Source organism: Mustela erminea, chromosome 5 (assembly GCF_009829155.1).
Source record: "Mustela erminea isolate mMusErm1 chromosome 5, mMusErm1.Pri, whole genome shotgun sequence".
NCBI lineage: Eukaryota > Metazoa > Chordata > Mammalia > Carnivora > Mustelidae > Mustela > Mustela erminea.
In genome coordinates, this window is record NC_045618.1 from 133989910 (window position 1) to 135050336 (window position 1060427).

The 1060427-nt window shown below is 44.1% G+C and overlaps 3 protein-coding genes and 2 long non-coding RNA genes across 16 annotated transcripts; 2 read left to right on the top strand and 3 right to left on the bottom strand.

Moving 5' to 3' along the window:
• Nucleotides 1-25252: 25252 nt before the first annotated feature.
• DPF3 (double PHD fingers 3) lies at nucleotides 25253-284099 on the top strand. 4 transcript variants are annotated; one of them, XM_032345049.1, is made up of 11 exons: nucleotides 25253-25301; nucleotides 126536-126696; nucleotides 150310-150417; nucleotides 168918-169045; nucleotides 176853-176948; nucleotides 184670-184748; nucleotides 204363-204500; nucleotides 221877-222005; nucleotides 268513-268625; nucleotides 279305-279386; nucleotides 279928-284099. In XM_032345049.1, the coding sequence occupies exons 1-11, from the start codon at nucleotides 25270-25272 to the stop codon at nucleotides 279996-279998; spliced, it is 1137 nt and encodes a 378-aa protein (XP_032200940.1). In that variant the 5' UTR covers nucleotides 25253-25269; the 3' UTR covers nucleotides 279999-284099. The 4 variants fall into 4 exon arrangements, 3 of the variants coding, with proteins under 3 accessions (XP_032200940.1, XP_032200939.1, XP_032200941.1); XR_004286165.1 differs by lacking the exons at nucleotides 268513-268625; nucleotides 279305-279386; nucleotides 279928-284099 and adding exons at nucleotides 224963-226394; nucleotides 233955-234046; XM_032345048.1 differs by lacking the exons at nucleotides 279305-279386; nucleotides 279928-284099 and adding an exon at nucleotides 257052-257290 and having other exon boundaries at nucleotides 268513-268620.
• A 52274-nt stretch (nucleotides 284100-336373) lies between these two features.
• On the bottom strand, nucleotides 336374-887110 carry RGS6 (regulator of G protein signaling 6). 8 transcript variants are annotated; one of them, XM_032345053.1, is made up of 20 exons: nucleotides 886649-887109; nucleotides 860778-860881; nucleotides 504505-504604; nucleotides 427070-427120; nucleotides 424097-424203; nucleotides 422860-422911; nucleotides 417282-417346; nucleotides 413709-413785; nucleotides 411350-411431; nucleotides 409348-409422; nucleotides 407559-407657; nucleotides 406429-406490; nucleotides 389511-389621; nucleotides 383144-383269; nucleotides 375475-375661; nucleotides 361532-361621; nucleotides 357745-357798; nucleotides 345150-345216; nucleotides 340549-340678; nucleotides 336540-336646 (listed from the first exon to the last, which is right to left on the bottom strand). In XM_032345053.1, the coding sequence occupies exons 2-19, from the start codon at nucleotides 860862-860864 to the stop codon at nucleotides 340563-340565; spliced, it is 1608 nt and encodes a 535-aa protein (XP_032200944.1). In that variant the 5' UTR covers nucleotides 860865-860881; nucleotides 886649-887109; the 3' UTR covers nucleotides 336540-336646; nucleotides 340549-340562. The 8 variants fall into 8 exon arrangements, with proteins under 8 accessions (XP_032200943.1, XP_032200945.1, XP_032200946.1 ...); XM_032345052.1 differs by lacking the exon at nucleotides 340549-340678 and having other exon boundaries at nucleotides 336374-336646; nucleotides 886649-887108; XM_032345054.1 differs by lacking the exons at nucleotides 340549-340678; nucleotides 357745-357798 and having other exon boundaries at nucleotides 336374-336646; nucleotides 886649-887108.
• On the top strand, nucleotides 352737-356929 carry LOC116591798. 2 transcript variants are annotated; one of them, XM_032345062.1, is made up of 2 exons: nucleotides 352737-353328; nucleotides 355682-356929. In XM_032345062.1, the coding sequence occupies exon 2, from the start codon at nucleotides 355971-355973 to the stop codon at nucleotides 356910-356912; it is 942 nt and encodes a 313-aa protein (XP_032200953.1). In that variant the 5' UTR covers nucleotides 352737-353328; nucleotides 355682-355970; the 3' UTR covers nucleotides 356913-356929. The 2 variants fall into 2 exon arrangements, with proteins under 2 accessions (XP_032200953.1, XP_032200951.1); XM_032345060.1 differs by lacking the exon at nucleotides 352737-353328 and adding an exon at nucleotides 353370-353598.
• LOC116591800 lies at nucleotides 603889-605640 on the bottom strand. Its single transcript, XR_004286167.1, has 2 exons — nucleotides 604625-605640; nucleotides 603889-604546 (listed from the first exon to the last, which is right to left on the bottom strand). It is a non-coding gene; the product is annotated as an uncharacterized LOC116591800 (long non-coding RNA).
• Nucleotides 725454-733684, bottom strand: LOC116591799. Its single transcript, XR_004286166.1, has 3 exons — nucleotides 731399-733684; nucleotides 726820-727741; nucleotides 725454-726124 (listed from the first exon to the last, which is right to left on the bottom strand). It is a non-coding gene; the product is annotated as an uncharacterized LOC116591799 (long non-coding RNA).
• Nucleotides 887111-1060427: the final 173317 nt, after the last annotated feature.

Consider the following 1060427-nt stretch of genomic DNA (forward strand, 5'->3'; position numbering starts at 1 on the left):
GAGCCTAGTGGGGTAAGGAGGGTACCCACTCAGCTAAGGGGTGGGCTGGGAGGTTGTGAGGAGCCATGATGGGAGACTGGTTCCATACTGGGTGATGGACGGAGGGAGGGAGGAAGGGAGATTGATTTGTATTAGTTTACTACCACTGCTGAAACAAAATGCTATAGACAGGGTGGCTTTATCTTTTTCTTTTTCCTTATTTTTATAAAGATTTTGTTTATCTATTTGACAGAGAGAGATCACGAGTAGGCAGAGAGGCAGGCAGAGAGAAGGAGGAAGCAGGCTCCCAGCTGAGCAGAGAGCCCGATGTAGGGCTTGATCCCAGGATGCTGAGATCATGACCCGAGCTGAAGGCAGAGGCTTAACCCACTGAGCCACCCAGGCACCCCATATATTGTGGCTTTAAACAACAGAAATTTATTTCCCACAGTTCCAGAGTCTGGAAGTCCAAGGTCAAGTGTTGGCTAGGTTAATTTCTCCTGAGGCCTCTCTCCTTAGCTTGCAGATTGCTGCCAGCTCACTGGTGTGCTCCCAGGTCTTTCCTCTGTGTGAGTGTTCCTGGAGTTTCTCCATGTGTCCAAATCTCCTCTTCTTATGGGAACCCCAGTCAGACTGGATTGGGGCCCAATCTAATGGCCTCATTTTAAATTAATCACCTCTTTAAAGACTCTCTGTCTCCAAATACAGCCACATTCTGAGCTATGGTGGTAGTGGTGGGGACGGAGGTGCTTCGGGCTTTAACATATGGATTCTGGGGAGACAGTTCAGTCCATAACATGATCCAGTAAATAAATATATTGAGACTGTCAAAGAAGGGAGCTAGCAATACAAGAAGAGAGAAAGCTAGATTGGAGGGGCATCTGGGTGGCTCAGTGGGTTAAGCCTCTGCCTTCGGCTCAGGTCATGGTCTCAGGGTCCTGGGATTGAGACCTACATTGGGATCTCTGTTCTGTGTGGAGCCTGCTTCCTCCTCTCTCTCTGCCTGCCTCTTTGCCCACTTGTGATCTCTCTCTCTCTCTGTGTCAAATAAATAAATAAATAAATAAATCTTAAAAAAAAAAAAAAAAGCCAGATTGGAATTGAGGTACTAAAATGAACCATGATTTTCAATAGAAAGAAAACAAATACAGAAATAAATGTGTATATGTCCACCTAATTCTCTCCCTTGGGCCCCTGAGAGGGCCCGGGAGCAGCAACACTGTAATGACAATAAACTTACCTAATGTTCACATCTTGGATGCTAAATACTATTTTCTAGTAAAAGGAACCAAAATTTTTTTTAATTTAAATTTTTTATTTTATTTTATTTTATTTTTAATTTTTTTTTTGAGAAATGGCTGACTCTAGGGTAGGACAGAGAAAGTTGGCCCAATCTGGGACTATCTAAGCACCTAAATGAATGACAATATTAATGGATTCTAGCCCGCCGAATAAGTAGGAGTTGTTGTGTCCATACTGATGCAACAAACTAAATGAATGAGCAAATGAAGAGAGAAGAAAAGTTTTTCTTCCAGAAGAATGCCAATGAATAGAGATGATGGAGTTAGAAAGTCATGATTTGGCAACCATCACCATCATAGTCAACTCAGTAAAGAAACGCCAATGGATGATGAAACAGGGGACAAGTGTTTGATGAGGTATGGACATAGATGCGATTTCAAAAAACTCCTAAAAATGCTTCTTAATGACAAGGAGGGAAAGAGTAGTTACACAGTGGAGAGGTCTGGAAGACACCAGATTGATCAAGGGACCAAAATTAATATCACCAGTAATGATACGGATCTTGATTGGACACCATCTGATAGATGCAACAAGAAGAACCCACCATCACTTTTGTCGTAGTCTTGCCAAAAACACAGGACGTGACTCTAACCATGAGGGAAATCAGGCAAACCCGTATCTCCGAAATAACTGTCCTGTAATCTTCAAAAATTTCAGGGTCATGAAAGACAAGGAAGGTCTGAGGAGCTCTTCCAGATTGAAGTTTAAAGAGACATGACAATTTAATGCAACATGTTATCCGATTGGGATCTTCTAGTTTTCCAGAGGGTATTATAGGAACAATTGGCAAAACTTGAGTGAGTTTCTAGATTTGATAGTGGTAGTGTATAATGTTAATTTTCTGATTTTGATGTTTGTATATTGGTTATGTAGGAGAATGTCCTTGTTGGTAGGGATTACACATTAAAGTGTTTAAATGTGATGGGGCATCACATTAGCTACTTATTTCCAAATGATTCAGGCAAAAAAGAGGTTATGTTTATAAATCTTTCTTTCTTTCTTTTTTTAAAAGATTTTTTTTATTTATTTGAGAGAGAGCCAGAGAGAGACAGAATATGAGCAGGGGGAGAGGCAGTGGGACAAGCAGACTCCTTGCTGAGTATAGAGCCAGCTGTGGGACTTGACCCCAGGACCCTGAGATCATGACCTGAGCCAAAGTCAGAGCTCAGCTAACTGAGCCACCCACCCAGGGGCCCCTAAAATTATTTCTAAGTTACAGAATTATCTAGACAAAAAATGGGGATAAAATTAAAACATCTATCTATCTATCTATCTATCTATCTATAATATTTGACTGTCAAAAATGGAGAGAGTTTCCTATCAGTAGACTCACTAAAGGAAATTTTAAAGCGCATTTTTTTTCCAGGCAAAATGAAAATGATCTCATATGAAAGGTTAGATATAAAGGAAGGAATAAAGAAAGGGGCAAATAAATTGGTAATCTAGAAGAATAGAAACTCTAGAGTTTTACAATAAAATACATGTCTATAATGACATGTAAGTTGGGAGGGGGATATATATAATTTTCTGGGAAGACTGTAGATGTACTGATTGAATTAGATGTACTGATTAAAAAGATGCATGTTGTAATTTTTAATGTGCAACATGCTAAAAGAATAAGATAATATCACTCTAAAGAATGTAAGAAAATAAAATGATAAAAAATGCTCAGTCAATCCCGAAGAAGGCAAAAAGGAGAGAAAAAGGAGCATAAAACACATGGAACAAGAGTAAAGCATGTAACCATTGGGGAAAGTGCAAACTGGTACAGTCATTGTGGAAAACAATATAGAGGTTCCTCAACAAATTAAAAATAAAATTACCCTACAATCCAGGAATTGTACTACAGGGGATTTACTAAAAATATACAAAAACACTAATTGAAAGGGATACATGCACCGCTATGTTTATTTACTTATTATTTTTTAAAAGATTTTGTTTGTTTATTGGAGAGCAAGAGTGAGCGAGAGTGAGAGAGTGCACGAGTGGGGGAGGGGCAAAAGGAGAGGGAGTCTCCATCCCGGGACTCCAGACGATGACCTGAACTGAAGGCAGACGCTTAACCAACTGAGCCCCCCAGGTGCCCCCACCCCTATGTTTACTGCAGTTTTATTTACAATAGCCAAATTATAGAAGGACCCCAGTGTCCATGGATAGATGAATGGATACAGAAGATGTGGTGTACAGAAATAATGGAATATTATTCAGCCATGATAAAGAATGACCTCTTGTCATTTGCAACAACATAGATGGATCCAGGGACTATAATGCTAAGTGAAATAAGTTAGAGAAGGATACCATATGATTTCACTCATACGTGGAATTTAAGAAACAAAACAAGCAAAGAAAAAAAAGAAACCCCCCAAAACAGACTTTTAATTATAGAGAACCGTGGTTAACAGAGGGGAGGTGGGTAGGGAAATGGGTGAAACAGGTGTGGGAGTTAGGAGTACACATATTATGATGAGCACTGACTAAAGTATAGAATTGTTAAATCACTATATTTGACACCTAAAATTAATATAACCCTGTATGTTAATTAGACTTGAGTTAAAATAAAAAAGAACAAAGCCCATAATATTAATACAATTGATTTTAATCCAAATATATCAGAATTTACATTAACTGTATCTGGATTAAATGCTTCAGTTAAAGACAATGATTATTAGACTGGATAAAACAAAACAAAACAAAACCCAACTATCAGTTACTTATAGGAGACACATCTAAAAACATAAGGATATAAAAATTTTGAGGGTCAAAGGAGAGTAAAACCTCATGTGAGCTAGGAGAGACAGTTGTGTGGCTGTGTTTGTATTAAACAGCATGGATTTTAAGGCAAAACCATAACTAGAAATAAAATAGTCACTTCCTAATGATTACGTGTTCGGTTTCCTGGAGTCATGCGAAGAATCTACCTTTGCTCTTTTTGTTTAAAAGGTTTTATTTATTTATTTGAGACAGAGAGTGTGGATGTGAGCAAGGAGAAGGGCAGAGGGAGAGGGAAAGCATCTCAAGCAGATTCCTTGCTGAGCATGGAGCCCGACACAGGACTTGATCCCACAACCCTGAGATCATGACCTGAGCCAGAATCAGGAGCCGGGCACTTAACCAACTGAGCCACCCAGGCACCTCAGGGATCTACCTTTGAATCATCTGATAATGAAGGCTTACAATGTATAGAACAAAAATTGATGGAACTACAAAGAGAAATGGACAAAATCTTAATAACAAGCTAGTTTAGCCTATGGCTCTCGATAAGTGATAGGATAAGAGGACATACACTGGTAAGCACATGGAAGCTTTGAACAATGTGATGAGCAAACTTGATTTAATGGACATATTAGTAGATAAAAATATATCCAATGACTGCAGAATACGTATTCCTTTTAGGGCCAGATAATATTTGTTAAAACCTGGATATATATTTGGCTATAAAGGAATTCTTGACAAACTTCAAATGATTTGGAATAATAGGGTGTGTGCTTTGTGACCACCATGCAATTATACCAGAAATCAATAACAAAGGGATAATAGAAAACAAATCCCTTTGCATCTCCAAATTGTGTTAGTCAGCGTTAGTTAGGTTATCGTGCAAACAACCTCCATCCCCCCTCGACTCAAAGCACATTTATTTCTCTTTCATGTTCCTCTTGTCTCTTTTGCTGCTCTGCTCCAAGCCGTAGGCTAGTTTCAGGTCTCTTTTCTGTATCTTTTTATTCTGGGGTTCAGGAAGGAGGGAGCAGCCTCCATGTGGGACATGGCTTTCTCATGCCGTAGTCACTGGAGTGCAAACAGCCTAGCCAAACGACACAAGTGAATTTAAAACTGTGCTGTAATATAGCATACAGATCTCCCTACGCTTATGGTGGGGTTATGTCCCGACAAACCCACCGTAAGTTGAAAACATTGTTAAGTTGAAAACACATTTAAGGGATACCTGGGTGGCTCTCGTGGGTTAGGCGTCTGCCTTAGGCTGAGGTCATGGTCCCAGGGTCCTGGGTTCAAGTTCTGCATTGGACTTCCTGCTCCTTGGAGAGCCTGCTTCTCACTCTCCCTCTGCCTGCCACTCCCCCTGCTTCTGGGCTCTCTTTCTTTCTCTCTCTTTCTCTCTCTCTCTCTCCCCCTGTATCAAATAAATAAATAAAATCTTTGGGGAAAAAAAAGAAGACACATTTAACACACTTAACTTACAGAACATCAGAGCTCAGCCTAGCTTGCCTTAAATGGGCTCAGAACACTTCCGTTAGCTTACTGTTGGGCAAAATCATTCAACACAAAACCAACTTTACAATTAAGTGTTGGATATCTCATGTAGCTTATTGGATGCTGTTCTGAAAGTGACAAACAGGATGGTCATATGGGTGCAGAGTGGTTGTCAGCATGTGGGTTGTTTACCCTCCTGATCTTGTTCGGAAGCTGTGGCTGGCCACCACTGCGCCACACCATGAGAGAGGATTCTACATATATCACTATCCTGGGAAAAGATAAAAATTCAAAATTCAAAGTACAGTTTCTACTGAATGTGTATGACTTTTGCACCATTCTAAAGTAAAAAAATCATAAAACTAACCATCCTCAGTCAGGGACCATCTGATCTGCTCTATAGTCCATTGGCCTAAGAAAGCCATATGGTCAAATCTGAACTCAGTGGGCATGTAGTATCCTACTGTGGGCGAAGAGGGAGTAAATAATTGAGAAAAAGAATATAGCTATAACTTAAATGAAGAAATATGTTTCTAGATAACCCATGGGTTGAGGGAGAAATGTTTTTTTAAAGATTTTTATATATTTGTCAGAACAAGAGAGAGAGCACAAGCAGGGGAAGTGTCAGGCAAAGGAAGAAGCAGGCTCCCTGCTGTGCAAGGATCCCAATGCGGGGCTCAATTCCAGGACTCTGGGATCATGACTAGAGCCAAATGGGCAGATGCTTAACTGACTGAGCCACCCAGGCGTCCCAAGGAAGAAATTACAGTGAGCACTAGATTAATAATGAAAAAAAAACCCAACACATTACAATCCTAGGATGCAGTTAAAGCAGTTTTTAGAGGAAAATTTATACTTAAATGCATATGTTAAAAATGAAGAAAGACGGACAATTAGTGGGATAAGCATTCATCTCCAGAAGGGAGAGAAGAGCCTCCCTGCACTGGTTGTGTCTCAGGAGGGTGCTGAGTGGCTGGGGGACATGAGCAGAAAGTTACTTTCCACTGTTTTTTTTTTTTTCTTTTCTTTTAAGTTTCATATCATATGGACTCACTTATCTTTAGGGAAATGCAGTATTGAACATATAATGCATCCTTTTTTTTGGTATACATTTGGTTTGAGGAGTTTGAAAGAAAAAAGAAAAAGAGCAAAAATAGACTGGTTTAGGAATGAGAGGGGAGACATAATCATAGCACAAAACAGAAAAAGATTAGAGGGATTTTGATAGACTGTGACATACGACTCCATGGCAGTGAATTTGAAGTGGGATCTTACCAAAATGGGTGGTATCTTACCAAAATACAAACTATCAAATTTGACCCAAGATGAAATGAAAAAGCAGAATAGGTTACTTACCAGAGGAGATATCAGAAAGATGATTCAAAATCTGCCATTAAAAAAATCTACCATTAAAAATGAGCCTGGATGTCTCAGTGGGTTAAAGCCTCTGCCTTCCGCTCAGGTCACGATCCCAGGGTTCTGGGATTGAGCCCCACATCGGGCTTTTTGCTCAGCAGGGAGCCTGCTTCCTCCCTCCCCCACCACCTGCCTCTCTGCCTCCTTGTGATCTCTGTCAAATAAATAAATAAATAAATAAAATCTTTAAAAAGAAATGGGGAACAGATAGATTCAAAGCAGAGTTTTATCTAATCTTTAAAGAATGGATGATTCTGAGGTTATTTAATATATTCCAAGCTACAGGAAAAAATTAACTCCCCCAACTTATTTTACAAAGCCAGCATAATTTTATAACCCAAACTGGGTAAAGGTAGTACCAAAGAGAATTCTAGAACAATCTCACTAATGAATATATATTTGCAGAAACTGAAAATATCAGTAAATCGAATCTAGCAGAAACAGCCTAGAAGTGTATCAAACACACACACAAAACAGAACAAAACAAAACAGTAGAAGTAACCCCCACTCCTGATATACCAGGACCAGAAAGGCTTTCTTGAGATGATTCAGTATCAGAAAACTTTGAATAAAATTCACAATAAGAAAAACTATATGATCATATAATAGAAGCTAAAAGATATTTGATAAAATTCATCTCATTCCTAATAAAAACTCTAAGGAAATAGTAACAGAAAGAAACAAACATATCAAAAGCTATTTACCAAAAACTAAAAGCAAATAATGTCCTACGTGGTGAAACATGAAAATAATTTCCATTAAAATCATTATTATAATTTGAATGGCAAATTGGAAAACAACAGAAAAACTTTTTTTCCCCTGATGATATGATTATATACCTAGAAAAACTGACAGACTCTGGTTAAAAAAAAAAAAAAAAGAATATAAGAATTAATAAGATAATCTGGGGGTGCCCGGGTGGCTCAGTGGGTTAAGCCTCTGTCTTTGGCTCAAGTCAGATCCTAGCGTCCTGGGATGGAGCTCCGCAACAGGCTTTCTGCTCAGCGGGGAGCCTGCTTCCTCTTCTCTCTCTGCCTACTTGTGATCGCTTTCTCTATCAAATAAATAAATAAAATCTTTAAAAAATTAAGATAATCTGGTAATGGGGTTGGAATTTATTTATTTATGAATTTTTATTTATTTATTTGACAGAGATCACAAGTAGGCAGAGAGGCAGGCAGAGAGAGAGGGAAAGCAGGCTCGCTGAGCAGAGAGCCTGACGTGGGGTTCGATTCCAGGACTCTGGGATCATAACCTGAGCCGAAGGCAGACAGTTAACCCACTGAGCCACTCAGGTGCCCCAGGGTCGGAATTTAAATACTTGTAAAGAGCAGGGCACCTGGCTGGCCCAGTAGATAGAATGTGTGACTCTGGATCTCAGGGTCGTGAGTTCAAGCCCCACCTTGGGTGTAGAGTTACTTAAAAAGAAAATCTTAAAAAAAATAAAAGTGAAAATGGAAAAAAGCATTACATTTACAACAACAAAAACAATGACATACTTAGATACAAATCTAACAAGACACCAGACTTATAAAGAAAGCTACAGAATACGGTGATAAAAACACAAACGAAGATCTGAATGAATGCAAAGGCCTATCATGTTCTTGGATATGAAGACAATATTTAAAATGTAATTTCTCCACAAGATAATATAGACACTTAATGCAATTCCATTTAGGACACTCATAGGTTTGTTTCTGAACCAGATAAAATAGTCTCTAACTTTATAAAATAATCTCCAAGCGATACAAAGAATCACTGATCTGTCATGGGAAAAAAGCATATCAGCTATCAGAACTGACTGGTGTAGGCATTGGTGTTGGTCTAGGAATCATGAGAGCAGTGGGACGGTGAGAATCCAGCCCTGGCACATTAGAGATTAGTATCCGCAAAGGAGGTATTTGAATTCAGCAGCTAGGGGATGAATCAGTTTTTTAAAAAAGATTTATTTATTTATTTTAGAGATAGATAGAAAAAGAGAGAGCCCGCCATGAGTGTGAGCCTGGGAGAGGAGGCTGGAGAGAGGGAGAAGAAGAGGGAGAGAATCCACAAGCCAACTTATCAATGAGCGTGGAGGTGATGCGGGCCTTGATCTCACGACCCTGAGATCATAACTGGAGCCTGAGATTATGACCTGAACCAAAATCAAGAGCTTAACCAACTGAGCCACTCAGGTAGCCCAGGGATTAAACCCTTTTTAAAACAATGTGGGTTCAGGGTTCCTGGCTGACTCAGTTGGTGGAACACGTGACTCTTGGTTCTGAGTTCAAACCCCACCCACACTTGGTGTAGAGCTTACTTTAAAAACCACTTAAGTAAATAAATAAATAGATAAAATCATGTGAGTTCAGCTGGTACCCTGCTGGAAGAAGAAAGTAAACTTGGACCTCCATCTTACTTCATATGCACAAATAAATTCCAGATGGAAAAAATGATAAATGTAAAAAATGGAATAAATATTTTACAAGATAATTGAAGACATTACATGTGTTTTCTAAGGATCAAAAATGTCTTTTTAACTAAGCCAAGAAGTTATAAAAGAAAAAATAAACATATTTGATTAGAAGATTAGGGGTTAAAAAAAGGGGGAAGAGGTTTAAAAAATAGATTTAAAAAATTCATATCATAAATGGTACCATAAGCAAAGGGGCAAATGATAGCTAACATCTATATATTAGAGATGGTAGTCAAAGAATTACTTTCTATAAACGTAATCTTACAAATTGCAGTTCTTATAAATGGGCAAGAAAAATACTAAATAATTCTATAGGAAAATGGGCAACTGACTATAAAGAGAAAATTCACAGAAGAGCAAGTTCAGATATCCTGCCATATACGAAGATGGTCCAGTTTCTTGAGGTCAGGACAGGGCCATTGGCAGCACAAGGAAAAGGTCCTTCCTCTGCACTGAACACAGCCAGGATGCTTGGTTTTTCAAGCCTTTTGTGGGCTGGATTTCAGCCCCTACAAACTATGCACATTGCACAATGCATGCAGTAGTCCGGATTCAGAGAAATGTAAGTTCATAACGAAACACCACTTTATACCCGTCAAACCGGCAAAAACTAAAAAAAAAAAACAAAACCCAAAACTGTAAAACTGTAATACCTGTTGCCAACAGGGATGTGGGGAGAAAGTGTGTTCTCGTATGTTGGAAGTCGTAAAACGTTCCAGCCTTTTTGGAAGGCAATCTGGCACTATCTATTAAAATTAAAAATACATCTTCCCCTTGACCCTAGAATCCTACTCCTAGGAATCTATTCCATAAAAATAAAAGTGCTAATTTGTAAGGACATGTGTGCAAGAATGTTTATTGCAGGATTGTTTGTGGCTGCCAAGAACTGGAAACATGGTGAATGGCTGTTAATCAGAGAATGGCTGAAAAATTAAAATATATTACTCCATAGAATATTACATGGCCATTAAATGAAATGAATTATAACCTTACCAGATGTCTGAGAGAGATTTCCATGAGATATCGGTGATTCAGAAAAGCAAGATGCAAAATGAGTGTAATATGATTCCATTATGGCAAAAAGCAAAACAAAAAAACCCTCCCTCTATTTGTGGGCGTGTATGAATGGGAATGTGTGTGTGTGTGTGTGTGTGTGTGTGTGTGTGATAACAAAGGGAAATCTGCATGGACACAGTCTAGTTAATGTTAGAGGGAGGGAGGAAGAGTTGCCCACAATAAAAGCAGCAGGTGTGATATAATCCCATTTGTGTAATATTGTGCGAACATCTGCGCACAGGTGTGTGTGTGTGTGTGACTATGTGGGTCTCTCCTTGACTCACAACACATTTATTTGCACCCCTCCGTGTTACTGGCTGGGAGGGTGACATTTCAGGGGACTTTCATTTTCACGACTGTTTCTAGTGTATTGTTCTGATTCTTTATAGGGCACATGTATTACTTTTATATCCAGGAAGAAGACGAACTTATTTTCATTTTGAAAACGAAACAACCACAAAAACCAAATAAACCCCGAATTCCAACTACTAATATGACTCCGTGACACACATATTCTTATTTATAGTTGGCTCGAGGGGACTCAAGTTGGAAAAGCGATGCAAAAGAATGAACAAAGCAAATGTGTGTTGCTCTGAACTATTACCTTCATCACAAATTATGGGGCAGTTGGGAAAATGTTTTAAAGGTGCACGTATATTTTGTTACGGAACATCTTCTGGATGGTTTCGCTGTGTCAGCAGAATTATTCGCTGCCTTTTGTAAACTTTTAAAAACTTTTAGTAGATGTCTGATAGTTCGGTGTTTGGTTTTTCTTTATGGGAGGGCTCGGAGGGGGTAAGGGGGAATGCGCAGTGTAAGGAAAAGGTGGGCCGGCCTGTCCAGCTGTGGGGGGCACCAGCGCGGTGTTAAAACCATCAAGGTGTATGGTTTTAACCATTAGGAAGGAGGTTTCCGACTTACTTTTCAGAAAGGGCTAATGAAAATGGCACTATGTGGTATTACAAACCCAGCATTGCAACTTTTTAGATTTGGGAGAGAAATTCATTTTTTGGCGTTTTGGACCTGAGAGGGTTATTTGCACTGGGGTTTAGAGAGTGGGAAACGTGTTGACCTAGTTTTAAGGCAAGGCCGCTAGTTAGTATGTATTCGCTTTTACCCACTTACCCCTTTACAAACCGAGAAAACAAGGGAAATCTTTCCCGCCTGGTGAACGAGGAACCTGAGAGTACATACATTTAAACAGGCTAAAATGAAGACGGCGCTTTAGAACGGTGCCTGCACTTAGGAAGCGCTATGTGAGTGTTGCTCTGATTATTATTACTGTTCCTAATCGTGTCTCATTGGTTGGGTTCGACTGCTTGCATAGGAAGCACTTATTTTGTTTTGGGAGTAACTTACAATATAAAGCGCTGATGTAGTTTAAGATTCTGCCGTGCTGCCCGAATTACTCTGTGTGTGGTATTTTACCCAACGCTGTGAACTTGGGGGCTCTCTCTTCTATTTGACGGCAGAATCAAATCAATAGTTACTTATAGTCATCTCCTAATGACATTTAGCGATATAATGGGACATTAAAAATACTTTTGATTTTTTAAAAAAGATTTTATTATATTTATTTAACAGAGAGAGAGAGATCACAGATAGGCAGAGAGGCAGGCAGAGAGAGAGGAAGGGAAGCAGGCTGCCTGCCCAGCGGAGAGCCCGATGCGGGGCTCGATCCCAGAACCCCGGGACCATGGCCCGAGCCAAAGGCAGAGGCTTTAACCCACTGAGCCATCCAGGCGCCCCATACTTTTGATTTTTTTAAAAAAAATATTTATTTATTTGAGAGAGAGAGAGAGAGCACACGAACAGGCGCAGAGGGAGAGGAAGGAGAAGCAGACTTTCCTGCTGAGCGGGGGGCCCGATGCAGAGAGCCCGATGTAGGGTTCGACCCTGGGACTCTGGGATCACGACCTGAGCCAAAGGCAGGCGCTTAACCGACTGAGCCACCCAGGTGCCCCAATACTTTTGGTTTTTAGAGATAAATGTGTTTTTCAATGAAATCAGCTGTTGTCCATGCTCGGTTTGGGGTGGGACACAGAAAGTATAGCCTTATTGGGATATCCAGCAGTGTTCACCAAGGATATCTTTTTCCGATAATTAAAAGAAGAACCTTTGAAAACATCCTGCGATGAGGACGAGTTAAGTTTCGCTTTTGGGTTTGGGGTTTTGTTTCATTCCGTTACAATGTCCCACCACCTCCGTGACCTCTATAGTTCTGAGTGCGGCGTCTTCGGATGCTGTACTCTTTCTACCTCCTTTACCCTCCCCGAGTTCTAGATAAGCTGTTTTGACCCACCCACTGGGAGAGCAGTCCTGGTGTGGGAAGGTCAGGAGCCCAGACAAGAAGCCTGGAGACTCATTTCTCTGTTAGCTGTGAGCCAGAAAAAGCAACCCCCTGCAGTTTGAAAAGTACCCCGGTGCCTAATGACGATCGTGGGAGTGTAGAAGAAATGCAGGAGGACTCTGCCCCTCTCCGACCTCATTCCTTGTAGTCCTTACTTAAAATAGTAACCAGTTACATGTGGTGACCAGTGGTAGCCTGAATTTTTACTCCCAATGCTCACCTACCTGCCTTACTTTTGGGAAATGGTGAGTATGAGTGCCAGCCTGTTGGGTATCCTCTCCTAAGGGATTTTACCTGGGGAACAGAGTTATACCCCTTTCCCAGTGACACCCTGTGCTCTTGATGCATTTAAGGCATCTGCTTTCCCTTTGTCCTCTTGGTCCTGAAAAGAAGATTGGGAATGATCATTGGAGTTTTCATAGTCTGCTCTCTGGGCACCTCTCACCAGAGTGTCTGAGGCACGGATCTGTCTGTGACTTCTAGGCCATGTAGTTACCGGAAGCATCACCAGTCAGTAAGTATGGCTTTTGGGGATTTTTCCAAAAGGCAGGGCAGACCTGGTCCGTAAGATAACATCTCAGGCGGTTCTGCTTGGATGTTCAATTTCAAGTAATCGACCGTTTTGGGGGACATAGATACAGGCTAGAGATACAATACAATATACAATAGGTATACTAGGCTGCCATTCACATAGGAAGGAATGGGAGGTGTTCCAGATTTTATAAGCTAAGAAAGTAGCATGGTGCTTATCATCATTCGCACTGCAATTTGATGGGGCATGTCTTTCGAAGTTCTCTCCAAGCAGGGATAATGCAGGTCCCAATATACTGCTGGCTTTTCCAGAAATCCAGGCACTCTGATCAAAGTAGATCATTGCATGTCAGGGCTTCTGTCCCCTCCCCCAACGCCCCCCCCCCCCAAGACTTGCGGTCCTTCTTGACAAAATTGGAATAGCCAGGAAACAGTTGTTTCATATTATGTCAAATCTACTGAATCTAAATTTCGGACAACAAAAGAAACTGGAATGGCGAGCAATTTGAGGTGATGCTGTGTGGTTGATTTTTTATTCCCCCTCTCCGTGTAGTAACAGATCTGATGCCAAACAGCTTTGGCTATAGAACTGAGCATGTTTTTTCCACCAGACTCAGCATGGGTGATAAATAAATCAAGTATGTTTTACAGCTCTTAACACTATGTAGGATCATGGGTAAACTTTTCTCAGAGGCAAACCATGTTCTCCACTCCCCCCAACTTTGCAGATGGACTCGCCAGAGCTCAGAGAGGAAGAGACGGCTTGCTTTTTATGACACGCACATTTTGGTTGACCTAGTGGGGCCGTTTCCTTAATTTCAACCAGGTGACCCAGCCATAGTTCTTACTCAAGTGTATCACTCAGAAAGTATCCTAAGGTCCAAACAGTCGAGTGTTCCATTGCTGCATCAGTTTGACAGGTGGTGTATTCCCTGTACGTCAGTGCCTTGATGTGGCATTAATTTAGGACTGTTTGCCACGGACCTAATGCCCTTCACTCATTCGCAAGTATCTTGTGAATCCTATGTTCCAGAACATGAAGAAAAAAAGGACCCAGTTGTGTCATACTGATGCCTTTTCAGGTTTTTTTTTTTTTTTTTTTTTTTTTTTTTTTTTTTTTTTGCCTTTGAGGTCTCCCTGTGAACATTGCTGTGTTTGGCAGTTTCTTCCAGAGTTGGAAGCCTGCGGGGTTTCCCAATTTTAGGACTTTCGAAGGGTGCCTTCCCCACTATCTGACACTAGAGGGCGGTCAATCGCCAGTAACAAATTTGGACACTTGGATTTTGCTGACTATTTCAAGACTTTGGTTTTACTCTTTTCAGCAAAGAACAGTTGCACAACGCCGGTCTAAAGAGGGGACTACTCGTTCGTTTCCATGAAGGCTTTCCCCCTTAAAATCCAGGCTTTGTAATATCCCTGTTAACAGTGGGTAACTTGCTAGGAATTGCGCGTCCTGCGCATAACATTCAATGGCATCCTACTGCCATCCACCACATCCACGTGGGGTTCCATGATATGCCAAAAGGAAATTCTTGACAGGACAGACTCCTTTACGAACTCAAAGAATTTACTGAGAGGCCAATTCGGCTCTCATTTTGCTATTTCCTCCAACGCCCTTTTCCCTTGAGCACAGGGAGTCTGGCCTCCCATTCTGGCCTGGGATTTTTCTGGCTTCAGCCGATTTAAGGGATCACATTCTGTTAACCCTGGACTCCACCTAACTCCCCCATCCCGTAGCTTCTTTTCTTTCCTTCTTTGTACCTTTCAAGCACCAGCCAGTCCTCAGTCCTCTAAGGAGAACATATTTATCGAACGCTCACTATGGGTCAGTCGCTTTTCCTTTATGTCCCTTACACTGTCACGTGTGTGCCTCCCAACAGCCCTCAGAAGCTGGTTCAAAGCTCCCCATTTTACAGATGAATAAACTGAGGGCCAGGATTAAGTCACCTGCCAGAATCTGTGTACTTTGTAAGTAAGGAGTCAAGCCAGGTTCCAGTTCTATGATTTTCCGATTCGCTTTGTTCTGCACTGCCCCCCTTCCTCAGACTTTCATGCTGCTTGGCATTGTCATCAGTGGCTTCCCCTTATATCGTTCCTTGTCAGGTGCCTTGGTTTTTTACCAGGTGAAAGTTGAACCAAAATTCACAACGCATGATGAAAACTAGCGAAAGACAATGTAAAAATGAAAACAGACCTCAATTTGGATGAAATTGCTGCTCCCACCCTCATGATAGTTCAGAATTAAAAAGAAGCCAGACTTGACATTGGAGTTGCTTTGGTCCTTAGGTAAAACGGGTTCTTGGTTCGGCCCTTCTGTGATGAAGATTTCACCTTAGGAGTCACGTTAGAGTGACTAATATGCAAGTTTAAAACATTTGTATTTGATTGTCTAGGAAGACTTCCTAGAAACCCGAAAGCTGTCAATGAGCTCATACGTTGATCATAGTGATAGCTTTAATATGTTGAGTTTTTCAGGGCAAGAAGTTTCTGTGTTACTTAGTATGAAATGAGAGGCTAACATGAATATAGAATCACCAGGTTGAAAACTGAATTCCCTCCAATAGCGTATGTTTTCTACACATCTAATGCGGTTCTAAAGGAAAAATGACTGTGGAAATATCTGGGTTAGTGAGTGTTTGGCATTTATTACGAGTAGAGATTTTTAAAAGATGGTTTTATTGGGATATCATTTACATACCAAACAGTTCACCCATTTAAAGTGTATGATTGAATGGGCCTTAGGATACTCACAGCTACGTACAGCTATTGCCACATTTGGTTTTGGAATATTTTCATCACCTGCAGGCGAAATCCTATATTCTGTATTGTCACCCCCCTTTTCCCTATACCAACCCCACGTGTAGCCCTAAGTAACCGCTAATTTACTTTCTGTCTATGGATTTCCCTACTCTGGACTTTTACAGGCATAGAATCTTATAGCATGTAGCCTTTCGTATCTGGCTTCTTTCACTTAGTATACTGTTTTCAAGGTTCACTCATGCTGTGGCATGGGTCAGGGCTTCATCCCTTTTTTGTGGCTGACTAATATTCTGTTGGATGACATGTCATCATTCATGTATCCATTCATCTGTTGACGGGCATTGAGGTGTTTCCACCTTTTGGTGATTAGGAACTTTTGTGTGCACATTTTGGAGTAGACATATGTTTTCCCTTCTTTCGGATATCCACGTGGGAGTGGAATGGCTGGATCATAGGGCAACTTAGGCTTAATTGTTTGCAGACCTACCGGATTATTTTCCAAAGCAGCTGGACAATTTTACAATCCCGCTGGTAGTGGGTGAGGGTTCTGACTTCTCTCTGTCCTTTTCAACACTTGCTGTCATTTGACTTTTTGATTCTAGCCATCCTAGTGGGTGTGAAGTAGAGTTTTTAAAAAAATAATTTTAAAATAAATAAAATAAGTATTTTATTTTTTAAAAATAATTTTAAAATAATCCCTTTAAAAATAATTTTTAAAATAACCCCTTTAAAAATTATATTTATAAAATTGTATTATATTTTATATGTAGTATATATGTATATATGCTATATATTATATTTATAAAATTATATTTATAAAAAATTAATAATTAATTTTTAAAATAATCCCTTTAAATAGGGATTTATGTCCCTACATAGTTATCTGTGTTTTTATTTATTCTTTCCACTACCCTTTATGAAGTATTTGCTAGCCTTGGACCAGGCTCAGGAAATTTAATGGTGCTACAACTGCTCTCCACATCTCCTGGGACAGGGAGACAGAAAATGGGACACACGGCAATATAAGTGTTTCTCCTTCTTTTATCTGTTTTACTCATCTCCCCAGCCCCCTCCCCTCTGGCAGCCACCAGTGTGTTCTCTGGAGTTATCAGTCTATTTCTGATTGTTCATTTGTTTTGTTTTTTAGATTCTACATATGCGTGAAATCCTATGGTATTTGTCTTTCTCTGTCTGACTTATTTCATTTAGCATAATACCCTCCAGGTCCATCTATGTGTCACAGACAGCAAGATCTCATTCTTTTTTATGGCTTAGTAATATTCCATTGCGCATGTGTACATACCATGTCTTCCTTATCTGCTCATCTCTTGATGGACACTTGGGTTACTTCCATATCTTGGCTATTGTAAATGATGCTGCAATAAACAGGGATGCATATATCTTTTCAAACTAGTGTTTTCATTTTCTTCGGGTAAATACCCAGTAATGGAATTACTAGATCATATGGCATTACTATTTTTAATTTTTTGAAGAACCAAGTATTTTAAATAGCTATGGATAAAACTCTGTGAAAGCCAAAAGTAGCAAGTGACTAATTTGAGATCCATTTAATCTGCATAGGTTTATAGTCAAGCTATGAAATAGAGAAAAGCATTTAATACCAGCTTTATGAAAAGCCATTCTAGAAACATGTTGGCTTTCAGAGTCATTGTCATTGAACCCACTCATGTCTAGAAAATAGCCCTGGTTTTCAGAATTGTCACTGAGTGCCAACTATTACAATATGGCAACGATACCAATTTTTGCCTGTTGAACAGGGATAAAATAAGTTGATTGGTGAGAACAGGGGACAAGGACATAGGGTGATTTTGGGAATCCAGGTACCAAAATAAAATTCATTTCTTGCCTAGACCTTGATAATCCCATTCCATTGGATTTGTGCTTTTCTTCTTCACCAGAACCGGTTGCTTCCTTTCTGTCTTCTCTTCCAGAAGTCCCCCTCACTCATTTCCCTGCCCGGTTCCTCCGCCATTAGTTTCTTGGGGGGTTTCAGGCCGCCAAGCCTCTGTCTGGAAGTCCAAAGCCTCATCACAGAAGCAGTCATCAGGGTGTCTGGCGGTTGGCTTAGAGGCATTTAAAACACACTGGGCCTGCAATGGGCTTCAGGGATGTTTTCTGACCACCTCCCTCTCCCCTCTTGAATCGAATAAACATGGAGTTGTCCCTTTGTGGCCCTGTAGACAAGAGTCCACCGCCTAGAGCTGTCAGAGAACAGAAAGCACCTGCCGCAATTCAGGAGGGCAGGTCCCCTCTTGGCCGGAAAGTGGGACGTTTTAGGTCCCTTGGCTTATCCCTGCTTGCAGACACCTGTTTTAATAGGGTGGCAGAACAAATAGACTTCACATGTTCTCCTGTGCTTGGCTTTCAGACCTCTCCTGGATGAGCCCTCGCGGCAGAGGAGAAGCCCGAGGTCCCAGCAATGGTGTGAGTGCGGGAAACGGGTGCCTCAGAAGTGTCTCCATACTTAACGCAATACCCCTCAGAAAGACCATTTTGCAGATGAAAGGAAGTTTCTTTCCCTAGGAAATGGCTGAGGGAGTAAGTTTATTCCTTTATATGTGGACTCAGGCTTAAGAGAAATTGGTTCACACGTGTCTTGGTCCAAACAGGGTTCTAGTCTCTCATGGTGGTAATGGTGGAGTTCTTTTTTCTTTTTCTTTTTTTCCTTTGCTCCATCCTGCCTCTCTCTGGCAGGAGGACCTTGCCAGGTGCTTTGATTTTGGATGCGGGGGCTGCCAGGCGACGAGGCAGCTACAAAGGGAGTCCTGACCTTCCTGTCTGGTCGGTGCCAGCACTTCAGATGTGCTGTCCATGGAGACAGGCCAAGAGGGGACTTGGAAAACGTGGATGGGCAGGTGGTCGGGGGGGATAAGAGAGAGGAATTAGCTCTCTTAGATAAATAGACACAGCAGAAGGTCTATAACCAGTGGCTCTACTGGGAGGAAGAAGTAAGGCCCGCTGTGGTTGTCTAGCATGAGTGCGGGACAGCAGGGCCTGGGCCAGTCCTCAGAGCAGACTGGGATTACTCTGTGTGCTGTGAGTGGAGAAAGCTCCGGTATAAAAATAACCCATTCGCTGGCTTTCCTGGTGCCCGAGATTCTAACCAAGGCGTTGCTTCTACGTGCGTGCGTGCGTGCCGTGTGTCTCATGAAGTCTTGAGCCCCTCCTTGTGAAGGAAGGTTTTGGGGCGTCCTAGAATCCCCTGATAAGATGCAACTATCCAGGAGGGAGAGTCTATTAAGCCGATTCAGAGCCCGCCCTGAAAGCAAGGGTGGGGATTAGCAGGAAGGATTTGGAAGAGGCCCTTGACTCAAGGTGGAATCCATACAGCAAGGAAGAGCCGGAGGACAGGGGCGGAAGAGGATCCCAGCCCGGGTCACTGGCCTGCCAGGAGAAGAGACTGACACTGCTTTCAGGGAGTGATGGGGGGTGGGGGCTCAGGCGTTCCTGTGAGGCAAGCCCCTCTGCCACCGCAGAGGGTCGCAGTGCTTCTATTGGCCTCCAGCCTTTAGGCCTTGGCTCTGACGTCTTGCTTCTCCAGGCAAGTGGAGCTGACTGATGTCCATTCCCAGAAGCGAGAAACCTGGCAGCATCCGGGACCTTCCCGCGTCCCGCAGGCCCACGGCCTGCCTGCCGCCATGGCCTGCAGGTTCCTTAGAAATCCCCGATTCTGCCCCTCCTCTTCTCCCTGATACCACAGCCTTCCGGCAGGTTCCCAGGCCTTCAGCTTACCCTCTCTCCAATTCATGGTCACACTGCTGATGGGAAGGGCTTTCTGAAAAGGCAACCTCTTCATCGTCACCCCCAGCTTAAAAATCTTTCCGTGTCGACCAGTTGCCTTCCAGGTAAAACTCTTCCTCTCAGTGTTGGCACCCACTCCTAGTCTCTCCAGCTTCTTGGGTCTTGCTCAGACCTCTGCCACTCCCTGCCTACCAGAGGGATCCCAGAAATCACAGCATTCTCTCTCTCTCTCACTTCCTGGGGGTGTTTTTTACACGCTGCCGACTTCCGTGGGGGACATTTTTCCTTCTACCATATTCTGGGTCTATGAATACTGACCCTATGAACCCTGACCTTCCCGTCTGGCTGTAGTGCCTCGTCCAGCCCCACAGTGCCCCCTTTCTTCTGCTGCATGGCTCTGTGTTTGTCACTGCCTGCTTTTCCCTCCCTCCGCTTTAAAGGTGAGAACTGTCTTAGGTCTCTCCACATCCCAAGACCCAGCATGAATGAGGCATGGTGGCACAGAGTAGGGAACCTACAAATATTTGTTGGATGAATGAGTTGTTCTTAGATTATAGTTTGGGTCTGGAAGGCCTGTCCTTCTTTGGCTCATTTCTGAAGTCTACCCAACCAAGGCCCAAATTAAATGTGACCATCTCCATGGGGCCTTTCCCTTCTGCCAACGTTGGAGGTACTTGCTCCCTTCACAAAGGTTCCTGGACATATATCCCTTCTCCCCTGTTGTAGACCGACTTGTGAAAATCTCAATACCATGAAACCTTGAAAACCCAAAGGAGAGAAGGCACTCCATAAACACCCAAGCGTGCATCCATTGGGATTATGGGCACCGTGCCAGGAAAAGGAGAGCCTGGCTGGGCAGGCTGCTTTTCCCTTTTAAGTCGCATCAAGTAATTACTCTGCTTGCTTGTAGGGTTGGGCCTACTATCTTTATTCTCTCTCCAGATGGACGGGAATTGCTTTTTGCGGGTTTTTTTTCCCTGTCTGGTTTATTTTTGTATCGCCACCTGTGCCTAGCACAATGCCTCCCTCAAAGAGAGCCTCCAGTGGATGAGTGAATGAATGAACTGAGTTAGTGGGAAGCAGCAGGCATTGGTTTCTGTTCGGCTTTCCCTTGAAATAAGAGGTTTCAGAGATCTGGCCCTAGGAGCGTCTTGCGTGCCCAAAACTTGACTTTTTTTTTTTTTTTTCTCCTTCTGTGCTCTGAGATATTATGAAAGGAGTAAGACCCTCTCCATCCACATCCCCAAGAGGAGAGAAAATCAGATTATAGTTTTGGTGCCCCCTTTTTGGCTTAGTGTCTAGAACATACCTGAGCTGGTTCTGGATCTCAGGGAACCAGCCTGGCCAATCAGCTGCCAAAGCCATGACTTACTGTTTTGCGGATGAATAGAGGGGTTGAGGGTGAGGTTTTTCTTATTTTTTAAACACCTATAGGACTTAAGATTCCTTCAGCTCCCAGAGACTGTTGCATTTATTTTGGATGGCTTTTGTGGCACACTTCCTCTTTCAAATGAACTCTTTGGCTGTTGGTGATTTCTGCATCTCCTTCCGCCCTTTCTCTTATTTTGATGTGCCTCAAAAAAAGTCAGCCACAGAGGCCAACATTTGCTACAGAAATGCCATTCTTCCCTGCTTCTGCAGGGGCATCTCCTTACGGCTTTGACTCATGGTCTGCTGAAACGGCCCTCAAGCTTTTTAAAGGAAAACAGATTTGGAAGTCCCTAGTGGTTTGGGTACTTGGGTCTGTCTGTGGTCACACCCCAAATGTTCCTTTGGTTGGTGGCATTGGTCACATACTTGAGCTGGGCTGGGGAGTTTTGCTAACTGATGTTAAGGCTGAATTTGTGAAGGGTCCACAAGATGGGTTAACATGACTGAGAAAGGCCTCACCCTCCACACACCGTCTGGAGCAATCCTGTATAATACAAATACAATACCAGCTGCATGAGTAATTCAAAATTTCCTAGTAGTCACCTTTCAAAAGAAACAGGTGAAATGAGCTTTAATAACATTTTTTACTTAACTTAGTAAGTCCAAAATATTGTCATGTTAACATGTAATCAATATAAAAATCATTAATGAGCTACTTTACATTCTTTTTTTTGGTACTAAGTCTATAAAATCTGGTGTGTACTTAACAGTTACAACCCACCTCCATTTGGACTAGTCACATTTCAAGTGCTTAGCGGCTACATATGACTCCTGGCTCCCATGTTGGAGAGCATAGCTCTAGACTTTCCGGGTGGGATGGAGAGTGGTTATTCTGGGCCCCTTCTGACCTCCAAATTAAGCTACCCAACCAGCTAAATCATGATGAGAGAGATGGGCAACTAAACTCAACAACAACAACAACAACAACAACAAAGGAAATTGAAAGAGATGGGGAAGAGATGGAGTATATTTAAATCTCTATCTATATATAGCTATGGAGTATCCAGAGCTTCAGAGATGGGTTTTAAAAGTCTTGATATCACAATCAGCAAGAAGACATTTTTTGGGCTTAAGTAGTTATATGGTTCCTAACTAAAGTAGTCTGATTTATTATTTTGCCCACATGAAAGTTGTTCTTCATTCTTCTTGATTTCATGAGTTTAAAAAACTAAACTTGATAGACAATTTTAATTTTTGTTGTGTCTTTTTGTTCAGATCCCCTACATTCCTTATGCCATCAGGAAAGAATTAAATATCTCAACAGAAATGATAACTAACATGTATTGAGAGGTTGCTATGTGCCAGACACTTGATGCAAGTCCTGAAAAAGAGTCCTATGAAATAGGCTCCATCATTACTGCCATTTTTCAGATGAGGAAACTGAAACATTCAAGTTGCTAAGTAAGTTGCCCAAGATACCCCAGCTGGTAATGGTGAACTCGGGCAAGTAGATTTTGAGGTCTACACTTCTAACCATATATACCACTTCTTTGCAAAATTAATGTGAAACTTTGCATTCTCCGAAACTGTTCAAGATTCAGTCTCCTTTAAACATGTCCACTCTAAACACCCTTGCTTTTGAGTGTCCTGGCAAAAAACCATATGTCTTTCTGTGGGCCAGGGTTAGTACATCTTAAGCCCTATTTGGAAAATCTGGCCTCACTGTTGAGGGGTCAGACCATTTGCAAACTGACAGAATCTGCCTCACCATTGGAAAAAAACAAAACAAAACACAAAACTTTGATCAATGGTATAAAAACCAAAGTTAAAGTAATACCTCTTATATGTCTTAGAATTGTGAAAGGTGGATTCACAACAATTCCTGTTTACTCAAAAGTCATACCACTGATAGACTTAAAATGACATTCACTAGATTATAAAATGCAAGAGTAGCCTACTTTAAAGATTATCTTTAATTCATTATTTTTTCCAGTTCAGTCATTATAAAATGCAACTTAAGTGTTTAAGTTCTGGATAAAATTTCTCAAAGTGAAGACAGATCTGATCTGCCATTTTCAAGTGTGCCAGGTAGTGAGGAATTATGCTGGTTTCTGCATCTGGGCCTTAACACATAAATTATTATACATGTTCAGAGTCTATATATCTTTTCAGTTTGTAATATAAATTTGTCTTCCTTTTCCTATTAAACTGTAAGCCTCTTTCAGGGCAGGCTCCACATTTCTTGCTTCCTTTATCAAGCTGTGTATATTAAAATATGCTGTTGTCTTCCAGTCTGAACTGCTGTGGTTTTGATATCTCAAAGAGGTTGGTGGGAGTTCTGGCTGATATTTAAAACTCATCATAGTTCTTGGGTCTGAATACAGTGCTTGCTTTTTAATGTTCTCAAACCCCATCCCAGGCTAAGAACTAGCTTCTGAACCATTCCTTTGACAAATTAATAAGAAAGGGATTTTTTTCAAACTTTCATTTTAGAAAAATGGATAATTTTTTCAAATGGCAAGATGCTGTGCAAGGGGGTGACAAAAAGTACTGGCCTATGCTATTAATTAGGCAGAAAGAAGGAGTTTAGATTTCAAGCCTTACAAACATACCCATTCAGCCCTGTTCTGTTTTTCTGTAACTCTAACAGTGTATGAACTCGAACCCTGAAAGTTCTGGAACTTTGTTGTTGTTGTTGTTATTATTATTATTTTAATTCATTGACATGAGAGGAGCCCTGAGAAAGGAAGTGAGAGGGCACAGCTCCGAAGAACTGGCAATTTGGCATCTCCAATCTTCTTAAAGCCCTCCCCTGCTATTTTAGCTATTGACCTGATTAAACAAGTTTGGGATGTGTAGCCAGATTTCTGTACGCTAACGGGCCCCTATTCATGATTTAGTGCGATTTCATCTACTGGGGAGCTTCCCCGGCTGCCGAGTGGAAGCCTGGCTTCACAGAAGTCTCCCAGTTTTGTCAGGGGTTCGCCAGTGAGGAGTTCAAGCTGACTTGGAGCCAACACAGACAACGAAAGCCTCGGGTCATAGCGGATTATTCAGTAGCAAATTTTCCACCTTGTATCTCAATAGTGAAAAGTGACGCCAGAATCCCGTGTGCTACTCCCCGAAAGAGACTCTGGCAATACCTTCGGTCTAGTTACTCTCTTTCCTAGTAGCAGAAAGCGTTTCCAAAAGTTTTCTTAAACCTTCTCTGTCCCTAAGCCTAAAGGTCAGAGCGCCAGGTCCCACTTGGCTCCCCAGTCGGCCAGAATCTGATCGTTTCAGAAGTTTCGGCGGCGGGGGGGCGGGTGTAGATGAGAATAGGTAGTAGTGGGGAACCGCGCAGAGTGACCACCCGCGCATTAACGTAACGAAAGCCCTGGCTGCAGGAGGGAGCGAGCCTGACATTGAGACATTCCAGGGGGAGGGGAGTTGCTGTCCTGGAGTCGCCAGGAACGGCGGCTGCAGTTCCAAGAAACAGAGAGAGAGAGAGAGAGAGAGAGAGAGAGAGATGGCCGAGATAAAGAAAACACTACGGGAATGAGAATGTTAAAAAGCCTTAGGACCCAGAGCATTAGCAAACGGCTGGGCACGTGTAGTAATTTGTTAGACGAAACGGCAGCCTTCCAACTTCTACAAGGGAACAAGGGGATTTGCCCTTTGGGGGATTAGAAACGTTAACAGCAAAGCCAAAAGCTAATGAATGGGGTTCAGTGGTTTGTTGGCAATACTTAAATATTTCTATCCAGGAGCGCGAACTCTCTGCAATTACTCAGAAAGTAGGGTCTCAAATCAAACTAGAATACTCTCCCGTGCGTCTCCACTTTCCCCAATCCGAAAAGGAGCGGCTCGCGCGGTACTGCCCCTTTAAGACCTGCTTGCTCTCGGGCTCTACAAAAGGGAGTGACCTCTGGGCTTTGACAGCTCCCCTAATAACTACCACCGTGCAGGCCCCGCCCATCTGGCGACCAGCAGCGCCAATTGGCCAGCAGGCCGGTATCCCGTGCTCTGATTGGCTCGCCGCTTCCCCTGAGCGAACCTTTAGAACTCTGAGACAGACAATATTCTGTTACATTGTAGCAAAATGGCGACTGTCATTCACAACCCCCTGAAAGCGTAAGTAAGACTAAAAAATGTACATATTCCGCCTGGTTTCAATATGAAAAAAAAAGGCGCCTTCCGCGTGCCGAGCGCTGCCAAAGCACTGCGCTTGCAGGCGCCTGCAGCCGCGGCGGGGCTTCTCTTTTCTTTCAGCTCTTACTTCTTCATCTTCTTTTTTTCCCCCCAACGCGCAGAAATGTCAAGAGATGCAATTAACAAGAAGAAAATTGTTACATTTGTGTTCTGCTTAATTGGAGGACGCACCGAGAGGGGTTTTCGGCAGGGGAGCCAGGCGCTCGAGCGCTCTACAGGGGGGTCGTGGGCAGCTCGGGGACAGCACGGTCCCCCGAGTGCCCGGCCTCGCGGGGCGGCGAGCGCGGCGCGGGGGGCGGCCGTGCTGGGGGCGAGCGCCGGGCAGGGACCGCCTGGGTGCACTTGGCTGAGCCCCGCGCCTCCTGAGTCCGCAGCCCCTGCCGGGCTGCTGGGTCCGCCGGGGCGAGCGGATCGTGGCACCTCCGGAGTTTGCCGGGCGCTTTACGCCTTCCGATCGCTTGCGGGGAGTTTGTGCAAACCTTCCGGAGTTGGGAGGACCGCAGGGGGAGCAGTGGGTCCCGGGAGCCCTGCGGCCCAGGTGGTTGCCCCGGGCTTTCCTGCCGGGGCAGCCCCCCGAGCCTGACGGCGCTCCGGGCGGTCACCGGTGTGTGTGTGTGTGTGTGTGTGTGTTTGTGTGTGTGTGTGTGTGTGTGTGTGTTTATGCGTGTGTGTTTGTGGGTGAGCTGGCTGTAGTATATTAACGACTCGGGTTAACTTGGGGTTGATTTGGAGGCAGGGAACCTGCAGGTCTTATGAATGGTGTTCTCGCCTCCTCTGGGTGAAAAGCCGAAGCGGGCGGAGAGGCAGCTTGGGGCTCCCCGCCTGAGCCGGCAGCTTCTGCTCCCGGCCAGAGCGAGGGGCAGGTGCCTCTGGCCGCCGCCGGGAGACTTTGAGCGGACGCCCAGATCCCGGACGCAGGGGGGCGGGCTGGGCGAGGACATGCGGGGACCAGTCCCCGAGTCCGACAGCCAATTCCTGCCTGCCTTCCTTCCTCCTCCTTTTCATCCTGGCCTCCTTCCTTCCTTCCAGTCGGTGGAACTGTTAAGCCGCCAAGTCCGAACGCGATCGCGGAGCTTCGGAAAACTAGCGTCGCTCTACAATGGGTGCTATTGGCAATGATGCTGGCTGAGGAGAGCTCCCCTCCGGATCGCCGCGCGATGTGGCTCCGGGGTCCGCGCCTCTGGGACCAGGACTTCCCAGCTGGGCTGGAAGCCGAGGGCGAAGGGAGGGGGAGGTGCCGGTGGGGGGCGTTTCATGCAGAATTCTCCCGGGTGTGTGACCGATGCCCGTGCAGGTTCTTTCAACTCAGCGCACCGCGTTGGCACCCCAGGCTCCTCCTGGAGTTGAAAACCAGGTTCGCACCGGGGAAGGGGGGGCGCGGTGGTGGGGGGGCTGTTCCCAGCGCGAAGGAACGCGCGACAGTAATAGCACGTGTTTGCACCAGCTTATCTCCCATCAGTAATAGGGAAAAAGGTAGTAATGCCCCCCGTATCGGAGTTTTAAATACACATATATATTAAAGCTGCCGTTAAGAGGATACTGGAAGATGATGTTGATCATAGAGCGGCTCCCGGCTTTAGTTCTCGCTCGCAGGTTCCGATACACTGCACTTGAACGCCACAGCGTTTCACCCAAGAAAGAAAATGTTTTATGGCAGAATAAATGGGCGAACTTCGCCGCATCCTCGCTCCGGGTCGCTCGCCCAGCCACACCGCTGATGCTGTGAGTTTCTACCGAACCTACAGCTGGTTTGCAGTTTCCCCATTTCCAGCCGAAATCACATAGGCGGGCCGATGCCACCTGGTAAACTCAAGTTAGAGAAATCAATTTCACATGTGCGCCAGGTTTGTTTCCTACTGGGAAAGCGGTACCATCGTTACCCTGGAGCCTGCTCACGCGCGGGCAGGCGCAGTATCTCTACGCTCCAGGGTTTCCCAGCTCGCTCCAGTTTTTTGTTTGTTTGTTTTTTGAACTGCAGAAGGGTGCGTGTTTGGCGAGGGAGTCTGAGTAGGGTGGCATTAGAGGTGGAGGAAGGGACGGAGAAGCGGGCTGGTTTAGTGGAATTAGTTTTGAATTATTATACTCGTACTTTGTATAATTAGAGACAGTTGCAATGAGATGTTTTGTAATTCTGTGTCGCCACACACACGCACACGCACACGCACACGCACACGCACGCGCTAGCATATACACAACACCCCTGCCTGCTTTTTCTAGATGGGAGTTGAGTGGTCATTTTTAGTTAGCCTCTCCTTTTTGCATCCCAAACCCTTTCCCTGGAGGTAAGGGGGTGTAAACAATACTCACCTCCCTCTCCCCGCGAGCCAAGCCTCCTGCGCTCCGGACGGTTTTTAACTCCTAATGCAGGAGCACACACGTTGTTATTGGGAAACCTACACCATAAGCCTTAATTTTAGAAAACAACTTGTTTAATAAAACATCTTATACATTTCATTTGTTTTTAAAAGTTGCTGATCGGGAAACAATACACACGTAAATAAATTATGCATAGGATAAATTAGAACAAAGCGCAGAGACACATCCAGCTAAAGGGATGGATGGTGGTGTTGGCAGGAGGGGAGCAGGGAGAATGGTTTGGAGAGCTAGGTTTTTATCCTCTTGTGTCCCTCCTGACAATGAAACGGAGCTGAACGACATTAGCATTTGCCCTGTGTGCGTCGGAGTCTCTCTCTTCCTTTCCTAAAAAAAAGCTAACAACACGGACGCCCCCTACAGAAACCATCACACAAAGGTTTCCTCTAGGATTGGGGAATAAAGTGGTGGTAGGTTAATATGCTGGGGAAAAAGTAAGCTCCGGTTTCATGCAACACCTCTGTAGGGCTCTGCCTACCCAGAGTATGGACCATTTTTCATTATAGCTTTTCCATGTGGGACATTTAATAATTTAATAGCGCGGGTGACTGGATGGTACAATTTGAATCTCATTGCTTTGGGGTCTTCCTTAGGGTCCCAAGCTCCTTGGAACCGCATCTCCTCTCTTAAAAGTGTGGCTTTCTTCCTGCCTGTCTTTGATCCCCCCTCAAACTCCCTTTCTTATTCCTCCTCCTCGTACCCTTCACCCCCTTCCTCTCTGAAGCTGACAGTCTGGTTTCTCTCTGTTGGCGCCTTTAACATCTTATTACTGCCCAACAGGGTGTTAGAGGCAGAAACAGGAGCCGCCTGGACTGATCAGATCACAAAGAGGACGCGGCGGGTGGCCCCACAACCAAGCAGTCACATCTGGACAAATAGAATTTAACAGCATTGATAGACTTGTATGATGTGTAAATGGGTATTACACATTATTTAATTTAGCAGCTACATGGTCTGAGCTTAGACTGTGAGTAACCCTCACTTCTTACGTGGACAAGCAAGCGAAGGGCCATGTAATGAGGTAAAACCCATGCAGGTAACATAGATATGGGTTTGGTAAAGGTCTATGTAGAAGTAGGTCACATAACGTATTCTGGTTGATTTCTGTATACCTAGGAAACATGATGCTTTTAATATAGATTCTAATCTTACTCGATATTCTAGTTCAAGTAAACAACCCTCCCCCAAATCTGCTATCAACACTTTAAACAACTTACTCTTTTATTAAGTTATCAAAACCCTGGTTTGTATGCACTTAACTGGGAATGTCTGCCACCTTCTGCCAGACTTGATTATGCACATACATATCTATTATTATAACTGCCTGCTTAGAAAAGAATAACTGTTATTATTATTTAATTATTCTATATAAACCAACAGGGCTTTTCCTCAAGTAACTATTTGTTTAAAAAGAATGAGACCAGCGAACTATTTCGTCATGCTTCTAACTGTGAACCTACAGATACATAATTGTACTGAAACTCTTTTGTAAGTAGTTTCCCTTGCTTGGAGGTATGTGTCTCTATCTGTTTTGTTATTAAGGACACAATTCTGGGAGAAGTAAATACACACTTACTTAGCCAAGTTCAAACAACATGTGAGTAGATGGACTTCAAATCTTCATCTCTTTATACATCCTAGGATATGGATATACTGTATGGTAATCTAAAGTGGTTTCAGTGCCTGTGAATGTTGTGCAATTGTGGCCATTTGGGAGCCAGACCTCACTCTTGCTGTGGCACTCAGTTTAGATATCAGGGAAGAGAGGGTGGGGGGAGCTGCATTCCTGGTTCTAATCTCCTCTTAGCTCTTTCTGTCTGAGTAGGGGGGACCGTGGGTAGGTACTAAGTGGGGGATATGGCGGTTGGGACTTTGTGAACTTGTTGCCTTTTATGGGCATCATTTTAGCCCCTTATGAAAAAGGACCCTCAGGTATTTTAAGCCAACAGATGCCTAAGAGACACATTCTCCATCTACTTCTGGTTGCCACTCAAAAAAAAAAAAAAAAAATCCCTGAATTCCCCAAACTTCATTAGCACACATTATTTTTCAGCAGGAAGAGTGTCTGGTTTTGATGAGATACCCATAAAGGATATTAATTTCTGCCAGAACCCAAGTAGAGGCATTGTCCCAGGGTAAATCTCTGAAAATAGCCTGCCTTGCAGACCACCTGGGAGACCTCTAGAGATGGCTAAGAGAATGGACAATGCCGAGATCCCCAAGGTGGGCTGGCATTCAGAGGACACTTAATTGGACATCTCATCTTTCTCTGTCTTTATGCAATCATGCAGGGAGCTGGAATTTGGATACATCTGAGAAAGACCATAATGTCTAAAGCTGCTTCAGAGCCCTCTGCTCAGATCAAGGCAAAAAATAAAATGCCACGGTCAGCAGGCTTTGTTTTGCACCAGAAACAGAAAGGAAACTGAGGCTGACTTCTCTGTTTTCAAAGCAGAGCCTCCACTGATGGTAGTGGTGGTGGTGGTGGGGGGGGGCGTGGGTCATAAAAGACACCAGAATCCAGGTCTGTTTATTATCCCAACCTCGACAAAATAAATTTTGTGGTTTTTGAATGTTCTGAAAGTCAGTAGAAGACAGAAGCGTAGCCAAATGTGGCAAGCCCAGTGTCAAAGAAAGACCACAACCTGCTGAAGAGTTTTTGGGCAGCCTCGGTTTATCCAGCAGGAGCCACTGTAAGTGTGATTCCCAGCTCGAGATAGTCTTTGACTATGTAGCTCTTTAACAAGGAAAGATAAAGTGTGGCCTGGGGCTGGGATGGGTGGCAAGTAGGTGAGTGAGTAAAACCTCTGTGTGGTCCAGAACTCTGAAAAGATGACCGTTTCATGGGCAGAGAGCCTGATATTATGATCTATAGCAAGTTCCAAAGTTTTCTTTAGTTGTGTCAGTGACTGGGGCGAGATGAGGTGTTGTGGTGTTTTTCTCATTTGTTTTTCTTATTGGTCCGGTTACTAGTGTTTCACAGTCTGTGAGGCCATATGGATGAATGGGGCTTAGCATCGTAAAACTGTCACCCAAGGAAGGTTTTTGAAGCCTGTGATTTGCATCAGAGTTTTAAAAGCAGTGGTTAGAAGGTGTTGGGTGGGGGTGGGTGGGAAAAGGGGACAGGGCTGTGTCGGGAATTTCTAGGCTGTGTTTGTGAAGGGTAGTGGTGTGGGGGGTGGGAAAGGGGAGAGAGAAGCCTTGAGAAGGCTAAGAGTTAGGGGCTATGTTTGGAAGCAGGGAGGGGCGAGGGGATTAGACTCAGAGTGCCTAATAATGGGGTTCAAATAGCCCACAGTGAGTCCTTCTCCACCCGGGTCTTGGATAGGAGTCTGGGAAACAATGATGACACATGCCTAATCCCCCCTTTCCCCCCTCCCCTCCCCCCACTGAATCCAGAGGCTGTGGTCATCTCAGGTTGCTGTGACTTGAGTGCATTTGTGTCGTTATTCACTTTGAAAACCTGCTGTGTGTATTAATTGCCATTGGAAGCTCCAGCAGAAAAGGTTTTGCATCTCCAGCTTCCCACCTGGCATCAGTGTGGCCCCTATCTCGAACTGTGTCACTCTCCCATGTTCATTTCTCACCACTTGCCTGTCTCTGTAGCTGTGATGACTTCAGAGTCACGGAGGAGAAAAAGCTCTGAGAGAGAAATCCAGAGCCTTGAGCACCTGCTCCCAGTGGTGCCACGAACCCGCCATTGAATCTTGGACACAGAGCTTCTCTGAGCTGCAGACCCCTTGTCTTTAAGGTGAGGGGGATGCACCCAAATTCCCAATTGGATGCCCAGATTTGTTTCAGGTCAAAAGCTTGGTGGTAGCTCTTACTATGGTTGATTAGGAGAGGGGGGATGGTTAGGGGCCAAAGTTCAAATTCTTTCTCATTTTTAAAGCGTGTTTCTGAGGGGGATTTGTTAAGACTGGGGAGTTTTTTGTTAGTTTCGTCTTCTTGGGTCCAGTCCTGCCACATCATGCTTCCGGTTGGGGTTCTAACCCGGACGGCACCCCTTTCCCTTCTCAGCACCTAAGGCTGAGGACCAGGTGGTGGGCCCTTTAGAACATGGGTTTTTCTTCTGATTCTCCTCCGCGAACACTTTTCTTCTCATTAGCACCCCAACCAGAGGAGGGAGAGAGGAGAGAGAAGTGGGAAGACTTATCTGGCCTCTTTTGCTGTTTATTGGCACTCAGATAAAGTTTTTGGTGATAGAAAAGACTGGAATTATTGACAACACCTGTCTCCCCTCCCCCCACCTTCTTTTCTTTAAATGTGTGGAGGGAGGGGGGGAAGCAAGCAGAAGATTGTTCTCTTTTGGATTTCATTTATCCACAGTCTCCCTGGACATGGTCTCTCCTCCCCTATGGCACCCATTCTATTGACATGGAAATAAAAGTGCTTACTTCACTTCCATATGGGCAGCTGCAGAGCCCTGTCTGTTTAGTGAGCTGAAGTAAGTGGACCTGTACTGATGTCTCACTGTGCTTCCTTTAGTGAACCCCGTGTTGCCACTGAGGGAATGGAGGTGGCTAGCAGACTTGCAGGGGCTAGCTGTATCCTGGTGGGTATTAGCAATTATCTAAATTGGAATCCACTGCCTCTCCTCTTCCTCCTCTTGTGATGTGCCTCCAGAATATTCCAGATTCCTCTGGGGGGGGGGCGGTTATTATCAGGCTTTCCTTTGGTTGAAAACTCCTTTGGTAATTTTCTACAAGCCTAAAGAGGAAGAGAGGGTTGCAAAACCCATCAGAGAATTCACAGAAGCCCAAATTGTGATTCTCAGGCAAAATAAGAGAGAAACCAAAATGGTTACCCTGACCTCCAGCAGACAGACGCAGCCCCTTAATTTTTTTCTCATTGTGGTAAAATATACATAACATGTATATTTAACATTGGTGACATATAAATGGGCCACTGGAGCCATTCTAAAGTGTACAATTCATTGGCATTAAGTACATTCATAATGTTGTGCAACCATTGATAGAATCCATCTCCAGAATATTTCTATCATCCCAAGCAGAAACTCTGTACCTATTAAACAGTAAACTCCCCCTCTCTGGTAACAGCCATTCTGCTTTCTGTCTTTATGAATTTGCCTTTTCTAAGCACCTAATCACACAATATTTGTCCTTTTGTGATGGTTTATTTTACTTAACATCATGTCCTCAAGGTTCACCTATGTTGTAAAATGTGCCACAATTTCCTTTCTTTTAAAAAAAAGATGTATTTATTTATTTTAGAGAGAGAGAGTGAGAGAGAGAGAGCAAGGCTGTGAGAGTGTGACAGGAAGGGGGGCAGAGGGAGCGGGAGAGAGAAACTTAAGCAGATTCTCCACTTACTAGGGAGCCTGACTTGGGGTTCCATCTCACAACCCTGAGATCAGGACTGGAGCTGAAACCAGGAGTCAGATGCTTAACCGATTGTATCACGAGGGACTCCAAGAATTTCCTTCCTTTTAATGACTGAATAGTGCTCCATGGTAGGTACATACCACATTTTGTTGATCTACTCCCCTGAAGAGGGACACTTGGCTTCCTTCTGTCTCTTAGCTATTGTGAGTATCGTGGTTATGAAGATGGGTGTGTGCATAGCTGAGTTCCTGCTTTCAATTCTCTTGGGTATATGCCCTTCATTTTTAGACTCTTTAAAATTTATGGACTACATTTCTAAATAGTAGAGGCAATGCCCACTTTGTAAACTTAGGGAAGAATACTAATACTGTTGTAAAATGCAACCTCCTTATCCCCTCTCCCCTGTAGGAATACCATTATTTTTTTGGCCAGGTGACTCCTTTGAGAACCCAAAGACTCCCTACTTTTATCCCCAGCCATGCAGATCGCATTCTGCTTGTCTCCACTGCCTCTGGAGGGCACGGGGTGTGTCAGGGTTGGGCGTGGGGAGGCTCCAGGACCTGGTGAACCTTGGAGTGAAGGTATGGTTTGTTTCCTGGGCAGGGTGGAAGTTTCGTTTGGCAACAGGGGGCAAGGGAGCACCAGGGAGCATGGGACAGCTTAAAAGGCCAGAGTTAGTAAATCAGACCTATCGGCTTCCTCAGCAAGAAGGGTTTGGGAGGTCTCCTTTCTCCTCCCTTCCCCCTGCACCCGGCCCTGCTTGGCCCCCAAGGTGTCCAAAATAATGGGTGCGAAGACATTTCCACAGGTGTAAAGTGCACATGGGATGTGTAACTAGAACGGCGGTTTCAGGGAGCTGACTGAGGCCTTCTCAGAGTCAACCATTCCTCATATATTAAACATTATTTTTATATATTAAAACTCAAATAAATGAAATGAGTACGGCCTTACACAGCAAGCCTAATCATTGTTTCTCAGGAAATGCAAAGCCTTACTCATCCAGCTGCGTGTAAATAGCCCCAGATCTCACTGGGACTTTCCCCATTGTCTGGGTTTGAAATAGGTGAGAATATGAGCTTAGGGGAAGCCCTCATTTCTTTTCCCATTGTCAGCTCTGAACTGAGTGGGCCCCACAACATCAGAGGAAACACAAGCTCGGAGAACAGAGGGGAGAGCTTTCCGGGAGCTTGGGCTTCCGTCATCTGGCAATATCTGACTCCTTCTATCAAGTCAACTTTAAGGAAGAGAGGAGGAGAGAAGTGGCGGCGGTGGGGCTCGAGCTTCGTCCTGCTGGTCAACGAGGAAGGTGCGCTTTTAACACAGGAGATCAGGTGTCCGAGTTGATTCTTTATGTCAAAGTAGACCATGGGGCGCATGGTGGCGGAGGTCAAAATTCTAGAGAGTTCCATTTTCATCACCAGCCTTCAGAGTCAAGCTTGCTGCAACACTCCAACATTCCTTTACCTTATAAAAGCAAATTAAGTAAAAAATGTCATCTGGGCTCCCATTATCCTCAACTAACAATTCTTTACATATCTTTGTTTGCTGCCCGGTGAACTCAGGAGAACTGTCTCACCCTCTTCGGGGCTTTCTTCATCCTGTCCTGGCCAACACCGATGGCCAGCTTGCCCCTCAGAACTCAGTCAGCAGGGTAGCCTCCCTCCCTGCATCCAGAAGCTTCCCCTCCAAGGAAGGCCTCCAGTCTGTCCGTGTCTCCTTCCAGACTCTGGTTCTTTGGCAGGGCAAAGTAAGTCCTTGTAAGCCAGAAGGCGGGACTCCCCCCCCAGGCTTTTCCTAGGGAAACCACTTGGATTGGGGGGTGGGGAGGGGAGGCAATGTGGTGCTGGGGATGGGGGAGGGCAGGGTGGATGGGGTAGTGGGAGTGGAGAGAATATATTCTCTCCTGCTAATTATTTTCCCTGAGGACTTAGCCAATGCAGAACCATCTATTATCGTGGGAGCGCTCTATGGTGGTTCTGCCTGTGATGAATGCTAAGTGGAAACAAGCAAGAAAAATTAACAGGCGGCTGCTTCTGTCCACCTAATTAAAATGCATATCCAAATGCATAATTCCTTATGTTTCCCTATGCACACACTCCCCTTCCAATCCCAGTTCTATGGAGGAGAAAAAAACACTTTCCCCCAATCATTTCTCTTGATTATATTTCCATCAAGGAAGAGCTGGAGGGTTCCCTTAGAATAGAGAAGGGCTGTTCTTGTGACACTTTGAAAATCGCTGTTTTGTAACTTAGATTGATTCTGAAAATTCTGAGCTGTTTTTCGTTTAAAACGAAAAACAAAAACTTTATCGGACTGCAGAAAAAAGGGGGAAGGAAAGATGTAGAGAAAGAAAGGGGGGAAAAAGGAGAGAAAGCAAGCAAGAAAAAAAGTTCCCATCATTTGTGCTGACGTTTTTGTTTTGTGCTAAAAGTCTGTGTTTTCCGTGTTTTTTTTTTTTTTTTGAGTTTTTTTTTTTTTTTGGTTTTTGTGTTTTAGTGCTAAAAGTCAGCAATGAGAATTTTTAAGGTCTTTCTTATCTGCCCTCCCTCTGTTCCCTTCCCTGACTTGGCCCTACCTCCCTCAACCACCCCCCCCCCCCCCGCCCCTGGACAAACATCACCCAGGGTTTTGTAGAGAGATCGGAGAAGGTGCAGCTATCTGTGATCAGATAGAGAGAGAGAGAAGAAAAAAAAAAAAGGCGAAAGCTTCTGCATTTGGGGCAAGATCAGAGATACTGACATCACAGTTCCAAGTATGTTTTGAATCCAACAAACAATACCTCTTCATCCATATCTTCTCCCCTCTTTGTTTGCTGATCATTTTCTCCCCATCGAAGAACAACTTTATTCAGTGGCCATAAAATATTTAACAGACGCGAAACTTAAGTCACGGGGTTCAATTTGACGTCACGGCTGTTTCTGCAGCAACCCCCCTCCCTGGACGGTAACCCCCCCCAAGCCCCTTGACTGCCCTCCACAGCAGCCCCAGCTGTTGATTTATCAGGGCTGGCTGGCTCAGCAGTGCATGGAGATTGCTTTTAATTAACTCTCTTCATTTTTCCCAATCTTCAGGGAGCAGCAGCCCTTTAATGATTTTAATATTTTATCTGGATTTATATCCGCCTTATTTGTTGTTGTTTGACTTCCGCATTTGTTCTTCCTGAATCTCTTTCAGATTGATGTATTTATTGGCCCTTTCCCCCAGCCCCCAAGACCTTTCTGGAGAAGGGATGACGTGTTCTAAGAAGGCCCCGTCTACCCAACTTTTCTAGCACCTGCCCAGGGAGAGGGGCCGGTGTTGGCCTGTGTGATGGTTTGGGTGAGAGCCTTTGTGTTGGGATTCCCAGGCTCACCTGACTCAGCTGCAGGAATTTCTGAGCTTTCCATTAAAAAAAAAAAAAATCGGAATTTTAGAAAGTAAGATCTCTTTGCCTCTTTCGGGCTTGCTGCTTCTGAAAGGGAGGAAGCTACCTGCAGAGTTGGATAGAGGCTGCTTCCTGGGTCCCCAGTTAGCTGTAGGTTGAGGTCTGGATGGAGGTGCAAGTCAGATCTTTGCCACTTGATGTGGCTTCCGAAATGGCTGGGAAGAGCCTGTGCGGAGGCGCCAGATGCCTTCTCTACTCTGGCTGCCTTCTCCCTCAACCCTCAGTTCTGTGTTCCTGTGCCTGCTTCCCAATGTGGGGGCAGGTGGGTGGGGGGAAACACACCATCACTTGCACACCTTCCCAGCTCTGCCTTCCAGCTGCAAAGTCAACCCCTTCCCCCCACCCCACCCCCGCATCCCAGAGAGACCTGGCAGGCAGACTTGCGTGGGGGGCTCTTTTTCGGCACCAGCTTGTCCACAAAATGCCTTTTTGGCATCTCGGTTTGGTGATGTGTCTTCGGGGTGACCTGTTGCTAGGCAACTGCCAGCTAAAGTTTGAGCCTGATCTGGGGATTGCAGAGAATTGCCCTGGGTGACTCGTATTCACATTTCGGGACCTGGCTTTGCAATTCTAGCTCTGGGAGTAGGAGGCCGAAAAGACATATTTCCCCGGGTTTATGGAAAGAGGTATTGGTTTTTAAAACCGTGCCCAGCACCTGGCACACAGTCAGTATACCTAGATGTTGGTTTTGGTAATGAGAACGGTGATTTCTTCCCCTCATCCTTTTCGCTCTGCTACTTCTGAAAACCTAGGACAGTTCAGAGACCAAACTCTATGTGGGAGGCAGAGACAGAAAACCATGGTTTCCACCCCACGCTGTGGGGTTCAGGCTACTTAATGTCCTGTGGAATGTCTCTTTCTCATCTCTCCTTGGCAACTGTAGACCCTTTAGAGAATCCTATAATTGTGGTGGGTTGTCTTCTCAGAAAAAAAAAATGCATATACATGTGAACATCTACATGTGGGGTTCCTGGACCTTGAGGAGCCCATTTGTGGATGCCCTGGGGGTCCAGAGGCTCCAGGTTAAGAACCCCAGAATGCAGGGCGTGGGTGAGCTTGTGATCTTAAAACGATGCTTCCGTATCCCTGCTCAGAGGGACCGTGACCCCATCCTCTCCTATAGTCTTACCAAAGCGCTATGGCTCCTCCAGCCCCTCCCTGCCCCAGGCACATTCCGCGGGCACCTACCTGCTCAACTTCCAGGCAGTTCGGAGGCCCCCTTTCTTCCAGTGAAGTCCGTGCAGACCCCCAGGTAGAATCGGCCACGCCTGCCTCGGCGCCATTGTCCCAAGATCTTGGCCGCTGAACTACTCAACTCTGGTTAGTCGGAACAAGGCCCTGGAAGGCTGGGATGGTGGTTGCCTGTGCCTGTCCACTCCAGGCTCTAGCACAGCAGGCCTGGAAGAACTACGTGTGGAATAGCTGAGCAAATGAAATCTCAAGCAGACATACTGCCCTTCCTACTTACTTCGCTTCCAGCCCTGTAGGGCAGACACGTTTCTCACTGTCTCCCTTGACTGTAGGAGTCTGGAAAATGCAGCAGAATTCCTCTCTCTCAATTCTTCAGTTTCAGGAGTTGGGAAACAAGCATCAGCCTGATCTTGCTTGCACGTGGCATGTTTGGCTCTGATGAACGTCGGTGTCAGTTATACCAGCCCTTAGTTTCTTCACCGCTTCATTTTTGTGGAGTTAAGACCCACTTTGGTCTTGGGAAGCCAAGACAAGTCTTCTCACTTTGCTCCTTTCAGGGACGAAGTAAGTAACCTGAGGCTTGTGAACAGCCACTGATAAACTGACCATGTTTTTCTTGAGCATCTACTATGTGCTCAGCTATGTATGTATAGGATTTCCTGTAGCGTTATTTATTTATTTATTTTAAAAAAGATTTTATTTATTTATTTGACAGACAGAGATCATAAGTAGGCAGAGAGAGAAGTGGGGGTGGGGGAAGCAGGCTCCCTGCTGACCAGAGAGCCCCATGCGGGGCTCAGTTCCAGGACCCTGGGATCATGACCTGAGCTGAAGGCAGCGGCTTTAACCCACTGAGCCACCCAGGTACTCCCTGTAGCATTCTTTATATCTGAGGATTTTTATGAGTTTTTAAGATGGAGGAGGCCAGAAGGTGAGAGTACCATAATGGTTTAGCCCAGTGTTGGGACCTGTCCCATTGAGTTTTGGAGGTGAAGATGGCCCAGTCACTGTTTTCAGATGTATATTCTTGGAGACGATGCATTTTGCGTACTTTCATGGAACCAACGCCTCCATGGATAAAGCTTTCCGAATGACTCGTTGTCCCGACTATGGTCAATGCAGATAAATTCGCTTGACAGTGAAGCAAAAAATGATGTCTTGGAGATCATGTGAGGGTCTCCGTTTTTCATATCAAGAGAGAGAAGAATATCACTGTCACTTTTGTATGTACCCTTAGTGCTTTTCCATGCTCCACATCATTCCGCGGTGGGGCTCTTTGGGAGAAGGGACCACCCAGCAGAGAGGCCTGGTTCTGGGTCAGGAGTAAGGTGAAGACCAAAGGAGGTGATGGGCTCCTCGAGTCAAGTTTTATTTCAGATTCTGGTCCACCAGACATCCTGGTGCAGGAAGCCAGAGAAAATGCTGATGGCGCACCAAACTTAGGTTGTAGAAGCAGAATTGTACAAAAGTGTTTGTCAACTCAGAAAGGTCACACCGCACCAGCACTTTCTCTCCAAGTGACTGTGCCTTAGTCCCAGCGTGTAGCCCTCGGTGCAGAGGGCTCGCACAGGGCCGGCCGGTTCCTGGTGCTCATTTCCTTTCTGGGCAGTCATCCCAGTATAACACATACTTATACATATTCTGTCCTCATTTTATCTAATTACACACATCTCTGGGGGATGGGAAACAGGTTTGGATCATTCGGTTTTAGGTCAGTGATGCACAAGGTGGCTGAGATGAACGCTCCTCCATAGAGTTCTGTGAAATTCGGAAAGTTCCCGTGGTTCCCCGGTCCAGAGCACACCAGGGGGCATTGTTTGCCATCCCAGGGGCTGGAGTTTAGGGTCAGCATGAGAGCAGGGATGGAGCCTGATTGGTTTGTGAGGCTGAGCCTTCTGAGACCAAGCTAGCCCTTGCTGTTCTTTGAGAGGCAGGATTCTTGTGTTAATATTTGATGAGCTGCCAAAGTGAGAGGACCCCATCGTATAGGTCCCTCTTCTGGCAATCATTCGTTCCCACCCACGACCTGCCCGGAATGAGACTGGTTTCCTGAGAAGTACAGAACAAAAGATGCCCTGATTGATGGAACGATCTTGGTTATTGCCCCGTGGAGTTCCTGTCTCCTTTTCGACCCAAATGAACTACTTTGGACAATATGAAAGATCTGAAACGTGCCCACCCTTCTCCAAGACCCACGTTGGGCAGCCTTGGGCCACTTCCTGGCCTCTCTCCTTCAGGCTGTATTGTAGCTTTTTGAAATCCCCAGGAAAGAAAAGTCCGCTGGTTACCCTTTTATTTTTCTTTTGCTTTCTGCTTCTTATTTCATTCCTTGACCCAGGCCTAAGCCTCCCCAGCGTTCTCTGAGCCCTAGATAGAGGAATAATCCACTTAATGCCTAATATCAAGGTTTGTGTCTCCAGCCTTGGTTTCTTTCTGACCCCTTGGCCCCTTTGTCCTTGCCCTGTTGACACCTTTCTCCTTTTCCTCGTGCATCAAAAAGCCCTGAAGGGGCACAAAAAGAAGGGAAGAGTACTTGCTTTGTCCCCAGGAGGGCACACTCAATCTCGTGCCTGTGGGCGTGGGGAGACAGGAAGAGGAAAAGCTCAGAGCTTGCACACAGCAAACCAGGTGAGAAGAAACACAGTGTGTGAGGTTACTCTGCACTAAATGAGCGGACCAGCCCCGTAGGGGTCTGTGAAATCAGAAAAGAAAAAGCGTGTCCTGTGGTTGGGGTGTCAGAGAAGGTTTCAGGGGGGAGGTGGCTTTGAGCTGAGTCTGGAAGGACAATGGGGTCTGGTCAGGCTTAGAGGAGCAGTGGAGGGCTGAGGGTGGGGAAGGGCAGGCCTGACAGGGAAGTGAACAGAGATCTGGGAATCATCTGAGTAATTCCTTCTAGAATCCCCTTCCTTTCTGGGGGAGAAAAGGCCGGGTGGGAAGGAATGTGTGGAGGGGAGCGAATGGATCTGTTTGGCTGGATGGGAGTGGAAAGGTGGTCCATGAACAGAAGGTAAAAATGGGAAATAGCCTGGCACCTGGTTGCTCTGAGCGGAGTCGCAGTGTGGCAGCCAGTTCCTGGGAAGTACTTGAACACCTCGGAGGCCAAGAGAGGCTTCAGGGGGAGGCTGGGCGGCCAGCCTCTGTCCTCCAGCCGGGAGGAGGATTGCCTGCCTCCGAAGACTTCCTCACTAAGGTTGAATGGAATCCTCAGTCTTGGTTTCCTTCAGAATACGTTCTGGGTCCTTTACAGGGTTCCTCCCAGAGGTGTAGGGTGCAGGGGGCACACGGGGGGCCTATGCTGGTGTGAGCCCCTGTCCCATCCACTATAGGACAGTCCTGGCCCACACATGGGTAGATTTGCTTAATAGGGCAGGACTGTGGGGTGCCTGGGTGGCTCAGTGGGTTAAAGCCTCTGCCTTCAACTCAGGTCATGATCCTAAGGTCCTGGGATCGAGCTCTTTGCTCAGCAGGGGTCCTGCTTCCTCCTCTTTCTCTGCCTGCCTCTCTGCCTACTTGTGGTCTCTGTCTGTCAAATAAATAAATAAAATCTTAATAAATAAATAAATAAACAAATAATCGGGAAGGACTGTAGCATAAAGCCTGTTGAAGCAGTCAAACTAAAAATCTTTCCCCCTCTCTATCATTCAGTCACCACATCTTTTCTTTCAAAATAACAGCAATAACCCATAAAGGGTATAAATAAAATATACAAATGTGGTCAAGGGAGGAAAACATAAACGCTGATCCTCGTGGCTCAATCAAAGCCTGGTTCAAATCGGGGGAGCGGGGCTGCCAGTCTCTAGGACTCTACGATGGTGTTTCCTTCTGGGACAACTCAGCTGGTTTATCCTGCAGGTCTTACTCCCTCAACGCCACCCAGGCACATGGGCCCCCATGGCCCATTCAGCCTGCGCACCTGTGTGTTGCTCTCTCCCTCCTGTAGGAAGGTCTGGGGCGCAGGGAGCTTTCGGGGGGAGGTGGGGCATCACACCGGTGCTCAGCATTCCTTAGAGCCCTGCGCTCTGGACGCCCCAGCACTGTCCCAGGGAACAGCAGTGTGGCGGGCAGGGTCTCTCTGGCTGGGGCCTGGAGCTCAGATGCAGGCTCTGGGGCTAGAGAGTTTGAGTTCAAATGCAAGGTCCCTGACAGTGGGCAGGATTCCTAACCCCTCTGTGCCTCTGTTGCTTCATCTGTAAAATAGGAACGATAGTTTCTGCCTTCTGAGGGTTGTTGGGAGAATTAAATAAGTTAATACATGTTAAGTGCTTGAAGAGTTGGCCCTTATGACCTTCTTACTAGATGTTCACAGGGACCCTGCTTTTCTGTCTGTAAGATGGAGAGATGAACTAGCTGATTTCCCCCCAAATGGTCGTCTTAAGGAAAATGGGATCTTAAGTAAGAGAGCCTCTGATTTCGTCAGAAGAAAGAAGCTCTAGAACTCTGGCATTATTATTATTAATTTATTTTTTACTCTTTGAAGAATGTGTGAGGGAACTTTGGGAAAGATTTCGCTGTGGGATGTTTTGTCCGGGAGTTTCGATTATTGCATGCTACTTAATCGGTGCCCACGGTGGGTCCTTCTGGGAAAGATCGAGAACGTCACCGAAGCAGAAACACAGCACTCGGAGGGGAACAGACTCGGCTGTGATTGAACTTCAGGCTCATGCTTCCATCTACTGCAGCCTCCTCCAAGGGGGAGACAAGCCCTTCCTTCACTGGAGGAGCCCTGCCCCATCCACAGCTAGAAGAGGGCTTGGAAGTCCTTCCGAGCGAAGTGGGGGCCCGTGGAGAGTTGGTCTGCGCTCTCGTGCCGGGGCGGGCACCGTGCTGGTCTGTGGCCCTCCCTTCCCGGCGGGCGTGTGTAAGCATGTTCCTAGCACACGCTTGTGGTCGGCAGTGCTCTGGATTTGACAAGCTGGCATTCCTCACTCCAGATCTTCCAAACACCAGACCCCTATGTTATTTTTAACCGTCCAAAGTTTTTTCCACGTGGTGTAACTGATGGGACTCGGTAGCCTAGTCAGAGGACCTAAACTTCAGCTCGCCTGGCCTCCCTTGAATGGGCATGTGTCTGATGGCCCAGCAGAAAAACCACCCTGTTTTCTGAATTGACTGGTCTAAATTTCCCCACCCGCCCTACCCCCCAGTTCATCGCCGGGGGAGAAGAGCGTGCAGATAACCCGAGCTTGCCTGTTTCTGTGGCTCCAGATAGGAGGGAGGAAGATCGGTGCTGTCTGTGACTTTCTCCTCCTTGTTGTCTCTGAGTCCCATTACTGAGGGACAAAGTTCCGGTCCAGAGAGGTGACAGGAAGGGCACTGAGGAGGTTGGTCCTCAGACTGCTACCTCCTCAGTCTGCTCTGGCCTCTTTTCCAGCCCCTACTTTCCCTGAGGGCTAAGTCACATTCTCATCGCCCTCTGGGGACAGTCCTGGACAGATTTAAAAAAAAAAAAAAAATTTTTTTTTTAAAGAACCTGAGATCTCGTGGTGTCTGGTGACCACTGTTCTTGTGATAATGGAGAAGGTTCTCAGTTACCCACGTTCAGGAGAAAGTGCACTGTTTCACTGGCCTGTCATGTACATCATGAATTTCTCCAGCTTGTGTCTTGTTTCTCTTTTTCATTCACAATCTCTCCAGACAAGGGTGCACTTGGCATTTATTTTATAGTAGTAGAGCAAATATAATGTACCAGTTATTATGGCAATGGAAGCAAAACCGATTTGGACCTTATCTTTATAGAGCTTACAGTCTAGTTGGGGAGACAGACACTAATCATATAAATATATAAATAAAAGTTGGATCTGTGTTATACTGGAAAAGCCAGGAGGATGTAAGAGAGTATAGCAGGGAACACTGTTCTGGTCTTGTGTGTTGAGGGAAAGTCTCCTTAAAGAGGCAACATTTTATCCCAGGCAGAGGAATGGCACAGGCAAAGGTCCTGTGGCATATTGGAGGAACCAGGGAAGGCTGTTGGGGCTGGAGTGCCATAAAAGAAGGGAAAATGGGGCTCACGGTATGGTGAGAGGTGAGGAGGGAAGAACACACGGGCCTTGATGGGAATTTTAGAGATGTGTACTTTTCCCAAAGAGCTGGGACCAGTTGTAGAGTTTTCAAGTTAGGAATTGGCTTGATCCAATCCACATTCTAAAAATATCCCCCTGGATATATAGGGAGATTTAGCAGTAGGCCATGGGAAGGGAAGGACAAGTGAGTTCTGATGAGACTTTTCTGGGTAAAATGTAGAAAACAGAAATACGATAGGAGCATGTAAATGATGGACAAGGTATTAACTGGAAAAGGCCATGACAGTAGAGTTCTCCCTGTACCTGCTTTCCTCCTTCCTGTCGTTCTAGGCCCATCTGGTAGTGGAAAGAAACTGACGCCCTGTCCCCAGCCTGGGAAGCTTTTGACCCTGTGGCTAGATGGATTTTCTTCCCAAGTAGAGTTTGGAGCAGCTTGCCTCCCTCTGCTGTGCCTGCGTCTTGTTCCAAACCGTTCCTTTGGGCTTCTCAAGGTTGGACTAGCTACAGGAGGCGCACCTGTGTGACTGATGGACCGGTAGGCAGCTGGGCCTTCCCTTAGACCTATCGAACCAGAATCTTGGGGGTGAGGCTATGCAGTCTAATTCTTCTGTCTTCTAAATCTTGAGAACCACCGTCCCCCAGCCCTGTACCTGCAGCAACAAATGTAATGAAGCTTTAACTGTGGAGTTGGGTACATGTGGACCAAGGGCTTTGGAGGCACAGATGGTCTTCTTTGGGCCGGGCAACAGTACACCGGAGCAGACAAGGATCTGGGCACCGTAGTATCCTAGCTGACACCATTACAAAGTGACGGAGCCCATGGGAGGAGGGGGCTCAATGCTTTATGGCTATCCTCAGACACCCCACTGTGCCTTTCTTCACCCCTCTATTCTCTAGTGTGCAAGGTGAAAAAATAGTGAATCCTTACAATTTCCAGATGTAGTTCTTTAAAAAAAAAAAAAATTCAGTACCTTTTTTTTGGGGGGGGGGGCGGGTTTCAGGAGATCCATCCAGAAAGTAAGTATCTAGCACAGAAAAGGGTGGAATGAGGTGGGTTTTTCATTATTTTAACTTTTTTTAGTATGGATGATAGCAAACCTGTATGAAAGTAGACAGACTAGCATAAAGAACCTCCATAAAGCCATCACCCAGGTTCAACAGTGATAACGGGGCCAGGGGCGGGCGTCTTTTCAATGGTTCAGACTTTGCCCTGGGATGCCCTCATTTTTATGTCTGTTGAATGAAACACCTGATAGAATGAGCAGAAGGATCAGACGAGCTTTTAAAGGACCCCATACGAGCTAATGACCAGAGAGGGAGAGAGCTCTTTTGACTCAGTTTGTCCCTTAACAGGACAGCTCATAGGCATAACCAGTGACTGGAACTGCAGATCTAGGGAATATCTTCGAGACCACCGGTGGTCTCTCTTACTGTCTGGACACGGCTGCAGAGGCCTGGTGAGGTCTAGGCCGGTGCCCAGGCCTCACGCGCCTCATAAAGGCACAACACACCACGGAGGGTCTCGGCACTTTTTTTTTCTCATTTGCTTTTTTACTTTTTACTTTTTGAAGTTTAGATTTCTGTAGCATCGGACATTATATAAATTTCAGGTGCACAACATAACGATTCGGTATGTATATATATTACAAAGTGATCACCACCATAAGTCTAATTAACATCACCAGACATATAATTTTTTTCTTGTGATGAGAACTATTTTAATTTAAAAAAATTTTTTTAGAAGATTATTTATTTGAGAGAGAGTGAGTGAGAAAGAGAGAGAAGGAGTTGGGGACAGAAAGGGATAAACAGACTCACCGCTGAGCAGGAAGTGGGACGCAGTGCTTGATCCCAGGACCCTGGGATCATGACCTGAGCCAAAGGCAGACGCTTAACCACCTGAGACACCCTGGCGCCCTGACAACTTTTTTAAAAATATATTTTTAGAAGTTTTTTGTTTATGTAGGTAATCTTTACACCCCATGTGGGCCTCGAGCTCATGACCCCGAGATCACTAGTCCCATGCTCTTCCGACTGAGCCAGCCAGGGGTCCCTAAAATCTACTCTCTAAGTAATTTTCAAGTATACCATTATTTTAAAAAAAGATTTTATTTATTTATTTGACAGACAGAGATCACAAGTAGGCAGAGAGGCAGGCAGAGAGAGAGGAGGAAGCAGGCTCTTCGCTGAGCAGAGAGCCCGATGCGGGGCTTGATCCCAGGACCCTGGGATCATGACCTGAGCTGAAGGCAGAGGCTTTAACCCACTGAGCCACCCAGGCACCCCTCAAATATACCATTATTAACTATAGTCACTATGTTGTACCTTATCTCCCCAGGACTTACTTATTTTGTAACTGGAAGTTTGTGTCTTTTAAACACCTTCCGCCATTTCACTCCCCCAACCGTCCCTCTGTTCTCTCATTCCACATATAAGTGAGATCATATAGTGTTTGTCTCTCTCTGTCTGACTTACTTCGCATAATGCCCTTGAGGTCTATCCATGTTGCAAATGGCAGGATTTCCTTCTTTTTTATGGACAAATAATACTCCATTGTATATATACATATGCCACATTTCTGTTATTCATTCATCCACTGATAAACACTTAGGTGGTTCCCATGTCTTGGCTATTGTAAATAACGCTGCAATGAACATGGGAGTGCAGATATCTTTCTGAGTTAGTGTTTTCATTTGCTTTGGATAAATACCCAGAAGTGGGATTGCTGGACCATAGGGTGGTTCTATTTTTAATTTTCTGAGGCTTCCTCCATGCTGCTTTCCACAGTGGCTGCACCAGTTTACATTCCGACCAGAGGTATCCAGGGGTTCCCTTTTCGCCACACCCTGGCCAACACTTGTTCACTCTTGTCTTTTTGGTAATAGCCATTCTAATAGGTGTGAGGTGGTAGCCCATTGTGCTCTAGTGTTTGTTTTCGTTCTGGGCTCTGATGGTTGGACTTTGTTGGCACGAAGCCACGGGAGACAGAAGCCCTATGAAAAAGCTGTCCAGGGTCCCAGTGGTTGACTCAACCTTTGCTTCCTCCTCATGAAAAAGACCTGTGGTACAGCCTGGCGGTCCCCCGATCTGGTTAGAAAAGCATATAAAACGAGTACTGGTGAAAGCAAGGTGGACTGCATGTGTATTCCCCCTTAGTTCTGCCTGTCCTAAAAGTCTAGAAGTTCTAACGCAATACATGACAAGATATTGGGAGCCATAGACTTTCAGGGAAGGAAGCAATCAATTTCACCGGCCAGCTTCATGGAGGAGGTAGGGCTGAAGGGGGCCCTGATGGATGGGCAGAAGTTAGGGAGCAGAGGAGAGAGAAGCCTTCCCTTTAAGAGGGGGGAGCCATCTCTTAGCCAGGCACATGAATCAGGAATTATTTAGCACTTCCTGAAGTGGAGGGCTCTGTGCTTCACACTGGCGGGGGGAGAGGGATACCGAGGAGCAGAGGATACAATTTCTGTTCTCCACGAAATTTCTGTCTAGCTGAGGGACAAGACGTATGTTGAATATTAATGTAAGTTGAAGACGTTAAGACTCTAAGCTGCAAGTTGACTTTTAAGATCAGCCCAAAGAAGAAGAGTGCACTGGAAACCAAGAGGCGCATCCCAGAGCAGAACAGAGTAGCAATGTTAATGGCCGTGGACCCAGTGTCTTCTGTGTGTGTGTGTGTGTGTGTGTGTGTGTGTGGCCCACGTGCCGGTCGTTCCACAGCAGCCTCTTAAAGTAACGCTTGTTCTCGTTCCAGTGACCATCTCTTAAACACCTACACTCTGCTCAGCGGTCCCGTGCCGCGTGCTTCACACATATTAACTCATGCCGTCCTCCTGGGAAGCAGATTACAGTAACTATTTTGTAGAGGAGAGAACTCTCCAGAGTTGAAGCAACTTGCCCAAGGTGCTGAGGCACAGACCAGGGTCTGTTCACGCAAACAGGGTTGGGTTCAAAAAGGAATGGCAGGGCGCCTGGGTGGCTCAGTGGGTTAAGCCGCTGCCTTCGGCTCAGGTCATGATCTCAGGGTCCTGGGATCGAGTCCCGCATCGGGCTCTCTGCTCAGCGGGGAGCCTGCTTCCTCCTCTCTCTCTCTCTCTGCCTACTTGTGATCTCTCTCTGTCAAATAAATGAATAAAATCTTTAAAAAAAAAAAAAAAAAAAAAAAAAGGAATGGCAGCCAGACTGGGTAGTTGGGAGAGGGGAGGCTGAAGCCCCCGGTTATAAGCATCGGTGTGAAAACCTTGGTGCTGATCCTGTAGGTGCTGGGGAGATCTTTAAGATGTGGCGGGGTGGACATTGAGGGCAATTAATTTGTGGGATGGCTTGAGTGGGGAGGCTGTAGCAGAAACACAGACAGAAGGGACTGGACTCTGTGGGGGAGGGGTGGCGGTGGTGGGAATGTGCCTGGTCAAACCAAGTAATGAAAACCCTCACAGTCCATCAAACTTGATTAAAATCAAATAAACACTCCAGCACACCCATCTCGCACCAAGTTGGGATAGAGATTCCAGATCACTCTTAGGGCATTAATGCTGGTTTCAATAAAGCTGCAGGGACATAAAGCTTCACTGATACATAATTTTTGTAAAATCTGTGTATGGTCCTCATCGATAGGCTCCCTTACATATTATGGTTTCAGCCCTCAGCTAGGTCCTCAGTGCCCAACCATAACCTCTTTCCTGAGCCTTTTTCATTTCTCCCCTGCAGCACTTGTTCCAGGATTTTCCATTGACCTGAAAACCCACTCCATCCTCTCGCTCTGAGCAGATGATTTCACCAGACTTGTACAGGAAAATCAAAGGCACGAAGCGAGGAACTTCCTTGTCATTCCTGCCTTCCACCTCACTAGGGCAAAAGCCACTTCTTCAGAGGGGCCTCCCCTGACCTTCACATTTGAGGCAACAGTTGCCCTGGTATATTACGTTGGTATATTTTTTTTCATAGTGCAGACAACCATTCGAAATGATGTATCTGCTCTTCACCGGTTTTTAGTCTGCCGTTCCCCTTGGAATGTAAGTTCTGTGAGAGCACAGGCCTTGCCTGTCTTGGGCACCGCAATATCCATAGCTCCTAGTACATACTAAGTGCTCGGGACATGGAAAGTGCTGAAAATAGAAATGAATAGGTAAATTCCTATGGCTTTGGCCAGTGCTCACAATTCGATCTTCTCTCCTCCTGACTATCCTATTGCCCACTCCATTTCTCCTTGGCGTTCCCCTCCAAACTTATATCCTAAATGAATTTTTCTTCTTTCCTTAAAGCTGCTAATTCCCCTTGGGGCTCACTATTATTTAAGCAAAAATCTCAGGGTCATCTTTGGCTCCTGTCTCTCTTCACCCCCGCATACACCTGGTCCCTGGGTTCTGTTGACTTAACCTTGGCAATGTCCCTGGACTCTGTCTCCTCCTCCGTTTACACAGGCAACACTAGTGCTCATAGGGACACTGGCAGGAGCTTCCAAACTGACTTCTCAGCTGCAGTTTCTCCCATGTCAGGCTATCCCTAGTCATAGGGAGTTTTGCATCGTTCAGTTTCTTTATACTGTCAGTGGCTCCTAATGATTATAGAATCTATCCATCTACCTATCCACCCATCTGTGCATCCATCCATCCACCCATTCACCTAGCTACCCCCCATCCACGCATCTATCCACCAACCCACCCAGCCACACCCATCCATCTATCCATCCACCCATCCACCCATCCATCCATCCACCCATCCATCATCCATCCATCCACCCATCCATCCACCCATCCATCCACCCATCCACCCATCCATCCATCCACCCATCCATCCATCATCCATCCATCCACCCATCCATCCACCCATCCACCCATCCATCCATCCACCCATCCATCCATCATCCATCCATCCACCCATCCATCCACCCATCCACCCATCCATCCATCCATCCATCCATCCATCCATCATCCATCATCCATCCATCCACCCATCCATCCACCCATCCATCCACCCATCCATCCACCCATCCACCCATCCACCCATCCACCCATCCATCCATCCATCCATCATCCATCCATCCACCCATCCATCCACCCATCCACCCATCCATCCATCCACCCATTAGCCACATCCATCCATCCATCCATCCGCTATTTACTGAGTACCAACCTGTGCAGCTCTGTGTGGGTGCTGGGATGGAGAACCGAGAGCACAATCTTTGCTTTCATATCAACTTCCAGTCTTGTAGGTGGGGACAGATATAAATAGCCAAAATCATTCAAGTGTTACAGGGGCTTCAATTCATTCATCAGATATTTATTGAGCTCCCACTATGTGCCACACACTGTGGGTGTTGGGGACACAGCAGTCAATAAAACAAAGTCCTTACCTTTATGGAACTCACATTCTACCAGACAAATGCTGTGGAGAGAATGGCGAAGCAAGGGGTATACGTGTGTGGATTTGCCCCCTTGCAGGCTTGTTCAGAGATGGCTTCCCGGAGAAGGTGACAGTTGAGCAGAGACCTGCAGAACTGGAGGGACTGGCACTCGCAGATGTCTGGGCTTAAGGAAAGGCATTCTAAGCAGAGGGAGCAGTCCACGCCCTGTGCTGATGCCCTGGGCTGGAAGTGGGCTTTGAGGAGGAGAGCATAGGGGTCGAGGTGGGATACAGAGGAGGGGAGGAATCTGTTCTATGTAGAGGGAGTGGGGACACCCCTCACAGGAGGCTGCCACCATCCTAGCCTCACATTCACAATTCAGCCCCTTCCCATGAGTCCGTGGACTCAGCTCAGATCATGCCGGACTATGGACTTCCCGCCTCCTGGCCTTCACTTCTCTGGCATTCTCTGCTAGGACCTCCCCTCTGACGCCCATGCCCCCGCCTGGTGATCCTCTCCAGGTTCCACTCACCCTTCAGGGTCAGAGCCTCCTTCGGCAGAGCCACTGTGCTTTGTTCCTGCCAGCAGAGCCTGCAGTGTGGGCCTCTGGTGGGTTTGTCTGCGCCAGTCCCCTCCGCCTTCCCGAGCTCCTCACAAGGAGGAACCACCTCCAGGGGCACCTGGCTCAGTGGGTTAAGCCTCTGCCTTCAGCTCAGGTCACGATCCCAGGGTCCTGGGATCGAGCCCTATATCGGGCTCTCTGCTCAGCAGGGAGTCTGCTTCCCCCTCTTTCTTTCTGCCTGCTTCTCTGCCTACTTGTGATCTCCGTCTGTCAAATTAAAAAAAAAAAAAAAAAAAAAAAAAAGAAGGAACCACCTCCAGCCCTTTGCCCTGTGTGAGGCACACAGTAGGTGGTTTAATGTATATCCCTTGCAAACTTCGTTGGAAAACAACCCATTTTATTACTAGACCATTCTGTATAGACATGTAGGCAGACATACATGCCCTTCTTCTACATATTATTTGCCTTTTTTTTTTTTTTTTTGAGTCCTGTAGTTCCTAATGAGAGCAACAGGGTCATGAAATTAATTTGGCATTCTGGTGCCAGCTTCACTCAGCTGACTCATGGCCTGGGCTGGGATTTCTAAACATGTGTTTCTCATCTATGTGTTAATTTCTCTTTTCCTTCTTGGTCGTTTCTCTTCCCCTCAGATTTGTGGGTGGTAACTGCCTTTGGGTCTCGTGGCACCTACACCTTCTCCTGCATCTTCCAAACAGATGCTTTCCAGCTTTGGGCTGAGAAGGGGGAGGGGGACCCTGACTTGGGAAGGGTCGGGAGGAGTAAAGACGAAATGAGATTCCCTCCCCTCTTGAAATGCATTAGATCATATTTGTTGGAGAAATGCCTGATTTTTATTTTATTTATTTATTTATTTATTTTTTTGCTATGAACTGAATCATATGTCTTTCAGAGGATTCTGTGATCTTCCCTCCATGATGGAGAAATGAGAATATTTCCAGGTGTCCTGACATTAATTTGTTAATTTAAGTATTTATGGAGCACTCGCCACTATTTTGGGTGTTGGACATAAAGCAGTGAAAAAAATGGTGAAATCCTTGCCTTCCTGGAGCTTATGTTCTAGTGGGGCAGACAGAGGATGACCCAAGTAAATAAATAAATGAGATGGTAATAACATATGAGGGTAATGAAAGCAGGGAGTTGAGACAGGGAGTGTTGGGGGAGGACAGTTTAAAATAAGGTGGCCATGGATGACCTCCCTGAAAAGTGTATTTGAGAGTCACCTGGGAGAAGCAGATTCAAGGCAGAGACAACAGCAAGTGCCAAGGTCCTGAGGTAGAATCATGGCTGCTGTTTTGAAGAGTAGCAAGAACGCCCATGTGGCTGGAGCAGGGTGGAAGAGAGGGAGAATAGGAGAACTTTAGCTTATCTTTGTCACTGGGAACCCACTAGAAGATTTTTTACAGGGTCTCCCCGGCTGCTGGGTTGAGAGTTTATGGAGGAAAGCTGGGGCCAAATAGGGAGACCAGGAAGGAGGCAGTGGTGGAACAAGGTGGAAATGGTAAAGGTTGTGAGAAGTGGCTGGATTTTGAATACATTTCATACATAGGGATGGCAGCATCTGCAAAGGAATCGAAAGTGGGCTCTAACAAGAGAGGTTTCATGGGTCTCCCCAAGGTTTTTGGCTCAAACAAGCAGACGAATTGGATTGTTCAGATGATAGGACCATGGAGGCAGTGGTTGGTTGTGTGTGGGCTCAGCTTCTAGTAGGCTTGAGATGGTGATTTGACATCTAGGTGGAAATGTCCAGTAGGCTGGGGCATTACTGGGCCTGCCTTTGTTGGAGCTCCACCCAGGGAAGAGATTAGGAAACATTCCAGTGGGTCTTACTGGGACTTGGATGGCAAACTGGTTGATCCAAAGGCACAGGGAATTATCGCTAGGCATGTGTCACTGAACTTAAAATTAAAAAAAAAAAAAAAGAATCAGTTAAAAAAGCATAGTGGGATTCAATTCAAGAAGTATTTACTAGCATCAACTACAGGCCAGACATTGTGGAAGGTGCTGAGGATGTAACACAGGAGTTCATAACACAAGGACTGAAATGAGTTTTGCCTCTTAGAGCCTATAGGCAATGGAGAAAGTTGTGCAAAGCCTGCATTTTTATTAGGACAGTGGCAAATCCACAACTAATATGAGAACAGACCCTATATCTTGATGAGTAAATTAAAACCTTTACTCATGACACTCTTATTTCCATTATTGTGATAAAGCCAGAAAATTTGAAAATGTTTGTGGTTTTCCAAATGGAACTTTTTTTGCTGAGAAATTTGATTTGGAAGTCCTTGTGACTGTGTGCAGGTAGAAGTGAGCGCTGAACAAGCCTAAACGCTTTTCCATGACCAAGCATTTACATAGGAGGCCCGTGGTGATAGAGATTAGAGAAGTCATCCCCGGGTGGGAAGTTTTGTTTTTAAAAACTGCTATAATCATGCATGCCATTAAAGTTTTATTTAGTTGAGCCTCAAAAATGGATGAGAAATTTTTGTCAAAGTGACAACAAAGGTGATAAAAATTCTGTTAGGAATATGACACCCGTGGGTCTGGAACATTCTGGCCCAGTTGCCCTATTGTCTGCCACCGTTTACTTACCCAGGGGTGGTGGTCTTCATCATTTTGGTCTTTGTGTCCCATGAACTGGGAATTGGACTAGGGTAAGGAGTTGGGTGGTATTCTCTCTCTTGGCATCAGTTCATGTCTTTCTTTATTTTGGACCCGATCCCAGGTTGGGGATGTCTTGGGGAAGAGATCCCTGACCCTAAACTAAGTCTTGGAGGGTTGGGGAGATGACATCGGGAGTAGCTCCTTGTCTAGCAGGAACTATGCGAAGGTGACAATTTTGTCTTGTTCACTACGGATCCCCAGCAGGTGACTCAGTGCCTGGTGCAGAATAGGTGATTGACAAGTATTTGTTGAATGAATAAATGAGACGTGCCTCCCACCCCCCACCGGTCAAGCTGTTCTGTCTCTAGAGCAAACAGAGTCTGAGACCAGCTGACTTTGAACAGAAGTGCGTGGGAGTATTCCTCAGGCCCATACCCTCTGGCCCCTGGGCAAGGGTAAGGTCAGATAGAGTGGCCTGGGCACCAGAATATACCAACAGACATGATGGATGATTCCAGAAGGTTTGGGGGAATGGTGTGGGGTGGAAGGAAGCCACGGAGGACAAATGAAGTTAAACTGTATAGTCGAAGACAGAGTTAGCCAAAGATGGTAAAACGCTCAGGCGAAAGAGGTTGCCAGCTGGGGGACTTAGTTTACCTTTTGGGATATACCCTCACCCTCCCACACCAGGGATTATTTTGAAATAAATCCCAGATAGCATTTATTTTATCTGTAAACACTTTAGTATGTATCTGTAAAAATCAGGATTCTTTCTTTTTTTTTAATATTTTTTAAAAAGATTATTTATTTATTTGACAGACAGAGATCACAAGTAGGCAGAGAGGCAGGCAGAGAGAAAGGAGGAAGCAGGCTCCTACTGAGCAGAGAGCCTGACGTGGGACTCGATCCCAGGACCCTGGGATCATAACCTGAGCTGAAGGCAGAGGCTTTAACCCACTGAGCCACCCAGGTGCTCCCAGGATTCTTTTCTTTTTTAAAAGATTTTATTTATTTGTCAGAGAGAGAGTGAGCACAAGCAGGGGGAATGGCAGGCTGAGGGAAAAGCAAGCTCCCCAGTGAGTAAGGAGTCCCATGTAGGATTCGATTCCAGAATCCCGGGATCATGACCTGAGCTGAAGGCAGATGCTTAACCGACTGAGCCACCCAGGTGTCCCAAAAGAAGGATTCTTTTAACAAACATTGTCATCCAAGTTAATAATAATTTCTTAATATTATAAAATACCCAGTTAGTGATGAAATACTAGTCTGTGTACACACCCACTTACATATACACAAACACACAGATATATTATAGTTCTAGGAGTATTTGAAAAATGACTTCATTGCTTTTATGGAAATGTGTACTTGTTACTAAAAATTGAAGTAACACTAAAAAGTAAAAAGTTGAGAGCAATAGTGGGAGCGAACCCGTTAGACGGACTTCATTTCAGCTATCCGTCCATGGGTATGTTCACTTAGGAGAATAAACAGAAGATGGCTATGGACACTGTCAGAAATACTTTAATATTTATTTTTAAAAAGCTAAGTATTATTTTAAAGATTTTATTTATTTGGGGGAGAAAGAGAACATGTGAGCGGGGGAGGAGCATAGCCAGAGGGAGAAGAGGGTGGAGAATCTCAAGCAAACTCCACATTAAGCACAGAGCCCAATGCGGGGCTCGATCTCAGGACCCTGTGTTCACGACCTGAGCTGAAACCAAGAGCCTGTTGCTCAACCCCGCTGAGCCCCTCAGGTGACCTGCTAAGAGTTATTTTAGAGCTGAAAGGACTCCTAAGGCTTTTGCATAAGGCAGGGCTGGACTGCAGAGCCCTGGAGGGCCGGGCTGTGCCTCACCTGTATTTAGACACCCGCCTCCCCCATCATCGAGCTTGGCACCCAGTGGTCCATTCCAGTGGTTTGAATGGAAGAGGCGCTTGAGAAATCACTAGCCGTCTTGTGGAACTGGAGGGCCCACGAGGTGAAATCACCTGCTGAGATCCAACAGCTGGGGAGGCCACAGGTGGGGCGGGGAGCCCTGGGTCCTCACTCTTCCTTTGGTGTGGGATGGAGCCTTGTGGCCCTGTGGTGGTTACACACCCCTGGGCTTGATTCTCCTCTGAATCTTGCCCCATGACTTAGCAGCAGTCTCTCTCTCTCTCTCTCTCTTTTTTTCCCCCTAAAGATTTAATTTATTTGAGAGAGAGAGAGAGAATGAGAGGGGAGAAGGTCAGAAGGAGAAGCAGACTCCCCGCAGAGATGGGAGCCGGATGCGGGACTCGATCCTGGGACTCCAGGATCATGACCTGAGCCTAAGGCAACCGCTTAACCAACTGAGCCACCCAGGTGCCCCTGGTGTGACGTCTCTTACCGGCACCTCACACCTACCTCAGAGGGCTGGTGCGAAGAGTCAATGAGATAATGCTTGGGAAGCTTCGGGCACGGTTCCTCGCCTGTAGCAGGGGCCCCGTCAACGTGGGCCATGATCGTTACCGTTCTGTGTAGGAACAGCAGCAGCGGTAGTAATAGTCCCATTCTTTTTTAAAAAGATTTTATTTATTTATCTGAGAGAGGGAACACAAGCAGGGGGAGTGGGACAGGGAGAAGCAGGCTTCCTGTGTAGCAAGGCTGAGATCACGATGTGAGCCCAAGGCAGATGCTTAACAGCTGAGCCCCCCAGGCACCCCTCATCATCCTGCTCTTATCCCACTGGAAATGTCAGCTGGAACTCAAAGGAAGTGCAACCCTCCCCCCTTCCCCTCCACCTCCACTCAGGTTCAGAGGGAACCCAGTTTATAACTTTGACTTTTGCTTTATTCCTGCCATTGGGAAGAAAAGATTGCTGCGTGTGGGAATCCTTTTCCTGGATTGCGTCAGCTTCTGGCTGGCCGTTTCCGTTTAGGGGTCAAGGTTCACGTGTCTTCTGTCTATACGTAGTTCAGCCGTGCTGCCTTAACGAGAGCTTTGCAAATAATTATTCTAAGCTCTCCAAATAGAAATCCTGGGCAAAGGGCTGGGTGCAAGACGTCTGGCCTCCGGTCTGCTGAGTTAGCAGCTCTTCCAGGGCCCTCCTCCAGGCCCTGGGTCTGTCAGGTCACTAATGGAATCTGCTGGAAGCAAATGAACTCCTGAAAAAAAAGGGCCAACAAATCACTCTGATGGCTGGTGTCTGCCCCAGGATGGCTGGCACTTCCCCGTCCACTCATAAGTCTTCACCCCACATTTCGTACCTCTCTTGGGGAGCCCGCACTTTCTCTTGCGTGGTTCCTGGGAGGCATGGAGGCTGCTCTGAAATTTCAGCCCCTGACAGCAGGGCTGTGGCCTGTGCATGTGCGAGGGCCATCTGTGTAGCCCGGCGTGCCCCCCCATGTGGGAGGCCTGCAAGTGGGTTGCATATGTTATTCACACTTCTGGGTTGGGGTTGGCTTAACCATGTGCTCTAAGTCACGGCTGGAAAAAGCGGGGCAGGCAGGTAGGGGAGAAAAGAGCTATGCTTTTAAGCCTAGGCCTGGTCTCTTCTTTCCTGGCCAAATGTGTGCTCTTTTAAGAATATGATCCCCCGGGGCGTAGGATCCAGGCTTCACGTGGGTCTGTCCCAGCCCCCTGCATTTCTCAAATGCAGCTTTCCTCCCTAGCCACCTACAGAGCTTGGGGGGCCTTCAGAAAGCAGGCTGGAAGTGCCAGGCCACCACTGTGACCTCCTTCCTCCTCTTTCTTCAACCCTCTTGGCTCTCCTGAGGTTGCCTCATGGGTTCCTGGGTAAATTGCGGGTGTTCTGGGATGTGCGTGTGCGTGCGTGTGTGTGTGTGCGTGTGTTCTGATGGCTATAACAGGAGTGATAAGAGAAGAGGGAAAGATGCTGTCCTTCGGCCTCAGAGAGGGGGAGTCCAGTGGGGAAGGGTTTTGTGGGGCCAGAGAGCTTGGAAGAGAATCTGAGTAGTGGAATGGGGGTGTGGTGGTCACTGGTGATGTGTCGGGGTTGGAGGAAGCGTAGACATCCTCTCCCCACGCCGTAGGTGGAGAATGTTAGGAGAAGTCTTGCCATGCCTGAAGCTATCACGTCGAGACGAGCTATGTGGAGACCCAAACAGGCCAGGCCATAGAAGACACTCATGACACACTTGTTTCTGTCTTTCATTTCAACTCACCCAGCTCTTGGAGAGCAGTGGGTGATCTAGATTCTAGAACATTCCCTGCTAAGAACAGAAATTACACCTGAGTACAGGTATCATGGTTTTCCTGCTGATCACTCATGTCTTAACAACCATTATAGCCTCCTGAGGTATGAAGTCCCTGCCAACAGCACCCAGGGGCTCAGTCCTTGGTGCTCAGTCCTTGGTGCTGTCTTCTCTCTTCGGCCAGGGACTTGGGGTGGCGCATGTGTGCTCTGGACCACGTGGACATTTGGGACACTTGCCTTCCCCACCTATGCCTTGGCCAGCGGGACTCTGAGAGTATCTTAGATCCAAGGCTCCCTGTGAGCTAAGCTGTGTAGAAGCAGGATGAGCCCGAGGAGAAGGTTCTAGGCTGATCTGGAGGAGGCCTGAGTTTTGTGTCTCCCAGCTGGCCAAGCCCTGCAGGCACCACCTAGAATTGTCCTCCTACAGGTCAGTATCCCTGAAATGCATTTCAACATGTTGGACTGACCTATGCTTTTTCTACAGACCACGCTGCCTTGGTCAACTCCCCAGACTGTGCCTCAGTTGCTTTTTCTGTAAAACAGGGCTAATAATAAGGATCTGTTGTTTCACCAGGGGTGATGAGAAGATGATGTGTGGGAAATCTCTTTAGAAAGAAGGCAAGGGATGGGCTCATTTCCTACTTCCGGCATTCGTGCTGTTATTATTATTTTTGCTCATGGCAGATAAACCATTGGAAGTTCACTTCATTCATCTCACAGATAAAAAGGTGGAGAAGTAAGTATACATCGTCTTTGTTTCGTAAGTCAGAGCGACCGTCACTGGCGAGTCGGCACTGGAGCTGGCAGAAGCTGGGCCCGGGGTCTCCCCGTTTGGTGTCCCCGCCCCTCCTGCCTGTTACTTTTTCATATTCCATATCAAAGTCCCAGTCGTCCTTTCAAGTCCTGTGTAGCTTGGGCTCTGATCATCTGGAGACTGCACCACTCTTATTAATATTAAAGGGGAGGGTTTTCTTAGCCTGCTTCCCTCTTTTCTAAGCGAGTCTCGGAAAGGAGAAGGAAAAGTGGAATTGCAAGGACATCCATACCCCAGAAGGAACGCATCCTGGTTTGTTGCAAATTCGGGTTCCCGCTGGTGACTTTAAGGTTTGTGAGGAGTGGAGTGTGAATGGTATCTGATTAGCGGCAGGACTTCTGTGACCATCAGCGAGCTTTGATTTCAGGGTTGGGCTGGAATTGCCAGTTGGATCGTGCAGTCCGAGAGACCCAGAACGTGCATTTTCCTTCATTTCAAATCCCCAGTCACTGATTGGCTGATAACAGCTCTATCTAGCTTTATTCAGGCAAAAAGCAGCTGTAAGCGAACATCCTGTAAATGAACTGGATTTTCCTATTGACGTCATCACACCAACACTGTTTTTGTTTTTTTTTTTTTTTTTTTGACTTCTTTTTAAATTACTTTGCAACTGGTAAGGGTCCTTTGAGAATAGCTCTCCATTTCTCAAGCTTCCAAAGGAAATATTCTCTCAATAAACATGAAATCATGGAAGAGGTTGGTGTCACTTGAAAAGTCTGTTCTTTAAGAGAAGAAGATGGTCTTCAGATTTGGAGGGATTCTAGCCTATTGGCTGATTTTGTGAGTGTGTGTGTTCTGACCATTGGTGGTGATAGGGGAGCTGGAGCAGGAGGTGTGTCCCATGAACGCAGAAGGACAGAGCTTTTCAGCCCGGTTTCTCAGGTTATCCTTAAGCCAGTCAGGTCAAGAAGCCTGAGTCATGGGGCACCTGGATGGCTCAGTGGGTTAAAGTCTCTGCCTTCGGCTCAGGTCATGATTCCAGGGTCCTGGGATTGAGCCCTGCATCGGGCTCTCTGCTCAGTGGGGAGCCTGCTTCCCTTCCTCTCTCTGCCTCCCTCTCTGCCTACTTGTGGTCTCTGTCTCTGTCAAATAAATAAATAAAATCTTAAAAACAAACAAACAAACAAAACAAAACAAAAAAGGAAGCCTGAGTCATTCCCCTGGTCTTGGAACTGTGTTTCTGACTTAATGTCCGCTTGAGGCAGCTTCAGACTCCTCTGTGAGGTGGGTTTCAAGTTCTTGTCCTTAGTTTGGTGCATTCTGAATGAAATGAAAGTTTATAACTTTTTTGGGTAAAAGATAGTGAGATATTTCCAAAACCTACTGACTTATTTTGTACAGGCATCAGATCAAAATGCCTCTCGGGGGAGAACTAAAGGATCTTAGAGTGACTTTTTCATTTTATAATTTTAAACATTTAGAAAGTAACATGCTGACTGTAAAAAATGCATAGAAGAAAAGGATGTAAAACAAGACAAAAGAGAACAGGAAAAAAAAAAAAAGAAAGAGAAGGGAAGAAAAAGAAAAAGAAAAAGAAAACCAAAAAGAAAGACTTCTTCCCTGACTCCCCATTTTGTTCCCCACTGTTAAGGACAACTTTTTGGTGTATCTTTCCAGATATTTTCCTATGATTCTGAAAACACACACACACACACGCACACACACACACACGGCTATGTTAGGATAGTTGTTGGGTATTTGAATTAAAAAAAGAAAAAGTCAGTTGTAGGGTAATTTCCTTTATTTCTTTGACTTATGGTAAATTGAGAGAAAACTCATTCAGACCCTTGAAGAAAATCCTTTCGACAAATACTTAAAATCTCTAATCAGCCTATAATTTACACATTGCCTGGGCTCTCTTTAGGCAAACAGCGTGTCGTGTGTGGCCATGAAAGTTAATCTAAGTTTTTTAACGAAGCGCAGGCTGACCGTAGAGATCAGTATATGAGGTAGTAACACCGCCTGTGTGTGGAGAAGAGATCTTGGGGTGTTTTTTATAACATTTGATCAGTGGCATACAATTTCTCCAGGAATCTCAGAGGAAGATATTAAAGGTCGAATAAATGCGTAATGTGAGAATGTGTGACATTTGTTGCCAACCACAGTGACAGGGGTGCCCCATAGAGTGTGAGCTGTAGGAAGCCGTGGATGGGTTCGCTTAAGATGGAAAGACCCGCCAGGCAGGGCGTTCCCTTGGTTTACACATACAAGCCCCTTCTCCCCTTCTCAAGAATGAGGGGCTGGTGGGATTACCAAAACAGGCTCTGTAGGACAAATTAGATCCAGATTTCAGCTTTTCCTTTTCCCATGGACTTAATGGTCATTAGGCTGGAAGAGTTCCCATCATGTGAACTGTGGTTCGGTTCCCGGGCTGGTGCACACATAGGTCTCCCGCTGTGTTTTCACCTGGAGCCTGTTCTCGGATGGAGCAGTGGGAGCCTCGAGTAGAACCTTCCCTCCAAAGCAGCAGCATCTCTGTTGCCTCCTTTGCCCCAGTTCTGTGGGTCCATTCTTCTGCTGCAACTTGACTCTCTCCGGAGAACCGGATCTGGGGCTCGGAGCCCGGAGCTGTTTTTTCCCCTGCCCTCCCTTCAACTACCTGGCGCACCTCTTAGCTTCCCCATGCTCAAAAGGGATAATGTTCTCCTTGAAAGCGTCTTTTGAGGATTAATTGATGTTTGCTCTGTGCTTTGAAGAGAGAATCCTATCAAGTCTCTCTACTGTCCTCAAAGCTGGCGGCGGTTCCAGCTGGTGCCAGGCCTGGCCAATCGGGACGCAGCGCGAGCCTGCCTCTCATTGGCCGCCTTTCTGGGGCATATCTGTCGCCTGCTCGTGGCCCACAGTAGAAGGGCGACTCTCCGAATAGGAGGCACAGACCCTCCCGTGGACGTTGTACATCGCATGGTTTTCACTTGGAGTATTTGCCTCACTCTGATCGTCCCTGGGGAAGTTAGTTTGTGGCTTTCTGTGACACTTCGCCATTTAGAAATTGTTCTTTCTTTCTCTTTGTAAAAGCTGTGTAAGTGTAGTTGGACTCTGCCATGTCTCAAAGAAGTGCCTTCGCCAGGCCATTTATATGGTAATTGCGTGTGGTTTGGGGAGGAAAAGGATGTTACCTGTTTGATGATAAGCACTTTCATATCAGTGACTTCTTTGTTAGAGTTGTTTAATCAAAGAAATGGAAGCTTGCAACCTACTTATTGGGAAGATCTAGATAATAGAGTGTGAGTTAAGGACCTGAGGGTCCCAGGGAGAAGATGGTTGAGAAAAAGAAAAAAATAAAAATAAGGTTTGTTTTAAGGACAGACCAAGCAGGGAATTAAAACAATGGAAGTCAAAGACATCTTTGTAGTTTTGTCATCAAGGAGGACAAGGCTGGAGGGCAAAGCCAGCCAAGCACACTAGGGTCCCTTTCTGTGTCCTCAGATGGGCGTCAGGACATGGCAGGGGATGGAGGACCTGCTGCTGATTGCTCCAGTGGGGAATTTCAAGGGGAGCCTTCAGATCCTGCCATTCCTATCAGCCCCCCAGCGTCGGAGCCTCAGGAAGTGTCTCAAGCACCTGGGGGCTTGTTTTTAGCACTGGGCTTATAAATAGACATCAGTGTTTCACTTTTCTAAATGATATTCCTGGTTTCTTGCAAAATTCAGGATCTGGCAACCCCGAGGCTTCATCTCATCAAGGTGAAGGTCAGCAGTGGCAGCCCTTTTTGATAGGGGCAGTGAGAAAGACACTGTCTGGTTCACTGACCAGGGCACATGCTGACTTCTCACCTGTCCGCGAGGTTAGTGAAGGGATAGGAAGCACAGACATGTGAGCACAGACATGTACGCACACATGCACACACCTGTTGCCAGGAGTCAGGCCCAGAAGGGATTACCTTATAGAAAGCTCAGCTCTTTGCAGGTTTAGGGTGTGTAATCTGGACAACAGATTTGAGAAAATTGAGTCTTAGGGTGAGAGGAGGATAATCAGATGATCAAGGCACACAGGGAAAGAGATGCTGGTGTCGTGTGCCTTGCAAAAAGCTAGTGTCTTTCTCTGGTACACCCAGGTGTTTGGAGCAGCGGTGTGCTTCAGTGTAGGGACTGGGCAGAAGCAGGGGCAGTGGGCTGTATTTGATCCTCTGTGATGCTCTGGGTAGGGCATGGGGCACCCAGGGGGTTGATCAGTATTGGCTAATGAGAACCAGCCGTGGGTTTGTGGATGAATGCAATTTGGAGAACTGGAGGAATAATTCCTCTTCTCCTGTTCGCAGTGTGCTCACCACCATAGCAGGCACTGTGAACTCCGGTGCGTGCGGTGGCCAGGCTTGGCGTGTGAGTGAGTGAAGGGATGTCTGGATGGGAAGAGCAGAATAAGGAGTGGAGAAGATGGTGGTCGGCTGGAAGTTCATGCCCATCCAGTGAGATGTCCAAGTTCAACTCCAGCTTATCACACGGGAGGGCGAGCCCAGCATTGCTCACGCCTGACTTTTCAAGAGAGGCTTGAAATCTGAATTTGTCTGCAAACTCTAACAACTTCTGATGTGATGAATTTACTTTTTGAAAAACATAGTGCAGCCAAACAAAACATACTCGGGGGCCATGTTTGATCTGTAAGTCCTAGGTTTGCAAGCTCTGGGGTAAAGCCTGCTTGGTGTCTCCTTACCAGCTCTACTGGGGACCAACTCTACTTTGCTGTGCTTATGGGATGAGGAGGAAGGAACTGTTGGAGATGGAGAATGGTTATGAGGACAAAGTTGGGGTGGAGGTGGGAAGGGAAACTTGGACCACACCATTACCAGGCTAGACAGGCAGATCTGGATCCAGGTGTATTGGCCTCAGCACAGTTGCAAGGCCAGGCAAGAACTGTGCAGGGAGGCAGGTGGGAGGGCAAATCCAGGGGAGGCGGGCTGAGGGAAAGGGCAGAGGCCGTGAGTGACAGTAGTATGGGCAGCAGTGGGGCCCAGGAGAGAGCAAGAGCAAGAAGGAGCTGGGTGGACTGTGAGGCTGAGGTAGTTTGCCCTCTCCCCTGCTCTAGCCTGGTGGGTGTGTGCAGCCTCCCGCCAACCATGCCCATCAGAAAAGTGTCCTGGCTACACGGGAAGCTCTGTTCATTGTGCATCTCTTCAGAAGACACAAAACTCGGTCCAGCCTCCCAAACTCGTAACCATAGTTGGGAATATAAGTCTGTCTTACATGAAGAGGCAGTAGCCTTTTTCATTTAGTAGCCACACAGCTGGGGCAAGTTAGCTTCTTTTTGAGCCCACTTCACTCATGTGGGGATAATAGCAGTTCCTACCTTGTAGGGTTGTTATGAGGATTGAGTGAACACAAATGCCTTAATATTTGTGAAGTGCTTAGTACAGGACCTGGCACAAAGTAAGTGCTCCAATTGCGCTCATTGTCATTGTGAGACAAGCAATAACCTCAGCTACCTTGTGGTTAAGCACAAAATCCTTCGTCTCAGCAGAGAGTCGACAATAGATGCAGTAAAATTTGACTCCTCCCCTACTGCAAATGCTTCCCTAGACATAAACTCTTTGGCCTGAGCTCCTGTTTGCCAGAAAAGCAGGAGACATTGTACTCACCTGGATAAGGGTCACCTCCAGAGCTTAGGTAAGTCTGTTTGACCCCAGTACCACCTGGTTTATATAATAGTGTTTTCATTCATCTAACAAATATTTGCTGAGTAACAACTATGTTCCAAGAAAGGGTTTTGGTGATGCTGACTAGAGGAAGAGAGCGTTGGGCCTGAAGGTACTGAGTCTAACATGTAGGATAAGCTGGTATAACACAGATATCCAAATAGAACAGCTAAATAAGACAGAAGTTTATTTCTGTCTTGTGTAAGCCCTAGGGAAGGCACACCAAGGTGGCAAAGTAGGTCCATGAACTCATTCATGGACCCGGGTTTCTTACTATTTTGCATCTCTAAGTCTGTGTTTCAGGGCGTGGGAAGTAGGTGATGAAATCCAAGACAAGGAGCTAATAATTAAGAAGCATCCACTCCCATCCCAATGGTTGGAACTTGGTCATATGGCCACAGCTAGCTGCAAGGGATGTTGGGAAATGTAGTCTAGAGCAGATGGCCAGGTGCCTATGCAAAGCTTGGGAGTGGAGGTTATTATAAGAAGAAAGAAGGGAGAATGAATACTGGAGGGAAGCTGGCAGTTTATGATTCAGGAAGATAGGGAAGTAAAGGAATACTCTAACAGACAAATGCTCAATAGCCCCAGCTGTAATCCTTGAGTCCAGAAATATGTTGTGGCCCTCATGGGAGCTTGGGATTTAGAGTCAGACTTTTGGGTTCAAATCCCAGTTCTATCACTTACCACAGGGTTGGTATAAGAATTAAGTAAGTCAATCCATATGGTGCTTTTAGGATATGTATGGTCTTGTCCAGAGCCAATGCTCAGCAAGTGTAAGCTATTACTGTTAGAGGGTGGGATGTGTCAAGAAAGTCAATGACTCAGGATCTGGGGAATTGCTTATGGATTGGCCACCTCCTTTGGTTTTATAGCTTCCCATACTCCTTGTCTCTCTGGATGCAAGCACTGGGCCTTGAACCCTCGGCCCATCTCATTGCAGAGAAATGTTAATGAAAACAAGCAAGGCCATCTGATGGGGTCAGTGTTTTGAAAAAATAGAGTCAATTTATGTTTGCCTGGACTGGACCTAGGGGATGAATTTAGAGAGGATATTTCAAGGTCAGCTTTCTATTGCTTGAGTAGGAGCCAGTGAATCTAATACATGGTCTGTAAGCCTCTGTGGGAAAAGTAAGAGCCCTTCTTTATTGGGTGTGTCTCTAGGTAAAGAGCTTGAGAAATTACTTTAAAATTTTTCTATGTAGCTAAGTAAAAGGGATAGTGAGGCCTCACAGGAGCTGGGGAAATCTTTGCCCTTGGGGAAGCCCCTGGTGGCCTGTCTAGGGCCCCCCCAGCAAGAGGGGAAAAGTGGAAAAGCCGCCCCTGCTGGATGCTGTACTGCCGAGAGTTGGGGTGTCCTCTTACTGGGAGCTGGTGTTCTATGATATGCAGAAGGTGTCATGTTTTCCATCTCCTGCAGATGTCATATGGAAAGAAAATCTTCCTAGCTTCAGAACAAGAGACTTAACTTTCCTTGGCAACTCACACAGTGGGTAGATCTTAGCAGAAAAATAAACAGACACTGAAAGATGATTTTCTACCAGTTTTCTGCACTGTCTTATTTTCAGAGGCTTGAGGAGGTTTTATACCCTTTTTAACCCCAGATCTGGGAATCAGGCCACACACTACCCTGGAAAAAAGTAGCATTGGATGCTGACTCACAATGGGTACCATTTTTGACACCCTTAAAACATCTAATGGCCTCCCAGGCAATGGGGTGGACATACAGGAGGGAGCACATGTTGGAAGACTCACATGTGTTTAGGACCGCACCTGTGCCTGTTGGAGAGCCAGCAGAGGTGGGCCAGGGCTGAGAGTGGGGCATCTGAAGGATTGGGTAGGAGCTAGCTCACAGGCAAGTAGGCAGGTGGTTGTATCGCTCCTGCCTGCCTCTCGTAACCTTGGCTGACCTCCTGGTCTTGACTTCTTGGTGTCATGAAGATCCTATACCTGGCTAGCCTGGTTCTGTAGGTGGTCATGGGCTTGGGTTTTCACCCACATTTTCTCCAGCTCTGTGAACCTCATATCTTCTCTCTCATCAGTTCCCAACTGGGCCTTCACTCTTCCTTACCACTGGGGTCAATTTTTTATTCTCTTTCCCTTAAGGAAATCTTATCAAGGGAGTGGGGACAATAGTGAGACCTGATTCAACTAGGGTCTCCAGTTGAAACTGGGATGCTGTCTCTGTGTGAGATGACACTTGTAGTTTCAGGAATGTCCCTCCCAGGGCATCAGATGTATACTCTGACCACACCATCCAGAGGTGCTATGATTTAATATTAAGTAGAGTAGATCCTGTAATTCTCTTGAGAACAAAATAATTTTTTAAAGAGATTTATTTATTAATTTTAGAGAGAGAGTGTGAGAGAGTGGGGTGAGGGTCAGAGGCAGACGGGGAGAGATAGAAAGAGAGAGAGAATCTCAAGCAGACTCCCCACTGAATGTGGAGCCCGAAGTGGGGCTTGACCTCACGACCCTGAGATCATGACCTGAACCGAAAGCAACAGTCACAGGCTTAACCGACTGAGCCACCCCGGTTCCTCTTGAGAGTGTAAGAATTTTACATTGTTATTTGGGTTTGTGTGCGTGCATGTGAAAAGTGTGCATTTATTAAGTGTGAGCCTTCCAAACAGGCCATACATGCTATAATCCTGCTTTGAATTTCTTCATTTTTTAATCACCTGGGCACCTGGTTGGGGGGTGCCTCTGCTGCTCTGAGGGACTCTGTATGCAGGCCTGCTCGAGCAGGGGTAAACAACCCTTGTTACACAAGAGGACAATCCAGGAAAAATCAACAAACATATTTACAGGTCATCTTTGCCCCTTCATCAACCCAAAGAGAGCCTTATGGAGTCTCATGGTGGGTGGGGCGTCAAGGAATGTTGATTCTTACAATTTACTCTACTGATAATAGTATCAGTGAGAAAAGGGGCACTGCTTTTTGAGTCATTGAAAACGTAATATCCTGATGTTTGGAGACAGTTTTCCAGTTTTTCATTCTGAAATTAGACGTGGGGATGCCCACGTGATCCTTGTCACTGCAAGGCTGCACCCCGGCACCCTCGGACTCGTGCTCTCAGTCCATTTCTCGCCCAGCATAGAGCCCAGTGCAGAGTAGGTGTTTAATAAATGACTACTGGGCAGCAATATGGTAGAATGGCTAAGAACACAGACTTCACCAGACTGCCTCCTTCTGTCACTTAGTAGCTGTGTGACTTCGGCAAGCTTCTTAACCTCTCTGGGCCTCTGCAGTAGTCTGTAAAGTGGGGAGGATATCAATCCCTACCTCATAGGTGGGGACTGAATGAGTTAATACATGTGAGTACTTACAACAGTGCCTCGCGTATACAAACCTGTGTAAGGGTTACCTGTTGTCATAGATAATGCTGTTGAGCTGAGTGGAAACCCCATGTCTAGATAGTGCTAGAGCCTTACAGAGAATTCTTTCCAGCCCTGGCTTCTGCTTAGTTACCGTTGATCAGATTTTCTCTCTAGTCTCTTGTCTGTGAAAATACATTTGATTTGCACATGAAATAACTATATTCCTCACTCCAAACTTCAAAAAAAATTGTGTTTATGTATTAACACAGAGAGAGAGAGAGAGCAAGAACACAAGCAGGGAGAGGGGTAGAAGGAGCGGGAGAAACAGGCTCCCCACTGAGGAGGGAGCCTGATATGGGGCTCCATCCCAGGACCCTGAGATTGTGACTTGAACTGAAGGCAGCCACGTAACTGACTAAGCCACCCAGGCACCTCTCCAAACTTTTTATTTAAGGCTAAAAAACCCAAAAAACAACCCCAAGTATTTTTGAAGCAGATATGGGTCCATGTGTAATAGATAGCGCCTTGGATTAATAACCTGGGTGAAGGCTGCCCAACCAAATTTGGGGAAGCTGCTCTTTTCCAAAGAAAGTGCTGGGCTCTCCCCTTCCATCTCTCCTCACAGAATGCCCTGCCTGTTCCCTCAGCCACTGGATCTGGTCTTTGCATTAACAGGAGAGCTCCTGGGCATGAAGCGTGCCAGATACAGTCTGGCTCCCGGAGCCTTGTCTATCTAATGATTTTATTCGTAACCACTTTATTTTCATTCACTGACTTTTTCTTTAAAGTTTTAAATATTGAAATACAGCATACACACAGAAAGGAGCTCACGTGTCCGGCTCAGTACATTTTGACAAGCTGAACTTATCTGTGTCCTCAACACCCAGATTAAGAAACAACAGGACGGAAACCCAGCTGTGGCTCTTCCAGTTACTACCTCACTCCTTACCCAACTCTGCCAAGGGAGATCATCCTGGCTCTAACCCCATCGGATGGAATCTTCTAGAATTTTCCCTCAGTGTCTGGATTTCCTCCTTCAACACTATGAGAGTCATTTATAGGGTCGACTGTACTCGTAGGTTGTTCATACTTAGTGCTGTATAGTATGCCGTTGTGTGAGTAGAACATAATTTCTTTGCCATTCTACTCTTGATGGGCTTGTGGCAATTTCTGGCTGGAGAGTTCTAGGAATCTCACGACCGGGAACATGGTGGCACGTCTTCTGGGGGTGACATGCACCTACCCAGTGATGGGCTAGCTGGGTCTCAGGGTGGGTGTCAATTCTGTAAGTGCTTGCCAAACGCTCTTCCAGAGTAGGGGTGCCAGTCATCTGCCTGATTTTGATGAAGAAAATTATTCCATATTCAGATTTGATTTGAGTTTTAAAGCAGAATATCACTGAACTGATTCTGTTGATTTCGTCTTTCCCATTTCTCCCCTCTCATGCGCGTGAACCGTATGGTAACCAGGCAAAGTCACTCAAGTTGCTGTAACTGCCTTTTTTGGGGGGGAGGCTCTTGACTTTTAGACCTGCTACCTAAAATGGAAGGTTTAAGATTCGTCTCCCCCACTAAAATGTCTGCTTTATTTTCAAGAACAGAAAATATTGATCACATCCCCTGCGGGGCGGGGAAAATTCTCTCCCACCCTCCCCACCCTCCTTACACCTTTTACTGAATGAAATTTAGAGCTTGGGGAAGTTTTGAGGGAAAATCAAACACCAGTGAGATTATGGATTTTCCGGATCTGCTTGCTGGATCAGTCCACTCATAACTTCAGTTACAGGTGCCCTTCTCTGGTATTTGACAAAGCTGGGCAAATGGAGAGTCAAAAGTCCCCTGGTCTAATCCTGACTTTCAGTTATAGACAACCGTGGTGCAAGGTGCTTTGTGGTGCAGAGAGACAGAAAGGCTTCCTGTCCAGCCCCGGACACCTTATAAATAAGGACCTCTGAGTCCTAGAGTCCTAGAGGGACTTTAATTGAATCTGTTCATTTTGGCTTGCCCTCCCTTCCTTGACCCCCAGACGACAAGCTAGAAACCACATCCCAGAGAATAACAGCAAAAATATTATTTCACACACTGCTTCCTCATAAAAATCACTCACAAAGCACTCAAATCCTGCAGCACCGGAAAGTTATTCTTTTATTTTATAGATGAGAAAATTAAGACCCCCAGAGTTGACTTGACACTACAGGATCCTGGAAGAATGGGTGGTTGGAAACCAGGCGCATGCCTGGGATTTGCCCTTCTAGGAACAGGGGAGTCTTTTCTTAAGAGGAGTTTTAAGGATGCGTGGCTATGTCAGGAGCTCATCCTGAGGTCCTTTTGATGGGTGACCTTCACCTCCCAGAGCTTGGCATTTTATCTGGTTAGAAGTGGTCTTTGGTGAGGATGTATACAAGGAACTGATCGCTGGTTTGTTTGTAGTGGCTAAAGTGGAAACTCAGCGAGTACCTACGTCAGTAGGGAAATGGCCCCATAGCTACGCTACCTTCATACCTTGGATCGTTACAGAGCTGTTAGAAGGATTTTGGCAATGTGTGGCAGAATAAATAAGAGGGAGAAGAGCGTATATGTGATTCTATTTTTTTAAATGAACAATAACCACCCTCCTCAAAACCACAATTAATGTGTGTGTGTGTGTGTGTGTGTGTGTATGTGTGTCTGAAATTACATGAGTCTGGGGAAAAGTGTGGATGGACACAAACTAACATGTTAACATGGGTTTACCTGGGGAAAGAAGGGATGAGGTTGGGAACGCTGCTGTGGGAGAACAAGGTATAGCAAAATAGCATGCGATAAAATGTCATCTGAATAAATTATATATATGCATATATATGTATCCATATGCATAAGGAAATGCATAAAAAGTACATGCATACATTTGAAAGGCAAACGAGTTGTTCCAGAAAGAACAAGGCTGTGAACCCTATATGGGTCAGTTCGCTTGGCAAGGGCGCGAGCTCAGTTCTGTGGCTGATGGCTTTACCCCCAGGTCGTTATGTTGTAAGCGAAGGACATTGGCCGGAAGTGGAATGTGTGGGTGTCTGAGCACGGGCACGCAGCTGCATTCGGCACACCAGTAATTGTAACTACCACCCTGCTGTGTCTACCGTGTGCTGGCATTTTCGTACTTTCTAGAAGTTAGACATTTTTGTCTCTGTTTCACGATGAGGAAAGCTGATGAGTGAGCACCTCAAGGCCACGTAGTGAGTGAGTGGTGCTGAGGTTCAAGCCCAGGTCCGGAACTTATGCATTTTAGATCTCTTCACAGTTTGGGGTTTAGTGGGGGTGCTCGGGGCTGGCATGCTTTGCTCTACACAGAGATTTCTGTGAGGTCCTCTCTCACAGGATCCTAACGTGTAGGTTTTGCTGTTAAACTGACCACGCCACCATCTAGGGAATGTTTTCTGCGTGTTCTCGTTGGCCTGGTTTTGGATGGCAGAGCTTCTTACCCGGGTGAGGGAGAGCAGCCTGTTCGGGCCTCTGTCCTCGAGGGAGCAGGGCTTCATAGAAAAGTAGGGCACGTGGACACCCACCTCAGGACAGGTGACAGACAGACTGGCTTGTTAAAAAAGGAGGACAGTTTGATCACATCTGACTTTTTTGGTCCCTGCCCATCTCAACAGCCACTTTGGGAGTAAGTGCTTGGGTTTTATGGGGCTCTCTCTCTCACCTCTCCTTGCCACCTCCCCCCTCCCCCCTTCCCAGCCCTGCTAAACACAAAAGAGCAAACAGTCGTGGCTTCTTTGGTGGCCTGGGAGTGTGACTCCAATCCAAAGTGCTGAGTACTTGCGCTGTCACCAGGGTTGCCCCAAAACGAGTATTTAAGGTACAAATCTCAGATCTGCAAGTCCATGTCACCTGTGACCCCCTTCTCTCTCCTTGGCTTTGCTTTCCTCATTCACCAAATGGGGGTCGGATTTTTCTCTTGCTAATGATTAAAAGAATAGGCCATCTAGAATCCATTTTGTCAAACGATAAGAAGCGAGCCATCTGTTTAGAAAGGCAAGGCTGGTTCTGCGAGTTAGGTTGTGGCTACAGACAGTGCTGCCGACACCAATGGTCGGCGCCATTTTTACCGAACAAGTCTGGGTGTTTCCAGTGCAGCAGGACCACTGTTTTCTACAGGGAGCTGGGTCTCGTCCACAGTGGCACTGGTGACTTCCAGGAGCCGGGCTGTGGTGAACGTGGCTGCAGAGGGTGAGGTGGCCACCAGGGCGCCCTTCCCTGGGCCCTCCTGACCTCTCTCTGAGGCTGCTGATCCCCTGGTGTGGCTGCTGGAGCCCCTGCCTACTGCCTTCCTTCACTGTTAGAGGATGCACCGTGGGTCCTGGTGGCAGGGGTGGGGGGGGGTGCATGCAAGACAGAATGAGGAGAGAGCATGTGGCAGGCTGTGGTCCACACTTTCACTCCTGCCCACAGACTGTAGACTGAGCTCATTCAAAGGATTTTGCGCCTCTGAAAAGAAAGAGGCCTTGAACGACCAGACAATTTGTCCTCAGCCGTGAGGCTCGGTCTGCATTCCTCTATGCATGATAAAGTGTGGGACTTGGACACCTTTTCCTCTATCCTTAATCCTCTTTGCATTTATTTTACTTAAAAAGTGATTTCCGGGATGCTGGGTGGCTCAGTGGGTTGAGTGTCCGACTCTTGATTTTGGCTCAGGTCACGATCTCAGGGTCGTGGGGTTGTGCATTGGTCTCTGTGGTGGGGAGTCTGTTTGGAATTGGGATTCTCTCTCTCCCTCTTCCCCTCCCCCACCTTGTAGTTGCTTGCTCTCTCTCTCTCAAATAAATAAATAAATCTTAAAAAAAGAAAGATCTCTTTCTGACCAATTAAATAAAACGGATAGGACCTAATTATACATCCCTCTTCTGTTTGCAATTTTGAATGGAGAAGGTTACATCTGTGCCCTGCTTGATTCTGCTTAAACATAGGGATAGACAGAGCAGTTCGGGAGAGCTTTCCTGTATCCTACAAACTGCTCCTAATTCTTCCCTTTTCCCATTGGGACTACAGAGTCTCCTGAGGTCCCCAGACAGAGTGGTTTACCTGGGTCTAGATAGGACGAGGGCTGGAGTTCCCAGTGGGCTTCCAGACACTGGATCGTAGGGTATCCTTTAGAGAAAAGGGAAAAAAAAAATCCACCCAAAAGGGATGATAAAGGAATGACATCACAGTAGGCATAGCAACTGCAGGGTAATCATGGTCTCTGCACGAGGTGGTCAGAGCCCCAAGGGAAGGCCTAGTTTCATTGTGTTCCTTTTCCCATCGGAGTAGGCACGAGCAAGGAGGCCTGGAGGAGGGGCTGCTTACCCCATTGCCAGACGAGGCCGGAGGTTTCTTCGCTTTCTCAACCCGCCTCCCTGCTCGGACAGTCTCTCTGGGGGTGGTGGTGTACCTCCTTGAAGTGTTTGATTCCGTTACTTTTTTATTATAAATTCCGAGAGTTGCCTCCAGAATTTGGCTAGAGAGGGGGAACAAAAACAGAGGGAAGCCCATCAACGGAGAGGAAGGGCGAGGAGTGAAATTGTCATCAGGAAGTTTCGTGGAAGCCTGGAGCCCAGTCCTCAAGTTCTCCTGCCCAGAGGCAAGGAGCTCCCCTGACACACGCACACACGGTCTGCCTCCCGTCCCTTACTTGCTTCTTTGGGCTTTGGCTTCTGTAGCAGACGGTGCCGAGCTAGGTGTAAACCACTGAAGCTGTGCTAATTTCAAAATCACTTGGGCCTAGAGCCCAGAGTGATTCGGACTACCTTCCTGGGGCACCTTGTAGATAAGGCAGCTGTCTGTATATGGTGAGGGCTGACACTCTGGGACAGCTTCGAATGTGGTCTCAGGAGGTCATCTCAAACACACTGCAAGGCTTGTAGGTATCGAAGAGTTGATTAAAGGACATGAACTGGGGGACTGCTATGCTGGGGCTTTGGTGATATTCCACACCCAGAAATCATTTCTCCTTTCCTGTCATTGTGGGATGACTACAACGGGTCCTGCCTGGTTGCTGGTTCTTGGAGGTCAAATCATGGTTGACTCTTTGTCTCCCTGGCACCCTTAGATTTTGAAATCTTAGAAGTGGGTGCAGAGCCTGACCAACGCAGGTGTAGCTATCATGAGGCTGAACGCACCATCTCTACTCTCCAGCAGGGCTGCTCACCCCCAGCCTATGGACTGGTAGTTAAAGCCTTTTGGGAAGTATGCTCTTTGACTTCTTTGGTTAGAGTATCTGGAATTTTGTCTTCTTTACGCAGAACATCTGGACAAGCTGGAGAAATCCCTTACCCAGCAGCTCTCAGCTTTGTAGAGTGAGCTAATGATTTGAATTTTTTTATTGAGATAAGATACACACAACAAAACATTCACCATCTTAACTGTGCATGATTCCTTGGTTTTTAGGTTAAAAATGTACAATTCAATGGTTTTAGTAAATCTAAATATTGAACAACCATCACTACTACGTAATTCTGGACCTTTTTGTCACCCCAAAAGGAAATCTTGTACCCATTAAGTAGTCACTCCTTATTTCCCCCTGTTCCCAGCCCCTGGAACCCACCAGTCTGCTTTCAGTCTCTCTGGACTGCTCTACTTTGAATTTGTCATATAAATGGAATCAGACAATATTTGTGGCCTTCTGTGTCTGGATTCTTCATTAGTATGTTTTCAGTGTCTAACATTATTGTAGCATATATATCGATACTGTCTCTTCAAAAATGGCAGAATAATATTCCATGATGTGGCATACCACATTTTATTTATCCATTTATCAGCTGATGGACATTTGAGTTCTTTTCCACTTTTTGGCTATTACGAGGAAGCTTTGAAATACAAGTCTTTGGGTGGACATACGCTTTTAGTTTTTTTGACTGTATACTTAGGATTGAAACTGCTGGGTCAGATGATAACTGTACGTTCAATTTTTGGAGACACCGCCATCGGTTTCCACAGTGGCTGTGCTGATTTACATTCTCACCAGCAAAGTGTGAGGGTCCCATCTCCCCACTTCCTTGCTGACACTTGTGACGATCTGCCTTTCTGATTCTAGCCATCCTAGTGGGTGTGAAGTGGTGTCTCGCGGCTTTGATTTGCATTTCTCTAATGGTTAATGATGCTGAGCATCTTTTCATGTGATTTTCGACCATTTTCATACTTTCTTTGGAGAAATGTCTATTCAGATCCTTTGCCTGTGTTTTCACTGGGTCATTTGTTTTTTTGCTGTTAAGAAGTGAGTTTGTTTTAATGCATCATTGTTCCTTCCTCTACTCTGACGTGGTCTGACCAGTCTGTGGAGATGGAGGGGTATAGTGGGTCACTTAAAAGCAGCCGGAGGTCTCTGCCTCTTAGGCCACTCCCTGGTGTTCTTGGGGGGAATCTCTTTGTTGCCCACACTTAACAGTTTGCTCCCCCAGAGCTTCAGTTCTTGAGCCCATTCTTATTTTGCTCTCGGTTCCTGCCCCGTTGAGCTCCTCTGCACCCATGGTGTCTACTATCATATAAATGTTGATTACTTCCAAATGCATATATCCAGCTTGGAGTTCTCTCTGGAGCTCCATATTTACTCATCCACATGGAATGTCAACATGTCCCAAACCTACTACATTCCTCTGCCAAACCTTCTGGGTTCCCCGTCTGGATGACTGGCAGCATCATCTACCAGGTCAGAAAAGCTGGAAGTCATCTTTGACTCCTTTCTCTCTCTCTAGGGCACATCTACCCTCTTCCTGTCATGTAATACGCATTGGCTCTCTTTAGTAGCTCTCTTTCACTTGTCTTCAGTTCTTCACTCCATGCCGACTGCCTTAGTTCAGGTCTTTGTCATTCCAACTAGATCTCCTAGTTTTGAGTTACTTCCATCTATCCATCCTCTGCCAGAATGATCCGGTTATATTCCTCCCATCTTAAAGTGGTGCTTTATTACCTACGATAAACTTCTTACTCCTTTGTGGAGTGTACAGGCCCTCTTGGATCTGACCTCTACCTATCTCTCCAACTCTCTATTCCCCTGCTCACTCTTTCCTCAGCCCTAATTTTAGCCATAAGGAGTGCTTTCAGGTTTCTTGGATGGCTTGTGTTCCCTCAAATCTCCAGTGAGTTTTTCCTCTGTGGTCAAGGATAGATTTTTCAGGGCTGGATTACAGATCCAATATGGCCCCAGTTAAATATGACTGTGGAGAGCCAACATGGTGACTGTAGCTTGGATGTAGATTTTGATTTAGTAATTTATTTATGTGAAAGGATTTCCAAACTGAATAGAAATTAAACTTTATTTATGAGCCACCTGTATTCAAAGAGGATGGACTTTTTGGGAAAAATTCTGACATCTGCCCCATCTATCCGTAGCCTGTTGTTACTTTAGTTAACTTTCTGAATCAAGAACACCAAGATACATGATGTGACAAGTATATGCGTATTTTGGGAGCTAAGGGCACAAAATATTTGAAATCAGATTTGGATTCCAAGGTTGCCATAGCTACTGACTAGTATGAACATGAGCGTCACGTGTTTGTTTGCAGCGCTATACCTCTAACCTCTGTGGCATCTTCTTGTTTTGAAGATGTTAGTCCTTAGATAAAGAAACTCAGTGAAACTGAAAGAATGATTCCTGGTCCTTTCCAAATATTTTTATTTAAAAAAATTATTTATTAGATTTATTTATTTTAATTTTTTTATTTTTGTTTTTAAATTTTGTTTTTAGATTTATTTATTTTTAGAGAAAGAGAGTGAGCAGGGGGAGAGGCAGAGGGAGAGGGAGAGAGAGAGAATCCCAAACAGATTCCCCCCCTGAGCACGAGCCTAACTCGAAGCCCAGGCCCAGGACCCTGAGATCATGACCTGAGCTGAAACCAAGAGTCAGATGTCCAACTGACTGAGCCAGTGTGGCAACCCTCTCCAAATATTTTTAAAAACAACTAAATTTAGTTTGGATTACTCTTTAATGCTTTCTTACTCTCCCTCAAATTTTTTACTTAGAAAAATTTCAAGTTTCTGGAAAGCTGCAGGAAGACTACAGTGAGCATCACTGTCCTCTTTGCTCAGATTTGCCATTTCCTAGTAGTTTTCCACCTCACTGTCCCCTTTTTCCTCCCCTGTGTGCACCCCCCTGCCCCACTTCGCCTAAACGGTCTTATCGCCCTTTTTGTATTTTGGTCACAGTATCACATAGTCTGAAGTGGACGGACAATGCTTGATGGGGCAGAGAAGTTAGTTGCCGGATTCCCCTGCGGATAGAACTTGATTCTCTCACAGTTTCCAAACTGAAAGAGAAGCTGTGGGACTAGATCAATGACTCCTTCTGAGAATTTATTAATCCTCCCTTCATCTGAAGCTGCAGATGTGATCATCTATTTTTTCAGGAAGAGTGAGATCTAGTTCACAAAACACCATCTCTTCTGGGGATGGGTCTAAGCTCCTGGCAAAGCTGAGTGCTAGAGCTGAAGCTCTGAGCTCTTGGCTCAGCTCTGCCACCGACCGGAACACCCTTGGCCTGTTCCAAGCACGTTCCTTTCTCGTGGTGAGCCTCAGTTTCCCCATCTGTAGAATGAGAGTTTGGATTCCCTGCTCTTTAAGTCCCCTTCCTGTGCTCAAGCCCTATGACACTGTGACAGCCAGAAAAATTCTGTCCTTCGGGGGAAATTGCCACAGATACTCATCGCGCTTGTGAGACCAACTCCAGAATTGATCGCTGGCTGGGCTTCGGCCGGGACCATTTCTACTTTTTGACAATCTCCCCTTGTAAGAACCACCAGGGCCCTTTCTGCCTGCGGAGGCAGGAGGTGGGCTTGGCGGGGACGGAGGAAGCTGTGGGAACGCTGACCCCTTGGTTGGAGCCTCCCCAGCTCCTTTCCTTTGAGGTTGTCTGCTTATTTAGTTTGTCCTTTGCCTTGCTTCCCACGCCCTTTTATAGCTACTTTTGTTCAAGGCTATTGCCATCTCCTTTTCCTGTCCCTGGCCTACCTCCAGGTTAAATATCTAGGGAGGACAGCAGCCACCTGAAGATGCGGGGAAGTGGGTGACGGTGGTCGTGGGTGGTGGTGGGTGGTGCTGCACACTCATTGGTGGGGTCGGTGTCATTTGAACTCCAGAGAGTGGGTGGCGCATTGATACTGTGGGCGTGACTGGCCTGCAAGGTTCCCACCCACAGGGCCCCCCTGCAGAGGTCCTGGACTGGCCAGTCTTCTTTTATCATTTAATCCCCATGGATTGGGTTTGAGAAAGTTCTCATAAAAGAGAAAAGGACTTAGATGTGGCAGAGTTGAAGAAAGGACCTGGTGGGAGCTGGGTGATAGGGTTCCTGTGTTCATTCGATAAATGTTTATTGCAGACCTACTATGTTATGTGCAAGGTCCGTTCCTCAAAGTCTTCAATCTGGGTAGCCGCTGTTCATGTGCTATGTGTTTAGAAGCATTGGAAATAGTACCAATAATGGTCACACTTCCTCTCCCAAGAATCATGTGCCAGGCATGTGGTTAAGTGGGTTACATCTATTCCATCGAATTCTGTCAACCCCTCTGACAAGGTAGACACTGTTCTCTTTCTCTAGGGGAGGAGAGAGAGGTTTCGAGAAGTCACTTGCTCAGGGTCAGGCAACGGGAAGGAGGAAGAAGTAGGGTTTGAGTTCAAGTCTGATTTTCTTTCCTCCTTTTTTTTTTTTGTTTAAAGATTTTATTTACTTATTTGACAGAGAAAGAGAGATCACAAATAGGCAGAGAGGCAGGCAGAAGGAGAGGGGGAAGCAGGCTCCCTGCTGAGCAGAGAGCCCGATGCGGGGCTCGATCCCAGGACCCTGAGATCATGACCTGAGCTGAAGGCAGAGGCTTAACCCACTGAGCCGCCCAGCCGCCCCAAGTCTGATTTTCAATCCTACCTTCTTAGCCTCTGTGCCTTTGGTTTATGGATGGATACTAAAGTTTTCACTGGTCTACAAGCTAAGGACAACAGAGCTAGGTTTTTAATAAGGCTTTATTTAATTCAGTGGCTCTCAACTGAGATGATTTTGCCCCATGTTTGGCTATGCCGGGAGACATTTTTTGGTGGTCACAACTTAGGAGGCGCTACTGATGTGTAACGAGTAGTGGCCAGAGCTGCTGCTAGGTCCCCCTCTGTGCACAGGACAGCACCCTTGTCCCTCTTTGTTCCCATAGCAAAGACTTAGCGGCCTCAATTGTCAATAGTGCTAAGGTTGAGGAACTCTGGTTTAATTTGAAGGATTGTTCTTAATCTTATATTATTCTGACTTTCAGGATATGTACTAAATTTTTTTTTTCTTTTAAGAAAGAAAGTAGTAGCTAGATTATCCTTATTTGGCAAAATAAAAAAATTGGCAAGATTTTATTGATCCATCTAATTTTTATTGTTGTTACAAATTTCCTGGATGATGAAATCCAGACCTCTAGGAATTGATGTTTTACAAACATCAGTTTGCAATGTACAATTGTAAATTGTAAATTTATAAACAATTCCTTGATATAGGAATCATGTTTTACAAATACTGTTTGTTGAGGATTGACAAAAGAAAGTGGCTTGAGTTGCCCATAAGGACAATGCCTAGGGTGCCCTTGGGCTCTTGGGGTTTAATAACAAACGTTTGTTGACCACTTAGCGCCTCCTCCGTGCCAGGCCCAATGAGAGGTCCAAAGAAATTCTGCCTTGATGAGTTTATAATCTTCTAGGACAAAAAGCGTATGTGCATTAAACAAGTAGGGAATGAGGAAAGAGTGTGGCAATCGAGGGCTCAGTTTAGTCACAAGTTGATGGCAAAACCAAGGGGTTTCTACTGAAAAGAATTTTAGGTTTCTGACTTCAGCCTGCCGTCCATTAATTTATGGGACCTTAGACAAGACACTTAATTTCTGCACCTCTTGCTTTCTTACTGGTTTCCTGGCTTGGATGAGGGCCCCTCAAGCCTGAGCACCGACACCTCCTTTCCTTCCTATCTCTAGTGGGGCACCCAGTCCTGTGGATTCTATTTTGGAAATGTCTCTGGAGTCTGCCCATTCTCTTCCGATTCTAGTGCATTCTCCACCCAGCAGCCGGAAGAATCTTGCTAAAACATAAATCTGATCATGTCACCTGTCTCTGCTTAAAACCCTTAGTGGTTTCCTCATTGCCCATGGGATAAAGTCCAAACTCCTTGGCAAGGCATTCTTGGCTCTGTGGTCTGGGCCCAGCCAACCTCTTCTGTCTCCTTTCTCTCCTTTGCCCTTCACCGCCACTCACCCCACAGTCTGGACGCGCCAGACAGCTCATTCTTCTCTGAGCACAAATCGCTGACCCATCTCCCTGGAATCTCTCTCCCCTCTTTCCACCTGGCAAAATCACAGTTACCTTTAAAGGTTCATCTCCATCATTTCCTCTGGAAGATGCTCCAGGTCCTGGAGGCAGACCACGTTTCCTCGGCTCTCTCTCACACTGGACTGTGGCCCCCGTTGAAGACAGGGCTTGCCTTTGTCTTGTGTCTAGAATACTTCATACCCAGCATGGTCATGGCAAATGGCTGCTGTCCAACCATGCTTGAGTAGAAAAAAAAGGACAAAGGAGGAAAATTGGAAGTGGAGATGAAAATGTTTTTCCTTTGTTTACCACCCAAGGTGGCTGGTGGCATGAACATAAAGTAGTGATTATTGAGGAACTGAAAAATGAGAGGCTACACGCTTGCAGCACGTGGTCTTGTCATCGTTTCCAAAGGGAGACGATGCTAACTTTTGAACCACAGATGGAAAAAACCTTCGAATTTCCTCCATTATATCACTGTTAACATGCACGCTTATGCATATGGATGCGGTATTGCTAAGAGTAAAGCCACGTGGTTGTCAGGTACTGGGAATTGGTATATCAGATAGAAAACTCCAGATGGCCAGAATTTTTGTGCAATTCAGCAAAAATGTGCCTTGTTGGTACAGGACCATACATGCCTCAAATTATGACTCAGTGGCCTAGACCTGCCTGGAGATCGCTAGTGACAGCCTGTCCTTTGCTCTCCTGGAACTAGGGCTAAACTCAGAGCAGGGGCAGGAAGGAGGAGCTTGGTTTCCTTTTTCTTTTTGGTCCCATTTTTCTTTCTCCTTTTTCTGATTCCCTGTTTTTTGTTTTGTTTTGTTTTGTTTTGTTTTAAATATTATCTGCCCCAGTCACCCAGATTGGCCACGGTACATCAAAGAAAGAAGAAGCAAAGAAATGAAAAGAAAGGTCTGAACTTGCGTAGTTGTTTGCAAATGACACTGTATTAACTTTTATTATCTCTATCTGTGGATATGCCTTATTTCCAACACCACCTCTCAGACTATATACAATTCCGATGAAGGGAGGTATTTTCATCGTATACTTTTACACCCTGTTCAGGTGTCTTGCCCTGTGGTAAGAGTACATGAATGTTTGCCAAATGAATGAGTGAATGGGCTCACCAAGTAGGAAGAAATTTCCCTCTTGTGCCAGTTCCTTAGGGCAGCATGTCTGTTGTTTTTCCTATTTTCTGGAAGGCGTCTTCTTCCTTTTATCCAGATCAGGTTAGAGGCAGTTTTTTTGGACACTCCTTCTGGGAGCTGTCTGTGTCTCCCACAGGTTTGACTCTCCTCCTCTCCTCGGCAAACCACCTGAGCTCTCAGAGACATCGAGTCTCTGGGTTGGATCCCTCCACTTCCGGACCCCTGGAGGTGGCCCCATCTCAGAGCAGGGGCAGAGGGGAGTCAGCAGGCTGCGGGGAGGAAGCTCAAAGGATTAATTGGTTCAACTTTATTACAAAGGCTGGTTCTATTGTTTACAGGCCAGTAAAAACCGTGATCATCTTCCCAGGCTGGGCAGACAGCAGCTAGCTGCTTTGATGCATGTCTTAGAGAGATAAGGAAAATTTATCCCTTGTTTTGACTTCAGGATTTCTCTTTGGTTTGTTATTTAACTCACTGTTCAACTTTGTCTCCAAATGTCCCTGGTCTCAGACAACTTTTTCAAGTTGTTGGCAGGGGAGGTTCAGATTAGAATTCTATAATTTAGGACTCGAAAGAGACCTGGGTTCAGTGACTGTCCCTAACCTACCCCCGTCTCTTCCCACACTCCTGGTCTCCCCCTAGAGCAGAGCAGTTCCAGGGCACACCAGCTTCTCGAGTAATCTGCACTTACTTATCGATCCTGGCTAAAGGACAGGCTTTTCTCACGGCCTTCAGCAGATGCTCCCCCATCCAGGACTACATCTGCTCTGCTGAGACGACTTTCTAGAGCTCTCCCCCGACCCCAAGTTCCCAGCTCCTCTTCCTAGCATTCCCCAGAGTCCATAAAGGACAGTGGCTTAACTCTGAACGGGGGTGGGGTGGGGGTGGGGGTGTGGGTTCAGGGGAACTCTGGGGAGGGAGAAGGTTTTGAAGGATTCCGATGGACAGGGAAGAGAGAAGGATGAAAGGCAGATCACGTCGGTGAACACCTGGGGCAAAAGTGGTGAGACGTGCCACAGACCAGTCCTGGCAGCCCCAATCCAAAGCCACATCTCTCATCAGCCAGGGTGGCTCCAAATCCATCTTAGACAACACCGAATAATCCCAGGAATTTTTTCCAGGCGTCTGACCCTGGGGCAAGGCTTGGGGCAGACATTCCTTTCCTCCAGACTTCAGGAGGGCCCTGTGTTGCTGGATTTTGCTCTTCAGAAGGTACAGAGGACACACTCAGAGAGGGCCTGGAGTTGGCGAGGGGCAGATCCTTGAGTTTCCTTGAGACTTTTCTTTGCCCCTCCCCCCACGTCATCCTCACTGCCAAGACAAGAGCTACACCCCTCCCGAGGCTTTACTCATGCTCTTCCCTGTCCTCCCATATCTGTTGTCCAAGTGTGTCCATCCTTCTCCAGAGATCCAGCCTCCTCCTGGAAGGAAGCCCACCTTTTCTGAGCCCCCAGAGCCTAGCCCCAACCCTTGGCTGAGGGCGGGGCTGGAGATGGGCCCCTCCCAGAGAGCAGAAAGGAGCTTCCTACTCTCCTTATTTTATTGCAAATCAGTATCCAGGGTCAATGTGATTTTAACACATTAAAAACTCATACCCAAGCCCCCGATTTTTCATGTTCTCAAGCTGTTTAGTTCCATTCCAGGGAGAGAGAGGCAGCCAAGAAGGAGAATTCTTAATCTTGGGGAGAGGACTGAGTGCAGAAATGTCTTGGAAATGGAAGAGTCCCTTGGCTCCTTGCTACGGCAGCACTACAGCCCATCTATAACCGTGGCTGAGCTCCCCCTCTCCGCGTCGCTTATCTCTGCCTCACATTCACAGACTCACTAGCCTGGAGTCTCTCTGGATGTTGGCCAAGCCAGTTGGGAATGCATAATAGCTGAGATATGGGATGGGGTGAGCCCGCCATGTCCTTGCGCGCCGCCGTGAAGGTCTTCCTTCTCCCCTTCTTTCCCCTCTTCTGGCCTCTTCTCTGGCACTGGGAGCTAATCTTTGTGGTCCTACTTCCCTTGTATTTGAAAGAAGGGAGAGCCATATTCCATGTCTGCAGGTGGCTCTGCTAGTAATTATGGACACTCCTTAGCGAGCAGGGTGGGGGGTTTGGGTGAGCAGATTTAGACCAAATGGAGTTTAGCTAGCTGCCATTTTGAAACCTCAGCTAAAGGGGCTTAGGAGCTTAAAACCTTCCCTCTAACTCCTCTCCCTCCACCTCTACCCCCTGAGCTGACTTGGATTTTATGACCAAGATTTTGTCCTTCTGTTTTGCTTTTTGGCAGAAATAGGGATGAGGACAAGAAAGGCCTCTGGAGAGGAGTGTAGCCTGATGGGAGCAAGGGCTGCTGGGAACTTCGGTGAGGCCTTGGTGGGAATCCAGAGCCTGCCTTGGAGGTGCGGGGCTCTGCACCCAGGTAGCACAGAGTCCTGCTGTAAGTGCTTCTGCTCTGGGAAAGCCTCACAACAGTCGAGTGCCCCTTGAATCCCTGAGGGCCGATAGAAGGACGGTACAGTTGGGAAAACTAGAGCTTCCTTTTTGAAGAGGTCTTGGGCGCTGACAGAATGGATCATTTCCATTCCATAGACAAACTAGAGTTACCAGGGGGTCTTCTGGTATATTCTTTTCTTCCAGGGTCTTTAATTTAACACTATTCTCTGGGCCATGGTCTCTTTCCCCTAAGTGGGTGGTGCACTATTGATACACAGGACTATAATAAGGTCAGATACCTCTGTTGTTTTACTTTTTAAAATTTTGTGTGTGTGTGTGTGTGAGAAAGAGAGAGAGACACAGAGAGTATGCACAAGAGAGGGAGAAAAACATTTACTCCAGAGCTGTGGGGGTAGAAGTGGGGTTACTTGATGGATTAGTTACGGGAGAAGATGCTAGTGATCTTTGTTTCTAGGATGGTTGGTTTGATCTTTGTGAACCTTATCATTTTTTTTGTTTGTTTGTTTGATTTCATGTTGTTTTGTTTGATTTCATATTCATCCCTCTATTAATCTGCTTGGGTGGCTGTGGTACAGTACCACACGCTGAGTGTCTTAAGCAACAAAAATTTATTGCCTCACAGTTCTGAAGGCCAGAAGTCCAAGATCAAGGTGTTGACCGCTTCTGGCCGTTTGCTGGCAGGCTTTGGGGCCCCTTGGCTATTAGAGACATCACCTCCATTTCTGCCTTCATCTTCACATGGTGTTCTCTCTGTGTGCGTGCCTGTGTCCGAATTTCCTCTTTTTATAAGAACACCAGACATATTGGACTAGAGCCCATCCTAATTGCCTCATCCTAACTAATTACATCTGCAGTGACCCTATTTCCAACTAAGATCACATTGTAAGACATGAGATGCTGGGGGTTGGGAAGTCATCAACGTATGCATTTTGGGGGAAACAATTCAATCCATAACACTCCCCTTCCTTTTAAAAACACTGTGAGTGTATTTTTTCTTTTTTGAATAAGATCTCTATATAATAAAAAATTCAAAAATTATAGCAGAGTAAACCAGAAGAGAAAAATAAATCTAAGCCTCCCTCCCATCAGAGCCAACTATTGTTATTGTTTTGTTTTTTCCCATCTTTTTAGAAATGTCTGTGAACATAAATTTTTTATCTATCCTTCTTCCCCTGCCTCCCAATAGGTGTGTTCCGAACACCCTGTTCTGCCACTTGCTTTTTAAATTTAATGATACATCTTGAGATTATTCCCTATCAACAGCCCTTTGTCTCTCTTATTTTTAACAGATGCATAGTATTTCATTGGGTGGATTTACCTTGATTTATTTTATTTTAAGATCTGTTTATTTGAGAGAAAGAGAGAGTGAGCGTGTACAAGGGGGGAGAGGGGCAGAAGGAAATTATCTTCAAGCAGACTCCCCCACTGAGTGCGGAGCCCTACTGGGGGGCTACGCATGCTGCTTGATCCCATGACCTTTGAGATCATGACCTGAGCCGAAACCAGGAGTAGGACATTCAACCTGACTGAGCCACCCAGGTGCCCCACCATGATTTATTGAACTTCACCTCTTTTGACGGACAGTTAGGTGACTTCCAATCTTTGCCAAATGAAAAAAAATTTATGTGTATTTCTCTGCCCATCAGTGTAGGTCATCTGTACATCCAACTCTTTAAAGTTCTCATATAGTATATTAATTGAGTACATTTGAGAAATGTTTGTTAAGGGGCACCTGGGTGGCTCAGTGGGTTGGGCCTCTGCCTTTGGCTCAGGCCATGATCCCAGGGTCATGGGATCGGGCCTCCATATAGGGCTGTCTGCTCAGCGGGGAACCTGCTTCCCCCTTTCTCTCTCTGCCTGGCTCTCTGCCTACTTGTGATCTCTGTCAAATAAATAAATAAAATCTTAAAAAAAAAAAAGAAATATCTGTTAAGTTCCCATCACCAACAAATATTTGGTATTTCATTATTTTGCTGTATGCATATTTACTTAGCCCAATGGCTTGTTCTAAGTCAGCAATGAAAATTTTTACATGTAGATCTCTAATTTTGATAACTCGTCTTTGTTTATTCTTTAGCGTTGGTTTCTAAAAGTGAGTCAAATAATCTGGAAATTGCTAAGGCTCTGAATCCGTATTGCCAAATTGTGTTCCAGAAATGTATCAATTTATATTTTTGCCAGCAGAGTGCCCATCTTGCCCTACTAGCTTTATTACTAAAACAAAAAATTTTGCTAATTTGGTATGTGGAGTATGGTGTTTCATTGATTTAATTTTTTATTTGCTTGTAAGCTCTTTTGTGGCTTATTTGTGTCCTTTGGCCTCTAATCTATTAGCGTCTTAATGCCTTTTATATTTGTTTGTGTGTTCACTTTATATATTAAGGATATTGATTTGTTATATCTTATATTGTGGCAGAAGTTTTCACCAGATTGTGGTCTTATTTTTAAAAAGCTCTTTTTTAAACCAACTTTATTGTGGCATAATTTACATATATTCATGTGCACTCATTTTTAAGTATATAGTTCTATGAGTTTTAACAGATGTATACACTCATGTAACCACAACCACAGTAGAAGATTTCTCTTGTCCTCTTAAATTTCCCAGTGTCACTCTGTAGCTCATTCTTCTTCTGGTCCCAGGCAACCATTGATCTGCCTTTTGTCACTAGAGATTGGTTTTGCTGCTTCTAAAATTTCATGTAAATAGAATCATATCATATGTACTTAAAAAACCCCCATTTATCCATGTTACCGTATACAGTAGTATTTTTTTCCTTTTTATTGCTGAGCATATGCCATTGTATGAATATACCACAATTTTTATCCATTCACCAGCTGATGGACATTTGGGTTGCTTCCAGTTTTTGGCTATTATGAATGAAGCTGCCATGAGCATTTGTGTATACGTTCTTTTGTGGACATATTTTTCCCCTCATTTCTTTTGGGTAGTTGCTTAGAAATGAAACTGCTCAGTCATATGGCAAGCACATTTTGTTTTGTTTTGTTTTTTATAAGCAACTGCCATACTCTTTCCCGAAGTGGTTGGCCACTTTACATTTCCATTGACAATGTATGAACATTTTGGTTGCTACATATTTTTACTGGCATTTGATATTATTAATCTTTTCAATTTTAGCTATTTTAGTGGGTGTGAGTGGTATATCATTGTAGGTTTTTGTGTTTTTGTTTGTTTGTTTGTTTTTCAAGATTTTATTTATTTATTTGACAGAGAGGGATCACAAGTAGGCAGGTAGAGAGAGAGGGGGAAGCAGGCTCCCTGCTGAGCGGAGAGCCTGATGCGGGGCTCGATCCCAGGACCCTGGGATCATGACCCGAGTCGAAGGCAGAGGCTTTAACCCACTGAGCCACCCAGGCGCCCCTCATTGTAGTTTTAATGTGCATTGTCCTGATGACTAGTGATATTGAGCATATTTTCATGTGCTTCTTGACTACTTCTATGTTTGTGAAAAGTCTGTTCAAATCTTTGCCCAGTTGAAAAGGGGATTGTCTTCTTATTACTGAGTTGCTAGGGTTTTTTTTTTTTAATAGATTCTGGATATAGGTCTTTTGTTATATATATGTACTACTAATATTTTTGGTTGTGGCTTGCCTATTTCTGTTCTTAACAGTGTTTTTTTTTTTTTTTTTTAAAGATTTTATTTCTTTATTTGACAGACAGAGATCACAAGTAGGCAGAGAAGCAGAGGGGTGGGGGGAAGCAAGCAAGCACCCTGCTGAACAGAGAGCCTGATGCTGGGCTCGATCCCAGAACCTCGGGTCCATGACCTGAGCTGAAGGCAGAGGCTTTAACCCATTGAGCCACCCAGGCGCCCCTGTTTTGTTTTTAAATGAGGATAAAATAGGGGCGCCTGGGTCACTCAGTTGGTTAGGCCTCTGCCTTCGGCTCAGGTCATGATCCTAGGGTCTTGGGATTGAGCCCTGAGAGGGCTCCCTGTTCAGTGGGGAGCTTGCTTCTCCTTCTCCTGCCTGCTGCTCCCCCTTGCTTGTGCTCTCTCTGTCTGTCAAATAAATAAAAAAATAAATTGTGATAAAATATATATAAAAGTTGTCATTTTAATCACGTTAAGCATACAAGTCAGTGGCATTAATTACATTCACACTGTTGCACAACTGTTAATCCTGTCTTTAGCAGTGTCTTTTGAAGAGTAGAAATTTTTAATTTTGATAAAGTCTAAATTATTTTTTTCTTTTTGTGATTCTTGCCCTTTGTATCTTCAGAGTCTTTGCCTACCCCAAGCTCATGAAGACTTTCCCTTATGTTTTCTTTTGGGAGTTTTATAGTTTTAGCTTTTGCTTTAATTCTGTGATCCATTTGGAGTTTTTGCACTTGTGTGTGTGTAATAGATGAGGTCAAGTCTGAGGTTTATTGATTTATTCCTAATACTGCTGTTCAGTTAAAATAGATACAAGTAAACATAAGTAGATATTAACTATTACGGTTGACCTTTGAACAACATTGGGTTTGAACTACGTGGGTCCACTTATAAGTGGATTTTTTATAAATTTATTTTTTATAAATATACGTATAGTATTACACATGTATTTTGTCTTTTTCTGTGAATTTTTAAAAAAGATTTATTTATTTGACAGACAGAGATCCCAGGTAGGCAGAGAGGTAGGCAGAGAGAGAGGAAGGGAAGTAGGCTCCGCACTGAGCTGATGCGGGGCTTGATCCCAGGATCCTGGGATCATGACCTGAGCCGAAGGCAGAGGCTTTAACCCACTGAGCCACCCAGGCACCCCTTTTTTTGTGAATTTCTTAATAACATTTTCTCTAGCTTACTTTTTGTGAGAATATAGTATGTAATGCATATGACATACCAAATATGTGTTAATTAACTTTTTATGTTATTAGTAAGGCTTCCTTCAGGTCAACAGCAGGCTGATAGTCAGCAGAGCCCTGCATTGCTCAAGGATCAACTGTATTCCTTTTTGTTACCCTCTGATTTATCCCACTGTTATTTAGCTTAGAAATTTCATTCTCCTAATTCAGCTATCCTGTGGATATTCATCTGTGTAATCTGCTGGATTCTTTTTTTTTTTTTTCTCTATTTTTCTCCTCAGTGTTTTGATTCACTTAGAATAAGTTTGGGTTTAAGAGTTGAAGGCCTAATTTAATTTTCTTCTCTCTCCCTTCTCCCAGCTAAGTGAATAGTGGGAAAGGGAGTTCTTAGTGGGGATGTAAGGGGAAGAGACGGTAGAGCTTTTGGGAAAAGGGGGCCACTTGAACTTGGAGGGAGCCTTGGAGGAGCATTTGTGGGTGACCAGCCAGAGAGGCTAGCTGGGCCAGCCCATGGGGGACTCGGGAGTCCTGAGTCATGTTAGCATTGTACAGTTTGGTTCTGATAGGGAAGAATCGGGGCATGAGGACTGACTGTAGGTGCTGGCAATTTCTCGTTTGGGGAGGGACTAATGGTGCCAGAGAGGATGGGATAGGCTGGGGGCGTAGGGGAATGGCCAGTTCTTGACTTTAGAAAGAGTGAAGCCAGAAGGAGGAATTAAAGATTAAGCTTGAGGTTGATGTTGAGAGGCTGGCTAGAACTTCTGTACTTTGCCAGGACATAAAGAAAGCGGGAGAAGAATCTGGCTTTCAGAAGGATTAAAAGAAACTTTTAGAGAAAAATTGTGACTTTCCTTGAGAGGATAATTAGAATAGTTCTTTATATTTTGTACATGTCAAAGTTTCCAAGGTGCTTTTACATACTATTTCTCCCCCCCGCCTTATTCCTGGTGTACTAGGTAGGGCAGCTGTTACCCCATTTTCCATCTTATAGATGAGGAAGGTGAGGGTCAGCTCACTTAGGAGTCTTGTCTCAGTTCTATTCTCTGCATTAACAGGCCCTTGTGGTGTGAGGAGGGGGAAGCCAGGAGAGGATTTTGATCTTGGTTTTGCCTCACTTGCTGTGTGAATATGCTGCGCCCACCTTCAGCACCTCAGCTTTCTTATCTGCTAAATGGGCTTGGTAATATCTGTGCCCTTAGCCTCACACAATGGGGAAGGCCAAAGAAAATAATCCAAGCGAAAGAGTGCTGACAAATAGAAAGCAGGATGTAATATCGATCTTCTTAAGGTTGGAATTTCATCAAACTGGGGTGGAATTGGCTGGTTGAAGGGTGGGCAGATGGGGAGACCCGGGGTCATGCCACCTGCAGAGGCTGAGCTGCTGAGGAGGAGTATAAAGTATAGGAGTATAGAGTATATAGACTGTCTCCGGCTGGGTGGGGGAGGGGGCGCAGGGCCTCTGAGTCGTGGGAAAGATGCCCATCCAGCCTCTAGGGCTGGAGGTCTTTAAGGTCAAGTTGGCAAAGTCTGAGGGCTCATATATAGTGTGAAGAAGTCTGTATTTAGATTCAGAATGTAGCTTTTACCATGTGCAAAACCTGGGGTGAAACCATCTCTTCGAATCTGAGTTTCCTTATCTTCGCAATGTCACATGATACACCCTGGAAATATGGAACTGCTTAGAAGTTCAAACTCACCATGCCTCTGTGCCTTTGGTCAAACGACTCCTTCAAGCAGACTTGGCTTTGAGGAAGGGACAGGAGCCAAGGAAGGCACGTGGTCTCTAGAAACTGAAAAAGATATGGAAACAGGTTTTCTCCTTGAAGCCTCCAAAAGGAACCCGTCCCACTGACACCTTGACATGAGCCTGGTGAAACTGATCTTTAACTTCTGGGTCTCCAGAACGATAAGCTAAATTTTGTGGCGCCTTAAGCCATTAGGTTTGTGGTAATTTGTTAGAGCAGCGATAGGACACGAAAACAACACACTGAAGATTCACTCCTGTTGTTGCTGTATGGGCGCGTTCCGCTGAATGGATAGATCTCAGCTTGCTTATTCTTTTACCATTTGATGGGCACTTGGGTTGTTTCCAGGTTTTGGCTGTTAAGAATAAAGCTACTCTGAACATTCATGTATACAGATCTTTGTGCGGACCTATGTTTTCATTTCTCTTGGGCAAGTGCCTAGGAGTAGGACTGCTAGGTCGTAAGTGTATGTTTAACTTTGTAAGAAACTGCCAAACGGTTTTCCAAAGTGGGTGTACCATTTTGCATTTCCAACAGCAGTGCGTGAGAGTTTCAGTTGTTCTATAATCTTGCCAGTGCTTGGCATTGTCAGTCTTTTTAATTTTGCCATCATAATAGATGTTTAGTGGTATCTCATTGTGATTTTAATTGCATTTTCCTGATGACTAATGATGTTGAACCTTTTTTCACAGGCATGTTGGCCCATCCGTATTACTTCTTTTGTGAAATGTCTGTTCAGTGCTTTTAGCCATTAAAAAAATTGGGTCATTTGTCTTATTATTGAATTTTAAGAGTTCTTTATATATTTTGACTACATGTCCTTTATCAGATGTATGTTTTGCAAATATTTTCTTCCAGTCTGTGGCTTGTGTTTTTATTTTCATATTAGTGCCTTTCCAAGAGCAGACAGTTTAAATTTTGATCAAGTCCAGTATATCCATTTTTGGTTTTATGGTTTGAGCTCTCTGTGTCCTATCTAGAAAAACTTGGCCTGACCTAAGTTCATAACGATTTTCTTTCAATTGCTCTTATAGAAGTTTTGTAGTTTCAGCTCTTACATTTAGCTATATGATCTATTGGGAGTAAATTTTTTATAGGGTGTGAGGTAAGGGTTAAGGTTTTTAAAATTAAAAAAAAATTTCTTTTGGTGGGGGTGATGTCTTTGACTGGTTTTGGTATCAGGGTAACGCTGGCCTCACAGAATGAGCTAGCATTGTGTTAGATGCTCTGGGAATAGAAAAGGGAAGATCCAGCCACTGTTGGAATCACACACATACACAACACCCCCCTCCCAGGAGGATAAAGGCAGAGTTTGATGAGCTCCAGAACAGAAGTACAGATGAACTGCCATTGGCATTCAAAGAAAGAAGAGGCAAGGGAAGCCTGGGAAAAGGCTTCCTGAAAGTGAGGACACCAAAGAAGGGCTTTAGTAGGGCTGCGGTCTCGCCCGACTCTGGAGGCACCCTTCACATGCTGGTCTGTTGAAGAGGGCTCCCTTCAGGGCACAGGGAATAGAACACAGATGGTGCCCACTTGAGTTGTACAACATAGAGACCCTGTTAAAAGAAGTCTAGCAGCTAAGAGACTATCAGCTGGTGGGGGTGGGGGACGGTGGTGGCGGAGGTGGGGGGCAGGGACCCATGTTCTGGAGTGGAGGGGCTTCTATTAAACGCATGACTCGTTTTATATAAACATGCCTTTGTCCCCCCATCTTTTAATTTGAGCTCCCACTGATCTACCTCCTCCTTGCAGTGAAGGTGGGGCTGGAGGGCCCAGAGAGGAAGGCGGGAAGGAAGGGGACCAGCCCTCAGGGAGCTGCCCTTCTCCCCTCCCTGTGCTTGGCACCCTGGATGCAGGATCTCCTTAATCTTCCCACCAGCTCTCCACCCAAAGCTTCCTTCTTGCCACTTCTGCAGATGGAAAAAGGAGACTCATAAAGGTGAAATGCCTTGCCCAGGGTCAGCCCTGGGTGGGCTGTGGGGCTGAGGGTGCCGGTGGGCCTTCTGGGGCCCCGGCCCCATTCTCCCCTCTGCTCTGGGAAAACCATAATTTCTGAGGAAAGCAGCACCTAGAAAGGAACGGGAACCAGGCAGAGGTCAGGACTAGATATTTCGGAGTGGGTCTGTTCTGATTTAGCAAAAACACTCTCAGCACCGCGGGCTGGACTGTGGCTGGCGGGCTGCGTGGTCAGGGTTTGCAAAGCTTCCAAAGATCCTTTTGCTAGAAGGGCTTTAAAAGCTGCACGCTCTCAGCAGTTTCCATCAGCTGGGATTCTTTCCCCTCCAGAGTGAATCCTGTCAGGGTTTTGCTGGCTTATATGTTCCCACAATGACCACACCTCTCCCTCACCTGAGCAACATCCGCTTTGTCATTCACACCATTTTCTGTCACCAGATGGCTCTAGAAAGAATTCTTCCCCAGCGCTAAGTTTTGGCTCCTAACCTCCCCCTCTTCACTCTCTAAACACCCCTGGTTTCTCCATCGCGGATGAAGCACACCAGGACCTCATTTTGATTCCAGATTTGGGGGTTTGTTCCCCTTCCTGGTTTCCCATTTTGAACCATTTTCAAAAGAGCCTCTGCAGAACAGGGGTACCATGGAGAAGCTCCTGCTGTGAGTGTGTCCGGGAAATCAGGGGTACGCTGTAGGAACGTTCTCATTGTCTCTGCCTCCAATCCCAGCCTATTGATTCCAGTCCTCTGGAACATTCCGAATGCCCTTGTCCTCAGACCCCTCTCAGGCACCCTTTCCTGCTTGCCTTTAGGTATTCGGCTTCTTGTCCTTTGTTTGGTCACCATGGGCCTGCCCCTGCCAACTCAGAGGCAAACAGAGATAGGGCCAGGCCCTGGCTGCCCAGCCTTGTGAACAGCATTATACACTGCTCTCGTCAGCAGAAAAAGTAGTCACCATAACTTGCATTCTAGAGGGCCGTGTCCCCCACTGCCCGGGAGTTCCCTTCCTCGGCCTTCAAGGCCTCTGCACCCGGCCAGCCCTGCCCCCCTGGCCAGCAGCGCTCCAGGAATCCCAAAGTGCAGCTCGGGCTGGCTCTGGGTGACTTGGTGGGAAGGATTCTGGGTTGGTTCTCCTTGCCTCCACCTCCTTCGGGGACTGACTTGCCCAGGAGGATGACGCCCACAAGCCCCTCCCTGCTACCACACCACCAGCCCTGCTTCCTGGCCCTGCCAGAAAATGCTTAGCACATTAGCAAGTTGAGCTGCCACAGTTGTAGTCATTTAGAAGGCTGCGGAGAGGCACAGACATTTCATTCTGGAAGTCTTTCCAGCTGCTTGCTATTTTGACAACAGAGGGTGGCACCGTTACCAGGAACCTGGCCTGCCTGTGAGATAGCAGTGCTGAGGGGCCTGGGGGTGGGTTGGGGAGGAGGAGACCAGGAGGCTGGTGGGGACAGCAGCAGCAGCCGTGAGAAAGCAGGGTGGAGGGCGCCAGTCTCTGTTCGCCCTGGCCGGCCTCCCTTCTTGCCTTCCCGAGCTTGGCTGGAGCAGATCTTGGATACTCGCAACTTCTTTCCAGTTGCCTCAGTGCAGGGGCTTCTGCTTACGAGAGAGGCGAGAGGCAAGAGGCTCCAAGACGGCCAGAGAGGCAGCAAGACAGAGAAAAGAAAGCAAGCCCGCCAAACATGTTCCCAGACTCGGAAGACCTCGCCGCACATGCTTCCCTGCCGCTTAGTGGCCGAGCGCTCCAAGGCAAGTCGCCGCCTTTCCAGAACTCACCATCCTCATCCGCAGAAGGGGGATCCCAGGACTGACCCCCTCTCTCACCGCGAGGTTAGGGGCAGACGAGAGATGAGACACGTGGACGTGTTTTGTAAACTGTTAAGGGACAAGCATCAGCATACCTGTGCGCTAGACTAGACTATGTCTAATAGATCTTTGAGTTCCTCCCGTGAGGTCTGCTTTGTTGGATAGAAAAGTAAATATAGTGACTTTCTCAAAGTTTCTGATTCTCCTCATTGATGATCTGTGTGGTGAAGACAAGTAGGGCTGTGAGCATTTTGGGTTGTTAGGGTTGCCGTAACAAAGTACAGACTGTGGGGTGTTTTTTTTTTTTTTTTTTTTTAAAGATTTTATTTATTCATTTGACAGACAGAGATCACAAGTAGGCAGAGAGGCAGGCAGAGAGAGGAAGGGAAGCAGGCTCCCTGCTGAGCAGAGGGCCTGATGTGGGGATCCATCCCAGGACCCTGGGATCATGACCGGAGCTGAAGGCAGAGGCTTTAACCCACTGAGCCACCCAGGTGCCCCTGTGGGGTGTTTCAATAGAGGAAATGTATTGTCTCCGTTCTGGAGGCTGGAGGTCAGGGTCAACTTTGTTTTTTCCCTTCTGAGTCCCTCCTGTTAAATAGAGTCACTCTGTGTGTGTTTTAGACCCCAATGCAGTGCCCATTCTCACTCTTCAAACCCCCTTCCTTCTTATGGCCCTCTCTCTCCCTTCAAGCACTCACCCCCCACACGTGTGGCCCCCCTCCTTTATAACTCTGAAGCCTGGGGACACAGCTGCCAATACAGGACACCCCTGGGACAAGATGGCTCACCCTCTTCGTCTTCCTCCTCTGTTGCCATCCTTTTGGTCCTCTGCCACTGTCTCCTCCCAGAGCAGATCCCTGACGGGAGGACCCCCTGCTCCTCCTGCCACATGCGTCCCCCTTCGCCCTGGTTGCTCGCACATCAGCAAGCGTGTTCTGAGTTGGCGGGATCCACACCGAGCGTGTTCTTGAGCCACAGCTTTGGCGCTGGTTGTGCACGGCACAGGTCGACCTTGGGGGCCCTGCCTTCTGTAGTGGCACCGCTCATATCCTCCCTGGGATGCGCTGCAGTTCAGGAAGGGGCTGATGTGGAAGGAGGCATTTACAAAGCCATCCCCGGAATAACAAGAAGGAACCTACTGAATTCTTACTGCTCGGCAGGCTTGAGGCTGGGTGCCTCCGCTCCCCTGGCTGTTCCTCCCGCCAGTCCGAAGAAGCAGCTACTCATTTGCATCATCCTCATTTTCTAGATGGCCAGGGGAGGTTTTGAAAGGAATAAAAGGAAAGGGCAGTGCTCGAAGTCGCTCAGCTGGTGAGGGACTTCGCACCCCTCTCTGGAACCTCAAATTCTTTGCTCTCCTCGCAGCGTGGCTCTGAGTGTGGGTGGGAGCCGCTTGCTTCAGCCTCCCTGGATGGCAGAGTGTGAAGTCAGGCTCCTGCTCTCCACCCTGATGTACGGAACCCGAAGAGGGCGGGATGGGGCTGAAAATCTACACTCCAAAGGAGCCCCTCACCCCAGGACTCTTGCACACGCCGCACTGCCCCGGTGCCTTCTCCCTGGTTCCCAAGCAGGCTCAGAACCTGCCCCACACGGGGTTCTGAAATGTGGGGCAGCCCAACTTCCTCTTTCCTCCCTGGCATAGTGTGGCCCCAAAGCTCTGGGAGAAGTAATGAGACTGGGCTGCACGTGGGTTGGGAGAGAGGGCTTGGGAGGACCACGTTGAGCCGTGGCCTCTTACCTTTTCTGTGGCTCCCGTGTCATTCCCCTGCTGCGCTCTGCCCAAGGTCCTGGTGGGAGGAACCAGGACTGTGTCCTTAGGCAGCAGCCAGGCCAGTGCTGGGCGGGCCCGAGTGCCGTCTGGTGATGGTGTTCAGTTTCCCTGTGATTGAAAGGGAGTCAGTATTTCCGAGTGAAATCTTAGCGTGAGCCCAGTGGGATATGGGGCCTCCGTGTAGAACCATACTTCCTTTCCCTGCTTTGCCTTCCTCTGCGCTCATTCTGCCTACCTCACGTTCTTCAGTTTCCTGCACATTCCAGCAACTGAACATAAAAAGTCTGAAGGAAGAAGTTCTGTTGTCCTGTTTACTGATGGGCAGCAATGACTTGCTCACCCACAAGCTTTAATTCAGATCCTGTGGACCACCTGCTGGATCTCCGAGGTGTGGAGAGTCATACAGTATTGGGGCTAGAATATCAGCCGCACGAAGGCAGGAACCTGCCAAAAGCCCACCGTCTAGAAGGGTGTCCAGCATGTAGTAGGTGTTCAGTGAACATTGCTCGACTGAGTAATGTTAGAGCTGAAAGGCTGTGCTAAGTTAAGCTTGTCCAGAAGGACCGGGGGAGCGAACAGAAGCTCAGAGAGGTGAAATCACTTGCTTGAGTTGTCGCAGCGTGTAGGTGGTATGGCTGGGGGCTAGAACCCAGATCAACAGGATTATTCCTGAATTGCCGAGAGTATTAAAATCTGTCATGGCGTTTGAAATGTACGTCCTATAAGCCCAGAGATCTCTGGCTTTTTTTTTTTTTTTTGGTGGGAGAAGCTGTTCAGACCCCACTCTTTTTCTGGGTCCCAGACCTCAGGGATCTGGACAGAATCAACAAGCTGTTTTTTTTGCCCCCTCTCAGAATAGACAGCATCCCTGAAAATGCTAGTTTGGATTTTCAGGCTGACATTCTAAACACTACCTCATCCTAAAAGTAAATGGTGAACTATTTTCATACACTCTTAAAATTTTAATTTGGAAAACGCCTGTCCTTGGAATGCAAAATTCACCAGACATTTTATATGCTGCAGGCTGAACTAGTTACTAGAACCTTCTTGCCAGTCCTGCTTGTGAGTCCCACTTGTGGAAAAGGACCAGAGGATTTGATCAGAATAGTGACTTACCCTCTGAGTCAAAATGTCTTGTTGGCTTAAAAATGTTCACTCAGCTCAGATTTCTTCTTTCGTTCCCTCCGTCTCTCCCCCTTTCACAAAGTGGGGCATTTTGATGCTGTGGTGGGGAGTGGGGGTGAAAAATTAAAATGATGAATGTGGGCATCAATCAGACAGTCCTAAATTTCGCCTCACTTGAGCGCCCTCCAACACTGACTCCATTTCCGACCTCCTCGCTCCGAGACCCTTCAACCAACTTTGGTGTTCCCCCTTCCTGGTCTTCTCTGAGCTTATCTTTGCTCACCCCGTCCAAGGTTAGGGTGGGGTGGCCTCAGGGAGGGAGGGAGAAAGATCTGTTTCTCACCCTACCTCAGATTATTTATTTATTTATATATATTTATATTTATTATATATATTTTTAAAAGGATTTAAAAAAATCTTTTAAAAAAAGATTTTATTTATTTATTTGACACAGAAAGAGAGATCACGAGTAGGCAGAGAGGCAGGCGGGGTGGGGGGGGGGGAAGCAGGCTCCCTGCTGAGCAGAGAGCCCGATGTGGGGCTCGATCCCAGGATCCTGAGACCATGACCTGAGCCGAAGGCAAAGGCTTTAACCCACTGAGCCACCCAGGCACCCCTCGGATTTTTTAAAAGCTGAAAGTCTAGTGGTTTGTTTTGTTTTAAAGATTTTATTTATTTATTTGAGAGAGAGAGCATGAGAGGGGGAAGGTCAGAGGGAGAAGCAGACTCCCCGCCCAGCAGGGAGCCTGATGCGGGACTCGATCCCAGGACTCCAGGCTCAGGACCCGAGTGAAGACAGTTGCCCAGCCAGCTGAGCCACCCAGGGGCCCTTGGTGGTTTGTTTCTGAGGCATTGTCTAAAGGCCGTTGTGTCAGAACTAGCCAGTTCAGAAGGGCAGCATCCAAGTTATGTAGGAGTCCATGTCGTGCACCCTTTCTAACCTGTCAAGAACAATAATAATGATAAAGTTAATGACCTGTTTATCAAGACTCTGCTACATAGTAAGCACAGCCTAGGCACTTCCCCTAGTGTGTGTTTGTCAAATCCTCCTAACAATCCCAGGAGATCTGTACTTCGATCTTTATTCTATTGATGGGAAAGCAGGGACAAATGTCTGAAGGAGCTTGCCCGAGGGCACGCAGTGACTGAGGAAGGCAATCACAGAATTACTAAGTGACACAAACTCATTAAGTTTGCACCCTGAGTAGGTGAAAGGCTGGCTTCAGGGTCCTGCTTGGACGTCTTAGTGTGGTGTGATGGCGGCCTTTGGAATGTCCACGGTCAGAGAAAACTCACCCCCTCAACCGTGTTGGTAGGCAAGACTTCCCACAGGCCAAGCCAGAAATGAACCCAAGGATAGCTTCCCAAAGGTGCAGACCAGCCTGGGGGAATGGTGTAGAGGTGAGATTTGATGCTGAGTTTCTTCCTGCTCCTGCTGCATCTCAACAAATATTTAAGCACTGAGCAGTTATGCGGACGAAAGAGAGACCAGTCTATCCCATGCCCTCCCTCCCGGCCCTCACAGCTTAGAGACGGGCGCCGTTCCCTCTGTGGTGAGGGACACACAGCAAAGCACTCAGGGAGAGGGGCCAGGTTGCTGAGCCCTCGGGGAAGGACTGACACACAAAATCATGTCACGTTTCCAGAGTCACTTAAAGGTACTTCCATCACAGGTTCCCCACACTGCCAGAGTCGGGTCAGTTGCAAGAACAGGCTCCTTTTTTTTTTTTCCCCCCAGGAGAAAAATTATTACAGTGTGAAATGTTTTTCCAAAGTGTGCAGGACTAGACTCTGTCATCACAACAGGTGGTGAGTTGGGCGTGCTCTGAGTCCCTTAAAGCCCTTTGGCTGATGTCAGTAGTAGATGCGGAGAGATGAGCAGAAGGTGAGACCTGGCTCTTGTCGTTGCCTTATCCCACCACCGAGCACAGGATGGAGGGAACATTTGCTGAGGGAACTAAATGAGTGAGTAGAATCAAGGTTCTGAGAGTTCCCAAGAACCCAAGGCTAATACCGTTGATGTTGGTCAAGCAACACGATGACCGAGAAGTGGCCTTTGGGTTTGGCAAGAAAAGGAGGAAATTAGTTAGTATGAAATAGTGGCTTCTGAGGAAGGATGGTTAATGGGTTTCCTTTTTTGTTTGTTTGTTTTTTTAAAGATTTATTTATTTTAGAGAGAGAGAGTGTGAGAGAGCACATGAGTGGGAGAAGGGGCAGAGGGAGAGGGAGAGAGAGAGAATCCTAAGCAGCCTCCATGCTCAGCGTGGAGCCCAATGCAGTCCAGGGCGGGGCTTGATCTCACAACCCAGAGATCACGCCCCAAGCTGAGATCAAGAGTCAGACGCTTAACCGGTGAGCCACGCAGGTGCCCCTGGTTAATGGCTTCTACAGGGAATGGACAGTTGAGAATATTATGCATTTGAGGACAGCTTGTCCATACATGGAAGGAGTGAGGTGGGATCCTTGCTAGGAGGGCCCTCGGACAGTTAATGGCATCTCCTGCCGTCCCTAGTTAGCGTGTGAGGTGGAAGAAAGGGAGGCCTTTGAGGGAAGGAGCGCTGGCCACGTCCAGAAGAGGCAGAGCGCACGGGGCTGTGGCTCAGGAGGAGGGCTCGCCTTGAGAGAGAAGACAGACCTTTGCTTAGAAACTAGGGTTGTGTTTGAAAAAGAAAACATCGATTTTCCACACCCTAGCTTTTTACCGGGACACGCAAAGATGACCCCGTGGGCCCCTGGCAGGAGGCTTCTGCTCCTCTGCTCTGAGAGTTCTGGCTTCACCTCTGTTTTAGAAGCGGCAGGCTCTCTCCTTCCTCGGTGACAGCCTGTGGAGATGGCCTTGGTCAGTGTGGCCCACGCCGGGCAGCGTGGGGCCGCCCCTCGAGTTTGGAAGTGTGCGTGTGAGCGTGCGTGAGTGTGTGTGAGTATGTGCATGAGTGCGCCTCCGTGCGTGTGTGTCTCCAGGGCCGGTAGGTCTCTTGGTCTGCATCTGAGGAAACTGAGGCTCAGCGGGGAATGTCACTGTCTTTGTTACTTTCCTCAGTGGCTGGCTCCGTGCCTCGCGTGTGGCATGGATGGAACACACAGTTTCTGACTGAACAAGGCGGAAGTGGCAGGGGATGGGAACTCACAGAAACGGATTGTTATTTGGTCACCGTCTTTCCTGTGTATTCTACACCAACGTCCCTGGACACCGGTTCCACTGGCGTGGCGGGAAGGAATCTCGATGAATGGGATGGACTCACCGAGTGGACTCAGACCTTTGAGGGCGGCCTGCAGGTCACAGCCTGGCCTTGGCACTGTCTCGTGTCTTCCACTTCCTTTACTCTCTGCCCCCTTATTGAAAAAAAAAAAAAAAGATACAACTGCTCAACCCCTGCCCCCAGTACTCTCCCATTTCCAGTGAAAGAAGGCCTTGTGCTTAAATAATCATGTGAAAGGAAAAAAAAAAAATCCCACCCTCATAGAAATGTGAAAGGGTACTGGCTCCGGGCAGCTTTCAGTCTTCATTTAAATTAGGGATTTTGTGGATTGTTGTTGTTTTGTTGTTGTTGTTGTTGTGGGATGGTATCCAGTATCCCAATGTTCATGTAATGCCTTGACTTCACTATCGCTTCTCCTAGGATAATTATAGGTTGGCATAATGTGCCCATTGTTGTCCTCCACAAAGAGGCACTGTTGCTGAACGGTGGGGCGTTGGGAGGGGTGCAGTGTGATCTGGAAGGAGGACCTTTGTGTTTGTGTGAGTGTGTGTGTCCTGGATGGCCACGCTGCATCTTAAATTATTTCTCGGGTTCCCTCTTGGGGTCCCTACCCACCTAGGCGCCATTCCCTTCGCTGTGTGTCTCTCTTGTTCCTCCTCACGTTCCTGGTTTGGGTTTCTCTGCACACTTGCCTCCGACGGCGTCACCCGGGGCTGGGCACAGTCTGAGGACCTCAGTGATGGCTGCTGAGCTGAGGTGTTGAAGAAAGCATTTTACATTCTTTCAGTGAAATCCTTTTCTTGCCCGAAGAGGACAGGCCCAAGGGCTCGTGGTATGGCAGATGACCTCGGAGGTCATTCGGGCCGGCCCTTATCAACTGGACATGTTTGAGTTGTTCAGGGCCCTTTGGTCTACAAAGCTCATGATACTTTTTGGGGCATAGTGGATAACGTAGACATTCATTCACGCATTTGACAGAAGCTCATGGAGGGCCCACTGGGAGGCCGGGCCGTGGACAAGATGGTGGCTGTTTGGTGATGACAGCCGTGTCAGCAGCTCTGGCCTCATGACGCTTCCGCTCCAGCTGCCCATTTCTGCGGCTCTTGTCAGACCCGCTTGACCGTTACAGAATCCAGAGCTGGGGGACGTGCTGGGCTTATCTCTTATAGCCAGAAACTAGAAGTTCATGGCCCATGTGGCAGCCATTGCCAAGTGACACTTTTTTTTTTTTAATTAAAAGATTTTGCTTATTTGTTCATGAGAGACAGAGAGACACAGAGGCACAAGAGAAGCAGGCTCCCCGCTAGCAAAGAACCCGATGTGGGACTCGATCCCAGGACCCTGAGATCATGACCTGAGCTGAAGGCAGATGCTTAACCAACTGAGCCACCCATGCACCCCTCTTTTGTTTTTAAAGATTTTATTTATTTGAGAGAGAGAGTGAGCTCGAGCAGGGGAGGGGCAGAGAGAGAGGGAGAAGCAGCCTTCGCTGAATAGGGCACCAGCTGTGGGACTCCATCCCAGGACCTCGAGATCATGACCTGAGCCACAGGCAGAAAGAAGCTCAACCAACTGAGCCATGCAGGGTGCCCAGTTTTTTTAAAAATGTGCGATCTCTCCAGACTGAGATGTCCCCCACAGACCTTTATGGCAAGGACAGATCTCACATTTCCTTCCCCACTTCCCCTCTCGCCAGCCCCTTTGTACTGGGCCTGGAAGCTCTGGGTAGAAATGTTTTATACTTTGGCCATTAGCAGTTTTTTGACCAAGCACCACTGACATGGAAACTACCTGTGTTACCGTGAGCCTTGGAAGCCGAGGCCTTCACTCACCCAGAAAGAGGCAAAGGCAGACTTCAGCGAGGCCAGGGGACACAAAGGCCCCTGGGCTGAGGTTCTGTAACCACAGGCCTAGAGGGAGAGAATTTTTCTATCCTTGGAAGGAAACTGCCTCAGTTTTGCTGCCTGGAAAGGCAAATATTACACAAAAATATATGTCTGTAAACTAACGCTCAAAATGAACTGGGATTCCTCAATTTTATCTGGTGATCTTACTGTGTGGGGTGGATGGGAAGGTGGGCAGTGGGCAGGACCCTGCACCTCCATGGGGGTGATGACGGCAGGATGTGGTCATTGGAGCCCCGAGGTCCTGAAAGATTATGTGACAGTAGCCTCTGACCAGGTATCAAACTGAGACAGGTCAGGAAATGAGAGATCTAAGATCCTGGGCATTTGTGGTATTTGGAGAAACGACCATGGAGGCATAGTCCTCACACGAGCCAAGAGAAAGGTCTGTAGCCTTGCTCCTCACCAGTTGTACCTGAAAATACATCCCGCAAAATGAACAGGTGCATTCCCTTTGTATATATTTTACAGGAATCCAAATTCTTTCCTCCTGGAAAGTTAAAACAAACACCCAGGGCTAAAATACATGTATTCAGGGACACTCAAAAGGGTGTCTCAGCCTTGGGGGGGCTTGGGGCCACGTCCCTCGAGGTGCGTGCTGTCCTGAGAGGCTGAGGGCTCAGCATCTTTGCTCTCATTCCCAGGAGCGGATTCTGAACGTTCAGACTCTCCCAAGGCATTGCATCTGAACCCTGGGTGGCCCCTGGAAGATCAGCTACTCTGACAACCAGGAACTCACCCAACTTTTGAGCCATGAGGGGTCTCACTTTAACAGACGGGGAATCTGGAAGCCAGAAAACTCCATGGTGGGCTTCAAGTCCAAGGTCATGGAGCAGGATGAGAACCGGGTCTCTTGACTCCAGGTTATCCACAGTTTTCCTCTGCTCTACGCTCCTGGGTCTTGTTGCCTCTGTCAGATAGAAGCATGTTGAGGGTAGAGACAATGTGTCAGTCTTCTGTAGTGTTCAGGAGGCTGGTGACTGTCCCACATACCCAGCTGTTCCTGTTAGCAACAGGCAAGGGAACACTTGCTTGCTGGTGGTACTCACATTTGTTGGTCCTTTGGTCCTTGGCGGGAGTCTCTATCCCATGACTCATCCCACACTTCTGTTTCCTCTGCTCTGGGACTGGGTCATCTGGCTAGTGGGTGCCTGGCAGGGATGCTGTCCACCATGAAGGCTGGTTTCCTGAGGAAGCTGGTACTTCTTACCTCTCAGCATCTACCTTTTTTCTATGCCCGTGGGAGTCCGTGTGTGCAGCTCTGTTTTCTCCCACTGTTCTGTGTACTCATTTCCTGGCTGTAAAGACAGACGAGGGGCAGAGCCCTCACATTTTGTGTTTCGTTCCTCACGTTTGGGGTGACATGGCCAGCACGAACAGGCCTCGTCCTGGAGCCGCTGAGTCTGAGTGTTGCTAAGAGGGATTCTTTGACGCTGAGCTGTGTGAGGACTTCACAGACAGTGGTGGGGGAACACGATCCACAGTGGAGTGGACGCTATGTAGCGTCTGAGGCGAGCAGTGGCCTGAGCTGTGGGCGTACACAACCACAACGAACAGCTCACAGTGCAGCTCCTTGTGAATCACCAGCTACTTCCCTGACGTCATGCGGATGCCTCCAACCAGGTGTCCAAGGGATGGGCCTTGTCTTGGCTCTGAGCTCCATTGTCACTTTTGGTTTTTTCCTCAGTTCTCTGAGCCCCCTGGTGCCCCTCCTTGGTCACCCTGGACCCCTTAGACCCATCCTTGTCTCAAGGCAAGAGCCTCATGGATCCATTCGCGGACACGGCCAACGATTACCCCAAGTCCAGGCACCAAAACAGTGCCTGCATTCTCTGTAGTTCCTTCTGTTTCTGTGGCTGGTGTCCGGGTCCGCGTGGGTGCTGGGACGGGTGGGGGGCTGCCTCCCCAGGCCAGGGTTTCTTCTGAGGGAGCTGCCTGTGAGTGCAGGAGTGGTTTCCCCTCGTGTCAGCCACCTGGGGTTGGGAGAGAGGCGAACACCCGTGGTGCGTGTGCGCTGCCCAGAGAGCCATCCCCCCGCTGCCCAGAGAGCCATCCCCCCGCTGCCCAGAGAGCCGAGCTGCGCAGAAGTCAGTCTGTGGCTACTTCCCCCCGTATTATCAAATGGTCGACTGATGGCAGCAGCCCGAGGTTTAATTGTTTCTGTTGTGCCTGTTTGTAGGCAGGATCAATGTACCAATCCATACCCCCCTGCCCGTCTGCCCATCTACTCCTCCGTCCACGGCTTACCCACTGATAGATCAACGGATCCATCTACCTACCCGCCCTTTCCTCCATCCATGTGTAAGGGACGATACATTGACATATACTTCAAGGGACCAGATGAATAAAGTAAATGAGGAGAATGCAGCAGATGAAGACAAGAAGGAGTGGTAGGGACTCGGGACAGTTTACTGAGCTGCCGTCTACAACATTCCCCAACTGACCGCCTCTTGATAGGTGACCCCTGATGACCACAGTGACCCATCTTTATATGAAAGGCATTTGGGTAGCATTTGAGTAGCCCAGAGGTGTTGGGGTGGGGCCGGGCCTGGCTTCTTCAGCCTTGTGTGGGAATTTGTTGGTAAAATTAGACTCTGAATGTGCATCAATTGGGCTTCTTAAGGTTGCGAATGGCAGGAAACCCAACTCAGACTGCTGGGGCACAAATGTGTGTATGGGCTCAGATAACTGAAAGTTCAGGAGTGCGTCCCCTTCCCTTGGGCCTGGGTCTGGGTGTTCAACAAGGTCATCCGAGCTCTCTCCACCTCCCCTTCCTGTTGGTTTCTGCTTTCCTTGACACCAGCCTCTTTGCAGACGGGGCTGCTTCTTGGATGTCTCCCAACAGCTTCAGGTAAACACTTTTAATCAGCTTTTCCACAGGAAGAGAAAGAAAGCCCCTCTTTCCCACAGAAGCTCGAGGGTTGACCTGAGTTTGCCTGTCTTCTACCATGTGTTCACCCTTGAACCCAATCAGTCAGGCCAGGAGAGGTGGTTTTCTCCTGGGTCATAAGCCTGTCTCTAAAGCTGCAGGTTTCAGTCACCTGGTGGTGGGGAGAGAGGTTCCCTGGAGGAAATGGGGGTATTGTGATGGCAGCTCCGTAGGCAGACATACCTGTGACGCCCACAGGGGGACGGGTTGGCGGAAGGACTGGACTCTTGCATTTGCCCTGTAAAGCAAGACCCAGGACGCTGAGCATGACTGGGGCTGCCCCGCTCCCCTTCCTGTGCTAGCTCCCCGCTGGACGTCTGTCCAGCTCCCGTGGTGCACAGGAGGAGGAAAGCACGGGACTAGGTGGGCCAGGCGTAGGCTTGCACTGCCTCTTACACACGTCCCCGAGATGCTTGCCTCTGTGGAAACCAATGTTTACTCCAGAGCGGAGACTTTCAAAGTGTCTGTTATTTGGGGAAAGGACAGTAACCCGAGGGGGTGCCGAAGGGCTCAGAATGCTCCGTGAACTCCCACCCAGCTTCTGCCATTGCGGGAGGAGTTGCCAGGACCCAGGGCCCCCTCTGAGTGGGGTTGACTCGGGCCGGGATTTGGCGGCACAGATTCCAGGACTTGCCCAAGGCAAGAACTGAGGCCGTGGAAGAGCCATGCTTGCAATTTGGAGCCTCTGACTTCCACCCTGGGCAGAAGCCGCCTGGAGGAGAGGGGGGCCCAGCTTCATTCTCTGTAGCTGGCAGCCCCCGGTGCGGCCCGAGTGGGGACCCAGAGTCCTCCTTTGGAACTTTGGTCCCAGAGAGTAAATCAGGCAGATCAGGTCTGACCACAGTCACGTGTAGTGGTCTTAGTGCCAGAAATACCAGCTCTCTCAGGGTTGAGCAATAGTTTTCTCCTCACCATGAAGGATGATCTTAACTGTTTCCTACCTTGGATATTTGTTACTGTTGAAAATAGTTCCCAGAGAGCAGAAAGTTAATAGGAAGATGGAGAAATGGTACATGGAGATCATAAAAGGATGTGTTTCTAAAAACACTAGAAGCTATCAATACATAAAACTCTGCTTCTAGGGGGAGTAGAATCACTCGCCGTGGAAAGCGTCCAAGAACCTTCATACCCTATCTCACTTGCTGCGACAGCCCAGTGAGGTTGGTAGGGAAGGGCCATTTTCTTTTGGTATGTCTGTATCTCGCAGATGTGGACATGGTAATTAAGAGCATTTTTAAAAAAGTTTTTTTAAAAAAATTTATTTATTTATTTGAGTGTGAGAGAGAGTAGAGTGAGAGAGATCATGAGTGCGGGAGGCAGAGGGAGAGGCAGAAGCGGACTCCCCGCCGAACAGAGAGCCCAACGCAGGGCTCTGTCCCAGGATGACCTGAGCTGAAGGCAAATGCTCAACAGACGGAGCCACCCAGGCGACCCCACGAAGGGGGTTATTCTTAAGAGGCTTAAATTTTGCTGTCTCCTATCTATGCACCATGTGTAGACCTATCTCCTATGTGCCTTACTTCTCTTGTCACTTTAATACCTCACTTTACCCCTTGGGGAAGATCTGCCCTCTCTCTGTTGTCCTTTTCTCCAATTCTCCTTACCTTCCAGATTCCACCTTTATAGAACCTTCTGGAATGATTCCAGACTCAACGAATCTCTCCATTCTTTTTCTCAGCAACAGTGCTTGTGGATTGCATTTGTTACTCTCAGTCTATTTGAGTTAGCCGCTGAAGACGCAAGAAAAAATCCCTGCCCTTCAGAGGCCTACATTCTAGGAAAATGGTAATAATAAGACCTAAAGGAATTAATATACATAGAGTGCTTAGCATAGTGCCTGAGACCTAGTCAGTGCTCCATAGATCAACATGCCAAGGTTTTATGTGATATTTAATTCATGCAACTGATTTTCCTGTCTCCTTTCACAGATAAAGAAAGGGATGCTCAGATAAGTTATGCGATTTTCCAGTAGTCACACAGCTAATTAGCAGGAGAGCTGGGCTTCAAGTTCTAAAACTCTCCCTTTCAGTGATGAAGGCAAATGATGCAGTGTTGTTATAAGATAAAATCCTTGTTCCTTTGGTGCCTGCCTCAGTTTGCCCCTCTGCGAAATGGGAGGGTGGAAAGATTCCTGTTGGGAACTGTTGACTGCGGCACGTAGCCCCAAGTGATCACAATACAATTTAAAATAGCACCATTGTTTGCAGGAGAAAGACACATAGGGGAATGGAGCATGGGCTTGTGGAAGATTGCTGGGGTCTCCCACTTGTCTTCTTTCTGCAGAAAGTAAACTCAGATCCAGACCATGTCTGATCTAGGAAATTCTGATCACAAATCCAGAACTTTGGGTGCCTCTGGGGGTAGGGGGCTCTGCATTGGGCTGAATAGCCCCTCTGATTCCCAGAACCTGACAGGGCTTTGGTGGTATTTGCTGACTGACAACTAGCTCATGTCAAGCTGGTTTATTTAATCACTGGGCCTGATAGAATCAAAACAATGGGCTAATAGAACTAGTGGGCAGCTCGTTAGTTGCTTTTCCTGAGCACTAACTGTGTCCCTGGCATGGAGTGAAGGTTTCCGGGTGCATTTTTTCCCTTTTATTCCTCATGATACAAGGACCCTTCAAAATCAGTACTTCAGTTGGGGGAAACAGACACTCACACAGACATGTCTCTTAGGTACCACACACTTTATACTTAGGTGGATTTTTTGCTGCAAAGTAGGATGTTTTCAGTATTCTTGAGCTCAGGGCACAACCTTATTTCCTACTACAGTCCCTCACTGTCGCTGTAACAGTTCTCAAGTGCATTTTGTAGCAGAACATACCTTTCTAGACAGAATAGAGGCCCCACAAGGAGGTCTGTGTCCTAATCCCTGGAATCTGTAAAAAGGTTCCCTTATAAGGTACAGGGGACTTTGCAGATGTGATTAAATTAAAGCTTTTGAGAGGGGGAGATTCTCCTGGATTACGTGGGTGGGTCCAATGTCATCACAGGGGTCCCTATATGAGGGAGGCAGGTGGGGTCTGGGCCAGCGATGTGACAGTGGGAGGTAAGGAGCCACAAAGTGATGACCGCAGGCATCCTCCTGAACCTGGAAAAGGCAAGGAGACACACTCTCCTCAAGAGCTTCCAGAAGCAAAGCAGCCTGCCTTGACCTTGATTTCAGCCCTTTGCAACTCATTTCTGACTTCTGACCCATAGAACTGTAAGATAATGATTTTGGGTTGTTTAAAGCCATTATGTTTGTGGGAATTTGTTACAGCAGCAATAGGACACCAACATGCCGCCTTTCCACCGGTCCTGCTGGATATTCTAAAGTTGCAGCCAACTAAGCTCCTCTTCCTTTGGGTCCCAGTGCCCTTTAATCAAAGGGGATAGGTGCTCTCCACCCACCACCGGGAGGGTATATACTAGAGTTGGGTTTTTGCGGGTGGGGGTGTTTTTGTACTGAACCATCCATGCACTGTGGTTGTGCTTCTGACCACTGAACCATCCATGCACTGTGGTTGTGCTTCTGACCACTGAACCTCCTGTCTAGACAGCTGACTGGTGGTGGGGGGCAAGACGAGCCAATGGCATGGAGCTGTTTTATTTTTTAATACATTCTGCTAATGCTCATCTGTGTGGACAGAGAAGCCAGTGGAAAAGATGATACTGCCTGGGAGTTAACTCACGAGCTTTTCCTACTACTGATGATGGCGGCGAGTTGCAGGTGGGACCCCACGTCAGAGTAACAGCAGCTAATATTTACCGATCACTCCTGGTGAGTTTCTATCATTGGTTCTCAGTGATCCGAGGAGGAGGATGCTACAGTCTTCCCCCTTTACAGATGAGGAAAGGGGAGATCAGGAGGTCAGGGGGTTAGACAGCCAGTAAACGAGGAGCCAGGACTCAAACCCGGCACCCTTGCCGCTCACTTGAATGGTGGGCCTCCTCTCACACGTGTGCTAGAGCATGGCCTAGGTGCTGCTTAAGCGCTTACTGGTTGAATGAATGAATGATGGCCACTCAGGCCAGGAGCATTTTATGAACCCCATCCAGAGGCAGCAGGTAGACTGAGGGGCTGCTGGAAAACCCAGCTCGACAGCAAGGAATTTATTCCTGCAGGTGCAAAGATAGCGCGGGCCAGGCTATCTTACTTAGCATCTCCCATCAAGACTCATGGGGAGGCCCAGCTAAATTCTTGTTGAATTTGTCGGCGTCTTCTATCCAGCGGAGCCCCAGGCACCGAGCAGGAGGCAGGGATTGTGATCTCTGGAGATCTCCCTTCCCCCTGGGGCTTCCCACACCCCCCATCTTGGGATGCTCCAAATGGCCCAGCTGGTGATCAAGGGGGATGTCGGGTGTAGGCTTGTTAACTTCCTTTCTTCCTCACTGAATATGGATGAGAGAGATGGGGAGGGGGCAGTGGTGATGGACATAAACTTGGTATGAAGCTGCAGGGGACCCCTACGGCCTTTGCCCATCTAGAAATGACCAATGTCCCTAATATATGACAGCCTGTGTGGCTGCTTCTTCCCTTTTGCTTTCTTTTGTGTCTTGCTTTTGTGAGCGAGATGAGAATTTACCACTGATGAGCCTTGTGTTATATAATGAATAGAAGACAAGTGACCCCAGCTGTCTCCCACTCCTGTCATCCCCAGGAATGTCTTGTCAGCCTTAGTGGTCTTCGCCGGGCTAGTTCAGACGGGCTGCTGCTGCTTCGTTAAATGGCCTTGTGGCTGCCGTCTGAGGCTTTTGGTTTCCTTCTTCAAATCTCTCTCAAGTTATTAGTTCATCTGCAGCAGTGGTCAGAGCAAGGAAATCCTATCGATTTTCCTTCTTTGCTCTCAGTTTCTCCATATATTAATTGGGTCTAACTGCGTTCACCGTCCTCCTACTTTAGGGAGATTCAGATTTTGGTGTCTAATGGGAGGGACGGAGAGCAGTTTTGACTGGACCCAGGCTACTCCAAATCCGCGAGGGCACAGATTTTCAGACGGAGCTCAGTTTTGCATTTCAGTATTGTTTTGTTTTTGTCTTTGTTTTATTTCGAAGAACACTCTCTGTTTTGGATGTTTTCCAGTCTCTCCAGTGCTGTGGGAGCCATTCACCTAGAGACGTCACATCCGTGATGGGAGATTTGGGGGGGCTGGGGGAGAGGACGTTCAGGACAGCTCTGGAGATTTGGGGCCCCTCTCATGCTGGGTCACTGGAAACGGCCTCGGCTAATTGGACCTTGTCCTGTCAGGACGCATCAGACAGGGCCACGGCCCTCCACCTACTGCCCCCTCCCCCCACCCCGCTGAGCTTGTTAGGGGTGGGACCGTCTGCAGAAGCAGGTGGCACTGCTGCTGGGTCCTGGCAGGCTTTGTTCCTCTGGGGCGCGGGAGCCGGCCAGCAGTCCAGCAGTCCCGTGGCCCGAGGTTGGGAGGTTCTGCAGAGCTGGCTTCTCTGGGAGCCTGGGAGAGCCAGTGCTGAGGTCAGGGCTATGGGCGGGTCTGTGGGGCCAGAACTGGTATGTGTGTGTCCTCACGAGTGAGGATGTTTGCCTTCGAGAACAATCCTAACACTAGAAATGTGGGCAGGTTTTTTTTTTTTTTTTTTTCCCTTTGGCCATTGCCTTCTAAAAAAGACAAAACAAAACCCTTTAGTCCTTGAATTATGTTAAGGTGAACATAAATTTTGGCTGCAGGGAGGACTGGAGGAAGCACAGTTGCGCCCCAGGTCCCGGAGCAGGAAGCCTTCCTCCCTTTTTGTTGCCGCCTGGTCCCTCTGGCCTGCCCTTCAGAGTTTCCTTGTGACTGTCCCCAGTGAGGGCGGGAGGGCCCTGGGCTGCGGGCTTGTCTTGTTGACATGCTGGTGTGTGCCCAAGGACAAGCACACGGCTCCCTGCTGGCTCTGGGGGAAGGAGCTGTGGGGGCAGGTCCCAGGGCCCCTGGCTGGGCCGTGCCTGCCGTGGCCGAGTGGTGCCACGGCCCGTGGACAGAGGGACTCCACGCGGCATGGAGCATGCCACACTCTTCCCCCGAGCCCATTCCCCCCGCCACCTGCCCCTCTCGCTGTCACAGGTGGCCAGTGTCTCTGAACTGCCTGCGTGGGTGGGAGCGTGTGGCCCTCCTGCAGAAGGACGGGGCTGGCTGTCAGGCAGCGTGGCTGTGGGAAAATACGTCTGCGGGTTTGGGCTGAGCTGTACTCTAATCCCAGCTGCTCTGTGGCTTCGGTTGAATTCCACGTCTTCTGTGAGCTTCATGTTCTTTATCTATTAATATAATGATGAAGGAACGCCCATGGCGCTTGAGTAGAGGCCTGCCACTGAGCTGTGGCTTGACAGACTGTGCTAAGATGGTCGAAGCTGCGACGTTGGCTTTGCTTGAGCTGATGGTCCATCACCTATAAAGTCCTCCAATACCCTGCAGAGGACAAGCCTGATCCGAGCAAAGCAGACCCCACATTGGGTCTGATTACCTCTGGGTTCATGCTGGTCACAGGCAGACAGCTTGTTGGGTCCTCACAGGGCTGCCTGGCGCACCCCTCTCTCCCCGATGTTTAGTGGTTAGCAAAGAGGCTGGTGGGCCTTGGCAAAGAGCGGAGGCTGCCAGGGCAAACCTTCAAGCCAGCAAGTCAACATTTATTTATAGGTCTTGGAGGGATTCAACACCCCAGGCAGTGGAGGAGAGCCTGGCAGAGGCAGCTGCAGGGGCCAGGGGGCAGGGCAAGGGGCCAGGGGCCGTGATGGTGGGGACATGGCTGGAGGAGACAGAGAGGCCAGGTGGCATTTGGAGAGCCAGGGTTCCAGCAGAAAGCAGCACATTCCAACACAATAAGCTGAGGTGTGTTTAATAAGATGGCTATTTATAAAAGTGTGGGCAGGGAAACGTCTGACTGAGATAGTGCAGTACCCGGGGGGCTAGGTCAAGGGGAGAGGGTAGTTATATGGAGAGGGCTGGCTGGCAGGAGCCGTGACCTTCAGCTGACCCAGCAAGGAGGCGGCGGGGGGAGGGGCGGTAAATGCGCCATCTTGCTCTCTCCCCTCCATCTCACCCGCTGCCGGCATCCGCCCTTGGCCCCGCTGCCAGAGGCAGAGGGAAGACGGCAGATGGCTGACCACGTAGGACATGCTCCTGGAGGTCCGGAGCAGGGAGAGGAATGGGGGAGAGAGAACCTGGAAGGGCCAGTGGAAGAGAGTTGGCACAGAGAAGCAAGGGCGTGGGGAAAAGGAAGGCCGGGGACATTTAGGGATACAAGGGTGAAGAGAGTTGAGCTCCCCAGGGGACCCGGCCAGAGGCCCTGGTGCCCAACGATTAGTATCACTGACTCAGAGACGCAGACAGAATGGGGACTGGTTTCACCCTACTTCTGTGTGGAACCGCTCAAAGCCCGTCTCCTCATCCATGAAGTGAGAATAATAAAGATGGTATTTCCTCCTTCCTAGCGGGGTGTAGTGCAATACTAGAGTACCCTGCAGGAAGCCGGAGACGCTGGAACCCGGTGAAGACAGGGTTCCATGAAACTGCTTTCCACGACACAGAGCGCCCCTCCGAGCAGGCCGCAAGGATTGTGTGAGGCCCAGTGGGGATATCATTTATCCAACTCCTGCACACCACGTACCTAGTTTGAATGCTGAGGTGAACAAACTAGGCCAGGCTTTCTCCCGGGGAGCTTACGTGTCTAGTGTGGAAAGACAGATAGTAAGTAAATATGAATAAAATAATTTTTGATAATTTTTGATAGCTGGCAAAGTGCTCAAAAGACCAGAAACCAGCGTTTACCCAACCAGGTTGGGTAGAGAAAGAGTGAGTGCTGTAGAGAAGGGGTTTGGGGAAGGAGGGGAGCATGAGCACAGGGCCCAGGGCCCAGCGGCCGCTGCCCTGTGACGATGAGGGGAGTGAGTGTCCCCTTGACCTGGAGGGGACCTAGCAGGTGCCAAGGCCTGGAAGAGGGGAAGGCTGGTGTTTCCGGGACAGAGAGGTGGCTGGGGGGATGCAGGTCCCCGCTGGTCATAGCAGCGGCCCCTGGGGGGGACGTCAGGACTAAGTGGAGAGCACCCATACGTGCTCGAGGACCTTAGTTGTTCGCCGATATTGAGATTACTTTAACGGCAATTACTGTTTTAGAGCAGGAGGGCAAAAGAAGTGCGTAGATACGGTATAAAATGCCCCAGTGGCTCAACAGACATTGACTGCCAGGCAGTGCCGAGTGTCAGAGAGTCCAGACTTGGAGATGGGAACGCCTGGTTCAACTCCTGGCTTGGCTGCTCCTTAGGTGGCCCTTGGGCCCACGACCGCAGCTGTCATAGTGTTCTCACCTGTGTCATGGGGAAGAGGAATAGAGGCTCTCGCATGGGGTTGCTGCAAAGATGAAAGCCCTTATTCTTTGTCATGCACTTAGAACATTCTGGAACCTGGCCTGCAGTAAGGGTGACCTGGTGGTATCGTCCCTGCTGAGGCTCAGGAGTGGAGCTGGTGCCAGAGCGGTGGGCCAAGGGTGCCATCGGCAAGGAGCTCATAGCGGGTTCTGAGACATGTGTTCGTGGGGATATTGGCCATGCAAGGCAGTGTACGCTGATCATTGAATGAGCAGCCCCACTGGTGGGGGGAGGGGGGGCATCATCAAAAGGCTGGAGGAGGAAAGGGAAGGCTTTCAGGGGGTTGTGGAGACAAGAAGATGAAATTACGGACCAGATATGACGGCATCAGGCAAAGCAAATATAATCAAATCAGGGCTTCTGCCCTTCTCAAAGAGCCTTTTGTAGCCAAGTGCCCTTCCCCAGGCTGGGCCTCAACTTACCTCTCCTATGGGTCAGCAAGGCAGATTCCCCACCCCCTGCCTCACCCCCAGGGGCCCCTAAATCTGATGGAAGGTGCTGAGACTCTTCTACCCTCAACTTCCCCCAGGCCAGAGAGAGCAGAGATGAGAGGTTAGAGCATGGGAGCTGGGGAGCTGGTGGGACAAGGTGGAGGTGGGCGGCGGTGTGGATGGAATTAACCAGAACCCTGTGTGTCTGGCAACCGGCAGATTCTTGTGGTAAGATAAGTGGAACCCTCTGCAAGGTAATTATTAGAGAGCATAAATTCCCCAGATAAGCTGTCCTCAGAAGAGATATTGATGGCTGTGGGCATGTGCGGGAGGCTGCCTCCCTCCGCAAATATTGACTCCCGCCTCCCACCTCCTCTGTCCCCCTCCTCTGCCTTCTTGGTTGCCTTTCCTCTAATCAGCGGCCTGTCCAGCCCTTCTCCCCTACAGACCTCAGCCTACAGCTCAAGGAGGCTCTTCTGGGCCCTCCTTTCTGCTTGCGTCTTGGCTTTCTTCATGATGGAGGTCCCAGAACACAGCATGCCCACCCGCACCCCTGCAGTTCAGCAGGATTGGTGGACAAGGAGCAGCCCCCTGCGGAGAAGAGTTTCAAAGAGCAGAAGGAAGCCCTGAGCTTCCCCTGGGTCCAGGTCCTCCGAAATGTACTTACCGGGGGCTGTTGGGTCAAAGTCAGGATCTGATTAGGGCCAGGGCCCTACCTGGTCTCGGGGCTGAAGAGAAGGCCGAGCAGGTGCTTAGCACAGCAGCAGGCAGTGGGCTCCTGTTGGTACCTGTCCTGCTCCTAGCACTTTCGGAAGCCCCTCTTCTCTCCAAGCCGTAGGCCTCTCGGGGAACTCACACTTTGGCTCACATTCTCTAGGTATTTGTTTCACAACTATAAAAACAAGCAGAAGGCCTGATGAGGGTCAGCTGGAGGAATAGGACCGCTGGAGGCAGTCTTTCCTGTCTCATCCTGAGTTCTGTTCTGGCCCGAGACCTGTACCCCAAGTCTTGACCAAACCGGACGTGACCTCCTTAGAAGCCCATTTATAGCCACCACCGACCACGTTCAGGGCAGAGGGGCCCTTACCTCTCTCTGACCCCGAACAGCTTATCAATGGAATGACCTTATCATGAGAACTGGGACCGTACTCTGCAAGATGGGTCCTATCTGTCAAAGCTCTCTGCTTGAGATAATGCTGTTAAGTAGAAGCCTTTCCAACTTCCATGGTTCTCTGATGTTCTAATCCCGGTCAGACTGGACTCACCGCCTGGCTCGCTTCCCCTCGCCCCTGTGTTCTGACTCTGTGCGTGTTCCATTGTTTGGAGTAGGCGAGGATGATTCTCTCCACTTGACACTTGGGAGCCTGGGGCTCAGCGGCGTTGAGAGACTTGCCGAAGATCCACAAAAATCCACCAAATTCCAACTTCGACCTGGACCCAAAGTCCAACCTTGATTCCCACATGGGCCTCTCAGGGGCCAAGCCCCATCCCTCCACTCCGCGGCATGACAGAATGTCCTCACCGCAACAGTCAAGGGCTGGGATGCCTCTGGGAGCCGAGTGCAGCCTCTGATCACATTCTGGAGAGCAGAAAGGGGATGGGGGAGGCAGGGAGGCCCCACAGGCAGGAGAAGCCTGAACATGAGCCTCTCCTGTGCCTGGTGGTTCCTAACAATGATACTGGGAAAGGGGGGCCAAGGAGGGTTTCGGCACCTTCCTGTTGGGCAGGGAGCACCCCAGGGAGGGGACAATGATCTCAATGCCCCCATTTTCACTCCACAGGAGGAGATGAGGCCTCTGCAAGTCATAGGGGGCATGCTTTGCCCATCGGCCAACAGCGCTTTCTAATGAAAAAGAGCTTTGGAGAGAGGCTAGAGAAAAAGGAATTTCCAGCGATGAGTTTTGCATCCTGTAGTTAACTATAATTAATAAATAGGTAGGGTGAGCTAGTGCTTGTTTTCCTTATTATTAGCGGTATTTATGGGTTTTTATTAAGTTGTGCCAAGCTGGGATAATTGTAAAACACTCTGCTTGAACTGTGTGACTCTCGGGCCTCCTGTGCTATTTTCTTTCATTCCAAGGGCAGAGTCTTTTCATCATTCAAGACTTAGGTTATAAACCAGGAGCTGGCAAACTTTTTCTCTAAAGGTCCAGAAGGTTTTGCAGGCCACGCAGTCCCTGTTGGAACCCCTCAGCTGCCGTCGTGGTGGACGACAGTGACTGGACCATATGTCAATGAATGTTCATGGCTGTTTTCCAATAAAACTTTATTTATAGGAATTTGTGGGGGCTCCCTTTGGCCCAGACCCCTGCTGTAAACAGTGGAGAAATCCCGGGAGGAGGAGCGTGGGCACGGAGTATCTGATCTCAGGCCTGCCCTGGTGTGACCGGAGGAAATTACTTCCCCTCTCTAGTGATCGGTTTTCCTTGCAGGACAACAAGTGCTTTGCATTAGACAATCTCTAACACCTGGGATTCTTATGGTAATCTGGCATTTTTCCTTTTTGTCCCCTCAGTCAACGTTCAGGGAGCCCCAGGGCCTCTGAAAGCCCATTACCTCTTGCTCACCTTTGGGATGGATTTAGTTTCTAAACCACATAAAATGTTTTGTATTTCTCTGATGGTATCTTTTCAGGCAGCTCCATAACCAACCTACTTCTCGAGTTGCTAAGAGGTGGCTCTGTGATATGCTCCGTGACTCACAGTATCTCTGGAACTGTTTGGCAGTTTGGGAAACTGAGGCACAAAAAGAGAAATGGCTTAGATTGCCCAGCCAATTGGTGATGCCCTTAGAGAAACCTGGCGCCTGCACACCCCCAAAAAAGAAGCGCTGTTCAGCTTATGCCAGTTCCAGAGGCTCAGCTCTCGGTGAGGGGCAATCGTGCGTCTGTGAGGGGCTGGAACTGTGAGGGGCTGGTACTGGCCAAGAACAAGGTTCTGGACTGACACTGCCTGGGCTGCTCGCTTCACAGCACCACTTGACAATCGAGGCAAATCACTGAGCACTCTGTGTGCCTCAGTTTCCTAATCTGTGGAATCAGGGGAAATAATGAGATGGGGCGATGTGAGGAGGAAATGAGATAATCCAGTCGAGCACTTAGCACAGTGCCTGGTACACACAGTAAGTGCTCAGAAAATGGCGGCCAGGCCACAGTTTTTGTGAGCGCCATCTTGTCACCTTTCTGTAAGTAGGCTGAGGATGTCTCTTCCTCATTTTTATATCTGACTCACCTTCAACTTTGGGATTGGAGATGTGGGCTGACCTGTCTGTCAAGTGATTCTTGATGAGGTGAAAAGACCAGAGGGAGGAAACTTGGGAAATAGGTCTACGAGGAAAGGAGGGTCAGATTTTAAATACAGTCAAGCCCCCTTATGTTATTGGGCTGTCAAGAAAAATAGACCTCCTTTCAGTGGTTTGGAGGTTCTGGTATCTTTTATTTTTAGACCACGATGTAGAGGTTCTGAAGGAAGACTTAGGTATTTCTAGGGTGCACTTAACTTTTGGTTTTGGTCTTCTTAGTTTCCCGGAGTATTTCTATCTTTTCTACCAGAGAGCTTAAGTTTGGTGATATGACCAGCCTCTTGGTCAACCTGGCTTTGTTCTGTCCTTATTAAAAGGTTTACAAGCATGTGCCTCCAAAAAACAGCAGGCCTGAGGCAGTTTTCTCAGAGGGCTGCCAAGAGAAATTGGGGTGACTCTCAACCTTGTGGCAGGTTAAATGAGACTCAGTGCTTCTTTGTTTGGCTTGATGTCCCTTGGAAGGGCAGCCTGGAGATCATTTGGTCTGCAGGGCGTTTGCTTCTCCTGGCTGATTTTAACCAACTCTGACAGGAGGGCAGAGGCCCCCAAGCGAGGTCAGGACCACAAATCCCATCCCAGCAGGTGCATGATGGGGAGACAGCGCCCTCCGGATGACCTTCAAGTTCCCATTGATTTCCCGTCAAGCCGTGCTTCCCCACCCCCTTCCTGCTCCTGCCCCTGCCTCTACCCATAGTCTCAGTGCTCCGGAAGAGGACATGGATCAGCTCTCTGGGAAAGAACATGCAGAGGAGGTTAATTCAGAGACAGGTCCTTTTAGGAACCCGGAGTAGGCCCACTGGGGACCATCTTTCGACACTGCTAGTTTACAGTGCCAGTAGCAGGCCTGGAATGTTCTTTTTGGGCATAGAAAAGAAGAGCTGATGTCATGAAGGGCATCATTTATCCTCTTGGCCCCACTTCTTTACAGGTTTTGCAGTATGTGGGTGGCATTGTTGGGCCATGGGCCAGATTCATGTATGGACAGTGGAATGGGCTCCTAACCCACTGATGACTGTGTGGGCAAGGATGATCAGAAGGGAGAAGGCGGTGGTGTCATTCTCATTTCCTGTGCCGAGGGCCTCCCCCTAGCGATGACTTCCTTGCCCTCTGGAAAGCCAGGCTCCCATACCTTTCAAGCTGTCTCTTGCAGGTAGCCTGGGTCTTTCTCTTCTTTGTTCAGTGTTATCTGTTGAGAAATTTCTTCTGTGCCAAATCGTGTGATGGGTTCAGAGAGTGGTAGACAAGAGAAATAAAGACCTGGCTCTCATGGAGTTCATAATTTTATTATATAGAAACAATCAGCAGGCAAAGAAAAAAACAGAAAAAGTTTGGTAGTGGTAAGTATACTGAAAAAGCTAGAGTAGAATGGAACACAGCAAGGACTAGGGCAGGAGTGGAGTAGGGTGGGCTGCCTTAGGGTGGGTCAAAGAAGAATCTTCCAAGAAGAGCCCAGCCATGAGAAGACCTGGGGGATCTGTGTACCAAGAAGAGGGAATATAGCACATGCAAGGGTCCTGAGGTGGGATGATTTTGGTATATTCGCAGGGCAGAGAGAAGCACAGTAAGGATGGAGTTGAGCAGGCAAGGGCGGGAGCAGGGACAAGGAGAAGTAGAAAAGGTGGGCACGGCTGGACAGTGTGGGAGCCCATAGCGATGGGAAGGAGTTTAGATTTTACTTTGATTGCAGTGAAAGCTTTTGGAGGGATTTAAGGAGGAGAATGTCATGATCTGATTTCCATTTTAAAAAGATCACTTGGACTGCTGCGTTGAGAATTGACTACAGAGGGTGTGTTCTTTGTGGCTGTGCTTTAAATGCCAGGCCAATATTCTCTGTATCGGGGAGGGTAGCCTTGAGGCCCTTGTATTCTAGCCGCAAAGATGGGGGTCTGAGGATATGTTTGTCCAAGAATTGTCTCTAATCAATCGTCCGCTTCTCCTGGAGAAGCACACCCAGGGGACAACATACTGGTGCCTGGCTCTTCTCTGGGGGTATGAGAGAGGACTCAATCTAGGAATGGGGGAAAGTAAAAATCCTCCCTCAATCAATGAAGTTTCTGTGATGGGTATGTGTTTTCTTTCTTTCTAGGTATGTGTTACCCTAAGATAAAGCAGTCTTTTTTTTTTTTTCCCCACTTTTGAAAGTTGGTTGCATTCTACACATTCTTCAGGCTCCAGAAGAGAGATTTATTTTGTCACGTCTGGATGCCGTTTAAAAGGCAAACCTTGGCTACCAGAAAAGCTACAGTCTTCTTCCTCCCCAGAGCATCCCCCTTTCCTGACCGCCCCCCCCCCCATTATTTACTGGAAGGAATCATCCTTTTTCCCTCCTGCCTCCAGTCTCTTGTCCTTGGCAGCCCCTTGACTTCAACCCTGAGTTGCGTATGTCATCAGAACGCCCAGTGGCAGCTCAGAAATCACGGCCAGGTTCAACATAAATTCCGTCTTGCTTAGGCAGCTTTGCATAATAAGTCCCTGAAAAGTCTTCACCAGGGTAGATGCTGGAAAAGGGATTTATTGGGTCTAGCAGGCCTGAACATCAGACTGCATGGCATTTAAGTCATGATGGGAGTTTTAGGTTCAGATTCTTCATCGGACTTGGCTTTTGCAAGGCGATACCCTTCTCCCCAAGGTGCCTTTCCTGTGACGTTATGAAGGTCAGAGTTATTGCCAGAGTGACTCAAAGAAAGTCACCATCTCCTCCATAAATTTGCATTCAGCCGGCCTCTTGGATGTTTTGTGAGGGGTGAGGATTTCTGTGGGACTAGTCTGCTATAGGTTAGTGTTGCTTTGTCCATGCCAGCTGCCAGGAAAAAAAAAATTTCAGGAACAAACCCAGCTGAGCTAAAGTCAGTTAACTGGGCTGTCCTGCTCTGCCATGAGAACGTGGCCAAAAGAGCATCACAAGGCCCTCTTGTTCTTCTCCTTGCCTTGGAGGTTGGGGAGCCATCCTTAGGTCAGTGAGTCTCCTATGTCTCAGAATCACTGGGGGGTCTGTCAGAAACCCAGATGTCTGGATTACACGCCAGACCAGCGGAAGCAGAATGTCATAGCCTCCCCTGCCCTCACCGATCCTGACACAAACCAAAGTTGGAGAGCTACTCCCTAGACCATTCTCCTGGAGAGTGGGGGTTGCCGTTCTGGATAAGCACCGAAGGCGCATTTCCTGTATCAGCAGAGGAAGAGCTAGTCCCCCCTTCCCCAAAGTGGTCTGATGACAGCACGGTATTCAGTGAGCTTCTCAAAAAGTTCAGAGAAGGGGGAATATGCATTCTGTGTCTTGCAGAGTGCCATGAATTTTGTAGATGGAGAAATGAAAATCTTGAGAGCTGAAGGGATTTCTTTAAGATGCTAGGGAGCATTCAGGGAGATGGGAGCTGGCAGGACATCCGTTTTCAATCAGCCAAGCTTGCACTCTGGAAAAGCTGGATGACTTCAGGGTTACCTCATCTGCATGTGGGGAGACATCATCCCAAGCATCTCGGCTGGGAAGCTTCCATTAGGATGGCCTGACGTTGCAATCACGTAATCAGTATTTATCACGTGCTTCTATATCCCAGCACTGGGGTTGGTAGGGTAACATGGAAATATAGAGCTCTTAGTTCCTGTCTTCAGGATTCCTCAGTTCTAGTTGGGTGGGGAGAGAGAAGGAGGATGGTAGAGACTGGCCAAACACAACTGAGACAATCAGGGAGCTCTGAGAGGGCAGAGAGAAAACACTTATGGGCAGGGGTAGCTGCAGGGGTGTCCCGGAAGAGGCAGGCTTTCAGCCAGCCCTTGAACAGGTTAAGATTAGCCAGGCCAGGGGCAAGAGGCAAGAGTTTCAGGTGGGAAGAAGAACCTGGATAACATATATGGTTGGGGTCCAGGGGTAGGACTGTCTGATTCATCTATGCAGGAAGGTCACATGAAGATTCATTCATTCATTCATTGTTCAACCCAACATGGCAAGCTCTGTGTTGGGCGTGGGGATAGAGCCGCAGACAAGCCAGGGGCTGGCTCTGTACTCCGGCAGGCTTTGAACTCCTGATCATGCAACAGCTCTTCAGCTCTCCTTGATGCCTTACGCTTGACCTCAGCCACCCTGCCGCCTCAGGTCTTGGGACAGATGTTTGGGTTGACGTCCCCCGGCCTCAAAGACACTGCGTCAGTGAGGGTGGGGTGTGGGGTGTGGGGTGTGTGTCGTGCGGAGGGGGTCAACTAGCTGAAGCAGATGGCGTGCCCAGACGGGCAGAAATGCTCCTCTCTGAGGGGAGGAGAAAGGAGCCACTGTTGATGAAAGGGATTTCCCTCTGTGTGCCAGAGGTTCCTTGTCATTTAATTCTCTCACAGACCTGAAGTAGGGGTTGTGGGAAGCAGAGCTGAAGCTTGGGGAGGGTAAGTAACTGGCCCCGGGGGGGTTGTGTAACTAGTCAGCCTTTTGCTGGGCTCAGATCTGCCTGATCCCACGTCTCTGTTCTTTCTGTTCCACCCCAATCCCTTGGCTCTCCAAGGGCGCTGTCAGCCTCCAGAGGAAATTGGGCACCAGTGGGAGCCATCTTGGCTTCCATCCTGAGGCGTGAAAGACTAAAAACTGGGCTCCAGGGAGATTTCTTTTTGTCAGGATGGGTAGAAGAGCTGTCGTGATTACCGTCAGGGGACTGCTGCAGTAACCCAGGAGCCGGGTGTTGAGGACTGAACGGGATGGTTGCAGGCATTTTCTCGATTTTTTTTTTTTTTTTACAAGTTGTGACTAGGCCTCCATGCAGTCTAAATCACCAATCTATAACCTATACGTGCAACAAACTGAAGACTGTCCAAGTGGAAGCACCTACTGTATGTGTAGGAGTTGTTGTTGAATGCAGTTCATCGGTGTGCTGGGCTCTGTGCTGACGGCAGGGGATAAGTCAGGAAAAAGGCCAGGCTTACAGGGTCACTGGAGCACCTGTATGGTTTTAGTGCAAATTCTGGTGGCTGTGTGCGGTGGCCCTGCAGATGTGGTCTCTGCCCTCAGGGTTTATAATCTTGGAAAGAAGACCGACATTAAGCATGACATGGAATTGAAATTGACCTCATGAAGACTGTTGCCATCTTTGTTGGAAGAAGACAGAATGAGGGAAGAAGGGGACTAGCATCGTGTTCCACCATCCTCTAGAGGCCTTTCCTCTTTTAAATATCAGAAACACCGCTTTAGCTTGGGCTGCTGTGACAGAATACCAGAGATCAAATGGCTTAAACACCAGAGATTCCTTTACTTCTCCAGATATTTATGTCTGGAGGCTGGGAAGCCCATGATTAGGGTGCCAGCATGGTCTTGTTCTGGTGAGAAACTTCTTGGCTTGTAGATGGCTGCCTTCTTGCTGTGTGCTCACATGGGAGAGAGAGGGAGAGAGAGAGAGAGAGAGAGAATGAGAGAGGCTGGTCATTTTCTCATCTTTTTTTTTTTTTTTTTTTAAGATTTTATGTATTTATTCAACAGAGAGACAGCACAAGTAAGCAGAGCAGCAGGCAGAGGGAGAAGGAGAAGCAGGCTCTCCGATGAGCAGGGAGCCTGATGCGGGACTCCATCCCAGGACCCCCGAATCATGACCCGAGCTGAAGGCAGATGCTTAACCAACTGAGCCACCCAGGCGTCCCTTTCTTGTCTCTTCTTATAGGGGCACCAATCCCATCATAAGGGCTCTATCCTCATGAACTAATTACCTCCCAAAGGCCCATCTCCAAATACAAGAACTTTGATGGGGGGGCGTTAGGGCTTCAATGCATGAATTTCAGACGAAACAATTCAGTCCACAGCAAATTCCCCACCTGGCTTTCTTTGAAGGGCAGCTCTAGGAACAATGTCACTGTGAAGAAAATGGAAAGCTTCTTCTGCCTGGCCAAATATTGCCCCCCACTAGCTAGGTTATCATAAAGTGCGGCATCAATGGGAGACGGCTTTCCACACTGCAGTTAGAGTTAAATGTATTTAAATGTATACAGGAGGAAGTTAGCATATTGGGTTCGATGAGACTTAATGTGCGTTTGTGGGCGGTGGTGGAAGGGTGGGCAGCTGGGTGAGACAGCAGGAAATCCAGGTGCCCACAGTGAAGAGGAGGGGCCCATGGTGGGGAAGGAGGGGCCAGAGAGCCTGCCACAGGCTAGGGCTTCTTGTTATCTCTGCTTATCTCTGTTTATGTGCACAAATAGCAATGATGGGCCAAGGTCCTGTTTTTACAGTCAAAGGGGGACTGACTGGTGGCTATGCAGTAGGGATGGAGAGAAATCAAAGACTAAGAAATCAAAGACTCCAATGCCAGATGGGATGAAGGAAAGGGAAGGGTCAAGGACACCTTGCTGGGGAGATACAGGAGCAGTGTTCTCGTGGGTCTCCCTGCCCCCACCCCAGCAGAAGAATGGAGACTTTGGGGAGGGAGCAGGCTTCTGGCAGGATGTGAGGAATTTGCTTCTGGACACATGTTTGGGCTATGGCAGGACACCTGTTTTGGGGTCAGAACACAGGACCAGAGGGAAGGGGAAGAGGGAGGAGCCCCAGATGTCTGGGCGGGAGGGTGGGACCAGAGAACCAGCTCAGGGCAGTGGATATGGAATTGAAGAGAACAGATGAGGTGTTAAGAGAGAGAGGTAGAAGCATGAGGAAGAGAAAGGAGCAGAGGGTCTTGCAGAGCCTGGGATGGGCTCTGAAAAGCACATCGGGAGCCCAGTTGGCAGTCATTTCAGAGAAGTCTTATTTATACCCGTTCAAATCCTCTTTGGTTCCCTTTTTCCACAGATATGCTCAAGGAGGGTCCGTGGAAAACTCTAAGAACTATGGCTTTCTTACTCCAGATTTGATCGCTGAGGGATCTCACCCCTCACGGTGCCCCCGGCACAGGACAGCCAGCGCTGCGCCAGGCCACAGGACGTGGGGTGGGGTGGGCTCCTGCTCTGGCAGAGAGCCCCGCAATTTGTTCCCCTGTGCCTTTTCTGCTTCTGATCGCGGCCGTGGGTAGCCTGAGCTAGGCTGTTGATGAGAACATCATTGTACTCTGCCTTGTGCCAGCTTCTTCCAGCCCAAGACATCTATCATCCCGTGGTAACCCAGCCCCGTTGGTTTGATGCAGACAGGTGATGGCTGAGGCTGGGGCATGCTGGTGATGCCTGACCCAGCTTGGGGCATGCTGGTCTCTGCTCCACAAAATGAGTCATTCACTGCCAGCCTTTCCCCGCTCTCTCTGCCCCTTGCAACTTGAATGCAGATGTCACCTGTGGGACCCTATCACTGTGGGATTTTTTTTTTTTTTTTAAAGATATCCCATACTGAAAAGGACATTTGTCCTCTCTCCTGTTTAAATTGCTTTCCACAGGTTAGGAAGACCTGGCCATCGATTTTCTTCTACAGAACAGAACAAGCCCTGTGAAGATTTTGGCTAATTAACTTTTGGAGAGGTGCTGCTTGAATTTATCAAAAAGGCTGAAGTCTCTTTTCTCCTCTTGTATCTTGAAAAAGGCTTTAAACTTTTGTTTCCGAGTCGCTGCCAATGCCTGGTCTGTTTAAAAGTGACTTCCCTGGAGACAGGGGCAGGGAGGGTGTTGGATGTCACATTTTTGCAGGTTCAATCTTTAATACAGTTGTTCCAGTCTGGAGAAGGGTTTCTCTGTTTATGTAAGAGAGGTATCGTTCACACAAAGATTACGTTTAAAAATACACATTTGCCCCCCAGCACGCCTGTTACTCATAACATTGCATGTTATGGAAAGTGGAAAGTATTTAAGATGAAATTAATTTTCGCCCAGTGTACCACTTTGTTTGACTTTCTCATTCCATTTGGTGTGGGGCACCAACTTGGTCAAACTCACTTTTCATTTTCAGCAGCTTCCCTTTCTTGTTCCTCTCTTTGGGACCATTGGAAGCCAATGGTCCCAAAGACCCATAGGAGGGTCTCAGGAAAAGTCCAATTTGAGATCCCGCTGTTGTTTTCCTTGATCCCGGCTTCCAGAGTTTGTTTTGAAGATGGAAACCTTCTTTCCAGTCCCTGAGTTCTAGGATGCCATTTGCTTGGCTTATAGATTCTCCTTCAGCATAATTTCTGGGATTAGAAGAGTTAAATCTATTTTGGCCATCTGCCAAAAACATCGTGGGAAACCCGATGACTGTTTCTCACATTGGACACCTCTCTGTTATGTGTTCTTGTCAGTTCTCATCAACGTGGCACGGCTGGTCGCTGTTTCGTGAAGGAGCTGGAGCACGCAGGACACCCCGGATGGGGCTGTGTGTCATCTTGGCTGGGCTGAAACTGTCTGGGAAAGTTCTGTCGCGCTGAGCTATGTCGCGTTATCGGTGGAGGCACTGAAGCTGGTGGGACCCAGATGTGAATGCTTTGTAGGAAATGGTTCTTTATTTTTGATCAATCTCATGATCCTTGTTACCATCTTTGATTACATCAGCTCATGTTCCGTTTTATAGCATTTTAATGGGCTTCCATCCCCCCAATTCATTTCCAGCTGTGTGGCTATTATAATTTGATTACGGTTTGGTTTTGCAACTGCTAGGATACTTTCTGAGCACGTTATGCCTTCCTCGTGAGGCTGAAGATGTTCAGAGAGGGAAAAGGAGCAAGGGGCACTTTTTTTCTTTTTTTAAAGAGGTATGTCAATAAGTAATTTCCAAAAGATGCCTCAGTAGCTTTCATGGTTGTATCCTCCCAGAATAAGAAATTTGTTTAAACTCTTAGGTAGACTCTGACCTGATTTTTTTTTTTTAAGAGTATAGAAAAATTCCTCTCAAATTTTGCTTTCTTTAGTTCTCTAACTATTTTGTTTAAGAAATAAATTTTTTATAAAGATTTTATTTATTTATTTGACAGAGAGAGAGATCACTAGTAGGCAGAGAGGCAGGCAGAGAGAGGGAGGGAAGCAGGCTCCCCGCTGAGCAGAGAGCCCGATGCGGGACTCGATCCCAGCACCCTAAGATCATGACCGGAACCAAAGGCAGAGGCTTAACCCATTGAACCACCCAGGTGCCCCTAGGAATACATTATTTTTAACGTAGTGACTCTCTCACCCTGGTTTTGGCTTCTTCAAATCTACATAGAACCAAAACAAAAGGACACTCATAATCACTTCAAAATGAGCTACTTGATTCTCCTCTCTGGCCCAGCAATCCCTGTGGCTCCTCCCCTTCCTACCCCCCCCCCCCCAGCTCCCCACAAAGAAGTGCAAGTCTACTGGCAGAGGTTATGGTATTACATTTGTATTTCTTGGAGACATTTATTAACCTCCAGCATGTGCCTGTCTTTTATTTGTTAGGTATTTGATCTCTCTCATTTTTTTCCTTTACATTCAATCAGTTTTATCAATGTTATATTTTTGGTCTTTGAAAAGGAGCCTATCTTAAAATTAGTGGCATCACCACATGTCCAAGGATACCCAAGATTCGAGAACCTAAGATTTACTGTGCTTAATCTCATCACCACTCCAACAAACCAGAAAGGTCTTTCTCTTCGTGTTTTAGACCCCAGGAATTAAATTATCTTGAATTCAAAATTCAACTATTATTACAAATGCTCCCTTTGTTTTCAGTTAGAAAGTTTTTTTTTTTTTTTTTTTTTTAAGCGTGTGGTTTAGTCACCTCCTTTCACCATAACAGCTCTGCTTTTATGGGATGTTTCCTCAGTCTTTCTTGTCTGTGTTTATATGGTTGTTTCTCTTCTATTGTATTGGAAAGCCATGCGTCTATGCTGGTGTTTTGGGTTCATTTTAGAGTGCCTTTGCTGGCAATTACTGAGAACAAAGTGTGGCTAAGGGAGGATGTGAATGAGGGGACTCTAGAAGCCTGAGCTCCCGGTAAACCCAGGTGGAAGACTGTTCCAGAACCTTCTATTCTGGAGCGGCACTTCATACTTCCTGGAACAGGGACTTGTCCCTTGTCCGGGTGGTTTATCTAGGGGCCCTAGGCTCTTTGTTAAAGGGGATTCGAAATTCCCTGGTGGATCTGGTATGGGAAATAGAACCTGGTTGAGACCTGACACCAGCCTGGATTCTGCCCCTTGGCAAGGCTCTCGGTCTGAGTCGCGTGGGTCTTCATAACTCTCTAATGTCCCCAGGGAGGTAGGTGGGTAACATCGGTTTCCCTCTGGGTGTGTTTCCATTTTCCCCTGGCCTCAGTCCTCCTCTCTCCCTCTCCTGGGCAGGCTCGGGGACCAGTTCTACAAGGAAGCCATCGAGCACTGCCGCAGCTACAACTCGCGGCTCTGCGCAGAGCGCAGCGTGCGCCTCCCCTTCCTGGACTCGCAGACCGGGGTGGCCCAGAACAACTGCTACATCTGGATGGAGAAGAGGCACCGCGGCCCAGGTGAGCCACGCCAGCCTGGCACGGGAGCATGTTCTGGCTTCCAGTCTGGATGGAGGAAGACCCGACGTCCCCCGGGAATCGCCGCGGTGTGGCTGGGGATGGGCAGGCTGTTCCGCGCGCCTGGGGTACTCTCTGGAAACTCAGGCACTTTTCTAGCTCTTGGCACGAGGTTCAGGGATGGTGTGAGGCAGCGAAGCCACTTGGTGGAGGAGGCAGCGGCAGAGTGAAAGAACTCAGGATTTAGCCCCCAAAAGGGAAGACCGAGGACGCGACAGCTGTCTTTGTCTTTCGCCCTTGCTTCGCTGAATGGTTATAAACCGGAAATCCGCGGTCAGATCTGGGTTTGACGATTGGCTCCATCATCCAACCTCTCTCCTTCAGGTTCCTCACCTGGAAAATGGGAATAATAATAGTATTTATTTCAGGACTTTATCAGAATTTTTTTTTTTCTTTATCAGGATTAAATGGAGATATTCCTAAAAGACATAGGAGTTTGTGCACAGTATGTGTTCCAAAAATGCTGGCTGGAATTGTAGATATTACTATTATTATTATGACACTAGTCTTCTAGGTGCCAGAGAACAGAATAAAGACCAGTGGGTGGAGATTAGGGAGGCAGCTAAAGGGATGCAGTTTTCTGGCTGTTTATGGGTGTATTTAAAATTTTTTTTCTATTATGAAAAATTCCAAACCCATACAAAAGTGGAGAGAATAGTAAAATGAGTGTCCATGTACTAATCTGGTGTCAACAATGATCCACTCATGGCCAGTCTTCTTATACTCACCTTCCATGTCCCTCCTTGACCCTTGGTTATTTTGAGGTAATCCAAAGCAACAAATTATTTCATCTGTAAGTTTTTCAGTATGCATCCACAATAACTACCAAAGCTCCAAGTTAATAATAAGACATTAATTGAATCAAATATTTGTTCAACATTTATTTCCCCCAGTAGCTGAAATCAGAATCCAAGTAGGATCCCTACATTGTTAAATGGCTGATGTATTTCTGAAGCCATTTTAAGTCTGTAGGTCTTGGTGTGTGTGTGTGTGTGTGTATCTGTCTCTCACCCCCTTGCCTGTTATTTGTGGAAGAAACTGGGTTGTTTGCACTGTAGGGTTTCCCAGAGTCTGGGTTTTCTGATTGCATCCCTATGGTGTTATTCCTGTGAGCTGGTATTTAGGACTAGAGACCCAAGCAGATTCAAGTGCAATTTTTTTGGGGGGGGGGCGCAGGAACAACTCCTAAGTGGTGGTGTTTACTTGCATCATGAGGCTCATGTTGCCTGGTTATCTCTCTGTTACTGATGTTAGCAGCCTTCGTTGATAGTTGCCTAGATCCTTTATTCAATTAAGGGCTGCAAAAAGGTAACATTCAATTCAAGGGCTGTCACTATTTTTTCATTTATTAGCTCTGTAACCTATAAAGAGAAGCATCTCCTCATTAAAATTTTGGTTATTGTGAGGTATAGTTCCCCTATGAAAGGTGGGATAAATAATTTTGCCTCTTTATTTATCAGTCTATTTTATTTTAGTGTTCATCCTGATAAGTGTACTCTTTAACCCCTATTCCCTATTTCACACCCCACCCTACCTCCCCTCTGTTAACCATCAGTTTGTTCTCTGTAGTTAAGAGTCTGTTTTTTGGTTTGTTTCTCTCTCTTTTTTTCTTTGCTTATTTGTTTCGATTATTAAATTCCACATGTTAATGAGGTCATTATTTGTCTTTCTCTGACTGCCTTATTTTAACTTAGTATTGTACTCTCTAGCTCCATCCATGTTGTTACAAATGCTAAGATATCATTCTTTTTATGGCTGAATAATATTCCATTGTATATATATACTACTTCCTCTGTACCCATTCATCTATCCATGGACATTTGGGCTGCTTCCATAATTTGACTTTGTAAATACTGTATTTACCAGTTTTCAAAATAATGAGTTGGTTCCCTAGTATTCACCAAAGGTGATCAATAAAGTTATTATTTTGTTGAGTACCTGCATGGATTTACAGATTAAAACACACCGGATACATTTTAATCCATTGTAGCTATTACTCATATTGATGCTTCTATTGTCCCATCTTTGGCCAGTAGGGTTTGGGCCAGGTTTGGTGTTTTGAAAGAATACCAGTCGTTTCAGATAACTACCTTGCTATCCTAATATTAAGATGGAGGTTTTAGGCTCATCTCATACACTTCCTGCCCAGACCTGGAACCCGCTATTTCTCTAAAAAATCCTCTGGCCTTTTTGTAGGAAATGTTATTTAAAGACCATAATCTGGTGGTGCTTACTGTTCCTGGGTTGGTTGCTATTTCTAGGACTTTTTAGGGAGCAGATCTAAAAAATATGATTTCTTTTCTGAAAAGAGAAAATACACCTCTATTTCCCATTCATTTCAGTTTTACACAGTTTTTACTTAAGTCTCTTAATTGTCTGTCTCCTTTCTCCCACACTGAAAAAATCCTGGCTCTTAATGATGCTAACATAATTACTTATTTGTTTTATCCCACAACATACACACCAGAGTATCAGAAGAAAATGAGACTTCCAATGATAAAATTACTGAAAATGGTTTCTTCTCCTCCTCCTCCTTTTTGTAATTCCTTTTGTCCTTAATATATTGCCCATTAAGGATGTAGAGTCCAATTACGGTGTTTTAAGGTCACTCGAAAGAGTTCTTCTGAGTGGTTGTGCCACTAACTGAATGCACAGTTGGATTTGTTTCATTTTGCTTTTACTTATTAGGTATTCCTTTTTAAAAAATTTTTTTTGTCTTTTTAAAATTAGTTTTTATTTTGAATAATTGTAGATCCACAGGATGTTGCAAACATAGTACATATGTTCTGTGTACTATGGATACATGGCAGATGGATTCCCCCATATCCTCCACCCAGTTTCCCTCAATGGATACATCTTATGTAATCATAACACAATCTGGAAACCAGAAAATTTGATATTGGTAAACGTGTGTGCATTGTTCAATGCCATTTCGTTACACGCAGAGATTTGTGGAGCCACCTTTATAATCAAGATAAAAACTATTCCATCACCGCAAAGATCTCCCTCATACTACCCCTTTATAATCATACTCACCTGCCCCTCTCATCATTTCAATAATTTTACAGTGTCTTAAACATTTCCTCTACACACACTGAAAACCTTGGCAGACAGAATTTTTGCTTTAATTATCAAACTGTTAACTTAGAATACTTAAGAAAATGTCAATTGTATTTACTCACATTTTTACTCTTTAATCATTCGTTCTTCCTTCCTGGTGTTCCAAGGTGCCTTCTCTCATAATTCCTTTCTGATTAAGTACTTTCTTTAGCCATTTTTTTAAAGTAGATCTATTGGTAACAAGTTATCTTAAATTTTCCCTCTTCTGAGAATGACTTGATTATTTCCCTTTGTTCCAGAAGGATATTTTTGCTGGATATAAAATTCTGGGTTACTAGTCCTTTTATTTTTAGCATTTGAAAAATGTTTTGCATTTCCTTTTGGCATGCGATGAGGTTTGTGTTGAGACATTTGCTGTTATTCAAATTCTTTTGCTTTATAAGTGGGTTGTCATTTCTTTATCACTGCTTTCAAGACTTTGTCTTTAGTTCTCAAAAATTTAATTTTGATGTGTTTTGGTGTGGATTTGTTTGAGTTTACCCTTTTGGGGATTTACTAAGCCTCTGAAATCTGTAGGTTTATATCTTTTGCCAAATTTAGGAACACTTCAGCTATTATTTTTTTGAATATGTGTTTAACCCCACTCTCTTTCCCTTATTCTTCTGGGACTCTACTAGCAAATTTTTTTAAATTAATATATAATGTATTATTTCCTTCAGGGGTGCAGGTCTGTGAATCATCAGTCTTACACAATTCACAGCACCCACCATACATAGCACATACCCTCCCCAATATGCATACCCCAGCCACCCTCTCCCTCTCCTCCCACCCCTCCGCAACCCTCAGTTTGTTTCCAGAGATTAAGAGTCTCTTATGGTTTGTCTCCCTCCCAATCCCAAATTGTTTCATTCCCTCCCCACCCCCCATGACCCCCTGCTCTGCCTCTCAAATTCCTCTTAACAGAGATTATATGATAATTGTTTTCTCTGACTGACTTATTTTGTTTAGCATAATACCCTCTAGTCCCATCCATGTCATTGCAAATGACAAGATTTTGTTTCTTTTGATGGCTGCATAATATTCCATTGTATATATATACCACATCTTCTTTATCCATTCATCTATTGATGGACAACTAGGTTCTTTCCATAGTTTGGCTATTGTGGACATTGGTACTATAAACATTGGAGTGCATGTGCTCCTTTGGATAACTACATTTGTATCTTTATGGTAAATACCCAGTAGTGCGATCGCTGGGTCATAGAATAGCTCTATTGTCAACTCTTGGAGGAACCTCCATACTGTTTTCCATAGTGGCTGTACCAGCTTGCATTCCCACCAACAGTGTAGGAGGGTTCCTCTTTTTCTGCATCCTCGCCAACATCTATCATTTCCTGACTTGTTAGTTTTAGCCATTCTGACTGGTGTGAGGTGGTATCTCACTGTGGTGTTGATTTGTATTTCCCCGATGCCGAGTGACGTTGAACAGGTTTTCATGTGTCTGTTGGCTATTTGGATGTCTTCTTTGCAGAAATGTCTGTTCATGTCTTCTACCCATTTCTTGATTAGATTATTTGTTCTTTGGGTGTTGAGTTTGAGAAGTTCTTTATAGATTTTGGATACTAGCCCTTTATCTTATATGTCATTTACAAATATATTCTCCCATTCTGTCAGTTGCTTTTGGTTTTGTTGACTGTGTCCTTTGCTGTGCAAAAGGTTTTGATCTTGATGAAGTCCTAATAGTTCATTTTTGCCCTTATTCCCTTGCCTTTGGTGATGTTTCTAGGAAGAAGTTGCTGCAGCTGAGGTCAAAGAGGTTGCTGTTTGTTCTCCTTAAGGTTTTTGATAAATTCCTGTCTCACAATGAGGTCTTTAATCCATTTTGAGTCTATTTTTGTGTGTGGTGTAAGGAAATGGTCCAGTTTCATTCTTCTGCATGTGGCTGTCCAATTTTCCCAACACCACTTGCTGAAGAGACTTTTTTCCATTGGACATTTTTTCCTGCTTTGTCGAAGATTAGTTGAACATACAGTTGAGGGTCCATTTTTGGGCTCTCTATTCTGTTCCATTGATCTATGTGTCTGTTTTTGTGTCAGTACCATACTGTCTTGATGATGACAGTTTTGTAATAGAGCTTGAAGTCTGGAATTGTGATGCTACCAACTTTGTCTTCCTTTTTCAACATTCCTCTGGCTATTTGGGGTCTTTTCTGGTTCCATATAAATTTTAGGATTATTTGTTCCATTTCTTTGAAAAAAAAAAAAAAGATGGTATTTTGATAGGGGTTGCATTAAATGTGTAGATTGCTTTAGGTAGCATATACATTTTCACAATATTTGTTCTTCCAATCCATGAGCATTGAATGTTTTCCATTTCTTTGTGTCTTCCTCAATTTCTTCCATGAGTACTTTATAGTTTTCTGAGTACAGATTCTTTGTCTCTGGTTAGGTTTATTCCTAGGTATCTTATGGTTTTGGGTGCAGTTGTAAATGGGATCGACTCCTTCATTTCTCTTTCTTCTGTCTTTCTGTTGGTGTATAGAAATGCAACTGATTTCTGTGCATTTATTTTATTTTATTTTTTTTAAAAGGTTATTTTTTTTTAAAGATTTTATTTATTTATTTGAGAGAGAGACAGTGAGAGAGAACATGAGCGAGGAGAAGGTCAGAGGGAGAAGCAGACTCCCCACGGAGCTGGGAGCCCGAGGTGGGACTCGATCCCGGGACTCCAGGATCATGACCTGAGCCGAAGGCAGTCGTCCAACCAACTGAGCCACCCAGGCGCCCTGTGCATTGATTTTATATCCTGACACTTTACTGAATTCCTGTATGAGTTCTAGCAGTTTAGGAGTGGAGTCTTTTGGGTTTTCCACATAAAGTGTCATATCATTTGCAAAGCATGAACGTTTGACTTCTTTGCTGATTGGGATGCCTTTTATTTGTGTTTGTTGTCTGATTGCTGAGGCTAGGACATCTAATACTATGTTGAATAACAGTGGTGATAGTGGACAGCCCTGCTGCGGTCCTGACCTTAGCAGAAAAGCTTTCAGTTTTTCCCTATGGAGAATGATACACGCTGTGGGTTTTTCATAGATGGCTTTGATGATATTGACATATGTACCCTCTATTCCTACACTGTGAAGAGTTTTGATCAAGAAAAATGCTGTACTTTGTCAAATGCTTTTTCAGCATCTATTGAGAGTATCATATGGTTTTTGTTCTTTCTTTTATTAATGTGTTGTATCACATTGATTGATTTGCGGATATTGAACCAACTGTGTAGTCCAGGAATAAATCCTACTTTGTCATGGTGAATAATCCTTTTAATGTACTGTTAGATCCTATTGGCTAGTATTTTGGTAAGAATTTTTGCATCTGTGTTCATCAGGAATATTGGTCTGTAATTATCCTTTCTGATGGGGTCTTTGTCTGATTTTGGGATCAAGGTCATGCTGGCCTCATAAAATGAATTTGGAAGTTTTCCTTCCATTTCTATTTTTTGGAACAGCTTCAGGATAATATGTATTAATTCTTCTTTAAATGTTTGTTATTTAAAGCCATCTGACCCTAGACTCTTTTTGGGAGTTTTTAAAAAAAATTTTAAGACTTTATTTATTTATTTGATAGACAGAACACAAGTAGGCAGAGAGGCAGGCAGAGAGAGAGGAGGAAGCAGGCTCCCCACTGAGCAGAGAGCCTGATGCAGGGCTCAATCCCAAGACCCTGGGATCATGACCTGAGCTGAAGGCAGAGGCTTTAACCTACTGAGCCACCCAGGCGCCGCTTGTTGGGAGATTTTTGATGACTGCTTCAATCTCCTTACTGGTTATGGGTCTGTTCAGGTTTTCTGTTTCTTCCTGTTTCAGTTTTGGTAGTTCATATGTCTCTAGGAATGCATCCATTTCCTCCAGATTGTCAAATTTGCTAGTATATAGTTGCTCATAATATGTTCTTATAATTGTTTGTATTTCTTTGGTGTTGGTTGTGAGCTCTCCTCTTTCATTCATGATTTTATTAATTTGGGTCCTTTCTCTTCTTTTTGATAAATCTGGCCAGGGGTTTATCAATCTTATTAATTCTTTCAAAGAACCAGCTCCTAGTTTCATTGATTTGTTCTACTATTCTTTCGGTTTCTATTTCATTGATTTCTGCTCTGATCTTGATTATTTCTCTTCTCCTGCTGGGTTTAGGCTTTCTTTGCTGTTCTTTCTCCAGCTCCTTTAGGTGTAAGGTTAGGTTGTGTACTTGAGACTTTTCTTGTTTCTTGAGAAAGGCTTGTATTGCTATATACTTTCCTCTCGGGACTGCCTTTTTTGTGTCCCAAAGATTTTTGAACAGTTGTGTTTTCATTTTCATTTGTTTCCATGAATTTTTAAAAATTCTTCTTTAATTTCTTGGTTGACCCATTCATTCTTTAGCCTCCATGTATTTGAGTTCTTTCCAACTTTCCTCTTGTGGTTGAGTTCTTGTTTCAAAGCATTGTGGTCTGTAAATATGTAAAGGATGATCTTAATCTTTTGGTACCAGTTGAGACCTGATTTGTGACCCAGGATGTGATCTGTTCTGGAGAATGTTCCATGTGCACTAGAGAAGAATGTGTATTTTCTGTTGCTTTGGGATGGAATGTTCTGAATATATCTCTGATGTCCTTCTGGTCCAGTGTGTCATTTAAAGCCTTTATTTTCTTGTTGATCTTTTGCTTAGATGATCTATTTCAGTGATGGGGGTGTTAAAGTCCCCTACTATTACTGTATTATTGTTGATGTGTTTCTTTGATTTGTTATTAATTGGTTTGTATAATTGGCTGCTCCCATGTTAGGGCATAGATACTTAAAACTGTTAGATCTTCTTGTTGGACAGACCCTTTTAAGTATGATATAGTGTCCTTCTTCATCTCTTATTATAGTCTTTGGCTTCAAATCTAATTTATCTGATATGAGGATTGCCACACCAGCTTTCTTTTGATGTCCATTAGCATGGCACATTGTTTTCCACCCCCTCACTTTAAATCTGGAGGTGACTTTGGGTCTAAAATGAGTTTCTTGCAGACAGCATATTGATGGGTCTTTTTTTTTTTTTTTTAAATCCATTCTGATAACCTGTGTCTTTTGATTGGGGGCACTTAGCCCATTTACTTTCAGGGTAATTATTGAAAGATATGAATTTCAGGGGCACCTGGGTGGCTCAGTGGGTTAAAGCCTCTGTCTTCAGCTCAGGTCATGATCCCAGGGTCCTGGGATCGAGCCCCACATTGGGCTCTCTGCTCAGCAGGAAGCCTGCTTCCTCCTCTCTCTCTGCCTGCTTCTCTGCCTACTTGTGATCTCCATCTGTCAAATAAATAAATAAAATCTTAAAAAAAAAAAGAAAGATATGAATTTCATGCCGTTGTATTGCCTATAAAGTGACTGTTACTATATAATGTCTCTATTCATTTCTGGTCTGTTATTTTTAAGCTCTCTCTTTGGTTAGAGGACCCCTTTCAATATTTCCTGTAGGGCGGGTTTGGTGTTTGCAAATTCTTTTAGTTTTTGTTTGTCCTGGAAGCTTTTTATCTCTCCTTCTGTTTTCAATGACAGTCTAGCTGGACATAGTATTTTTGGCTGCATATTTTTCTCGTTTAGTGTGCTAAATATTATCATACCCAGTCCTTTCTGGCCTACCAGGTCTCTGTGAATAGGTCTGCTGCCAATCTAATATTTCTACCATTGTATGTTATAGACCTCTTGTCCCGAGCTGTTTTTAGGATTTTCTCTTTGTCACTGAGACTTGTAAGTTTTGCTATTAGATGACAGGGTGTGGACCTATTTTTATTGATTTTTGAAGGGGTTTCTCTGTGCCTCCTGGATTTTGATTCTTGTTCCCTTTGCCAAATTAGGGAAATTCTCTGCTATAATTTGCTCCAGTATACCTTCTGTCCCCCTCTCTCTTTCTTCTTCTTCTGGAATCCCAGTTATTCTAAAATTATTGTCTCTTAGTATCACTTATCTCTTGAATTCTCCCCTTGTGGTCCAGTAGTTGTCTCTCTTTTTCTCAGCTTCTTTATTTTCCCTCATTTGGTCTTCTATATCACTAATTTTCTCTTCTGCCTCATTTATCCTAGCAGTAAGAGCCTCCATTTTTGATGGCACCTCATTAATAGCTTTTTTGATTTCAGCTTGGTTAGATTTTAGTTCTTTTATTTATCCAGAAAGGGATTATCTAGCATCTTCCATGAATGAGAGAACAAAATACTAAAAGGGTAGCAACAATCCCAGAAAGATATACCCTAATCTGAAGACACCCAAAAATGGAGGGAGAAGAAAGGAGAAAAAAGGAGAAGAAAGGAGAAAAAAAAAAAAAAATATATATATATATATATATATATATATATATATATATATATATAATGTATTTTATATATATATCTATGTTAGACTGATGAATAGAACAGAGCCACACACTAGATTTTGGGTTTATTTTGGTTTGTTAGAAGAAACTACTTCCCTCCCCAGATTTTAAAGAAGAAAAAAAAATATATATATATATATAAAAGGTAAACACAATGAATGGATGGACTGTGGCTGTGAAGATGAAAATTAAGATTCTAAGAAAGGAATTGATAAGAAGTTGGTTGAAAAAAGAAAAAAAGAGGAAAGAATGTGTTCAGGCTGGAGACCAGAACAAAGCCATGCCCTAGATTTAGGGTGTATTTTGATACTTAATCCAAGGTCAAGCAATATTTGTTTGTTTTCCCTAGAAGTTTTATGATTGTGGGTTTTATACTTAGGTCTATGATCCATTTTGAATTAATTTAAAAATATAATTTGAGGTACAGATTAAAGTTTATCTTTTTGCAGATAGCTACCTAATTGTTCCATCATAATTCGTTGAAAAGACTAACTTTTCTCAACTGAATTGCCTTTGTACCTTTGTCAAAAATTAAATGTTCATAGGTATGTGGGTCTGTTTCTGTACATATAGTTTCATTTCATTGATCTATTTGTCTATCCTCACACTAATATCTTACTGATTTTGTCATGCTTTTTGAAATCAGGTAATGTTAGCCCTCTAAATTTGTTTTTCTTTTACTAAGTTATTTTGACTATTCTAGTCCTTTGCATTGCTGCATGAATTTTAGTAAGTTTGTCCATTTTTACAAAAACTCTGCTGGGATTTTTATTGGGATTATGTGGAATCCCTAGATTAGTTTTGGGGAAAATGAACAATTCTCAATCCTGAGTCTTCTAATCCCTGAATATAATATATCTCTCCATTTGTTGTCTTCTTTAATTTTTCCCATTGATGAGTTCTAGTTTTTCATGTACAGATATTCCACATTTTTGTCAGTTTTATCTCTAAGTACTTAATATTTTTGACACTATTGTAAATGGATTTAAAAAAATGTCAATTTCTGATTATTCCTTGTTAGTTTACAGAAATATAGTAAATTTTGTATGTTCATTCTGTATCCTACAGCCTTCCTGTACTAATTTATTTTTCACATCTTTCTATGGATTCCATAGTATTTTCTACATAATTGATTATTAGTGAAAAAGAAAACTTTTCAATATGGATGACTTTTATTTATTTTACTTGTCTGTTGCACTGGCTAGAATGTCTAGTATAATATTAAGAAAAAGTATTTATAGAGGACATTTTTATGTTGTTCTTGATCTTAAGGGAAAAATGTTCATTTTTCCATTATTAAATATGATGCTAGCTGTGGGCATTTTATGGTTGCCTTTTATTAGACTGAGGATGTCCTTATTTCTAGTTTGAGAATTTTAAATCAGGAACTGATGTTGGATTTTATGAACTGATTTTTCTGAGTCTGTTGAGATGATCATGTGATTTTTCTTTTGTGGTTTGTTAACATGATGGGTTACATTGATTAATATTTGAATGTTTAATGTTGTACTCCTAGGATAAAGCCCACTTTGTCATGATGTATTATCTTTTTTATATATCATCAGATTCACTTTGTTAAATTTTTATTAGAGGTTTTGCATCTATGTTTATGAGAGGTATTTATCTATAGTTTACTTGTTGTAACACAACACTTGTTGTGTCTGGTTTGAGTGTCAAGATGATGTTGGCCTTATATAATGAGTTGGGAATTTTTGTATTTTCAGTTTTCTGGAAGAGTTTATGTAGAGCTGGTATTTTTTCCTTAAAGTGTTTTGTAGCATTTACCAGTGAATTCATCTGGGCCTGGCAATTTCTTTGTAGGAATGTCTTTAAAACTACAAATTTAATTTCTTTAACAGGTATTTAGGTTATTCATTTTATACTGAGTGAGTTTTGGCAGTTTGTGACTTCAAGGAATTTGGCCATTTCATCCAAGTTGCCAAAATTAGTTGTACAATGCTGTTCATACCTTTGGTGTATTATTCTTTTAATATCTGTAGAACCTTGTGATATATTCTCTCTTATTCCTTATGTTGATAATTTGAATTCTCTTTTTGACCCAATCAGTCTAACTGGAGGTTTATCAATTTTATTGATCTTCTCAAAGAAATAGCTTTTGGTATAATAGATTTTTCCCATTTTTTTCTGTGTTCTCCTTTATGATTTCTGCTCTGATATTTATTTTTCTTTTATTCTACTTACTTTGGATTTAATTTACTCTTCGATTTCTTCCATTTTTTTCTTTAGATGGAAATTGAGGTTATTGATTTGAGACTGTTCTTCTTTTCTACTATAGGTGTTTTCTAGCATAGTTTATCCCCAAATATAAATATTGCTTTAGTCTCATTTTACAAATGTCAGTATCATATTTTCATTGTCATTTAATTAAAAATGTTTTCTAATTTGTCTTTCTAGTTCTTTTTACCTATGTATTATTTATAAGTGTGTTACTTAGTTTCCAAACATTTGAGGGATTTTCCAAATATATGCCTGTTACTTATTCCTCATTCCTATATGGTCAGAGAATACTTTGTATGAATTGAATCCTTTAAAATTTAATCAGACTTGTTTTATGGTTCAGAATATGGCACATATTGGATAAATTTTCTCTTTGGTCTGGAAAAAATGTGTATTTTCTTGTTGGTGGTTGGAATGTTCTATAAATATCAATTAAATCAAGTTGGTTGATAGTATGGCTCAACTCTACATCTTTATTGATTTTTCTGTTGATTTGTTCTATGAATTATCAAGAGAGAGTATTGAAATTTCTACATATATTTGTGACTTGGTCTATTTATCCTTACAATTTTATTAGTTTTTGCTTCAGATGTTTTGAAGCTCTGTTATTAAGGGAATACACATTTAGGGTTGTTACATCCTCTTGATAAATTTGTCCATTATCATTATGTAAGAACCTTCTTTATCTCTACTAATATTCTTCATTATTCAGTCTGCTTCCTGTGATACTAATATAGCCACTCCAGCTTTCTTTTGATTAACGTTAGCATGGCATATCATTTTCCATTCATTTACTGTTAATATATTTGGTTCTTTATGTTAAAGGTAGATTTTATTTTATTTTATTTTTATTTTTTATTTTTTTGGTAGGCACATTTAGTTGTGTCTTGCTTTTTAAATGCAGTCTGACAGGGGCACCTTGGTGGCCTAGTCAGTTAAGTGTCTGACTCTTGATTTTGGCTCAGGTCATGATCTCAGGGTTATGGGATTGAGCCCCATTTTGGGCTCTATGATGGGCATGGAGCCTGCTGAAGATTCTCTTCCTCTCCCTTTCCCCTCCTCCCCCACTCATGTGCGCACTCACATGCACTCTCTGTCTGGGAAAAAAAAAACGCAAGCTGATAATCTGTGTTTTTTAAATAGGGGTATTTAGATTCTTTACATTTAATGTGATTATGACTATAGTTAGGTTTAGAGCCATCATTTTTCTATTTGTTTCCTATTTATCAGTCTACTTGTTCCTTTTCCCCTCATTTTTTTCCTTTTTGGGAATTAATTAAGTTTTTGTGATTCCATTTTATTTCCTTTCTTGGTTTGATAACTCTTTGTTTTGTTATTTTAATGATTGCTTAATGTTTGTAATCTCCATCTTTAAAATCAGTTTGCCTTCAAGTGATACTTTACTATTTCATGAATAGCATAAAAACTCTACATTACTATTTCAGTAAACAGAATAATGCTATCCACAAAGATATCCACACCTGGAACTCATGGAAGTGTTACCTGACATGGCAAAAGAAACTTTGCTGATATAATTAAGTTAAGGACCTTATATGGGGAGATAATCATTATTAACCAGATGTTGTCAATATAATCATAAAGGTCTTTTATGAGAGAGGCAGCAGGTCAGAGTCAGAGCAAAAAATGTGACAACAGATGCAGAGGTTGAAGGATGCCATTAAGGAAGAGGCCACAAGCCAAAGATATGGGTGACCTGTTGAGGCCAAGGAATGAAACCCTGCTGAAATCTTGGTTTTAGCTCAGTGATACTGATTTTAGACTTTTAACCTCCAGAATTGTGAGACAACAAATTCATGTGTTAAGGCTCTGAGTTTGTGGCACTTCATTATGGCAGAAATAGGAAATGAATACAAATGTACTTTTCTTTCTTTAAAGATTTTATTTATTTATTTATGAGAGAGAGCACGCACGTGTGCGAGAGAGCATGAAAGGGGGAGGATCAGAGGGAGAAGCCAACTTCCTGCTGAGCAGGGAACCTGATGTGGGACTCAATCCTGGGACTCCAGGATCATGACCTGAGCTGAAGGCAGTCACTTAACCAACTGAGCCACTTAGGCACCCTACAAGTGTACTTTTATCTTTCCCTTACTGACCTTTGTGCAGTTGCTGCCATATATTTTAGTTTTACATATGGTATAAACCTTTTTACTACACTATCATTACCTCTGTTTAGTTAGTCATCTTTTAAAGAGTTTTAAAAAAATAAGAAAAGAAACCTTACATAATTACTCTTGTATTAAACCATTAAACCATTCCTGATGCTTTTCATTTCATTGTGTACATCTATATTTAGATCTGGTATCACTTTCCTTCTGCCTAAAGGACTTCCTTTAGTATTTCTTGTAGTGTGGGTCTGCTGATGGTTAATTTTTTCAACTTCTGTTTGTCTTGAAATATCTTTAGTTTGCTTTATTTTTTTGAGAGATATTTTTATGGAGTATAGAATTTAGGTTGACAAGTTTTTTTTCCCCCCTTTCAATACTATGATGACATTGAACCACTGTTATCTTGCTTGCATTGTTTCTGATGAAAAATCACCCTTGTCTTTGAGCCTGTCCAGATAATATGGCTCCTTTCTCTGGCTGCTTTTAATATTTTTTCCTTATCCCTTTTTTTTTTGGTTTGGTTGCCTTTTTTTTTTTTTTTTTTGGCTGAGTGGCTGCAAAGACATTATCAAATTATTTATAATGTTAACATTTAAGTATTCATGTCTATACATTAAATAGCTACATAGACTATCACTATTTTGAACAATTTTGTTTATGATGTGCTTTGTAATTGTTTTCTTCTTCTTTTTTTAAAAGGTTTTATTCACTTATTTGACAGACAGAGATCACAGGTAGGCAGAGAGACCGGGAGAGAGAGAGGAAGGGAAGCAGGCTCCCTGCTGAGCAGCAGAGAGCCCAATGTGGGGCTTGATCCCAGGACCTTGGGATCACAACCTGAGCCAAAGGCAGAGGCCTCAACCCACTGAGCCACCCAGGTGCCCCTGTTTTCTTCATGTTTCTTGCACTTAATTTTATTGAATTTCTTGGATCTGCATGCTTGTAGTTTGCATAAAATTTTGAAAATTTCTAGCCATTATTTCTACAAATTTTTTTTCTTCCCTTTCTCCTCCTTGGGGACTCCAATTACACAAATATTAGGCTGTTTGAAGTTGTCCCACAGCTCACTATGCTGTTCTTCTAAAACAATTCTTTTTTTCCCACAGTTTTCATTTTGGATGGTTTCTATTGCTGTGTTTTCAAGTGCACCAATGTTTTTTCTTCTGCAGTGTCTAATCTGACATTAATCCCATTCAGTATTTTTTATCTCACACATTGTGATTTTCATTTCTAGAAGCTAAATTTGAATCCTTTGCTCCAGCTCTTTGAAAAATGTGGACTTTTGATTGGAATAGCATTGAAAGTATAGATTGCTCTAGGCAATATAGACATTTTAATAATGTTTATTCTTCTGATCCATGACCATGGAATGTTCTTCCAAATTTTTGTGTCTTCTTCAATTTCTTTCATGAGTGTTCTCTAGTTCCTTGAGTACAGATCCTTTACCTCTTTAAAAAAAATAAAACAATGAGGCAACTATAAAAAATTTTGAATCCTTAAAAAAATCAATTTTTTACCTAACTTTTGGGCATATGGAATATAAATGATAACTTTTTTAATGTTCTTGCTGCTAATTTTACTGTCACTATCAGTTCTTGGTTGGTTTTAATAAATTCTTTCCACCCTTATTATAGGTCATATTTTTCTGTTTCTTTATATATGCCCTGTAATTTTTGATTGGATGCCAAACATCATGAATTTTACCTTGTAGGTGCTGTCTATATCATTTATTCTTGTAAATATCCTGGAGCTTTGTTTTGGGACAATTTACTTGGAAACAGTTTGATATGTAGGTGATACTAGAGCAGTGCTTATTCTAGGGCTAAATATTCCCTTTCAGAGAGATAAGCCCCTTCTCTGCCTATATCTAGTACCTTACGAATTATGAGGCCTAACAGCTGGTGGGAACAGGATGTTTCCTGTCCCTTTGCATACCAGGCACTCTTATTTCTATTCTTATTGGGTGGTTCTTTTTTCAACATTGAGTAGATTCCTCATAAGCACGCACTAACTAGTACTGAATTGAATACTCAAAGGGGACTCTCTGTGACCTCCAAAGTTCCTTCTCTGTGCACCTCGCCTCTGTTTAGTATTCTGTTTCTTGAATTATAGTCACCTTGGTTTCCCCAGACTCTCAGCTCTTTCTTTTCACTCAGTCACAGAGAGTCTCTTGGTTTCTGCCTAAGTTCCTCTTCCATGTGCTGCAATCTGGAAGTTCACTTGAGGTAGTGAGGTGGGGCCATCATAGGGCTTGTCTTGTTGATTTCCAGTGTTTCAGGCATCACTGTCCTTCATTTCCTCATGTCCAGGGTCTTGAGAACTTTTCTTTTGTATTTTTGCTCTCTTTGGTTTCATATAGGAGGGTAAATATGATCCTGATACTCCCATCTAGCCAGAAGCAGATGTTTACCTTTTAAATTTAACTGTATAAAATATTCACCTGGTTCTAAAGTCATATCAATAAAGCATGGTGTAGTCAGAGAAAGTCTTGTTCTATTTCTGTCATTTTACTCTCTTTCCTGTTTCTATGGACAACTTCCTCTTCAGCTTGTTACTATTAATTTGCTTTTGTTCTTTCTTTAAGTAACTTTTCCCTAAGCTTTTGGTTTGAAAAAACTATGAGAACACATGACATATATATTTATGTACATATATATATATATATGTATGTATATCCCCATTTGTTAGACAAATGATAGTATGTTATACACACTATTCTCCACCTTGCTTTTTTCCCTCCATTGCAGTATATACTCCCCTCCCTCTATGTCTCAACAGCTTCATAATAGTTCATTATGTGTATATCCTATTGTTTATTCAAGCAGTTCCCTATAGATAGGTTATTTCTAGTCTCTTTCTAGTATTAAACATGATATAATGGATACATATTTTTGTATTTTTGCATCTGAATCTGTGATATAGATTCCTGGAAATGGAATTGCAGGGTCAAAGGGGAAATACATATGAAGTTTTGCTAGATATGATAAATTTTCCTCCATAGGGTTGTACCACTTTGCATCTTTACCATTCTTACCATCTGATCTTTGGATCAGATTGGTAGGTATATTTCTAACAATATTTCAATAGCACAGTAGACTGCTTCATGAATGGGTGAAATGAAATGAATGAAAGGGTGAGGACTAGAATTATTGAAACAAAGGCCAGGGTGGAGACCCTTGTCAGGGATGTTCGAGAGGTTATTCTTGTATCAGGTAAGAGTCAGACCCAATAACATTTAGGCTCCCTCCTCAGGTTATAATGTTATTATTCTTAAAGTTTCTTTTTCTGATGAATTTAGAAGGTATGTAGTAGTTGTTTTTCTGATTCCCCATACATTTTCTCTGCCTCTCAGCAATGCTTTTATATTATCAGGATGCATTTCTCCATGAGTTACTTTAGTTGGTGATGTGGAGGGAAAGGAAAAATAAATTCCATAAGAAGTGGCTTGATGGAGGTGGGTTGGAGGGCTGGGGGATATTTTCCTGATAGTTTTGGTGTGAGGAGCTGCTTTCCCAAGGAAAGGACTCTGGGGTTCAAGCATGCTGTGTGTGGAGCAGTAATGGGATGGCTTGGCGGGGAGTTAGGTTAGTGGAGAAGTTTTGAGCGTTGGCTGTGACCTCTGTTACCCTTTGAGTTGTATGGCCCTGTACCAGTTACTTAATCACAGTTAGCCTTACTGTCCTTGTCCTTTAAATGTCTCACAGGACATAGGAAGGATGGTTGAGATACAGGTGAGTATTAACAGTGAGTGTGAGGTACTAGCCTAGGACTGTGTATGAGCTCAGAAAATGTTAGCTATTGTTACTGTGTCAGTTTTTGAGTGTGATGGGACCAGTGAGGGGCTTAGGAAGCTCTGGGCCAGAAGGAGCAGGCAGCAGACTGGATTTGAGGCCTAGCTTGCCAGTGTAGTCTTGGTACATGGGATATTAGAATTGAATGTTAGAAAGAGAAGCTTATGGAGAAGAATGGGAAGGGTGGTTGGAGGGGTTGGTTGGTGAGCCAGATAGAGAGCTGTGCTGAGGACTGAGGTGGGGTGTCTAGTGCCCAGACTTCATGCTTTTAGAGAAAAGAAAAGGCACTGTGGCCAGGGATGGTTGAGGGGGACTTCACTGAACAGGTGGTCCACATAGTCAGGACAGCTTTTAAATAAGCCAAGAGAAGAGAGGAGGGCAGAGAACCAGGAAATATTATGGGTGTAAGTGCTTGTGGAATACATCTTGCCCACACCTAAGACCTGCCTCTGGAGTTATGGCTCATCCCTCCAGCTCTGTAGAGTTGGTCCAAGTTGGTGTTTCAGCCACAAGCATTAATGCAGCACCTGTTAAGTCCTGGGCCTTGAGAATATAAATATGAGTAAGAGTTGATCTAGTTGCATCCTCATGTAGGAGTTTTCCAAACAACAATGGCCTTGGTTATCTCTGATGTTCTGATTTAGTAGGATTGAGCTGGAGTCCAGGCATCTGTCCTTTCCAATAACTACTTGTGCCATTCTGATGCCCAGCCTTGGTGAAGAACCCCTGGCTTGTGTCATTATCTGTTTATAAATATGGAGGCTGTTGGTGACCCAGTGTAGAGACGTTCAGTAGGAGCAACATGCAGAGGAGCTTTTTAATGACAGTGATGTCTGAAGAGAAGCCTGCTGTTCCATCCCTTTTCTGTCCAATGTGGGGTGGGCAAAGGGAAGATGATGAAAGGGAAGCAGTGTTTGGATTCTTAATTTGGAACCTTGAATCCTGTTACCCCAGCTCTGAGCAGGTATGGTCACTGCGTCTCTCCTGTAACTCCCATGCCCTCTAGTTCCTCAGCCTCTCAGTAGGCTGTCCTTCAAACCCAAGTGAGTGGACGGGAAGGATGGTTGAGATACAGGTGATCCCTGTCCACTCTGGGGACAGAGAGTAGACAAATTGGCGTAAGCTACAGGAAGGTAGATTTTGATTCAAAACGAGGGTGAAGCGAAACTGTTTCTCACAATGAGAGTTGACCAGCTACAGGAAGTCTGTCCGGTGAATCGGTGAGGTTTCCATTACCGGGAGTGTTCGGCGGCGGCCTGCTGGTCCACCTCTCTGAGATGTGGCAGGGCAGGCTTGAACTGCCACTGTGCAACCCTGGCTGGGGGAAGAGGAATTACTCCAGTTCTTCTCTTCTTTTTCAAACCCTGTTCCTAGCTCCTGTCATCCTGCCTTCTCTTTTCTATCCCACTTTTTCTTCTGATTTTTTAATAGCTTATGCTGTGTCTGTCAGAGATAGCCATGACACTGAGGAATCCCCCTTGGTGATTTGGTCAATGCTGGTAGCAAGCGACTTGTCTGGAGTCTGCTGACCATGCAGGCATCAAAGCCCACCCTGCTGTTTTTTTCTTTGGAGACAGTTCTCCCTCCAGCAAGTGTGTGAGTTCCTGTGTGGGTATGTGTGTGTGTGTCTGCGTGTGAGAGATGTCTGTGCTGGCACATGAGGATGGGTGGTGTAGCTGGACTTGCAGCTCAAAGTGACAGAAAAGCAGTTTGCTTAGGGAAGGTGGCTGTGGCCTTGGTTACCAGGAAAGACTGGTCCCCCTCTTGTGTCCGGCTGCCTTTCCTCCCTCCTCCACCCTCCCCCTAGCCCCAGGCTCACTCCTTCAGGTTAATTTCCCTGGCTGCAGCTGTGACTCCCTCCTCCTCCTCCCCCTTCCCTCCCTCCTCCATCTACCACACACACACACAGGCTGTGAGTTATGTGCCTCCTGTTCTAATGAGATAAACAACATAACTCTCACGGGGCTCTGCTCGTCCCTCTGTAAGTGGAACTCCAGGGCTGAATGTATTGGCCCTATAAAGGCACCCTGGTGCTTGTCAGCCTAGGGAGGAGGGCAAAGAAGGGGGGCTGGAGCCCCAAGAGAGTTCTTGGGGCCATTTGCTTGTTGAGATGAGGTGGAGTCAAGACAGACATCAAAGAGAAGCACGCGGGGCGGAGGCCTTGTCATGCCACACGGCCATGGCGTCCATACTCATCTAAGTCAGCTAACTCATGATAATTAGTAACTGACATTTGCACGAGGCTTCATGGTTTCAAAGAGCTTCTTCTTGAATTTAAGCTAATCCCCACAACAGCCCCTGTGAGGTAGGTATTATTAACGTTCTTATCTTACCGGTAAGGAGACAGGCTCAGAAATGCGTGGTGATATTTCCAAGGTTACAGGAGTGGTGGTATGAGGACTCATGTGCTCTTCCTGTGCCTCGTGGGCCTTCTGTAATCCATCAGAGAAAGTTAAAGAGTGGTATAAAAATAGTCCCTCTTCTGGCCATTTAGACTACCTACTACTAAGAGAGTGAGTGAGTCTACAGCTAGAAAGTGAGTGGCCCGAGGCTACCTTGAGGCCGCTGGCCAACAAGTGCAGTAACCAGGGTTTCAGGGAGGGCAGAGGCCATTGGGCAAGTGTTGACAATTCTGACCTCTTGTCATTTAGATCTTTTGAAAGTGCTGTCTGAACTAGTCCCTTCTTCCTCACCTGCCCTTGGTCAGGTTGGAAATGCTATGAAGCAGAGTGTGGGGCAAGAAGGAACTTAAGGCACAGAGACTGCCATCTTGGGTTGAGTTCTGTACTCACTCCTGAGGCTACCTCTGTGGTTCCTCTTAGATGGTTTAGATGTGGGTGCATGAGTTTCCTGGAACCAGGAATAACAGGTCATTCACTTCCTGCATTTCTGAATCTGATTCAGTTCTGGTTGAATTCATTTCATAAGTACTTCTTGATATGTCTACCAGGGATTGTGCCAAGTGTTAGGGATACTAGAGATGGATATAGTTCCTGTCATCCTGGGTCTTATAAAACTGGTAGGGGAAATAGTCCAGTAAGCTGGAAATTAATGACAGCATGTTGGGGGGAAACACTGGAACCTTGAGATGATTTTGGGAAGGCCATGAAACCAGTCTTGGTACCTCAGAGAGAATATCCAGGCAAGTGACGAGATGATGCTTAGACCTCCAGGGGTTCTTGGCCAGACATTGGAAAAATCTATAAGGTTCTTTAAAAAATAGTTGGCCTACTTACTCCATCCACTTACACTCAGAGTGGGTAGTTCTGGCATGATTTTTTGGCCTTACTATTCTTAAGAAGTTCTCCAGGTTCAGTCTAGATTTTTAGGTTCAGTCTGGATGAAGAATCACTAACCCAAAATGAGTGGGGGTATGTGAGGCTGGTTCTGGGTTGTAGAGTACTGGATCAGCCCTTGTACTTGACCTCTGTTGGGATCCTGGGGCATATCAGCCCCAGAGGTGGCTCAAGGGACCAGAATCAATGCAGCCATTCAGGAATTCTAGGGTCAGAGATGACATGGCCCTGGAGTGAATCACATCAGAAACATCAAACTGAGTGATCCAAAGGGGCACATGCACCTAAATGTTTATAGCAGCAATGTCTACAATAGCCAAACTATGGAAAGAATGTAGATGTCCATCAGCAGATGAATGGATAAAGAAGATGTGGTATATATACACAATGGAATACTATGCATCCATCAAAAGAAATGAAATCTTGCCATTTGCGAAGACCTGGATGGAACTAGAGGGTATCATGCTTAGCGAAATAAGTCAATTGGAGAATGACAACTATCATATGATCTCCCTGATATGAGGAAGTGGAGATGCAACATGGGGGGTTAAGTGGGTAGGAGAAGAATAAATGAAACAAGATGGGATCGGGAGGGAGACAAACCATAAGTGACTCTTAATCTCACAAAACAAACTGAGGGTTGCTGGGGGGAGGGGGATTGGGAGAAGGGGAGTGGGGTTATGGACATTGGGGAGGGTATGTGCTATGGTAAGTGCTGTGAAGTGTGTAAACCTAGCGATTCACAGACCTGTACCCCTGGGGATAAAAATATATGTTTATAAACAAAACAAAACAAAACATCAAACTGTTCCTGGTGATGCCTTCCTTCAAAAATAGGTCAAAACTGGGCCTTCCGTGGAAGGGAGAGCAATCTTACTTTGATTCATTTATTCTTCTCCAATCAACCACAAGCCTGCTCCTCAGAGCACAGGGAGCTCAGAACTTTGAGATCTTCCTACTATGCAGAAGCTATGAAGCTAGCAACAAAGTTAAGTATTAGGATGACTCTTGGACATGAAAAGCCATTAGCGCATGACATCAGAGATTTTTCTGGAGCCTCTAGGCTCCATGACCCTAATGGTTTCTGAGAGCCCAAACGGGGAGGGGGTAGGGGACCTCCAGCTTTTTCATTGCCTTGCAACCTGTGGGAACAGCTATGTGGTTAAAAATGAAACTTAGCACAGAAAGAGTATTTGAAAATTTTGCTTCCTATAGTACTGGAATAGTTGTTTCTGCTTTGGATCCAAACCAATAAGTGGGTAGAGAAGACTAGTAAGAATGAAAAATGAATAAAAGGGTATATAGCAGCGAAGCTTTTGTAGATCGTCTCGGCAGAAGGTCCCCAAATGGCAGACAGCAGATGGAAACAGAGTCATGATATTTTCTATCTCTGTGGCCCTAGGTCTAGGAAGTGGCCTTCCCACGTGGGTCTGATGGTGGTCGTCACATGCCCCATTTACCTACAGAAGACTGAGTTGTGACTGATCACAGTGAAGCGGGAATGTATTCGTTTACTCATTCATTCAGCAAATGTTTAGTTTGATTCTTCTAAGTGTCACACAGAGGGTTCTGGGGATTCTGATGAGGATGAGACTAAGTCTCGGTCTTTACTAGGATTTTTACTCTAACAGGAGTGGATTGCTTAGCTTCTGCTTGTTTCTTTTGGGGTGCACCAGGCAAGTCTTTTCAGTCTGCACACCACCTACCCAGTCTTAAGCCCCTCTCTTTCTCCCCTTAGCCTCTGCCCTCTGCCCCTTTTTTCTGGAATAACCCGTGGTCTGGAGTGAAAAGTCCACCCACATTCCTCCAAGTCCTCTCGCTTCCACACTCAGTGCCCCAGGAGCCGTAAGAATGTTGTCTGGTAGGCAAGAAGGCTCCTCCCAGGGTGGTAGTTATGAAGATGACGCTGCTGTGGAACTTTGTTGCCGAAGGCCGAATCGAAATGGGGACTCTGGAGAGACATTTTGGTTGGTGCATCAGCCCAGCCACTGGACTCTTGCCCATTTCTTTCTGTAAGGCCCAGGCAAGGGGACAGGGATGTAGAAGGATGCTGACTCTGCAGGCCAAGGATCCTGGTCCCCAGAGTAGGCTTCTATTCCTCTGGAGGTTCTTGGGGCTCCCACTGACTTCAGTGAGCTGCCAGCAGCTAACAGCAGGTGGAGGAAGTCAGTAGGTAGGAGATTTGGTTCCTTGATCTGGTTTCCTTAAGATGCTTCCCAATCCCCGCCATCTGTAGGTAGGCAGACTGACTTCTGCTGCTTTGCCTTGAAGAGAACCTGCTTAACCTACACCTGTAGAGAGGGGCAGTTGGTGGGTAGAAGCTGGAGGTCCACTGCCTTGGAAACACCGTAGTGAGGTTGAATCTGGAAAGGTCCCTCTGATCTCCCCAAACCAGGAGGGGAGAGCTGTTTTGGTCATGGTGATGATGGTCACAGGCTTACAGAGACAGCATGGTGGAGCAGACAGGGCAAGGGTCCTAGGGTCAGATGAACTCGATACTGCCTTGCTCTACTGTTGACCAGCTGCATGACCTTGACAAGTCACATTACCTTTCTGGACTTCAGTTTCCTCTCACTGTGAGTGAGAAGCTTGGACAGAAAGGTTTCCAAGGCCCCTGCTAGCCTGAAGCCTTTAACCTTTATGCTGTCTCTGTCCACAGGCCTCGCCCCGGGCCAGCTATACACATACCCTGCCCGCTGCTGGCGTAAGAAGAGACGATTGCACCCGCCTGAGGATCCAAAGCTTCGACTGCTGGAAATAAAACCTGGTCAGTGCCCTCTGGAGCTGGTGGGAGAGGTGGGGAGGTCTGGGCTGGCCCAGGCAAGGTTGATTTTCTCCTTTGTCTATAGAGCTAAGTTCCGTGGGAGAGTGAACCTGGCCCATGGTGCCCAAAGGTGTGCCTCTGTGCCTGTTCTCTTGTGTAAACATGTCCACGTATTTTCCCAAGCATCTCTTCCCTCTGGTGTCTTGTGCCTCCCCTTTCCTCTCATCTCCCTCTTGCCACCCTGTGGAGTAAAGCAAGCAGGCAAGGGTGGGAACAGGCCCAGGAGGAATGGCTTTCCGGACAGGGCCCCAGGAGCTATAAAAAACAGAACCCATCTGGGCATGGAAATGGAAGAGTCTGAGCTCAAAATTTTCCTCTAGGTGATGCTGAGTGCTTTGTGGCCATGCGGAAGGAACTGGTTACTTTTCCAGACCACTGACCTGTTAGAACACTTCTGACTCGATGGCTACCTTCAGACCTGTGTCTGGGTTGTAGTAAGGCCAAGTGATCACCCTGGGTCTTCATCTTTCAGGGAGCCTCTGGTTTTGGGGGTGCTACTAGGGCTGAGAGGTGACTCAGGGTGGCGGGAACAGTGTTTTTAAGTGGAACAAAGGTAGAGCTCACATGTCCGCTCCCACTGTCACCAAAAAACACAGACCTGACTAAGGAAGGCTGCCTGGCAAGGTTCCCTCACACCTACCTTTCCGTATTGACTTCTTAGGCTGTGTCTTCTCTGCAAAATCTCTGTTCACAATTGTTTGGGATGCTTTCACTCATGGTTCTATGGTTAACCTGTTTCAATTGTTTATTTTAACCCAGATTTCACTCGTCATAGAAGTTTTATTTGGGGCGCCTGGGTGGCTCAGTTGGTTGGGCAACTGCCTTCGGCTCAGGTCATGATCCTGGAGTCCTGGGATCGAGTCCCACATCGGGCTCCCTCCTTGACAAGGAGTCTGCTTCTCCCACTAACATTTCTGCACTTATGCTCTCTCTCTCAAATAAATAAATAAAATTCTTAAAAAAAAAAATTTTATTTGTTGGAGATGGGTGGGGACTAGGTTTTTCAATGAGCTCCATCCAAGTTCTCAATGGCCCTGTAGAATTTTCAGACCCTTGCAAACACTTCTGGGTGGTGACTGAGATTGTTCCAAACTTTCTTCTTAAGATGGGGTTTGGGGGCGCCTGGGTGGCTCAGTGGGTTAAAGTCTCTGCCTTTGACTTGGGTCATGGTCTCAGGGTCCTGGGATTGAGCCCCGCATCGGGCTCTCTGCTCAGTGGGGAGCCTACTTCTTCCTCTCTCTCTGCCTGCCTCTCTGCCTACTTATGATCTCTGTCAAATAAATAAATAAAATCTTAAAAAAAAAAAAAGATGGAGTTTGATGGAGGGCCAAGTCTCCCTGAGCAGCATAATCCAGTAGAGATATAATGCCAGCCACAAGTATCATTTTATACTTTCTGGTAGTCTCATTAAACAAGGGGAAAAAATCCAGGTGAAATTAATTTTAATTATAGATTCCATTTAACCCAACACAGCAGTAATATTATCATTTTAGCATGTAATCAATATAGAAATGATGAGTGAGATAGTATACATTCTTTTTTTGTATTGTTTATTAAATTTCAGTGTGAATTTACACTTTTAGCCCATCTCCTTACAGACTGGCCACATCGCAAACCCAAACGTGGCTAGGGGTGCCCATATTGGTGGGTGTGGTCTTGACCGCACAGGCAGCCCCAGGGAGCTTGGTGGAGATGCAGAATCTTGAACCTCACCCCAGACCTGCTAAGTCAGAGTCTGCATTTTACCATATCCCCGAGGACTGCATTCCCCACGATGCACACTGAAGTTTGGGGAAACACTAGTTTTAAAGACTCCCACGTTGCCCGATCAGAAGTCTGCGTGGCGTGTCACCCCTGTTTCTTTATTAAACATGAGCAATTATCAATAAGAACAGTTTATCTTAGAGGTGGGGACTTCCTCCTTCTTTGTTCCAGAATCATTGATCCTGTTTTTTTGGAAGAGCCATGGATGAGTGCGGAGGTAACCCCTGGCTCGATCCTTACTGGGACCAGTTTCATTCTACCCTTTCTGGGGCTCTGCAGGAGGGGCTGTAGTGGGAGGCTGACTCCATGCTGGGTCTTCTGTGCGGATTTTGAAGGGAGGGTATTGCTGACGTGTCTACCACTAGCTTGGTATGTCTTCGTGGCGTAGTGTGCGAACCCTCTGGGTATATTTTCCCATCTATACACAGGCGAAGTGGTACTTGGGGTTTCCTAGTTGGGTTTCCACTTAACCATGAGGATCACCTAAATCATATGTAATAGTATTTGCCCCCCACTTTTTTTTTACTGCCTTTCCCCCCTTCTTACTCTTTTAATTAAAAATTTGAAAAATTTGAATAACCAACACAGTCACATGTTTTGACATTCCAAGGATAAAAAGCATATATTGTATGCAGAGTGAAAAATGAGATCTAGTCCTCAGAGAGGCAATCAGGCCCATCAGTGGCGCAGTTTTTTCAGATCCTTCAAGAGATTGTCTATGTGCACACCAAGAATTACATTCATCCATATGACCTTTTCCTTGTCTTTTGATATAGCAGGCCACCTTGTGTTTTGCCCGTTCCATTGAAAAATGTGCCTCAGGCATCGGCCCTATCAATATATAAAGAATTTCCTCATTCTTTTTTATAGTTACACAATATTCCATTGTATGAATGTACCACAACTATTTTAACCAGGTTGTTCCCAATTTTTGTCTCCAGTCTTTCCAATTTGCAGTGAATATTTTCATATTCATATATGAATTCATATTAACTTTCATATGGGAGGACATCTCAATTGCAGCTTGTCAGTTTAAAAGATTGTAAGTACTTGATGCTGATTTAAATTGTTAATCTTTGTTCTTAACATTTATACAGAAAGTCTTTTTTAAAAAAGATTTATTTATTTATTTTAGAGAGAGAGAACAGGAGCAGAGGGACAGAGAGAGAGGAAGAGAGAATCACAAGCAAAATCCACACTGATCTCAGATGGAGCTTGCTTTCATGATCACAGGACCCTGAGATTATAATCTGAGCAGAAAGCAAGCATCAGACACTTAACTGACCATGCCATCTGGGTGCCCCTAGAAAGTCTATTTCTTCTTCTTCTTCTTCTTTTTTTTTTAAAGATTGTATTTGTTTATTTGACACAGAGAGAGGAATCACAAGTAGGCAGAGAGGCAGGCAGAGAGAGAGGGAAACAGGCTCCTTGCTGAGCAGAGAGCCCGATGTGGGGCTCGATCCCAGGACCCTGAGATTATGACTCGAGCCGAAGGCAGAGGCTTAACCCACTGAGCCACCCAGGCACCCCTAGAAAGTCTTTCTTAAGAACACTTTGTATTAGACTAATTGGATTGTCTTTTATGGAATTGAAGACATTTCATGCTGTTAAATACCTTAAACATCATTAACTCCAATTCCTTATTTTATGAGGTTCAGGCAGGTTAGGACACTTACTCAAAGTCACACAGTAATTCCTGTGGGAACAAGCAGAGAATACATGTTTTTTTATTTCTCTGTTCAGTGCTTTTTCTGCTTCTTTGCATTGTTCATAGTTATACTAACTTAAAAAAAAACTTTAACAAAGCTTTTCCCTTAAAAACTTTATTTTTATGATTAGAAAACTAATATTTAAATGATTCAAATGCACCCAAGAGATACTTGGAATTCCTTTAGTTATAAATGTCAAACACACAATCTAACCAGCCTAAGGTAGAAAGAAGGAAAGTTGGTTCATGTAATGGTAGATCTCAGAGTTGCCCTGGTTTCAGGCATAGCTGCATCCAGGGGTTCAAACATTGTGGTGAGGGCTCTGAGCCTCTTTCCACCTCTAATTCTCTCCTCTTTGTGGGGCAGACAAGGTGGCCATCCGGAGCCCCAGACTCAGCACTCCTTGGACTCAGCAGAAAGCAGCAGTCCTCTTCGATAGCTGTGGCAGAAAATTCCTGGGAAGGACTGATTAGCTGGCTTGGGTTTGCATCTGCCCTACCAATCACTGCCACCCAGGGGATGGGGAACTCTGATTGAATCATCATCGTCATCATCATAACCAGTGTCTGAACAGCACACTGTAATTTACAAAGCCCTTTACAAAGCATTTTCATTTATAGCATTTCCTTTGGTCCTTACCATAGCCCTGGGAGGTAGAGCAGAAAGGAGGGATCAAAGTGGAATAAGCCCACTTTATATGTTAGGGAAATCAGACTGCGGACAGTGCCAAGCCAAGCAAGGTTTACTGTGCTGCTCACATTTCTGGGAACTGACAGTCTCATTGTTAGTGAGACTGAGGAAGAAGTTACTTTATGAGCGTCTCGCCCTCTTGTCTACAGACACGTACTTTGAGCACACTGGCCTCCCCGTGGCTGAACGTGGAGCAGCTGTCATCACAGCTGGCTTTGGGTTTGCCCCATCCTTGGACCTGTCATGGCCTGTGGGTGGTGGGAATGGGAAGAGCCCCAGGGTTGGGAGTTTGCTGGAGCCAAGTGCCCACCAGCCCATCGTGCCTCTATCTGTGATCCTTTGAAAGGTGTCCTTGGTCTCTGCCCTTGAATGTGGGGCAGAGGCTGAGGTCTAATGGTCCAAGTCTCAGGCTAATAAAGACCTCGCCCCTGAGATGTCTAGAATTCTGGGGGCGGACCTTTCTGGGAAAAGTGAGTGCCAGCTTGTTAAGGATGGGCTCTCAGAGGCATATCTGTGTCCCAACGTGGCAAAAGATCTTAAGTTTGAGGGTGTGTGGTTGGCTCAGTCAGCTAAGCAGCTGTCTTCGTCTCAGGTCATGAGCCCCGTGGCGGGTTCCCTGCTCAGTGGGGAGCCTGCTTCTCCCTCTCCCTCTGCCTGTCTCTCTGTCTACTTGTGCTCTCTCTCTGTCAAATAAATAAAAAACTTAAAAAACAAAACAAAACAAAAGATCCTAAGTTTGTTGGGCCCACCCAAGGCAGGCTTGTTCCTTCATGCCACCATCCAGGCACTGAGAAACAGGAAAAAGCCAGGCCTGAAATAAATAGCTCTTTCTCAGGTGAACTTATTTCTCCTCTTTGGGGAATCAGATCTACGGCTAAGCCTTCGGAAAACAAAAACCCCAAGCCATGAGGCAAATGCGAGTCATTTCCATGTGCCGTTCTGAGTCTGTACTGGGGACCGTGTGCTCAGGCTGCCCCTCACCCCGGCGGCCTCCGCAGAGCATCAGGGCACATCTAGAGAACACGAAGCAGCACCGTCACTCTCTTCCTGGAGGTGCCTCACGTTTGACGTTGACTTTTTCACACAAGACAAAATGTCAGAAAAGGGCCTTCCTCCAGGGCCTCAGGCCCGAGGGGCGCCTTTGTGCGAGAGTGGGAGGCGCCCCCTCTGGATGCATGTTTGCAGAATGTTATCCCTACTGCTGGCTGAGCAGAGCCCAAGCCCTGCTCTCAGCCACTCTCTGTCCCCTTGGGCACGTCCCCACCTTTCAGCGGCACTTTTGAGTGTGGCTCAGGGTAGAGTCATGGCAAGGGTCCCTGGAGCATTTGCTATAAACTCCTAGGAGGTGGCGACAGGCAGTTGATTGAAGGAAAGCCCACCTTCCCAGGGATAGAGGAGCAGCTGAAGGAAACGGACAGGGGGAGACACACTGCCGTGGGATTGGGTCTAACCTTTTGGAAGGTCGGCGCTTAGTACCTATCAGTATTTAAAAGACACATCACCTTTGGCCTAGAAATTCTGCTGCTAGGAATTGATCCTACGGATAAATATATACTCCAGATGTGTGCGGTCATCCATTGTGACATTGTTTGTAACAACAACAACAAGAAGAAAGAATGGGAACACCAGAAGGTCCGTTGATGGGGGACTACTTAAATATATAGTACATTCATCGAATAGAATACTATTTTGGCTTTTAAAGAAATGAGTAGGAAAAAAATGGAAAGATATCGAAGATATATTGTTAGGTAGAAAAAGAAAAGCAAATTGCACAACATTATGTATAATCCTTTTTGGGCAAACCTTGCTGAAAATCGATAATCAATTTGTCTAACCTGAGCTGAATCTCGTTAAATTTATGGAAACTAGAAGACTAAGTTTATGTTGAAAGAAAACCAATGAATGAACCAATCAATCCTTGGCACGCCTCCACTACCCAGCGCCGAGGATGCCAGGCTGTCTTCTCTCTTCCCTCCCAGGCTCCCGCCGTGAGTCTCCTGAGGTCCCTTTGACAAGCTCCAGGAATGTAGTTATGTCTGTGATGCTCGGAGCCTCCCCTGGGCCTCACCCTCAGCACCCTCATTTCCTCGGGGGAGAGGGAGAGGAGTTCCCCTGATCCGTGAGAGACGGGGGCACTGGCCCAGAGCAGAATTGTCTCAAGGCATGGGTTTCCTTCCATGTCAGGCCCCTCAACGGATAATACGGAGACGCCGCAAGCAATTTATCACGCCAACACCCAGTTTGTACCTTCTGTCTTCCTTTGTGTCCCTGCCTGGGTCCTGCCAGTGGTAGGCAGCTTTTGGCAACAGCAGCCATCAAGTAAGAGTTGTCCTTGACCTCAGGTCTGCAGAGCTGAGGGCTCTGTCAGGAAACCAGGTTAAGGCAAGAGGAAGGGGTGTAGATTAAGGAATCTCGAGGGACCTTAGGGAAGGTCTGAGGACAGGGCTGTAGAACCGTCTACCTCTGGTTCAGCCCCCGAAAGGCACAGAGTTGGTCTGGGTTAAGGACGCATCTCGGGGCGGGGAGAGGGGAGGCAGGATCACGGCTGCTGCTCAGGCATTGTTCAGGGCTAGATCACACACCGATGGGTTACCCCCCCCCCCCCCCCCCCGCTTTCCTCGCCCCATCTCCCTCATTGTGACTAGGACATCCTGCCTGTCTTTCTGTACTACTTGCTGAACATAAAAATATGTCTGTGTGCGGGTGGGATGGGGCTGAGAGCTGGGGAGAGCTCTCTGGGTCCTGAAAACATTCCGTGTCCCCGGACCTATGTGTTTCTCACGCCTAACATCACCCCTCCAATCTGTCTTGAATAAATATCTTGCAACCTCCTACTTGCCTGGGCGTCTGAAGGACAACACATACAACATTATTTCTCTCCGCTGACTGACAATGGACTTCAGTGTTCCCTGTAGCTTGCACTTGGCTGCAGAGGGGAACGCAAGGTGTTTCAAGACGCAGCCATCACAATTCAGGCAACATGAAGACTGAGGCAGAGGCCTGGTGCCAGAGAGGGGGGCCTCCCCTGGACCATTTCCCCAAGAATGGAGCTCTGTCCTCGCGAAGGGGGAGCCGAGCTGGCAGGAGAGAAAGGTGGATAGTAAATATCCACCAGAAGGCCCTGGAGCAGGGCAGATGTTGGGCAAAAGCCAGCTGATTAAAAAAGAGGCCTTTAACTTCACGTTGTGTGTGTTTGTGTGTGTGTGTGTGTGTGTGTGTCCGTGTGCACGCGCGCTCTCGTGTGTTTGAATGAAGAAAAGAAAAAGGCTGGGAACAAACTTTTCCTTGTGTCTCTTTGGATTAAATGCTTGGATGGTCTGCTTAGATCAGTTTAGCATCTTCCAACCCCAGACCTTTTGGTACCCCTGGTCTAGGGGAGACTTTATCTTTGTTTTAGATAAGGTTGGAGAACTGTGGCACTGAATTAGGAGGTTAATTTCCCCGGGGAGATCAGTGGTGAGGCCAAGGAGAGAACCCTCAGGGAGAGCCTGTTGGAACGGGCGCCATGTTGCTCCAGGACCCAACACACACATTCACGGTGGTGTTCCCACACCAACAGGACCTTTATAACAGATGTTCTTTCTGCTCCTGGAATGTACCTGAGGCCTTGTAAATCCCTTCTGCTCCAGGATACATGGGGAACAACCCGGCTCTTTGCCACCCTTGCCGAATTCCAAGGGTGGTGGGAGGGAAGGCAGCCAGGAATAATAGGGTTCTGGTTCTTTCTCTAGGTTTTTTTTTTTTTTTTTCTCCTTTTTCTCCCCTTTGGCAGTCACTCAATGACTGGGGATGAATGACCCGGATGGTCACCACCCACCTCACGTCGTTGGGGGAACATAAGCAGAAGGGCTGGACCCCTGAGGAGACGGTAGGCCAGGGTGCCTCAAAGCAGAGGGTGCCCCAGCAGACCAGCAAGCGAGTCATGGGGACCCTCCGAAGGGTGCCCATCCCCCAAGGGGCGGTCCAGGCAGAGAGGCTTGAGTTCTCCCTGCTTGGGCAGGGGTGGAGAGGCCCGTTTCGCTGGCCTAGGGTGCTGTCCCCGCTGCACTGAACTGCCAGCACTCCACAGATGGGAGCAGGCTGTGGCCAACTTCCCCAGCTTTTGCAAATCCTGCATCTTAATTAGTTCCCTACTGCTTTTGTACATGGCCCACATTTTAATAGTCTCCAGGCTTCTTCCACCATTTGCTCTCTGATGTTCGGCGTGATTTCTCTTCTCCTCCAGACAGTCCCCTTGACTCCTCCAGCACCCTCCCAGTCCAGGAACAACTTAAGGGACGCCGATGTGCCAAGCGTGTAGCCTGAGATTGATGAGCCTGTCAGCCGGCTCCCTCTGCCCCTCGCCCTCCGCTTCCCCCCCGGGGTGCTCCTCCCAGGTTGAGCCTGCAGGGTGTGGGGGGGTGTGTGAGAGTGGGCGAGGTGGGAGGCCAAGGAAGGGACCCATGGAGCCCCCAGCCAGGTGCGAGCCAGTGGACACCGTGACCTTCTCCCGGCCTGCGGAGGAGTCTGGCTGTGTCCTTCTGAGGGGGAAGGACACTCCAGCTCCCACCCGCATCTGTCAGGGCTTATCTGGCTCGGCGCGGGGGGCTGCCTGAGCTTGGTACAGCTGGGAGAATGGATGCCGTCAAGTGCATCAGGGGGAAATGACCAGTCATTTATCTCCTGCCCGCAGTGTCACAGCCCGCAGCCATCCATCCTGGAAGCTTGCAACAGCGGCTTCTTCAGCTCTCGTTGGCCTCAGGAGCAGGAGAGCTGGGGAGAGGTGGGCAGCCCCCTGCTTCACGCTGTGACTGTTCGTGCTCCCTTTGCTTTCCTGGCAGTCTGGGGGACCGAGCTGGGGCTGTCTCAGGCCTGCTTGCAGCCTGCGGGGCTCCGGGAGCTGGGGCTGGCAGAGGACACGGGTGGCAGCCGGGAGTGAGCAGGGCAGCGTGCCCAGCTGCTGCCGAATCTCCATGGTCACGTGGGCCGTCCCCCTACCCCCCGGTGACACCACGTTTAGGACACGGGTCATCAGCCCGTGGAGCCGCCCTGTAACTCCCTGCCTGTTCGCTGGTATCTTTCCCCCCACTGGGAGGTACAGTCCACACTTTAAGGGCAGGGACCCACCTGTTTCTTCATGTGTCTCCCCAGCACCCGGCAACAGGCTTGGCACATAGCAAGGGGACAGTAAAGATTTATGAAAGGGATGGAGGAAAGGTGCCCGTGTTTGGTCTCAGCCTCGGAGAACGCGGTGTATCAGACTGCATGCCCGTTTCACAGGTGAGGGAGACTGAGCAGAGAGAAGCCCATGGCAACTGACCCCTTGGGCTTCCTGTCCGGTTCCGAGCCTGGGCTGTGGGGCCTGTCCCAGCTTTGCCATCTTGCCTCTCTTCGACTTTAGGTCATAGGGGCCTTTCCTGTGCCTGACTGCTGTGCTCTGCAGGAGAAAGGGCACCAGAGGATCCCAAGGCCTGGGTTCAAGTCCAGACCCCTCCACCCAGTGGCTGTGTGATTTGGGGCAGTTACATAACAACTCTGGCCTTGGTTCTTTGTCGGTGAAAGGCGGACCCTGGCAGCTGCTTTACTCACATTGTAGGGCTGTTCTGAGAGTCCCCAGGGAGGGTGGATCTGGAGGGTATCCACAGTGACGGTGTCCCCATGCTGTGCTGCTGGGTGGGCCGCGGGGGTCTTTGCTAACGCCATGTCTGTCCCCTGCACAGGGACGTGCCTGTTGCTTGAAGAGTGTGTGCTGGCTGGCCTGGAATGGCACTGCATTCTGCCTTTGAGTCTTTTAAAAACCCCAAGTCTGGAACCTTCTGCACTGAGGGAAAAAGACCTGGCACCTGTCTATGGGATCCGTCTCTACCAGGCCCACAGCTTAAAAAAGTCACCCCTTATGTCCCAGAACTCTGGCATCCATTGCCCAGGGCACAGAGGTCAACTTGGAAGGCTTCCTTCTCACTCTTACTGACACCTGTCACCCCATGGTGTGGTAGGCCAGGCCTGTCTGATTGGCATGGCAAGGCCATGTTTGCCCATGGCCTTGGCTGGTCTCCCTTCTTCTGGAAAGCCCTTCCTCTGGGGACTTGCTCTACTGTCCTTACCTCTACCCCTCGGTGCTGGGCACCCGACCTCCACACCTGCCCTCTGTCCTGGTTCACTGTGTGGGGATGCCCCGTGCTCAGGGGCCAGGGGCCTGCTCCAGACCCCTACTGCCCTCTGGATGTATCTGGAAGCCAGGGTGTGCGTGCCATGAAGACAGGGCTCCGGTGGGTCGTGCCCAGCCTAGTCCTAAGCACCGGGCCCATCGGGGGTTCCCACCCACATTGCAGTAACTCCTGATCACTCTCCCTACTCTGCCTTTCCTCCTTCAGCTGTTTTCATAGTGACCCTCTTAAAATACACTCTTTGCTTGAAACTTCCGGTGGCTTCTGATCACACTCACAGTGGCAGTCAACCTCCTCTCAGTGGCCTGCATGGCCTTTCCAAGGCCCCTGTAATAACTCTGGATTGGTCTCCAGGCAGATGGGCCCTGGCTTCAGGCCATTGCATCAATGTCTCCTTGGCCCAGCATGTCCTTCCTAAGATATCAGCGTGCCCCCTTCCCCTCTCCTCAGGTTTGTGTTTTCCTGGCCGCATTTCAAAGGTAACCCCCCTCCCACTTCCCCCAATACTCCAGCATCCCCTTCTCTGCTCTGTTTTCCCCCAAAGCACTGATTATCATCTGTTGTGCTCTAGGTCTCACTCATTTGATTTTAGGTATTGTTCCCCCACCCCCAATAACTTCCCTACTAGAATACAGTTTCTATGAGGGCAGGACTTTTCCTCTCTTGTTCAAAGCTGTGTCTTCAACATCTAGAATAGAACCTGGTGCATAGTAGGTGCTCAGTAATGGTTTGTCCAACGAAGGAATAGGGCAAGGAAGGCATTTTCCATGCAGTTCTGCTGTGATTTCCAAATCTGTAGGATTTGGACCTGGACCTGAAGCAGGACTGGCCTCTGGCCTTCGAGCTGGGTCTCGTCCATGGCCCCCTCTGTCCCCAGTACAGCTCTGAACTCAGCCTCTTCACGGCCGCTCTCCCTGGGCCCATGCCCCAGCTGGGGGAAGCTGGGCCCCACTGGTTCCGATGGTTGAGAAGATCCGAGGGTTAAGACCTTGCTGGGAAGTGCCACAACTTTGTGGAGGCAGAAGGGAGGGCGCTCATGTTGCTTGAACATCATACCCCTTGTGCAGACACTCTGTGTCCCTTGGCTCCGTTGGCCCCACAGCAAAGCTGGGAAGTGGGGTGTGATCCCTTAGTTTTACATACAGAGAGGTTAAGGCCCAGTGTGTGGTGTTGGGAACTAGAGCCGAGCTTCCACTCCAGAACTCTTGCACTTTCTGGTTATCTCTACCCCTTGGACACAAGGGAGATATCACTCCTGCATGAGTGGCCACCATTCCTTCCTTCCCCCACCGTCCTGCTAAGCTGCTTTGACCTGGTCTGCCAGCCAGCCCAGGGGTGAGCTTCCTTTGGCCATGTGGGTGTTTTTCTGGGTCTCCAGAGGGGGGAGATGCTTATCTGAGGTGTTCACCCCTAGGTGAGGGGGTGCACGAGGGCCCATCCTTGCATGCGGGCTGCGCTGTGAGTGGATAGGCGCACCAGGAAGTGGGGGGCAGAGGCCATACGGGGAGACAGGCAGCCCTCCTGCTGTGTGGCTATGCTGGGATTCTAAAACAGGTGGTAACACGGGCCTGCAGGGTGCAGCCTGGGTGATGGGTCCTCAACGGGAGCCTCATCTATTTTGAGTCTTATGAATCACAAAATAGGGAATCAAGAAACAGGGTGCCAGGAAAACAGGGTGCCAAGAAAATGGCACCCCCTGAGGAAGGAGCAGATGGATTCCCGGGCCTACCACCATCTCAGGGAACCAGGGCTTCGGTCTGTCCCCCACCCGATCTCTTCCCCCTATTCTTTCTCCCCATGAGTCTGAGAGTCTGAAGGAGATAAATGAATTAATGACTCTTAAGCTCCTGGCTTCTTGGTGTAAGTTGATGTATAAATCCAAGGAAATAGGATGAGCTTAACTCCTTACACTAATAAGCGCTCGGAAGCAAAAACTGCACATTTGTATTTTTAAAGAAAAACTAGAGCCAGGTAAAACAACAACAACAACGACAAAACCCAAAAAAAACAAAACAAAAAACAACCAAAAATCTGAGCACTCCTGATGTAGCAGGAGGATTGTCTGCCATTGTCTGTGGGGTCTCTCCCTCCCTTTGGCTCTGCTGCTCTGTCTCCAGGCCCCTGCGTCACGGAGAACCCGTGATGGATGGACGGATGGATGGGTCTTGTCGGGGTGTTTCACCACTATTTCCCTCGGGGCAGACTGTCTGTTGGCGGAGCACAGCCTCCCGAAAGATGGTATCTCTTGCAAACTCGACAGCTAACAGACAGCTCCTCTCTTTGTATATTTCCCCAAAGAAGAACTGTCTTAATCTGTTTTTTATATGGCATATTTTATTATAATCCATATATGACTTGCAGGTTCCCAGTCCTCCACCCTGAGCCAAAAAACGCATGAGGAGTCAGAGGCTCTGGGAGCCTGTGACATCTAGGCGTTTGCATTTTTAAATGGCCTGGGATTTAATTACTCACTATGCTCCCATGGTGCACTTTCGGGCTCATCTCGCCTGCATCCTGTTAATGAGCTCCAACAACCCAGCAGAAGCTCTGCTTTCAGTGTGTTGGGTGGCAGGCTTGGGGCACCTGTGTCAAAAGCCTGTGGCTTTGATTTCCACCCGAGAGGATGGCTGCCCTGTCCACGGCCCGAGATAGAAGCCACGGCTCTCCTCTGACATTTTTTCTTCTTTTTGCTTCGATTTGTGCATTTCTTTCTTTCCTTCTTTCTCTTCTTCTTTCTTTTTTAAAAGGCCTTCTGTGCTTCAATCCTTGTTTGTCTAAGAGGTTTTTTCTTATTTGGAAACCGATTTGCTTCGGTTTGCACAGAAGCTGTCTCTGGTGTGATGGATCGTGCTGGAAGTCACCCAAGGAGTATCTCTGTTCCCAATTAGAAGTGGAGGTAGAGCTGCTTACAGGGGCCCAGGGAGGCGGCTGGCTTGGGTGACAGCTGCTGCCGCTCTGGAGAGAGTAACGATCCGTGGGTTTATATCCCTGTGTATAAAATCAGGCTAATTTAAAGATGAATTATGTGTGGGTTTTGGACCATTTTCTTTTAATGTTAAATGTCTGATGGCTCTTGTCAGGTGATGTGGTCCCCAAATTGGTGCGAGGGTCAAAATGAGTACACGTATAAAGAATGACTAAATCCTATGTCTAGATGGAATGTATTAGAATAAAACAATCAATGAAATCCCTAAGGGCTCGCTAGGGAGCGTGCCTAGGATGCACGTTGTGCAAGAGCTTGGACCTGTTACCTTGTTTTTCCCTTCACTCTGGGACCTCCTGTGGTCAGGGGCCAGGGAATGCACCCACTGCTGGTTTGCTGGGAGGGCACTGGTTAGCCTGTCATTCTGACCTTGCAAGCCTTACCCAGAATGCTTTGAAACTAGGGTTTGCCAGTGGTCAGCTAGAACGCTGTCCTGGAAGAGTGCTCCTCCGGGGATGAAGAAGGCAAAGTTAGAACCATATCCTTCCATTTTGGGGGAAACAAAATCATAGTACCTCTTACTTTTAAGGGTAGAAACCTGCACCGATATGGTAGCCACTGGCCACATGTGGCTGTGGAACCCTGGAAGTCTGGCTAAATCTGAATTGAGAGGCGCTGTCATTATAAAAATAAACACCAGATTTTGAAGACTCAATGCAAATCAAAGAACGCAAAATATTGAATTAATTTTTTTTATACTCACTACATGTTGAAATGATGATGTTTTGGATAGGCTGGGTTAGAAAAAATATATTAAAATTAATTGCACCTGTTGCTCTTTTCAAAATGTGGCTGCTGGAAAGCTTAAAATTATGTAAGTGGCTTGCATGATGTTTCTATTGGACAATGCTGCTGTACCATTAAAATTAGAATTATTCTAACTTCACACTAATAAGTGGTAGCATTTATAGGGCACTCGGACCATGCCAGGCTCTTTACGTATTCAATCTAATTTCGAATTATGAGTTTTGAAGAGAAGAACCAAAACCCAAACAGAAATTGATATACTTCATTTTCCGCTGTGTTTCCATGCTTCTGTGCTGGTTTTTTTGTGGGTCATCCAGTTTCTTTATGCAGTGTATTCATTACCTTGTTTCATTTTCCCATCAATATTATGAAATATTGTGTCCATCCTCAGTTAATATGTAAGGAAACAGAGACTCAGGGGTCTGAAGAACTAGCCTTTTGGCTAATGGCCAGACTAGAGCTTGATTCCAGGGCCATCTGGAAACAGCACTTCTATGAGCCCATCAGATATTTTGGTAATGAGGCAAGGCTAATGCCACGGAGTTCCTCTGTGACCCTGGGAAGGGCTCCTTATCATTCTGTGCTACACTCTCCTCCCAGAGGGGTTGGGCTCTAGATGCTCCTGGAAGTCCCTGGAAGTCCCTTCTGGCCCTTTACCTGTATTAGAATGTATTAGAATAAAACAATCTGTAGAGAGCCCATCTCGCTGTTCCTAATTTGGTTCTTTTGTCTCTCTTGGTGCTTCTACTGTGCCCATCTGGTAAATGACCAGAGGACCCAGGGAGTGGAATGCATTGTGGGAAAACAGGATGGAGGAATATGGAGCAGAGGAGGAAGACGGAGTTGGAGGAGGAGGAGGAAGTTCGCAGTGGATGGAGAGTTCCATGGGGGGGTCAGTATTGTTGCAGAAGGGGTGAACCCCACATGGGATGTTCGTACATGACAGAGCCCAGAACCACGACACAGACCTGCCTCAGCCTCAGTAAAGGACTGTCTTTTACCTTGAAATATGAAGTCTATGGAGAGAGTTTGGGGTGTCGTGGAAAATGCACAAACATTTGGGAAAGGGCTTTTTGAGGAAGAACCAAAGAGAGACAAAGCAATGTCTGTACAAGCTAGAGAGGATGTGAACGGGTTGGTGGGGCAGATTGGGGTCAAGGCTGGGCTTTGCCCCCAAACAGCTGTGTGATATTAAACAAATTTTATACCTCCCTAAGCTGCGGCGTCCTCATCTGTGAAACGGGATAGTAACTGTGCTCGCCTCTTGGGTCACGGAGAGGATTAACCAACACACAGCCAGGGACAGCTACCGCATATTGAACGGTTCGAGTGTGCAGAGCCGTCCTCGTGGACACAAGCATATCAGTGCCCTCTGGGGCTCAGCCTGGGCCTGCAAACTGCTGATAAGGATGCATCAAGTGGGGCTCCCATCCTGATCTTAACGGCATCTAGGAAAGACCACTGGGCTGCGTTCTTGTTCTGCTGTGTGGCTTTCTGTGAATTACGCAACTTCTCTGAGCCTCGGATCCCTCTTTTATAAAATGAGGTGATTAAAGCAGATGATCTGTGAGGCTTTTTTTCAGCTCTCAAATGCTGGGCGATTCTGGAAATGGGATTTATTTAGTGTTGAGAAGCTACAGGGAATACTAAGATATGAACTTCAAATATATGTATATGTGATTACCATAAGTTAAGAGGACGGTGACCAGCTGTTCTCTTCTGACTGAGGGCAGGACATGAGGCAACATGCTTTAATTGTTTTATGAGAGATGTTTGGAAGCCTTTTTTTTTTTTGACTTGGGAGAAAGAGTGATGTCATCAGAGCAGGCTCTGGGGTCGCACGCTCTGAACTCATTAAGGCAGACAGTGCACTATTTTCCCAACACTCAACTTCAGTGTAACTGACTTCAGTTACTGACTTCAGACCCATCACCTGGGTCTTCCCTGACCCCCTGATCTAGAGCAAGCCCCCCACTGCATTCTCCCTTCACATCGCGCTCTGTTGTTTTCCTCCGCTGCCCGTAGGACAATTTGTCATTCCGTATTAATTTTGTACGCAGTGTTTAGTATCTGTCTCTTTGGACTGTAAACCCCCTAAAGGCCAGGACTGTCTTTATCTGGTACACCTCCTGGGTGCCCAGGGGAAGCACCGCGGTTCTTTGTGGAATGAATATGTGTGTGGATGAGTTCCAGGGCCGGTTGATTTGGTGGTAGTTTTTCTTTTCTTTTCTTTTTTAAAAAAATTTTATTTATTTATCTGACAAACAGAGATCACAAGTAGGCAGACAGGCCGGCAGAGAGAGAGGAAGGGAAGCAGGCTCCCCGCTGAGCAGAGAGCCTGATGCGGGGCTCGATCCCAGGATCCTGAGACCATGACCTGAGCCAAAGGCAGAGGCTTAACCCACTGAGCCACCCAGACGCCCCTGGTGGTAGTATTTCTTGATGGAGATGGATGGAGGGGGATCCTGGGTTTGCCGAAGACCTTGTCTCTCGAGGGACTTTAGATACTGTTTCTCCTTCCCACTGGCTTTTTCTGGGGGCTGGTCACCTGTAGGTATGGATTTCTTCAGTTTTAATGAGATGTCCTAGTGTCCCTTTCGTGTGGACTGGCCAGCCTGCCTCTGGTTCTGGAGAGATGGAAGGGGTAGGCAGAGTTGCATTTGAGTCGCAATGAAGCCCAGCAGAGCAGGGTTTGATTTTGCTGGTTATTTCCATTTCTGCCCGGTCCCCCTGCCCCCACCCCACCCACTCTTCATCCTGGGGCCCTAAGCTGGGCCCCAGGAAGCTGACCTTGGTGTGCTGTGTCAATGAGGCTGCCTTGCCCCCTGGTGTCTAGTTGAGGTTGGCCAATCAGAAGGCAGAGCAGGAAGACAAGGGTGGAAAGAGCGAGCTTGGGCCATGCGCCTCTTTACCTTGATTCTCTCTTTCATGAGCTCACGGAGGCTGCAAGCCACAGATCCCTCCGGGTTCTTGCAAATGCTCTCCCTCTGTCCCCTCTGTCTCCCTCTGTCTAGGAAGAGCGGTGGTAATGGCTCCCCATTGCCAACTCCCGGGGGTGCTTCAGCTTTCCGTGTAGTTCCCTCAAGCTTGTGCACAACACTGTGAATAGTCCTACACCCCACTCTCAACTCCGCCATGCACATGGACCATTCCCTTCCCTGGGCTGCTTTCTAGGGCATCCATCCCTCATATTCTTGTCTTTATCTTACCTGATAACAGGGCAGGGGCCGCACATCTATTTGCCAAGGGGGTATGAGGTACAGGATCAGAGAAGAGATCAGAGGAATGTTTCTTAGCAAATCAAAACAGGATCCCCTGTACCTGAGGCTTCTGCTTTTAGTTTAACAAAAGCAAAAATAATATCCCTGGGGCGACTGGGTGGCTCAGTCCTTAAGCATCTGCCTTCGGTTCAGGTCATGATCCCTGGGTCTTGGGATCGAGCCCCACATCTGGCTCTCTGCTCTGTGGGAAGCCTGCTTCTCCCTCTCTCACTCCTCCTGCTTGTGCTCCCTCTCTTGCTGTGTCTCTCTCTGTCAAATAAATAAATGAAAGCTAAAAAAAAAAAAAAAAAATCTCCTTTTGGGTTAAGAGCTTGGGGGGTATCTTGAGAAAGGAGTTCAGCTTCTTCCTCTGGTTTCTTTCAGACAGGGCTGACTCTGGCTACCAGAACTTAGCTGGCCCCATGACCTCAAGCCCCAGGTAGCCGACCAGACTCTGACCTTTCCAGAAAAGGTGCCCTGCTGTGCAGGCGCTGCAGCTCCCAGCCACGGAGCTGGGGTCTGCTAGACATCTGTGCTCCCTATTCTCTTCCCTTGGCTTTGGTGGTCTTTGTATCCCTCGAGGGAAACAGCCTCTCTGAGGTCGAAATAGTTTTTCATGGAGCCACCTGGAGCCGGGCACCCAGCATGGCTGAGGGGAGGTCATGGAGTTGCCAGACGAGACCCGGGGTAGAGGGAGAGAACACTAAGATTTGAGGCTAATGTTGGTGTATTGCTGTAGAATTTTTAAAATACTTTCACGTAAGGGGCATGTTTATGCCCCACAGAATGGCCCTGTGGGGATACTGGCCATCGTTGTCCTCACTTTGTGGATGCAGAAACGGGCTCCGGGGTCGTTGAGTGGCCTGCTCACCGTCACTGTCCGTCCGGTGCCCTTCACTCTCCTCTGCTCTGAGGCTACGGACGGGGTTGCCGTTTGTCTCCGGGGCTGGAAGCAGGAGACGGGGAAGCCAGCCCCAGCTCCGGGGCTCCTGTTCCACCCAGAGGTGCGGGCACAGGCTGCCTCTAGCCCTACCCAGAGCGCCAGTTCCTGCATGCTCTCCGGGGCCACCCCCTGTCCCTCCTGGTCCTCCTGACCCCCTTGCTTCTAACCGCCTGACCCTGCTTCTCTGTGCTTACTTTGCAGAAGTGGAGCTGCCCCTGAAGAAGGATGGCTTCACTTCGGAAAGCACCACCCTGGAAGCCTTGCTGCGGGGTGAGGGTGTGGAGAAGAAGGTGGATGCCAAGGAGGAGGAAAGCATGCAGGAAATACAGGTATTTCTGCGCCCGCCGTGGGGGGGGGGTGTCTAGAGCGCGGGCGCCGGGCTTCCCGGAGGCCCGGGCCGGTGGCGGCTTCTGCTCCCAGACCGCCCCGTGCACGGCTGCGGGCAGACTCACCCTGCCTTCCTCCCTTAACCCGGCCTCCTGAACAAGCCCTCACCCTTCTCTTGGTGTCCCCATGTGGCCGTTCAGAATATATCTTTCCAGCCTGCTGTATGCCAGGGGCTGGGCTAGGTCCTGGGGACACGATGGTGAGCAAAACAGACAGGAGTCCTCACCCCGTGGAGCGGGCAGTCCAGAATTCAGGCTTGAAACCTCAGGGTCGTCCACACCAGCTTGTCCCCAGGAGTCCCCGCCTTCCTGAGACCCCGTCCTCACACCCTGTCCTCAGCTCTAGTTCTCAGCACGGCCCTCTCCTCCTTCAAGGCCAGTGTAGGCGTCGCGCTCCAGGCGGGGCTGGTGGATCCTGTCCCTGCTGGTTTCCCGCCCACTCCTCCCAGTCCTGTGGAGGCTCTCACTCCCCAAGATCGCTGTGGTGCACTCTGACCAGTTCTCATTCCTTCGTCTTCAGTCTCTGTTGTCGAATTCGATGGTTGGCATGGAGTATTATAGTAATATTAATTAATATAAATATTAAACAACAGTATTAATATAAATACAATTCAATTATTAAAATAAAATTACATTGATATTAAATGTATATTTTATGATACTTTATATTTTGTGTGATACTTACCGCATATTACGTATTTATTAATTGCATATCCAACGTAATGTTTAGTATTTGCATATTCATTTACTGACGTTACAATTAAAGTAATAGCAGTTACACGTCTGGTTTGCCTCTTGAGTGCCACCGGTCAGTGAGTTCCAAGGACTCGGGGACCATGTGGTCCCGCTCACCGTCGTCCCCCTGGGGCCTTGCCCGCTCTCACAGAGCCGAGTCTCAACAAAGATGCAAGGTGCAGCCGAGAACTGGCCTCCTCCCCTGCCATCCCTGGGTGCAGATGGGCCGTCCGGTCCTGTCCCTGTCACAACACGGTCTCTGTGGGTTGCCTCTGCTCCTCAGAGCTACGGCCCTCCTGAAGGTCCTTAATTGCTATGACCTCCACGTGCCTAATGCACCTCGGAGTCATCTGCCGCCCCCGTCGTTCCGTCGCACCCAGTGTCTGGTGCATCGGAATCCAGCCCGCTGTGCCCGCAACCAGAGCACAGGCTCCTCTCACCATGTGCCCCCATGACTGCCCCGGTCCCTGGTCGCTGTCATCGCCTGTCTGAACGGCTGCAACAACTTTCTTTTTTTTTTTTTTTTTTTTTTTTTTTTTAAAGATTTTATTTATTTGACAGAGAGAGATCACAGTAGACAGAGAGGCAGGCAGAGAGAGAGGAGGAAGCAGGCTCCCCGCTGAGCAGAAAGCCCGATACGGGACTCGATCCCAGGACCCTGAGATCACGACCTGAGCCGAAGGCAGCGGCTTAACCCACTGAGCCACCCAGGCGCCCCTGCAACAACTTTCTTAAGCGGTGCCCCTGCTGATGGCTGAGAGGGAGCCCTTTAAACCGAAGTGGGATCCTGAGTTTCCTGTGCTCCAAATCAGACACAGGCTCCTGTTCTCCCCGAATAGAAGTCAAGGCCCTCTTACCTCCCTGACTCGGTTTCTGGACTTTCCCTTGCTCATTTCTGTTGCTGGCACACTGACCTCATGTTGTTCCTTCTAGAACACACCAGGCACTCGGTTGCCTCAGGGTTCTGCTTGGCCTATCTCCTCTGCCTGCAGGTTCCTCAGCCCAGGCATCAGCTGGGGCCTCACCCTCACCTTCTTCAATCTGTGTCTCTTCCTCTCTGTGACGCTGACCCTGACCCTGTGGGTACTACCGCATCCTGTGCCCTCCCCGCCCTCCAGATCTCCCGATCCCCTAACTCAGCTTTCCTTTGCTTTTTCTTTTTCCCCATAGCTTTGATCACTATCTACCATACTTTGTAATTTGCTGATTTATAATGTTATTGGGTATTTTCTGTTTTCTTCCAATGGCACGTAAACTCAATGGTGGGATGATTGTCTTGTTCACTAATATACCTGAAGTAGACAAACAGTGCCTAGTGCTTAGTAGGTGCACAGTAAGTATCTGTTGGGGGGGATGTGCAAGTGAACAGATTCCTGAGAGTCGCCCCAGGGGGCAATCTGTCCCTTTGCCGACATGTCCTACTTTGCTAGCTGATCTTTCATCCTGAAAGAAAGCTCTGCTTGTGCCCATCCCTTGTATAAAAAACTTAGCTGAAACGCCTGTATCTTACTGGGTAAATCCAAAATGTGAGTGTGATCTTCTTGGGCATCCTCTCTCTGCTCCTAAGCTAGTTTTCAGGCTTATGTTCTTCCACTTCTGTGCGCCCCTGTTCTGCATTCTTCCTTCTCTCCTCTGTTCCTGTGGTCATGTCGTGTCCTTTACTTGGGGAATCTTTTCTTCTACTCTACATGTATAAATACACCCAACGGTCAGGCTCAGCCCCAATGCCACCTTTCTTGATGGTCCCACAGCCAGAGGGATTCTTCTTGTCACTGGCATTTAGGATGACTCATTTTCTTCTTTGTTTTCCCTATTCACATTTCTCCCACCTTTCCCCAGTTTTTGGACTTTTCAGGTCTTTGAAGTTAAGGCATATCACATCTGTGTTGTGTAGTTAGTATAATTTCACTGAATCAGTGGATGGGACAGAACCATTGCCCAGAAACCCTGACACTCTAGTGACAGACGGCCTCTTATGCTTTCAAGCTGGTGGGTTCAAGGTCCTCCCAGGCAGTGTTGGGCTAATCTATGGGACATAGCTATGGAATCATCACCATTGCCATCCTCCCTGATGTGATAAGATGAGGAGAGCATGGGCAGAGCATGGGTCTACCATCTACCATGCTAGAAGTGGAAATCAGGACCATAAGCCAAATGAGTTTATGTGTTCTTATCAACTTTGGTTATAAAAATAAAGTACGTATGTAGTAAATGGATTATATTTGTTCATTTGTTCATATTTTTCATTCATTCATTCAACCAAAGTTTATTGAGTGTCTCCTCTGAGAAGGTACTGTGCTAGGTTCTGTGGGGACAGAGAAACCAAGAGAGAGCAGTCCCTACTGTTCATATTTCTATTCTAGTGATGACAGACAGACAGAAGAGAAGTACACAAATGAAATAATTGCATTTCACGATAAATGACCATGAAAAGAACAGACTGTGAAGATTCAGTATAAGAGGAGGAACAGATTCTAGGTAGTATCCTAAGTGAGATAAGGGATTTAACCTCATCCTAAGGGATGAGGAGGAGCGGGCAAAGCAAGAATATGGGGAGGAGATTTCTGGGCAGAGGAACAGTATGCTTGAAGGCCTTGAGATAGGTCTGAGTTTATAGTTTTGAAAGAACAGACAGAAGATGCAGAACGCATACAACTCAATAACAAAAACCCAAACAATTCAATCACAAAATGGGCAGAGGACCTGAACAGACATTTTTTTCCAAAGAAGACATGCAGATGGCCAACAGGCACATGAAAAGATGCTCAACATCACTCATCATCAAGGAGAAGCAAATCAAACCATAGTGAAATCAGCCCACACCTGTCAGGGTGGCTATTATCAAAAGACAAAAGACAACAAGTGTTGGTGAGCATGTGGAGGAAAGGAAACCCTGATGCACTGGTTGTAGGAATGCAAGTTGGTGTAGCAACTATGGAAAAATATGGAAAAGTACGATGGTATAGAACCACCATATGACCCACAATTCCACTTCCAGGTATGTATCTGAAGAAAATGGAAACACTAGTTCAAAAAGATGCATGCACCCTTATGTTTGCTGTAGCATTATTTACAGTAGCTAAGACATGGAAACGATCTAAACGTCCGCTGATGGATGGATAAAGAAGATACTGTATGTAGACACAATAGAATACTACTTAGCCATCAAAAAGAATGAAATCTTACCATTTGTGACAATATGGGTGGCCCTAAGGACATGATATTAAGTGAAATAGATCAGAGAAAGACTACCACATGACTTCACTTATTTATAGAATCTAAGAAACAAAACCAAACCCAGACTTACAGATCTAGAGAACAGATTGGTCATTGTCAGAGAGGAGGGGGATTGGGAGGGTGTGAAGTGGGTGAAGGGGATTATGCAGAATGTAGTCAGTAACATTATACTAATTTTGTAGGGTGACAGATGGCAACTAGCCTCACTGTAGTGACCATTTCGCAGTGCCTACAAATGTCAAATCACTGTATTGTTCACCTGAAACTGATGCAATATTGCATGTCTATTACACCTTGATAGATAAAAAGAAAAAGAAAAAAAGGAAAAAAAGAAAGAAGGTTCATGTGGCCAGAGCAGAGTGCTGGGGTGCCAGGGAGAGAAGGGCCTAGGGTGGAGTGGGAGGGTTGGGCTGTGTCCGATGACTCTGGCCTCTCAGGACTTGGAGGAGGCTCTTGATTTCATGGAAATGAAGAAGGAAGACATTTTATTTATTTATTTATTATTAAAAAAAAGATTTTATTTTATTATTTATTTGACAGAGAGAGAGATCACAAATAGGCAGAGAGGCAGGCAGAGAGAGAGGGGGAAGCAGGGTCCCTGCTGAGTAGAGAGCCCGATGTGGGGCTTGATCCCAGGACCCTGAGATCATGATCTGAGTCAAAGGCAGAGGCGTTAACCCACTGAGCCACCCAGACACCCCTGAAGGAAGCCATTTTAATGCGGGCAGCGAAGAGAGACTGGATGCAGGGCTGTGGAAGAAGGAGGGAAATCAGTTAGGAGGCTTTTGCAGCATTCCAGGCGAGAGATAATGGAGTCTTTTAACGGCATTCCTTCATCTTTTTTAACACAACCACAAACAATTGTTATCATCACTGTAAAGACTGTTTAGAGTAACAGGGAGAAAAGTTATTTTAAAATGTGTTTATTTTCCAGATAATGTCCTTGGACAGGGAATGCAAATGTGTTAATGGGGGTTCAGCGGCATCTTAGTTGGACCTCTGCCCTTGACTCCTCTGCACAGGATGCCCCCTCTGCTTCCTGAGCCCTGAAGGCATGCTTTGTTTGTTAGGAACTCCTGGCTCCTCCCTGGTTATGTAGAGAGGCTTTTGGGTGTCAGGGCCACAGCATCGCAGGAAATGCAAACACACTGGAATGGCCTCTGTCACATCAGAGGTCTGGGGCACAGACTAGGGGTTCTCAAGATGCAGGGAGACCAACAGGAAGGCGAGGGAGAAGTCCATTTACTTCTGGACATTGAGGCCTTGTGGTGGGCAGTGCTGGAGACTAGCTAAGTCACCTTCACCAAGTTTCACTTCCAACCTGGGGTTCAGGTTGCAGGTCAAAAATATCTGCATGACAAAAAATGAGGGTGGAGTCAGATTGTACGGCATGCCAGAGGCCATGACCTTTAAATTCGAGGTCCTTGGAACTCACCATGATTAAATGACTTAAAGACCCAGAAGCTGGCAAGACAGCTGTTTGAACAGCCACAACAGTCCTAACAAGAACACCTCATATTTATACCACATCTTTTCACCGAAGTCTGCCGAGTGTTCGACTTGTCATCCTCTTGCCTTCCACTTGTGTTCCCACCTATGGTTCAGAAAGCCAAGATGCAGACAGCCTAGGAGGCCTGATGGGAACTTGGACCAACCTTTCCTCGCTGTGGGCCAGAGGCCGTGTCTCATAGACAGCACTACTTCTGTTAGATGGCTGCGGTGGGCCCAGAGACCCCGAGTGCTGTCAGCTGATGGCTTCCCAAGTAAGCCTACTAGAGAAGCCAGAGGAATATTTACAAGACCTGTTTTGAGCTCTGTGTGAGTATTTGTAATCAGCAGTGCCCTGACACCTGTGACTGGGAGAGAACTCTGATGAGAAGGCAGTGGAAGAAGGTCTCTGGAAACTCACCCTTGGGCTTCCTACTTGGAGGACAGCCTGGAGGCATTGTCTGGGAGGAACAGTGCTGGAACAGTGATGATGATTCCATGTGTCAGTAAAGTGTGTGCTGCCTCTAAGCCTTTTCATAGTTTGTGTCATTGTCATGCCATCACAGTGGTGGATGCTGATGCTGTTATCCTGTATAGTATGGTGCCTGCTCTCCTTTCTAGATTCTTCTTATGCCAATCTCTCCTGAATCACTGAGCTCTGGTCACCCTCGCCTCTTTCTGCAACATGGACAAGCCATGTTCCTTTTCCTGCCTCAAGGAGCTTGCTCATGCTGTTCCTTCTGCCTGGAACACTTTTCTTTTCTCCCTGCTCTTGGTCTCCATTCCCAAGGCTAGTCTCTGCTTATCCTATATATCTTAACTCACTTAGGTCACTTCCTCAGGTAAGCCTTTCCTGACCCTCAGATTAGGTAAAATTCCCTCTAATAGCCTCGCGTAGCAGCTTGTACTTGCCTGTCATTGTGTTTATGGCAGTTGTAACTATATGTTGTGGATGTTGTTTAAATCTGTCCTCACTTCACTATACTGTAGAATCCTTTTAGGCCACCGACTATAGTTATTCTGTGGCTTGTCTAGCACAGTGCCCGCCATATAGTCAGCACTAAACAAGGGTTTGTTGATCAAATGAATAAATGAATTCCTATTTTATAATTGGGGAAACTGAGGCATGAAGAGGCGATGACTCACCCAAGGTTGCACAGTGAGTCCATAAAGAGGTTTCTACGGCTCATGACATGGAGTCCAGTGAGCTCCATGCCCCTTCTCCTTATCCCACTTTCAGTCTGGGGAGCTGGGTCCTCTGCCATTATTTTTCATTCTGCCCTTAAACCTAAAGACACACAGCTTACCTGCTCTCCCCTCCCTACAAAGGGAGTGAAGTGTTCAGGTTCCTACAGGAAGGGTTTACATAATATACCTTCAATCTTTAGGTACATGGCTGAGAAACGACCAGGAGACTCTGAGCTGATGAACCTGACTTTGCTTTGGCCATGGCTTCGCTGTATGACCTTGGGCAATTAAAACTGTTTTTAGCCTCAGTTTATTCACCTGTAAAATGGAAATTGGATTCTCTGCTGCTGTGTGAATCACAGATCTGTTGGAGAGAGATAATTAAATTCATGAACTTTAAGCTTCATTACAAGTAATGTACTGTAATGAAAATCCATTTTTCTTAAAAAAAAAAAAAACGATGCATGAATAAGAACAACACATTCATGTCAAATTCTGGTCAGATGAACAGGAAGTTGCTTGTTTTCATCAAACAGGGCAGGGTCCCAGAATGGCAGAGAACGGAGGAATGTATTTTCATATTTAGGAACAAAAGGAATGTTACATTAAAAAAGTAAGTTTTGGGGGTGCCTGGGTGGCTCAGTGGGTTAAAGCCTCTGCCTTCGGCTCAGGTCGTGATCCCAGGGTTCTGGGATCAAGCCCCGCATCGGGCTCTCTGCTCAAAATAGAGATTTTTTTAAATCTTAAAAAAAAAAAAAAAGTAAGTTTTGAAAAACATCTTGGGTTCACGTAGAAAAGTGCCCCTACCAGAGTATACTCTTTTTAGAAAATGCTTTTTGGGTAAAAAGAGTTGAAAAAAGTCAGTGTTCTGGGAGGACCAGGCTGGAAGGGGCCCAGGGGTTTGAGACACCTGTTATGGCCAAGAGCTCGGACTCTGGGCAGCCTTTTGGAGGCCCTGCTTCCCCAGCAATGGGAGCATCTTCACCTTGCTGGAGCACAGCAACAAAACAGACCTCCTGCCCCTGCCTCAAATTACCCTCTGATGGCTTCCTCCTTCGCATTTTATTTCTCAACCCCTCTGTTCATTTTCTTGTCATTTCAGAGGGTGGTGGAAAATGACGAAAATGTAGAAGAAGGAAATGAAGAAGAAGATTTAGAAGAGGATATCCCCAAGCGCAAGAACAGGACCAGAGGACGGGTAAGCTGGGGACACCATGAGGGAGGGAAGAGTTAAGGGAGGCGGAGGCCCGGAGAACAATTTGTCCCCAGACCCAAAGTCCCAGTGCATATCCTCTCATATCCATGGTCTCCCTTGAAGAAGACACAGAGAGGAGGAACTCCAGAAGAGCTCTGACCCCAGGTGATAGCCTGTAAGAGTTTAGAGTTGGCCAGAGGGAGAAGAGGAGAGAGAGGGTGTCCTGAGGGGACAGTGAGGGTCCTGGGAGGGTTGGGGTGGGGGTCCGGGGAGGGTGGAGGAAGGGGAGAATGTGACTGCTGTACCCATGACTTGGTCATAAAAGAAGGCTGCATTTTCCTGTCCCTGGGGCTGCCCCAGAATCACCTGCTTTGGGGTGTTCTTCACTAGGTGGAGAGTAGGATCACTCTGGGAGAGCGTGGCGGCCACAGCTCATGGTTTCCAAGTGGGAGGGGGATGGGCTTTTGGTGTGGGGCCCCGGATGTGGCAAGAGGAGGCCAGAAGCCTGGGGTGTGGCCCAGGGTTAATCGGTGGTGGAAGGTATACAACTTATGGGAGCGGTGCTTGAGGGGAGGGACCCAAGGCTGAGCGGTAGAACTCTCAGGCTTGCGAGTTGCTCCTCCAGGGTCCTCGTGTTCAAGCCCAAGGGGCTTTTGGTGGTCACCCTCAGGGGTCTGCAAGGGCATTTGACAATGAATAATAATGAGGTGGAGACAGACCTCCAGGGGTAAACTTGCTTGCTGTCTAGAGAATTAGGATTAGGCCTTCTGGCCCCTTTAGGCTGTAGGCAGGACCTCTTATCCATGGGTGCCCTGTGGGTTGGGGTCCAAGGCTAATCACGGTCTGCCTCCCAATTCTTCTGCTTCTTGGGCTTCAGTCACCAGGAGAGCCTATCAAAATGCAGATTCCCAGGACCCACTCCCAGAAGTACTGATTTAGGAGGTTGAGGTTAGGGTTCAGAAAGCTGTATTATAAGCAGATTCTCAGGTGGCTGGTATAAGCAGCGGTCCAGGGCTGCCCACATTGAGCTTGGCTGCTCTGGCTTATTGGCAGGGGCTGGCATTTCTCAGGCCCGGCAGGGCAGCCCTCTGATGTTGGATGCCTTCTCTAGTGGCCAAGCAGCTTCAGCCATGATCTTGTTTTATTTGTTCTTTACTCCCACTTTTTATTGGTATGTATATTCGATTTTGGGGAGAATATCTGAAAGGAAGTCCTAGACATTTTATCATTTAACCTGCACATACCTTAATGTATTTCTCTAACAAATAGTGCTATTATATCCAATAAAAACAACAACACTTCTAATATCTATGCTCTAGTCCCTGATGATTTCCCTGGATTTTCTCAAAAATGCCTTTTTACAGTTGGCTTATTTGAAACTTAAGCCTTTTTTATTTGAGACATACCTCTTCCTTGCTCTACCCGCCCCCCCCCATGCACACACACATTTTTTTCTCCATGCTATTTATTTGTTGAAGAAGTTGGGTGGTTTTTCTTGCAGAATTCCCCACATTCTAGATTTGGTGGATGGGTGGAATTTAATGTATCCTCTTCACTTTCTGGAAACTTGATTAGGCTCAGACTGTTTGAATATGGGTGTAAATTCTTTTGGGGGGGGCAGGGACCCTTCCTGTGCTCTCAGGGCTGGGGTGGGGGTGGGGAATGGATCAGTAGATTCAGGTGTTGTCAGCCAGATCTTGCCCTAGAAGGTTCCCCATCAAGTTCTCATCTAGCTGTTTCAGCAACCAATGATAATGCCTAGACTCATGACTTCATTGCGTTGCATTGCAAAGTAGTGAATATCTAATTCCATCATTAGAGGAGGTTTTAGAATCTCTGGACCTTGTGTGAACTCCAAGAGCTGTGTGCCACCAGGCCTGCTTCCATCCCGTCCCTCACCCCAAACCACAGTTACTAGGGTAGATTGTGAACAGTGGTCCTCTTCACATCTTCTCCACTCCCATCCTAGATCTAGATGATTGATCTCGGCAGAGCATGGATGTGAACTGGGTGTCTCACCTGTAAGAACACAGCAGTAGTACTCGCGCAGTGTGCTTCCTGGCCACCAGGCCATGTGCTGGGGCTCTTTACAACAAGAGCTACACATCGAGAGTGACGACTATGTACTTTGTCCCGCACTCTCGATTTCTCCCCTGTTCCTCATAGGGACATGTGGCAACTGAGCACTTAAAATATTGCCAGTTCAAGTTACAATGTGCTGTAAAGGTAAAATACACACCAGATTTCAAACACTTAGTATGAGAAGAATGCAAAGCAGCTCATTAATATTTCTTATATTGATTATATAACAGCTACCCTAGTAACTGTGGTTTGGGGTGAGGGACGGGATGGAAGCAGGCCTGGTGGCACACAGCTCTTGGAGTTCACACAAGGTCCAGAGATTCTAAAACCTCCTCTAATGATGGAATTAGATATTCACTACTTTGCAATGCAACGCAATGAAGTCATGAGTCTAGGCATTATCATTGGAATACAGGTATGAGGCTGCTTCACCCATAGCCTCAGTTAAGCTACGCTTTTAAGTGGTATATTCAGGCAGCGGCAGGTTCCCAGAGAGCGTTTCTGTTGTCAGGACTGATAGGTGGAACCTCAATGTGTGGTCCCTGGACTTCGACCTCAGGACCACTTGGGGGTTATCAGACACACAGGACCCTGGACTCCACCCAAGATGGACCAAATTAGAGCCTGCACTTTGACAAGACCCCTAGGTGCTTTGTGCCCTCATTGAGGAAGTCAGGGGTGAGGTAGTGATTCCAAGAACAGCCTCCGCCCTGTTTGAACCATGAGTTCAAATCCGGACTCCACTATTTGCTAGACTTTGGGTGAATTATGTAACCTCATCATCTTGATTAAATTATAGCAATACTCTGGGCCTCAGTTTTTCATTAGGAAAATGGGAGTACTAATACCCAGACAATTCTGAGTGCTTAATAAAGTCTAGACATTGCTCAGAGGGTGCAAAGGGAACAACACTTGGAGTTTTGACGATCAGATCCAACAATTAATAATTGCACCTTTGCTAACTTTAGCCCAAGGAATCCAAGCTCTTTAAAATTCATGAAATCCCTGGAAGCCATCCATGTGAGCATTATCAATCAATCAATCAGTCCATCAGGATCTGTTCATTGATGTGCTGTGGTGCAGTCCCATGCTTCTCAAACTAATGTGCATGAGAAGCTCGTGGTGATGTTGTTAAAGTGCAAATTCAGACGCAGTGGGTCTGGGGGTGTGGGGGGCACTGAGAGTTTGTCTGGTTAACAAGCTCCCAGGTGATGCCCGCACTGCTGGTCTGAGGGCTACATTTTAAATAGCAAGGATTGGGGGGGGGGGCACCTGGGTGGCTCAGTCTGTTGAGTGTCTGCCTTCGGCTCAGGTCATGATCCCAGGGTCCTGGGATGGAGCCCTCCATCCAGCTCCCTGCTCGGCAGGGAATCTGTTCTCTCTCTTCTCCTCATTCATGCTTTCTCTCTCAAATAAATAAATAAAATATTTTAAAAACCCCACAAATAAATAAATAGCAAGAATAGGGAGCTATGGTTCTCTCTCTTTCTCTTTTTTTTTTTGTCTCAGGAATTCTTTACTTAAAAATTACTGAGAGCCCCCCTGAAAGCTATTGTTCTGGTGGGTTATAACTAGTGATACTTACTGTATTAGAAATTCAAGCAGAAAAAATGTTAATCTTCAGAATACACCAGCACCCAGAGCGAGGACATCATCATGTCAGGGAGCCTCTGGAAAATGCCACGCGGCGCACTTGTGAGAGAACGAGAGTGTAAAGTTTCAAGGAACATTCTCGGAATATTCAGTGCTGTGATGCAGACCCCCATGTGAGCCATTACTTGAGAACAGCTCCCGTAGAGGAACTAGCTCCCTGAGCCCGAGTCAAGGGTCTTTTAATTGCAAGAAACTCCACACTTCAGCAAAAACGGGGAGTATTTGAAAAGCGGCTGGGTTATTGCCCCAAATATGTACAATTTTTGAAGCTTCAACTCTCAGGAAGGGCAAGAAAATGGCAGGGACTTAGGACAGGGAAAGAACCTAGGCCGTTTGTGGCCCCTGCTGCTTCTTTATTTTTTGGTCAGAAGACTGTGTTTCCTGTTTCTCTGTGTCCTTAACTCCATATCTCCCGCATTGACGGGCTCCCAGTTCATGTGCCTGGGTTCACTGCAGTCATTGCCCCAACGCCAGGTGCTTTGGAGGTGGAATCTGATTGGCCCAGCTTAGGTCATGTGATCACTTTTGAGCCAGCCAATCAACTGAGGCCAGTGGGGCCGGGCCACGTGGTACAATCAAGGCTGTCCTAATCAAGGCTTACCAGTGTCTGAATGGGAGGTGGGGTGGGGAGGAGTGGAGTGGGATGGACAATTCTCAGAGAGGGAGGACTGGTTTCTTGGGGACAGTCAGCTTCCCAAAGTTTTACAGAATAGAGTCTAGAACCTAGGCTGTGCTCCTTCTACTGATTCTGTGACTGTGGATGAGTCACAAACCTTAGAGCTGGTCTCATCATGTGCCGATGGGAATAGTATTACTTACTGTAACTCGTGGTGTATGGTAGGAATGAACTGACCTGATACATGTAAGAGAGCTTGGGATGCTCTGTGCCCAACATCGATCTAAGCGTTGGGTGTTCGTACCAAAGTGTGAAATGCCGTCTTTGCTCCTAAGGACCTTGGGATTAAATTGAGGAGAAAATGCGAATGGCCATGATACAATTAGAAAACAGCAGGCTTCTGCCTGTGCGCTAACCAAATGCAATAAAAGTTCAGAGGAGAGAGAAGAAATCAGCTTGGACAAGAAGGGGACGTAATTTATCAAGCACTTCCTGTGGATGTGGCTCTGTCCCCTGCGGTTTCACACACTCTTAGCGCAAACCCTCTCAGCAGCTCTGCACTAAAGGTGTTGCTGTGCCCATTTTACAGCTGAGAAAATGAAAACCTAGAGAAGTAACTTGTTTACAGACACATGCCTGGTGATTAAACCCATGCCTGTCTGACTTTAAAGCTGATGTTCTTTTTACTCCTTGGTCTGGCGGGAGGCAAGTTCTTGGAGGAGTGGGATGTTAGTGGGGCAAAACCGCGGAGCACTGTGGGTGGCAGAGGAGAGGCTGGTCAGTGGCAGGGATCATATATGAGCACGAGAGGAACCTGAGAAGATTGGCACTAGGTTGCTGTTGGGTGTGTCAGTGGGTGTTAGATGGCAATGAATGAATGAATGAGTGACCCGAACTGATCTGGGAGTCCAAGGGTGGACTGGGAAGGGCAGTGCAGAGGTAGAACCCCAGTTGGTGGGTTCTTTGAGCCGCTCAGGGTCAGTGGATGGGCTCCTGGATTAAAATGTGGAACAGAAGGGAAATGCAAAGTCTAAGATGGCCTTTGAAGGAAGAAACAACAGCATTTTGATATAAAGAATGAAGGAGAACCAAAGATGGCCGACTCAGGGACTGACTGACGGACCAACTGATTCAGCCCAGGCTTATTAAATGCGTCTTAAGTGGCAGGCCCGGTATCAGGTTCTGAATATAGTGTGGCCCAAGTAGACGTTTTCCAGTTCTTATTCGGGAGAGAGATCAACAGGTACAGCAAAAACATGTATAATATAATGTCAGACCACGCTAAGTGTCGGGACCAAACATATAGCTGGGCAGGGGAAAGAGAATGATGGAGAGGCTATGAATGTATCCCAAAGTTTTACAGAATAGGTTGGTCAGGGAGGGCTTCTCGGGGGAGGTGACATCTGAGCAAACTAGCGGGATTCTGAGTTTCCAAGTTTGAGCGATTCCCTTGCGTGTACCCATTTTGCAGTTGAGGAAACCAAGGCTCAGGGAGAGTGTGGAAGCCAGGGTGCTGGTCTGTCCTGCGGGGTGAGATCCAGCCCTGGCTTTCAGCGGGGGCCCTCCCCCTTCCGCTGGCGGCTCCCGGACGAGTGCGCGCTTCCCCTCCTCTTGGCCCAGGCGGTATTTTTAGTCTCAGAGCCCCTTCCCCGCGTCTGCTGTTGGCTCGTCATTCTGCTTGACTTGCTTTCACCTGCTGCAGGCGGCTGTGACAGGGCTGCGGGCTGCGCACGTCAAGCTGTCCCTGACTTCACCATGGGGGCGTGGGGGGGGGGGCAGCTGAGTGTGACCTCCCTCCCTGTCGTCGTGGTTGTTGTCGCCGAGGCCTGTCTGTGCCCCCGGGTGACAGCAGCACCTCACAGCTCCCCCTGCCGGTCAACTCTGAGTAATGAGGGCCGGGGTTGGGGGTGCGGGCGGCTCCTGGGGGCCGCCGGCTTGGGTGGGGGCTGGGGAGGCAGCGAGGCAAAGCGGTGGGAGGGAGGGAAGCAGGGAGGAGGAATTTCGTAATTTGTTTTGGAGAGAGATGCGCTGAGGAGGCGGCGGAGGTGGTAGCTTGGCAGGTGGTGTTGACTGTGAAGAGTGCGTGTTTTGTGAGAGCGTGTGAACATCGCAGGCCTGGGGTACAGGCCTTTCCGCTGTGAAATCCCCCGCAAGTGAGTGAGAGAGAGAGAGAGAGAGAGAGAGTGTGTGTGTGTGTGTGTGCATCACAGTCCTTTTGGCCCTGAAGTCCCCAGGGCCGCTTGTCCAGGCCCAGCCCCTGCGACTGCCCCGTTTCCCCTGCACCCCAGGTGGCTGCCATGTTTTATTTCTCATCTGCTGCGGCCCCTTCTCTGTCCCCAAAGCCCTCAGCAGGCCCTTTCCCTGGCTGGGAGTTTACTGCTACTCATTACCAGAGAATGACCTGGAGGCGGCCGGGGTGCTACCCACGTGACTGTGTGGGACTTACAAAGGTTTAAAAATAAACCTTGCCACGTTCTTGCAGCCGCTGTCCCGGGGCTGCAGCGCTGCCAGCACCCTCTCTGGCTGCTCTTCTCTACCCCTGGAGGTGGAACGCTTCCCACCTCCGCCCCAGGCTGGGCCGGCTCTTTCTGGAGATGCCCGCAGGGTGGTGGGATCAGGAGTCTGACCCCAGGAGACTGAGGTGTCAAGGCCTTTGTTACTGGCCAGAGGCCTGAGGCAGGTCACACCGGGAGGCCTCAGCGGATGTTCACCCCCAGGAGGAGCAGGGGAGAGGGCTGAGGAGAGCTCACTGCCATGCCCGGGCTGGATTCCAGGCCTGGCTGGCCCCTGAGAGACTTGAAGAGGACTGTGTGAGCCTGGGGCGAGAGCCGGGGGTGATGACTGCAGTCACACTCCCTGCTCCAGGCCGCCATCATCCGGTCGGCTGAGGGGAGCAGGGTGGGCATCTCCATGTGGGGCCAATGACGCTAGAAGGATCGGCAGCAGGAGGAGGAGGTCCCTGTGGCAACCATAGAGAACAAGGATGGGGAAGATGAAGGCTTTTGCAGTCAGACTGTTGTGAGTTTCCGTCCTGGCTCCGCACTTCATAGCGGAGGGACCCTGGGCGAGCTACTTAACCTGGGGTTGCCTCAGTCTCCCGATCTGTAAAATGGGGAGAAAAGTAGTACCTCTCTTGGAGTTGTGAGCATTTCATGAGATGATGTGGGTGAGTAGCTGAGTGCTCCGGAGCAAGTTCCTTGACCTCTCTGGGCCTCCGTTTCCAGGCTGTAAAATGGGGTTGGTATTGGTTCAAAGGCTGTGAGGAAGACCAGAGGAAGAGATGTAGGTGAAGCGCTTGGGGCCTCACAGAGGACGTGCACAGGAGCCGTAGCGAGCATCTCCATAACGGGCATCCGGTTCCTTGTCTCCCCAGGCCCGTGGCTCGGCAGGCGGCCGGAGGAGGCACGATGCCGCCTCTCAGGAAGACCACGACAAACCTTACGTCTGTGACAGTAAGTATGGCCAGGGCCGCCTTCCTGACCCTGCCCCCCGCCCCCGCACCCCTTTCCCTGTGCTTCCCTGGCTGTCGCACCCCCAGCCTCAGCCTCGCTGGCTCCCCCTCTTGGGCCTGCCCCGCAGCTCGCATGCCTGCCGCCAAGGCACCATTTCTTGTTGCCTCTGGTCAAGGCTTCGCCCACCCAGGTGTTTGTGCGTGAGGGAGAAGCCAGCCAGGGGTGCCGGCCTCCTGTCTCTGGCAGCTCTTCCACCGTGGCTTTCTTCTGGCGAGCTCTCTCTGTCTCTCTCTCTCTCTCTCTCTCAGATTCATCCTCTGTTTCTTTCTCTGTTTCAGAGAGTTACAAACAAAAGCATAACTCAAACTCCTCCGACAAAGGTACTTGGCTCCTTTGGCTTTTCATGTTTCGCTTTCATTTCCTTCTCTCTCTCCTGTCCCAGGTAGGGCAAGTTACGAATCTTCCTCGGACGACGACTTAGCTTAATAAATGGCCCACTGGAGGTCCATCTCCGGCCTTTCTTGCTTGCTTCAGAGGCACCTCTTGGGCAAGGACTGGCTGGTCCTGGTTTAGGGGGTGCAGACGGGGCTGGGGCAGGGAGCAGGGATTGACCCTTCAGCTCCGAGGGATTGCTCTCGGCTGGAACACTGTTGTCTCTCTCACCTACCGGAGCTTTGGGTGGTGGGTTTAAAATCCTTGCCCTAGATATCTCTCACTGCTTGGGGCGCCATCTGCTCGTTTCACAGCAGGGACTGCCCTAGAAACCACACTCCCTGACCATCTTCCCTTCATGTCTTTTCTGCTCCAAGGACGCAGAGCTGGGCCACGGGGGAAGGGCAGCGAGGTGGCTCGGGCAGGGCTGTGGCTCGGTGGTTCCTTCCGCCGGCATCTGGCGGTGTCCGCATTCGCTGTGGAAGCAGAGGGTGAATGGGGGAGACGGGGCTCAGGGAGCACATCGGGGCTGGTGCTCCTTTCCTCCCTCTTCACTGGCCTCTTTTGATTTCAAAAAGTTGTTCTGTGCCTGGTGGGGTGACAGCTGGTTGGAGAACATTTTGCTAGAAGAACTCAAACTCCATGACCCCCATTTGGCTGCTTAATACACCGTACCGATGGCACTCACGAGACAACTCTTGCAGGTAACATCTCCGTCCCACAGCGGTTTTGTTCCAGAGCCAGGAGGAGGCAGGGCACGGGGGCTGGTGACTCTGGGCGAAGTCAAGAGGTCCCTGCTTTGGCCTGGGTCTTGCCTCCCGGAAGGGCCTCTGTTTTGTTCCGCTGCACCGAAGCCCTAGCACGTGAGCCCTCTGGGGACTGGTTGTGGGCTGAGAAGGGTCCTTCTGACCCCCGCAGAGCAGACTTTCCAGCTGTGTCTGGCTGGAGCCGCCCAGCCCCCAAGAATGCCAACAGCTGCTTTGGGACTGGGGCACTGCCATTCAATTTCTCTCTTAAATAGCTTCATTTTTGTGATCTGATTTTCTGCTCCCATAGCTAGTGGGATTACTTTTTTGCTCCATCTCTTCAGTTTTCATGAGACTTGCAGCCCATAATCCCATAAATTCCCAGACACCCCTGGCACGCCCTTCCTCACCCACCTCTCCCTTCCTCTCTTCACTCTTTCTGCCGTCCTCCTCCTCGCCTGTTACCTCCATGGAGCTCCCTCTGTGGGTGTCCCTCTCTTGCCTGGCCCCCCTCCTTCTGCACCGAGTGCTTATGTCCTGTCCTTCCCCCAACCCTTGTCACGTAATTAGGAGCTCCCAGGGCCATTCGCTCTTTTTCTGTCCCCTTCCCCGCAGTCTCTTCCTCCTTCTGTTTAGCCCGTGACGCTCCGGACTACTATACAAAGGCCTGATGTTGGCTTTCTGGAAGTCTCAGTGGCTGATTCCTTGGCTCTGCCCATGCAGCCCCGGCCTCCCTTCTCCTGCCTCGGGGGCCACGGTCTCCCGTAGATTGCCCTTCTCTCTCCTGGCTCTCGTAGGGAATTGTGTGGCAGCTTGGTGATTAATAGACTTTATTTTTATCTGGTGCCCTTCAGACACATGATCCTTTGGGATAGGGATGACCTTTGGAGAGGTCATGAGGCCCACCCTCCACCCCCGAACGGAGCAAGGAATGCTTTTAATAATCTCTAATGGATCCTAAGTAGAGAGGTGTCCGGTCACCTCCTTGAGTGTCCCCAGGGATGGTGTTACCATAAACTACCCTTTCTTTCATGATTCCAACTGTGCTCTGAATGATTGTTTTCCCTTAATAGGAGCTAAATTTTCCATTTTAGCAGATTTTGTCTTTTGCCCCCTTATCTTTTACGCATCTTTGTCCCCGAAATAGGCCCATTGAGTATTTTGTCTATTTTGGGGGTGCTTTTCACGTCCCCTTGCATTCTTGGTTTATTATCTAGGGCCACATCCCATAACCTCTGTGATGGCCTACTCTAAATTCCCTTCCTGGTTTACATTTAAGTTCGGCACTCCCACTGGAAGTAACACCAAGGCCAAGTAGCCCGAGAGTAGCAGACACACTTCCCTGTTTTTTTTACACATCGGCTCTTAATAACAGCCGGTATGTGTAGAGAACTGAAGTACTTGCCCCCCCCCCCCATTGCCCTGTGCGCTATGCCCACGACCTCCCATGCCGGGCCTGTCCTGACCCCATGCCTCGCCAGGTGCGTGCCCCTTTCTACTTCATGCATTTGATTATTCTTTCTTCCATAAATCACTTTGCATTTAGCCCTATTGAGTCTCAATAAAGAGATACAATAATATGTGACTTCAATATACAAGATTCAATAAAGGCAAATTTAAAGACATTGCCCCGTAGTTGAATTTCATCCTCTGCAGATTTGCAATCCCTGCCATTGTTGTGTTGTCTATGGTTTGATTTGCATAATCCCCACTCTATCTCCAGAGTTATTTATGAAAATATTAGGCTACCTTATACCCCGCCACCTCCTCCTGGGTTTATATGTGGAGTAGTAATAGCTATCTTTCAGGTGTGATTATGTTTAACCCTTCTTGGTTGTATTCCTAAATGTAGTTGTCCTATTATGTTCTTGGTCCAAGCATCCCTCTCAGGATGGGTGGTTGAAATATTATCTTAGCTGCTAACTTCAGGTGATAGATAGTTTGCCTGTTGCCTTTCACTCAGCCATCGAATTTATTCCATCTCAGAGAAGTACTAAATCATCTGAACATAATTTATTTTTTTACCCCGTCTGTGTGGTGTGTGTGTACGTGAATGCTTCATCTTCCAGCAAGTAACCAATCCCTGTAATTATCCTTAATGTTTACCAAGCTTTAGGAGTAAAATTCTGGTTCTTCTGTTTCAATCTCTTGTCAAAGAAAAGTGTTTCTTATCCACAGAGCAACTGATTATGACTTTGTGGGGAAGGCTGTCGGTGTTTGTCGAAATGTGGACCTGGGCCATCTGCACAGAGGGAACCAAGATGCTTATTAAAATGTGATTCCTGGGCCTCATACCGGACCTTCTGCATCAGAACCAGGGGGAGCAGGCTCAGGAACCTATATTTTTTGCGAGCTCCTCAGGGGAATTCCTTCTGAATTTTCAGAGTGACTGGTCTACTTCATTCAAATTCGAAGGCTTCTAGCCTTTTTATTTTTCCCTGCTTTTGGCATCCGGAAGTTCTAGAGTCTTCAGGAATTCTCCAAGCCAATGGCCATAGGCTTGCCGCACTGTTTTAGTTGGTCTCTTTAGAAATTTTCCTTTCCCGTTTTTTTCCCAGCATTGATCTAAAACTCAGCAGTCCTATATAAAGCTCAGCAATCCAGCACTTGGCCTTAATTTACTTAATAGCTTTAAATCCTAACAGTATCATTAGCCCCCTTTTAGAGGTGGGATGATAACTGGAGACAGACATACGAAAGCAATCCTTGGGTTGGGCTACTGGGATGTTTTAAAAATCATTCTAAATGTTTATCTCTTCTCTCTCCAACGGCTCCCAGCCCTGAATTTTCTATTAGCATCACTGGGACTGACTCTGGATGAGACCTACTTTGCCATTGTCTTTGTTCAAGTAGCATCATAGGAGAGAGGATGGTGGTGGGGTGGGGGGATGATTTTCAGAGGGGAGAAAGGGAGAACACTGTGTCTCTAAGCAGCAGCCATGTAGAGTGGAGCAAAGCTCCCATTTACCCCTTTCCGTGGGCACAATGAACGTGAGTCATGGAGGTTTTTTTTTTTTTTCTTCTTTCCCAGTTTTTTTCTTCTCTCTTCCTTTTTTTCTTTTTTTAAAAAGATTTTAAAAATTTGATTGAGAGAGTGAGAGAGTGCAAGCAGCGGGGAGGGGCAGAGGGAGAGGGTGAAGCAAGCTCTCCGCGGAGCAGGGCTCCATCCCGGGTCCCCAGGATCATGACCTGAGCCAAAGGCAGATACTTAACTGGCGGAGCCATCCAGCTGCCCATTCCCAGTTTTTTCCTTAAAAATTAAAAAAAAAAATTAAGTTTATTTTACTGTAGAAAGAATACTTAACACCTACCTTCTTAATACATTTTTAGTGTATGATAGATATTGCTGAATACAGGCACGGTGCTGGGCAGAAGATGTGTACGGCTTATTCATCTTCCTCGACTGAAACCTTCCGCCCATTGCTTAGTGATTTCCTAACCCCCTTCTCCACCAGCCTCCAGCAACCACCACTGCCCCCTCGGATGCTATGAGGTTGGCTACTCGTGTAAGTGGAGTCACGCAGTATTGGCTTTGCTGGGACTGGCTTCTTTCACCCAGCACAACGTCCTCGAGATCCATTCATGCTGTTGCATATTGAAGGATTCCTTCTTTTTTAAAAGATGGGGAATATTCTGTTGTATGGATCTACCAAATTTTCATCATCAGTGCATCTGTTAATGGACAGTTAGGTTGTTTCCACATCTTGGCTACTGCGAATAGTGCTGCCATGAACCTGGGAGTGCTAATTCTTTGAGATCCTGATTTCCGTTCTTTTGGACAAATACCCAGAAGTGGGATTGCTGGAGCCTGTGGCAATTCTATTTTTAGTTTTTTGAGGCACCTTCGTACTATTTTCCAGAGCAGCTGCACCATTTTGCATTCTCACCAGCAGCGTCCAAGTGTTCCAGTTTCTCCACAGCCTTGCCAGCGCTTGTCTTTTGTTCCCAGTTTTTTCGGATCGCGGTGATAACGCTTGCTCACAGCGCTTAGAGCGTGCGGAGCGCGGTGCAGAGCCCGTTCCGTGCGTGGTCTCTGTAAGTCCTCACCGTAACCTTGAGAGGCAGGGACAGTTGACCTCGCTTTAGTATGAAGAAACCAGGGTGCAGAGAGGTGAAGGGACGTGTCCACACATACTGCTGGGAAAATATGCCCTCCTACCCTGGAGTTTGGCTCTCCTGAGAGTTGAGGAAAAAACATGTTTTAAAAGTGAATTAGGGGTGTCTGGGTAGCACAGCCAGTTAAGCGTCTGACTCTTGGTTTTGGCTCCGGTTGTGATCTCAGGATTATGAGATCAAGCCCCGCATTGGGCTCTGCATTCAGCCCGAGGTCTGCTTAAGATTCTCTCTCTATTTCGCCCCCTCTGCCCTTCCCCTGCCTCAAATAAATAAATAAATAAATAAACCTTTGAAAGTGAATTAATGGAGCGCCTCAGTGGCTCAGTTGGTTGAGTGTCTGACTCTTGATTTTGGCGCAGGTCATGATCTCAGGGTCATGAGACTGGGCCCCGAGTCGGCTCCTCACTGGCCGTGGAGACTGCTTAGGATTCTCTCTCCCCTCTCCCTCCGCCCCTCCGCCCACCCTGTCTCCCCATCTCTAAAGAACAACCAGAAGTGAATTAATGATCACATACATCTCACTGATGAGATGAAGCCATGTCCACTGGTAACAGATGGCTTCTAGGCGTCAGGCTGGCAGGAACGGAATAGATTATACACTTTTAAGCCTTTTACATTTAAATCTATTAAAATCACCCTCTCCCCCAAACTGGGGCATTAGAGTGGATTAGTGACAAAAGGCAAATAGGCATGGTCAGAGCCCTCCCAGGAGCATGACTCAGCTCTGAGTGCTGTCTGGTACTCACACTCCAGGAGTGGGGGCACCCAACTCAGTCTCCAGATCAGTAAAAACCTTGGTCTCCACCACCTCTCCCCCTACAGGCATGTGTTTTTGATTGTGCGGCCCGTGACTGAAAACATGGCCACTTTGCGGTGTTGCCTCCCTTCTAGAAATTCAGTGGGGGTTAACTATGTCCAAATGGGGCAGTTTCAGAATAGGGTTTGGGGTTCCTTCCTGCCATTCTTGGTGGTGGAATCCTGGAGGGAGAAGGGTATGGGAGGAAAAGCAAAAAGTCTGGGGGGATGGTCCTGGTTCTACCCTTCAGGGACGAGGACGTCACTTTCCTGATTCGTCAATGAGGGGTCTCCTTTCTTGAGTATCTCGACCTCCCCCATCAGCACCCCTTCCCCACGCCATGGGCTCCTTTCTCCCCAGGCAGTGGCTTAACGATGAGTCTCTTCTCCCTGGAGACAAGATGTCGGACCATCACATTCGCAGGCTGAGAGGGGCTGTGGGCTGGGTGGACTGGCACATGGGGCAGACGCAGCTTACACCCAACGTAGTCTCAGAAAATCTGCTTGACCTCAACTTCCTAAAATTACTCTGGATTCGCCCTTACCTGAGTGTACCGGGAGAATCAGATGACTATTGCAGTCTTATTAAAAAAAAAATTTTTTTTTTTTTTTCCTTTTGAGGGCATTAAGGCCCCACATTCTCTAAGGCTCATGTGCTTTTAGCTTCGAGCTGCAGTGGAAAAGCCAATAACGCGGCCTTCAGGCTGGCTGCCCCTGTCACTGAAGGGAAGCCAGGCTCATCACTCAGTTGTCCGCGCTATTATCTTGCGGGTCCTTGCATGGGGTGCGGCAGGGGAGGGTGAGGAAGGCTCCGTGCCCCAGAAACTTGATTTGTGGAGCAGGGCCAGTGGCATGGGATTGATCCCTGGAGATTGAGTGCATTTGTTACGGCAAAGCTGGGTCTTTTTAAATATTTAAATGCCATCCTGTCACGGACACAGGTTGCACGGTGTCCCAGCAGGGCGGTCCCGCAGGCAGGGCTGAAGAGAAGCTGCCCGCTTTTCTCTCTGCTCCCCTCACACCTGCCTGGCTCTCCTTCCTTTGCTCCTGCGGCCTGCCCTGCCCTCCCCGCCCCCTGGCCCGCACCTCCGGGCTCTCAAGGACTTGGTTTGCCTTTTCTGAGCTGTAGCCCACGCCTTCTTGAATTATTTTGTCCTCCAGCCAGAGCCGATTCTCAGCTAGCCGTTCCTGAATGCAAACTTGGTGGCAAATAATTCCTACCAAGATGCAGAGGACCAGTAACAGGATAGATATGAAAATGGGCAGCAGTTTTTTTTTTTTTAATGATCTTTTTTATGGAAATAATACCTACTCATTGCAGAAAAATCAGAAATCACAGATATGCATAAAGGAGAAATAAAAATCACCCATAAGCTTTCTCCTGAGAGATAGCTTCCGTTTTGGTTTTGTATAGCATTTGAGGATTCTATCTCCGTCTCTCTGTACACACACACACACACACACAAGCACACAGACATACACATGCACACACGTGCGCGCGCATGCGTGCACACCATGGTACAGACTGTTTTCACCCATCCCCCCACTCCACAGTACATGGGAAGCATCGCTTTAGGTCAGTAAAGGCATGTTAATGACATTGGAGGGCTATATGGCGTCCCATCACGTGGGCACGCCCCAGTTTGCTCCAGCCGTGTTCCGCTTGTTGGACATTTAGGCAGTTTAAAGTTTGTTCACTATTGCCAACAGTATTGAGGCTGTATCTTTGCATAATGCTTTCATGATTTCCTAGGAGTGGAATTGTGAGGTCAAAGGGCCTGGGGCACAGCCTTTGATGTGTCTCACTTCCAGTCGCAGTGGGGGGTAAGGGAAGTGGGCAGCAAGGTCAGGGCCGCCCAGGTGAGAGAGAGAGAGAGAGCTCTGTGAAGAGGGACGTGACCTGACTTTGGAGTGAGAAAAAGCCGAGGTCAAATGGCGGTTCTGCTGGTTGTTCGCTTGTTACCTGGGGCCTTTTGAAATAATCGTTTTGCTGCTGGGAGGCTCCAGGTCCAGGTGTGGAGTGGGGATGGTGCATGGTTGGGAAAGGCACCTGCGATGATGGATATAAAAATGTTTGCACCTGGGATATGCTTAATGAATGTTTCTTCCTCCTTCGCTGGTTCCTTCTGTCCTCCATCTCCAGTAGAGTTGGAAAGATAAGGCCGCTATCACAGAGATAACACCCGGCCAGGTATAGTTCACTGAGTAGATAGAGAGCGCTGTCGGGATTCAGGGGAGGGAGTGGTGGGCGGGGGGCAGGAGCTGCTGTGTCAGAGGCTGCTTCCCTAGGAGGCCAAGCAGGGCTTGCGTGAATGTGTGTTGAATTGAATTTATTCTCCCCGGAGGGAGGAGTATGTGTGGGAGTTGGTGGTGGCAGACCAGCGGGGTAATAGCAATAATAGCAGAAGTTCGTGGACTTATATTATGGGCCTGGAACGTTCTGTGGATTTTATCTATATTAATTCTTGAACCCTCACAGAAGTGCCATGAGACAGATGGTCTGGTCACCTCCATCCTACATATAAGGGGACTGGGGAGAAGAGGGGTTAATTAGCTTTCCTGAGGTCACCCAGCAAAAAAAATGGTGGAGCCAGGATTGGATCCCAGTCAGCAATGCCTCCCTCCCCCACTCTACAGTGTCTCCCCCCTCTCCTGTCACTCACCTTTTCCTGGGATCTGCCTTACCTTGTGTAGGCCACCACCTGTCACACTGGATGATGGCAGTCTGTCAATTCTTTGGGTTGGACTGTGAGCCTCTGGAGGGCAGGAGGTATGCTACATTCACCCTGCATCCCAGCCCTAGCACAGTGGTTGCTCCCGAAATGTGCAGGAGTGTGGGATGCACAGAGCAGGATGGGGAGAGACCAGCTTGGCCAGAACAGAGCACTGGGGTAGGAAGACTTGGGGGGTTCAGCATGGGACAAGGGTACTGGGAATGGCAGGCTGATTTGCTTAGAGGTGGGCCTGCATCATCACTTTTGAACATGATGATCCCAGAAAGGTGTGTTCTGGAAAGGTGTATTCAGGGCAGAGAGCCTACAGCCTGAGGGCTGAGAAGGAGATAGGAGAAGATGTGAAGTCTGGATGGTGATGACAGCAAGGGCAAAGTAGATGGGGCCAACAGGAGAGACTTGATGAGTGAAAATCCTGCAGAATGGGATGTGGGGTCCAAGCGAGAGGGAGGAGCTATCGGAGTCTTGAGCTTGGGTCATGAAGACATGAGGAGGCTTAACTGGAATATTCTAGAGAAGAAGTTAATTTTGGGGAATGAGGAAACGGACACAGGAGTATGTGGAACTAGTAGGACATCCAGGCAGCAATATTCACCACATGCTAATGGGCATTTGGTTCCCCAAAGGAAGCAAGGCACTTATGTGGATGCTGTAGGTGGATGGGGGGTCTACCTCAGGGAAAGGCCAGTGGGACACACCGGGTAGGTCGGGACTCCCAAATAAAGCCCCATCTGCATCTGAGGCAGAGTTGATGGCAGATGTTCCTGTGGAGAGCCTGAGGGAGAGCACCCTAGCCACATTTCCAGGTCTGGGAGCTGCCATACTTTATGGTAGCAAGTCTAATTTTTATTTTTTTTAACATTTCTTTGTTTATTTTCCCCGAAAATGTTGACATTTACATTTATTATTTAGGTAATTTTAAATGCATGATTAAAAACAGAATTATATTTTGTCCTTTAAGTAGATTAAGGACGTGCCAGGGTAGGACACACCAGAATAAGGGCTGAAGATACGGTCTCTGCAAGGGGACCCCAGGAGGCGGTTCTTGAGTCAGAACTCCAGGATTTGAATCTTTGCTACATCCCTTCCTGGCTGTGACCTTGGGCAAATCCCCAAACCTCTCTGAGCTTTGCTTTCTTTTTGTGTCAAGTGAGCACAATAAGATTAACCTTAGAGGGTTTCCCAGAGGGTTAAATGAGACTGTGTGCAAAAACAGCTCACTGTCTGGTTCATAGTTGTGCTCAATAAATATTTATTTATTTATTTATTTATTTATTTAAAGATTTTTTTAATTTATTTATATGACAGAGAGAAATCACAAGTAGATGGAGAGGCAGGCAGAGAGAGAGAGAGGGAAGCAGGCTCTCCGCGGAGCAGAGAGCCCGATGCGGGACCCGATCCCAGGACGCTGAGATCATGACCTGAGCCGAAGGCAGCGGCTTAAACCACTGAGCCACCCAGGCTCCCAATTTATTTATTTTTTTAAATGCCAAGTTAGGAAAGTAGAGCTTGGGTCCCCAGTTCTGTTCTGTGCCCTGCCTGCTGGAGGCGTCAGGGACCAGAGAAGCTAGCAGGCACGCCTTACGTTGAGTGGGCATAAGGCCGTCACTGTGTTGAGTACTTCCCAAGGATGAGCTCTTTCACTTCTCCTAACACCCAGGTGAGATGTGAACTGTGATCAGCCCCATTTTCCAGACTAGGAAACCAAGGTTTGGAGAGATTAAGTAACTTGCCCAAGGTCGCCCAGCCAGTTACCTGCCGCAAGCAGGCAGATCCCAGAGTTCATAGAGTTCTGCTACCCTGCTTCTCAGCGAGGCAGGGAAGAGTCCCACTAACACACTTAATGCTTTGGTTTTGGGAGTTTCTGCATTCTCTGCTGGGGATCTGAAATCGGGTTATATAGTATTTAGAAATGGAAGGCTTGTTGCTTGTCTCCATTCTTCCTGTTTTTTAAAAACCAGAGTCACATTCAGTATACAGCAAATTCCTGAAATAAGCAGAATGGCCTCCCTCATTGAAGACACAGGACTTGCGGATCACTGGCATTTGATAGATCCTGTCTCTGGGCTCATTCCTAATACATGGGTCCGTGCCAGGGCCCAAGGAATGTGGCTTTGAAAAATCAGGATGTTACATCCCACCCTTATTCCATTCCCGCTGTGCTTCTATCCGGAAGAACTCCGTTTCAAAGAAGCACCAAGGTGGCCTGGAAGAAGAAACGAAGCCACAGGAAGGCAGCTGCCGACCTGGGTTAGTTGGGGGATGGGGATAGGGATGTAGGCTGCCCTGGGTGGGTCCTAAGGCCGAGAGCTGACACTGGTTTTCTCTCGGGGTCCAGGGACTAGTTGCTGAGGCATACAGGCCTCAGAGAGCCCAGAGAAAACAGAGAATCACCAAGTGCTAGAATCAAAGGACTTTGAGATCATTTGATTCAGCTGTCCTGTTTTACAGTTGGGGAAACCAAGGCCCAGAGAAGTATGGGGTTTGTCCACAGGTGCATAGCTAGTGAGTAGGAGAGCCAGGACCAGATCCCCGGCCTCCCAAAGGCCACCCAACGTGTCTGGGCCTTGGACATCTGGACCAGGAGGAAGAGCCCACTGGGACTTGTCCAAGGGGGGGCCTCTTGATGCTCAGACACTGCAGGACCTGGGCTCCCCTCCTCATTTGGGTCCGTGGAGCCATCGTTGGCTCTTTAAGGCCTAGGCATTAGAAATAGTCGTAGGGATTAATACCCCACCATGAGCAAGTCTGCCCTGGTGGCTTTTTGAAGTAGCCTCCGAGTTTTATCCCACGCTGAGTCCCGCAGGGCTTTCCTCACTGGGGCTTTTCCCTACCCGGGGGACTGGTTGCGGGCGTTCCTCCCTCCCCCACATGGTTCTGCGGAGAGAAGTCAGGAAGGCATGGGGAGCCCCAAATGTCTATGACCCAGTCTGGCAGGGTATGATTCCCTTGTCAGATGGGCCTCCTTGTGTATCCGTCCTGGGCCCAGTGGGACATAGGATTCTACTCAGAAGGGCTGAAGGGATGAGCAGCGGCTGACAGGACGATGAAGGAGATGCGGGCCCGATAGCAAGTGCCGGCAGGGAGAGGGGGAAGGTGCCAACGGGCAGGGGGAGGACACACGGTGCCCAGGACGAGGGAGGGTGGATGGTGCCCGTGCCAGCACGCTGCCCAAGCAGGGAGGGCAGGGCACAAAGGAATGTGGAAGATCTCCCATCTTCCTCTTCTCACCTGCCATTCTTCTGTCCGTGCCTCCCGCCAGCCAAACCAGAGACAGAGGGCGAGGGGCCATGGAGGTCAGCTCCAGGCAGTGGCAGGGGCGTCCCGGTGGAGGATAGCACATTGTTCAGTCGTGTGCTTCAAAGCCAGGCAGACCTGAGTTCAAATCCTGCCCTGCCCTTGAGGGAGTTGCTTCAACGCCCTCAGACTCAGTTTCCCCATCTGTAAAGTGGGGCCGACAATCCTTATCTTGTGGGCCGCTATGAACTCCTGCGCGGGACCGTGTGCCTGCCTCGCAGTCTGTAAGTGTGACGGTCTGGAGGCCTCGGCCGCCGACAGGCACTGCTGGGTCGATTTTACAGACTGAGGAAGTGGAGCTGCAGAGAGAGGGAAGTAGCATCCTCGGGTCGTGTGAAAAGTGCCACGGGGCAGAACTGGGAATGAGATGCAGCCCGGTGACTCCCAAGGCCCAGGCTTTGTCGTTGGACGCTCATCCTGTAATTGCTTTCAGTCTCTCGGAAACCACTGGCTCAGATACCCACTGCGTGCTCCAAGTTGGGCTGATGAAAATGTGCCAGAGTCATTAAGTTATCAGTGGGGAAGGCGGCTGCTTCTCCCCTGCAGGAAGGATTCTGCTGTCTGCGGCAGCCGGCTTTGTTCGCACAAACTGCCCCTGATTCCCCGCCCTCCTCCTCCGCCACCGCCGCCTCCCTGCACCCTGCTCCCCCAGACAGGGCGCCAGCGGGGTGGGCTTGGAGCGGGGAGGAGGGCGCTGTAGGTATTCTGGGGCAACACTGAAGGTATTCATAACTCCAGGCGGGAGGTGCTACCTGGAGAATCCGGCCCCTGGATGGGGAAGTGGGCAAACACTATTTCTGCAACTTGACAGATGGATGCGCCCCAGGGGAAGGAGAGAGAGGAAGGCAAGCTGGACCTTCCTTACTGTCACAGCCGGTCCCCTCCGAGCGCCGTGCCAGGAACACAAATCCAGGTGCACGCTTGCCAAGGTGAAAAGAAGGGCCTCGGGCTGTGCCTGGACCGGGCTTGACCGGTCCCTGGGGTGATGGCTTCAGAGGGCCAGGACACAAAGGAGAGGGCTCCGGGGAGGGGACAGAGACTGCGGTAGGAAGATGGGGCGCAGCCGTCTCTGAACGCTTCAGCAGTCCTGGGGCTCGGTGGGATTCTGCACGGCGGAGAATTCCAGAGTGAGGCTGCTGACGTGATAAAGGGAGAGCAGATGGTTCTAAGACTTTATTTTCAGTGTACTTTCCCCACCCTCTTTTTCTGGCGACTCCCTCGCCCCCATCTGCAGAGGAGAGATGACTAGCTACCCCCTCCCCTTTTGGGTTTATTCCCTTTGCTTTGATGGCCGTGAAGCTGATAATAGCGGACAATGGCTGCCCCTCCCGACCAGCCAGGCACTGTTTCATTTTTTTAAAATTTATTTTAAAAAAAGATTTATATATTTATTTGACAGAGAGATAGAGAGAGAGCACAAGTAAGCAGAGCAGTGGAGGGAGAGAAGTGGGCACCCTGCTGAGCAGAGAGCCCGATGCGGGGCTCCATCCCAGAATCCTGGGATCATGACCTGAGCCGAAGGCAGCCACTTAACCAACTGAACCACCCAGACGCCCCTAGGCACTGTTTTAAATGTGTTTCTTTCACAGAGAGGCGCCTCAGATGAAGTGAGGCAGATGTGCTGTGGTGATCATTCCTGTTGTCTCCAGAGGATGCGGAGGCACAGAGAGGTTTAGCAACTCAGCCCAGATCACACAGGTGGTTGGTAGCAGACGTGACAGGGCTTTGAGTCCCAGCAGCTCAGACCCAGCCTACCCCGTTACTCACCAGCCAGAAGCTGCCTCTCTGAAGGGTGGCCCAGGCATGCCTGGGCCAGATTTTCAAGGTTACTGCAGAGAGCGTTTTACTCCCAGCTCAGGGCTGCTTGGGGTCTGTGTTCCATGAGGCAGCACCTGCCTGTCGGCGCTGTCAGGTTCTTTGTTTTGAGTAACTTATTCCCTGATCTCTGACCCCAGCCCCAGCAGGTTTCCAAGACCAGATACACAATTTATGGGGCCCAGTGCAAAATGACGATGAGGGACCCTTTATTCAATATGTGTTCAGAATTTCAAGATGGTGACAGCAAAGCCTTAGGCCAAGCGTGGGGTCCTTCTGAGCATGGACCCGGTCTGAAGGCACAGGTCTCATGCCTGTGAAGCTGGCCGGTCTGTGTTCGGTGTGGCAGGGAGGTATCATTAAATAGCACTGGGTTTTCCTTTGCTTCCAATCCAGTCAAAGTAGGATTTCTAAGGCATTTCTTTCCATCAAAACGTAGCAGTCTGATCCAGGTACAATTCCACCAAGATAAATCTTAGAAATCTTTTGTCCCTGGGAGGAAGTCATTCAAAGGCCTGGTACTTGGGTTAGAAGCTTTATTTTGGGGTCAGACATCTTGCTGTATTATCTCCAATTCCTCCTAACCCTGCCTTTTAAACTCCCTCCCGCCTCCTTCCTGTTAGCCTGTGAGCCTGCTCCAGGGTGTGCCCTGTTAAAAAACGAGGCCCACTCAGCCTGCCCGACCCCCATTCCCATCCACCACCCAGCCTCACTGGTGGCAGGAGTGGTCTGTCAGCCCTGTCACCACTTCCTCGTTTCCGGGAGCACCCTAGGCCTCTGAAGTCTTATCTTGTCCTCCTGGAGGTCGTGGATTCCCTTCTCATGAAGATGGCCTCCTGTCACCTCCATGGATCTCTTTCTAGTCTCTGTTTATCTTGTCCCTTCTCAGGCATCTGGCATTCTCCTGACTCTGCCGGCTTCTCTTCTGTAAAATGGGGACTTGGGTTGCCGTGAGCAAATTGACTGGAAACAAGAGAACCCGTCTCACACTTGGTACACAGTCAATAGCTGTTCACCGTGGCCGTGACGGTTTGTGTCCTTGGTCCTGTCATCTGGAAATCCTACCTCTTTTAAAAAAAATTTTTTTTTGAAAAATTCCAGTATAATTTATATCCCAGTATAATTTACTACCTTTAATACTAGTTTCAGGTGTACAATGTGGTGATTCAACGATTCTATATATTTTATGCAGTGCTTATCGTGTTAAGTATACTCTTGATCTCCATTCTTAAGATACTGGTGTTTTCTGAGTTCTGTCCTCTGTCCACATTTTTCCTCTCTCTCCACCATCTCCTAACTCCCCCTGCCGCCCTTTCAACCTCCCACATCCGCGTCTCTTTCCTAAGCTCAGGGTGTGCAGGGCAACCCCAGACTGAACTCATCCTCTTTCTTCTTTAAATCTGGTTTTCCTCCTCATCCTTAGGCCTATTGCTCTGTAGTGTTTTTGTTGTTTCCCGTAACTGACCTCGCGTGCTGGCTGTGCGCTTCCCCATGCTGGTCACTGGGGATGCAGCAGTGTGCAAAGACACAGGGGCTGCCATGCTTGCTGCTGGTGGGGGGCACACATAGTGATCCATGATTTGTCCTAGGAAGGTAACAAACTGGGGTCCTAATTTTGATTGGAGAGACTTCCCTGGAGAAGGACATTTGAATTGATATCTGAAGAATGATGAAGTGTTAATTAGGCATACTAGGGCTGGGGACCATTGTGGGCCATGGGAAGAGCTTGTGCAAAGGCTCTGTGGTAGAAAAAAAGATGTTTATAGAGTAGAAAGACAATGGGGCAGAAGGGCAGAGAAGGTTGTAGAATGTGGTGTCAGGCGAGGCTAGAGAGCTAAGCTGGGGCTGGATGGGGCATGGCCAGGAAGACAAAGTTACTGTCATTCTCGGTTCTTTCTCCCTGCTCGTACCCACCCCTTGCCACCAGACTCCTTCTCTTTAACCCCTCTCCCATCCTGAAATCCTCATTGTTCACACATAGAAAACTAAAATAGCCTCTTGCCACCTTCAAATCCGTCTTCTGCGCTATAGTCTTAAATAGGATTTCTAAAATGTAAATCTGAATAAGTCAGTCCTCAGGCTACAATCCTTCCCTGGCTCCTCATTTTACGGACAAAGTCTTGCCCGGCTTCCTTGCTCCTTTGCTCTGTCACGTCATGGGGCTGGGCACATATGAGGTGTTAAATACATGTTTTCTTGAAGACCTGATGATGAAGGAATAAGATGGGACAAACAGGTGGTAAAAAAAGGCAGCTCCATCAGGAGAGCTCTGTAGTTCTGTGTAGGGGGGTGATGGGTAAGAGGTCTGGTTTCCATGACCTCCCTGTACTGTCTGCTTCTGTTTCCTCTAATGACCGAGCATGAGTCTCACTGTCCCCACCGGCCACTTCCACCATCCCAAAGGGCAGGTGCACCAGGGTGAGCAGAGTCAAGCCCAAATCTATTCATTCTTCTAGCAGAGCGGTTCTTAGACTGTAGTGTGCAGGAGAATCACCTGGAGGGCTTGTTAAAACAGAGATTTCTGACCCCATCCCCGGAGCTTCCGATTCGATAGATGTGAGCAGGAGCCCAAGAACATGCATCTCTAAGCTCTTCGCAGGTGACGCTGATGGTGCTGGTCTGGGGACCACTCTTCAGGAATCTCTTTTCTAGCACAAGGATTTGCTTTAAAAATAATTACTCTCTATGGTGTTGGGGAAGGAGATGTGGGAAGCTTTTTGCTTGGGTTTGGTTTTGTAGGTTTAAAGACCTATTACTATGAGATTAATGTGGATAGATGGATCAGATTCTACATGCTTCCCTCCCCCCACCCCCGCCATCTCCCGGCTTTCCCACAAAGTATTTCTGTGTTCATTCATCAGTTGGTCAATGGATGTGTTCTGAGGCCATGATATGTGCATGGCAACACAAGATGTGGAGTTGTTATTAAGCCGAAACTGGCAAGAAACTGTCCTTAAGAGAAGTCCTCTGGTACAGATGTAACTAGGATTTAAGGACATCAAAGAAGAAACGCCTGTTTGGGTGGATTGGGATTCCCTGATCCGTGGAATTGTCCCAGGCATCGAGCATTAGTGGGAATAAAACAATGTGATGAGTGAGACCACATGACTTTTAAGACCCTGGAATTCTGTGATTAAGGAAGATGGTGGCAATTGACATGACAAAATGGCGCAAACGGAATGCTGTGGAGTTGGTAGTAGGGAGGTCTGCAGACTGGTTTCCGGAGTCAGCGGAGGCGTCCTTATGGAAATACTGAGATGACTGTCCTGATTCTTTTTTTAAAAGCAATTCTCAGCCATTTCTTTTTTTCTTTTCTTTTTTTTTTTTAAGATTTTATTTATTTATTTGACAGAGAGATCACAAGTAGTCAGAGAGGCAGGCAGACAGAGAGGGGGAGAACCAGGCTCCCCATGGAGCAGAGAGCCGGATGCGGGACTCGATCCCAGGACCCTGAGATCATGACCTGAGCTGAAGGCAGAGGCTCAATCCACTGAGTCACCCAGGCACCCTGATGATGGTCCTGATTCTTTTTTTTTTTTTTTTTAAGATTTTATTTATTTAACAGACAGAGATCACAAATAGGCAGAGAAGCAGGCAGAGAGAGAGGAGAAAGCAGCAGAGAGCCTGATGTGGGGCTTGATCCCAGGACCCTGAGATCATGACCTGAGCCAAAGGCAGAGGCTTTAACCTACTGAGCCACCCAGGCGCCCCGACGGTCCTGATTCTTAATAAACATTTACGCTTTGTTACTAAGTGGATTTATAGCCGATGACCCCACGATTTGCTGTTTACTGACCTCAGATCGTTGCAGAGGTTAAATAGAAGAAGCCACAAACAGGCCCAGAGTGTGCCTTGGGGGCCTCTTTAGGTCCCATTTCCCCAGTCAAATGGAATTGAGATGTGGAGTGCCGTTTTATTTTTTTGATATATTTACTAGAGAGAGAGAGAGAGAGAGAGAGAGGGAAAGAGGAAGAGAATGTAAGTAACCAATTGTAGGACTTGAACTTAGAGCCACTGGGTCACCAACTTGAATTTCAGACTCTGACCTTATTAAGAAAGTCCAACCAATTGTTAAATTCCACTGTTTGAGGTCAGGGTCAAAGTCCCTCTTTCAGGAGGGCCCAACACTTAGCACTTGGCACTTCAGGCTAAGCTGAAGCCCCTCACCCTGGCCCCTCGCCCCTCTTCAACATTAATCAGCATCTGTTATGTGCAGGGTACTGAGTGAGATACAAATATCTACAACCCTTCAAGGTAAGTAGTACTATCATCATTTCCAGATACGAAAAAAGGCACAGAGAGGCTACATAGCTTGTCCAGTTTCACACAGCAATTTGCCTCAATTCATTTTTGGAAGTCGATATAACCATAAAATCGAAATGTAGTAGAAGATAGGTCAAAAATTCTAGCTCCATCTCAGATCTGAGTATAGATCCAGAACACAAGATTGGAAAACAGAATGCAGCAGTTTATGAAGTGGATAATGTACTTTCGCCCAACAGAGAGCATTCGAGGAATATAGGAATGGCCCAAGAAGAAGAAACATTAGGAAATCAACATAATTCACCATACCAACAAACGGAAGGAGAGTCATACACTAGTAGATACTGAAAGGCTGATCAGATTTTCCTGTAATAAAACTCAACACAGGGATAAGAGGAAATACTTAAATTTGGTAAAGAATAATAATTAGCCACACGTATCATTCTAAATTGTGAAGCACTAAATCCAACTTCATTGACAGTGGGGGTCGTCTGGTCTTCAGCCATGTAGCTGGGCTTCTTCTGCTTCTGAGGTACTGGGCAGCCAACCAATGGAACTGCCCCTTTCTTCTTCTGTGCCCCAACAAAGCCGTATTTATGCGGTCGGGTGTCCTTGTCTCATACTGTCCACGTGAGAGGTCATGTTCGTGAGGACACATTCCTAGATTTTTGGGTACCAGAGGCTTCCTGGGGCACCAAGGGCACAAGCTTTTGGTTGCCACATCTACCAGTGATGGCTTGGCTTCATGGTTTTCATGGCAGAAGAGGGATGTGTTTTTCTAGCATGGATCACCATGTGATACATCAAAAATATTATCTGTATCAGCTTTTGTACTTTATACAGAATTAACCACCATGTGGTGGGGAAGGAGCACTGCATGGGGATCCGGGAGACCTGAGTTCTAGTGACTCTGCCTCAATTAGCTGTGTGTTCCCAGGCAAATCACTTAGGCTTGCTGGGCCTCACTTGGCTCACCTCTGCCATGGGATGTTGGACTGGATGGACTGCCAGTGCCCTTTGCCCTCAAAGTTGTAATCATCATCACCCTTACCACGTGCCACACACTGTTACAAGTGTTCTGCACAGAGATGAACTCAACCCAGCAATACTATGAGTTAAATACTATCATTATTCCCATTTTCCCTCTACAAAAACTGAGGCCCAGAGAGGGTAAGTGACTTGCCCAGGGACAGGAAAGGAGCTCTTGCAGAGTTCAACTTCCATCCTTTACTTTTCTGGTTTTTCTGATCCAGGGCCCGTGCTGGGGTGTTGGCTCTGTCCAAGAGTGGGAGACACTTCCCCGCAAGGGAAGCGCAGCTCTGGGGCAGACGGATGAGAGTCACTTCCTGGGAGAATGCGGGCAGTGACTGCAGAGGTTGCTCATCTTTGCTTTTTCCCTCTTCTCTCTCCCTGTCTAGTCTGTGGCAAGCGCTACAAGAACCGGCCAGGACTTAGCTACCACTACGCGCACACTCACCTGGCCAGCGAGGAGGGGGATGAAGCTCAGGACCAGGAGACCCGGTCCCCGCCCAACCACAGAAATGAGAACCACAGACGTGAGTTTCCAGTCGTTGGGTTGGGGCAGTGATGAAGTGGGTGGGCAGGGCGAGAGAGTGTTCTTTTCACCTCTGGCATCTTTGGTGGCCCGTGGGTTGGTTTCAATGTCCTGTGGTGACTTGGCTCTTTTAATGTAACCCCAGCTTCCCCGTGGGTCCTCTGAGCCCCAGGCTTAGAGTGAGCTGGGCCAGGTGGTGACCCCAGTTCTGTTCCCAGAGGAAGGGAGGTGAGTGTTAAGCAGAGGGGAAGCCAGTTATCTGGCTGTTGTTCAATGCCAGACCTGTTTCTCTCCTTCCCTCAGCTCTAGAAGCTCCATTCACAGGGGCTGACCTGACTTGGGCATAGCCTTTTGGCATGTCAATTCAGATGGATATTTCAAATGTTGCCTTGGCCACCTTGAGCTGTAGAATATTCTGGATCTGTCGCCTTGGCTGTTATAGGGGGTCACAGTTTTGGTTCAGGGCTCTCCTGCCTTAGATATACGGCCCTTGAGCCTCCATGCTTTTCACTCGAACATTCCCTCAGCAAGCGTGATGAGTGCACTTGTCAAAAACTCAAAATGGGGTGGCATGATGGAGTCTAAAGAGCTTGTTTCGAGGTGTGGGTCATTTTAAGATCATTAGGTGAAGAATAACTGTGGACATGCCCTCTATTTTTTTATTTTGTTCACAAGATTTTGTGGTAGGTATTCTTCAGGCGAACGATGCGGTGTAATGAAAGCGATCAGACTCTAGGGTCTGGGGGGAGCTTCTGCGCATTTTAGTCCATCAGCTGAGTCAACGGATGTCCATCGGCTACTCATTGGATCTTTGAAATAATTACCATACTCTGGCCAAGACCTTTCTTGGGATTAGGGTCGGTGTTGCCTAACCCCACCCTCCTTTCTCCTTGTGACGTCGCCTTCTGAATTAGGGTGCTCAGGCTGCCATAACAAAATACCACAGACTGGGTGGCTTAAAGACCAGAGATTTCTTTTCTTGTTCTTCTGGAGGCTGCAAGACCCAGACCAATGTGTCATTGGGGGCGGTCCCCTCAGAGGCCTCTGTCGCGGAGTGGTAGGCGTCCGCCCTCTCTCTGCGTCTTCGCACGGTGGTCCGTCTGTGATCACGCACCCCTGCTGTCTCTCTGTGTGCCCAGGTCTCCTCTTGGAAGGATACCAGTGACTTAGAAGGATACCCACCATAACCCAATCACCTCTTTAAAGGCCTTATCCCAGAAGAGTCACGTCCTGAGGCCTGGGGTTGGGGCTTCAACATACACATTTTTGGGGGGACCCAGTTCAGCCCACATACCTTCTTTAATTCCTACTCACTCACAGGGTTCAAGCCTTTCATGTGACAGACCCTGATTTCCTTGCCTGCTCTTATCATCTGGACAGAACCTGGGAAGCAGGACAGGGGCGTCTGGCCCACCTCCCCGTGCCAGTGTCTGAGTCGTGCTGAGCTCTCTCTCTCTCTCGATCTCTCTCTCCTCCCTGGGGAGAGGTCCCCGTGGTTGAGCCTTTCAGAAAGGAAGATGTACGGGGCAGCTGGCATTTGCGTTCCTGTTTCTCCTCTTATCCCTTCTCTGATCTAAGGGGCCTAGGCGTACCTATTGTCTCTTCTGGCAAAGGAGGCCGAGAATGATCTCTTTTGCTTTGGGTTGCTATCTGGAAAGTATTTATTAGCCACGGTTGCTCTCTCTGAAGTATCTGTTAACCCGGTATTATTTCCCAGTCCCCCCAGTGCTGGCTTATCTTCTTTACATCTCTTCTCAAATGTCAAGCCATTTGGTCCCTGTGTTGTGCTTTACTCATGCAGTAGGGTCTGGAATGCTTCTCTTTTGTCTGTGTCTCTTTTGTGTGTGTGCACCACGATGGCCACAGCAGAGGAAGGTTCCTCGTGGTCCCGCAGGTACGCTGCGAGCCTGAAGCGGATCAAGGAAATCTCTTCCTCAGACATCCCCGCTGGCTCCCCCACACCTGCACCCACACCCCCTGGCTCTTGACTTCTGGGGTGTGCGCTGGCCCATTTCCCTCTGTCTACCAGGATCTCCTTGGGGACGCTCGTGACTCAGCGTCTTCTGTCTCCTCATGTCTTCACCGTGAGGCCAGATGGCCTTGCTTAGTCAGGAAATGGTGTGTGTCTTCCTCCTGGGTGGAGATGCGCCCTGAGTCAGGCAGCGAGTCCTCTCCCTTTCCCCTCTCACCTGCTGGTGACAAACTGAATTCTTCAAAAAGCCTCAACGGACTACCCCAGGGTTTTGAGCTGCATAAAAAGCAATAGCTGTCCCTGGGTTCATCTGGGGCCTCCTTACACGAGGAAAGTTCCAGAACCTTCACAAACATCTTTTTAACAACATCTGCTCACAAGGCCTCTGAGAACTCTGTGATTAACTCCAATTTTGCTAGCAAGGAGGGTGTGGCAGGAAGGCCCCCGGGGCCACAGAAGCCATTCCTTCCCTCTTGCCCAATTTCTCTGAACAAATCTAAGAGACAGAAGCTCTTCCCAGGTTCTCTCCACCGTGCACGCCACCCATCTGTCTGCTGCTCCGAATGTCTGCTCCATTCCCTCCCACATTCCCCTGGTGAGCGGCCCCCCAACCATTTTCTCGTGAGCGCTAATTGCCGGCATCATTAATACCCAGTCATTAGCTGCTCCCACTGTTTGGGGTGGGGGTGGGCTCCCATCCATCCTGCCCCTAAATGCCACTGGGGCCGTGTGGTGAATTGAACGTGACAGCTCTGCAGCCTCGAAGGTCCCAGCTTTGTGATCCTTCCTTGGCAAGGCTTCTGGGCTGGGGGAGGGAGGCAGGAGAGCTTCATCCAAGAGGCTGATCTGCAGTTTCCCCCAGGAAAAGTTCTGGACGCCGACAATGTGGGAATGCTGACTTCTCCCTCTTTAGCAGAGCCGCAGGGTGGCCCAGCTGCTGGTGAGCCCACGCAGGCCCCCGGGAGAAGCAGCCCTACCGACTCAGGAGTTTTCCGCGGCTCGGGCATCTGTGCTCGCACCACCTGCAGCAGGAGAGACCTTCTGACTTTGGTCTGCCTGCCGTCCCTGGCCGCACCCCCCGACTGTGCCTCCAGCCAAGCCGAAGCTCATGCCTGTGCCTGCTGCTGCTTTCAGGCAGAGCGGACTGCGGGAGCCAGCTCTGACCTCCCTCCCCGCCCAGCCCCAGGCCGCCCCAGGCCGCCCCAGGCCACGGGCTCAGCAAGCCATGGCCCCTCCCACCCATGTTCTCTCGTCGCTGCTCATTGTCTCCTGAGGACACCCTTCTTGTCCCTTCTGTAGGTTTGTCCCCTTACCTTCATGCCCTTGACTCTCTGTCTCCACTCTAGGCAGCGCTGGGATGCTTGGAGCTCCGACCTTCACCTTGGGGGGGGACAGTACTTTTCTGATGGGGTCTTCTTTACCTAAGCCGTCACCCTTCCCCTCTCTCCCTGTGTGAGGTCAGATTCTTCTTCCTTCTTGCAGTTCTCTGAGCACCTGTGTTTGCGTTGTACAAATGAAATCACTCTGCGTGTGTGTGTGTATGTGTGTGTGTGTACCGGTACACACACGTAGACTACGTAGTCTATGTGTGTATGGAGGGGGGGGACTGGGGCAAGTTAGGACTCCATGTGGTGCCACTCAGAAGCATTCTCTCTCTCTCTCTCTCTCTCGCTAATGATTTATTTATTTGTCAAAGATTTTATTTATTTGAGAGAGAGAGAGCAAGTAAGCACGAATGGGGGAGGGAAGGAGAAGCAGACTCGCGGCTGATCAGGGAGCCCATGGGGCTTGATCCCGGGACCCTGGGATCATGACTTGAGCCTAAGGCAGACACTTAACCAACTGAGCCATGCAGATGCCCCTATTTATTTATTTTAGAGAGAGAGAGAAAGAGAGCGTCCGTGAGTGAGCAGGGGGAGGGACAGCAGGTGAGGGACAAGAAGAGGGAGAGAATCTCCAGCAGACTTCCCCCTGAGCACAGAGCCCAGCGTGGGGCTCAATTGCATGATCTTGAGATTAGGACCTGAGCCGAAATCAAGAGTCAGACGCTGATTAACCGACTGAGCTACCCAGGCGGCCCACTCAGAACCATCCTCTTGTGAATTCTGAAATGCCACTTTGGTATACAGTCCTGGGGGACCAGCGTAGCAGAGAGAACTGGATCAGAATTCCGAACTCTTTGACCCACGCTCACCATGCCGCAACTCTTCTTGAACTTCCTTTTTTCTTCCACGCACAATGGGAATCTACTAAAGTGATGATTTCAAGGTAGTTTTCTGGGGGGTGGGGTGGGTGTGAGCACTGATGAGGTCCTGTACCAATGGAAAAGCTGTGTAAATAAATTCAGTCTAATACATGCATCCGTCTGTCCATCCATCTATCCATCCATCCACTGGCTTCATATCCTTGTTCTAGATACTGTCTTAATCTCTGTCCTGAGAAGGAGAATGTAATGGAGTGTGTCTAGAATAGTGAAGGGCCAAGGGCTCAAGGGCACGGTACACTTTGTACCCCTTAGGGCAGCCATGCTCCCAGTGTGACGTCAGAATCCCTGGGGAACTTGTTGGAAATGCAGATTCTTGATTCCACCAGACCTGAAACAGAGACTCTGAGGGTGGGGGTGCCCAGTATTTTACTGGGCACTCTGGGGCACGCAGAAGCTGGAGAACCACTGCACTGGGGATTTGCGAAGACTTCACTCAGGAGGGGACATTCATGTTAGCTCTGGAAGATTCAAGAGGAACTTCCCAGGAGGGAGAGGGCTTCCCAGGTAGGGGCAAAGGCAGGGAGGTATGAAATAGCACAATGCCCCAGACACGGGATTGTAGTTGGGTCTGACGGTAGCATTGGAAGAATGGTGGGAAAGTGAGCAGGAGCCGCCATTGGAAGCATCTTCTATGCCAGGCTGTGTAGCTGGCATCCTGTGTGCAAAGGAGAGCCACAGTAGCAATTACTAGAAGGCAAGGACAAATGATTTATAAAGAAAGTTGTTTGATATAGTATTAATTGTCCCATGGTATATCTCTTTTACCTGATAGTGTAAACGAGTAGAAAATGTCCTGAATAACATACTTGGAGCTCCTAAGAGGGAAGTGATTTTAAAAACATGGATCTATAAAATTTATGTCAAGCCTGTGTCTCAGGTCCCTGGAATGGAAGTTGGGTTGTCCTGGGTCCCAAGAGGTGTCTTGTCTTCTGCCCAGTGATGGTGTGCCTGGCACATAGGTAGACTTTCGGTATCTAAAGAAGAGAAGGCCCCACACTCGCATGCCTTTGGAGGGCATATTGTACTCTGCAGGACTGGAAGAGGAGAGCTGAGTTGATTAAGGGTAATGTCGGCTGATTAGATAATCTGAAAATTAGTCTGATAATGTGCAAATTACCTAAAAGCAGCATATGATGTCATTGCTACACTGATGGGAAAGATCTAACAGACGTTAGTCTCCTGACATCTCTGTCCTCTAGCATATGGCCCGGGGGCAACCAAGAGAGCTTTAGGAGAGAGAGTGAAAATTGCCTTTGACACAAGCTTAAGGATTTTGGATCACTCTGAAGGTGCCTGAGAAACCATAAAGCACACACAATCCACCACTTACCAACCTTGACTCAGGAAATTCAGGCTTTGTTCCAGGGGAGAGAGAAGAAAATTCAGACACAGGGCTCTGTCTGGAGAAGCGAGCTGCTTCTCACTTCCTGAAGAATGAATTTGGAATCTAACCACAGGTGTTCTTCAGGTGAATTATTATTTAACTATAGAGTTATAGATTATGAAGCAAGCAAAGAGCAACCTGAAGGCTCCCTCTGGCCTTGAGGATAGAGTTGGAGTTAATTTTTCAGGGCTTTTGGCTGGGAGAATGGCCATGGAATTGGCCAGGCCAGAGTCTGAATTCCATCCTTGCCACGCTGCCATCTTGTGCCTGTGTGATGGCGGGTCGGTCAGTCACTCACACTTCTTTGCTCCTTTGTTGCGTCATCTATAAGATGGAGAGAGTAACCATACTGACCTCCTGAGGTTGTGCTGGTCTTCAGTGAGACGATGTGGGCGTTTGGCACCTTGCCTGCCCACTGCGAATGCTGATATCCTGTCTCTGTGCCGTTCGGATCAACAGAGCATGTCTATGACCACAGATGGCTAATCTGAATCAGGGCTGGGCTGTGGCTGTGTGATGCCTATGGGGGGTCTCACTGGCATCAGGCGTAACTACCAGAGCCCGGCCCAGCTGTGGCGCATCTTTTGTGAAACCATAGATGGAGGACAGCAGTCCCACACAGGCGAAACATGGGTATTTACTGAGCACTTACTGTACATGTGGCCATGTGTGGGAGGGACTAGGTATAAATGGGCCTTTAAAAAAACATAGCAGGGCACCTGGGTGGCTCAGTGGGTTAAGCCGCTGCCTTCGGCTCAGGTCATGATCTCGGGGTCCCGGGATCGAGTCCCGCATCGGGCTCTCTGCTCGGCAGGGAGCCTGCTTCCTCCTCTCTCTCTCTCTGCCTGCCTCTCTGCCTACTTGTGATTTCTCTCTGTCAAATAAATAAATAAAATCTTTAAAAAAACGAAAAAAAACATAGCACATGGTCTTAACCCTAGGACAATTTCTGGTTTAATTGGGGAAGTAAGATGGATGTAGGAAACCCAGCAGGAGAAAGTGTGGGGCTGAGGCGAACCATTGAAGCATCCCCATATTTATTATCCCATTTCCCCATTCCCCTTACCTTCCCGGGATCCTCTTTGATTTCTCTCACATTTTGGCCCAATTACCTAGAAGATTCTGGACCGAAGAGTTTCACGTTCTGAGTAACGACCACGACAGTAATACTTCCTGACATTCCTTGAATGTGTCAGACAGACACTGCGCTAGGCGGGCCACATTCCTCTCATTCCCTCTTCGCAGCAGCCCCATAAGGAAGGTGGGTGCTGTGTCCCCTAGAGGACACCAAGGCACACGGGCTCCAGCCGATGTGCGTATAGACGTGAAGCATGAATGTGAATTCTCCCATCATGTGTCACTTCTTGGGAAGTGTCTTTAGGCCTTTGATTCCCCCCACCCCCTGCCTTTATCAGAAATAAAATTATTTCACATAAGAGAAGAAAGAGGAGAAGAAAGGACAGAAGCTTTACTAGGTGCCGGGCACTCTGCACATATTGTCTCGTATAAAGTTCACAGCCCATGAAGCATGTGCTGGGACTGAGGCTTGGAAAGGTGGCATTGCTTGCCCCAAGTTACATGGTTAGCAGGATGGGAAGCTGAGATGTGAATGTACTTGAGTTGGACACCATTCAATTAAGTCAGGACATTGGAGCCTTAAGTGATGGCTCCTAATCTTAAAGATGGGATCTTTGTCCTAGTGGTATCTCTTAATTTTCACCTGTAGGCCAACTGTGGAGTGCATCATAGCGCACAGTGGCTTTTCAAAAGAAACAAATGTATTAATGGACACTTCTCTTGGATTGCCTAGCAGAATACCAGAGACTAAATGCCTTAAACAATAGGAATTTATTTCTTACAATCTTGAAGACTGGAAGTCCAATATGAAAGTGCTGCTGTGTCTGTGTTCAGTGAGGGCTCTCCTCTTGGGTTGAAGATGACCACCTTCTTGCCGTGTCTTCGCATGGCTTTTCCTTGATACGGGATGATAGAGAGAAGTGAGCTCTCTGGTGTCTTTTCATATAAGGGCACTATTCTTTCCGTCCTCATGACCTCATCTAAACCTAATCACCTCCTAATACCATCACCCGGAGGGGTAGGGTTTCAACATATGCATTTTGGGGGAGATGCAATCTAGTCCATGGTAAGCATGTTTAATCTTCAAAACTAACTTTAGCTGTTTGTGGTTTATGTGAAACGCCCCCCATTACCAATTCTGCCCAAGATTTTAATTTGTAAATGAATCTCACTCTAGGAAAAAAAAAAACCGTACATCGCGTAGTTCAGTAATTTTTCTGCGTCTTCCATTTGTGTCTCTCACAGTCTTTCCTGTCTTCGCTCTCGTATATTTCTCTTTCTGACCTTGTTCTTTACAAACAATAATGCTGTGCCCAAAGTGAAGCCTAGGATTCATCCTTGGCTTTATTTTCCTTCACTACCTGTATCAGCTTCCCCTCCAAAATAGACTCCAAGGCCGTCTTCCTATCTTCATCTCCTGGCCTCCACCAGATCCTGCTTGGAATCCCTGCAACTTCTTTCTTGGTCTTTTAGCCTGTTTTTACTCCATGGATTGGCCAAAGCGGTCTTTTTATTTATTTTTATTTAAAGGTATATTTATTTAAAGGTATATTTTTTAAGTAGGCTCCACACCCAGCCCAGAGCCCAATGCAGGGCTTGAACTCACAACCGTGAGATCGTGAGCAAGAGTCAGAAGCTCAACTGACCAAGCCCCCGCGCCCCAGGTGCCACAGGTCTTTTTTAAAACATAAAATAGATTATGCTATACTCCACTTTCAGAACTTATAATGCATTTAAATACGATCCAAACTTTTCACCTTGCGGGTCTGTGTTATTTCTTCTCAAAGTGAGATCAGCAGCTTCAACATCCGCTGGGACCCAGATGGCCAACTCCTCCAGGTTTGCCCAGGACATTCCCAGTTACAGACTGAAAGTCCTGTGCCCTGGGAACCCCCCAGTGCCAGGCAAACCTTCACGGTTGGCTACCCAGTGGGGGAGCTTATACGAAATGTGGAGTCTTCGGCTCTAAGCCAGACCAATGAATCCTAGTCTGAATTTTAGTGAGAAGCCTACCTGTTTTGTTTGCACAGCACTCACATTTGAGAAGCCCTGAGGCCTGCCATCCACCCTAACTTGACTTCCCTCAGGTGTGTGGCTTCTGAGGCCAGGGCAGGGTAGTAGCTGGTGGGCCTGGGAGCCAACGTAGCCACTTGCTGACACGTGACCCAAGACTGCCTTGCTTCTTTGTGCCATGAGAGTCATCTATGTAAAATCAGAACATTGATGCGTCTATCTCACGGGGCTACGTGAAGATTCAATAAGTCAATTCATATAAAGCACAGCATGAACAGAACACGTATGGGACATGCGTGTGGTCATAGAGCAGTGATTCTTAAGCTTGAGCCCATCAGAATCACCTGTTCCTTAGCACAGAGACTGCTCGGTCCTCCTACAGGAGTTTGGACTTGGTAGGTCTGCGGAGGGACCTAGAATTTGCATTTTTAACAAGTTCCCAGGTGAACCACTGCCTTAGAGAAATCCAGTTTTTGGAGACTGATGTTTAGTTTTTTTTCTTTTTTCTTGTGGATTCACCGAATTAAGAAGACTGACCAGGAACAAGGTTGCACTGTGAGAACCAGGGGATAGACTTGGTTTTCACTCTTTTCCTAAAGTTCTGTCCTAGGATGGCAAATGACGTGTCTGTGGCTCTCAGCAGCGGCTTCCTGGCTTGCTTTCCGGGTGTGTCCCCCATCTGGGCCCTCATTCCTGGGCTGGGCTGCCCTTCTGCTCTGTGGTCTCTTGACTCTTGACTCTGTCCTAATCCTCAGACCTGACACTAGTCATATCCTTTTCATTTTCTCGAGGACTGCTTTTCAGTCCGAAGGACCTAGAAAATGCTCACCATTGTGGGCTGCTGGGGTTGACGTGGCCGAGTCTGGAGGTGGTGGTGAGGAGGCGTGGAGAGAGGCGAGGCTGAACAAGAGACCGAGGGGCTTGCTGAATTCTAATATCACAGTAATAATATCCTGACAACTTATACGGATGAGGCTTATGGTGCTCTAAAACGCGGAGATGTCCTGCAATTCTCTAAGGGGAATGACTCCACTTCATTCAGAGCCCCATTGACATAGTTACTCTCAGATTAAACGTTGCTCCTTTCCCCCTAACTCATTTGGTGGCAATAACAAGTTGCTACGCCAGGGCATGAACTGGCCCACATGACCTTCCACTGGAAAATTGAAATATCTTCTCGTGCTTTCCCTAATCAGCCCTGCAAAAAGTCATCAGCTCTGCTTGTTTTTTTTCCTCACTTCTCTGAAGCCTCGGTGACAATCCCAAAGTTGCCAGCGGGTGGGGGGGGGGGGTGGCTGGAGCACAAAGGACATGGCCAATGGGTCACGTGACCACCTCGGCCCAGAATCGGGGATGTGCTGTCCAAACTCCCGGCAACTCGCAGCTCTAACCGAGTAGAGACATCGATGTGAGCAGACGTGTCTTCTGTTGTCACGGCACAGCGTTTAGGAGTCAGTGTTCTCAAGTGTGTGTCTAATGGTGTGAGGTTTGGACTCCACAAAAATGGAAGAAAAGAAGTAGATACAAGGATGAGTGGGGTGGCTGGCACCACCTTTAAACTTGTCTGAAGATTCTGCAGCCCCTCAGACACATAGTAAGACAGGCTGTTCTCTCTCCAGCTCTGTGGGGTTCCTGGTGAGAGGCCCTCGAGCATGGGGCTCAAGGGGCTCCGAAGCCAACCCAGTCTGGGAATTCTTAACTCCCTCCATCCTGGTTTTCCAAGAAATGTCTCAGAGAGAGGATTCCTGAGGGAGGGAAGGCGCACTGGCTTTCTCCACCACAGCTTTCTTCTCTCTGATGGCGACTTCTGCTGCTCCCTCTTTCTGTCCCTGTGATGAACAGGACTGATGCTGTCAGTGCCTTAGAATGGTCACTTGGTCCTCGGGGGACACTGGACACCCACTCGACTCCTAGTCTTTGACTTCCCTTTGCCTCAATGTTTGCTTTGTCCAAAGCGCCTCTGTGAAGATTGTCCAGCCTTTCCTGAAGTGTTTGCTGGCCAGCACGGCGTCGGCCACGGTGCCGGGTGCTGGGGATTCCGCCATTAAGGACACTGCTCCTGCCCTCAGCGAGCTGGCGGCAGACAGGGAGAGAGACACAGCCACGCATGTGACACAGTGAAGTGAGGCTGAGCTCCCTCTGGGTTTAGAAGACGTCACTTTTCTGATTCTTCCTTCGCCCCATTAGAATCATCGAATCATAGGCCAGAAAGGGACCTTACAGTGTCCCCTAGCATATTCTTCTGCCTCTAGCCAGGCAGGCACTCCACCCTGGGGCCCGAGGCCTCTTCAGAGAAGCCCGCTCCTCCTCCTGTGTCTTTGTCCGACAGGCTCGGCTCCCAGCTTTTCTGCAGGACTCTCTGCCACTTCAGCCCATTGTTTCTCATGTCGTCCTGAACACCACGGACTGTGGCGAATTTAGGCCCATCCGTAAACTTGAAGCCACTGAATCAGCCCTTGGCCTTCCTTTCCGCCGGGGCGACGGACCTCAGGGCCTGGCATCACTCTGCCTTGGCAGCCCCTCTCAACCTCGCCTACGTTCGCTTTGTCCCCAGCGCTAGGTGGCACAGCGGCCGGTGAGGGAGAGCGAGTTCTCTGCCGGGGAGGACTCTGGCAGCCCAGCGGGCGGGTGGGGAGTGGCCTCTGGTGTCCGTTTCCCTGCCGGGCTCCGCGGTCCCCTTGCCTTCCCGCATGGGGGGAGGTCGGCCTCATTTGTCTTCCTTCTGGAGCCCTGGGGTGGGGCCTGAATTAGTGGCCGGGAAGAACGGGCCTGAACGGAATCCCAACGTTTTTATTCCTTGGATCTGTAGGATTTATTTTTTCATCAGTTCTGGGGAAGCAGTGAAGAAAGGTGTCAGGCCTTGGGGATAATTTATATGAGTAAACACGTAAGGAGTAGGGTGAGCAAGAGCATGAGAATTAAGGCCATTTATCCAGGCTTTGAGGCTCTGTTTGCCCTCTGGTCCAGCCTTCCCCACAGTCTTTATCTTGCTCCTTTAACCCTCTCCTTGCCCTGCTCGGCGTGGGCCCACGCAGAGCTGTGTGCAGCTGCCCCGGCGCCCGCCCGCCCCTCCCACAGCCCTCATTAAAGGCTGGGTACAAGGTAGCGGGATGTGGTGGTGGCCTCCAGCTGAGGCCTGCTCGCTGATTCTGCAGGGAAGGCACGTTGGCGTCCACCCTCCCTCCTCGCCTCCCCTTCCTCTTCTGGCCGGGCCCGGCCCGTGTGCGTGTCCTGGGTGGCCAGCCTGGGGCTGCCTCTCTGCGTTCCCTCTTTCCTCGGCCCTTTTCTTTCCTCCGTCCTCTGAAGACGCGCTCTGCACAGCCAAGTGGCCCTGGCTAGGATGCTTTACACTTGAGAGATGAAGTAATAACAGGTGGCAAGACCAGAGGCTGCCGGAGCCCAGGATTCCGGTTGCCATGGAAACAGGTCAGCCCTGTGGAGGGATGGGAACTGTCAGCCAGGGAGGGTGGTGGGGGAGCCAGTGAGGAGGGCGCGGAGAAGCAAGGCTCCTCCTGGAGGGCTCTTCTCACTGCCCCCCTGGTCCCCCAAGGGCTACACACCCCAACTCGCAGGCCCGGAAGGGAGAGCTGATGGGCGGCAGGGCTGGGTGGCAGGGCTGGGCGGTAGGCATGGAGCACGGCGGCGTGCTTGTGCGCACCAGGCCCTGGCAGGCGGTCTGAGCGTCTGCTCAGAATGTGAAGTCATGCTTTTGTGGATGGGCTGTGGGCTTGGGAGGGCGGCGCGAAACTTCTGGCTTGCTTCCGATTTCCCTAGGACACTTGGGATGCAGCTTCTGTCTTGGCAGGACTGGATGGGGGGCTGCTGCTGGTGGCCAGGCTGTCCCGGCCACGCCTCCCATTTCTGGAGTGGCAGGCAGGCCGCCGCAGAGATGGGACCCAGAGATGGGAAAGACAACCTTGTCTGGGTGGTAGTTTTAAGGAAGATTTGGGGCCTCGTTAGCCAGAGACATGTGGGCCTATCAAAGTGGACTATAAATACCTTTCCAGAAGGACTGCTCACCCTTAACTGAGTGTGGTGGTGGGACTCTTTGGGGCTTGGCTTTTCCTTTCTCTTGGTTTGATTGCAAGGCTCCCTCCCACCTCCTACTGATTTATATATGTGTGCATGCGTGTGAGTGTTTCTTCATGAACTTTGTTCTTGATTTCCATCCCTCCCCTCTTGAGCTTTGTAGAGTTAGTTCCCCCAGGTAAATTCCTAAAGCCTCAAGGCTCACTTTATTTTCTTGGCAGCTTCCTTGTATCTCTTACATGATCTCAGCCCATGAACATTAATCAACAGAACGCCAAATCCATCATTATGGACGCTGCCATCGAGAAACCACTCGGGTCTTTGCCCTCCCGTTGTCTTATTCCATGAAGTGGGACTCAATTTCCCATAAGCAGAAGCAGAATCTCTATTTAAATCCCTCTTGCAAGGTCTGTGTGAGCTTCCTATTTATAGTAAAATCCTTTTTATAATGATCTCATACCCAGTACCAGGAAATTGCTCATGGCTGGGTCAGGCTATAGGCCAGTAGAGCTGTGGTGTAAGCCTTACCTAAAAAAAATTCCTTCCAGAGCCTCTGGAATTCTCTGGAGAAGTGTTTTCACAGAGAATGGGACAATAAACAGGATCGCCCCGTATGGATTACTGTGGTAGGGACATGGAATTTAAGTTCAAAAGGAATTTCTGCTTTTATGAGGCCAATCTCAATCATTTTTATCCCTTTGGGCTTCCAAAATGACGTATTGGGTGAATCAAGTTGAATCTAAAGAGATTTATGAAATGTTTTATATGCAAGGTGTGGCCAGGGAGTGTTTGCCTCTGGACTTTCCAGGAGACAGAGTCTCTGGGGACATAGACGACCCAGGGGTGAAGTCAAGACCATAATCTCTTTGGGTTTTGGTTACGTCATCTTCAAATAATACCCGCTTTACCATGTTTTTGTGAGAATCAGTGAAACAACGTACGTAAAACCTCCAGTGGAAGATCCGTCATGGTTTTATAGTGTAATAAATGTCTGCTTCTTTTTCTTTCCAAGAAACTGTTTAACAGGAGGGAGGCTACATGGGTAGGAGCAAGCTGGTGTCCCCTTCTCAAGGACAGTGAATTGTAGTCTTATGCTTTCTTACATGTTTGCGTACAAGATGGTGTTTCCCCTCCCATAGTAGAGGTGTGTGGGGTTATTATTTCAGCAACCCAGGGCCCTCCGCCACCCACTCTTGTTTGCTGTGGGAGCTAGACCTGACACTAGGCCAGAGGACTGACCAATCCATCGGACGTGGACCAGCACTTCTCTCTGAGGACTTGGGAAATAAGCCGTGTCGTGAATGATATTCAGAGTGACAGATAACTCTACCACAGGGAAAACAAACACAGTGCTCTGTCCCCACTAGGAGGAAGTCCCAGGGGTGTCACTGGGCTGTCTGCTCACATCTCTGCCATCCTTTTCTAAGCCATTTGTCGTCTGCATTGTGGTTAACCATTTCCTGGGTGCAGGGCCTATAGGTGTTTCAGTGATGAGTTAGATATGGTATCTGACCTGAAAGTGGAGATCATTCAGTACAGGGAGTAGAGGCAGGTGTACCCATGTAGAAAGAAGAGAAGGGTCAGAAAGTGATGTCAAGAGAATGGCCTCCCCAAGGCCTGACTGGTCCTTCTGGCTGGGGACCTGGGAGAGCTCTATGGGAAAACCCTCACCCTGAAACCAATCCTAAATACCCAAAAGTATGAGAACCAGAACCAGAAGATTTTGCTTTGTCAATCCTATGCCATTTGACCAAGATGAAACAAGGCTCTGAGCTCACTGTTACAAGAAGAGTGTAGGATTTTGCCAAAAATGAAGAATAGGTATTCACTGTCACTGCTAGACTAAAATGGTACCCCTGACATGTCACAGCTCCACACAGCAGAGCCTTCAACTGGGGTCTTAGCACCTTCTGTACGCCCTTGGCCAGGGACTTTGTATGGCCAGCAACCAACACAGATATATGTGGGGATCCTGCTCTGATTCAGCCCTCTTAGAAATTTCTCTTCATTAGATGAATTAAATTCTGTTCCTTTGTTCTTTTTTACATAGGACCAATTTCTCTATCACCATCTGCTTTGCCCTATTAGATCATTTCTGAATTTTTTATTTCTTGCAGTATTGGAGCCCCTGATTCAATGAGGGTATTCTGCCCATGGTCTGTTGGTGGGAAAGACTGTGAAGAATCACCCAGGTGTTCCTATACTCTATTCTACTTCATCCTCATAAATCACAAGGCATACACTGTGTTGGAGAAAACCAGATTCTTTGGTTGCTTAAAGATTTTGTGAAAGGAGAGAAAATCTGACATAATAGGAAGTCCCTAAAAGAACAGGAGAGGTAGATGGTGAGGCTGGGGCTCCTGAGATTTTTAGTGGGATGATACACGTGGATGTCTGTGATCTTTGATCGCTTTTCATAGAGGAAGCTACCTGAGTTGTGACTGGCATCTCCATATTTTCTTTCTTTTTTTTTTTTTTTTTCAAAAGATTTTATTTATTTATTTGACAGAGATCACAAGTAGACAGAGAGGCAGGCAGAGAGAGAGAGGGAAGCAGGCTCCCCGCTAAGCAGAGAGCCCGATGCGGGGCTCCATCCCAGGACCCTGAGATCATGACCCGAGCCGAAGGCAGCGGCGCAACCCACTGAGCCACCCAGGCGCCCCTCCATATTTTCTTTCTAGATCCTATCACTCATGAAAGTTAGCTCTGGCTTATACTCAGCCCTGGAATTTCATACACCCCACTTCTTCCTGTTCCCCTTTTGATTGATTTCTAGGATAGACTCCTAATGAGAAAATCCCATTTATTTGCTTCATAGACATGCTTGGATTTTCTTGAGAGTTCTAGAAATGTTGAAGATGGCAAGTGAGAGAGAGGGATGAAAGGAGCTTTCTTTTGGATTCGGGCAATGAAAATTTTAGAGGACAATTTTTGCAGGGGTACTGATTTGGGAGATTATTTGCAAAACCGGTTTTTAATGACCTATAGTGTCTTTGAGATGCAGTGAGTGATAAAGAAAAAATCCACACCCAAGAGGCCGTAGGGTGTGGCCAGCTCCTCTGTCTGCCCCCAACAAGCAACACCTTTTTTTGCAGAGAATTGTCTGCCTCCCTGAAGATGAAAATCAATGACTTAGAAACTGATTAAACAATCCAAATAGCAACTGATAAATGGATTAACTCTCTATAATGTAATTCTGCGAGCTTTTGTCTTCTGCCTTCCCCAGGTAAGTTTTTCTATTCCTGGAGGCAAAGCAGAGGCATGGAGGAAGCGAAGGCCAGAGGGAATCATATTAAAGTGGGTGAATCCGTTTATCACTTACTGTCTGGATGGTATTTCTGCTCACATATCTGCTTCCTTTTACAGATTTGTACCCTACGGGACCCTGATTAATGTTAGCCAGTAAATAATGAAAGATAGCAGCAGACATTGGGTATAGCGAGGAGGAAGATACCCCCGTGGTTTAGGCTGATCCCATAAACAGGCAGACTTTTCTTCTTAGTTGCAAACAGGGAGTGTTCATGTGACAAATGAATCTCCACAATAGGGATCAAAAAACAGGAGAATGGAGGCATTTCTCCCCATGCAAAGAAACCTGTCCAAGCTATTTCAGCCAGCCCCTAGAACTGAGAATGATCTCAGTGCTTTGAGAATGTGCCGTTCTCACAAGCTTTGTTTTTTAAGATCATGTCCCAACATTCTTCTTTGCCTTTGGGTAAGGACCTTGGGCAGGGTGGCTTAGGAAGGTCTTGAGCCTCAAGGCGCGCTCACCAACTCACCATTCAACTTATCTTTGGCAAGAGGCTGAGCTGAGTGCCCAGGTCTGGTTCTAAGCTCTTGAGGTTTGCTGGTTAACTAGTTCTGGGTTCTCTCCACACACGTGAGTCTGGACTTCAGGGAGATGAGGCTGAACAAGAGTGGACCTTTGTGTACCTGGCAAGATGTTCATCAGAGTCCCCAGAAGCATCTTCAGTGTCCTTCCTGGAAATGACTACCATCAGTGCTTCTTTGTTTTCATTTTCAGGGACGGAAGGAATACCTCCCAAACAAGAGCATCTTTCCCAAGGGCAAAACCTAGACATTGCCCATTCTCTCTACCACTCATCCCACCACTGTTTATGGTTGCTACCTGCTGTTTGAGGCCTGAGCCCTGAGGGCTGGTTGTTCAAAGATGAGAGAAGTTGACTTGACTAGTAGGCCTTCTGGATGCTTTGTTCATCCAGGAAATGCGATCAGAGGAGCAAGGTAGTTTCTATAAGAAAATATTGCAAATATTGCAGAAGTTAAACTAAACTCTGGATAGCTTGCAAGGGATTAAAACTATTGAGTTGAATGTGTGCCCGGGTGGCTCAGTTGGTTGAGCGACTGCCTTCAATGCAAGTCATGATCCTGGAGTCCCAGGATCAAGTCCCACATCAGGAATCCCTGCTCAGTGGGGGTTCTGCTTCTCCTTCTGACCTTCCCCCTCTCATTCTCACTCTCTCTCATTACCTCTTTCTCGCAAATAAATAAATAAAATCTTTAAAGAAAAGGAACTATCGAGCTGAAGAGGATCAAAAAGAAAACATAGCGCAAGGGCCAGTAGAAACACACGTCAGCCTAAAATCAGATTTTTTTCCTTTTAATGTTTCTATAGCCCAGAAAGGACCGGATGGGACAGTCATTCCCAACAACTACTGTGACTTCTGCTTGGGGGGCTCTAACATGAACAAGAAGAGTGGACGGCCTGAAGAGCTGGTGTCCTGTGCAGACTGTGGACGCTCTGGTGAGTGTGGCCCCTTCTTGCATCTGTGCCTGTAGAGCGGGAGCTGTTTCACTTGTATCCCTCCGCCATCTTGTGTTGGGGCTGGAGGGTGGAGTGGAGTAGAGGTGGTGGTGATTCTGAGTGCAGAGGAGTTTTCAGGTCATTTTGATATTTTTCTTCTTTGAGTCTTAAGAACCAAAAGTTGTGCCCTGGGATGTAGGAAGAGGGGAAAGGAGATTTTGACTCGTCTGGCCTCTCCATGAGGTGGATATTTCTTTGTGTGTATTGTCGTGGACGACAGTGAGGGAATGTCTGAGAAACACCTAGAGACACAGGCAATATGCTTCCTTGAATCAGATGGTGTGTACCTAACACAGAGATGTGTGTGTCCTATGGACGTGCCTGGGGCAGACTGGAAGAGTGCGGAAACAGGAATGTAGGGAAAGCAGCTATGTCTTGAACTGTGGGAGTCTGAAACCCTGGGGTTCAAGGGCAGCTGGGTGAAGACCACCTCCATTGGCCGCACATCCCATTTTCTCATATAAAACAGACAAAAGAGACCCTGATAGATCAAGGGGCCAAAGGTCAGGTGTTCTCAGGGCTGATTTGGAGTCGACTTGTTATGTTTTGAAATTTTCATCTTTGAGTTCTCCAAAGACTAAAGTGACAAAAACAGATTTGGGTCTTATTCTCTCATTCTTAAACTGAGTTCAGGCCTTCAAGTTTTGTTTAAGATGTTTCATTTTGCAATTCTAACCAAACCATTATCTTTGGCTGGTTGTGGTTGATTGGTGTGACCTACTTTTCTTCTTGTTTGATGTACTAGTGAAGCCAAAAGCACAAGGTAGGGAGGAGAAATGATCTCAGGTTCATCTTTAGTCTGACCCAGTGCTGACCAGTGGGTGAGATGCTGTTCGGCTGGGTGGCTGGTGTAAGCAGTGAGAAGCCACTTCTCCTTCCCTTATTTCTCCCTAAGGTCTTTTCTGCTCCAAGGCCCGGGAGATGGACCGAGGTGACCACACCTGGGTTTACTGTAACAACTCAGTTCTTCCCTTGCAAACCTGAACTTCCGTCCTTTCATATTTGATGTTGAAGTTGTTTAGGGTTCCAGATTGACTTGAGTAGCAAATCTGTAATTGGAAAAGGACTGTGATCTCTATTGCACATACCCTCAACACTGAGCTCTTAAGGACCTGACCGGGTGCCCATCCATGTTCATTTGTTTTCCAAACATGATACCTCACGTTGAACTCTTTACTCTGCCGGGGCTAGCTTAGAGGAGAGGGCTCACGTGACAGTGCACTCTGGGTTTTAAATACTTAAAGTGAATAGTTTTAGAAATAATTAAAGAAAACGAAACAAGTGAAATTCAATTCAGTGTTTTTTAAAAGCAAACGATCAGACAAAGTCTCTATTGCCAGAAGCAAAGTCACCTGGCAGAGCGATATTCTAGGCAGAACGTGATGGACTGTTCTGGTTTGGGGTGCATTAGAAAGGGCAGCTTCAGAATGCTCACTGCAAGCTGCTTGAATCTTCTTTTTTTCTTCCCCACGAACAATGGGGTACTTGGATCTGATCCATGGGGGACCGGAAGTGGGCAGTTGGTATTGTCTATCCAAAGCCCCTCTCCTCGCAGACTTTATTCAGCGTTCCTCCACCCAACCCTCCACCCCCCGCCACCCCTCTCAACCCAAGATCGTCTGCTATGTGACTCAGGGGCTATTTGATACCAGCCTAGGTATTCTCATTGCATTTGCCGATTTTGGTGGATGATTTAGTCAAGGTCTAACTCCGATGCTCCTGAAATAGTCAGCACCTTGGGAATAAACAGGTGGCATTAGCCCATGAGACATGCTTGTGAAGGCAGGTGGGCGAATACTTCTCTAGGGCCTCCTTGGAGTCCTTCCAAGGAAGAGTGTGAAGTTCAGAAAAACTGTCTTTCCCTTCCCATCTTCCCCGCTACCGCTGTTTCCTGGGGAGAAAACGAGATTCTTGAAATTGACACCATAAGTGAAAGAAACACTGTGACCTCATTCTGGGCCAGTCCTGGGTCCCATTTACAGTGTGAATAAGTTTAAACCTGAGTTCTCTAGATTTCAGGACACTATATTTTATTAGGCTTTTGAAACCCCTAATTCCTGCTTTTTTGGTGCTCTGAGTTAGACTGGACAACTCTGGACTTTGTGGAGTCACGAAGACCTGGGTGTGTTTAGTGGCTGGAGGGTGTGCGTGTGTTTGTGTGTGAGTGTGCACGTGTGCATGCGTGTGCACACAGGTGTGTATGTGCACCCGGGTGCACATACGTGGGTGCAGATCCCTGAAGTTTCCTCCAGTCGTTAAAGAAAACGAGAGACTCTTCTATTGCCTACCGCTTGTCAGACTTTGCAACTTCTCGCTTTCAGTGCAAACGAACTACATGCTCTAAGTGCAGAACTGAAAGGGTGCCATAAGAATGGGATTAGAAACGGGTACAAATAAAAATAAAACGGATGGAGGCTTGACCATCTCGAATGGGTTTTCCGACAGTAATACCTTTGTAAAGCTACTGTCAAAGCGAAGGACAAACAGTGTTCCAGGAAACACCAACTGAAAACACCAAAGAAATACCAACCAGGCTTAAAAAACCACTAAGGCAACTCCTTATCTGGGGCGGGGCTGAGCGGGCATGCATGCGTATGTGTGCGGACAGAAGAGGAGGACAGACTGCGGTTGAATCTGTCACCGGCAGAGCTGTGGACACATGCATTATCGTAGAGATGGTGCCTTTCTGGGGCGGGAGGAATCCTTTCCCCCCGAAATGTTGGCTTTGTCCCGTGACCCTTGAATCCCAGTCGCCGGGTGATGCCCCCAGCTAATCCCTTTTGGTGTGAAAGGGCTTTTGGTCTTGCTATTAAGAGTAACGTAAGAATGTAATAAGAATATTAATAATGCTGTCTGTTGCTTAACCCATGTGCTGATATATTCATCATACATGTCAGCTCATTTGGGAGGAGAAGGCAGGAAGGAGGAGGCAACGGCCGCAGCACGCACCACGGAGGACTTATTCGGTTCCACGTCAGAAAGTGACACGTCAACTTTCCACGGCTTTGATGAGGACGATTTGGAAGAGCCTCGCTCCTGCCGAGGACGCCGCAGTGGTCGGGGTTCGCCCACAGCAGATAAAAAGGGCAGTTGCTAAACCCACGGGACAGACTCTCTGGGCAACTAGCCGTCGCCCTCTGACTTTGGTCACTATTTTGGGTCTGATATACATTTTTTTTTTTTAAATGAAAGTCAACTTTAGGTTTTCCCTTCATCCTTGCTTTTTCCCTCTCTCCTTCCACACGCATCCTTCCCGCCCCCTTGCCCCCGTGTCTTGGGTAGGTACAACAGAAGCACAAACTACTGAAACAAAACAGAACAAAAGAGCAGGATAACAGTCCTTCAGAGAGATGCCATCATGACGTGCTGTTCATTTTCCGTAGAAATGGGAAGTTAGGTGGATTGTCTCTCTTTGGGGGAGGTGGGGGTGGGGTGGGGAATCTTTTTGACATGAGCAGAGTCAATTTCCTCACTTTTCCTATTTATTGGCAAAGCGAAGAGAGGAGGAGCATTGGGTTTGGAAACAAAGAATGAATAACATTAAAATGATTATTTATGTGTTCTAGCTATTATTAGAAATGGACCTTTTTTTTCTTGAGAGAGAGAGAGAGAGAGAGAGAAGGGAAATCAAAGCAATGGAAGCGATATCCTGCTTGGGAGAGAGCCGCTGGGGGAGGGATTGATTCAAGGACACCTAGTCGGGAGGATTTCCTCGCTGGGAGATGGTGGCACTTTTGCACCCCACGGAGTGTGTGGCTCCCTACAGCAGACCCCCTCCCCATTTCTGCTCCCTGACCTTTCCGTCTTCCTCCCTGCTTGCGAGAAAATGTCAGCAGCTCCTGGGAAGTCTGGGCCTCCGTGGCCTCCCTCCAGTGCCTGGGCCCCGCCTGCCAGCGCCTCCTGGGCTCCTCCCGGCACCGCCATAGCCGCGGTGGTGTCGTCCCTGGGCTTCTCCTCACTTTCCTTCTGGTGAAGAGCAATTTCCAAACACAAGAACGGAATACAAACAGAAAGTCATGGACTTGGCAGTGACAAAGCAACCCGAGGCCGCGCTCACGGATGGAAGAATGATACCTCACAGTATACGTCCCTCTCCCCTGGCCCCTGTTGACAAACATAAATTCCCGTTGGACGATCAAGTCTCCCGTGTTTCTTCTTCTATTTTTTTTTTTTTTATAGTGCCCTCCAGGCACTTTGTTTTATGTTTCCAATAGCACCTCCTGAAATAAACCAAAGCAACACTTGTTCAAGGTCCCTGGGGTGATGGAGAAGACCGGTCACCTTGTTGGCAGTCCCAAGAAGGAACAGCTGTGCAGTCCTAGTTCAAAGGTACGTGTCAGCTGGCCTGTCTTACAGGGAGGGTAAAACCATCATAGTTGTTTTCTGTTGTTGTTGTTTTTTGTTAGCTAGTTTGTTTTTTTTCTTTCCGTCTTTCCTTTTCCTCCCCTGGCTTGTCTTTTGTTTTCCTGGGCTCACACCCCCAGTATGGGGTGTGGCTACGGGTGTAGAGTGTCTTCCCTCCGGCCCTCTGCTTCCTGTGTGTGCATGCTTCCCCACGGGAGCCTGGGCCTAGTGTGGCAACGGAGGCTTGCTTGGACTGTGGGAGGGGCCCCGTGCGGAGAATGGTGGGCTTCTGGCTTCTGGCTTCAACCATAAGAGAAAAGTGGCTGGGGAAGTGCTTGGCTCCCTCTGCCTTCCTTGGCTGCAGCTGGTGGGTGGAGCCCAGGGATCTGAGGCTGGGGCTGGCTGCTATACTTGGGCGGAATGAAAGAGTGCGGCCGCGGGGTCTGCATGTCTAGGGCGGTGTTCCTTGCTCCATGGACCGACTTAGCTGCCAAAGGGATGAGTCCACATTAAAGAGGACCTCTGACTAGGAAAACACTCAACTGCGCTGATCTGAAGATCCTAAACTTCCACTAAGTGTGGTCAGGGTCTCCGGCTTCCATGAGAGCACAGGTCCAGAGACATGGGTACTGCCATGGGGCGTGGGTTGGGAGAGCCAAGTAGCCGCCACCCAGGCAACAGGCTGCTTCTAAGTGTTGGGGAAGATCTACTTTGACAATCCAGGCTTTGGGAATCTTCATGAATGAGACCTCTCATTAAAATAAACAAACCCACTGAACAAAAGCCAAGACTAAGCAAAGAAACCCACGAATGGACACTTTGTGCTTCCCTGGTAGCCTGAGACAGAAAGAACTTCTACTTTTCTCCTGCTTGAAGTGTGTGGGTGCTGGCCTGGGCATTTGCTCTCATTTGTGAGAGAATGAAAGGAACACCCTCATCCATTTGCGGGATGTCCTGCCTGGTCTCTGTGTGGCCTTGCTCCTAGAGAATAGGGGATAAACCCTCCATGGTGTAATATTCCTGTCCTGCATGCTCACCTGTGTGAAAAAGCCCACATAGCTGGTTCCCGTTGACTTCTGCTAAGGGGGTACAACCCGTTCTTGCTGTCCTTCTCCTTCTTGTCATCTGTTCTGTCGCTTTGACTTAGATGTCGGATTCATAGCGTTGCGACTTGCTCTCATTGGTGAAGTGTGAGCTTCTATGTTAATAAAAATATGTCCAACCAATCTATACGATCATTTGAAATCTGTGTAGTTGTTTGTAGTCGTAACATTTTCAATGACAGCTTGCCTTTGAACTTGAAACTAAACAAAAACCCCAAAACTTAATTTAAATTCTAAAAAGCCACCTAATTTCAGAGTCTAGCTTGGAGTTCTAAAGGAGAACCAAAAGGAAGACCTGTCTAACAAGGCAACGTCCCATTGGAAAGATTTATCCGAGGGTGGCTCTTGCTTCTCTATTTTAATTTTACGAGCAGAGCCTGATCTTCAGTTTATCCTTTTGGGGGTAGTAGACGTTCTCATCTTTCTCAGTTGGTGCGACCAACCAAGCATGGTAAACATATCCTAGCATGGCCTGAGCCCCTTGGTCTCACCTTGCTTATGGTATCTTCCAACAGACTCAGAATTTACATCCTTTCAAAAAAAAAAAAAAAAAAAAAGAAGAAGAAGAAACCAGAGGGGACTTTGAAGATGATCAAGTTCAAATTTTCCACTTTTCAGCTGAGAAAGATCAATCCAGAGAGGTTGAGTGAGGTTTGAGGGAGTGGAGTGAACGTGGCTTTGAAAACAAATGTCTTAAGGTGAAGGAAGGAAACTCAGAGGAGGCATAGGAGGAGGAAGCTGGCTGTTGTGGGTTTCCGAACGCCTGCACGGTTGATGTTATGCCTTTGCCCCCCTTTCTCTCTATAACAACCACCGATGTTCATGTACCTACCAGGCATTGTTCTGAGTGCTTTCCCTAGGACAGTTCCTTGAGCCTCATGATTACCCCAGGAGGTAGGTGCTTATATTAGCCCCAGTTTACAGATATGGAATCTGAGGCTTAACGCTAAGGTTCAGGGATGTCCTAAGGCCTCCCAGTTAACAAGGCACCTGATTTTGGTCCCTGGCAGCGTGACTCCAGGACCTGTATTCCTTTATTATTGTTCTGTGGTACCACTTTCATGGTCCTATATATGGAATATAGGAATATATAAAATACACCCATATCTATTTTTTAATTTTTTATTTATAATTTTTAAAAGTTTGGATATCATTAGTTTATTATAAAAGAGAGACGGAAATTCTTTACATGGTGAGAGAGTTCAGAATTCAGTGGAATGGCAGCTTCCTGTGATGCCTTTTCAATAGTGATTTTTTTTTTTTCCAATCTATGTATTTCCCAACAGTGTCACGCATCGCCTCTAAATAAAAACTAATCCTTATCATCTAGAACTATTTTCGTGCCTCTGTATCTTGGGGGAAGAACTTTATTTCCAACTTTCATGCTGACTGGTTGAATCTTTCCACCTCTTCCTTTAAGCCAATAAGCTAGTACAGTTGTTGACAATACTTTTCCTTGATTTTTTCTGGAATCAGAATGCCTCCTTTGGTTATGGTTTTGGCTGCACTTCTTTCAACTAATGCTCCTTTTCCAACTACTATCTGGTCAAAAAGGGGAAGATATAGAAAGGTAGGTAGGTAGTTAGATAGGCCTTGCTTTTTCTCAGGTCCAATCAAAGAAAGGGGTGTTGTAATGAATATAGCTTTGAAAGATAACCTTATTAAAGACAATTTTAAAATGGAAGAGTAAACAATTAGATCCCCCAAAAGACAATTCCAGTTGAAATTCTGTGTGGAATATTGCAGAGAACTCATCTTCTTTCTAAACTATCAATTCTAGACATTCCCTCCTGACTGATGTCTATTAGGAACAAAGCCTTTTTTTTTTTTTTTTTTTTTTTTGGTGACCTCAGGAGTTGTAAGAGATGTGCCAGCAGTCAACACATCTATCATTTTGTTGTTGCTCTTGTTAAATAAGTGTCACTACTCAAATTCAATATAAAAGAAATTACGATCATCAAGATGAAAAAGATCTGACTAGTATCCTTTGTCCTCAGCTCAGGAAAACACCACTGAAAGTGCTTCAGACGTGTCACCAAAGTTTCCAAGTCTTAGCCCAAAGATAGGAAAACCAAAGATACAGAACTTTCTAAATTTGTTACAACCTTCCAGTCCCCTGGGGAGAACTGTTGATGTAAAAGCGATGACTGTTGTTGTCTGTCTGATGTTTTTTTCCCACCTAGAACAATCTAATCCTTTATTTCTGTTACTGAGACTGTGTTGAGAACAGGTCCTGTAACCCTGGGAGTGAGAAATACACTTTTAATTTTTTAAAGGTACTTTAAAGTCAGTAAAGCAATTTGCTACTGGTATTTTAGAGAGAAGGATTTAATAAAAATATGATGTTCACATCCATTGTACCCCTTTAAACCTTCCTGCTTACTTTGCATCTCTCTGCCCACCTAATGGGCTGCGGCCCGATATTGCCTTTAGATAGCACTTGAGGGAACACAAGATCATTACTCGGGGAGAGAACTAAAAGCTGTTTGGAGGTAGTCACTTCATGGTGGAATAAAACTAATTAATATTATCCCAATATGCCTCCTGTTACATCTGATGAATATGATCTTAAACTTGTACTTAAAGTTTGAGCAGCTTCATGTAGTAGGAATTTTTCTGCAGGAGATTTTGTTTAGCGTTTGGAAATGAAGTTAATTGTGTTGTAAATTCTTGGAGTGAGGCATTTTTGATCCCAACGGGTAGAAAACTAGAGTAGAAATAAAAAGTTCTGGGTTCTGGACCCAGTCCCTGTGTGAATTTGTTGCCATGAACCTCTGCCTCAGTTTCTTTATCCTTAGTATGTGGATGTTTCTTACCCTATCATAATATATAACCAAGATTTTCTCATGATGATTCTTAAAACCACCATGTGGGATAGGATAGATGTCATTCGTTGTCGTGTTACTGATGAGGAGACAGACTGACCACATTAGGTAACTGAAGTTCCAGCCTCGGTAAGCGGTGTTCGGATCTTCTGATAATCTTTTCTCATTCTGGACTGACTTCTCCTGTAGATTGCAGTTTTGAGATTTATTGAGTAAAATCAGTGAAGCTTTTGCAGTCTTTCATTCAAGACCTTCTCGGATTGAGAGGGGTATTTGATGCTGTAAAAATAAAACAAGACAGAGCAGAATCACATTAGAAGTCCTGCTGAGACAGAGCAACGTTGAAGTTCTTGTGAACTTCCCCAAGGAACTGAGGTTGAGCTTCTTAAACGGGCAGTGTTTTGGTGGTGACATCAGGGCAGGGGTGAGGGTGGGTGGGGTGAATGGCAGGGAGTGAACACTTCACAAGCCCAAGTGCTTCTAACACTGAAGAATTGAATTATATGATACTGTTTTGGACAATAAAAGTGATTTCTGGCCATTTTCTCAAAATAACAGTACAGGAAAAACCATTCTGCTTGATTGATTTACAGAATACCGAGAATGATGGAAGAACACTGTCAGAACTGAATTATTAGCTAAAAAGCATTGTCAGTTAGGTTTTCAAAGTATCTTCATACTGGCCTTCAACCAATGACGAAGGCCTAAAAACTGTTAATTTTGAAATAATTTCAGATTTACAAGAAACTCATGCAAAAAACACAGAGTTCTTATGTACTCTTGGATTCTTCAAATAATCTCAATAAACGGATCACGATCAGGAAATTAATATTGATGCAATACTTCCCCATCTATAGACCTTATTCAAATTGTGTCAAGAATCTCACTAATAATGTCCTTTTTCTGGTCCAGGATTCATGTAGGATCACATGTTGTATTTAGTTGTCATGCCGTCTTAAAGTCCTTTAATCTGGAGTAGTTAGTTCCAGAGTCTGTCTTTGTCTTTCATACTGTGAAGCTAGTCAATTCCTAGGAAGCCCTTCTCTTTGGGATTGTGTACTATTTCCTAAGGGCTACAGTCGGGTTATGAATTTGGGTAAGAGTACCATAGAAATGGTGTTGCATCCTTCTCAGGCCTCGTATGAGGGGGCACGTGATTGATTTATCCCATGATTGGTGACTACGACATATGTCCTTTCAGCTCAGGTTCAGGCTGGTATATTTATATACTTTGCACAATAATATTTTCATTTATATATGCCTTTGTTTATTTGGCGACTAGCGTCTGAGTAACAGTGGACCGTGTATGACTGTTCAGCTCTGTGAAGTTAAACATGGGACCAATGGATTTGGTGTCCTCCGGAGTTTTGGCAATCCGGGTGGGCAGAGCAGATAGTCACAAGTAGTTGAAAAATGTGTGAGAGCATCATGGCCTGATACGTGATTTTTTTTTTTTTTTTTGCTGGGGATCACAGTAGCCACGGAGATTTTCTTAGAGTGCTTATTACAACATGACTGTAGTCTTTCCCATCAAACAGATGGTGTGTTCCTTGAGGGCAAAGATGATGTCACTCATGTCCCTTGGACAGTGCCTGACGCCAGTGTGCCATAATTATTTGTTGAAATAAACTGAGAACTGAGCAATGTTTCTGAGCTAATTAGTAGAAGGGTTTAGTGTCTCATTCCATACATGGTGGATGTTCAATAAATACCAAGGACAGACAGGTTAGAGAGGACATATCTGGACACAGTATCTATTGGTCAAGTCAGAGGAGGACTGGTTCTCCAGGAGCCAGTGAGGTAGTGATGGGGGTGGGAGGGCAGGAGGGAGAATGAGGGTGTGAGGAGAGGGGTAAGGGGAATGTTGAAGATGTGTGTAGAGATGGAAAGGTAGCTTCCTTGAAGGGGATTGAAAGCACAAGACTGAGAGGCAGTGAGACATTTTCGATGGCCTGCGTTTTGCCCAGCCAGAGGAAATGAAGGAGGAAATGAATGTTAGGAGGACAAGGTTGAGAACCAACCAGCTGTTTTCTAGGTTGCTTCAGTGGGGGCAAATAAGAATGTGTGTGTGTGTGTGTGTGTGTGTGTGTGTTGAGGGGTCAAGGATGGAAATTTGAGGAAATTGAAAGGGCATGAGGGTATGGTATGCGATAGACTCACTAAAAGAGTGGTAGATGGTTTCTGACTGGAGGGGTTGCAGGCACTGAGAGAGGCACAGAAAGACTCCTGCAAGGGAGTGAAAATTTGGGTGCCCAGTAAGGGACCACTTGGCAGGCACCTGTGGGAGGTTTGAACGCCAACTAGTTTTATCAGTGGAGTGAAGGGGCTAGAGGCAGGAGGGACAGCGAAAGGATGAGCACTAGGGCAGGGGACTACAGTCTGGGAGAGGGCACTGGGCAAACAGACTTGAGAGGCGAGACCGTGGGAGGGCATGGGGTGGGATTCAGGGGAAGGAAAGAGGAGCAGATGGAGGGGGAGGGCTTGGTGGTGGGTAGAGGTGAGGCTCTTCTCAGCCTCCATCTGAAACCATTAAGTAGACAGAGTCTCCGTCTTGGAGGCATCTGTAACTGTCCTGTACCCCTGAGCCCTGAGCAATGACTTGGGTATTAGAAAGAAAGATGGATGGCGGCAGAGGGTGGGTGGTGTTCAACTGAGCAGCTCATTTGGTTTTGAACTTTGGTCCTTGTTGCCTTGGCCATTTTCAAGTTGGGCCCCTTTTTCCTCCTCCTCCCCCAGCCTAACATGTAACATGACCTGTTTAGGGGTGCCCACCTCTGCTCTCTGCTTCTGGGGTGAAATGTGATAGTACTTGGTTGTATTCCTTTGTGTGGAATACTCCATTCCAAAGACTGAAATAACTTAGCAGATTTCATTTCAGCTAGAAGTAAAATCCACTCCTGGTGGGTACTCATCCAGGCTAATAGACCCGTCAAGACTGAACTGCCACCAGGTTCCAAGGCCGACATTTGGGATCACTGGGCTAGTTGAGAACGCGAATGAATCTTTGGGCTTGGATCCCTTCCTGAGTGATTCTGAAGGCCTGGAATCATTTGGGGTTGGGGTTGAGGGTATGTGCATGAAGGCTGAGGGCCCAATGGGGGTATCTGTTGGGGCTTTTGTCACCGCCACTGGTCCTACACCCTAGAACTACACATTTCCGCTTAGGTGACAGGCAGACCGATTGCACTGGAATGGTCCTTCTGGGGTCTTTTAATAGCAGAAAGATTCAGCAAACCAAGCGGAGGAGAAAGAACAATAGATTTTGCCAGCTCCCAGTTTTACCTACTCCACCACCTAGGGACTGAAAATCCCGCCGTGTTCCTCGCTGTTTCTCGTGTCCTCTGGTTGCCCCGGGCGCAGATGGCCTGCCGTGTCGCTGGCTGATCTCGTGCTGCTGGTGCTCGCGGCACAGGAGACGCCAGCCTGGCTCTCCTTGCACAGAGCTGTGGGCTCATGCGCATGGCCATAGGTAGGAACGTTCTCAACCTTTCCTTCTTTTGTTTTTTCTTTTCAACTCATTTCATTGCCATCACCCCCTTAATTTGAATCTTTCCTTTTTTAGATAGTTGTCCTGTACTGTTGTTTTGTTTTATCTTTCATTGCCTTTCCCTCTGCAGTCAACTCTCTGACCTGGGGACTCCCGCATCCTCCAAGCAAGCCATTTCCGAAGAAGGTGACAAGAAGCCACGTTGATTTACGCCTCCTCCTCCTCCTCTTCCTCTTCCCTTGCCTGGCCCCCTCCTGAGCGTGTGTTTCAGCCAACACAGGAGCCTGGATTGTGGAAAAGCCTCTACTGCGACTCAGCTCAGCTCAGAGAAGTCTTGGGAATGGCCTAAGTTTGTGCAATAAGAAGATTTTTTTCCCTTTTTTTAAATTCTTCATTACATTTTCTTTGAGTGTCTGTGAGAAAGTACCCAGGTCAGACTGGAATTGCTCTACAATAGAAATAACTGAACACGAACAAACTGATGAAAAAAAAAAAAGAGTTAACTATTTTATTTATTTCAATATTTAAAAGAAAAAGTGCTGACGTGGCACCGTATTTTTGTTTAAAGTACCTTCTACTTCGAAAGTTAAAAGCAATTTTGTGAAGACACGAAATCAAAAGAGTACTTAATGTAAAATAAAGACTGCCTATTAACTCTAAGGAAAAATACCCCACATTTTTAATAAGAAAATAAAGATCAACTCTGCTCTCTCAGGCTTTTAAAAAAGCCATTCATGTATGTGCTTTAGGTATTTTTATTTCTGCGAGTTGGTAAGTGAGGAGTGATTGTTTTTTTTTTTTTCCCCTTCTTCAAAATTCTGTTGAAAGTGTTGGTGATGTTATATGGTTATGTGTTAAGATGTGACAGAAATAAATTAGCCACAAAGGCTATCAGGAGTCTCTCCACTCCTGCCCCTCCCCCAAAAAACCCCCTCTCCCCACCCCCTCCCCGTTAGCGATCCCCATTTATCTGGATGTCAAGAAGCAGCTCTCCTTCTGGTCGTCCTGTCTGATGAGGCCTAGTTCAGAAAGGAATTCCATTTAGTGATTAACCGTATCTCTGCAAATGCCACGTTTTCAAACACAGAGAGCTTTGTTTTAAAATAATGCAGTGAAGAGAGAGAGAGAGAGAAAAAAAAAGGACGACAAAATATACATCAGCTGAGGTGATACTCACTTGGTCGCCCAACAGCTTCCAGAGGAGACTGGCAGAGGGAGCCTTCTGCTGATCTGGCTTTGGGGGGCCTAATGTTCTAGAGTGTCCCCAGGGGCAAGGAAGGCCAACCTGAGTGACAGAAGCCTCAAGCTCAGTTGCTCTTGGGGGTGAAGGAGAAAGGTGCGTGTTCTAACGTGTTCCCTTGTGGCCATGTGGGTGACAGTGAACGTGATGGCTATGAAATGTCATTCATCTCTGTGTCTGTGGCCTAGCAGAGGAGCTGGGCTGACTGGCGGGGCCGCTCCGTTCTACTCCAGGTCTTCTGTGTGCCCACGTTCTTGACCTTGTCTCACTTGCAAACAGAGTCATCATCATGAACGCACAGTCTAATGCCGGATACACCCTCATCAGCAAGTCCTTGAGTTTCAGTGTTACTGAAATGGGTCTGAGCTTGCGAATCTCTCTTGCCTTTGAGAGGGGAGATTGGATGGCACAGACGTCCTGCTAGCCCCTTCAGCTTTCTCATTGAAGGCCAGTCCCGAGGGGAGCTCACGGAGAGCGTCTTTGTATACTTCTGAAGCCCTTTTCGGTGACATTTTCTGATAGAAAAGGTCCCTTTTCAAAATGCTAATAATTATAATAATAACCCACTCTCCAACCAACTCCCGCAAGTTATAATGTGTAGAATTGTGATAAAGCTTTGCATAATGTAGGGTTTGTATCAAATTTGTGTAAGTTTCTGTTAAATAAAAGCCTGTTTCCAATGCTCCTATAGCATCTCTGTAAATTTTGCTTTACTGACCTCATCCTACTTGAGTTTGACTTTCATACCGTCTTGAAAGGCTTCTGCCCACTTTCACGCCCAAGGTGTGTTGAACCTTATTGTTTTATTCAGAAGTGGAGTGCAGAACGGTGGTTGCCGCTGGCTCGGCTGACAGGTGGTTGGTTTGGGAAGTGAATGGTGCCCAGAGCTGGTGCCAGTACCTGGTGTCTGAGTCCAGAGTTACTGTCATCGACCCATTGTCACCACGGCCATTGTCACTCTCTCCATGGAGAACCTCTTTACGTGTCCAGACTTGATATACCTGTCGAATGTTGCTGATATATCTGGGCCAAGAATAGTGTGGCATAAGAACGCAAGATTTAGTGTGTGCTTTGAAAAATCTGGGAGGTTAATGTTTCCATTGCCTGAGAAGTGCTCTCGGTATAGTGTCCCCATGCTGCCAATCGGTACCGCTGTCAACCAGACCCTATGACAGGTCTCTTCTTGTGTGTGGAAGTGAATACTTTTCTTGGTTGGGTGCTCTAGGTCAGGTGGAACCAGACCAGCCTTTCAGGCCATGTCTTGTCCTCTGAGCATTGTCACATTGTGACATTTATTATGGGCATATAAGTTTCCCTAGCAATTAAAAGCTGCCCCCACCCATGTACTCTCCTTAGAGTTTTGTTTTCTTTTTATTGTCATATAATACGCATTATATAATATGTACCATTTTAATGTCCAGTGGCATTAAGTGCATTCACACTGTTGGACAACCATCACCTCTGTCCATCTCCAGAACTTTTTCATCTTCTCCAGTGGGAACTGTGTGCCTGTTAAATAGAACTAACTCCTCATTCTCTCCTCTCTTGAGCCCCTGGCTACCCCTATTCTACTTTCTGTCTCTGTGAACTAGGCTGCTCTAGGTATCTCATATAAGTGAAAACATATGGTATTTGTCCTTTAGTGACGGCCTTATTTCTCTTAGCATGATGTCTTCAGGGTTATCTCTGTTGTGGCAGGTGGCAGGATGTCCTTCCTTAAGGCTGAGTGACATTCCATGGTATGCATACACCACATTTTATTTATCCACTCATCTGTTGATAGATACTCAGTGTAAGTCGGTTTTTCACATTTATTATGTTATCACCCGCTTCCTATAGTGACTTAAATTTGAGACACTAGATACAATTCAGAGGTCACCAATGGGATTAAATAACTTCTTAGGATGGAAATTGTACCTGACGCCTTCCTTCTAATTTGTGACCTAGAAAAGGGGACCTTGATTCTGGTGAGCAAACATTTCCTCTGTGTAAAGTAGATCTTACCCCATGACATAGGCTCTCTTTGTAGGTATTGTCTTTGGGCTGCTTTTAGGGATAAGATGTCTAGCACGCAGCTGTAGTACCAGTGCAAATAACAAGGATTAGAGGGGACCCAGTAGAGTCATTTGTCTTTAATGGTGGACCATGAGGTTAGGGAGTGCCTTTTTCAAATGATAGTGAGTTGTTGGCAAAGTGTGCATGCGGTTTATTTCTGTAGAGGGTCACTGATCAAGAGAGAGGTGGAAAGTATACACGTGAGCCAAAGAATGAGAAAGAGAAAAATCACTTTCCTCATCCATTTGGAAATATATTAGCTCCTGTCAAAGGTTAGTTCTGGGGTCAAATTCAGATGCCTACAGAGCAGGTATCTTCAGTGAGTGAAGCAGGCCAGGCATGAGAAAATTAGCAGAGCCAGGGAAAGGGGGCAGCCCTTGACACTCAACCTTAGGACATGTGGAGACCCTAGGCAGAGGGAGGGAGTATATGGAGCCAGAGAGCACCTACACTTTGAATGGGACAGCTTCTACCAGCTCAAGGGATACTACCTGCAGGCATGGGGCTTAGAGTTCTCGGGCCCCAGGTTTTTCGAGAGGGACCAAAAATTCAGAAATTTTGGTGAGATCTCCCCAAAATGTTGGTAGTAAATTGAAAACACTGAAAATCAGTTTTGTGTGGACAAAACTATGAGTGTGTATCAGATACCCTTTGATGACTTTGGGACAGCCTTCCCCAAGGGCTCCAGTCTATGTAAGGTTGAAGTTGAGGATGGAATGTCTTGACCAAACTCCTTCGCTTCACCAATGGATGTGTCTAATGGTAACTGACTTAGAATTTTTATGTGCTGGGCATGGGCCTCTGGGTTGGTCTCTGGATGGAGCCAGGTCATTATTGAGCACATTAGGAATTCAGAATGAAATTCTAGTAGAAGATATTACCCTATCCAGTCCCCCTCCCTCTGCATGTAAATGAAAGGGTTTCTCTTTAAAACCCTGGGTGGGACTATACAGTTTAAAGAGAGAGAGAGAGATATATATCTCTCTCTCTTTAAACTGTATAGTTTATATAAATATATATCATATGATATATATCATATAATATATATTATATATACATATATAAATATATACTTTTCATATCCATTTAAAGATTATATGTATATTTTTAAAGATTTTATTTATTTCAGAGAGAGAGAAATCTTGCACATGAAAGAACATGCAAACTTGGGGTGGGGGAAGGGGCAGAGGAAGAAGCAGAATCCTGCTGAGCAAGGAGCTCAATGCAGGGTTTGATCCCAGTACCCTGGGATCATGACCTGAGCCGAAGGTAGATGCTTAACTGACTGAGCCACCTAGGCACTCCAAAGATATGGTTTTTATTCCTTATCTTTATTTTACTTTATTCTTATAGCTGACCAGTCATCTGTTAGATCTAACAGTCATCTGTTAGTTCACATTCCTTATACCCTTCTCTTCTTTTCTGAGATTTCCAAATTACTCCATGTGACTAGAACTCAGTTCAAGTTTTACTGTATCCCCGAAAGAGCAAATTTAGAACTAACTTTGATTAAAAGAAATATATATTTTAAAAGTATATTAGAAAAGTATATATGTATAAAAGTATATAAAGTATATATATTTATATACATATCAAAAAGTATATATATATAAATATAAATGTGTGTGTGTGTGTATATATATACATATATATATATTTTTTTTTATAAATTAGAGAGAGAGAGGGAGCTGGGGAGAGGCAAAGGGAGAGGGAAAGAGAGAATCCTAAGCAGGCTCAGTGGCCAGTGCCCAGCCTGACATGGGACTTGATCTTATGACCCTGAGATCATGACCTTAAGCCAAAATCAAGAGTCAGATATTTACCTGAATGAGCCCCTCAGGGTCCCCTAAGTAAATATATATTTTACAAAGCGTTCTCTGAAATGAGATGCATAGATGATGTAAAATACTGAAAAGAAATAAAAATTCTGGAGAAATATACGTATTTATATTATATATATTATTTATACATAAATATATACATTAAATATTTTGTTTATTTGAGAGAGAGAGAGAAAGAGCATGGGGCAAGCAGCAGGGGAGGGAGAGGGACAAGCAGACCCCACACCGAGCGCAGAGCCCAACGCGGGCGCTTGACCACAGGACCCTGAGATCATGAGCTGAGCAGAAACTAAGAATTGGATGCCCAGCCAACGGAGCCACCCAGGTGCCCTGGGGTTAATGTATATTTTGTATAAAAATGTATATATCACCCCAGAGTTTTTGTTACTTAAATTTTTCTTAAGTATTTCACATCTTATATGCATCTTATTTCAGAAGACACTACAACGGAGAAGATATTTCATGTGAAGTAGCATATACAAAAACCAGTCACTTGGGTCAGGGTTGTTTTCTTGCTTTATTTCCTTTGGTCCAGATGAGGAGAAGGCTATTCCGAATAAGCAGTTTGTTTTCCCTTCGCTTTATAACAGGGACTCTGTAAACTTTTCCTGTAAAGGACCAGATAGTAAATATTTCGGCTTTGCCGTCCCGATGTCTGTTGCCCCGATTCAGGTCTGGGGTTGTAGCATGAAAGCAGCCACGGACAATATATAAAAGAATGGGCACGGCCGTCTTCCTATAAAACTTGATTTATAGAAATAAGCAGCTCGCTGGTCCGATTTGGCCCGTGGGCCATAGTTTGCTGATCCTGACTCAGAGAGTATTATACTGTTAAATTGGGGGGTAGCAGTGGTGACATTTAAGGCTTTTTCTAAACATCAGGGCTCAGAGAAGAATTTCACATCATCAGGGGAAGGGCAAAAGGTGCATTTCATGATCAGTAATGCAAGCTGAATTGAGGCCCATATCCAAAAATGTTTTTTAGCCAAAAAATTCGATCACAAGATGTTAGAAAGCCATTAAGTTTTCTAGTTTTGGTGCCGAGTCCAGACAACAATAGTACGGTGCTTACCAAAACTACCTGTGAATAATCCAGCCAGTTGACGTCCTCGCCATACATAATGGTGACTCTTGGAGGCATAATGACTAACATCATTCATTTCTACCGATTTAAGTATGAAAAAGGGCCAAATTTAAAATAGCTGAATTCAGGCAAATGGCTCCTAGGAGCTAAGGTCATGGTTTGGGTACAAGGTAAATGATAAAGGACATATTTAATAGAGCCCAGCTTGGGCGGCGTGGGGTTGCTGCAGTTAAATAAATGGCCTCTTTCCGCTCCCCCAATGGCTGTGTCTCCCTGAAGTTGTTAGTGATGAGGGGTGTTGAGGTTGTCGCTGAGGTGCATGTCTACCTAAGAGCTCCGACGCTTGTGGTCACATTCAGAATGAGAACACTCCTTCCACTCAGTACCTCCCAGCCCAAAAAACTGATGAGTAATCATCTTTCCTAAATGGTAATGAAGATTCCTGATGCCACACCTACTACAGAATCCAAACCTTCTTGCAAGTGAGTGTGGGATGGTCCTGACGGGCTGGTCATGCTAGGAAGCAGCGATCTTCCAAAATTTAACTAAGAGATGCTCTTCAGCCAGTGTGAGAGGACACTCCCTTGTTCTGAGAGAATGAGTCGCTTTTCAGAAGTCAGGGTGTGTGTTAGGGGTGCTTATTGCTAAGTTCCCTGAATTACTTCCAAGTTTTCTTAATAGGGTTCAGGTTTGCAATCAGTGTGTTGTATGTCTGCTCCATTTCCTCCAAGTTCCACCCTGTGATCATACCCAAGGTCACCCAGATGTTCGCTTTTAGGCATTGACTAGAAGGAGAAAGATTCTAGTGAGAAAGCAGTATGTTTTATATTTTGAATAAATATGGCTCAAGGAGCACAACCCCTTGGTTACCTGATCTTTCCTTCCACCAGAATAGGAACTATTTTGGTGAGAGGTGGTAACAGTGGCCACCAATGGTTTAGTACACGCTTGACTGATGTGATTACGGTGACTGTGCTGTTAGGGATCACCTGGCAAGACACCGTCGTCACAGATGGACCTGGAAGTTCTAGCGGAACTGGCTGAAGGAGCAGCATGCTGTTTAGTTTTAAATTAGCGAGATGCCAGGCTGTGTTATACTGGGTACAATGTGCAAGGGCTGGCAAGTGCTTCTCCACGTCTCCTTAATATTTGACACCACTGTGTTTGAATGCACTGAAAATAACTGGGAAAACCAAAAAGTACAGAAAAGAATCTTAGCAATAATTAAAGGGATGAACAATAGAGCCCTTTAAGAAAAGGCGAAAGGATTTGGGGTTAACTTGGGGAAGAGGATTGGGGCCACTTAATAACTATCATTATGTGCATCACTGAGACAAAAGACGATGATCTTTTTGGTCTCTAGAGAGGACAAGAGAAGTTGGGACTGACAAACAGTTCCTTTGACATCAAGAATTTGTGACTATTGAGGCTGATCTGACCTCACTGATAGCCAAACACTTGTGCGTAGGAGTTAGGGGTGTGGGCTAGATGGTCTCTCAGGTCTCGCCAAGTTTGGCAGTGCTCTGAATTGTAGTTGGGGAACCTGCAAGGTTGGTTTCTGACTCACCACCCAGGACTGGGGAGGCATGGGGAGAACTGGTCTTATGAATGCGTATTGTGATCATGAACCAAAATTACATTTCCAGGCTTGTTCCTATTCATACGGAAGCAATGTCACAGGGCTGTGTGGGGACTTCCATTGTTTGGGTAATGTGAGACACCAGCTGGAAAGTGAATGCAGTGGCAAGAGACATTTTCCTCCAGAGAAATGTTAAATATGTAAAAACCGAACAGCGAGAAGCAACTGGAAAAGACAGTAAGGCCGAAAGGCCCCAGGAGAAAATAGTTTTGCTGACAACTCCATCTGAGTTCTGAGTTCCAAGCCAGTTCTCATCTCACTGGGCTCCCCCATGCCCAGCATCATCATCGGGGCACAGAGTTCGTCCTTGCTCGTAGGACCCAGATATGATTCTCAACTTGATTTTGGTTGAACAACTTCACCAATATTCATGGTTGTCTGCTCCCCTCTCCCCAACTTTGTAGGTAAGGGAAGAAAGGTCTTATTAAAAGATAATTTTATATTTATATGTATGAAACAAAAACTCTGTTGGGAAAGGCTGTGGTCAAGCTTCTTTCTATATTAACTTAGAAAAGAACTTTTATTGTTTTGCTCTATGTTTGATTTGAAGATGTAGGAGGGATTGTACTGTAATTGTTGGTGTATGAAGTCAACTTTCTGAGGACCTGAAATATAAAACAGGCTGGGAATGGGGAGAGCTTGGGTAAGAATGGGTGAAGGAAGGATGGGACGAGTTTTTGGCTTTAACGCTTAGGCTGAAATTTCTCCTTGGCTGAGTGATGGGTTCAAAGAGACTGGCAGTTTCCAATCCTGAGATGTTCTTTAGTTAAAATAGATTGTTTTCCCTCCGTAGACATCAACCTTTTTGTCCGTAATTGAGAAACAGATCAATACATTTTGGCCACATACTGTTACTTTGTATAATGACCCTCCAGTTATTGGTTTGCTTTATTCTCCTGATCAATTAATCAAACACTTATTGAATGTCTTCTATGTCGCAATCCCATGCTTAGTTTTGCAGGGTATGAAAGAGAAGCAAAGGGGAGTTGAAACAAACTTCTCGGGGGTACTTTCTGTGTACTATCCCCAATAGGCTTCTTATAGATGTTAGCTTGTTAAAGCCATCTATCAGTCTTTTCAAGTTCAGATTCCTATTCCTATTTCACAGATATGGAAGTTGAGGCTCAGGGAGCTTGAGTTGACAATGGCAGTTGTCACAGCAGGTAATGTCTGATCTTTCCAATCGAGGATTTTCTGCCTCTGGCCCTCTCCACTGTTTAAGTCATCTTTTCTGTTCATGGAGAGAGGAGACAGGTGGCTATCATATTATTCAAGATGAGACCATTTATAATTAAGTGCCAAGTTGGTACAAAATGTGAGTGCCATATGGGTTGAGCGAAGGGAGTTTCTGGTGAAGGTGGAAGTAGCGGGACCATGAGTACAGTTGGGGTGAGCAAAGAGAAGACAGGCCATTGAACGTGGGATGTACCTGAGCTAAAGCTCCGAGGTGTAAACTGCACGGTGGCGTTGCAGGCAGAGTGAAGTGAGCCTGAGTGGAGTTGGGGAAGGTCCTGGGCTGTGGAGAGAAGTCAGAGGAATGCACAGAGCAGCCATGTCTTGGTGAGGCTGGATCCACAATGCTGGAAACAGGAACGATGAATGGGATGTTTGGGATGGCTGTGTGAGGACAGCCAAGCTCCACGTCTAGAAGTTTGGGTTCATATACTCTTCCCTACCAGACTGTCTTTGACCCTGTTGTGACTGTGGGATCGTACCCCTTGGTGGGGGTGTGGGGGAAAGAAGAGGTCAGGATTCCTTCTAAATGACCTGTGATGGAATCCCAGTGTAGCCTTTCTTCTGTGTGATGCTTGGCCAATGGAAGAAACGTTCATCTTGCTGAGTATCAAATGATTCCGTGGGCTCTTTCTACCAAGTATTATTCTGAAACCATCTTCTAGTATCTCCGGGTTTGTAACACATTTGAGGAGGAGTGTGGGCTATCCTGAGAGGTTAGTTGGCCCTAGACAGCTTTGTATCTAAGAGACTAAAATTTGGGATCAAATCGATGCGTGTCCTTTTTATCACTTTGGAGTGAGTTGACTTGAAAAAGTGTCCTTTATACCTACCAGTCATTGAATGGAGTTGAGGAAAATCAAGGAGAGGGGTCTCAGATTCTGACCATTGCCCTGGTTTGGGGGAGGGGGGTGCAAGCTCGTTCTGGCCCCACTGCCTGCTTATGCTTAGCCATTTTCCATATGGAGGAATCAAGAAGTCCCGAGATTACAGTTCCTGAGTCCTCACACCAATTTCGACCTCCTGTGCTCATGTCTCCCTGCTTCTTCTCATTGGTGGGTTCTTCACTGCCTCCCAGGGCTGAAAGAGGTGTAGCCCTGCGTGGAGAAGATGCACTGTGAGTCCAAAGAGTAGGGCCATCTTCTCTGAGTGGCCAAGAACGGTTGGCATTTCCACCAGGCTCTCCAGGTTAGTTTCCTAGCAGCCTGGATGAGTTACTGTCCCAGTTAGCAGGTGCATGGGCCCAAACTCAGCAGGGTTAGGTGACGCAGTCAGCATCGCAGGGGTGGGGCCCGTGCTAGACACTAGATCTCTCGTGCATTTGCCTTTGCTTATCATTTGCCTGAAATGTTCAGTGGCACTTGTGTTGTTGCGGGTATGTCCCAAAGTGGCAGAGCCCTGGATGGAGAGGGTCACCTGCTGGCACCGAATTGAAACCCCCGATAGAGGAATATCCATCTTCTGAGAAAAGCAATATGATGCCAGCTTCTGGATCCACCCCTGCCTCTCCCCCTCACCTCCCCACGCTCCGCCCATGCAGACATTTACACAGCACCCGGGCCTCATGTGGCACCGTCTCACCAAACCCTGTCGAATTCTCTGTTTCCTTCCTCTGCCTTTCAACTGTACCATTGTCGCAGATCCGGTAGGGCCGGTGCTGTGCGGCGCAGTGCTAACTGCGGCGGGTGCAATGTTCTGTGTCTGTTTCATGCTGCCACCTACCTCACCTACGTACTGGCTTGCAATTTCACCGTGTGCCCTGCAGAAAACACCCCAGGCCTGCCTCTAATGGCACATTAGGTCCATCACAGGCAGCTCTCAGAGTTGATTTTGCCCTACAGAGGTTGAGAAGGTTGGCTTTAAAAAAGAAGTCCCTGCCTGGTGATTGGCGCAGAGAGAGATCTTCTGAGACAGCAAGTTGCCCTTCCTGCTCCCTCTCCATTAATTCCAGGAAACTCTGCAGCTCGCTCTCCCCTGCCCCCATCCTCTGGGCTCTGAGCTGTGCTAATCACAGCTCATTTCTGCTGCATGCCTCATTTGGGGGAAGAGCACTCCAGGGCTCCCAAAGTATGAACGGGGAAATTAAGGACGGTTGGCCAAATGAGTCACCCTACCGTCACAGGGACAGCCCTCCTCCTCTCCCAGAAGGTCCCCGTGCCTTGTTCCAGGATTTACTGGGAGAGGGTTTCTCCTGGGGCTTTTCCTCTGGACCAGATGGGGTTTTGTATTGTAAAGGAGAGAAGGGACACCAGGCTCCCTGACCAGTCACACGCCATCATGTGTTCTCCAGTCTTGTCACCTCCTCTAACAACCCTGGCATGTTGGGCCCATTTTACAGCTGAGGGAAAGAGGAGGAGGAATGACAAGCAGTGACGTGCCTGAAACCTGGTAAATGCACATGTCTCTTTGATTTCAAAAGCCGGTGCTCTTTTGTTCCTTTCTAACCATTGGCCGGGGAGGGGGCCCTTCTGCATCACCCCCCGTCCACTTCTTAAACCAAGAGCTCTGGGCTTCTGTACACTCTTGTTTCCTCTCCCCCAACCTCCAATGTGAAAGTATACTTTTTTTTTTTTTTTTTTTTTGGTAGGAACGAGAGTCTTGCTGGCTCCTGGGAGAATCCATCCTGGCCGGGAGTCCTGTTACCCCCTGGCCGGTGGGCACTGTGGGTTTAGCCAATATGCTAATGAGCCTACATTTCCCAGCAAGGGCTGACTGGGGCATTGCAAAGCGCCAGCTGCCCTGGCCAGGCTCCCCTCTGCCAGGCAGCTCTGTGGGACCGCACTAGGTGTCTGTGCATCTGTCCGGAGGGGAGAAAGAGCTTCCTCTCAATCCCAGACAGGATACTTGTCTTCTCCTGGGGCTTCTTTGCTTCTTATTACCTCATTTTAAGGCTCCAGGCATCATCTGGTTGATCTGCTTCCAAAGAAACTCATTCTCTGTCTTGGCAAATAACAAAATCCAACCTAGTTTATTAGTCCGATGAACTCCAAGTTCCACGATACCATTTAGGTGAGAATGTGCCATTAACCAAATGAACAAACCTACCTTTTTCTTCCATCCCCCTGTTTGCTTGCCTTTTGTCCAGAGGAATGTTTCTTAGGAGGGTCCTTTTTCTGGGAAAGCCTTTAGAGTTATCCCCGTTGGGACACTTCTCTTACCCAGGAGGCTGTGGAAAGGGAGCTGGGTGCAGAATGGACAGCACCCAGGAATATTTGGGCCCCAGGGTTTTGATGTGCCTTCATCCTTCTGGAAGGCAGGGTCAGGGAGGAGTCAGCTGGCGAGGCCCCAGGGCCTCTTTTTTGCTGTAGTGGCTGAACAGGAGCAGGGGCGGCCCCAGGAGCAGGACGCCACGATTCCAGACCACCTGACTTACACTCCCAGGAGATAGTCCACGCCATAGAAAGACCTAGGAGACCCGGGTCAACCTTCCAAGGGGCCTTGCTGCTTCCTTGCCCCATGGCCCTGGGCTGGTCACCTTTGGGGGCTCTGTGTCTTCAGGTATTTGGAGAAGGGTTTGGCCCTGGGTGGTCCCAGGCTCACTGTGGTGCTGACGGTCAGAGGCTCTGAGGAGACAGAGTCAGGAACCCATGAGGGAGTTAGCTGGTCTGACAGACTAGCTTTGCATTTTAACTGTGGCCTTTTGGAAGTCAAGTTTTTAAGCCACGGGGTGGTGGTTCAGTGGTGGAAGTTCCAGGCCCTGTTCCAAGGGCTTGGGAAAGAGAGATGGCAGTTTGTACCTTACCCTGCCCGCCCCCCCATTACTGGTTATGCTGTGAGAGCCGAGGCCTCCCCTGTCCTCTCTGTCCCCACACCCCTGTGAAACCCCGCCTGCCCAGATCCATCCGTCTCTCCCTGCGTGGAGAGGCAGATGGAGAACTGACTGGGCTTGGTTAGACCAGGCATCTGCCATGTGGCGCCCAGGACCACTGTAGGGGGCGCACCTGCGGAGAAGCCTTGATATGTCACCCAGCTCTGGACCTGCAGAGATCAGGCTCTGTCATCTCACAGGCTGGGCCCATTCACAGGAGGCTGCATTGGCCCCGACTGCCACTCTGTCCGAGGCTGCTGGGTGCAGAGACAGGCCTCAGAGGAGGAAACAGACAGTCGCTGCCAAGATTTCGGAGCTTGAGGAGCATGGAGGCCTGAGGCTCTGGACTCCAACTTGAGTGCTCTCCTCTTTGGACCTCCTCCTCGAGCTATCCCCTCTATGCAGGCTCTGTACCTCCCCTTTTGGTTTTAAGGAGCTAATTAGCTTCTTTGCCTTAAAGCTCTTCCAGTTCCTCACCTTTAACTCTGTGAGGGTCGGGTTTGGAGGTGGCTTTGACCTGATTTTGCCCTGGGGTAATTCAGGAGTGCCTTTAATCCAGGACCCTGGATTAGCTGTGGGTGCTGGGATGACACGGTCTCCCAGATCCTCACCCCACTGCTGACTGCTCCGATTCCCCTCGCACTCCCCAGCCTGGAGTGTGAACAGGGGATGGGGTCGTGGAGAGGAAAGCAGGACCTTAGCACAGGAGGGCAGCCCTCTGACTGGAGAAGCCCCCGGATGCTCAGAAGGTCCAGTGCTCCCTCGAGGGTCGCCCATTGGCCCTTCAGCCTCCTCGTATGAGGAGAAGGGTCTCTCCATGGTCTGTCTCCTGTGACTCAGTGGTGTGGTAGCCGTTGGCACGGATGTTGGGATATGAGGCAGCCGTGCATTGTGCTTCCACCCACTGTTCGCTAGGACATCTTGAGTATATTCTCCCCTACTCTGAGCTTCAGCTTCTGTAAAATGGGGACAGTGACACCTGGGTCACAAGTTATTTCAAGCATTAGAGGAGGACGTGTGTTCAAAGCGTCCAGCGAGCGCTCAGGAAGCAGATTGATAAATGGGAACTGTTCGCAGTCATAGTGCTGAATACTCTTCTGGGGAAGACTCAGAGAGAGTTGAGTTTCTACATCTTTTTAAGAATTCAGCCAGAATTCTTGTTGTGTCTCCGGAATATGTAAGAACCCAGATCTCTTTTCTGGGTTCTTATTTTCGTTCTCTTACCCATTCCTTCCTGCTCTCTTCTTTGTCTCCCGTCTCCCTCCCCACCCCATGTCCTTCACCCTGGATCTACTCGTTTTTCCTCTTACTTCATCTCTCCTCTCTGTTCTCACGATTTCTAGAACCTGTGATCACCTCTTTATTTATTCATGGTCCCACATGCATCCTGGGAGTTCTGAAAGCTGGTGTCATCAGCTTCCCTGCTTGCTATGAGTTCTACCTCCCAGCTCCATGAAGATACTCTAGCTCCCCCCCCAACTGCAGGCTCCACTCCTGGCTTTAGGGTCCCCACCCCTCTTGAGATGGAGATTTTCCCACAGTGATCCTCCGCCATCTTGGATCTTTCTTACTTTTAGTCTTGGAGTTCCCAGCCACCATGGCAGGTGGATACGTGCGTGTGGAACTCAGGGCACAGGTCTGTGCTGGAGAGATCAATTTGAGAATGACACGTGTGTAGATGATATTTGGGGGCCGGTGAGTTTAACTCGATAAAAATAAGGGTCTAGAGTTAGAAAGAAGAGGGGATTCCAACAAAGGAGATTGATCAGGGATAGCTGGGATGGTGGAAGGAGGACAGGAGAGTGCGGAAAGGGGGTGGAGGGTGCTGGCCCTTTCGAGGAGTCAGGCTGAAAAGAGGAGCAGAAACTGGGTCCTTGGTCGAGGGGATGCTCAGTCAGGAAAGATCTCTTTGAAAGACGGGAGCTCTTCCCACGTGTTTGCATGCCAGCAGAACTGTTGACTAGAGAGAGAAATGGATGCCAGAGGAAAGAACAGCAGGAACAGAGTTCTCAAGGAGGCATGAGAGTTTGGGATCCAGGCACCACTGGAGGATCAGCCTTGGGTAAAAACTGGGAGAGTTGGTTTCTGATAATAGGAGGGGCGCAAGTGCAAGGGGCTGCTGGGGGGAGGCGCGTGGAGAAGACGAGACCGTTCTATTTTGATGACAAGTGTATTTTTTCAATGAAATAAGGAGAGTGTGAGGAAGTGATACAAGCTCTGGGAGACTGGAGAAAATGGAAAGGTGTGGGAGAGTGGTTTGCCCAGAGAGATATGGGGGTACTGCCAAGATCTGTGGTGGCCATTTCAAAGGAGGCTGGTCAGCACCATGACTGGGATATAGGCACAGAGCGGGCAAGGCTTGGGCTTAAAGAGAAGGGGGTCTGAAGATATGTGCACAGTTGTGACTTCAAGGACAGACATGGAGTCTCTGGATACAGGTGTGCAAGAAGCAGCACAGGGAGGGTGGTGCGTGGTAAGGAGTTGCAGTCGGAGCTTCCAAGGAGGGAAGGAAGTTGCTGGGGCACTCAGTAATGGTGACCCAGCCTCTGATGAGCTGTGCCCTTCTGGTGTGGGCTCCCCTGTTCTCCTCTTAAGATGGTTAAATAGACGGTAAAATAGAAAATGGTGGAAAGCAATGCTTGTTCTGGGGCTAATTCATTCATCGTTGCAAGAGTGCGGTTTAGTTAGCCTGCAAGGACACTCAATGGTTCGTAACAACACAATGGAAATGCCACCTTAACTCTCCTCCTAACACTGGGGTGGGCACTTGGGTTTGCTCTTATTGACACAAAAGAAATTTTCTGAGCGCTTCGTTGTCTAAGGGGCCTTATCTTGGGGAGACAGTGTATGTTGCCTGTCTGCAGCCCCTGAGAGGAAGCGAGGGCCTCCTGTTTATGCACGGGACCCATGGGTCTCTGGCACACAGAACTGCTATCTGGAAGATGTAGCTTATGCCTGGACACCGGCCAGTATGAATTGATGTCTTTTGCATCCAACAATCACAGGACTGTCTGAAACACTTAAGAGTATGTCAACAGTAGGCTATGAGGTTGAGAGAAATGCAGAATTTCTGGGAATGAGAATAGAGGCTGTTGGTTGGTGCCAAAACAAAGCAGAAGAGTGGTAAAACCTTGCTTTTTCTTTTTTGTTTTTTTAAAAGTGTTTTCCGGTTTAGCAAAGCAGTAGCACATACCCTGTTGCCGTGATCCTCACAATTGAAGGATGAGGGCAGGAAAGGTTCTGGAGCCTCATTCGACCAAGGCGGACTCAGGATCAGAGTAGCTGGTGGACTTGCCTGTGGTCCCATATTCCAGCATCAAGGCATGGTTTGCTGATGTGCGGGAGCCTTGAGGAGAGTCTAGGAGGCAGGGGGTCCCCAAGTGTGGCCCCAGGACTCCCACCCCTGTCAGGATCTGCATCTTCCCTGGTGGTTCTTACGGGCTCTGAGGTGGGAAAGCTGCAGGATCACCACAGTGGCTTTGCTTTGGCGTGAGGACAGGGGGAGACCAGTGACTCTTGCCTCTCTGAAGTCCTTGTGCCCCAAAGGAAAAGAAGAACTTCCACCTCAAGGCAAGGAGCGTGAGAGAGGTGGAGCTGCTTGGGAAGGGGTTGGGAGATTAGGCAGTGTACACGGCAGTAGATAGGAACCAGAACAAGGGTACCAGATATGATCAGCCAGCATGCGGCCTTGGCCACAAAGCAACATTAGACTCACCATTCCTCTTCCAGCCTTGGAACTCTGCCTCTGACCGTGGCTGCAAGGGCCTTCTATGGGAGATCATGGGCATCGTTCCTAACGTCACTCAAAGTGGCCTAGTGTGGGTGCCGAGAGTATGCGCTGGCAGTGGTCCGGCAGTGCCCCCAGCCTCTTGGCACTTGGGTTTCCTTGTCTGCTTTGGTGTTTACAGAAGTGGGGCTGGGCTTGAAGGATGAATACAAATTCCAAAGGCAGGCAAAAGGTGAAGGTGGTTTTTCGTTGATTCTTTTTTTTCTTGAACGAATTACCAGTTTCCCTCATTCAGTGAGAGTTGTTTTGGTGGAGGGCCGGGGAGAGAAGTCAGATTAGAAAGAATGAAGACTGAGTGGGGATCCCAGAAAGAGAAGGGGTGGATTTAGGGCAGGGCATCTCAAAATTCACCGTGCACACGACTCACCTGGGGATCTTGTTAAAATGCAGATTTAGGTTCGTAGGTCAGGAGTGGGTGTTTCTAACAAGCTCCCAGGTGATGCTCAGGCTGCTGGTTCATGGACCCCACTTTATGTAGCTGGAGTGTAGACCATCTGCTTGACAGGTCTGGCTGTGAGTGGGAGCTGAGGGATAGGACAGAGAGACCTTTGTGTGCAGAAGTGTGAAGTGTAAGAAGAGCAGGTTTTGGGGGTGGGGTGGGGAGAGGGAGGAACTCAGCAAGTGTTTTTCTGTGTGGCTGTTGCATGCACTGCAGTGGTAGTTGGGTCAGTGGTCATGAAAGAAGATGAATCTAAAAAAGGCAGTTGTGACCAGACAGCAAAGAGGCTTGTAATGCTAAGGAGCTTAGTTCTCGCCACAGGCAATGAGACACAGAGGAATTACTTAAGGAGGGGTGGGTTGATACCGCAGGGGTGCTGGAGGAGTTTTAAAAACTATTAACCACTATTTTTTAAAAATCTCTTTAAAAAGGATCTTTCAGATCATTTTCTGTGAAAACAGAAGTATGTGGCTGTGGGAATACAGCCTCTTCATCCAACCACCAAACATGGCCACGGTCGGGTTAGTGGTCCTAGTTGTTTGGATGGGGCTCTGACTCTGAGAAAGGGAAACAGGAGTTAAATATTTGACTGGTGAACTGCTTAAGGCTTGAATCCTTAATTCTCACAGGAGGCTTTTAACCTATTAAGCTTATCAGCTTCTGGCTCAGGGGAAGCCACTCTTTTCCTTTTATATGAAAACTCAGCTTGGTAAAGGTTGCTTGGAGGGCGGGGGTAAGAAGGATCCAAAGGTCTCAGCTGTGAGGCTTGGAAGAGAATGTTGAATTGATTAGTGATGTCTGCTGTGAGTATGGGATGGAAAAGTGGCACCTGTGCCACATATTTATCTCTCTCGGAAGGGAAGTTAGGTTTATGGTGACTCTCATTCCTATACTTCAGGAGAACCAGAGCCATATCAGAGATGCTCATTTCATTTTCCTGGTTATGGAATGGGAGTTGACCGCCCCTTATTCAGAAGGGACTTGTGAGTCTTCCAACAGTTATGAGGCTCTGGTCCACATTTACAAACTACCAGCAAACGCTCTCCTGCTGCGGTACTCTAACATCGATGGGTGTTATTATCCTGAATAAACTACTTGTCTTAAAGCATCATTTCTATTAAATCTGAAGACAGATGCTGATACCTGGAAATAGCCATTGATTTGCTTTCTCTTGTACTATCTCAACTCCCTAATTTATCCGGAGGAAAAAATAAAGCCCATGTAAAATCAACTCTTCTAGCTTTCTAAGTAAACAGCGAGATCAATCTTATTCATGAATTTGTTGGATAAATGTTTGCTTGATTATAAGGAAAGGCAGATTAATCTTGAATGAGAATTGGGCTGGTGGAAAATGATCTATGAGCTGGACCGAGTGACCAAAGACGCAGGAGGAGTGCAGAGCTGGTAGTGCCTTTGCGCTGGAGGTCGGAAGCAAATGAAGAGACCCAGACTGTGCTGGGTTTTAATGGAATCCCATGGAGCCCAGGGATGTTTCTCCTTTGAGCAGTGTTGGTTCCATGTGATTCTTGTTTCCTTCTTGCTGAGGGTGTTGAAGGGCATTGGGGACCTTGGGGGCTCAAGGGGCTTTGGTAGGAGGCATCAGGGGAGGCTAGCTGTCACCACCACCATCTTCACTTTCCATTCTCCTGACATCTCAATTTGGAGAGGGAGCTAGTGACTCAGGACAATTGGGAGGTGAAGAGGGAAGAGGGTTGGGAGCAGTTGGTGAGTCTCTTTTGGGACTTTAGGGTGGAGGATAGGGGTGATGGGTGTCGTGACCGCAACACAGTCTGGTGAATGTGAGGAGGAGGACTCTGTCTGTCTGCGCTTTTGTTCTTCTCCTAAATAAAGTGAAAAAGGAACACTCCTGTCCTTTCTTGACTTGACAGTGTAACGGAGGTGTCTGGGCCTGTTATGAAATTGGCTCTGGTGGCCAGACATCTTTTTGTGCTTCTCTCAGAGGCTTTGCCAGGAGACCCGATGAGGGGCAGTCCACTCAGGGTAGCTCTAGGGAGGACTTGGACAGCCGGCTCCATGCAGGAATAACTGGCCAGTAGGACTAAGTGGGATGGTGAGGAGGGAAGAGGGAATGATTCCTTTCCTCTGTAGCCCCTGGCAGAGGAGCTGTAGCTAGTGAGGTCGAGGACCTCTGTTGAGATTCTTAGGAGCCAAAGCCCAGTAATCCCACCAGAGGCTGCTGGCTCACATCTGGCAACCTCCAGGGTCCCTTTGTATGGGATGGACTGGCTTACTCCTGGGCCATTCTTCCCCAGGGATTTCCAGGATTCGTCCCTGAGAGATGGTGAGGACTTGACACCTTGTGTCATGTGAGGAAGCCTGGCTTTCTGAGAGATTTTGCTTGAGGTATGGAACACCGAAGCCTAAAAGGCCTTAGGGGAGAGCTAGTTCAACTTTGGGTGGTACAAATTGAGCAGGCAGAGGTACAGAGAAATTCAGTGACCAACATCATTGTGCCTTAGCCAACATCTTGTGAATAAAAGGGGGAAATGCTGTTATATTTAACATCTCAAAGTAAGAAGCTGAAATGATGCTGGGCAGCAGCATTTGGGTCACCTTGGATGTCATCTTGGAACATCTTGGAACATCTTGGAACACCACTATGTAGTGAGAGACCGCAGGGTGAAATAAAGGGTCCAGAGGACTAGCAGGTGCAGACATGGATGCTAACCTAGCCTGTCTCCACTGCTTGCTGGCTGCCTTAGCCACTCTGAGCGGCAGTTTCCTCGCCTATGAATCAGAAATATTTATACCTGTCCTGTCTACCTTACAGGGTTGCTGTCCTTGCAACAATGAAATCAATAGTTTCATCAAATGAAACCATGACTAGAAAGCTGCTTACTTGAAAACGCTAGGAGTAACGATCATTTAGCTATGTGAGCACTGCTCCCTTTTGGCCAAAATACTGGCTATAGGTGGTTGCTCTGCTCATATAGTCTAGTGAACTTCCGGGAAGTCCCTGACTTTCTAAAATGGGGGACTCGTTCCAGGGAACCTGATCAGAAAGGTTGTTGGAGGTGAGAAGTGGGCTCAGGAAGGTGGAAGGAGGGTGGAACAGGGTGAGGGTGAGGCAAAGGAGTAGAGGACAAGATGAGAGGCCAAAGGCAGCAGCTTGTACGGTGGAGAAGGGCTCTTTGGTCCACACGTCCAGCAGGAAGCTGTGGATGCGCTCCCATTGTGTTGTGAGTTTTCACACCTACTCATTTCTTTTTGTAGTCACCCCTACATCATCCCTTAAGTTATCTTTGTTCCCGCTCTTAGCTCTTTTAAAGAAGATTTATTTAAAAAACAAGACTCTCTTTGGAGAAGAGGAAATGAGATAAAATCCCAAACCCTACTTCTGCCTTTATTATTCAGCCCTGGGCCTCACTGTGGCTGGGATCCTGCCTAGGCAGTAGTCCTATCAAATGTCTGGCTTTTCTAGAGCCTTCCCCCCTGACCCCTTACTTTTCCTCCTTTGCCAGTTTATTAGTTATCTCTTGCTGTGTAACAAATTGCTCCCAAACTTAGCAGCTTAGAGCAATAAACATTAGCTCATAGTTTCTGAGGGTCAGGAATCTGGGAATGGCTTAGCTGCATGGTTTTGGCACATGCTCTTCCTTTTTTTTTAAAATTATTATTTATTTTTTATTTACATATAATGTATTATTAGCCCCAGGGGTACAGGTCTGTGAATCGCCAGGTTTATACACTTCACAGCACTCACCATAGCACATACCTTCCCCAGTGTCCATAACCGCACCACCCTGTCTCTCTACCCCTCTCCCCCCAGCAACCCTCAGTTTGTTTTGTGAGATTAAGAGTCTTTTATGGTTCGTCTCCCTGCTGATACCATCTTGTTTCATTTATTCTTTTCCTACCCCCAAGCCTTCCATATTGCCTCTCAACTTTCTCATATCAGGGAGATCATATGATAATTGTCTTTCTCTGATTGACTTATTTCACTAGCATAATACCCTCTAGTTCCATCCACATTGCAAATGGCAAGATTTCATTTCTTTTGATGGCTGCATAGTATTCCATTGTATATATATACCACTTCTTCTTTGTCCATTCATCTGTTGATGGACATCTAGGTTTTTTCCATAGTTTGGTTATTGTGGATATTATTGCTATAAACATTTGGGTGCACATGCCCCTTCAGATCACTACATTTGTATCTTTAGGGTAAATACCCAGTAGTGCAATTGCTGGGTCATAGGGTAGCTCTATTTTCAACTTTTTGAGGATCCTCCAAGCTGTTTTCCAGAGTGGTTGCACCAGCTTGCATTCCCACCAACAGTGTAGGAGGGGTCCCCTTTCCCCACATCCTCGCCAGCATCTGTCATTCCCTGACTTGTTAATTTTAGCCATTCTGGCTGGTGTGAGGTGATATCTCATTGTGGTTTTGATTTGTATTTCCCTGATGCCGAGTGATATGGAGCACTTTTTCATGTGTCTGTTGGCCATCTGGATGTCTTCTTTGCAGAAATGTCTGTTCATGTCCTCTGCCCATTTCTTGATTGGATTATTTGTTCTTTGGGTGTTGAGTTTGAAAAGTTCTTTATAGATTTTGGATACTAGCTCTTTATCTGATATGTCATTTGCAAATATCTTCTCCCATTCTGTCAGTTGTCTTTTGGTTTTGTTAACTGTTTCCTTTGCTGTGAAAAAGCTTTTGATCTTGATGAAGTCCCCAAAGTTCATTTTTGCCTTGTTTCCCTTGCCTTTGGTGATGTTCCTAGGAAGAAGATGTTGTGGCTGAGGTCAAAGAGGTTTTTGCATGTGTTCTCCTCAAGGATTTTGATGGATTCCTGTATCACATTGAGGTCCTTCATCCATTTCAAGTCTATTTTTGTGTGTGGTATAAGGAAATGGTCCCGTTTCATTTTTCTGCATGTGACTGTCCAATTTTTCAAACACCATTTGTTGAAGAGACTGTCTTTTTTCCATTGGACATTCTTTCCTGCTTTGTTGAAGGTTAGTTGACCACAGCGTTGAGGGTCTATTTCTGGGCTCTCTATTCTGTTCCATTCATCTATGAGTCTTTTTTTGGTGTCAGTACCATACTGTCTTGATGATGACAGCTTTGTAATAGAGCTTGAAGTCTGGAATTGTGATGGCACCACAATTTCAATATTTCTTTTTCAATGTTCCTCTGGCTATTCGAGGTCTTTCCTGGTTCCATGTAAATTTTGGGATTATTTTTTCTATTTATTTGAAAAAAATTGATGGGATTTTGATAGACCATAGAGTTGAGGGTCTATTTCTGGGCTCTCTATTCTGTTCCATTGATCTATGTGTCTTTTTTTGTGCCAGTACCATACTGTCTTGATGATGACAGCTTTGTAATAGAGCTTGAAGTCTGGAATTGTGATGCCACCACAATTTCAAAATTTCTTTTTCAATATTCCTCTGGCTATTCAAGGTCTTTCCTGGTTCCATGCAAATTTTGGGATTATTTTTTCTATTTATTTGAAAAAAATTGATGGGATTTTGATAGGGGTTGTATTAAATGTGTAGATTGCTTTGGGTAGCATAGACATTTTCATTGGCACATGCTCTTTCCTGAGATGGTGGCTGGACGTTGGATGTTTGAGGCTTGGCTGAGGCTGAAGGAGTCACTTCTAGGCTTGCTCACATGTTGTGGATAGGCCTTCATTCATCTGCATTCATCTCAGGCTGTTAGACTGAGGGCCTCACTTCTCTGCTGGTTGTTGGCCAGAGGCTGCTCTCAGTTCTTTGCCATGTGGACCTTTCCATTGGGCACCTTGTAATGCAGCTTCTGACTTTATCTAGAGTAAGGTGGGGGGAGGGAAGCAGGGAGAGTTGGGCAGAGGGAGGGAGAGACCAAACAGAAACTTGAGTTGTCTTTTTATAACTCCAAAGTTGCATATTGTTACTTCGTCTTTTATGGTTATTTGTTAAAATAAATGAAGTCCAGCCCACATTCAGTGATTGGGGAATGGCCTCTACCTCTTGAAAAGAGGAGGATCAAAGAATTTGCAGGCATTAAAAAAAAAAAAAATACCACAGCCACCAACATTGCTGCCTGGTGGTCATTTCCATCCTCCCCTCTCCTCACCATTCTGTCTGACTCACAGGGCTGTTCTCCTGCCTGTGCCACCAACTTCCCTCCTGGATCTGGGCATTTCTAGAAAATATGAAGGTGCACTTGACCAGACTCTGGGCTGTGAGAGAAGCCTCCACCAAGACCTGCCCCAGCCTTGCAGGCAGGGCTCTGAGACCAGGGACTGAAGAGCTTCAATCCAACACCAGAGAGAAAGGATTGGTTTCCAGAGACTTGATGCATCTCCTGGGACAAAGACGGAAACTGATCCTGGTAGGGCCTAGCTTTGGCCCTGGAACCTCCATCAAAAAGTGATCCATGCTATCAGTGAATGGAATCAGATATTCCTAAGACTATTTCATATGGTACTTCCAAGCTTGAGAGTGAGGGACAAAGCCTGTGGAAGAAGCATGTTGTGAGAGAATCTCCTTGTGAATTCTTCCCTCTATAATGCTGAAACCATCCAGTCATCCAGAGAGGTGCCTGGGTCCACCATTCCCAGAGACCACTTTATCTCGTTTCAAAGACCGGTAGCTTGCTCGGGGTAACATACTCACTTTGGTTCTTATGTTACTTTATCTCTCACTTGATGCCGTGGCCCACCCTTCCATTTTTTCTCTCTCTCTCTTTCTATCTTTCTTTCTTTCTTATTCCCCTTCCTTCCTTCCTTCCTTTTGACATTTCCTTTCTTTTAAGATTTTATTTATTTGTCAGAGAGAGGGAGAAAGAGAGAGAGAGAGAAAGAAAGAGTGAGTGCACAAGCAGGGGGAGAAGCAGGAAGAGGGAGAGGCAGGCTTCTGCTGAGCAAGAAGCCTGATGCAGGGAGCCTGAGGCAGGCCTCGATCTCAGGATCCTGGGATCACGACTTGAGCTGAAGGCAGATGCTTAAGAGCCTGAGCCACCAGGCATCTTTTTTTTTTTTTTTTTTTTTTTTTTTTAATGTGTTCTTCTCCCTTCCCTTTTCTTGGATGCCATTAAGGGCTCTCTCCAGGCTCTCCTGGCCCTTTTGTGACCACATTATCTATGTCTTTTTCACTGAGTTTTCTTCTTGCTGCCCTGTGATGCCTTCAGTTCCATTGGTTACCCTCCCCCTCCTCCCAAGGAGATCCTTTTGACCTTTCTCTCTGTGATCTTTCCCCAAGTATTTCACCAAGTACCAAGGCTCCACCTACCACCCACACTTGATGATTTCTAAATTGACATCTCCAGCCTGTCCTCTCTCCTGAACACAGACTCGTATTTTCTCCCTGACACCTGAACATGTTCCCCAAATGTCTCATCTGCACAACAGAGGTCATGTGCTGAAAGTAACTCTGTACCACTCTCTGCAGGCCCGCCATCCTTATCTCAGCTAAGGTGTGGCCCACCCACTCTGCGGCCCAACTTGGGAAACTTGGTGTCATCCTTGACTCCTCCCTTGTGCTCACACCCTTTGTCTAGCAGGCATCATGTCTTGTTGACCAGTTCTACCTCTCAAATATTTCCCACACTTATCCCCACAGTTATAAGACTGGTTCTCTACTAGTGCCCCAACTCTGAAGCCTAAGCTCCACATTAGTAGGAGCTTGTGTCTGTGTAATTCATTGTTTAGCACTTCCCACAATGCCTGGCACATCATAAGTGCTCAATAAAAATTTGTAGAATAATTTTTACTGGATATTATAACTTGTCTTCCTTCCTGGGGTTGATCCTTGCATCGGTCTCCCTGCTTGGTGGGAAGCCTGCTTCTCCCTCTCTCACTCCCCTGCTTGTGTTCTCTCTCTTGCTGTCTCTCTCTCTGTCAAATAAATAAATAAAATCTTAAAAAAAGAATCTCTGAGGATTCCTCAGTGCCTACAGAAGCAAATTCAGATCTTCATGCCTGCATAAGGGAAAGACTTTGACCGTCTTTCTCCTTACACTTTTAGCATCATCTTTTGCCACTTGCCTTTTCTTCTGCTTTCCTTGAGCCACACTGTTTTGCTTAAGTGGATCATGTACTTTAAATTTCCTGATAGTTCTTCTCCTTGTAGTGCTCTTTTTTCCTCTCTCTCTCTCTCTTTTTTTTTCTCCCCACTTAGAAAACTCCTCTTGGGGCACCTGGGTGGCTCAGTGGGTTAAAGCCTCTGCCTTCGGCTCAGGTCATGATCCCAGGGTCCTGGGATCGAGCCCCGAATCGGGCTCTCTGCTCAGTGGGGAGCCTGCTTCCTCCTCTCTCTCTCTGCCTGCTTCTCTGCCTACTTGTGATCTCTGTCTGTCAAATAAATAAATAAAATCTTAAAAAAAAAAAAGAAAAGAATACTCCTCTTCATCCTCCAAGGCCCAGATCAAATATTATCTGCTCTCTGTGTCTTTCCCCAAGTCCCCCATTATTTATTCCTTTTCCATCTGTAAGCATTTTATTTGTTCTCCTGTTACAGTGCTTAGTATATTGTATTATAGTCATTTAAAAAAATATGATAGTTATTTGTTGCTGTATAACAAATTACCCCAAAACCTAACAGCTTAAAACAATAAACATTTATTATCTCATAGTTTCTGTGGGCAGGAATCTATATGGTTTAGCTGAGTACCTCTGGATCAAGGCCTCCCATGAAGTGGTGGTCAGCTTGTCATTTAGGGCCATGGTCTCATCTGAAGGCTTGATGGGAGAGGATCCAATTCCAAGCTCACTCACATGGTTGTGACAGGATTTATTTCCCCCCAGGCTATTGGACTGAGGCCTCCCCTTATTTGTCGCCATATGGACTTCTCCATAGAGCATCTCACAACATAGTAGCCGACTTCCCTCAGAGTAGTTTTTGAGAAAACATAAGAGAGGGTTCCAATGATGCAAACCACAGTCTTTTTCATTACTCAGTGTTAGGGGGAAATCCCATCACTTCTCATATTCTGCTTGACAGAGGTGAGTCAGTAAGTCTAGCCCACACTTAAGAGGAGAGAATTACACAAGCTTATAAATACCAGGAGAGGGGAAATTTTGGTGGCCATCTTACAGGCCACCTATCATACTTCCTAAACTTGAGCTCCTCAAGCCAGAATCCGTGTCTCATTTTTCTTTGAAACTTCATCATTTAGCACAGTTCCTAGCAGTTAATAGGTGCTCAATGAATTTAGTCAAATTAAATAGAATTATCTTTCAGTAAGAACCTGATCACATCAAGTAAACTGCAGCCAGAAGAACCCTCAAAAATAGAATAAAAATGATTTAAAAAATAAAATGTAAAACAAAGTGTCACAAAGGGTCACAGGCATACTCTCAGTCCTCTGCTTCTAGATACTTCTATGATTGCCTCCCTGTTTCACATAGAAAAAGACAAAAAAGCAAGAAAGTGTCTTTTTCCTTTTGGCTTAGTACAACTTTGAAATATTTTTGAAAGAAATAAATAATACCATCTCAAGGTCCTCAGAGAATTCAAGAACTTAGACTACTCATGAATCCATCTTCCGATTTATGGAAGATTGGCAGCTGGAGGATACAGGTAATCACGTGTTGATGAATCACTGTTCTTTTCCACCAACTATCTATCAGTTACACCACAAAACCCTCAAGAAGGAAGCACAGGGGTTACACAGGGATTAAACACAATCTGAGCAACAGTTTCTTCAACAGGCTCACCTTTCCAAGGAAAACCCAGAGTCTTTAGCCAAGGCCCATGGCTAGATGCTCCTAATGTCCAGAGGGGCCTGAGATGCACAACCAATGTCAGGGATTCTTATCTGATATTGATGTTGGGCCCTGGAAAGTGATTCAGTCTGGCCTCCACACACTTGTGGAACAAACCTCACCCTCAGATGGTTGTCTACAATCTCAATTCCAGCTAAAGGTTTGAAAGAGTCAACCTGAGTTGCTTCATTCCAATGGTTACATTTCCCCCTCTGCCCAAAGAGGTCCTTTCTATTTTTTACTCTGGGTCTTTCCTGAGTATCTCATCAAATGCCACAGCTTCATCTACCACCCACACCTGATGAGTTCTGAATCTACATCTCCAGTCTGTCCTGTCTCCTGAATATATGTTGGTGACCCTCTTCTTCCACTGCTTGCCAGGCAGTACCTGTGCCCTGTCCCATGACCTGCTCAACCCAGATCTAATATTCTTCATGGATGAAAACTCTCCCAAGGCCCCTGCCTGCAGATTCATTGACAGCACATCTGATTAGTGCAACTTCTTGCATGGATGTAGGCGGTGAGGTTGATGAGAAGTGCTTTAGGTTTCTAGACTTCTTTTGCTTTCTTTCATAGTATTGAACAAGTACTGGGCTCATCCAGTGAAAAAAGAGAGGTGAATTCTAGCAGTACTAACTTCTTATTTTAATTTCCTTCCTAGTTTTTTTTTTTCTCACTTTTGAGTTTTAGCTGGTGAACTTTAGAAGACTTGTTTATCCCACCAACCAGATGGGCAATTTGGGATTAATGGTATCTCTGAAAATACTGTTCATGAGTGGCATAGGAAGGGCCACAGCTTTGTGGATAGCAGATTTTTATCCTTTCATTTAGTATATTGGAAAACTAACACTCACAGAGGCAAAATGACTTGTCCAACAGACTCAGAGGCTGCAGTAGATCTCAAATTGTGGTATTTATCCCATGAGGTAGGATTTGGTTTTTCTCATTGCTGTATTCCCAATGCCCAGAAAAGTGCCTACCACATTTATCTATTCAACAGATACTATTAAGGGAATGAGCAAATGGATAAATCATCACTGGTCCTCAGGTGTGGTGATGAATTAGGGATGCTGGTATCATTACTATGGCTCTTGACATCCTAATAGCCCCATCCTAATGGCCCCAACCTGGGCCAGCCAAGTAACTTCTATAAATCCAGGTCAAGTCTGCCTCATTCCATTATTTCACTTTGAGGGGATCAACCACATGCCCTCAGGTTTATAGCTGAGACTCTGTCTTGGACCATTCTTGACCATGAAACTTGCGGGGGGGGACTTCTAGGGCCCTTTGAGAATGGTGCCATGAGCCCTTAGCTGTATAGCCCCATTAAATGTGTCCTTAATGCTTTTGTACAAATATGCTTTCTATAGTTATTGATAATAATGACCACTGCACCAATCTCTGTGGCTTGCCTCCCACCTGGTACTTGGGTACCCTAGAGTTTGGCAGCTTTGTGGGAGGATAAGCAGACCTCTAAGATGAGTTGAATTTGCTGCTGCACAGTGAAGTGTTTGTTCGAACAAAAGGCAGCTAGGGCTCACACCATCATTTATTTTTAATGCATTTTTGTTTGTTTGGTCTTTACCCTTTCTACTCTCTTTCTCCTCTTTTCCCTTTGAAGTACACTAAAAATGGTAAGGAAGAAAGGGAGCCACGCAGGTGCCTCTGGAATGCTATTGTGATCATCGATTTGCAGATGTCTTAGCATTAGAAGTAACGTTGGGGAAGGTGAGAGTTGAATCTGCAGACCATTGCAGAAGGTTTACAAAGCAGGGCTTGGGAAAGCATCCATGTGAAGAAGCAGTGCCTGGTTAACATACTTGTCATAGCATATGTGTGCAGAGGTTGAATTCTTGATTGTTCAGAATTGATTCGCCCCTTTACAGATGAAGTATAATGACTCAGAGCCTCATTCCCTCCACCTGACAAGCTGGGTCTCAAAGTGAAGGGTGAGGGGGAGAAATAGAGGGAGGGAGAGGCTGAGACAGAGACAGAGAGGAGTGAGGGAGAGAGAATAAATGAGAACGAATGGCTCTGATTGAATGAGAGGCTTCTCAAAGTGAGCTACTAATACTTTTTTCTCCTCAAATTACTCTTTAGCATGAATGATTCCAATTTGATGGCATTTTGCATAATTCTTCAGCTAAAGCTTCTTATATAGTTTTGCAGTATGTAAATATTAGAAATTTTATGTGTGTATGAATATAGAGAAGTGTTAGAAATTTGAACCAAATTATTTTTTAATGAATGCCCGTGGAGACTTGTTTTTGGTGTCATTTCAGCCTGGAATCGATCCTATGTATTTTATATAATGTAATTTCTGTAAACTAAGCATCAGACCAAGGAGCACAGTTTGAGGTTTGTACCTACTTGCCCAGGAATCATGGATACTTAGGTTTTTCTTTCCCGAGAAATTAATTTTTAAGAGATCAACATTGATAAATAAGGTAATAAAACATAATTAGATGTTTATAATTTCACAATGAATAAATAATAGACTATGCTAGTTCCACAGAATATTATTATTTGTATCTGTTTTATTTATATTTTCAGCACATACCTAGCAAGATAATGTTGTGTTTTTTTTTTTTTCCTGGAGCTATAATTTGATCAGCAATGTGGCCTAGCCTAGTCCAAATTAAATATTGGTGATGATGAAATAAAAGACTCTTTTAATAAGGACCATAATATAAGAGATGCATGTCACAGCCCCATGTCCAGTTTTGCCCAGGGTTTGTTGACAATTAACTGTGTTTTTCTTGCGGTGCTGAGTATCTGTAGAGAGACATTGACTGGTTAATGACTTCTTTTAGCTTCTAAGTCACAATTGTAATGTGAGCTTAATCAACAAGGCCTGTTTAGATATTTTTGTCCCTGAAAGGTTGGAAATATCCATACTACTGTGTGGGCAGTAGTACGTGAGCAAATGTAGGCACAGGCAAGCTCTGAGAGTGAAACTGGTTCTTGACTGGTTATCTCTCCATGCGCCTTCTCAAATACCACGAAATCCCATTTGCTGTTCCTGGCAATTCTCCATCCAGGGGTTCTGAAAAGACAAGAAATGGGTTCTTTGGGTGGTGAGGGAGCAGTCCCTGCTTTCAGATGCTGGCCCTTCTCTCTTTCACTGAGCTCAGCAGACTCTAGTCCGCCACTGTAGCCTTGGGGATGGGTTTCTTTCTGAGAAGCTTCTTATACCCGGCTGGTTCCCTCTTTCTTCCCGTCTTCTGAAATAGCACCCTGAAGACAAATTGCTATTGTCTGAAAACCTTGTTCAGAAGTTCCATTTCCTGCCATGGTGGCCATGTGTTAAATTTCCCCCCCACCCCAACGTTTATGGAGGTCAGTTTTGGAAGGGGTTAGCGTTGCATTAGGAAGGCCTCTTTGCACCAAGTCACTATCGGACCAATTAAGCAAGCAGGCAGATTTACTGAACCCTCCTGATAGAACGAATCTGGCGGAACGCTCAGGAAGGACTTGGTTTCTAATGATCTGGCTGGGCTGAATCATGCACACTGCACCACTTTCTAAATTCATTTTGGTAATTGGAATCTTATAAATGTCCTGTTGAATCATCTGGACCAGGGGGACCTGGGATGGGTTGTTTCCCCTTCACTCCACTGGGCTAGTTGAATAGCAGTACAGGTATTCCTTGTTTTAAGAAAACTGGAGATGAGAGAAAAAAAAAATCTACATTTCCAAGCAAATGCATTAGAGACTGATAGTTAACTTTACAAAAGAGTTAAGAATCTTTAAGTAGTGAGTGACTGTACATAAATTGTTCTACAGCAGCGTGTCTCTTTTTTTCTACCCTTGAATTGGGAAGACTGTATCTACTGTCTTACTTTGAAGAGTTTTATGAAGTAGTTCTGGGCAAAAATAGGGAGTTCTAGCAGTCAAACTTAGAAGTGGGCTACTAGCACTTTCCTTAGAAACTTTTCCCTTTGTCCAACAGCGTGCATTATTTCAGTCATTTCCACGGTAGATAAGAATTTGTATTCTTACAGTTTTATCTGGTGAATGACTTTTCCAGTTAGTGGAGTTAGGCAGGAGGCAGCCCTCCTGTTACGGCAACACTGAGGACTTAGCTCTGGACATAGTTTTTGCACCTGCTAATGGCTGCTGGGGGGACTTTAGTTCTCGTGCCTTGTCCTCCCCAGCTAAGAAGTTGCATCCCCCACTTTCTTCTTGAACCTCAGTGACACCTGGGTTCTGAGCTGAAGGACCTCTCCAGCTAGCGGTGAGGCTGATCTGACTTCTGCATTTTTCTGGGGGAACTGGGGGAGCTGGGAGAAGGCAGTGTGAACTTTGTCCCCTTCCTTTGGGTTTGAAGGTCCTTACGGGAGGCTGATGACTTTCTCAAGACAGGAACACAGAAAAACCCCCAGGGATTTTTTTCAGAGACTTCCAACAGGAGTTTCCAAAACCCATTTGCTACTGTTCACTGTCTAAAGCTATCCCAAAAAATGTCTTCAGAGCTCGGCACCGTGGTCTAGGAGAACGTGAACATAGCATTAGCTCTTAATAAATATTTATGGAATGTTGTTGGCGCAAAACACACATAGCACCCTCCACCCCTACCCACAGAGGCACTCCACATGCACATTTGACTACTGAATTCCATGTCGTGCTCTGGAATGTGCTGACCTTCCTTCCGAGGGAAGATGACACTGCGCAAGTGTTATTATTAGTAGGGCAGCTTTTGCTCTGATCTGTCAACACTCCCTCACTCCGGCTCTTTATGAAGCAATGACAAACTCAAGAACCTGGGGCAGTCGACACAACTACCCCCCCCCCCCCCCCCCCCGCCCCCTTCTTGAAATCTCTTCTTTTGGCTGCTCTGACCCCATTCTTGCACAGTTTGTGTCTACCTCTCTGGCCATCCTTCCCAGTTTCCTCGCTCGTTTCTTTCTTTTCATTGTTCAGTAGTTGAATCTAGGGCTCCTCTACAAGCAGTCCTAAACCTTTTTCTCTCTTTTCTTCTCTCCTCATCCTTCCTCTTCTCTTGTCCCTTTTCTTGGATAACTTCATTTGTTCTCATGGTTTTGATGACTGCCAATTTAGCAACGGCTCCTAAATTGATATGTCCAGTCTACATTTCTCTTTTGAGTTAGAAATCCATATCTTTGAGTATCCCCGTGACATTTCCACCAGCGGTCTCCCAAACTTTGCAAGTTCAATATGCCCCACACAGAGCCCCCGCCCCCCCAACATCCCCCACCACATCTGCTTCCTCGCTGCTTTCTATACTCTTTCTTATCTGGGTAAGTTTCTCTGTAACCCACCCAGTTTCTTAGGTCAGAAACTTGAGACTCTGTCTCATTATCCCCACATGCTCAACCTTCAAAGAATGGTCGGGTCCTATCCATTATTTCTTTACCATTCTGAAATTTCCACCTTGGCTTAACGATCCTTGTCTCTCTCCCAGTAGCTGCGTCAGCCTTCTAACTGGCTTCCTGGCAGCAATTCCTACACCTCTCCTTTCCCCTGCCCCCCCACAAATTCTTTTCTTAGACAGAAGCTTCTTCCTTCCTTCCTACCTTCCTTTTTGATGATTTAAATCTTTATTTGTGCTTTCCTTATTTAAAAATACCCTTTCAACTTTCTATCCTGAAAGGATGATAGCTTCGTAGAAAGTTACAAAAATATATTAGAGGGAGGTCCCATGTGTCAGTTTTCCCCAATGGTAACAGCTCTCGTCACTACGGTACACTCTCAGAACCAGGCAATTGACGTCGATGAATTAGTCCTATCTTACCAGTTTTACATGCAACACAGACGTATGGTGTTTATGTGTCTGTGTGTGTATGGCTCTGTGCATTCTGACCACATATGTAACCACCACCACCATCAAGGTACAGACTGCTTCGTTACCCCCCACCGGTATCTCATGCTAAAGAATGCTCCTTTAAAGCCCAACGGGATCCAGTCACCGCCTTGCTTAAAACCCTTTAATGAGGGGCGCCTGGGCGGCTCAGTCAGTTAAGCGTCTGCCTTTGGCTCATGTCACGATCTCAGGGTCCTGGGATCGAGCCCCGTGTTGGACTCCCTGCTCAGTGGGAAGCCTGCTTCTCCCTCTTCGTCTCCTGCTCCTCCTGCTTGTGCTCTCGCTCTCTCTCTTTCTCAAATAAATAAAATATTCTTTAAAAAATGCATTAATGGTTTTCAAGCCCCAAATCCTTAAGAAAGTGCTATGGGTGCCTGTGTCTTCTGGCTCCAGCTGCCTCTCCTGCTGCCCCTCCCCTGCCCCCAACCCTCACCAGCCCTGCCAAAGTCCTCTTCATCTGCCAGGTATCAGCTTTAAAGATCTTTCTTGGAAGGTTTCCTTGACACCTCTGACTAGGTGAGGATCTCATGTGGTTTGTTTTCATTATGATTTGCCTTCATGGAACCCCTCACATGTGTGTACGTAAATAGATAACGCATGTGGCTTATGAATTTGAGTTCTCTCTGGTTGCACTGGAAGGGCCCCGGTGTCTTGCTCACCACCTTGCCTTTTCTGCCCACTGCGATGGCTGGCCTGCGGGTGCTCAGTGAGTGCCCGTTAAGGTCATGAACAATTATTGCAAGTCCGCTGGCTGTGGCTAAGATGTGGCCTGAGGCCATAGAACTGGACAAAATCGACTTGTGTGTATGGGTATCTGTTCCATGGACTCACCTTCAACCTTCCCAGGGGTGCCCTATCTGAGAAACCAGACATCATGGCCCAAACCACTCGAAACCTCAAGCTGGTGTTTTCTCTCTTGCTCCCACCCCAGTATTGTCTCTGGGAGATTGGAATAGAGGGCAACCCTGGCCAGTGTTCTTCTGAGACAGATCTTTGAGGTGTTTCCAAGAAGATTAGCTGGGTGGTGGTGTTGGGGGGGCACCTGGATAGCTCAGTCTGTTAAATATTTGCCTTCGGCTCAGGTTATGATCCCAGGGTCCTGGGATCGAGCCCTGCATTGGGCTCCCTGCTCATCAGAGAGCTTGCTTCTCCTTCTCCCTCTGCCTCCTTCTCTGCCCACTTGTACTGTCTCTCTCTGTCAAATAAATGAATAAAATCTTTTAAAAAAAGAATATGAGCTGGATTTTTATCTAGGCTTCTTTCTTTCTGGGTCAGTGTCACAGTGTCACTTTGAGGGGGTTATTCGTCTAGAGCTGTGGGAGCTCCTAAGTTGGATGGCACCTGGTGAGTCCTTGAAAGGCTTTTAGATCTTTCCTCTCCCGGTGCTTCCATGGGTTCCTTGCAAAGCGTCCCCCATGCTCCCCACTGATGAGTCATTTCCATCCCCAGTCTTACTCCCTCAGAGACAAGTCTGTGGGGTTTGCATCTGTGGAGCCTCATAGTTGAAGGGTCCTTATGTTCACTGCATGGATAGTGTGTTCCCAAGTGACCGCAATGTAACCAGCAGCCTCAATACTCGGAAGGGAGGAAATGGGGACCTCTTGCTGGGATGTGGCTTTGCCGAGTGATGGTGGTGTCATGTGGGGTCCTGACCATCTTTGGAGGGTACTAGGTTGGTGGGACTAACGCTAGCTGATGTCCCCTCTCTGTGCTATCCTTCTTCGGAAGCACATTTCCTTATGTGCGAGGAGCAGCACAATGCGCTACGTGGCTGGTTTGGCAGAGCTGGGAGCTCCGGAGCAGGGCGAGCCCCCAGCAGTAGGCAAAGCCCTCAGTTCTTCTGTGACAGAGTCAGTTATGGGCTTCGCCCTGGGTGCTCTGAGCAGATTCCTGCAAAATCTGGGAACATCACCCAAGTTTCTCTTCCCTGCCAAATAGAAGGTCAAGTGTCTTCACGTTCTGTGGCTCCTAGCTGTCCTCTCAGTGCTGGCACTGACCCTAATGCTGCATTTCTGCTTCTTGCAGGTCACCCAACATGCCTGCAGTTCACCCTGAACATGACCGAGGCTGTCAAGACCTACAAGTGGCAGTGCATAGAGTGCAAATCTTGCATCCTCTGCGGAACCTCGGAGAATGACGTGAGTTTGGGACTTCCCTTGCAGGAGGGAGCACTCCAAGGGGTGGAGAGGAGGGCTCTTGTCACTGGGCTCCTGGGTAAAATGTCAGTTGGAGCCTCCCCACCCCTCCTTGCCTCTAGGACCTTTGGGATCCTTGCACAACAGGGACCCTGGGTTCTCTTTGTGCCTGTGGGGAGAGGTGTGGGAGGTGATGGCCCGAGGGTGCCTCACTGACCACTTGCTCTCCAGGGCTCAATGAGAGACAGCGTTGCCTGCTGCTTCTCCTTGGGATGTACTCAACCGTTTGTTTACACCACATTCCAGAGTATGTGATTTCACTGGGTCTAAATGTTAGCTATAATAAATGCAGAATTAGAAAAAAAAAACCCACTTTCGTTATAGACGATTTCAGACTTATGCAAAGGAGCAGAAATAATGAAACTGATGTAGCCTTTTACCAGCTTCTGCTCTGATCAAAACATGTCCAACCTTGTTGAGGAGGTTGGACTCCCACCTCCTCCCACATAATTCCAGTCATAATATCACTTTACTTGTCAATATTCCATAGGTTTACAAAAAAGAGAAGGACTTACTTTTTAACAAAAATGATAAATATGTTAATGCAGCTAAAAAAATCAATAATTTCTTGATATAATCAAACATGCAGTTAACATCCTAATTGCTGCAATTGTTTTAAATGCTGTCTGGTCTTAAATATTTTTTTATTATAGCTTTTTTATTTGAATTGGGATCCACATAAGGCCCATACATTGTGACTAGTTGATATTTTCTTTTGGGAGGGGGGAAGGAGGGGCAGAGAGAGAATCTTAAGCAGGCTCCATGCCCAGCACGGAGCCTGAAGCAGAGCTCCATCTCACAACTCTGAGCTCATGACCTGAGCCCAAATCGAGAGTCAGATGCCTAACTGACTGAGCTACCCAGGCGCCCCTATTTTTATTTTCATTTTTTTTAGGTTTTATTTATTTATTTGAGAGAGAGAGAGAGAGAGAGAGAGCATGAGGTAGGGGGAGGGTCAGAGGGAGAAGCTGAGTGGGGAGCTCCAAGTAAGGCTTGATCTTGGGACTCCAGGATCATGACCTGAGCTGAAGGCAGATGCTTAACCAACTGAGCCATACAGGTGCCCCTGGGCACCCCTATTTTTAAAGTTTCTTTTAATATGTAGGTTTTCCCTCCATTTTGCTCTTTTATCCCCTTCAAAAAATTTTTTTAAAAGATTTTATTTATTTATTTGACAGGCAGAGATTACAAGTAGACAGAGAGGCAGGTAGAGAGAGAGAGAGGAAGAAGCAGGCTCCCCACTGAGCAGAGAGCCCGATGCGGGGCTCGATCCCAGGACTCTGGGATCATGACCTGAGCCGAAGGCAGAGGCTTTAACCCACTGAGCCACCCAGGCGCCCCTCCCCTTCAAATTTTTGTTGAAGAAATCAGTGAGGGGTGCTTGGGTGGCTCATATAAATATATAAAATATATATATAATATATATAATATTTATATATATTATATAGGATATATAATATAAAATGATATCCTATATAACATATATTATATATCCTATACATTATATAGAATATATATTATATAATTATATATAATATATATTATATATGGACCTTGATTTGATTATATACACATATAAAAATTAATACATATAAACCTGTATATATTTATATATATCAAGACTACTTCATAAATAGTGGTGTATTTTTCTTTATCAGAAAGTATGTAATGCCTGGTACATCTCTCTTTTGTGAAGGTAGCAGTATCGATGATCTTCAACGAGACTGACTACTACATTAGAGGCTGCAAAATAGTGATATTCTATATTGCTAAGAAATTTTATAATTCCTTCTTTTTTTATTAGCTGGAGTAATAAAGGCAAAAACTTTTGGTTTCTGAGAGTAATTTGGTTACTCTCAGGTTTAGATTATACAGAAAGATAGGAATACACACACACACACACACACATATATACACATATACATGTGTATATATATGAAGATAGATTATATAGAAAAGATAGGAAAAGTGCTTGATTCTTTCCCTTTATTTATCAGTTTTCACAATTATAAGGTAGTTTCAATACCTATCCATGAAAAAAAAAAACACTCAAGAAAATAGGAATTGTGCAATACTTTCTTAATATTATAAACTTTTTATACCTTAGAACTAAAGCCATTATTTTATTTAATGAGGAAACACTAGAGGCATTTCTACTAAGATCAAGAATCAAATAAGGAGGGACGCCTGGGTGGCTCAGTTGGTTAAGCAGCTGCCTTCGGCTCAGGTCATGATCCCAGCGTCCTGGGATCGAGTCCCACATCGGGCTCCTTGCTCCGCAGGGAGCCTGCTTCTCCCTCTGACTCTGCCTTCCACTCTGTCTGCCTGTGCTCGCTTTCGCTCACGCTCTCTCTCTGACAAATAAATAAATAAAATCTTTAAAAAAAAAAAAAGAATCAAATAAGGATGCCTGCTATTTTCATTATTATTTGTCATTAGTATAGAGATATTAGCTAATGTGATTAGAAAAGAGAAATCAACTAGAGGTATAAGAATACTAACAAAGTAGCAAAACTCTATTTCACAAACAATAATAGTATATCTGGGAAGCCCTAGAGAATCAGTGATAAAGTTAACTCAAACATTAAAAGTAGCAGGATATAGAATTATCAGACAAAAATTGATAGCCTTCATGTGCACAAATAACAACCAGTTCAAGTTTACAGTAGTAGAGAAATCCCATTCATGACAGCAACAAAAAACAAATACTCAGAAATAAGCCTAACAATAATTTGTAAAACCTATATGAAGAAAAAAAAATTTTAAAGAAAATTTTAAAGCACTGGAAAAAAACACAGAGGTAGACCTGAGCAAATGGAAAGACATTGTGTGATCTTGGATAGAGCGATTCAACATGATAAAGATGTCAGTTCTTCCTGAGTTAATTTACAAATTTAATTCGAACTCAATAAAAACAGCAAACATTTAGACAAACTGATAGTAAAGCTCATCTGGAAAAATAAACATGCAAGAATAGTTAAGAAAACACTGAAAACAACAAATTATGAGGGGAGACTAGATATTAAAACATACTATAAAGCCTCTAATTAAAACAAGATAGACAAACAGACCAATGGAATAGAAAAGAACCCATAAATTGACCCATCTACATATGGATCTTTAGTATTAGGATAAAGGTTGCCTCTAAAATTACATTTTCATGAATGGTGCTGAGATAATAGGGTACCCATTTGGGAAAAGATAAAATTAAGCCCATATCTCACAAAATACATAAGAAGAGTCTCCAAATGAACTGGGGATCTGAACGTAAACAATAAAACCATATTAGTGTTAGAAGGAAACATGGGTGATTTCTTCTTTAAATATAAGGAAAGAACGGGGCGCTTGGGTGGCACCGTCAGTTAAATGTCCAACTCTTAGTTTCAGCTCAGGTCGTGATTTCAGGGTCATGGGATCGAGCCCTGTGTCAGGCTCTGAACTCAGCGTAGAGTCTGCTTGAGATTCTCTCTCCCTCTCTCTCTGCCCCTCCTGTTCATGCATGGGCTTGCTCACTCTCTCAAAATAAGTGAATAACTCTTTTAAAGTATATATAAGGAAGGATTTTCTGTGATTCAGAATTCAGAAGAAATAAAAGAAAATATTGACAAATTTGGCCACATAAAAATTTGCATAGTAAAAAACAGGTAAAATAAAAAGACAACTAGCAAACTGGGAAAAAATATTTACAGCATATACCACAGATAAAGAGCTAATATCCCTAATATATAAAGAACTCTTAAAATTTGAGGGACAAGGGATGAGAAACCTGACAGAAAATGGGAAAAAGACATGAAAGACAATTCACAAAAGATAAAAATAGCCCTAAACATTTGGGAAAAAAAGAGTTTGGGGGCACCTGGGTGGCTCAGTGGGTTAAAGTCTCTGCTTTTGGCTCAGTCATGATCCCAGGGTCCTGGGATAGAGCCCACATGGGGCTCTCTGCTCAGAAGGGAGCCTGCTTCCTCCTCTCTCTCTGCCTGCCTCTCTGCCTACTTATGATCTCTGTCTGTCAAATAAATAAATAAAATCTTTAAAAAATAGTTTGAATACACTCATAATCAAAGATTTCAAACTAAGGCAAAACTGGGATACTATTTCTTATCCATAAAACTGGGAAAAAAGTATGAGAATACATTCTATTGATGGCTATGGGAAAATTGACATCCTCATACACTGTCAGTGGGAATACAAAGTGGTAGGGACATTTAGCAATACTTAACACAACTACTATGCCTTTACCTCTTGACTTAGCAATCTCATCTATTAGGAATCCACTATAAAGATATAACACAACAAAAATACATGTGCATAAAGTTATTCATGGGTGCAGCTGTTTATCATTATAAAATATTAGAAATGACCTAAATGTTATACAGAAGAATGGTTGAATAATGATGGCATAGTCACACATTGGAATACTTACAGCTATAAAAAAAATGAGGCAGATTCCATACATTGAGATGGAATAATTTCCAGTTTATTTCCAAATTTGCTGTTGTTAAATGAAGAAAGCTAAGTAAAGACAACATCTATATAGTATGCTGTCATTCTTGTAAGAAAAGTGTAAGAAAATATACACGTATCTGTTACTTGTGTTAAAGAAATACAGGAAGGATAACGTAAAGGAACTAAAGAGACTGATTACCTACCAGTGGGTGGGAATGGGGTAGAAAGAATGGGGAAACAGGTGTGGGATAGTAGGGAAAAGGGGAGATGGCACTTCTCAGGGGATGCCTTTTGGTACAGCTCTGACGCTTAGGACCAACGTATTGTTGCACATATCCTGTTACAGGTAAATACCAAAACCAGCTAGGATGTAGGGGGGTGGGGACTAAACTGGGATATGAATAGTAGCAAATGAACCTAACTATAATGTAAATAGAGCAACCATATTGAGGGGTGGGGAAGGAAAGAACTAACTTTTGTAAATTTGGAAAGCTGTATATGACTGTATTTTAAGACTAAAGGCAGAAATGACTATGTAAATATTATACTTTAGTTGGTAAATGTGGTTCTTTTTTTTTTAAAATATTTTATTTTTTAAAATTTATTTGACAGACAGAGGGAGATCACAAGTAGGCAGAGAGGCAGGCAGAGAGAGAGGGGGAAGCTGGCTCCCTGCTGAGCAGAGAGCCCAATGCAGGACTTGATTCCAGGATCCTGAGATCATGACCTGAGCTGAGGCAGAGGATTAACCCACTGAGCCACTCAGGCTCCCCTAGTAAACGTATTTCTTACAGGCATGTAACTTAGTCACTCTGCAACTACTTTATGTGTGTCCAGGTGTGAACTAATAATGATACATTTTACTAATGAGAGCCAGGTTTCTCAATGTCAGAGAAAGAATAATCAAACAGAGGGAAGGCTACACTGAATCCTATGGTGTTGGGTGGAATAGGGGGTATCAGGGAATGTTTTGATACAACATGTTGTGTGTATATATGTGTGTGTGTATATATACACACACATACACATATATATCTATATACATGTATGCATACATATAGATAGATACAGAAATAAATATAGATATGGGCATGTGTCCTACGTATACATTTACTTTCTAATTCTATTGGCTGGGAGGTCCTAGAAGCAATGACAACCCAGAGGCAGTGAGAATCCATGGTACCCAGATATTGGTTTCTAAATACCATTCTCCAATAAAAGGAACTAGGAACCCTTGGATAAATGGCTGATGCTAGGGTTGGAAAATATAAGGGGAGCTTGGAATATCCTGTGGTACTGGAAAGTAGGGGAAATGCTCAAAAATTGATAAGGCACATCTAAAGGACACAGGAACTAATTTTTGAAGGAACTCCTAATGGTAAGTCTAGGACAAGTTGAACAACAAAATAAATAATGATAGTGTTGAATTGTGATTCAAAGAACAAAATTCATGCTGATATTACAAAACTTGAATAAATAAATAGGGAAGAGTTAAACTCTTCCTCAGAACAGAATTATAATTAATAAATGTAGAGGGAAGAAAGAAATCACTGGTAGGCAAGCATCGCCGTTCTGGTTGTTGTAAGCAAGATCTGGCTCACTAATGCCAAAATTAGTGAGAAAAGTATGGTCAGAAACAGAATATTTGCATAATCTCAAAGTATCTCTCTCACCAGATTACTTTTAATACATTACAAAGGGAAAAATTACAACATTATAGTGGAAAAACTGACAGACACTACTTTACACAAATCAGAGTAACATTATTAGTAACAAGACATATTGGTATCAATGTGCCCCCATATGATACACTGAGAAGGGCACATCATCTCTTTTGTAGTATTCTTGCCAAAAGTGTATAACCTCAATCTCCTCATGAAAAAAGATCAGACAAACTCAAAATGAGTGACATTCTACAAAATCACTGGCCTACTTTCTTCAAAAGCATCAAGGTTGTGGAAGATAAAGCAACTGAGAAACTGTCATAGATTCAAGGACACTAAGAAAACATGACAACTAAATACAATGTAAGATCCTGGATTGGATACTGGAAAAGAGGGCAGAAGTGCGAAAACTGGTGAATTTCAAATGAGGTCTGCAGCATAGTCAATAGTATAATGTTGATATAATATCCGGCTTTTCATAATTGTACTATCATAACATAAGATGGTAGCATTAAGGGAAGCTGAGTAAAGTGTGTACAGAAACTCTCTGTACCATTTTGCAACGTTCTCTGAGACTAAAATTATATCAAGATAATAAATTTAAAAAAATAGGATGTTTCCCTAGCATCTTCCAAAGGTGACAACCTTTTTTTTTTCAGTAGTATCTTTATGAACTCAAGGATTTAAACATATTTGATTGATTTCAATCCATTACAGTAAAAATTGTCTTGTATTTGGGCAGTGAGAATGCAATCAGTTTTGATCTTTAGTCCTTTTGACATGACCCGAATAGTATTTGCTTTCTAATATGTGAAAATATTTGCACATTTCATGCCCTGGACCTGGAACCAGCCATTTCTTCAAGACTCCTGGTTCCTTTTAGTGGCCAGTGATCTTTAGAGAACATAATAGGAGTGCTAGGGGTGCTGATTTTTACTGCTTTTGTCATTGTTTTGGGGCATTTTAAATGGACAAAACTAGACAATACGTTTTATTTGTTTTAAAGATAAAATGCTGAATTTGTATGGATATTTGAATTTATACTGATACTTCCAATTCATACGCAGAACTAACGGTAGGGTTTTTACTTAACTCAATCAATCTTACATCTGTATTTTCTTTCAAGTATGTCAAAATTCTTCTCAGTTACAACAAAATCACTCATTTCATACATACAGGTCTCAGAATATTAATTCCGCTATTACCACTAACAATGTGGTTTCTGGAAATACACACACACACACACACACACACACACATTTTTGTTCTTAAGGTATATTTGACTCAGGATGTATAGTCAAGCTACGTAGTTTTAAAGTCACTTGGAATAGTTACTTTCTATGTGGTTATGCCATCAACTAATACATAATTAGATATACTTGTTTCATTTTTCTTTTTTTTAAGGGACAATAACAGTGTGAATTTTGTTTTATGACAATGAAAAATATTTACTCGTTCCAGAATCAAGTGTCTTAAATAAACAGGATATTCAAAGAAATCTAGCTTCTGTTCCTACTCTTTCATACTATTCCCTCACTCTGCTCATAGGTGACCATTAAAAAAATTATGGCTTATCTTTTCCTTCTATTTAAATATAACATATTACATGTATATGTGTATGAATCCATAAGAATTCATGTGTATGAATGAAAAAAAAAAGAACACATTTTCTTACACAATAGTAGCAGACACCCCTGTTTTCTACACCTCGCTTTTTCAGTGGATGTCCTAGATTACTCACTCCACCACAATGTATGGACATAATCTTTTTTCCTACAGCTGCATAGTTCTTCATTAGTTTATTCAACTAGTCTCTTACTGATAGACCTTTGGGTTGGTTCTGGTCTTTAGCTTTACAAATAGTATCAATATGGAGAGTTTTCATTGACTTGGCAGAGCTGTAGGGGAGGATTCCAGGGGTGAGGCTGCCAGGGAAGTAGGGTTCTTCGCACATAGTCAGAGATTTACCCTGCACAGACCAGAATGGGGTTCCTATTCTACTGGAACTGTAGCCATTCTACTGGAACTAGTTCTTGGGGACTTGAGAGTTAGGAGGCATTTAAATTATGTTTTTCATTGGGGTTAGCATGAACTGGCTGATATGGGTGGTTTTGATAGGCAGTTATCTTAAAAAGCACATGAGAAAGAAGAGAATGTGGTGCTAGACAACAATCAGCCCATGAAAAATGTATTTAAATCCACAGGCGCCTGGTTTCCCTTTGGGAAAATCTGATCCAGGGTATTCTACCTTCTCATATTTCTTGTATCAGCACTATATCAGGAATTATGTGTCTTTAAGACTTTGGTAGTACTCTCTCTGACAAATCTCTCCCTATTTTCTGTTCCCAACCTAACTTATTCATCCTTGAATTATTCCTAAATTATACTGTAATATAGCTCACTTCAGCACCAAGACAATGGTGTAAATTTTTTTGGAGTAAACCACACTGTCCTGGTTTTCATCCTACCTCTTGGAGCCTGTGTCTTAGTCTCTTTTTTCTCTGCCTATCCCTCAAGATTGGTGTTCTCAGGGTCTGATTTTGGCCTTTATCTCAATAATGTTTTTTGAGTCCTTGATTTTTCAGAAGTTTCAATGAAAGCTATGGACTTACTCTTTTCTCAGAAAAATGTACTTTTGTACCTATACATTAAGTTGTGCATATGATTTCAAGAAGGTCATGGACATCCCTCCATGACCTCAAGTTCAAGGACATCTGTGACATACTCTGGGCTTCCTCTCTCAGGACCTCCATTATCATCTAATCACCAATGATTCCCAAATCCGTATCTCATGGTCAAGCATCTTTCCTGATGTCCAGCTGCCTCCAGGGCATCTCCATTGCGTGATCTGTGAATGTGCAGAACATGTCTCTAACTTAGGCTGCATTCTGGCTCCCATGGATCTACTCTTCTGCTCACGTCTCAATGGGTAGCTGTATCATCTGGCTTGCTGACCAAGCACAACCTAGGAGACATTCTTGATTTCTTTGCCATCATCTAATCAATAACTTTCAAATGGGAACAAGACCCTTGCTTTTCCCCCATGCCACAATCCTAATTCAGGCCACCATCACCTCTTACCTGGATGGTGGTAGCAGCATTCTAAGTGGTTTTCCAGGCTCTAGAACCAACCTTCCTCCACCCAGGTATCTATTCTTACACAGCAGCTGGGGAGATCTTTCTAAATTCCATGTGTGACCAGTCACTCCTCTGTTGCTAACTCTTCAAAGGCTTCCCATTGCCCTGTTGAAAAGTGTTAGTGTGATTAAAAAAAAAAAAAAAGTCTTCATGACATCTGCTGCCTTATTGCTTGCTTGCCAGGGTTTCCAACTTCAATACCTACTTTTTCCAGGATCATTGTGCTGAGGGGAGCCAAGGTGAGATTTGATGCAAAACTTAGTTTTGCAAACGTCTTATAAGCCATTCAAGCAGGTCCAAAGAATAGAGCGGAACTGAACCTGGATAATGGGGAGCAGATCACAAACATGTAGCTACTGTAAACCAGTTCTGAAGGAGATGTGGAGATGAGTTAAGACAAGGTTCTGCCCCAAAGGCCTTACAATCCTTAAAGGAGTAGGCGAAGGAGGCATATTCCAAAAGAACTATTCAAGAAAACCTTCGTGCGTAGATGTCTACCACATGCCAGGCTTTGTGCCATGAAGGAAAACGCAATTAAATGTCATAAGAAAGAGGGAGGACTATGGGGATGCAAGAGGGGTGAGAGAACTTTCATTTGAGCTAGATTAGGGACATCTCTGTAGGATGGAGGAGCTGGAAGACTTGAAGGGTGGGTAGGGAATGGTCTAGAAGAGCAGGGGTCAGGGCCCGAGAGAGCGTCTAGGCCCAGGGAACTTGGGGAGTGAAGGTGCAGACTGCATCCTTTGAAGTTAAACACCATGCTAGGGGGTCCTGTTCTCACCTGGGCTCCAGCCTCCAGCCCCTGAGGAGGCTCTGGGGATCTGAAGGGTGGCATCGCATTGTGTGCATTCCTCTATATTCTCGTAATGAAACCCTGAATAGGTTCTGAGGTGTTATGGATGTTACCATCAAGGATGGCCGTTGCCCTTTTCACAGACGGAAAGGGTGAGCTTAAGAAGAATTCAGCTAAAATTTGCAAACATTTGAAGTATTTTCTGTGTACTAGACAATCCTTATGGGGAAGGTAGAAGCAAAGAGATGTGGTTTTCCTCCTTTATGGAAACAGAGTTATTGGCTACAGGAGTTCTGAAGAATAAGGAATCTCTTTAAACTCGAATATAAGGTGGTAGTCAAGGCAGGCTTCTTGGAGGAGGCCTGATTTGAGCAGAACCCTAAAGTGGGAGTATGGTTGGCATAGTTGGGGAGGCAGGGGGATCTCCAGGCCTGGGCAAAGCACCGAGCACATTCAGGGGGCAGTGAAGACCTCAGCTGGGGCCTGGAAAGGGGCACTCAGGGAGATGGGTTTGCACGGACCAGTCTGGAGGAATATTCACTCTCTCTCTCCTCCCCTCTACCTACTCTGTCTTCCACCAGGACCAGCTCCTCTTCTGCGATGACTGTGACCGTGGCTATCACATGTACTGTTTAAATCCCCCTGTGGCTGAGCCCCCAGAAGGTAACGATGATGAGGTGGACAGTAGCAGCAACAGCTACTCCTACCACTTGGGGAGCCCTCACTATGGTGCGGGCCTTGTGCTAAAGGCCTTTCCGTGTCTTGTCTCATTCAATCATCACAGTTCTGTGAGGCATGTAGGACCGCTACCAGTTGACAGATGAGGAAACGGAGGCACGGTTCCACCCCCTGGAACTCCAGCATGGGGCTGAGGAAATGATCCTGGACGTATGGCTGAAGTGGTGGTGGTGGGAGGGTGGCTGTGAGCTTCTAGGGGAACAGGCTCAGGTCTGGTGCTGTTGCTGGAGACCACGTCCAGGAAGGAGGTTCAGGTTCAGCTGATGGCCTCTGAGCACCCAAGTGTTCTCTGAGCAGCCCTTACCCTCTGCCGAGTTACAACCTCCAGCCCATGTTGAGGACCGGGCCTCGGTCTCTGAACTGGGAAAGTGGAAAGAGCAATGGGGCTTGCAGGAGTCAGGGCCAAGGGCGGGGCCTCAGGGCAGGAGAGGGGCCGCTGGTGACCAGGGCCTCTCGTCTCTTGTAGGAAGCTGGAGCTGCCACCTGTGTTGGGAACTGCTCAAAGAGAAAGCCTCAGCCTTCGGCTGCCAAGCCTAGGGCCCCAGGTCGCAGACCGTGACCTGCTGCTGGAGAGGCGTACGCGGAGCCCACTTCAAACCGGATCAAGCCCCCACTCCCAAATATCCAGAGAGACCAACTGTAAGGAAGACCCGTGGTCACAGAGGGCTTGGACGTGCGGCACCGAGAGGGTGAGGTGTCTGCTTACCTCCTACACACAGGTTCCAGCATTTCGGCGAGCCCCTCCTCGTTTCTACCGGAAGGATGTCGCACTTTTGAAGAACACCCGTAGCCCCGGCCCTGTGGGACCCCCTCACGTTGCCCCCGGCCCTGCAGCCCTCTCACTGGTTCCCATTTTAAGGGAAGCTGTTTTGTGACCACCGATCGGTCACTCATGTGTAGTCTGGTGTTTTCTATCTATTGTGTTCCAAGAAATCTTCACACAGCCTCCCGCCTCCTGCTTCGGCTCTTTATCCTGAACTCAGCAAAGGAACAAAAGGCTGTGGAGAAGTTGTTATTTATTACAAGCCTCCCTGGAAACTTCCAGACTCGGAGTCGGGAGGCCATCTTGATGATGAAACTCCCTCTTTGTTCCTTGGTCTCTGTGAAGAAGAAAAGAGGTTTTCTGCTCCCCCCACCCCCCAAACCCCCACCCAGATACCGTGTGATGTCTACACCCAGGGTGGTCTCTTGATGGGGCTGGAGAGGGAAGAAGTGCTGAGGGGTGGGTGGAAATGTTGGGAAGAAAATTCAGAGGTCCTGCCACAGCCAGTCAGTCTTTGTTATCCATCCGGGGGGGCTTTGTGGTTCCTCGACCTTCGGAGCTGGGGTGTCCTTGAGGTGAGATAAGGCACAGCCTGTGGCCGGGGAAGATGCTAGGGCTCTGCCTCCCCACCAGCCTGGGTCTGGAACTTTCCCTGGCGGGACTCAAGAACCAGGAAAGTGGGTGAAGCCTGCCCAGTCCAGAATCTGAATGTTGGCACAAAGGACGCAGCTTTGCGAAACCCGTCAGTATTGATGTGGCACCACAAAGTCCTTTCCCCAAGTAATTTCTTCCTTCTACACGGTGTGTGTTGGCCACTGTCTGCTGACTGTCACCCGACTGCCACTGTCATCCGACTCTGGGGATTTGAGGATGGGGTCGAGATGATTGTCACCTCAACAAATAACTGGGGTGGGGGGGATTCTTTATGATCACGGTGGCAGTGACGCGCACTCCTCAGCCGGAGGGCTGCTCTTGCCCTCTAAGCTCCCCAGTACGTGCTGGACTCTTGTTTTCCAAAAAAAAGAAAAAAAAAATGTTTTGAGAAGAAAGAGGTGGGAAGCTGAGCTTCTGAGATGCCTGTGTTGGAAGTCAGCCCCGAGGGCCGGCGTGGCTCGGGCTGTCTTTGAATCTCGGAGGCGATGGCTACGGCAGCAGCACACAGTAACTGACACGTTTCTGGAAAAATCATTTGCCCAAAGGGCGGGTCTCGGTGAGCGGGACCCTTGCGCATGCTCGGCTTCCTTGAAATCAGCTCCATCTCCGTGGCCCGGCTGCTCCCAACAAAGGCCAAGGTTATTTTTAGTCCTCCAGCTCCTGAGGAAGCCCCTGGAGACTGGGAGGCTCGTTGGGCCACTTCTGCCCTGCTGTGGGGTTCGCTCCATGACTTGGCAAGAGCCTCCCTCCTGGGCTCACTGCTCTCGGCCAGTGGCCTCAGGGCAGCCTGGCGTGGAGCCGAGCGGGGCTGGTCTCACCCAGGCCCTTGCAGAGTGACCTGTGGGGTCAGTCTCCTGGAGGGGCCCATGGCCTGCGAGTGAGCTGCGTGCATACATAACAGGCTGGTTTGAAGGGCCCTGTCCAGATGGGATTTTCATCCTGCTCCTATGACACGTCCTTCCCCCTGCTGGCTGGGGAGGCTGTTTTGGATTCTGGAGGGGCAGGGAGGGTTTGGGGAGCTGCCGTGCAGTCTTGTCATCTGCTCCCCAGAAGTGTCACATCAGAGGAGCGGATGTCCTCTCCCGACTGCTCTGGCTCTCTGTCTTCCCACAAAACCCAAAGTGGGGTGTCCTCAAAGGCTGATTGCTGGTTTTGAAAATCACTTTGACTTAATTTTAGAGAAAAAGTGACCAGAATGTTCCCAAATGCCACAATAGCTTAAAGGTTAAAAAAGGAAGTCTGAAACCCCAAACTGGGGCCCTCCTACTTGACAAAACCTCTTTGGAGGGTGTACACATGCGTTCCACGAGGGGGAATTGAGTCTTGCAAGGGAGGGTGCTGTAACCCACAGTGGGGTCGGGGCGGGAGCTCCAGGCCCTAGAATGGGTGTGAAGAGGGTCCAGAGTTCCCTTTCCGGTTGCATTCCCTGTGGGATCAGTGCAGCCTCTTCCTCTTTGAGGTCTCAGTTTCCCCATCTGGAAAGTGGGGATAGCAAGGCCAGCTTATGGGACGACACTTTTGGGGTACAGCAAGCAGACAAAATCTCTAGAGTCACATTTCTCACTTTCTGTATTGAGACCAAGAAAAGGACGGTAAACTTCAGATTGGTCTTTCTCTGACCCCCAGAGAACGAGCTAGAATCATGGGGTGCACGTGGCTGATCAGGGTTTTGGTTTTGCCTTTGCTATTCAGTAACAAAGTGACCTCGGGCAAGTCACCTAGCGTCTCTGAACCTCAGTTCTCCCCACCTATAAAACAGAGATAATAACCCTTGCCCTGTCTGTTCCACAGTGACACTGGGAGACTAAAAAAGCTTAATGTTATATAAACAACCACCGGAAAGCAGGGCTTTCCAGGGAGGGATCCCTAACGATTTCTATGTCCCCTTCTTGTGTGAATTAGCCAAGGTCATCTAACCTTGAAAAGATAACCTTGAACCTATAACCAGAATCTCCCTTTTGACCCAAATGGGTTTATGTTTTAGGGGCTGGGCTGCCTGTGGTCAGAGGCAGTAAGCCAAAGCTGTGACAAGGACCCGTGCTTGGGTTTGCTGTTGGTGGGAGGTGAGGGATTTACCCTGGGGTTGGGGATTTCAGAATGAAGATACTTGGGGGTACTCCTTTCTACAAGATCATCATCACCTAGTCTGGGGAGCCAACTTCTGGAGAGGACTATGATTCAGTTCAATGTAACATTCACTTAGAAACTTTGGTGTAAAGCCCAGCTCTGCTACATTTCTAGCTGGTTGACCTTGGGCAAATTCTGGGACTCCTTTTCCATGTCTGTGAGGCAGGGAGATGTGGCCTGTCCAGCAGGGTTGTTGCCGGGATGAGCACTAGGGCTGGTGAAGGTCTGGCCCTGGGGCCTGTCCTGATGGAGGCCCCCACACTTGGGTGTCTCTTGTCACTGGGTAGAGCGGCCACCAATGGGAGATAATGACACTCTTGCCTGCCAGCTAGAATCCCTGGAACAGCCAAGGAGACTTTGCACCCCTATATTGTGGCTCCACCTAGCCAGAGAGGGGGCGAGGCCATGGGATCTGCGCCGGAAGTGGAAACCCTTTTTTTTCCGAGACACTTCTTTTTTGCTCCTGCAGCAAATCCAGTGCTGGCAACGTTGTGAGGCTCTCCAGGCAAGGCCTCTGCTAGGAGATTGACATTCTGTTTTCCTTCTCAACCCTGCACAGACGCCTAGCACCTAGAGCAGGAGCCCCAGGGTCCCACGGCGCCCCTGCTGCTGTCAGCGCCCCAGGGCCTGGTGGGAAGTCGAGGCAGGCCGCGAGGAGCAGCAGCTTCCTGGGGCTATGCTCAGATGTGAGACTTGGAACTAGGATGGTGAGCCATGGGTGGGTGCAAGGGAGGCCGGAGTCCTCCAGAACTGAAAAAGGTAACGGGTTGAAAGTTTCGGGTTTAGATTTCACTGTGATGGTTTCATGATACCCCAGAGAGTTCCGCTCGTGATGCATTTTAGGCTTTCTTCGTTGAACACAGAAGAATGATTCCTTTCAGCCCTCCCCTTGAAGAACTCAGATCATTAAGGAAGAAAAATGAGATGATTATTATTACTTTTCCTATTGGGGCAAGTTTAGGAGACAGAGCCGTGTTCTTGAAGAAAGATTACTGGCAACTTCAGGCTTTAGATTCAGAGAAGAGGGGCCCCTGGGTCTGTGGTTGAGGGGAGGTCCGGAAGCCCCACGGACCACATTCCCTGTCCCTAGACTGGTTTTCTTTTCTTTTCTTTTTTTTTTTTTATTTAAGATTTTTATTTTTTTATTTACTTGAGAGAGAGGGAGAGTGAGAAGGTGAGAGAGGAGAAGGTCAGAGGGAGAAGCAGACTCCCCATGGAGCTGGGAGTCCGATGCGGGACTCGATCCCGGGACTCCAGGATCATGACCTGAGCCGAAGGCAGTCGTCCAACCAACTGAGCCACCCAGGCGTCCCCCTAGACTGGTTTTCAAGCTAGGCTACAAGTGGGGGGAATAGAAGCCTCCCTTCCTCTCTCACTCCCTGACCATCCCCCAGGGCAGGTCCCTCCTCAGGACATGCGTGTGTCACACCCCAAGGAGATGTTGACTCCTTGGGCCAGAGCTCAGACTTCCAGCGAAGACACCCAGCCTGCCACAGCTGGCTCCTTTTTGGAGCTGTGCGTTGGTGTCACCTGTAGTGGGTGCATTATTTTGCAGGAGGGAGGGAGGAAGGGGAGCCCAGAGGAAGGAGAGGGCAAAGCAAAATGAAGAGAAGGTGGGGAGGCCACTTGAGGAGGGCCCGGAAACCTGGTTTGCACTTAGAAGTCCCAGAGTTAAATAACTACAGGGTGTGTGGGGGGAGGCAGAGCGCTGCTGACTGCTCGGTGCCTTGAATGTGGGAGGATGAGCAGAGCCCCCAGACAGACGCACTGAGGGCTTTCTTGGAGCATCTCAGCAGCTGCTCCTAGGAAGGCCTGGCTGCGTGGCCCCCTCTCCATGCTTCCAGCCCAGGCTGCTGAGAAGAGAGGCCCAAAGGAAGCACCTCCAGGAAATGCTGATGGGGAGGGGTCTGGGCCTTGCCCCGTCCTCCTCCAACTGGCTTCGTAGAATGAACAGGGGGCTCCCTGTGTGAGGGGAAGGATCTGGAAGTGGGTGGATTCCCAGGGAATGTTCTGTCTGGGCTCTGAGTGAGGCCTGGCTGTGTCTCTGCTGATGGCTGAGACCTGGCGTGACTCCCCAGGATCTTATGCGGCTGTGGGGGGTGGGCGTGGGTAACAGGGGTCGGAGGGTATAGGAATGCCCCTTAGTCAGTCTCTTTGTTCCCAACTCCCTTCCTTTCTTTGCTCCAGTGCCTTGAAAGAGGGTCATTCCAGGGTTTCCCCCTCTTTGGCCCCACCAAGAGAAGGAAGCATTTGTGCTGATGGTGACATTTCGCAGGGCAGGCCAGAGGAAGGCAGGAACCAGGACTGGCGGGCAGCCAGAACCCTCCTCAACAGAGATATAAATACCAATAATGACCTCTAGCCCAGGCAGCGAGCAAAGTGGCCGTTGAGGGCAGCACCTACCCAATCTGGCACATACGTGCCCCGTGGGGGGAAGAGGGGAAGGGGAAGTGGTCCCTGCAGGACTTGGGGGAGGCCCCCAAGCCCCTGTGTTTCCCCTCCGCCTCCTCTCCAGGTTATATTCACGCCCACTGCATCCTGTTTGCCTGCCTCTTTGCATCTCTATTATTTCAATGTTACCAATATTGATGATGAAAATGGGGACACACACACACACACACACAGACACACACAGCTTGACAAACTAAAGTGAACCTTCCGCGTTGCTCCAGGATGAGAGGGAGAATGCTTGTCCCAGGGGATCTTTCCCTGAGGTCCAGCGGGGCCCACCCCAGGCTCCAGCCCCTGCACACCTCCGGGACTTGTACTGGGAGCTGATGCTCGGAGGAGCCCCGACGCACCCTCTCTCCTTCCCCTCTCCCTTCACTTCGGCTTCTTTGGGGGGAAGGTGTTTGGCAATTACCGCAAACTCGGAAGCACACGTCTCAATTCTGCTGTCAAAGGGACACGCAGATTTTGTGGCTGGAATTGGGATTGTGGTTCTTATTGACTTTGCCCTGTCGCGTTTACCCCCCACCTGAGACCCTGGTTCTCCTCTTGCTTGGCCCACCCCCTCCTTTCTTGCAGCCGCCCCTCCCTTCCCTCCTGCCACGCGAGATGCTGAAGGGCGGGGCGCGGGCGGGCACGAGAGGAAAAGGAAATATACTCCCTGCACATTTTCAACATGTAGTTGAAGAATCTAAATTGGATACTTGAGAAAAAAGAAGGAAACATTGCTAGATAATATGTGAGTGAGAGAATGAAACTGTAGAAAGGTTAGCTCAGAGCAGAGGAGGTGGGAGCAGGTGGCCGGAGAGGGGGCTAGGGAGGCAGAGAGCCCTAGCTTCCAGATGCATCTGGTCCCTGGGACATTTGGGAAAGCAGGGGAGTCGCGCTGTGGTAGGAAACGGTCAGAGGCTTCGGGAGCGTTTGTGCCTTTGTTTGGGAAAATGAGAGAAATGTCCACCTGAGTTCCTCACTGTTTATCTGCCATGTTTGCCCACAGGGCATTTTTGTTCTGAAGGAAAATGAGCACATTTCTTGCCCGCCATGAGCGGTTGCTAGGCAGGCTGGTACTCACTGAAACACTTGGCAGGGCACCCACTATGTGCAGAGCAACACCCTAGGTCCCCTGGGGGCTGGAAAAAGAAACCACATCCTGGCCCAGGCTTCAGCCTGCTTTTCCATTCCCAAATCACAGTCTCCCAGTGTTCTGATCTCCTGTCAGGTAAGACACCATCTGGGAAGGCCTCCGTGTATCTAGATCTCTCCTTTCGTGTTCCTGTGTGCACATGGATAGAAGAGCGGGCTCAAGTATCTGGTTGTTTCCACCCTCTGGAGGTTGGGCGGGAAGAACACAGTTGACCCCAGCCCAGTTGCTTGTATCCATCGGCCCAAGCACCGGCTGCCTTTGGAAGGCGACCGTCTTTGCCACGTGTTTCAGCAATGATGAAGGCACCTGGGTTGGAGAGCGCCGAGTGCCCAAGGAAACAGAGGCTGTGCCTCCAAATGCTGCTTTAGACTCCCGGGGTCGTGGGCAGGGCGGTGCGATTGGCAGGGTCCGACCAGAGCTGGAAAGTGACTCACCTGACAGTCTTGTCCCATCGCCACTCGGAAGAGCAGAGCGGGGAATAGTGGGACGGGGGCGTCATGCTCAGTCCGGGTGGACTCCCATGGAGACCCCGCCAGCCTGCCTCGGTGGCCTCCTGTGCGGGTCTGGCAAAGGCAGCAGGAGGTGGGCGTGGGGGGAGAGGCTTAGCGTGAGGAGAGGTTTCCAGGAACCTTCCCATGCCCACCTTGGGCCAGGTGCTCATGGGATCACGCCTCAGTAGACTCCCTGTTGTCTGAATTGACCACATCAGGAATAAGCCATTTGTTCCATCTTTTCTCCGCACATGTGATGGCCAGACTGCAGCTTCTCCCTGCTCCCTGAAGCAGTCACACCGAGCTTGCTTTCAAGCGGGGTGCCCGGGCTGGGGTGGGGCAGGTATCTGCCCCGGGGTGGGTGTTAGTGACCAGTGGGCCTAAAGCAGCCTTCAGTTTCTCTGCTGGGGAGGCTGCAGGAAAGCTCTTTAGGGTCCCTGGACAGGATGTGGCTCTAAGCAAGGCAGAATTTTGCTGATTTCTGTGAGAGACTCGGGGACATAAGGCTTTCGTGATGCTTGGCCGCAGGACTGGTTTTAAAGTGTGTGAGAACCTGAAATGCATTCTGGGCTTTGACCCCTGCCCATGTGAAAGCCTTTGGTTCTTTTGAACTGAGCCTCCTTTGAATGACCCTGATTGACCGGGTCTCTCCTGCCGGTGACAGAGGGGAGAGTCATCTGACCTGGGTCCCGTCCAGGCCAGACTGGCAGCACCACTCCCCGGCAGCCGGCTTCAGACTCTGAGCCCGCTGGTCCCCTCAGCTCCACGGGAAAGGGACTGGGAGCAGGACAGCTCTGAGCCCCGAGACAGTCTCCCTCCCACCTCCACCCAAGTAGACTCTGGGGCTGAGAACACAGCCTGCTCAGCCCCTCCTGGCCTGATGCTGACCCACCGGACTGATGAGGAAATTGACACCGGAAGGACAGACTGGCCTGTTCACATGACACGATGCACTGGGGCACAAGCCAGACCTCAGGTAGGTCGGCTCCCTCCACCCCATGTGTTTAGGCTGAGGGCAATTTTAAAGCCCAGTTTTGAGAACATTCCCTTTTGAGAGCCAAGAAATGGAGCATCTCTGCCCAGAAGCCAAAAAAAATTCCTTTTCTCCTTCTAGTTCCCTGATGCCCCACCGTGTTTCTCCTCAGGGGGAGGCTGGTTCTGGGGGCTCTGGTGAGGGTGGCCAGCGCATATGAGGCCTGGGGTTGTGGGCTGGCTAGGGTAGAAAGGATGAAGGGGTCCTTTAGAAGAGGCTGCCTGTCCGGGGGCCTCGTGAGGGAGCCCATGCCCGTGTAGGTTCCCGGAAGGGTGCGGCAGCCCTTGGGCTGGGCTCAGAGTTGGATTAGTCTGGGAAGGACTTAGTCTTCCCTGCTCTGTCTCAGCGGGAGAATAGATCCTGGGGGCCGTGCAGCCTTGAGAATTTACTGCCCCCAGATGGCTTTGGCTGTCTTCGGAAAGGGCAGCCCTGGAAATGTTCCAGCCATCTCCCATTGCTCAGTCTCCATATCTCTAGACCCGCAGACGCGATGCCAAGTCAGGGTCACTTGCTTCCAGGTGTGGGCACAAGAGAGGGAAACCCTTCCAACAGTACAGCCCCATCTTTCCAGAGTGCTTTCTCGTCTCGTGTACTCTCTCAGCCCACCCCCACCCCGCCCCAGCTCGCTCTGAAACTCTCAGTTGTAACAGAATGGCTGAGAGAGCTGGCCTTGGCGATAGACATGCTTGTGACAGGGGGTCTTGCTTTTACGCCCCCTTGGACTCCCTCCCCATCGGACCTTGGGTACCAACACCACGTTACCTCCTGCTGACTGGACAACTTAGGGTTTTTGCCTTGAGCGGCTCGGGCACATTGGACGGTGTCCAGGACGGAGGCCGGCACAGCTTTCATGAGACTAGAGAGAAGGGCTCCAGGCTTAGGAGTCTGTACAGAATGGTCTGAAGATGACCCCATTGCTTCCTCTCAAAAGCAACCAGCACAACAGGCAAACAAAGAGTCCCCCCAGCCCTGCCTCCAGCTCCGCCCCGCCCTCCACCCCCCCCCCGACTCTTCCAGGTGTGATGTGATGCACTCTCAGTGTGTAGGTGTGTGCCCCGCACTGCCCCCGTCTTCTGGGGTGCTCCTTTCTCCTGTGTCAAGTCTCCCTTCTCCCGTGGCTCCCGAAGTGGAAGGTGCTGTGATGTTTCTGCCCTCTCTGTGGGATGTATCATGAGCTCTCCTATTGCAGTATGGGAGGTGAGGCCGTGCCCCATCTCCCACTGTCTGAAGGGGCCACCCGGGTTCTGTGACTTTCCCGAGAGCTGGTGTGCTGTGCAAATCTCCAGGAGGATCTCCAGGTTGGAAACAGCCCACATCCCAATTTTTAGGCCCACCTGGAAGCTGAGGCAACTGCTTTGTTCGGGAAGATTGCCTGGAGGGGCTGCCCAGGACCGAGGACCCCTTCCTCTCTGCCTGCCTTTGCCCCTGTCCTGACTGGGTTCTGGCAGGAGGGCCTTGGAGACGTCAAGACCAGGAGCCAACAGCCTTTGCCCCTGTCCTGACTGGGTTCTGGCAGGAGGGCCTTGGAGACGTCAAGACCAGGAGCCAACACAATGTGGGCATCAAGCAGTCTTTGTCTTGGGGAGCCCTGGAATCCCAGCCCATCTGCGGAGCCCTTGCACGCTCACAAGGACTGAGTCACAGGCCCCGTCCCTTCTTTGCTGTGGTTAGTATCTTGTTCTGTGGTTGGTTAGCCGTGTTGATGACCTATGTAGCAAATCTCTTTTGTCTGCAATTTAGAGAATGTGTAAACAAATAAAAGGCTTTAAAATGCTTGGGAACTTTGGGTTATTTCCCCCCTCTTACCCATTCCCTACCCCAGTCTTCAAAAAATCAACTGGAAACACACAGATCCTGTGACAGTAGGGCTCTTTCACGCTGGGGTATACAGTGGGACTACATGTGTGCACGCAGTGTGCGTGTGCTTGCGTGTCAGGCTCCAGAGAAACCCTGGTGCTTCCATGTATGTGAGGAGACACCCAGTCCGGGGGTCAGTTGTTGCTGGTGAGGGACTTCTACCACCCCTCCCCAAGCTCCTGGGAAGCCTCAGTCCCTGCAGCTTTCGTGGGTACAGCAGGCATCTAGAGCTTCCTGGAGGAGGAGACCCCCATGAGAGGCCAGGGCATTCTGGGGAGAACCCCCTGGAATTCTGGGGGAGGGGAGGTGCATGATTGAGATGACTCATGGCGCCGAGATGGGGGACCTTGGTGGGGGAAAGAGACCTCAGGCTCAGGACCCATCTAGAAGCCCGCTGAGTCATTGCTCCTCCCCTGTCAGGTCAGAAACCACCTTCCATAAAAGGCAGTGAGATGGCTGCCTTGAGCAAGGAGCAGGAGGCTTTGCAGAAGACACATCTGCGCTTAGAGTCTTCCCAGCCTGCTTAGCAACCGCCTTAAAGGAACAGTGGGACTTCGGGACCACGCAGCCAGGGGGGTCCTAAGGCCGAGGGCTCGGAGTCAGTCTTCCAAAAACACACTGAAGATAAGTCAGCAAATAAAGCCTCTCCCATGTATCGGGCACTGGAGGTCCAGCAGGGAAGACAAGGCCCTCCCCGTCACTCGGCTAAGGAGCCAGACAGGAAATAACACAACATATGATGACCAGGGTCAAGGGGGATGTGTGGGGGAGGGGCTAGAGCCCCAGCAGGGACTTCGGTCTCAGTCCATCAGTGGGCTTGTAGTTGGAATCTGCTTGGGCTTTCCAGGAAGAGCCGGGTGGACAAGGTAGTGAGGAAGAGCAGGTGTCCCTCAGTGCCTCCGCTGGGGGCGTGCTTAGCTGTTCTGAAGTTGGTGTGCCTTCAGCCTTTTCTTTCCAAGCCGAGTCTGGGCTCGTTTTCTCTAGCCCATGAGCCACTGCTGCTGCTGCAGACACCTGCCATCCAGCAGGTTGCCGGGGACAACTTGTGTGGGGACATCTCTACAGGGGTCGGAACGGAAAGGCAGGCCCTCTACCCAGAGTGATCTCAGGAGCCACAGATGTCAGCTGAGGGGGCCCATTAGCTCAGGACAAAGTCCAAGAGATGGCCCAGGTACTCACGCACAGGTCTTCTGTCTATAAGGATGGTGGGGAGGTTCCCCCTCGGAACCCAGGGAACCCAGCTTTGCCTCCCAGGCTCATTCCACCGATTGCTGAGAGAGGCAAGCAGTCAGCTGGGCCTGGGAAAGTTCTCCACCACAGCCCAGACGCGGATGTTGCTCTCGGGAGTCGCGGGGACAGTGGAGGGAGGGGGGACCTGGAGGGACCCACCTTATGTTCAAGCAAAGCCCGAGCAGGTGGGTGGGGTAGGGGACTAAGAAGAAGGGACCAAGGGGATAGCACCCTGTGTTAGAGAGAGCCCAAGGCTGTGGCCTTGGGACACAGACACAGTGGGGTTTCCCCATCTTGGAGCAGAGCGGACACTGGGACAGGAATCAGAAGCTGCAGTCCTGTTGTCTAGCCGGCTGACGTGTGACTTTTCAGACACGGGCATGAGCTTCTATCAGCTCAGCAGGTTTAGAGAAGGAGCTAAGAGGCCAGGTGGACGTAAGCACAAACACCATATCCATCCTGCAGCCCCGATGCCCAGGCTCCCAGCCCTCTGCGGTGGCTGACGCAGTCTGCCCCATGCAGCCCCGCGTGGTGGACGGGCAGGGGGAAGGCCAGACACAACGAAGCCAGAGGTTGAGCTGGCTCTACATCACTGCTCTTCAAGTGAATTCTGCAGAAGCCTGGGCTTCTGGAAGGGACTTTGGGGGTGCCCAGTGTCCTCGGACGGCAGGGGTGGGAAAAACGTTCCTGGGCCCCAACCTTTCACTCAAGCCACTGACCAGCACCAATGGGATGTCATCTAGTTCCTAAGCTGCTGGTTCGCTGCTTTAAAAATCCCACAGTTTGAAATCCCACATCTTTGGGTCTACATGGTAGGGGCCCTAAGGGGTGTCCCCCGAGGCTGCAGGAGGCAGTGGGATGACGGGAGGCCATTTGTCAAGTACAAACAAATTCGGTCTCTGCTCCCAGCTTTTTCCAAAAGGGGCCTGACTTCCACCAGGGGCTTCTCCCTTGGGTTCCTCTTAAGCAGAGCAGAGGAACGTGGGTGTTATGACTGGGAGACTTCACTTCCTCCTGTCCTGGGGGTCCCTGCAGGACCCGCTGCACTCCCTCCCCCACTCCACTTCCCATGCTGCTCTGTCCTACCTGGGGTCTGCTGTCCCCTCCTTGTCCCCAGCTCCAGCCACAGTCCCTCAGGGCTTTCCAAGGGCCAGAACAACAGCGAGCTCCCAAGGTGGGTGGGTTGAGAATGTTCGGGCTAAACTTGAGGTAATTAGCATTGTTAATGCTCTTTCGGTGATACCACAGCTGTGAGCCTCATTAAAGTGCTCTCCAGGGGGAGCAAGCGGGGATTCAGGTGTCAGCTCTGCTCGTCTGCACAGCGCCCGCCTGCCATCTCCAAGCCTCTGTTCAGAGGCCCAATTCGCTCCCAGCCCTCCTGGGCTCCCGCTCCCTGTCTGCTGGCATCTGGGCCCCCGCCTCCCTCAGCTGGGCCTGGCTCCTCCTGCTTCCCTCCAGCAGAAAGTTCTCAGGGAGCCAGAGGGCGGCTGCTGTCCACCCAGCCCCAACTCAGCTTCTAGAGAAAGGGTTCTTGCCTCCGCAGGATACCGGCTCCATCCTGGGAACACCGGGGGGCTTTTTATCCAGGGCTGTTCCCTCTTTCTCTTCCTGCCCTGCCTCTGCAGAGAAACCCCAGGGCCTGGTGCCCCCACCCCGCCTCCTGGCTGGATCCCCGCACTCCGCTTGCATCTGCTGCAGAGCCCCCTTCCTCAGAAAGAAACCAGAGTCCCTCCGGTTTTAATTTCTGGGATTCCTGATGCCTGGGAAGGGAGGGAGGGGGACAGACTGTTTGCCAAACAGAGAAATATGAAACGCCCTTCAACCCCCTTGAAACCTTGAGGAAAATAATGCCGGCCCCACCAGGGATTACACACAGGCTCAACCCCAAACAGAGGCAAAACACAATTCCAGAGAGGCTCCCTGGGGTCTCGGGGTGCTGAGGAGGGCCTGGTGGTCTCCTTACAGCCCTGGGTCCTCCATGTCCACAGAGGTGCATGGAAGGGTCATCTTAGACATTGTTCATGACATAACTTGACCATCTTCTATGAGCTACAGACTCGGAGGACACAGAGCTCAGTATCAACCTGAGAGCCTCTCAGGGGGAACAGGGGCTCCACCAGGGGGACGGACACGTACACAAGTGACTTGAATTCAGGATGAGATGACAGAGGTATGGTCCTGAAGGGAAACGGGGGGCAGAGGAGAACGTACTCCAAAGGGCTAGGCACCTTGGAGCCGTGGGACTTCCACAGCCGTGGAATTTGGGAGTGGGCTTTCCAAGTGAAGACAGAAATGAGGGCTTTGTTCTCATTTATCTGGGGGCAATGGGCTAGCCTGGCACCTGTGCCTTAGGCCCCAGGACCCAGGCTGCCTCCCAGATCCGGGGGAAACTCTTCCACCGGCCCTAGTTGCCAACAGCGCTGCACAGAGAGCCTCTTCTGAAGCTAAGAGCTGGTGTTGGAGGCTCTCCGAGCCCTAAACCTGTGCGAGGTAAGCAACTCTACTGCCATTTTGTTTGACGTGTGGGCTTGGATCCTTGCAACCCTTACTCCTTCTCCCCGCCCTCCGAACATCCTTCCCAAGGGTAGGTCCTTAAGCTCGTCTTAGTTCTTGAACCTTCATCTGGATCCTTTTTAGGTAGATCTTTCACAATCCTCCTTTCCCACAACTACTCAGAACTTCTCCAACATCCCATTTGGTCTTTTGTCAATGTGTCCGAGTTGTGAACAAGTCAGAAGAAATGGGGTGGGGCCTGGAGATACAGGTGTTTTCCCCTCTGGGGCAAGGTCCTGGCAGAACCAGCAACAGGTCCTGCACCACGGGCCCTGGCTCCTGTGGGGAACATGGATCTGCTGAGTGGGAAGACTGGGGTGGCCGGGCCTTTACCCAACACTCTCTGTTGGGTTACTATGGCCCACTTAGAACATGAATCCTTCAAGTCCCACTGCATTATTTACAAGATTTACATTAAGTGGAACAGCCTGTGTTGTTCTTAAAGGAAATCCACTCTGCACTTAAAAAAATAATAAATTATGAAAATAATTTCTATGCCTCTCTGAGGCAAAAAGACCAGAAAGGACCCTGAAAAAAGACATTATTAGATTAAATCCAAATAGCCAACTAGAGGCTAAAGCCATTTGTGAAGAGCACCTAAAAGCACGGGGCTTAAAACCGGTGGTTTATAACTATCTTTTGGTTTTAAAGGGCTATGTAAGATCATGACCCATCTTCCTCCAACCAGGCTCAAACAATGGAGGCGGTGAAATGCAGCTCTTGTAGTGGTGCTTTTGTTGTGCCATAAAGTCATTAGCCTTCCTCTGGTTACACCATTCCACGGATATGCACTGCACCCCTGTATGCTTTTAATTATGTCTTGAGGCCGAAATAATTGCCCCCAGGAATACAGTTCCAATCAGGGAAGGCAGAAAAAAAAATTTTTTTTTCAATTACTAAAGTCACTGGGCTCTCATACTTGGGGACCTATTTGCAGACCGGAAGGAGGCAGCCAGAGAGCTCATCCCTGCCTCAAGGCACACTGAGAAGCTGCTGGTCTGGGGGTGCTTGCGGGCCTGAGAAGTCTGGGAGGGAAGGCCAGCGCTGCTCCTCGAGGTCACTGCCGGTGAGCATTGTTACCCGCCCTCCAGGAGCCTCAGCTGCCTCATCTGTAACACGGGGGTAAGGATACCCATTTGTACCCATTTCGTAGAGTAGCAGTGAAGGCGGAAGACAGTCACACATGTATAGTGCCTGGTGCGTATCGTTTTCCCTCGCTCTTCTCCACTCATCCTCCCTCCCACCATTTTTTTAAAAGATTATATTTATTTATTTGACAGAGATCACAAGTGGGCAGAGAGGCAGGCAGAGGGAGAGAGGGGAGAGCAGTCTCCCCGCTGAGCAGAGAGCCCGACATGGGGCTGGATCCCAGGACCCTGGGATCATGACCTGAGCCGAAGGCAGAGGCTGAACCCACTGAGCCACCCTGGTGCCCCCCTCGCACCATTTAATCTCAGGTGTGGCAATAGCTTCGATCTAGAAGAAAAGTGGGTAAGATCCTATCCTCAAGATAGGAGGAGTTCCCTCAAGAAATTCAGGCACAAAAGGCAGAGGAAAGTCCATGAGTTGGGAACCAGAGAGAGGTGGCTTTGGCCCTTTGTCTCTGACCAGAGAGAATCTCGTCAGCCTTACGTCTTGCGTTTGTATGAAGAGGAAATGGGACAATTCAGGTAAAGCTCTTGACCCCACACCTGGCACACTAGAGGTGTCCACTAAGTAATTGTACGGTCTTAGAGTGTGGAGTTTATCCTCAGAAATGAGGGGAACATGTCCAAGGTCTCAGTAGCTGTCAGATAATGAGAGTCTCGTCAGGAGAGGACTTCTAACTAGAGAGAAAGCTAGGAAGGCTTCAGAGAGGAGGTGCCATTTTAGGTAATTTGGACATTAGGTGATGGAAGGAGCAGCGAGAGGGAGACAGAGAACTTGCGGCATGTGTGTGGACATAAGAAAATGTGGGTAGTAGTTCAGACAGGTCCGTGTGGACAGAGTGTCAGGAGCTGAGGCAGGAATGCCTAGGGCTGGGGTGTGACCTGGAAAGCCTTCAGGGGGGACTGGAGTTGGGAGCTTCCGATGCGGACGTGTGGAGGACTGCGCTCAGCCTGCTGGATGGGAGGAGCAGGGCCTTGTCCCACAGAGCCTGCTGCTCCCCGCAGGAGGCCACACAGGCCGGGCCAAGGTCAGATGTCAAGTGGGGGCAGGTGCGCTGTGGACTGTAGTTCCCAGGCCAGGGTTCTGGGGTCTGAGAAGGAGGGACCAGAGGCTGTGCCCCCTCTGCTCTCTGCCCTGTCTGCTGAGTGGCCCACTCCCCTCTCCACCTGTTTCCCAGGGGTCTGGAGGAGTGTTAAAGACGGCAGGGGCAAGCTGTGCAGGGGGCCCTACCCCCCTGTGAGTCCCTCTGGCATTTCCAGTCCAGGGTACCAGGAGGTTCAGCTAGCATGGTGTGGAGGGGCTGGGCCCAGGGTCCGAGACTCAGAACTCGAGCACGGACAAGACCCCTGGATAGTCTTTCTCTATCTAGTTGGTGGATGGACTTCCAACCTGTCTGTAAAATTTTATGCAGGGTGTATGTGTATGTGATGTGTATGGATGCATGGTTTTCCTCAGATTCTCAAAGGGATCTGTGACATCCCCCAAGTTGAAGCACGCCGTGTCAGCGTGATGCCTACTTTCTCCAAATGAAGAAACTAAGGCCTAGAGAGGGAGACTGACTCCGGATGGCTAGGGAACCGCCATCGGCAAACTATGTCTGTCAGGAGAGTAGGGGTGCCGGGAGCTGGACCAGGAGTGGAAACAGAGGGGAGAGAGGGGCTGGGGTGGGGGGAGGAAAGGAACGCCCAGAACTGCCCAGGGATTAACCATCTGTGTGTTCTGTAGGGGCCAGTCCCCCCGGGATACCTGATCCCCTTCTCCAGCTATTGTTCAAATGTTTTCCCAGGGATGGACTGGGCTGGGCTGGCAGGTGCGGGGGGGGGGGGGGTGGGGAGAGGGAGAGATTGAAGGCCGAGGCAAGCTGGGGGTGGAAAGAGAGAGAGAGAGAGAGAGAGAGAGAGGAAGTGAGCGCGCATGCTTGAGGACTTACAAGGTCGGCAAGCCCTCCTCAGCTGCCCTCAGAGGGGAGTTCACTAGACTCAGGCCATCCAGCGCCAGGATGGATGTGGAGGGAGGCTGAGAGCCTCCCGCAGGATTTTCCAGAAGGCAGTTCCGCAAATCCAAACTTAAGGGCTGAGTGTGTTTCACAGGTTTGCTGGCTGCACTTGAGTCTTGCCATCAGTTTAAAATCCTTTTTCAGGGGCGCCTGGGTGGCTCAGTGGGTTGGGCCTCTGCCTTCAGCTCAGGTCGTGTTCTTGAGGTCCTGGGATTGAGCCCCGCATTGGGCTCTCTGCTCAGCGGGGAGTCTGCTTCCCCTCCCCCCTGCCTGCCTCTCTGCCTACTTGTGATCTCTGTCTGTCAAATAAATAAATCAAATCTTTAAAAAAAATCCTTTTTCATTCCCCCTCAGCCTCACTTACCCACTTCTCAGGCTGCCATGACTGGCCTTGAAACCACAGACTCTGGCAGCAGGAAGCGACCTTAGGGACCAGTGATCCCAATGATTTTCGCACTGTGCTCTGATGAGCCTCAGGGGCCCCATGAGGTCAGCAGGTGGGGGAGAGCCTGACTCATCTTTTCCTCCCAGAGCTGTGGCAACCAGGCAGCACAGCTCTACGGGATCGGAGGTCCCTCTAAGATTTCATTGGGGGAAGGAGTTCCTTGGCTAAAAGCATGATTCTAAGCTCTCTGCCCCACCCTCAAATTTAGAGAAGGGGAAACTGAGGCTGAGACTTGTTAGGGGTGATAGGGAATCTAGGGGCTGAGCTGGGTTTCAGGTCAGGCTTCTCCTTTCCCAGGCCAATTGCCTGGTCTCTTTTTTTCTCCCCGGGCTCAGCAAGGGAAGGGAAGGCCTTGCAGAGAGGGACGGGCCTGGGTGGTGTTGAGGCCAGGGAAAGGGGATGTGGGAACCCCAGAAAAGTGCAGCTCTTCTTATGCTAAGGCATGGGGAAGTCCTCCCCCCAGCGCCTTGGCTAGAATCCTGGACCTTGGACCTGGCCTTCTGTTCCTGCCCAGCAGGGGAAGAGGAGCAGAGTGGGGGTGAGGAGTGGGCCGTGGGTCGGTGAGAGAGACCCCAATTTCATACTCCAGAGATTTAAGCTCTTTACGCCTCCAGTGCAGGGGTGTTGGGCTGACTGTGTCCCTGTCAGCTTGGTGGGAGGCTCTGGCAAGCGCCTCTCTCTCTTTCTTCCAAGGCTCAGTAGACAGATGAAAGCAGGCCCCAGCCACTGAGTGCTGAGCGGGGGTGCTCCAGCAGAGGTGGCTTCTGGACAGCTGTGGAAGGCCTCGTTTGCATATATGCAAATGAGTGCCTGGTTCCTTTCTTTCCCAGCATCATCTAGGCAGACCCAGGTGCTGTTGGAAGAGTCCCAGATCCTGCATCAAAATTAGCCTCTTGAATGGGTTTTTGGTCTGCCAATGTGAGATTTCCTTTGAACTCCTTCCCAAACTCTGGGAACCTTCCCAGTCCCCAGCTCTGCCTCCCTTCCAGTCACGGTAGCTCCTCAAACCCTAAGAATGAGAGCTGAAGAAAACGATTTGGAGACAGCCAGGGGCAGAGGGCAGGGCAATCAAGAGGTTCTAGACGCTGGTCCTGGCTCTGCCACGGGTTCCGTGTTGCCTGGGGTCAACCGCCTAACCTCTCCGCACCGCAGTGTCCCCAGTGGGTAAACAGAGAGAGGGACTGGAGGTCCCTTCCAGCTCCAAGAGTCTGCAAATGTTAGTGAACACCTGTGCCTTAGAGCTCCGTGGGGGTCACTAACAGAATTCAAGGCCACCAAACTGAAGCAGAGGGAGGAGGACACAAGGCTGTCTCAAGAGGGGCAACACGGCTGGTTCAGAAGGGAAGGCTGGAGAGCTGTCCGGCCCTGCCTCTCTTCCCTCAGTCCTTTCTTGGCAACTACTTTAATCCCCTTTCTCTCTCTCTCTCTCCCTTTTTAGAGAGAGAGAGGGGACAGCAGAGGGGCAGTGGGAGAGGGAGAGAGAGAATGCTAAGCAGGCTTCACGCCAGCACAGAGCCCCACGGGGCCTCAGTCTCACAACCCTGAGATCATGACCTGAGCTGAAATCAAGGGTCCACACCCAACCAACTGAGCCACCAGGCGCGCCTACCCCCCTTCCACTCTTAAGACCGACCTTTCTCTCTTCTTCAGTGCATGTGGTGAAAAATGAATGCCCTCCAAAGCCAGGTCCAGGGAAAGTGACCCCCAGAGACGGAGTCAGGTGTCTGACGGGGGTCTGATTCCAGATTCCCTGTAGAGAACGCCTGTTGGCTTGGCTCAGGGGAGCACCAGGGGACCCATCAGCTGGGGCCAGGAGGTCAGGGACAACAGAGGAGAAACAGGACCGCCTGAGGCCCAGAGCCGGATGCTGGGAGAAGGTATCTGGGTGCTGAGCAGACACCGAAGGACTGTCTACTACATCCTGTGTGGTGTGAGGTCCCGAGACTTACGATGAGACAGACACTGGGTTAACTACTCTTATCACATTTAATCCTCACACCTTATCGCTATCCCTTGAGGTGGGTCACTCTACCCACTTTACGGATAGGGAATCTGAGTCTCTCACAGCACCAGATTTCTCTTCTCTAAAATAGTAACTTCTATTTAGTAGGACTCTTGTAAGGAATAAGTGATGGGAAGTCGGGTAAGTGGTTAGTAGAGTGCTTGGCACATAGGAACCGCTTCTTTAGGATGAAGTGGCCCTTTAGCCTTTACCTGAAGCCCTGTAGGAATGGGGAATTTGATGGAAGGCAGTTCTACTTCCAGGCACCTCTGACTATTGAAAAGATCTTTGTTTCCTGAACTTTTAGACTGGACTGAAAACGGACACTCAGTAACTTCTATCTGCTGATCTTAACCATCCCAGTTAGGGGCTGCGGCAGACAAAAGCATGGCGCCTCGAAGATGTCCACGTCCTTGTCCTCAGAATATGTTACGTTGCACGACAAGGGGGCATTAAGGTTGCAGATGGAATCAAGGTTGTTCATCAGCTGATCTTAAAATAGGGAGAGTCATCTGGATTACACAGATGGGTCCAACATAAAAGGGTCTTTAATTTTATATATATATATATGTATATATATATATATACACATATATATATATTTTAAAGATTGTATTTATTTATTTGACAGAGAGAGATCACAAATAGGCAGAGAGACAGGACGCAGAGAGAGAGAGGAGGAAGCAGGCTCCCTGCTGAGTAGAGAGCCCGATGTGGGGCTCGATTCCAGGATCCTGGGATCATGACCTGAGCCGAAGGCAAAGGCTTCAAACCCCTGAGCCACCCAGGTGTCCCTAAAAGGGTCTTTAAACATAGAGGAAGGAGACAGAAGAGTCCGCTTCAGGTCAGGTGATGTGAGGATTAGAGCCGCCACTGCTGGCTTCCAGGACAGAGGAAGGGGCCTTGAGTCAAGGCATGTGGGCGGCCTCTAGAAACTGGAAAAGGCGAGACAGCGGATCCTCCCCTAGGGCGTCCAGAAAGAATCCAGCTTTGCTGGCACCTTGATTTTAGGACCTCTGAACCAAAAGATAATGAATTTGTGTTATTTTAAGGCACTGGCTTCTGATAGCAATGATAAAACAAAGACAAAAACAAAAAATAAAACCAATAGAGGGGCATTCCAAGCAAACCAGATCCTTGAAACCAGTATCTTCTTCATCTGAGTGTCTTCTCCAGGCTGTAAACCCTGGTCCTTCGAGTGCTCCTCACATGCATGTTTCAAAGAGGGCGAACCATGTCAGAACCAAATGGAGAGATATACGGTTAGCAATTACCGGGTTGCTGGTGACTTTCCATGGAGGCGAGCCCCCCGGGCAGCATAGACTGGGCGGAGTGTAGACCGCCTGGGTTCACGGTGATGGCCTTGGTGATGGAGAAGAGTAAATGCAGGCATAATTTATCACGTCTCGGCCCCTCTCAACCCCCTGCTAAATATCAGAGTAACCTTTAAAGAAGGCAGAGACCATCAATTAAATAAACAGATGCCTTGATGGAGAATAGAAGTGTAAACACAGGCACCCTTTCATAATTTACTGATGGTAAATCAGCCTTGTTCTCTCAGTGGGCTGTTCTCCATCTGCACGAAAGAAAAAGGAGGCAATCCATCAGGACAGGGCGAGCACCTTCGTGAGACCCGCTAACCAACAAAACAGATTACCGAGAAAGCTTTGATATCTTCCTGGGGTTGAGATTTTTTTTTTTAAACAAGACTTTGCATATGAGTTTGTTTGGAATGATTGAGGAGGTGTCTTTGGCAGTGTGGGAGGGTGGTTGAGATGACTTTTGGATGGTTCATACCGCCTTTTAATTCTAGTATCCAAAGGTTGGGATTTGCTCTTGCACGTTCATGCTCATGATTAAACCACATACACAGGTTGCTTAATACCGCTAGAAAAACGCACCGAACCATAGTTCTGGTGGCTTGAGGATGCGTATGACATATTCAGCAAAACTGGGCCGGGAATTAATATTGCTAAGGTCAGTGTGGTCATTTGGGGCACACGAGGGGAAATCTTTCATGAGGGTTCACCACTCCTCGGTATCTTAGTTCATCTGTCATGGACTGGCAGAGAGAGATGGTTATTAGAAAATCAAATGCACTTAGAGTCCCCCCATGAATCATTTATGGAAGATACCATGTTTCCAGAGACCATGAAAACATGGCTGTTAAGGGCAACTCAGTCACTATTTCTGGATGGCTTTCAAGCATGACTGCAGACTTGAGAAATGGGCCTGCAAGAAACTGGGAAGATCTAAACTTTCAGGTGGAAGAACAGAAGCATAGACAGAGGGGAGCTCAGGGGGGCAGCCTTCACCAGCCACCACTTGGTGATACCCATCCTGGGAGGGGTCCCTCGCAGGAGAAAGTGCCCGTGGCCTTCCTCTCTTTCCCGGTCCCACTAAGGTCCAGAGGAAGAGAGGTCAGCTGAAGCGGCAATTAATTCAACAGAACCGAGGTTTGGGCAATTAACTTCTAAACATGCAAGCAGTCCAGGAGGGGGAGGAAGTGGTTTCCTCCTAGCACGGCTGGTGAAAGATGGTGCGATGTTATCAAGACTCTTGGGTAACCAGCAGAAGTGTTTTAATCCCCACTCTGCCCACACTCAGAATATCGGAGCCACGAAAGCCGAATGATGGGGGCCTCAGGAGCCGAAGAAGGAAAGAATCGGCGCTCTGTGGGTCAACTATAAATAGAGCTTAAGATCTTTCTAGAAGGCTGGGGGAAGCAATCAGCTAACCAAAGAACTGTGCAGGAGTTTGCCCAAGGGTGCTGTTTGACCTAGGCTTTTTGTTTCCTTTACAGTCGGTAGGTGAGGGGAAATGTCTTTGCTTCTTGCAGGTGTGTCTGATCACAGCGGACCTCCTGCTGGAGACGGAGTGGAGGCTGCACCTTCCTTTGAATTCTGGCTCCACCGTGTTTGAGTTGTGGGATCCTCAATAAGTCACTGAACCTGCTCTGGGCCCCCCTGTAAAGCAGGGGTCAAAATACTCACAAAATCTCACCCTGTTATGAGGATTAACAGATGGTTAATAAACATGCACTACTTTCTAGGGCTAGAGGGAGGCCAACTACTGGCCCAGGCGGTTAGATTTTGGTTCTTCTAACTTCCACCACCTTCCCACTCCCTTATCATAGAACAGGGGGGCACACCGGGTGCCTCCACAGTCTCTGGGTGACTCAGCTGCCCTGGCCCCTCTCCTGGAGGTTTTGGTTCAGAAGAGGTAGGTTGGGCCTAGGAATTTGTTTCTTAGCCCTGGAGATGTTTGAGAAACCTGGATGGGATTATTTTCTTCTTCGAACATCTCAGATCGTAAGGGTTATAGCGTACAGAGAAAAATGCAGAATTCCAGCACCTCTAGCAAGGAGGGCTAGAAAGTTGCATTTTAATTTTTTTAAACATTTCATTTGTTTGTTTGTTTTAGGGAGATTGAGAGAGAAAGAGCGTGCAAGAGTGAGCTCGAGGAGGGGAGGAGGAGCAGAGCGGGAGGGAGGGGAGAAGAACCTCTTGGAGACTCCCTGTGGAGCATGGAGCCGGACATGGGGCTCGATCTCATGACCCAAAGATCATGACCAGAGCTGAAACCCAGAGTCAGACACCCAAGGACTGAGCTACACAGGCGCCCCTGGAAAGTTGTATTTCTTTTTTTTTTTAAAGATTTATTTACTTATTTTAGAGAGAGAGAATGCACGAGTTGGGGCAGAAGGAGAGAGAGAATCCCGAAGCAGACTTTGCATTAAGCATGGAGCCCAATGCAGGGCTCGATCCCAGGACCCTAAGATCATGACCTGAGCAGGAACTAAGAGCTGGCCCCTTAACTGACTGCGCTGCCCAGGCACCCCAGAAAGTTGCATTTTTAGCCAGCATATCAGGTGACTCATGCGAACAGGAATATTTGGCAAAGCTAATCGAAATGATCTTTAGGGTAGACGTCTATGGTCAGCTAAGGCGCATGGGTCTGGCCATATCGTGTGCCAAAACAGGAGCTCTTCCTTCCAGTTGGTAAGTGGCTGCTGGCCCCACTTCTCTGTAGTGTCTGGACGTAGGACCCTCTTCTCTGAGGACCTTCTTCCACCTCTGCACAACCCAGTCACTAAAGGGTAAACACCGACATGGCGTGGACCAGCATCTCTTCTGACGGATGGGTACCTGGGCTACAACACTGTTAACCATCTCAGCATCACTCCTGCTTACCCTCCTTAAAGCAGTCATCAATCCCGGGCTGATAAACATTTTGGGAGGAGGCAGAAACCAAGAACAACTCATGGATTTCCTAACTTTTCCCAGCTTTGATAAAGCTTTGTAGCTAACTCTTTTTCTTTCTTTCTTTCTTTCTTTCTTTCTTTCTTTCTTTCTTTCTTTCTTTCTTTCTTTTTTTTTTTTTTTGCTGGTGCCTCTTCTCCCTTCCAGGAAGGTCTGTGCTAGACTCTTGATTGCAAGGAGCGGCCCTCCTCAGCTCATCTCAACATGGCAAAAGATTACTTACTGGCATTGATGTTCCTACCAGTGATCACAGCCTCTGAGAAGTCCCCGGGACTGTTGAGTGCCCTCGGTTCAGCTCTGCCCACATCTTGGGGACTGGAGTGTCAGCAAGTCACCCACTGCAGTCACAGCCAGGAGGTCCAGCCCATCGCATGCATGCCACCCCACTGCAAATGCTTCTTGGATGTTATTTTGGGTAAAAATGTGAACAAAAATCCTTTAGGACTACCTTAAAAAAAAAAAAAAAAAAGGTCTTGGGCATACAAATGCTTGTGCTCTCACCAGGTGTCGATGGTGAAGGGACATGGAGTACATGGTGGTGGGATGACCGCAGAGCTTCGGAAGTTAAAAACAGACTCCAAAGTCAGGCTGCTGGGTTTGAATTCTCGTGACCTGGAGCAAATTGTTCCTTATCCTTTCTAAGCATCTGTTTCCTCATCTGTAAAATTTGAGTAATGAGAGGACTGGATTCATCTCACAGGGGCTTTGTGAGGGCTAAGTGAGGTCTTGCAAGCAAAGCATTAAGAACAGTGTCTGGCATACAGAAGGAGCTCAATAATAAATGTTACCTGAAGGCAATCTTGTCCTGTAAAGAACCAGACAATAAATATTCCAGGCTTTATGAGTTATAAGGCCTCTGTCTGACTACTCAGCATTCTCTCTGTGATATGAAAGCAGCCCTAGATAATATTGTAAGGAATGGGCATGGCTGGGTTGCAATAAAGCTTTATTTACAATAACAAATGGCAGGCCAGATGGACCCACGGGCCATACTCTGTTGATGCCTGTGTTAAAGGAAGGTAGGTATACTATAGGAAGGCAAGAACCACTAAATCACCAGACCACCTGGACATTAGAACAGAGCTTGGGTACAGGGAGGCTCTCCAGTTCCCGTGAGTCCCTCCATAATTATGTGAGCCAATTTCTTAAGTAAATCTCTCCCTCTCTCCATACGTACATATAAAATCTCCTGCTGGTTCTTTCTGTGGGAACTCTGACTGAGACAAAATGCCTTCCTGAATCTGTGGTCATAGACAGGCTGGAGGCCTTGGGTCAGTCAGCACAGTAGGTGGGGATGAGGTGCGGGGTGTCGAGGATCTGCTTCTCTTAGCGAAGGGCCATGGGAGGGGAGTCCCCTTGGAAGGGCCTGGATTCTGGGGCATGGCCCACCTAGCACACTGGCTTCCTGTACTGGTTTTGTGCTGTCACTCACAGAGCTGTCCACAAGCCTCCCATAGCTCTTGGTATTACATTGCCCCTTCGAGTCCCAATCTAAGTATGTGTCATGTAGAGAGGCAGCCTGGTACAGTGGAAGGTGGATGGGTTCTACAGACAACGACTAAGAGCAATTCACTTAACTTCTGTAAGTCCTCGTGTCCCCTCTGCAAAATGGGGATAATGGTGTGTCCTTGCAGGACAGTCGCAAAAATTAAATGAGATGACCTGTGTAAAAGTGAAGAGTGTGTCACTTCTATCCTTCTCCTCCCCATACCTCTGCCCCGAGTCATAATTCTATCCATGGTTATTTCCTTTTGGTGCTGCTGGTAGAGCTGGTAGAACCTTCTAGACTTCCTACCTTGATACAGCAGAATATCCAGGTCTGGAGAACAGTAATGGTGGCTTGAACAGTCTTACCCCTTCCTTTGCAGGGTTTCCTGCATTCACGATGCTCCTCACTTTCCTTAGGATCGCCTCTCTCATCCTTTTGAATATTTTCATGAGCCAAGCTATAGTTCCATCTGAAGGACTGGAACTAAGTTCAGCTATGCGGAGAGAGCGCTCTTTGGTTGCGGACTGCAGTGGATTCCACGGCAGAGGGAATGATACGGACTTTGAACAATCAGAACCCTTGAGAGGTAAGTATAAAGCAATGCTATTTTCTTTCTTTCTTTTTTAAAGATTTATTTATTTATTTTAGAGAGATAGAGAGACAGAGAGAAAGAGAAAGAGCATACACATGTGAGTAGTGGGGAGGGGCAGAGGAAGAGAATCTTTAAGCAGACTCCGCTTGGAGCCTTCAGCCCACTGTGGGGCTCATCTCATGATCCATGAGATCATGAGCTGAGCCAAAACCAAGACTGAGCCACCCAGGTGTCCTAGTAATGCTATTTTCATTTCTATTGTTTTGTCAATATATTCATGAAGGAAAGTTCTTCCTTCCCATTGGAAGGAAACTCATGCCGTTTTATGTCTTTTCAGCTTCCTCCGAGAGAATAAAAGTCCTGCAGTCTTGCTAAGTCACCAGACACTGTCTCAGCCCAGAAATCAGAATCCTCAGGCCCATGTAACACCAGCACTACAACTCATCGATATGGCTATTTGCTGGCAGGAAGCCTGTGGTTGGTGAAGGGGTGGGGACAGTAGGTTTCTTTTTCCTCTCAGTTCCACCTCCTGGGCAGTCATTATCCTCTACCTTATCACAACACTTCCCACACTCAAAGGAACTGGAGACCGTTTCAGCTTCTCCTTACAGGAGTGTTAACCCCTCAAGAGGGCCCTTCTTGAACAGTGCCCAGCCTGACCACATCTGCTCTCTCTTGCATCATTGGCTTTCATCCCATTCAGGGGAAACACCCAGTTGTCCCTGCCCGGGCATACATCAGGTTTTATAGGTCCTTCTTCTAAGCTGCAGAAATAGCTCCCTCCCTCCATGTTGGGGGAAGCCAACCAACCCATCTCTTCCTGCTTTTTAGATGTCCAGCCTGGAATCCATCATGGGTCCACTGTGTCCCTCCAGTCCCATGAGACATGTACCAAGCTTTCTGAAGTCCCTTTCATGAGATTTGAGGTGGGATATAGGCACCTCCCACTCTCCCTCTTGGAAGGGTTGAAGCTTACAGCACATCAATATGTTTTTTTTTCCAAAGAAATCTCTACAGATCTCTATAGACCCTCTCCCTTAATCTCTAAAAGCCAGACCATTTCAGGCCCTCAGTGTGATTGTCAATGAGAAGCTTGAGTTTGGTAACAAATTTTTGGATCTTACCTTGAAAATGTGCATCTTCTCTAGCACCACATTAGAATGTTACGGCTATCATGATGCCTTAGACAAAACTTAACATCTTGCTATATTTACTTTGGTCTTGATGCAGTTGCAGGTGAAGATGGTGTAGCCAAGGGAGTTCTGATGCTTGAAACAGAGATCACTGTGCATCCATGCTCATGCCACGCGTTTCTTGTTGTCTTGTTGTTGACAGTCTCTTGGGAATCAGCAAATTTGGCCAAGAGTCTTGTGGATGCCCTTGGCCAGGGAACACGCTGGGTACTTCTTAGCCTTCCCTTGGAGAGCATTTTTAGAGAGAGTTCAGTAAACTTTAGAGAGAGTTCAGTGAATTTTTGCTTCTTTTTGACTTCTTTGCTTCTCCATACGAAGACTGATTAAGCCTAGCTCCCCTGGAGTCAAGTGTGGTTGGGTGGTAAAGAATCCCAGGTGTTTGTTGCTTTCCATTCTTGTCTCAGACATTTGGAGGACTCTTGCCTCTGGGGCTGGGGAAGGGGAGAGGGAGGGGGAGGGGGAGGAGAACTGGCTTCCCAGAGCCTCTCTTGGTTTTAGGTGGCAGAAGGGGAAGTGGGCATTGGGAGGAGAAGAAGTAGGGGAGAGGAGAGCCTGCCTTTGAGGATTCTACCACCAAGGATTTCCAACTGGGGACTGGCCTAGAAAGGATACCCACCCCTTCAGCCTAGCGTACCCATTCACTGTAGCTACGGGCAAATTTTGCATCTGCTTTACATGTGGGTGTTTCTTCTCTTCTGCAGACTAGTCTGCTCCTTGGCAAGATGAGAGTTGGCCGGCACCTCCGGCCAGCACCCACACAGTCTCTCCTGCAGGTCATTGGACACAGTAGGCACCAGGTAAATGCGGAGGTGCTGAGGCCCACTGGCTGAGATAGAAGTAGAAACCAGAGAACCTCCTTTCCACTTAGTTCCGTTAATGCCACAAGTGCTCATTCAGGGCCATCTAGGTGTCAGCACCACACAGAGGCATTGCATAATTGTTTTGGTCTGAAGCCAACGGAAAGATGAAATTTACTTGTCCAGCCAAACCTGGCTTAATATGCTTATTATGAAAAATATATATTGGGGAAAAAAAGGAACGTTAGGATGACAAATTTTACCCATAACGCTACCACCATGATAATTACAGTCAATATTTTCTTAAATCTTTCTATTTTGTGCCTATTGTTTTAAATAACTGAATTCACTTTTATATTCAATTTTGTTTCCTTCATTTCCAGTATCATGTAAAACTGGTTTCTAAATGTTGTTTTGATTTTTCATATAACTTTTTTTCTGTTTCTAAAAATAATGGATGCTCATTGTACAAAATTTGGGAAAATGGAAAAGTAGGGAGAAGAAGCTAAATAGCATAACACAACTTTGCCCAGATATAGCTACTATATTTCCTCCAAGTCTTTTTTTCTATGAATTTATTTGTGCATATTTTGGAATATAATATAAAACTGTATGCTGTTTATGGTTCTTTTAAGTGTTTTTTAAAAATCAGTGAAGTAATATGTACACATGATTAAGTAAGAGTGGCAAGTGTAGGAGAGTTTAGGCTGAAGAGCAGTTCCGCTGTTGACCTCCTGCCATCCCCAGTCCTGATCCTCAGAGGCAGCTGCTTTGAGCCCTTCTGGTATTTCTGTCTGGTGGTTATGTCAGCCTGTGTCTCCAGTTGACATGGGTCTACCACGATTTCCTGCTTATCAGTGTTAGACATTATCCCCTAGACTTCCTGTTCTCATGATGTGGCTTCTCCGGCCCCGTCTCCTCGACGGTGATAATTCCCCCACCGGTTCCTTTTCACTACAAGCAACAAACTCACATCTTCTTAACCTTGTTCTGTCAACTCTACAGTTACTTTGACTCTCCGTGTTCTACAGGGAGGATAGCAACTCTCCCCAGGTGGCTGCCCTTTCTCAGGTCCCCTTCCCAGATTCCATGGACCAATGGCACAGTGGGCAATAGGTTAGCTTTTCCATAGTGTTCCACATGCCACCATTAAGTTTTCCGTCTTTCCTAAAGGTTCTTCTGGAAAGCTGAAAATCGGTAAACAGCGTTTATGACATGGTGGCTGTGTCATCATGGTTCCTGCAGAGCCGAGCAGTAACCCAACCGTGCATTTGCCCTTTCAACGGCTCTGGTTTTGCCTAGGTTTTCCTTGTCTATTTACTTTCTCTTCAACAAATTTTCTCTCTTACCCCAACTTTTTCATCCATCCAAGTATGTATGTTACTTTCCAGAGGCTCTTCTCATGGCTTTTCTGTCTTGCTCTGACCTATACTGACTGTAGATAAATATCTTCTAGGTTTCTGTTCAGTTACAGTCCATTAAGTAACTTCCAGAAATGTGGTATGAAGAAGGTAAATTTTTGGAGTCCTCAAATATTCCCTATAACACCTGATTTGTGCTTTTGTCAGGTGTGGAATTCTAAACTCAGGGCAATTTCCTCTCAGAACATCGAAATCATCACCCTCACCACTTATGAGAAACCTAAGGCCAGCCTAATTCTGATTCCCTTGCAGATGACTTCTTTTTTACGCCCTGGAAACTTTCAATATTTTAACTTCATCCCTAGGATTCTTAAATTTTCAACCATGTACCAAGGACACGTAGTTTTCCAGTCATTGTGTTAGGCATTTGAGAGTCCCTTTTATTCCGGAGACTCACGTCCTTCAGTTCTGGAAAGTTTTGTTGTATTATTATTATTTTTTATAATTTCTTCTTTGTATTTTCTCTATTGTCCCTTGGAGCCCTGCTATTAGAATACGGAGTTTTTGGATTGAGTCTTGGTTTCCTTATCTTTTCTGTCCTCTATAATTTTGATTTACTTTCTTGAAGGGTTCCTATAATCTGGGACTTCTATATCGACACATCTGTGTGTATATGTGTGTGCGTGTGTGGGTACGTGTTCAAGAGTAGAACACACTGATATCTTATTGCAGATGAGGTGGGGGGGCACTTGACTGCACCGTGTGCCACAGCACAGCAGAGTACGGGAACAGACCGTCCCATCTACCGATATTCAATGAGTCCTTCTGCAGTCACTCCGTGGTCTCACTCCTGCCCTGATTCACACTGACATTTCTGAGGGCCCAGCCTTCTTCCTTTGGCCGAATCACCCAGAAATGTGTTCTAGCCTGAGGGACTCATCACCCCACTGGGTCAGTTAACCCCCTGTCCATCCACTTTCTAACCTGGTGACGTTTTTTGAAGTTGAGCCCCCTACTTGCTCTTTTTCCCCTTCACTGTCATTTAGTGGGGTCTCAAAGACAGATGCGTGTAGTTAACCTGCTATTTTTTTTTTTTTTACTGGAAGTCTCTGTAACATATTTTTTAACAAAAAAACTTTATTGAGAGAAAATATAATAAAATGCACCGCTTTTAGGTGTATAGTTCGTGGAGTTTGAACAAGCACATTGCAGTCAAGATGTAGTACATTTCCATCTCCAAGACATTCCTTTGTTCCCCTCCTGTCAATCCTTACATCTCCTTCCTCACCCAGCCCCAAGGAACTACTGGTTTTGCCTGCCCTAGGATTTTACACACATGGAACATACAGTATGTCCACTTTGTGTCTGGCTTCTTTTTCCTGGAATAATGTTTTTGAGATTCTTCTAGAACATTGTATAAATCACCAGTTTATTCTTTTTATTGCCAAGTAATATTCTGTTATTTATAGGATCCACAGTTTGCTTATTCATTCATTCACCTGTTGGTGAGCATTTGGGTTGCTGCCCATTCTGATGAAAGTGATGATGAGTGTTCATACTCAAATATTTTTTGTGGACACACACTTTTGTTTTTCTTGGTTAAATACCTAGGAGTAGGCCTGCTGGATTGTGTGGTGACAGTATGTTTAACTTTATGAGAACCTGCCAAACCATTCTCTAAAGTTGTTGAACTATTTTCAACCCTCACCAGCAGTTCCGTTTGCTCTGAATCTTTGCAATACTTAGTCTTTATTTCCCCTTTCTGACTGTAGACATTCTGGTAAGTGTGCAGTGCTAGCTAATTGGTTTCCTTCGGATTTCTCTGATGGCTACTGATGTGGACCATCTTTTCATGGGGTTTGGTGACTTGCATGCTATTTTGGGTGAAGTGTCTTTAAATCTTTAGCTCACTTTTTAACCCCGGGTTATCATCCTATTTTGTTGGAGAGTTGTTTTACATTTTAGAGTCAGGTCTTTTGGTCAGATAGTCGCTATGTGTCTTTAAGCCTTGTGCTTCCCCCCTATTACTGTATTATAAGAAGTGCTTCATGTAATTACTTTGTTTGAAAACAAGATATTTAACAATTCTTAATATCCTGCCATACGCATGTGCCATTATTTATTTACTAGGTTTTGCCGTTGAACACTTATGTTTCCACTTTTGTTTTGTGGTTGCTCTACTAACAGTACAGTGCATGTCCTCTTGCAGAAATCTCATTTGTTCCTTCAGGTAGATTCCTAGAAGCAGAGTAACAAAGTCAAAGGGTAGAACGTATGAAGGGCTTTTTGATATGTGCCACCAGATGGCTTCGCAAAAAGTGTGTACCAATTTAAAGCATCACCAGTAGAAGAGAACCCCCCACCCCACCTTTATACACTGTTGCCAGCTTTGGGTACCCTTATTTGAAAATTTCTTTTTGCTAATTTAATGGGTGGACATGGTAGCTGGTTTTAAGCAGCATTACTTAAATTATTAGTGTGGTTGGACGCCTTTCCAAGTGTTCAGTCATCATTTGCTTTTCCTCCTCTGTGAACGGTTTATTCATATCTTTTGTTCTCAGATGACTTTCTGAGGCACGTTTCCCAACTCTGCAAAGAAGTTTCAGTGGGCGGAAGTGTTCAGCGTTGGAGGTAGGGGAGTGGAGAATCGGGCTGGCAGCTGACTAGGAAGCAGGGGGCTGGCTTGACGAGGCACCCCAGGCATTCGGGCACCCTGCACACTCCTTTCTCCTGTTCCTTTCTGTGACTAGCAAGAGGGTAACACGGAGGGGGTCCTGAAGAAGGAGGGGCAAAACTTGCCTTCGGGGAATTGAATGGTAACTTTGTTGCCTCCTGGAGTAGTTGATAAGCAAGGTCACCAGACAGGGGCAGAATGGCTCCCAGGCCTGCAAGTTTTGGTAGTGACCTCGACAAAAGAATTGCCAGACCTAAATAATCAGTTTGTCTCTCAGGAGTGGGAAAGGTTGCAATGCTCAGTAACCAAAATGAATGTGAAGTTGCCCCCAGGCCTGTGGGGAAAAGAAGGTCACATGAGTTGTAATCCTTAAATTTCCCTGGATTTTGACTCAATCTGGTCATGCAGAATGCTCCCTGGAATATTTTGAGCCCAGGAGTGCCTCATTCACTCTTCCAGTAAGTGCTCCAGTATAGAGGTGAGAGATATTCATCAACCATGTGTCTCTCAGATATTCATCAACCATGGTCTTTGCCTGGTCCTTCTAGGAGTCCTAAGGACATGTCTCCCATGTGTTCTTGATAACATTTATGGGGATGCCTGAGAAACACTACACATAAGCCCACCAACAAGTCTTCCCCACATATCTCTGGGAACTCCCAGGGGCTCCCAGATGAGGGTTCCCCCAGTATTGCTGGGGTCCCCAAATAGTGTCTCACACCTGTACTTCCACATGCTCCCCTGCCCAGATATCTTGGGAGAACCCAGGGAGAGATCACAAACAAGACCTCCCCTTTCTAGTGTAACCAGTGTTCCAGCTGGGGGCTCCCCAGGTTCTAGTGCCTCCCACTGGTCATCTGAACAGGCACTGCTAGCTCTTGGGGGTGAAGATGTCCTCCTCTCATGGAAGCCTTTGGGATGCCATAGCTGTGGAATAATTCGAAGCCAAGTGGGACAGAATCTATCTTTTTACTCTGTTGGAGAGGGAGTGGCCAAGCAGGGGTGGTCATGACTCAATGTTTTACATAGTGTTAGTTGACAGGTCTTTCTATTTTTACTGACAGTTCTCCTGTTCTTAATGGGATTCTGATCAGAGCCTCTGTGGGCTAGGCCAGGAGATGCATGTGAATGACAGAATTATCTTTCTGATGATGACAGAGGCTCTGCTGCTGGGTTAAGTTCACCACAGATGGCTGCTTGTTCCCCCCAGAACATACCCTTTCCAATCCATAGGCCTTCTTATAAATGGGCATACTGTTCAAATTCTAGTTTAAGGATGAGACAAAGGGATTTATTATAAGATATTGGGTTGATGTGACCAAAGGTCAGGAGACCAGCCAGGAAATACGCCTGACTGTTGGAGCAGAAGCTCACTGCTGGGCCCACCTGCATCTATGTCATGATTTCTGAGGCAAGGCCTGAGCAGTAGATTTCTACCACAATTCCTACCAAGAACCAAACACCTCTGTCCCCAATTCTGATCTGGTGGCACATGGCTGCCACCTCACATTACTCATTTCCACTTTCTATCTGATGGGTGTGTCTGCTTGGTAGAAAGTAGGTCACAGGAGGTCTGGAAATGGATGTGGTTTTCTGTTCTCTGTCTCTATAGGGCAGGGAGGCCTGTGAGAAGGGGTTTAGCATGAATATCAGGTGAGTCATGGTGGGCTTCTTGTGGACACGTCTACCAGCTTACCAGAAATACACCGACATGGCAGACCCTCAGCTTACGTTAGAACCATGATCGGGGATACAGTGTTGTCATGGCTGCACAGTCCTTACATTCTGTGGAGGCTGTTGCTCTGGTATGAGGATTCACTCTCTCCATTCCTTGTGGCTATTGCTCCCTATTGGGTAAGTGAGCTACTTAGAGTACCTCGTTTTGGTATTAAATAGTCAGACATGGGTGCCTGAGTGGCTTAGCGGGATAAGCATCTGCCTTTGGCTCAGGTCATGATCCCAGGGTCCTGGGATGGAGTCCCATGTTGGGCTCAGTGGGGAGCCTGCTTTTCCCTCTCTTCCCTGCTTATGCTCTCTCTCACTATGTCTGTCTCTGTCTTTCTCAATTAAATAAATAAATAAAATCTTTTAAAAAAACAATGTTACTAACTTCTCTTATTCTCATTGGTTGACTAAATTGATTAATTCATCAAATATTTACTGAGTGCCTATTATGTGTCATGCACTGTGATAGTATTTGGGATATTATAAAGAATATGATATAATCTCTTTTTTTAGGGATCTTGCTGAATCACAGGCAAGAGGGACAAGGCACCAGGTTATTATGAGAAAACTGTGAATGCTGGGATAGAGGCAAGGCCAAGATGACATGGTGGGGCTGGGGTGGTGGGATGGATGTTTATATTGTTTTAGGATTGAACACTGCAGTAAGTCCCAAAAGTCAGAGAGGGTGGAGATTGGAAAGGCTCTCCTGGCCAAAGAGCCACATGTGCAAAGGAGAACTTAGGGAACACAGGACTCACGCAGGAGGCCAAAGCACAGAGTCTGGGGTGGGAGTAGGGACGGACAAGGACAAAGGCATCGACAGGGTCAGGTCATGAAGGATCTGAAATTCTGTGATCTGAAATTTAGACTTCATCCTGAAGAGAATTCAGATTTTATTCTGGAGATAGCTTCCAAAGAGTTTTAAGGAGTAGAGCAGTGGACTTAGATTTATGTCTTAGAAAAATAAGACAGCTATGTGGCAACCATGTGGAGTATGGACTGGAGGGGCCAAGGGAGAGCAGGTTGAAGAGCTAGTACGATGAGCAGTGTTGAGACTTGAACTAGTGCAGGGTGGAAGGGGAGGTCAGGAGAGGTGGAAGAGATGTATAAAAGTTAGACTTCCCACCACCCCAAAACTCAGGACAGGTCTCATCTCCATAGGATGGTGGGAATGAAGCAAAGGGAGAAGTAGATGTTTTCAGAAGTAGATGTTTGAGGTGTTACCTGGAATCCCTCAAGACTAAAGGACTTAAACCTCCAGCCCCAGGGAGAATTGTCCTCAGCTAAAGACTGTTATTGTGTCCAAGGCCACACCACCCTCATGGATAGCTTACATTCAGTGTTGGTGGACATCAGGGTACAAAATCCACATCCCAGGCCCCCTGTCCTGCCTTGATACAACTCTGAGGCTGCTTGGGGTTGGCTGAAGCCTTGGTTGGCTCTTCACTGCAGCTCAACATCTTCTTTTTCCAATCCTGCTTTCCTCCTTTTCTTTCCACAGGTGGGCATCCCAAGAACCTTTTCTAGCACCTTACGCTACACTTCATCTAAGAGGCTGCTTCATGGGAAACCCAAACCTGGGTGACGTCCAACCTCTTGGTTTGTGAGCAGCATGGATAGTGACATCATTCACTGATCCGTAGACTACAGAAAGAGGAGGTGGCTTGGGAGGGACACCAGGAGTTCACCTGTGGAAAAGTTGAGCTTGAACTTCCTGAGACTTCAGGGATGAGACTACATTTCAAGGTCAGTGTATAGGCTGCAGGTATAAATCTGGAAGTGTTCTGAGCATCAGTCTGTCTCACCTCGGGCTTTTGCATTTGTTATTCCCTTGATGCCTGTGTGGTTAGTTGGTTCTTCCTTGTCATTCAGACTGTAGCTTCAGATGTCAGCTTTTCCAAAAGGACCTCTTAGTCACCCAATCTAAAGTGCCACCCACTTCTTTGTTATCACGTCACTCTACTTTACCTTTCTGCATAGCACTTTGTGCTATCTGATGTATTCTTATTTGTATCTCTGTCCTCCCCCAAATGGAATGTAAGTCTCTAAAACAGAGGGTCCTTATGGAAATTGCTCACCCTTCTGCCCCTAGCATCCAGAAGAGTGCTGGCTCATGATAGGTGTGCAATAAACATTGAACAATCCGCTGAATGAATCAGTTCTTTGTCTGCTGTGGGCACTTATTAGATGGTTTGTTAGACTGAGCACCCCCTACATAATACATCAACTGAAATTACCTATGAGGTTCCCAAACCCTTTGTCTCCAGGTTTCTGGCATTCTCTGAAACAAAGCCTTCCTGAAATATGGCCATTTATGCTATGTGAGCCCAGACCATCCCTTCCTTGGTCACCAGTCATTTCACCTCTTGGGCGATGATTCTTTCTCATTTTGTTTCCTCCTGCACCATTGGCTTGATTGGTGGTGATTAGCAGAGGGTAGTCCATTTATGTGAAACACCTGCTTCCCACCTGTGTCCTCATGAGCCGTCAGCTTTGGACCTAGTGCAGGAAGCTGGTGGGTGTCCTTCATAGCTGAGTGGGCTTCCAGAATTTTCTCCAGGAGTCAGATCCAAACTGGCACCATATGGGTAACCATCTGTATGTCATTGTGCCAGCATTGCATCAAACACATCTGCCGGCTTGTGAAAGAGACCAGGGGAGGGCTGGGGCACCAAGGAGGATTGACAGAAAACCTGGCCCAAGAAGAAGGCTGAGCCAGACAGAGCAGTTTCCACTTTGTGAATCGGGATGTCATTCAATTAGACCCCCTTCACTTGTTCATGAAACCAGCAAACATCGGCCCAGAAGGGTGTGTTCTTTCATTGCTCTGATCAACCCACTCTGAAGAGAGCAGATAAGTGTGTCAAAAGTTACTTTATCTAACCCAGGATGAAAAAGCACCTCCTGGGGCATCAGAGTTCGCAGGGTAGGGGAACTAGACAAGATGGCGGCTGTGCTTATGCCTAGTCCCTGCATTATAGCCCAGTCATTCGTCCAACATCTAGTCAGGCTACGCGATGGGCCAATTACAAACGTTGTTCCTTGGGTCACTGATAAGACGTACAGAACCAAAAGTCAGCACATCTGATTGGATGGGACTGGGCAGATCACACCAGTCCAAAGTGCAGGGAAATCTCTGAGGGGAAGCTGAGGGTACTCTGCTTGAAAACACTCCTTAGTTCTGCGTGTGTGATTTGCACACATGGTTCTGCTATCTCCACCAGTCACTCAACAAGCTATTGTCCCGTGGGGTCATTGGGTGCCTTGTGACCTCCTCCCTTATGTTATTTGTTCTTTCGTGAATCCAACCATGTGATCCTTTTGAAACTCTTTGTGAACTGTTCCGTGCTGTAGTAGGCACAGGGGATCCAGGGTTGACTGCAACAGCCTCCCTGCCTGGAAGGAGCCCAGATGGCCAGAGAAGATAGATGTGCAGATAATATACTGTACCAAGCCCCTAAGAAGGGCATCCTTACCCCAGACTTGGGGGAAAGAGGGATCAGAGGAGGCTTCTGGAGAGAGGGAGGACTTGAGCCAAGCTCCGAAGGAGGAATGGGGTTCAGTGAGGAGGGAGGAGAAGGGGAAGCATTCCAGGCAGAGGCAGCCGCCTGTGTGAAGCCGCCGGTGAGAGAAAGCAGAGCTCCCAGATGCCGTGAGCCGGCTCAGTCTGGCCGCGACACTGGCGCCAAGAAGCCGAGGGGCAGATGTGGCATTGGGACACCGCCCGAAGCACGTGGAGAGCTCTAAAAGGATGGATGGGAGGCGGCAGAGGGTCAGACCTGACATCTGTGGGCCGTGATTCCTGCTGACTTGCACACGGAGGGCCCTGCTAGGCTGTGGCTGTGGGAAACCGGAATGGAGGGTGGCCGAAGAGATCCGAAGGCAGAACCGATTGGTTGTGGGGGGGCTGAAGGAAAGGGCAAGGGTCCTGCTTTAGGCTTGAGGAAACGGATGGCTGAGGGGGTGCCACGAACAAGCATGAGGCACCTCAGGGAGGAGCAGGTGGGAACACCCTTTCCTCTTCTTCAGCCTCGGAAGGAGGCGTGGGTCCGCTCCATGGCTAAGAAGGAGCTGGGCAAGAGGCTTCATCTACAGGGACTCCGAGGGCCCTTCTGTCAGCAAGAAGCTGCTCTTAGAAACGAGACCGCTGTTGAATCCCCTTGGGAAGCCCGAAGGGGCGGGGATGGCCACACGGAGCACTGGCCAGTAGACACTGCCCGCACTGGGGCGCAGAAGGAGGCCACTGTCTGTGAACTAAAGGAAGTATTTATGCTCTGGACGCGGACTGGGAGTGTGAGAAGGGGGCGCACGGCCCACACCTGCTCACACGGCGGGGCAGGTGGAGCAGGTAGAGGGCAGGGCTCTGGCTGGCATGCTCTGGAACACCCTGATCCCTTTGGAGGCCAAAGGGGTGGCCAGTTCTGACCGTGGTTAGCCGGAGACCCGAGTCCTAGCTCCTGGGTCATGTAGGCAGCGGAAGAGCCACTTGAAAGAGATCACGTGCATAGATTATACCAACACGGACCCCGCTTTCTCTGGAAAGCAATTTCAAAACCACTTCATCTCCACCTGCATTTGGCTAATGGCCTGATTATAGCCACACTAATAACCTTCAAACACTCTCAGGAGCGGCTTTGGCTCTGAAAGTTCCGCCTCCCTTCCTCCTTGCCCTATTTCATGCTTCTCTAGGACTGCAGTGACAACAGCTGTTTATTTCTCCCAGGGCCCGAGTTCCTTGGAGGAGAGGCAGATGGCTGTGCGCTAATTCCTGAAGTATCCTTCTGGGGACCATTCGCCCCCGCTCCCCGGCCGACATCCCACACAGGACCACAGGTCAGAACGCGAATGGTTGCCATGAATATGCATGCCGTGGATGGAGACTGATTGCTTCTGTCCTGTAGGGCAAAACTGTCGCCCTGGGTGGGGATGACATTTTTGCTGAGATACAGGGTCTGGCTCGGGGAGGAGTGTTGTCTCCTGAGTCCCAGGGCAAAATGTTTTAAGATTTAGGAGACCGGCCTCTCCGAGAAAGGTGTTACTGTTCGGAGAGGGAACACGGAGAGGGCATCGTGTCTGCCGGACCGTCTTTCCATTCAGTTCTTTTCTCTTACCTTGACAGCACCCAACTGGTGGCGAGCCTGGATGGTTGGGGCTGCAGGAGGGTTTTTAGGACGGGTGAGAATCTGGGTGGGTGAGCAGCAAGTTGTTGTTTTCCGGTGATAAGGACCCAGGTGTCCTGGTTCCAGGAGTTGGCAGACAGTGCTCCCTCAGCTCGATCCTTGCCCTCTCTCTTAGATTCCGGATCCCACCCAAGCTCCATGGTTCAGCTCATGCCCTACCTGTCTGCTCTTTGGATCCATCTCTGATGAGTCCAGTCCCCATGGAGCTGACTTTTACTCTCTGCTACTGACCATGGCTGGCCGTGGCTGGCCACGTCATTGCAGGCTGCTTGCTGGCTCTGCATGGGTCTCACCTGGGCCCTGAGACCGTGAGCACTGTGTGGTCAGAGACAGTGGCCTTGACTGTAGATGGTCTCAGGTCGCCCTCGGTTAGTGCTGAGCAACCAGCATTCTAAGGGACGAGTCTCTAGGACCTCAGTGGGGCTGGTCACTATCACTGGATATTGTTATCCTGGGGCTGTCGGACAGCTTCCCCAAGAGAGACGCCACTGAAGACGAATCCATCTGCTTCCCTGGGCAGTGTCTCTGGGCATGGGGGCTGGACATTTCCTCCTCCTCCTGCCCTTCTGTAGCTGCTTAGTGGGTCTGTAGGATGCATTCTGAATTGGGTTTGTTACTAGGATGACTGACTTCCCACCTAGTGCGGCAGCCAGCCAGAGTGCTGCCCTCTGGCCTAATTTCGATGGTCTGCTAGAGATGGTGCATGTAGCACATGACAGTGATGGCCGGGGACAGTGATTACCTGTTCAAGGGCCCTGTCCACTCAGAGACCTCTATAGTCCCGTGCTTTTGCCCATGTCATTCCTTTCCTGAAAGATCCCTCCAGCATCTCTTTCATTAGTGTCCCCCTTGACAAATGCCTACGTACCCCGTAAGCCTCCGTCCAAATATCACCAGTCCTCTGTAGTTTCTCCCAACCTCTGGCCTCCAGAATTCCAAAACAGTTTATACTTCCTTTCACTTTAGCGCTTTTCACATGACGCCGTATTCATCCATGCGCCTATGCCCCCCGGCAGACTCCTGGGAACTATTCAAGGGCACCTTGAACGCCTTTCCATCCTCGACACTAGCCTGATATATCATGAGTGCGTAATACACACCGTGCGATGGGCCTGAGTGAATTCTGATGCAGCAGGGAGACCCTGGGATGTTTTAAGCAGGAAATGAGTGTAGGTTGATAGCGCTTTTTGACCGAAGACAGGGATGTTACTGCAAACAGCCAAGGTCAAGCTCTTATCTCAGCTAAGGCAGAGGCAGTACAGATGGAGTGAAGCAGAACTGACAGGATTCGATGTGCAGTGGGACTGGAGGCTGAAGGAGAGGCAGTCAAGGTCGGCTGCAGGCTGTTGGACAGTGGGGCTGTGGAGTATCACCAAGGGAGGCAGTCATTTGGGAAGATGAATAGAAGGACATGGCTGTGTCCCAGAAGCTCATGAAGGACTTCCCAAACCAAAGAAAAACTCAGAGCATTTTTTTTTCCCCAAACAAGTAAAACGAGGATCTCTCCAATGAGCAGAATCAAGTTGTAATGGTCAGCGCAGGTAGATTGGCTATTTGTGTCCTGGGTGGAAGGGAGAAGTATGCAAACCCCAAGTCTGTGTCCAGGCACAAGTTGTAGCTAATTTCAACTGCTCGGTGTGAGGGCCAAGGCAGTGCGGAGGGCAAGAGCTCCAGCCCCTGGAGGGACAGGACAGGTGTACATAAAGCCTCTGTGTGCACCTTGAAACTCGAACTTCTTCCTCTATAGAAAGTGAAATGCGATTTGGGTTTTGAAAGCAATGTCTATCTGTTACCAGGGATGATGGCCTGGGTTAGATAGCCACTAATCTGAGCTGTTTGCTTGTCCCTCAGATCTGGAAATAGCAGCTGAGTGACAGGAGGAAGCAGCTTTCTGTGGTGGGGGCTGTGCTGGGCTTCTTCCAAGGACACTGGGAGACGTAAGTCACCTTTCAGACTTGAGTGGGAGGTGGTATTTCAAGTTGGTATGTATACCCGGGACTCTAGCATCACGGTTCAGACAGGTGTGTGGCATGGAAACACATCTCCTTGGGTATGTTTTTATTACATTCATGGCCAAATGAACCCAGTTTTCTTCAAAGTGTAATGTTTCCTGGTAACATTTCAATAATTGCTTTGACATGAGGAGAAACGGGGCTGTGCTAAATGTGTGTGCTTTTCAGAGGCAGGGTTGAAAGGGGTCCACGATGGAGGTAAGAGAAGTGAGAGAGAGAGGTGAGAGGTGAGTGCTGAGAGATGGTGAATGCTACAGGAATGTAGAACCCGGGCCATGTTTCCTCATAGGGAACTCTGTTTCTTCTCTAGGAGATTGTGCTCAGATGCCCAGCATCTAGGCACCCTGGACCTCCCTTAACAGATAACGGTGTAAATTTTCAATGAATTTGTTCTGTTCATAGAGGGATGAATTTCATATGGATATGAATTTAGAATTCTGGGCAAGAAAAATTTCTTCATCGCTTAGGTACCACCCCTGAGTTAGAGACAGTGTAGGGGTCTGTCGTTGGTATCAATAATATCCTTGTCTGTTACAGCCCCCCTTTGGGAACATCAGTGCAGGTATGCCTGAAGGTAACTTTAATAAACAAAATGAGGGGTTCAGCCTTGTGAGCTTGGGGACCCTCTGCCAGCAGCCTGACTCTTCTGATGGCACCAACAGTTCCAGAAAGAAGAAGGAAGTGATCTCTGCAACAGAGGTCAATACTGTCACAAAGCCCTTGTATTTATTTCACCTGGAAGACCTGCAGAAGACACCTCAGTCTTGGGCTCTCAAACCGGACCTCAGATGTAGAATTTGGTATAAATTAATATTACTAATGAAACCTGCATGATTTTAGAGCTCCTTTGAAGTTCATTTATCCTTCCCAAGGGATAGTGGAGCAGGTTAGGAGCACTGAGGACCTGGAAGAGGGCAGCCTTGGGTCCATCGTGCTGAGAACCCCCAACTGACAGATTCCTACATTCCAAGGCTGCACGTGTCCTGGGACCACCGCATGGCTTTTGCGACCTCCCTGTATCACAAAGCTGTGTCATTAAGAATACTCGTGTTGATGACATTTCTGCAAATAATTTCGTTCCACCTGTTTAAAACCAACAAAAGCATTTATGCTTCAAGGTGCAGGAAACATTCTATGAAATTATGGATTGGTCCTAACCCGTCTGCTTCTTTAATGGTACACTAAAGGAATGACCTTACTGTATTGGGGACCTGGGTCCGTCTGCTATAAATCGTCATCTTTTATTTTATTTCTATTGTAGATTCCAGGATGATCCTGTTTGATGAAGGCTCAGTATGCACTTTTTGGGGAAGAGAACAACAGGATCTCTCTTTGTTCTTGGGAACTCCATAGGTGGCAGGCCAGTGTGTATAGGTGCCCACCGTTCTGCGGCCAAACGGGGACTATCTAAATGGGTTTTATGGGACTTGGAGGATATGTCCTAAATAGAAAAACAGGGAGAATAAAATCTGTATTGCTTTTGTGAAAAGGAAAGCAAAAAGGTGACAGGAGAGCCACAAACAAAGGCAAGCTGTCCTTAGCTGTGTTCAATGGAGACTGGAATTTGGTAAGAGCCCCGTTCACCTTGAGCCCCACAGAGGGGGGTCTGATGACTAAAAAATTAAAGGCATATGTGCACAGACTGCTTCCCAGAGAGGCGGTCCCACCAGATGGCCCTTGAAGACCAGGAGGGGGAGCTTCCAGCCATCTTGGACCCCTTCCCACCGTGGAACAGGGCAGATGAGAAGGAGATGTGAGCAGAAGTCATCCAGCCTAGGGTTCAGGTCTGTGCAGAGCACCACACACACGTCGGCTTCCAAATGGGACTGGCTTTTATTTCTAGAGGTGGTGGAGGTGGTGGAGGATGTTTCATTCCAGCCGTACTTCTGAGGACAATCTGGATGAAGCTGGACACTGGCATGCCCACTCCTTCTCACTGTTGTCTTTAGGCCACTGAAGAGTGAACTCTGCTCAGGAGCCCTTGTCCATCCCGAGGAATGTTGGCTGGTGGTCTGTCCTCTCCTCATCCTCAGTCCCTCATCTATGGGCCTCCAGGTCACCTCTCCAGAGTCCCCTGGGATAAGGACTTTAGTCCCCACCTCCTATGCTCTTCCTCCATTCTGCCCCCCGCCCCAGTCATCCTAAGTGGCCTCAATATCCACTGGGACGACCCTTCCCTCCTCCACTCTGGCCTGCCTCCTCCTCTCCAGTTCCACTACTCCCATGGCCAGATCCCAAACTGCTCCACCTCTGAAATAATAGTCTGAAATGCCCTCTCAAACATCACCTCCTATCGTTCCCCCTCCCACTGCCTTTATTCTCAGGAAGCCTGCTCCTCGCCTGCCAGCTCTGTTCTCATGCCCCTTGGACCAGGTCTTAGGTGTTCTGACCCCACAGCCTTCTTCCATCCTGATTTGATCCCTCTGAAACATCCTTATCTCTTCTCTCCCTGTCCAACCCCCATGTTCGTTGAGTTACGGTGCAGCTTTATCATCTCCCCCAGCATGTTGTGAGTCTGTCCCATCTCTCGCTCTTTACTGCCAGGCCCTGCCCTGGTTTGAGACATCATGATACCTCTTTGGTCTGTAGCTCTGACCTTTCTTCTTCCTTCACCCTCATTGCAGGCCTCCATATACGGCATGCTCCAGTCCGGGGTCCACTCACGGCTTCCTAAATAGGCCAGAAAATTTCATGCCACCCTCTCCCTCTCTTCCTCTTACATTGAATGAGTTGCATTTTATGTGTAGCTGTGCCCCTCTGCCCTGTGTCCCAGTTGGTTGGTTACATGTCTGTATCTTCTACTGGAAGGTGTAGTCTTTGAAGACAAGGACCACTTTTACTCAACTGGATAAGCTTAGCAGCTAGCTCAATGCCTGTCACATGGCCAATGTCAATAAATATTTATAGACTTAAATGTCCCAGGATGTGCCTTCCATTAGAACTGCCCCCTGGGTTATTTGTCAAGTCAGCTACCAAATCCTGCCTCATTCCCATCTATCTTCTTTGGGAGGGGGGAATGCTCTCCTGCTGTCTGCCAATTCCTCCTTCCTCTGTGAGGCCAATTGCTGGGTGGTCCTTCCCATTCTGCCATAACATGAGGCTGGGTTGTGGACAGGGTGGGAGGGGCATCAGGGAACAGGGGAGTGGCCTGGAACACTGCGTGAGTGAACTGGCAGAAGTTCTGTGGGCTTTGCCAGATGGTACCATGTGGGAGAGCCCAAAGGAAAGTTGGTTTTCTCCAGCCCAAGGCTCAGACTCCTGAGTGCAGTCACAAGCCTTAGTGCTACAGGCTTAGGAGGGAGAAGTATCAAGGTCCCCTCTGCCTTATGCCTGACCAGGAAGGGGCCTGGTGGATGTTGTGTGTGTTCATGTATGTGGATATTGCCAACCACTGAGCATGTCCAAAGAGCTCATGACATGATCTACAGTGGGACAAGAGGAGCAGCCATTGATTCAATTTGTAATTTATTGTTTGGTTTGATCTCAGTGTTTTCCCTTTGTTTCTGACCTGATGGATTTGTCTGCGGGCTCGGTGGGTTCAAGCTGGCAACGTTTTGCATACACAGCATTTAATTACTCAATAGATTGGCCCATGGTCATGCGCATGAGTGTTTGCAGGCATACATGGAGTCTCCTCAACCCCCAGGTGAGGGGCCTTTCTTCCAGAAGACGAATCCAGGATTGGTTGCTTTGTGAGAGTGACAAGCAGAGAACCAGTGGAGGGGGATGGAATTGGTTTAAAGAAATTCTGGGTGTAGCCAGGCTGCAACACATAGGCCTTTACCCTCCATCTTTGGTTGGAGAAGGAGACAGGAATTACATGTCTTTTCTGAACTTCAATCAAACCCTCTTCCCATACAGTTCTCAGGATGAAAGACCCATAGGAAGCATCCAGTCCAATGGCTCACATCTGACTGTGTTATCAGGATCACCTAAGATTACATTTTCTCCAGTTTTACTGAGATTTAATTAACATATCACATTGTATTATCTTTAGGTGTACAACATAATGATTTGATATATGTATATATTGTGAAGTGACTACCACAATAAGTTTAGTTCTTTCTTAGCAAATTCCAAATATATAGTATAGTATTGTTAACTGTAGTAGATTCCCCAGAATTTATTTTTCTTATAACTGGAACTTTGTACCTTTTGATCACCTTCCTCCATTTCCCCCATCTCCCATTCCTGCCTCTGGCAATCACCAATCTGTTCTCTGTTTTTGTGAGTTTCTTTGTGGTTTTTTTTTAGATTCCACATATAAGTGAGATAATATAGTCTTTGTCCTTTCTGTTGAATTATTCTACTTAGCATAATATCCTCAAGGTCCATCCGTGTTGTCTCATATGGCAGATTTTCTTCTTTTTTTATGGCCTAATAATATTTTATATGTGTTTTCTTTTTATATTATTACTTACTATATATATTTCCTTTCTTTCCACATTTTCTTTATCTGTTCATCCACTTAATGGCCACATAGGTTGTTTCCTTGTCCTGGGTATTGTCAATAATGCTGTAATGAACATGGTAGTGCAGATGGCTCTTCCAGACAATGATTTCATTTCTTTTGGATATATACTCTGAAGTGGGTATATATTGCTGGATCATATAGGAGTTCTGTTTTCAGTTTCTTGAGGTAGATCTATCCTGTTTTCATAGTGACTGCACCAGTTTACATTCCCACCAACAGTGCTCAAGGGTTCCTTTTTCTCCACACCCTCACTAACTTCCGTTAGTTAATAGCAATCCCCTGTGAGTAGCGATCTTGAGCCCTTTTTCATGTGTTTGTTGCCCATTTGTACATCTTCTTTGGAAAAATGCCTATTGAGTTTCTCTGTCCATTTTTAAATTGGATTTTGTTGTTGTTGTTGTTACTAAGTTGTTTGAGTTCTTTATATATTTTGGATACTAACCACTTATGGTTGGCAAATATTTTCTCCCATTCACTACGCTGCCTTTTCATTTTGTTGATGATTTCCTTTGCAGTGCAGATAGGATACTCACTAAAAATGGAAATTCCCGGGGTTCTGCTCAAACCTCCTGATTTGGAACCTCTGGAGGTGGGACTTGGCATTCTTTATTTTCAACGTTTGCCTCAGGTGGCCTGAGGTACCATGAGCTGCCTAAGGCCACACAGCTATTGGTGGTAAGATCCAAGACCAGAACCAGAGTCTTGTGACTCCATCAAGGGCATTTCTCTTACAGTTTGAATGTCCCTAGGGCTTAACGCTTTGGGAAACAAGGCTTATATTGGATGCAGGAGAGTGGGTTGAGTGGATTTCTTATCCAACAGACTAGTAATCCACCTAATTTAATTAGTTCCTTACAAGGCAGAGCTCAAGGGCTTGAATTATTGACATAGACATAGACCACTTGCTCTGACATAGTTGACGTAGACCACTTGCTCTGGGATGACCTGTTACCTGCTGACCCTGTCCTTGCAACTACGTAGGATTTTAAAGTCCTCTGCGCCTACCTCCACCCACGCTCTCTGGGGACCAGCCCTGCTCTCTTGGTGACTTAGAAGAGCAGGCTTGGATTTCTTTCTGATCTAGAGCTGTCTCATCTCCCATCCTTCCTCCCTCGCTCCTCTCCCCTCCTCCTCTCCCATTCTCTTTCTCTCTCTTCTTTACTGGAATGTGATCCAGATATCATACAGTTTACTCATTTATTTTATTATTTTTTAAAGATTTTATTTATTTATTTGACAGAGAGAAAGATCATAAGTTGGCAGACAGACAGGCAGAGAGAGGAGGGGAAGCAGTCTCCCCGCTGAGTGGAGAGCCCGATGCAGGTCTCGATCCCAGGACCCTGAGACCAGGGCCTGAGAAATTTACTCATTTAAAGTGTACAAGTCAATGTTTTTTAATATATTCATAGAGTGGTGCAACATCACCCCATCAATTTTAAAATATTTTCATCACCCCTGAAAGAAATCTCATAGCTATTAGCAATGACTTTTCTGCCCCCTTTTCTGGCCTACCCTACCTAGCTCTAGGCAATCATTAATCCACTTCCTGTATCTATAGATTGGTTTCTTCTGCACATTGCAAATAAATGGAATCATATAATATACGGTCCTTTGTGACTAGCTTCTTTCACTTAGTATGTTTTCAAGGCTCATCTATGTTATACTATGGATCAGTACTTCATTCCTCTTTACGGCCAAATAATATTCCATTACATGGATATATCACATTTTGCTTATGCATTTATTAGTTGACAGACATTTGGATTATTTCCATTTTTGGTTATTATGAATAATGCTATAAATATTAGTGTCTAATTTTTGTATGGTCAGATGTTTTCATTTTTTCTGGGTGTATACTGAGGAGTGGAATAGCTGGGTCATACAGCAATTCCATGTTTAACCTTTTGAAGAAATGCCAAAATGTTTTCCCAAGTGGCTGCATGACTTTACATCCCCACCAGCAGTGTATGAGAACTCCAGTTTCTCCAGGTCCTCACCAACACTTGTTATTATCTGTCTCTTTCATTATAGCCTACCCAGTGGGTGTGAAGTGGTATCACACTGTGTTTTTGATTTCCATTTCCCTGACGATTTATGGTGTTGAACATCTTTTCATGGGTTTGTTGAACATATTTTCTTTGAAGAACATCTATATCAATCCTTTGCCCAACTTTTAATTGTGTTGTCTTTTTATTACTGAGTTTTAAGAGATATATACTATAGATATAAGCATCTGTCAGTTGTATAATTCTCAAGTATTTTCTCCCAATCTAGGGATTGTCTTTTCTCTTACTTGATGGCATCCTTTGAAGCACAAATGTTTTTAATTTTGATGAAGCTCAATTTCCTAATTGTGGTTGTTATTTGCATTTCTGGTGTTACATAAGAAACGATTGCTTATTCCAAGGTCATGAAGATTTGTCTCCATATTTTTTTGCTTCTAAGAATTTTACAGTATTAATGTCTTTGATCGATGTTGAATTCATTTTTATATGGTGTGATGCACGGGTCCAACTTCATTCTTCAACTTTATTTAGTTGTTCCAGCACCAGTTTTTGAAAAGTTCTTTCCCCCACTGAATTGTTTTGGTACTCCTGTTAAAAACCAACTGACCATAATATATGGACCTATTTTTAGACTCTTGACTCTATCCCATTGACCTACATGTCTATCTTTACACCAGTACCACACTCTATTGATTACTGTAGCTTTATAGTTAAGTTTTGAAATTGGGTACATTGACTTGCATCTACTTTTCAGTGCACACAGTAAAGGCTGGGATGTGGTCCGAGTGGAAGGGCCTGAGTAGGTGGGTTGAGGGTGTGTAAGGAAAGGTAGGTCTCTGGGAAGCAGAAGGGATCGAGATTCTGGAGGCCTAGTTTTTTAATCCATAGGCCTGTGTAACCTTATGTAAGTTGGTTCATATTTCTGGGCCTCTGTTTCCTGTTCTGTAGAATGAAGACTCCAGGCTAGTTGATTGTTAAGGGAATTTTTAATTCTAATAGTCAGGAGGCACAGGAGACTCAGTTTCCATAGGCAAAGTCTACCACAAGACCCCCTGATGTTATGGTCTAGCGTTCGTTAGACATTCACTCACATGGAACTTAGGTATGAGACAGGAATTGTACAAGATGATTCTGGGTTATTTTGCCGTATCATATAGTAACAAAGCTATCAAAGACCTTCCAGGTTATATGTAAAGGACTCAGGAGCCAACATGAAGAGGCTCTTACTCCACATGGGACACTTTGGATATCGATATTGCTATCAATAAAGATAATAAATGAGATTGAAATAATCAAATATATTTAAATTCATGAATTCATAATGATATTTATAAACCTTCAATTATTTGGAACTTTTGGATTTTGAGGTCTCTAACCAAGAGAACCCCAGGTCATCTCTTCCTCGTGGCTTGGGTTTCATGGCTGTACCGTTCTACCCTAGATCCCTATGTCCCTGGGGTCTGTCCCACACTTTGCTTCAGGTATAGTTTATCACTTCATTATTCTGTGTTAATCTATTTGCAAAAAGACTGGGAAAGCTCCAGAGGTATTGGTAGTGGTCTACAAAGCACTACTTGTTAACTGAATAAATAAAGATTCACTCTGATATGCACCATTGCTTCCCTTGGCTTCCGAGTGAGTAGCTTCTGGTAGATGAATAATCGTGCATTCTCTTCAGTGTACATGTTTTCTCATCATGTGCTCTCTCAGACGAGCCCGGGGATTTGGGGGACTTAAGAATGACTGTTTACTGAAGAAGTTGTGGCCAACAAGCCTGTGGCCTGGCTGGGAATAGGGACCTGGACTCTAGGCCCTTTTCCTCAACCTCCTCTCTGCCTTCTGCCTCAGGACCCGTTTCTTTATGCTTAAAAACAAAACATCAGGAACATCCTACTGATATATGCAACAGTGTGCTTTGTGCTAAGTGAGGGAAGCTGGACTCAGAAGGGCACGTACTGTATGATTCCCATTCTGTGACTCTCAGAAAAAGGCACAGCTTTGGGCTCAGAAAACAGATACATAGTTGTCAGAAGCAGGTGAATGAAGAGAAGGGATTAGGTACAAAGAATCATAGGGAACTTTTGGGGGTGACAGAATTACTCCTTATCTTGGTTTTTGATGGTGGGTTACATCACTGTGTCAGTTGGCCAAAATTTATAATGCTGTATCTAAAAAGAGTGAATTTTACTGTATGTAAATTATACTTTAATAAACACAAAAATGCAGGGCACCTGGGTGGCTCAGTCAGTTAAACGCCTGCTTTTGGCTCAGGTCATGATCTGGGGGTCAAGCCTGAGTGGGGAGCCTGCTTCTCCTTCTCCCTTAGTCTCTTCCCTGTTCCCCACATGCACTCTCTCGTGCACACTCTTTCTCTCTCTAATAAATCTTCTTAAAAAAAAAAAAAAAAAAAAACACAGGGGCCTTGGGTGGCTCAGTGGGTTCAGCCTCTGCCTTCGGCTCAGGTCATGATCTCAGGGTCCTGGGATCGAGTCCCGCATCGGGCTCTCTGCTCAGCAGGGAGCTTGCTTCCCCCCCTCTCTCTTCCTGCCTCTCTGCCTACTTGTGATCTCTCTCTCTGTCAAATAAATAAATAAAATATTTTAAAAAAATTCATGAAAATGTGAGCCATGTGCACACACACCTTCACTATGTAATTTGAAAATCTCTAAGGTCCCCCTCAGGGTCAGGATTCACTGGTTCTCCACTGAAGGTCCACTCACGGACAGGGCCGCAGGAAGAGATGCCCAGGCCTCATCTCATTTTAAACCTTCCTTCTTCCCCAACTCAAAACGATCTTCCTGGGATGTAATGGGCAAAGGAGGAAAAACAGGCTTCTTTCGTTCGGTTGGACATTTTAGGAACAAGGCCAGTCCCTCCACGGACATACATGCTGACCGTTCTCAGAGGACAGGCCTCACCCAGCCGTGCGTCCTAGACCTGAGCTCTGAATCACCGGCCTGAAATGGCATATTTCTGAGCAAGAGCTCAGAATCCCCAAACCCTAATGAAACAGCCGCGGAGGCCTGTCCGGTGGGTAAGGATCTAGGTGGAGAAAGAGGGCTTCTGCTTCCATTTTCCATCCAGGGTCTGAGGGAGGAGCTCCCAGAAGGCTGGGATCACTGAGGCCATCCAAGCGACACATGGCAAGGGAACCAGGTTCTGGCAGGAAAAGGAGAGCCAGGGGCTGGACCCCGGCAGGGTTACACTGCTACCTGCACAGGCCGAGAAACCACAGCCTCCCTGCCGGCAAGAAGAGCCAACTGTCTGTCCGGGGCCTGTCTTCAGGGAAAGCTGCCTCGGAGGGATCTACAAATGTGTTCCCCTGCCTCTCAGTGCCTTTCTCAGATGCAGCGATAGCTAACGCCAACTTCTGTTTCATGGGCACCTACTATGTGCAGGGCACATCTCATTCACGACAGCCGTAAGATTTTAAAATTCCTTTTTTTTTTTTAAAGATTTTATTTATGTATTTGTCAGAGGGAGAGCGCATCAGCATAAGCAGGGAGAGTGGCAGGTAGAGGGAGAAGCAGGCTCCCTGCTGAGCAGGGCATCTGATCTGGGCTCGATCCTGGGACCCTGGGATCATGGCCTAAGCTAAAGGCAGATGCTTAACTGATGGAGCCACCCAGTCGTCCCAGGACTTTAAAATTCTTATCCCTGTTTTACAAATGAGGGAATGGACCCTCAAGCCGAGGATGTGTGGCTCAGCCTTGGCAATCGGGGCTGTCTCTCTCTTTCGTCTGTTGAAATAATCCAGACCTGACCAGGCTAGCTGCAGGGCCCTGGGGGGACAGAAGCCACGCTTGAAGGGAGCAGGAGCGTAACAGAGAGCTCTGGTCCTGATGGAGCTCGTGTCAAGCTACATCCCCCACTCTGAGCCCCTTTAGAACAAGTCACCCCCTGTAGCTTCTCCTTGGCCAGGGAGCCCTGCCCCTCGGTGTATGGGGTCATGGACAGGCCCGGTAACCCCATGGCGGGTGCCGAAGGGCTGGGTACAGTGATAGGGGTCCAGCCTCATGCACAGGAAGTCCAAGTAAGGGAAGCCAGGAGATCAGGTCACGTGGACGCTTCTGCTCAGGAAGACAGACTGAGGGAAAGCACTCCACGAGAACTCTGAGGCCCAGTGGCAGACATGCCCCTCAGAGGGCCTCCTGGTTGCTTCTCTAAGCCACAGAGTTTGGAGGCTGCCACATCCCAGAAAAGGTCCTAAGAGATGGGTGTTGACCCCCTGGAAGCTGGGACCAATGAACAAGTGGAGGCTGGCACCAAGGGAAGGGATAGCCTCATGGCCTTTGCATCCGGGTCCCCAAGAGGGAGTGGGGGCGAGAGGATTGCAGGGTGGAGCACAGACATCGCTGGTGGGCACAGCTTTTCGTGTTCTAACTGGCAGCCCAAATCTCCCCGCCGCCCTGTCCCTGAGCAGACCTCTGTTCTTGGTGGCCCGAAGGATACCTAGACGGTGGTCGCTTGTTAAAGGAAGGTTCTGTAAATAAGCCAGATTGCTTTGCTGGGTAGGAGGAGTTCTGGGTTCCCTGGAGGTGGTGGCCTTGATCCAGGAGGACAGGGAAGCAAGGTTTTCTGGTGGTGGGCCAAGACCTGACAGCGGGATACCCTATAGACTTGACGATTCAGGCGCTGTGGCTGGGTGGACGTGGTCTTGACTGTGTGAGGCAGGAAGTCCCACTCTGGGAGGTGGCCCAGGGGTTTGGAGACGAGTTGGTTCCCTTGCAGGTGTGACTGAGGACCCATTCCTATGCCTTCAGAAGCAAGGTTTCCGCCACTGAAGCAAGCTGCTAGGTACCAGCCTTGTTGTTAATGGAGAGACTGCAGGCGTGTGTGGCTCCTTCTCCCCCTCACTCTCGTCGTCTTCTTGTCAACCTGACTTCCAGGCTCTCAGAACCCTGCTGCTTCAATATCAGGGGGAGAAGGGATTGTCTGTCGCTTAGGAAACCAAGGCTCCCTGTAAGCAGCGCCATCTGTATGCAGCAGACCTCAATCTTGGGACTTTATTTGAGGGCATCAGAGTGTTCCTCAGGCCACTGAGTTTTGTGGCTGAGTACAAACCAGGGGGCACAGAGGCCATGCAGCCAAGGAGAACTTGGCAGAGTGGGAGGCCCCAGCCTCCCAGGGACACCATTGTCCCAACCTGCCAGGATGAGTCCCATACCCCAGAGATCTGGCTTTCCTGAGCTTTCTGCTAGGGACTGAGGCGGCGGGGGTTGGGGGGGGTGGGACAGATGGTGCGTGTGTGTGTGTGTGTGTGTGTGTGTGTGTGTGTGTGTGTGTGTGATTAATGGGGATGGGTGGGGAGTGGGGAAGGAAGAGAGGTTGTACATTTTTGTTTTCCTAGCAGCAAATCCTGACCAATAAACCTCACACCAAGGAGCCACACAGACTTAGCTGGATTAGAGTGGGTTCAAGTCATTTATTTTTAGACTGTACCAGCATGTTGGGTTCTGGGGTCCAATCCCCAAATTCCAGAAAAATAAACTAATGAGAACCACATGCACTATGAGAAGGCCATTCCAACGTGTCCGTGATCATGCTGTGAGTGGGCATAGTATACAGACCAGGAGCCCTCCCTAGACAGCTGACAGCAGCTGGCTCTGAGCCCTCCTTGGGACTGGGGAGAGGGCCAAGACCGGATCATTTGAACCCTGTCCCTTTAAGGCCCCGAGCCCCTTATTGCTACATTTGCTACTTTGCTACTTGATGGCCCCTGGGTCGTGCCCAGGGGAGGCCTTATCACTGGGTGGTACTAATGAGTAGGCTGCTGGCCTTTGTCCTTGCCATTGTGACCACAGCATAGAACTCTTTTCCGAGGGTCCTGGGCTGAGTGGTTATGGGGGATTCATTTGACTACTATTTAACTGTGCCACATAGGGTCTTTTGCTACATACTCAGCTTGGCCATCCCTGCTGGAGGCCAGTGGCCCATTATCTACCCCCAACGCCAGGGCTTTTCAGCCCAGCAGCCCCGCAGCCCAACGAGGAATACCTCCCTCCAACATATTCTGCAAGGTCCAAACACCAACAGCCTGCTATTCTTTCCAGCGTGGGGCAAGGCTTCTTAGTGGTGGCTTTTGAAGCCCATGCATTTGGAGCACAAGGGCAAGGGTACATTTTAGGAGAAACATCAACTTCCACCAAGAGCCAAAAGGCCGGCTGGGTGGCAGGCTCCTGGTTCAGTGTCCTGTTGGTGAGGTAGTTTGAACACACCAGCCATCCTGCCAGGAAGAGCACGCCTGGAGCATGTCCCCATACGTTCACCGGTCTCAGCAACAACTCGGAGTGGTGAGCGGGGCCCCGGGGGGCTGGCCTGGACCTGACTCCTCGGCCCTCGTGGGCCAGGGGCACCACCCAGATGACTGCCCTGGTGGGCTGGGCCCCACCGTGCTCCTGGGGGATAGCCACACCTGACAGCAGAACGAAGCATCACTTTTTGAAAGAGAAGGAGCCCTCTCCCCAGCGAGAGCATTCCTGCTGCTTGGGCTGAGCCCTTTGGCTGCTGCTGGGCACTTTGCATATGCCATCCTCCAAGTTTTCTTCTTTCCACGAGGCAAAGGTGATTTCAGTCCGATGTCCGGTGCCTGGCATCCTTACGTCTGACTTGCTGGCTGGGTGGTCGCTTCTGCGGCTGCCCTGTGGGGCTGCTAACATGATTTGTATCCTGGGAGCTGTCAATGGGAAGAGTCCCAGGTCCAGAGACAGTGCCCAGTTGGGGGGGCTAAGGAAGCTTCCGGAGGCAGGGGAACCTACTTTGCTCTGGAACTGCCTTCAAAAGTCTACTCTGGTTTGACGTTTTGGCTGTGTAGACCAGGCCAATGGGAAACTGGCCAAGAACATATTTTTTGAAGTGTGTTTGCATTCTAAGGTCTGCACAGTAGACGGACCTTGGACTGGCCAACTGGGCAGAGCAACGGCACCCCCACCCCCTGCATTGCTTGGCTTGATCTACTGGGGAGAACGTGGTGGTCACAGGACTGAGCATGCCTGGTTGGGAGACGAGGTGATGATGGGGTTTATTGCTCTGGATCTGAACGCGTCTGGAGCACCCTTACTTCTATTGAGCCTACAGGCCCGTCCTTTCCTCCGGATGTCCCCAGGGGTGTTTGGAAACCTTCAGCTTTCGCCATCTCAGAGGTACAGTCCACCTGGCTCTGGGTGGGCCCTCTGGGGGCCTCCAGGGCTGGTCAAGTCAGCCAGCGCTGCTCAGGAGTAGAGGCCAGGAGGATTGGGGAAGCCAACCCTGTCCTGTCCACAGCCCGTGGGGAAGGACAGGAGGCAGCAAGGAATTTGCCCTGGTAACTGAGGGCACAGAGGCACTGGCTGTTCTAGAACTTGCTCTGTCCACACACCCTGTGCCTCGATGTCAACACAGCTCGGGGACCCTTAACAGGGAGGGGCTTCTTTGGGGCAATGTTGGGTGCAGAAAAGCTTAGGTGGCATTTTGGTTCTGAGAAAGAAGCCCTGTGTGAAAATCAAGGAGATAAAAACGGGTGGAGCCAGGAGAGGAGGTCCAAAGACCCCATTACAACAGGGCTTCCTTTCACTCACTTACTCATCAAGTAGTTACTAAGGATCTACAAGGGCCAGGACCCATGCTGAGGTGGTGTGGAACCAGGGTGTGGGAGTGCCTGACGGGAATCTACGTCTGTACTGCCACCACTGGAGACAACCTCAGGACCCAACCCGTGTCATCTCTCTACTGTCTACTGGCAGAGACAGCAACTACAGCCAGTGGGGGAAACTGAGGCATGGTGGTCAAGAACTCACAAGGGCACAACTGTAGCCAAGACTCCTAATGCCCATAGTAGTCCTGCTGTGAGGGATGGAAGCCCTGGGGACAGGGCCCTGCGGACAGGGCCCCATGGAATCAGACATACGATGGCACGGACTTGGGGGCTACAAAGATGGTGACGGAAGCACTCAGGAGGCAAGGTCTGCAAACAAGCTTATGAACCTTTGGTCACCAGCTGGTGTATTTGCCTACATGAGTAAAGAAATACCAGTGATCACTTTTTTTTTTTTTTGCTTCTGTGTTTGCTGTTTTTATACTCCCCAGGGAAAATTTTCACCTATGGCCAAAAATAGATTGAGGGAGGCTAGTTCTAGCAGGTGGAGTGAGTGTCTGAATTAAAAAGCATGTTGCTTAATAGCGCTCCATCTGAGGGCTTGCGGGTGTCACAATGGTGACAGTGAAAACGAAGACAGTAATAGCTACCGTTTGCTGAGCACCTACTTTGTGCCAAGCACCTGACTCAGTGCTTTCCATATATTGCCTCCCAGCCCATTGGCAGATAGTCATCTTGACACACACGAAGGGAGTACAAGTGGGTTTTTTGCAGGTTTCTGCAGGTCTGCTTTGTGTCAGCTTTTTCCCTTGAGGACCTACTCTGTTTAGCAGGTGACCCTGCTGGGCTGTCAGAGGAGTGTCTGGCCCTGGCCTAGGCCCTCCGTCACAGGCTCAGCCCCAGCTTCAGCCCCAGCTGAGACCTGGCCCAGCAAGGGCCCAGCCATGCCCATTAGGATGCCACAGTGTCGGGCCTGCCAGCTGTGTGACCCAGCCACCTCCCCCCTTCCCGGGGCCGGGAACACTCCCAGCTTCCACAGGGGCTGCCGGAGGGGAGGATCCCAGTGGCCCCTGAGTTCACGGCCATGTTTATTTTGAGTCGAACAGGAGGGAACAAGCCAAGGAGAAGGGGCAACACCAGAATAAGTTAGGAAATAATAAATGTTTTAAAAGATGGTCAGAACCTCCACAGCTGTCAAACCACGAGCTCTTTTGTGGACACCGGTGCTTCCTCTGGTGAGGGACCCTTGAGGCGTGTGACAGGACCCAAGGGCAGCCCCACGCCCGTGGGGGCCTCTTGCAGAGCGGGCCTGGGGGGGCCGAAAGAACTGGTGGTGGGGCAAGCCGTGAGTTTGCTCACCATTGTAGCCACGGTGGGGACGTGTCGCGCTGGGGAGCCTTACACAGACATGGGGTGAGGCAGGGGGCCATCAGAACACAGTGGCTGTCACTACAGGGGGTGCGGGGCGTAATACTGGATGTGCTCAGGGCCAGCCGGTCCCCCTTGCAGGTGCCGGAAGGCGCGCTCCCCCAGACAGAGGGAAGAGTGATGGTAATAAGATTATAATCTCAAGTGATATGTCATGGCAGGAGCCCCACGAGGTGACGCGCCCCGAACGAGTTAGGGCCCGGGACCTCCTCGAGAACGGGGCGTCGGCGCACAACTGTACAAGGAAGAGAGGGTTGTAAACGGGGGTCTCTGCAGGGCCGAGCCCAGGCTCTGTGGACTCGTTCTCTACGGTGTCCCCAGTCACCCACCGAGTCTCCCCTCTGCTGCCCGTCCTCGCCCTCACTCCTTCTCTTTCACAGTGACCAGGTCCCCTCGGAGGGAGACTCTGTCCGCGGAGGTGGAGCGCCGCCGCCTGCCCGCGGGGTCGTCGGGCCCGGGCCCCGCGGTGGGCACCGTCAGGAGGACTGCATCAGGCCGGTGAGCCGCTTGCCCGCCAGCGACTTTCCCTGCAGAGACAGGCGACAGAGTTGGCACGCACAGGCGCGCAGGTGCACACACACACACACACAGACGGGGACAGAGACAGAGAGCCAGACAGGTGAATTAATTGCTGCAAGAGCCACAGAGGCCAAAGGACTTCGCTACCTGACCCTGTTGATCTCTGGGTTCGGGAGCCCTGACTGCAGACAGCCCGAACCACAGGCCTCTGGGAGGCAGGTAATGCGTGAAGGTGTGTTGCTGGTACTCTTTTTGGGGTGTGGGAATTTTACGTACCCCAAGAGAAGGCATTTTCACTCATAAGTAGAGTGTCTCCTACTGCTTGTGGGCTGACCTTGCACTTAATTTGATTCAAGGGAGGAAGGAGCGTGGACTGGGCAGTGAGCTCGGGGAGGGTGGGTTGACCCACACAGGGGATGGTTGGGTTTGGGTGACTAGAAGCTATGAGAGACCCAGTCTTAAGGATGCAGCAGATGTGTGAATGCAGAAGAATACAGACAGCCTGGGACCCTGTCTGAAAGGCAGGATGGAGACCTTTTTGGGAGAGACACACAGGCTTGCCCCCTCTTAACGACCGGTTCTGGGACTGAGGAAATACAGGGGCCTGTGCCAAGGCTGGGAGTCGGGGCTGGGGATCGGGGGTTCCCACAGGCCCCAGGGCAACACACTCCTGCTGTGGCCTGTGTTCCTGGCTCCCTGTGCGGGGAAGGAGTTTGATGACTTCCCACAGGGACCTCTACCAGCCCTTCACTTGCCACCCGCACAGAAGGTCTTGAAAAGGAAAAAAACTAAATGGGACCATATCCTGGCGCCTGAGGCGCTGAGATCCTGGCAGGGGCCAGTGACTTGTGTGCCTGGGAGAAAGTGGCCGAGGAGCCTCTGAGGTGGGATTGGGCACCACAAGGATGGATGAGGAGGATGACTGAGTCTCCATCGTTCTGCTTGTTCCCTTTGACGCAGCCTGTGCCTGTTCCCTGCTCACCCTCTAAAGGAAGCCAGAACATCGGACAGGGGTCTAGAGGAGAGCCTGGCTGGATCCGAGCAGACTGATCACTGTGTCTGAGAAAATACTCAAAACCCATGCTGTTACTGACAGCCGGCCGGTGACACTGTCGCCATCTGTGAAGGGGAGCACGTGTCCTCATCGGCATGGGCTGCGGTGTTTGGTACTGAGAGGCCGCAAGGGCCAGCGGTCCCTCGTGTTCATTTCCAAGTGGGGTGTGAGGGCTCATCTTGTTTACTGGGCTTGGCTGCGTGCAAGCTGGATGTAATTAAAAGAAATTGATCAGGTTTGTGAAGCCTGGTAGAGTACTCAATAAACTGGCTGATTGATGAATTGATGGATAATGGGTAGATCTAGTAAATGAACAAGGGTTGTGAGTTTGCTGGATGCAAGACAACGTGTCATCTGGCTTAGCTCTCCACAGAGGGACACGCCAGCTTGACTTTGAGAATTCCAGTGGCATGCACGGGAGCTTGTCCAGAAATGGAACTGCCCCCGGGAGCTGTTGGAAGGTCTGTGTCGACGTCTCCTTGCTCTATTTCCCCTAGTATTTCACTCCTCATTTTCACAAATAAGACCTAACTTCCTTTTTTCTCCCCTATTTTAAACACACACACACACACACACATCTCCCCAATAGCAACCTTATCTGCATCTTCAAATATACTAAACTTAGCCAGCAGCAGGGTACATGTATATCAGGCTAAGGATTTTTTAATCAGATTCTTTTAATCCTAGAGGGTTACAGTGCCAGTCTTTGCAAGTCACTAAAAGCTAGGTGGCTCTTCCTCTGTGGAGAGTGGGTTAGATAGGACAAGAGCTTGCAGCTGGCGGAGGCTGACCTTCAAGGACTTTGTCCAGCCCTGGATTCTAAGGCACAGACATGGCTGCTGCCCTCCTCGACCGCCCTTTCTTAGATGGAGCTCGAGGCGTTTGTCATCCTGTTGGTTCACCTGCCTCCTTGGTGCAGCCCCGAAGGCAGGAAGCGCCGGGATGTGTGCGTGAGGTCCTCTCGGGGGAAATGTGGAGCTGATGAGTCTAGGGGCCTCCTGGTCCAAGAGTTCTAACAAGCCTCCCCGGCCCCCTTCACCCATGTCCATCCCTGCTCATGTGAAAGGCACTGCGGGATTCCGCTCGCCTCTCGGTGCCCCTTATTTCTGCAGTTACCGCGCACCAAATCCTGGCTCCTCCCCTTCTCCTTCTGTCTGTTTTCCATCAGGGCAACAAATGACATCTTGTGTCACTAAATGTATATCTTTTGGCTTGACCACCCATGGTATTCGGGTCTGACTGAGCTGGCGGATGTGGGAAAAAAAAAAAATCACTCCAGCCCCCAGATAGCAGTCTATTGTGAGTGTGTATGTGAAGAGCCCAGAAACAAAGCAGGTGACGTTTACCAGGCATCCAAACCCTCATTACGGCTTCTTCCTCATTAGTGAGATCATTTTGGCTGGAGAGGGGGCTGTAGGGTAAGCAAGGCTGAAGTTTCTATATCTGGATTATTATGGGACTGCCTGTCTGTTTTAGTGCCTTTGGTCCTGAGGTGCCCCACCTTCCACCCCTCCCTGTTCTGTAGAAGGGGCTGTGTTGGGCTTGGGGGCGCTAATTAATGTCCTCCCGCTTGAGTCCTGGAGCTCAGCCTCCCAGCTCTGCGGCCGCTGTCAATGCCTTCCCCTCCCCTCCCCCCTAGCTGCTTCCATCTCTCAGGACTTCAGAGGCCAGCCTAGATCACTTGCCCTGAGATTGTTCCCAGCCTCTCAGCAATCCAGGTGGTGTTCCTTGGCATTTCTGTCTCCCTCCCCCCACCCCTGCACACACACATTTTTCAAATGCCAGTTCTGCTGCTAAAGGAGGTCGTGAGGTTTCAGGTCCGCTCAGGGGGCAGCTCAGTCCAACTGCAATCTGTCTGCTACTCAGTGACCTCCCGCGTGGGGCTGGAAGGTGGTTATTCATGCAGGACGCAGGCATGGCTAGATGCCTGGCCTCGGGCTTTGGGGAAGAAATCCTGCAATCACACTGGCTCAGCAGCTGCCTCTCTTCTGAAGAGCTGAGGCTCCTGGAATTTTCAGGGATCAAAGAAAAATCTGACAGCAGAGGCTACCTGTGTTCGGAGATGAGCTACCCCAGGGTCTGTGCTGCTAGGTCTTGCTGGGAGCCCCTGAGCTCCCTGCTCTGTCCAGAGAGGAGAGCTCCTGCCCTGCACCCTCTTGGGCTCTTTCCTCCCTCTCCTTAACCCCCTCCCCTGCCTCATTGGATGATCCTGTAGGAAACAGGAAGGGCAGGGGAAATTCTACTTCCACCCGGCATCTTGCACAGTTACAGGGGAAGCCATTGTCTCAGGGTCTGAATGTGTGATGTTCCCCAGTGCCAGTCAGCTGGGAACGGATCATGGTACCAGGGAGCTGCAGCCAGCTCCGCCTGAGGCCTTGGCGTAGCTAAGTGAGGCGGCGGAAGGTGGCTGAAAATGCTATTAGCAGGCAGCTTTTGTCCCAGTGAAAAAATACACAGTGATTAAGAACTGAACTGCAGAAGGTACATTCCAGAGACACCAAAGCTTTGCATACAGACAAAGTGCTTTTCACCTTTGAGACGTTTGGGAAAGTTAATCCAAGAGAATCAGGATCCTTCAATTTCATGGCCTGGGTTCACACACACCCACCCTCCACCCTGACTAATCACTTCAGCTCTGTGGCCATCTTGATGGCTAGAAGCCTGGAAAGAAGGTGGTCATGGAATCCTTTGTTTCTAAAAGGAAATGCACAAAAGGAATGGTTCCCTTTTGTGCAGTGCTTTAAGAGAAATCGACATGCTGCTTGACATGCTGTGGCTCTGTGCGTCGCACTTCCAGATATTAATCAACAAAGCATGCACGACCCGGGGTACCAAGAGTTTTCGCCACTTACTTACCTGGGTCACTGATGCTACACTCTTTGGCTGGGAGGAGGGCTGTGGCTCAGAGAGTAACCTTGGGGGTTAGGTGGCATTTTGGGGGCAGCAGAGCCAAGCGCTAGGGACTCAGGCAGGACTCTTTCCAATTCTAAGGGAGTAAAGATATCTGAGCTGCTGATGGGACTCTCAGGCTGATTTGCCCAGGTGATCTAAGACCAAAGGGACAGATCTCAGGTCCACCCAGTCTAAGTCCAAGTTACTATGGGGATAGAGATCAACTGTGGTTGCCTCTGGAGGAGAAGGAGGGAACTGATCGGAAAGCGGCATGAGGTTACTTTCCAGAGTCATTGGGGATTAGGTGACACTGGTGCATAGATTTGTTAAATTCACTGAACCACACACTTCAGATCTGTTCCTTCTGCTATCTGGAATTACCATCAAAAGAAAAAGAAAAGATTAGGGGAAAAAAAATCCATCATATCTCTCCTTTGAAGTTTCCCACTCCTTACTCTCTGTCAGTGGCTGGTCCCATGAATTTGCCTTTTGGCACAATCCGATGCTTCCTCCTCCAGCGTAGGGGAAACCCGACTCCTCTGCGAGAGGAACTGGAACTTGCAATAGGACCAGTTTGGAACCCTGTGCCTAGTGTGTTGATCCAAATGGATCACCTTGTCGTGATACGGGCATTTTTCATCCTTATTAATGAAAATCGGGTTTTGCTGAATGGGGCTCGCCAAATGACCTCAGTGGGCAAGAAGTGGAGGCTCCAGAGATGAGCCGTCCTCTCAAGGAGACTGAAGGACACCCATGAGGAGATGATGCTCGGGTTCATAAATGATGGGTGAGCTTGTGATCACAAGCCCGGGTGACCTTGCTGAGGAGAGCAGCCAGGAGCCTAAGAGCCAGGGGGGAAGGTAAGGGTCCTGGCTTGGGAGAAGTCAAGAACCTGAGTTCATCGGGGGACTTCTCTGGAGGTTGTTGACCCCTGGCGCCCCTTCTCCACAGAGCAAAACAAAAGGAATGATTTCAAAAGGGCCTATAAGGAATTCTGTGACATCCTCTTTCTCAATGGTGTTTTAAGCTGGGGAGAGAGTGCCTACTTGCTTGGGGTGTAGAGCTTTTCAAAGTTGGCAGAGGATTGGCAGGAAAATCCATCCTGAATACAGAAGAGTTTCAAAAATCTTCTCAACTCTCCGTCTCTCATCCACTCGCCCTCTGCTGAGCTTCATGCAAGGTGGGGCCGATGAAAAGGGGAAAACCTGGTCTTGGGACTAGCCAAAGCTCACACACTGCTAATCCACAGCAGAGCTAGGCCAGAGCTGCACAGGGAGGAGGGGAGGGTGCTTCTGGCTTCCTCACTCCTCAGTAGTGGGGGGGCTGGAGCCGGTGGCAAAATCCATTCCTGGGGTCTGTATGACTCCTGGGTCCTTGCAAAGCTTTCTGATCTCTCTCAGGAGCTGAAGGGCATTTTATCTGGCTTTAAAATATTCTATTGGACTTTCAAAAATAAGATGCCACAAACATAAAACAAACACTCAAATAAAAAACGTCAAGGAACAGGTGAAAATTGAATAATAAAAAAAAATCCACTGGCTGAAGAATTAATATTCATCCCTGCACATGTAAACCTGTTAAAAAATAATGAATATCATCATAATAAAAATAACGGATTCTTTTCACACAGGTCGCTACCTTAGGTCCAGTGGTATAAACCACTGAATTTTGCCAAGGAAACGGAGGGCCTATGGAATCTACCAGTAGTCGTATCTTCTGAAAACAATTCCCATAAACGGTCACTGGGACTGTTAGCAGAAAACTTACTCTAGCCTATATTGGCAGCTACCAGTGATTTTAATTTTTCCTTAAAAAATGTTTATTTTAAAATTTAGAAATGTGAGTTTCCAGCACTCCTAACTATACTAAATGTGAAAGGACCAACCTATCCTATATCTATCTCCTAGGGACCTTCTCTGTGAATTTCTTATCCCTGCTTGGTGGGCTGGCGTTAGGATCCCAGGTGCACTCCTTTCTCTTCAATTAGCGCAGACCTTGATGGTGACAGGGCAGGGATAGGCCCACTATCAGGGGTGCAGGTTAGCTACTGAGGACTGTTACTAACAGCCACCTGTTGACTGAACACTGAACAACTATTGGATCAAACACACTAGGCATTGCCTAGACACATGTGTTAATGTCCCCACTCTTCTTGCCAATCTAAAGTCTTGAGACACCTTAGGTTAAAGTCTTAGGATATATTACGTCAGGACAGATGAAGAAACAGGCTCAAACAGAGTTTGAGTCCCTTGCCTGAGAGCATACAGCTAGCCAGTGGCAGAGCGTAGTGGGTCGGCCTTCACGAGCCACACACTTTCTACTTTGTATGCGGCCCTCACTCTCAAGGAAGGAGGCACGTGGAAACGCTCAGAGACTAGCGACTCCTCCATGCCCATCTCCACTAGGCAATCTCTTTGGGCAGCCCAGGGAGATTTTCTCAACCTCACTGAGAAAGAAGCTTCCACCCCAGGGCATGCCTGAGACCATCTCAAGCATTTCTGCTCTGCCTGACGTTCTTCCCTTGCTCACATTTGGGACTCCTGAGAGAGAAGGCGCCACCTTCTGGCCGGCAAGCCTGGCAAAGCGAGCCTGGCTGCTGCACCGAGCTGGGGCACCCATCACCACTGCCTGGGGCACGTGGCTTTAAGGTGCACCTGCTGGACAGGCCAAGTGATGCTACCACTTCTCTTTGTGTTCTCATGTTATTGGTGCTGCTGCCTCTAGGGTCTCCATAGCAACTGTCCCACGGAGGAGAGAAGCAGGTGTAATGTTTACCTTTCTAAGGAGGGGCAGCCAGAGCCGCCTTTCTCCATTTAGAACCAATTCCACTTAGAACCAAGTGCCTAAATCAGGGGGCTGGAGAAGTCCTCTGTGGGTGGTGTTCCTAGCCCTCTGACTCCTGCCCTCCATCCGGCTCATCACTTCTGGGGCTCTTTGCAATGGCCAACCTCTCCCTGTTAGTTTTGGTGGGTGGTGGGACAGCTTCCTCCACGTCCCCCAGCTATGCAGGGACAAATCTAGAACCAGGCAGGCATGCCAGAAATGACAAGGGAAGAGCAGCTGTGCCCTATGCTGGTGGCCCACTGCCCAGGCAATGATCCCCAGCTTCCTTCCCAAGCCGTGCATTTCCACCTTGCCTGTGTTCTTCCTGTGCTGGGGAAATGCCTCCCACTTTTCACATCAGACCTCCATCCGTACTTCCTCTGGTTCTGACTGAAAACCACGGTGCTCTCTGTATACTCAGCCTGCAGGGAAGCTTTTTGGGGGTTCAGGAGTGGAGTGGAGGTGGGCATTTCACTTGCGAGATCCCTCAGCAATATGTCTCCCTTTAGCCCATGCAATGCCTTCCTCTTCCCTGTTCCTCCATCTCCTCCCGGATGCACTTTAGGATCTTAGTTCTGGTTCACTCCAAATTAGGCAATGGTCAAAAGACTGGAGGAAACAGGGACATGGCTGTGTTGCTACTAGCAACGACATGATGCTTTTTTCCAAGTAGGACATTCAAGTGACCCTTGGCCATGGCTCCAGGGCAGAGTGCCACTGAAGTTTAGTGGAAGAGACAGCAGGAAGAATCATTTGCTTGGCAGCATGTGACTCTCCTGCAGAACCATGGGACTCTAACTCCGCCTCCCAAGGGCACCTCTTCTCTCCTACACACACGGTTACCCAAAACTCATCCATAGGTTGGGGTCCATGGTTAAGCCAGCTGCCAAAGCAGAGCCTAGAAGGCACAGGCAGTCACCTTGATGACCGCCTCCCTCCACCCCAAAGCATAATCTTTCCATGAATGTCCATGTCCATTTGGACACAAAGGCAGGGGAGAACTACTTAGTTCTTTTTCTTCCCTACCACCAGGAACACGCCACAACAGGCATTTATCACACATGTATTTCTGACCTGAAAAAGTGCATCAGGGGATTGGTAAAGCAGCATTTTCAGAGATCTCTTGATAGAAACTTGGATCAATGGATGGGAACCTTCTTCCCTAAGGACCCTTTTTATCTGTTGTTGTAAAACTTTTTGCACCCGTGGAACAGAGGATAGGTGCTCGCCCAGCTTCCTTCTCCCCTGATGGTCTAGTCTGTAGAAATGTGAGATTTGCAAGTTTCCTGCAGGACTTGGCCCTGGGACCACAGAGGAAGGGTTATGGGAACCGTAAGCCTAAGGATGCTGCTATTGGATTTAAAAGCATCGTGGAAGGTAGTGAGCATTTCTCTCCCGTTTTGCTAGGGGCCCAGGAGAAGTGATCAGTACCTAAAGACATTATTTGCACATTGCCTCTGGGACAAGGGACTTAACATCTTAGCATCATTTTGGAACCCCTGGCTCCTTGCCTCTTATGAAGAAAAAACTATGGATGCAAAAAAAAAAAAAAAAGGCAGAAAATATGGGGACACCAAAAACTAGGTGCTGCTGACTGTTCGTGGAACGAGGCTGTGGGAACGGGAGTGATGGGCAGAGACAAGGCCACGGACAAACAGATCATCTCTTCCGGATTTTGGAGCACCTTCTGTGCAGAAGGATCCCAAAAAAGGTTAGAGAGTGCGGACGCCGGGATCACTCACCCACTGCTGGAAGGAAGCCACCTCGGGGGTGAAATGCAGCGGCCATTCTGACTCTGCGCCAGCAGCACTAGGCAATTGTGTTTTTAGGAAGGGAAGTGAAGAATAACTTATCCAGCTGAAACCATGAATACCTGTGGCTTTCGGGGTGGCCCCTGCCCAGACATGCGCACGGCTGCAGCGGGCATGCAACGCATGCGCAGAGGCACATGCAAGGCGGCAGCGTATGTTACTCACGTCCCATACACTGAATGCAGAGGCCCGGGCCAGGCAGGCCGCGCAGGCACCTGTGCGGACAGCGGGGGGCAGGCTCGTGTGCGTGTTTGCTGCACAGGCGCTCACAGAAGCATCTCGTGCAAGCTGCATAAGCAACCATGTGATTGGCTGCAGAGCTTTCTATCAGGCTCCTAAAATGCCAATCTTTGACAAACACTGCAAACTTCGAGCAGTTACTTAAAGATACATATGTAAAACCCGGATTCTCCCCCGAAAGAAGCCATTCGTGTCCGTGGAAATGGCCTCGCTTCGGTGTCTGTCGATACTACAAGCAGGAGAAGCATGTACCCCGGGGATCTGGTTTAGGAGGGATTTCAAAGCATCCCCTGCCACTTGCTTCTGACTCCTCCGACAACCCCACTTTGTAGTGTGTGGCTGAAAAAAATCCAAGCCTTTGTTTATCTGGCAGACGGTGCGGCCAGACTCGGTGAGGTTGGGCCGCTCAGGGCGGCTGCAGACGGGCAGACAGCGGAGAGGTGAGGGTTTCTGGGAACGAGGCTTCTGTTGAGTGGAATGCTACATCTGGAGGGCTGCATTTCACGCTCTTATGGGAAGAACCACTCCTGATCCGTGTCTGGAAGCAGGAGGTGTCTCAGGGGTTGTACGCTTCGGTGGGGGTGGGAGGGGGGTGGTAAATGCCAGGTCCTGACAATGGATACAACAATTTCTAGGTGGCTCTCCCCACTCCCCGTACCACACAGCTCCCATGGCCTCCTGGGAAGTGCTGAGGGGGCCCCCAAGAAACTGACTACAGGGCAGAAGCTGGTTTGCCAGTCACCTCGGTCCCTCTGTTCTCAGGAGGGAAACTGGCTCTGGACTTTAAAAACAAGCCAATAATAAGAGCTACCAAATATCAAGTCATTCTATGAGCTGGTCACTGTGGCAACTGGATGCATCTAGCATACACTGTCATATATGAGATACACACATAGCCGCCCTTGACTGTAAAAGAAATAGAACGATACCTACTCAGAGAATACTCTGGGAAATTAAGTAAAGTAGTAGGAGCTAAGCAGGGGGTGGGGGTGGTGGGGACAAACAAAAATGTAACAATGAAAATAGTAATGGGAAGAGCTCCACTTGAGCACATATGCTGCCAACACTCTGCTAAGCACCCAGTGTATTTTTCCCCCACTTAATTATTTACTCTTATCTCCCCTCTACAGATGAGGAAACCGAGCCTTAGAGAAGCTGCCAAGCAGTAGAGCTGACATAGAACCAAAGTCCTTGCTGGCCAAGCTCAGCATGGTGCAGATACCCACAGTAGAGCCCTGTGAGCCCCCGAGAAATGGCAGGGACTACTCTTACGTCCTCATTCAGTGCCAGCATCCACTGTGTGCAGTAGGCTGGGGCTGTGTTACACCCGCCGGCCAAGTGAGCGGCTTCCCTGGGGTCTTACGCCAATCTCAGGCGGACAGACAGGAGTCAGCCGGGACTGTCCATCTCTAACCCAGCCTGCCTTTCTGCATTCCGAGCGGCACCGAAGGGACATTGTTCTCGGGGCAAGGTGAACAGGTGGTCGCAGTTGGAAATGTTGCTGCCAAGTTTTAACAGCATTTGGCTCTGGATGGCTGGCACTGCTCAGGCACAGCCCAGATGTGACTATCTGCTACAGCCGGGGTCAGGAGTGGTCTGGACAGCTCTGGGCAGTAGCCATGAGGAGCCTCTCAGAGCAGGCAGGGACAAGGGACACCTTGCTGTGCCTCCTCATACGGTCCTGGGGAAGGTGGAGAGGAAGAGGACCCTGACACGAAGCCTGAGCAAAGCTGCCGAAGGGCAGGCTGGGAGTTCCAGTGGCCACCAGCCCACCTGCACTTCTTCCTGGTGATCCTTCCCATAACGTCCTACAAATCTAGAAACAATTTGGGAAAAGCTACCTTTGAGAGCTACCAAACGACGGGCTCTGGAGCTGTGTCATTATCAAGGAAACCACCATCAAGTATAGGATCCCTGCATGGCTATCACTCACAAATGCCAATGGTTGGCTCCTCTACATATTTAGAAAAATGGATGCCCCAGAACCTTCCAGTATCATCCAGGAGAGAAAACCCATCAGGACTTCCTCTCTACTTTTGCTGCAGATGACAAGTTTGGGTTGGGTTTTGTACTGATTGCTCTAGCTCTATGTTCCAACTTAATCTGTTATGATCTAAAGGCCAGGCCTTCTACCCTTGTTTGACGGTCCCATTGGGCATGAGGGTTCAGATGCATCCTGCTCTTGGTGCAAATGAGAAAGGCCAGGGGCGTGGCATGGAATGTTCTCCAACCCCATGAAAAAGCATGGGTACCTTCCGGAGCCCCCTACCTTTCCCTCTCCACCTCTTCTATTTGGGTCCCAATGGTGTCTGACAGAGTTTTAAAGGACTGTCTGAGGGAACATAGTACCAATCAACCATAAGTGGGTTTTCTTTAGCTTTAAAAGATGTCTTATTAAAACTTTGCTGACTTTACGGGGATCGCCATGTTTAATGAGAGACCTCAAAGAATCTGAAAGCGAGAGATGAGGAGAGGAAAAAAGCCATAAGCTGTAATCACCATAATTATACAATCCCATGATGAGTTGAAAGCAGCCCCGATAAAGCCTGGGAGAAGAGGGAGTGTCATCTGCAATCGTGCTGGTCTTTAGGACAGCTGGAAAGAATGTGACATGAGAGCCCTTCCTTCCCCGGAGTTGGGCTGAAGAGAAGTCCTCCAGGCAGAGCCCAGGAGAAGGGGCCCCAGAAGGGGAGTTTCTCCCTGGTCTGAGGCCTTGGGGAGCGCGTTCTGCTCACGGCCACGTGGAGAGGGGGCTGGAACCAGCTCGCCCACCTGAAATCTACTATTAGCATTGGGTGAAAGGCACCTGGCTTTCTCATCTTTGCTGTTTTCAGAAAAGCACCCTTTCTGGGTGGGAAGGAGGACAGGCCAAGCTCTCTCCAGCTCAGAGCCAGGGTCCCTCATGCGCAAGGCCACCCCGGCTGTGCTCGGCCTGACTGTACCATTGTCGCTCAGCTGCCCTGGGCCAGCAGGTGCCTGTGTCCTCTGCTCGCTGACCTCCTTTTAGGCATTTAGGGAGAGAGCCCTCTTGCCAGAGCTCAGCTGCAGCAGCCTTGATTGACTTAAAAAAACAAAACAAAACAAAAAAAACCACCCAACAAAACAAAAGGCAAGGATGACATGTGAAAGGCAGTAATTCCACTCCTTGACAGTTTCCCTTGCTTGGCCTGGGCCATCATCTGGCTTTATCTCCCTCAAGGCCTCCAGAGGCGAATTTGACTCTTGGATCCTTCTCCTCCAATCTCAGCAAACTCCCTCCATATGATCCACTTTCCTTTTCTAAGGCTTATTTAGAAACTATAGAATAATAGTAGTAGGATCCTTTTAACAAATACTCAAGGCACCAGAGAATTCCAGCTAAAATAGAGGCTCAAGGGGCACCTGGGTGGCTCGGTCAGCTGAGAAGCCGACTCTTGATTTCTGCTTAGGTCTTGATCTCGGGGTTGTGAGCTCTAGCCCAGCACCGGGCTTTGACACTCTGGGCATGGAGGCTGCATAAGATTCTCTCCTTCCAGGCACCTGGGTGGCTCAGTGGGTTAAGCCGCTGCCTTCGGCTCAGGTCATGATCTTGGGGTCCCAGGATCGAGTCCTGCATCGGGCTCTCTGCTCGGCAGGGAGCCTGCTTCCTCCTCTCTCTCTCTCTGCCTGCCTCTCTGCCTACTTGTGATTTCTCTCTGTCAAATAAATAAATAAAATCTTTAAAAAAAAAAAAACAAACAAAAACCTCACAACCCTCTTCATAGGGAGCTAGCTCACTACTTTAAAAAAAAAATAAAAAAAGATTCTCTCCTTCCCTCTCCTTCTGCTCCTCCCCCACATTTCTTGAAGAAGCCCGCTTTACGATATCTTTGGCTTCTCCATTTTTCCAGGGAGCTTGGTGATCCTCCTGGTGACATACCCCTCTGCTGGGAAGTTGCTACTCTTCTTCTCCAGCAGGGTGGCCCGCCCTGTATCTTCTACTCATTTCTCCTAGCTTTGCCTGAAACTGCCCAGAAAGGCCCACTTACCGTGGAAGACAGACACAAATAGATCTCCTGTTGAGCAGCTAGTCTCCTGAGGGGCTAGGCATCTCTATCCCACCTGACATGGCTTCCCCAGCTACTCTCTTCCCAATTTTCCCTGGATTGTCCAAGTTCCTTGGGGAAGGGGAGCTTAGAACCAAGATTCAACACAGTCCAGAACAACACAAAAGCAGTGCGACACTTTTCTCTTTTGGTCATGCCACTTTGGTTATTATAGCTTAAAGCAGCAGCAGCTGCTTCTTCTTCTTCTTTTAAGGAAATTGCATCTTGCTTTTGCTTCTATGAAACTCGTAGGCAACTATAACCCCAGAATTTCTTTTACTTGAATTACAGCAAAGGCTATGAATGCCATACTATAGTTATGAGGCTGACTTTTTTTAAACATAAAGTTTATCTTATGAAATTTTATGTGGTTGTTTTGGACCCACCATCCCACCTGAAGGAGATACTCTTCCAATAGAATTCCACTGTCTACCGAATGAACAACACCTTGCAGGTGCAGATCTGTGAACAGGACCGATATGTTTTCTCTTCATCTGAGTCCTCCAAAGTGATGTTGATAGGGTAGGGCTACGTGACCTACCACCAGAAACTGCCTTTCTGGTTGACACAGATCTATGAATTCACCCTCTTACTTGCTTTACTCAATTCTGGGCAAACACAGAGAGTGGAGGTGGGGGCGGCGAGGGACAGGAATGACTATTGGTTTCAACCTTAGGGCAGATCCCGAATAAATATTCTCGACAGCAGGGGGCTGTGGTGATGACTACCATCCTTTCACCATCCTCCACGCTGGCAAGGGGGTTGTGGAAAGTTCCTGCCAAATAGAATCCCAATAAGAACCCTTCCTGTTGGGACTGAGGTGCTCAGGTGGAAAGGATTCAGCGGTGATAAGGGAGAGTGGAAAGATCACTCATTTCAGGGCCCTGCCACTGCTGGGGAGAGTCTCGGCTCCCAGCCCTGCCTCACCTTCCTATCTGCTGGGGAGCCACCGAAGGGTCCTTCTCTCATGGGCCTTCAGGTAACATCAAACTGACAACCCCCTCCTTTCAGGGGTTGAGCCTTTCTCAACCCCCTGCCCCGCAGCAGTGTCCAGTGAGAATTTGGCTACATGGCCACATTTCACAGATTGTTCCTATGGAAGATTTTATATCCTGCTCTCCTTCCAGAATGCTGAGATTCCCAAACTGGACTCGAACCGAAGACATTCACTTGCTGCTGTACAAAAGGGGAGACCCCTGAGTCATTTTTCACTGGGAGCTCATTTGGGGGGAACTCCAAGGTGGTTTTACTTCTTAGCCTTTAAGGTCCTTAGACCTTGAACTCTCTGACTTTTAACTTTCCTGTCTGGACACAGGCAGACTTGGGTCTCTTCTCCTTGACCCTGCCATTGGCAGCTTTGTCCCCTTCCTAGGTTCCTGCTATTCCAAATCCTGACTAACTCCTGGGGGTTTCTCGGCGCAGGATAGAACTGGATTCCCTCCTTTGCAGAAGTGGGTATCCTGCCCTACTGAGCCATCTGTATTTCCCACTCTGCCTCCCACTGAGGGCCCCGCGGTCACCTTCACCCTCTACCTTCTCACTGGACAGATGGGAGCCCGCGGCTGTTCCGATGTGGCTGCCTGGGGACAGGTGCCAAGCGTCTGACTATGTAAGTGACAAGGAACAGGATGAAATCCCACAACCCCACCAGCCGCTATTAAAGTGAGAGCTCCTTCTAGAAGGACGTCTTTTCTGAGTTGGGGGGTGAGGAAGGCTCTGATGTGGCAAAGGGCTGCAGGTCACTTCCCAAAATAGACTCCCGCCTGGCACATACAGACACAGTTTGCCCCCAGCCTGCCTTGCGGGAGACTGGCAGGGTCTGCGATTTGGATCTGAATCAGTGGCTGTAAACACACAGCTGTGCCTTTCTGCCTCAGAGGAGTTCCATTTGCACTTGACTGCTCCTCACACTGGGGTCTAGGGAAGGCGAAAGAGGGCCTGGGTGGTGGGGAGGGAGGGCTGGCGAGAGGAAGCGGGGGCGGCTTTGCAGAGCCTGGCTCCGTGTGCCCCACATGCCCCCTGTGTGGGGACACCGAGTCACCGCTGGGTTTTCTCTCCGGTGGGTGGGGGGGCACTCCGTGCGGGAGAGGGGGTTTGGCTGCTTTGGGTTGACAGGTTGAATCATCAGCTGCAACAGCTGGGGGTTCCTCCTTCTGAAAGGAGCAGCAGGACGTAGAGCTGAGCTTCTCCAAACTGACAACATCTGACCTTTTGTGATACACAAAAATCACACTCTTGCCCAAAGTTTCGGAAGACTCATGCCCGTCCCCTGCCATCAGGAATCCCTGGACCACGTTTCCTTTTCTGCCTCCCAGCAGCCACGCTGATTTGGTTGTCCGACACGATACAGCATGTGCATAAAAAATAGACTTTTACATTTGCCTTTTCCAGCTAAAACCCTCTACTATTAAGTAAGCTTTGGGGAGCTTTACTTGGAGCCAAGATGGAGACAGACGGACAGAGGAGGCTTCGCTGACCACCAGCTATGACCAGGATAGCACACACTTGGGTAACCTCCTTTTGCCCATCTCTGAGAGAGGACAGTGGCCAGCTGGCCCAGAGTTCTCCAGGGACCCAGAAAGTGTGGGAGCAGGTGAGCCACAGAGTGATGCTGAGGTCCCCAGATGCTCACCTTGTGTTCCTTCCCAAGCCCTACAAGGCACGGGGTGGGTGGGGTGCCGCGGCACCCACTCTGGAGCCTGCCCTTCTGCCCAGTGGACCTCACCCCTTACCTCCCCCTACACACCCAGCTGGGCGTCCCTCTGGAAGGGCGGGGACTGCAGAACTGGCAGGCATGTTGCTGACCGCGTTTCTGGGGACCCCTCCTCCCTGCCCTTCAAGGGTCACAGGGTGTGTGAGCCTGGGGATCTGAGCAGGCCTATGGCTTAGGGAGCCCATGGCCCTCTTAGTTCTGCTGCTGCTTTATCCTTACAGCCTTGCCCAGGGCTTTTAAATACAGATCCAACTCAGTGCTATCCATGGTTTCAGTCCTGTCTCCAAGGCTGGCAGCTGCCTTCCCATCAGGAAGGCAGCTACCTCTTTGTTCATTCTGAGAGATGATTCACACAATTCAGGAATCTTAGCCTAGAAAGAAGCCCAGACCTATGGGTACTCCCAGCTGGAAAAGTCTGTAGAGATTATTTAGCCCAAGCCATTGTATTTAGGAAGAAACCAGGGCTCAGAGAGGGCTAGCGGTTTGCCTGAGGTTGCCCAGCTAGCAAGCTGCGGCTAGAAGCAGGAGCCATTCTGCGTGGTCCCAGAAGTCCTCACTGCTTGAGAGAGGCAGGAGTCTACGCTTCCCCTCCCGGATACTACCACAGAAGTCCTCCCCCATCCCTAGGCCACCACGGTTTCACTACTGCTGGGCCTCCGGGCTCTGACGCTCTGACGTGGGACAGCCTAGAATGACAGTCCGACCCAGTGGCTCCAGAGGGGACCAAAAATTGTCTGCAATCAAGACCAACCCTATATAAAGATTTTTAGCCAAGAGTTCTTTGCTGGAGGCCCAAAAGGATTTTTTTTTTTTTTTTTTTGGGGGGCTGAGGTCAAAGCCCTTTGGGGGCTCTGCTGAGTCTAGGTATTCGAGAACTCATTCCATCCGAGTGGGTGGCTGTCTGCCAGGATGCTGCGGGGGAGGGGAAACAGCCTCCTGGGAGAAGGAGCTGTTACTGCTGGGCTGGTGGGCCGCCCTGCCTGCCTGCCCGCTGCCCCCCGCCTGCCTGCAGCCTCAGACTTCTTCTTCCTGTTCAGCGTCTGGGCCTGGAGCTGGGGTTTCTTCCTGCAGAGCTGCCTGGAAAGGAGGGGAGGTGAGCTGCTGACTTTTCCTCTCTCATTAGCTTTCCTTTTGGCCGGGGAGGGAGGAGGGTAGAGGGAGGAGTGAGGGCGGGCGGGTGACAGCTGGCTCCCAGAGCTTCCTGGTCTCTGCCTGGCTTTCCCTCCGCATTCCTTGGCTGGCAGGATGGAAACGCCTGTGGTGGAGAAGCTCCTGGGAACAGGCCAGGCCCCCGCAGCTTCCGGGCCTGTGGTTTCAGTTCCAAGGAGCACCTGGACGAAGCTCCATTGCCGAGTTCTCTCAGGTGGGTGAACCTGGTCCTCAACTCAGCTCCCCTCTGGGGGCCTCTCGTGCTTGCTCAGGCACCTCAGTCCCATTTCCCATCTTTGGAGCCTGAGGCTCTGGCTGATGAAGCTCTCAAGGGGGCAGCTGGGGCTCTAGCCAAACCCCTAGGCCCAGGTGTCAAGGGAGGCTGCTGCCCGCCGCCACCCGCCTCGAGAGCATCACCCCCGAGGCCGCTTCCACAGAACTGTTCGCAAGGAGAAGAGGACGTTCCCTGCTTCTCCTCCCCAGGGAGCTTCAGCCACTGCTCGGAAAGGGACAGCCAAATGGCCGCTGCTGAGCCTTGGCAGCAGGAGCTTTGCTTCCTGTCCCCTCCTCCTATGCCTCCTGGGTCCTCTGTGTCAGAGTCAGCCCATGGCGAGTGGGTGGTGGCTCGCAGGAGACCCTGAGGGAAGGAGCATGCATAAGAGAAGGCAAGGTGGCCACAAGCCTTTCTGCTCTGGCCACCCTCACACCTGCCTCGTCGCCAGGAGGGTGGCAGAGAACGAACAGCAGACTGCTGGGCGCTGATGGGCAGGGAGCAGTCCGGAGTTTGAGAAGTCCCCTGCTCCACCAGGTGGTCACAACAGGACCCCCACCAAGCAGTCGGAGGAGGGGGACAGGGAGGCAAAGATGAGCCACAGTGGTGGCCCTCACACTCCCCGCGGTGGCTCTCCCGTTTCACAGGCATGGTGGGAGGAAGCCTCCCAGTGCACAGGACTCAGGGGGGATAGGCTGGGTTCATATAATCCGAAACCACGTGGGGGTCCATCCTCCCCCTTGTGAGGCTGCTGTAGGTTAGAGTTCTTGGACTGGGCCTCCCTGGAGCAGACCCCCACCATGTGCAGTGGTGTGGGTCATTCACTGCCCAAGGGCAGCTGAAGGTCAAGTAGGGGCTGAAATCCAGCCTGCACCATGCTTGGTCAACTGGCCCTCTCTGGGGCTGGGGCCCATCGGGGGTGCCTGTCTCCTGTTCTGAATGAAGGTTGCACCTTCATTCAAGGTGCATGGTTGAACCATGCCATAGACTTTCAGTTATCTTTGGTCTTAGACATGAGCCTTCCTACCAAATCAGCAGGGCTTTGTGCATCTCCTGGGGCTTGAGCGCCCCGCAACTGCAGATGTTTGGCATAGCATATCCCCCTAAAAAATGCATTGTATACTCAGGTTCTGGGTGACTCAGAATGAAGTTTCCACTGGAAGGAGAAGCTCACAGAGCTGCCTCTACTGGGCATTGCAAGGCTTGTTCTGCACCCAAACTACCATGGCCCCAGTAGCTTCCATGAAGCACATGGAATGACTCCTTAGCATCTCCTAGGAAAGAGGCCATCGCTGGTCTTTAACAGATAAGCCCTCCATGTCATAAGACCTCTTAAGACTTGGAAACAACAATTTGCTACCTCCAAAGTTTTCTCTTTTACCAAGAAAAGAAAGGACACTGGCATAGGAGGACAGCTGAGGGAGCTCTCCGAGCACCTGGAGCCAGGCCTCTTGCCATCATTTAGTCCTAGCTGGCAGCTGGCCACATCCTCGGTGCACAAACTTTGTAGCTTCACTCCTTCGTTTTTTCATTGTTAGTCCATGACATGGGTGGTCTTCGTATCCACCTTTCCCAGTGACATGGGAATGCTATTCAACTAGTCTCCATTGAGTTTTATAGTTTGCAGGAGAGAGCAGATGACTTAGTCATACAGATCTCCCTTTAGAGAGATCTAGCACGTTATGGACAGTATATCCGGAAAATGGCTACCAGATTGCAAAGCATATTGGTTGGTGGGTTAATTCCATTTGGTTAGAACACTGGGATGTTTTAGACCAAGTTCTGGGGTTCCAGCCTCAAATCCTCTGAGAGTTGCCACTGTCCTACAGTCACAGACCATTTCCTCAGACACAGCCACATCTTGTGGGGATGTGGTGTTGCCCCCAGGGCACAGGAAGTGTGGCAGCATCAATGCAAATCTATTTCCACCACTGGAACTGTAAACTTGGGATGCACCGCCCATCAGGGTCATCACAAAAAGAACAGCAGGGAATTTATAACCTTTTTTTTTTTTTTTTTTTTGCAGTTTGGACCTTTTATCATATAGATGCCAAAATTCTCAGAAGCTTGGAAGATTTTTCTCCTCCAGCTAGCCCTGAAAACATCTCTGTAATTTGTCCCACATGCACACTTGAGACGCCTGGAAGGTGTCTGGTATTTTCTCGTTCCAAATGCTTTGTTAACAGACTTCACAAAACCACTGACCCAACACTACTTCTGGGAGGAAGGGACATGATTAAAAGCTCTTCACAGAGCTTCACCGAGATCCTTCTTGCCTTTCCTGATACCCACTTCTTGTGAAAAGCAGCCTGGAGATGTTTGAACCTCTTGTCTGGGGACCAGCCTTTCTCTCTCACACCCTCAGCCCACATGGTCAAGCTGAAGGGTTTCCACGGGGCTCTGGGAGCTCTCCTCTCCTGAAGTTTGCACCCAGTGGTCCAGCTGGCCTCACAGCACACTCTAGGTTTGTCAACAGAATCCTTAAACTTCCTCTACACACAGCGTGCACCTCAAAAGCAAGAGGGAAGCCTGGGTTCCCACCACTCTGCATAGGGCCGCAGGGGTGGGGAAACTCCATAGGCCTTGCCTCTGACAGCCTCTGGCAGCTTCTATGTGTGGGAAGCAACACAGCCATGGCAAACCAGCCACAAAGACACACCAGGGACCGCAGGCCTTCTATTCGGCAAATTCTGATTTCTCATGAGGAAAGGCCACAGAGAGAGAGAGAGGACCAAAGAAGCAAAGGGGTAAACACTCATATCTTAAATTGTCTCCTACCACAGCTATTGTGTATTTACATCTATAACAAATTCAAAATCATGTTTAAATTCCATAAAAATGCATCTAGCTATGTTAAAAAGATGAACGAGATATACGGATCACACAAGGGTCAGGTTTATAAGGACTCTCCCCTTCAACAGAGGGGGAAGAAAAGGGCAAGTCAGCCTCAGTGGGTTGCTGTCTTTTGGGAAGGGAAATGGGACATGGGCGTCCCATTCTCTGGCTGCCATTTGCTTCCCCCTAGTCTGACATTAACAGTGCTGGTTGGGCTCCATGGACTCAGCAGCTTGTTTTTGATGAGTGAGGGGCTCGGTGAGCCCAAATCCTTCCTGAACACTGAGGCCTATGCTCGAATCTTGGAGAGAATGTCACAAAGAGGAGAGATGGGTCTGTGGTGTTCTACAGGCCCCAGGACAGAAGAACCTGCACTGTGCGCCATGGGGAAGGTCCACGAATTCAGAGGTCTCGCCTCTTAACCATGGGGTCTCCTATCTGCCACCGTGTTGCCCTCCAGCCCCCTCGAAGCTGGATGTGCATGAGAAACAGGCCACTTCCCTACAAGAAGAGTCAACCCGGAGCCCACCTTGACTCCCTTGGTCACAGTCAAGGCCCCAGGGAACTTGATCAGGTCTTGACCCTGGGAGCACAGGGGAGAGCACAGGGACTTCCTCCGCTTCATGCCTGCTGCCCCTCCTCTCCCTGTCCCGCTATGTGGATGAGGCTGACAGGGACCGTAAGGGACGTCGGAACTCATGCAGAGGCCACTAACACACACGGCAGCTAGACGGCATCGCCAGGACCCATGCAGCACGGCACCTTCTGCCCCCGCAAAAGCCGCTACGTGGCAGCATCAGCTCGCGACCTGCACCTGTGTGATGGCTAGAGCTCACGGATGGAAATTTGGATTTTTTTTTTTTTTTTTTTTTAGATGAGCTATGGTTCTGAGCCAATCTATTTCATGGTACAGTTCGATGGCCTTCTCCCTGGGCTGCCGCAGAAGATGCATACGCCTTGCAGCCCCAAGGGCAGCAGGATCCTTCCAATTCAAAGCCCTGAACAGAAGATCAAACGTGCGGCCTGAGGCTGGGCGGCGGTGTGCACCTTCTGCAGAGGGAGGTGCTCAGGGTCTGCACCCCCACCCCTAGAAGAGCAGCGGCAGACGCTCGCAAAAGAAAAAGGGTGTATCGAGTCGGGGAAAGCCTTGGACTCCCTCCCGCCCCGAAGGAAACGACAACCAACAACAAAAAAATTGAAGAAACAAAGAAAAACCAGAAGAAACGTTGAGGGAAGAAAACCAGCTGAACTTACCACACTGCGAGTGAACTTTTCTAAGGAAGTTCTACGACCTTGCTCACTTTCTGGCTTTAGGGGGGGAAAAAAAAAGGTAGGGAGAAAAATACAGAAAAAAAAAACTCTTCAGCTTACATGTGGTTTCCAAACAGCAGCAGCGGCAGCTAATGAACAAAACAACAGCAAAACGGGGGGGGGGAAACGGGAGAAGAGAAGCAGCCAGCGCCGTAGGTGAGAGGCAGCGGGAGAGACAGCAAACAGAAGCCTGCCGGAGATGGTGCTGCCTCATTAGGAAAGGGGGTGTTTGCTTCTAAGGGCACCGCTCGTGGTGCTGTGGGGCTCGGAGTCCAAGCCTCTGTGCCTTTGCACAAGACTCCGCCTGCTCCCTGCGTCCCACGGGCTGTGCTCCCGGGCTGGCGCCCCCTATTTGCCCCCATTTGCAGGCAGATGCCTGAGGGCCTCACATGGGGACCCAGAACAGACTACCCCTGAAGGCTGGGGATCCTGATGGGACGTCAGGACGTGGCTGTAGGCAAGGTGAGGTCACCAACGCCTCTGGAAGTCAGGCTTAGGACTCTGGGATTTTTTTCCCCTACCCAGACGCAGCCAGAAATTTCACTCACTTCAGGGACTTCCTACTGGTCCCCTGTTGAATTTCATTCTGTGTCCTTAGAGCAAGGAGGGTCTGCCCACGCCTACTCTGTTGACAAAATGTTTTGGGCCTCAGAAAAAGTGTTTTGAACAGAAAGTGCCCTCTTGGTGTGTAGACAGGTGACCCCTTCTGAGGTTTACGCGGGGCAGGTGACAGGAGGCTCAGGGACCTCTGTGGAGAACTCTTAGCTAAGGAGCCCCTGCTAGGGGCAAGAAGAGGCAAAGCCCTTGGCACCTCCTCCCAGGCCTAGTCACTCACTACCACACAGTACCACAGGAAGAGAGGAGGGTGTGGCACGTTCCTGGCCCTCTCCCGAAGTTTCCTGCTTTCCAAGAGGTTTGGGAGAGAATTACATGAATCATATCCCAAATACTGGCTAGTTGATCCTAGAGCTGTCCTAGAGCCCTGTTCTAGGCTCTTGAGCCTGAGACTGGGAAATCTGGAGAGTATAGTCACTCACATGGAAACACACACACACTCTCTCTCTCTCTCAGCAAAAATGGAAAGTGGAGTGCTGAAGGAGCAGCCAGGCGCCTGTGGGTCTGCAGGGTGCTGGAAGCAGGGGGTGGGGTGCGTGTGGGGGGCAAGGGCAGCCGCCTGACTGTGCGGTCAAGGTCAGAGGGCTTCTTTGGTGGTGGTCATGCCCCTATCCCCTCTGCTGGCTGCCAGGAGACAGGACGTCGCAGAAGGAAAACAACACAACACACACATACACACACGACACACCATGGCAGAGCCAGGCTGGTCCTTTTCCTCCCACAAGAAGCCAAAGGTTACCGTACCAAGTCTTGGCTCTGGGGACGGCAGGACTCAGCTTCCATCCTGTGCGCGGCACAGGCGGCACACACTCGGCTGGGGTCAGGCTGGTCCTGGGCCCTGCAGCTAGCACGATGTGCCTGTCATTCTTGTCCTCTGGCTACTGTGTTGCTGCTCACAGATGTGCACCATTGTCTGACTCATTCGGGTTCCTGCCTTGCGTATCCTGGAGGAGCCCTGGAAACCCAGCTCACCCGCTCCTGGAGAACCTGCTTTGCTAGAGCAGCTAACCTTATCTTTGACAATATTGGGAAACAGGATGACCTAGGGAGGAAGGCTTGGGAGGCTGTGGCTCCAGACTCCATCCATCACAAGATGGAAAGGCAATAAAGTGAGGTCGGATGAGATTCCCTCTTGCAGCTGGAGCGTGGGACCTCTCACGTACCTTTACGACCTGGACATTGATATCACACGGCAAGCCCATCTCTGACATCAGGGTACTTCTAGGCCTACCTGAAAATGCCGAGTTACAACTCCAGTCCATACCTGGAAACTCTCAGGGAGAAATGGAAGAAAAAGTAGGTTTTGTCACTGTTTTTGGAAACGATTAACCCCTGGATATTGCAAGGGCATTGGCATCTGCAAGAGCTTTTCTGCCAGAACATCCCTTCATTTGGGGGCTGGGACGATAACTCTAATCAGTTTCACATGTAACATTTCACAGGCAAGCTGTGGCGGGTCCCTTCCTCACGTGAGGGATCTCCTCTGAGAAGTTCTCCTCTTACTGGAGGACCTGTGGGCACAGGTGGATCGGTTCCACTTCCTGAGCTGGAGTGTGTTACCCCTTTGTGTTCAGACCTCTAAGAGGACTGCATGGACTCTGGCTTCTCCTGGGTATGTGGCTGGGCCCAGATGAGCCAGACGGCTAGAAACTCAGAATTTCTCCAAACTGGGATCAGTTCAGGGTCTTGAGACTGGAGAAACTGGAACATTCATTTTGGCCTTCCCCCATGAGATCTGGGCTGGAGATACCAGAAGTGTCCGTAGCTTTTCTTGAGAAAATGGGCATCTGGTGTCGCCTCTCCCTCCACCCTCCTGCAAGGCCAACAGCACGAGGCCAGGCTTCCCGTTTTCCACTGAAGAGTGACACTTGTTGGAAGGGGTGCAGGCAACCAATAAAGCTGGGTTTCTGACAGCTTGGGCATTCCAGAATTCTCTTTCCCTTCCTCAGACTATCAGGAATGTTCTCAGGGCTACCTAACGTCAGAAGAACGGGAAACAAAGGCTGTTCTAGACCCTGGAGTTCAATGGTACCAACCAGATACGCAGACAGGATCCCGGCACACGAGGGAGACAGACAGTACACAGAGAGGAGGACTGCGTGGCCGGGAGAGGCAGCCCGCCAGAGGGCGCATGGGTGGACAGCCGTAAGCTCAGGGACTGGGGTTGGCTGCCAGGGGAGCCCAGGGGATACCCATGGTCCTGAGTGGCGTGGCACGGAAGCTGTGGATTTGGGTGCAAGGAGAGCCACACGTAACCACACGTGGGCCTCGGAGCAGAGCTGCAAAGCGCAGAGGGTTTGCAGGCATACTGGAGTCCCCAACCATCTCTCCTGCCTCCCCTTTTCCAGACCCCAGGCCCCTCCCGGCTCTGCCTGCCTTCCTCCCAGAAACCCAGCAGAGCTCTTCCTGTTTCAGCTGCCCCTTGTCCCCTACATGCTGTGGGTCCCTGCCCCCTCCCGCCCCCCACCGTCCAGATGCCAAGGGCTACAGGGAACCATGACTTGATTCCAAGGAGAGGAGAATTACGAAGCTAGCGAGCAGTTATTTCGTCGTGGCTGAAAGAAAAGGCAAGCACTGTGGGGCATCGGCGAAGGGACAATTCCAGGAGTTACTTCTGGGGCCAGAGTGGTGTCTGGGGGGAGGACTTGAAATCTGTAAGGTTTCCTACTCAGTGAGGGGGTCGCCCCGATCCTTGCCTCATCCTCATCACTGAGCAGGTCAGATTTTACCTAAAGTCTGTGGTAAGGGGGTCGGACGTTGCAGTGAGGGGCTCTTTCCGGTTTCCTAAGGGATTTGCGGATGTCACCGCCAGTCCTGAAATCTTATGTTGAGCCACCGTGGCCTTGATATTTAGTCACCTGCTGTGGGCAGAATGCCCAAGGCCAAGGTAATGGGGCCATGGAGACAGGATGCTATACCCTGGACCTGGGGGGTGGGCTGAGGTGGTGACTATTCTACTTGTCTTCCCTTAGAGGGGGAGCGGATAGAGAGGGGAAAGAGGAAAAGAGAAAATAAATAAAACCCAAGGGATGATACTCTCTTTTGACGCCAGCAGCAAGCAGCAGGCAAGGGTTAACAGTGCTAAGAAAGGCAGGCCTGCCCTTCCCAAAGATACCTTCTTCTTGGCCAGCAGCAAGTCCTGGTAAGCGTTCGACCGGAGGAAGCGGGCATAGCTGTCACTCTTCATCAGCTTGTAGATGTGTTCCTGGGAAGGAAGGAGGAGGGAAAACACAAGAGAGAGCTGTCAACCACTGCTAAGGAAAGGGGACCATTTGGGTTCCTGTTTGAAGAAAGAGACCAACCGGGGTACGCTTGTGCGCATCTAGAAACACTTGTGGTATGTTTGTTTTGTTCTTTTCCCACCCAGAAACACCAAACAACACATATCTTCTCCCTTAGAATGATATCTCCTTGAGGATCAGGTCCCAAAGGCTTTGTAATTGGGCCTTGGTGCCACGTGGAGATGCAATATTGCTTAATGATTAAAACCACAAGCACAGCCGTGAGCAGGAACCAACTAGTGGTACACCCAGCCACTTGGATGAATCTCCAGGGATTTATGGAGGGAAAGAGCCAATTCCCAGAAGGTTACACACTGTATGATTCCATTTGTGTAACATTCTCAAAATGACAAATTACAGACACGGACAACAGATGAGTGGTAGCCAAGGGGTAAGGATGCGAGGGAATAGGGAAGGGTGTGGTTATAAAAGACAGTATGAAGGATTCTCGGGGTGACGGGGTTGTACAGAACCACACACACACACACACACACACACACACACACACACCAGTACAGGTAAAATTGGGAAACTGGATACACTTGGTGGACGCAGCAATGTCAACATCATGGTTGTGATATCATTCTACGGTTTGCAGATGTTACCATTATGGGAAACTGGTCACTGGTACATTTCTGTATTAGGTCTTGCAGCTGCATGTGAACTGAGAAGTATCTCAAATTAAAAAAAAAAAAAAAAAAAACCAGGGAGCCTGGGTGGCTCAGTGGGTTAAGCCTCTGCCTTCAGCTCAGGTCATGATCTCAGGGTCCTGGAATCGAGTTCTGTATCGGGCTCTCTGCTCAGCAGGGAGCCTGCTTCCTCCTCTTTCTCTCTCTCTGCCTGCCTCTCTGCCTACTTGTGATGTCTCTCTGTCAAATAAGTAGATAAAATCTTAAAACCCCAAAAAACCCAACTCCATAGGCAACGGTGCAATTAGGTCAGTTGTGCCTGTTAGAGCCACTCTCCGGTCCTGGAAGGGTGCCCTTGGCAACCATCTACGGGGCATGTGAGCAAATACGCCAGGCCTAAGGCTTACATCCAGGAGGGGCAGATGCTGTGGCGTGGTGCCCTCTCCTCGCTCGGGCTTCTAGAGGCATTTGCATTCTGGCCTTGTTGCTGAATTTCACCCTTGACTTCCAGCTAATTCCTATAGTCTGTGGGCCTTTCCTCACAGATCTGTCCTCACCAAGGGCAGGGTAAGCCAGGAGCCTTAAAAGAGGGCATTTGTTGATTGGAAAAACACTATTTATCAGTTGTGATGGAATAGATGTGGCTCAGCTGTCCAGGAAAACCTGGCTGTCCCAAGAGAGGACCTGTTAAGAGGAGTGGTGGGCTTTCCCTAGGGAGGATGGGCTTGCTGGCAGAGGCTGGCCTGGTAGAGGAAGCATCTTCTCTTACATACACACACCGTTCATCCCATGAATGTGGACGAGGGCTTCGGGGCTCGGGGCAATGAAGAGCCCGTCCGTGAGGAGATGGTGCTCAGCTGAGAGGAGGGATTGGTCATGAAGGGCCTTCTCCCTTGGGACTTGCCTTCCAGGGGAGGGTAGAGGAAGGGAAGTCTCCCCTCAGCAGGGGGGGGCGCATTTTAGAGATGCCTGGCCAGGAGCCAAGCAAAATTCATGGAGGCAAGCAAAATTCAACAGTGGCTTGGATCTGAACCGACTTTGATAATCCAGATGTGGTGCATTTCATAAACTCAGTGAGAACACGCTTCCCCTAGTGTTTTCCTGCAATTTTCAGACAGAAATCCAGCCCACTTTAGTGTAAGTTCCGTAAAGGTAGAAACAATATGTCTTATTCTCTTACATGTACAAAAGCACAGGATTCAGTGTTAGTGACATTGTTTCCAGGTTCATGGCTGGGCTGGCCTGAGTAACATTCTGTGAGTTGATAGGCACCATACTTGTGATTTCTGCTCGCCTCAGCTCCTGCCTTCTGCTTGGAAGGGGAGTGGGGCTCACACGCAGCTTGAAGGAATCCCATGTGTGAACATCTTGGATCATCTCTAATGGCCTCAGAGCCTAGGCTGAGGCGCTCTATGTGTGGTCTCTTTAAAGTGTTCTACCATTTAAATCATAGGTACAAATGTTAATGACTCACTGTCTCTTTCTTCTTGTCTCCGGCATTGCTTGTGTCTGGCTGACAGAGCCAGGTGGCTCCTGATTTCATTTGGAGAGACCTTCCATTCATACCTCTCCAAACCTTCTCCAAGGTAACAGGCTTCTGCTTCTCACCCCGGCTTCTCGGAGGAATCCAAATCCCAGGTCTAGCTCACACCCCCACCCCGCGCCGTACTGCCCCAAGAGAAGTAAGGAGATCCCTCCTAGTCCAGCACTTCCGGCTGTGGCAACAAACTTCGCCCCCGATCTAGCTAATTCCTCCAGCCTCAGTGTAGGACGGAAAAGCCTGGTCCATTAGAAGGATGAACTTGTCAGTGAAAAAAGAGCAGGATAAAGCACATGTCTAAACATTTCGTCACAGAAACAGTCAGCAAATATTTAATGAGCGTCTACTAGGGACGAGCACCCTGTCAAGCACTGAGGTGACAAAGTCCCTGCTGTCATAAAGCTTAGAGGCTATGAAGCACGATTGAAACATAAAGTCATAGACTACAACTCCCAGAGCAGTTTCAGGTCCCAGCCACTCGTGAATTTTGCGTGGCCCCTTGTGGTGGGCTCACTCCCGTCAGCAACTTCTGTAGACCTTGGGGCATATTGGAGCTAAGGGCTCCAAGGTAGCCATGTAAGCACAGGGTGTTGAGAATGGGTGTGTATGGGATGACCCACTCTGTCAGAGTAGGGTATGGCCTCTCCCCCTCCGGGCCTCCATTTCCCACAGTCCAGTGGTCCATGGCTGCCCCCTACTCTCCTCTGCTCCCCCAAGCCAAGAAATGGGGCCTTTGATAGACCCAGTTACAGAACTCTGTTCTTTCCTCCTTGCCAGCTTTGTCTAAGAAGCACAAAGACAGTGAACAGGGGGTGGGTGAACGGAGCGCCGAGGTTTTTCTGGGAATGAGAATTAAGATGGGACTCAGGGTCTTTGGCCAATTCCCAAATGCAATGAGTTGATCACTGGCAGGGACAGCAAGTGTACAAAGCTCTTGGCAGTGACCTCTACTGATTTATGGGAGGTTCTGGTTTGTTTCCCCTGCTCTGAAGACAACCAGTCTTAAGGGAAATGTACATCCAGAATCTGCAAAGAGCCACTGGCAAAACCAGGAAGCCTCACTGACAGAATTCCTCCGGGGCAAGAGAAAAAGTAGTTTGGTCTTCTCTTTTCTCCTTCTTCATTTCTATCCTCCCTTCCTCCCTCTCTCTCTCTCTTTCTCCTCCTCCTCATTCCTTCGCCCCCTCAAGAAGAGATAGCTGAGTTGACTATGAACAAGTAGAACGAGCAGGGTCCCCCTCTGTCTTCCTGACCCATGGGAGAGTGAGGGCGGTCCTCCACAGCCTGAGCAACGGGCTCTCTAGGGCCCTAAATCCTCCCGAACATCTTCGCCGCAGTTGTCAGTGTGGGGAGGGCATCACACCCCTGTGGGAGCTGACAGCCATAGCACAGGGATGTCACCCGGACGAGACACTCCACCTGCCTGTCCCTCTTTGGGCCCGGGCCTTGGATGGGAAGTTCTGCTCGCCTGGGATGCTAAGGTGAAAGCAACAACGGGAACCCGGAGGGTGCGCGATCCATGCGGGCGCTGGAAGAAGCAGAAGTGCAAGCTGTCTCACAACCACACCTGCTACAAATCAATGCTTTGCCATGATGGTCCTCATTTGGGAATCTCCTGTATTTTTAGGCAAAACACAGGGATCCTCACAAGCCCTGGGGAGGGTCATCAGACAAATACCTGGAGCCTTGGGCCCCAAGCAGACTGGAGCAGCTGACTTGCTTAAGAGCACCCTCATGGCCTCCTCTTTGCGGTGGGTCCCTAAGACAGCGACCATCTCATTTCCCAGCGTTCGCACATCCTCCTGGAGTGGGACACCACTCAGCTGGAGCATTGCGCAGCTGCCGAGAGCCCTTCTTGTGATTTTTGAGTGCACTGTTTTTCTTTTCGCAGAGACATGGGCCTCATCGCTACTCTCCACCAGACTTTGGGGACTGCTGGGTCCATCGTAATCCCTTGGAAAAAGGTGAGGCTGTAGGGGAGAAGGGGGTGTTGCTGAGCAGAGAGGTGGAAGCGAGCCTGGGCCGGGCGCCAAAGGCTTGGATTCAGGTCCTGACTCTTGCCCCTCTCCGGCCCTGCCTATCACACAATTCAATGAGGACTTTGAAGTGAGGGCACGATAGAAACTATATACATGTAATGTAGTAATAACAATCAGCCTTCATGCTGTGGCTGTCCTTGCTAGGGAGGGCGTGGGGGTGAGCCCAAAGATGGCAGGATCCCTGGGGCGGGAGGCAGGTCGAAGCAGAGCCATAATTTAGTTGCTGTTGTGTGCTCTGAATCAGTGCTTCAAGTTAAACAACCCCATTTTATAGATGAGGATTCTGAAACTCTGAAAGGTTAAGGGATTGGTCCACATACAGAGCTAGATTTGAACCCAGAACTGTGTGACCCTCCCTCCAAAGCTTGTACTCTTCCCTAGCATGTTGGTTTTCACCGTCCTTGAGCTGGAGTTTTGGGGGGAGTCAGTGTTGCGTGACTGGGACAAGAGGTTCTCAGTGTGTCCTTGGCAGAAACATTAGGGGTCTCTGCTTGAGTCCTGAACTGAGTCATCCTGGTGGTAGATGAGCTGCCTTTTGGGACCCATTTACTACCTCTGCCATCGGTGATGGGGATGCCTGGGTCACTCAGGGCAACAGGTACAGGCTTCTTACCTCACAGACCGTGTACAACTTGCCTCCCATGCCAGAAGGGAGGTCCTGACCTGGCAAAACTCTGGGGTCTGACTGGGCCCTTGGGAAGCCGTAAGCAGCAGGTCTGCATCAAAGCAAGTCACCCAGGAGATCCCTTTCAAGAGACTCTCAAATATCGTAAACCAGAGGTCTTTAGACCCTAGGCACGGTTAGCTGAGGGTTAGGGGAAATCAGCACTTGTTTCAACCTGGGTCCTGCAGGAGGACACAAGATGGGACTGCACAGTGTTGAGAACATGATGCGAAGCCTAAATCAGCACCTGCTGAGTAGACGTAGGCGAGGCAACAGAAGCGATGTCATGGCAGTGTGAACACCCACTTGTTGTCCTCATGGAGCAGCTTTGGATGACCTCCTAGGATCATGCGGATCTTAAATGAGAAGCCCCCATTTGGATTTCTTCATCCTTCCAAGCAGAGCTCAGGGACACTTGTTTCCATGTCATGCAGCATTCCAATCATAAGAGAGCGTAAGAATATGTCCTCATATGCCTTTACCCTGCAAAGCCTCTGTATCAACACGTTCAATGTAACTGACCAAAGGGTGCAGTCCCTTGAGGCTCTTCAATCCCTATTCTGTGCACAAGAGTAGCTTTCAAGACAGCTCTGTGTATTATCTTTTACCTACCCAAATGCCATGGGCATTAACTCAGACTGGTGTTTTCCTTTTCCTCTTCAAGGTCATGGGGTTTCGTGCAGGCATGCTATTCTCTGAAGTATCAACAAAGAAATTTTGGAATTTAGCTCTCTGGCGCCTTCTCTCTAGGAACTACTAGTCTGCGTGGTAATAAACAGAACCAGATCACAAACAACAGGTCTGTTCTTTTGGAGAATGCATCCCTCCCTCTGCTGTTCATCTCCCTAAAATAAAACCACCCACAGAATAAAATGAGTAACTCCTGGAGCTAGCAATGCTATGGCATTCTTTATTACACTATGGGAAGTCTACCAGGAAACGCCCTCCAATCGAGGATTAATATCAGGAAACTTGGGGGCAGTCTTGTGATAAAGACACACAATGCCAGCATGGCCACCACCAGAGCAAAGGTGACCAGCCTCCAGCAGGCTGTGAAGGCTTCTACTTCTGAGTAATCTGGGACAAACATAGATGTGTACTCCACATAAAAGCTTTGCCTTTTAAACAAAGCACATGTTTGATGCCTTGCGTTCCTTAATCAAGTTGCTTTTAAACATCTTAGTTGAGATAATAATAGAAATCCTTGACTAGAGGCTTCTTGTGTATTTAAAGGAGGTGGAGACTTGCTGGTATCTTTCTCATCTCTTTCATCACCCATCCCCACTTTGTTGAACTTTGATCATGCCATGCATGGACCATGGCCAAGTAGAGTTTCAGGAACTTAGATGGAGGTCTACTCCTGTGTATCTGTATATTCCCAGAGTCTAGAACACCTGGCTGTTAGTGGGTATTCCAAGTTTTGTTGAATTGGTATGTTGTAGAAATTTAATCTAACTGGCATTTATTGATCACCTACTATATGTGTTCCCCAAGGTTGCTTGGCAAGATTTTTCAAAGTGGAAAGCCAAGGGACAGATTGTCCTTCTATTTTCTAATGACAGGTGCAGCTGAGAGTGTTAATGATTCCAGACTGAGTTGTCAAAGAAATTTTTCAAAAAATCTGAACCACAGGCAGAGCATTACTTTAGTGTTGTGGGGACTTATGGACGGTAAAGAAGACCAGATTCTCATCAAAGAACTTTTAAGTCCAGAGGTGCTAAAAGGCCCAAAGGAGTCTCAATGGGGCATTTTAGCAGCTCAGGTAGGAAAGGAGCCAGGGCTTGGGGGGGAATGGGGGGTTGGGACTCAGACTGCTGGGAAGCCAACATAGGATCCTATAGGAACTGGAGCCAAAGCCTGGGTTGGTCTGCCTAGTTCAAGTGTCAGTCCATTTGATGGACATATTTCCAATCCAATCCAATCCCAATGAAGTGTTTTCTCAGGCCTGCTTTGTTTTGTTTGTGAAGAAGGGTATGCTCTTAGACAAGCTCTGCCTGATGGCCAAGAGTCACGGAGGCCTCCCACTTCCTTTGCAATTTCCCGCACTATAGAATGTCACAGCTCACAGGTCAAGGTCTCCCAACTGGAATGGGAGAACGGGCGTCCATGAAATGCATGGATGGGGAGGTGGCTGAATGACTGGATGGGCCCAGCGATACAATCCTGGCAACACCCGGGACTTTTCAAATTGAAGCCAGGCAGCCACTGTGCACCCAGCTGACTTCCATCTCCCTCCCGCAGACTGCAGAGGCTCTGGGAAGAGGGGACGGTCCTAAGAGGAAGCCTTAGGTTCTCAATAATTCCTGTGGTTTCATTCTCTCCTCCAAAAACCACCAGCAAAGCTTTAGATTACATGCTCTGAGATGCAGATCTCTCTTGCTCCAGCTCACCCTGCCCACCACCCTCTGATACCCTCTCTTAGCTCAAAGCCTTCCATGCCTTGTTACCATCTTCACAGTGAGAAAGTTTGAATTCCTCAGGATGACATGTGAGGCTCCTAGCATTTGGCTCCTACATACTTTTCCTGCATTTTTCTCCTAAGAAAACTCCTTAGAGGAGCAGACAATTGGGAGAATTGTTTTTTGGTCTAGCTTGGAATTATAAGACCTTGGGAATACTAGAGCCATTCACTTTTGTGAATTCACACACATAAATATGTAGCACTTTTTACTCAAAAAAACTGTCAGGCCATTAGCTCATCTGGTTTCTCAAAAACCCTTAGAGGGCTCTATGGAAGCCATCACCCTCATTTTCTAGATAAGAAAACCAAGGCATGAAAGGTCAAGGTCCTTGCCCGGGACCACATAACAAGTGAGTGGCAATGCAGGTCGTCCGATGCCCCATGGTTGAGAAATAGAGAATTTAATCCAGAGCATAAAGAACTGAGTCCTTAAAACAACAACAACAAAAAAATTCATGGCCCATTTTCTTTTTTTCTCCCCTTACAAAGCTAAATCTGTGAAATTGGAACAACACAGCAAACAGCTGAGGGCTATGGTCACAGCCCACAGACCTTTATGGAAGATTTGGTCTTGGCCCAAATTTTCAAAAAAGCCAAATGGATCAGCAAAACACAAGTTGCAAATGCGGGGTCCGTGCTGACGGGGTGTCTTGTGAAATATTTCCACAGGAAGCAAACACAGGCAATTAACTTTGTAACAATGCATGTGGTCAGATAAAAAACAAAATGCTGGGAGAGAGCTGCCACCGCACCCCAGTCCTCATTTCAAAGGAACCCATAAATCTAGCTGACCTTTCTGGCTCCTGACCCTAATAGTAGGGCACACAGTCACAGGTCTATGGCACTCTGAGCCCCCCAGTGGGGGCTTCTGAGAAACACTTATGACCATCTGAAGAAGCCACTCACACCTCCTGATCCCATAAAGGAGGATTTCCAAGGGTTTGGGAGTCGTTATTCCCACTTTGCAGATGGGCAGAATGAGGAAAGCAAACTTAAGGCTTAAACGTGCTGTCCTAGACAGAGCAGGTAGCAGAAGCAGTTTCAGAGCCTGCTTCCTGGCTGGACCCTTCTGTAGAGAAGGGAGGTTCCCCAGCTCTCAGCACAAAAACCCAGCCCTCAACAGCTAGCTATCCAGGGACAGTGTGATCTGAGGAGCTGACCCTTGGCCCAGGGTCAGGATCAGTGCAAGTCTAGACTGGTCTTGGGCTGCTAAGGAATTTAAGCAGTTTTCCTTACCTGGAAGCTTTGGAATCACACCTGTGTGTCTGGGGCGGGCGGCTGTGTGGACCAGAAAGGGAAAGTAGTGGGAGCATTGTGGCACCAGCTGACTTCTCAGTCCGTTCTGTGAACTCCAGTCCTTACTCGGACTGATTCGCTACCACACCAAGAAAGAGCCCCTCTGACCTTCACTCCCAAAGAAATGGAAGATTAACCCCTCCCAACCTGCTAACTTGTACCTTTCTGGGTTTCCTGAAGCATTTCAGTGATCTTTATGGTTTAGCACAAGGGTCTCAAGCGACAGGCCTCAAACTCACATCTGGCCCCTTATTTCTTTATGGGTTGTGAGCTAAGAATGGTTTTTACATTTTTAAATGGCTGAAAAAAATTAAAAAAGAATATTTCATGAAAAAGTATATGAAATTGAGCTTTCAGTAACTATAAATAAAGATTTTTTTTTTGGAACACAGCCATATCCCCTCCTTTATGCTGTTTATATTGTAATGTTGTTACAGTGTAGCTGTTTTTATATCACAAAAGTGAGTAGTGGTGACACAGACCATATGACCCACAAAGCCTAAAATTTATACTGTCTTGCCCTTTACAGAAAAAGTTTAGTTTTTAAAAATTGAACCCTGGCTTGGTGTAAAAGGCAGGCTACAGAATCATCCTATTTGCATGATCACCCTGTACACATAAATTGAGGAGGAAAATACACTAAAATGGGCATTGTCTCTGGGTGCTAACATTACATGAAATTATTTGAATTTTTTCACCAAACATGTTAAACATAAAGGTATGAAAATATTAATCACATTAGGAAAATACAATAGTAAGCATTTATTCTATTTTAGTATAGGCCCAATCATTTTAGTTGTTGATGTGCTTCATTTCACCTGGTCCCCTTTCCATCCCCATGTGTGGGGACCCTGGTACCTTTGTTACACAAATGAGGAAAGGAAGACCCAGGGAATTCAAGTAACTTGTCCAAGGTTACACTGCTAGTTAGAAACACATTGTATGTGGGCCTTCTTTTCACTACATATGTATCGTGCACCCCAATGTTCATAGCAGCAATGTCCACGATAGCCATATTGTGGGAGGAGCTGAGATGCCCTTCCACAGATGAATGGATAAAGAAGATGTGGTCCATATATACAATGGAGTATTACGCAGCCATCAGAAAGGATGAATACCCAACATTTGCATCAACATGGATGGAACTGGAGGAGATTATGCTAAGTGAAATAAGTCAAGCAGAGAAAGATAATTATCAGATGGTTTCACTTATTTGTGGAACATAAGGAATAGCATAGAGGACATTAAGAGAAGGAAGGGAAAAATGAAGGGATGGGGAAATCAGAGGGGGAGATGAACCATGAGAGACCATGGACTCCAGTTAACAATCCAAGGGTTTTAGAGGGGAGAGGGATGGGGGGATTGGTTAGTCTGATGATGGGTATTAAGGAGGGCACACATTGCATGGAGCACTGGTTGTTATACACAAACAATGAATAATAGAACACTACCTCAAAAACTAATGATGTGGGGCACCTGGGTGGCTCAGTCAGTTAAGAGTCTGCCTTGGGCTCAGGACATGATCCCAGGATCTTGGGATCAAGCCCTGCATTGGACTCTTTGCTCAGTGGGTAGTCTGCTTCTCCCTCTCCCTCTGCCACTCCTCCTTCTTGTGCTCTCTCTTGCTCTCGCTCAAATAAATAAATAAAATCTTTTTTAAAAAAACAAAATAAAACAGAAAAATCCCCAAAACACCAATGATGTACCATATGGTGACTGACATAACATAATAATAATAAAAAAAGAAGCACATTGTATGTTTACAGTGGAAACACACTTAAGAACAAAAGGGAACAGGTTGAAACAAGTTTGCTTAGAAAGTGTTTTATTTGAAATCCAGGATATTGACCCTAACATAATGAGGAACTTAGAGAGGCTCTGAGTAGCCTCTCTGAGTCTACTCTGCCTCAACAATGAGGTATCCTTTTTGTGGAAGTACCTGAAAAACCACAGAGCACTGTACTAATGTTTATTCAGAAACTTGTCAAGGCACAATCTGCTGACTTCCTAAGATTTCCTATCCCACCTTTCTCAAACGAAAAACAATATAAATGTCAAGAAGCGAGGACTGGTTTACTAAACCATGGCACTTCTACACAATGGAATACTATGCAACAATTAAAGAACCAGGCGACAATCATCTTGTTACTGCTAGTGTGGGCGCAGTAGCTCTGAAGCTGCTCTGTGATCAGGCAGGAGAAAGTGAATGAGTAATGACGTGAGGTACTAGGGCCATCATCTGTGGCATCCTTGAGAACCGAGATTCTCAGTATAGAGAAAGGGGGTACAATATAGAAAGAAGAGGTTAAATAAAATCCCCTGTAATTTTCAATTTGAATAGAAAGTATAAGTAAGAACTTATGACATATTTTTAATCACCACCAAAACCCACTAATTTCCTAACTCTGTCCATTGAAAAGGTCTAGAGAGGATGACCAACCCAGGAACAATGAGCACCTCCAAGTGCCTAGATTATTGTCTCTAAGAACCATTTCCCACCAAGAGAAACTAGGGATCCTAGGAGAAATGGCTGATTCCAGGTCTGGGGCAAGGTCTGGAAGATCTTAGCTTCCTTGTTATGTGGATGACATCAAAGGTTACCAGGACCATGTAAAAAAGAGCCAATGACTGAGATGGCACAATCCAAGAACCAAAAAAAAAAAAAAAAAAAAAAAAAAAAGCAAAATGGACTAAAACACACCAAATGTGTATAAACCTATGAGTTTACAAAGATACTAAAAACAGAACAGGAAACCCTGATTGGTCATTGGAAGATGATAGTAAACTACTCATTATTTTGAAAACTAAAAAATAAAGGGAAAAAGCCAAACACTTATCCTATCTTTCCTATATAAATTGTATTATTGGATGCTCTAATAGGAGCTATATTTGATTATTTGTATTTCGGCTATTAAGTGAAGTAATTAACTAATGGATCTAAGCAATAAACATCAACAGCTGCTAAAATCACTAAAAGAGAAAACTATACCTTATGTGCCTTCTGACAAGAGAGTACAACATGGTTTATGAAGCAGTTTTGCTCACAGACATCAAATGTAAATCCAACTAAATATCTAAATCAAACTAATTTGTAGGAAATATGGAGGATAGAAGGACATGTTAAACAGCACCACAGGGCTGCCATAAAAGAAATAAAAATCCAGGCTGTGGGACTCTCTACAGGGACTCTCTTGTTATGAGAGAGAAAGAGAGAGAGAGAGAGAGACCGACCAAACAAGCAGGGCAAGTGGCAGGCAGAGGAAGAAGCAGACTCTTGTTGAGCAGGGAACCCAACATAGAGCTCAACCCCAGGACCCTGGGATCATGACCTGAGCTAAACGCAGACGCTTAACTGACTGAGCCACCCAGGCACCCCTGGATTCTGATTTTAAATTAAAGGTTAAAAAATGGCATTTATACCACCGCCATAAATTTGAACATTTGCATATAACATATATATGTTATAAAGAAAATGTTGCTAATTTTTAAGGTGTGACGGTGGTGTTAGTAATGCTACATACTAGGTATTCGCAGGTGAAATGATGTAATGTCACAGAGTTGCTTTAAAATAACCTAATGGAAGCTGAAAAAGAAGGTGGGGACACAGATAAAATGAGATCGGTCCTGTATTGGTGATTGCTCAGGTTGGATGTTGTTCTGCTCTTTCTACTTTATCACATGTTTACAGGTTCCCATAATAAAAGATTCAAATAAATCCTTCCTTCCAACATCTTGCTTGTCGGCTGGTTCTGACGAGTATCTCAGGTCTTGTATTTCATGAACGATGGAGAACTGAGCTGTGTGTTCAGATCATTCATCTGAGGGGCCTCTCTATGACCCAGGGAGCTCCTACATCACTTTCCTCTCCAGAATACATCAGTATGCGCTTGGGAGCAGATACACAGACACATACAAAAAAAGATTTCTCATGATTTAAATATTTTGCTTTGAAGCTGCAAAGAGTTATGAGAGGGTTGAGTTTTCATCAAGTAACAACATGGAACTCTGTAGAACCAAATTTGCCTGGCACCAGCATTCAGTGGAGCTCACGGCCAGAGGAAAGGAAAGACAGTTATGGGGTTGAGCTTGGGCGGTGCTTCCGTATAGAAGTTCTGAGAAAATAACCAGGCAGATCCGGATGACAAGGGACATTGGTTCCGTTCCCATGCTATTATTTGCATCAGTGCCACTGAGTTTCCTAAATTGGATAATAATGTCTGTAGGAAAGCGATGGAGGCCAATTCTCTATTTGGGGACCCCACAGGTGAGAGAAATGAAGAGGGTTGAAGAGACAAGCCTGAAGCTTGAAGCCCCATCACCCCAGGTGTAGGATGGGTGAGAGGGAATCCCAGTTAGGGCCTGGAAAGTGGACAACAGACTGGATGGTTATCTTTAGAAATGTACCTCTCAGCCCTCAAGGTAAGGCATGTTTAGAGTGGCTTATGTGGCTTCTGCTTCTTTTGCCAGCCTCCCCAGCATCTGTGCCCAGTTGTAGCATCCAGGCTTAGGAGTCCCTCCCGTGGCCTTTCTTAAACCTTAAACCTTAAACCTGAGACTGACCCCAGCTCTCCAACTGGTAAAATTCCCCGTTCTTTTGTCTTTCTCCCCAATGAGCCCATAACCTCCTTGAGGGCAGGGGTTCCGTCCTTCTTAGTGGTATCTCATCACATAGCACAAGGCCTGGGATAGAGAGGTGCTCCCCAAAGAGTAACTGCAGAGTTGAACGTCACGATGGAAGTAGAGTAAGGAGTGGTTATGAGCTGGGCTTCACGGTGAGGTGAGACTCACGGCCCTGCCCGCTCCCTATACCCACTTTGCTGAAGTGGTGTTAGGGTTTCCGGATGCTACTACTGACTTATTACAGGACCTCAGATTTTGTAAAACACTTTGAGATTCTCCTGGAAAGGATAACACCTATAACTAAATGTCTATCTCTCTGCAACAATGTAACTGATCCAGGAAGACAATACTAGGAAGAATTTCACTTTCCACTTACCTGGAATGGTTTCCCCTGATGGCTTTACAATAATAAAACCTGAAATTCTAGCTACACACAATGCCTTGGACCTATATGAAAGGGTGAGGTGGTGAAGTGGACAAATGAACACTTTTTGAGTAGATAAGAACTAATCGAGTAGATAAGCAAACCTGGGCATCTTCGAATGTGTATCTCCCTCCATCTTTGACGTTTTGACTCGTTATCTCGTAGCTGTGAGAATCCAGGTTGATTGCGCTTGGGGCCCCTGGAGCCAGGAACTCTTGCCAGATTTCTTCTACCCTCTTGGCCACATCCTGGAGGGGTTGTTTCTTGAGGTCTTGGACAGCCAACCAGAACCTGGGAAGCATAAAGAAAGTCATTTCCACGGCTCTCAGCCTCTGGACTCTGCTGGATGTGGTCCCAGAACACACAGCCCATAAAACTCGTTCTGCTGCATCTCCAGACTCCCCTGCTGCCGCTACCTAAGAGCAAAGATGGTAGGGACTGCTGGAAATTCACAGGGTGCTACATTATTGTGGAGAATTGAAAGGAAGCACCCATTAGAGAAATCATTGTACTTCTGGTTACCAAGAGGTTTCTTTCCTTTACATCAAGGTTTCTCAAGCTCTGCACTATTTCCATGTTGGGCTCAACGATTCTCTTTTGTGAGGCTGCCCTGTGCATTGTAAGATGTTGAACAGCATGCCTGGCCTCTACCCACCAGATGCCAGTGGGAACCCCTCCCCAAGTTGTGATAACCAAAAATGTTTCTAGGTATTACTGAATGACCCCTAGGAGGTGAAATCCACTCTTGGTTGAGAGCCAGTGCTCTCCACAGGTGCCCTGACACAGAGTATGAATTCGTTTGTCATATCTGGTTGGGATCAGTTTGCAGCATCAAAATGAAGGAAATCACAGAGGCAGAGAGAAGTTTGGAATTGTAACAAATATCTGAGCTGGAAGGACCCAGCTATTCATGTTGCTGATGGAAAAGGAGTCAATTTGCAAGGTCGGTGTCCAGCATGATGCTTAGCATATAGTAGGTGCTCAATAAATGGCTGTTGGCTTGAAGATGGGCTCCTGAGGAATAAAGCTAGAGAGGCACTCATGGGCAACCTCTATGCCAAAAGATTCTCCAGAGAGCACTGGAAAGAAAACCTCTAGCTCACATCCATATGTGCTTTTCATGAATTCCTCAGCATCAGCATGGCAGCGGCTGTTGGAAGAGCTGGGTGTGAGCTCTTTTCTGCTGAGGGCAGCAGCAAACAGGGCTAAGCTTGGACAACAGTTCTCTGGTCGTGAGGATGATTCCTGAGGCAGCCCTGGGGAGGGCTTGCAGCAAGACCCAGATCTGGGTAGCACACTTTGTGCCTTGTGAACAAGACAGGCCAGTGTCCCCATCAATGAGACATGAGGACAGGCCCCAGGCTATGTGGTTGCCACAGCCATAGCATTCACACGTACGCCAGTCAATGAAGGGGCAGGGACAAGAGAAGCTGGACCACAACACGGTGGAAAGTGCGTTCAATCTGTCATCGAATTGCACCCAAAGTAAGACGTACTTGTTTTTTCCTTTTCCTTTTCTTTCTTTCTTTCTTTTTTTTTTTTTAAAGGTTAAGCATGTTTTTCTGTTGCTGTTCTTAGAACTGTCTTTGGAGCCAAGTGCATGGCCCAAAGGCGCCACTCAGTGGCCAACTGTGGTAATGCAGCTCCATTTCCACCAGGAGAGAGGTGTGTGTGCCGGGGCTTCTGGAATCCCAACTCTTGTCATGCTTTGCCATTTGGGATTCTAATAATCCCTTTAAAGAAAATCCTCATGGTTCCCTTGTTGGTCCTGAACAGCCAGAGTCCAGGAAGGAGATTTAATGACCTCACTTGACCAGAAGACCAGGAAACACATTTCAGTCCTCATCTTGACTATGCTGCTGTCTTGGAATTATACCTTTCTGGGCATTCCTTCCCCCATCTGTAAAATGGGTATGAAGTGGGTGGCGGGATATGTGACGTGGGTCTCCAGAAGTTCCCATCCAGATGTAACAAAAATGCTTACAGTTCCCGTGGGTGAGAGCTGTGGGGAGGTCAAAGGGGACGGCCACATGGTCAGTACCGGGCTTCCTCCTTGGGTGGCTGGGCGTTCTCTCTGTGGGGAGTGGGGTTCTTCCACCTCCCAACCCCATGTCTCAGGGTCCTTAGGCCTCTCCGTCCCACCCTCGACGTCTGCTGTGGAATGAAGGAGGTGACCAGGACACAAAGATGAACATGGTCATCTGGTGATGTCTTTGTCAGAAAGGCAGGGTGTGATGGGCAGGTGAGAATTAGGAAACCCAGCTCTGAAGAAGCAAGCTGCTTTGGGTTTTTCAAAGGACCGGAAAGAGTGCCCATGGGCAACTCACCAAAGATGGAGTCAGTGAATCTTTGGCAGCCACGTGCTGGGGCTGACGTGAGAAGGGCCCTCCCTCAGGGAGTTGTCTCTGGGGTGAGTCCCCTGGGGCTGGAAGCAGCTCCTCTGGGCCAGCATCCTTCCCAAGCCTACCCAACCCTGCAGTTTCTCACACACAGGGATGGTTCCTGGGCAATTTCCTGCTCCCTCAATCAATGTCATATGGGGGTCACCTTCTGTCACTTTCTGTCCCTTGTTTCGGGCTGCTCTGAGGAGAAGCTCTCAAGCTCCGGGAAGGCCCAGCAGCTTCTGAGCTCTGCAGACTCCTGCGGTTCCCAAGGCCTCAGAGTCCCTTTGGCAGAATGTCTGGGAGCCGCAGTCATGCCCATCACCTCAGCGGGGTATAAAGAAGGTCTGAAGTGGATGTCCACGGAGATTCCAGAATCCCATGTAACAAACTTGTACATAAAAATGAAAAGGTTCCTTTTGCCACAAACCAAGAATTTTTCAAAATAAAAGTACAAGAAGAAACCACGGGCCTGTTCGAAGACGAGGAGGAGACGACATTCCTCAGACAGCCATCTTTCCTCCCTGCCCTCACAGGGACCCTCTCAGCCTTCTGTCAGCCTTGCAGATGACCTGCCTTATCCTTCTCAGGTGACAGCAAAAATGCTGTCACAACAGCATCCTGACATCCTGTATGTGTTTACCGTCCCCGGCTTCGGTGAACCTCTGTGTCAATTTGAAATTCAGAGCAGGCTCCAGTTTGCATTTGCCATCTGTGAGCCCACTGGCCTGAGGCAGGAGCGCGGCGCTCGGAGCCCCTGGGCCCCAGTGGCCCAGCCACACGGCCCTCTCTGGGGCCACGGAGCTCCCCGCCACATACCCTGGGCGGGCTTGAGGCCCGTGGAGGCTGGGGCAGCTTCGGCCTTCTTGAAGCCTGCAGGTACAAGTACCGCTCCTCCCTGAGGACGCCCGCCAGAGCAGGGGGGCGATGCCAGCAGCGGCATCAAACCCGCCCGTCCTGCACTAAGCCTCTGTGGCTTGCAGCAGAAGGGCTGTCATGACTGGCAGCCCACAAGGACTCGCTGGTATCAGGGAGACCATCTGTCCCGCTCCGCTGGAGTCGTCAGAGCGTGGGGAGGCAGCCCGCGCCGGCATGGGGTGTGCGGCGATGGCTCAGGAATGCAGGCCTGGCTCCGGGCTGGGTAGGGAGCCCATGGGGGCTCTGGCGCCCCCGGGCCCAGCAGCAGCCGTAGTTGGAGGGCGGTTCCAGGGGTGGGTGGTCCCCGGACTGCCCCGGGTAGCCTCCTCTGTCCCCAGGACCTCAGTGCTGGCAGGGAGTGGGATTTTCTCCTGGAGGCTGGGTGGAAGCAGGAACAGCAACGCAGCCACTGTCCCTCTCTTGCCAGGGCTTCTGGGCAGCCCCTCAGTTCTTATTTTCCCTATATATATATATTTTTTCACAAACTAGGATTTTCACGGCTTGTAAAAATCTAGCTTTTAGTTCATTCCCAAAGAAAAAGCAAACTCGATGCTGAAGGAAGGCTTTCTGTGCCCTCTGCTGGTCAGCAGAGACTCAGGAAGGACAGAGGCAACTTGATGGGGTCCCTGGTGGGGCGGAAATCCTCCAGGGGGGCTACCGCAGCCGCCAGCCCCAGCCCCGCGGCCGCTGAGTTCTGTGTCTTCCAGGGGCAGTGGCTGAGCTACCACAGATTGTCACGGCAGCGCGTGAGCCACCTCTGCTCCGATTAATCATGTGTTTGGTTAGTGGTGAGTCCTGCTGGGCCTCACGAACCTTCGCAGGTCCTCCCAGGACCCGGGGCAACTCTCAGAGCCGGGAGCTTTCCAAGCAAACCCGGCAGCTCCCCCGTGCTCTCTTTAATTGCTTCTCCCTTCAGCTGACACTGTGTGGGGCTGGGATAATCAATCTGCAGGTTAGAAGAACAACCGCGTTCTCTCAGGAGACGTTACAGCTCATAAAAAATGTACGGGCAACGCTCTTTGCTGTGGGTTTTGAGTTTTAACTCGTGCCCTGCCGTGCAGAAGGGGGTGTCGCGCCAGGGAGGGAGCAAGATGGGCATAGGGGTGATGGGGAGGGGACAAAGGTGGACAAGGGACTCCTGTCACCATTCTGGGAAAGCGCACAGGGAAGGGAGGACGAAGGCAGGTAATGCACTCGACGTCCCTGCGAGAATTCTCGCCTCCTGGGTGACAGCCCGTGGGCATTGTACAGGCCCCCAGCAAACGGTTACCTTGGGGCCCCAGGCCATCGGAATGGAGCCCTGGGCTCAGGTCGGGGTGCCACCAAGAGCACGGGTTCTCATGCCCTGCAAGGCGCTGGGCCCCCAAAGATGAGGCCCCTCCCTTCTCAGCTCACCATGAAGGGGGACTTGAACTTATGTCTTCTTATCACAGACACCTTCCCTTAAAGGACCCAGGGTGATGCTTTGCTGTTGTAAGAGTGACTTCTACGTCTCTTTGGGGTTCCTCTGGGCTGCCCTCTCAAGCTCTGGTACACGTTCAACCACGTGGCTACTTCACCAGGGCCGTGCAAAAATGTTACCATCTAAGTACCCCTTTTGCTCTTCGAGTGATGCAAAGGCATCTGGGGGACGAGATGGAGATGCCCTTTGCAATGGATGCGGCTGAGTTCCAGTTGGTTTTTTTTTCCATCCCGAATGCCAGTTGCCTGGGCTGCTGATCCGTCCTGGGGAGAAGGGAAAACTCCCAGCGTGCCCAAAGCCAGCAGACGAGCAGGACCCCTGGGTTATGCCACGTTCTTCAGCTCCAGGGGGCACCATTCACAGGGAGCTTGCTGAAGGCCCATCTGCGGGGCACCCATGGCCGCCCTGCTCAGGGGAGTCCTTGGGCCCTGGGTCACGGTGGCTGCTAAGCCACTCTCTGTGGCTGGAGGACTGACTGGAAAGGGGAGGAGAGAAACCACCTGGTTAGGGATGACCGAAGAGTCCTGAGTAGTTGTGTGATTTCAAACCGAACTTTCCCCCACGTATCCAATTATGCCGAATATCATAAAAGTGGAACTTGGGTCCCCAGAGGGGATTTTATAAGCTCGTGGGCTGTACTTTTTATCTCCGGCTGTTCTATTTTCTTTATCCTCTCTGCCGTCATGGATCAGAGGGGTCCCTCTCTAAGTGTGGATTTATGCATTCATGCTGGGGGTATAGATGAGTCACTGGCACACTCCCGAGTGCTCCTCCCCCACGCCTCTTTCACTCAAGATTGAGTGTAGCCTCCTGCCACAGGAGGAAGGAGCTGGTGGAGGCATGGGGGGCCGAGGGGGGGTGGCGAGCAGGGGATGGCAGGATGAGATGCCCAACACCTGCCAGGGACAGACTCCTCCCTGCCCTCCTAACCTTACAAGTAATGCATTTTCGCTGCACACGTGTGGCTCTGGCTGCACTCAGACTGGGCGCGGAGGAGGGGCTGAGCCAGCAGATGTTCCGGCTAGAATGACCCTCAAAATGACCAGGACCCGGTCTCTATAATGGTGCAGGTGGCAGGAGGGTCGTAAGGCCACGCATAGTCTGAGAAATAACCAGGTGAAGGAGCTTCTAGACGGCTCTCTTAGACCGCTTTCTTTGGGGGGGGGGGGGTCCCGCAGGGAACAGAGATAAAAAGGAGAATTTGGAAAGACTCCTCACGGGGGTCTTTGGGCTCCGTGTGGGTCCCAGGGCTGAGCCTGTGCACAAAGAGGCCCCGGAATGCAGCACTTGGGACCAGGAGGGCGTGGCTTCCGAACCCCCACCCACCTCCTCCAAGAGCCTCCTGGGGAAGGAGGCTGGTCTGAACACCACCCTGAGGGAGAGTCTGAGAGCCCAGGCCTTCGGTTACAAATGCCTGCCTAGGAATTGAAGCAGAGCTCTCAGGTGTGTTCAGGACCTTGCCGCTGCATCAGGAAAGAACTCCTGTGTCCCGACTGGGCCTCAGGTGTGCAGCCTTATCTGCTGTACCGCAGCCTCCGGGTTGCCTAGAAAGGCATCGGGTGCATAGGGTTCACCGGGACTCACACATCCTGCCGGAGCCGTGTGATGTGGGAGAGCCCGCGGCCACGCTGTGGCTGGCAGGGTCTTCTCGCTGAGAACATTCTCCCTCCTTCCAGTTTGTCTATCGGTATCCTGTGTATTCTTCCAAGTCCGGCTTAGGGCTGGCTACTCCGGCTCACATCCATCCCTCCCTCTTATTAAACGTTTCCAAAACAGTTCCTAGAGTTTATACTCATTGATAGTCATTTAACGATGTAATTGTTTCTTGTGTTTTTTTCCTCAAACGCCTACAAGATCACTGGAGACAAGGATCATGCAGTTTGCCTTTCTTGCATCCCTCAGCCGACTCCTGCGGAACTTGATGCAGCATATGTGTGGGATAAACGGCGCCTGACCGATGAATGGGACCGATGTGGTTCCTGCTGCCAAAGAAACAACACGGCCTTTGCACGGTAACATCGGAGCGGACAGTCCTTTGCCCACAGTATATGCTCTGACTTTTTAAAGTTAAAAAACGTTTAAAAAAATGGAATAAAACCACCCTTTCTGAGAAAGACACCACTGGATGATGGGAATTAACTTTGCATGCAAAAAAAGAACCTGATGCCAAGAAAAAGGTCCTGAGCTTTCCATCTGAGAAGTCACCAGTTAGCTTGGATCACTCGGGAGCTCAGACCCATAGGTCTCTGTTGATTCGAATACAATGGAAACCTGAATAAACCACAAGTTCTCTAGCCTTTCCTGACAAGGACCCCCTCCCTCTGAATGCTTTCCTTTTCCTCGCTCTCTCTCAATGGGCCTCCTGTTTTGAAGGTTTTGTTTTTTTCTTCAACTGAACAGTAATTATTAATACATCAATGCATTTCCCCCATCTTGATTAGCTGGAGACCAAGAGCGATGATCGGGTGTTCTCATTGGCAGCAGGTGACCAGAGCAACTGTGACACGGTGTTGATTGAATCCCTCCCCAAAAGGAAAAGCATGTTTTTGTTAGCTTTTACGGATATGTCTCCAGACATTGAACCATATCTACTCTGGCTTTTTGAAATTCTGAAATGAGCTCAGGGATCCCTCTTTTTTCTAGTTAGCTTGTCAAGTGTTGGGGACCCCTGCCCGAGACGTTTTGAAGGAGAGGGTCTCTGAGCTACCTTCCCACTCCACAGCTCCCTGGTTCTCTGTCATCAGACCCACTGGATCATTTGCTTATCACGGGAGACACGTTCCCAACAACTTGAACAACTGTCATCTGGACTTACGGGACAGAAAATGCTGGTCTGGGGAAGTGGTGATGCGGGGACACCAGAACTGGGCATCAAGTTCATCTTCCACTTCTGTCTTGGCCAGATTAGCGGGGGTGTGAGTTTTATTGAGAAAGGGAGGCGGAAGGGGAGACTGAAGGTGCACATCTCCTCATACACACTCTGCGCACGGAGGCAGCCTTGGAGAAGGTTACCTGAGGTTTTCTGAGCTGAACTCGGACTCCAGGAATCTCCGGAACTGGTCCTGCCCCACCTGGTCCTTTAATACCTCGTCGAAAGAGAAGCCCCACCTCTTGACTCGCTGCTGGCTGGGCTCTTTGCTTTTGGGGAGAACAAAGGTTATAAAAAATGATCAGTGCTAAGCAAAAAACACTGTGTCTTATTCCCTCTGCCAACTCGAATCTATTTTGCTGCCGCATGCCGAAGGGCAAGGTCTCAGATCTAAGTGATGGATTCGATAAAACCTGCACAAACTCCAGTTGCCGACTCGGCACAACCTCAGCCGATGGTAAAGTGTCTCTTTAGACAAGGCATTTCGAAGGGTCCACATTTAGGCGAGGGTTCCCCCGGAGACCTGCCAAGTGGCTGCTGTCTACAGGGAGGGAAACAACCCCGTTCACTTGGCTTCGCTGGACCCTGCCTGTCCACTACCGCCCAACTCTCGACTCTACAGCTTCTCATCTTGCTTAGATCCAAGTGGCATCTGAGCAGTCAGAAACGCATCAGCTCCTCCAGGATGAACCCTACCACTTGCGTAGAGGCAGACTGTTGTGTCCATGGAACAACCGTCTGGTCAGCCTCTCTGATGTTCTGGGTGTTGTTCTGAGCATCTTATCTCTGCTAACTCACTGGGTCCTCACAACTGCTTTGTAAAATAATGTACTAGTATTGGCCTCATTTTACAGATAGGGAAGCTGAGGGCTGTGATCGCCTGCCCAGAGACACACTGGGAAGTGGTGGAGTCAAGACGAGTCCAGACAAATGTGGCTCCAGAGTGCAGCCCTTAGCCTGACAGTGCTGTCCCACACCCATGTGACCCTCCTCAGACCAAAGCAGGGGTCGGTCTTATTCTTTCGCTCTGGGAGGATGAGACTAGTTCCTTCAGCTCTGCCTTTCCGTTTGCAGTTCACTCATGTACTTAATCCCCTGACCCTTCAAGTAGCTTTGGGTCTAGGTCACAAGCCACACGCTATAACCGCCATATGCAAAGAGTGGTCTGGGGACCAGCAGTGGACTCTTAAGCTCGGTCTCAGACATGGGGAATCAGAATTCACAGCCATTGAGATCCCTGGGTGAGTTAAATGCTCACTAAACTTTGAGGAGCATGGGTCTGGCAATACTTATTTTCCTTCTTTTTAAAAATCTGACACATAGTTCTTATTATCTCTAACAGGCATTAAGTGAATAAAATCATGGAGTTGATATATTCTCGTGTTTGTCTTAGACAATGACACTTAGTGAGGAGGGGGAAGAGGGCGTATGTGTTCAAAGGTTTGGAAAAACAAATAGGTCCAGCCAAGTGTGGCCCAATGGAAGTTTCTGCTACGATAAGAGTATTCTGTATCTCTTCCTTCTGTCTGGAAGACCCTAGACCCATGTGGCTCTTGAGCACTTGAAATATGGCTAGTGTGACCGAGGAACTGATTTTTATTCTTTTATTTATTTATTTATTTATTTATTTATTTATTTATTATGTTATGTTAGTCACCATACAGTACATCATTAGTTTTTGATGTAGTGTTCCATGATTAATTGTTTGGGTATAACACCCAGTGCTCTGTGCAATCCATGCCCTCCTTAATACCCATCACTGGACTAACCTATCTTCACTCCCCTCCCCTCTGAAACCCTCAGTTTGTTTCTCCAAGTCATAGTCTCTCAAGTTTCTTCCCCCCCCCCCCGATTCCCCCCTTCATTTTCCCCTTCCTTCTCCCAATGTCCTCTGTGTTATTCCTTGTGCTCCACAAGTAAGTGAAACCATATAGTAATTGACTCTCTCTGCTTGACTTATTTAACTTAGTATAATCTCCTCCAGTCCCATCCATGTTGATGGAAAAGCTGGGTATTCATCCTTTCTGATGGCTGAGTAATATTCCATTGTATATATGCCATATCTTCTTTATCCATTCGTCTGTTGAAGGACATCTTGGCTCCTTCCACAGTCTGGTTATCATGGACATTCACTTACACCATACATGATGATTTTTAAATTTTATTTCATTTTAAATCATGAAAGGTTGTCCGTTTGTTTGTCTGATAAACCAAACCCTCAGTGCCAGAACTTCTGATTTAATCATCCTAGGGAGGGGACTGGGAATTGTTTTTCTTGTTGTTTGTTTTTTATTTTTTAAAGATTTTATTTATTTGACAGATGGAGATCACAAGTAGGCAGAGAAGCGGGCAGAGAGAGAGGAGGAAGAAGGCTCCCTGCTGAGCAGAGAGCCCTATATAGGGCTCAATCCCAGGACTCTGGGATCGTGACCTGAGCCGAAGGCAGAGGCTTGAACCCACTGAGCCACCCAGGTGCCCCTGTTGTTTGTTTTTTAATAAACTCTCCAGGTGGTTCTAATGTATGGCCAGAGTTGTTGGCCAAGAACTTCACTTATGAAAACCAACAGTCCCTCAAATTGCTGGGTATATGAGAAGATGGACAGATCTGCTCTGAACGGTGATTAGTCACAGTGACAGATTATGTGATAAATGGCCCCCAATGAAACCCACTATGTCAGAAATAGAGGGGAAGTACGAAACCCAAACCAAACCAAACCTGTATCACACCCTCAGAGGAATTTAAGAGGGTAAATATCAAAAGAACAGGGCAGGCTGCTAAGAAGAAGGGGTCCAAGAAATATTAAGAATTCCTGGAAGTGAAAAGCATGACTGTCACCCAGCCCTCCCAAAACTCAGTAGGAAAAAGAAAAACTCATAAAGTATAAAATCACACAATGGACATTACTGAACACCAAGCTGAAGGCTCTGAAGAGGAAGTCAAGGAATTCTATCCTTGAATATAGAATAAAAAGACCAAGAGATGGGAATTATAAAAGAGAAAAGATAAAGAGAGATGGCTGTTCGATCCCAGAGGCTCAGAGTTTCTACAAAAGGATTTCCTGAAAAGAGAGGATAAAACAGAAAAAAGAATGTTACTGATTAAAAAAAGGGGTGGGGGGAGAGAGCAAGAGAGAGAAAATACCTTGAGTTAAGGAAAGATTTAAATTCTTGGATCAGATTAGAAGGGATGACATAGGGCCCATCTAAACTATTAGAAAGCACTGGGTGTGATGCATAAACAATGAATCTTGGAACACTAAAAAAATAAAATAAAGTTAAAAAAAAGAAAAAAAGAACTCCTAGAAATAAGATACTCTTCTACCAACTATTTTTCTTTTAATGTTGATGGAGAAACGTAAGTCCCAAAATGTTGGTTTAAAATGTATCAGTCTCGGGGCACCTGGGTGGCTTAGAGGGTTAAGCCTCTGCCTTCAGCTCAGGTCATGACCTCAGTGTCCTGGGATCGAGCCCCGCATCAGGCTCTCTGCTCAGCAGGGAACCCGCTCCCCCTACCCCTCCCCGCCCCGCGCGCCTCCCTCTCTGCCTATTTGTGATCGCTCTGTCAAATAAATAAATAAAATCTTTAAAAATAACATATCAGGCTAACATACCTATCAAGAAGAATGGGACTTGGAGGAAGCAAAGGGAAATTCCTATTTTTTATTTTACATACTTTATTATTATTTGTATGGTTGATGCCATTAATTAAAAATGAAAACATTTATAGCAAATATAAATAGAATAGAAACTAGAGTAAGGAAAGCTAATACAAACCTTGATAAATAAAGCAAAAATCAGGGAAGAGGAAAAGAAACAAAAAGAATGAGATTTGGAAACCATGAAATATCAGGAAAAAGATAAAATACATAATCCAAGTAAATATAACTGTTTTTGATCTCAATGTCTAAAGCAAAACACGCCGCTAGAAAAGTGGGTGAAGAAACAAAACAGTCTAGTTCACGAGAGAAAAATGAATATCAACCATGAGAAAAGATTCTCAAGTCTTTTAGCAAAGTGAAATACATGAGATTTTTTATTTTAACTTCTCACATATGTGAAAATGACAAAGACTGATAATGCTTGAAGATAATACTTGAGTCAGTGAGGAATGTGGAGAAATGGACACTTTTAAACTGTGGGCAGGAAATAAAATGATATTATTTTGCTTAAGAGAATCTAGTCATATGAGCTAAAATAAAAATAAACATGTCAGTCTTAGCAATTCCACTCTTGGAAGTTTATCCTAAAGTAGTAATTGGACTTGTGTACAAGGATGTTCTTTGCATCACTGTTTACACTAGCAAAAAGTAGAAGAAAGAGGAGGAGGAGGGGGAGGAGGAGGAGGAAGAAGAAGATACAACTTTAATATTTATGACCTGCAGACTGGTTAAACACATTATACTATACTCTTGCAAGGGGACACTATGTGTTATTGAAAAAGTTAAGGCAGATTTATATGTGCTTACAGAGAGAGAGTCCCATGATAAATTAATTAAAAAATTACGGGACAATGTATATATAAATATACATATATATTTATATATATATATAAATCCCTTTATGCAAAAGAATATGATACTGCATATACATGAGAGTCTAAAAGGAGAGACTCTAAATCAAAGTTTCCCAAACTTCCTGAATTCATGGCACCCTTAGAGTCTCAGTTACTTTTTCATGGGACCCCTGGGCAAAAAAACCCACGTAATAGCTTTGTTTTTTCAATAGGTCCAAAGGACTTAATATGTATTTATGTCCCAAAACTTAGTAGCTATAAAGTATATATAAATTGAAAGAAAAAACAATGTCTACTTCATTCTTAAATAACCATAATGTGTCCCTGCTGAGCACTGTACCTCTTCTCAAACTTTGGAATCAGGCTCGACCCCAACACGCTCGTTTTCTGTTCCATTTTGACTTTTGTACAATACTTGCCTTTTATCAGCAACTGCGCTGAAAACCCAGATTTGCAAAGAAAGGAATGTAATGTGAAATGTTGAAAATGGTGAAGTACTTCAAGCTAGTACTTTACACTGTATCAGATGCACAGCAGCCGTCACCGTGCTTCCCTCGAGGATACAGAATATGCCGGGGTGACCCTGTGAATTCCCTGCAGGGGCCCAGGGTGCACTGGCTCCGTTTGGGAACCATGACATTAGACTGTAAGCAAAGATTCTTTCTGGAAAGTGAGATTAGATGGGAGGGAGAGAAACTTTTCTCTATTATGCACATCTGAATAGTTTGAACTTTTATTATAATAAGCAAAATATAAAAATAATAAAAGACTTTCATTACTTTTTTAAAAGATTTTTAATTGTTTTTAAGACTCAATTTATTTATTTGAAGGAGAGAGAGAAAGCACGCAAAGAAACGAGTAGGGGAGAGGAGCAGAAGGAGGGGAGAAGCAGGCTCCCCAACGAGCAGGGAGCCCGATGTGGGGCTCAACCCCAGGGTCCTGGGATCATGACCTGAGCCAAAGGCAGACGGTTAACTGAGCCATGTAGATGCCCCAGACTTTTATTACTTTTTACAAGTTTTTTTTTTTTCACTTCCAGAAAAGAAACCAGAAAAAGAGCAAGAGTGAAGGGGAATGAGGGAGATACCGAGAAATGAAAAATGAAATAAAAAGGCTTCTAGCCGAGGGGCAAAGGGTGCCAAGGCACACCACACCAGGTGTGTCTGTGCACTTCCCTTGGTGACTGTGAGTCTGGTCCCAGTCCCTCTGGGCTTTGGCTCCTGGGCTGGTAAATGAACGCCCTACCTTCCCTCACAGGCGAAGAGCTACTTTTAGTCACTCCCCAAGAGCGGAGTGATGAAAACCACAGCTCTGGAACCTGTTGTCTGGGTTCTGACCCTAACTCTGCTACCCACTTGCTGAGGGACCTCGAGCAAGCTCATTAACTCCTCTGTACCTCAGTTTTCCCATCTGTTCAATGATGAGAACTCTGTTTACCTATTGTAAACACTCTTATTGTTGCTGCTGATGCTATATACAAGCAAATTGGTCAACAGATTTTTTTTTTTTGTCCCTCCAGCAATCAGAGCTAGGATGTGTGGGGGGTGCCTGGGTGGCTGTCAGTTGAGAGCCCGATCTTGGTTCCAGCTGGGGTTCTGACCTCAGGGTCATGGGATCGAGCCCTGCATCTGTCGAGCTCTGCGCTCAGCAGGAAATCTGATTCTCTCTCTCTGCCTCTGCCCACCGTCCACTCTCTCTCTCTTCTCAAAATAAATAAAATATTAGAAAAAAAAATTTAAGACTGTCCCTGTTCTCACGATAGCCAGTGGTCAGAGAGAGGTCAGAGGAAGGCACTGGGGATCCATGTACACATCAAAGCTATAGGGAGGTAGAACCCTATGTGAGCAGAACTTACTTAGGAGGTAACTAGAGGGTTTTCTGTTCTAGTGATAAAAACAGTCAAACTGAGATAGGAAATAATGTAATCTCACTATCATGTGATTTTTTCCCCACATCTCTTTCCTTCTCAAACATTAAAACTTTTTTTTTTTTTTTACCTCATCTCTATGTCCCATAAAGTGATATCATCACTGATCCAGGGATTGGATGGCTCGGCCGGCGTGATCAAAGGATCATATTCCACATACTGTTCTGTGTAAGCAATTAAGCTGCAGGAAGAAAGCAAAGAACGCTGCTGAATTCCTGTAAAAATGTTTTCTTTTTTACACAAACATTCTAATGGTCTTTATAGAATTCTAAGTTAAAGGGAATCGCCTTTACTCCCACGTCTGATGAATCCAATTGTTTCCACTTGTGCTTATTCCCTTTTCATGACGAATGTATCATTTTTGCATTATGCAGTCATAGTACCTGTAGGCATTTTTATCTTTTCCCCACTTTACTCTGGACCTGGACCCTGGCTGCACTAGCCTGACTGATACACAGGTCCAAACCTGCTTGCGTATCACCTCTCGCAGAGACTACGGCTCTCAGGGCATCTGGGTCATAACGAGGACACTAGAGTCCCTCCAGGCTGTCAGGCAAGTGTTCCCAGCTGGGAGATTTCCTTATTACAAAGACTAAAATCCTGATAGACCAAAAGGAGGTAATTCATTATAAGCATTATTCCACAAAACAACGTAGTTTTTCCAGTTATAATTCAAGCAGCTGCATTATCTTTCTAAAACAATAAAATAGTACTAAATGATTTCACACACACACACACACAAATAGCAATTTTAGCAAAAAAAAAAAAAAGGGATTTTTTTTACACAGACTTATACTTTCTACCCTTCTGTTTCCTTTAGCAGTTAGCTGTATATTTCTAAATTTGGTTTTTATAGTTGTTCTTGATTATCAATTTTAGATGAGGATTTAACTTTCCCTTCACGAGTCCCCAACTCCCCCCCCCCCACCCCACGATCCTCCTAAGAGACATATAATACTTTGGTAAATCAATATTTATTATTGTCCACATTATTAAACTAGATACAAATTGTGTTTTGCTACGCTAAGGAGACTCTTCAAGGGTTCTAACAAATCTGTAAAACATCTCTAGCAATAGTTTTTCCACATCTTAAACACATCACAGGATCGTGGTTAGTTCTGTCTCCCCCGCCTCCTAGAGGATTTCTCTTCCAAGTCTCGAGTCCTTTCTCTCCAGTCTGGACCGTTGGCTCTACACGCCTGATGCAAAGTCACCGTCCTGGGAAGACCTTCACTTTCTCATGGAGCCCTTGCTTTTCCAGACTTCACGTCTGTTTACTGGCTTTCCTTCCTGTTGTGTTGAAATCCTCAAGTAGTTTCCTAAGAAAGGATGCACAAAGGCTAACTATTTCAAGTCCTTGCGGGTCTAAACATATTTTTGTTTTATCTTTATACTTGGCGGATGGTCCTGGGCGCAGAAGCCCAAGTTAAAAATCATCTTCCTTCAGGGTTCTGAGGGCGGCGCTCTACTGTGCTTTCTGGCGTCCAGTGCTACTGCTGAGAAGTCTGGATCCAGCTGCTTTTGCTACTGTCTTTCCTCGCTGGAAACAGAGCCTTCTCTTCTTGTTGCACTGCCCTGAGATTTCACCCCGGCCCTTGCTGGTTGTTTTTATTTACTGTGCTGGGTATAAGGTACAAGAGATTAAAAAAAAAATTTCCCAGAAGTAATATTTCTTGGCTAATTTCATTCCATTCATTTCCTTGGTCTTCTCTTGCTGCAATTCTTTCTAGGAGAACATTGGACCTTATGGATTGGTAATCTAATTTTCTTAAATTTGCCTTACCGTTTTTCATCTTTTTGTCTTTTTGCTTGAGAGTCCTTTCCATCTTGTTATTTATTTATTTGCTTTGAATCTGGGCTATCACTTTCTTAAGTTTCCAGAGTTCACTCTTGTTTATCATAGATCTAGTTCTTGATGTATGGATGAAATATCTTCTGATATCTGATATTAATATTTCTTCTTTTTAAAAAAAATTTGTTTATTTTAGAGACAGAGAGAAAGTGTGAGTGGAGGGGGAGGGGCAGAAGGAGAGGGAGAGAGAGAATTTCAAGCAGACTCCTTGTTGAACACAGAGCCCATGGTAGGGCTCAATCCCACAACCCTGAGATCATGACCTGAGTCGAAATCAAGAGTTGGACCCTCAACCGACTGAGCCACCCAGGTGCCCCTGATATTAAGATTTCTGAGGATATGAATTCTATATTTTTATTTTCTGGGTTTTTAAAAATAGTTTTTGGTCCCTCTAAGTCCCATTTGCTCTTTGTTTTTATCATACACCATCACACTGGGGTTTCCCTTGAGTGTCGGGAAAATCTCTGGACATCCACTTGTGTGTAAGAGTAAGATACAAAAACCTGCTTGGAGATTCAGTGTGTATGGTGTGCATGTGGACAAGGGTTCATTGTCAGATCATGGGTAACTCACCAGACTTTTCACTAGAGCTCCAATGAGGGATGTGGGGACTTTCCCTGGGGTACATTGATTTTTCTCTAGAGCAAGTTTAAGTAAACATTGTCAGCAAGACTCCGTAAATATTTCAGATTTTACAGGCCAGATGGTGTCTGTTGCAACTACTCAGCTCTTCTATTGCAGCAAAAACCAGTCATAGATAATTCATGAATCAATGTGCGTGATTGGGTTCCAATAAAACTTTATTTGCAAAAACAGTAGGGTGGAGAAGACTTGGCCCATGGTTTGTAGTTTCCTAGTCTCTTGCCCGTGGGCATATACATCGAGTTCCTGGAGGGCCAAGAGCCAGGCAGAGACAGGAGGGAGGGTCCCATTGTTCACTAAGCTGATCCTCAATTAATTTTCTGTTTTCACCTGGCTATTTATGATGTGAGGCGCCTGAATTCTGAACTGATGTTGACTCAATTTCTCTGGAGAATAAACTGTTCATCTTCTATAATGGTAGAAACTAGGGAGAGATAGTTTCCTAGTGGGGCAGTTACCAAGGGATCCAAAGATCCAGAGACAGACTTTGCCCATTCCTCTGGGTTAGCCCCAGGTTTTATTCTTGCTCTCCATGGTCTCTTGTTTTATTCTTGTTCTCCATGGTACCTTCAAAAGCCAAGACCAAATTTTGTTGGGCAATCTGGCTCACTTTGTTACAATACTGACACTTAACACACAGGTTATAATGTTCTTCACTCTGTCCTCAACCATCTTGTTTTCCTTTTTTTTTTTTTAAATTAAATTTTGAAATATTTCAGGAATACAGAAAGGCATAAGAATTGTAAGGACATCATCCTTGTTCTCACCACCCTATTAAAAAGATAATACAATAGAGACAGGGGCCCATGGTTATGCCCTAATTCCATAGACTCAAACTTGGAAAAATTTGTTGAACCTGTTAATCCATTAATTTGTGGACCATGTCACTCATATCATTTTTATTCCTTTACTTACACATTTCTTTTGAGGAGGGAGAGAAGAGAAACATATGTCCACAATATTGTCTTGAGTGAACTTGTTATAATTAATATGATCATTTCCTTTATAGCAGAAACAGATTAAAAAAAATTTTTTTTTAGTATACATAATACTGTAGTAGAACACCATTGTTCACATAGGTTTTTCCATCTTCTGGGTTATTTATTTAGAATTAACACCCACAGGTGCAATTATTGGGCCAAAAGGTATGAATATTTTTATGGTTATCGGTCCACCATAAAACTTTTCTCCAAGCACTGCCAACTTGAGTGTCATCAATCTCTCCTGAAATGATAAATTCAGAACCACAGTTCTTACTACTGAATTGCAGAGGGTAAGCATGGTCAATTACTGCAGAAAGTGTGAAGAAATTAGCCAACAGCTGTAACTCACTGCCAATCAGAAAGTGTGGTCCACAAACCAGCAGCATAGTGATCACCTGAGAGCTTGTAAGAAATGGAGAATCTCAAGTCCTACCCCAGACCTACAGAGTCTGAAACTGCATTTAAACCAGATTCCCCAGGTGATTCATATGCACAGCAAAGGCTGAGAAGCACCACATCTTATTTGATATTCTGAGGGGTTCGGCCATTTTATTCATCCAATCAAAATGGAGGAGCCTGGGATACTTTCAGTTTTAAACAGGGCTTCAGATTTTCCCATCATCTCACAGCCTCCTCACTTTTCCAGGTGTGGTCTGTTGCCCAGCAGGGGTGTAGGAGGAGCATTGGTCCAAGCTGGAAAACCTTGGTTCTCATTCTCAGGTGAACCATTTGAGTGATCTTTGTCAAGTTCGCCATGTTACATAATGGCCTTGCGGAGCACTCAGGACCATTTGAGGAAAAAAATGGAAAAGTATTTCAAAAGAATCTTCCAAATCTTCTATACACGTAAAATATGTGATTGCAACCACCATGTGCAGTGGAGGCATGCTGTCCTCATAGGAGCATAAGGTAGGCAGTGTGCCCAGATGAAACTTCATGCCTAAGAACTCTGTGGCCTCTCAAGGCTCTGGGGCAGCACTGTGGCAGGAAGGGTGCTGTGACATCTCCATAGGGAGCCATCCCTTTGCCACTTGGGAGAATTCCATTCTTTTTGAAAGAAATGGATTGTACATTAAGGTACATAATAGTTTCCTAGGGCTGCTCTAACAAATGACCACTTACTTGGTGGCTTAAAATGACAGAAATCTACTCTCTCTTACTTCTGGAGGCTAGAATTTCTGAAATCAAGGTGTCAGGAGGCCTGTGCTCCCTCTGGGACTTGAGGGGAAGAATCTGTCCATCCTTGCCTCTTCCAGCTTCTGGTGGCTCCAGGAAGTCCTGGGCTTGTGGATGTGTAACTCCGATCTCTGCCTCTGTCTTCACATGACTTCTCCTCTGAGCCTGGTCTTCTTCCCTTCTCTCTCTTACTTGTTATTGAATTTGGGGTGCCCCAGAATAATCCAGGATGATTTCATCTCAAGATCCTTAATTCACATTCACAGAGAGCCTTCCCAGATAAGGTCACATTCATAGGTCCCAGGGATTAGGACTTGCACATACCCTTTTGGGGGCCACTATTCCACCCATTGTAGGGAACATGAAAGGATCCAGGCATGAAGCTGGAGAGGATGCACTTGACCACCTGACTCCTTCCCTCAGATCGGCACAAAAACTAACCAGCAGATGGTAACCTCAACCCTTTTTCAGGGACAATGGGTCATGTGAGATGTGTCTGAGTCATGATGAGGTGTTGGGGCTTTCCTGATTATTATGTACTTGGGCATCCACAGAATTCTCAGAATTTGAGATAGTGAGTGTAGTCCATGGGGCTCTCCTTAGCCATGACACTTTTGTCACTCAGAATGTCTGCCCCTAGCCATTCCAATGACCTCAGCCTCCGGTGGCCCCAATCTCCAATCAAAGATGTCTACCCGAGCAGCCCAAGATAAATCGTGTGTGTGTGCGCGTGTGCGCATGTGTGCGTGTGTGTGTGTGTGTGTAGGCGGGTGTCTGTCTTATAACTAATTAATTTCAAGTTATGGGGGAATTTTTTTTTTAAAAACCAGAAATGTATATCCCTCAAGTAATACATAGGGATGGAAAGACACAATTTCCTCCCCTGCCGTCCTTACCTCTCCTCAGATTTCCATGAGACAGGCTGGAGTTTGTACCAGCTGCCTCTCCAGGTTGTTGCATGAGCTCTTCCACGTGGCCACACCCGCACCCAGTGAAGGCAGGTCTGACCAGCCATGCCAAACCTAGGTTCCTGGATGGAACCCAGCAGGAGTGCTTGGGGTGAGAGGGGGCAGGGGAGGCTCAGGAGAGGCTGGATAAGAATACTGAGTACGTGGGTACTTGGGGGACCCTGCCTGTTTGTGGCCTGGTTGCTTGCCAGTGAAGATAGCTGTCGTGTTGACCAGCCCAAGGCACCTGAAACTTAGAGGGCCAAAGAGCAGCTAGGAGGATGTAAGTTGTAATGAAACATGGGCTCACAGCCAGGTCTTCTTTAGAGAAATCTGGGGATACCTCCAAAGGGTGGAGGAGAGGTGGTGAGACGAATGGGGATGTTGGTTCAAGAGAAGTAGCTGAGAACCTAAGGAGGATTTTGTAACCACTGAAGTTAAGGGTGCAGGATTGGATTATGTAACCTGCTTTAAGTGTGACTGAAGCTGCTCTTATGGCCTCACCCCACATCGTGCCTTCTTAGACTAGGGTTTAGATGGGATCCTAGATATGCAGGGAAGAACATGTGAAGAGAGGGGTAAGAACTTCCCACAGAAATGCCCAGCAAGCTATACCAAAGCAACAGAGCTCCAATTAGGATGATCACTATCTGTCCCCCAAAGCCAATAATGGGCAGCATTGGTCAGCAGGGAAGTTTGTTGTATTGGAAGAGGTACAGCTATTTTGTTGGAGTTTAGGTACATGAATAAAGTTGGTTAGAGGCTTTGTAAAGGAAACAGTAAAAATTTTATGGACAGGTGCACTTTGAATGTAGTATTTTATTGATAGGAGTGGGATGTACTGACTAATCACTGAATTAGACTGAGCTATACCAGGACCTTCTAATCAAGCAAGAGACTTGAATTTTTTTTTTTTTAAGACAGGAAGGGAGGGGGGATGAGCAGAAGGGAGGGGAGAGAGAGAATCACAAGCAGACTCCCCGCTGAGCGAAAAGTCCAGTGTAGGGCTTGAGCTCATGACCCTGAGATCATGACCTGAGCTGAAATCAAGAGTTGGATGCTTAGCCAACTGAGCCACCCAGGTGCCCTGAGATCTGGAAATTTTTAAAGGTATTTTAGAAAGGAAGATCTTGAGATTCTAAGAGGATGAGAGAGATTGGATGGTATATTAGTCTCTTACAGTTGCTATAAAAAACTGCTACATACTTAGTGACTTAAAAACACAAATGTATTATCTTATAGTTCTAAGGGTCAAAAGTCTGAAATGAACACTGTGGGACTAAAATCAAGGTATCAGCAGGACTGAGTTCCTTCTGGAGCTCAAGGGGAGAATCCATTTCATTGCCTTTTCTCCCTGATAGTGGTGTCCTACATTCCTTGGGTCCTGACCCCCTTCCCTCTTCAAATCCAGCAATGCTTGCCCAAGGCTGGATCACATTGTGTCATTCTGATATTGACCCTTCTGCCTCCCTTATCTACAACAAGAACTCTCCTGGTTACACAGGGCCCACCTGGATAATCCAGGTAAACCCCTATGTTAGACTAACTGACTAGTAATCTTAATTCCATCTGCAAATGTAATTCCCCTTTGCCATGTAACCTAACATATTTTACAGATTCTGGGGATTAGGTCCTGGGCATCGCTGAGGGACAATTATCCTGTCTTCCACAGGTGTCATTTGAGAGGCATTTGTGCAGAAGGTGGAGAATGAAGTAGAGGGTGTGGTGGTAGGCAAAAGGTGTACACCAGGCCTGCAGGGACTTTTTGGGAATGGCACCAACATGTTTTATTTCATTGTCATGGTTACGACCTATGCAAATAAACTCAGCGTTCATGAATCTATGCTCACCCGTGTCCTGTTTGCCATCACTGCATGAGAAACACAGGAGACAGCAAAGTGCCTTCTCTTGGAGGTTCCTGTGAGTGGCTTTGGCTGTTAGGAGTCTGTTGTCTTAACTCCTCTCCTAGCTTTTGAGGGGTTGATTCTTAGAGAGAGGGGCTGAGAAGGTTAACTCCATAGTCAAGGTGGCAGAGGACTGAGAGAAGGTGAAAGAATGCCCCACCCCAGAAAGAGATGGAGGAGGATCTCCTCTTCCCTCATCTTCTCAACTCCATGAGACTGGCCAGGAACAGCACGAAGGGTGGAGTGCAAGCAAGCACTGCTCGCCTTGTCCCCGCTCATCTGGGCCGGAGGTGTCTTACTTACGAGCTAACACTTTCAAAGTGGGTTACGGAGGCAAGGAACAAAGAGTTGGTTGCCTAGGATAAGACCTAAGCTTCATGCAGAGAGAGTACAAGGCTTTCGTGTCTGCATTTGGGCTGTGCAATGCCATTTCTTAGGTGTCAAAAGAGGTACAAATGGAGACAGAAATGTCATCTAGGGATATAGTGAGTGTACTTGGTTGGGTTGACCCTTGTGCTGTGTCTCTTGGGGTCCAAGTGAAGCAGTTAGGGATCCTGGGAAGTGAGAAGCCCTCCAGAATGGGTAAACAAGGCAAGAAAATGGGGGTTCCTGCTCAGTCTTCACCATCTCCTGGGAATTGCACCCAACATGTACCTAGGGCTACTTTAGGTGCTGCCAAGTGTTTATAAGCCTTGCTCCCAGCCATAGTAGATCTGTCCAGGAATGGATATCTTACTGACCCAAGCAGGGTTGCTACCCTCTTTCTCTAGCTTCAGGTATAGAAACTGTAGTTACAATGTTCAGGGGTTGGAGGCAGTCCTGTTTCCTAACACCTGTCTGTGATTAAAGAGGCTGAGGCCAACAAGGAAAGTGGAGCAGGACAAGAGGTGAAGAAGGAGCCTTGGGAGTGTTTGGGGCCCTGGCTCCAGATTTTTTTTTTCTTTTAAAGTGTGGAGCCCAGCATGGGGCTCAAACTCATGACCCTGAGATCAAGACCCAAAGCTGAGATCAAGAGTCGCTCACTCAACCAATGGAGCCACCCAGGCATCCCCTGGCTCCAGCTATACCAATACTTAGGGGTGTGGCTGGCCTTCCCCAAGCTCAACTCTGCAACTCCTCCTTGTAGGGTATGGCCAGCACATGCTCCTTTCATTGGAACTGGGTTCAAGCTGGGGTTCTATTTCTTGGCAACAAAGCAATAGTATTGAAAGAAGGATGAAGGTGATGGGAATGTGATGGCAAGTTCATGGAGTCACCCTTTGTAGCCAGAGAGGCTTCCTCTCCCCCAGAACATGCACTTCCTTGCAGTGCACAGACAAGTTATCAGAGTCTCCTGGAGACACACTAAGACAATGAAACGGGCCAGCAGGCAATGGGGGAGGCAGCAGCACTGTTGGAGTCCAGAGTCAACATCAATGGCTACAGGAAGACTTAAGAAAGGACAGGAAAAACACAGAGAGAGAACAGAGAGGCATGGAAAGAGCTTTGCAGACAGCAGGCACATAACAGCATACAAACGAAAATGTCCACAGACCATTTGGGTGGCACCAAAGCAGAATTGAGAGGTGTTACAGACTGAATTGTGTCCCCCCAAATTTCATATGTTAAAGCTCTAACCCTGCAATGTGACTGTTCTTGAAGACAGGGCCTTTAAGGAGGTCACTAAGGTTAAGTGAGGTATGGGTTGGGGCTCAGATTTGATAAGACTTTGGTCATAAAGAGAGGAAGAGACACCAGATCTCTCTCTCTCTCTCTCTCTGTACAGAGGAAAGGACATGTGATGACACAGAAGCAGGAGGTCATCTGCAAGCCAGGAAGAGAGGTCCCACCAGAAACCAGCCTGGCAGGCACCTCAATTGTAGACTTCCAACCTTTGGAACTGTGAGAAAAATAAATATTTGTTGTTTATGTCTCCCAGTCTTGGTATTTTGCTATGGCCACCTGAGCTGACTATTATAAGAGGAAATTGAAAAGATAGAATAAATACAGGAAATCCAGAGGAAGTACATTAAGAGCACGATTTCTCATTGAGAAGTTTTAACATCCTTGTCTCCTTATCTCTGCCTCCTTCTGATTAGTATACGGCGTTGTTATTATCAAAGGCGAAATTCTCACATCATTAGAAGGTGCTGACACAGCAACCATCCACCAAATGTGCCACCAGCATCAGGGGTTTGAACTGGTTCTTGGGTGAGTCCACAGCCGGCTGATTTATCCCCATAGTCCCTTCCATTTCCTTGTAGAAAGGGGTAGAAGCTCATCTCCTGGCTGTCAGGGGTAGGACCCATGGTCAGTCATTCAGTCAACATTATTCAGTACCTACTAGTGCCATGAAATAATGAACAGCCTTCTGGACCGCGGGGTGATGCTCACACCGAGCTAATAGCAAGGTCATGGCTTCTAACAACTTTGACAGTAGTCATGGGTTATTACACACACACACACACACTCTTTATATGTGGGGCCTCATATACGACATATATAGGTTATATATATTATAGTTTGACCCTTAAACAACATGAACAACATGGGGATGGAGCACTGAATCCCGGTGCAGTCAGAAATCCATACAATTTCGGACTCCCCCGAACTTCACTGCCAATAGCCTGCTGTTGATCAAAGCCTTACTGATAATATGCACAATGCATATTTTGTATGTCGTATATATGATGTGTTGTATTCTTACAATAAAGTAGACAGAGAAAAGAAAATGTTGTTAAGAAAATCATGATTATGATTAAGAAATTAAGAAATTATGATTAAGAAAATCATAAGAGAAAATACATTTATAGTACTGTCCTATTTTATTGAAAAAAATCTGTGTATAAGTGGCATTCAAACTCATGTTGTTCAAGGCCCAACTAACCCCTGTATATATATATATGATGGGAGGGTCTATATATGTATATATACATAGTGTATATACATAGTGTATATACATAGTATATATACATAGTGTATATACATAGTATATATACATAGTACATATGTATATATACATGTATATATAATCCATTAATATGGATATATATACATAGTATATATGTATATATACTATGTATATACATAGTACATATGTATATATACATGTATATATAATCCATTAATATGGATTGTTAAATCTAATGAGGAGAGAAATAACAAAAGTGAATTTAGAAAACTTTTAGGCCAATCACTTAAAAAATTCTGAGAGAAAAGTTTTAGAATTCATCCTCTTCCCCTTAACAAAAAATTGAGACACAGTTTTATTACAAATTGTAGAGAATATGACAAGAACGTAAAACAGGTGAGTTGGAGGAAGAAGCGATGGGTTGAGGGGTGTCTGGAGGGACCCCTAGAGCTTTGCACACATAAGGAGTGTGGTCCACAGAGCAGGTGTGGGCGAAGATGGAGACACAGAGTCCGGGGAGACGGACAGTGAGGAATGGTTCACAGCCGAGGGATGTGGGACGACGAGGCATGGAGTGCAAAGTATTATGGGACAGTGACGATCATTTCTACTTTAGAAATGAAATACAAATACGCTACAGCACTCATTAGAAATCGGGGCCTCTAAATGGGGAGGAACCTGGGAACTCTATGTGGGAAAGGTGAGTAGGAGAGTGTGTTTGCAGTCCCCTTGCACTGTATGTGTGGTTTTCTAGACCTGATGCACTAAAGAGAAACAAGACATGAGGAGGTTCTGGCTAGAGAGGGAAAGGACTACAGTACTACAAAGAGGGAAGAGGAACTTCTGGTTCCCATTCATTCATTCATTCATTCATTCATCCAGCTTTTTCATGTTGGGGAAAGGTGAGGAAAAGAGAGACTATAAAGAACTCCTGAATTGTGGGTCACCAAGAGAAAATACCTTCCATGGAGACATGTGAGATGAGTGAAGGGACATGAGGGTGAATTTAGCCTCTCAGAAGGAAGACTACATGCCAGGCCAGGTATCTCAGCCCTTCTAGGTTTTGGTTTGGGTACAGTGGCCCTGGCTATCACCTTGCCTCTGATCTTTCCTTCCCTGTCACCTGAGGTGGGCTGGGAAAAAGAAGACACAAAGATCCCACGGTGTCTGGAATCACATAAAAGCAACGTTGTAATGACCTCTTCGGCCCCATTTCTTCCTTCCCCCAAACTTTCATTAAACATTAAGTTCATGGACTTCCATCACCCTAGCTGGTTTTTTAATAACCCTCAGGGTATTCAGGCCCTTGCTGTCTTATCTCATTTCATTAATTACATTTCAGGATCATGGAGGGTTGGGAGGCAGAGAAGGAACCAGCATCCAATTTCAGAGAGCAGCGCGATCCCGAGATGGGCAAGCAAGATGATGTAAAAAATCAATTCAGCAGTCGGCTGTGATGCACAAATGGCTCCCAGGGATAGGGTAAGGACAGCCAAGTGCACAGGCGGATAGGGAATGAGACAACTCGATCTCTCTGTGCGGGGCAGTGTGATGTGACTTCTGCAGGGGCGAGGCATGGCTCAGTGCCTAGTGAGTGGGGAGAGATCTCTGCAGATACCCTGCAAAATGCAGGGGCTTTTCGGACCACTTGGAACTGAAATGTATACTGTTTTGCATTCCCAGATTGGTTTGTCAAGTGCTGTAGGGCTTGGGTGAATAAAAACGGGGCTCTGATGAGGACCCTGGCAAAGGATGGTAAGACCTCCATTGTTTGGCGATCTCACACAGGTGAGCTATACAACCGAAACGGCCTCTGAGCAGAGTCTACAGTGACACAAACCCTAGGCCTCAAGGCTCATCGTCTGAATTCAGAAGAGCACGCCCCTCGGAAAAGACTCTTTACTCTTGCTTCAGGACCAAGGCTAAGGGACTTGGTCGTTTGATTTCCTGGTATGGTAGATTGATTTAAAAATGAGTCTATTTCTCCAGCCCTTGAATCTGGTCTGGGCTTGTGACATGCGTTGACCGATAAAAGACAACAGAAGTGCCAGAGTGTCAGTTCCAAGCCTCAAGAGGCTTTGCCTGCTTGTACCCTCTCTCCTGGAATTCTACTATTCCCACGTGAGCAAGGTCAAACTTGCCGGAGGATGAGAGACTATGTGAGGGAGAGCTCAGCATCCCAGCTGAGGTCACGCTAAACTACCTGGAGCCAAGCACATGAGAGAGCCTAGCCAAGAGCACAGAGCAGTCCGTGGCTGCACATGGATACCAGCCCGCGCCCCTGGGAGCCAGCTGGCACATAATCACGCAAACCGTAGCAAATGCCTACTGTTGGAAGCCACTAGGGTTTGAGGTCGCTTATTACTCAGTGATATCTAACAGAAACACCTGGTCTGCCTGCAGACTGTTGACCAGGAACAAGAAAACAAACCAACAATCAAATAGCTAAAAAGCAGAAACACAGACTTGAAGGTTGTAATGGTCTGAGGCTCTTTAGGGAAAGGGAAGAAGTTTGTGACACTTCATAAGACGCTGATCATTGGCAGTTGCAAAGCACAGTATAAAATTCACCCAGGAAAATTAACTGAAATATAGTCTCCTTTCTTTAAGAAGGCAAGTGCATGAACCATACCTAAGAAATTTTCTCGTTTGGGGGCACCTGGGTGGTGCAGTCAGTTGGCCATGCAACCCTTGGTTTGTTTGGTTCAGGTAGTGATCTCAGGGTGGTGAGATCGAGGCCTGTGTTGGGCTCCGTGCTCAGCGCAGAGTCTGCTTGGAGCTTCTGTCTCCCTTTCTCTCTGCCCCTCCCCCTTTCTTTCTCTCTCTCTACTAAATAAATCAATCTCAAAAATATAAAATGAAAGTAAAGGAAAATATTTTCATTTAAAATACTTAAGATAACAGGCTTAAGGTGTTAAACACTGTTTATCTGGGAGATTCATTTGTGTGTGCTGAGACCATACTACCTGAAGCAAAAATCGGGGGTGCCTGGGTGGCTCAGTTGGTTAGGTGAATGCCTTCGGCTGAGGTCATGATCCCAGAGTCCCGAGATTGAGTCCTGCATTGGGCTCCCTGCTCAGCAGGAAATCTGCTTCTGCCTCTGACCCTCCCCGCATCATGCTCTCTCTTTCTCTCTCAAATAAATAAATAAATAAAATCTTAAAAAAAAAATCAGGTAGTATCTTAGATAGAATTTTTTGTTGCTTCCAGGTGCAAAAGGCAGCGTATGCTGGGAAGTGGAGTTTGGTTGTCATGATGTTGGCCCTTAGGCACGCATGGTGACAATGGGACAGTGCGGTTGAAACCAAGATGACCCCAGAAGATCTGCACAGAAGAACCAAGCTCCTCCCATATGGCCTTTCCTTCCTCACAGGTGCCAGAATAGCGGTGCCATAGGAGGCTGCCGGGGCAGAAACACAGATGTGGGCTGCAGGGCCAGCCTTCCTGGGCAGCCTGTGGGCAGCAGATGGGGAAAGAGACAGGGTGGAAGAGTTGCATTTGCAGAAAGCCGCTGTCTGCAAGACCAGCTTCACTTCGTGGCTTGCCCTTTATGGCTTCCTCTGAACACCATACGCCCAGTTCTTTCTGTTCCACGTACCTGAAGTCTGCTCCTTTCCAAGACACCATTCAGCACCACAGGGTGCTTAATGATAAATAAATCATTAAAAATGATAAAAATAATGGTTCATATTTATTGCCTGTGTAACACATGCCAAGGACTGGATGAACTCATTAACCCTGTAAGTTAGTGCTACTGTTCTCTCTCCTTTAAAGAAACAGAACGGAGGCACAGAGAGATAAAGCAGCCTACCTAAGCTTGCACAGTTAGAAAACGGGCAGAGGCAGGACCCCAGCCCTGACGCCTGGCTCCACACCCATCCCCTGATTTCGTCCTGCTGGGCTCCTTCAGTAGGCAAGTGTCCCTATTGCCTTCCCGGCTGGGTGTGCTCACAACCTTTGACCACAGCCCTGACCCAACCCATCACCAGCCCTGGAGCCTCTCCCCAGCATCAGTTCCCAGGGAACTGCATGGCATGCACCTGTTCTCTGGGGGACGAGGTCCTTTGCTTGGCGGCTGATTACCACCCATCACCCGCCGGAGGCCCAGGGAGAGCAGCGCCGGCTCGGGGATGTGTGCGCCCACCTGAGACAGCTCAGCTTGCAGCTTCGGTGAGCAGAGCAGTCGCACCCAGGGCCAGCTGCCAGGCCTCCTCCCCGTCCCCGCCCCCGCCGCTGCAGACGGGCCGAGGCTCCGGACTGCTTTATCTCCTGCTCACACCCGTCTCCTCTCCCTCCTCCTCTCTATCTGGGAGTTTCCTCGTGGTTCTAATGAAAAACCCTTGTGTCACATTGAAAAGTTGCCAGTTATTGCTGCTGGGAATAAAATCTGGTCTCTGCTGGGCGGAGACTCCGGAAGCTTCGAGCTGGGAGTGAGGACAGGCTGGTTGGAATCATCTCTCCGGTGCCAGTCGAGCAGCCTCAAGCATAATGAGATGCTGCCAGGTGGGGCCCTCCCTGACAGCGCTAAACAAACACACACCAGGCCCTGCCAGGCTTCCCGCCCCATCCAGACCGTCTCCGGGCCCTGCCTCAGCCCCGCACACCTGCCAGGAGTCAGTGGGCTTCCCTCAGGCTGACTGGTTCAGGCTCTTTCCCCACATCCCCCAGAGATCAGACAAAGCAGGGTGCCCCTTCTTCTGTGAGCTCTCAGGTCACACAGCTCCAGGCTGAGCACAGAGCCTCAGGGCTACACAGTGGCTTCCCCAAGGAGACCTGGTCAGTGCACCTGCAGATTATTCAAAATGCAGGCTCCTCTGGATCTACCTGGAGTCACTGAATCCAAATCCCCACAGCTAGGGTTTGGGAAACCCCATTCTGAACCCCTGCCTGGACACTCCTGCTCAAAACCACTGGACCCGAATGAACTGACCCAAGGGAAGATGCTTCACCCCATCCCCCGAAACCGCCGCCACACACACACATGCTCTCCTAGGACTGCAAAGTCTCATGTGCCCTTCAAAGGCCAGGTGTGACTCGCGCTGATCCTCCCAGCACATGGGGACAGTCATTCCTGCCCCTCTTTCACAGAGACGGAAGCCCAGAGCCCCTTACAGGCTACGGCACCAACGCACGCAATGTCACCTCACCACCTCCCTCATGGCCACTCTCTGGGACAAAGGCAACCACAGTGAGATCAGAAAGCAATTTTAGAAGCTGGTACTTGGGGAGACCCCCAACATGACAGCTGGGGGTGGGCAGTGGCTCTGTGGCTAGCAGAGTCAGCAGCAGACCTGACTCCACAGAAATCTACGTCCAAGTGCAAGCTGAGCTCCAGCCTCCGGCCACCTTGCGGAACGCTTTCTTTGGAGAAAACGGGAATCTCAGTGATTCTCACAAGGGGCGATTCTGCCTCCCTCCTGGCTCTGCCCTGGGAACGTTGGATGATGCCTGAAGAGATTTTTGGTTCTCATGATTGTGAGGTGGGTTTTGGCATCTAGTAAGTAGGCAGAAGTCGGGAAGGCTGCTAATTATCCTAAAATGCAGAGGACCGCCCAGGATGTCAATAGCGACATGATCAGTGAGTCCCGGGATAGACGGAGATGCCGGCTCCAAGCCAGGGATGTTCTTGGTCCCCTGAACACAGGGTGCTCACTTAGCGTTTTGGATTTGGGAGAGGAATTTTTCTTAGCCTCAATTTCTTGTTTTTCATCAAGAAAGAGGAGGGAGATCAACCTGGGGGCCAGCAGAGACAGGCTCACAGGTTGAACACACAGCCAACCCTCTGTGTGAGCTGGGTTTAAAGGATCCACTTTACGTCAATATCCAGTAAATGCTAAGACCCAGCTTAAAACCTTGTTCCCTCAGATACTGGTCATCGCTTAAACAGTAGCATATGGAGGGACAATCGTTCGGTGTGAGACTGTCTGATCAGATTTATTCCATCGCGGATTCCCCAGGGGGTCTCTCCTCTTCACCGAGGATTCGAAAAACAGACCATTTAGTTGACAAAATTGAGTTTCCCCTGCGTTAACAGAGTGGGAGTGGAACCAGCTCCGGGTGCAGACTGTAGCACGAACGTTCCTGAGGAAGCCGGGCTGGAGGTGCCAAATATTTTCTTTACGGTTGATTTGATGCGGTTCTGGGATTGATGGTGTGTGGAGGTGGAACGCCTCCTGATGGCTTGGCCCCCTCCGACGAGCGCGGCCAACATCTCAAAGGGCACACATCATTTTCCTCCCCCGTAAAGGAATCTGGGCATTTTATAGCTGAAAAGGGACCAATTCTATTTGAATTAATCAAGAGGCTGAAGGTAAAAGTGCATTACGTAGCTTTTAAGGACATTCTTCCTGGATTGACAAGGTCCCGTGGCCACCCCCTGGAAAGCTTCAACAATGGAATGTTTCTTGACATCACTCAAGGGAGGTCTGCTGTCTTAGCGGTACTTGTGTGGGGTCTGTGTTTTTTCACTCATCAGTTTAAGAGATGACTATGGTCTGCCTCTTGGTGTGGTACATACTTGTTAGCTGTGACCCCGTAACATTTTTCTTTTGTTAAATTAGAGGAAAACAGTAATATTATTGAGGGGAAACATACCTTTCAGCCACTTTGGACATTTTTAAACAATGTCTGTCAATCTGTGCATTCAAAAATGTTATCTGGGGAAAGATAGAAAAAAGGTATTAAGATCAAACTTGATTTTTCCCCCTTCTCCCTATGAACCCAAACCTTGTATTTCCATCCATAACCAAACAGCTCTTCTGGCCAGCCTTTGCCAATGCACCAGCTTTGCATTCCAACAATCATTGGCCCATCCGGAAGTTCCCACCATACTCGGAAATCACACTCCACAATTTAGCCTATGTTAATATTCTGTACTGTGTTGTAGCCTAAGTCTTGACTCCCAAAAGTGATTGCAAGCTTAAAGGCAGTGGTAGACATCCTAGGAAGCTTAGCAGCACTTAGACGCACTGTAAGTATCTGGTTGGACTGATTTCCAGTGATTTCCCTCTGCACACCTTTCACAACTACATTACACCCACCATATGCTTGGTGTACTTGACTAGATCATCAAATAGCGACTTCACATATGTTTCCTCTTGCCCACCCCAAATAAACTTGTCAGGGGTGGGCACCTTTGGGTTTCCCCCTCAGAAGCTAGTAAAACATAACATAAAGACCTTGAAGTCACTTCATTGTCAGTGAACCCTAGAAAGGAGTCATGTAATTAGCCATTGTCTGCTGTCCCTGGTTGACCAGTTAGCTTCTCATCATGAAGGAAGGCAACATTGAACCAAATAAAGCTGAAGTGGCACAGAGAGTGGGGCTTTCTTTATTTGTAAACTTGCCTTTTGAATCACAGCAATAAAGTCTGGTGGTTCTGAGCTGCCTTACTCTGCAAGTTCATTACAATCTTAAGGACTCTGTGACATCTGTCCCCCCCACCCCCATCAGTCTCCACAGCATTCTGTGGGAACCCCAAGAGACTGGGATCACTCCTCTACGTCTGTCTCTAATAACTGCTGGGGGAACTCGGTAGAGATTTTGTCCTCTCGAGCTTCGGTGGGTTGTTCGCACACAGCACTCAGAGGTTCAAGTCATCCACAGCTGGGTTCCACTGTGGTTTCCAGGAACTCAAAGCTCACTCAGCCTTCAGAGGTGAACATTCAAAGGGTTTTCAACCTGGCCACGTCTCCTCCTGGGAGTGCAGTAGTCAATTCATTCACCTGTTTCCGGATGTCCTCTTTTGTAGTTTTCCTGATTGGCTGACTGGGTATGTGTACGGGGCTTTGCGACTGGGACTCTTCTGTCACGCCATACACTGACTAGAGAAGAAGCAAGAAGATAGAATCATGCATCCTCAGAGGGGCAGGGCGCCTTAGGGGTGGGCACTGCAAGAGCTCTTTTGATGCTTCCAATCCCCTCTGTAATGTCCTGACAATAAGTGACCAGCCCCTGCCAATTTCTACAGTGAGGGGACCTCTTCCTCTTCAGGCAGCTTGTCCCATCTTTGGGTTACCACTGTTAGATGATCTTTCCTTTCACTAAGCAGCAACCATCTCTTGACTATCAGCGTGTCTCCAAATATGGCCCTAGACCATCTGCGAAGAATCATCTGGGGGTTCCTGGTAAAGGTGCACATTGCTGAGCCCCAACCCCAGACCTACTGAGTCTTTGTGGGCAGGGTGTGGGAGCCTACACTTTTATCAAATGGCCCAGGTGATTTTGAGGCACAAGAAAGTTCAAGAACAACTGTTGAAAGTTATGCATGGAAGAGCTTCTCTAGATTTTCTGTTCGCCGGTAGATGACATGCTCCTCTGGTATAAACTGGAGAGTGTCGGGTTTCAGACTCTTTCCTTTTCAGCCAAACAGCTTATGGCCTCAGTTTCTCCCTATGCTATGGCTGCTTATTAAGCAGTTTCCTTGTGCTGGAGACAGAGGAAAGATAATCTTTGCTCTGGGTATGAAATGAAACCCCAAAGGCTACGCAATGTATAGCTGAAATTTATAAAATCAAGAAGGGGTCAGATAGAGAGGATGTGAGGTCCATGAAATTCTGGAAGATTAAAATTAGGGGGCCCTTAACGATTAAATGAGGATGTTTTAAGACTAATATCATAAGGTCTAAAACCTACAAGGACATAACTCATCTCAGTAAAGAATAAAATATGTAAGCGGATTCAAGAAGTTGAAATATATGTCATGTCTTGTGTGTGTGTGTGTGTGTGTGTGTGTGTGTGTGTGTGTGTCTGAGAAAATGAGAGGATTGGCCATCACAAGAAACAGCAATGTCTTGGGGTACAACTCTAGCTTCTTGAAATTAACATCATGGGGGACAGATATGTCCTCCAACAATACGGCCCTTGGTGCCATGGTGAAGTTGGGGTATACCAGTTGTGGGGCAGGTTGAGGGGGGCAGCCTTGAGTATGTCATGGCCACTGCCACTTCCAGGAGAGTGAAACACGGATAAACGATGGTTGGCCCATTCACAGCTGGGCACGATGGTGATTTGAATTTGGATGATCTAGCTACATAAAAGACTTTCAAAGTACTAAGCTCACCTTCACCTGTGGGACTTGGATAATTTTTGTTCCTTTAGTTTCTTTTCCTTCCCAGAGCCAACTGCTACTCACCCTCCACACCTCAGCACACTTGAGCCTACTTTGGAAGCCCTCAGGGAGCCCCGGGTCTGGTGTCCCCTCCCGGCTCCCTGGCACCATCCAGCATGTCCCTGCCACAGCTCTCTGGACTGCCTGGGGGTTCACCCCCTTCCCCCCGCACCCTCTCTCCCAGGCTGTGGGTTTTGTGACAACTTGTGTCACCGTATTTCAGCAGCAAGAAGGGTGCCAAGTACACCCAGCCGCTCCACAAATATTTGTAGAATGAATGAATGAAATGGTTTCAAAGGACAAAATGGGGTAGAATTAACAAATAGCAAATGACTGTTTGAACAGTACTAGAAACAGAAGGGCTATTTGCATCAAGAATTTTTAATTTAGCTAAACTAGCGAACCTTTTTAACCTTTTGTGGGTTCTTCAGACGTCGGCATTTCCTGATATCCATTTCTGTTGTGTTCACACAGCCTGGCTGAGAAAAAAAAAAAAATCATATAAATTACCAAGTGAAAATCACACCTTCCATTGTGACCCTAGCAACACCATGAGACCCAGTCTCTGTCTTTCCCATTACAGGTATTACATGATTAACTCCACTTGGCTGATCACCGTTCCTTTTACAAAGACGTTTCGTCTTCAGCATGTGTTCCTGCACAGAGCCCCCATATGAAATATCAAAGCCTACCCCTCACTATCTAGGGGTAACAATGCAGAGGGTAGAGTGAAGAGTTTATAAGCATAAAAGTCCTTTTTTTTTTTTTTTTTAAAGATTTTTATTTTTTTGCCAGAGAGACAGAGAGTGAGAGAGGGAGCGCAAGTCGGGGGAAGAGGAGAAAGAGAAGCAGGTTCCCTGATGAGCAAAGAGCCTGATGCAGGACTTGATCCCAGGACTCTGGGATCATGACCTGAGCTGAAGGCAGATGCTTAACCGACTGAGTCACTCAGGTGTCCCCAGAGTAAACTTCATATTCAGAGTGGCCAGATCGTTTCAACCACAGCCTTTGTTACTAAACATTATCTGACCATCTACAACAATCCAATATCACGATGGGGAAATAGTTTGTGTTTTGCTTTTAACCAGCTTTTAGACATAGTTTGAGGACATAGTTTCCTCATTCCGGTTCCATTTCATGAGGAAAATGCAAGATTTGTCTTAATCATAGGAAATTAGAAATCCAATCGCACCTCATTATGCATGGAATCTGTCTTTGTGAATTCACCTACGAGCTAAACTTTATTCATAACCCCCGAGTCCCTCTTTGTGCTGCTTCGTGATCACTTGTGGACACAGACAGAGCAGCAAAGGCTGTGCGGAGCCTAATGCGTGTGTTCCCGGTGAGGCAAAGGTGAGGTTCTGCCTTTCTGTTTCATCTCTTACCGTGAACAAATGTTCTTTTGACGATCTATTTAGGACCACCTTTTCCACATTTCTGTGCTTTTTGTTGGTGATTTTGCTGTTTAACACAGCCCCGGAGCACAGTGTGATGTGACCTCTTGTGTTCCTACTCGCAAGAGGGCCGTGGGGTGTGTGACAGGGAACACAGGTGTGTCAGTTAGAGAACACTGGTGGTCCCGAATTCAGTATTCATGAATCAACAACATACATTAAATAAGACGTCTTTAAACAGAAGCAGGCTGTGGACATGGTTACCTACCGATCAACTGAAGAAAAGATTGGGACCAGAGGAACCGAGCCCTGCATGTCTCCCGGGATAGTGGCTCAGCCCTGACTAATTCAGCGTGCACAGTTACTTTGCAGAATGTAACTACCATGAATACTGACAATGGACCGCATTTGAGGAAGATTATTCTAAGATATAGAGTTGAATGACAGCAGACATGGAAACTGCTTGTTCAAAGCGAGGGGAGGGAGAAACATCTATCATGCAAATGGATGTCAAAAGAAAGCTGGAGTTAGCTGTGCTTATATCAGACTTAAAAACCAAAGACAAACGAGAGGAGAAGGGCACTGTATCCTATAATAAGGGGACAATCCAACAAGAAGTTCTAACAACTGTAACTACTGATGCACCCAATTTGGGAGCACCCAAATATACTAAAAAAAACCTCCAAAACCAAAAAAACCAGAAAACTCAGAAACTGCTTATTTTGGGGCTGTAAACTTCTGGGGCCCAGAGGTCCCAGGGGAGCCCCTACAGTTCTCCTGTTCCAAGTCTGTATTTCATAGATGAATAACTCTTAAAAGCTGAAACTGTCATACATTCCAGACAACCCACCCACATTATATTGACGGAACGGCAAAACCAGTTTCACAAAGTTCAGCAATGCTCTCTAATTTTAAGAATGAGACACGTGGTGGCTAAAGAGAGTCTTTTCTTTCAAGTGAAGGAAGAGGGAAACAAAACAAAAACACAGAGAAGCAAGGGGAGCTTTCTCACCACTGGCCTGTGCACATCCCAAAAGGCCCGTTCTTGACTATCCAAAATTTTCCTTTCCGTCTTGTCCTTTTTCCGATCTATCCTGGAAGAGCAAAGGAAGGAAATCAGAGGCTCCTGTTTCTAGGGGCTTAGTGCACACGGGGCTCTTGGCATCTGTGCGGTCCCTGCTCTCTGCAGGGCTGTGACATAGGGGCGGACCCTTCCCTCAAAGGAACCTCCAGAAGTCCACACGTGGGATGAGTATTTTTCTTAGGCTGGACTGCAAGTCATCACAGATGTGTACTGAATGTGGTGGGCCTAAGGAGAGAACCAGAATCCAACTGTCCAAGTGAATGATTAAGATTGAGATTATTCAGTATTGAATTATCACTGGACACACCCCTACCCCCCCATCAAAGTGGATACTGCGTATTCAAATTATAGGAAAGAATATAACAATAGGCCTGCCGTGTTTCATCCTCAAGTTTGAGAATTTGCTTTAGATTCAGAGTCAATAGAAATGTCTTCAAAATACTGCAATTGCATGTTTTAAAAGTCACTTAAAGCCTCTAGCTTTCTAAAAGCAGAGTAATAGCCCTAGCCTGTGACAAGAACCAGAAGGCAAATACGGCTGGCTTCAGCTGGGGGAGGCACAAATTGCAGGAGGGAAATTACAGGTGACAAAGACAGATTCATTATGTTCTGATCAGTAAATAGATAAGAGGTTATTTTTTTTTCTTTTAAGACTGTATTACATCATATTACCTCTCTAAGTAAAAAGTAACAGATTAATTGTGTAACTTCTGGTTCTTGGCTCTCTTGGGAACACTTTAGTTTACAGCCCTGAAATAAACCATAATCACCCTGAGATTTCTGTGATAATTACTGTGTACTTCAACGGCCCACAATTATAATATAATCACAGACTTAATCAAAAAAGTTAATTGAGAAATACTGTATATGTACAAAGTAACAATTTCCCCGCCTTTTTCAACATGCGATGCTGCGTGATCCTTAATGTGGAAATTAGCTCTCCTCTTTGCTTCGCAGTGGCTTCTGAGTACACAGGTTGGATTCTGCCTCCTCCTCCCCTCTCAACCCTGCTCCCACTTTCTCTTTCCTCGGGGCCCACAGCTCCTCCAGCTCAGCTCAGCTTCCAGTGCCCACCTCACTCCTGGCTACTGGCAACACCAGGTAGGCTCTGCATGTGGAATTGTGGGCTGAGGGGAAAGGTAGAGACTGCAGAGGGAGGGGGAGGGCCATTGTACTACATCAGCCACTGGACCCGAAGTCCTTGGGTCATTTCCATCTATGACCACACACCTGTGAGGGATGCCCAACCGTATGGCCTGAGACCCAGCCCTGGGTGACAGGCTGCAAAGCTGCCCAAAGAGTGCAGAGGGGCCCTGCTCCGGGACAAGTGGCATCCAGAGAAAAGATGCTTGCCTTTGCCTAGCTCAGCGTCCTTTTCTGACCCCCTCCTCTGCCCCATTTCTTCTGTGAACACTTCTGGTTAAATCAGAGATCGTTGCTCGAGAGGGCGAAAGAGACCCCAACCCGAGCTAGTTCTTTTCCTAGAACTGAAAAGACCTGGGGGAAACATTCCAGCTAGTCTTTTATCTCTTAGACTCCGGGGGAGGAAAAGGGCCTTTACTTTGTTGGTGGCTCTGAAAGAAGGAATTGAGAAAGTTCAGGTCCATCCTTTCTGGGTCCCGTGCATGGGCCAGCCTATTCTTGGGACACCTGCCCCCTACATGCAGTAAACTTACAGGGCTCACATCTGCCCTGGGCTATGAGCTTCTCAGATATTTAGGTCTGCTCAGCATGGGCAAGTTGAATTCCAGGGTAAAGATCTGTGGTCACAGATCCAAAGTAATGCCCTAGAACCTGGATTTTTTCAGCAATAATCATAACACACTGGACTCCAACGTCCGACTTCTGTGCCTTATTTCTGATGTTCTCAGCCCCTCCTCTGGGGGCAAAGGGAGAGGGACTGGCCTCCCTAAAGCTCCAGCATGTTTTCCTATGCAGAGAGAATCTCCAGAAAAGGGGGTCTGATGTTTTTTCAGCCCCTGAGCCCAGAAGAATACTTGGAAATCTCTTTAGGAAATAGAAACTTCTTCTAACCAGATTTCTACGTTGGGGAGCAAGCCCATTGCTTGCTAAGACACATGCTTTTGAAGTTATTTCAGAGTGCCATTGATTACAAAGATGAAACTTCTCCATCTTGACCTTGATTTCTACTCTGCTGCTCTCGTGCAAGACGACAGCATCTGACCAGCCGTGGCCGGCCGGCCGTGGAAGGAAACCACTCTCACACCACCTCCACATTCCCGACAGTCTTTCTCTCTTTTCCAGGGTCTCTGTCAAGTTCACCTACTTCACTTGAGCTTCTGCTTGCATAAAGATGAATTCCCACTTCCTTGCAAAGGCCCTCTGGAGTCTTGCTAAGTTTTCCTAATGAGAAATCAAAATCAACGAGAAGGCATTAATCCTTGTAAGTCTGCACATTGACACCTATGCTTATTACAAGGCGGTCATCTATTTTGGTTACTCCCAGCGGAATAGCGGCGCCCCACTTTAAATCCACTGGATATGAACCCAGTGTGATTCGGCCCCAGACCCTGCTGTACAGAGCAGAACTATTAATATTCATTTACACGCCCATTAAATCTGAAATCTCTGTGGTTTACCTGATTCCTCTTTTCTCGTGTGTTTTACACGAACGCAACTCACATGGCACTTTTCATCACTACCACGCAAAAAAGGGAGAAGGGTTTGTGGCTATTCATGTGGGATTTGGGGAAGGGACAGGGGCTGGGGTGCTTTTTGCCGCCTATTGGACATCCCCGAGAGCAAAAGCAAGAAGGGATTTCTCAAGATGCATCTTCCAGCAAGCTAGGGCCCCAGAGGGCGGCAGGAAAGAGAAACACAGATGACCTGGCATTCGTGCCTTTGAAAGTTTGGATTCAAAAGCAGGAGAAAAGGGAAAGTCTATATTTGTGATGTTCATGAAAGGAAAACCCAAAAACAGAAAGAAAGAAAGGGCATCCAGGGTTGCCTTTAGAGAAGAGGGGAGAAGCTTTTCTCTAAGTCTGTAGTCTTACCTGATGGCGCAAGGGGACAGCGAGGGGGGTGTTTGACAGGTCCCCTAATGATCCACCTAATTCTGATGGAATGCAAGGACAGAGCCCACATTATGCTATGTATTTTCATAGAGCTCATGCCAGCACTAATTGATTACCCTCATTAGTGGATTATTAATATAAAAGGAGCTTCAGTTGAAGATGAACCCACATAAACTCAGTTATTATCAAGGCTCAGTGTATAAGTACCTCAAAAAAAAAAAAAACACCTGTTCCTTTCATTCTTCTACTGTTCATGAGAAGCAGAGTTGGTGATGCTTACGTATCAGTCAATTAGGGAGCAGTTGCATAAATTATGAACAGACATGCCATGGAATACTAGGCAGCCATCAAAACCAATAATGTGGATTATTATTACTGACATGGAAAGATTCTCAATATGCTTACAGCATATGATCAGGGAAAGAAGCAGCTTACAAAGTAATGTTCAGGCTATGATTCAAGGTTTTTTTGTTTTGTTTTGTTTTGTTTTTGTAAAGGAAAAAAATGTATGTATAGAAGAAGTGTTAAGAGAGAAGGACTGCAGGCTTTCTCCTTTCTATGCTGTTTGAATTAAAAAAAATTTTTTTATTTTTTTATAAACATATAATGTATTATTAGCCCCAGGGGTACAGGTCTGTGAATTGCCAGGTTGATTTTTTTTTTTTTACAAAGAGATTATGTCATCAGAAAAAAATTAATAAAATCACTGAATTTTGAAAACAAAATACTTTTTAAATTTTCTAACCTACTTTTAGGCAGAGGTCAACTTCAAAGAACATCTTGAAGCCATATTCTTTACAAATACCAAAGCAGAACAGTATAGGGCAAGAGAGAAGAAAATGGAATAAAATCTATCTGGAGTTGATGCTATCTTTTCTAAAAGACAGGACCTTTTCTAAAACATGGAAAATGTGGGGAAGAGAGACACAGTGGGGACAGGCCACCTGCTTCTGCAGGCTGGGTCTTTTGGATGGGTCACACTAGGGGAGGGATGCAGCACCTTGTACGGGGTACACAGAGGTAGGAGAATGGATTCTGAATGAGGGGCGACGGCTGGTAAGTGAGGGCTGATGGGGACAGGAACTAGGTGTCCAGATACTCAAATTCACAGAACAGCCATGCTAGGGTTTGCTTGGGAAGATCATAGTATTCCAACATATTTATGTGTAATGGCTCCCATTGATAAGCACACTTTGGCCAGGTCCTGAGGCCCTGGGTCAAAGGTACCATGTCCTCCAGAACTGTTTCCCCACTGGCTTGTGCACAGGTTCCCAAGAGCAAAGAAGTCTGATGCAATGGGCCTCACACTTATTGTGGGAAACTGGGGCAGCACGAGAGGGAGATTTGGAAGGAAGGAGCCGGAAGTCCTGTTAATGTTGTTGGTTGACTGGGGAAGGACTCCTCGCTGCCCCCAGGGCTGCCCCTCCCCCTCGCTGCCAGCCTTTCAGTTGTTTCTTGGCCCAGCAGGTTCCGTGCCTTCTGGAGGGTATGTGACAATTTGGTCAGTTTCCCAGATTCTCTGTGACCCATATAAAGTTTGGTTTAGGGGAAAGAATCTGCAACCATAAATCTGAAATATTTCAAAAATTATCTGAGCTTTGAGTTCTCTGTGCCATGGCTCTGTTAAACGGGAATGGGTCTGAGTGTGGTGGGACCTCCGAGTTTTGCAGGAATCACATTTTTGAAAGAAGGTGGTGCAGGGGGAGAAGTGGGCATGTCTATTCATCGGATACATATCTTCTGGATTGAATTTGGTCCTTAGATTCGACTGCCAAGAATGGGGGAGTTGGGTTAAAAAATGCAATTAAAAACTATCATAGAATAAGTTTAAAAAATTCTCATATTGTCTCCATTTTCTCCTTTTGGTGCAGCCGTATGCACTGAAACACAGGTATCAATTAGATTCCTGGAACGACCACCACAATCAGGATACAGAATAGTTCCATCATTCCCAAAAAACTCCCTGTGCTGTCTCTTTACAGCCAAATCATGCCCCGACCTGTCACTCCCAGCAACCAGTGATCTGTTCTCCCTCATGACGGTTTTGTATTTACGAGAGTGTCATATAAATGGAATCACACAGCGTGTCATCTTTGGAGACTGGCTTCTTTCATTTCACGTAACCTCTGGAGTACTCATCTAAGTGCTTGTGTGGAACAACAGTTTACTCCTTCTCAACCACAGAGGAGAGTTTATTTCCCTGAATGGACATACCAATGTTTATTTCACCCTTCACCTCCTAAAGCACATCAGGGTCGTTTCAGCTTTTGCTTATCACAAGCAGAGCTGTTATACCCAGGTTTTTGTGTGAACAGGAGTTCTGATTTCTTGGGGGTGTGTACACAGGAGCGGGGCTGCTCAGTTAGATGGGAAGTATATGCTTAACTTTGTAAGAAACTGCCCGTCCATTTTCCAGAGTGGCTCTGCCATTTCGCATTCCCACTAGGCATTCCCAGGACTCTTTACTTTGGCCACTCTGATAGGTCTGCGGTGGCATCTCACCCTGGATTTAATCTTAATTTCCCTAACGGCTGCTGTTGTTGAACATCTCTTAATGGGTTTATTTGTCATCCGTAATGTCCTCTCCGGTGAAGAGTCTGTTCAAGTCCTTTGCCCATTTTTGAGCGGTTTGTTTTTTTACTGCTGAGTTTGGAGCGCTCTTGTATAAAGATGCAGTTTTATTGGGTGTTAAGAAGACTTGAGAACAAAGGAGCTCAGATAAAAGGGACTAGGGAGAGAAAAAAGGAAAAACCGAAGCAGAACCAGAGCCGCAGATACGGTTTTACTCTCCTCCCACACTTAAGCCGAGAAATAACCGCACTTACCGCTTCATAATCTGCCAGTTCCAGTCTTGCTTTGTTCTGCATTGTCCTCTTACAGAGATAGATGGCTGAAGGAAGAAGAGGAATTACATGTGCAAAACCGGCCGTGCGGTGGCATCACAAGTCTGTCCGCCTGCTCATCCAGCCAGCCCTCCCTGCGCCCAGGGCTGCGTGGTTCAGAAGATGCTTCCACGATGCCTAACCTCCAGGAATCGTCCTGACGCTCAGGATCCGAAGAGGACTCCATCGCCCACATCTTGACTGCTCCCTTTAGTTCTCCTCACTCTGTTTCACCGCAAGCATCCCCGGCCAGGATCATCTTTGACATACACGATCATGTTCCCTTCCTGTCTCCACTCCCTGCCCTGCTTCCTCAGTGACCTCAGAGCACGGTGGGGCTCCTTAGGGTGGCATGCTTGGTACTTTAAGACCCAGTCTGCTTAGCTTGTCAACCTCTTCCTTCCCTGCCTCACTGGGCATGTGAGGTTCCTAAACCCTTTTCAGTTCCACGCTTCTGCCTATGTGTCTCTGCACAGGTCTTTCCACTTCCCTCTTCTTTTCCTCTCTCTGGCAACCTCCTCCTAACCTTGAAAGACCCAGCTCTGTATTCAAGGTAGCATCTCCCTACCCTCACCCATGAAACTTGATTCCAGTGCACCATGATTATGGGTTTATTAGACTGTCCCCAGCTCTAGGCTGAGGGCTCTTCAGGGGCAGAGGTTGCGTCCTACAAATCTTGAATCCCTACACCTAGCACCAGCACCGGCCACCGGTGGAGTGGATGAACAGTGGAAAGTGTGGACAGCTTGGGTCTCTCTTCCCAAGCTAAGGAAGGGTTACTGGCCCTCAGTTCCAGAGGATTCTTTCCAAAGCCTGCTTTTATCACTTCTCTCCCTGCCTCTGCTTCTTCAGTATCTCCCTCCTTCTCCAGGGTCAAGTCAAATGATCCAAGGATGATAGATGAGCGGTACAAATGACCTATAGGACGAACAGGAGAGAAGGTCGGAGAGGACCTATGGCTGACCTGTGGTTTGGCAACTTAGTTAAACTAGGAGATCTAGTCAGCTCCTTGCTGGATCAACCAACCTCCTCCATGCGATCTGAGAAACGTGCTCATGGCAGCTTACGATACGCTGGGAGATCGTGACTGGCAGCCTACTCTGGTGTGCTCATGCCCGTTGAGCTGTATGTGAGAGTGAGTCAGTTGCGTGTGCTCTCAGATCTGTTGATGTCAGGCATACCTGTTATTTTCATAATGCAAGTTCCCTCAATATGACATTTCACTGATGAAATTAATGTGAAAAGAGAGAGTTGTGGTTTCCAGGAAGACCCAGGTGAATGGTTCAGGACAACTTGGGGAAGAAGAGTTGGCCGACACAATTGTACATGAGTTTGGTAGAAGTGAAATAACTGAGAAAATGGGGAGAAACAATAAAAATCGGAGAGAAGTCAACATGCAGGTTGTTTCAAAAGTGTGTTTGAATTCTTGATGCACTTTAAAGATGCCCACACTGGATGGTTTATCTTCAGTGTTTAGTTAAGAAAGAAACTCCAATGATTGGGGCTTTTAATCTAAGAGAGTCTTTGGTCCTATCTCAAAATGCTGTCAAATGATTGTTTCTTTGTATAGCTTATGTTGGTACAAAGTGATTACGGTACGAATGTATCTCTTCTGCATAATCCTCCACTTACCAGCTTTTCCAGAGAACCAGGTAGCCATAGCTCTCCATAATGTATGCCAAAGAGGCATCTGCTCTATTACAAGGTAACTTCTTTACTCTTTTGGACCACCATTTAGGCAGCCTATGGAATTGGGGGCCACTAAAGAGAAGCCTGTCACCAGCTCTGCTATGCTGTTCTCATTGACCCAGGGGCAGAGCTGCTCAGTGGAGGTAGAAGCTACTTGGCCAATGCTGTCCCAAGCAGTACTTTGTATTGGATAAATGGAAAATGCAGGAAAGTCCAACCCAGGTTGGGCTCTGGACTTTACTTAAGCAGAATCATCCTGAGAAATTTTTAACCCATCTGGGTCAGAATGGGCTAGCTGGGTTAGAAAGTAAAATAGCATGTCCAGAATGCAAAGTGGGCACCATTCCTGGTGGCCATGAGCTACTTGGTCATGTGCTTTCAGCTTGCTTTCCCTGTGGCTAATGTCCCATGTGAGGGAGCCTGCTCACTACAACCAGCGAGGTAGGGTGTGGCTGTTGAATCGACCTTTTCTTGATATAGATTTTGGGGCTTGTCTCTGCCACTGTAGTACTTTCAATGGTGGTTGCTCTAATACCTAACCAATCAAATGGCCATTGGCAATGGCAGCCAGCCCTATTACAAGGCATCTGGGGGATGTGCTATAAGCTCAGAGGTTGGTTTTTCTTCAATATTTAAGTTCTTATTGTTAAATCTTTGTCTCCTTGCCCTCACACCTACCCTCTTACCTCCTGGCATCTCACTGGGATGACTCACTACCATCTCAAGCTTACCACATCTCACCACGATAAAATAAGAAAACATTAAAAACCATATGAAGTGAACGGACTCATATGCTACACGTGCGATTAAAAGATAAGAAACTATTGACCTCGTCCTATTTCGATATACTTGAAGAACGGATTCCCTTCCCCAACTTTGTCTTCATGAGTGACATATTTACCTCAGTCTCTTAAATCAGGAACCCTGTATAACATGTATTTCTCTGCGTTCCTCATACCCTCAGATCACTTTGTAGTACAATGGGATTTTAGCATTGGAAGTAACCTTGGTGACCATCAAACACAGGCCCCTCGTTGCCAGATGGGAAAACCAAAGGCCCAGAGAGGTGACGGGATTTACCCACAAGTCAGTTGGTGCTGGAGGGGGAATTAGAACTGATGGCTGCTTCGGAGTTTTTTTCACAATGACATTCGCCGCTCATTCATTTATTCATTCATCCACCCATTTAAATATTTAGCAAGGGCCTCTTGTGTGCCAAGCACAGTTGTTATGGTCTTGAGGCATCACCATAATAACCTCTACCGCCTGTACGAAGCTCACTGATATCAGATGCTGTTCTAGAGACTTTCCAAATGTTCACTTATGTCCCCATAATAACCTATGAGGTGGGTTCTGTGATTATCTTCATTTTACAGGCGAGGGATGTTTTTTAGGTCATTCCCCATTGTTGACAGTCCCTAGAGCTGCTACCTCCATTCTAAATGTCTCTCCTTGACGCTGATGGCTTTTTGATAAACCTGCCCCTCCCAAACGATTCGACCTTCTCAGTCATTCTTCATGGACATGAAAACTCTGAATACTCAGGTCGGCCTCCTCACCACCCTCTTCCTCCCCATCAGGCTGCCTCCCCCAGCCTGGAATGTTTGGATGGTAAGGCTGTGATTTATTCAAATCTGTGCCCTAGCAACTGACACAGAGTAGGTGATCAGTAAAGGTTTGTTGAATGAGCCAAAGTTTTTGGGTTCTTCATCAGTCCGAATCACACCTATTCTGATTTCTCACTTTGCTTTCACCTCCTCTCTGCAAGAGGGCCACCACGGGACGCACACTGTCGAACACGACCTTAGTCATAAGAATACTAACCACCACCAGGGTTTCCACTGAATCCCTGCTATAGGTCACACACCAAACCTTACAAGCATTGCCTTTCATCGTAACAAAACAACACTAGAAAACAAGGGCAATTATTATTATTCTGATCTGCACATGAAGTTTTTGAGGCACAGAGAGGTTAAGTAACTTGCCAAGATCACACAGCCAGTGGAGTTAGTTGATCTTGGAGCCGCTGCCCTAACTTCTCTTTTGGTAAATACTTTGATTTTCAGACTGAACTGCTTTGGAAGTGCTGGTGAGTACTTTGGATCTGTACCTTGACTTCTCCACCTGATTTGCCTAAGTCAAGGCATAGGAAGTCAAAATAATTTTGTTTTAATGAGAGCCTGATATAAATTGTTATTACTAGCCTTGTTCATGCTGCGCATAAAATCATGATGTGGAGAAGCTCTGTAGGGACGGGGGACTAATGGTCTGGTGTATGCAGTACCCAACAGCTGAAGCTTGTGGGTCCATATTTAGGTGGGTATACTCATCTCACTAGGGTCTAGTTATCTGGTCCTGCCATGTTCTTCCCCTGCCCCTTCACTGCCTGTAAGGATATTGGTTTTTAGATTCACCAGGGCACACGGCTGCTGCATGAATCTGAGCTACAATGACTCAAATTTCCAATTGGGCTTTCACGAGCAGTGTTCCAGCCCCTGAAGGACTTGTTTTTTGATGACCCAAATGTAGCTCTGATTTTCAGTTGGAAGCCTTGCCTCTCCACTTATCACATCACTTAGAGCACAGCCCAGTTCCAGAGGGACCCAGAGTGGTGCCTGCAGACAGCTGTGAGGTCCACCAGAAGGCCTCCCCCACCGCCCCATGTAAGGACCATCCTTCAGACCTGAAAACAAAAGAACTGTGCAATTGGTGGGCAATGACTTGTCCGCACCCCACCCTCAAATTTGCTCCCACCTGCTGGCTGGGGTTGGGAGGGAGCCAGTCTAGTGCACTGCCAGGTCTCCTGGACAGGCTTCCCTGAACACTGCCCAGCTGCACAGCTCCCCCTAGTCTCTGCAGCTGCCTCTGCCTTCCTGAGCAAGCCATCCTGCAAAGAACCTAGAGAGAAGCTTTGGGTCTCACCAAGTACTCCAGTCCCAAGGAGAGTCACTGCAGCCAAGTCAGTGACAAGGACGCTGTATAAAGGGACAGACCATGAAAGAAGCATTGGCCTGGAAGGCTCTCGGATCTGAGTTCCAATTTTGATACTTGTACTGAGTGTCTGTTAATCACCTTTAATAAAGAATCAGGACTATCTGCAACTATTTACTGAGTTCCAACCATGCCTCAACCCTGCACGGGGCACTGGGGAACATGAGAGTGAACATGTAGGACCAGTCCCTGAGCTTATGACTGAGCATCTAGATAAAGAGAATGCAAGGTGAAAAGTGTGAGGGTGTGGCCTCTCTGAGGCTCAGGTTTTTCATCTGGAGTAATGGGGACAATATAGCTTCTTCAGAGGAAGTCTCATAGAGAGGATATGGCCAGAGTCTAACAGATCCCTGCCTACTCCCTTCTTGCCAAGCTCCCAACTTTATCCACTCTTATTTTCCTCGACCAGGGTACCTTCGGTACATTCCTCCCTGGTCTGTCTCCCTTTCCCACTAACGTCTAACTATCAAAACCACCAATGAATTATTAATAAGTCTTGACAAGATGGTGAGAATGGAAAGAACGAGGGGGAGGTGGCCCCTGGAACCAGCCCTCCCTGAAACCCTGCTCCAGAAAGGACTGGTCAACAGCTGTTGGTCTTGGCTCTCCATGACTCCACAGCTTGATAGAACTTTTCTTCCCTTTCCCCATTCTCTTCCAAAGGCTGCACCTTTCAGTGTGCTCTGCCTTTCTTCATTATGTGGAACAGGAAACTTATTACATGTCCATGGTATGAAAAAGATTAAGCAGGAAAACGACCCCTCCTCCCTGCGTGGCTGTCACCCAGACACCAGGCATTTGTCTTCCACACTCCCAAGAGTGACACTTCTTTACTGCTCACCGTAGTCGGTGTTTTCAGGCTCCCAGCAGTTGGAAGGCCAAAAGTACGGGGCCTGCAAAAGAGCACAGGTGTCAGGACTCAGAGGAATGCTGGCACCTGCTCTCCTCTGCCCGGAGGCAGGGTCCACCTTCTCTGGCACCCAGTGACGACCCCTCCCGGGGACATGCTCTGCCCTGTCTCTTTTGTGCCGACACCACATCCCCAACTTTCTCCTGTTCTTAATTCAGTTGAGGCTGCCAACATTTTAATCCAGATATTGAGAAATGAAAGCCAAGGTGAGCTAAATAAATGCAAAAATGAGAAACTTAGTTTAGAGGACAAACATATCTTCTCCCAAGACAAGAGAAGTCACACCGGCACAGTTTACTGGGCACGCAAGCTCCAAGTTCCTTTTATCCCTTTGAATTGTGTGCCCCTAAAACTGATATGTGGAAGCCCTAGCCTGGAGGGTGGCTGTATTTGGAGTAAGGAAGTAATTAAAGTTAAAAGAGGTCACAAGGGTGGGGCCCTGATCCCATAGGATTAATGTCCTTATTGGAGGAACTGCCAGGGAGCTTGCTTTCTCTCTGTCTCTGCTATATGAGGAGGATAGTGAGAAGCGGCTGTCGGGAAGCCTGAATGACAGCTCTCACCACAGACTTAACCTGCTGGAAATTTGACCCTGGGCATCTGGCCTGCAGAACAGTGGGAAATAAATTTCTGTTGTTTAAGCCCCCCAGTCTGTGCTATTTTGCTATAGTAGCCAGAGCAGACTGAGATACCCTTTGACTCTGAAAAACTGCACTCCAAACCCCTTGGTGTTGACCTTGAAACAGCCCCTTATCATTTGCCCCATTTCCCTCTAGGACAGGATCTGAGAAAAGGAGAGGAAAATGGATGGGAGGGGTTAGGCTGTGGATAGAAACTTCACACCAGGAAGGCAGCATGACAGAGCAGAAAGATCAAGGACTTTGCCCTGAGGCTGACCCATGCTCAAATCAAGGCCACCTCCCAGATTTACTAAACCTCAGAGCGCCTCAGTATTCTCATCTGTCAAATGAGTAATATTTACCTCCCAAAGTTTGTTCTTCAGAATGAATGGCCCAACAAATGGCCCAAATAAAAGCTTGTTTGGCCTTCCCAGTGCTAGGGGGAGGTCAGGGTTACGCCCTTAAATGACCTTGGTTTTGCAGGTCATTCTAAACTGAGATCGAATGATAGGAGACAGTTCTTCAGAGCAAGGGGCTGGCAGGCCTACCTGGAAACGGTAAAAGGTGCCATCATCCTTCATGGTGAGAACGTGGTCTGAGATCGGAAAGACGTAGCCCTGGGCAGCTATAAGGCTTCCCAAGTGTATTGCTTCAACTGCTTGGACAGGACGGGAGAGAGAGAGAGAGAGAGAGGAGTATTTAGCAAGCCGTCAGAGTGCAGGGCTCCTTACGTGGAATGTAAGTCAGGAGGGTAGAAGGGCAACCGGAAGTCAACTGTCCTCACCCTCAGATAACTGCATGATTGACTGATTGATAACTTTTGATATCAATGCACTGGTCTGGATGGGGTGGGTGTCAGGGTTGGGAAAGGCCAACATGGGTCTGGGTCTCATCTGGATGCCAGCTCTGAGACACTGACATTGCTTGACTTCCCCCAAGACCTCCAGAAGAAAGTAGCTTCATGGTGAAGAGCAGGGCTCCGGCACATAGACACCTGTCCTCCATCAAGGGGGATGTTTCAGGTAAGTGCTTAGCAGGGCCTGGAGCTCAGTAGCTGCGGGGAGCCCAGTTCATGCTGCTACTTTCATCATTTTTATCATCCCCAGCAGTGGGCATGCAGCCTCACTGCCCAGAGAGACTCTGGGCTCCCGTGGCATTCCCCAATATGACAGTCCCACTGGAGAATAGGAGAGCATTTCCGTTCTCTTGTGAACGCAGAGTAAAACCTCACTTTCTTAAGGGCACTGCAGTGGGGAGTGGCAAAGGGAGGCCGACCTGACAGAAATATGCCCATTTTTGCCACAATCAAACCATTGTTTTGTGACTTAGTGCCAGCCCTAAGTAGATCTATGTAGTTAAGAATTTATATTTATTCTGAGGAGAGCTAAGGAAAAAAATAACAAATCTAAATGGTTCTACCATGCATGATAATCTTCCACAAATATAAAAGCACGCTTACTGGTAGAAACTTAATTTTTGGATGTGGAAATTACGGCTATGCCTAAGGACGCTAAGGAATTATTCATTTTGTAAGCGCTGAATTTTTTAAAGCAACTTGTTTTGTCTTTACTCACAAACTTCTCAAGAGGTTGGATATAATCCAAGTGTTTTGCTTATTTAGAATCAACTATCCTTTGGAAATAACTGGTGGAGTCAGAACAAAGTTGTATCTTATTTGCTTAGTGATGCCCAAGTCTGCATGCTTCAAGAATCATGGGTACAGCAAAAAAGAAGGATTTCGTCCCTGGCAGCTGCTCCTTCCCCAGGGAAGAGAGAACAACATCCAGTAAGAAGGTGATTTCCATGTTGCCAATGTAGGAGCAAGAACTCTCCATCCTCTGTGGTTTTGCTTAGATATATGGCCGATGGGGAGTAAGACGGGAGGGAGGGGCAGATATTGGATGAACCTGGCTTCCCAGGGCCTTGATTTGCCTCATTTCCACTCTTCTATTCCCAGCTGGTGAATTATTAACTCCTCCTTATCCGTTTCTCAGAAGCCCAAACAGTTCCCAATATCCTGACGTCCTCCCAAGGCCATTCGAGTATAAGAGACCTTCACAGATACGAGCCTTATTATTCACGACCTTTCAGGGAAGCTTCTCAGAAGAGGGCGGGAGGCCTCCTGAAGCCTATTTCCCCGCGCCTAGCTGGCTCCGGGCTCTCACAATACTGCCACTGATACTAATAATCATAATAAAGTATGTGTCAGAAATACAAGGGTTATTGTGGAAAGGGAAAAGAGACTGCTGCTGGAAGAGAAGCACCGTGAAGAAAGGTGGTCCTTGGGCTTAGCATTATAAATGCTAAATGCAAAGAAACATTGACTTTAAATACATGGAACTAAACCGGTAGAAATGTATTGCATCCAGTGGACAATGGCAAAGCCAGGCTGCATGAGGCAAACATGGGTCATAGTTAATTTGAGTTCTTTCCTGAAAAGGATTTGAATACAGTTTCCCCCTATGGATTAAGAGCTTGACTAGAATTAAGAATTTTCACTAGTCATGGAAGTGGCCATTAATCCTGATGGTGAAAAAGGCTAGTGTCACTTCCTCAGTGATCTGCTTTTGTGGCATTCAGATTTCTGGCAACTATATTTCATTGAACTCCATGTAAATTGTATTGTTTCATAACCAATAGGGTATCAGATTAAAATAGAGGAATTCCGAAGGTAACACAGTGACTGCCGGGCAAGGAATCACAGACATCTAGAAAGGGCATTAAAAAAAAAAAATCTTTAGAAAGCTTAGCCATTGGAAGCCATTTAATTTGGGACAGAGAGGTCTAATCCCCAAGAACACAAGAATACATTAATGGATATTTATAAATATGACCTTTGGGCATTGAGGATACTCAGTTAAAACAGGAAGTAGATAATAAATTCTGAAAAGTATTAACTGACACATGGATAGTAAGTTTCACTTATCTGCAATTTTTATTTTTCTGAAACTCCTCATTTTCTAATTATGCTGTGAAAATAAATTTTGCTACTTATTTTCTGGTGGGAGGACAGATTTGGAAACTGTTTTATTGGCCAGAGTTTTGTTGTTGTTTTTCTGGTAAGATTTTCTTAACTGAAATGCACCATTAAGGTTGAAAAAAAGAATCATTCTTTCACTTCTTGAGGAAGCAGAAAACAGAAGGAGTCTCAGCAAATAATTAAACATCTTAATTGTGGATCAGGCAATCTAATTTTAAGAGCTAGTTCTAGAAGGCTGTTTCATGATAGCTCTACAACTTATCTTTAATTGCTGTGGCTAACGAGAATTCATCTCATTTTACACGTTATTGTATTGGGCTCTTTGGCACTCTAAATAATTGCTCATTTCCTCAAAGGGTGATTTAGATTTAAAGATAGATATTCAGTTGAGAAAAGAAATTAATTTTATTTGCAAATAGAGTGATTCCAACTTGGGATTCACATTTATGAACCCAGTTCTCTGGAGGCTAGCAAATCTGGTCTGGAACTTGTTTATGGGATGTTTCTTAGTGCCATGGAGGATAAAGTCAGGGTCAAGTACCTGGGTCCTCGATGGAAAGGTTCTTCATAAGCCACTGTACAATGTCAGTACCTGAAACGATAAAGAAATTTGAACTGAAGACATCATGGATGCTTGCCCTGTGGTGGAGAAACATGTTTATCTAAGGAAGTCCTAATTCCAACTAGCACACACCCAGAGAGCTGGGTAATATTGACAATTTTCCATCCTAACTAAACACTTCTATCCATTAGGACACTTGCATAGTCATAGTCCTATTTGTTTCCAAATTAAAAAAAAAAAATCCCCTTCCAATGACTCAGGATGATCTTGCGTCCACACTTCTAGGGAATATCTACAGGAGACTTCCTGCAAATACAGATACTGATGACTTCCCCGAGATAGGCTTGGTGACGTTTTACCACACCTGGCTCCCAGGACATTTCCTGAGGGAGGAGGCCTCTTCAGCTCCCTACCCTGACAAGGCCTGACCAACACAGCTGCCCTTACATGTTCCTAAAACAACAACAACAAACAAAACTCTTTTTTTTTTTTTTTCCTGGCATGACCCATTTTAAAAGAAAATGCCCCTGTTTCTGGGGGAGAAACTTCTTTGTGTTCACCAAAACCTATTTCCCCTATTTTTTTGGTCACTAGATTACATTTCGATACACGTCTGCCATTGGGTATAGATTGAGTTCTTACAATGGAATATGGCTAGAAGTGATGTATATCACTTCGAGGCTTGGACCATAAAAACTCCCATGTGACCCTACACAGCCTTCATTCCCTATCTGCTGGCTGAATGGAGAGAACCCCAAGAACCCAGAGGAGGGCAGAGCTGCAAGGCGGAAGGAGCTTGGGATCCTGAACAACCATGAAAATTGATGCCCATTTTGGGCTCTGATTTGATTGAAAAATAAACTCTGTTGTGTTACGCCCCAGAAGTTGGGATTTATTTGTTTTGATATTGAGTACTACCTTAACTAATATAAAATTATAAGAGTTGGAAAGGACTTTTAAAGCTTATCTACTCCAACCCTAGCCCATACTGGAACCACATCTCTAATCCCTGGACAGGAAGTACCATAATCCTACTGGGAAAAACCCTAGTACTTGGGAATCACAGATTCTCCCCTAGGCAGCGTGACCTAGTTAAATCATCTTTGATTTCTCTGAACAGAAATTTGACCCTTTCTGAATTCCTCTCTTCGGACTAAGTTTTGCCCTCTGATGACAGAAAAACAAATCCAGACCTTCTTGCTCTGGAGAAAGTCCATCCCATATACTATCAACATTCTTCCTGAGTTTTCCTCCCTTGAGATGAAACACGCCTGGGTCCCTCAGCTATTTCCTCCCATGACATGACTTAGAGCCCCTCCCATTTTGGTCATAGGTCTCTGAATATGTTTCTTTTTGTTTGCCTCCCTTTGAAGATGTCACACCTGGAGCCAACGGGGGAGTAGAGGAGTTCAAACTTCTGGAAAGTTCTGTACTTCCGGTTAATTCACCTTTGTCTCAACCATTGCACTTGGAACTAGTGCAGATCTTCAAATGTGGCTTTGTCACCTCAGGATGGAATGTCTGATGGAAAGCAGCCTGAAAAGGGCAACCTTTCTAGATGTCTGAATCCTGTCATGTATGGGTCTGAGGGTTGGTGTGAGAGACAAGGTCTCCCCATAGCTTTCCCAGAACAGAGTCCTAGCTGAAAACCTTTAGTGAGCTTGCCCTTTTTCCCAGAAATAAAGTTTCCCAGACACTTGAATGGTTTCCAGAGGTGAGAGCAGCACAGGCCTGTTTCTCTCCAGCTCTCTGGAGGGGGAATGAGCTTTGTGCAGTAGACAACCAGGGCCCCAACCTGTGTGACCAGCCGCCATTGACACAGCCCTGCAAGATCCCCCCCATTTCAACCTCTGAAGCAGAACCTGTAAGCTTTTCCCCACTCTTGCTCCCAGATACCATCTATGAGCTAAACTTTGGATCAAAACCCCTCCTAGTCATTCACATTCTTTGAGCGAAAGGAGAGTATGTCTGTGTGTGCTGGTGTGTGTGTGTCCATCTCCTCCGAATTATACAAGTTCAACATTTGTCCTAGGAAATGAAGAACAAAGCAGAAATCAAATAAGAACTGTAATCCCAAGTTGGGGGTGGGGGAGAGACTCTAACCTGTTTTTTCCTCAAAAGAAAAATAGTTCTTTTTTGTGGGTTGCCTGGAAACGGATAGGTTTCCAGCATCAGCAACAGCTCTCCCCCGGGCAGGCGGATTATCTTTCTGCTGAGCTTGCTGAACCATTATTTATCACCTGCCAAGATTGATTACTCACCCTGGGACAATGACAGCCCTTCCTTTCCCCTGTTAATTACTGTCATCATTAATATCCATGTCACTAATTAGTATTCATTCACATTGAAACTCCTTCCTTGCTATCATATCCGTTCCCCCCTCCACGCCACCCGAGACTTCAGCACCATTGTCTAGATTTCTACCCCCTTTTGGTTTTTTGCGCTCCGTGTTTGGCCTAATTGCTCTCCCCAGACCACTAGGCCCTGGTTTGCATTCACCGAGCTGAAGCATCACATTTAAGACCTCCTCCCGCTACCTCTTTTTTTTTTTGGTCAAGAAGGGAAAGTCACAAAAGCCTCTTGCCTTTTTACCTAGTGACGTGGGGACCACAGGCCTGGATTTCTTGTCCCTGATGTGACCACTGCAACACTCAGGGTTTTTGTCTGGGGACGGGTGTGAGTGTCCTCGAGCCCCAATGAGGGCCGAGCCAGATGCCCTGGCCGTCCTGGGTCACGGCCCTCAGTCTGCAGCCGTCACCACCTCCCCGCTGTTCCTCACCCACCGTGGGCCTGCAGGGTGGATGTCAGCAATCACAACAACGCCTCTCGTGGCGGACATTCTTGTTCTCCTGGGTGTGGGGTATTTCAGACTTAACCCAGGAGCGGCCAGCCTCCAGCCTCGTGGCAGGAAGTAAATGTTGCATGTTCAACCCCGGGAACAAGTAAGGGAGGGAAATCTGTCATAATATTATGTCCTTTAAAAGACCTACAATTATTACACTGCCAAATCAGGAGAGAATACTGCAACCGATGGCCAGCAGAAAGCATTTTTCTTCTTTTTTCTCTTCCCTTTCTTCCTTTTTTCCCCCTCTGGCCCCCAATCATTCCTTCCCTCCTGTTCTAAAAAGAATTTGAAGCAGATTATTTTTCTGTTCTCTCTCAAATGAACTGTTGCCCTCTGTTACCACTGTTGGATTCCATTCTTATCTGAGTCAAGCTGCCCTGCTCAGGACTTAAAATCAGTATAGAAGCATTAGGGGCATTATGGACATTGCGGAGAATATGTGCTATGGTGAGCACTGTGAATTGTGCAAAACTGACGATTCACAGACCTGTACCCTTCCCATATCATATAATATGATACATTATACGTTACTAAAAAATGAAAAGAAAAGAAAAGAAAGAAACGCTAGGGACAAATGCAGAATAGCTACCCTTTATCCCCAGAGGTTCTAAAGACACTTGGCTGAAAGTTTTCTTTTTGAGGCTAACACATCCACATATACTCCAGGGATATCCATGAACTATACCAGAGGGCGCCTGAAACTCCTCCCAAGAACACATGGTTTGTTATACATTAAAGGTGCACTTTCTGTTTCCGTATGTGTTGTATGTATGTATTCCCATTGTGTCTCTTACATGTAAGTGTGTCTCTGGGCAGGTTGTTCAGACACAACTCAGAAGTTCTCAAGTAGGGGACTGAATAATTAATTATGGCTCATCGATACAATATGTGTAAATATTTAAATATATATATACATATATATAATGCCTACTATATTAAATGAAAAAGTAGATCAAGCACAGCGTGTATTGTAAAATGACATTTAAAAAATTTTAAGTGACCTTTTTACAGTAAGAAACACGTATTTACTTTTGTATCGCATTAAATACGTATGTGTAGGTATGTACAGGTACTGGGAAGAAAAGTTTTGGAAGAATATTTAAACTGTTGAAGTGATCTTGGAGAGGTAGGAGGGTCAAAATATGGGAAGTTTCTATTCTTTCCATGCCCTTATTATTTGGAGCTCAAGAACATTAATATGTTGTTCTTGAGAACACATGCTGTATTTGAGAAAAACACTTTTCACTTTTAAGAACAGAGAGGGGTGCCCAGGCCTCTGAGACTGCTGTGGACAGGCTGTGGGGAGCCAGGTTGCAGACACACAGTGGAGTGAGTGAGGGGAACCCTTGGCTGCTGGTCCTAGGCCCTGGGCATGTCCTGCACCCCAGGGAAAGAGCAGAGAGGAATGAAGGCATGACTCCCAAAGCTGCCTTTTCCCTGAGGAGTAAAGAGTGGGAGACTCACTCCTAAGCCTCAAGTTGTCACTCTCTCTGGCCATTGGGCCAGCTCCAGAGCCTTGTGTAGACGCTAACGGGGCTGCTCACCGTAGTCCTGGACTAAGGGTGACTATCTGCATCCCTTGGTATAAACTGGATTTGAGTAAGCTGGTAAGATCTTCTCATACTTTAGGGAGTTCTCTTTCTGGTTTGGGGGAGACCCTTACTATCTTGTCCTCGGGTGTTTTAAGTACCCCCCCCAAAGATTAAGGGATACCTGGAACTTCCAGGTACAAATAAGTTACAACCTAAGGGCCTCCTCCCCTGAAATACTTTCCCCATTGTCTCCAAAGTATTATATCAACCTGAGCCAAAATCTGATTATGTAAACTTGAGAAAAGACCGGTTGGAGGCCCCTATAAACTTCAAGTCATGTGCAACTTGGTAGCTTATAAATCAGAGTTCTGGTAATTGAAGCAATGGAGAATTTACTTGTCAATCCTCACCACTGGGGAAAGACACCTTCACTTGAGTGAACTCTTTCTGGAGCCCAACAAAACTCAAGATTGTTCCTGCCATGAGTGACCTTCTGGTACTCCTCAGTCAAGGTTATGATCCAGGCCACCCTGGGCTTCTCACATATCTGCCAAGGTCTCTGCTATACCTGTGAGTGAAGAGGGCAGTTCTGTGCCACTTATCGCATGGGTGCCTGTGCAGGCCAGTACTCGTGAAGGAGGGAGTCATTCCCACATGCCCACTGGGTACTAGGCCAGAGTCAGGCACCTGACGCCGAAATCGCATATTGCCTCGACAATAATTGTGCGAAATATAATAACTAGCATAGTCATTTCACAGATGGGGCCCAGAAAGGCCTGAGGCCACATACCTGTAAGAGCCAAGTCTGGAATCCAGGAAAAACTCATACCAGATACCATGTCCACTACATGTTTTACCTCTCTTATTCTCAATAACTTTCCAAACAGTACTCAGAACAATAATTAGAAAAGGGATGCTCTGTACTCATTTTCTTTCCTGAAGCAGAGACATTCATTTAGTGGTAATAATAATCACTACTAATATTAGCTATTGAGCTAATGATTCATTAAGCACTTTCTGTATTCCAGGCTTTGAAATGACCCTACTATAGTAATCCCATGATGTAAATACATCATTACCATCTCCACTTTGCAGGTGAAGGGAAGGACATGTTAGAGTTTTAGACCTTTACTTTTATGCCTTAGTTAAAATACACACACACACACACACACACACACACACACACACACACACACAGAGGTGCCTGGGTGGCTCAGTCAATTAAGTGTCCAACTCTTGATTTCAGCTCAGGTCATGATCTCAGGGTCCTGAAATCGAGCCCTGTGTCAGGTTTCATGCTCAGGTTTCATGTCAGGTCTGCTTGAGGTTCTCTCTTTCCCTCTCCTTCTGTCCCTCCCTCTTCAAATAAATAAATAAATACATAAATAAATACGTAAATCTTTAAAACACACACACATACACACAACGCAACAGCCAGCCAGCAGGGAAAGCTGAACTTACGTAAGAGATGTTAAACTGTAGGACTGCGGGCATGGTGTATGGCCGGCACAAAGACAGGAGAGTCACGAGGCAGAACCCTGTGCCATGACAAGTCTAGTGGCATTCTGAAGAGTAGCGTTTGGTCAAGGTGCTTGAGTTTCTCCAAGGAAAAGCGTGATAAACGTCACAGACATGCTTGTTTCCCGAGCATATGAAGCAATAAAGCACAGTATTTATAAAGTCAGACTTGAGTTCAATTCATGCTGCGTCGCTTACGGACTGTGTGACTCTGGGCTGGTCCCTGAACCACGCACCACCCCAACCTCCATTTCTTCATGGGTTGATGGGGGGGGGCAGTTCTGCCTCCTTCAAGGGCACAGTGAGATCATGAATTCAAGGAAGTGCTGTATGGGCCATGCGGGGTAAGCATTAGTACACATCGGCTATGGACAGGGTCTGTGTCTTCGGGACCTTGTCTTGGAGCCAAGTGTCCACTCAAGTCATCGCATGCCCCTGGGAAAGCAGCAGCCGCTGGGAACTTCAGAGGGTGAAGGCAGAGTGCGTGCCCTTACCCCATGGCAATTCAGTCCAAAATAATGAACTGAGCTCATTCTTGTTCTGGGTGCACTGGTCCCGCACACATCCCCCCATTGGCACCCTCTGCCTTCTCTCCTCTTCTGCCGCACGGACCGCCTTTCCATTCCCAGAATGCGCCATGACCCGCGGCAGGGCCTTTGCCTCAGCGGTTCCCTGGGCCGGTCACGTGCTCCCCTTTCTCCACCTCTGCCCTTAGCTGACTCCTGCCCTGACTGGCTCAGGAAGCCTTCACGGCTCTTCACACCAGGCCAGGCCCTTAGGCTTTCACTTGCAGACAATGGGATTCCTTCTCCATCTGGAAGCAGACATCCGCGCTGTGATTACGTGATCCACACCTGTCTTCCCCTCTCCATGAGCTTTCTGGGGCTTCTGTAAGACAGTACCAGCAACCAAGCGGCCCAAACAGCAGAAATGGGTTGGTTCACCGTTCTGGAGGCCAGACCCTGCAATCGGGGTGTTGACTGGGTTGGCTCCTCTGAGGGTGGCGAGGGAGAATCTGCTCTGTTCCAGGCCTTTCTCCTTGCTTCTCTGGGTTCGCTGGCAGTCCTGGTGTCGGCTGGCTGGCCCGCACATCACCCTGATCTCTGTCTTCCTCTTCTCATGGGCCTCTCCCTGCGGTGTGCCTCGGGTCCAACTTTTCCTTTTAGGGGGGCATCAGTCGCAAGGGACCAGGGCCCACCCTCACTAGATCATGTTAACTCATTTCATCTGAAATAACCCTCTGGCCAAATGAGGTCACGCTCTGAGATAATGGAGGTTAGGACTTCATGTGAACTTTTGGGACGACACCATTCAACTCCAGCCCTCGCTGAAACTCTCACTCTGAGACAGCAGGACTCGGTCATACTGTCCTCTCTTCAGCGTGGAGCTGGGGTTTCCTATATGCTCACTGAGCAACAGTTATCTTCCAATAGACATCACATAACCTGTGTTCATTACAAATCAATGCACATATTCATTACATTTAAAAAATTTCTCTCAATTTTCATGACCCCTGAAAACCTCCTCCCAAACCAGCACCAACTGCGGATTGGTATTTTGTGACCACTGCTTTCAAGGACAGTTTCGGGGGTTTTCTGTTAAAATTCACCTCTTTCCTCGTATAAAGAAAGCTTCACAAATGAACGCTTGAAAAAATACGAAGCAGCAAGCCCAAGCCTCCTTCTTTTCTTTGTGCAACCCTGGCTGTCACCTGAAGAGGACGGTGAGCACAGGAAAGGCGGTCTTCGACTCTCTCCTTTGGGGCTGACAGCCACCATCGCCCTCCTGCCTCTTCGCCTGTCCCTCTGCTCACTCCACCGGCTTCTAGACTGCAGAGTTCAAACTGCCTTTGACTGGCTTTGATCCACTGTGTGATTTTCCCTTCTTCACAGGCTTCCGCAGAGTCTGACTTGGTTTTGAACAGGTTGGAGGAATGAAATCCAGACACGCCAAATATAATTTTGAACCCAGTGGGACCCATGCATCACCACTGCATCCACTCCTAAACCGGGGCCTGGCAGGGCCGCTTCCCTGGGGTTTTCTTCCAGGCCCCGCAAACGGGCTTGCCGGCCTTCGTGGGCATGTGGCCACTGCGCCCCTCAGCGACCCAGGGCCCACACCCCGGGAAGGAGGGCCGGCTGCCAGGGACCCCCTAGTGGGCCTCTCCCCAAGTCCAGCCTCCTCGGCTCAGATCCTGCATTTCCCCATTCTCTGAAATTTAAAGCTTCCCTGTGCATTATGAAAAATAATAGGGGGCAGGAGACCAGGCGAGGTTATTACCAACTCATAAATCAACCAGGAGGCTCTGAGGGTTGCAGCGAGGTGTCTGAGACGGGCCCCCCGGTTTGTTATCTCACCCAAGCCCCCACGATTGATTCATAACCTCATAACCCTCCTGCGTCCCAATCCCAGGCCTTCTATCTAATTGTCAGCAGCCGAGTACATGATTTGCAAGAGGATGGGGTGGCGGCAGGCGTGGGGGCGGAGGAGAGATTAGTTTTGTCAATCATTAGCTTCTGGGGAGGCTGGGGAGCACTCAGGATTTAGCTTTGCAATCAGCTTATTAAAGAGAAGGCTGAGCACCGTTATGCTGATTGGGCCTTGGTGCAGGGGGACGGAGGACTCGGCCCCAGGGGACGTGGTCTCTGTTCCCAGAGGGTGGTGGCCACGGAGGCCCGCCTTCGGCTCAATCCAAAGGCAGGAATGATGGGCTAGCAGACTGGGGGCTCCTGGGGAGAAGGGAGCTAATGCCAGGTCTCCAGCAGCACCCATCCGAGAGCATTAATAATGTTCTGAGGGCCGCTAAGCGATCTGGGGAGGTTCCGGGGAGGCCCGGAGGGGACTCTGTCAGGGGCGGGCATCAGGGCTACATTGCCTCCCAGTATTGTCTAATGGCCATCTGCTTTGTGCAAATTCTGCATCTGAAACGTGTTTCATGAGCACAGGCATGTACACTGAAGTTAATCTGTCGGGCTAAGGCTTTCTTGAGGGGAGCAGGAGGGAAGAGCCTTTATGATGCCCAGGTCTGTGGGCTGCGGTCCCTTCTCTGGAGCGTGACCCATCCGTCTGCACTAGCACGCGGTTATACTCATCCAGTTCCGCCGCACGCTTTAATGCTTCAAGACTGCCAAGTGCGCCGGACATCTGCCACCAGCGTGGGATGGGCGAGGCTTGCCCAGCAGGACGTGTGAGCAAGCCAGGGTTCAAGCAGAGTCTGGCACACCCAGGTTCGTGAGCAAAGATTTGATCGGTTTTGCACTGATTCCAGCTCCAGTCCCCGGGAGCCTGCCTCTGGGCTTTGTCAGGAACAGCTCCAGCGTGATGCCGCGAATTTTGGCCATCAGACGGACCAGGGTTCAAGGCCTGGCTCTGCTCCCTGCCAGAGCATCCCCTTGGATGAGTTCCTCCGTCACACAGAGCCCCAGCTGACCTACCTGCGAAGTGGGGTCCATCACAGAAGCTCCCTCGCATTCTGTTATGATTGCTAGAAATGAGGTTAGAGACATGACCTAAGTCTACTTTCCACCTACACCCCGTGTGGACCCCTGCATCTGTCCGAACTGGAATCTGGAGCTGCTCTCCCAGGGAAAGGCCCCCCACCTGGAATCCAGCTTCTCTCTCCACTCCTGTCCAGGTCCATGCCACAGGCCCTCCGGGGAGCTCACTGCCATTCTGATGCGGCTCTTCCCAGATTCTCTGTTTCCTTCTGTTCCGATGGATAAGCTCATCATTCCTTTTTTTTTAAAGAGTATTTATTTATTTATAAATAGACATATTGGCAACTTCATAAATGTCTGAATGGTCATCGGACGCCGTGTCAGTGAGGTCCTGGAGGGGAGCAGGGAGCCCCCCATAAACACCACAGTTGGGGACCACAGACAGAGCTGTGGTCTGGTTAAGGGATGATGAAGCCATCTAGAGCTGGAGCATCAGCGAGAGAAGTTTCTAGCACTAGGTCCAACAGGATCAGATGCTATGACCTCTCCTTTACACTGACGTCCTGCTGGTGTCATTCGGGCCTGGATCTGCTACAAGTAGCCAGGGAGCTAGGGGACCTGTTAGGGCAGCCCACAGTGGGAACCTCTGAGCATGCAGAGCGGGGTGGGAATGATGGAGGGGGCTCTGGAGGGACACAGGGAGAGGATCCAGCTCAGAAGGGGAGGGGAGAAAGCATTTATTATAAGACCTATCCTTAAATCGTGGTTCAGGCGTGCTAATTCTGTAGCACGCTTTACTTCAGCAGAACGCAGGGCTGGAGGATTTTGCTCTGATGTCCTGGTTCTCTTGAGACAGAAACTTTACAGTTCTAAGGGGATGTAGGGCTTAAAGGGGCTGCACACATGCCAGCCCTAAGTCATCGTCCTAATACCCCTGAGCCTTTACCAGGTGCTCCCACTTTACAGCTGGGGAAACGGAGGCTCAGAGCCTAATGGCTTCTTCATTCGGTCATTTGGTTGAGCTCCTGCTATGCCCCCTGCTGTTCCTCATCTGGAGGTGTGACGGCCTCTCCAAGCTCACGACTTCATGGACAAGTCTGGCAATTAGGGAGCAAGCCACACAAAGACAACAACAGCAGCCAGCCAGCACAACAGTGAGAATGGGGTGACAGGAGAGAGGGAGACTGCGGACTGCAGAGGCTGGGAGGTGAGCGGATGGCCTTTCCCCGCGGGCCTGAGCAGTAGGAAGGACGGGTTGTGTGATATTTGGAGGAAGAGCAGGGGATGCAAAGACCCCCAGTGGGACTGGGGATGCAGGCCAGGCTGGCTGAGACCGAAGAGGGAGGGGCCACAGCACCCAGGGAAGCGTCTGGAGGGCTCTGAGAAGGGGAGGGGTCTGGGGTGGGCTTTCATTCCTTTTATGGATTTATTTTAAGGTTTTTATCTGAGTGTAGTTGATACACAATGCAAGGTTAGTTTCAGGCATACAACACAGTGATTGCACAAGTCCATATGTGACACTGGGCTCATCCCAAGTGTAGCCATTACTGCCACCATCCAATACAGTCGACTGTATTCCTTACGCTGTGCCTTACGACCCCGTGTCCTCTTCCTTCCATAACTGTAAGCCGGACCTCCCACAAACCGTATAGCGCTTCCTCAAAAAATTACAAATAGAAATACCCTGTGATCCGATAATTCTACTGTTGGGTACTTACCCAACGAAAATGAAAACACTAATTTGGAAAGATACACACACGCTATATATTTATCGCAGTGTTATTTACAACAGCCAAGACATGGGAGTGTCTGTCCATAAACAGATAAGGAAGCTGTAGTATGTACACAAAATGGACTCTTATGCAGCTGAAAAAAGGAATGAGCTCTTGCCATGGGGCACGTTTTTCAAAGATGGCTTTGGCTACTGGGAGAACGGATTGTAAAAGAATGGGAGCAGAAGACGGGAGACCACGCAGCTGTCATTTTCAGTGGGTTGAGGGAATCTGATGCTGGTCAGGGTCCATGGTGGTGGTGGATTGAGAGAAGCAGGTGGGGTCCAGGCTACCTTGGAGTCAGGGCTCCTGGTCCTATCTAATGGACGCAGCATGAAGTCTCAGAACAAGAGGAGTCAGGATTAACTCCCAGGTTTCTAGCTTAACGAATCACATGCCTGGGGGAACTTCAACTAACTGAGCAACAGAAGCAGGTTGGAGGGGAAGCCTGGGTTCCTTTGTTGGCCACGCCTTCTCTGAGATTTATACATAGTAGTCATCAGAGTGGAGGTGTCAAGTTGGCCATTGGACAAATGAGTGTGGGGTTTTTGGGGGAGAGCAGGTTGGCGATGCTATTTGGGAGTGACTAATGTGTAGGAATGAACACAAGCAGGGGCACTGGTTGAGGTCAGCCATGGAGAAAATGTAGATGAGAAGACAACCATTATGGAAGGAAGGTTTGGCATGGGGACACAAGGTTGTCCTTCCTCAGTCTGAAATGCCTTCCATTATTCTGAATGCCTGGGCTTCTCTCTTCTGTGATTTCTCCCGTGATCATGGTAATCCAGCATGAGAAATGAAGCTTCCACACTGGATCTTCTCTGCCAGACTCCACCAGAACCAGACGTTAGAGCTGTTAGAGCTCTTGCTCCGGTCTCCACTTGGGGGAGAAATCCATATTACCACCATTTATGGCCCCTGACAGCGCCGCCCAGTGACCCAGCCAAAGAGACAGTTAGGATTTTGGTGTTTTCTTCTGATTTATGATAAGTTAAAACATGTTTGCTGGCCTTCCTAACGCTAAAAGATAGCCGTGAAAGCATCTTGTGCGACTCTGGAGCCGTCCTGTCACCCAGCACGGCTGTGTGAATGCTGGACACAGTCATGCAGCCTGGGAGGTGACTTCAAGCTCCAGATCCCACCCGTGTTAGAAGACTTTGGGGTGGAAAGGTGTCAGGAGACAGGCATCTTTCTGATGTGCGAGCCTCATTTCATACCAATCAAGACAGAGAGAAGCTGGCTTTTGTCTAGGGAAGATGCTGAGAATATTCTCAAATGAAGAAACCTTTGATAACTAGGAAAGAGTAAGTATAAAACCCAACATGAGTTTATTCTTTCCGGCCTCATTGTCTCATCACCACTCCTGTCCCAAGTGCTAGATACTTCCAAAATGGAATAGGGTTATGGTTGTGAATAATTAAGGATATTGTTAGAATTAATAAAGAGAATACAATAGGATCCAAATGACAAATGAGAAGAGCTATGTGAGGAACCCCAAGTCAAGGCGAGCTGCTGTAAGTGATCACATAATTTAGTTTAAGATCCATGGAAATAATAAAATAATAAAGTCAATTGCACTAATTTCTTGGTCTGTCTTCTCCACTGGGTTCCTAAGGGGAGTGACCCCCATCTTCCAAGCTCTACCTCCCTGACTCATTGCACAGAGAGCATCACGGATTTTCAATAAACATCTGATGAATATATTACAGAGTGTGGGCCAAAATCAATGATTTGCATTTTGGAGTAGCTAATAACTATGCCGTCTTTTTCTTCCAGATGCTGGTTTCGATAGGATTGGTTACTCCTTAGGGCCACTACTGAATCTCGATAGAAAGACAGCCCAGGTCTTTGGTATGGAAAGTTACCTTGCTGTTAGCCAATGCAGATTATTTGTGTGTATGTTAAAGGGTGGGGGGCAGCCCAAGGTCTTATTTTAAGCTATTTAGGACTAGCCCATGCTTGCCCACCCTGATTCTCCTGGTACTATTATAGTAAAATATGGTTGAAGCTCTGAAAGAATTGTTAAAGCCAAGATTAATATTGAGGTTGCACAGCTCAGCCTACAGGCAGAACTAAAGGCTGGTGTCTGATCAATACGTGATTAAAAACCCTGCCCATTTTTCTAAAGCTTTTTCTCAGTAGTGGTCAGACCCATGCTGGAAGAGGGCAGTGGATCAAGAGAGCCAGACTTGGAGTTTATTAAGTAGGGACTTGTGTATCGTTTTGAGGGATTGAGGTGAGGTTCCGCTGAGACATTTCACAAAAACAAAACAAACCAAAACACACTAACAAAACCAACAAAAAACCCAAACGAAATGACAGTGACTTAACCAAGACAGAACTATATTTGGTAAAGGAAGTCTAGAGGTGGTGCTTCCATGGGTCCTCAGGAATCCATGCCTTGATGTTTCTCTTCCACCCTCCTGGTGCTTGGCTTCTACCTGCAAGGTCACTTTTTGGCTTAAAAAGTCTGCCAAAGCATCAGGCATCACCTCCCAGCTTCAGGGAGGAGGAAGAAGGAAAGGCACAAGAGCTAAATGCCTTTCCTAGTTGACATACTTTCCTTCAGGTACATTTTCCTGGAGTTCCTGACTCCATTTACACATCGTGAAACACAGAATAATGCTTCCCCAAAGATGCCCATGTTCTAATTCCTGGAACTGTGATGTCTACCCTACATGGCAAGAAGGATTTTGTAGATACGATTAAGGCATTGAAGATGGAGAGATTCCTGGACTATCCAGGTGGATCCAATGTAATGGGAAGGATCTTTATAAGAGAGGTAAGGTGTGTCAGAGAGAAGAGATATGATGACAGAGCAGAAGAGTGTGTGTGGGTGAGAGAGAAAGAGAGAGAAGGAGAGAAAGAGAGGGCATAAGAGTAAGTGAAGAGAAAGATGAGGGAGGAAAGGAGAGGCAGAGAGAGAGGGAGCAATGGAAGCTAGCTGCCGACTTTGAGGACAGAGGAAGCTTATGGACAAAGGAATGCAGGCAGCCCCTGGAAACTGCGAAAGACAAGGAAACATACTTTCCCTCAGAGCTTCCAGAAGGGATGCAGTTTTGCCAATAGCTGGGTTTTAGCTCTCGAAGACCCATGTCAGACTTCTACCCTCCAGAACGGTAAGATAATACATCTGTATTGTATTAAACCACTGAATTTGCAGTGATTTGTTACAGCTGCAATAGGAAACCATACATGTCTTTGGCCAGAACTCAGTCACTGACCACATCTCCCTGCAAGGCAAGCCAGAAAATAGTCTTCTACCATGGGCAACACTGTGCTCAGCCAAAAATGAGGCTTTCTTACTAAAGAGGGAAGGAGAAAGAGGTGCTGGGGTCAGTCCCATCAGACTTCCAGGTGGGGCTTTCACGCAAACAAAAAGGTTTCTATATTTAGGAGGGAAGAAAAGCATTCTTCTCGAAATAGAATTGTCAGCACTTTGAATCTACATTGAGGAAATATACCTAAGAAGGCAGCATAAAAACTTGAGAAGTACTGTGGCAACTGATTAAAGAAGGGGCGTTGAGTAGTTCTTTTGGCAGAATATTTTCTATTATGCCTGTTTATTTTTATTTTTTATTGTTTTACTTTTACTTTACTTTTATTTTATTTTTTCAGTGTTCCAAGATTCATTGTTTATGTACAACACCCAGTGCTCCATGCAATACGTGCCCTCCTTAATACCCACCCCCAGGCTCACCCATGACCACCCTCCACCACCCTCCCCTCCAAAACCCTCAGTTTGTTTCTCGGGGTCCACAGTCTCTCAAGCTTTGTCTCCCCCTCCAATTTACCCCAATTCACTTTTCCTTTCCTTCTGCTAATGTCCTCCATGTTATTCCTTATGCTTCACAGGTAAGTTAAACCATATGATCATTGACTTGCTCTGCCTGACTTATTTCACTCAGCATAATCTTCTCCAGTCCCATCCATGTTGATACAAAAGTTAGATATTCACCCTTTCTGATGACTGTGTAATATTCCATTGTATATATGGACCATATCTTTCTTATCCATTCACCTGTTGAAGGGCATCTTGGTTCTTTCCACAGTTTGGCAATTGTGGCCATTGCTGCTATGAACATTGGGGTACAGATGGACCTTCCTTTCACTACATCCGTATCTTTGGGGTAAATACCCAGTAGTGCAATTGCAAGGTCATAGAGAAGTTCTATTTTTAATTTCTTAAGGAATCTCCACACTGTTTTCCAAAGTTGCTGCACCAACTTGCATTCCCATCAACAGTGCAAGAGGGTTCCCCTTTCTCCACATCCTTTCTAACACTTGTTGTTTCTTGTCCTGTTAATTTTGGCCATTCTAACTGGTGTAAGGTGGTGTCTTAGTGTGGTTTTGATTTGAATCACCCTGATGGCTAGTGATGATGAACATTTTTTCATGTGTCTGCTAGCCATTTGTATGTTTTCTTTGGAGAAAACATGTCTTCTGCCCTTTTTTGACATGATTATCTGTTTTGGGGGTATTGAGTTTGAGGAGTTCTTTATAGATCTTGGATATCAACCCTTTGTCTGTAGTGTCATTGGTGAATATCTTCTCACATTCCTTGGGTTGCCTCTCTGTTCCATTGAGTGTTTTAGCTGAAATAATCCAATACACTGTGTCCTGCAGCCTTGTCTGAGCCCAGCTGGGAAGTCTGGAGCTTACAACAGGGCTTTGAATTTGAGAGAAATAGCTCACTCAGTTATCTATAAGACTTCTGGTCTCCAAAATTTCTCTTTTTAAAGTCAGGCTGTGAGTAACTATAGCTCAAAATCTACTTCCTCTCTTGTCCCAGCTAGCTGCAAGGGCTGACACAGAAATTACAGGTAGATCATCCAAAAGTACATGGAAAATATAGTTGGTACATCACAGATGCTCAGTAATTTCTTCTTTGAATAGATGAAGGAGTAAGTGAGCAGGTGAACAAACGTATTAACTTAATGGATTTCAGGATGGTTTCATCCTCTCCGTCAATGGGAGAATCTCTTATGTCTTAGGATTGCATTAACTGCTGTGTTCAAATCCTGTTGAGATGCTGTTCCTATGCTCAAGGGGTCACAATCCCAGGGCGATGATGGGCAAGTAAACAAATGATGTTCTTCAACACATTGAGTGCAGTGACAGCTATATTTGCAGGATGCTAAGAACACGGAAAGGACATTTACAGCAGCCCTGGCTACCAGGAGCACTTTGCTGGAGGAGGTGATGCTTGAGTTGAATCTTAAAGAATGAATTGGAATTAACTAATAGGGGATGACATCCCAGCATGAGAAAGCAACATGTGCAAAGCCACAGAATCAGCAAACATTGATAAAGTGCTCACCATATGTCAGGCCCTGTTCCAAACACTTCACACAAATTAACTCATTTACATGCACAGAAACCCAGTGAAGCAGGTACTGTCATTATCCCCATTTTACAGGTGGAGAAAGAGAGGCAGAGCAAGGTAAGGTACCTTGCCTGAGGTCACATGGTCTGTGAAGCTGGGATTTGAACCTAGGCATGTTGGCTCCAGGATCCAGGCTCGGAGTCATTCATTTTCATGGCTCCAGGGAAGGGTGGAAGGGTAGTGGAGGGTGTGAGTAAGGAAGCAAGCAAAGCCAGAGCTCAGAAAGCTGTAGACACCATTAAGGATGAGTTCCTTCTAAATCCTACCGCAGAAGCAGGGGTCCTTTAACTGGGGTGAGATCAATTATTCTGTTCTGTCCAGGTGGAGAAGGGGGGGAAGGGGCAGGAGCAAGGACCAGGTGGGATCCTCAGGGATGTGTGCTAAAGCTATGGTACTGAGGGAAGAATAGTGATTTCTGATATAGACTGAAGAATATAAGTAGATTTGGTTAAGACAATGATGCCAGGTCTCTCCCAGGACCTTTATTCTTGGATGTCTTATCTTCTCCATGAACTTTTCTCTTATGTGTTGCAGTCAGGAAGCTAGCTCACAGGGCCCATTGCTTGTGACATGTCTTTACCCCCCAAAGGGGAGAGACGAAGGCAGAGGCTTCCCCTCTCTCTTTAAACAACACCTCTCCCTCCCTCGGACCATATAGTTGCCAGAAGAGAACCTGCCATTGATGAACTAGGAAACCAAACTTGAGACAGGGACAGTGGATAATGTCTACCAGGATTACTAAGGCCAAGTTCAAAAGGCAAACCCGAGGCAGGCAGAACAGATAATCCCAAACCACAGATGGTCCACGGTCCACTCTGAGGATTCTGGCTGCTGAAAACTCAGGCACCTTCTCTACGTAAAAGATCCTTGTTTCCATGCTTTCCAACTAGACTGCAAAATCTTAACACATATGGACTTTCCCCTCTAATTCCTATCTATAGTACCCTGGTAGCAATGTATCACATGAGTACTTAAAAATGTTGGCCACATGCATGATCCAACACTTGCAAATACATCATTCAGACTGTCATAGAGCTTCTGAACCCCTTGCCTCTGATCAGATGAAAGAGGACAACCAGCAGGGCAAGAATTAAGTGGAGCAGACCAAAGGAATGTGTCTCTTGATTAAATACTATCTTCTGGGACCTGCAGATCACCGACAGTAGGTGTTGTAGGGGTTTAAAACCATGGTTCCAACCCTCAGAAGGCATAACCATGAGGAACCAGAATGTGAGAGACAAAACAAAGGATGTAGAAGACCACAAAGGAACTTACTGTATATGACATGCCAAACTGTACACTGAGCCCTGGTTGGGGCGGGGTGGGGGGGAGATTCTAGCCTTCACAGTAATTTGAGAAAGTAATGAGGGAGGTTTTGGAGGTGCCAGATGCAGGCTGGGGCTCTCGGAGGGGACCAGGTGGTTCAGAGAAGATGGCAATTTTGCTGAGTAAAGTTGAAAGCATCTCAGCTGGAGACCTGGTTTGGGGGGGACAAGCCAAGATCTGTGCAGAAAACCCAAGTGAGAGCATGCCTTTCCCAAACTTCTGCCTCGCCTGCTTGCCCAAAACGATTCTAGTTTGACCCCTCTGTCTCCTTGCCCAACCCCACCCTCTGCCTTGATCCTCAAAGGAGGGTCCTTGTAAACCACAACATTCCTGGGTTTTGGCCACTACGTGGGGGAAGAAAGTGGGAGGGAGACACAAGGAGGCCAAGTTCAGTAATACTGGAAGGCTTTCCTGTTTGGCTCTGTTTAGGGTGGAGGAGATGGAGAAGAAACAGCATGGAAAGGCTCCAGTGGGTAAGAGAAACAGAAAGGAGAAAAGAGAGGGCTCTTTGAAAGAGATGTTATCTGGGTCCATGGAGCCCCTTCCTGAAGTTTGGGAATGACACATACTTTGCATTTCCTTTAGGTTATGTAGACGATTGCCTTTTAACACTGCCCTAATCTGTTTTATTTCGTATTATGTGCTGTGTTATCTGAATATGACAGGCCCTCCCCAGGCTACCTCGGCCTTGTGTTGCAGTGCAAGCCTGGAGGTCTGGAGCCCACTGTCCTACCTTCCCTAAAAACACGTATCCGAGTGCTGCATGATAGGCGATGTTTCCCCTCCGAGTCCCATGCCTCCCCATCCCCAGTTTCTCTCTTTCAGGGCCAGCTTCAGCCTGTCTTTCTTTCTTTCTTTGACAGACAGAGATCACAAGGAGGCAGAGAAGCAGGCAGAGAGAGAGGAGGAAGCAGGTTCCCTGCTGAGCAGAGAGCCTGATGCGGGGCTTGATCCCAGGACCCTGGGATCATGACCTGAGCTGAAGGCAGAGGCCTCAACCCACTGAGCCACCCAGGTGCCCCTCAGCCTGTCATTCTGTCTTTCTAGTACTCTCCTTCACAGACTTCTCCAAATCCCCCAGCTGGCAATTGGCACCACTCTCAAAAGCCAGACAGCAACCTCAACAGAAGGCAGGAATTGGTTAACCCATCACTGCCTCCCTTTTATTTCTCAAGGACACACCTGGTGCCTTCCACATCTACTTACCTGTCCCACTCAGTGTCATCCTGCACACGTAAGAATCCCCACCTTCAACTAACCATGCAGGGTGGTGTTTCTCAACATGTGGTCCCAGCATGAGTCTCACCTGGGAGCTTGTTAGAAATGCACATTCTCGGGACCATGGCTATCTTCTGGAATCATAATCTCCAGCTATTGGTGTTTGAATAAGCCCTCATCAAGCTGACAACCCCTGATCTTGGAAAAAGTTGGACAAGAGTGGACTCCTTTTTACCAATACCTTTACTATCCTATTTCTAAAGGGTTGAAAGTGGTAGATGTCATGCCCACTGGGTTTTCTGCTTCTGAGTCAGAGACGAGGTCTTGCTGCAGCAAGAGGGGGGCCCTTCAATGGTCACATGATGTTTAATGAGAGGATCCAGGACCCATCACAGGTGGGCAATGAGAGGTACCTGGCCAGCGAGAGAGGGAAGACCGGTGCAGGCCTCAGTAAGAGATTGATCCTGAGAGAGCCAAGAATGCTCAGGGGGCCTCCCCTTCACCATCCATTGCTTCCAATATGAGGGGAGGGCTGGGAGCTAATGAATCCTGCTAGGGTTCTCTCAGAAAGAGCACCATTTCAAGTGAGGCTGACTCTTCCAGAGAGAAATAAAACTTCCCATCTGTCTGTCTGTTCGTCCATCCATCCATCCAACCACCCACCCATCCATCTACCTATCCATTCATCCATCCATCCATCCATCCATCCATCCGTCCATCCATCCATCCATCCATCCACCTATCCATCCATCCACCCATTTACCCTTTTATCCAGATAACCCACAAATATGTATATGATGAGACCTTAACTTGAGCTAGAAATGTTGGGAGCAGGTACTTCTCCTTCATTCTTAGTGAATAAAACCCAAATGCCTCTGATTCCCCATTACTTCTGTCTCATTTTTTGTTGCTTTGAGCTTCTTATTCCCTTAGTCAGCCTCTTTGCCTTTGCCATGCACACATCTGGAACCCCTGTTCTCCAGCTCCATTGGTGTAAAAGCCCTCAGCTAAGTACAGAAGGACCCCAACCTCCTGGTCTTCACTGCTCACTCCCCTAGAGTTGTTTCCAGGGCCTTTGTTCTTTTTTGTTTGTTTGTTTTCTAGAGGGAGGGAGGGAGAAGGAGAGAGAGGACAATGGGGAGGCACAGGGAGAGAAGGAGAGACTCTCAAGCAGATTCCTGGATGAGCTCAGAGCCTGATGTGGGACTTGATCTCACCACCCTGAGGTCATGACTTGAGCCGAAACCAGGAGTCAGAGGCTTACTTCTTCACTGACTGAGCCCCTAGGCACCCCTCCCCGACCCCACCACCTCAACTGGGGTGAGAAGGGGAAAGTAGGCATCTTCCTTGCCCTCTGATGCCCTTCGGGACATTTCTTCTTTTTCTTGTGTAAAAATTCCTGAGGACTTGAGGCTTCTCTCAACTCCTCCTGTGACCTCTCATCTCTACTTTTGTTCATTCCTCCTCATTCCTGAAAGGCTTGACACGATTTTATTCTCCACCCCAAATCCTGCTGTTGTCCTTGGTGATCACGTTGTCCACGTCGAGGACCCATTGAATACGTTGGCTTGACAGTTCTTTGCTCTTCACTCCAGGGACCTTCAACTGCAAACCGTACCACTCTTCCTGTCTGTAGATCCTGTGGAGATTCTGGAGTCGGAAGGGAATAAGAGTGACCAGGGTTCTGGTCCAGGGCACCAGAATTTAGAAAGCACCACAGAATGATTTTCAAAGGTTATGCAAACACTTAAACATTCTGGTTCTCCAAACACATTGCAGCTCTCCAGCCGTGTCCTGTTTTGAATGGTAAAGTTCAGGCCTCTCAGCAGACTGTAGAAAGTAGAAATGCAGGTGTAGAAAGTCCATCCCCCAGCCTCTCCCTGCTTACTCCCTGGGTCTTTTGTATGTGCTATTCCTTCGCTCATCACACCTGGCCTATCACCAAGTCTCCTTCAGGGGCCCTTTCCCGTCTCCAGACTCCATGTGCTCCCACAGCCCACACCCCCGCATCTCCATCCAGCTGCTGACTGGACACCATCTCCTCCTGGGTCCCTCACTGCTCTCCCTGCCGTCACCCTTCCTTCCTGTGGCTGCGCCCCCACGTGGCAGAAAGAGCCGCCACACGTGCCCGTCAGGTCAGATCTGCTCAGAACCCTGAAATGGCCAACGTCCTTACAAGGCCCCATGAGACTCTCCGTCTTCGGAGCACACTCCCCACTCAGCTGCTTCCCCAGAACCCCCGGGCCAAACCCTCCGTCACCCTCTCACCGAGGCTTCTCTGACCACACAAGGAGCACGGTGTACGTCCCATGCTGTGCTCCCGACTCCTTCCCCGTTCTACTTGTTAACCTTCTAGAAGCATTTATCCCCTTTCACCTACTAGATGCCTTTTTTTTTTTTTTTTAAAGATTATTTATTTGTCAGAAAGAGAGAGAGAGAGTTCGCACAAGCAGGGGGAGCGAGGGGCAGGCAGAAGGAGAGGGTGAAGCAGGCTCCCCGCTAAGCAGGGGCTGAGCAATGCGGGGCACCATCCCAGGACCCTGGGATCAGGACCTGAGCTGAAGGCAGACACTTAACTGACTGAGCCACCCGGGCTTCCCAACTAGATGGTTTACTTACTACCTAGCGTCTGTGCCCCTGGCTGAACTACAAGCTTCTTCACGGCAAGGACCTTATCGATTCTGTTTGCGGACACATCCCAAGCCCCTGGGAACATGTCTGGCCCATAGTAGGTACTTAGCCAAATGAATATGATTTTCATGCAGACTTATTTTTAAGAGAATGATGAGATTCCCAGATGTGTCAGCTACGGTTGCTGCAGAAACAAAACAAAACAAAACAAGAAGCCCCCCCCCAGCTCCACCTCCCCAGAAAAAACCTGCCCTCAAACAACATTGTTTATCTTGCTCAGCAATCTGCCATCCAGGCAGAGCCAGATGGGCTCACCTCACTTGGACCTGTGCAGTCTCAGCTGAGGTGGGTCCCCCGGGGACAGGAGGCTCTCCTTTCCAGATGATCCCCAGGGCTCGCAAGTTAGCTATGGCTGGTGGTCGGGAGCTCAGCTGGGGTAGGGGCCAGGGCCTCTCTGTGGGCTGCCTGGGCTTCAGCACGGCTTGGAGGTGGGATTCCGAGAGCAAGCATCCCAAGAGAGCAAGGCAGAAGGGCACGGAATTTTTATGACTTCGCCTCGGCTACCATGAAGTAACCTAAGTTATAAAGCCTTCCTTGGGCAGTACTGCATCGGCACCACCTCTGGGGCAGGAAGAGTGACAGACTTCTAGAAGAGCACGCAGGACAGGAGATAGCATTCCACATGTCTCCTGAAATACAATTTGCCATGCAGGGTTAGCGCCCAAGTCTTGTGAACGGGGTCAGCCATGTCGAAAGGGCACTTAGGAAGGACTTCTGCAAATGATAAACCTCTGACAGGGAAAATTAGGAGGTATTGATCAAGTGACTATCATGTCATACTGAAGTAGACCAAGCAGGGAATTCGGACTAAAAGTGTGTTTAAACAAACCCCAATTTTACTTACTGTGCAACCTTGAAAAAGTCACTTAAGGTCTCTGAGCCTTAGCGTCCCTGCTTATAAAATGGTAATAATAAATTTATCTTGACTGCTTGACCCTAATAATCTAATAGGACGCTGCCTGGATAAGTGTTCCCCAAACCATGGAACAGTTTGCTCTGTACCCTTGCAGGCCAATCATGGTCTAACGGTCATCTGGATTTTTATTCTGAAGCCACAGGCCACAGGGAAAGGAACACCTACTGAGCTGTGGGGCTGATGCCCCCAGACTTTACGACCAGGCTTGCTACTCATTAACTGTGAGATGCCGAACATGTCATCACCTTTCCTGAGCTTCAGTTTTTGTCACAACGTGGAGGGATAATGCCACCTCCCTGCTTAACTCAGAATTACGGTAAGGACTTGATATAGATGAACTCAGGGGCATATAGTAAAGACTTAAGACTATGGGAGAGGCCACTTAGTAATAATTATCTTATTACCTAAGCACCCATGATTTTCTATTCCTGAAGAATGAATTTTTCGTTAATACCAAAGTAAGAGATTTTATTTTAATAAAAATAAAATAAAATTCAGAAAAATACATGAAGCAAAAAGGAGACATTAAAAATCACACCTGGTGCAGCCACTCTGGAAAATACTATGGAAGTTCCTCAAGAAGCTAAAAAGGGAACTATCCTATGACCCAGCAATTGCACTACTAGGTATTTGTCCAAAGGTTATAAAAATAGTGATCTAAAGGGCACGTGCACTCCAATGTTTACTGTCCAGCAATGTCCACAATAGCCAAACTATGGAAGGAGCCCAAACCTTCATCAACAGATGCATGGATAAAGAAGACGTGGTGTGTACATGTACGTATGTACACACACGTATATATGTATACTTACACGTAACCACATACATGATGTGACAGTACTCAGCCATCAAAGGAACGAAATCTCGCCATTTTCAACGCCATGGATGGAACTAAAGGGTATTATGCTTTCCGTCAAAGAAAAGACAAATATCATATGATTTCACTCATATGTGGAACTTAAGAAACAAAACAGAGGAACATAAGGGAAGGAAAAATAAAATAAGATGAAAACAGAGGGAGGCAAACTATGAAATTCTTCAGTCCAGGAAAGAAACCGAGGGTTGCTGGAAGGAAGGTGGGTGGGGGATGGGGTAACCGGTGATGGGCACTAAGGAGGGTCCTTGATCTTATGAGCACTGGGTGTGACATGCGACAGATGAATCACTGACCTCTACCTCTGAAACTAACGATACACTATATGTTAACTAATTTGAATTTAGATTTTTTAAAAAAATCACATAATTTCCCCCCTGAGATTCTCCCTCTTTCTCCTCTTTTTATGAAAACAAATACTTATATTTTTATATGTAGCTCCCTGCAGTTAAAAAACAGTTTTCCACTTTGTTTTTGCAACGATACTACAGCAATCAACAGGTTTCTTTTTTTTTTTTTTCCTATCTTCTATAATTTCCTTCAGATAAAACTCTGTCAGTGCAATTTCTGGCTTACTTTCAAGGCTTCTGAACCTGCTACACCAACTTCTCCTTCATTTGCTCATACTTGTCTCCTCGTGTCCAACACAGCACTAGAAATCGGCATTCTTGTTTATCATTGTCAATCTGACGGGGAGAAAATGGTCCCCCATTTCAGAAAATAACTCTGTTTTTATTTATTTATTTATTTATTTATTTATTTATTTATTTTTAAAGATTTTATTTATTTATCAGAGGGAGAGAGGAGGAGAGAGCAAGCACAGGCAGACAGAATGGCAGGCAGAGGCAGAGGGAGAAGCAGGCTCCCTGCTGAGCAAGGAGCCCGATGTGGGACTCGATCCCAGGGCGCTGGGATCACGACCTGAGCCGAAGGCATCTGCTTAACCAACTGAGCCACCCAGGCGTCCCTAACTCTGTTTTTATTAGTGAGATGCCAGTATTTCTGATACACTTCTTGGCTATTTGTATTTCTACTACTGGGGTACCTATCTTTGTATATTGATTAATAGAGACTAATGAAGTATTAAGAGTAAAGTACTTTATCTGAAATTTGTGCTAATGCCCCCCTTCAATTTGTTATTTATAAGATGCCTTTGGAGATAGGGTTTTTAAATATTTTATGTTCCAATCCATCAACTCTTTCTTCTATGGTTTCCGCCTTTGTTGCTGGGCCTACGATATTGTCAAGGCTTTTTAAGGGACGAGCCCCTATGAGTTTTTGTTGAATTCATGTATTCATTCATTCAACAAATACTTCCTGCATGCCTGGTCCTATTCTTAGCACCGGAGTATTATCTAAAGCACAGAACTGAGCTCAGAATGAGAACGTTTATTCCTGAAGGGTTTAGAAACTGAACTGAGCACAGACCCCAAGCACATTCCAGTCTGTTGAAGGACCAGCGGCACAGAAGACTTCAGCCCCTGGTGGGCATTCTAGCGATGCCGTTCAGAACTCAGATTCTGGGATCTTGGGGCATTTGACAATGACTCAAATCTATACGGGCATGACAATACTCTGGAAGGGGCAACAGGAACCACCATGAACAGGAAGGCCTGAAATGATGCTGAAGAAAGTAGTTAATATTCATACCATGTTAGCCCAAAGGGAATCGTCATCAATGACATAACGTTTCATTTCGCTAGTCAGTTAAATGCAGATATTATCTATCCCTCACGACTCCTTCTAGAATCCTTCTGAATCACAGAATCTCAGCAAGGGAAGAACAACCTCTCCTTTGAGGGTTTTACACTGAGAAAAGCCAATGAGCGAGGAAAGAGCGTCTTGGGGTTATTGTCCCTTGGCTGGACCTCATCGACTCGAGGGAAATTGCAGTGTCTTCTGGTTTCCAACCCCAACCTAGACAAACCTCTGCTTATTTCTCTGTTATACTTTTTAATCCCACGTTTTTCTTTTGAAGTGAAACAATAAATCCCCAGAAAACTCCCCCCGCAAATGAAGTGTTCCACGAGAGGCACCAAAGCCCAGCCCATAACACAGAGGACATTCTAGCAAAGACTGGAACAGGGCAGGATATGTGGCCTGCTCTCCTTACCCTGGAATAGGAGACATGGGTCCATGCGGAGCACCGGGCCTTACCAAGAAAAGCCCCAAGCACGTGGCCGCCCCAGGAAACCCTCCCCTCTCCGTTTACTGGAACCAACTCGAACCTGAAGTACCACCTGTATGACTTCACCACCAAGTAAATGTCCCCAGGAGACTGGAAGCCATACGAGGAGAGGAATACATCTGCTTTTGTTGATCATAACCGTAGCCTAGCACTGAAGGCATGCATGGGACGGTGGGCGGGCTCCCTGACTTAGGACTTGTATGTGATACATGAGTTTATGATGGGTACCTTGCTAGTAGTTAGTTCCATCTCATCTTACATCTTAGAATTAGGTGCCCGCTGTTTGATTTTTGAGGGGAATAAGCCAGCCTGAGGCTGTCCAGGGTGTGAAGGAGGGATAGATAGAGATACATGGAGGAAATATGGGTGGAAAAAAAAAAAAAAAAGGCCCCATCTGTGGGACCCATTTCTGATTATTTCATGATCTTGTCTACAGCCAGCTCTGACATAGATGGTTCCTAAATGATCTGTCCAAAGTTGTGTTCCCGATTCAACACCTTATTAATGGACCATCTTCTGAAGGCCGGAAGTTCAAAATCAACGTGTCAGCAGAGCCGGTCAGCAAAGCTGAGGCTCTGAGAAGCTGCCTGGTGCCTCTCTCCTGGCTTCTGGTGACTCCTGGCTCTCCTTGGCTGGGAGACCCATCATTCCAATATTCCAATATCTACCTATTGAATGTTAATTTCCTCCACATGTGACACAACCTTATTTGTCCCTTACTCCTCAAATTTGACCCTGCCCTGCCCTAGATGGGCACCTACTTTCTATCTCTTGGCCCAGCTCATTGAAACTGGATCTGAGTTGTCCTGAAAAAAGGTTCATTTCTCTCTCTGACTCAGCTCCAGCCAGGGTCACCTCTCCATCTCAGACTTCCCATTTCTCTTGATTTGGTTTCCGCAAGGACGTAGACACTAATAAGAATGACTAAGCTACCTCAGCCCTTTATTATAATAAATAAGGATGCTGTGCATACCCACGTAGATGATTCTATATTGGTTTATGTTCTCTTGCAGAGATAAAGCTGTATGTTATAGTCACGGTGATTCAAGAATTTCATCCGCACATCCAGTGTAACCCCCAGACAAGTCCGTGAGGTCGGCAGGTGGCATTACTGCCACTTGTCAGATGAGGACCCTGGCGTCCCTGCCGCATGCCGCAGGTCAAGGGTGCAGCGGCCGCCAGGAAAGGAGGTGGTGGGAGCTGCAGGCGGGGTGGGGGCACCAGGGGTGTGCCGTCCATAGAGAACTGAAAAACCACCAAAGGCATCGGTGATGAAAACACTCCCCCACTCAACACCCCACGGACAGAGGTCAGGGCCTGGTGGTTCCCGAGACTCCTGGAGGGGGCGCATCCTAGACACTGGGCTCACAGTTAGGAGAAACTAGATCCTTCTTTCTCAAGAGAGCACGGAGGGTCAGGGAGGCAGCCACTGAAGGCATGATGTCATAGCTAGGAATTCTGAATTTGGGTGATACCAATTTACATCTCTGTTCCATGTGCAAGACACGTCTATGCAGCATTTGGTTTTGTTGAAAATACAAGCTATTCCATTTCCCATCATTTTTATTTTTTTTTAAACATTTAATTTATTTATTTGACCGAGAGAGACAGCCAGAGAGGGAACACAAACAGGGGGAGTGGGAGAGGGAGAAGCAGGCTTCCGGCTGAGCAGGGAGCCCGATGTGGGGCTGGATCCCAAGATCCCGGGATCATGACTTGAGCTGAAGGCAGACGCTTAGCGACTGAGCTACCCAGGCACCGCCCTGCCCCGCATCATTTTTATTAACAGACAAATCTTAGCCTACCTCCCTCGACTCCCTGGCTCCCAGCCCTTCCGGCCACTCTTCCTCCCTCCTGATCTTCACTCCGTCTCTCCAGTCCCAGGCTTTCCCTTTCCCCTCCGCACACTTTCAAACCCTGGAAATGATTCAACTAACCCATGCTGCGGGCTGTCTTTTTCCTTGTTTCACAGAGAACAAGAGATCCTTGGTAAATTTTAGGACAGAAACCAGTACAATAAAACTGAACTGTGCTCATCTTTTTGGCAGAAACAGCCTGTTAGTTTAAAGCGGAAATTATTTTGGGGTGAATGGATGTCCCCGCCTGAGGCCGGGATTCCTTCCAGGCTGGAGTTTCCAAGCTCTCCTGGAGGGCAATGCACAGGATCACCACACGGGAGCGCTGTTGCACCTGAAAGCCACAACGCTTTCCGCGAGCAGCATCTCCAGTTAGGAAAAGAATGCCAGGATGCAGGATTGTGATATCGATTGATTTCTTCTAAATGTATAAGCATGGGTACTCTGAAATGATTGCTTAATTTTTTAGTTCTAGAGGTGGTATCTGAAGTCTGTCTGATGCCACAGCATTTTCCAGAGACAGATAATGAAGGCCAAGGGAACGGTGCTTCCTGCTGAAGTTACTTATGAAAGTTGTTCCCGAGTTTAATAAAAGTGTTCTGGGCTCCCGGGTTATGCGGATCAGATGAACGTGTGAACTGCAGCGGTCCAGGAGATACAAGGGGAGCAAATGAGTAGGCGGTCAAGAAGAGGTTTAGATTTCTCTAAGGATGGTCGAGCGGAGGCAGAGCGGGGTCGAGTTAGCCTTGTAAATTGCACAGTGGGGTTGGCTGCTTGTGGCTGCTTGTGACACGACTGTCCTTAAGACCTGCGTCCAGAATTTAGGAGACTATGAATTGGAGGCCTCACTTCTCCCAGGTGTCTGCAGCCACCTTGGTTCCTCAAATCCCGAGTTTCTCCTGGCTTAGAGAGCCTGCTGAGCCTTGCCTACAGACAGGGGCAGTCTTGAGCTGATGCTCACTCCAAAGGAGGCTCTGTATTTGGAGAACCTCACAGAGAACAGGGGATTAAAAAGTGAAGGTTTTCTGGCACTGTGAACCCTTGACACGCACCCGTTTGCACCTGGGGAGGAGTAGAAAGGAAGTTGGGACAAGCCCTAGGTCTGAGACATGGTTCTGTCATGAATTAATGATTGCACGGTGCCGGCCACTTAATCCAAAGATCTTGGGTCTGTAATCTGTAAAGTGAGGGGCTTGGCCAAGCTGCCTTGTAAGTCCTTGTGTCCTTGTAAGACACATACTTTTCCTCCCCCTACCCTGCTCACTGGTAACAGCTTTCCTGGTCCTTCAGGGCATCTCACTCTCTCGCACCCTCTGGCAAATTGAATTATTTACCGCACCCTAAACCAACCTCCCTTTCCTATTTGTCCTTCCTACCTTCCGCTCCATTCTCATGTTTTACTCCTATTTCAAACCCTAGCACAAAGGCCGTCTCCTCTGAGAAGCCTTCCATGACTCCACAGGTGCAGAGAGTATCCCTGTCCTTTATGAATTTGCTACGCTTTGTCTATACTTCCCTTCTAGCATCTACCATTTTCCTCTTGTGTTATAGTGATTTTTGGAAACTTTTTGTACCCACTGGGTCTTGAGGGCCAGAGTTTGCATCGGATTTTTTGACCCCACAGGATCCAGCCCAGGGTCTGGCACACACAAGGACCTGGGAGTTGGCCGAAGGAATTACTAATCACGTGCCCACACACATTGTACTTTGTGTAATGGACCTGAGTTTGACTTAAATACTCTGATGTTCACTGGACAGGATGTGGCCGCTGGTGCCCTCACACCATCTCTCTCCTGCAGCATAGGCAGGCTTGCCGGTGGTCAGGGCTGGGACCCTGGGGCCAGACTGCCCAAGTTCTTAGCCCGACTCTGCCACTGGCAAGATGCGTGAATGCAGGCAAGCTATAAGGTTTCTCTGGGCATCTGTTGCCCCACCTATATGGTGAAGGTCATGAGAGCAGCCACTTCGCACGGGGGCTAGGAGGATAAAAATGCCTTGTGACTTAAACTCAGGTCAGGGAAAATCCACGGCACCACTTCTGGGTTCTAATGCGAGAAGGCATTTCCCTGTGGGAGCCTCATTTCCAGCTTCCCAAACCCACCAGATAACGGAGCCCCTAGTAAGCTCTCATGGGCTGCCCTTCATAACATAACACTGTAATGACTCCCAGCCCTGGCCTCCTGCCCTATCCCTCCCCCAGTAACCCAAACTGATGGATCCCCTGATCCCCACCTGGGTCACCCAACTTCTTGTGTTGATCTCTATGCCTGTTCACGTCTCTGGTTAGTTTCCCTGGCATCTTCTGCGGCGAGTTGGGAAAAGCCACCTTAGACAGCCTGCTCCCTGGGTGGGTTCCAGCCTTGCATCTTCAGAGTGCAGCAAAACAGAGTAACTGGCTCTCACCCCAGGCTGCCACTGGCCACTTGCTAAATTGCACAATTTGATAATGGTGAGTATCCCGTGTCCCCCTCCTAGGCCCGCCCAGGCGCCAGTCTCGCTTCTTATCTCCGGGGTGTTATGGCTGTAATTCACCTGACCACTCGGGACTTGCAGCCTCTCAGTGTATTTGAGCTTTTATCTGCTGGGCTTTGAGGGGAGAGGGAGACAGGAAAGGGGATAAAGAGAGATGAGAAAGGACAGTGCAGCAGAATAAATGTGCTTCGAGTCACCTTCGTGAGGGGAGGTCTGGAACATTTTCTTGGGCCTAGAGCTCAGCCCTGGGTGTGCCTCCCTATCCGCAGGTCCACTCTGTTGGCTGCACCATGATTTCAAAAAAAGACAAAAGCAAAATGCAAAAACCAAAAACCCCACAAAAAACAAAAACCCAAACACATTTTCCTATCTTCATGATCCTGTTCTAATTTTTTTCTACCTACTTCCAATTCCATCGCCTGGCATGGAATTGCCATGGTTATTTTGGACATAGACCCCGGCAATCGATGAGGAGGTCTGGTTGCCGCTTTGACTTCTCGCACACTGCCTGGATTCAGTGACCTGGCGCCGTGGCTCCTGCGTGGACGTGCAGGCTGTGGTGGGGTGTGGAGGCAGGGAGGGGGAGTAGTGGAAACAGGCATAGCCTAACCCGTGCTCCTGCCTCCAAGGTCCCGCACATCCCCTGAGCTACACTATAAACCACTGCCCCGTGAAGCCAAAAGCACAGCCTTGGACCTGCCCATCAAAACCCTGAGTACGGAAGGATGTGATGTCACACAGTCCAATTTCTTCTTGTCTCAGATGCAGAAACTACAGCCCAAAGAGGCAGGCAGCAAGGCTGACCATCCACATAGACCTGAGAAGGTGCCGGGGGCTGTTCCAAGTGTTTTACTTCTGTGCTGTTCTGTTTTATGTCTATTTCTTGTCTATTTTGTGGGTGAGCCAACGAGACACAGAACTGCTAAGTAATTTATCTGAGATCATCCAGCCGGGGGAAGGCAGCAGCAGGATCACACCCAGAACCAGCCCCGGCGTCTGTGTTGTATCTCCCCTGCACGATCACTGTTATTTATAGCCGCACTGTTAATCTCAAGTGCCACAGGGTCTAGAAGTGCTTCTTGTCTCCAAACACAGGTTCCCCGTTGTCTGGGGCGAACACACACACAGACACACAACCAAGATCTTAAGCCTGGGTTTCTCCCTCTTGCCAGCTTACTGCCAAAACACCTTTTCCACTTAGCGGCCACCTTTTCCCCAATGCATTGGCTCCTGTCAACTGCTGGCCGCGGGAAGGCATAGATGCGCGAGAAGACATGAAGCACCGAACCCTCCCCGGATGGCATCACCAATGTCTCAGTAGATCTCTCCAGGTCTTCCCGGGCCTGGTGCTGATCACGCCACTTCACTGGCGAGGAGCATTCCTGAGATCAGAACCCTGGCTGCCCACAATCCACGTCTTGTCTGTATGCAGATGTCACGGTCAGGGCGCCACACTGCCATCCCCGAAGGATCAGGTCCCTGGGCCTTCCCTGGAGGCAGCAGTAGTAACAACAGTATCTGCAGAAGAAAGAACGCTGGCGGCTGGCATTTCTTGGATGCCTAGCAAGGGCCAGGCACGGTTCTGGGCATTTCCTCTGTCCCCTTTAAGCTGTCTGACCCTCACACCACCACCACGCGGTATCAGACCCATTTTGTGGTGGAAGGACTGAGAAATTAAACATCCACATAGCTGATGTCAGGGGCGGGATTTGAACCTAGGCGGTCCGCTATCTAAGTTCCTACTTACCAGCACACTCTAGCTGGCTCAGAAAGCTCAATGAGAGAAATGCTTGCTTCCTCCTGAGCCTGGGTCTGGAGGATGGGCTCCCTGTGAGCGGTGGGGAGCGACTGACTTGGGTTATGCTGGTGTGGAGCCGAAGGTCAGGTGTCAAATGCTACCTACTTCCAGCATGCACGGAGCTCCACCAAAAGGCCTGAACAGAATGACTCCGCTTGAATTTCTTTTTTGGGGGGAGGGATGGGGGTGTCCCTTTATATATTAGGACTAACTTGAGCTGGAAACACTTTGGGGAATTTAAGTTAAGAGAACTCAGTTACAAATCTTTATGAGTTTAAGGCTTAATATGCAGTTCGGGAATATTTGCAAAATATTCCCATTCAGAGCTGAGAGCAGGTAATCAGAAGAGATGAAAACCAGCCTGCATGTTTGTGGCCAGGGTCTGGGGTTTGCCAGGGATAGGGACATTCAGACCAACGTTTCTTGAAAGTGAGGAATGATACAGACCTCTGCTAAAAAACACGTTTTCGTAGTGTTCCAGTATTTACATTCTTTCTATTTCAATGTTATAAACATCAAGTGAGGAATAAACTCTTCATGCTTTTCGTTCTTACGTAAGTCATACAGCCAATGAATGTACAATAAATACAGAGATACAGTAGAGTAAGACTCAAATTCAGAAGCATTAATCCTTGTGATGGGTGTCGCTTTGCTGACCCAGAATTGCCACTCTTTGGTCAAAGAATACGCACTCACCATTTTTGTAGGTCAGGAATACCAGTGGCAAAAAAAAAAAAAAAAAAATTTACATGTTGCATTTTTTGTTAACTTCAGTCTTTGGATGATGAAGAAGACCCCCTCACTGGAGTCTCTGTTTTTATTCTTGTCATCATTACTATTTTTAAAATAATGTACTTTCTTTTACAGAATCAGCCCAAGTGTACCCTGAGATACATGACTTCAAAACTTGAAAAAAATCCCCAAAACTTAGTTCCATCGAAATAAGAGTTATTTTGTATTTTCCACTGAGTTCTTTGAACCAAGAAGGGAACCAAGGAAAAGTCTGCGACCACAGTAAACCAGGGACGATGCAACAGGGCAGGACCCCGTGATGACTCTATTCTACCATCATTTTTTATCTTTCCAAATTACTGTGAAACCTCTGTTTGTACAGACTGCCACAACTTTATTTAGCAGAAATGTATCAATTACCTAATATGCCCTCTTCTGTCCTTTATCATTAGACTGTGGCACTTCAAGTAATGTGTGACTCTGATGTACTATGCCACTTCTGTGATGCCAAATCGATTTATTAACGACCCCAAGAAACTAAACTCCCGGTCTAGAAAAATGTCATTCCGCTGTGAACCCTCATGACAAAAGAGAAGTTTTGCTTTTGGATCTGATGATAGATTTCAACACAGCACAGAATGAGTACAAGACAGACATTGTCGACCAAATGGCAGCCCGTTATGCCTTGCAAACATTTAAAAATTAAATGATGGTATTTACAGGTACTGGTAACAGGCACTGCTATGTCGAGGCAGTTGTCAGTCAAAAGGTGATCGTTTAACATGATATATACGTATAACTATCATCAGCATTGAAAAGGTGACCATAAACATTGAAAGCAGTGCTCATTTAAAAAATCAAATGACAAAATTAGAAACAGTGGGATAATCTGCAAATTCTCAGGTCATCTGAGAACCATTAGTAGTCTACAGATCTTGGTGCAAAGCTAGTCTTGTGTTGGCACAAAGAAAAGGACCCTCAGCCTTTCCTTTAAGGAGTAAGAGTTATTCATGCAGTAATAAACATGAGTCCGCTTGTTACAACTTGATTGAAATCCAGCTTTTTGGGGAGCATGTCTTCTGCAGAAAGCAAGAGCAATTATTCCAATACTCTGCTTGGCGTGGAGTAGAGAGGAAGACTGCCTGAGAGCAGAAGGCAAGGCAAACCCTGAGATTTAATCTCTGGCTGGGCTTTCGAGAGGGTAGGGCTCCTTCTCTTATTACACTGGTCACTTTCCCCATGCCATGCAGATCACAACAAACATGATAAAAGTAGAGCACAGGGGCACCTGGGTGGCTCAGTCGGTTAAGCACCCGACTCTTGGTTTCGGCTCAGGTCCTGCTCTCAGGGTCCTGGGACCCAGCCCTCTGTCATGCTCTGTGCTCAGTGGGGAGTCCACCTAAGATTCCCCCTCTCCCTCTACCCCTCTCCCTACTTGCTCACTTGTTCACTCTCTAAATAAATAAATAAATGAAATCTTTAAAAAAAAAAAAAAAGAATAAAGGACGACTTAAGAAAACAAGATGGTCATGGTGTTCTTGATCAGTCAGGAGGCCAAGGGATGGTCCCTCCATCGCAGCAATGAGCCTTTTCCCCAGAGCCTCGACAACAGGACGACGGTGGGATTTTACTATCATTGCATCAGAAAGGTCATGGGATCTGGGTTTCACCCAAGGTCAGATTCTAAAAGGAAGAAATGTTTCCTGAACAAAGGGGCTGTAAAAGGGGCTGTTCCAGCTCACTGCCTGGGCTAGCACTGACCTTGCTGGGGTGAAAGTGGCAGCGAAGGAAGACAGCATGTATCTGCGGGACAGGGAACAGCAGTACCAGAGAGTCCCGGAGGGAAGCAGTGCTTTCCGTAGAATCAGCCAATACAGACTCATTACTGCAAGATGGGGCTCTGAACAAGTACACAAGCAAAGGCTCAGGGTTTGGGAGGGGAAAAAACGTTGGCACCCTAACACAGGCATCTTGGGGTGATGCTGCATGGGATGTATAGGAGAGAACCCAGAGCCTTCTGGAATGATCTAGGCTCTGCCACAGGAGTTATAGGTGGTTACGGTTTTGTTTTTGATTTTTTTTTTTAAGATTTTATTTTTAAGGAATCTTTACACCCAAGGTGGGGCTTGAACTCACAATCCAGAGATCGAAAGTTACATGCTCTACCGAGTCAGCCAGGTGCCCCATGAGGGTTATCAGTTTTCAAGAGAGGAGGACCTTGGGGCTTGGCATTAGATTGCACAATATAATATCACATGATACAGCGATGCCTGGGTGGCTTAGTCAGTTAAGTGGCTGCCTTTGCTCGAGTCATTATCCTAGGTCCTGGGTTTGAGCCCCGCAAGGGGATCCTTGCCCAGCAGGAAGTCTGCTTCTCCCTCTCCCTCTGACACTCTGCCTGCTTGTGCTCTCTCCCTGACAAATAAATAAAATCTTTTAAAAAAATGACATGATACAATACAAATCAATATAATTAATTATGAACAGTAGGTAAAATGTCAAGGTAACTAAAGAAAATTGTGCTGTTGGACCTTGAACAACATAGGTTTGTACTTCTCTGGTCCACTTATATGTAGATTTCTTTCAATAAATACAATTCTGTACTGTAAATATATTTTCTCAACATTTTCTTTTCTCTAGCTTACTTTATTCTAAAATACAGTATGTAATACATATGATGTACAATATAGGCATTGACTCTTAAGATTCTTATTTATTTATTTATTTGTGTGTGTGTGTGAGAGAGAGAGCACGGAAGCACAAGCGGGGCGAGCAGCAGCGAGAAGGAGCAAACAGCTTCCTCCTGAGCAAGAAGCCTGATGCGGGACTCGATCCCAAGACCCTGGGATCATGACCTGAGCTGAAGGCAGAGGCTTAAACATCTGAGCCACCCAGGCGTCTGTAGGTGTTGACTCTATATTCTCAGTAAGGCTTCCAGTCAACAGTAGGCTATTAAGTTTTGGGGGATTCAAGGGTATATGCAGATTTTCAAGTGTGCAGGGATCAAGGGTAGGGGGGTTGGTGCCCCCACCCCTGCATGGTTCAAGGGTCAAGTATATGTCGTTTTCATCACCAAATGTGGCCTTAGGCATTCTCATGAGTTACATTCATAAAGTCTGAGTTAACGCTACATGCAATGCTTTAACAGCGTGTACCAACTCAACTATAAAATCGAGCCTGGATGCCCACAGTGAGCAAAACCAAAAGCCCACAGCAGGCTGAGGCCCTCCCTCCACCCTTCTTACCAAACACAGCCTTCAGGAGGCCGGGTTCCCTGAGTCTATTACCTGTAACCATCCTTGACGGAATGGTTGCCTCATCAGTCTGGGCTCTGAACTCCCCAGGCGGACACACCTGCCTAGGTGCACAGTAACTGCAGACATTGCCAAGCACAAAGACGATACCAGACCAGAGCCTGTCACTACGGATGGGATTCTCTCATCTCTGGGATAAGTCTGAGAGCCCGTGATGGAAATTAGCACTCCCTCCCGCCGCCCAGCCTGTACTCCCCTCCCGCACACTTGACAGGCTCTGTGACATCCCCAGGGCCGTCACCTCTACCCGCACACGGCTGCCTCTACCTTCCATTCACAGCATTCCACATGCAGATGGCACGAGTGCTTGGGGGATGTTTTGCTAAGTAGCATTTTCCTTTATAGTTGAGAACCACCTGGCCAGGCTCTTGGGTGACACTTAAACACCCTCTTACATTCCCTCCCATTTATTGTCTACAGTAACTTCAACGTCTGGATTCGGACATCCCCAGCAGCCCGAGGACACCTTGCAAAGGAGAGGGCCATGTTCCATAGAGAAAACAGCAGCCCCGAGAAGCTGAAGCGGCATTCTGATTTTCCAAAGAAGGCAGGGACCACAGTTGCTGATTACAGTTCAGGAAGTGGAAGATGACATCCCAGTCACCAGAGGAAGTCCCCGGCAGTGGCTCCTTCAGCTGAGAGGGGGCAAGCCCAGGGAGGGATCCTGGGGCAGGGGTGACCCACGGAGACCCAGTCCTAGACTCTGACTTCCGGGCGCCACATGACAGATGTGGTGATGGGAGGCTGCGGGGGTGACAGGTGGCAGCCGCTCGCACACATACACACATTTGCGTGCGTGCCAGTATAAACACCATCTACGCCATCACGTCTAAGCTTCCCACAAGAAGCTTGGGTGGGCAGCAGAGCTTTACTGGGAAGGTAGTTGAGGCTCAGGGGACTACTCAGCCGTCTCCTCACCTTCTTGCTTGAGGGTCCCCGTCTCAAAATGTGGCTGATTCCGTTTGAAACACCTCCGTTTGAAACTCCCCCCAGTTACGCCGATCTTTAAATAAGTTTCCTGCAACTTCCTCTCACCCAGTTCTGCCTTCTGTAACTTCTTTGGCATCCCTTTGAGTTTTTTCTCTTCTCCGGGGTCCCTACTCCCTTGCACGGTCCTTCCTGCTGATGGATTTTCCAGCCTCATCACCCTGCGGGTCACCGTCCGAGTGAGAAACTGAGATTTGTCATCACTCCCTTAAAATGGGTGCTGCACCATGTAGCTGGCACTTCTGGGGTTGTCGTGCTATGTCACGCCTCTTAATGCAGACACTCTAATTCCACCGGTGGCAGCAACGGCAGTAGTGGGCCCGTCACTCAGCCTTTGTTTTGGCCCGTCTTCAGGATATGACAAATCCCATTATAGAACATTTCATTTCATTTGGTCCATCAGTTGAGATCCTTTAAAATACTGTCCTTCAGCCTATTCGTCACGCTGGCTCTGTGGGGTCACACACAAGGCATGCAGATTCTCTGCGTTCCTGGGGACAGCTCACACAGCGTGCTGGTTGGCCGTGGAAGGGCTGGTGACAGGAATTCCCCGAGGGAGAAGAGAAAGACAGTGGGGTCAGCTCACCCCTGCGTGATTCCCTGGGTTGGCTGGCGGCGTCCAGGGCTGGGAGCCTTCTGTCCTGTGAGCCTTCCCGAAGAATCACTCTCCTCGTGTCCTGACTGGCTTCGTCTCTTGTTACTTTCTGTTCTCTTCCCACACATGTCAAAATCTTATTAGAATATCCGCAAATACTATCAGAGAGTCATCTGCTTCCTCTGAGACCTTCCCTCATCCTACTTGTGACTCCGAACCTCTCTTTCTGTTGTTGTGGTTGACCTCTGAAAGTTTCACAAGACTGCAACCTTTCTCCGTGTTAGCCTATTTGAATAGGATTCGTTCAGCTTGGGATAATTTATGTTTTTCTCCTCCGCTTTCTTGCTTTGGTACATGTATCCTTTTATAACCTAAGCCCTACAGAAAGCCTCCTATGTTGCTTTTAAAATTTTATTTAGATCCTTCCTTTTCCTCACTCATTCAGAGTCACTGGGAAATCCCAAACTGCCACAGAATTGCAAAGTTGGAAGGGACCCCGGAGGTCCCGCCGTCCGAGCCTCCCCATCGAACATCCCTCACTTGAGCAACATCTCACAGATCTGAAACCATTTGTGAATTCTGCTCTTTATTTCTAGTAACAAAGCAGTTGTGATGCCTCACAAGTCATGGAATGTGTTGCAACAGTGAATCTTGTGAGCCCAGCCAATTGTCGGAGATTCTCCCATCTGCTTTGAAGCCCTTCAGGGGAATAAGCCAGGGCTGGGAAGGCTTAAAAGAGACAGAGTAGAAATTATTCTTTAGGAACTGATCCAACCTGAGGAGGCAGACGAGGATAATCCAGTTAACATACCTCTCTACCCCTACTCCAGGAAACACATGGTGGTTTGATTTCCTATCAGGGATTCGTGTTCATAATGGTACTTTGAAGTAAAGAAGATAAGATGGCAAATTCTGATCGTGACCTTTTTCTAACTTAGGGATACTCAATAAAACGAACGATTATAGCATCGAAATAGTGAAAAACAAATAAAAATGTTATCAGCGGCGACAAAAAAGGGAAAGAGACCTAATAACCTAACACCACTCACAAGCAAAAACTGCAGTCAAGGAAATTCTGGAGAGAATCAGGGGAGGAAGGCTCAGCGTGTCACTACCGCTCTTCCCTGGGTCCAGGCTCCCCAAAATCAAACCCAGGAGGAAGCAGAATGGGGAGACTTTGCCTGGGAATCTGGCCAGGAGAGAACTCTTCCTTCTCTTAAAGAGGCAGAGTGGTGAGGGATGTGGGGACAAATGAAGGTAAGAAGGTAAGTCGAGGCTGGGCTGACTTTCAGTGATGGAGGGCAAGCTCAAACATCCTCCCGTTTTCAGTAAGTGTGTCTGGCTCTCTCTCTAGTCTGCCAGACCTCTACTTAGACATATGCATGGAACAAACAATTAAAGAAACAACACTGAAGAGTGGTGAGGCTTAGTCAACAGAATCAGCACAATGGTCACATTTATTTATTTATTTATTTATTTATTTATTTATTTATTTATTTTTCTGTTAAAAGGTGAGAACCCTGACAGGTGAGAATTTCATATGTTCTGCCTACAGCCTTGTAACATTGGGCCCAGCATGTTGGAAGTGCCTTGCACAAACTTGACCTTCGGTTAACATTTGTTGAGTGAAAGAAGCAGAATGAACTGCTAAAATGGGGAGGTGGAGGAAAGAGAAATGGGAAGAAGTTTTAATATATGTTTTTCACAGCAGGGAGTGGATTGATCTAAAACTGAACCATGTGGTCGATACAAATATTATGACTCCAATCCCTTTTATAGTCTTTTTTTCAGGCATCTTTAAGGAAACAATATAGTTGCATAGTAAACATTTACATGGGGTTCAGAATTCCTCTAGTGTTTCTTCAGTATCTTTTACTTCTGTATATAAGTAAAATTCACTGAAATATATGTTTTTTAGTAAAAAAAAAAAAAGGCCTAGGGTATGATCCTCATTTTACAGTTTATCTAGCCAGACTTTGAAAGAATCTAAACTGATGTCTACCTGATACTCAACATTGTTATTTTGGGATGGTGCAATCTGGAAGATTATTTTACTTTTTTCCCTTGTATTTGCCCACAACTCTTCAATTCTTTGAAATGAGAGTGTATGATTTTCATAGAAACAATATTGCAATTTTTCCTTCAAGATTTTATAAAAATAGTCACCATCTGTCACATGCAACATATCGTGGTGAGCACTGAATAACGTATAGACTTGTCAAATCACTGTGTTTTTACACCTGAAACTGATGAAATGATGGCGTGTCAATTATACTTGAACTGAAAAAGAAACTGCAGATGTTTACATCATACATGTGAATGGCATAAATATTCCCCACCACTGGATATTCGGCTATAACATTAACATGTAATTGATATTTAAAAATTTTTAAATAAAGTAAGAAGATAGTAACAGTAGATATTGATATATTACGTGATCGCCACAGATTGAAAATGTCTGATCATTCTATTTTGTTTCTATTAAGAAATAATTCATGATAATTATGAGTAGAGACTGTAGGTTGGTGTTGCCTTGCTCATTTGCAAAAGTCTTCTTAATCCAGCTCACCAGTTCCTTCTCTCTATTGTTTTTCTTTATAAAGCCGACTGTCCCAGGGGCTCCTGGCTCTATGACTGAGCATATAACCATAAGCTAGCTAAGAAGGTTCCATTTGTAGGAAGCCTAATTATTGCCTATTAAGCTCTCCAGTCATTTCTAGAATCATTCTAAAGTGCCTTCCATGGAATGATACATTCCTAGACTTACCTACTTTCTTTTCTCTTTCTCGTGCTATGGACAAGATAACCCAAGGCAGACTGCTGGGAAGCATGGACACTGCAGGGTGGCATGTGTTTGTCTACATGCTTCAGGAGTTTGAGTGAATGACTGAGTTGTCAGCCATGAGGCTGTCTTCTATAAATAACATTTTCTACTCAGAACACATTAGCTCTAATTTATGTTTCTTCATTTCAGCAGGAGATGTTGTAGGATACACAATGGGAAGTGCCCCAGTTTAAGAGTGAGGACACTGGGATCCCATTCCTTGTAGGCACTGCTGGGCAACACAGTAGTGTTGCTTCATTATGGCTTTGCTTCATCCCCTAGAAACAAGAGGGTTAGACTGGATTTCTGGTTCTCAACCATGGTTCCACATCAGAGTTATCTTGGGACCTTTATGAACTAGTGATGTCTTATCCTCACCCCAAGCTGTGGGGGGACTTGGAGTTGGACAGACTATAAAGCTCTGCAGGTGATTCTAAGGTATAGCCAATTTGAAGGACCACTGAGCTACTTGATCACCCAACTACCCTTTTTCTCAAATCCTATCTTACATCACAGACTGTCTCATGACAGGCATGGTTCTGGTTCCCCAGCACTGAGAAAAGTGATGGTCAAACTGTGTCGGACCCTCTTGTGTAAGGCTCAGAGATCCTCAGGTAGGAGGAGACAGAAAAGCACCTTATCTATCTAAGCAGACATACCAAAGATGTGATGGCCTCAGACTCTTTGTTCCACGGACATGTCATGCTGGGTTCAGCATTATCTTCAGAAGCCTGCCACTCTTTATTTCATTTGGCCATTAAGAGAGCTTCTTTTTCCTTCACTTGTCCGACTCGTGATGGTGGACATTTGTATCACTGCCAAATGGACTTATAATGTTATTAGCTGCTGCTTCTCTACCTTTGTCTGTTGGTAGCTCATCTGGGAATTCCAAATCTTTCCCCAGTACAACTTCTTGTTGAGTGGAGTGACTATGTCCTTGAAAGGGCACATTGACCCAGGAGACTAATGTCGGAGCATCCAGAGAGGCATATGTACACCCATTGTGTCCAGACTGCCTGGGTATCTTTGTAAAGCAGCAGGCTAGGCTGAACCACCTTCTTCAGGTTCCCTTTCCCCAGTGTTTCCAGTTACGGTGGGCCACGAGAGACATTCCTTGTGGGAATGGAGAGCAGAAGTGAACACAACTCACACCCTGTCCCTTATCAGGTGGGCTCACCTCCTTGGGGAGGGACAGCACCAGCCTTGCAACTGCCCCACCTTCCCCTGGATTTTCCTTTAGCTTCCTTTAGCATGTGCTGCAGGACAATGACATCATCAAGGGAGGCAATGAGAACTGACATGGCTTTCAGTCAGTCTTTAGGAGTTCCAATGTGGGTCCCAGCTTGTCCTTGTGCTCCCTGCTTTACATCCATCTTCCCTGGCTGACTGCCTGTCCTCTGGACTCTGAGCTCCAACATCAGAAAACCCAAGGTGAAGATAGCAGCCTTACAGAGACTGTACAACAACCACATCTGCATAACATCCAATCCCTGTAACAAATACATATACTCATATCTATACTTGTAATGACATTCAACGCTACCTCTCAGTGGTTCTGCTTCTCTGACTGGACTGAACGACCTTTTCAATCTTCATATCCAGTGCTACCTCTATTTGATAGCTTTAGAGGCTCCCACTCCTCTGGAGACCAAAGTCCCTGTCTGCCCTTCCAGCCTCACAACACTCCATGCCCCTCAGCCTTCTCTCTGTTCCTGCCACCATGATCATCTTTCCTGTACTTGATGTGCTCTTACCCATGATAGGGATTTTGCACATGGCTGTTCCCTCTGCCCACTTGTCTCTTTTTAGCCATATCTACCTGGCTCACACTAACCTGTCTGTTGTACTTGATGTCAGCCTACTCAGATTCTGTGTTCATTTCCTACATCACGCTGTACCTCTCCTCTGAGTGTCCTCACTCACGCTTGTTCATTTATTTGTGGCATGTCTTGTTTAACATTTAAGTCCTCCCTTGGATTCTAAGCTCTGGGAGGGCAAAGAGGGCTGTCTATTTTTGCTTTCCATTGTATTTTCCCTACATACCCAGTACCTTGCTTGACACACAATGAACTTTTCTTCCTGGCACAAAAAATATCAGTGGAATAAATGAATAAATAAAAGATGCTGGACAAATGAAGGAGACGGAGGAGGAGCAGCATGAAAACACCAAGGGGATGAGGTGTGGGGGCAGCCATGGTTTGGAGCCCAGCCAGGCTTGGGGGTCCGTCGGGACCAGCCACTGAGGCGTGGTGGGGGATGCTGATTCTGGCGGCACACAGTTAGGTGTTGTGTTTCTCTCCAACAAGAGATTAAGAATTACTTAATTGCATAAGATGAATGCTTGTTGCGAACTAGACAGATTTCCCTTTTCCATGGCCAATTTTTGCTAACAATTCTTCAAAGTCATGACAGCTGATATTCTTATCTATTGAAGCAATCACAATACAGTGTTCAACTTTTTTTTTCCCCTTGAAGTTTGAATTTCTTTAAAGTAAAAGTACAATTTGGAAAAGTATCATTCCCTTCAGAATAAATTAGTGAGTGTCTGCAGAAGAAAGAAAACAATTAATACATTCATGGATTATGGGTAAGTTTTTACCGTTCTTTCCAACAGTAATTTATAGAAGAAAAGCTTTCTGCCCTGATTTTCATTGATTTATCCCTGTGCTTGCATTTGCCAATGTGTGTGAATTTCATAATTTCTGCTTCCAGCCTAGCACAACATCCTCCTTAACTCTGGACACAACGTTGGAACATGAAGTCTGAATGGAAGGTTCTAGAAGATCAGTACTTATCTGTGGCCCGAAAAAGGAAGTAGCCAGGAACCTGGATGGTCATGTATGGTCATGTCTCTAGATTTCAGACCCTGAATAAGAGCTAGGAAACGTGATTTTCGTTTTGGATTCCAGCACTAACTAGCCAAGAGAGAGCTCACTTAACCGGCATCTCTCTCTCCCTCCTTGCCTGTAAAATGAGTCCATTGGAGCAGCAAATCACAAAGGACCTTTAAACTCTGGGATATTAGGATTCTAAGGTTTACCCTTTCTGACAGAAATTGTGGTAAATGGCTCTTATCAGACAGATACAATGATACAATAACTTTTGGGGAGATTGCATAATAGCAAAATGTATGAAATAGCTTAATTGTGAGCTTTGTTCTGTTTTCCCCTTAAAACATTTTACCTCTGAACGTTTCTCACATAAACATTTAAAATCTAAGTACAGCGTATTTTTGCATGAAACGTACCCCATTATTTTATTTCACGTGAAAATATTGGTTTATGATTAAAATTTTTCACAACTGTCCCAATGTTTTCCTGTTTCTTCCTCTATTAGACCTTCTCTAGCATTAGTTAGGGATTTTCCAGGCCACCACAATAGCTGATGTGAAAGGTTTCACTTTTAACTAAAACTATGGTTCTTTAACACTCTTCTCTTTTATTTGGCTTTCAGCTATTTTAAGGACCCATTTATTTTTTTGAAGATTTTTTTTTTTTTGCAGTTTTCCTACATTTTGCTGTTCCTACCATCTGTTGTTGAGTCTTTAACTACACGAGTCTGTTTATTTAGCATGTGCTCTCCTTGGACTTTAACTTTAAATTCTAGTTTGACTTTTATTGTTAACTTGAGGATGTGCAATGGAATCAGAAAAATCTATGAAAATTAATTCAAGAGTCTCATTTAATTAGCGTGATCCCAAGACTTTTATTCACATGGGATAGACTTCAACTTTACTAATTTACACTAAGTATTCAAACTTGAATAGAAGCTATCCAAACAGTTTTATTGTGGGATTCTTTTTCTTCCTCTGAGTCTTCAAAAACAGCTTGTGTCTGAATGATGCGAAAACAAACTAACCAGCCATAGTTATTGGTGGCTCTTGGGAAGTAAACAATTACACCACTGGGGATGTTCTTGCTTATGACAATTAGTTTCCAAATATTTCCTAGGTCATGCATCAGGCCCTGGGGACTGTGATGGGACAGGTGGGTGGGTGACACAGTCTCATTCTCAGATGTTGGAGGGGCCTTTCTAAAGTTTCTCGGGCATTGTTGGGGGATACTTCGGTAAGTTAATTTAAGTGATTTCCCTCCACCACACTTCCATCACCCATTTGTGTCCTGTTTTTTGCCCCAGGTAGCAACCAGGGGGATCTCCCTGTCTTGGGAGGGAGTGATCAGGCAGACCAGGAGTTAGTCCTCTGCATGTGAGTCCAAAAAGCCCATTTAAGCTCTTAGGGCCTTCCAGGAAAAGCAGTGTATGGGATGAATAGTGGTAAAGGAGAAAAGGAAAGGAAGCTGAGGGTCCAGGCACCCCTGAGAGGCATGGGTACTCAGTTGCACAGTTGATACAACAAAGATTTGGGCATCTGGGATACAGATGATCTGCACCCCTCCACGTCCCAGGGGAAACTGAGGGAGTCTGCAAGGTCCTACACCTTTGCACCTCAGCCCCACAACTGGTATCTGATATTCCCAGCATGATGCAGGAGCAGAAATAATGTGTCTAGCAGGTGGGCCTGAGATGCCCATCAGAATTTCCCACAGCTAAGAGAGGTAAATTGAGTATTTTACGTGTTTCCAAAAAAAACACTGATGAAGCACATGAAAGACAAGAAGAACACTACAACTAATACTACTACTAAGAAACATACCTGTAACATTTCTCTGTAATGTCCTTTGCAAATATCTTCTCCCATTCTGCGGGTTGCCTCTTAGTTTTGTGGACTGTTTCTTTTGCTGTGCAGAAGCTTTTTTATCTTGATGAAGTCCCAAAAGTTCATTTTTGTTTTTGTTTCCCTTGTCTTTGGAGACGTGTCTTGAAATAAGTTGCTGTGGCCAATATCAAAGAGGTTACTGCCTTTCTTCTAGGTTACTGCCTTTCTTCTAGGATTTTGATGGATTCCTGTCTCACATTTAGGACTTTCATACATTTTGAATTTATCTTTGTGTATGGTGTAAGAGAATGGTCCAGTTTCATTCTTCTGCATGTAGCTGTCCACTATTCCCAGCACCATTTACTGAAGAGATTGTCTCTTTTCCATTGGGTATTTTTTCCTGATTTGTTGAAGATTAGTTGACCATACAGTTGAGGGTCCATTTCTGGGATCTCTATTCTGTTCCATTGATCTATGTGTCTGTTTTGTGCCAGTACCATGCTGTCTTAATTATCACAGCTTTGTAATAGAGCTTGAAATCAGGCAATGTGATGCTCCTAGCTTTGGTTTTCTTTTTTGATATTCTAATCGTGATTCAAGGTCTTTCTGGTTCCATACAGATTTACGATTGTTTGTTCCAGCTCTGTGAAAAATGCCAGTGGTATTTGGGTAGGGATAACATTGAAAATGTAGATTGTTCTGGGCAGCATAGAGATTTTAACAATGTTTATTCTTCCAGTCCATGAGCATGGAATATTTTTCCATCTCTTTGTGTCTTCCTCAATTTTTTTCATAAGTGTTCTGTAGTTTTTAGAGTATAGATCCTTTACCTCTTTTATTTGGTTTATTACCAAGTACCTTATGGTCTTTGGTGCTATTATAAATGAGATTGACTCTTTAATTTCTCTTTCTTCAGTTACACTGTTAGTGTACAGAAATATAGCAGATTACTGTGCATTGGTTTTGTATCCTGCCATGTTGCTGAATTGCTGTATGAGTTCTAATAATTTGGGGGTGGAGTCTTTTGGACTTTTGGATCAGTGTTTCACTTCATTATTTGGAGTATTAAATAAGAAAATATGTATGAAGTACTTGATTAACCAGGAGCAAACAAACTTACAAAAGCACAGCTCCTTACTATGTGACTTAAGGAATGCATCCCCAATTGCCTGAACCTTTCCTTTTAAGAATTCTGAGGAAGCAACACAGGACTCTTGCTGCTGCCTGCTGAAACCGCCCCCCGCCCCCCGTGCACCCTGCCTGCTAATACTATTGCACAGCATAGTCTTCAGACACTTTTCTTCTTCACGTTATCCCCAAAAGAATACTGAAAACCTAGGAACCCTCTTACATATTTTAACATAACATCTAAACATTTAAGAGGACGTTAAAATGGCTGCAAGGATGTAATTTCAAGGGCAATGTCTATGATACCCATGCTTTAAATCTATTTTTTACAAAACCTCAGAGACTCGAATCATACAGTTTATGAAAAAGGACTGCCACAGAACCAAAATGGCAGGCAAGGCCCGTTCTCCGGCAGAACAAGTTTACGGAAATATGTGGAAGTCGTCCAAAGCGTGTCCTCTCCAGTTAAAAGACTCCTTTTCTGCTTGCCCTTAGCTCAGGATTTCCCACCGACGCCCTGGGGAACTGAAAGGAAAAGAGGATTCCAGGGTGCACCTATGTATCTGACACCTGGGACACCCTCTCCTCACTGACAATAACCAACAAGTGAACTTGAATAAAACAGAAATATCTGCAAAAAGCACAATTTAGGTAACTACTAAATCATAGTGCTGAGTAACATATCACTTTCTTGATTTTTTCTTACTTTTAAATTCCCAAAATGACCAAAAGAATAAATTTCACTTTTAAAGCAATTTATAAAATTCAGTCAATATTTCATGCTCAGACCAAAACTTATGCTTACCACACAAAAATATTACCCCTTGCATTTTTCACTGCTTTCAATTTCAAATACAAAATTTAAATTCAAGTATAAACTCCAAGTGGTTACACAGAATGACAGAATTGAAATAGCTTATGTCTGTTTCATTGTGCTATCAATGTTTATTTTAATCTATTGAGACTATTTAAATAGTGCCATAGAGATTTGAGACATGAACTGTACCTAATTCAAACTGTTACGCACTTGGTCTCAAAATGAGTGCATGTCCTGTTAATTGTATTGGGAGTCCCTGGTAACTATTGGTTCTCTGAGTTAGCTTCCATGTAGAATAGGAGGTTATTAAGGATAGGTAATTACAATGTGCTAAGTTGAAACATACATATATAACATTATATCTCAATAGTAACTGTAGCAATTAAGAACTCTTAGGCCAACAAAATAATTTTAGGGGGAGGAATAATTTTTAAAAATATTTCATTCATTCATTCATTAATATATTCATTCATTTTAGAGATAGAGTGCAAGTGGGGGAGGGGAAGCAGAGAGAGAGGGAGAATCTGAAGCAGACTCCACACTCAATGCAGAGCCCGACATGAGGCTTGATCTCACAACCCTGAGATCACCACCTGAGCAGAAACCAAGAGTTAGATGCTCAACCAACTGAGCTACCCAGGCACCCCAGGAAGTGGAATATGTTAATACCGAAATTATTTAGACTTGTATGGTGGTAACATGAAGAATGACTTTCATTTCCTTTTATTATTATGCTAAAATTTTCTATAGATAACGTCTCCCCTTAAGGTCTGCATTTGGAGTGGAGGCTCCCACAGCCTTGCTCTGGGGTCTCCCCTGGAGGACAGGTGAGCATCCTCAGGAAAGAGTAAACCAGAAGGAATTAGGGTAGAGAACACTGCACTGAAGATGAAGTTCTCTGCTTTTTCCCTTCACAATTTTGAAAAGAACTGGGCATGTGATCCATCAAGGGAGGGTGTCAGCTCCATGTAGGAATATCGCCTGCTTGGGGCTGTTACTAAGCAGAATGGTGATAACTGGATAATAACCGGGGAGCAGTCAGATGGATCATGTTGCAGATTTGTTTATAGAAACTTGACAGTGTGGGTTAAACACACAACACCCAAAGTAAAACAGCCTGTTTGAAAATACCCAAGCTGAATTGTTTTCAATGGTCTTCTGTCTGCTAAAAGCCTGAAGTCAATTTATGAGGCTGGGTATAATCCAAAAGCATAGCAATGTCAAGTTCATCTTCTAAAAGTAAATGTGTTTGTTTATTTCCACCCTATGATATGGTTTTATTCTATGTTCCTTTAAAATCTCAATCTCAATCTTTCTTACCCATCCACACATACCAGTATATATGTAGATATGATTTTTGCATGGTGTAATTGTAGTGTATATACATATACAGTTGTAAACTCCTAAAAAGTACATCAACAATATATACATAAAATAAACATCAATTGATGGATGAATGAATAAAGATATGGTAGATATACACAATGGAATATTATTTGGCCATAAAAAAGGAGGAAGTCATTTCATTTGCAACAACATGAGTGGACCTAGGGGACATTATATTAAGTCAAATAAGTAAAACAGAGAATGACGAATACCATATGATTTCTCTTACAGGATTCTGAAAAGCAAGAAAGTAAGCAAACAAACAAAACTGAACTCATAGATACAGACAACAGATTGGTAGTTGCCAGAGGTGGTGGGTAGGGGGTTGGGAAAATGGGGGTCAAAAGGTATAAATTTCCAGTTATATATAAGTAAGTCATGGGGTATCATGTACAGCAAGGTGACTCTAATTATAATACTGTATTATATATTTGAAAAGTTGTTGAGAGAGTAGATCTTCAAAGTTCTCATCACAAGAAAAAAAGGTTGATAATTTTGTGTGGTAATTGACATTAACTAGACTTATTGTGGTCATCATCATTTCACAATATGTGCAAAAAATCAAATATTATGTTGTCCACCTGAAACTAATATAATGTAAATAATTACATCTCAAAAATACACACATAGGGGAGGGGTCAAGATGGCGGAGAAGTAGCAGGCTGAGACTACTTCAGCTAGCCGGAGATCAGCTAGATAGCTTATCTAAAGATTGCAAACACCTGAAAAACCATTGGCAGATCGAAGAGAAGAAGAACAGCAATTCTGGAAACAGAAAAACAACCACTTTCTGAAAGGTAGGACCGGCGGAGAAGTGAATCCAAAGCGACGGGAAGATAGACCCCGGGGGGAGGGGCCGGCTCCCGGCAAGCGGCGGAGCAACGGTGCACAAAATCAGGACTTTTAAGTCTGTTCCGCTGAGGGACATCGCTCCAGAAGCTAAACCGGGGTGAAGCCCAGGCGGGGTCAGCGTGGCCTCAGGTCCCGCAGGGTCACAGAAGGATCGGGGGTGTCTGAGTGTCGCAGAGCTTGCGGGTATTGGAAAGGGAAAGCCGGCTACAGAGACAGAGCCGACAGTAAGCTCACAGCTCGGTGTTTCCTTGAACCGGTCGCAGGCTCGGTGAGCTCGGAGCTGAGGTCAGGCAGACGGGAGTAACTGGGCGCTGTTCTCTGAGGGCGCACTGAGGAGTGGGGCCCCGGGCTCTCGGCTCCTCCAGGCTGGAGACCAGGAGGCCGCCATTTGTATTCCCATCCTCCGGAACTCTACGGAAAGCGCTCAGGGAACAAAAGCTCCTGAAAGCAAACCCGAGCGGATTACTCACCCCGGCCCCTGCTAAGGGCGGTGCAATTCCGCCTGGGGCAAAGACACTTGAGAATCACTACAACAGGCCCCTTCCCCAGAAGATCACAAGAAATCCAGCCGAGACCAAGTTCACCTACCAAGGAGTGTGGTTTCAATACCAAGGAAAGCAGCAGAATTCCAGAGGAGGAGAAAGCAAAGCACGGAACTCATGGCTTTTTCCCTGTGATTTTTTTTTAGTCTTGCAGTTAATTTAATTTTTTTATTTTTCATTTTTTGTTTTTTTTCTCACCTTCTGGTTAATTTTTTTTTAACTTTTACCTTTTTCTTTTTTAACGTTTTTTAACTAGTTTATCTTATATATATATTTTTTCTTTTTTATATTTTTCATATTTGTTTTCTTTTTTTTAAATTCTTTTCTTTTTTCTTTTTTTTTTTTCTTCCTTTTTGAACCTCTTTTTATCCCCTTTCTCCCCCCTCACGATTTGGGATCTCTTCTAATTTGGTTAAAGCATATTTTCCTGGGGTTGTTGCCACCCTTTTAGTATTTTACTTGCTCCTTTATATACTCTTATCTGGACAAAATGACAAGACGGAAAAATTCAACACACAAAAAAAGAACAAGAGGCAGTACCGAAGGCTAGGGACCTAATCAATACAGACATTGGTAATATGTCAGATCTAGAGTTCAGAATGACAATTCTCAAGGTTCTAGCCGGGCTCGAAAAAGGCATGGAAGATATTAGAGAAACCCTCTCGAGAGATATAAAAGCCCTTTCTGGAGAAATAAAAGAACTAAAATCTAATCAAGTTGAAATCAAAAAAGCTATTAATGAGGTGCAATCAAAAATGGAGGTTCTCACTGCTAGGATAAATGAGGCAGAAGAAAGAATTAGTGATATAGAAGACCAAATGACAGAGAATAAAGAAGCTGAGCAAAAGAGGGACAAACAGCTACTGGACCACGAGGGGAGAATTCGAGAGATAAGTGACACCATAAGACGAAACAACATTAGAATAATTGGGATTCCAGAAGAAGAAGAAAGAGAGAGGGGAGCAGAAGGTATACTGGAGAGAATTATTGGGGAGAATTTCCCCAATATGGCAAAGGGAACGAGCATCAAAATTCAGGAGGTTCAGAGAACGCCCCTCAAAATCAATAAGAATAGGCCCACACCCCGTCACCTAATAGTAAAATTTACAAGTCTCAGTGACAAAGAGAAAATCCTGAAAGCAGCCCGGGAAAAGAAGTCTGTAACATACAATGGTAAAAATATTAGATTGGCAGCTGACTTATCCACAGAGACCTGGCAGGCCAGAAAGAGCTGGCATGATATTTTCAGAGCACTAAACGAGAAAAACATGCAGCCAAGAATACTATATCCAGCTAGGCTATCATTGAAAATAGAAGGAGAGATTAAAAGCTTCCAGGACAAACAAAAACTGAAAGAATTTGCAAACACCAAACCAGCTCTACAGGAAATATTGAAAGGGGTCCTCTAAGCAAAGAGAGAGCCTACAAGTGGTAGATCAGAAAGGAACAGAGACCATATACAGTAACAGTCAACTTACAGGCAATACAATGGCACTAAATTCATATCTCTCAATAGTTACCCTGAATGTTAATGGGCTAAATGCCCCTGTCAAAAGACACAGGGTATCAGAATGGATAAAAAAACAAAACCCATCTATATGTTGCCTCCAAGAAACTCATTTTAAGCCCGAAGACACCTCCAGATTTAAAGTGAGGGGGTGGAAAAGAATTTACCATGCTAATGGACATCAGAAGAAAGCAGGAGTGGCAATCCTTATATCAGATCAATTAGATTTTAAGCCAAAGACTATAATAAGAGATGAGGAAGGACACTATATCATACTCAAAGGGTCTGTCCAACAAGAAGATTTAACAATTTTAAATATCTATGCCCCCAACGTGGGAGCAGCCAACTATATAAACCAATTAATAACAAAATCAAAGAAACACATAAACAATAATACAATAATAGTAGGGGACTTTAACACTCCCCTCACTGAAATGGACAGATCATCCAAGCAAAAGATCAGCAAGGAAATAAAGGCCTTAAACGACACACTGGACCAGATGGACATCACAGATATATTCAGAACATTTCATCCCAAAGCAACAGAGTACACATTCTTCTCTAGTGCACATGGAACATTCTCCAGAATAGATCACATCCTCGGTCCTAAATCAGGACTCAACCGGTATCAAAAGATTGGGATTATTTCCTGCATATTTTCAGACCACAATGCTCTAAAGCTAGAACTCAACCACAAAAGGAAGTTTGGAAAGAACCCAAATACATGGAGACTAAACAGCATCCTTCTAAAGAATGAATGGGTCAACCGGGAAATTAAAGAAGAATTGAAAAAAATTATGGAAACAAATGATAATGAAAATACAACGGTTCAAAATCTGTGGGACACAACAAAGGCAGTCCTGAGAGGAAAATATATAGTGGTACAAGCCTTTCTCAAGAAACAAGAAAGGTCTCAGGTACACAACCTAACCCTACACCTAAAGGAGCTGGAGAAAGAACAAGAAAGAAACCCTAAGCCCAGCAGGAGAAGAGAAATCATAAAGATAAGAGCAGAAATCAATGAAATAGAAACCAAAAAAAACAATAGAACAAATCAATGAAACTAGGAGCTGGTTCTTTGAAAGAATTAATAAAATTGATAAACCCCTGGCCCGACTTATCAAAAAGAAAAGAGAAAGGACCCAAATAAATAAAATCATGCATGAAAGAGGAGAGATCACAACTAACACCAAAGAAATACAAACTATTATAAGAACATACTATGAGCAACTCTACGCCAATAAATTTGACAATCTGGAAGAAATGGATGCATTCCTAGAAACATATAAACTACCACAACTGAACCAGGAAGAAATAGAAAGCCTGAACAGACCCATAACCAGTAAGGAGATTGAAACAGTCATTAAAAATCTCCAAACAAACAAAAGCCCAGGGCCAGACGGCTTCCCGGGGGAATTCTACCAAACATTTAAAGAAGAACTAATTCCTATTCTCCTGAAACTGTTTCAAAAAATAGAAATGGAAGGAAAACTTCCAAACTCATTTTATGAGGCCAGCATCACCTTGATCCCAAAACCAGACAAGGATCCCATCAAAAAAGAGAGCTATAGACCAATATCCTTGATGAACACAGATGCGAAAATACTCAACAAAATACTAGCCAATAGGATTCAACAGTACATTAAAAGGATTATTCACCACAACCAAGTGGGATTTATTCCAGGGCTGCAAGGTTGGTTCAACATCCGCAAATCAGTCAATGTGATACAACACATCAATAAAAGAAAGAACAAGAACCATATGATACTCTCAATAGATGCTGGAAAAGCATTTGACAAAGTACAGCATCCCTTCCTGATCAAAACTCTTCAAAGTGTAGGGATAGAGGGCACATACCTCAATATCATCAAAGCCATCTATGAAAGACCCACCGCAAATATCATTCTCAATGGAGAAAAACTGAAAGCTTTTCCGCTAAGGTCAGGAACACGGCAGGGATGTCCATTACCACCACTGCTCTTCAACATAGTACTAGAGGTCCTAGCCTCAGCAATCAGACAACAAAAGGAAATTAAAGGCATCCAAATTGGCAAAGAAGAAGTCAAATTATCACTCTTCGCAGATGATATGATACTATATGTGGAAAATCCAAAAGACTCCACTCCAAAACTGCTAGAACTTATACAGGAATTCAGTAAAGTGTCAGGATATAAAATCAATGCACAGAAATCAGTTGCATTTCTCTACACCAACAGCAAGACAGAAGAAAGAGAATTAAGGAGTCAATCCCATTTACAATTGCACCCAAAACCATAAGATACCTAGGAATAAACCTAACCAAAGAGGCACAGAATCTATACTCAGAAAACTATAAAGTACTCATGAAAGAAATTGAGGAAGACACAAAGAAATGGAAAAATGTTCCATGCTCATGGATTGGAAGAATAAATATTGTGAAAATGTCTATGCTACCTAAAGCAATCTACACATTTAATGCAATTCCTATCAAAGTACCATCCATCTTTTTCAAAGAAATGGAACAAATAATTCTAAAATTTATATGGAACCAGAAAAGACCTCGAATAGCCAAAGGGATATTGAAAAAGAAAGCCAACGTTGGTGGCATCACAATTCCGGACTTCAAGCTCTATTACAAAGCTGTCATCATCAAGACAGCATGGTACTGGCACAAAAACAGACACATAGATCAATGGAACAGAATAGAGAGCCCAGAAATAGACCCTCAACTCTACAGTCAACTAATCTTCGACAATGCAGGAAAGAATGTCCAATGGAAAAAAGACAGCCTCTTCAATAAATGGTGCTGGGAAAACTGGACAGCCACATGCAGAAAAATGAAATTGGACCATTTCCTTACACCACACACAAAAATAGACTCAAAATGGATGAAGGACCTCAATGTGCGAAAGGAATCCATCAATATCCTTGAGGAGAACACAGGCAGCAACCTCTTCGACCTCAGCCGCAGCAACATCTTCCTAAGAACAACGCCAAAGGCAAGGGAAGCAAGGGCAAAAATGAACTATTGGGATTTCATCAAGATCAAAAGCTTTTGCACAGCAAAGGAAACAGTTAACAAAATCAAAAGACAACTGACAGAATGGGAGAAGATATTTGCAAACGACATATCAGATAAAGGACTAGTGTCCAGAATCTATAAAGAACTTAGCAAACTCAACACCCAAAGAACAAATAATCCAATCAAGAAATGGGCAGAGGATATGAACAGACATTTCTGCAAAGAAGACATCCAGATGGCCAACAGACACATGAAAAAGTGCTCCATATCACTCGGCATCAGGGAAATACAAATCAAAACCACAATGAGATATCACCTCACACCAGTCAGAATGGCTAAAATAAACAAGTCAGGAAATGACAGATGCTGGCGAGGATGCGGAGAAAGGGGAACCCTCCTACACTGTTAGTGGGAATGCAAGCTGGTGCAGCCACTCTGGAAAACCTCATGGAGGTTCCTCAAAATGTTGAAAATAGAACTGCCCTATGACCCAGCAATTGCACTATTGGGATTTACCCTAAAGATACAAACGTAGTAATCCAAAGGGGCACGTGCACCCGAATGTTTATAGCAGCAATGTCCACAATAGCCAAACTATGGAAAGAACCTAGATGTCCATCAACAGATGAATGGATCAAGAAGATGTGGTATATATACACAATGGAATACTATGCAGCCATCAAAAGAAATGAAATCTTGCCATTTGCGACAACATGGATGGAACTAGAGCGTATCATGCTTAGCGAAATAAGTCAAGCAGAGAAAGACAACTATCATATGATCTCCCTGATATGAGGAAGTGGTGATGCAACATGGGGGCTTAAGTAGGTAGGAGAAGAATAAATGAAACAAGATGGGATTGGGAGGGAGACAAACCATAAGTGACTCTTAATCTCACAAAACAAACTGAGGGTTGCTGGGGGGAGGGGGTTTGGGAGAAGGGGGTGGGATTATGGACATTGGGGAGGGTATGTGCTTTGGTGAGTGCTGTGAAGTGTGTAAACCTGGTGATTCACAGACCTGTACCCCTGGGGATAAAAATATATATGTTTATAAAAAATAAAAAATTATAAAAAAAAATGCACACATACACATACACATACACACATGGTATAAAGTATAGATATAGTTATAGATTTTACCACTCTGGAGAAGATATTCACAAATGACACTACAGACAAAGGGCTGATATACAAGATCTATAAAGAACTCCTCAAACTCAACACCCCCAAAATAGATAATCATATCAAAATATGGGCAGAAGAGATGAACAAGACATTTTTCCAAAGAAGACATACAAATGGCTAACAGACACATGAAAAAATATTCATCATCAATAGCCATCAGGGAGATTCAAATCAAAACCACATGGTGATACCACCTTACACCAGTTAGAATGGCCAAAATTAACAAGACAAGAAACAAGTGTTGGAAAGGATGTGGAGAAAGGGGAACCCTCTTGCACTGTTGGTGGGAATGCAAATTTGTGCAGCCACTTTGGAAAACAGTGTGGAGATTCCTTAAGAAATTAAAAATAGAGCTTCCCTATGACCCTATAGTTACACTACTGGGTATTTACCCCAAAGATAAGATGTAGTGAAAAGAAGGGCCATCTGTACCACAATGTTCATAGCAGCAATGGTCACAATTGCCAAACTGTGGAAAGAGCTGAGATGCCCTTCAACTGACGAATGGATGAAGAAGATATGGTCCATATATACAATGGAATATTACATAGTCATCAAAAGGATGAATACCCAACTTTTGTATTAACATAGATGGGACTGGAGGAGATTCTGTTGAGTGAATTAAGTCAAGCAGAGAAAGTCAATGATCATATGGTTTAACTTACCTGTGAAGCATAAGGAATAACATGCTGGATATTAGCAGAAGGAAAGGAAAAGTGAATTGGGATAAATTGGAGGGGGTGATGAAGCATGAGAGACTGTGGACTCTGAGAAACAAACTGAGGGTTTTGGAGGGGTGGGGAGTGGGAGGGGTGGGTGAGCCTGGTGGTACATATTAAGGAGGGCATGTATTGCATGGAGCACTGGGTGTTATATGTAAACAATGACTCTTGGAACACTGAAAAAATAAAATAAAAATAAATGTAAGTAAGTAAGTAAATAAATAAATAAATAAATATTTTAGAAATGCATAATGGGGGGAAGTATTGAAATGGAGAAACTTTATATTTTTTGCCTGGCATTTGTTGGTCACATGGAGTTTGGTGAAACACACCAGCACAAGGAGACTTAGAACCTGGAATTAAGAATTATCTAGGAAGATATTTTTTCTCCTTTCTTTCACTCTAACAATAACCCAGGCTAAAATGATTATTCTCATCATGTCCCTTTCTGAGGCTCTTTTTCCCTTCAAGAATCTGTGAAGAGCTTGTCTCCCTATTCAATTTTGCTCCTTGACATCTACATGCATAGCTCTTAAAATCCAGATTCTGGACTACCCAGTATTAACAGATGTCCTCAAAAAAAAAAAAAAAAAAAAAAAAAAAGGCTAACTAAAAACTCATTAACCTGTCTGGATTCCCACTTTCCAGTTTATGTACTCTAAAGATCTCCTTTACGTTCTTACCAGTTCTGTGTTCTGCACCAAAGAGTATTCTTCTGACATAGGTTGAGTGTATGACCAGAGACAGAAGTTCTAGCTTCCTTCTGTTACTCAGTATTACATACAGTTTATTGAATAATATGAACTAAACGAGGTACAAACATCAAATGATTTTGCTTTTCCCTGATTACTGTCCTGAAATATGAAAAGTCAGATTTCCACTTCTTTTGTTCAATAACTTCTTTGTCAGAGTCTTTAGCTTTCTGGTTACTACAATCAATTCTATTTAAAATTTAAATCCCAATTGACTCTCTTCTTTCTTTTCTATGAGCCTTGTCTGGAGGATCTTCTGGAACGGGTTCTGCTTCCCTGTTTCTCCTTTGTTATCTCTTCTTCAGTCTCCATGGAGATCCTTCCTTGAGGCTCCAAGGGTCACAAGAATCCTGAGGGTGAGAATTCCATATTTTTCTCCTTGGCCACCATACCACATTATGATTCTCTTTGCTTATTGGTGTGATGGGCTGCCCCATACAGCGTCCCATATAGCTTCTTAGCTTCAAGAAGCAGACATTCTTTGTTCACATATAGCCACAAACTCAACAAGATACCTGCCATGCTTCCCATGAACTTTTTCATATTTTTCTTCTTGGTGGCAGAAGCAGGAAAGAACTAGGGGTTCAACAGCTCAGGAAGAATCTAGCCAGAGAGGGAATCCAATGTGTCCCTTCTTGTGGCACCCCTTATCACCACCAGTGATTTTCTTCCTGACCTCCTCCCTTGGTTTAGAGGAAGGAAATACTTGGATTTAGGAAGTGTTTTTTAGGAAAATCTATAAACAGTGACTCTGTAGAGTCCCCTCTTGGAACTTCCCAACTCATCCTCCACCCCAGCAGTTTGCTCATATGTATCAGGATAAAGGTGGGAGTGTTTTAGACAATACTGATAGTCAACAATGTTAGTTAGCTATGGTGAGCTCAATAAATATTGCTGTCATTATTAATTCCCAGGAAAATAATGCTCTAGCAGCATATTACCTGAAGAATATATAAGGTAGAACTCTGTAGAAGATCCTGAGCGAATGATATTTTTCTTAGATCTAGAAAATAATGTCTTAAAACCATAAATTAGGTAAAGTATTATAATCTAATTTTATGTAAAAACAACTTCAAATTTCCTTTGGCTGCCACTTAGGGAAGAATTAGGCTTTATTTGTGCAGAACATATTAAATGACCATTAAAAAACATATTAAAAAACATATAATGTTTATATAAAATTATATAAAATTTTTAATATAAAATTTAAATAATATAATTTATATAAAAATTATATAAAATATATAAAAAACATATTAAATGACCATTAAATTAATGGTCTCCATGTTCACCATCTTTGCATAGACTTCTTACAAGTAACATGATTTTGCTACTCTTCCTACCAGCAACACATATGGACATCTCAGTGTCTAGAATTCTGTGCTATGACAGTCGATTCAATGAAATCAACAGTCACCATTGCTAACCCAACACCCTTCACTACACAACACAGTGTCCATGATTCTTTCTTTGGAAAAGAAACCAGTGACCCTGGATCAGTTACAATAAATCTGGACTTATTCTTTTTTTAAGTTCTATCTCACTCTGATATAGAATTTTTAATAGAAGTGTTTAAAACAATTTTTTTAGTGAACAAATTAAAGGGTTGTGTGGTATAGTTTCACTTTTAATAAATGAGCTGTCTTTTTCTGCTTTCATTTCACTTAGCATTTCTTCTCAAAGGAAAAAAAATCAAACAAGGAAAAATGTGAAAAAGATGAATTAATGTGACATTTAGAGTAAGATTTTAATGGCACAAAAGCCAAGAATACCAGAGTTATGCCTTTTGCTTTCACAATTATAACTTGACAGGATTTCAGGATGTTGTTACTAAAATGAACTTCATCAGAAGAAAGTTAAAATGCATACATTTAAAGAAAATGTGTTAGTAGAGTTATATTTGTTAAGGCAAACACAGTATAGTCAATATTTAATTAAGCATTGTCCTTTTCCGAGTTGGCCTCTCAGAGGCTACCCTCTTATTTCAATCAGTGTTGGCTGCGCTACAGATGTTTTTTGAAATCCTCTTTGGGAAAAACCTCATGAACAAATTTGTAAGGACAACAAGAAAACCAGCTTCATTTATTCAGAGTCATACCTTATTTAAACCAAAATTACATTGGTAATTAGCATTTCCCAGACCTTCCTCACCAAAGTGACTCCAAATTACTTTTTATAATAAAAAAAGGAAAAAAGAAACTATTTTGTATTGTGAAACACTACGCACACAAAACAGTTTACATTTAAAGAAAATGTTTATGTTAACATAACTGAGGCTTAAAAATTTTTTTTAACACTCCAGATGTATTTTCTCAATCACAATACATTTCCTGCCCCTTAGAGGTAAATGGTGGTCACTTCCATACTTTTCTTGTCACTTTTACTACCTATTTTATATCCCTCAATACTATCATTCCATAGTTTGTTTCTTTACATTTTATTTAAGTAAAATTGTATAGCATATATCCTTTGGCATCTGCCTTCTTTTGTTCAGTATCTTGCTCATGAGATAAAACTAAGGAAAGCATAGGCAAACTATAGCCTGACATCTATTTTTGTAAACGTAGTTACATAGGAATACAGGCATGCCTACTCATTTGCATATTATCTATGGCTGCTTTTGCATTACAATGGCAGAATGGAATAATTTCAACAGACTGTAGCTCACTAAGCCTAAAGTATTTGCCACCTGCTGTTTACAGAAAAAGTTTGCCAACCCTGACTTAGATATTTTGCTTGATTTAAATTTTCTAATATTTTGTTTTAAGATCTTGCATTTATTTTCATGAGAAACAATGGACTGTAGTTTTCTTGTAATGTTGTGGTCTATTTTTGGTACCAGAGTAATCTTGGCTTCAGAAAATGATCTGGGACCTGTTCTCATCTTCTCAATGTAGAACTGGCATACCTTCCTTTAAATCTTTAATTCAATTTCCCTAGAAAGTCAAGTGGCCTGAAGTATTGCTTGTGGGACATTTTTAACTATGAATTCAATTCTTTTAAACAGGTAATGCCTATATAATTTTAAGATTCTCCATTTGTCGGTTTTGGTAATTTGTTAAGGAATTTTTACCTTTTATCTAAGCTGTTAAATTTGTTGGCATAAGGGTAATTTTGCTATACACAGCATTTTATATCGACAATTATTTGCTTTCAGTTTATTGTTTTCCAGCATCAACTATTTCTCAAGAAAAACTAGTTGTTGTTCTAATTATTTTTTTTTGAAGTTTTTTTTCTCTTGCGTCTTCATATTTTGTATCGTTGTCTTTGGTTTTCTGTAAAATTTTCCTTAATTTATCTAGGTGTATTTTTTTTTTTAATGGTTTATTTGGCTTTCTGAATTTGTGGGCTGGTTTTTTTGTTTTGTTTTGTTTTCTTTTGTAGTTTTGGAAAGATTCTCAATTTCTCTTCAAATATTGCTTCTGCCTCATTCTCTCTTCTATATATGAGACTCCATTAAACATGTTTCATTTTCTCACATATGCTATGCCTTTTACTCTTTCCTCTCAATTTCTTTTTTAAAGATTTTATTTATTTATTTGAAAGAAAGAGATCACAAGTAGGCAGAGAGGCAGGCAGAGAGGAGGAAGCAGGCTCCCCGCTGAGCAGAGAGCCCAATGCCTGGCTCCATCCCAGGCCCCTAAGATCATGACCTAAGCTGAAGGCAGAGGCTTTAACCCACTGAGCTACCCATGCGCCCCTTCCTCTCAATTTTTAATCCTGTTCATTTTCTGTCATCATCCTCTTCTTTCTGAACGACTTTCTAGTCCAATGATTCTCTTTACAGCCACATTTAATAGGCTATTAAACCCACACAACATTCTTAATCCTCATTATGAAGTTTATCTAGTTCTAGAATTTCCATTAACAATGTACTATGAATTTTTTTGTTTGTTTCTCATGGTTTGCAGTTTTTTGCTAAAATTTCCCTTTTTGCTCTCCATCTCCTTGAACACAGTCATGACAATTATTTTAAAGTTAGTGTCTGATAATTTCAGTCTGGAGCTCCTTTGAGTTTATTTCTGTCATCTGCTGTTTCTACTAGATCTCATTCATGTTAACTTGCCTCCTTATGTGCCTGGTTATCTTTGATTGCATACCAACTTTATATTTGGAAAGTCACTGGTAGAAATAATTGGAGGACTAGAATAAAGTTATCTGCTTCTTCCAAGTGCCAAGGGGCACAACCTGGAACCACTTTTCATCAAGAAGTTTAGATTTTTGTGGTCTGTGTCAATTACTGAGAGCTGGCCTTCAGTCTGTGTGGAGATGGAATATTTTTACTTCACTTTTAACCTTTCAGAGTTTCGATTCAAAGCGATGAATTTACCAGGATGCCCATCTTCCGTGGTCTTTTGGCTCCAATTTTAGTCTTCATCCCATTACTCTCTTAAAAGCACTACGAAGCTTTGCCATTGCCTCTTTAGATTGTCAAATTTCCCATGAACAAAATAGTCCCCCAAGACAGGATTCCATCTATAGATTTTCATATTATCATGAATCTTGGCTCAGTAATTCTTCATTCTCTCATTAACTCTCCAGTAACATCAAGTTTATTTTTTTCCCTCAGATTTTAGAGTTGCTCTCAGACAGTTGGTCTGAATAGACCAGTTCCCTATTCCCCAAAGCAGAAAAATGAAACTCTATTTTGAAAATATATATGTACATGTCTTCATATGTATATGGATATGGATTTATGGCTTTGCTTCTGTTGAGGATATTTCAACAAATTCTAGAAGCTTTAAAACCTCTTATAAGAAAGAAATTCTGGAAATAATGCAATGACAGCATTTTTAAAATAAATATGCCACTTCTCAAGGTGACTATATGAAGGAAATAATACATGCATACATATAAATTCTGGCATGCTAATTGAAAATAAGTTATATGTATATGCCATTCACTGATTTAATATAATTAATCACAAATGCAGGAATAATAGGACTATTTAGGATATATAAAAGTTATTTACATTGAGACTTGGACAAACAAAATTTGTATTATATCACTATGAAGTAGTTAACTACACGTTGAGTAATCATACAATATAGGTTTATGTCAGTGCAATTTGCTTTCAGGATTAATATTATAATATGCATTTTCCAATACACTTTGAAAGAAAATTATTTATAAACTTGTGACCTTTTTTCCAATTAATAATATCTCTGTCTTCTAAGACATCCTTACTCTGTCATTTTCTTCATGCTACAATGTGTTTAGTGCAATTTTGGCACTGTGTTAGTTCTTTATGACTGCTATAGCAAACCACCACAAACTTTGCAGATTAAAACAACAGAGATTTATTCTATTATATATGGAGGTCAAAGGTGTGAAACCAGTTTCACTGGGCCAAAACCAAGGGAGTCACACCACCTCTGGAGGTTCTAGGGAACTTTTGGTGGCTGGCCCATGCCTTCACTTTTGGTCACATCACTCCAACCTCTGATTCTGTGGTCATGTGGTCTCCTCTTTTGTCTGTGTCCAATCTTTCTCTGACTCTCTTCTACAAGGATACCTGTGAATGCATTCAGGGCTCAGCCAAATAAACTGAGATAATCTCCCCATCTCAAGACCCTTAACTTAATCACTTATTAAGACCCTTTATCATCATAAGATAAAATTTACAGGATTCAATAATTAGGGCCTGATATTCTTCTTCCTCTCAGTGATATAGGAACAGAAGGAGAGTAAAAAGATCAAGAATGTTGATGAATTTGGGAGGAACTCTCAGTTTTCCTAATCATATTCTCTTATTTTCTCATCTGGAAGTATCACGGTCTAAGAGAAAACTGGAGGTCTAGATTAACCCAGGGGTAGATTCAGTCAGAACATCAAAAGCACTAAGTGGAAAGCAGTAATTTCAGACAGACCTTCATACACATCCAGTGAAGAATCACAGAAGGGTAGAGCCAACATGGACCACAGATGTTGTTTAATCCAAGCTTATCAATTAACAGGTGAGGAAAATGAGGTCCAAGGAGGGTCAAAGTTCATACATTTAGCAGCTCAAGTCACTGAAGCAGTTTATAGCCCTGGACTCTTACAGCTTCCATGCAAACTGTACCACCAAGAAGTCATCAGGAAAACATTTTAAAATGTTTATGTCAACATAAAGCCGTTAAAAATAAATTTGTGGACTACAAAAAGAGACAGAAATGTATACATGAAGAAATGTGTTGAGATAAGCAGAATAAAACTACGTGTATATACCTAGCATATAATCTGAAAATTATTTATAATAAAAATTCATAAGGAAGAGCTAGCATTCCTCCATTCTTTGATTGTGATAAAGAGGTAAAAATTGGGACTAATGGATTAAAGCTATAGGGAGGTAAGTTTCCATCCATTATAAGGAAGAAGTTTCTAAAGGTTGAAGTTGTCCAAAGATGGAATGAGAGATGATGACATTCATCATTGGCAGTTATTAAAGCAGAGGCTGGAGAGCACTGGGCAGGAGTGTGGTGGTTGTACTGATTCCCAAATCCAGACAGGTTGTATTAGATAATCTGGGAAGATGATAAAAACAGACCCCAGGCCCCTGGGGACCCTGAGATCTGCATTTTTAATAAGTTACCAAAGTGATTCTCATATTCAGGGAGAATGCATCAGTCATCTAACTATTCCAATTCAAGAGTCTATAATTTTTTTGCAGGAAGTAATGGAAACAACATTGCAAAGGTAACATGAAATCCAGGTCCTATCTTGGTTCAGTCCCTAACAAGCTGTGTGATTTCTGGGCACATTACATCATGTCTCTGGGACTAAATTTTCCTATCTGCAAGAATAAGTGAGACTAGATGAATCTTACAGCTCTTACATGCTAGGAAATTGTGTTTCTGAGGGTGGACTAGAAGAAACTAATCTTCAAAGTCCCTGGAAAATTCCTCATGACATTTAGGTGACAGAGAATTATCCTGGAATGACTGCCTAACGACAGCTGGGGAAGGCCGTGCAATCTGGCTGGTTTCCTGGAGTTGGCTGGCATTCGGCTCAGGATGTGTCTGTCACATGCAGGGCAAGTGAGGAGTAGATAAGACTGGCAGGCTGGAAGTTGGAAACTCAGAAACCTTACCATGTTCGCTCCAACCAGCTTTATTACCTACTTATTATTCAAAAAGGACCCAAGGAGGAGGATCTGCTGTCCTGAAAAGGGAGTGTTTAAGCTCACCATGAGGTGCCCCTTCTGTGTGCACCTTGCTCAGAAATACCAAGCCTCTGGAAGGTGAGATGGGTTGGCATCTCTGGCAAAAGCCAAGAGCCTTGGCTTTTGATCTTGGGTTCTCCTTTCTCCTTTCTTCATTATTTTTCTCTCCTATTCTCTATCTGTGTTCCCTGAGGGTCATTTATTTCTAAGCTTCATCTCTTACAGCTCTTAATTTTTCACTTCTTAGTTGGAGGGGATTGTATTCTAATAGCTATACCCTATGTTTACTCTTTTTCTTCTAAACATATTCATTCCTTTTCTCAGGACATTTACCCTCTGGATTGATCTTCCCAAACTGAAGATTTCTAACCCACAGAGGGGCCTGGTGACTCAGTTGGCTAGGTGTCCAACTTCTGATTTTGGCTCAGGTCATGATCTTGGGGTTGTGAAATCAAACCCTACGTTGGGCATTGTGCACTAAGCATGGAACCTGCTTAAGATTCTCTCTCTCCCTCTGCCCTTCCATTCTCATGCTATCTTTCTCTTAAAAAAAAAAAAAAAAAAGATGTATAACCCACAGGTGAACCAATGGTCATCCCTTCACTCTCTTCATCCTAGTAACATCTATGAATGTGCCCATGAGTTTTTATCTGAAAGGTAAAGATAATTTTCTCACATCAGCAGGAAAGTTTCAAACTCAAAATCATAGAATATGATGGTGTGTTATCTCAGGCTAGAGAGGAGATAGACCGGTATATAGCTTATACAAATTTTAGGACCTCATCATGTCCCTGAAATCCCCTGTCACTTAGGATCTGATGATTCTTAAATCCATATCTCTTATAGAAAACATTCCCCAGAACTTTATTTCCTCATTTCCAACTGTCTCCTGGATAACACCACCTAAATATTTTTTCAAAACTTCTAACACAACAATGACTAAGACTGATCCTGTGTCTTCTCTTTCAAACCTGAAACTTCCTCAAGTCTTTATACTGGGTAAAGTCTAATAGGGTTAGATCAATAAAAGTCTTTTATTTTTGTTAAGTCTATTTATTTTAGAAAGAGAACATCTCAATGTAATAAAGGTCATAAATGGAAAACCCACAGCTAACATCATACTCAACAGTGAAAAAATGAGATATTTTCCCCTAAGAACAGGAACAAAACAAGGATGTCCACTCTCAATATTTTATTCAACATAGTACTGGAAGTCCTGGCTACAACAAATGGGCAAGAAAAAGTCATAATAGGCATCCAAATTGATAAGGAAGAAGTAAAGCTTCCACTATTTGCAGATGACATGATACTACAAATAGAGAACACCAAAGACTCCACTGAAGAACTATAAGAACTGATAAATGGACTTCTATATACTAATAATGAAGCTACAGAAAGAGAACTCAAAAAACAATACCACCTACAATTGCACCAAACATAATAAAATACCTAGAAATAAAGTTCATCAAGGAGTTGAAATACCTGTACTCTGAAAACTATAAAACATTGATGAAAGAAGTGAGAACAACACAAACAAATGGAAAGACATTCCATGCCCGTGGATTGGAAGAACAAGTATTGTCAAAATGTCCACACTACCCAAAGCAATTTACATATTTAATGCAATCCCTATCAAAATACCAATAACATGTTTCATAGAACTAGGACAAAATCTTAAAATGGGTGTGGAAACACAAGAGACCCCAAAAAGTCAAAGCAATCTTGAAAAAGAAAAAGCTGGAGGTAGAACAATTCCAGATTTCAAGTTATACTACAAAGCTGTAGTAATCAAAACAGTATGGTACTAGCCTAACAATAGACACATAGATAAATAGAACGGAAGAGAGAACCCAGAAATAAATCCACAATTAGATGGTCAATCTTTGACAAAGGAGGCAGGAATATACAATGGGAAAAAGGCAGTCCCTTCAACAAACGGCGTTGGAAAAACTGTGGACAGCTACATGCAAAAGAATGAAACTGGACCAATTTTTTTACATCATACATAAAAATAAACTCAAAATGGATTAAGGATCTAAATGTGAACACAAAACCACAAAAATCCTAGAAGAGAGCACAGGCAGTATTGTCTCTGACATCAGCCATAGCAACATTTTTCTAGGTAGGTCTCCTGAGATGAGGGAAACAAAAGCAAAAATAAATTATTGGGACTACATCAAAATAAAAATTTCTTCATAGAAGAAAACCCAACAAAACTAAAAGACAACCTACTGAATGGGAGAAGATATTTGCCAATGACATATCCAATAAAGGGTTAATATAAAAAAATATATAAAGAACGGATACAACAAATAATCTAATTAAAACTAGGCAGAGGGGCACCTGGGTGGCTCAGTAGGTTAAAGTCTGTGCCTTCGGCTCGGGCCATGATCCCAGGGTCCTGGGATCGAGCCCCACATCAGGCTCTTTGCTTGGCAGGGAGCCTGCTTCCCCCTTTCTCTCTGCCTGCCTCTCTGCTTTCTTGTGATCTCTGTCTGTCAAATAAATAAATTAAAAAATTCTTTAAAAAAAATGTAGGCAGAAAACATGAACAGACATTAATCCAAAGAAGACATGACACATGAAAAGTTGCTCAACATCATAAATCATCAGGGAGATGCAAATTAAAACCACAATGAGATAGAACATCACTCTTGTCAGAATGGTTAAAATAATAAACACAGGAAACAACAAGTGTTGGCAAGGATATAGAGAAAAAAGAACCCTCTTGCACTCTTGATGGGAATAAAAACTAGTGCAGTCACAGTGGAAAACAGTCTGGAGGTTCCTCAAAAAATTAAGAATAGAATTAAGATATGATTCAGTAATCATACTCCTGGGTATTTACCCAAAGAATAAAAAAACACTATTTTTTTTTATTATGTTCAGTTGTCCAGCATATAGTACATCGTAAGTTTTTGTTGTAGTGCTCAATGACTCAATAGTTGCATATAGCACCCAATGCTCATCCCAATATGGGCCCTCCTTGATACCCATTACCTAGTCCCCCCATCCTGCCTTTCTGTAACCCTCAGTTTGTTTCCCAGAATCCAGAGTCTCTCATGATTTGTCTCCTCTGATTTCTTTCCATTCAGTTTTCCCTCCATTCCCCTATGGTCCTCCACTCTATTCCTTATGTCCTATATATGAATGAAACCATGACAGTTGTGCTTCTCTGACTTATTTCACTTAGCGTAACCTCCTCCAGTTCCACCATGTAGATGCAAATAGTGAGTATTCATCCTTTCTGATGGCTACGTAGTATTCCATTGTATATATATACACCACATCTTCTTTACCCATTCATCTGTTGAGGGGCATCTAGGTTCCCTCCACAGCAAAAACACTAATTTAAAAGGATATATGCACTCCCATGTTTATTGCAGCATTATTTACAGTAGCCAAATTGAGGAAGTAGCTCATTGATAGATAAATGAATAAAGAAGATGTGATACACACACACACACACACACACACACACACACACACACGAGAATATTACTCAGCCATAAGAAGAGAAAGAAATCTTACCACTGGCAAAGATGTGGATGGAAATCTAGAGAGTATAATGTTAAGCAAAATAAGTCAAAGTAAGACAAATACCATATGGTTTCACTCATATGTGGAATTTAAGAAACAATACAAAAGAACAACTTAAAAAAAGAGATAGACGAACCCCTAAACAGACTCTTAACTATAAAGAACAAATAGATGATAACCGGGGGAAGTGGGGAGGGGTGAGTGAAATAGGTGAACAGGATTAAGAGTACACTTATCTTAATGCATAGAGTTGCTGAATTACTATATTGTACACCTGAAATTAATATAATACTTCATGTTAGTGGTATTGGAATTAAAATTTTATTATTATATTTATTTCTATTAAATAATTATTATTCATAAAGATTTGACCAATAAAGTTAGATCAGCTATTTAAAGGACTGATATTTTAAGGAAAAAGGACAGTGTAACATGATAGGAAAGGTTTTATTTTCAGCATGAATGATCCAAATGGTACTTTCTGTTGAGGTTCTCTATGGGTCCTGCATGAATTACAAGAGAAATTTAATTTGTAGGATGAGAGGTCAAGAAATGTCTACCACCTCTTGTGTCACTAATTCCAACTGACAGGCACCAAATATGTAAAGTTGTAAACAAATGCACCATAAAGCCTGCTTCAAAGGGACTCATCTGAAAGAAATAATATCCACTCAACTCTGATCTTTTTGTGTCACTGGGCATCATGGATCCTGTTAGTGTCACCTGTGAATTCTAGAAAGCTTTCTTTATTTCAGTGTTCAGCTCTTATATCTTCCTATCACCTATACCCTTATTCCCCACAAATTCTTTTTTTCAGTCTATTTACTAGGTCTGTGTATTTTCCTTAATTTAAGTGTTCTGATATCTTAATTTTTTTTTCTTTTTTTTTTTTTTTTGCCAATACATTCTTTCTATGGGACCTTTTCCTCATACCATAGAACTTTCAGTTTGGAGTCTCTCACCCAGACTCACTCATCTGATCTATTACAGACACACACATCTGCATATTCCCACGTATTAGTTTATTTATTTGGTGTAGGTCACTAACAGTTGTTTCTTCTTTATTTTGGGGTGATTTGGATAAGTTGGTAAGATTCTCAACTCATGGCCATTGCTCAGGGATAGCACAGAGATGGGCCTTCCAGCAAGGATACATTCAGATTAATGTTATTCCCATCTCTGGATTTTACTCGGCTTCTGAGGAAGTGGTGGTAGCTTTCTAGAGCTTCTCTTAGTGATGGTGTCTTGAATGCTCTGGGACACACCTTACATGTCCCTCATCAATATAGTTTTTGCGAGGAATCTCATACTTCTCAGCTTTTGCCACAGGACAGTCATTGTGGTCTTTGTCTCCATTGTCTTGCCTTCTCCATGGAAGTCACTTTCTGTGTTATTCAGGTGGTCGGTCACATGTAGGTATGGGCAGTTTGTTGTCCACCAATAGAAGCGACAGAAACACTGTGTTGGTTACACCAGCCTGGTTTAATCCATAACTTTAAATCTTTACCTTTCAACCTTTACAGAGGAAATGGGGTCCTGATACAGAAGAGAGAAAGCTACTCCTGGCTGTTAACCATGGAGGGGAAACTCCAATGTCGGTGACAAAACTCCCAAAATGTATGAGAGGGTATCTGCTGGTTTGCAATGGGTGATTGGCTATTTCCCTAAAGATTAAAAGGATGGATGGAAGTGCTGAGTGGGAGAAAAGGCTGCAATGTGGGCTGATTGCCATTTTGTCCACACAGTCTCCATTGGCACAGTAACAGAACGGCTGTAGATTCATGGATTTCCACCTTGGGTTTAGTACCTGAAGGTCTCTATCCAGATTTTCCCTAGATGTAGCTCTCTAGGCTGGTACCAGCAACTTGAGGACATTGAAGAGGTGTAATGTTTTCCTAAAATATCATCCCAAATTTTTCTCTAGAGGAGGTTGGTGGAGGTAAAAGCTTGGGCTTGCTGTGGTGGTGCTAGCACTCTGGCTATGGGTTTAAACATAATGCTCATGGGACTGGCTACAATTGTGACTCCATCCATCCAACAACTTTACAGCTAGATTCTGTTTCAGTCTGTGGCTGCTGAGTACCCACAGGTGCAGACTTAAGTTCTTCTGTGCTTGTTGGCATTGCCAGATGAGGTTCCTGTATTCCAACTGCTAACTGTTCCTTGTGTCACAGCAGGTGATGGCTGAATGTCATGGTTGCTACCGTGAACAGGTTGAACACGAGATTTATCTTTTGTCCTGGAGTTTGAGAGGTGTTAGAGGCAATTTCAACTCCAGCCTGAGCTATGCTGCTGTGCAGGACCTGCTAGCGCTCAACAGTAGACACTGACTTAGTGACCAGCTCAGGCAATGGTGGTTAAGCAGAAGGTGAGTATGTTAGCAAAATGCATTCTAACAAGATAGAACTACTAGTATCTGAGCCTTTTGAGGACTCTATCATATAAATAGTTTTTTTTTAGCTTTCTGCACTGACTAGTGATGGTTACATTGTCTCAGAGCTATGCCAGTTACCATGAATCCATTTGCTTTTTAGACCCCTAAGTTTTGTTGTTGCTGTCTGCTGTGTTGCGACATGTGTTAGGACATATTTCTTCATGAGTATCTCACATACCTGCACATCTTTTTTTTTTTTAAATTTTATTTATTTATTTGACACACACACAGAGAAATCACCAGTAGGCAGAGAGGCAAGCAGAGAGAGAAAGGAGGAAGCAGGCTCCCTGCTGAGCAGACAGCCCAATGCAGGACTCGATCATGACCTGAGCTGAAGGCAGAAGCTTAACCCACTGAGCCACCCAGGCACCCCACATACCTGCACATCTTGAGAGTGAGGCATTGGTTGTCTTTTGTATGGACTACCTTTAAAGGATATTTCATCCAAGGATGTTTACTTATCACATTGTATTTTTACATAATGGCATCCAACTCTGGGATTACATCTTTAAAGAATCCTTTATTATCATTTTTGTGGGGTGTCAAAAGAGAAAAAGATGAATGTATCCAATCCATCCTGTTAACTGGGATCCCATTTTGAATGAGTCCCCCTTTGCACGACATCTAGTCACCAAGTCCTATCAATCTTTTATTCCATCCTTCCCTCAGAATCTTATAGTCACTATTCTTTCACAGGGGGCACTGGAAGGGGGGGTGGTCCTGGGATTAATAAGCTGTGTGACCTTGGAAAAGTAACTTATGCTCTTGAACTAGTGGGTCCCTCACCTGTACAATGGAGATAACACTTCTTACAGGACTTTTGTGAAGATTAAATGAGGAGCAGCTCTAAAGCTGTGATTCCAGTTGACACTCTGGCCCCTGATTTCCTGCTTAGACTCCCTCATCTAAAAAGACTCGCTAACTAGTTTTCATGTTTCCTGTCTCTCCCTGCTTCTTTAAAAAATTATTTTAAATTCAATTAGCCAACATATGGTACATCGTTAGATTCAGAGGTAGTGTTCAACAATTCATCATTTGTGTATAATACCCAGTGCTCATCATGTCACGTGCCCTCCTTAATGCCCATTGCCCAGTTGTCCCATTCCCCATCCACCTCCCCTTCCACAACCCTCAGCTTGTTTTCCAGAGTCAGGTTTGTCTCCTTTTCTGATTTCTTCCCATTCAGTTTTCCCTCCCTTCTCCTATGATCCTCTGCACTATTTCTTATATTCTATATGTGAGTGAAACCATAGGACAACTCTCTTTCTCTGACTTACTTCACTTAGCATAATACCCTACAGTTCCATCCATATCAATGTAAATAGTAGGTATTCATCCTTTCTGATGGCTGAGTAATATTCCACTGCATATTATTCATTCATCTGCTGAAGGATATCTCAGCTTCTTCCACAAGTTTGGCTATTGCAGACAGTGTTGCTATGAACATTGGGATGCATCTAACACAAGGATGTGATGTCCTTCCTATTTAAAACCGTTACCTTTGGGATAAAGTCTATAAGTCAACTTCCTTTACTTTATCTGTTATCTTTTTAAAGATTTTATTTATTTTATTTTTTTGACAGAGAGAAAGAGAGTGAGAGAGCACAAGCAGAGGGAGTGGCAAAAGGTGAGGGAGAAGTGGGCTCCCCACTGAGCAGGGAGCCTGATCAGGGCCTTGATCCAAGGACGCTAAGATCATGACCTGAGGCAAAGGCAGACACTTAACCAACTGAGCCACTCAGCACCCACCCCCATAGTCTGTTATTAAGGTTAATTCTTCTGGATGTTCTGTCAATGTGCTCCTCTCTTCAAATACAGACACACACACGTGTTTTAAAATATAACCACATAAATGTGAATGATAGGCTGAAGTCTGCATCAGTAGCATTTTGATTCTTGATGTAAAAATATAACTGGGCTTCTTGAAAAAAAATAAAATAAACGAGCTCATTTCTGCTGCAAACTGTCATACTTTTCATGCATTTGAGTCCGTGAAAATTCTATTTTCTCTGCCTGGAATGACCTTCCCCAGTTTTAAACTGAGTTTAAGATCCAGTTCTAAAATTATTTCAGGTGGTAGATCATTATAATAATGGCCTCTAAAGAATCATGTCTCCCTAGGTCAGCGTGACATTCTATTCCTATACCAGAAGGTAGAGTTGGTTTCTCTATCCTCTTCAATCTAGGCTGGTTTTGTGATTAGCTTTGAAGAATAGATTGCATGCACTTAACATTGCGTGAGTTCTGGAACTTAGGCCTTAAGAAAACTTGTAGTTTTTCCCTTTCCCCCTTAGAACTCTGAGAGAATCAGGCTGTGAAGAAGCCCAGTCTAACTTGCTGGGTGACACAAGGTGACACAGAGGAGAACTGAAACCATCTGAGAGTAAGCACCACTGCTAAACAAATGAGTAAGGCCATCATAGACCTCTAGTCTCCACTGAACCATCAGATGACAAGGGCCTCAGGGGTAAGGCCATCAGAAGAACTACCAGGATCACTAATTCATGGAATCACAATCACGAGAACTAAAAAAACCATTACGATTTGTGGTGGCTGGTTATGCAGTAATAGAAGACAGATATACAACCTCAGAGAACTGTTCTAGAGCTCCTCAAGAAAAACTCATGATTCTTTCTTTTGAGCTTTGTTCATTTTTTCTACCACAACACATAGCTCATATAATTTTTGGTCTACCTGCATCTGTTTCTTTCATTAGATTAACAGCTTTCGAAAAGCAGAGACTAGGTTTTTACTCACCTTTTTATCCCTGTGACTACTCTAGTGCCTGGTATATAGCAGCCGTGGACATTTATTACCCAGGTTATATGTATACCATTTCCTCAATGGCTTTCACTTGCCTTCTGCAACTCATGGTCAGTCATACATAAAATTGTTCATATCCTCATTATTTTCAGTTAATATTCCCTTCATCTTCTTGTTCTTCCTCAACGGCCCTGGTTTCCTGCAGCCCTCTAAGGTGGTGGCTATTTTCCTTCCCATGCCTTACACATCATAGGTTTGAAGGCAGGTAAGTGACACCCTAGCTTCTCATGTCTTCTTTTAGAATGTATTCATTCCCTGTCTCTTCTCCCAAAACCAATAAGTTTGACTCTCATGACATCAGATTAAACCACCCATACCTCTTGTTGTGAAAGTCACCTACTGATGCCTAGACCTCTGTCTCTCATTCCACAAAGATTTTATTTTTATTTATTTTTAATAATAATAATAAATTACTAATAATATTTAACAATAATATTTTTAATAAATATTTTTATTTATTTATTTATTTTATAAGATTTTATTTATTTATCTGACAGACAAAGATATAGCAAGAGAGGGAACAGAAGCAGAAGGAGTGGGAGAGGGAAAAGCAGGCTCCCCACTGAGCAGGAAGCATGACATGGGACCCTGGAATCATGATCTGAGCCAAAAGCAGATGCTTAACAACTGAGCCACCCAGGCACCCTTCCATGAAGATTTTAACCACAGACTCACAATCACCCTCTTTAACTAACCCCCGATAGTGATTTCAATATCCACGTAGCTCAGTCTTCCCAAATCATGGCCTCTTAGTTCCTGGACCTCCTCTCTTCTACCTCCATCCTATCTCAGTCACTTATTTATTTTTTTTTTTAGCCTATCTCCGTCATTTATTTTTTTGTTTTTATTTTTTAGCTTCAAAGCATTTCTCCATGAAATATTTATTAATTACAAATTAATTACAAAGTCAGGAAGATAGAGGCCCCCAAGGGCTGGAGGAGGCCAAGCATGCCCACCAAACCCTCATTATCCAAACTGGCGTGTAGGAAGGTGGAGGCTGGAAGCTAGAGCTGGAGTGGGAACACGGAGATTCTGCCCGAGTTTTATTCCCCAATAAACTGTCACTCTACTTATTTCACTCTAACCTATTTATCAATAAAAGCTTTTTATCTCAGTCATTTATTGCCATGGTCATACCTCATATCTGTGACCACCAATACATTGCAATTCCTCCATAATTCCAATTTCAAATATTCCACTATCCAATCACCAGTCCCTACATTTCTAGCTCTTACTTTGGCCTCCAATTCCAAAACTCCTTTTTCACCAGACTACAAAATTTATGGTCATCACTATGCCTCACTGTTCCTCACCCATCTCATGTTTCACTTCCATCCTACTCAGTTAAAATTTAATGGTCAATCATTTCAGTTATTCTCTTGCCTCTCTCTTGATTTATTATACTCTCATACTTGCTATAGCCTTAATTAAGTCTAGCTTTCTACCTGATACATGTCCAAATCCAGAGGGCTAAATGTGCCTGGAGAAAGAATTGCTCCTCTTTAAATTCATAAATATTAATAATCTCAAGAGGGTCCTTAATGCTACCTCACAGTCAAACTCTTTTTCCTTAGACCAGACAATCTCTTTACATCCCTAGATGACTATTCCCCAGCTTCTAATCTCTTCTCAAAGCTAACATTTCCACCTTCTCTCCTTTCCATATTACTAAGAAAATAGAAACAATTAGAAGGAGACTCCTACAAGCTCCTACCACTCCACCATGGTTATTTGCAACTCTGTGCATCTACTGTGCCTCCACTCCTCTTTCTATGAATAAATTGTACATATTTCTAACTAGAACCACCCAACTAACATGCACGAGATTCAATCTCTGACCTACTCAATGAGATCACTTCTTAAATTTTTCCTGTATCTCCTGCAGCATTTCCCCCTCTTTAGTGAGTCATTGCCATCATCATACAAGCATGTCACCTTCATATTACTTAAAAATCTACATGTCCTGACTCCATTTACCCCTCTAGATTCTACTGCATTTCTTCCTTTTAAGGAAAACTTCAAAGATTAATTAGTCTCACTACCTCCCATTCTGGCTTGAAACCACTCCAGCAAGGCTTTTTGTGGTCCCTTTCCCCAGACGCTTCGTGGAATGTGCATTTATCAAGGTCAGCAGTTGAATTCAATTGTTGCTAAGTTCAAGGTTGATTCTCAGCGCTTCTTTTACTTGATTATCAGAAGCTTTTTACACAGTGGATCACTCCATTCTTCCTTGAAACACTTTCTAGAGAGTCTGGCTTCCAAGAAACCATGTCCTCCTGATTTTCCTCTCTGTCACCAGCTGCTCCTTCTGTTTCTTTTGTGGATTTTTATATGCCAGAACATGCCTGCCTTGGAGACTTAGCACTTGCTTTCTGGAATGCGCTCTCCCTCAATATCCACATGATTCTATCTTTCATCTCCCTTCCATCTTTACTCAAATATTACCTCTTCAGAGAATTTTTTTGGCCTCCCGTTCCAAAGTTGCAACACTACTATCTCCCTTTCACACTTTATTTTTCTCTTTGGCTTTTATCTCTACCTCAAGTTTTAAAAATCTTTCTTATTTATTTTGTTGTGTCCTCCATTAGAATCTAAAATTTCATGAACAGAAATTTTGATTTTTTTTCATTTATTTCCAAATCCCCACTGCCCAGCAATATTTAGAAAATAGTAAGCACCCAATAAATATGTGTTGAATGAATGACCAAGTATACTGGGAAAAAAACAGATGAAACTTCTAAAGATAAAAAAAAAAACAATTGAAATGAAACACCTAAAATCTAGATTAAAGAGAAAAACATTTTTCAGAGAACAACATATTATCAACAAAAGTAATACTCCATGGTTCATCTTAGGAGTCTAGAAGAAATTTGATACCCAAACCAGCAAGAAGAGTAATAAGAACAACAAACTAATCTTCCAAGGGAAATAGATTTAAAGATCCTAAACAACATTTTATCAAACAAAATCCAGAAATGTATGAAAAAATATATCATAGCCAATATTAAAATTCCATTTAAATAAATTTCAAGATTAGAGCAAACTAACAATACAATTATCCTTCATTATCCAGACCTATTTGGTACCTACCTGAGTTCAAACAGTGACAGTCTGAATAATGAGTTAGGATATTTATAGGTACCTCAGTTGAATTTACTTATTTTTTAAGGTGACATATAATATTGATTCTTTTTTTTTTTTGTCTGCTGTTCTATGAATTTTAACCTACGTGTAAATTAATGTCACCATCACCACCACAATCAGGATACAGAATAGTTTCACTGTAACCTTATAAAATTCCTTCATGTAATCCCTTTATAGTCATATGCTCCCTCAGCTCTCAATCTTTGGCAACCACCGATCTGTCTCCATCACTAGAGTTTTGGGCTTGTTTAGAATGTCACAAAAATGGAATCATATAGAATACAATCTTTTGAGACTGGCTTCTTTCACTCAGAAAAATAACTTTGAGGTTCATATAAGTTGGTGTCTGTATCAATAGTTCACTCCTTTTTATTGATGAATATGGGTCTACCACAGTTTTTTTATTCATTCACACACTGAAGGGAATTTAGGATGTGTCTAGGCTTTGGAGATTATAAATAATGTTGTTCTAAAGACTCATGAGTTTTCGTCTACATGCACATTTTCATTTCTCTCAGATAAATACCATGGAGTGGGATTTCTTGGTCATATGGTAAGCATTTGTCTAACATTTTCCAGAGTAGCTGCATTTTTACCTTCTACCAGCAGTGTGTGAGAGTTTCAGTTGCTCCATAACCTCAGTAGCACTTGATATTTTCAGTATTTTTTATTTTAATTATTCTATAATTTGGAAAGCAAATAACTATATTTTGATAATGAGGGAAGTACCTAAAATTTTATCTTAACTTATTTGGTTATTTGTTTAGGTATAAGGGACGCATGCCTATGTGGTTAAAATTATGAAGATAAGCAACAAACTGATAAGGATAAGAGTAGATAGTGGTACTTGTGGTGGGAAGGGAGGCAGATGTCTCCATTAGGCTCACGAGGGGCTCTAAGGTACTGATGAAACATTATTTAGGAGGCAGGGTGGTGGACATGAGTGGCCTGTTTTAGTATTATATCTGAAACTATATCCATGCATTTGATATACTTCATAATTAATTTTAAAAAATGTCTGAGCATACAAAACACACAAAATCCTCAAAGTAATGCAGAAAGATATACTAAAACCATTTCTTTTCAGAGTTCAAGTACAGTGAGTTAGAAACCTAAAAGCATTTTGTAGAATTTGAACGTAAGACTTTCTTAAAGCTTGTTTATAACTAAAATACTTTCTTTAATATATCTATGCTTGTGTACATCTCATAGGTCAAATTGCTGATGGGCTATCCAGTTCATTAATGAGCTTGTTTCTTTCCAGAAGCCTCAACCTGTACACAAAAGGGCTGGGCATGGTAAAACAATTCTGAATCACTGGCAAAGAGTAGCTTCTGAAAACCATGACCAGAACTTGACTTTGTTTAAGAAGCACATTGAATGTATCATCTTTACTAGTCACAAATTCTTAGACACACCTCAGGGCACAATCAAGACTATACAAACCTTCAGCAGACTTTTCCTATTGCCACCAACATTTGTAAGGAGAATGTTTACCTGTGACAACACTGGGAATTTTAGAGAGAAAGCTCTTGACTGTTCTGATGGGCACACCACCTGTCTTGTCATCTTGCATCTTTGTAATGATGTCTTCGATCTGAAAGAGGATAAAGAAGTGTCATTTCCTCCCATAAAGTAATAGTTTATTAATAGCCAAATGAACATGTATGAACAATATCGATTAAAAAAAGGCCTCCACCTAGACAGACAATAAACACAGTAGCAGGATCTGTAATAAACCAAGCACTGGGGGTGGGAGGGAGGCCATGAGGTTATATATAACAGCATAAAGCGCAGTCTCTAGAAGAACAGACACCTAGATAAAGAAGGTAAGGAGGGAGAAATATTAGGATTCCTAATGAAATCAACTTGTAATTCAATATGCAATGAAACTCCTCCTTCTAGATTTGGTTTATATATAGGCTGAACAGTATGAAGCACCCGGCCTGTGGGACCACTGCAGGATCCAGGCAGAGTCACACAGGAGAAAAAGAAATACTATAAATTAAGACATGAAAAGTTCTAACCCAGAGAAATTAGAGGACAGGTTACAGTGGCTGATTATGGTGGTGTGAGGGTGATCACTTTACACCAAGATTAAAGTGGAACAAGGACAGAATCTTCCCCTTTTGGACTAAGAAGATCACCACAGCCATGGTGGGCTGTGGCTTCAACCCAGTGAGATTTTGCTAATAAAACAAGATATTATGTATGTATGTTGAACACAGAACTGAGAGAGAAGATAGACTACTAAGGATGTAGGTGCATAAATTGGGAAACCAATTTGTAGCGAAGAATTTATAAGCCAGATGTAATTTCCTGTGCAGAAAGATTTAGAATAGGACACAGAACAATTTATGACAAGAACATAGATCTTATTGTTTGGGGAGTTGGGGGGTAGGGGGCATCGGGAAAGGGGCAAAGATGATGCTTGATTTTACCACAGATCTCACTCCCCTAAGCAACAGAATATCTGTGAAACACAAGGGTGATCCTCTGAGCACTGCCATAAAAGTTGCACATAACTTTAAGTCCAGAAAGCTAAAACTCTAGCCCATCTAGTCTAATAACATACTTGTATTGCAATTTGAGGTTGAATTTCTCAAAGTTACATGGCAACTTGTTTGATAGATATGAATAAGTCATTAGAGACTAGGTTAGGATATAGAATAACTTAATAATAAGATATAATAGCTAAAATATATTAAGAATTTACTGTGTGCTAGGTGTTATTCTAAGTACATGCACATATTATCCTATTTAATCTTCATGATTACTTCACAAGCTAGATTCCACTGTTATACTCATTTTTCAGATATCAAACCAGGGTGGATCGGGTCAAGTTCTTCTAAAAAATAACCTTCAAGGGGCGCCTGGGTGGCTCAGTGGATTAAAGCCTCTGCCTTCGGCTCAGGTCATGATCCCAGGATCCTGGGATCGAGCCCGGCATCGAGCCCCGCATGGAGCCCTGCATCGGGCTCTCTGCTCAGCGGGGAGCCTGCTTCCTCCTTTCTCTGCTTCTCTGCCTGCTTGTGATCTCTGTCTGTCAAATAAAAACAAAACAAACAAACAAAAAAAAACAAAAAACAACAACAACAAAAAAAAAACCTTCAAAATCACAATGGCTGAGTATAACCAATTTATTTCTTTCTCTTGCTTCAAGTCTATCACAGGTCACCAGGGGGACTCTGCTCATTGTAATTACTCTGGGACCCAGGCTGATGGAACAGCCACCATCTTGAATGCTGCTCATGATTGTTCTAGAGGGACAAGAGAGAATTCTGGAGAATCTTGCATTGATTATTAAATGTTATAGCCAAGAAGTTAGATATAACACCTTTGCTCACAATTCTTTAACGAGAACTAGTTATATGGCACCACCCAACCACAAAGGAGCCAGGGGGTCCAGTTTTCTGGGTGCTGGGAGGAAAGGGGAACTAACAATCTGTGAGCAGCACTAATGACCACCACAGAAGTTAAATGACCTTCTTAAAGTCACAGAGCTACCCAGCTGAGTTTAAACACAGCCACAGACCTCAGAGCTCAGGTTTCTAACCCCTGGGCTGGGCTGCCACTCAGTAAGATTCCCAGAAAACCAGCCAAGCAGATTCCCAGAAAACCAACCATTCCTCTGGTTATTTCTAGGTTTTCCTGAGAAAGCACTGATAATGAGAAATAATCTTAAGCTCCTGGCCCTTTAAGGGGTGGATGGATATATCAGGCTGAGAAGAAAGGTTATTCTCTAAAGACCTGCATTTTGTTAAAGGACAGGATAAGACTTTTCATCCACATTCATGTTAATCGTCTCAGCTTGTGCCCCTACCTTACTGCCCCTAACCTTAACCCGATGATTTAGAGTAGTCTGAGTATTCCTTACTGATAGTCAAGGATTATTATTATTCCTAGAAAAAAAAATGGTCATATTTTCAAAGTAATCTATGCTTTTGATCTGGTGGGCTATCTGATACCACATATATCAGTTACATTGATGCTTTTTATAGAATGGACTCAAAATCATTGGGAATTAGAGGGAAGCCAATATTTCTATTCACTTAGACTCCTGACTTGCCATTCGATGATAATAATTTTGAGTCTCTGCTGATATGGGCTGGTTTTAAGGACTGGTTGTGCAGAGGAATGTTCCACAATTCTTTTCTTCCATGCTCTGTGTAGTCATTTCATCACACCACCGAATCTTAAAAGGGAGTATTTATTTAAAAAGACCTATCTTCTCATGGGGGCTCACAGTGTGCCAAGAGGTATATTATTTATCAGAGGTTACAGTCAGATCAAAAGGACAACCCCCTTAAGTGACCAGAAAGGCAATTACATTGTAGCAATAGTTTACAACACCAGAGGTGTTGAAGAATGTTCATTGGTCCCCAATTTTTGACTCCTCCATAGTATTAATATTTACCCAATTCCATGCCCTGGCCTCAGAGTGGGCAGAAAGTCTGCCCTTGGACTTTTGGGCTAGGCCACGTGACTTGCCTGGCTAACGGGAAGACACTGAACATGATATGAGCAGAGGCTTTCAGTGTGCCTGCATGGTCATGCACACCTTCTTCTCTTGCCTTCCTGTCTCAGACAGTTGTTCCAAGGTTGGGGGGTGGGTGGTGAGAAACATCTGGAGCAGAAGGGACCCTACCTGCAGCCAGGTAGGTCAAGCCTCAGTTGGCCTGCCCACTCAGGAGCTTATGGCTATATACCCCTGAGTTTGGGTGGTTCGCTAGGCACAAAAAATGTGTCTCTAGTTTGCTGATGCAATGGAGCTTTAAAATAAAGGCACCTATCAAAAATTGCTGAAGCCACACAAACCCTTAGCAGTAAGAATCAATGAGTCCTAGAGGTGGGGCATGCTAAAATCCAATGCTATTTAAGGATGCAGAAATTTCAATTATACCATTCACCATTTACTTAAAAATTCTCAGGGCCTCTACTCTTCTGTAGTCCATTCTGTTGTTGTGTTAGGAAAATTTGTGATAGCTGAGTTTGATTCTGGAACATGGTCTTGTGCAACATCAGTTCATAATACTACCTCTGAATTATTATTATTATTATTATTATTATTATTGGTCCTGGTTTCTGATGAAATGCCAAGAGTTCAGACCTACCTACCAAAAAATCCAAAGTGGTCTCCCAGGGGATTATATAAATTACAACGTCAAACATTTCAGAACATGTACATATGATCAATGCTGCCCTTGGTATTGTTTTAAATAAATGATCTAATTTATTTCTCAGTCTTAAAAGTTACTTAGTAAAGATGTTGAAATTAGGCTGAGAAAGGTTAGATTTCTCCATGAACAAAATGGCTAGTAAGTGGCAAAGCCCAAACTCTTGTCCAAGTCTTCCTGACTCTAAGGCCCAAGCTCCAGCAACTCCAAGATTCATCTTATTTTCAACCAGTGTCTGCTGACATGCTCTTCAGATACAAGGCACTTAATACTGTTTGCACTGAAGGGGAAGTTCAGCTCAGTCATAAGGGGGTGGAGAAGGAAACAGAGAAATCAATCCAGATAATCAGATTATCAACCATCTCAGGATTTATTTTGGTCCAACAACGGCTGATGCCTAGCAGCTCTGTGTTTTTCTCTTTTCCTGGAGACTTAATGAGATTTATCTTCTACTGGTAGATCACAGCTCCTGGGACCAGGGAGATGGGAAGGTATCTACTTATATTTTCTTAGCTACTCAGTCCCATCTAACTTTTGACACCTTTTGTTTCTGGAGAAGAACAACAGTAATTCCTGACACCCTTTAATACAGAGCTGTGTATCATGAGGGAGAATGTTGGAGCTAAGTTTCCCTGGGCCAGTCAATATGAGGTGGCCCTGATTTAGCAGCAAGTGATGCAGAAAACCTCGTTGGCCAGCTCATCAGGTTCTGCCAGGATGAGTCCCAAGAACCAGGACAACCTCCTAAAAAGGAGCTCAAAACTCAGCACTGACAGGCAGATAGAACTTTCTTCCAAACAGCAGGACAGATGGAAACCATTGCACCACAGGGTGGGTTTCCTTGGAACTGAGGAATGTCATGAGACAGTAGACGGAATTCTCTGATGGAGCTGTGGAGTGTAAGAGAGGGGTGAGGAGCAGTGACCACCTCTCCACAAAGTGAGGCCACAGTAGGGGCGCAGGAAGAACACTGGTTGGAGGCCCAGGAGAAATGATAGCCTTAGCTTCACCAATTTTCTGGAGAAGTAAACTCTCTGGACTTTACTGCCTCATCTCTACAGTGAGGAGCTTGGTCACTAAAATGAGATCTCTAGTTCTAAGACATGAGAGGCTTCTCTGGCTTGACAAATGCAAAGCTGTCTGCGAGGAAAGGAAAGGACAGGACAGGCAGTCGGGCCTCTGGGTCCCCATTCTCCACACTGCTCACCTGCCAGGTGGTTCCGTGCAGAACCCTCTCTTGGGCTGAGGCACAAGGTGGTGTGCTGAGCAGGACTAGGGAGTTTTGATGCTTTCAGAAATCATTTTGGACAAATGACATTAGAAGCCAGACAGAGACATGATCCAAAGAGACCCTGACACTGCTCTTTATTGATCGGTCCGCGCTCGCTCATCTCTGCTGGTACAGATGGCCCTCCTAACAGAAATGACTAAGGGCCAATATTAGTTTTGTGTGTGTAAATTAATTATCTGGTGAACTGATTTATTTAGCTTGTCCAATTTTCCTCAGTGGAAGATTAAAAAACTAAGAATAGCGAAACTATATTGCCATTATTAAACCATAAGAGACTCTTAATCTCACAAAACAAACTGAGGGTTTCTGGCGGGGGAGGTGGGTAGGGAGAAGGTGGTGGGGTGATGGACACTGGGGAAGGTGTGTGCTATGGTGAGTGCTGTGAAGTGTGTAAGCCTGATGATGCACAGACCTGTATCCCTGGGGCTAATAATACATTATATGTTAATAAAAAAAATAAAATAAAAAATAAATTAAAAAAATAAAGATGCAGGAACACTTAAAAATATATATAAATATTATATATGTATGTGTATATATGTGTGTATATATATAAATTTAAAAATATATATAAAATACAAAATTAAAAATATATAAATATTATATATATGTATGTGTATGTATTGTATGTGTATATATATATCTATACATATAGATATCTATATGTATAGACATATATATGTATATATACATAGATATACATAGATATAGATATATATGTATCTATAGGTATATGTATATATCTATAAGTATATATAGGTATCTATATACATATATATATATACACACACATATATATATATATATCTCCACTACAACATTAGCAAAAAAAAGTATGCCTTAGGCATGAAGGTCTTTTTTATTGAAGCATTTCATTTTGACTTTGCAATCAATTGCCTATTTCTCACCACTAATGCCTGTCACTCCAGCTCCTGCATTTCATTCAAGACCCCCTCTGTTTTGGTGTCTGTGAATGAGTGAAAAGGACTCCTTGGACACGTCTTTTCAGCCCAGAGGCAGGACTCAGAGTTGGCAGATGATAGTCATATTTCTTAACCCAGAATGTGTATGCTTCACTGAACATGCTCTGTCCCATATGTGCTCCATGAGATTGGGCTATTTTTCATTTCTACTTTTAAAAACATAGCACACGGCTACTCTCACCTTATAAATGTAGTCAGCTTCCCTTACTGGGTTAGTGGACATTTACTGAGCGCCTATAAAGTGGCAGGCAGAGTTTCAATTTCTCCTGTTACAGAAGTGAGTAGGACAGTCTGTTCCCTTTCACCATGGACTAATACATTTCAGAAAGATTCAGGGCTTGACGGTCAAAGTTCTCAAAGTTGAGGATGTGGCAGCAGAGCCAAGTAGGGGCTCCAAAGATGCTTGACAGTGAAACACAAAGTAGTAAGAAATAGTACTCTCAAGAGGTCATCACAAGGGGAACCCCCCTCCCTTTTTCATCATCCTGTTCAAAAGACGATGATTTCAAAGGCAGGAGGGGAATTCTGAGAGTCCTTGTGGTGGCCATGACAGTTATTGAAATACTTGTTAATTTGTTTTCCCTTAAACATGCTTTTGGATCATTGTTTCAGTTTGAAATGCTTTTGATAGAAAGGAAAGAAAGAAAGAAAGAAAAAAGAAAAAGAAAGAACGAAAAGAAAAGAAATTCAACCTCTGAACAACTCCTACGTCACAAGCAGTGTGTATGAGAGCATTACTGTAGTTACACGAGTCTACGGTGGCCTTCCCCTCATGCTTCCCAGACAGCTGCCCTAGCTCTAGGCATCACATCCATTTAACAATAAGAAGAAAGACGGGAAGAAAGGCAGAGGGTTGGTACAGCCATACTGTTCCTTTATCCAGAAAGCATATACCCTTCCAGAAAATGCCAACAGATCTGTGCTCTAGTCTCATTGGCCAGAGCAGGGTCACATGGCAAAAGGAGCTGAGCAAAGGTTATTCAGGTTATCCAGCCTTCACACCACATGGAAGCAGGGGAAGGGGGGAATGGAAATGGGGTTTATTTGGTTAATCAAATAATATTGTCTGGCAAAGATCCTGTGTGAAGGAACATTCAGAAAGGATGGCTGGGCAGGCCTGATATCTCTCTACTCTGCAACCTGTGTGATACCCTTGAAGGAAAAAATTCATCATTCAACTCTCCTGCTGAAAAATCTGTCCGTGGTTCTCAGTGCTTATTCTGTTATAAGCTCTAAGACGACCCTCTATCTTTTCTCTATATCAATTACCACTCTAACTTGTACTTGCATTTCCCATTAGACTGTTTTTCTCATCATTTAATTCTAATAGTAGGTGAGAGTAAATATTTATTGAAGAGTAATTGAATGAATGAGTGCTATATTCTTTTTCAATTGAAGGATAATCCACACACAATATTACACTAGTTTCAGGTGTACAACATAGTGATTCAATATTTATGTACATTACAAAATGGTCACCACGGCAAGCCTAGTGGTTATATTCCCTGTGCTGTACACTATACCCTCTTGTTTTATTTATTTTATAACTGGAAAATTGTACCTCTTAATTCCCTTTACCTATTTTGCCCACACCCCACTCTCCTCCCCTCTGGTAACCACCAGTTTGTTCTCTGTATCAATGAGCTTGTTCCTCTTTGTCTTGTTCATTCGTTTGCTTTGTTTTCCACATTTAAGTGAAGTCATGTGTCTTTCTCTATCTTATCTCACTTAGCATGATAGCCTCAAGGTCCATCCATGTTGTTGCAGATGGTAAAATTTTTGGTTTTTATGGGTGAGTAATATTCCACTCTGATGTATATATAGATATATCTCATATATATAGATATATCTCATCTTTATCCATTCCTCTATTGATGGACATTGAAACTGCTTCCACGTCAGGAGTGCTGTCTTTTTTTGAGAGAGAGAAAGAGGTGGGGGAGAGGCAGGAGGAGAGGGAGAAATAGAATCTTAAGCAGGCTTCATTGCCCATGCAGAGCCCAGCATGGGGCTTGATCTCAGGACCCTGAGATTATGACTTGAGCTGAAATCAAGAGTAGGATGTTTAACAACTGAGCGACCCAGGCGCCCCCATGAGGGTTATATTCTTAAAGGACTTTATCTTGGATTCCAGCATTAAATGGGATGCTTAATATATTAGGGTCTTCGGGATGGTAATATCTGCGCTTTAAAGTGAACTTGGTATTTGCATTTTTAAAGATCATTCTGCTTTGGAAATGGATTATATAAACAGAAATCTCAAGATTCCATGAACCTCAGCAGCAATGTTCAAAGGATTGCTCCACAGGCACTCAAGGATCAGTTGAGTTTAGCAGCTGCCCAGTGTACCCTGACATTACTCAGGGGCAACGTCAGGGTAGAAGGATAAAGGAGTGTTACTTGTTTTGTCTCCTGGAGACTTATTTTTATGGCTTTAATATTACTATATGTAGTGCTACATAAATTGCTTTTATGGAAAACATTTTCCCCCATTAATTGAAGAGAAAAACAGACAAGAATGACGCTCTAGGTCAGTGAAAAATGGCTTGTTGATGATATTGTAAGGCAAATGACTTTCTCTTCCGCTTGGCTGGAACAGCAAAGCTTTAGAAGACAGAGTTTCTCCTATATAAGAATCTATTTTTTCCTTGGAAATATGAGTGGAGCAGGTCCTTTGGGTGAGCCATCGAATAAGGAATCTCTGACTGCAGAAGGCCAGCTACAATGCAAATGAGGAAAATGGACACTGATCCATAAAACATTCTAGCAATGTGGGAGGATCTAAAATCTCTATTATAATCTTCTCAAATTGCCCTAATTCGCATGCCATCTGCTTCTTATTCTCCTCCCTTTATAGAGATACTTAGGGCAAGCAAATTGTCCAAGGCCAAATGAAGCTGTTGAATAATGGGAATACTGGTAGGAAACCTAGGCAGTCTTGCCCCAGAGCTGGCTCTCTGGACCCCTATACCAGCTGCCAGGACCGTCCCAAGCAGACCTCGGTTCACCTAAGTCTTTAGCAGAACGGAAGAAAAGGCAGAAGATAGGGTCACATCCTGTGCTTAAAAGTTTTGTACACAATGTGGAAGGCAGAAGAAATGATCCCCTTAAAAGTTGTCCACATCCTACTTGCTGGCGCCTGTGAAGTAGGTTACCTTTACCTTATGGCAAAAGAGACCTTGCAAGATGTGATTCAGGTTAAGATCCTTGAGGTGGGTGCATGATTACCCTGGGTTATGCAAGGTGGGCTCAGTCTAATCACATGTGTCCTTGAAAGATGAAGACTCTTCCCAGCTATAGTCACTTGAAGAGAGATGTGATCATAGAAAAAAATGTCAGAGAGATGAGACCCTGTAGGCTTCAAAGATGAAGGGAGGGACTACAAGGTAAGGAAAATGACCTCTAGAAGCTGGAAAAAGCAAGGAAACAGATTGTCCCTAGAGCCTTCAAAAGATATACCGTCTGGCCCAAATCTTGATTTCAGCCCAAGGACAACCGCTTCAGACTTGTGACAACCAGTATGTGCAATAGTAAATTTATCTTGTGTTAAACCATTAAACTTGAGGCAATTTGTTACAGTAGTAATAGCAAATTAATACATACAGTGACCCCTACTCATGAATAAATGTTTGGAATATCAGTATTCTATGTTGGAATGTCGTCCTCCTGGAGAGAAAGTAGGTGGCTTTCCCCACATTCCACTGCCCTCTGTGCCTTCTGAACAGCTTAATAGCCAAACCAAGGAACCGTAGTCGTCTGCTTGGGGGAAGGTGTCAGGGTTGAGGACAGTGAAAACATCTGTCTATAACCTGAAGTAATTGCTTCCGTGACATTTTAAATGCTCCAGTTTCTGGTCTACCTGGGACCAATTAGATGGGTGGCTCAGAGGTTACTTCCAAGGACTCCTTAAGTGGGTCGCAGTAGCCCATTAATTAATGCCAACACCACATTCTATATGTGGAAAAACAAATATCCTTTTTTAATTCCATCTCACATTTTATCTTGCCACATGCTTCAACCTGGCCCATGAAGGGAGAGCTGGCCCACAGGGAACACCACAAGACAACACAGCCCAAATAATGAGGGAAGCAGGATAAAATGCTCCAAATTTGAATATCATCTTTTCAAACTAAGTTTCTATAGAAAGATTCTAGTTTTAACATGTGTATCACCTTTCCCTTACTGCTGGAGAGAGCCTATCGATAGCTTTGTTTCCAAAGACAAACCGGTCCACCCAGTGTCCTGGAAAATGACTACCACTGTTTTCCTCCCAGAGAGGAGCAAGGAATGTAAAACCCGTCCCTCTGACCCGTCCCTCTGACCCGTCCCTCTGACCCGTCCCTCTGAAATCACCCATTCTTTCTGGCTCACTTGCTTTCTGACTCTACCTCGCCACCTTCACCTACTCCGAACTCAACAGCTGAAATGGCAGCTGGAGCGAATTTTAGGGCTTGAAATTATTTACGTAAGTTATCCCCTCCTCAAAAACCTGCTGTGATACCCTCTTGCTGCAGAATAAATGCCTGGTTTCCTACCAGGGAAATGAGGGTCCTCTATGATTTGGTGTCGAATGACCTTTCCAGCATCAGCTCCCAGAATGCTTTGTGTCTGTGGACACACCCCTCTGCCCACAACTCCCAGCACTCTCTCCGGGCTCACGCTGTGCTTCACCTACCCACGGTCAGCCCACCTGGGTTTTAGTCATGCTTCCAGGGCCTGCTCTAGGAAATGGCCCTTGATATCGCAGTCCATGCGCACATATGCATTATAAATTGTCTATATTTTTGGCTCCCTTTTTCCAGTCCAAGGATCTGAGGCAAGAACCAGAGCTAACTCTTTGGCTCAGAATTGCCTGTTGCTCATGCTCGGAAGAACCCAAAGTGGTGCCATTTCTTGTGCTAAACATCTCATTGAAGTTGGCCATTGCACCACCACCATTGCCCACCTCGGGGGCCCCTCCTGCCCACCTCTCCTCAGCTCAGTGACTGTGATTTTGTATAGTGTTGTTTCATCTGACCCTCTCCCTGGTCCGTCCCGAGGGGCCCACTCTGTTTCCTCAGATCCCAGCCTCATTGCCCCCAATTGTGTCATTTTGTCTTTCCTGGGCATTTTCTTTGATTGTACCATTCTTCATGTCTGATGCCCTGAACTGCTCCAGTGAACACGAGAGTCACTCCTGAGGGAGCAGACGGAGACAAATCACAGTGTGGGGGCCCCCCCTTCCATAGGGGCAAAATCAGGCAAAGCAACCCTAAAGGAGAATCAGAAGGGGAATCATCCCTTATTCCAAATATATTTGAACACTCACGATGTGCCAGGCGCAGGAAACCAGACAGGCACGTCCTTCCCTTGGTGCTCACCTTCTAGGGTGGAGGCCCCTCTGGGATGTTTCACGAGCCTAAGGAAGAAGGGGTACACTCCCCCAGTGGGCTGTGCAGTGACACCACTGACTTCAGGCGACTCTGGCTTCTTCTCCTGAGGAAACCCCTGAGCCACTGTGCATTGCATCCTGGAGTCTTGCTGGACCCCGTGGGGCAGGGCCCTGGACAAGCCTGACTAGAGCCGCCGGTGGGACCCTGGCAAGCCTGCCATCTGGCGTTTCACATCTCAAGCCTCTCTTGATGCTAATGAATGCTCGTTCTGAATATGCAGCCCCGGAGGCTGTTTTCTGGAACACATGCCTAAGTGATGCCAGACTCCCCTTCCTGGGCTGTATCTCACTGTGCAGTGGTTGTTGTCCCCCCCAGCAGGGTGTGGGTCCTTCCCTTCACCATGTTCCCATGCATCTTCTCACTCCTCACATGAAGGCAGAATGTGGCAGCCCCTGGTCTTTGTGAGCTGGCTGGTCTCTCCCTTTCATTCCAGCCACCAAAGGATTAAACAGACTAGATGAAGGAACGATGGGTCATTTTATCCCCTTCTTAGGCTTGATAGTTCCCCAGATTTCTTTAAAGGAATTACTTTATTTCAAGGAGCAACAATTTCTTTCTAAAATGTAATGAGTATGGAAGCAACAGCTCTGTGCCCAGCCGATAGATAGTTGCTTCCAAGAAATGTTTCTCTCTCCTCCTTCATAATACATTTTCCTTTCTTCTTCCATCTGAGGCAAGGGAGTAACCACAGAAGAGCTTGCTGTTCCCTTTGGAGGGCAAGGGATGGGCCCTTCTTTCGTGGTGTTGCCCCTGAGGCCAGCAGCTGCGACCAGGGAGCCATGCTTCCCAAACAAGCGTCTCTGAAGTCACTTCTCGCTGAGTGGGACCCACTGTGCCTCAGTTTCCATCTACGGAGAAAATGATGATTTCATCACCCAACTCTCCATTAGCCCAAACTCCCCAGAGCAGGGCTTATTTTGGCCTTGGATCCCAAGTCCCACCACAAGGCAGGGTAAGCAGCAGGACTTGCTGAAGGGAGGCCCAAGCCTGCCTAAAGGAAGGACAAGCATTGCCGACCGAAGAGAAGGTGTGCTTTTTAATTTCCAATCCCTTTGCCTATTGCTCCTGAAAGCACAGACTGAATGAAAAACTTTTTCCAACTCCAAGAAAATGAGATTGAAGACAGTAATGTATCTGTCCAGTTTCATTCTGATTTTACTCTCAGGAGCCGGAGCAACTCTGGGAAGCAGCTGATGGACCATCAGCTGCCCATTGAAAAACTGGGGATAAATACTGGTAACTGAAAATAAACCGGGCAAGAGAAAGGAGAAAGGCAGGGTCATTTGCCAGTGATTTCTGTTCATCACCCAGATGGGGTGTCTTTTGCAGTTACATTTTTGTTTTGTTTTGTAGTCTCCCTGCATCCCTTCTGCAACAGGAGGGCACGTACGTGTTGGGTGGAAGCCGCGGGCAGAGCAGTGGGTCGGGCCTTGGGAGCCGTGGGTGCCCACCCTCCACCTATGAGGGAGACAGGTGGGCTGGGGTAACCGTGGTCCTGCTGCCTGCCAGTCATGAAGTCACCCCGTCTTCCCCTCACAGTCATCAGGAGGGATCATAGGTAGAACTACCTGGTGACACTTCTCCAAGGAAAAGGTACTACTTCTCTACTCACGGTTACAGAGTCATGGGGATCCAGGAGACGGAGAGGAGGGACACCTATCAAGAAGCTACTGGAGGGGCGCCTGGGTGGCTCAGTGGGTTAAGCCGCTGCCTTCAGCTCGGGTCATGATCTCGGGGTCCTGGGATCGAGTCCCGCATGGGACTCTCTGCTCAGCGGGGAGCCTACTTCCCTCTCTCTCTGCCTGCCTCTCTATCTACTTGTGATCTCTCTCTCTCTCTCTGTGAAATAAATAAATAAATAAATAAAATCTTTAAAAAAAAAAAAAAGCAGCTACTGGATTTGACACACTGACCACAACAATTTGGGGGGCAGTGTGTTTTATTCCTCCTCCCCCAGGAGGAGCGCCTTCATGGGGACTAAAACACCTGCGGAGGGGCATCGACAAGATAAATGGCTGGCGGGGGAGGGGCCAATGTCAGCGCTGACAGCAGAAAGACCGAGTCTGGGGTGTAATTTCCACATGATGGCTCTTACTTCTCAGGAGCCCCCTGCTGCGTCCGTGATATTCCCAGTATGCCTCGTTGTGAATCCCCTGGTTATGGCCGAGTGGTGTCTGCCCCAAATTCATAGAGTCTCCCAGGGCCTCAGAAGGGGACCTTGGTTGGAGAAAGGGTCTTTGTAGAGCTAATCACATTAGAATGAGGTCATTTAGCTGGGTCCTAATGCAATACGACTTCTAAAAAGGGATATTTGGACCCAGAGATGTATAAAGGCAAGATGTGAAGACCCAGTGAGAAGACAGCATCCGCAAGCCAAGGAGACAGGCCTGGGACACATCTGTCCCTCACAGCCCTTGGAAGGAACCAGCCCTATCGGGATACCTTATTCCCCAACTCGAAGACTCCAGAATTTTGAGACAAAACCTTTATGTAGCTTAGGCCACTCGCTCTGTAATATTTAGTTACAGCGGTAAACTGATACACTCTCCTAACTACAGACCACAGACCTTAGTTTTTTCCAGCTATTTCTGTTCAGCACGCAATGAAAAAGATTTCTGACATGCTCTCTTCCTCTCCCTCCCAGGTCCCTCTCCCCAAATGGCTCTCCAAGCACGTGCACACACACACACACACACACACACACACACACACACATTCTCCCAGGAGATGATGACTAATTATTTTCAGATTAGACAGTGCTCCATGTGTGAAATGAACTAATTTGATATCTTGTGTATTGTCTGGTCTTCAGGAAGTCACACCGCATACTACTTTGAAGCTCTGGTTTTCTAAAAGCCAAGATTATGTCTAACATTAGGGTTGGGAATGAATGACAGATTGAGAGACCAGATTCACAACTTGGAGGGTCAAGAAAACACTATTTCCCAGAATCAGGAGTGAGGAATATCATGAGTAGAGTTGGCCTTTTATTTGTTCTAAAACGATCCATCATAAGGTATCTATAGGAACTCGTACACTTAGGGCACAGATACATAGATAAAACACTACACACAGTCTGAGAGATAAATAATTTAGCAGCCAAATGTAAGATATTCTGCTAGTGAATCAACTGAAAACTTAAAATAAAATTTGGCAGCAAACAAACAAACAAAAGCTAAAGGTTGATTGGATCTTAGGATGGATGTATTAACAGAAACATACTGCCCTTAATGAAGGAGGTAATAAGGCCCTCATCTGCACTGAAGAGTCTGCACTTAAAAACGCCAGGTTCTCTTCTGGCACCAGACTTAAAAGGACAGCCATGAACCGTAGTGAACATAAAAGCCAGTGACCTAGATATTACTGAAAACATCAAATGGCAGGAGTAGAAGTTGGCAGGGCAGTGATTGCTCCCTTATTTCAGGTATCTATCAACTTGAATCCACTGTCCAAGTAAAAAAGCGTGCTTGCTCTCAAATGCAGCTTCTACGCAAGAACTAAAGCCCTTTCTACGATCCTTTCTATGTAAATATCCTGGAGCTGCCCCTGCCCAGCTCATAAACATTTCCCAAGCCAAGGCATGGCCCCTAGGAGTCACTTTTGCAACTTAAAATGCACCTAGTCAGCTCGGAAGAGAAACCTGTTAGCCCATTAGCTTAGTCCTCCCCGGGGTGAGTCATTACATCCAGGGAACTCAGAGAAGAGGACCACATAGAGGACTGGGAACAGCGGGAGGTAGGGAGGCAGGAGGAGGGGGGAGTCTGAGACTAGAATTCTAAGAAGAGAAGGCCCAGGTGAGGGGCTGCAGGCAGAAGGGGTGTGGGTGGAGGTGGGACCTGATGGGTGGGGGAGGGGAGGGCAGAGTGTCCTGGAGGGAGGGGAGAATGGGGTGAAGTGTCATCTCCAGAAACCCTCAGAATGGCTTTTCTGCCTGTGGGTCTCACCCTTTGTCAACAGGGAATCTCTTCCCCTCTGAGGGTCTCCGTCTGCTCAGGAATGAACCGGACTGGCGGCAACATGGAACACATTTTTGTAGAAAATGTTTAAGACAGGTAAGTCCCTTCATTTCCCTGAAACCCCAGTGCCGCTGCGGGTGCTCTTTGGGCGTCCGTGTTTCAGGCCCGTCCAGATCCGCCTGCATCATCCCTCCTGCCGTCATGACGGCTCCATGGGGAGGGGCGGAGAAGTGGGGAAGCAGCAGCTCCCCCTGACTTGTCTTCTCTGTGGCCTCAACCTCTGAGCCACCTGCTCTGCCTCTTCCCCAGGTCAATGTAGGGTTCAGTGAGATACACATGGAAACTCTTCCAAGAGCTGTGGGAGGGGGCACACTCAGCCCACCCTCAGGTCCCACTGTCCCCAGAGAGAGGTAGGGCTTGGCCATCAGCCTCTGAGGGTGGGTCCTGGCATGGTGGGGGGCTTTCCAGCACTGAGCCTCAGGGGGAAGGACAGCACCATCCAAAATACAAGGGGGTTCCCTCAAAATGTCCTTTTTGTGTCGAAGGGACCTCCTTTTGGACGACGTACTTGCTGGCTCAGACATTCTCCTTGGTGTCCAGGAGCCTGGGGAGTTGGGAGGCAAAGGTTCAGGAGGGGGACTGGTGAGTTGGAGGGAAGCGGTGCAACTTGCATTTGCCGTATGGGTGTGTCATGGAGAGAAGAAACTTCCATTGGATAATAACTTCTGACAGATATAAAGCCTTTCCCAACATGTAGGTCATTTTGGGATGCAGAGATTTGATGGGAAGTGAAATTTGATGTGTGTGCGTGTGTGTATGTGTATGTGTGCATCCATGTGTGCGTGCACGTGAGTGTGTGTGTGTGAACTTGGGACCTTGCCATGCTGGAAATAAAACTCAGCCAGTAGGCATCTAGGTTTCAGGGGCTCGGCAGGCAGTGAGGGAAGGAGAGCCCTTGGGGAGTGCAGTGGACATCACTGCAAGCTTTAGAAAGGGCCCTTTCCCAGGATTGGTGCTCCACTGGGGCCTGGGCCAAAACGCTTGGGGTTTGAGCCCCAAACACCAGCTGAGGGAAATACAGCACAAATTTAGCCCCCCAGTGAGTTGCTGGGAGAAGCAGGATTCTGACAGTATAAATGGTTGATGGGGTAAAATACAGCAGTGGGGACTGTGTCCAAAGGACAGAAAGAAGCCAAGGAGTTTTCTAGAGTTCTGAGCCTTTGCAGAAGCAGGCATTGACTGTGACCGCCGTCTGACTGGGAGGCAACAGCCTTCTCCCAGGGACATACCAGTTAGGACCCCTCTTCTCCCTCGTCGCTCGCCAAGCTGGCTGGACTGCCTCATGGCTGCCCCATGGCTCAGGCAGGAGCCGACCGCATTCCCAAGTGCGTGCTCAGAGTTGACAAAGCTTAGACAAAGCATCAACAAAGAACTTGACTTGACCTGATTTCATAATAGTAATTTTTTGTCTGAATTACCATTTGCTGCAAATAGCAGCTAGATTACTGTGCATCCTCTAAGCTTGTCCCATTCCCAAGGGGAACAGAGGAGGTGGGGGTGGGGCTGCGGCCTGAGACCCCCAGTGGGACCGTGCCCTCCATGGACCAAGAGGCACACAGAACTCGGCCTTGCCTCTAACAAGCCACGTTTCTATGGGTGATTCCCCAACCTCTGTGCCTCAGTTTCCTTTTGCAAATGAAAGGGATTCAACGGTCCCTAAAATCTGTGCCAGCTCTTCCGAGTTCTATGATTTTGTCCGCCAGAGATACAACTCCTCGTAGCTGCTCAGGACCGGCAGGAAATGCTGCTTCCCTGAGGAAGGCCCCCGACCCTCCCTCCTAACCAACCCCCCTCCCCGCCCCCCGCCCCGTCTCTTGTGGCAGCTTCTCCACTTCCTCCACAGGAGAGACTGGTTTCCAGCCCTGGGCAAGGAATCATGCCCCATTCCGGGGTCCCAAATCAGGACATCCCCCCACATTCTCTGTTAAGTTAATCAGTAATAAAGGTGACATTTTGATCTTCTTATGCCTCATTCTTTCCACACTCTCATTGCATCCAAACTCCGATGGCGACGGGACTCCGATGGGGGCGGGGGCTGTTATTAAATGGACTCTCTAAACCCCAGCAATAACCCCCAGGTCCACAGTGTGAGGGCAAACCTACAGCCTGGGTGCAAACACTGCCAACTCTCTCTTTTTTGGCAAAGCTTTTAAGGGTTCTGCAAAACTCTGCTCTAGTTTGGGAGCCATCTGGAGCCTGTAGGAGCTAAGTTCAAGTTGTTCTCAAGGAGACCTGGTGTTGGCAACGGCCCACAGTGTCTGGCAGACGGTTTCCGCAGCCAAGGGGAAGCTCGGGGGCTGCAAACAGCACCTCCAAAGTAACTCGGGGCTGAACCGTGTCTACCCGGACACAGAGCCAAGAGTCCTTTTGGTTAAATAATTCACGAGCCGCCCCTGGGTCTGTAAACACAGCCCTGTCTAATGTGGGCCGACAGGTGATTTCATGCATCATTTAACTCTTTGCTTTGCAGAGGAATGCAACAGATTAGATCATCGGAATAATTTTCACCTTTGTAAACAGCTTTTTTCTCCAAGGGACAGAATAATGCAAACATGAACCATAAAAGAAGAGCCCATGGGGAAAAATACAATTGAGTATTTGTTACAAAAATAAATTGGACCAACCCCTTTCCTCTATAGGGAGTGGTCTTAATGAGAGGTGTTCAAAGGCAGAGGGAGATACTGCTTGTGCTTGGCTCCAAGGAAATTTCAGTGAAAGAAAAGAGAATGGAAAAGAGAGAAGGAGAGGGTGGGGGAGGGAGGAGGAGAGAGACAGAGAGACAGAGAAAGAATGGAAACAAAAGAAAAAGGCAGTACACCCTTGACCTTGGAGCATCAGTCTGAAAGAAACATTGAAGCCCCAGGACAGGCAGCCCTTGCCTGACACCAAGAGGAAATGCAGCTCTGCAAGCTGTCCTCCCTGGACCATCATCTCGAGCAATATTCCATCCTAGTCAACCCTCTATAATGACAAGTTAACTGGGCAGCCCCATCTTGCAGAGCAGAGGGCGTGAACAAACCCGGCAGGAACACACAGCCTCCTATCGATGTCCAGATTGCAAACGAAGCCTGAACGCCCGGCCCCTTCTCTGACAAACTGCTACCCTTGGGCAGGAAAGTTTTCAGACTCCGTGGGCAAACAGCTCCATCTTCCTGAACAACAGGGCAGGTTTAGGTGTGGGAGTGCTTTACTGCAGCAAGCCAGTGCCGGTGCAACGCCAAAAGCTTCCGGAATCTTCCTGACCACGGCTTCCAGCCCAGGAGCCTCCTGTGCCTTGCGCAATCCCAGGCCTGTCACTTGCCTCAGTCACGTCCCTCTGCAGACCGACCCCTCCAGATGGGCTCTGTTGAAAGCCCTTGCTCGCCTGGGCTGGCAGCCCTGTCTGCATCTTCTCAGATAAATGGATTAATTGGGGGCAGAGGAAGCTGTACTCTGAGGCACCCTGCAGACCACTGGGCTTTGGAAAGAGGGCGGACTGACAGAAACTCACATCTTGTCTGGGAAGATGGGACACACCAAAAAGTTTTCAGATGTCACCTCCATCTGGCCAGGAGTCCCTGGGTCCCATGCAAGGCTGCTGTGAGAGGGTTTGGAATTCGTTCTGACGAGCGTGCGATATTAAGCTTAGATGTGGGCCCAGTGGATCGGAAAGGAAATAAACATACACTAGCACAGACTTTAAAATCCTGCTTAGGGATGCCTGGGTGGCTCCGCTGGTTAAGTGTCTGCCTTCAGCTCAGGTTATGATCTTGGGGTTCTGGGATCGAGTCCCTCCTCTGGCTCTTTGCTCAGCGGGAAGCCAGCCTCTCCCTCTGCCTGCCGCTCCCCCTGCTTATATGCTCGCTCACTCTCTCTCTGATAAACAAATAAAATCTTAAAATTCCTGCTTAGTGGAGATATAGGAGACGTTAATGCCCTTGCAGACAAATCAAATTCAGGGAGAGAAGCGGCAAAAGCCTTGATTTTTCAACCTGCCGACGAGCACCCTGGCATGGGTGGGGGAGAACAGGCTCCCCGAGTGCCCTGATTCCCCCATCCATGGGTGCTCAGGGTGCTGCTGCCCTGCGGCCCTCACGCAGGTTCTCGAGCACTTCTCCCTTGTTTACCGTCTACCCTTCAGAGTGGAGGGGTGCAGCGGGGAGCACCGGATCGCAGACACACCAATGAAAGACAGCAAGAGCTTGCAAAATGCCCTCTGCAGAAGCACTGCTCTTTCCCCGGGGCCTCCCTAACACCCACTGGCTGTGCGTCTCACACACACACAGGGCGGGCGTTCAGTACATGCACTTAACGTATTCGTTGTCACGGACAAAGCCCTCTAAGTAGGGGCAGAAGTGCACTGGGAAGTTTAAAACCACCATCCTGGGCTGGAGTCCCAGTGATCCTAACAGGGCTCCCGATGTCAAGGAAGCATTTTTACCTACAATGTCAGTCCCTCCCTGACATTGTGCACCTGCTGTGCCTGGCACGGTGGAGAACAAAAAAATGTGCATGTTCCCTCAAAGGGTTCATAGCTCATCACGTGGGAGGCTTTTTTTTTTTTTAAATTTTATTTATTTATTTATTTGAGAGAGAGAGAGAGAGAGAAAGAAAGAATGAGCGGGGGAGGGGCAGAGGGAGAAGGAGATTCTCTCCTGAGACCCCCGGGGAGCCGGGCGGACTTGGGGCTGGATGCCAGGAGCCTGAGCGGAAGGCGGTCGCTTAACGAGCTGAGCCACCCAGGCGCCCCTATGTGGGAGTCTTTACTCCACTTAGAAGTTTGATGTGGTGGCATCTGCCCTCAAAATTTGAGGGTTTCTGAGGGGGAGGCGGTGGGGAGATGGGGTAACAGGGTGATGGGTATTAATGAGCCTGGGTGTTAAACGCAATTAAAGAACCACTGAACCCTACATCCAAAACTAACGATACACTATGTGTTGGCTAACTGAACATAATAAAAGAAATAAAATGATAAAATAAAATAAAATAAAATAAAATAGAATAAGATATTCTACCCAGTTAAAAGAAATTCATTACAAGGACAAGGGCAGTCAGCTGTGGTCAGAAGTGGTGAGGAGAATGGCTGCCCCGGGATGTCCCCCAAACAGGCCTTAAGAGTGCATTTTGAGGACAGCCCTGCATGCCCCTTCCTTCTCAGTCTGGCAAGTTCCCTCCACTTTTGTACTACAGGTGCCCCTCCCCCCGATGGTGGCCCCTACCTGCCCCATAAGATTCCTCATTTAGATGCCCTACTTGGCCTCCATTTCCCTAAAAAGCACTCGCCACACCCCAGATCTCCCAAACTGCTGGTGACATTTAAGCGAACCTATTCTGGTTCCCTAATTCCAGGACCTCAAATGGAAAAAATTGTATGTCGTTGATTAATTGATACTTGCCTTCTTTATAAGAGGATTCCGACATGGGTTTTGTGGACACATAACACTTGTGGAAGCCTCGTCAGGGGGCCATCTGCTTGGGGGTTGCTTCTGTGTGTCCACAAACACTTCCTCAGAGCAGGCAGTGCTGTGTCCCCAGGCATGTGGCCTTGAGTATTTGCAGCCCCGTGGGCTCAAGACACAGGGTGTGGGGGAGGGGCTGGAGGGCCCTTTAGCACTCCTCTCCAAATCACCATGAGGGGTAGGAAGCACCTTGGAGCGTGTGTGTGTGTGTGTGTGTGTGCAGGTGCACACACAACTGTAAGTGTGCATGCGTGCCTGTGCCCGTGTGTGTGCATGTAAGAGAGTGGGTGAGAGAATTTTCACTGAAGCTTTCCAACACCTAAAATGACAAAGACGTGTTTGTGTGTGAGTGGAGTGCATAGCTCACATTTCCCTCAGTCGAGTCAGATTTTCATGCGTTGTGTGCAAGTCGAAGTTTCAAGTGTCTCTGCTTCTTGTGACTTCTCACGTCTCACCCATGTTCTTGTTCCCAGCAGCCTTGTGACCCTCCTGAACACTCTTCTGGCTTGAAGTGTGGAGGACTGGCCCTCCCAAGGCTGCTGCTTCTTGTCCTTGGTACTCCGTCTACCATTAGTCAGCGTGGCTACCTGTTCACTGGTGATTAGTCTGTAGTAGTCACACTTAGCCTCCTCTCTTCCGTTTCTGCCATGAAGTGGCTTTTGCTCGAATTACCAGAGTCATTATTTCATCTTCCAGTCTGCAAGGACTTTGAAGGTAGAAACCATCTCTTGCTCCTTGCACAAGTAAATGTTGAATACTCTTCCAGACATACTTGTCAAGTGCCTCTCATGGATTGCATGCTCGTCTAGACTGACTCCATTTCACCCAGACAGCAGCCCTGCAGGGTGTTCTATTTTAAAGCGAAGCTCTGGAAGGGCAGAGAAGTACAACAGAGGACGGCTCCGTGGCAGTCAGGAAGGACGGAGGCTGGGTTTGAACACAGGTATCTGAGATCCAAGGCCAGTACCTAACAGCCCTTTGGCAGCTTTAGTCCTTTTGGTCTTACTCTAGTTGCACCAAGGACTAGTTAACACCTAGGTTTGGCTCTTGAAAGAAAAAGTGTTATTTTCTACCTGGAAAGGAGGTATGCCTGACTGGTGATGTCTACTGTTCCCCTCTTGCTTAATTACGTCTAAGGAAGCCAGATGTTTAAGTCATTCGTGTATTACAAAGAAAATTAAAAACACAGTAAAGTACAATTATGCATCTTACTAAGTGGTGATAGTTGGATAAAACTTACTTTAATTCTTGGCTAAAAGAGGTGGATGGCATTCACCAAGCAATTACATGCCACTGCTGGGCGCTGGGCAGGGTGATTTTTCACGATTGGCTCATCTAGCCCTAATGCCAGCCTGCAAGGGGCCCTAAGGACTTCCCTGCGTCACAGGGAGGGGGCCTGGGGTGCAGTTTTCTCCAGGTCACCAAGATGGAAAGAGCAGATGTAGGATTTGAACAGGGATCTAAATTAATGTAAGACTGATTAATTTTTTGCTTAGGTAACACATACACGTGATAGAAAATTTAACAGATGGTAAAAGGGCTCATTAAAAAGTAAGTCTACTCTCAGTGCCCATCCCAGACTCTTGAGTCCCCTCTCAAGACGCATCCACTGTTATGAGTTCATGAGTATCCTGTCGGTGATATTCTGTTCATAGAAAACATGCCCTTTATATGTAATAGCCATGATTACTATCAGCATTATTTTATAGTGCTCTCAGTGCTCTGTTTTAGTAGGGGTCATATACTTAAAGGACACAGTACTCCTTCAGAAAAATTGACCAGGTTTTTGCAATGATGAGTCTATATGGACCACCATTCAGTTTGTGACCTTTTGTTCTTACAAACGATGTAGCAGTGAATATTCCTGTGCCTACATTATTTCATACAATTGCACATACCCACAATTGCACCAAAATATAATGTAGCATAAATTTCTACAGTATCTCTGAGTCAGAAGACTCAGCAAATTATATTTGGATAAATATTGGCAATTTGTTCTAAATAAATATTGTAATAATGCATGGTCCCACTCAAAATTGATGAGAATACTTGATTTCTCTACAGTGTTGCCAACAATAAGTCACTAAACATTTTGATCCTCATCCACGTGAAGTCTGGGAACTTTTTAAAAAATCAGTAACTCTCAGTAGTCTTAATGTACAATTCTCATTTTGAGTGAGAATAGGTCTTTTATTTTCATTGTGTGCATCAAGATTATTTCTTTCAGGAACAGCCTACTTATATTCATTGTCTTTTTTAATTTCCATTATTTTTATTTATTTATTTATTTTTAAAGATTTTATTTATTTATTTGACAGACAGAGATCACAAGTAGGCAGAGAGGCAGGCAGAGAGAGAGAGAGGAGGAAGCAGGCTCCCCGCTGAGCAGAGACCGCGATGTGGGGCTCCATCCCAGGACCGTGGGATCATGACCTGAGCCGAAGGCAGAGGCTTTAACCCACTAAGCCACCCAGGTGTCCCTCCATTATTTTTAAAAAGCAGTTTTATTGATGTATAACTGACATACAAAAAGCTAGACATATTTCATGTATATAGTCTGGCGGATTTGGAGATAGGCATATATCTGTGAAATCATCCTCATTATCGTAATCAAGGTAAAACACATCCCAAACTTTCCTCCTGCTCCATTTTGTCTTTTGTGTGTGCGTGGTAAGAACATTTTCATGTGAGATCTCATTTTTAAAAAATATTTATCTATTTAAGTAATCTCTGCACCCAGTGTGCGGCTCAAACTCATAAGCCAGAGATCCAGAGTGAAATGCTCTACGGACTGAGCCATTAGGAGCCCCTAATGTGGGGTCTCCACACAAGTGTTGAATTGTATAACACTGAGCAGTTAACTATCATTTTCAATATGTTAAGAAGTCTTTTGTCTGCAAATTATTTTAATCAGCATGTTATTTTTCTTTTTACTGTGTTTATGGTGCTTTTTGCAATGCAAATGTGTTATTTATAGTAAAAAGAATTTATTAATATTTTAATTTATAGTTTTTGCATTTTGAGTCAAAAATAGAAAGGTCTTCCTCACATCTGACTGGTAAAAAATTTCCATTTCCCTCCCAGTGCCATTGTAGTTTTATTTTTTGCATTTAAATCTTTGAATCATCTGGCAAATTAATTTTGGTGTAAGTTTTGAGGATGAAATACAGGGTTCTTTGGAGTATGGAATCCTTTTTCTCCCCAAAGAGGTGTCCAATTATTTTAATAGCATTTTGAATAGACTTTTTTTCCATTGATATAGAACACTGGATTTATCGTATGTAGTCTAGTCTACTTCTAAACACTTTTCCATTGAACTTCCCGGCTATTCAGTTATGGTACTGTGTATCTCTTTATCTATCTATCAATCTGTTATTTGCATATCTATGTCTGTATATCTATCTATTCCCATTGAATTTGTATTTTACAAAGTGTATTAATATAATCTGCATATTACAAGTTAAACTGATTACTGGTTCTAATATCTGTGCTTATTTCTTTTTCTCTTCTACTTGGGCTGGTTAGGATCTCTGGAGTAATGTTAACATATACGGTTGATTAAGGTGTACTTTCTTGTAGCTGACATTAATGGAATTGTTTCTACTCTTTCTCCAGTAAGTATATTAGTAGCTCTGGGGAACAGATGTAATTAAGTATGTGTATGAGTCTGTGTGTGTGTGTGTGTGTGTGTGTGTGAGAAGTATTTTATTACGACTTTTTCATCAAGAATGAACCATAAATTTTATCAAATGCCTCTTCAGTTACTGTAGAGATGATAAAAAATGATTCCTAATTTTGACACATTATATGAATTAAATTAACATGGTTCTGGATTTTGAAACATTCTTACACTTTAAAAAAATAAATCCAATTGGTTGTAGTGAATTCTGTCTTTGTGAGTGCTTGGATTTTCTTGGTAATATTTTAATTAGGATTTATTGCATTCATATTAATAAGCAATATTGGTTTTTATTTTGCTTTTTTGTACTCTTTTAATCAGGATGTGGCTGATGTATGCTAGCTTTAGAAAAAGGAATTTGGAAGTCTTCTTTTTAATATGTGTTCCAAAAGAGTTTTAATTTTGGGCCTACTTTTTCCTTAGAGGTTTGGTAGAAGTAATCTGTGAAACATTGTGGGTTTCTTTGGAGAGCTTTTTTGTTTTGTTTTATTTTGTTTTGTTTTGGTCTGTTTGGTCTGTTTTTTTTCTGTGTTAATTACTTTCTTTTTTTTTTTTTTTCCCTGTTGGGGCCATGGTTGGTATTTACATTTTCCTAGTAGATGATTTACTTGCATCCATCTTGGTTAGTTTCAAATGATTGTTTTTTTTTTCCCCCCTAAAGAACCCATTTATTTGTTGGTTAATAAACCAACCAGTTTATTTGTTCTTCTTCTTTTTTTTTTTATTATGTTACTGTTTTCTGACTTTATTAACATTACTATCTTTCTTATATTCTTCTTAATTTTTTATTTTTAGCTTCATGGATGTAAGACAATGCATTCATTTCCCATCCTTTTTGTTCCTTAATTTAAGTACTTCTGTCTATAAATTTTTCTTTGAGGAGCTGCTTTAGCTAATCCCAGAGGACATGCAATGCGATTAAAACCACTATCTAGTCCTTTTTCTTCAAATGGAGTATGGCTGACACGCAATATTACGTTAATTTCAGGTATACAGCATTGTGATTTTTTAAAAAAGATTTTATTTATTCATCAGAGAGCGATAGAGAGGGCATGCAGGCAGGGGCAGCTGTAGGCAGAGGGAGAAGCAGGCTCCCCGCTGAGCAAGGGGCCCCCTGCGGGACTCGATGTCAGGGCCCTGGGATCATGACCTGAGTGGAAGGCAGACACTTAACTGACTGAGCCACCCGGGCATCCCCAGCATTGGGATTTGACAAGCCTATCCACTACACTATGCTTGCTAGAATTGTAGCTACCATCTGTCACACTACAACGCTATTACAATACCACTATGTTCCCTGTGTTGTAACTTTCATCCATGTGAATTATTCATTCCATAACTGGGAGCCTGTACCTCCCACTCACCATTACTTATTTTATACATCCCCCCACCCCCTCATCAGTTTGTTCTCTGTATTTATGAGTCTGTTTCTGCTTTTTTTTTTAAGTTTTTTTTCTTTTGTTTTGTTTTTTTAGATTTCACATATAAGTACATTCATATGGTATATTTCTTTCTTTTTGACTTATTTCACGTAACATAGTCCATCCATCATCCATGCTGTTGCAAATAGCAAAAATCTCATTCTTTTTTAATGGCTGAGTAATATTCCACTGAAGCTATATACCATATCTTTACACGTTCATCTATCAATAGACACGTAGGCTGCTTTCATACCTTGGCTACTATAAATAATGTTGCTGTAAATATAGGGCTACATATATCTTTTCAAATTAGTGTTTTTATTGTCTTTGGTTAAATATACAATCTACTATTAGTCATTTTAAATATTACGTAATTTCAGAGAGCAGGGGAGGTAGGCTCCCTACTGAGCAGAGAGCCCAATGTGGGGCTTGATCCCAGGACGCTGAATCATGACCTGAGTCAAAGGCAGAAGCTTAACCCACTGAGTCACCCAGTTGCCCCTAAATATCATGTAATTCCAGACTGATTCTTTTTGACTCATAGTGATTAAAGGATAATATCTGTACCACTTTTTTTTTTTAAAGATTTCATTTATTTATTTGACACAGAGAGAGAGAGATCACAAGCAGGCAGAGAGGCAGGCAGACAGAGAGGTAGAAGCAGGCTCCCCGCCGAGCAGAGAGCCGGACATGGGGCTCGATCCCAGGACCCAGAGACCACGACCCTAGCTGAAGGCAGGTGCCCAACCCACTGAGCCACTTGGGTGCCCCTCTGTACCACTTCTTATTTGAAAGGCTTATTTAGGTTTCCTGTGTGGTCCAAAGTACAGTCAGTTTTGGAAATGTGTTAGGGACACCTAAAAAAAAAAAAAAAAAAAGATCTACTCTTGGTTTTTAGGGAAAGAGTTTGATATATATAACTTCACTAACTATGTTATTTAGGCCATCTATGTCATTACATTCTCTGATCCACTTTATCCGTTAATTCTCCTATAACTAAAGTGTTTCTATTTTTCCTTGTATTTTCTGTAATTCTTGCTTAATGGCTTTTCATACTATATTAGTTGGTATAGTACAGAAACACCTATAACTGTTAGATCAGTGTCAGGGATCCTGGGTGGCTCAGATGGTTAAGCATCTGCCTTCAGCTCAAGTCATGCTCTCCAGGTCCTGGGATGGAGCCCATGATGGACTCCCTGCTCAGCAAGGAGGCTGTTTCTCCTCTCGCTCTGCCTTTTTTCCTCTTATGCTCTCTCTCTCAAATGAATAAATAAAATCTTTTAAAAAAAACTATTAGATCATTGTGGAAGCCACCCTTCATCATACAAAGGATCTTTATTTTCCTTGCTTAATGCTTTTTGCTCTAAATTTGATCTTGTTTTATACTTAAGATAATGGCCTCTGCTTTTCTTTTTGTTGGCATTTGATATTCCTTTGTTAATCCTTCTATTTTCAAGTTTCTGAGTGACTTGGCTTTAGATATATATCTGGCATATAGCATATGGTTAAGTTTTACTTTATTATTCAATTTTAGAATCATTTCCTTCTAACATGTGAGTTTAGACCACTTATATTTATTGCTATGACAGACATATTCTTAATTCACAATATTTTGTCATGTTTTAAGTTTCTATTGTTTTATTTTTTTAAAATATAATACTCTACAATCTATATTTTCTTTATTTGTTTTTGTGAGTATTCCTCATACTGTTTGGGTAAATTTGGATTATGAGTAATTCTTTCACTGATCTTTTATTACTAAACTTTAATTATTTAAATCCTCTATTTCTTGAAACACTGACAGCATTCACTATGAAAAATAAAAATTGTTCTGCATTTTCTGTTCTTTCCATCACCTGAATTTCATTTAAACTATATATGTAATACATGAGTAATTATATATACACACCTATATATACATACACACACATATATATACAATTATATATACACATAAAACTAACATACACATATACTCTTACAATTTTTACTTTTGTATATTTAACGATACTTATAAATCAAGTCCTTGATTTATCACATTTACATGAGAGCCTTTGATCTTCAGCTAAAAGTGATGAAAAAATAAATATATACCATCTTCTGCTCTCTCTACTCTTAATATTATATTAGTTCTAATATTTATATATATTCAGAGCTTATATTTTTTTCTGTAAATAAAATTTCCATATTTATTTTAGATTGAGTCTAAATGTTAAATGGGCTCGGTGTTCACCAGTTCTTTTGCCAGGAATTTTCCATTCATCTTTTAGTTAAAGTCTTTCCTTTAAGAGTTTCCTTTTCAGAGTTTTTAAAGGGATGACTCAATGGGAGCTATCTACACTGGGTTCTTAAATCTTGAACAAGTTTTATCTATTGCCTTTATTTTTATTATTTATTTACTTGTTTATTTAAAGATTTTACTTATTTATTTGACAGACAGAGATCACAAGTAGGCAGAGAGGCAGGAAAAGAGAGAGGGGGAAGCAGGCTCCTCGCTGAGCAGAGAGCCCGATGTGGGACTCAATCCCAGGACCCCGGTATCATGACCTGAGCCGAAGGCAGAGGCTTCCCACTGAGCCACCCAGGCACCCTGATTGCCTTTATTTTTAGTGACAGTTTGGCTGTACATAAAATTCTTATTAGGCCACACACTATTTTTCCCCTTTCATTGAGGGCTTCAGAGGCATTATCTCTGTTATCTTTTGATGTTTCTGTAAGTAACTCTTGGGCTAAAACATACTTTTAAAAATCTGTGATTTTATATAGGTTACTTGATATTTCTGCTGGGTTGACTAAATGATTATTTCTTATCTCTAAAGTTTTTAAATACTCCTAAATCTAAAATATAGCAGTGTAGATGGCTCTTTAGCAAATTTCTCTGGAACATGGTAGATCCTTTCAATTTACAAATTCAAGTCATCTTTTATTTTTTGAAAGATGTGTCATATTATAATCTTTAGCTGTTTGTGTTCTATTTGTTTCATTCTTTTCCTCAGAGATATTTCATTATGTATCTATGGAGGCTTTTGTGTCACCCAAATCTACCATTTCATCTCTAATCCCCTTTTAATCTGTTATTTCCATTTTCTTTCTTTCTTTCTTTCTTTCATTCTTTCTTTAAAAATCCCATCCTTCAGATCCCCTATCCTATTTTCAGCAGTGTCTATTTTACTTTCTGTTGCTTTAAATCCATCTTCACTTCTTAGGTGAGCTGTAGCATTTATGTTTCTTTTCCTCTCATTTCACTGTATCATCCCGGATCACTTCATCTCTGTTTTGAGCTCTTTGGTGATTTCTTTAAATTTTTAAGGTTACCTTATTTTTTTCATCTAGCTGTTAGAATCACTACAGAGTGTTCTGTTTCTATTATTTGTTTTCCCCTTCTTTTTCTCTTTTTCTACTGCAGTGTCTTTGTATTAGCATGTAGGGTGTTACAGCATCTTGTGTTGGCTTATTTTTTTCTTGTCACTTTTCATTGAATGTAGAGAATTCTTTTTGATCCATATATTTGGAAAAAGTATATGTGGGCTAGGAGGCAGGATGTTGTGAGTTGGTAAAAATTTGCCTTGGTTCACTATTAAATCTTATTACAGATGCTTGTGTTGTTTATGAGTTATTTTTGTCATTGCTTCTTCTTAGCCAACAGGGTGCAGCAATGCCTTACCAACAGGCAGTTTGCTCTATACAGAGCATAACTGTGCATTTCCCTTTTCAGCATCATTGGCTACCACATGGTGTCAGGTAGAGTCCAAAAATGCTTGTGCTTCCAGGTTTGTTAATACTCTTGCCATTTGCCACAGAGTTGTTCATTTTAATTATTTAGGGTATGTCTACTTTGGACTGCCAATTTTGGGGATGTATTTTCTGCTCAGTTTGTCAAAAGCCACAACCTGGTCTCAATCATCTCTTAGCTTTTCCTGAATTTCTGTTCCACTGCATTTGGCCAGCCCTATGTCATATATTGTGTTTCATGGATACAGAACCTCCCAGTTTTTTTGAAAATCAATTTAAGCTTTTCACTCTTGTCTGTCTTCTTTTTATCTTTTTTTCTTTCAAAGATTTTACTTATTTAAGAGGGAGACACATAGAGAGAGAGAGAGAGAGAACATAAATCAGGTGGAGGGGCTGAGGGAGAGGGAGAAGCAGACTCCTTGCTGAGTAGGGAGCCCATATGGGATTTGATTCCAGGAGCCTGAGACATGACCTGAGCTAAAGGCAGATGCTTAATCAACTGAGCCAGCCACCCAGGTGCCCCATCTTGTTTTTCTGTTTTATGATTTTGAATAAGAAGATGGGAAGAGCTTTCTTTCTAATAACATCTTAAAATTTAAAGTATTACCATGCTGTTTTGTTACTGCAAAGTTTACAGTAGAAGCATATAGGTCTTCTTTCCAGGTTAGCATTTAGAATAGTTGTTTTACAAATCAACACAGCACCTGTCACTGGAGTCAAAAGGAACCAAATCAATTATTGAACCTTGAGGCTCTAGATATGTTGGAAAGAAGTTGGCTGGGATAATTAGGTAAAGTAGCTATGGCCTTTGACAATGGAAATAGAGAGAAGGGGCAAGCATACACATTATCACCATTCAGAAGGTCCCAAAGAAGCTTCTCTAGGATGAGAAATCATTGACCTTTTAGAAATAATTGATTTAATTCTGGAAGGATGGAAGTAATGTTAGATTAATTTAAAAAGGAACCATAACATGAATCTGGAGAGAGATGGAGAGAATTAGAACAGTTTTCTTTTCTTTTTTTTTTTTTTTTAAACAAATGTTCCCTCAATCTGCAAGACTTGAGTAATTGTAGTAGTACTAAAATAGTAGTAGTAGTAGTAACAGTAATACCACCTACTGTGTGCTTAATTATGTGCCTAGCCCAGTGTCAAATGTCCCCCATATCTCTATGAGGTAGAGCTATTACTAGCCCCAATCATTCACGAGGCAACTGAAACGGAGCAAGCCCAACTAACTAGCTCAAGATCACACAATCAATATGTGCTTTTACATCTTTTGCTCTAATCAACATCAGTCATCAGTCATCTAACTAATACTATCATTTTAATGGGATTGCATTCTAATTCTTAGAGCAACGTTTGTGTGTGTGTGTGTGTGTGTGTGTGTGTGTGTGTTCTCAATTATCAAGGCCTAGGAAACAACTTGCCTATGCAGAGCTACCAAGTGGCCACTTGGAGGAAGCAGGGGTACTGATCTTGCTGTGGGGATGAGGAGGCAAGCAGGGGGACAGAACACCAATAAATGGCCTCTCAAATACAGTAAGAGATTATTCTTCTTCTTAACAAGGAACCTTGCATCAGGCAGCGTAGGACTAGTGCAGCTGCTCAATATCATCAAGGAACTGGACGTCCTGCTACATCAACCTTAACTGTGCAACTTTCCTTCTCATAGTCAGGAGTGGCTGAAAGAATCTTTACCTATTCAGGAGAAGAACTGCTTTCTCCCAGGGCACTCTGCTTAGATGGTGTTGGAATTATGTCTACTGCTACCCCAAGCCAAGCCACAGAAAGGCTGAGAGTTTGAGGCTTCTGATCTTGGTAGCAGAAGCAGACAGGAGAGAAGGAGTTGTTCATAAACAGTGAATCTTGGAACACTGAAAAAATTAAATTAAATTAAAAAAAAAGATAGAAGGAGTTGTAACAAAGGTTAAATGAACCATTTTTTTTTTTTTAATAGAAAACTACTACCTATAGTGTCTTCATTTTAAATGAGCCTATCTGGTGGGTCTGCCATACTGCCTGGGAAAAACTTACTTTTGTGAATAAGTAGTGGAAGCACTTGACTCCTTCCTAGCTGCTGTCTTGGGTTACAAACATGGCCTCTCAGAGTCTTCATTGTTCATCTGGAAAAACGTGGCTAAGAACTGTACAGGGCTGGGTGAGAATTTAATGATCTAATGCTTGTAAAACTACCTGACCTGGTACCTAGCACATAGATGGTAGTCCTTAAACATTACCCCTAGGTTTAAAACATTCCAATCTGTCAAAACTCTTAATTAACTTAGGAGTTATCAAACACTCTTGCTAAAAGAAAAAGATTCTCTGGAAAATGCAAGGTGATTTATTTTGTCAACATTGAATTACAGTTCTCTCCAGGGCAGCTATTACTCAGTTCACCCTACACAGATTTCATGATTTATTCAATGCTTCAACTACAGCTAAACATTTAGCAGGTGCTGTATTTCCAATTTACTGCTGGGAGCATTTAAAGAAAACACAACAAAAATCCCTCAAACAACATTCCCCAGCTAAAAGGGAAGAAGCTAATGATAATGCTATTCCAAATATCTCCAACAGAAACATATTTACATCTCCAGATTCTGTTATTTCTCTACCTTGGACTGAATCACTCAGCTCAGCTTTTCTGCTGTGGGAACTGCATGTGGTGATGTCAGTGGAGAAATTCCATCTTGGCTCTTGTTTCTCATCTTTCAAGCTGATATTTATGTTTATGACTCTGGTCTTGTTTAGGAAAGTGAGTTTAACAATTTACTAAGGGCATCTAAATATCATCTTCATATGTAAATAGTTCCTACCAAAAAACAAGTTAGTTGTGATTTGAAGCATGGTGAGAGGAAGGGCAGCTGAAGCCTGGAAATTCCAGGGCATAGAGCCTAAAGTAATGTTTCGCACAATTTCTGTTATGTCTTCCAAATATACTACAACTAGTTTTCATGAAACTTCGAATGCACAGAATTTCTCACGTAAGGAAAAAATTCTCTATACACCATCTATCTCTCACTTTTACATAATTTGGAAGAGGTTCTCTGAGGAGCCCTAAGGCAAGGCATAGTAAATGTATTCCTTGTTTCCAATTTCCATAATGTGGAGGGAGTGACTTCTGTCTGCTTATCTCAGCAGGAAGTGGCCAAGCTGGATGGTGCTGAATACATTTTCAAAGGAAGAGCAATGTGGCAGTGGTAAAATCACAAAACTCAGGAATGGAGGATTTGAGTTCAGTCCCTGTTGGTGACACTTGTTATCTGTGTCACTATGGCCTACGCTGTTGTGTGCTTCACCCAAGAGGTGTCTCAACACCCTTCTCTCTCACCATCAGTGTAAAGGCTGGAAAAGCTAAATACTCTCTCAGTCTTTTTATGCAGCCAAGACTTCCACGGGACATCGTTCTGGCCAATGAGAGGTGAGCAAAGTCTGCAAACCAGGGGACGCCCAAGAAAGTTTAATGTTTCATGAGAAAAGACACCAGTACGGCTGATATTGCTCCTTCTCACATTTCTTCCTTTGACCATGTCTGTGTCGTGACGCCAGGCGCCAAAGCAGCCATCTTGTGACCTTGAAGGAAAGGTCAAGAGAACAGCAGAGAGGAACCATGATGTCTGTGTGCTGCCCAACACTTGAGTCAATGGTTTGCCTCCTAGCCTCTTTGTAGGAGGACCTCTCCTCCCCAGATACAGACACAGTAATTCAGGTTTTCTGCTACTTGGAGACAAACATTCCCAACAGACACAGTAGCTACGGAAAGTAACTTTATCTCCTCCTCTATAACGTGAAGATATAAGTAGCATACCCAAACTCACAGGTACGGTGAATTTTGTAAAGCAATGCATAAGAAAATACTCTGTTAATTACAAAGTTCAGAGACAAGAGAGCCAAGATCTCTGAAAATGTTTTGTTGTTTTGACTTCATGGGAATGGCTGAGAGTTGAGGAAGAAAGTATCAAAGGCAATTGTATAACCAGCCTGCCTTGTGATTAGATGTAGCCAAATGATATCCCTTGGAAAGTGCAGGCTTTTAGCTCCTTCTAATACCATCATTTTTCTGTTCTTTTTTCCTTGCCTTAGTTTGCCTTCTCCATCCTTCCTCCCTTCCCCCGTCCCAGATACATATAGTTTAGCTCCTTCTTTGTTTTTTGTTGTTGTCATCTGTCTCATTTTTATTTGAATTTTAGTTAACATACAGTGTAATGTATGTTATAGGGCTTGTCACAACAAGAGCGCCCTCCACTTAGTGCCCATCACCCATCTAGCTCCTCCCCCACCCACCGCCCCTCCAGCAACCCGCAGTGTGTTCTCTAGAGTTAAGAGCCCCATGTTCTGCATCATGATGCTGTTAGTTCCTCGCTTGCTTGGACTGTCTTTGAAGGAGCTGGGGAAATACAGATACAGAGATGGGAGGGTTCTAGAAATAAACTCTCCTCTCTTGATCTTACCACCTGGTTCCCTGATTTCAGGGCAAAAGGGAAGAAGCAGTTTAATTGTCAGGGGGAAAACTCCTCCTAAGAGACTTGTAAGGGAAACTGCAGTAGATATAAACTAGGGATAGAGGGATATAAACTAAACTGTAAAGGAAAGAAGAGAGAAAAAGAAAGAGTTAAAGCAAGAAAAGCAACCAGTCTTTACTGAGTACCTACAAGGTGGCAGGCTGCCACTGTGCCAGGAGCTGTGGTCACCGCTGGCTTCATGGTGTGCCCTGCACATTGGCCCAAGACCTTGACCTTGGAAGGGGCTCATGCTGGTTTTAAGGCTCTGCTGTTGCCATCTTGACATTCTTAATAATGTTTGAATAAGGAACACTGCATTTTCATTTTGTACTTCACCCTACAAGAAAAGTGGTTTCTCCTGACTGGGACGTTGTGCCATTTTAACGTGTAACTTCCCTGGGAGGGAGACAGTATAATGCCATCCCCCAGATTAAGAAAGAGAAGCAAAAATCACACCCAGCAAGCCAGAAGCATAGGTAAAATTCTAACTCAAGTTGCTGCAGCTCCAAGGTCATTCCGGCTCCAAGATCATTCCTTGTTGATGCCTCATCCCCTTCCAAAGAGCAGCTAAACTCTGCAAGTGCCTGGGAAGCAGGAATGTGAGCCTCCAGAAGAGCAGAGTCTCCAAAGCCAGAAAACAGTAGCACAGAAGAGACCTTTGAAGCTAGTTAGGTTCCTTTGCTTCATATGGGAGAAGGGTTATCAAAGTGATATGGGGGTAACACCCCCGCCGCTTGGTCCTCTAGCTGTCATCTATAGGGTGCTATTTATGTGCCATGGTCTCTGCTAAGCCCTTGACATTCGATCCTAACTGCCTTTTTGCAGCAGAGGTGTAATTCATTACTCCCTTGACATATGAGGAAACACTATCTAAACATTTTAGAATTTTGCAAACACTTTCCCATCTGCGATTTCACTTTACTCTAACCGCCATAGGATGGCTGAGGCAAGTATTATTAGCAACATTTGACAAATAAAGAAACCAGTTCCTGGGAAGACTCAGACCTTTGCATGAAAAAACACATTGTTGGTGGACAGAGGGAATACTGGAACCTGCCCCTCTCATCTCCGATGGATTCTTTTCCCACTAAAACACAGTAAGATGAAAAGGCAGGAATAAAAGATGTCAAACAAAACCCACAAAAACTTCACTGGCCTCTTCGTAGCTTTCTTCCTTAATGGTTCTTGGCAAAATGATAAGTGATAGCAGAACCATATAGAAACTTATTCCCGAGTTTTCGATGGGTGCCTTGCATCTCAAAGCTATCGAACAATTTGCCAGGGAAAATTGAGGTTGGGTACCAAAACAAACAAATAAACAACAACAACAAAAAAACCCAAAGCCCCCACCAGGCAACTAAACAACTCTACAAGCTTATGCAGAAGCTTAATAATGAACACTAGTGTGGACAACCTCTTCAGAACTCCTCAGTGGCCATCCTTGAACAGCACAAGTTAACTGAACCCGAAACTTCAGACTACCCCCCCTCCCCTTTACGGGCATCACTCGGTATCCAAGAACCGTTCCTTCTTTTTTCAATTACCAGAAATCCTAGGGCTGGAGATTTCTGCTGGGGCCTCTTCAGAATACTGCCTAAAGAAAATGAAGAAATTGATCTTGACCCTTACAATCTTTTGATTTAGCAAGGGAACTGGGAGCACAACTCTTTGCAATTTCCTATTGCATTGCTGAAGGTCATTCTTCCTTTTCTATCAGAAGTGAAACTTCTATGACAATGGCTCTGAAACCAAACCACAATTCTGTATGCAAATGGGCTGTGTGTATCAACGATTATTATAAAACCCAACAGTGGTCTTTGGAGGGACAATGACAGAGCACTTGGAAGAACTGGTATATCCCAGAGATGCTTTTCATCATCATCATTAGAAATGAAGAGGAAGAGGAAAGAGACAGACCACATGAACCATACAAGGGGAATTGCCAGATCACCAGGAAATGTCTATTCCAGGTTTGGCTGTAATAAGTTTATGCTAGATTCATTTGGGTGGAAGAAAAAAAAAAAAAGAACATCTACAATGTTTTCTCTCCTATTTATCTTTTTTAAAAAGGCTTTCTTGACCTTCAGTAGCAGGATTATCCCACTTTGATGTGAGTACATTAAACATTAATGATCTTACCATACTAGTCTTCCAGACCAAATCTTATTAGCATTTAGTTCTGACACTGGTTCTTGGTGGTGAATTATTTAAAAATTGTAAGAGTCTGAGGTTGTGTGATAAAAATCACATAGCCACATAATGGAGATTATTAAAGGCATTTGAAGATGTGAACTAGGCAGGACCAGTAGTACATGAGGCTCTTAATCTCTGTTTGGCTTTCATTAAAATATTTTGTGGAGCAAAGGACCATTCGTTTTGTGACACAATTCTGAGCAAGGCTCAAAAAGCTTTATTTAGGTGCCTTGTCCCTTGTAGGAGTTTAGGACTCAAAAGATGATCTCCCCTTCTCTCCTCATGCCTTAGCTAGAGTGATCACATGAATCACTCCCTTACTTTCTAGAATAATTCTAAGACAGGGTTGCCCAGTGCCTAGGGCATAGCAGAATCCCTTTTTTTTTTCTTAACTCTCTCAAGAAGAATACTTGGTTTAACTTTCTGGAACTGGCAAATAGACATCTGATTGTCCTTGACATTCCCCTGGTCCCTGTGAATTCTGAAGGCTCAAATACGAAATCTGACCATCATGGAAGAAGGCAAAGTCATATGAGTCCCCAGAAAGGCCTGGCTTGCTAATATTCTCTGAAGCAGTACAGCCTGTGTCATGGGAAGCCTCAGGAGAGGCTGGCTATGGATGTGTGGATGGATGCAATGTGTGTAAATTATGCATACAAATATGAAGACAGAGAGGTCCCAGTGGGGTGGCTCCAGGCTCCCCTGCAGAGGCCTCAGGCAGAGTATCTTCAGAAAGGGCACTCTGTGGAAATTAGTTACCCAGGTGTATCTTGTCAAATCTTGGTTGAATAAGATGGAGGGGGTTGGGCATGACATAGAGAATGTTTCCTTTCTTGCAGCACTTGTCCCTGATAACTAAGCTAATGACCCACACTAGCCTCCTCATTCCTACCAAATGGGAAGCAAAAGGAAACCACTGTAAGGAAGGGGCAGTTGATGTGTTGGAGTAAAGGTCAAGAACCTAGGAATCAGTCCATTCCAGAAGGACAAAGGTCAGTACTTTAAACCCAGGGGGTCTTTTAAAATGAAAGGCTTAACCTTTTACTTCCTTGAGAACAGGGGAGAGAAACAAACCCTCCCTGATACTGGCCGGATCCTGGCCTCTGTCCTACCTTGGGTGCCAGGGCTCCGCTCCGGCGGCCAGGAAGAGAAAGGAGCCCCAGCAGCCTTGGAGCAGCTGTCCTGGCCCCCCATAAGGCCTTGCACCTGTCTCCACTCAGTGGTGCACAAGGGCTTTGGGAACACTGGGGTGGAGAAGGGGCCGAAGGTCATCAATAATGCATGGAAGAGCCGCGCCAGGAAGGGCTGGCGGAGGGGGAAGGGTGGGAGGCAGAGGCAGGAGAGAAGCCGTCTGCTGCAAGAGCCCACACAGGCAGTGTGCACCCATACAACTCAGTTCCTACCAATGGTGGGAGGGGGAGACAGAACTGATGATAGTCCTTAGAAGAAAGGTTGGGACCAACTACTGGTCACAGGACCCAGAATATGTCTCCAATCACAGAGCCACTCTTTGAATGAAATCCCGGTAATACAGTTTGGCCAGTTGCAGTAGCGATGATGCAGGTGGCCCCGAGCTGCGGGCGCTCTTCTCCACAGCCTGTGACCAGAGACTTGGCAGACCAGGCATGTCGTCTCTATGACCCGTGCTTTTCCCAGAGCTTGAAAGAAATAGCCTCTTCAACAGAGCACAGAGCTTCAGAGGATTTGCTGTCGCTTTCCAGGCATGTGTTCTTTCAAATGCATGAATTAATCATAAAATTGCCTTTATCAAGTAAGCGACCTAAGCTTCAAATACCGCATGAGGACCAGTGTACAGGAACTTCTCTAAACCAAGTACGAACATACCCGCTGCTGGCTTCAACCATATGAAGAATCGGAAAAGCGTCTAGTGAGTGTCAGTCCACCGTCTAACTCCTCATTCACGGAACAGTCATTCACAGTCATTCACGGAACAGACATCGATGAACTAGATGTGTGCCAGCCGTAGATGGGGTTTTAGGGCCTACTCCCAGGTTCTTAGACAAGATACACTTCCTTCCTCTTATGGGTTATAACCTGAAAAGTCAGGAAATTTGGGCTCCCACAGACATTTCCCTGGGCTCACCCTTACTCAGGCCTCTGAGGACGTGGGTAGGGAGGTGCCAGGGGTTGGTGACAGGTCCCCCCAAAACAGCTTCAGCTCTGCATTAAAGGTTTTTATGTAGACTTTCAAAGGGTATGTGGGAAAATCACTGGTGTGAGGGAAATAGAGACATGAACACAATATATGGAGAAGCTAAAAATAGGAATTTAAAATCCAGAGAACGTTCCATACCAGATAAAACCAACTGCATACAGAGTAACCAAGCACTGATGCCATGGTCACTCACTCTGTTATCCTATCGAGAGAGGCCTGTAGAGGAACAGATTCTGAGGATATAAACCTAAAAAACATGAAGTGACTTGGTGATTTGTACCATTCTGTTTAGATTTAAAACTGACCCACATCCAAATGTTCCAAGAGCTCTGGCTGCAAGTGGCTAACTCCCTTCTGTTCTGTTCCCTCTGTAACAATTGCAAGGGAAATGTTGTACCCCCTGTAGCTTGTGCTGAATATGAAGGTGTGTATGTGTATGTCAGCTGGATGTATATGTCTTACTCATGGTTAAGTGCTCTGGATGAGAATCCCGCATTTGAGCAGATGTCTACCTAAAGTGTATTGGATTAGATCTTCGTACTAATGAGTAACAGCAATGTCCACAATAGCCGAACTATCGAAAGAGCCTAGATGTCCATCAACAGATGAAAGGATAAAGAAGATGTGATATATATATATATATGTATATGTACATATATATATATACACACACATATACACACACACACACACACACACACACAAAATGGAATATTACGCAGCCATCAAAAATCCTGGAATCTTGCCATTTGCAATGACGTGGATGGAACTAGAGGCTGTTATGCTAAGTGAAATAAGTTTATCAGAGAAAGATAATTATCATTTGATGTCACTGATATAAGGAATTTGAGAAACAAGACAGAGGATCATAGGGGTAGGGAGGAAAGAATGAAACGAGAGGAAACCAGAGAGGGAGACAAACCATAAGAGACTCTTAATCTCAGGAAACAAACTAAGGGTTGCTGGAGTGGAGAGGGGGGTGGAGGGATGGGGCGGCTGGGTGATGGACATGGGGCAGGGTATATGCTATGGTGAGTGCTGTGAAGTGTGTTAAGACTGATGAATCACAGACCTGTACCCCTGAAACAAATAATATATTATATGTAATTAAAACTTTTAAAAAAGAACTAAGCAGCACAGTATTGAGCATCTACTGTTTGCAAGACAGAATTCTAAGCATGACTCAATGATTCGTCAAAGACCCTGCCTTCCCTGAGTGTATGGAATTTTAGGGGACTAAAATAACAAAGACAAATAAGTCTAAAGTAGGATAAAAAGTAGGAATGGACATAGGGGAGGAAAACAGGAAGTTTAGAGGAGACAAAGATAATTTCTGCTTGAGTTGATCAAAAAGGGCTTTGGAAGAAGGTGGATTTGAGTTGAGTCTTGAATGACAGCTGGATTTCCTACATCCTAGTGTTGGAATATAGAGGATGCTTGGTTAATATTTGGTGTGGGAAGATGGCAGAATTTAAAGATAAAAATAGGATAAAGACACCCTTAGCTTTTATGCAGGGTTGTTCTGAAGGCCAAACCAAAACAGATGGGAAAAAGAAATAAGAACTATAAAAATAACATTAAAAACTAAAATCATTATTATTTAGAGATATGACTATATATCTAGAAAACTATTATAAATATTAAAAAATTCAATTAGACGGCTGGGGGAGGCTCATGTCTAGAAGTCAGTGGCTTTAATATTTATAAATTATAACTAGTTAGAAATTTTCAAAGGAAGTAAAGACTACTTTATAAATACTTAGAAATAAATGTACGAGAAATGTGCAAGATCTGTATAAATTAAACTTTTAAAACACTGTTCAGGGATGTGCAGACCACTAAGGAAATAAAAGGCATACCCCATCTTTTGGCTGGAAAACTCAACATCTTAAAGATTCAATTCTCTTTAATTTAGTATAAAAAAATTTTCAAATAACCCCAACAAAAATAACAACAGAATTTTTCTATGGAGTCATACAAAAGATGATTCTAAAGTTCATATGGAAAACAGAATTAAGAATAAGAAAAAGAAGGAAAATGCAAATTATAACAGACATTAAAACATATTTTAGATATATAAACACTCTTGTTTTATTACAGGAAGAAATAGAGCCATGGAACAGATCACATACCAAAAGCAATCTCTTATTATCTAATAAAGGTGACATTGCATGTTAGTAGAGAAAAGAAGTTATTCTCAAATAGGTAGTCAACTAAAAGAAGACAAGTTTTGGATCTTTATCTTATGCCTTACATCAGTATAGAATCTAGATGAATCAAAGATTTATTTCATTTTTTTAAAGATTTTATGTATTTGACAGAAAGATCATAAGTAGGCAGAGAGGCAGGCAGAGAGATAGGGGGAAGCAGACTCCCTGCTGAGCAAAAAGCCTGATGGGGGCTCAATTCCAGGACCCTGAGATCATGACCCAAGCCGAAGGCAGAGGCTTTAACCCACTGAGCCACCCCGGCACCCCTGAATCAAAGATTTAAATGTAACCACTAAACCATTACAATCCAGACAAAAATACCCAGAGAATTTCTTTATACAACTATAGAGTCAGAAGAGTTTTATGTGTGTGACCCCAAAACCAGAATCCACAAAAGAAGATAATTTTGACAACGTAAAATGAAATAAAAATCTGGATAGCAAAACCTACTGTAAATTAAGTCAAATGATAAATGACAAGTTTTCACTCCTATTTACTTAAATAGGAAAACTTCCTCAAGACAATAAGAAAAAGACCAGAACTACAAATGATTCTTTAATACATGAAAAGACCCCCTCACTTCTAATACGGAGAAAGTAACTAAAGCACAGAGACTTGACATTTTTCACCCATGATCTTGGTCAAGATCAGCAAGTTTAACCTCCTCAGTTGACAAAGTTGTGTGGACTAGATTCTCAGACATGGCCTATGGGAGTCTAAATCAGTAATATTCTATAGACAGCAGTTTGGCAATGTTTATCAGAAATTTAGATTTCTGATAAATCAAATAGTCTTTGATCCATACTTCAACTTCTTAGAATTTACTCCTTTAGATGTGAGATGACCTTTGGTCAAGAAAATTCACTATAGTATTGCTGTGAGACCAGAGTGGAAACTTAAGGTCCACCCGTAGAGAACAGCATCAGTAAATTGGTTTTTATCTGTACTATGAAATTCTTTGCAGCTATCTAAAAGAATAAGTTATTGCTATGCATGTTAATGTAAAACTGTTGTGTAAAACTGTCCTATTCAGCCAGTCAGTGAGGGAGGGATCCCCTGCCCTAAATGGTAGAAGGGCTGAAAGATACAATGCCTGACACCAGACAAATGAGATAGGTGACAATTTATTAGTCATATATACTCACGGCCTGGGGGAGGAGGACACTGCATGTCATGCTGCGCCATGTAAGGGGTTACATTCCAAAGTGGAGTGAACCAGTAGGGGCTATAGGACACAGACTATACAGTAATAAAAGGATGAGGTATCCCCTTCTTTCTAGGGGAAACATGTGATTGGCTTGATAAACTTATTCTAAAATTTATATAGAAAAGGACCCAGAATAGACAAAACATTCTAGAAATGGAGGACTTACTACTTACTACACTTGATTCCAAAATTTACTATGAAAAGTACAGAAATCAAGGGAATGAAACTGGTGTAAGGAGGGACACCTGCGTGGCTCAGCGGGGTAAGTGCGTGCTTTCTGCTCGGGTCATGATCCCGGGATCCTGGGATAGAGTCCCACTTTAGGCTCCGTGATCGGCAGGGAGTCTGTTCCTCTCTCTCCCTCTGCCCCTCCCCCCACTTGTGCACACACATGCATGCTCTCTCCGCTGTCTTTCTAACAAAGAAATAAAATCTTAAGAAAAAAGAAAAAGAAACAGGTGGAAGGAAAGCAAAATAGAACAAGAGAATAAAATTGAAAAGCCCAAATATATACCCACGCATATTGGTCAAAGCAATTCCAACAAAGGCAACAAAGATTTTTCAATGGAAAAAAGAAAGTCTTTTTTAACAGGTGGTGCTGGAATGACTGGATATCCAAATGGAAAAAGACTTACACCTCATATCATACATAAAAATTAATTCGAGTTGGATTATAGACATAAATATATAAGTTAAAATGACAAATCTTCTAGAAGTAAATATAAGAGAGAATATCTTTGTGAGTTTGGGAGAGGCAAGATTTCTTAAAACCCAGAAATCAATGACCATAAAAGCAAAAAATAAAAATTGTAAACTGAACTTAAAAATTTAAAACTGCTCATCAAAAGACACCCTCAATAAAACAGCACACCCCAGATTGGGAGAAAATATTTGCAGATACTTATCTGACAAAGAACTTGTATCCAGGATCCCCACAGTTTAACAATAAAAAGACAACACAATTTTTTTAAAGACCAAGAAATTGGACAGGAATTTCACAAAAGACAGATACATGGCCAATAAATAAACTTGAAAAGGCAATCAACAGCCTTAGTTACAGGGAAATATAAATTAAAACTATAATGAGCTACTACTATCCTCATTAAAATGGCTAAAATTGAAAAGGTTGATAGTATCAAACATTGACAAGGACATGCAGCAACCCAAGAACCCACACATTGCCACTGAGTGTGTATGTAACACAGACCACCATTTCAGAAAACTTTAAGGGTTTTATTTTTATTTTTTAACTAATTTTTTGAGTATGGTTGATGCATTAGTTGATGCATTATTAGTTTCAGGGGTACCGCACAGCAATTCAAATTCTCCACACATTTGCTCTGCTCACCGCAAGCAGAGCTACCATCTTCTTGGACAGTTTTTTAAAAAAAGAGAACATACATTTCTTTTGTGACTCAGCAATTCTACTCCGAGGTATTATCCAACAGAAATGAAAACATATGCCTGCAAAAGGCCATGAACGAGAAGTTTTACAGTAGCTTTTTCAGACTAACCAAATACCAGAAACATTCCAGGTGTCCATCAACAGAATGGATAAACTCTCGTAGAATCAACCACAAGCTGGAACACTACTCAGACATAAAAAGGAATGAATATTGACATACTCTGCAACATGGATGAATCTCAAAAATGTTTTTTTGATTTTTTTTTTGTTTTTTTAAGATTTTATCTGTAAATAATCTCTACGCCCAGTGTGGGGCTTGAACTCATGATCCCGAGATCAAGAGTCGTATGCTCTATTGACTGAGCCAGCCAGGTACCCCAGATCTCAAAACTGTTATGCTAAGAGAAAGCTGCCAGACACAAAAGAGGATGTGCAGTGTGATTGCATTTATATGAAGTTCTGGAGTAGAAAAGTGGATTATGGTGATAAGAATCACATTTGTGGTTGCTTCGAAGGTGGAGGGGGGATTTGGAGAGGAGGGAAACCCATGAGAGAGGGGGGAAACCCACGAGAGAACTACAAGATGATAGACATCTTGTAGCTTTTGACAGAGCCGTGGGTTACCCAAGTACATGCCTTTGTCAGCACAGATTGAACCGTGCACTTAAGAGCTATGCATTTCACTATATGTAAATATACCTCAATACAAATAACTGAAAAAAGTTCTCTCCAGATGTTTGTAGGCACATCTGATGCGCGGTTCCATTCACATGTGAACTAACACTAACAGCAGTTTCTTTCACGTGATTATTTTTATTAATTCCGTCCTCAGTGGCCACTAAGATCCAACAGTGTGTCAAGTGCCAATATTAAGCCTTACAATGATATATTAATCTCCATAAAATATTCTAAATATATTTTATTATGTATTTATATAGATGTTTATATATAGAAGTATAAATGTATATACTTCTATATACTTCTATATCTATATATTTATATTTATTCACATATATTTAATATATATTATATATTTATATACATTATATATATTTACATATATTATTTATATTTTATATTATATATATTTATATACATATGTATGTATTTATATATATAGAAGTATGTATTTATATAAAAGTAAAAAGAAGTTTACAGAGGGGGAGTTTGAAAGGAAAAGGAGCTTACTACAACTAGAAGCTGAGAGAACATGTTATTGACCCAAATTATTTCATTTCTTTGTGCAGAGTGACATCAGCAGCTTCCACACTGGTTTCCTGGAGGAGGGTTAGCAGCCGCTCTGGGGCGGACAGGAGGCCGGGGAGGGAAATGAACAGAGAGGGGCTGTTAGTCTTCCTCTTCCAATTGTATCAGAGCTCTCGCTCTCTCCCTTCTCAGTTGCGTGTACTGGAGTTCTGTACGAGATAGCTTATTTGAGAAAAGAATTCTGGCGTTAAAATAAAAAAAAAATCCTGCCTTCTTTTCTCCTACTTTAAAAATCTACTATTCTAAGATAGAGATTAGTGGCCTGGAACATAATTTTTGAATGAGAACAAACTTTTTACATGGACTATGGTTTTGGCAACACCCCCAAATGAGATCCCTGTCTTAGTCTGTTCAGGCTGCTATAACAAAATACCACAAACTGGGCAGCTTATAAATAACAGACATTTCTTTTGCACAATTCTGGAAGCTGGGAAGTCCAGGATTGAGGTGCTGGCGGATTTGGTGTCAGGTAAGAGCTCAGTTCCTGGTTTACTGGTGGCCATCTTTTCACTATGACTTCATGTGGCAGAAGGGGCAAGAGAGCTAGGCTAGTCCCATTGATGAGGGATCCACTCTCCTGACCTAATCATCTCCCAAAGGTCCAACCTCCTATGGAGTCAACATATGAATTTGGGGAGCGGGGGGAGAGACAAATATTCAGATCATAGCACTCCCTAACCAAATGAATCACCTTCTTCAGAGTTCCCCTTGTCTGGGGTATCTGCCCAGTCTCCAGCTCCTCCAAAGGACTGCTCACATCATCTCCTTCCAGGACTGAGGTGGGGGCCATGGAAGCCATGTTTGAGCTGTGTGACTCTGTTCATTTCAGTAAGTCCACTGGATCAAAGGTTGACCCTAATCCCAATCCAGGAGAATGAGGTCCCTCTCTCTCCAATCCGGGGTTGGGACAATAGGCAATAGATCAGTTGGATGGTTGGACGTGAGATGCAAATGCCTAAAATGAAAGGAACCATGGAGCCAGGGCTGGGGCACAGAAATGGGCGAGAAGAGGCACCTGGGTGGCTCAGTCGGTTAAGCGTCTGCCTTTGGTTCAGGCCATGATCTCAGGATCCAGGGATGGAACGTCGAATCGCGCTCCCTGTGCTCAGCGGGGGGCCTGCTTCTTCCTCTGACCCTCTGCCCTGGTCGTTCTGTCTCCCTCACTCTGTTCTCTTTCAAATAAACGGATTAAAAGAAAGAAAGAAAGAAAGAAAGAAAGAAATGGGTGAGAAAATGAAGGAATAGAGAGAGGCAAGGAAAGGGGGACCATGTGTGGTTCTACGAGAGGGACTAATCCCTTCCTCCAATGTGCAGAGCCTGCTGTGCGGAATCTTCTGTTGCTCCATTCTCTTAAGACCTTCCATCAAGGTGAGGGAATGAATGGGTTTCCACTCTTTGCAGTCAAATGATTCTAACCATGGCACCTACTCATTTACTGTTTGGCCAGTATTTGTGTCTAAGAAGAGCGATAGGGATACTAAAACAGATGTAGTAAGCTCCTACTTTTGAAAATAAAGCCACTGAAGAATGCAAAGTACTCAGCACCATGGTTAGCGCCTTTGGCATCTTTTTTGCTAATTAGGTATGAGGGTTAATTTTATGGGTCAACTTGACTAGGCCATGAAGGGCCTAGAAATGTGGGGAAACATTATTCTGCAAGGGCCTGGGAGGGTGTTTCTGGTTGAGATTAACACTTGACTCAGTAAACTGAGCAAAGCAGCTTGCCTTCCCCAAGGTAGGTGGGCCTTACCCAATCAGCTGAAGGCCTGATAAACAGAAAGACTGACACCCCTGTGAGTCAGAGGGAATTTTTCCTCCATTCAAACTCAAAACAAAATATTGGCTCCTCCTAGGTCTCAGGCCTTTAGACTGGAATGGAAACATCAGCTTTCCTGGCTTTTGTACTTGAATGGGAACTACACACCAGCCATCCTGGGGCACATCCTGCCCTCACATTGCAGATCCTGGGATTTGCCCACCTCTATAATTGTGTGGGCCAATTCCCTCTAATACATCTCTTTCTGTTTATAGACATTCTATCAGTTCTGTTTCTCCGTAGAGTCCTAGCTAACACATCTGGGAAGGTACTCCTCTGGATGCAGCCTAGAAGCAGATGGTTCCATTGTGTGAATTACAAGTTCCCCTTGTGGAAAGGGGAGGTGGAGAGAAGCAAAGCCTGGGCTGGATTTCAGGTCCTACTGGTTCCCTTGGGCAACGTCCTGAGGAAGCCCAGCCTGCCTATCTGCCAGTGGTGGCCCTGCTGAACAGGAGGTTGGCAAACGAGGGCTTCTGGGTCAAATCCAGGCCACCACCTGTTTTCATCAGGAAGTTTACTGGTGCACAGCCAGGCCCATGTGTTCCCTATCGCCTGTAGCTGCAGCAGAGACTGTGGATGGCTCATAAGCTGGAAGTAGTTCCTTACCTGGCCCTTTACAGAAGAAGTTCACAGACCTTTGGCTAATTAGCCCATGTCTGACCTTCATTTTCTTTAGGTCTGCACTCCTAAATAATGAAATGTACCCCTGGGTACAGAATATACACCTCAACTGTTGGAACCGAATGGTGACTTGGGCCACTTGGCTGACATTGACTTATACACGCAGTGTAATGCGGGATCCCAGAGGAGTTCATTTACACCCGGTAGGGTGAGCAGAATGTGCTCTGGCAGGGTAAATCAGGTCTGTTGGTTTTAAGAATCTGTGTGATTCTGTTTCCATGTAAGGGGCAGAGGAAGAGAACAAAAGCCAGACTCTAGCCCATCAGAAGAAACGTTCAAAGCCTTCCCCCAATCCCAATGTGAGGAACGCGTGCACCAGTTCCAGAGTTTCTGTAAATAGGCCTCATCTGTCGCTTGACTGCTTTTCTATGCTGCCTCAGGAATCTTCAACGTGCAGAGGGGTCGGGAATCACAAGAGGCAGTAAAAACCCAATTTTCTCAAACTTGTTTTATGACTGTGGCTTAAAATAAACCAAAATAGGTGAATGGGAGGATGGGGGTTCTGATGGAAATATCGAGTAAGAAAACACCTGTTTAGTGTAACTATATGCAGGTTTTTGTTTAGGGTTTCTTTAAGAGGAATAAAAGAAACTCACACAAGCCCAGAAGAATTTTTTTTTTTTTTTTGCAAAAGATGAGTTTAAATGGGATGAAATTTTGACAGATGCAGAATAACCACAATAAAAATATCTCCAGAGAAAAACCAGTATGCTCTAAGGATACGAGGGAGCATTTCATAGAAGACTGAAAGCTGTCAGCAGAGTAATGTGTTCAGAAAATGCTACACTGTTCTCAGCTCAACGGCCCATGTCAAGGTTCCTGGATCATGTCTTCTAGGACAGGTCTGGGCCTCTCTTCCCAGGTCAGGGTTTGAAGTGAGATCTTTACAAAGATATCTCCTAAGGGGGGACAGTCCCTTTGTCCAGTGCAACAAGAGGGCTTACTTATAAGCTTTTAAGAAGGTACAAATCCGTAATATATTGCTTATGGTCGCGAAAGCTTTGTCTCCTGCCCATCCTGTGGAAGAAAGCCTGAACAAGGGGATGGTGGAGAGAAGGCAGGCCAGCAGGGCACTGTAGTTTTAAAGATAGCCTGTAGAGGGCACCGTTAAAACGGTCTAATGGGAAAGTGTAAGTAAACCCAACATAGACAGGAAAAGAAAGGTTTGTTTCATGACAGGACCAGATCCTTCCCGTCTGGTCCATACTTATGGATAACTCTAAGTATATGGGATTCCTCAGTCATTTTTAATTCCACTGTCCTACTTGCCCTGAGTCAGCCTTCATTCTGTGGGCCCAGAATCTCAATGTCCCCCCTTTCCCTGGCCACGAAAGATGTGGCTGTCACTCCTCTTCTGTGCCAGTGGTCAGGTAAAATGAGGTGTTGTGACATCTCAGAAGCAGCTTGCAGCCACTGTGCCAGAAGAGGGATAAGCAGAACTGATGACAGTCGGAGGCAGCTGTCCAGAGGTCAAATCTGTGCTTCTGACTCGAATGCAGATTTATTAACTACAATGCTTGAGGCCCTGGTAAGGATTAACTTCATCCCACACAGTCAGGGAAAATCAATAAAGTGGGGAAAGCAGGCTCCACATCTGGTGGGAGGATCTCCACCCATAGCCTCTTTTGCCCAAGTCAGTCTGACCCCTGCTGCTCAGAAGCGGTGGGTTTAAGCAAGTTCCTGTGCTCATGTCTCTTAGACCCAGCATCTTCTGGAATGTGCTACTTATCACTGGATTTAAAAAAACACTTTGGCCTATATATACATATATATGTATACATACATACATACATACATATATATGTATACATATAACACATACACACATGCATATATGCACATGTACCAATATGCATATGTGGGTGTTACACAGCTGGACATTCACGGCAACTAGTTCAGACTTAACAATAGAAGGCCCTTTGGGGCCTTAGATGAAAATCATTGAAAAACAACCAGCTCCTAGAGTAAAAACAAAACACAAATATCTACTCTTCAGCTTTCTGTCGTGTGTGTGGTTGGCCCCGAACACGTGGGTACTCCTCAGTACTGCTGACGAACTCAGCAATGACTCCCCTCGGCCCCAAACCTGCCACGGTGAAGGGATGAGTCCCCAAAGGGAATCTTGCTTACAGCAAGGTTTGTGTGCCTTGCCCTTCCCATCTGTGGGCCAGCTGCTCTGCTCCACGTTTCTAGCTCTTTCTAGCTCATCAGGAAGGTTGCTTGGCTGTTCTCGATTCAACAAACACTTTCCTTGGTGTATACCGGGAACTCTGTCAGTACCGTGAGGTTCCAGAGATGGAGTAAGACACGAAGTAGATCTTAAGAACTTTAAATTGGGTGGGAAGAGAAGCCAGACAGACCACTGTCACACAAAGGCGACCAAATACATGTGTGCTGGTGTTCGAGGAGTGCTGCGGCAGCATTAGAAGAGGAACAATGAACTCTTACCCAGGAGTGTTGGCGGTGGATTTGGGCCTTGAAGAATTCACGGGAGCAAGGGAGAAGGGAGAGACGGGCTGGACATGACGGGACATCACCGGCCTGTCGACAGAGTACGTGAGAGACAAGCATCTGGCTGTGGTGGCTTGCCCTACCAGCCTTGAGGAAGGACACAGGGCAGAGAGCGACACGGATGGGTCATGAGAGCGCCGTGCAAAGGGCGTGGATTTAGGAACGCAGGGAATGAGGAGTTGAAAATTGGAGCCTGGGAGATCAATGAGAAGGATGTGGCCACAGCCTGGCCTGGGCAGCCCAGGACGGGGAGAGTGAGAGTTGGGGCACCCACAGGAGAGCAGAAGGCTAGAGCCAACAGGCAGGGTGGGGTCATATGGAGAGAGGTACAAATAGGGAGCACAATGCACCCCAACTGCTCTTCTGTGTCTTCTGCTTGGAGGATGCCTGCTCCCCAGAGTCTGCAAATATGAAAGAACCTTCTGCATTTGAAAGAACCCAGATTTATACATTCCTCCCCTTAGCCAGCTGCCAACAGTTCGACCCAGCCCTGAAGGTTTCACTGGTGGGACTAGCTGCTTTCATTAACTAGTGGGAGGATCTGCTGAGATAGGGGCAAACGGAACATTCCCCTGAGACTCCTAGGAGGACCGATTCTAACTAGGCGAATTTTCTCCCACGACCTGCCCAGCATCCCCCTCACCTCTGCAGCTACGGAAGCGACACTGATGTAGCAATCAGCAAATCAACCCCCCCACCCAAGCTGCCAGTTAGAAGTGGGGAGCCTGGATCCTGTCAGAACAAGAAGGTTTAGAAGTCCGAGATTCGATAAAGGATCAGTTTAAAGGGGCTTCCCAAACACCTTACACGGAAGCTGTAGAAAGGAACGGAGCTGGGCAGAGCCAGTCCTTGGAGGGTGGGAAGGAAGCCTGACCACCAGCCACCCTGGCAGGGAAGGAAGGCCCTGGGAGGCACTGGAAGGTGGCCTGAGAGTGGCCTGAACAGCTTGTGGGTGCAGCGGGAGGGGGTATGGGGATGTCTTCGTGAGAACAAACTCAAAAGCGGACCAGGGCCCCGGAGGCACACTGGGTATAACTCTCAACTCCAAGGTCGGTCCAAGCAGCCTTCACACAGTGGCCGAATTCTTAGCAAGGAGTCACTGCTCCTTTGTCCTTTTGTTTTACAAAACATTGACCTTTCCCACATTTTCCTATCCCCACTTTCTTATTTGTGGTTCCCCACAACAAAATGAAAAGTTCATTCTTTTTTGAATGAAAAGTTCTATCGGGCTGAATGGTGACGAATGAGCACACTTTAAACGCCAATTTTCTTCATGCTTATTTTTCTCATTTTGTCTCCAAACTGAGGAGTGACAGGCAAAACAACAGTCTGACAAGGAGTAACCAAAAACTTTCAGCAGCTCCATTAATGAGGGTCATGTTTACACTTCTTGTCATCGACTAAACATCTGCCTAAATAGGTTTGCTTAGTATAAAAAGTCGTAACCATCTGTCCGCACCCGATGATGCACTCTCCTTCAGTTGTGTACGTCTGTGACAACTGCAGGCTTAGCTTTGCTGTCAGAAGGGGGCCCTGGCTCTATAAAGGGTGCTGGACGTGAAGTGGGACCACCTGGGCTGAGTCTCACTTTTGACCATTGGTGACATCTGCTTCAGCAAGTGACTTCTGCTTCAGCATTTGTAGAAGGGAAGCACTAAGTACTTCCCAAGGAGCAAGGAAGGGTATCACTTCTATGATATTGGGCACTGAGCGATTAAACCATAATGTCCTGTGGAGTTTTTGCTATGGGGTGGGCCGTAGGGGTGGGGACTGCTACTTAGCTGGGCTGTCCAGGAAGGAGCACAACATTCATGCTTCTGTGAAAATGGAAGTTCGTCGACAGGCTGGGTCCTAGGCAGGAAAGCACTCCTCCTGACAACAGGCTTTCAATACCACAGAGACAAAAGAGAAAATACTAAGGCCACAGGGAGGACATGGGAGACAAAGCAAACACAGAGGGAGAGCATATAAGTGAAGAGATCTGGAATCAGGCATCACTTTCCAGATCAAGCTGGTGGAAAGCAATCACCAGACAGGGAAGGAGGTACAAATGTGGAGATTCACACTTGACTAAAAGCGATTCCCAGAGCTGCTGATTGAGGGTTAACACCAATTCGCTGGTAGGGAGAGTTTAAAGACTTTTATCAGAAAACTCTGTATAATCCTTCCTAATTTGTTATGTATACATTGGTTATAATCCTCGTGTCAAAATGTGGGTTTAGTGGCTCATCCGAGCCCTTTGCCATCTTCATAGTAATTGCCATTTCAAGGGCTCCCCTAGATACTGGCATTTATAAATACCTAGGCCAAGTGGATCTTGGCTTAGTCTTACAATCAAGACTCAGGTGCCCAGAGTAAGAAAAAACAGGGAAACTGTCTCCATTTAAAATGCTGACTTTACCAGACGTTGTTGTCAGAATAAGACATCAATGACAGAAACACACTGACGTAGCCCCTTGAAGGAGCTGTCCTCCTGCCAAGCCCTCTTGTCCACATTTCTTCAACCCCCAGGCTTCTAGAGTGCCTGGTCTTCTTTCCCCCAAGCCTCACTCCATTCTCGAAATCTCCTTGGCCAGCAACCCTACCGCCATCCACCATTAAATACTAGATTTGTGCCTTCAGCTCAGCACACAAGCCAGTTTCCCTGGATTATGACCCTGGCATCTCTTACCCCACCCACCAGGCTGCAATTCCCTCTTTGTGCATTGACTTGGCAACTCTGGCGGGTCCCTGGGGTGATTCCACTTCCACGCCAACCAGACCACTATGACCTTCTTCCCTGCTTATCACCCCCAGGGGCAGCCCCCTCACCAACCTCTCACTGCTACTCCTGGGCGAATATAAAGTCTATTTTTAGCAGTGGGTTCCTTTCATTTCATAGTATTATAGAATGATTCTCAGTATTATGACATTACTTAAGAAGCCAGGACACGAGAACAATGGAAGAATATTACAAGAATAGAGTTTTCTAGTGTCTTCGGAAGGACAGTTTTTTTTTTTTGAAGATTTTATTTATTTATTTGACGGAGAGAGATTACAAGTAGGCAGAGAAGCAGGCAGAGAGAGAGGAAGGGAAGCAGGCTCCCTGCTGAGCAGAGAGCCCGATGCAGGACTCGATCCCAGGACCCTGAGATCATGACCTGAGCCGAAGGCAGCGGCTTAACCCACTGAGCCACCCAGGCGTCCCCGGAAGGACAGTTTTTGACTTATGAAATTATACATATATAATATATCTGTTATCCTACAACCTAATGGAGAATTTTGGCTCATGTCTTCAACCGAGGGGAGCAGAGGCACATGCAGAGCAAGGGGCCTTCATGGCCCATGTTTATCGTCCTGTCTTCCAGCTCTTCTCCTAGAAACAAGCTACAGACTTAGAAATCTGACATATTAAGGGCTTTTTGAAAATTTGGGCATTTCCAATGGTTTAAGGAACCCTGTTACCTGAAAAGGGTAACACATTGACTATCTGTCACAGTGACCTGAAAAGTAATCAGTGCTAATCTACTGGTACCACATCATCAAGCCATGGAAAAGGTCATATGAAGGTGAAATACAGTTGGCAGAGAGAAGTGACAATCAGGGCACTGTACTGTCCTTATAAACTCCTCTGTGGATGGCGCAACTCAAAGGTCTACCGCATAGCCAGGATCTTAGAAGTTTTTCACTCTTACTGATGTTCCCTTCCTTGTCCATCTCAAGTCTGGAATACATGAATGAACGAGAGCACGATAATCTTTGAAAAGAGTTCAAGGTCTAGAAGTGCCCTTAAGTCATGATACCTTTGTAGCAGTCACAGTGATTAAAAACAACAACTAATAACAACAACAACAACAACAAAACCCCACACAAGCAAGATCATTTCAGTCCTGCTAAAAATTTTCCAATGGCCTCCCTCACACTATGTATAAAACTCAAATCCTTCAGTGTGGGCTATGAGGCCCTGCAGGACGAGGCTCTTCCCTACCTTTCTAGATGCATAGGTTACCATGTCCCACTTGCTCATCAACCTCCCCGCATTCTTCATCCTGTTCCTCAAGTCCATTCTCCTGCCTCAGGGCCTTTGCCCCTACCCCTTGCATTCTCTGTCTTACAATGGGCTTCCTCCAGATTTCTGCATATTTGCCTCTTCACAGAAGAGGCCTTCTGTATGACCTGTATGAAGAGGCCTTCTCCCCCAGTCACTGGATCCTACCTCTCCCTCTTCTTTATTGCACTGATCACTCTAGCAGTGGAAACTCAATCTCTTCCGGAATTCATAAAATAAATGTGACTACCCAGTGGTTTCTCTTGTCCTAAGAATCCTGTTTAATTTCTCACTTTGAGCTAGCTATGTATGACTTGCTCTCTGCATTAATACACCACTAAACATCTTTGTACTAATAGTAACCAATAACTTCCAGCAAATCCATTAAGGTCATGGTCAAACTTACTGTCATCAACTAAACATCTGCCTAAGTAGATATTCTTAGTGTATAAAGCCATAACCATGTGTCCACATGAGGTAAGGTACCCTGCTTTTGTTTCACAAGTATGTTGAGAACTGCAGGCTTAGGTTTTCTATTAGAGGAGAGATTTGATTATAGGAGGAGCCCAGGACGTGGAGGCAGAATACCTGGGCTGAGTCTCGCCTTTATTAGCTGGTCCTAGGGAGGTCTCAGGCAAGTGACTTCTGTTAACATCTGTAAGAGGAAAGTAGGAACTACTTCCCAGGATGCAAGTGAATGTTTAACCTGATAATGGGCATTGAGTGATTAAATCAATTATTATTGATTTGCTTTCATCTCTCTCTTGTCACTATGCTGTGAGCTCCATGAGCACAAGGCCAAGGTCTCTCTCTTCATTACTATGTCTGCAGTGTGGGGAATGGTACTTGACCTAAACCTGGAGCTGGCTACATCTGTTGGGTAACTACATTAGCAGCTGGCTTTCACAATGGTCCTGGGAGATAAATACATCATCTTCCCTTCACATGTGGGAAACCTGAGGTTATAAATGGCTGGCCTATATGGCAAAGCTAAGACTTGAATCCCATGTGAGCATTCTTTGAACCATAACATGACAGTTCATTTTATGGATCAAGTTGACACAGGGTACCCAGATGTTTGGTCAAACATTACTTGGGTATTTCTGTGAGGGTATTTTGGGGTGAGATTAATATTAAAATTGACAGATCTAGTAGAGCCCTTCACTCTCTCTAACGTGGGTGGGCCTTGTTTAACCAGTTGAAGGCTTGGATAGAACAAAAAGGCTGACGGTCTCCTAAATAAGAAGTAGTTCCTCCTGCCTGACTGCCTTTGAGATAGGACATTGTTTTTTGTTTCTTTTCTTTTTCTCTTTCTTTCTTTCTTTCTTTTTTTTTTTTTTTTCCTGCCTTCAGACTTGAACTGAAACATTGGTTCTTCCTATGTCCTGAGCTTGGCAGTCATTGACCTGGAACTATACCATTGGCTCTCCTGAGTCTTCTGCTTGCTGACTCATACTGCAGATACAGAGACTTGTCAGATTCCAAAACTGCATATGAGCCAATCCCTTATAACCTCTCTCTCTCATTCTCACTCACTCTCTCTCTCTCTACACACACACACACACACACACACACACACACACACACACACGAGATCTTCATGTGTGGAATTTAGAGGGAAGAATTGAAGCAGGACTTCACGAATATATTCTATATATCCCTCAATGGCAGTAAAATTCCTCCCCATGCTTCAAGGCTGATTTCCTCTTTTGCTATTTGCCAGAGAAAACTTTCCACCTTTAAAGGCTCCATGTGGTTAGATCAGGCCCACCAAAGTGATCTCCTGGTCATAAAGTCGTGCCATAGTACATACTTAATCAAAGAAGTAAAATCCGTCATATTCATCAACCCAGAGATTATGCAGGGCAGTGCAGGCACACCCTTGGGGGCCTCTTAGGATTCTGCCTGCCACAGCACCCTTATTAAACTCACAAGAGTCTGGACATCTACAGGCTACACTCATTCTTGTGCATTGGGCCTGGTCTCTGAGGTAATGGACTGTTCTCACTTACAGGATTGATCCCCCATCCCTCTTCTACCTTCTGTTTGTGCAAATGACACTCACATTCTCATTCGTGATGAGGTAATGGAGATGAAGGCACTCTAGAAATGATGGATTTCTCTTTTCCTTTAGCATTTTTTAAAATTATTTTTTAAAATTTTTTTAATAAACATATAATGTATTCTTAGCCCTAGGGGTACAGGTCTGTGAATCGCAAGGTTTTCAGACTTCTCCTTTAGCATTTCTTAATAACTACATCATTTAATCACAAAATTAATGTATGTTCACTAAAGATACACTTAGAAAATTAGTATAGGGGGCACCTGGGTGGTTCAGTGAGTTAGGCCTCTGCCTTCGGCTCGGGTTGTGATCCCAGGGTCCTGGGATCGAGCCGCGCGTCGGGCTCTCTGCTCAGCGGGGATCCTGCTTCCCCTCCTCTCTCTCTGCCTGCCTCTCTGCCTACTTGTGATCTCTGTCTGTCGAAGGAATGAATGAAATTTTAAAAAAGAAAGAAAGAAAATTAGTATAGCAGTAGTAATCTGACTTTCCAAACTTAACCATCACACAAGAGAAACATTTTGTTAATTGTAATAGAAAGCAAAATCCTAGAGCAGACAAGCTAACTGGTCCATGTGCTACAGTGCCCTGTTTGCTGGAACCTGGTGGAGGGTGGGGGTAAGTCTTCTGCTGAAGGGAGTGAATGTGCACCCCTAATTAACCCTTAAGATGGTTAATTTGGAGGCAGAGAACAAGGCAAACTGCAGTTCCCTCTTGCTGCCATAACAAATCATCACAGACTCAGTGGCTTCAAGTTACTTAGGTTTATTCTCCTACAGGACTGGAGGTCAGAAGTCTAGCATGGGTGGCAAGGCTGTGTCCGTTCTGGAGGTTCTAGACAAAAGTTCATTTCCTTCCTTCTCTCAGCTTTTAAAGGCTTTCTGCGTTCCTTGGCTTGCAACTCCTTCCTTTCTTCTTCAAAGTTAGCGGTAGCATCACTCTGACCTCTGACCCCCTGTCATCCCCTTATTTTTGACGTGAGGCCCAGACAGATAATCTGGGGTAATTTTCCTAATGAAATAGCTTAACTTACATATGCAAGAGCCTTTTTGCCATGTAAGGCAATACACACACAGGTTCTGGGCATTCAGACATGGACGTGGTTGAAGACCATTACTCTGCCTGTCATGTAAGCCTTGGGTCTGAAGAGACCAGATGCTTGTCAGTCCTGAAGGGAGTGGAAGGTCCGGAGTGGTGCCAGCGGTGGGGGCTGAGCTGTCTTAATCACACATGGTCACCAGTGCAGGGAGAAGAACCCCCAAGCTTTGGATGCAGCTCTGAGGAGGTCTTGGTTTGAGGGTTCACAGACACACACCTGAAATCCTTTTAAGGTTCTCCTTAAGCTGAATCAACGGTAACTTTCCCAAATAGATGAAGCTCCATGCCCTTGTCCTACGTCATGTTGTCAGGTCTGTCTGCAGCCACCCAAAGCTGCTCAAAGATGGAACAACCACAAAGGTGACAGCCTAGGTGTTCTTTAGGGCAGGTCTCGGGGATAAAGTTCACCATGAGGGATTTTACTTGAAGCCAGTAAGTGAGGCAGACACCCTTGTAAGGCAGGAATGTGGATCCATTGCTGGTAACCATACTTCCTCTCATCTCTTATTACTTTAAAGCCTAATAGGGCCCTCGCACTCTTCGACAGCTTCTCCGTGCTGGCTGTGCAGTGTCCTTTCCTCCCTGTGTCCCCACCCCTTGCTGTCCCTGCTGTCTCTCCTCATGCTGTGGTAGCTGTTGGCCTAATTTAATGCCAGGCTGGAAACTTTCCTCTCTGTTGTGATTAAAGGAAAAAAAAGGAGAGAAGAAGAGGTGATCTGATTACTTGCATATGTATGGTTCTTTGATTAAAGAAGAAAGGTACTGAGGAAGGAGGCTGTCCGAGGGAGGAGGCTATCTAATGACCCACATACATATTATTTCTTCAGGCTCAGGTTTCTTGCCCATAATACAAGCTTTGAAAGGCTGACTCAACCTTCTCAAGTCACTCTAGAATGCTCACTTTCAATTATAGGTGACCTCATACATCTCCGAGTCGATTTTCTTAATGCCGTGTCTCAATTGTAGAGCCATGATTTTATTTCTAATTCACCTAATTTGCTGGCATTGCTCTTTTGGCATAATTTCCAGTTTAGGGAAAAAAAGACTGTGGATGGCTACCATGCATTCCAAGTCATCAGGGGCAGGAGGATGGGGCTGGGCCCAGGAGGGATACAGACCCCGAGTTCTATATAGACAACCTTGGCACATGTTCCAGCATTTTGATGCTGGCATGAAGGCAGTGCATTTCCAGCAGGCCAGCCTTTCTCGTGTTCAGTATCTTTCCTAGGGAAGAGCCATGGAGAGTGAGAAACTGAAGAAGGACTTGAGACTATCTGATCTATGACCTTCATTTCATAGAGGACAAAATGGAAGCCCAGAGAAGTCCAGTGTCTTGCCTACAGTACGTAGGCAGTTTGTCTTCAGAAGAGAAACCAAGGTCCAATTCTTTTGATGATAAGGCAACAGCTGCTCCCTTCTAACATGCTGTTCATCCTTTTCGCCTTGAGGAATAACCTCGGATGTATTGGCTATGGTGAGGCCACTCTTGGCAAATGCCAAGTAACTTTCCTCTCTCCTGAGCCAGAGCATATGCCTAGCTTTTTATCCCATTGACCACGATTGTTGGTTCTGGAAACTGGATGAGTTTTTTTGTTTTGTGGTGGACAGAACAATGCCCCGCCCCTGCCAAACAGGTCCACATCCTAATCTCTAGAACCTGTGGATATGTTAACTCCCATAGCAAAAGGGAATAAAGGTTGCAGATGGAATTAAGATCGCTAACCAGCTGTCTTTAAAAGTTTCTTTTTCTTTTTTTTTTTTTAAAAGATTTTATCTATTTATTTGACAGGGATCACAAGTAGGCAGAGAGGCAGGCAGAGAGAGACAGAGGGTAAAGCAGGCTCCCTGCTGAGCAGAGAGCCTGATGTGGGGTTCTCAATCCCAGGACCCTGGGATCATGACCTGAGCTGAGGGAAGAGGCTTTAGTCCACTGAGCCACCCAGGTGCCCCAAATCAGCTGCCTGGGATCGAGTCCCACATCGGGCTCTCTGCTCAGCAGGGAGCCTGCTTCCTCCTCTCTCTCTCTCTGCCTGCCTCTCCGACTGCTTGTGATTTCTCTCTGTCAAATAAATAAATAAAATCTTTAAAAAAAAAAAAAAATTAGGAAGACAATCCTGGATTATCCAGGTGAGCCCAGGGCAATTACAAGAGTATTTAAAGAGGAAAAAAAAAAAAAAAGTCAGAGTGATACCATGTGATGAGAACTCAACTCACTGCTCCTGGCTTTGAAGAGAGAAGGGGGACATGAACCAAGAAATGTGGGAAGCCTCTAGAATCTGGAAAATGCAAGAAAACAGATTCCCCTCTAAAGCCTCCAGAAAGAACAAACTTTTGTCAACAACACCTGGCTCTTAACCCAGTGAGGCCCAGGCCAGACTTCTGACCTACAGAGCCATAAGATAATACACCTGTGTTGTGTTAAGCCACAAAGCTTGTGGCAACTGGTTATAGCTTCTCTAAAAACCCAGGACAAAGTTGGAAGGACCTCACACAAATCCGTCACCTGTTAAAATGCTGTGCTCTTATGTGGAAGGTGTGACATATGTCTCCAACCAGCTCCTTGATGTTGACCAGGTGTGAACCTGGTGGTGTCTACAACGGAAACAAGGGCACAGGCCCACTAGTTTCTCACTCTCAAAAGCACCACCCCTTCGTTCCCTGACCTTCTGAACGCATCGCTGATGCTCCTTCTCCTGTACCCTTAACAACCCAAATGAAAGTCACAGGCTTCCTGGTCACAACTTTTTCATCCTTCTGCTGGCATAATGTGCGGCATACAGGAGAGGGTCTGTAAACACTTGTAGGACTGAAATATATGCCTAATGGGGATGCCCTGTGTCTTTTTGCCATTCTCAAAAAAAAAAAAAAAAATATATATATATATATATACACACACACACACACGCACAGAGCACATGAATAAAAGGATTCTACTTCACCTTAGGTATCCTAATAGTTTCTTGTGGCTGATGAGGGCTGGGGGTCAGGTGTGCCTGCAGGCAAGGTGAGCATCATGGCCTTGGCTGTACCCTAAAGTTCTTGAATGTCTCATCTTCCCCAACCACCTGGCAACAAATGAAGATGTATTTTGAGGCCTGGGTGACAGGCAGTGTTGGAAGTCCAAACTATTGTCGCTGCAGTGGAACAGCTTGTCACAGCCGCCTAATTTATTCTCTTTCTCTGAAATCCTGGCACAAGATCTGCCACTGAAACTGCTTTTGTTTAAGACTCAACGGTTGCCGCCAACCCAGCCAAAATGTGTAGTCACTGTGCGCGTCTGGTTGCATACTAATTGTGGCGGTGTCCTCTGGGGACATCTGAAAGGCTGGCCGGTTGACAACGAGCACCGCGTCATCGTCTTTGCCAGTTGTCCTCTCCCACCCTTTCCCATTGGCAGTTCCTGGGATTTTGCTATTTCATTTCCTCTCTCTGTTTTTGCTTCCTGCCCGAAAGGATTCCATTTGTTCTGGCTGTCACCCAGTCTCATTCTTTTCCACGGACCAACATTGTGGGCACGAACCTGGTTACAGCTGATGGCTGAGTGCAGAAAAGTTGCGCATGAGCTGACAGCTGGCACATATGTGCATTTTGGATGCAAAGATGAGCATGTAGCAGAAGGGGACCTGATTGATCTAAACCCTCTGTGTTCTCAGTTTCCCCCTTCAAGTCCCTCCTCCAGGAAATCTCTCCCGAATGTTCCCCTTACACAGCACCTCCCTTGCAACACTTTTGGCGTGTGTATCATGCTGCTATAAATTCTAGTTTTTTGTTTTCTCCTTCCTCCAAAATGTAAACTTCCCGAGTGGAGGACATATATATGTTTTACTTTCTGCCCTCTGGTATCCCTACAGAACTGTTTACTCAGTAGAGACTAAGCCCATATTGATGCATAAAATGAAAGGTATGTAGCACTTCACAGAGATAAAATATTGGAGGAGGTGTGGAGAGAGAAAGAGAAAGTTGGCGCTAGAGCAGGAGCTCTTCTCAATAGTCTATCATATAATGCCATCTATAAAATCACATTAATATAACATACATTGATTTCACATCTCATACGTAAAGGGCAATCAACCAATTCTTACTAAAATGGGCTGACTGTGACATTAAAACACACCTGAGTTTCTTATCATTAAAAATCTTAAGCAGCACAATCACAGTCATCAGAGGTCCATCAGGATTTAAAACACTTTTCAGCATTTCAAATACTTTAATCTCTCTGAGGCTGCAGACCCAAGACCCTGAGAACTGCTTCCTTTCCCATACACACTTTCCTCTGATCTTCTACAATAAACAGTAGCCCACCAATGTTGATCAAGCCATGCTGGTATCTCATTTGTCATCCCTTCACTTCAGGGGGCTTTTGAACTTAGAACCTCACACAACCCACAGATCCTAAGATTTCTGGCATGAAGATTCCCAGTAGATTTCTGATATTTCTTGATGGCCTGTAATGTTGATCTCCATGTGAAATCAACTCCAAACAGGAGTGTCTATCGGTTATGGTGACTGTGGATGCAGCCATATGTGCACAGAAGGATAGTGACCTCCATTATTGGCAACAGGGACTAAGCTCTTAGAACTGATTGATTGAACAGAATTAGCTTAGCACTCAATGCAATTTTGTCTTCAGTTGTGTCAATAAAGGATACTGAATGCAACTGAGTACAGAACACGACATCGAGGAATGTGAGGAAATAAAAAATCGAGAGAAAGAAAATTTAGTTCTGGTTACCAGAGAGCTTGAGCCTTTGGTACACAATCAGAAACAGGCAACACAAACTAAGCACTGGGTTGTTTTATTTGACTCAACAGATCAAAGGATATCGTTTTTGACGTGAAAGAAGAATAATGATTGTCTCTCCAGCTTGCGCATTTCATAGACAGAAAAGCTGAGGACCAAAGAGATGACATCCATAGCCCAAGGACACCCATGTCTGGGAAACCCATCTTCTAGAACTCAGATAAGATTTTGTATCATAAGATCAGCCTTTGTAATCCTAGAATATCCAAATCTAAAAGTATTTCCAAAATCAGGGCCAATTTCCTCTCTTGTACATGCATGCTTCAGGTATTCTGAAATGAGGTGTTTTCTATAAACATAATCATATACGAATTAACCAGCAGCATGGTAGACTTCAAGACATGCTTGAATTTCAAGTCCCAAGACTGAATAATCCCTTTATTCTCTCACTGAGGCTTATTGAGCATCTACTATGTGGCAGGCAAATGGGAAAGGTACTAGGGATCCAGTAGTGAATGACACAGACAGAACTCATACCCTCATGCAGTTTACCTTCTAGTAGGAGACAGATAATAAACAAATTCAAAAGTAAAACATGCAGTATGTCAGTTTATGAATAGTGCTATGAAGAAAACTCAAGCAGGTGCCAGAAACCAGGCATCCTGTGTGAAGAGGGTATAGGAAAAGTTTTCACATGGGGTAGGCTTTGAAATGGTATCGTTTCAGCAAGGACATAAAGAAGGTTAGAGAGTCAATCATGCAGTTACCTTGGATAAGAATGTCCCAGGCAGAGGGCATAGGAAGTGCAAAGACCCTGACCATTCAAGAGACAGCAAGGAAACCAGTGTAACGGCAGCAGAGTGAGCAAGTGGGAGCAACAATGGCAGATAAGGCCAGAGGGACAGTGGGGGCTAGGAGCCAGCTTGTGTACACTTCCGCTTTTATTAGGAATGAAATGGGGTTTCCAGGCAAGGGTTCAGTCTGGTTCATCTGCCAGTGTGTTGGGAACTGACTCTAGGGGAGCATGGGCAGATGTGGGGAGACCTGGTAGAAGGGTAGTGCATTGGTCTTGGTGGCTTAGAAGAGGGCAGGACTGGCAGAGATGGTAGAGGCAGGGTCCACGGGGATTCAGTACTATACTAAAGAAGGATGCAAGAGAAACACAGGAGAACAGAATCCCAGCGAGGTGTTTAACATGAGCAGCTGGAAAGACAGCGCTGCCATTTGCCGAAACAGCCTCGTTTGGCAGGAAGACCAGTCTCCTTACCTGCTGAATATCGCTGGGCAAGTCACTTAACCTCTCTGGCCCTCAGTTTCCCTCCTGTATTCGGTAATGTCCATTTACTTTACAGAAATGGAGAGTCCACCAAGAAACATGCAAAGCGCCATCTTTCTCGGCATAAAGCATGTAACGCCAAAGGTGGTTCCAGTCTGTGGGGAGAGATTTTGCCATAGCTGTTCTGCCTACCTGTCTTCCTTCTCCCTACCAGCCTTCCTCACCCTAAATCTTTCTCTTTCTGAGCCAACGTACATGAATAAGTGCTGCAAAGTCTATCAGAAGTTGCAAGCAACTTAAAGGAACTGGTGAATGAAATCCTATTTCAGGTGAGGATGACTGAAAAATCATATGTTCCAGAGCCCGTGCTAATAAGCACACGAATGCAGCCTCATTCTCCCTGATTTGTAATGGAGAGTGGGAGGAGGTGAGAACAATATCACGGGGGATGCTATCCCATTTCCCTCAGGTGGAAACCACCCATGAGAGAAAGTTCATTGCCTATCAAGCTGGCGGGGAGGTTGTTAAAAATTGCTATGGAATTTAAAAGAAATAAAATAGCATGTAAGAGGAAAGAGAAGCAAAGAAAACTCCCCACTCCATACCTTTGGAAAAAAACCTCACTTTCAGGTACCAGCTTGTCATTCTTAGGTTAACAAGAGAAGGCCTCCAGAGGGACTGGCAGAGTTCCAGAAAGGTGAGCTCGCCAGGAACTGGGGGTGGGCAATTTCGACTGAGTGTCTCCTGTGATGTCTTGGGTGCAACAATGGCAGTCTACAAGGCAAGCCTAAATGCTAGCAGATCTCAGTATATAAAACATAAATGGTTTAATAACCATTTGTAAAATAATTAGGGGGAAATTATCACTCTTGTAAGTTAAGTCAGAGCCTTCTGATAAATGGTTGCATGTGTGTATGTGAGTGTGTGGATACGTATGTCACTGAGTCATCAGTAGTTCTGGAAACTAACATAATGACAGAAATAACCATATTCTATGCTTCAGGGTAGAAATTAATTGGCTATGGGGAGAAAAACACTTTTTTTTTTTTTTTTTGCTTATATTAAGAATCACTAATTTAAGTGGACTGAAAGAAGAGATTCAAGTGTTAGGAATAGTCTAACAACAGAAAGAAGGCTTTCATTCTTCTCCCAGTCCAGATAATTAGTTTCTTCCCTGACTTTCAGTTTATCATTTGTACTAGGGAGTTAGAATGACAAAAAATAAATTTGTCACCATGGTTTGCATCTTTCTCCCTTGCCACATCATCACCCAGTCAGCTCATGGGTGAGCTATTTCTATTCCTAAAAATAGGAAGCACACTAGATCTGGCCTGTGGGCCAGAGTTTGCTGGCCTCTGATCTAAAGTACTCTGACGAGGGGAGGTGGAGGTCGTGGTGAAGGTGGTGGTAAATGAGCCTTCATGAGCCAGACAGTGAGAGCTGCTCTCTGGCTCAGCCTGGATGTGGTTAAGTCTTGGGCAGAAAGAGAGATGCCTCCTATCCCCAGTGCACTATACCTGGGAAGAAACCCAGAAATGACTGTCCTCAGCTTTGTTCTGAGCCCTAAGCTTTGAGATTAAAAGAAGTATCCCCAATTGTCCCCCCAAAGCCCTGACATCTCCTTGTGAAAGTGATTAGAGGCAGAAGTTTTCTCTCCTCTAACTCTTTTCGTTTCAATTAATATTTCTTGAATCCTGCCCTACATACCAAAAAGCTTATGAGTAAATCTGATTTGGAGAAAGCAGCACAGTACTGAAGAAGGTTGGATAATATGGAAGGCAAGTGTGGTAGATTAAAGATGGTGGCCAATTCTGCTATACCACCCAATAAGAGGTGGTTCTAGGTTCTCTTCTCTGAAAAATGGGAGGACATTGTAACTGCTTGACCCTTAGAATATGGCAGTAGCGAATCTGGGCCCAGGCTTAGGAGATGTGTAGCGTCCACTTCCTTTCTCTTGAAATGGTAACTCTTGGGAAAGCCAATTGCCATGCAAATAGTCGGAGACAATCGAGGGTAGGTGTAGTTGTTCAAATGGATACTCCCCCTGAGCACACCTTCCAGCCATCCCCACCAAGACACCAGGCGTGTGCGTGAAGTTGTTTAGAATCCTTCAAATCACCCATCTGCCAACTGAAACCACTGACTGATCTCAATTGTTGTCACAAGGTATAAAACAATCTCCTAAAGGGGCTCTGCAAGAATTCCTGATCCTCAAGACCATAAGATATGATACGATGAAATGGAAGCTGTTTTAAGCCATTGAATTTGGAGCTAGTTTGTTGCATAGCAGAGAAAAGCAGAAGGGTAAGTATGATGAGATGTACTCCTCCTAGCCACCCCACCCCCCAAAAAAGGCAGTGTGACTAAAAATTCAGATAAGCAAAAAGGTCAATGTGGGCTTAACTCATTAAGGAAAGCTATAGGAAGGAAAGAGACCGGAGGCTGGATCAAACAGAGGGGAGGGAGGCTTTGTATAGGCAGGTAATTCCTAAGAGGTCTTCTCTGCCCACTAGTACCTGACCAACAGCCAGCTGGCAATGCTCCATTTGAGCCATCTGGCCTCTGGCTGAACCAGGGGGCATGTTCCCCATTAAGTGGGGACAGACACAGGGTCAGGGTGCTTGGACCAGAGAAACTGCTCTGCTGAGAGTTCCTTGGCTTGCCAGGTTTCTGATGATGCTTTCATATATGCAAAGATGCCAATTCTTATGCCGCCATCCTAACCAAGCAACACCACCAATTTTACCAGTCCCAGTGTTTTCCAGATGAGGATATCTCATATGCGTTTGGCCAGCCGCGAAGTCCTCACATAGAATATTTGAAAAGTAAATCCCCACAATTCTGCTAAGACAGCTATCCCTAATTCCAACCTCCCACATTGACGGCGGCATGTATGTGATCATTACGCGGGTTTATGAGAAGATTCTCTAAGCCCTTCCTCCAGCTCCCTCCTGGCAGGCATCGGGGAGAGGTGTGTCAAATCCATCCATGACAGTTGCCAAGAACCAGAATGCAGTGTTGAGAAGTTCTTAAAAACATGATATGTTGAAATACATCAAAGCCCCTTTGAGCGGACAGATGGGACAACTGAGATATCGTGATGGTAAATGGTTGACACAAGCTGGCAGGAACACCAGTAAAAGTGGAATTGAATCTGCCCTTTGCATCTCCCTGGTAAAGACCAAAGGTTGTAAACTTGAAAATTCTCTTGAACTTCATGGTTCCAAGTGGTAAACTCATTTATTTTGGGATGCTTGAATTGCTTTCACTCCTGATAAGAGGGCTTTCTAATTTCTCTGCTCAAAGACAAAAGGTTTGGAAAATCTTTTTGTGAAAACCCCAGAAGGGTTGAAATAGAGAGTCGGGAACTCATTTCCTGTTGACCGCATTTCACTTGGTAATAACATTTTTGGTGAGAGTGCTTTCCTTTTCCCTGGACAGTAGGATGAACTTTAAAGAAATGAATAAGTAAAAACCTTTAATTTCAGGTTTGGTGGCTTTCTAAAGCTTTGCCCACCAGGAACCTCTCAAAGTGAAGATATTGGCATAAAGTCCGTCCTTCTTTATAGTTATCTACCCACGCGGATAAACTTACATACATTAAACATTGGAAAATGCTGCCTTGAGTGCTTTAAGATAAAATGTTTCATAAGTTTTAAATTTCACAGATACCAGTCAGAGTGAGTGAGACTCCAACAAAGCCTCATGAGCACCTACTATGTACAAGCAAATGTAGGCCCAGGATCCCTTGTTTACAAATCTGAAATACAAAGATCCCTGAAAACAAATCTCTCATAACTTCTTTGGTGGCCACGCCTGACCTGAACTTCTTGATGGAAGGCTACGATAGCCTTCCTCTATTTTCACTTACTGTAAACATTCCCGTATTGCCCTACAGAAGTGTTAATGAGCTGGGTTTCTGCTGTTGCCCCAGACCCTACTAGAAGTGTCAGTATACAGTACATGTACAGTGTGACCTTTCTAAAATTAGAAATATATCTCAGCCCAAGAATTTTGGGCAAGGCATCAGACACCTGAACCCACATGAGACAGGTTACTGGGTGTGCGGAAGGGAGCAGAGGCAGGAAAGGTTATGGAGCAGGCCAGAGATGAAGGCCATCTGCAGACAGCCCACAGGTAGCAGAGAAGCCACAGCCAAATCTGCCAGCGCTGACAAAGCTAGGCAGTCTGAAGGGTCTGCAGAGAGCGACACCTGCAAAGGTCAACGTGATGCCAGTTGGCTTTCCAAAAGAGTCTAGTGACCTTAAAATGGAATCTCTTGCTTAGAGTATGATCAGGATGAACGTGAACCTTCTCTGAACTATTAATTATGAAATTACAGAAATTACAATGTACAAATAAATCTCAGGAACTTAGAAGGATAAGATTTTAGCATAGCTTACAGTTTAATCTGCCCAGAAGCTTCTCAGGTGAGAGCTGGTCCTCTCCCACCTGCTGAGTCTGGCCAGCTCATAGCTGCAGGGGTCCAGGCTGCCGGCAAGTATCCCCACCCCACGCAGGGGCAATGAGAGTTGACCCTTGGGAAAAAGTGTTAAGACTTGTAAGTCTTTACAAGTCCTGTTAAGACTTGTAAACACTAAGGACTGGGCCAGCCCAGAGCTGCACGTCGTCAATGCCACCAAGGGAGAGGACCCCCCTGAGGAAGCCAGCACTGGGGAAAATAGGGATGGGGGAGCGGATAGAGACCTGATGATGTGAACCCCTGGATCCAGCTGTGGCTAACATATTTGACCCTCTGCCATCTGCTCTGTGAGCCAAAAAATGTCCAGCTTTGCTTCGGCTCATTTGAGCTGGGTTTCAGTCACTTGTGAAGAAAATTCCACAAGCAATTGGCTCCAAAAGTCTTCCAAATTTGGAGATTAAATGTGTTTTTTTTTCCCCCCCCGAAATGTCAAGTTTAAGAAAACTTTAAAAGAATTTCTTCCTTCCTCCCTGTTAGGGACTGAATTATGTCTTCCCCCAAATTCATATGTTGAAGTCCTAATCCTCAATGTGACTGTATTTGGTAACAGGTCCTTTAGGGAGGTATTGAAGGTTAATTGAGATCATGGGGCAGAGTCTTGATCCAGTAGTACTGGTGTCCTTATAAGAAGAGGAAGAGAGACCAGGGTTCTCGTGCATTCTTACCCTCCTTTCTCCTTGCACAGATAAGAGGTCATGAGGACACAGTGAGAAGGTGGCCATATACAAGCCAAGAAGTGATACTTCACCAGACACCAACCCTAATGGCACCTTGATCTTGGGCCTGCAGCCTGCAGAACTGAAGGGAAACAATGTCTGTTGTTTAAGCCATCTGGTCTGTGGTATTTTGTTATGGCTGCCAGAGTAGGCTCGCTACTTCACATTCTCTGTGAAGTTCCTGAGGGAGGCAACTGACAGCTTCTCCCACTGTGAGGGTCACCCTCCATCCTGCATTCTCCAACACTAACACCCCTCCAAAGGAAAAGCCATGATGAGGATAAGCAGAAAACTAGAGCCTGCCTTCCAAAATTTGGAAATACTAGAAGGTACTAGTGACTCTAACATAATAGAGGAAGAAATCCAAGAGGCTTTAGGTTAATATTTTCATATGTTCTTCAAAAGTCACAGTAATTTAATAACCTCACTTGAAATCACCATGACTGGAGATCAAAATCAAAATATTGTTTTACATTTATTATGTATCATGACTCAAAAAAAATCTCTGGAATAAATTCACCTTTGACACTAATTAATAAAGACAATTTGCTCTAATTCAACTATTTTCAAGTAAAGATTAGAACATATTTTCAAGTGAAGCTGAGAAGAGGATGGTTTTGATTTTTGGGCTAGAAGACTTCAGTTTTAGACAAGAAAAATCCCAAAAGAACTTGTTACAGGATACATAAGATGGTAAGAGAAGAAGTCTCCTTATTTGGAAAGATTCATATTAGAATCTCATCAAGTTTTCTATAGGGTATTCTCGTCAGGATTCTAGGGGGTTGGTAACTGGTTTACTGAATGGTAGGGAGTTAGGGATATGGTTTCGTTTTTCTCTCGTCACTTTCTGTGGCTAATTTTCTTGAATCTCCCTTCCCTATGGCCAGGCATATCTCAGAAACATGTCACAGATTTTCAATCACTTTGACTTGTAAGAAGAGTCTTATTTGTGGAAACTAAGATTCTTTCATTTTCTTAAAGGTCTAGTGGTCTCATATCCAAACTTCAATCTGAGCCAACTCAAAGCTTCTCCTTCCCACCCCATCTTCTGTGACCTGGCAGTGACATTTCCTTTTGCTCACTGCTCCCCATCATCACCTGGCTGCTTGTAGCTCCTCTAGGGTCAACCCAAGGAGAGAATCATCAGTGGAGTAGGGTCTGACTGTCTTGGTGCATCATCAGTTTGTGCTGTTGGAGTAGGCTCTTGGCTCTCAAAGTCAGCTGTGTGAAGCAAGTGGTCACATGTTGGAACTTTCCTGGGAAAGTTTCATTTGTAGGTTCTTCAGGGCCCCATAAGGAACTGCCTGTGCCTAGTTCCTTATTGTGGTTGAGCAACCATTTAACTGGTCTTTTATGACCCACCTCCCCCATCCCTGTTTGTGCACAAGCATACGTGCCCTCGAGTGCATGCGTGCAAACACACACACAAACACACACAATCTCCTACCTCAGCATGCACATCACAGTTCGGGTCCACTGCCTGGGTTAACTCACCCCAAAAGTTCTACCTCCAAGGCAGGGAACTAGCAGTAATTGCTCAAACTCCCTACCTTTCCAGTGTTGTACATTTTTCTGCGCCAAATAGCAGAAGTGGAGTTTGCCAATACGAACACCTGCCTCTTTATTTTTAAGCCCCCCATGTCTTCACTGTGCTCCACTCTGATGGCTGGAGGCACCTCAGCAGGCAGCTGCTTGGGGAGCAGAGGGATTGTTGTCCTAGTGTTCAGATTAGAGAACTTCCCCTAAGCACTCCACATTTCTCTCCATGGCGTGTGGAAGGAAATGTCCCAGCCCTCTTTATGAAGCCCACAGCTCCTTACAGAGATGACTATCCAATATCCTTATGAGTCATTAGTCATCTATGAAGCAGGCTAGAGGTGTGATGGGCTGGTAGTCACTAGACTGGTTTTGACATCTTTTATTCAACACTCTACAGCCATGTCTAGCACCCTACTTTAGAACATTCGATAATTATCATTCATTTTCAACTTTGTGGTATTAATTCCTTCTGATAATAAACTATGTCCCATTCACCATCCTCACTTCAAATTATGTTGCTGGAAAATTAGCAACTCAGTCCTGAAAACATCTTACCAAACTTAGTGAGCCAGAAGTGCGCCTTGACTGAAACATCAGCCTTCCAGGGATTCTGCTCTAATAGTGATGACCATTATGACGATATAATAGAGCACAGTAATTATACTTTATACAGGTAGAGGCCCACATAAAACATGCCTTTGCCATAATACTGTTTTCTGATTAAAATATACAGCTATGAAAATATTTAAATGAAATATTCTTAAATTTTTATTTGTTTGAAAACAAATGGAGCAGATGCCCTGGGTAAGCTATTTGCTATTTGCCCAAAGTACTTTGGGGGATTTATGACTTTGTTGAAGTTCTTTTAACTAGGTATTTCAAATTCTTGTTCATTAAGTGTTTTTCTTTAACCTTCAGTGACCTGATTTCAGAGGACTAACGATGATATTGCACACTTCTATTGTATTTAGTGTTAGTGTCAGTGTTATATGGTATGCTGACGTCTTCCCATATCTTTTCTTAATCTCAATTTCTTAACTCTCTGGGATAAAACATATTGCTGGGCCTTTAATAATTTTGTTATAAAATAAGAGTACTAAATGAGATCTAGGTCACCAAACAGGTAATACAAAGCAGAAAGCAGGAGTACGGAAGAGCGGAGAGTGTGACAAACTTGAAATCATATGCTACATAAAAAGAAATAGCTTCCAGGGGCATTTGGGTGCTCAGTTGACTAAGCATCTAATTCTTGATTTCGGCTCAGGTCATGATCTCAGTTTGTGAGATCAAGCCCCACAGAGGGCTCCATGCTCAGTGTGGAGTCTTTTTGAGATTCTGTCTCTCGCTCTGCCTCTGCATCTCACGCTGCTCACTCTCTCTCAAAACAAGCAAGCAAGCAAGCAAACAAAATTTTTATAAAAAGAAGTAGCTGCTATTCAGAGCCAGCTAACTTGGATGCACAGTTCAGATGTTATCTGATTGTTTGATTTTTTTTTTTTTAAGAAAATTGAAGGGGCACCTGGGTGGCTCTGTTGTTAAGGGTCTGCCTTCGGCTCAGGTCGTGATCCTGGGTTCCTGGGATCTAGCCCCACATGGGACTCCCTGCTTGGTAGGAAGCCTGTTTCTCCCTCTGCCTGCCTCTCCCCCTGCTCGTGTACCCTCTCTCCCTGTCAAATAAATAAATAAAATCTTTTAAAAAGAATAAAGAAAATCGACAATTTTGGCTGAGAAAACTACTGATATTTTAAATTTTATTTTATATTTTCAGTGTTCCAAGATTCATTGTTTATGTACCACACCCAGTGCTCCTTGCAGTATGCGTCCTCCTTAATATCCATCCCCTCCCCTCCAAAGCCCTCAGTTTGTTCCTCAGAGTCCATAGTCGCTCACGATTCATCTCCCCCTCCAATTTCCTCCAATTCACTTCTCCTTTCCTCAAAAAATAAAAAATAGAGCTACCCTATGACTCTGCAGTTGCACTACTGGATATTTATCCCAAAGATACAGATGTAGTGAAAAGAAGGGGCACATGCACCCCAATGTTCATAACAGCAATGTCCACAATAGCCAAACTGTAGAAAGACTGAGATGCCCTTCAACAGATGAATGGGTAAAGAAGATATGGCCCATATATACAATGGAATATTACTCAGCCATCAGAAAGGATGAATACCCAACTTTTTGAAATCTACTGATATCTTATTGAATCAAATTGATACTGAATCAAAACTTTTAAACATCAAGCCAAAACAAAATCCCACAAATGCGGACATTTGCAGGCTGCTAGTTTGTGACCTCTCTTTGCAGCCAATATTGTTGGTTCCAGTAAAGAGTATCTTCTCAATGCAGACCCTTTGGAGTAGTCTCCTTCAGTTAAGGTATTTGGAGGGGGAATATTTTTTCTAAGTTCCTAGTTTGTTGTTGAACTTGTGGACCCTGTGATGAAAGAAAATGACTAAGCTTCTACGTTCTCCTTGACGCCCAGAGAGCACAGAAGCAAATCTGTGGCCCAATCCTACCAAGCATATAGATCTGGACAGAAGGTCCAACCTTTGGCCCTATTTTACACATTTTCCTCCCCTTTTCTTTCTCATTTACTTTTAATTAGTCATCTGGCTGTATTTCATAAAAAACATATAGGTCCATTTTAAATTCTTCTTGGAACAAAGCAGGGTATAAGTGAACTTCACAACATTAAAAGAGACATTCAATGAAATAGACGTTATTTGTGTGACATAGACATTATGGGTCCTATCGGACAAGTGAAAAAACTGAGCCGGCCCAAGGTTAACTGACTTGATGATCACTGATGCTTGAGTCAGGAAGTGGGAAGTATGAAAAGTGTGAAGACCCAAACCCATCCATTCTGGCTCCATGCCAAATGACTATTCAAAACAATGCAGTCCCATGGCGGGAGCCACAGACTCAGACGTAACCCACACTTGGATTCTGTGGGATCTGAAGAAGGCCTCACCAGAGCCACTACACGTGAAGGGGAACAGTTCCCTAGAAATATAATGTGATCACAATAAAATGCTCAGTGTATGGAGCATGCCCCTATGAAAGGCATTAAAATCCACTGTGCTAACAACCACATCCAATTAACGAGCTGATCAGGAACCCCAGTTTGAGAACCAGGCTACAGAATCTGGCCAACTACAATATGTAGCTACCTCATACAGTATGAGGTAGCTACATATTGTATGAGGTAGCTACATATTGTATGAGGTAGCTACATATTGTACCTATGTGAGCCTGTGGACATAAAGTGGCCAGTCCACCAAGAGCCCTTAGGGCAAGGCAGCTTCTAAAATTGGGGCCCTGGGGCAGCTTGACCGGTGAGAGCACGCAAAGAAGTCCTTTGCACTTCTCTGTAACTGAATCCCCAGAGTGTGTTCCAAAATGAATCAGCTGTGTACCAAACTCTGTTCTTTGCCTAGAATTGAATTATAGTGTGGTTCCAATGTATTTCGATTAAATTATAACTGTATAAGAGCACAGGATGTTCCCAGGTCTTAAGACATTTGTTGTTCAAATTCAGTATTGTTCTCGCTCTTGTTTCTTTCCTCATAAACAATGCTGAAGCAGTGGTTTTTAAACCTTTTAAGCAGCAAACCTCTTTTTCCCAAATAACGCAAGCTCCTCCTGTACTTCATGGCTGTGTGATTACTGGGAGCGAGTCTTGTGGGCTGGCCCTGGGTGGGCTGCCCTTTATGGACCAGAGCTGCTGTAAAGACAGCCTGACCCCTCCAGTCCCTCCTCCAGGGTGGCCCGCCCTCAGGGCTCCTCAGCTATTGTCTTACTAACGAGACAGCTTTAATGTGATCCAGATGCTTAGAGGAACCTCTCAAGTAATTTCAAAGAATCCCAGGGCTCTGCAGAACATAGTTCGGAAACTACCCCTTTTCAGGACAGGTTGTTGATCTAGCAATTGCCTGGATGATAACCCATGAGGGGCATGACGACATCACCAGAACAAATCCAAAATATAGTGCCAGCTAATTCTGGTTTCCACAGCAACTTCCGACAACACTGGCAAAACTCCCATTGAAGTAGAAAGAATCATGTGATTATTTTTTAAGAAGTCCTCCTCATCGCTGGTGTCAACTCATCTCTATGACATGTTTTTGGGGGTCCGTGTTTATATTACAGGGTAGTATTAGAGTCCTTGCCCCAATCCTAGGGCCAGTAAGTTGGCAGCTGCCTGGAGTTATTAGGGATGTTCAAATGAAATTCTAAACCTGAACAAAATGTAGTATAACATTTTTTACAAAGAACAAGCGGTTTACTATTTAAATTTAAGAATATTTAATATGGATTAAAAGATGCATGTTTTCGAAATCACAAAGAAATGCTACCCAAAGGGGGGGAAATATTTTACTGACATAAAAAACAGGAAGCAATATACATGTTTGAGTCAGATGTTCCTTGTAAAGGATTACTTATGTCTATCCCTAGTAAATGGGAGAAACTAATTCTATTTAGTAAGGAATGGTAGAAAATGTGAAATGGGAATGAAAGTTTTACAAATAAGCAAAGATTCTCTTTTATATACAGCAGATATGGTAAATAGTTATTTTGGACATAAAGAAAGAAGAACGGAATTTTTAGTGATAGAGTATCAGCTTCTCCAAGGCTTCCCAAAAACCTGTCAGCTGGCTAAAGAACATGAGTGCGCCCTTCCTCGCCTGTCTAAGGTATCCACATGTCTCGGTCCTTCTCTGGAAACCAGTGAGGAAATAAATTCAGAACCCCCATTTAAACACAGACTTTAGTCAAATAGCCACGAAGGGCACTCCTACTAGACACAACAAAACACAGTTTATGCAGTAACTGTGGCAGGTCCCAGGACCCCAGCATGACAGTGTCTCTCCTACTTTTTTATAGTTTTTGTGGGTGCTGTCTTGACCCAGCTTTGAGGCCCCAGCTAACAACCAGTCAGTCAAAGACCACTGGCTTTTTGAGCAGCCAATGAAATCCATGTCCCCAGTCACCTCTTGTATGGGGCATTCACACCGTGGGCCATTGTGCGCCCACCCTAATCACCCTGGACCAGGTACCAGACAACCAGGATTAGCCTCTTTGCCCCAGAGTCTGCTGAAATTATTTAATTGGCGTATCCTAAACCTGTTTGCTCTGCTTCATCCTTTCCTTCCTGTGGCAACAACAACAAACACACTTGCCCACTCTTCCCCACCCCACTGTGCTTGGCAATAGACCCCCAGAGCTTCCCCTGTGTGGCCTTGTGTGGCATGCTGTGTTCTGCCCAGGGAGATAACAAAACTGTCAATCTCCACTTTCTCTCTCTTGATCTGCACCTGGCCTCACCATACCTCAGCCAAGGTAACGTGATGGAAACACTATTACCCTTCATGAAAAACTCTGAGGCTAATGGTAGGTAATGCTATCAGGAATGTCTAAAAAGCATGAGTCGTTTCGTGGTGCCCACAAGCCCACACCCACTGTGAGTGATTGCTGTACAGGGACTGAGTGTTCTCTGGGCAACAAAGGGAGTCTACCTTTCATTCTATTCCTCCATCCAGGGCTTGTAGTTTGAGACACAGAGAGATTGGCCGCTTCTGTCTGATGTGTTCTCCCTTGGGCATAATGAAGGGCAGTAAAGAGCCCTTTGTGAATTGGGAATTTTCCAGAAATAACCCTGGAGATCACAGAGTAGGTGCAAAGGGGTTTCTGGCAAGCTCAAATTGGATAGCAATTTAAGGCTGCTGGTTGACATGTTGCACAGAGAAGCAATGAACCAGACCTGGGAGTGAGGCGAGGACTGTGGAAAGGACAGTTCTCCTCTATGCATGGCCAAGTTAGCAGACATAGCTCTACATGGGAAGGCATAACACAGAAGAAGTCCAGGTCTGAGCAGACCATCACACAACTGGCCCAGACTTGACAGTGTTGAAGGAAGATGCTTCTGGCTATATAATGTGATGACTTCTGCGAAATCACGTTTTTGTCACCAAGCACCAAGTTTGATAATTAACCTTTTCATACCAGAAAGAATATGGCTAATAGGACAGTCTCTACTTTGTGCTTTTCCAAAGACCAGCCTTGTGAATCAAACTGCTAGCAGAATTTGTCTACCCCAAATTTGACTTAAAAATTATTTCAGATGAATTCATACTTTAAAAAAAAATTCAAGAGTTCATTAAGGCCACTGGACTATTTGTAAAACATTTGTGGTTGTGTTGGTTCAATAGAACAATCCTTCCCATATAGTGCTACCATGATCAAAATATCATTTAAGTAAATTCCATCATTAGGATCAACAACCCAAATACTATAAATGTCAGTAATGCAGAGCATCACATAGGATCCACTGGGATGGTAGTGAGCAGAGAGTCTCTAAAACACAATGTCAGATAGACCTTTATCTATAAATATAGGCTACGTTATGCTGTAGTAACAAACAGCCCGCAAATTTTAGTGGTTTAAAACAATGAGGCTTGTCTCTTAGTCATGCTACAAATCTAACATGGGTTGGCTGGCACTCAGCTTTCTAATATTCTTTCTCAAGATTCAGCTTGACAGGGAAGCTACCACTTGTACTAGTTCTTAAAATGGCTTATATTCTGCTAACCAAAGCAAATGTCACACCCAACTTCACTGGTCATATTCAACTTCAAGGAGGTAGGGAAATTATAGCCTCCCATGTTTGTAAATAAAGTTTTATTAGAACACAGCCACACCCATTTGTTTACATATGTCTGTGGCTACTTTTGCCATAGAGTTGAGTAGCTGTGACAGAAACCATATGTGGTCCACAGCCTAGAACAGTTATTATCTGGTCTTTTAAGAAGAAAGTTGTGGATCTGTAGTCTACTGTAGTAGTTGGCTTTCACTAGGTGATGTTAGAGTAACAAATAACCTCCCAATCACAGGGGCTTACCAAAACAAAGATTTATCTGTCATTCACGTTACATGGCAGTTAAGAGCAGGCTGGGGCTCTGATTTGGGTCTTCCTCACAGGCTGGTAGAGTATTCCCCATTACAATGTCATTTTCATGCAGAGATAAAATAGCATGGCTTAATCCCACGATTGCTCTCAAAGCTTAAGCACAGATGTGCTTAGTTCTATCAGTCTGGTTCATTATTATTATTATTATTATTTATTTCCAGGTTTTCTTTTTTTTCTTTTTTTTTTTTAAATTTTTTATTTTTTATAAACATATATTTTTATCCCCAGGGGTACAGGTCTGTGAATCACCAGGTTTACACACTTCACAGCACTCACCAAAGCACATACCCTCCCCAATGTCCATAATCCCACCCCCTTCTCCCAACCCCCCTCCCCCCAGCAACCCTCAGTTTGTTTTGTGAGATTAAGAGTCACTTATGGTTTGTCTCCCTCCCAATTCCATCTTGTTTCATTGATTCTTCTTCTACCCACTTAAGCCCCCATGTTGCATCACCACTTCCTCATATCAGGGAGATCATATGATAGCTGTCTTTCTCTGCTTGACTTATTTCGCTAAGCATGATACGCTCTAGTTCCACCCATGTTGTTGCAAATGGCAAGATTTCATTTCTTTTGATGGCTGCATAGTAATCGGCAAAGAAGAAGTCAAATTATCACTCTTTGCAGATGATATGATACTATATGTGGAAAACTCAAAAGACTCCACTCCAAAACTGCTGGAACTTATACAGGAATTCAGTAAAGTGTCAGGATATAAAATCAATGCACAGAAATCAGTTGCATTTCTCTACAACAACAACAAGACAGAAGAAAGAGAAATTAAGGAGTCAATCCCATTTACAATTGCACCCAAAACCATAAGATACCTAGGAATAAACCTAACCAAAGAGGCACAGAATCTATACTTAGAAAACTATAAAGTACTCATGAAGGAAATTGAGGAAGACACAGAGAAATGGAAAAATGTTCCATGCTCCTGGATTGGAAGAATAAATATTGTGAAAATGTCTATGCTACCTAAAGCAATCTACACATTTAATGCAATTCCTATCAAAGTACCATCCGTCTTTTTCAAAGAAATGGAACAAATAATTCTAAAATTTATACAGAACCAGAAAAGACCTTGAATAGCCAAAGGGATATTGAAAAAGAAAGCCAAAGTTGGTGGCATCACAATTCCGGATTACAGTCTGGTTCATATTTCATTGGCTAAAGAAAGTCACATGGCACAGCGTGATGTCACTGGATGGAGAAATGTACTCCTTACCACAAGGAGGCACTGTCAGTTACCTGACTTCTTACAGGGGTATGTAACACTCCTACAAAGACACAATACATAGGAGTACTAACACAATTGACCATCCCTACATGAGCAAGTTTGGGGAGAAAGCAGCAATGGCTGTCACAAGACAGTAAGAAGTCACCCATGTGTGCTACAGTCTTGGTACTGTGGAAAACCCAGGACCAAGAGTTAATCAGCTGTTTATCTAGAATAAGTCATTGTCTTTCTCTGAACCTCAGAGTCCTCCTCTGTAAAAGGAGGTAATTGGAGGGCATTGGTGTTTTCAAACATTTTCATGTCAATGCATTTTGAGGATCAACCCTGTGTGTGACCCCTCCCCATACCCTGCATGACTATTGCTCTACTTTGAGTAACTACAGACTGAGAAAATGAATTTGGCCAAAACCATCCTCGTCATCAATTGCAAACCATTCTTACTATATCTAAAGGTGATGTTTAGACAATTGTGAATGACAGCACTTCTCTCCTGGCATGGCAAATTCCACTTGAGCAGATTTCTACAGGCTAACAGAGAGTGAGAGCAAACATGCTGGCTTTAAAGGCAATTATTCTAGAATTACAGATAGAATCTAGAATGCAGACAGAATCTAGAATATTCTAGCATTACAGACACTTAAATTTATGCCACAGAGAGATACAGTGACACTGGTACTCAGTTCACTAGATGACACTGTGGGTCTCTGTGGCTTGGGCTATCTTGTTCAATACTCAGGAGTTAGTACCTAGTTATACTCATTAAATATTTTTTTAACTAATTGATAAAAAGAATCATGTGATCCCTATGCTTTTCTAATAATTTTTATCCTTTCTGTCACTCAAGCCCAAGAAGACATTTGTAAAAGAATTCTGATGTATGTGTGAATGAATCATAGGCATGTTTACTTTAGAGATAATGCTTGACATTTATGTAGGTTTGCACGGCTTGCAACACTTCCTTAGCCTTCCAGGGATCTTTGTCCCATGAGTTGGGATCCTTGGACCAAAGAAACAGGTAAATTCATCTTGTAGTATAAAAACTAGCCTCACATCTTCCTTCTATTGTAATTCAGAGTCTTCATTCCAATGACACTGCTTATCCAGAGGGTAAACTACAACTGAGTGATTGAGTAAAATTCTCTCTACCTTCAACAAGTTTCCCATTGGTGCTAACAGATGGCCTATGTGGTCGGAGAATACTTATCTGTTAAAAAGGACTTCAGTTCAAATTTCCAGGCATGTTCTAGCCCTGAATAAAAGCTAAACAGGTAAATGATTAAATCCATACACTTGAAAATTATGATCTTTGTTTGGCATCTGCTCACATATTGGGCTGTGTTATTAGTTTTTAAAATTTTTTTAAAAGATTTTATTTATTTTACAGAGAGAGAGATCACAAGCAGGCAGAGAGAGAGAGAGGGAAGCAGGCTCCCCACGGAGCAGGAAGCCTGATACTGGGCCCGATCCCAGGACCCTGAGGTCATGACCTGAGTCGAAGGCAGAGGCTTAACCCACTGAGTCACCCAGGTGCCCCTGTGTTATTAGTTTTTAATCCTCATTATATATCAGAAACACCTCATCAAAATTTTAAAAAATATAGGAGAGGTACAAGACCCCTATGAGATTCTTTTTTTTTTTTTAATTTTATTTATTTATTTGACAGAGAGAGATCACAAGTCACAAGACACGTCAGCCCCTCATCAGATTTCATTAGGAGCTAAGTTTTATCAGGATACAATTTCCAAGTTAGAGCTGAAAACCCGGCTAAGGAGGGAAAGAAAGAGAGAGATGATCAGCATGATGGATAGAGGTAGAGGAAGGGCCTTCCAAGTTCAGGAAGGCATAGTTGAACAGAGCTGGCCTAAGACAGCAATTCTCAAACTTTTTGGTCTTCATATTCTTATTGAGGACCCCAAAGAGCTTTTGTTTGTGTGGGTTACCTTTAGTGCTACTTGCTAGATTTAATTCAAAGAATTACAAGTATATGTACTTAAAAGTATACTTAAAAATTAACAACAAACTATTACATGTTAACAAATGGAATACTTTCATGAATAATATTTCCCCCCCCAAAATAGTGAGGAGGTTAACATTGTTTTATATTCTTTGTAAATCTCTTTACTATCTGCCTAAATGGACCACACTAGATTTTCATATCTGCTTCCACACTGAATCTGTTAAGCTACTGCATGTCATGTGGCATCCAGAAAACTCCAGTATGTACTTGTAAGCAGGGAATGAAAGAAGCAAATGATGTTCAGGTGATGTTCTGTAAAGCATTTGGCCTCGTGGAAACCCTGAAAAGGTATCTGGGACTCCTGGGGATCCCTGGGTCATACTTTGAGAACTGCTGGCCCAAGACAGGGGAAGCAAATAAGATGGTTTTCATTGACCTAGCTGAGAGTTTGCTAGGATTTCTTCAATCAGTCCTTCTTCAGTGCTGTAAAAGTACCTACTGGGGGTGGGGGGGTAAAGCCAGAAATTAACGCCCACTATTGATTCTCTTTTTTTGGCTGTACATGCCTTTAGAATGAATGTCTGAAGGAAGCTCTGTTTCCTTGAAGATAAGCAATTGCATTTGGTCACCCAGATCAAAGTTTCAGAAAAAGATAGCAGACGATGATCATATGAAGTTGTAAGAGCTCTTACAATGATATTCTCAAGGGTGGGAGAGTTACCCTGGAAGGATCTGTTGGGGCTACAGAGCCCATAGCTCCATCAATCAGATACTTCTTGTTAGTGTGCTTAAGGCTCACAAAAGGGTAGACCTGAGGCATAACCCAGGTTTTCAGGCAGCTCACATTCTATTTCAGAAAAGAAAAATTTAGAAAGAAATCTAAACTAGCATACAGCCACATGTGACATCTTATGGAATACTATAACATGTTAGAGAAATTCAGAGAAGAAAGAAAGTAGGTAGACGAATCAGGACAAGTTCTCATGGTAGTTAAGTACTTTTAGGTGTTTACAGAGGCATGGGAATGGGGGAACAAAGAGTGGGGAGGGCGAGGGGTAGGGCTGTACCCAGAGTGGGTCATTGAAGACCTCCCTCCTCTGTACAACGAAATTGTCTTCAGAAATTATTCCAAATAAAACAAATAATAATAAAGGCCAGAAAAGAAAATATAAAAAATTGTCTTCTATTAAATTTTGTGTATCTATAATTAAGCCAGTAATTAATGATTATAATACCAAAAAAGAGAAAAACAATAGACTAATAATTTTTAATTATAATAAAGTATTTTTTAAAGGCACATAAAAGAAGCACTTCCAAAGGAGTCTGCTCCATCAGGTTCAGAGAAAGATCTATATGTAACACTGCAGTCAGCCAATCTTCCTTTTTTATCCTTACAATTCTTGTGCTGTCATTGTTTACTTTGAATTTACTTTTAAATGCAGGAATATGTAGCATCCCAGGGCTTAGAGACACAAAGTATGTTGGAAGCAACTTCAAATAATTCCAGTCCTTATGAATTTATACTATGTATCATTCAGGGTTCTCCAGAGAAACAGAGCCAACTGGAGACATGATAGATGGATGGATGATGGATGTAGACAGATAGATGGATAGTGAGAAATTACAGAGGTTAAGAAGTCCTATGATCTGCCATCTATAAGCTGGAGGCCCAGAAAAACCAGAGATGTAATTCAGTCCAAGTCTGAAGGCCTGAGAAACAGGAGAGCTAGTGACATAAATGCCAGTCTGAGGGCACGGGATGAGATGAGATGTCCCAGCTAGGGCAGCAAGGCAGGAAGAAAGAGGGAATTCCTTCTTCCTCTGTCTCTTTTTCTACTCGGTCAATAGATTGGATGATGCCTACCCACATTTTAGAATGGTGAACTCCTTCATTGAGTCTACTGATTCAGATGCTAATCTGATCTGGCAATATACACAGGCATACTCAGAAATAATACTTATTTTATTTTTTTGCAAATAGTGTTTAAACTGGTCAGCCCATGGCCAGTCAAGTTGACTCATAAAGTTAACCATCACATATTCGATTGTATATAACTAAGTCCATGTGTATAGAAATCAAAATGTACATATGAGAGTTCTCCAAATTAACTTCCAAAAGGAATACAATATTTCTTAAAGAATAAGTCATTAAGATGGTATTTGATTATTTTTTCTTTTTCTTTTAACCTTTTATTTAAATTCTAGTTAGTTAGTATATAGTGATACATTATTATTAAGACTAAATAATCATTGTACTAATTGTTTAGACCTTAGACCCACAAAAGAATTTTCTGGGGAAAATTCTATATCACTGACATAATTTAGAATTGCTAGAACCTAATAATAATAAAAAGCAGATCTACTTTTAGTCCAATTTATTATTGTTTCAGCATTTTCCACAACAATGCATTCCTTATTGCCTGCACCTGGGGCTGATGGCACTCATGGCTTCACGCTGGTTCACCCTGGACATGAGAGGGCAGTGTATCAGTGTGGGATGAAGATATGGGGGGAGGTTGCTTTAAACCCCACACTAACTCCCCCTCCATCTGATAGAGGACTTTATCTACCTCCATATTGACCTCAGCCTGTTCTTCCATACTGATTAAGTTCTTCCCAACTTACCTTTTTCACTAAGGCAAAATATCTTGTGGGCAAAGCATCCCATGATGGGAATCAAAACTACTCCCTCGAGCTATAAGGACTGCCCTGACACCAGCAAGATCCTGCATACCTGACCCCAACGCAATGACTGACCTGATCTTTACTGCCCATCTGCACTTACCCATCACTCTTTGTCCCCCATTTTCCTTATATGAACCCGGAAGAATTTCCAGCTATTTGGGGACCGTCTTTGAGAAGCTAGTCCACTGACTTCCTTGTGTTGACCTCACTGGAAAAAATCCCTGTCTCGTTTCACCACCAATCATCTCTCTGCCTTTGGATTTTGTCAAGGGCAAGTGGCCAATCCTGGTGTGTTAGGGACCTCAGAGCCATGTGCTCTGGCACCCATGAGCCCAGGGTAGACATCATTTTTTCCCTTCAGAAAGAGTCAATGGCTGGTGGAGGGAGTTTGACTATTCTTGGAGCAACTTCCTAGTGGAGGTCCAAGGGATGATACTATGAGATCACGAAGAGGCAGTCGGCTTCTCCTTGAGAGAAAGGGAAAAGTGGGAGCACAGGCTAGGGAATAGATAGGATCACAGAGCAGTGGGAGCTTTTATCCCCCTGGTAACAGTTTTCTCAGTGAAGTAGTAGGTGTGGCTTGTTTGCTTGGAGAGAGGTAGGTAGGATTGACACTTGAGGACAGTAAGGAAAGTCTAAAAAAAGAAAATCTCCAAAACTAAGAAAAAAAAAATTAGACAAATAGTAAACAGAAGCATGGAATGGGGACTGAGAATTCTCCTGGAGGTCTTATTGATGACCTTCCCTGCCCAGCATTCCAGCTCTGCTATGCTCCCTGGGCTGTGGCTGTTAATTCAATATCTCTTAGGAAATACACAGGGTCTTCAGAGTCTCAGGTTGGCTCCATATGTTTCACTGCTCCTAGGGTAGGCTGCAGGGATTTTTCCAACTTGCTAAATATATCTGCTATTTCTATCTTCTATATATAATTAGAGTCCCTGATTCAGGCCAACAAAAATATTGAGGAATAAAATTCAAAGTAAAGCTCTAACAAACCTTTGGAGAGCAACATTTCTAGTCCCTGAGCTCCCAGCCTGTTATTTCTCTAACAGAGTGAATTGCATTCCCTTTATAGCTTCCTCATAGCTCTAGAAACTTAAAAGTCTCTTTGTCCCAGACTGGAGAGCTGAATCAGTCACACCAGATGCCAGGGTTATGAAGGTAAAGAGAAAAATGTACATTTCCTAGAAGAAATGTTTGAATGCGCCCTCCCCAGATAAAACCAAAGGAAGCAAGGTGGTTCACTGCAAACAACACATTTAACTTTCATATTAAATCTAAAAGAAGGGGAAGGGGGCCTGTCTAGTTGGAATAGAAACATTCTCCAACTCATGTGATTTATGCCTTGTAGGATGTGCCAAAGGATCTGGGAAGAATCGGAAGGCAATGAATATATATGGCAAATATGCAATGGAGAGCCCAAAATGAATCACATTATCATGTGTAATGAGCCTTTGTTTTGAGGTATATGACCCATTTTGTTACTTGTCATGCCATTCAATTTTGTCCCTCACACCGTATTACCCACAAAGCTACTAGGGGATATTCAAGTCAAGGGTGGCTGCAGAAGTCAAGATTCAAAGAACTGAGATTTGCTTGAATAATATCTGTAGAACCAACTATTTCCTAGGGATGAGCAACACAAGGAGAAATTACTCTAGTTTTCCATCTCTGATATTTGTGACTATCCCAAAGAGTATAGCTCCGAAGTTTTAAACATATCCCATGACTATAACCTAAAATAAATGAACTCCAGGTAATACCATATCAAAGGGCATGTTAAAAATTCTTTGAAAGCCACAACTAGTATCTCTTCTCCTCTTCCAACACATGAGAGTCAATTTCTGCCTAATTTTCTTCTGAAAGTAATGGTCAGTTCCAAGCAAATATCATCATATCTGTGATAAAAATTATCCTTAAAACTTGTTTCTCTCTCTCTCTCTCTTTTTAGATTTTATTTATTTATTTGAGAGAGAGAGCGTGAGAAGAGAGAAGGTCAGAGGGAGAAGCAGACCTGTCAAGCTGGAAGCCTGATACAGGACTTGATCCCAGGACACTAGGATCATGACCTGAGCCAAAGGCAGTAGCTTAACCAACTGAGCCACCCAGGGGCCCTTGGAACTTGTTTCTTTTCCACTTTTATTCTCCTGTATCATCCCTCAAGGGCAATTTTTACCAGTTAAAAATGGCAGAAAACACCATTACTACTAATTCTAAGCATAACACTAATTACTACTAATTCTAAGCATAATTCATGATAGAAAATGTACTTATCACTCAGGAAGGAAGTGTAGGGACTCACTCAGACACCTAGTGCTGGTCTAAAGATTATTTGGAAGTGAAAATGATACAGAAAAAAATCTTATCTGAACTTACCTTTATCTAACTAAAGCAGAGCCTCCCAAACATATAACTGCCCTTGACCTTCCTCCAAGGTTTGCTGCAAATTCAAATCTCACAGAGACTGACTGCCCACTGCCATTAGCATCAAAACACCAATAGAGTCTTTCATATTTTCCCACTGAAGCCCTAACACTCCCCTCCCCTGCCTTTTGTTAAATTGATATATGCAACTTTACCTCTGGCTAAGGTAACTAATTACTGAGCAATTCTCACATGCTTGTGGAAACAACCTTTGTGTTTTCTCCTGTCAATCTGTGTATTGTTAATTTGCCGGAGGCCAAGGATTGGATCCAATTTGGAAATGGAGAGATTTTCTCTTTTCCCAACAAAAACAAGATGAAGCTTTGAAAAAAAAAAAAATAAGTCATTATTTGATATTCCAGCATATTTCCTCCATCAAGTTTCTAAAATAAAAAATTATTAAATATAGCAAGTGAATATTATTATTAGTTTTTTAGATAGAGTAAGTGGTATAGCTACAGTGGGCCAGGCACTCTGAGATGCTTCGAGTGGGCTTGAAATTGGTATAGTTCCTTGGAAAGGAATTTTTAAATATGTATCATTAGGGGTGCCTGGGTGGCTCAGTTGGTTAAGTGTCTGCCTTCAGCTCAGGTCATGATCCTGGAGTCCCAGTATCAAGCCCTATGTCTGCATCAGGCTCCCTGCTCAGCAGGGAGGTGGCTTCCTTACGCTCTCTTTCACTCACTCACTCTGTTTCTCAAAAAAATAAATAAAACCTTAAAAAAAACATATGTATCATTAATGCTCCTATCTTTAGAAAAAAATTTCATTTCTAGGCATTGAAGGAGATAATTAGAGATTCTCTCATATAGCTATTTAAAGGGCTGCTCAATCCAATATATATATATATATTTATTTTCATAAGAACAAAAATTAGAGGGGTGCCTGGGTGGCTCAGCAGGTTAAGCCTCTGCCTTCAGCTCAGGTCATGATCTCAGGTTCCTGGGATCAAACCCCACATCGGGCTGTCTGCTCAGCAGGGGCCTGCTTCCCCCCTCCCCCTCTGCCTGCCTCTCTGCTTACTTCTGATCTCTCTCTGCCTCTGTCAAATAAATAAATAAAATCTTAAAAAAAAAAAAGAACACAAATTAGAAACAACTTAAATGCACAGTTAAATAAACTGAACAGTTAAATAAAAAAGAACAGTTAAATAAAAAGGGGGTAAGATAAAGTCATAGAACTGTGTGATCTGAATGTATATGCTGAGAAAGGGTATCTTAGAAGGAAATACATCAAAATGCCAATAGTTTTCTACAATCTGGAGAATAACGGGTGATTTTTTTCTTGAGATAAGGGTCAAAAACAAAAACCCAAACCAAGCTGTAGGTAGAAGAACCAATGTGTACCATGATTACCAAGGGGCCTGGTTAGCAAACATCATCTGGAGAGTTGGATCAAGGAATAGGGATGGATTTAAAGCTTTAAAAAATAAAACAAGAAAGCACACAGTACTGTTAACTAAAGGGAGGAGGGTGGTCCTTGTTAACATATACGCAGACTTGTTTCCATCTGCATGTGTCCAACCTGATTTGAATTCCTACAGTCCACAAAATCCCCTGCTAGACCTTTCCTTTTCCTTCCCTTATAAAGGCATGATTTTAATTGTTGGAATTAGCTATGAGTTATCACTGAATGGGTGAACACTGAAATACTAAACCACACAGTTAAATGTTGTAGAAATATCTGTTACAAACCACAAAGATAACATTCATAACAACAAGCCATCCCCCAATCTCTCAAATGTAGAAAGTTCTGGAAATAACAATCCCCACACTCCTAGTATCTTGATAAGGAAATGTACATATTCATTTTTAATTTTAACATACAACTTAAATCCCCTGAGGAAATGCCTTCCACTATAAATTGAGAGTGACATAATTAATAACAATAGCAGAGCCAGCAACTAATAATGAGACTGTAAACTTAATTAACAGCAATAGTTACCAAATGTGGGTACTGTAACAGCCTGAAGAGTGACTTGAAAGCAGAACACTGCTGCTCGGTTTCTGTGCTATTTGCCCTGCGTGGAACAGCTCTCTATCCAACTGAAAGTCACTTCTGATAGCCAAGAGCCTTCATCAGAGCTGCATTTAAACATTAGACTTGCATCAAAAAATCCCCCAGGAATGAATTTCAGTAAATTCTTAACTCACATGGGTTTGCCGTCAAGGAGGTGGGAGGGAAGGAGGGAGACAGCGTCAGGGCTGGAGCTCTAAAATCATACTAAAGCTAGAGGCAGAACCTCATGCTAATATAAAGGATTCCCTCTGTTTACAAAGAGACAACAGGGCCTAAATGGAGTCACTGGTGCTAAGCCCACGTCCCCGAATCTGAGACTTACTACCTAACCTAATTGCAGTTTCAGCCTCGTCCAGGGATCTAATCTTAACTAGTCAGTCTGGAATCACCTGGTCAGCACTAGTAAGATTATTTGCCTGGTAGACACCCTGCCTTCCCCTTGTCTGAGCAATCCACCGTTTACTAATAACTTCCTTGCCCTGTTTCCTTCTGTCCATAAATATCTTCCGTTTTGTATAGCTCTTTACTATCTGCTAGACAGAGTGCTGTCCAATTCATGAATCACTGAATAAAGCCAGGAAGATTTTTTTGAATTGACACAGTTGAATTTTACTTTTCAACACCTCAAATGGAAAAAAAAGATCAAGATCTTACAGAAATGCCAGTATCACAGGGACATTCTGGTGGGGTTGGAGAGAGGGAGGCTGAGGTTTGGGGGCTAGGCATGGACTCTTGTATCTCCCAGCATGATTTGTATTTTACATTGAAATACTTTAACATCAATGTTGAGTTTTGCGTATGTGCATTCATGTTTAAGCCACCCCTGAGAGTAATTAGTTAACATGTGAAGTATCCTAAGAAATATAGAGACAGTGGTGTTAACAAGTGTTGGAAAGATCCCAGTTGGAGTTCATGCTCCTCGAGGTAGCTTTCACAAAAGCTTCAAACACCCCTTTGAATCTGCACCAGAAAGTTCATTGATTGGCATAAAGGGATATTAGAAATCATTTTCCAGTTGTGAAAGGAGAGATATGAGTGATGTGTGAACTGGCTAGAAACGCCAAGCTTTGCCTGAAGCTGGTGTCAAGCCCGGCTTCTCACCACATCCCACTTTCAGAGAAGGGCCAACTAGAACATCTGGTTCTCTGTCCTGAATAAGTGATCTTCAGTCCGACCACTGCCTGAGAGAGGTGCTCACAGGGGTGCCTAAAAGGACAGATGGAGGAATCCTTGATGTTACAGAACAGGTTGTATGAGTGCTTTTGAATTTGCTTGTTAATAAATATTTGTGTGTTTTGTTGAATCGGGTCTGAGGCTGGTTTTCATTTTCACGAACTCATTGGTCGAGAGATGGTAGGGAGAGACTTTGGGTGTTCATGGTTGAATTCTCTCACTGGTTGTAACTGACAGCCCCCAGCAAGAGCTACCAGATTGGCTTAGGTCACTTCTCCACACCCCTCTCCACAGCAGCCCCCCACCCTCCTCACACAATGAAGGCCTTGCAGTGGGTAAACAAGATGGTGAAGAAGAGAAAAAAGTCCCTAAATTCTGGTAAGCTAGAGCTTAAATGACAACAGCCATTAGTTTTCTGTTTTGTCAAAGTATAAACCAGAACTATTTAAGACCATAACCATGGAGTAGCAAGTGCTTCTGAGAAGGAAGGGTAAGATGTGAGGTTTGGTCCCATGATAGTCATCAAAAGAGCACTGGATTAGGAGTCAGGAAATCTTGGTTCTAGGTTATTATGACAGTTAGCAAGTACCTTAACTTCCCAGCTGCCTTTTTGTGGACCTCCTTTCCCTCTTTACCAGGTAGTTGTGAAGCTTATATAAGAACAGAGGAGGAAGAAAAACCCAATACATCAGGTAAGTTTTGTGCCAGGTCAAAAAATATTAATTAACTATCAACTGTGTATAGACTCTGTGCCACGTTGACATAGTCCAAGGTTTCAGAAGTAAACAAAAGCTTATACTTAACAAAAAGACTTGGATGAGAATGTTCATAGCAACTTTATTCATAATAACTCCCAAACTAGAAACAACCTAGGGGAACTTCAATCTGGAAATGGGTAAACAAATTGTGGCACATCCATGCAAAGAAATAGCAGTCAGCACTCAACAAGGCACTAATTACTGACATATTGAAAAAAAAGATGAATTTCGAAAATGCCACATGAAAGGCTCATGCAAAATAGTATAGACCGTGTCTATTTACCCCAAACAGTATATATACTATGGAATTCTAGGACTGTATGGAGTTATAGAAGAGGCTAACCTCATTTAGAGGAGAAATACCAAAACAGTGGTTACCTCTGTGCAGCGGGCATCACATAGGTATATGCACTTGCCAAAACTCATTGAATAGAAATTTAAACTTTGTGAATGTCACCAAATAAATTTTAGAAATTTATGAAATAAAATCTTTAAAAGTTTATCTTTTTAAAAATGTTTTAATTTTTTTGATTATGTTATGTTAGTCACTATACAGTACTTCATTAGTTTTTGGTGTAGTGTTCCATGATTCATTGTTTGGATATAATACCTAGTGTTCCATGCAGTATGTGTCCTCCTTAATACCTATCAGCAGGCCCACCCATCCTCCCATCCCCCTCCCCTCTAAAACTCTCCATTTCTCAGAGTCCATAGTCTCTCACGGTTCGCCTCCCACTCCGATTTCCCCTCCTTCATTTTTCCCTTTCTTCTCCTAATGTCCTCCATGTTATTCCTTATGTTCCACAAATAAGTGAAACCATATGATAATTGACTTTCTCTGACTTATTTCCCTCAGCATAATCTCCTCCAGTCCTGTCCATGTTGATGCAAAAGTTGTGTATTCATCCTTTCTGATGGCTGTGTAATATTCCATTGTATATATGGACCACATCTTCTTTATCCATTTGTCTCTTGAAGGCCATCCCAGCTTTTCCCACAGTTTGGTTACTGTGGACATTGCTGCTATGAACATTGGGTTGCATGTGGCCCTTCTTTTCACTACAACTGTATCTTTAGGGTAAATACCCAGTTGCACAATTGCTGGGTCATAGGATAGCTCTGATTTTAACTTTTTGAGGAACCTCCACACTGTTTTCCAAAGTGGTTGCATCAACTTGCATTCCCACCAACAGTGTAAAAGGGTTCCCCTTTCTCCACAGCTTCTCCAATGTTTGTTGATTCTTGCCTTGTTAATTTTTGCGATTCTAACTGGTATAAGGTGATATCTCAATGTGGTTTTGATTTGAATTTCCCTAATGGCTAATGAATATCATTCTCAATGGGGAAAAACTGGAAGCCTTTCCCTTAAGATCAGGAACACGATGAGGATGCCCACTCGCCACTATTGTTCAACTAGCAACAGCAAAAACAACTCAGACAACAAAAAGAAATAAAAGGCATTCAAGTTGTCAAAGAAGAAGTCAAATTTTCTCTTAGCAGATGGCAAGATACTTTATGTGGAAAATCCAAAAGACTCCACCCCTAAATTACTAGAACTCATACAGCAGTTCAGTAATGTGGCAGGATACAAAATCAATGCAAAGAAATCAGTTCCTTTCCTACACACTAACAATGTAACTGTAGAAAGAGAAATTAGGGAATCGATTCCATTTACAATAGCACCAAAACCCATAAGATAACTTGGAATAAACCTAACCGAAGAGGTGAAATATCTATACTCTAGAAACTACAGAACACTTATGAAAAAAATGGAAGAAAACACAAAAAAATGGAAAAACATTCCATGCTCATGGATTGGAAGAATAAGTATTGTTAAAATGTCTATGCTGCCCAGAGCAACTTATACTTTCAAAGCCATCCCCATCAAAATACCAATGGTATTTTTCAAAGTGCTGGAACAAACAATCCTAAAATTTGTATGGAACCAGAAAAGAGCCCAAATCACCAAGGAAATGCTGAAAAAGAAAACCAAAGCTGGGGGCATCACCTTGTCTGATTTCAAGTTATATTACAAAACTGTGCTCACCAAGACAGCATGGTACTGGCACAAAAACAGACGCACAGATCAATGGAACAGAATAGAGACCCCAGAAATGGACCCTCAACTTTATGGTCAACTAACCTTTGACAAAGCAGGAAAAATTATCCAATGGAAAAAAGATAGTCTCTTCAATAAATGGTGCTGGGAACAGTGGACAGCTACATACTGAAGAATGAAACTCAACCATTCTCTTATACCATATACAAAGATAAACTCTAAGTGGATGAAAAACCTCAATATGAGATAGGAACCCACCAAAATCCTAGAGGAAAACACAGGCAGTAACCTCTTCAACATTGGTCACAGCAACTTCTTTCAAGATACCTTTCCAAAGGCAAGGGCAACAAAAGTGAAAATGAACTTTTGGGACTTCGTCAAGATAAAAAGCTTCTGCACAGCAAAGGAAACAGTCAACAAAACAAAGAGGCAATCCAAGGAATGGGAGGAGATATTTGCAAATGACACTACAGACAAAGGACTAGTATCCAAGATCTATAAAGAACTTCTCAAACTTGACACCCAAAAAACAAATAATCAAGTTAGAGGATGGGCAGAAGACATGAACAGACACTTCTCCAAAGAAGACACACAAATGGCTAACAGACACATGAAACAATGTTCAGCATCATTAGCCACCAGGGAAATTCAAATTAAAAAATTTTATCTTGAAAAACCCATATGCAGTATTGTATTTAGTATTTAGTGGCATTTATTATTTAGTGGTAAAGTGTACTGATTTCTGCAACTTACTTTTCAAAGCATCAAAAATAGGGGCCCTAGGTTAAGTGTCTGACTCATGGTTTCGTCTCAGGTCACGATCTCAGGAGTGTGCGATCGAGCCCTGCCTCAGGCTCCGTGCTCAATGTGGAGTTTGCTTGAGACTCTTTCCCCTTACTCTCTACTCTCTCTGTTCCTCCCCTTGCTTGCACTCTCTCTAAAAAATAAATAAATAACTTCCTTGTTAAAAAAAAAAAAGCATCAAAAGTAAGATGGAGAGAGGGATAGACATATAGACAGTCATAAAGTAAATCAGCAAAATGCTAATTGTAAGATACAGGTGGCAGGTTTATGGGAACTCCCTGTATAATTCCTTCAGATTTTCTATTTGTTTGAAAATTATACTAATCAAATGTTAGAAAGGCCTCTGGCCACTCTCCCCTCCCTTTCATTTTGCCATGTAATTTTAAGATATTAAGAAAATGAAAGTGTGTGATAAACACAGTTGTTGTGAGAACACATTTTTCAAAGCATCAGGTAAATTGCATTGTCTATAAATCGTGCTTGCTTTCTTGAATTCTTGAAGAAGGTACAGAACTCTCTCACAGTAAGTAGCTCCATTTGATTTGGAACAAGATATTTTTTTAATGGCCTTTCAGAAGACTCCAAGAAAATAACTCCACTTTCTCACACAATAAATATAGGATAATTTCTAGAATTCATGTGTCTCTGTACCAAAAGTGCATCTGATATGCAATACCAGACACAGAAATTAAAATTTGTTGGTTATTCACAGATTAAAATACGCCAAATAATATGCATGTCCACCAACCATCTATTAACAACAAGTAAATTAGCAGAAGAGAGTGGGGCCATGTAACCACATTTTGGGTTTGGGATTGCAAAAAGGCAACCCTGAGCCAATTCATTTGGTCTTAGATATTAATGTCTGACAGGTGGGGGGCTGCTACTAGGTAAATGGTGTCTCCTTTGGCTGTGACACTCTAGATAAAAATATGTGAAATAAAATTGATAAAGGAAAGATTATAAATGATCCTTCTGGATCCAGATATCATTTACAAAAATATTTAAAGCAAGATAAATGGCTTCCTTCTTTTTTTAAATTATTATGTTCAGTTAGCCAGCATATAGGACATCATTAGTTTTTGATGTAGGGTTCAATGATTCATTAGTTGTGTATAACACTCCGTGCTCCACACAACACGTGCCCTCCTTAATACCCATCAAAGGTTATTTCAATTGTCAGGAGAAAGGCCTTCAACATTCTTGCATCACTATGTCACCAGCTCTGGGCCCCGCAAGGCCAGGCTAGTTCTTTAAGAAGAGGGAGGGACACGAGTCCTCCCCAGAACATGCTCTGAATCTTCACCTGATTTTCCTTTGCGCTCAGGTAGTGTTAGATTTCTCTTCCTTCGTTTGCCTCACCAAACCGAGTCTGGGGTCTTTAGAGCCAGACAGACCTACAGTCTGATCACACATCCATCCAACCTATATATCTTCTGCCTACCTGCACCCACATTATGCCAAGTACTGTTCCAGGGACTGGGGATATGGTAGTGAGTAAAGACCCGGCTCTCCCAAAGCTGACATCCTAATGAGAGAAGTCAACAATAAACAAACATTTAAGTGAATACTATGTTGGATGGCAATGGGAGCTGGGAAAAAAACAAACAAAACAAAACAAAACAAAAAACAGCAGTGTAAATTTGTCTATCAACTATAAAATGGGGACAGTAATATCATCTCTCAGTGGGAGATGGGGTTGACAATACAGTGTCTCCCCACTTTTCCCACCTTTTCTTACCCTTCTCCCCAAATTTGGAAATGGAATGATAAGATTTCCCTGAAGAACTTACAGAAATAATGGATTATATTATTATTATGCACAATAATATTAAATATTTATAATAGTTATAATATTTATAAATGTAATATTTTAATATTACTATTATAATATAAATAATATAATATAATATATAAGTATAATAATATAATAATATAAGATAATATAATATTATAATATAATTATCATACTAAAAGATAATAATATAATTATCATAATATAATAATGTAAATATAATATAGTATAATAATATAATATAACAATTAATAATATAATTATAATAATATATGTTATATGTAATACGTATTATACAGAAATATTATATATTATATATTATACTACAAAGAGGAACTTACTCTCAAAGTAAGTCTACAACTTGACTGAAGGCCTAGCATTAAAATATCTAAAGAAGTAACACAGAGAACACTGGGAGATGGGGAGGAGAGTGACTTGGGGGAAATCGGAGGAGGAGACAAACCATGAAAGACTGTGAACTCTGGGAAACAAACTGAGGGTTTTGGAGGGAGGCAGGGGGCGTTACGTGAGCCTGGTGGTGGGTATTAAGGAGGGCACGTATTGTGTGGAGCACTGGGTATGGTGCATAAACAATGAATTTTGGAACACAGACAAAAAATTTAATTTAATTTAATTTAATTTAAAAAAAAGGTTGGGGGAACATACCAGCCCAGTCAGAAGACAGTCACTACAAGCAGAGATGGAGAAAGACTGGGACTGATGGTGTCTCTCTGTCCCTGCGGCATCCAGCCTCACAGCAGACAGGAAAATTGGAGCTTAGACGAGCCTGTGACCCGGCCAGTAAGATCTGCTACCACATCCAGCCTGCTCTGTTTCAATGCCTAAGCGACCTAATGACCCTAAATTATGTACTCATATGAACATGCCCTCAAAGAGAGGGCCCTGATCAAAGAACACACGGATCTGGTACACAGGATAGTAACTGCACAATCACGGGCTGGCATTCCTGTTTTTATATGTCAGTTCCTTCTGAGTCAGGATAGGTATGTCTCCTAAGCACACATTCATCCTGATTATACAAATCAGAATGTGAACCTACACAGGGGAGCTCCAGATCTTGGAAAATGGTTACCCCTCTGAGATCCAGTCATTGTGTGGGGTCTTGCCAGGGATTAGCCTGTCTTAACTGCTTGCCTTCCTTTAATTGGTAGGACTATAATGGAATGACTGGAAAAATTAAAGGCAATGGGTGCTAATATGGAGCCTAGCAGGTACTCACTCACTCAAAGACATGAGCCCTATAGCGTTATAAGGATTCAGCCCCACCCCTTGGATATATATGCCCTTAGCTTTTGGTCCATCTCAAGCAAGCCTTCTACCTTGTCCCTTCAGCTAACTGTGAAACCACAGAGGTAGGCATCACGCTGGTCCTTCTCTCCTACTGAAGGTTTACATATAACCAGCTCTTCCAAACACACACTGGAAAAAAAAAAGCAACTTACTGAAAATGGTGTTATAAGCATTGTGTTAATTGCAAGTGCACAAGAATCAACCTGGATCCTTTGATGTGGATTTAGATTTAAGTGATGTGTCACAGGCAGAAGTTGTGAAAGTTGCCGATCTCAGTTTATTTTAAATAGTTTCCACATTTATAAACAGGTTTTAAAGGCCTACAAGCCCTGTACTCCATAAACAATGTACCTACCTGTGAAATGATTCTACTCTATCCCACTGGAAGAAAATACCAAGGTGGCATTTGAGAGCCAGAGAATCCCATATGCTCAAGGTCAAATGGAAAATGAGGGTTATCCAGCTAAACCCCCAGGAAAGGCTGGAACCTCCATTCTTTCCATTTCTTCTGAGTAGTTGTCCAATGCTTAGACATCAGCAATGAGAGGGAATGCAACACCTCTAAAAAACCAGGGCAAAGATGACTACATTGAAAACGGAGCAGTCTGGCCCCTAAAGAGTGACAGTCTGAAGAATTTGACTGTTGTGAACAGAGATCTCTTTGAGATGATCTCTCTCTGTCAGTTCTACCTGGTATGGATTCAGACATTCACACCCTTCCAGGCTACAGCCCATCCGAGAGTTAAGCATCCTGTGAGCTACCCAGTTCTTCCTCACACCACCACAGACAATACCCACTCGTGCCTCGTAGACACCTACACTCTGTTCGGTGCCCCAGGAAGTGTCTGACTTTAGGCTTGTCAGGACCTCTAACTTCAACTACCACTGTCTGGTCTCCTCAGCTCTCATTCCAGCACTTGTTCCTTCCAGGTCTCTGAGTACTCCCTCCCCATTGGGTTCTTTGCTCCTCTACTAACCTCCCTCAGACATGATTAATCCCACTGTTGGTGGAACTCTTGGTTCATGGTCAGTCAAGTCTCTGGCATTCTTACCCTTACACAGGGTAGTCCCTCCACCTTCAGGGTTCAGTCCAGACCTGCCTCCTTCCTGTGGACACAACTTCCATGTCACACCTGTCAGGTGGAGCTGCCCATTCTCTCGCATTCTGGGTGATGTAGGGGTAGAGGCAGGAGAGTTATCTTAGTTCTTACTCTCCTACTTCCTGACCAGTAGTCTTCTGTCTGTTTAGATGGAAACCTGAATGGTGAAGGGAAGAGAATGTTCCTTTCCCAGAGAAAGATAGCAGTGAGTACCAAGGACCTGAGGAAGGAGACTGACCTCAATCTAAATCCTTTTTATGCCCTTTTACAGCTGTCTCCTACCACCTTCTTAGTCATGCCCCCTCACTCATGAGGGACATCAGAGCCTAGGTCACTGTGCATCTTTCTATCCCTAACCCTACTTATCCTGCCCCATCTTGAATCATTTCTATGTCAATGTAGACGATGCCTTCAGAAATACTGTTCTAAGGTCCTGGACCACCAAAAACATCTCAAACAAGGCCTGGCTCATAAATGGTTCATCCAACAATTGTTGGAGGAGTAAATAAATAAACTCTAATATACCACATCATACTCTTATTTCCACTAAACCTACTCTTTGACTTTATGGACAGTGTCCATTCCTTGGCAGTTAAATGAAACCCCAACAATGGTAACAAGTGAAAATTAATGTGGTGCTTAGTTCAGTGCCCAACATAGGTCTTCTTCATGCATTATTTGTTTTAACCCATATGGCTGATATTCTCATTACTTCCACCATACAGTTTGGGAACTAGCTTCTAGTCCAGCCTCCATCCAAGGGACACTTACTCATTCTTTTTTTTTTTTCTTCAAGATTTATTTATTTACTTGTGAGAAAGTACATATGGGAGAGAAAGTGAGAGGAGTGGATGGACAGGGAGAGAGTCTTTAGGCAGACTCTGAACACAGAACCTGATGTGGGGCTCAATCCCACTACCTTGAGATACGACCTGAGCCAAAACCAAGAGTCCACTGTTCAACCAACTACACCACCCAGGCGCCCCTACACTTACCCATTCTTTAGCAACAACTTCCTATCGTCTCCCCTCAGCCTCCATTGTCCCCACCCTGAAAATCACCTCAATCTTTTATCAGTTTAATAGCTCATTTCTCTACTCCTACTGGTTCAAGGCTTAGCTCTGCTGAACTGAAGAGGGAAAAAAAAATGCAGATTGGTTCCCAGCATTTATGGTCTCTGTGTGACACAAAATTTTACATGTCAGCTTGGTTAGGCTACAGGTACCTAGGTATATAATTGAATACTAACCTAGGTGTGGCTGTAAAGGTATTTTGCAGATGTGACTAATATCTGTAATCAGTTGACTTTAAGTAAAGATGGTTTTTATCAGTAATGTTGGTAAGTTTCATTCAATCAGTGGGAATGCTTTAAAAGCAAAGCTGAGGTTTCCCTGAAGAAGAAGAAATTCTGCCTCAGGATAACATCTATTCCTGTCTGAGACTTTTCCTTCTATAGGCATGCCCTACAGATTTCAGACGTGCCAATTTCCACAGCTGCATAAATCAACTCATTGAAATAAATCCGTATGTGTACACACACACATCCATGTCTACCCTACTGGTTCTGGTTCTCTGGAGAACCTTGACAGAGTTTCCAGCCTCAGTTGGGCCTCCAATATCTTTTAACAGTTCTTTTTATCATCCCTGGTCACCTACGCCTCTCATTCCTCAAACCCTCAATTAGTTAATTCTTTAAGCTCCTCACTCTGCCCTACTCTCTTTCAGCAGGCCACTTTATTTTTTTACTTCATGAAGACAATGAAGGCTGATAGGTCTGAACTTCAAATTCCAACCTCACACGTATAAAAGTCTCTCTGCTTGCAGTCACCCTGGCCCTTTTCTCTCAGCACTGACCGTAATTCCCAGAAGGGACATCCACAGGTACTGTGTGACATTACTTCTCTCCTCACCACAAGAGGGGATGCCCAATCCTTGTGAAACTAAACTAGACATTAGTTATTTTTCCCAGCACAGTGTTTTTCCCTCCTTTGGAAGAATCATTTCTCCCTTTCCATTTGGATCGGTCAAGGTTGCTACCTTGCTACCTCAATCCCAGGACCATGAGATGAAAAGTAGCTCAGGTTGAGTCCTTCATCATACACTGCATGTCCCTTAACAAGTGACTGGTCTACAAGATTGGCATAGGATGCAAACTGGGCCAAACAGGGCCATTTTCAGTAGTGTTTTTATACTGAACGATGGACGGGAAGTCTTAGTCCTCAGGCCTCACTCTGAGCTGTAAGGATGTGAGTTTATATCTACCAGGGGCCCTATAAACCATACCATGATGAACATAAGTTTAACAGATGGGCAAAGGGGAGGAAGGAAAGAGATTCTTGATCATATTGTTTGAGTCTCGGAAATCCCTTTGGGGAGCTCTATCCTTGGACTTCCCAGTTCAGTGAGCCAATACACATGATTCCTAATTTAATCTGTGCATCTGTCACTTGCATACCAAAGTCTTGAATACTATAGGAATAGATTTTCAAGAAATTTGGAACAAGAACCCTAAAAGACTCTACCAGTCATCTGGGGAGACCTGGGGCCAGAATCAATGACATGTCACATGTTTTAACAATATGGTAAAGAGTACTGCTGAGTCTGCAGTCCCAACAAGCAGACACCAGAGCCTAGCTCTGTAGGACCACCAGCCTGCAGTAAACAACTCTAGTCCTGAGGGGGTCAGATGGACACCAGGCATCTACTAACCACCAGGGCTGTGATTTTCCACACCAAAGTCAAGACCTGTTCTACCAGAGGTGAAAGGGAACAGGGGCTGGTACTTAGAGCCATTGGAGGGGATAGGGATGGGAGCGAGGGATCGGGGAAAATCAGCCTTTTGGGGCACCTGGACAGCTCAGTCAGTTAAGCGTCTCACTCTTGATTTTAGCTCAGGTCATGATCTCAGGGTAATGGGATCGAGCCCCGAGTCAGGCTCTGTGCTCAGTGTGTAGTCTACTTGAGCCTGTCTCTCTCCTCCCTCTCCCTCTGCCCTTTCCCCAACTCATGTGGGCGCGTGTGTGCGAGCACTCTCGAAATAAATAAAATCTTGTAAAAAATAAAAAAAAAGCCAGCATTAAAACTTGTGGATATTTTAACTCAAAAATTTTCATAGATCATATAATTTTTATTCTTTATTTTTTTTTAAGATTTACTTATTTATTTGAGAGAGAGAGAGAGACCAGTGAGATCAGGACCTGAGCTGAAATGAAAAATCAGATGCCTAATGGAATGAGTCACCCAGGTGCCCCCAGATCATAACACTTTAATAAGAGCTTGTTTTACTATAGTTTTCTAAGATGTTACCACTGGGGGAAATCAGATTAGGGGTATAGGGATCTCTGTATTATTTCCTACGAATGTATCTACAACGATCTCCCATAGAAGGGGACATACAAACAAGAACCAGTTGTAATAGAACAAAAGTGGAAAAAGCAGGAAAACATCTTGTATTTCTATTTCATTTAATGGCACCAACTGCTATCACATGAGCCTACTTAGAATCTTCAGTCTATCTTGTCCTCTTACTCTCCCTATCCTCTTTGCTCTGTCCCTAACCCTGTCAATTTCACTTCTAACATCTCTCTGAACTGTCCTCCCACTACTATTGCCATATTCACTTCCTTCCTTCAAGCTCATCTTCTACCACTCACACGGTTGTGACAATGCATTTGTGGATCCCTCCCCCCGCCCTTTCCTCTAAATACCAGAATTATCTTTCCCAAACACAATCTTATCAGGTCACACTGATTAAAGTCCCCCAGCAGCTCCCTACTGCCAAGATCACAAACACAGTTACTAACGTGTCCATCTATCTTTGTATATTTATCTACATTCTTACCGGTATTTGATGTGTTCTTTCCTCCTGGGAAAGATTATCCAGCAAGATCCAGTTCGAAATGCCCATTCTACTGTTAAGCCTTCCTGGCACCCTCAGGCAAAATTAGATGCTGTCTCTAATCTCTGGACAGTTATGTTTTTATGATTATTGGTGCAGAGATTGCTTTTCCTCCATTCCCAGTGAAGTGCCTGGAACACAGTAGGTGCCATGAATAGTTTGTTGAATGGCTGGTGTCAGGAAGAAGCTCTAAAACATTTAAGAACACCATTGACCAAAATACCAAGGGTTTGCTGAGTACCCTCACTTGCTCTCTCTCGCTCGCTCGCTCTCTCTCTCTCTTTTTTTCATTATAATATTACACACTGGGGTAGTATTCTAATCGGCAGGCATCTAACTTCATTACGAAAAAAATGAGAAGTGTCACTCTTTGTAAATTTTCCTTTATGTCAATTTGATTGAACACGTGCATTTTAACATTAAGGCACATGCAACAACTTCGTATTTTAAGTCCCTTTACAAACACTACTGCAAGAATCAATTCCTTTAAAAGAAATACTGCTTATCCTGTGGGGAGCCATAGAGGGAGGGTGTAATATATTTGGTTGGTCTGATTTATTGGGTGTTTTGTCTAGCAGTGCTTCTCAAACTAATTAAACTGTATACAAATTAACTGGGGAATCTTGCTAATAGGATGATGTTGATTCAGGAGATGTGGGGTGATTTCATGGTTCTACTCATCTAACAAGCTCCTAGGTGAGGCTGATACCAGGGGCCCCTGGGCCATGCTGTGAGTAGTGAGGCTCTACAGGGCCTCCATGATAGAAGTGGCAGCTCCAGGGCCCCCAAACATGAAAGCAAGGCATAGATAGTAGGACAGTTTCTCTTTTCATCCAGAGACCCATACAGATATCTCCAGTTACATGCCATCATTTAGCTAGTTAGAAGACAGAAGAAATCATATTCTTAGCCTGGTACACTTTAATATGATCTAAATTCTAAAATTTTACCATCTGATATAAAATGCTACACAAGAATATGCCAATTAAAATGGCCCTTTCTTTAAAAATACTGGTGCTGAAGGCCAACTTATAGCTTGCTTTAGGAACTGCTAAATGCCTAATTAACAATGATTTAAGTGGCATTTTTCAGCTGTTTCCCTTTGAAATTTCAGAGACTGAGGTTGATTGCTTTCTTGAGGTGGGTGGGCATCGGTTATAGATTTGGATTTTTATTTATTCTTAGTTTTCCAGAATGAAGTGAAAATTACATCGAAACACCCTTGGCTCTGAGGAAATTTTCTTTTAAGCTAGAAAACTGAACACTACAAAGCCCATGTTTTTTCAGAGACTTCAAATTAGTCTTAACAGGAACAGGAGTCCCAAATGTTAACAGCTGTAAGCACAGAAAGATAATAGAAATCAAACTATGAATTGCACCAGAAATTAAATGTAAAATGTAGAATGAGCTGAAGTATCCATTCATGACACTTAGTTCAATAAAATACACACATACCAGACACCAGTAAATACGGCAACGTAGATGTATTTACTGGTATAGATATTTAAGTTGTATTAAGTGAAGAAATCAGATTTGATTACATTTAGTATGATCCTATTTCTGGGAAAAAGTATAAAATGTATGCTAGAGTAACACTCTAACTTATGAACATTAGGATTTTTGGTAATGGTATTATAGAATAGGTTATATTGTATATTACATATATAATAGAATAGGTTATATTATATAATATATATTATAAAATAGGTTATATTATGTATTGTGTATCTATCTATCTATATAATAGAATAGGTTTCTTTTTTCCAAAGTCAGCATTTTTTAAAATCTTATCTATAATGGGCCTAAGTTCACATATCCCTAGACTAAACAAGAATGCAAAGTTCAAATGCTAGAAAATAGCATCTTTGTTTATTGTGGAAAAATATAAATATAGGAATATATATATATATATATATATATCTTTGCATTCTTTGAACTTTGCATATACAAATACATAGAGAGAGAGAGAAAGAGAGAACATGAGAGGACAAGATAGATTGACTATAAATATAAATATAGGTCCTAAAGCTGACCAGGGGTTTATTTAATGTATTAGTGGAGAGTAGTAAATGCTCAACACCACTTGGCATCAGGGAAATACAAATCAGAACCACAATGAAATAACACTTCACACTGGTCAGAATGGCTGAAATTAACAAGTCAGGAAACTGCAGGTATTGGCGAGTGTGTGGAGAAAGGGGAGTCCTCTTGCACTGTACAAAGCTGCTACAGCCACTCTGGAAAACAGTATGGGGTTTCCTCAAAAAATTAAAAATACAAACCACTCTACAACCTAGTGACTACACTATTAATCATTTACCCAAAGGATACAAAACTACAAAAGGATACAAATCACAAAAGTGATTCAGAGGGGCACTTCACCCCAATGTTTATAGCAACAATGTCCCCAACAGCCCACATATGGAAAGAGCCCCAAATGTCTGTTAACAAATGATGAATGGATCATGAAAATGTATATATCTACACATCTATATGTACACATATAGATGTGTAGATATGTACAGTGAAATATTACTCGGTGATCAAAAAATTGAAATCTTACCATTTGCAACAACATGATGGAACTAGAACGTATTATACTAAGTGAAATAAGTCAATCAGAGAAAGACATCATATTATCTCACTCATATGTAGAATTTAAGAAACAAAACAGAGGATCATAGGGGAAGGGAGGGAAAAAGAAAATAAGATGATATCAGGGAGGGAGACATACCATAAGAGACCATTAATATAGGAATCAAACTGAGGGTTGCTGGAGGGGAGGTGATGGAGGCATGATAACTGGGTGATGGGCATTAAGGAGGGCATGTGATGTAATGAGCTCTGGGCGTTATATACAACTGATGATTCACTGAAATCTACCTCTGAAATTAAGAATACACTGTATGTTAATTAATGGAATTTTAATAAAAATTTTAAAAGATTTTATTTATTGGGTGGGGCAGGGCAGAGGGAGTGGGAGAGAGAGAATCCTCAAGCAGACTCCCCAGTGAGCAGGGAGCCAGATGCAGGGCTCAATCCCAGGAACCTGAAATCATGACCTGAGCTGAAATCAAGAGTTGGCTGCTTAACCGACTGAACCACCCAGGAACCCAACATTGAACCTGTCTTTCCTTATGATCCCTGTCATGAATGAACAAATAGGAGTTCTGAGACTTGCCACCCAAACTAGGTAAATTTCTAATGTTACAGAAAAGTAAATACTTCTATGGCAATTCTGACAGATTTGAAGCTCTGGATCAAGGCCTTGAGGGGTGTTGAATTCCTCAGGCTTGCTATCATCCATTTGTTCCACACAAACTATGGTCTTTCCCTCCTTACTTGAGTTGTGTGTTAGGTGTGGCAACTGGAGTTCATAGAGGAGCCGGTGGGTGATTTACAGGCCAGAGGCTCTTAATCTGGCCTCCATGGATCAGGTGCAGGGGAGAGGTCTATGAATTGCACCAGAAATTAAATGTAAAATACTATACATCTATGTGTACTTATGATTTGTAGAAATCAGAATCCACGTTCTTCATCAGATTCCTGAAGTGTAAAGTGCCTTAAAAAGTATCACGAATCACTGATGTGCCACTTTTCACAAGCAGGAAAAAAGTTTCAGCATACCTATGTTTCTTATTTGTATAATAAGAAATATAAAATTATTTTATGTAGCCAAGTCAAACACACAAAACTAAACAAGACCTCACAGAACAGGAAAGGAAAAACCAAAACCTCTAAAGGACAAAAAATCCATTCTCTTGTTACTTGTTGCAAATCGGACCCCTGCCTTCTCAGTAACTTGCCTTAGTTGTTTAGGGGAAAAAAATCTCAGTAATAAATATAAGTCGAATGGCTCCCCCAAATTTTGTTACAAAGTGCTCTGATGTATTTGCCACATCTAATTTTCTTTTCTCTCTTTTCTTGCAGGCATCTTCTGGGGTGTTTCTCAAACTTCAAGCTTGCCCGGAATAATCCACAAGGCATATTAACCACACAGATTCTTGGGTCCTACCCCCAGAGGTCTGGAGTGTGTCCCAATGAGTGACTTTTTTTTTTTACAAGCTTCCTAAATGATTCTGAGGCAGGTGGTCTTCCCACCATATGTGGCGGAGAACAGGCTTAATAAAAACCTTGCTTCCATTGCAAAAAGTCCCTTCTGGATGGACTGCAATTACCTTTCCCTCAAGTATAAGCCACCTTCCCTTCTGACTCTGGGAGGTCTGGTCTTCTAAACTGTCCTTTTCCATTACTAGATTGGGTAGTGTCACCTGTCCCAGCCCGTCCAAGCTTCCCAGGCTGTGTCTGCATGAATGGCCTTTACATGGGCTACACCAAAGTGAACCAGAAACAATATGCATCCTCATCAGAGACAGTACTTAACACATTGATTAGACATTGAACATAGACAGGGACAGGGACTAATGACTCTAATGAATGAGCACTTTAATTCAGTCTAATAAAGGTGACAATCAGAGGTGTGATCAAGTCCCAACTAATGAGTCTTCTAATTGAGCGTCACGGCTACATTTGGTTTGGTTTTAAATCATTACCCAGAATCTTCTTAAGAGTGTAAGTTATGTGCAGATGCTAAAACCAGAAGCCCAGGTTTCTATGTTATTCTATTACTGCCTTCCCTAGTAAAAACTGGGAAGAATAGCTCAGAATTTTTCTTTCTATGGTTGATAGTCCAATCATTTGTTTCCCAAGCTCACAGTGAAGACTAATGAGAAAATTTCACCAACAAATTTGAACTCTTGAAGGGAAAGTCTGTATAGAATTCTAAGGAGTTTTAATTAGCATGCAGTTAAACCTCATTAATTTGGATTCCACAAACATAAAATTTGTTATAATTTGTTCAAAAAAAAAAGACCCGCAGTAAAGTTGGTCTTTGTGGTACAAAGAGAGGCCTTTTTAAGTAAATTAATGAGATAAATAAAACTACTCAGGAAACATTTAATCATCATCATTACTGTTTTGGAGCTGAAAAGAAGCTTGGAGATCATTCAGCTGAGGTGACTGATTCTCAGTTGCATGCACAGTAAACAAAACCAGCCCTTAAGTCTCCTCTCTTCCAGTCCAACTCTCTCATTATCCTAGTGATTATGGTTGATAATATTTCTATTAGATGTATATATTATTATACTCAATAAATATTAGCTAGCTACCAAGAACCCAGATTTTCTTCTGGAGTACTTAGTGGCATAAGGGTTACCGAATCCATTTGAGTTTTCTTTTTGCAAATTCACCCTCCCTTTCTACAATACAGGTAATAACCCTGGTTATACTAGTCACATAACCCTTAAACTTAACTGCAGCTCATCAAAGTGGTTCCATTTTATAGTAGGGAAGGTTCTTGAATCATGTTGACTCTATGAAGGTATGAACTGGATGTGTTTCACCCTGCATGGTATCTTAGGTTCTTCTGGAGATGTGGAAAACATTACTGTTGAAATCTTTCATAAGGAAAATATAACACTCATGGCACTCATGGCATAACACTCATGGCACTCACAACAGTTTCAAGGGTTCAAGTAGATGCTAAGAAGTGTAGAAGAGGGCATTCCCCAGAAGGCAAGTGGCCTGGATACCAGGATGGCCCATAAGGTGCATTGGTCTGGAGTATTCCCTGGTCTGGGATGTGGTCCTCAGCCTTCCAGACTCAAAACCCGGGTTATTACAGGCAGATCAGATCCCTATCTTGAAGGTGGGGATAAAGAACTTCCATCAGCTAAGTTCAGAGCTGCTGAGTCATGAAATCTTGTATGTAAATATATTAATTAAAATGGCAATCAGATTCCAAGTCTCATACTGGTAGAGCCTATCATTCGATTCTAAATTATATGGGAGTCAAAACTAACCAGCAGATTGCTCAGTGATATGAAACCAGAGTAAGAGTAATTCGTAATACATTTCAATGGCATGTCCACAACAGAGATGGAGTGGACATATTACCCGCCTACTTCACATCCAACCTCTCCTCCTTCTTGTCAGCACTTCTACCCTGTGGAGCTGCAAACAAATATGTTTAATGGAATTCACCCCAGTTAAAAGGCAGGGTTCTTACTGGCTTAAGCCAATTAGCACACAGCACTCTTCTTGCTCACGTAATTGGACATGAGGTTGGTATGGAATCAAAACTTGCCCAATCAGTGAATCTCAAGAATTTTTACTTTTTTATGGAGAAAATACATGCTTTCCGTCTACCACATCACCTGTTCATGATGGTGTGCGGCTGAACATAAAAGTAAATTCAACTATACAATGATTTAAATAAATTAGGTGTCTTCCTCCTATCTTTGCCCCTCCAATAAGTAATAAAAAGAAAAGTAGTTGTAAGTAACCACTGTCCTTTGTTCAGTCTTAAAAAAGTCAGAACTAACGTTTTATCAGTTGTCCTGGCCTTTCCCTCATGAGCATAAGATGACTTCTGCAGATTCAGAAATGATGACCATTCTCAGACAGTAGGATGGAAGAAGGTAAAAGGAAGAAGAGCACTTGGAAAGCCAGAAAACCTTTAAAGAAAGAATTAGTAGACTTACACTTGTGTCTCATTGGCTATGTCACATAGTCATCCCTAGATGCTAGGAAGTTTAGAAAATGTAGTATTTTAGCTGAGTCATTGCAAGAACAGATGTTCATGTTAGTTAGGAAGTAAATTAAAGTGTGTGATGGATAACATCATGTAGATCTTTGTGAATAAAGATTGAGAAATCTTGTAAATTCTTTGACATGTAAATAATTACAATAGCAATAATAATAGAAGAAACATTTTTCTTCCAAGATATGATGCTGTGATTAGCTTTGTGTGATCTACTGGGCTCTGATTTCAGATAGAGGAATGGAAGCAGTGGGGGGGGGGGGGTCATAGGAGTGGGTAATGAAGAATCAGCATCCTCTTACAAGGTCTTCAGGTATGAGTGAGCTATGAGTCATCTGAATCTTCCCAAGTGTCTCCATTTCAATTCTCAGGGATCCATTTTCCCTTCTCCATGCCCTAGCTTTCACTTACAGGACTTAGCAAGTCTGTGAATTCAGTCTATATTGTAATTCAATAAGGCATAGTACCAGAACACATGTTTGATGCCCAGTTTCATCAACTCTGTGTCCTGATACTATGCCTTGGGGTGATATTCTTTTAGGACAGCATAGAAAATTCCCTTGTCAGGCACCTGGGTGGCTCAGAGGGTTGAGTCTGCCTTTGGCTCAGGACATGATCCCAGGGTCGTGGGATCGAGCCTCTGCATCGGGTTCCCTGCTGAGAGGGGAGTCTGCTGCTCCTTCTTTCTCTGCCCCTCCCCTCTATTTGTGGACATTCTCTCTCTCCAATAAATATATAAAATCTTTTTTAAAAAAAAGGAAAGAAAATTCCCGTCTTCTGAACCAAGAATTGAAATCCTTGAGCCTATTTTCTTTTTATTTAAGTTCTCTAGCATGAGTTCACATAGCCAGTGCCACCACATTTCTTTGAAATATTATATAGCAGCAGCCACTTGAGCCCACCAGTTAACCATAGCCAATATTTAAAGAAAATATTTCACTGCATATTTAAATCCAACTAGATTAAATAACTAATCCCAGATTCCTATTTTCTTGACAGTCTGCTATATGAAAACATTTCAGGCACCAATTATAGACTTAGTTGCAAAAACAGAATCTACTTTAACCAGGCTAAGTAGAAAGAAATTAACAAAAGATATCAGATAGCTCACAGAATTGCTAGAGGGCCTGGAAACCAGCGTGGATGCTGCGGATCCAGAAACATCTCAGCTAGGAAAAAACACTCAACCACATCACACACTGACAACGGTCCTCATTACGTGACACTAACACTACTTGGTTCTAGATCCTAGAAACTCTGTCAACCACCTCAGAAGAACCACACCCATGTAGAAATATTTCTACCATGTAGAAACATGCATGTGAAAAAACATAGAGCCTCCAATATTGCTGTTGGTAAATACCTTAGGAACATGAAAAAAGTCAACTTTAGATTAAAGTGGATATTGAGGAAGGCTGAGCACAAACAGAAAGAAACTGAGTCTTTGAAATAACTGTGAGCTAGTAGATCAAAGCCACTGGAAAACCCATTCTACCTTAGATTTTCCAGGGAGGTGAGTGAATGGATTTGTTACTAGTTATGTCATTTTACATTGGATGTTTAACATGGGGTCCTAATCCATTTAAGAGAAACACTTATCATGCAAACACAAAGATCATGTCTTTGAGCTAGGGCACTCTTTTCCCTGCATAGTGCTTGAATGTTGAATGGACACTTCTAACTTGTAGCTTACCAGGTTTCTATCTTCTCTTCCATAGGTGGGCTGATCTCAATGATACAATGTTAAATATGAAATGAAAATTTGAAGTCTAGATAATCTTGGAAATATGAGAAGATAAAAGACCTTAAGTCACAAAAGGGACATACTTGGTTATTAAAGAATATGACAAAGAGGGGCACCTGGGTGGCTCAGTGGGATAAAGCCTCTGCCTTTGGCTCAGGTCATGATCTCGGGGTCCTGGGATCAAGCCCCGCATTGGGCTCTCTGCTCAGCAGGGAGCCTGCTTCCTCCTCTCTCTCTCTGCCTGCCTCTCTGCCTACTTGTGATCTCTGTCAGTCAAATAAATAAATAAAATCTTTAAAAAAAAAACGAATATGACAAAGATACTCAGACCAAAAATGAAACAAACAATAGTGAAATACTATCTGCATAACATACGACAAAGGGTTGACATCCCTAAGATGCAATGTTTCTACAAGTTAATTAAAATAAAATAAATGAATAAATAACTACTTAACAGTAAAAAAGGCAAAGCACATGAACAGGTAAGCAGTCAAAGACTGCACTCAAATGTACATTAAATGTCAGAGAACACTCCCAAACTCACTAGTAGTTAGCAACAAGAAATCAGTTCTCACCAAAATTTCACGATATTTAAAAAATGAGCACATTCGGGGAAGATGAACAATCATGAACATGACCAACACATTACCGGTAGGAACACAGTCAGTCCTTATGATTCGTGGATTTTTGTATTTACAAATTCACCTACTCCCTGAAATTTATTTGTAACCTCAAAAATCAATACTTGCAGTCATTTTTTTCAGTCACTTGTGGTCATTCATGGATATGTGCAGAATGGTGAAAAATTTGAGTCATTCACTGGGCACATTTCCAGCTGAGGTTAAATAAGGTAATCTTCCTCTTTCCCATTTCAGCCCTCACACCATAAACAAGTGTCCTTTTTGCCATCTATTTAGTGCATGTTTTCTGCATTTTTTTAATTGATTTTGTTGTTTTAAATGGCCTCCAAGCATGGTGCTGAAGTGCCGTCCAATGTTGCTTAGCACAAGAAGGATGTGATGTGCTTTTTTGCTAGATCAGCTTTAATGATGCTTGAATTATAGTGCTGTTGGTTGTGAGTTGAACGTTAATGAATCAATAACAAAGAAAAAATATGCTGTCTTTAAACAGAAACACACATAAAACAAGCCTATGCCTTGATTGGTTGATGAAAATGTTGGAACCAGAGGCTCACAGGAACCTAACCTTGCATTTCCTCTAATGATTTAGCATTCACTACTGCAGTGTTCACGATGACTTTATAGGATATAATTAAGTGGAAAGCTAATCAACTCTAATTTGCCTCAAGCTTTTAAGAAATTAATGTTATAATACTCATAATAGTAACAGTGAATATAGTTTTGGACCCAAAAATACTGATTACACAAATCTATTACCCCAAAATAAAGATAATGTTTAAAATGGCAATAAAACACGTAACAACATTAGGAAGTTCCCTGAATATTCACTGATGGAGAAATGCTTGAATATCTGAACATATCCATACCATGAGAAATTATACAACAAGTCTAAGGAAAAAATGAATAAAATTTTAAAAATATCTATCAATCTGTGTCTATATCTATATCTATCTTCAGAGGTTTTTTTTCAACTTTCCCTTATGGTATTGATTAACTATGATTAGGTGGAGTTTATCATCCATTGACCTGGATTTCTAAGCAAACTGACACATACATATTTGTGTGTGTGTGTGTGTGTGTGTGTGTGTGTGTGTACTTTTTTTAAACCTGGAGAGTTTTCTATTATGACTTGAGAAATATAAATTTCAAAACGATATGTGTAATAGGACCCAGCTGATAAAAATAAACAACAGAAGCAAAAATAAAAACCCTCCAATGACTGTATATATCTTTGAACAGGTAATGCAGAGAATGAAGTGGAAGGGAGCTCACCCAGCTACTAACATTGTTACCTCAGGGTAGAAGAAACAGAAGAGTCAGGTAAGATTTGCTTTTTTCAATCACATATGCATTCTCAGTTACAATGAACACATTTTAAAAAAATATTTATTTATTTACCTGAGAGAGAGAGAGAGAGCACACATGTGTGTGAGTTGGGGCAGGGGAGGGAAGAGGGGGAGAGAGAATTTCCAAGCAGACTCCCCACTGAGTGCAGAACCTGATGTGAGACTTGATCCCATAACCCTGAGATCATGACCTGAGTTGAAACCAAGAGTCGGATGCTTAACTGAATGAGCCACCCAGGTGCCCCACACATTTTTTTTTTTTAATTTAAGGAGAAAATATAAAAAAAAGAATATTCATTGGATGTGACTAAACAATATGCCATTTCTTTGACCCTTCCCCCAAATTTCCAGTGTTTGTGTGATATAGCTCCAAAATCTGTGTTTTCACAGGCACTTCAGGAGATTTCTAGAGGGGCTGGTGATCTTCTCACCACACCGAGAAACTCAGCTCTGGGCTAAATTTGCTCTCCTGTCCAGTATTCCCCAGGAAAGACCACTGATGAGGCTGGCTGTTTCAACTAAATGCGACCATCACCCAGTCCCATGAGGTAGCTCCCACACCACCTCACCTTGATGGGAGCTTTGGTTGCTCTCATAGTCTTCAGCCATGCATTGCTGGAAACTCTGTTTCTTTCCCGCCACAGATAGCTAAAGGCATCTGTTGTGTGTCCACTTCCCTCATTTAAACCTCTGAGAGCACCTTGATTTTCCTATCTTCAAGATGTTAGAGGGAGGGGCCTGCTACCAGCCCTTGAACCAGTAACTTTTTCATTTTTTTCACAAGATCCATAGTAGGAGAAGCCATTGCTATACAATGAAACCCGTGTCTCCTAGGTGCCCATTTTCCTATGCTGAAGGAAGGACTTGGCTGTCTTTACCACAAAATCAAAGTTCTTTCTTTCTTTTCTACATTTGCAAACTGCACGTTTCTTCCCTCCAAAAACAAATATATTCTCATTTTTTATAATTACTGAAGGGAATTGTGACCTTGTTGCCCACTGTAAAAATTCAGTGTTTCATGAAAGGCACAGAAAGAGGGAAGCAAAAAGAGGAAAGCATGAGATGAGGCATAACCAGAGAGGGAGAGAGAGGTGGGGGCCATGGAGGGGGGCTTGAAGCCTGATTAGCTCTTCAATATTATTTTTACAAATTCACTATTTCAATTCAACTGTTGCCAGTCAGCAAGTATCATGTTGAACTTACTTTAATTACTGTTTCCTTAGTATAAAATTGTGAGACCTGCAATTTAATGTGTACTTTCCTTTATGTGTTAGTGAAATGATCTTTAAATATCTTATTACATTTCATAGTTAAAGAGCCTGCAAAGAAATTTACCCTATATGGAAGAATTCTGCTCTCCCCCACAATGACAAGATTGATAACTCCTTGCGTTGGAGCCATGTCTTACATTTGTTTTCTTGTCCCGGCAGTAGCTATTAGGAGGACTTAGGATAAATGGCAAAGCCTGCTTGCTTTGAATACATCTGTGTTCTCTTCGTAATATACATGACATCTTTGCATTTATAGAGAGCATGATCTGACAACCAAAATATTGGACAGGACCCAGTGAGGTTAGCTCAACTAAAGGCTGGCTCTACTCTGTTCGGAGTCAGGCATGTGCCTTACCTCATGAGGCTCTGAGGTTATCACTCCATCTCTCTGAAATGAAAATGCCACCTCCATGGAACAAACTAGAATTGTAGTTCATGTGATTCTCTAGAGAGAATTTGGCTACAATGCACAAGGTAAAATGTATGCTCATCTGCACTGTTTATCCTGAGATCTTTTGATGGTAGAATGGATATTGAGGGGAATACAGTACTATTACAATACCTAAGATGCTTTCTGTCCTTCAGAAGCTAAGGAAGTGCTGGGAAGAGCTCCAGAAGATCTGTGAAGTTGACAGAGGAGCACAGCATTCCCTTTCTATCTTAAGAAGGCTGCCTAGAGAAGGAAGAAATGATTAGCCACCTCTGATGCTGAAAGCAGCAATGGCGGCGACAAGTTGCAGAGTCTGACAGTGAAATGAGTAACAAAGATTAAAACTGGAACTTCCCCTGGTCATTGTAATCCGGAACTCATTTGAGGGAGGGCTTCATGGTGTACTGGTGAGAGCCCTAGACTAGATGATAGAATAACTCTGCTCAGTTGGGGCTCTACCTCTTGTAAGTCAGGTGACGCCATGCAAATCATTTCTCAAATCTCATTTTTTCTATCTATAAAATGGGAATAATTTTGATATATGCTCTTCATGCCTCAAGGCAGGATCGTTTTCTTCTACCCTTAACTGTTTCCTTCCCTACCTGCTTTCTGAAAAAGGACTGTACCTACATGTTCTTCTGGATACTATAGGTATAATTAAATTATTACGGTATCAGTTGCTACTTAATTTCTTATTTTCTGCTAACATTTGCAAGTGTCAGAGGTAATAACAAGATGGCAGCCAGATGCTTGTGTTATTTCTCAGTAACCTTTCAGAAAGTTAGCTCACGGGGCTCCTGGGTGTCTCAGTGGGTTAAAGCCTCTACCTTTGGCTCAGGTCATGATCCCAGGGTCCTGGTATAGAGCCTGCTTCCTCCTCTCTCTCTGCCTGCTTCTCTGCCTACTTGTGATCTCCATCTGTCAAATAAATAAATAGAATCTTAAAAAAAAAAGAAAGCTCACATATGATTCTTATGGCTAACTTCTAAATATAATAGTTATATTATATATGTATATAACTATTATATTATGTATATAACTATTATATATTATATATAATATAATATTAAATATATAAATATATATTAAATATAAATATAAAATATATGTAATAATATATTTATACATAAATGTTTATATATTTCTAAAATATATTTATATATTACTATTTATATATATTTTGATACTAATATGTATAAAATATATATTTCATACACATGTATAAAATATATTTTATATATAAATATAATATATATCTATAATATATAAATATATAATATATATTTATTTATATGTGTGTATATATAAAATACAAACATATTTAGGAAGTAGCCACAAGATACATAGATATAAATGTATGTATATGTGAACTTTTAAACAGTGTTTTGTTTTGTTTCCAGCTAAGTGAAAGTCTCCATTATACCTTACCCAAAGGAACTCGATGTTAACTCAAAAATACATGAAAGAAAAGTAGCTGCTCCATTCCCCTAAATAAACCAGCTCCAGTGGTAGTGCCAGATGAGCCAATATCCCACCCAGAATTAGCTTTACCTTTAAGAACCACCTCCTGAGCACCATGACTTACAGTCTCAAGGAGGAAGTCAGGTCACCAGGAAAAAGTCATACATAACATACTCAGTGTTAAATAATAAAATAGTGTCAAATTAAAACAAAGTCACACTTAGACAAGGAAAGACTATTTATTTATTTTTTATAGTTTGTTTCCATTTTTATTTTGATCTGTCTTATCTCTCTTGAGACTCTTGATGCAACAAAAAGATTAAATTAAAAGATGACATCACTTTGATCTTCTCCCTTTGAAAGCTTAACTGTCCTTGGTAGTTTAATATACAGATATGTTAGGGTAGAGTTTTATAGATGCATTGTTGGAGGTATTTTCTGCCTCCCATAACTGCATTTCCATGTGTGCCTAGCTGTGTTTTGGGTGTGTCTTTTGAATAATGAAGAAAGTTGTGGAGGTAGTGCCTACAGTGCACAGTGCAAAGCCAGCCCAACTCCTGGGCAGAAGCCCCCTGCAGAGCCCAGAGCCCCTGTGGTCAGGAAGGCGCCTCCCCCTGCCCCCACCATAATACTGCTCCAGGGGCCGGTGACCAGGATCCCCACCCAGGTGGCACCTGCCCAGTGTTCTGCCCAAGATGAGCCCAGCTGCTGCCTGGGGGAGACTGTGCCATTGTGACAAAGGTTAGGCATGTGGTTCCCTCACTGCTGGCTGTGAGTCCAGAAGGACTTCCCGGTTGGCCAAGCTTGATCTTGCTTCTCCAGGGTCTTCCCAGCACTCAGCTAGCTTCTGAACCAGAGGCAGCAGGTGTGATGCAATATTGCTCACACGCCCGCTCAGTAAGTCATTCCAGTCTGAGACTTTATTTTAAAAGAGTTCAGAAGGGGAGGGGCATTAGTGCAATAGGGGCAATGCTCTGACCGTAAGATCTCTAAGCCTCTGCCTCATCAAAAGTCAGGCAGAAAAGGCTTCCCTTTTAATCGGGAGGAATAAACAGGGCTGGGAGGAGTGGGCGTAGGGAGGTAAGCAGGTGGCATGATCTGACAGTTGGACAGGAAAGGTTTTCTTGGCAGCCAGCAGATTCTCAGGAAACATCATTAAGGAGGGATTATTCCTTATTCCAAAATTTGCAGACCTCAGGGGTGAGCAGAGGCCTCTGGGCTTAACTAAAGTTTGGTCAAGTCAAATTAGCAGGCATTTTATCCAGGCTGATCAGTGGGGCACCTTCACTAATCATTTATGAGACAAAGAATGGGAGTTTGGAGTGTCTGCATCTGGCCTTGTCACAGGTAAACACATAGGTCATTTATGAGTCTTACATGAGTCACATGGGGGAGGTGAGTCTGCAGTAAGCTGTTTCCTAGTACACAAACGGATGGAGGACATTTCTTAATCATCAGGATGAGTATATTTCTTAATCATCACTGCTTTCCAGAAGCATAGGGCTCAGGTGAAATTCAACATTGTCAATAGTCAAAGAGAAATTTCCATTTAACTCCCTAATTGCTGATGTTTATGAATAAGCCCTCACCTACCTGGAATCATTTGCCCTCTATATTCAAGACAATGGCAGCTGCCAATATATTATGGTTTTGATATTAATCTCAAAGTATGTCCTCACACACCATTACTCAAGATGTTGTGACAATTTGATGATGATGCAAATGTCTTTGGGAAGAAGAGCCTACTTTCCCATTAGATAGTGTTGTTTCCTGGGGTGTCTCACAGGACTCTCTGGCCAGCTTGGGTGGACAACATAACAGAGTGCAATCTGAGATGGGAAAGAGAAGTGTATGTGACTCAACCTTTAAGGGCACCTTTCTTGACCCATTCCAGAAGCTCCTGGGAGTAACATCAAAGATAGACTCATATGAAGTCTTGAGTAGCCATCCTGCCTATTTCATAGCTTCCAAGGGAACATCTACAGGAGTAGTGGTAAGAATCGGGAAAGCAGCCCAAAGATGCTAAGACTATTTCTCTCCCAGGAAGAAGCCTACTTAGCTACAGAGCTCACAAGTAAGCCCTTAGGGTTAACTCAAGAAATTAGAGAATAATCCAGGGGAATGCTGGTCTCACTAGCTCTGGCTTCCTGTCCACTCCTACCCACTTCAGTCCTTCATCCAGGTAATGGAGTATAATGAGGCTTTACACCTGATAGTAGGGATTTAAAAAGGAATATATGGTCAAGTACCTATGCACAAGTACTTTCGCACAAGACAAAAAAGTGGTTATATTGTGGGTTTGTGTCTGAGAAAAGGACTAGAGAATCACTCCTAGATGCCCTGTCCTAATTTGGAGGTCTTCTTGTATTTTCCAAAATTAAGAACAGTGACAAACCAATACTGAGAAACAAACATTGATAAAGCATAGAGGGAGAGATATCACAGAAAGGAAGAACACAGAACTGTAATAATTTATTAAATCTCTGATGTTTCCCTGGAGAATTTCCAAATGTAACATGCCTGCCAATTTTTAAAAAAATCTCCACCGCATAGAGCTACCCACAGCATCTATTCACAGCTCCCACTGACAAAAACACTACCTTCATGGCTCCATATAAATCACAACACAATCTGCTTCCAGTTTCCCCCTTTCCCTCCTCCCTGATGAAATTGTTGGCAGCCAACACAGGCAATCAGTGAGGTCAGCTTGGCTGAACTGAGTCTTTGATTAAGTTATTGATATGAATATAAGACCAGACAGCTAATCATGGGTACTCAGCATAATTACCATCATCATCTCCCCAAAGCAATTGCCCAGTGATTCATGTCTTAGGAGTCTTGGTGGAGAGCCCTCAAAATGGACATAAAAGGAGTGGTGTGCAGTTGAATTGTCTGGGGGTTGCTGTTCATTGGTCCCAGCTATTTTTATTTTATTTTTAAAATTCTGGCATTTTCCAGGCACAGCAAGACTTATGGCTCTAGGTATTCTTCCCCAGCTAATGTGTTGGTTCCACATTAATTTCTTTGGAGACAGCTTCCAGTATTTCCCAGTCCAACTTGAGGTCAAACCTAGCTGTCTGACCACTCATCCCTCTCAACTTATGGCAAAGCTAGCTAGATTCATCTTTAACAAATTTAATGGCCAGGTCTAGTTTTTCATTTTAATATTAGACGTCCTTACCACCTGCCCCTTTCCTTATTTTTCAAGGCTTGATGAAACGTTTACTATAACTTTGAATTCCTCATAGTCAAGAAGAAGCAAATGGAAACTCACCCCTCCCTTCCCTTCCTTCCAAACTTCAGGCTAATTTGGTGAACCTTGGGTTTACTAAATCCAGACGCTGTCTTTAATTAAATAGGGTCTTTTCCAGGTGAACCTGGCATATCAGTTCTATTCCAAGATGATTCTTGGGTTTGGGGTCCTTGTGGATCTCAGGAACTTAACACTATCTATTATATATTATATACTATGAATCATCTCTCTTGGCTATTCAGGCTCTCCCTTCTAGCTGAATTCTTCCCATCAGCTTTTATTCTTTCAAAGAGCTCCCTTCTAAAATAAATACTTTCTAGTTCTCAAAGCCCCATATTCCTCTAGCTACTGTTTTATTACACCCTTCACACAGCTCCTTTGAAGGATGTGTCTGTAGTTACATCTCAATTTCCTTCCCCCTCCACTCACCTCTCCACCTTCTGATTTGACCTCAAGACCCAGAACTCCTCTAAAACAATGCTTATAAAGGTCACTGATAACTTTCAGGTCTCTAAATCCGAACTATACTTTTCAGTCCTTTTTATTCTTGGTATTTTAGTAGCACTTGACACTTTTGACCACTTCTTCCTCCTTGAAATACTATCCTTAGCTTCTGTGACACCTCAATTCAGGGTTTCCTCTTATCTTTCTGGCCCCTGAAAACTTGCAAAATTTGTCTCTTGACATCCTATCCGAATAACTCCAGGCTGTGGCCAAGATTAGCATCAGCGGCCTCCTTGGTTCATGTATATTGGTTTTAATTTCTTGGCTGTGTTAGGCCTTTTCTTAGGAATCTAGGCTCTCCCATGTTCAAAGCCAAAAAATAGAAGAGAGAGCTCTGATCTTGAGCAGGGATGAAAAATGTGACTTTGGTCTTTTTTAATTGGTATTTTGTTATTAAGTATATGGATTGGTAATATAAATACATACACATAAATGTTTATTATTCTTTATCCTTATCACTCACTTAAAGACTTGTTTGGAAGCTATCCCTTTATAAGATGGTGAAAATTATAAAACAAACTGACAAGGAAAGAAAAGTAGGAAAGGAAAGTCAATAGCTTTAGGAGAGTTCTAAGATGGGATACTTGGAGAGGATTCAAGATAGGACGGGGAAAGGAAAAAGACCAAGTAGATCAATCCTAAACATCAGTTGCATTTTCTACACTATAGGATGCAGTGACTTGAAGGTACATTTCCCCTCAAGATCAATCTCACTGAGGAAGAGTTTAAATAATATTGAATCAATATCAAATATTGGCAAGGACTCAAAACTCAAATTCTTCTTTTTTTCTTAATGACATAAAAATTATTTTCCTCAAAGATTTTCCACCTCAAAGTACACATAATATGGTCTAATGTTCTTCTGTGATAAGGCAAAAATAGGTATTAAACTTAGGACAAATTTGAGGATAAAATGAAGATTTGTGAGATCTAAAACTATGCAAGAAAGGTACAGCAACCTGATCTAGAAGATTCTAGAAACTCACCTTTCTGACAATGAGCAAAAAGGAAGTAGGTGCAGTTTGTCTTTTCCCATTCTTTTCTGAATAACTTGCTTCTTTTGGTCTAAGAACAGTGTGCTTGGTCTGCCTATGGTTCTCACTAATATAGAAATCTTTTAACTCATATGCAGGCCAACCACATTCTTCAACACTTTCTTAGATGAATTTCTCCATCCACAAAATTCCCATCACAAAGGAAATGAAGCGATTCAAGGATGACTCAGCCTGATTATCAGCTCCTTGTAGATAAGAGACCCACCGTATCCTAGGTATCTTTGTATTCTATGGAATCTGGTCCACAGAAGGATGCTCTCTTTGGTCATTTGCTGAATAAATACAGCAATAATCAGTTTGAATAATTCTTAAGTAGCATTTTGCAGATAACCAGATGATTAATAACTGTATTAACTTCATCAATATACTTCTACAGATTGCTTTATAAAGAGTAATTACATAAGAAAGAGCTGGACCACACTACAGTCTTCATTCTTATACTCTGAAAAATTAACCCAAAACAATATGTAATGTACAGCCCAAGGAATAGTTAATAATGTTGTAATAACTTGGATGTAACTAGATTTATCATGGAGATCATTTCATAATGTATAAAAATATCGAATCACTGTGAGGTACACCTGAAACCAATAGCATATTTTATACCAACACACACCTGTGGCCTAGAGATGGAGGATGCCATTATGATTTATGTGTTCTTTTTTTTTTTTTTTAAAGATTTTATTTATTTATTTGACAGACAGAGATCACAAGTAGGCAGAGAGGCAGGCAGAGAGAGAGAGAGAGAAAGGGAAGCAGGCTTCCTGCGGAGCAGAGAGCCCGATGCGGGGCTTGATCCCAGGACCCTGAGATCATGACCCAAGCCGAAGACAGCAGCCCAAACCACTGAGCCACCCAGGCGCCCCATGATTTAAGTGTTCTTAATACTGCATGCTCCTTGAGCAGAAGACATCAGGGAGAAAGTCAACACAAAAAAGCTTCTCGAGTAAATGCTGTTCAGTATTTCTCTCCTGGTCACCTGTCCCCAAACTGAATGCCATCAAGTAGGGGACAAAAACTAGAAGCCTGGAGAGGGGAGAGGGTTTCCTGTGACTTGCAAATTAGTCACCTGTACATAGGCAACCACATCATGTCCCTCAGCTAATTAAGGAGTTGAGTACAAACCCCTCATTTTCTGTATCTTTTTAAATTTTATTTTTTTAACTTATTTTTAATTAACATATAATATATTATTTGTTTTAGGGGGATGAATCTGTGATTCATCAGTCTTACACAATTCACAGCACTCCCCATAGCACATACTCTCCCCAATGTCCATCACCCAGCTACCCCCTCCCTCCCAACGCCCTCCCCTCCAGCAACCCTCAGTTTGTTTCCTGAGATTAAGAGTTATGGTTTGACTCCCTCTCTGGTTTCATCTTGTTTCATTTTCCCCTCCCTTCCCCTATGATCCTCTGTCATTTTCTGCATCTTAAGGGAATTCTGAATTCGAATGTTTCATAATTGAAATGGCATACTTTAATGAAATTACTCCTTTCAAAAACAATGGTAATCATTTACAAAACCTAGGATCTTGAACTCAAAAGACTCAAATGATTGCTTCCTTTTAAAGTACCGAACTTGGGTATTTTTTTAATCTGCTTTTCATTTTTCTTATTAGATGCCTGAAGATAGCTCATATTTTGTTCTTAGAGTATCACTCACTTGCACAGTGATTATTTCATTATTTCATATTATTTCATTGATAGATAAAATTACTCTCCTTTCTTGGGAGAGCAGGTAGGGAAGAAGAGCAATTAGGCTCCCCGATTAAGTGATATAATGTAATATAAAGTATTATACAGTATTCTCCCCTTACGTCCAGTTCGACTTGCTGTGGTATCAGTGGTCAATCTGTGATAATCCAGGACCAGTTACCTGTGGTCAGCTGTGATCCAGGAGCAGATGATCCTCCTTTTGATGTATTGTCAGAAGGGACAAGTAGCCTAACGCTGTGTCACGAAGCCTATGTCATTCCCTCACTTCACCTCAGCAGGTAGTTACTTTACCTTCTCTCATCATCACAAGAAGAGGAAAGGTACATAAAGTACAGTAAGATATTTTGAGAGAGAGAGAGAGACTATTTCATGTGAGTTGTATTACAGCATATTGTGACAAATCTTCTATTTTATTAGTTATGTTGCTAACTCTTACTGTGTCTGATTTATACATTAAACTTTATCGTAAGTATGTATGTATAAGAAAAATCATAGTCTGTGTAGGGTTCAAGGATGTCTGTGGTTTCAGCATCTACTAAGGGTCTTAGAATGTATCCCCCATGGATAAGAGGGCACCATTTACCTAGCTCCTAATGGCATTCAACAGGGTTAATTCTTTCCCCCATCCTATTATGGGTTCCTAATGAATCAGTGGAATTTTAGGCCTAGATAAATCAGCAGCACTGAACAGGCTATGTGGAAACACTCAAATGATATGTTGAAACAGCCTCTGGTGTATTTTATTCACTCAGGAAATAGCATCTAATATGCTTCAGTACTGTCTCGGGAACTGGAGGTACAAAGGTAAATAAACCCAATGAGGAGGAAAGGCCAACAGACAGAGTATTGCACTAAGGGACAGTGTTGGTTAGACATGGGATAAATGTCTTAAAACTCTGGGTCACAGATAATAGAAAACCCAACCCTAAGTGATCTATCCAAAAAAGGAATATTCTGGCCCAAATGAATGGAGAGTGGAGGGAAGAGCTGGTCAAGCATGGCTTCATGAAAGGGCCCCACACAGGGTCACCAGGACATTTTTTCCTTCTCCTTGGTCTGCTCCATCTTCCTCCGTGTTGGCTACATACTCTGAGGGCTCCTGTCTGTAACCTCTTGGCTGTAGCAGCAATGAGCCTGGCATACATCATGCTCAATCAAGCCTAGAGAAAGAAAAGAGGTTCTCGCCCATGAAATTTGAAGTTCTTATCATGACTCTCAAACGGGCTCAAGTTGGCTTGCATGTCCTTTCCTGGACCAATCATACAATGTAAAAGGAGATTAATTTATCACTTCCACTAATCCATAATCTACCTCTAGAGCAGAAGGCAAAAGTAATCTCAACCAAACCAAATGAGTAAATTAGCACCGGCAGCCACAAACACAGAGAACACTTAACCCTGCACCAGGCACTTCAAAGCCACTGAGATGCAGTCATTCACTTGGTCCAATTAGCAATCTTCCAAGGTAGATACTATTATTATCCTATTCATAGAGGAGCTTGAAGTAGACACTGCTTAATAACCTCACTCTGGGTTTCTATACATGATGAACCATTTTGCCAGGAAGAGGCAGAGGGCCTGATGAGTGTGGAAAACAAGAGCGGCCAGGACTCCGGATAAGCTCAGGACACAATGGGAATCAGAGAAGTGGTTGAATCTGAAACGGAGCAATGGAAGCAGAAGCGTGACGGAGGAGTGAGAGGGAGCCAGGGTGAGGTGGGCGCTGGACAGGAACTGAATGTAAATGTGCTGACCAAAGACATGCTGGAGGATAAACGTGAGCCAGAAGATGATAGACCTTGTAATCCATATGAAGAACATAGAATTTGACCTTGAGTATGATCAGTGGCCATGGAGGACTTTAGTTAAGACACTGACAGAGCTTACATTGGATAATGTGGATGTGGGGATGGACCAGACTGAAGACAAGGAACCAGGTAACAGGTTTTTGCAATAAAAGTTTACCTTGACCCATTTCTAATTCCTAGTTTCCAGCAATCTCATGTATCTAAAAACCACAGTATTATAACCGTTAGACATAACTGAATACCTACTATATTTCTATGTAACTCTTTAGGGAGTAATTACATTTATCATATTTTATATCACATATTTTTAAACTAAAAATAAGTAGCTTAAAAACACTCTATATGAAATAATAAATGAAATAAAAAATAAATAAAATAAAAATAATACATTTTTAAAACAAGGCACATGTAGAAAAAGTTATGGATAATTAATGGTAATTACATCTGAGTGAAGGATTGTAGGGTTTTTTTGCTTTCATTGCTTAAAAGTAAACAGACATTACTTCCATAGTAAGTTTAAAAAGCACTGCATGCAATTATAAAAAATTCAAATGATATGCAAGTATCATACAGTAAAGTGGAAAGCAGCACTCCCATCTCTGAGAAAATTCTATTCTTTTCCCATGAAGAAGAGTAACCACTATTAACAGTTTGGTGTTATTCTTCCAAATATATCTATGTGAGTGTACACATAATATTATACATATATATATAATATATATGAGATATATATGATTAATATTATATATATTTCATGTAAATTATATTTTTGTATAAAATGTCTTACAGAAGGTGTCGTACTGAAATAATATTCAATAACTTGCCTTCATCCAGGTAACAAAATACCATGTCCATCTTTCCATATCTGTCTTTCCATCTTTCATATCAAAGATGGATATATTATGTTATGCTTCACTATCTTAACTGATTCATGGTGATCCAAAACAGAGGCACACTGTGACTGATTTATGTAGTCTATTATTGACGAATACCTGATTTGTTTCTAATGTTTTCTTACTACAAACAATACTGCTGTGAAACTCCTAGTGCATGTACCTTCTTGTAGGTGAGCAAGGATGATTTAAGTTAATTTCTAAAAGTAGAATTTCTGGGTCTCAGAGTACATATATTTTAATTTCTGATAGAAACTACAAATTGCCTCCCCAGAGATGAATCCAATTTATACCCCCAGCAGCGAACAGTCAATGACAGTCTCACCATATTCTCATCAACCCTAGAGATGATCTATTTCATTTTGGTCAGTGGGCAAACAAATAGCATTTCATTCCACAGAAACACTTTGGGAAACACTGTTCAGTAATTACTTTCGGTTTTTGAGCATTAGCCAGGAAACTGTTTTTATTTCAAATGTCTTCAATAACCTCTCCAAAATACTCATCACCGAAACCGTTGTACAGAATATTAATTCACTTCTTTGACTTAAAATCTGAATTAATTTTCAGCTGATTTCAGTTATGGAACAAAATTGATAGTCTCGTAAAAGACTATGGAAGGAGAAGTATAACGATATGGCTAGAATCAATGGAGACCCTAGAACACATCTGTATGCTTGGGTTCGGAAAGCAACCCTGACCTGGGTAGCACTGACCTATGAAATGGGACAAGAACAGACACATATATTGTCACTTCGGAAATTTTCAAAGAACAGTTTTAAAAGCAACCTGCTTGTTTATTACATAATCCCATATGCAGAGCTCCAGGGGAACTGTTTCTTATTCACTCCATAGGATAGCTCATCAGGGCAGAGAGGAGATGCATTAAAGAGACATTTGGATATTTACAAGGAAGAACGAGAGTAAGCTATTGTGGAACAAGGATGGCATCTTGGTGGTGAATATGAGCAACTGAGGGAGGGGGTGGACCAATCCTTAGAGGTGGTAATGATGAGACCACAGGAGCTAAGCATCATCTAATATGGGCTTCTTCATTGGGGGAAGCTCTGCTTCTTATAAAGATTACACCGTGACTATTTAAGGATTGTATTCTGGACCTGCATGATTCTGCCTCTTCTTGTGTCCTCTCTGTTCATGCTCTCAGGGCGTCCAGAGATGGGACGGTTACTAAACTATCATGTAGAATCCAAGAGGCTATGCAGGAAGATATGGCCTGGGGTCCAAAGTGCCCGAATCTCACTCCTCAGGGCCACGGATTTTATCTCATGCTGTTGAGCAGAAAGTTGGGTGGTGCTCCCTTTGGATATTAGCATAGCTCTACAGGTAGATAATATCCCTGTTTTACAAAGGGTGTAATTGAGGCTCAGTGAGGCAAGTCACCCACCTGAGATCACCTAGCTTCTGCGGTAGTCCACTTCTAGGATTGCCCCAAGGATGCCCACCCTCCTGGTAATCTCACCCCGTGCAATCCTCTTCCCATGAGTGTAGGCTGGATTTAGTGCCTTGCTGCCAAGAAACATAACAGAATTACCATAGTATCACTTTAGAGATTAGGTTGTAAAACCACTGCAGCTTCAAGTTCCGCTTGCAGTGACAAAAAAAGGTTTGGAACCAGTCGTGGTGACAACACAGCACTGTGAATGTACTAAATGCTGCTGAATTGTATGCTTAAAATGACTTAAATAGGAAATTTTATGTCATACATATGTGTATATGTGTGTGTAGCCATAATAAACAATTAAAACAAAACAAAACAGCAACAGGTAGCTTCTGTCTCGGGAGTCCCTCTGAGATTCTTCTCTCTGGGGGGACCTGGCTGCCATGTTGTGAGTAGCCCTTTGGAGAGGCCCAGGTGGTAAGGAAGGCCAGGTCTCTGGCCAACAGCCACTAAGGATCTGAGGCCAACAGTCATGTAATTCAAGTTGGTCCTCCTTTGGTCATGCCTTGAGATGACTGTGGCCTTGGGAACGACTCTGAAGCAGAGGGACCCAGAGAAGCCATAATCAGCTTGCTTGTCCACAGAAACTGAGGGAGGAGCTGAAGCTGCTCAGTTTGAGGTCATTTGTTATGTGGCCACAGAGAACCAACAGCAGTGAACTGACAAAGCTGCATTTCCACCCAGTTCCACCTGCCTCAACAGTCTTAGGTCTCAATTAATTCATTAATGTATGCCTTCACTCCCATGTGTTTTTGTGCCTGTGTACCTGGTATCTACCATGCTAGAGACAACACCTGGAGGGAGGTACTAAGAGTCTACTTTTTCTAAACAAACAGGATCCATTCTACGTAACCTCTGACTTTACATCATGGGACCAACTTGCCAGTTAAGTAGAGCTGGGCATTGCAACCATGAGTGTTTCCATCTACCTCCCCTGTTACCTCATGTCAGTTCCCTTTCCTTCCCCCTGTCCTTCCTTCCTTGGTTCCTTCCCTCTCTCCCTCACTTCCTCTGTCCCTCCCTCTTCCCTACTCTCCTTCCTTTTTTCCTTCCTTTCTTCCTTCCTTCCCTCCTTCTCTCCCAGAGTCAGCTTCTACAGTTCCTGTGGAGAAAGGGCATCTCCAGTCCATAATAAAGCTAGAGGCAAATTCACTGCACAGGGCCACCTGGGCACTGGTCTTGCTTCAGCTCCCAGGGCAGGAGCCTTGTTCATCCAGAGTTTGGCTACAGAATCAGAAGAGTCAGTTGTTTTAAAATGTTCTGTGATTTTGGACACTAGCCCTTTATCTGATATGTCGTTTGCAAACATCTTCTCCCTTTCTGTCAGTTGTCTTTTGGTTTTATTAACTGTTTTCTTTGCTGTGCAAAAGCTTTTGATCTTGATAAAGTCCCAATAGTTCATTTTTGTCCTTGCTTCCCACGTTCCCAGGAAGAAGTTGCTGTGGCTGAGGTCAAAGATGTTGCTGTCTGTGTTCTCCTCAAGGATTTTGATGGATTCCTTTCTCACATTGAGGTCCTTCATCCATTTTGAATCTATTTTCATGTGTGGTGTAAGGAAATGGTCCAATTTCGTTTTTCTGAATGTGGCTGTCCAATTTTCCCAACACCATTTGTTGAAGAGGCTGTCTTTTTTCCATTGAACATTCCTTCCTGCTTTGTTGAAGATTAGTTGACCATAGAGTTGAGAGTCTATTCCATATAAATGTTATGATTATTTCTTCCATTTCTTTGAAAAAAAATGGATGGGATTTTGATAGGGATTGCATTAAATGTGTAGATTGCTTTAGGTAGCATAGACATTTTAACAATATTTGTTTATCTAATCCATGAGCATGGAACATTTTTCCATTTCTTTGTGTCTTCCTCAGTTTCTTTCATGAGTACTTTATAGTTTTCTGAGTACAGATTCTTCGCCTCTTTGGTTAGGTTTATTCCTAGGTATCTTATGGTTTTGGGTGCAACTGTAAATGGGACGGACTCCTTAATTACTCTTTCTTCTGTCTTGTTGTTGGTGTACAGAAATGCAACTGATATCTGTGCATTGATTTTATATTCTGACACTTTACTGAATTCCTGTACAAGTTCTAGCAGACTTGGAGTGGAGTCTTTAGGGTTTTCCACATATAGTATCATATCATCTGTGAAGAGTGATAGTTTGACTTCTTCTTTGCCGATCTGAACGCCTTTAATTTCCTTTTGTTGTCTGATTGCTGAGGCTAGGACTTCTAATGCTATGTTGAATAGCAGTGGTGATAATGGACATCCCTGCAGTGTTCTTTTCCACTGACCTTAGCAGAAAAGCTCTCAGTTTTTCTCCATTGAGAACGATATTTGTGGTAGGTTTTTCATAGATGGCTTTGATAATATTGAGGTATGTGCCCTCTATCCCTATAGTTTGGAGAGTTTTGATCAGGAAGGGATGCTGTACTTTGTCAAATGCTTTTTCAGCATCTATTGAGAGTATCATATGGTTCTTGTTCTTTCTTTTATTAATGTATTGTATCACATCGATTGATTTGCGGATGTTGAACCAACCTTGCAGCCTAGGAATAAATCCCACTTCGTTGTGGCAAACTCAACACCCAAAGAACAAATAATCCAATCAAGAAATGGGCAGAGGACATGAACAGACATTTCTGCAAAGAAGGCATCCAGATGGCCAATAGACACATGAAAAAGTGCTCCACATCACTCGGCATCAGGGAAATATAAATCAAAACCACAATGAGATACCACCTCACACCAGTCAGAATGGCTAAAATTAGCAAGTCAGGAAATGACAGATGCCAGAGAGGATGTGGAGAAAGGGGAACCCTTCTACACTGTTGGTGGGAATGCAAGCTGGTGCAACCACTCTGGAAAACATCATGGAGTTTCCTCAAAAAGTTGAAAATAGATCTACCTTAATGACTCAGCATTGCACTACTGAGTATTTACCCAAAAGATACAAACGTAGTGATCCGAAGGGGCACGTGCACCCGAATGTTTATAGCAGCAATATCTACAATAGCCAAACTATGGAAAGAGCCTAGATGTCTATCAACAGATGAATGGACAAAGAAGAAGTGGTATATATATACAATGGAATACTATGCAGCCATCAAAAGAAATGAAATCTTGCCATTTCCAACAATGTGGATGGAACTAGAGGGTATTATGCTTAGCGAAATAAGTCAATCAGAGAAAGACAACTATCATATGATCTCCCTGATATGAGGAAGTGGAGATGCAACCTGGGGGGTTTGGGGGGTAGGAAAAGAATAAATGAAACAAGATGGGATCAGGAGGGAGACAAACCGTAAGAGACTCTTAAGGTCACAAAACAAACAGGGTGGTAGTGGGGAGGGGGTTAGGGAGAGGGTGGTGAGGTTATGGACATTGGGGAGGGTATGTGATATGCTTAGTGCTGTGAAGTGTGTAAACCTGGTGATTCACAGACCTGTATCCCTGGGGTTAATGATACATTATATGTTTATTTAAAAAATTAAAAAATTAATTAAAAAAATGTTCTGTGAAACACAGGCACAGACTGATTGTGTGAGTTCTTCCCAAAGTCCTTGAGATAAAGGCCCATAGAATGGGTAAGAACTAAACTTCTCTGACCCAGAGAGAGGGAGTTTTGCAGGATGGACTATGTGCAGGCCTGCTGGAAAATCTGAAGGGCAAGGGAAATGTTACTGAAAAATACCACATGGGCTCTTACTCTGTTTAACACCTCTTTCCCAAAGAGATTTTATACCCACAACTGAGTGATTTGGCTTTTCCTTTAATTGTGTCATGGGGGTGCAGCCTGGTTTCTCTCCTCCCCACCTCAGCACTAGATTTGGTTATTATCCTTCTCCTGCTGGTGAAGATGGCTTGTTTCATAAAGTAGAGAGTAGGCTCTAATTTGTTAAAAGAGACATGCACATGAAAACAACAGAGACCTGAAGTGAGTATGTGCTGAACAGTCCTTGGAGCTATACATGCTACTGCTTGCCATAGAAGAGATAGATGCTTGATTTTGATTTAAACCCAAATCTACCTAAATTTGCAACCAATGTTAAAATATTCCATTGTGCCAGTTCCTAAGATGTTTACCAGTTAGGGATGCTCACTAGAGCTCATCTAACACTCAGAAGACAAGCAAAGCCGGTGTGATGGGGAACGACCCAATTTGGTTACGATATCTCTGGTGTCTTACATCACTTTGGATACTCCCACAAAAATTAAATTTTTTCAGCAATGTAAACTTAACAGTAAATATCTCCTTTTAGGAACCATCCCTATCTCGCACCATACTCCCCTAATCCTTCGATGATTTCCCTAGCCGTGTCCAAGTGGGATGTCATCCCCAGCCAAGCGTCCCAAACAGCATTCGAGGCTTCTGTTTTTTGTGTTAGCCTTAGGTGGTTCTATAAAAAAGCCAACCTCACTGAGAGAATTCTTTTTGAGTCTGCTATCCTCCTGAAGATCTGGGGCTTTTGAGCTAAGAGAGGCACAGACTGTGATCTTCACAGCAAACTCTGGATTAGGTGCCCTGAAACATATGGCCACGGAGGGGGACGCATGCTACTTCCAGGGACATCCCTGTCCCGCTCTTTCTCCTTGGGCCACTCCCATCCTGCCAATCTCCCCCAACACCTCTAAGTTGGTCAAATCATTAGGGGAGGCCAACGCTGCTTACTCCCCTGTAGGGATAAAAGTTTCAGGTGCAAATACCCTGAGGGGACATGAGAGGTGGACAAAATGAATTTGAATGGAGACGAATTTGGATGGGGTACATGAATGAATTTGAATGAGGCAGCAGAGACTTCAGCGATGTGGCTGGAAGACAAGAAGGGGTCAGAGCACTGTGTCCCAGAGGTAGTGAGAGTCAGGGTACAGGTGGGAGAGTCAGGGTACAGCCGAGGGATGAAAGCACAAGCATCTCCTCCCAGCTCAGCTGAGGCCAGCTCTACCAGGTAGGGGTCAAGGATTACAGCAGCATCGTGCCAGCCTCCAACTTCCTATTTTAAGATGACAGACCAGATGCACTCATACAGAAATCAAAGAATATTACACAAAGCAATAATCATCTAGAATTTCCTAATTGCAAAAACATAACAGATTAGATCACTTTAGAGAATCAAATAACTGAAATGTCCCTAATTGGAAAGCACTGTGCCAAAATGACTATTTAGAATGCATACGCCTGGGGTCTCCCAGATAGAAAAGATTTTAGGACTTGGGGGTCACGAGTCTCTACCGCAGCTAAGCGACTACGCTATTATAGTGGGAAAGCAGCCACAGGCAATCTGTAAACAAATGGCTGTGGCTAGGTTTCAATAAAACTTTATTGACAGAAATAGTCTGTGAGCCAAATTTCATTCAAAGACTGTACTGTATGCTGACCTCATGTTAAATTCATTATATCATGTTAAATGGAAGATACACCTTTCCACCACTCATACCTGTACATCATTACATCTTACAATGGATTAGGTTCTAGAACTAGCAAAACAATAGACAGAATTATCTCGTGGATTTTAGAATTGCCAGTGGGAACAGCTACCAACTGAGGGAAGAGTGCATCGTGGCTCGCATACCGAGTTCCTTCTCGGTAATTCACTCTGACAGCAGAAGAGTTCATGCCACTGGAATTATCACTCATGCCAACGGTTTCTCCTGACTTAAATGCAAATGTGACAGGAAATCAGTGTATGCAACAACCTTGAATAATGTATAGGCTCCGTTTAAAGGAAAGGTAGAAACTCCTGCACCTTGAGCATTGTTTTATACTACTTTTAGTGTACCCTTGCTTAAATATGTATAAAACTAAGCCAACCCGATGCAAAAGTGCTTTTGCTTATTGTTCTCATGTAATTCTGAAATGAAAACACATACAAAAATTAAATACAAGTTAGTAATGGTCAATCATGTGAAAATAATGTAACGGATGAGGGTGTCCTGCAGCCGTGAAATCTTTGCTTGTAGAACGAAGTGTCCCCCAACTGCCACCACCCTGAACCACAGTGAAGCAGCACCACGCCATCGCTGGGCCTTCACTTCACGCAGGACAGTACTTGCAAATCCGTTTCCCCTCTTTTTCCCCCGCCACGGCCAGGACGGTGTTATACCCTCCTGGAGAAACAAAGTCCCGAAGTTCAGCAGGTGATCCAAAAATACACATACACACTGTTTCCCAAGGGGACCCCAAGTGCCCCAGGAATGCACCTGAACACCCCAGTTTGGAGCCGATGCCATGGACGCTGGATAACTGACGCCTCGTTATGTGTCTGAAGGGAGTTCCACCCTCCTATAAACCTCTCTAGTGTTTCCTATTTTCACCATTTAGGAGACACTAGGCATTTACGTTGTTTTTCCTTCTATATCGATGACTGGCTGCTTCAGACAACAGCCCAGGCCGGTGGACTGTTCCTTGGAGGCTCAGGTTCTAACCCACCCTAGTTATGACTGCATGACTTCAAGAAAGCCACTTAATCTTCCACATGCCTCAGTTTCCCATCTGTGGAGTAGGGGGCTACACCCAGTGGTCTTCTCCATCCCTCACTTCCTCTAAGGTGTACGTAGAGACAAACAACATTTTCCTTGTGGAAGGAATCTCATGAATGCCTATGCTTTGGAAGAAAAACATCACAATTAGGGAATATTACAACTAAGATAGACCATAGAATGGAAACTGGGGACCTGATGTGCGATCTTCTGATTTTTTTTTAAGAGAAGCAGGATTATTTGGATTTGTTAAATAAAAAATTACCAATTTTAAAAATTTGGCACTTTAGGACACGTGGGTGGCTCAGTCAGTTAAGTGGCTGCCTTTGGCTTGGGTCACGATCCTGGGACCTTGAGATGGAGCCCCACGTCGGGCTCCCTGCTCAGCGGGAAGCCTGTTTCTCCCTCTCCCACTCCCCCTGCTTGTGTTCCCTCTCTCACTGTGTCTCTGTCAAATAAATAAATAGAATCTTAAAAAAAATTGGCCCTTAATTTTAAAAAATATTATTAAAGAAAGCACTCACCCAGCCCTTCCATTGTCCCCTTATAGTTTCTGCTCTTTGCCCACCATTCTGCTGGGTTCTTTTTGCATTTGAAGTGCTCTGCACATGTGTCCACTGCAGGACAGGGCACCTTGGAGAGGCAGGACTCTTGCCTGGGTTCCGTATCTTTAATGAGGTCGGAGGTAGGCACTCTAGCCTGGGCTTGCACTCAGCAATCACAGAATGTTTGGAATTTAGGGGACTAGAGAGCGGCATCTGGAACATTCCTTCCAACTCAACCACCCTTTCCTTGGTTCTCACGTGGCTCCCACAGGAGGTCAGGAGGCACTTAACTTCATAAATTAAAGCAATTTATGGCTCTGGGGGAATTTATGAATTTCAAAAGCATTTACTGAATTCAGCCTCAGGTTTCTCCCCAATACTCAGTGTTGAGCTGCTGCATCAGCCTTAGGGGATTTTCATTTTGTATGAGAATAGGCAGTTTTGAGGAGGACACCATCCAGGGCAAGGGAAGAGGGACCCAGGTGGCAGTACCAAAGTGGAAAAATCAACTTTGATGTGCACTTGACAAAGGCATGAAGGTCAGACCCCAACTATTTGGAAAGGAAAGTTGCTGTGGTGTTTTTGTGAAACATTGCTACTGAGAACAATAATTTTGTGGCATATATATTGTCCCTTTCCCTGTTTTTTTCCCCCTCATTAGACAAAGAACAACTGAAGAATTATGGGGAGACAGAATCTGACGTCCAGGATGCCCCTTCAGAGCTGGGTTTCTGGGGAAAGAGGAAGAACTGTCATGCAATGGCGGAGACTCTGGGTCCCCCTCCTTCCAGCACCACAGCAGCTCTGGGGGTGGCTCAGAGCCTCTCCTCCCACCCCACAGGGGGGCAGGCGATAGCATTAATCAGCCACTGTCTAATTACCAGCTAACTAATTTGTTAGGAGGGGAGCTCCCAGGTCCCTGCTGTGTCTTAATAATTAATCCATAACCTGGGTAATCTGGCAGCCCTTGATCTCCTGATAGAAATCCACAGTGGGCCCTATCCCTGAGTCACAGAAGAGAGAAACCCAAGAGAAGCCAAGAGTTGTCTTTAGTCTTCCCTCTCTCAATACCCATCTTCATCACCTACCAAATGCTGTCAAATCTGCCTTCTCGATGTCTCTTGCCTCTCCGCCACTGCGTTCTCTCTGCTTCTCCTCTGGCACAGGACCTCCCATCTCTTGCCTCCACCACTGAAAACAAGTCTCCCTGCCTATCCCCCACCTCTCCCCACTCCACCCCATCCTCCTTTCCGTTCCCAGAAAGGTCCATATGACACAGGTTAAGACACGTCACTTCCCTACCTATAAACCTTACCTAAATTCCCCCACTGCCTATAAAATTAAGTCCATGATCTTGTGCGTGGCATTCAGTCTCCCATGATCTGAACCAGGGGCACTGCCTTGGAGAACAAGCACTTATTCTTAAGTCAACCACATTGACGCTGACTGACATGAAGGGCTCAGCCCTCGTGGGCGCACAGGGAGAGCACACCCTTCTGTGACTCTGCACACTGCAATAAAATGGTGACCCCGGGGTAACACAATGACTCGCCCTCCAAGAAGGAGCCTGTAAGAAATATCTTGTTCATTTCCCCAGCCCATCACCATCTTACTGGATGCTTTGGACGCAGTTGATTGCTCTTTCCCTCTTTAATCCAGCTTCCACTTCTCTTCTTGCAGGCTCCTTATCTTTCCCCTGCTTTTCCGACTGCTCCTTCTGGGTTTCCTTTCCTAATTCCTCTTTTCCTTCCTCCTATTGGAGGATCCAGGAGCCCTTGGACCTCTTTTCAGTCTTTATATTCATGCTCTTGGAGATCTTATCTGGTACTGTGGCTTTTTCTTCCTTTTAAATATTTATTTATTTATTTCAGAGAGAGAGAGAGAGAGAGAGAATGAGGACACGAGGAGGGGGCGAGGTTAGGGGGAGAGAGAACTTCAAGCAGAGTTTGCATTGAGTATGGAGACAAATGCAGGGCTTGATTTCACAACCCTGAGGTCATGACCTGAGCTGAAACCCAGTCAGATGCTCAACCAAGTCAGATGTGCCCAGGCACCCCTGGTGATGTAGCCCTTTAAAAGAACTTCTAGACTCTGATGATCAAAACTCTGTAGTTCTGACTTCTCCTTGAGCCCAGATTTGAATATCCAATGACCTACTTGATATCATCACTAGGAGGAAGCTCAAGGTCACTATTGAAACTAATAAGTTTACTCACTACCTTTTCAATCTGTTCCTTCCTCCAGTTTTATCTTTTTTTTTTAAAAAAGATTTTATTTATTTTATTTGACAGAGAGAGAGATCACAAGTAGGCAGAGAGGCAGGCAGAGACAGAGGGGGAAGCAGGCTCCCTGCTGAGCAGAGGGCCCGATGCGGGGCTCGATCCCAGGACACTGAGATCATGACCTGAGCCGAAGGCAGCGGCTTTAATCCACTGAGCCACCCAGGCGCCCCCTCCAGTTTTATCTTATTCTTTCTAGACATCTCATTAAATAGCAACATTATCCATTTAACTACTCAGACCAAAAATTTGGGTGACTTCTTAAGCAGATCTGCTCAGACCACCCTAACTAAAACTCTAACTGTCCTTCTCCCAAGGGTCCCTCCTCTGCTCTATTTTCTTTCTGTCTGCCACAACACTTACCATCTTCTGAATATACACTACAGTTGACTGTTTTTTACTTGTTTACTGTTTCTGGCTTTGCCCTGCTAGAACATAAGCTCTACAAGGGCAGGAATCTTTGACCATTTTGCTCACAGGTACATCCAAATACACGGAACAATGGCTGGTCCATAATAAGTGTTCAATAAATATTCATAAAGGAACTCTGATGTTTGACTCATCTCTTTCCTTCATAGCTCACATATGACCCAACATCAATGGTGAATGAGCACCTTCAAAACACACAAGCACCTGACTTCTTCTCACCACCTCCACTAATACTCCATTCCAAGTCCCTTTCTTCTTTTACTTGGAATGTTCCAGTAGGCTCTCACTGTATCTCCCTGCTCAACTAGAATCCATTCTTTAGTGCCCAAAGCATCCAGAATGTCTTTTTAAAGCCTAAATTAGATATGTGCCTTCCATTACAGATAGTGGTCTACATAAAGTTCCTCCTACTTTGGCCCTGCCCATATCTCTGGTCTCACTTCCTGCCACGCTGCTCCTCACTCCATACTTTCCAGCTGCAGTGGCCTCTTGCTCATTGTTGGATAATCAACCTTACTCTGAACTCAGCTTTCCATGTGCTCTGTGCCTCACCTGGTAAACATCTCCCAGACCTTCATGGGGCTCCTTCTTCTGATGACTCAGGCTTCTGCTCAAATGTCCCCTCTGTAGGGAGGCCTTTCTTGACCACCCCATATGCTACCTTCCACCATCATCAAACATTATCCCTAATCAAAATTTCTCCATAGTACTTGTACAGGAAATAAGACTTATTTGGTTACTTGTCCATTGACTGTTTCCTTCATGAGAATGTAAACTTTAAGGGGACAGGGGCTTTATGTTGTTCATTGCATATACCCAGAGCCTAGAAATGCCTCACACATAGTGGATGCTCAGTAAACATTTGCTGAATATATGAATAGAAAACCACTGAGGTAGCACCCAGTCCTCTCCAGAGCGTGTACTCTTCATGCGGGAGAGGTCTCACATTAGAGGAGGCAATTCTACTGGTGGAGTATTTCCCAGGCCTGACCTTGCACCTCACTGGGGTTCAGGCCAAAGTGCAAACAGCAGGCAAGGGCTTCCACCATGACCACAAGGGCCATTCAGAACTAGTGTTCTGTCCTTACACTGATGAACAGTTCAGTCTGTGCTTGGCTTCTGTGAAGGTCTGTCAAGGGAACAAGTCTAATAGGAGACAGCATCTCTCTGGAAGCCAGTTTAACCTGAGGGCTAATAAGAGAGACAGATCCAATTAAGTCCTTGGAGGTGGAGAGGATAAAGCCAACCTGAGAGAGTGGACAAGAGAAAGAAAATTATCTACTACCAACCAGGAAATGCCTTTCATTACTTTTTATTTATTTGTCTTGTTGCCTTTTATTTACTGTGGAGTTTACACCAAACACTCAGCCTCTAGGCACAGAGATGTGCAAATTAGATGTTTTAAGGGATTAACAGGAAAAGGAAGTCTAGAAATTGCTAAAGCATTAACGCTAAGAAAAGGTTCCTAATCTCCTTTGTCCTTTTGCTGGAAAGTGAAAGGAGATTCTCCTTCAGTACCTCCTCTTGACAGAGCCAGCAGAGGACAAGGACGTGCACTCAGAGGCGTCACAGGAAGGTGTGAATTCTTGCCTGCGCTACAGACTCTGGGCAACTCACGTTCCTTCTCTGAGATTTCCCTCTCCTCACGTGTGGAGTGATGGTTTCATTTTTCTTCTTACCATTGTACTCCCTTCTCTTGAGGATCTGTCTGAGACAGAGATAAGCAGAGATGATGGTGCAGCCTAACCTACTTGCCATCTGCTGTCAAGATGAGAAAGAACTCCACAGATGGTGGCCAACGTGTGCTGTTACTCCCGCCATCAGGAAAACAACCCTTTGAAGTCCCCAGATCCAATATCACGGGGGTATGCCAGATGCACGTTAGACAAACACCCATTCATTGATTATTAATTGTCAGGTGGGAGCTGCTGTGCTAAGAGAGGTCCTCTACATTCAGGGAACTTCTGGTCAGCAGGAGGAGTTAGATGTCAATAAGCAAAATGCCCCAGTGCATGTCTACCTGCTCAATGATCTCAAGGAAGGCCACCCATCTCCTTGAAGACACGCAGTAGAGGCTCCTGACCCTGAAAAGGGACACTGAGTGAGTTCAAACGGGTAAGCAGAGGCTTCCCAGGCAGGGATACAGAAAGGGAACAACCCATGCAAGGGCTTAGAGGGGAGGAACCATCGTGGGTTGTAGAAAGGAAAGTGACCACAGAGGTCAGTGTGGATGGAGTTGGACACAAGAGGTAGAGAGGTGCGATGAGGCCTCTGGGGGCCTCCTGGAGACAGGGAGAGCATGCGTCAAGACCTCATTCATAAATACAGATGTGAGCCACAGTTTGCTCATTAGGTTTTCAGAAAATAGTGCATTGAACATTTTTTATCTTGATTACTGACTTTTGGCACTGCCTTTTGTTTGCATCCTATCTCCATCCCTTACTAGCATCCTTGGAGAGCCATGACAGGTTTTAAGAAAAGGAGTCAGATGATCAGTTCCCCCCCTTTAAAAGATAATGCAGAATTCACTTAGAATAATAACAATGAGATAATTTCTTAAATAGAGTAGAAGGGGCACCTGCGTGGCTCAGTTGGTTAAGCACTGGGGTAATGGTTTCGGTTCAGGTCATGATCTCAGGGTTGTGGGACTGAGCCTGTGTTGGGCTCCATGCTCAGCAGGGAGTCTGCTCGAGGATTCTCTCCTTTTCTCTCTCTGTCCCTCCCTCTACTCTCATGTTCACGCACATGCACTCTCTCTGTCCAATCAATAAATCTTAAAAAAAAACAAAAAATATAATATAATAAAATAAAGTAGCCAGGGTGTGCCTGGGTAGCGCAGTTGGTTAGGTGTCCAACTTGGTCTCATCTCAGTCTTGATCTCAGGGTCATGAGTTCAAACCCTGTTTAGGCTCCTGGGTGGGTGTGGAGCCTATTAAAAAGAAAAAAAAAAGTAGAGTAGCAAGGAAGCATTCCAATGGAAAATGAACTAAGGTTATCAAACCCATTATGAAAATAAACATATTGCTAAGGAGGAGAGAGAAATCTCTTTCTTCCTGATACCTAGTAGTGGTTTGACAAGTTCATTCAATGAGACAACCTACACTTCTTTTTTTTTTTTTAAGATTTTATTTATTTATTTGACAGATAGATCATAGGTAGGCAGAGAGACAGGCAGAGAGAGAGCGGGGGAAACAGGCTGCCTGCTGAGCAGAGAGCCCGATGTGGGGCTCAATCCCAGGACCCTGGGATCATGACCTGAGCTGAAGGCAGAGGCTTTAACCCACTGAGCCACCCAGGCACCCCACAACCTACACTTCTAATCTCAAGGATTTACAGAGATTTCAAAAGGACTAAGGTAAGGATTGAATGGCTAAAAAAGAGGCACCATCAGGAATTTCTGCTCATTAACAATGTCGTCCAGGCTTTGAAATGCTGCACAGCTTGGTGGAAAGCTGGGATCCCATTAACAGTAATAAACTATAACAAAAACTTTAAGGAGTAAAACTCTATAACTCAAATTCTCAGCTGATCACACTTCATCTCCTAGAATCTGCTCCTCATACTTCTAGAAGTCTCTGGGCTTTTCCTACATACGTGCTCCAACACTTCTCATCCCAGGAAGCTCCTTTTGGGTGCCCACCCTGCCCCAGTGCAACCAATGGAGAACTGGGGTGTGGAGCACGAACCCCATGACTCTCCACTGGCCCTGAAGCATCAGTTGCTGGGAAGCTGTTGGGAAGCTGCTCTGGGGACCTCCTCCCCTGCCACTGTCACCCTGGGTAAACCCACAAGTGGCCATCACATGCAAGCAACAGCTGTCTCCAACTCCCTACCATGTATATGAGATCCAAGATGTCTCTCTCCTTATTCCCCACTTGCTTCACAGAATCCAACGATGGAAAGATAGTCCTTTCCTATACAGAAATAAGAGTGACTGAACACTGAAATTGCCAGTAGGGAGTAATGAAGTCGATAATTTTATTTACCAGAGTGAGAAAATAGCTGCTGCTCTTCCCAGAGAGTTCTGTGTACTGCTCTCCCCTGGGAAAGATAATCACTGAGGAGGCACAAGGCTGCTAGGCTCAGGCAGCCTCGATAGACTCCAGGTGATTGGGGAGGGGGCATGGCCAGGTGCAGGTGCAGGGACCCAGGCGTGTCCCTCCACCAGGGAAAGGAGACACAGGTTGGTTGGGTAAGGGGGACAGAGATTTGACTTAACAGAAAGTTGCCCAAGGCTAAAGGTAATCTGGAATCTCGTGCATTTCTCAACCATACACTATTTGTTTCTTCCTAAATAAAACAATACATGCCCTCACACACACACATGATACTAAGGGGGTGGTCAATGCTAATAAATCCAGCCCCAGGTCAGCCAATGAGGAGATGGCAAGTAAAACCATAAGAAAAAAAGGATGTTATATAAAATGGGCAAAAAAAAAAAAAAATCCGAGTTTTAGCATAAGAATTCAGATGGCATGGTTGTTATAACCATGGGTGATCGTTAAGGGGTCATCTGAGGGCTCATTAGTTCAAGGCAGAAAGTTCCTATTTTGCCGTGGTTCAGTGACCAGCTGCACACTGCAAACTGACGGAGAGCTAGCGTCTCCTTCCCGCAAGAGCCTGCTCCTAACATTAGGTAATGAAAATCACTTATTCCACAAGGATCAAGGCCCTACCTTTTCAGTGAGCTTCTAGAGGCAGCTCAAAGTGTAGCTCCCCTTAACTTCATGCCTGAATCTCTTATAGAGTGTCTTGCTGCCCATAGCCTCTCCTTCATGGCAATTATCAGCCTAGGTAATTAAACATGAATTTGTATGATTATTCATTAAGGTCTCTCTCTTCCCCTCTAGACTGCAAACTTCACAAGACACGGAAAATCACGTCTCGTTACTCTGGCTGGTGTTCCTGGCAGCCAGTGCGACCCCTGACACACACTGGAAGTGCAGGGAACAGAGGAACAGAAAGCACTACCCACTTAGGCCTTCAGATGTACTGTTCCACCTTAATTGTAAACGAAGTTTATTGGAATGTAGCGACACTGTTCTTTAGGTATCATCCACAACTATGATGTGGAGTTGACTCGTTTTGACGGAGACTATATGGCCCACAACACCTAATGTGGTTACTATCTGGCCATTTATAGAAAAAGTCTGGCAATCCCTGTATTAGACCACGGCTTTCACTAAGCTTAGAATGACTCCTCCTTCATACTCCCAGCACCTTTTTCCTACTGAATACTGCCCCAGGCCCTTGAGCTTAAGAAAACTTTTCACTAGAGATAAAAATATCCTTTGGTTGGGACGCCTGGATGGCTCAGACTGTTAAACATCCAACTCCTGGTGTCAGCTCAGGTCATGATCTCAGGGTTGTGGGATTGAGTCCCGCATTGGGCTCCATGCTTGGTGGGGAGTCTGCTGAAGAGTGTCTCCCTCTGCTCCTCCCCCTACATATGCTTGTTCTTGCTCTCTAAAATAAATAAACAAACAAACAAATAAATAAATAATCTTTAAAAACAAGATTGCCTAGTAAATTTCTCTGCTCAATATGAGTCTTCTCTCTATTACTGAATTCTTTTCTTTCTTTCTTTCTTATTTTTTTTTTTTTTTACAACTAATTACAATTAATTTTAAGGCTTGTTGGGATTATGAGGGATTAATCAGGCTCAAACTAGAAAAAGACTGCTCTGGGCTCATCCCAGGCACCACATTTCCAGCAAGACCAGGGAAATCAAGGCTGTGTCATGACACAGGAAGAAGCACATGACAGGACAGTAAGTTAAAAGAATTACTTGAAATTGTGTGCATTGTAACAAGTGGTGTAAAAATGGGAATACAGAGAAACAAAGACTGAAAGGAAGATTCAAAATGAAGCCAATTGTTGGGATAAAATAGTGGAATTATCATTAATTTTTTTTTTCTTTTCCCATGTGTTAACCTCCACAGGCCACAACGCCAATGGCGGCCGTGCAGGTACCCTGCAGCAGACAGGCCTTGCATCATGTGGTCCTCATGGCAAGCCCAGAGCAAGGCACAGTCTACTCTGTTCCTTGTGATAATTATGTTCTACAAAGCATCGGTTCATACTGAACCACTGCTCCTAGAAGAAACACAAAGTTGGGTTCCTGGGAGCCTTTGCTCACATTTTCATCAATGGATCAACACAAAAAGTTGGCTTGTGTGTTTCTATTTCAGGACACCTTATTTAATATATTTTGATTTGCTAACATTGAACTCATTGGCAGAAGCCCTGTAACTCATGCCTTGACAAAGTTTACCAACCACACACGTCTTTTCCCTGAGTCATGTCACAGCCCCCTTGCACTTAGGAACACAAGAGAGAGCACATCAGCTCTGTTGATGGGGAGCCAACTTGAACAGGGACATCACTGACAAAAAGCACAAAGAATGCAAAAAATGCAGCAACAAATAGAAGGAAAAGAGGACACTTGTATGTAGCCTAAGGGGTAAAGCAAGGAGTCTGAGGATTTGGTTCAAATGTATTATTATTTTTCCCATTTTACTGATGGAAAATCTCAGAAGAAAGAAAAGAAGAAAAGGTTGCAGGAGGAGATGGTGGGGGAGAGGAGCAAAGGACAAGGCTTCTAAGATCCCCATTTTTTTTTTTTTAAGGGAACATTAATGGGTGTTTAAAATCAGGAAGGCCTTCCTAATGTTGAACTTTTCTTTGAAATTTCAAACTTGTTCTTTGTTTTGCCTACTGCCAAGACAGCAAAAGGCTGCCAATCTGCATATACAGGCACACGAGTCCATTGCCAAGTTGGAAAGGGTCTGATCTAAGGAACCAAGCTAGATTTTTACGGCAGAATTAATAATCAACTGGTACTAACAGACCACCCATGTGCCCTAAGCTTTTTAGGGTGGCAGACTCAGCACAACACACTTGTAGCCACGATGACACTGACATCTCTGAAAAATGTCATCATTCTGTCAACCAAGTTTTGTGTTTTTAGGGGTGTACTGCAGTGGGGTTTCCCAAAGTATTCAAGACAAGTTCAGCAGTATTCTGCCAGGCAAAGTTCATTTATTTAGGACCAAGTTTCTTAATGTCAATCACATAGTTAAAAAAAAAAAATCAATACACATATTTGAATAAGGCAGGACATTTGCTTAGATGCATTAACACCATCAACCAATCATGATGGCTTTACATTTCCCAGGCCTTTTTAGAGCTTTTTGAGGGCTTTTCTATTCATTCTCTTTTTTTTTATTTGAAGCATTTGCTATGTTTACGAAGCAGAAAATCCACACGGCCATTTCTTGACATTTTCCATTCAGGTAGAAACTGACCCTTCCACCTGAATGTGTTTGATCATTACATCAGCCTTTCTGCATCTGAACACAGTCCTCTCAAGGGCTCCAAAGGAGTTCTGTTGCCCTAGAGACAAACATTATTCCCATGCATTTATGCAATCAGATCCCACAACTGCTTCTACTGACTCACTGAAGCTGGGACACATGTATTCAGCGTCTATTTAAATATCACTTATTGCCATAGTAGCTAGGCACTTGGATAAGTCTGCTATTTTTGCAAGAAAATAAAAAAACAGTAGAGAAAAATAAAAAGATGTTGGCGCTAAGGCCTAGCTGCGATCATTTGCCTTGGCAAATAAAGCAAGAAGGTGAGAATCAGGTCAACCTGTCCCCAATAAAAGGCATCGGTCATCTGGAATGTTTTTGTTATCCTGGACAGAAATAGGTCACCTTAGCACACGCAAAGTTGCCCAACTGAAGTTCTTAGGAAGTTAGAAATAAAGGGAGTAGACGTTTAGCAGAAGACTTGTCGCCCTCCCAAAGGAGGCCGAAGTGCTGGAGAAGATGAACAAGTCAACACCTGTTCCAGGAAATCTACCTCCTTCTACCCAGGTGACTTGCAGTCTCCCGTTAGGGTGCTGGTGACATGCCGCATGGTAGTCGCGCAAACTCTGGTTGTGTTTCATCAGCACTGGTGCCCAATGAAATGCACTCTGGAGGAACGCGGGGCAGGATGGAGGACAGATTTTGTCTACTTTCGGGATTCTTGGGTTTCATGTGGCTCAGCGAGTTAGAAATGGGATCAGACAGTGGCATCTGCTTTGGTCCACGAAAGAGCAAGGCCAGTGGGCTTGGCCACCACCTCCAGCCACAGGCTCTGAAGGCAAAAGCACCAGACTCAGACCACCAGACGAGGCCCCACCCAATGAGCTGCCTAAAGGCCAATCCCTTCTTAGAGACTCATTTTTGCCATTGAGAGAAGAGATTAACAACGACACTGACAGGACTGTTTTGAAGATCAACCACGTAATATTTGGAGAGTAGTCAATACATCAGAACACTGGGAACAGATGCTAATTTTCACAACTTTTAATTACTACAATCTCTTTCATATAGAGCATTTATATCGAGTCTATAATCCCATCCAAATAATTCACCCTGTATGCCAGTTAGCTACACCCCGTTCCTCATATGAAGTATTGTCATCTTGTGGTGTCAAATACTGACTGAAATAAATGTGTGATGGAGAGGACTTGGGTGTAATCATGATGGTTATGAAGAGTTTTCTCTGAGGGGATTTGAATAAGATTGGACCCGGCACAAAATGAAACATGTCATTTACAGAAACGCTCAGAAAGGAATAGATAAGTACATACATTTAACAAAATATATATTTGTGCAAATAATACTTTGTGCCAGTAGGAGAAAAGTATGTATCTTCTTGTGCTTAGGCAAATGATTAGCTTTGCCAAATGACAGAAAAACAAATTTGACATTTTCATGTTGACTCCAAGACGAACCGTGTAAAGGAATGTATGCAAGTTCTCCTCTCCTGCCTGTTGTTTCAAACTAAGCATTTCTGGGCCTGGAGTTTGTGTGAATAGCCATGGAAATGGCCATAGTTTATTTGCAGCTATTACATAATGTGTACAAAATATATTCAGGGAAAGCATAACTGAACTATGACCTCAGTAACTAACAACAATATCATTTTTTTTATTATAAAGCATTTTCTTTTCTTTTAAATTTAATTTTTCCAGTGTTTCAGGATTCATTGTTTATGACCACACCCAGTGCTCCACACAATACGTGCCCTTCTTAATACCCACCACCAGGCTCACCCAACCCCCCACCCCGCTCCCCTCCAAAACCCTCAGTTTGTTTCCCAGAGTCCACAGTCTCTCATGGTTCATCTCCCCCTCCGATTTCCCCCAACTCAGTTCTCTTCTCCTCCCAGTGTCCTCTGTGTCCTTAGGCTCCACAAGTAAGTGAAATCATTCTAATGGTTTCCCTTAAGAGGTTGATTGGATTGGGTTTTTTAATTTGTATGTATATAAAATAACTTTGTTGTATGAACAGGTCATGGCTAAATGCCCATATTTTTTATTGTTTTTATTAAGTATCTTAAAGAAGTTGTTTATAGGCCTCACAGACTCTTTCTGTAAATTATATAATTTATTTAGTCAGTAAATACTTGTGGAGAGCATTGTAAAAGAAAAAAAAAATCAATGAGGTCCAATTCCTGCCCACAAGAAACTTTTCTTTTTTTTTTTTAATTTATTTTCAGCATAACAGTATTCATTGTTTTTGCACCACACCCAGTGCTCCATGCAATCCGTGCCCTCTCTAATACCCACCACCTGGTTCCCCCAACCTCCCACCCCCCGCCCCTTCAAACCCCTCAGATTGTTTTTCAGAGTCCATAGTCTCTCTTGGTTCACCTCCCCCTCCAATTTCCCCCAACTCCCTTCTCCTCTCTAACTCCCCTTGCCCTCCATGCTATTTGTTATGCTCCACAAATAAGTGAAACCATATGATAATTGACTCTCTCTGCTTGACTTATTTCACTCAGCATAATCTCTTCCAGTCCCATCCATGTTGCTACAAAAGTTGGGTATTCGTCCTTTCTCATGGAGGCATAATACTCCATAGTGATATGGACCACATCTTCTTATCCATTCGTCTGTTGAAGGGCATCTTGGTTCTTTCCACAGTTTGGCGACTGTGGCCATTGCTGCTATAAACATTGGGCCATACAGATGGCCCTTCTTTTCACTACATCTGTATCTTTGGGGTAAATACCCAGTAGTGCAATTGCAGGGTCATAGGGAAGCTCTATTTTTAATTTCTTGAGGAATCTCCACACTGTTCTCCAAAAAGGCTGCACCAACTTGCATTCCCACCAACAGTATAAGAGGGTTCCTTTTTCTCCACATCCCCTCCAACACAGAAGAAACTTTTTGAGAGAGAAACAACGTCTGACCAGTGACTCAAAGAGTGTGTGAGTTGGGGATACATAGAGACAAGATACAGGGACAACAAAGTTCCTTCTAATTAGAAAATTCCTATCAAAAGCAAACCTCTGACTCAAATGTTACAGAAACAGCAGAGGCTATCAACTGGCAGGAAATTCTTTAACTGTGTAGACTGCTAGAGAACAATGCCCTAAATGGCACATTATTGGGTTTGATACATTGATCATCTAGAATATTTACCCTGAGTTGAGCCAACACAAGTAAATAGACCTTCCAAGACAAAGAGATTTGACTCCCAGCACGCACCAGACCCCTCAATCCCCGAGGCAGACCCAGTCACACAGAGGCAGCTCAGATCCACAGAGGAAGGAAAAAGCATTCTCCACATTTAATTTGAAGTGTGAGCACATCTGCTGTGGTGTTTCTTTTCTTCTTTGTTTTCAAACTCCTCTGCAATCTCTTTTCCCACTTGCTGCAGGACCTCTCCCTGTTTCCAGGTGTAGTATGTTATTTATGTCCTTTAAACTACGTTGTCCCCCCAACCCTCACCCTATTGTAAATTGCTGTACTATTTACGTGCCAAATTGGAACTGTGTGTCTGGCCTTAGGGGTTGAAGGTTAATAATTGTTCTTAGTGAATGAATGGTAAAACCACTGTAGAACCAGGCAGATACAAAAATGTACCTGCAATTATGCCTATATTGTTATGGTAATTTATAGACCTAGAGTATAAGGAATTGGCTGGACCCAATGTCCATTAATCACACAAATTATACCAGAGGCTACGCTGGATTTTGGGTGCACACACAGCAGAGATGTATTGTTACGAATGTGAAAGGTACAGAGACCTTTGTGGGCACAAGAAGCCATTCAGCTGGGTTTGAACATTACAGCACAATTACCTAAGCTGGGCTTGCTTTGTCCCAGCAGAAATGGAGCACTGCCATTGAATACTTGATATCCTGTAGTACTTAGCTTCTCATTTTAAAGTGACACAAAGTAAGGCTATCATCAGATTGAATAGAAGAGGACTTTTAAACCTGCAATTAATAGCCCATCTGAAGGCTAGGAAGAATGCATGTTCAAAACCACAGCCACAGAAGCATCCACCTTTGCCCTCCGTGGTCTCCATCAAACGTTGCAGGGACTCTACTGTGTGGTCCAAAAAAGTACTAGCTTAGGGTGGGCCATGGGAAGTGAACTGACCTGACATTATTCTTTCTTCTCACATGTATATCATGTATAAGAGACGGTATGAAAAGCAAGTCATCAATGACAACCACACTAGATGTCTTTCTAAGAGCTTCAGAATGCATTTTGTTAAGTACTGCTAAACTTTGTCCATTCCAACATTTAACAAAAAATAGTCATTGGCAGATTTCCCAGGATGGATGGTCCTTCTTCCACACCACAGAATTGCTGCTGACCTTATCTAAAATAGTGTATGCACTCCTGCAATTTATTCTCTGCTTCTTTGAAAACATCATCCATATTTTAATTTGCTCTCATCTGGACCAGGTTTCCACTCGACTTTCAATGTGGATGGATGTTCCCGTCAGCATTTTTCCAGAATAGCCCACCCACCGTCTCTTGCTGGCTGAATTAAAAAGCCCACAGTGTTGCTGGTTTGCACCCCCAGCATCGACCTTGCATTTTAAAACTTGGGGAGTTTTCTTTTGGAGTTAATAAGCTGTACATGTTCAAAAGAAAAAAAAAATTAGGAAAAAAACTCAACCCTGATATCATTATGAACAATTTTCATTCCTGAATTGTTGCAAAAATCCAAACTGAACCATAATGCAAAACAAGAAGCAGAAAGCAACAAATCTCAGTAATTTTCCTTCCCCTTTCTGTAGTAAATTGGTCACTTAGTAATCCCCGAGTATACACACATTCATCACTAACAATCACTCCTATTGCTGCCACTGTATATTTGCATAATAAAGACAAATTGTTGGTAACTCAAATTAATTGTAATGTGAGCTCCCCTTACACCTTGTATTAGGCACGTAAAAGGCACTCAAATGCTGGTTAGAACAAAAGAGCCTCATGCTGTTGGTGGGAATCAGCTCTCTTGCATTCAAAGTTAGCAAGAACCTGATGATTTTATCACGTTGTTGAGCTATTTCCAAGAAAATACCTATCTTCCAGATCTGGTTGAAGAGTTCTCCATTCCAAACAATGCAGACTGTAGACAGTATATCATGCTGAAGGAATCTGCTCGGTCCTGGTCCTGCTAAGCCCTGTTCTATGGCATACAGAGGTATTCTGAATCCTTACACCTGGAGGCTCAAATTCCAGTGACGTCAATTCAGCTTTTCATTCTTCAAAGGCAGACACATTTAAGTAACAAGCAATTGGCTCTCTTGCAAAGCTTTGAATGATGGCAAAAATGAGTGTCCTGTCAGCGCCTTGTGGTCAGAAAAGACATGGCTTTGAACACTGACTGCACAGCAGTTACAAGGGCCCAGATCAAAACATCCGGTAACATCTGGTACTTATCCAGATGGCATAGTAACTACCCAGCAAAGCAAGTTATTTCATCTGCTACACAGCTAGTCACAAAGATCAAGGATGGGAAATCCCTTTCCCAATTTTCTGAACTAACAATGACTTTCTAATATGTGAATTATTATTAAATGGAGACAAATAAAAGGGGGTATTTTTAATATCAACACTGTAGAGACACCAAAGACATGCATTACAATGTCAAGTTTCCATTCTCTGACCAGGATTTTCCAGGACTAAGAGAGCACCTGAACACAGATATAGGGAGAGAATTATAGGACAGGAGGTTTTTACACTCTGGCTGTCAAGATGTGTGGGGTGAATTTTCAATTCTTAACACTGCTGATGAACCTAAATATGCCTCAGAAGAATAGGCTTTGGGGCATTTCTGAGACAGTCTCCCATGATAGCCAACTGAGTCCCTAATGACCTAAGGTTGAGACTGTCTTAAGAGAAGAAAGGTTGTGTATCGTATAGACCAAGATCAAGTTGCTGCTGTCTTTTATGAAGGTTGGAGAAAGCCATTCAGCAACTGCATCCACTCTGTGCAATTAAACATTCAGCATCTTTCATATTCCATGGTAAGAACAGCTACTATATGGGAAGTCCCTTTGTCTAGGCCAACTCAAGAGTTTTGGTGCTAAGATACTGGGGACACCTGTGTCACTTAAGTGTTACAACAAAGATGGCAGCTCAAATATAAGCACAGGTGGAATGCACTGAGGTTTCAATAGACTCTAGCAGTTCTTGCCACTATATGTTATCACATAAATAATGGAGAAGAAATGAACTTGCTTTATAATTCTCCCACCAGTAAAAGCTCAAACTTCCTTCTCAACCTCCCATTCATTTCCCACCTTTGAAAATCCAAGTAATTATCAAGAGATGATCTGCTATACCAACATAGAGAACACCTGACCCATCAGAACAAACAGGTAAAAAGTTGTGTTCTTCTGACCGTGATGTTGGATTGGTATCAATCCTTAGATAGCAGTGGTTCATGAACTTTAATGATGGTGGGCCTCTTAAAACACTGATTGCTGCCTCCCTCTACTTTTGATTCAGTAGGTCGGGGGTGGGGCCCGAGATTTTGCATTTCTAACAAATTCCCAGGTGATGCTGTCCTCCAGGCTCAGGAACCAAACTTTGAGAATCACTCTTATACCAGAGGATTCCATTCACAAAAAAAACCTAAAAGAGCAGCCTCTTCAGGTATGCAGTTAACAGAACAGTGCAGGAAGGGGACACCTAGGTCATGCAGAATTGGTGCTGGCAGAAGCCAGTGCAAATAACTTGGCTGAATTATCCCTGCTCCTTCTATGACCAGAGACATACTTTGTGTACAGCAGGGGCTAACACAAAGGCTTGCCCTTCCTTACCAGGGGGCGATGTTACAGTAATCATCAGTGCTGTTGCCTATACTTGCTGGGAATATCTGTTAGTTCTATCAACACGGGACCCACCACGTGCCGGGCACTATTATAAACCGGGCAGGGCTTGCTAGCTCAGGGCGGCTGCGCAGAAGTTGTTGAAACATGAAAAACTATCCTGATAGCCCTCCTTAACCAAGTCAGATGGATTTGAGGGATCCCTGCAGGCCCTCCACACCTGGGGCCAACACTCGGATGCTGGTTAAGCATACATTTTAGCCTTTGGAGAATTGCAAACAGATAACTTGCATAGCAGGAGAAAAAGATTTTTGCTTGCAATTTTTGGAAAATTCTGTTCCAATGCTAGGGCTCATTTGTCCTTTTTTTTTTTTCATTTCTCAAAGCAGTACCTTATTTTTCCAAGAAAGGGTCTTGTGCCAGATTTCTATTGTATAATTTTCTGATGATTTTTATGACTGAGCTTCTCTTAGTTTTCATTGGAACTCTGTGCTAGATTCCACAGGACAAAATGGGGTATATGAATGTTTAGAGACTACGCTTACTGATACTTGCACTTAAGGGAGGGGCATTTGCCCAGATCAGATGATAACAATTCTTTCTTGATCTATCACAGCACTGTTAAAAGTGCAGGGCTATTCTAAGTCTTAAATGCTGAACTCTTGATACTAATTATGAAGACCTTTCCCCTTTAAAATATTCTGTGGTATTACCTGAGATGTTCACTATCAATATCCTGTCTTGTTGTGTATTCCTACAATTTATGTACTATGTCACCGGGTAGCAATAATATATCAGCACTTCTCAGCCTTGAGTAGGGCTCTTGCCAAAACTTTATTCATTATGAAGAGTTTGTATATACTGGACATCAAACTAGGAACCAACAATAGGAAAGATGGATTTGTAGGGCCCTTACATTACTAAAAATATAATAATTTTTTTAAAAAATAGTTAAACTTCAAGAAACAATAAACACGAATTATAAAGATATTTTGATGCAGCTCTTAACAGAAAGAAGAAACTAGAACTGGGAGAGGTCTAGAACTTCTCAGGCAGGAGGGGAACGAATTGTATCTGGTGATACGTCCACTCCAAGGACCAGGGTAGTTTAGGAGAAAAGGGGTTTCCCTCCTCAGGAGGTTAGGCTCTTTGGATGGAAGCCTCCTGAGATAGCGTAAGTGTGGGCTCCATCCAGTAGGCTGGGAATTAGCAGCCCCCAAGAGCCCCATCTTATTTCTTCAGGGCCCCCTCCCATCTTGGTGGAAGGGTCACTTCACAGCCCCTGACAAACACCAGAAAGGCTGGGGCTGAACTGTTTTTTCCAGTCTCTGAGCTGAAAGGCTGTGGAGAAGCAATAGAAATCAGGAGTGTCCTCTGGGGACTGCTGATTTGGGGGGCCGTGATTTGGTCCAAGTCACAAAAGGAGATTGAGGTCCAGGCCATGTCTGCGGGGAGGCCAGGGCTGGGCAGCCACAGCCACAGACAAACGTCAAGAAAGGTGTCAGAGCTCGGTGTGGCTCAGAAGCGGCTGCAGTGGCCCTAAGTGGAGTTACGTTGTGAATGACAAATGAGGGAAAAGAAAATGGTCTGCCAACCTGTCCACCGTCACACGTGGTTTTCAGTGAGTGCATCAGAACAGCCAGCAGGCCAGCCAGGAGCAGTGGCTGAATCTGTGAGACATGGGGAGGAAATGGACTGGCCCCGTGGTACAGAGCTCCCTGGTGAGATGCAAGGCAGGGAGTTGGGGTGGGGGGCCGGGGGGTGCGGCCCATAAAGGACCAAGGGCACATAGCCAGACTGATCTGACCCTAGGAAGGACAGATTCTCATGTTCTTTTAACATCCAGTGGTGGATGACACAGAAGGATGTGGCTTCAGGCTTTTCTTAGTAATCTCCAGGTGATTTTTCTCCTATAGTTGAGTGGATAATTTGTAACAAAGCTGCTATTCATAGAATGAGATGATGAGGGGCACTTACGTGGTTCACTCGGTTAAACGGTTAAATGACTACCTTGGGCTCGGGTCATGATCTCGGGGTCCTGGGATCAATCCCCACATCAGGCTCCTTGCTCAGCAGAGAGCATGGTTCTCCCTCTCCTCTGCTCCCCCTGCTTGGGCACACTCTCTCCCCTTTCTCTCTCAAATAAGTAAATAAATTCTTTTAAAAAATAATGAGATGAGGAGACCTCAAAGATCATTTAGGAATCACCCTGAACATACTTTTGATTTTATAAATAAGAAAGTAGAGCCGAAAGCTCCTGCGATGGGCCCCAGGTCAATTTCTTTATGTTGTGCTCGTAGACAAAACCAGAAAGACTAAAAATCTTCCAGTTTCTTAAATCTACCCCTCTGGCCCTTTACTCAGATTTCCCAGAACCCAGACGTAGTAAAAAGTGATTCCTAATGAATCTTCCTGAGTCTAGGGCTGGACTAGCCTCAGTCTTCCTTTGAGGTCTTCCCAGTACCTGCTCCCCTGCCTGCATAAGTCATCTGCGTACCCTGCTCCCAAGAACCTTTTCACTCTCCCGTTCAGACACCCTCTTTGCTACCTTGGTCCTGGGCAGGAGAATTGAACAAACAGGTGTAAAGCTAAACCTAGACCTACCCGGCAACACATAATTCCAATCTTAAACATGTATCTAAGGGAAATGAGTGCTTTGTCCACCAAAAGGCGTGCACACAGGGAGGTTCAAGGCAGTTTCATTCAAAAGTACCCCAAATTTAGAAACAACTCAAATTTTCATCAACAGGTGTATGAATAAACAAACTGTGGTTTGTTTATACTACGGAATGATACACAGGATTTGAAAATGAGGGGAAAAAACTTACTGATAGGTACAACATAGAAAAATCAGGGCACCTGGCTCTGCACTGGGCAGTCTAGCCATCCCGCATGGGGCGGCCTCCATCAGGGGCATGTGGGCTGAAGATGTCCCCCGGGGAGAAGCCACCATTCAGGCCTCTCTCCTGCATAACCCGGGTGGGAAAGGCACCTGCGGGTGTGCTCCACCCAGAGCCAGAGACTGTGGTCCTAGAAATCTGGAATTGTATTTCCTTGCGCAGGTGGCCCGAGCATCCTCTCATACTACTTTGTGGGTGAGGAATCCCAGCAGCTTCGGGCCACTTATCAAGAGGACACAAAAGGCAGCAGTCTGACATGTTTTTGAAAAGGGGACGACTCTCTTATCTTCCCTTGGAGCCTCAGCCATAGCAAAGCGGAGGTTTCTGTGTAACTTTTCTATAGAGGGGAAGGGGCAGGAGGGGGCCATTTGGTTGTTTTAATCCCAAGAATCTGGGGGCATGGAGTATTTCTAAATAAAATCCATGAGACAGACCCAAAGCCCAGATGGCCAGCTCCTGTTGGAACCTCCAGCACCCGGTCAAGGTGGGAGGTTTCTGGAGAAGAGAGAGGTGTCACGTCGCGATGGCTCTCTTCCTGCACACGCATTTGCTGGGTGAGACTCTTGGCAAGCGTCAGCATGAAGGCAGCATCCTGGTACCGATCTCTCTGGGGCTCCACAGAAATCAATTCTGTCCTGAGAGAGGCTATGGGTAGGCTCTCCTGGGCTAGGAAAAGGGATCCCAGACAAAAGGAGTTCAGCTTTCCATGTCCACTTCAGGAAAACGACTGGACCCCTGAGCATGGCTCTTGAGCAAGATTTCTCGGCTTTGGCACTACTGACATCCTGAGGTCAATAACTCTTCATTGGGGCAGGGGTTGTCCCACCCATAGTAGGACCTCAACGGCATGTTCAGTCTCCACCTGCTAGACATCAGCTACACTGCCTCCCCCAGATGTGACAACGGAAATTGCCAAATGCCCCTTGGAAGCCTGCATTGCCACTGGTTTGGAGCCGCTGGCCGAGAGCAAGAAAAGCCTCAGATGAGGTGAGGTCTGGGAAAAGCTGGGGAAGTAGCCCTCTGCTGAAATGTCACTGTGGTTTAACTGGCTTCATCATTCTTCAGAAGCACTTCCTGCCCCTGACAGAGGACCGGTTTATTTTCTCTCTGGCTCCCCCTACGAGATGGTCAGGTCCTCAGGTGGACTGACTCTGTGAGTCGCCACTGTCATGCTCAGGCCTCACCCGCAGCTGGCCCTTGTCAATGTCCACCAAGCACTTGGAAGGCATCCTGGGACATGGTGCTGGATCAAATGCCAAACCCATAACTTCTCATGTACTTAAAAAACTCGTGTTTTATAGTCACAGTCGGTGGTCATTGCAAAATATCAGAAGGGGGTCGGCAGGGCACTGCCGGAGTTATGTCCATAAATGCTGCTGAGTCCTGTTTTTCGGAGTGTAGGTTAGACCCCACTTGTAGGTAATACAGTCAGCTTGTGGGTTACAAGCAGCATTCTTAGTGGAGAAGAAAGGAACAGAAGGCAACACATCAGGACACATCACATATACTGAAAGTGTTTCATGAAACATTTATATCTATGTGTTTATAATATATAATATACGATACCTGATATACAATATTATATACACAGCATATACATAGAAGTGTATGAGTTCTCAGTTGTATGAAAATAAACTTTAAAAACCACAACCTAATTTTTATAGTCCCCGGAACAGTAACTAAAACCACTCTCTGAGCCTCAGGGGTGCTGTAAGGATAAGATAACATTCGTGAAATACATTGGCCTCCTCCCCTGGAAGGCAACACTAGCTTACACAGGAGAACTATGACATCATCTCAAAAGGACTGCTGAGTGAGGTTCTATGGAAATCTGAAAGAGTTCAAACGCGTCTTAAATCATCACAGTTCTTGATTTTTGCAAACTAGCAGAGCCCATCAAGAAGGGAATGAAATGGATTTCCTTGGAAGCCCCACCCTGCCCATGAACCATTTTCACATCCCTGAGCAAATCTGAATCTTTGTGAAACTCCCAGATTTAAGTGAGTTAGCCAGAATCACGAAGTCTCAGGGAAGGACCATGAGGTATGGGCAAGCATGTCAACTCAGCAGAGGAAGGTTAATTAAGAGGCCAGCTCCCAGAGCCAGATGACCTGAGTTGAAATCCTAGGAGACACTGGGCAGGTAACTTAACTCCCTTGTTTCTGTTTCCTCCTCTGCAGCAGATACAATAATAGTACCCAACTCATAGGGTTGTTGTAAGGATTAAATGAAAAAAAGGACCCAAAGCACTTGTTGATAATTCAGATTTCAGTATGAAAGGTCAGGCTACAATTAGCTGCCTTTTTGTGATACTGTTTTCCTCTCCTTCTGCCAATCAGGACAGTAACAATCGGGCTATGAAGAATAGTAACGATCAGGCTGCGAGGTTTTACAATATAAACCAGAGGACATGATCAGGCTGCAAGGTTTTACAATATAAACCAGAGGACATGCGTGTGTTTCCTCTCCTGCTTCAGAAAAACAAAAACAAAAGCAAAAGCAAAAAACCCAGCTTCTTCTTTTAAAAAAAGAGTGGCCGGGTGGAGTAGGGGGCCACCTGGGTGGTTTGGTCCCTTGGGCAGCTGACACTTGATTTGGGCTCAGCTCATGACCTCAGGGTCCTGGATCAGTCCCCTTGTTTGGCTCGGGGCTCGGTGGGGGACTGAGATGCTCTCTCTTCCTCCCGCTTGCCCTTCCCCTGCTCACACGGTCTTTCTCTGTGTCTTAAATAAATAAATAAATCTTTAAGGAAAACAAAACCAAAACCACCTCAGCACATGTAACCCCCATGATACTTTAGGTAAGAAGTGATGGAAAACGAAGATTTGGTAAAACCTCTCATCATCCGGCACCTCATCTCTCCGACCCCCTTGATGGATCCCTGTGTTGGGAAACATTTGTCCGTTGCTAGTAGAGCCCGGCTGCAAAAAGCTTCAAGGAATCTCCTTTTCTCTACCACTAGGCTGGTGGTTCTTGTGTATGACACGTTCCTGCTTGAATTTTTGCAATAAACGGAAGTTGTCATTCCTCCCTACAATGACGGGCTGGAAGAGAAAGGAGACGTTGAAGGGATTTGTGCACACACGTGAGCACATGCATGCTTGTGCCTATGTGCCTACGTGTGTGCACACATCCTTTCAGCTTCTCTTTTTTCTTTCCTTTTTAGTGTGTGTGTGTGTGTGTGTGTGTGTGTGCACAAGAGAGTGTATACACGCATACATGCATCTATGGGTTTAAGGAAAATGGTGAGATTTAGACATGCTGGTGCTTTCATGATTTGGTTGTATGTATAACATAAGCCAAGAAGGAAAAATTACCTGGGGCTCTTAATTTAAAATGCATAAATATTGGGAGGGAGACAAACCATAAGTGACTTTTAATCTCACAAAACAAACTGAGGGTTGCTGGGGGGAGGGGGTTTGGGAGAAGGGGGTGGGATTATGGACATTGGGGAGGGTATGTGCTTTGGTGAGTGCTGTGAAGTGTGTAAACCTGGTGATTCACAGACCTGTACCCCTGGGGATAGAGTATTATGCCTCCATCAGAAAGGATGAATACCCAACTTTTGTAGCAACATGGATGGGACTGGAAGAGATTATGCTGAGTGAAATAAGTCAAGCAGAGAGAGTCAATTATCATATGGTTTCACTTATTTGTGGAGCATAACAAATAGCATGGAGGACATGGGGACTTAGAGTGGAGAAGGGAGTTGGGGGAAATTGGAAGGGGAGGTGAACCATGAGAGACTATGGACTCTGAAAAACAATCTGAGGGTTTTGAAGGGACGGGGGGTGGGAGGTTGGGGTACCAGGTGGTGGGTATTATAGAGGGCACGGATTGCATGGAGCACGGGGTGTGGTGCAAAAATAATGAATACTGTTATGCTGGAAATAAATAAATAAATAAATAAAAACTGAAAAAAAAAATATAGGGAATTCTCATAAAGGTTTTAACATGTTGTTTCTGCGTAATCCAACACAGACAGCTCCTTGGATATACTCAGAAACACACACGCACATCGAATAAATGAATCCATCTTGTGCACCCCTTGCATCTCCAAATCTATGCGGGGGGGAATTGGTAAACCTCTTATTAACACCTTTGAGGCTGATTTTTGAGGGCTGCCCTATACCTGTCAGAGGTATAACAGATTATTTTTGATTGGATTATTCTCTATACCTAGAATGAATGAATAGATGAACATACAAATAATTGTGTCCCTTGTGATAATAAAGATTGAACTTATTTCAACTTGTATAATTAAGGTATAGAAATCAATGTGGCCTAAGGAAATTAAAGATAGTCAACTGAAAATAAGAGAGATGAGAATTTTTTGCTTTTTTTTTTATTTTTAGACCTGGCGCTAAAGGTGATTTTTTTTTTTAAGATTTTATTTATTCATTTGATAGACAGAGACCACAAGTAGACAGAGAGGCAGGCAGAGAGATAGAAAGGGAAGCAGGCTTCCTGCTGAGCAGAGAGCCCGATGCGGGGCTCGATCCCAGGACCCTGAGATCATGACCTGAGCCGAAGGCAGAGGCTTTAACCCACTGAGCCACCCAGGTGCCCCGAGATGAGAATTTATATGCTTGCCTTTTCCTTTTCCTATACTTCAGCTTCCATGGGGATTTCATAAATGAGTGATCTCCTCACCTACCATGGAAGCAAAGACAATTTTCACCCCTTTGGTGCTACTGGGAAGTAAAGGAGGCAGCTGAAAAAATAAAAGGATGGAAAGATGAGGGAGAGAGGGAAATTTATAAAATATATATAGGATAAATGCAGATTTGCCAATGTTTTGTGATTTTGGTGGTTCCGAAAAATTATCTACCAGGCTTCACAAATATCACTTATAAGACCTACTTTAGTCTTTATGAAATAATTTAGATAATGAAGGTATAGAATAAGATCATCTTGGTGGGCAGAGCATATTAGTAAGAAGGGAATACATTACAGGTGCACCATTCTTCAAATACGTTGTGACTATATTAGCCAGGGAAGGCTGACTGTTGTAACAAACTAGCTTCAGATCTCAGTGCCTGTGAGTAAACTGTGATTTCCACGTGGAGGGGCAGCTCTCCTGGGCGGCTCTCTTCTGCCCCAAGGAAGGGACCCCTGCTCCCTCCATGTAGGTGGTTCTGCTATCTCCTAGCCAGTGTTTTTTAAATGTTCATGTGTATAGGTATTGGCCTGGAACTCGTTAAAATGCAGATTCTGGATCTCTCCCCTTGGTACTCTGCATCTGCCAGGCAGAGGAAGAAAAGGATAAAGAGTAAGTGACAATGTGGGCAGGAACCCATCACCAGAGCCAACATCTCAGAGCCGGTCTCAGTCGTATGGCCACACCTCATTGCAAGGGAGGCTGGGTCATGTACTCTAGCTATGTGTTCAGGAGGAAAAAACAGTTTAATTAAGAGTTAGTCACCCTATGCCACAATAAGAAAAGAAGCAATGAACTAAAGAAGCAATGAAGTAAAGAGATTTTGAACATCTAAATTATTAATCCTTCCTCCTTGTAAACTTGAATCGGATTTATTCAGGAGCAGAAGGCACAACCCTCCTAACTAAGCCATTGTTTCTGCTAAAACCCTAAAGCTGTAGTCTAGAGCATTCACTGAAATTCTTAAAGCTGTCATAAAGCAATATACCATAAACATGAATTTCTTAAGCAAGCCCTAAGGGACTAGCTACAGTTTTCTCTAGAGATTAGATAAGTAAATTTTCTTCTTAGACAGTGTCTGTATTGTAATTTAATAGTGTATGTTAACCCCTAAGATACAGCAAAATGTTGGTCTCTTCCTGATCCTTATGTCATCAATCTACTAGAAGAGTCAATTCAGAATGATCAATGTGTTCTCCAGACGAAAGAGAGGGAGGGAGGGAGGAGGCTCTGCGCCCGCAGAGAACTTGTTCAGGGATTGGATTTGGTGGTATCCAAATAACAGAATGATGGCTTCTCAAACGATCTTTGTCAAAACACAATATGATTTCCAGTGCCTGGTACCTATTGATTCAGGAGTAGTTGTGGTGGGGTGGAGGGGGTGTGAAGGTGATCTTTTTGCCTCATGTAGAACCACCTGTGAGCAAAGGGGAACAAGATTTGGAGGTCATTTGGCTAGGAGAGGGTGGAAAAGAGAATTAATTTTCAGCATCACCTTAAAGCAAAGCCACAAGAGACCCCAAACTTTAGAGGTCTCTCCTGTGGCTCTTTCTCCTCACAAGGCAAGAAGTCCAAGGTTCCAAGGAGATGTACTCTAGCAGACCCCTGCTGCCTCCTCCTAGACCAGCAAAGCCCAATAGAAATGTTAGGGGAGCCACAAATGCAAGCTCTATACATAATTGTTAAAACGTTAGTAGTCCCGTTAAAAAGTAAAAAAGATATCAGTGAAAAAAATTTAATACTGTATTTTATTGAACCCATCATATCCAAAATATTACTATTTCAATATGTAATCATTAATATAAAATATTTACCTCCCTTTTCAATTAAGTCTTCAAAATCCAGTGCATGCTTTACATCTACAGTGCCTTTCAACCAGTGTACGGTGGCCACAAAGTGGCTGCTGTGTCTCAGAGCGCAGGTCTAGATAATGCTCTGTGTTCCTGATCCAGGAATGCCCTGCCAGCAGGACCCTGTGTACACTCCCAGGGCCTGCGAAAACCTCTGCTGAGCCCCAGGCTCCAAGGTATGAGGGGAACCCAAGAGCAGGTGTTTGAGGGGCGTATGGGTGGAACCTCACCAGCCCGGCTGGTGTGCACCTGCATGTGCACCAGGCACCGCACAATGAAGGATGTGGCAGGGATGGACAATGGAAGGAAGCAGGATGCAGGCCAGAAGCTGGCTGTCTCCGGAGCCCACCCCCCCTGGGGGCATAGGCCCTGAAAGTGTCTAATCCCTAATTCAAAACTGGCCTGTGGATCCATATAAAAGCACATTTGTCAAGACTGTCAGATGGAAAACATTTATTTTGTTGACTTGATTTATGTCTTTTAAATATTTAGTCATTCGGGAATTGCTCATCTCTTTGTATTTTGGTCCAGCCTCCTAACATTAAGGGAGCAGGAGTTGCTTTAAAAATTTGATTAAACTCAAGGCACCTGGGTGGCTCAGTTGGTTAAGCATCCGCCTTTGGCTCAGGTCATGATCCCGGGTCCTGGGACACAGCACCACATTGGGCTCCCTGCTCAGAGGGGAGTCTGCTTCTCCTTCCCGCTAACGCTCTATCTCCGTCTGTCTCTCCCTCTCTCAAATAAATAAATAAAATCTTTTAAAAAATCTGATAAAACAGTATTAGTAGCAGCCTGGATTACTAACAAAATCGGCAGTCACCCAGGACAGAGGAAAAGAGCCTCATACTTTCATTTCAGAACATGGCGGGTATAACCTGAGAGGATTTGAGATGCTCCAGAGAGCGAGCCCCTGTATGATGATGGATAGCTCCCCGCTGACCTGCTCTTCCCTGGGTCAGAGCCGGGCTTCTGGGCTTTAGCGTCTGTAACATGTCCCAACGGGTAAATGCCAGGAGGTTTCAGATGAGTCTGTGTCCTCAAAAGTTTAGGGCTAAAGATATTGCTGGACATATTTATACTACGGAAGTAAAGCACTGCAGTTCAAACTAAGCCTCTGTTCCCTTGTTTTGTTTGCTCCTATATCCCCAGAAACTCAAACAGGACCTGGCACGTAGCAGGTGCTCAGTAACCTTTTTTTTTGAATACATTGTCCTTTCTACTTTGGCTCTTTATACAAAAAGCTAGAAATCAAATCTCATGGACTGCTAGTCCCTCTGATAGAGCTTAGACCAGTGGCACAGGCAATATCGGCGGCATTCTTTTTCTGTGTATTATGAATACTCTCTATTAGCTATTAGTAAGAGCTGATAGTCAGACAGTATTGCTGGCAGGTGTATTGTTATTAAAATATGTCTCTAATGGTTAGTAAATATAATTACCCTGAGTGCCCCCAAATTCCTCTATCTCTTCCACTCAGACTCCTTCCCCAGAATGCCCACCAGATATCTCCCCATTCTTCAGCAACTGATGGCTTAATACCAGGCACAGCCAGATCTTCCAGGCAGGGCTGCAACAGGGCCAGGGTCATCGATCAACACCCTCCCCGTGCAGGCTGTTCATTACTCTACCACCCCTAGCTGGTTCATATCAGCTACTGTGTTTTAGATGTTCTGACCCATTACTTCCAGTGATAATGTGTTAGTTTACCTACAATACACAAATGGCCCTGTCTCATGTTGGTTATTAATGGACTTTCTAGAACAAGGATTCTGTCTTACCACCAATATGCCCTAAAGTTCCATTAGTTATAATCACGGATGGGGTAAGGAATTAAAGCAAGAAGATCAAAGTTACTATCTGGCCTACAGCGACTTTTCCCCTGGAGAGTCCCATGATGCAGCGGTACAAATGATATTAATATTCAGTGTTCAAATAGTGTGACAGACAGATGTAGCAGACAGACACTAGAATGGCCCCCAGTGATCCCCATATCTTAATATTCCTGTGCTTGTGTGATCCCTCCCCTGGAGTGTAGGTAGGACCTGTGATTTGCTTCTAACCAATGGAATATGGCCCCGGTGATGGGAATGTCACTCCATGATTACGCTCTGCAGAACTGTAACTTCCACCTTGCTGGCATCTTCCTTGCTGACTTTAACGAAGTGAGCTGCCAGGATGGGGAGACCCATTTAGCAAGGAACTGAGGGGTTTTCTGGCCCGCAGCCAGTTGGGACCTGAGGGACCTCAGTCCTACAGCCCTATGGGAACTGATTCTTGCTATCAACTACATAACAGGAGTTTCAATATGAACCCTTCCTTAGCTGAACTTGCAAATAGGACCCAGGCCAGCACAGACCTCATGAGAGCCCCTGAAGCTGCAGATTTAGTGAAGCTGGGCCCAGATTCCTGACCTACAGACACTATCAGATAAATAATATGCATTGTGGTAAGCCTCTACGTTTGTGGTAATTTACTACACAGAAGTAGATAGCTAACACAGCTGGCCAATGCTTGGGTTGAAATGTACAAATACGCATGTATGCACATACACATATGTATAAATTTGTGTATAAATACCAAAGTCTTCAGCTAATAAACGCTTACCAGATATGATCTGCTCAGCTACACTCAGATTCAGCTACACTCAGCTACACTCAATTCAGGGGAGAGAAGGAAGATTTTACTTTGCTTGTATCACCTCTTGTATTACCTTACTTTGGTCGCTCTCTTCACATTTTTATAAATTGAAAAAAAATCTAGCTTAAATGTACAATAGATTTGAAACCCTTTTGTTTCAAATAGTAGAATCTATCCAAGAAAATATATTCATTTTTAGAACTTCAATCTTGTATTTCTACCTAGAATAAGATTATGAAGCCAATAAAACACGAGTACACTAGTTCTGATGCACTAGTTTGCAAGAAAGGGACCTTCGAAGGGCTTGCCTTGCTGACCTCACAGGTGGGACCTCAGGCATGCAAGGCAGGGGTGTGCCTTACAGAAGATCTCAAACTGTGTTGGGGAGGGGGTGCTGTGGTTCACCTCTTGCTTTTTCAGGTGATGCTTTTAAACCCACTGTGACCCCTCGTTTTGAACTTCTGCTTTAAGAGCAAGGAGCAGAAACTGGGGGTCCACAGATCAAGGCTTAGGCCACGAGGCAGCTCCCACAGGGCATTTGTTACCAGCCCACTGGGCTGGATGCGGAAAGCTGAGGACTGGGAACTCAGGGTGGGGCAGGTGGGTCCCTTTGCTCTCCTTTCCTTTAGGCCACTATACCCAATAAGCAAACATTTTCCTTTTAAAAAATAAAAAGGGCGTGGGAGGCACATGGCTGACTCAGCCTGTACAGCACGTGACTCTTGATCTTGAGTTCAAGGCCCACATTGGGCATAGATAGAGCTCACCAAAAACAAAACAAACAAACAAAAAACAACAAACCTCTCTCAAAAATATTCTCCCTTTAAAAGTGATTTATTCATGTGAAATGTGTTAGCGAATTGGGAAGGAATTGAAATAAATTACTGCATCTAAAGCAGCGCCCAGCAGTCAAAACAGAATCTAGCAACAACACACGCAAAATGATCCGGTGAACAAATGAATGAGCAAGGATTAAATGAGTCCAGCCGCCAGCCCTCAAAACTCTTCACCAAACACCAGGAAAGAAAACATTCAGGATAAAGTGAGAACGTCTGAGAAGGAAGAAAACAGAAGAGTGGAGTCTGGAGCCCCCCCCCACCCCCCGCTGTGTTCTGTCTGCCGAAATCAACGGGTCCAAAGAGAAGCGCATTCTTTCCTTACAGCTTCTCCAGTCATGAGACGGAACCCCTCTTACTGAACATTTTTTTACCTCGAGGCTTAAGAATGGCTCCCATGCTTCTTTTCTTAGGCTTTTCAAACTTCCCTCCATCTTTGGTCTGTTTCTGAGACCTATCACAGGCTCCAAAGAGACACGTGGCTAGCTGAGTGTGTGAAGCAGCTTAACCCCCTGTTCCCTCTTGCACTAAAAATCTGCTGGTCTGTATTCAGGATTACCAGTGGGAAAATAAGTACACAGAGAAAGAAGTTTGCATATACAAGAAGTGCCCTTGAATTTCTACTTTCCTGCATGTCTTTGAAAGTAAGAAACATGGCAAAAGAAACACAGAATGACAGCAGAAGGGCTGAGCTTGAGGGCAGGAAGATAATGGAAGTGGCAGAGAAGAGGAACTTTCCTAACCAATCAGTTAAAAACCAGTAAGGTATGGTGGGGTCTGTCCCTGTCTATCTGCCTCTGTCTGTCCCGCTCTGTCTCCAAAATGGGGATAGAAGGAGGGGCGGTTTGAAGGAACTTGCAGAGGGAAGGCAAATTTTCAAACATTCAGATTAGTTGCTGCAAAGCCACACTAGGATCTCTTAGCATATGTTCCCTGTGGAGTTTCGATACACCCAGTAATACAGGGAGTTTATAGAAAGGGGTTTTCTAGAATGTGTGACAAATTTACGTCAGTGCATTATTACACGAAGCATAGCAGGGATTTCCTGAGAGGGTTCTGCCTTCCAAAATAACAGCATGTCCACGGAGAACAGGCCCTTTTTGGATCGGAGCTGGGGAACCACACGAGGCACGGGCACCGTGAAGACCGAGTGTGAGCACAGCCTTCGCCAGGCGGAGCCCGGACTGGCGGCTGGCTGCCTGGTCTCCTCACGCTCACGGCACATCCCAACACAGTTGCTCTTTTCAGCGGTATTTTCAGAAAACGGAGGGCTGGCATTGGTAAACATGTTGCTTGGGTGGAAAGATGCCCATGCGTAAAGCAAGCTGTAAAAATCCGTGCGGCACATTTTACCAGACCACAACAAATAAAAGCAGGGCCCCCAAGGAAGCCCAGCAATACTCTAGAGCTCTCAGATGCGCAGCCAAGTACCTGCAGCTGTGGGGCGGGGGGAGGGGTCCACAGTGCTCGTGCTAGGTAAGGCGGGATCAACCCACTGCGGCCTCCTGCCACCTTTCCTCCTGTGATGCAACCCCTGGACGGTTTAGGCCTCCTTCTCAGGCTGTTTCCTACGAGTGAGTCCACTGCGGGGTGCATGTCCCCCAGAAAGTCTTCCTTGCCTCGCCAGGCTGACGCACACGCACGCTGTGTTTCCTGGCCTGGATCTGACTCATGTTCTAGGCTTGGAAAACATCCCAAGGGGAGCCCTGGCTTCTTGGCTTTTCTCTCCCTGGCACAGCTCCTTACTGGAACTCACAGAGAAGTAGTCAAGCGGTCACCAAAGCGATCCCCTTCATCAGAAGACACGGACCTATGATGCAGCCCCACGTTCCGGTCCCACCCCAGCTCTGGATGGTTGCTGGAGCCACGTCCTCTTTAGACGTATGCAAAACTGACTCTGAACTTCGGAGCAGAAAATAAATGACAGCAGTCATAGTCAAACACCACCTTGTCAGGCCTGTTGAAAAACAGCCTGAAACATGTTACCTTTGTTAAAATGGTAGAATAAAATACAGTTACAAATTTAAGTGTCAGGGGGAGCCTGGGTGGTTCAGTCGTGAAGCAGCAGCCTTTGGCTTGGGTCATGATCCCAGGGTCCTGGGATCGAGTCCCACATCGGGCTCCCTGCTCAGCGGGGAGTCCGTTTCTCCCACTCCCTCTGCCTGCTGTTCTCCCTGCTTGTGTTGTCTTATGCACTCTCTCTCTCTCAAATAAATAAATAAAATCTTTAAAAAAATTTAATTGTGGGAGACAAACCATAAGTGACTCTTAATCTCACAAAACAAACTGAGGGTTGCTGGGGGGAGGGAGGTTGGGAGAAGGCGGTGGGGTTATGGACACTGGGGAGGGTATGTGCTTTGGTGAGTGCTGTGAAGTGTGTAAACCTGGTGATTCACAGACCTGTACCCCTGGGGATTAAAATATATGTTTATAAAAAATAAAAAATTAAAAAAAAATTTAATTGTCATTATTTATTCAGAATGTACCTATACTCTTCAAGCGTGATCACCCTGCGTGTCAAGACAGACTAAAAGGAAGGAATGAAGGGAGGGGAGGGCAGGAGGGGCGAAAGGGAGCAGGAAGGGAGGGCTACGTCACGAAATGTCCCACCTCTGACAGAAGGATGCTTGGCAAGTCATTACCCTAAACCATGCCCCTGCATAGCTATGAGCTACTTGCTCAGGCTTTCTGAGGCTCAGTCTCCTCGTCTCTACAAGGGAAAATCATCCCTGTATCAGGCTTGTGTTGAGGACTGGGTAAGACGATCCACTTGGGGTAGCCTGCACAGAGATGGTCTCCAACCCTGCGCTCTGGGTCCCCCCACCCCCCACAGCAGGTCAGGCAGGGGATGCAGTGCCCTCATTGAGCGGCCAGACAAAAGAGTCCCTCTGACTTCACTGGACACAGAGAGCAAAACTAACCACGTGCCGATCCAACCAGGTTTCTCTTTACTTCCGCAGAACAACATAGCTCCAAGATCCTGTGCCCAGAAGACTGATCACCGGATACCGCATTTCCCCTGCCCCACTCCTGGGCTCTTTTACTCTCCTTAGAAAACCTGCTTAAAGAAGTACAAAACAGGGTGCCTGGGTGGCTCAGTGGGTTAAGCCGCTGCCTTCGGCTCAGGTCATGATCTCAGGGTCCTGGGATCGAGTCCCGCATCGGGCTCTCTGTTCAGCAGGGAGCCTGCTTCCTCCTCTCTCTCTCTCTGCCTGCGTCTCTGCCTACTTGTGATCTCTCTCTGTCAAATAAATAAATAAAATCTTTAAAAAAAAAAAAAAAGGAAGTACAAAACATTACAAACTAGAAGACAGGCTTAGACAGGGAGGACAGGTGGACCCTGGAAGAGTAGGAGTCCAACAATCAACATGCTGCCTAGAATAGGTCATTATTTTCTTTCCTAAAACCTTCTTAGGTGAGGAACCATCACCATATGGGACGTTCCCATCTTATTTGCCTCCCCCGTTACCCACCTTCCTCTTGCCACCCCCCTTGGGAAAGGTGAAGAGTCCCTCTTTCAATGGCATTTGAACAGGAACATTCTCTTTCTCCTCAGATAGAGATCACAAAGCTCCCACAACTGCAGAAACCAAGCTTTTGGAGCCTGGCTGTCTCCCAAGATCCCAGCTTTCGAGGTGTCACTATGAAGGTACTTAGTTATAATGGCTCAAAGCAAACCCTCACTAACTGCATTCTTATGGGAGCCCAGTGCCCTCCTCGAAATTCCTGTGTACTCCTGGAGGGCTTCCAGTCTCTTTGTCACCTGTTGACTTCGATCGGCTGGTCCCAATGAGTGTCATTTACCTTTTACCTCCTGTTGTGACGCTCTTTTGCCCCTCACACTAACTCTAATAAGGAAACCATGAGAGTCTTCATCTCCCAGAGACGAATCTCTAGTCACATGGCAGTCTTTTGTGAAGATTTTGGGGAGTGCGGGGGGCAGAGATCACACCCTTGCCAAGTCCCACAGTCCCTCTGTTGCCGCCCCCCCCTTGACAAACATCTCCCAGTTGGGAGGGTCTCCTCAGTAAACCCCGCTCCACACCCTCATTCCCATCACACTCACCTCTCCTCTCTCCGCTCCCCACAACTCAGACAATGCTCCTGATTCCACCTTGCAGAGGAATTCTGCATCATCTCTATTGAGAAGTGCGCCCTCCAAACAATTCGGTGGGAAACAGAGGCAGGGTGGGCTCCACTGCTCTCCCAGTCTGAAAAGACCATCAAAGGTATTTTCCTCCATAAAGAGTTGAGGATAAATCCAACCCTTCCCTTGAACGGGAAACAAAAGAGCAATCATTTATTTTTTTCCATGTAGCGGTTTCCCCCTCTTTCTACTACACCCATTAGGCATTTTGTGCTAGTTAATGTAAATTAACAATGTCAAGTATGTGCCAGTGCCAAGTACGGACTATATCACAAAGTTTTGATTCTTGAAATCTTAATAAAGAATTCACATCACTCAAATTTTCATAGCAGCATTCTGCTCTGCTATTCATCTTGCCCTTGAGTATATTATAAAAACACAGCGGGACAGATGAGAGGAAGAACAAAGGAGATGAAGGGATTTGAAGTCAAACAACCCAGCTACGTCTCTCCCTTCCCATGGGTTTCCCACAGAACGGAAAGAACAGGAGGAAAGCAAAGACACAGAAGCACCATCACACAGTGTAAGGAAGGATTCACATTTTGCTTTTCTTATTTATTATCCAACACTTGAGTTGGTAGATAAAGTCAAATAGTTTAATTCAAGCAAGGCTGGCCATAAACAAGATTCTACATCAAAGGCATCATTACTGGGCACTCCTATAGTTCTGCTAATTGCTGAGGTTGAAGGAGAAGGATCCAGAATGATGCTCAGAGACATTATGGACATGGACTATTTCACTAATGACTTCACCACAGTGTCCGTGTTGAGCCCCCTAAGTCATGGCACTTGTGTGGAAGATCCCACTTGGTCTCCTGCAAGACTGGCTCTGGCATCATAATTGAGAGACACAAGCAAATGTGGGCACACAGCACAATACCAGGGATCTGTGTGCACAAAGGTAAGGCCACATGAGGACACAGGGAGAAGGGAGCCCTGTGGAAGCCAAGGAGAGAGGCTGTAACACTCATGGATTCTTTCATAGTCTGCTGTGATATAATTCCATGAAACAAGAAAAGGTGTGTGTCCATTCACAACACCTCCCTTTTTATTTTTGACATTCTCTAATCTTTGGATTTTTCAGATGCTGAAAAGGATGTTAATATGGTCCTATTAGTTAACTACAGCTGCTATGACAAAAGACCACAGACTGGCTGGCTTAAACAATAAACATTTATTTCTCACAGTTCTGGAGGCTGGATATCCAAGACCAAATCATTGGCAGGTTTGGTTTCTTTGGAAGCTAAGGCCTCTCCTTGGCTTAAAGATGACTCCCTTCTCCCTGTGTCTTCACACAGCCTCACCTTTGTGGGCACACATCTTCTGTGTCATTCCATGTGCCTAAATCTCTTCTTAGAGGGATACCAGTCAGATTGGATTAGGGCCCAACCTAATTTAATCACTTCTCTAAGGGCCCTATCTCCAAATACTGGCACATTCTAAGGTACTGGGAGGGGAGGGGGTTACGGTTTCAACATATGAATTTGGAAGGGGAACACGAATCACCTGGTAGCAGTCATCCAGGTAAATCATTTATCAATGGAACTGAGTCTCTCTCTATTAACACCACCTCTGTCCATTTCCTGCCACATGCAACCCAACAAGAGGAATCATTTGTAAACCAGATAGTAGTTCACTTCTGTGGCATTTGATCACTCTTTAGTATGTTTATTAGCTTCCAATTTTATATGCTGCTTTGGTGGTGAGGGGAAAAATTCTGCCTTTATCCAAGCACAGTGGGTTTGTTAAAATGACTTATACTTTTGCACCTGAATTCAGTGCACGTCAATGCACAATATAGGCATTGCCCATTGCCTAGGGAGGTGGTTTAGATTCTATCTCAGCTTTGGACAACACTTACCATTTACTGAACACCTACTATTTCCCAGGCATTCCTGAGCTCTCTGGTACAAAGTTCATTAGTTCCTAGAGCTTACCCATGAGTTGGCTCATCACCTAAAGGGTAAAAAATGTATGGATAAAGAGCTACAGTGTGATAAAAAATACTTCCATAGAACAATTTACATTAAGAAACTTTTTAAAATTAGCCAGATTGGTCAACTTTGCAAATATCTGCAAAGTTCCAAGTTGGCCATACCTAGGCATGTTAATGGTGTCCTCCTCAAACCCTGCCTCATCCCTGAGAAAATAGTGACTCCCCATTAATTTCTGGTGCCCATGCCTGAGGATGCAAGGTACCCTGGTGAGGACCACACTTGAGAGAAGAGGGAGGAACTTGTTTCGGCTCAGTACACTGAGTATACCACTGGGATTCCTGAGGGGGAAAAGGTCATAGGCTGTATGGCTAAGCACAGGAAGCATCATAAAACTCACATAGGGTAGCTGCCTAGCAGAGTCAGCGCAGGACCAGGAAATCTGAGGCAACTGAATCCAACAAATCTGATAATGGATACCATCACATCCAAAGATTGCTTTTAGCATCAAATAGCCAAGAAGGGTTCAAAGTACAACCACCTGGACAGCGTCACAGATGGTGATGCTCAGACCAAGAGGCGAGGTTCTTGGGGAATGAGTTCTTTCTCATTTGCCATTTGCTCCTTCCATCACTTTTCTCCAGATGACTCTTCCCAAGGAGCATACTCCCTTGCTCTGCTCCAGGGCTGTCCCGCAGGAGCCCCCACTCTGGCCTCACCTTCCTGGGAAAAAGCTTATCATTTTGGAGTTCTACTTCCTTTCCAAAAGGCATCATGAATGGTGAGACAGGATTTGGGAACACTGCCATATGTCCTGGGCTGGCTCACTTGATGACCTACAGCCTCAGTCTTTTCACCTGTAAAGTGGGACTAATTACTCTTACACCAGAGAGTTGTTTCATGAGCAAAGAAAACAGAGGGCTGTGCTTCATAATTTATCGAACATCATAACATCAACAATCATACTAGCAGCTAACTTGAACAGAGAGCTGACTAGAGACAAGGCACTTTATACACATTAGTTCATTTGTCTTCTAAAGAACCCTACAAGGCTGGTGCTACTATTATGCCCATTGTTCAGATGAAGACAAAAATCACAGAGAAAATCATTGGCTGAAGGTCGCACAGAGAAAAGGACAGAGATGGGATTCAAACTCAGCATCCAGAGTCCATGCTATGTCCCACAATGCTACAGGGATAAACTACATATTCTATACTGTGGGCTCTTAGGCTTCCTAACTAGCATTTGTTCATTAGTATTTGTTAGCATTAGCATGTAGCATTAGCATTTGTTCATAATTTGGCAAACAAATTCATCCAGTAAATTGGCTGCTGTTATTACTCTCATACAAAAGGAGTGTATCAGTACCGAAATTACCTTAGCAAATGTCTTTATTCAACCAAGTAATTCTAGCGATGGGCTACAAAGCACCAAGAAATGAACACAGTTTTAGGCAGATGGTAGGTTGAGGAGGGGAGTTGTTGGGTCTTTAAATACCCCTTAAAATTAGCCTATAATCACCTAAGTGTAAGACCCTAAAAGAGAAAGCCTCCAAGGAGACTGGCTGTTATAGACTGAATTGTGTACCTCCAAAATAAATATGTTGAAGTCGTATCCTCCAGAGCCTCGAGATGTGACCATATTTGGAGATAAGGGCTTTATCGAAGCAATTAAATTAAAATGAGGTCAGTAGGGTGGACCTTAGTCCAATAGGACTGATATCCTTATAGGAAGAAGAAATTTGGACACAGAAACACACCGAGGGAAGGCAACGAAAAGATGGGCCGTCTGCATGCTAAAGAGAAAGACCCAAAATAGATCCTGCCCTCATGGCCCTTAGAAGAAACAAACACTGCCACCAGCTCCTTGATCTTGGGCTTCTAGCCTCCAGAACTGTGAGAAGATAAATTCCTGTTGTTGAAGACATCCCGTCCCTAATGCACCCATCAAGAAAAACATTGTGTCCTTGGGGGCATGAGGCATCCGAGGAAGCACCAGAATGGATGAAAGCATGGTGGGCCTCCCTCTTCCCATTTACTTAATTTTCATTTACTCTTCTCGACAAGCCAGCGGTAAATAGCTTTATCCCCCACCTTCATACAACAGCCAATTGTACCTTCCTAAAGCTTTTTCAGCATGTTTGCTACCTGTCCACACACATCCAGTAGCCCCCCACTGTCTCAAGGGGAAAGTTCCAAGCCTTCCCCAGCAGTCCTAGAAATATCTGTCCTGTATAGCCACAGGATAGAAAATATAGCCTTGCAGAAGCTCGCATCCACAGCACAGTGGTAAAAAAAAAACAAAAACAAAAACAATGGAAAAAAAAAAAGAAACGAAAAACACTGGGACTCTCCTCCCAGCATGAGGAAGACACTCTGCACCTACACATACCACCTGGGCTGTGAATGGACGAGAAGCCAGATTTCCTACAGTGAGTAACAGACATACGCACCTGGGAATCCAAACATTCTCCAACTCCTAGGGCTGCCAATCGTGGGCTGCATCCCTATTTCTAGTGGCCAGCTTTCCCACATCAACTTCTTCCCTCCAGCTGCTCAGAGCCCACTTGGAGGTGAACCCTGAATGTCCTAGTGCCATGCTTAGCCCACCTGTCACTTCTGCCCTACCTGTGCATGGTGTTCAAATGATCTTTTATCTTAAGGAACCCAGAGAGATCTTTAGCGCCAGGTGTTATCTGCATGGTTTGGGAGATGAAGTTACTTTCATAAAAAGACACAGCAAAGAGGATCTTTACCCTTCTGGTCAGTCCTAATGACTGCCCTGATAATTACAACAGACTTAGGGCAGCGATCTACACAGACCTCCTGTTCCGATTCCATCAGTTCCTGGCTGCCAATGTCTTGGTTGACTTAAGAACCTCAGCTTTTGTCTTCCTGCAGGCTCCTCTTTGAGCCTGCAGTTAAATGAGGAGACCCATCACCCAGGCAGCAGGCAGGCTCTGGAGTCAGCCTGCTGTCCCACTGTCCTGCTGTCCCGCTGTCCTGCTGTCCCGCTGTCCCGCTGTCCCGCTGTCCCTGCGAGTCACAAGCCCAGTGTGAGCATAACAATGGGGCTGCTGCCTTTTCTTTGAACCACAGCTTAGGGACAGAGCCCAGACCAGTGGCCCTTTGTCCAATTTCTTATGTGACTTCCTCCTGCCAGAACTATAGATCCCATCTGATTTCTAGGGAACTGTCAACCTGCGCGGTCCTTGCCACCTGTCTCATTCATGCAGCCACATTCTGTCCCTGCACACTCATCGACCTAATGAATAAGCATTCCCGTTACTGTCAAGTTCAATCTTGACAATTAAGGCACCATCACACATCACTGCTCCATTTCTAAGCCCTCGTGGCTGCCACCACTTGGATGGCCCTTCTTGATGCTCTGTCCTTCCAGTCACTGGTTCACAAGCCCTGCCTGCATCCTGGGATTAATCGTGGGGATTATAAAACTCCTGACACCAGGGTACATCCTAGAGCAATTCCATCAGAACTTCCAGGAGTGGGATCCAAGCGTCAGAATTTTTTTTTAAAGGTCCCAGGTGATTCTTATGTGCAGTCAAGTCTGAGAACAACTACCCTCAGCCCTTCCCTGGTTGAACCTCACTTCCTCACTGGCGCAGAGCTGAGGTCCCTGCACAGCATGGGGCTGAACCTAGATAGGTAACAGCAGTCTCACAATATAATGCCAAACTGAGAGAGTGAAGATAAAGGAGTCCCCAGCCAGCTCAGTAGGTGGGATGATATCAGAAGAGGACATGGCCGATTGTTCGACTTGCTACTGGGCTATAGAAACTGGGTCAGAGCTTTATGTTACAATAAAAAAATGGCATGTAGTGAATCATAATTGGTAAGCAAAGAGCCCATCATAAATTTCAGGGCGTCAGGGGCACCTGGGTGGCTCTGCCAGTTAAGCATCTGCCTTTGGCTCAGGTCATGATCTTAGGATCCTAAGATCAAGCCCCAAGTCGAGCTCCCTGCTGAGCAGGAAGCCTGCTTCTCCCTCTCCCTCTGCCCCTTCCCCTGCTCTCTCTGTCACTCATTTTCACTCACAAATAAATAAACAAAATCTTAAAAAAAATACATTTAAGGATACCAAACCACTAATAATTCAGGTTGGTAAGCAGAGCCCAGCTCACTGCCATGGGTTTCTTGTGGATGGGCCCTTTCTCCTGAAATGACACAACTGCACTGAGTAACCACACAGAATATTATTAATCAGCACCGTGGGTGGTTTGTTCTGGAAGGCATATCCCGGGTGGGAGGCTGAATTAGCTGACCTTTAAGATCTTCTTTAGCACTGGCAGGTCTTTGATTCCAGGTGACAAGCCCTAAGGGTTCTACAGAAGGGTAGGGAGGAAGTGACCTGTTGCTTGCCGGGACTGAGGATCTGCACCGCAGAGCTAACCCAAGCCAGGAGGAAAAGAATGTCCTGCTGTTCAGACAATGTCAGAGGTTGGGTTTGTCACTGCTGCAAGACCTGAGCGAAGGAAAAGACAGTCCTTCCAGTTCCAGAAAGCAGGGAGGTGTGACTCAACGTGACAGGCAGGACAACTGCGTGAGTAAGAGCGGCCCTGCACTCCGGAGGGAATGATCCATTTCTCTGCCTTGTTGACTGGCTTCCCAGAAAGCCAGGAATGAAACCTGTAGAGTAAAGTGTGTAGCCCTAGAGATATTTACATCGATCCAGATCACGTTCATGGATGGGGCCAAGTTCTCAGAGGTTTTGTTCTTTCCCTCTCCCTTGCAGTGCATTGCCCCTCCTAGGCTTACAGAAACGCAATAAGTGCTTTTCTTTGCATGCTGTTTTGTGACATGGTCCTGCCCTTGTAACTCATCAAGGTGTCCTGTGACAGCCAGCCTCCCTGGGGAACAGCCACAAAGAAGCGATGAGGGATCTTCCCACTCACTAGGAAATCAGAACAAACAACCTAACAGTTGGAGAGAGGCACTTACAAATAAATACATAAATAGACAGACAGACAGACAGAGTAGTCAGAAAGAACAGTTAGTCTCATTTCTCTATTTAGAAAAGGAAAGTCTGGAAACTTGAATTAGCTGGGACTAACAATAAATTAAATAAAAATCACTTTTGTGTCAGTTGGCTGGAGCCTGATGCCAAGGCCAAAGTCAGATATCTCACCCCATACAGCCCAGTTAGCACCATGCACGGGGATCAAACTCAACATAAACTATCCCCATCCCCCCATCAAGAGGTCCTTCAAAGTCCCATTAATAGCCACAGGGATAGACCAGGAAAACGGTGAACTGTGCTTCTCAAAGGTGAGTCAGCATTCAGCCCAATGTGACCCCCTTGAAAACAAGGTAAACCTCCTCCCCTCCCACCACTGTCTTTAGGCTCTGCTTTCTGCAACTGGCTCAGTCCACCTACCTCCTGAGGCTCTGCTTTGAACTCATGGTCACCAGAGAGTGCCAGGAGAGAAGGCTTAGCCCCCCCATACCTGAGGTTTCCAAACTAGGCTACAAAAAGAACCCTCAGGGGCTGACTCAGGGGAACCACCTGAGTTCAACAAGATGCAAGGTTTCTCAACAGAGCACTCTTGGCAGTAGGGTGGGACAATTTCTCACTATCTGGGACTGTCCTGATCATGTCAGCACACTTTACAGCTCTAACCTCCCCCCCTAACTTCCTCCCCAATTAGAGTAGAAAGACCTAACTATGCCCCATTCTTTTATGAAAGGCCTGGGGAAGGGGTGACGACAAGTCCTTCATAGAGAACCCCTAAAAGGACATCCCTGCTCTTTTTTTTTTTTTTAAAGATTTTATTTATTTATTTGAGAGAGAGACAGTGAGAGAGAGCATGAGCGAGGAGAAGGTCAGAGAGTGAAGCAGACTCCCCATGGAGCTGGGAGCCCGATGTGGGACTCGATCCCGGGACTCCGGGATCATGACCTGAGCCGAAGGCAGCCGTCCAACCAACTGAGCCACCCAGGCGTCCCAGGACATCCCTGCTCTTATAGGTCTTATTTGTATATGCTTCTGCTAAAACTTCCTTCAAGCAAGTGTTGGTGGTTTATAAAATGACTGTATGCTGGCCATCGCTCCACAGGAAGCCAGAAAGCCCACCAGAGAGCTGACTCTGGGTGGTGGTCTCCAGCCGCTGCTCCAATATGGCAGCCGCCATCGTTGTTCCGGTGATGGGGAATGTACTGCCCTCAGGAATGAGCCGAGGTCATCCCTGGATCATTCATAAGAAAGTTCCACTTAGTATTGCATTGAAATTCATCTCCCTGTGACTTCTGACTGCTGGACCTGAGTCTGACCTCGAAGGGCCACAAAATGTGAATTTTCTACCTCTCCCCCACAGCTGCCCTTTAAATATTTGAAGAAAGCTGCCTTATCTCTCCCGATTTAGCAGGCAGCCCCATTTGACTCTTCTTATACTGTTTTATCATTTTTAGATCGCTTACTGTGTCTCAGTCCCTTTCCTGATGTGATCCTTGATCATCACAAAACCCCATCAGGTAAGCTTATTATCTCAATGTGATGGAAGCCGCTGAGCGATGGGCTTGAGTCCACACAACAGTAAAGGGCAGAGCCCATATTGACTTGTTTTCAAGGCCACACTCCTTTTACTACCAGCCTGTACTTCCCACGCCTGACCCCTAGAGCACCCTGGGAAGGCTTTTTTTAAAAAATAGAAACACACATTCTAAAAGATATAATGAACCAGAACTAGATGATTCTGATAGAATGAATTCAGAGATCGGCATTTAAAAACTGCTGCCTTGCGTAATATTTAACCTCCTCAACTTTTGGTTTCCCTTTTTGGGGGAAGAAACTTGCTTTTTTACAAATCAACTTGTAATTACAATATGTTATCCAAGTGTGTCCAAAATAGATCCACTGCCTTTCTTACTCTGGGCTGCTGTGCCCAACAATAAAAATGGAGTTCAAATCTGTCACCCATGAGAATGGGAATCGCCCCCCGCAACACGCACCCCCCACCATCCTGCCAATGATGGAGATTCAACATGGCCACTCACCTCTGATTTTGTCCCTGTGGCTTCTTTTCCCCATGTTAGTCTCCGTAGAGTGCATCTCTTGAAGGCAATTAAAATTACACAGTGCCCTGATTTCAATCCTCCTGTAACCATGCTGAATATTTTCCACTTAAAAAAAAATTAAATTTTAATTAAGTTTTTTTCATCAAAACACCAGTCCTGCTGATAATGTCAGGAAGGTCTGAGAAAGTAATTACGTGCACAATCTGTTTTTGACACACTTCATTCTCCATTGGGATATTTCTTCTGTCTCCTTTACTTCATTAAAAATCCCCTGTTGCCATAGGAAGGCTTCCTTTCTTCCCTATTTACCATAATAGAGATTAAGGGGGGTGGGGCTCCTTTGGTACACAGCAGGAACACCTCCAGCATTGAATGAGCCTTGTTAGCCATCAGGTTACACAAGGGAGTGTTCATTCTCCATTCCCACCCCCACTACCCCCCCACCCCCGCCCTTGAGAATCCCATGCCAGCCCAGAGTTACAGGAGCACACTTTGGTGGAGCCCATTACTTACTCCTCTTACCCCTTTCCCAGTCTGAAAGATTTACCCATTACATTAAGAAATATGCTAGACTGTCTGATTTCCTGAGGAGAGACATGATCAAAATAATCCCCAATTATCAACAGCCTCAAAATTGTTTCTGTTGGGCATCTAGCAAACCAGCACCTATATTTTCTATGCCTGGCTCAATCTCAATACCAATCTCAATACCAATCTTGTATTGGTATCCTAGTGCTGCCATTACAAATTGCCACAAACTGGGTGGCTGAAGAAAAAGAGAAAGTAAAATGAAAATGTAAAAAACAAAAAACCCCAAACAAACAAACCCCCCCCCACACACACACACACAAGCTCCACCAAAAAAAAAAAAAAAAAAAAAAAAAAAGGAATTGATTCTCTCAGTTCTGGAGGTCAGAAGTCTGAAATTAAGATGGTCATAGGCCCGAGGGGAGAATCCTTCCTTGTCTCTTCAAGTTTCTAGTGGCTCCTGGCAACATTTGGTTAACAGAAGCCTTGGCCACCTTGGCCTCTCTGTCTCCCCTTGGCCTTCTTCCCTCTGCCTCTGTGTTCTCTTTTTCATACCCGGACAGCAGTCACTGGATTTAGGGCCCACTTTAAACTTACGATAATTCCACATTGAGAGCCTTAACTAATTACAATCCACAAAGATCCTATTTCCAAATAAAAGGTAACATCCCTAGGTTCTGTGTGGAAATGAATTTGGGGGGACATTATTCAACCTATTATACTCATCCTGACCCAGGCCTTATGGGGTTATCCAATAGTGATATGGAAAAATTTGAAGCCACAACCAAGAACAGAAAGACCAAGATTCCTGAAGTGAATCCACTGAAGGATAAAGGAGAAAATGCCTACTACAGGAACCCCCAGGCATGCTTTTGTTTGACTCACATTTCCAGCTGGCAGAAGGCAAACCACAAGGCCCAAATAAAAAGATTTGAAGATGTAAGCAGTTTAAATTTGGAGACAAGGGATCCAAAATTTGTAGACCAGAACTAATTGGCATGAATCATTTTATCAAGTATAATTATTCCTAACCTATGCCAGTCAGCCATGGAACTGTTACCTCTACTTTTGATCTTTATTTAATAAACATGAACTTGTATTCTTCTCTGACAATTTGTTCCAGGGTTCAACACAACGGAGTTCCAGAAATTGAGGCTCTCCTGTAATTTGGTCCCAAACTTTCTTTTAACCCGTATTTCCCACTATTTGCGACTTTCCATGTACTCTCTAAGTCAGTCAGCAGCACTTTCATTGAATACAATTTCTACTTTTTGCTTCAACCTCTTCCCTCCTTCTGGAATGTTCCTGGCTTTCTTTTCTCAACTTTTAACCCCATGGGGTGGTTTTAAAATGTGTTTGCAAATTCTTCAATACTCCTCCCATCAAAAGGTAGACTAAATCCTCTTCTCTGGAGTATGGTCTGGTCTAGTGAGACACCTCTAATGAACAGAATGCAGTGGAAAGTGGAAATGATACAGCATGACTTCTGAGGCTAGGTCATGGAAGATGATGGAACCTCTGCCTGGCTCTCTACTCATGTGACAATCATCTTAGAACCCAGATAACCAACCTCAGCCAAGAAGCCCAACAGCCACATGGAAAGGTCATGTGTAAGTGTTCTGGCCCCAGCCCCAGCTAAGGCTCTAGCCAACAGCCAATGTCAACTGCCATAAACAGAAGTGAGCCAGCTCTCTGATGGTTCCAGTCTCCTGCATTCAGTCTACCCCAGTCGACACCAAGTGCAGCAGGGACCAGCTATTTACACCAAGACCCACCAAAATTGCAGATTCATGAGCAAAGTAAAAGTTGTTTTAAGCTATAACTGTTGGGTGTTTGCTATGCAATATTAAATAATGGGAACATTCCACCTCTAGCCATCTTGAATTTTTAAAAATCCCTTCATGGGGTGCCTGTGTGGCTCAGGCAGTTAAGGGTTCAACTCTTGGTTTGGGCTCAAGCCATGTTCTCAGGGTTGTGAGACCAAGCCCCAGGTCAGGCTCTGTGCAGGTTATGGAGCCTGCTTAAGATTCTCTCTCTCTCCCTCTTCCTCTGACTCTCCCCCACCTCTAAAAAATCCATTTTTTAAGACAATGTGACAAGAACTTACTTTACAACACCATATAACAGTTCAAACTCCATGTATCCAAAGTAAAACTCAGCTTGTCCTTCAAATCTTATTTTATCCTAGTTTTCTACCTAAGTTAATGTTACCATCATTCATCCTACTAAGCAAGCTAGAAACATAGGGATCATGACAACACCCCTCCCCCAAACCATATTCAATAACTACCAAGCTCTATTGCTTCTGCGTCTTTCACATCTCTAGAATCCATTCATGGCTCCCTTCTCCATTATGTCCACCTGAGTTACCATCACCTTTCACCTGGACCCAATAGTACTCTCACGGATCTTGCTACAAGTCCACTCTAATGGCACTAGAGTGATCTTAGCAAACCACAAATGTGTTCCCTCCATTTTTCATGTTTAAAACCCTTCAATAATTTCCCACTGTTTTTAGGATAAAACCCCCAATTCTTATGGCTATCAGGTTCTGCATGATCTGGCCCCCACCTCCCACTCCAGACTCATCTCACTCTGAGTTCTCCCTTGTTCTTTGGGTTTCACTGTCATGATGCTTACACACTCTTTCAACTGTGCTGTGCTCTCCCTCATTACCGACCCTCAGCAGTGGCTGCTGCCTCAACCTGCAATATGATACTGCATCCCGCCACTTGCTAATTTAATCTTGCCCTGTCCTTCAGTCTTCTCTTAAAAAGCACTTCTTCACAGAAGCCCTTTGCTCCCAGACGATGTGATTCTTCCATATTATATTTCATATCACACACCGTATTGTATATGTATACACATGTGTGATTTTTGATTTACAGGTGTCTCCTCTACTAAACTCAACTCCAAAAGGGCAGGAACAATGTCTTCTTTTGTTCTCCACTGCTCCTGGTTCTTACTCACATAGTGCGTATACAACAGTTATTTGCTGAGTGAAGGAGCCATTTCTTCTCTATCTTTAAATCTAGCACAATACCTTGCTCCAGATAGATTTTCAATAAATTATGAATGAATGAAGAGTGCTATTTCAAGTCATTGCAAAGGGTTCTTGAATCATAAAAGGCTTAGAAGAGCTTCGAGGCTCAAAAATACAACCATCTTTTGACTGTTCCTCTGTGAGTTCAAGAAAGAGAATGTTCCATGGGTATGACAAAGTCCATTGGAAGAAAGGGGATTAAAAAGAGAAGATGGGACTCTGTGAACGTTTCCTTAAGGGCCTAATAGCTTTAGTTTTTTGTCAGTTATGACTCCCAAGCTTTGTTGAGAGGGGAGTAATTGAAAATAACACTACAGAGAAAGAAATGGGAAGAAAGTAGTCTCATGATCCATGTAATTGAGACCAATTTTTTTATAGTTGTAACTTTTCTCTCATTTTTTTTTATTTGAGTGTAGATGACACACAATGTTACATTAGTTTTAGGTTTATGACATAGTGATTGGACAAGTTTATATACTATGCTTTGTTCCTGCAAGTATAGTTACCATCTGTCACCATACATCACTATTACAATATCACTGACTATATTCCTTATGCTGTGGCTTTTAAATTTTTTTTTTAATTTTTTTTTATTTATTTGACAGAGAGAGATCACAGGAGACAGAGAGGCAGGCAGAGAGAGAGAGAGAGGGAATCAGGTTCCCTGCTGAGCAGAGAGCCCGATGCGGGACTTGATCCCAGGACCCCGAGATCATGACCCGAGCCGAAGGCAGCGGCTTAACCCACTGAGCCACCCAGGCGCCCTGCTGTGGCTTTTATATTAATGACTTCTTCATTCCATAACTGAAAGCTTAAATCTCATCCTCCCTTTCATCCATTTTGCTTAACCACACGCCCCCCACCCCAAACTGGGAATCATCAGTAATTTTTCTCTAACTTTTGTGGGTAAGGGTTTTCTAGACTAAATACACCAAGAAGATTGATGGCTTTCTAAACACATAATGGCCAAGTGATCTGGTCTTGGGGCATCACTGGCTCAAGATTCAGAAACAATTTCTCAGTTTTTGGCAGTGTCGTACTGATGATTTTGAGATTCTTCAAAGATGACTGTTTCTTCCATTTCTTTTGTCTTCTCTATCTCACATCCCTAAACATCCTGCAATTAAGGGGCACTCTGGGTGGCTCAGTTGGTTAAGTGTTCAACTCTTGATTTTAGTTCACGTCTTGATCTCAGGGCTGTGAGTTCAAGTCCCACATGGGGCTCCAAAAGTCCTGGGACTTATATGCCATTTATTAATCTGAAATTTACTGGGTTCTAATCTTATGGCAATAAATGTTACTGACATTATACAAATATTTTATTAAGCATTATCTTTCCTGTGTTACTTTTTGTTATATATACATTATTGAGAGAAAAAGTGTGACTTAACAATCTAAATAAACCATCAAAATAAATAAGTTAGATATTTGAGATACAAAGCCAAAAATATCAGACATTGGACCTTAAAGACACGTTTTGACAGGAGAAAAGTCTATGAAAAGCTGAATTTTCTCTTAGCTCAGAAACCACTTCCATTTTACTGTAGGGTTCATTGCTTTCACCTTATTATTAATTGCTCCCCCAAAGTCATTAATTGTTGGCAAATGGGTCATTTCAGAACTGATGACCTGCAATGCTCATAACCTTTCATTTCCAACTTGAACAGCAAAAGGCCAGTAGTCTCTTATGCACAATTCTGCAATAGACATGAATGTTATTTAATCAACAATCAACCAAAATAAAAGGCAAATGGAGGGCAGGGAGGAATAAACAAACCCAGAAGAAAGTTATCATCTTTATCCAGGCTTCTCCCTCTTTTTCTTCCTGGACCTCATTATGGTCTTTAAGAGCTGTTTCCCTACTACCTGCTTCTTGCCCAATGGCCACTGATGACAAGAGGAGCTTTGCTCTGAGAAGTGGGAAAGAAGGATTCCTGCAAATGCTATTAATATATATTGATTAGTATCCATCTGAGATTGTGTTTGGCTTTTATTTTAGAGTGACCATCTTCAAGGTTCCTCAATTTATGAGCCTCTCTTACTCATAAGTTAAAGGACCCCTTAGATCATTTGACCCAGCACCTGCTCTCAACTATCACTACTAAATAAAGCCTCCCCTGTTTGAAAAAAGGGAATGGAGCCATCCTTGAATATTAATGGAAATTGATTCCTGAGGGAACAAAATATGGACCAGGTTATATTATGAGACTATACCTACAAAGACTAGTCTATGAAGAGCTGGACCATAGGGCCCTACCTGGCCATCAGCAACTGGCTGATAATGGCCCTGGAAGGAAGAGCATCTCTCCTCAAACTACCCAAAATGCCATTGTCCTTAATTCCCTCTGATTTACATCAGAGAAATGCATGAAACAGATGGAGGTGATCTCAGAGACCCTTGGGACTTCCTCTGAGTGATTTTCACACCAGCCTCGTGAAGCAATGACGCAGAAAAGGGGACTACATCAGTATATTTATTTTAATCACTGGAAAGGTTTCATTTATAATTCATAGGTATTCAGCCTGCTTGGGATGCCTTATTAAAAAGGATGTCTTTTTTTTTTTTTTTTTTTTACCTCTTTGTGACCACAGGAAACAGAAACCTCTCAAGTGTGTTTTAAGAATAAATTGTTACCAAAATAGAAGCTGGTGCCCACTAATTACAGTGCTATCCAACCGGCATTTATAAAATCATCATCATCACCGTATGAAGAGAAGAACATGCAATTTAGGTTTAAGCTAGTACAATTAACAGGTTCTTAAAAACTCAACACCATAACAGTAACTCTTTGATGACTGCTAAATATACCAATTCTTCTCTCTCAGAAAGCCCTGGCTGAGTGGTTCCTCAAAGGTGGGAAACTAATAGTAGGGATCATGAGAGGAACACTGGAGGAGAAAAAGTTACTTCAATATATACTTAATGGAGGCCACACTGCTAATAAGCATTTATTTAAGATCCAGTGTGGTCCTGAATACTTGCGGTGGGGGGGAGTCTTTTGGTGTAAAAAACATAATCTAAGAGTGCAATTTGATAAGGAATCATATGGAACATGGCACTGGAACTTATTTCTGGAACTAAAGTTTACCCTGAGCCCCAAGGTCCTATGCAGGGCATGCAAAGATGTGTTCAGGGTTGGACCCACATGCTGGAGGAACCCAAGTGAGGACATAGCCCAGAAAAAATGATGGGTTTCTAGAAGTACACCTTTAGGGCATCTTTGGAGAGTACAGGATGTCACCCAGAGTTGAGAACTTTGGCCTGTGCAGTGGAGGACTGTCCTCACTGTCCAGTGGTGGACGAGCTTGAGGAGACTCACGAGGATGAAAACTGAGGCTCAGCAGAGGTGCGGCTTTTGAGAGTCAACCCCTGCAAAGAGGGGTGGGGACCCAGACTTGTCCCTACAGACCCACTGGGGCGCTGTGACTGACCACTCAGAGAGAGGGTGGAGAACCATCAGAGGCCGATGGACACGGCAGTTCCAGGGCTGCATGATGAAGACAGAGATAACCTTGGGAGGCTGAGGCACCATATTCTTAAAACCGGTCCTCAGGGTGATGGAATCTTCATGAAGACTGGAGTTCCTGGATCATATAAGAGTCATCAAAATGGGGATCAGAGCACCAATGACCTGTGTTAAGGTTCTTTAGCTAGGTGTCGTTCCCTTCCTCTGCCATATCATGGTCTACTGAGTGCGTGAATGGCTACAGAAACTCCAGGTGAGGGCTGTGATCAATCATACAGACTGAGTACACCGGGTGCTTGCTTATGACGAGGATGGAGAAGGATGGGTTTTTACCTCACAGTTCTTACCATCTGCACATGACAGTAGATGGTAAAGCAATGTTCAAATAGAGTTTGTTGTCTTGACAGGAACAGCTGCACATTTTATACAATGAGAGTTAGAATGGTCAAATAACCTCTCTCAAATCAAAGGAAAGGCAGCTGGGGTTGAGTCCATGCCTATGAATGAAAGATTAAGGTGGGTCTGCCAGCAGTCCACTGCAAATAGACTCAAAAATCCCATGCCTGGCTCACCCCTCTCCCCAGGCTCAAGGTCCAGCCTGCTCAGAAGCCCAGCTGAAAACTCCCAGGTGAAGACAAGAAGCCGGTACAAACAGCCATTCTGGAAAGGGTCAAATCCCACTGTGATCTCAGATGCTGGTGATATGCTGTTTAATGTATCAAGGATGGTTTACTGCAGGAGTGGGTTTTGAGAAACGCTGCTTTAATTCTGAAACAGATTTCTGTTGACATTTCTAATGATGCTTCTGGAAATCATGTCTGCCCTTTTTACTAATAACAATCCCATAGTCATGAGTTCCTTCCCTCCCCCTCCTTAAACCTCTCAAAATGGAGGAAACAGCCTGGCTTACCAGGCTATAGAAGAAACCCTCTGCCATCGCTCTGATGCTATCACCAGCTCACTACCAATTAGCATGTGGTGTCAATTCCATGTCATTAACTATACTTTTCTTGGGAAAAGGTGCCAGTCACGTCACACCCAGAGCTTTGGTGAGAAAGCACTAATTAAAATAATTATAAAGCCTTTTTCAACTATAAAGATTTGCCGTAGAAAAGCTGAAATGGTAATAGGGGTATAGTTCCCTTTCTGTGTACAAAAGATCTTACCCAGCACTCAAGCTAAATGTGAATCTGATTTGCTTTTCAAGAAGCTGTTATGGCTGTTGGTACCCATGAAGTGTCACTCGGTCTTGTGCAAAGACCATGCCCATTCCAGGGGGAGCAGCTTAGCATGGAGGTCAGATGGTCACTGGTAAATGATCACATGAGTCAAATCCATCGAAAAATGTCAGGACTTTTTTAACTAGCAATCAATGAGAGAATTTCTAATCTTCCCTTTGGAATGTCTTGGTTGCATTTACAACTCTAATTGGTTTCCTTAACAAGTCTCATCCAAGTGAAATAACTGAGAGTCAAATGGGGGAAAAAAGTCTGTCCTTTTTTTTGGTATGTTTTTTAATTTATTATTTAAATATGCACGTATAAGCACAGAATATCAAGTGGAGGGGAAAAAATCTGCCCAAGAAATGTGAAATACTCTCATAATGAGTGTTAAAGATGTGTTTGGGTTTCTGATACTTTATTCAATATTTTTATCTTCTATGATGCTTTATTTTTTTTCCTTGCCATGAATTTTCCTACTTCCTTTTGTTGAATGGATAGGCAGAAAACTTAATAAATCTTTGGAGTTTTGCTAAAACTCTACCTATCAAGAGCTTTATTTCCTTGTATTTTAATACTCAGAGCTAAACCAGTATTTCTTTTTCTTTGTTTTCTGCTTATTAAACTCAAACCAAAATAATCATGCTTTCCCACATGAAACCAACTTTCACCGTAAAAGTTAAATTAACAGTGATTCATATGAACCATGGATGTCTCTAACCTGGGTGTGCAGAAGGTAGTTAATGCCAGGTAACTAAGTGAAATCACAGTGTATTATGTGACTAAATTACACAGGGTCACTGGTTGTAAGCAACAGCAGTTCTGTCCAGCTACGTGAAGCAGAAAAGGAATGGACTGTGGGATGCTTCTCTCACTGCCTGTCAGCACTGCTGCCTTCAAGTGTTTCTCAAGGATCCTTTGATCTCTACTACATGCCCCCCAACGCCAAAGTTCAGAAGAAGAGTACCAATGGGCCAGACCTAAGTCACTCCATACCCCTGCTCTAGCTGGCCAGGAGCAGGGAGATGGAACATATGGCCCTTCCAGGACATGAAATATAAGGACTCTTCCTTAGAAACAGAAACACAGGTAAAGACCCACTGCAGTGAAATATGTTTCCATCAGGGAGAATGTAATGAGTGGAAGAGGGGTGAGGACGCTATCCCTTCCCCTCAGTGTACTCATGAGGTCCATTTTTGTGATGCTGCTGGAAAGGCATCGAAGTTCTCCACCCCCATGGAGGTCCTTACCCATTTTGCACTTACATCCTGGTCCTCCATAACAGGTGACAGAACTCAGCTTCTCATTCAGAGCATCTGTCAGGCCCCTGAATCTGAGGATTCCCTATATGTGCTTTTTTAAAAAAAGATCTCATTCATTTATTTATGGGGGGTAGAGAGAGGCAGTGAGCAAGCAGGGGGAGGGGCAGAGGGAGAGAATCTCAAGCAGACTCCACACCGTGCATGGAGCCCGACACGGGCCTCCATCTCACAACCCTGAGACCATGACGTGAGCCAAACACTTAAATGGACTGGTCAACCAGGTGCCCCCATATCTGGGTCTTCTGTTCTTAGAGTATAAATTTTGCAAAAGTGTTAATACGTACCATATTGGTTTCGCTCATATGTGGAACATAAGGAATAGCATGGAGGACCACAGGGGAAGGGGGAGAAAACTTAGTGGGAAGAAATCAGGGAGGGAGACAAGCCATGAAAGACTCTAGACTCTGGGAACCAAACTGAGGGTTTCAGAAGGCAGGGGGAGGGTGGGCGGATGGGCTAAGTGGGTGATGAGGATTAAGGAGCGCATGTGTGGTGATGGGTACTGGGTGTTATACACAGCTAATGAATCGTTGAACACCACGTCAAAAACCAGTGATGTCCTATATGTTGGCTAATGGAACATAATAATAATAATAAAAAAAGAAAACAGTAACAACAAAAAACCTACCATGTAGGGCTGTAGAAAGGATTAAACAAAACAAATACGTAAGGTCCCTGGCACGGATGGGCATAAAACCACCGAGGACATCCAGCTTGACACCCAGGGGTTGCAACCTAGTTTGTAGTGCTTGAGACTCTGGGGGTCCTCTCAAGTTTCAGACTGCCCCTCATGAATGCCCACGAACTCTGGCAATCCAAAGGATTTAATTTTATTGAAGAGCATTCAGGGGGTGGATATAAAAAGGGCAGTAGCGTGAGTTGGAACGTAAAAATGAGAAAAGTAAACAGCCTGAGGCATCCTCTTTCTATTTCCCTTAGAAAGTGCATGGGATAATATCTTTCAAGGAACTCGGTTCTCAAGGCAGCATATAAGGAAAGCAATTACATTACTGTAACTGAATGTTGGTATGATAATCCACTAAAATGAGAACTTCATGGACAGCCTATTCCAATGAACCGAGCAAAAAAAATAAAATAAAATAACTGTTCAAAGGCTGTTATCCTAAAGAAGCCTGGCAGATCTCTTTACTTCTCAGTTCTCTTAGAGTTAAAAAATATTTTATTGAACACCTGACATAAACCATATACTTGCTTTAATTTGCGAATACAAGGTCGTTCAGTTCCTTCTTTGTAGTTATCAATACAGAGACTGCCTCTCCTTTTGGAGATAGTGGGTGCGTGAATTACATCTGCCCAGAGTACAATATAATTCCTCAGGAGAAAGACTTTGTCAATCCACCGCAGCTGTGATATGGGCAGACAGGCCGCTCGGGCAGGGAAGGAGGCAGCACCAGCAAAGCAGGATTTAGAGAAGGTGAATACATGCCAGAAAACCGGTGCAATGAATTTCCTTGCCTTCAATCTCAAACACACACCACTGTCCAAATTAAGACACAAGGGAAGAATAAGAAAGTTGAGATCATGCAAAAATGTTCTAGCTAGGTGTTTCCTTGATTCCTCCTCCTCCTCTTTCTATTTCAACAGTAGGGTGAAGCCTAAACACTTAAGACATCCTACTATTCAGGAAAGTAGATGTGTTATTTTAATAACCCTCCTAAAATGGCACCATATAACCATCTGTTATGAACCCCTGCAGTCCTGCATTCTCCACTCTTCTCTGAATATCAATATCGCAAAAGCCACCCACCCGTCCACCCACCCCCCCAAAAAAATATCGGGGAAAGAGGAAGAAAGAGAAGTTTGGCAGAAAAAAAAAAAGTATTAGGCTGCTCAGAATGCATTTATGTTAACTATTTCCCACCTCTTTCTCATGTCATAAACAGCTATGAAAGTGGGGACAAATTTATTATATTAAATACAAAGACATTTCAGAAAGTGGTAGATGCAGGTCAAGGGAAAAGGAGGACTCAGATAAGTTTAGAGCTGGAAGGGAGCTTGCTGATAATCCCATCCTCACACTTCACAGCTGAGAAAACTGAGGCCCACGTCCTTAGGTGAACCTCACAGTAGCATCAAATGGGAGTCTGTGCCAGGTCTAGAACCAAGCGAATTTCCTGCCCACAGGCCAGGAAGCTCTTCAAAACACCAAAATCCCATGAAGTTTACCACAAGAAGAAATACTGAAGGCCAAAGTTTTTGTGACATTGTGCAAATGCCATAAAGAGAATTACAAGACATTGATCCCACCCTAGAGGTTGGTGAAGTCAAGGGACAAGATAGTAACTCAACTCCTGCACATGTACAAGAAACACAGGCAAGAAATTTAAACTATTTTAAAAACATGTGGGAAGCATATTAAGCGGCACATTCCTGCTTCAGTTTCTGGCCCCAGAGATCTAATTAATGACTAAGTTTATGCACACAGAACCAGGGAAAATTGAAATGTCTCTGTTGGGTTAACTCTGAGGCTCCAACACTGAAGTATTAGCATATCATTCCAGGCAATCCCAGAACAACTATGTGGGGCTTTATGGAAAGGCAGTAATACCATTCCAAATGGATGGGGCATTGGCCATCACCTATGAAGAGACTTATGGACTAAATAGAGACAAAAACCTGAGTGGGTATGGGAGGGAGGGTCTAGAGACAGGTGATACCTATCCCTTTAGAGATGGCCAACACATTCAGAGATAACTGGGTGCAACAGGAAATCACCAGAGAGCTTCATTAAATAAGCAATCTGGGGCATCTGGGTGGCTCAGCCCATTAAGCATCTGCCTTTGGCTCAGGTCATGATCTCAGGGTCCTGAGTTCAAGCCCCACATTGGGCTCTCTGCTCAGTGGGGAGTCTGCTTCTCCCTCTCATTCTCCCTCTGTGATTTCTCTTTCTCTCTCTCTCAAATAAATAAATAGAATCTTTGAAAAAATAAGTAATCTAGTCAAAGCTGATAATGGAAGAAAAAGTACAGCAGCAGTATATATAAGGGGGTTGATGCAAGTTGTTAGGAAACCAGTGTAGAAGAATATCTAGGCAAGAGAAGACTAGAACCCCAAATGGGTTTCATTTTGAATTACAACCCCAATCAATTGAAAGCGATTGCTTAGAATTCTGTTAAGAAATTGCTAAGTCTCTGCCAAGAAAGAGCATTATGATCTGCCATGGGGAAACCCACTTCCATGAAGTCTATACCATAGCTTACTGGTAAGTATAGGAAGAAAGACTGAATATGAATGATGGTCTCTATAAAGCAGAAAATGATGTGTCCAACAATCATGTAAGAGTATGTCCTTTGCTTTAAGAGATGAGTAGACTGATTACCATAATAGGCAAGCTTGGGTCATGGCAGAAGGTGATCAGTAGGTGATCAGAAGGTGAAAGTAGAGGAGCCACACAAATTTAGTTATTTACCTGGTGGAAGAACAAGCAATATCAGTTATGTCTATCAATTCACACACTGGAGAACCCTCGTATATAGTATTTTCCCATTCTCTGACTGGAGGAAACACTGGAAAAGGAACATGTATAAGGCATGGGATTTTAAAGAGTAAGGGTTATTGCAAGCCTAGGAGAGGGAAAGCCTAGCAAATTCTCTGAAGGAGAGAAGCAGGAAGTATTAACAGACTTCATTGTTCAGCCTGGTCAGCATTTTCTGATCTTCCTGCTGAATTCTTAGGGTCCCCTTTCCACACATACAGCAGAGGGTACCTAGTGGGAAATTCTGGACTCCCTCAGCAATTCAGTTCTAGGACTGGAGCTGAGTAGAGTACAACCTATAAATCCATAAAAGGTAAAAGAGCAGATGAGAGAGGACAAAAATTGCAAGTACTGGAAGTACTGAAAGGCTAAGGTAAGTAAAGCATATGGAGGTGAAACACCATGAGAGATCTTGAAATTCAGATGAAAGAAATGCAGCCTGTGTTGGAGCCATAAAGGGATTTTCAGGGTGATGTAGGAACAGATAAATGGGTGCAATCATGATTCCATAAGAAAAGAACACCTTGTTTCTCCTTATGCCATATATCCTTGGTCTTCCAGGTTCCTTCTAAGAAGAAGCCATCCTGGTGTATTGAAAGTCAGTCTCATTTTAAATAAAACATGGCTTTAAAAATAAAACACAGGTATAAAAATGCCGAGTAGAGCACCTTTCCTTTAGTTCGATGCCAAACACCTTTTGACTGAATATGAGCAAAACATTGCCAAAGATACCAAGATCAGTGAAGCCAAGTCCCCGACCTAAAAGAGTCTATCAGAAGCTGATGATACATATTACATCTGGCAGAGGAAAGACTACAAACAAAATATGTCCAGCTTCTACACCTCTGACTGCTGATGTGTTAACTAAGCCTAGAGAACATTTAAGCACAGTCATTGTCAAATAATTCTTCACAATGGCTGAATTTCTTAATTGTCCATAGGAAAAGTGTGTGTGAAGCATTTCTGATGCTTTCATAATAAACATCAGAATATACACAAAATAAGGACTGTCTTCATTCTCTGAAACACCAGGACCAAATAGAGTGACTAATACATATCCAATGTCTAATTAAAATAACTGAATAAACAGGGTTGCCAGAGTGGCTCAGTCAGTTAAGTGTCTGCCTTAGGCTCAGGTCATGATCTCCAGGGTCCTAAGATTGAGTCCTGCATTGGACTCCCCACTGAGCCTGCTTCTCCCTCTCCCTTCTCCCCTGCTTCTCCACTCCCCCTGCTTGTGCACGCGCGCACGCTTTCTCTCTGTTAATAAAAATAATAATAATCTTTAAAAAAAATAACTGAACAAACAAATGAAGCCAACAGTTCCCATCACCCAGTTGCTCCACTATGGAGATGAACTGTACAAATGGTTGTAAGACTATATCTGGAGAGCTCTAATACAGCTCTGTAGAGAGTTATGTGGGGTATGGGTGAAGGAGTGACCAAACCAAAGAAGAGTTTGGTCAGACTTCCGGAAGATGGTAGCCTCTGGGATGGATCTTGCAGGCCACCTAGGATTTTATTGCACAATTTTAAAACTTGCTTTATAATCACAACTCAAACTTCCATGGAGTCCCACCCAATGGTGAGCCCATAGTAAGCCCCCAAATTAATTAATGTTATCAAATCTATAAAACAGGTTTACTTTCTTTAATGCTCATTAAAAAAGTAGAGAGGTAAGAGCTGAAACAATGAAAAAGGGGAAGCGTCAACCCTTGACACCCAAAATGCTCTTCTCTATTTTGCTCACTGAAATTGCCCGTTAAATTATTCAATCTGTCCTAATTAACTCCCCAGAGAATTATCTTCAAGGCACTGCTTGTTGCCTGAGGCCAAACTCCAAGCTAGCTCTGGGATGTGGGAGGGATACAAAAGTTTCTTTGCACTTGAGGATTTCAGTTACACAGCAAGAGAGAAGGGGATAAAATTATCTCATAAAGATTACAGTTGAACCCAAAGGGGCATATGGAACTTCATCTTATAGGCTGTCATTGGCAGCTTACCAGAAAATGTCCTTTACAAAATAAAACTCTAGATGTGGAACATAAAGATTTTTAAATATCTGAATGGAGAAAGTAAAGTTCTCCTCAGGACAAAGTGATGGTTTCTTTATGTTTCTTATGTAGACGAGGAAACCCTGAAAAGAAAAGACTCCAGCAAGAGATCCCATTAGAACCTTCAAACTAGACCCAGTGAGTTAATGATGCCCCAAAGCCAGAGTCAAACCCTAAAATAGCTTTTAGCAAGATGGGCTTGTAAAAAACATTTGAGGAGCCAGAATAAGATGACTGGGGGGGCAGAAGGACGACTCTGGCCCAAGAGAATAGCTTGGGAGCAAAAGAAAACAAACAGACAAAAATGAAGTCTGAGTTAGGCTTGGGAGAAAGGAACACAAGGGTGAGAAGGGAAATAAATGATGGAGACAGTCCCGTTTAGGGGAACCAGCAGAGTCTGAGCTCTCCTCAAGTCAGAGCCTGCCAAGCATGAGAGCTGAGGGGTTTGGGAGTACCTAGGAAGCCATGACTGAGGACCAGAGTCCAACACGGAGACCTGCTGGTGGGGATCTCCCACCACCGTCCTCTTCCCCGACACGTATCAATTCAGTAGCTCTTTCTGATACGTCCATGGACGTGTCCGGCATGCGCCATAAGGCGTGGCATCCGCTGTCCGGGAGCTTGCTCTAGTGGTAATGGGGATAAGACACTGGGTCGTTTTCCAAGCTGTGAAAAAGAAAACCACAGACCCAAAATGGTGTCACATAGTCCAAGTCACCAGACTGAGACTCAATACTCAACCTAACTACAGCTCCAGCCTACCCTAGAAATGTAATCTTAACTGACCAGTCAGGAATTTTCTCATCAGCATTAGGGATGCTGGTCGCAAGGGTCCTCTCCACCCCCACCCCCCAACTGAAGATAAGGTAATCCACTTGGTAAGACATCTGCCTGTTCTAAGGGAAGGAGAAAAATCCTTTATTTTCTTTGCAAACAACTTACCCTCCCCCGCTCCTTCCTATAAAAACCTTTGTTGGAGCTCCCCTCTACTTGCTGGATGGGATGCTGCCTGCTTCATGAACTGATTCATAAAGCCAATTAGATCTCTAAAATATGCTTAATTGAATTTTTATTATTTAACAGATTTGGTGGCAGTGCTGGGATCTAAAGTGAACATTCAGTGACATCTGGGAAACGAGAAACACAATCGTGATTCCCCATGAACTCTGCATCTCCTGTCTCTTCTGCACTTTCTGAGGGCTGAGTGAGCCCCTTTCAGCTCTGAGCTCTGCCGGTTTTGTGTTCAAGGCCTCCATCAAATTGGCTTTCCTTTACAGGGCAAGTCAGCTTGAATCAGCAGACAGTTGTGCTTGGGAGCCCAACTCAGCTGGCAGAAGGATCTTCCGGAGCTCAAGCCTCTAGCCTTTCAGATCACAATTCCCCAGGGTGAAAACCCCAGACCTTGGTTCTATCCCTGGAGTCCACACTGGGAACTGTTGGCGACTGCTAGAGTTCTCCAATTTGTTTGGAACGAGTCCTCAGGCCCCGTTCCTGGGGATTTGCTGCTTTAATCCCTTCCCCAGTGCAAGGTTCCACAGGACTTGGTGGGGATACACACAGGGCCTTCTTGTGGCCCGCCCTCAGGAACATCTCCTGACTACTGTTGATACATTAAGGTGCACGTTTGTCTGCCTTGTTTTTGAAGATAAAAGTTATCACTGGGACTCCTGGGGTGGGGTGGTTAAGCAATGGGCTCTTGGTTTCTACTCAGGTCATGATCTCAGAGCTGTGAAGTGGAGCCCGGCCTTGGGCTCTATGCTCAGCAGGAAGACTGCTTGAGATTCTCTCTCTCCTTCTCCCTCTGTCCTTCTGTCCCTCCCCCACTGTTCCCTCTCTCCTCTCTCTCTCTAATAAATAACTAAATCTTTTTTTAAGTTAAAAAAAAAAAAAGTTATTGCTAAGGGACTCTCAGAAGCCGGGAAAGCTGCAAATATTGCTGGGCACAAGCCGAGTGTTTATAGGCTGTTAGTGCACTAAGCACCTCAAAAAGATTCTCGTGATGGGATAAATGGGTCATGGAACTTGTTAGATTGATCCTACGTCATTCACCAACCTCAAGAAAGCTTCCATATGATGAGGTACACTGCGGAACATGAACAATCCCCAACCCAGCAGCACATCCCCTCCAGATATGTTTGGCTCAGAGAAACCTGAAGCTTAGCTACTGGGATCCTTAAATTCTAAAGAGTCAAGTGTATTACCTTCAGTCACACCTGCTTATTTTATGTCTGAGAAGTTAGAACTGGAAATGGCAGTTTTCTCAAAAAAAAAAAAAAATCTTAGAAAGCTTGTTTTGTGTCCTGAAGAATCTGGCTTGGTAACTGTCAGATGGGGGGCCCCAAAATAAGGCTAGACAGAAAAGTCAGTTGCACCCCGATGGCTGGAAAGAAATACAGTTTAATTCCATTTGCAGCTAGGGTCCTAGCAAACTACTGCCAGCCCTCAGGGGAATTTCAACTCAGAAGGACTCAGAAGGACAATGGCCAGTATGGGGAATGTTCCAAATAGACAAGATTGTTCATTTAGGAAGCACACTTAAAAGTGAGGGTCCCCAAATTAAACAGTTTTAATGGGCAAGCAGCAGCCTCCAAGAGGTTTCAAAATTCCAAAGTAGTTTCATTGAAAGATTCAAGGCTGATGAAACATGAAAGATGTGAGAGTTACCTAGAATGCCAGACTGTAAGAGTGATGTAACTCCCACTATTCCCCTCTATCCTCCTCTGAGACCCCACTCTAGGTTGGATCGGTTTTTCCACTCTGAAAAGACAACATAACCATAAAAAAAAAAAAAAAAAAAAAAAAAAAAAAAAAAAAAAAAAGGTTTGCTGAATTAATGGCCTTACAGATACCCCTACACCTACCTTGAGAGGAGGGGACCCTTCTGGACCCCTCCAAGAGTTGACAAAACTAAGGAAGGTTCTGGTAAACTGCTAGGCTAGTCCTTTCAACAGCCCAGGGGGAACCCAGAGCCTATAGAGAAGATCCTAGAAAAACTAGCAGAAGCCACTGAAGGAGAAGATTTATTTCTCCTATATCTCTGTCTGTCGAGCCCAGTCAAGAAAGGAAAATGAAATTTCACGTTGCTCCTTTCTTTCCAAATCTAGGCCCATAGGTCACTGATCCTCTCTCTCCCAGGGATACCCATGGGCTTCTTGCTTGTATCAATGTGCATAACTAGGCTTGGCTTTCTGTCTGTCTGGGACAAGTGTGTTGTTGGTTCTTTCTTTTGGCTATCTTCAGGAATGACTCTGGGTCTTGGGAAAGGAGTACCATTCATAGCCCCTTTAGGATCTCTGTTACACCCAAAGCAGGCTGTTCAATACTGTCAGAAATATTTAAAATTAGAACTATGTACTCAGAGGGAAAGAAACAAATTGAGGATAATAATGTAGTTGGATGGGTGGACCAACATATGATATCATTTAAGTTACAACTCAATTCTTTGAGGAATTAAAATAACTGTTCTTATCTTACAAATCTTTGCAAAACTAGAAATGGGGCTCTAGAGGCAATTCAAAATTCACCTACTCCTTTACCAAACCCAAAACTTCTTATCTCAAACAAATTATAAACTATTGGCTCTGGGAAACCAAAGTCCTTTTTGGGCAGAACTTGCATTCTTTCTTTGCCCTTAGAGTTATAAATCTTATCTCTTTGAAATGTTGTAAGCATAGCCCAGAATCACTTGAGACTAAAGGAGAAAGAAAAAAAAAAAAACAAAAAGGAGACTTTTTAAAATACAAACTGCTAGGGGCTCCTGGCTGATTCAGTCAGTGGGGTGTGTAGTTCTTGATCTCAAGGTTGTGAATCTGAGCCTTACGTTGGCTATGGATATCACTTAAAAATAAAAAATCTTACAAACAAAATAAAATACAAACTTCTAGAAGAGCTCAGCCTCCTTAAGATTAATTCCAGGGACAAATACAAATCTTAAAAATCTTCTCTGCAAACATTGTTAACTACAGGGTCTTTGCATCTGTCTCTGTATATGTGCCCATATTTATATATATATATATGTAGTAGGAGTGAGATATTTTTCTACCTCTGGATGGTACTGCTAAAATTAATTTGCAAAAAAGCTCTATCTAGTTAGTTTGAAGGCAAGCACTTGTAAAGCACTAGGCACTCTAGAACTCTCAGAAAGATAGAACCTAACACAATGTTTTTTTCAAGTTCTTGTGATCTAGAAAAATATTCGGTTGTTGGCTTAATTAAAATAGACATGTCTTTAGAGTTATCAGCATTAAAATTGAAACTTTTATCCTGCCTGGGTTTATTTAAGGTCAAATACATTGACGTTATCCATTACAAAATGTTTTTTAAAAATAGCTTTGGATAATGACTGACTTTGATGTCTCATTAAGTTTTTATGGGCAATTCAGGCATAATTTTTAAGAACAAGTAAACTGAATAGATGTAAACAAAACTAAAAATTTGAGGCAGACTTTTAAATAATCTCCCAAATCTTTCTGGTAACCTAAAACCTTAAGGTTTTGCCAACTTAGGTGAAATGATAAATTAAATTCATTTAATACCCAAATCAGTTCCAAATAAGATAAAATACTAAAACATTAGTTACCGAACATAGGTTTATTTACTTTGGGCTTCTTATTAGAGAGAAAGTAAAAGCTATTTGGATGTGTTTGTGCTACACTGGAAAAATTAAAAAGGAATATGCCTCTAAAAATTTTGAAATGTATTCATAAATTTGCAAATTGACAGAATGCTGGTATAACAGCTCACAATTGCTTACTCTTGGTTTTCACTAGAAAGTTAATATTTCTAAGGGTTTTTAAAAATTCTAATGCATGTAATTAAAGCCTCTAAGGATGGTGGAAAAGGAATCTCTGGGGGGGTGGGGAATGTGATATGTGATTAGCTGACTGATGCAAAGGGCAACAGCAACAGAATCTGTAAAGGTCAAGGCACTTATGGATGAAGTTCATTCTGCTTCTACAAAAATGACCTCTTTTTAAATTTTTGTTCTTAAATTTATCTACTTGATAGAGAGATAAGAGAGAGCCCAAGTAGCAGAGTGGCAGAGGGAGAGCGAGAGCAGGCCTCCCACTGAGCAGGGATCCTGCTGCCCAGCTTTCCCAGGATCATGATCCGAGCGGAAGGCAGATGCTTAACCTACTGAGCCACCCAGGTGCCTCTACAAGAATGACCTCATCTTGCCAGACTTCTGCTATCCCGATATCCTTCCAACATGGCAATAGTCTGCTCTCAGATTAGAAGAATCAAGACGGGTGGATAATGGTGATAAATTCAGTGAACACTCAGAGTTACAGGAAACCCAAGAAGGCCCCTTGGTTCTTCCCATCTCTCCAGCAAACAAATCCCGTGTTTTGGTTTTTACATTCCTTCACCCACCACGTGGCATTTAAGAGGACTCAAAGTATGAACAGACATGGGTGGAGAGATTTGTATAAAATTGCAGAAATAGTCTACTATTGCAGTGTCCGATTGGTCAAGTCCATAATCCCGGAAAAATTACTTTGGTCCCCAGAGGCCTCCAACCTTCTCCCCCTGGAGCCTTGGCATACCTGCAATTGACTGCATTCAGCTCTTACTTAGGATGTGTTATCACTGTCTTCTCGTTATCAGTATTATGTTTTCTGGATGGTCTGAGACCTTCCGCTGTCACAAAGCCAATGCCTCTTAGTGGCAAAGACACCATTAGAGAATGTGTTTCCCACTGGGAACCTTCCACAATTTCCGGTCACTGAGGAAACCACCTCACTGAACAAGTCATATAAGCCTTAATGAAAACCTTACAAACTTCTTGGGATTATCACCGCCCTTATCACTTAAATCATCAGACAAGGTTGAGAGAATAAATAGGATCCTCCAACGTGAAACTTCTAAGTGTGTTGGGACTACCAGACTTCCCTGGGCTAAGGTCATAATGGCCTTTGGTCTTGCTATTGTACGTAGTTCCTGCTTTGAGCAACAAACTCAGTCTCTATGAGATAGTAACCAGCAGACTAATGCCGATTAGTTATACAACCTTCTGCTTGTCCTTTGTTATCTCCCGCTACTATGTCCAGCTACTTTAAGTCGTTAAGGTCTTCTACTCAAGCCTGTTATCAACAGGTTAAAGAAGGCTTTCTAGATCCTAATTCAGAAGTTTCTATTGGTCATAATCTAGAGCCTGATGACTGGGTATATGGGAAATATTACCAGAGGAAGACAGTGTTTGAGGCCTGTTCGAAGGACCTTATCAAGTGTTCCTAACTACTGACACTGCTGTAAAACAAGCAGACACCAGACCTTTGAATCCAATTGATGAGGAAGGGAAGAAGCTGACAGCAGGTTGATTGCTTCCCCCCAAGAAGACAGGTAAAAACTTCTAACTGAATATGAAACCCTTTCTCCTTCTTTTCCTTTCCTTCATCCTGGCATTAGCCTAGAAAGACAACACCCTCAATTGTATCCCCCATACCAATGCTAAGGAGTTGGTGGGTAAACTCTGGAATTTAGAACAACTTTTTTTTCATGCAAGAAGAAAACCTAATTGTGACCTAACTTTTCACAAGGAAAACAAGACATCTCATTGGTCGACTCCCCTGAATTTACATTGTTGTATTAGAAAACACCTACCAGGAGGCTTTCACAATTCAGGATTCACTCCTTTTGGTACAACTCTATCCCTTTGTTTAGGGATAAATGTAAATGAAGTATGATTAGGAACCTCTCCGTAATTCTCAAAATCGTTGCAGAAACCACTGCTAAAGCAAAAGCAGCTCAACAAAGATCTTTAAACTCTCCAACCAAAATTGTTCTTGATAAGAGAATAGCCGTTTGTGTAACTTTTAGCCGATGAAGGGGGGTGTCTATACTGTGGTTACCACTACCTGCTGTACCGGGATCAACACATGAGGGCAAGATAAGACTCAGTTAAAATCATGGAGGAAGCCATGTATTGTAAGGGTGTCTCCTTCAACAGGGTCTTTCTTTGGTTTGGGTCATGTATCCAAAGTGTACTCCAAACACTGGGAATTATCCTGTTTATAAGAATCTTAATCATCTCCCTGGGGCACTGTATTCTCTCAAAAGCTTTCAGTGCATCTTTGTAGCCACTAACCACCAAACAAATGATCTCCCTAAGATCGGAATGCCAAGAAAGGAACAAGGAAAATGACCAACTTAATGTGAACCCAAAGTCATGACCTATGAAGACTCCAGAGGTTAAGCAAAAATATCATGACCTTTGGATACCAAAGAAAGAAAAAAACTATGAGAGCTTCAGAGCAGTAACCAAGAGTGGCCCTAATGCCTTAAATTCTGATCACATCTCTCAACTAAGCTGAGAGTCTGATCAAAAAGAAGGAAAACCAGGGCCCTAAGTGGCGCCATTTAGGCCAGTTCACTGAACTAGGACTCAATATCTAACCCTAACTGCAGCCCACGCTCCCTCAGAAATGTAGTCTTAACTGGTCAGTCAGGAATTTTCTAGTCAGCACCAGTGAGGAATCTGTCACGTGGGCTCTCTCCATCCCCTCCCCACCCAATAAGACCCCTGCCCTTCCCCCCTAAGAGAAGGTGACTCTGCCTATAACAATCTTTCTTCTTTTGTTAATAACTTCTCATCCCACCCTTGTCCTTAGAAATTTTGTACAACTCCTTGGAGCTCTCCTCTCCTTGATAGATGGGATGCTGCCCAATTGGTGAATCATGCTTAATAAAGTGACTTAGATCTTTAAAATGTATGGGTTGAATTTTTGTTATTTAACAAAGTAAATGATAGGGAAATAGTCACTCTTAAAATGCCTTTTGTTTTGTGTAAGGGAACAGGCCGGCTTGAATGTGTGGAGGACCATTACGGTGGACTAAAGGTAGCCACAAATTCTTTGTCATTATTCCTTTCATATAACAAAAAATACATTATACCTTTGTCCACATTTCTAGTTCCTGCCACAGAGCTTCCGAGACTCTTGAAATTTCCTGAGCAATAGGAGTGACTTTTGTTATTCATAATGAACCCCTTGGACTATATCTGAGTTTACACTATCATGATCACTCAAGGTAGGCCATTAGATAGTTTAAAGAGAGGCTGACCACACATGGGATTACAGGATTAGAACTTTCAACCCCATTCCCCTACCGCTGGGGAGGGGAGAGGGAATGGAGATGGAGTTCAGCCACCAATGACCAAATGACTTAATCAATCATTCCTAGTCAACAAAACCTCCATAAACACTCTTGAACCATGAGGTTTGCAGAGCTTCCTGATCAGTGACTATATGGACGTACCAGGAGGGTGGGACACCCTGACTCCAAGGGGACAGAGGCTCCTACACTCAGGATCCTTCTGGCCCTCTCCATGACCCTCTTCATCCAGCTGTTTATTTATAATCTTTATAATAGACTGTAATCCTAAATAGAGCACTTTCCTGAGTTCTTTGAGTCATCCTAGTGACTTAATAAACCCAAGGTGGGGTTAGGAGAACCCCTTAGGTGCAGTTGACTGGGCAGAAATGTGGACATCTTGGGAATACCCTCAGTTCTGGTTGGGACTGAAGTGGAGGGCACTTTTGTGGAACTGAACCCTGAACCTATGGGGTCTGTGCGAACTCTGGGTAGTTAGTGTCAGAAATGAATGGAATTATAAAACACCCAGTCAGTGTAGGGAATTGTTGGAAAACCACACTGGAGCCCCACTGAAAGGTGGGATTTCTTACCCCTCTCTTTAAATCTGAGCTGCCCCCATGACCACTTAACTAAAAGAAGGTAGAGGAAATAGCATACTGACCATTTCAGGCCTGACACTTTGAAAAACTTGGAAGCTTCCACCTTGTTTTTTATTGGTTTGTTCATTTATTTGTTTGTCTTAAGATTTTATTTATTTATTTGTCAGAGAGAAAGGGAGAGGGAGAGAGGGAGCACAAGCAGGGAGAGCAACAGAAGGAGAGGGAGAAGCAGGCTCCGTGCTGAGCAAGAGCTTGATGAGGGACTCGATCCCAGGACCCTGGGATCATGACCTGAGCAGAAGACAGATGCTTAACCAACTGAGCCACCCAGGCGTCCCAAAAGCTTCCACCTTGAGAGCCCTAAGTCATCAAGTTAAAGTTCAGCTACTTTGCTGGAAAGGCCCTATGAAGAGGAAAGGCTCTGAGACCACCTGGAGAGAAAGGAGGCCTAAAATCCCCATAGTCAAATAGAGGTTTCAGAAACTCCATCCCAGCTGCTATCCAATTGCAAGAGATGTGTCAAGGACAACCAGAAGAACTGTCCAGAAGCACCCAGTGAACCTCCAGAAATGAACTAAACAAATATTTCTTGAACATGTCCATTGGGTGAGACTCGAACTAGGCACTGGGAGCACAGGTGAAAGAGGATCCTTGCCTTCAGGGAGTGTCCTGCCTAATCGTCTCATTGCCTTTTGTCTTCCTTTAACAAAGCTGTCAACGTGTATCCTCCCTCTTTAGAATCTCCATTTTCTAGGGTGATCTAGGGTTAGAGTTAACTCATTTCCTTATCTCCATAAAGTTTTCCCAGACCAACCCCGTCTTTATATTTCAGTGTCTCTAAGTAAAATAAGGCCCCAAATGGGCCTAACAACATTTCCAAAAGATTGTTAGGAGATCAAAGCAGAACATGTTTTAAAAACCTTAAGCCTTTTAGGAAAAACTTATTAGGCAGATGACATTTTATTGTTAGTGCTATCATGTTTTGCCTAGAGAAATTCTGTGAATTACGTTAGAAGCAACATCAACCAATGACCATTGCCAGTAGCACCTGCCAGACAGGTAAGATGTCAGTTAGTCTGTTTCTCCGCTTTGCCAGGGCTGACATGGAGCAGGAACAGATGCATGCGTCTGCTTTGTGGGATCCAAGGGGGAAGGAGACAGGCTCTTTCTACATCCTACCAATATAACCACATGTTTCTGAGTGTCACTCAACTGACAGCCTACTGTCTGTCAATAAGCTGGACACTGCAGACCGTGCCTGTGCTTCTGCTTATAATGGAATGTTTATTTAACTGAGGCTCTTCATCAGAGACCTCCAAGTGCATAAGAGTACTCAATGTTTTTTAAACATCCAACAGTTGGGGTTGGCAGCCAAAAAGAAACACAATCATGGGCTATCACGGTGCCAGAAGCACAATGAGACATACAAGCAACAATTAATAAATGCCAATTGTTCATAGCATATGTGGAACAATCCCTCAGGTCGAAAACATGGCACAACACAACTATTCGTAAATCCTATTGATGGACACGTGCCAAGGGTAAACTTAGGTTTGACGGAACATCAGAAATAAACTAGATTAATGAAATCAAGCGACTCTAAGCTAAAGTGTCATAGTTTATAACATTTGTTTTAGTCCTACAGGACTCTCAACCTTTATTCTGACTCTCAGTCCAATAAATCCTCTGTAATAAGACGGAGTTGTAAGCATCTCCATAACTATGTCTTTAAAAAGTTGTCCTTGCTTTTTTATAATAGGCAAAAAGCTGGAAATATCCCAGATGTCCTTCAGGGGATGAATGGTGCATCCGCCCCATGGAATACTGCTCAGTAGTAAACAAGGAATGGGTTATCGATCCATACGACTTGGATGAATCGTGAGGCAGTTGTGCTCAGGGAAAAAAGATGACCTTACAAGGTGATACACTGTATGATTTCATTCTTGAAATGACCACTTCTAGAAACAGAAAACAGATTAGTCATTGCCAGAGGTCAGGAGAAAGGAGTGTAGCTACGTGATACAGTGATTTATAAGAAATATATATTTAGTCAGTCAGATGACTATTTAGTCTGAATGACTAAAATATATATATGGTCTTTGCCACAGTGACTGAAAATATTCAGGGCCATAAAGGCGGAATGATGTCCTGTTATTTATGAAGGTGACTTTTGGACCCCACCCAAGGGCAGGGGCTGCTTGCCAGGAAAGCCGACCATGTGATTAAAGGGCTAGAACTTCCAGTCCCAGCCCCACCTCCAGGGAGGGGAAACCGTCTATAAGTTGAATCAGCCAATGATCAGTGATTTAGTTAATCAAGACTCTCTCAAGAAGCCTCCAAAAAAACCCAAGAGGAAGACTTTCCAGCTTTTTCTAGAGAGGCTCCATACTTGGGGACCCAGAATACTTCCCTGTGCCACAGAACCTGGCTTCAGGCTCCTTAAGGACAGAAGCTCCTTTGTTCCGGAGCTCACCCTTTGTATCCCTTATTGTATCCTTTAATAAACTGGTGAAGGTAAAGGAAGTGTTTCCCTGAGTTCTGTGAGCCACCCTAGCAAATTAATTGAATCTGAGGAGGTCACTAGAGCCTCCAGTCTGTGGCCGGACGATCAGAAGCACAAGAAACAGCCTGGGGCTTCTGATGTGGAGGGTAGGAAACAGTTTTGTGGAATTAAACTCTTAACCTGTGCAATCTGATGCTGTTTCCAGGTAGATGGTGCCCGAACTGAGTTTTAGCACAGGGATCTGGTGTCACAGAGAATTGCCCAGTGTAGGGGGAACTTCCACAATATTTGGTGACCAAAAGTGTCAGAAGTGAAGTATTCTGTGTGAGTGGTGATGAAGACTCACAGGTTACAAACAGATAGTAGGGGAGAACTAGATTTTTCCCAACACACATAGAGAACTGAAGTCTTCCCTATTTAAGCTACAAAAGAGGGGCTCATAGGAGCCTCGTGTTAATGAAATTGTACTGTATCTTGGCTGTATCAATGTCAATAACCTGGCTGTGGTATTTTGTAAGATGTTACTGGGGGTTGGGGGAGAACAGGGTAAAAGGAAATGTAGGATCACGTTGTATTATTTCTTACAAGTGCGTGTGAATCTACAATGACCTCAAATTTCAAAAGTTGTTCAGAAATTCTGGCTAATTATGTCCTGTGCTAAAACTCTGCTAAAACTTTCAGGTGGATGCTATGTTTTTCATTACCTTACATTTTAAACCATTAATGTGTTCTACTAGAAAGCGTTGTTTCCCTAAGTAATGAAACCCAGCTTAAAAATTCATTTTTTGGGGCACCTGAGTGGCTCAGTCGGTTAAATGTCTGCCTTCGGCTCAGGTCATGATCCTGGGGTTTTGGGATCAAGTCCCATGTTGACTCTCTGTTCAGTGGGGAGTCTGCTTCTCCTTCTCCCTCTGCTGTCTCCCCTGCTGTGCCCTCTCTCTTTCTCACCCTCTCAAATAAATAGATAAAATCTTTTTTAAAAATTATGACTTGTTTTTAAATCATAGTTTAAGAAAAAATTTAACAATTAAATATTAAAATGTATTCAGGCTATACTTAGATGTGATAAATCTCATAATTCTAAAAACTGAAGAAGTGTTAGGGTAATAAACAAAATGTCCTTTATATACTGATTTCAAAGTGGAGGTAACAATTCCAAACTTTTTTTTAGCAGTACTATTATTTTCACCCTCCATTCTTAAGGTGGCTTAATAGGTTGACTATATATCCAAAGTAATTTTTTTTTCAGTTTTTATAATCACTTAATCTTTAATCACATTCTCAAGACCCTCACCTAGAAGGCCCCAAAGTTCATGCATGGCAGTCTACTTAAGTAGGAAAATGCAAAAGCATGGGACGTTCTGATAAGACAGCTGTTTAACACTGATCTTTTGACTTGGAACCTTTTTAATCACCTCCCCCTCCCAAAAAAAAGAAAAATGAAGCATAAGCTTTTTCTCTCCTGAGTAATGCATAATCCATATATGTATCCCCACTTCATGGCTCCCCTCTACCCACTGGGGGTTGGGCTGAAGCTGAGAGACAGGATGAGGAGAAATGCGGTGTGGAGTCAGGGGTGGGGGCTTAAATGGAGTGATGGGTGAAATCAACACGCATTACTCAGTCATTCAAAAGACAAACAAGCAGAAACTGCGTTTTCCTTACCCATTCAGCCCCCTCAGCCCCGCCAAGTCAAATGTCCTCCTGACCAAAACAGCCTCATGGAATTGGCTCCCTAGAGTCAGCCCCTTCCAACAACCCTTATTAAAAGATCTCCACGTGCAAAACAGAGAATTCGGGTGTTTCTGTTTTCTGTAAGAATCACCTAAAAAACACCCACCCAAAAGGCCTGGAGGGATTCAGAGTTGTCTGCTGACCAAACGCACAATGGGATAAAAAAGCTGCCCAGGCCCAAGCACTACCCAGCAGGACGCACAGCCGTCCTCATGCCTCCTTTGTAGAAACCGAGTACCACCCCTTTATCTAAGACACTGTGTGAGGAGGGCACTGCTGAAGAAGGCACGGGATGGCTCTGACTGGACACAGCACATCTGCAAGGATTTTGCAAGGATTGCAAACTTTCCACGCCCTGGAGACAGGAGCTGTCCTGTGTCGACCAGCCACACACCCTCTCAGGGGCCTTCTCCCTCACTTGACCAGCTGCCGGAGAGTGACCCCTTCACTGCACAGTGGTCCTCGCTAGGTCACCCAACCCCACCAGGTAGCCCTTCTGTGGCACACCTGCCAGGAATCTGTACTAACCGTAGATGAATGAACATGCTAGAAAAATGAGTCCTTCCTCTCTGAAGGGGCAACTGAAAGAGAGATTCTCACCCCAAACTTCCCAGAGAAGTTGATAAGAAGTAGCTGTATCCTGTTTACTGTACTTTACTGGGCGAAAGTTTACCTTGAAAGGAGGGTGAAGGGGACCCAAGGAGCTGGGAGAGGGGAGGAGGCCACTCGCCAGCACAGCCTCCGCACATCTCCTTGCCTTTCAGCAAACCCCAACCTCATACATGATACTGGTGAGTTAGCATTTTTACAGCACAACTGAGGAGTCGTAAGGTGCCCAGTTATGGCCCTGTGGTCTGGAAGAGCTCCGTTCAGCCCTGGGTGGGTGATACCATCCCCTTTGATGCCTCCCTTTGAAGCCAGGCAGCACTGGCCTTCCGCGGGAGTTACGAGTGACTCAGCATCAGGCTGCCAGCAAGGACTGTCCCCGCCGGCTATCTGGAAGGAAATGCTGGAACACTTTCTAACTCTGTTACAAGCTTTTGGAAATCTGAAGGAAGTTGACGTATTTTGTATTTGTTGACTAATAAAAGAGAACCATGGAGAATGATTAACATTAAAAATCTTTGCAAAATGTCAACAGCCTCGTTCTCGTCCCCAGGGCTCTCACCTTCCCTTGTCACGTCATTTTGTCTCACTTTTGGCCTTTACATTAATTAGTATTGGATAAAAGCATTGGGGGAAAGGGTTGGGGATAAAAAGCTTCAGTTGAATTCAGTCCTTCATTTCCAACATCTGTGTCACTGAACCGTTCCAGACACTTTTATATAAACTGAACAAAAAAAAGAGCTCTTTCTATAGTGAAAGTTATTAAGGAAAGATAAACAATATATAATTCAAAAAAATTACACAAAAGAAAATCATCTTTGGATTTCTGTAGCTATAATAATGCCCAGTTACTGCAAATGCTTTTCTATTTCTATTCTAAAGAATCCAGATTTGTTTTTTTTCACCAGCAATGAACTGCTCAGAACCTAGGGTAAGCTGTTTATAGATTAACTTCTATTCAAATGCCGAGGACAACACTTGCTATGTGGAGGCGCCCTATGGTGATTTTTTTCTTGTACATGGAAGAATCCGATTGCAAAGCTCTTAATTTAAATATAGATTTTCATATAATAAGTCTTTACCTACAATCACAGGCTCATTTGTTGCTGTGATTTTTCTGTGGGCCACGTTCATTATGAAGAAGAAACTTTGATTAAGCCTATCCTTGCCTGTAGTGCTTTGCTGCGAACCTTACAAAGCAGGTTGAATTGATGAGATCCCTGGGAGTTGATAAGACGAAAAATGCAGCTGCAGACACAGAGACATTTTTATCACTCGTTCTGAGAGCTCACATGGAATAAACAACATAATAAAGCAAAGGCGACTGTATCAGCAGAGACATTAAATGTTTGTTTGATTACGATACAGTGGTAGGTAAAAGAACCCAGTTCTGTGCTCAGGCTCGAGGACACCACAAAGCATGTGTCACTTAACTTCCACATCCTGCCCTCATTAGTGCCTCAGCCAGCATGCAAGGAAGTTTTAAGGGTTCGCTCTATTACTGTGACTCTGTAGATTCGACTTATTGATATTTTGGGGTCATTTCAGTCATTACCCAGAATAGTCAGGCTCTGGCCAGCTGGGGATGAAGTCAGTCCTTGAGTAGACGAGGGACAGGGGGCTTCTGTTACAGAGTCAAGAAGCGGGCATTTCCATGTTTTTCGTCTGCCACAGGCTGCAAATGTTTTTTCAAAGTTTAGAGGAATATTTATTTCTCAGTAAAGACATACCGTTCTTGCTTTACAAAGGATTTTGTGTGAAAGGTTTGCGGCAGGTCAAATTTTTGAAAATCGCATTGCTAAAAATTCAAATTTGGGTCTGTTACTTTAAGGAACCCTCTTATTAGTTTTCCAGCATTATGAATACCTTTTCATCACAGGGACAAAAGGTGGCTCCTAATTTACCTGATTCTAAGTTTGATTTTTGGCCACAGGTTTCCAAAAGACTGGTCAAACCTTGCATTAGGATCATGTCATGTAGAACTATACTCTGTGTTTAGTCCACTCATTAAAGCCTGTGGAAACTGAGGCAGAGACTACCTGAGATATGGAGTCCTCTTTGAGAAATAAGAAAGAGCTTCCCAACTGTATTCACAATTTCTACCAATTACACCAAATCTTGCCTCTTCTATGTTAGAAGAGCTCTTTCTTGGGGCACCTGGGTGGCTCAGTTGTTAAGCGTCTGCCTTTGGCTCAGGTTATAATATCAGGGTCCTGGGATGGAGCCCTGCATTGGGTTTCCTGCTCAGCAGGAAGCCTGTTTCTCCCTCTCCTACTCGCCCTGCTTGTGTTCCCTCTCTCACTGTGTCTCTCCCTGTCAAATAAATAAAATCTTAAAAAAAAAAAAAAAACAGTTCTTTCTCAATCCCTACATGTTAAACTGTTGAATACTGCAGATTTAAACTAAGAAAAAATGGATATATTATAATAAAAAAGAACCCTAGCCCTATGATCATAAATTTTGAGATTTAGAATGAAGTCTTATTTGTCATAAGATGAGAAGCTTACAAGTTGCTTGCCCTCAGTCACATAGTGAATAGTAACCTAACTAGAAAATGTTTAGTCTTCCATTCCATTCCATTTTTTTTTCTACATGTCAACTTCTACCATAAACAAAAGAAAGATTCTTATGAACTATACAAGTTGAACAAAAAGGTAAAATAGAACCCAGAATACTGGCCTGCTTCAACTTGGGGACAGAGAAAGTGAAACTATGGTTCATAATATACACAGTGATATCTCTGTACTGACTGCAGAGCCTCAGCCCTAGACCAAGTTTCCTAGAGAACTGGTACCAAGGGGAAATCAAGTTCACCAGGGGAAGGTGGGTACATTTATTGAAACCCAAGAAAGCTAGAAAGGATGCATCCTGGATTTGAATGTGGCTCCAAAAGATACTTGCCATGTGCTCTTGGACAAGTAAATTAAATCTGAGCTCATTTCCCACCACCCCCACAGACCTCTTCCAAGCAGAGCAGGCAGATCTCCATGATCTGTGCCAAGGGCCCCTGTTGTTTTGGCTATGGATTAAGGGATGAGACATCTAAAGCTAAATTAAGGCAACATTGACTAAAAGATGGACTGGTTCAAACTCTGTCAAAGGTTATTCCCATTTGGCTAGGGACAGCCTGACTCAGTCAGATGCCTACCCTGAGCACTCAAGCAGCTCAACCTTAATGCCTAGAGAATCAGGAGGCTAACAGAATAAGCTGAGAGACCCATCATAATATTGGAAAGCACTGGTCCCAGCCCTGAGCAAGCAATGATTTTGTGATGCTGTTGATGACCACTTATCCTCCATACAATGAAGTATATTCTAGATTAGGACTTCTCAGTCTTGGCACTATTGATATTTTGGGCTGGGTAATTTTTTTTTTTTTTTTTAAATTGTGGAGGGTTACCCTGTGCATTAGAAGATAATTAGCAGCATCCTTGGCTTCTACCCACTAAATGTCAGTAAGACGCTGACCCCAGGTTTTGACATTGAAAAACAGGTCCGGACATATGCCTGCTCTGGCAGTGGGGGCAAAAATAGCCCCCAGTTAAGATCCATATTCCCAGAGGAAGGCACTGTTGTGGGTACTGGGGACACAAAGAGAAAGATGCAGTCTCAGTCCTTGGAAAGCTCTGGTCGTGTGAGAATTACATGTGACCCTACGATGGGCAATGCCCCCAGGGCACTCCAGGCAGAGAGATGGCGAGCAGAGCCTCAGGAGGATAAAAGAGCTCGGTTCTGCCGAAGATCAGTCAGCGACTCAAGGGGCTGCCCTGCTGCCCAGTGCTTCCATGAGTAAGAAGGTAGTAATAAACTCCTACCACTTCCCACCTTCTCCCAGAATGATACTCTTAAAGGGGCGGTGTGTGGCACGCTACAGGTGACCACTATGAACTGCATATCCATGTAGGTGAGGCTCTAGGCTATCCAACAATGGGTGTGCCTTGAAAGCTGACATTCTACCAGGGTGGACATGTTTATAATGGAAGCCACCAGAGCCTTCTCCTCCACCCTCCTTCTGCCTAGCATTAAAGTGCCCAAGTGACACAAGCCCCCCACGGCTACAGAGTGGAGCACCACGTATCAGTTGGTTGGCAATGCAAACAGGTGAAGCATGGTATGTGAAACGTGTCTGCAGGTCTGGTCTCACTGCAGGGAAATTTACAAAGCTGAGTCAGAGTCTCTACCGTGCTGTCATCAACTGCGACTGAAGTTTCTGAGCTAGTGAGGGGGGAAAGCTGGGGGTGGTGGTGAGTCAGCGCTGATGTTCTGTTGGTCCAGAGCATACATGGGTCTGGGGGAGGGGATTATGGTGAAACGTAGTGGACCAGGGATTCAGGACACCCAACCTCCAGACCCTAGTCCTTCTCATAACTGGCTACGGGGACTGGGCAACTTGCCCTCTAAGGACTTTGGTAACTCAACGCCTGTTAGCGAAGCTATAATATATGCAGCAAAAAGCAGCCATATTTGGTGTTCTGTTTGACGAGCTTTCATAGCCGAACACACACCATCACACAAAACAAGCTGCAGAACTTTTCCAACCCCCGCCCCCCCACCGAAAATTCCCTCGTGCTCCTTGTGACTCCACCCTCTTCCCTGCCACCCAGGTAAACATCTCCTAATTTCTTTTTCCACAGGTTAGTTTTACAAGGTCTTGGATGGCACATAAACAGAATTAGAGGATGTGTAGTCTTTGATGTCACGGTTCTTTTATTTAATATTTCGAAAATTCATGCATGCTGTCTTGTGTATCCGGAGATGACTCCTTTCACTGTTGCGTTGCATTCCCCCTTGCAAGAGGATGCCGCCCTTCAGCCAGCTGTTATTCTCCTGTTGATAGACATCTGGGCTGGGTCCAGTTTTCAGCTATTACAAATCAGGCTGCTGGTAACACTGTCATTCATGTCTTTTCAAAAACATGTTTCCATTTCTTTCACGTGACTTTGCCTTTAAAACAGCAGGTTGTCCCACAAGAGGAGGATGGATTTCTCTGCAGGCACCTGGGGAATTGCTACAAGGGTAAAGGGAGGAGAGCAGAGCAAATGCAAGACTCTTCCCATCGTGTTTCCACCAGAATTGCTCTGCCATCAAAGATGAGAAGGCATTTCTCAAGATGTCATGCGAAGGGAGGGGTTCACACACAACCTTAAAGCCATCTCAGTAGGTCCTTGCTATTATCCCTTCTCGCTCTAAGAATCTATGATTCTTTAGTGGTTGCAAGGAAAATATTTCACAGCTTATACTTAAATTATGTCCTCTAAATTTTTCATGACTATCTCCTATTCAGATTCCTGCAGCGGACCCTGCGCTGCATGGAAAATACAACACAAATTCACCAGCGAGGCCTTTGTCATCTCTCTCCCAGTCAGTCTGGATATTTTTCAAGGATTATGTCCAATCCTTCCCGCTGTCCTCACAAAACAGAGTGGGTAACACCAGCTGTACCTTCATCCTAGCTATTTCTGCGACCAGAATATTCTTCTCACCTGCCTCACCTGCCAAGGTCCCAACCAGATTGAAGTCTACACCCTTCTACAAACTTGGGATATTTTTCTGCATCCGTGAGAACACATATGTTATGTGTGCCTATAGTGTCATAGTGACGTGTGCACGTACCCAGATCCTCGCTTCTAAATCCAAGAGCCAGGGAGCGTCTCCTTCCCTCCCTCTCTCCTTTGATTCATATATAACACCAAGAATAGTCCTTTCTCATCCAAGGCTAAAATCAATACTAGTTGAATGTGATTTGTGAGTATGTATGACTGTTATTTTCTGAAAGCTTTAAGCCTAGTGAAAATGCAGGCTGTTCACAGAAAGAGCAAAACCTAAAGGACATCCATGGGACCTTCACTTGCAAGCTTACCTTGCTCAGTGACCTTTCAAATGCATGACCAATTTTGTAAATCTTGCCTCCCACAAAACTACCACTGACACAAATGGCCCGTTGAAAACTACTGCTGATTTTCTTTCAGGACAACTGGGGTGTGATTTCCTGTCAAAGCCCAGTAATATCTCAAAAATAAAATAAAATAAAATAAAATAAAAAATGCTTCCCAAGCACTTACGGTGCTCATTTCTGCCCCATGGTCTAAGGCAATGGCTATCTGGCACCATGTTAAAAAGCTCACTCTCACTCCTATTCACTCATCCTTCACCTCAAATATTTCCTCCTTAGCTTCAGATGCTGTTCCTTCGCTTCCTTTTTACATCGACTCAGGAAAACTGAAAGAAAGGCATTTGTATTCCTTAAACTATGCCGGAAAATCAATCTCATTACTCTTTGGAATTAGTTTGCATCAACCGTAAATCCTCCAACTTTTATGTGTCCTGGAAACCTTACAACATAACAGAAAAATAGATAATATCCATCAAGAAAACATGCATCAAAGCAAAAGAATGGATTAATGTCTTTTGGAAGATTCCACCAAACCCTATGCCAAATAATAAAATTTGGAAAAAGACGAAGCTGTAGAGAAGCATTTTGGAGATCGATTCCCCCCGCCCAAGTAACCCTTTAAGCACCAAAACCACTCCATTTTTTCCTCTATCCTTTTAAATTAAGGGAGACAAACCATAAGTGACTCTTAATCTCACAAAACAAACTGAGGGTTGCTGGGGGGAGGGGGTTTGGGAGAAGGGGGTGGGATTATGGACATTGGGGAGGGTATGTGCTTTGGTGAGTGCTGTGAAGTGTGTAAACCTGGTGATTCACAGAGTACCCCTGGGGATAAAAATATATGTTTATAAAAAATAAAAAATTATTAAAAAAAAAAGTAATAAAAAGTATAACCGTTTCCTGCATTCTAAGTAGGCTGTGTTAAAAAGAAATTCATTTTATCTCGAGGTCTCGTGATCGTCATCAGGCAATCCACTGACCTGCCGGCGGGTCCCAGGAAGAACGGCTGAGGAGGACTTGGGTAGGGCAGGGTCTGGAGCTGTTAACGCTCTGTTGACCACAGGAAGGTGTTTGGGAATCCTGGCTCTGCCGTCCTGACCACGGGCCGGCAGACGCCCCCTCTCACCACGGCCAGTAGCCGGGCTCTTCTTGCTCTCTACTTTCCTGCTTGCACTCAGACAAGCAGGTGTATTCAAAGGGTGTCCAAAAGGAAAGTAAATCATTTTTCCAGGAAAAACAGGATGTCTCTTTGACGAGTAAGGAGCATGAATATTCATGCTTGTGTAATTCAAATATAAATGGGGGCATAAAACCTGTGACGAGGTGAGGGTATGCGGTGTGTGGGGGGTAGAAGGGAGTGAAGGGGAGGACTGACCCGGAGAGTAATGGCTTTCTGATCAAAATGAAACGATTATTGGCAGCCATCAAGCTGGAGTCTTTCCTATTTCACCCAAACTTGTAATCTACGGAGGTCCCTCCGCTATAGCCTTAGTCAGAAGCTGATGTTCACCAAAGGCTGCAGAAAGCATGTTTTTATTTTATTTATTTTTTTATTATGTTATAGGGGTTACCACACAGTAGTACTTCATTAGTCTTTGATGTAGGCATGTTTTTAAAAGGGGGGTGAGGATGGGGCCTGGGACTTGTAGCAAGGACCAGAAACAGAAGTAACCACCACTGAAGAAATGCTGACGATCAAAGTGGCCATTTTCAAGTCCCTTTTCCATCACTGGCAGGCACAGAGACTCAAAACTCTCTATCGGCAGCTGACCAGTCTGTTGGAGGGAAACAGCCAGCTGTGGGGGTTATCACAGGTCCCTACAGGTCACTGGGCAGAGAAAGCAGGGTGCCCAGCCCTGCAGGACAACAGACATCTGTCCACCCACCATACAGCCACCGGCGTGGTCCTTCTAAGGAATAATTCTTACCTCTCCCCTGATCAAATCTCTGCCACGACTTCCCAGCATAACCAGAGTTAAATGCAGACTCTGCACCACAACCCCTATAACAAACCCCCCCCCCCACCCAGGTCAAGGCCCCATGTACTCCAAGTCCAGTGACATTTCTGCTCTCCATCATCCCAAGACTGCCCTCACCCATGGCCTGGGTGCTGGTTCTTCCTCCTGCTACAAGTGTTTTGACCCCAGATCTCTGAAGCATTATCTGCATCTCAAACCTCAATCCTCCATAAGGCTTTTCTTAATGACCCTGAACATGGCCATGTAATACTCTCAGTGACACCCGTTAGCCCCTGAAAGGATCTCAGTGGGACTTATTATCTGTTTTTTGCTCTAAAACGGTAGTTCTCAACTGGGGGTATTTTGCCCTCCAGAGGGCATTTGGCAATGTCTAAAGACATTTTGGGTTATCTCCCCTGCGAGAGGAGGAAGGAAAGATTCCTGGCATCTAGGGGGTAGAGGCCAGCAATGCTGTCAGACCTGCTATGATATAGAACAATCCCACAACCAAGAAGTGTCCAGCCAGGAACATCAACGGTGCTGTGGCTGAGTGACCCTGGAAGGGAACAGAAGCTCCTTGGGGCTGATACCAAGGACAGTCCCCTGTGACTTTAATACTACCTGACACACAGTAGGTGCTCAATCAACATTTGTAAGCCTACTAGGCTACTCTTGTTTCTGGGGTTCCCTGATAAGGACTGTGTGTGTCATTGCCAGACCATATATCAATAGCTGTGTTATTTGTAGCACATATATGTGTACAGTAATCATATCCATTTATGTTTACACATCTCCGCAGCAGCTAAGCACAGCATGCTATGCTCTGCTACTGGTTATTCTCAAATCATCTTTTTGATGTCATTACAAATTTGAGAGTTGAAAGATTTCTATCAGGCGAACATCTCAACAGGAAGTGCAGACCTTATGTTTGCATCTGAGCACCTAGCACCAAAACTGGGCAAACAAGGTAAATAGTGGCCCCTATAAAACGACGAGCCAACAAGGATTATTGGCTTGGGCTATGGATTATGGGGTGGGCCATGTGTGAAAAATGGGCTTCATCAGTGAGAATCAACGAGATCAGTGAGATCAACGGTGGTAGGTCTACGTCGTCTTAACGCAGCTAAGCAGGAACCGTTTACAGCACTTGCCTCCCCTGCGATGCTCTGGGTTAGCAGGGACCCCGGGAGGTGTTCTGGGTGAGACAGGAAGAAGAGCCACAGCTGTTGTACTTCTGCATTGGGTAGGTCAGGGCTGGTGCCACGGGCCACGGCAGCACTGTTTGTCATTGTCTAAGGCTGGCCACCTCATGGTCAAGAGTCAACAAATGGGCCTGCCCACCCTCTCTGCAATGCCTCCTTCACCTGTTCTGACTCCCGGCCAGGTGCATGCTCAGTTCTGTGATGAAGGTCAGGCAGTTGCTCCTGGAGGTCAGCCCCATCATGGACATTGCTTGACGGCAGCAAGAGACCAACGTGTCTTCTAGTCCACACATGTGGATGCCAGCTCACCCTCATGGGTTCTGCTTCATCTTTGCCTCCTCTAGTTCACATCCAGCTTCCCTCCCCACTGCCTGTGCACCAACTGCAGACCCCAGGATCAGTCACAGAGGCAACAACCCTCCACTGACTGTTTAACCGGATCCCACAACTGCATAGGGAAATCCAGACAATAATCCCAGCGGCTCTGCTTTTCTGATCAAATCCTGACTGAGACACTTGAGATGATGCTTTGGTGGCCTTTCCACATCTTCCGAATTCTGAGACATGCTCCATGTCAGCAAGGTTGCGACATAGTTGGGGCCAGGTCGATGGGATCTTATTAGAGGGATGGATTTTAGCATGTGGATACACTCAGCTTTGATTCCAGATAATTAGAAAAAGACTTAATAAATCAGATAAAGTGGTCATGCTGATGCCTATGGTTAGGGTTCTCTCCATCTTTTTAAATATCATTGGAATTGATTTTGATGAAACAGACCTGATGCATGGCTTTTTGGAGCATCTGATGATTTCGTCTCCCTTTATCAAAATCCCTTGTGCCACATCATTGCCCTCCCACTCAGTGTTGGGTGAGGAGACCTCGGATCAACAGGCACAGATGGCTTGCAATGTTTAATGACCATCCCCTGAGTGATTAAACTCACTGGGAACAGGAGTGGGGGGTAAGGTGGAGGCTCTGTGTGCCCCGATCCTCCACAACCGATCTTGATTCTGTGCCTGTAACTCTGTGCATTTAAATCTTTTGCCTTTGTCTTGATGACCTGCTCATGGAGTCCATTTTAATAAACATTTTGCTCAGTAACTCCTGCACCATTTTCCTGCTGATAAAATAGAACATGGCTGGCACGCTGTGTTCCAGGGCAGATCGCTCATCATTTGGCCTCTTATCCATTTTTCTTGAACTGCATTACAAAGATGACAGAATTAAATGACCTTAGCAGAATCTGACAGTTTATGAAGGCAAATTAGCCAGCATAGGGTCAGAAAGGACAAACCACCTAGGAATGGCTTTCAGCAGGTAAAGGCTTAGAGCTCAGACAAGTGGCTGACCCTGGCAGCCCAGGACTGGTGGCAGACGAGAGCCAGATCTAGAGACCAGTCTAATACAAAGGCTGGGGACAGCAGGGGTCGGCAGGTGGGCAGGGAGAAGGACAGAAGAAAACCTTCAGCTACAAGAAGACGGAAACCGATGATGCTGGTAGGCAGGGGCACGTCTCTATCTTGTAGCTCTCTTACACACACACCCTCATGTACACACACTTCAACACCAACCTACCTGAGCAGGCAATGAAAAGATGAGGACATCGGTCACCTGCCAAACTGGCCAGTGCTCATAAGCAACACTCCTCGGGCCGGATTCTCTCTGTGAACCAAGCTCCCATCTTTTACTGTCCTGCCACATCTGCAGGGCTTAGGGGTACCTGGGGCTTGAAGAACTTTAATAGCCTCCCAACTCAGATGGTGCAGTGATATTACACCTTTTAAAAGTATCTGGGACAGACTTTATTACTGGCCCCAATTTTTCCCGCCTCTGCTTCCGAGCCTGGCCCCAGCCCCATAAATGAACAGGGAACCGCCCCAGCCCAAGACTCTGAGCTTGGCTCTGGGACTGGCTCTGGAAGTGACAGCATGCCAGTTCTGAGTCGAAGCCTAGGAGATGTGAAGAGCTTGCCCTGGCTGGTCCATGGGTCTAAGGAGGAGGAGAGGCCAATGGAAGAGAGCCGCACCCCACCCCCCACCCGCTGAACCACACACCTGCGATGAGACACAGAGGGCCAGCTGCTGCCACCGGAAGTACGGCAGCCTGGTGGAGTCCGGCCAGACCTCCACCAACCTGCCCCCGCACAGTAATAACCAAGTCAGGGGGTGGTCACACAGGGAGAGCAAACTGTTGGAACACCAAAACCGTTTTACGAACAAAACCTACAAATCAGTCAGGTAGAGTGGATCTGTTCTATCTGAGGCAGGACGTAGGTCCCTGAGCCCCCTTGTCCCCCCTCCTTATGACAGCTTCTGAGGCACCTCCACAAACCACAGTCCGAAAGCAGTTACCGTAACGGAATGTGCCCTGGATTGGGAAATAGAAGTCCTGAGTTTGAATCCACTCTGTGTCACTCAACCCCCTTTGAGATTCAGTTCCTACCTGCGTGAGGAAAGAGGGAACAATGATGTTTGACACTAGTCAACCAGTCTCTGAGGTTGATTAGATAAGGATAAGCGCACACATCCAGGTACACGGATAGAAAGTATCATGGTCATCATCACCACCCCCGCCCACCGTAATCACCCACGTGGTGGGGAGACTTGCCAGAGCCATGCCTTCACCGTGACTGAAGCAAGAAGTACATGTGTTTGGGGGGTTGACAGAGGACAGGGCTAGTAGCTTTCAATAGTCCCTCCCAAGACCCCCAATGAACTTCAGATGAAAAGTGGGAAAACACATAATTTTTTTCTACAATTTGTTTTAAGTGTATGACAAATTACAGATACGGTGTTCTTATTGTTTTGTGTGTTTTCTTATGCTCAAGGCAACAAGAAAGATCTATAGGGTTTAGGCTTTGGTAGAGCAAGAGAGGCACACACAGATGAGGGACTCTCGGGAGTTGTTCTCTGATGTCAAGAGCCCATTTGTGGCAACAGGCACTGTAGCATAACACATGAGACCGGGGCTTGGGAAACACACCAGTCTGGGTGAGGCCTGGAGCTACTCACTGTACATCCCGGCTGGCAAGTCTTGTAATTTCTGTCCACCTCAGTTTCCTTATCTGAAAATGGTGGTTATATTACCTATGCATTGGATTATTGGAAGGATTAACTGACATTATATCTATAAGATGATTAGTGCAGTTTCTAAGAATCCAACACACAATTACCGTTGTAATTATCAATGGCTGAGGGACTGTTTTATGCCCATTATTCTGCCCTCAGAGGACCACTATAATTTCGGTGACATGACAGGCCTTCTAATTAAGAGCCTTGGCTTTGGTGATTGATGAATATATCTTAGCATCCTGCCTTGCTGCCACTCAGCTGCTTGGTGACCTGGCACATAGTGCAGAACCTCTTAGCCCCTGGAGTAGAAGCCAGGTCTTTGCCCTGGAGGACTTGACAGCCGGCCTTGCAGGGGGGATGCAGATGACCAAAACCACCACTAATGGGCAACATGAAAGCAATGCAAGCACAAGAGCTCCAGGAACAAAAAAGAGGGGGCAGCTAACGAGCAGCCAGGACATGTGTTGGAGAGGGTGGACATGAGACCAATGGACTGGCCTCCTGGCCCTTCTGTTGCTGGGAGCACAAACACTCCTCGCCAATCAACATGGGAAATGCCACCATTTGCCCAGCGTGACAAACACCATCAGAATAAACCTCATGCATTTTACAGCCATATTTCTCCAAGGCCCAGAGCCCTGCCAGTGGATTCTGGCCCCTCCAGAGTGTTTAGACCAAAGAGACCAACAGCATCATAGCTAAGGAGGAGGGCCACACTGAGCAATTGCCCATAGGCAGGGACCCATCCTGTTCTTTTGATGTTTGTAGTTAAGAAACATCCTGGACATGAATTAAAATCTACCAAATCATCAGCCAAAATCTGCCAGTGTTTATGGGCACACAGTGATTTAGGCAAGTGGTCTGTCTGCTCCTTTGAGGCTCCCCTTTTGAGTCTACGCTGAATGGCTATTTGAAGCTCCCTTGAGCTCTACACCTTCCCTGGACGCTGCTGGCCACACACATGCAAAGGAGGTCCTCCTCAGGCCTCTTGATCTGCAGAGGCAGTACCCTCTGGCAGGAAAAGGCATTTTATCAAAACCCTGTTGGGGGTGCCATGCATAATACATAATAGCGATGCTCTAGAAATTTTAAAATGTTCATGTGGCTGTTACTCAAGCTCTATTTTAAAGAGATAAATGTGGACAGAGTAGATGACCCAGGCTGTCTTCTCAATTGAGATTCTATTTGATTTGTAATGTGTAAGTGGAAAATTACATAGAAACACTGTGAATTCTACTGGGAGGTCTACTAATTTAGCATTAATTACCACTTCCCTTCCACATGGCATGGCCATTCACCAGTTAAATTTGTTTCCGGTCATCCTGGAAGGATAACCACAAGAATATCCCTCTACATCTGAGATGGTATCTGTCAGCACTTCTGCACCTTTTTGCCACATAAGGAAAGTTGGATGTAATTTACTTTAGCTAAAAAGGATTGATTTCTTTTTACAGTAACTGGGGAAAATAAAATGTTACTCAGTAAAAGCAAAGGGGGAGGCAGGATGGAAGGAAGACAAGGGTCACCAACCATGACAAACCGAGGCCCTCCTCGCAAAGAGTTTAGTGAGGCAAGAATAGAGTGTCTTCAAAGTCAGGCACGAGTTTGGGTATGACTTGGGGAGCTATGACAAGCACCAGTGGTGCCAGGTAAGAACGTGACCTAGTGAAAGAAGATTCTTCGGGCCTGGGTTGGTTAGTGTGTTCAATAGATTTGACAAAAGACAAAGGTCAAGACAAGGAGACAAGTGAGGAAGCTAGTGGACCTGACGAGATCCTGAAAGGATGAAGGCCTGGCAAAGAGTGGCCCTGCCTCCTGTCCCAGCAGCCTCACACAGTCCTTGCAGCGATGATCTGAGCCGATGGAGATAAAGAATCAAGGAAAAGCTCTTTTGCCTTCAGCCTTTCTGGTTTTAGTTACTGCTTATTCTACAACAGATATCCAATGCAAAACGTTATGAAGAATTCAGGTAGAAATTTTACATAGAAAATGGCACAAGAATGTATAGGTTGGCGTGAGTGAGGAAGATGTGCTGGGTCTACACTCTGGTCGCCAATGAGCTGACGGCGGAGGAGGGTGGGAGATGGAAATGGGAGACGCAGGAAAACACACGGTGGCTCCAACAAGGCCGATTAGACAGGACAGACTCGCTCCCAAAACAGTCTGTCAGGAGACCCTCTCGCTTCCTGTTTGCGTGCATCTGCATGCAGTGGGTCAGAGAGGGGAGGGCACTGGGACACACAGACCATGGTGGCCACCGTGACAGAAGAGAAGGTGTTCTCTGCTGCCCAGAACACCAAGAGGAAGAGAGGGTCTCTTCCCACAGATCCACACTTTATTAGCAGGGTAATTTGGGGCAACATACTCTTAGTTGTTTTAAGGTTTCTCATGTGTGAACTAGGGATGATGATAATACTTGGCCAAGTAGTGAGCATTAAATAAGAACATACCTGCCGGGCAGCCAACGAGGTCTGCAATATAGCAAGGCAGGTGAGTGTGTGAGCCTGAACAAAAGAATGCCACAGGGATAGCTGTAACACTGACTTTTAAGGAAGGAGGATTCACAGTCTTCTTCAAAAAACAACACACATTCCACATCAGCAAGTCTTATTTTTGGCTAACAAATCCATCTTCTTACTCATCGGTGACAAGGTAAAACATGGTGGCAGAAGGAATCTCGGGTTGGAGTCAAGCAAACACAGGCTTGAGGTCTAATTCACAGAGCACCTGTGTGGTATTGGACCAGTCACTTCCCTTCACCACATCACCTCAGGTCCTCTGAGAGCGATGCTCGTGGACAACAGTATGTTAACGTGCGCCAGATGCACAAGGGGCAGCACAGTCTTAAAGACACTTAACGTAGTATCTGTCCATGGCAAGGGGGTGGCAGCTACATTGTTTTTGGGGGGTCTCCTAGAATCCCCACATATAAACATATGTAATTAAATAGAAAAATTTTAAAAATACATAAATAATATTTACAACAAAACTAGGTGATAAGATACCATCCCCTCCCCCCAAACACCAAAATTCAAGCAGGTAAGGATAAACCATCAACAGCTACATGACTAGCCAGCTCCTGCTCCCAGGACAGAGCCTCCCACTGGAGAGAAACTCCCAAGAGAAAAACCAAAATTGAGCAAAACGGGAATAACAAAGATGAAAAAGTGAAAGATCCAAGTAACAATGGGGAAGGAAAATAATGGTAGGACATTTCAGACAGTAAGCTGTTTTTTTTTTTTTTGGTTTTTTTTTTTTTTTTTTTTTTTGGTTAACATTGCATGAATAGAAGAGGGAGTCCTGTGAAGTTAGAAAAAACTATCTTAACCAAGGCTTTTGGCAAAACTTCAGGAAAATGAGCAACAGAAAAGCACTGAGATCAAATTCTACCCAATATTACTATAAGAACAAGAGAAAAGGGAATAAAATAACATCTCCACAGATAATAAAAGCACACCAAGGAAAACAGCCTCAAGAATCAGATCACAACTGTAATACTTAATTTCTAAATGTGCAAAAGACACAAAGATATACTAGACATAAAGAAAACAAGAATAAATAAGAACAAAAAGAAATTCAGAAATGAGGTGACAGAACTTGAGAAAGTTTGAAATTTTTAGAAATGAAGTCTTAACTAGAAGGAACTTAAGAGTGAGTTAAAATGGGGTGCCTGGGTGGCTCAGTGGGTTAAAGCCTCTGCCTTCGGCTCAGGTCATGATCTCAGAGTCCTGAGATCATGGACTCACACATTGGACTCTACTCAGCAGGGAGCCTGCTTCCCCCCTCTCTCTCTGCCTGCCTCTCTGCCTACTTCTGATCTCTGTCTGTCAAATAAATAAATAAAATCTTTTAAAAAAGTGAATCAAAAGGATGATAATACCTTGAGATGAAGAAAATTTTACAAGGAAAAGATACATTTTTGAAGAAAAGCAAATAAGATGCAACATAATAAAATAGCAAGAGACTCTGAAAGGGGAAAGAAAACTTAGAACAAGGGAACATAATGGATACAAATAAAAAAATGCTTTGATAAAGGAAACTTTCCTAAAATATAAAAATTTAGAAACTTCATGTTAACACGTTGTTAAAAAAGAAACTACACATGTGAGAATAATGACCCAGAACTACCAATACCAAGACATATACTACCAAAATTTTGAAAGGGGGAAAAAAAACAAACTTCTGGGGTCCTATGAAATAAGAGAATGTAACTTACAAGAGAAAGAATACTGGATTATCAGAATGTATGGCAATGTTTTATGACAAAAGACAATTGAGGAACACACCTAGGTACGCAAGGAAAGAAAATAAAAGCCAAGCGTTTTATATCCATCAAAACTGGGTATCTAGGGATACTGGGTGGCTCAGTCAGTTAGGTGTCAGCCTTCAGGCGGGGTCAGTGGGGAGCCCGCTTCTCCTTCTGCCCTTCCCCTGCTTCTGCTCTTTCTCACTCTCCCTCTCAAATAAATAAATTCTTTAAAACAAACAACAACAAAAAACTGGATATCTATATCTCCTTTCTTCCACCTTAAGAATCTTCATTCTCAAGGGCATAGAAGATGCTAAATTTGAATATTTTGTAATCACTCATCTGCTCAATTCCACATTATACACACACTATTCTTAATACTGCCACCAATTATGATCACTAAAAAGACTTTAAAAAGTTTTGTGCACACGTTAGTTCAATTTTCCCTATACTTTATGCTTATGTCAAATCTGTATTATCAGCTAATAGTTATTTACATGCTATACGTTCTCTCATTTACTCCTCATTTAATGTGAACTCTTAGTTTTATATATTTAAAGTCTATCACCATCACTGTCAGTGGTTCTCGAGTCTCTTGGTTGCCTGAAACTCATTCTCTAGTTGATTCTCTAGGAAGAAAGGAGATATGGATGCCATAGGGAAGAAGTAAAACTCTGTAGTCCTGAATTGTAGACATTAGGTTAAATTTGTGAAGTATTTTAACTTTATTTATATTTAAATACATATTTAATTATAACGTATGTAAAGTCACTATGTGTAGAAAAAGACATGTAGATAGAAATATTTCCTAGCTCCACCATGGAAAAGATGCAGGAAAAAAGGGAGGCTTCTTGGAGAAATGGCTGCTTACTGGTCGAGAATAAGCAATGTATGAGATGAACATGGAACAAAGAAGGAAGAAGTCAGAGAACTAGAGTGAGAGCCAGAACAATCAGGAAACAAGCCAAGGAGGCTCCTATTGGCCAAAGGATGGGACAGTTTAAGCTTTAATAAGGGTAAGGTTTGCCAATGTTCACTAGCCTTCCGGTATGTTTCAGTCTAGTAGCACGTAAGGACATTAAAAAAAAAATAATAATTGGTCATTTTCTGAACATGACAAGAAAATAATTCACCGTCTTGAAAACTAGGTAAATAAAAGGAAAGCTGAGTATTTGAGTTGCTTTTCAAGTATGACTCTCAATGGGAAATCATATGCTGATAGTCATTTACTCTACATAAACTATTCCAGCTAATAGTAAAAGCCAAGATGAAATGACAGAATATTGCCAATATATGCCTCCCAACAGGTCCAGTATTGAATAACTGTACTTGGGAACATCAAAAAACTGTAAGACTAGATATCCTATTCCCCCTAATGAAAGAACCCAATACCACCTATAGTCTTGGCAAAAGGATCAAACTTGGGTTTGGTAAAGCCTGTATATCCAGCTGCCAATAAGCACGAACAGCACCATGAGTAGACAATTGCAAAATCTACACTCTGGGAAGGTAAGTCAAGCAATCTAGGTTCTTTAACAGATACATTGCATGACAAAGAAAGCAACAGCAAAGAGGGGTCTGTAGAGGGAGAGACAGAAAATTACCAACAGGAAAGACTAAACTATTATATCTGGGGTTGTGTGATACAGTAATAAAACTATAAAGAGACAATGAAGGGATTACTGTGAAACTCAAGATAGTGGCATCTTCAGAAGGAGGAAGGAACTCTGGTTGGGATGAGGGACACAGGTGGGGTTTCTGACTTGACTGTCAAAGTTCAAGTTCTTGACCTAGGTGGTAAGTTACAAAAATGTCCACCTTCCCATATTCACTAAGCTGAGTTCTTAAACTCTAGCATGCCTGGGAATCCTTTGAAGGGTCTGTTGAAACAGAGGCCCCACCTCCACAGTTTATGATTTAAAAGTCTACACAGAAGCTCAACCATGTGTATCTTTAGCAAGTTCTAAGACAATGCTAGTGTTACTAATCTGGAGACCACACTTCAGGAATCTTTGCAGTAACTATCCTTGTTTTGTCTATTTTTGTTTTTGTTTTTAGTCTGTGTCTTTTTTTCAATAAAAAGGTGAAATGGATGGATAGATGGACAGATGGACAGGCAGGTGGGCTCCGGGAGTGGGTGGAAAGAGAGGCAGACTGACAAACAGAACTAGGAAAAAAAAAATCATGCCCAGCCATGGGAAGATTGCCTTACCACTCATATGTTATACACCTGGTCCCTCTTTGCTCAATGATGTGCTATCCAGCGAATTCATAGGTTTGCTAGGTATCCCTCTGTAACCTCAGAAGCTTTCTCTCCCAGTCATTATCTGAGAGTTTCTCGATCCAAAAGAGACACCGGAATATAGTTGGAGCCCAGGTCAAAGACAACTTATAATGGTTTATTGATAAGGTTGGGCACTATTTTGTTTTTTTCCCCCTAGGAAAGATATTTTATGCACAAGGCTATCACCTCAGTATCTCTCTACAATCTGGAACTTTCTTATTAAAGACAAATTGGTTCTACTGGATCTTCTTTGAGAATTCCCTCCAGAAGACTGCTGTGGGACTATTTAGAAAAGATTAAACTTGGTTGCACAAATTACCAACTAAATATCTATAAGCTATTTCTTATCTTCTCAACACTTACCCTCAGACCAAAACAAAAACCAAAGTGCACTTCAGAACCAAGAACAAAAATGTGGTATGTGTTCAAATTTCAGAGGCTGAGCTTCAGACACTTAAGTTGGGGGAATGTTTCCTAGAAAGAAACAAAGTAAAAGCAGAAGTAGTAAATAAAGTAATAAGTGTCTTGAAATATAAAAGAGAGCGAAATTCCTAGAATTTTAAGAAAATCAAACCGTAGTTATGCAAATAGCAAAGGGCATTCACAGGAGTTATCTAGCCAATAAATTCAATTCCGCAAGTGTTTATGTGCCTGCTGCATGAAAGTACAAACATGAATAGAACATAATCCTTGCCCTCAGGACATTAAAATTGAAAAAGGAAGCTCTATCACATTTTTAACTCTAAGGTCGGGAAAAATGTGAGTGGTGATATGAGATACAAGAAGGTTTTGCTTGGGTAAAAAGAGAGAGATTTGATTTATTAGAGGCAAAACCACAGCTGGCCGGCCCCACTGATACAAGAGTCATCTATGAGTTCTATCCAGAATGTCCAGAGAAGGCTTCCTACAATTCACGTTCCTCATAGACTGCTGACTGACATTCAATGCATGTAGCTTCATACCTAGTGTCGCGAAGTGATTCCTACAGGGCCCATACACACTCTAATAACCTAGCTGCCTTCTAGGGTTTAGCACAGTCCTTCTTAGACTGGGGACCATGCACATATCCATAGACATGTGAATTTTCTATGGAACCACTGTTTATGTATTTCGTTTAAATAATAATCTAAAAGATATTCCTGGAGGCATAATCAGACCCTTGTACTCACAGTGGTCCCTGGGCCAACAGCGTGAGCATCAACCCGAAATTTGTTGGAAATGCCAAATCTTGGGCCCCACCCCAGTCCGTGTTTTACCAAGATCCTCAGGTGATTCATCTGCACATTAAAATGTAGAAGGCACTAAGTTATATAACCATCGTAGAACTGAGCAATGCCAGGGGCTTCCGTGTTCCTGTTTGTGTTTATAATTAAGTCGACACCATGTAGTGCCACGTTAATTACTGTCGGCTGCCAGAGGTGGAACTGATGTCTAAACGGTGCTTTCATACCAAACAAAGGATGAATAATGTCTCAGCACACTGTGAAATGGAAGGGTTCGTCGTCATCGTAACAGAGAGAACTGTGGGAAAATGAAGGCGTCAAAGGCCACGGCGGTTTTGAGTCAGGATGTCATTTCAGTAAAAATAACATCATCTGTCATGTCAGGTTCATGCTGTTACTTTGAAATTCTGAAGTTTTTCTTGCCTTTAATTTTTAAGTCTGTTCAGTTAAAACTTCATTTTCAAATTTTTGCTTTCTAAATGCATCTAGGCTATAAGCAAGTATATAATCAGTTTATACATGGCTTTATGGTTGCACATAGTTAAGTAACATTATAATAAAAATGGAACAGCACACCTACATTCACAAGACTGTTTTCCTTTAAAGGGAAATAGCTCTCATATTTAGTAAACATTGTAACGGTAAAAATAAAGGATAGGCAGCAGTTTTGACAGAATAAAGGAAAAAGCATGAAAACACAGGATACCTGGGAATCGCCAACAGCACCATCTAGAGAAGACTCTGAGAGGCCAAAGAAACATCTCTCCCATCTCACATATCTGTTTTGGATGGCGGAGGACATCGGCCTAGAAATAGCATTTTCAGGGCCCTGAAGTCAATGCCGTTCCTCCCACATCATTTTAAAACACTAAACAAATGTAAGATTAAAGGACATTCAATAGCTCCTAGAGAAACATCTAGATATAATAACAACAACAACAAAAATAGCAAATACTACTAGGCATTCTTCTGAGCATTTCACTTACATTAACTCATCTATCTCTATTAATAATCTATGACAAAGTCATTCCTTTGGTAGATTATAAAAAAGACCATACTTTTCATTCATAGACTCTGTTTCTACACTTTTGAACTGACTGGTGTTAATGACTTGCTTTCACCAATGGAAGGTGGTAGAAGTGGTGATGTGCCATTTCTGAGTCCAGGCTTCATGTGGCCTTGCATGCTTCCAGCACATTCTTAACTCTGTGTCTGCTATGCAAATAAATCCAGGCCTACTCATTCAATCTAAGAAAAAAATAAATGCACAATTTGATTTTCTTTCCTTGTGCAATTATGATCTTCTGTAATTTTTTTCTTAAGGGAAAAGTTGTTTGCTACTATGACAACTTTCCCTAAATTGTTGTAAATATAGAAATATATAAATTTGAGAAAGCAAGAAGGAGCTAGAAGTTAGCTTAATGATGGCTGCTGCTGGGAAAAAAGGAGACACGATGAAAAGGGATTGTTTTCCTCCTGTGCTTTCAAGAACTTGACTAAAATTGCATAAAAGGTATTTAGTTGCATAGATAAGCCAGGAAAACCATCAGTTTAAAAATCATGTCAAAGTGTTAAGGTTTTTGCTTTCCTTCCCAAGTCCTACTTAAATACAGCGCATGCCACATTTGACACTCACATATCCTCATACTGCAATCAGGAGATGTATTTTAAGATGATTCCTAGTGGTCAAGGACAGTGCTGGGACAGCTGGGATGCAGCTATGAGGGGGCCTCACTTATGGAGACACGAGTAGAACCACACAGGTGCCAAGAATGAACTATTTTCTAGGTCTTAAATAGTGGCACTATCAAATTCTAAAGATATTTTGTACATAGTGTGCCACCCTGAACAGCAAACCAAATCTTTGGTTCTTCTTCTGAAACTTACAGCAATCTTGTAGTCTGGATTTTCTAGAACACGTCCAATGTCTAGAAACTAGACTGTTCTGTTCCACTGTCAAATCTCCACTGCAATTTTGGCTGAGGGCTTCCTTGACTTTGTGACTTCATGAACAAGTAAATTTTTAGGGGAAGAAAATAGTGACTGAGGGACTGACACGAGATTGCCAACTTTCAGCCAATGAAGTTACTTTTAAAACAATAAAAAAGTTTTTAAAAGTTCACGGTATTTCTGCCACTGACATGGCTGCATCATCTTGAGTAAATTATTTAACCTCTCTAAGCCTCCATGCATTCAATTGTAAAATGGGGAGAGTAATAAACGTCTCCTCCTCCAGCTCGAGAGTATTTACACTAACATCTGACACTCTATGTGCTCAACAAAGATATCCAGGACTATTACAATGATTATCGCTGCCATCATTTTGAGAAAAAGTAATGGGGCCAATGACAATTAATGCTAGCCAGAGTCAAAGGCAAGAGGGCGTCCTCCCAAGACCAGTGGCAGAGCTGTCTTAATACATCTGGCCCAGTCTTTTACTAGGGCATCAACAGCTCCCAAGGAGAGCAACCCCAAACCTATTAAACCTTAGTCAACTGAAAGAAAGGGCCTCCAAAGAAAGAAAAAAATCAGTATTTCCCTCAGCACCCCAGATGTGATAGGGTGGGATCTGGATGTGCAGGTCAAATAACCAAGTCCAAGCCCAACTCCCAACCCAGTGGGGCCATCACTCTCTGTCCTTTGCCCATGTCTGCAGCCTTTTTGTGTCCATCTCCTGGGCCCTTGGTGCAAGCCGCGCACCTCACTGACTCAACTATGACATTATATTCCAGATAAAACCTCCATTAACTCTGCTCACATAAACCGCTGAAGCTCCTGTGTCTGCGTCCATCATGCACTCAACCATGGCGCTATTGTTAAATGTTTGAATTTATGCCATTTTCTTAGTTAAGGAGATTACAAATCCATCATACAAGTAGGCTGAGCATCATAACCGTCATGCGGAGTCCACACCCTCACATCCAACACACCACAAACAGTCAGCTGGATTTCCTGCCCATCTTTTTTTCTCCCCTAGGCATGTTTACATAGTTTTGGTTCATGAAAAAAACTTGGTTTCAAGTGTGCCATTGTCGCTGCCCTTTTCAATTACCTGAGCATTTTTCAAGTTACTTCACAGCCTTCAAAGATCATCATTGAATTGCTGTGTAACACTCTACCAAGGAAATGTTTTTAATTTACTTAAGCATGCCTCTCCTAAGGGACATGCCAAGCTTCCCCATTTTTGGCTATTATAAATAGAACTAAAATGAATAGCTTCCATGCATATGGATTTTTCCATATTCTGAAATATTTCCTAAAATGAGATGCCCGGAAATTACATTACTGGCTCAAAAGAAATGGGCCCTGGGATGGCTTTAGAGATATACTGTCAGATTGGTTTTGACAAAAATATGGATGTTTCTTGTGCCAAAGTACCTATTTGCATCTTAGCCATTTCCCAAGCAACTCATTCTGTCCACTCTTGCTTACACATCTCTTCACTCCCTCTTCCCTCTCTTCAACTCCCTGCTGTCTACACCACCGCCGCCTGTGGACAGTCTATCCTGGATATCTATCCTTGACAACCCTGATTGTCCACAGACACCCTGAACATCTTGCCTTGGTCCAGGGCTCTCTGAGTCATTCCTAACGTGTTCCTTGGGGGTCCCTTTTGCTCTTTAGGGAACTTTCCATGGATGGGATATTAAAATATGCCTAGAACTCAACAGACCAATGTGTTTTAAGTGCAAACATATTTGAAGTTCACAACAGTTTGATCTGTCCACCAGATAATGTGACAATCATATACTTCCTTAATGCTAAAATATTTTTTAAGACTAACGTACAAGAGGACCCATTTCATTACAGTTCTGATCTCGTTAAGAATCATTTGTTCTGTGTGTATTTTGGAACATATGACTGACGAATATTGATGTGGTCTGTAATGTGAAGTTTTTCTTAAAAAGTGATTTTTTTTAACATGCCTCCACTAAACTTAGTCTTCTGAGAGAAGAAACTACCATATTTTTCTCTGTAGGATTCACACTCAAAGATCTTGATAGAGATACAAAAGGGAAAAGATACAAAAGGGAAAAAGAAAAGAAGAGGGAGGAGGAGAAGGACACGAGAAGAAGCAAGGGAAGTAGGCGAAGCTGCAGGAGAAGGACAATCAAGAACTAGGGCTGTGAGCCTTTGGGAACTCTGCACTACCAGTAGGTGACTTCAGAGACCAGATCTAAGGTCATGATCAGGACTAAAGATATAACTAAATCTGCTATTCTGCACGTATTTCACCACGAACTCTTCCTTTATAGTCATGCAAGAGAGAGAGAGAGAGAGAGAGAGAGAGAGAGAGAGAGTGGCTTCTGAGAGCCAATTATACTGAATACTTTATCAGGACCTCCCCCTCACACCCCCTACTGGGGGAACTTTCTTCCGAGCAGACTATTGTTAACAAGACAGCAGAAGCATCTACACGTTCTTCTACTGATGTCGTGAACTAGCCCGGCAGATAGGCAACAGGCGCAATCCTTCCCCAAAACCCGGTATCTATATCTGAGAGCGCATTTAAATGTCTACAAACCAGCCATGTAAAGAAGACGCTATTACTGTCCTGGAAATAAGTCTTAACGGTGTGTGACTCCCTTCGCCCATGCCTAAGTTGAAAGCCTGGCGATGGAGGCCACCTCCTTGCTGTGTGACCCTGGTCCTTGAGCTTTCAGCTTCTCATCTGAAAAACAGGAGGTTGGCAAGAAGATCTGTGAGATGGGGATAATAACAGCCCTGATCTCATAGGCAGGGTTGCTGTGGGCTTAATGAGTTAATACATGCTCAAAACAATCACTAGTATATACTAAGTGCTCAGTAAACAGGGAAGGGTTATGGTCATTGTTATATAAGCCAACTGATGAAAAAAACGTGCCATTCTGAGTGGATGCACAGAGGTCCTGTATCTTTTCAAGTGTGTACACTGAGAAAGAAGTCCACATACACACTGCTCGGATATGAGGTTTCTTTGGCAGCCCCGCGAGTACCGGGGCTCTATGCATTATAGAAGTATGATAGCACAGGAAATAGGCATTTTCTGGAATAATTTACCTAAGAAGCAAGAAGGTAACACAAATGAAAGGAGAGTGTGGGGGTGCGATTTTATAGGGGACAAGGAAAGGGAAGCTCATCTTCTGTCTGAACGGCACAGTCACCAGTTAGTTCAAAGCAAATTACTGCTAATTAGGAATCGAGGCCCAATTTTACCGAATCTTCCAAATTTTCAAGATGAACTATAGAACTCTGTATTCTTAAGTAGTTTCTGGATCATTAAATGTTGCGAACTATTTCAGTTGTTTCTAAAAACTCTGTGCAGGTCAATCAAAATGTATTTGTGAGACAAATCTGGCCTGAACTGTGACAGTGTGTCTTCTTTAAGCTTGGGGAAAAACCACGTCCTTCAGCCAGTGTTCCCCAGCCCCATACCGTCCCAAGAATCAGTTCCCACTACGTTCCTGCCACATGGAGGTGTGAAGAGCGTCAGTGCTCTGCAAATCCCCACACACTGCCCTCGTGCGAGGCAGTCAACAGCAACTCCAGCAAGGGCCTGTTGTATACACGACTATTTACCCATCCTCAGGGGTCAGAGAAGAAGTAGGAGCGGGAGCTTCTGTCTCAGTCAAGAGGATAGACACGTGCAGGTGAAGCGACTGCCAGCGTTACGTCCTACATAACTGTTCAGTTGCGTGATGCCCATTTGAGGCACCAGAGGGCTTTGGGACAGGACAAGGGTCCTGAACCAGACCATGAGGCTAGGGGAGCCTGCAGAGAAGACCGAGGGGGACGTTCCAGGTAAAGAGTTGAAATGAGCGGCAGCCCAGCTGTCTCAGATAAATGCTGGAGAAGTTGATATGTTCTGGTTCGTTTTTAGAGTATGTTTTGTTTTGATTTGGTCAAGGAAGCGTATAAGCCACCCCAACACACTACTGCTGAGGGTCATAACAAACACTTGTGTTGGGGTTGTTGACTGTAACCCCAAACATTCCTGAGCCTCTGAACATGATGTGCTGCTTGGCTGGTGGCACCGGGCCACCAGCCCATAAGAAGCCACAGTCCGGTGAGGGAGGAGGCTGTACGGAGACACGGGGGCAGGCTTGGGGGTCACGGCCATGGAGGGCTGTGTCCAGGGAGAGGAGGTGCCTTCGTGCAGAAGCTGCCAGCTGGGCTGCATCTGGGGTGAGTAGGAGTCTGCCAGGCAGACGAGGGGGAGAAGGCGTGTTCCAGGTAGCAGCGGCAACACATGCCAAGGCGGAGAATGGTGAAAGCTAGTAGTTTATAGCAACAAAGACACCCGCCCTCATTTCCACCTCTTCATTCTTGGTCTGTTTCCTAATTACGGCCTTCCTGTGTCTCGGCAAGACAGGAATCTCTGAAGATCCTTAAAGATTCTTAAAACTTGCCCTAGCGTGCTGTTCATTCACGTGAAAAAGCAGCGAGGATGGAAACCCACCAACAACCAACGTAAAGAGCATGTCTGACGGTGCCCGTGTCCCGTGCTGATGTATTGAACTGCGTCTGTGCAGTCTGGGCAAAAAGATAGGGCTGTCAATAAAATCAGCTCTGACCTTATTTATTTGGGGATAGGGTATTCTCTGCTTGGCCTTCCAATACGTGGGGATAGGTTCATATATCAAGAATAGAAATTGAACAACAAAGCTCAGAGTTGGTTTTGATATGAGCTCAAGGTCATTGTATGTTTTTTTTGTTTACATCTCTAAGTGTTAAAAAGAATTTTTTTTTAAAGTTAGTACTTACTTTTGCTCAGAAAGGGAAAGTTATACTGGATATTTACCTTAAAGATACAGATGTAGTGAAAAGAAGGGCCATCTGTACCCCAGTGTTCATTGCAGCAATGGCCATGGTCGCCAAACTACAGAAAGAGCCAAGATGTCCTTCAATAGAGGAATAGATACAGAAGATTAGTCCATATATACAATGGAGTATTATGCAGCCATCAGAAAGGATGAATCCCCAACTTTTGTATCAACAAGGATGGGACTGGAGATTATGCTGAGTGAAATAAGTCAAGCAGAGAAAGTCAATTATCATATGGTTTCGTTTACTTGTGGAGCACAAGGAATAACACAGAGGACATTGGGAGAAGGAGAGGAGAAGGGATTTGGGGAAAAGTAGAGGGGGATATGAACCATGAGAGACTGTGGACTCTGAGAAACAAAACTGAGCATTTTGGAGGGGAGGAAGGTGGTGGGATGGGTGAGTTCCATGTTGGATATTAAGGAGGGCACATATTGGGAGCACTGGGTGTGATGCATAAAAAAATGAATCATGGAAAACTGAAAAAATAAAATAAAGTTTAAATATCAAAAAAAAAAGAAAGAAAGAAAGGAAAAATTAAAAAGGTATAAAGCTAAAGAGTTCAGCTTAGGATCACCATTGTCATGTTGCAAAAGGCCACGGCAAGGATATTCTAAGGGTACTAGGGGAGTAATTTTTAACATCCTGGCTCCATTACCCGCTGCATGGAGCAGTATTTTCACCCTTTCCTTCTCTTTCTGACTGGCTTCTGATGGCCCTCGAATCCCCAAGGGGAGAAAAGGAAGGAGACTGTAACAGCTTGCTCCAAAGATGGTCCCCAGTGGACCATGCCTCCTGCCCCACTTTGTCTGGGTTCTCCTGCATAACCAGTGGAAGGTTAATGCTGTAGTACTTCTAAGGCTAAATCAGAAGAATGTTTGTAGTGTCTGCCTTGATCTCCTGAGACTTTCAGCTTCAGAACCCAACCACCAGACCAGGAGAAGAAGCCCATGCCACATGGAGAGGACACATGCCAGCCCAGTGATGAGCCATCGTGGACATGTTCAGCTCAGTGAGTGTTTAGATGACTCCAGCCCTAGTTTCCATTTGAGAGCAAGAACATGAGACATCCCCCCACCCCAGCAAGGACAACTGAGTTAAATGCAGCCAACCCCTGTAAGAGCAACTTAATACACAGCAAGATAGAACCAGAAGACAGATATTAACAGAGAGGAAGGAAAATCTGAAATTAAACCAGACTTTTCTACCGGTAGCAACATGGCAAATAAGACTGAAATTTGTGGCCCAATTGAGCTTTTTGAATTTGAGTTTAGTTATTTATTATTCCTCCCCCCCACTCCCTAGTGATCACTTAAGGATAATCAAAGCATATGAGTGTGCATTTTCTGGGAAGAGATACAGAATTAACAAGCCTCATTTCATATGTCTATGTATTTTTCTTAATTGTCTTCAAAGTTTACTTTTTAGCCTAGAAAAACAAAAGCGAAATCTTCAGAAACAAAGCAAGATTAGTCTCCACCAACATTCTTCATGTATTAAAGTCAACAATCAAATACATTGATAAGGCAGTGTACCAGCCTTTCCTATCTTTCCATTTTTAACTCTGAAATGGGCATGACATTGGAAATGTAACAGTTTTTTCCATTTTCATGGCGATGGCATTTGTTTTTACATTAGATCCTTAGTAGCAAACTCTGGTGTGCCTTCTATGATAGGCTGGTGATTGGCAATTACCTGCCCCATCGGCACCCATTCCCTATGTGTTCCTTGTTAGTGCCCTCCACTTTGTTTGAAACCTTACAGGTCAGCTAAATACAGAGTGTTATCCTTGAAACTGAACACTAGTCTAGCCATTTAGAATTAAGAGCAAGACTGCAGGGGAGTTCTCACAAAACTTCTGCTATCCTGATAAAGGGAGAGAGCTATGGCCAACACCACTGCTTCACATCTCCCTTCTAAAGTATGGACATGATAAGGGCACCTGGGTGGTTCAGTGTGTTAAGATTTGACTCTTGATTTCGGCTCAGGTCATGATTTCAGGGTCATGTGATCAAGCCCTACATTGAGTTCCACGCTCAATGGAGAGTCTGCTAGAGATTCTGTCTTTTCCTCTCCCTCTGCCTCTTGCCCTGCTCATGCCCTCTCTCTCCCTCTCTCTAATAAATAAATAAATAAATCATTAAAATGTGGACATGATGCCGGCAGTCACAGAAACAGCCATTTTGCAACCATGAGGCAAAATGTGTAAGGATGAAGGCGAACATAGTAGGAAGAGCAAGGAAGAAAATACAAAAAAATCAGGATTGCTGGTAGAACTGCCAAAGAGCTGAACAAAGCCTTAACACTGCCTATCTCTAGATTTGTCACATGAGAAAAAAAAAAATACCCCAGTTATTAAAACCACCAGCGAGTGCTTGTATTACCTGCAACCAAATGCATTTCTGCTTGATAGAGCTAGATTACTCATTAAAACCTGACAAGTAAGATTGAGTTCAATTATACCCGTCCAAATATAATCTTTCTTCAGACTCTACTGTGGTCCCAACGGTCAATGAGGTACATTTTGCCCACTTCATGAACACTCATTTAGATAAATGACATTTCAGCACTGAGAACTTGTCCTTTATGAAGAGCCTGCCATGAAGAGCCAACGACTCAGACTGACGATCAAAATAACATCAGATAAAAGAGCATTAGACTTTCAAAGGCACAATGTAATGAGTGGAGTGACTTGTGGGAGGCCTTTTCTTTTCTTTTTTTTTTCTTTTTTTTTGGCGTGATTGTTGTGTAATAGCAATAATATTCCTGCCTTTGGAAAATACTTGCAGAAACAACTGTTGTGGTTATCAAACATCTCAGCTTTGCTTTAGCATTTAATCACCCACAAAACCCTATTTATTGTCTCTCTACTCCTCCATGGTTATCAGAATCCCATAATTAAGACATAATGAAAGTAAACAGTGTCACAGAAAACTAGATGTCTTCAAAAGGAGAGTAGTTAAGACAAGACAAATGTTCCTAAAGATAGCATCTGAGCCAAGGAGAATTGCTAAGACTCTGTTTGTGTGTGTGTTGGTGGCAATTAAAAAGAACCATCATCCAAGTGAAGTATTTAGGGAACAAATTGCCTCTTGATGGATAATAAATTAATCTGAGGAATTCATATTGAAATCAAATAAGCATGTCGGCACAGCAAGACCCCTACACCAACACACAAACCCCAGGAAAAGGAAGGCCGCTCATCGCTGAAAAGCTCAACTGAAGATGACTAATGGCTTATTAAGAGCTTGTCTTGTCTCCATGATTTATACCTAAGTTATTTCTGAAGTGCTTTGGTGTGCAAAAGATGGCAAGCAAAAATAGATGAAAGTCCATTCATAAAGTTGGAATGTAAATCCAGTACATGTATCGGGGAGGAACCAGACCCTGCAGCACTCACACTTAGATGTGAGATTCCTGGTAGCTAAGGCAAAAAGAGAAAGTGTTTGTTTTCTGTTGCTTCCACAGATAAAAGGAAGCATAGCTATTCAATTGGAGAGAAGCTTTGTCCTGGTCAGGAATTCAGTTGGTAATTTAGGGTACAAGAAATATTAAGGTTCATCACATCTCAATCACCTTTATCTTTCTTCATGGCACACAATTCATTGTTCCGTAGTTTTAGAATACAACTGTGTAGCACATACACACCTTTAGTGACTTCTTTGACGTCTATCATCCCAAATAGACTGTAAACCCCGTGAGGAGGGAGAGATTTTTTGTCTTCTTCCAGAGCCTGGCTCTGTCTCTGACCCATTTTTGATTTTTCAATCAATATTTATTGAATAAATGAATAAACGGTTTTGTCAAAGACAAAATTTGAAACCTGGAAATCCCCTTTCCCGAACCGCCACGTACAACACTTGTACCCATGCGTCAGGTGACACGTAAAGCCTGTCGCCTCAGCACTGTCTGCAGTGACCTCGGCAACAGTCAGAATGAGCCAGCCTAAATGTCCACCCGCAAGACAGCGGATTCATGTAATAGAATCTGATTTAAAATTTTAAATAAATAAACTGGAGCAATGTAGATGAAAAGAGGTTATGTGTAAAATAGGCTTACAGAGAATAAGGCTTAAAGAGGAACATGCACATGGGGCGCCTGGGTGGCTCAGTGGGTTGAGGCCTCTGCCTTCGGCTCGGGTCATGATGCCAGGGTCCTGGGATCGAGCCCCGCATCGGGCTCTCTGCTGAGCAGGGAGCCTGCTTCCCCCCTCTCTCTGCCTGTCTCTCTGTCTACTTGTGATCTCTGTCAAATAAATAAATAAAATCTTAAAAAAAAAAAAAAAGAGTAACCTGCACATCACTTTAAAATAGGCAACAGAATACTATGAATAGTTGTTCTGAAGTCGACATGGGACAAATACACCAGATTTAAGAGGTTGGTTGGTTTCTAGAAAGAGAAGGAGAATGGGACTGAGAAGGATACACACTGGGCGTCGGTCACACCTCTGCCGTTCTGCTTCTGAGGCTGACTGGTGGTTACATGGCTCTTCCCTCCCTCTCGACCCACCCATGCATGTGTACACACATGTGCCGTGCATGTGTACACGTGCTCACACAGACATGCACACACATACGGACACTTTCTTGCATGCCTGGAGTATTTTAAAATAAAAAACAAGAGCATCCTGAGAAGCTGTCACAGACAAGAGGACTCCAAGGAGACTGGGAGTCATGCCGGCTAAGTGTGACGTGGTCATCTGGGTGGGGTCCTGGGATAGGAAAAGGATGTTAGGTAAAAACTGACCAACTATGAAAAAAGTCCAGACTTCAGTCGATACTAATACATCAATATGGATTCATTAACTGTAACAAATTCCTTATCCGAATGTAAGATATTAATAAGAGGAAAAACTAGATACGCCAGTATTATGAGACCTCTCTGAACTACCTTCACCATTTTTCTGTAAATCTAAAGCTGTTTCAAAATAAGTTCATTTTATTAAAAAGTAAACACCACAAAAATATTCTTCAGGTGGACCTTTCTCATAGCAATCCTTCAAAAAAAAAGAAAAAAAAGAAAAAAAAAAAACATGGGCTAGAACAAACCACTCTGCTTAGGAATGGCCTTCCCGTAGTCCCAGGGCGCTGGGTTTTGATCACCAGACTTGCAGAAGAGAATGCAGAGAACAGGAGGTAATACATTCCCTGTTATTTCCCTCAAAGATGAGAAGGCTCAAATCTGCCTTTTGTAAGAGCCGGCTGATGGTCAGACGCATACTTGCTCCCGGGAAGCGGGTCCATCTGAGAACAGGGGCCCCGGGGAAACAGCCTCCTGCCTGGTGCGGCCACTTTCCACTCTCAACGTCTCTCCCGGCAGCATCTCTGTCCTGCTTGTGAAGGCCATTCTCATAGTCAAGTGAAGCCAAACTATTTATATCCTCTTTAGAGGAAAAAGGAGTAAAAACGATTGCATGGTGGATACAGTCATGCCATCTGGATTCTAATACATTTTAAAAGGAATTGCATTATCAAAGCCAGGTTCAGATGAGATGAAAACCACGGAAGTGTAGACCCACAAAGAAGCTTGGAGCTTAGCTCCTGGGGCCTCTTGGTTTAAGGACGAGTTAAGCAGGGTCTTGGGAGTTGAAGTGAGTTGGTCAACGGCCCCTCGCTCTGCTGGGTCCCTTCAGAAGCTAAGTGCATCTAATGCTGTCCTCCTGTGAGCAAGGGAAAATGGGACCTCAAAAGTGACCAGGGCTTCTCTCAGGGAGGCAATGGGCTAAGCTCCTCCGCTTGCAGTAGAGAACAGGCTAGGGGAAGACCAGTACACCAGGGGAGAGAGGCCCACAGGCTCTGAGTGAAAGCAGGCAGGGAGAACAGGACGGGGGCCGGAGAGACAGTAAGGGCAGGTGGAGATGGTCTCTGGGGAGCGGCTGTGCAAAGTTCCCTTCTTGTGCAGAGAGGCTGGAGAGCCCGTTCACACTGCTCATGAGGCTTCTGCCCTATTACATGTAAACTCCGACGTCACTCCTCTCCCGTGAACTCAGTGAAGGACACCACACTCACAAATGCTCATTTAGAGAGGTCTGCTTCGTGGAAATCACTGAAGCAGGACTTCATGATGAGGAGGAAGTAAGGCCCCTGGAAATGAGAGGTACTGGGAAGGATGGAGGACTCTCATGGAGTGTGGCAGCAGAGGTGTGAGCCAATCCTACATAGATTTCAAGGGCATGGACTTCAGCAAGGCCAAGCTGGGTCTGCCCAATGCTCCATTCCAAGTACACGAGCCTGGAAGTCTCCAAAAAGAGAACTTCATGGAAACTGCCCTACCTTCCCGCTAACCTTCTCCAGGCAAGTTTTCACTGGTCCGCGTGTAGATTTGATTATTGAAAGGAGAGCTGCCTATAAAAATCGTTTAACTTTGCTGACAAGGGAACTATGGAGGCACCATAAATCTAAAGGGATTCAGGTTTTATGTCTAGGCACTACTGAAAGCATTTTTTTAAAGATTTTTATTTATTTGAGAGAGAGAGCCCAAGCAGGGGAGATGGGGAGGCGGGTAGATGGAGAGGAAAAAACAGGCTCCCTGCTGAGCAGGGACTCCCCCACTCCCCCCACGCAAGCAGGGCTCGATCCCAGGATCATGGCTTGAGCCAAAGGAAGACGCTTAACAGACTGAGCCACTCTGGTGCCCTATTACTGAAGGCTTTTAAATAATTCTTATTGTGTGGTGGTAATGTAAGCAAAGGAGGACTCAAGACAGAACCAAGAGCAGTTGGAGGAAAAAAAGGCTGTAAAGGAGACTAAGTGAAACTTTCAGGTCTTTAAGGGGAGAATCACGAGACATTAGTATCAGCTTCACTGAGGAAAGGAGGTTGGTCCTAGAAGGGAATTCTTAACCCTTTTGAATGTCACTAAGAACTTAAGATGAAGTATGGTAAGCGTCTATTAGATTTTTTCCAGTACAAAGGCATTGACGACCTTGCCAAAGCAGTGTTCCCTGGCCAAATATAGTTGCACAAGTTGTTGACTGAACAAGAATATCAGCCTGCCTTGTACTCATCCCCTCCTGGAAAGGGATGCATTCTTCCCTAATTGGGGGCACAGATACCTCATGTGCTTGTAAAATAACTGGCATTTCACAGAGTGGAGGGGGCAAAGCCCTAGCATAATGAGTTGAAGACTGAACAGAATAAGAGAAAGAGGGTACATTTTAGGGTCAAATCTCAGTCCTCCTCTTGGACAGCTTCAACCCAACAGAAAGAAGAATTGTCACTATGCAGGAAAGAGATGGATTCAAGGAGACGGGTTAGAAGAACAAAGGGAAAAGAGTAGAAGAGGAAAAGGAACTATGGTGCAATATGGGTTCTGGCTTCAGTTGCTAATGAAGCTTAGCTATTTATTCTGTTAATTCTTGTAGAGCTCCACATAGTTTTCACGGGGCAGTTTTTACATAGCATTGGCCTCTTAAATCACCTTGGGAGATAGGTAATGCAGCCTTCTTATTTCCCTTCCACACATGAGAAAGCCGATAGCCCAGATGTTCCATTTTAAGTGACGGAGCCAGGGAGTGATGCTGTAATGGACCAAGGAGGGGTCTTGCCTGCAAATTCGGGTGCCGGCCCCAGCACGGTCACGTAGGGGACGAGTTACATCAAACCACAGAGCCTCTGTTTGCACAACTGTTCAATGGAACATGTGAGATCTGCCTCACACAGACATGAGAATGGACTGAGATGCACAAACACCTCCAAGAGAGCCTAATAGGTGAACTCTCTTTCCATCGCTTCTCCACCTGGGACTCATTTGCAGATGATCAGACCCCAGGTCAATAGTTAGAAACGAGAACACTGTTACAGGCATTACTCCGTCACTTATTTCTAAATCTATGCCCGGTCTGGTTTAATGGGAATCCAAGAGTTATGGTGTAGAAATTAAATTCCTTGAAGTATTTTTGCTGTTAATACCATTTGATGTGTTCCCTTTACCTAACATCTTACAGCATGCCTCCCAAAAGTACCAGTTAGCTCTAAGGCTATTTCCATTCTCGTCAGCCCCTCGAGGGATTCGGAGCTCAGCTGTGTGAGGGGAGATGGAAGGACAGTCCCCTGCGTACCCGAGAGAGTTCCCGTCACACTGAACTGTGAGTTGGTTAAAAAAAAAAAAAAAAAAAAAAAAAGCGGTTCCTGACCTGACCAGGGAGGAGGCTGGGAGAAAAGATGAGAATCACCCTCTTCACTGCTGCCGTATGCCGGGGAGTATTCCTTAAAGATTGAAGATGCATTAACATAAAAAAAAAAAAAAAGACTTGAAATGATTTGGTTCTAGTAAATATTTTTTTCCCACTAGAACATTTCTATCAAAAGATTAGGAAGGGGCACCTGGGTGGGTGGCTCAGTGGGTTAAAGCCTCTGCCTTCGGCTCAGGTCTTAATCCTGGGGTCCTGAGATTGAGCCCTGCATCAGGCTTTCTGCTCAGCAGGGAGCTTCCTTCCTCCTCTCTCTCTCTGCCTGCTTCTCTGCCTACTTGTGATCTCTGCCTGTCAAATAAATAAATGAAATCTTAAAAAAAAAAAAAAGATTAGGAAACAGGGCAGGGAAGTTGCTTTTCAAATCCAATAGTGATTCCTCTTCTTAGAAAACCAAATTGGATAGAGCAGATAATCTTCATATCCCTAACAGGAAAGACACAGCGTAGACTCATTAACCCAGTTTTGATCATCAGGAAACTAATGCACGATGTGTAGAATATAAACTCGGGTCATGTGATCCTGGCCTAATTCTTTTGGCAATATTTAAATGTCTGTCGGCGGGTCACAGCATTATTTCGTGTCGTTCCAGCGGTGTGAACTTATTTTCCATCATTTGTAGTATTATTCCAGAGAAACAGGAAGGCTTCTCTCAAGCTCACATTGGGAGCAATCTGATTTGGTTCCCTATGTGGTAGACACACAGGGCAGTGGGGAAGTCTCCATTTTCAGTCCTGCTTTCATTTCCTGAATGCTTTCCATGCCCCAGGTCGTGCCTGAGGCTATAGGAACCTGTCAAAATTCCAGTTCTCCTTGTGGAAATTCATTCTCCCTGGGGCCCACAGGAGCAGAGTGAGACCAGAGAGCAATGAATGAAAGGAAGAGAACCTAAAGTCACAAAGAGATAGTATCCTTCCGGGTGGGGCTGGGGCTGCTTCAAGCCGGGTGGCCGGGGAAGGCCCACCTAGAAATGATGAGAATCTCAGAGTCGCGCAAAGTTCTAGAGCAGGAACATTTCAGCAGAGGGAACGGCATGTGCAAAGGCCCTGAGCAGAGAGGGAGCTCGGGGCAACTGCAGAACGAAAGGGAGAGCAGGGCGTCGAGAACCCAGAACAAGGGGAAAGTGGTAGCAGATGAGGTGAGGGACACAGGCAGTCGCTCGCTGACTGCAGTGAGTGCAAAGGCATGAGATGAAAACACAGATGTTATTCTAAGGAAAATGTGAAGCCGCTGGAGAGGTGTTTTTTTTTTTTTAAACAAGAAAATGACCTGGTCTAATCTAAGCCCTCAACAGCTCACTCAGGAGGAGGACAGAATGGGCTAGGAAGGCACAGGGAGGCAGGGTAGGAGCGGTGGGGAGGGGCCAGTGCCTGAAGGGAGCAGAGACACAGAGACCCACCGGTTGTCCAGACAAAAGACAATGGTGACAGTGTCAGTAAATGTACGTGAAATTATTTTAATGAATCCTTTCAAATGAAATTCCACTTGTTTCACCAAAGAGAGCAGAAGGCTTAATGAGCATGTGGGGTTGGGTAAGGAATGCGGGGCTGACATCTGCCAGCCTCTGGAGCAGGCCAAGGAGCCCGTCACCCAGTAACACGCTTCTGTGATAACGGGCAGCAGGAATGCGTCACAGCTGGCGGCTGCCTCCCTAATTCAGGTGACTGGCACCCACACTGTGAACACATTGTGTCCCAGAGATCACCAATGAGCAGGGGAGGCCACAGATCAAAACCCCGTCACCAGCACCTGGCAACACAGAGGCATGGGGCAAGCGCCTTTATTTTTAAAAACAAGGTTTTATCTTCAATGCACAGAAAGAGATTTTTAAAAATATTTATTTATTTATTTATTTATTTATTTATTTATTTATTTGACGGAGATTGAGAACACACGCAGGGGGAGCTACAAGCAGAGGGAGGGGGAAGTGGAAGGAGAAGCTGGCTCTCTGCTAGGCAGGGAGCCCGATGCGGGGCTCCATCCCAGGATCCCGGCATTGTGAACTGAGCCAAAGGCAGATGCTTAACTGAATGAGGCACCTAGGCGCCCAAGAAAGAGATGTTTCAAAAAGACTCTGGAGTTCTCTTTGCTTAGCCCCCAGCACCGACTCTTGCTTGCCGGTCTTTATCTCATGGATTGCCCATTCCCACCTGGCCGCCTGGTTCTAAGATTTCTCTGACCTTTATTTCTGCTACTAGTAGCTAGAGGCCTGCTGGTTCGGACAAAGACTCTCTCCCCACCAAACCTTAGTCAGATTCCTCTGAGTCCTCTTTCAGACCTGGACTTGCCCTTGGCCTGTGTCCTTGGCCTGCTTATTCCAATCTTAGCAAGAATCTCGCTGAGACCATTTAGGGAAAATCCCCAGCCTGGCATCTGATCACCCCTGATATCTGACCCAATTCTTCATCTCCCACCTTCAAGATCCTGCCAGCCTGCCTTCAGCAAGCACCCTCCTTACCCCCTGATGTTTCCCCTTACTCATTTTGTGTCCACTGACCCTCACGCTGCTCTTTGGCTCTAAGTCCTCACGTGGCCTTGCTGTGTTCAGAGCTGGGCCTGGTCTCTCTCCCCTATAGCAGAATGACCCTGTAGCAGCCCCGTGAATGAAGTTCTCCTTACCATCTTTAACAAGTGACTCAGTAATCCTTTCTTTAACAGCTCCCTGAGGACTAGAGTCATAAATATAAATACGGAAGAGCAGAAGCTTTAAAAATCCGAAATCTCAAAGGGATGAGCTCGTCCACGTGACTTGCTTGGAAAGATCTTTCATGATCAGAACTGGTTGTTTATAATCAGGAGAAAGGATTCCCCTTGGCCCACATGGAGCCTTCGAAAAAAGTTAGTTTTAATAACTTAATGAAGAGCCATGAACCTATAATTTTATCCCAAACGTAGAACAAACCCAGAGTTACTCCTGCGTTCCCCCAACCCCTGCAGTACCCACTTTCCTGACCTGTGCGTTTCTGTTCTTCTTTAAAAAGGGGAGAAGGGTTATTATTGAAGTTCTCTTACTTCAGAATTTTTGGAAAAGTTATCGCACACATCGTGTTCTTCTGGAACGTCCTTTTCCACCCAGTCATAACTAAGATTTACCTGCGTGGGGTGTACTTATACTTGATTTGAGTTTTACTACATAATATTCTGTTGAGTTCCATTTTTTAAAAAATGCATTTCATCTGAACTGTTGAAGGAGACAAACATACAGTAAAATATTCCAAGTCTTCCTAATTTGGTATTTTATAAGCACGGTCGTAAGAGCCATAGGTATTTCCCGGTCAGGACCACTAACTGTTTGGGGGGCCTTGCTCATCAGCTGCAAATTTCCAGGCACTACTGAGCTGACTGATTAGAAACTGAATCAAGAGGAAAACTTTTATTTTTAACTTCCAGTTACTAAACTTATATTTATTGTTGCAGGCTTTTAGGGAGCAGTTTTTTAAGAGTTTATTCTGTCATTTAACTGCAGAGGAACAGGTCGACTTCATATACGTCAGAGCATGCCTAAAACAAGCCCCATAACTCTTCTGGTCAGTGTTCAGGTATGGATTTTTTTGAAAGGAAGAAGAATTAAATGTGTTAATCCTGATAAAGTGCAGTAGGGTGAAGATAGAAGTTGTAGGAGAACAGAAGAAAGGGAGAAGCCCTTAGGAGAAAGGAGAATAGGGGTGCCTGTGTGGCTCAGAGGATTCAGGTCATGATCTCAAGGTCTTGGGATCAAGCCCCACATCGGGCTCTCTGCTCAGCATGGAACCTGCTTTCCTCTCTCTCTGCCTGACTGCCTAACGTGTGATCTCTGTCTCTCTGTCAAATAAATAAATAAGATCTTAAAAAAAAACAAAAGAGCAAGCAGAATATTGCTGGGAACAATGTCAGAGATGCTAAGGGGACATATGCAGTCTCAAGTAAAGTGTCCGTCCAGCTTCCTTTGGAGGTGAGGAGTTAGGCGTGAATGCAAAGCGAACACCAACAACTAGCTTGTCATCAAGTAGAAATAAGAGACCCAAACACTGGGAGAGAAAAGCTCCGATGCCTTGAGGCCAAAGGAGGGCCCAGGTATCCACCTGCAAGCATCTCTGAGGTCTGGAGCATTCTGGGGAAACTGCTTTATCCTCCACAGTATCCTAGCCATACAGCACAGGAGGCAGAAACTGGTCAGCTCTGCTTCTCTTCTGGAGGGGCACACAGCTTACTTAATTGGAGTCTTTTCTAAGAGAGTAATCATTTATTATGTTTTACTTCAGAGATTTTAAAAAAATGACTTTAGTATGCCTCTAAGAGGAAAGAACAGAAATAAACACCACAGTCTTGTCATTCTACTCAAGAAAAGGAGAGACAAACACAACTACAAGAGAGCCCAAGGGAGACCAACTTTTCTCATTTATTGTGCCATGAAGCAAAGATAATGGGCTTCGAGTCAGGAAAGTTCCTTCTCACGAGGATCATTTGAACCCTTCTGCTGCTTGTTCTCTTCCTAGTAAGCATAGCCCCAGTGTCCACACTCTTGGAAATAACCTGTTTGCTCAAATAAGGATGGGCCTGAAGAGCCCTAGGGCAGGATTCCTGTCTCACAGGTGGGCCCGGTGCTCAGGGCTTCCAAACAGAGACCAAGTTGTTCGAACCAAACAGCCCTGGATTGGAATAGCTGCTTTACAACTAATCCTGGAACTGCTGGGCCAGTTACTCCACCTCTCTGGGCAACAATTTCCTCACACACAAGTTAAGGCAATGCTAATGACCTCATGGGCTTAAAATAAGATAGCATTAACTCCTTTCCCTTCTGCCTTCTTGATTCCCGCCCCTCACACCCTACTCTTGGAACGGGAATTACTCTTAAGTCTTTCTACATATCTGGAGTCTCTACCATGATCTGTGAGGAAGAAGGTTACTCCCAATAAGGCACATTACAGGTAATCAGCACAGCTCCATACTGACAGTGAAGCTAGTGCTGCCCATGGCGGGGGTGGGGGGGGTGGAGCTCCTTGCATGTCAAATTAGTCCTGGAAACAGATCAGGGCTATGACCAGGGAATCTGGAGTTAAACATCATGTGCACACATGTATGACCCCTCTGGAAAGGTTGTCCACCTGATCAAATATTTAAGTATTTTTCCATTCTGCTTATTATTTGAGAACAACTTGGACTTCAGGGAGTCGAGCAGCCACAATATTATACGCTGAGCTGGGGGAAATTAACATTGGTCTCTGTATTTTATATACGTGCAAGTTATAGCAGAAAAATCAATAAATGAGGGGCGCCTGGGTGGCTCAGTGGGTTGAAGCCTCTGCCTTTGGCTCAGGTCATGATCCCAGGGTCCTGGGATCGAGCCCTGCATCGGGCTCTCTGCTCAGTGGGGAACCTGCCTCCTCTTCTCTCTTTCTCTCTGCCTGCCTCTCTGCTTACTTGTGATCTCTGTCTGTGAAATAAATAAATAAATTCTTTAAAAAAAAATCAATAAATGAACTTTGATCAGGTCTATGCAGGCTTGAGAGGTTTCAGCTGACACACTTCTCACTGACTGCTGCAGACAAGAGAAGCCCAAGCAGATGCTCACCGCGGCTTCCATCACAATCGCACATTCTCTCGAATTGAGAAAAGGGTCTTTTTTTTTTTAATTTTTTATTTTTATTTATTTATTTTTATCTGAGGCAAGGGGAATTATAGGATCTGTGTGTTTTTATAATTCAACCTTTTAACTTTACCGATGAGGGACTCACAGCTGAAAGCAGCCAAAGAACTTCTCAAAGTGGTCAAGCTAGGACTTGCAGAAGAGCCTTCACTGCTTAATCCGGAAAGTCCTGATATGTCCCCAACTCCAAAACCACTGTTTTGGGAAGGAACGAAACCACAAAGGCCCCTGCCTCATGAGACTCCGTCACATGACTATGGCTACTTTTGGCAATGAGAATTTCTGCTAATTCTCCATCCCGAGGCTTGGAGGTACAGCTACAAGCGAAAGTCTCTGCTCCCTGGGATGACGACTTCCCCTCCGTCTCCAAGACTACCTCAGCCCCCGAGTAGACTTCCTCACTCTGAAATAAGGGATGCAAAAAGGCAGATGGCATTTCTCATTCTTGAGGACACTGTAACATCTGGAGCTGAGGACCCAGGCGTGAGCACACCTGGAATTGTTGTTCCCTCAATGTGACCGCATGACGGCCTGGTCTGGGGGACAGCTGAGTGGGCCTTGAATCCACTGGTCATTCTGAGCAGTGAGTAATGCAGAGAACTGTCGAATCACTACAGTAACACTGTAGGGGCACCTGGGTGGCTCAGACAGTTAAGCACCTGAGTCTATTTCAGCTCAGGTCATGATCTCAGGGCCATGAGATCAAGCCCCATATTGATCTGGAATAATATATATATATACACATATGCACTGTGTGTTAGATATACATAACAAAAAATATAATATATATAATAATATAATATATATATTATATATATTTATATATATAAAATATAATATAACACATACACACTGTATGTTAGCTAAACATATACAAAAAAAAAAAGCTAAGGAGCCTTGTTATTGGAGTGGAACTATTTCAATTCTCTTTACGCCAACTGGAGTTGGGGTTCTCTGTAAGCTGCAGCCTAAGCTCCTGATGCAATATCCCTATTGTGTTGTGTACTAGAAGTATTGTCAAAACAATACTGAGATCCAGAACTCATTTCACTGTAACCGTAAAATATGCTTCCCCCCCCCACAAGACTTCTTTCTGTTGTTTCTGGCATTCCTTCTATCTTATCTCCTCTCATTCGTAGGCAACAGTCTAAGTACTATGAATAAATGATTGAATAACTCCAACTCTAGTCTTCTAGATAGTATTCTAATATATACTGTACTCTAAAAAAATACTTTAAAAAATATTTGAGGGGGAGGAGTCAAGATGGCGGAGAAGTAGCAGGCTGAGACTGCTTCAGCTAGCCGGAGATCAGCTAGATAGCTTATCTAAAGATTGCAAACACCTGAAAATCCATCGGCAGATCGAAGAGAAGAAGAACAGCAATTCTGGAAACAGAAAAACAACCACTTTCTGAAAGGTAGGACCGGCGGAGAAGTGAATCCAAAGCGACGGGAAGATAGACCCCGGGGGGAGGGGCCGGCTCCCGGCAAGCGGCGGAGCAACGGCGCACAAAATCAGGACTTTTAAAAGTCTGTTCCGCTGAGGGACATCGCTCCAGAGGCTAAACCGGGGCGAAGCCCACGGGTTCAGCGTGGCCTCAGGTCCCGCAGGGTCACAGAAGGATCGGGGTGTCTGAGTGTCGCAGACCTTGCGGGTATTGGAACGGGAAAGCCGGCTACAGAGACAGAGCCCACAGTAAGCTCACAGCTCGGTGTTACCTTGAACTGGTCGCAGGCTCGGTGAGCTCGGAGCGCGGCCGGAGGTCAGGCAGACGGGAGTAACTGGGCGCTGTTCTCTGAGGACGCACTGAGGAGTGCGGCCCTGGGCTCTCGGCTCCTCCGGGCCGAAGACCAGGAGGCCGCCATTTGTATTCCCGTCCTCCGGAACTCTACGGAAAGCGCTCAGGGAACAAAAGCTCCTGAAAGCAAACCCGAGCGGATTACTCACCCCGGCCCCTGCTAAGGGCGGTGTAATTCCGCCTGGGGCAAAGACACTTGAGAATCACTACAACAGGCCCCTCCCCCAGAAGATCAACAAGAAATCCAGCCGAGACCAAGTTCACCTACCAAGGAGTGCGGTTTCAATACCAAGGAGAGCAGCAGAATTCCAGAGGAGGAGAAAGCCAAGCACGGAACTCATGGCTTTTTCCCTGTGATTTTTTTTTAGTCTTGCAGTTAATTTAATTTTTTTCTTTTTCATTTTTTGTTTTTTGTTTTTTTTTTTCTCGCCTTCGGGTAAATTTTTTTTTTTTTTAACTGTTACCTTTTTCTTTTTTAACGATTTTTTACTAGTTTATCTAATATATATATTTTTTCTTTTTTTTACATTTTTCTTAGGTGTTTTCCTTTTTTTTTTTTAATTCTTTTCTTTTCTTTTTTCTTTTTTTTTTTCTTTTTTCTTTTTTTTTCTTTCTTCCTTTTTGAACCTCTTTTTATCCCCTTTCTCCCCCCTCACGATTTTGGATCTCTTCTAATTTGGTTAAAGCATTTTTTCCTGGGGTTGTTGCCACCCTTTTAGTATTTTACTTGCCCCTTCATATACTCTTATCTGGACAAAATGACAAGACGGAAAAATTCAACACAAAAAAAAGAACAAGAGGCAGTACCGAAGGCTAGGGACCTAATCAATACAGACATTGGTAATATGTCAGATCTAGAGTTCAGAATGACAATTCTCAAGGTTCTAGCCGGGCTCGAAAAAGGCATGGAAGATATGAGAGAAACCCACTCGAGAGATATAAAAGCCCTTTCTGGAGAAATAAAAGAACTAAAATCTAACCAAGTTGAAATAAAAAAAGCTATTAATGAAGTGCAATCAAAAATGGAGGCTCTCACTGCTAGGATAAATGAGGCAGAAGAAAGAATTAGTGATATAGAAGACCAAATGACAGAGAATAAAGAAGCTGAGCAAAAGAGGGACAAACAGCTACTGGACCACGAGGGGAGAATTCGAGAGATAAGTGACACCATAAGACGAAACAACATTAGAATAATTGGGATTCCAGAAGAAGAAGAAAGAGAGAGGGGAGCAAAAGATATACTGGAGAGAATTATTGGGGAGAATTTCCCCAATATGGCAAAGGGAACGAGCATCAAAATTCAGGAGGTTCAGAGAACGCCCCTCAAAATCAATAGGAATAGGCCCACACCCCGTCACCTAATAGTAAAATTTACAAGTCTCAGTGACAAAGAGAAAATCCTGAAAGCAGCCCGGGAAAAGAAGTCTGTAACATGCAATGGTAAAAATATTAGATTGGCAGCTGACTTATCCACAGAGACCTGGCAGGCCAGAAAGAGCTGGCATGATATTTTCAGAGCACTAAACGAGAAAAACATGCAGCCAAGAATACTATATCCAGCTAGGCTATCATTGAAAATAGAAGCAGAGATTAAAAGCTTCCAGGACAAACAAAAACTGAAAGAATTTGCAAATACCAAACCAGCTCTACAGGAAATATTGAAAGGGGTCCTCTAAGCAAAGAGAGAGCCTACAAGTGGTAGATCAGAAAGGAACAGAGACCATATACAGTAACAGTCAACTTACAGGCAATACAATGGCACTAAATTCATATCTCTCAATAGTTACCCTGAATGTTAATGGGCTAAATGCCCCTGTCAAAAGACACAGGGTATCAGAATGGATAAAAAAACAAAACCCATCTATATGTTGCCTCCAAGAAACTCATTTTAAGCCCGAAGACACCTCCAGATTTAAAGTGAGGGGGTGGAAAAGAATTTACCATGCTAATGGACATCAGAAGAAAGCAGGAGTGGCAATCCTTATATCAGATCAATTAGATTTTAAGGCAAAGACTATAATAAGAGATGAGGAAGGACACTATATCATACTCAAAGGGTCTGTCCAACAAGAAGATCTAACAATTTTAAATATCTATGCCCCGAACGTGGGAGCAGCCAACTATATAAACCAATTAATAACAAAATCAAAGAAACACATCAACAATAATACAATAACAGTAGGGGACTTTAACACTCCCCTCACTGAAATGGACAGATCATCCAAGCAAAAGATCAGCAAGGAAATAAAGGCCTTAAACGACACACTGGACCAGATGGACATCACAGATATATTCAGAATATTTCATCCCAAAGCAACAGAATACACATTCTTCTCTAGTGCACATGGAACATTCTCCAGAATAGATCACATCCTCGGTCCTAAATCAGGACTCAACCGGTATCAAAAGATTAGGATCATTCCCTGCATATTTTCAGACCACAATGCTCTAAAGCTAGAACTCAACCACAAAAGGAAGTTTGGAAAGAACCCAAATACATGGAGACTAAACAGCATCCTTCTAAAGAATGAATGGGTCAACCAGGAAATTAAAGAAGAATTGAAAAAAATCATGGAAACAAATGATAATGAAAATACAACGGTTCAAAATCTGTGGGACACAACAAAGGCAGTCCTGAGAGGAAAATATATAGTGGTACAAGCCTTTCTCAAGAAACAAGAAAGGTCTCAGGTACACAACCTAACCCTACACCTAAAGGAGCTGGAGAAAGAACAAGAAAGAAACCCTAAGCCCAGCAGGAGAAGAGAAATCATAAAGATCAGAGCAGAAATCAATGAAATAGAAACCAAAAAAACAATAGAACAAATCAACGAAACTAGGAGCTGGTTCTTTGAAAGAATTAATAAAATTGATAAACCCCTGGCCCGACTTAACAAAAAGAAAAGAGAAAGGACCCAAATAAATAAAATCATGAATGAAAGAGGAGAGATCACAACTAACACCAAAGAAATACAAACTATTATAAGAACATACTATGAGCAACTCTACGCCAATAAATTTGACAATCTGGAAGAAATGGATGCATTCCTAGAAACATATAAACTACCACAACTGAACCAGGAAGAAATAGAAAGCCTGAACAGACCCATAACCAGTAAGGAGATTGAAACAGTCATTAAAAATCTCCAAACAAACAAAAGCCCTGGGCCAGACGGCTTCCCGGGGGAATTCTACCAAACATTTAAAGAAGAACTAATTCCTATTCTCCTGAAACTGTTCCAAAAAATAGAAATGGAAGGAAAACTTCCAAACTCATTTTATGAGGCCAGCATCACCTTGATCCTAAAACCAGACAAGGATCCCACCAAAAAAGAGAGCTATAGACCGATATCCTTGATGAACACAGATGCGAAAATACTCAACAAAATACTAGCCAATAGGATTCAACAGTACATTAAAAAGATTATTCACCACGACCAAGTGGGATTTATTCCAGGGCTGCAAGGTTGGTTCAACATCCGCAAATCAGTCAATGTGATACAACACATCAATAAAAGAAAGAACAAGAACCATATGATACTCTCAATAGATGCTGAAAAAGCATTTGACAAAGTACAGCATCCCTTCCTGATCAAAACTCTTCAAAGTGTAGGGATAGAGGGCACATACCTCAATATCATCAAAGCCATCTATGAAAAACCCACCGCAAATATCATTCTCAATGGAGAAAAACTGAAAGCTTTTCCGCTAAGGTCAGGAACACGGCAGGGATGTCCATTATCACCACTGCTATTCAACATAGTACTAGAGGTCCTAGCCTCAGCAATCAGACAACAAAAGGAAATTAAAGGCATCCAAATCGGCAAAGAAGAAGTCAAATTATCACTCTTCGCAGATGATATGATACTATATGTGGAAAACCCAAAAGACTCCACTCCAAAACTGCTAGAACTTATACAGGAATTCAGTAAAGTGTCAGGATATAAAATCAATGCACAGAAATCAGTTGCATTTCTCTATACCAACAGCAAGACAGAAGAAAGAGAAATTAAGGAGTCAATCCCATTTACAATTGCACCCAAAACCATAAGAAACCTAGGAATAAACCTAACCAAAGAGACACAGAATCTATACTCAGAAAACTATAAAGTACTCATGAAAGAAATTGAGGAAGACACAAAGAAATGGAAAAATGTTCCATGCTCCTGGATTGGAAGAATAAATATTGTGAAAATGTCTATGCTACCTAAAGCAATCTACACATTTAATGCAATTCCTATCAAAGTACCATCCATCTTTTTCAAAGAAATGGAACAAATAATGCTAAAATTTATATGGAACCAGAAAAGACCTCGAATAGCCAAAGGGATATTGAAAAAGAAAGCCAACGTTGGTGGCATCACAATTCCGGACTTCAAGCTCTATTACAAAGCTGTCGTCATCAAGACAGCATGGTACTGGCACAAAAACAGACACATAGATCAATGGAACAGAATAGAGAGCCCAGAAATAGACCCTCAACTCTATGGTCAACTAATCTTCGACAAAGCAGGAAAGAATGTCCAATGGCAAAAAGACAGCCTCTTCAATAAATGGTGCTGGGAAAATTGGACAGCCACATGCAGAAAAATGAAATTGGACCATTTCCTTACACCACACACAAAAATAGACTCAAAATGGATGAAGGACCTCAATGTGCGAAAGGAATCCATCAAAATCCTTGAGGAGAACACAGGCAGCAACCTCTTTGACCTCAACCGCAGCAACATCTTCCTAGGAACAACGCAAAAGGCAAGGGAAGCAAGGGCAAAAATGAACTATTGGGATTTCATCAAGATCAAAAGCTTTTGCACAGCAAAGGAAACAGTTAACAAAATCAAAAGACAACTGACAGAATGGGAGAAGATATTTGCAAATGACATATCAGATAAAAGACTAGTGTCCAGAATCTATAAAGAAATTAGCAAACTCAACACCCAAAGAACAAATAATCCAATCAAGAAATGGGCAGAGGACATGAACAGACATTTCTGCAAAGAAGACATCCAGATGGCCAACAGACACATGAAAAAGTGCTCCATGTCACTCAGCATCAGGGAAATACAAATCAAAACCACAATGAGATATCACCTCACACCAGTCAGAATGGCTAAAATAAACAAGTCAGGAAATGACAGATGCTGGCGAGGATGCGGAGAAAGGGGAACCCTCCTACACTGTTGGTGGGAATGCAAGCTGGTGCAGCCACTCTGGAAAACCTCATGGAGGTTCCTCAAAATGTTGAAAATAGAACTTCCCTATGACCCAGCAATTGCACTATTGGGTATTTACCCTAAGGATACAAACGTAGTGATCCAAAGGGGCACATGCACCCGAATGTTTATAGCAGCAATGTCCACAATAGCCAAACTATGGAAAGAACCTAGATGTCCATCAACAGATGAATGGATCAAGAAGATGTGGTATATATACACAATGGAATACTATGCAGCCATCAAAAGAAATGAAATCTTGCCATTTGCGACAACATGGATGGAACTAGAGCGTATCATGCTTAGCGAAATAAGTCAAGCAGAGAAAGACAACTATCATATGATCTCCTTGATATGAGGAAGTGGTGATGCAACATGGGGGCTTAAGTGGGTAGGAGAAGAATAAATGAAACAAGATGGGATTGGGAGGGAGACAAACCATAAGTGACTTTTAATCTCACAAAACAAACTGAGGGTTGCTGGGGGGAGGGGGTTTGGGAGAAGGGGGTGGGATTATGGACATTGGGGAGGGTATGTGCTTTGGTGAGTGCTGTGAAGTGTGTAAACCTGGTGATTCACAGACCTGTACCCCTGGGGATAGAGTATTATGCCTCCATCAGAAAGGATGAATACCCAACTTTTATAGCAACATGGACGGGACTGGAAGAGATTATGCTGAGTGAAATAAGTCAAGCAGAGAGAGTCAATTATCATATGATTTCACTTATTTGTGGAGCATAACAAATAGCATGGAGGACATGGGGACTTAGAGTGGAGAAGAGAGTTGGGGGAAATTGGAAGGGGAGGTGAACCATGAGAGACTATGGACTCTGAAAAACAATCTGAGGGTTTTGAAGGGACGGGGGGTGGGAGGTTGGGGTACCAGGTGGTGGGTATTATAGAGGGCACGGATTGCATGGAGCATGGGGTGTGGTGCAAAAATAATGAATACTGTTATGCTGGAAATAAAAAAATAAATTAATTAATTTAAAAAAAAATATTTGAAACACATATGACAAAAGGCAAGCAGTTAACTCTTGCCTGGGCTAAATAAAAACTTACCACATTATTCTCTATACTGTTGTCAGTTGATTTGGTGGTTGGGGGGGATTGTTTTTTGTTGTTGCTTTGGAAAAACATGTAAATAAATATAAGGGGAAAAAGCAGGCATGATAGTAATTTTTTAAATTAGAAGAAAGTTTCCCTGATTTTATTTTTTTTAAAGCTATTTGTTTTTTATATTTTATTTATTGAGAGAGGGAGAGACCATGAGGAGTGAAGGAGGGACAGAGGTAGAAGCAGACTCCCCACTGAGCAGGGAGCCCAAAGTTGGGCTGGATCCCAGGACCCTGGGATCATGATCTGAGCTGAAGGCAGATGCTTAACCAACTGAGCCAGCCAGGCACTCCTAAAAGCTTCCCTGATTTTAAAACTTCACCTTTCAGATTGAAAAATTTTACTGAGTCAAAGAGAGACTTGTTTTATCAGAATAATAATAATAATAGGCTTAGAAATCCTAGTAAGGCTTAATAAAAAAGGTATCGGGACATATTTCAGAGAAATTTCTTCAGAGGTAGAGGAGAAGATTCTGCAGTCTTCCTGACGACAGAGCAAGTAACTTGAAAAAGAAAATAATTCATCAAACATCAGACTTCTCGTCTCAGCAACACCAACTGGCAGACAGCAATGAAGCAGTGTTCACAGCCTATGGAGGAAAAGGGCAATCCAGGACCACACAGCGGAGGGGAAAAAAGATACTTTTAGAAACAAACTCAAAAAAGTATACCAAAGGTGGGCTTTAAGAAAGCGCCCCAATCAAATAAAAATTACACGGAAGCAAAGATCTCAAGATTTAGATAGAGAAGAATGAGTGCAAAAACAGGTTAAATACATGATAATGTAGGTAAGTAGAGAATATAAATGTGCCTAGTGATGTGTTTTAAAAGCTTTGATACTTTAAACAACAAGGACATGCTGTAAAACTTAGAAGTTAACAGTATCTTTTTGTTTTTCCCCTCCAGGTAGGCTCCACACCCAATGGGGGGCTTAAACTCACAGCCCCTAGATCAAGAGTCACACGCTCCACTGACTGAGCCAGCCAGGTGCCCCAAAAGTTAACAGTATCTTAAAACTAAAATTCTAGATTAATTCAATTAGTCTCAGAATTTTCAAGGAAGAAAGGAGGAAAAATAAGGACACAGAAGTCTTCTAAACGCTCTACTTCAACGGCAGGAGAGTGTGTGGGCTTGGAGCACAGTAATAAACACTTGAGTTGAGGGAGGACATCTAAGGGGCTCTTTCAGTTTCATATATTGGTGAAGAAATGCAGTTCGATATCTGGCTGTCAAAAACAGAAAGAGGAGAGCATTGACAAAAGAGATCCATTGAGTTAATAAATTATTAGGGGCAAAGGAGGTTTACAAATTCTGATAAATACAGTAAAAGTATAAAAGGAGAAGAGAGAAAACAAAATTTAAAATAAGAAGTAGAAGATGGAAGAAATAAAATCTAAGACATAAGCTACAACCATGATGGTGGGCAGATGAAATTGACAGTGTGGATCTAGTAGCCTGGGCACTGGGGGCCTGGGAGCCATCAGAGGGTGCTGGGGGAAAGGAATCCCAGTGTAGAGGGATTTGCGAATTTTGATACCATTACTGAAAATGTGAAAAAGCTTAAAGAAATAAAGACAGAAAGTGCCTACGTGCTGGCTTGGATATGCTGGGAGACAGTACTACCAAGATACATGAATTAGCTAAAATTTTGATATAACCTAAACACAAGCACCAAGGGAATCCTTCTTGGAACATTACAAAATGTTTAACACTCATTTAAGAGAATACATGCTCAAGAATAGACTAGAAAAAAATTTGAAGAAGAGTAACAGGTGTGTTTGCTTTATATAGAGTGATATGGCTTTCTATGTAGATATAAATATGGATTCTGCTGTAACCACAATAGTTAGGAACAGATAGAGGAACAGATGAGCAGATAAAGCAAGAATTAAAGAGCTTCCAGGTAGACCAAATTATGCAGGAGCACTTAGTAAATATTAAACATGGCATTTCAACATCATCTCCCAATAGTCTGATAACTTTAGGGTGGGAGGGGGCTTTCTGTGCAAGCCATCAAAGTCAGAAACCATAAAGGAAAAGACTGAAAGATACGATTACATAAGATTTAACATTTCAGAAGGAAGAAAAACACTCAACTAAGGTTAAACAACTATTAGGCAACTGGGGAAACTATTTGTACTACATTAATAGGTAAAGACTAAGATTCTTACTCTATGCAGAGCCATTACATATCAATAAGAAAAACAATCCAACAGAAAAGTAAGCAAAAATATAAAGAGGAAACTCATATACAAAAGTCTAAGAACGATATGGTAAGATCCTCAATTTTACCAGTCAATAATTATAAATTGATATATAGTTATCTTAAATACAAAGCTTAAAAGGATTGTGAATAACCAGTGTTGGCAAGGCTCTGGATAATTGTAATGCCTTGTTTGCAAGAATGTAAATTAGTACGATTCTTCTATAGGATAATTCAGATACATATATGAATAAACACACACACACACACACACACACACACAGAGGTATCTGTTACATTAGACATATTTTAATCGAGCAATCCTGCACCTAGAAACAAGTCCCAAGTAAAAAGATGTTCATTATAGTGTTAATCAGAATATTAAAAACAGTGAAAACAACTCCAATGCCACATAGTTGATTATATAAGAAATGGGATGTCCATACAATGGAATGTTACGTAACTATTAAAAACTATTTTGATGTAGCTACAATGATGTAGGGGAAAAAAAGATGTCCATTAAGGGAGAAAAGGTAAACAGACCAAATCATCAAGTATAACTTGTCCCATGGTTGAGTGGTCAGTACCGATCAGTGGAAAAATTCAGACTGAAACTATACTGAAGAGGAGAAATGAAAAGAACTTAAATTAAAAAATGGAAGGAAAAACTAGCAATAAGGCTGGAGTGAGGACAATAAAACAAGAACACAAGAAAAGTATGGCTACAGAATCTTTCATCCTTTTTACCCTGTGGACTGAGGAACCGAATGGGAAGAGAGCCATGCAGGGTTAGGGTGCCCCTGGTTGGTTGCACAGTGAACCGTCACCCCCACCCCCAAAGCTTGCTCAGGCACTGGCCATTCTCCTTCTAGTAATGGCATTACAAAAGGAAGGAGCAAAATGCAAATGCTGGGAAGAGAGAAGTAAATTCACAAGTGATCTGGCCAAATCTCTTGGAGAGAAGGTCTAGGTTGGAGTCTGGGAGAGTGTTTTCCTTCAAAAGGGAAAAAGTCTTACAATTTGAAGAATGCACAAAATTAACCTGAGCCCTGTGTTGAGAAGAACTCCTGAGTATTCCTGACTTCTGTTCCTTCCATTGACTTTGGTTGGACCGATAAAGTCAGTTGATGAGGATTCAGCCTACATGCTCTGCTATCGGGGGACCTACATAAACTGGTGTGGGACTGTAACAATTGTAGCCACCTAGGAATGCACAGAGTAAATGCCCCGTAAGAAGAAAGTTCAGCCTGTGAATACACAGAAAAATTTATAAGCGTAAATAACAAAATGTTAATAATAGTTATTACTTCTAGGTGGGGGGATCATAGGTAATTTTCTCTTTCTTTTAAATACCTTTCTCTCTCTTTTACAGTGAACATGTATTATGTTTATAATAAAAAGCAATCTATTCTACTTTGTGGGAAAGAAACAATCAACTAGACCATGGGAGAAACAAAATGTAAAAGAGCTTTATTTGGATTCCATCTTCGTCCTGTGTCTGTTCATAACTTCAGACATAGTATGTGTGCATATATATATATATTTTTTTTTCCTAGACTATAAAATCCTTAAGTGCAAGATCATATCATTATTCTGTTGGGCACACAAATAATGAACAAAGACATGAATTTATGAATTAGTGAAAATGACTCTTTACAATGAGAACAAAGAAATTAAATAATATTTCATAAATGCTCTGACTAGTATGATGTCCCAAGTCCCGGTCTGCTTTTAAATTTGGTAGGAAAAGCAGCTGATTTTCTTAATGATAATGATACCTAATTGGAGAGGTCAGACAGAGATAAATCATCAGAAATTATATTTGCACATGCCTTTACCCAAAAAAATAAATGAAAGAGATAAAGACTTAAAGGAACGTGGCAGGTTCTTCCAGAAAACCCTGAACAAAACATGATTTACATGACAAAAGATCCTTTACTAAAATATTTCTTTAAAAAGGTAGTTCACTTAAAAGTTTGTTTCCAGGGATACCTGGGTGGGGAGTCAGTTGTGGGCTCAGGTCTGATCTCAGGGTCCTGAGATCAAGCATCCGGCTCTGTGTTCAGTGTGGCATCTGTTTGAGATTCTCTCTCTCCCTCTGCCCCTTCCCTTGCATGTGTCCTCCCTCCCTACCTCCCACTCAGATAAATAAATCTTTAAAAAATAAATGTTTGTTTCGACATTAGTTAAGAAGAGAAGCTAACTAAAGGACCTGAAAATAGGGGCATTGCCAGTTGAAAACAGGAATAAAGTTTCTCGGAAATTATCCAGTAATTTAATGGGAAAATAATATGACTTATAAATGCAGTATCTGCTGATGACTGTCTTACTATTCACTTGAGGGAGAGTAAAAACATAAAACCTAGAACGCCAAACATTTAAACCACCTTCTATATGACAGAGACTCCACAGAGATGACACTGGAAAATAAGAAAAGGCATAGGGTATGTAGATCCTCAGGAAAACAGGCTTACACCAGTGCAACTTCAAAAAAATCAGTTATTTATGTTAAGCTTTCCTCTAAAATTCTTGTATTTTTTCACCAATAATGGCATATGTTAAATCATTGTGAAGGCAAAAATCTCCAGTTTGAGGAAAAGCTCCCTATTGTTAGAAAGGAAAGGCACTTTCTCTAGGCTACCAACAAGCTGCCCATCTTTTCTCTGCAAGTACCTTGATTTAATTTTTGCAGACTTTTGGAAAAAACATCTTAAATGATTTCCAGCAGATACTGCCTAAATTTAGAGGGTGATTACGACTAACTTTTAAATAAAACTGTGGAATAGAAAACTAAGCAAAACCTGTTAGGTTGGTACTATTCAAAAGTTAGGTTGGTACTATTCAAAAGAAGATTTGAATTTTAACACCCCAAAATGCTTTTGAGACAGAAATGTCCAATTATAGTGATAATTTTGTATCAATAATATCTATAAAGTAGCAAGAATAACTGTTTACTTTGTGGCAGCCCCTAGTCCATATGTTTTGCACGTATGGACTACTTTTATCCTTACAACATTTTGAGACATAGGTCCTACAATCATCATCTCCATTTTATAGATGAAGAAATTGAGCCACATTATGAAATTTGCCTAAGGTCATACACCTATCAGTGGCAGGGCCAGGATTTGAACTCAGTCAGTCTGAATGTGGCACCAGCGTAAATTAACTACTACCAAGTAATCCTCCACCTCATCTACACAGGAGAAGCACTTGGGGAGTTGTTAGAACTCTTGATGCCCCAGACTGCATCCGGACCAGAGGCATCAGTTTCTGGGGGTGACTTCCAGGCTGCTTCGTTTGTAAATTTCCCCAGGTGGGGCTGATGTACAGCCTGATAAGACCTGAGGTCCACAGCAGGACGATCGCCTGGTTACAAGGCTAACTTTACCTCTAAGGGGATGCTGCTTCATCTCTTTGACGTGAAAGTTAACATCCATTAACCTCATCAGTAAAACACAGATTAAGTTGTTAATTGAGTGGAGGACTAGTTACTACCTAAAAGGTCTACAAACCACTGCTTTCTCAGACACAGGAAGTTTCTGCCTCCTCATTTAAAACACATCAAGCTATGGTGAGCACTGTGAGTTGTGTAAGACTGATGAATCACAAACCTATATCCCTGAAACAAATATTACACTATATGTTAATAAAAATGAAATAATAAAATAAAATAAATAAAACACATCCAGCTTCCACCTACGTTTACCACCTACCCCCTACCCCGGAAAGGGGGCTAGGGATTAAAGGAGCAGATGTGTGAGTATGCGCTAACGGGTTACAACCGCACTGGAAGGAGCCAGTTACACTGCCCAACACCCTGACACCATGATCTCTTTAAAATGCTTTTTACATCTGTTCTTTACATATATGTACCTATATATGTAAACATGTGCACACATGGTTCCATATATACCTACATACACATGTAGTCTCACATATAAACCTATGGCACATATAGTCAGATATAGAGGTCAGACTGAATGTGATTCCTATAAAGTAAGCCAACCCCTGAAGCTGACTTTTGCCTCTTGATCACTTGTTTAACTCAAGTACCTGCGCTCTGGTTTTAAGGCCCTATAGGAATGACCACAGCAAACAGGGAAATAAATAGGCTGCCCAAGTTCAGCCTATGTGCTCTTTACAAGCAGTGGGACTACACACAGAGGAGATCCTGCCCCTCAGAACCACCCCAAACAACCTATTAAACTGTATTCCTGGAGGAGTACAAGGAAAGTTGCCTGTCCCTAATCTTGGATGGGGGGGGAGGGGTATCGACCCTAAGGATTCATTGCAACCAACCAAAAGTCATGCAAGTTTGCAGCACAATCCACACAACAAGCAGGGTCCCCAAACACCCTGAAACAGAACATGTCATGTTAAGGGTCATAGCTGGTAATACCTCAGGCACATAGCTAAATTCATCTGCAACCTAGACCTGGAAAAATCCTCCCCAAGTTATGAGAAAAATGAGCAGCTCACACTTGAAAATTAATCAACTAATTGGTTAATTAATTCACCACACACACACAGGTATACGAAGCTAGGAAACAAGACACAATCAGTATCAGCCAACAGAATCAGACTCAAAGATTTCAAATACTGGAATTATGCAATTGAGAACAAAGTACTCTTTCATACGGTTAAGCAGTAAGAAAGGAAATTTGAAAATATGGCCAGAAAAAATACTATTATAAAAAAAAGAACAAATATTAAGAAGTAAACATGAAATAGTTTCTAGAAATAGAAACATTAAAATCAAAATAAGAAACTAGATACATTTAACAACAGATCAGACTAAGGGCAAAATAAAGACATTTTCAAGCTAAAATAGAGAGCTTGTCACCAAGAGATCCTCATTGGAAGAAAGCCCACAGAATTCAGGTGGAAAAAGTGATCCCAGTTAGAAGATCTAAAATGCCAAAAAAAAGTTGGCAAAGAATGTGGTAAATACGTGGGTAAATGTAAATAAACATCTTCCTTTAAAAAGTAACAAACTCTTATGTGATTAATAATGTTTCAAACAGACTAAATACACAATAATGATAGCATGCAGCACAAGACTAATAGGAACTAAATGTTCTAAGGTATTGTCTGGGAGGAGGAAAGAGACTGGCTAAATTTAGACTTTTTATCGTCTATATTTATACTTAGTTTATAGTTAGACTTTTATAAATTTTATAGCTTATAGTTAGACTTTTATCAGTACATATGTCAAATTCCTAGGGTTACTGTTACAATATACAAATGTAATATGTAACAAACTAGGAATTGAGATGAGAAAAAAGAAATTATCAATCCAGAAAAAGACAAGGAAGAGGAAACAAGGCAGAGCAAAGAGAAAGTACAAAATGTGAGAAATAAATTCCAATGCATCAAGAATTACAATAAATGTAAGTAGATGAACCAGATGATCCCGTTAAAAGTCAAATGTTGTCTGACTGATTAAAAAATAATAATAAAAGACAGAGTAAATAGTGAGTAGAGAAGCCGGTCCTGTTAGAGTCATTCGGATGGGGCTAGCAGAGGAAGGGGATGCCATGGGACAGGGAAGGGAGACAGAGAAAACTTTAATTGTCCAAGGGTTTGAAAAGCTGAACTATTCCCACATGAGACTTTGTCCTGCCAAACAGAACTCTAAATTAAATCAATACAATACCAGATCAGTGCTCCTTGATCTCTAATGTACACACAAGTCACCCGAGGGCGTATTAAAATGCAGCTTCTGATGCAGCCGTTCTGGGGCGAGGCCTGCATCTCTGCATTTCCAGCAAGCTCCTCTTGGTCATGTGGAAGCTGCTGGCTCTGGACCCCATTTTGAGTAGCAAAATATTCGAGTATATGGTAAACACAGGCTTCATTTCTTTATAAATAAACTACTATAAGGTAGATATCATGCAGAGGAAAGCAAGAATAGGCCCAGAATCAAACTACAAGAGCAAATCTCAAAAGTTTGAGAACCAAAGTTTTGTTTGTTTCTTCGGCTGGCTGGGTTTTACTGATGGCCGAGACTCCACAGGAGGAAAACCTGAGGGGAGGTTAGTCTCTATTCCACTGCGTGTGAATATCCACATTCGGCTGGGGAAGCCCCCAGTGTGTTTGATTAATGAGTGACACATTGGACCCTGTTTAAAATCCAAAAAAAAAAAAAACCCTTGAATTCCAAAATACATCTGTCCTGGAGGTTCTGGATAAGCCACTGTGGGTCCACAGTGCATTTCTCTCATTCTTAAGCTAACTAGAGATTTTACAGTCTTTTAAAAAACATTTGTCTCTAAAGTCTAAGAACACTGGGAGAGAAAAAGGATATAATTATTCAGCAAAATGATAATTACTCAGTCTCCAAAACTGTTTTTTTTTTTTTCCAGGAAGTTCAGTACTTTAGTAAAATCCCAAGCCAATACTCACATGGAGTTTTATTTTTGCTACCTGAAGACGAAATAACACTGACCTAATTTCAGCTCTCAGTGGATAGCCTCTGAGTATTTCAGAGGCAGAGCTATCTCCTTGGATATGTCACTCTGTGAGATAGAGGCCAAATTAGCTTAAAGCCAGAAAAAAATCTATTGATGAGACCAAATAAAAAATATCTCTCTAAAATGTGATTCCTGTGAAAGTGTTCTTATCTTGTAAAACACAATCTCAATGAAATCCAACCTGCCAAGTTAATAGCTTGGAAGTAGTAACATATGGGTCTATCTATAGACCGAGAAACCTTTGAGAACAGGATTTTGCCCAACTGTTATCGACCTTTGATTCTCAAAGCACGAAAGCTGGAAAGGCAGCAAAGGTAAAATCTCCAGTGTCTTGTTCCCTCCTACAGTCAAGCCACACACCTTTGGAGGTTAAAAGTACTTCGAAGGCAGTAATGATAAAGTAGTCACATCAGGCATGGCTGCATTTGTGCCTTTTGAGATCCTTCTGCATGTTATGGAGGACTTTTCAACTTCACCTGCACAGAAAGAGCATACTCCCAATCATTTACCGTAGCTGCTGACCTCAGTCCACAAAGTAACCAGCTACCATATCCATCAACAGGCAGGGGCAGGATTTAACGACAGGGCTATCTTCTTTTCCTTTCTTTCTTTTCTTTCTTTTTTTTTTTTTTTAAGATTTTATTTATTTTTTTGACAGAGAGATCACAAAGAGGCAGAGAGGCAGGCAGAGAGAGAGAGGGGGAAGCAGGCTCCCCGCTGAGCAAGGAGCCCGATGATATGGGGCTCGATCCCAGGACCCTGAGATCATGACCTGAGCTGAAGGCAGAGGCTTTAACCCACTGAGCCACCGAGGCGCCCGGGGCTATTTTCAAAGCACAAGTGCCTTGCGCTCTCTGCTCTTTTTCAAAGAGTCATTTGCTAACCTCAGTGTATTGGAGAGGCTCTGTCAAAGGTTTGAAAATAAACGTCCTGATGATCCCAGTGGCCTTTGATGGTTTGTTGTCTTAGGGACAAGGAGAATATGACCATAAGAAGATCACTTTCAAAGGGAAAACCTGTATTGGGAAGTCAAGGATGGGTAAATAATGAGTGAGCTCACCTGAGCTCTCCCGAATTTACCAACACTCCCATGAAGACTTCAGACCTTGGGCATCATCAGTTCACCCCAAACACATATTACCATAAATATCAATCTAAAATTACTTCAAAAAATAGTCATTTCCAGGGCACCTGGGTGGCTCAGTCAATAAGTGTCTGCCTTTAGCTCAGGTCATGATCCCAGGGTCCTGGGATCGAGCCCCGCAGGGAAAAAATAAAAGTTGTGACTCTAACCACGCCCCGCAAAAGAAGAATAAAATAAATAGGAAGTCAGAAGCCAAAATAAAACCAATGCTAGATGCTGAGATAACATTTTCAAAGTGTTCCAGCTGGATATTTAATAAAAGTGGCAATTATCCTATTTCAGTTTCAATTCAGAAGGCTCTCCTTCTAGACAACATATGTTAAGCTCTGGTAAAACTTCTCCTTAAAACACAATGTATGTGAGAATGCTTACAGTAGATTTTTGGTAAATATAAAATAATTCTGACTATTGCAATATTACAGCCGATAATGCCCAAGATATGGTAAAAAGACATGACAAGATTCACCTATGGAATTTAGTATATTTACAGAGATAATATACTTTACAATTGCCATATCGTTGATGGGGACATTATTATATTTCCAGAGCAAGTTTTTTATTCTCTGATGCTTCACAAGATAAGTACACATGGCAAATCTATAGAAGGGAGATCTCTTTGTGTGCTATTCTTTGACAACTAAATACAGCATCCCAATGATCTCTCATTTGTGATGCACCGAAGCTTCCACTGTTGTGCCATCAAGACCTTATCTTCTAGTTCTATCTCCTTAGGTGAGGCTCAGTAGCCCAACTGAACTGACATTTCTGCAATTCTAGCCTGTCAGTTAAACTGCAACAAAGCAGTGAAATCCCGTGGAACCGAACAATCACGAAGTATTCAGTTCTGCTTTCACACTCATCTCCTTTTATGGCTGAAGACACAGAAATAGTTGCCTAATTTTAATGATTTGCCCAAGAATATCAGGGTGAACATCCTTGTACAGTTGAAGGCATATTTGAAAAATACTTCCCCCCCCCCCAGCCATGCAGCAATGTAAGTAATTTTTTTAACTGTCTCTTTTTGAGATTAACCTTGAGGAAAGCTGCCAACTCTTATTTTCAGAGGTATTTCCAGTTCATTCTCTCCAGTGCCCCAACGTCGACCATCTGACATCTGTGGTGTGTGAATCCACGGAGAGGACCACCTCTTCATGGTCAACAACCCGCCTCATCATCCACCATCCTGGTCACCCAGCCTGACCCACTGAGCTCCGCAGTAATCACTCCTTTGCATTTGTCCCCAGGCCATCTCTGTCTCTCTCTGTTCCATATTATTCAGTTGGCAAAGCTATCACCCTGGTTAAATACAATTGTCCTTGGATTCTCTCCCTACGCCAGAGAAACTGACCCAATCTAGAGAAAATAAACAACTGTCCTGGCTGGCTATGCTTTAAAAATAGGACTCTAATCTGAAAGGCTTTCAGCTCTGCTCAACAATCTTACCACACACTTCCCTGGCCAACTTATATTAAGACTGCTAGATAACTATTTTATACTTCTTCACACTCATCTGATTATCTTGATTGTTATTTATTCTTAGAACATAGGAGCAGGCAAAAGACGACAGAGCCCCTTCCAATAATATGTATAGTCACCTACACATGTCCATAACTATCTAGAACCTGCACTGCCTTAACTCCAGATAAAGTGGCCAAGTCACCACTTGATACTCTAGATCTCACACCCTCTTACCTAGGTACAGAGACTCTCTGTCAGTTCTCATATCTCTAAAAAGTTCCATCACTTCTCAAACACATTATAATCATTGCCACTTAAAAAAAATAAGGTAAATATTTCTGACCTCACATCATATATTGTTCTTCTCCCTCACACACCCCATAGCAAAAATCTCTCAAGAACTATGTATCTATCTCCATTCCCTCATTACCCAATCTCACCTGAACCAATTCCAATCCAACACTGCTTCCATCCAACTAGTGACACTGATATTGGCAATAGCAACAAGAGCTCATGCTGCTATATCCAACATTCACATCCATGCATAAGGTCTTCAATCTGTCAACAGCATTCTCATGGTTCTTCATTCCTCCTTCGTTCTTGGCACTCTCTTCTTGAAACTCTGAAACACATCACTTACCTGAGTGTCCTTCTACCCTCAATGGCTATTGCTTCTTGGTCTCCTTTACTGGTTCCTCTTCAGGTCCTCAATCTCTAAACATTGAGAGAATCCCAGGATTCAATCCTCAGGCAACTTCTCTTGGCCCGCTATACTAACTCCCTTAGGGATCTTATCCAGTCTTATAAAACTAAGCCCACCTGCCAACTGAACACCCAATCTCACCCTCCAAGCATAACCTCTCTCCAAACTCCAGGCTCATACATGCAATGGCCCACCTGCTCTTGAATAAGTAATAGCCTTTCAAATGTTTTTCTCATCTAAAAAAAAAAAAAAATGGTATCATCATTCAATCAGATGGCCAGGCCAAAGTCCACATCCAGTTAACAAATTCTAGAAGCAATACTTCCAAAATATATTCCGAATCCAATCACTTCTCAAAATCATCACTTACCAAATACATACAAACTCCATCATCTCTCACCTGGACTCGTGCATAAAACTCCTAGCCCATCTTCTTGTCTGTTCTTGGACCCTCTACAGACAACTCTGAGGTCATCATCCATTTAAAACAAAGCAGATCATGGCTCTCCCACATTCAAAACCCTGATGGCTTCCCATCAGAAGGCTCTGTGGTCTGACTTTCTCTTCTCCCAGTTTCTCCTGTGCTCACTCCTCTCCAGCAACACCAGCTTCCTACTTATTCTCCAAACACCCTACGATGTTTCCGCCTTGGGGCCTTCACAATTGCTATTCCTGTTGCCTGAAGTATTCTTCTCCAGGGTATTCACATGGGTTTATTTTCTCTCACTTCCTTTAATTTCTTGTTCAAATGTGCCCTTCTCAGAAAGACTTTTATCAACCACCCTATCTAAAGCCACGCACCTTGTCATTTTCTACATCCCATCTCCCTGCTTTGTCCTCAGAGCACTCATTCACGATGTCACGTTGCATCTTTGTTTACTTGCTTATTACCCAACTCCCTCACTAAAATGTAAGATTCGTGAAGTTAGAGACTCTGTCTCGTTCTTCATTGCACCCACAGCATCTAGAGCTGAACCTGGTTTATACCAGATGCCCAATAAATGTTTGCTGAGTGAATTATCAATTTAAGCAATGAATGAATTACCAATTTAACCAATATTAGCTATGAGTATGTGTAGTCAGGCAGGCTGTCCCCACATACCAAAAAGATAAAGTAAAATTTTGATTAATATATATACCATCGAAGCAAATCTGTATTGTTTTGAAGAATTTCATTCCATTCCCTTAGTAGATAATAAGGTAGAAAGAGTAATGGAGAGTTAACTCACAATTGGTCTTCTTACCCCAGTTTCAAGTTAAAGATATCATGGATCCATTGGGTAATTAACGACAAATTTTAATCCCCTGCATAGGTGTTTTGATCAATTGTGACCTGAAAGTCTCACGAAAAGAAAAAAAAAGTCATTTTCCCAGCTGAAATTAGGATCTCAGAAATATGCTCAAAGGCTCAATCTTATATTATAATCAGCCTCTCTATTGTTCAGTAATTAATATGGCTACATAAGGGATACAGTCAAGTGCCCAGTTCTTTCTTCATTATGCAAATGCGTGTTCTCTGCCCAATTAGATCCCAAGCTCCCTGAGTATAAGGAACTTCCTGTAATAACCAGAATATGTTAGATCACATCAGGTAATCCAAATCATGTTTCATTATCTTCCCCAAAAATAGCAATAAAAGAATATTGCTTAAGATACATATCTAATACCAGTTGGCCACAATTCAGTTTATCATAGATGATTAAGGATCCAGAAAGACAGAGTCTCTATCTCAGTGCTTGCTTTTATAACCCCTAGGATCATAACCAATGGGATAGAATGTGGTGGGTCATGTACCAGTTCATAAAGCCTCCAACACTTTATTCACATTTCAGTGGCCAAAGCAAGTCACATGACTCCTCCCTATCTTCAGAGGAAGAGAGGAGGTGAGATCCTACAATTCTGCCAGAATCTTTGCAGCCTTCTTGACTGCCACATAGCCCCTACAAAGCCCTGAGTAACGACTTCTATAATGGCAGGTAAAAACATTCCTGTTGACCTCATACATTCTCCCCAGTCACATGTGTGAGCACACAAAAATGGCCATTAATGGACAGCCCCAACCCCTGGTGGCAAAACCCCTGGAAAAAAGAAAGGAAGGAAAGAACTCATGTTTCCAAAATAAAAAAGCAAAATTAAACAATACTGAACACTGTGTAATTAAATTAAATTAAATTAACTTTAAACAAAAGCAAAATTAAATACTTCCTAGGCATTTCACAATAGCAACCAAAAGTTTCCATCACCAACGCATAAACTGTATTTGAGAATAAGACACCAGTAAACAAAACTCTGCTGATGCTTCCCTGGTGATGTGTCTAATTTTGTAGGCACTTGATGGAAGATCTTTCTTGGCTATAATCCAGGTTTAGCTGCACCCTATCTTTTTGGATAAAAATGAGCTCTGACCTCAGATGATTTCAAATTCAGCTCTTAAAGATGATCCTGAAGCCAAAGAAACAGGATAAGATTAATGAATAGCTAAAAAGCATTGGTGTCTATGCTGACATTTGTATTGACAGGCTATATATGCTTTGTAAGACAATGACAGATATGCCAGATGGATGAAAGGGGAGACATAGTTTTCTATAGCTCACATTACATCAAAGCATATACCATAGTGAAAAGGTTGGGTGGGGGGAGGCATAAATGCTAAATATAAAGATGATAACCAATTAAGGAAATAAAGAGTAAATGAATGAATGCTCGCAGGGAAATTATTTATATACCAAAAAACTATTACAAAGCTTTCATACTCTACACAGATCTGATGACATTAATACCTGCCCAACTTCATGATTCACAGAAGAGGACATTTTAAATCATCAAAAACCTAGTGAAAAGGGGTTTGCTGCCTGATGCCCCTTTGTGTGACTGGCCCCGTACTATCTCACAACATAGGATGTTGGTGGACAGAGAAAAGAAAATTCTCAATGCATCTGAACCCCTTGCCTCTTCCGTCACAGAGACCTGCTCAAAGCATGTAATTTAGGCAAACAAGGAAGTATGCAGCTAAACGAGACACACTCCAGCAGAGGTATCTTAATCTGCTTTGGCTGCCATAACAAAACCCCGCAGACCGGGCAACTTAACAACAGGAATTTATTTCCTAGCAGTTCTGGAGGTTGGAAAGATCGAGGTCTGACATGGTTCAGTTTCTGGGGAGAGCCTTCTTCCTGGCTTGCAGATGGCTACCCTCTTGCTGAGTCCTCACATGGCCTTTCCTCTGGACTCAAGCTGAGCTCAATCTCTCTCTCTTCCTTTATCGAGGCCACTACTTCCACCAGTAGGGCTCTACCCTCATGACCTGATCTAACCCTAATCACTTCCCAAAGACCTTATTCCCAAATATCATCACACTGAGGATTAGAGTTGCAATATATCAACTGGGGTGGGGGTGCCTGCAAATATTTGGGCCATCACAAGAAGTAACACACGCTATGACTGGTTGATCACAGAACATGGGTTCTTTCCAGAAGGATGGGTTCAAAACACAGTTCCAGGTACCAAACGATATGGCACTTTGTTTTAAGGGCCAAGGTACTTCAAGTTAAATGAGAAAGCACAGGTAAGAGAAAAAGACTTCATTCAGTTTTTAGTGAACATATGATGTGTTCTGTCAGACCCTCCCAAACCACATTACTGCTCTTCTTCCAGGATAAGCCCTTCTAATTGCATTACAAGAATTTGAAATGATGGAACAGATGCATACATATAAAACTTCAAAACAAAGTCATTATAAAAGTTGAAAAATCACCATCCTGCTCTGGTTCTCACAGTCCCTGAGAAAAGAATACTGAAAATAAATCCAGTGGCAAACTGCTGATGTAATTAATTGCTTACTTGATGGCAGGCCCTGGGTTAGTTGCTTTTTGAGAGGCAGTCTAATGTAATAGGGACAATTACCCATTTTACAGATAAAGAAACTAATGCCCAAAAATGTTAGATAACTGGTAAAACATCACCTGGTCAAAATCATGAAAATCAAGTCTTAAACAATGTGCTCTCATCCATGAAATCATCTTTGGACTGAGAAATAATTTGTTGGACCACTAACTAGTTACGGACCACAAACAAGTGACTTAACCTCTTTGGAATTCGGTTTTTCCATATGTCAAGTCAAGGAGACTATGTGATCACTAATTAGGTTTTCCTTTCTCAGACGTTATGTTTATTTTTCAGTAACACTTGACTAAAAACAACAACAAAAAAAGTTTTTACAAAAACCTGCCTCACAGAGGTTGTTAAAACGAATGAGTTGTTGGATTTAAAAAAATTGCTTTTGATAATAACCATGTAATTTTAGAGTTTCTTCATCATTGTTTCATGACCAAATAAGCACTCTCCAATTCTAACCAGCCCTCTTGAGAGATTTTAACACCAACAACAGTGGAAAGAGAATGAGGATGTGCATATGCTCCCATGGAAAGAAAACTGCCACGAAATGTATGCTCTGCTGGCAGCTGTGTCATTGCAACAACTTCAGAGGAAATTTTCTGATGACGGGTATTCTAACATGAGTGTTTGAGACCCTTGTTGAAGCCTCAGCACATCTCAGAAAACTGGATTGATTACAGCCACGCCTTCGGCAAGTCAATGTCTGTGCTCTGGAACTACTCCCATGGAAGATCACAAGCAAAAATACAAGTCATAAACTGACAATATGATAACCAGCATCATATCCCAGGATAAACAAACACGTTCTTCATGGCGGATTTAATGGCAGATACTCATCAATACCATTCTCGCCTCACGGCATCCAGAGAATTCAATGAAGAGGTCAGCAGACCCTTCAAGAGACTTGGTTGAGAGTGTGCCTTCGGGGCCGATCCAGATGGAAATTCTGTAAGGAATAAAATTCAAATGCTCTGAACATCCTGAGAACCTGGAGAGATCATGGGGGACAGGGCTCATTTGTGAATAGTGGACCTTGGACCTTCTATGAGCATTAAGGAGAAGTACAAGATGACCCTCAAAAGGTCCTTGAAAGGAAGCATTTGGAAGTCATTCAAGAAGTCACTGCAATACAAGTTTGCTAGTTTGATAATGTGTTATAAATGAGAACACAAAAGGGAGGAGGGGATGATAGTGAAGCAGAACTTCCTAAAGTAGCTCAGCAGTAACTATTGTGACAGGCAACGAGGTGGACAGACCAACTCACTTGGCACATTGCCAAAAGATCCAGTGGCTCTTCTGGAGCAAATGCGCTGGTAGATATCCAGATAATGAGAAACTAGCAAGAACATCACCACAGACGCTCCACACCCTTCTTAGAGCAGCTGTGGCTGCAAACTGCAGTGCATCTTGGACCTGTCGCACGGTGCAGACAGAAACGAGTCTATGGCAGCAGACGGTCTTAAGAGGACCGTCTTCCTATACGGAAGAGATCTATCACGACACCAGCACGCATGCTGGCACTGCGTTCATTGCAGGTAACATGAGAAGGATATGTAATTCTTGAGAGTGACGATGAGGTTTTCATGCCAAAATACGGACACCAGCATCCTCACGATGTTTCCTTGACGAGCTACCATCTGCTCACAAATGGGAGAGAAACTTAAAAGCATATTGTGTTTCCTGCAGACATACACAGCTGTATTATAGATGGTTGCAGATGTAGTACAATACAAATGTAATTTTAAAATACACAGGCCAGAGGCCCAGATTTCATGGTAAAAGTCTTAATGGGGGGGGGAGGTGAATACATTTTAAAATGCATGCAGAAATACTTCCGTCCATTCGTACATGAGTTTAGAAATAATTCTAGAAGTTGTATAGAAGTCCTCAACAAAAACCATTGTTTTAAGGCCAATTAAGAACAAAAATATAGCATATTTGATTTATTTGCAAGGTCGGTTTTTAGTAAAGAAAAAAATTCTCTATGGAGAGTTTTCTCAGAAAAAGTAATCACCTCAATATCAAGAGTTCTGAGTCGATGGCAGGCGAGTAAACATTTTAATCTCATCTTTGGTTATCTGTGGGGATGGCTGTACTAGAGAAAGTTATTTATACACCAATAAAGCTCGACACTTTTACTATACAAAGAGTCAAATATATAAAGTCATTTACACCCTTCCAAAATTAGACACAGACACACCAAATTAGATATGGATTGTTTTGACTGCCCAGCAACTGCGTTGCCCTTTATCTGGAACACATTCCCTCCTTCTTCTTCTTCTTCTTCTTTTTTTTTTTTTTTTTAAGATTTTATTTATTTATTTGACAGAGAGAGAGGTCACAAGTAGGCAGCGGGACAGGCAGAGAGAGAGAGGGAAGCTGGCTCCCTGCTGAGCAGAGAACCCAAAGCACGGCTCGATCCCAGGACCCTGAGATCGTGACCTGAGCTGAAGGCAGAGGCTTTAACCCACTGAGCCACCCAGGTGCCCCCACATTCCCTCCTTCTACAGGAAAACTTCTCCCTTCTCCCTTCCCACCACCCATCATTTCTGTCACTTTCTATGTACAGATAACTGATCTCGGTCTGGTATGTAACCAAAACCCAGCCAGAGCCTTCCCAGGGTGTACATTCTGGAGCACTCCCTTCCCAGGGCATCTGTGAAGCACAAGGCAGAACTCTTACCCAAATCCACAGCTGCTGCTAAGTGGGAGAAGCTGGGCACAGAAAGAGACCATCACAGGGAGGGTTAGGGGCTCGGGATCCTGAGTGCCAAGAGGTCCCTGCACCTGCCCTGCTCTTTGTTACATAAGTTGCTCGGCTTGGTGTTCTCCTCACTGGAACTCAAAGTGTCCCAGGTAATCAACACCAGGAGCCAATAAAACATGCACGTGCAAGTCTAATGGAAAACGTCTGTTCTTGGTTATAAACCTCTGGAGTGAGTCACACAGGGCAGCCCAGGACCATGTACGGAATGCAGCACCCCCTCCCCCTCGAAGGTCCACAGGAATGAGGTAGATTTGGGTGGGGCATTAACGGTTTTTGTGCTGTGTTTGTTGTTTTGGTGGAGAGAGCCGCCCCAGGTGAGGAAAGAACAGAAAGGTGGAGAAGACAGCACGCATTCCAGACTCCGGCAGACTTCCCCCGCATTCCGAGGGCTTTGCTGGAAGCTCGCCACGCAGAGGGCTTAGAAGACAGAGCAAAGGCTCGACCACTAGGTAGCTGGGTGACCTGAGTTTTCTTAACTTCTCTGAGCTTCACACTCCCTCGGGTGTTGAAGGAGAATACCGTCTCTGCTGCAGGCCTCTGAGGAGGCCGGCTTCTCTCCAAGTATGTCCCTCAACCCACCTGCTTTCTGATCGCCTGACATGCCTGGTTAGAATATCGACTCCTGGACTTTTGAATCAAAGTCTGCATTGTCAAATAAATAAATAAATAAATAATGAATAAATAAAACCATTCCCAGGTGATTATTATGTACACTAAACTTTGAGATCCACAGTTGTAGGCATAAAATAAGGGCCAAGTTTCATGTGAACCCATAATAATGTTCACTGGATGCCTCCTATTTACTTCTACCAACTACACACACACATAGACACACAGATGCACACACACGATCCCTCAAAGGTTAATTAGAGGCAGGAGAATTCTGCAAAACATCACAAAATCTATACTTTAGAAAAGAGAAAAAAAGTAATTAACAATATCAGGCTGCCCCAAGCGAGTACTTGCTTATCAAGATCTCTGGGAGGTGAAGCAGTGAGTCTCAACCTTGATTGCACAGTAGAATCACCTGGGAAGCTTTCAAAAACTCCCCACGTTCAAAGCTGTACCCCAGACGAATCAATCAGTCTCTGGAGGCGAGGGTCTAGGCATTAGCAATTTTAAAAATTTCCCAAGTGATTTCATTGTACAAGCAAGGTTTTAGTATTTTTAGCAAGTATGGAGAAGAATGTCAACGGCATAGAGTGAGATAATGGGGAGAAAAACCTGGGTGCCGTTAAATGAAGCAGGCATAATAATTTAATTGTTTTCTCTCTGATATACATGAAGCGAGCCAAATCTCACTCCCCATCCCTTTTCGGTAAAGTGATAGACAAAATACTTAAAAGTGTATCAGTAAATGTATACCCACGAATTGGCAAAAACAAGTGAGTCTGAAAATACAAAGGGTTCATGAAGCTGTAGATTAACAGATTATTTCCTGGCACTGCTGGTGGGAGTATATGCTGATTCAACCACTTTGGAAAACGCGCTCACATTATTTTGTCAAGCTGAATAGTCTCACAGCCTGCAAGCTAGCAGTGGCCAGTGCTCTACCTATAAATACACACACAAGAGAAACCTTGGCACAAGTTACCAGGGAGCAGTGCTCGTGATAGAAGCCATAACTGGAGACATCTTAAATGACCCATGACAGAAGCATGGGTAAATCACATATAAATAAATATAAATTAAATACAAATATTATACTATAAATATATATACTATATTATAATACAAAAAATTATACTATAACTTACAGAGGAATTGCATTATAATCAAAAAACAAAATATTACACAGCGGTTATAGCGTGGCTGAATCTCAGTAACACAAGGTTGAGTGAAAGAGCAAGGTGTAGGAGATTGTATAAACCAGGAAGGGTGCCTCTTCCAAAGTTCAAAGACAGGCAAAATGAAACAATGTATCACTTATACATGTGGCTAAATATGGCTACAGCAAGAGAAGGACAGATAATGTTCAGAATAGTTGTTACCTATGGTGGCAGAGAGATGGAGAGGCTAAGGCATAAAAGAATTAGAGACTGACGTAACAAAGAAATCATGTTTGGATTCTTGGGTTAGGCAATGTATTCACAGGTCTTCACTTTAAAAATAAGTAAAATAGGGGTGCCTGGGTGGCTCAGTCTGCTAAACGTCTGTCTGCCTTGGGCGCAGGTCATGATCTCAGGGTCCTGGGATGGAGTCCCACATCGGGCTCCCTGCTCAATGGGGCACCTGCTTCTCCTTCTTCCGCGCCCCCCCACCCTGCTATGCTCTCTCCCTAATAAATAAGTAAAATCTTAAAAAAAAATTAAAAATAAGTAAAAGAGAAGAAGGCCATGCACGGACAGTTGGTGGTATGTCATGAACGAATAATTATTATTCTGATTCTGAGCACTAGAGTTCCAAAGAATAGAAGGAAAAGAAAAAATCTATAAGACAATAGAACTCAGTACCAGTAAGAGGGAAATTCAAGGGATTTAGGATGGTTTTAATTAAAGTCAAATATTAATAAGCTAGAATCATCCCATCTCCTGGGGTCTATCTCCTTTTAGAAGCGAAACTCTCAAAGTTGTCCAGCCGAAGTATGGAATTGTCATCTCAGAGCAAAGGAGCCCCTGCGCGTGGCCAGCCAGAGGCAGCTCTGATGAAGCTAACTGAAAACTGTTAGGAATCACGACAAAGGAAAAAAGTCTCCCAAGTAACAAAAAAAGAAAAAAATGAAAAACAAAAATCCAATTTCTAACGTAATAATTCACAGTTTTTTAAGGGTTATAGTCCTCATAATTCAATATGAAGTTAATTATAATTTTATCTCTGACACAGGAATCATTAGAGGTGATGTCTAATATCTATTATTTATCATTATTCAGGGAGGGAGGAGTTAGTTATTTCATGATACCCTCACCCAAAAGATAAATGACCACGGCTACGAAAATTTTTGTTCTTTTCTTCCCCCACTCTTGTATTGTAAAATCTATCTGAACCATTTGTCTTATCACAATTTCTCCTTTTATTTATTTTTTAAAAAGATTTTATGGGCACCTGGGTGGCTCAGTTGGTTGAGCAGCTGCCTTCGGCTCAGGTCATGATCCTGGACCTCCAGGATCGAGTCCTGCATCGGGCTCCCAGCTCCTTGGGGAGTCTGCTTCTCCCTCTGACCTTCTCCTCGCTCATGCTCTCTCTCACTCATTCTCCCTCAAATAAATAAATAAAATCCTAAATAAATAAATAGAATATTTATTTATTATATTTATATTTATTATATTTATATATTATATTATATTTATTATATATTATTTATTTATTATAAATAAATATTTATTTATTTAACAGAGGGAGAGATCACAAGTAGGCAGAGAGGCAGGCAGAGAGAAAGGGGGAAGCAGGCTCCCCACTGAGCAGAGAGCCCCATACAGGACTTGATCCTAGGACCATGAGATCATGACCTGAGCTGAAGGCAGAGGCTTAACCCACTGAGGAGTCCCTCAATTTCTCCTTTTAAAACCAAATGACAGGCTCAGTTCTTTTCCATTAGAAACTACAGAAAACATGTTTTAACTTTCAGCACGCACTTGAATACATAAGCGTAAGGTCAGCAATTCTGACAGGCGACAGTCGGAGACAGGACAGATTGGCTCAGCACTTGAGTCAGTAGGTCTTAAGATCAATTTCATAGAGGAATTTTGCAGAGGATATTTCTCCTACACCACAAGGGTCTTATTAATCTGAAGACAGTGTTCCCGTTTTGCCAAAAATAAATTCTTAAACTCCTACTTTGTATGACATAAAATGAAAACAGAAAACTAAGTCTGTTTGCAGAATCTTTAACGGCCCTTAGCCGTGGTTCTCAAGTTTGGGGATGTCTACAGAATTCCTGGAGTTTGTAGTAAAAGCAGGTTCCTAAACATTCTCCCAGAGCTACTGAATCAGAAACTGAGGGATAAGACCAGGAAGTCACATTATTTTTTTTTTAAGATTATATTTATTTACTTGACAGAAATCACAAGTGGGCAGAGAGAAAGGGGGAAGCAGGCTCCCCGCTGAGCAGAGAGCCCAACGTAGGGCTCGATCCCAGGACCCTGAGACCATGACCTGAGCCAAAGGCAGAGGCCTTAACCCACTGAGCCACCCAGGCGCCCTGGAACCGGCATTCTTAACAAGACCTCTAGGTGTTCTGATGCAAGAGACCGCTGGATCACACTTTGTAGAAAATGCTGTTTTATAACGATAATAAAAATCTGAGCAAGCACCTGCTCTGTCCTGGACGTCAGGCACACTGCAAGAACCTCTGGCATCTGAAACTATCCATTCAACTTTCATAGTAAGTTTTAAAAGATATGCTGTTGCCTTCGAGAAAATTTTTTTAAAGATTTTACTTATTTGAGAGAGAAAGAGAGAGCATGTGGCAGAGGGAGAGGGTGAAGTAGGCTCCCTACTCAGACCCCGGGATCATGACCCAAGCCGAAGGCAGACACTTAACTGACTGAGCCACCTGGGCGCCCTGTGGGCTTTGAGAATTAATGTACTTTCAAAAAAACTCTCCCATCTCTTACCTATAAAGCCAGATAACAATTTTTAAAGCAATAAAGAAAAGCAACAATGTTGAAGTGGCTTTAATCACTTGAAAATGCTACTTTCCTTGGCTTCCTGAGGTGTTCATTCAAATAAATAATTGCCAAATAATGGCATGAAAAGCTCTGTAAGAAAAATTCCTCATGTGAGGGACTCTAACTCCTAGAGAACCAAGTAGATGAAGACTGCTCAGAACGCCGATGTGCCATGTATACCCTCTGACACCCAGTCCATCCAGAAGGAGCCTCCTCATCACCATGGACAGACATTGGGGAGTAGTCATTCACTAAATTAATTCATCTGTATAGATTTCACGAGCATTTCAATTTAATACCTTATGAAAGGGGTAGGGATTGAAGGTAAGGAAATGTTACTATCTATGTTCATTCTGGTCATCCATTAATAAATCCCTTTAAAGATTTTTGAGGGGCACCTGGGTGGCTCAGTTGTTAAGCATCTGCTTCGACTCAGGTCCTGATCTCAGGGTCCTAGGATCGAGCCCTGCATCAGGCTCCCTCCTCAGAGGGAAGCCTGCCTCTCCCTCTCCCACTCTCCCTGCCTGTATTCCCTTCCTTGTTGTCTCTCGCTCTGTCAAATAAATAAACAAAATCTTTTTAAAAAGATTTTTGATAAAATAGCACATGAACATGTTCCATGTTAAGCACCAAATGTACTAAAAATATCTGTTGTCCAAATATTATAATAAGATTACAATGCTGTTTGATTAAAAGGTATACACCAGGAAGCTTTTTTTTTTTTTAAACAAAATGTGCTCTTCTGATCTAGAGGTAGATTTCTTTTCTAAGTCTCTGATGCTAGAAAAGCTCTTCCTGATGCTCAAAGGACATCTTTCTCGGTCCCCTGGCTGTCCCCTCCTTTCCCTCCCCCTGACATTTGCACAGGTATCTAGAAGACCAACTTTTGCTTTCAACCTTAGCTTCCACATGAGAGGAAACAAGCCATGCCACTAAAATTTCTGTATCGACTAGAATCTATATAAGCAGGAAGGTCATTAGGGTTGGATGCAGAAGAATGGAGGTCAATAGAATCGTTTTTGATCCGGTCACTGTTTTACTGAGTTGGGAAAATCAGCAGTCTTCTCAGTGACTTAGTGATAAGGACAGAATTTACAGCTCACATACTAAAAATCATGACCATATCTCCTGATAATACCTTTATCTCTAGACTTTCAATTTTATGAAATTTTACCATGAGGAAATGTCACAAAAATAAAACTTTTCATTCCTTCTACTAGAAAGTTCCTGAAACCTATGATCAGAATAAACTGTCTGTGCCTTTCTCCAAGAGGCCCGCCTTTCAAGACTTCTTTGGAAATGCAAACTTTTTCTTTAGTATATTCTGTTTTTGTGTATTAAATTAAGCCATTTAAGTGTTATTCTAATTTCCTATGTGCTAACATTCTCTTACCTTTTTTTTTTCCTTAAAAAAATTAATTATTTATTTGAGAGAGAGAGAGTGGCAGGAGGAGAGGGAGACGCAGGCTCCCTGTTAAGCAAGGACTCTATCCTAGGACCTTGGGATCATGACCTGAGCCGAAGGTAGACGGTTAACCAACTGAGCCACCGAGGGGCCCCTTACCTCATTCTTTAATTCTTTTCTCTCTTAATAGTTTCTGCTTTACCACTTGTGGTGCTGGTTTTCCATGTGTAAAGAGTCACGGCAGTCATTTAATGGTGGGCTGTAACTTTCACCATTACAAAATATCCCCTCTCGTCCACTTAATACTTTGTCCTCGAAACTGTTGCAGGTTTTATTACCAGCTGTGCTTTCTTTTTGCTTGCACTTGCCTAGAATCAATCTGTGCCTGTCTATTCATTGTCAAACCCAGTGCCATTCTGTTCAGGTACTTCTCTTGTAAACAACGTGGAGGCAAACTGTGCTTTTTTGTTGCATTTGAGACTCTGTCTTCTAGGAGAGGAAATATAAGGAAGTTTTGCAGCGTAATGATTTATCACAATTTCTTATAGATCATGTGTTCACCTTTTTTAATTTCTAAAGATACACATGGGTATGTCAAAAAAAAAAAAAAACCCACAGAAATTAAACAAAGACACAAAGTAAAAAGTATGAGCTTGCCTTGTTCCCATATGCCTCTAAAACTTTAAGCAGTTTATATTGATTCTCGATTTTGAGAGAGAGAGATTTTAGGATACACTGTCTCCTTTCCTTTTTGTCTCCATCTATAAAAACTTTGATTGCTTAATCACATAATTATATACCGAAATCTCTGTTTCTCTTTTTATCAGAACTAAAGAGTACTATTCAACCACCATCGTGAAGTAGGAGAAAATGGATGCCTTACTTCTCCACTCCACCTTCCCGCCCCTTCTAATTTGTTACTTTTTCACGCATTTCATTTGACGATGTCAAGCTTTATAGCATTTCTGTTTTGTTCAGTAAATGTAACTTATCTTTTATGCATTCCCTAAGGTTAATTCTGAAAACTGAAAACTAAAAAAAATAGTTCTAATATTATGATGAAATATTTTTATTCAGTGCAGATTCAGATAGTGAGACCAGAGCAGTTAAAGGAGATGTCATCTTTTGTCATGACCTCAGTTCCAAGTATCAAGTTCAAATGTATTCTTTATTCTTGTACATAAATTATTCAGAATTCTGTCACATTCCAGTTGATGTCATAGTTGAATTACATGTAGTTTAGCAAATTTTTGATTTTCTAAGAATTTCTAATCTTTCTTTCCTCTTGTTGACAGAATAAACCTGCCTTTACTCCAAGTCAGTTGACAGTCAGTCTTACACAGGTCTACTGTTCAGGTTTTTCTCTCAACATCTCTCTCCTTGTGTGTGTGTGTGTGTGTGTGTGTGTGTGTGTGACTCTTCTGTGTGCTTATTTTTGATTATTCCATTTCTTAAATTGTTTTTTTAATTGCTATTTTGATACAGAAAATCTTCATAAAATAATTGGAGAGATGACATGGCAGATAAAATCGGTAGCCCTTTCCCATCTGAACAGTAGGGATGGGTCAAAAGAAGGTTTCCCTCTCAAGGTTTCAAGAACAGGAACCCATCCGCAAATGGGGCAGGTGACTGCAAGAGGACAAAGCTAAGAGGCAAAGCTCCAATTAGGTTTAGGTTGATCACCAAGGGGATCCTAAGGGCCAGTGCCGCAGCCAGTCCCTCTGTGTGAGCTACGGGGGTATCGAGTCCAATCCCATCTGCTTGCTTCTGGCTCACTGCTCCTGACTCATCCACTCCTTTGCTTCCTACTGGTGGGATCTTAGGGCATTTTTCAAAAGATTAGCTCTGTTTTTACTGTTATAGAGAAGCTGTAAGCACCTCTGAGCTTCCCCAATATCCTTTGCCCACTTAGCTGAGCTTTCCCCATATCCTGACCTGTGGCTAGAAACCCTGCCTTCATTTTGAACCTAATGCCCTTATTAAGGAAGAGTAAAGCAGGCCCAATGTCACAGGCAACTCTTCTGGGTTCCAAAAAGTGGCAGTTTCCAAATTAAAATCCTTCCCCTTGCTGTGTCCCATTTCCATATTCTTTCTGCTATTCTGCTGCCTCTTTCCTTGGGGGTTTCCAAGGTTTTGCTGGGATTCGACTTATTTCTAAGAATGAATCAGGAAGGCAGGAGTTAAAACATTTTCTCTGTCTTGAAATTAGAATCACCGCCACCAAAAACACACTGAGAAAAACATTTCTCACTCTTAATCTCTCTCTCTCTCTCTTTTTTTTTAACTCTCTATTTCCCAGCTGAGAAAATAAAATTCTGGCTTTCTATTATGGCCCATAATTTCAAATCTCTAGAATTAACTCTGGGCAACTATTTACAAATCACCATCATAATAAAAGTAATATTAGTCTCTCAGTATTCAATGAATCAGCAACATAGAACACAGTCATTGCACAGAACTTGTGAGGCCGAGGGAGTTGGACCTTATCTCTGGCTAGTGGGATTATAGGTTTTTAATTGGGTTTGGTTTGGTTTGGTTTGGTTTTGCTCTTCTCTGTTTTTCTTTTAAAAATTCTACAATTCCCATGTATTATTGGTGAAATTAAAAAGATTAAGAAAATAGGAATGTTGATGGTTTTGTCTGTTACTTTAGAGATGGCATAAACAATTTTATAGCTCCACTTTTCTCTTTCAGTGGCAAAAGCAAAGTCTGCTAAAAGGAAGAGTGTAACAAAGGGCAGTCTATATTAAGAGCAGACTGACTTAGCCCTACCTGTGAGAGCCACTCAGAAGAGCACTGATTGCCTAAAAGCTTGCAAATACTTGATGAAGAGTGGTATGTCCATAAATCTCCATTCTGATTCAAAAGGAAAATCAGGCCCCAAAAGGCCCCCATTTTCTCCTGCTGTGTGATTTTCTGGCTGTTGCACTATAAAGGAAGACGGGCCTCAGGCTGCCCAATCCATTAAAATGGAAGGAGAAGTCGTCCTGTGCCTTCACCTTTGGCAGCACTGGACACCTGATGCAGTGGTTCAGGGCCTCACTGATTGATATAATCCTAGGATGGACTAAAAAAAATTCTGTAGTTCTGAAGCCTGATGGAAAATCAGGGTTAAAGTGGCCTTTGGCAACTCTGTTGAAGTGAAAACATGTAAAGATAGGTACTGTTAATTTAGCTGTTATTCACCCTAGGACACAGGTACGATCTGTTCCCAGAATCCCTAGTCAACAGTCTCTTCGGCTCAGTTTGCTTTGTCTGGAGGAGAGCCTCATGCAGGCGCCGTGCGTCAGCCTGACTCAACAGCGGGCTTCCTCTCTGGGAGCGACTGCGCCTGTCTGAAGTCTGCAGACCCGGGCTGTGACGGAGGCAAAGGAGAGCAACATTGTTGCCGCCACACGTATTTGGCAGGATCTCCAATAACCCCTGACTCACACCCTATAGCGAGCCAATCTTTCTCAGCTCTGAGCCTCCGTCGGGGCCGACCTCTCCTCTGCCTGGTTCCCACAGCAGTCACGTGCCCGGCTAGCTGACCTGGTGAAGTATGTCTGTGTGATGGAGTCAACAGATGCTCGTGGCCAGAACAGAACTTCTCCCCGGCTCCACTTGTTAACTGCTTGAACTTCAGTGACTTCCTGGGCCAAAGGGGGATAATACCTCCCAAGTTTGTTGTATTATACAAAATAAGGTGCATAAAGCCCCTGGCCCAGGGCCTGACCTGCAGTAAATACTCCCTACACAATAACCATTTCTGTTGATTCCGTGACTCCTTCCAGAAACAACACAGTTTCATCGTGCACTTCCATGGCTTAACAATCAAAAGCGGCCAGGAAGAAATCCTTGATACCACATTTGCCAGAGCAGCGTATTATCTGGAGCAGCCGCAGCTCTTGGTGTACACTGTATTGTGCACGTGTGAACCACTGCCTACTCGGATTACTGCTGGAGATGGCATTTTGTGTGGAAAGCATCTGCTGGAAAGAAAATGGGGATTGACTATTTGAGCATTAGTCCTTGTGCATATTCAGCCTCTGGATCAAAACCAGAGGACCATAAGACAGGCAAATATAAGTGTTATTATGTAAAGTTTTAAAAAAATTATTTGTTAATATTAGAAGACCAGGAGTTGCTCAGTATGGCTGAAGATGAGTATGACTTCAACTGAGGGAGATAAATTTTTTTGCCATGTCCAAACTCAAAGAGCTCTTTCTTATGTGGTATTTGTCCCACATGTCCCTATAATCAGCCAGCAAATTCTGAAATGATGATAATAGCTAACAAGCATAGTAAGGGATATTTCTAATGGCGTCATAACTCCTTTGAGTGGGGGATGAGATGAGAAAAAGAGGTTGGGAGAAGAGAGGGATGAAGGAGAAAGGAGTAACTATTTACACACACACACACACACACACACACACACACACACACACACACTGGAGCCTTTCAATCTCCTCTTCTACATTGATGAAAATAAGTTAGTTACTCTTTAAAATGAAACACTAAGCATTAGAACCCGGACTACCTAATTGATATCCTCATCACAAGTCACTTAAATGCTATATAATTACATAACTATTTTTAGAAGTGAATGTTTCAGATTGCCAAATATAAGGTTAAAAATAGGTATTAAACATGGGAATTTTAAACGCAATTAAAATAAAATAAAATGAGAGATGTGGATATGTGCCATGTCCAAAATCCAAAACCAAAATTTCAACATTACAGCCCTGCTCAGATATGAAAAACAAAATTCAAGGAGTGAATCTGTTCCCAACACCAGTCTGGCAATTTGAAAAGAAAAAATAAAAAAATATATACCTGGGGAAAAATACTGACTGTAACTTTCTGACCTCTCTAATCAAGAATGGATAATCTTGATGAGACTCCAGAGCACAAAAGGAGAGATCTCCAAGAGCTTCATGACTACCAAATTCTTTGAGGAAGAGTTTGAATTCCCCAATACTCCTCTAACACGCAAATAGACACACACACATCACATGTTCTAGGATATGCCCTAGAACCACAGTCACCATAGATTAAGACTGTAGCATTTGCTGTAGTTCTTAGAGCAGCAAGACCTCTGAGAACACATCAACGTACTACTCAATTCTGATGTGACCTTCCTCTGCCAACATGCCTCTAACTTGGTTTCTACTCATCTACTCAACTCAAGCTATATGACCCTGATAAAATATAAATATGGATGATGCCAAGAAACTATGGCTATATACTAGCCCTCAGCCCTGTGATAGTGCAAACCTATCAAAAGTCAACCAAAAATAGTAGAGAAGAAACCATTAAATAGTGGAAGAGGAAGGCAAAGATCCCAAAAATAAGCACAACATAAAACATAAAATAAGAGGAAAAAAGGATCTAAAGCAGGGAGGGGTTCTGTATTTGAGAGACGAATTAATAGAAGTGAATCACAACTACCATGAGTAGTGCCCCTTAGAGTTAGGCAAGATGGCAGCCTTAAATGGAATCTATACGAGTGACAGAAGAACAGAATCTCAGTTTGTTTTAAGAGAAAATCGAGAGGCTAAAATATACACATTCAGGCGGATAATATCTGATGAGACCAAATTTCCTAGAATCAGATGACAGATTATACCATCTTGGTTGTGCATACCAATTCCATTCTGAGAAACTTAATCTCTGGTCTTCCTGCTCATTCCCTTGTTCCCTCGACTTGCAGTTTCCCACAGGTAGTGCCACACTTTCTTATCTTTGTGCAGGTAGCACTCCCCATCTAGACTGAATTTTCTTCCCTGAGATCTTGGATTTCTTTCCATTCAGTCACTAAGTTTTCTCCTATAGTAAGACCATCCTTATCTTTTTCACCCATACCAAACTAATATGCCATTCTTTAGGTGCCTATGCTACACACTTTCACTACAGGATCTACTGCACATGTCTGTCTGTCTCTCTACACAAAATCATGAACTATCTGACCATCTAATTCATCTCTATGTCCCATGGGCCCAGTACAATGGATATCAAATAATAGGCATTTGACAACTTACTGAAGCCTACAGTGTTGTGGCACTATTCTAGACTCTAGAGATGCAGTGTGAATAAGACAAAGTTCATGCATTTTCAGACAATAAACACACCCATAAAACAGCATCAAGTAGTGACAAACAGCAAAATAAATCCAGGCAAGGAGATTGACAGTGATGGGGCAAAGGTGGTTAATGGGGAGGAAGACAGATTTTGGATAGGATGATCAGAAAAGCTCTCTCTTAGGAGATGATATTTGAGCAGTCACTCAAGAAATAGGAGAGACAAATTTAAAAAAAAATATGGAGAAAAGTGTTAATCACAAGATTTCTTTTTTAGGGAGATTTGATCTACTTGTTGAAAAGAAATGTCTTGGTAGGCCAGTTTGAAGTAGCAGATGGGGCTTCCAAAGAACTGACTCAGATGGAAAGGAACTGATTTGCTTCTGAAGCATGGGGGGAAGAGCAGAGACAAGGGGAAAGGAGGGAAACCCAGCAGCAGGGATTATGGCCCTCTGGGTTCCCTTCACTGCCAGCTTCTGCTGAAGTCTTGGAACCCATGAAACACTTGGTGGACACATGAAGAATCTCAAACAGCCCACATGGTTGTAAGAGCCCCAGAGTAAGGCAGCCCCTACCTGAGACTCAGTGCCAGCTGGTGGGCTGTAGGCTGGAGAAAGCAGGCAGGTATAACACTGACCATCCAGAAGTAGGTCTAGAGACTAAATGGAAGACCACAAAGGAGCAGTGGAAGCTGGGTGGAAGCTGGGAGGACAGTTCATGGAAAGTCACCATTGCCTAGCAGCTTCTTCAAGGATAATTCCTAAATTTAACCCAAATCGCTTGATCTGCTTAACAGTCTATAAGAGTGTGTAACTCTGAGTTAGTCTTCATTAAAATTCAACTGTCCAGTTTGTACCAGAGACTTGTCATGGTGTAAATTAACAAATAATAAACCACAAAAAATGACAAATAATAAGCCACACCCATTGAGCACCTCCAAGATACTTTATATCTATCACTTCTAATCCACATAAATTCCCACAAGGCTCTAACAAAGATGGGGTTGTGAGAAGTTAAGCAAATTCCTTAAAATAGCACAGAATTAAAATTCAGAAATTTCTGATTCCAGAACCATAATCTTTCTTCAACACTGAGCCACTTCCCAAAGCAAGCCTCCTGGTTCAGGACTGAAGTAAAAAATCAAGGCCCAAAATTCCCCCAATGAACATGTAGGTTCATTGTCATTCAAAGTCATTATAATCAGGGTTTGGGGGAGAGAGGCAAAATCTAGAGAGAATTAAGGTGGACAGAATCCCAGGTATGCTTTCCCATGATATATAGCTCTACCCATTTCCTAGTCTAAAGATGACAATGAGCCCATACTGACATAAATAAGTGATTAGGTAAATAAATAAATAAATAAATGGAGGAGAAGAGACAGATCTTCTACGCAGAAGAATTCCAATTAATTTGTGTAGCTACTTTGCCCTCAAGGAAAGGAAAGAAAACTCCCCACTTAAGTGTGGGCTGCACATAGTGACTTCTGTCCAAACAAGATCGCATGGAAAAGACGGATAAAGAGTAACTTTGTAGCTGAGAACACAATGAGTACTCCCTCAGCCTGGTCATCAAAGTCAACATCAAAAGTGCTAACTCATGTTAGGTGAATGTACATTTGATATCACATGATGAAAATGACATTCAGCCTCTGTGGTCTTCTTTCCAAAAACCCACAGCCCATTCTACTCATGAAAAAAACATCAGACATCATCATCCCCAAGTGAAGGACATTCCACAAAGTATCTGAGAGTATTCCTCAGAGACCAACTCCGAGAAGATGTTATGGCCAAGAGGAGCCTAAGGAGATGTAACTTACTAAATACAATGTGTTATCCTGGATGGGATCCTAGAACTTAAAAAGGCATTATGTAAAAACTAAGAAAATCTGAATAAAGTGTGAACCTCGGTTAATAACAATATTTATTGATATTGGTTCATTAGTTGGGACAAATATACCATACTAATGTATCAATTAATAATAAAGAAAATTGGGTGTTGGGTATGTAAAAATTCTTTGTACTATCTTTAAAATCTTTCTGTATATCTAAAAATGTTCCAAAATAAAGTTTATTTTTAAAAAACGCATTAAGGATTTTTATAAATTGATGTGTTAGTGTCATGATAGTTTTTCCTGTACTAATTTGTAGGCTTAGTTAGTAGAGCTCTGACCAAAATCCCACTGGGATTGTTCTGGGGAGGGATGGGTTTAGGGAGATGACAAAAATAACCACATTTACCCGGACTAATATTTAGTGGAGAATGGAAGATTTAAAAGAAAGTTAACAAGGGAATTTGCCTTGTGACATAGTAAAATGTATCATAAAGAATAAAGAATTAAAATAGTATGGCTTGATTAAAAATAAAAAAGCTACACTACACAAGCTGGATAGTACTGAAAACGTCCTCAAGCAAGTGAAGGAAAATGTATGTGTATTTAACATAATAAAGAAAGCATCATAAATCACTGAGAAAGAGATGGGTTACTTAATTGGTAATTTGTGGGAAAACTGAAAGTACTCTTTACTTCACATACCAACTATTTATGAAATTCAAAGGAAAAAATTAAAACTCTAAAATACAAAGACTTTCAGTTTCTTCTCTGATATATAAGGATCCTGGAAGTCGTCACTCAACCTTTACAACAATAAGTGTTGGACGACACTTTGGCCTGTCAAAGAACTGAGTCTGCGGGGCGAACTGCCAACCCCAAATCTGGAGAGACAGGCGAATTCGGCGCATCACATCCAAGATGAGCTCACCTGAAGCAGAAGCTGAGAGAGTCATAAACTGGTAAGAGTGCTTAAATGGTAGTTCTTGAAAGTTGCTGGAAGCTGAATGTGGACAAATGTGGCAATGAGAAATTCCTAAAAACTGCAGTACTGAGGGGTCCCCCACTTTCATGGTTTTTAACCTATCTGTAAGAACTCCAAAGATACCCTCATGGCTCTAGCAGAGAAAGAAGAGGAACTGTATTATAGCCTGGGTGGCTTAAACAACAGAAATTTATTTTCTCACAGTTCTGGAGGCTGGAATTCCAAGATCAGATGCTAGCATGGCCAGGTCCTAATAAGGCCCTCTTCCTGGCTTGCAGATGACTGCCATCCTACTGTGTGTTTACATGGATGTCCTCGGTATGTACACATGGAAAGAGAGACAGACAGAGAAACAGAGCGGGAATTAACTCCCTGGTGTCTGTTCCTAGAAGGGCACTAATCCTATCCAAGCAGAGCCCAGTCTCATAACCTTATATACATTAATCATGTTCCTAAGGCCCCAGCTCCAAACATGACACAGAGGTGTAGGACTTCAAAACATGAATTTTTAAATTTTAATTCCACTGTAGGGTTTTTTGTTTTGGGGTGTTTTTTTTTTTTTTGAAGATTTTATTTATTTATTTGAAAGAGAGAGAGATCACAAGAGGCAGAGAGGCAGACAGAGTTGAGGGGTGGGGGGCGAAGCAGGCTCCCCGCTGAGCAGAGAGCTCAATGCAGGGCTCGATCCCAGGACCCTGAGATCATGACCTGAGCCAAAGACAGAGGCTTAACTCATTGAGCCACCCAGGCACCCCCAGGATTTTTTTTGTTTTTGTTTTTGTTTTGCATTTATTCTGTGCAGAATTTACTCCTGGGCCATAAGTTTTTGTTTTCTTCAATTTCTTGTGGGATACCTTTTTCTTCTGTGCAGCCTCCTCTTCTGGCTTAGGGACAATTTGCTCTTTTTTAGGAAGGATCACCTCGATGTGGCAGGGAGAGCTCATGCATGGGTTCATTTGACCAGGAGCCCTATAAGTTCTGTGCTGCATCTTGGGGACTTTACTCACCTGGCTGGGCTCAAAGACAGAGAATCGACATCTAAACCCTTACGTGCAGCATTACTCCCTGCACTGTTAAGCATGTTTAGTAAAAATGCACCACTCTTCTTGGGCCACCGACCATGTGCCCAGCCCCACTCTGTAGCCTGAACATACCTACCAGCTCCACCACTGTAGCGACAGAATGGTACATGCAGCTTCGGCAAAGTGACATCTTTGGGATACTTGGAGGCTTTTCAGATATGCATACGCTTGATGGCCTGGGTGATTTCGCATGTGTTCCTAAACTAAACATGGAGATTTGAACATCCTGATTTGCAGGACTTTGTAGGGTTTTCTGTGTCAAGCGAATAGAGAACCATTTTCAGAGATCACCTCAGGCCGCTTGGAAGAGTAATTCCACTGTAGTTAACATACAGTGTCACAATGCTAAGCAAAGTAAGCCAGTCAGAGAAAGACAAATACCATGTGATTTCACTCGTATTTGGAATTTAAGAAACAAATGACCAAAGGGGGGGAAAAAAGGGAGACAAACCAAAAAACATGAATTTTGAGAGACACAAATGCAGTAACCGTTGAGAAATAAGTCCAAAGCATTCTCAATAACAAAGGCGTATTCTCCAAGGGAAAAGTCTATATCAGAGCCTTATTCTACCTGGGGAAAGGACATCTCTCCTACTCCAACACCTTTTAGCCTTCTTGTCTCACCTAATGAAGTTTAAAAAAAAAGGAGAAAGCTAAGACATACTTGAGAAGGTCACAGAATGCTTCCCTTTCCCCACAAACTTCAAGTTAGTACCAAACTTTACCAGCATAGTAACAGTAGATTATGGCTGAAAAGGCTGTCAAATACAGACTCTATCTAAGGCCTTTTTATTGAATCCTAAAGACAAAAGGAGAGACAAGAACAAGGACCGTAGAAGAATTTAAAGCCCCGGTTCCTACAACTATAGAAACATTAAACACAGTCCAACTCCTAACGAGATTAACATAAAACATCACACTAAAGGCTTATTACCACTCAATGCATTATGTTCAGTTTTCAATAAAAATTTCAAGGCAGCTAAAAAGCAAGGAAAAAAACAGTCTGAAAAAAAATGAAGCAATCATCAGAACCAGACTGAGATATAACACAGATGTTGCAATATTCAGAAAGGGAATTTAAAAATAACTATGATTAACATGCTAAGGGCACTAATGGGAAAAGTAGACAATATATGAGGACAAGCAGGTAATATCAGTGGAGAGATGGAAACTAAGAAAGGATCAAAAGGAAACGAGAAAATCAAACACACTACAACAGAAATGAAGAATGCCATTGATGGGCTTGTAAGGAGACTAGCCACAGTTGAGGAAGAAATCAGAGAGTTTCAAAATAGGTCAATAGCTATTTCCCATAGGGAAATGCAGAGATGGAAAGAGAGAGAAAAAGGGATGAAGAAGATGGGAAGAACAGAGGAGAAGAAAGAAGAGGAAACCATACAAGAGCTGTGGAGAAATTTCAAAGGTATAATACATGTTTAACTGGAAAACCAGAAAGGGAAGAAAGAGAGGATAAAGAAATACTTGAAATATTATTGACTGAGAATTTCCCAAAATTAATCACAGACATTAAAAGCATTTATCTAGGAAGCTTAGGAAACACTGACCAGGATAAATACCATAAAAATCGATATCTAGGCTATCATTTTCAAACTATCAAAAACCAAAATTAAACAGAAAATCTTGAAAGAAACCATGGTTGGGGGAAGGAACCCCCTACCTATAGAAAAACAAGAGGAAGAGTTATAGTGGACTTCTTATCAGAAACCATGCAAGAAGTGAGTGGAGTAAAATATTTAAAGTGTTGGGGGAGGGGAAAAAAAAACAAACCCTACCAGCTTAGAATTCGTTATCCAACAAAATTTTCCTTCAAAGTGAAGGAAAAATAAAGACTTTCTCAAAAAGAAATTAAGGGAACTCATTCTCAGCAGACCTGACCTGCAAAAAATGTCAAAAGAAGTTCTTCAAAAAGAAGATCAGAAACATATTTACATACTTAAAAATTAAAAGAAAATCTACTTGGAGATTTATCTAATATCTGGTTGGGACATACTGCCAGCACAATCACAAAGGAAGAAAACCACTAAAGAAAAGTTGTATAGGGTGCCTGGGTGGCTCAGTTGTTAAGCATCTGCCTTCGGCTCGGGTCATGATCCCAGAGTCCTGGAATCAAGCCACCATGTCAGGCTCCCTGCTCAGAGGGAAACCTGCTTCTCCCTCTCCCACTCCCTCTGCTTGTGTTCCCTCTCCTGCTGTGTCTTTCTTTGTCAAATAAATAAATAAGACCTTTTAAAAAAATGTTGTATAAATTTGACTAAATAAAAGGATCAACATGCCAGAACATGAGATAAAATTAAAAGCTATATATATGCCAAAAATCAAGGAAAAATTTTACCAAAAAGCTAAGAAAATATTAATGCCCTAATATATAAAGAGCAAAAGCTAATTGAAAGAAAAATTTCTAATATTTCAATTTAAAAAACAGGGGCAAAAGGGGCTAAGAAATAAATCAGTCACAAAAGCATAGCAATTAAGAAATAATCAAAGCTTGGTAATAATCAAAGAATATAAATAAAATGCAATATAAGTTCATTATCAAATTAGCCTAATAATGTTTAAATACTCATGAGGAAAAAGAGCAATGTAACAGATACTGCTTACTTGTTAAACAAAAGTTGGCAAATGGTGTAAAACCACTCATGTCTACAACCTTCCTTGACCTAGGAATCTTATTTCTAACAACTGAAGGAAATAACATATTTTAAAAAAACATTCACTCAGATGTCCATCAATAGAGGAATGGATAAAGAAGATATGGTACATGTACGCACACACAGGAATGTTACTTAGCCATCAAAAATGAAATCTTACCATTTGTGGTGATGTGGATGGAACTAGATAGCATTATGCTAAGTGGACATAAGTCAATCAGAGAAAGACAAGTATCATGATTTGATTCATTACATGGAATTTAGGAAACAAAAAAAGAGAAGGGGAAAGGGAGGGGAAAATAAAATAAGATGAAATCAGAGAGGGAGACAAACCATAAGAGACTCTTAATTACAGGAAACAAGCAGCATTGCTGGAGGGGAGGTGGGTGGAAAGATGGGGTAACTTGGTGATGGGCCTTGAGGAGCATGTGTGATGCAATGAGCACTGGGTATTATATACAACAGATGAATCACTGACCTCTACTTCTGAAACTAACAATACATTACATGTTAATTGAATTTAAATAAAATAAAATTTTAAAAATAACAGCATATAAAATATTTCTACAAGGATGTTCATATTTATAATAAACTCCCAAAACAGATATGAGATATCATTATATGGTTAAATAAGGTACAATACAGCCATATTTTAGAATATGCAGATAGTGAAAAATCACCAAAGGCTTAACATGGAAAAAAAGGTCATTAAATAAAGCCTGGTGATCAGACAGTGAACAAAACTGTGTATGCAAACCATTTAAATATATGTAATTTTGAATACATTATGCAGGTACATACAAAATATAAAAGAAATGTCCCAAAATGTTAACAGCCATTACTCAAGCTGAATGTGTTACCCATGATTTTAAGACTATTTTTTAACTTATGAACTGAATGAATGCTTATACTGATATTATATTACATTAATGAATGCACATATATGCAAACATTCATTAGGTTTATAATTTTTAAAATACCAAATTTACCAAAGGAAAATTCTTCACTACTGAAACTCTGAGAGGAAATAAGTAATAAATAAGTAAGGAAGTAAGTAATGAAGTCAGGAAATAAGTAATGAAGTCCTTCAGATTTTATAGTTTCAACAATATGCTGTTATAATCTCTATTATAGCACCACTTAATTTTTCATAAGATAGCAGTAGTTCTACTATTAGTTACAGAAACAGACATGGAACCTTATCTCCTGACTCCTGATACAATGGTTGTTTCACTCCCCTACAATGATAGGTATAAAATTTGACCTTCCTGAGAGATGACATCAGCAAGACAACAGAATAAGAAGTCCAGATATTGTTTCCCTTCAGAGACACTGATTTATCAATGATCCAAAAAGCCTTTATAATAACCTCCCAGAAATCAGTTAAGAAGTCAGTTAAGAAGTCACTGTATCCCAGGCAAGCACAAAGCAAAGAATAATCTCATTGAAACTGATAAGACAAAGCCATTGCATTTCACCCTTCATAGGCTTTCCCTGGCGCAGCTTAGTGTCATCAGGGAAAAAAAAACACCCAACTTGCAGCTTCCCCTTTAGGAAGGATAGAAAAGAGTGAAATGTCTGTCCAACATTCTGACTTTTCAGGGGGCTGCCTGACACAGAGGGCTTGAGTAAGAGCACTGGTGGGGGACTGGCCTAATTGCGATGTCTGAGGGCCACTGAGAATAATAGAGAGTTTGGGGGCTTGTTGTTGCATCAAAGAACCTACAGTATGCAGAGATAGCAGACAGAGAAAATGATAATGAAAAAGAAATCAGCAAACCTCTGTTTGGGAAATTATACACACAAGTCCAGAGAAGATGATTCCCAGAAAATGCTGGAGAGATCTCCAGATTCTCTCATGGGGCTAACCAGTGGTCTTCCTTTATATGAAGCCAGTCCATAAAGACTAAGAGAGGTGGGTGGCTCTTTTCTTAATTGGACAAATTCCAGCAAAAATAACAAGCATAAAAAGAAAAAGGAAAACCTGGCCCAATCAAAGGAACAAAATATATCTCTAGAACTGAACTTAAAAAAAGGAAAATCTATTAATTACCGGGAAAGAATTCAAAATCATCTTATTGAAGGTGTTCAATAAGCTAAAGGAACATAGATAGCCAGAGAAAATAAAGAAAATTGATGAGTGAACATATTGAGAATATCAACAAAGAGACAAAAACTATACAAAAGAACCAAATTCTGGAGCTGAACAATAAAACTGAATTGAAAATTTCATGAGAAAAGTTCAACAACAGACTTGATAAAGCATTAAAAAGTCAGTGAACTTGAAGACAGGTCATTTGTAACTATCCAGTCAGGCCAGTAAAAAGAACAAAATGAAGAAAAGCAAAGAGAGCTTAAGAGACTTATGAAACACCAACAGAGAAACAAGATACAACATTACAGGAGTCTCAGAAGGAGATGAGAAAATAACTTATTTGAAGAAATAATGGCCATTAACTTCCTAAACTGGAAAGAAAGCAGACAACCAAATTCAAGAAGCTCAAAGAACTCCAACTAAGATGGGTCTAAAAAATCCATGCTGAAACACTAGAGTCAAAGAGAGAATCTTGAAAATCGTGAGAGTAACTTATCACATACACAGAAACTCCTAGGAGATTGTCAGTGAATTTCTCAGCAGAAACATTAAGGACAGAAGAGAGTATGATTATCAAAGTGATGAGAAAAGAAACAAAATGCCAACCAATAACAGTGTATATGGTTAAACTGTTGTTCAAAAATGGAGAAATAGGGGCAACTGGGTGGCTCAGTTGGTTGGGCAGCCAACTCTTAATTTCAGCTCAGGTTATGATCTCAAGGTCCTGGGAACAAGACCCATGTCAGACTCCACACTCTGCAGGGAGTCTGCTTGAGGGTTCTTTCTCTCCCTCTCTCCCTACCCCTCCCCACCAAAAAATAAATAAATAAATCTTTTTTTTTTTTAAATGAAGGAGAAATAAAGACTTCCCAGATAATAAAAGCTGAAGAATTTCATCATCACCAGACCTACCTTACAAGAAATGCTAAAGGGAGTCCTTTAGCATTTCTTTAGCAACTCCTAAAAGGAGTTCCTAATGTGGTTTAATGGATTGAAAAACAAGATCCAGCTATATGCTCTCTATAAGAGATTCACCATTTCTAGAAACATAAAGCTTGCCAAGACTGAATCATGAAGAAAAAATATGAACAAACCTATGTAACTAGTAAGGAGGTTGAATCTGTAATCAAAAATCTCCCAACAAAGAAAAGCCCAAGTCCAGATGGTTTCACTTACAGAGTATACCAAAAGCTTAAAGAATTTATGCCAATCCTTCCCAAATTCCTCCAAAAACTTGAAGAGGGAAGACTCTTAAACTCATTTTATGAGGCCCATTATCCTAAACCAGATAAGGACACTACAAGAAAAAAGAATTATAGACCAATATCTCTGATGAATACTGATGAAAAATCCTCAACAAAATACTAGCAAATGGAATTCAACAGCATGTTAAAAGGATTATACACCCTGACAGTGTATATTCCTAGAAGGTAAGGATGGTTCAACATTTAAAAATCAGTCAATGTGATATACTACATTAACAGAATAAAAGATAAAAACCACATAATAACATAATAATCCCATCTAATGCAGAGAAAGCTTTTGACAAAATTCAAGACTTTCAAGGTAAAAAATATATTCCATGGCCACCTGGGGTGGTCATTAGAACTCTTCCTAAATATTCCAATTTTCTTCCTTCTGTACACATAGTAGGACTGCACTTGCCTACCTTCTCTGAAGTTAGCTTGGCCATGTGATTTGCTTTGATCGAAGAAATGTAAGCAAATGATGTTTCCCTTCTAGGAAGACTTTAAAAGCCAGTGCAGTGAGGTCGTATTTTCTTCTGCTTCGATGACTGTGAATGTTTTTGTGTAAATGGAGCCTCCATCAGTGTCAGCATGGATCCCTGAATTAGAATGAGCAGCTTCTCTGTCAATCTACATTAGACATGTAACATGAGCAAAAGAATAAACCTTTGTTGTGTGAAGTCGCTAAGATTTGAGGAGTTATGTTAACAGAGTATCTAGACTGATATAGTGTCTACTCCATGGGAAAAATGCTAATTACATTAAATAGTATAAAGAAATACTATAAAAATTGTATACTCTATGAGTGTACCTCTAGACATCCTATTTTATAGACATCCTCTTCCTAGAAAAATACTAAAAGTACACATACCCAAATATTGATAATGACTATCTTTCGAGGGATATGTGGGGGAATTTTTCCTACCTCTTTATCACATACATTCATAGATTATATTTAATGGGTAAAATAACAATTCTTATCAAACATAGAGGTCAAAATAAAAAAGCTCAGAAGGGAACTCTATCATTTAATATTCACAAACTAAAAGTTTTCCAGAAAGAAGGGATTATTCTTTCATATACACATGCTCCCCTCAAAAATGGGAGCTATGCGGCCAATGTGGATTTATATATTTATGATTATCCACAAACTTGCGACCTAACATAGTGTGTCTGATATGCAGTATTAAATAAACTCAAACACTAGGAAGTTTTTATTGCTTAAGTTCTAATTTCTTCTCCTTTCCAGATTCTCAGCTCAATACCTCGTTCTATTCAGGCCTCAGAATCCATATCAGGTACAAATCAATCCAATTAAATATTGCTTTATTTAAAGAACACCATTGACCTGTTTTACTCAGAAATAAGTTAAGTCACTGATCAGGAAAAAATGACTTCACTTTTAACTGTAGAGCGTATTCCCCAGGGAACTTGATTTCTACCACAATCCCTCTACCATTTTTACCATGAAGATAATGATATTGCTAACAAAAGATATTTTTAATTAACTTACAATGATTTAAACAAAGTATTTATGGTCCACTTATCTTACATAATGATATATAGTAGTTTATATCATGATTCAAAGTCCTCTTCAGATGCAACAAAAAGTCTACATTTTTATAGAAAGAAAGAGAGAGAGAGAGAGAGAGAGAGAAAGGAAGGAAGGAAGGAAGGAAGGAAGGAAGGAAGGAAGGAAGGAATCAGCTACAATTATGAAATATTTTCTAGTAATCATAAAACTTGAAGACTTTTTCCTAACTATAAGAAACACTGATTATGAAAACATGTGGCACAAAGTACAAACCTATACCATAGTCAACCACATCCTTGAGATGGTCAACAATATCAAGTGACACCTGCTTTTCTTTGATATTTCCATGACATATTTCACCATCTTTTATTTTTTAAACTTTTGTTTCCTTATCTGCTGAATATGTGCCCTGAAAGTTTTTAAAATCCATCCGATAGTCTTTGTTTTTTTCATTTCAGCATTTAGTCCATTTATATATAATGTAATGACTGAAGTATTTGTATTTACATCTACCATTATATACAGTACTTTTGTCCCAATGTTCAAGTTTCCCTCTTCTTTCATTGGCATTGGCTTATTTTTGATTATTCTATTTTTAACCTGGTAGCATGAAAATTATACACTCTTTTACTATTCTTTTAGGGATCATTCTAGCAGTTATAACATGTGTCATTAGCTTATCAGAGACTAATACTGACTGATACTTCTACTTTGTCCCAGAAAATGCAAAGACCTAAGGACTTCGTATCTTTCAACCTCCCTTAGAATAATGAGGAAGCAACAGACGGGGTGAAGAATTAAAGAAAGAGAAAAGGCTGAATATGTTGCCTGGCACTCAGACTCCCACTTAACCTTTGAGAGCGGGTTGCTGGCCCCCTCAAGGGGAAAAAAAAAAAAAAATCCATCACTACTTAGACTTCAACACAAGCCCCTAGTTTAAATATGATACCCAGCATTCACTTTGAGTTCTATAGTGAGCTGGTTCTCATCACAGAATAAAACAGATGACCTGAGACCCAAGAATGTTCTTTCTCATGCAATGGCCCTCCCTCTACCTAAGGGAAGAGAGAGAAATGCTTGTTATGATGTAAAGTTAGGGGACACTTCCATGAGGCATTGCACTGGAGCTTATCACATCATACCACAAGACAGCAGGAACCAGGAAACACAGTTCCCACCACATCTGCTGTTGGGTTCAGTTCCTGCTCCTGCAGCAAATATAAGAGCACTTCTGGGTGCTAGATGCAGACTGTGCCAGTGAAGAGACTCTTCGTAAGGATATAACATTAGAACCCAGAATAAGCCTTGGGAACTTTCACAGTAGCCCTTATCAGTGAGCATCAGTGGTCTCAATACCTCCATGACCAAGAAACCCAGGACTTGAAACACATTCCGAGGAAGCACAGCCTGAACATTAAAATACAGCAATGGTTCTGATTTTCTTACATGGCCAAGGGCCAAGATAAATGTATGTCAGGAATCAACAAGGCTACTGTTAGACAACTTCCAGCAAGACCTGCAGTCTTTGGCTGTCAGGGATTATGCAGTGGCTGCTGCATTTGAGGCCAGAGGCCCCCACAACAGAGACCCAAGAGTGGTCACTGCAAGGGGGATCACGAGATACCGCATCCTGCTTCAGGTAGCACTGTGACTTACAGTCAACGTCCACATCCAGTACATGTTACCCATCCACTGTCGACTATCCCCAGTGATCAGATTCTCAATAAAATATATTCCTGCCTAACTCATCGATGGAACCCAAATAACGAGAGTCCATATTATGCTAGAAATCAGCTAATGGGTCACAGGGATTCTGTGTTTCATGATTCCAACCATTTAGGTCAAATTTCAATTACAACTGAACCTATAGATGAGGAATAGTCAGAAAGACGTCAAGAAGACTCCACAGTTCTTTGACTCACTAGACAACCAAAAGCAACAAAGAGTCAGCCCATGCTTATTTTTTAACTTTATCTTCTGTGGATTTCACCAGAGCCACAAAACTAAGCAAGCCCTAAGCCTTCTCTTGATACGTCAGCTACCTGCATGAATCCCCTAAGACTTCTGTAGCCATTACAGACACATTGCAATGGAGCACAGACACAACCTCAGAATGGGATCTCTCTGTGCTAATTAAAACAGTAACAGGAGTGCCTGGGTGGCTCAATGGGTTAAAGCCTCTGCCTTTGGCTCAGGTCATGATTCCAGGGTTCTGGGCTCGAGCCCCGCATCGGGCTCTCTGCTCAGCAGGGAGCCTGCTTCTCTTCCTCTCTCTCTCTGCCTGCCTCTCTGCCTGCTTGTGATCTCTGTCTGTGAAATAAATAAATAAAATCTTTTAAAAAGAAAACAACAATACTATATTAGCAACATGTAAGAGAAGGATACATGTCCTTTAGAACTAGATTACGAAGATATTTCTTTAGAGATTTATTCATTGCCTTTGGAAGGGAAGCAATAGCAGTGATATTTTTATGACAAACATAAAAGTCACTATCCACACAGTTTAATGTGTTTAAAGAAATTCTTTCAGAAATAGCAAGTTGTATTAGCTAAGAAGGGGGAATGACACAGGGCTACCCTCTAAACATCTACTAGTTCCTCACTTGTCTTTTTATTTCCTGTGACTCAGTGTCATCGGGACTCAAGAATTCAGCAAACAGCTGCCAATCTGAGGAGGGAGTATCTACAAATAAGGTTGCAATGCAAACATGAACAAGCCAAACACATACTCAAGTGTCCAAGGTAGTCTGGGGGTGTGGCTGAAGGCCTGGGTTCAGCAGTTGTGACTGATGAAAAGGAGACCGATTTCCAGCCAAATCTGAGCTAATGCTTTTGGAAGAGGAAAAGAGCCGGGAGTCAGAGAATAGCCTACCTGCCCACACAAAGCTGCGAGGCCGGCCTTGTCACTGCACCGTGTACACCCAATGCAGTGTCGGCGAGGGCCAGCAGCACAAACAGGCAGTCGCCCAGCGTGCTTCAGTTCCTGAACTAGAACAACCACCACCTATGGGATTCAGATCCTAAAGCAGTTTCAATCATGTTTCGTGAATTAGCCAACAAACATGTTCCCAGCAGAAGATGGTCAGACGAACCTGCTGGAGAAACAACTGTGTAAAAAGAATAAAACTGGAGCCTGTTTCAGGCTTTGATTGGCCTCTATCCCCTTTATAAGAACAATGATCAGGATAAATCATTATGGCAAAACACAGACCTTGAGCTTCACATGCAATGACTAAGGAAAACAATGGGCTAACCTATTTTGGAGTGGATCAACCCCAATTCCTGGGCAGGTTTCACGGTATTTTGGAACCCTCGGTCACCCCAGTATCTGACACAATACAGTAGCTTTATAATGAAGTAAACAACCTCTCAGATCCACAATTTTTAACATCACTGATTGCCTGTCACTGGGCGACAACTGTGATTGTAAAAGCACCCTGTTCATGGGACTCCCGACTGGAGAGAGCCAGCAGGTTCAGCGGCGCGCTGTGGAGGGCATTCACACTCACATGATCAGCAGCATAATAAACACTGCTATAGACCGAAAGGATCTTTGGACCTGACCTCAAAATGTGTTTGCCCATATGCTTGTGTACACACACACCCATACAAGGCATGTGCACATCATTTTCAAAGCAGAGAACATGGTCCATTCCTGGGTAGTTTCCAGCCTTCTCAGTACGCGTCACCCAAACCCCCCACCTCCCCCCTGGCCTGAAGATCAGCTGCCACCCATTTTCTCTCCAGCCTCGTCTTCTCCTCCTTCCCCACACGCACAGGCATTCTCTCCTACCCTGATGCCTCTTCCCACTTTCTGGAAGCTCTGGGTCTAGATCTGAGCATGTCTGGACACTTCTCCAGTCATTCCAGTCTCTCTACAAATATTCTGCCACCAAACAGGCTCTTCCGAGTTCCCATCTCAAACAGCCCCCTCCCTGTCATGCTACAACCCCTTGAATGTGCTGTTCTCTCTGTAGCAGACACTACATGATGCGGGGCTCTTGTTTGTTTTTTCAAAGGACCATAAGAACACCTCTCAGTATCTGAAATTAAACCACTAGATGGAATTTATTGTTCAATATAATACAGATAAGCAATGCTGGCTAAAAGGTCCCTCCAAGCAAAGCAGATGGCTGATCTCATGGAAGGTTCTGGAAAGCGTGGAATTCTGTGATTGGCAGATGTTCTGAGGCAAATGCGGGCCAACATCAGTTGGGTGCTCAGGTAAGGCTACTGTGGACTGGCTCGCGCTCAGAGGCAGGTTTTCTGGAGAGGATCCATCCCCATTTGGGTGACTTTCAGATGGGAGGAGCTTGACACTGGTTGGTTTTAAAACCAGCTCTCACCAAAATAAGTTGGTATTGAACCAATGAACAGATTTAAAATGGGTCTTGATGGTTACCTGTCACCATAGCTACAGAACAATCAGGCTTCTCCTCAGTCTGGGGGAAATCCTGTTTTATTATTCTATGAGGTAAATACCCTCCACACAATCAGGTTTGTGGGCATGACCCATCCTATAGCCCCAGTACCTACTACAGCACCTGCCACATTCACTACTGAATGAATAAATTAATGGTTTTTGGCAAAATGGATACTTTACTTTTAAGGTTTGCCTCTTTATTTCCAGAGCATACTACATAAGTGAAGACAATGGCTTTGTAATCATACAGTCCTGGCTTTGAACTTGGAATGCAATTGGCCTTATGGCCATATAGTCCTTGCGTTGAACTTTGACTGCTGTTGGCCTATCTTATGGTCTTCCTGAATCTCCATATCATTATTTGAAAGAAGGTTGAGAAGAAAGAACACCTGTATCTACCCCCCAAGGTCTCTGAGGATTATGGAAATAATGCCCAGTTTCTAGCATGTTCAATTTTCAAAAATATGAATCAGGTATATTACTACTTGGAAGGTCTCTGAAATGTTCAAAGAAAACATTTCAGATCATAAAACCTAGGACACTCTGGCCTGGCCCTGTGGAAAGGGACAAAGCCAGGTCTGAAATAAACACTCCAAGAGGTCCTCCTGACCCCAAATCCTCTCATCTCCTCTCCCCCAACCCCAACAACTACAGTCCCCATCACCCCCTGGAGTTGCACCTGCCTTTGTGCTCCCCACACAGGCCAATGCTCCGGGTGTTCCCAGCATTACATCTCCCAAGCCTGCACATACGTTAACGGAGTTAAATCATTTTCTCCAAAAACAAAGCGAAACAAAACAAACAAAAAAAAAAACACTATTTAGCAAGTGCACTATGTTGATCTACTTATCTGACAAACCCTGTCCAACTCATTGCAGATTGTCATATAGCAGAAACCCGACACAGCAAGACAAACGATACGTTTTAAAGGGACGCTCAGACACTGAACTGGACCTGTTGGGGAAGAGGACTCTACAGGCCTTGAAGTCAAGGTGAAGTCAATCTATGCTGTTGCTTTGCCCAAGTCCAGTCCCAGAAAAAATGATAGTTTTCTACGTCTTCATAAGATTTAACATTCTCTCTCTCTCTCACACACACACACACACACACACACACACACACACACACACACATAGCGTTTCACTCAGCAGTATTGTCCCCAGCTCTTACCAGTCAGTATCTCTAATACCTTTAATTAGGTTCATGGGCACAAAGGAGCCTCAGGCTGAGTATTTATTCCTTTGTAACTGTCTGAAAACTGACAAGAGCCGACTGTACCTGCTCACACTGATAGTGAACTCTACTTCCTCTACAAGACATTGTTTCACATTATCTGAATTTTATTATGGCATTATTGTCCCTGGATCTCATTAATACAGATACATTAAACTGTGCTCTGTGTGAAATGTAATAAAGACCACCGTAAGGCCTGTGGGGAGATGGCCCTGGGTTTGAATCTTCTCTCTCCCGCTTACTAGCTGTGTCACTCTGGGAAAGCCGCCAAAGCCTGCTGAGCTGATTTACCCCCATCTTATGAAACTGTTCTGAGAATTTCAACATATAAGCCATAGGCACAGAGCAGGTACTTATCAGGTGGCAGCTTAAAATATGCAGGGGTGCCTAACACCTCAATCCGCAGCCTGCCGAAGTTGGGTATAAGGCTATCGGTGACTTTGGCAAAGGGTTTCAAAGAAAATACAGGATCGATAGGAGTGTGTGTTCTCTTGGAGGACAGGGGACAATCAGAAACAATGGGAACCCACTTGACTCAGTGCAGGCCTGGGGTAGAACTGGTTTCACAACCCAAAGTTGAGCCACAAATTAAAACCTTTCCAAGAATTCTTATGAGTCACCCCTGAAATTGACCCGAATAAAGAAAGCCAGTGTTAGCCACATATCTGAATTCTGTATGCACATTCAACATCAGGAATAAGAAAGTGTGGTGAATTGCTAGAGGGCATGCATTCCATTGAGGGTTCTGAGAAAGACCACGTCTTCTCTCAAGTTATCCACAGAAGTCGACTTCATTTACCCCTGCTCTTAGGACGGCACCACCTAGTGGCTGCTACCAGAAGTAACAGTGCAAAATTCGCCTCTGGATCTCTTGGAGTGATCTATTCATTTTTAAAAAAATTTACTCATTCAGAAAATATTTACTGAGTCCTTATTATACACCAGACAAGTGCTAAGTGCTGGATGTACAAAGCAGAATAAGATTCAGTGGTGGCTTTCCGGGCTTCAAGCTCTATTACAAAGCTGTCATCATCAAGACAGTATGGTACTGGCACAAACACAGACACATAGATCAGGGGAACAGAATAGAAAGCCCAGAAATGGATTCTTGACTCCATGGTCACTAATCTTTGATGAAGCAGTAAAGAATATATATTGGAAAAAAGATAGTCTCTTCAATAAATGGTGTTGGGAAAATTAGACAGCCACGTGCAGGAAAATGAAACTGGACCATTTCCTTACACCACACATGAAAATAGACTCCAAATGGATGAAATACCTCAATGTGAGGTAGGAATCCATCAAAATCCTAGAAGAAAACACAGTCAACAACTCTGTGACCTCAGACGCAGCAACTTCTTGAGAGACTTGTTTCCAAAGACAATGGAAACAAAGGCAAAAATAAACTATAGAGACATCATCAAGATAAAAAGCTTCTGCACAACAAAGGAAACAGTGAACAAAATGAAAAGGCAACCCACGGAATGGGAGAAGATATTTGCAAATGACATATCAGATAAAAGGCTAGTATCCAAGATCTATAAAGAACTTACCAAACTCAACCCCCAAAAAGAAATAATCCATTCAAGAAATGAGCAAAAGACAAGAACAGACACCCAAAGAAGACATGCAAATGGCCAACAGACACATGGGAAAATGCTCAACATTACTAGGCATCAGGGAAATACAAATCAAAACCGCAGTGAGATACCACCTCACACCAGTCAGAATGACTAAAATTAACAAGGCAGGTAACAACAAATGTTGGCGAGGATGCAGAGAAAGGTGGACCCTCTTTTACTGTTGGTGGGAATGCAAGCTGGTGCAGCCACTCTGGAAAACAGTATGGAGGTTCCTCAAGAAGTTAAAAATAAGCTACCCTACAACCAAGCAACTTCACTACTGGCTATTTACTCCAAAGCTATAAATGTAGTGATCTGAAGGGGCACCTGCACCCCAATGTTCATACCAGCAATGTCCACAATAGCCAAACTGTGGGAAGAGCTGAGATTTCCATTGACAGATAAATGGATAAAGATGGGGTGTATATACATATAAAATGGAATATTACTCAGTCATCAGAAAGAATGAATACTTATATTTACATCAGCATGAATGGACTTGAAAGGTATTATGCTGAGCAAAATAAGTCAATCAGAGAAAGACTATTGTCATATGGTTTCACTCATATGTGGAATATAAGAAACAGTACAGAGAATCATAGGGGAGGGGGGGAAACTTAATGGGAAGTAATCAGAAAGGGAGAATAACCATGAAAGACTCTTAATTATAGGAAACAAACTGAGGGTTGCTGGAGGGGTGGTGGGTGGGAGGATGGGGTAACTGGGTGAAGGGCATTAAGAAGGGCATGTGATGGGATGCCTGGGTGGCTCAGTTGGTTAAGCCACTGCTTTTGGCTCAGATCATGATCCCAGGGTCCTGGGATCGAGTCCTGTATCAGGCTCCTTGCTCAGCAAGGAGACTGCTTCTCTCTTTACCTCTGCCTGCCACTCTGCCTGCTTGTGCATGCGCTCTCTCTCTCTCTCTCTCTGACAAATAAATAAATAAATAAAACCTTCAAAAAAAAAAAAAAAGAAGAAGAAGAAGAAGAAGAAGAGCACGTGATGTGATGAGCCCTGGATGTTACATGCAATTGACAAATTGTTGAATCCTACATCTGAAACTAATGATGTATTATATATGTCTAATTAAATTTGAATTTTAAAAAAAAGCTTCCGCGGCAGCTTTCAATGAGCACATGATCAAGACTTCTGTTGGGTAATGCAGCTACATGTAGCCAGAACAGTAGAGATCACAATCCTGCTCTAACTTGGACCAAGCTCTGACCCTTCTCCTCCCCTGATCTCCCTCACCTCAAAAGAATTATTTGCAAATAGATGGCTCTCCTTTGCTTGAGTGCACCAAGGCCTTTCCACCTCATCCCTTCTGCCTCCATTAGCCATCCTTTCAACTGCACCAGGGACAGTCTCATTCCATGCTCAAAATGAAATTTCTTGCCCAGTCCTCCCCTGAGGAAGGCTTGGATTTGGGGGAGAATGTTGTTCATTTTCTTTTTTGTACAGTTTAACTGCTTCCCATGACTCAACCTGCCTGGGAATGTTTCCCTTTTCATCCCCACGCTTCCCTTTCTCCCTCTCCTTCTGCTAAGAAACAGACAAGTGAAAGACAATGGATTGAGAAATAAAAAGAACATTCTAGTCCTGCCTTTCTCCTAGTTTCATTCCCTGACATTTTAAGCAGACATTTTCAGAACTCTTATTTCAGAATTTCCTGTGGCACGTTCTAGTGAATATCTAGTTTTAATTCCTTGAGGGTAAATTTGATTTAGGGAAATAGTCAAATTTCAAATGGAGTCCCTACTGATGACTCAGATAGGTGACTGAACTGGGTTCATGTCATCATGAGTCCAAAAATGAGTCGTAGCTATTAAAGAAGGAAATTGACTTTCTTGGGTAGCTAGAAGGCAATTTAGAAAGGGAGCTCCTCCAAATGTATTTTGAGCTCTGAGAAGCTTCAGCGAAATAAGTATATATCTCCCGAGGCCCTTACTTAGAAAAGTTATACTCATTTTGGATGCATAAGTTTTCTCAGTATTTTAGGATCACATATGAAAAAGTACTAAGGAAATCAGTGGGGATGGCAGGTTGGTGATCAGGACTGGGAGAGTTACAGGTGCTCAGGGAATGGCCCAGACCATTTTCTGAAGCTGTGATTGGCCTAGAACAGGCAGGACATCCCTTCGAACTGAGTGAAGGCTGGAGGTAAAGATGGATACAGGTTCAGAGGAGGTAAGTCTGAGCTGGGGCATGAAGAGAGAGTGAGTTTACACAGAGGGAATGAAAAAGTGCCCACCTTGTGAGCCCAGATATATTTACCTAAGTGACACATTTATGTATGCCCAGCAAAGGTCATTACTGAAGGAAAATCAGACATAAAACTGGAAGGCAGGTAGAGTACAGCCCAGTTAGGAAAGTCACTGAATACTACTCTGAAACCTTTGGACATTTTGCCATGGATGCTGGGAAGCATGAAAGAATTCTGAGCAAAGGACGTAAGAGATCAAAGTGGGGTCTTGATCACACATAATGACGGGGCAGAGGCAGCCGGGCTCAAAATTGGGAAAGGCCTATGGATTTAGTCAGATGGAAGTTCAAATTCTAGTTTTACCACTTACTGGATCAGTGAGCAACTATGAGAAAGTCAGTTTTCTCATCTGCAGAATGGGAATAATGGCAGCATCATCAAGTCCTTGTGAAGGTCCCACATCTGGCACCAAGTCAGCACTCAAACGATGACCTCTATATTCCAGCACATTAGTGGTTGTAGATCAGAAGACAGAGCGAACCAGCCAAGAGGGATCACTTAGGAGGACACTGTTACCATAATTCTGAAATGGCATGGTAACATGTTCAACCAAGCAACGGTGTCCTTCCCCCAAGGCAGTGGAAATGAAGGGTTTGTGGCCACACATAGATCAAAGAAAGTCAAAGAAGCTTGGTGATTTAGATAAGGAAACAGGAGGGAAGGGTCAGGTTCAGGCTTAGAGCCTAGATTCTGGGAGAAAATGGTGCCACCAGCAGAGTCAGGGAGGGGAGAGTGGGGTTCCACATGGGACAGGACCTACGTCGGCAAGACGTGGGAAGGAAGAGGTCTGAACAAACTGGGTTTGCTCCTTCAATCCCTTGGAAACTTTGCTCTTTCCAAATACGCTGTCATCCCAGAAGCTTTCCCTAACCAGCCCCTATACACATTGTCAGTGTCCATCCCCAGTTCTTCATAACAGACGGAAGTACCTGATATGGTATGTGTTTGTTTATTGGTGGGTTTTATGGTCTGGCTGTCGGCCCAAGAAAACATATGCTCCAAGGAACACAGCCTTTGTTTCCTTTTGCTCCGTATCCCCATGGCTAAAGCAGTGCCTGAGACACAGTAGGTGCTCAATATAGATTAGTTGTTGTAATTAATATGTTTTCAAGAGTGCCTGCCATATAAAACACATTCAATAAATTAGCATGTCTTGGTGAATATCTCAAAAAAATTATAAAAAGAGAAAGACAGATGGGAAGTACTATACCTTGAAGAAGTCACACTTACTCACCAGGAAGAGGAAGAAGAATTAATGAGCTGCTGGGGTTATAGATTAGCAAAGCTGGGCCTTTTTTAGAGTAGGAAAGAGTGATGAGATGTGCCCCAGGGAGGCCACACCACAGACCATGTAGCCAGAGGCTCTTCCACATGCTACTGCTGAAAATAGAAAAGGGAGGCAAGACTAGTCTTCCTTGGGACAGCGTAACGGCTATGAAGGGGGAAGAAAGGGTATATCCTGGCAACAAAGAAGCAAAGAGCTTGGGCTGAACAAATTTCTGACGATACGAAACTGACCTGCGATGGCCTCTTTGGCCCAATCTTTCCCTTTTCTCTTGTCAAATCATTTGGAAATCCAGATTCTGGCAGAGTTCACAAGAGCTCACTTAGCTGGGAGACCAAACATCAGGCTAATTAGCAGATTCATAATTGACTGCCCCAGATAGATAGGACTGCAACATCAGCTCACCCAGTAAATATGCCTATTATGCATTGAGAACATTTTTGGCAAAGTCATTAACACAACTTCACAGCTAAACAGGTCTACACTGTGGGTGGAAGAGAAGTTCCACCACTTCTCAAGCTTTTCTTGGGCTCAGAGAGGCCACAACCGCTCAAGACCTCCTCTCGGAAGCACCCGGTTACATGCAATATTCCAGAAGGCTCTTATAGGCACTGAGCAAAAATTTCCAAGGCCATCTTTCGATTCAAGTTAAGATGCTGCTAAATTTGACAGCAAACAAGGGTGAGTGACGGCAGAGTGCTCTGAAGTCCATCCTCAAGCCATTGAGTGAGATGACAGTGTTAGCCGTCTGCAGTCCCCTAATCACAAAATACAACGGCCACAGTCTCCATCTGTATCAAGGCCTTGATTTCAGAATGTGAATAAACAAACCAAGAGGGGACATAAAAACCCAACTCTCTGTGGCCTTCCAGAAACCATAGGCATGACAACACATCCTTAAAACATGTCTTAGCAGACCTGGGAGCAAGACACATTCCTCGAAAATCTTATCAACACGGGAAACAACGGGTCCCCATTAATTCCCTGAGGCTCTGTCATGCTGAAAAGGAATGTACCCACGTTCCTTCTTCAACTGTTGAAGACCTCTAAAAAACCCCTGCTTTTCAGATTAATTTAAATCTACCAAAATTCCAAAATCTCACAAATGCAATCATGATTCTGTTCTAGAATTACCAGGTGAGACAACTGTGTCAATATATTAGGAACATTAGATAGAAAAGAGTGCTGGCCTTCGCGGTGGTCACTCTGAGAAGGGGCACACTTAATACCCAGTGCTCCCACTGTTCAGGCCATTTAAGAGGAAAGAATGCCTGGCAAATCTGAGTTCCTTGCTTTATTCTGTCTCTGACCAACTGCTGGGCCAGTTACTTAACTTTTCTATTTAAAAGGAGTTATGAGGATTTCGTAAGAATTTTATGAGCTGATAGCAAAGGACTTTGCATGCTGTCTGGCTCACAGTTAGTTCCTTTAGGGATCCAATTTCTGAGTTTTGGGTTGTTGTTGTTGTTGTTGTTGTTGTTGTTGTTGTTTTTGATTTTGCTTTGCTTTTGTTATTTGAATGCTGTGGTTGCATTTAGAAGGCAGCCTCTCATTTCAGCAAGATGGTAAGCGAAGGTGACACATTCACATATTCTAGCCACAAGCACCTGGAAATACCAGTTTCTTCTTAAATGCATAATTGAGCCTGCAGTAATGAAGGAGAAATTAGCCGGGGCCAGAAATGAAGCAGCAACGGAAAAGCAGAACTAAGCAAAGGAATCAACTGGGCAACTTCCCCCAGAGGTAAGGGAGGTCATGGGGAAGAGGATGGAATAGAACAAGTGTCGATCCAGGAAAAATAATGGTTTAGATGTCAACTAGCACAGAGGGACCAGAAGCAAAGCCCAAAGGGCCTACCCAAGGTGGAATTTTGGCTGCCCCATGAAGAGCAGCAACCACAGAGAAAATGGGTTGAAAAGTATTCTCCCCCCAACTCAGATGCCTTATAGACCTCTGTTTGACTTCAAGAAAGAAAGACAAAAGGTCCCTGAAAATTTTCAACTCCAGACTTCTGCTTCTGGGGTACAATTTTAGGCTACCTGCATGGTCCAGAAATACCCAACCTGAGAAATTAACATATAACCATTGGTTGTGGGCCAAAAGAGGCTGAAAATCTAGAGCAAAAACTCCCATGACCCATGCCCCAGACAATTACCACAGAAAAATCAGCCCCACTAAGCTCATAAGTTACAACAGCACATTAAACAAGAGAATTCCAGCTCCAAGAACTAGAAATAGAAAAATCTAAAAGAGAATATAACTAAGTATGTTGAAGAGGAGAGAAAAACAAATCTTCTCAGAAGCTAAAAGCACATTTGATAAAATTCAACATTCATTCATGATTTTTTAAAATAACAAAACAAGCAAGAAAACACTTCTTAACAAATCTAAGACCAGCAGGACATTTTCTTAACCCAATAAAAAGTACCCATCAAGCAATCTACAGGAACATCATTCTGGCACAGCATTACGAGCTCTCATTTTAAAGTCACGAGTAAGACAAGAAGGTTCTAGCGCTCCTCAGAAAACGTTATGTAAAGGGTCTGATAGCAAATACTTTAGGCTTTGCAAACTAGAAATCTGCTGCCCAAACTAGTGGATTCCGCTATGTCATGCAAAATGAGCTATAGACAATATGAGTGTGGCTGTGTCTCAGTAAAACTATTTATAAAGGCAGTATATTAAAAATCCAAGCCAGCACCTTAATACAAGAAAAATAAGTGAAAGTCACTGTGATATTGTGATGTAATAAAAAATTTATATTTGACTTCGCTTTTGGTTCCTGGCACAGAGCTCCTAAAATCCTTGGAATTTATAATAAGAGTACCTTTTGTTATTCATAACCAGCCCCTTTGAACCATACCTAAGTTTATGCTAATGAAATGACTCCAGAGGAATGATCCTGGTTACCACTGGGGAGGGGAGAGGAGCTAGAGATTGAGTTCAATCAGCAATTGCCAATGATTTAACCAATCATGCCTATGCAATGGAACTCCCAGAAAAACCCCAAATGATGGAGTTTGGGTTGGCGAATACATGGAGGTGCCAGGAGAGTGGTGCTTCTAGACAGGCCATGGAAGCTCCATTTACCCCCACTCCCGGACCATGCTGTATGCATCTCTTCCATTTGGCTGTTCCTGAGTTGTATCCTTTATAATAAGCCAGTAATAGCAAGTAAAGCACTTCCCTGAGTTCTGTGAGCCATTCTAGCAAATTACCAAACCTGAGGAAGGATCATAGGCAAATGAAGTCTCATGTGGCAAACAAAGGCAAAAGAAAAAAATTAAATGTCCTTAGTACTTACAGCCCATTAACAAGTCCTTGAAACAGGCAGAGTGACATTCCTCTAGGAACACAGCTGTCTCAATGTTAATACTTTGCTAAGGGCAAAAGGCAATTTTAGCCTGACCCTCAGGATCCTGTGGCCTACTTTAACATATAAAAATTCCTTTGGAAACTTCCTTTATCTCTACTCCCCAAGATATATGTTGGCAATCATGCCCCAAGGATATGGCCCACTGATATACATCGGAAGGGTCTCATGACTAAGGGTTTACTAGACAGTAATAAATGACCTTTTCCTAACAACATCTAGCCCCCTCAAGCTCCTGGAAACCTTGCTTCCAAAATTCCTTAGAGACTTACACTCTCCCTAACCACCCATCCCCCACTTGAAAGTATATAATCAGCCACTCCTCACAACCCCAGTGCAGCATTTTCTGGCCACTGGTCCTGTCCCTGTCCTTTAAGAAAACCATGTTTTTGCACCAAAGATGTCTCAGGAATTCTTTCTTGGACATCAGCTCCAAACCCCAACATCTTTCCTCCATCAATAGGTGCTCCATTTTTTGGCCAAGTCAGCTAAAAGCATGGGAGACCCAAAGTTGTGATTGGTGGCTGATGTGGGGAGTGGTCTTGTGGGACTGAGTTCTTTAATGTGTGGCAATATTAATGCCAGAATTGAACTAAATTGTAGGACATCCAATTTGTGTCTGCAAAAAAAAATTAGAGAATGTAATGTGGGGAAAATCCACACATTTGGTGTCAGAAATGTTCCAAGTAGAGAGATAGTTTTCCTTTACTCATGCAACTTGGGTGAGGGGAAGGTCTGTCATTATCAAAAGATAGTCAAGATATCAAAAGTAAACCCTTAGTCATGAGACCCTTCCGATGTATATCAGTGGGCCATATCCTTGGGGCATGATTGCTAACATATATCTTGGGGAGTAGAGATAAAGGAAGTTTCCAGAGGAATTTTTATATGTTAAAGTAGGCCACAGGATCCTGAGGGTCAGGCTAAAATTGCCTTTTGCCCTTAGCAAAGTATTATAGTATTAGGAAATGTATATCTACACACACACATATATATACATATATCTATATATATATATATCATATATATCTACATAGGAAATGTAAGAGTGTCTACAGTAAAACATGAAAATTCAGGAGAATTCAGCAAGGTATACAAAAACAAATAATGTTCCTATGCACCAGTAACAACAGGAAGGGATAAAAAGCAATGCCATGAACAAAAGCATTACAGACTATGGGATCCTTAAGAATACATTAACAAAGATACGTAAGAAGTATGGTAACAATTACGAAATGTTACTGAAAGACATTAAAAAAAGAACTAAATAAGTTGGTCCATATTTGTGGATGAGAAGGCTCAGTATCATAAGAGGATAAATTCTCATCATATATCTGTAAAACAACTGAGTAATTCCAAAAAAAGCAAAATGAGTCCTCTACAATCCCAAGATACAAAGAGTCTGGTGTAGTCAAGAGCGATTCCGCAGGTGGAACTGAAGTCCAAAAGACGTAGAAGAGCGGCTGGGGCACAGTGAGCAAACACACGCTTCACCAAGAACACAGAGCCACGGAGCACATCCACGTACATACAGGAATGTGGTATCTGACAGCCCCGAAAAGATTCAGTATATGGAAATGAGGCAACTGGTCACCCATATGGAAAAAGAGTAGCGTCCGTTGCCATACAAATACATAAAAATTAATTCTAAGTCACTATTACACACTGCATTTCAAAACTTTAAAAAGAAGGTATTAGAAATATTTTTATAAGATTAGGGAAGAGGAGGATTTCATAAAGAAGACACAAAAAGGCATACACCATAACAAAGAAATTAATACACTCTATTAACATTTAGCACTGCTGTTGAATAAAGGACATCATTGAAAAGCGAAAACGTAAACCACAGACTAGGCAAAGACATTTGTCGCCCATCAAACTGACAAAGAATTAATATCTAGAATATAAATGATCCCTGTAAATCATTAATAAAAAGGCCAAAGGCAGTACGAATGGGCAATTCACCAAAGAAGAAACTTGGGGGGGCCACCAAACAAATGAGAAGATGCTCTCCACCACACTAGTGAGCAGAGAAATGCAAGCTAAAATGAGGAGATACAGTCGCATGACAATTAAACAGGCAAAATTTGAAATGTGATCCACCCAGAGAATGCATGGAAACAGTACCTGCTGGTGGGAACATAATTACAATTGCCTTGAAGTGAAGGGAAGACATGTATATTCTAGAACGAGGGATTCCTCCTCCAGGGTTTTGCTTTAGACAATCCCTAGCGCACACGCCTAGGCAGACAAGCACACATGTTCGCAGCAGCACGTTGTGCAACAGCAAACAGGTGGCATCATCTAACCCTCTCTCGGGTGGCTGACGAATACACGGATTGATTCGTATAAAGCAATTAAAACAAATCGGCATGGATAACTCTCAAAAATGATGTCAGAGGGAGACACACGGTAAGATACAATTCGTGTGAATTTTAATGTGCTCCCCGCAAAAGGCATAAGCCTACATGGGATGAAGTGCCGCGACTCGGGCAGAGGGCTGGCTGCAGCGGCAAGGAGTGTGGGCACCGGGCGTGGGGAAGGACAACGCTTCAGGGGTGTCTGCAGTGTCTCCTGTCAAAGGAAGAACCGGGGACGAGAGAAAGACAAAGGAACAGGGCCCAACAAACATGGCAGTGCGTCAGCCTCTGTTGAACATCAGGGCTGGCCTGCCACCCTGCCAAAAAGCGTCCTGTCATACAGTTCCTGCCATCTAGTGTCCCCGAGTGCTCTCCAGGCTTGACGCGTTTTATAATTTGAAGTATTATTTTACAAAAGAAGTCATGTTTGGAACACACCTGAGTCTCCGGACATCATTACGAGACGTCTACACCCCCGCTTTGCCTTAGCAAAGCCCTCAGCACTCACTTCTGAAGCTGGACCTGATGCTACTGGCGCTTTCCTTCCTCAAAAAAATAAAAAAAAAATAAGATAAAATAAAAAATAAAATCAAAGCTTCCTACAAAGCATGAATATTTGTCAAACTCAGAAATATTCACAAGAACGTGAATATTTCATATTCATAGCTCTGAAGACAACTTGAAAAGGATTCCAGAAATGTTTGCAGCAATAGCAACATGAATGGAAGCATTAAAGGATTACACCTGTCCCAAGGTCACTACTTTGAAGAGAGTAAAATCCATTTGTACTGTAAGTCTGATTTTTTCTTTTTTAATTCAGCAGGAACTAAGTCATTGCTCTGATGACTCCTGTGTGGGAGTCCACCCACTGCACCAAGAATGCCCTCTGAGGGTTACAAATGACACCACATCCTTACAAAAAGCCCACGATTCGACCCAAGGCTCGCACAGGGGTTGCGAAGGACTGCAGGACCTCACCTCCTCCCAGAGGGATTTCCCTAGGTATTTGGCTCAGAAAATGGGAAACACACTAGTCAAACATGGAACACCATGGGTCAGCAGAAACCAAACGGTGGTTTGCAAGGTGAGATCAGATCCAGCAGCTGCGGAAAGGACAGAGCACCCACGCGGGGACAGCGGCGGAATCAGAGAACCTGACCCGCACAGCGTGAGGCACTCACCAGCCACGACAGCCGCCGGCATCATTTCTGAATCTGCTCACTCTCGAATCCTCGAACATCATTACGAGAAATGCCTGCAAGCCTGCAGCCCACTCTGCAGCCAGGGGTTCTGTCCGTGCCTCACACAGAACCTTCGTCATGTTGACAACATACGCGGTAATACGTTCAGTGAAGCCTAGACATGCTTATTTATAAGTATTATTTATTTCACAAATATTTATTAAGGGCCTACTATGGCCAAATGCTGGAGTACCATACAAATACTGAAAAAAGCCACATCCCTGCCCTCATCAAGTGTCTAGAAATGAAGCACATTGTTCCCCCTAAAAATGACAAATTTCTTCTAACAAGATTTTAATTTCCCCTTCATTTGTCTCCATATAAATCTACCTTCAGAAGGGCTCCTATTAAGCTTTCAAATCTACAAGATTACACTCTGTCCCTACAAACTACGACACATTAAGATTGCTATGTTCACGGTCCCTACTTAGTAGAACAGATAAAATGAAGTCATTAAATATGTAATTCATCTTACAGAGGAACAGAACCATGTTTTATTTTACAGGAGCTACTGGATGATTAACTTGGCTTACTTGACGAGGGACATGCACTAGAAAAAACTGCCAAAATTTATTGTTTGCTTACTGTATGCCAAGCAATGTTAAATACTTCCCACTTATTAACTCATTTAACCCTCATTGCATCCTGGAAACACAGTATTCCTTTTATCCCCAATTTACAGATGAGAAAAAACGAGGCCTCCAAAGACAACTTGCCCAGTCACACAGCTAGTAAGTGGTTGAGGTACAATTAAAATTCTCATCCAAGCTCTTCACCACCGCACAAAACTGCCTCAGACACAGACAGAAAAGATGGCAATAAAACCTCACTCCTAAAGAAACATGTAAAGAAACCATCGCAGAGAAAGCAGGAAAGCCTTCTTGGAAAAAATTGCAAGTCTGAGATGAAGCTTAAAGGTGAAGATAACTTCAACAGGCAAAAATGACATTCATGTACATGACATATACATGTACATGACATGTATATGTAAAGAAATGTCACAGGTATTTAAGTCATGGCTAATAGCATCTGCTTTACAGAAACTGTTTAAATAGCAAAAAGAGGAGTAAAAAAACAGCAGAGCCTAAAAATCCAACAGCACAGGCATTAAAGTATTTAAATCAATTACTTTTATACTTTCATAAGTAAACCATTAAAATAAATGGGAAAAGAATGTTCAGTATCAAAAGAAACAGTCGTGACAATCTTCAAAATACAACAGGCAGTGTACAAAATTTACAAAAATATAGAACCTGACCCTTCCTTTTTTTTTTTAGATTTTATTTATTTATTTGACAGAGAGATAAATCACAAGTAAGCAGAGAGGCAGGCAGAGAGAGAGGGAGAAACAGGCTGCCCGCTGAACAGAGAGCCCGATGCGGGGCTCAATCCTAGGACCCTGAGATCATGACCTGAGCTGAAGGCAGAGGCTTAACCCACTGAGCCACCCAGGCAACCCCTGACCCTTCCTTTTTAAAAGAAAATCGTATCTGTATGCATAGAAAACTAGTTGAAAGGAATATACGATCGGATTTTAATAGTTATAGGAGTTGTCTTATTATAGGTGATTTTAATTTATTAACTTTTGCTTTTCTGTTTAAAATTTTTTCTCTACAAAGCAGAAACCCATCTAATAATTAAATGACAGGTTTCAGTAACTTACAGCCCAGATTAATATCAAAGAGTATTTATAAAATGCCTAGTGGCACATAATTGTTATTGACCTCTAAATCTTTTGTGCTCCCCAGTCACTTAAAAAATGGAACACGTACTTCCAATACATCAACATTTCTTCATTATGAAAATACATAAAAACAGAAATCTTAGAAGGTAGTATTTAATGGGTAATAGCTTCAGTCAGAGAAGATGAAAAAGTTCTGGAGATGGATGGTGGCGACAGTCACACAGCATTGGGAATAGGGATGTAATGCTACAGAACTGTAGCATTTAAAGACAGCTAAAGTGATAAATTTTATGTGTATTTTACCACAAACAAAAAATCAGTAGTAAAAAATTAAAAATAAATAGGAATTCTACTCTCATTTCTTTCATGTTCTAATGAATTATCTTTCATAAACCCTGAGCGCCAACAGAGCATAAACACTCTGTGGCATTGGAGGAATGGAAATACAGCATAACATCAGCACAAGAAGGTGGGAACCATCGCAGAGAAAGCAGGAAAGCCTTCTTGGAAAAAATTGCAAGTCTGAGATGAAGCTTAAAGGTGAAGATAACTTCAACAGGCAAAAATGACATTCATGTACATGACATATACATGTACATGACATTCATTGTTTCTTAACAAATGGACACTTCCTCCAAACTCCTGGTTTTTCATCTGATCTTCAAAACTGCTTGTCAAGCTAGATTCTACTCACATAACCTAACTCAAGGGAAAGTCATGGGCAAAACAGAAGCAGGAAAGCCAGGGTGGCTATGAGGGTACAGTGAGCATAGGGGAAGAAGAGAAGAGAGGCATTTACCCTTTATTTGTCAAAAACAGATGCTTTCCAGATGGTGCCATGATGGAGAGAGGATTTCACTTTCAAAAGAGCCATCAGTCCCAAGTATGTGGCTGTCTCCTTTGACTGGAGAGAAAGGCAGGAGCTAGGAGACAGCCATAGTGGGACTAGGACTAGAAAGACAGCCAACAGAGGAAATATTATATAAGTAGTTCTGATAGGACTTGAGGATTGTTAGGACACAAGGGTCAAAGAGAAGGATAAAATGTGACTCCTATCATAGAATCAGATAAAAATAGAGAGGTTGTAAGGAGCTATTTGGAGAGGAAGAAAAAATGAAAACTTCAGTTTCAGTTAGAATTTGATGAGCTCATGGTACAGTCAAGTTAATATGTTCACCTTCTGGTTGAAATACGAGGCTTGAAATGTAGAATTTTGGAGTCATCTCCAAATGGAATAAACAAGACTGCCAAAAACAGTACCTAGATGGCACATTCAGATGTAACAGTCTTACGTGAGCAACTGAAGCCCTGGAAATTAAAAATTCTGGGGAAGGAATAGGACTTTTGCAAATGGACTATTCGCTCCAGAAACCAGTTTCTTCCAGCTTGGATAAGTCTTGATTGATTGGTCCATTAGTCAATAATCAGAAATATACCTATAAAAGATAGGATGAGAAGCAAGGCAAAAATGCCATACATCAAATAAAGAAGAAAAAGTAGTTTCAAAGAAGGTCACAACAGCAGAAATAAATGCTTCAGTAAGGTAAACAATCAGCTTGCAGGATGTGGGGGGCAGAGGGTTAATAGACACAGTCATAAAAATACCTTGGAGGGGAACTGCAGAATGGAAAGGGTAACACAGTGGGTTTTAAGTGTTAAGCAGTGAGTGAATGATGAGGAAGTGAGGTAGCCAGCAGAAATGACTAATCTTGAGAAGCTTGGCAACAAAGTAAAGGAAGTACATAGAATTACAGTTCCAAGAGAAAGCAAGGCAAAGAAAAGGGTGGTGGTTCTATTTAGAGTTAAAGAAACCTGAGCATCCTTATTGAAATTGGTAAGAAGATGAAAGAAGAAAATGCAAAAATACAAGGCAAAATCAGAGACAAAATAATGCTTAAGAAGAGGGAGGGAGGACTAGAGAGAACCCTTTAAAGAAGGACAGATTTTTTTGATAAAAGAGGGAAAATATTTTTTTTAATTAAGGAAAAGGAGATCAAATCAGAGAACGCCTATTAGATCACCTTGAGATTACCAGGAAAACTGGAATCACGGTCATCTGCTATGACTGGAATACACTTGAAGGCAGGGAAAATACTCAGTTAACTACCAAAAAGTAGGTGCTAGAAGTCAACTAGGGATGAGTATGTGTGTGTGTGGGTGAGTCTGTGTGCTCATGCACACATCTATACACAAACACAGACACACACCTTTTGATTAAAATACTTCTTTCAGAAACTGTGGATAAATCTGGAAGTCTACTTCTAGTTTATATTTTGGGTTTTTCTCCCACTTTAAAGTTATCTTAGCCTGAATGGTTGCTATCTTTGTATATAAGTCTATTTCAAGACAGTGTGCGGAGGAGGGGACAATGTAAAACAAAAACGTTCATTTGTCAAGGCAATCATATGACAGAAAAAGAGGCAAGATTCAAGAAAGAAATATTAATATCTTATAAGGCCCTGAAACATTCAGTAATTAATTTTTCAGCAGGAAGGTTTTATTCCAATGTAAGAATAGCAGTCATCACCAAGGCATAGAGAAGAAAAACAAACAAACAAACAAACAAGGAAGGAAACTAAGAAGTAACAGAGAAGCATGGCCATACACTAATTCCTATACACATGAACCTCATCCAAAAAATAAGATGGCAGAATCTGATAATGCCAATGGGACTGGTTCTTCCAGACAAAAGAAAGGGAAGGTAAGCCAGTTTTGTAACATTAGGCAAGGATTTAGATTTCTCCTGCAAAGGCACCAGATGGACTGTAAAATTCTTCAAAGGCAGAAATGTCATTTCACTCAACAAATATTTAACACCTATGTTCTAGACACGAAGCTAAATGCTGGGGCGAGAGAAGTAATTGGCTTCATGTATTAGTTATCTGTTGCTCTAAAACTCAGTGCCTTAAAAAAATAAACAATTATTATCTCAGTTTGTGAGTAGGTGGCTCTTGCTCTGGGTCTTTGTGTTGAGCATTCCCAAGAACCCCTCCAGGTTCAACGATCAATAGGAGGGTTCACATACATATGGTATTACTCGTGGCTTTGATGACAACGAAAATATATAAATCAAAAACCAACAAAGGGAAAAGGTGCATGCAGTCAAGTCCATAGGAACCAGGCACAAGCTTCCAAGAGTCCTTTTCCCATGGAATCCCACAGGACAAACATAATTCCTCTAGCATCATATTGTGACAATAATTTGTAAAATGTTATCTACCAGGGAAGCTCATTAGAGACTCCATGTCCAAGGGTTCTGTTGGGGGCTGCTCATCCATGCACCCTCTGCCTAGCACATACCAAAATTCCAGACTCACAGATAAAAGCAGGTGTTCACCATAAGTAATATTGTTTGCACACTTTGGGTAATGTCAACCACTCATCATTAGGGAATGGTGGGAACCTTCCCTAAATCCAAGTCCCCAGATGTTAGCCAAGACCTGGTCTTACAAGTAGGCCTTTCTAAGGATAGCAATCTTGGGTCTGCTATGTTAATTTCTTTCCACACAGTGTCTCATGAAGTTGCAGTCAAGCTGTTGGCTGGGTCTCCATCATTGGAAGCCCTGACTAGAGCCTTGACTATGCTTAAAAGAAAGTTCACTTTCATGGCTATAGGCTGGAAGATCTTCACCAGGTGATTCTCTCCACAAGGATGCCTGAATGTCCTCAACATACAGTGTATCCCACAGTGAGCAATCCAAGAGCATCCCCCAAATGGAAGCTACCATCTCAAAACTTATCTCAAAGTGACATACCATAGCTTCTGCTATTGGTCACAAAGACCAACCCTAGCACAATATGGGTTTGGGAGGGAACTAATGATGCTGAATGCTGAGAGTTATGGATTAATTGGGGCTATCTTAGAGGCTGGCTACCATAGTCACCTTCAGAACCAATGATTCCCATCTATCCTACATGCAATATACACTAACCTCTCCCACAGTACCTAAAAGTCTTATCGCACCCCAGCATCAGGTCCCAGTCCAGATTCTTATCTAGATCTAGTCTAGATCAGGTCTAGGCATGGATGGGATTCATTGGGAGTAGTCCCTGACATGGAGCTCACTGACTACAGCTCCTCTCAATGTCTAAGATATGTGCAACCAAAGCAACTGGCTATCTGTCCCCATACACTCAACACACAACAGTGGGACGAGAAGAAGATAACCAGTAAAAACTACTCCTGCCCACAAACAGGGAAATGGGAAGCATGTAGGACTAGCAATTCTGAAATCCCACCAAGCACATGGGAGTCCTTTGCTGAGGTCTGAGAATAATTTTCTATGGCTCTTAACACCACCCTCTGGACTCCTGGTTTGGGCTTCCTGGTGGTCCTTCCATTTCATGGAAGTTAGCAAGTGTTTGCAGCTGAGTAGTTTTCTCTGCCTGCTTCCTACTTGTGATACTGGGGGTCCAAAACCCACTTTTCATTTTGTACTATGTCCCTTTCTTTTCAAGTGTAACTCTTAAAAACATTGAAGATCTTTTGTGATTCCTCTTAGGCTTCATTCCATTAGACAGAAGCCATACCCACAAATCATTTTGCAATGGATCCTTCCTCACCTTGGGCTTTTGCTGAGGCACAATGTTCTTGAGCTTCCAAGAAGCCCTATCATTGACCAAGAAGGTCGAGGAGGCAAACCCTTATCTCCTGAAGGGCTTCTTGGCTGACTGCTCAGTTCTCTGAGACACCATCTTTGATTTTTGAGATTTTGAAAAGATTTTCCAGTCACACTCTTGGCATCATGTGTGTTTTCCTAAAAGTGCCCCCAAATTTGATCTTTGCTCAAAAGCCATTGCTTAATTTTAGTATCATGTGCCATCTGGAGAGGCTGTGAATCTTCAAAAACAGCAAGTCCTGGCTCTTTTTGTTTATTGGTTCTGCCTTCAGTTTCTCTGTCCTTGCAGTTTTGCTATAACCAACAGGGAAAAAATGGAAGACACAACACTGTTTCCAAATCTCCTTAACCGCATCACCCAGCTCATTAGGTATGTTTTCTACTTTCCACATTACTGCAGATGACGGTATTGCTACGTTTTTGCCACTACATAGTAAAGACTCTGCTCTTCCAGTTTCCAATATGATTCTCCTCATTTTCCTTTAAACCTTCCCTGGTAGCTTCCTCAGAGTCCAAACTTCTGTGAACAGTGTACTTATGGCACTTTAAGCTTTTGCTAACATGTTCCTCAAAATCATTACAGCTTTTCTACCACACACTGCTTAGTTTCAAACCCCTACCATACTTTTATTGCTTGTCCTATCAGTACCCCACTTCTAGCATTAAGTTCTTACTAGTTATCTACTGCTTCATAAGTTATCTCAAAGTTAGCACTTAAAACAATATGTATTGTGTCACATACTTTCTGAGGGTTAGAAATTGGGAGGCATTTAGATGGTTTTGGTGCAGGTTCTCTCGTGAGGTTGCAATCGAGCTGACAGTAGGGCACGCAGCATCTGAAGACTCAACAAAGGGAAGACATGCTTCTAAGCTCAATCACACAGTTGTTGGCCAGCCTGTTTCCTACTAACTGTGCTACATGAGCTTCTCCCCACACAGTGCCTGTCTTTACAATATGGTGGCTGGTTTTTCATAGAGTAAGAGAAAGAACCCAAGGCAGAAATCTCAGTCCTTTTTATTTTTTTAAAGATTTATTTTATTTATTTGTGGGAGAGAGAGTCAGAGAGCATTAGTGGGGAGAGGAGCAAGGGAGAGAGAGAGAACCAAACTCCGAGCTGGGGAGGGAGCCCACCAAGGGGCTTTATCTCCTGCCTCTGAGATTATGACCTGAGCTGAAATCAAGAGTCAGGCACTTAACTGACTGAGCCACCCAGGCATCCCGAAACCTCAGTCTTTTATAATTCAATCTGGGAAATGACATTTCATCACTTCCATTATAATTTATTTGCCAAGGACATGAGTACCAAGAGGTAAGGATCACTGGGGACCATCTTGGTGGGTGGCTACCACATTTCCTTCTGGAGGTCTTAATGGGATGACAGCCATCAACAACTACTTACAACAAAATTTAAGGAGCGTCATAAAAAACATATGGAGAGGTCAGCACCAGTTTACCCTGGGGGAGCCAAGAAAATAGGACAGGGGAGGTGATGTTTAATTTAGAGCCTAGAGGGATGAATGAGATTTGTCAGACACAGGGCAGAGCCCTGGCCTGCTGGACGCTTTCCTTGCATTTCTCTTTTTGCATATCCTACCTGCCTGGTAAATTTGATAACCTCAAAGCTCTTCCTAAGAGCAAACACGGAATGACTTAATTTAATATCAATATTTTTAGAGGACACATTACCATTTAACAGATGAAGCAGAAGTATAATGGTAGGTGATGGATGCTAGGCTTGGAAATGCCTCCTCTAAAGGTCAAATTTACTTTAGGGAAAAAAAATAAAAAGAAATGATGAATAGAGTGAAAACGTACTGCTTGATAACAAATGTGCAGGTCAGAATAAATGTTCCTAATTTTGTTAAGGCACACAACTATGCAACACATAATAGTGATTATTTAAATAAGAAGACAGGGAGAAAGAAATGTGAACCAAAGGACCCTTCACAAGAACTAGATGTAAGCACTATCTAAAGGGGGGGGGGTGTAAAAGTAGGCCAGGCAAGCACGCTGAAATATTAAAACCTCCCTCTTTTAATTTCTGATTAAAGGAGTGTTACAATCATATAAAAATTTGTGAAGTATAAATAAGTGTAAGGAAGAAAACAAAAATCACACATTTCTAGGGATCGCTACTAATTAGGTTATAGACTGTTCCCTTTCAGACCGCTGGGGAGAAGTGGGGCTGGACACACAGACACAAGCATGGAAGAATGGAGGTATGTGTACATATTTTTGGAACCATGTCATTTTTAGAAATGGCTCTGCTTTTCCTGAATACAAAATTAATACCAAAATTAATATACGGGTAATGATTTCTTTTAAGTCTGAAGCATTATGGAGAGATACAGGAAAAACACTGTTTACTCTTAACATCTGGTATTTTTCTTACAGGCATTTTCAATGCAAATGGGATTTTAGTTCAAAAATAGGCTTGTGCTGTTTTGTTTAGCCCTTCTCTCATTTAAAAATACACGGTGGTTATCTTCCTCTGTTAATACATGCACACATTATTTTTTTTCAATGACTGCATACTTCCAGAAGAGCTCTCTACCAGAAGTTATTTAACCAATACCCTACTAGGGGCACCTGGGTGGCTCAGTCAGTTAAATACCTTCCTTCCACTCAGGTCAAGATTCCAGGGTCCTGGGGTGGAGCCTTGTATGGACCTCCTGCTCAGCAGGGAGCCTGCTTTTCCCTCTCCCCCTACTTGTGTGCTCTCTCTGTCAAGTAAATAAATAAAATCTAAAAAAAAAGAAAGAAAGAAAGAAAGAAAGAACCTATTAATGAGCATTTGTCCTGTTCCCAATTTCCCACCATTGCCAGCAAGGCTCCGTAATTACACCTTTATGCACACATCCTGACACATCGATGCATTATTTCCTCAAGATAAACTTCTGGAATCGGATGTGATTCCCCTTTTTAGAATGTGTATGCATATTCCACCACAAATGCTACACCAGTGCACACATACCAAGCGTGTAAAAATGTCTCCAGTCGCCACCTTCATCATTACTAAGTGCTATAAGCAAATAGTTTTAACTTTCATTTCTTCAGACATGAAAGGCAATTAATACGTTAAGACAATATATCTTCAGATGTTTAAGTTATTTGAACTTCACTGTAAATTATGCATTGTTTTTTGCCAAATTTTCTTGAAAGTGTTTGCTGGTTTTGGATTGATTTGTAAGTCCTCTCCCAACCACCCAAATACACCTCCATTCGTACTTTTGCAAGCCCTGCAGGACGTAAATGAGAACTCACAGAGCTAGTCCACGGCTGAGCCACATGCAGATCGTCCTGACTCTGAAACGCAGGCTCTTCTCACCAACCTGCCGCCTCTTCAGCATGGAAAGCAGGTGCTCCCAAACTGTTGCCCTTTAGAGTCACCTGGAAAGCTCTTAAAACTCCTGCCGCCCGCTTCTCACCCCATATCAATTAAACCAGCCAGAGTATTTTTGAGGCAGCCCAGGTGATTCCAAAGGGCAGCCACGTTTGGGAAGCACTAGCTGAAGATTTCATCCCCCAGCTGCCAAGCATGTTGCTGGCTCATGGCCCTCAGCTGTCAACCCATTCCCCAGTTGCCCCTGGTTGAAGGAGTAACTTACGTAGCCGGGACTCACGAATCCCCCCAGGGCCTGCTGGCGTCTGATGCCCAGAAGAAGAAAGATATGAAGACCCATCCTCGTTGCCCAGCTTCAGAGTCCTGAGCCCCAGTGGGTAGGCGGGGACCTTCTGACTGCAGAGCGGCACACCTTCTTCTTCTGCTAAGCCTGCCCCCTTATCTTCCCCACCACCACTCCCTGCCCACCAACCCCCCCCCCACCGAGTGTGGACCCTGAGCGACACTCCCATAATATCCTGCATACTCATCTCTAAGGCTGCTGACCTAAGGGCACCCGACCTATGTCATGTACCATATGGAGCTTCCCCTGAAAAAATAAACAAAATCTTCCTCGATGGCCTTCCTTACACCCTAAGGTAACAATCAAAGCACACTCAAAAATCCTCTCAGGGGACATATCGTTAAATGAGTACAGGGTTTCCACTTGAGGTGATTAAAAAAAAAAAAAAAAAAACTTTGTGGGAATAGTCGTGATGGTCGCATAAAACTATGAGCATAGCTAATGATACTGAATCGTATGCTAAATGTGGTTAAAACAGCAACTTTTATGTTTTAGGTCTTTGACCATGACTAAAAAGTTAATAATGTAACATACCAAAAACCACTGAATGGTATACCTTAAATGTGTGAATCGTTGGTTTGTGAACTATATTTCAAAAAGCTACTAGAAACATCCTTTCATTGCAGTGTAATGACACAGCGGTCAACGAATGAGTAAATTAATCGTCTCGGCTCTGTTAATCCACAGAACAATGACAATAATTTGAAGCCTTCGTCAAAGGGTTTTCTCTCACTCAACGTCTCATTCCCTAAAACACAGAAACAAAATGCTTATTGATTTGTACTTTACGTATCTTTGGTCAGCAGTAATTCAGGATTTATATGCTGAGTGGTATGGGGAAGAGAATAAGCAATTTCTTGGGCCAGCTCCCAGAGCTGAGAATATTTAAAGACTACTTGAGGGCTAAGATATTGGCAACATCACCAAATTCAGTTTCGCAGCAGTACAAATGTTCCATTTTACTGGAGCCACCAGCTCACACGTCCAGAAAGCCACCAAGAGGCTAGATAACAGACCCGTTTCTAAAGAGAAGGAAAAGCAGGCGTGTTTACAAAAACAAGAATATCCCAAAGGCAGCCGTGTCCAGAAGATAACAAATGCAAATACCCATCTCCTCAGAAACGCCGTCTACGGCCACTCCTCCAGGATTTATAAAGTACTGCCCATCTGCAAACTCCTCCATAATCACTATCATTAGCTATCCCCAAGAAGCCCAGAAATTTCCATCTTTTGAGAGATTGGCAGGCCTCTTCTCTCAATGCATAGCTTTCCTTAACAAGAGCCCTCCATTCAATAAAGGCCAAACCTCCGATAAGGGGAACCGTCACTTACAGTCTGTGGCTTCTGCTCCTGGCCCTTCACAATCAATGTACTCCCAGGAACCAGCCTGATGGGGTACGAAGCTTATTTACTGAAGTGTTTAAGAATGAAAGAAAAAAAAAAAAGAATGAAAGAAAACATTCATGTCAAAAATGCTACCCAGAGCAGACTAGGGGAAAAAATGAGATCTGTTTGGAGCTGGGGACTGGAGCTTCAGCCTCGAATCTGGGGCTGGCATCCTCTGTGACCCTGACCTAATTAATGAACCACTCTGAATCTCAGTTCCTTTATCTGTCAAATGGGTTTAATGATCATACTGCCTATCTGACAGATTATTGTGTGGTCCAATGAAATTAATGGATGTCTAAATATTCCAAAAACTGAAGTTCTATACAAATGTGAAGAAGTCCTAGAACACTTCCACTTCCTAAATAGCTCCAGGGCAACACAGCTGAGGGCCTTGGAGAATAACACAGCAGCTTAAACGTGAGAGTAAGGGAAAAGATAGGAATCCAGGTTACCTCTTCATGCATCCATTTCATAACCCACTTGAGACCCAGCTGGTTATGTGGTAGAAGCTCCTGGCCAAGGTATGAAAGAAAATAAGGCTTAGAATAAACTAAGAGCCTTAATTTAGACTGATAGAATCATTTCCATTGGAGACTCCAAAGTTTGTGTGCTTTATTGTTGTTATTGTTGGGTATGTTTCACTTTTCTTTATTACGGTTGAAGCACTGGTTTAAGATACTCCATTCCTTCTGGAACTTGGGCATTTCTACTTTCTTTCTAGAAAAGACCCTGCAGAGAATGAAATTTTCACAGCATTCTTCACTGCACAGCCAATTCTCTAGTGGATTTTAAAGGAATCCTGTGAGGTAAGACCAAAACCGTCAGTGCACTGATTTTATATTCCGCAAATGTACAACCTCTGAAATTTCAAAGTCAGGGACTTATTTCTTCGCCGCTGAATGAAGACTTAGATCGGGACTCATGCGCATTCCAAATTTAGCAGAGCCTCCGTGGCTGGGAGCAGTTGCTTAACAACGGCACACATTTGTGTATTACCTCACAGGTTGCCAGGAGAGGCCACCGGCAGAGCCAAAAAGCAAAGTCAAGTCAGTCACAAACAACTGACCAAGAAAATGGATCCTGAAATCAAGAGAGAATCAATGATGCTCTTCCTTCAACCACATTTTCTTTAGGAAGTCCTGGCAGGGGAGGTGGAGACATCAGGATAGTTCTGACCAGTGAAGTCACTAATGGTCTTTGGGCATTGAGGAAGTAATCAACTCGTAAACAAATTTCCATCTCCCATCTTCTCTCCTCTTTCCTTTCCATATCAAATTGGTCAAGTGAACAGTACACAACTTCTGCCTCCATTTCCTCTCCACACACTAAAGGGCTCTCTCAGGGTTCACCCACCCTGGCTGTCTCATCACCAAGTCATGAATACTTACTGTCTCATGAATACTTACTGTTCTCCTGGTGGCATATAACACTACTGGCCATTCCTTTTTCTGGAAATAGCTCTTCCCCAACTCCTCTGATAACACTCACCCTGGCCTTGTACCCTCCCTACACCATTTTCCCAACCGTGTGCCTCTCCTGGTTCTTGATGACCTAAGTCCCCTGGCTTCTACTTTAGGAATCCTCTACTACTCACAACCATCAGAGACACAAGCTTTTCTGTGGCTCTGTCCAGCCACAGAACAACTCCCAGCATCTCTCTCTCTTGAAAATCAAACTCGTATTTCCAATGGCCTGCCGCGTATGTCCACTTCTCCCACCCACCATCTTTCCTACAAAAACAACCTCCTGTTTGTGGCTTTGCAAGTTATGTTATTCTCATTTCTCACTATTAAAAGGAAAGCATCCTTCTATCCCACCTGTCTTAATAAGTTTCCAAGTGCCACGAATGGCTCAAGACATCCTTCATATCCATGGCTTCCTTTGCATGAAAAGATGTTGCAAACACTTCCTATGTGAATTCTTGTTGACTGTAGCTTCTGAGTCAAAAAATTTTGTACCACAAGACTAGATAATTCTCCCTGTGGCAACAGGTATATCACAGCCTGGTTCAAAAATTGCCAGGGCTTATGCTTTTTAAATCCAGATTTTGCATCATAACATCCAAGGTTCTCCATAATCCAGCTGTCCTCTTGCAAAACCTTAGAAGGTCACAATGCTCAGATGAGTTTGGATTCCTAGCCATTAAACTTGCTTTGAACTTTCCCACTTGAAATGCTCTTTTGTGCCCTACCTACTCCCCTACCATCTCAACCTATTAAAGTTATACCTTTCTCTAACACCTAGCTTAAACAACTTCCATAGTGAAAGTTATTCTGATTTCTTCTGTCAAACATGCCTTGTATACAAAAGCACTTTGCACCATTCATGGGGCTTTTATCAGGGTCTGTAATAGTGAGGGGTACATTTTCTTTCCTCTGAAGATCACAAGTTTCTCAAAGGGATGGACTCAGGATCAAGGTTTATTGAAAAGAGCATGAACTTTGAAACCAAAATAATGAGAGTATGTTTCCACTTACACTGGCTAAATGGTCCTAAATCTCTCTGGTTTAATTCCCTCATCCCTAAAATGAACCCATTATAATGATTGTGAATTGACTTTCTTACCCAAGGGGTGGATTGCCCACAGGCCAAATCCAGCCCACTGTCCATTTTTTTTTTAATTTCTTTTCAGCATAACAGAATTCATTATTTATGCACCACACCCAGTACTCCATGCAATATGTGCCCTCCATAATACCCACCACCTGGCTTCCCCAACCTCTCACCCCCCCAACCCCTTCAAAACCCTCAGATTGTTTATCAGAGTCCATAGTCTCTCATGGTTCATCTTCCCTTCCAATTTCCCTCAACTCCCTTCTCCTCTCCATCTCCCTATGTCCTCCATGTTACTTGTTATGCTCCAGAAATAAGTGGAACCATGTGATAATTGGCCCTCTCTGCTTGACTTATTTCACTCAGCATAATCTCTTCCAGTTCCATCCATGTTGATATAAAAGTTGGGTATTCATCCTTTCTGATGGAGGCATACTACTCCATAGTGTATATGGACCACATCTTCCTTAACCATTCATCCGTTGAAGGGCATCTTGGTTCTTTCCACAGTTTGGCAACCGTGGCCATTGCTGCTATAAACACTGGAGTACAGATGGCCCTTCTTTTCACTACATCTTTAACTTTGGGGTAAATACCCAGTAGTACAATTGCAGGGCCATAGGGAAGCTCTATTTTTAATTTCTTAAGGAATCTCCACATTGTTCTCCAAAGTGGCTGCACCAACTTGCATTCCCACCAACAGTGCAAGAGGGTTCCCCTTTCTCCACATCCTCTCCAACACACATTGTTTCCTGTCTTGCTAATTTTGGCCATTCTAACTGGTGTAAGGTGGTATCTCAATGTGGTTTTAATTTGAATCTTTGATGGCTAGTGATGATGAACATTTTTTCATGTGTCTGATAGCCATTTGTATGCCTTCATTGGAGAAGTGTCTGTTCATGTCTTCTGCCTATTTTTTGACATGATTATCTATTTTGTGTGTGTTGAATTTGAGAAGTTCTTTATATATATATATGGACCACTGTCCATTTTTATAAAGTTTTATTAGAACACAACCATGCTCATTCTTTTATGTACTTTCTGTGGCAGCTTTTGCACCGCAATAGTAAAGCTGAGTAGGTATGCTAGAGACTACATGGCCCACTAAGTCTAAAATATTTGCTCTCTGCTCCCTTGCATGGGGAGACCTCCTTTTACCTTCATTTCACTCTCTTTTAGGTGGAGAGGTAGAATAAAGTTATTTTCCAGCCTTCCTGAATCTAGAGGTGTAGGGGTTAATTAGATGCATTCATGCAAGGAGTTGTAGAAGGCAGGTAAGATGGTGGCCATCTTCTGGGTCCCTGACTGTTCACAGTAGTCAAGGGATGTCATGGAATCATCAGACTTTTGAACCCCAGCAATATCCCAGTGCCCTTCTCCAGCTTTCTGAGGGTCGAGAAGCAACTGCAGCAATGACAGCAACCACAGAGATTTCTGATTCCAGCGTCTCAATGCCCAAAGGGCAACTGCAGGGGTGCATTTTGACCTTGGCTCTACATTGTTCTGGAAATCTTGTCCCACAGGCTCACCTGTCCAGTGATTTTCGTAAGCACCCAATTCTCTGTATTAAATCTCTTCTTGTTTAAAATTTATAGCCAAGTTTCTGTGTCTTATACTGAATTCTGACACAAAGTCAAATGATAAACATCTAGCTGAGTTACTGAGACATGAAATGACAGTGTCTGTAAAAGAACTTTATAAACAGTAAAGCTAATGTTTTCTGTAAATCCTCATCTCATCCCCCATAGACTGACCCCCACTGCTAATTCAGCACAGTGCCCTCGTCCCCAGAATGCTGATGCTCCCACAGCTCTCTTCCTCTTCCCTCTACTTGAGCAATGCCATCTCTCCTTCTCCAGCAGACCCAAGGATCAATGGTTAACTTATTTTGAAAGGTTGACACAAAGCCAGCTCTCCAGAACAATGCACATACATTAAAATGTCAATGTAATTTCAGAGGTCCATGGGCCTTCTGAATTTTATCTATGGATCTCTAGGTTATAAAACCTGGATCTTCTATGCAAATGAGCATCTAAACCTGTATATTGAGAACCTGATTGTTCTTCTGAGGGAAAGCCTGATGTATGCACCTGCCCACTGAACCTCCAATAGGCAACTCAAGCTCAGTATGTCCACATGTGCTTTTATCTCCCCACTGCCTTTCTTCTTCTGTTGTTTATCAAGTAAGTGAATGACACTAGCATCCCTTACAAGATGTGGTGCCATTCTTCCCTTCCTTTTCTAGAGACAGTTGCCAGGTCTTAGTCAGTCTACTTCCTTAGCTGCTTTTGAATCTATCCACATCTCCATCTCCTCTGTCAGTAATTTGCCCAGCCATCCCCATCTCTAATCAAGATTGCTACTGAAGCCCTCAGATTGACCTCTCTGCTTCCCCTTAGTCCTCTCCAATTTAATCCTTTTCCTACACCTTAAAGCATGCATGTCAAATCCAATCAGCCTTTCTTGTTTAAAATCTTCAATAATTCCATGTTATTCTCACCATCGGCCTTCACCATGCCTCCTGAATTGCCTCCATACCACCCTACTGTATAAACAGTTTCCAGAACCAGTCTTTGTCCTTCCCAAGGAGTACATGCCACTCCTTCCCTGTGATGTCCTTCCTCACCGTTTTATATCCTGCTGCCACTCTCCCACCCCCTCCACACACATACTTCCCTCCTTACTGACACCCATCCTTCCGTTCACAGCTTACCATTTAATTCCTTACTGACCAAATGTTTGTTGCGCCTCTACCATATGCCAACTGCTGAGATAGCGCGGGAGATAGAACAATAAAAGGACAGTCACAATCCTTATCCTGTCCAAAGTCAATCTCATAGAGGCATTAAATCAAAATGACAAGTACGATGGTTCCCTAGTTGCCCTCAGCCTGCGTCAGGATTCCCCACTCTGGGACACCACATCTGTGATGCCCCAACCCCAGCACCACTATTGGCTCATCAGTCTGTCCCAACAACCGGACTATAAACTAGTTACAGCCAGGACTGTGTCTAGCTTATCATTTCATTTACCATCAATACCTAGTACTATATCTGGCACTCAGGAATTGTTTAATAAATCCCTATTGATCATGAAAGTTCAGTCATAAATACCAGCTGAATGAATCTGCTCAGCTTAGGAATGGCCCTATAAAGGGAATATGATGCAAACAACTGGCTTTGGGGGTCCTCGTTTTTTGTTTGTCTGGTCATGACCAATGCTTCAGACCATTGGTAACATGCTTCTAACTAACACCGGACTTGCTGCCTGCATTTCACGCTAAGCAGCTATTCCCAGCGGCCCTTCTTGCCTCCAGGATAAAGAGCTGCATGCTCAACAGTGTACCTAATTAGAGGCACCCCCTGGCGACTCTGGAGGCCTCGGAAGGCCATTCACCAAGCTGTGCCCTTGGCCACTGGAACCTAAGCAACGTCGTAGACTGGTAAGCACAGGGGATTCGGCAGCCAGGAAAGGCCCAGGAGCTGGGCTAAGTTAGATCTCAGAAGCTTTGCTCCAAGTTCCTTGCTAAGCCAGCCCTGAATCTGTGTGTATAAACTAGCACTGCATTTCTTAATGTGTAAGAAACCGGTGGGGGAACAGGGAAGGCAAAGAAAAGGATTAACTATGTCCTTCTTTATGAAAAATAATAAGGTTATTTGAATAAATGTCAATGAGGTTTTCTTGCATATATAACAATACAAGTGAACATTAATGAAGCACCTGCCACGTGCCACATTCTCCCCTCTTGAGGTGCATTGAATCATTTCAATCTCTCAATGCCCCTATGATGTGAGCTCCATCATTATCTCATTTACAGATTAGTAAACAGAGGCCCAGAGGGATTAAGGAGTCTCTCCAAGGCTGCTCCCCAGCCAGTAAGTGACACAGCAGGATGCAAACCTTCAGCATGACTCAGCCCAGGATCAGAAAGTCTACACTTACATCCCTATGTGGGAGGGGCAGTATTCTCCCCTCATCCTGCCAGAGTCCCAGGCTCCAGTGCCAGCAAAGCATGTGCATCAGGTAGGACTGAGAAAACATCCTCTGTGTTAGGGGCCTGCTTTTTCCTTTCTTTTTTTTTTTTTCCTTTCTTTCATTCTTTTTTTTTTTTTTTTTTTTTTTAAAGAGAGAGCTTACATTTATGCCAGAGGCAGGGAGGTATAGGAAGAAGGAGAAGGAGAGAGAGAATCCTAAACAGGCTCCATGTCCAGCATGAAGCCTGACCTGGAGCTCAATCTCATGACTCTAAGATCATGACCTGAGCCAAAACCAAGAATCGGATGTTTAACTGACTGAGCCACCCAGGTGTCCCCAAATCTAGATTTTTTCCTAAAATTTGGGATAAGAAAAGGACTACAGAAGGTTTTAACCAGAAGGACATGTGGTAATACTAACTGAGAGAGGCTTATGAGGGAGGAAGAGGGTTAAAGTTAAAACGTCCAGTTCTGCCATGTTGAGCTCCCAGTGCTAAGGATGCTCTAAGGGCCATAAGAACTGGGACTAGAGCAGAGGACCAGGGATACAAATAATAGAGAAGGTTCTGACTACTTTGTTATCAGGATATCCTACCTCAGTCCTCAGTTCTACCAAGAAAAGGATCATTTTAAATACCCCATTTTTGTTTTTTGGGGGATGGTGAAAATATAGGCTGGTATGAGTTTCCTGGGGCTGCTGTAACAAAGCATCACAAACTGAGTGACATAAAACAACAGAAATATGGTGTCTCAAAGTTCTGGAAGCTAGAAGTGTGAGGTGAAGGTGCCAGCAGGAAGCTCCTCTCTCTTAATGCTCCAGGAAAAATGTCTATTGCAGTCTATCCTATCTAGTTTTTGACAGATCCTTGGTTTGTGGCTACAGAACTCCATCCAGTCTTCACATGGTGTTCTGTGTGTGTGTGTGTGTGTGTGTGTGTGTGTCTGTGTCTGTGTCTGTGTCTGTGTGTCTATGTGTCCAAATTTCCCTTTTTATAAGAAATCAGTCATACTGGATTAGGGGTCTACCTTACTCCAGTATGACCTCATCTTAACTAATTACATCTGCAATGACTCAATTTCCAAACTAGGTCACAATTTGAGGTAAAGGCAGTTAGGACTTCAAGACAGTTGGGGCGGAGGCCACAATTCAATCTATATCAAAGCTCTAAATGGAGGTTTCCTTTCTTACGGAATCAGGATCCATAAGAACAGTTCTCTTAGAAAATCACTATGAGGGGTGCCTAGTTGGCTCAGTGGGTTAAAGCCTCTGCCTTCAGCTCAGGTCATGATCCCAGGGTCCTGGGATTGAGCCCCTCATAGGGCTGTCTGCTCCGTGGGGAGCCTGCTTCCTCCTCTCTCTCTGCCTGCCTCTCTGCCTACTTGTGATCTCTGTCTGTCAAATAAATAAAATAAAATAAATAAATAAAATCTTAAAAAAGAAAATCACTGTGTTCAAGGAATCATGCAAGTCCTAGAGGGAAAACAAAAGATGAATTAGATCCTAATTCTCAAGGGCCTTCCAATGAAGCTAGAGGGAGAAGACATACACAAAAGCTATCTTACAAATAAGTAGGTTATAGCTGACTTGAAAGTACACTTGAAAGGACACCTATTGCTGAAAGTGAAGACATGGAAAAAGATATCCCACACCAGTGGAAACCAAAGGGGAGCAAGGATAGTTGCATTTATATCAGACAAAATAGATTTTAAGTAAAAAACTATAATAAGAGAAAGTTATTGTATAATAATAAAGGGACCAATTCATCAAAAGGACATTAACAATTGTAAATACATATGCACCCAACATTGAGCACATGAATATATTAAGCAAATACTAACAGATCTGAAGTGAGTAACAGACAACAATACCAAAATAGCAAGGGACTTCATACTCCATTTTGAACAATAGATAGCTTACCCAAACAGAAAATCAATAAGGAAATATTGAACTTAAACTACGCTTGAGACCAAACAGACCTAACAGATACACAGGACATTTCATTGAAGAGCAGTAGAATACACACTTTTCTGAAGTGTACACAGAACTTTTTCTAGGACAGATCATATTGTGAACCTACAAACAAGTCTTTTAAAAATGTAATAAGATTAAAATGATATCAACTGTCTATTCCAACCACAATGGTATGAAACTAGAAATCAGTAACAGTAGGAAAGCCGGAAAATTCATAAATGTAAAATTAACAACACAGTCCTGAGTGGTCAATGGATCACTAAAAAAATAATAGGAAAACCAAAAATTATCTTGAAACACACAAAAATAGAAACACCACATATAAAAACCTAAGGGATACAGCAAAAGCAGTTCTAAGAGGAAAGTTTTAGCAGTAAAAACCTACATTAAAAGAAACAAGAAAAATTTCAAACAACATAAATTTACACCTCAAGGAAATAGGAAAAGAAGAAATAAGCCCAAAATGGGAAGATGGAAGGAAAGAAAGGTTAGGGTGGAGATGAAGGAAACAGAGACGAGAAAAAATAATAGAAAACAAATAAAATTAAAAGTTGATTTATTGAAAGACAAACAAAATTGATAAAGCTTTAGCCAAAAAGCTTTAGCTTTTCAACAAAGCTAAGAAAAAAAGAGAGAACTCAAGCAAGTAATGTGGGAAATGAAAGAGGTGACAGAGCAACTGATATCACAGAAATAAAAAGATCATAAAAGATTACTATGAACAATTATACATCAACAAGCTGGATAACCTAGAAGCAATGGATAAATTCAGATACACATACAACCGACCAAGACTAAATCATAAAGAAACAGAAAATCTGAACAGACCAACAATGAGTCAAGAAATCAAATCAGTAATCAAAAAGGCTTAAAACAAAGAAAACCACAGGACCACATGGTTTCACTGCTGAATTCAACCAAACATTTAAAGAATTAACACCAATTCTTCTAAAACTCTTTCAAAAGATTGAAGAAGAGGGGGCACTCCCAAACTCATTTTAGAGGCCAGCATTATCCTGATATCAAGGTAGACAAAGATACTGTAAGATAAGAAACATCACAAGCCAATAACCCTGTTGAATATAGATGTAAAAATCCTTAGCAAAATACTAGTAAACCAAATTTAACAGCACATTATAAGTATCATATGCCATGATGAAAAGCAATTTATCCCTGGGAAGCAAGGAGGTTCAACATATGCAAATCAATAAATATGTTATAACATATTAACAAAGTGAAGGATAAAAATCATATGATCATTTCTATGGCAGAAAAAAAAACAAAATTCAGCATCTTTTCATGATGAAAACTCACAACAAATTAAATATAAAAGGAATGTATCTCAATATAAGAAAAGCTATATATGACAAGCCCACAGCTAACATACTCAACAGTGAAAAGCTGAAAGCATTTCTTCTAAGATTAGGAACAAGACAAGAATTGCCACTCTTACCACTTCTATTCAACACAATACTGGTGGTCCTCGCCAGAACAATTAGGCAAGAAAAAGAAACAAAGGCATTCATATTAGAAAGAAAGAAATAAAATTGTCTCCATTTGCAAATAATATGATCCTAATATGTAGAAAACTCTAGACTCCACCAAAAAAAAAGAAAAACTTAAGATGAACTCAATAAAGTTGCAGAATACAAAATCAACATACAAAAAGCAGTTGCATTTCTATACACTATAAATGAACTATTTGAAAGAGAAATTAAGAAAAAAACCCACTTACAATAGAATGAAAAACATAAAATACTTGGGAATAAATTTAACCAAGGACAAGAAAGACCTATACACTGAATATTATAAGACACTGATGAAAGAAACTGAAGAAGACACAAATAAATGAAAAAATATCCCATGTTCATGGATTGGGAGAATTAATATTATTAAAATATCCATACTATACCAAAAATATACAGATTCAATTCAATCCCTATCAAAAGTCCAATGGCATTTTTCATAGAAATAGGAAAAACAATCCTACAATCATATGGAACCACAAAAGATATAGAATATTCAAAGTAATTTGTGAGAAAGAAGAATAAAGATTGGGCAACAGAACTCCTGATTTCAAACTATATTATATATCTATAGTAATCAAAACATTATGGCACTGTCCTAAAAACAGATACAGAGACCAATAGAACAGAATAGAGAGCCTAGAAATAAACCCACACATATATGGTTAAGTAATCTTTGAGAAGGGAAACAAGAACACACAATGGAGAAAGGATAATCTCTTCAGTAAGCAGCATTAGAAAAACTGTAATCTATATCCAAAGAATGAGACTGGACCCCTATCTTACACATCTCACAGAAATTAACTGGAAATGGATTGAAGACTTAAATATAAAACATGAAGCTGTAAAACCCCTAAAAGAAAACATAGGGAAAAAGTTCTTCGACATTGGTCTGGACAGTGGTTTTTTGACGTGACACCAAAAGCACAGTCAACAACAACAACAAAAAACCAAAGGGGACTACAACAAGCCAAAAACTTGCACAGCAAAGGAAACAATCAACAAAATGGAAAGGCAACTTACAGAATAGAAGAACTCATTCATAAACTATATCTCATAAGGAGTTATATCTAAAATATATAAGGGGGAGTGCCTGGGTGGCTCAGTGGGTTGAAGCCTCTGCCTTCGGCTCAGGTCATGATCCTGGGGTCCTGGGATCGAGCCCCACATCAGGCTCTCTGCTCAGTGGGGAGCCTGTTTCCTCCTCTCTCTCTGCCTGCCTCTCCGCCTACTTGTGCTCTCTCTCTCTGTAAAATAAATAAATAAAATCTTTTAAAAAAAAAGTTCTTTAAAATATATAAGGAACTTATACAACTCAATAGCAAAGATAACAATCCAACCTAAAAATAGGCAATGGACCTAAGTAAACATTTTTCCCAAGAAGACATCCAAATGGCCAACTGGTACATAAAAAGATTCTCAACATCACTGATCATCAGGGAAATGCAAATCAAAACCACAATGAGATGTCACCTCATACCTGTTAGAATGGTTATTACAAAAGATAAAAAATAACAAGGGTTGGGGAGGATGTGGAAAAAAAAGAACACTTGTATACTGTTAGTGAGAATGTAAATTTATATAGCCTTTATAGAAAACATTACGGAGGTTCCTCGAAAAAATTAAAATAGAACTACCATATGATTCAGCAATCCCACTTCTGGGAATATATCTGAAGGAAATGAAATCAGTATCTTGAAGAGAGATTTGCACTTCAATGTTCACTACAACACTATTCACAATAGCCAAGAATGGAAACAACCTAAGTGCCCATCAATCGAAGAAGGGATAAAGAAAATGTGATACATACACACACACACACACCCCTGAATATTATTCAGCCATAAAAAGAAAAAAATCCTGCCATTAGTGACAACATGAATGAATCTATAGGACATTATGTTACATGAAATAAGCCAGAGAAAGATAAATACAGTATGATATCCCTAACACGTGAATTTTTTTTTAAGTTGAACTCAGAACCAAAGTGGCTGCCAGGGTTTGAGAAGTGGGGAAAATGAGGAGATATTGGTTAAAAGGTATAAACATTCGGTTAAAAGATGAGTAAGTTCTGGGGATCTACTGTATAGCATGATGACTATAGTTAATGATACTGTGTTTTTGTATATAAAAGTTGCTAAAAGAGTGATCTTAAACATTCTTATCACACACAAAAAAAGTAACTATGTGAGGTGACAGATGGGTTCATTAACTTCATCATGGCTAATATTTCATAATATATGCATTCTCAAATGATTAGGTCCCTATGTGTATGTGTACACACACACACACACACACACACACACACACTTTTGTCAATAAAGCTGGAAGGAAAAAAAAAAAGGTTCTTCTGTCATACTGCCTAGGATTTCTTATAACTCTACCTTTCCCTATCAGATATCCTCTTCCAATTTGATGGTCCTCAAGAGAAACCCAAGATAGAATATATTGGGTCAGCTACCCTTTGGGTTCTTTGAATCTCATAACTCTGATCTTTGTAAGAGCATGGGTTCTGAATCCTGGGCCAGATTCATGGCCCATTGATCCTACCATTATTAGAGTCTAGTAATGCTGACTCCACATTTGACCATCAAGACATCTGTTATGCATGTACATATAAGTAAGCATATACTCTAACAGCTATCTGTAAATGAACCTATTAGTCTCAGACAGTAAAGCATCAGGGTCAAAGCCAAGCTCCACTCCTACTTAGAAGGTGTAGAGTCTAGACAAGTCACCTAGGTTTTTGGTCTATTTCTTCATGTATAAAACAGGGATAATAACAATATCTATGACCTAGAATTAAAAGAAGATAAAATTAAATAATATAAAGCATTTAGCATTGTGTCTGGAATATGGTAAGTGATCAGTAGATAGTAACTGTTAATTTCACTATTTTTATTACTGTTATTATTATACAATTATTGGTCTACCACCCTTTAATTCATCTAGACTCTCCATGAATACACTGGATAATGAATTTCATCTAAAACCCACTCACTAAAAAATATTTTGTCAAGGTGTATGCGGTTCATGGCAGCTATGATATGTTGCCATGGCCACAGCCAAGCAGTAGTTCCAATTAAAGAACCCAATCCTAAAAAAAAAGAAAAGAAAAAAAAAATTAAAATAAAATAAAATAAAAATAAAAAAGAACCCAATCCTAGTGACTTAAGAGATGAGTACTAAAGGGACAAGTTCCCTTTAGCAGTAATTTCTCTCTTACCTTACAAGGTTTTTGTTTGTTTGTTTGTTTAATTCCAGAAGTCTAACTAGTGCTATTATGCTAAAACCAAACACTTTTCTGTTTAATTCTCTTTAACTATAAAGACAATAGATTTTTAAAGTAAACAGACTCTTTTCAAAACAAGCCATGTAACATCAACTAAAACACCAAAGGAGTTCTGTAAACAAGGCTCCAAAAAATCAGTAGAAAAGACACTGCTTTTATAAAATAATGAGGACCTTTCCTTCACAAATGAGAAATTCACCTAAGAAGAAACAGAGATGAGAAATACACCTAAAATAAATATTCATTTACATTTATGTTTTCGCATTTATAATTTTTAATGTGATTTAAAATGATGAAGTATTACTGCTAAGGTTTATACCACCCAAGACATAGGATTTGGCCACACATATCAACCTGGAAAACACAGATCAAAAGCTGTAAGATGCACTTTGTTACTCTAATTCTAGGGATTTAGCCCAAGGAAATAACTATTAAGGTGCACAAAAATCTAATGAGTAGTTAAAAATGTGGCTTCTAGATATAAAACAAATTAAATTTTGTCTTCTCTACTTAATAGCCAAGCAGGCAAATTGCCTACTTGTTCTTTATCTAAATTTCCTCATCTGTTCAACAGAAAGAATGATACGTATATTTCACATAGTTATAGGCAAAAAGAGTGAAAAAGGAACTAAAACAAACCCTTCAATACACAAAACACAGTGTAAGGCCTCAAAGAACATTAGCTATTATTTGGATTGGTTGGGTAAATCATGATAGACTGATCAAATGCAATACTGTTCAGCCATTAAAAATGGTATTCTAGAACAAACATAAGCAAACCATGGCCCGACCATGAGCCAAACTTGGTCAACTGCCTGTTTTTGAAAATAAAGTTTTATTGGAACATAGCCACACTCATTCATTTACATATCTCACTACAACAGCAGAGTTAAGTAGCTGAAACAGAAACTGGATGTTCCACATAGCCTCAAATATTTACTATGTGACCCTTTACAGAGAAAGTTTGTTGACATCAGATCTAGAGGAGTATTTGCTATTGTGGGAACATGTTCTCAACCTATTAAGTGACAAGAAGTTTTCCAATGGCAAGTATGATACATTTACATTTTTTTTAAAGATTTTATTTATTTATTTGATGGACAGAGATCACAAGCAGGCAGAGAGAGAGAGGGGGAAGCAGGCTCCCGCTGAGCAGAGAGCCCAATGCGGGGCTCTATTCAGGGATCCTGAGATCATGACCTGAGCTGAAGGCAGAGGCTTAACCCACTGAGCCACCCAAGTGCCCCAATACATTTATATTTTTGTTGAAATGTGTATAGGAAAGAAAAAGTGTGAAGTAGGTATTATATTAAAAATTGACTATAGTTCTCTGAGCAAGGGGTCTATACATTTTATTTCCTTCTTTGTGTTTACCTATAATTTGTAATTTTGTATAGTAAACATGAATCATTTCTGCAATAAAAAATGTTAAAGACACTAAGAAGGAAAGAAGCTATTTTAATTGTGACATAGAAGGAGAACAAGGAACTCATTTAATAGTAAAGCAAGATGGAAAGATATTTTTAATTAGTGAGAGAAATATGGGTTTGTAATCTTCATTTCTTCTCCTTCTCTCTCACAGATAGGAATGTGAAAAGTGGGGAGAGAGCAAAGAAAGAAAGCAAGGAGGGAAATGTGACAGCAGAGTTGTTACACGATGTGGACAGCCGCCAAGCTCAATAATTCCTAAGATAAATAAGTTTGCAAAGCTCGGAGAGATGCTACCCATCTTTGCAGCAAAGACTGAGTTACACAATCCAGCCAGTACAAGAAGAAGTCATGTGGTAGCAAATCTCCTCTGGGAAAGATAAGAGGATGTTTCAGGAATGCTTATCAACAGGCCTGCCCACTGAACATTTATTTATTGCCTACCTGGTGGCCAGCATTTACAATATCATAGGGTGGCAAACATAAAAGGCGACACATACAAAAATAAACATATTTATGTGGAAAGGAGGGTGAGTGTTGTGTCCTGTCGAGAAGAATCATGTTCCGGTTTTTACTCAGACACTAACTGGACGAAGGACGGAACACCAACCGCCGAATTCCAGAGGGAGAACACTCTGTGAGGTTCTACCTGTTGAATCTGCAGTAAGTAAGGAGGCTTCAAACCGCGATGTCCTTTGGCAGCTGGACACAGGCGTTTGGAGTTTGGAAAGGAGATAGTATTTTGAGGAATCCGTAAATCAGTGTATGCAGAGCACGACGTTGCCCCTGGACTGCGTGCAGAAGAGAAGGGGGCCAAGGACTCACGGGGTGGGCAGAGACGGAGACTGAGAAAGAATGTGTAGGGACTGGAGCAAAACCAGGACAGAGTGCTTGTTAAATGCGCGCAAGAACCATCTCCACTATTTAAAACTTGCTGGAAAATGAGCTCTTTTAATAACTTGTGCAGCTGTAGCAGCAGTTGTGCTATATTCCTAAGTCCCAAAGAACACAAACCTGCTCTGAAAGTGTGTTTTCCCACAATTTTTCAGCCTTTTTCTGAGCAGAATACATGCATTATACCTTTCTTCATGTGGCACCATGTGGTAAGAGGAACATGAACGGCCATCCATTACTGGTTTGCTTTGGTTTGGTTTGGGGCTGATATGGTGATGAAGAAGAGGAAGAGACTGAGCACTACACTGTACCCAGCAGAGTCCTAATTTTAGGGTAATGCCCCAAAATACCTAGGATGTAAAATGTGTCTTTTAAGATCAGTTGGTGACCACCAAGAGGATGAACCCAAGTACCATATGCCTAGACTATAGCACTGTCCTCTGCTAAAATTGATTTGAGTGGCATGGCTCTATGGCTGAAGGCCTGGGAAATACTATTTCCCAGGACACCAGACCACAGGGTCAGAAGGTCTGGCTCTGCCACTAAAGGGTGGGTGACCCCACACAAGCCTCAGTTTCCTCATTTACAAAGTTTAGATAAATAGCATCTCAGGACTTCCACATACATTATATGAAGGGTATAGAGAGCTGGAAGAAACTATAAAATGGAAGGTAACATTTTTTTCCAAATTTAATGAAGTATAGCTGACAAATAAAACTGTACATACATAAAATACCCAAAAATCATGATTTGATATACATTTTGAAATATTTACCACAACAAAGTTAATTAACACATTTATCACCTCACATAGCTACCTCTGTGTGTGTGTGTGTGTGTGTGTGTGTGTGTGTGTGTGTGGTGAGAATCTTAAGATGTACTCTACTAGCAAATTTCAAGTACACAATATAGTATTATTAACTATAGTCACCATGTTGTACCCTTGATCCTCAGAACTTACTCAACTTATAACAGAAAGTTTGTACCCTTTGACCCATATCTCCCTGTCTCCCCTACCCCTAGCTCCTGGCAACCACATTTTCTCTCTGGTTCTAGGAGCTCATTTTTACTTTGTTTGGATTCCATGTGTAAATGAAATCATACAGTACTCGTCTTTCTCAGTCAGGCTTATTTCACTGAAAATAATGTCCTCTACGTTCTTCGGTGTCACTCCTAAAATGACAAGAGTTTTTTCATCTTTTTTATGCCTGAGTCAAATTCTACTGTATATACATCCCAATTTTCTTTATCTATTCATCTACTGACAAACATGTGGGCTGTTTCCATATCTTGGCTACTGTGAATGTAAATCAAGACCACAGTGAGATGTCACATCATACTTGTCAGAATGGCCTCTATCAAAAAGACAAGACATAACAAGTGTTGGTGAGGATGAGAAGAAAAGGGAATCCTTATTCACAGCTGGTGGCAATGTAGGTTGGGGCAGCCCCTGTGGAAAATAGCATGGAGGTTCAGAAAATGAAAACAGAATTAGCATATGATCCAGCAATCCCAATTCTGGGTGTCTAGCCGAAAGCAACAAAGTCAGTATCCCTAAAGGATCTGTGTGCCATGTTGTGCACTATTCCCAGGAGTCAAGATCCCACAACAACCAAAGTGATGGAAGTTACTATTATCACTGAGTACCATAACTCAGTGATTCAAACATTTTGTCCATGAGATTGTGATACTCCTGCTCTCACAGAGAAAAGACCAGAACAAAGCAGCTTCCCAAGTGGCTGGCCTGCTCCTTGAGGGCTTGTGAAGAGAGCACGGGCAGTAAAGAAGTGGCCTCACACTTAGAGCGGCACCGCAGGCACAGGCTTTCCCACCGCGAGCCCCTTTCCACCCAGGCAGAGTGGGAATAGCACCCGGGCTCCTGCAGAGGTGCTGTCAGTGTGAGCCACCATGTGCCAAAGCACTGGCCCGATGCCTGGACAAAGTGGGTCCTGGAGAAGCGAGAGCCATTTGGACACTGCATCTGAAACGTAGGTAGCTGGCACTTATCCTACTGGGATATTTCAGAACACACAGCCCAACACTTCCAGCAGCTCAATATGCTCTTCTTCATTTAAAAAAAAAAAAAAAAAGAAAGAAAGAAACAACAAACAATCAACCAAATAAATCTCTTCATAAAGTACTGGAATAAACTCTGTGACCCCTCGGTAAAGGAGACACACTATTCAAGGAGTGAATGGCAGGATCTGTGTATTATTTATAGCATCCTGTGAATATAACTGCTTTCTGGGTTAACTTATATATATACCCATTCTCCAGCTAGACTCCTGTGGGTTCCTAGAAATGAGTTCCCACTGGGCAGAATCACTGGGTCTTGGTTCCTATGGAAATATTATCCCAACAAGGAAATTTGCGGAGGCTTTTTCATTCTCCCCCCACCCCACAAGTCCGCATGAGCTGAGGCTACAAAATTCTCTGTAAGAGGCCAGTTAGTAAATATTTCAGGCTTGGTCAGTCACATGGTCAACGTCTGCCACAACCACTCAACTCCTCCGTGGTCACCACGGACAACTAATACACTAGCGGTGTGGTTGTGTTTCTGTAAATCATGATTTATGAACACTGAAATTTGAATTTTACGTAATTTTCACACATCATGGAATAGTGCTTCTTTTTTTAATTTGTTCCAACCATTGCAAAATGTGAAAACCACCCTTGGCTCAAGCACTATACAAGAACTGATATGGGGATGTGTTAGGTCCAAGGGCAAGTAGTTGGCTGAACTCTACCCTAAAATCTTAACATGTCATCGGCTACAGTAGATTTTGTTTTCAACTACTGACCTCTCCTTCCCCAGAAGGCAGTGAAGGTAGTCATATTAACCAATCCTTTCAGAAAGAAAAAGCTCACTCCCAACCCTTGCTAACAATTAGGCTTTATCGTCTGTTTCCTTGACTAGCTCTTTGGAGGGGCTCATCTGCCTTGAGTCATTTTAACACCAGGCTCCTGTGGCTTTGTGCCTATATAGCCAACACCATCACCTGTGCACCTTTGGTCTGCCCTTATGTGTTGTGACTTACCAGAACGTGAAAAATGGTGAAAAGAGAGGCCTCAGGAGAGCTGGCAAGCAGACTGGCACATTCCTAAGCTAAGAAGACTGAATTTTCCCATGCTCTCTTATTGCTTAAAAAAGAACATAAGATCATGGTATTCTATCATACTCTCTGGCCAGCCATGAGGAAAGTGTTTACTCACTGTATTGTTCAGTACCACAGTTTGTATATATTCTAAAATATAAAATAACTAGAGATGAACATTCCCATAGGAAAGCCACCATTAGGAGTCTAGAATAAAGGAGCTTTCCTTTCATTTATTTAGAATGCCTCTGCTTGGGGGGCACCTGGGTGACTCAGTCCATTGAGTATCTGACTCGTGATCTCAGCTCCAGTCTTGATATCACAGTCATGAGTTCAAGCTCCATGCTGGGTGTGAAGCCTACTTAAAAAAAAAAAAAAAAAAATGCATCTGCTTGGTCACTTCCCCTCAATGCCCTATGAAGAGCCTAAGATAAGCACCCAGTAAGGAGGCAAGGAAGGTCTTTAACTAAGACACCCACCCCCGTCCTTGCTGCCAGTCACTGAAAGGCTCTTCTTTCCTGTCTTCATAGGGATATTAGCAAGTACAAACGGATATCCTAGACTTAATTTGGGTTGCCATACATCTACCACCCCAAACACTGAAAGAAAAAACCAAGCCTTCAGCACACCCTCTCTGTAGCTATGAAAAACAGATAAAATTCCAGAAATTATTTTTCCTTCCCTTTTCTAAGATAGTGTAGTAGCCAGAATAAAGCTCTCCTCCCTGTCAAGATGTCCACATCCTAACTCCCCAAACCTGTGAATATGCTGCCTCACACAGCAAAAAGGACTTTGCAAGTGTGAGTAAGTTAAGGATTTCGAGATGCGGAGGTTACCCTGGATTTTCTGGGAGGGCTCCATGTGATCACAGGTTCCTATAAGAGGGATGTAAAATGGGCAGAGTCAGAGAAGAAGACACGATAGCCAAAGGAGGTCAGAGAGACGCAGGGTCATGAGTTGAGAAATGTAGGCAGCTTCTAGAAAAACAAAGGAAATGGGTTTTCCCCTGGAACTTCCAGAAGGAATACAGCCCTGCCAAATCATTGGAGAATTCTGACCTCCGGGACCGTAAGAGAATAAATCTGTTTTGTTTTAAACCCCTAATTTTATGGTACTTTGTTACAGCAGCCATAGGAAACTAATACAAGCAGCTGCTAAAAATGTCCCAGATAAAATGTAGTTCCTTACAAGCCAGCCACTTTCTCTCACTCCACTTAACCCTGAAGAATGACAAGAAATTTCTACCCCTCACTCACGCAGGGTCCCTAAACTCCAGAACTACCGAATGCTTAGATAAAACGCGATATTAAAGGGAGGGTTGAAAGGGTGAGTGGGCAGCAAGAGAACACCGCAGTCATATACAAAAAGCATTATCCGGGAGGGCTGCAAAGGATGAGATAGAAATGGAATGTGCCTTATTTATAGCAAAGCCTGCCTCCCCTCGCAAGTGTGTGACAGAAGAGCTGTTTTAAAGTTTTATTCTTCAAACTTGGCTGTGGAACTTGGCTGCATCTCAGAACTGTGCTTTTGTATTTAGCTTTAAAATATAAGAAGCAACCCCATGGCTAAACTGGAGGCAGAGGTGGTGCGGGCAGGAAAAATGCAGGGGGTGGGGAGTGGAGAGAGGTTGAAACATTATTCTTATTGAGTTAGTCGCTTAAGAAAAACAAATAGAGAATAAAATAGCAAGTGGCTTGGAAAGGTGCCAAGCTGGAAATTTCTCAATACCCAGGCGTTGAGGCTCTCCAGAGAAGGGTGGGGCTGCAAAGCCAGTCGGACATTAGGATAGGGATCTGGTTTCCAGGTAGAGAGCAAAGAATACTCTAGCCCTAATTATTAGAGATCCCCTGCCTGGCTTGCTTGCTGGCTTGCTTGCTTTTTTAATTTATGTTTTAGAGAGAGAGAGAGAGCATGAGTTGGGGGGAAGGGCTGAGGGAGAGAAAGAAGCCAGCTCTGCACTGAGCAGGGAGCCTGATGCGGGACTAGATCCCAGGACTCCGGGACTGTGACCTGAGGTGAAGGTAGATGCTTAACTGACTGAGCCATCCAGGTGCCCCTCTCACCCTCTTTCTTTCCTTCTTTCTTTTCTTTTTTTTTTTTTTTAAATTTCTTTTCAGCGTAACAGTATTCATTGTTTTTGCACCACACCCAGTGCTCCATGCAATCCGTGCCCTCCCTAATACCCACCACCCGGTTCCCCCACCCTCCCAGCCCCTGCCCCTTCAAGACCCTCAGGTTGTTTTTCAGAGTCCATAGTCTCTCATGGTTCACCTCCCCTTCCAATTTCCCTCAACTCCCTTCTCCTCTCCATCTCCCCATGTCCTCCATGTTATTTGTTATGCTCCACAAATAAGTGAAACCATATGATAATTGACTCTCTCTGCTTGACTTATTTCACTCAGCATAATCTCTCCCAGTCCCGTCCATGTTGCTACAAAAGTTGGGTATTCATTCTTACTGATGGAGGCATACTACTCCATAGTGTATATGGACCACATCTTCCTTATCCATTTCTTTCTTTTTTTTTTAATTTTTTTTTAATTTATTTGACAGACAGAGATCACAAATAGGCAGAGAAGCTGGCAGAGAGAGAGGAGGAAGCAGGCTCCCTGCTGAGCAGAGAGCCGGATGTGGGCCTCGATCCCAGGACCCTGAGATCATGACTGAGCCGAAGGCTGAGGCTTAACCCACTGAGCCATCCAAGCACCCCTCTCATCCCCTTTCTTAAGTTCAATGAACACTGACAGCAATCCGGGGAAGGCCAGCCTATATTTCCTCCTGGAAAACAAGATATCAGGAGTCATGATGCAGGTCATGCCCTCTGACCTAGAAATTCTAAATTTTGCTATTAATAACAAGGAACTGAATAAATTACAGTATGTTATCTACTTGTAATACAATATAATCTTTAAAACTTAAGATTATGATGACATATTGTGGCACAGATTAATGCTTAGGATATGGTAGAAACACATAAAATAGTATATAAGCCATGATTACCCACTAGGCTAATAATATATGTTAATTTTTAAGTTTTTAATTGAAATATAATTAACCTGTATCACATTACTTTCAGACGTACAATATAGCTATTCAACAGTTCTAGACATTGCTCAATAAGGTAAGTGTACTTTTATTTTTTTTAAAGATTTTATTTATTTATTTGACAGAGAGAGATCACAAGTAGACAGAGAGAGAGAGAGGGAAGCAGGCTCCTTGCTGAGCAGAGAGCCCAATGCGGGACTCGATCCCACGACTCCAAGATCCTGACCCAAGCCAAAGGCAGTGGCTTAACCCACTGAGCCACCCAGGTGCCCAAGGTAAGTGTACTTTTAGTCCCCTCTATCTATTTTATCCATTTACTTGCCTCCCCTCTGGTAAATACCAGTTTGTTCTCTATATTAGAGTCCATTTTGTCTGTCTCTCTTTTTCTTTAAATATTTTATTTATTTATTTGATGGAGAGATAGAAAGCACAATTAGGCAGAGAAGCAGGCAGAGGGAAAGGGAGAAGCAGACTCCCTGCTGAGCAGGGAGCCCAACGTGGGGCTCCATCCCAGGACCCTGGGATCATGACCTGAGCTGAAGACAGACGCATAACTGACAGAGCCCCCAAGGCGCCCTGTCTCTTTTCTGTTTACAAGTTTTGTTTCTTAAATTCCACATATGAGTGAAATCATATATTTGTCTGACTTATTTCCTTAGCATTATACTCTGTAGGTCCATCCATATTGTTGCAAATAGCAAGATTTTATTCTATTTTATGGCTTAGTAATATTCTGTCATATTCCTATATATATAAATACCGCATCTTCTTTAGCCAACCATGGATGGACATTTGGGTTGCTTCCATATCTTGGCTATTGCAATAATGCTGCAATAAACATGGGGGTGCACATATCTTTCCAAACTAGTGTTCTCCTTTTCTTTGGGTAAATACCCAGTAGAGGAATTACTAGATCATATAGTAATTCTATTTTTAATTTTCTGAGGAACCTCCATACCTTTTTCCACAGTGGCTGTACTAGTTTGTATTCCTATCAGGAGCACACAGGGTTCCTTTTTTTCCACATCCTTGTCGACACTTGTTACTTCTTGGTTATGAGTCTAGCTATTCTGTTAGGTGTAAAGTGATACCTCATTGTGGTTTTAATTTGTATTTTCCTGATGATGAGTGACATTAATCATCTTTTCATGTGTCTGTTGGCCATCTGTATGTCTTTGGAAAATGTCTATTCAGGCCCTCTGCCCATAAAGGATTTTTGTTATGTTGTATGACTTCTACATACATTTTGGATAACAACCCCTTATCGAATATATCATTTGTAAATATCTTCTTCCATTCAGTCAGCTGTCTTTTTTGTTTTGTTGATGGTTTCCTTCATTGTGCGAAAACTCTTTATTTGGGTATAGTCCCAATAGTTTAATTTTACTTTTGTTTCCCTTGCCTGAGGAGACATATCTAGAAAAATGTTTCTAGAACTCTCAATGAAACTATTGCCTATATTTTCTTCCAGGAGTTTTATGGTTTCAGTTCTCACACTTAAGTCTTCAATCCACTTTGAGTTTATTTTTTAATATGGTGGAAGGAAGTGGTCCAGTTTCATCCTTTTGCATGCAGCTGTCCATTTTCCCAGCATCATTTACTGAAGAGACCAACTTTCCCATTGTACATTCTTGCCTCTTTTGTCATAGATTAATTGGCCACATCATTGTGGATTTATTTCTGGTTTCTGTATTCTGTTCTATTGATCTATGTGTTTGTTTTTGTGCCAGTACCATACTGTTTTGATTACTACAGCTTTATAATACCCTGAAGTTTGGGACTTTGATAACTCCAGCTTTATTCTTCTTTTTCAAGATTGCTTTGGCTATTCAGGGTAGCCCTGAATATTATATATTATGTATGTGTTAATATATACTTATATAAAATAAAAGCCTGGAAGGAAATAGACCAAAATGTTAGCTGTAGCCATATTTGCATGGTAGGAATATGTGAGGTTTTTTTTCTATAGTTCATATGTTCTTTTGAAAATGAATTATTACTTTTAAAATGGAAAACAATGAATTTTTAAAAGGAAAGAAAGAAAATCAGTCAGCAGAAAGCTCATTACCAATATTTTACCAGGTGAGCTTCAGAACTAAAAATGTTTAGTATTTTCTTATTTCAGGTTCTCCATATGAAGAATAAGGCTATTATTACGCCAGGCACAGCTCCTAGATTTAGTGTAATAAAATACATTGCCTCCTACGTACATCTATGTTTTCTTATCACCAACCTTTGCTTTCAACAACTCCCATCACCTAGAATCATTTCTTGGCTTTTCCTCCAGAACAAAATCCTCCCCTTTCTTAAAGATGCAATTCAAGTCATTTCTCTTGAAATTCCTTCCTCCTCTGTAAGCTCACCAAACTTCCTATAATCAATTGCAAACAACTTTGAGATCTCCTTTGTTTTTTTCTACATAATTTAATTTCTTTAAAAAAATTACAAACTTTAGGATAATGTAAACCCAGATTCAAATCTCAATACCAGTCATTTACTCCTTCTGATCCTGTTTCCTTGCATGTAATATAGGAGGACCACTGCTTGCCTAACAAGCCATTTTGGTGGTTACATGATTCAGTGTGTGTGCAGTACTCAGCACAGTAGCCAGTATACAGTGGATAGTCAATAAATCCCTACTATCTTCCTTAATCTTACATCAGCAGACCTACACTAAAGAAAATACGGAAGGTAATTCTCCAGACCAAAAAAAAATAATAATAATAATCCCAGAGCTAAGCGCAGAGATGTGGAAAATAATAAAGCAAAGAAAACAATAATTTTTTAGTAAATTTACACAACCATTATATTTAGCAAAGAAAAAAAAAATTTTTACAAAAGTGGCCAAGTCCAGTAGGGTTTTTAAAGTAAGGAATATTCAATCAGACCATATTCCAGGATGTCAAGAAGCATCTTCTTTTCAAGGCAATTAACAGGGACCCAGTAACCTAACTGGGGGGTTCATTCCAAATATAAGTCCTATTTCCTATGATTATTTAATTCATTTTCAACAAATATTTGATTGATTGATATCTTTTGATGTTATTTACCACAGAGGTATGAATATTCTTTTGGTGTGAATGTGTGTCTTTATCTATATGTCTACCTCATATTTTTTTTTCCATTCCCTTACTGTAATACATTTTTAGAAGTAAGAATGCAGATCAAAAGACTTGTCCATTTTCAGTTTTGATTTCTATTGGCAATAATGTTTTTTAAAAATAATGATCCTATCCCACAATGGCTGAAACACTTATTTTCCCTTCACAGATATCTGTAGACTTGTAGTTTTTCTTGCTCAAAATCCTGAGAATGAGGACTTCACTCTATGGCCATTCAAGTTCTCCATAGTGTAGGAATACCACAAAGGAGTGTCAATGGTGAGAGTAATAAATTGCCAAAATGTAAAATCTTAGACTCTTTGAAATGAAATGAGGGGGGAATGATGGGGAAAAAATGAAATGAAGCCTTGAGCACACCAAAGGCTTTCCAAATTAGAAAGCTATACTCATGGAAACATATCATATTAACCCACACTGAGCTATTCTCGACACTAAAAATACCCTCCCTTTCATCTGCAGACACTGATAGCACTGGTCGGGGACTTGCCCACACTCCCATCTCTTGCCAACCAAGATAATGTGATGGGGAGCTTTTCCTCTGACAATTCTAATCCTAGGGGAAAAGAAAAACAGAACAGTTTTTCCTAAGGCAATAAAAAACCTTCAAAATACTTAATGAAATGAAACTTAAAATTCAGATTGAATGGTTAAATTAGTTACCCAGAATACTCTCTGAAGTTAGTCCTTGGGAAAAGAGAAAAGAAGCCCTAAATGTTCAAGACTAAAAAAGCATTTTGTTTGAAACACACTGACTTGTCTGACTTTCCAAAGTTTTACTTGGGTTAACTTTTTAAAGAAAATTTAAAAGAAAACAGAGAAGGCTATTAAAAGAATATATAGGTAAGGAAATGTGGATGTCTTTATTTTAGATTATGAAAGCCCTGGCATGTTGGAGCTGAAAATACTTTCAAAGTCCCCCAGCCTATAGAACCCCTCACTTTGCAAATGGCAGAACTAGACTTGAAACCGAAACGACTTGTGTGCAGCCCGAAGTCAGCTAGTGGTGCAACCAGAATCGATCCAGAGACACCCTGGCCCAGTTACACACTCCTTCCATGACACTTGACTTCTCTGCACACAATGAGGAGAAGGGCAGGCAACTCAGCTCTACAGTTACTTGGTTCAAAATTTTGTTGCTTCCAGGAGATCTTCTGATATTTCCCAGGTGTAACCTGGTGAAAAGATACCTCCTTATTCCCCTCAGATTCGCCCTACATCTCACTGGTCACCCAACCCAGTTGGTTGTACCTCCAAAACATCTCTCAAGCCCATCCCTTCATCTACATTACCACTGCCATTGACAGGGATGTCATTTTGTCCTCACCCAAATTCCAGTAAAATCACCAAACTATTCTTCCCACTAATCTTACCATCTCTCTCATATGCTCTCTGTACAAGTGTGTTCTCCATACTGATCGCATGACTTCCTGGCTTCAAGTTCTCTCATGCTCACTTTCTTTATGAAGAAAAACAAGGTTTCAGTGGCTTTCCTTTGCTTTAGGGTTAATACCTGCATGAGTCAGAGACTCATCAGGAAACAGAGGGCACACATAAGACAATCCAAGAAAGGTTTATTTCCAAAAGGACCAAGTATAAGGAAGTGGCAGAGAATGGGAGAACCACAAGGGAACACTCAGAAGCCTCTGACTTGTGTGTAAACCCGTCACTTTGCAGTTGACCTCGTCACCTGCTCCTAACAGAAAGGATATAGAAAGTTATGCCCAAGATTGGGTTTTAAAAGATTGAAACTCCCACTACCACCCCCTCCCTTCTGCCTCTTCTTCCTTGCTCACTCTGATGAAAAAAGCTGCCTTGTTGTAAGCTACCCTGTGGAGAAACACATGTGCTAAGAAGCCAAGAGTGGCTCTAATCAACAGTTAGTGAGGAACTGAGGCCATCACTCCCACAGCATTTGGGGAAGTGAATCCAGCCAACAACCACATGAGTAAGGTTGGAGTGGGCCTTTCCTCAGGTGAGCCTTCAGAGAAAAGTGCAATTCTAGCCAACATCTTGATTGTGGGCCTTGTGAGAGGCACTGCCCCAGAGGACCCACCTAAGATTAATGACCCATGGAAACTATGACATAATAAAGGTTTTGCTTAAGCCAATTAACCCCATTACATATTTGGGGTATTGATTATACAGCAATAGAGGACTATACAAATGGCAGTCACCCAGATGCCCAAAAAAGATGAGGAGAAGAAAAGGGTACTTGAACCCAGAGGAGAACAGTCTGACCTGGGAGAAACCATGACTTTCAGTCAAGGGGCACAGGCAGTGCAAGACTCTACAGAGAGGGAGCCATGGGAAGGAACACCCTGGCTTTGCTCTTTTCCCTCTCTCCCATCTCTCCCCAGGCTTCTACTGACCAAACTTCATTCAAAGCCAGAGATTCCAAGAGCCCTGCAGATGAGTCTACCTCCTGGGGGAGGGAACAAAATGGAAGGTGGGGGTGGCGAGAAGGGGCAGAATGTGGATGTGCAGGTGCAAAAGGAAGATACCTGCATAATGTCCTAAATCTTTGGAAATATATGTAAGGTCTTTTGTGATCCAGCCCTAATCTCCCCAGGCAACTTTATTTCTAACCTCCATCACATATACATAGCTCCAAGAAAACAGCCACTTGAAGTTCCCAGAACTCAGTTTATAACATCGCAGCTTTGTGCCTTTCCATGTGGTAGTCTTTCTGCCTCCTACGCTGCTTTTTCCCCTTCTCTGCCAGGTTAATTCCTATTCATCTTTCACAGATTAAGGCAGGTGCCAAATCCTCTGGATGTCTGCTATGACATCATCATCCTCTCTCTCGATATGGACTTTGTGGCCCTTCTGCCTCCTTCCACATTCCTCAGCTGACCTCTACCAAGGGCCTCTTGTAATTGCCTAGTTACCCATCACTGACCCGTTAGCCTACGGGTTTTGTCAGGGCACAGACTTCATCTTGCATTCCTAGCATCTGGCATGCAAATGACACTCAATGCATATTTGCTGATTAAATTATTGCTAATCCCCCACTATGCCTTGGTCATCAGGATCTAGAGGTTCCCTGTCTCTCAGTTGTGCTGGCCACTACCACTGCCTTCTGTGAATCCCAAAACAATGTCCTAGTCTCGGCTTGCTCATCAGGCCTGCTTCTTCCAGGGTAGATTTTTTTCCCCCCTTCTTGCTGCATACCACTGCCTGTGTAACTAAAATAGTACTACATTTACTTTTTGGAAATATGCCTAAAGCAACTTTTGCCCAGGACTGCAAGGGCCCTAGAACATTAGGGAAAGTGACCTTGAAGTATCAGGGCAACACAAAGGCAAGACCCAAATTCCAGCAGGGAAGGAATAAATAACTAGAAACTAACAAGGGAAGAAAGCCAGCAATGACACACAAGAACACTGGACTTGTCTTCTTTCTCTAAGACTTCCAGTTCATCCTTAACACTCTGTGTTACTGACAGCATCCAGTGCTACTATTTAAACACTGTTCCTGCTATCTGTCTAATGCACAATCAGTACCACCAAGTAGACATGTACGAACGTCTTAAATGTTACTCATGAGCCAAAGAAACAGGTCACCACCAAGAAAATACTTTAACTGTTGAATGTTAAATCATTATAAGCACAGTTTTTCTTTTGATGCCTAACTACATTAGGTCTTATCTCAATCCAGCGTAAGTTATGCAAGACTGTTTAAAATATTTTCAGAAAAATTCAAAGACCCTTAAAGCACATCGGCAGGCTCACAACATTGTTTTGACATCCGGGAAGTTTATTAACTTCTAATGACGGAAAACTTACAGAATGACACTTGTAAATCGTTGCAGAAATGCGTGTTTACAATATTCAGTCCAGTTGCCTCATTTCACAGAAAAAGAAATGAAGCCAAAGTAATATTTTATTTATTACGTTGATGGGTTGCTGGGTACACAGGGTTCACTTTATCATGCTTGTTTCTACTTTATGTGGACACTGAATATATTCTTTTTGTGTCAGAAGTATTTTGTGTAGGGAAGGAAGGAGGAAAAGAAAGGAGAGAGGGGTAAGTCAAAACAAGAAACAGAGCTAGGAAAATGAAGTTGCCCATCCAGAGTACCAAAGCAGTGAGTGTGGGGGCTGGGGCCAGACATCCAGAGCTCTCTGCTCCCTGTCTGGCATATTCCATCACACTGTACTGCCTCCTGACCCAAGTCTGGGTCAAGTTAAGCTACAATTTTCTCCGTCCAACTACCATCTAATTGCCCAGAGTTCTACGAAATCAAATTACCAGTCCAGTTGGCAATTTCTCAAGAGACATTATTAACACCACTCAGAGAACTAAACAAAATCGGAACGTAACCTACTTGTACTCAAAAGAATTCTGAGTTTATTAAAGAAAGTAAACATTTTAGAAAAATTTTACCCAAGATACAAGAGTACCAGCAAGCAGAAGGATGCTTTAGCATTACAAATGTTCAAAGTTCACCCAAGTCAAGTCTCTGAGAATAGGGGTGAGAAAAGCAAGTTCTGCTGCATGGTATTTTCATTTATTTAATTCATCCCATGTCTGTTGAGCCCCAACTATGTGGCAGTGGTAATCTGCTGTTGATAACGTGGTGGTGGAAAGGACAGTAATGGGGTAGTCAGGCTACCTGGACACAATCATGGCTTCACTGGGAAACTGCTGAGTAACCTTATGCAAGTTACACACTCTCTCCATCCTTCAGTTTGCTCATCTGAATGAGGGTGTTACAAGTAAATCCTTCACTTGTAAGTCTATGTGACAGGAGACTTGTTCTTCTATATTTGAGAGATCTATAAATAATTATAAGCTCAAACCCCACTTCAAAACACCAACTTTCCCATTACTTTGCCATGCATACACTACCTGAATATTGTAAAATATATCAATAAGTGTGTTTCAAACTCAGATTCTCCTGAGAAGTGTTTAAAACTCAGATTCCCAGGGTGTGTCTGAATGGCTGAGTTGGTTAAGTGTCTGCCTTTGGCTCAGGTCCTGCTCTCAGGGTCCTGGGATTGGCCAGTGTCAAGTTCAGTGGGCTGTCTTCTTCTCCCTCTCCCTCTGCCCTGCCCCCTTACCTGCTCATTCATTCTCTCTTTCTCTCTCTTTGTCTCTCTCAAATAAATAAAATATTTTTAAAAATTAAAAAATTAAAAATAAAATAAGACTCAGATTCCCAGGACCTAGTTCAGTCCTATGAAACAAATATATCTTGGTTATATTTGGGGATCCTTTGGGGATCAATATTTTTATAAAACACCCCTAAATGATCTGATATTCAGCCAAGTTCAAATATCATCCCTACATTGGACAATTCAATGACCCAGGATCCTTTGGATGTGAGAATATAAAAAAGGTTATCAGGGTCTGGGTGACTTAATGAATAATTAAATTTTTCTCTTAAATAGATTTTTAATGTGACCAATACATTTTTCATACATACCTCCAACCCCAGATGTGAATGTGAAGGATGAAAAACTAAATTAGAAAGTCTGTTCAACTCAATAAATAAATCATGCCTTGGGAAAGTACAACTTCTCACAGCTAATGACACAGAAAACATGAAAAGAAAATGAAGAAGATCCTGAGAGTGTAGGCTTAAGAAACCCACCCATCATTACTCATATGTCAGAAGGTTACCATCCTAAATGGCATTTAAAAGTCACAACAACATCATGGACACAATCATCCCACTTATTACTCGGAAGTTTACCCGAAAGCTCCTTTTCTCTAGATTTAGCTTTTTAAATGTCAGCGTTCGAATCAACACAACACAGTCCAAGCAAAAACTTCACACTAAAAACATCTGACATGAGTAAGAAACAACAAACAAGAGAATGAAAACAACAAGAGCAACACTATTTGCATAATTTTTAATGCAAGTTTCTGTTGTAGACCTCTAAAAAAGTTTGGTTTTAAGAGCTTACAACCTTGAAAAAACCATTACAGAAGAGGACTTCCACAACATTTGTTTTGGATTCACCCTGATTTCAAGGTTTAATCTTTACTGACATCTTGAAGATAGTGTCCTGCAATATTGGTTGTATTGGTTGTAGCCAATGGCTGGTCTACAGCACTGCTTTGAGTAGAGAACTAGGTAAATAACCCACAGTTGAAAAAGAACCGTAATTAAGTGGAATTAACTAGGTTTAAATTACTCCAGGTCCTAGACCCATACTAAACGATGCCTCTTTCTCATAGATCAAACAGATGCAATATCCCTTTTACAGCAATTAACTAACATAGCAAATAACATGAACACAAGCATACCACACACATGTTTATCGTAAGTAAGCTAGATCTATTTCCAATATAGAAAGCAAATGGCCAGTAGTCATATCTCTGAAGAACTACAGCGATCGACAACTTCGTATCTAAATTAAACCAAAAAAGAGTCCCCCTCCTACCATCCAAAAATTAAAAATCAAGTTCCCACAAACGAGAAGGAAGTTTTCCTTTCATTATAATATCAAAAATTTATAATACCCAAAAGGTGTTTGGTGGCCCACCATGACCTTTACCTTTCCTACCAACCTTTAACAACCCATTGGTTTACGATCTCCTGAATAATATAAAAATTATTGAATTTAAATTTAAAAAATTATACTGCTCTCTTGTGTCTTCAAAAAGCAATTCATGGGGCGCCTGGCTCAGTGGGTTAAAGGCTCTGCCTTCGGCTCAGGTCATGATCCCAGGTTCCTGGGATCGGGCCCCGCATCGGCTTCTCTGCTCAGCAGGGATCCTGCTTCCCTTCCTCTCTCTCTGCCTGCCTCTCTGCCTACTAGTGATCTCTGTCTGTCAAATAAATAAATAATATCTTAAAAATAAAAAACAATTCACTGTATAAACATACTTTAACCAACTTATTAATAGTATCAACATGTATACATTTTATAATTTAGTTCCTCTCCAAATGACACTGTCTTTATAAGACCTAAAGATAAAAGAAAAGCATTCATTATGGACTACCTCCATGCAAAGTAAGATGTGAAATACCTCATTTACTTATTTACTCTTCATAATGACCTTACGAGGTAGTATCCTTCCTCCCACCTTTTATTTTTCTTTTTAAAAATGAAGAAACTGAAGCTCACAGAAGTTAAATAACATAAGGTCACACCACTAGGAAGTAGTAGGGTTGCAATAATTTTAACCTAGGTCTGATTCCAAAGCTCATATTTCTATGAACTTGGCATAGGGTTTCCCAGCATGGGTGGGTTAAGAAGGTAATGATGAATAAACATCTTTCTATTCTGTATGCTTCACTAATTGGTTAGCCCTGTTAATCTCTTTTTTCTTTACTACAACTTAATAGGCATCTATCTAAACCTTCTCTTACAAAGCAAAGGATTAAGGAATTTGAGACTCAAAGCAAGATTAGTTTGAGTTCTATCTTTATAAGGAAAGAGAAAAACTCACCATATTGATTATCCAGAAATATCTAGTTCAATCTTGCCCATGTGATTAACAGAGATCAAACATACAGTCTTAGAGAATACACAGAACCCAGCAGACAACTCAAATATTTAGTGAAATGAATGAACATTAACTTTTCTTATTAATATGTAACACGGTTAGGTTAAATTTTCACACATATGCAAGCCTTAAAAAGATGTGTTAATAGGAAGCAGTCATTCCCTCAGATTCAACATGTGCACAAATAAAACTTCCTGTGTCATAGTTCCTTCCTTTAAGACATTCTTCCAAATATCCCTATTTGAATTAATAGCGTCAATGTCTTTCTATAACCCAAGGTCAAAAGGCACAGTCTTCTTTTCTGTTCCCCTCTTAATTCTATATTCATTTAGTTTCCAAGTCATTTTTAAATTCAGACTCTTTAATCCTTTTGCTCATTCTCAATCAATTCTGAGGGGTATTTTCCCTGCTAGATTAATGTCCTCTTTACCATTCTCACAGGGACAGAAATACCAATACCCTACCTCCAGAGCCTCAAATCTGCCATTATAATAATGCATCTGGCACACTGGGGCAAGACTCATAATCCCAAAGAGATATTAATTTTACAACTCCTAGCACAAAAGTTTTTCATGATTAAATTGTCTATGATTCACCGTTCTCGAATCTGGCTCCATCCACACTCTTCCCAAAACCTTACCTCCATTACTCCATGGAAGTCACCTCTGCCCCCAAACTCACTGGTTCTGGTTCCTGCTCACTTTCCTCAGCAACTTCCCTTTAATGAATGCATCTCACTACCTGGAATGTTGTTCTTCCTTTCTGCTTTCCACATAAAGCGGTCTTACCCATCCTTTACAGTGGAGTTCAGAGGCCACTCCTCTGCCAGTACACACCTGGCCTCTGAGCCTGGAAGTGATCACCTTTCCTCTGCTTTCATATAACACTCTATTTGCACTTCTCTTTTGGAAATTAACAGTTAGATTATTACATTTATTTGCATACATCTTCTGTCTTCTACCAATGGCAAACATCTAATACATGCATACCTCTGTATCTCCCACACAGCATCTAGACCAGATCTTATACGTACTATGGGCTCAAAAACAATCAACTGATAAATGTTACACAAAGGCTTTTACCTCAAAGGTGAATATATTTCCTCTGCATTGCTTAGGCAGTCTTTGCATTTAAAGAAAACCAAATCGGAGGCACCTGGCTGGCTCAGTCTATAGAGAATGCCATTCTTGATCTCCAGGTTGTAAGTTCAAGTCCCACATTGGGTGTAGAGTTTACTTAAAAATAAAATCTTTAAAGAATACCAAATCATATGTTTCAAGTATGACAAACCTAAGTTCCTTAAATTTTAGAATTGGAAAATCAGAGGATGTGAGAAGAAAACTATATTCATTTATCAGTCAAGGCAGTTTAGGCAGAAAACATTTGTCAAGCTGTCAACCATCACTCAACCCTACACGCACACACACACAGAGACATCCCAAGCATTTCACGAGAGACCTTACTTTGCGGTAGACTATCATATTTGGAGAACTCTCCTCTGGGTCAGCAATTCCCACTGCTTTTTGATCCCCAGATCCCTGAGCCATCATGGATGTCTTCACTCACGCTGCAAAAGTAAACAAATAGACCATTAGGACATGACAAAATCATATAAAGAAAGCTCTACAATGCAAAGAAGTAAGTATCTTTTGGCATGTGATACAAAAATTAATTATGATGAATTTATTTTTCCTCATTAATTTAAGCAGTATTTGAAAAAAATGTTCAAGGGATATTTCGGGTCTTGTTATCCAATATCCAATATATTATTCTTTTTGTTTTGTTTTGTTTTTAAAGATTTTATTTATTTATTTGACAGAGAGAAATCACAAGTAGACGGAGAGGCAGGCAGAGAGAGAGAGAGGGAAGCAGGCTCCCTGCTGAGCAGAGAGCCCCATGCGGGACTCGATCCCAGGACCCTGAGATCATGACCTGAGCCAAAGGCAGCGGCTTAACCCACTGAGCCACCCAGGCACCCCCCAATATATTATTCTACTCCCAAAGCAACATGTTCTCTATTTTCAGCCCAGAATCATGCACCCTCGGGGAAGGCTTATGCCAGTCCCACATAATCTCCTGAAGATAGATGAAGCCAACCATTTTGATGTTGATTTTGTCTTACCAAACCTCACTTTCTGATTAATTCTATACAATAAAATCTGAATATTTTATCAGTTAAATGTAAATCAATCACAAGGAAATACCGCTTTATATCCCCTAGGATGGTAAAAAGAGTAAAAAAGACAAACCTCAGATAACAAGTGTTGACAATGATTTGGAGAAATCTGAACACTGTACCTTGCTGGTAAGAATGTAAAATGGTCCAGTCTCTATGAAAAATAGTTTAGTGGTGCCTCAAAAGTTGACACATAGCGGCGCCTGGGTGGCTCAGTGGGTTAAGCCGCTGCCTTCGGCTCAGGTCATGATCTCAGGGTCCTGGGATCGAGTCCCGCATCGGGCTCTCTGCTCAAGGGGAGCCTGCTTCCCTTCCTCTCTGCCTGCCTCTCTGCCTACTTGTGATCTCTCTCTCTCTCTGTCAAATAAATAAATAAATAAATCTTTAAAAAAAAAAAAAGTTGACACATAGAATTACCATATAACCTGAAAATGTAACTGTACCCCCAAAGAACTGAAAACAAGTATTCAAACAAATACTCAAGCACAAACATTCACAGTAGCACTATTCGCAATCAACAAGACATGGAAACTCAATGTCCATCAACTGACCAATGGATAAACCAAATATGGCCTGTCCCTACAATGGAATAAAATTCAGCCATGAAAAATCATAAGGTATTGATACACCCTACAACATAGATTTATCTTGAAAACATTATGCTTTATTAAAGAAGCCAGACACAAAGATCACTGCAATGGACTGAATGTTTCTATCCCCACCAAAATTCCCATGTTGAAATTCTAACCCCCTAGTGTGATGGTGTCAGGAGGTACAGACTTTGGGAAGTGATTAGTGCCCTTATAAAAGAGACCTTGGGGAGCTCCCATGTGAGAACACAGTGAGAATACAGACATCCAAGAACCGGACACCACATCTGCTCGAGCCTTGATCTTGGACTTCCCAGTCTCCAGAAATATGAGAAATTTCTGTTGTTTATAACCCAGCCAATCTATGATATTCTGTTATAGAAGCCCGAACAGACTCGGATAGTCACATATTGTATGATTCCATTTACACGAAATATCTAGAAGAGGTAAAGCTAGAGAGATGGGAAGCAAATCAGTAACTAACAGCAGCTGGGCCGAGGGCAGAATGGGGTTATTGCTTAATGGATATGGGGTCTCCTCTGGGACAACGAAATCATGTTTGAACTAGATAGGGGCGATGGATGCAGAACATTCTGGATGTGTTGAATGTCACTGAAATGTATACTTTCAAGTAATTAATTTCACATTATGTGAATTTTACCTCGATTAAGTAAAATGAATATTTTTAATTTGACCTTTTTAAAAAGCCTGAAAAGATATCAGTGAAATAATGACAGCATATGGAATTTTTGAGAAAAGAAGTTCAGCTCTTGGTCTCACACTATATTTGCTGTGCTACTTCACACAACTTAAACAACCTATTGGGTTCTCTTTGTTAACTTCCTTTTAAAACAAAACGTACCTGCTGGGTACCCAGAACCATGCTAAGGCACCTCCCTCTACATTGTTCTCATCAGTTAAATGTGAATTCCATGAAGTACTTACAAGTAAGAGTCCAATAAACTGAGTGTAAATGTATCATATAAAGCCATAAAAGTCCTATACAAATGTTATCACTAAGCTAAGAGCCTGCCTGGGTTATTTGCACAAAATTCATAGGCTTTTCATTAAAAAAAAAAAAAAAAACTTTTATAAATACCACACTTGACAGAAAAGGCCATTTCAATTCAAAAGAAAAACTCAGGAAATATTTTATTGTAATAAGTTGGTACCAAAGGTCATTCCATAAAAACAAATTTGGGTGGAAGATGGACAAGAGACAGGAATTTGTCATTTGTGCTAAGAATTTAAATGCCCTTAGGAAGTATCCCATTTGAATGTTGCTTGCTTTCTTCATCATTTGTGAATTAAGAAGCATTATAAAAGTTAGATTACATAAAGAGATAACGTCATTCTCTTATCTCCACGCACTGTAATGTCAGTGTTACCATGAATATAGTACTACATGGAAATGCTGATTATTAATTCTAATCAGCGGCTTTTAAATAAAAGAACAACATGCTAGTATATTTTTAAACAGCTACTTATTTGCCTATTCCTTTGCCTGAATACAGAATATGACAGAGCATGAAAAACAAAAAATTGAGTCCATTTATGTCTGCTCATTTATCTATGTAATAGAGCCATTTTGGGTTTCTGGCTTTGTTTGTAAATGAACACTCAGACTTTAATGAGCATATTATCTCCCACCTGGAAAACTGTGCTGTAACAGCAAGGTTGGGAATGACCTAGAAACAATCCTGTCAGCCCTGCCTTTGCCTTTCCCTGGCTGCCCCCCGCCCCCTACAGAAACATTTCTGGTGTTACAACAGGGCTGAGGTTCCAGGATGGGGACTTGAGACCACCAACTGATGGCAGACCGTCTCCATGGCAGGAATTTCAGTGAGTCTCGTATGTAGTAGAAAAGTTTCTATTTTTGGTTGCTCTAGCAGCGCATTTTGAAACTCAATGTCATTTAACTTTTCTGTGTCTAGAAAGAATCATTTCTAAAATAGTGATCTAACCGCTTTCCAGTGTCAACAGATGTTAGAGAAATGGGATGTAAAACCCGTACAGGTAAGGAGGTTATAATTATATTCATTGACTATGAAGATAGGGTTCATGACAGTAAAAGGCTAGATTCTCATTCTTTACAGTACAGGATGAAATCTTTATCTTTTAAGTTAAGTATGACAGAAATGAAACAGGAATATTTTAAATTTTACGATAGCGAAAACCCAAAAACTTTTTCACGATATCTCTACGTACTTCATGTGTTTGCACACAGTAAGTAATTCAGGGCCTTTTATTTTAATATTTGAAAAACATCAATGTTTTTCTGAAAACACACAACTACACTTCAACAGAAAGGACATGTTAATGATATTCTTTTCCTATCGTTAGATTACAGCTAACAAAGGGGAGAACTGAAAACGTATTAAGAACCTGAGTTTTAAAGTCCCCAAGAAGAGACAGGTATCTCAGTGTTTACAAGCTGCTGTGTGTCATCATCATACATCCAGATTTTGGCTCCCCCACTTATAAGCAGTGTGATCTGGGGCAGTTTACTTCACCTCTCTGTGCCTTTGCTTCCCTATCTGTCACCAGCGTCCCAGTACAGTGGAAAGCCTTGTGAACTGGGTGGCCTCGTTCCCCGACCTGATCTGTAATTAAGTAGCTGTCACAACCAGGTCAAGCCACAGCCTCTCTGGACCCCAGCTGGACAACAGCTGTAAAAGCCTGCATCTTCACTATTCCTTCCAGTTCTGCCCTAGAGCCTCAGAACTTCTCATTTCTAACTCCCCTACGAATACTCCTCAGAATGTTCCATACCACCTCACTTCAATCATCACAGCCTATATCCTAGCCCATGTCCTCCGGCCATGGCAGGGCTCATGCTGGACTTGTCCGAGAATCACAGAACTGCTGGAGCGAAGCATCCCCTCGCAGACTCTGCATCCCTCCCCTTAAAGCAATTTCTGTAATGCCACGCCCCACCCCCAGCTGCAGTGGGACTCCGCATTTCTTGGAGCAAACACACTGAGCATCCGTGCACAAGGCTGCATGCTAGGCCTGGAGATCCAAAGATAAATCAGACACAGATGCTCTCATTAAAGTGTTCAGAGTCCAGGAGGAGGGGGACAGACACGTCCACAGAAGCAGGACATTGTGCCGTGTGGGTGTTTAGTTATGCTGGCACAGGGCAGAACCTGGCAACTGAGATCAGAAGGATCAATAGGAGTCTGGGGGAGGCAGAAGAGGCCATGCCAGCCAAGGGGAAAATACAAGCATGGCCCTCTGGAGCCCCCAGAAGCAGGAGGCACCCAAAAGAAAAAAAAAAAAAAAAGACAATCTGATCTCAAAATTGAGCAGAACAGTCAAATGTGGGGTGAGAAATAACAGAGCTTTGCACCTCTCTTTGTTTACTCATTTATCATGGATCTCTACTCAAGACAGTTCTGCTTGGGTGGTCTTTGTTGGTGGGGTTCGCCCCTCTCTCCCCAGCACCTTGGACAGGACATGGCATATTGCAAATATTTTTGAGTGAATGATGAAACTGATGAGATTCTACCAAGATGCAGTGTACTCCTTCTGGAACATTCATCTGGACAACAAGCCTTTAAAACTGCCCCCACAAAGAAGGCTTTTTATTTTCAAAGAGCTATGTGCAGAATCACACTTGCCCACAGGGTTTATTGGTCTGGGTCAGCCCTGAACTCAGGAATCCACGAGGTATTATTTACTTATTTATTGGAGAGAGAGAGAGCACAGGCACAAGCGGGGGTGGGGAGGGGCAGGGGGAGAGAGAATTTTAAGCAGGCTGCACACACAGCATAGAGCTTGACATGGAGCTGGATCTCACGACCCTGAGATCATGACCCGAGCGAAATCGAGAGCTGGACCCTTAGCTGACTGAGCCACCCAGGCGCTCCATCCATGAACAATTTAGGTAAGAAGGAACATGTGGGAGGATGGAAAGTACAGTGAGGAGAGACCCTGTGAATAACAGAACAATGGAGTGTCTATGACTCAAACTCTGATTAGTAAATCTTCTGCAAATCAGAACTGCAATTTACTCCAAACTTCTGTTGTGTTTGTAGCTTGCAGTTACAACAAATGCCAGCTGTTTTCCTTTGTAATGCCAGCCTCTCCAGAGCAAGCGAAGCCTAGGGTCCAGCAGATAACAACGCTGAGCCTAGCAGGGAGCAGGACCTCCAGAATGTAGAAAAGGAAGGGGCTCTGAAGTCAGATCAGAAATAGCGTCTCGGCTCTGGCTACACCAAGACTGCTGGGTAGTCTTTGGCAATAGACTACCTCCCCACACCCCCAACTTCCAGCTCTTCACCTGAAAGATGCGAGCCCCCTACTTTGCAGAGTTGCTTTTGAAGAGGAAATAAAATAAGGCATGCAAATTCCCCAGTGCAGAATGAATGTAGCCACTGACCAGCAGTCTGGTTTCATGAAATCTTAGGCCACCAGTGTCAAAACTGTTGGAGAAACACTTCACCCACCTCGGGGATTCAGAGTTGAAGCCATCAGCTGTTTAACAAGCTTCTCTGGTGATCCTGACTCACAACTGAGAGACGGACCACTCAGTGACCCTCCAATGCCACTGAGATCATTGTCACATGCAGCTAAAAGCCTTACACGTCATGCCTGCCCCTCTTTGTGTCTAGCTCTCAAAATCCCATTCAGGGAAATATCTTGCAGGAGAGGTAATCAAAGCCTGACTGTAATGTAGTCTGAATATTTGTGCTGCCAAATAAGAATTTCTGTTGATGTTATTTCCTCTCCTCCATATTGTATCAACTTCACATTGTTTGCCTCAGCCCATTAAGACCCAATGGATTTTTTTTTTCTGACATCAGCAATGTTAAGCACTTCAGGAAAAAAGATTTACAAAATGTGTGCTAGCTCAGTAGTACAAGCTTGTTTATATAGCTCTAATCTGACTGAGTGGGCAGGAACCTCCAGGGGAAGAAGACAGAACAACAGCTCTGAAGAACAAATAACTCTTTCTGGTTAGAGGTCTGCCAGCGTGACATTTCCTACATAGATGAACTCAAAGTTCAGATGCTCAGTGGAAGAGGAAGAATCAGCTTCAGGTCCTACACCAAAAATCCTAAAGCAAGGTGCTGGAGCTCAGGTCCTAGGGGCCAATTTTGGTGGCCATGCCAACCACCCAGGATTCTACTGGGATATAATCACTTGGTCATTTCAGGACATCAGTTAGCATTTGGTGGGACCCAAAAGCTGGTCCAGGACTTGAACCAGACTAGTAGCTACAGAATCACCTGGGCTTGACTCTAAAGATACATGCCCCTGGGTCCCCTGATCCAGAAATTCCAATCTGGTAGGCCTAGGGTTGCCTCTGGGGATTTATAAGTTGAACAGTCCCCAGGTGATGTGGAAGCCCAGTCGGGTCTGGGAACCACTGATCTAGATTCCACAAGCCTGCCTTCCCTTCACCTAACCCCTCCACCCCAGCCATGCCACCTACTGTCTGGGAAACCATGCGGGGTGAAGCTCCTTCAGCTTCCCTTGTATTTGGGCAAAGACTCTCTGTGCTGAAAAAAGCAAGGGTCCTGGAGTCAAAGAACAAGCTCTCAATCCTGGCCACACCATGTGATCATGAACAACTTAGCGCTATACTTACATAGTCTCTCTGAACCTTGGTTTCCTCATCTATAAAATGGAACAAATACCAATCACCGGTATCAGGCATTCAGAGCCTTGTCTGCTTCTCAGAATTGCCCAGGGAAGGTGTCACAGCGACTTCAACAGGAGGCTGTTACTATTTCTAGTCTACCGATGAAAAAACTGAGGCCCAAGAACATAGGCAACTTGCCAAATTAAAGTAGCTTGTCAACCAAGAAAATAAAATCCAAACCCAGGACTAACTCCAATACCTGTATACTTTCCAACTTCTCAGTCTTGGTCTCCAGTGACATCCCCTATATAAAGTATTCAAAACAAAACAAAACAAAATTTTGGAAATATATTATATATATATATATATGTAATATACAAAATTTATATATATATACATATAAAACATAAAATTCAAGTATATACTTAAATATAAAGTAGTTAGCACCTCTATACTACATATAAAGTACTTAGCAGTAGGTACTTTTGGTACATTGTACGACTGGCACATAGTAGGTCCTCAACAGATGTGTGATTCCTGCCTTCCATTTCCTAGCGGATCGGTGAAGTTGACTTCCCCATGCCAACTCCACCTTAAGACATACATAAATACAAGACTCTTCAAGTTGCCACAGCTGCCTTACAGCCTAACCAAACTAATTTTTATTAAATGTTGCTTACAAAGATAAACACTTTTGCATTCTTCATATTAAACAAAAGTCCTAAAGAAATTAAACTGGGAGAAATGGGATGTTTTTCACGTAACGGGATGGGTTGGCCATATGATGTGGCTCACTGTTCTATTACTGCTGAAAGTTCAGGTCCTCCCAGGCACCCTTTCTCACCAGTGCTCTTAGCCCCACACTGCTCTGGACACCCCCAGACCCTGCCACCTCCCCATCTATTCTCCCTGCCTTTTGAACTCTTCTTCTATTAACAGTTTGTTTCCTATGGCCTTACAGTTTTTCTCCGAATTTTAACCTTCAGTAACCTTCATGGAAACCTGGCTTCCCCCCAAAATACTCCCCTCTCTGGGAGCCCAGCTGTTCTCACCCCACATATCTCAAACCAGAAAGTAAGATGAGCATCCTCCTGGTTCCCCATTGCTGCTTCAAACAATTTCTCTCCCGTCTTCCTACACAAATTCCTGCTCCTGTGATGCTCAGATTATCTAGCTATGCCACTTTCCATCCATCCTCACTACTGTTTCCTGCCTCTCTTCCATGAAGCCTTTCCATTTCCTGAGGACTCCCACTTTCAGTTCTTTGAGGTTTCCTTCATCCTTCACTCCTTCATCAACCTCAATGACTTGAACATCAAAGACCTCTCTTGAAGGCTGGTTCTTTCATCCTTTTATTTTCCCACCCCAACCCTTTTCCTCCACCCCTCTGCCTCGCCACTGACTCACATGGCCACATACTGAACCCCATCATCAAAGGTGGCCATGCCACCTCAGATACCAGTTCACTTACCAGTTATTTCCAGTTCACTTACTATACATTCACTGCACACATTTTTCAAATTTATTTAGACATTTCAGTCCATGAAACTCACGAATTTTTACCCTCCATTACTACTCCTCCTCACTCTGCCTTTACGTCCTTCCCTCGGTAAGCCCATCATCTTAACCACTCAATCATACCCTTGCAAATATCCTAAACTGCCTCGATATGTCCTTTCCACAGCAGATTTCCAGGCAAAACTCTGACACCAATGGAACCAGAACATCCACCACACAATATCTACATAATATCTCAATATCCAAGCTCACACCCAAGCAGGTGTACTCTTTGTGGTGGGAATGAGGAAGAAATCACATAACCAGACTGACCTGGCTCATTTTAAAAGCATAAGCCCAATACTGCCTGTCAAATCTAAGATGTTTTCCCACCAAAGTTGCTGTCTCCTTATCTGATTGGCTATCTCATATCTTCTTTTTGTTCCATCTTCACACACAGTCTCAGTGTGTGAGAGGCTCACTCCAAAATTCACTGAAGAAACAGAAGTCAGCAAAAGGCAAATCTCTCATCTTGAGGCACCCTCACCTAAACCACCATGTTCTTTAACTTTCCTCCTCTTACAGTAGAGGAAGTATTGTCATATTTCCTAAAGGGAAGTCACTCCACTCTTGCTCTTCATCGTAACATGATAGAATTTCCTGGGGCTTCATTATGATGATAGTGGATTATAGCTCAAACATCTGTAAGACACAAACTCTCTGAGGACTTCTCAGAGAAACCTAAAGTCAATAGAGGAGACACAAACAAGAACACAAGTGGAATTTGAAGTTTCTAGCACCTATAGCTAAAGCAAACATTAAACACAGCTCAACTCTTGGCCAAGATAAATAAAACCTCACACTAAATGTCCAGTTACCTTAGATCTCATTACTGGATACACCATGTTTGGCTTTTGACAAAAAATTACAAGGCATATATAAGACAAGAAAAAACACAGTCTGAAAGGACAAGCAATCATCAGAACCAGACTCAGGACAGAGATGCTGAAATTAGACAAGAAATTTTAAATAACTATGATTAAATATGTAATAGGCTCTAATAGAAAAAGTAGACAGTAAAGAAAGTGGAGGAATAGAAACTCTTAAAAACCCTCAAAAAAATAAATGTTAAAACTCAAAAACATGTTAACAAATGAAGAATGCCTTCCAAGAGCTCACTGATAGACGCAAAATGGTCAAGGAGTGAATCAGTGAGCCTGAAGGTCAACAGAACCTTCTCAAACTGAAAAAAAAAGAGAGAAAAAGAAATTTCTAAGAACAGAGACAGAACATCCAAGAATTATGGCACAATCCAAAGGTATAACATAGGTGTAATTGGAATACCAGGATTAGAAAGAGAAAGGAGTAGAAATATCTGAGGGAATAATAACTGAAAATATTCCAAAGTTAATGATATACATCAAACCACAAATCAAGAAAGATCAGATAACACCAATCACTATAAATTTTTTTTCATTTATTTATTTTCAGCATAACAGTATCATTATTTTTTCACCACACCCAGTGCTCCATGCAATCCGTGCCCTCTATAATACCCACCACCTGGTACCCCGACCTCCCACCCCCCCGCCACTTCAAGCCCCTCAGATTGTTTTTCAGAGTCCATAGGCTCTCATGTTTCACCTCCCCTTCCAATTTACCCCAACCCCCTTCTCTCTAACTCCCCTCTTTCAAGATATGTCTCCAAAGGCAAAGGAAACAAAAGCGAAGATGAACTTTTGGGACTTCATCAAAATCAAAAGCTTCTGCACAGCAAAGGAAACAGTCAAGAAAACAAAGAGGCAACCCACGGAATGGGAGAAGATATCTGCAAATGACAGTACAGACAAAAGGTTGATATCCAGGATCTATAATGAACTCCTCAAACTCAACACAAACAAAACAGACAATCATATCAAAAAATGGGCAGAAGATATGGACAGACACTTCTCCAATAAAGACATACAAATGGCTATCAGACACATGAAAAAATGTTCATCATCACTAGCCATCAGGGAGATTCAAATTAAAACTACATTGAGATATCACCTTACACCAGTTAGAATGGCCAAAATTAGCAAGACAGGAAACAGCATGTGTTGGAGAGGATGTGGAGAAAGGGGAACCCTCTCCCACTGTTGGTGGGAATGCAAGTTGGTGCAGCCTCTTTGGAGAACAGTGTGGAGATTCCTCAAGAAATTAAAAATAGAACTTCCCTATGACCCTGCCATTGCACTCCTGGGTATTTACCCCAAAGATACAGATGTAGTGAAAAGAAGGGCCATCTGTACCCCAATGTTTATAGCAGCAATGGCCACGGTCGCCAAACTGTGGAAAGAACCAAGATGCCCTTCAATGGATGAATGGATAAAGAAGATGTGGTCCATATACACTATGGAGTAGTATGCCTCCATCAGAAAGGATGAATACCCAACTTTTGTAGCAACATGGACGGGACTGGAGGAGATTATGCTGAGTGAAATAAGTCAAGCAGAGAGAATCAATTATCATTATAAATTTTTTAAAAATACAACCTGCAAAACAAGATATGATATTATATATATATATACACACATACATACACATACACACACACACACACAAAATGTAATATTACTAAACCATAAAAAATAAAAATTTGCCATTTTGCAACAACATGGATGGATCTAAAAAGTCTAATGCCAAGTGAAATAAGAGAAAGACAAATATCATATGATTTCACTCATATGTGGAATTTATCAAACAAACTTAAAATAAGACAAAAAAAAACCCTCTTAAATATTGGAAACAAACTGGTGGTTGCTGGGGGGGGGGGGTTGGGGGGAGGATGGGTAAAATAGATGAAGGGAATGAAAAGTACACTTATGGTGAGCACAGTGTAATGTATAGAATTGTTGAATCACTATACTGTATACCTGAAACTAATATAACACTGTGTATTAAAAAATTAAAAAGTAGCAGAACTTAGGCCCAGCTAAAAAAATAAAAATTTAAAAATTTTTTAAAAAGCCTAGGTATATCATATTTAAATTGCAGAAAATCAAAGACAGAGAGAAGATCTTGAAAGACACCACAAGGCAAAACCCTTACCTTAAAAGAAAGAAGCATAAGAATCACAGGTGGTTTCTGATCAGAAACTATGCAAGAGCAAGACAGTGGAGTGAAATAGTTAAATAGTGAAAGAAAAAAACACCAAATTAAAATTCTGCATCTAGTGAGATTCTTCTTCAAAATGAAGGAAAATGGTCTGCGTTGGTGGTATAGTGGTAAGCATAGCTGCCTTCCAAAATGAAGGAAAAGATAAATCTTCTCAGACAAATAAATAATGACTAAGTTTATCTCTAGTAGATCTACCCTTCAGGAAATGCTAGAAGTTCTTCAGGTGGAGGGAATTACATAGGTCAGAAACTTGGGTGTACACAAATAAAGAGCAAGCATCAGAGAAGAAATAAAGGGAAAATAAAATCCTTCAATTTTTAATTGACTTAAGAGAAAGGAATAGACTCTCTTGAACAATATTCATGGGACAGAAAAAAAATTTTTTTTTAAAGATCAGCATATCAAGGGTGACTGAGTAGTGCAGTCAGTGTCTGGCTCTTGATTTCGGCTCCAGGTCATGATCTCAGGGTGGTAAGATCAAGCCCCTCATTGGGTTCCTTGCTCAGCAGTAAGTCTGCTTAAGTTTCTCTCTCCCTCTGCCCCTCCTCCCACCTCTTACTCAAAATAAATTAAAAATCTTTAAAAAAGAGAGATTAGCATATCCAGGCATAACACAGATCTCTGGAATAGCCCTTTGTAACCAACTAGTTCAAAGGTTGGCAAACTGAGTCTGAGAGAACAAATCTAGCTTGCTGCCTATTTTTGTACGGTCTGTGGGCTAAGGCTAATTTTTACATTTTTAGAAGGTTGCAAAAACTTACAAGAAGAATACTTTGTGACACATGAAAATTGTACAAAAATCAAATTTCTGTGTCCATAAATAAAGTTTTATAAATAAACACTTGTGTTTACTTATCGTCTGTGCTGCTTTTGCACTACAACAGCAGAGTCGAGGCGCTGCAAGAGAGACCATATGGCCCACAAAGCTCAAAGTATTTACTATCTGATCCTTTTCATAAAAAATCTTCTATTCCCTGAACAAGCCCAACCATCTAATTTTTCAGAGGATGAACCCAAAGTCTGAGAGATCAAATTATATTCTAATGTCATCTGGCTGGTTAGTAATAGAGCCAGCATGAAAATGTAGGTCTTCAGGTTCCAAATGTCTTTCCTCCCACGTGAAAGGACTTATATTTTATTAGTATGAGATCTAAAATCATAGTGTCTAATACTACTGACTGTAGGGACTGCAGAAGCAACTCTTGTTATTCTCTGATTTCACATGATAACGATTGTATCCCTGCCAGGGAAGAAGTAGGAGTGACAGAGAAGCTTTGCCAATTTTTATACACAAGAAGGGGATGACTAAGAAATAAAGAGGAGGGCGTGTTCCCAGGGGACCTAAGAAGAAAGGCACTCCTATTGGCTTTTTTTTTTTTTAAAGAATGTCAGTTATATTCCTTGAGATTGTGTTTGTTTTTCTTCTTCTTCTTCTTCCTCTTCCTCTTCCTCTTCTTCTTTTTTAGAACTGGTAAAGTCATTACCTTTTACCCTCAAACTAGGCATTTAAATATCTTTTTTTTTTTTAAGATTTATTTATTTGACAGAGACAGAGATCACAAGTAGCCAGAGAGGCAGGCAGAGAGGTGGGGGAAGTAGGCTCCCCACTGAGCAGAGAGCCTGATTCGGGGCTCAATCCCAGGACCCTGAGATCATAACCCCAGCTGAAGGCAGAGGTTTAACACACTGAGCCACCCAGGTGCCCTAAATATCTCTTTTAATCCACATAGAAAGTACTTCTTTTCTATGACTCCCTACTATGCCTGCGTTTGGAGCAGCAGTAATAAGCTTTTCATCTTCTGGAGATAGCAAGATTTAACAAATAAACAACAAAATCTATTCAGGAAGCTCATCAGGCAGAAGATAAATAGGTCAAAAAAAAATAACAATTGAATAGGTTTCTGAAGGTTTCTTATACTTTTACTTGTATTTGATGAAAGACAAAAAAAAAAAAAAAGGTTCGATTAGTGTGTACTAGTTCCTACAAGGAGAGTCTACCTTATTATAGAATGACCCTCAAGAACTAGGAAAGCCAGATAAAATTTGAAAAGGGAAAGCTCCCGAGGCAATGAGGACATGTGAGACCAAGATCAAAAAAAAAAAAAAGAGGGGAAGTGGGGGAGTATCGAGATGGGCCAGACATTCCATGCAACTATTCTATAAGCATCTAGTCAAATTCAGCATCTATTCAGGAAAATACTCTTAGCCAATTTTGAACATCAAGGAACTGGCTTAACCTAATAAAGGGTATTTATGAAACATAGCAACCATAATATTTAATAACCACACTTTGAAAACTTTCCCACTGAGATTAGGAATGAGACAAGGCTGCCTGCTATGACCACTTCTATTCTCTGTTACAGTAGAAGTCTAAGCCAGCACGACAGGCAAGAGAAAGAAATGAAAGGAAGCAAAGGAAGATTGCAAATGAAGAAGTTAGTTTGATTGTGCACATGGAAATTCCATAGTAATCCACACAGAACTCTTTGAATTAATAAGGGAATAAGGAAAGTCACTGGATTCAATGTCAATAAATAAAAATCAACTGTATTTTTGTATACCCATAGAGTAATAATCAGAAAACATGTTGAAAAATGCTATCATTTATAATATCATCAACTGATGTCAAATACTAGGAATATATCTGAAGAAAGATGTGCCATACCTTTACCACATGGAAAGAAACAAAACAATAACAGAGATGAAAGATTTAAATAAATGAAGGGATAAATAAGGGATAAATAAATGAAATGGATTGAAAGAGTCAACATTTTTTTTTCTTTTTTTTTTTTATTTTATTTATTTTTATTTCCAGCATAACAGTATTCATTATTTTTGCACCACACCCCGTGCTCCATGCAATCCGTGCCCTCTATAATACCCACCACCTGGTACCCCAACCTCCCACCCCCCGTCCCTTCAAAACCCTCAGATTGTTTTTCAGAGTCCATAGTCTCTCATGGTTCACGTCAACATTTTAAGGACATTAGTTTACTCCTAAATTAGGCTAGAGATTTAATGTTGTCCCAATCAAAATATCATCAAAGGAGGATTTTAAAATTTATACTGTAATGCAAAGGTGTAAGAATAACCAAGCTGTTCTTAAATAAGAGCAAAACTGGACATATGCTATCAGATATAGACCTCTTATTAAGCTATATTAAGACAGTGTGGTATCAGAATAAGAATGCCAAATAGAACAGAAGGGGCTAGAAAGTAGATAGAGACCTACGTATAAATGATCACCTGATTTATACTGAAAGTGACATGTCAGAGCTGTGGAAGAGACTTTTCAATAAGTAGCATAGGAAGTTAACTAGATATACATATGGAAAACAAAATAAATATGGGTCTCTTTTTCATGTCATAGGCAAAAAATCAACCTCAGGTAGATCTTTTACCTACAGATAAAAGTCAAAACAATAGGGTTTCTACAAATCAAAATGGGAAAATAACTTCATGGTCTGAGGGTAGGCAAACATTTCTTCAGCAGTCACAAAAACAATAACCATAAAGGAAGAGATTAACAACTTGGATTACACTTAAAGCAAGATCTCTTATTCATCAAATAGAGTCACATGGCAAGCCACAGAATAGTAAATGGTATTTTGAATACATGTAAGTGTGGAAAATATTTGGATTCAGATTTGTTTTAAGAAAAAGACAAACCAGTTTTAAAATAGGCAATAAACTAGAACAGAAACTACGAAGATTAAAAAAAAGAATGACCCCAAAAATATTAGAAAGACACAACACCATTAGTCAACAGAGAAAACTGAAACCACAATAAGACCCCAAAATGCACCCACCATAATGTCTAAAATTAAAAAGTCTGACAATCCCAAGTGTTGACAAGTATGCAGAGAAACTGAAACACTCATAAACCGATGGCAAGAATAGAAGCTGGTACAACCACCTAGGAAAACTCCTTGTAAGAACTTACTAAGTTGGATGTATGTACCCCACGTCCCAGCAATGCAGTCTTAGGCATATACCAAAAAGAAATGCTTTCATATGTACACCAAACACACACACAAAACAGTTAAGAATAGCATTATTCATCATTCATTATTCAGTAGCCCCAAACTGGAAATGTCCCAAATGCCCAACAATAAACAGCAGATAAACAATCTATAAAACATCACAAAGTGGGTTTTGCTATATAGCAACAAAAACTAGTTCCGCTGGTAACATGGAGGACCCTCTCAAACAATATTGTGCACAAGAAGCCACAAAAAGGGAGGGGGATATACATATATTATAATTCCATATACATCTGGATACTCCCAATAAGTTGGAACATCATGGTATTAGAAATGAGGTTAATAGTTACCACTAAGGAAGGAGAGGGTGTAGTTACTAGGATGGAGCATCCTGGGGCATCTTCCAAGGGAATGGTAATATTCTCTCTCTTGATCCAGGAGTGATAATATGGATATATTTACTGTTTGAAAATTTATTGAACAATGATTTATGTACTTTTCTGTGAATGTCTTATTCTCTAAAATTGTATGTTTAAAAAAGAATAGTGCAAATATTCTGGGAGAAGAAGAATATAGCATCTCTTGTTCTCAAGGTGACACCTGAATTGTCTCGGAGTTAGCAGTGCAAAAAGTGAGAGAACTGTAGGGTTGTAGGGATGATGGGAGCCAGAGGTCGTGTCTGTCACCACTATATCCACTCTCTCTGGCATTTGTGAGTGGCAGCTGTAGATCAGAAGCAATAATCCTTGAATAAGAAAGATGGTATAGAAGTGAAGCGAGATTAGAAATGCACAATTGAGGGAATGTTTCACATTATCCAAAAGCTTTATTTTGGATAATGACATTTTCTGACTCTTATATAAAGGGTCTCAGGACTCTCAAACAGTGCCTGAAACACTCTGTATTCATTCCACTGTTCAGCACATAAAACCGCAAGTCCTTCAGCCAGGTGAGAAGACTGGGGCAGTTATTGTTTCTCACTGCCCAGTGTATTTTTTGTTCTCATATTTGCTTGTTCAGATAGGGAAGGGTGGGCCCAGGGAACTATCCTGGCCAGAGCATGCTGTATCACTGGACATACTGATTGGATCAAATTAGATCAATCAGGGTCCTTCCCTGAGACTGAGATAAGGACACTGGAAGAAAGAAGACCCCTTCTGTGTGAGGGACAGTGTGAAAGAATATAAGGACAGGGATATTAGTGATCATCTTCTTTTTCTCTAGTATCACCAAAGAAAGAAATCAAGATAATGGGGTATCAAGTTAAGAATGCTGATCGTACCTCTGAAGTTCCTGGATCCAGCCATGCCTGAATTCCCAAATGTATGAGTCACATAAATACCTTTCCTTGAGTTGGTTTAAATTTTGCTTTAATTCAGTTCTTTTAGTTTGTTTGTTTTTTTTCTCTGTGCCAGAAAACCCTGAATATCCGTTATCACCCTGACCACTAGGTATATATGTGACATTCAAGTCCCAATAGACTGGACCCAATTTGAATTTCTAGTCTTGTCAATCACTGTCCATCTTCCTATGACCAACAACATATCTAATCTCAGCCCCAGGGAAATTTACCCCAACCAAGAATTTCCAATAAGCAAAGTTCTACTTCCAAATACACATTTGAGAGCCAACAGGTCATTCCTGGTACAGATAATTAGAGAATACAAGAAACTGGGGCTTAGACACAGATTTTGTAAAGTGGGGGAGGGAAGTTGTAAGGCAGATGGCAGGCAGGGGAAGCGGTTTTCGCAGAGAAGCTTTTGAAAGCTACAGGAAGCCAAAGAAATGAAAACCTGGAATTGACAACATATGCTTTGGCAAGAAGCTGAATACGCTACACGTTGGGGTGAGACATCTGAGAACTTCCTAATCAGTTCTGCCATGCAAGTTAAGTAAGGTTTATCCCAGATTCATCTACTTTACCCTTGAGCCACAGGAAGATCCGGGAGTCAGCGGTCAAGCTCGCAGTCAAAACGTCAGAACGGCATTGAACCTTTGGACAGACAGCCTGACACCGGGCAAGGAAATACCCATTTATTTGTAGGGGAATTGTGCATTGACTCTAAGAAGCAAAACCACTTATGAGCATTTCAGCAGAGGCGTGATCTCCTAGAATATAGCAAGAACTAGAAGTTCACTGTGGCACACCCTCTATTACCAACAGAAGGTGGGGAAAATGTCACTCACAATGCCCTGTTTTCTCTTTTCACTTTTGGTAAGCATAAATATTCATTAAACAGTTTGCTTACCACCTAGATTTCCCCTGTCCCTGTCTCCCCTTAAATTTTCAGCTCATCAACATGGACTTCTCCTGCCTGATAGGTTTTTAAGGACCTGATTCTCAAGAGGGGGATGTTCTTTGCACACTTTGTCACCTCTATCCTTTTACCTCCGTTGAAATGCCTCAAGAACACCCTTGCCAACTCTGTCCCCTGCCCCCATCTCTGCAGGCCCCAAAACCATTGGTTATCAAACGTCCAATTCATCCACCAATGTCTTCAATGAAATCTCCCAGTAATCCCTCCCCCATCCTTATATGGGCCTGTCTTACCACATTCTGTTTCTCTTTTCTCCCCCCCCCCCACAGAATTTTAAACTTCTTGAAAGCAGGAGCCATCATACCTGATTAATCATGATCTAGAAAAGGGTGTAAGGACCTACTGCCAAAGAGGACAAACCAGGCAAAAAGCAGGGAATAGCAGCAGAGACCGTAGAAATGCCCTGGGGTAAGAACCCCACCTACCCCAACTAAGAGCTGCCTAACCATAGATTTCCAGGAACAATCTCTCTTTCATTAATGCCCTCAGAGCTCTCACAATTTCTCAACCCTATTCTGTATTCGGGGAGAATCTGGATCAATAGTGTTGAGCTACTTTGTCCAATGTCACAGACCCCGGGGTTCTGGTGGAAGCCAGCCAGCAGCCAAGCCCCTAAACTATCTGTCATTCTAAAAGGTAAAGTGCCTTCCCCTAAAAAAGAAAAAAAATTCTAAAATATAATCAATAAATTTATTCTTTGTGAAGGCATCCTTTCTATTTTGACCAGCTGCTGAATCAGTCTTTGTTTTAGGAAGTATGGTCAGCAAAATGATATAATGGCATCTTCCTGCTTGGTTTGGAATCTGAACACAGTAGCACTTACACAGCAGCTTAAGGGAAAAATACTTTGGACATATTTTCGAGTTGTTGTCTTTCTTCCAGAGAGGGCACAAACATGAAAAACAAAGCCAGCTCAAACATGTGTTCAGGTTGGACCGGGCAATGTACATCTATACAATATTTTTCCAATTGAAATTAGTTGCTAATGATTAAAAATGTATGGCAATACGGGCTTTCTGAGCAGCACATACTCTTTGCTTTAACACAGTCCTCACCTGATCCTAATGCCTCCCGAACCCAGGAGTTCAGTGTCACACACCATTCCTCATCACACATGGGTGGGTTGTTTTGCTTTTAGAAAAAAAAAGGAAAGTGTTGTTTGGTACCCATGTTTCTATCAAAAATGAGTCGGAGGTCCCCAGGTTTCCCAAGAAATGGGCTCTTAACTCTGAAAGCAAACAATAATTGCTTTCCTCACCAATTATCAACTCCTCCACCTGCAAAGCTTGCTCTTATCCTTCTCTTCCGCTGTGAAATTTCTACCTCGTTCCCAAAGCCTGTCTCTACCAGCTCCGATTATACCGTATTGTCTCTCTGCACTGAAATGCTTACTGTTTTTGCAATCTATTTGCTACCTAATCTGCTTATGAAATCCCATGCATTTTCCCCTAAACTGCCCTTTATCATCCTTCACTATTAATTTTCTATTTATCTCTATTATTTTTCCAAGATAACTGATGTGATCTCAAGGGTAGGGCCTCAGTCTACCCTTTGTTTGTGATACATCAGAGAGACCTGGAACTTTGTGGTCAGATGAGACTGGAGTTTAGATCTCTCAGTTTCTCTCTAGTCAATACCTCTCTGACATAGGGCATGTGGCCGAACCTCTTCTTCAGCCTCAGTCTTTTTACTCATAAAATGGGAGTAATAACACCTAATTCTTGTTAAGAGGCTGTGATCTACAAAAAGCTTTACAAGTGCTGAGTATTATCAGTCTATTTCTTTGTTATAGATCCATAGCTTTGTAGGCCTGGCAACTTTTTATTTAGGAAACCAACAAGTGCCTTCCCAAGCACTGACTACGTGTGTGGCCCTGTGCTGGGTGCAGGAAAAAATCATGGTAAAAAAAAAAAAAAAAAAGCAAACCACAGAAAGGGGGAGAGACAAATGTTAGTGTATAATTACAAATTACAAACCAGGATGAGAGCCTCAGTGTATCATCAACCCCAGGTTATCTAGCCAGGCAAAATCAAGGAAACAATAGGAACGGAATAATAACCACGTGCACCCTGCACCTACACCTGCTCCAGCCCATGCCCCCATACCCTGGCCAGTCCGTGCCTCTCTACCCAGACTCGTATATCCTCCCTCCCACATTCACCCACCCCGAGCTGCCACCCTACAATAACTCTGCAAACGTTCACCAAACTCCTACCGTATGAACACTGTAAGAGACACTAAGGACAGAGAGGAAAAATACCACACAGCCTTGCCTCGAGGGTGGCTCACATTCTGACACAAGAGACAGCCGGGCAGCAGCAGTCCCTCATTTTCACATCTCTTCCTGCTGGGGATTAATGGTCTTCAGGCTCAAGGAAACAGACAAATCCTTGGCTACTGCAAAGGCAGATCTTTCCCATTCCACCCTCTCCACCTCGTGTCTGGCCTGCTTGTTTCCTACGAACCTTCTCAAATCCATGGAGCAGGGTTCTCCAAGGGACTTGGGAGTGCCTCAGATGTTAGGCTGATATAAGCAAGTCCTCAGGAACAGAAGAAGGGGCAACCATTATACCGAAATATTTACCTCCCAAAAGACTCACTTTGGAAGAGGTCATCAAGAGGACATGACCACCTGGTGACCCAGGAGCTGGACCTGGGCCCTCAGAGGCACCTCAGCCCCTCTCCTGCCCTCGGAATGTTTGCGGGACCACCGTTCCCATGGTGGGAGCCATCTGCAAGGACACAGCCCTTGGAGAAGAAGGGGTTGTTGAGCTCCCTCTGGACTGAATACATATGTGAACCCCTTCAAGGCTGCTATAAAAACCTAAAGATTCTGGCAGGCAACACATTATGAAGATCTATTTAGCTTGCAGCTGCTGGAGACAAAGCTCATATGTAAATTTCCTTGCCAATTAAACCTGCAACTACCAATTCGGTGTGACCTGTTTTCCCAGACTCCTTGCCCTCCTGTACCCAGATAGGTTTCCAATTACACTCAGGAAACTCCAAGGGCTGCAGACCAACCATAAGTAATCAAAATTATTACAAAATAGGCAATCAGTGTGACAGGGTCCAGCCCCTGGCGTCACGGTGCCTCCTTCATGAAGCACGCTATGTGAGTTCTCTTTTCCTCCTAACCACGCACACTCCAGGAGCACTTTGTTATCTCTGTTCTACAGATGAGGAAACTGAGGTTCAGAAACCCAATCAACAGGGTTCTTAATTTCCTGTTCTATTAGTTCAAGAGCCACCAGTGTCAGGTCTCTGTCTGGGCTCAGAGCTGGCCAGGTGTCGGGGAGCACAGGACAGGGGCCCTGGGTCCTCCAGAGGGCAGCCACGCTAATTCCCCTTCATGCAGGTTCAAGCAGCCATCATCGGAGAGGGCTTTGCTTGTGGTGCGAAGCCCTCCTGGCAAGAAAATATCTTCCTGGGTAGAGCAGACACTAGGGAATAATAAAGGGATAAGAGAACTTACTCCCTAAAAACTTAAAGGTGGCTTTTTCCTTTTACGGTTTTCCTAAGCATTTACAGAGACCAAGACAGCGGGTCTCCACAACTTATTTGGATAGGATGGTTATGTGAACATCAACTTTGTTCCTATTCAAATATTTACATATTTTTAAAGTCTCCATCCATAAAAAGGGGGTTGTCTGCACCCTCTGTTTCTAACACCTAGGTAGAAGGATTAATTGTCTAATCACAAGGCAGCTATGCAAGGATGATCAAACATTGTAACTGGGGTATTTTGGCCAAGTGGACTCTCCTGACCTTCAGATGCATTCATTCGGTGTCCGTAGAGGGAAGTAATGAAGAACACCCTTGGGTCTCAGGCAGAACTCAGGCCTGGACTGGGGCGCCTGGGTGGCTCAGTGGGTTAAAGCCTCTGCCTTCAGCTCAGGTCCTGATCCCAGGGTCCTGGGATCGAGCCCCATGTCGGGCTCTCTGCTCACCAGAGAGCCTGCTTCCCTTCCTCTCTCTCTGCCTGCCTCTCTGCCTGCTTGTGATCTCTGTCTGCCAAATAAATAAATAAATAAATAATCTTAAAAAAAAAAAAAAAAGAACTCAGGCCTGGGTCTGATTTCTGGCGTGGCCACTGATCGGTTTCATGGACTGACGCAGGTGAATGTTTTCTCCAAGTCTTAGGTCCGCATTTTGTGATGTTCTAATGATTATTGTTCTACCTTCTGGATGCAGTTGGGGAGAGGAGTCTAGGCCACTGCTTCTCTGACCTTCTGCTTTTGTAGTTAAGATAATTAATAGTGAATTTACACACATACACCCTTTTGGAAATGTACATGTGATAGAAAATGAATTGCTTCTTTCAGATGTCAGGAAGGCAGCAGTGAAGCATACATAAGCTTTGCAGTTTGTAACATTTCAAGCAGGTACTCTGAGTTATTTAAGATAACTCATTAAATGTTCATTTTAATGGCCTACTCGTAAGCACTTTTGCTTTCCTTGCTGTCTGAAGAACTGGGTTTCGTGACTGAATATTACTCTTACTATAGACTTAACGGTTCCAAATTTTGAATGGTTACCTTTTTTATCTTGACCAAATTTAAGAAAGTTTTTACCCACAGATAAAACTAATATTGATTCAACCAATGCTTACTGAGGTCCTACTGGCAGGTGCATTGCCGGGCACTAGGCAGATAGATGCCAAGAAAAGTGAAAAGGGGGGGGGGGGCGCCTGGGTGGTTCAGTGGGTTAAGCTGCTGCCTTCGGCTCAGGTCATGATCTCAGACTCCTGGGATCGAGTCCCGCATCGGGCTCTCTGCTCAGCAGGGGGCCTGCTTCCTCCTCTCTCTCTCTGCCTGCCTCTCTGCCTACTTGTAATCTCTCTCTGTCAAATAAATAAATAAAATCTTTAAAAAAAAAAGTGAAAAAGGGATTCTTCCCCCAAAGAGCTCGTCATCTAGTTCTGGATATCATTCCCAGACCATCAGAGTCAGCATCATCTGGGGACTTGCCAGAAATGTAAATTCTCAGGTGTCACCCCAGACCCAATTACATCAGAGACTCTGGGGTGGACCCCCAACCATCTGAGTTTGAAAAAGTACCCTTTGAACAACTAGCATCATCAGCAAATATCGTAACAACAAATAGGTTAGTTTATTAACTAAATCTCAAAATTTCATTTATCTTTTGAGGAAACAGGGAGGGGGCAAAGGCCACATGAGGTGGAGAAATTAAAACCAGAATTCAGGTATCCCCCCTCCAAACACACACTCAAACCTACACATGGCCAAGGTTCTTTTTCTTTTCTGACACTTTAATCCCTAAATCTGATGGGGAGCCCTAAGTATTTCCAACCCAAAGTGAAAACCTTCATTTTTCAAAGAAAACAGAAAAACAGAGAAACTCCTCTCTTGGAAAATAAGAACCACCAACAAAATTCAAATCTGATCTATCAAAACCATACAGTAAACTAGCAGTAATTTCCCAAACCTTTAACAGTCCAAGTTCCATTTTCAACATTTGAAAACTAGGAAAGCTGGGGGAGAGAAGTATAAAAATACAATGAATAACGTGATCAGAATAAAATCTGGGAAAATATACAATATGCAGAAATATCAACTGTGGTTCACCTCCCATGGGAGAATTACAATCCCTTTTCTTTGTATTTTTCCGAATTTTTCCCAATGGTTACATATTACTTTGGTAATTGAGGAAAAAAGTAAAACTGTTTTTTGAAATGTTACCTCCAAATCACTCGACATGAAGGTTTATTTTGTAATTCCATTTCTCTCCATACAGCAGGATACTGTGTGTGTGTAGTAATTATTTATATCATGCCATATGTTACGATGAAGATGAAATTCAGTAAATATATTCCTTCCAGCTGGCACTAACATGAAGAGGTTAAATGCTTTCCTGGGTTCAAAGCACTATGAATTAAGATAAGCTACCTGCGAAGTAAAGGAAACATTTATTGAAATCTCTGAGAGCATCCCTTTTGAAAAATGTTGATGTGACACATAGCTCCTTACTCATACCGCCCTGATGTTTAACCTCTGGCACAAAACAGAATGTTCAGCAATTCCTGGCAAAATCTTAGGAGTTCAGGGGATAAAATGCATGGGGGATATTAGAGAAATAAGAAACAGAATGATCTTACTTTCACATAAAATTCTGTCCCTGTGGATAAAAAGACGTCCAAAATTACTGGCAAATTTCATTGTCCTCAATACCCTTTAGAAAATGTTTTTTCTTTATCAAGAAATGTTTGTTCATTAAAAAATATCTATATCAGTTACTTCATTCGAGAAGTCATAAATGAACAAATAAATAAGGACCGTCTCATTTAAAGAGACATTTCTGCCGTAAAAACACTGCTGTAATGTTTCACTTTATAAGACAAATTCATCTCATGAAGAAAAACTAGCATTGCTTTACTGAAACTCTGAGCAAAAGAAATGCAGTGAGTGTTAATTCAAGTCTCTTAAATGAAGCAGAGAAGTAAAGTTAACCAAGGTGACGACTACAGAAAAGGAAATCCTAGTGGCTACCTGTTTTACCAAAATATCTCACAACAGTTGATATTTCTAGAATTTACAGACGCTTTCAGAAAAGAATGAGTTATGAGGTGTATATATTATACCCCAACATTTATAGTATCTAAGATCACCAGACTTACGCAACAATTTGGCTTGACAGTAGTATCAGAGAACTCAGAAAGAACTTATTATCTCAGGTTTGGCTGTTTAGCACGCAAGCTTTCACTTACAGAGGGGCATTGCCAAAAAGCCTCAAATTTCCCTCAGTTCTCTGCTTACTTTCTTTCACAGAGCAGTCTCACCCATTGCAAAATTAATAAATAATAATAAATAATATGAATGTACAACTTACAGAAAGTTTCTCCAACCCCTAGCTCCCATCCCATATAATTACCCATCTGCCTATGGAAGTTGGTCTATAGAAGCCTTGCTGTGAATGTAGCAAGCTAAAACCTAAAAGAGTCCCCCCCTTTCAACCACTTTTTGACAGAAGCCACACAAACTTGTGGCTCAGTCTGTAACTCCCTCCAGACCCTTAGAAGCCTGGTTCGCATTCTTCCATCTCTCAACCCCCTCTGGTGAGAAAAGGGTCCAATGTTGGGTTTTGCCTAATAAACACTGCCTGTTTCTGCCGTTTTACTTTGGGGCTGCTCAAAGGTATTGATTAGAAATTACAAATCCAGCTTCTAACCATTGATAAATGCTGAGGAAACAATCCCAAACCAACGAGCCCCAAATATCTTCAACCTGTAACACAGAAATATCACTCTTCTCAAGAAATAATGTTCCTACTCCATCAAACTTAAAAAATAATAATAATAAGATAAGATAGAACAGCTTTCATTCTGAACAACATTAAATTTTCTGGGTCACTTTTTTCTGTCTCATCGGGCCACGTTTACAACCTGACAGGGACGGCAGAGACGGTCTCTTCACGCTGCCAGGTCGGTTGTCGCCCTCTGAGAGCGAATACCTTACCGTCCCCTTCCCTGCAGCCGTTCCCCAAGAACAGATCCCACCCGCCCTGCCCTCCACACCTCACCACTCGCTTTTCTTTTCCTCCAAGCCCCCAAAGGGCGAGCTTCTTCAGAAAAAAAGTTAATGAACCTCTGCTTCTGGGATAAAGGTGCCCCACCTGCGATCACAAAATCGGAAGACTGGAAATTCCTCAGAGCGCGTCCCCTCTGCGCGCTGGACCCACTCAGCGAGCGCTTCACACCCAGAAACCCGGGAACATGATTTATATGCAGACCTGCACCCATCCCACACAAGTCCGCACGCCAGCTTGCCTAACCACTTATGTAAGCTCGTGCCTCTACAGTCCCAAACTGCACACACACACACACACACACACGCACACACACGCACTCACCGACACCTGTCACGCATCTGAAATGGACAGCATCCACACCCAGGAGATGAAATGAAATCAACACATATGAATTGGGGGGGAGGGGTCTACCGTTTTAAAACATCTTTTCCCCCCATTTGTTTCTTGCCCGTTTTTGTCACAACTACAATTACCTTAGCAACCAAAGAATTGCACTGACTCCCCCTCCGGCTTCTGAATTTCTCCTAAAGCCAAGCTTGCGCCAGGTTCATGGAAAAGCTAGAGAAGCCCAGAGAACGAGGGACCCGCAGCCTCTGTGGGGCGGAGGGGACGTCCGAGGCGGTGTCCCCGCTGCTCTCCAGCGACCCGCCTCGTCTTTGCGACTCGCCGCGGTGGCGAGCGCGGGGCTCAGCGAGCGGAGAGCGAAGCCCGGGGCCGGCGAGGAGGCGCGGCGGGTCGCATGGTGCCTGGGGCGCGGGGCGCTCGGGGTCTCCGGCGCTCGGCCCTCGCCCGCCTCGGCCGCCCCAGGACGCCGGGGTCCGCGGAGATCGGTCCGCCCCCTCGGCGCCCGCGGGTTTCCGCAGCTGGGGGAAGCCGGAGCCGGGCGGAGCTCTCGCCGCGAGCAGGGCCGGGCGCAGGAGCTGCCCCAACTCTCGAAGTCGCTCGGCTCCGCCGCTCGCGAACCGCCGCAGCGGCGCCCGCTGTCGGGTGTCTAGCAGAGCTGCAACCCCGCGCCGCGCGCACCTGGGCGCCGGCACCTGGACCCCGAGTCGCACGGCGCGGGGCGGGGCCGGGGCGGGGTCCGGGTGGGGTCTGGGCGAGGGCGGGGGCGGGGGCCGGGAGGGGCCGAGGCACCTGCGCGCGTCCGCCGGGGCTCACCTGCTCCCAGCGCCGCGGATGCTGCCGACTGTGATTGTGATGTGCACGAGCCAGGGAAAGCCTAGAAATTCCTGCACTTTCGATGCGTCCGAGAAAACTGGCAGACTGGCTCAGCGACGCGGAGTCTCCTTTGGTCAGTCCCGAGAGCTGGCGGCGTCTGGAAACTTCAGTGGCGTCAAGGTTGTCTAAGGGATTCCAGGTCCGAAGTGATCTTGCCCGGTAGCTTGGAATCGCCGACGTGTGCCTGGCGCCCCCTAAATTAAAATGGGCCACCGCGATCGTCAGGGATATTGTTACTAACCTCGTTATTTTTATCGATTCAACATTGACACAACGTGCTGCATTTGGAATATTTTATGATCATTCGTATCTGGAACATCACAAAAGAATTTTTAAGAAAAATTAACTCTGCAAATATTCTTGGGGAAAAAAGAAAAAAGTTGAAGACAGAAAATGAGAAAGGGTAATTTGAACAGAAGACATCCTTTAATGTGGGGTCTTTGAAACCGGATATTTACCTAAAACCTCAGGAAGATGCATGTGAAAACAATAATAAGATTGTGGGTGCTGGATGGTAACCATGGGAATGGTATGCAATATCGATGTAACCAATATCAAGAGTAAATTGAAGATTTATTCTTGAATTGTATTGTGTTACCAGGAAAACAAAAACTTGAAATAAAAGGTTTCTAAGGACGGACGACCTGGGCTGTCTTCATCCACGTGGGTCCAGAGGTTGAAATTTAAAGTCTCCTTCCCAATATAACAGCTCCCTTCCCACGGTCCTAAACTGAGTAATGGATATATTCACTCTTTAATCCAGTAAGCAGCAATTAGCATCTGCCCTGTGTCAGACCCTCTGCTAAGCACTAGAAATTGATGAAATAAGTCTCTGGCCTCAGACCCTTTTGCCTAATGGGGACAGTGACACAAGCAGATATATGTATTACCTTTGGCTAAGTCACGAAAGTGGTGCCACCAAAACCTGGAAGAAAACCTGCAACCTAAGGAAACCACACTTAAACTTAATGAGTAAAATATAATTTCAATTGATGTCCCAGTTATTTGGTTTATTAAAATTGAAATATAAAATGTTTCCTTCCCCAGGTTTAGCATTTGGCTTAAGCATCTTTGTGGAGCTGGCTACAGTTGTGTAACACTTGGAGAACAGGCTGCTTACCAAGAGATGGTTGGTGATTGGGGCTCCTTCTCCTCGTGGAGCTCTGCATTTCTGAGACCAGCAGAGGGTCAGTCATGAGGGAACATCTGAAGAAAGACCTCACTGTATTTCCCTTGATACAGTAGCATCGAAAATAAAATACTTCGGAATAAACCAAGGAGATGAAAGATTCACATACTGACAATTGCAAGGCACTGGTGAAAGAAATTGAAGAAGACACAAATGAATGGAAAGATGTCCCATGTTCATGGATTGAAAGAGTTAATATTATAAAAAATATTCATACTATCCAAAGCCATTTACAGATTCAGCATAATTTCTGTCAAAATTCCAATACCATTTTACACTGAAGAAAAGAATCCTAAAATGTATATGGTATCATAAAAGACCCCAAATAGCCAAAGCAGTAAAGAGCAAGAAGAGTAAAGCTAAAGGCATCACACTACCTGGTTTCACATAGCTATAGTAATCAAAACATCATGGTATTAGCGTAAAAACAGAGAGTAGACCAATGTAGAGCCCAGACATAAGCCCACTCATATACAGTCAATGAATGTTTGACAAGGGGGCCAAGAATATTCAGTGGGGAAAGGATAGTCTCTTCAATAATGTATATTAGGAAAGCTGAATAGTCACTTGCAGAAGAATGAAAAGGGACCCCTATCTTATACAACTCACAAAATTCAACTCCAACTGGATTTAAGACTTAAATGTAAGATACAAAATGGAAAAACTACTAGAAGAAAACAGAGGAAAATCTCTTTACTGTTGGTATTGGCAATAATTTTTTGGATATGACTCCAGAAAACACAAGTAACAAAAGTAAAAATAAACAAGTGCGACTACATCAAACTAAATAGCTTCTATATGGCAAAGGAAACAGCAAATGAAAAAGCAACTTATAGAATGGAGAGAAAATATTTTCAAATCATCTAGCTGATAAGGAGTTAATATCCAAAATGTATAAGAACTCAAATAACTCAATAGAAACCAGTTTAGAAAATGGGCAAAGGACTTAACAGACATTTTTCCAAAGAAGACATACAGATGGCCAACAGGTACATGAAAAAATCTTCAACGTCACTAATCACTAATTTTAAGGAAATGCAAATTAAAACCACAATAAGATATCACTTCACACCTGTTAGGATGGTATTTTCAAAAAGACAAATGACAAGTATTATCGAGGAAGTAGAGAAAGGGGAACACTTGAACACTGTTGATGAGAATGTGAATTGGTGTAGCCACTATGGAAAACAGTACAGAGTTTCCTCAAAAAATTAAAAATAGAACTACCACATGATCCAGCAATTTCACTTCTGAATATATATCCAAAAAAAAAAAAAAGATACGTGCAACCCCATGTTCATTGCATCATTACCTATAATAGCCAAGACATGAAAACAACCTGAGTGTCCATGGACACATGAATGGGTCACACACACACACACACACACACACACACACACACACTTACTGTTATTATCAAAATTATTATGAAATTCCAATGGAATTTTTCACAGAAATAACCAGTATTAGCTATACCAAAAAGAAGGAAATCCTGTTACTTGCAACAATATGGATGGACCTTGAGGGAACTAAACTAAGTGAGATAAATCAGAGAAACACATATACTGTATGAATTCACTGTGGAATCTAAAAAAGTTGAACTTCACAGGAATACATAGTAGAATGGCAGTTGCCAGGGGATGGGAGAAATGAGAAGGCGTTGATCAAAGGGTACAAACCTAGTTATTAGACACATAAGTTCTAGGGATCTAATGCACAACATGATGACCACAATTAACAATACTGTATTATACTTAAAAGTTGTTAACAGAGTAAATTTTCATTGTTATGCACACAGAAAGTGGTAATTCCGTGAGGGGATGGAAGTGTTAACTAACCTTATTATGGTACTCATTTTGTAATATATACATGAATCAAATAATCACAGAGTACACCTTGAACTTCATGTTATATATATCAGTAATATCTCAATAAAGCTAGGGACATATATTTATATAAAATCATATATAATATATGTACTTATATTGATATATTTTATGTATTATATGGGCTTTCTAATATATGATATATAATTTCTTATATAAATATGGAAAATATTTTATTTCATTGTGTTCAATTTCATATGAAATATTTAATTACACACATATACATATACTTATATCTATAACACGCACATAGACATATATACTATATAATTGTATAATGTATATAATTTATATATAATTTAATATAACACATTTATACTATAAATATAATTTTTATATATGTATATAATAAAAATAACTAACTTCATAGAGACAGGCCATATTTTTTGCTGCCATGTTCAGCACATTGGTTTACATACCAAGAATTGAGCAAACAAATACATATATTAAAGATATAGGAGGCAGTTTTCTCAGTGTTGAAGAAGGGAATTATAAGTATAAAAAGAAGGAAGATTAAAGGAAACCCAGTGATGTGACTTGAAATTAGAGGAAATGGTATGAAATTATTTTTAATTTACATAGATAAAAAGATAGAAAAATATATGTAGAGGTATATGTGTGTATATATGTTGATATGTTTCCTAGTTCTGTCCACTGAGAAAGTCTGAATCCAACAGTACCCCAGAAGCTATGAAAACACCTAACACTCAGACTCTGATTTTTTTAATTTAATTTTATTTTTTCAGTGTTCCAAGATTCATTATGTACCACACCCAGTGCTCCATGCAATACGTGCCCTCCTTAATACCCTCCACCAGGCTCACCCTACCCACCACCCTCCTCCACTCTAAAACCCTCAGTTTGTTTCTCAGAGTCCACAGTCTCTCACGGTTCCTCTCCCCTCCAATTTCCCCCGACTCACTTCTCCTCTCCTTCACCCAATGTCCACTGTGTTACTCCTTATGCTCCACAAGTAAGTGAAACCATATGATAATTGACTTTTTCTGTGTGACTTATTTCACTCAGCATAATCTCCTCCATTCCCATCCATGTTGATACAAAAGTTGGGTATTCATTCTTTCTGATGGAGGTATAATAAATACTCCATTGTATATATGGACCACAGCTTCTTTACCCATTCATCTGTTGAAGGGCATTTTGGCTCTTTCCACATTTTGGTGACTATGGCCATTGCTACTATGAACATTGGAGTATATATAGCCCTTCTGTCAGACTCTGATTTTTAAATACCATTCTCCACCAGAAGGAACCATAGCTCCATGACGTAGTGGGTGAAACTGGAATCATTTGTTGTGCAAGAAAATAAGAAGGTACTTAAAGAATTATGGAGCTATGTCAAAAGAATGTAGGAACCTGAAGAGGTCTCCACTGGCCAAATCTAGGACAATTTAAGCATCAAAATAAATAATGACAGTGACAAGTTATAACTTTCGAGTAAAGTAGAAATCAATGAGTCCATTCTGGTAGAAAGAAAAAAAAAGGAGAAAGGAAAGCTCTACTGATAGAATACCACTAATAGGTGAAGAAAGAAGGAATTAGAAAATCACCATTTTGCTGCTACTGTTATAAATGATTCAAGCCAGAATCATGAATAGATGTTAAAATTTGTGAGTAAAATTTGATAAGAAACAAGATATTTACAGAGTCTCAATGTATGCCCCTGAAAATACTCACTAATTCTCATCAATATATCATTAATTATTAATTAATAAGCACTGCATATTTACCAGTTAACATGACCGCTATAATACTTGGGAGATAGCATCTTAATCAACCAGCAAAAGCTCACATAAATAAAAACTGGTAATGGAGAAAACCAACCTCATGTTGCCTCCTGATATAATACAGTGAGAACACAGCAGTACTTCTACATAAATATATAAGTCATGATGAAGCATCAGACAAATGCAAACTGAGAGAAATTCAAGTGACTGGCATGAACTCTTCAAAAAAATGCCAAGGCTATGAAGGTAAAGATTATTCCAGATTAAAAGTCACTATAGAGACAAGACAACTAAATGCAACAGGTGATCTTTAATGGGATCCAAGACAATATTGACAAAAATGACAATAATAGCATAACTGGTAAAATTTTAGTGGACTTAATTAGATTAAATTGGGTCAATGTTATTTTCCTGTTGTAAGATTATACTGTGGTTATTTAGGAATTTGTTTTTGTTTTGTTTTTAGAAGATACACATTGACGTACAATGGGGTAAAGTAGTGAGGAAGGGAGCAAGCAAGCAGAGTGGGAGGTGGGGGTTGAGTTATAACTTACTCTCAGTTGATTCAGAAATGTTAACAACTCCAGAGTATGAGGGAGCTCTTTGAACTATTTTTTGCAAAAAAAAAAAAAAAAAGTTTATAAAATATTTTATAATATTTTATGACTTACATAATATTTTATGTATTTATGTAAAATATAGTATTTTATGACTTACTTTATAATATTTTATGACTTACATAAAATATTTTATAATTTAAAATGATTTCAAAATAAAAGTTAAAAAAAATCAAGGTGTAATTATCCTCTTTACAACAAAAACAAAGAAACAAAATGACAACAAAAACCACCTTTGCTTTCAAAAGTGTTTGCCATGGGTTTTCTTTAAGAATCAGGTTACTGTTAGCTGTACTGCTATTGTTAGCTGTACTACAATATGATTTGATCTACTATTTTGTGAATACATAAGATAATGTGATTCAGCCTAACATGTCATTCATTCACTCAGAAATTATTTAATAAGGGCATGCTGTGTACAGGATCTTTCCCAAAACTCCTCCATAGTATAAAATGAAATACATTTATAGGTAAACTCCTAAACCTTTTGATCACTTCATTACCAAGTGAGAAGTTGCAGAGAAGTTTGTAATAGAACTGATCATGGTGTAGCTCTCAAACGGGGTGACAAATTGAACAGAATGAAAACAAGTTGGCAATTTAGTTGCAATGACTGAATTGGCAGGCGAAGGTGGGAAAATATGGTTAGTGTCAGTGCATTTGGTGCATGTGTGCATGGCAATGAATTTGGAGAGCATAAGGGCTTTGGCACTATGTGGTCTATTTCCCAGGATGGTGAATTTGTGACAGTTGACAGCTGATGCTGCTTTTCTTAAGACCCCCCACATTTTCTTTCCCTCACTCGGTAGTGTAGTCTTTTTCTTTTCCTCAGAGTTAAGGGCTATTTTCTTTACACTCTGACAACAAAAGGAAAAAAGATTCTAAGTAAATGTTCCCTCCTGTTTAGTCCTGAGAGGAAACACATTTCCTGGTTAGGTACTTTAGAAAAGGGTCTTCCTCAAGGGATGGCTTGAAGGCCAGAGCATCCATATCACCTGAGTCATTTATGAAACTTAGCAATAAAGATTCTAGAAGGTCATGGGACCAAGGAATCTGCTTTTGATCAACAATTTGCATTAGTTTGCGAACTGGCTTCTGTAAATGGAGGGCAAGGAGACTGAGAAAAGGGGCAGGACACTCCAGATTGATAGGTAAGAATTTTAATAAGCAAGGGAACTTACATATGAGTCTTGTCTTGAGCAGCCACAAGATAAGTAAATCCACCTGCCAGAATCTTAAAGTTTCTGTAGAGACCTCAGCAGGGTCCAGCCCACATATCCAGTCCAGATGGTCTCAACAACACATTATTCTCACAAGGCTGCATCCTTGAAATGGCCCCAAGTGTAGGAAAAGAGGACAAAACATACATTCTGAAGATGGGGAGGGGGTGAGAAGCCTCTAGTTGCCTACATCCAGCTTGAGGGTGAACCAGTGGTCATGTCTTCTTGATTACCTCCCTCTGACAGTCTGTGAGTGACCCACAATCTGTGGGATGCTTCCTTCTTAGAATGCCCAGCATTTCTGTTACTCCTAATTGCATAATCTCTTTCTCAGGAGAGGACTGTGGGAAGCAAGCTCATTACAGCATGAGGCGGATTTCACGATGATAGTTGAGCACTGAATCTGCGGTTTTGAAAGTCATGTGTCAGGAGATGGATGTGTTTATGTCATGGTGCTGGAATGGAAATGTCTGAAACTCAGGAGGAGTGTTAGGTCAGGACGGAATTCATATTTACAATGGCCCAGTGCTTCATAATCAAGATGCAGGGATATGTCCATATATAACCAATACACATAGGAGAAAGTTTACATCAACAACATTTTTAAAAACCTACATCATGGGGTGCCTGGGTGGCTCAGTCATTAGTTAAGCATCTGCTTTCAGCTCAGGTCATGATCCCAGGGTCCTGGATGGAGTCCCACATCGAGCTCCCTGTTCAGTGGGAAGCCTGCTTCTCCCTCTCCCACACCCCCTGCTTGTGTTCCCTCTCTCTCTCTCTCTCTCATTCTGTCAGCTAACTAACTAACTAAATAAACAATCTTAAAAAAAGAAAAAAAGGAAAGAAACCTACCTCAGCCCCAAAATAACCATGAAACCAGTTGTTTGGGCCAAACGTCTTCATCAGATCATCTCAGAGACTCTCTTTCTGTCGGATACCACCATCCAGATGTTGTGGTCAGAACTGTCACAGACTAGGCAGCTGCTTGTGTGATGTGACTTGAAATGTTTGACAGGTCCCCTCAACCAAAAATATCTTTTCTTCACCCTTCCCTCAACACCCTCCTGCGGGGTACTGGGATTCCCACAGTTTATCAAATTCAGTTATAAACATGTTTGTTTGGGACCACGGTAAAACGGTCAGGGAGGTCCTTCAAGGTCCTTCAAAGATCCTTTGTTAAGGCAAAAATCTGTCAGTTACAAGCTCCATCAAAAGCCACCTAAGACCGCAGGTAGCACCCCAAAATAAGAACACTGAAGTTGAACATGTAACACCCTCTGTAAAACACAGCAAAGCTTTCTTCTTAAGGAGAACCATATTTTAAACCAGAAGAGGCCATTCGCAGGTGTTGAAGAACCAGAGCTCTGCTCCCTGGGTATTCTCGACCTTCTTCAGAATCTTGTGTTTGCCAGCTCCTCATCGATATTCTGAAAAGCGTAGAAATGAAACCTGTGCTATTTGCCCAGACCAAAGCCCAGGTGAATAACCCTGTTTCTCGGGACAATAGAACTGTATGCTCTGCTCAAAACAAACTTTCCTGTAGTGTCTTTTGTCCCTTTTCACACCATCACCCAAGACCCAGTAGCAACTTTCTCTTTAGTCTGTAGCAGTTTTCTCTTTAGTCTGTAGAACATTTTATGACCCAGAAAAGTTCCTTCTTTCTCCTTTGTATCCAGCCACCTCCCTCCACCCCCACTAGGCAGCCACGAATCTGTTTTCTGTCCCTATGGCTTTGCCTTCCCCATAATGTCATACAAAAAGATTGTACAGTGCACAGTTGTTTGTGTTATGCTTCTTGGCATAATGCCTTTGAGATCCATCGGCGATGGCGCATGCCGCCTCAGTCCGTTCACTTTTACTGCCGACTAGTGTGTTCATTATACGGGTATACCCCCATTTGTTTATCCATACCAGCTGCCTTTTGATTGGTAAGTATCATGCTTCTCCCAGGAGGCCATCACCCATTTGAAATTTACTGATCTATAGAACATGCAAATAAACTCTGCAATCAGACACTGTATATTGTCTACTAAACCCATTCCCCCTATTGTCGCCATCCTTGGACCTTGAGTACTCACTCCTTCTTTACTGGTTTCCTCCACTTCTGGCAGCCATAACTAAGAGGACCTATTCCCACTTCCGCCAGAGTGGATCTTCATTAGGGCTAAGCTACTCATGGTAGATCCATTTCTGTGGCCATGTTGTAGTTATGACCAATGAGACTTGATGGAAAATCTGGGGGCGGGGGGTACGTCTGCAATAATCTAAGGAATCAGTACTAGAGATGTGAAACAGGTGGAAGTTAAAGCCATGGAACTTAAAGAATTTTCTGTAGCAGTGACAGTGTCTGCAGACAGCAAAACAGGTTCAAAATCGGGAGACTCCTTCAACCACATAATTTGTATTAATTATACATACTCAAACACACACACATATCCTGCTACAAGCCTATGGACCTTCCCCTCCCACTGAAAATCACTATTCTAGTCCTTCTTATGAGGCTTCCAGCTGGAACCTCAGGAACTAATGGATTTTAACCTGCATCTCAGCAAGATAGAAGTGTGTCCCTTAGATTTAATGTACACACAAGTAAGTAGTTGACATCTAAAATACTCTGACCAGAAGAAATGTTATTTTAAGGGGGAAGGAGTGGTACCCCAAGTTGATCTTCTCTCCATTCGCAAGGAAGAATTATATGAGAGATCTTTGAGTTCTTTTCCAGTAACTCAGAATGTCTTCTTACTCCTCTTTCTCTCCATTCTGACCTCCTTTCCTGAGGAAGTGGTTATTTCCTCTCTCGCTCTCCACAGTAGACCTCCACTCCATCATGCACACTCAGCCATCAGCCCTCCTCACCAGCGCCCCCTCTCGGTGCTTCAGTGTGGGGGTTTTCCTTCCATCTCCTTCCCTACGTGGTTGACATCACAACTCTCATCATTTGTAAGGAACATGATTATTCTACAGCAAACTGGGAACATAACAGCAACCAAAGGTAATTCCTAAATCTTATGGTCTGGGTAATCATACTGCTCAGCTGTCTTGTGTATGTTAACCACTGAGAAGCAACAATTAGTATTCAGTCTCCTCTTCTCCTCAGCCCTAGGGGCAACAGGTGGCAAAGACCTGGGTCTGAATTAACAGGTGTTATGGGTTTTCCTAAACCTAATGCAATTAGTTTACCCTGTTCATGTGAAGGTGGGCTGCCTGTATAATATTTCTAGCCTTTCTACGTATTTTGAGTTCCGCTAATTTCTCCAATGAAAAATATTTCTAATGTACATTGTGCTAATTAACAAATCCTCTGGTGTTGATGGGATATAAAGATAATTGAGCTGTGTTTATTAAGCCCACCCCCTCACACACACAAACCTGGGGTTCATGTGAGAGTCTCTAGGAAATCTCTAACTACTCCTGGAATAGGCACTCCTAACTAGGATATTTCAAATATTAAGTAACTGCCTGCTTCTCTGTTCGTTAAACTTCTCTAACACATGGATATCTTGTTGACACTCAGGTTAAAAACACAGGTGCCTCATCCCCAAAAATCTGTTAAATCAGAAACTTATAATAAGGACTAAAAAAATCATTGAGGTACCATGCTCTCAAGGTAATTCAAGTGGGTCAAATACAGCTTAGAGTTTGAGGACTCCCACTGTAGAGAGGAAGAGGAGGGGGCCCTGTCCTGGTCCTTGCACGCACTCACTCTGGAAAAAGCTAAACAAGTCAAGGGATGAACCAACCCCCATGCTCCTTCTTTTCTGAGGCTCAGACTATCCTAGAAGCCACGCGGAAGTTGGAAGCAACTCTGGAGGATTTACAAGCCAGAGATGACAGAATCCACTCCTGTCCTTATCTGGAGTTCCCCAAGTTTCTCTTGGTACATGACCACAAAGGAAATGGGCCCTTGTCTCTTTCCTATTTGCCCCAGCACTGCAGCAGGTCATAGTTTGGTTTCGAACATCCTTTTTTGGAAAAAAGAAAAATTCTTCTCTAACCAAGAAGAGGAGAAGAATTTGAATACATGTAACTGCTCAGAATCCATACTGTCTTCTACCTCAGGTGGGGTTCAAACAAGCCTTTATCATAGTAACTCAAGCCCCTTCAGACTTATTATATTTGCCTTTCATTTAAATATACATGTTAAAATGCAGTAAAATTGTATTATCCCTAAGAAATAGAACAATTGACTAAAATGAAGATTAAAAACTAATCCCCAGGGGAAATGATTAGAATGCTTAGTTTTGAAATGATAGGTTATTTAATAGAATTGCATACCAGGAATGAAAACTATTTCACATAATGGAAAAAGATCAAGGTTTAAGAAAATATACACACATAAATATTTATACTGAGAGAGTATTTTTAAGTAGGAGATTTTTTTTTCTAACTACTATATCAACTCAAATGGGAACACAAAATTATTCTAGGGTAAACCAGCTCTCTGTTTGCATCTTTTTCCTCACAATTAAAAAGTAAAAGATTTCAGCAATAAAATCCCATCCCAATAAACTATGCATTTTCTTTCTCTTGGGAGGCCTCTAAAATTGGGCAAAATTAAGAGAAGGAATCTATTAACTCATCCTTTCACGGGATCAGGGTTCAGCATGTGATTTAGTGCAGCAAGGGGAAAAAGCCCGTCGATGGTGAGTAGTCTCATCTTTTAATTGCCCTGTGTTGGTAAACATGATAAGTATTCTCCAAATGGGATAAACCCAAGCTGAAAAATCTAAGAACCACAGTATAAAATGTCCAATTAAAGCATTTTTTCCAAGTTGGCCTAAGAGGAGAGAAACTGGAATTGACAAGAAAGCACCTGACATTGGACGTCCTACATGAGAGCATTTGCAGTGAGCCTGAAGAATGTATTTTGCCGATGAGGAAATAGGCCCAGAGAGAACCATGAAATGCTAAAGGATTACAGCTGGAACAGACTCCACTCTCTAATTCCTGCCCTGCTTTCTCCCTAATGGTGCCGTTCAAAGGTTTTACTGTTGTTTGTGTTTCTTTTTTAGCGGAATAACACTCAGGACTCACATAATAGAAGGAACAGCTGGGCCCTATGGCAGGGGTGGAGGGCTGCTGCCCAGGTCATAACTTCTACTGACCTTGAGGGCTCCCAGAGTCACCGATTGAAGGCACTGTGCTTCCCATCTCTTCCAACTCCCTGTTGCTTGACCTTGGAGAAGTCTAATAATTCAGTACTTCTGTCCGTGTTTGTAAACAGTGGTGGTAAAAATCTTTTGCCTGCCAAGCTGCTATGATGTATACTTTTTAAAAAGCAGCGGCAAGAGAAGGGGGTGTGTGACAGCAGCCTGGAACCCTCTCTGTGATGAGGTCTGTCACTGGGACTATGAGACCCCAACATAGGCGAGGGGCACTCTGCCAACATGAAGGCCTATTTCCCATCACCCCACATCTCCACACATCAAACCTGGCAGGAAAATCCTTTAAGTTAAGTGTCTAAGGCCATTGGCTACACTGAAGATAGTTTCAATACCAGAAGCTTTGGTAATTAGCTCTGAACTCCTTGCAGATTGACCTTGGCTCAGGATGTTAAGCCTGACCCAGGGGTGTGTCACCCAAAATGATGACCTATGGCATCCTATTTCTGCATCTGCTGGAAACTGACCCTGGGCTTTCTTGCCACCTGTTTTCACCATTCTCCTGCCTGGAGGGGAAGGCTGAACTGAGTTTCCTCACCTTAACCTTCTGGATGCTCTTAAGGCATGGGTTCTCAAATGGTCCCCCCCTCCCAAATAAGCTGGGATGCTCCTTGAAATGCCTGTCCCCAGGCTGTGCACCAGGAGGTTCTGATTCTGTGACTTTTGTGGGTGTCCCAGGAATGTGGATTTTAACAAAACACATGTCCATGGATCACTGGCCCTCCATTCTTCATGCTGCAAGCTGACCCAAGACGCAAATCTGCCAGGCTTACCCCAGCCTCTGATGGCTTCATTGTCCAGTTCCTTCAGGTGCCTGCTCTGCCAGGTCCCTCAGAGACCCACACCACAGAGCACTGCATCTGAACGCATGTGGGCTTTTTACCAGAGAACCGGTTCCAAACTCAGGTTTGGCTGCCCGCAGCTCAAAAATCAATACTCGAGACAAGTGATGGTGGGAAAAGAAAGTTTGCTTTATTCGGGAAGCTGGGAAAATGGTGGACTGCTGTCTCAAGGGCCTTCTTCCTTGTCCGGAGGAAAGCCAGAGGGTTTTAAAGAAAAAGAAATGGGTGGAGGGAGGGGGCTGAGTGCAGGAACCCCAGGTGTCCAGGTGCTTAGTCATACCTGGGCATGACCCGCAACAGAAGTGCTGGCATCGGTGGCCGCTGTTTTTGAATGGAGTCCGGCCTTATCTTCTGGGACAGCTGCGTCCTTTATGCCTGAAGACCAGGGGTCTGCAAATCTCAAAGAAAGTAAGTTAGCTCTGCTACAGATCAGGGACTCTGTCAGCACAGAAGGAGTGCATAAGCTTGAAGCAAGTTCCCCTTAAGCCCTGCTGGATTTTAAAACATCATCATCTCCCAGGCTAATTTTCTTCCCAGTTGCTCAAAACCCAGAGGATTCCTGTCCCCACCCCCACCCCTTTCTCTAGCAAGACAACTTACTCGATTTGAGGAACCTAGACTTACAAAACACATGGGCCTATTTACTCACGTTCCTTGAGGACAGCTTCTTCCCCGGCCATTCCATCCGCAGGGCCCTTTGGCAGCTGCTGATGGGAAACCTCAGTCAACAAGAAAGAGACATTTTGGGGCGCCTGGGTGGCTCAGTGGGTTAAGCCTCTGCCTTCTGCTCAGGTCATGATCTCAGGGTTCTAGGATCCAGCCCCACATCGGGCTCTCTGCTCAGCGGGAAGCCTGCTTCCTTTCCTCTCTCTCTGCCTGCCTCTCTGCCTACTTGTGATCTCTGTCTGTCAAATAAATAAATAAAATATTTAAAAATTAAAAAAAAGAAAGAAAGAGACATCTTGACCCAGGCCACTGGAAGCTCCAGAGCCACGTCAAGCCTCAAGCCTAGCTTGATTCTCTTTCTTTCCATCTGCTTTTGTTTTGTTTTTGGTGCTACTTGAACTTGCATACTGTGAACATCACTCATCTCACGCCCATGCAGCACAGAGGGCGAGAGCATGTGTCCGCGGTTGCAGTCAACCAAATCTTAGGAATCATCCTGATTGGACTATGCTCATCACGTGCCTACCTCTCAACCAATGATAGCAGACGTGCGGACTGACCCATCCCACCCTGACGCAGGGGCGTGGCCTCAGATTCTCCCAATAGCTCAGGCTCTTTGGGGGAGGAGGGACGCTGGCTCCTTCTAGGGTGGAGGAGGGGAGGAATCAGGTGCGCGTAGCCTCGTGACAATGGCCGGAACCAGCACTGCTGGCTCACGGCTCACCCAGGGGATTCGCAGGCATCTCTCCGACTGGGAGCTGCAGAAACCAGGTACGGAACAAGCGCTGCGGTGAATCCGCTACACGTGAATACAGGTGAAGGCGCGATGAGGGGGAATAGAAGGGCAGGGCTTCCATCGCATGAGAAGGGTTTACGTGACACACACATTTCTCTTCTCCACTGGCTCCTCCAAGTTGAATCTCCAGGTTTTCCCCCAGAAAAAAAGTCGCTTCACATTTAATGGCTCTTATTCCTTAAGTAACTTTGTATTGGTTTAAAAATCTGACAGGTATCTACTCTTAAAGGCGTGGTGCCTATTTGTGAGCATAAAAATATGCTCCAGCAGAAGAACTAATGAGAGTGAAACATTTCTAACCATGCACATATGTCTAAATTCTTTTTTTTTTCCTGTGAGGACATTGGTAGCACATCGCTTTTTGGGGTTTTGTTGTTTGTTGTTGTTGTTTTTTAAGAACATCTGTTTTATGAGTAGGGTATTTAGGACCCAGAGACAAAAAGTATTGATTCTTTTAAGAAAAACCAACTAGCAAAATGAAAGAAGCACTTGTAAGCTAGGAGGAATCTGACTGAAGGTGCAAAGCCAAGATATATATATATAAAATCAGTGAGGGTTCCCGCGTGGAAAACAACTCACCAGAGTCCACCAGAGATCTCCAAGAAGGGACAAGAAAAGTGACACCTGGAGTTGGTCCTTGGTGTAGGTTTCCCTAAATCCATCCCACCCCAGCCCAGGTAGGAGGTAGCCAGTGAGGATTGCCCTAACCTTGCTCCCAAGGTAATCTGGGGACTGACTTAGAAAAGGATGCATATGGACTAGCTGACAAAGAACCTCTCCTCACCTATCTGAAGAGACAGGGTAATGGACAATTCCTCTTCTTCCACTGGGCGTTGTCTCTTTGGGATGTGGTGCCTAGAACTTGGCAGTCACCTGGCCTTAGGACCAAACCCACCTACCAGGGAAAGCGGGATAGAAGAGTCTCAGAGAAGCAAACAGGGCATGAGTGCCCCCAAAGCCTGCCCTGACTCTGTTCTTCCTCTTACACAATGTAATAAACTTCCCTATATTGAGCCAGCAGGAGTCAGGACTTTGAATTACTTGCAGCAGAAAGCTTTTTGCACAGTGGGGTTTTGGTGACCATAAGTTCTAAGAGTTAAATTCAAGCAGGTAAACTTGAAAGTTCATTTGATTGATGGGTCAAGGATGTTTGGGGCTGCAAATGACAGAATGCATGACGAACAGGCTTTACCCAATGAGGATATTTCTTGATCTTACCTAACAAGAAGTAAGTACCTAGGTACTTCAGGCTATCCACCTAATTAGACTCCAGATCTGTCATCCTCAGAGAGCAGTGTCAAAAAGCAACTAGGGAGACATGGAATTATTTTTTTCATGCCTCTGCTGCATTCAACAAAGAAAACTTCTGAAGCCCATTCGGACGCTTTCTCTTAAGTCCCATTGGCCAGAACTGGGCGGATTACATGGCCACCCTCCCTTTACCTCCGCCCTGGTGGTAGCGTCCAGCATCTCTCTCATGGAGATGGCTCTGCCAGGCAGGAGCATATGGGAGAATGATGTAGGGGCGCCCTGTCTACTTAGCTGAGTGCCCCCGCCCAACTTCCTCCAACCCAAGTTCTCTGAAAGGAGAATTTCATACTCTCTAGCAGAAAATGTATAATAAAGTATCAGTTTGGTTCCAAATATTATATACTTAATGAATAGCTGGATGTCAAATTCTTAGAAACACCTGCAAGCTGTGCATTGTGTGATATGTCAACAGCAGAGAGAGCAGGCGAGGAAGAAGCTCTCCCTTTGCCAGTGAATCATTACAGAGCTCTCTTTCTGGGCAGAAAGTTAGTGAGGGTAGTGTGGGTCCACCATAGGAGAATCACGTGTGTTCAAGTCCTTGGCTTGTTAAAAGGGTCATTAGACAACAATTTGATCCTTGAAGTATTTAAAACTATGCCTGGATTTTACTGTGTCTTTACAGTTTCCTACTTTGTTCTTTTTTTCCTGCCCCAGCACTAAGACCTTTGTCTGGGATCTGGTCCAAGACATTTTCTACCGATATATATTTTATAGAAACAGTAAAGAGGGAAAGGAAAGTAATATGATTTCAGGATCTAATGTATGCTGGACACAGTATGTGGTACTTGCCTGTTTTGATTCCATTCAAGACCGTCTAGTAAAAAGAATACAGGCTAGCTGTGTGTCCACACACAAATCCCTTCCCCTCACCAAAATCCTAAAATAATAATAGTGACTACCTCAGAGCATTGCTACAAGAACTAAAAAAAGATCACCCAGGAATAGGGCTTAGCAGGTTGTAAGTGCTCCAAGTACAGTCAACAACCCTCTGAGCTTGGTATCCCTGCCTCCGGTGATGAGCTGTATCCGGGGGTTTATGAGAACTGATTTTTAGATTTGCAGGAATTTTGCAAGGAGCTGTAAAACAGTTGTTAACTTGAATGTGAATATTTACACCACAGAAATCAGCAAGTGCTGCAAAGCAGAACTTTTCTTCTTCCAGGAGAGCCAGTTGTAAACATGTATGTCACTGATCAGCTCCATTTGATAAACGAGATTCAGAGAGGTTAAGTAACTTGGCCAAGATTACACAGCAAGTAAAGGGCAGAAATGGAATGCGACCTTAGTTCTCTATCATTTCAAACCCAGCCTCTTTCTCCTCTTTTGCAAATATCATTGTAAAATATTGTGTAATTTTCCCAGCCCATCATTCTTTCGTTCAGGAATTCTTTACTGAGCACATACCTATGTGAGGACTCTGTTCTAGGAACTGCATACACTACCCTCAGAGGGTCCTCATCATCACATTACAAATAAACCTTCAGATCATTTTCATACAGTCCCATTCAGACCACTGCACTAGGTAAGGGTTACTACCCAAGGACTCTCTCCACTGGAGAGTTGGATGGAATTGTGAGCCTGGTGATGAGTCATGGGGCGGGCTTCTCCTCACCCCCGCTGCAGCCCCACTGCAGGGGGACTTTCCTTCCAGACAGGTCCAGATTGGAGTGTAGACAGATCATTTAAAAACCTGCTTACCATATGTTTAGATATGACCCTGTCCTTGGATTTTTTCTGCTTTCAAAGAGCAATCTTCATGAGAAAAAAGCCTGTGTCATCATCTTTCCTCCATTCACAAGAAAGAATTATAAGAAAGGTCTTTGAGTTCTTTTCCACTAACTCAGAATATCTCCTTATTCCTATTTCTCTCTATTCTGACCTCCTTTCCTAAGGAAGTCATTATTTCCTCCCTTGTTCTCTGCGTTAGACCTTGGCTCCGTGATGCACACTCAGCCATCAGCCCTCCTCACCAGGGCCCTCTCTCGTACGTCCGTATGGGGCTTTCCTTCCATCTTCACCTTCCCTATGTTGTTGACATCACAACTCTCATCATTAGTAAGGAACATGATTATTCTACAGCAAACTGGGAACATAACAGCAACCAAAGGTAATTCCTAACGGTCTGGATAACAATGCTGCCGAGTTACCTTGGGTATGTCTTGATATTTCTTGGGTATGGGTACCTGCGTCCCCCCTTCTCCACACCACTAGGGCCAACAGATTGTAAAGACCTGGTCTGAATTAACAGATATTATATGCTTCTTTTTTTTTAATTTATTTTTTATTTTCAGCATAACAGTATTCATTATTTTTGCACCCCACCCAGTGCTCCGTGCAATCCGAGTCCTCTATAATACCCACCACCTGGTACCCCGACCTCCCACCCCCCGCCCCTTCAAAACCCTCAGATTGTTTTTCAGAGTCCACTTCTTTACCCAATTAGTTTATCCTGTCCATGAAAGGATGGGCCACTTGTGTGTTGAGAACATCATCAAAAACAAACAAACAAACAAAAAAAAAAAACAAGACAACCACTTGACTCATGAGCTAGACCCAGACCCTAGGAGGCCTCTCCCTCCTTCCCCTGTCCTGAGAATATGCATTTTGCTTGCCTTTCCCACTCCCAGAGGCTACTTCAAGGACATAAACTTGAGGTAGTAATACAGTGTTGAGAACACCTGTACAGTATATGTGATTGAACCCAGTGATGGCCTCTTTATAAACTTTTAAGCTTTGGCATTCAACTTGCTGCCACCCAAGACAAGCCTCATAGGTGAGTTCCCTTTGCTATTATTAAAATTGCCACCCCCAACCTGGAGTGGCCCTCCTCTTTCTTTGTCTCTCCCTGCCTTCTGGGTACAGAGGTCAGTTTCAGATTATATCAGGAAAGCTCCTGAGAGGGTTGCAAGCCAACACTGTGTAATAGTTCTAGCCTACATACATGTCTCACGTCTCACTCATATTACCAGTGAAAAATGGGATTTTTCCATAATCCGAAAAGAATCTTAATTTTGGCTGAAGATGGATGTTTTTCCCACCTGGGCAAGTGGGAATAGAAAAGGGATTTTATAAGATTTAGAAAAAATACAGAGACATAAGGTCTGGTGAGTTGGTGTGTTGCAGAGCAAAGTAATACCTTTTGTCTCCTAGAAATGAAGCCATCTTAGCTAAAGGACAAGCAATGATATTGGCAATTCTGTGAAGAAATGTCTGCTCTGCACTCTGCCTCAGTGCAAAGGAGCAGCATTCTCTGCCTATTTACTAGCTAAATGTGCTGATGACTCTGCTTTTTTGCACCTTGCACTTCCCTGAAGGCGTAAATATTTACATTTGTGAAGAGATTTACAAAGTGCTTTCACATATTTCTTTTCCTCAAGACTTCAAATCAAGCCAGAGCAGGCAATTTTTCTTAGGGGCAAAGAGCTCAGAAATGATGGGAAGTCAAACAAGGTCATAGCAACAGAGTTAGTAAAAGAACTCGGGTGTCATTGCTCCATAGCCTGTCACTTTGCCGGTCAGGCCCCAAGGGATACGATTCCAAAGGAAATCCATGTTTCCCCAGATTGCCTCTTCCCCCTGGGTTCCCACTCTGAGAAGGGCACCACTGTCCAGTCACCAAGCTGGTGATTGACATCTTCCTAGACATCCTCACTCTCATCAGCCCATCCTTCATACTAATTCTCAAAGCTGTTCCCTCCTCTCTTTTCACCGCTGCCCTCACCACCTTTCTTCTGGACCCTTGGAATAGTGTTTTAATAGGTCTCTGCCTGTGGTTTGGGAACTCTTCCTTACCCAATTGTCTACCACCCAACTGCCGAGGTGAGCTTTCAGTATGAGCTCTGCACATATCACTCACCTGCATAAAAGTCTTTAACAGTTCCTCCTTGAACAGAGAAATCCAGCCCCTAGAGTCTAACCCTCTGTGTCTGTCTTTCTCTTTCTCTTTCTCTTTCTCTCTTTCTTATACACAGAGAAGAAACTATATGCTCCACCCCTATTGAATAATATTCAGCTTTCTGAATATGCTGTTTATTGTCCCTGGGCAGGCATTCCATCCGTAACTGCCTATTCACCTGGCTTATGAGTGAAGACGTAGCTTATATATTAAGTTACATCCCCTAAGAAGTTTACCTGATCCAATAGAAATGACACTGCCCATCTTGTGGTACATTATATGCTGGACATACTTTAAGGGTCTGTAGTGCCTTATCATGCTTACCTATTTAACTCTCTGTCTCCTGCAAAACCTGAGCTCCAAGAGGGTAGAGAAATATCTTAATGATCTTTGTGTGTCCAGTGCCTAGCATGGAAGAAACTCATCATGCATTATAAATAAATGAATTAACAGATTTCTATATCAAATAATGATTACTCCCAAGTGTTTGAATCAGATCTTCTTTTCTTTACTAGAAAAGTTTGAAGAAGTCCAGGGGATACTCAAAACTTTGTCTAGTAAATTTGTCCTATGAATGGATTACTCTCTTTTTCAAGGAAAAGAAATAGTCCATAAATGACCAATCCCTCAAGTCTTTACACTTGACCTTCACCCAGCAACTGCCACCCTAAGGATTTTCTTGGCCTTCTATTGACCCAGTCATGTACTTTTCCAATTTGTTCTTTTTAACTTGGGTCATGGTTTCTCTTTCCTTTGTAGATTATTGATTTTAGATGAAGGGACTAGCTTGTACATACTGTTTGTAAGGAATAACATGGACACTGAATTGGCCAAACCTGAGGTTTTATTTTAGGAAGCTATGGGAAATCAGTCTGGGTGATAGGGGCAGATGTGAATGATGGTACGTTGGTACTGCTAGAGTTGGCATGTCCAGAGTTTCCTAGAGTGGGGTCTATGTATCGTCGTGGTGGAGTGTAGTTTGATTTTATATAGATATATGCAAAAAAAATGTATACGTTTATTTATATGCACTAGAAGGAAGGTCATTATTACTTTAGTTCCACAGTTTCACATATGTCATTGCCAAGAATTTTTTTTAAGGACTTAAGTAAACAAATGAATCAATTTAGAGAATAAAATGTTAAAAAGTAAGTAAAAAGTCAACATGGCGAGTATTACAAAGGTGATACCCAAATGACTGAAGCTGGAGAAATGCTGAGTCAGTCTAACCCCTCTTCATGTCTCAGGTGGGGACATCTAGACGCAAAGAAGATAAATGACATGTGTCAGTCAAGCAGGTGGAAGGCCTGAAATGCTAACATAAAGAACAGCTCAGCAATAATTCAGACACTGACTATACAGCTTGAACTTATTGAGTAAATGTTTTTTGTTCTTATCAAATGAAAATATTAAAAAAAAAAAAAAAACTCCAGGAATGCTTGAGGGCAGGGAGGGTGAGTTGAAAGAGGAGTAAAGCCTACCTTCACTACCATGGCATCTCCCCAGAGTTGCCATTCCCTACCACTCCTAAACCATGGAAAATGCCAACACTGGAAACCTGCTAGAAGATACGCTGAAATGATCAGTCACTCCGTGCTGTCTTCTCTGTTCCACTTCATCCCACCTGAAGTTCTGCCGGCCGGAAGTTTTGCTGTCTTGGCAAACATGATGATGGCGTCAAACCTAATGTTTGTTAAATTTTTGCAGACATGCTGAGGAGACCTATTGTCAATTATCTGGAAAAAGAGAAGTTTGCAGACATTAGAAACAAGAACTGTGTGGGGTTAGGCTCTGGGTTTTAATGAGAAGAATTCAAATTAGAGTGTTGGCTCTTTCCTATAGCTTGCTCAGAATCACCTGGGTGCCTGCTTCCTTCCCTTGCACTTCATTTTCTGTGCCTGCTCACACTGAAGATGCAGTAAGGATGAAAAATGCTTCTTGGGATCTTGCACCAATGCCGTTTGTTCAGAGAAACATAATTTAGCTTTGACCTGCCCTCGTATACAGCATTGGGCATGCTATCTTCAGGCTCCCATCAGATTTACACTTGAGGAAGCTTGAAGGTGATAATAGGAACACACACACCACGCACTGTTGATTTTACCTCTTGGATGTCTCTTTCCATCACTGCCACCAACTTTGCCCAAGCTACCATCATTCCTTGCTTGGGCTGCTACAAGACCATCCTGTCTGCTCTTTCTACTTGAATCTACCCCATCCTCACCCAGTCACACTATAACCAGAAAAATCTTTTCAAACACAAGGCTGAATATATCCCCCGCTACTTCCATGACCACCACCACCAGTTAAAATCATTCAGTGGCTTCCCATTGCTTGTATGATAAAGACTGGAATCCTTGACATGGTCCACAAGCACGGTCCTCCCTGATCTGTGCCCTAGAAACTCTCCAGGCTCACTCCCTCTCCCATTTGCTCTCTCTGCTCCAATGCACAGTCCTCACTCCAGTGCCTTCTGCCCACCAGGTCCCCACAGGGCCCCAGCTCATGCCCTGTCCTTTCTTCTTTATCTGCCTAATTTTTGCTCATCATTCAGATCCCAACCCAGTCGTCACTTTTTTTTTTTTTTATTAAGGAAAGCGTTTCCCGACCCTTTAGCCCCCTTTCTCATATTGCCTCTGTGAGCCCAATAGAGACCTCTCCTTCTCAGCAGTCATCACTGCTTCATTTGCACATTTACTTAATGATTAATTGATTACTAGTGTTACCCCTTCTGATGGTGGATCCTTGAAGGGAGGGATCACATCTGTTTGCTCATCCTTGTATCCTCCGTATCTAATACTGTTCCTGGCACACAAAAGAGACTCCACGCTTCCTGAAGGATGTAAACATTAATCCCCCAGAGGACCCAACCCTCTCTTTCTCGCAGAAATCCTTCCCAAGGGAAAGGAAAGTATTACCACATTCATCTATAGCCCTTTCTCTTCCTCAGTTTGGACCCATAAACTTTCCATCCTTACCTTAACGCTCCTGATGGGATACCCTCTGTAGACAATAGGTCGGTTGAGGTGAGGGGTATCCCTGAATTTTCCTGAAGTGCTAGGATTACATTAATACTATGCTTTTCATCATAACCCATCTGGTTTCAGCCTGGATCTTCTGAAGGAATGGCCCCTGAATAAATCACAGTGCCTCTCTCAATTCTCGATTCAAAGGGAAGATCTCATATATCATTTTACCCATTAAGTTAAAAATACATATTTTCTAACCTCTCAGTGCAGAGGAGTCTTAGGTGCTCACTTGTATTATGGAGCAGGTTTAGGGAAGGAGGGCAGAGAGGAAAAAATAATGGTGTCAAGAAAGGTGACTCAAAGCTTTCCACATGAAGCTTTAAAGAATCAGTCTTCCTGGGGAAAGGGGTGACAGAGACGGCAAGACAAGCAGCAGGACCTTCAAGGCAAAATAAGGTTAAGAAAAGCTAATGTAATGGTGAGATTTCCTTTCTTGTCCACTCTGCCCCACCCACATCTCTGTGCTTTGCAGTGGACCAGTCCCATGCTCTGCAGTAAGGTGGGGCGGCGGGGGGGTGGGTACAGGTGAGATCAGTGCCCCCTGTAGGGTCCCCATGGTCACCCTACTCACGTCTTGCCTGGTGCTTTGGAAATCTAGTTCAGCATGTGAAGAAGGAGCTGTTATTGGCACATTCTTGAATTTTATCAGTGTGTTTAAACAGTGATTACTATGAGGACAGGCAGAAGACCAAGAAAAGGCTATAAGCACTGGGAAATTAATCTGCTTGTTCTGTGACAACTGGGCCAGCTTCCACATGCCAAATGTTTGGGGCAGGGTCAGATCAAGGCTGCAGATGGTCACTGGTAGAGAGCTACTATTTTGGGGGCACAGGTCATGGGAAAGGCTTACAGTTCAAAGTTGGCTTCTATGTCTGTCCCATGACTTTTCCTTCAGCCTCATGTATCACAATCATCAACAATCCATCAAATTTGAGGAAATATTTGGATATTTTGCTTAAAGGCCTTGATATTATGCTACCATAGAAGCTCAGAGGATAAATGGATTCACTGGACAGAAGTGAATTTCTTTCCCCCTCAGAGAAGGGGAAAGAAAAAGGAAAACATTTAAATTTTGTGTTATGTTCTATCTAAGTATGTATTTTTCAATCTCTGATTTGAGCTGAGTTTGGGGAATTCTGCTTTCCTTTCAAAAACTACAGCTGTAGGGGTACCTGAGTGGCTTAGTCGGTTAAGTTCCCAGCTCTTGGTTCCAGCTCAGTTTGTGATCTCAAGGTTGTGAGATCAAGACCTGTGTCCGGTTCTGTGCTTAGCAGGGAGTCTGCTTGAGACTCTCTCCCTCTCCCTCTGTTCCTCCCCCGACTCTCTCTCTCTCTCTCTCAAAAAAAAAAAAGATAAAATCTTAAGAACAAAAACTAAAACTACATCTGCAAAGAATATAGAAGACTACATCAATTTATCTTTTTTAAAAAAATAAATGTTTATTTTTTAAATTTCTTTTCATTGTACCAGAATTCATTGTTTATGCACCATACCCAGTGCTCCATGCAAAATGTGCCCATCATAATACTCACCACTAGGCTCACCCAATATCCACCCCCTTCAAAACCCTCAGATTGTTTTTCAGAGTCCATAGTCTCTCATGGTTCATCTCCCCCTCCAATTTCCCCCAACTCCCTTCTCCTCTCCATGCCCTCATGTCCTCCATGTTATTTCTTATGCTCCACAAATAAGTGAAACCATATGATATTGACTCTCTCTGCTTGACTTATTTCACTCAGCATAATCTCTTCCAGTTCCGTCCATGTTGATACAAAAGGTTTTCATCCTATTTGGGTATTCATCCTTTCTGATGCAGGCATAATACTCCATAGTGTATATGGACTACATCTTCCTTATCCATTCATCCGTTGAAGGACATCTTGGTTCTTTCCACAGTTTGGCAACCGTGGTCCTTGCTGCTATGAATATTGGGGTACAGATGGCCCTTCTTTTCACTACATCTGTATCTTCAGGGTAAATATCCAGTAGTGCAATTGCAGGATCATAGGGAAGCTCTGTTTTTAATTTCTTAAGTAATCTCCACACTGTTCTCCAAAGTGGCTGCACCAACTTGCATTCCCACCAACAGTGCAAGAAGGTTCCCCTTTCTCCACATCCTCTCCAACACACGTTGTTTCCTGTCTTGTTAATTTTGGCCATTCTAACTGTTCTAAGGTGGTATCTCAATGTGTTTTTGATTCGAATCTCCTTGATGGCTAGTGATGATAAACATTTTTTCATGTATCTGATAGCCATTTGTATGCCTTCATTGGAGAAGTGTCTGTTCATGTTTTCTGCCCATTTTGTGACATGATTATCTGTTGTGTGTGTGTTGAGTTTGAGAAGTTCTTTATAGATCTTGGATATCAGCCTTTTGTCTGTACTGTCATTTGCAAATATCTTCTCCCATTCCGTGGGTTGCCTCTTTGATTTGTTGACTGTTTCCTTTGCTGTGCAGAAGCTTTTGATCTTGATGAAGTCCCAGAAATTCATTTTTGCTCTTGTTTCCTTTGCCCTTGGAGTCGTACCTTGAAAGAAGTTGCTGTCGCTGATATCAAAGAGGTTACTGCCTATGTTCTCCCCTATGATTCTGATGGATTCCTGTCTAACATTGAGGTCTTTTATCCATTTCGAGTTTATCTTTGTGTACGGTGTAAGAGAATGGTCGTGTTTCATTTTTCTACACATAGCTGTCCAATTTTCCCAGCACCATTTATTGAAGAGACTGTCTTTTTTCCACTGTATATTTTTTCCGTTTGACCATAGAGTTGAGGGTCCATATCTGGGCTCTCTACTCTGTACCACTGGTCTATGTGTCTGTTTTTATTGCCAGTATCATGCTGTCTTGGTGATCACAGCTTTGTAGTAAAGCTTGAAATCAGGCAACATGATGCTGCCAGTTTTTTCTTTTTCAATGTTTCCTTAACAATTCGGGGTCTTTTCTGATTCCATACAAATTTTAGGATTGTTTGCTCCAGCTCCTTGAAAAATACTGGTGGAACTTTGATCGGAATGGCATTAAAAGTATAGATTTGCTCTAGGCAATACAGACATCTTAGCACCGTTTATTCTTCTGATCCATGAGCATGGAATGGTCTTCTGTCTTTTTGTGTATCCTTCTATTTTATTCATGAGTGTTCTGTAGTTCCTCAAGTACAGATTCTTTACCTCTTTGGTTAGGTTTATTCCCAGGTATCTTAGGGTTCTTGGTGCTATAGTAAATGGAAGTGATTCTCTAATTTCCCTTTCTGTGTTTTCATTGTTAGTGTATAAGAAAGCAACTGATTTCTGTACATTGACTTTGTATCCTGCCACATTACTGAATTGCTATATGGGGGTGAAGTCTTTTGGGTTTTCCATATAAAGTATCATGTCATCTGCGAAGAGAGAGAGTTTGACTTCTTCATTGCCAATTTGGATACCTTTTATTTCTCTTTGTTGTCTGATTGCTGTTGCTAGGACTTCTAAATCTATGTTGAACTAGAGTGGTGAGAGTGGGCATCCTTATTGTGTCCCTGATCTCAATGGGAAGGCTGTGAACTTTTTCTCATTGAGGATGATATTTGCTGTGGGTTTTTTATAGATAGATTTTATGAAGTTCAGGAATGTGCCCTCTATCCCTATACTTTGAAGTGTTTTAATCAGGAACGGATGCTGGATTTTGCCAAGTGATTTTTCTGCATCAATTGAGAGGACCATGTGGTTCTTCCCTCTTCTCTTATTGATTTGTTCTATCACATTGATTGATTTGCAAATGTTGAACCATCCTTTGAACCCAGGGATGAATCCCACCTGGTCATGGTGGATAATATTTTTAATGTGCTGTTGGATTCTATTTGCTAGGATTTTATTGAGAATCCTAGAATCCATATTCATCAGGGATATTGGTCTGAAATTCTCCTTTTTGGTGGGGTCTTTGCCTGGTTTAGGGATCAGGGTAATGCTGACTTCATAAAAAGAGTCTGGAAGTTTCCCTTTTGCTTCAATTTTTTAGAAACAGCTTCAGGAGAATAGGTATTATTTCTTCTTTGAAAATTTGGTAGAATTCCCTAGGGAATCCATCAGGTCCTGGGCTCTTGCTTTTTGGGAGGTTTTTGATCACTGCTTCAATCTCGTTACTAGATATCAGTCTATTCAAGTTGTCAGTTTCTTCCTGGTTCAATTTTGGAAGTTTATAGTTTTCCAGGAATGCATCCATTTCATCTAGGTTGCTTCACTTACTGGCATATAGTTGATAGTTGATAGTAATTTCTGTTGATAGTTACTTCTGATTATTATTTCTATTTCCTTGGTATTAGTTGTAATCTCTCCCTTTTCATTCATAATTTTATTAATTTGGGCCTTCTCTCTTTTCTTTGGGATTAGTTTGGCCAGTGGTTCATCTATTTTATTGATTGTTTCAAAAAACCAGCTTCTAGTTTCATTGATGCATTCTACTGTATCTCTAGTTCTTATCTTATTGATCTCTGATTTAATCTTGATTATTTCCTTGCTTGTGTGTGGAGTTGGCTTAATTTGTTGTTGATTTTCCAGTTCTTTAAGGTATAAGGACAGCTGGTGTATTCTGGACTTTTCAGTTTTTTTGAGGGAGGCTTGAATGGCTATGTATTTCCCCTTAGGACTGCCTTTGCTGTATCCCATAGGTTTTGGACCAAAGTGTATTCATTCTCATTGGTTTCCATGAATTGTTTAAGTTCTTCTTTGATTTCCTAGTTGATCCAAGCATTCTTAAGCAAGGTGGTCTTTAGCTTCCAGGTGTTTGAATTCCTTTCAAACTTTTCCTTGTGGTTGAGCTCCACTTTCAAAGCATTGTGATCTGAGAATATCCAGGGAATAATCTCAGTCTTTTGGTATCAGTTGAGCCCTGATTTGTGACCCAGTATGTGATCTGTTCTGGAGAAGGTTCAAAGTGCACTCAAGAAGAATGAGTATTTTGTTGTCTTGGGGTGGAATGTTCTATATATATCTATGAGGGCCATCTGGTCCAATGTGTCATTCAATGCTCTTGTATTTTTATTTATTTTCTGCTTGGATGATCTATTACTGAGAGTGGTGTGTTAAGATCTCCTACTATTAATATATTCATACCAATATGACTCTTTATCTTGATTAACAGTTTTCTTATATAATTGGCTGCTCCCATATTGGGGCCATAAATATTTATAATTGTTAGATCTTCTTGGTGGATAGTCCCTTTAAGAATCATGTAGTGTCCTTCTGTATCTCTGACTATTGTCTTTAGTTTAAAATCTAATTTATCTGATATGAGAATCTCTACCCCAGCCTTCTTTTGAGGCCCATTGGCATGAAAGATGCTTCTCCTTCCCTTCACTTTCAGTCTGGATGTATCCTTAGGTTCAAAATGGGTCTTTTGTAGACTACATATGGATGGGTCCTGTCGTTTTATCCAGTCTGCAACCCTGTGTTGTTTTATGGGTGCAATTAGGCCATTCACATTGAGAGTGATTATTGAGAGATACATTTTTATTGACATCATGTTACCTGTGAAGTCTTTGTTTCTGTAGATTATCTCCATATATTTCTGTTCAATGATATTCTTAGGATTTTTCCTCTTTTATAGAACCTCCCTTAATATTTCCTGCAGTGTTGGCTTGGTGGTCACATACTCTTTTAAATCTTGCCGGTCTTAGAATCTCTTTATCTCTGCATCCATTTTGAATGTCAGTCTTTCTGGAAAAAGTATTCTTAGCTGTATGTTCTTCTCATTTAGTGCCCTGAATACGTCTTGCCAGCTTTTTCTGGCTTGCCAGGTTTTTGTGGACAGATCTGACATTATTCTGATTGGCTTTCCTCTGTACGTATGAAATTTCTTTGCCCTACCTGCTTTCAAGAACTCCTGTCTACAATTATGATTCATCATTTTCACTATCAGGTATCTCGAGGTCTTTCTAGATTCTATGATCTTGGCAAGAGACCTTTCTGCCTCTAGTACATGAATGCTGGTTCCACTCACAAGAAACTTTGTTTTTCTTTTCTCCTCTTGTGGAGGAGATATCTGCCTGAAGTTCTGAGGGTTCATACTTGTTTCCAAGACTGTGGAAAAGAGAACCTCCTTTTTCTAGGTTATTCCATTAAGGAAAAAAAAAAAAAAAGTCCCAGGATTACTTCTGACTGGACTAGCTTGGTCACATGACTACTCAAACAGGCTCTAGTCAAGGATTAAAATAAAATATTTCTGAGACCTGGATTATTTTCCCACCCCTAGATCTGGGGAGGGAGTTGGTGAAGGGATGACCAAACCTCATGCACTGAAAGTGTAGCAGAAAGGGGCAATAGTTTTCCAAGAAAAAACTCAAGATCTTCCAAGAAAAAAAAGAAGTAGATTCTGGGTAGCAGAAGCCATGATTATCTGCTACAATGGCTGAAAAATATTTTTGTCTGTTTAATTACACAAAACTGTTATGTTAACTTTAAAAATAAATCTGCCAGTTATTTTACCAGCAAAAAAAAAAGAAAAAGAAAAAGGAAGGGTGGTTACTGGGGGGATAGTTGAGAATTGTAATCCAGGACCAGTAAGCTATTGCAAAACCATAGATAAATTCTGCTGAGTAAAGAAGAACACTGTTTTATAGAGAAAAACAGGGAATTTGGGATGGCTGTCATAAACCAAAAGTCCTTTGGAGTAAATTAGGAGTTGAAAATATAGTGGCTTCTCATTGGCTGTTATGACAGTCTTTCATTGGTTGGGCTCTTGCCAGGGAAGGAGGTAAGTCTTTCTTCTTCCTTCTGGGATAGTAAAGTAGAATCCACATGCACCATCCCTGCCTTCCTATTGGGTCTAGGATTGACCAGGAGTACTAGGGTGGAAAGAGCTCCCCCTGCCGGCCCCCAACGCCATCTTAAACACATTTTCTGTTATTAATCTCCACAATATCTATCAGTTAATATCCACTTATTTTAATATTAAGTACAGAGTCCCATATTTGAATATAGATATTATATTATTGTAATGGCCTGTTTGTCACTAATCTTCCCGAGTGGATTATAACCCCATGAGGGCAGAGACTGTTTATCTTATTTATCCATGTGTAGTCAAGCAGTGGGATGTGCAAAAAGTTGGTGCATGAAGACAATAGTAGAATTTTTTATTTATTTTTCTTACCTAATTTTTGAGGGGATTAAAGCAAGCCTTATTAACATTTAGTATACAGATGTATGGGTTGGCAATGATACACTCATTATGTTCAGAAGTGGTAATGGTAATAAGGGGTCCAAAGAGAAGAATGTGAACTCCACTTATTTATTCATTCCTCCAGTTCCTGGCCTCCTACCCTCCACTCTGTCTTCCCCCACCCAGCATCATTAAGACCCACTGCTTGATGCTATGATTTGTCTGACTAACCCCAGGACCTATCTCTCAGAAGCTGTCCTCATCAAAGTGGGACACCCACATTCTTTCTGACACCAGAAAACTCAATATCAGACAATAGTGGTCCAGTCTGTTAATCCTGGTGATCTTCATCTAGAGCTTCACTGGTAAAAAAGCCCAGCCTTGTTGCATCTCCACTTCCTCATATCAGGGAGATCATATGATAGTTGTCTTTCTCTGCTTGACTTATTTCGCTAAGCATGATACGGGGCTTAAGTGGGTAGAAGAAGAATCAATGAAACAAGATGGAATTGGGAGGGAGACAAACCATAAGTGACTCTTAATCGCACAAAACAAACTGAGGGTTGCTGAGGGGAGGGGGGTTGGGAGAAGGGGGGTGGGATTATGGACATTGGGGAGGGTATGTGCTTTGGTGAGTGCTGTGAAGTGTGTAAACCTGGTGATTCACAGACCTGTACCCCTGGGGATAAAAATATATGTTTATAAAAAATAAAAAATTAAAAAAATAATAATAATAATAATAAAAGCCCAGCCTTTCAAAATGTAGTTTGGAGACCTCAACAGTCAGCCAACTAGGATTTATCAAACGCCTACTCTGCCAGGAAGAGTTAGATAAAGGGATTCATAAGGGAAAGGGCTTTCTCTCAAGGAGGTCAGCTAGTTAGGAAAAGAAGTCATGTAATTATAAAGGTGGCTGACATGTAAAGAGGGGAAGATGGCTATAGCATGTGCTTTCTTCAAAAGGCATCATTTTCCTAATGCAGTTTTAAAGGGAGCATTGCTTTTTACAGGACAAAGACTTCCTGCATCCCAGATTCTTGGAGTTCTTTTCACTATAGGGTTGGAACCCTGCCATGCCTAGACCAATGTCAGTATGTCTTTTGTAGTTAGAAACAAAGGAGACTAGATACATACCTGGCTGATCCAGTGAGTCAGGAAATCAGCCTGTCAACAAAATCCAAGGAGTAAAGACTAGACTCTCAGACTAGGAATCAGGCACATCACCTTTCAGGGCTCATTTCAGTAAGGTAAACAAGCTGGCTGCATTATCTGTCAGTTTACAATGGTTGCAGGCAATATCGCCAATGCCCAATTTTATGTTTCATTAAGATTTCAATTAATCTCTTCCTCATTTAGCCTGGGAGAGGGATTGATCTGCCTTTAAATAAATACCACACAATCTTTTACTTTCCAAAGGCAAATAAGCTTATATATTTGATTTATGTCCTTTGTCATGTCCAGAAACAGCATCTATTCGATTTCTCTCACTATAACGACTTTGCCAGAAGTTGCATTTGTAAGAGTTTTCCTGTCTATCCCTAAGAAGAGAATTTTTCTGTACCTGAATCTTATATTTCCCAACGTTCCACACCTCCCCGTGAGCATACAGACTTTTAAAAACTGTACTAAATAAAATGCGCCAAAGATACCCAAAGTTCCCTTGGAGGTACCCAAGTCTCCACATCTAACATGAACAAAAGGTTTTGATTTTCTTTACGCCAGTAAGATATGATATCACTCAAGTGGCTATGAAAAGAGTGAGTTACCAAAAGAACCTTTGGTAGTATTTTTTGTCTACAAAATGAGTGGGGCAATTCATGTTTTTCCAAGCCTGCTTCTCTCTGAATAAAAAGAACAATATCTAAGAGGAGAAAATAGGTCGTTCATGTCCCATAGTTGAACCATTTAGATGTTTTTTTCTGAAGCAAGTAACAAAAAACTCCACTCTCAATGGCTTAAACAATAAAAGGCTTTAATCCGTCATGCAACAAGAAGTCCCAAAGCACTTTAGTTTTCCATTGTTCAACAATGTCTTTAAGAACCAGCATATTCTCGCCTCAGAATGTGGATTCTGGTCTCAAGCTTGACCCATTATGATAGAAAGATGGCTGCAGCGACCTCAAGCATCACTTCCTCGCATATCAACATCGGAAGACAGAATGTTCCATCTCTGTTTGCCTTTTAAGATAAAGTTTTTTTGGGACACCTGGGTGGCTCCGTGGGTTAAAGCCTCTGCCTTTGGCTCAGGTCATGATCCCAGAGGGATCGAGCCCCGAGTTGGGCTCTCTGCTCAGTGGGGAGCCTGCAGCCCTCTCTCTCTCTGCTTGCCTCTCTGCCTACTTGTGATCTCTGTCAAATAAAATCTTAAAAAAAAAAAAAAAAAGATAAAGTTTTCCTTTCCAGAAGCCCTGTGAAAAGGCTTTCCTCACATTTCATTGACTAAAATTGTATCACACATTCATTTTTTTTTAAGATTTTATTTATTTATGTGACAGAAAGAGAAACAGCGGGAGAGAGAACACAAGCAGGGGGAGCATGAGAGGGAGCAGCAGGCCTCCCGCGGAGCTGGGAGCCAGATGCTGGGCTTGATTCCAGGACCCTGGAATCATGACCTGAGCCAAAGATAGATGCTTGATGATTGAGTCGCCCAGGCACTCCCCCATTCATTTCTAAACCAATCACTGACCTTATCAAGATTTAATCCCCAAGTCAGCCGTATGACCAGTTATGTACAGATTAGCTTTGTATCAGCAAGAAGGAATGACTGTTAGGGAGGCAATCAACAACTTCCTTGCACAAGATCAACTGAAAAAACCAAGGAGATGGAGATGGGATGAGGATTGACCCAAGCAGCTTTGAAGAAGTCATACAAACTCTCACTTTAGGATTGGCCTGAGCTTTCAACCACTGGCCATTCCATTAGCATCTGAACTGAGTATATTGTCTCTAAGACATCTTTGTTAAAATGTATATGAATTAATTGTCAAGAAGAAAGACCAATAGGTAACCCATTCCTACTGGCATGTAGACAAGAATTTATCAATCAGATTAACTGTAAGATAGGAAATATATTAATAATTGGTTACACATTATCATCCTTACCACGTGCTTGCAATGTATGCGGTGCTTTACATGGTTTATAGGTTATACAGATAAAAACTGAAGCCAAGAGAAACCAAGTAATTGCCAAAATTCATGCAAATGGTTTGAGGTAGTCTGGACTTGAAATCAAGGCAGTCTGATTCTAAAGTCCATATTCTTGATATAGTTGGTTAATTCTTGAATTGCTTGGGGGGAAGCCATGAATTTAGAAATGTATGGACTGCAGGATCTAAGTTGCTTGTACCAATCACATCAGCAAAGGAAAATGAGATTACCTAGATTGGCTCAAACCACATAGTGCCCACCCCTAAAACTGAGGGGTTGGGCCAATTCCACCTAAACAACATAGTTGTTACTTACTGGGGAGGAGTTAAGTCAGTGTTGGAGGAATAATCACAAGTTCTTAACAGCGGGAAAGCAGGGGACATTTGAGAAAGGGATGCAGTTTACAAAAATACTTACTCAAATTGGTGAAACCCTACTGATATTCCAGGGAGGAAAAAAAAGTAACTCTGATGGAGAATTTTCTTACTAAAGCCTATTAAAAAAAAACCAAATACAAACTCACATTTGAAAAGTTTGATTCTGGGTCAGTTTCACATTTTTTAATTGTTTTTGCTCATCAGTATTTCTCACTTTTTCTATAGGCAACTTGCATGATTAAAAAAAATTTAAAAGCCACTTAAAAAAAACCAAAAAAACGGAAAGCATGCTTTACTGACACATACTTGGAAAGGCAGCCCAGAGGACTTCACCAGCATATGGGTTTTCCCCACATCAACACCACTTAAAGGAAATTGGATTTAAAACAATAATATTGGGGTCATTCTTCGCTTAAGAGGAAAATTCATCATTGGATGAATGCTCCTAATGCTTTTAAAATGTGTTATAATCAATAAAAGTGTTCCTGCATATTTTAGGAACATTTCTATTGCATATACCATGCCAATTTTATAGAATATCCTATTTCACAGATGTTATAGGCTTCAGACTCAGCTGAGTATATTTCTACTAGATTGTACCACTGGTGACCAGTGATCATTGAAAGGAGAAGTTTCTATAAGCTTCAAAAAGATGAAGCCTTTATTTTATATGCCATGCCCTTGGTTATTCCTTTGAGAAAATTATTTTTTTAATGATCATTGCTCTTTGGGAAGGCATCCTCCCTTATGGTAAACATGCTTTTATGAAAACTAACAATGGTGATGGGAACAGCAGCAGGTGTCCCTCTAATTCCTGACTGCCTTCTTTCGCGTTCCCAGCCCTACTAGACAACAGTCTGTCTGATTCAAACGTAAGTGAGTAAATTTAGGTGGGCAAATTTTATAACCACCATATTAGAGAGGACGAAATTGCAGCTTTGAGAGATTAAGCTTTGCTAAGTCTTCTCAACCCCTAAGTACAGCCGAGATTCAACACCTAATTGTTCCTTACTCTAGTGCCCATACTCTCTCCACTTCACTAAGCTGCCTTGTGGACAGTCATTCCTTCATTCAGTAAATAATAATTACTGAGCATCGATGATGTGCCTAGCACCATGGTAGGCAGTGTGTAGAGAGATAAAACTCTTGGTCTTCATGGATTATGGTCACTGAATGGAATGACAGGCAAACACATCAACAAACTAATGAATACCTAATTGTGAATGGCAACAAGTAGGATGAGGGAAAAAAAAACCCAGAATGTTTTCTGTCTGAAGATGGGCAAAGTTTACCTAATCCAATCTAAGTATGAGGTATTAAGAAGAAAATCTCTTCCTCCTAGCCACCACTACTTATAGGTAGATGAAGCAGTAAGCCTCCTACCGGGTGGTGAGTTATAATAAAAGCCAGGTCAGACCAATTTCTGCTGCACACACTGAGAAAGAAAATTGTCCCTGAACTGAAGCCGAACTTTGTGGTCTGAAGTGATTAGTTGCTCCTTTGGAGAGGTAATTACTTGCTCCTGATAAATCACATAAGCTATTTTCTGATAGACTTCAATGAGCTCAAGAGTCCTTTCTAGAAAATTTACTGAGCTGGATCTTCTGTTTGCTCCTCCATCTCTACTCCATACCTTTGCCCAGCCTCCTGGGCCCTGGAAGCTAGCCGGCATGGACTGCATTTTGTGCTTCCTGGCATTCCAGTTTGGGTTGATTCTGGCTCAGGGAGGAGCACCAGCAGGAGACTGGAAGGTGAAAGACAGTAGAATGGGGTTGGGGTCTCCACACGCAGGTTCTCTCCCTGCAGAGATGCCATGAGTGGGCTGTCCCCTCGACTGAAGGCCCTTGCTCCTGGCAGACAGCAACTTCTGTGTAGCTCCCATCTTCGAGTTTACCCTTTCGTTGCCCCATCAGGCCCAGGAGTAGAAGTGGCTACCACTGTTGCTAGGCCTGAGGACCACACCATCCCTTGCTGGTATCCGCAAACTCTACACACACTGTAACAGTCTCCCTTCCAGTGTCTTCACATTACCCATTTTGAGTGAGCCATTTGCTTCCTACCAGGACTTCAACTAACATGTCCACTGTCAACTTTAGCAACTGTTCAGCTACCTATGACCAATCTCCCAGGTGTCTCATGAGCTTTATTGAGATATTATTTAAAAAAAAAAAAAAAAAAAAGCCAGAATCATTGGGGAGGGTATGTGCTATAGTGAGCACTGTGAATTGTGTAAGACTGATGAACCACAGATCGGTATCCCTGAAACAAATAATACATTGTATGTTAATAAAAAATAATTATAAAATGATAATAATACAAAAGTGATTATCTAAGCCAAATTTTTTTCCTACAAAATATGTATCAAGTAAGAAATACTTAAGTTAATGTGCTCATAGGACTCCTCCCTGGCAGCAAGTTTGAAAAATACCTTTGCTATATATGCTTGCAATTTATTTGTCTGAGATGTTACTGTAATAATATAAGCCCAAAGAGAGTCACACATCCTATTCTGGACACTCGATAAAGTTCCAAATTTCTGCCCTTTTGGGTACTGAGATGGCATCTTTCATGAAAAGTTTATTGAAATTACATGTGAATATTCTAGCAGCAGACTCAGCTGCCAAGCCAAAACAGGATCACAGAAATTTGCCCCTCAGTATCTTAGCACAAGACAAGTTTGGAATCAGAATCCTAGAGTGAGGTATTGGCCCTGTTACCTACACTCTATACTCTATTTAAAGGTGGAACTACCCAAACAACACTTCTAGCAAGTCCATACATTTGAAGACCACTCATTTCAATGATGACAAAATTCTGACATCCACTCAATTAATCAAAGTCTTTAGTGCAGATCAGACATAAGGAATGTTTAAGTCCCTCTCCTACCAGCTGTCTCTAGAGTATAGACTTTATTTAGAACCTTCAGATGCCAATTAACTATCCCTTTGGTGTATAATTTGTGATTAGAGTACTTCATATATTAACTAACTGCTTCTGAAGTACAGATAAAAACCAACTAACACAGATTTTTCAGTGTAGAAATGTTTTAAAGGAAATTACAAACAATATAGCAAATAGATACCGCTGGGCAGAGCACGGCCTCCTAGGACACTGGCTCAGGTCACCTCTTCATCTGCACGTGGAGCATTATATTGTCCTGCTACACTATTTCTGTAAGACCAACCTGCATACAAAACAAAACATTAATGCAAAATCATCATAAACAAACCATAAAATGCCATCGTATTATAGAAACCATATCATATTTGTAGATCTCTGATTACCCATTGTCTTATAAAACCTACATTTAATTTCTAAGAAAGCATTCAGTTTATCGAATAACCCTATTGGCAGCTCAGCGACATGCTATTCTTTCTAAATTTACCATTTCCTTTTGCTTCCGAGAGCAGTTTAAAGGGTTGGCAAATCGAAGTCCATGCCCTTGGAAGCACTCAGTGCAAAGCTCTCTGTGTCATTATACTGTGACATTTGCTCTTCCCTGACACCATCCACCTTCAGAACGTCTTTCTGTAGGAAGAGAAACCTTTCTACAGGAAGAGAAACCACTCTCACACCCTTACTCAAGAAGGGATCCAGCCTGTCAATCTCAGTCCATTCATTATGAGGCAATGAATGCGAACATAACTTTCAGGCTGCCCTGGGAAGACTTGAGAAGGAAAATCTAGTCTGACTATAGGAAGGCTGTACCCATCTGGCTGAAGATTATTGGCAATTATCCAGTTTTTAAAGCGGGGAAGAATCTATTTTTATGAGGCTTATTGGTGGCTAATTGCTTGAAATGTTTGACAGAACACAATTTCTCAGGCATTCAATCAGCTCTCAGTATCTTTCCTTTTCTAATGTGGGCACAACCCATTACAATTGTTTCCAAAGGACTGTCCATAATATTTTACCGGGAAGGAATTTCATTGTATTGTTTGAAATAGAAGGGCAATTAGATGCCGTTAAGATGAGAAACATAGGCACTTCACTGAAATGATTATTTCAGTGTATTATAATAAGATTCATGTGTAATGCAGTCATTTGAAAGATCGTTTAAAAACTAAGCTCTTCTATTAAAATCTCTGCTTTGTAATAAATACAAAAATAAAATTTTATGACTGACATCTTACACTTAAGTTAGGAATCCATTAACTGATTAAATCAGCTAGAAAATGCTTTAAAAAAAAAAAAAAAAGATGAGATACTTCAAGTGATTTATCCAAGTAGAAAGAAATGGAAAAACATGACAAGGAGGTTCTGGGAAGAAGCTGGAGAAGACAAGCTAAGACTAACCAAGTTAGACAGAAACTAGCTAGAATTCCTGGAACGGTGCAGAGAGACTGAAAGCTGTCTGTATAGGACTACAGCAGTTTGCTGGGGTTTGCTTTTGTTTAAACGCCTGCAACTGATCTGATACTCCTCTCATCAAGAGGAGTGTCTCTGCCTCCTCTCCTTGGGTGCAGGTGGGCCTGACTGCTTCAACCAATCCCGGCACTAGGTGACTTCTGAGGTGGGCTGGAAACAGCCAGATAGCTTCCATCTGGTTTTGTTGGGATGTTTTCTCTGAGGGAGGCCAACTGCTTTTAAAAAACTCTGATGACTCTGGGACTGTCCCACTGGAGAGGCCATGTGTAGACGCTCTTGTCAGCCAATAGGGAGCATTAGTGGCCAGCCATGTGACAAGCCATCTTGGACATCTTGTCCAGTTGAACTTGCAAACAACTGTGACTCCAGTAGACATCTGACCAATTACCTGAGAAATGCCAAATGAGATCCATCCAGCCAAGCACTCAGAATTTCTGTCCCTAGGATAATTTGTCTTACAGCAAAGTTAACAAGAACAATGATGATTCATGGACCTACAAGAGATCTGGGTACAAATATTATAAACTAGAATATTCTGTGAGCTGCGTTAGGCAAACTTAAAAAAAAAAAAAAAAAAGTGGACTTGCCTGGTCCACTCCTGGCAAACTCCTAACAACCGTAGAACCTTCTTTTCTTTCCCAATCCAGAAAAGTGTTTCTGTCCTCCAGACATCAAATAAAACTGAAGCAAATTACCCCTTAATTCTGGAATCATTTTTTTCACATTTCATTTTACTAAAAGTCTCTCTGAGGACTAACATATTTTCTCAAAACATAGAGATTTGAGATGGGAAGAAAATTTTTATTTGAAAGGAATTTACTGTTTTCAAGCCCAAACTGAATCGAATCCTCCTCAGTTCCTCCTGAACTAAACCTTTTTCACTAATAACAGCTTTATTCTTAACGGTTTCACTAGCTCTGAATCAGGTTCTATTGTGACTCATGTGGTGCGTGGGCAGGAACTAAAGACTTTCTAGAAGGGTAAGTTACTACAGGGAAAACATCCCAAATGCTTTTGAAAAGGAAGTTGTAATAGTTATAAAACATCCATGGCACAATCTGCAGGCAGGCCTAGGAGTAATGTACGAAGGATTAGCAGCAGGTACATGATTAGAAAAGGAATAAACTGGAAAATAACATTTCATAAAGGGGTTTGAACAAAGATCTTAGGCTCACCAAAAAACATGTGACAGTTGGCCTAAGAGGAAGACAGGTGCCGTAGAATTGCCAGGGGTTGAAAGGAAAGCTGAAGTACAGAGCCATAAAATCAGACTAATACTGCATCCTATAGTGCTTTAAGGCAGACCTCTCCTGTGTGATTATGCTGCCCACAGAGCATTAGAAAGACTCCAGATGAATCAGGCTGACCAAGCCTTTGGTCTGTGCAGAGCAGAAATGTGGCAAAACGGCAACAATGAAAAATTATCTTTGTTATCTTCCCTGCTTTTCCTTTCTGCAATTGACCACCCCACCCCGCTGAAATACACGACCCCATGTGCCCATTCTACTTAACCATCCCCTCTGACCAAGTGGGTATGACCTATTTGGTTAAGAGTCCTTTTTAAGGGATGATTTCCATAATGGAATTTCTTTCCAACTCTGCCCCGTCCCCACTAATCACAAGCTGTTCTCCAATATCCCCTTCTCTGACTGCTAAAATCCCTTTGCAACTCTGTTAGGGAAGCAATCCAAACTCTTTATCTAAGAATATCCCTAACTTAACCCATCTTACAGCTGCTTCTCAATCTTTCCTTTAGACAAAGCAGATATTCTTTGTTTCTTCTGCTGTCGTTCACCGTGTTTTTGTCTGTGCCTTGCCCCCAACGTGAAATGCCCCCCTTCTACTCCACACATACCTAAGTCCACCTTTCTCTCAAGGCCCACGTCAAATATGACCACCTCCATGAAGCATTCTCCTCTCCTGGCAAACGCTAGTGGTCATGTCCTCCTCTGAATTCTAGATCGCTCACCTAGCACTTAGCCTGTGCTGTGTTTTAATGTTATTTCCATATTTATATTGTTCTTTCTCCATGCGGGCCAGTAACAATAGTATGCATCTCCGACATCCCTGATGCACCATGCTTTGTACTCAACCTCTATCAGACAACAGTAATGCTTCGATCAAGAGATCGTCCATACCAAAAGTTCGTAGGTACTCTTCCTAGGGAGGTAATACATTTAAGTCCTATTGTTCTTACTGTTTTCAACAATACAGTAACTCTTAGGGGTATGTCTAAGGAGTTTTTTGTTTTTTGTTTTTTGTTTTTGGCCCCTTAGCAGCCAAATGGGGAAGATAGATTGGTGCAGCTCAACGGACCTTTTAGACCAGAGTACATCTTCTTCTCATGATTAGGACAGAAACCTGTGCATTTTTGCAAATCCCCTTGACACCTCCTCCTTTTTCTCATTTGATTGGCATCCTACCTATATCAGGTCACCCTTCCACTTATGGACTTAAGAACATTGTAGTGCAGAGTATGAAATCTGGCTAATCTGAGTGGCTGTTGGGGGGCGGGGAGCAGATGCTTCCTGTAGAGTGAACCTTGATCAATGAGAAATAGATCTGAATGGGATGAAGACAGATAAATTCTCCCTCCTCTTTTTTGCCTCTTAGCTACTCCAAGGTGTGATTTCTCTTTATAACTCTCCCAGGAGAAGTCCTGGATGCTGAATGGGCACACCTGCTGAACAGCCAGCTTTGTCCCTTGTCTCTTTGTCTTTCGGTAAAGTGGTGACTGGTGTGGTGATACATTGTATCACTTCCCATCATCCTTGCTTATTTCTTTTTACTTTACTCTTCCTGCTTTGGGTTTGCATCTCCCTTAAAAAAGGGTTAGCATTTTAATCCTTGTCTCAGGCTCTGTTTTCTGGAGCACCCAGGCTAAGATAGTTCCTTTTATTAATCATCACTTTTTACTATCGAGACTTGGAGTTTCACTTCACAGAATGGGGTAAAAATAAAAGCCTTCCTATACTATCCAGTAGTTAAATATTTATCCAGCAGTTTATTATTTATCCACTAGTTCAATACTTGAGCTCCCATCTGCCCATTTAATTAAAAGTCTGCCTTTTTTTCTGGACTCTTCATTCTCTTATGGACTCCAGATCTTGCTAGTGCACAGAGAGCCAGACCTGGACATTCCTGAATCACTAATAGAATCAGGATAATCCCTTGAAGCTAGGAGACCTCATAAGTGTGAGAGGTTGTTGTCTGCTAAGACCCATTCTCCTCTTCTTACTTAGTTATGTAGTTTTAGGGGAGTACATAACTGTCTTAAGACTGCCTTTCCCAGGAGCACCCGGGTGGCTCAGTTGGTTAAGCATCTGCCTTTGGCTCAATCATGATCCCAGAATCCCGGGATCAGCCCATATTGGGCTTCCTGCTCAGTGGGGAGTCTGCTTCTCCCTCTGCTCCTCTCCTTGCTCATGCTCTCTCACTCGCTCATTTACTGTCTCTCTCTCTCAAATAAAGGAATAAATTCTTTTTTTCCCCCCAAAAGACTACATTTCCCAGCATCTCTTGCATCTGGGCTCTGGATAATCACATAACTGTTCTGGCCAATGGGATATGAGCAGAAGTAATGTGTGTGCCATTTCCAGCCCTTGCTTTTAAAAGAATTGGCATATATATCTCCGGCATTTTCTCTTCCCTTCTGGCCAAGAAATAAAGAAAATTGGAGTAGCTTTCTTGTCCTGAGATGGCAGCCACAAGTTGAGAATGACAGCTGTTCAAATAGCCCTGGACAGCTTACCTGTGGAATGTTACATATGAGGGAAATAAATTTCCACCTTGCTCAAGATACTGTATTTTGGTGTCTCTCTTATGACAGCAGTCTAACCTATCCCCTGTTTAATATAATACACACCAGATCCTGGTTGCTGCTATCACCAAACTTAGAGGTGCATTTTGGTGCCATGTTCCTGCGCTTGTTGCTGGTGTTTTAGTCTGTTGTCAGCATCTGCTGAAACCCAGCATCCTGAAGATGCGTTCCCCTGTGCGACTCACTAAGTTCTTGTTTCTGGTCCCACAACCACAGTCAGGCCAGCTCAGTCCTTTTAAACAAGCTTGGGAAGAAATGAGTCCTCTGTGAAAGACTGTGCTGGTGGCTAGTTGTTGACCCGTTATGTATTCTCTCCCTTTCCCTTAGAAATAGAAACCATTTTGTAATGGAGTGGAATTTGCCATTCTCCCTCAACCCAACACAGATTTTGCCCAAAGTAAAGAAGCTCCTTGCACCTGAGGATGAGCATCTGATACGGTTTTGGAAGAAGTCTTTGGAGACTTCAAGGAGATTTTAATTTCCCAATATAGGCACCTCCTTTCCACCTTGTCACTTCCTTTTTCTTCTTGGAATGGAAACTGGATATGAGGCCTGAGCTGGAGGAATCAAGTCTGATGCTTGGGATGGCAGAGCAGGAGGATAGAAAGATCCTGAAACACTAATGGCATCAGGAAGCCACTTCACCAGTCTTACTTAGACTGTCTGGCCAGCCTGTTTCCATATGAGGAAAAGTAAATCCCAACTTCGTTCTGCTTCCGGAGTCAGGATTCTATTATATGCAAGAAGAAGCAACCTCTAATGGGTAATGGCCTGCCAGAAGCCCTGGGTTTCTTTCAAGGATTTGTCAAGTTGTACCCAGCAGCCTTCAACTTATACTGCAATTATTTTCCCCAGAACAAAACAGGCAAACAAAGTTCTACCTTATGAAAAATGCAGTATACTGAAATTACTTGTTTAATGCTTGTATTTCCTCCCAGACTCTAAATCCCATATAGGGGGAGGGCCTAGCACTCTGCCTGGCATATGCCCCCAATGATATTTTAGATGGAACAAGGACTAAATGAAAGAATTTCAACTCACTAAATGTATTAAATTCACATTTGGAATTCATGAAGGACTGAATGAAAGAATTTCAACACACTAAATGTATTAAATTCACATTTGGAATTCATGAAGGACTGAATGAAAGAATTTACTTTCTTTCACTATTACTGACTTACTTAAATTACTCATTATTGAAAGGCAACTCATTCGTACACTTATTCATTCATTCATTTATGCAGCATTAATTGATGTGATATGCACAGTGGTATAGGCACCATACTGTTGAGGGCAAAGTCACTGCCCCCAGTGAGCTTAACGTCTAGTGGCAGGAACAGACCAGTAACTCTTACACAGAAAAAGAAGAGCTTCAGAGAGTGATAAGGAGAGTAGGCAGTGGAATGACTGCTAGTAGTAGCAGTAGTAATACTACTACTTCCTGGAATATTCCAGAAAGGCCCTATTTCAGCACAACTCATGGTCCTCCACATGGCTTATACCTTGGTCAGTTCATCCTCAGCAGTTCAAGTCCTGAGAGTGAGTTGTTTTCTAAGGGATGAAGTGGTCCGTTTCCCTCCTGAAATTTAGGATCATCTGCATTTCTGAAGAAAGTAAAAGGCAGAGAAGGAGAAAGAGAGGAGAGAGAAGGAGGGAAGAAGGAAGGAAGGAGAGGAGTGTGGGAGGGAAAGGAGGAGCTGCGTCCTCCTGGTAAGCACAGCCCTTCTCTGTAGCCACAGAGAGATGCTCTAGGGGTGGGAAACAAGGCCAAAGGGGAGGGTCTTTGAAAGGAGCTGGTACTGAAAACAATAGCTACTACCCCACAAGAACAGCTTTTGGACTCTCCCCTGTTCTAAAGAAGGTACGACATTATGAATGCTGCAGCCCCTGTTTATTTTTCAAACCTTTCAAAAGCCTCCATCCTCGTTCCTCCTCAAATCCGCTCTGAGCCCTGCTGACCCCCCAGGGGAGCCCTCAAATGAAATAGGAGAAGAACCACCAAGATTTTCTCCATGGGCTCTGCTCTCTTTCCACCACTTGATCTCCCCAAACGGTAAGCTGCCTCCCTTAGAACTAGCTCTTGCAAGAACTGCAGGGAAGAATATTTTTAATTTCTAACATCCTGAGATGGCTGTCCTATGGCCTTGCTCAGGCTTTCTAGAAATCAATGTCATGTGTCTTTAGTTTATAGCAAGTTAGTTCAGCAACTTTATGAAGGAAAGAAAAATGGACTTGGTCATGTTAGTGAAGTAGAAATATTTGTTTTCTTTGGTGTTGGCGAAACCATGATTTGTTTACAATGTCAGTAGCATTTCTTCCCGTGGGTGAGTTAGAATGGCCAGGGTTAAGGGAATGGATGAAACTGTCCGAGCTCAGCTGAGGGTCATACAGAGGGAGGGAGATGGCCCTGGAGAGAAAGTTGCGATTGGCCACGTGCCCACTTCCACAGGATGGAAATAGCAGGACCAGAGTAAGGCAAGTGAGGCAGCTAGGACATGCCGAGGAAGGAGGAATCCCACTCCTGGGCACTGGCCCTGCTCTTGTACACCCTGGCACGGTGTGTCCAGGCACCCCTGCCTCTAGCTCCTAGTTCTGGCTCCAGGGAATTGAGTTCTGTCGGGGCTGCAGGAGAGTGAGGAGAGCCAGACACAGCTTGTCTTAGTCCTGACAAATGGGTATGAAGAGGTGGAAAACAGGGTTGGTGAACAGCTGCTCAACAGCTTTACTATGAAAACAGAATAGACCTCATTCTCTGGCTGAGAAGAACAAAGTACGTCTTGGCTTCGAAGGGACAGGCCCACTTTCCCGAGAGAAGAGGAGGGCTGGTTATAAAAACGCAGCCTTTCAGTTTGGCGCCATCCCTCTCACTCGTGGTCTTCTCTCTTTTCCACACCGCGCCTATCACCAGAATAAAATCATATGAAAACTTAAATCATAAAATGAAGTGGGGGAAGGAAATATGTCTGAGCTGTTGAGAGAGGGAGCAAATTCTCCATAAGAGATTAAGACTCCACGGGCGCCCAGGTGGCTCAGCCCTTGGGCATCTGCCTTCAGCTCAGGTCACGATCCCAGGATCCTGGGATTGAACCCTGCATCAAGCTCCCTGCTCAGTGAGGAGTCTGCTTTTCCCTCTCCTGCTGCCTCTCCCCCTGCTTGTTCATGTTCTCTTTCTCTCTGTCAAATAAACAAATAATCAAAAAAAGGGGGGGGATTGAAGAATCCAATCAAGACCTCCAATGCCCAACCAACCACCCTCAGGTGGAGTGCTCACACCCTCTTGAGAACCCCGCCCTCATGCTCTTGACCTTGAAGAAGCTACGTTTTCTTCTTTACCTCTTCATGTAAGGATTTGGGTTTCTCCTGCTGGATTGCAAACTCCTGCAGGGTGGAGACCATCTCCCCTCCGCCCACATTCCCTTGAGATACAGCAGAGACCCTGACACAGTGTGTGCTGTGGGACTTACTTTCAATGGTGGGACGCAGCACAGTGACACTAGGGACAAGAGAAAGCAGACCTCTGTGTTACAGGCTGGCCGTACAGAGGCTTGTACCCAGGGACAGGGGACAGGGTAACATGGAGCTGGAGCTATAAGGGGCAGCTTATATATGATAAGTGGGATAGGCTTGGCTAGGTTTCTCGGGCTCCCTGTGGATTGGTCAACTTGAGTAATTTCATGGGCTCTGGGGCACAGCAGCTGTCCTTAGCTGCCTGGTACTTGTCCTTAGGGCAACCAGGCCAATACCCAGCACCATGGAGTCTGAGAGCCCCTAAGGGAAGTGGTTGACAGGGTGGATTTAATGAGCTGCTCAGAAGGGGGAACTGACAGCCTCTAGCTAGAGCCCCAATACAAGCTGAAGACAGCATTCAGAATAAAATAAAAATTATATTACAGGTACTTAATATTACTTTAATATCTGCTGAAATCTTGCATTGATTTATAAAGCCTGAAATCCCTTTTTCTGAGCTATGTCTGAGCTGACGTAGGACACAGTTCAGAAGCTTAAATTATAAATGCCCCTGAAAGAAAGAAACTGTGTCGAACTCAGCCCATCAGAAAAGCAAAAGCTCAGACAAGGGCCTGCCCAGGAAGAAACTTCGAATGTATCTTCTACACATAGACAAGGTCTTCTTCACTGTTTTGCCCAAGACCAAGGCCAGCCTAAAGAAGGACAATTTAGGGGCAGCGTCTGGTAGAATGAAGGGACAAGCAAATCCACCAAACACTGCTGGGGACTCTTTGGGAAGAAGAACAAGAGAGACCAAGGAGCAAAAAACATCCTTATTCAAATTATACAGATTTTCTGTTTCCTTCACTGCTTCCATTAAACCTGCCAAAAGATCCTACCAGGCATTAACTATAACCTTTGGGTTAACTTTTTTTGCTCTGGGCAGAAAGCATTTGCACTGCAACAGCGTGAGATTCATTTGTAATGCTCCTGGTTTTCTACACCACAGCCTCTACCTTAATAGAGTTGTAAAATCACGGAATCAATCAAAATAGGAAAATCAAACAAAGGCAAACATCCCTAGCAAATCAGATCATCCTGACACAGGATAGACTTGTTCAGCCACACCCAGCACAGCATGGAAAGTGCATCCAGTAATCCCATTTGCCAATTTCCAAATTTGGAAAAATTTTTCATGACAAACTATGTCTTTTAAAAGTGCTGCTCAGAAAGCAGAAACTCAAATAGACATTTGTACACCACTATTTGTAGCAGCCTTATTCATCATGGCCAAAAGGAGGAAACAACCCAATGCCTATCAGTAAATGAATGCCCATCAGTAAATATGATACATTCACACAATGGATCATTATTCAGCTATAAAAAAGAAGGACACAGGCTACGCATGGATGAACCTTGGGGACATCATGCTCAGTGAAATAAGCCAGACACAAAAGGACAAATACTGCACGATCCCCCTTATATGCGGCACCTAGAATAGTCAAGTTCATAGAGACAGAAAGTGGGATCATGGTTACCGGATGCTAGGCAGAGGAAGGGATGCGGAATTAATGTTTAATGCGACAGCGTTTGAGGTGCTGAAAATGTTCCGGAGACGGGCCGTAGTGATGGTTGTGCGACCACGTGAATGTATTTAATGCCCCTGAATTCTACACTTAAAAATGGTTAAAACTGTAAATTTTATGTCGTGAATGTTGTACCATAGTAAGAAGGAAGGAGGAGTGAAAGAACGCAGGACGAGTGACGAGAAGGAAGGGAGAGAAGGTGGAAGGAAAGGAAGGACGGACGGACGGACGGACGGACGGACGGAGAGGAAAAGCTGCTGTCCGGCTGCGGCTGCGCGGCTCGCGCTCAGTTTCGGGAGATGGTTACTTGGTTTGCTACTGTGTGCCGGGTTGTGGGCCAAACACCTGTCATTTTACCTTCCCAGCGCTGTGAGGACTTGCTCTGCTTGTTTTCTGGATGAGAACACAGCGATCAGAGAGGTTAAGTGCGTTCCCTTTCCCCACACAGCGGAGCTGGCTTTGTCTCCATTCAAAGCCTCTGCTCTTCCCGGGTCCGCTTTCCTGCCCCCTGCTCCTCTTTTCAGTCAGATCTTTCACTTCTGAATAAGGCAGATTTCCAAATTAGCTATTGTATTTCCGAGTTCTTTCATTCTGTGCTTTCCGAGAGGGGGAATGAAAATAACTTTCTCCCCTGAATCCACAGTGAGTTTTTCCCCCATGAGGTCTTCCAGCCTCGAGGCTCTAGTCTTGGTTTTTTTTCTCCCTTTTCATAAGCTTCAGGCTCAGCATCCTTCCTAGTTGAGAACCAAGACAAGGGGTGTGTGGAGGGCGGGAAAGAGAATGAATCAAGAAGTGGATGACACCCAGAAAAACCGATATTCCAAGTATGTCTGGTAAAAAGATAGAACACCAGACACAGAAGCAGAATTTTGGTGGGACTCTAAAAAATAGAAGTTTAAGTCAACAGCCCCAAAGAAAGGAAGTTATGGCAAGGATAAAACTGCTGAATTTAAAAAAGAAGAAGAAGAAGAAAGAAAGAAAGAAAAAGAAAGAAAAGGAAAAAAAAACCTCATTTCTCTAAGGGTTTGGAATAGATTTCATCCATTTATGCATAATACCAGTTCAATTTTGCTAGATTCTGCCCAATTGTACTATTTGATTGAAAAACTCCCTCTAAGATCTAGAATGCCCTGGGGATTTCAGAAAAAGGAAATGAATGGTTTGAGACCCCTCACACCAGGTGAGGCCCCCACCTCCGGGGAGATAAAACATTTGATTGAGCTGGAGGGAAAAGGCATGGCTCCCCAGTTCGTCCTGATTCGAGAATCACGCCCAGCGGCTGCCACCGGGATCAGGCAGGCGCAATCCCGGGAAACTGGGTGCCCCTCAGGCGGGAGGGTGGGATTGTCCGTGGGAGAAGGAAGCCTTGAGTCACCGAATCGATTCTTCTTTTATCCGATCCCGTGGGAGGAAGTGTGGAAAACTGCTCATTTTTCAGCTCCTCTTAGTGAGAGTAACAGGAGCTAGTGGCTAAGGAGAGGGGGCGGCATTGTGTTCACTTGTAATTAGAACCAAAGAAACCTCCGTGTAAACCAGAGCCAGAGCCCTGCTGGGCGGCTGCCCACGGCTGCTCCCGGCACAGCTGTCAAGGAGGGACGCCTGCCCTGTCGCTCCGCTCTCCCCCCCCCCTCCTGCGCCACCCCCTGCGTCCCCACGCAGGTCGGGCTCAACTATGGTGCATCCGGAAAGAGTTGTTTGAGGTTCAGCTGTAAGTGGGTGGCAGGACATGATGAAAGATGCCCGAGGACGATTCATCCAAGGATGAGAAGTAGAGTGAGCAGGAGACCGGAGACTGCCGGCGAGGTCCCCTGGCACAGTAATTCAGGTCAGGAGGACAGGCAAGGGAACAGCAAAAAAGGGAAGGGACGAAGGCGATCACCCAACCTGATGGCCCCTGAATGCGTGGGAGGACATACCCCGGTTTGGAGTTTGTGGGTGGACACCTGGGTCACAGGAGCGTTCACATGTACAGGTTCACAGGGAGGCAAGAGTAAAAATGGATTTTGAAAGGTGTCCAAAGGGGTGATATTTGGGGAGTGGGCTTCTTGAGAATTAGCTCTCAGGAGAGAAAACAATTCAAAATGAAGAGCTATAAAGACCAAACCTTGGGATCCCCAGGGCATGGTCGGAATGGAGAAGAGTCCCCAAACACACCAAACACAGGGACAAATGAAGGAACGCAAAAGCTGTTCAGGGACCAACAAGAAAGGGATTTGAAGGTCTTTGGGAGGCAGTTTGGCTTCGATCAACTATACATCTATGGTCTCTGTTGGCCTCCATTTTCGTGAGTGGAAGATTCTGGGGGAAATGTTCTGCTTTGGGATTTTTCCCTTCCAGTCACTGGTTTGAGACTGTGGGTCTGGTTCAACCATTCTTACTACCCTGAACTCACCAAATAGCTCCTCACCCCTAAAAAGCACAGACACCGAGAACAGTGTCTTGGTGGAGAAAGATTTATACCTAGGCTGTTCTGCCCTGATGGGACCAGCAGGAAGCCCTGGGTGGGGAAAGCCTCAGCAGAGCTGGGAAGCCCCTAAATCGTCTTCTCCTGCACTCCTGCCTCCTCCCAGGGGGACTCCTTCCAGGAGGCAGTGCAGCCCTTAGCTGGGCTCTCTCAGTGGACATTCCTGGCTTCCTGAGCACACCCGGCAGTGGGCTGGACCCCGGCAGCTGCTCCTCGAATCGCTGCTTGTAAGGTCTCTCCCTCCAGATTTTTTATGCCAGGGCTCCAGGGGGCCTGCAGGCCCTGGACAGTGACAGCAGCCAAGACCTGCAGCCTCCGAATCCTTTCCTCTGGGGACTCTTGGCACTTTTGATGTGCTTCCTGGATCCCGAGCGGGTATCACGTGTGAAGGCGCAAACCCAGCATGCTGGCTCTGGTGAATCTCAGACCCTCCAGACTTATTAGCAACAACTCCTTAAGCTCTTGCGTTGGTTACCCCGGTAGTGCTCAGGGGCCATCTGCAAACATCACCCCCTGCCCTTGCCTCTGAAGAGCCTAGGGTACCTCCCAGGGAGGTGACAACGTCAGTTCGCTTTATTAACACTGAAGACTCTTCCATTTGGTTTTTCTCCCACACTGGAGGTGAATGAGACACATGTCATGATTATCCTGACTCTACTCAGCTTTCTTCAGCCTTCTTGCAAAGGGACTAAGAATTGAATGGGAAGAAGAAGAAGGGAAAAAGCTAAAGATGAGAGATGGTTTTGCCTTCTGTTGTATGGGATCGGGCACTGTGTCCTTGCAAAAGAAATCAACTGTATGGGCTCAAAGACATGGGTGTGGACTTTATTCTTTGGTAAACTGTACTGCATTAAGTTTTGATATGCTAAAATGGTTTGAGGGGCTTTATCTAAAGGTTTTGCCTCAGTTTATTAGCAGGCATTCTATAACTCTCTTTCAAAATGGATATTTTACTTTTAACTTAGTACATTGTGTCATTTTCCTTTGTTGGGAAAGCTGGTCAGGTTGGGTTTTGGTCTCAGCAGTGACTCTAGCAACAATGTCAAAGGCATCCCTCTGCGCTACTTCTCACAACACCAAGCTGATTTTCAAGGCCGATCTGGCACAGGAGCCCAGGAAGCAATACTTCGAAAATCAAGGCAGGTTTGCACACCTGTCCCAGCCTGAGTTCCCTAGAAGCGCAGCCCGAGGCAAAAAGCTTCTGTGCTGCTCCTTATTAAAGACTACAATCCCAGGGAAGTCAGAGTGAGGAAGATAAGGGCGAGCAGGAAAGGAGGAAGTGCTGGAGTCAGGCACCACCGACTGCTCAGTCTCAAACACTTGCCTTCTGAAGGGTGCCGGAAACCGCAGCTCAAGGCAGGCTGTCCCTGGGGGGAAGGAGGGTATATCCACAGATCCCATCTCCTGTGGGTCGGAGGGCTGTCCCACGGACATGAATCCCCATGGTTTTTTGGTCTTGGCACCCCAGGAGATCTTACAGCAGAGCTCCTGCTCCCACTAACCAGGATGCTGCAGGGCAGGAGTTAGAAGGAGCACAGTAGAGCAGAAGGCTAAGGGACTGTGGAATTATGCCCTCCTGAAAGTAACTGGTGTCCTTGAGATGTTTGCTGGAGCTGTCGGGCCGTCAAAGGTCTCGCAGACAGGAGAGATCAAGAGGACCAGAAATGATTCATGAAATGTATCTAACATAACATACCACAAGGTGCCTTTCTAGAACATTCTTCCATACCTGCATTGTGTGATCACTTCTTTACAAGGTCGAGATTTCGGGATGGCATTCCATCTGGTTTATAACAGTACAGTCAGCTGCATAATTTTTCTGAAAAGGATTACAACTGGTTTAATAAGGGGGAATCCCACATTGGAGTGTAAACACAAAATGAACCTGCTTTCCCTACCCGCTCCTACGAGGCTCTAGGGAATACCCCTTCCCATGGAAGAGTGAGCTGCTTTCATGTTATTTCAACTTAGCCCATACCTCTTCAATATTTTCCAGTTATCAAAGTCATCTTATTCTAGTCCTTTAGTTCAGTCCTGTGTATTTGAGTCTTTCCATTTCAAATTCAGTTCAAAGCCCTCCATCCATGCACCCCACCTCCACCAAACCCAGGTTGGATAAGAGTGTGATGGGGTCATTGTAGACTCTCCTGGACACCTCTGCTCCTTTCCTGTGCTCCTCCCCAACCCCTCCAGTGTCAGGGCGGGAGGAGAAAAGAGCAGGGAAATGGCATTGTCTCCATGAAGGCCTAGGAGACATATGGCCCTTCCCATGATTTGTTACAATTAGTGTTCTAGCTGTTGTTTTCTGTGTTCTGAATGGGGATGGTTGATGATCTCAACAGGCTTCATTGATGTGAGACACAGTTTCCCAAGGTGTGGGGGGTCCCTTAAGAGGAGTGATCCCATCTTCAGGATGACCTCCCAGGAGCAGTCCAAGCTATACTTCTGGGAGGCCTGGGCTCTTTGCTTCTTGCTATGATGGACCCCAGTGAGCCCTTTGCCCACTTCATCAATTTGAGAAGGCCCATACTCCTGGAATCTGCCACCATAAGTGGAACCTATTTCCTGTACCTCCAGGAATGGAAAATTTAAAAGACAGTCCTTGTTCCTGCCTTGCTTAGTCTTCTGTCTTCCTCATCTCATCCATGGTGCTTTCTCTGGTCCCAGCCAGAAGATGAGATGTTGGCCCACCCTCCTTGAAGACACTCACAAATTGTTCAAATGAGCTTCAGGTCTGGGTTCTTCTCCTTGTCTTGGAACTTACTTCCCATCCCCATGAGGGGTGAAAGAAAGGTGACACATGGCTGCTCTTCATCATGTCCTACTAAGAAGATCATTTCTCTCCTTTAAAGTCCTCTATTAGGAGATGGTAGGGAAGTTTAGGATGGGGTTGGAGGGACCGTGGGAGGTTGGAGTTTGTGGTGGTATGGGATCTGCTGTAAGCATTGCCTCTCAGCAAATCATTTTGGAACACTGCCATCCCCAACAGCTGGCCATTCTCTGCACTTACAATGTGGGGAAACTTGAGATTTTTGTTTCCAGCAGTAAAGTTACTTATCAGTTCCAGCCAATATGAGAAAAAACTCCCACTTGTTACCTATCTTCATCTTGTTACATAAATATCCCCAGTAGCTAAATTTTTTTAATAATAGCAATTCTAGTGCCTTTTGGGGTGATGTTACAACCTCTATAAATTCATGTCTGTTTTTCTAAATATCTCCATGCTCTGGCCAGGGAGGTTTGCTGCTTTTTCCTCTATTATTTAGTTCATTTTCAGTCAATTATTTCTGGTCTTAACTTTTGGAATATCAGCCATCACATCCCAGCTTTGGCAGCAGGACAGAAGAAGGGAAGGCCAAGGTCCTGTCCACCCCGTTCCAGAAGACATTCTGGAAGGATAAAATAGTCCTTTGGCTAAGTTCAGAACTCAGTCCCGTGATCTATACAGTCACAGAAGAAAGGCAGCCTTCTGGCCAAGTCCCTTACTGCCTCCGATGCCACAATGGTGACATAAGGCAGTGGTCTCTACCACATCCTCAAAGCAAGAAAATTACAGATCATTCTCTTTCATAGTTTATTTTATTAAGAACATTCTTGGGGCATGTGGGTGGCTCAGTCAGGTAAGCATCTGACTCTTAGTTTCAGCTCAAGTCATGATCTAAGGTCATGGTATCAAGTCCCACATTGGGCTCTGCATCAGCGTGGAATCTTGTTTGAAAGACTCTCTCTCCCTTTGCCCCATCCGCCCAAATAAATAAACAAATAAATACTTTTTCTTCAAAAAACACTTCTCAAGACATCCAGATGGCCAACAGACACATGAAAAAGTGCTCCATATCACTCGGCATCAGGGAAATACAAATCAAAACCACAATGAGATATCACCTCACACCAGTCAGAATGGCTGAAATCAACAAGTCAGGAAATGACAGATGCTGGCGAGGATGTGGAGAAAGGGGAACCCTCCTACACTGTTGGTGGGAATGCAAGCTGGTGCAGCCACTCTGGAAAACAGCATGGAGGTTCCTCAAAATGTTGAAAATAGAACTGCCCTATGACCCAGCAATTGCACTATTGGGTATTTACCCTAAGGATACAAACGTAGTGATCCAAAGGGGCACATGCACCCGAATGTTTATAGCAGCAATGTCCACAATAGCCAAACTATGGAAAGAACCTAGATGTCCATCAACAGATGAATGGATCAAGAAGATGTGGTATATATACACAATGGAATACTATGCAGCCATCAAAAGAAATGAAATCTTGCCATTTGCGACAACATGGATGGAACTAGAGCATATCATGCTTAGCGAAATAAGTCAAGCAGAGAAAGACAACTATCATATGATCTCCCTGATATGAGGAAGTGGTGATGCAACATGGGGGCTTAAGTGGGTAGGAGAAGAATAAATGAAACAAGATGGGATTGGGAGGGAGACAAACCATAAGTGACTCTTAATTGCACAAAACAAACTGAGGGTTGCTGGGGGGAGGGGGTTTGGGAGAAGGGGGTGGGATTATGGACATTGGGGAGGGTATGTGCTTTGGTAAGTGCTGTGAAGTGTGTAAACCTGGTGATTCACAGACCTGTACCCCTGGGGATAAAAATATATGTTTATAAAAAATAAAAAATTAATTTAAAAAAAAAAGTAATCAGTGTTTTTTTTTATTTATTTATTTTTAAAGATTTTATTTATGTATTTGACAGACAGAGATCACAAGTAGGCAGAGAGGCAAGCAGAGAGAGAGAGGAGAAAGCAGGCTCCCCGCTGAGCAGAGAGCCCAATGCGGGGCTCGATCCCAGGACCCTGAGATCATGACCTGAGCCGAAGACAGAGGCTCAACCCACTGAGCCACCCAGGTGCCCCACAATGAGTGTTTATTAAAAAGAAAAAAAAAATAGGTTACACGTCTATAGATCTTGGTAAATAGGGTATCAAGACTAAATCTTAATCAATAGCTAATTGGGAGGAATAGCTGAGGATTTTCGTATTTCTTTGAAATACAACACAATTTATTTGAGCAGTCCACCTGTTGTTGGACAGGGAGGTTATTTCAACTAAAATTCTTTTGCTGCACATTTAGGAGGTTTTCAGCTTTTTAATATCATACACAGTGGAAAGCTGGAATAACTGTTTAAAAATTAATTCCAAATTTTAAATATCCAAAGAATAAGGGGGGATCTCCCTATATTTGAAAAGGAAGGGGAAGGGCACCTGGGTGGTTCGGTTGGTTGGGCGGCTGCCTTCTGCTCAGGTCATGATCCCGGAGTCCTGAGATCGGGTCTCGAATCAGGCTCCCAGCTCCATGGGGACTCTGCTTCTCCTAATGACCTTCTGCCCTGTCATGCTCTCTTTTACGCTCTCTCTCTCTCAGGTAAATAAATAAAATCTTAAAAAAAAAAAAAAAGGAAGGGGTGGAGAGACCCCCCAAATGCTTAAAAAATTTATTATGAGTTTCAAAACCTTCTTCACAATCTGCCAGAATGACTAATACATAAAAAATCAATGACTGAGAAGAATTCATTTTAACCAAAATTATCGTATCAGCCAGCTTATGTTTGACCAAATTGCTTTGCTTAAACTGCTTTCAGCTAAATCACCTGGAGCTGAGTTAAATAATTAAACTCTCTCGGAAAGGATTAAGGGTGACCCACTTAACCTACATGCTCTTCTTTATAGCAAGTGCGGGTAAAGTTGCTAGAATACACTGGTGCCCTTTCAGGCAGAAAAGAGAAGCAGACTTTTAAGATCCAACTTTTTATTTCCCCATCCCTGGAGTTTTGCTCAAACAAAATTCCAAAAAGTTTAGAGCACTCTTCAGAATATTTAATTAGAGATGTTCTGACATTCATCAGACATAAAAAAGAGGCTGCCCAGACGCCCCACCCAGCCCTGATTTATTAGAAACAAGGAGGCCTTTCACGTCCACTTCTTTTGATTCCTGTGCCAGAAAGAGAACAGGAATCATTGCCTTCCTTCAGCTTTTCTTAGGATTTCTCTGAAGTGAAGTTGAATGTACGTCACAAGCCTGTGTACATGGATTCCTCTCTCCAAGGGGCTCTTCCCCCTCGAGGCACTAAAATAATGTCTTATGGCAATGAAGGACTGGTTCCTTTGTCCTTTTCTGACTTTAACCCATTAACTCCAGCAACAGGACCCTCTGCAAGGATAACCAGAGGTCGGGAAGCAAATGGGCAGCTCTGAGACCATCACAGTCCGCCTATCCAGGATCCCTTAAAAAATGGGCTCTGCAGGAGGCCCATTGCTTGGGCCACCTGGGTGGCTCAGTGGGTTAAGCCTCTGCCTTTGGCTCAGGTCATGGTCTCAGGGTCCTGGGATGGAGCCCTGCATCGGGCTCTCCGCTCAGCAGGGAGCCTGCTTCCCCCTCTTCCTCTCCTCCTCCTTTTGATTTCTCTCTCTCTCTCTGTCAAATAAATAAATAAAATCTTTAAAAAAAAAAAAAAAAAAGGAAACTCATTTCCATGAGCATCCAAATCCGAGAGGGCACCCTTTTAAGTGTCAACATCTTTGTTTCTGTTTTAGTCATTTGCAACAGCAGTCTTCTCCAAAATACATTTTATAGTTTCTGGCTTTTGAAGCAGAATATGTAGAATATAATTAAGCCTTTTCTTGATGGGGTCACGTTATGGTGCCATCATTTAAAACTTTTATTGGGAGCCAATTTCTGTTCTAGGCGCTATGCCAAAAGGATACAAACATAAATAAGACACAAGCCCCACAGCAAAGACTCCACAGCCTCATGGGAGAGACAGAGGACTAATCAACTCCTTACAAAACTTCCTGATAATTAAACAGATTGTGAGAAGGGTGGTTTGAGAACACAGAACTTAACATCTAACTCTCCCTGACTGTTAGAAAGGGAACTGTTTAGAGAGAAATTGATGTCAAAGATTAAGTAAAGAATGCTTCCGTTCCCAAATGGTCACAAATGATAGAACAACATTCCAGGCAAAAAGAAGCACGTGCAAAAACCCAGAGTCTGAGGACATGTCTAGGGAAACTTCTCTTAGTTTGGGAAGGCAGTGTGCATTGCCGAAGGGCAGGAATGTGGACCAAGCCTCAGAGAGGCCAGTGTTTAACAGTGAAGGATCAAAACAGGACTCTGGAATGCCCTTTACCGAGTTCTGCTAGGCTTGTGACATTCTTTTTTTTTTTTTTTTTAAGATTGTATTTATTTATTTGACAGAGATCACAAGTAGGCAGAGAGGCAGGCAGAGAGAGAGGAAGGGAAGCAGACTCCCTGCTGAGCAGAGAGCCCGGTGTGGGGCTCAAACCCAGAACCCCAGGATCATGACCTGAGCAGAAGGCAGAGGCTTTAACACCACTGAACCACCCAGGTGCCCCAGGCTTGTGACATTGTTGGAGGGTTTTTAAAATCTAAGGTCATTGATATGTTGTATATGCTAAAGAAATATTTTTGAGTTAAAAACGTTTTCAGATTAGCATATTACAGATTAGAAGGTCCACTTTTTTTAAAGATTTTATTTATTTGACCGAGAGAGAAACAGCGGGTGAGGGAACACAAGCAGGGGGAGTGGGAGAGGGAGAAGCAGGCTTTCCACCGAGCAGGGAGCCCGATGGGGGCTCATTCCCAGAACCCCGGGTTCATGACCTGAGCCGAAGGCAGACGCCTAATGACTAAGCCACCCAGGTGCCCCTACAAGTTTCACTTTTTAATAAATCTTTGTAACATTTTTTTAAAAAGAGATACTTCTTGTTCCATTAATAAGCAACACATGCTCCTTTATTTACCTTATTAATTATGCATGGAAGGCATGGTCTCTTGATGAATACGTTTAATATGAACATCTTGCCTTGTGTGTTTTGAGATTGAACACACCTAATATAGAATGATTTTGAGGACATTTTCCAGTATCAAAAATAGACAAAAACTCCTTTCATGACCTAATGTTGGAATGCTTGCCTTTGGTAGGAAAAAAAAAATACCAGTGGGTTTATTTTTGAAACATTCATGTTTGTTTCTGAATGATGGAATTAGAAAAGGCCTTCAGGCCGCTCTTGTCCACCCTTCCTAGCAAGGGACACTTGACAGGTATTGGCTACTGGACACTCAACTGTGTATATAAGAGTCATGAGGATGAGTAATATCTTGATACACTATATAAGACGTTTTATTATATAACTGCAACCTCTAGATCTGGTGAAATCATCTTGAAAAGACTTAGAACATTTCTTTCTCATGTTTTCTCTTCGTTTATTGCATTTCACAGAAGTACCCACATGTATCCCATTTTTCGCCTTTAATCCATTATGGGCATACCTTTTAAAATGTAGGACCTAAAATACAAATAACTTAGAATAATAGCTTAGAGCCCCACCATGCACCCCAGTGGTCACTGGATACCCCAGCTGAGTAATTGTTTCGAGAGAGCTTCCTTTCTTCCCAGCTTCTAACCACCGTGCACACCCACACTGAAGGGACCAAATGCTTCAGCTTTAATAGGTGGGAATAATTATGTCATTCTAAAATTTGTATTTCATATTCAGAAAACTAGAAACTGAAGCAGGAAATTAAAAAAAAAAATTTTTTTAGAGGCATAAACCCCTTAGGACATCTGAGACATTCCCTGGCTGAGAACTCCTGAAGGGTTTGAAGCATAACTTAGTTGGCACTTTTAAGACTTAATTTATTTGACAGAGAGAGACACAGTGAGTGAGGGAACACAAGCAGGGGGAGTGGGAGAGGGAGAAGCAGGCTTCCAGCCGAGCAGAGAGCCCAATGCGGGGCTGGGTCCCAGGACCCTGGGATCATGACCTGAGCTGAAAGCATAGGCTTACCGGCTGAGCTACCCAGGCGCCGCTAGTTTGCATTTTTAAATGATTTTTCTGGCAACACCATTGGGGATGAGTTAAGGAGCGGTGAGGCTGAGCCAGAGAGAGCAGCTAAGTGGCTGTTACAATAGTCCAAGCAAGAAATAAGTTTCTGGGCACCTGGGCAACAGCAGTGGGCAGTGGATTACTATTACAGGTGAAGAGCAAGGAGTTAGAAGTTAAAACCATTTTATCTGTAATTCTGTGAACACTGACCTATCAGGGCTGCACCTGAACTGTGTAGAGCTGCTTGTCCTGAACTAAATGGGTGGCCACCAAGTGCTGTGACTACCAATAATCATGACTGCTCATTTTCTTAAAGATTTTATTTATTTATTTGACAGAGATCACATGTAGGCAGAGAGAGAGGGGGAAGCAGGCTCCCCACTGAGCGGAGAGCCTGATGTGGGGCTCGATCCCAGGACCCTGAAACCATGACCCGAGCTGAAGGTAGAGGCTTTAACCCACTGAGCCACCCAGGTGCCCCATGACTGCTCATTTTCAATCACATTTTTGCCCTTCCCTTGTATTCATCTTTTGGTTCTTTCTATGCCTTCTGGAGCATAAAACTCCTCCCTTCTAATTGTTGTTGTTATTGTTTTTTACTTCTAATCTGTTCTGAGTTTAGAAAGAGATATCTAAGATTCTAGAATTGATATGCAGTAATGATAGCTAAGTTATTAGTGTGAGACTCAGCGGGGGTCCCTCAAAAAAGAAAAATGCACAAAATTAGTGACGTCTCTTTTGTCTGCTTCTATGTGCTATTTGTCACAGTACTCTCGCGGGGACCTTAGTTTGGGTTCCCTCAGAAGGAGACCCTAAGGCAAGGTCTCTAGGGCAAGCCATTTCTGGGAGAAGTGAAGGCAACACCCGGGGGGCTTAGAGGTATGTTATTGAGGTAACGGGCACGTGGACACTTGTTGCTTATCCTCGCTGGGAGGACTCCGGCAGATCACACGAAGTGTGTGCTTCTGAGTTAGCCCATACGAGAGAGCATTTACACACCAATTTACATAAGCTGTTGGTTGAGGGCTGCTTCTGGGGAGCATTTACTCCCCTGTATTCTGGCCTGCTATGTAAGCAGCAAAGCGGGCTCCAGTAGAAAGAGAAGATCCTCAGGCAGAGAACTGCAGTGCGACCAATGAGAAACCTGGTGGGTGGAGGGGGCACCGGGGCCAGAAATTGGCAATGTCTGCCCCAGGGTCTAGGGGGTTACCTTTAGAGAGTGCTGGAAGTCTGTATGTTTCCTTATTGTCATTGTCATTGCCACCACATTTGACCACTTAGAGCTCCCTAAATTCACTCAGAGCTCTGTGGCTTCTCAGTGTCTTCCGTGGCTGTGCTCAGATACCGAATAAACGAAGGTCGTGATGGCCAATTGTATATGTCAACTTGACCGGCTCAGAGATGCCCAGAGAGCTGGAAAAACCTTTCTGTGTGGGTCTCTGAGGGGGGTTCTGGAACCAATTAGCGTTTGAATTGGTAGGCTGGGCAAAGGAGAGTCTTCACTCAAGCAGGTGGACATGATCAAGTCAACTGAGGGCCGGAAGAGAAGAAAACAGGGGTGAGGGGTGAACTTGCCCCTGCCTGAGCCAGGACGATGGCTCAAACCAGTTCCTGACTGAAACACAAATGTGTTCTAATTAGGTTAGAATGATTCTTCCTCTATTCCCACCTATCTTCTTGCTTCACACATTAACAAAAATGACTATTTCTGTGATAAATAAAATACCTACTTTTAAAAGTCTCTATTATTCTGTAATTAAAGATTGAGTATTTAATCTTTAGTATTCAAAATTGAGTTTTGACCCAGAACTATGGTATTGGAAGCAATTAAATTAAATATAGTTGAATCTCTCCCTGGTCTTTTCCAAAAGAACTGCTCCATAAAAATCAGAGCTAGAAGAATCTTGATGGGCCATTTAGTTGAACTCCTGATTCTTAGAGGTTTGCAGAACTTATTTCAGAAAACGAAATGTCTGTTATTATTAAAACTCAAATGTTATTTTTTAAGTTAACATATAATGTAAAGTTCTGTGACTTTTGACACATGTATTGATTTCTGTAACTACCACCACAGTCAGGAAACAGTACAGTTCCATCATCCAAAAGGGTGTCCCAGGGAAATCTCACTTTCACACTGCCCCAATCTCTTGTCTTTTATTATACATCAGTCTTTTCAAGAATGTCATATAAGTGGAATAATACCGTGTATCACGCTTTAGCATAATGCTTTGAAGAATATTCAGACTGTTGCGTGCATGAGTGGTTCAGTCTTTCTTACTGCTGCATACAGTATACAATTACTGTATACAATTTCATTGTATACATGTACCAAGTTTGTTACTTATTCCCTTTTTAAATATTTTATTTTTATTTATTTATTTATTAGGGAGGGGGAGGGGCAGAGAGAGAAGTAGAGAGAGAAGCTTAAGCAGGCTCCACTCCTGGTGCAGAGCTGAACGTGGGGCTCCATCTCATGACCTGAGATCATGAGCTGAGCTGAAATCAAGACTCAAGCACCTAAATAACTGAGGCACCCGGGTGCCCCTATTCATTCCCTTTTGATGGACATTAAGGTTGTTTCAGGTTTGGGTAGATTTTTGATAGAGCTGCATGGACCAGTTTTCATTTTCCTAGGGTAAATTGAGAGGACTGGGATGGGTGATCAATCCTGCTCTTCCTGTTACATTTTGAGAGCTAAGCTTTTTATATACTCCGCATGCAAGAACTTTGTGTGATTTATAAACATTTCCCCCTGGTATGCCATATGTATTTTTATTCTTTTAACAATATTTTTATCAGAGCAAAAGTTTTTTTTTATTTTGTTGGAATCTAATTTAGCAATATTTTCTATTGTGGGTCATGCTTTTGGTTTCCTGTTTAAGAATTCTTTGCCTAATCCTGATCATGAAGATTTTCTCCTCCATTTTCCTGTAAAAGTTTTATAGTTCTGTGTCTTACGTCTATATCTATGATCTGTTTATGTTCATTTTTGTATCACTGTGAAGCCTAGGATTTCTTTTTTTTTTTAACATATGAATGTCTACTTGTTCCAACAGTGTTTGTTGAAAAGATAACCCTTTTTTCACTGAGCTGCCTTTGAACCGCTGTCAAAAATCAATTGGCCATATTTGTGTAGGTCAATTTCTGGTGTCTCTATTCTGCTCATTTTTCTATTGTTTGTCCCATCACCAATACCACGCTGTCTTGATTTCTGTAGCTTTTTATAGGAAGTCTTAAAATTGTATAGTGAGATTCCTTAAACTTTTTTTTAATTTTTTTGCAAAGTTGTTTTGGTTATTCTGGTTCCTTTGCCATTCCAAATAAGTTTTAAAGTAAACTTATCCACATCGGCAAAAAGTTCTTCTGGAATTTGTATTAGAATTCTGTTAAATGTGTAGATAGGTTTAGGAAGAACTGACATTTTTACTATGTTGAGACTTCCAACTCATGAACAAGATGTATATCTGCATTTTTTTGTTGGAGATGTCTCTAGCTTCTTTCATGACTTTGTAGTTTTCAGCTTACAGAACCTATGCATGTTTGGTCGGATTTAGACCTCAGTGTTTTTTTTCTTTTTTTCTTCTTTTCTGTTGGGGAGGGGGGTGACTTTTGTATTTTTATATAAAAATAAAACTGATTTGGGAATTGACCTAGGACCTGTCACTGAGCTCACTTAGTTCTAGGAGGGGTCTTGTCTTTGCTTTTTGTAGATTTCTTGGGATTTTCTTAATCATTTAATCTATGAATAGAGACAGTTTCATTTCTTCCTTTCCAATATTTATACTTCCCCCCCCTGCCCTATTTCACTAGCTGGGACTCAGTACTGTGTTGAAGAGGAGCAAAGAAAGTGGACATCCCAATCTTACTTCTGACCTTAGAAGAAAAACATTGCACCATTAGGTATGATGTTAGATGTAGATTTTTTTTATAAATGCTTTTTATCAGGTTGAGACTGTTACCATCTACTTCTAGTCCACCAAAAGTTTTTATCATGATTGAATGCTGTATTTTGCCAAAAGGTTTTTTTTTTCTTTACCAATTAGTATGAGTAAATGGTTTTTCTTCTTTAGATTGTTAATATGATATAACATTTGTTGTTGTTTAAAAATTGATCCAGTCTCTTGCATTCCCAGGATAAAACCCACTTGGTCATGGTGAGATAGATATATAGGTATGTAGGTAGGTAGGTAGGTAGATGGATGGATGGATGGACGGACAGGATGTACTGGATTTAACTTGCTAATGTATCTTTGGGAATTTTGGTGCCTTTGTTCATGAGGGATATTGGTCTGTGGCTTTCTTTCCTTGTAATCTCTTTCCTGGTTTTGCTATCAGAGTAATTAAGTAATCATCTGAGTTGGGAAGTGTTCCTTCCTATTTGATTTGCTGGAAGAGATTGCATAGGGTTGGTGCTATTTCTTCCTTAAATGATTGGTAGAATTTATTAGTGATGTCATCTAGGACTGGAAATTTCTGTCACAGAAGGTTGTTAACTATGAGTTAAATTTCTTTAGTACTTATAAGGCTATTCAGGTTGTTTGTTTTATATGGGTGAGTTTCACATTGGGTGAGTTTTGGTAACTTAAGGCTTTCAAGGAACTAGTTCATTTCATCTGCTTTAGTTGAGTTTATATATGTAATATTGTTTTTAGTATTTCCTTCTTATCCTTTGTCTATAGTGAAATTTCCTTTTTCATACCTGGTTAATTTGTTGTAGGGTGACCAGCCATCCCAGATAGCTCAGGACCAGGGCATTTCCTAGGATGCGATACTTAAAGTGCTAAAACTGGAACATCTCAGGCAAATCAGGATGAGGTGGTTACTCTTACTTCCTTTCCCCTCTTTAGCAGTCCTTCTAGAAGTGTATTGATATTATTGGTCTTTTCCAAGAATCAGCTTTTTGTTTTAGTGATTTTTCTCTATTACATTTTTCCTGTTTTCAATTCCATGAATTTCTCCTTTTATCTTTATTTCCTTCTTTATGCTTGCTTTGGATTTATTTTCTTTTTCTTTTTTGGTTCCTTAAAGTGGAAGTTGGGATTATTAATTTGAAACAAGTATTTAATGCTACAAATTTCCCTCTAACTACTGCTTTAGTGGCATTCTAAAATCTTAACATATTATATTTGCATTTAAATTTAATTCACAATATTTATACTTTTTTGAGACTTATTCTTTGGTGCATGGATATTTAGACATGTGTTGTTTGATTTTTCAAGTGTTTGGTAGTTTTCCTATTATCTTTTTTCTTGATGGATTGTAGTTTAACTCTATAATAATTATAAAACATACTTATATGGTTTCAATTCTGTTTAATATCTTAAGGTTTCTTTTATAACCCCAGATATGACCTATCCTGGCAAATAGTCCAAGTGCACTTAAAAATATATGTAAGCTCCAGCACCTGCCTACCACTGACCTAGCAGTGGGACATCTGGTAAATCACCCCATCTCACATGGCCCTCTGTTCCCATGTCTATAAAATTAGAATGAATTAGATAATCTCTAGAGGTTCCCCCTCTGTCTTTAATATACACCCCTCTTCCATGAGTAAATAGGAATGAGACAGCTTCCTTCTTGTCCATCCACCGACAATAATAAACCAATTTTATCTTCTCCTGATGACTGGACATGGGAGATACAATCTGTTTCCAAAGACTTATCTTTAGTTGCCCAGAAACCACAAGGAATTTGAAGAACTATATACAACAATTTCATTCTTAAAAGATATTTTATTAATAATATTAAGAAAGGAGGATGTGACTGTTCATTTTTTCTGAGCTTGAAAAGATATTGCAAGTTCTTTGGTCTCTTGCCAGTAAGCGTAGTGATAAGATTTCTATTTAGATCTGGGGTCAGAGAAGTGACTCCATAACCTCTTTGGTGAAGAGAGCTGCACACGCAGTCCCTTCTTTTTTCCTGGTCCATCTCAAATATTTCACAAGCATCACACCCATAAAATCTAAGATCAAATAAAAACAGGAAAGATGGGTTTTCAGAAACCTATCCCAGAACACGTCCTCAAGTAGAGAACTGAAGAAATCAAAGGAATAAGAATAAAAAGGAAGGCATCAGCTCCAGGGAGAACTTTCTGAATCTTCATCCTCACAACATGAACAGGGCTTAATGTCTCTTATATTTCCACACGGGCCATTTTTGAGGGGCCATGGTACTTTATAAAAAGCAGACATTAAGAATTTTGAAATAGAAGAGATATTCACTTATTAAATATCACCTAAAATCAAGAGACCGCTCTCTCCCTGAACACCTTCAGTAGAGAGAGCTTACAACCAGGACTCTCTGACATGATTGGAAGGACAACATGGCAGGTGCCAGCGGGGGGCAGCAGCTTGGCAGGAACATGGAGGCAGGCCCTGGGTATATGGAGAGGCCCGTGAAACTCTACCAACAGGAAACCAATGTGTTCTGCTCTTGGAAGAGGTTGATTATGAGCTGGTGCATCATATGATACTCAAGATGGGAAATATTTTGAAGTCTGAAAAACTTTTAACTTTTTATTATGAAAAAAAAAAAATTTTAAGCTTTTATTTATTTGAGAGAGAGAGTGTGTGTGCTAGAACACAAGCAGGGGGTGGGACAGAGAAAGAGAGGGACAAGGAGACTCCCTGCTGAGCAGAGAGCCTGAAGCAGGGCTTGATCTTAGGACCTGGAGATTACCACCTGAACCAAATCAGACACTTGCTTAATCAACTGAGCCACTGAGGCACCCCAATTATAAAAATTTACATAGACATGTGCACATGTGTGTGCACAAACACACAGACATGCGTGTGTGGACACACACACACACCCAGAAGTAGAAAAATAGAGTAAACCCATATATACAGTCTTTAAATCATCATTTATCAGTGTTCTGCAATACTTTCTTAAGTACAAAATCCATTTTCTTTCTTATTTTAGAGATACTTGGAGTTTTAAAATCTAGAATGTATGTTCTTCAAAGGTGAGGTTCAGTGAGTAGTCCGACCCTAGTACTGTCCAACACTACCATTAAGGACCTAAGGTTCCTTCACTCTTTTTGCCCTGATACCCTTAGGTTACAGTTTAATTGGCACAATGGCAAGATGGCTACTGTACCTCCACCATCACATCAACATTGCAGATGGGAAGAAGATGCAGGTTCAGAGGCACACGCTGGAGATCACATCTTGCATTGGAAATGAAGACGGGGTCCCAGGGAGAGCAGTGAAATTTGAGAGCCAAAAACAAGCTTTCCAAGCCTCCCAAGAAATAGGGGAGAGTACTAGGAAGTCCACCTGAGGAAAAAAATGTAACATTATTGACCACTTTTTACAATGAGACCCAGTTTTTAGACAAATTATCTCATTAAATCTTCATAGTCACCCAACCGAGCAGGTGAAATCATTTTGCAGGTGATGAAATGAAGTCTTAAGAGACCTAGTAGCTTTCTCAAGGCTACAGAGCTGAGAAATGGTAGCTCCAGAGCCATCCCCTTTACTCTGTCCTCATTTCTCTTTTATTGATCCTCCCAGAGATGTGGTAAATGTCCCTATAGACTGAAAAAATCCATAATCCCCCTCATCAAAAGCCACTATTGTATATACATTATTTCAAACTCCGGAACATAAAAATGCAAATTCTTCTCATGTCCAGTATGCAACGCTGCCCACAGCTGCCACAGCTGCAAGCCTGGCTGTGCCTGCCCCACAGGGGGCCCTCTGGGTGCTGGTCTGTGCTGCCTCGGACAGAGGCCCCCCAGCTCTAGGCCCAGATGCATCTGCTTAAAGAAATGGAGCAAAACCTCCACAAAGTCATGTTTTTCTTTTTCCAATAAAAGAAAATGCACGTAGATGCACTGGGCTCAAAGTGACCCTCTGTCAAGGGCTTCTGAATTGTCTTCAAAGAAAGAAAATATCATTTTGTGCCAAGCTCTTGGGACAGATTAATCATGAATGAAACTTCACATAAAAGCAAAGAGAAGAGATTTGATGAAGTCCAAAATTTTTTTTAATTTTTTATTATGAAAGTTGTCAGAAGTACACAAGAGAGGGGAGAACAATATAATGAACCTCATGTGCTCATCCCCATGATTGAACAGTCACTCACTTTTGGCTCTATTATCTTCTTTCCTTTTTATCTGCCTTCATTTCCAACCTCCCCCCCCACGGGTTTTTTTAAGCCAGTTCCTGTCATCAGGTCATGTTGCCCCTAACTCTTTTCGTACATATCTCTAACAAATACAGACTTTTTTCTATGTAACCCTAGAGCCATCATCACAGCCAATGGTATTAACATCTACTCTGTATTCAAATGTTCAAAAACCAGTTTCTTCAAACCAGGTTCTAAACAAAATCAAGTCACTTCGTGTTTGACTATGACCTTCGTTAACTCTCTTTTACCCTGGGTTAACATGTTACCAGTGTTGGTGAGGTCCTCAACTCCTCAGGTCTTCAAGCACACTCTCTCCTACCTCCAGGCCTTTGTACTTGCTGTTCTTTCTGTGTGAGACATGTCCTCGGGCCCAGACACATCACCTCAAAGCAACCTACTTGTCCTTCAGCTTTCAGATCAAATGTTTCTCCTTCTCTGAAGTGTGTCCCACCAGACCTTCTGTTACTCAATGTAGACTCTGATTCAATAGTTCTGGGGTAGGGTATGAGATTCTGCACTTCTAACAGGATCCATGATGATGAGTGTGCTGCTGGTCCGCAGATTGGACTTTGAGTAGCAAGGAATTCAATTATTCCACACTTGATCATAGCACTTATCATATTATATTGTCATGGGCTCCTTGAATCTCTGTCTGGCCCCAGACCAGGTGGTGGCAAACTCCTGGAGCTTTTACAACCCAGCTAGATCCTTTCTTGTACATGGCTATATTCGGGCTATAACAGCAAAGTTGAATAACTGTGAGACTGTATACCCCACAAAACCTAAAATATTCACCCTCTGACCCTCATGGAAAAAGTCTACTGGTTTTGCTCTAGGTTGTAGTGCAAAGATGATAGCTTTTTCACCAGCATGTCTCAGAACCCAGTGCAGGACTTTGTATGTAGTAGTTACCCAATAAGTACTTCTGAGATGATGAGTGATTACAGTAGTTGGCAATAACTGAGAGCTTACTATATGTCAGGCACTGGAGTAAACACTACATTTACTCAGCATCTCTAATTCCCCCATTAACCATCTGTGGAAAGTAGATTGTCCTGTTTCAGATGAAGAAACAGAAGCTTAGAGGTGCTGTCCAAGTTTAGCGTACCACAAGCCCCTGTAATCTAACTCCACTACTATGGAAAGCCAGGCAGAAGCTGAGTTTTCTGGGTCCACTTAGGGTAGCCTGAGCCATTGTCTCTGTGAGCATGGCTACCAATGGGACCCGGGCAAAAATTCAAAACATTTTTAATGTTTATATCCAGGTAAACTAGGTCGGTTGAACATATATACAAACATACAAAAGCACCTTTTTATATTGGATAATTCTATCTATTTATAATGGGTCGCAGCATCTCTTCTGAGACCAGAGAAAGAGTTGCATCTAAGAGAACAGCACTTCAAGACTATATACTACCTGGGAACTCCTTTCCCTACAATTGCCCTCTCTTACTATCCTGAGAGTTTCCAAGCTGTGGTGTGGGGAGGGGAAACACACACAGAGCCCAGGAGACTCCTGATTTGAAGAGATAGAACAGAGCCTGGTGGAGACCAAAGCAGAGCTGGCAGGACAGAGTACAAATAGAAGAGCACTGTACAGAGTGAGAATCCTAGAGATGAGCAGGGGGGGTCTGCTTTGAGTACTTAGCAACGTAGTGACCATCACAGTCATGTGAGGAAATTACTCAAGGCCAGGGAAAGAACCCCTCTAAAAGATGAGATAGAAGAGTGTAAAACCTCAGAATTGGCAAGGAAATGGATTGACTACTCAGAAGAGTCTCTATGTCTTACCACTTAGAGAATCTTAAAAGCAAAACTGTAAGGACCAAACTATTTCCAAGTAGTTTAATTGTATCTCAAAACTAAATTTAGGAATATATTTTAGGAAGATGAAATATCCCACACTCAATGTAAAATTCACAATTTGTAGCATCCAATCAAAAATGACCAGCTATCTAGGGGAAGCTGAGTGGCTCAGTCAATTAAATGTCTGACTCTTGATCTCAAATCAGGTCTTGGTCTTACAGTCATGAGTTTGAGCCCCACACTGGGCTCCACAATATAGAGCCTACTTTAAAAAAATTACCACGTATCTAGAGAAGTAGGAAAATACAGCCCATAATAATAAGGATAATCAATTTTTAAAAAACTGACACAGATGTAAGACTTAGCCAACAAAAGCATTAAAAACAGTCACTATAACTACATTCTCTATGTTAAAACAGGTAGACATGGAGGAAATAAAATGACCCATATTGACCTATATATAAAAACTATAATATCTGAGGTTTAAAAAAAAAGAAGAAAGGGAAATTGGATGGAATTAATGGCAGATTACTCATTTCAGAAGAAAAGATCAGTGAACTTGAAGATGTGACAGTAGAAACTACCAAATAAAATAGAGAAAAAATAACTCTTTTTTTAAATGAGCTGAGACAACTTTAAGTGTCCTAATAAAAATTTAAAGTTGGGGGCACCTGAGTGGCTCAGTCAGTTAAGTGTCTGCCTTCAGCTTAGGTCATGATCCCAGGGTCTTGGGATCCAGTCCCACATCAGGGTCCCTGCTCAGCAGGGAGTCTGCTTCTCCCTCTCCCCTTGCCCTCCCCCAACTCGTGTGCTCTCTCTCTTTCTTTCTCCCTCTCTCTCTCTCTTAGAAGTAAATAAAAATCTTCAAAAAAATTAAAATCAAAAGATAAAGATTGTCAGATTGATGGGGAGAAATAAGATGTATCTAACTATATGTTCTATATAGTGAATGCTCATTCACTATAAAAACATAAATTAGACACAAGTTAATTGTAAAAGAATGGAAAAATGTATATCATGCTAATAAAAAGAAAACTGGAATAACTAAATTAATATCAGAAATATTCAGAGCAGAGCATATTACCAGTGGTAAAGAGGTAATTTCATAATAATGATGGACCAATTCCTGAAGAGGACATAACAATAATAAGAGTTTATGCACCTAATAATAGAGCTTCAAAGTCCATGAAGTAAAATGTGTTAAAATTTCAAAGAAAAACAGACAAGTAACAATAGTCAGAGATTTAATTGCCTTCTCAGTAACTAATAAAATAGACATAAAAATCAGTAAAAACAGAAAAGGCTTGAACAACACCCATCAACCAACGTGACCTAATCAACACCCAGCAGTAGCAGAATTCACATCCATTTCAAGTACACAGGAAAAATTTACCCTGTTAGGCTAAATTCTGGCTCATAAAATATGTCTTAGTAAAGTTAGAAGGATTCAGTTCATCTAAAGAATGTTCTCTGACAGCAGTAGAATTAAATTGCCAAGGCCTCTGGAGAATTTCCAATTATTTGAAAGTTAAATAACACACTTCCAAATAATCCATGAATCAGAGAAGAAATCAAAAGGAAAATTAGAAAGTATTTTCCTCTGAACAAAAATGAAAATACAGCAATTCACATTTAAGGAATGCTACAAAACCATCACTTTTGAGACATTTATAGCTGTTTTCTTTTTTAGGAGAATTGACACAAATGCTGCATGAATTTCAGGTATATTCAACTTCTCTATAGTTTATGCTATGATCACCACAAGTATAGCTGTTATCTGTCACCATAAAGTGCTATTACATTATCACTGACTATATTCCCTATGCCCTGCCTTTTATTTCCACGATTAATTTATTCCATAACTGGAAGTTTATATCTCTTACTCCGCTTCCCCCTTTTTGCCCATCCCCTACCCCTTATCTTTAAATTCTTGTATTGGGAAAGAAATAGAGGTATCCTAGCAATGACCTCAGTTTTCACCTTAAGAAACTAGAAAACAGCAGAAGAAATGAAACAATAAATATTAAAACAAAAAATCAGTGAACTAGATAACAGAAACACAGTAGAGAAACTCAGTAAAATTAAAAGTTAAGTCTGTAAGATGATCAATAAAACTGATAAATTTCTAGCCAGACTGAGCAGGAAAAGAAAAAAAAGCCACACACAAATTTCCAAAATCGAGAATGAGAATGGCTATCCATTCTAAGATATTAAACAATAAGGAGAAATGGTGAACAACTTTATAATAATTTGATAATTTAGATTAAATGGATCAAATCTCAAAATGAAAGAGACAAATTAAATAACTTTATATCAAAAAGAACTTGACTTTGTAGTTAAAACCATTCGCACAAAGAAAACCCGAGGCCCGGATGGCTTCATTGATGATTTCTACTGAATAGTTAAGGAAGAAATAATGTTAATTCTACACAAATTCTTACATAAAATTGAAGGGGAAGGAATACTTCCCAACTCATTCTATGGGGTCAGCTTTACTCTGATACCAAAACCCAGACAGATTATAATAAAAGAAAACTAAAGATCAAAATCCCCAAAGATCAAAATGCAAACTTTTTTTAAAGAGGGAGAGAGAGACTCTTAAGCAGGCTTCATGCCCAGTGCAGAATCTAATGTGGGGCTTAATCTCACAACCCTAAGATCATGACCTGAGCTGGAATCAGGATTCAGATGTTTAACTGACTGAGTCACCCAGGCACCCCATATATACAAATCTTCTAAATAAAATTTTATCGAACTGGATCAAACAATATACAAAAAGCACAATATATCATGACCAAATATAATTCATCCCATGAATGCAGTATTGTTTTGATGCTGGAATATCAATGAGATTCACCTGTTAACACACTTTTTTAAAAAGTTATTTAAAAAGAAAGGTCATATCATCATTTCAATAGATGTAGAAAATGCATTGATAAAGTCCAACTTCCATTCCTGTCAAAAGAAAAATAAACTCTCTGAAAACTGAGAACAGAGGGAACTTTTTCAACTAGATATTAGTAACTTAGAAAAACTTAACCACTACCGTAATACTTAGGGGGAAAACATTCAGTCTTTCACCATTAATAACCCAAATAAGACAAGGATGTCCACTCTCCCCAATTCTACTCAACATTGTACTGGAGATTCTAGTCAGTACAGCAAGAGAAAACTAAGAAATAAAAGCACCCAGATTGGAAAGAAATAAAGTTGTTTTTATTTGTAGCCAATATTTGGTGTGGTTATTAAGAAAATTTGTTGGAATCTATTTTTTAAAGCTACTAGAATTAAATGAATTTGGCAGTTTTATAGTATATAAGATCAATATTAAAAACCAGTACTATTTCTATTTACTAGCAATCAAAAATTGAAATTTTAAAAAATTATCACTTATAATAGTGTGAAATACATAGGAATAAATCTGACAAAGAATGTTTAAACCATGGGAATTGAAAGCTGCAAAAGTAGCTAAGGGAAATTAAAGAACTCTTGAATGAATAGAGATATATGCTTTGTTCATCAATGAAAGACTTAAAATTGTTAAGATGTCAGATTTCCTCTAAACTGCTCTATAGATTCAGTGCAATCTCTGTCCAAATTCCAGCAGGTTTTTTTTGTAGAAATTCACAAGCTGATTTTAAACTTGGTAAATGTAAACGATCTAGGATAACCAAAAATAACTTGGAGAAAGTCACATTTGGAAGGCTAACGCTATCTGATTTAGAGCCATGTTATAAAACTACAATAATCAAGACAATATGGCATTGACATAAAGATTAAATAAATGAGTGGCACAGAACAGAGTCCAGAAATAGGCCCACACGTATATGGACAACTGTGTTTTGACAAAGTTGCAAAGACAACTTGGTGGGGAATGGACAGTCTTTTCAACAAATGGGGCAGGAGCACTTGGAAATCCATAGCTAAAATTTAGAACTTCTATACAGTCCTCCAGCACGTGTAAAAATTAACTCAGAATGGATCACAGACCCAAAGACAAGAACTAAAATTATAAAATTTCTAGGAGAAAATGCAGAAGAAAAATCTTTGTGACCTTGGGTTACACGGTTTCTTAGACGTGATGCCAAAAGCATAGTCCATAAAAGCAAAAATATTGGTAAATTGAACTTCACCAAAATTAAAAACTTCTCTCTGAAAACATTGATAAGAACAGAACAAACCGGGGCACCTGTGTGGCTCAGTGGGTTAAGCCTCTGCCTTTGGCTCAGGTCATTGATCTCAGGGTCCTAGGATCGAGCCCCAAATCGGGCTCTCTACTGGGCTGGGACCCTGCTTCCGCCACTCTCTCTGCCTGCCTCTCTGCCTATTTGTGATATTTCTCTCTGTCAAATAAATAAATAAAATCTTAAAAAAAAAAAAAAAAGAACAGAACAAACCAAACCAAACCAAAAAACAAACAACTGGAAGAGTGAGGAAAGTATTTGCAAAGCATATATGTGGTAAAAACCTTATATCCAGGAAGTATAAAGAACTCCCAAAACTCAAAAATTTGAAAACAATGCAATTTTTTTTTTAATGGGCAAAGGATTGGAAGAGACATGTCACCAAAGAAGGGATGTAGATGGCAAATAAACACATGAAAAGATGCTCAACATCATCAGCCATGAGGGAAATACAAATTAAAACTACAAGGAAATAGCACTCCACCCTTATTAGAACGGCTAAAATTAAAAGGTGTGGCCATGCCAAATGCTGGCAAGGATGCCAGAAAACGAGCAGTCTCACAGCCTGCTGGTGGGAATGCAGAACGGTACAGTCGTTTCAGAAAGCAGTTCAGCAGTTTCCTAAAAAGTTGAAATACTCCTGCCACGCGACCCAGCCATTCCAGTCCGTGATATTTACCCAAAAGTACTAAAGGCGCATGTCCACACAGAGACACACACAGACTTACACCTGAAGGTTTGTAGCAGCTTTGTTGGTAATAGCCCAAAGCTGGAGACAATCCAAATGGGCAACAGGCAAATGAGTAAGCAAATTGTGAAATATCTGTGCAATGGAGTGAAAAAGTAACAAACTATTCATACAGTCAATATGGACGAATCTCAAAATAATTACGCCAAATGAAAGAGATACATACTACGTGATTCCATTTGTATAACATTCAAGAAAATGCAAAGTAATCTATAGTAATAGATCAGTAGTTGCCTAAGAGAGGGTGGCAAGGGGGAGGAGGAAGAACTTACAGAAGGGACAGAGGGACTTGTGAGGCTGGGGGATGTGTTCATCATCTAGTTTGTGGTAAGAGTTCACAGGTGTATTCATGTAACAAATTGTGTAATTGTCTGCATGAAATATGCACAGGGTATTGTATGCCGGTTATCCTTCGGTAAAACTGTCTTTTAAAAAAAGATCCCTTCTTTCAGACTAATAGGGGTAGGATAGCGGTCATTAAGCAAAGCTGAATGAAAAAAGAAACACTTGACCCTTGAAATGTTGTGAGCAAATGCAGCTTCTTTATGAAGCTTCCCTTCATGGGAAGGTCCCTACATGGGACCCGTGTCCTCCCTTCCTGGCATTCTATGGAACTCCTGCTGAGCGGGCGTCCAGGGTTTGCCATCCCGCTTCCAAGAAGGATCACCCTAGCAGCCACTCCTTCCTTGCTTTCTCTCTCCCTTTTCTTCTTCATGGAACTTATTTTCAACTTCCCTGTCAGCTGGGGAAGGAGACGACTTACTAATTCACACAAAATTGCAGGGGAAAGAAGGAAAGACGCAAACATGAAAAGCAGCTCATTCTGCTACCTCCTTTAGCTCTGCACCTCAACCCCTGGTGATATTTGCATTGTTTTAAACGATATTTATTTATTTACTTATTTATTTATTTAAGAGACAGAGAGGGAGAGAGAGCACACATGCACGCAAGCGGGAGGTGGGGGACAGGAAGACTCCCCGCTGAGCAGGGGTGGGTGGGGCTCCATCCCAAGACCCTGAGATCCTGACCTGAGCCAAAGGCAGCTGCTTAACTGACTGAGCCACTCAGGTGCCCCGATATTTGCATCTTAAAAGAGGCAGTGGAGGGGCACCTGGTAGGCTCAGGAGGGTAAGGGATCAACTCTTGGTTTTGGCTCAGCTCTTGATCTCCAGGAGTCATGAGATGAAGCCTCACATTCTTTCATCCTGCCTCCCCCTCTGCCCTGTTCACACTCTGGTGTGCATTCTCTCTCTTTCTCAAATAAATAAAAAAATAAAATCTTTAAAAAAAAAAAAAAAAAAAAAAAAAGAAGGGCGGTTGCTTTTATCCAAAATAAACAAGTGTTGCAAGAACTAAAGGCAGCATCAGGGAAATACTTTGGGATATGGGGGATTTGCTGACATCTATTTCATACTTTAATTCAATCCCTCTATACACAAATTCCCTATGCCCTCTAGTCATTGGTTAAAACAAATTTATCTGACATCTGAAAAACATGAATTATTTCACAGCTGTAGCCATGTGCTTCCTCATAAGTATACATAAGTTTGCATTTGTATTTTCCAAATGGGACTGGAATGTATGAGGTCAAAATACCAGAAGAAATGCTTCTCGAAAGGAAGCATTTTGTAAGGCAAAATTCCCAAACATCTCATTTCCTGAGGGTTGGTCCCAGGAGAATACTAAACTGATTTTCAGATAATGAATTATGTCCTGGATATAAGCCCTATAAAGTGCCTGAAATGTTTATAAGATACACGAATTCTCAGAGACCGTGAGCCCAGAAAGAGGACATTTTTTTTTTTTTTAAGAGATGTCAGTTTTACTTTGGGACTTAAAAAATATTTACTGTAGAGCTCTTCTATGTCAAGCCCTTTGTTAAGCAATAGGGACCCAATCATGAATAAGAGAGTTACCCTCCCTGGCTTTATTGAGTTTAAAGCCTGGAAGAGAGGACATATACCCAACAAGCAGTTCCACGCATGATGAGTGTTGGAGATTGCCGTGAGCATGCAAAGCTGGAGAATCTAACCAAGGAGGGAAGGCTTCCTGGAAGAGGTAATATTTGCGACTTAGAGGATGATGAGACAAAGATAGAGGGAAAGAGAATTTCAAGCCAGGGGTCCAGTATATGTCAGACTCTTAGAGGAGAAAGCATATTATACTGGAAAATCTTAGAGGTGATTTGATTAAGTGGTATGAGTGAAGTAGACCAAGGGAGAAAGTAACTCAAAATGAAGCTAGGGAGGTGGACAGGAGATAAGTCTTCCTTGAACAGGTAAAGAATCTTAGTCTTCAGCCTAAGAACCATGATAAGCCATTAAAAGGATTTAAGCAGTCAAGCATCCTGATCACTTGAGCATATCAAATTCAGAATCTAACAGTTTCTCTGATATCATTCTATCTCTGTATGTCCATAGTGGTTGAGTTGGGTCCCTAAGCATCACTGCCTGGGCTCACATTCTGCCTCTGCCCTGTTCTAGCTCTACAAGGAATCTAGATGCTCTGAGCTTCCATTTCCCATTTATAAAAAAGAATATTTTACAAAGTTGGGGAGAAGGGCACCTGGCTGGCTTAGTTAGTAGGGCAACCATTTCTTAATCTCAGGATCATAATTTCAAGCCCCACATTAGCTATAATGAAAAGAAAAGAAAAAGAGAATAATAATGTTATTGTCAGAGAGCTGTTACAAATATTAAATCTTGGGGTGCCTGGGTGACTCAGTTGGTTAAGCAACTGCCTTCAGCTCAGATCATGATCCTGGAGTCCCAGGATCAAGTCTCATATTGGGCTCCCTGCTCAGCAAGGAGTCTGCATCTCCGTCTGACCCTCCCTCCTCTCATGCTTTCTCTTTCTCTCAAATAAATAAATGGAAATCTAAAAAAAAAAAATTAACTCCGTTAATACATGTAAAGTATTTGGAATTGTACTTATCATATAGAGAAGGCTCAAGAAATTTTTTCCACTTATATTTGTATAGCCCTTAGGAATATCAACTATAATATGTCTGCAAATTTTGGTTTATCTCCCTAGATGTTACTTCTCTTTTAGCTTTCTCCATCCCAAAAAAAAAAAAAAAAAGAATGGCATCCACTATTTATAGAACCCCAAACAACTACATCATTAGTATAAGGGTAGCCATGTCTGCCCACACACAATCATGAGACTATAAGGAAAATTAATTGTCTTGAACCTTGGTACTAAGTAGAGGGAGGAAAAAATCATAAGGACTGTAACCAGAGATAAAGAGGAACATTTTATAAAGATAAAAAGGATAAAGGATAAAAGTTCATCAGGAAGACATAATGATTTTAAATCATTATGTATTTCTTTTTTTAAATTAATTATTTTTTATTTTTTAAAAACATATAATATATTTTTATCCCCGGGGTTATAGGTCTGTGAATCACCAGGTTTATAAACTTCACAGCACTCACCCAAGCACATACCCTCCCCAATGTCCATAACCCCACCCCCTCTCCCAACCCCCCTCCCCCCGGCAACCCTCAGTTTGTTTTGTGAGATTAAGAGTTACTTATGGTTTGTCTCCCTCCCAATCCCATCTTGTTTCATTTATTCTTCTCCTACCCCCTTAACCCCCCATGTTGCATCTCCACTTCCTCATATCAGGGAGATCATATGATAGTTGTCTTTCTCTGACTGACTTATTCCACTAAGCATAATACCCTCTAGTTCCATCCACGTCGACGCAAATGGCAAGATTTCATTTCTTTTGATGGCTGCATAGTATTCCATTGTGTATATATACCACATCTTTATCCATTCATCTGTTGATGGACATCTAAGTTCTTTCCATAGTTTGGCTATTGTAGACATTGCTGCTATAAATATTCGGGTGCACATGTCCCTTCAGATCACTCTGTTTGTATCTTTAGGGTCATTATGTATTTTTTTAATTTATTATTTATTTTCAGCATAACAGTATTCATTATTTTTGCACCACACCCAGTGCTCCATGCAATCTGTGCCCTCTATAATACCCACCACCTGGTACCCCAACCTCCCACCCCCCTGCCACTTCACACCTCTCTGATTTTTTTTTTTTTTAAGATTTTATTTATTTATTTGACAGAGTACACAAGTAGGCAGAGAGGCAGGCAGGGAGAGAGAGAGAGAGAGAGAGAGAAGCAGGCTCTGCACTGAGCAGAGAGCCTGATGAGGGGCTCAATCCCAGGGTCCTGGGATCATGACCTGGGCTGAAGGCAGAGGCTTTAACCCGCTGAGCCACCCAGGCGCCCCTCTCAGATTGTTTTTCAGAGTCCATAGTCTCTCATGGTTCACCTCCCCTTTTAATTTCCCCCAACTCTCTTCTCCTCTCTAACTCCCCTTGTCCTCCATGCTATTTGTTATGCTCCACAAATAAGTGAAACCATATGATAATTGACTCTCTCTGCTTGATTTATTTCACTCAGCATAATCTCTTCCAGTATTTCTTATTAGAGTTTCAAAATGCAGGAAATAAACTTGCTAGAACTAAAAGGAGAAATAGACTAATTTGGAAATTTTGACACTTCTCTTTTAATGATAGATAGACCAAGTAGATATTTTTTTAATCAGTAAGAATACAGAAAAAATGAACAGTATTGTGGATCAACCTAATTGACATTTCTAGCACACAATGACCAAAAATGGTAGAATATACTCATTAAATGCACATTAAACATCCTCCACAATAGACCACCTGCTGGGCCATAACACAATCTCAAAAATATGCAAAATATTGAAGTCATTCAGGGTATATGTCCTGAGCACAATAAAGATAAATTAGAAATCATAACTAAGATATTTATAAAAGCTCCACATTTTAAAAATTATACGACATACTTCTTAATGACCCATATGTCAAAGAAGAAGTCATAAAAGAAAATATAAAATACTTTAAATTGAAAAATTTTGAAAATACAACAAATGTATAAGATGCAAAACTGCTTGGAGGAAAATTTATAATCATAAATGCTGCTTAATAAAAAGGAAGGCTTAAAACAATGATCTGAACATTGTTTTAATGTCTAGATGTTAGTTAGACATGTCCCTAGATGTTGTGCTAGACGAAGAATAATAAACCCAAAATAAGTTAACAGGAAGGAAAGGATAATAGTAAGAACAGTAATTTTAAAAAGGAAAATAGAAAAACAGCAATAAAGTGTTTAAAAGTCAAAATTGCTTCTTTGAAAGATCAATAAAATTGGCAAACATTGACAAGACTGAATTTTTAAAGAGGGAGAAAAAACTCTAAATACCAGTATCAGAAGGTAACTACAATATTACATACAGTAAAAGGATAAGTGAATACTACAGGCATCTTTATGCCAATAATACAAGTTACCAAAGACACAAGAAGAGATAGAATATCTGTTGAACTCAATTTGTAATTAACCTTTCCACAAAGAAAACTTCAGACCTAGACGGATTTAGTGATGAACACTTAAGGAAAGAAACAGCAAGAATTTAAGGAAGAAATAATTCTACCCTCACAAAAATTTTTAAATAATAGAAGAAACATTTCCCAATTTGTTTTTATGAGACCAGCTTAGCTAAAGCAAAACTGCAAAGATATTAAAAGAAAGAGAAATTACAGAGCCATCCTACTCATGAACATAAACTTTAAAATCCTTAACAAAGTGTAAAATGAATCCATCGATATATTAAAATAGTATTCCACCATGAACAAGTAGGTTTTAATCCAAAATATTTTGACAGAATATTCTAAAAACAAAGTCTAATATGATTTATGAAATTAGCAGTATAAAAGAAAAAAACATAATTATCTCACTCAGAGGAAAAACATTTGACAAAATTTAATACACATTTATGACAACTTTCTGCAAACCAGGAAAAATGGAAACTGCCTTGGTCTTGGGGCAGCTACAAAAAAATCTATAGCAATGATGATTACACAACAATATGAATGTACTTAATGCTAAGGAACTGTATGCTTAAAAATTGGTAAAATGGTAAAGTTTGCATCAGAATCCCTGTCTCTGTTCTGTTCTTAGGGACCCCTAAGACTTAGAACAAACTATCATATCACAGTAATGGACTTTAAGACAAAAATGTTTAGTAGAGATAAAGAAGGTCACTTTGTAATTGGTAAAAGACAAAAAAAAAAAAAAAGATTCAGTTTACCAGGAAGCTCTAAAAACATTAAATTTGTATGCATCCAAGTAATTAAGGAAAAAATGGACAGAACTCTAAGAAATACATCAATCTATTATCTCAATAATTGATAAAACAAACAGAACAAAGAAATCAGCAAAGATATAGAAAATCTGAACACATTTAAGTTGGTCAGTAACATTCTAAGCCTTTGCTTTGTCTTAAAAGAGGCTTAAATCCCACAAAGTGTGTTTCCAGATTCCTTTGTCAGTTGGTTTCAGTTTATAGTCTATCCATGGGAGGTACTGGTCAGAAATCAGAAGGCAGAGGGAACGGGAAACCTTCTTTCTTTTCTGTTTTTGGTGGCAACTCCACCAGCAGCGATCCATGTAACTGCTGGTTACTGGGGTCCTATATCCTCTGTCCCTGTGCAGGCTCCTATTTGCACAAAGCAACAGTGATGGTTCTAATGGCAAGAGTGGGTGCTCAAGCATCCTCCAATGTGCAGGGACACTAGGCTCTTGGATAAAGCCATGTTAACTTTTTCTCCTGGGAGAATGAAGAATGCTAATGGCTTTCTACAGTTGCTAAGCATTCCCCACCCCCTCCTTTTTTTTTTTTTTTTTTTTTTCTTTTCTAGCTCTATAACAAATTTGTAACCAAATTCCTGTATTAAATTTTCTTTGAAATACCTGAAATGGTTTATACTTTGTTTGGAGGAGACTGACTGATACACCAATACAGCATAACATTGCACCCAACACTGCAGATTACATTGTCTTTTCAAACACATGTGAAATATTTCCAGCTTTTTGTTTTGTTTTGTTGTTTGTTGTTTTGTTTTGTTTTGAGACCAAGAGAGAAGAGTGAGTGAGTGAACAGGAAGAAGGGCAGAGGGAAAGGAAGAGAAAAAGTTAAGCCGGTTCCACGCCAGTACAGAGCCTGACACTGGGCTCAATCTTGTGACCCTGAGATCATGACCTGAGCCCAACTCAAGAGTCTAGTGCTTAACCAACTGAGCCACCCAGGTGCCCAGAATATTTCTAAGCACTTTGATGATTCACTGGATCACCAGCAACTGAAATCATACAGAAAATATTCTCTGATTACAATGTATTGAATCTAGAAATAAATTGTAAAATACAACTAGAAAAAATGTTTGGAAATTAAAGAATGACAATAAATGAATCAAAGAAGAAATAGCAGCTATTGCTTAACAGCGAACATGTACCTTGCTCTTACTGGGTGCCAGAATCCATTTAATCTGTACAGAAATCCACCCAAAGTAAACATCATTATTATTTTCTCCCATTTCCGCAAACAAAGGAGTCAGTGGCCCCAAGGAGTGATTTACCAGAGTGCACACAGCTGCCAGTGCTACATTCAGTCAGTAAAGCCCTAGATTCCACAGTTGTAATCAAAATGCTGGACTGTCTCTCATCTTAAAGGAAATTGGAATTATTTCAACATAAATGATCATAAAAATAACACTACCTATTACAACTTAAGAGATAAGATAAAACAGAACTGACACGGATATTTATAACCTTACATGCTTATGTGTACATATGAAAAGATAAAAGGGTAGAAATTATTGAGCTATAGTTAGAAAATGAGATGAAGATTTAGAAAAAGGCTAGCAAGATAATTTCAAAGGCAATGGGAGGAAGAAAATAATAAAGATAAATACAGAAAATGATGAAATAGCAAATGGAGAAAAATCAAAACTCAAAAATGATTGGCAAATTCACTTTAGATGATGCAGTCATTAAAAAAATGAGATCTACAACTTTGTGCGTATACATTTGGAAATTTAGATGAGATGAGTAAACACTTGGGAAAATATAACTTACCAGAACTGACTCAAGATAAATTAGAAAATTCGAATGCCTGGAAACCCTAAAGGAAATTCAATTGACTTTTTAAAATCCCACAAAGAAAACTTGAACCATAGATGGCTTCCTAACTAGTTCTACCAAAAAAATTTAAATACAAATAAAATAGTCTTATGCAAGCTATTACCAAGTATAGAAAAAGAGAGGCCTCCCCCCATTTGTATTAAAAGTCAACATAATCTTGAACCCAAAATCTGACAAAACGTAAGAAAGGAAAATTATAAGGCAATCTTTCTCATGAGCAAAGATGGAGGAAAAATTAAACAAAATATTAGCAAACCAAATCAGTGAAATTATAAACATAGTCCCTTGAATTATTTCCCACTGTAAGCAATGTGTGGCTTTTCCTCTCACTCACTGCTTTTAAGATTTTTTTTTTCACTTGTCTTTAGTGTTCAGCTGTTTCATTATGATGTGGCTAGATATAGATTTCTTTGGTTTATCTTGTTTGAGGTTTGCTGATCTTCTTGAATTTGTAGATTTATGTCTTCAGAGAAATTGGGTAAGCTTTCAGCCCTATTTCTTCAGATTTTTTTTTTCTGTAACATATTCTTTCTCTTCATGTTGTAGGATTCTGTTAGACCTTTTGATGTTGTCCCATAAGTCCCTGAGGCTCTTAATTCTTTTCTCCCAATCTTTTTCTCTCTGCAATTCACATTGGATAACTTCTATTGCTCTATCTGCAAGCTCACTAACTCCTACCTTTTTCAGTCCATTTTGCTGTTGAATCCATCCAGTGAAATTTTTATTTCCCTTACTGTATTCTTAGTTCTGAAATTTCTTTTTTTTTCCTCATATCTTCTGTTTCTTTGCTGAGTCTTTCTATCTTTCCATTCATTAGAAAAAAAATTCTCTCTTATTTTTTACAACAGTTTGTAACTGCTACTTTAAAGTCCTTGTCCAATAATCTCAACATCTATGTCATTTGAGGAATAGTGCCTGTTGATTTTTGGTTTCCATAGAAATTGAGATTTTTCTGGTTGTTAATATACCAAATAATTTCATCTCATATACTGGACATTTTGAATATTATGGCTTTAGATCTGCTTGGGTTCAAGCATTAAGTTCTGACCAGTCTTCTGTGGAATGTAATGCCAGAGTCAAATCTGTTTTTAATGTCTTTTCTGTGCTATTCATGTATGTCAGTCCTGTGTGCCTCTCTATGTCCAGTCTGGGACTTAGGCAGTGGCCTAACCAGGAGCTCATTCCCCATGTCTAGGGTGTGCTATTAGGGTCAGGTCCAACTACACACAATTCGAGACTGAACCCAGGAGCTTTTGGGGATTTTTTCCCCCAATTTCCCCCATTTCTGTCATATTTCTAGTACTTTCTGATTTCCTGGGGCTCCTCTTTGTGGTCCAATGGCCAAAAAAGTAGGCTTTTTTTTTTTTTTTTTTTTTTTTGCTTTGCTACATATTTCCCACAACTGCACCTGTTAACAGAAGCCAAGTGGCAGAAAGTCAGAGGGACAAAACATAATAGAAGCTTAGACTTGTGGGACCATAGCCGCTTTGATCAGAGAGGAAGCTTTCCCTGTTTCAGCTTCAGGTGCTTGCAGGTTCTACTCCAGCTACTGTCTCTCTGCTCACACCGCTGTCACAGGATTGCCTCAGGGTTAAGGTGCAAGAGAATGAAGAAAGCAAAGAGGATATCTCAATATGTTAAGAATCCCCTTTCCTACTCGTGAAGCCAGAACTAAACCTTTCTCACATCCATGTCTTGGCGCCTCCGTTCTGGTTTCAGGATGCTTTGAGTCCTGGCTGGGGGATCGCAGAAGAAAAAAAGGGGGGAAATGAATAACTGATTTGGTGATTCTTGGAATTCTGGTCTTCTTCCCCAATCTTCCTACTATCACTAATTTTTTAGAGTCCTCACATATCAGTTCCAAGTATTCCATCCAGGCTTTATAGCTGTGGTCAGTGGGAACGACAAGGTGCAATGTCTACTCCACCTTACCAGCAACTAGAACTCTGGCTCCTTCTATCTTGCTCTTCGTTATCCCCAATGGTCCAAGACAGCTGGCAACATTGCAGCTTTTATGTCTTCATTCCAATCAGTAAGAAGGAGGAAGATACAAAGAATGCATCTCTCCCTATAAGGATGTTTTCTAGAATCTCACATAACCTTGTCTTATTTTCAGAACTTTTAACACATTGCCAAGTGGGGTTTATTCTAGATAATCTTTTGCCTAGTTATGAAAATAAGAAAGAAGACAATTAAGATGTGGGGGATAAGTAGCAGCCTGCCACAAGGACTTCATTTTAGCTCTTTCCAAGTTCTTGTTCTAATCCTTATCTCTTAAAAATACCTGAAGTGTGTATATCACTGAAATCAGTCCTAATGTATTATAGAATATGGAATTATTGTAGATGGAATATGGAATATGGAATTATTGTAGAATATGGAATTATTGCAGGCTGCTCTGCATTTTCCACTAGTCTCCTTGCAGTACCCTGGGAGGGGCATGTGGACAGCTGAGATGTGTGAGTCAGAGCAGAGGACGATGTTTGCCCCCTCTCCCACCTTACCCCCTATAGGCTTCACTTTAGCTGGTCTTTTTGAATTTTACCCGATTGTGATTGGAAGAAGAAGTAAGAATGGGCTGACCTTTTAAGAGCTCTTTGCCTTTCATTTCCTTGCAAGCTCTAGCCCTGGTTTCCTGAGAGCCTCATCCTGGGCTAATTGGCCAGCCTCTTGGCAGTCTGCTGGCTCTCAGGAGGCTTGGAAAGAACATGGAGTTATTCTGATTCTTTTCAATAAGAATGAGTAAGATGTATTTATTACAAGATCAAAGAAAGGAATTGATAGGAAGACATAGTATAAAGAATAATTGAAAAACCAAAGGGGAAAAAAATAAGAAACTATGGATTTAGGCAGACATTCTTCCTAAAAGATCTGTATTTCAGCCTCTGGCTTGTGTGTGTGTGTGTGTGTGCGTGCGTGTGTTTGTGTGTGTGTGTGTGTGTGTTAACATGTCTTATTCATTAGAGGCATAACCTCTTTAAGTTTGTCCCTGGGCTACTTCTGGTCTCCTTCAAAAAGATCTCTGATGGTATACTATTGCCAACCTGTACATACCTAGTTGCCTGTGACAAATCAATCTTCACACTTTCTTCCTCTTCCCATATCTGGAGCTTAGATTTGTAAGCCCTGTATTATCCATCATATTTCATTTAGACCAAGCTTCCTTCCTTACCTTAGCTGGGATCTTTCTGACAGCTGGGAGCTTGCATGTCGTTGCTTGAGACAGGCTGGCTGCATCTCAGAGGGGAAAGCTGTTCTGTAGTCACCTGAGCCAGGGAGGGGGTCCACATCTTCTGGGAAGCTAGTCCTGGCCCAATGGCCCAACCTAAACTTTCTAGAATTCGATTTTGGAAACTTCTGTGGCACTAATTCCCAGCCTGAGGCTGATATAATTGTTAAGTCAGAAACTGGTACATGGAAACTTGGTGAATGGAATCCAAGTATGAGCCATTTTCCTGCAGCTTTAGTGAAGTCTGATCAACAAATAAAAATGATATATTTAAGGTGTCTGAGATGTTTTGTTATACGTATTCATCGTGACATGGTTATCACAAAAGTTAAATAACACATCTGTCCCCTCACATAGATAAATTTTGTTTTCCTTTTACTGGGAACACTTGAGAGCTACTCTCAATCAAGTATATAATACATTAACTGTAGCCATTAGGCTGCACATTAGGTATCTGGAACTTAACCCACCTTACAACTGCAAGTTTGTACTCTTTGCCAAGTAGCTCCCCTTTCTCCCATCCCTCAGCCCCTGGTCATAGCATTCTACTCTCTGTTACTATGAGTTTGACTTATTCTTTAGATTCAACATGTAAGTGGAATAATGCAGTATTTGTCTTTCTCTGTTTGGCTTATTTGACTTAGCAAAATGTCCTCCTGGTTCATCCATTTTGTTGTACACGGCAGAATTTCCTCTTTTCTAGGACTAAATAATATTCCACTGTATGTAGATAGATAGATACAGATCACATTTTGCTTATCCATTTGTCCATTAACAAACACTTAGCTTGCTTCTCCATATTACCATGGCTACTGTGAATTTAATGCTGCAACCCACAGGGGAGTTTAGATATGTCTTTGAGATAGTGACTTTATCTCCTCTGGATATATACCCAGAAGTGGGATTGTTGGATCATATGGTTGTTCTATTTTTAATTTTTTGAGGACCCTTCATACCGTTTTCTCTCGTGGCTGTACCGATTTATATCTCCCCCAACAGTGGGCAAGGGCTCCCTTTTCTCCACATCCTCACTAACACTTGTATTTGACTTTTCGTAATAGCCATCCTACCAAGTGTGAGGTGATACCTCTTTGTGGTTTTGATTTGCATTCTCCCTGATGATTATTGATGCTGAGCATGTTTCCATGTACCCGCCCTCCATCTTTTTTTAGAAAAACATCTATTCAGCTCATTAATGCAAATTTTAATTGAGTTATTTAGAGTTTTTTATTTGTTTGTTTGGTTTTTGCTACTGAGTTATATGAGTTCCTTATACATTATAGGCTTTTTTAGGTTGTTTTTGTTATTTTATTTTATTTTTATTATGTTTTGTTAGTCACCATACAGTACTTCATTAGTTTCTGATGTAGTGTTCCATAACTCATTGTCTGCGTATAACACCCAGGGCTCCTGCAGTCCGTGTCTCTCATGGTTCTTCTCCCACTCAGATGCCCCCCCCAACTTTATTTTTCCCTTCCTTCCCCTAATGTCCTCCATGCTATTCCTTATATATTTTGGATATTATTTCCTTATCAAATATATGACTTGTGAATATTTTCTCCCATTCCATAAGTTGCCTTTTCATTTTGTTGGTTGTTTCCTTTACCAGCAGGCTTTCTTCATTCTTTTTCCATTCTTTGGTCTTTTTGTTCCTCTAACTGAGTAATTTCAAATGACTTCTTGGTTTTCAGATTATTTTTTTGGTGCCATCAGGTCTGCTACTGATGCCCTCTATTGTACTTTTTATTTCATTCATTGTACCCATCAGATATAGAATCTTTTGTTCTTTTTTATGAATTCTATTTCTTTGTTGAACTTACCATTTGTTTATATTATCATTTTCCTGATTTCACTGAGTCGCCTGTCTATGTTGTAGCTTGTTGAGTTTTCTTTTGCATCATTTGTTTCATTTTGCATCATTTGTCAAGCAATTTATTTCTTCGTGGTCAGTTCCTAGAAAATTATTGTGTTCCTTTGGCAGTATCATGTTTCCTTGATTTTTCACATTTCTGTAGCCTTGTGTGGGCGTCTATGAATTTGATGTTGCAGTCGTGTCTTCCAGACTTTATGGACTGGTTTTAGTGGGGAAAGATATTTACCTATGGGTGTAAGGGCATTGGCCGGGTGGAGTGTGGCAGTTCCTGCTCCAACAAGGGCACAGTGGTGTAGTCTGGTGCTTCTGCATCAGCCAAGACCAATGTTTGCAAGGATTGCAGGGGTCCTCAGCCGCCAACACCACAGGTGACCACAGAAAGAGTGAGAGCTGTTGGATCTTTAGTGGCAAAGGTTCTGGGCTCTTCCTGATCTCTTTTTCTCCCACAAGGGAAGCTGTGGCCAAGGGACTCACTCTGGTACTAGTTCTGGCTTTTGAGTGTGCTCCCAGTGGTGATGGCACCAGTGTCTGATATACAGGCACCCAGAGGGGCATGGAGCCAGTGATCTAGAGCACAGACCTGCGCAGAGTTATAATTGGTTCAGATCCTACTACAGATGGCTCCAGTGCCCTTGGATGGGCACTTCCAGAGTAGCTGCAGAATTGTGTCCTAAGAACAGGTTGTGCATGGTAACCATGGCTCTGGGGATCAGGATGTAGATGTGCCCGTTGAGGTGGTGGCCCAGTGCCCTTGACACAGGTCCTCACAGAATGGCTGTGAAGCCAGGGTCCTTGAGCTGGAGTATGAGCAGAGGGACTGTGTCTCCAGGGTTCAAGGGGTAGGCATACCTGCTGCAGTGGTGGTTCTAGGTTCCCCAGTGTGGGCACTCACAGAGGAGCCACAGAGCGGGGTCCAGCTAACTCAAGGCACAGGCTTGCTCATGGTGACAGTGGGTCTGGTAACTAAGGACAGGTGCACACAGAGAATCCATGGCCCTTGGGTCCAGTGCCCGTGTGGGGCTGGGGGAGGAGTGTCAGGCCTAAGCCCAGGATGACACAACAACAGTTCATTCTTGGGGCCAGACCACAGTAGCATCTCCCTCTCCGAGGGGTCTACAGCAGTGATAACTGTTGGCTAGCTAGTAATGTGTAGGTGTCCTCTTGAGAGCAGGCCCCTGGGATCCATGCCAACAAACACTATGGGGTCCTCAGCTCTGACAGCTGCAGGGAGTCTGTGGCTGTCTCAGAGGCTGTTGAGGTCCTCAGTCATGAATACCTTCAGGGTCCATCATGAGCAGGCCACTAGGAAATGCAATAGCACCCTTTGATGCTGATGGCCCAATTCTATTCTTCTATGTTCTAGCCATCTGCAGACATTTCAGCTACGCACCCTCCCAGCAACCCTTCTCTGTAGTTATGTTCCATTTTTTGTTATTCTTGATACTCCACTGTATTGCTACAGGTTCATTGTTGGACTCAAGTCCTCCAAGGGCTACTTTGGCTTATGGATCGCTGTCTAATTGTTTTTTACTGGAAACAAAGGGTGGAAAATCTGGTACTAATGTTTAACAAGCAGAAGTTTCTCCAAAAGAAAAAAAATCTGTATGCATATACCTATATAAGTGTATTACAAGGGTTAGTAACATAAAGGACATGTAGTACACAATTTATATATAAAAATAAAACACAGTACCCTCTGTTGTAAATTTCATTTAGCCAATTAAATCTCACAGAATGCTTCCGTTGACTCTCAACGAACTCTTGCATTTCTGGTTGGCACACAGTTGCAGTTGATAAAGGAATGTAGTTCAGATGTGAATGTTGGTATTTTTATTTATGTTGCTAAGGAAAATGAAAATGAACCATGTAAAAAATATGTCAGAATTTGACTTGTCAATAACTTGAGTAACTTAGTTTAATCAGATAACTTTGAAAGCTGAAAGAGTATTTCCTCAACTTCTTGTGTTATTGACAGTGTGATGGTTACAAACAGACATACTTTTAACTTGAGATTTTTCTTGCTTCTTGAAGTGGGCCAGTAATGCTATAAACTTCCCTATTAGGACTGCTTTTGCTGCATTCCAGAAGTTTTGGATTGCTATGTTATCATTTTCATTGGTTTCCATGTATTTTTCTGTTTCTTTTTTTTTTTAAGAGTTTATTTATTTATTTGACAGAGAGATCACAAGTAGGCAGAGAGGCAAGTGGAGAGAGAGGGGGGGAAGCAGGCTTCCTGCTGAGCAGAGAGCCCGATGCGGGGCTCGATCCCAGGACCCTGAAATCATGACCTGAACCAAAAGCAGAGGCTTAACTCACTGAGTCACCCACGTGCCCCTTTTTGTTTCTTTTTTGACATGCTGGTTGACCCATTGATTGTTTAGTAGCATGTGGTTTAACCTCCAAGTATTTGTGGTCTTTCAAATTTTTTCTTGTGGTTGATTTCTAGTTTCAGCTTTGTGGTCAGGAAAGATATAAGGTGTGATCTCAAGTTTTGGTATTTGTTGAGGCCTGTTTTGTGGCCTACTAGGTGATTATTCTGGAGAATGTTCCATGTGCACTGGAAAAGAATGTATATTCTGCTGTTTTAGGATGGAATGTTCTGAATATATCTGTTAGGTCCATCTGGTCTAGCGCGTCCTTCAAGGCCATTGTTTCCTTGTTCATTTTCTTTTTAGATGATGTGTCCATTGATGTCAGTGAGGTGTTGAAGTCCCCTACTATGATTGTATTATTATCAATTAGCTCCTTTGTGTTTTATGTATTTGGGTACTCCCAGGTTGAGTGCATAAATATTTACAATTGTTTTATCTTCTTGCTGGATTTTCCCCTTTATGATTATATAATGCCCTTCTTTGTCTCTTTTTACAGTCTTTGCTTTAAAGTCTTATCCCATATAAGTATTACTACTCTGGTGTTCTTTTGACATCCATTTGTGAGATAAATGTTTCCCCACCCTGCCACTTTCAATCTGCAGGTGTCTTTAGGTTTAAAATGAGTCTCTTGTAGGCAGCATATAGATGGGTCTTGTTTTTTTATCCATCGCATCACCGAATGTCTTTTGATTAGAACATTTAGTTCATACATAGTCAAGGTAATTATTGATAGATATGTATCTATTGCCATTTTGTTCCTTGTTTTAGGACATACTTTTAAGTTTAATCTGCATTATTGACATGTCTTCTGTCATTTTCTTAACTCTAGATAATCAATAGATCAAGCCCTAATTATAGTATTTGTCAGCTACAATGGTGTAAATACTCCCATCATGTTCAATTTTTTCTTTAAGATTTTATTTATTTGACAGAGAGAGATCACAAGCAGGCAGAGCAGCAGGGAGAGGGAGAAGCAGACTCCCCACTGGGCAGGGAGCCTGATACAGTACTCAATCCCAGGACTCTGGGATCATGACCTGAGCTGAAGGCAGACACTTAACCAACTGAGCCACCCAGGGGCCCCATCATGGTCAACTTTTAACCAGCAATGTGCCGTCACGGAGCAAGGAACTGGGAAGAGATGAACAGGATCATTACGTTATATAGTATTTGCATGCAAATACAACACATGAAAATAACCTCGAGAGTACAGAGAAGAGTAAAATAATTAAGGAGTGATAAATATTGTTAATATAATTTAGCTAATTATACCTTTATATAATTACTTTTTAATAATGGGTTTATTCCACCACTCCTTCCCAAACTTTCTGAAAATTTCCAACCTGGTTTTTATGAGCTAGTATGCACCATCTCCAAAACATACTTCCCCTAGATGGGTCTAGTGAGTAGTCAGGATTGGAAACCCTACTATAGAGGAAAAGCAGATGTAATTCTGTTGCCATAGAGTGATCAAAGTGCTTCCTCAGTGGCAGGGTTGGTTCACATCAGAGGGTATGTATCAAAAAGAATTGCCTTTATTTTGGGACAGTACCAGCGGTGAAAGTGTCCAGAACTGTGTCTTCCCCTGCATGTGAGAAGAGGGCATGTGCTACCAGGCACTGGAGAAACCACCTTGCCAGCAGAACAAGCTGTGACTCCATCCCAAACAACCCTCTCCAGATCAACTTAAAAAATGACTCCTTGATCTTGTCCCTTTTGCCAGAGGAAGGTGTCACCCCCACCACAGGTGTCTATTTTTCTAAATACCTAGTATCACAAAGCACACGGGGGACGGGTCCACGAAGCTGTGTTCTAGGCCGCAGTCATTTCTCCCCATTAGATTGGATAGCTCAACCTCCCAGCATCCCTGTTTCCTTGTCCATCTACGGAGTAGAACAACACCTGCTCTGTCTGCTTCTCTGGGCTGATGAAAGACCCAAAATAAGGCCGATTTGCAAGTGATCTTGAAATAGCACAAAATTCAACATCTCTCCCTACAGTGTACCATGACTAGAGTCTCCTTACTGCTATTGAGAAACAGAATCTCCTAGTGGTCCCCATAGTGTGGGTTTTGTAAATGGTTGTTTGTTTGGGGTTTTTTTTTCCCCATTTTGTGTTTTACCATGATTTCTTTACTAAGTCTCCAACTGAAGTCATTGGGGTTGCTTCTCTGGCCTTTTGTTAGAACAAAAAACACTGAAGTGTCTTCAGGTATATCTTTGCTTATATGTGTATATATACGTATATACTTATATATTTGATATATTTTATATACATGTATATACAAATGTACAAAATCCTAGAGTGGGATTTCTGGGCCAAAGGAATGTGAATTTATTTTAAGATTTATTTATTTTGGAGTGGGAGAGAAGGAGAGGAAGAGAATCCTCAGGCAGACTCCTTGCTGAGCAGGGAACCTGATGTGGGGCTCAATCCAGGACCCTGAGATCATGATATGAGCCAAAATCAGGAGTCAGATACTTAACTGACTAAGCCACCCAGGTGCCCCAAAAGGAATGTGCATTTGAAATCTTCATGGATACTACCTGCCAACTTGCCCTCCAAAGAAGTTACACTAATTTACATATTCTCCAACAAATATGCCATTGCGTATTCCCTGCTTTCCTTTTATTGTGATGTCCTTAAATTTTTATACCCCACTCATGCCCTTTAAACTCACTTGTATTAACTTTTTTGGAAGCCTGTTTATTCATGTCTTCTGCCAATTTTTCTTTTGGATTCTTGGAATTTCTCTTATAGGTTTGTGATAGCATTTTCTTTATTGTTAAAATGGATAAAACAAACAAACAAAGAAAGAAGTGTGGGCTTTGGAGTAAGATACGAGTTCAAATGTGGCCTCTCTTTCACTTACTAGTCCCTAGAAAATACTCAATAGGCTTTTGTTCAGGGAATAGCGATGTTCCTTTGGGCAATATAGGTACCCTCTCAGAACCTTAGTCTCCTTGTTGGGAAATGGGGTAATACAGGGGCGCCTGGGTGGCTCAGTGGGTTAAAGCCTCTGCCTTTGGCTCAGGTCATGATCCCAGGGTCCTGGGAACAAGCCCCGCATCAGGCTCTCTGCTCAGCAGGGAGCCTGCTTCCCCCTCTCTCTCTGCCTGTCTCTCTGCCTCCTTGTGATCTCTGTCTGTCAAATAAATAAATAAAATCTTAAAAAAAAGAAATGGGGTAATACAGTCCATCACTCAGGGCTTTTATGAGAATGGAATCATGGGTAATATTTGTGACTTAGTACATGTTAATGGTGATGATGCTGAGCCCTGCCTTTGTGAGGCTTCCTCAGGCCAATCTAGGATGAGTTTTCTAGAACCAGCCTTTGTTTCTGCTGCAGCCTCATGATCCAGAAACAAACCAGACCTTTTGCGTTTGACTCGTGGCCCCTGGAAGTCAGAATGGCCATAGCCTTCTCTTCCCCCTGGGACTGCCTGGGGAATTACCCGCCACAGAGAAACAGTTTCTGGCAAGTTCCTCGTCCTGTGGCTCTGTAGTTCATTTCCTCACGTTTCCTCATAATTTTCTATTTGCAAATGCAGAACAGTTGTGCAAGTTCATTGCTGAGATCCTTGCACTTTAAGATAGTCTAGTTACTAAATGCGATGGCAGCTTACTTCATCACGCTTGTCATTTGTCCTGGGACTCTGCCTGTGCAGAAAGTACCAGGTGTCCTGTGCTCTTCCAGGCCTCTGAGGGCTCCGTTACATCCCCAGTAGTGCTTCCAGCCCGCTTTGGTTTTGTGTCTGTGGTTTTCTTCCTTATTCTTGTTTGTTACTATCTTGTCTCCTGTCTCTCCCCACTGGCACCATAACAGCAAGCCCCAAGCATTTAAAACTGCATTTCCTTGAATCCAAGATTTCAGCCTCATTACCAGGGCTCTCATTCACTCCCTGCCCTGGAGGTTGACAGACTCTATGGGCACCCCTCCAGGGAGGTGGCCTCAGCCACTCTGGTGCCCCTCTAGCCTGAAACAGCTTCCCTTTGCCCAAAGTTGTCTTTCTAGGACTTCAATCCATGCAGTCCACTTTCTCCCACGGTAACAACACTGTCTCTTATAAGACAGCATTCTCGATACTTTCTCATAGAAAGGACTAGCTGGGGTTAAAAAGCCAAACACACAAACCAACAAGCAAATCCCAATTCTCTAGTCCTACTCCATACCCGGTGAATCAAAGATCATGGTACAGCCTGGATTCCATATTTTTAAATAGCCCTCCGGCTGATTCTGAAGATAAAAACCACTTTTCTGAAAGATTAAACTTCCTGTATTTGAAGGTTATTAATTTCTATTTCCAAACTTCTCTTTTTTCTAAAATGAAATATCCCTTATTCCTGTAACCATCTCTTCTAAGAAACGGTCTCCAAACCACCATCCAACTTGCTTGTTCTCTAACACAAACAACAGACCCCATCAATTTCCCTACTGAAATACGACATTCACATGTGAAAACAATCTTCATGTTTTAATGTATTTATTCTTTTAACAAATGACTACCAAGCACACATTGATGACAGACATTGTTAGGAGCTGAAGATAAACAGAGTACAAGATAATCATCATTCTTTCACTGTCCTCCTAAAGCTTAGAGAGAGAAAGGGAGGGAAGGATGGAAGCAGAGAAATAAGAAAAGAAAAGAGGGAAGAAAGGAAGGAGAAAGAGAAGGGAAAGAGACAAATAATCACAAAATGTATGAAATACCATGAAAGAAGCAAGTGTGGAGAGCAACTAATTTCCCTTTGCTGATGTCCTAGCTGAGACCCCTACAATAAAAGATCAATAAGAGGAAAACGAACAGAAGCTTATTAACATGGATACCACACATACACATGGGAGATACTAGGAAAACTGAGTGACTCCCCAAGACCCTTAGAATTCAGGATTACATGCCATCCTAATAGGGAAAGGGGAGTGGGAGGTAGGCCTCTTAGGGGAGAGTAAATGGTTTTTAGGAAAGATGAGTGGGCCCTTAGGAGAACAGGTGGGAGGTATGATGGTTTGTGGTGAAGTCTGGCTGGGTGTGGTATCGCCTTCTGGTCTCCTCTCCTGTGATGGGTCCACCTTTCCTGGTTAACGAAACTCCAGAGAAGGAGATGTATGACAAGTGAGTTCCTCTTGGAGGATCTGTCTTTAGGCATATAAGGGAGTTCAGAGAAAGCCTCTCCTTGCATTTGCTGGTTCTCAGGTTCCTACAGTGCAGAAAAATCAATATGCCAAATCCATATTTTGGGGTGCTGTTTTCTGCTGTCATCACAAACAAGGAGCTGGAATGGAATGGTCAGAGAAGGCACTGCTCTAAATGGGTTGTTTAAGCTGAGACCTGTAAAACGAGAAGGAGCTAATGTAAAGAATGCAGAGACCAAAAGAGGGGGGAAAAATGAGTTTAATGGACAAAGACCCTTAGTGAGCAAGAACCTGGTACGTTCGAAGGGCCCCACGATAATCCACGTGCCTGGAGCATGATGTGTGTGAGGGAGGTTTAAGGTCAAGTTGGACAGGTGAACAGAGGCTAGGCCACCACACCGGACGGATTAGTACAACAGAATATGGATTTTATTCTAGGCAAAGTGTGAAGCCACAGAGAACTTCAAGGTGGGAATAACAGGATTTGGCTTTTCTTTCAAGAAGGTTATTTTTCAGAACTTCTGATATAAACAAAGTATCCAAATCAGTATCTTTTCCCTTCTCCTGGAAATTATACAGAAGCAATAAAAAAGAAATGAAAAGGAAAAACCCACAAATTCAATTTCAGCAATACTAGGAGACTATTATAATTCATAGCCTTCAAAATATGCTAAAAGATGCCCAAAGCAGCTAAAATAGGGTAAAATGTAAAGGCAAGAAACAGAGAGAATTGCAAGAAGGTTCAGTGGTATGATATCTACAAAGGTGCCATAAAATACTCTTGCTGCAAGTGACGAGGCTCACCCAAAGTGCAAATGTCTCTTATTTACATCGCAAGTATGGGAACTGAAATGAGCAGGGCTGGTGACCTCCTGGGTCTGGTTGGCATCAGAGAAACAGTGGGAACTAACTGCTCAAAGACTCACCAGATGAGCCGTATATGCAGAAGGCAGCCTCTGCAGCCGCAGATAGTAGAGAGCCTTCGAATTATGAAGCCTTAAAAGTTACTGGCTGCCCTACCCCAAGAAAATTCGTGCATATAGCTTCCACAAAAATATAGCTCACTCAAAGTTGAGTAATAGTAAGGAGACTGACACAATGTAGATACAAAGATATCATAAGGGAAAAAAAGGTGGAGAAGAACAATGAAACTTACCAACAGATCAAATTGCTCTCAGAAAACTGTTCCAATGAAATGGATAGAAATGGCTGGCAGATACTTAGCTAAGAATTAAAATGAACCTAATGAAATACTTGGCTTCTGCAAAGGAAAATCCACAAAGCACAAATGTAAGAAATCAAGGAGGAGATATCAGCCTTCAAGAGGAGATAAAACCTGAGCTACTATAACTCGGAAAAATGTCAAAGGAAAGAAAAAAGCAAAATTTGGAAAGAGCACAGGGAGCACAGGTATTATAGAAAAAGGTACTAAGGGACACAGAGGACAGAAATAAAAGCAAAGACTAAAATGAAATGCAAGCAGAGGAATAATTTAAAAGGGTTAGAGAAAACAGTTGGAGAACAGATTAATTAAACTGGATATGCCTTTATTTTTTTAAGATTTTATATATTAATTTAGTGAGAGAGAGAGAGAGAGTGCAAGTACAAGCTAGGGTGGGGCAGGGGAGTGACAGAAGGAGCAGCAGACTCCCCACTGAGCAGGGAGCCCAATGCAGGGCTTGATCCCAGGACCCTGGGATCATGACCAGAGCCAAAGGCAGATGCTCAACTGACTGAGCCCCTCAGGTGCCCCAAGATATGCCTTCAACTGAAAGAAAGAAGAAAGTCAAGACAATCAAAGAGAAGAACATGTAAAGGTAAAATTCACGAGCTCTTTCCTCAGTCTTAAATTTGTGTCTTGAAATGGCACATCCCATGTCAGGGAAACTTATTCTTGACAATGTAAAAATTATACAATAAAAAGTGGGAGAGAGGGAAGAGAAGCTTGTTAGGGATAGTAGAGTAAGTTCACAGATGACCTCATCTGTAAAAATGGGAGCCAAAGATCATTTAAAATTTAACAAGTAATTAGGGGCATGTGGGTGGGTCAGTCATTCAGCGCTTGACTCTGGGTTTCTGCTCAGGTCATGATCTCAGGGTTGAGAGATCGAGCATTGGGCTCCATACTCAGTGAATTTGCTTGAGATCTCTCTTCCTCTACCTCTCTGTCCATCCCAACTCCCTCTGCTTGCGTGCTCTCTCTCTTAAAGAAAAAAAAAAATTAAATTTAACAAGTAATCAAAGTCAAAGTTCATGTAACAGTTCCAAAGAAATGCTAAGAAAGAGAACATTGACAAGAATCAGGTGAAGGAGGAAAAAAAATGGGGAGTGGAAGTTAAAAGACATAGTAACTTTATAACTTCTCTTAGTATGGAATGAATAGATATTTTCTAAAGAAACAGAGAACTAAGGGCATTAAACACAATTGCATTACAAGTTATTGTTTGTTAAAAAACAAAAATAGGTCCCTTTCTAAATAGCAAAGGACTGCCCAGAGACCCATTGCAAAGAAAAAAAAACCCACATGGTTAAAAAAACAAAACGAAAAAACAAAAGGGGCGCTTAGATGGCTCAGTCAGTTGAACATCCAACACTTGATTTTGGCTCAGGTCATGATCTCAGGGTCGTGAGATCAAGTCCTGTGTGGGGTTCTGCACTCAGCAGAGTCTGCTTGAGATTTCCTCCCTCCCTTAGCCCTACCACCCTTACTCTCTCTCACAGATATATAAATAAAATCTTTCTAAAAAACCAACAAAATAAGAACTCCTCTACATTCAGAAAACAAATCAAAATGATAGAACTGAAACTAAATATATCTGTCACATCAATTAATATAAATGGCTTAACTTACCTATTAAAATAAAAAGATTTTCCAGGGGGTCCTGGCTGGCTTAGTCAATAGAGCACATGACTCTCACTATTAGGGTCATGAGTTTGAGCCCCACCTCAGGCATGGAGGCTACTTTAAAAAAAATTGTAAAAAAGTAAAAGGATTATCAGATTGGATTGCAAAACAGAAACTACCTCTATGCAACATATAAAATATACATCTGAAAAAAAATTAGTGTATACAGCAAGGTTGGAAACAGAAATATGTGCTAAGACATAGTAGACCAAAGCAAGCAAACAAACAAAAAAGCAGAGGTCACAGTCTTAAATATAATCTAAGCTAGAATTTAGGCCAAAAAGCATTTAGTGGAACAAAGAACAAATAAGATATAGAATACCTAAATAATTAATGAGGTCTGTCTAAATTGATAAACATCAAACTGTGTATCCTAAAAATTAAAAGTATACATTCTCTTCAAGTGCCTGTGGGACTTTTGTAAAAACTGACCACATAATAAATCTGCAAAGAAAACCTCAGTAAATTTCAAGGAGTAGGAATAGCACAGACAACATATTCTAATGAAAGGCAATAAAATTAGAAATTAATAACAATCAGAAAACAAAGTTTCTTCCATCAGCAAATTTTGAACACTCTTAAACAACTTTGAGGGCCAAAGGAAATACAAGCAGAAATTTTTAACTTAATAGAAAGAAGAAGAAAGACTTTTCGGATATATCAGAACCTACAGAATACAGCTAGTCACACTCAGAAGAAATGGTGGAACCTTAAAAAATATTTATAAAAATAAACATGGAAGAAAACCAAACATGTGAATAAGGCATCTGACTCAAAAAGTCAGGAAAGAAACAAGAAAAGAAATGAAAAGATAGGAGATATCAAGACAGATAAAAGCAAAAATTGATATGTTAGGGGAAAAACAGCAGATAAATAACAATAATAACAATAAATAATAACAATAAATAAAAAACAAAATATATATAACATATATATAAAACATAATATAACATAATATATAAAATAACAAAATAAATAACAACAATAATAACAATGAAACAATAATAACAACAATAAATAAGTTAAAAAGTACAGTCTTCAAGAAGTAAAACATGGATAACTCATGTAGGGCACATGGAGATGGGCCACCCCAATTCTCTCTCCTTGAAAGACTTGTGGTCTCAGCCTTCAGCAGCTCTGGGGATTGCCTCAGCTGAAAAGAGAGAGCCACCTCACTCAGGTGGACACATTTTCTGGAGTCACTCAGATCCACTCTTTGTTGGGGGCAGAAACAGAGAGGCCTGGCTTCCCAGCCCACTAGGGAATAGCTCTGAAGGAATGTTCAGGCTCCAGAGCTGCCCAAGAAGTTGCCAGAAGTTGTCAGTGGCCCTGCCTCACTTCTCCTCTGCCGCTACTACCCTGCCCCACACCATCCACAGGTCTTGATTCTACTTGCATTCCCTGATAAACATCTGTGCCCTCAACTCTTCTCGTAGTTCTCTACCCTGGGTATCCATCTCCCAACAAGCCACTAGCTCTGGTCAGCAGAGGGAGGCCGAAAGCACACAGACACGGAATGCGAAATGGTAAGAGGATGATAACCGTAGATACAGAGGAAATTAGAGACTTACAACATGTCCATAGGAATGAAATGGACAATATTCTAGGAAAATAGAACTTAATAAAACCAACTAGAAGGAAGAGAAAATCACAACAGGTCTCTTCCATAGGAAAAGGAGAGAACGTTGTCAAAGAATTGACTCCCAGGAGGGCATCAGGAAATTCCATAGAGGAATTCTGCCAAACCCTCAGAGACTAGGTCATTCTAACGCACACCATCTCAGAGCATGGAAAAAGAAGGAAAATGCTCAAATTCCTTTTATGAAGTCAGCAAAATATTGATAAAATCTGTCCAAGCTTGGGGCGCCTGGGTGGCTCGGTGGGTTAAGCCGCTGCCTTCGGCTCAGGTCGTGATCTCGGGGTCCTGGGATCGAGTCCTGCATCAGGCTCTCTGCTCAGCAGGGAGCCTGCTTCCCTCTCTCTCTCTCTCTGCCTGCCTCTCCATCTACTTGTGATTTCTCTCTGTCAAATAAGTAAATAAAATCTTTAAAAAGGGGCGCCTGGGTGGCTCAGTGGATTAAGCCGCTGCCTTCGGCTCAGGTCATGATCTCAGTGTCCTGGGATCGAGCCCCGCATCGGGCTCTTTGCTCAGCGGGAGCCTGCTTCTCTCTCTCTCTCTGCCTGACTCTCCGCCTACTTGTGATTTCTCTCTCTGTCAAATAAAAAAAAAAAAAAAAAATCTTTAAAAAAAAAAAATTTAAAAAAAAAAAATCTGTCCAAGCTTGTACAAAACAAACCGACTGTAGGACAATCTCAGGTATGGATAACATTTGTGAATTTAACAGCTCATCTAAAATTAATACCTCATGACCAAGTGGGGTTTATTCCTGGAATTCCCATAGGACTCAAAATTAAAGAAAAATATTCAAGAAATATTAATATAATTTATCAGATTAATGACTCTAAGAGAAAATCATGTAATCATGTGCATAGACCTGAAGCAACATCGGACAAAATGAGTAAACCACCTTGATCAAAATGCACAATACAGAAGGAATGTATGGATACATCTCAGCATGGTTTATCTCCTTTATGCCTGATATCAGGTGAATCAGGAGCTAGGAGAGGCCGTCTCACTAAAGTCAACAAGTCATATGCTCTCTTTCACCACTGTTATTAACATTGTCCTGGAGGTACTAGCCAACACAGGCAGGAAAGAATAGGAAATTAAACATATAAAAAATTTAAAAGGAGAGGTTAAAATTCTCATTATTTGAAGATATTACTCTTTACCTGTACAACCCAAGAAAACCAGCTGAAAATTCACTGCTAATACTAAGAGTTCAGTGTCGTAGTGGGATACAAAGTAAATATACAAAATCAGTAGTTTCCACAGACATATAAATGGCAACTCTTCAGTAAAGTGGGAATTTTTTTTGAAATTTAAGGAACAATCCAAAAACATAAAATACCTAGGAAGAAGCTTAACAAAATATGTACAAAGATATCTGAAGGAAAATATTGAAACACTAAGAAGACCCACCCAGGTGATATGCTCAAAGCAGTACCAAGAACCGTGAGGCCTTCTCTTCCTGTACTTGGAACTTCTGCAGTCACACTTTGTCTGGTAAACTCATGGGGGATGGACTTTTTGGAGTGCTTCAGAGGTCAAACAGAGAAGTGGGGTTCACCTAATGTAGGCCAGGCTCTGACTGAGGACCCCACCACAGAGGGTTGAGCTGGTGGTCCATCCGTCCTCCAGGGCTATAAGGAGAATAAGCAGGCCCTGAGCACTACACAGAAAGCCCATCACCTTCTCCAGGCTTCAGCCAGGAAGGTGAAGGGAGCTAGGGTGAGCAGCAGGTCCAAGGAAAGGGGACCTCATGGCAACCAGCAGGACAGAGGGCAGGTCAGCCTGTTGGCCACATGTTCTGTACCCTCTCTGTGCCTCTGTGCTGTCTGTGAAATGGGGATAATAAGAGAGCCTTCCACATGGTATTGTGAGGGTTAATGGGGTGATACATTCAGGTGCTTGGAACCATGCCTGACTCCTGCAAGCATTACAAAGTATTTACTGGTGTTCTTACACCACAGATGTGGGAAGGAGGGTAAAGAGGTGATCTAGCACCTTGTTGGTTGATAAAACCTCTTCCAGCTGGCCATTGGGCTCCCTCTTCCAGAGCCCTGGGAGCCATGTCCTCTGTCTGGAAAATTTCTTCTGTGGAAATATGAGGAGCTCAGAGGGGTCAGATGCCCATCAGGAGGGCACACCACAGAAACCACGTATGCCTCCCCCATGTCCCTACATGGTGAGGCCAGTCAATGCCAAGTCAGGTGGGGCAGTTCAGAGGCAGGGAGCACCTGACTTTTCCCCTGGGCTCTGGACCATGCATCCTCGACCACCCTGATGTGGTGCTGATAAGTGCAAGTCGTCAAAACAGAAGTCCTTTCCTAGCCTACTACCCACCAGGGCTGCCTGCACAGGAAGCAGCATTTCCATTTTGCCAGCTGCCCACCCCCCAACCTGGGAGCCATCTTTCACTTTCTCCCTCCTTCACCCCCACGGCACATCTGTAGGCAGTCACTTTGGTTGTGACTTCAGATGCATCCTGACCTCAGCCTTTGAACCCTAGCACCTTGATCATTCAGGCTGCCGTAACTTCTCATGCAGACCCCTGCAAAATCCCTCTACCTAGCCTACCTTCCTCTGATCTTGACCTCTGGCAGCCTGAGTAATCCTTTGATTTTATTTTGGTGGGTTTTGTTTTTTTTTTTTTTAAGATTTTATGTATTTACTTGAGAGAGAGAGAGCACACAAGAGCAGGGGGAGGGGCAGAGGGAGGCGGACAAGCAGACTCCCCACTGAGTGTGGAGCCCAACTTGGGCAGGGCTCGATCTCACAACCCTGAGATCATGACCTGAGCTGAAGTCAAGAGTTGGATGCTTAACTGACTGAGCTACCCAGGAGCCCCAAAGTGATCTTTCTAAAACATACAGAAGAATAATCCACAAACCCCTGCTTAAACCTTTCAGTGGCTCCTGTCACCCTTAGACTACAATCCAAGGGCACAGGGGACTTACTGCTCTTGGTTCCATTTATAACCATGTTACCTACCATAGTGTCTGGTAGACATTGGTAGAACTTAATAAATATATTTGTTGAATGAACCAGTGAGGGAAAGAATGAACACATGAATGAATTGGAGTCATTCATGAGCTCAATTTCTGTGTTGCGCCAATGTGGCTAACAGGAAACCAATAGGGTTCCAATGGGAACATAGTTGAGTTCATACAGGGCTGGTGAATCTTTTGCATCCTGGACAGAAAGAGCCTCTCAATGTCATTTAACTTATTGCAAACTATTCAAAATTCAGTATAAATTTTCAGATCATCAATCTCTCACTTATGACCACATTTGTCCAGCCATATTATGGCTATGCCGTTAGAGGCAAGGTAGGGATAATACCTTTCCACCATGGGCCAGGAACTGCAAAACAATTATATTGCACGCAGTTGAGTCTAATAACACACGGTGGCAAGGGAGGCAGGGACACTATCATGAAAGAAACGTGGCCGTTGCCACCAGGCCTGCCTGGCTGTGAAACCTGCCTAGAGCAGCTAGTAGCAGGATGTCCAAGTGCATCACTGCTGAAGCCCTGGACGGAGTGTCATTTCCTAGATGTGAGACCTTGGGCAGGTCACTTGGCCTCTCTGACCCTCGGCTCCTTACCTTTAAAATGGTGGGAACGCTATATTCTACCCCATCTGGGAATCGAATGAGATAGTATGCATCACTTAGCAAAAGCTGGGTCTTTCCTGAGGTCGTAAATGCTCCGTAAATACTGCCTCTTTATTATAATAATCTTGGGCATAACCATTTGTGAGAATTAAATAAAAAATCTATACTGTTTTGAATGAATGCTCCCTCCTTTCAACACCAACTGTACCTCTCCTCCACTGCCCACAGGGAGACAGAAAACCAAGGATAGACATTCAATGCTAGAAAAGGGAAATTTGACACCATGTGGACACTCATGAGGGGGGAAGATATAAAGGAAGAGTTACAAGACACGATTTTTTAAAAACCAGGCAAACAAACCCACAGGAAGGCTAGACACTATTTAAAGGGCCTCTTATTGGAAACCCAGGAAGAGTGTGCCAAAGACCAAAAATACCAGGCACTCAAAACCAGTGAAGTCAAAGAGAATACCACAATGAAAAGAACACTTCAAAAACTGTGACGGGAGCCCAAGTACCCCGGATGGGAAAGCCCAGAAAACACAGCAGCTGAACACCACTCAGCTGCACATGTTATGAAGTACCTACCCAATAACCTGGGAACTGGGCCAGAAGAGCACTTTGCAAAAAACTCCTGGGTCAATAAGAGCTCTTTTCACTACATCACAGGGAGGAAGTGATCATGGCTTCCCCAAGTCTGACAAAGAGGAAGCCACAGGGGAATGGAGCTGAGTCCTGACTACCAGAGTCCTGACTACCACAGCTGCCTCAGTGGGACAGAGGACTACGGTATGTAAGGGGACGCATGGCACGTCCACCACTGAGGCAATGTCTCTTCTCTGTCTTGGCCATAATATTTATAGACCCAAATATACATAAACATAAGGGCTACACCTTTTTTTATATAGCTTAAAAGATGTCACAGTAACTACTGAGCAGAGATGCCAGAAGTATACCTAAGAGGTCTGTAGCACCAGGTTTTCAGGCTACTAATCCTCAGTTCATGCAAAGTCAACAAATGTGTATTTGGCTTTTAGGGTTTTTAAAAAATATTTATATATTTATTTTAGAGAGAGCACGCACAGTGGGAGGTGGGAGCGCAGAGGGAGAAGAGAGAGAGAATCTCAAACAGATGCCCTGATGAGTGCGGGGCTCAACGTGGAGCTCCTTCTCATGACGCATGAGATCATGACCCTGACACTATGACCTGAGTGAAAATCAAGAGTTGGACACAACCAACCAAGCCACTCAGGTGCCCCAATAAATGCATATTTGTTAAGAGGTCGAGTTGCTCATGTCACACGATGTCTTGAAGGAGCCCCTGTCTGGCCCTTTAACTCTCTCAGGAAATATTCATTAAATGGCTTTTTCCACGATAAAAGATGACTACCGATGTTGTTCTTTATTTTACCAATTTGGGATACAGGTAGAGTCTGGAATGACTCATTGTCCTCACAATCCACCACCTTCACCAAGCTCTCAAACTTCAGTCGAGTGCAATTAAAAATGTTATGTTTGCCTTTGTGTTGAATGAGAATGCTCAATCTTGAAAGGAATATCTGTGGGGAAAAGGCAACTTTGTGAGTCACTTTTTATCATCAAGGTCAACAATAAAATCATATTCCCCTTCATGTATTTACCTTTGCCACAAGTTCTAACGTTTTCTCCACAAAGACAAACAACAGTTTAATTCTTTGCTTGAAAATTTTAATGAGGACTTTGTCCCAGCTGAGAGAGCATACACATAGATACTGGCACAAGCTGTCAACATTCTCAAAAAAAGCCAGTGTTCAGATCACTGGTCTTTACATGGTTTATATACTATTTTTAAGAGTGAACAAAGTGAGAGCACTTACGCCCACTGAGAAGGTGAAGACTCAGACCCTAAGATGGTTAACTGTATATGTCAACTTGTCTGGGCTAAGGGATGCTGAGGTAGCTGACAAAACATGATTTTCGGGTGGGTCTATGAGGATGTTTCCAGAAGACACTAGCATTTCGATCAGTAGACTGAGTAAAGAAAACATCCTCACCCCCCACCCCCATGCAAGTGGACGTCATTCAGTCCATAGAGGACCTGAATAGAACAGAAAAGCATCGGAAAGATGAATTTGCTCATTGCCTAAGCCAGGATATTGGCACTGTTGGCTCTCAGGCCTTTGGACTCAGGCTAGGACTCTATCTGTTCCCCCACATTCTCAAGCCTTTAGGTTGGGACTGGACCTATACCATAGGCTTTCCTAGACCTTCAGCTGGCAGAGAGGAGGTTGTGGGACTTCTCAGCCTTCATGATCACCTGAACCAGTTACAAATAATAAATCTTCCCATATAACTATCTATAACCTATTGGTTCTACCCTGACTGATACAGACCCTTTGAGGTAAGGTGATCTGAATAAGTGTGGCATGACTGTTGGTACCTGGCCATGGCTTTGGTGTGGGCTGCTTTCTCCTGAGCATTGCCCATATGTCTACATGAGCCATCTTCTTATGAACACATGCTCATTACTTTTTACACGCCATCGTATACAAAAGATGGTGGTATTTCCAAAACCATGACAAGTAATCTGTGGGCAATTTTAAAGTATGTCTAAAGTCCAGAGACCTATATGAACTCTGACTGAGAGACTTAAGTCAACCCCATTTTTATTTCTGATTTAGAATGTACATAGATTTTTATTTTCAACTTGGGCTTTATAATTGTGGCGATGCAAATGAGCTTAAACTCTGATATGACAAAACTTTGTGTGATAAAACCGATCAATAAAGAACCATTATTGCAGTGACATTTTGAAAGTCAATCATGCAATTTGAATGAGTTCCAGAAGTTCTGTGGCTTGACAAGAAAGATGTCAGGGCTAGAAATAATACAATTGAAATCAAATAAGAATTGCTTAAAGCTTCTTTCAAAATTTCAGAATCACTTTATATGAGACAACTTGGTCAAGATCTATCTTACAGATCTGACTGAATGTGTTTCAGCTCAAGAAGAGACATCCAAGAGGAATGCCTGGGTGGTGCGGTCTGTTAAGCATCTAACTCTTGATTTCAGTTCAGGTCATGATCTCAGGGTGATGAGATGAAGCCCATGCTCCATGCAGGATGTGGCGTCTGCTTGGGATTCTCTCTCTGCCCCTCCCCTGCTCGTTCGAGCATGCTCTCCTTCTCTCCTTTTCTAGGATTAAAGAAAAAAAAAAAGAATAAGAAAAGAAAAAAGAAGAAGAGACAGCCAAGCTGAGATGATGCATTTTTACATGTTCCAAAGACATATCTGAACTCTGACTGAGAGACTAAAGTCAACCCCATTTTTATTTCTGATTGTTCTAAAACCATTAATGAATTTGACATTTCACTGTGCTTGGTTTGCTCCATTTTAGATGATGTGTGTGTGAAAATGTGTTCTTTTGGTCAAGTTAAAGAAGTTTTCAGTGAGATAGGTGATGGATTTCAGTAGTGCTGTCTCTGCTATTCATTAAGGAGATTTATGACAAAGCCTCAAGACCACATCGAATCTGCTGAGTTATCATTTACTTCAGTTTGTTCTGAACATCCTTCATTGCCATGTGGACAGTAAAGCTTATACTCTAAATGATGTTTAACCATCTATCCATGCCCCCAGTTAAAATTTTTTAAATTAAGTTTTAAAATGATCCTGCTGAAGGGCGCCTGGGTGGCTCAGTGGTTAAAATGATCCCACTGAAAAAGAGAATGGTATTAAGATCCCTCTTCCTCCAGCCCCACCAGACACACACACACACACACACACACACACACACACACACACTTTTCCATACTTTTGTCTAGAAACACAAGGTGTATTTTCATGTAAGTTAATTTAGGAGAAAACTCAACCCATCTTGGGCAGGTGGATCACCTCACCTCACCTCTCCTGGATTAGAAAACCACACTGTAACCCATAATGAGATCTTCCTTCCGTAACCAGGCTGTCCCTCTGAGGCTCCCACCTACCGCACACTAAAGTCAGCAAAGGAAACTCTCCACTACTGTCCTGTTGAAACCCAAGTGGCTGGAGTTTGCCGGACACAGAATACAGAGTCAGGGCTTCTTGACTACGTAGGAAGGAATGAGTATCTCTAGGAGGGTTGGAAGACTACCAGGGAGGGAAGGTTGGAACATATCAGTGGTGTGTGTGTGTGTGTGTGTGTGTGTGTGTGTGTGTGTGTGTGTAAAGGCAAGAGAAGGACTCAAGGAGATAAAGGGCAATGAAGCTGGCGGGGTAAGGCACTCTGGAAGCCTAAAGAACAAGACCATCTGATAGGAGAAGAAAATGAGTTACTAAAACAGATGACAGCCACTCGTCTGTGACCCTGGGGCTCTTTGGCTTGCTTATTTGAATGCTTCAGAGAAAGAAAGCTTAACCATCCGGCTAAGTTCAGCACCATTCTAGCTAGGAGGGAGAGGTGCGCTGACCGTTAGCAGGTGACTACGGTCCTTCTCAGAGCCTCTGTGGCAAGCTAGCCCTTTCTTTGGAGCATCCCCAGGTCCTCAAGTATCTCACCTGCCTGAGTCCTCAAGGCTGGTTCCAGTTCCCCCGACCTCCCTCTGGCAACTGCCTGTGAGGCCCCTGCCTCACTGGTTACAAATCTGTCTCCGCAGGAAGGGACACGTGGTAAGAATGGGGTACACGTCCCCAAAGCCCTCACCATCCTCAAATACATCCCCTCCCAGCAATGCCTGCTCTGCGTAGAATGCATCTCTGTTTCCAAGGAGCATGGCCACTTTGCGACAAAAGCCCATGGGAGTTGGGGTTTTCAGAGCACTTTAATGCATCTTTTCTTGGTCGTCACGATAGTCACGTGAGGCAGGAACCAGCCTGTGACTCCCACTCCAGGGCCCCTCTCACCTCCACTGTACGTCATCCCTGAGCCACGTCCGACTCGAGGCCATCTCTGGACTAAACCATGGCCAGACCCATCCCAGAAATCTCTGCTCTTTCCCCTTCCGTGCCTGCTATGAAGTGTTTTCAGCAGAAAAGATATTTCAGTGGGTTTTGATGTCGGTTTTTTGTTTTTTTTTCTAGTACTGTTTGTTGTTGGGGTCCAGAGCCAATGGCCAAGAAAGAATTCTTAAGACGTCTTTGGTGGGGAAAAGGTGGTTTTATTAAGGCACGGGGACAGGACCCATGGGCAGAAAGTGCCCCAGGATTGTGAGCGACAACTGATTATATACTTCGGGGCTGGGGAGAGCACACTCCCAAGATAAGGAACATTCCAGAAGGGTTTTCCTATGGTAAGAAGACTCACAGGATACGGAGGCCTTGCTGTTGTCAAACCAAAGTTGTTTCTCCCTCCAGCAAGGCACTACCTTTAAGATGGTTCAGTGGCTTCCTGGAGGAACATTCTGCTCTGCCTGCTGCAAGTATTCATCAGTGGGCCGCAGGGTAGGAGGACAGTGAGTTGTACCTACGTTTCCTTCTGCCTTTGTTTCCGACGTCAGGTCTCAGGAGGTACAACACAAATGGAAAGTTCAGAGCTTTTGCCAAACAAGGCTTTTGCAGCCTAGTCCTATTTGAGCCCTTCCCCGACCTTTTGCATGTTGGAAAAGAACTGGAGTGTGCTGTTGACCCGCTGAATCACAACACAGCTCTTTGCTGTTTTTTTTTTCTTTTTTTGTTTTTTGTTTTTTTACCTTTGCTTCCAGAATTAGGCATCACCCTGTGATGAGAATGCAAAGAGGCACAAATGGACTCGCTCTGCTCCCACTTTATTGTTAACTATCTTTTGGTAGCTGAAAATGCCCTAATGCAAACATCGTTGGGGCATGCCCTAGAGAACTAGATTTCTTTTGTTGGGCTTTCAGAGGCCTTCCCTCCCTAATTAAAGATTTTATTTATTTATTTGACAGAGAGAGATCACAAGTAGATAGAGAGGCAGGCAGAGGTGGGGAGGGAAGCAGGCTCCCCGCTGCGGGGGATTGATCTCAGGACCCTGAGGCCATGACCTGAGCCGAAGGCAGAGGCTTAACCCACTGAGCCACCCAGGTGTCCCTTCCCTCCCTAATTAAAACAGCCATCCTACCCTCCTTTTACATAGATGTATGGGAAGTCGCATGTCTTTTCCAGTTCCGTCCCAGTTTAAAAGTTAAGGGAGATTTGGGTTTTTCAGGAGACATAAGGAAGAATAGCATGGGCAGTGGTGAGGGGAGGAAAAAAGAACAGAAAGAAGGGGAAGACCAGACGAGTACTCTTTGTTCCTCATGGGGTCCTTTTATAAGGGTCAAGGAGCTAAACCCAGACAGGAAATCCTACAGACGTTTAGAGCTGGAAGGGCATCTAGAAGTCATGTCCTCAGTCCCTTTCCTTCTCACTTTTTTAGATAAGGACAGGGAGTGTCAGGTGAATGCAAGCGGCTTGCAGGAGGCCACACAGACAGTTATGGAGGAGCTGGGGCTGACGGGTTAGTATCCCAGCCCTGGGAAGCCTCAAATCTTCCCCGGTAGAGAGCTGTCCCCAGGAGATGCCGGCTTCTCCAGGAGTCAGTCCTGGGAGGTCAGCCTTCCCAGAGCCAAAGGTCAGCTTCAGTTTATTTCAGAGCCAAGAAATGAGGATGTGGGCCTGAATGATGGTATTTCAAATAAGTTACTTTGTTGGTTTTGTGCCAACAAGAATTTTCAAACTACCCTGAAGTCACTGTGACTCCCCAAGAACTTCACCCTTGGTTGTTGTCTGAGCTCCCTTCTGGGGGACGAGCCAGACTCAACTGTCGCAAATATTTACTATTCCCATGCTCCCTCCCCTCCCTCTGTACTTCCACATCTAAACACATGCACTTGTCTAAGTTAACCAGATAATTCAGGAGAGATCGGTCTGTTCACTCTGCTCACCTCACAACTGCAGCTCTGAAACTGGCTCCAGGATAGACCTAAACTAAACTAAAAGCAGCCACGGCGAGCATTAGAAATTGTGCTTCCTGTTCTGGCAATCCCCAACCGCGGGACGCCTCCTGCCTTGGAACTTTGCTTTCTATCACAGAACTGTGAAGTTTAAGTGCAAATCTATTGTGATTTCATAATAAGGGAGTTTGTTGGAGAGGGGCCAGAGAATCTTGTTGTGAGTGTCCTGAGACGCTAAAACGGCACTCAGTCTAAGTTTTGGCTCAGCCCCACGGTGTAACTGGCAAACAGTGGCTCTAAAGGAGTCGCTCAGGAATTGGTTAAAAACCCGTTTTGTACTTATGGAATGCAGCTAAGTAGTGCTTCAGAGGAATTTCATAGCTATAAACAGCTACCTTGAAAAAGAAGGAAGAATAAAATAAAAGTACGTGAGACCTACTGATACAAATAAGTTATTGAATACATTAATAAATGACAAATCTCCTACAGAGAAAAATTACAAATAACTTGTATGGACACCCCACTCTAAAAGGGGGAGGGTGTATGGAGGGACGTCTGTGTGTTAAGCCTCCATCTCTTGGTTTCCTCAGGTCATGGTTTGCTTGAGATCATGATCTCAGGGTTGTGAGATTGAGCCCCATGTGGAGCTCTGAGCCCAGTAGTGATTCTGTCTCCCTCTTTGCCCCTCCCCCCTCCTGCACATGCTCTCTCTCTCTCTCTCTCTCTCTCAAATAAATAAAATCTTTTAAAAAAAATAAAAAAGAGGGGAACATGGAAATCAGTATGGGAACAATATGGAGCATCCTCAAAAAGTTAAAAAATAGAACTACCCTATGATCCAACAATTGCACTACAAAGTATTTACCCAAAGGATACAAAAAATACTAGTTTGAAGGGATACATGCATCTGAATATTTATAACAGTATTGTCAACAATAGCCAAATTATGGAAAGACCCCAGATATCCATTGACTGATGAACAAATAAAGAAGTGGTGTAGGTATGTATGTATATGTGTGTGTGTATGTGTGTATATATATATTAGAATATTCCTCAGCCATAGAAAAGAATGACATCTTGCCACTTGCCACAAGGTGGATAGAGCTAGATAGTATTATGCTAAGTGAAATAAGTCAGTCAGAGAAAGACCAATACCATACGATAACACTTCTATGTGGAATTTAAGAAACAAAACAAATGAACCTGGGCAGGGGGGTTGGGGAGGAGATGCAAACCAAGAAACAAATTCTTTTTTTTTTTTTTAAAGATTTGTATTTATTTATTTGACAGAGAGAGATCACAAGTAGACAGAGAGGCAGGCAGAGAGAGAGAGGGAAGCAGGCTCCCTGCTGAGCAGAGAGCCCGATGCGGGCCTCGATCCCAGGACCCTGAGATCATGACCTGAGCCGAAGGCAGCGGCTTAACCCACTGAGCCACCCAGGCGCCCCAAGAAACAAATTCTTAAGTGTAGAGCACAAACTGATGGTTACTGGAGAGGAGGCAGCCAGGGGATAGGTTAAATAGGTGGTGGGGATTAAAGAGGACATTTGTCAATCAGGGAGACAAAGCACGAGAAACTCCAGAATCCAGGAAACAAACTGAGGGTTGCAGAACAGAGTGGGGTAAGGGGATGAGGCAACCAGGTGATGGATATTAAGGAGGGCACGTGTTGTGATGAGTAGTATGGAACAAATGAGTCACCGAATGCTACAAAAAAAAGGACACTTCTGATGAACATGATGATGAATCACTAAATTCTACACTTGAAACTAATATTACACGGTACGTTAACTAACTGGAATGTAAATAAAAACTTGGAGAAAATAAATAAATGAAAGAGGGGGAGCATCATTCCCGTTCTTGAAATGTGAGCGGCCTTCCAAAGAGTATGGAAAGGAGTTGAACAAGTGTAACTTCATAGAGGAGAGATCTAAAAACACGCCTCATCTAGGTGACCAGCATCAATATCTGAAGGGCTATGTACCATATGATTCCAACTATCCACCATTCTGGAAAAGGCAGAACTATGAAGACAGTAAAAAGTTTGGTGGTTGCTGGGGTTAGGAATGGGGTAGGAAGGATGAACAGGCAGAACACAGGATTTTTAGAATAATGCAGTTATTCTGTATGATACCATAATGATGGATATGTGTCATTATACATTTGTCTAAAACCATGTAATGTACAACACAACATTGGACCCTAATGTAAACAACAGAAGTTAGATGATTATGTTGTATTGCACGTTTGTCAGTTGTGACAAAGGTACCACTCTAGGGGAGGATGCCAGTAACGCAGGAGTCTATCCATGTGTGTGGGGAGGAGGTATATAGGAAATGTCTATATTTTCCTCTTAATTTTGCTGTGAAACCAAAACTGCTCTAAAAAATTGACTTCTTTATAAAATTTTAAATAAAAATAAATTTAAATTCTAAAAAGACATTAAGTTAAAACTAAGAAAATATAAACAAAGGACATTAGTTATTTTTTTAAAGATTTTATTGACTTATTTGACACAGAGAGAGAGAGAGAAAGCATGCACAAGCAGGGGTAGTGGCAGGCAGAGAGAGAAGGAGAAGCAAACTCCCCGCTGAGCAGGGATTCCTCAAGTGGGACTTGATCCCAGGACCCTGGGATCATGATCTGAGCCTAAGGCAGATGCTTAACCAACTGAGCCACCCAGGCGCCCCAGGACATTAGTTATTAATAATGTATCAGTACTGGGTGATTGTCCTAAATGTCCTTTACTCATGTAAGATGTTAATAATAAGGAAAACTAGGGTGGGGATATTTTAGAAACTTCTGTACTATCTGCTCAGTTTTTCTGTAAATATAAAACAGTTTTACAAATAAGCTTTATTTTATAACAAAGAAAAGTCTCAAAATCAATAACCTAGCTTTCCTCCTTAAGACAATGGAAAAAGAAGAGCAGCTAAAAGCAAGCAGAAGGAAGAATATAATAAAGATCAGAGAAGAAATAAGAGAGAGAATAGGAAAACAATAGGGAACGCTCAGGTCTTTGAAACAGATCAACACAAATTACCAAAACCGACTCAAGAAGAAATAAAATATGAATAGACTTGTAACAAGAGATTGAATTGGGGGTGGGGGGGAACCATACCCACAAAGAAATCTCAGGCCCAAATGGCTTCACTGGTGAATTTTACCAAACATTTAAGAAAAAATTAGTACCAATTCTTCTCAAACTCTTCCAAAATATAGAAAAGGAGAAACTACTTCCAAATTCATACTTTGAAGCCAGTATTACCCAATGTCAAAAGCAGATAAACACATCACAAGAAATGACAGACTAATATCTGTTATAAATGTGGACACAAAAACCCTCGAGAAAATATTACCAAAACAATCCAGCAACATAGAAGAGATTATATACATCATGATCAACTGTGATTTATCCCAGGAATGCAAGGTTGGTTTAACATCCAAAAATCAGTTTATATACTACAACATATCAAAAGAATAAGGATAAATACTACATGATCATCTCAATATAAGCAGAATAAAAATTTGGATAAATTGAAAAATCTTTCATGATAAACACACTTAACAAAGTAGTACTAGAAGGGAACTTCCTTCATCTTAAATATGGTATATATGAAAAAACAATTGCTCACATCTTACTAAAGGCTTTTCTCCTAAAATAAGGAACAAAACAAAGATGATGTCTTATTTTGTCACTTATATTCAACATATTTTTCAAATTAGATACCTGATAAGACACTTTTATCCAAATTATAGAATGAACGTTTACAATAGTAAATAAATAACTTATTATGGGCAAAGAATATGAATAGATACCTCTCTGTACCAGAGGTTCTAGCCAGAGCAATTATGCAAGTAAAATAAATAAAATGTATCCATTTGGAAAGAAAGAGGTAAAACTATCTCTGTATGCAGATGACATGGTTTTATAAATAAAAAACCTTGAAGAATCCACTAAAAAACTATTAGAATTAATAAATGAGTTCAGCAAATTTTCAGGTTATAAGACCAATATATAAAAAGCAATTATATTTCTATATATTTGCCTTCAATAATTCAAAAATAAAATTAAGGATATAATTCCATTTATAGTAGCATCAAAAAGAATTAAAATACCTAGGAATAAATCTCATAAAAAGGCTGCAAAACTTATAATCTCAAAACTATAAAATATTGTTGAAAGAAATTCAAAGAGACCTAAATAAATGGAAATACCATGTTCAAGGTTCAGAAGTTTTAGTATCATTCAGATGACAATACTCCCCAGATTGATCTACAAACTCAAGGTAATCCCTATCAAAATCCCAGCTGGCTTTTTTGCATAAATTGGCAAGCTGATCCTAAAATTGGTGTGGAAATTTGAGAGACCCAGAATAGCCAAGACAATCTTGGAAAAGAAGAATAAAGATGGAAGTTTCCTGATTTGGAAAATTTACTATGAAGCTATAGTAAGCAAGACAGTCAAGTACTGGCGTGAAATAGACATGTAAGTCAACAGAACAGAAGTGAAAAATAAACTAAAACATTCTCAGTCAGTGGATTTTAAACAAAGGAACCAAGACAATTCACTGAGTAAAGAGCATTCTTTTCCATAAGTGGTACTGGGACAGCGGGGTATTCACATGCAAAATAAATAACTTGAAACCCTACCTCACACCATTTACAAAAATTAACTCCAAATTCAACAAAGACCTCAACCAGATAGCTAAAACTATAAAATTCTTAGAAGAAAACATGGGTATAAATCTTAATGACCTTGTATTAGGCAATGACTTCTTAGCTACAACACCAAAAGCACAGTTAACAAAAGGGAAAAATAAATATGCTGGACATCATCAAAATTCAAAACTTCTTTGCACCAAAGGACACTTTCAAGAAATGAAAAAATAATCCACAGAATGGGAGAATCCTTTTTTCAAATAAGATACCTGATAAGGCACTTTTATCCAGATTATAGAATGAACACTTACAATGGCAAATAAATAACTTAATATGGGCAAAGAATATGAATAGATACCTCTCTGTGCAATGGGATATTATTTGGCAATAAAAAGGAATTAAATACTGATTCATATGACAACATAGATGAACCTTAAAAACATTATGCTAATTATACACAGTCAGTCACAAAAGACCTCACATTGCATGAGTCCATGTATATGAAAAGTCCAGAATAGGCAAATCCATAGAAAGAGAAGTAGATTCGTATGGATCAAGAGCTAGGGGTGGGTGTTATGGGGAGGTATGGGGAGTGAGTGCTGATGGGGATAGAAAGTCTTGTGGGACTGATAAAAATGCCCTAAATTTGATTATGGCGATGGTTACCCAACTCTATAAATACATTAAAAATTAATAATTTTATACTTCAAATGGGTGAAGTATATTGTATGCAAATTAAATTTCAATAAAGCTGTTCTAAAAAAAAAAAAAAGTTTTTCAAGCCTAAGCTGACAATGGTCTTCCAGTCCAAGAATTTGTAGAGGTAGAGACAGTGATTGGAGACTGAAGAGAAGATCAGAGGAATTTCCCCTATGATGGGTAAAGAAGAACTACTTTTCCTTCATTTTATGATGAGTGAGAGGGACATCAAGGTGACCACATTAGAAACTTGATTGGACTCCCCAGGGCATGCAGTGACGTACACGTGAAAAATCTAAAAGGTAGGAGGTGGCGGCAGCAACAGAGGGCTATAGTTGGGATATAACTGTGCTCCACCAACAGAAGGCCTAAGGCATCTGCTTTTTGGGAAAGGTATGGGCATCTGACAGTCACTTAAGTGTGCTTAGTGATCATGGCCAAGAGCTACAAGGATGGCTGGAAATGTCCTGTGGGATGTCCAAAGCCTGAGGGAGAAATCATGAGTCTATAGAGACAAAGTATATCCACCTCCAGCAAGGGAGTCACCCCAGTGAAAGTCACCTTTAAATACCTTTTTAGTCTACATTCAAACACAGTGTCACCCAGGCCTGGAATTCGAATAAGGGAACTGAGGAATTTCAGGTGGGCACAAAATTTAAGGGGACACCAAAAAACTCAGTAATCAACATGAATAATATTCTGATTTTTTTTGAAAAATTAAAATTAAGGTTAAAACATCCATGATGAACGAAGAAATAGAATTTTTTAAAAAGGAGTGATTGGTAACAGTGCCACGCCAAGTCATATCGGAGCCTGAGGTGAAAGGAAACATGTATGTGCTCTATATACACTTTTTTAAAAAAGATTTTATTTATTTGCTTAAGAGAGAGCATGAAAGGGGAGAAGGTCAGAGGGAGAAGCAGACTCCCCGCCGAGCAGGGAGCCCAACACCAGACTTGATCCCGGGACTCCAAGACCATGACCCAAGCCTAAGGCATTCGCCCAACCAACAGAGCACATGCAGGCGCCCTCTCTATGTACAGTTTTAATGTTTCTTTTTCATGGTAACTTTTTTCCAGAACATTAACATAGTTGAAAAACATTGAAAAGTTGAAGTGTATTGAAACTACCTTACTTTACATTTACAGATATAAATTTTATTTATATCCCAAATATATTTACTATCATTTTAACTTCCTGGCATTTATGGACATAAACTTATCAGTATTTTCAAAATTTACAGATATAAATTTTATTTATATCCCAAATACATTTACTATCATTTTAATTTCCTGGCATTTATGGACATAAACTTATCAGTATTTTCAAAATCATTATATTTGCTTATGTCATTTTCAAATGAGAGAATTGCTGTGTTTGGCAATTTCTCTTGTCTAAGTGACTATTTGAAATCATTTTTTAATTAATTTCAACTTATCCTGTCTTTATTTAAAATTTTGACGTTTTATTCATCAGATTTTTGTATTAGTTCTTTAGAATTGTACCTTAAAATATTATTTTTTTAAAGATTTTATTTGTCAGAGAGAGAGGGAGAAAGAGCGAGCACAGGCAGACAGAATGGCAGGCAGAGGCAGAGGGAGAAGCAGGCTCCCGGCCGAGCAAGGAGCCCGAGGTGGGACTCGACCCCAGGACGCTGGGATCATGACCTGAGCCGAAGGCAGCTGCTTAACCAACTGAGCCACCCAGGCGTCCCATACCTTAAAATATTATTTATATTGTTTAGCTATTTGGGGGGCCCTTAAACTTTATGTCGTAATCTCAGCCCTGATGACAGTCACATCCATCTCTGACAGGGAAAACTATTCCTGACATCTCCCCTCTTTTCCCTCCTCCTCCTTTGCTCTTGAATGATCAGAAATGGTGGTTAGCAAACTGAGGAAGGAGGGCGGAGAGAGTGGGAAATCTTGAAGAATTCAGTCAGGCCCCCTTTACATAGGGCAAAGCTGAGTTAAATGAAGAAAGACCTGCAATTCTTTTTTTTTTTTTAATTTATTTTCAGCATAACAGTATTCATTATTTTTGCACCACACCCAGTGCTCCATGCAATCCGTGCCCTCCATAATACCCACCACCTGGTACCCCAACCTCCCATCCCCCCACCCCTTCAAAACCCTCAGATTGTTTTTCAGGTCCATAGTCTCTCATGATTCACCTCTCCTTCCAATTTCCCTCAACTCCCTTCTCCTCTCCATCTCCCCATATCCTCCATGCTATTTGTTATGCTCCACAAATAAGTGAAACCATATGATAATTGACTCTCTCTGCTTGACTTATTTCACTCAGCATAATCTCTTCCAGTCCCGTCCATGTTGCTACAAAAGTTGGGTATTCGTCCTTTCTGATGGAGGCATAATACTCCATAGTGTATATGGACCACATCTTCCTTATCCATTCGCCAGTTGAAGGGCATCTTGGTTCTTTCCACAGTTTGGCAACCGTGGCCATTGCTACTATAAACATTGGGGTACAGATGGCCCTTCTGTTCACTACATCTGTATCTTTGGGGTAAATACCCTGTAGTGCAATGGCAGGGTCATAGGGAAGTTCTATTTTTAATTTCTTGAGGAATCTCCACACTGTTCTCCAAAGAGGCTGCACCAACTTGCATTCCCACCAACAGTGGAAGAGGGTTCCCCTTTCTCCACATCCCCTCCAACACATGTTGTTTCCTGTCTTGCTAATTTTGGCCATTCTAACTGGTATAAGGTGATATCTCAATGTGGTTTTAATTTGAATCTCCCTGATGGCTAGTGATGATGAACATTTTTTCATGTGTCTGATAGCCATTTGTATGTCTTCATTGGAGAAGTGTCTGTTCATATCTTCTGCCCATTTTTTGATATGATTGTCTGTTTTGTGTGTGTTGAGTTTGAGGAGTTCTTTATAGATCCTGGATATCAGCCTTTTGTCTGTACTGTCATTTGCAAATATCTTCTCCCATTCTGTGGGTTGCCTCTTTGTTTTCTTGACTGTTTCCTTTGCTGTGCAGAAGCTTTTGATTTTGATGAAGTCCCAAAAGTTTATTTTTGCTTTTGTTTCCTTTGCCTTTGGAGACATATCTTGAAAGAAGTTGCTGTGGCTGATATCAAAGAGATTACTGCCTATGTTCTCCTCTAGGATTCTGATGGATTCCTGTCTCACGTTGAGGTCTTTTATCCATTTTGAGTTTATCTTTGTGTGTGGTGTAAGAGAATGGTTGAGTTTCATTCTTCTACATATAGCTGCCCAGTTTTCCCAGCACCATTTGTTGAAGAGACTATCTTTTTTCCACTGTATATTTTTTCCTGTTTTGTCGAAGATTATTTACCCATAGAGTTGAGGGTCCATATCTGGGCTCTCTACTCTGTTCCACTGGTCTGTGTGTCTGTTTTTATGCCAGTACCATGCTGTCTTAGTGATCACAGCTTTGTAGTAAAGCTTGAAATCAGGTAGCATGATGTCCCCAGTTTTATTTTTGTTTTTCAACATTTCCTTAGCGATTCAGGGTCTCTTCTGATTCCGTACAAATTTTTGGATTATTTGCTCCAGCTCTTTGAAGAATACCAGTGGAATTTTGATCAGAATGACATTAAAAGTATCGATTGCTCCAGGCAGTATAGACATTTTAACAATGTTTATTCTTCCAATCCAAGAGCATGGAATGGTCTTCCATCTTTTTGTGTCTTCTTCAATTTCTTTCATGAGTGTTCTGTAGTTCTTGAGTACAGATCCTTTACCTCTTTGGTTAGGTTTATTCCCAGGTATCTTATGGTTCTTGGTGCTATAGTAAATGGAATCGATTCTCTAATTTCCCTTTCTGTATTTTCATTGTTAGTGTATAAGAAAGCCACTGATTTCTGTACATTGACTTTGTATCCTGCCATGTTGCTGAATTGCTGTATGAATTCTAATAGTTTGAGGGTGGAGTCTTTTGGGTTTTCTATATAAAGAATCATAAGACCTGCAATTCTAAATGTAGTTGAAGTTGAGATGATTTTGTGGAACCAAATATTTTAATTACTGAGATGAGACTGATTTTGTGACTTGAGGGGATCAGAAGATTTTTTTCCTCTCTGCAAGTGACTGAGATAATCTGGAACCTGCCTTAGATCTCAGAAGAATCAGGAAAAGGAGCTCTACAGAGCAAATCTGAGCCAGGATCGGGGGTAGAAGTACCAGTAAGGTTGTTCGGGCCAGTACCTGAACACTCAGTCCTTTCTGTTCATTGCATTGGTTGTGGTTTTCCATAAGTCTCATACAGAAAAGAGAGGACCTGATCACAGGTGACTCCTTAGCGCTTCAGTGTTTCCATGTTTCTCCGGACCCTGAATTTAAGTAGATCAGATTCATTGTCTGAAAGATATGCCTCTTCTTCAGCACTACTCCCAAACTGCAAGAAAACATTTTCTTTTCTTTCCCCTTTGAAATGAGTGATTCACAAGTCTACTCTGCCCAGATGGAAGTTTGAAATATTTATTTCTTCTTCCAATTTTTTAATCAAAGCTAAGACTAGGGCCTATTCTAAACCACAAATTTCCTTTTAATAGAATGATTTTTTTTTTTCTTTTTGAGAGGGAGAGAGAGAGAATAGGAGGAGGGGTAGAGGGAGAAAAACTCAAGCAAGCTTCATACCTAACATGGAGCATGCTTGGGGGCTTGATCTCACAACCCTGAGATCATGACCTGAGCCAAAATCAAGAGTGAGACGCTCAACCTGCTATGCCACCCAGGAACCCCAATAGAATGAATTTTAAAATCAAGAAATCCCTCTAACAACTTTCTTTTCCTCCTCTCAATTACAGTGTTTCCTTTTCAATCTCACTCAACATTGTCTTGGTTTTAATATCTTCCCTTTTCAACTCTCTTCCACTATAATTTCCTAAGGGAGTATGAGTCTTCTGTGTTACATAGTTCTATTCGCTTCTATCAGCCAGAACCCTTCTACTGCAATAACCCCGTTATTTCAAGGGAGATTGGAAAAGCAAAGGTAACGTGAGGGCAATTTTGTTTGTGTAAATTAGAATTAGTGCAACTGGCTTGGAGTTTCATGAGATAAGTGGGCTCATTCTAAGATTTTAGGGAGCATAAGAAGTAGAAACTATGCCCTTCCATGCCATGAGTGAGGTTCACCGCCCCTTCCATGCCATGAGTGTGTCAGAAGGTTACAGTGTGCTAACACTCATTACTGTCCGGAAGCTGAGTATAAGCACTTATTCCCAAGCACAGTCTACCCAGGGCGGTGCGTGTTCAAGTGCCTACAAGAAAACCCAAGTCAATGCATAATGCTGGGTCCAGGCAAACTTTGCATCTTAAAAAACAGGTCTAGTTTTTATTTCTGCACAAAAATATACTCTTTAATGCCTTGAAACACACGACTCCCTTTGTCTTACTTTTTTCATTTTGGATAGGATTATGCTGCTGGTTCTTCACACTACTATAAGAGAAAGAACAGGGTGAGAGTGATGACAGACAGCAACTGGCATGCATTTCAGGTAGATATGGGGACCGATGGGGACTGTGAAGGACCAGAGAGTACAAGCCCCATCTAGTAGGGACAGCACGGTCACCCTGGGGGAACACTGGATGTATGGCCAGGTGTTCCTACTGTTAAGAAGTTGAAACATTTATGTGCTACCTTCTTACTCTTAAATGTTGGGGTTTTTTTTTCTTCTAATACCCTAAGACCCAATACTGAGGGACTGAACTACGCCATCTACAGGCTGGGCTTTACCAAAGGAGCAGAGACTTAAGGACATCTGCTACACACGTTCAGGAATTTTGTCAAGCCCAGCTAAACACTTCTGTAAATAAAGTAGCTAAAGGAACTTCTGTTTCCTTTCTTAATTTGGAAGAGTATACATATATGGGAACACACAATCACTGAGCCTTGTTTAACCATTCATGCCCAGCTGCCCTGTACCCAGGAATATGCTCATGAAAGGAGCAGCCCAATTGCAAATCAACACCTGTAATTCAAGGTGAGCTTTGATTAGGAACTTATATCTGAAACCATTGCTTGTTTTCTCTGCTTACAGCATCTTAATACATGGGATAGATTACTCTTGACTAAAAGCCATTGGGACTCCCCATTATATCTGAGCTTCTATTTCTCTAAAATGTAATTCCTAAAGCCATTTGGACTCCCCATTATATCTGGGCTTCTATTTGTCTGAAGTATAATTCCCAATCACTTTGGAGCTCCCAGGACTCTTCTAAGTATAATTAGGGCACACCACATAACTATTTTATTTTGTTTTATTTTACTACCTAAACATACCCTCCAAATTTTGTATTCATACAGTGTTAAGAGACACCAGAAACCTCATTATCTTAAAAAGCTTTTTATTGAAATGTCTCCCATGTAAGAACATTGCTTTCATAAAAGAAGAAAGAAAGAAAGAGAGAGAGAGAACACTGCATAATAAAGCTGTTGTATGTACCTGGGGAACTAGTTCCCTGGGGAATATTGGGCCCTGGCTCAGTTCCATAAGGCAATCAGGTCTTAAGAGTATATTTTTCTGGGAGAGAGGAAGGAGAGGGCTGCAGTCACCAGACACTGTCCGGAGACTGACCAGCATGTCAACAGAGAAAGATGTGTGAAAGACCTCTGGGGTGTCATTGGATTATGTGACCCCAGAAATGGGAAAAACTCTGAAATATCTAAACAGAATCCAGGTAGATGTCATTTAAATATCGTAAGAATTGTGGTCTGGGCAACAGGAACAAGGGAAAATCTCAGAACACACCCAGGCAGTAGAGAGATTATTTGAATCCAATCAAGTTGCAAAGCACACTTAGGAGTGGGAAGGGAATGGACAAGTAAGTCAAAAGAAACAATGTGTCAGGGCACCTGGGTGGCTTAGTTGGTTAATTTCTGACTCTTGATTTTAGCTCAGGTCATGATCTCAGGGTCATGACGTTGAACCTCCCACCACCCTTCAGGTAGTGCAGGGTGTGGAGCCTACTGAAGATTCTCTCTCTCCCTCTCCCTCTCCCTCTGTCCCTCCCTGCCACCTGCAAGCAGGCACATTCTCTGTCTCCTCCCCCGCCACAAAAAAAAAAAAAAAAAAAGATTTATGTTCATTTCAAAACAGAGGAACTGGGCTAGAAGACAGTGTCATCAAAGTAACAATTTTTAAAGAGTTCAAGATGTAGTGGGCCTCCTGGGATGACTCCCCTTCTTGCAAAAGCTTTTGACCTCTCCTTGGCAGTGGAGTTCTTCATGGCTCCGTCAGCAACTTCAGTTCCTGAGGTGACAGCCTCAGCCCGGGGATGGAGTAAGGGCTGCTTTTTCCTCAGATGAAGATTTACACTCAAAATGATTGATACTTTCAATTGATACTTTCTTATTAAAGAACAGATTTTGTGAACATTGGGACAATCTGTGTATATTTGATGCTTAAGATGTCTAAAATGTTTTTTTTTTTTTTTGACAGAGATCACAAGTAGATGGAGAGGCAGGCAGAGAGAGAGAGAGAGAGAGAGAAGCAGGCTCTGAGAGAGAGAGAGAAGCAGGCGCCCTGCCAAGCAGAGAGCCCCATGCGGGACTTGATCCCAGGACCCTGAGATCACGACCTGAGCCGAAGTCAGCGGCTTAACCCACTGAGCCACCCAGGCGCCCAAGATGTCTAAAATGTTTAAGGGAATTTGGTATATTACAGAATAAAACATTGCCTTGTGATTACAATTTAAAAAGTAAGATTGACTTCAGCTTGTGATTTTTAGTTCGTCGTGTTAGGAGAATCTTACAACTTTACGGAAGCGGTTAAGATTGATGGTCACTAAAATTTCTACTAGATTTATTCGATCTGTTAGGGTTAGGTACTTGGGAAAGTTGTTTATTAGTTCAGACATTTAAAACCTTTAAAAATGAAAATGGAATATAAGACCTTTATAAATAATGTTTAAGGGATTTTAAAAGAATTTTATTAACTGGGCTCAATAAAGCTGCTTGATAAATAAAATATAAGATGCAAGTGAAGGGTTAAAGTTTAGAGAAAAACTATGTTTTTGAATTTATAACATTAATAAATTAACTATTTATTTTAGAACCCCCAAACAGCCCCCCAGGTAGCCCTCAAGGACAGCAGAGATGTGCTCTGGCCCAGTGTAAGAACTTCTTGGATCTTAGGGTCGATTGTGCCACCTTGTCCATGTCAAGATACCTGGCCAAGAGAGTCAATTCTGTTCTCAGATCAGTCATATCAAAGATATTGAACAAATCCAACAGTTTAACAAGATTCTATCTCATGCTTGCGTGTAGGACCAGTTATGAGCTGAACAAACCCGTCCCAATGAATGGGATTGACCACAAACAAAATTAGGATATTGAAGAGGTTGCTTCCATATGATGATGGCATTTCCCACATCCTTTGGTGGGCGGTGGGGTCTCTCTCAAATCCCTCCTTGGCATTCTCTTTCCTCTCCACCTTCCCCTATGTTCCAATCTCATTGCATCTGCTCTGGGTCATTTCTCAGCACGATCCTGTGTTAACTCTGTGAATGACTAGATTGTGTATCCCCTAACTCCATGGTCTGTAATGTCACTGCCTCTTGAGATATACAGTGACCCCTGTGAAACCTTGGACGAATTATCGACTTCTCTGAGCTCCAGTTTCACCTTTTGGCAGAAGGGGCAATAATGCCTACTTCATATGATAGCTTTGAAGATATAATGGAATATTTGTAAATTATGTAGCATGGGCCTAGAGCAATGTAAGCTCTCAGAAAATGGTATCTCTTTTTAATAATCATTATTAATAAATTTTGGGTGGCTCAGTCGGTTAAGCATCTGATTCTTGATTTCTGCTCAGGTCATGATCTCAGAGTTCTGGGATCAAACCCTGTATCCAGCTTCCCACTCAGCAGGGAGTCTTCCTGTCTCTCTCCCCCTCACACACTTTTTTTTTAAGATTTTTATTTATTCATTTGAGAGAGAAAATGAGAGAAAATGAGAGAGAGAGAGCATGAGAGAGGGGAGGGTCAGAGGGAGAAGCAGACTCCCCACCGAGCAGGGAGTGTGATGCGGGACTGGATCCTGGGACTCCAGGATCATGACCTGAGCCAAAGGCAGCCGCTCAACCAACTGAGCCACCCAGGCACCCTTCTCTCTCTCTCTCTCCTTTCTCCTGCTCGGGCTCGCTCTCTCTCTCTCAAATAAATAAATCTTTAAAAAATTGTATTATTAATAACTCTTGAATTGGAAAGATGTCAAACACGTATGTGGAATTTCTGTGGAAAAAGAGTTGCTAGGGCGCCTGGGTGGCTCAATGGTTTAAGCCGATGCCTTCGGCTCAGGTCATGATCTCAGGGTCCTGGGATCGAGTCCCACATCGGGCTCTCTGCTCATCAGGGAGCCTGCTTCCTCCTCTCTCTCTCTCTGCCTGCCTCTCTGCCTACTTGTGATGTCTCTCTGTCAAATTAAAAAAAAAAAAATCTTTAAAAAAAAAAAAAACGAAAAGAAAAAGAGTTGCTACCTTCCACCAAGTCCCTTCCTAAAACAGCATTGTATGAGCTGGAGCTGAGTCATGAGAACCTAGTTAGACACAGAGGTTGATAGATGGGGACCCATCGCGCCTCTCTGGAGGGTGGAGGTGGCATCATTTTTGATGCGGCCTGGCTGGGTCCACTGGACCAGCTGAGAGTATCCTTGGCTTCACACGGGTTAGAAATCAAATGTGAGTGGGCAGGAAATAAGAGCAGAGTTTATTGAAGACATAGAGCACCGATGCAGACAGAGTGTCTGGGAGACTGAGAAAGGAAAGAAGAATAAGTCTCATCCCTGCTTGGGGTCCAGAGTTTCTACTGAGGACGGTAGTCTGGTGTCCGAGTCCTCTCTGGCATCCAGGGACTGGTCAAAACAACGGTGAGGCTCAGGTGTCCTCCATAAGTCTCTCATGTCCTGGAGCCAGGGGTCTTGGCATTAGGAGTCAGTGGTGTCTTGAGTCTGTGATCTTGAAAAAGCGAACATAACCACCCCATCTAGTCACTTCTCAGATGTTATCGATTGTGCTGGGAGACTCCAAAGAAATCATTAATTCCTTGACCTTCACAAGGAAGACAGGCATTGTTTGTACTATCAGCCATGATGCAGGGTGGAGTGTAGGTCCTAGTGAGAAGAAAAGCAGGAAAAGGAGCAAAAAAAAAAAAAAAAACACACACGGGTTTTCATGGGATCCCTTTAGTTTTCTTATCTCAATTTGATCTTGATTACCTACAGCTTTCTTAACCATAAAATAGAAATAATTACAATATTGGCTTTGTAGAGTTGGCCTAAAGATTAAATGAGGTAATTACATAAACTGTTCCCCACAGAGCCTAGTACATAGAAAGCTGGAAGTGCTTAGAATGTCCGCTCCAGGAGTTCCGTCTTGTTTGCAAATGCGTGCCTGATGTCCGGCTCAGTGCCTCGTTCCATGGAGGAACCCAATAAACACTTAATGAATTAATGAATATTATCAGTATTGGCATTGTTTCCTTTGGAAAATTAAACAAGAAAAATCAATTCCTGGGGCGCCTGGGTGGCTCAGATGATTAAGCGTCTGCCTTCAGCTCAGGTCATGACCCCCAGGTCCTGGGATCGAGCCCCCATGTTGAACTCCCAGCTCAGTGGGCAGTCTGCTTCTCCCTCTCCCTCTGCCTCTCCCCCTCCTTGTGCTCTCTCTGTCTCTCTCTTTCTCTCTCAAATGAATAAATAAAATCTTAAAAAAATTAAGAAAAATCAACTCTTAATGGATAAGCTTCTTTATCCACATGGACAGAGTACTCCTGAATCCTTGGGTAAAAGCAGAAGATTGGTAAAGTCCAGCTTGGGAGTGAGAATGCAGTTCCAGAAGATGTAGAGAAAGATGGAGCCTTAATTAGCAAACACCAAACACAGCACTGTAAATGAAGAGAGTGTTGCTAGCCTGGGTGGGGGTGGGGGGAGTGGTCTTCCTGAGACCTGTAAAGTTGAGGCAAATTGACTATGTATCTGGACTAGAGAAGATTTCCACACTTCCTGGCAGATGCATGCCGGCAGGATGGAATCAGATACATCAACTTTGACAGTTTGATGACCCTAACCATTGAGGTCAATCCACTAACTCCTTTATCCTAAAACTGGCTCTCAAAGCAGCATTCTGGTTATAATGTAGTTAGTGGTTACATATGAGAAGTGTGTGGGCATGTTTGGCTTGCACAGTGATTTTTAACATTAGTTGTTAATATTTATACATCAGGAAGTTTCTCATATAAATCTAGATCTTTAGCTTCTAAAAAATCAAGAAACTCTGGACACACCAAGCTCTGAACAGCAAAAACTGGGTAGAGATCACTTTGGCTGCGTATTTTACAAGGGGACTAGGGTTCCCTGTTGGGCACAATCTCCATGATTCCCCTTCACCTTACCTTTGGTCAGTTCATTTCTTTACCTGCTTGGCCTGATCAGCACTTAGATTTGCCATCCCTCTGGGGAGCCAACATGCTCACCAGCTGACACAGTATGCTATTATTAACTTTTTTTTGCTGCAAATTAATGAGTTGTCACTTGGGCTCTTTCCTCTGCCTCCCATGAGTTTGGCTAGTGTGAGTCAGTTCCAGTTCCTCGGTTACTGACTTGCAACACCTAAACCAAAATCAAATGTATGGACTTGCTCAGGGTGAGTCTCAGTTTCCCCCAAGAGGTTCTGCCTCAGCCGATATCAACTACGCTCTGAACATAACTCCAGCTTGCCACTTATCTTCGTGAATTCCTCAATGCCCAGAGAACACCTACCACATGACGTCTGAAGGGCAGAGGCATCATTCACCAGCTGAGTTGCAAATGAGGCACTGACCCAGTTAATTTGTGAACCTACTGCAAATGCTGGAGAAAGCTTTGTTTATGACTGCCCTTGAAGGACTTGGCCTTGAATGTCGCCTAATTGTCTTGTGCATAACAAAAGTCAATGGAAAATTGCTCTTGGCAGACTCATTCCTCCTTGGTTTCCCTGCCATCTCTTTGTGGCTTCTTTCATTAGTTCCTTTCCTCTCAGAGAAAGCCCATGACCTTGGAGGCTGTTGTGCTTCCTTTCTGAATCTGCATCGCCCCTATAATGGAATGAAGGTGTCTTCCTGCTACCCTGGGGTCTACAGGCAAGCAGAGACCACAGATGCCCTCTCAGCTTGCAGCCTATCCTTCTCAGCTTCATCGCAGCAGGAAAGGGGTCTTTGCAATGCACACTCTCTTTTTTTTTTCCTTTCTCACATCAGAGCAAAAGCAAACAATAATTTAAATAGCATCTTTTTATAATAAGAAAAACCTTCAGCTTTCAACACAACCAGAAAGGAAGCCATTTGTCGCCTGGAATAAGCTGTCAGCATGCATTTGGCGTTACTTCCCCACTGGGGTGACGGATATGCACTGAGCCATCTGTACTTCTCCATCAGTTTTCATGACCAGTGCTGGGCATTTGCAAGTCACATTAGGAAGGTAGTTGTGGTCAGACATTGAAGCTAACGAGTTTGAGGATGGGCTAAACCCTTAGCCTCACTACTGTTGCTCTAATTCCTACACTGATCAGCCTACATAGCCACACACTTTAACATGCGACATAACCTCAGTCACTTCTCTTGTTCTTTACAGTAAGGAAATAGGTGCTGAAAAATACATAATCCCCTTTGTGAGTGCGTAGAAAACAACCTTGTATTGAATTGTGTACACAGGAGGCGGGAAGTCCTCAGTGTTTACCGCTATGTGAATGGATTCTTCTAGAAATGTTGAAATTGACCATCCACTCTATGTGTGGTCCATAAACCCACTTACCACCCTTCCTTCCCCTAGGAAAACCCAAGAATAAAAGAAGCTTGAGGAGGGGTGCCTGGGTGGCTCAGTGAGTTAAAGCCTCTGCCTTTGGCTCAGGTCATGATCCCAGGGTCCTGGGATCAAGCCCTGCATCAGACTCTCTGCTCAGCAGGAACCTGCTTCTTCCTCTCTCTCTGCCTGCCTCTCTGCCTACTTGTGATCTCTGCCTGTCAAGTAAATAAATAAAATCTTTAAAAAAAAAAATAAGAAGAAGAAGAAGAAGAAGCTTGAGGAAAGCCACCCTTTACTGCCTCCAGGAGCCATTACACTTTTGTTCCTAAGTCACATAAATTTCTACGGCTCACTTACTGAGTTCCCAATGTTTGTGAAGTCTATTCCTCAGAAATGTTTGGAACATTGCCACTGCCTTATTTGCTCAAGAAGAAAAATAATAAGTCAAGGGGCCGGAAGTTAAAGGGAGGCTGAAACTTCTCTCCAAGCCCTCTGATCTTGACATCCACAAAGAAGTTATATGTTCACCATCCTGAAGAGGAAGAGCTTAAATGCCTCTGATTTCTGAAAACTAAGTATTCTCTCATATCTTTTCATAAGGGCAGTAATTGCTGAGCTGCGGAATGGATAGCACTCTGCAGAGAGTTGATATGTGTTTCCTCGCTCTGCAAAATGACCACACACTGTTTGATGGCTTAGAATTTCTAAAAGCTTTACCTTCCCAGCTGAAAGTGACTACAATCACAGAACCCAGAACAATGAAAGTCTGGGCAGAGCAACTCCTTTCTAAGCACCACTCCCCAAGATGAAACATGGAACCATTCCTTAGAGCTTGAAAGAGCTGGTTTGGTAGGTCCTTTAAGATTTAAACTCTAGAAATAGAGTAGGTGCTGAAAACAATGGAAACAAATGATCAAAATAATAGCCAAGCAGACTCACAATCAAAACAGATGAACTTGTGGAATTCCTGATCCCAGGAGGGAGAGGTGGGCTGAAAGCTGTAAATCCCAATAAGGTTTTCATTCTTATCCAACCCCACTCAGACTCTTGCACAGACTAACAATCTTGGGCATCTTACCATCCCCACTTCTCTTGCTAGCTGTGAGTCTACCCTCTTCCAGTGCTCTTGACCCTTGATCAAGTTTAGGGCAGGACAGCTGGTTATGACAACATTGCCTTCCTTTCCAGGCCTATCGTATATGGCGCACACTATGGCTTTGGTATTCAACATGTGGGGTTTTTCCCAGTTAGCGATGTAAATGTCCATTGGAAAGCCAAGGCCCAAACAATGGTTGGGGTTTACTTTGTCTGTAGCATTTCACTCTGATAACTCCCCCCTGAGAACACAGTCTGATGAATGCTCATGAAGGGTAGGGTCCCAGGGGTTTGTGGAAATGAAGACTATCACCCCATTGTGCTGGCTTGTCCCAGAAGCCTCTGGAGATCCAAGAATACAACTACACTACCCATATAAAAGGCTTCTCTCCCCACTACTTCATTACAACTAGAATGTTTCTCCCTGCTCCTAGCATTCACTCTGCCTCCTTTTTGTACCCATGTGTAAGACACCCCATCAAGGGCATCTTCAGTGTGCTCTCTGGGCTCAGGGCTGCTGTGTTCAAAGCTGGACCCACACACATTGTCTTTCCTGCCTCAGCTGCTGTTCCAAGGCACGTGCTAGACCCCTCACGTGTCCTGCTTCTCCACCTCTGCACCTGAGCCACAGGCCTGCAGTAAGTCTCCAGACAGATGGCGAGCTGTTGACATAGCCACCTTGCCTTCGTCCCAGCCGTGTGAACGCCTTTGATTTTCCCTCTTCCGTCTTCCCTACTCACCATAGAACCTCCTCCCTGGCAGCTCACTTTGGATGACCTTCACACTCCAAATTCCTTTCAGTAGGAATATATGAATTTCCTTTTTCTTCCCAGGATAAGGATAAGTCAGGAGATTTAGGACATGAAGAGGAAGAAACTCAAAGATGTTGCATTTGGCTGCTATGTGGTCCCCAGTTTTCCCTGATGGAGAGAGAGAGAGAGAGAGAGAGAGAGAGAGAGCATGCCTTCAGCCTGGGCTTGGCCCTTGTATCTCCACCATCTGTGTGTCAGATTTAGCTGAAAGAGGTGATTGTGAAAAGGGAGAGGTATAATGTCTGTTGTTGGTTTGTAAAGAATCCTTTATGGTCTGATTACATTGTGATTATTTGCATGTACATTCTTTTGCCCTAAAATAAGATGAGAACACACAAGGTGAAAGCGGATAAACGTGGGTAATGCTATAACCACATGTCCAGCTTAGTGGGCTCAAGACATCGCATAATATTACTTGAAATGAAAGCTATTATTTTCAGTGTCAAATAAACACATGAGTTGAAGGAACTCCTTTTATCCGTATCTTTAATGTTATGACACTTTTTTCATCTGCATGAAATTTAAAGGATGCTGGCCTATTCAGACAGAAATTTTCCTACTCAGGAGGACACCTAAAATAGGGGTTACTTAGCAAGATAATCACTGCCTCTCAAAATTTCCTTAAAGAGATTTTAATTAGAGTTCTCCAGGGCCTCAGGTTATGAGTTGTTGAGGTTTGGTTTGGCTTGGCTCTTGTGTCTGGATGGTATTGAACTACTCCCTCCTGTCACCCAGGAGAATCGTTCCCGATGGGCAAAAGTGAAGTCAGCTCCAAGGGCGGATCTGGGCTTTCCCAGATTCATTACTGCTGTGATGAATAACCCACTGATTCTGCGGGGTAAAATACATGTATCTGTGTTTAGGCGCAGGTAAGAACAAACCCATATAAATAGGAAGGCTGTGTGTGTCTGTAAGGGGTATATATGGAGGGGGGGTGGTTTCCTGCAAGTGCAGACCGCCAATAAGTAAGAAGCTTACTGGGGGTGACTAAACCATACAGGAAAGTTCGAGTGCTTGGAGTGCTTGGTGGGCAGAGCAGATGCAACCCAAGGCAGACATCTGGGGACAGGGTTGGGCCCAGGGCCAGATTCTTCCTTGTGACTGTCCACGACAGCAGTGGTTAATTATGAGGCAGAAGGCATTTGGAATTAAACTAAAGGTGGATCTGGCCTCAGCTTAGGAATCCAAGGGAAAGACAATTTAAGAGAGTCTAGATTGGTAAAGAAGCAGCTGAGAGAGAAATCAGTTCCAGGGGTGAGGAGTTTAGGGAAGTTTCCAAATTGAATTCAAAGAGGAAGGAAAACCAGAAAGAACTTTGTTTTTGTCTGGAGGGGGGTCATTAAGAAGGAAGTGAAGCTGGTGAAGCCTCAGAAGTGAAATGAAAGACCTCAGATGAGAAGTCAAGCTTTTCTCTGAAGTTATCACTGCGTGAAAATCTGCACAGTGCCTGCCTGTGAGCCATGTTCAACCCTCACGGTGCAGAATAAAGGATTTAGCCTCTGGCAAGAGGGGTTGGATGGGCTGGAACGCGTTCAGATGGAGGACAGAAGGACATTGTGGCATTGTGGCCTAGGAGACAGAGAGCAATAAACTGACAGGACCTCATCCCAGTCCTACCAGCTAGGTCCTAGCTGAGGGCCTAGACACGTGCTTCAAAGGCCAGACCTCGGTTTCCTCATCTGGAGCAGAATCAGGCAGGCGACCTATATAATTGAGTCGATACCCCAGGAGATGCCCACCTGCATTTTGCCATCTAGGGGGCAACTAGGTAATCTCTAAATGCCCTTCCAGCTCTAAAATTTAACATGCCGTGGAGGAAAAAAGGTCAGGCTTAGGATTCATTGCAGCAGAACAAACCCAGTTTGATTCTCAGGGCTGACCATGACTAATTGTAAGCTTGAGAGAGTTCTTAACCTCCCTAAAGATGAAGGAGGTCTCTAAAATAGGCACGATGGTAAGCCTCCTATCAGTCCTCAGAAGAAACATCAGGCAATGGGTTCCCTTCCATAGTCACAGTGTGGCTGCTGGGAGGCTGCCATGTTCCCAGCCCCACTCCCTCCAGCAGCCAGGTCTGGGCCCATGTCTCGGTCTCACGGATTGAATGAAGAACAGGCCAGGCTTCACCAGAACATTTGTTTGGTTTTTGCTTTCTTCCATTTTCACTGGGGACCTGGGATGGAGATAGCCTGGCTCTGTGACCCATTTATTTCTCCATATGAACTTCATCACTAGCTTGCCCAATTCTCATAACATGCAGTTAATATTCCTTTTTAAATCAGGATCATGACATAAACCATCTTGGGTAAAATTGACATCCTTAATATTTGAGTTTTTTTATTAAAAATATCTTAGCTTTCCATTTATTTCAAATCTTACATATCCCCCTGCAGGGAATTTTTAAGTTTTTTAAGTTTATTTGCATGCATTTTGTCCTTGTCTACTTGGACAGTTAAAACAAAATTCCATCAACTGGGTGGCTTGAATGACAGACATTTAGAAATTTTTCACAGCTGGAGAGGCGGCCAGTGGCTTAAACACCTAAGTGGTTTTTTGTTTTGTTTTGTTTTCTCGTATAAGAAGTCTAGATACATGGTTGCCAGTGTGAGTTGAGAGGGTTTGGATAGTAAAACTAATGTCTCCTCCATACTGGGTCTTTGCCTTTGGGCTCAATGTGGTGCATCAGCCCTAACTATCACCTCCACGTTCTAGGCAGGGAGAAGGAGGGAAAATGGTGGGAAGCACTTCTCTCTAGGGAGCGAAGGGTTTCCCAGATACTGAGAAAGATGATGGTTTATGCCTTATAGTAGCTCCAAAGTGGGTCCCACTGCTCCACTTCACATAAGGGGAATATTTTTTAAAAAAAGGAGGGGGGGCAAAAAACCCACATTCTTCCAAAATTGCATCCCCCCCCATAATGGGGATTCTGCTGGAAATGGAGATAGAGGGAATACGTGTTGATTGAGTAAGCCACAACATGATTCTGCGCCAATGGTAAAACCAAATGCATCATCCATCTCCATGATTAATTTGAAATTCTGAAAACCTCACATCTGGAGACGTGTGGCGAAGCATGGGTCTCATTACCCATTATCCCCTCCTCCTTAGAATCAGAACCCGGATTCACGACCACCATGTACTTCACCGTCTCCTTTGTGCCTAGAGTGGCCATGTGGCTAAGCTCTGGCCTCTGAGATGCAAGCTGGAATGCTGTGCTGGGCTTCAGAAGGGCTCCTTCAAACAGAGAGGGTATATATACCTGTTTGTCCTTTCCGCCTTCCTTTGCCCACTGCCTGGGTATATGAATGTATGGGTCTAATAGAGCCGTACAATGTGCGAGTTGCACCTCCAGTTGTATGAACAATGACAGTGACCACCATTTGTTAAGGCATCCTACACACCCAGCCCTGTGTCTAGAATTACCATGTTGTCTCCTTTAATACTGATAATGTCCCATGAGGGAGGTATTAACATCAGCATCTCCTTTTTAAGGATGAGGAAGCAGAGGCATACGTAGAGAGTTTAAGTAACTTGCAGTGGACCGAGTGGTAGAGTCAGGACTTGAACACAAGTCATCTGACTCCATAGTTCACTTTCTTTCACACCACATCACATCACTCACTGTCCCAGGCTTTCTGAGAACTAGCAGAAGGGAGGTGGGAAAGCAGTGCAGGTATGCAGTCCGTAGTCTGAGAGGCAGTCCTTCCATGTCTGTGGCTTCTCCTGAACACCTACATCCTCTCTGGCTGCGTTACCCTGGCCTAGTTACTTATCTTCTCTGTGCCTCTGTTTTCTCATCTGTAAAGCAGAGGTAATCTACCTGATGGAGTCCTCGAAAGGATCTATGAGTCAATATGCACCAAGTCTTCACTGGAGAGTACTCAGCCTGGATTGGCTATTACTGTGGCTGCCACTGTTGTCACTTCCCAGGGAAACAAAGCCCATCGGAGCATCACACTTTCTCCAGTGTGAACCAGGACTTGTCCATCATGAAGATCACTCTGGCTATGACAGGTGCCCTGGGAACAGGAGGAGAAAAAAGCAAGGAAAAAAGCAGAAGCCCCTAGATGACCCCGAGACCCAAGACTGTATCTCCCAGAAACACTGCCTGCCACGTGTCTGGGTGGGATGTCTACCAACCACCTCCTCCACCCCTACAACTGTCCCTGTGGCCTCTGTCTTCTCTGTCCCGCTGGGCAGGGCCCAAGATTGGCCAGGAGAGGGCTCTAGGCCAGAGAGTCACTTGTTCAAGGGTCAGTACTGAGACTGATACAGCCCCTCAGGACCCTCCTAGGCCCCTGACCAAGGAAGGAGGGGAAATCCAGAGCCCACAAAAGCCCAGATTTCAGAAGTCTGCTTTTTTTTCCCCCCCACACACACATTAGCATTGGGTAGCCCATCATTCTGCTTCCTCAGTAACAAGCCCTTTGGACAACAGCCCGATTGTCTTGCATGAGTTTGACCCTTAGGTCTTCTCTCTCTTTGCTCATCCCCACTTCTACCCCTGTCTTTCCATTGCAGTCAGACATGTGGACCCCTATTTGGCCCCGTATCTCCATCTTCTCCCTTGAGGCATGGTATACATCAGCTAAAATCACTATCCTACATCTCATAATGTTTCCCCAGCCCACCCCACCACTTCACTCATGGAACAAGGTTAGGCATGTCTTCTCTTCGGAAGTCTCTGCCTGTGTTCAATCATCCAGCCAACTCGGAGTCAGGGGTATATTGTTGAGAGCTCCTCACAATGCCACAAGCTATCTCAAATGGCTGTGATGACATCAGTAGAATCCCACGTTACATTCAAGGTCTCAGAGCCGTCTCCTATGTTATGTGGACCCGTATCCCCAGGCACCCAGTGCTAAATTGGACAGGTTCTATACTACAGAGCAGTAATCATTAAAACAGTATGGTACTGGCACAAAAACAGACACATAGATAAGTGGGACAGAATAGAAAACCCAGAAATAAACCCACAATTATATGGCCAATTAATCTCTCCTCAAAAGAGGAATGACTATCCAATGAGGAAAAGATAGTTTCTTCAACCAATGGTGTTGGGAAATCTGGACAGCTACATGCAAAAGATTGAAACTGGACCACTTCCTTACACCATACCAAAAAAATGAACTCAAAGTGGGTTAAAGACTGAAGTGCGAGACCTTAAATCATCAACATCCTTGAGGAGAGCATAGGCAATAATCTCTCTGACATTGGCCATAGCAACATTTTTCTAGATATATTTCCTGAGACAAGGGAAATAAAAGCAAAAATAAACTATTGGGACTTTATCAAAATAAAAAGCTTCTGCCCAGCAAAGGAAACAATCGACAAAATGAAAAGGCAACTAGGAGAAGATGCAAATGGGAAAAGATACCTGAGAACAATGTATCGTATGTGGCTCTTTCATGGCCTATAAGTGAACACACGTCCCAGGGGTCCTCTGGCCAGTGGAGGCAATGATGGAGAGAGCCCGATTCACACTTCTGTTGTGGATTCTCCACAAAATGACCCTGTTTCCTGCATATTAATGCATTTCAGATTTAACTGGTTAGGATGACCCAGCCATTCTGTTGGTAGCCTAGGAAAGGGCTCTTTTGTTTCTTCTTGTCCTTAAAGCTCAAAATATTTTCCAGAAAGGCAAAGTAATGGGTAGGCTTGTCTTCCATTATATAGCTCTCTTTAAAATCTGAACCACTACTCTATGGTTCCTGTAGTCCATGGGCATCAATCTCAGACCCCATGGTCACTGACAGTCTGGCTCAGCTAGTGGCCTGCCATTGTCCCTTGGAGCCATGTCTCACATACCAAGGATGATCTGACTTTTTCAACTTCTTTTAGAAGGACTATAAACAGAACAAGCTGTATGTGCTCCACGTGGAAGCTTTCCTTCTATCGCTCTACATTTTTACAGGACAACCAGAGAGTGGCCTCGTAAAAGGTGAAAATAGCTGAGCATAAACTCAAGCTGTCCAGGGGGATTGCAGACCAGTGCTGATAACACATGGAGACCCTGTGGAAAGTCAAAACTGTGTGCAGCCCCTTGTACTGGAGGAGGGGAAGCCACTGATCCCAGAGAGTTTGTTGCCAAGCAACCTGCCGAGAGCAGGTGGGGTCACCCAGCGAACAATCTGGTTTGCCCACCTGAGGAGATGCTGAGCACTGGCAACACTGTGTTTTGGGGAACACAGACGTGTGAGGGTTATGATACAGATTTTCAAAATTTACCTCTTTAAATGGTAGTTGAGTAAATACCTCAAATGCTGTTTGACTTTATTAGTTAGAGATGTGTACAATTAATTTCAATGTGCAATTTTTTTCTGAATAATCTTACCATTAAGTAGACTTTTCCTGTCCCATGGTTTTTTGGTTATAATTTTCTTAGAATACTATTGGTTTATTCTTTAACTTTGTATCATGAAAAATTTAAAATATATACAAAAATAGAAGGAATAGTATAATGGACCCTCCTTGCAAATCATGAAGCTTCAACAGTGTTTAACTTACTGCCATTTTTTTAAAAGATTCTATTTATTTATTTATTTATTTATTTATTTTGAGGGAGAGGGAGAGAGATAGTGAGCAGGGGGAGGGGCAGAGGGAGAGAGAGAATTTCAAACAGACTTGCACTGAGCAGGAGCCCCATGTGGAGCTTGATTCCATGACCTGAGATCATGACCTGAGCCAAAATCAAGAGTCAGATGCTTAACTGAGCCACCCCAGGCACCCCAGCACATTGCCAATCTTGGTTTATCCATCCCACCATTCCTGCTAACTCTTACTGGTTATATTTTTGAACAGTTTTTCTGAAGTATAATTTTCAAATATAAAATTCACCCATTGTAAGAGTGTAAGTCAATGCTATTAATTTGTAAACTGTGTAACCATTATTAATTTGTAATCTGTGTAACCATCACAAAACCCGATTTTAAAATGTCTCCAACACCACAAAACTTCACTCGTTCCTCTTACAGTCAGTACCTGCTCCCATCTGCAACCAGGCTGTCCCTGATGTTCCCTGTCTCTACATATTTGCTGTACAAGTCTTTGTGTGACACCCTGCTTTCATTTCTCTTGAGTAAATACCTAGGGATAAAATTGAAGGACTATATCAAGAATTTATTTAACTTTTTAAGAAATTGCCAAAATGGGGCGCCTGGGTGGCTCAGTGGGTTAAGCCACCGCCTTCGGCTCAGGTCATGATCTCAGGGTCCTGGGATCGAGTCCCGCATTGGGCTCCCTGCTCGGCGGGGAGCCTGCTTCCCTCTCTCTCTCTGCCTGCCTCTCTGTCTACTGTGATCTCTGTCTGTCAAATAAAATCTTAAAAAAAAAAAAAAAAAAGAAAGAAAGAAAGAAAAGAAAAGAAAAGAAATTGCCAAAATGCTCTTCTAAATGGCAATACCATTTTAAATTCTCGCTAGCTGTGTAACAAGGTTCCAATATCTCCACATTCTCACCAGTACTTGTAATTGACTACTTCATTGTGGTTTTGCTTTGCATTGCTCTAATGACCAATCACATGAAGCATCTTTTCATGTGCTTACTGGCCATTTGTATACTTTCTTTGGAGAAACATTCAGATCCTTTGCCCATTTTCTAAATGGGTTATTATTGAATTATAAGGGTTCTTTCCATATCTATTTTTCCATATATTTATTCTGTATCTTTCTATATATCCATATTCTGGATACCACTCCCTTAATAGACATACAATTTCCAAAAGTTTTCTCTCATTCTGTGGGTTCTCTTTTGACTTCCTTAATGGTGTCCTTTGATGCACAGAAGTTTTTACTCTTGGTGATGGCCAGTATTTTTTTCTTTTCTTTTCTTGTGCCTCTGGTGTCATATCTAAGAAGGCATTGCCTAATGGGAGGTGATGAAGATTTATGCCTATGTTTTTGTCTAAAAATATTATAGTTTTGATGCTTTTCCATTTGGAGTTAACTTTTGCATATGTGTAGAGTCCAAAGTACATATTTACATGTAGATATTCAGTTGTCCCAATACTGTTTATTCTTTACTCATTGAATTGTTTTGGCATCCTCGCTAAAAATCATTTGATTAAAAATGTGACAGTTTATCTCTAATTTTCATTCTGTTGACACCTAAGTCTATGTTTATCAGTACTTCACTGTCTTGATTACTATCGTTTTTAGTAAGTTCTGAAATCGGGAACTGCCAAACTTTGTTCTTTTTCAGGATTGTTTGATGATTCTGGGTCCCTTGAATTTCCACACAAATTTTAGAATCAGCTTGTGAGTTTCTACAGAGAAGCCAGCTGTGATTTTGATAGGGACTGCATTGAAATTGCAGATCTGTTTGGGGAGTATTGCCTTCTAAATAGAAAATCTGCCAATCCGTGAACATGGAATGGCTTTCCATGTCTTAGGTCTTCTTTTAATTCCTTTTAACAATGTTTTATAGTTTTCAGAGTGGATGTTTTGCACCCCTTTTTGAAATGTATTCTTAAAGGTTTGTTTTTGTTTTTTTTTTAAGATTTTATTTATCCGAGAGAGAGTGAGTGAGACAGAGAGAGAGAATGAGTGGGGCAGAGAGCGGGCCGAGGGAGAAGCAGACTCTCTGTGGACCAGGGAGCCTGACACAGAACTCCATCCCAGGACCCCAGGATCATGCCTGAGGCGAAGGCTGAGCACCCCAGGCGCCCTTATATTCCTATGTTTTTTTCTTTTTGATGCTATTATAAATGGAACTGTATTATTAATTTTATTTTTTAACTGATCAGTTCAAGCTGAAAGAAATATAACTGACTTTTGTGTATTGATTTTGTAGCCTTCAACTTTGCTGAATTCATTAATTCTAGTATTATTTTAAGTGAATTCTCTCGGGTTTTCTCTAGATAAGACCATGTCATCTGCAAGTAGAGATAGTTTTACTTCTTTCTTACAATCTAGATACCTTTTACTTATTTTTCTTGACTAACTCCTCTGTCAGAATGTTGGATAGATGTGGCAAGATAGGACATAATTGTTTTGTTCCTCATCTTAGGGGAAAAGCTTTCAGTCTTTTACCACTGAGTAAGATTGGTTGGATTTGCCAAACTCCTCCCTCCACCTTGCCAAAAGTCCCATGTAGCTATTCCTTCTTTAAAAAAAAAAAAAAAAAAAGTATTTATTTGAGAGAGAGAAAGAGGGGGTGGGGGAGAGGGATAGAGGGAAGAGAGAATCTCAAGCAGACTCCCTACAGAGCACCAAGCCCAACTCGGGACTGGATCCCATGACCCCAAGACCATGACCTCAGCAGAAGTCAGATGCTCAACCAACTGAACCACCTAGGCACCCCTCCCCTTGTAGCTATTCTGTGTCCCTTGTATTATTGTATGAATTTTAAGATCAGCTTGTCAACACCCACAGAAAAAGTAGCTTGGATTTTAATAGAGGTTATGCTGAATCTGTCTATCCATTAGGGGAGTATTGTCATCTTAACAACATTCAGTTTCCTGATCCATTAACATGGTACGTGTTCTAAGGTGGACATCTGTCTACTCTCTCAAGAATTGATTTCCAGGGGCGCCTGGGTGGCTCGGTGGGTTAAAGCCTCTGCCTTCGGCTCAGGTCGCGATCCCAGGGTCCCAGGGTCGTGATCCTCACGACGGGCTCTCTGCTCAGCGGGAGCCTGCTTCCCCCTCTCTCTCTCTGCCTGCCTCTCTGTCTACTTGTGATCTCTGTCTGTCAAATAAATAAATAAAATCTTTAAAAAAAAAACCAAAAACTGATTTCCAGAGAATCTCCAACTCTTAGCACCATAAATAATGATCTAATAAACATCCTTATAAATAAACATGTCTTTTTATGAGCCTTTGTGAGAATATTTTGGGGAAAATGTAACCAGGAGTAGAATGCCTATACATCTGGTATGAATATATTTAAATTTATCAAATAGGGACTGCTCAGAAAAATGGCCATGCCTGTCTACCCTCCCACCAGCAGTGCATGAGTGCTTCCATATTCCCAGAATCTGTGCCAATAATTGGCATTTTCAATCTTCCTACTTTTGACACCCTGATATATGTAAAATAATATCTTGCTATTGTTTGAATTTGCAATTATCTGATAATTAATGTATTAGAGACTCTTCATATGTATGATCACCTTTGGGGTTTTCTATCTACAAATCATGTGCTCATGACTTCTGTCCATTTTCCTATTGGGATTTCTCCTATTTGGGGAGTTTGTTATATCCTCTAGATCCTTGCTTTTCAAAAGCATTGGCATCAGCCGGAAGCCTGTTAGAAATGCGGAATTCAGAGCCCCACCCCAGACCTACCGAATCAGAAACTGAAGTTTAACAAGGTCTCTGAGGAATTAGTATCCCTAGGAAAGTTTCAGAAGCAGCCTTCTAGATATTAATATAATTTCCAGTTTTAGACATTACAAACATCTTCTTTCATTCTATCAACAGAGAGCCATGGTTTACTTTTTTGAAAAGCAAGACTTAATTTTTATTTAAACAAATGTAATTTTGTCAGGTTTTATACGGTTCGTTCAGAACAACATTGTTGACATTTTTCCTATGAACCAAATAGTTTAATCTTCTATATTTAGCTCTTTTATCCATCTTGAGTCCCTCTTTTTACAAGGTGTGAGGTGGTCATGCATTGTGTCTTTCACCATACAGTGGCCACTGTCCCAGTACCAATGGTCAGACAAGCCAACCAGTCCCCATCAATTTATGCATCATGTTTATCTTAAGTTCTGATATAAATTTCTACCTCTCCTAATGAGCTTTCTCCTCTGTTCCAACAGACTATTTGACTGTTCTTGTGCTGGTACCACACTGTTCGGGGCTTGGTGTGGTTTTTATTATAACTCTCCCATATGTTTAATATATGATAGAGCAAGTGCCCTTCTTTCTTTTTTAAAGATGTTATTTATTTATTTTTTATTTTATTTATTTATTTTTAGCTTAAACAACATAAATTTATTTCTTCATAATTCTAAAGTTATTTATTTCTTTGAGATAGAGTGAGAGAGAGCACTAGCAGTGGGAGGTGCAGGGGGACAGAGGGAGACGGACAAGCAGACTCCCCATTAAGCAAGGAGCCTGACTGGGGGCTTGATTCCAGGACCCTGAGATAATGACCTGAGCTGAAGTCAGACGATTAACTAACTCTTTTTGCTTCTTTGTTAACGTTAAAATTATCTTACTTATTTGTAGACTGACTTTTTCCATCTAGATTTTGGCATAAGCTTAGAAAAGTCTCAAACAGTTAAAAATGAATCTTCATTTTGATAATAGTAAATTTTTAAATTTTAGATAACTGCAGGAGGAGATTGACATGTTTATATTGGTATGAGGTCTCATGGTAAAACACGGAATATCTTCCCATTTGTCAGATCTTCTTCTATATACTTTATCGAGAACTCAGATTTCTTAGTTAATTCTTAAATCCATTTTATCTGATACTGTGGTAAATGGTGTGTTTTGTTTTCGTTACATTAACTAGTTAATTATTGCTGGTATAAAGAAATAGCATTGATTTTTTTTTCAATATTTCTTTATTTTAGAGAGAGTGTGTGTGCATGCGAGCAGAGGGAGGGGTCGAGAGAGAGAATCTCAGGCAGACTCACCGCTGAGTGCAAAGCTTGATGCAGGGCTCAGTCCAGTGACCCTGATATCATGACCAGAGCTGAGACCAGGAATTGGACACTCAACCCACTGAGCCACTCAGGTGCCCCAGAAATGGTATTGGTTTTTAACTGATCTTTAACCCAGCAGTATTTCTGCGGTGATTTAAAAATATGTCCACATATTATTTGATTTTCCTTCCTTCAAGAGGCGGATCCTATTCCTGTCTGCTTGTGATCTCTCACTCTCTCTCTCTCTCTGTCAAATAAATAAATAAAATCTTTTTTTTTTTTTTAAAGTGAGGTTTGGGGGAGATAATTAGGCTTAGATTAGGTCATGAGGGTGGACCCTCAGGATGGGATTCATGCCCTTATAAGGAAGACAGGAAGTTTCTCTCTCCAGGTGCATGCATCAAGGAAAGGTTCTGTGAACACACAGCAAGAAGGTGCTATGTATAGGCCAAGAGGAGGCCCTCACTAAGAACAGGACCTGCCAGCACCTCGATTCTGGACTTCCCAGCCTCAAGAACTGGGAGAAAGAAGCATCTGTTGTTTAACCCCCAGTCTATTTAGTTACAGGCCCCAGGAAGACTGAGACATGGCATGCATGTGAGTCATATCTCACTAAAACTATTGAAAGAAAGAAAGGAAAAGAAAAAAGAGAAGAAAAGAAAGAAGGCCACCACAGAGATCTTTGCACCAGTTCATGCCCTCCTTGGACATCAGTTCTGCATACCATGGGATAAGGTAGCTTTTTCCAGGAAGCTCAAAAAACTCTAGAACCTTTTCATCCCTAATTCTAGACTAATGGGGCCAACTCTCTTTGTATTTACATAACTAAGAGGAATTCACGAGAGACCTTTTATAGGACACAGACAATTTCTCTCATTTCAATAAAAACGCATGGGATGCCTAGGTGGCTCAGGTGAGCAATTAAGCAGCTGCCTTTGGCTCAGGTCATGATCCCAGGGTCCTGGGATCGAACCCCACGTAGAGCTCTCTGCTCAGCAGAGAGCCTGTTTCTCCCTCGCCCTCTGCCTGCCTCTCTGCCTACTTGTGTTCCATCTGTCTGTCAAACAAATAAATAAATACACACAAAACTACACTTGTTCATAAATTGTGGGGAAAAATAGCCAAAGGAAACTATAGTAAATTTTATATGAAACAAAAAATGTGTGTGTTTCTTTGTTTTTTAAAGATTTTATTTATTTGACAGACAGAGATCACAAGTAGGCAGAGAGGCAGGCAGAGAGAGAGAGAGAGAGAGAGGAGGAAGCAGGTTCCCCGCTGAGCAGAGAGCCCGATGCAGGGCTCAATCCCAGAACCCTGGGATCATGACCTGAGCTGAAGGCAGAGGCTTTAACCCACTGAGCCACCCAGGCGCCCCGAAACAAAAAATGTTTTTAAAATGAATACGAGGGAGAAATAAAGTCTTATACATCAGTTCCTTGCTTTTCTTGCTTTGTGTATAACACTGTTGACAAGAACCACCGGCACAGGCCTTTCCCAAAATATATACAATTTGGGAGTGCAGGCAGCATCTGGATATATTTGATGTTGGCTAAAACTTCCTAAGTGATTCCAAAGCTGATATTTCAGTTACCTAGTAATTAGTAAGATGTGCCATTAGAAATTGTTTTGCTCTACAAAATAAACTAAATTCCTTCTGTGTTAAATTCCCTAGAGAACTCTTTTCACTCCTAAGCCAGCTCAGTCTGGGAAGGCTGATTGCTCAGCTCATGGAGCCAAACTATATTGTTGTGCTGCATTTAACATGTTTAAAGTAAATTAATTCAGAGTCACTGCTAAGTGTGAGCTCATCAATAAATGAAGCACAACAAATCCGATCTTTCTCCCATAAGTGGTTCCAACAGCTGTCTTTTCACCCTCCCTGCTCCCCTCCCCATGCTTGTTATCTCTTGAAGAACCGAGGTCTCCTGAGAGCTGGGATTTTCACTTTCCATGTATCCCCTACCCCCACACCCACATTTTTCCCAGCACCTGATCCAAGAATGGAGGTGATGGATACAGAAATTGCCCAGCAGGGTAGACCATCGCTGTGGCTCTTGTGACATTCATGCACTAAATCAGGCTCTTGACCCTTTAAAAGAACGTCTCAGAATCTTTCCCTCTTTTTGAATATGTAGTTAAGACAGTCCTCCTCATCTGGTTTCCTAACCACCACCAGATTGGAAATGGCTAACTGGTTATTAGAGTTAAGTCCCTGTCAGAGGCAACAAGTGTCAGTTAACAGACAAAGGGAAGTCCTGAACTTGAAAAATCATTTCAGTCGCTTGACATGAACACAGAGAAACTTAGATCTCCATAACCTTTTGGGAGCTCTGGTCCTGAGACTTTGGAAGATTGTACTATGCTCAAGAGAGTCTATCTCAGAGAGCAGAAAAAATATATAATAAAGTGATATGTTTACAAATGTATGGAAACCTTTTATTTTTCAAAAAGATAAAAAAATTTAGACTTGATGCTTAAAGAAGAAATTTTTGTCATCTAAGAATTAACCTTTTAAATAGCCCATTCCTGGTTATGAGGTAGGCAGGACAGGTCCAGGACCCAGAGGGATTCTCACAGGATCAGCTAAGAGGATCCTTGGCTTCAAGGAGAAGAGAAATCAAACGTGAGCAGGAAGGAAGTGAGAGCAGGGGTTCTCGAAGACAGAGAGTGCAGATACAGACACCGCATCTAGGAAAGGAAAGGAGAGAGTCTGGTCTCTGCTCGGGGTCCAGAGTTTTTAATGTTCTTTTGTATGAGTCATCTCAGGCTTCCAGGAACTGGTCAAAACGAGGATGAGGGGGGGCCTGGGTGGCTCAGTGGGTTAAAGCCTCTACCTTCGGCTCAGGTCGTGATCTCAGGGTCCTGGGATCGAGTCCCACATCGGGCTCCCTGCTCAGCGGGAAGACTGCTTCCTCCTCTCTCTCTCTCTGCCTGCCTGCTTGTGATCTCTGTCAAATAAATACATAAAAACAAAACAAAAAAACAAGGTTGAGTGCTCAGGTGTCGTCCATAAGTCACTCATGCCCGGGAGTCAGGGGTCTTGGCTGGAGTCGTGTCTGGAGCCCGCGATCTTGAAAAATGAACATAACCACCCCACTCGGTCACTCCTTAGACCCTCTCTGTTGTGCTGAGAGACACCAAAGAAATCAACTCCTTGACCTTTGCAAGTGGAATGTGCATACTTTGTAATATAAGGCTCGTGTGGGGTGGGGGTGCAGGTGCTTACAAGAACAAAAGCAGGAAAGGAGCAAAAAAAAAAAGCTCTTCATGGGATCCCTTCAGTTTCCCTGTCTCAAGGACTCTGAACCTGACATTGGAAACCACTGCAGAGCCAAGAACTAGGTGCTAGTGTTAGTGATGCTCGTGTAGCGATACTTGGTGAATTCCAGAGTCCCTTCCTTAAATAATTCCCGAACATGTAGAATGTGCCGGGTACCATCAGATGACATGAGGAAACAAAGACCAATCGGACCTGGTGCCGGCCCCCAAGAACCTGCCTGGCCCTAGTGCAGAAGACTTGTAGATTAAGAAGTAATTCCCACCCAGTATGTTGCCGTAATAGAGGGCTTCAGAGCCAGAAAGGGAGAAGTTCATTCTGCTTTGAAGGGATAAGAAAGGCTTTAGAGGATGGAACTTTTGAGGTGTGTTTTATTGGGGTTTTAAGGGTTATAACAAAGCTCTCTCTATCCCCTTGGAGTTTGACCCAATTAAGAAATATAATAGGGAGTAAAATATTGCATATAAAACTGGATTACACAATGAGGCTTGGACCCACAGGCAAAAAAGAAAAAAAAATCATCCTTACCTTTCTCTCAAAGTCTAGACCTAATTCTAGTCTAGTCTAGACTAGAACAAAGTCTGAGACTGAGTTCAGGAGGAAACTGGGTGAGCGGGGTGGACTCGGCCAGTAGGCAGGGTTGTGGACTGCCACATGCAGGCTGAACACAGAAGAGAGGAACACCCTGTGTGGGAGACATTTTTAATACATCAGCCTCACCATGTAGAGAAATAGGTGGCAGACAACTGTCAGACCTCTCTGATTCTCCAGTCCAAAAAATTGTGCCCCTTCCCTAAAGAGATACAGCCAAGCAGAAGAGAGGGAATGGACGTCTTTCTGCAGCCTCTTCCCTCCTGGTGAATACAGCAGAGGTGCCCTCCTCTCTACTCAGACGTGAGGAGCAGTGGGAAGCATCCATGCCAACAGGTCTGGAGTTTGGATAAAGGATATTTGGCAATAGAGTCTCCTCAAGGAAAAGCAAGAGCAAAGCAGGGAGACCTTTCAGTGTATACAGTGCTTTGAGAAATGGGGCAAAATCACAGTTCCTGGGAATATGTGAGTTTTCTAACCAAAGTGTTAGATGCTCTTGAGTAAATTCTTGTATTACTTTAAGTCAGCCTTTTTTAAAAAATGATTTTATTTATTTATTTGACAGAGATCACAAGTAGGCAGAGAGGCAGGCAGAGAGAGAGAGGGACGCAGGCTCCCTGCTGAGCAGAGAGCCTGATGAGGGGCTCGATCCCAGGACCCTGAGATCATGACCCAAGCGCAAGGCAGCAGCCTGACCCACTGAGCCACCCAGGTGCCCCCAAAGCCCTTATTTTTAATGATGGAAACCCTCCATCCAGGATCTAAAAACAACATGGAAGGGCTCCACAGTCCTTCCACCATGGAAGGACTCCACAGCGTGGGGTTCACTGAGTCTTCTGAATCTGTGGGATGATGTCTTTCATCAGTTTGAGAAAATTTCCATTCATAATTCCCTAAATATGGCTTCCATCACCTCCCCCTGCTCCTTCCGAGACTCAAACTCTCCCACCTATCACGCTATTCAGCTTCCTTTCCCCATATTTGTCCTCTGTACCCTGAATGTTTTCTGATGACCTATCTTCTGACGAGGTAGTAAACTGTGTTCACAATCTGCCCTTACATCCAGTCATTGAGTTCTCCTTGTTAGATACTGTGGTTTTCATTTCTAAAACGTCCATTTGATTCTTTTTAAAGGTTCTATCTCAAAGGTCTGGTGACATTTTCTATTCTGTCATTGCTTGCATCCATCTTCTCTGCTCTCTCAGATGTAGTAATCCTGGCCATTTGCAAGTTCTTAACCGCTGCTGTCTGGACCACCTGTCATTTCTTTCTATTGCCTGATTTTTTTTTTAACTTAGTTATCTGTGACCTGACCTTTGCTCCTTGGTAGATTTTTACTGTATGCCAGACATTTTCATAAATACCTGTAAGGCTCCAGGTCCTCATCAGGCATCAGGCAGAAGACTGTTCATCAAAGACTGAGCTGGATCGAGACATGGATACGGTATAGGTAAGAGTTATGGGAAAACCCCATTCACCCTCAGCTTACCCCCTTTCCTAGGGTGTGACTCCCCAGAGATTTCAATTAGAGCCTGGCCAGCCTCTGTCCCTGTAGGACTGTAGGAGATTCAGCCCTACCTCTCAGAGGGTTTGTGCTTAGTTTTTTAGCATCTCATCTTACACAAATTCCGAATTCGGAGTATATCAAGAGGGAGCCCAGCCATCTGCTTGAGGTCTCTCTGATCTTCTGTTGGGTCATCTCTGTCTCTCATAACTGTCATAAACTCTTTGTCCTTCTGCAGCTGGCTTAGGGGCAAGCCTAGATTCCTAGGCTCAAGCAGCTTCCAGAATCTTCAGGTGAAAGGGGCCCGTGGGGCCTCAGGACAGTACCCCCACTCCCTACAGCCTCCATCTGTCACCTCTTTGCATTCAGTTCAGCTGCCCCCACCCCACAGCCATTTTCCTTTCTTCGGCATCTCCAAAACGTAGACTATTTCACTCTGCCATTTACAACTTCTTACCTAACTCTTTGGTCACCCATCCAGCCTCAGATTCAGAAAATGTTATGGGATGGGGGCTGGGAGGCTGGGTGTGGGGGTGCACTAGCCACATGTTTGAGGCTCCTCAAACCCCTGCTTTGGGCAGCCCAGCCCCATAGGACCACTGGGAGAGTTGCCACATTCTCTGCCCTCCCCGTGGGCAGCCTCAGCCCAGACCACAGTCAGACAATGACCCGTGGAAGTGAAAGGCAACCAAAGGTCCACCACCTTCAACAGTTCTCCTCTTTCTGAAATACTAGTCCATTGGCTCTTGCAGCTTCCTCAACTCTCAGATGCCATTAAAAGTAGCACTGTGTCTCCTGGGTGGCTCAGTGGGTTAAGCCACTGCCTTCGGCTCGGGTCATGATCCCAGAGTCCTGGGATCGAGTCCCACATGGGCTCCTTGCTCGGCAGGGAGACTGCTTCTCTCTCTGTCTCTGCCTGCCTCTCTGCCTGCTTGTGTGCTCTCTCTCTCTCCCTCTCTCTGACAAATAAATAAATGAAATATTAAAAAGAAATTAAACAAAAAAATAAGACTTTCATAATTTAGCAAGCTTTTTCCTTGCTTTTGCCAGTAGGTGAGTTGGTCTGCCATGGTCTAATGTAACCCACCCACAAGTAGAACTTGGCTTCACAGGTCTTCCCTTGGCTAAACTGCTGCCCACCCTGCACCCGCCCCCCAAAATATACACTCTCCATTCCCTTACTCTGAGGTATTTTTACTCATTGGACTTTTCACTCCTATAATGGCAAGGAGTGGTCATCACTGATGGCAAGACCTGGTCATCACGTTTCTGACTCCCCAACGACCAGGGTCTCCCCTGTCTGCTAAGGATCTGTACCAATGGGGAACAGGGGTAGGAGACCCTCAACCCCCTGTGTCTGGGGGACAGGGCTCACAGGCTGAGCTGTGGGCCTGGAAAGTCTCCGATGCTTCTCACACTCCCGGATCATCACCCTGCTCGAAGGGGAGATGTATGGCTTTTAGAAATGGGATGGAGAAGATTTTTTAACAGCAAGGACTGCTTAGAAAAAGATTTAAGCAGAGGGATGTTCTTCAAATTGTGGCCCTTATAGGTCTCAAGTGAATGGAAAAAGTTCGAGGGAAACATTTTTTTAAAAAATATTTTATTTGTTTATTTGACAGAGATCACAAGCAGGCAGAGAGAGAGGGGTGGAGAAGCAGGCTGCCCGCTGAGCAGAGAGCCCGATGCAGGGCTCGATCCCAGGACTCTGAGACCATGACCCGAGCCAAAGGCAGAGACTTAACCCACTGAGCCACCCAGGTGTCCCAGAGGAAAACATTTTTAAATTGGGAGATTTTACTGTATGCTCACACACAGACAAATCTAGATTCCTGTTGTTTCTTTAAAAACTGAGTGATCTGAAAACAAAACAAAACAAAAAACAAAGTGATCTGGTAAGTGAGCTCAGAGTCTCAGCGCAAATGCTGTGTTGAGGCGAGACGTGGCCCCTTCTGCAGGTGACCTGGGTGAGACCCCCTGCCAGTGGGGTCTGAAGTGAGGTAAGTGGGTTGCTTCATGTGAGCAGGATTCCTTCTCAGCGTCCGGCTGGAAGAGACCTTGCCTCAGTCTGAGTGAGAGCCAAGTCCTCCTCACCAGGCTCTGCCCCCCCCACCCCGCCCAGTGCCTCCCCTCAGTCAGGCAGCCCCACGGCCCCCTGTGGGCCCCTCCATCAGCCCTCGCCTCGCACACCTGCCTCTCTTGTCACAGCAGCGGGCACGGCCACTCAGGAAAGCTCACTCTGAAAATTCTTCTTCTTTCCTTCACTGTGGCTTAAATGGAGTGTTTATATTAATTACAAACAACTTCGTCATCCAGTGGGAAAGCAAATACGTGCCCCTTCCCAGCGTCCTGGGTCCCCACACAGTTCAACGGTGCCTCAGACAGGAAGCCAGTTGCTAGGAGACCAGCGGGCAAACTTCAAGAGATTTTCTACCTTTTCTCTCTGAAATTCTGGGTCTAACCCCAGCCCAGTGCAGCCTGTCAGGACATTTAGAAAAAAGAAAACAGAAAACGCCCTTTCTTCCTCCCTTCCGCCCCCACACTCCTCCCGGTTCATAACTTCAAAGGAGACTTTGCATGTATTACCAGAGAAATAACAAAACTGTTTACGAACACACAGTAAAATATAGTCTCAACTTCTTAGGTTTCACTTTTAACTCGGGGGTCTGCTTTCCTTAGGATGGTGACATGATATGCTGGCATCGAAACCCCTCTGAACTTGTGAGGGCTTTTATTTTTTTTCTTTTCATGTTCCCTCTTCTATGAAGGTGATGGGTTGGACCCCAGCGAGAAACCTAACACATATAAAAGAACTGGGGAACTTCTTCTGCATTGAGTTTTCAATATCAAGACTCAACTTGCTTGGTCAAATAGTGTGGTTCCCTTAGAAGGTGCTGGAATCCCATTAAAGGAGAAAGTCCTAAACATTCACAAAGAACATATGCGGCATTGGTAGGACATTGTTAAACATGCTGTGTCACAGGCATGCCTAATTTTATTCTTCCAGTGGCAGATGATAAACAGGATGTTGAAAAATGGAGATTGGGGTCTCTAACTGCACAAGCCCCTTCGTGCGGGCACATTTGTAAACAGGAACCCTGCCAAGCATCCGGAGCTGGGGATCCCATGCTGGCTTGCAGCATTTCCTAGACCGTTCCAGCTGGGATAGGCTGACCCCAGTACTATTCCAGAACCTATCCTTCGTGCCTGAAAGATCTATAGGAATTGGCTGTGCAGTCAGCTTACAAAGACCAAAATGTTTACAATTTAGCCCTATACATGGAAAGTTTTTAGACCTCCCCTTTAGATCGATGCCTAAAATTTTAATTTTTTTAGTCCTTCCCTTAGAACAAGAATATTATCTTTCATAATATTTGTTAAACCAACTCAAATATTGGATTCAGCTTCCTTGTGTTCGTCTTTAGTTCAGTGCATAATGAACGGCGGCCGCGCGACATGACTTTTGTCCCTCCTAGGGCCATCTCGTTCGATTGGCTACAGAATGTGGATGATTTCTTTCCTCACTTTATTACTCATACATTAATCATCTCATTTGGGATTTTCTATCCTAGAGAGAGGCTACTTCTGTAGTTTTTATCCAAACGGCGCCTTTCAACCATTCCAGCATCCGGTCTCAAAATCATTTCTATTAAAGTTACAAATGATCCATTATTTTCTGTAAATATCACACTGCTACCTGTCATCAAAAGCATCACTCTATTTGGCTAAATATTGATATATAATATTATTTCAGGCTTTGACACTTATTTTTTTGTTGTTGAATACCTTGGCTCATGGCTATTTATTCAGGTTTCTTCTGTCGTTTTAATAAGTGCATTTCATATGGAAACCTGCTCACATTTAGGGTTTTCAGGTTTTAAAAACTTCAGCGTTCATTTCTCAGAAGATTTTTTTTTCTCTTCAGCCTTTTTACTTTACTGAGCTCTGCTGTCTTATTTTCTGTTTTTATCATTATCTTGACTTGTTCTCACACTTTCAAGGATCTGGAAAAATAGACTTGTATCTATTTATCAAAAAAAAGTCAATGACCATAAATGTAAGAATAAAAACCAATCGGCATCACCCTTTCAGACACGCTACCTCTAGACCTTCACAAACACATTTAAGAGCCATTTGAATTGTTTAATGTTACAGAATGTTCCTCAGCCACCATAGGCACCTGTTGTGAATACCACGGAATTGCAACCGTGAATCAGAACACAAAGAGAAGCCAGAAAACGGACACCTGGCACCGTAAGAAGCAACCCTTTGCTGTGCCAAAACTATTTCTTTGATGCTAAGAGAAAGTATTTGACAAGTTAATCTGTCTTTTTTCCACCCAAGGCACCGCCAAGGCACAAATCCGTCCTACATTACACGGCAGTATCCGGTTCCCATAAAACTTGGGGCGGTCTGCTATGGCCCCCCCTTTTGTTTTAAAGCCCCAGAGCAAGAGACAAAGACAGGCATTTCTCTGATTCCTGATTGTGTCAGGGGAGGGTTTTGGGTGACAAGTGACCCTGTACTAGCGCAGGGGGCCGCATCGTGAGTGACCAGGTGTTCTCTTGCACATTGTGTATGCTGCATGGGTGCATGGTTTGTGGGTCCCGTATAGCATGGGACCCCTCTTCCTTAGGTTTAAGGGTGGTGCTGCCACTGAGGGGCCATTCTCTTTGGGATCCACCTGCCTCAGGCTTCACTGGGCGCAGAAAATCAGGAAGTCTAGGATGACATCTTGAGAGCATCCCCCAAGCCCAGGAAGGGGGAAGGAATCCCTGGCTTCTGAGCACAGTGTCCCTGGGATGTGAGGGGACCTCAGAGGAACATCTGCTAGAGGCAGGGACCCCGGTTTGGGCAGTGACCTCCAGGCTGCAGCTCAACAGGTGCAAAACAAAGAGGATATTAAAGAGAGATGTGGTGACCAGAAAACAGGAGCCCTCTCTGCTAGGAGCCCCAGGACATTTATATGAGCCCGGAAGGGTAGATGAAAGCCTCAGTAGTTACCAAACTAGAAAGCCCGGTGAACACAGCCAGATCAGAAACGATTAGCCAGATCTAGAGTGGGAAGAAAGAAATGTGACATTTCTTACACACCGTTTTGTTCCACAAAATCAGTCTCTACCACATAAACAAGTTTGGGGAAGCCTGACCCTCTTCTCTTCCTTTGTCCGCCCCACAGTGCTGAAGGGAGGGCGGAGCTCACGGTCTGGAGAAGAGTGGGTGTTGGGGCCTTCCGTCCTGTTTCTGGAACTTACTGTAGCGGGGAAACGGTCTGTGTTTCTGCGTCTGGACGCTGGCAGACCATGCTGTGGAGAATCATGCCGGTCAGAGGAGCCGGAGCGGGCAGCCGTCTCCGAGTTCAAGCACTTCATCCCTTCCCTGTTCCCTGATTCTTCCCACGCTGGCTCAGGTTCCAGAGGAGGGAGGTTACCCGTATCAGCCCGAGGAGGGGAAAATGGAGCCATCAACGCGACGTCTTCTTTCCTCTGAAGGCCTTCTGGGTTGAGGAATAACGTCTTTATCATTTGCGCGGTGCCCCGAGGACACCTTTGCTTTCAGGGACCTCCCTCTGCTCCCCTGTTTCAAGAAACGTCCTTGAGAGTAACGCTCGGGGGCTCCCCTGGCCCATGAGGGGGTCACTCCCGCTGTTAGCTCAGACACTGACAGGACTGTGGGTCCAGCCCAGGGGATCTCCGGGTCGAGCTCCTGTCCTGAGCCTTGTCGTCTTGCCTTCAGATGGTCTCCTGGCACAGCATCCTTCACCGGAAGGCAAAGCTCAGAAGCAGACAGCAGAGGGCGCCAGCGGCCTGCCGTTGGCGCTCAGAGGGGCCTGGCGGTCGCGGTTCTGAGGGCGCGCGGGCTCATCCCCCAAGGCACTGGGGCGCACAGAACCTACACAGTCACTTAGGTGATTGCCTCCCAAGGGCCCACTGTGGCTTCCCTCCAAAATCAGGACCCGCGTCCCTCCGCAGGTAAACCCGGCCTTCCACGGCAGCCCTGCTCCTAGTAAGCAGCCGCAAGGACAGCTCGGTTCTGTTAAACCCCTTTTTGCCCAGAGACTTGCAGGGGGGATGCACCTTCATTTCCAGCTCCTTTGCAGGAGACAATCCTTCGCCTCTCCTGGATCTGACCCGTCTGCCCCTTCCCTCTGTCCCTCTTCACACGATTAGTCTGTGGACACCTGGGAAGGCGGTAGAGGGACTCCTGGCTTCTGGGGGCCTTGAATGAACGAATCATCTACCAGAAGCACCTTTTGGCCATGAAACTAATCCACTCGGCCAGCTCTGCGGTGCCTGGTTTTTGGGGCGGCGTTCTTAAAGTGAGACCCCTGCCCTTGGTGCTGTAGGGGTATCCTTTCCAAAGAGGGGCTGAGCCCGTCACAGCACACCTGGGGCTTAACCCCTGTTGAGCAAGATGTGAAGAGAAAAAGGAGCAGAGGCAACGCCTGTCCATTCCCCACGTCCATGGGCTCGGCCAGGCCAGGGCTGCTTCCTTCCTTCCCTCAGCTAAGGCCTCGAGCGCTCCACGGGGCCGCGGGCTGTGCGCAGGTTCCCGGGGCAGGTGCCGGAGGGTTATTTCCCTCAGCCCCGACTGACTGCTTTTAACAGCCCTCCCACCCTCACGCTCCGGGAGGGTGTCTTCCTCGCCCTACTCCCTGCCCACCACTGAGCTACCTGGCTGCTTCCCAAGGTCCTCCTTCTGTCCCCTGCACCCTGATCCCCCCACAGCACCACCGAGGCCTCAGCCACCCAACTGCCAGCTTTGTCCAGAGACACCACAGAGAACACTGATGGGGGCACCCACCGACCACGCTTCCTCACCGAAGGAGGCACAGTCAGCCTCCATCTGCGCGACACAACAAGCCCAGAGCCTGACGGGCCAGGAGAAGGCAGTGGAGACCAGGAGTGAGCCTAGAAGGGTGAGTAGGGGTTTGGATTAAGTGGAGGGTTCATAAAGGGCTCCCCAGTGCTTCCCGAAGAATCTTGTTTAAAAGCGAGGGGTCCCGGTCTGGAGGCTGCTGGGTGGTGGCCACCGGCCATGTCCTCGGCCATTCAGCACCGTCCTCAAGGACAGCCATTGCATGAGGCGTGTGACTCACACTTACTGTGATCCGCTTGGAGGGACAGCTGCTGTCCTCCGTGACAGGGCCAGCATTGTTAAATGTATTCAACAGACTGAAATAGTCAGATTGAACAGGATGAAATTTAACTGAGATAAACGTGAAGTTTTGAAGGCCGAAGGGAGAATTTCAAATACCGCATGTGAGAACGTCTCAGGTGTTGGAGTTGCTTTGGAGGGCACGGCAGGGACTCGGGGGCGGCATCGTGAGGGATATTGAATCCAGAATTGGAGAGGTGGTTACCAGCGCTGGGAGGCTGTGTCCATTCCTGCCCATCACCCTTAGACGGGACCCCAGGCACGCAGTGACCAGGATGGGGAGGGGACTGAGGCCAAAGCCAGGGAGTGGCAATGAGAAGCCCAAGGACGCTTGGTCCAGGACAAAAGACGGGGATATGGAAAGGCCTTGGGAAAGGGGAGCCACACTTTGGGGTTTCAGGGGACAGAACCAGGCCCAGAAGTCTAGAGGAAGCATTGGTCAGACATTAGGATCTCACAGACCCGTGTCCAAACCCAGCTGAGTGACTCAGTGAGCTCCCTAGCCCTCTGGGTCTTGGCTTTCTCGGCTGTAATGCAAGGGTCCCAGTACCACTGAGCTTCAGAGCCCTCCTCAGGACAGGACAACAGCCACGAAGTGACTAAGAGAGGGCCAGAAACAGGGTACATTCTTGATCGCGTGGACCTCTGGTTACTGCTACGCAGCAGTTAGAGGGAGGCAATTTTTGGTTTAAGTGTGAAAAGACTCTTCTAGGCCTTGGAGCTCGCCCGGCACAGAAGGCAGCTTCGGCAGGTACGGGCACCCAGGTGGTGATCGTACAGGAGGCGGCACGCTTTCTCGGGCCTCGAGAGACTGATTCCGAGTGTTTCCTCTCACCTCGGGAGAATTTCGTGATCAGGCTCTTCCTGCCTTTGCGATAAGAGCTGTGCTCGGTGGGCGCCTGAGTGGCTCAGTGGGTTAAAGCCTCTGCCTTCGGCTCAGGTCATGATCCCAGGGTCCTGGGATCGAGCCCCGCATCGGGCTCTCTGCTTAGCTGGGAGTCTGCTTCCTCCTCTCCCTCTCTGCCTGCCTCTCTGCCTACGTGTGATCTCTGTCTGTCAAATAAATAAAATATTTTTTAAAAAAGAAAAAAAAGCTGTGCTCGGCTTCTCTCTGACTACCCCACGCAGGCTCCCTTCCACCCGTCGAAGGGGAGGCGAGGAGAGGTCCCCCCCGCTAGACCTGGGGCAGCTGTCCCTAACCAGGGGCGGTGGTCCCCATCCCGGCCATGAAGCCGGGCGCGGAGGCTGTGAAGGCAGAGACCGGCTGGAGGCAGCTGGGACGTGAAGAGGCCTGTGGGTGTCCGGGGAGGGGGTGTCCCTGCCCCATCTGACAGCATCTTTCTTAAAGGGTCGCGGTGATACCTGGAGATGCTCCCTGCACCCCAGGCGGGGGCATTCTTTGATTTCTGTCCTCCCCTCCCGCTGCCTCCACTGCTATGTGTGGCCATTGGTCTGGCAAGCTAAGGCTGTGGGCCAGCTGGCTGGACACGCGGCTGAGCACAAGGTTCACAGAAGGAAGATGTTTAGGGGATTAAGCGGACAGATCTCCCATATTAAGCTCCCCCAGCCTCGAGGCTCAGAAGGCAGGGCTGCCGCGCTGCCTCCCATACCTCTGGACGGCAGGCAGGGGGTGTCATGGCCCCACGAAATGCAGCTCTGGGCACCTCGTTTCCCTGGCAGCGGAAGCTCTGTCCCTGGGGCTCCCCAAGCAGCTGGGAAATGTTCCTAGAGCTTCGGCCACCGGACCTGCTGCCGGCTAGGGCTCCCCTTACCACTACCTTCCGACTGCCCTGCTTACCCTGTCCTTCTGGAGGCAGGAAGGCTGCCCCAGATAGCAAACCCCATATTCTCAGGAAGGCGGGGAAAGCCCAGAAAGATTGCTCTTTCCCAGCCCTGAAGGTGTGGGGGCCCTTTCAGGACCCGCAACCACTGTCAACCTTCACCAGGGTTTTAGGGCAGAGTTCTTGGTCTTTGTGGGAAGGGGCCGGGGTGAAAACTGATATCCTCTCCCTCTGCCGGGCCTGTTCTGATGGCAAACCAGGGCCCTCAGACCCAGCTGGTGATAAAGTGCACTTTCCTGGTAACTGAGGATGCCGATCGTGAGTTTATTGGTCTTTCAGATAACCTCGGTTGCGAAATTCCTTTTCAGATCTTTGCTCATTTTGTCTGTATGGTGGTCTGTCTTACTGATTTTTAGGAGTTCTGTATTCTGGATTGGATTGTCGGGTATACGTTTTACGTATGTTCTCCTCTCCGTCTTTGAGGACTAGAAGTCCTTACTTTCAGCCGGGTTCGATCCTTTCCTTGAGGATCCTATGAAAGAAACCTGCCTGTGTCGCAAAGATGTTCTTCGCAGTGTGGTCCAGAATCTTTAGATCCACACTTAACTATGCGAGCCAGTGGGAATGGATTTTTAGGTGAGGTTGCAGGTGGGGGTTCAACACTGACTTTCATCTGTGCGTGTTCCCTCGGCACCACTGAGATTGGGTGGTTTTGATTTTTTGTTGTTGTTGTTCATGCCCTTAGTTTTTTTTTTTTAATAAAAAACGTTTTTATTTTAGACTAGTTTTTGATTGGCAGAAACATTACAAAGACGGTGCAGAGAGTTCCCGTGTACCCTCCCACCCATGGTCTGGGGTACACGCGTCGTAGCTAATGCGTCATTATGAAGTCCGGGCTTTATTCAGATCAGGATCATTGGTTTCTGACAAAGCGCTGCTGGCAGATGCTGTGAGACCACGTCCTCATGACCAAACCTTCGGTGACAAGTACACGGTGATAGGAGCCCACGTCTCTGGTCTCCGCTGACACTTGAGAACTCAGCAGGGCTCGTGTGGTGTGGACACAGGTCCTGGGAGACCCTGGGGAGGGACGTGTGGAAATTCTGCCATCGAAGAGCCTCCAGCGTTGTAGAAACCCTGAACTCTCAGGCCCGGCCTTAGAAATCCTGAGTTTTAGTATGTGATGAGTAGCCTTCTCCTTGGGTCCTGAAGACTTTAGTTTTGTTAATCTTGAACCAAAGTTTAAAATATACAGATGATGACTTGTTTTCTGTTTTTATATTTAGTCAACATGCTATACATCACATCCCCAGGATCCCACATGGACATTTGTACCTTTTGACCCTCTTCCCTCAGTTTCCCCCATCCTCCACCCTCACCTGTGGCCACCACCAGTCTGTTGTCTGTAAGTTTGGAGTTTGGGGGGTGTGGGGGGGGTGGTTAGCTTTTGAGTTTTTTTAGATCCCACATATAATGGATATTATGCAGTGTTTGTCTTTAACATTTTACTCAGCATAATGTCTTCAGTGTCCATCCATGTTATCACAAATGCCAAAATTTCCTCCTTTGTTATGGCTGCATAATATTCCTCCATGCTTCTGTGTGTGTGTGCGCACACACACGTGTATACACCTTATTTTCCTGACCCTTTTGTTCATTGATGGACACTTGAGTTGCCTCCATGTCTTATCTGTTGTAAGTCTTGCTACAGCGAATGTGGGGGTATAGTTACATTTTGAATTACTGTTTTCATTGCTCTCAGATAAAAACCCAGATGTAGAATTTCTGGATCATATAGTAGTTCTAGTCTTACTTTTTGAGGACCTCTATCCTATTTTCGTGGCATCAACTTCTATTCCCACCAACAGTGTCCCAAATGTTCCCTTTTCTCTGCATCCTCACCAACACTATTACTTCCTGCCTTTTCCGTAATAGTCGTTCTAACAGGTGCAAGACGGTATCTCACTCTGCGTTTGATTTGCATTTCCCTGGTGATGGGTAATGCTGAGCATCTTTTTTTGTATCTGTTGGCCATCTGAATGTTGTCTTTGAAAAAATGTCTATTCAGACCCTCTGCCCATTTTTTAATCAGATTGGGGATTTGTTTTTGTTTTTGTTTTTTGCTATTGAGCTGTATGAGTTCTATATATTTTTGGGATATTAACCCTTTATCAGATATGGTTTCCAAATATTTTCTCCAGTTTAGTGAGTTGTCTTTTTATGTTGCTGATGGTTGTTCAGCTGTCCAGAAGCTTTTTAGTTTGATGTAGTCCCATTTGTTTACTTTTGCTCCTGTTACCTTTGCTTTTGGTGTCAAATCTGAAAAGTCATTGCCACAACCAATGTGAAGGGGCATAATGCCTATGTTTTCTTCCAGGAGTTTATCAGGTTTTTACATTTTGGTCTTTAATCCATTTTGAGTTAATTTCTATGTACGGTGTACAAGAGGGAGTCCTGTTTCATTTTTACATATGACTCTCCAGTTTTCCCAGCATCATTTATTGAAGATACTGTCCCTCTCCCATTGTATATTCTTGGCTCCTTTATCATCAATTAACTGACCACATATGTATGTATTTCTGGGCTTTCTATTCTGTTCCATTTCTTTATGGGTCTGTCTTTATGCCAATACTATACTGTTTTGATTAATATAGCTTTGCAATATAGTTTGAAAGAGGGAGTGTAATGCCTCCAGCTTTGTTCTTTCTCAAGATTCCTTTAACTAGGGGTGCCTGGGTAGCTCGGTCATTAAGCATCTGCCTTCAGCTCAGGTCATGATCCCAGGGTCCTGGGATCAAGCCTCACATCAGGCTCCCCACTCAGCGGGAAGCCTGCTTCTCCTTCTCCCACTCCCCCTCTTGTGTTCCCTTTTTCGCTGTGTCTCTCTCTGTCAAATAAATCTTAAAAAAAAAAAAAAAAGCTAAACAAAAAATTGCTTTGGCTATTTAGTTTTTTGTGGTTCTATACAAATGTTAGGATTGTTCTATTTCTCTGAAAAGTCCCATTGGAATTTTGATAGATTGAGTCTGTAGATTGCTTTAGGTGTTATGGATATTTTAACAATATTCAGCAACCATATTTGATAAAATTTTATCAATAATTATTTTATAATTTTAACAATTGTCTTCCATTCCTTGAGGATGGTATACTTTTCTATTTATTTGTGTCTTAAATCTTTTTCATTAATATCTTACAGTTTTCGGTGTACAAGTTTTTCACTTCCTTGGTTAAATTTATTCCTATGTATTTTATTCCTTTTGGTACAATTGTGAGTGGGATTGTTAATTTTATTTTCTGATAGTTCATAATTAGTGTAGAGAAATGTAATAGATTTCTGTATATTGATTTTGTATCTTGCAACTTTACTGAATTCATTTATTAGTCTTAACAGTTTTTTGGTATAATATTTAGAGTTTTCTATAAATGGTATCCGGCTATTTGCAAAGTTACAGTTTTACTTTTTCCTTTCTTATTTGGATGACTTTTATTCCTTTTTCTTGCCTAATTGCTCTGGTCTTCTAATACTTTGTTAGATAGAAGGGGTGAGAGCGGGCATCCTTATTGTTTCTAATTTTAGAAGAAATGTTTTTAAGGTTTTCACTATTGAGTATAATGTTAGCTATTCACTTGTCATATAAGGCCCTTATTAAGTTGAGGTATATTCCCTTTTTATATTCACTTTGTTGAGAGTTTTTATCATAAATTGTTGTTAAATATTTGCAAATGCTTTTTTCTGTATTTATTGAGATGATATTTTTTTTTATCCTTCCTTTGTTAATCTGGTGTATGATCTTGATTGGTTTTTGGAGGTTGAACCATCCTTGTATCACTGAAATTCTACTTGATCATAAGTCATAGAATTGGTGTTAAGTGAAGTCTTCTAGTTCTGGAATTTCTTTATAATTCAGTCTTAGTAGGTAATATGATTAGGAATTTTCCATTTCTTCTAGATTGTTCCATTTGCTGGCATATAATTGTTTATATGTAGTCTTTTATGATCATTTGTATTTCTGTGGTATCAGTTATAACATCTCCTCTTTCATTTCTGATTTTTATTTGAGGCCCTCTCTTTTTCTTGGTTAATCGACCCAATTGGTTTTGACAATTTTATTTATCTTTTTGAAGAACTAGCTCTTAGTTTCATTGATATTTTTTGTTGTCTTTTTAGTCTTTATTTCTGCTCTGATCTTTATTTATTTTCTTCTACTATCTTTGGGCTTTGTTTCTTTTCCAGTTTCTTCTGGTGTAAACTTAAGCTGTTTATTTGAGATCTGTTTCTTGATGTGTAGGCTTTTATAACTATAAATTTCCCCTTTCAGAACTACTTTTGGTGTATCAAATAAATTTGGATGTATTTCCATTTTTGTCTAAAGTATTTTTACTTCTTCAGTGACTCTTTGGTTGTCATTTAATCTCATATTTCTAACTTTTCCAGTTTTCTTCTTGTAACTAGTTTCTAGCTCTTACCACTGTGGTCACAAAGTATACGTAATATGATTTCAATCCTCTTAAACTTATTAAGACTTGTTTTGTTGCCAAACTGTGGAAAGAACCAAGATGCCCTTCAACGGATGAATGGATAAGGAAAATGTGGTCCATATACTCTATGGAGTATTATGCCTCCATCAGAAAGGATGAATACCCAACTTTTGTAGCAACATGGATGGGACTCGAAGAGATTATGTTGAGTGAAATAAGTCAAGCAGAGAGAGTCAATTATCATATGGTTTCACTTATTTGCGGAGCATAACAAATAACATGGAGGACAAGGGGAGTTAGAGAGGAGGAGGGAGTTGAGGAAAATTGGAAGGGGAGGTGAACCATGAGAGTCTATGGACTCTGAAAAACAATCTGAGGGTTTTGAAGGGGTGGGGGGTGGGAGGTTGGGGGAACCAAGTGGTGGGTATTAGAGAGGGCACGGATTGCACGGAGCACTGGGTGTGGTGCAAAAACAATGAATACTTTTATGCTGAAAATAAATTTAGAAAAAAAAAGACTTGTTTTGGCCTACCATATGATTTATCTTGGAGAATGTTCCATGTGCACTTGAAAAGCATGAGTATTATGCTTTTGGATGGAATGTTCCATTTATTTCATCCATTAAGTTAACCAGATCTAACATGTTTAAGGCTGATATTTCTGTCTGGATGATCCATCCTTTGATTTAAGTGGGATATTAAATTTCCCTGCTATTATTATATTTCTCTCAATATACTGATTATATTCTCCTTTAGGTATATTTATATTTGCTTTAGATATTTAGGTGCTCTTATGTTAGGTGCATAAATTTTTACACCTGTTATGTCCTTATAGGCTTGATCCCTTTATCATTATGTAATGGTCTTCTTTGTCACTTATTACAGTCTCTGTCTTAAAGTCTATTTTGTCTGATATAAGTACAGCTACCCTGGCTTTCCTTTGGTTTCCATTTACAGAGAATGTCTTTTCCCATCTCTTTGCTTTCAGTCTTCATGTGTCCTTATATCTGAAATGAATTGTAGGCAGTGTAGAGATGGATTATATTCTTTCTTTTAATCCATTCAGCCACTATATCTTTGGATTGGAAAATGTAGTACATTTACATTTACTGTGATGTGTAATAGATATGTCCTTATTGCCATTTTGTTCATTGTTTTCTGGCTGTTTAGTACTTTCTGTTCCTTCTTCTCTTGCTCTCTTCCTCTGTGAACTACTTTACTTTAGTGGTGGTGCTTAGAGTCGTTTCTCTTTATCTTTTGTGTGTCTACTATAGATTTGTTGCTTCAGGGTTACTATGAGACATGTATAAAAGAATGTATATTTATAACCTCATATTTCTAGTTGATAAGAACTTAAATTTGAAAATATTCTAAACTTCTACCTTTTAACTGCCACCTCAACATTTTTGCTTTTTAATGTCACAATTTACATCCTTATATCTTGTGTATCTCTTAACATATTTTTGTAGTTATAGTTATTTTTACTACTTTTGTCTTTCAATCTTCATAGTAGCTTTATAAATAATCAACCTACCATCTTTACAACATTAGATTATTCTGAACTATACTGTGTATTTACTTTTATCAGTGAGATATATACTTTTGTATGTTTTTCCTGTTACTAATTAGTACCCTTTTGTCTGTTTGAAGTCCCTTTAAAATTAACTCCAGTCTTGTGGTGATGAAATTCTTTAGCTTTTGCTTGTCCAGAATACTATCTAGTCCTCTTTCAATTGTGAAAGACAACTTTTCTGGGTAGAGTATTCTTGGTTGGAAGTGGTTTTTTTTTTTTTTTTTTTTTCAACAATGTGAAATTATCATGCACTTTCTTCTGGCCTATAAAGTTTCTGTTGAAAAATCTGCTGGTAGTCTTATAAGGGTTCACTTGTATATAAAAGTTATTTTGTCCTTTGCTGCTTTAAGAATTTCTCCTTGTCTTTAACTATTGAGACTCTTACTATAATGTGTGTTGTTGTAGATCTCTTTGAGTTCATCTCCATCCAGTCTTCCTGGACCTGGATAGGTGTTTTCTTCCCCAGGTTAGAGAGGTTTTTAACCATTATTTATTCAAAATTTTCTGCCTCTTTCTCTCTTTTCCTTCTGGGACTCCTATAATGCAAATGTTGGTCCATTTAATATCTATAGGTCCCTTAAACTATCTTTGCTATTTTTCATTCTTCATTTTATTCTCTGTATAGGTTCTATTGACTTGTCTTTATTTCTTCTGCTTCATTAAGTCTGATGTTGAACCCATCTAGTGTATTTTTCAATACAGTACTTGTATTCCTCGGCTCTGTGACTTCCATTTGGTGCTTTAATTCATTCTTCTCCCAAGCTTGGTGAGCATTTTTATGACTAATATTTTGAAATATTTATCAGGTGAATTAAAATCTTCATTTCATTAGGGCCTTATTCTGAGGTTTTGTTTTGCTCTTCCCGTTTGAAATATTTTCCTCTATTTCTTTATTTTTCTTTATTCTTTGTTGGTTGTGTGTGTGTGTGTGTGTGTGTGTGTGTGTGTGTTGGATTTTATGTATTAGATAAAACAGCCACCTCTCCCAATCTTAAAGGAATGGCCTCACGTCGGTGATGAAATTATTATTCAACCCTGACTTTGCTCTTAATTTTCTCCCAAACCTTTGTGATTGTCCAAGCAGCCAATTTTATTTTTAGTGGCTCCCAGTAGCTGAGGTTGTGCCAACACTTCTCAGTGTCTCAAAGGGGAGGATCTAAGTCAGCATCTAAATTGAGGCTGATTAGAAGCCAGACCCTTAGGCTGCAGGTTTTTAAATATGCAAATATACCTCTCTCAGGGGAAGACTGGGAATTGGCAGTTTTCTCGGCTCCCTCTGTCCTGAGCTCAGGGACGATAGTCAGTAAAGAACCATTTCTTTCTTGGCTACCATCACATTGAAATGAACACAAGTCCTGCTGGCCACCACACTCAGGTGACCAAGGGATGTCTCCAGGGTGACATCCACAAAAACTGGGGCACTGGTCTAAAAACTGGGACACCAGACATGTGTACAGGCTCCGCTCTGGGAAAACTGTGCTTTGGAGTGTGTGGAGGGAGAGTGGGAGGATGTGCCCAGAGAAGATTACAGTTGGCTTTTAGAAGTGTGTTTAATTAGAAGCCTGGCCCTTAGGGCAGAGCTATGGAGATAGGCTAATAGGCCTCTTTCACAGAAAGACTGGGAGTCTCTGTTTCCTAAATGCTGTGCTCTAGAGATGGTAGCCAGTTAAACACTCTTTCTCCATATGTTACAGTTCTGTGAAGCCCATGAGCACAAACCCTACTGGCTAGCAGATCCAAGCAATTTAGAGGTGTCCCTCAGGGGGCAGCCACAAAAACCACGGTCCCAGGTGAAAGTATAAGCTCCTTTCTGGGAGATACTGGCAAACTGGAAGAGCAGAAGGAGAAGGCAAAGATGGTGTTCACTGGCCCCTGCCTTTGGAGAGTGTTTCTTTCAGTAGCTCTTTAGATGTCTGTTAAATTAGATACCTGCTCCTCAGGCTGATACTTTAAGATAAGCAAATAAGACGCTGCCTTTGTTCTGTGTCCTGGAGTGGAGAGTTTGCCTCTCTGAACCTTTTAAAGAACTGTTTCTCTGTTTGCTCTAGCCTTGTGGGTCTCAGGGATGCAAGCCCATTGGCTTCAAAGCTAGATGTTTTGGGGTCTTATCTCTCACATACAGGTCTTTAAAGTTCAGGTGCCACATGTGGGGTTCAAAACCTTTGCTCCTTAGCAAATTCTGGTTTGTAGGTTCTCTCCTGATTGTGGGTCACACACCAGGGGTGGGGCTTATGGTGAGATTGTGTCTCAGCTTCTCTTTCCCACTTTGATGTGGTTTTCTTCCTCATTTGCCCAATGTGTAAAGTCACTCAGCTAGTTTTAGGCTCCTTTTTCAGAGGAAATTGTTCCATATATAACTGTAGATTCAGTATCTGGAGGAGGAGATGAATTCAGTATCTTCCTACATCGCCGTCTTGAACTAGAACCTCATATTCTAGCCTTGGTGAGGCTCTAGGAGCCTGAGAGAGAATGACTGATCACATGCAGACCAGAGGAGAGGAGGCCCGCTGTGGGAGATTCAAGATGGTGCATATCCTTTGACAAGCCTCTCCTTGAGAGGGGGAGTCTGTTTCCCCTAGACTTGAAAAAACATGGGAAAGTGATAATTCTGCCATTTCTGGACCTAGCTTTATTTTTTTATTTTTTATTTTTTTATATTTACTTATTTGACAGAGGGAGAGAGCACTAGTGTGCTTGAGATAACATAAGAAGGGGGAGCAGCAGAGGGAGAGGGAGAAACAGGTCTCCCCCTGAACAGGAAGCCAACATGGGGCTCGATCCAAGGACCCTGACATCATGACCTGAGCAGAAGGCAGACACTCAACCAACTGAGCCACCCAGGTGCTTCATAGACCTAGCTGTAAAGCAGAACAACCACTTCCACCTTGGTCTCTTGGAACCTTGAATATCCTGTTAGAAGCCCAAGTAGCCTGTTAGGAAGAGCACATGGAAACGCTCTGAGACTGTACAGGGAGGGAGGAGAAGGGGCCCTGCTGAGGGAATAAGAATGTGCGTGGAGCCATCTCAGACTCTGTCAACCAGCCCAGTTGAATACCATTAAGTCACTCCAGTTAATAGCACATGGAGTGGAAGAATCACTCAAGTGAGTGATTCCTGACCTGTGGAATTGTATATAAGCTTACCTTGGTGAGATTGCAGGTTTGGTTCGAGAACACTGCAGTAAAGCAAGTCGTGTGATTTTTTTGGTTTCCCAGGGCGTGTAAAATTATGTTTGCCAAAAAAAGTTATGTTTACATTATACAATAGTCTGTTAAGTGTGCAATAGCATTCTGTCTTAAAAAATAATGCTATACCTTAAATAAAAAATACTTTGGTGTAAGGGCACCTATGTGGCTTAGTAGGTTAGGGATCTTCCCTGGGCTCAGGTCATGATCTTAGGGTTCTGAGATTGGGACCTACATCGGGCTCCATGCTTAGCAGGAGGCCTGCTTCTCCCTCTTCTCCCTGCTTATGCGCACTCTCTCTCTCTCTCTCTCCTATCTCTGTCTCTCTCAAATCTAAAAAATAAAATAAATTAAATCAAATTAAAAATAAATTAAAAAAACACTTTCTTACTGAAAAATGCTAACCATCATCTGAGCTTTCAGTGAGTTGTAATGTTTTTGCTGGCAGAAGGTCTTGTCTCCAGGTTGATGACTGCTAACTGATCAGGGCGGTGGCTGCTTGGTGAGGTGAGTTGGAAATTTAAGACAACAAAAAGTTTGCCATCTAGGTTGATTCTTCCTTTCATGAGCAATTTCTCTGTAGCGTGTGATATTGTTTGATAACATTTTTACCCACAGTAGAACTTCTTTCAAAATTGAAGTCATTCTCTCAGACTCTGCTGTGGCTTTATCAACTAAGTTTTTGTAATATTCTAAATCATTTGTTATCATTTCAACAACTTTCATATTAGGAGTAGATCCCATCTCATGAAGCCACTTTCTTTGCTCATCCATAAGAAGCAACTGCTCATCTATTAAAGTTTCATCAAGAAATCACAACAATTCAGTCCCATATTCAGATTCTACTTCCAATTCTAATTCTGTTGCTATTTCTACCACATCTGCAGTTACTTCCTCCGTTGAGGACTTGAACCCTTCAGTGTCATCCATGAGGGCTGGAATCAGTTTCTTCCAAATTTCTGTTATTGTTGATGTTTTGACTTCCTCCCGCGAAAGTGATTTTTTTTTTTTTAAGATTCCAGTATAGTTAACATATCATGTTATATTAGTTTCAGGTATACAACATAGTCATTCAACAATTCTATACATTACTTAGGGCTCATCATGATTGTTTTATTTTTTAATCCCCTTCACCTAGTTCCCCCATCCCTCTGCCTCCCTCCCCTCTGGTAAACACCACTTTGTTCTCTATATTGAAGAGTCTTATTTTTCATCTTTTTTTCTTTGTTCATTTGTTTCTTAAATTCCACATATGAGAGAAATCATATGGTATTTGTCTTTTTCTGACTGACATTTCACATATTATACCCTCTAGATCTGCCCATGTTGCAAATGACAATATTTCATTCTTTTTTACGGCTGGATAATATTCCAGTGTGTATATATGTTACATCTTTATCCATTCATCTATGAATGAGCACTTGGGTTGCTTCATTATCTTGGTTACTGTAAATAATGCTACAATAAACATGTGAGTGCATACATCTTTTTGAATTAGTGTTTTTGTTTTCTTTGGGTAAATACCCCATTTTGGAATACTGGATCATATGGTAATTCTATCTTTAATTTTTTGAGGAACCTCCATACTATTTTACATAAGAATCATGAATGTTCTTAATGCCATCTAGAATTGTGAATCCTTCCCAGAAGTTTTTCAGTTTGCTTTGCCCAGATCCATCAGAGGAATCACTATGGTAACTATAGCCTTATGAAATGTATTTCTTTAATAATAAAAACTTGAAAGTCAAAATTACTCCTTGATTCATGGGTTGCAGAATAGATGTTGTGTTAGCAGACTTGAAAACATTAATCTCATTGTACATCTCCAGCAGAACTCTTGGGTGGTCCGATGTATTGTCAATGAAGAAGCTGTTAATGAATATTTTGGAAGGATTCTTTTCTGAGCAGTTATCTCAACAGTGGGCTTAAAATACTCAGTAAACCATGTTGTAAACAGATGTGCTGTCATCTAGGCTTTCTTAACCCATTCAGAGAGCACAGGCAGAATAGAATTAGTATCATTCTAAAGGGCTCTAGGATTTTCAGAATGGCCAGTGAGCACTGGCTTCCACTGAAAGTCACCAGCTAAACAAGAGAGTCAACCTGCCCTTTGAGGCTTTGAAGCCAGGCGTTGACTTCTCTCTAGCTAGGAAAGTCCCACATGGCATCTCCTTCCAATGGAAGGCTGTTTCATTCACACCGAAAGCCTCTTGCTTAGTGCAGCCACCTTCATGAATGATCTTCGCTGGACCTTCTGCAGAACCTGCTGCAGCTTCTCCGTCAGCACCTGCTGCCTCACCTGGCACTCTGATGTTACGGAGACGGCTTCTTTCCTTAAACCTCATGGCCCAGCCTCTGCGAGCTTCAGACTTCTCTCCCGCAGCTTCCCCACCTGTCTCAGCCTTCACAGCATTTGAAGAGCGTTAGGGCCTCACTCCGGATTCAGCTTTGGCTGGTTTCTCCCCAGACCACTAAAACTCTCCATGTCCGCAAGGCTGATTCACTTTCTTACCATTCATGTGTTCACTGGAATCCCACTTTTCATTTCCTTCAAGAATGTTTTCTTTGCGTTCACAGCTTGGCTCACTGTTGAGTGCAGGAGGCCTAGCTTTTGGCCTCTCGTGGCTTTCCACATGTCTTGCTCACGAAGCTTACTCATTTCTAGCTTTTGATTTAGAATGAGAGACACTTCATTCTTCTTTCACTTGAACACTTAGAGGCCATTGTAGGGTTATTAATGGCCTAATTTCAATATTTCTGTGTCTCAAGGAACAGGGAGGCCCGAGGAGAGGGGCAAAGATGGGGGGAGTGGTTTCTTGGTGGGGCAGGCAGAACACACAGCATATATTAAGTTTGCTGTCTTATATGGGTACAGTTTCTGGCACTACAAAACAATGACAATAGTGACATCTATGATCACTGATCACAGATCAGCTTAACAAGTGTAATAATAATGAAACAGTTTGACATGTTGTGATAATTACCAAAATGTGACACAGAGACCTGAAGTGAGCAAATGCGGTGGGAAAAATGGCACCGATAGACTTGCTCAATGCACGGTTGCCACACACCTTCTGTTGGTACAAAATGCAATGTCTGTGCCATGGAGTGGAGTGAAACACAATAAAGTGAAGTAGGCCTACTTAGTAAAGTGGTAGTTGTTTTAAGTAACTAAGTATGAAGTGGCTTCCATGGCCATTGATAACCAGAACACTGGCTAAAGGAAGAGAAGCTGACCAGGGACCCTGGCCCCCAGGAACACCGTGGCAGGCAGTTGGAATAGGTTTGGGCTGTTGCCAAGATTTACCCTGGGAGGCTGGGCTGGTTCTGTTCCTGTCTGTTGCTTCGGCAAGCAGACTGCAAGGACTTTGGGAGGTTTCTGACAGATGGGCTTAGTGGTAGAAACAAGAAGTCTTTTTTGTCTTTTGATGGCTGAAAACAGGGACCAACTTTGAAATCTCTGACTCCTACCTGCTCCCTGATAAGGATACAGAACTGGTAGCAGGCTATTACAGGAACATCAGTAAAGAGATCTGATTAGATGGAGTGTAAAATTAATGTTGTGGCAGTTTATCCTAAGGAGAGGTGAGTGTTCTATACAATATTTAAGAAGTTGGTTTTAAAACAAAGATTTTAATTGACCTCCACTAAGCAAATGCCTCTTGATTAAGAAAAAAAAGAAATAAGAAAATCTGGACGTAGGGTGGGGTGAAGCTGAGAATTATCAGCCACTAAGTAAATGGCTTTTCAAAAGGGTCACTCTACACTTCCCTCATAGAGAATCCTGCCCAGCCAGCTGGCCTCAGCTAGCCATTCCCACATGTTGAGAAGCAGCCAAGTATCCAGGTATTTCAAGCAGACAGTATGCTCACCTGTAAGACCTTGCCTGTTCCCTTGCTCAGGAGAGTTGTCCAGGGGTTTTTGAAAGCTAGGGTGGAGTTTCTCAAATAAATGGGTCCAGGAATCATCCATATCCTAAACCCTTGGTATGCTTATTAAAATGAAGATTGCCGGCTCTACCAGACCTATTCATACAGAACCTCTAAGCCTAGAGCCAAGGAACAGAAACTAATCAACTTGTCCAGGTGGTGCTAATGTCTAAGAACCAGTGACTCAAGCTTTCAAAGATTCTTTTACCTCTAGATTTGGCCTGGGATTGGACAGAGATGCTTTCTTGCATTGTCACTTGCAGGGAGAACATCTATATTGTATCAGAAAGAATGTTGGAGCACTTCAGAGCCCCCTCTCTGTTCAGGGCCCCCCCCAAAGAGGTGGTTTCCTCGTAGTCTTCTGGCCTTTAGGTGTCCTTCTAGTCTTCTGCTGTGGCCCCCCACCCACCCCATTTACCATCTAGTGTCCATGATAGTGTCTAGGTCCCTGCAGCAAGGATCCATGCAACTGGTCAATGCAGGGGACCATGGGTTGGAGCAACAGAATTGATAAAGTACAGATTAAATAAGTATTGGCTCTGGAATCTGGAGGTGTGGGTCTGAGTCCCAGCTCTACCTCTACCATTTACCAGCTATTTTACTGCGAACACATTATTTGACCTCTCTAGTCCTTAGTTTCTCCTTTTGTAAAGTGGGGACAACAATAGCCCCACCTCACAGGGCGGCTGTGAGGACTCAAGGGGCTAATGCACATAGAGCATTTGTGTCCTTAAGGCTTATCATAGATGATTATATTATTGTGGGGCAGGGGCTGGAGTCCATGACCCAGGAGGAAAAGTTGAGAAAATGGGGGTTTTTGTCCAGGGAATAAATAAATAACACTGGGAAGACTTTGTATTTTCCAACGTATCGATGGTTATTACTTGGGGAGAGAAATTTATATTTGTGTAATTCAAAGTGGTAGGGTTGGGAGTAGTCACAAAAACTAAAGGGAAATTGACTTTCCCTAAATGAAAGGAATGACTTAAAAGAGACATTGAAAGACCAGTGTGCTGCCCCAGTCAGTAGTGAGTTCCCCCCCACCAGAGATGCTTACGCTCAGGTGGCTGGACGATGAAGAGGAAATTCAGTCCTGTCTGGGCTGGGGGGTAGAACTGCCCATCTCTAAAGGTCCCCTTCCTTCCTGAGTCTGTGACTCATGACTCCAAGTTTATTTACGATGAGCAAGAGTCCACTAGAAAAGATGAAAGGATGATGGAATCTTTGCAAAGTGGTTCCTAGTTTGACTCTTAATTCTTGGCTTCAAGCCCAGGAAACCACCCAGTCACTATTTATTTATCATCAATCTCAGAGACAAAAACCTGTTTCCTGCAACAAACATCCACTGGTTTCATTTTTGCCTCTAGAACCACAGACATCAAAACTGGTTTCTGCTTTATACCACAGTGTGTCAAATACTTAAAGATGGTGGTCAGTAACTCCATACCCCCAACCCTCCTACCTTCCGCCAGGTCTTTACTTTTTGGAGGTAGAATTGCTGGTTCTCAGGGCCTATGAAAGAAGCCCTGGCTTTGACTCCAGCTGGAATCATTAGTATAAAGCTAGACTGCATTAAGATGCTTGTTTTAATAGGCATAGCCTCATTGATTTGATATGAATCTACACTGAGCCAAGTTTCTCTTTGTACCAACTAAGACAAAAGTTTGTTACGCACATTCATTGCTTTAAGATGGCAGAACATGTAAGTAGCTTAAAAGAGTTACTGTGTTCAGCGACTCTTAGCTCTTTAGAAGAATTACTAGGTCAGTTACAAACCCATCCTACCTCTTCATTAGGAAATGTGACAGAAGGACCACCTCCAGGCAACTTTGTTGGTCACTTCTGGTTTGCTATTTGAACTTGAATAGAACTCCTTCCTTGGTGTATTTGCTAAGAGCGTTCACTTCCAGGAATACCAGTGGGTGAGGGTAGGGGGTGTGATGAGTGTGTGGGGGTGTGGTGTGTGTGTGTGTGTGTGTGTGTGTGTGTGTGTGTGAGGCACTGGGGCTGGGAAGGTAATGGCTCTCGGGTTCGCCAATGGGATCCTGGGGAAGCAACTTGAATGCCTGTTTATCAGGCCAGTTATGTAAATGTGTGCGGTGAGCTGGGGGCGTAGAAGGCAATGGGGATGGAGGCATCTGTTACCCCAGAGAGCCCATACCCTCCCAGGGCATTGATACTCTTGCAAAGGAGGCTGGATTTTATTGGTAGATACCATTTTATGATGCTTCCATGCTGGATTACAGAAATGCATAGAAGTGTGGCTGGGTGGACTCATTAGCCCTATGGACATGTGCTAACAAATATGTAAGCAAAACAACGTGTAGGGAGATTGGCCCATTTAAAGGAACACAGAGCACTTTGGTTAAGGAAAAAGAATGACAGATGCACCCCCAGAATGGGGTGAAATCCCTCCAGAAAGCATTTGTCTAACGATACAGAGGAAGGTACACAAAACCCGGGTTATTTTGTCTGGGAGATCATTCAGGTTGAAGATGGGTCATGAGAGGTCCAAATGGAAGGATAAAACGAGCTGCATATATTTAAAGGTGGGCGGTGCCTGGAGGATGAGCCATGTAGGCTGCGCGAGGGCATGTGCTCAGGCAGGGCCAGTGATGGAAGGAGCTGTGTGGTCGACGGCAAGCATGACTGAAGGGGTGTAACGAGAAGCAGAGAAGAGAAGAGGAGGGGAAAGCTCTCGGGTCTCATAGGTGATGACTCGGGTGCACAAAGGCAAGTCAGGAGGAGATGCTAGGTTTACGTGGATGGAGGGCCAGAAGGCTAGTCTGAAGGTGCATGGAGGGAACACAAGGCTGGCAGACCTGGGGAAAGGCAGGAGATCTGTGGAAAGGAGAGCAAGGAGGGGCCAGAGCAGGGGCCAATCAGACAAGGTTCTAATGATCGTCTCGGGAGAGACTGCCAGTGTCTCCAAGTCTCTGAGCTGCAACTTATCCAAAGGATATGAAGATGAGCAACCCTTTCTTCCTTTCGGGACAGAAGTGGAGAAAAGGAGCTGGTCTACAGCATGAGGATTTAGGCAAAGGTTCCTTAACAGTTCGGGCAGGTATGAAGGCAGTCCAAACTTTGCTTGTCTGGGAACTTTGAGGTTTGACAGGCACTTGGAGGTTGGGGTGAGCAGGCTGGACTCAATCTGGATGTTGGTGAGTGGAATTCAGCACTCCCAGCCTTGATGCAAGTCTCCCAGTTTTTGTGTTCCTGAGTAGCCACTCACTGTAGGCCCGGCCAAGGGTCTGTCTTTCCTCAGCAGCACTGCCATCTAAACTGTCTGCCACCACCCCCCGCCCAACGTGACCTAGGCCATTTCTCACTCACCTGATAACTAGTCTCATCCTGTTAATGGTTGTAAGGACACTCCAGAACCATCCAGGTAACACAGGAATTTAAAATAGTCGAGTGGCACAGCAACAGGGAAATACAAATCAAAACCACAATGAGATTATCACCTCTCACCAGTCAGAATGGCTAAAATTAACAAGTCAGGAAATGACAGATGCTGGCGAGGATGCGGAGAAAGGGGAACCCTCCTACACTGTTGGTGGGAATGCAAGCTGGTGCAACCACTCTGGAAAACAGCATGGAGGTTCCTCAAAATGTTGAAAATAGAACTACCCTATGACAAAGCAATTGCACTACTGGGTATTTACCCTAAAGATACAAACGTAGTGATCTGAAGGGGCACGTGCACCCGAATGTTTATAGCAGTGATGTCCACAATAGCCAAAGAACCTAGATGTCCATCAACAAATGAATGGATAAAGAAGATGTGGTGTATATACACAATGGAATACTATGCAGCCATCAAAAGAAATGAAATCTTGCCATTTGCAATGACGTGGATGGAACTAGAGGGTATCATGCTTAGCAAAATAAGTCAATCGGAGAAAGACAACTATCCTATGAACTCCCTGATATGAGGGAGTGGTGATGCAACATGGGGGGTTTGGGGGGTAGAAGAATAAATGAAACAAGATGGAATTGGGAGGGAGACAAACCATAAGTGACTCTTAATCTCACAAAACAAACTGAGGGTTGCTGGGGGGAGGGGGGTTGGGAGAAGGGGGGTGGGGTTATGGACATTGGGGAGGGTATGTGCTATGGTGAGTGCTGTAAAGTGTGTAAACCTGGTGATTCACAGACCTGTAACCCTGGGGATAAAAATATATGTTTATAAAAAATAAAAAATTAAAAATAAAACAAAACAAAATAGTCGAGTGGCAGAAAGATTCATGTAAGGGGGCTCTAAATTATTACCTCTTTAGTAAAAGAAAAAAAAATGCCTTTTACCTAATCTCTCTTTAGCTATAGTTTAAGCCTGTTTCTCCTGCAAGGTGCTCTGTGGTTGGCTGACCCATGAAAATGATACTCAGGCATGTGGACACACTATGTGCCTCTTCCTGTAGCATCTGTTTCTTTTAACTGTCTATGGGTGTGGATGTCCACACGCTGAGGCTACTCTTTGAAAGCCCTGCTCCTAAGCCATCACCTGGGAACTTCTAGAAGATATAAATGCTAAGTCCCCACCCCAGCCCTGCTAAATCATAGATCCTGGGGATGTAGCCCAATGACCTATTCTGGTGGAGGCTCAAGTCTGAGAGTCAGTGTTGTAAAAAGCATAGCAGGGGATGGAAAGCTCCTGACTGACAGGAAAGTGGACGGAGGAGCTCATTCTGACCCTTCCATCTCATTCTGCTATTAACACGCCAGGACACCCTCCCAGAAAAACAACAGAAAAGCCTTAACCTGTTGGAGATGGAAGACAAGGAAGATGTGTTATTGTGTCTTTGGTTTGCCCATCACTGTCTTTACACGTCTGATCCCATTTAATCCTTCAAACTCAATGAAACTGTGACGATTTTACCATGAAAAAGCCATGCTCAGAGATTTAGGTAATGTATCCTAGGACAGAGTTGCTGTGCAGTCGATGGGATTTGAGTCTCCGAACACCTTAAATGTTTTTCAGATGGACCTAATGCTTATTCCTTATGAATAGGCCATCAGGGGCCTAATTTCTACCGAGAAGAGACATTATTGTGGAATCATTCTTTAAAAAATAACAGCGTTTTTGTTGAACCATGCCCTGGGCTGCACTGGCCCCAGGTTTGTGGCCCAGCTGCGCCATCTTGCACTTTCCTCTCCGGTTTGGTTGAGAGAGGGAAGCAGCAGCAGGTTGCTGAAATGGTTCAGGTTATTCTTCTGTATTTAACTAGAGACAAGTGGCTTAAGCTCACTGGTCTATTTCCTTTGCCCCTGGACTATCAATTTTATCCCCATCTGAGGAGTTGGTAACCCAATCCGACTCCATCTCTTTATCACAGGCAGCAGAGATGAAGCACAACCAAATGGCCCTTCCATCAATGTAGGCTAATGGCCCCTTCTCCCAGGGACTCCCAACCCCCCTCCAAGCCCTTCGACAACAATGGAAAAGCCCTTCAAACCAGGTAAGAATTATGGTCTAGACAGACCACGATTTTAGCTTGCTCATCAGATTTATCTCATGGCATCCAGTCTTGCCCTGTCTTGTAATTCTAGAATTTGTAGGGTTATTGAACCAAATAGAAGGAAGGAACTCTGTCAGTTCTCAATTAGCTGCACCAGTGGAGAGGAACACTGATGTGGTAGATTTTAAAAATTTGGTTCCATTTGGCTTTGGAATGCATTATGATTTTTTCAGTAGATTAACTTTTCTAATTATATTTTACACAGCCTGATATTAACAGGCATTTGTATTCTCTGAGCACAGAACATCTAACTCAGATTTGGGTGATGCAGTAGAGGCAGTCCAAAAATGTGCTGGTCTCAGGGAATGACAGTGTTGTTATGGAAAATCC

Excerpts from the sequence above, each read along its gene's own strand:
- DPF3 (XM_032345048.1), top strand. The coding sequence starts at position 25,270 with ATGGCGACTGTCATTCACAACCCCCTGAAAGC. Across the intron at positions 176,949-184,669 it reads AGAACAGGACCAGAGGACGG|GCCCGTGGCTCGGCAGGCGG; the intron begins GTAAGCTGGGGA and ends TTGTCTCCCCAG. Across the intron at positions 257,291-268,512 it reads AAAGACGGAAACTGATCCTG|GTCACCCAACATGCCTGCAG; the intron begins GTAGGGCCTAGC and ends TGCTTCTTGCAG.
- LOC116591798 (XM_032345062.1), top strand. The coding sequence starts at position 355,971 with ATGTTTGAACCTCTTGTCTGGGGACCAGCCTTTCTCTCTCACACCCTC.
- RGS6 (XM_032345051.1), bottom strand. The coding sequence starts at position 860,864 with ATGATGGCTCAGGGATCTGGGGATCAAAAAGCAGTGGGAATTGCTGAC. Across the intron at positions 413,786-417,281 it reads AACTGGCAGATTATGAAGCG|GAAAACTTAGCAAGACTCCA; the intron begins GTAAGTGCGGTT and ends ATTTCTCATTAG. Across the intron at positions 383,270-389,510 it reads TTATGGGACATAGAGATGAG|CAAAGAGCCCAGCCAGCAGC; the intron begins GTAAAAAAAAAA and ends TCTCCCCAAAAG.